The sequence below is a fragment of the Pituophis catenifer genome, unplaced genomic scaffold (genome assembly GCF_029215685.1).
Source record: "Pituophis catenifer annectens isolate HBS135680 unplaced genomic scaffold, rPitCat1.0.hap2 SCAF_5, whole genome shotgun sequence".
NCBI classification, from domain to species: Eukaryota; Metazoa; Chordata; class Lepidosauria; order Squamata; family Colubridae; genus Pituophis; species Pituophis catenifer.
In genome coordinates this window covers 82766786-83920218 of record NW_027256885.1, presented here as the reverse complement: position 1 = coordinate 83920218, position 1153433 = coordinate 82766786, and the positions used below count along the sequence as shown (strand labels likewise).

The 1153433-nt window shown below is 43.9% G+C and overlaps 1 protein-coding gene across 1 annotated transcript; it reads left to right on the top strand.

The window, feature by feature from the left end:
• The first annotated feature begins 295775 nt into the window (after positions 1-295775).
• Positions 295776-817686, top strand: STT3B (STT3 oligosaccharyltransferase complex catalytic subunit B). The gene is made up of 15 exons (XM_070944376.1): positions 295776-295879; positions 540799-541086; positions 542085-542150; positions 543728-543827; positions 759957-760055; positions 763512-763658; positions 768129-768177; positions 768986-769140; positions 778234-778445; positions 778823-779010; positions 779399-779570; positions 807960-808133; positions 808838-808951; positions 809877-810089; positions 817142-817686. Exons 2-15 carry the CDS (start codon positions 540814-540816, stop codon positions 817220-817222), a joined length of 2043 nt encoding a protein of 680 aa, XP_070800477.1. The 5' UTR covers positions 295776-295879; positions 540799-540813; the 3' UTR covers positions 817223-817686.
• Positions 817687-1153433: the final 335747 nt, after the last annotated feature.

The following is a 1153433-nucleotide window of genomic DNA, read 5'->3' as shown; positions in this document are numbered from 1 at the left end:
AGTTTTAACACTTCCTCATACGTATTAGGTGTTGTTGATTCTCCATCCATATGCATTATATAATCTTTGTATTTATTTGGCATTTGGTTTCTGGTGTTTCTAATTGTTTTTTCAGGTTTACTATTATTATCATGCAAATATCTTGCTTCCTTTTTTGTTAGTGTATCTGTCTTTATTTTGTGTTGACTATTTGTCCATGTTTTGGTTTTGTTTCTATGTTTGTTGTCATTTTGCTTTTCTATAGTTCCTTTCTCTTGGGGTTTTGTATCTTTGTTGTTACTTGGGAATATTTCATTAAGATGTATTTTAGACCAGTTGGCCTGTTCATGGAACACAGCTGTTCTGGAAACTATAAATTTGTTATTATTATCAATGAATCTGTATCCTTTCGTGCCTGTCTCATATCCCATAAATCTGAGTCTTCTAGACACATTTTCTCCCTTTCTTCTTAATTGTTTAGGTATGTGTACGTCTGCAGTGACTCCAAATATGTGCATGTGTGCTAATTTTGGTTTCCTATTATACATCACTTCATATGGTGTCTTATTTACAATGCTGGACCAGGTTCTATTCTGTGTGTAATTGGAATAATGTAGGGCTTCTGACCAGAATTGTTTGCTTAAGCCAGCATCTTCCAATGTGCATCTAATCATGGTTTGTAATGTTGAGTTCTTCCTCTCTACAATTCCGTTCTGGAACGCAGAAAATGGGCTAGATGTGTAATGTAACATTCCTTTGTCCTTCAGCCATTGGGAGAATTCCTTAGACATGAATTCACATCCCCTATCTGTCATGATTTGTTTTATTTTGATATTGTGTTGTGTTTCTACGCGTTTATAAAATTCTTTAAATTTCTGAAAAGTTTCATCTTTGTGTTTTAATGTATATACAAATCCATAGCGACTATAATCGTCCACTATGGTTAAGAAGTAACGTTTTCTATAAGTGATTGATGGAGTTAGTGGACCAACCAGGTCCATGTGTACTAAATCAAAAATTTTGTTGGTTGACCTTGTTGATTTTCTAGGCCTGGGACTAGTTTTTAGTTTTGTAGATTTACATACTGAGCATTCCAAATAGTTTTCACAATTTTTTATTTTAACACCTTCTGCGTGTTCAGTCATTTTTTGTACTACAGGAAAACTGGCATGTCCTAACTTCCTATGCAAAATATGAGCACACTCATCATGAATTGGCTTTCCTATTTTTGGTTTTTTTTCATTATGTGCATCCTTGTGATCATGAGCTACTTTACATTCATCATTGTCACTGTTGCTAATGTTTCCATCATCTAGCTCAATACAATCTTCCATATTTGAATCAATGTTGTGTAACCATTTCTCCTTTGTTATTAAATAAGGTAGGCCTCCTTTAATCATTACTGTACCTATATCTATTTTATTTTTCTCCAAGGTCGCTTTTCCTTTTGAAAAAACAATATTAATATCAGAATCTCTGCTTAGTTTTATGGCACTTAGTATGTTATGAGGTATTTCAGGTATTAGTAATACCCCCTCTATTTTTCCTAGGCCAGGTAAGGTTACATTCCCTCTACCTAATACTTGAACCTTTTCTTGGTTAGCTACCTTTATTACAAATTTATCTTCTACAAATGAAGATAATATACTTTTGTTATTAGTGGTGTGATTAGTTGCTCCAGAATCAATAAGCCAATTATTGTTCTCAGTTTGCTGTATGTTAGTGTTGTCTTGTTTGTTTAGTCCATTCAGTGAACCAGATTTTCTATCCTTTGAATTATCTCTGCCCCCTCTATGCTCTTTGTAATTTGGTGGGCTTCTATATCTATGTCTATCAATGGAAGACTGTCTATAGTTGTATTTATTTCTGTGTTCTGACCTATGTCTTTCTTTTGAAATTTTGGGGCAATCTCTCCTATTGTGTTCCCTGGATCCACAGTTGTGGCATCTAAATGTTTCATTATATCTTTCTTGAAAAGCTACTTTTCTATATGGTTTGTGTTCTATGTGGTTGTTAGAGCGACTCCTCCTTGAATTGTCTTCAGCTATTAACTTATTGGATAGACTTTCTATGGATAAGTATCCTAGATTGATTGTGTCTAAATGTGACATATAATTATCCCATGATGGGTCAAGTGAGTTGATGATAACACTTTTCATCGTTTGATCTGAAATCACCTCCCCCCTTAAATGCAGTTCAGCTCTTATTTTGTTTAAAGATATTAAATGTTCACTTATGGAAACCCCTGGTTTTATCCTAGAGGAAAAGAAATCTTTAGACATTCTTGTGGTAGTAGCTACACTGTCACTGTGAAATAAATTGAACATGCATTGAATAATTTCTGAAACAGTCAGATTTTGCTTAATGCTGTGATACATAGCAGGAGATACACTAGAAATTAATAAGAAAAATGCTCTATGGTGTAAGCAGTCTAATTTTAGAGTCCAAGGTCTTTTTGGGGGATTAGTGATAAAAAACAGTAAGTTTTCTTTCATAAAGACAACCTGGAGCTGCTGATACCATTCTTGTAAATTAATGCCATCTATCCTCAGCTTTGGGAAGTCACTGGGCAAGTTTCCGACATTATTGGGTCCATTACTTACAACCGGAGGTAGTCCGTGGTCTCGTAAATGCTGGAAATTACAAAATGGCGTGGGGATGCTCGCAACGAGCCTGCACGATCCTTTCAGCAACTCATGTCTTCCTGGGCCGTCTGCGTGGTCTTGCGCATGCGCGTTGTTTATTTCGTCCCTGGAGTCGTCGTGAGAGGTTCTCGTCGTTGCGGCTCGCTCGTTCTGCTCCTCCTCAGATGAATTGGTCTCTGGCTCGATCTTGGGAGTCCTGACGATGGCGGTTGTTCTTTTTCTTCTCTTGAGAGCGTTGGTGCTTGCATCGGTCTGCGGCGTGGGGCGGTATCTGCAGGGCTCTCTGGGTTCAGGCGTCGGTGCTCTCGTCGTCAGGATGGGAGCGGGTAGATTTTGAGGCGTTGGCTTGCTCGCTTGCTTTCTAGTTGGCTTTTTGGTAATTTTTAGTTTCGGTCCAAATGCAGCAAAAAGCGTTTTCATTGCTGATTTTATCTGAGTATCTGTTGAATCACCTTCACTTTCCGATTCTGATTCTTCTGATGTGTTTGACTTTTCTTTTTCGTTTTCATTATCTAGTAATGTCTTTCGCGCCAGAAATTTTGAATCGAGTTTTCTGATTGGCTCTGCTTCGCTCATTCTGGAGGTCTGTTGAAACCAAGATGGCTGCCATTCAAAATTTTGCGCGGGATCACCGTTTTTCTTCTTCATAGTGTTTTTTTCTGTAATCGTATCACTCACTATTTTTGAATCTTTTGGCTTTTCAGTAGCGACGTGCTTCTCTCTCGCTGCTCCGCTGTTTTTCAGCATATCTTGGAGGTTCGCGATGAGGCTTTCATCGTTCTTCTGGCTTTTTAATAGTTTTAATATCTCTGACCTGAGTTCGTTGTTTTCTATTTTGATTTCCTCTCGGTCATCGTTTTCATTTATTATTTCTTCGTCTTCAGTGGTGTATTCTTCGGATTCTCTCGAAATCGCGTTTGTGGATTCATCGATTATTTCTTGATCCGTTTCCATTTCTTTGCTGTATGCCCTGGTGTTGGGCCTATCTCTCTTAGACATATTTAATTTTTTTTATTGAGTCAATCAACCATCCTCTGCTACCAACTTGTTGCAATATTTTCAGGATCAGACTCAATAAAACTAGTAAGAGTTGAAAGTTCAAATATATCTCTCTTTATTTACACTAGGCATTCTATATTCACTGAATATTCACAGATAGAAGCCAGGAATGGGTGTTTGCAGCTCCTTATATATACAATGGGTGGAGCTAGGTATGGGAGTGGTAAAGTATGAATACATTAAGAAGTGAAGAATAAATTAACCCCTGATATCCCGTTCATATACTATTTACATATTAGAGAATAAGGCATTTACATGTGACAATAGATGTCGAAGAGGAAGGAAAGTTGAGGGAAGAAAAAGGGGATGAACAACAGGAGGAGAAGAAAGAACAGCCAAGAGAGACAATGAAAGAACAAGAAGAGACAGCGTTAAGAGAAGGATCGTATTACCATATGTGGTGGACATGTGTGGAAGCAAGGAGATTTTGGACTAAAATACATACGTGGTTAGAAAAAATGACAAAGAGACATATTGACTTTAAACCAGAAATATTTTTATTAGGAATTTTACCAGAGACATTTAATAAAGAATTACAATACTTAATTGTGAACATTTTAACAGCGGCCAGAATTGTATTTGCCAAAAACTGGAAAGGAGAGAAGATAATTACTGATGAAGAAATTATTATGAAAATGTTGGATTGTGCTGAAATGAGTAGATTGACATTTGAAATAAGAGAACAGGAAGATAAACAATATTATTTGATATGGGAGATATTTTATCAATGGTTTGACAAAAAAGTATGGAGATGAGATAGCATATATGAAATGCTTAAATATTTATCTTCAGTTTAAGTAAAGAATAATTATATGATGAGATCTGGAAAATTGAAAGCATGAAATGATTTTAACCGATTGAGATGCTGTCTATAATTGTTTGTAAGGATGATATTTTTATGTTGTTGTTTATTTTATTTTATTTTTTTTATTTTAATCTAAAATAAAACTTTTTTCAAAAAAAAAAAGAGAAGGAGTGAAGGCGAAAGAAGTTCAGGAACTAAGGGAGATAAGAATGACTAGATCAACAAAACAAATAAATAAATAAGAAATGAACATTATATGGAAGTACCAATGTGGCTTTCAACAATAGAAGCATTGACACACCCAAATATGATTAACATGGATAAGATTGTAAGATATAAAGACATTTTAACAGAGAAGGGAGAATTAAAACAGAAACAAGACTTAGAAAAACAAGGGATTGAGATTGACTGGTATACATGGCTGCAGATACAATCACGATATGATAAAGATTTGAAACAATGGACTTCCTGTTGGCACTGCAGGCTCCGTGGATGGTCATTTATGACCGCCAGCCCTGTGTCTCCATAAAAGCCGTTTTGACAGTGCAAATCAGCTGTCAAACAGCTGAAAAAACTCTCCTTCGGGAAAAGAAGGAGAGGAGAGCCGGTGGGCGAGAGTAGAGCCCCCCGAAAGTCCTCTGGATCATTTCCAGAGGCATGGAGGGTGAGAGCTCCTCAGGCAGCCCACCAAGAAGCTCCGGAGCCAGGACGACCCTGCAAAAGCAGGGCGAGAAGCCGCGATCCGATCCTGCTTTTAAAACGTGAGTTTGATTGATCCCAAGCGCAGGCAGAGTGGAAAAAAAGAGAACAAGCCTTAAAAATACAGAGCTTAACTCCAAAGTTACTTTGTTTCAATTTGAATCGTGAGTGAGAGGTGGAAGATGGCGTCTTTGTTAGAGCTTTGAAAGTGAAAGCCTGAAATGAAAGTGCTTGAGAACTCTGCGCTGGGAGTGGATTAGCTGCCTATTAACTGCTGGGAACTGAGAGTGCGGAGGGAAGAGAACAAAGGAAAAAAACCTACTTTGTCTGGCAATTTAGAGACTATAATTTAACATCTTTAAAGACTTTGTTGCTTTTAAAGAAAATAGGGGGGGGGGAGGAAAAAAAATGGCTTCTAGACAAGTGAAACCAGGAGTTGCTAAAGGAGGGGGAGGCTCCCCAGTTGTGTCAGTGGTGACACAGAAAGCACAACTTCCGGCTGATTCACAGAGCCAGACCCAGAATCAAGACGCAGCACTTAATGATTTTAAGGAAGCTATGAAAGAAGCCATGAATAATCAAGCAGTAGCAATGAGAGAAGCAATGAACAATTTAACATTACTTGTTGAAGGGAAATTTAAGAAAATAGAGGAAGACATAGGTTCGATCAAGGGAGCAGTTGCAAAGGAGCATGATAAAATAAGAGATGATATTGTTTTTGCTGTATCAGGACTCTCAAATCTTGTTATCCAGCTTGATGGGAAAGTTGAAGAAATTAATGAAGCCAATTTAAATCTGGAGAGCAAAATGGGTGATGTCATGACCAGAACAGAGAAAGTGGATGATGAATTGGTAATGTTACAATACAGATCTATGGAGTTTGCTCTGAGACTGTCAACGCTGCGTTGCGTCTCCGTGTGAACAAGGAGAAAGGAGCACACGTAGTCTTAGCTTGCTGCAACTTTTTCTTTTATTAGAACAATCCTTCACACGATGCACGGCAAAGCTGACGGTAATGCGGATACTCAAAGTCGGCGTTGGGAGCGGCTGCCTCCCAACGCCTTTTAAACAGCGCGCCGGTGAGGTATTAAGACCACCGCCCTTCCGGGTTTACTGCGCATGCGCCGCCGAGAGGCTGTGCCGTTGCAGCAAAAAGGCACACAGTAATCCCTCTCCCCGGCCGCCACCATGCCCGAACGCCTAACAAAACAATACAACCCCCACCACCGTGTAACAGCGTAGACAGTCTCCGATGCTTCCATCGCCAACTCCCCCGGGTCGTTATCACGGTAGTGGCTGGGTGTCGAGTGGATCACGACAGGCGGCTCCCCCTACCAGGGGCCCTCCTGGAAGACACGAAAAAAAACATGTTAAGCCCCTACGTTAAGGGTGTATGTCCGCACTCTGGGGCCCTGGTTTGTGGGGATACTGTCTATGAAATTGCTTGACCAAGCGCTTAGCCTCCATGTCAGTGGCGGCTACCCATGACGCTTCTTCGAACGGGTATCCTTTCCATTTAAGCAAATATTTGAGTTTTCCCCTACTAAGCTTTGAGTCTAGGATCTGTTCTATTTCATACCGATCATCCTTCACCGGGCCAGGCCTGCTTACAGGTTCCCGGACTACCTCCACGGGTTTCAATAAACTACTATGGAACACAGGGTGTACCTTGCCGAGTAACGGCGGCAATTTGAGTTCCACTGTGACTGGATTAATGACCTTTATAACAGGGAAGGGACCCAAATATTTAGGACTTAGTTTCCGGCTCGGTGTCCGTAATTTCAGGTATTTGGTGGAAAGATATACCCTATCTCCAACTACGAACGGTTTATGGTCTGCTCTCCGTCTGTCAGCTTGGTGTTTTTGCATTAAGGCTGCTTTCTCTAAAGCCTTTTTTATATGAGGCCAACTCCTCCCAATGTGGCTGGCCCATGTACCAGGAGCCAGCTGGTCTTGGGATTGCACATCGAGTTCAGGGATGGCAGGAAAGTCTTTACCAGACACTGCATGGAACGGAGTAACCCCTGTACTCCCATGGATTGTATTATTGTAAGCAACTTCTGCGAAAGGGAGTAACTCCGACCAGTCTGTCTGTTGGTATGAAACATAACACCGTAAATACCTCTCTATCATAGCATTCGTCCGTTCCGCTGCACCATTGGTGCTCGGGTGAAACCCAGAACTTAACCCCTGTGACGAGCCGATCATGGCTACGAAGGTACGCCAAAACTTTGAGGTGAATTGGACACCTCTGTCTGAAATAATACGGCGAGGTGCACCATGTAATCGGTAAATATGGACGAGAAACATTTTGGATAATTTACGGGCAGAAGGTAACCCACGGCATGGTATAAAGTGGGCCTGTTTCGAGAAGAGGTCTATTACAGTCCATATAACGTTATAGCCATTACTGTTTGGGAGATCCACTATGAAGTCCATAGCGATCTCCTCCCATGGGCAGTTGGGGTCTGCTACGGACTGGAGCAGGCCGAGAGGTTTTCCAGGCCGGGGCTTTGCACTTGCACACATCTTACAACTCTTTACATAGTCCTCGACCTCTTTTCTCATACGGGGCCACCAGAATTGACGTCGTACCAGGTGTAGTGTTTTGAGGAAGCCGAAATGGCCAGCAGTTTTCACATCATGACACCTGTGTAGTATGTTCAATCGCAGAGCTAGGGGAACGTACAGTTTGGCCCCCATCCAGGCAAATCCATTCCTGTGTGTTAGATCGTGCCTATGTTCCGCCAGCCAGGTATCTGTTGCTAGAGCATCCTTTAGTTCCTTCTCCCAATGTAGTGGCGTAGTATGAGACGTTCGGCCTACTTGTTGAACCCCCGGCATCAATGCTTGTACGACTTGTTCCCTCTTACTCTTATATTGAGGGAGACGCGATAAAGCATCCGCCAAGAAGTTCCTACCCCCCGGAACGTATTTAAGTTCAAAATCGAAGCGTTGGAAATATTGTGCCCACCGCACTTGCTTGGGTGATAGGCGTCTTGGGGTTTGTAATGCTTCAAGGTTTTTATGGTCAGTCCACACCTCAAACCTTTTCCCACTACCCTCCAATAGATGCCGCCAGGTGAGTAAGGCCCACCTAACAGCAAATGCCTCTTTCTCCCAAATAGCCCAACGCCTTTCTGTGGGGGTCAGCTTACGAGATGTGTACGCACAAGGAACTAACCCGGCTGTTGTGGTTCTTTGCATAAGGACTGCCCCCACAGCCACATCGCTCGCATCAGCCTGCACCACAAAGGGCAAAGTGGGATCTGGATGTTTAAGGATGGGAGCTTGCGAGAAGAGGGTTTTTAATCCATCGAACGCTTGCTGACATTCGGAAGACCAGGCTATCACTTGGCTTGGCCGTACCTTCTGGCCTGTATCCTTCGTACGGAGCAGGTTCGTTAAAGGGAGAGCTATTTGGGCAAACGCTGGTATAAACTGGTGATAAAAGTTCGCAAAGCCGAGAAAACTTTGTAATTGTTTTCGTGTTTTCGGTGCTTGCCAGTCCAGCACCGCTTGCACCTTTTTGGGGTCCATCTCAACTCCAGTGCCAGAAATCCTGTACCCTAAATAATCTAGCTTTGTGCGGTGGAATTCGCACTTTGACAGTTTGACGAACAGTTTTGCTCGTAACAACTTCGTAAGCACCTGTCGTACCAAGACGATATGTTCCTCCATCGTTTTGGTATAAATCAGAATGTCGTCCAAATAGACGAGAACACCTCGATACAAAAATTCATGCAGAACCTCGTTTATTACCTGCATGAAGACGGCTGGTGCCCCCTGTAATCCAAATGGCATAACTCTAAACTTATAACTGCCCAGGGGACAATTGAAGGTGGTCTTCCATTCATCACCAGGTCTAATTCGGACCCGATAGTATGCCTCACGCAGGTCTAGCTTCGTAAATACTTTACCGGTCGATAGCGTAGCTAAAAGGTCCTTCATGAGAGGCAGGGTATATAGATGCTCAACGCATACAGCGTTTAGGCCCGGGAAATCTACACACAAACGTAACCCGCCATCCTTTTTTTCCCGGAACAAGATGGGCGCCGCCATGTGGGATCTGCTGGGCTGAATGAAGCCCCTGGCTAGGTTCTTATCGATGTATTGCCTTAATTCCTCTAACTCGGGTTTTGTCATGGCGTACATGCGAGGTTTTGGCAAACGAACCCCTGGTTTCAATTCGATAGCACAGTCTGTCGGCCTGTGGGGGGGTAGCATCTCACATTCCTGCTCGTCGAAGACCGCCGACAGATCACTATACTCCACAGGGTATTTACTCGGCGGCTGTTCTGGTATTACGTCCCCCTCCTCCTCTGCTCTCCCGCTCAAGTCCTCCGGGACTGGATCAGGGCCAAGTCCCAAACGTAATCTCCGGTAACCACCCTCCCACCAGATAGTTGGCCTCCACTTGTCTAGCCAGGCCAATCCGAGAATGAGGGGCTCTACCATAGTATCAACAACCACAAAACGGATCTTTTCCCAATGGTCCCCCACCTCCAGACGGACCGGCTCAGTTACTTGGGTTGCTGGTCTGCCCCCCAATAACGACCCATCCATCTGTTCAAACCGTATGGGGACCCGTAAGGGCACCAGTTGTAAACCTAGTTCCACGGCTACAGATTTCTGCAGAAGACATCGGGTGCACCCAGAATCAATAAGGGCGTCCCGCTCCACCCTTCCTGCTGTGTGTAAGTGCTTTAGGACCACAGGTATCACAAAAGGTCATATCGGGCCACTTACCATGGGGTCTCCAGCTGCATTGTCTTCACTGCTGTCCGAGGCCACAGGGGTACTCCCTTGGAGCGGAAGGGATCTTGCTTCTGATGCCGGCCCACGGGTAGACACCGATGTCATTGTAGGTGTGGCCCCTCTGGACCAATCCGATGACGAGCGGACTCGTTCTCGACCTTTCCCTGCGGATGATGGTGTCTTGGAGGCAGCCGACACAGGAGGTACAGGACAATCAGCGGCACGATGACCCAGCTGGTTACACCGAAAACATCAGATTGCACCCCTCCCAACAGGGAGGATAGAACGAGGAGGAGGAGACCCTACTCCCCGGGTACCCACGGGCCTATCACTGCTGCGTCGTGTGGCGGTGGAGAACCCAGCCACCCCTCGGGGTCGAAACTCCCGTAATCCTACATCAAGGTCTACGGCAGCCTTAAACCATTCCGTGAGTTTGGGTGGTAGACCCCTGTACACACACGCCTGTCTCAGCTCCCTATCTAGACCTAGGCGGAATTGATGAATGAGTAACCGTTCAGGCCATGCCCGTAAGCGACCTGCCACGGTCCGAAACTCCTTGACATATTGTCTGGCAGGCCGGCCCCCTTGTTTCAACGACACCAACTCGCCTTCTAACAATTGGGTACGTGACTGATCTTCAAAGCGGCAACGTAACGCCTCTAGAAAGAGGCCCACATCAGCTAATTCCTTGGTGTAGTCGCTATGTAAGTCAGCGACCCAGTCTGCGGCTTCGCCGGACAGGACAGTGGTTATAGCCACCACCATAGACCATTGCAACGGGAAGAGATGACCATACAAGTCCATATAACTAAGGATCTGACTCAAAAACAACGAAACTCTGTCCGGACTACCGTCGAAGGTGGCTTGGAGGGGAGGAGGACCCCACAGCTGCTGCTGGGCGTGCCACGGGCCAGGACCCCATCCGGGCCCCGGAGCCATTGGTCTCGCATCCGGAGCGCCCCTAACACCACTCCCACGGTGGAGGTCTCTCTGCTGACGATTGTGTCCTTGCGACCCCTGCTGGTTGAATCGTGGTCCCCTTGCCCTGTCTCCATCCCCGTCTTGACCCCGAAGGCCCGTATGGGACACGGTCTGGGCAGAACCAGGCGCTCCTTGGTCGCGATACTCGAGCCGTGGCGTCCCCTCCCCGATGCGTAACTTCGGGCTCGCCAAACGGAAATGAGCCTCCGAGGCGCTGTGAGGTGCCCTTTGTCCCTGCCAGGGTCGTGCCTCCGGTATCCATGGTTGCCAGGAGGGGGCGTCCCGGAAGCTTGCCTCGCCAAACTTCTCCCGTAAAATATCCAGCGTGGACGCCCCCAGTCCGGTAGAACAACTCATATCATATTCATCTTCTTCTGTCCACCTCCGTTCCCTCCACCCCTGGAACGACGCGCCGGCCAGGTCAGGGGGGGATGACGCCCATTGCTCTAGCGAATCCCTCTCACCTCGGGAAGGCCACTCATCCGTACGGGGGTTGCCACCGGCCGCCTGGGGCGTGGCCACCTTCGGGCGTACGACAGTCACGTCCAGCTCTTCAGACGCTGGGGTCTCTGACAAGCCTTCTATGTCCGCATCCAACTCCTCCTCGGTCGCCGGGGACTCAGCTGCTGCGCCCTCCGCCATGCCGCTGGACCGCCGCTGAAAGCGAGGAGGATGCCGACTTTCTGTCAACGCTGCGTTGCGTCTCCGTGTGAACAAGGAGAAAGGAGCACACGTAGTCTTAGCTTGCTGCAACTTTTTCTTTTATTAGAACAATCCTTCACACGATGCACGGCAAAGCTGACGGTAATGCGGATACTCAAAGTCGGCGTTGGGAGCGGCTGCCTCCCAACGCCTTTTAAACAGCGCGCCGGCGAGGTATTAAGACCACCGCCCTTCCGGGTTTACTGCGCATGCGCCACCGAGACGCTGTCCCGTTGCAGCGAAAAGGCACACAGTAATCCCTCTCCCCGGCCGCCACCGTGCCCGAATGCCTAACAAAACAATACAACCCCCACCACCGTGTAACAGCGTAGACAGTCTCCGACGCTTCCATCGCCAACTCCCCCGGGTCGTTATCACGGTAGTGGCTGGGTGTCGAGTGGATCGCGACAGAGACTGAGAGGCCTGAAGGAAAATAGCAAAGAAAATTTAAAAGACATTTGTGCTGATGCTATGGCTGAGATAATTAAAGAAAGACCAGAAAATGTGGCAATCCAAATTGATAAAATTTACGGGGTTAATTCCTGGTTGGCAAAACAAAGACAGCTGCCACGAGATGTGGTGATTTACTTCACAACTAGGAGGATCAGAAATGAAATTTTACAAGCTTCTTACAAGAATAAAGTTCAGGTGGCTGGGCAGGAGGTGGTGGTTTTGAAAGAGATTCCTCCAAAGATGCTGAGAAGCAGGAAAGACTTTGGCTTTCTGGTAAATGAGTTGAGAAACCAACAGGTTGGCGTACAAAATGAAACGAACCAAACAATATTACTTTGAAAATGCAAACAATCCGGGCAGGTGGCTGTCCTATAGGTTAAAAAAAGAAAAAGAGAAAGGCATAATTCATCAATTGGAAGACCCGGAAGGCCACCTCAACAATAAACAGGAAGATAAATTGGAGATTGCCCGAGAGTATTATGCGGCTCTGTATGCGGAAGAACAAATTCCTAATGAAAAGGTGGTCCAATACTTGTCAAAAGAAAGTCTTCCAAAAATCGGGGAAGAGGATAAAGAAATACTTAATAAAGAAATAACGATGACAGAATTAAGAATGGTAATATCAAAACTTAAAAAGAACAAATCCCCAGGCCCAGATGGACTTCCAGGGGAATTTTATAAAAATTCGGATTTGGGAGAAATTTTGTTACCAAAGTTGTTAGAAATTTATAATGAGGCCCTAACAGAATCCAAAATTCCAGAATCATGGAGAGAGGCGTATATTACTCTCCTCCAAAAAGAAGGAGAAGACCCAAAATTAATTAAAAATTACAGACCGATATCCCTCCTGAATACGGACTACAAAATCTATATGGGTATTTTAGCAGGAAGGCTAAAAATAATTTTGAATAAATTAATACACAGTGACCAAAATGGATTCCTCCCTGGGAGGCAAATCAGGAATAATACAAGGATGATAATAGACATATTGGAATACTATGAGGAACACCCGAACAAAGAAATGGCATTGGTCTTTGTCGACGCCCAAAAGGCATTTGACAATCTTAATTGGCAATTTATGAAACAACAAATTATCCAAATGGAATTCGGATCAAATTTTGTCAATACGATATCCACAATCTATCAAAAACAAAAGGCTAATATATTACTGAATGGAGAACTAACTAAGGCTTTTCAAATTAGAAAAGGGGTCCGACAAGGGTGCCCTCTATCCCCACTTCTATTTATCTTAGCACTAGAAGTATTCTTGAGAAAGATTAGGAACAATAATGAAATAAAGGGTCTGACAATCAGAAAAGAGATATATAAGACACAGGCATTTGCAGATGATGTGGTATTAATCATGGAAGAACCATTAGAATCAGGCACTAAAATTCTGGAAGAATTGGGCAATTACGGGGAGGTAGCAGGCCTTAAATTAAATAAATCCAAAACTAAATTATTAACAAAAAATATGACGGAGGCAAGGAAAAAAGTACTGGAAGAATCAATGGAGATCCAAATCGCCAAGAAGGTAAAATACCTGGGGGTCTGGATTTCATCAAGGTGCTCGGCCCTCAGAGAGGATAATTATTTACCATTGATTAGAAATATTAAACAGGATCTGGAAAAGTGGGGAAGACTACAGATATCATTATTAGGCAGAATCGCGGCAATAAAAATGAGCATATTACCCAAGTTATTGTATCTATTCCGAACGGTCCCTGTTAAATTAGATAAAAAATTCTTTCTGGAGCTCAATAGCATCATCAGGAAATTTATTTGGGAGGGAAAGAAACCAAGGATAGCATTTAGGAATTTACAGGACAAGAAGGAAAGAGGGGGTTTCGGATTACCTAAATGGGAGTTATATCAAAAAGCTGCAAACCTAGTATGGCTGAAAGAATGGGCAACCCTAAGAAATAAAAGACTGTTAACTCTAGAAGGGTATGATCTCCAGAAGGGTTGGCATGCATATCTCTGGGATACTGGGAAGAAGATAAAAACTTACTTCCATAGACATAAAATAAGGGAGATCTTGATACAAATATGGGGAGAGATGAGACAGAAGCACTATAGGAAAATTCCGAGATGGCTTTCCACCATGGAGGCTATAATATATCCAAATGTATTAGAAATGGGTAAAACGTTCAGATACAATGAATTATTAGATGGGGGAGGGAACCTTAAAACAAGGGAAGAATTGATGGAACAAGGTATTTCTATAGACTGGTGGCCATATAACCAAATTAAATCCAGATATAAAAAAGATAAGGAGGAATTTGGCATTGAAATGAGCATAAATGGATTTGATAAGATATGGATGGGTACGGACGACAAAATTTTAGCTAAATTATATAATTACTTATTGGAGTACGATATGGCAGAGGAAGTAGTTAAAGAACCGATGTTAGCATGGGCCAAAAATATAGGACAGAATATAAATTTGAACGAATGGGATTCAATATGGAATAATAACCTTAAAATGACAAAGGCGACGGCTTATAAGGAAAACCAATACAAGCTGTTTTATAGATGGCATATGGCCCCAGCCAGGATAGCGAAGATCTACCCCAATTCGAGCCCTAAATGTTGGAAATGTGACCATCAGCAGGGTACTTTTTATCATTGCTGGTGGACATGTAATCAGGCACAAAAATATTGGAGGATGATATGGGTGTGGATTAGAGAAATAATAAAAGAAAATTTTGATTTTGACCCAAAAGCTTTTCTCCTGGGAATTTTGAAAACTGAATATGCAAAAAAGAAAAAGTATTTAATTATACATATTCTGACAGCCGCTAGAATTTCCTTTGCCCAGTATTGGAAAGAAAAACAAATACCACCTCAAGAACATGTTATTGGAAAAATATTGGAGTGCGCCGAAATGAACAAATTGACTTCAGAAATTAATGACAGAGAAGATTCAGAATTTTATAGCGTGTGGGACATGTGGTACGAATGGATGGGGGAAAGAAATAAAGAAGGTAATAGAGATTAAATTTTAACTAATTAACAAAATCTATATGAATAGTATTAGATTTAGTCTTAGGGAGTTGAGCACTATTATTTTTAAGTGTTTGAAATTAAATCTAGCTTCAAGAAACAATATCAACAAAAGACAAGCAATAATGTATGTAGATGTATATATGTATATAACTGCACCAATGAACCGAAAATGTACCGATTGTATCACTATATGTTATAATAAAATCAAATTAAAAAAAAAAAAAAAAGAGAAACCAACAGGTGGCATATAGATGGGACGTTCCATGTTCCCCAACACCTGATATGGTCCCCTGCTCCCACCATATCTGCCCCTCCCATCTACCGTGCCGATGATACAGCCCTCATAGATATCGCCCCCATCCCTTTCCCAATCCCTCGTCCAGTGCCCCCCAAATCGTTACCCTGTGCTGGGCACGGCTCTGACCCTGGTGGATTCCCCCCCCCATCCGCCATAGTCGTCTTCCCAGTATCTCTAAAAGAATAATTACAACCCCCCCCCCCAGAATCCCTTAAAATCTTAAAAAATTTCCCTAAAAAACCCCATAAGTTCTTCTTTGCTCCATGCCATCTCTCCGGACTCCAAAGTCCATCATCGAGATAGGCCCTCGATAATGTGGGGGGCCAAACCTGCGAGAGGGGAGAATCTCGCAGGGCGAGGAGTTCCGACACCAAATACATATAACCATCAGGGGAAACAAAGTCCAAGGGTGGGGGACCACTGATTTTATAGACATAGGGAAAATTCCAGTCCATGGTTGGGCCGCCAAGCTCCACTGTCCTCTCACGACAGTGGCTAAGGAGGTACATATCATTCGACCCCGAAAGTTTCCAGGGCGGCCATCTCTCACCAAGGCCAACCCATGGAGACTTTGATAGAAAACTCACGGGTGAGGATAGCCATATTCCGCCTCCTCCGGCCTTATGTCCATAGAACCAGTATCCCTCCTGGGATTAGCAGCATCAGGGAATCCAATATCCAGCTCAAAGGATATGGATGGCATGCTTATTTGTTGTATGAAAAAAAGTGGATAAAGTGTTTAAGGGTCATATACTCAGAAATGCATTGTTGAGGGTTTGGAAAAAGTACCAATATAAACTGAACTATAAGATACCTATATGGGCAAATCCCAGACATGCAATAGAAAATATAAGTACAGAGCAAAAAATAGAGGTGATTACTTATAAAGAGCTTCTTCTTTTGGAAAGGGGCAAGTTGCAATTGAAATCTCTAGATGAATTAAAAGAAGAAGGGATAATTTATACTTGGTTTCAGTATGGTCAGCTCCAAGCTAGATGGAGGGAGGATCAAAAAATTGGGGTTATGCAAAATGAGGAAAATCTGGTGAAACAGATTAGAGATCAAAGTCAGATGCATATTAAAAGGTTGTATAATGCATTACTGGAAATAGATTCAGAAACTGAATTGGTTAAGGATTGTATGATAAAATGGGCACAAAACTTTCAAGAACCAGTGATGATGGAAACGTGGGAAAAGATTTGGGTCAGAAATGTTAAATTTACGCAAGCACAAAATTTGAGAGAGAATTTTTATAAAATGTTTTATAGATGGCACTTAGATCCTAAGAAATTATCATGTATGTATTCGAATTTGCAAGCTAAATGTTGGAGATGTGAATGTAATGATGCAACCTATTATCATATATGGTGGACTTGTAAGAAAATCAAGGCATTTTGGATAAAAATTTGGTGGGTGATGCAGAATATTTTGAAAAGAAGGTTGAAATTTACTCCTCAATTGTTTCTATTGGGTATAACTACGGACTGTACAGTTTTAGAGACTAAATTGATTTTGAACTTAATATCAGCAGCTAGGCTGCTGGTAGCTCAACATTGGAAGAAGGACTCTTTGCCTACTATTGAAGAGTGGATATTGAAAGTAACAAACCTAGCAGAAATGGCAAAAATCTCGGCGTATTTGAAGGACTACACGCAAGAAAGATACGTATCGGAATGGAGAAGATGGATTGATTATATTCAAAATAAGTATCAGACAAGAAAATATCAAATAGCTTATGAATGAATGTTAGTATTAGAAGTATTTGGTTATCTGTAGAGGAGTTAAGGTTTCAGTGGGGGAGGCAGTACTTTGAGGATAAGTAGATTAATCTAGTTTATGTTTGATTAAATGAAATACCTTGTATACAATAGTTTTAAATTGGGGTATTTAAATTTATTGGGGTTTTAAATTTGAACCACTTTATTTAATTATTTTAAATTTTATATTGTTGTTTTGTCTGTGTTTTTAAATAGGCTGTACACCGCCCTGAGTCCTTTGGGAGAAGGGCGGTATAGAAATAAAATTATTATTATTATTATTATTATTATTATTATTATTATTATTAGTGCCCCCACAGAGAAGGCCCTCCCCCTGGGGGTCACCAACCTGCATTGCTTGGCTGATGGCACCCCGAGGAGGCCCTCTCTGTGGGAACGGACTGGTCGGTGGGAGGCTATTGGTGGCAGAAGACGGTCTCGGAGGTACCCGGGTCCTATGCCATGAAATGTTAATAAATGATGCAAGTAAGAATAAAGCAATATACATAAGAAGTAAAATAGAAGAAAGATATCGTTAAAAGTAAAACAGATTAAGGGTTGGAAGGCTATACTAGCAAAGGATTTAGGTTTAGGTTTTAGGTTTTATTTGATTTATATACCGCCCTACTCCCGAAGGACTCAGGGCAGTGAACAGCCACAAGATAAAACACATAAATACAAAATTTAAAAGCAAAATAAAACCGAATTAAACAATTTGGCCCAGGACAGATTTTTTTTTTTATTTAATTTGTATACCGCCCTACTCCCGAAGGACTCAGGGCGGTGAACAGCCAAAAGATAAAATACATATAATACAAATGTTAAAAAACCATTAAAATACAATTAAATAAATTGGCCCAGAGAACAAAATTTAAAACACCCCACATTTACAAGACAAATTTAAAATTTAAAAAATTTAAAAACAGTTTAAAAGAGAGGTTAGGCCAGGCCGGCCTGCTGGAATAGGAATGTTTTGAGGGCACAGCGGAAAGCGCGCAGATCTGGGATCCTCCGTATCTCCGGGGGGAGCTCATTCCAGATAGTAGGTGCCCCCACAGAGAAGGCTCTCCCCCTGGGGGCCGCCAGTCAACATTGTTTGGCCGACGGCACCCGGAGGAGCCCCTCTCTATGAAAGCATACTGGCTGGTGGGAGGCTACTGGTGGCAGCAGGCGGTCCTGTAGATAACCAGGTCCTAAGCCATGGAGCGCTCTAAAGGTGGTAACCAAAACCTTGAAGCGCACCCGGAAGACCACCAGGAGCCAGTGCAGCTCGCGCAGGAGAGGTGTTACATGGGAACGCCATGTCGCTCCCATAACCACCCGCGCGGCCGCACTCTGTGCCAGTTGGAGCCTCCGGCTGCTCCTCAAGGGGAGCCCCATGTAGAGAGTGTTACAGTAGTCCAGGCGGGAAGTGACGAGGGCATGAGTGACCGTGTGTAACGAGTCCCGATCTAGAAAGGGACGCAACTGGAGAATCAGGCGAACCTGATGAAAAATCCTCCCGGTCATCTTTTATTTAAGATAAAAATGGAATAAGTTGAAATACATTGTTAATAATTAAAAAGATAAGGGGAATTTTGAGAAATATATTTAATAAATGAAAGAAAAGTTGGGGTTGCCTGGACACCATAGTGGAAAATAGAAAACTGAAAATGAATAAATCAATAGAGAGAGACGAAAGAGGAGTAGAGGAATGGAAGGGAGGGAGGAGAGAGGAATGGGAAGAAAGGAAAGAGGGGAGGGAGGGAGGGGAAATAAGAGTAGGAGAGAGGGTTAGATAGGGAGAAAGAGAGGAGGAGAGGGAGAAAGGAAGGGGAAGTAGAGAAGGAGTAGGAGAGGAGGGAAGAAGAAAGTAGGAAGGAAAGAAGGGAGGGAGATGGAAGAGATTGAGAAGAAAGATTGCTATACAATAAAAAAGATGAAATGGAAGAAAGGCAACCCCGAACATATGTAAATGCACTAGGATAAAGAATGAATTATTAAAAAATAAAAGAGAATAAATATGAGTAAAAACAGAGAAATTAGAATTTGAGGGCGAATAAAGATGTTGTCTATACAAATAAGCATAGAAATTTTAAGATATGATCAAAAAATGGAAAAAGAAGATTTTGGCAAAAATTGTAACTGAGTAGAATGTATTTGAATAAGATAAATTGTATAAGTTATGATATGGCCAATACTCATAAAATATGCAGGTGAATGTGGGGGGGAGGAATCAATAAAACTTGATAAAACTTGATTTTAAAAAAGAAGAGAGAAATGGCAATAACTATGGGAAAGGAATTATAAATTGACAATGGCAACTGCATATAAAGAAAATCTATATAAAATGTTTTATAGGTGGCATATGCCACCAGAAAGATTAGCAAAGATGTTTAAGGATAATTCAGCCAAATGTTGGAAATGTTTGCATTTGCCGGGATCATACTATCATAGGTGGTGGTCAGGTTTAGAAGCAAAAAATTATTGGTCTAGAATACAGAAATGGTTGTAAGAAATATTACATAAATCTATAGAATTAAAACCAGAGTTTTTTACTTGGGTATTCTCCCAGAGAGATATAGTAAAGAAGATGTGTATTTTTTTTAGTTTTTAATGGTTAATTGTTTAGTTTTAATCTGTTAATGGGTTTTAATTCGCATTGTTTTAATTCGGGCCAAAGTATATAATTCTTTTAATTAATTTTAAATTTTGTATTGTTATGTATTTTAGTTTTGGCTGTGCACCGCCCTGAGTCCACTAGGAGAAGGGCGGTATATAAATTGAATAAATAATAAATAATAATAATAATAACTATACATATAATAACAGCAGAAAAGAATTGTATTTGCACAAAATTGGAAGACAGAAAAAATTCCGTCAGAAGGTGAAGTAATAAAAAAGATTTTAGACTGTGTTGAAATGAATAGATTAACTCTAAGAATTTTTATTTTATTTTTATTTTACTTCAGATTTATATACCGCCCTTCTCCCTAGGGACTCAGGGCGGTGTATAGCCAAGTAAAAACACATAAATACATAATACATAATACATAGATTAAGAACAGATTAAAAGGAAATATCTCAATTTGGCCCACAATTTAAAAAGACAAACGAATTTAAAATCATTTAAAAGGATTTGTTAGGCCAGCCCGGCTTGTTGAAAAAGGAAAGTTTTAACGGAACGGCGGAAGGCACGAAGGTCTTGGATTCTCCTTATCTCTGGGGGCAGTTGATTCCAGAGGGTGGGAGCCCCCACAGAGAAGGCCCTCCCCCTGGGGGTCACCAGCCTGCATTGCTTGGCTGATGGCACCCTGAGGAGGCCCTCTCTGTGGGAGCGTACGCGTCGATGGGAGGTCGTCGGTGGCAGAAGGCGGTCTCAAAGATAACTAGGTCCTATGCCATGGAGCGCTTTAAAGGTGGTAACCAACACCTTGAAGCGCACCCAGAAGACCACTGGGAGCCAGTGCAGCTCACGCAGGAGCGGTGTTATGCGGGAGCGCCATGCAGCTCCCGTAATTACCCATGCGGATGCATTCTGGACCAGTTGGAGCCTCCGGGTGCTCCTCAAGGGGAGCCCCATGTAGAGAGCGTTGCAGTAGTCCAGGCGAGAGGTGACGAGGGCATGAGTGACTGTGCACACGGAATCCCGATCAAGAAAGGGGCGCAACTGGCGAATCAGGCGAACCTGACAAAAAGTCCCCCTGGCAACAGCCATCAGATGTTCCTCCAAGGACAGCTGTGTATCCAGGAGGACACCCAGATTGCGCGCCCTCTCCACGGGGGCCAAAGACTCACCCCCAATAGTCAGCGATGGAGTCAGCTGACTATATCGGGATGCCGGGAACCACAGCCACTCGGTCTTGGAAGGGTTGAGCTTGAGCCTGTTCCTCCCCATCCAGATCCGTACAGCTTCCAGGCACTGGGCCATCACTTCAAGGGCATCGCTGGGGTGGTCTGGGGTGGAAATGTACAGCTGGGTGTCATCAGCGTACTGGTGGTATCTCACCCCAAAGCCATGGATGATCTCGCCCAGCGGCTTCACATAAATGTTGAACAGAAGGGGCGAGAGGACCGACCCTTGCGGCACTCCACAGATGAGAGGCCTCGAGGTCGACCTCTGCCCCTCTGTCAACACAAACTGCGACCGGTCGGAGAGAAAGGAGGAGAACCACTGTAACACGGTGCCCCCCATCCCCAACTCTTCCAGCCGGTGCAGCATGATACCATGGTCGATGGTATCAAAAGCTGCTGAGAGATCTAATAGGACCAGAACAGAGGAGCAACCCCTGTCCCGAGCCCTCCAGAGATCATCAACCAATGCGACCAATGCCATTTCCGTGCTGTGCCCAGGCCTGAAACCCAACTGGAACGGATCTAGATAGGACGTTTCCTCCAGGAATTGTGGAAACTGTCGTGCAACCACACTCTCAACAACCTTCGCCACGAAGCGAAGGTTGGAGACAGGACGGTAGTTAGCCAATACTGCCGGGTCCAGGGAGGGCTTCTTGAGGAGAGGCCTCACCACCGCCTCTTTGAAGGCAGCAGGGAAGTGACCCTCACTGAACGAAGCATTGATAATTCCCTGGAGCCAGCCTCGTGTGACCTCCCGGGAAGCCAGTACTAACCAGGAGGGACATGGGTCCAGTAAACATGTGGTCGCATTAAGTCTCCCCAAAATCCTGTCCACGTCATCCGGAGTCACAGAGTCAAACTCTTCCCAGATAACATTCTCAAGACTATTCCTCGCCATCCTGCCCAGATCTACCCAGTCAGAGTCCAAATCCCGCCGGATCTGAGCGATTTTGTCATACAGATATCGTCCGAAATCCTCAGCCCTGCCCTCCAAGGAGTCCTCCCACACTCCCGGTTGAAGCAGGGAGCGGGTCACTCTGAACAGGGCCGCCAGACGATTCTCCGATGACGCAATAAGAGTGGAAAAGTAATTAGACTTCGCCACTTTTATCGCCACTAGGTAGGTCTTAATATGCAACCTTACCAGTGTTCTATCAGATTCGGTGAGACTGGCCCTCCAACCGCTCTCCAGGCATCTTTTCCGGCGCTTCATCTCCCTCAGTTCCTCAGTGAACCAAGGAGCCATGAGGGATCGACACCAGGTCAGAGGCCGCAAAGGCACGACTCGATCTAAGGCTCTGCTAGTGGCCCGATCCCAGGCCGCCACCAGGTCCCCGACCGAGTCATGTGCTAGAACCTCAGGAAATGGCCCAAGCTCCGTCTGGAATCTATCAGAATCCATCAGGCGCCTGGGGCGGACCCATCTTGCAGGCTCCGCCTCCCTGTGGCGGGGTGTAGCGGTTCGAAGATCTAGGCAAAGGAGCGAGTGGTCAGACCATGACAAGGGTTCCATGTCTATATCCCCTATAACAAGGCCACTCAACCACTGGCCAGAGACAAAAATCAAGTCCAGAGTGTGACCCCCCCTGTGGGTGGGGTCATGAACTAACTGGGTCAGGTCCATGGCCGTCATGGAAGCCATGAACTCCTGGGCCATCTCAGACATCTCACCAATTAACTAGGGCGGGGAAGGCTTGCAGGTAATTGGCAACAGTAGATGGCTTGATTAAAACCATACTGTTTGTGAGTAGGCAGATAGCCACAGCAATCCTGGAAACACTCGTGACAATCCCCTTCTCTGCGGCTATTTGACTGGTTAACAAACATACATTCTACATTGGGTACATATATACATCAATGGTAAGTACGTTCACATAGCCATCAACATTTTACCCAGAAGATAGAGGTGTTGGTCACGGGGCAGCGGTTTGGTAAACACGTCCGCTACCTGTTCCTTGGTTTCACAATACACAGTCTTAATGAAACCTGTTTTCACCAATTGCCTCACATGTTTGATTTTAATATCAATATGGCGCGATCTCTGGCCTACAGCATCGGCTTCCGATATGTTAATGGCAGCCATGTTATCCTCATAAACTTTTATAGGTTGCATGGGCTGTCTCCATAAGCTTACCAGAAGATCGTCAAACCAAACTAGGTTATTGGAAGCTTTGGACAAACTGACATACTCAGCTTCCGCTGTGGAAGTTGCAATTAACTTCTGCTTCCCAGAGTACCAATACACGGGGCTACTATTTAGGTATACAATGTACCCCGAGGTACTTTTTCTAGATCTAACATCCCCTGCCCAATCGGCATCCGAAAAACAACTCAATCTCAATTCTCTAGTTGCTTCTGGTTCCAATAACAATGAATAGTTCACAGTACCCTTTAAGTATCTCAGGAGTCGTTTAATTCCGCTCCAATGGTACTGTGTGGGATGTTCAGAATGTCTAGATAACACATTTACACTTAGACTGATGTCCGGTCTAGTCCAATTTGCAATGTACAACAACGACCCAATCACGGACTTGTAAAGGGTCTTATCTTCAAACTCCGTGCTCTCAGTGTACATATTCTTAAGGAAGTCTGTTGCCATAGGGGTATTGCATGGCTTCGCCTCTACCATGCTACACTTTTTAAGCAATTCCTGAATCTTATCTTCCTGAGAGAGCCGAAACCCCTTCTCGGTTTTTACGAATTGCACCCCTAAAAATTTGCTAATGTGACCTAATGGTTTTAAGGCGAAACTCTTACTTAGGTCCTCAGAGAACTTCTTATGCCTGTTCTCTGATCTGCAAATATATAGTATGTCATCGACGTACAACAGTACTGTTTCCCTAATGCCCTGATCTTCCTTGACAAAAACACACTCGTCAGCCGACGATGGTAAAAAGCCCATCTCTCTCAGGCTTTTAGTGAGACACTCGTACCATCGCTTACCAGATTGTTTTAAGCCGTATAGGCTCTTGTTCAACAACCACACATCGTCTTCCCGATGGCTTACTCCCTGAGGAATCCTCACGTACAGCTTTTTGTCTAACTGGGCGTGCAGGTACGCGGTCTGAATATCGAACTGGTATACATGTTCGCCTCGCATGGTAGCGATGGTGAGAGCTGTTCTCACGCTCTCAGGGCGCACCGTGGGCGAGAAGGTGTCCTCATAATCATCAGGGAATCTCTGCGAGAATCCCTGCGCCACTAGTCTCACTTTATAGACGAAACCCCCACCTTCAATGGGCTTTTGCTTGAAAAGCCACCTGGTGCCGATCACCCTCTTGTCCTTGGGCAATCTTGTTGGCATGAATACATCCAGCCTTTTCAGGCTGTCTAATTCCGTATCCATGGCGGCCAGCCATTTCTGTCGTTCATGGTCAGGTAAGGCCAACACATCCTCATATCTCTGAGGGGTGGCCAAAACCTGGTCGACTGAGGTAACAAAATCATCGTACCTCTTAGGCTTATTGCCCCTGGTAGCCCTAACTGGTCTGCCTTTAGGAGAGTCATTCACATCAGAGTCGTCCGATGAGTCATCTACCTCGTGACTATCACTATGCGTCTCAGAAGCTGGGTGCCTATCCTTCCTGGCTACCCCGATCTTACGCTTCAATACCCCTTTCAAGGGTGCCTGGGATGCACGCTTCCCAGAACCAGATGTATCCCTATCCTTGGATAGGTTCTCCGATACATCCTCCGCTCGTCTATAACAACTACGGGAAGGGTTCCGAGTAAGAATCTCATTGGCATGGATCTTACTCCAGTTGGCCCCTTCGTGAAAGGTGGCAGACCTTGATATCATCAGTTTTCCGTTAGGGTAGGCAAACCTAAATGCCTTGGAGCCCTGCTCATAACCAACGAATCTCAGTTTAACAGAGATTGGGTCTCCCTTTCTCCTGAGCTCCTTCGGGACATGAACATCGGCCATCGCTCCGAAAACGTGGAGGTGTGCCAAGCTAGGCTTATGGCCGTATAGCACCTCGTATGGGGTCTTCTGCACCACGCTAGACCACACTCGGTTCAAGGTGTAATTCGCGTATCTAACTGCTTCTACCCAATACGCGAAGTTTAATCTGGAATCCTCTAGGGCAGGGGTCCCCAACCTTGGCAACTTTAAGACTTGTGGACTTCAACTCCCAGGGTTCCTCAGCCAGCTTTGCTTTGCTTTGCTGGCTGAGGAACCCTGGGAGTTGAAGTCCACAAGTCTTAAAGTTGCCAAGGTTGGAGACCCCTGCTCTAGGGCGCACCGCATCATAGTTTGTAACACGCCATTGCATCGTTCTACGATGCCATTTCGAAACGCAGAGTAAGGCGCGGTGCGTAAGTGGACTATACCCTTACTCCTTAACCAGCTGGAGAACTGCCTGGAATTAAATTCAGTCCCCCTGTCAGTTAAGATCTTCTTAACTCTGACCTGGTGCTGGTTCTGGACTAAGTTACAAAATTCCTTAAACTTAGTCAACGTTTCACTCTTGGACATTAGGGGAAAAACGAATCCAAATCTGCTATGGTCGTCTACTATGGTAAGAAAGTACCGTCTCTTACCAACGGAAGGTGCGAATGGACCCACCAAATCCATGTGGACGAGCTGAAACGGGTGTTCAGAGTACCTCTGAGACCTCTTAGGCGCAGATTTCATCTTCAATTTTGCGCTCCTACAAATTGAAAAGTCTAGAAATGTGTTACAATCATTGATCTTGGTTCCCCTTGAGTGTTCGGTTACCTTCTTCACTATAGGAAAACTCACATGACCTAATCTGCGATGCATCAAGTGAGCACATTCATTATGCAGCGGCTCACCTGTAGCAATTGCATTAGCATTTTCAGGTTTCCTACTATCTGACTCTAAATTAAAACTTAAAAACTTTTTATTAACTTTACATTTGTCTTTACAAGGCTTCCTCTGGTGAAAGTCTTGATCCTCATCACCTAGTTCTAACTGTGATTCATTGTTACTACCAAATGAGATAGCATAATTGCTATCACTGCAGGTCTCAGCATTCGTATTGGGGGAATAATAAGGCAAGCCATCTATCTTCAAAACCTCCCCAATCACACATTTGTTGTTTTTGATCACAGCTGTTCCTCCTGAGAACAGAATCTCCACTCTAGGGTTCTCACATATCCTCATCAGGCTTAGCAGATTATGATCTATCTCTGGTACATACAATGCTCCGTGAATCTCCCCTATCCCAGGGATATAAACATCTCCAATGCCAACAACATTCACCTTTTTACCGTTTGCAACTTTGACCATGGATTGATGCCTTCTCATATTAACAAACAACCTTCGGTCACTGACAACATGGTTGCTGGCTCCACTGTCCATTAACCATAGTTGCTCTCGCTGTTCCCTTGTAAGCTCTGACTCAGTAGTTTCCACTATACCTACAGAGCTATCATTAAACCTGGGATTATTCCCTTTGTTGCCTCTATTTGGCTTTTTACCCCTTCTGTGGTTAGGAACATCTATACTTGGCTTTCTACCAGGAGGCAATGGCCTCCTTTTACATTTATTATCAGAAGGTGCCTTTGAACATGCCCTAGCATTTACATTTTGTGGGCAATCCCTTCTATAATGTTCTTTCGAACCACAATTGAAGCATTCTCCGATAGTATATGCTCTATCTGAACTATCGGGCCTTCTTAAAGGTTTTTCCTTTTTGTGAAAAGCCGCCCTGCATTTTCGCAAGTTATCTTCAGCAATCAGTCTGCCAGATAACACTTCTAAAGATAAGTTATTACAACTAACATTATCCAGTTGCGATATAAAATTATCCCAGCTGGGATCAAGGGAATTGAGTATAACAGTAATGAGGGTTTGTTCAGACACTGTTTCCCCCCTCAACATCAATTCCTGCCTTAACCTGTTTAACTCACATAAGTGTTCATTAATATCTACTCCCACCTTCAACCTTGTGGAATAGAACTCCCTATAAACTCTGTTTGTAACATGGGAGCTTTTTGAACAAAATAGCTTATGCAGTTTCACCCAAACTTCTGTTACGGTCAGGTTACTAGGTAAACTGGGATATAGTGCAGGGTCAATGGACATCAATAAAATACAAAAGGCCTTATGATGTAAAAGATCAACTTCTAAGGACCATGGTCTAGGTGGGGGTTTTAACAGCAACGATAAAACACTCTCTTTCATTAAAATTACTTGAATACTTTTAACCCATTCCTTAAAATTTCCTCCACCCACACTTAAACTTTTAAAATTAGGAGGAAGGACCTGTACATTATTAAACATGGAAACAGACATTAACTGATGTTCAAAATGTGGTCCATCCTGGAACGGGCAATAAGGCATTGGAATGGAAGCACACAGCACAGTGTCTTCCATCAGGCATTCTGGCAATCGTTCCTCCCCAATGGGAGGGATTAAAACTTCACGTTGTGCGGATGCAAAGCTCATCCTGGCTTGATCACAAAAACTCGAGGGTCCTCTCTGGTGCACATCTCTAGGAATTTTTGGACGTGCTCCCAAATTCCTATCTTCAGTTGAGGTAGCCTCCGGAACCGTCCTGGATGTCGATGTCGTCACGGATGGATATATCCCACTCGTGGCGTGCGCTGAATTAGTCGCAGACATCAGGGGTACTTTGGTATGTGCAGCTACTATTTGTTGAGCCGATGGTGCCTGCAAACCATCGCCTAAAATGGTTGCCAAAGTTTCTATCACACTTGCAACCTTACGCTCAACATGAGAGTCTCTTAAATTTTTAGCAGAAGTCACTGATGTCATCAAGGGAGCTAAAGTCTTTATAGCCTGATCTATGATGGCTTCAACAGCAGGTGGCGCAATATCAACTTGGCCATGCTGGTTTAACAAAGAAGCAGGAACATTCGAATCAGGCAGTCTGTTATCCCCCATTCTCCACTAATGATCTGAGGTGGGGGTTTTAGGAAAAGATTGAAAGTCTCTTACCGATCCGGTGTTTTCTAGTACTTCGATCTTCTTTCCTTTCACGGCTGGATTCTTTAATAATCCGCTAGAATCAGCAGTCAGGTTCTGACTTACTGTGGGCAAACCTAAAAACTGAAGGATTGCCTTCCTAAACTCATCATCTACCTCTGTATTTGTTTTCAAGACCTGAAGTGGCGTTCTTCCAGTCTCTACTTCTTTAGGTGATGATGGTTTATTCACTATCTTAGGCCCTTCAGAAGTTGAGGCCTCTGCTCCAAAACTTATGGCTCCACTATTCTCTAAATCAATTAGAGTTTGGGGTTTTTCAGCCAAAACATTTTTGGCCTGAGCCCCAGACAGTCCAGTTTGTGACTTCATACTTTTTGCTGCTGCTGCTGCCCTAGTCAACATCTGTTCAACTGCAGACATTCCAGTCTAGCGTGTTACCACATGAGCGTAAGTTCGTTAAACCATCCTCTGCTACCAACTGTGACGAAATGGGGTTGAGGGGTACCCCGGACCGTGAACCAGCTCATGAGTAAACACACTGAGACTGAAATAATTCTGACAGAGGCGTCTTGTGTAAAAATATAATTTACTTTAAAACATTTTAAAAGCACTATGTCTTTAAGAAAACACATTAAAAACAAAGTCTTATCTGGGTATGTGAAGCAAGGCTATCTCCCTAGATCCCTCTCCACAATACCGAAACAGTTCACAAAAGAATAAAGCTAGCATGAAGGTAAGCAGCTTCGGCGTCGATACATCATCAAGGCCATCATAATGGGAGCAGCACGAGCTTCACAGCTGAAAGTCACCTGAAGTAAAAACAGTTCAAACAGCAAACATTGCTTGAAGCTTGTGGGAGGAAGAAGGTCCAGCAACAGCAGTCCCGATGATAGCTTGCGTGCTACAAAACAGCAAAAGGCAAGCATCCGTGGGAGTCTCTCTGTAGCAACGTCTGGAGTCCTTATCTGCATTCTTCTCCCATCTGCGGCATTGCACCAAGCTTCCTGCAGGAGCTGTGCATTTAGGCCTAGAAGACTAGGCCCAAGTAGCAAGCAAAAGGTCCTTGCTTATATAGGGAGTTAACCTGCAATTAACTAGGGCGGGGAAGGCTTGCAGGTAATTGCCAACAGTAGATGGCTTGATTAAAACCATACTGTTTGTGAGTAGGCAGATAGCCACAGCAATCCTGGAAACACTCGTGACAGAGACAACGTAAGAATAGTTATGAATGGTCAGTATTCCTAGTAGATATGTTTCCGGTCTGAGGGGCACTTTTTGGGTGGTGATTTCTTCCAGCTGATTCTGAATTGTTTTCCAAAATTTTTTGGCCTTTGGGCATGACCACCACATATGGTAGTAGGTCCCCTTCTGTGTTTTACACTTCCAACAATTCTGATTCGCGTTAGGGAACATCCTTGCCAAACGTGCGGGGGGGAGATGCCACCTATAAAACATCTTGTATGTATTTTCTTTATAGGGCACGGACATTGTCAGCTTAGTATTTACCTTCCACATTTTCTCCCAATTTTCTAAGTTGATATTATATCCAAAATTTTTAGCCCAAATAATCATATTTTCCTTCACAACTTCTTCTTCCAATTTGTATTTTAATAGATAATTGTATATTTTAGTTATTAATTTATTATCTGATTGCATTATGATTCTATCTAATTCATTCCTTTCTTTTTGGATTCCAAATTTTTTTATGTCGATTTTGTATCTTGATTTTATCTGTAAATACGGCCACCAATCAATGTCCGTGCCCTGTTGTCTCAGTTCGTCTCTTGTTTTCATTTCTCCCTCGGTATTCAACAATTCGTCATAGGTTTTCATCTTGTCTATATCCATTGTGTTCGGATAAATTTGGGCCTCCATAGTTGATAACCATCTTGGGATTTTATCGTAGTGTTTTCTCCTTATTTCGGTCCAAATTTTTGCCAATGCTCCTCTGATATAGTGTCTCCTGAAGTGTTCATGTTGCCTTGGTTTTTCCTCCCATAAGAATGCGTGCCAGCCTTTCGACAGGTCAAATCCTTCTAATGCTAATGTTCGTTTATCTTCAAGTGTTATCCAATCTTTGATCCAAGTTAAAGCTGTTGCAGTGTAGTAGGTTTGCCAATCTGGGAGTCCCAGGCCACCCTTTTCTCTAGTGTCCTGTAGGTGCTTCAGTTTAATCCTGGCTCTTTTTCCTTGCCATATATATTTTAGAGTCATTTTATCAAGGTCTTTGAAATATGATTTCCCTGGATTTATCGGTATTGTTCTAAATAGGTATAATAATTTCGGTAAGATTGTCATTTTGATTGAAGCAATTTTGCCTAATAGCGATAATCTCAATTTACTCCATGTCTCTAAGTCCTTTTGGATTTGTTTGGCCAATTTATTATAATTGTCTTCTTTAAGGGATGATACCTTATTGGTAAGCCAAATTCCTAGGTATTTTATTTTTGTTGTTGTTTGTATTCCTAGCGTCTCTTCCAATTCTTTCTCCTGGGTTTTTGTCAAATTTTTGGTTAGTAGTTTTGTTTTTTGTCTATTAATTTTCAATCCAGCGACTTCACCATATTGTTCTATCTTCCTTAGTAAATTCAATCCTGATTGTTTTGGTCTTTCTAAAATAAATACTACATCGTCCGCGAATGCTTGTAGTTTATACTCCTGGTTTTTTGTTCTTAATCCTTTTATTTCATTGTCATTCCTAATTTCATTTAACAGTGGTTCCAATGCTAATATATATAGTATAGGAGAGAGGGGACATCCTTGTCTCACCCCCTTGGATATTTTAAATTGGTCTGTTGTCTCTCCATTTATCCATATCTTTGCGGTTTGGTCGGAGTATATTGTTTTGATCATATTTAGGAATTTATCGCTGGTTCCCATCTTTTCTAATTGTAATATTAAGAATCCCCAATTTAGATTATCAAACGCCTTCTGTGCATCGAGAAAAAGTAAGGCCATTTTTCCATCCGATTTTTGCTCATAGTATTCCAGGATATTGATTATTGTTCTTGTGTTCTTATTGATTTGCCTATTTGGAATAAATCCATTTTGATCTGGATGGATATAGTCCACGATAATTTTCTTCATTCTCTGGGCCATAATTGATGAAAATAATTTATAGTCTGCGTTTAGAAGCGATATGGGTCTGTAGTTTTTGGTTTGGGTGAGATCTGAGTCTTCTTTGGGTATCAATGTAATAATTGTCTCTGTCCATGATTTGGGAGTTTTGGCTTCTAGAATTGCTTCATTCAGGACTTGTAGTAAAACATCATCTATTGGCTGGTGCTCAATTTTGTAAAATTCCGCTGGGATGCCATCTGGACCTGGTGTTTTATTGTTGTTCTGTCTCTTCTTTGCTTCAATTAATTCTGACATCGATATTGGTCTGTTCAAGAGTTCTCTTTGAGTTTCCTTTATTTCCTGAATGTTGGATTTATTTATATACTCTTTAACTTTTTCCAATTGGACTTCTTCTTGTGTATATAATTCCTGATAGAAGTTCCTTACGATTCGCTTTTTTTCCTCATCCATATGCTGCAATTGCCCTTGTTCATCTTGTAGTTGATGTATTAATCTTTTGTCCTTTTCTTTCTTTAATTTATAGGCCAACCAACGTCCTGTTTTATTTGCGAATTCAAATTGGTTTTGTTTTGCCATCTTGATTTTCCTTGCTATTTCTGTTGTTGTTATTAAGTTTATTTCATGTTTAATAAAGTTTATTTTTTCCTTGATCTCTTTCCCGTCGGGTCTATTCTGTAATTCTGCTTCATGTTTTGCAAGGTCAATCAATAAATTGTTTCTTCTTTGCTGTTTCTCTCTATTTTTCTTCGCCTTAAATGAAATTGTTAGTCCTCTTATATATGCTTTTGTGGTATCCCATAGAACTTGCAATGATGTTTGTTCCCTATTGTTGATTTGGAAGAATATCTCCATCTCTTTCTTTATCATCTCAATGTATTCTTTATCTTTGATGATCTCTCTGTCCATCATCCATCTTCCTCTTTTTTGCTGGCCTTTACAGATTATTGTTATAGGACTATGGTCTGCCCATACATTCGGTGTAATTTCGATTTCTTTTATGTTTTCTCTTAATTCTGCAGTCATCCAGGCCATGTCTAGCCTGGACCAGGACTGATGGGGATTTGAGTAATATGTATATTGTTTTTTAGTTTTATTCAATTCTCTCCATGCATCTTTCAGTTGTAACTCTTGAATCATCTCCTTAAAGGTGTCAGGTAGTGTCTTTTTCCTAGATTTATTTTTTTTATTACTTTGGTAATCATAATCCGTATCCACGATTGCATTATAGTCCCCTATTATACATATATGTTCATAATCTAATTCTTTAATTTTATTATGTATTTTTTTGAAGTATTCTTTTTGGTTCCCATTTGGAGCATATATTGATATCAGTAGCATATTTCGGGCCTCCATCTTAATGTCTATCATTAGTATCCTGCCATCTCCATCTGTGTAGATTTGTTTAGCCTGAATATGGCTTTTAATGTATATTGCAATGCCTCTTTTTTTTTGATCTGATAGTGAGGTGAATAATGTTCCAAGTCTTCTATTTTCTAGTAACTGTTGATGTTGTTTTTTGATATGTACTTCTTGTAAATTGATAATATCTATATCTAATTTTTGTAGTTTTTTGAAAGTGTGTGTTCTTTTAGTTGGTAGGTTAAGGCCGTTTATATTGATTGAAATTAATTTCACTTCTCGTCCCATTTCCCTTAATTTTTCTTTGTTAGTCTAAGTCTACTTGTGTTTCTTGTTACCATTTGTGTTTTCCCCCTAGCCCCTTCTCTCTCCATCTTCTCCCTTTCCCTAGACTCCTTCCCTTCCTTTTCTTTTTTTGTTTCCCCCATGCAGTGTTCCTGATTTGTGTTTTCTGAGTCACGTCTAGTTTCATGTTCTTCTTCTATTATAAAGTGAGTGTCAAGAAATTCTTGTGCCTTCTCTATCGTGTCGATTTTATATTTTTTGTCGTCTCAAGATATTAGAATTCCCTCTGGCACCAGCCAGCGGAACATTATTTTATGTTGATTCAGTAGGGTTGTCAAGAAATTATAATTTTTTCTGTATTCTCTTATTCTTCTTGGAACTTGTTTTAGGGTTATTATTTCTTTTCCTTTATAACAGGGTTTTCCCTCTCTCATTAATGTATAGATCTCTTCTTTTACAGTTTTGCGTGCGAATCTAACATGTATTTCTTTTGGTAGTTTGTTCCTACGAGCGTAGTTTGTATGAACTCTATAGATTTCGTCAATCTCCCTACTAATATTGTTTTTTTCCTTCTGGGTAGCCTCTACTAATATATCTGTCATCAGGTCCCTTAGATCTTCTCCTTTTGTTTCTGCAATATTTTGAAACCGTAAAAAAAAATGACGCCTTTTCTAATTCTAGATGGGTAATTGACTCTTCGAGTTCTCTATTTAACTCCATTTGATTTTGTTCAATGTTATCCATCTTTTTCTCAGTTAAGACCATTTTTGCTTCCATGTTTTGAATTCGTTCTTCGTTTTTAACTATGTTTTGCTGTATTCTCTCAATCTTGTCGTCCATTTTTTTTATATTATCATTTATTTGTCCTACTTCTGATTTCAGTTCCTCATGGTTCTTTTTTGTTTCTTCATGATTATTCGCTATTGTTTCTTGGGTCTTGTTCATCCCCTCCTGGATCATAGCTAATATAGACTGTATATTCTGTATGTTGTGTGCAGTGGCAGCTTTTTCCTTGACTATAAAAAAGAGACACAATACTTGATAATACATATCCTAACCGCAGCCAGAATCACTTTCGCACAAATGTGGAAGCTAGAGGACACGCCATCAGAGGAAAAAATAATACAAAAAACAATGGAATGTGCGGAAATGGACAAACTTACCAAAGAAATACAGGGAAAAGAAGATTCAGAGTATTATTTAATTTGGCAGAAATGGTACAACTGGTTAGATAAAAAGAACACGAAATAAGGGAATACCACCCAATGACACAAAAATAAGGAAATAAAATGAAATATCGTTGTATAAATATTGGTACATGATGAAAGATAAATATATATAGATACATAGATATATAACTACCGAAGTAGCTCTACTTTTAAAGTTCAAGCTGTAATAATAATAATAATAATAATAATTTTATTTCTATACCGCCCTTCTCCCGAAGGACTCAGGGTGGTGTACAGCCAATTTAAAAACACAAGACACAACAATAATTAAAAATTAAAATAATTAAATAGATTTGGCCGATTTAAAACCCCAAAAATTTAAAATACCCCAATTTAAAATTATTAAGTTGATAGCCCGGCCTGGCGGAACAACAGGGTCTTCAATGCGCAACGAAACACCCGGAGGTCGGAGATCTTGCGTATTTCCGGGGGCAGTTCATTCCACAGGGCTGGGGCTCCCACAGAGAAGGCCCTCCCCCTGGGTGTCGCCAGCCGACATAACTTGGCTGATGGCACCCTGAGGAGACCCTCTCTGTGGGAGCGGACTGGTCGGTGGGAGGCTATTGGTGGCAGAAGACGGTCTCGAAGGTACCCGGGTCCTATGCCATGGAGCGCTTTAAAGGTGGTAACCAACACCTTGAATCGCACCCGGAAGACCACTGGGAGCCAGTGCAGCTCGCGCAGGAGGGGTGTCACGCGGGCACAACGGGTTGCGCCCATAACCACCCGCACGGCCGCATTCTGGACCAGTTGGAGCCTCCGAGTGCTCTTCAAGGGGAGCCCCATGTAGAGAGCATTACAATAGTCCAGCCGGGAGGTGACAAGGGCATGAGTGACTGTGCGCAAGGCGTCCCGGTCCAGAAAGGGCTGCAACTGGCGGATCAGGCGAACCTGATAAAAGGCCCCCCTGGCCACGGCCGTCATATGCTCTTCTAAAGACAGCCGTGCATCCAGGAGGACACCCAGATTGCGAGCCCTCTCTGTGGGGGGCAAAGATTCACCCCCAATAGTCAGCGATGGCACCTGCTGACTATATCGGGACGCCGGCAGCCACAGCCACTCGGTCTTGGACGGGTTGAGTCGGAGCCTGTTCCTCCCCATCCAGACCCGCACGGCCTCCAGGCAGCGAGAAAAGTCAAGACTTGACTTTTCTGTATAGTTAGTTTATGTATAGTTTGTTTTAATGTCTATGTTTGTATATGTATGTTTGTTTATAAAAAATAAATAAATAAATAAATAAAAAGAATAGTTATGAATGTTTTGGAATACTACGAAACCCATATTGATAAATAACTGGCCCTGGTATTCATGGATGCACATAAGGCCTTTGATCGTGTGAACTGGAGCTTTTTAATAGGTTTACTGCAACATATGCAATTTGGAGAAAGATTTATTCGGGCAATCCGTGCAATTTACTCGAAGCAGACTGCTAAAATTTCAATTAATGGTGATGTATCCGGTCAAATTGATATTGAGAAAGGAACTAGACAAGGGTGTCCGCTTTCCCCGTTGTTATTTATTCTGTCATTAGAACCCTTACTGAGGGAAATTAGATGTAATACGGGGATAAAAGGTCTTTATATCCAAAATCAACAATATAAGGTGCAGGCTTACGCTGATGACTTAGTATTTATATTAGAAGATCCGTTGATATCGGGACCATGTCTGACCCAGGAAATAGAAAAATATGGTAAGGTGGCGGGATTAAAAGTCAATAGGGAAAAAACTAAAATTATTGCCAAAAATCTGACAGTAAAGCAAGGGAAAGAATTAGAAGCGAATTTGGGGTTCCAAATTGTAAATAAACTAAAATATCTAGGTATTATTATATTTATTTATTTATTTATTTATTAATCAAATTTCTATACCGCCCTACTCCCGAAGGACTCAGGGCGGTGAACAGCCAAGATAAAATACAGATAATACAAATATTAAAAAAATCCCTTAAAATTATTAAATATTTCGGCCAAAACACAGATTAAAACACCCAATTTATAAAATCACAAATTTAAAAATTTAAAAAATTTAAAAGATGGGAGTTAGGCCAGGCCAGCTTGCTGAAATAGAAAAGTTTTGAGAGCACGGCGAAACGTGCGCAGGTCCGGGATCTTCCGTATCTCTGGGGGGAGCTCGTTCCAGATGGTAGGTGCCCCCACAGAGAAGGCTCTCCCCCTGGGGGCCGCCAGTCGACACTGTTTGGCCGACGGCACCCTGAGGAGCCCTTCTCTATGGGAGCGTACTGGTCGGTGAGAGGCTATTGGTAGCAGAAGGCGGTCTCGTAGATACCCCGGTCTGATGCCATGGAGCGCTCTAAAGGTGGTAACCAAAACCTTGAAGCGCACCCGGAAGACCACCGGGAGCCAGTGCAGCTCGCGCAGGAGGGGGGTCACATGGGAGTGCCACGTCGCTCCCATAACCACCCGCGCGGCCGCATTCTGGACCAGCTGGAGCCTCCGGGTGCTCCTCAAGGGGAGCCCCATGTAGAGAGCATTGCAGTAGTCCAAGCGGGAAGTAACGAGAGCATGAGTGACCGTATTTAACGAGTCCCGATCCAGAAAGGGACGCAACTGGCGGATCAGGCGGACCTGATAAAAAGTCCCCCTGGCCACAGCCGTCATGTGCTCTTCTAAAGATAGCCGTGAGTCCAGGAGGACACCCAAGTTGCGAACCCTCTCCGTGGGGGCCAGTGACTCACCCCCAATAGTCAATGATGGCACCAACTGACTATATCGGGATGTCGGAAACCACAGCCACTCGGTCTTGGATGGGTTGAGCCTGAGTCTGTTTCTCCCCATCCAGATCCGCACGGCCTCCAGGCACCGGGACATCACTTCAAGGGCATCATTGGGGTGGTCCGGGGTGGAGATGTACAGCTGAGTATCATCAGCGTACTGGTGGTACTTCACCCCGAAACCACGGATGATCTCACCCAGCGGCTTCACATAAATGTTGAACAGAAGGGGCGAGAGGACCGACCCTTGTGGCACCCCACATACAAGGGGCCTCGGGGTCGACCTCTGCCCCCCTGTCAACACAGACTGCGACCGGTCAGAGAGAAAGGAGGAGAACCACCGTAAGACGGTGCCCCCCACCCCTAACTCCTCTAGCCGGTGCAGCATGATACCATGGTCGATGGTATCAAAAGCCGCTGAGAGGTCTAATAGGACCAGGACAGAGGAACAGCCCCTGTTCCGAGCCCTCCAGAGATCATCAACCAACGCGACCAATGCCGTTTCCATGCTGTACCCAGGCCTGAAGCCCGACTGGAACGGATCCAGATACGACGATTCATCCAGGTACTGGGGGAGCTGTCGCGCTACCACACTCTCAACAACCTTCACAACGAAGCGAAGGTTGGAGACTGGACGATAATTTGCCAACACTGCCGGGTCCAGGGAAGGTTTCTTGAGGAGAGGCCTCACCACCGCCTCTTTCAAGGTGGCAGGGAAGACACCCTCACTCAAGGAAGCATTTATAATCCCCTGGAGCCAGCCTCGTGTAACCTCCCGAGAGGCCAACATCAACCAGGAGGGACACGGATCCAGTAAACATGTGGCTGCGCTCAGTCTGCCCAGTATCCTGTCCACGTCTTCGGGCGTCACAGAATCAAACTCTTCCCAGATAATACTCACAAGACCTGCCTCTGTCCTCCCCGCTGAATCTACCCAGTCAGAGTCCAGATGTTCCCGAATCTGAGCGATATCAGCCAAATGCTCCACGATCAAAGAAGACAACTATCTGAACCTTCTCAAGAGAACAGGTCAGGATCTAGAGAAGTGGAAGAACATGCAGATATCCCTACTAGGTAGAATAGCAATTATAAAAACTTACATACTCCCGAAATGGATATACCTATTCTATACAGCACCAGCTAGATTGGATAATATTTTTTTAAAAAAAACTAAATTACTATGTCCTTAAATTCATTTGGCAAAATAAAAAACCCAGAATCAAACTTAAAATGCTTCAAGAGCTTAAAGAAAGAGGAGGATTTGGTGTTCCAAAATGGGAATACTACTATCAGGCTGCAAATTTAGTCTGGATCAGGGATTGGATATTGTTGAGAAGAAGGAGGTTGTTGATCTTGGAAGGGGAGGGGCTACATCAAGGTTGGCATTATTTTCTTTGGCAAAACAAAATCCCAAAGCACAGGTGCCTTGCAGGACATTATGTGAGGAATATTCTAATTGAGTCCTGGAGGAAAATTAAGGGTAAATTTTACTCTTCAATCCCCTCTTGGCTGGTCCCACTCGAAGCTATAATGTATAGGCCTCTATATAACAAAGAAAATCACCTCTCTTACCGGGAACTTTTGGACCCCCATGGTAGTCTGAAATCAAGAAATGAGTTGGAGTTGCAGGGAAGACAACTGGATTGGTGGGTTTATGCCCAAATTTGCTCGAAATTTAAAAAAGATAGGGAACAAGATGGTATTAATTTGAATCAGCATGATCTGGACAATATCATTCTAGGAAAAGAGGACAAAATGTTATCAAGGATATATAAACTTTTAATAGACTATTGGATAGGGGATGAAATAGTTAAAGACTCTATGATTGCCTGGGGGAGAAATATTGGCTATCCAATTGATTTGACAAAATGGGAAGAAATCTGGCTTAAACATATGAAATTCCTGTGGGCAACATCATACAAAGAAAATGTGTACAAGATGTTGTATAGATGGCACCTTCCACCTGCTCGTCTTTCTAAAATGTATTCAAATCTCTCACCAAACTGTTGGAAGTGTGGGGAGATTGGCACCTATTTCCACATGTGGTGGACCTGCTCCAGGACGACTGAATTCTGGAAAATTATACAGGCATGGATCATGGAAATCACAGGTTATAACCTAATTCTGAAACCAGAGTACTATCTACTGAACATCAGGCCAGACAACATAGGCACAAATATATGGTGTCTGTGTGTATTTATCACCACGTCAGCAAGAATATGTTTCGCCCAACATTGGAAGGGGAAAGACCTGCCGGCTGAAGATTTGATTTTGGAGAAAATTTTGGATTATGCGGAAGCCGACAGACTGACTAAAGCATTGAGAGATCAAAAGGACTCCGTATATTTCCAATGTTGGGACAAATGGTACGTTTGGTTGAACAACAGACGCCCAAAAAGTCAAGTATAACCAGGATTATGTTTAATATATGTTAAATCTGACTGAAGCCTACATACCGTAGAAAGTGTAAATATCATGTAAAGTTCCTGTTGCGATCATTTGTTTGACTATTTCTTTTTTTTGATGGATTGTTTTAAATAAATAAAAATAAATAAATAAAAAAAAATTACGAACAAACATAGATACAACAATACAACATGCAAAGCAAACAAACATAAATCAAGTCTTACAACTTCCTTTTTAAAGCTATCACATCGGTAGACTGTTTTTCTATTCTTATCTATATATCTATGTATTTACATATTTACATATGAGACAATATAATAAGTTCCATATTTAAATTGTTATATTTCTTATTTGGTACTCAAATTTTTGTCTTTACATTGACCTCTATCTTTTGTGTCCCTATGTATCTATTTCCATCTTTTTCTCCAACCAGTTATACCATTTTTGCCATACTAAGTAATAATCTGTGTCATCTTTTTCTTGTAGTTCTTTTGTAAGTTTATCCATTTCTGCACATTCTGTAATTTTGGTGATTATTTTGTTTTCCGTTGGTATGTCTTCATGCTTTCAGTTTTGGGCAAAGAGTATGCGTGCTGCAGTTAATATATGAATAATTAAATATTTTATTTCTTTCTCGTATTGGGTTGTGATTATTCTGAGTAGAAAGATTTCCGGCTTCATTTCCAATTTTTGATTTGTGATTTCTTCTATCTTTATTCTTATTTCCTGCCAATATTGTTTTGCCTTTCGGCATGACCACCACAAATGGTAATAGGTTCCTTTTTGTGACTTACACTTCCAACACGTTGGGGAGGTATTTGGAAACATTTTTGCTAGGCGCGCCGGTGGGAGGTGCCATCGGTAGAACATTTTATACAAATTTTCCTTGTAGGGTATAGACATTGTTAGTTTATAATTTATACTCCATAAATTTTCCCATTTGTCTAATTCGATACTATACCCAAAGTTTTTCGCCCAAATTATCATATTTTCTTTAACCACTTCTTCCTCTAATTTATATTTTAATAAATAATTGTATATTTTGGTTATCATTTTCTCGTCCATTCCTTGTAAAATTTTATCCAATTCATTTGGTTCTTTTTGGAATCCGAATTTTGCCCGACCTGTTTTGTACCTTGATTCTATTTGTAAATATGGCCACCAACCAATGTCTATACCCTGTTCTTTCAATTCTTGTCTCGATTGTAATTCTCCTCTGTTGTTCAATAGTTCTTTGTAATTTCTCATTTTCTCTGTATCCATTGCGTTAGGATAAATCAGCGCCTCCATGGTCAATAGCCATCCTGGGATTTTATTGTAATGTATTTTTCTAATCTCTTACCATGTTCCGTGTAGTGCTCCTCTAATAATGTGTTGTTGAAAGTATCCATGATGTTTGTCTCTTCCCTCCAACAGAAATGCATGCCAACCTCTTTGCAGATCAAAGCCCTCTAAAGTTAATGTTCTTTTATTTTTAAGGTCCATCCAGTCTCTTATCCAGTTTAATGATGCCGCCTTGTAGTACAATTCCCAATCCAGTAATCCTAATCCTCCTTTCTCCCGGGTATCCTGCAGACATTTTATTTTAATTCTAGCCTTCTTCCCCTGCCAAATATAATTTGCTATCATTTTATTAAAGTCTTTGAAAAAATCTTTTCCTGGCCGAATCGGGATTACTTGGAAGAGGTATAGTAGTCTAGGTAGTACGTTCATTTTAATAGATGCAATTCTCCCTAGAAATGACAGTTGTAGTTTGCTCCATGTTTCCAAATCTTTTTTTATCTGTTTTGTCAGCTTAGTATAATTGTCTTCTCTGATTGATGTTACTTTGTTGGTGAGCCAGATTCCTAAGTACTTTACTTTCTTTACCGTTTGTATTCCTAATTTATCCTCTAATTCTTTCTCCTGTGAATTTGTCAAGTTCTTCGTTAATGCTTTTGTTTTCTGTTTGTTGATTTTAAGACCGGCCACTCTTCCATATTCCTCTATTTTTACTAACAGTCTGGTTCCTGTTATTTCTGGTTGTTCCAAGATAAACACCACATCGTCAGCGAAGGCTTGTAATTTGTACTCCTCTTTTTTTATTCTCAGTCCTTTTATTTCTTTATCTTCCCTGATTTCCTTTAATAAAATTTCTAGGGATATTATAAACAATAGTGGGGATAGGGGGCATCCTTGCCTCACTCCTTTTGATATCTCGAATTGTTCTGTCATATCCCCATTTATCATAATTTTTGCCGTTTGAGAGGAGTATGTTTTCCTAATCATGTTTAAAAATTTATTGCTGAATTCCATAGTTTCCAATTGTAATATAAGAAATTTCCAATTTAGGTTGTCGAAAGCCTTCTGCGCATCCAGGAAGATTAAAGCCAATTGTTTGTCCATATTTTTCTCATAGTATTCAAGAACATTGATGATTGTTCTCATATTATTTTTAATCTGTCTTCTTGGAACAAAACCATTTTGATCTGGATGAATGTATTCATGGATAATTGTTTTCAGTCTCTGCGTAATAACCAGCATAAACAACTTGTAATCCACATTTAACAGCGATATTGGCCTGTAAATTTTGATTTGTGTGAGGTCTGTTTCTTCTTTTGGGATGAGTGTAATGATGGTTTCAGTCCAGGATTTGGGGATTTTTGCTTCTAAGAGTGCATCGTTAAAAACCTGGAGTAAGAACTCATCCATTGGGTGCTGACATTTTTTATAGAATACTGTTGGTATGCCATCTGGTCCTGGAGTTTTATTGTTTTTCTGTTTTTTCCTTGCTTCTATCAATTCAGTCATGGTCATTGGTCTGTTTAATAACTCTCTGTGTGTCTCTTCCAGCTTTTGGATATTTGTTTTACATAAGTATTCCTTAATATCTTCTTCCCGGATTTCTTCTTGTTTGTAAAGGTTCTGAAAAAAAAATTTTGCTATACGTTTTTTGTCTTGATTTATGTGGTGTATTTCTCCTACCTCGTCTTGCAGCTGGTATATAGTTCTCTTCTCTTTTTCCTTTTTCAATTTGTACGCTAACCAGCGACCTGTTTTATTTGCGTGTTCAAAGTAATTTTGTTTTGCCAATTTAATTTTCTGTGCAATTTCTGTTTGTGTAGTTAAGTTAATTTTGTGTTTGACAAGATTTAACTTTCCTTTGATTGTTTTATTGTGGGGTTTTTTCTGCAGCTCTAATTCATGTGTTCTGAGTTCTGTTAATAGGTTATTTCTTATCTGTTGTTTATCTTTATTTTTCTTTGCCGTATACGCGATAGTAAGGCCTCTTATGTAGGCTTTGGCTGTATCCCATAGGTTTTGGAGTGAAGTCTGTTCTTTGGTGTTTATCTGAAAAAACGTAATCATTTCTTTTTCGATCATCCGCGAGTATTCCTTATCCTTCATCATTTCAGTATTCATCATCCACCTTTTTTGTTTCCGATATCCTTTCCATACTACTGTTATTGGACTGTGATCTGCCCAGGTATTTGGTGATATTTCAATGTCTTTTATCTCTTTCCTGAGTTCTGAGGTCATCCAGGCCATATCTATTCTAGACCACGATTGATGTGGGCTAGAATAGATTGTATATTGTTTTGCTTGTTTATTTGCCTCTCTCCATACATCATATAATTGAAGTTCATCTGCCATGTCTTTAAATGTGTCTGGTAGTGTTGTTCTGTCCCCGTACCACGCACACACCCAACCAGCCAGCCGAGGGTTAAATAAACTCTTCAAACACTCAACGTCAGTGATAAGGAACTTGGCAGCAACTCCGTGGCTGCCTGCCAAGAACTTTTACTCCGATAACACAGACAAAAATACCCACAGTTTGAATAGTCCAGTTTGTAATTAAATCCACAGCAAATAGGTGTTGTGTCCGAAGGTGCAAAGTGCCTCACCAGAGATTAGCTTTGTCCGTCACAGAGTCCGAATGGCCACCACACTCCCTTTTATAGCCTGTGGGGTGTGGTCCAGTGACTCAGTTAATCTCTGGCACGCCTTCCCCTCTGCTGCGCACGCTTCTCCCTGCGCCTCTGGCGAGGGTCCAGCCAGCACTTATTTTCCTCGTCGCTGTCCACCTGTGGCTGCGGGGACGTGCTTGGCTCTGAGCCTATCGTTTGGCCTTTGGTGTCCTCCGGAGGCATTGCCAGAGAGGAGGGTCCTGGAGAGGGAGGCCTTGCCAACTCCTCCCCCTCACTCTCAGAGTCTGCATCTGTCGATAGCCCAGGCTCAGGCAACGGAGCCACAACAAGTGTATATTTCCTAGTTTTGTTCTTTTTATTGCTCTGGTAGTCTTTTTCGGTATCTATAATTGCGTTGAAATCTCCTATAATACAGATATTTTCATATTCCAGATCTTTGACTATGTTATGTATCTTTCTGAAAAATTCACTTTGATCTCCATTAGGTGCATATATCGATATTAATAATATTGTTTTTGATTCTGTTTGTATTTCTATCATCAAAATCCGTCCATCTGTGTCTGTGTATACTTGCTTTGTTTTTAGGTGTTTCTTGATATATACTGCAACTCCTCTTTTTTTCTGATCCGCTAATGAGGTGTATAGTGTTCCTAATCTTTGGTTTTCTAATAGCTTTTGATGTTGTTTCTTAATATGGACTTCTTGTAGGATTATGATGTCCATCTCCAGTTTCTGTAGTTTTGTGAATGTGTGTGTTCTTTTGGTTGGTGCATTTAGTCCATTTATGCTAATTGAGGTCATTCTTAGTTCTCGTTCCGTTTTTGTTGTCTATCTGTTTGTTGTTCTTAGTCTTCTTGTGTTTCTTGTAATTACTTGTGTTTTTTCCCTCGCTCCCTCTCTTTCAATTCTTTCTCTCTCCAATCTTCTTTTTTCCTCTTGGTCACTTTCTTCTTTTTCTGTCCGGTGTTCCTCTTGGCTCTTAGTTTCTACTTCTTCTCTGCTCTCCTGTTCCTCTTCTAACACAAAATGCCGATCAAAAAAGTCTTGCACTTTTTCTAAACTATCAATCTTGTATTTCTTTTCTTGCCAGGAAATCAATAGCACTTCCGGTATTAGCCAGAGGAACATTATTTTATATTTGTTCAGCTGTGACGTTAAAAAGTTATAATTTTTTCTTTTATCTCTTATCCTTCTTGGGATTTGCTTGAGAGTCATTATTTCCTTTCCCTTATATACGATTGTCCCTTTTCTCATCTTCCTATAGACATCTTCTTTTATGGATTTTTTTATAAATCTGATATGTATCTCCTTAGGCAACTTATGCCTGTGTGCATAGTTTGTGTGAACTCTGTAAATTTCATCTATGTCTCTTCAGACGTCTTCTTTATCCCTCTGGGTCTCTTCTGCTAATATCCCTGTCATTAATTTTCCTAAATCTTCATCCTTATGTTCCTCTACATTCTGAAACCTGAGGTAAAAAGATGCTTTTTCCATCTCCAAGTATGTTAATGACTTTTCCAATTCTTTATTAATTGACACTTGATTTTGCTCCATCTTTTCCATTCTCTTGTCCGTTTGTTCTATTTTTTCCTCCACTTTTTGGATCCTTTGCTCATTTTCTGCAATATTCTGCTGTATTTTTTCAATCTTTTCATCCATTTTCTTAATGTTGTCTTTTATTTCTCCCACGTCTGTCCTCAGTTCTTCATGATTCTTTCTTGTTTCTTCATGATTATTTGCTATGGACTCTTGAGTTTTATTCATTCCTTCTTGTATCATCGCTAGTACCGAATGGATATTTTGCATGTTAAAGGTGGAGGTTGTCTTTTCTTTTTCCACCCCTAACATAGTGTCAACTAACCTTTGTTGCACTGGAGATGCTGAGAGCGTCATCTGGTTTGAGGGTATTTTCTTGTTTGTCTTAGTGATCGTTGATGAACCTGTAGTTGCCATTTGTACTCTTTGTATTATTTTTTCCCAAAATTTCATATACTGGTTCACTGTTGTAATCTTTATGTTTCTATGTCTATATTAATGTTTGATTTATAAAATCTAAAGCTCCTAGCGTAATGACCAGTAAGGATAGTATTACTATTACTATATTGCTGTTTCTCTATCACACAGTCAAATTTCTATATAGGTTTCCGTTTACTTATTCACAATTTTAAATACTAGGTTTTAACTTTTCAATATTCTTAAATAAGGGAGAGGAAGAAAAAGGGGTGGGGGAGGTGAGGGAAAAACTTAAAGTTTCAACAATTCATTAATTTGTTCTTACTATAATTAATTGCTATACTGTTAATTACTATACACAATGTATTTAATACAATATATATAATATATGTGATAAATCTAAGTTAACTAGAATATAAATCTAGACGTGTAAGATAAGGAAAGACTGGATACTTAAGTAAATCACTGAATAAATACTAGATTAAGCTACAGTTAATATATATAACAATTTAAACAATATATAAATAACTTTTTACTTAATGGTTAATACTCAAACTTAAGCAATTAAATTGTACTTCGCTGGTTATTGTTTGTTCTTCTATTTTGGTATCTTCTTTCAGTCTTGCATCATTCCAACTTCTTCTCTCTCTGTCAGTTGTTTTTTTTTTAAATAAATTTTTATTTGAGTATAAATATTAAAAAAAACATAACATAACATATACACAACAAACATTTATACAACATATACACAAAAAGATTTTGTTTTCTTCTTAAGCATTTTTTCAAAGTGACATTCTACAATTCTACTTATAATATATTTCTTCACCTCTCCTTAATCTAATAACATTTTTTTTAATTGGTAATATTTCCCCCTATATTTTTGTTTATTTCTCATTTTTAACCAATTATACCAATTATTCCATATTTTGTAATAATCTGATTCTTCTCTTTCTTGTATTTCTTTGGTTAACCTATCCATTTCAGCACATTCTAAGATTTTTTCTATTACTTCTGTTTCATTTGGTGTTCTTTCTTGCTTCCAATTTTTTGCGTTAAGTTATTCTTGCAGCTGTTAGTATGTGAATTGTGAGATATTTGATATCTTTAGGATATGATTTCTTAAAAATTCCTAATAAAAATGTTTCTGGTTCTTTTTCTATCTGTGTTTCTGTTATTTGTTCCAACCATTTTTTAATGTTAGACCAAAATTTCTTTGCTGCCGGGCATGTCCACCATAAATGATAGAAGGTCCCTTGTGTCTTTTTATACTTCCAGCAAATGGGGCTATTTTTAGGCTGTATTTTTGCCAGTCTGGTTGGAGACATGTGCCACCTATAAAACATTTTCAGTTGGTTTTCCTTGTATGCCGCTGCTTTCGTTAATTTTATGTTTACCTGCCAGAACTTTTCCCATTTTTCCAAAGGTATTGTATGTTTGATGTTTTGAGCCCATTTAATCATCGTTTCTTTGACTGTCTCTTCTTCCATTTTATAGCGTAGAAGAAATTTATAGATTCTACTAATTAATTTGTTTTCTGAGTCTAATATAATTTTATCTATTTCTTGCTTTTGGTTATGAATTTCATATGTTTTTATATGTTCTCTGTATTTAGATTGTGTTTGAGTGTAAGTCCACCAGTCTATTTCTCTGTGTAAGTCTGCCTCCAATTGTTGTTTTGTCTTTAATTTGCCTTGATAGTCAATTATATCTTTATATCTAATTATTTTTGTCTTATCTGTTAGGTTTGGGTGTCTAATTGATTCTACCGGCGATAACCAATTTGGTATCTTCATATAATGCTGTTTTTTAATTTTAAGCCAGATTTGTAGTAATGAATTTCTTATTGTGTGTCTTTTAAAATATGAATGTGTTTTGTATTTTTCATCCCACATAAAAGAGTGCCAGCCAATTTGGAGTTCGTGTCCCTCAATTGTTAAGGTTCTAGAGCCCTTTAGTTCTATCCAGTCTTTGACCCACGATAATACTGCTGCTTGATAGTATAGCTCCCAGTCAGGGAGTGCAGCTCCTCCTCTATCTTTTGTATCCTGAAGCAGCTTAAATTTTATTCGTGGCCTTTTCCCTTGCCATATAAATTTAGATGTTATTTTATTCAACTTTTCAAAAAACAATTTATCTATTTTTATTGGGGTAACCTGAAACAAATATAAAAATTTAGGTAGAATAGTCATTTTGATGGCCGAAATTCTTCCTAGGAGTGAGATATGTAAATTTTCCCATTTTTCTAAGTCTTTCTTTGTTTGTTCTAGTAGTTTATCATAATTATTTTCTTTAATTGCTGATGTTCTTGTGGATAACCAAATTCCTAGATATTTTATTTTTTTCGTTGTTTGGATTTGTATATTATCTGTCAATTCTTTTGTTTGAGTTTCCGTAAGGTTTTTTACAATTAGTTTCGATTTACTTTTATTAATTTTTAGTCCGGCCACTTCTCCAAATTCTTCTATTTTTTGGAACAGATTAGGTATAGATTCCATAGGATTTTCTATCAAAAACACTAAGTCATCAGCAAAGGCCTGGGCTTTGTATTCTTCTCTATTGATCTTTAAACCTTCAATTGCTTGATCTTCTCTGATTTTTTTCAGCAGCATTTCCAGTGATAGAATGTACAGTAAGGGAGAGAGTGGGCAGCCTTGTCTGACTCCTTTTGTTATATTAAATTTATCTGTTATGTCATCATTCATAATTATCCTTGCTGATTGGTTGGTATAGATTTCTGCTATGATTTTTCCAAATTTTTCCCCAATTTGCATATTTTGTAATTGTTCAATCATAAATTTCCAATTTTGGTTATTGAAAGCTTTTTGGGCGTCGAGAAAAACCAACGCAGCCTGCTTCTCTGGATGTGATTCATAGTATTCTAGAGTATTAAGTACTATTCTCATATTGTTCTTTATTTGGCGTCCCGGCAGAAATCCATTTTGGTCTGGGTGTATATATGTATTTAGAACTGATTTAATTCTTTCGGCCAGAATTGCTGCAAATATTTTGTAGTCGACGTTCAGTAATGAAATAGGTCTGTAGTTTTGAATTAACTGGAGGTCTGTATCTTCTTTTGGAATGATTGTTATTATCGCTTCTGTCCATGATTTTGGTATTTTGGCTTTCTCCATGGCTTCATTGTATAATTGCAACATATTTTCTCCCAGTACTTCTTGCTTGTTTTATATATTTCTACCGGTAGCCCATCGGGTCCCGGTGTTTTATTATTTTTTTGCTTTTTCAGTACTTCATCTAATTCTAATTTAGTTATTGGCCTATTGAGGATTTCTCTTTGTTCTTCTGTGATTTTTGGCATTCCAGATTTTCCTATGTACTGTTCTATCTTGTCTTCCTCTATTTCTTCTTGATTATATAAATTCGCATAAAATTTCTTAATAATTTCTTTTTTGGCCTCTTTGCTATGTTGGATTTCCCCTTTATCGTCTCTCAGTTGGTATATCGTTCTTTTGTTCTGTTCTTTCTTCAGTTTATAGGCTAACCATCTGCCCATTTTATTTGCGTATTCGAAATAGTTTTGTTTCGCCATTTTTATTTTTTGAGCTAGTTCTGTTTGGTTTATCAAATTCAATTTATGCTTAGTCATTTTCCATTCTTCCTTTATTATTTTGTCCTGGGGCTTTTCCTGGAGTTTTTGTTCTATTTGTTTTAGGTCTTTCTCTAATTTATTTAATTGTTTTTTCTTCTCTTTATTTTTTTTCCTCGTATATGCTATTACTAGGCCCCTTATATATGCTTTTAGGGTATCCCATGTATTTTGTAAAGAGGTTTCCTCTATTTTATTTATCTGAAAGAATATTTTTATTTCCTTTTCTAACATCAAATTAAATTCTTTGTTGTGGCCCCGCCCTCCGAGCCTATCTCATCGGAGGAAGAAGGCTCCAAACATGAAGAAGAGGAGTCGGCCAGGCCTCCCTCTCCAGGCCCCTCCCCTCTGGCACTGCCTCAAGTGCCGGCCGAGGAAGAGGAGATTAGTCAGGAGCCAGGTGTCTCCGATGAGAGCGAGGGAGGTGATCTGTCGTTCCTGGATCCACGTCAACGAAGGCGTGATAAACGGTTGCAGCAGTTAAGGAGGCGTGCCAGGGATTATAACTGAGTCACTGGACCACACCCCAGAGACTATATAAGAGAGTGTGGTGGCCATTTAAGACTCTGTGACAGACAAAAACTAACTCTGGCTAGTCACTTGAACAACGCTTAAAGCTGCCGAAAGGTTTCTTGTTTGGAACTGGACTATTTATAAAATGTGTGTATTTCTGTTTATCTGGTGAAGGGATATTCCGTTTATTGAAGTAAAAGCACTTGGCAGTCGGTGCTTGTATTGCTGCCAAGTTTCTGATAACAACCTGTGTGCATGCCAAGTGCTTTCTTAACCCTCGGCTAGCTGTGTTTGTGTGTGTGTGTGGAGATGGGGACAGAACATTCTTTTTCTTTACATATTCTTTGGTTCATCATCCATCTCTTACGTCTTCTTTCCCCTTTCCAGTTTATGAATAGTGGATTATGATCTGCCCATTGGTTTGTGCCTATCTTAATTTTTTCTACCTCTACTTTGATATTTGGGGTCATCCATGCCATGTCTTGACCAGGAATTAGGCGGATGAGAGTAAAAAGTATATTGGGCCTCCTCTTCATGTGTTTCCCTCCATACATCTGCCAAGTTTAGTTCTTCAGCCATAATAAAGAATTCTTTTGGAAGTATTTCCTTTTTCCTTTGTTTCTTTTTTTTTTGTCAGTTTTGTAGTCCTTATTTGCATTTACTATTGCATTATAATCCCCTATTACACAAATATCTTCATACTTCCTGTGGTGACGTCATCATGAACGGGCTAGGAAACGGAGGCTCCATCTCTGATACCCAAATTTCCTCATTAATTGCTCTTTAAGAGCATTCCCGAACTCGGAGGGATTGGGAAACAAAAGAGGAACTCGCGAAGCCCCATGGTGTTGCACTGTCATCAGGGAGGTTGAGCGATTAACCTCTTAAATTGGTGGAGAAGAAGTCGGCTTTTTCGGCGTACAGGAGTGATGGCGCCCGCCCAGATTGAAGCAAAAAGTGGAAGCAATTTGAGTGACGGTCAGATAGATCACCTACAATAGAGGCGGTAAACAGGAGACGCGCGATCGAAACAGAGGAAGACAAGTGAAGTTACAACAGCGGCGGTACAAGAGGAAAAGAAAAAAAGGAAATAACCACAGCGTGGAAGAGAAAGAACCCATAGAATGACTAAGCAAATATAAGAGAAGGAGAAATAGTGCTTGAAAAAGACGAAGGAAGTGGTGTGAGAGCGGATTTTTACACGTGAGCAGAGGGAGCAGTTTGTGGATTCTGTGAAGATAGACAATCCGTTTGAACTTGGGATTTACAATTGATTTAAACCCAAAAAGATTGGAAAACTGAGCGCAGAGGCAGAAATACCGGAAGCGGAGTGAAAGGACTAAGGACTAAGTGGCGGAGTTCGCGGACACAGAAGACTTGTTTGAACTTTGGATTTATAATAAATCTGGATAATAATAACTTAAGTTTAAAAAGACCTGAAAACTGAATGCAGAGAGTCGAATATCGGGACAAGTAAAAAGGACTGAGACAGACACAGATCGCGTTTTAATGACTGTAAAAGAACTGAAGGAGAGAGGTAAAAGAAGAAGACAAACAAAAGACCAAAGAAATAAAAATTAAGTTAAGAGGGAAGTGAATTATTAATTTTGAACTGTTTATACATTTAACATCTAAAAGAAATATATAAGTAATAATATTTTTATAGCTATAAATTGTATTGTGAAATTACAAACGGTAAAAAAAAAAAGATAAGAAATTATTGTTAAAGTGAATGATTGGAACTTTAATACAAAAATCTCGATCCGGTCATAGATGGTTACCACGCTTACATTCCTTTCACAAGCTCAATTCACAATTTCCATTACATCTTTTATAAGTAAACAAAAAAGAAAAGAAAAGAAGATAAAAAAGAAATTCAAAACTTATAAAAACCAATTTTAACTCAAATTTAACATTTTCATCTATATAAATCCATTATATCTATCCAAAATTAGTGTCGAGTCCTGCCGGAGCTCGCCATCGATGGGGGGTGTGGGAGACGAAGGAGTGGAGATAAGCAGCCGCAGCGAACACACAAACAGTTCCTGGATAGCAGCATTCAGGGCGATGATTGATGACGTTGCTGGGCCTCTCCGGGCCACCACTGGATGCCGATATGAGGCATTGATTGATTCAGGGTGTACTCGTTGTTTAATTCGTAGGGCGATAGTTGACGAACTTGGGCTGCGGGTTGTGCGGTTGAGAACCCCTATTACCTTTGAACGAATGGATGGTTCATTGCTGGGAGGGGCACCAGTGACTCATATAACAGAAAAGGTGCACCTCGATATTGGGGAGCACACCGAAACTATTCGGTTTATTATAGTGGAGAAAATGGTAGAACCAGTGATTTTAGGATTAGCATGGTTGGACAAGTGGGCTCCTACGATATGGTGGGAAGGGGGTTTTCGCAAACTTCGATTACCGTTGGGACCTCCCCCTACCAAGGAGGAAAAGGAGCCAGCAGGGGGAATAGAAGCAGAGAGCCCACCAGTAGACACGACGTATCCTGATGTGTATAGGGATCTCGCCAGAGTCTTTAGTGAGGAGGAATGTGAGACCCTGCCCCCTCACTGGCCTACGGATTGCAGTATTGAGTTAATACCCGGGGCGAAGCTACCCAAGCCCCGGATGTATTCAATGACACAACCCGAACTAAAAGAATTACGAAAATATATAGACAAGAACTTGGCCCGGGGTTTTATCACACCTAGTCGATCAAAGATGGCTGCCCCTGTCCTGTTTCGTGGGAAGAAAGACGGGGGTTTACGCTTATGCGTTGACTTCAGAGGTCTCAATGCAGTGTGTGTGGAGCCCCTCTATCCACTTCCCTTAATGAAGGACCTGTTAGCTGCCCTAGCCACCGGTCGTATCTTTACGAAACTCGACCTACGCGAAGCGTATTATAGGATACGAATCAAACCAGGGGATGAGTGGAAAACAACATTCAATTGTCCCTTGGGAAGCTATCAGTTCCAGGTCATGCCGTTCGGACTACAGGGCGCCCCTGCGGTGTTCATGCAGTTCATCAATGAAGTGCTGCATGAACATCTGTACAGGGGTGTCCTTGTATATTTGGATGACATCTTAATTTACACGCAAACTGAAGAGGAACATATATCTCTGGTCCGACAGGTCTTAGACAAATTATTAGCTGCTAAGCTGTACGTGAAACTATCCAAATGTGAGTTTCACAAAAAGAGGATAGATTATCTAGGCTATAGAATATCAGAGAGCGGGGTAGAGATGGATCCCAGAAAAGTCCAGGCAGTGCTTGAATGGCAGGCCCCTAGAACCAGAAAGCAATTACAGAGCTTTCTAGGCTTTGCAAACTTCTATCGGCAGTTCATTCCCAGATTTGCTGAAATAGCCCTACCACTAACGGATCTGTTACGGACCAAACCGGCCACAGCTAAACCAAAGCCGGGACAAGCGTTGACGTGGTCGTCAGCGTGTCAAATGGCTTTCGAGCAGTTAAAAACACTTTTTGCTCAAGAACCAGTACTCAAGCATCCAGACCCAACGCAGGCATTCGTAGTCCAAGCAGATGCTAGCGACGTGGCTGTAGGAGCAGTACTCCTACAAAGAACACAGCAGGGAGGGTTACAACCTTGTGCCTATACGTCTAAAAAGTTAACCACGACAGAGCGGGCATGGGCGATCTGGGAAAAAGAGGCATTCGCGGTCCGTTGGGCGTTGATGACATGGCGACATCTCTTGGAGGGGGCGTCTCATCCTTTTGAGGTATGGACGGACCATAAAAACTTAGAAGCCTTACAAACGCCCAGGCGACTATCTCCCAAACAGATAAGGTGGGCACAATATTTTCAGCGTTTCTCTTTCCGGTTGCGGTATGTTCCTGCTGGGAAAAACTTCCTGGCTGATGCGCTGTCCCGGATGCCACAGTATAATAGCAAGCGAGAGGAAGTGATAGAACCTCTAATTGCACCTTCCCAAACCCTATTAAGACTTACAGAAGTAGATGGTCACTTACGTACCGAGTTTAAAACAGCTTTACAACAGGATCAATGGGTAATCCAAAACCCCTCTATGGTTAACTATAATGATGGAATAGCATGGAGGGAGAATAGAATATATGTTCCAGAACGTTTACGGAACGTAGTGTTATGCAGGTGCCATGATGCCAAATCAGCAGGCCATTTTGGGTATTTAAAAACTCTACACCTTGTGAGGAGGCAATTCTGGTGGCCACGAATGCGTAAGGACATAGAAACATACGTAAAAGGTTGCACAACCTGTGCAACCGCCAAACCCTGGTCTGGACGACCGTTAGGACTATTACAGACAGTCGCGAATCCTAGCAGGCCTTGGGAAGAGATCGCTATGGATTTCATAGTCGATCTCCCCCCTAGCCATGGCCACACTGTAATTTGGACGGTGGTAGATCTGTTTTCGAAACAGGCCCACTTTGTGCCATGTAAAAGCATACCATCCGCGCGACAATTAACCGAACTCTTTTTGCAACATATCTATCGTCTCCATGGAGCACCTAAGAGGATTATATCCGACCGCGGTGTTCAATTCACCTCTAAGTTTTGGAGACGATTTGTCCGTTTAATTGGGTCCTCTCAAGGGTTAAGTTCAGCATTCCACCCGAGCACTAACGGGGCGGCTGAACGGGCCAATGCCATGGTCGAAAGATATATCAGATGCTACGTTTCATACCAGCAGACGAATTGGTCAGGACTCCTGCCTTTCGCCGAAGTGGCATATAACAACATACCCCACCGCAGTACTGGGTTCTCCCCTTTCCAAGTAATATATGGCCGAGAGTTTTCAGCCATTCCAGAGTTAGATCCCCCTATGACAGACGGTGACACGCCACGCAGTTGGGCCGATAAAATTAGTAATGTATGGCCAAGTGTAAAAACAGCATTACAAAAGGCAGCAGACGAGTACAAAAAATATGCAGACAAGAAAAGAGCTGATCCAAAACCATTCCGGATAGGAGACAAAGTATACTTATCTACGAAATACCTTAAACTCCGACTGCCCAGTAAAAAATTAGGACCTAAATATATAGGACCATTTCCCATAACACAAGTCATCAATCCTGTAACCGTAGCTCTTAAACTTCCCCCTCTGTTCAGTAGGATACATCCCGTATTCCATAGCAGTTTGGTGAAACCGGTGACGATAGAAAGGCCAGGTACCTCAACTACTCCACCGGGTCCCGTGCATACCAACCAATATGAGATAGACCGAATATTGGACTCCAGGGTTCGTAGGGGGATGTTACAATATCTTGTGCGGTGGAAAGGATACCCTGTAACACAGGCCTCGTGGGTGGCAGCACCCGATGTTCACGCTGCCCGATTGATACAACGGTTCCATCGGAAATACCCAGACAAACCTAATGCAGGATCGTAACAGTGACTAACATCTGTATGCTTTCTATTTATAGGTGAGCTCCTGGTAGGGGGGGCCGCCTGTCGAGTCCTGCCGGAGCTCGCCATCGATGGGGGGTGTGGGAGACGAAGGAGTGGAGATAAGCAGCCGCAGCGAACACACAAACAGTTCCTGGATAGCAGCATTCAGGGCGATGATTGATGACGTTGCTGGGCCTCTCCGATTCTGCTGTCCTCGCTGCTCGCAGCTGTTACTGTTAAGGGAGTGGGGGGTGCTTGATTTTTTTTTTTTATTGCAAAAGTTTTACAATTACATTTTCACCCCTTTTTCCCCCCCCACCTCCCCCCCAATCTTCCCAACCTCCCTAACCCTCCCTAACCCTCCCCTCCCCCCAAACTTCCCAACCTCCCTAACCCTCCCTAACCCTCCCCTCCCCCCTGACTTCCCTATAATATACTCATAATCATGAAGAACCCTAATATAATAACATAATATAATATAACACTTATATATAAACTTGAGCCCCTCCCTCCCCTGTATAGATTTTCTCTTTATCTCATTACTTTAAAAAATTTCTAGTACATTATTTTCAAGTAAAAGCTATTTGATACTTTCTAGTTTGATATTTGTTCTGAACATATTCTATCCACCTTTTCCATTCCCACTCATAAGTCTCTTGTGAACAATCTTTTAAATATGCTGAAATCTTCGCCATCTCTGCAAAACTGGCCATCTTCAAAGTCCATTCCTCAATAGTGGGCAAAGCTTCATTCTTCCAGTATTTACCTATCAACAATCTTGCTGCTGTTATCATATACAATATCAATTTTGTTTCACCCAATGTAAAACCCCTAACTATACCCAGTAAAAACAATTGTGGAGAAAATTGAATTTTTTTCTTCAAAACATTCTGCATGACCCACCAAATTTTTATCCAAAAAGCCTTAACTTTCCTACAGGTCCACCAAACATGATAATACGTAGCATCCAAACATTCACATCTCCAACATTTTGGCTGAACATTAGGGTACATACATGACAACTTTTTGGGATCTAAATGCCATCTATAAAACATTTTGTAGAAATTTTCCCTCAGGCTCTGCGACTGTGTAAATTTAACATTCTGAACCCAAATTTTTTCCCATGTTTCCAGCATCACTGGTTCTTCAAAATTCTGTGCCCACTTAATCATACAGTCTTTAACTAGTTCAGTTTCTGAATCTCTTTCTAGCAAAACATTATAAAGCCTTTTGATATGCATTGGACCTTTCTCTCTTATATGTCTAACCAATTCTTCCTCATGCAACATAATACCAGTTTTTTGGTCCTCTTTCCATCTCAGTTGTAATTGATTATATTGTAACCAAGTTAAATTAATCCCTTCATCCAACAGTGTCTGCAATGTCTTCAGCTGCCATCTGCCCGCATCTGTAAAAAGAACCTCTTTATATAAAAACCCCCCGAGTGACATTATATTTGTATTCCACAAAGTATGACCAAGATCCAGCCATAGCGGTATTTTATAATCCCATTTGAGTCGGTGCTTCTTCCAAACTCTCATCAAAGAATCTCTAAGTATATGACTTTTAAATACTTTATCTACTTTGTCGTCGTAAAATAAGTAAGCATGCCATCCAAATTCAAGATCAAAACTTTCTGCATTCAATATTCCAGTCTTTTTCCTTCCAAACCAATCACTTGTTAAAGTTAAAGCTGCCGCATCATAATATAGCTGTAGGTTTGGAAGTTTAAGACCTCCTCTTTCTGGAACATCTTGCATAATTTTCAATTTCACTCTCGGCTTCTTCTCGTTCCAGACAAACTTATTCACTCCAGATTGCCAAACTTTCAATTGATTATCACTTTTAAGCACCGGAATCATTTGAAACAAAAAAAGAAATCTTGGCAAAATGTTCATCTTAACTGCTGCTATTCTTCCAAGTAAAGACAGCTGCAGTTTTTTCCAAGTCTCCATGTCTTTCTGCACCTCTCGCCACAACACCTCATAGTTATTTTGAAACAATTTCATGTTTGATTCTGCAACCTGAACTCCTAGATATTTTACCTTAGGTACAGTCTCAAAACCTGCCCTCCTTTCAAGTTCATGTTTACGATCTTGTGTCATGTTTTTAACTATCATTTTAGTCTTTTTTGGATTCAGTCTAAAACCTGAGACTTTACCATAGTCTTGTATAATGTCCTTCATCAGGATTATTGATTCCATTGGTTGTGATAGGGTAACAACCAGATCATCTGCAAATGCCTTTATTCTGTAATCCTCTTGCCTAATCCTTATTCCTTTCAAGGTATTAGAGTCCCGTATTGTATTTAACAAGACTTCTAGTGTTAGAATAAATAAAAGTGGGGACAACGGACATCCCTGTCTTGTTCCTTTTTCAATTTTAAACTCTGTTGTCAAACTTCCATTAATGATGATCTGTGCCTTTTGCTCTTGATAAATTGCTGAAATCGCCTGTATAAATTGATCCCCAAAATCCATCTTTTTTAAAGTCTTTAGTAGAAAATTCCAATCAACTCTATCAAAGGCCTTCTCTGCGTCCAAAAAGACCAGCACTGCAGGAATCTGTTTATTCTTCTCAAGATATTCCAATAAATCTATTACTTGCCTTACATTGTCCTTCATGTGTCTGCCCTCGATAAATCCCGCTTGGTCCTCATGAATCACCTTTTGGATTACTGGCATCAACCTGTTGGCTAATACTTTCGTATAGATTTTATAATCTGTATTCAAAAGAGATATTGGTCTATAATTCTCTGGTTTTTTAGGACCGACTTGTTCTTTTGGTATCAAAGATATGTAAGCTGTTGTCCATGATGGGGGTATTTTACCCCCTTGTTGAATATTGCAAAATAAATCTCTAAGTTGTTCCACCATTTCAGCTTGCAAGGTTTTGTAATACACTGCAGTCAAACCATCCGTACCAGGAGCTTTGGCTGTTTTTAACTGTTTAATTGCTACTATTATCTCCTCCTCTGTTATAGGATAATTCATTCTTTCCTTTTGTTGATCAGTAATTTTTGTAACTCTTTTATCGTTTAAGTATTTTTCTATAAGTCCATTCTGCACCTCCTCCTTGGCATATAATTTGGTATAATAGTCCACAAAAGCTTCTTTAATTAATTTTTGTTGAAAAATTTCTTTCCCTCCAATATCAATACTATCTATAGTCCGTATACTTTGTTTTTTCCTCAATGTGTAAGCCAACCATCTGCCCGGTTTATTAGCGTTGCAAAATGTATTATGCTTCGCATATTGTAGGTTTGTTGCAACTTGTTCCGCCATAAGCATTTGAAATTGGTCTCTCAAAAGTTTTATAGCACTGCTTATTCTTTCATCTGTTGGATTTTTAATAAGTAACTGTTCTTTATTCTTTATTTCTATTTCCAATTCAGATCTTTTCTTTTGTCGAAACAGTCTATGTTTAGAGTTCATGTAGATAAGTACCCCTCTCATATAAGCTTTACTTGCGTCCCAGACAATTTCAATTGGGGTACCTTTATTCAGATTTATTTCAAAAAATTCTTTCAGATGCTTTTTAAGTTCTGTTGTATTTTTTTCATATCTAAACAAGTTCTCATTTAATCTCCAGGAACGTCTCTCAACCTTATCCATCTCAATTTCTATCCATACTGGGCTGTGGTCAGTCAAAGTTCTTGGAAAAATCTTTGTTCTTTTTGTCTTGACAAGTAAATCATCTGACAACAAGATAAAGTCAATCCTAGAGAAGGATCTGTGCCTATCAGAAAAGAAAGTGTAGTCCAGTTCTTTTGGATTATGTATTCTCCAAACATCTTTTAGTTCCATATCTTCTTTCATGTCAAAAAAAGTCTGTGGTAGTCTGATTCTAGACTTTGCCAAACTCTTTTTATCTAATTTAGAATCAATTACTCCATTCCAATCTCCCATAATTAAAATAGATCTGTAATCCCATTGCAGTATTTTAGTATGTAGCATCTTGTAGAAATAGTCCTGTTGTTGATTGGGAGCATAAATTCCAATCAAAAGAATTTGGCCCTTTGCCGTAAGCAATTCAATTGCTACAAACCTACCATCTTCATCTATTTCTATAACTTTAGCTGTTAATTTTTTATTTACATAGATAACCACACCATTCTTTTTTTGCGAAGTTGAAGATATAAAATGTGTTCCTAGTTTGGAGTTTATCAGATATTTTTGATCTTGAGTTGTAATATGCGTTTCTTGTAAACAGATTATATCATTATTAAATTGTTTCAAATATGTAAATAATTTCTTCCTTTTCTGTGCTGAATTCAACCCATTAACATTCCAAGATAAACACTTAAAGGTCATGAGCCTCTTTTCGGAGCACAGAGCAAAATACTTGAAGATCATCCGAAAGCTTCGATTTCGCTCCTCCCATAGCTCCAATCTCTTGTGCAGCACTCTTAACTGCCTCCTTGTCTTGTCTTTCCTGTTGTTGTTGTTGCTTTTGTTTAAGTAACTTAGATTGAGCTCTAGTTATACGTTGATCCTTAGATTCAATCATCCGAACCGAGTCCAAAATTGGAGAAGATTCCAGCAAGGGCTCATCCAAAAAACCTCCTTCTGCACCTTGCACTCCTTCTAATTCCTGCTTGGACTGTTCTTGCAATTCTCGTTGAGGTTGCTTCTCTTCACTCTCTTTAATCTCCAAAACTGTAGATGTACGTGGAGATGGTGTTCTTTCCTTAAGAATAGTAGTATAAAAGTGTTGTGCCTTCTCCACGGTATTCAAACGGCATCTTTCTCCTTTGTATCTGAAAATTATCCCAGCTGGTGCGTCCCACCGGAAGGGTATCTGTAAATTTTGCAATTCCTTAACAAGAAAGCCAAATTCTTTTCTAGCTTTCAACATTTTAGGAGGCAATTCTTTATAAATTCCAATTCGTGAGCCCCCAACTTGTACAGAAGTGTAAAAGGATTTTTGCAGGATATCATTTCTTATTTCTCTTTCTGTAAAATATATGACCACATCTCTAGGTAATTGTCTTTGTCTGGCCACCCAAGAGTTCACTCTGTAAATTTTGTCTATTTTATGAAAAACCACATCAGGATTAACTTGTAGAATCTTAGCCAAGGCCTCAGAACAGACTTGTCTCAAATCCTGTCTTTCCTCCTCTCGAATTCCCCGAAGCCGTATAGCGAACTCCATTGCCCTGAATTGTATCATAACAATCTCGTCTTCAACTCTCTGCATTTTATTGTCAACATCAGCAATTTTATAATCATTGTCTTTCATCTTTACATTAACTTCTGATTTAAGTTCTTCAACTTTAAAATCAACTTTCCCAATAAATTCTGCCAGGCCAGATGCCACTTCTGATATTTTTTTGGTCACCTTGTTTTGATTCTGTTTCACCATATCTTTAACTTCATTAATTTCCTGCATAAATTCCTGGTGTGATTTTTGAAGTTTATCATCTATCCCCTGATGTGATTTTTGAAGTTTGTCATCTATCTCCTGTTGAGATTTTTGAAATTTATCATCCAGAGTTTTAGAAATAAATTCTTTTAAATCTCCCACATCAAATTCTCTTTTTTGAGTCTGTAACTGTTGAGCAGGGGGAAGCTGCGTTTCATGTTTGTGTGTGGGGGATCCCCCCCCTGTTGCCTTCCCTACCTGCTTCTTTGAAGCCATCGTGCCACGTAAGCTAGTTTTTCTGAAGAGGGAAATTCCTTTTCCTTTCCCTCTTCCACAGAAACTTCTAAAAAAGTCCCCCAGATTTAATCAAGTGAAACTGAAGTAAAACAAAGTCAAATTTTAGAAAAAAAATTTTTTTCTTTAGATAGAGCAACTTTGTAGCAGCTTTATAACTTTGTAACAAAGCAGGAAGGCTTCACAAATCCACTTTCATTAGCTCGTTAACTCAAATGCTGGGCGCCATTTTTTTTCAAATCACTTTCACTCACTCACTTTCTCTTTTAAATTAGAAAGTCAACAAAGCACTGATACTTGCAGTTTTCAAGTTTCTGGATTCAAGTTGATATTTCCGCTGTTTGTTAAAATTAGTTCCTTTCGCTTTAAGAGTTTGCTGCTGCCGGCTTGTTCTGCTAATTAGCAGAAACGTCCCACGCCGCCCGGAGTTTCAGCAGGTTGGAAGGGAGCCACGCCTGTTTCCTCCCCAGAAACCGTTCCCTGGGGGGTTACAGGGGCTCAACCTGTACCCTGCTGTCTCTTCTCCTTCAATCTTCAAGATTTTGGAGTTTTCGAGCCGCTCCTCGATCGCGGGGCGGCTCTACAGGCGGCGGGGCTGGTGGTCTTTAAAGAAACACCGCCGTCGCCGAGGCTCGCAAACCGGAAGTCCTGGGGGTGCTTGATTGATAATCACCGGATGTATGTTTAAGGGGCTGAGTTTTTGTTAAATAGCGCTGTGGTGTGATTACACCCAGCGCTGACTTTGAACCAAAACACCGACTTGTACTTTACTTTTGACTGCAAGCTTATCATTGCCAAAGTAAACCCTGATTCTCTGTGTGTTACTGGTGATTATTTCCTATCGCAGTTCTGAACGAACGACAAGCCGAGAATTAGTTTCAAATTCACTTTCACTCATTTTTACATCTGCATAACAATTCTAAACATATCTTTATTCTTCTTTACCTTATATCTTATACAAGTCATATCAAAATAATTTTTACAATATTCCAACCTCTTGTTAAGTGTTTACCTTACAATTTTATCACCATTTATTCTTAATTTCAATTCAATACCACTCCATTTTTATTATATTTTATAAAACAACATTTTGTCTAATTTTAATCCTTTGACCCTTATCCTCAAATCAGTTTACCTTAGTTTTTTTATCTCCCAGTTTACATATTACACATATTTCTCACAAAGACATATTTTATTTACTCCAATTTCTAATATATTTTCCACTATATCTCCCTCTAATATTTAACTATCTTCCAGCTTATTCTATTTGATTAATTCTCAGCTTGATCCCCTCCAAAACACCAACTATTTAGTTAATTTCAGAATAGTTCCTCAATCTCCTCCAACTCTCCTCCTATTTGTTTGGCTGTTTCCAGCATTTTGTGGGCTGATTTCCAGCATAGTCTCCTCCTTAACTCCCTCCATTGTTTGGTTGATTTCCAGCATAGTCTCCTCCAACTCTCCTCCTATTTGTTTGGCTGTTTCCAGCATTTTATGGGCTGATTTCCAGCATAGTCTCCTCCTTAACTCCCTCCATTGTTTGGCTGATTTCCAACATAGTCTCCTCCAACTCTCCTCCTATTTGTTTGGCTGTTTCCAGCACTTTATGGACTGATCTCCAGCATAATCTCCTCCTTAACTCCCTCCATTGTTTGGCTGATTTCCAGCATAATCTCCTCTAATCTCCCTCCATTGTTTGGCTGGTGCCCAGCATAATTCCCTCCAGCACTCTTCCTATTTGTTTAGCTAATTTCCAGCACTTCTAATTAATTTCCAACGTATTTCCACTGAGTCTCAAACTCTTATCTAGTTGGTATCCATCCCACACATTTTAACTGTAATATAATTATCTGTTTTATATCATTTTTCCATCCTACTCTTTCAATTTAAATCTCAGTATATTTCATAATAGTCATCATTTCCAACATGTATTACCTTAATTCAAGACTAATTACTAGCATCTGTGTATCTTGTATTTTGTTCAATCAATCCTTATTCATCAGTTTAACATTTGTTTGCAAATTAAAATTAAAACATATTACATCAAACAGTACATTTTCTTAAAATTTTCCTGCCTCAAAATATATTCTTCTTTATTATTTTTATCCCCTTGATATCATCCACTATTTTAATAGCCACCTCTTATTTTCTATTTTTATTATTTCACAACCCTTCCTGTTTTTATCCAAAAATCATATATACCTAGTGTCAGACTTCGATGCTATCTCAAAATAAATGAATTTCCAAACTGCCAATCTTTAAGGAAATCTTCTCTTTATTCGAGCACAGCAACCGGATCATGACTCGATGCGTACAAGACTGACCTTTTGCCCCCCAAACCCTCCCTTTCCGATCCCCAATTATCTGCTTCTCATTGGCTATCTTCCAAGTCACTCTCCTGACTTCTTGTCTCATCATTTCACAGGAATGTTCCCCCCTCTTCATTTCCACGGAGACCAGGTTTCAAAGGGATTTAGCAGGCAAAAGTTCAGGGCTTATCTCCCTTTCTATGTCAGCGCTGAGGTGCTGACATCCGGCCCCTCTCCCTTCACTCTCCCAGTGAGGCCTGCGCAAGATAAACAACAAGTTTAGTACCTTACCCCGTCCGATGGTGTACCCCACCCCCTCCCGGCTTGTCCAGGTGATCTGCATGGAATTTAGCTAAGAGGCGGTCAGCTTGGATGTTTGTGCTCTTCACCCAGGAAGCTTCTGACAAGGGGTAACCCTTCCACTTAATTAAGTACTGGAGGCGCCCTCTGTGCCACCTCGAATCGAGAACTCACTGTACTTCATAGTGGGTCTGGCCTCCAACAATCAAGGGCCCTGGGGGATCACGTGGCACCGGCCTTAAAGTTGACCCTACCACAGGCTTCAGGAGGCTACTGTGAAAAATGGGGTGTATCCTCCCTAGTAACCGGGGCAACTGCAATTGTACTGTGACCGGGTTGATTATTTTTACTATTGGAAATGGTCCTATGAATTTCGGCCCCAGTTTTCTGGTCGGGAGTCTGAGTCTTAAATACTTGGTGGAGAGGTAGACCTTCTCCCCTACTTGGAATGGCCTCTGGGGGGCTCGGTGCTTATCTGCTTGTTTCTTATAAGACCGTGCTGCCTTGTCTAATGCCCTCTTGACGTTAAACACACACACTCATGCTCAGAAGAGGAATCTATCCAGTTTAATCATAGCTTACACGATGGTCAAACAGTAAGCGCTGAAGTTCTTTGGTGAGAAGCAAAGTCGGAGACGGCTGTTTCTCCCCTGCCTCCGGCTTTATAGAATGCCCTTCAAGCGCCCCTCCTTTGCTCTATTACAAATTTAAAGTAACCGTGCTGCTTATCCCATTCTGGCTACCTACAGGTCTCCCTTACTTCCGGGTTTTTACTATCTTCTCCTGTCACTCGGACCTGTTTGATGTTGATGGATTTATTCCCCCCCCTTTTCCCTTATACTGTCCATCACCTAATATCACCGTGCCATCCTACGCGCTATAACACCCCCTCCACCGTGTGTGTTCTTCCAGGTCTGTTCCATCTCATTCTGGATCTGCACAGATGCTCATGTTCAGGTGTTTCATATTCCCCAGGATATTGTGTTGAGGGGTTGTTTGACACTCGACATAAGTGTCCAAATATCCAAGCAATCAAAGTATCCAAATCCAAGTATCCAAAAGAAAAAAGCACCTTAGTAAAGTTAATTTAGCTCCACCACTCGTTAATCTCCAAAAGGAAGGGTTCTATAAGTCACTCTGTTGTTAATTCTCCACTTCCGATGTCCGTTGCAAGTCAATCGCCTCATCACAATCTCAACTGATAAGAAAGTCTGTCGGTCTCCTCATCCTCTCTCCTTTGAATATCGTCCCTTTCCACAAAGTAGTTAATTTAAAGCTTAAATTTCCTCCGAGTTCACTTTCTACTTGCAAATATTATGGATTCATATGTCCGCCATTTGTTTGACTTTCCACTGTCAAAATCGCCTGTCACCCCTCGTTGCTTCTTCTAATCTTCACCTTCAATGTTCTCCGTCTCCACACTCACAGTTCTCGTTCCGAACACTTCCCTCTCCGAAATCAATTTATTTTATAATCCACAACTCTTTAATAGTAGTTCTTTTGGAGTCTCTCCGGTTTCACTGCCCTGTCATTTTCTGCGCTGTCACTGTCAGATCGACTTTTCCGTTCCACTCACTGTTTCATCGCCGCTTGTCAGGCTGCTATCTCGCCGCTTGCTTGGAGTCTCACTCTCACCCGTTTCTATTTGCACTTTGTAGCTGTACCACTTTCGATTTCTCGTTCTCCTTTCTGTTCTCCTACCGATGGCTTCTTTTGTTTGATTTTTGCTTCCCACTAGCCGGTTGTCAGCGTTTCAGGCCAGCCAAAATGGCTGGGTTTTTTCCGACTGGAATTAAGAGGTTTCCCCTGAACCTTCGGATGGCTTGCTGTCCTCTCCGAGGTCCTCGAGGTTTCCTCTTTTTTCTATTGACCCCTCCGAGGTCAATAGCGCCTGGATCGGCTTCCTAATCAGAAATACTGGAACTTCGAGAACGGAGCTCCGTTCTCTTCGTTCCTGGCACGATGACGTCACCGCCGGAAGTCCCTATGCTTCCCCCTCTTTCATGCCTTTGGTGATAGCTGAGATCAATTCACAATCGGAGGGGTATTGGTTCCCATACTGATCGATGTAGGCCCAGAGTCAGCTCGGGAAGTATGCCAGCTTCCCCGGGGTCCCATCAAAGGTCGCCGGAAATGGGGGGGGCACCACGGCATGCGCGGGCTGCTGTGCCGGGACTTGCTGTGGGTTCACTGGCACCTGCTGTGGGATCGCAGCTTGGGGTTGCGGCTGGACCGCTTGCTGCGGAAACTGCATATGCGGCGGCATCGAGGCGGCGTCCATTGACACTATACCCACCCCTGGCCTGGGTAGTAAGCCCACCTGGGAGGGATTTGGCTCACAGGTGGGAACCCCATCCCGGGTGGTAGCTGTGGGGCTGGCAGGCTCCAAGCCCCTTGTGGCTGGATGGGAACTCCATGGCCGGCCTGGCTGGCTGGGAGGGGGTGTGGTCCCAAGTGGCGGGGATCCATGGCTGGGTTTACCCGAAGTGACAGGCGGGTGGTTGAGCGGCTTGGGGCCAAATGAAAGGTCATTGCCGCTTTGGCCCACTGTGCTGCCGGCCCCTGGCTTGGGAAGGTGAACATCGGTTGTGCCAAGGTCCATTCTGGCAGCCCGGTGCCGGCATGCTGGGGCATCCCACTTACTCTGAGTCAGCTTAACTGCTCCGGCAGGCCAACTAGGGATTGGCTGTGTGACGGCGGCGGGAGTCCCCATTCCTTGGAGTGTCGGTGGCGCGGCGGCTGCGATAACTCCATCGCGGTTTCCACATCGCTCCTCGAAGCAGGGCAGCTCCACTGGCTTCGCCTTGCGCTGCCAGGTCCTGCTGCAAGCTTCACTTCAGCAGTTGCTCCTTAGGCCAGGCACCCAGTTGGTGGGCAGCCTCCACGGCCTTTATTACTTAGACTTTTGTACCGCTACACCTCACCACAGGGAGGCGGAACCGACAAGGTGGTTCCGCCCCAGGCACCTGATGGATCCGGATAGGTTCCTGACGGAGCTTGGGCCATTCCCTGAGGCTCTGGCTCATGACTCGACTGAAGAACTGGTGGCCTCCTGGGATAGGGCGGCCACTGGAACTTTGGACCGCATCGTGCCTTTGCGGCCTCTGACCCGGTGCCGATCCCAGGTGGCTCCCTGGTTCTCCGAGGAGCTGAGGGAGATGAAGCACCAGAAAAGACACCTGAAGAGCTACTGGAGGGCCAGCCGCTCCGAATCTGACCAAACACTGGTGAGGTCTCATATTAAGATCTACCTAGTGGCGATAAGGGTGGCAAAATCAAATTATTTTTCCGCTCTTATTGCATCTGCAGGGAACCGCCCAACAGCCCTGTTTAGGGTGACCCGCTCCCCTTCTCCATTTGGGAGCGAGGGAAGACCCCTTGCAGGGTAAGGATGAGGATTTTGTACAATTCCTGCATGACAAAGTCACTCAGATTTGGGAAGGCCTGGACTCCGATTGGGTAGATTCAGATGGGGTGATGGAGGTAGGTCTTGAGAGTGTTATCTGGGAGGGGTTTGACCTTGTGACTCCCGAGGACGTGGACAGGATTCTGGGTAGGCTTAGCGCTGCCACATGTTTATTGGACCCGTGTCCCTCCTGGTTGCTGCTGGCCTCCCGGGCAGTTACATGAGGCTGGGTCCAAGGGATTATTAACGCTTCTGTCAGCTTCCAAGCTGCCATAAGGACGGAGAGGAGAGGCTTGAACTTTCACCTACTTAATTCCCCTGAAGAACAGTCTCCACGGAGATGGGATGGGTGGGGGGGGCATTCCTGTGAACTGACGGAGATGGGATGAGAAGAGTGCCTTGGAAGATGGCCAATGAGACGCAGAGAATTGGGAACCAGAAAGAGAGGTTTTGGGGGGGGGGGCAAAGTTCAGTGCTAACTGCGCATTGAGTCAGGGTCAGTTCGTTATGCTCAATAAAGAGAAAAATTTCCTCAAAGATCGGGCGTTTAGAAATTCATTTATTTGGAGATAACAACGAAGCTTGACAGACAGTTAGCACTCAACTTTCAAAGCCAAACTGGCAAAACTCCAGACCTCCAGCTCCCTGCCAGGTGTTTGGACGGAGTGGCGCCAAGGTTCCGAAGCCATGGCAGAAAGCCAACTCTGTACTGAAAGCTTACTTCAAGCAGCTGGGAACCACCCCCTCCTTCCTCCAGCACTGCCGCTGTCAGGTTTCAATGTCATCTCAAATAAATTGCACTCCCAAACAATTAATCTTTGCTGAAATATTCCATTTATTGAGTACGACAGATCTGGCCCCGACTTCGTCGTAGCCGATACTAACCCTCTGACCCCCAAACCCTTCCCTTTCTGTTCCCCAATTCTCATCTTCTCATTGGCCATCTTCCAAGTCAGTCTCCCCAGCTTCTGACCTCACCCCACAGGAATGTTCTGTTCTAACTTCTCTCCGCTTCTGATACATCAAAGTAAAAAGCTCAATAATTACAGAGTCAATCAAGTCCAAAGATAATCCAGCAACGTCTGTAGCAAAAGTCCGGCAATACAGAATGGCGTGGAAGCTTTCAGCTTTGTTCGTCACAAGGTTTGACTGGCCACCACGCTCCCTTTTATACCCTGTGGGGTGTGGTCCAGTGACTCAGCCTAATCTCGGGCACGCCTTTTCTTTTGTTGCGTGCGCTTATCTCTGCAACGCTGGCGTGGATCCAGCCAAGACTCATTACTCTCATCACTGTCCACCTGTGGCTGCGTGGACGTGCTTGGCCCCGGGCCTATCTCTTGACCTTCAGCGGACACCGAAGGCATTGCCAGAGAGGAGGGTCCTGGAGAGGGAGGTCTTGCCAACTCCTCTCCTTCACTCTCGGAGTCCTCTCCTGCTGATGACACAGGCTCAGGTAACAGAGCCACAACACTATCCCCCCCCGCGGCTGACGGACGGGATGCGGTCAGGACGGGAACTGGTTGTGGAAGGCCCGTACCAGGTCAGGGGCATGGATGGAGGAAGCGTCCTCCCAAGTGAAATCCACAGGCCCGTACCCCTTCCAGGCAATCAGGTACTGGAAACACCCCTTCAGCCAATGGGAGTCCCGGATGCTGTCCACCTCGTATGTCGAGGAGTCGTCCTCGTCGACTGGGGCTGGGGGGAGGCAGGAGTCGTCAGACGCCGGAGGTGGCACACTGGGGCTTCAGGGACCAGAAGGGACCGATGGAAAACAGGGTGGAGTCACATGGAGCATGGCAGAGTCAACCGGTAGGCTACCGGGTTGATGACCACCTCGACCGGGAAGGGACCAATAAAACGGTGGTCGAGTTTCTTTACGGGCTGGTCCGTGGGGAGGTGTTTCGTGGACAGCCATACCCGGTCTCCCACTTCCAGCGGTGGCGTCACCCGTCGAGAGCAGTCAGCGACCCGCTTGTAGTCCTCCTTTGCCCGGATCAGCTGCCGCCGCACCAGCTGCTGCACTGCTTGCAGTTCCGAGAGGAAGTCCTGGGTCTCGGGAACAGGGGAATCCGAGATGGACAGAGGGAAAAGCCGTGGGTGGTATCCCGCGTTGGCATGGAACGGGGTCATCTGGGTGGAGGTGTGTTGGGAGTTGTTAAAGGCGAACTCCGCCAGGGGAAGGTACTCGGCCCAGTTGTCCTGCTGCTGGTTGACGAAACAGCAGAGGTACTGTTCGAGGATGCCGATGACCTTCTCCGTTCCCCCGTCAGTCTCCGGATGGTGCGACGACGACAGGCACACCTGCACCTCCAACACGGCCATCAGGCCTTTCCAGAAGCGGGCCCTGAATTGGGCCCCGTGGTCCGAAACCACCCGGTCCGGCAGGCCGTGGAGGTGGAAGATGTGTTGCAGGAACAGGCGGGCTGTGGTGCAGGCCGATGGCAGTCCACGGCATGGGATAAAATGTGCCATCTTCGTGAGCGTATCCACCACCACGAGGACGGTCGTGAACGTAGCGGATGGTGGTAGGTCCGTCAGGAAGTCCATGGAGATGTCTCCCCATGGTCTCTCCAGTGTCGGCAGCAGCTGGAAGAGTCCAGGAGGTGGGCCAGACATGGCTTTGGCCTGTCAGCACGTCACACAGGACGTCACGTACGCGTGCACGTCGTGCCGTACCCGAGGCCACCAAAAAGTCCGTGTCACCAGATTCAGCGTCTTAAAGAACCCGAAATGTCCCGCCGCGGGGTTGTCATGGCACTGGTTCATGACGAGGGCTCGGAGCGGACTCGTGGGCACGTACAACCGGCCCCGGTGCTTCAACAAGCCCTCCTCCAAAATCCATGGGGATGCGGGGCCGACTTCCGCTTTCCGCTTCTGCGACCAGTCATCCCGGCGCTGCACTTCCAGCACCTGAGCCCGCAAGTCCGCCGGTTCCTGGACAGCGGCCAAGGATTCCGCTGGCAGCACCGTCCGTGGGGGAAGGGAGTCCTTAGGGCAAAAGTACTCCGGTTTGTGGGATAGAGCATCTGCTCTCTGGTTGTGGCTACTCGGGATGTAGGTGACGTGGAAGTTGAACCGGGCGAAAAACAACGACCACCGGATCTGCCGCTGGTTCAACTTCCTGGCCGTGGTGAGGTGCTCCAGGTTCCGATGGTCCGTCCGCACCTCCACCTGGTGTCGGGCCCCCTCGAGGTGATGCTGACAAGCCTCGAATACGGCCTTGATAGCCAGCAACTCCTTTTCCCAGATGGTGTAGTTGCGCTCGGAAGGATTGAGTTTCCGTGAGTGGTACGCGCAGGGGAAAAGAGTGCCGCCATCCACCGGGGCCTGTAGCAGCACCGCCCCAATCGCCACATTGGACGCATCCGTCTCGACCACGAACGGACGATGTGGATTAGGGTGCTTCAGGACAGGTTCCATGACGAAGGCTCGCTTGAGGATCTCGAATGCCTGCTGCTGCGAGGGCCCCCACTGGAACGGGACCTTCTTGCAAAGGAGTTGGGTCAACGGCAAGGTCAGGGTGGCGAAGCCCGGGATGAAGGTCCAGTAGTAGTTGGTGAACCCCAGCAGATGCTGGATGTCCTTCACCCGACGAGGGGGTTCCCAACTACACAAAGCCTCTACCTTGCGTGGGTCCATAGCGATGCCTTCGGGGGAGATGATGTGCCGAAGGAACTCTATGGAAGTCTGGAAGAAGAAACATTTCTCCAACTTCGCATAGAGTTGGTGCTCCCACAGGCGCTGTAGGACCTGGCGGACATGCTGGAGGTGGCTTTCCTGGGTCCGGGAATAGATCAAAATGTCATCCAGGTAAATCACCACAAACCGGTCCAACATGTCCCGGAAAATGTCGTTCATTAGGTGCTGGAAAACTGCAGGGGCGTTGGTTAACCCGAACGGCATGACGGTGTACTTGAAGTGGCCGTATCGGGTGCCAAACGCCGTCTTCCACTCGTCCCCCTCTCGCACGTGCACCAGATTGTAGGCCCCTCGGAGATCGAGCTTGGTGAAGTTCGAGGCCTGCCGCAACCTCTCCATCAGCTCCGGGATGAGCGGCAGGGGGTAGCGATTCCGCACCGTGATGGCATTCAAGCGCAGGTAATCGCAGCACAGGCGTAAGTCCCCCATCTTCTTCTTCACAAAGAAGAGAGGGGAGGACGAAGGCCGGATGAACCCTCGGGCCAGGTTCTTGTCCAGAAAGTCCCATAGGGCGGCCAACTCGGGCTCCGACATGGAATACAGGCGTCCCGCGGGCAGTGGCGCGTTGGGGAGCAGGTCCACCGGGCAGTCGTAGGGTCGGTGCAGGGGTAGTCGGTCTGCCTCCTTTTCGCTGAACACGTCGGCGAAGGGCGTCAGCTCAGGAGGCAAGGAGACGGCCGGGGTGGAGACGTCCTGGCCGGCACAGGTGTGGCGGAGGTGGTCGACGCACTGCAGGCTCGGAAACGAGATGGCGTTTCTCGACCATGCCACCTGCGGATCGTGGGCCCAAAGCCAGGCCATCCCCAGGACCAATGGGAAATGGAGGTCTGCCGTCACATAGAATTGTATCGCCTCCTCGTGTGTCCCAATGGCAAGGCGCAAGGGCTGGGTAGCGAATTTGATGGGCCCCGCCACGAGTTCCCGCCCATCGATAGTCTCGACCCTCAACGGAGGGTCCACCAGAACCAAGGAAACCTTAAAATGGGCCACAAAGGCCTGGTCCATGAAGTTCGTCGTGGCCCCCGAGTCCACCAGCGCATGCGCTTGAAGCCCCTCCGACCTGTTGGCCAACAAAACCCGGGTGTCCAGAATCAGGTGTTGAGGGGGCTCACAGTCCACATCCGCTAAGTCCGGTGGGGCGTTGACACGTGCCCGGCCTAGGGTTTCCCCTAGACCGGGCCTGCCCCGTTTCCCGGCTGGTCATGCCGAGATTCCGGAACAGGCTTGAGCACCCCACTTCGCTTCCTGGAACACGAAGCGGCAAAATGTCCAGCCTCTCCGCAATAGAGGCACAATCTCCCTTGGCGTCTCCGCATACGCTCCTGGGCCGTCAGGTGCGGTCTGGCTGCTCCAAGCTCCATGGGCTCCTCAGCCGTCGCCACAAAACACGGGGTGGCCCGGGGCGCTGTCGGTGTGGGTCGCAGGGGTGCAGAAGCTGCCGGTGGTTCCTGGAGGGGCCAACGAGGCCGTTGCCATTGGAGGCGGGCGTCAATATGCAGGCATTGGGTCACCAGTGCATCGAGGGTCTGAGGCACCTCCACCCGAACCAGTTCGTCCTGCAGCTCGTCTGAGAGGCCATCCTGGAAGGCATCCATCAGCGCCGCTTCATTCCAAGCCGAGTCCTGGCCTAGAAGTCGGAATTCAGCGATATAGTCCTGCAGGGGGGTGCTTCCCTTGACGGAGGTCCTTAAGGCGCCTAGCTGCCATCTGAATCCGAAGGGGGTCCTCGTACATCACGCGCAGGTGTTGCAAAAAGCCCTGATAGTCCAAGAGCAATGGGCTATTTTGTAGCAACAGGGGCATGGCCCATCGGGCAGCAGAGCCAGAAAGGAAGCTAATCACAAATGCCACCCGAGCCCGGTCGTCCGGAAAATCCTCCGGCCTCATCGTCATAAACAGTTGGCATTGTCCCATGAAGGCTGGGAACATCTCCTGCTGCCCAGAAAACCTATCTGGCACATTCACTGGGCATCTCCGATGGGGAGGAGGAGGAGGAGGAGGGAGAGCTGCAGGAGCATTTTCCAAACCAAGTTGGGCAGTTAGTTGAGCTACCTGCTGCTGCAAAAGCAGGTTGCCAGCTTGCAGCTACTGTAGCTGTTGGTCCATCTTGGTGAAAAGAGGGTTTAACATTCTGGTGACGAATAAGATGTTCTGTCCCCGTCTCACACGCACACACACCAACAGACGTCCAAGAGTTAAAGACCAAACCAGCTGACAAAATCCTTTTCCTTATGATAACGGAACTTGGCAGCAACCTAGTGGCTGCCTGCCAAGCGTTTATTACTACAAAGGAAAGAGATAACTTCTCTCCGCTTCTGATACATCAAAGTAAAAAGCTCAATAATTACAGAGTCAATCAAGTCCAAAGATAATCCAGCAAAGTCTATAGCAAAAGTCCGGCAATGCAGAATGGTGTAGAAGCTTTCAGCTTTGTTCGTCACAAGGTTTGACTGGCCACCACGCTCCCTTTTATACCCTGTGGGGTGTGGTCTAGTGACTCAGCCTAATCTCGGGCACGCCTTTTCTTTTGTTGCGTGCGCTTATCTCTGCGACGCTGCCGAGGATCCAGCCAAGACTCATCTCCCTCATGACTGTCCACCTGTGGCTGTGTGGACGTGCTTGGCCCCGGCCCTATCTCTTGACCTTCAGCGGACACCGAAGGCATTGCCAGAGAGGAGGGTCCTGGAGAGGGAGGTCTTGCCAACTCCTCTCCTTCACTCTCGGAGTCCTCTCCTGCCGATGACACAGGCTCAGGTAATGGAGCCACAACATGTTCCCCCCCCATCCCATATCCTAGGGGATATTATCGACAGAGAAAATAAGTAGGTGAAAAGTCAAGCCTCATCTTTTTATGGCAGCATCAGAATGCTGACATCCGCAACATTACGAAGGTCAGACAATCGTGCTCCAAGCCAAGAAAAAAAAAATGAACCTTGGTGGACTTTGCCAAAAGCTGCAGAAGCTGAGTTCCCTTTTCTGGACGTGAAAGGTAAGGGAAAGCCATTGAGTGAATTGGGGAGGGCAGATTGGCTTTGGGTTCCCCCTCTCCCCAGCAAGCACACCAGCCTGGGCAGGACATCGCCCCCCCGCCCCCAAATGAGAGATGAGGAAGAAGCCCAATGGTGCCCTAGGCAGGCTCAGAAAGCCCCGCAATGGGAGGAGGGGGCACCAAGGACGGAGCCACCCCGGTTCAGAGGGAAGTTCGATGGGGATCCAGACCAGGTAGCGCAATTCCTCGACGCAGCTGAGATCTACATTGAGAGCTATGGACACCTCTACCCATTCCCCAGAGCCCTAGTCAGTGCCATTGCAGAAGGGCTGGAGGGAGAAACAAGGAGCTGGTCAGCAGCCCTCTACAAGAATAGGGCCCCCCAACTGCAAGATGCAGATGGTTTCTTGCAACTACTACGAGCCAGGTTTGATGAGGCAGGGGAGGACCCCTATGTGGAAGACGAGCTCAGAAACCTAATGCAGAAAGGGAAGCCCATCAGGGAGCACATTCATGAATTCAGAAGAGTCGTTGGCACCTTACCTCCCTTACCAGAGCGACTACTGGTGTATTTCTTCAGAACAAGCCTAGACAAGCAAATCGCCCAAGTGACCGCTTATCGGGACATCCCGAACCGACTCTCCGAATGGTTCCGGGTAGCGACGCAAATTGAGAGGGGGCTGCGCGCCAACGACATGCTAGAGCAACCATATGTCAAGGAGAGGTACCAATCGGACGCAAGACCACATAGCAGACGCGGAAACACGGCACTACGGCCCACCCAAAGGCCTTGCATTCCGCGGAGCCCACTGAGGTGCTACAGATGTGGGGGAACGGGCCATCTGGCAGCAGCGTGTGGAACCCCGGGGCCGAGGCCAAACCCACCGCCGAAGGCACGACTAGAGCGAAGGCCCAAGCGCGCCACCGATGCGCCACGAAAACTCCCCCCAGGTACAGAGGTCTTCACCCACCTGACTGAAGTAAGGAGAGTCCCAGATGATGGAGATCAATTCCCCGACTCGTATGACAGTGAGGATGATGGTGAAGACGACCCAATGGTGAGTGGACCCATCCACCCTTTTCTCTTCCCCATATGCCTAACAGCCCCTAAAACAGGAACCCAAGGGACTTTCCAAGCTCTAATTGATTCGGGCTGCACGAGGTGCCTGATTAACCTATCTACAGTCCTGAAATTGGGGATCCGAGCTAAGAAGCTCAACCACCCAATTCGATTTGAGCAAGTGGACGGGACCCTCGTAGGCGGGGCTTACGCTACACACCTGACCGAGCTAGTGAAGCTGGAGCTAGGAGATCACTGGGAGACGATTCAGTTCATAATAGCCCCCAAAATGATCGATCCAGTCATACTGGGACTCTCTTGGCTAGACAAGTGGGGCCCAATCATCTGGTGGCAAGAGGGAACCCGCAGATTGAGGATAGCAAAGGGGCCCCAACCCTTACCGCTCCAACCAGAAGAGACACCCCACCCACAAGAGCCCCAACCTTCCCCGCCTGAACAAAATAAGATGGTGCCGACACGAGACCCTGTCCCGAAGGGTATGGCAAAGCAGTTAGGGGCCACATCCAAAAGCCCCCACGAGACAGAACAGATCCCAAGAGAGTACCAAGACCTTGCGGAGGTATTTAGCGAGGCCAAGTGTGACATTTTACCACCCCACCGTGAAGCCAATTGCGCCATCAAAATCATCCCTGGGGCGAAACTACCAAAACCTAAATTGTATGCCATGACGCCCCGTGAAATGCAAGAAATGTGAAACTACATAGACAAAAACCTACAAAGGGGTTTCATTGAGCCAGCCAAACTGCGGGTCGCGGCACCAGTCCTCTTCAGAGAGAAGGACGGCTCTATGCGCCTAGTGGTCGATTTTTACAAAATCAACGCTGTCTGCGTACGCAACTTATATCCCCTTCCCCTCATGAAAGACATGCTAGCCCACCTGGCCAAGGGGAAGGTTTTCACCAAACTAGACCTCCACGAAGCCTACTACCGAATACGCATCAGGGAAGGAGACGAGTGGAAGACACCATTCAACTGCCCCCTGGGGAGTTTCCAATTCAAGGTGATGCCATTTGGGCTACAGGGAGCCCCAGCGGTGTTCATGCAATTGATAAATGAAGTTCTACATGACCACCTCTATAAGGGGGTCCTCGTCTACCTAGATGACATTCTTATTTGCACAGAGACCATAGACAAACACATACCCCTTGTCCGCAAAGTGCTGGAAAAACTACTGAAAGCGAACCTCTATGTCAAACTGTCAAAATGCGAATTCCACCAATCGCGGCTAGACTACTTAGGTTTCTGAGTGTCAAACGAGGGGATAGAGATAGACCCGGCCAAAGTACAATCAGTCCTAGACTGGCGACCCCCTTGCACCCGCAGACAACTGCAAAGCTTCCTGGGGTTCGCGAACTTCTACAGGCAATTCATCCCCTCCTTTGCAAGAATTGCCAAACTTCTGATGGACCTCCTAAAGACAGGGAGTCCGACAACAAAACCCTGCCCGGGACAACCTCTACAGTGGGACCCGGCCTGCCAACAGGCATTCGAAGCACTAAAACAAATGTTTGCAAAAGAACCGGTCTTGAAGCATCCTGACCCCGAACAACCCTTCGTCATCCAAGCAGATGCCAGTGATGTGGCAGTAGGGGCAGTCCTACTCCAAAAGAACATCCAGGGGGACCTACAACCTTGTGCCTACACATCCCACAAACTCACCGACACAGAGAGACGATGGGCGGTGTGGGAAAAGGAAGTGTTCGCAGTGAGGTGGGTGCTGTTAACCTGGCAACATCTACTAGAAGGAGGCCAAACACCGTTCGAGGTTTGGACTGACCATAAAAACCTGGAGGCCCTCAAGACCCCACGGAAGTTATCGCCCAGGCAAGTCCAGTGGGCCCAATACTTCAATCGTTTCAACTTCAAGCTGAAGCACATCCCAGGGGGGAAGAACTTTCTGGCCGATGCCCTCTCCCGAATGCCCCAATACAACAGTGAACGGGAGCAGGTGGTGAATCCCATCATCCCCTCTGCCCAAGGAGTGGGTCAGGTAACCACCAGACGGCAGCATCGCAACCAGCAGGGGCAACTAGCAAGTGACCTGACGACAAGGCTCAAGGCAGAAACGTTGGCGGACCCCTGGTTCCGAGACAATCAACATCTCCTGACAAAGAAAAATGGCCTAGCATGGAGAGGGACAAAACTTTATGTCCCAGAAACTCTACGCACCCTGGTCCTCAAGAGGAGTCACGACGTTAAACCAGCGGAGCATTTTGGGTTCCTAAAGACTCTGCATTTAGCACGGAGACAGTTTTGGTGGCCCCACATGAGAAAAGACATAGACAGCTATGTAAAAAGTTGTACCATCTGTGCCACGATGAAAATCCGACCAGGAAGACCTCCCGGGCTGCTGCAGCCATTAGCTGAACCATCAAGGCCATGGGAGGAGATTGCTATGGACTTCATAGTCGAACTGCCGAGGAGCGGCGGAAACACAGTGATCTGGACTGTAATAGAATTATTCTCCAAACAGGCACATTTCATACCCTGCAGCGGACTACCCTCAGCCCGCCAATTGGCCAAACTGTTTGTGAAACACATGTACCGCCTGCATGGAGTACCCAGAAGAATAATCTCCGATCGAGGTGTCCAGTTTACAGCGAAATTCTGGAGGGAATTCCTTCGATCCATAGGATCATCCCAAGGCCTCAGCTCAGCGTTTCACCCGAGCACCAATGGGGGGGCAGAGAGATTGAATGCCATGATAGAGCAGTACCTGAGGTGCTATGTTGACTACCAACAATCGAACTGGGCGGACCTCTTATCGTTTGCAGAGGTCGCATATAACAATGCTGTCCACAGTAGCACAGGACTAACCCCATTTAAGATAGTGAGCGGCATGGATTTCATCCCCATGCCGGAGTACCCAAGGGAACCTCCTTCCTAAGTTAGCTTGACCGACTGGATGGCAATGCTGAGAGAAACCTGGGAGAATGTCAAGAAGGCATTAGACAAGGCGTCATGGTCTTATAAGAAACAAGCAGATAAGCACCGAGCCCCCCAAAGGCCGTTCCGAGTAGGGGAGAAGGTCTACCTCTCCACCAAGTATTTAAGACTCAGACTCCCAACCAGGAAACTGGGGCCGAAATTTATAGGACCATTTCCAATAGTAAAAATAATCAACCCGGTTACAGTACAATTGCAGTTGCCCTGGTTACTAGGGAGGATACACCTCGTTTTTCACAGTAGCCTCCTGAAGCCTGTGGTAGGGTCAACTTTAAGGCCGGTGCCACGTGATCTCCCAGGGCCCTTGATTATTGGAGGCCACACTCACTATGAAGTACAGCGGATTCTTGATTCAAGGTGGCACAGGGGGCACCTCCAATACTTAATTAAGTGGAAGGGTTACCCTTTGTCAGAAGCTTCCTGGGTGAAGAGCACAAACATCCAAGCTGACCGCCTTATAACTAAATTCCATGCAGATCACCCAGACAAGCCGGGAGGGGATGGGACACACCCTCGGACGGGGTAAAGGTACTAAACTTGTTGTGTGTCTTGCGCAGGCCTCACTGAGAGAATGAAGGGAGAGGGGCCGGATGTCAGCTTCCAAGCTGCCATAAGGATGGAGAGGAGAGGCTTGAACTTTCACCTACTTAATTCCCCTGAAGAACTGTCTCCATGGAGATGGGATGGGGGGGGACATTCCTGTGAACTGACGGAGATGGGATGAGAAGAGTGACTTGGAAGATGGCCAATGAGACGCAGAGAATTGGGAACCGGAAAGAGAGGTTTTTTTTGGGGGGGGCAAAGTTCGGTGCTAACTGTGCATTGAGTCAGGGTCAGTTCGTTATGCTCAATAAAGAGAAAAATTTCCTCAAAGATCGGGCATTTGGAAATTCATTTATTTGGAGATAACAATGAAGCTTGACAGCTTCTTTGAGTGAAGGTTTCTTCCCTCCCTCCCTGAAAGAGGCGGTGGTGAGGCCCCTCCTCAAGAAGCCTTCCTTGGACCCAGCTGTACTAGCAAACTATCGTCCAGTCTCCAGAGTGTGGTGGCGCGACAACTTCCCCAGTACCTGGATGAAGCTGTCTATCTAGATCCGTACCAGTCGGGCTTCAGGCCGGGGTACAGCATGGAAATGGAATTGGTCGCATTGGTTGATGATCTCTGGAGGGCTCGGGACAGGGGCTGTTCCTCTGTCCTGGTCCTATTAGACGTCTCAGCGGTTTTTGATACCATCGACCATGGTATCATGCTGCGCCGATTGGAGGGGTTGGGAGTGGGGGGCACCGTGTTGAAGTGGTTCTCCTCCTTCCTCTCTGACCCTACGCAGTTTGTGTTGGCAGGTGGTCAGAGGTCGACCTCGAGGCACCTTGTTTGTTGGGTGCCGCAAGGGTCGGTCCTCTCGCCCCTTCTGTTCAACATTTATGTGAAGCCGCTGGGTGAGATCATCCATGGTTCTGGGGTGAAGTGCCATCAGTACGCTGATGATACTCAGCTGTACATCTCCACCCCGGACCACCCCAATGATGCCCTTGACATGATGTCCTGGTGCCTGGAGGCCGTGCAGATCTGGATGGGGAGAAACAAGCTCAGACTCAACCCTTCCAAGACCGAGTGGCTGTGGTTTCTGGCGTCCTGATATAGCCAGCTAGCTCCATCGCTGACTATTGGGGGTGAGATCTTGACCCCCTCAGAGAGGGCTTGCAACTTGGGTGTTCTCCTGAATGCACGGCTGTCTTTAGACGACCATATGATGGCTGTGGCCAGGGGAGCTTTCTATCAGGTTCGCCTGATTCACCAGTTGCGTCCCTTTCTGGATCGGGACGCCTTGCGCACGGTCACTCACGCCCTCGTCACCTCCCATCTGGACTATTGTAATGCTCTCTACATGGAGCTCCCCTTGAAGAGCACTCGGAGCCTCCAACTGGTCCAGAATGCGGCCGCGCGGGTGATTATGGGTGCGACATGGCGCACCCATGTAACACCTCTCCTGTGCGAGCTGCACTGGCTTCCAGTGGTCTTCCCGGTGCGATTCAAGGTGCTGGTCGCCACCTTTAAAGCACTCCATGGCTTAGGACCTGGGTATATACGAGATCACCTTCTGCCACCGATAGCCTCCCACCGGCCAATACGCTCCCACAGAGAGGGACTCCTCAGGGTGCCATCAGCCAAACAATTTTGACTGGCGGCCCCCAGGGGGAGAGCCTTCTCTGTGGGGGCACCTGCCCTCTGGAATGAACTGCCCCTGGAGGTTCACATGATCCCTGACCTACGTACCTTTCGCCGTGCCCTTAAGACTCTTTTGTTCCAACAGGCCAGGCTGGCTTAGAAAATGAATTTTAAATTGGGTGTTTGTAGCTTTCAACATAAGGGCCAAATTTATATATTTATTTTAAAATGTTTTTAAATTTTGTGAGTATATGTTTGTTTTAATATGGCTGTACACCGCCCTGAGTCCTTCGGGAGAAGGGCAGTATAGAAGTTTAATAAATACAAATACAAATACAAATACAAATACTTCCACCATCCCAGGGGATGGAGAGTAGAGGGTCTCAGGAACCGTTGCTAAGCCCGTGCCTGCTGCTCCCTCCATAGGCTTCTTTTCCTCCTCCATCTTCCCTGAGTCTTCGCGTCGCCCTGAGTTGGGTCGGCGCTTGGGGCTCAGGACCCCAAACAGCTCCCCAGGGTTGAGGAAGCTGCTCTAATTTTAAGGGAGAATGTCAGGGTTCCAAGTAACACCCCCAACAAAATCAAACTCCGAGGCTTGAAGTTCCTCAAAGCTAACTTTTATTAGGGATGTCATATTGGCACATCTGGGAAAAAGACAAAAAGGACAAGTATAAAAAGTGGAAAGAGGGGCAAATAACTAAGGCAGAATATCAGCAAATAGCCCGAGCCTGTAAAGATGAAGTGAGGAAAGCTAAGGCGCACAATGAAGAAAGGCTTGCGACTAAAGTAAAAAATATCAAAAAAAGCTTCTTCCAACATATTAAAAACAAGAAAAAAGTCAAGGAAAAAATTGCCCCATTGTTGGGAGAAAGTGGCAAGAAGGTGACAAGCAACAAGGAGAAAGCAGAACTACTTAACTCATTTTTTGCATCTGTCTTTACACAAAAGGAAAAAACAGTCCAACCTATCAAAAACAGCACCACAAAAAACCGATTAGGAATATAAGTTAAAATAGGGAAGAAAATGGTAAGTGAACACCTGTCTACCCTAGACGAGTTCAAATCACCAGGACCAGATGGATTACACCCCAAGGTTCTGAAGGAACTGACAGACGGGATCTCAGAACCACTGAATTATATCTTTCAAAGATCCTGGAGCACAGGGGAACTGCCAGAGGATTGGAAAAGAGCTGATGTAGTTCCCATCTTCAAAAAAGGAAAAAAAAATAGATCCAGGAAACTACAGACCTATCAGCCTGACCTCAATACCAGGGAAGATTCTGGAAAAGATAATCAAGCAACAAATCACCAAACACCTAGAAGCAAACCAAGTAATAACCAAAAACCAACATGGGTTTGTCAAAAACAGATCATGCCAGACTAATCTTATTGCATTCTTCGACAAAGTGACAAAATTAGTGGACCAGAGGAATGCTGTCGATATAATTTACTTGGACTTCAGTAAAGCATTTGATAAAGTAGACCATAACCTACTACTAGATAAAATAGAAAAATGTGGGTTAGACAGCATCACCACCAGATGGATTCGTAACTGGCTGACCAACTGCACTCAACATGTAGTCCTCAATGGAACTGCATCTACATGGAGGGAAGTATGCAGTGGAGTACCCCAGGGCTCTGTTTTAGGCCCAGTGCTCTTCAACATCTTCATCAATGACTTGGACGAGGGGATAGATGGGGAACTCATCAAATTTGCAGATGACACCAAGCTGGCAGGAATAGCCAACACTCCAGAAGATAGGCTCAAGATACAGAAGGCTCTTGACAGACTTGAACTTTGGGCGCTATCTAACAAAATGCAATTCAACAGTGAAAAAAGTAAGGTTCTACATTTAGGCAAGAAAAACAAAATGCACAGGTACCATATATATGGTACCTTGCTCAATAGTAGTAACTGTGAGAGGGATCTTGGAGTCCTAGTGGACAACCATTTAGATATGAGCGAGCGGTGTGCAGCCACTGTCCGCCCCAGTCCTGTTCATGAAAAAGAAGACCGGAGACTTGCGGCTTTGTTGTGACTACCACAAGCTAAACGCCATCACGGTGCACAACCGGTATCCTCTGCCCCGTATTCCCGAACTGTTGGAATGGCTCCGGGAGGCTACCATGTTCACCAAATTGGACCTGCGCAGGGCTTATAATCTTGTTCGGATCCGTCCCAGGGATGAATGGAAGACGGCATTCAGCACCAGGTAGGGACATTTCGAGTATACGGTCATGTCATTTGGGCTGACCAATGCTCCCGCCATCTTCCAACATTTTATGAACGACATTTTCTGGGACCTCTTGGACCAGTTTGTCGTGATTTACTTGGACAACATTCTGATCTACTCTCTCTCCCGGGAGAGCCACCAACAGCACCTCCGCCTGGTCCTGCAACATCTTCGGGTGCATCACCTGTATGCTAAATTGGAGAAATGCCAGTTTTTCCATGTAGTGGGTTACAGATGTCTCGCGCCACTGCCTGCATGTTTATCCAACACGTCTTCCGGCTGCATGGCCTACCTGATAGGGTCGTTTCGGACAGAGGGGCTCAATTTACAGCCCAGTTTTGGAAAGGGGTGATGACGGCCTTAGATGTGAAAATCTGCCTGTTGTCGGCGCATCATCCGGAAACCGACGGCGGGATTGAGAAAGTTATCAGGATCCTGGAGCAATAACTGCGCTACTTTGTGAACCAGCAACAAGACAATTGGTTGAATTATTTGGCAGTAGCAAGGTTCACGTTCAACAACTCACAGCACACCTCCATGCAAATGACCCCTTTCTTGGTCAATGTGGGATATCATCCTCAATTCTTTCCCCTCACGCAACTCAACTCCCCGGTTCCGGCAGCTAATGACTATCTGTCCGAGTTGCAGGCCTTCCATCAGTTGGTGCGATGGTATTTGGAGAAAGCCAAGGAGGACTATAAAAGAATTGCGGACCAATCTCAGTGGGCAATGCCACCGTTGGCTGTGGGGGATCGGGTATGGTTGTCCACCAGGCACCTTCTATCAGACCGGCCAGTCAGGAAGCTAGACCCCCGGTACCTTGGCCCGTTCCCTGTTGAGGTGGTTATTAACCTGGTCGCCTACCACCTGACATTGCCACACTCGATGCGTGTCCACCCAGTCTTCCATAGATCCCTCCTTGTTCCAGAATGGCCAGCCTGTCTGCTCCGCCAACCTGACCAACCTGACTGTCCCCAGCTAGTGCCACATGAAGGAGATGGACCACCCGAGTACAAGGTCGCCAGCATTTGGGACTCCCAGTGGCTGAAAGGACGGTTCCAGTATCTCATTGAGTGGAAGGGATATGGGCCGGAGGATTTCACCTGGGAGGATGCAATCTCCGTGCATCCACCTGCTTTGGTGAAAGCATTCCATGACCGATTCCCATGATGGCTGCATCCGGATCACCAGACCTGGTGGAAGGGCCCTGAGGTGAGGGATAGTGTTGTGGTCCGCCAGCAGTAATTTGGACAGTTATTGATCTGTTTTCAAAGCAAGCCCATTTCACTGCTTGCTCCGGACTACCGTCCGCAAAGAAACTTGCAAAACTTTTCATCAAACACATCTACCGCCTGCATGGAATACCCTGCTGCATCATCTCGGAATGAGGAGTCCAGTTCACCGCAAAATTCTGGAGAGAGTTCTTGAGGTCCATTGGATCCACACAAGGGCTTAGCTTGGCTTTTCATCCAAGCACGAATGGAGCGGCGGTACGTATGAACACAATGGTGGAGGAATACATAAGATGCTATGTGGATTACCAACAAGAGAACTGGGCAGATCTATTACCGTTTGCAGAAGTGGCTTACAACAATGCAGTGCACAGTAGCACTGGACTGACCACTTTCCAGGTCACCAGTGGCATGGAGTTTGTCCCCATGCCTGAGCTGCCCAGAGAGCCCCCTTCATCCACGTCTTTAACAGAATGGATGGAATCATTAAAGAAGGGGTGGGAAAATACTAAGAAAGTGTTGTCAGAAGCAACAGAGGAATATAAAAAATATTCAGACAAGCACCATTCGCTCCAACCCCCCTTCCGGGTGGGGGATATGGTTTTCCTATCCACCAAATACATACAGTTAAGGATCGAGTGACAGTTCAGCTGAGCCTCCTTCGCATTCTAGGGAAAATACACCCTGTCTTTCACTGTAGCTTGCTGAAACCCTCAGTTGGGTCCAACCTAAGACCTCAAGCCCAACCACCTTCTCCTCCTATAGTGGTACAAGGAGAAACCCATTATGAGGTCAAGAAAATATTAGATTCTTGGCTATACAGGGGTCAATTACAATACTTAGTACACTGGAAAGGCTACCCTTTGTCTGAAGCTACCTGGGTCATCAAACAATTCCACGACAAGTACCCGGACAAGCCAAAGGGTCCCCCTGGGGTGGGGGGATGGTTAGGAATGTGATAGTGAAAGTAGTTAACCCAGTGACAGTACAGCTTAACCTCCCACACATTCTAGGGAAAATACATCCAGTTTTCCACTGTAGCTTGATGAAGCCAGTCATAAGTTCTAGGTTAAGACCACAAGCTCAGGCACACACACACACCAAAGCCTATTGTAGTACAGGGGGAAACCCATTATGAAGTAAAAAAGTTCTTAGACTCTAGATTGTATAGAGGCAGATTACAATACTTAGTACATTGGAAAGGGTACCCTTTGTCTGAAGCTACCTGGGTCAAGAGTTGGAATGGGAAAGCAGATAGGCTAATCAAACAATTCCACGACAAGTACCCAGACAAGCCAAAGGGTCCCCCTGGGGGTGGGGGTGGTTAGGAATGTGATTAACTCCCCTGTATTATTATATTTCCAGGACAGACATCTTTTCTGAGGGGGGGCAACTTGTCAGACCTGGAAGCCATCTTTCTACCTTTGTGCCTTCAGGCTTCAGGCCTGCCGCAAATTCTACTGTGGGAAATTGGGAGGGGGGATTGTATAGAATGAAGAAGATATGTAGTCAAAATAAAATTCTTTATAGAAAGTCAAGGTCATTGTGCCCTGCAGCTGTGTTGAGAAGAATGAGGAGATATCTTCTGTTCCGGATGGTACCTGATTGGATGTGTGGTGGACATGTGGGTGAGGGGCGAGGTCTTGAACTTTCTTTTGGGTGAGGAAAACCCGGAAGCTCTCAGATTCGGGTTTTCCCAGATGTGCCAATATGACATCTCTAATAAAAGTTAGTTTTGAGGAACTTCAAGCCTCCGAGTTTGATTTCGTTGGGGGTGTTACGTGGAACCCTGACACCTGGGTTTTGCGAACTTCTATAGGCAATTCATCCCAGCAATCAAAGAAGTCGCCTTGCCCTTAACGGAGCTACTAAAAATGGCCCCATCCTACAAAACCACGACTGACGCAGCTGCTCACCTGGTCAATGGACTGCCAGAGGGCCTTTGAAAAATTAAAGTGGCTCTTTGCCGAAGAGCCTATCCTTCAACACCCTGACCCTGAGAAACAATTCATCATCCAGGCTGACGCCAGCAACGTGGCAGTGGCGGCTGTGCTCCTACAAAAGGACCCACAGGGTCAGCTTTTGCCCTGCGCGTATGTATCCAAAAAACTCACCGACACCGAGATACGGTGGGCAATTTGGGAGAAGGAAGCCTACGCAGTCCACTGGGCCCTCCTCTCTGTCAGAATATTCATGAACTGGAACAGGGCATAGCAACAAGGTCAGCCAATGGGATCTCAGACAGGAAGGAGCCTGGGCATGGCTCTGTAGCTCTGTGCTCAGCTCTAAAACTGAAACTAGACTGCTGAATTGAAACTGAAACTGTTCTCTCCTCTGCCTGTGTTTGCTTGTACTCTCTACCACGTTGGAAGAACTACTCTTGGTATTGTATATATGTCTCATGTGTTATTATGTATATAAAGAGAAGTTAATGAATCCTGCTGCATCAGTTACCTGTGTGTGCTTTCTGGATTTGATTGCTGCAACAAACTCTGACAGGTTATGGACCCAGAGCACACAGAAAGACTGAACTGTAATTAATTTGATGTTTCAGATATGCTTTTATTAACAAAGTAAAACTAACAAACAACGCTTATAAAGCGTCTTCAAAGGCAACACCCAGGAACCGGAAACACCTCATAGAGGCACATAGAGATAAAGATTAAAAGCAACACAACCCCATAACATCTCCCCTTTTCTAATAACAGCAACACTTTCTACAAATTGAGTCTATCGGGGGGGGGGGGGCGTGAGCATCTACCACTCCGAGTAACGACCGGCTCTCTCACACCTGACTCTCTCACGCAGGCCGGATCTCTTCACTCGCCATTTTCTGAAGCCTCGGATGTTTGGCTATCACCAGATGCACCAACTTGCTCAGGACTGTCATCAATGTCAGACGAGCATTTTTTATTATCCTTAAGTAGGTTTGGCTTGGCAACTGGCTCTGACCCACCCACTGGATATGAGGAGTCTGGTTGCTCAGCCACACGCAAGTCTGGTTGCTCAGCCACACGCAGGTCCACACGGTTCCGCCGATATCGGGTTCCTCCAACCTCCACCAAATAGGAGCGAGGTGCCACTTGTTGTAAACAGGTACCCCTTTCCCAACGGCCAGTCCGATCTCCAGGCAGTGGTCTCATCCGAATTCGTTCTCCCACCTTTAACTCTGGCAAGTCTCTTGCAGATCTATCATATTTGGCCTTCGCCACTTGCCTCCTCTGCCGTAGCCTTTCCGGGACCCCTTGTATCACCATGGGCTCAAGCAACTTATTTGCCACGGGTAAGGACGTCTTTAATCTCCGTGACATTAATCTTTGTGCTGGGCCACTGTCCATACCTTTGGTTGGAGTATTCCTCCAATGTAAAAATAGCCTTCCACGGATCACTACATTCGTCATGTGCTTTCCTACATAAGTTCATAGCAATCTTTACAGCTGATTCGGCTTTTCCATTCACTTGCGGATAACGTGGCGATGAAGTAATATGATCAAACTCCCACTCAGCAGCAAATTTCTTGAATTGCAGACTTACAAATTGAGGACCATTATCTGTAATCACTACATTTGGTTGCCCGTAACGTGCAAACTGAGACTTACATCTCTTGATGGTGGTCTCAGCTGAAAGGTCTGGAAGGAGGTAAATTTCCCAAAAATCAGAATAATGGTGCACTATTATCAAGTGCTCTTTCCCTGCATAATTAAACAAGTCCATACTAATGATCTGCCAGGGTCGGGATGGTATCTCGTGTGACATCATAGTTTCTTTCTGTTGCCGATATGCATATTCATTACAGATGGTACAATTACTGACAAAATCCTCAATTTCACCTCGCATATTCAGCCAGTACAATGTGTCACAGGCTTGTCTATAGCATGCCTCCCCACCAATATGGCTTGAATGGATGCGCAATAACATCTCCTATCTCAATAACTTTGGCACTATAACTCTTGGACCCTTATACAGAATGCCATCTTGTACAGCGATCTCATCTCTGAAGGACCAGTATTCCCTTACAATCATGGGAACTGCCTCTTTCACATCCGGCCACCCACTCAGCACGATATTCTTTAGTGTCTGTAGGGCCACGTCAGCGTCCGTATGTTGCCTCAACTGCTGTAACCGCTGATTCGTAACATTAAGATAATCTGCTTGGTTAATTTCAGCAAAACATATTTGTTCCTGTCGCAGCCAACAAACCGTCTGATATTTATGTTCTCCTCCCATAGCTGTCTGATCTACTGTGGCTCTACTCAGGGTATCGCTGATATACATTTCACGTCCTGGCTTAAAAACGACATCAAGATTATAATGCTGTAAACTGAGCATCATGCTTTGCAAACGCTTCGGGGTGTTGTAGACAAAATAACGGACTAGAGCAAGCTCTTCAATGCAGGAAAGAGTTTATTTGCGCAAGGTTCAAACAGTCCAAAGACAAGAAAAGGGTCTGAACGCCGATGGCTTCTTCTGGCCATGTATTTATACAGTTTAAAGGCAAAATTATTACAGAGAGTGATGCATTTCACACGTAGAAGCTACCCTTTAATCTATCTCTAGGAAAGACATAACAGCCCTGTTCCCACAGGCTCAGGTTCTCAGCTCCGGAGCTCAAGACATAACAAAAGGAGATAAGAGGCTAGGAGACGCCTCAAGGGCAATAAGGAAGCAGCACCCCTTATCCAGGGATATGCATGACATTTGGGATGCAATAAACATTAAACAACAGAATGTATCTGTTTAGGGTCAGTTTGCCCTTTTACAATCCTGTACCTACGTCAAATACCGTTTGTCATCTCAGCACCTTGGCACGGGAGAGGCACTTCTGTCTTGACCAAAGATTTGGATTTCTAATATTTGAGTTTTATCCCAATATCGAATCTTAGCCTGGCTCATACCCCCCTTTGTGACTCATCTGTTTATCCAGACGAGTCACACCATAGGTCCTCTTCCTGCTGGAGCCGTTTGTAATCCCACATAGCCATCACCTGAGCAGTTGTCCTACGTTCCACCAGCAAGGATAGACTTTTAGAGATAGTTTTAACAAACAGAGGTAAAATACATGGGAGAAAAATACACTCCGCAGCTATTAATCCCACCAGGCCAAAAATGGCCTGCAGGCCAGGTAACCTTGGCCACCATCCTGAAAACATATCCTGTAAATTAAGACCTTTCCAAGTCTGGACTGGCATATGAGCTATTTTAACCATTTTGTCTGTTATTTCCTTAATAACCTTTCCTCTTTCATCAACCTTTATACAGCAGTTAGTCAAATTAAACTTTCCACATACCCCCCCTTCCTTGGCTAACAAATAGTCTAAGGCTAACCTATTCTGCATAAGATATGTCCTTGATTTGACACTCTCCCTAGCTAATTGAGTAAGACCTTTTACAGTTTCGTTGGTGATGATTTCAACCACCGCTTGCAGACGAATTAAACGGTTCAGAATGTATATAGGGGTCCGATAGCCATACATGCCGTCTTCCGCCCACGTAGCTGGTCCATAAACCTCAATAATTCGCTCTGCAGGCCATTCTTCACTTCCCCAACTACGTTGGTTACCTCCAACCCTAACTTTTCCTATTGCAGATGTATCTACATGTCTTCTTTGTCTTAAGTTTCCCACCTCATCATATACCGGGACACCTAAAACCTGTCGAGTTTTAAGGGGAAGCAAAAAGAATCCTGGTCCAATTATTCCCAGGACACAAGCTCCACACCAAGATTTTGGTAGAACCCCATATGCCATCTTACCACATATCCAGTATAGTCCATCAGGAGCCAGCCATTCAAGGGTCTGATTATCTGGATCCTTTAAAAAGGATAACCCGTTTACCTTAAACAGGGCCCTTTTATCAGTTCCCTCTGTGGCATTAGCTCCTGACCACCATACCTTACTTTCCCATTTCCCTGTACATATGAGGTTTCCCACCTGATGACAGCCTGGCACAATTTTTCTCTGAAAACAAACATTCCCTACCAGACTAGTAGTCAAGGTCCAGTCTCCATCCTTACCCTTATTATATGACAGGTTACCTTTCTGATCCATTTCTAATATTTTGGAATAATTTAATTCCTTGAGCTTCCCATGGCCATTTTTCTCCCATGTTAGTTCCTCCACAAACAAAACAATTCGATACATTCAGAATGTGGGCTATGTCTTCTGCCAATTTGACAAAGGTATTTGTTACATGACTAGGAATTTCGGGTATATTCAGCTTTTCCATTTCAGATAATATTACAAGGGGACTTCTTCAGTATTTATTACCAAATAATGTACTAGCACCTCCTCTATAATTTTCACGTCCCACTCTACCTTACAGCTTATACATAAAACACAATCAATACAGTGAGTGCAACAACAACACTCACACGCACAATTACAAAACCAACACATTTAAAGAAAATTCTCTTTTCTGTTCTTTTGCATCAAAAGGCAGCTTCCAGGGTGTCCTAAGCAGGGACTTCTTTCATCTGTAAGAGGTTCACACTCCACAGCCGGTTGGGGAAATATTAGGAATCGGAATGACTGAGAAATCAAATGGGCCCTGGTTGTCCACAAAACCATTGCTTATATCTGTAAAACACAATAATCAATAAAGCTACTGCCCCAATTACTCAAAGTGCCCACACCCAATTTTCCTCCCACATGGGTCCGCAATGATCTTCAATCTCTTGTCAGGATCCAAGTTCCAGACTAATTCAAGAGAGCAGGTGCTCCATCCTCTTTTTAGCTTACAGCGGGTTACATCAGCAGATATACATCAAGGTAACCTATATATAGAATACAAAAGCTTTCTTTAAGCACATTCAAATGTCAGTTTTGTTGGATGTTGTTTGTCCACGGACACTTTCCAGCCGGTGTCAGCTGCTGCCTTGACTCATGTCCGATGGATCCATGATTTTGATTCTGCAATCTTAATAGCAAGTGGAGAAGTCATAATACCAATAAAAGATCCCTTCCATCTTCCACTTGGTCCCCAGATTCAAATGAGTGACATTAAGTTACTAATCTAGGGGGTACTTATTCCATCACATATTGTTGGAATCTCTCAATTTGCTTATTAAGTCCTTGTACCATCTCCATATTCCAAACCCCCCCCCCCCCTTTACGACCTAAATCAGGCCACCTAACATACATATTTACCTTATTTTACCTTTTTTTTTTACATGGTCGGGTGGAATAAACCTCCAATACCTGTAAACAATCATGCTCAGAAACAGACTCCGTAGGCAACAAAGTTGCTAGATTTAATCGGTTAGACACCACCAGACACACCTGTGGATTCTCACTCCTAATTGCCTGATATTTTGTCAGCCTTTGCCCACTAATCCACAAATGTCCCTTAGTATCCAACACAGACTGCTCCTCATGAGGGGAGTGCATGAGTATAGGACAAGAAAAAGTAAGTTTATCACAATTCTGAATCAATTCTGCACTTGCAGCCAGCACCTTCAAACAGTGGGGCCAGCTTTTTGGGCCCCCCCTCCAATTATTTTGACAAATAGGCTCCAGATTGTTGCCAACTTCCCAAAGGCTGGGTAACTACCCAGAAATATTTCTATCGGTGTTTACGTACAAATTCAAAGGCAAATTCGATAAAGCCAGAGCTTTTCCTGTTCCCCCTCCCCATCCAATTACAGCAAAAGCTAGCTAGTCCTAAAAAGCTTCTCAGTTGTCTTTTTGTTTGGGGTTCTGCCAGCATTAGGACCGCCCTTTTCTGCTCTGGTCCTAAAGCTCGATGACCCTTATATTGTATCCCAAATATCTAACTTTCCTTTTCACCAATTGAGCTTTCTTTCTTGATACCCAATAACCACACTCTAGTAACAAATCTAACATCATCGTGCATTCATCTTAGTATTCTCCCATCATAAATCCTCTGTCAGTCCTGTTGATCCAAACATCATCAACATATTACAGTATTGTGTCTCCTGGTTGTTGAGGCACATAATACTGTGAGTCTCTAGCTACCGCTATTCCAAACAATGCGGGGGAGGTCTTAAATCCCCGAGACAGCCGAGTCCCAGTATATTGCATTTTCATTCCTGTGTAAGGATTCTCCCACTCAAAATGCAAACAGTGGCTGGCTTACGGGGTGAATGGGAATTGTAAAGAATGCATCCCTTAAATCAATAACAGAAAACCACTCAGCCCGGGGTGGAATTAAACTTAACAGGGTATATGGATTCAACACGGCCGGGTGTAAAGTTACCGTGCCCCGGGCTGTAAGACCCATCTAACTGTTTAATTGGGATAATTGGAGTATTCCAGGAGGACTAAATAGGCACCAAAAACCCCGCCTCCAAATCTCTGAATGCTTTCATAAATAGCACAAATAGCTTCCCAAGAAACAGGACGCTGCCTTATACTCACAGACTCCACTCCAGGTTTTAGTTCCACCCCCACTGGAGGGTGGCGAGCTGCAAAACCCGGCAGGTTATCCTCAGCGCACATCAAACAGCCTCCAAATCTCCTCCGGAGAATGCCTTATGGTCATTCTCTAACTATCTTCATCAAAAAAAATTGTTGCCCCTAATTTGCTCAGCATATCCCTGCCTAGCAATGGAATAGGGCACTCAGGAATGTACAAAAATTCATGCTGGATTTCAGCTTCCTTAAAATCACACATCTCTGATTTCAAGACCTGCCGCCCCATGGCTTGCCCTGATACCCCCTGGACCTGAATTTTATGGGATCCGGGGGGCTACAATCTGCTTATTTACAACTAATCTTCCTGCTCCCATATTTACCAAAAACGTTCTGTACTGACCCCCTATTTTCATTGTAACTAATGGCTCAGGCGGGGGTTCTTCCAAGCCTGGTCCCCCTCAATCTGACCAAGTCATGTCTGCCAATCCAATACTTTCCGCTTTCTGCTGCCCTGCGCCCTCTCCAAATCCTCTACCAAAACCCCAACCTGAATTTATACTCAAACCTCTCCTCTATCCTCGTTCTCCCCTTCTCCCTGCAAACTGCCCACGCATCCCTGACCCAAAATCCGCTCTTCTCATCCCTCTACTTCTCACCATCTGTCTTGGGCATTCCTTTTCCCAAGTAATTCCTTTTCCCAAATAATTTTATTTCTATACCACCCTTCTCCCGAAGGACTCAGGGCGGTGTACAGCCTATTTTGTTTAAAAAACAAAGCAAACACCAGAAAGGAGAAAAAAAGTTTTAAAAGCATCTCTTTTCCTCTTTCTCCCCTCCAAAGGAAGGGGGGGGAGAAAAACCCCCTTGCATCCCACTTCGCAGTGCTCCTGCCAACAAATCAGCCTATTTATTCATCCGTGCCTCCTGCTCTTTCTTCTCCACCTACAGCCCCCACAGCCTCCAAATCCTCCTCCTCATCATCATCATCATCCCCCTCTCCCTCACTCTGACTGCTACCTCTAGGCGAATGACTCCCCTTGACTTTTGACTTCACGCCAGGATCACTCATACGCCTCTGATTTCCTCCTCCGCTCCCTCCAGCAGCCCCCTTACTTTTCCTGCCTGCTCAGATACACATAACCCGACTGTTTCAGCCCTACATTGCAATAAATCCTCGGCTTTTTTCAACAGGGCTCTCACCCATTGATCAATATATTGAAATTGATCAGGATATTTATCCTGATTCACTACAATCACTCCCCACAACTTATCCACTGTTTCTTCCCTTAACCATCCCTGAGGGGGAGGGGGTCAGCCCATCTCCCTTTGTGGCCACACATGTTTACATAAGAATTTTAATTGATCCTTTGATCCTTTCGGATAGGAAGGGTTGCTAAAATATTTGTCAAAACCTTTTAACATGCATGCCAACGGAGTATTTGGCACGCTCTGAACCCCATCCCTTCTACCACACTGCCGTCGACTCATAGCCCCGGAAACTCACAGCCACTAATGAGAAATGCGACGGCTTAACCACCCACACAACCTGACATGGACTTCATTAGGGTAGCCTACCCCGAGTCCGAGGGAGTGATCAATTCCCTCCTTCTGCTTTCAAATGAAGCAGGTACAAGTCTTTTACAATATACTTACTTAAAACGCTCCCACTCCGTAGTTTCCTGGCCAGGAATTTGTTCAGACCACCTTTCCTGCACCGCAGGGTTCTTGGACTCGATCAGAGCACCGTCGGGGCCATGGGGTTATCGCGGCTGTCTCCCGGAGACGTATCTCTGTGGCGCCTGGAGAATGTTCAGGAGCGACCTCCCGATGGTCCCGAGGGGTCAAAACGGTCCTCAGCGAAATATCGCCTTGCCCCTAGTCCCGGCGGCGTCGCCCGCTGTTGTAGACAAAATAACGGACTAGAGCAAGCTCTTCAATGCAGGAAAGAGTTTATTTGCGCAAGGTTCAAACAGTCCAAAGACAAGAAAAGGGTCTGAATGCCGATGGCTTCTTCTGGCCATGTATTTATACAGTTTAAAGGCAAAATTATTACAGAGAGTGATGCATTTCACACGTAGAAGCTACCCTTTAATCTATCTCTAGGAAAGACATAACAGCCCTGTTCCCACAGGCTCAGGTTCTCAGCTCCGGAGCTCAAGACATAACAAAAGGAGATAAGAGGCTAGGAGACGCCTCAAGGGCAATAAGGAAGCAGCACCCCTTATCCAGGGATATGCATGACATTTGGGATGCAATTTATTTATTTATTTATTTATTTATTTATTTATTTATTTATTCAATTTATATACCGCCCTTCTCCTAGTGGACTCAAGGCAGTGCACAGCCAAAACTAAAATACATAACAATACAAAATTTAAAATTAATTAAAAGAATTATATACTTTGGCCCGAATTAAAACAGTGCGAATTAAAACCCATTAACAAATTAAAACTAAACAATTAATAACCATTAAAAACTAAAAAAGGGGGGGTGGGGTTCACGTCAGCCCTGCTTGCTGGAAAAGAAGAGTTTTCAGGGCTCGGCGAAAGACCCGAAGATCCGATATCCTTCTTATCTCCGGGGGCAGATCGTTCCAGAGGGCGGGGGCTGCCACAGAGAAGGCCCTCCCCCTGGGGGTCGCCAGCCGACATTGCCTGGCCGACGGCACCCTGAGGAGTCCCTCTCTGTGGGAGCGTACTGGACGGTGGGAGGCTATCGGCGGCAGAAGGCGGTCCCGCAAGTACCCAGGTCCTATGCCATGGAGCGCTTTAAAGGTGGTAACCAACACCTTGAAGCGCACCCGGAAGACCACTGGAAGCCAATGCAGCTCACGCAGGAGAGGTGTCACATGGGAGCGACCCCTCGCTCCCATAATCCCCCGCGCGGCCGCATTCTGCACCAGTTGGAGCCTCCGGGTACTCCTCAAGGGGAGCCCCATGTAGAGAGCATTACAGTAGTCCAGGCGGGAAGTGACGAGTGCCTGAGTGACTGTGCGTAAGGAATCCCGATCCAGAAAGGGACGCAACTGGCGAATCAGGCGGACCTGATAAAAAGCCCCCCTGGCCACGGCCGTCATATGCTCTTCTAAAGACAGCCGTGCATCCAGGAGGACGCCCAAGTTGCGAGCCCTATCCGTGGGGGCCAATAACTCGCCCCCAATAGCCAGCGATGGTACCAGCTGGCTATATCGGGACGCCGGAAGCCACAGCCACTCGGTCTTGGAAGGGTTGAGTCGGAGCCTGTTACTCCCCATCCAGATCCGCACGGCCTCCAGGCACTGGGACATCACTTCAAGGGCATCGTTGGGATGGCCCGGGGTGGAGATGTACAGCTGAGTATCATCAGCGTACTGATGGAACTCCACCCCAAAGCCACGGATGATCTCACCCAGCGGCTTCACATAAATGTTGAACAGAAGGGGCGCCTCGGGGTCGACCTCTGCCCCCCTGCCAACACCGACTGCGACCGGTCAGAGAGATAGGAGGAGAACCACTGCAAAACAGTGCCCCCCACTCCCAACCCCTCCAACCGGCGCAGCAGGATACCATGGTCGATGGTATCAAAAGCCGCTGAGAGATCTAACAGGACCAGGACAGAGGAACAACCCCATCCCGAGCCCTCCAGAGATCATCCACCAACGCGACCAATGCCGTTTCCGTGCTGTGCCCAGGCCTGAAGCCGGACTGGAGCGGATCCAGATAGACAGCTTCATCCAGGTACCCAGGAAGCTGTTGCACCACCACACTCTCAACAACCTTCGCCAAGAAGGGAAGGTTGGAGACCGGACGATAGTTAGCCAAAACAGCCGGATCCAGAGCAGGCTTCTTGAGGAGGGGCCTCACCACCGCCTCTTTCAAGGCGGACGGCAAGACACCCTCGCTCAAGGAAGCGTTGATAATACCCTGGAGCCAGCCTCGCGTAACCTCCCGGGAGGCCAGCACCAACCAGGAGGGACACGGGTCCAATAAACATGTGGTCGCGTTCAGCCGCCCCAGTATCCTGTCCATGTCCTCGGGAGCAACAGGGTCGAACTCCTCCCAGATGGCAGTCTCAAGACCGACACCCATCATCCCGTCTGTACCTACCCAGTCAGAGACCAAGCCTTCCCGAATCTGAGTGATTTTATCGTGCAGATACTGGACAAAATCCTCGGCACGACCCTGCAAGGGATCCTCCCGCGCTCCCAGATGAAGGAGGGAACGGGTCACCCTAAACAGGGCGGCCGGGCGATTATCTGCCGATGCGATAAGAGTGGAAAAATAGTTACATTTTGCCGCTTTTATCGCCACTAGGTAAGTTTTAATATGAGATCTTACCAGTGTTCGGTCGGATTCGGAGCGACTAGATCTCCAACTGCTCTCTAGGCGTCTTTTCTGGCGCTTCATCCCCCTCAGCTCCTCGGAGAACCAAGGAGCCAGGTAGACTCGGCGACAGGTCAGAGGCCGCACAGGCACGACTCGGTCCAAAGCATCAGCGGCCGCCCTATCCCAGGCGGCCACCAGATCCTCAGCCGAGCCATGAGTCAGAGTCTCAGGAAATGGCCCAAGCTCCGTCTGGAACCTATCAGGATCCATCAGGCGCCTGGGGCGGAACCATCTGGTCTGTTCCGCCTCCCTGCGGTGGGGTGTGGCGGTTAGAAAGTCAAGCCTAAGAAGGGAATGATCCGACCATGACAAGGGCTTAATCACTATCTCCCCTATCTCGAGATCATTCTTCCACTGCCCAGAGACAAAAATCAGATCCAGAGTGTGTCCTCCTATGTGCGTGGGTCCACAAATTAATTGGGTCAGGTCCATGGCCGTCATGGAAGCCATGAACTCCCGAGCCGCCTCAGACGCTTCACCGACAGACGGCAGATTAAAGTCCCCCATGACCATAAGCCTGGGGGTCTCCACCGCCACCTCGGCAATCACGTTGAGGAGCTCGGGCAGGGCCGCCGACACGTGGCAGGGAGCCAGGTACGTAATCAGCAAGCCCATCTGCCTCCCTTGTCCCCACTTCACAAAGAATAAACATTAAACAACAGAATGTATCTATTTAGGGTCAGTTTGCCCTTTTACAATTCTGTACCTACGTCAAATACCGTTTGTCATCTCAGCACCTTGGCACGGGAGAGGCACTTCTGTCTTGACCAAAGATTTGGATTTCTAATATTTGAGTTTTATCCCAATATCGAATCTTAGCCTGGCTCAGGGGCACACAGAAGAGGCTTTTTGAATATAGTTATTAACGGTTTGTGATCAGTTTCAACTGTAATTATATCTCTACCATAAAGGTAATAATGGAAACGCTGGCAAGCAAATACGATACTTAAACATTCTTTCTCGATCTGAGCATAGTTTAACTCTGCTGGTGAAAGCGCTCTGGATGCGTATGCAACTGGCTGACCTTCTTGTAACAGACAGCATCCCAGACCGTTCTTACTTGAGTCGCTTTGAATAGTAACCATCTTTGTGACATCATAGTATTTTAATACTGGAGCAGTAGTAACCAAGCATTTTATCTCTTGCACTGCCTGGTCATGTTTAGGGAGCCAGTGCCAAACTGCGTCTTTATCCAACAGACGTCTCAATGGCTGGCACACCTCAGATAAGTGTGGCAAGAATTTTGCTAGATATTTATTTTATTTATTTATTTTATTTTTTATTAAATTTCTATACTGCCCTTCTCCCGAAGGACTCAGGGTGGTGAACAGCCAGAGGATAAAACACAGAGATAAAAAATTTAAAATAGATTAAAACAAATTAAATAATTTAGGCTGAATTTTAAAATACCCCATAATTAAACAGATTAAAATTTGGGTTTAAAATTTAAATTTAAAAAAGGAGAAGATTTAGGCCAGGCCAGCTTGATGAAATAAAAACGTTTTAAGCGCGCGACGGAAGGTGCGAAGATCCGGGATCCTCCGTATCTCCGGGGGGAGCTCGTTCCAGATCGTAGGTGCCCCCCACAGAGAAGGCTCTCCCCCTAGGGGCCGCCAGTCGACATTGTTTGGCTGATGGCACCCGGAGGAGCCCCTCTCTATGGGAGCGTACTGGCCGGTGGGAGGCTATTGGTGGTAGCAGGCGGTCCCGTAGATAACCAGGTCCTAAGCCATGGAGCGCTTTAAAGGTGGTAACCAAAACCTTGAAGCGCACTTGGAAGACCACCGGGAGCCAGTACAGCTCGCACAGGAGAGGTGTTACATGGGAGCTCCACGTTGCTCCCATCACCACCCGCGCGGCTGCACTCTGCGCCAGTTGGAGCCTCCGAGTGCACCTCAAGGGGAGCCCCATGTAGAGAGCATTACAATAGTCCAGACGAGAGGTGACGAGGGCATGAGTGACTGTGTGTAGGGAGTCCCGATCTAGAAAGGGATGCAACTGGCGGATCAGGCGAACCTGATGAAAAATCCTCCCGGTCACGGCCGTCAAGTGCTCTTCTAAAGACAGCCGTGAATCCAGGAGGACGCCCAAGTTGCGAGCCCTCTCCATGGGGGCCAGCGATTCGCCCCCAATAGTCAGCGATGGCGTCAACTGACTATATCGGGACGTCGGAAACCACAGCCACTCAGTCTTGGATGGGTTGAGCCTGAGCCTGTTCCTCCCCATCCAGATCCACACGGCCTCCAGGCACCGGGACATCACTTCAAGAGCATCGTTGGGGTGGTCCGGGGTGGAGATGTACAGCTGGGTGTCGTCAGCGTACTGATGGTACTGTCAGGTTTCGGTTCTGTCTTAAATGAGTTCCTCATTTAAGACAGAACCGAAACCTGACAGGTACTTCACCCCGAAACCACGGATGATCTCGCCCAGCGGCTTTACATAAATGTTGAACAAAAGGGGTGAGAGGACCGATCCCTGCGGCACCCCACATATGAGGGGCCTTGGGGTCAACCTCTGTCCCCCTGTCAACACAGACTGCGACCGGTCGGAGAGAAAGGAGGAGAACCACCGTAGTACGGTGCCTCCCACCCCCAACTCTACCAACCGGTGCAGCATGATACCATGGTCGATGGTATCAAAAGCCGCTGAGAGATCTAACAGGACCAAGGCAGAGGAGCAACCCCTGTCCCAAGCCCTCCAGAGATCATCAACCAACGCGACCAATGCCGTTTCTGTGCTGTACCCAGGCCTGAAGCCCGACTGGAATGGATCTAGATACGACATTTCATCCAGGTACTGGGGAAGCTGTCGTGCAACCACACTCTCAACAACCTTCGCAACGAAGCAAAGGTTGGAGACTGGACGATAATTAGCCAATACTGCCGGGTCCAGGGAAGGCTTCTTGAGGAGAGGCCTCACCACCGCCTCCTTCAAGGCGGCAGGGAAGGTACCCTCACCCAATGAAGCATTTATAATCCCCTGGAGCCAGCCTCGCGTCACCTCCCAGGAAGCCAGTACTAACCAGGAGGGACACGGGTCCAACAAACATGTGGTCGCGTTCAGTCTACCCAGAATCCTGTCCACGTCATCTGGGGTCACAGGATCAAACTCGTCCCAGATAACATTCTCAAGACCTGCCTCCATCACCCTCGCTGGACCTACCCAGTCGGAGTCCAGACCTTCCCGAATCTGAGTGATTTTGTCATGCAGATATTGAACAAAGTCCTCGGCTCTTCCCTCCAAGGGGTCCTCCCGCGCTCCCTGGTGGAGCAGGGAGCGGGTCACCCTAAACAGGGTGACCAGGCGGTTATCTGATGACGCAATAAGAGCAGCAAAATGAGTACATTTTGCTGCTTTTATCGCCACTAGGTAATTCTTAATATGACATCTTACCAGTGTCCGGTCTGATTCAGAAAGACTAGCCCTCCAACTACTCTCTAGGCGTCTTTTCCAGCGCTTCATCTCCCTCAGCTCCTTGGTAAACCAAGGAGCCAGGTGAGAACGGCGCCGGGTCAGAGGCCGCAAAGGCATGACTCGATCCAGAGCTCCAGCGGCCGCTCTATCCCAGGCGGCCACTAGGTCTTCAGTCGAGGCGTGTGCAAGATCCTTGGGGATTGGCCCAAGCTCCATCTGGAACCTATCAGGTTCCATCAGGCGTCTGGGGCGGTTCCATCTTACAGTGGTCTCCCTCGGCCTAAGGCCTTCTCTAATAATAACTGCTACTCCCCCGCCCCTCCCCTGAGGCCTCGGCTGATGGAATGCGTGGAAACCTGGTGGGCACATTTCTACCAGAGGGACCCCTCCCTCCGGGCCCAACCAGGTCTCCATAATACCCGCCAGGTCCGCTCCCCCCTCCTGAATAAGATCACAAATGAGGGGGGCTTTATTTACTACAGACCTGGCATTGCAGAACATCAGACGAAGGCCCAGGCCCTGAGGAACTGTGCAACCTGGAAAACGAGTAGAGCTTTGGGGGCCGGAGCGCCCTACCGCTTGAAGACAGCGGGTGCGTGCTCCCTTAACATGATATGGCTCCCAGCTCCCACCATATCTACCCCTCCCACTCACAGTACCGATGATGGAAACACAGTCTGGACAAGCTTGACCCCCCCCATTACCCCCGGCTCCCCCCCCGCCCCCCGCCGCACATCCCGGCCCGGCCCGACCCTCCCCTAAGTGGGTTATCCCCCAAACCCACGACCCTAGTTCCTGTCCAACCCCCCTCCCCCCTCCCCAAACCCCTTAAAAGTTTAGACAAAGACAGTTTTAAAAAAACCCGCAACCCCCTCTTTGTGGCATGCCACCTCTCGGGGTTCCAAAGCCCGTCATCGAGGTAGGCCCTCGATAGAGTGGAGGGCCAAGCCTGCAAGAGGGGGGAGTCTCGCAGACCAAGAAGCTCCGCCGCTGAGTACATCTTGGCCAAACGGGTAGCACAACCATATCCTAAGGGTCTATAAAGGACCAGGGGAGAAGACAAGGAAATGGGGGATCTCAGAAACATATTTACAGGACCAAGTCCACTGTCCCCTCACAACAGGGGACGAAGTCCAGAACCAAAACGACCACAATCCAAGGGGGGCAATAGATCCTACCACCCTCTCATGGTGGTTAGGTCAGCTGGTCAGCCCCCTCTTGTGGTGAGATGGCAGCAATGAACCAATGAAACAGGCAGCGTCCGGGGGTCAGGTCCAAAAACCGCCCTCTCACGGCGGTTGGTCCGATGGTCCAATCCCCTCCGCTGACAAAGTACATATATGTAGAATCATCCCGGTTCAGCCCCCAGGGGCCCCGACATCCAGGCCACCCTCTCACGGTGGTCAACTGATGTCCAGCCCCCTCAGCCAACGGGATGCAGCAATGTACCGTCCTTCCATTTCAGATGGAATAGCCCTCTCCATAGTCAGGGGGGTTTAGATGGTATGAGCATAGCCAGGTGAGTCCCACGGGCTAACAGCTGGTGCAATTGGGCCCGGTCTTAAAGGGAACGCTGGAGGAGAGAGAAATGGGGCCAAAAAGTGGGGCAGTAGTCTCAAGCCCCCAGCCCTCGCACAACCACAGTTTGAGGCCTCCTAGGCCTGGGAAAAGATCTCACACCAGGTCCTAGCCCCAACCCTGTTTACAAGTCTCCCACTCTGTTGTTTTGTTTTGTTGCGTTGCCCCCCCCCGACTCCAATTCCAGTTCCAAGGGGGGGAGGGTCGCCAGCGTCCTCCTGTTGTTCCATTGCCACCCCCGTCTCCAACTCCAGGGGGGAGGGTTGCCAGCGCCCTTGATGTATCATTCCCCCCCGCTCCAACTCCAAGGGGGGGTTGCCAGCGCCCTTGATGTTTCATTCCCCCCCTTCCAACTCCGGGGGGGAGGGTTGCCAGAGCCCTTGATGTTTTGTTTCGTTTCGTTTTCTCCCCCCCCCGCTCCAACTCCAAGGGGGGGGTTTCCAGCACCCTCCGCGTCATCGTCGCCGGCACCAAACAAGCCTGGCGGTGTCCCAAAGATCTTCGGGGGTGCCCAACAAAGCCAATGAATCTCTGCACTGCACTGCTTTAGCATCAGTAGGCGGTGGCATGTTCACAATAGCTCTGATCTTGTCTGGGTCCGCTTTTAACCCCTGTGATGTTAAAATATGTCCATGAAAAAATATGTCCATGAAAGCGGACTTCTCGCACCTTAAACTGCAGCTTCTTTATACTGAGCCTCAGCTTCACCTGCTTACACCACTCCAATAGTGCCATAAATTTCCCATCATGATCATGCTCCGCTTCATCATCAGTGTCGCCGCACCCAACTATAAGGATATCATCAGCTATAGGCTCAATTCCGCTGAGGTCACTCAATAATTCCTGCTGCTTCCTTTGATACGTCTCTGGTGCTACGGAGACACCAAAGGGCAGTTTAAGCCACCTCTTTCTGCCCCAAGGAGTCCAAAACGTAGTCATATAACTGCTCTCTTCGTCCAGTTTACACTGTAGGAAGGCATCCCTGGCATCAACAAGTGTAAAAACCCGTGCCTTAGGCAGCTTGTGCAAAACATCCTCTAACGTTGGCATTGGGTAATGCGATCATTTCAAAGCCATATTCAAAAACTTGGGATCGATGCAAATTCGGATCTTTTCCAACTTCCTAATCACCACCATATTACTTATCCAGTCGGTTGGCTCGGCTACTGAAACAATATGTCCCTCTGCTTCATATTTATCCAACTGTGCTTTAACCTGTGCCTTAATGGCTATAGGGACATTGCGTGGGGCACTTTGTACTGGAGGGACAGCGGGATCAAGTTGAAAGTGAACCTCTCCTGGAACGGATGCAATAGGACCCTCAAACACCTCCCTATAAACTTGGAGGACTTGAGACTTCCGGCGGTGACGTCAACGTGTTAGGGACGAAAGGAATGGTGCTCCATTTCCAAAGCCCCTAATATCCTCGCTGCGGGCGCTGATTTCGGCGCTACCGACCCCGTAGAGGTCGGTAGAAAAAGGGGAAATTTCTGAGGACCTCGGAGAGGACGGCAATCCCCCCGAAGGTTCAGGATAACTCCTCTAACTCGGAACGAGGAAGAACCAGCCACCCGGCTGGCCAGAAACGCTGACAGCTGTTAAGAGGGAAGCAAAGATTGAAAAAGAAAAGCATCGGTGAAAACAGAAGTGAGGATTAAAGATTGAAAAGGTATATCTGCATTTTCTAACGGTTGGGAGAAAGCGGGTGGAAGGAACCCTTGAGTAAAAGAGGAGAGAGAGAAGTGGCAACCGATGAGTGGAGTGAAGGGGAGGAATCCATATTGAAAGTGACAGTGCGTAATCTGGTAGTCAGTGAAATCCGAAAGAATCCAGAGGGAATACGGTTGAACGAAGTGTGTGATCGATAACCAGAGCTTTATAACAAGAAGCTGCGAGAGCGAAGGTCTAAGAAAATTTAAAAGACTTAACGGGAGGATTTTTAGAGCCCCGGATATCCATAGAAGAAAGGACGGAGAAGCCATATTGAGTAACAGCAGGGAGAACGCAGTCAACTTAGAACTTATAACATTGTTGCCGATACTTACTGGACAATTCAGATAAAGGCTTCCTTAACAGGATCGAGTTAACCGATCGAGTTAATTGGATAATAAAGCAACGGGACTATTGGATTGAGCTACTTGGGGAAGCAGACGCTTGATACTTTTGGCGCACGATCGGTGTGTATTGGACAAAAAGTAAAGGGAGGAAAAAAAAAAGTACGATCGGACGTGAAATATACTGGATTTATAATTTTTGTTTCTGCCACGGCTTATCCCGGTGAGGACTTGAACCGAGGATTACGGAATAAGTGGATAATACATGGATATATTATATTGAAACTATTGACAGTTGAAAGGAAGTGGACTTGAACTATAATTGGATATTTGATATAAGGATTGCCAGAATACAAGATACTACCAAGACCAACTACTAATTACCAACAGTGACTAAGAAGTAATATTTGGTGTATATATACTTACTGCTTTGGAAAGCTATACTTATATGACTGCATAACATTACCTTATACTTATCTTGTACTCATTAAGTGAATTATTGCCTTATTAACTTGTTTTTATATATTTATATATTTAGAATCAAAGATATAGACTCTATTATAGCTAAATATAATTTCTATTAATTTGTCTTTATATAGTTAGAATCTCAATGATTTGTTAATTTGTCTTAATACAATTAGAATCAAAGATCCGGATTATATTATACTTATCATAGCTATATTATAATTACAAAAGTATATCCATATACGTATGTTATATAAATTAAAATAAATTGGATAAATTAGATAAGTAAGATATATATTTAGACAATTGCTTAAGGAATCTACGTTTGACATATGATTGCATAGTATGACCTTATTTATAAGAAGTGTATATTAATAGATTAAGTGATATATTAACTTGATCTATATATAGTTAGTGTTAAAGATTTAGTCCATAGTATATTAGATATATTTATATTAACCACAGCCCTTTACCTTCTGAGAGAAATCATATAGCACTTATTCCCTACTTACTAATATAACAGTTACTCAAATACTTAATACCAGGGAGAATTAGCTGATGGATTGCTAGAAAGCTACATTTTTCCCTCAACCCTCCCACTTAGCTTCCCATGCTGATTGATTCATAAGTATAAAGGAGCCTGGAAAAAAGCGAAAAATAAATTTGGGTGAAATTTTAAAACAGACCTAGAAATATTGACCAGTATATGAAAATCTGGGAAAGAATAAAAAAAGAGATAATAATGGCGACCACAAGTATAACGACAACAGCTAAAATAAGTAAGAAAACACCATCGAGCCAAATGATACTTATGACCTCACCAGCTCAACAGAAAGTAATTGAAACCACAGAAAAGGAGAAGATGAGCCCTGCCCTACAGAACATCCACTCCGCATTAGCAATGATCCAGGAAGGCATGAATAGAATGCAGGAAACCATGGCACATAATCATGAAGAGACCAAGAAAAATCATGAAGAATTGAGGTCAGATGTGAGTGAAATTAAAGATAACATCAAAAATATGGATGAGAAGATAGAACAAATTCAACAAAACATAACGGAAAACAAGCAGAGGATCCAAAAGGTGGAAGAAAGAGTAGAATATGCGACCAATAGAATGGAAAGAATGGAACAAGATCAAGGGGCATTTAATAAGGAAACTGAGGACGCGTTAACCTATCTGGAAATGGAAAAGGCATCATTCTACTTATGGTTTCAAAATGTAGAAGAGCAGAAGGATGAGGATTTAAGTGAAATAATGATTGAGATACTGGCAAAGGCAACCCAGGTGGATAAGGATGAACTGCGAAATGGAATGGATGAAATATATAGGGTGTACACGAACTACACAAGAAGAAACAAATTACCCAAAGAAATCCACATAAGATTTACGAAAAAATCTATTAAGGAAGAGATCTACAGGAAGATGAGGGAAGAGACAATCATGCACAAGGGAAGAGAAATCATAACTCTCAAACAAATACCAAGAAGAACAAGAGATCAAAGAAGAAATTATAATTTCCTGACCACCCAGCTAAATAAATTTAAAATAAAATTCCGCTGGCTATTACCGGAAGGCCTACTCATCTCCTGGGATGAAAGAAAGTACAAGATTGATAATTTGGAAAAGGCTCAAGAATTCTTTGACCAGCACTTTACAATGGAAGAGGAACAGGAGACAAGGAGAGAAACGGAATCCGGGACATGGCGGATGGAGAAGGAAGAAAAAGATCAGGAAGAAGCAAAAAGATTGGAGAGAGAAAGAATGGAGAGAGAGGGAGCGAGGGAAAAGACTCAAAGAGTTACCAGAAACACAACAAAGTTGAAAATCACAAATAGATAAACTTGATAGAGATGGAAGGAGAAATAAAAATTATATCAATTAATATAAACGGACTCAACTCCCCAAGGAAAAGGAAATATGTATTTACGAAATTGCAAAAATTGGACTTAGATGTGATAACTTTACAAGAAGTACACATTAAAAGACAGCAACAAATATTGTTGGAGAATCAAAAATTAGGAAAATTATTCACATCCCTAGGAGATAATAAGAAGAGAGGAGTGGCAACTTATGTCAAAAACCATTTAAAAGCTAAACAGATATATACAGATTCGGAAGGACTTATTTTAATAACTGAAATACAAACAGAAACAAAGAAAATATTGCTAGCTTCTATCTATGCACCTAATGGAAACCAGAGGGAATTTTACAAGAAACTACATGATACAATTAAAGATTTGGAGTATGAAAATATCTGTGTTGTCGGAGACTTCAATGCAATTGTGAATATACAAGACGACTATCGAAGTAATAAACAAAGTAAGACTCGAAAGAGAATTTTACCGGATACATTCAAGGATATGACTGAAGAATTGCAATTACATGATGGATGGAGAGAGGCCAACAAACAAACCAAACAATATACCTTCTACTCAAATCCACACCAGTCATGGTCTCGGATTGACATGGCCTGGATGACGCCAGACCTCAGGAAGGATCTACAAGACATCGAAATTATACCGAACATATGGGCCGACCACAATCCTATAAAAATAACATGGAGAGGACAGCGAAAGCAGAAGAGGTGGCTGATGGACACCGGAATAATAAAAGATAGAGATTATGTGCAGATGATGGAGAACGAACTTAGAATATTTTATCAAATAAACACAAAGGAGCAGACTTCAGTACAGAATCTGTGGGACACTACTAAGGCCTATATAAGAGGCCTCACAATAGCATACACAGCAAAAAAAAATAAAGATAAACAACAAAAGAGGAAAAAATTAAAGGAAGAACTCAACATATATGAGTCACAATTACAGAAACAGCCTGACGACAAAACAACAAGGGAAAAATTGAATCGTACTAAACATGAGTTGAACTTAATTACACAAGCAGAAATCACACAGAAAATGAAAATGGCCAAGCAGAAATACTTTGAATATGCAAACAAAACAGGTCGCTGGCTGGCATACAGACTGAAGAAAGAGAGGGAAAAAAGAATAATATACCAATTGCAGGATGAAACAGGACAACTATATAGTATTAATTTAGATAAAAAACGTATAGTAAGGGAATTTTATCAAAACCTCTACACACAAGAAGAGACTCAAGACCAAGATATTATGGAATACCTACAAAAAGCAAATATCCAGAAATAAGAGGAATCCCACAGAGAAATACTGAATAAACCAATAACAATGATGGAGTTGATGGAAGCCCGAAAGAAACAGAAGAACAACAAAGTCCCAGGTCCGGACGGAATTCCAACGGAATTTTATAAAAACTGCCAGTCTGCAATAGACGAACTACTACTACAAGTTCTCAATGAGGCACTGCTGGAAGCAGAAACACCTAAATCTTGGGCCGAAACAATCATCTCACTCATCCCCAAAGAAGATACGGATCCGACTAAAGTCCAAAATTATAGACCCATCTCGCTGTTAAATGTAGATAATAAACTATTCACGACAATTATAGCACAGAGGCTGAAAACAATTATACATAATTATATACACCCCGACCAAAATGGTTTTGTCCCAAGGAGACAAATAAAAAACAACATGAGGACAATAATAAACGTTCTGGAATACTACGAGCAAAACATCAATAATCAGGTAGCGCTAATCTTTCTCAACGCGCAAAAGGCGTTCAACAATTTGTATTGGAAATTCCTTATAGCACAACTGCAGATTATGAATTTCGGCGACAAATTCCTGAAAATGATTAAGAAAATATATTTTTCCCAGACAGCGAGAATTATAATTAATGGAGATATGACTGAAAAAATAAACATCCAAAAGGGGGTAAGACAAGGATGCCCGATATCGCCTCTACTGTTTATAATCTCATTGGAAGTCCTTCTAAAGGAAGTAAGAAAGGAAGAAGAAATAAAAGGACTGAAGATAAGGAATGAGGAGTATAAATTACAGGCTTTCGCGGATGATGTGGTCTTCATAGTGGAACAGCCGGAAGTAGCGGGAGTCAAATTACTAGAGAAGATAGAGGAGTATGGCAAAGTGGCGGGGCTTAAGATCAATAAACAAAAAACCAAAGTCTTAACCAAAAATATGACAACGACACAAGAGGAAAAATTAGAAGAAGAATTAGGAATGCAAATTGCGAAGAAAGTAAAATATTTGGGAATCTGGCTTACTACAAAAGCAACAACTATTAGAGAAGACAATTACACTAAATTGATGAAGCAAATTAGAAAAGACTTGGAAAGATGGAATAAGGTACAACTATCATTTCTTGGCAGAATAGCGTCTGTAAAGATGAACATATTACCAAGACTCCTATATCTCTTCCAAGTGATACCAATTGGTCCGGGAAAAGATTTCTTTAAGGATCTCAACAAGACAATAATGAAATACATCTGGCAAGGAAAGAAAGCTAGAATTAAAATAAGATGCTTACAGGACACAAAGGAGAAGGGAGGCCTAGATCTACCAGACTGGGAGCTATACTACAAGGCGGCAGCGTTGAATTGGATCAGAGAATGGATAGATCTATCAAATAGGAGAACGCTATACTTAGAGGGATTTGATTTGAGTCGAGGTTGGCATGCCTTTCTGTGGGAAGGCACAGACAAGCAACATCCGTACTTCCAGAGACATGTAATAAGAGGTGCACTATATAAAACGTGGCAAGGTATCAGAAGGCAACACTATAGTAAAATCCCGCGGTGGTTGTCGCCTATGGAGGTGCTAATTTATCCAAATACTATAGAAATAGGAAAGATGCAGAAATATCAAGAATTGTTGAGTAGTGAGGGAGACCTACTTACGAGACAAGAACTGGAAAGACGAGGCATTATGATTGATTGGTGGCCATACCTTCAAATTGAGTCAAAATATACAGCAGAATGGAGACATTATGATTTTCAAAGCCAACCAAGTGAACTGGATAAAATTTTAAAAGGCACAGATGAGAAAATAATATCTAAAATTTATGGATATTTAATAAGGTATAAATTAGAGGAGGAAACAGTGAAAGAAAACATGGTAAGCTGGGCAAGAAATATAGGTCACAATATAGAGTTGGATAGATGGGATAAGCTATGGGCAGAAAATTATAAGATGACACTGTCGATTCCATATAAAGAAAATTTATACAAGATATTTTATAGATGGCACCTTCCTCCGGCACGTTTGGCTAAAATGTTTCCAAACACATCACCAATGTGTTGGAAGTGCAAGACACAAAAGGGGACATATTACCATCTCTGGTGGTCTTGCAGGAAGGCACAACACTGCTGGCAAGAGATTAAGAGAATAATTGAAGAAACAACGAGGCAAAGAGTAGAAATGAAACCAGAATTCTTTCTATTTGGAATGACTACACCACAGTGTACCAAGGAGATAAAATATCTTACCATCCACATATTGACAGCGGCACGCATAGTGTACGCTCAGAATTGGAAATCCGAGATAATACCAACAGAACAAAAAATAATAACAAAAATAAACGAATGCGCAGAGATGGATAGGCTCACAAAAGAGCTCCAAGATAAAGAGAACACTGACTTTTATTTAGTTTGGCAAAAATGGTACACATGGTTAGAAGGAAGGATAGGGCCAACAACATAGGACACTAGGAGAACATAACTCAAGAATCGCAGAAATAGATACATGAGATGAGCCGTAGGATTGTATAAATAAATGGTTAATATGATTGTAGAAAGATACTGCTGAACTTCTATGAATGCATTAAGGTATAAGCAAGTAAATTTGTAAATAGTATGATTAAGGAAAATTGGTTAAATGGACATTAATCACCGATGCGAAGGTTTTCTAGAAGTTAGTCGATGGACTTTTTGTTAATGTATAAGTGTTTACATGTATTTGTGTTTTACGTTTGTTTATGTTAATAAAATTAAAAAAAAAAAAAAACTTGGAGGAGTTGATGCTTTATCAATGGTCTCCCCAAGGCTTTGGAGGAATAGGTTTCAACATTATGCAACTCCCTCGGAATGGTAAATCGCATCAGTCCCAAACATTAACACGTTGAGCCCGACAGTAATGGCTTTTGATCTACATCCACAATTTCAAATTCCAATTTGTGAGTAACCCCACGTATGTTACACTCTGTATAAAATAAGCCTAGTGACTCCATCAGTTCCCCCGAATATAACTTTAATGTGGCACTACTAGGCTAAAGGGGTGTCTCAGGTGCCAATTTCCTTTTATCCTTTAGGCTCATCACATCGCATGTTGCCCCCGAGTCCAACTCACAAGATTGAGTTATATCATTAAATTGAAGATTAACAATCCACTTTTTGCCTTTTGAATGTACTGCACCAATGCATTCTTTCGTATAGGTCGCATCTGTGGTAAACAGCAATACATCGTCTAAGTCATATGCAACTTCCTTGCTGCCAGACACACCCCAGCAAAATGGTTCAGCCTCCCACACACCCTACAGATTTTACCATATGCTGGACACCGATCTTTCCCACGTGCATGCACATTGTCACAGTATTTACATGGTGTGTGGTTGTCTGCTGACAAATTGCGAGGCTTCTGTTTAAACTGCTGCTGTTGCTGACGATTCCTCACATTTGGCTGGTGCCTGGAAGCTACATTAACACAATTGGTCTGTTTATCTCACTCCAACGCCATCAGCCGTTTATCTGTAAGTTCAGTAGTCCGACATATTTCTATGTCTAATTGCAAAGTTAAACCATGTTCCCTTAATAAACGGTGGCGTGTACTTTCCTTGGCAACACCCAAAACTATTTTGTCTCGGATGAGTTCGTCTCTCAGGGAACCGTAATCACAACTTGCCGCTCTTTCCTTTAAGCGTGTTACAAAGGCGTCTATCGTCTCCCCTTCTTCCTGCGTGCAGCTGCCAAAAAGATATCTTTCATATATAACATTCTTATGCAGTCTGAAGAAAGCTTCCAAAGCATCCAAAATAGCCTTAGTATCAGTCCTTTGCTCTTCTGTAAGAATTAAACTATGCTTATAAACATGAAGACATTCTGCACCCATCAATCTTCTTAATGTGGCAGCTTGTACTGCTGCCGGCTTATCATTTAAGCCTGTCGCTAAAGAGTAATCTTCAAACTCTGCCCTAAAGTTTTCCCAATTAGTGCTAGAGTCCTCACTTACTCGCATGGGTTGCGGCAGTGGTATATTATCTGCCATGGTGCTATATTTCTTACTTCAAATGCTCCACTTTCAGGGCCGAACCACTTCTGACACCATGTTTCGGATATGCTTTTATTAACAAAGTAAAACTAACAAACAACGCTTATAAAGCGTCTTCAAAGGCAACACCCAGGAACCGGAAACACCTCATAGAGGCACATAGAGATAAAGATTAAAAGCAACACAACCCCATAACAACTGCCTGTATTAAATAAGAGAACAAGGCAGAGAGAAATCTTGCAGGATGGCTGTTGAATTTAAGTAGAGTTCTCTGCTTCACTTGGGACAGAAGAACTATATAATTTGGGCTGCAAAGATGGAATGTTTCCTGAAGGCTAAGGAGCTCTGGGATATTGTTGTTAATCCACCCCAGACACCATTAGCAGCTGCAGATCAGAGGCAGCATGATAAAGCAATGGCCTACATCATCTTACGTTTAGAAGATGAACAATTTATCAATGTAGCTGATTTAAAGACTGCAAAGAAGGTCTAGATAAAGTTGAGAAGTGTGCATGTGAGTGTGTCAGCATGCAATATTGTGCAATTATCAAGAAAATTATAGAGTCCGGCTTGAACCACATGAGTCTGTGGAGCAGCATTTTGTACAAATGTAAACTTTATTTGTTGAGTTAGAACAGCGTTGAATGAAGTTTCCTGAATCTCAAAAGGTGCTGTTGGTGTTAAACAGTCTTGATGAAACATGGGACATTGTTTCAGCAGTGTTTGAGTGCAAACCAGAGCAGGAGTTACGCTTGGAGGCCTTAAAGGCTTGTTTGATTGCTGAGGAGAACAAGCACCGTTTTAGAAGAAGCCACGGGGAGAAATTCCTGAGGTGGGGGCCCAAGGAGTAGAGCAACAGACAAGATGTCTGCAAAGAGAAAAGTAGTAGAAGAGGCCAGTATACAGCCCAGCAAAGACCTTCTAAGCAGAAAGAACATTAACAACGGAGGTGTTTCCTTTGTGGTGAAAAAACACATTTAAAGAGAGACTGTTTGAAAAGGAAAAACTATTTGCAAGGAAGAAAATCAGCAGATGAACAAGTTGCTGTGGCAAAAGTTAGCTATTGTAATAGCAGAGACAAATGGTTAATAGACAGTGGGGCAAGACAAACAATTGTTAACAATTTTAAATTGCTTTACAGGATGGATCCAGCTGCTGGAGATGCAGTAGCCTTGGCAAATGGCCGGAAGGCTAAGGTCATTGGAAGAGGCAGTGTGCAAATTCCATATCTGGAAATGAGGTTTAATGATATATTATGTGTGCCTGAAATGGAGCATAATTTATTGAGTGTCTCTAGTTTAGACAAACAAGGATTTGAGACCACATTTGCAAATGGGAGGTGTCTCATAAAGCAAAATGGAAGTATATGTGCACAGGGCATAAAAGAGGATAATCTTTATGTGTTGCAGGGACAAAAGGTTCAATGTGCCCAAACATTTGGAAATGTGGCACAACACAATTCATGTTTTCATCTCTTGCATAGAAGGCTTGGTCATGCCAGCTTCAGAGTTTTGCAAAAGATGGAACAGTTTGGAGAAGGATTAAATTTAAAGGGATGTAAGGCATACTTGGACTGTGCAGTATGTAAGTCATCAAACTCCAAGGCATTCCCAGTGAGCGAAAGTAGCACAAGGCAGACAACAGGAGCTCTAGAGCTGGTACATGCAGTTTTGGAGGGGCCAATGCAAGCCAGTTTGGGAGGAGCCAAGTATGTGCTGGTCATTGTTGATGACTACAGCAGGTTTGGGTTCTGTTATTTACTAAAGAGTAAAATAGAGGTGCTACAGAAATTTAAGCAATGGGTAAGCTTCATAGACAGGAGATATAAACAACAGGTATGTCAGCTGCAAACTGACAGAGGTTTAGAATTCATGTCAACAAGTTTTCAACAGTGGTTGGGACAGTTAGGTATAAAACACAGACGCACAAATCCGTACACAGCAGCTGAGAATGGTGTAGTTGAGAGGTGGAATGGAGTCTTACAAACCATGAAGGACTCACTGCTGCAGGATTCTGGTCTCAGCAGGTCATATTGGGGTGAAGCCATGTTGACTGCTAATTATTTGATTAATAGGCTGTGGAGTTCCTCTATTAATGATACTCCATATGCAGTGCTATATGGGAGAAAACTATCTCTGGCACATTTAAGGGTTTTTGGAAGCAAGGCGTGGGTGCATATTCCAAAAGCAATTAGAAGAAAGGGACAACCAAAGGCTAGAAAGCTCAGGTTTATGGGCTATGAGCCAGGCTCAAAGAGCTATCGCTTTAGCGATGGGAGCAAAAGAATAGTCATTTCCAGGTCTGCTAGCTTTGCAGAGCAAAATTGGAATAGAATTGGTGCAAATTTTTGGAATGATCCACTTAGTGACGGTAACTCACTTAGTGACGGTAACTCACTTAGTGACGGTGTCAGCGTTCAGGGAGGAGAAGCTGAAAAAGATATGAAGCAAGAGAGGGTTGAAGCACAGGAGCAGTCAATGCCACGCAGGTCAGAGCGATGGAACAAGGGGATTCCACCTGACAGGTATTCTGCTAGTAAAGTAAAGGTGTGTAATGTGTGGTATGAGCCGAGGAACTATAAGGAAGTATTGGCATTACCTAAAATTGAACAAATAAAATGGAAAGAAGCCATGGACAAAGAAATTAAATCCATGGGTGAACATAACGTGTTCACATCTATGACTTTGCCACAGGGTAGCAAAGCCGTAGGATGTAAATGGATATACAAAAAGAAAGTACTACCCACCCAATAATGAGATACAATATAAAGCAAGGTTAGTGGCACAAGGTTTTTCACAGATGAAAAAGGTGCATTATGATGAGGTATTCACGCCTACAGTAAAAAGTGAAAGCATAAGGCTGGCACTAGCATTGGCAGTGGCATGTGGCCATAAAATTTGGCATTTTGACATAACCACTGCATTCCTCAATGCAGAATTAGAGGAAGAAATTTACATGGTTCAAGCACCAGGGTATGAAAGTAAAAAGCCTAACATGGTGTATAAATTGAACAAGGCCATTTATGGGCTGAAGCAGTCAGCCAGGAATTGGAATATCTGTTTAGATAAGGCATTGAAGGGTCTTGGGTTCAAGAGTTGCAAGGCTGATGGTTGCATATACACTGGAAAGTTACAAGGTGGGGATTGTCAACTATTAGCATTTGTGGATGATCTTTGTTTCATTGCAAAGGAAGTATCACAGGTAAATGAATTTGCTAATGAGTTAGAGAAGAAATTTGAATTAAAGAATTTGGGAGAAATACAGAATTATTTTGGTGTGGAAATACAAAAAACTGAGAAAGGTGGTTATGTTCTCATTCATTTCATTCATTTTCATTTTATTAAATTTGTATACCGCCCTACTCCCGAAGGACTCAGGGTGGTGAACAGGCACAAAATAAAACACATAAATACAAAAGTTAAAACATGATTAAAACCCAATTAAATAATTTTTGCCCGAGACAATTTAAAACTCCCAATAATTTAAAATGAATTAAAATTTCAATTTAAAAATTTAAAAGAAGGGGAGAAAATTAGGCCAGGCCGGCCTGCTGGAATAGGAGTGTCTTCAAAGCACGGCGGAAAGTGCACAGATCCGGGATCCTCCGTATCTCCGGGGGGAGCTCGTTCCAGATAGTAGGTGCCCTCACAGAGAAGGCCCTCCCCCTAGGGGCCGCCAGTCGACATTATTTGGCTGACGGCACCTGGAGGAGCCCCTCTCTATGGGAGCGTACCGGCCGGTGGGAGGCTGTTTGTGGTAGTAGGCGGTCCTGTAAGTAGCCAGGTCCTAAGCCATGGAGCGCTCTAAAGGTGGTAACCAAAACCTTGAAGCGCACCCGGAAGACCACCGGGAGCCAGTGCAGCTCGCGCAGGAGAGGTGTCACACGGGAGCGCCATGTTGCTCCCATCACCACCCGCGCGGCCACACTCTGCACCAGTTGGAGCCTCCGGGTGCTCCTCAAGGGGAGCCCCATGTAGAGAGCGTTACAATAGTCCAGGCGGGAGGTGACGAGGGCATGAGTGACTGTGTGTACGGAGTCCCGATCCAGAAAGGGACGCAACTGGCGAATCAGGCGAACCTGATGAAAGATCCTCCCGGTCACGGCCGTCAAGTGATCTTCTAAAGACAGCCGTGAGTCCAGGAGGACGCCCAAGTTGCGAACCCTCTCCATGGGGGCCAGCGATTCGCCCCCAATAGTCAGCGATGGCGTCAACTGACTATATCGGGACGTCGGAAACCACAGCCACTCAGTCTTGGATGGGTTGAGCCTGAGCCTGTTCCTCCCCATCCAGATCTGCACGGCCTCCAGACACCGAGACATCACTTCAAGAGCATCGTTGGGGTGGTCCGGACTGGAGATGTACAGCTGCGTGTCATCAGCGTACTGGTGGTACTTCACCCCGAAACCACGGATGATCTCGCCCAGCGGCTTTACATAAATGTTGAACAGAAGGGGCGAGAGGACTGACCCTTGTGGCACCCCACATATGAGGGGCCTCGGGGTCAACCTCTGCCCCCCCTGCCAACACAGACTGCAACCGGCCGGAGAGAAAGGAGGAGAACCACCGTAGTACAGTGCCTCCCACCCCTAACTCTTCCAACCGGTGCAGCATGATACCATGGTCGATGGTATCAAAAGCCGCTGAGAGGTCTAACAGGACCAGGACAGAGGAGCACCCCCTGTCCCGAGCCCTCCAGAGATCATCTACCAACGCGACCAATGCCGTTTCCGTGCTGTACCCGGGCCTGAAACCCGACTGGAACGGATCCAGATACGTTGTCTCATCCAGGTGCTGGGGAAGCTGTTGCGCAACCACACTCTCGACAACCTTCGCCACAAAACGAAGGTTGGAGACCGGACGATAATTTACCAACATTGCCGGGTCCAGGGAAGGCTTCTTGAGGAGAGGCCTCACCACCGCCTCTTTCAAGGCGGCGGGGAAGTCACCCTCACCCAATGAAGCATTTATAATCCCCTGGAGGCAGCCTCGCATCACCTCCCGGGAAGCCAGCACTAACCAGGAGGGACACGGGTCCAATAAACAAGTGGTCGCGTTCAGTCTGCCCAGAATCCTGTCCACGTCCTCAGGGGTCACAGGATCAAACTCATCCCAGATAACATTCTCAAGACCTGCCCCAGTCCCTCCCCCTGAGACTACCCAGTCGGAGTCCAGATCTTCCCGGATCTGAGTGATTTTGTCATACAGATACTGAACAAAATCCTCGGCTCTACCCTCCAAGGGGTCCTCCCGCGCTCCCTGGTGGAGCAGGGAGCGGGTCACCCTAAACAGGGTGGCCAGGCGGTTATCTGATGACGCAATAAGAGCAGCAAAATAACTACATTTCGCTGCTTTTATTGCCACTAGGTAATTCCTAATATGGGATCTTACCAGTGTCCGGTCCGATTCAGAAAGACTGGCCCTCCAACTACTCTCTAGGCGTCTTTTCCAGCGCTTCAACTCCCTCAGCTCCTCGGTGAACCAAGGAGCCAAATGAGATCGGCGCCGGGTCAGAGGCCGCAAAGGCACAACCCGATCCAGAGCTCTAGCGGCCGCCCTATCCCAGGCGGCCACTAGGTCTCCAGTCGAGGCGTGTGCCAGAGCCTTGGGAAATGGCCCAAGCTCCATCTGGAACCTATCAGGTTCCATCAGGCGCCTGGGGCGGAACCATCTTACTGGCTCCACCTCCCTGTGGCAGGGTGCAGCAGTTTGAAGGTCGAGACGAAGGAGAGAGTGATCTGACCATGACAAGGGCTCGGTAACTATATCCCCTATCTCAAGATCACTCAGCCACTGTCCAGAGACAAAAACCAGATCCAGCGTGTTTCCCCGCATGTGGGTAGGGCCATGAATTAACTGGGTCAGGTCCATGGCTGTCATGGAAGCCATGAACTCCTGAGCCACCTCAGATGCCTCACCCACGGATGGCAGGTTGAAATCCCCCATGACCATAAGCCTGGGGGTATCAACCGCCACCGCGGTGATGACATTGAGTAGCTCGGGCAGGGCTGTTGCCACGTGGCAGGGAGCCAGGTACGTGATCAGCAAACCCATCTGAACCCCATGACCCCACTTCACGAGGAGGGACTCACAGCCGTCCGTCTGAGGAACAGTGGCCTCCCTCGGTCTCAGACCTTCTTTAATAATAACCGCTACTCCCCCGCCCCTGCCCTGTAACCTCGGCCGATGGAATGCGAGGAAACCTGGTGGGCACATCTCAACGAGGGGGACCCCCCCTCCTGGCCCAACCAGGTCTCCGTAATACCCGCCAGGTCCGCTCCCCCCTCACAAATAAGATCACAAATGAGGGGGGCTTTATTTACTACGGACCTGGCATTGCACAGCATCAGCCGAAGGGTCGGGTCCTGAGGGTCTGTGCAACCTGGGGAACGGGTGGAGCCTTGGGGGCCGGAGCATGTCACCGCTTGTAAACAGCAGGTACATGCTCCCTTGACTCGATATGGCCCCCTGCTCCCGCCATACCTACCCCTCCCACTCACGGTAATGATATTCAGAGCACTATCTGGACAAACTATGACTCCCCCCTCGACCCCGAGATCACCACCTCCCACGCCGTGCTTCCTTGCCAGGCCCGCCCCTCCCCTTTGTGGGCTATCCCCCATACCCACGACCCGCATTCCAATCAAACCCTTCCCCTCCCTAGAGCCCCTTAAAAAATTTACAAAAATTTTTGATATAAAACCCCTCAACCCTCTAGTTTTCGCATGCCACCTCTTGGGGTTCCAAAGCCCATCATCGAGGTGGTCCCTCGATAAAGTGGAGGGCCAAACTTGCGAGAGGGGGGAGTCTCGCAATGCTAGCAGGTCGGCTTTCTTGTACGTCATTGTACGTCCGAGTCCAAGGTGGAAAAGAGGCCAGTTCTCAGTCAAAAAAGAAAAATTGAACAGCTGTTGCAGAGATATAACATGAAAGATTGTAATACTGCTCCAACACCTATGAGCACAGATTTTCATAACAGGTTGGGTGAGGACAAAAGTGAAGCCTGTGATCAAGAGATATATCAGTCAGCAATAGGGAGCCTGTTATATCTGTCACAGTGGTTCAGTCCAGACATAGCTTGTGCAGTAAGCATTTTGAGTTGCTTTACTGCTGCACCAATGCAATTGCATTGGATGGGTGTAAAAAGGATTCTCAGGTATTTGAAGGGAACTGTGAATTTGGGTCTTCAAATACAGGTCTCTGAAGAATTAAAATTGAAATGCTATGTTGATAGTGATTATGCAAATGATGTAAAAACCAGAAAGTCCAATTCTGGAATTGTGGTATTGTTTGGAGGGGCTTTAATTGGTTGGAAGTCCAGGAAGCAAACAACTGTAGCCATTTCTACTGCGGAGGCAGAATTTATTGCTTTGTCTGAACTTTTTTCAGAGGTAACTTGGTACGTACAGCTGTTACAGGATTTAAATGTAAAAGTAAATAAAGCTGTAACAGTGTATGAGGATAATGCTGCCTGCATTAAAATGGCAACAGGTGACAGAGTAAAAAATAGAAGCAAGCATGTGGACATTAAATATTGTAATGTAAGAGAAGCCATCAAATATAAATTGATTAGCTTGCTTCACTGTTCTTAAGAGGACAATTTGGCAGACAGAATGACCAAGCCATTGGGTGGAGTGCACCATGGGAAGAATATTAAGTTATCTGGATTTATGTCTATTCCAGTCATGAAGGGAGGAGTGTCAGAATATTCATGAACTGGAATAGGGCATAGCAACAAGGTCAGCCAATGGGAGCTGAGACAGGAAGGAACCTGGGCGTGGCTCTGTAGCTCTGTGCTCAGCTCTAAATCTGAAACTAGACTGCTGAATTGAAACTGAAACTGTTCTCTCCTCTGCCTGTGTTTGCTTGTACTCTCTACCACGTTGGAAGAACTACTCTTGGTATTGTATATATGTCTCATGTGTTATTATGTATATAAAGAGAAGTTAATGAATCCTGCTGCATCAGTTACCTGTGTGTGCTTTCTGGATTTGATTGCTGCAGCAAACTCTGATGCTCTCCTGGAGACATTTTCTTGAGGGGAGTAAAGTACCTTTCGAGGTTTGGACTGATCACAAAAACCTCGAAGCCCTAAAAACCCCCAGAATACTCTCTCCCAAACAAGTCCACTGGGCACAATACTTCAGGTGGTTTAACTTCGAGTTAAAATACATCCCAGGGGGGAAGAATTTGCTGGCCAACGTGTTATTGAGACAACTGCAGTTCGATAGTCAGAGGGAAGAAGCCGTCCATGCCATCATCCCCCCTCACAACAAGCAGCGCAAATCACCACTAGGGGCCAAGTCTGACGCCAATCCGATCCCATACGGGACAAACTGACAGCCGCACTGAAAGCAGCGCTCCCAGCCAACCAATGGCTCACAGATAACAAAGATGTCTTGACCACAAGAGATGGGTTAGCTTGGAAGGGGTCCAAACTGTATGTCCCTACCAGCTTGAGGCTGGAAGTCTTACAACACAGCCATGACTCACGACTGGCAGGCCATTTCGGTTCTTTGAAAACTCTACACCTGGCCAGAAGGCAGTTTTGGTGGCCAAAAATGAAGGCCGACTACGTAAAGAGTTGTGCCACTTGCGCAACCATGAAGATGAGACCAGGGAAACCTCCTGGGCTCCTCCAACAAGTGGCTAGCCACAGCCGGCCCTGGGAGGAGATCGCAATGGACTTTATAGTCGAGCTCCCAGAGAGTGGAGGAAATACAGTCATTTGGACGGTAATAGATTTGTTTTCCAAGCAAGCCCACTTTATTGCTTGCTCAGGATTACCCTCAGCCAAGAAGCTGGCTAAGATGTTTATCAAGCAGATTTACCTGCTGCACGGAGTGCCCTGCTGGGTAATCTCAGACCCGAGGCATCCAATTCACCACTAAATTCTGGAGGGAGTTCCTGAAATCAGTTGGGTCTACTCAGGGGCTTAGCTCGGCTTTCCATCTGAGTATGAATGGAGCCGCGGAATGAGCAAACGCAATGGTGGAACAATATATAAGGTGTTATGTGAATTACCAGCAAGAGAACTGGGCGGACCTGCTGCCGTTCGCAGAAGTGGCTTACAACAATGCTGTACACAGCAGCACCAGATTGACCCCCTTTCAGGTCACCAGCAGCATAGACGTTGTTCCCATGCCCGAGCTGCCCAGAGAGCCACCCTCCTCCATGACTCTTACCAAATGGTTGGAGTCATTAAAGAAGGGCTGGGAAGACACCAAGAAAGCACTGGCGGAAGCCGCTGGGGCATACAAAAAACAAGTAGACAAACACCGATCTCTCCAGACCCCCTTCCATGTGGGAGATCAGGTTTACCTATCAACCAAATATATTAGATTGAAATTGCCCAGTAAAAATCTGGGACCTAAATTCCTAGGACATTTTCCAATAGTGAAAGTAATTAACCCAGTGACAGTTCAGCTTAACCTCCCACGCATACTAGGGAAAGTGCATCCTGTCTTTCACTGCAGTTTGCTAAAGCTGGCAGTCGGTTCAAGGTTGAGACCACCCACCCGTCCAGCACCCAAACCAATAGTGGTGCAAGGGGAGACCCATTATGAGGTTAAGAAAATCCTAGACTCTAGATTGTACAGAGGTAGATTACAATATCTAGTTCATTGGAAAGGGTACCCTTTGTCTGAGGCTACCTGGGTTAAGAGCTGGGATGTAAAGGCAGAGAGATTAGTAAAGCAGTTCCATGACAAATTCCCCGATAAACCAAAGGGCCCCCCCTAGTTAGGGAATACTGAATTAACCCCCTATGTTCCTCTCGTTGCAGGACACGATCATCGGTTGAGGGGGGGCAGCCTGTCAGCCCTGGAAGAGATCTTTTTCTTTGGATCTTCAGGGCTGCCACACTTAGTACTGTGGGAAACTGGGCGGGGGGATTGCATGGAGTTGTAGAGATAACATAACAACATTCTTTTCCCTGGGAGTCAAGGACATTCTGCCTGCACCTGGAGAGGAGTGACTGGGAGGCATCTCCAGTTGGGACGGTGCATTGATTGGACCATGTGATGGACATGTGGGTGCAGGGGAAGGAACTTTCTTTTGGGTGGGGAAACCCTGGAAGCTTTCAGATTCGGGTTTTCCCAGATGTGCCAATATGACATCTCTAATAAAGTGGAACTTTAGGGATCGTCTAGCCTTGGAGTTTTCTTTCATTGGGGGTTACTTGGAACCCTGACATCTTGGGTGGGGAGTAGGGATGTTAGAGCCAAATGACTAATGAATAAATTCCATAGGGAACATCCCCAAAAACCAGGAAGGCATACGGGAGGAAGGCCATGATTACTTGCTAACTTAACCCTCGTGCCTGTGCTTGCTGTCTTCACCCTGGTAGAGGGGAGCCGCCTGTCAACCTCCAAAACGGCAACAACTGAAAGCACCGTCTTGGGGTTGCCAAACCTGGGGGGGACCCCTAACACGAACTGAGAGTGATGGGATGCACAGGCGAGACTCAAAGGAAGCTGAAGCAGTGAGCGTCGAGCAAAAAGCAACTGGAGAAACGCTGATGAACAGCTGACAGCATTCTGCTAACAAACAGCTGACCGTGTTGACCTGGCAAACATCTGACAGTGTATTGCCGCTGTTCCGGACCAGCTGGGGATGGTGAGGCTCCAGCCCTCATAAGCAGCTGGGAGGCAGAGGCTTCCAGTGCTAACCTTGCTTTGCATTGCTCACTGTGTGTTGAGGTTCTGGCTAAGTAAAAACATTGGGAAGGAAAAGCGAGTGGCATCCTGACATCCTGGCATCCAACAGTATCTGTAGGCAGGACAAAAAACAATGGATGGAAATCCCAAAGGTGCTTTTTCAGGAGACAACTGGACTTTCTTATTTTTTTCTTTGAAGACATTTCTCTTCTCATCCAAGAAGCTTCTTCAGCTCTGACAGGATAGTGGGGAATGGAAGGATTTATATTCCTTGTAGACAGCTGGTCATTTGCATCCTTTTTGAGCAGGAGTGTCACGGCAGCATCATGTGACTTTTTTCCCCTTCGCTAAACCAGGTGGGGCGGGGCCAGCATGTGACGCATCTGGCCCACGGGCCGCGAGTTTGACAATCCTGTTTTAGAGGGTTCTTGAAGCAAAAAAAGATGCAAATGACCAGCTGTCTGCAAGGAATATAAATCCTTCCATTCCCCACCATCCAGTCAGAGCTGAAGAAGCTTCTTGATTGAGAAGTGAAACATCTTCAAAGAAAAAAAAAGAAAGTCCAGTTGCCTCCTGAAAAAGCACCTTTGGGACAACCATGACCTGGATGACTGAGAATCTCTACAGACAATGGATGGGAACTAATCAAGGAGAGAAGCAACCTGGAACTAAGGAGAAACTTCCTAACAGTGAGCACAATTAACCAGTGGAACAGCTTACCATCAGAAGTTGTAGGTGCTCCATCATTGGAGGTTTTTAAGAAGAGACTGGACAGTCACTTGTCTGAAATGGTATAATGTCTCCTCCTTGAGCAGGGGGTTGGATTAGAAGACCTCCAAGGTCCCTTCCAGCTGTATTCTGATTGATTGAAACCTCAATAAAACTTAAAATTTCAAAGAATGCAATGCTGCTTCCCTACCACCAAATGCTTTCAAGAACCTCTGAACCCAATGTCACTTGAAAGTCATTTGTGTAGTGTCTTGTTTGAAATCTGCAATGCTGTCATGCTTGTAAATTTGTTTTCTAATTCATCAAGTTTGCTATGAGTATGCTTTAAATTCCTCCCTCAAAAACTAGCGTCCATGGGAAAGAATAGGAATGACTGTGCTGCTTATACAAAGGGACATCTGTCTTATTTGCAATCATATTTGTACACACACACCCCAGCTAAATTGGAGGCTATAGCTTTCTACTTGTCCCTTCCAAAAATACTATCCACCCAGTCATAATAGCTGCTTTGCTTTTGTAAAGTACACCAATTGGCAAAATTCAAGGAAAGACTTGAGCAAGCCATCTTATGCTGGGAGGAAAGTTCATGCTGTCTAGTATTGTGTCTGCAACTGACTCCATAATATTGTAGGAAGAAAAATCCATCTGGTTCAGTTCCAAGCCAGGAGACAGATGCTGGAAATAAAATGGAGGCTGATTGGAAAGAATGATTCTTTTTATGGATGAGCAGAACCACAGTATGCAGTTCTGGGACAGCTGACAAATTATCTTGATGAATGCAAGGATTTTTATACAGTTTACAGTATTTTGTAAAAAATTTTTGAAATCACATTTTCTTTTTATTTTAAAACAAAAATAAAACATAAAAACATCATCATTCCAAACAGTTACAGACAGTATATCGATCGGTTTGCATCCTTTTGTGCTCCCTCCTCTCTTCAAAATATCACTATACACCCCAAAGTTATTTTCATATATAAAAATTTTTTTCACTTAAATTATCTCAGCATCCACATATTTCATATTTATCTCCATTTTTTATTGTCCATCCATTGATAAAATAAATCCCATATCAAATAATATTGTTTATCTTCCTGCTCTCTTATTTCAAATGTCAATTTACTCATTTCAGCACAGTCCATCATTTTCTTAATAATTTCTTCATCAGTAGGTATCCTTTCTCCTTTCCAATTTTTTGCAAATACAATTCTAGCTGCTGTTAAAAGGTTCACAATTAAATATTGCAATTCTTTATTGTATATCTCTGGTAAGATCCCTAATAAAAATATCTCTGTTTTAAAATCAATATGTCTCTTAGTCATTTTTTCCAACCACGTGTGTATCTTGGTCCAATATCTCTTTGCATCTCCGCATGTCCACCACATGTGGTAATAGGATCCTGGAGTCTGATGACACTTCCAACACTTCTCCGATTTATTCTGGAACATTCTGGCTATCCTCGTTGGGGGTAAATGCCACCTGTAAAACATCTTATACAAATTCTCCTTATATGCTGTAGACATTGTCATTTTATAATTATGTGACCACAATTTTTGCCATTTTTCTAAATCAATACCATAACCAAAATTTTTCCCCCATGCTATCATTGATTCTTTAACTTGTTCTTCTTCCAATTTTACTTCTAACAAATATCCATACAACTTTTTAATTATATGATCATCAGAGCCCATTAAAATCTTATCTAAATTAGTCAGAACGTTATAAAAACCTTCTTGTTTGAGATCTTCTCGATATCTAGAAAATATTTGCATATATGAAAACCAGTCCATCTTATATCCCTGATCTTCTAATTCCTGCTTTAATTTAAGTTCACCCTTTTCATCCAACAATTCACTATACCTAATAATTTGTTCCCTTTTAAATATTACTGGATATGAAAAAGCTTCAATTGTAGATACCCAGATTGGAATCTTCAAATAATGATATTTTTTGACCTTCTCCCAATTCATCCATAAAGCTTCACGTATCTGATGTCTTCTAAAATACCCTTGTATTTTTGTGCCTTTGTACCATAAAAAGGCGTGCCAACCCATCAACAAATCATGTCCCTCCAAATTCAATAATCTGGTATTTCTCAAAGTTATCCATTCTTTAATCCACATTAAACTTGCTGCTTGATAATACAATTCAAAATTAGGCAAACCAAAACCACCCCTAGCTTTAGCATCTTGTAACAGTTTTAGTTTTATTCTCGCCTTTTTTCCTTGCCAAATATATTTCAGTATCATTTTATTTAAATCTACAAAAAAATTCCTTATCCAACTTGATTGGAATTGTCTGAAATAGGTACAAAATTCTAGGCAGAATATTCATCTTGATAGTTGAGATCCTACCAATCAAAGATAACTGCAAATTACCCCATTTCACCAAATCTTGCCCTATCTGTTGTTTAAGCTTATTATAGTTATTTTCTTTAAGTGCACTACACCTTGGTGTTAAATATATCCCCAAATATTTTACTTTGTTTGTAACCTGCATTTTTGAAACCTCCATCAGTTCTTCTTTTTGCTTTTTCAATATATTTCTAGTCATTATCTTCGTTTTATCATTATTAATTTTCAAGCCAGCTACTTTCCCAAATTCTCCAACAGTTTCTATCAATTTATTTATTGTTATTAATAGTTCTTCAATGATAAAAACCAAATCATCTGCAAAGGCTTGAAGTTTATATTCTTCTTTTCGGATTTTCATGCCTTTTATCTCTTTTTCTTCTCTGATGCGTCTATTTAAAACTTCTAAAGTCAATATAAACAACAATGGGGACAGCGGGCATCCTTGTCTAGTGCCTTTTTCTATTTCAATAGGATCAGTCAATTCTCCATTTATCATTACTTTTGCCGTCTGTTTAAAGTAGATAGCTTCAATTGCCTGTATAAATTTCCTACCAAAGCCCATCTTTTCCATTTGAAGTATCATAAATCGCCAATTAACGTTATCAAAAGCTTTTTGTGCATCTAAAAATACCAAAGCCATCTGTTTTTCAGGATGTGCTTCATAATACTCTAAAGTATCCAAAATTATGCTTATGTTATCTCTAATTTGTCTTTTTGGTAGGAATTCATTTTGATCCGCATGTATAAAGTTGTTCAAATATCTCTTAAGTCTCTCCGCCAATATTGAAGCAAAAATTTTGTAGTCTGAGTTTAGCAAGAATATGGGCCTATAGTTTTTGATTTGTTGTGGGTCTGTGTCTTCTTTGTGAATCAATGTAATATACGCCTCAGTCCATGATTTAGGTATTTCCTTCTTTGTCATCACTTCATTCATCACCTCCAATAGTGGAAGGGTCAGATATTCTTGTAGCGTCCTGTAGTATTCAACTGGTAGACCGTCTGGCCCTGGCGCCTTCCCATTCTTTTGCTTCTTGATTGCTTCTGTTAACTCCATCATCGTTATGTTTCTTTTCAACATCTCCTCCACATCTTTACAAATCCGAGGTAGTTTTGCTTCTTGTAGATACTTTAGCACTTTCTCCTCCTCTATTGTCTCTCTTTTATATAGTTGTCTATAAAACTCTTGTATTATCTTCCCCATTTAATTTTGTGGTTTGTTTTGTGTGCTTATATTATGGGTCTTAATTATAAGCTTCCTTGGTCCTAATCCTGTCAGGCATGTGTAATTGATTTTATCCTGTTATTTATTGCCTCTAGCCTGCCTTTCTTAATGGACTGGTATTATTTCCACTTTTCTCAATGAATGGGGTTAAGGTCATGTCCTGTCCTTAATCCCATCATCTGGAGGTGAAGGTGTTTTGTTTGTGAATAGACTGGCCCAATCTTTCTTAATGCGCACAAAATCTCCATCTCTAAAGATTTCTGCTAAATGCGGTTTTACTATGCAGTAAATTGGGGCTGCTTTCTGCCTCTAAGACAGGACTGTCAAACTCCCGGACTGCGGGTCGGATGCGTCACACGCTGGCCATGCCCATGCCCAGTTTAGCAAAGGGGAAAAATGTTGAAGCGTAAATCAGCTTCGATAATCCCCCCTGGGGTAATTGCACTTGATTAGAGACAGATGGATCTTGTTTTTCCATGCTGTATACTTTAAAGAAAGAAAACTCGAAATATAGTCTAAGAAACATTTTATTATAAAGAAATAAAACAAACTTACTATCTCCATCATTACCGGCAGTTCTATCACACAGACGGACAAAGGAAAAAAATCAGGAAGTTTCTTCCTTAAACTTGGACATGTGCAGTAGCTCAGAAATCACAAGACAGTCTTATCTCTGTTACTACAGAGACGTGATAAAGTTATCTGGCAGGCTACCGTAAGTCTTAGGATGGAAGCTCGGCTGACAAATACATAATGCAGTGACAGCCCCTTCTTTGTCAGTTGAGTGAACATCAGGTATAGCCATCAGGTAAGGCACATCTTCTTATGCAGATACTCGTGCTGAGCTGCTGGAAGTGGTTTGTTGAGCATATCAGCAATCTGATCATGTGTAGGCACATACTGCAATTTAACAAAACCTTGTTTCACTAATTGTTTGATATTTTTATAACGGATGTCAATGTGTCTGGACCTAGAACCCGCGAAACATGATTCAGAAATATAAACCACAGATTCATTGTTTTCCATCACGGTGATCGGTCAGATCGGGTGTGTCCAGATATCTGTGACCAAAGCATCAAACCACGTTAGAAAATTACATGCATCTGAAACACAAGCATATTCAGCCTCAGTAGATGAACAAGAAACAAAATTCTGTTTTCGCACATGCCAGTAAACAGGACATCCATTTAAGAACATCATATAACCTGAAGTACTTTTACATGATTTCTTATCACTCGCCCAATCAGAATCTGCATAACAACATAATTCTGCATGATCAGTATGTGTCGGTTCTAACAATAATCTCATATTTTTAGTGTGTTTTAGGTATTTCAATAATTTCTTAACACATGTCCAATGAAACTGTTTTGCCTTACCTACGTGTCAGGACAAGAGATTAACACTAAGTGCAATGTCGGGTCTAGTCCAACTACTAATATACAACAGTGACCCAATAACTGAACGATAAAGTGTTTGATCCTTGAACTCAGGACTTGGTTCATGTGTCAAGTTGTGAAAATCTGTTTGCATGGGTATGCGTCCTGTATTAGCATCTTTCATGTTGCAATGATGCAAAATTTGTTCAATTTTATCCTCTTGTGAAAGACTAAACCCCTTCTGTGTTTTGTCAATCTGAACACCTAAATAAGTGTTAACATGACCTAAAGATTTCAATGTGAAATATCTCTGCAAAGCTTTAGCAAAATTCTCTCTCATCTGCTTATTTGGACCAATATAAACAATATCATCAACATAAACAAGAACTATCTCATATATATTATCAGATCTTTTTGTAAACACACATTCATCAGTTTCGGACTTAATAAAGCCCATTGAATTTAGTTTGTCAGTAAGACATAAGTACCACATTAAACCAGACTGTTTCAGACCATAAAGACTTTTGTGTAGAAACCAGGTATCCCCTTCTTGCTGTCGGAACCCTGGAGGACCTCTCACATAGATCTCCTCATCCAGGTCAGCATGTAGATAAGCCGTGTCAACATCGAACTAGAAAGCTTCTAAACCAAGAATAGTGGCAGTGGCTAAAGCAATTTTTACACTCTCGGTCCGGACTGTTGGTGAATAGGTATTTGTGTAGTCCTCAGGATAACGTTGAGCGAAACCCTGAGCTACAAGTCTGGCCTTGTACAATGACTCACCATTTGGCTTCTTTTTGATTCTGTAGACCCATCAAGTGCCAATGACTTTTTTATTTGCTGGAGGTTTTGCAGGCGTAAAAACCTTAAGTTTCTTTAGACTGTCCATTTCAGCCTGCATTGCCTCATACCACTTCTCTTGCTCTGAGTCAGGAAGATGCTTGATTTGTGTGAACTTATCAGGAGGAAGTGTAACAGTACAAATCAAAGGCAAGGGTGCTTTTGTCAGTTGCCACGAATATCGCTGTGGAGGGATCCCCTTTGTGGCCCTCTTAGAACGCCTTGGAACAGCCGTCCATTCTTCTTCCGTTTCGTCCTCATCTTCACCATTGTCGCTAGTGTCAGCATCGGCAGCTTGCGAAGACAGAACATCAGGTTGAGAAGAACTAGTGGATGGAACATTCGCCTGTGATTCTTGGTCATCAGGCTGCGAGGCATCAGCAACATCATCTCTAGGAAAATAAACTCCAGGATCATTGAAATGGATCCTGGACCAGACAGCATCTTCCTCAAAATTGGCGGATTGGGAAATCACAATTACATGTGTGGAGTCAATAAATTTGCTCCACTTTGAATTATCATCAATACCCATAAATCTCATCCTTTTTGCTGCTGGACCTCCTTTCTTTCTTTGAGCTAAGGGAATGTTCACCATAGCGTATGAACCAAAAATATGGAGATTTTTTTTTTAATTGAAAAATTTTAAAGAATTTTACAAATATTTTCCCATCCCACCTCCCACCTCCCTCCCCCCCGACTTCCCAGAGCAAAATACAGGGTATAGCATTCAACAAACATATACTAACATAAGCTAACCATCTATAGACTCCTATCTTCCTTTTCTGCTTTAACTCCCCTTTTACTTGACTAAGTATAAGTACTTTTCTAAAATCTCTATTTTCATTCATAAACTTTTGAAACTTTTTAATCTGATATTTGTTTTGAATATAGTCAATCCATCTTCTCCATTCCAAAATATATCTTTCATTTGAATAGTCCTTCAAATATGCTGAAATTTTAGCCATCTCTGCTAAATTTGCTACTTTTAGTGTCCATTCTTCAATCGTAGGCAAATCTTCCTTCTTCCAATACTGCGCCACCAAAAGTCTTGCTGCAGTTATTAAATTTAAAATCAAATTAGTCTCTATAACCGTACAATCTGTAATTATACCCAGCAAAAACAGCTGTGGGGTAAACTTTATCTTCTTTTTAAGAATGTTTTGCATAATCCACCATATTTTTATCCAAAATGCTTTGATTTTTTTACATGTCCACTATATATGATAATACGTGGCATCATCACACTCACATCTCCAACACTTAGATTGTAAACTTGGGTACATACGAGCTAACTTTTTAGGATCTAGATGCCATCTATAAAACATTTTATAAAAATTTTCTCTCAGATTTTGAGCTTGCGTAAATTCTGCAAAAATCTCTCTCAAATTCTCTTGATTGTTTTCTCTCAAACCTCTTACTCTCAGGGCAAACTCCATCACTCTATATTGTATCATTGTAACTTCTGCATCTGCGTTTTCCATCTTAGTTTGAACCTCGCCCATTTTATTCTCCAAATTCAAATTGAACTGATTAATTTCTTCCACCCTTTCCTCCAATGATTCGATATGTCCTGCCAGACCCTGAAGCGCCAAAACAATGTCTTCTCTTATTTCTTTATTTCGAATTTGAATTACTTCCTTAATTTCAGCCATCTCCTCAGACACATCTTTGATTTTTTCCTCAAAAACAGAGGTAATTTTTTCTTCCGAAACCAAGGCTTGCCTCTTTAAAGCCTCCTGAAGGGCTTCAAGTGTCAGTATTTGAGGATCCACTGGGGCTGACAAAGTCTGCAATTTAGATGGTTGAGCCGGTGATCCCCCAGCACTTTTAGAAAGACCAGTTTTTATTTGTTTTGAAGCCATTTTCTAGTTTTAAAATTGCACATTTTTCAACAGCCAAATCGATAAGTCCAATAAATCCAATTAATTCCACTCCTCCGTAAATATTATGTTCTTTAGTCTTGAAATCTTAGTTCTTTTAAGGTAAAATCCATTAATTTTAAACGGGGCTGTCAACATTGACAAACACTTTCCTCTTAACTTTCACTTTCCACACCCCTTTAGAGTTCCGGCGCCATTTGTTTTCCTCTTTGTTTTACAAAATAGCCTCAGAAGGAAGAAGTATAGATACAGAGTTAAAGTTCAGTACTTGCAATTCCTGTAACTCCTGTCTTTGCTCTGCCTGCTTTTGAATTCACTGTTAATTGTTGATTGCAGGGGTGGTCGCGGCGTCTTGTTCTGCTTAAAACTTCCGGCGGTGACATCATCGTGTTAGGGACGAAAGGAACGGTTCTCCGTTCTCCAAGTCCCTAATATCGCCGATTTAGGAGCCGACTTAGGCACTATTGACCCTGGATAGGTCAATAGAAAAAAGGGGAAGCTCCGAGGACCTCGGGGAGGACAGCAATCCCCCCGAAGGTTCAGGAAACCCCCCTTAATCCTGATCGGGGAAAAACCAGCCACCCGGCTGGCCAGAAACGTTGACAGCTGACTAAGAGGGAAGCGAAAATCAAATAAAGAAGACTTCGGTGGAAAGATCGGGAAAGAAAAAGAAAAAAGCTCAAAAGGTATATTAACAACCCATAACGCGAAAATCGAAGGCGGAAGAAGTTAAAACTCCAACTAAGAAGCTAGATAGCGGCGACTGAGAAATAAGCGGAGACAGCTTCCATTTTGACAGTGACAGCGCACAATTTAGCAGCCGGCGAAAGCGGAGGAAACCCAGGAGGAGAAAGCGAGCCCAGACAAGCTTGGATTTTGAATATACAGCCACAGAGGAGAGACGGAATTTAAGGAGAGAAAGGGGGTTAACTTGACAAACTTTGTGGAGGCGATAACGAGACATTTAACAAACATTTGATACCGGAAGAGAGAGCGCCAGGAAAACTTCATTTAAAGTGGAGACCAGTGACTTTTGGAGCTAAATTAAATTAATTTAAGCGGAATATTTTTCTTGGGACTCCTGGACTTTTGGACTTTGGAGATTTGGAGGTCTCGACCTAAATTTCGGGATTTGGATTATTCTACCCCCTACTCCTTTTCTCTCTCTGTTGAAAGGTGGACACTTGGGAGTTTTGAAGCTTTGGTGGACATTGGACACTCAACCTAAAAATATTTGGACATTGGACAAATACTTGGACATTGGACATTGGACTTAGAACTTTGGACTTTGAACAATAAATAAGAAAGATACAAATTTGGGAAGAAGAGAAGGAAAAGAAAAAAAAGAGAGAGAGAAGAGAGTGATCCAGAAGAAGAAGAAGAAGAAAAATCAACTGTAAAGTATAATTAATTGTATTAAAAGCTGATAACAAATTAGTGATTAAGAATCATAGAAGGACTTCCGGGTTGGCTCCGCAGCACCATTGACGGTCTTTTTAGACCGCCGCCCCCGTGATTCCGTTGAGCCGTTCTGACAGCGTTAATCAGCTGTCAAACGGCTTGAAAATCTCCCCTTCGGGAAAAGAAGGGGAGGAGAGCAGGTGGGTGAGGGTAGAGCTCCCTGAAAACCCCTGGATTAATTCCAGGGGTTAGGAGGGTGAGAGCTCCCCGTTCAGCCCACTGAAGCTCCGGATCCGGGGGGACTCTGTTTTTTTTTTACAGAGCTAGGTGTTGCGTCCAATTTCTGCTGTCAAACAGAAGATTAAATGATTTCAAAAAAGCAGGCGGAACAGAAGCAGGAGGACAAGCTTTTTGCAAGTATAACACTTAACTCCGGGGATACAATGTTTCTAATTGGATTTTCTGAGCTGGAAGTTAAGATGGCGTTTCTTTGTTGCGATTTTAAAAGGGAAAGTTAGAAAAAATTTTTGCTAATAGACTCGTGCTCAGAGACTGGCTTTAAGTTGCTGGAATAGATTTTGAAGAGCTGTTTGGGAAAAGATTGTTTATAAAGAAATTGCTGAATGTTGCTCAAAAGGATGGCTCTGACTTTATGATTTTATGGTTGTGGGAAGAAAGAAAATTTCTTTAAAATAAAATGGCTTCTAAGAAAGGAGATCTTGAAAGTGCTGGATGCTATTTGGAGGTGTCAGAAACGAAACAGTTGTCTGATTTACAGAGTTGTAAGGATTTTGATGCAGAACTTACAGAATTTATAAAAGAAGCCATGAATAATCATACTGCAGTTATAAGTAACCAAATAGCAATTCTTAAAGGGATAACAACAGAAATGACTGAGGAAATCAAAACAACTACGGAGCATGATGACAACTCAGGAGATATTGCAGCAGAGAGGGTGGAAGAATTTTCTCAAGAATTTTCGAGCTTACTCTCTGCTCTTTTCGGAAAAATTGATAGAATCCTTCAAAATTATGACTTGGTTTGGAAAAAAGTAGTAAATGACCAGACTTTCGAAGTTTCAGAAGATGAAGGAGACTTGTCAGTGACATCTATACATTTAATAGAAAAGAAACAATTGAACTTTTCTTCACAAACTCTTGATAAACTTTGGTTTTACAGACGAAGGAATGAACTGATTTATATAAGCATGAAGAGGCGATTTGGGGGCTCTAAATCAGAGGAAACTTTTTTAAAAAGGGGACAATTTTTGCAGTTATATCAACCTCAAATTAAAATGAAAAACCTCCTCAAAATAGAAGTAGGAGGGATGCAGAAAGATTGGAAAAAATATAAAAAGAAAGCAAGAATGGAAGATTAACCTTTTCTTTTGGCTTTGTAGTTGTTCTACTTATGGTTAAAAATGATTATGTTTTAGGTATTATAACTACTGAGGGGGAAAAAAGTATAAAGTTAAATATTGATTTTTAAATATGATGTACTAATGGTTGATTAATCCTTTTTGGTTTTTCAGTTTATGTATTAATGGCTAATTATGTTGTTGATTATCTTTTAAATTAAAAATTGGAGGGAGGAATAATGAAGGGGGGAAATTTAGAAACTTAAAAAATGTAGATTTTTTTTTTTTTTTTTGGCTTTGCAGTTGTTCTATTCATGGTTTAAATTGATTATGTTTTAGGTGTTATAACTACTGAGGGGGAAAAAGTATAAAGTTGAATATTGATTTTTAAATATGATGTATTAATGGTTGATTAATCTTTTTTGGTTTTCTAGTTAATGTACTAATGGTTAATTATAAAAATGTAGAAATTTAATTAGTGAATATCTAAGGTTTATTTTTTGTTATGAGATTTCAAAATATCTGAACTTTGAGAAAAGTAGGAGGGGGAAAAATGTTTTTAGGTTTGAAAGTTTAAGATTTGTTAATGGTTTTAAAATTCTTAGAGTTATTGGATTACATGTTACTTTGTGTTTATATAAAGGGAGGTTGATGAAATTGTAAAAGGGGAGTTAAGGGGTCTTGGGAGTTATTAAATCTTGCAGTTAGCTAGTTTATTTTAGCGAATGTTTGGTGAAATCTATGCCCTGTTTTTGTTCTGGGAAGTCGGGGGTGGGGGGTGGTGAGGAGGGGTTGAAGATTGAGTTTACCAAATTGATTTTTTTTTCTTTTTTTTCTGATGATAGTATGAATGATTGTTTATATTGTATACTTGTTTGATCAGAAAATAAAAACTTTTTTATTAAAAAAAGAATCATAGAAGGCATTAATATTAAATGTATTGTTTGTGAAATCTATATAATCCTATATACTATATACTATATATACCATATATATAACTGTTAATTTAATTTCATATTTACTCTTAATATATAACTATATTTATCTTAGTGCTATATTTTATCTTGGTAGTTAAATATTATATCTTTTTGCATGTCTAGCTTTGAAAACTATATTAGACAGATTAACTGATTTTAGGATTGAAATTAAGGTAATTGATTTGATAAATACTAATTAATAGTATTTAACAATTAATTTAAATAAGATAGTAAATAACCAAATATAAGGATAGTTAACTGATGAATTGCTGAAGTATTAGACTTTTCCCTCGCTTCCCCCCCCTTATATTCTACCCCTATGTTTAGAGAGTAATACAGACCAGACAGTTATTATGAATTGAGGATCTCTGTAAAATATCGAAAAAGGGAAAATAGAACTTATAGATAAATTTACATATAGATAGTGATAGTGTGACAAGAGAACCTATCCTAGTTGCTTATTTTCTTGGGATTACCGGGACTATTGAAAGCCACTAACCATACAAAAATCCCAAAAGAAATAGAATAACCTAAATAGAAATCAGTATATGAGATTCTGGGAGAAGATATTAAAAGAAATACAAATGGCAACTACAAGCTCAACAACAATCTCTAAGTTAAGTAAGAAAATACCATCAAGCCAGATGATACTCACGGCCTCCCCAGTACAACAAAAAACAACCGAAACCACGGAAAAGGATAAAGCAGTTCCCACTCTTAGTATGCAAAACATTCATTCCATATTAACGACGATCCAGGAAGGAATGAATAAAATGCAAGAGACTATGGCCTATAACCATGAGGAGACAAGGAAAAACCACGAGGAACTAAGGATGGATGTGGGAGAGATAAAGGATAATATTAGGAACATGGACGAGAAGATAGGAAAGATACAACATAAAATGGAGGAAAATGAACAGAGGATTTGTAAGGTGGAGGAGAGAATAGAATATACAAATAAGAAAATGGAGAGGATGGAATATGACCAAGCAGCTACAAATAAGGATCTAGAGGACACGGTATCATATCTTGAGATGGAGAAGGCATCCTTCTACTTAAGGTTCCAGAATGTAGAAGAGCAAAAGGAGGAGGACTTAGGAGAAATCATGACTGAGATACTCTCTGAAGTGACCCAGAGGAATAAGGAAGAGATTCGAAGTGGAATAGACGAAATCTATAGAGTTCACACGAACTACGCCCGGAGAAATAAACTGCCAAAGGAAATACATATCAGATTTACAAAAAAATCCTTAAAAGAAGAGATCTATAGGAAGATGAGAGAGGATACAGCTATGTATAAGGGAAGAGAAATTTTAACCCTTAAACAGATACCAAAAAGGACGAGGGACCAAAGAAGGAACTACAACTTCCTAACGGCACAATTAAATAAATTTAAAATAAAGTTCCGCTGGCTAATACCGGAGGGTCTACTAATTTCATGGGAGGACAAAAAACACAGAATTGATAACGTAGGAAAAGCACAGGACTTCTTTGATCAACACTTCGTGTTGGAGGAGGAGCAAGAGAGTAGAAAAGAAGAGGGTCCTAAGAGGCAAGAGGAACGGCGGACAGAGAAAGAAGGAAGAGACCAAGAAGAGGGGAGAAGATTGGAAAGAGAAAAAATGGAGAGAGAGGGAGCGAGGGAAAAGACGCAAATGATACTCAGAAACAACAAAAGACTGCAATCAACGGATAAATAAATAAAGAGAGATGGAAAAAGAGCTAAAACTTATTTCAATCAACATAAACGGACTTAATTCACCAGCAAAAAGAAAACACACATTTACAAAACTTCAAAAACTAGAAATGGATATTATAACACTCCAAGAGGTACATATTAAAAGACAGCATCAAAAACTATTGGATAATCAAAGATTAGGAAGACTATATGCAGCGCTTGGAGACCAAAAAAAGAGAGGAGTCGTAATATATGTGAAGAAATACCTAAAAACAAAACAAATATATGCAGATACAGAAGGACGTTTCTTAATAATAGAAATACAAACAGAATCTAAAACAATACTATTAATATCTATATATGCACCCAACGCAAATCAAAATGATTTTTTCAAAAAGCTCCACAATATAATTAAAGACCTGGAGTACGAAGCTATCTGTATGGTAGGAGACTTTAACGCAATCACGGACATAGAAAAAGACTACCGGAGTACCAAACAAAGTAAAACCAGAAAGAAAACTCTACCGGAACCCTTCAAGGATATGATCAATGAACTACATCTACATGATGTATGGAGAGAGGCAAACATGCAAACGAAACAATATACATATTATTCAAATCCACATCAGTCATGGTCAAGGATTGACATGGCCTGGATGACTTCAGACCTCAGAGAGGAGGTAAAAGATATCGAAATAGCAGTGAACACCTGGGCAGATCATAACCCCATTAGAATAATATGGAAGGGACATCGAAAGCAAAGGAGGTGGATGATGGATACGGGAATAATAAAGGATAAGGAATATATACAGATGATCGAGAAAGAGGTTAAAATGTTCCTACAAATAAACACTAAAGAACAGACATCACTTCAAAATCTTTGGGACACAATTAAAGCATATATAAGAGGTCTTACAATTGCGTATATGGCAAGAAAAAATAAAGAGAAACAACAGTCAAGGAATAAGTTGTTAGAAGAGCTCAGAACATATGAATTAGAATTGCAGAAGGACCCCCAAAACAAAACAATAAAAGCAAAATTAAATCTTACTAAACACAGAATCAATCTGACTACTCAGACAGAAATCGCACAGAAAATTAAATTAGCAAAGCAGAAACACTTTGAGCATGCAAACAAAACGGGGCGCTGGTTAGCGTATAAATTGAAAAAAGAAAAAGAAAGGAGAACAATATTTCAATTGCAAGACGAAACAGGACAAATATACCATACCAACCTAGACAAAAAACGTATAGTTAAAGATTTCTTTCAAAGTCTCTACAAGGGAGAAGAGATTCGGGAGGAAGACATTAAGGAATACCTATGTAAAACAAACATTACAAAATTAGAGAAGTCCCACAGAGAAGCATTAAATAGACCAATTACGATGTCTGAGCTGGTGGAAGCAAGGAAAAAGCAAAAAAACAATAAAGTTCCAGGCCCGGATGGTATACCAACGGAGTTTTATAAGAACTGTCAAAATGCAATGGATGAACTGTTACTCCTGGTTCTTAACGATGCATTATTAGAGGCAGAAATTCCTAAATCCTGGACTGAAACCATCATTACACTTATCCCTAAAGAAGACACAGACCCCACACAAATTAAAAATTATAGGCCGATTTCACTGCTTAATGTAGATTATAAACTCTTCATGCTGGTCATAACGCAAAGACTGAAAACAATTATTCATAAATACATACATACGGATCAGAACGGTTTTGTTCCAAGAAGACAGATCAAAAATAACATAAGAACAATTATTAATGTCCTGGAATATTACGAGAAAAGAAACGATAAACAAGCAGCTTTACTCTTCTTAGACGCACAAAAGGCCTTTGATAATTTAAACTGGAACTTCCTCATATCGCAATTAGAAATTATGGACTTTGGTGCTAAATTTTTACAAATGATTAGAAGAGTATATTCCCTCCAAACGGCCAAAATTATGATTAATGGAGATATGACTGGAAACTTAGATATACAAAAAGGAGTGAGACAAGGCTGCCCCTTATCCCCACTATTGTTTATAATCTCTTTGGAAATATTATTAAATGAAGTCAGGAAAGACCCCGAAATAAAAGGTTTGAGAGCACGGAAAGAGGAGTACAAATTGCAAGCCTTTGCTGATGACGTGGTGTTTATAATGGAGCAACCGGAAACAACAGGAGCCAAACTTCTAGCGAGGATAGAGGAATATGGAAGAGTCGCAGGGCTTAAAATTAACAAACAAAAAACTAAAGTGTTAACAAAGAACTTGACAAAGGTACAAGAGATACAACTAGAAGACAAATTAGGAATACAAATTGTAAAGAGAATAAAGTATTTAGGAATCTGGCTTACTGCTAAAGCAATAACAATCAGAGAAGATAATTACAATAAATTAATGAAACAAATTAGAAAAGACCTGGAAACGTGGAATAAATTACAACTGTCATTCTTAGGGAAAATTGCATCCATAAAAATGAATATACTCCCTAGATTACTCTACCTTTTTCAAGTAGCCCCAATCTGGCCAGGAAAGAATTTCTTTAAGGACCTTACTAAAATAACAACAAAATTTATTTGGAATGGGAAAAGGGCCAGAATTAAAATAAAATGTATGCAAGATACCTGGGAAAAAGGAGGCCTAGGCCTACCGGACTGGGAGCTATATTATAAAGCAGCGTCGCTAAACTGGATAAGGGACTGGATAGATCTTAAGAATAAAAGAATGTTAACACTAGAAGGCTTTGATTTACAACGCGGATGGCATGCCTTTCTCTGGGAGGGAAAGGATAAGCACCATGGGTATTTTCAGCAACATATCATTAGACAAGCATTGTACAAATCATGGCAAGAGGTTAGGAAACATTACACCAAGATCCCACGATGGTTATCGACAATGGAAGCACAAATATACCCCAATGCCATGGACATAGCGAAAATGAGGACTTATAAAGAACTACTGAACAGGGAAGGAGAATTACAAACAAGACAAGAATTACAAAATCAGGGTATAGACATTGATTGGTGGCCATACATGCAAATAGAATCAAGATACAAAACTGATCGGGCACAATTCGGATTCCAAAATGAACCAAATGAATTGGATAAAATATTACAAAGTGCAGATGAGAAAATGATTACCAAAATTTATAAGTACCTATTACAATACAAATTGGAAGAGGAGGTCGTCAAAGAAAGCATGATAACATGGGCCAAAAACATAGGATATACTATAGAATTGGATAAGTGGGAGAATTTGTGGAAGATAAATTACAAGATGACATTGTCCATACCCTACAAAGAAAACCTTTATAAAATGTTCTACCGATGGCACCTCCCACCGGCGCGTCTAGCCAAGATGTTCCCAAATACATCTCCCATGTGCTGGAAATGTAAATCACAGAAAGGGACATATTACCATCTCTGGTGGCTATGCCGAAGGGCAAAACAATACTGGCAACAAATCAAAACAATGATTGAAGAAATTACGAAACAAAAACTTGAAATGAGACCGGAAATCTTTTTATTGGGAATCATCACAGCAAATTATACCAAAGAAATAAAATATCTAATCATTCATATCCTCACAGCAACACGTATACTCTTTGCCCAACATTGGAAATCCGAACAGTTACCTACAGAAGACAAAATAATAGCTAAAATTACAGAATGCGCAGAATTAGATAAGCTTACAAAAGAAATACAAGAGAAAGATGATACTGATTACTATTTAGTATGGCAAAGATGGTACGGCTGGCTGGAGGCAAAAATAGGAACACAAAGATAACTTATGACTAATCAATAGAAATGTATAGTTGTAAATAAGGAATCAATTATATATATATATATATATAACCATGTAAACAGATGATTATAGACATTGATACAAATAGAAAAATGGAAAATACCCCACCGTTATAGTAACTTCTAAGAGTCAGTCATTGGACTGAATCGATGTTTGTTAGTTTTGTATGTCATTTTATGTATTTATGTTGGTTTTTGTTTTTTCTTTTTATTATTAATAAAAATTTAATAAAAAAAAAAAAAAGAAGAGTCCTGGATCCGGAGCTCTGTCAGTCTTCTAGGGAGCTCTCACCCTCCAAGCTCCAGAATTATTCCTGGGGCTTTTGGGGAGCTCTACCTTCGCCCGGCTGCTCACCTCCCCCTCTTCTCCCAAAGGGAAAGTTTCCAAACCGCTAGACAGCAGATTTACGCTGTCTTGGCAGTTTTACGAGATCATGGGGCTGACGATCCCAAAGGAACGTCTTCCAACGCCTGCGCTGCCACCGGAAGTCCCCAAAAATATGGAGGTTTTTGAGGTTGGGCTTGTACCCATACAACATGAAGAAAGGAGTCTGATTTATTACACTACTCCAAGTACGGTTGACAATATAATTTGCATATTTAATAGCTTCACCCCAGTATGGGTTACTGAGGTTGGTGTCTTCTAGGAGACAACGCATCATGGTTTGCAGGACCCCTTGTCGCCTTTCTACCACCCCATTCTGAGCCGGTGTATAAGGTGCTGAGGTCTGATGAAGAATTCCATTCTTACGCATCCAGTCCTGGAAACGCTGAGACATGAATTCAGCACCACGATCACTTTGAATTCTGGCAATGCTTACTTCGTGTTGGCTATAAACTAGAGCGGCAAAGTCTTTAAAGATCTGAAAGGTCTCAGATTTTTCTTTCATAGGATATACATATACATATCTAGAGTAATTATCAACAATTGTTAGAAAATATTTTTTACCACCAAGTGTTGGCTTGGAAGGATCTACTATGTCAGTGTGTACCAAATAAAAAATGTGTGTTGACAGGTGTGTAGCGTGTTTTGGAATGGCTGCTGCTTTGGATTTGGATTAGGACTTATGGATACACCTGTAATGCAAAGGTTTACCAGTTAGTGAATTTTCAACATTAACAGTCTTATGAGGAACCTCAGGCTTGCTCTGAGCAACCTGTTTCCTAATTTTCTTTTTGTTGGCTTTAGGAGCCTTTGGAGTAGCAACAGGATCTCTCACTGGAACATCTCTCTCTGGGCCTGTGCTCTCCTCTTTTGGAGTTTGTATACTTGCCTGTGCTTGCGGTTTAGACTTTGGCTTTATGTAATAAACACCACCAATTAACATGGTTTCAGCAACAATATCTCAATTTTTAACTATATAACTTGCTTTTTCGAGGTGGTGGACCTGGAACTTTGATACTCTGGACAAGTGGCTCTGACTAAGTAAACTACTATTTGCTGTTGGTATATAATAAACATCAGGAATAAATGCATCGAGCTCTTCAACAGAAACAGTTCCTTTTCCTATGACCTGACAAGGATGATTGGAAAAAGAATAAAGTTCACGTAGTTCAGGTTCAGGCTCGTGCATCTCTGTAAAAAGTTCTTTTCTGTAAGTGACATACAATGCTGCGCCACTATCCAAAGTCCGCAGAAGTTGTCTGTCGTATTCTGGATGAGGTTGTGGATCGTTGGTTAAAGCCAATGTGGCGAGTGGAGCTTGCGGATCACTCCTCGGACCACGACGACCTTGTCTTCCGCCTCTGCCTCCTCTGGAGTCTGTTCCTCTGGGCTGGTACGTGACGGGAGCTGGAAATCATTGGGGACAATCCCGGGTGGCATGTCCCACACGATTACAGATGTAGCATCTTGGCATCCTTGGAACGTAGGCTCTTTCTTGGAAGGGGCGCCTCACTGGAGCTCTTGAAGCAAGTGGTCCTCTCAAATGTGGCGTGGCTAGCATAAATGCCTCTTCTTCGGTTAAAATTCTTCATACATGATCCACTGTGCATTGAGCAATGGGCACTTGATTAATCTTTGTAATGGCATCTTTCCATTCATAATTCAATGAGTTAATAATAATGCTGATCATTTGAAAATCATCAATAAGATAGCCTCTTTCGCCCAAATCCTTCTTCATTCCTTTCATTTTAGTTAAATGTTCTCCAATATATTCACCAGGTTTTAATCTCAAACCATGGAACTCAGACAAGAGCAGACATGTAGATTCAATTGAAACAGGCCGGTAGCACATTTCTAATTGGGCCCAAATTTGTTGGGCAGTTGCATCACGTGGAAAAGTAACCTGCAGTTCAGTATCCATGGACATGAATAATGTTGTGCATGCTTTAGTATCTAAGTCTCTTATTTCAGGAGCCCATGGCTGGTCAGGAGGATTAAACACCATGCAATGGGTACCTTCTCTACGGAGCAAAAGTCCAACCTCACTGACCCATGCCTTGTAATTTTGTCCTGAGCGCTTTAATTTCAAATCACCAGCCAGTGGAACAATAGAAGAAGACTGTTGAGGAACATGCATTTGAAATGCTGGTTGTGCAGGTAAATAAACTTGTGGTTGAACCTGAGGCTGCTGTACTTGAACCTGCGGCTGCTGTCCTACAGCTGCCACTGGTCCTTGAGCTGCAATATTAACATGGCCTGCTGGAGCCACTGGCACCTATATTTGCTGCATTAAGTGTTGCTGTAAGTCTTGTAACTGCTCTTGCAACATGCAAAGCAATTCAGTTTTATCTTGTAAATTACTTTCGCCAGTAGATGGTGCTGCAACACTAGTTTCAGGCATCGTAGAAGACTTTGCTGCTGTAGCAGCGTCATGTGTAATCTGAGAAGGTTTAACATCACAAGGCAATTGTGACATAGACACAGCTTTCTGTTCTGATTCGCCTGACGTGACACCCTCTTGTGGGAGTGGCTTTGGCTTCAAAGAAGAAGGCAAAATGGAGGACTTAGGAATTTGAAAAACACTAGAGTCCCTCTTATCTGGCTTAAGTATAGAAACAAATGCTTTCGCCTTGTACAGCTCATGTTCTAGAACCTCTATTTGATCACAATAACTTTTCACAGCCTTCTCATGCAGGGTTTGTTCAGGGCTCAGAGCAGAATAATGGATTTCACCTCTCTCTGTGGGTAAGAAATGCCCAGCCGCTTGTGGAATTTTAGGTTTTGCACCAAGCCTTTCAAATTCCTGGGTGTCGAGTGTCAAGCCAACTCGACATAGAGTGGGGAGGGGAGTCACGGCAGATACAGTGATGACGGAGGGAATCCTACCGAACAACAACGTTCCCGCTGGCTGCACCGTGGTGATGGGGGGTGTCTACACTGGCTGCAGCTTCACACGTTGGTGGTGGTGGTGTGTTAGGCCCGGAGTCGTAGGTGGTCGGTCACCCCGCAGCCGGGACAGGGCAAAGTGACTGGAGGGGGAGGCGTTCCTAGCCACTGCAAAGGGAGGGGCTGGGCCAGGAAGTAACGCCAATTGGCTATGGCCGCTCCCGGCTTAATTTGAACATGGTTAAAAGGGCGCTGGGAGGTGGCCGCTCCCAACGCCGACTTTGTGTTATTCCTAACATTCGTATGTGACTACACCGAGAAATGAGAATTAAACCTGTCTACTACCTCGTGATTTGCTTGCAAGTCGTGTTTTCAGCAGGACGAGCCAGCTTGGTGAGCAGCATACGACAGAAAGTCGGCGTTTCCCTTTCCCTTTTCTTTTCCTTGAGGCTTTCGGGTGTCGGCGGACAGGATGGCAGAGGGCATGGATGCTGGATGCCCGGCGCTGGCCAACGTGGAAGAGGTACCAGTCACGGAGGTGGCTCCAGACACGGCGACCGGCACTGACCCGCCTGTAGTGCGGCCGAAGGAACGAACGGCCCAACAGGGGGTAGGGGTGCTCGACGGGTCGGTGGGGCCAACTGGCTCTGATGGGAAGAAGACGTCGTCGGGCGAGTGGTGGCATAGCCCTTCTCTGATAGGCACCGAAGCAACTAAGTCCTCGAGACCCTGCCCAGGCGATTCCGCCTTTCAGGGATGGTGAGAACGACGCTGGGTGGAAGAGGACAACGGGGAGTGGAGTTACTCCATGGGACTGGGGTCCACCACACTTGACATCCTGTGGGAGAGATTCGGAGAAGCGAGTTTCTGGGACGCTCCTTCCTGGCAACCCTGGCCGACTGGATTAGAAGTTCCAGCATCCTGGCAGGGAGGGGGATTGTCCAGGAGCACAGACACTCATTTCCATTTAGCCAGCCCGAACTAGCGAAATAGCGAAGAGTCGGACTCGGCTGTCGGAACCGCTTGCAACGACGCCTACCACCACGTCGCTGGGAGATGCTCTAAGGGGGGTAGACCAGGAGGCCCCTAGTCAGCAAGGGCTGGTTGCTACTGGCTATGATGGCGCCAGGTGGCAGGAGGCCCCACGGAGAGGGGATTGGAGGGATATGCAGGAAACCCGGCCACCATCTGGACCATCCCCCATATGGGTACCAGGGAATTGGCCGCAGCGACAGGCGTGTGGGCCGCCTCCTGTACAGACCACATTTGATGGTAGTGCTGATTGAGTATCCATCTTTTTGAGCCAGGTGCTTAGTTATCTAGACCTCTATGGACACCTGTATCCCTCCCAATGGTCCATGGTAGTTGCTATAACTAATGTGTTAACGGGGGAGGCTGCAGACTGGGTCGCAGACCTCCACAGCGACCATGCAAGGGAGCTGATTGATGTGGGGTTATTTTTGGAAGCATTAAGAAACTGGTTTGAGGATGACACTCGCACCCAAGTGGTGGAGGGGGAGTTGGTTTCACTAAAACAGAAAGGCCAATCTGTTAGGGACTATATCAAGGAGTTTCGGGCCCTTGCAGTACGGCTTCGAACTTGGCCGGAACGGCTGTTAGTGCACCATTTCCAGCTAGGGTTGGACAAGGACATTAGACAAGCCTGTGTTTATAGGGGCTTGCCGCCCCGGCTAACAGAGTGGTTTAGAGCAGCCATAGACCTGGATGTGGGTTTGCGGGAGTTCCGGCCCCGGGGGGGGGACGTTGTACAACAACAACAACAGGTGGAGAGGCCCACCCCCGTTAAGGGTCCTGGGTGGACCGGCTCTTTTCCCCTTCGCTCCTCAGAACCAGCAGGCAGAGGCGTGTTCCGCTGCTTTCGGTGCGACCAACCAGGCCATCGGGCTCTTGATTGTCCTTTACCCCCTGTCCAGGCCAAGGCACAACCGACGGGGATGGGTCGTACACCGAGGGGCCGAGCTCGTTCAGGTGCAGACCAATCCCGCTTGGCCACTCAAACCCCACGTGGCAGCCCACATTCTACTCCAAAGGAGGCGGCGAGTCCTAGTGTACCAGAAGGAGGGCCTGTAGCCATGAATGATGATGAGGAAAGCGACCCGAATGACCCCATGGTAAGTGCACCAATACGCCCCTTTATCATATCGGTAGTTGTACGGAATCCATGTACATCCCAAGCGAGTCACCAGGGAGCATTAATAGATTCTGGTTGTACCAGGTGTTTGATGAGTAAGGCAATAGTCGACGACCTAGGCTTACGCACGGTGCAATTAAGGACTCCAATAAGGTTCGAACAAATGGACAGCTCTGTGTTGGAGGGGGGTGTCCAAACTCATCACCGAACTAGTGGAATTACAAATAGGGGAGCATAGAGAAACCCTACACTTCGTTATAGTGGAACGGATGGTTGAGCCCCTCATTTTGGGATTGGTGTGGCTGGACAAATGGAAACCCCATATATGGTGGGAAGGGGGGTATCGGAAACTACGGCTTGTCGTAGGCCCAGAGCCAGAACCAGAGGAACAGGCGGAGCAAGCCAGAGGACAGGGGGAAGGGCCCTGCGGATTCCCGAGTGTGTATAGTGACCTAAGGAAGGTGTTCAATGAAGAGGAGAGTGAGGTACTACTTCCCCATAGAACAACAGATTGCGCAATTGAGTTGGTCCCAGGGGCCAAACTACCGAAACCCCGAATGTACGCCATGACACAACCCGAGATGGAGGAACTTCGCCGTTATATCGATAAAAATCTCGCAAGAGGTTTTATCGAACCCAGCAGGTCGCGGATGGCTGCGCCTGTGCTGTTCAGGAAGAAGAAAGATGGGGGCTACGTCTTTGTGTAGACTTTCGGGGCTTGAATGCGGTGTATGTAGAATACCTATACCCTCTACCCTTAATTAAAGACCTCCTCGCTGTATTGTCCACCGGATGGGTTTTTACCAAACTCGACCTGCGTGAGGCCTACTACTGTGTGCGCATCAAACAAGGCGATGAATGGAAAACCACCTTTAATTGCCCGTTGGGTAGTTATAGGTTTAGAGTAATGCCGTTTGGCCTACAGGGCGCCCCAGCCGTGTTCATGCAGGTCATCAATGAAGTGTTGCATGAGCATCTCTATAGAGGCGTGCTAGTATATCTCGATGACATCTTGATATACACGAAAACGATGGAAGAACACGTCCAGTTGGTACGGCAGGTGCTGAGAAAATTGTTGCCTGCACACCTCTTTGTTAAATTGTCAAAATGTGAGTTTCATCGTACACAGCTGGACTATTTGGGGTATCGTATTTCAGGAACCGGGGTGGAAATGGATCCAAATAAAGTGAAAACAGTCCTGGAATGGCAAGCGCCCACAACAAGGAAACAACTACAGAGCTTCCTTGGCGTTGCCAACTTTTATAGACAATTTATTCCAGCGTTTGCACAGGTAGCTTTGCCCTTGACAGACCCCTTGCGCACCAAACATACCGGGGGAAAGGCGAGACCCGGCCAGACGTTACAATGGATGATTGAGTGTCAGCGAGTGTTCGAACAATTGAAGGCGCTGTTCTCTCAGGAGCCGATTTTGAAACACCCTGACCTGAACCTCATGTTCATCATTCAAGCAGATGCTAGCGACGTAGCTGTGGGTGCTGTGTTGCTGCAAAAGGCAAAGGATGGAGCGTTGCACCCTTGTGCCTATACTTCCCAAAAGTTAACCCCAACTGAGAGAGGCTGGGCGATTTGGGAAAAAGAGGCTTTCGCAGTCCGGTGGGCCTTATTTACTTGGCGACACCTCTTGGAAGGGATTGGTACCAAATTTGAAGTATGGACCGATCATAAAAACCTACAGGCCCTCCAAACGCCGAGAAAATTGTCCCCAAAACAGGTACGTTGGGCACAATATTTCCAGCGCTTCAAGTTCAACCTGAAATATGTGCCTGGAGGAAAGAACTTTCTGGCAGATGCTTTGTCACGAATGCCTCAATTTCATAGCAAAAAAGAAGAAGTTGTCCAGGCGATGATACCGAAAGGCCTAAGCGAAGACTGCTTAAATACTAAGGAACACTTATGGCAAACGGACCTACATCACGAGACAGGCAGAGACCCTTGGTTTCATACCCATAAATCAATATTAACACACCGGAATGGGATTGCGTGGATGGGATCTCGCATCTATGAACCGGTGACTTTACACTGAGCAGTGTTACAGCGGTGTCACGACTCAAAGCTGGCCGGTCATTTTGGTTTCCTCAAGACTTTACATTTGACCAGGCGCCAGTTCTGGTGGCCACAAATGCGGAAGGATATCAAACAATATGTGAAGGAATGCTCAATGTGCGCAACGATGAAACCACAGTCTGGGCGTCTTTGGGTCTTTTACAATCAGTGGCTAGCCCCGTGATGGCGAACCTATGGCACATGTGCCACAGGTGGCACACGGAGCCATATCAGTGGGCATGCGAGCTCAGCTCCAGCGTGCATACACGCACCGGCCAGCTGATTTTTGGGCCTTTTGGGCCCACCGGAAGTCAGGACAAAGGCTGTTTCCGGCCACCTGAGGGCCTCTGGGGGAATGGGGAAGGCCATTTTTGTCCTCCCCAGCCTCCTAGAAAGGCTCTGGAGCCTGGGGAGAGCAAAAAACAGGCCTACCTTGCCATTGCATGCCAAAAGTGGGGGAAGCGTGGGGGAGTTGCACATGCATGCATGGGGGGCAGGGCACATAGAATGGGTGTGGGCACTCACATGAGCGACCCCCCCACACACTCCCCCCACTTTTGGCACGTGATGGCAAAAAGGTTAGCCATCACTGGGCTAGCCCTAAGGAACCTTGGGAGGAGATCGCCATGGACTTTGTGGTGGACCTTCCCAATAGTAATGGAAATACTGTAATCTGGACCATAATCGACCTCTTTTCTAAGCAGGCTCATTTTGTTCCATGTAGCGGGTTGCCATCGGCTAGGAAACTCTCAAAGATGTTCATCCAACATGTCTACCGCCTACATGGTGTTCCATGATGAATCATCTCGGATAGGGGCGTTCAGTTCACAGCACGCTTTTGGCCCAACTTCCTAGCAGTAATCGTATCCTCCCAAAGTCTAAGTACCGCCTACCATCCTAGTAGTAATGGGGCAGCGGAACGTGCTAACACCATGGTAGAACGCTATTTATGTTGCTATGTGTCCTATCAACAGAACGATTGGGTAGACCTGTTGCCTTTTGCTGAAATAGCATATAATAATACAATCCATCGAAGTACAGGTACCACACCTTTCAAAATTGTCTCTGGCAAGGAATTTAGGGCCATTCCCGAATTAGATGACCAGAGCAAAGAACAAGTGTCCCCGGATGAATGGAGTAACCGTATAAGTAAAGTGTGGCCACAGGTGAAAGCCGCACTAGCCAAGGCAATGGACGAATATAAGGCCTATGCCGATAAGAAACGAGCTACCCATAAACCGTTTCAAGTAGGGGATCAGGTGTACCTCTCCACCAAATACATACAATTAAAAACCCCATGCAAGAAACTAGGCCCTCAGTACCTAGGTCCATTCCGGGTTCGTAAAGTGATCAACCCAGTTACTGTGGTCCTGCAGTTGCCACCATATCTGGGGAAGGTCCACCCCGTCTTCCATTGCAGTTTATTAAAGCCAGTGGACAGTCCAGTAGATACCCAACCTCCAGGCCCTGTAAGGGACGACCATTACGAAATAGACGGGATTCTCGATTCCCGGGTCCGTCATGGCGGACTACAATACCTGGTGAAATGGAAGGGGTATCCCTTAGCTGAAGCGTACTGGGTGACGGCGACAGACCTAAACGTCACAAAGCTCTTAAAACAGTATCATAAAAACAACCCACAGAAACCCGGTCCCGTAATCTAACCTCTCTCTTTCATGACTTGCAGGTGGACTCTTGGTAGAGGGGGCCACCTGTCAAGTGTCAAGCCAACTCGACATAGAGTGGGGAGGGGAGTCATGGCAGATCCAGCGATGACGGAGGGAATCCTACCAAACAACGACGTTCCCGCTGGCTGCACTGTGGTGATGGGGGGTGTCTACACTGGCTGCAGCTTCGCACGTTGGTGGTGGTGGGGTGTTAAGCCCGGAGTCGTAGGCGGTCAGTAACCCTGTGGCCAGGACAGGGCAAAGTGACTGGAGGGGGAGGCGTTCCTAACCACTGCAAAGGGAGGGGCTGGGCCAGGAAGTAACGCCGATTGGCTATGGCTGCTCCCGGCTTAATTTGAACATGGTTAAAAGGGCGCTGGGAGGTGGCCGCTCCCAACGCCGACTTTGTGTTATTCCTAATGTTCGTATGTGACTACACCGAGAAATGAGAATTAAACCTGTCTACAACCTCGTGAGTTGCTTGCGAGTCGTGTTTTCAGCAGGACGAGCCAGCTTGGTGAGCAGCATACGACACTGGGCTTCTGTAGTACATTCTTTTGTAATTAATTGAGGGCATGAAGAATCAGAAGAGGGGGTCACTGACCTCAGTAGCATGTCGTCTTCAATAACAGCACCCCCAACAGCACTTTCCCCGAGCCTGGTTGCTGAAGCAAGTGGAGTTTGAAAAGTTGAAATCCTCTGTAAAATTCTTTTTACTGCTTCATCAGAGAGATTTAAGTCTTCAGCAGACTGTGCCATGCGTCTGGTTTTCTTCTTTCTTGGCATATTTGCAGTAATTAATCAGCGTTCCTTGGTCGCTGGAGTATCTGTTTAATAGCCTATTCGCTTATCAGCGGAGCAACGGCAAAGAAAAACATCATAAATCAAACCATCTTCTGCTACCATATGTCGAAGCGTAAATCACCTTCGATAATCCCCCCTGGGGTAATTGCACTTGATTAGAGACGGATGGATCTTGTTTTTCCATGCTGTATACTTTAAAGAAAGAAAACCCGAAATATATTCTAAGAAACATTTTATTATAAATGTTAGGATATGGTGTATGCCTAACAGGTTGTCCAGGCAATATATGGACAATATATGTGTTCTATGACTTTAACATGAATATGTATTATATGACTTTAATAAGTACTGCTGAGTCATTGTAATGCTGAGTCATTGTATCCTGATTGGATAAGCTCTGTTGTAACTGTATTTAAGAAGGGAGCTGAAATGTAGTCATTGATGATATGCTATTATCGTGTGATGATATACTACCATCGTGTGTGGAGTTGCTATCATCGTGGGTGGATATGCTACCAACGTGATCTGTTTCCAGCGTGTATGTACTGCTATTTATTATCTACTGCTGTTTTGTATGGTAAGAAGACTTTTGTATCACTGGACTGATTTGACTGGCAAAGACTTGGATTGATTAAAGACTATGAGATTGTTTTTCACTACAAAGTAAAAACTTTGATAAACCAGTTTGTATGTATTTGCTTCATTGCTCTCAGCACCGTTTCCCTGTGCTCTACGCTCTGCTGGTTGGTTAACACAACAATATCCTTAACAATAAAGAAATAAAACAAACTTACTATCTCCATCGTTACCGGCAGTTCTATCACACAGATGGACAAAGGAAAAAAATCAGGAAGTTTCTTCCTTAAACTTGGACATGCGCAGTAGCTCAGAAATCACAAGACAGTCTTATCTCTGTTACTACAGAGACGTGATAAAGTTCTCTGGCAGGCTACCGTAAGGCTTAGGATGGAAGCTCGGCTGACAAATACATAACACAGTGACAAAAAAGTCCCAATATGTCACGTGACACTGCCGTGACAATGTGAGTTTGACACCCCTGCTCTAAGAGCATGTTTTATATTTTCCCTTTGGGGAAATGGGCGTTGGTCCTACCTGATATGCCCTTTCTCAGGATGCGGGGAAGATCATCCAGGAATGGGTGGTACTCTGCTCTTCTCTGCTTGGAGACCGAGTCAATCTTTCTTGGCCATGCCTCCCCTTGCCTGGGTGCTCCCCAGTTCGATGAAGGCGTAGCGATGATGAGACTTACAACCTGCAAAAACAGAAGTCCCTCCTGGAATATGGACAAGACGGTCACCAGGCTGGGGCTGGATGATTTTTCCCGCACTCTGAGAAAGGAAATATCAGGTAGGACCAACGCCCATTATCCATTGTGCCAGGGAAGATCATCCAGGAATGGGACTTACCAAAGCTGGTCAGTCGTATGGGAGGGAAGTAGTCTGGTCTGAAGTCCTCCACCTGGCTTGAGCGCAGCTATTGTCCTGACCACCGAAGGCCTTCACATCCGAAGTGCAAGCACCCCTTCCAGCGATGGCGGGAACCAGGAATGAGGGAGACCAAACTGCTCTACTGAACTCCCTGATAAAGAACTGTGCATCCCTTGCCACCATCCAGGCCACGCCTCAGCTGGAATCACTGAGATACATGATGCACCGGAAGGAATGAGGCCCTTCAGAGAGTGAAGGCCAACCTCCCCTAGTCAATGATCCTACCTAAGTGTCCGTGGAGGAGACCTGAAAACAAGTGAGAAAAACTCCGTCTCCCCCAAAAGGGAAGGACCCCCATTAAGCAATTGAGGCGAAATCCCCAGTCGGTCAAGGCCTGCCAGGCCCTCTGCAGAGTCTGAAGAAGCCATGGCAACAACCCGACGGAAAGAAACATGGTACTGTGGCCCCAGGGCCACACCCCGGAATGGAGGAGAGATCCAACTGGAACCCTTGTATGTTGGGCAAAAATGCCTAGCTCCACCCCTCGAAGAGGATTGCCAGCTACAAATGCCTTCTGGATGACTTGAAAGCCACCAGCCATACAATCCTTCACCAGGTACCGTCTGGGCAGATCGAGAACTCCTAAAAGCCTCTCACTCATACAGTCCCGACGTACCTGCGCCCAGCGTCTGCTGGGTCAGAACTCCAATCCTATTGGGCAATCCTGAAGACAAGTGGAGATTCCGTGGTGGTGAAACACCAGAACCCGAACAAACAGAAGCCGGATGCAGACCAATGCCCAAGCCACTTCCCCAGTGACGGTTGACCAGCAACCCGTCATGTCCTGCCTGTGGGATGGCATTCCAGTGGCCGTGATGACCTGAAACAACCTGGAGGGAATTATCCCAGTCCCGGACCCAAGGGTTCGGATGGACCAGGAACCCACCTACCAGAAAGGGGACGCTACACGGTGGACTGCATTCCCCCTGCCCCTGAAGCCTCTGACTTGTGGGAGAGGGGCTTCAAGGAGTGTCCCATTATCCAAGGCAACACTTTGGTAGACCAACTCCTCCTTGGTTCATGAAGGAGCTCAGGGAGATGAAGCGCCGTAGGAGAGGCCTAGAGAGCGGTTGGAGAGCCAGTCGTTCCAAATCTGACCGTTCCCAGTTGAGATCGTTCACATGATCTTATCTGGTGGCGATGGAGGCGGTGAAGCGGGCATACTTCTCCACCCTCATCGCGTCCGCAGATAATCACCCGGCCGCCCTGTTCAGGGTGTCCCGCTCCCTCCTGAATCAGAGGGCGGGGGAGGATCCTTTGCGGGGACGTGCCAAGGAGTTTAGTCAGCATCTGCTGGATTAAGATTGCTCAGATTCGGGACGGTCTGGACTCTGACTAGGCAGGGTCTGACGGTGAGGAGGCAGCCAGTTTTGGGATTTGGGAGCAATTCGATCCTGTCACCCCTGAGGAAGTGGACAGGATTATGGGAAGGCTGAGTGCCACCACATGTGTACTGGACCCATGTCCCTCCTGGCTTGCTTATGCAGCCCAAGAGGTGACACGGGATTGGATCCAGGCAGTAATAATGGCATCCTTGGATGAGGGGATCTTCCCTGCCACCTTGAAGGAGGCGGTGGTGAGACCCCTCCTCAAGAAACCTGCCTTGGATCCAACCATACTGGATAACTTTCGTCCGGTCTCCAACCTTCACTTTGTCGCGAAGGTTGTTGAGAGCGTGGTGGTACGGCAGCTCCCATTGGCCCTGGAGGATACAGACTACCTGGATCCGTACCAATCGGGTTTCAGGCCGGGGTACAGCACGGAGATGACATTGGTCGCGCTGGTGGATGATCTTTGGAGGGCTCAGGACAGGGGATACTCCTCTGTTCTGGTCCTCTTGGATCCTTCGGCGGCTTTTGATACCATCGACCATGGTATCTTGCTGCGACGGCTTGAGGGATTGGGAGTGGGAGGCACTGTTCTATGGTGGTTCTCCTCCTATCTCTCGGGCCGTACGCAAGCGGTGTTGGCAGGGGGGCAGAGGTCGGCTATGAGGCACCTCACCTGTGGGGTGCCCCAGGGGTCGGTCCTCTCACCTCTCCTGTTCAACATCTATATGAAGCCGCTTGGGAAGATCATCTGTGGTTTTGGGGTGCGGTATCATCAGTACGCTGATGATACCCAGCTTTTTATATCCACCCCAAACCAGCCCAGTGATGCCCTCGACGTGATGTCCCGCTGCCTGGAAGCAGTACGGACCTGGATGGGGAGGAACAGGCTCCGACTCAACCCCGCCAAGACCGAGTGGCTGTGGGTACCGGCATCTTGGTCCGATCGAAATATTCCATCGTTGACCATCAGGGGTGAGGTGTTACCCCGTGGATAGGGCTCGCAACTTGGGTGTCCTCCTGGATTCACGGTTGTCTCTGGAAGATCATGTAACGACCATGACCAGGGGGGCATTTGCCCAGGTCCGCCTTGTGCGCCAGTTGCGCCCTTACTTGGACCAAGATGCCCTACGCACCATTACTCATGCGCTGGTCACCTCCCGTCTTGACTACTGCAATGCTCTCTACCTAGGGCTGCCCTTGAAAACCACTCGAAGGCTTCAGCTGGTGCAGAATGCAGCCGCGCGGGTTGTGATGGGAGCGTCCCGACACTCCCATGTTACACCCCTCCTGCGTGACTTGCATTGGTTACCGGTTGCCCTTCGGGTGAGGTTCAAGGTGCTGGTTATTACCTACAAAGCCCTTCATGGCCTAGGCCCGGGATATTTGTCAGACAACCTGCAGCCAGCGACAATTCTCAATCGCCCGGTGCGTTCCCACAGACAGGGCCTCCTCAGGGTGCCGTCGGCCAGACAGTGTCGGCTGGCGACCCCCAGGGGGAGAGCTTTCTCTGTGGGTGCACCCACCCTCTGGAACCAACTTCCTTTGGAGCTCCGGATGGCCCCTGACCTTCGCTTGTTCCGCCGCGATTTGAAGACCTGGTTGTTCCGCAGCCTGGACTGATGGGGGGTTTCTTAATGAATTTTAAATTGTTTTAAATTGGAATTTTAATTTTATATTGTCTTTTAATGAGGAACTGTGTATCTTTACCGTTGTGAGCCACCCTGAGTCCTTGGAGATAGGGCGTCATATAAATTACATTATTATCATTATCATTATCATTATCATTATTGTAATCGGTCAATTCATGCAAGTAATAAAAGAAATCAGTAGATTGGACGTCCTCTTGACTGAACAAAAATAAGTTGATTAAAAACTACATCATCTCATATACACTCAAGTTCCAGTTACCACTAAAATGCACAGCGCCAAAATTCTTTGCTATCTGTATTCCCCTGGCCTTTAAATGCCGTAAGCATCCTCAGATCTTCCGGCCCGGAAAGGACAGCGGAGGTCGGTGAAACAAACGCCGCCACCATCTGTCCCAAAGGGAAAACCGTGTATAGAAAGGAAAACTAGTGGAGGTCCATTTCAAGCTATTTATCTCTTATCAACTAGCCATACCCCACTGGGATGCGAACCCAGGCTACTTGCACATTAGGTAGATGATTAAACCTGCAAGCCACGTACTCTTGTTGACCGTGAGGAACCCCTTACATGCACTGTGCACCATCACCCCCCTCGGAGTCAGGGCAGAAGACGGGTCAGCACTGCATATCTGATCAATCTGTCAGCCACTGTGCCACATAGAAGGGCCTCACTGAAATCCAGTGGCGGTCCAAAAGGCCCCAACGCCTGGCATGAACCTACGTCATCAATGAATTCTCCCCCCCAACACTGTCATAGCCCTGGCCAAGAGGGCAAGTAAGGAAGCGGGAAGGGGGAGGGGGAGGAGCCTGCCACTGAGGAATCCACAGCCCAGGTGGATCCAACAGAGTGCCCGCTCAAAGCACCTCTGCAGTCCTATACCCAAAGCAAGAATTCCATTGCCACTGTGGGGACATGGGGGGCCGAGACTAACGTCGCCCCCATGGTTACAACCTCTGGTGCGCATATTAAAGCAGCGTGGTCCCTGGCTATGGATCATAGCCACAGCCAACGCCCGTGAGTGGGTGATTCCACCTTAGGGTAGGCCCGGTTCTGGAGCCCAGCCCAAAACAGGTTGGACAACAGAGAAACCACAAGCTGCGCCTCCGGTTCCGAAACCGATGAACAGCCAGGCCAATAGCCCCCCTGAGAGGAGCCTGGTAGACAGATCCCAATCACAGGCTGGTCTGGTCCGGACCCTGCCGATCACGGCCCCATTAGATCAGAACGAAGGACCTGGTAGAGGGCGAGGGTCCAGAGGCCATGTCGTCATCCTTATAAAATCTGAGAGTTTAAATCCCACCATGATATGAGTCCCACTCTGACATGCGGACATGGGAAGGGAGCCATGAATGCCCCCCCCCCATGTGCTATGTATTGTTGTTAGCCAGTATGAGCCATGTCCCTCTAAGAAATAAAGATAAAGATAGGTCTTTTCCAAACTATTCCACTCTCCCCAGCTGTTCATACCCTTCTGGAACTCGACCTGGACTGCTTGCTTGTTAGGTAGATGTATTAACCACTAAACCACCGGAACTCAACAGTGCCTAGATGTCACGAGTGTTTCCAGGATTGCTGTGGCTATCTGCCTACTCACAAACAGTATGGTTTTAATCAAGCCATCTACTGTTGCCAATTACCTGCAAGCCTTCCCCGCCCTAGTTAATTGCAGGTTAACTCCCTATATAAGCAAGGACCTTTTGCTTGCTACTTGGGCCTAGTCTTCTAGGCCTAAATGCACAGCTCCTGCAGGAAGCTTGGTGCAATGCCACAGATGGGAGAAGAATGCAGATAAGGACTCCAGACGTCGTTACAGAGAGACTCCCACGGATGCTTGCCTTTTGCTGTTTTGTAGCACGCAAGCTATCATCGGGACTGCTGTTGCTGGACCTTCTTCCTCCCACAAGCTTCAAGCAATGTTTGCTGTTTGAACTGTTTTTACTTCAGGTGACTTTCAGCTGTGAAGCTCGTGCTGCTCCCATTATGATGGCCTTGATGATGTATCGACGCCGAAGCTGCTTACCTTCATGCTAGCTTTATTCTTTTGTGAACTGTTTCGGTATTGTGGAGAGGGATCTAGGGAGATAGCCTTGCTTCACATACCCAGATAAGACTTTGTTTTTAATGTGTTTTCTTAAAGACATAGTGCTTTTTAAATGTTTTAAAGTAAATTATATTTTTACACAAGACGCCTCTGTCAGAATTATTTCAGTCTCAGTGTGTTTACTCATGAGCTGGTTCACGGTCCGGGGTACCCCTCAACCCCATTTCGTCACACTAGATCTTAAAGGGTGGGGTATGCTGCAGTCCCGTGGAAAACTCACAGGTGGAAGCCTGAGCATTATAATTGATGAGAGCTGCTATTCCAGGCCCTGCCTCCCCCATGGGGCGGACCCCACTACGGAGGAATAATTATTTTAGGAGTAGAAAAAGCTTAGCATAAGAAAATCATGTCTTGAATAGGAAAGGGGTAGCCTGGACCGGGGTCCCCAACCTTTTGGACCTCAGGGACCACCAAGTTCATAATTTTAAATTTCGCGGACCACTAATACAAATCCAGCGTGCTGCTTGAAGCACCTGGACTCCCAGTGACGGGATGGGGTCCTTCAGGCATTCTCCTTCCTCTCTCTCTCTCTCTCTCTCTCCCACTCTTTCTCTCTCATTCTCTCTTTCTCTCTCCCCTCTTTCTCTCTCTAGCTCTCATTCTAATCCTCTCATTCTGATTCTGTCTTTCATTTTGTCTCTCTCTCTCTCTAATTCTCTCTCTGATTCTCTCTCTTTCATTGTCTGTCTCTTTCTCTGTCTCTTTCTCTGTCTCTCATTTTCTCTCTCACTCTCTGATTCTCTCTGTCTCTTTCTTTCTTTCTCTCATTCTCCCTCTTTCATTCTCTGTCTCTTTCTCTCTTTGTCTCTGTTAGGTTCAGCTTGCAGCTTACTCCTAACTTGTTGGTCAGGCAATATATCTGTTTCTTTAAGAAACAACTGAGCCACATAATCAGGGTTTACTGAACCCTGTAATTAGGCTACAGTGCATAAATAAGCAGCACAGAGAAGCGTTCCTTCTTCCTGCTTCTTCCGGATTGATACCTGATTGTATCCTGTTGCTTACTGCGTCTGTTATATGGTACTGTATACCAAGAGTTACTAAAGTCTGTTTGCTTTGGTAAGGGAAGATACTTACTGGACTGATATTACTGTTTATGACCTTGGACTGTTTTACTTACACCGAGACTGCTTGTTATCTATAAAGTATTTTTCTCACACGAGCCGCACGTTTATCTCCTTCCCTGTGTGTTTCTGCTCTGCTCGTTGCACAAGCAACAAATACTTTTTACACACACCCTAACATTGGTTATGGGCCCAGAACGTTCCAGGGCTCTTTAATTTGTTTTTGTGGAAGTGAGAAGTGCAGGCAGTGGGTGTAGTAGTCAAGATGATGGCTTTTGAGCAAGGTACAAGTTATTCTACTATAACCCGGTTGGATGGAACAAACTATGTTACCTGGTCCACAAAATGCTGTCTACTTTTGCGAAAAGAAGGACTGTGGGACATGGTTAATAATCCACCGGACATAACTGCACTGAATGCTGATGACGAAGAAGATGCCAAAAAGATAGCGAAGTTTCACAGGGACAACGAGCGTGCTTTATGCATCATTGGCCTGACACTGGGAGACCAGCAACTTGTCCATTTCCGGGGCGAAGAGTCTGCTGCGAGGTGTTGGACAAAGCTAAAGAAGCTCTACGTTCGTGACTCTGTGGGTGTCCATATCTACCTGACACGGAAACTATTTCGCTTACATCTTCAGAAAGGAGGAGACATGATGGCTCACCTGGACTCCATGACAGGGCTTTTCCAGGAGCTACATGAGAAAGACCTTGTGTTTACTGAACTGCAGCAAGTGTATATTATTCTTTCATCGTTGGATGACAGTTATGACTCTTTTGTTTCATCATTAGAAGTATTGTCTAGAGATGAACTAACATTGGCCAGTATAACTGGTAGGTTACTGGATGAGGCCAAACGTAGGCAAGAACGAGACCAGTTAAGGATGCAACAGCAACCAAAAGTGGAAGCTGTATATGAGAATGTCAATATTGTTAAACGCTGTTATGCATGTGGGGCTAAGGGGCACATTGCAAAATATTGTAATAATAAGAAAGTCTCTGCTAGAAACTCTGCTAAACCCAGGAAAGGGTGTAATTTATCAACCAGTTCATCTAATAATATAAAAGATGATTGGTGGGTGATTGATAGCGGTGCCTCTCAATCCATAACAAAAAACAGAAAACTGTTTCTAAACATGAAGAAAAGTACTAAAAAGGTCAAATTAGCTAATGGTTGGAATGTGACTGTAGCTGGGGAGGGACTTGTTCAATGTTCTATTAGTAAGCACCCTTTACCCATGCTTTATATCCCTAGTTTGAAATATAACCTTTTATCTGTAAAGTCATTACTACATTCTGGGTTTACAGTAACTTTTAAAAACAACAAATGTTTGCTGGAATGTGAAGGCACTGTAGTTACTGCAGAATTAGAAAACGACTTATTTGTCATTAGGGATAAGTCATTACTGTTAGTTCAGTCAAAAGCTAAATTTGGAAATGTAAAGCCTCATGATGAATGCGTACATTTATTACATAGAAGGCTTGGTCATCTGAATTTCAGGTTGTTGCATTCGACTGTTAAGCAGTCTAAAGGCATTAAGTTAAGGGCTTGCAGCAAATACCTGAACTGTAATACTTGTAACCAGCATAAAAGTAAAGTTACACCTGCAAACCGCTGCAATGGGTTTAAAACAACTAAACCTTTGGAGGTAGTCTTTTTAGACTTAATAGGGCCAAAGAAACCCAGTTTAGGGGGAGCATGCTATATTTTAAGTATAGTTGATCACTTTACTAGATATGGTTTTTGCTACCTTATGAAGTCCAAAAGTGATACGTTTCAATGTATCACAAATTGGCTTCGTTTTGTAGAAAGGAAGCAGAGGTTTAAGGTGAAATGCATTGTTACTGACAATGGAACTGAGTTTACTAACCATCAGTTGGCTAAGTTTTTGAAGGATGCTGGGATACAGCATAAACGTTCTGCCCCTTTTCGGCCAGAACATAATGCATATATTGAACGAAGAGGCCAGACCCTACAAGCTATGACTAGGACTGTTAAGTGGGGTGAATGAGGACGCAGCAAGCCAGAGTAGTTAATGACAACAGCTCTTTATTATATGGTGAGAATCCAGCAACCGACCAGGGGAGCCAGCTCCCTTTATATACCTTGCAGCTGTGGTGGTCAGCCAATCAGCTGAGGGTCAGTTAATTCGAACTTCCCGCCAAACAACCCTATTTACATAACACTCCTCCCCTCCCAGAAGTCACTTGGGGTGTTATTTGCATACATAGTCTCTCAGGTGACTAGGGCGTGTACGAGTCCTAGTTGACCTGCGCAGTTCAGTCGGAGGGGCGGCGTCGAGCAGGTCGGAGGGACTTTCTGTTTCTCCCTGCTCCGCCAATGAGGCCTCCGGAAACTCCTCGTGGGCGGCAACTTCTTCGGCTGCTGGGACTACCTCGATGGGGCGGCACTGGATACCAGAATCCTCAGCTAAGTCCTCCGCTCTACTCGGGCTAGTGGTTTGTGCCTCTGGTTGGTAGTCGTGGTCGGAGATGGGGTCGTCTAATGTATCGTCGGTGTTTGTGGTTACTCGTTTTCTTAATTGGTCAATGTGTCTGCGCCAAACTCTCCCGTCCCCCATGTCTACCCGGTATGACTTGGGGCCTGTGATTTCTGTGATTGTTCCGGCCTCCCAGAGTGGGCCCTGTCCATAGTTTCTAGCGTGTACCGGTGTTCCTATGGTGAACTCTCTAAGTTTCCTCTCCCCCCCCTTGAATACCTCTGGGGAGTAATTGGGGTTGAGTCTATCTAGTATTCCCCGGAGTTTCCGCCCCATTAATAGTTCAGCCGGACTTCGGCCCGTGGCTGTACAGGGTGTGGAGTGCTGGGCTATTAGGAACTTGTCTACCCTTTCCTGCCAGTCCCCGGGGCTTAAGCGTGAAAGGGCCTCCTTTGCTGATCTAACAAATCTCTCAGCCTGTCCGTTACTAGCCGGATGAAACGGGGCGGAAAGGACATGTCTGATCCCAAGTCCCGCTAAGTAACCCTCGAACTGTGTTGCGGTGAACTGTGGCCCGTTATCTGACACTAGAATGTCCGGTAACCCATGTGTGGCGAATAATTGTCTTAGCTCTTTGATGGTTGCGTCGGTGGTAGTGGCCTTCATTAGCTTGATCTCCAACCATTTGGAGAATGCGTCTACGACGACCATGAAGGTCTGTCCATGGAATGGGCCTGCAAAGTCAATATGTATCCTGGACCAGGGGCCCTGGGGCCTTTCCCACTCTCTCACGGGTGCCGTTGGCGGGTCTGATCTGGACTCTTGGCAGGGCTGGCATTTCCCCACCCACTCGGTAATGTCTGCATCCATGCTGGGCCACCAGACGTAGCTCCTGGCTAGCCCCTTCATTCTTACAATCCCGGGGTGCCCCTCATGCAACAACGATAAAACTTTTTCCCTTAAACGTGAGGGAATAACAACCCGATCGCCCCATAGTAAACAACCCCCCTGCATTGTCAACTCGTCCCGTTTTCCCGCGAATGGTTTAAATTCCCCGCTCCCAATCCTTTCCGGCCACCCCCTCATAACCCAACTTGCGACTGTCCGGATCACGTGGTCTTTGGTTGAGGCTCTCGCAACCTCGGCTGATGTGATGGGCCCAGAGTCCAAAACGTCTATCAGCAGGATGGGGATGCCGGGTGTGGGGTCTTCTAAACTGTCGGGTAGTGGGCATCGGCTGAGTGCGTCCGCGTTGCCCATGTCCGCCCCTGGTCGGTGTACCAGGCGATAGGAGTATGCTGCGAGGAAGATGGCCCAGCGTGTCATCCTGGGCGAAAGTGCTGCCAGGGTTGGTCGATCTCCCGCGAGGAGACCCAGGAGCGGGCGATGGTCTGTGATTAACTCAAAGTCCCTCCCGAACAAGTACTCGTGGAATTTCTTCACTCCCGAAACGGCGGCTAGGGCCTCTTTGTCGAGCTGGCTATAATTTCGCTCGGCACTTGATAGAGTTCGGGAGTAATATGCGATGGGCGCCTCTAGGCCATTCGGGAGTCTGTGGCTCAGGACGGCTCCCACCCCGAACGGGGACGCATCACACGCTAGAACAAGGGGAAGCGTTGCGTTGTACTGGATTAGAAAACTCTCGGCTGACAGCAGTTTTTTTATGCCGGCGAATGCCCTGTCTTCCGCCTTCCCCCATTTCCAAGTGGCTTTTTTGGTTAACAGTCTATGTAGGGGTTCTGCCACTGTTGCCTTGTCTTTAAGGAAAATGGCGTAAAAGTTTAATAGTCCCAGGAAGGCCTGTAATTCTGCCTTGTCTTTGGGGGTGGGTGCTTCTCGGATTGCCCTGATCTTGCTTTCTGTGGGGTGAATGCCAGTGCCATCTACCCTGTACCCTAGGAATTCGACTGAGGGGACTGCGATCATGCATTTGTTGCGTTTCACTCTGAGTCCTGCGTCCCTGAATTTCCTTAATACCTCCCTCAGTCTTTCTCTTAGCTGGTGCTCATTGTCGGCTGTAATGAGCACGTCATCGAAATAGGGCACCACCCCGGGGATCCCCTGTAGTAGCCGCTCCATGGTACTTTGGAACAGTCCGGGGGCCACGCTTACTCCGAATTGCAGGCGGGTGCACTTGAAGGCCCCTCTGTGGGTTACGATAGTCTGTGCTTCTGCGGTAGCGCCATCTACCGGCAGCTGCTGGTACGCCTGCGCAAGATCGAGTTTTGCAAAAATCTTGCCGGGGCCCAGGGAATGCAATAGGTGGTGAACGACGGGCACTGGATAGGCGCACTGCTGCAGGGCCTTATTAATTGTGCATTTATAATCAGCGCATATGCGCACTGACCCGTCCGGCTTGACCGGTGTAACAATTGGGGTCTCCCATTTGGCGTGGTCGACTGGAACGAGCACCCCTTGCTTGATTAATTTGTCCAGTTCAATGTCTATTTTGGGTTTCAGGGCAAATGGTACCCGCCTAGGCTTTAAACGGATGGGTGCAATATTGGGGTCTAGATTAAACGAAATCGGGGTCCCCACATACTTGCCAAGCCTTTCGTCGAACACGTCCTGGAACTCCTGCATCAGGTCTTCCTTCACGGTGCTTCGAACGTTCCTTACTCCGGTGAATCCCATGCCTAGGGCCCTGAACCAGTCCATGCCCAGGAGGCTGGGGAGGTTGTCGCTGACGATGGTGAGGGGCAGTTTCTCGGTAAACTCCCCGTACTGGACTTGGAACTCGCCTCTGCCTTCGACGGGTATGCGGTTCCCTTGGTAATCCTTCAGTCTGCGTTGCTGCGGCTGTAGCTGTCGCTTGTGTACGCTGGGGATGACTTTCTTCAGGTTCTCCCAAGACATGATGGATATTGGTGATCCCGTGTCTATCTCCATCTGGCACTCCCGTCCCTCGATCTCGACCGTGGTGTAGGTCTTTTCTCTGGGCGAGGTGCAGGTCTGTGCGATGCGTATGGTGTAGGCCCCAGCGTCTTCAAATTTCGTGCCCTTCCGGTTTCCGCCATCCCTGTTGGGCCTTCGGTGTGGCGCCGTCTCGGATTGGGCAGTTTGGCCATGTGGTCTGTAGCGCTGGTGTGACTTCGATCTGCAGACTCTAGCGATGTGGCCCCTCTTCTCACAGGAACGGCAAACGGCGTCCCTGAACTTACAGTTTTGTCGTGAGTGGAACCCTCCGCAGCTGGCACATCCGTCTCTGGGCTCCCTCCGGGCTGTGCGGGACTGCTCGGTGCGGTAGACCTCCTCTTCAGACTACCCCTCGCTCGCGGTGCTTACGACCTCTCGATGCACTGGCGCCGGCTTCTGCGTTGTTTTAGTTAGGTGGGAGCTCTTTAGTCTCTCGGCGGCCTTTACTGACGACTCTTGCGCCCTGGCCTCGTCTAGCGCGATGAGTAGGGTTAGGTTTGACCTCGCAAGCAGCCTTCTCTGGAGCCGGCTATCTCTCACTCCGCAAATTAGTTGCTCTAGGAGTATCTCATCCAGGTCTCGGTACTCACATTGGGTTGCGGCCTTACGCAGGGCGGCGATGTACTCGCTGATTGATTCGCCCTCCTGCTGTAGCCGTTGCCGGAAATCATACCGTTGAACGTACTTCGATGGCGTTGGTGCATAGTGGTCTTTCAGCAGGGTCTGTAGCGTCGACCAGGAAATGTTGTGGACCGAATTCGGCTCCGACAATGCTTCGACTGTGTCGAAGACCCTTGGCCCGCAGTGGCTCAGGAACAGGGCTTTCTTCCGAACGTCCAGTAGCCCTTGCATGTCGTTTGCCACCATGAAGCACTCGAACCGAGACATGTAGGATCCCCACTTCTCTTCCTTGGGGTCGAAAGGCGCTGGCGGGGTGTAGGCAGACATCGTTTCGGGGATTCTCCTGTGCTCCGCTCGCTCGCCTGGCTGGATTCGGTTGCGGTCTCCGGTCCCTTCTCTGAACGTGGCTTCAGCTCTTTCTCTCAAGTGTGGCTTCAGCTCTCCTCTGCTTCTGGCCTCAAGATCCCACCTTCGTCGCCAATGTTAAGTGGGGTGAATGAGGACGCAGCAAGCCAGAGTAGTTAGTGACAACAGCTCTTTATTATATGGTGAGAATCCAGCAACTGACCAGGGGAGCCAGCTCCCTTTATATACCTTGCAGCTGTGGTGGTCAGCCAATCAGCTGAGGGTCAGTTAATTCGAACTTCCCGCCAAACAACCCTATTTACATAACAAGGACTATGCTGGCTGATGCTTGTTTACCTGATAAATTGTGGGGAGAAGCAATACTATGTGCCAATCATATTTTAAATAATGTGGTGCACTCCTCTACAGGAAAAATACCTTTTACTTTATGGCACGGCAGGAAGCCGGATTTAAGTTATATTCATACTTTTGGTGCACCAGCCTGGGTGCATATACCGGTTAGTCAGAGAAGGAAGGACCAACAGAGAGCAAAGAAAATGATTTTTGTTGGCTATGAGGCTAACCATAGGTCCTATAGGTTCTGGGAAAAAGGAACAACAAAAGTTTTGTGTAGCGCAAGTGCTAAATTCCTAGAACATGAAGGTTGGGACAGGTTAGAAAAAGCAGACTATGGTTTTACAGATGTGGATGTTAAGGTAGACCATATTCCTGATGATAATTCATCTGAGATGGATGATAAACCATCTATTAAGGTTGAAGAACAGGAACAGGAATTAGGGTTAGGGGAGGATGAACCCAATATTCCTGATGTTAGTCCTGTTATGCCTAGACGATCTTCCAGGGACCGGCATCCACCAGATCGCTATAAAGCCACAGTGGTTTGCCAAGTAGATATCGAACCATCCAGTTATCATGATATAAAATTATATCCAGAAAAGGAGCAAAAAGCCTGGCAAGAGGCAATGGATAGAGAAATTGATTCTTTGAAGAGGCTTGGTGTCTATGAAGTTGTAAGAATACCACCAAATGAGAAACTTATAGGCTGTAGGTGGGTCTATAAGGTAAAGAAAAGTGTAGATGGGGTAGTAACCCATAAAGCTCGGCTTGTTGCACAAGGGTTCTCACAGACAGATAGAGACTATGATGAGGTTTTTGCTCCAAGTCTACGAGCGAGCACTTTGAGAACGATGCTGGTTTGGGCAGCTAGAAATAAATGCTCTATTACTCATATAGATGTCGAGACAGCTTACTTGAACGCTCCGTTGAGGCATACAATATATATGAAGAAACCTCCTGGTTATGATACACAGGATAGCACTGAGTGTTGGAGGCTACAAAAAAGCCTATATGGTTTAAGGCAATCAGGTTACGAGTGGATCCAATGTATAGTGCAGGAATTACATAACATTGGGTTCTATGAGGGCGTAGCAGATAAATGTCTGTTTAAAAAAGAACAGGATGGATGTGTTTCATTCTTGTTACTCTTTACAGACGACATTGCCATAATTACCAGAACTGACGCTGAGGCCAGAGAGATTATCGGTCAGTTGCAAACAAAATTTAAACTTAGAAATCTAGGACATATACGGCATTATCTAGGGCTGGATATCCTGAAAACATCTAGAGGATTTAAAATATCACAATCCAATAAGATCTGCAAATTGTTGAAAAAATATGGGATGGAATTATGTAAACCTGCCAAGACTCCTATGGCACAGGAATTCCAGCAGGATAGTTTGCAGAGTCCACAGTTCAGTAAAGAACTGTATCAATCATTAATAGGCAGTTTGTCGTATTTGAGCAACTGGACACAGCCTGATATAGCTTTTAGTGTTAATCAACTAGCACAATATAGTTCAGAGCCTACTGATAGGCATTGGCAGGCTGCTAAACGTGTTCTTAGGTATCTTAAAAGAACATTGCATTTTGCTATGTATTTAGAACCAAATGCCAATATGATATTAAAGGCATATGCTGATGCCAGTTTTGCCAGAAAATCTACGTCTGGAATAGCAATCATGTTGGATAATTGCCTGATTGGATGGAAATCAATTCGCCAGAAACACATCAGTTTGTCTACCATGGAAGCGGAGTTTTCTTGTCTATCACTTACATGTACTGAACTGATTTATTATAAACAGTTGATGGAAGATATTGGATTCAAAATGGATTATCCTATTACGGTTTATGAGGATAACCAGGCAGCCATTAAAATGGCAACGAATCTTGCTGTAAAGACAAGGACTAAATACACTGATATACGTTATCTGAATGTTCGGCAATGTGTTAAGGATAACATGATTACATTGGAATATTGCGCATCAGAGGACAATATTGCCGACAACTTTACTAAAGCGCAAGGTGCCATTAAACACACCAATTGTTGTGAAAGATTTGGATTAAGAATCTGAAATGTAACTGATACCACTGTACAATGTATGATTTGTATGTGTATTTTTGTTTCTGTATCTATTGTGTATATTGTCCTGCCCAATGGGGAGAATGTTAGGTTCAGCTTGCAGCTTACTCCTAACTTGTTGGTCAGGCAATATATCTGTTTCTTTAAGAAACAACTGAGCCACATAATCAGGGTTTACTGAACCCTGTAATTAGGCTACAGTGCATAAATAAGCAGCACAGAGAAGCGTTCCTTCTTCCTGCTTCTTCCGGATTGATACCTGATTGTATCCTGTTGCTTACTGCGTCTGTTATATGGTACTGTATACCAAGAGTTACTAAAGTCTGTTTGCTTTGGTAAGGGAAGATACTTACTGGACTGATATTACTGTTTATGACCTTGGACTGTTTTACTTACACCGAGACTGCTTGTTATCTATAAAGTATTTTTCTCACACGAGCCGCACGTTTATCTCCTTCCCTGTGTGTTTCTGCTCTGCTCGTTGCACAAGCAACAAATACTTTTTACACACACCCTAACAGTCTCATTCTGATTCTCTCTCTCTCATTCTCTCTCTGTCTCTTTCTCTCTCTCTCTCTTTCATTCTCTCTCTTTTTTTTTTAATTTTATTAACATAAACAAACGTAAAACACAAATACATGTAAACACTTATACATTAACAAAAAGTCCATCGACTAACTTCTAGAAAACCTTCGCATCGGTGATTAATGTCCATTTAACCAATTTTCCTTAATTATACTATTTACAAATTTACTTGCTTATACCTTAATGCATTCATAGAAGTTCAGCAGTATCTTTCTACAATCATATTAACCATTTATTTATACAATCCTACGGCTCATCTCATGTATCTATTTCTGCGATTCTTGAGTTATGTTCTCCTAGTGTCCTATGTTGTTGGCCCTATCCTTCCTTCTAACCATGTGTACCATTTTTGCCAAACTAAATAAAAGTCAGTGTTCTCTTTATCTTGGAGCTCTTTTGTGAGCCTATCCATCTCTGCGCATTCGTTTATTTTTGTTATTATTTTTTGTTCTGTTGGTATTATCTCGGATTTCCAATTCTGAGCGTACACTATGCGTGCCGCTGTCAATATGTGGATGGTAAGATATTTTATCTACTTGGTGCACTGTGGTGTAGTCATTCCAAATAGAAAGAATTCTGGTTTCATTTCTACTCTTTGCCTTGTTGTTTCTTCAATTATTCTCTTAATCTCTTGCCAGTAGTGTTGTGCCTTCCTGCAAGACCACCAGAGATGGTAATATGTCCCCTTTTGTGTCTTGCACTTCCAACACATTGGTGATGTGTTTGGAAACATTTTAGCCAATCTCTCTCTCTCTTATCTCATGGGCCAGCCAGTGTCTTGGGGCTGAGAGGAAGTCAAGCATCTCCCTGAGAGACCGAGGTACATGGAGCACCAACAAGGGCTGGAAGAAGTGCGGGAGCAAAGCACTACTTGAACTTGTGCGGCATGAGCATTCACCTCGGTATATTTGCACCAGCCGGTGGCGCAGAGATTTCCAGCCCCGCCACAGCCAGTCCCATATTCCAGAGCTGTAGTAGTCTCACTCACAGGACTGGCCTGTTGGTCATCCTGGAGCAGCTCCTCCACCCAGGTGCACTGGCCTGCCGGGAGCAGGCAGCTCCCCGGCAGGCCGGTGCACCCAGGTGGAGGAGCTGCTTCGGGATGACCAACAGGCCAGTCCTGTGACTAGTACAGTCCCACCCAGAGGCTTTGCAGAAGGAGAGATGTAGGCCCAAAAGGTGGCTGAACCTCCCCCCCCCCCCAGGCAGCCATTCGGCTGAGCATGGCAAGCTCTTGGTCTTACCTTCCAGTTCCAATTCGTGTGGCTCGCATCGCTCTACTTGAGGTGAGGTTTGCACTCGGCCTTAAGAGTGGGGCCTGGCATGTGGGCGGGATGATGTGGGCGGTGCAGCTGTGTGTTCCCACACGCGGGCCAGATTAATTGCTCTCAGGGGCCATATCTGGCCCTGTTCTGCCCCAGCTACAGACCCCAAAGAACAAGCCTTAGTTTACTAATTAAGGACTACTAATGAGCTTTCTTAGTAGTTGTTCAAATACAAGTACAGTTTAAATCAGTCTTTTCTGAACAAGAGCTGTTAATTTAACTTCATTAACAGCCGACAAGAATCCAAAGAATAATAACTCAATTCTGAGGCACTGTCTTTCAGATAACCGTAATCTTACTGTGGTTGGCAGAATGCCCAGAAGCAATTTGCAGGAAAACTGACAAGAGAGAAGCAAGAGCTGATCAAATGTTTCTGGAATCAAGATGCGAAGGAATATGAATGAAGTTGTTTCCTGTAAATTGCATCAGTCGTCGTCCTTCCTTAAATAAGCTAGGGGAGTGGCCAATTAGCCCCAAGCCTTACTCTCGAGGAGACCTCCTCCTGAGGAGCCACTCCTGTCTTTTAACAGCTCTGCGCACTCGTGCATCAAGAAGAGGCTCCTCCTCTTCTTCCTCTTCACTTATGGGAGCTTCTGGAGGTTCTGAAGGCCCTGGCTGAATCTCCGCCTCTGGCACCACATCTTCTCCAGCCTCCTCATTGTCTGACTCGAGTGCCAGCTGCACAGGCTGCTGGTGCATCACCACACCAGCCTCCTCGCTGTTGGAATTAGCTACTAGCTGCACAGGCCGCTGACGGGCCACAACAGGCCCAGGCTTGAGGATGAGTGCAATATAAAAAATGCAAAAATAGGAAAATTTCTCCACGGACCACTAAAATTTTCTCACAGACCACCAGTGGTCCACGGACCACCGGTTGGTGACCACTGGCCTGGACTGAACCCGAGACCTCTTGGTCTGCAGTCAAACGCTCTACCACTGAGCTGACACCCCACTCAGAAGGATGTGGCCATCCTGATTAAATCCCTCCAGAGGGTTTACTTCCTCCATGAACAACAGTAATCTGCCAACTAAAACCGACCAGATCTGTTAAAAGTAATGGTCGTATCTGAAAGGCTTGCTGCTTAACGCCACCTGGAGACCAGGTGCGATGGCAGACAGGTGACCGCAGATTAGCATAAAACTCCAGCCTGTCAGCAGAAAGGACCGTGTCTCCCTTGACAAGAAGCCGGGTCCCCAATATTTCAGTCAGTGAGCCATATTGCTCAAAGATGTCTTAGCGCTACTGCTCTAAGATGCTCCCTATAATGAAATGGACTGATGGCTGGCCGAGGGTTACGCCAACAGATGTCATGACCAGAGTCAGACTGTTAATACTGGCAGAGCCTGTACCAATGAGTGAATATCGCTCTATCTGCCTCTGCAAAGCGCTCAAGGTATCAATCACCCTTTTCAAGCTGCCAGTCCAACAGGCTCGGAAGGAGAACTGCCGTCTGTATTCCAATGGAGTTAATGTTGCCCTTGCATAGTTACATAGCAGGTAGTGAACCCAGCGCAGCCACCGCGTGGCCTAAAGGCACCTATATTCCTGCCTTAGATTGCATCCGGTAGGCAGGGCCACCCTGAGCACTCCCGCCGTGGTTCATAGTGCAATGTGTTACACAAGCCGTGTCAGACAGACTGCCAAAAGGACCTTCCCTGCCGCAACTGCCAAAACGGTGGGCGCGGCCACGGTTTCACTTGTAACAAAGCACAATGCCCGAAGAATGTTTCTCCGCAGCGGCTGTAATGGCGCAGGGCGGTTACTCTGTGTTACCCAATGTCAGAGAGCAGCCTGGCCGGAAGGAGCTCTCCTGCCGCTATCGCGATGCCACTGGGCACATCCACCCGTTACCTTTATAGATGGGGCAGATCAGCACGGCCAAACTCTCCTGCTTTGTAATGGCGCTGCTCGCTGCTGATGTTGCAACTGTGGCAGTTGAAGCAGACTGGCTCGAGCAGAGTGCTCCTGCTGCGCCTGTTGAATTGTCCTCCTTGACAGCATAGAGCCGAGCGGTTTTGCCACGTCTTCCTGCGGCACTAGACAGCCTGGCTCGCAAAGAGCTCTCTTGCTACAGCCCTGATGGCGTGTAACTCGTCAGCCGCTCTCCACATGCAATCAAATTCACCATTTAAATCAGGCAGACTGCTCGCCATAAGTGCTTCTGCTGCGGCTCTGATGGTGACGTCAGCCGCTTTAACCACATAAAATTGGGCAGACTGGCTCACCACGAGAGCTCCTGCCACGGCTCTGATGATGACTAATGCGTCAGCTGCCTCTATTTGTAATTCAGGCAGACTGGCTCGCCATGAGCACTCATGCTGTGGCTATATTGGTGCCTAATGCGTCAGCCGCCAATTTTACAATTCTGGCAGCCTGGCTCAGCATGAGCTCTCCTGCCGTGGCTATAATGGTGCCTAAAGCACCAGCTGCTTTTTCCCCCCAACAATTTGGGCAGCCTGGCTCGCCATAAGCACTCCTGCCGTGGCTATAATGACACCTAACGCGTCAGCCACTTTTTTTACAATTCGGGCAGCCTGGCTTGCCATGAGCTCTCCTGCCGCAGCTCTAGAGGCGCCTGGAGCACTGGCTGCAATCAGTGTGCCTAGACAATGCAAGGCAGTGACTGAGTCCCTCTCTGCAGGTGCAGACTATTGCCAGGGACTGCCCGTTAGGAGGCAATGTCCCTCTCCGCTAAGTGCGGGATCGGCAGGGACTTTGGCTGAAATTTAAGCCAGTAGGAAGGGTTACCAGCAGACCGGTAACCAGGGGTGAAATGCTCCTGGTTCAGACCGGATCACCCGATCCAGTAGCGATGGAGGCGGGTGGTTCGGAGAACTGGTAGCAAAAATCCCTGCCCCCCCCCCCCATACCCAGCTGAGCCGCACAATCATCCGAGGCTTTTTTTTTAACTTTTAAAAGCATTTTTTCTACAACCTCTTTGGCCGAAAAAATGCTTTTAAAAGTAAAAAAAAAAAGCCTCTGATGACCGCGCGGCTCAGCTGGGATCCTCAAAGGCTTTTAAAAGCCTCTGAGGATCCCAGCTGAGTTGCCTGATTGGCAGAGGCTTTTTTTCTTTTAAATGCCTCTGACGATCCAAGCTGAGTTGCCTGATCGGCAGAGGCATTTGAAAGAAAAAAAGCCTCTGCCAATCAGGCAACTCAGCTGGGATTGTCAGAGCCTTTTGAAAGCATTTTTTACAACCTCTTCGCCGAAGAGGTTGTAGAAAAAATGGTTTTAAAAGTTAAAAAAAAATGGCCATGCCCACAGAACCGGTAGTAACAAATTTTAGATTTCACCACTGCCGGTAACCCCCCAGATCGCTTGCCAGCGATCGCCAAGCCTTGCTCGGTAAATTAATCCAAATTTGCATTCCTCTTACGTTATGAAGAAAACCAGGAATGGGACTTCCGGTTGGTGAGCTGCAGCGATATGGTGCTGAGTGAGTGACCGCTACTCCTCAACACCGTCTGTCACCGCGTTTTGGGGACCCCTTCGGGGGCGCGGGACCTGGAGAGCCCTGTGGACAATAGAGAGAGCCAGGTGAGCGAGAAAGCAAATTGCAAACGCTTCTCGCAAGACTGGGCGGCTCTGTCAACCTAACGTGTGTGAGTCAGCCTTAAATGGCTGACCCGAAGCTGTAGCAGCCAGCAACGAGACGGGAGCTAGGAGATTCGGAGGCTGCAGTGGTGAAATCGGAGCCTACCTTTCCTGCTTAAAGTAAAGAGGGTATCGGAGAAGGGGCCGGCGGAGTCGGGCGATAAGGGCTCAGTGAGGGAAAGAGTGGCGATTGAGATCAAAGAAGGAGATCTAAAGAAGACGGAGCCTGACAAGCCGGCGCGGTGAACGGAGAGACTGGCGTGAGACTGGCGTGAGATCCTCTGTGTGAAGAGAGAGGTTTGGCGGGTTTAGCAAGCAAGAAGGAAAAGGAACCCAGAAAAATCTTCTTTTTTTTGATTGCCTACAGCACTGATCCAGCGGAAAACAAGGTAGTGGAGATTTGTCTATACCCGACTGCGGAGAAGAACAGGAAATGCTGCCATCTCAGTGACTGGACAGAGTAACATTCAGAAGGACTGGCTTGAGACAATCTAGCACTGAGATCTACCATAGAGTGCAGACTCAGACCTCCGAATTTGGAAAGAAGAAAGACCGGGAGAAATTGGGAGGCTGAGCAGTAAAGAAACATATCCTGCTCCAACCCAGATACGCTTTATGCAGTAATCTGTACTTTTATATATTACTATTAACTTCAACAAATACTGTAAATTTTTATATCCATCAAACTTTGAGCTTTCTTTACTTTTAATAGTTATAAGTTAGAAGTCATAAGCATAATATTTACAATAATAGATATCTTTCTATCTTTCTATATTCTATCACATATTTGCCTAATTATATTTAATCTGTTAAGCATCTAACTGTACCTATTTATATTGGTAGAATTTATTTGCAATAATTTATTTTTTATAGTAATTTATTACACTTATAGTTATATACTATTTTGTACTTGAAATCAATTTTAAAAAAAATTAAGTAAGATATAGGAACTTAGGAGATAGAGGATATTTGTATATTCTAGGAAGTAGAGTGATTTAAGTCATCAGAAAACGATAGATATTGTTTATATTTAAGGGACCTGAACAAATCCCCCACAAAGAGAATCAATTTTTAACAATTAATTAACCATTTACTAGCTGTTAAATTAATCAAGTATAAATAAGTAATTAGTATTTAATCAACTACAATTAATCAATTGATATTATTAATATTGTGATTTAAGCGCTATCTAGCCAAGAGTCCGACTGAAAGTGATATTGTTGGTCAATCTGAATTTGAAGGAATACTAGATCCTCCTCATAGCTGAGAATTAGTTGAGAATTAGGAAAAATATTAGTACCCTAAAACAACGAAATTATTGAAAAAAAATAAAAAAGGTGGCAACCTGTGAATGAAAATTTGGAGAAATATTGAGAGGATAATCAGAGATCAAAAAATAATTCTGAGAGAAATGACGAGTATGTCCTCTACGATCTTGAAACTGGAAAGAAAACACCCTCAAATCCCACTATAACTATGACCTCCTCCCCAGCTTTGCAGAAATCAACGGAAGGCCTACCAAAAATGGAAAAACCCGCAATAACACCATCACTGCAAACCGTCCAATCATCATTGACGTTAATACAAGAAACGATGATGGCCATGCAAGAGAAAATGTCAAATAACCACTCTGAACTAAAAACAGACATACACGAACTGGACAAGAAGATGAATGAAATTCAAGTTTCAATATTCAAGCAAAGGATCCAGAAGGCGGAGCAAAGAATTGAGCAAAATGAGAAAAAACTAGATACGGTAGACCAGACATTGACGATGCAGAATAAGCAATTAGAAGACTCATTAATCCAACTGGAAATGGACAGGGCATCGTTCTACCTACGGTTCCAAAATGTCATAGAAGACAAAGAGGAAGACCTGGGAGAAAAAATGGCTGAATTGATAGCGGAAGTGCTCCAACAGAATAAGCAAGAAATTATTAGAGAATTGGATGACGTCTATAGGGTTCAAACAAATTATGCAAGGAGAAATAGGCTCCCAAGGGAAGTACATGTGAGGTTTGCAAGGAAGAAAGTAAAAGATATCTTGTATAACATAGTGAGAGAGGGGCAAATTACGTACAGAGGAAAAGAGGTGATTATATTAAAGCAGGTGCCAAGAAGAGTGAGGGAGGTAAGAAAGGACTACAGATTCCTAGCCATGCAATTGAACAAAAGGAATATATTATTTAGATGGCTCTTGCCAGAAGGGATGCTAATCACCTGGCAGGAGAGGAGAATAAAAATAGACAGTTTGAGTTAGGCTCAGGATTTCCTCGACCAGCTAAGAGGGACAGAAGAAGAACAGAGTAGTAAAGAGGAAATTGAGGCAATTAATTTAGAAGAAGATACCTCACAAAAATGAAACAGTAAAGAAGAAATCGCGGAGGAAAAGAAGACAGAAGAAGAAGAAGTCAAAGGGAAAAAAGCAAGACCAGTAAGAGCCGTAAGAACAAACAGGAACTAGGAACTAGACAAGGAAATCAGGAATGAATAACTTAAAATTAATATCAATAAATGTTAACGGATTGAATGACTATAAAAAGAGGAAGCTAACACTTACAAAGCTGGTGAAACAAAATACAGATATAATCTTCTTACAGGAGGTCCATATAAAAAAGGATGAGGCCGCTTGCCTAGAATATACTAAATTCGGTAAAATATTCACCTCATTAGCAGAGAAAAAAAAGAGGGGAGTTGTAATTTATGTAAAAAAGGGAATAGAAGCTGAATTAAAGTATAATGATACAAAGGGCAGAGTTCTCATGATTGAGGTCACTAGAGGTAATTCCAAAATGCTAATGGCGAATATTTATGCTCCAAATAAAAAACAAGGAGAATTCTTCCAAAAACTCCATGAACAATTAGGAAAATTGGCACATAGCGAGATTTGTATTATAGGCGACTTCAATGCCATTGTAGATCCGGCCAAAGACTATAAAAGTAATAAACTAAATAAAAACAAAAGAACAAATTTACCAAGAGCATTCTTTGATTTAGCGGATGAATTAAATTTAATTGACATTTGGCAAACCCTGCATCCAGATGTAAGACAGTATACATTCTATTTCCACCCGCAAAAGTCATGGTCTAGAATAGACATGGCATGGGTTACCAGGAAGGTGGGATTAGATATCAGGTCAGCAGATATTAGCCCAAATATTTGGGCAAACCACAACCCCCTTGAAATAATTTGGAAGAGTGCAAAGAGAAAGAAACATCAGAGATGGAGGTTTAATGTGAAATTACTGAACGACAAAGAATGCATAGAAAAATTGAAAGAAGAAGTAAAGTTCTTTGAAGAAAATGAGAACCAGGGAACACCTCGAGAAGTAGTCTGGGATGCTATGAAGGCCTATTTAAGAGGGGTAGTGATATCCTACAACGCATTTAAAAAAAAAGGAAAAAGGAAATACTTGGAAGACATTCTCAATCACCTAGGAGAAGCAGAAAGGAAGCTTCAGATTAACCCTGGAGATGAAGTAACAAAACAAAATTGGATGATGTGGAGACACAAAATGAACATTTTTGACCAAGAGGAACTAGCCCTAAACATAAAAAGAACAAAACAATATTATTTTGAAAACGCCAATAAGTCGGGAAGGTGGTTGGCCTACAAACTGAAAAAAGAAAATGAAAAAGGGCAAATTCATGTGTTAGAAGATGCTAAGGGTAATCTTCTAAACAAAGAAGAGAAATTAGAAAGAGTAAGGGAATATTATGAAGCCTTATATAAAGAAGAGGAGGCCCCAGAGGGAAAATTAGAGCAATATTTGGAAATTGCTGAGCTCCTACAAATAATGGAGGAAGAGAGGAAAATGCTTAACGGAAAAATAACACTGGAAGAACTTAAAACAGCCTTCTCCAAAATAAAAAACAACAAAACACCAGGACCGGATGGATTCCCAGGGGAAATATATAAAAAATTGGAAGAAAAAATACAACCAAAATTAGTGGAAATTTTTAATGAGGCCCTGATGAATGCAAAAATCCCAGACTCATGGAGGGAAACGCATGTTACACTTCTACCAAAAGAAGGTGCTGACCTAAAACAAATTCAAAACTACAGGCCAATATCCCTACTTAATACCGACTATAAATTATTTATGAATATAATGGCCGAGAGACTCAAAAAAATACTAAACGTTTGGATACATAAAGATCAAAACGGATTCCTTCCGGGGAGGCAAATTAAAGATAATTTGGGAGTTGTATTAAACACCTTGGAGTATTATGAAGAGCATCCCGGAAAGCAGATGGCCATAATTTTTTTGGACACCCAAAAGGCGTTCGATAATCTGAATTGGAAGTTTATGATTAACCAAATTAGATTAATGGGATTCGGAGCAAATTTTGTAAAAATGATAGAAACTATCTATGATAACCAAAGGGCAAGCATTCTTGTGAATGGTGACAGGACAAGAGGGTTCCAGATTAGGAAGGGGGTAAAGCAAGGCTGCCCCCTTTCACCGTTATTATTTATCTTGGCCCTAGAAGTCTTATTACGGAAAATTAGAGAAAATGAAGAAATTAAAGGTCTTAAGATCAAGAAAGAAATCTACAAAACGCAAGCATTCGCGGATGATGTGGCCCTAATATTAGAAGATCCTTTAGAATCTGGACCAAAAGCATTAGAGGAATTGGGTAAGTATGGCGAGGTGGCAGGACTTAAATTGAACAAAATTAAAACTAAAATACTAACTAAGAATTTAACTGAAGTCCAGGAAAAAGGGCTAGAAGAATCGTTGGGATTACAGGTAGTCAAAAAAATAAAATACCTCGGAATTTGGATTACTAAAAGGTGCTCATCCCTAAAGGAAGATAACTATGTTCCCCTAATTAAAAGCCCCCCTCATTTGTGATCTTGTTCAGGAGGGGGGAGCGGACCTGGCAGGTATTACGGAAACCTGGTTGGGCCAAGAGGGGGGGGGTCCCTCTTGTTGAAATGTGCCCACCAGGTTTCCGCGCATTCCATCAGCCGAGGTTGCAGGGTAGGGGCGGGGGGGGTAGCGGTTATTATTAACGAAGGTCTGAGACCGAGGGAGGCCACTGTTCCTCAGACGGCCGGCTGTGAATCCCTCCTTGTGAAATGGGGCCACGGGGTTCAGATGGGTTTGCTGATCACATACCTGGCTCCCTGCCATGTGGCAGCAGCCCTGCCCGAGCTACTCAGTGTCATCGCCACGGTGGCGGTTGAGACCCCTAGGCTTATGGTCATGGGGGATTTCAACTTGCCGTCCGTTGGTGAGGCATCTGAGGTGGCTCGGGAGTTCATGGCTTCCATGACAGCCATGGACCTGACCCAGTTAATTCATGGCCCTACCCACACGGGGGGGAACACGCTGGATCTGGTTTTTGTCTCTGGACAGTGGTTGAGTGATCTCGAGATAGGGGATATAGTCACCGAGCCCTTGTCATGGTCTGATCACTCTCTCCTTCGTCTCGACCTTCGAACCGCTACACCCCGCCGCAGGGAGGCGGAGCCGGTAAGATGGTTCCGCCCCAGGCGCCTGATGGAACCGGATAGGTTCCAGATGGAGCTTGGGCCATTCCCTGAGGCTCTGGCACACGCCTCGACTGGAGACCTAGTGGCCGCCTGGGATAGGGCGGCCGCTGGAGCTCTGGATCGGGTCGTGCCTTTGCGGCCTCTGACCCGGCGCCGATCTCATTTAGCTCCTTGGTTCACTGAGGAGCTGAGGGAGTTGAAGCGCCGGAAAAGACGCCTAGAGAGTAGTTGGAGGGCCAGTCTTTCTGAATCTGACCGGACACTGGTAAGAGCTCATATTAGGAATTACCTAGTGGCGATAAAAGCAGCGAAATGTAGCTATTTTGCTGCTCTTATTGCATCATCAGATAATCGCCCGGCCACCCTGTTTAGGGTGACCCGCTCCCTGCTCCACCAGGAAGCGCGGGAGGACCCCTTGGAGGGTAGAGCCGAGGATTTTGTCCAATATCTGTATGACAAAATCGCTCAGATTCGGGAAGATCTGGACTCCGACTGGATAGTCTCAGGGGGAGGGACTGGGGCAGCTCTTGAGAATGTTATCTGGGATGAGTTTGATCCTGTGACCCCTGAGGACGTGGACAGGATTCTGGGTAGACTGAACGCGACCACTTGTTTATTGGACCCGTGTCCCTCCTGGTTAGTGCTGGCTTCTCGGGAGGTGACACGAGGCTGGTTCCAGGGGATTATAAATGCTTCGCTGGGTGAGGGTGTCTTTCCTGCCGCCTTGAAAGAGGCGGTGGTGAGGCCTCTCCTCAAGAAGCCTTCCCTGGACCCGGCAATGTTGGTAAATTATCGTCCGGTCTCCAACCTTCGTTTTGTGGCGAAGGTTGTTGAGAGTGTGGTTGCGCAACAGCTTCCCCAGCACCTGGATGAAACGACGTATCTGGATCCGTTCCAGTCGGGCTTCAGGCCCGGGTACAGCACGGAAACGGCATTGGTCGCGTTGGTTGATGATCTCTGGAGGGCTCGGGACAGGGGGTGCTCCTCTGTCCTGGTCCTGTTAGATCTCTCAGCGGCTTTTGATACCATCGACCATGGTATCATGCTGCACCGGTTGGAAGAGTTAGGGGTGGGAGGCACTGTGTTGCGGTGGTTCTCCTCCTTTCTCTCTGACCGGTCGCAGTCTGTGTTGACAGGGGGACAGAGGTCGACCCCGAGGCCCCTCATATGTGGGGTGCCGCAAGGGTCGGTCCTCTCACCTCTCCTGTTCAACATTTATGTGAAGCCGCTGGGCAAGATCATCCGTGGTTTCGGGGTGGAGTACCATCAGTACGCTGATGACACCCAGCTGTACATCTCCACCCCGGATCACCCCAACGATGCCCTTGAAGTGATGTCCCGGTGCCTGGAGGCCGTACGGATCTGGATGGGGAGGAACAGGCTCAGGCTCAACCCATCCAAGACCGAGTGGCTGTGGTTTCCGACGTCCCGATATAGCCAGTTGACGCCATCACTGACTATTGGGGGCGAATCATTGGCCCCCACGGAGAGGGCTCGCAACTTGGGCGTCCTCCTGGATTCACGGCTGTCTTTAGAAGAGCACTTGACGGCCGTGACCGGGAGGATTTTTTATCAGGTCCGCCTGATTCGCCAGTTGCGTCCCTTTCTGGATCGGGACTCGTTACGCACGGTCACTCATGCCCTCGTCACCTCCCGCCTGGACTATTGTAATGCTCTCTACATGGGGCTCCCCTTGAGGAGCACCCGGAGGCTCCAACTGGCGCAGAGTGCGGCCGCGCGGGTGGTAATGGGAGCGACATGGCGCTCCCATGTGACATCTCTCCTGCGCGAGCTGCACTGGCTCCCGGTGGTCTTCCGGGTGCGCTTCAAGGTTTTGGTTACCACCTTTAAAGCGCTCCATGGCTTAGGGCCTGGTTATTTACGGGACCGCCTACTACCACCAATAGCCTCCCACCGGCCAGTACCCTCTCATAGAGAGGGACTCCTCTGGGTGCCGTCAGCCAAACAGTGTCGACTGGCGGCCCCTAGGGGGAGAGCCTTCTCTGTGGGGGCACCTACCATCTGGAATGAGCTCCCCCCGGAGATACGGAGGATCCCAGATCTGCGCTCCTTCCGCCGTGCTGTGAAGACCTTTTTATTCCATCAAGCGGGCTTGGCCTGATCTCTTCCCTTTTTAAATATGTAATTTTAATCTGTTTTTAAATTATTGGGGTATTTTAATTTGTCTGGGCCAAAAAGTTTAATTTGATTTTATCGGGTTTTTAAATTTTGTGTATTTATGTATTTTATTGTTGGCTGTTCACCGCCCTGAGTCCTTCGGGAGTAGGGCGGTATACAAATCAAATAAATAAAAAATAAATAAAAATAAATTAGAAAAGTGAAACAAGATTTGGACAGATGGAAGAAAATTATCATTTGTAGGTAAGATAGCTGCGATCAAGATGAACATTGTCCTCAAAATTCTATTCCTATACCAAAATATACCTGTGACTCTAGATAAAAAATTCTTTTTAGAATTAAATAAAAATATTAGGGAATTTTTATGGGACGGGAAGAAATCGAGGATTTCACTTAAAATCCTACAGGGAAAAAGGAATATGGGAGGTTTTGGACTCCCAGACTGGGAATCATATTATAAGGCAGCCAAGCTAGTATGGATAAGGGAGTGGGCCACTCCCTTAGGAGAATAGGAGAATTCTAACTCTAGAAGGCCACGACCTCCAGAAGGGGTGGCATGCATATTTGTGGGATACAGACAAAAAAAAAGAAAACCTATTTCCATAGGCATAAAATCAGGGAATCCCTAATCCAAACATGGACCGGAATCAGACAGCGTTACTACACAAAAGTCCCCAAATGGCTCTCCACGATGGAAGCTTTGATTTATCCAAGCAGGTGGGGAATGGAGAAAATGTGCAGATATAAAGATATATTAGATGGGGGAGGAAACCTTAAATCAATTGACACTTTGAGAGACCAAGGTATAAATTTAGATTGGTGGACTTACCTACAAGTAAAATCAAGATATCAGAAAGACAAGGAAGATTATGGCTTGGAATTAGGATATAATGGACTAGACAAAATTTTGATGGGACCGGAGAAAAATGTTTTGGCCAAATTATATAACTATTCGTTAGAGGAGGATAGATTTGAAGAGACAGCTAAAAACCAATTAAGAGTATGGGAGAAAAACATAGGACATAGTCTAAATTTCAATGAATGGGAAGAGGCATGGAACAAAAATTATAAATTAACTAGAGCCGCGACCTATAAGGCGAATCAATACAAAATGCTTCACAGGTGGTACCTAGCACCTGCCAGATTAGCTAAAATGTTCCCCAATATGCACCCCAACTGTTGGAAATGCGGACATGGTCAGGGCACCTTCTTTCATATGTGGTGGACATGCCCCGAAGTGAAAAGATACTGGAATAAAATTTGGAGTTGGATACAAGAAATAATTGGAGAAGACATAGAATTGACGCCGGAAATATTTCTCCTGGGAATAGTAAAAAAGGGGTATGGAAAGAAAAAGATCCATCTGATAATACACATAACCACAGCTGCTAGACTGGCATACGCACAACTCTGGAAAGAGAAAACCCTGCCTCCAGAAGAACTTATAATTAGAAAAATCCTGGAGTGCGCAGAGATGAGTAAAATAACGTATGAAATAAATAACGATGAGAATTCAGATTATTATACTGTGTGGGAAAGGTGGTACGAATGGTTGAACAACAGAATTAAAGAGGGAATATAAGGTATGATAAAAAAGTAGTAATAGATTGATAAAGTGATACCAGAGACATTTTATGTATATATGTATAAACACTGCAGATCCGATGTAAATAGAAATGAAATCTTTGTCTTGTATATATATAAAACTGAATAAAGTATATATATATATATATAAAAAAAGAAAACCAGGAATGGGTGAGTCTCTTTTCTCAGTCTCAACTCGTGGAAGACAGAGTTGAACTGGGGAGCGCCCAGGCAAGGGGAGGTGTGGCCAAGAAAGTTTGACTCGGTTTCTAAGCAGAGAAGAGCAGAGTACTACCCATTCCTGAATGATCTTCCCCAGCACAATGGAGAATATAATATTCTGCCTCTTTTAATATTCCCAAAATATTTCATTCTTTGGGGGGGGGGGGGCTTCCCACAATATAATAATGACTTGAGTTGCTTCCAAAATAAGATCTTATTTTCAAAAATAAGATTGATAAATAATTATCAAATTAAGAGGGACAGTTTAGTCTAGTGGTCAAGGCACCAGGCTAGAAAGTGGGAGACTGTGAATCCCTCTGTAGCCCTGAAAGCCAGCTGGGTGACTTTGAGATACAGATAAATTAAATAAAAATGAAAATGAAATAAAGATCTTGAAGATCTTCTATTGGGCATGTGATATCTACTTCACAGGACACAAGTGAGTTTCAGGGGAAAAAATTCCTGCATCATTTCATAGAATTTTGTAAGATAAAAATGTGGGTTACAATGGAAAAAGTTGTGGACAGTACATTAATTTGGAGAAGTTAGGTGAAAAGGTTAGGCCAATATAAAACATACAGTATTTCATCAACAAACCACTTGGATTTACCTTGATTCATCATCATCTTTTAACGACCCCATAATCCCCTGCAGGGTGGAGTCTGGGCAACTGAATGGAGCTAGCAGAGAGTTTAATGGCTGGAAGCCCTTCCTGTCACCAATGCGGAGTTTTGTTCAGCAGATATATTCTCATTGTGCCTAGAGAGAGAAATATCTGCCTCTACCTAGGATCGAACTCACATTGTGAGGCAAGAGCTCCACCTCAAAGACACCGGACCACTCACTTGGATTTACCTTGATTGTGCACAAGAAATTAAGAATGCAATCTGAATCCTATAACATTAAACGTTCAGGAGGTCTTTATGTTGGTCATTAGATTTAAGATAACAGCCTTGTAAGAAGATGGGTCCCAAGTATATAGGACCTTTCCAAATTATCCAGATTGTAAATCTGGTTAATGTAGAATTGCAGCTGCCAAAAAGCCTTAGGCAAGTCCACCCAGTATTTTACTGCAGCCTGCTGAAAACTTTCCACAGTTCGGGATTAAGATCTGCTGCGGAAGTGCCTCCTCCTCCTCCTATTCTGGTCAAAGGAGAGGAACACTATGAAATTAAGGAAATTCTTAACTCCTGGTACCATAGAGGGAAACTGCAGTATTTAGTATTATGGAGAGGCTACCCTCTAGCTGATGCAGATTGGGTGGCAGTGACAGATGTGAAGGCAGCTAGGTTAGTATGCAGATTTCACGTTGAGCATCCAGGCCGGCCCAAGTGAGGGTGGTCTTGGAAGTGGAGAGTAATGTCTAATGTTGTGTGCATGGTTCTGTTTTATTTTCCAGGGCTATCATTCTTCTGGAGGGTCATCAAACTTGACTCCATAGTTGCCTGCATCTGCTTTTGCTTGTAGTTTGCCCAACAGTGACAGGAGGAGGGTGGTGAATTCCTAATGTGGGGGGAGGCTATGGAATGCACAAGGGCCTTCTGTTGCTGGCAAGACGTTATCCACCAAGGTCAAGTTATGAAGAATGCTTGAGCAGTGCAGTTTTTACCAAAACAACAGAACTGAACTCAATTGGTGAACTATGAACTGTGGGTGTCCCAGAGGGGAAAAAGGGGTTTTACCTATGTGGGTTTTCACGTGAAAATCCCAGAACTGACTTTGCTTCTGCTGTGCCTAGATGGATCTTTCAATAAAGCTACACTCTTGGTCATTTTAAAGAGCCGGGAGCAGGGGTGAAATGCTCCCGGTTCGCACCGGATCGCCCGATCCGGTAGCGATGACGGCGGGTGGTTCGGAGAACCGGTAGCAAAAATCCCTGCCCACCCCCCCCACCATGCCCAGCTGAGCCGCACGATCATCAGAGGCTTTTTTTTTTACTTTTAAAAGCATTTTTTCTACAACCTCTTCCGATGAAAAAATGCTTTTAAAAGAAAAAAAAAAGCCTCTGATGATCGCATGGCTCAGCTGGGATCATCAGAGGCTTTTCAAAGCATTTTTTTCTGCAACCTCTTGGCCAAAGAGGTGGTAAAAAAAATGCTTTGAAAAGTCTCTGACGATCCCAGCCAAGTTCTCTGATTGGCAGAGAGGAATTTTTTAAAGAGCCTCTCTGACGATCCCAGGTGAGTTCCCTGATCGGCAGAGAGGCTTTTCAAAGCATTAGAAAAAATGCTTTGAAAAGTTAAAAAAAAAAAAAGTTGGCCACTCCCACCCAGTCACATTACGCCCCCACCAAGCCACGCCCACAGAACCGGTAGTAACAGATTTTACATTTCACCCCTGGCTGGGAGTTTCTTTTGTTGAATGTGCCAAATGGGATGGTTGACAGATACATTGAAAAGGATCCTATAGCTCAGTCTAAATATTAATTATAACATGAACCCAGGTACCTGCTGTTGTGTCCAGTCTCATTTTGTCTTTATCCCATGTATTACTGCTTCAGTGTGGCTATTTAAAACAGTGTTTCCCATTGTAACCTCCCCACTTTGTGGGTGACCCTCCCAGACAAAGCATTGTTGTTTTGACGTGAGGAATGGAGAACAGAGGATAAGAAATGGAGAGATGGAGTGGGGTGGATAGCTTGCAGGCAGGGTTTGAAAAGGCATTAAGGTTAACACTGCAGATGTTAAATAGACAGATAAAACCCACTTGAACGCAGACAGTAAACTTTGGACTGTTCTTAAAGGTACAGAGGGGGAGAGAGAGAGAAAGGAAAAAGGACACAGTTCTCTTCACCCTGTTTTTCTGGCCAGGCAAACTAGGGTAAAGGTATTTTTCTTTTCATTGCTTTAACATATTTTTTTTCTAACAATTTAAAATTCTTGTCTTTTTGGATTAGGGACATTTAACAGTTACATTTGCCTAACACACAAAGACTTTGACACACATACACCATATTTTTCGGAGTATAAGACGCACCTTTTTTCCCCCTAAAAGGGGGTGAAAATTTAGGTGCGTCTTATACACCGAATGTAGCCCCGCCCACCCACTGGCCCCCACCCTTTGGCCTCTGCCTCCCAGCAGTTACCTCCTTGCAGCAAACAGCAAGAAGAAACAGCTCCTTTCAGCTTCAGCACAGCCTAATTAGCACAAGTTGATTGGATTGGCCTCCCAACTCTCAGCTGTTTTACTCGGGCCTCTGCTGCTTGCTGCAAGGAGGTAAATTGCTGCAGCAGATTTTTTTTTCCTTGTGCTAACCAAGCTATGCTGAAAACGAAAATGAAAGTAAAGCAGGCTGTTTGCGGTTTGCTGCAACGAGGCAAAATTGCTGGGAGGCAGAGGCAGATTTCTTTTTCTTGTTTTTCTCACCAAAAAAGGTAGGTGCGTCTTATAGTCCGGTGCATCTTATACTCCGAAAAATATGGTACATACAAAGGAAAAGAGAAAAGGAGAGGAAAACAGAACATTCAGGTTTTCGCACCCTGGTCATTCCCACCATAAATCTCAGTTAACTCAAATTAGGGAAGGCACAAATCTTAGCACATTACGTGGTTGCATGGAAGACAGAGAGGAAGGGAAAAAAATCAATGTGTATGTGTGTGTGTGTGTATTTCCTTTTTCTCTTTTATGTACCTTTATTTAGCCAAATTGGTTTTGCAGCTTTGTTCCTGAGCAAAGCCCATTCTTTGCATGTCTCTGTTGCTCGATTTCTCTTCATACTGGCTAGGACGGGCACCAGCCTCTCGTCCCACACCTCAAGCAAGTTTCCTAGAGGGGATCTGGGCCTGACCCTCGAGCTACAGCTTCCCATGTTCCCCTTCCGATGTGGGGTTCAATTGGCCTAGCTGGGTCTTCCCCTGTGCCCAAACCTGCCGCACCGCATATCAGTTTTCGGAGAAAAAGAAAAGTACTCACTGACTACGGGCACCTCCTTTCTAGGGAACATTGCCTGTCAGTTTTTGGACCAAAAAAGGGTCCGGGAGGACCTGCTGTTCCCCTACGCAGTGAGTACAGACACCTCCTACCACCGGTCAGTTTTCAGACCCAGGAGAGTCTGGGAAGACTTGCTGCTTCTCCTGATCTGGGCTTTGCTCAGTGACTTCCAAGCTGGTGGCCCAGGAATGAACCTCTCACTTTCCTTTTATTCAATCACACACTCTCTTCCTTTCTTAACAGAAGGTCCTGTGCTCTAGCTTAATCCCCTTGCATTCCAGAATTCACTGGTCATGGTCTGGTGAGACTAGCAGTGAATCTGTTTGTGGCTAGGAAAAGCGCAGAGGGAGCAGGATCCAGCTGTGGCAGAGAAGGGATTTTTTCTCAAACATATTCACACACACACACACACACACACACACACACACACACACACACACAGAGTCTCTTTCACCTCCTGGGCCTTTAAAATTAAAATTTAGAGGTACTCACCTTCTTTCCAAGCAGCCTTTGACTTCAAAACTCAAAATTCCCTTTCCAACCTTGCTCCAAATGGCCAAGGTCCGAGGGAACCCACCCACAGACACAATGGGTTTGCTGCTGGCAAGATGGAGGCTTACCCGGGCCAGGTCTGTTGGTCAGGTTAGCTTGGAGTCCCATCTTGGGGTGCCAAATTGTTGGAAGAAATATCCAGTTCCAGTTCCAATCAGCCTCCATTTCATTCCCAGCTTGGACCTGGACCTGGTGTCAACTCGCGAAGCTTTCCTGACCTGCTCCCGAGTTGCCATAGGCAAGGGGATGGGAATTGCGCCTCCCAGCTGCACCAACAAATTCACACCTCAGTCAAAACAAGACACAACCTAGCCGGCCGAAGTCAAGGCCATCTCCAAGCTGGTGGAAGGGACTTCTATGACCCACGAAATTGTTTCGTTGGGGAATTTGACTGATGACACGCTCTGGAGGGAAGGGGAAACAGGGTCAGAGGCAAGGCGCGAATTGGGTGAATAGAATAGAATAACAGAGTTGGAAGGAACCTTGGACGTCCTCTAGTCCAACCCCCTGCTTAGGCAGGAAACCCTACACCACTTCAGACAAATGGTTATCCAACCTCTTCTTTAAAACTTCCAGTGTTGGAGCATTTACAACTTCTGGAGGCAAGTTGTTCCACTGATTAATTGTTCTAACTGTCAGGAAATTTCTCCTTAGTTCTAAGTTGCTTGTCTCCTTGATTAGTTTCCACCCATTGCTTCTTGTCCTACCCTCAGGTGCTTTGGAGAATAGCTTGTCTCCCTCTTCTTTGTGACAGCCAGAGATATTGGAACACTGCTATCATCTTTTTTACATCGTGGCGACCAAAACTGAATGCAGTATTCCAAGTGTGGCCTTACCAAGGCATTATAAAGTGGTATTAACACTTCATGTGATCTTGATTCTATCCCTCTGTTTATGCAGCTTAGAACTGTGTTGGCTTTTTTGGCAGCTGCTGCACACTGCTGGCTCATATTTAAATGGTTGTCCACTAGGACTCCACGATCCCTCTCACAGTTACTGCTATTGAGCAAGGTACCACATATACTGTACCTGTGCATTTTGTTTTTCTTGCCTAAATGTAGAACCTTACTTTTTTCACCACTGAATTTCATTTTGTTAGATAGTGCCCAATGTTCAAGTCTGTCAAGATCCTTCTGTATCTTAAGCCTATCTTCTGGAGTGTTGGCTATTCCTGCCAGCTTGGTGTCATCTGCAAATTTGATGAGTTCCCCATCTATCCCCTCGTCCAAGTCATTGATGAAGATGTTGAAGAGTACTGGGCCTAAAACAGAGCCTTGGGGTACTCCACTGCATACTTCCCTCCATGTAGACGCAGTTCCATTGAGGACTACACGGTGAGTGCGGTTGGTCAGCCAGTTACGAATCCATCTGATGGTGATGCTGTCTAACCCACATTTTTCTATTTTATCTAGTAGTAGGTTATGGTCTACTTTATCAAATGCTTTACTGAAGTTCAAGTAAATTATATCAACAGTATTCCTCTGGTCCACTAATGTTGTCACTTTGTCAAAGAATGCAATAAGATTAGTCTGGCATGATCTGTTTTTGACAAACCCACGTTGGCTTTTGGTTATTACTTGGTTTGCTTCTAGGTGTTCGTTGATTCGTTGTTTGATTATCTTATTTGTCCCTCTTTCCACTTTTTATACTTGTCCTTTTTGTCTTTCAATTTGTTAGAGAGTTCTTTATGCAGCCATGCTGGTTTCTTTTGAGAGCTGTTATTTTTTTTCTTCATTGGTATTGTGCTAGACTGGGCTTTTATAATCTCACTTTTCAAAATTTCCCAAGCTTCTCGAGTTGTTTTCCCCTTGAGGATTCTCATCCATGGAATCCTTCCCAAGCTCTAAGTTTATTAAAATTAGCTCTCTTAAAGTCCAAGACTCTTACTTTGACTTTGTTCTACTACTTGTGCTTGCATAATGTTGAATTCCAATATTGCATGATCACTCCCCCCCCCCCCAAGGTTCCTGTAGCTTCAACACCTTGTCATTTCATCTCTGTTAGTGAGAATTAAGTCCAGCATGGCTGATCCCCTTGTTCCCTTCTCTACTTTTTGGGAAACAAAGTTGTCTGCTAGGTTTGTTAGGAACCTGTTGGATCTTCCACTTGGTGCAGAGTTTGTCTCCCAGTTGATGTCAGGGTAGTTAAAATCCCCCATTACTATTGTGATGTGCTTCCTACATATGGGAGGAGTTTGACCCTGTGACTCCCAGAGACGTAGACAGGATTCTGGGTAGACTTAGCGCGGCCACATGTTTATTGGACCCGTGTCCCTCCTGGTTGGTGCTGGCTTCTAGGGAGGTTACACGAGGCTGGCTCCAGGGGATTATTAATGCTTCGTTGAGTGAGGGTGACTTTCCCGCTGCCTTGAAAGAGGCAGTGGTGAGGCCTCTCCTTAAGAAGCCTTCCCTAGACCTGGCAGTGTTAGTAAATTATCGTCCAGTCTCCAACCTTCGCTTTGTGGCGAAGGTTGTTGCAAGTGTGGTTGCGCGACAGCTTCCCCAGTACCTGGATGAAACGGGTTATCTAGATCCGTTCCAGTCGGGCTTCAGACCTGGGTACAGCACGGAAACGGCATTGGTCGCGTTGGTTGATGATCTCTGGAGGGCTCGGGACAGGGGGTGCTCCTCTGTCCTGGTCCTGTTAGATCTCTCAGCGGCTTTTGATACCATCGACCATGGTATCATGCTGCACCGGTTGGAAGAGTTAGGGGTGGGAGGCACTGTGTTGCGGTGGTTCTCCTCCTTTCTCTCTGACCGGTCGCAGTCTGTGTTGACAGGGGGACAGAGGTCGACCCCGAGGCGCCTTGTGTGCGGGGTGCCACAAGGGTCGGTCCTCTTGCCCCTTCTGTTCAACATTTATGTGAAGCCGCTGGGCGAGATCATCCGTGGTTTCAGGGTGAAGTACCACCAGTACGCTGATAACACTCAGCTGTACATCTCCACCCCGGGCCACCCCAATGATGCCCTTGAAGTGATGTCCCGGTGCCTGGAGGCTGTGCGGATCTGGATGGGGAGAAACAGACTCAGGCTCAACCCATCCAAGACCGAGTGGCTGTGGTTTCTGGCGTCCCGATATAGCCAGTTGGTGCCATCACTGACTATTGGGGGTGAGTCATTGGCCCCCACGGAGAGGGCTCGCAACTTGGGTGTCCTCCTGGATACACGGCTGTCTTTAGAAGAACATCTGATGGCTGTGGCCAGGAGGACTTTCTATCAGGTTCGCCTGATTCGCCAGTTGCGTCCCTTTCTGGATCGGGACTCCTTACGCACGGTCACTCATGCCCTCGTCACTTCCCGCCTGGACTACTGTAATGCTCTCTACATGGCTTAGGACCTGGTTACTTACGGGACCGCCTGCTACCACCAATAGCCTCCCACCGACCAGTACGCTCCCATAGAGAGGGGCTCCTCCGGGTGCCGTCAGCCAAACAATGTCGACTGGCGGCCCCCAGGGGGAGAGCCTTCTCTGTGAGGGCACCTACTATCTGGAACGAGCTCCCCCCGGAGATACGGAGGATCCCGGATCTGCGTACCTTCCGTCGCACGCTCAAGACCTTCCTATTCCATCAAGCCAGCCTGACCTAAGTCTTTCCCCTTTTTAAATGGAAATTTTAAATCTGGTTTTAAATTATTGGGGTTTTAAATTTGTTCAGCCAAATTATTTAATTCTTTTTAATCTATTTTAAATTTTGTATTTATATGTTTTATTCCATGGCTGTTCACCGCCCTGAGTCCTTCGGGAGTAGGGCGGTATACAAATTCAATAAAATAAATAAATAAATAAAATAAATGGGGCTCCCCTTGAGGAGCACCCGGAGGCTCCAACTGGTCCAGAATGCGGCCGCGCGGGTGGTTATGGGAGTGTTGTGACTCCGACCCCCGAGCCCGTCTTATCGGAGGGAGAAGACTCCGAAAGTGAAGGAGAGGAGTTGGCAAGGCCTCTCTCTCCAGGACCCTCCTCTCTGGCAATGCCTCAGGTGTCTTCCGAAGGAGAAGAGATAGGCCAGGAGCCAGGCACTTCCGAGCAGCCGCAGTTAGACAGCGACGGAGATAAGTCTTGGCTGGATCCCTGACAGCATTGGAAAGACAAGCGCGCGCAGCAGAGAAGGAGGCGTGCCAGAGATTAAGCTGAGTCACTGGACCACACCCCACAGGGGATAAAAGGGGGTGTGGTGGCCATTCAGGCTTTGTGATGGACAAAACTGAACAGCTAGCAAGTCATACTGTGTTCCTGGAACTTCGTTATATGCCTTCCTTGGATTTATTATGGACTGGACTTGACAATTCTTTGGCTTTGTGAACTTATTTTGGTTTATCTGACGGAGGAGGAAAACCTCCCTTTGTGAGTAAAGTTTTTGGCAAGCAGCTACTGGGTTGCTGCCAATGCTGTTATCTCAAAAAAATTCCTGACTGCTGGTTTTAACTCCTGGCTGTTTGTGTGCGTGTGTGAGACGGGGACAGAACAGGGAGCGACATGGCGCTCCCATGTAACACCTCTCCTGCGCAAGCTGCACTGGCTCCCAGTGGTCTTCCAGGTGCGCTTCAAGGTATTGGTTACCACCTTTAGAGCGCTCCATGGCTTAGGACCTGGGTACCTACGAGACTGCCTTCTGCCACCGGTAGCCTCTCACTGGCCAGTACGCTCCCACAGAGAGGGGCTCCTCAGGGTGCCGTTGGTCAAACAGTGTCGACTGGTGGCCCCCAGGGGGAGAGCCTTCTCTGTGGGGGCACCTGCCCTTTGGAACGAGCTCCCCCCGAAGATACGGAGGATCCCAGATTTATGCACTTTCCGCTGTGCCCTCAAGATTTTTTTATTCCAACAAGCTGGGCTGGCCTAACTCTTTTTAATTTTAATTTTAATTTTAATTTGCTTTTAAAAAAGTATAGACCTATGGCAATATCATTTTTTCCCCTTTAATATTGACCCAAATGCATTCAAGATGATTTTCATCATTGTTGTGCTCTATTTCTGTAGAGATGTAGTTATTTCTTATATATAGTGCAACTCCACCTCCTCTTTTATTTGGTCTATTTCTTTCAAATAATTTAAATCCCTCTAGCTGTATGTTCCATTTGTGGGTTTCATCCCACCAAGTTTTCGTAATGGCAACAATATCATATCTGCCCTCATTTACTTGAATTTCTAATTCTCCCTGTTTATTCTTCATACTCTGTGCATTGGTGTATAGATATTTGAGTCCATTTTGATTGACCCTGTGTTTACTGTCTACATAACCTGTATTGTGCCTGGCAGCCCCTACTTTCTTGCCACCTGTTTGATTAGTATGGCACTATTAAATGCTTGGTTTTGCTTGATGGAAGGTTGATAATCTTATCCACACAAATATCTATGTTACATGCACTGATAAACCCTATTAATTTTAGATTGCTGGGGACAGAAATGTTTTGTATCAATTAATTCTCTGTCCCCGCTGTTCAGTTTAAATGTTTCTCCAGAAAATCTGTGAATTTAATGCCAAGTAACTCAGTCCCTTTCTTTGATGGATGCTGTGCTGGTTAGAGTAAGTAGTTAGTTTAGGAATTAAGAGCCATCCCCTTAAGGGATTGCTTTTAGGAAATGTAGTTTTATGTCATGTGGTCACATCTGTGTTTCTGATTGGCCACTGGGTCAGACTTCTGATTGGCTGCAGGGCTAACTTGCTACGTGTAGATTAGCGGGGGTTTTAAATTTCAGCCCTACCACGGGGACAAACTACCTTGTTTCACCTACGTGAATTGGGAACAGACTATGTGTACCTCAGAAGAATCTCTTCAGTGACTGTGAGTTATTGTTTAGAGAATGCCTGATGAATAATAGTTGGAGGGCCAGTCGCTCCGAATCTGACCGTACACTAGTGAGGTCTTATATCACCCCAACGATGCCCTTGAAGTGATGTCCCGGTGCCTGGAGGCCATACGGGTCTGGATGGGGAGGAACAGGCTCCGACTCAATCCCTCCAAGACTGAGTGGCTGTGGCTGCCCGCGTCCCAATATAGTCAGCTGGTGCCATCGCTGACTATTGAGGGCGAGACATAGGCCCCCACAGAGAGGGCGTGTAACTTGGGTGTCCTCCTGGACGCACGGCTGTCTTTAGAAGAGCATATGGCGGCCGTGGCCAGGGGGGCTTTCTATCAGGTTCACCTGATACACCAGTTGCGCCCCTTTCTGGATCGGGACTCCCTATGCACGGTCACTCATGCCCTCGTCACTTCCCGCCTCGACTACTGCAATGCTCTCTACGTGGGGCTCCCCTTGAGGAGCACTCGGAGGCTCCAACTGGTGCAGAATGCGGCTGCGCGGGTACTTATGGGGGCGACATGGTGCTCCCACGTGACACCTCTCCTGCGCGAGCTGCATTGGCTTCCAGTGGTCTTCCGAGTGCGCTTCAAGGTGTTGGTTCTCATCTTCAAAGCGCTCCATGGCTTAGGACCCGGTTACTTATGAGACCACCTTCTGCCTCCGATAACCTCCCACCGGCCAACACGCTCCCACAGAGAGGGCCTCCTCAGGGTGCCATCTGTCAGGCAATGTCGGCTGGCGACCCCCCGGGGAACAGCCTTCTCTGTGGGGGCACCCGCCCTCTGGAATGAGCTACCCCCAGGGATACGACTAATCCCGGACCTCTGGACCTTCCGCCGGGCCCTGAAGACTTTTTTATTTCAGCAAGCTGGGCTGGGTTAACAATTTTTTAATTGGGGAATTTTATGGGTAAGGGGTTTTAAATTGGAGAAGCCAAAGATAATTTAATTTCGTTTTAATGTATTTTAATATTTGTATTGTGTGTTTTTAATTCTGGCTGTTCACCGCCCCGAGTCCTTCGGGAGAGGGGGCAGTATAAAAATTTAATAAATAAATAAATAAAAGTAATCTGCATGATACCCTTTCCGTGGAGTTTATCTGTCTGTGCCAAGCAGTCTGCCGCTTGAAACAGAACAGTGAAACGAGGGACGTTTGTATCCTTCTCTTTGCACAAACTAAGAAAGACTACATTTGAGTTTGAGAGAATTGCCTTGATATTGAATGAAGAGAGGTCCCCAGCATTTGCATGATAAACCCAGCTTCTGCAGCTAAGCTGGCTCACTCTACATTTGAAAGCCAAGTTCCTACAGGACGCGTTTGCATTGGAATGTTCACAAAGTAAGACCAGAAATCCTAGCCAGCAGTGCAACTAAAGTTACTATTCAGCTGTTTCCTTGACTCTTGCTTGAAAAACTGGCAAAGCAAACCCCCCTCAGAGTTTGCAAGGCACTCACAGTCCAAGTTGGGACCCCAGAACTGGACAGTTAGCCCTGAAATCCTCATCAAAGGGAAACGCCAATGCCCAGTTTACTCCAAGCGTTAGTCTAGGGTGCACTGCCCTCTGGTGACTAATCTGCAAACGACAGGCCCGTATTCGAGTTATCCGCATGCAGTGCACCCTAGCAGTTAAAGAGTGAATTGCACTGAAGTCTCCTAAAGTATTCAGGAAATTCCCTTTGCCAATCCTAGGTATAGAGTCTTCTCCAGTCATGGCAGATGTCTCTAATGTGCCAGAAGAGCTGGCCCCTCCACCTAGCCTCAACACGAATGTAGAATTTGATGTCCAAAACTCAGAAGTGGCAGAGACATCTCAGAAACCCTATGACTTGAGGCAGCAAAGAAAGCTTACTGAAGCCATGTGGCCGCGCCTGTCGGAGGATTGGGACAAGCACTATCAATGCCATGAAAAATCCTGGGAGAGGTTGCTGCAGCTCTGCAACACACCCAAAGATGAGTTTTCCCCCGAGCATATTCGCTCTTTGGAAGATGATATGGAGGGGCTCTTCATACAATGGACAGGTTGTGAACGCCGCCTCATCTACATCCAGTCGCAGCTAGGAGACCCAAGACTCAAAGAGAACATACAACACCTCGAGATGATAAACAAAGAGTGTGAGCAGCTCTTTCAAAGCAGTAAAGACTCTCTCCAAGCCAATCTTCAGGTGGAGGACACACCGAGTGAGAAGGCCGAGTCCAAAGTGACCTATCGTTCATATGCACCATCCCAGCGGTCACATGTGGCTTCCTCTCACCCTTCTAGGAAAGCCTCCTCCTTTCATCTCAAGCCATCCCAGTCTCAGGCGTATACCAGCATTTCACAGCAACCTTCTGCCGCAGGCTCCTCCCAACCTTCCAAAGCATCTTCTCATCATAGTCAGTCGTCCCAGGGCTCAAGGGCAGAGAGTCTTGCCACGGAAACTGCACAAGCACGAATTGAAGCTGTGGTGGCCACTGCAGTTCTATGTGTGGCAAAAGCAGAGCAACTGCAAAAGGAAGAGCTGACAGCTGTGGCAGCTGCTGCAGCTCTACGTGTGGCAAAGGCAGAGCAAGTCCAAAGGGACGAAATGGCCAAAGCTCAGGCCAGCCTTGAGTTTCTTCAGCGCAAACAGGAGGTAGTAGAAAGGGCAGCATGGGCTGCAACTTTACAGGCAGAGACTGAAGGCGTCACCCCCAGCTATGATCCTGGAAAGCCAGAAAGAGAAAGCTCATACAGCCATGTCAAGGCCTATGTGGATGACCAGAATGTGCTACGGCACGAGCAGGAAGAAGTGGCGCAGTCAACGAAGCTATGCAATGACCCTCAAATCCTCAGCATCAGAGAAAAATGATTCCCAGCTGCCAAAAGGCCCAGCCAGAATTCTGGCTTGACCAAGAGTCCATTGCAAACTGCAAAGGGAAAAACCTTTGTGTCTGTGCATAAAACAGAGGTCGCTACTTTGCCCACGAAGAATTCAGATGAGCAACCGTCGAAGAAAACTCAACATAAACCTCTGAAAACGATGAAAGATCTGATCTGTCCATTCCACAAGTCCTCACATGCTCTGAACAAGTGCAGAAAATTCGGAAAGAAGTCCCTGGACGAAAGAAAAGCTTCGATCAGGGAGTACAAAGTCTGCTACAAGTGCTGTGAGTCTACGGAACACATGGCCAATGCTTGCACAGCTAAGGTGCAATGCCACCTATGCAAAAGTGACAAGCACCAGGGTGCCCTGCATCCAGACTCTGACAGGCAACTTCTACCCTCCTCTGACCAAGGAGCCTCATCGTGGCACCAAAGCGTACCCAGAGGCGGCCGCGAGTGTCAACTGCATGTCGGTATCTGGCGGCTCACCATTCCCTTGCTCATGCCACCAGATCTGCTCAGCAAAAGTCTACCCCACTGGATGCCCAGAAGAAGCCATGAAGATGTATGTAATAGTGGATACACAAAGCAATCACCCATTAGCCAGGTCAGCATTCTTCAACCTCTTTGATGTCCAAAGTGAGGAAACACACTTCATGATATCAACGTGCACTGAGCCCCAGTTCATGGCGGGGAGGAAAGTCACTGGACTCTGCATAGAATCATTAGATGGGAGTTCACGGTTCCCACTGCCGCCATTGCTAGAATGGGACCCCTTACCAGATACTCGTAGTCAGATTTCAACACCAGAGGTAGCAAACACCATACTGTTGTGGCCCCGCCCTCTGAGCCTGTCCCATCAGAGGAAGAAAGCTCTGAGCATGAGGAAGAGGAGTCAGCCAGGCCTCCCTCTCCAGGCCCCTCCCCTCTGGCATTGTCTCAGGTGCCGGCCGAGGGAGAGGAGATTAGCAGGGAGACAGGTGGCTCGGATCAGAGTGACGGAGAAACATCATTCCTGGACGCACGCCTCCGAAGGCGTGATAAACGATTGCAGCAGCTTAGGAGGCGTGCTAGGGATTAGAACTGAGTCACTGGACCACACCCCAGAGACTATATAATAGAGGGTAGTGGTCAGTGATCCTTATGACGAACAAAAGTAAACCTTGGATAGTCACTAAAGCCTCGTCCGGAACTGCTGAGAGAAATATTATTCTGCTTGGACTTTTTGTACGCTAAGTATCTTATCTTTCTGTTTTGTGAAAATAAAGGCACTTGGCAGACGGTGTGTAAATCGCTGCCAAGTTGGAGATAAGACCTGGGTGCGTTCCAAAGTGTTTCCTTAACCCTCGGCTGGCTGTGTTTGTGTGTGTGTGTGGATGGGGACAGATCATCTTGTTCGTCACCACATACTCCATCGTTAACCCACGATGGACCAACAGCTGCAGCAGCAGATACAGCAGATGCTGGAAGCCAATCAGCTTCTGCAACAGCAAGTAGCACAGCTAACTGCCCAACTTGCTTTGGGAAATGCTCCTGCAGCTCCACCTCCTCCCCCTCCCCGTCCGAGATGCCCAGTGAACATGCCAGATAGGTTTTCTGGGCAGCAGGAGATGTTCCCGGCCTTCTTGGGGCAATGCCAACTGTTCATGGCGATGAGGCCGGAGGATTTTCCGGATGACCGGGCTCGGGTGGCATTTGTTATCAGCTCCCTCTCTGGCACTGCCGCCCGATGGGCCACGCCCCTGTTGTTGCAAGATAGCCCCTTGCTCCTGGACTTTCAGGGCTTTTTACAACACCTGCGCACCATGTTTGAGGACCCCCTCCGGGTGCAGACGGCAGCGAGGCGCATCAAGCACCTCCGCCAAGGCAAGCGCCCCCTGCAGGACTATATTGCAGAGTTCCGACTGCTAGGCCAGGATTCGGCTTGGAATGAGGTGGCGCTGATGGACGCCTTCCAGGACGGCCTTTCCGACGAGATGCAGGACGAGCTGGTTTGTGTGGAGGCGCCACCGACCCTCGATGCACTGGTGACCCAATGCCTGCGCATCGACGCCCGCCTGCAATGGCGACGGCCCCGTCGGGCTCTTCCGGAACCACCGACAGCGTCGGCACCCCCACATTTCGCACCGACAGCGCTCCGGACCGCACCGCGTTTTGTGGCGACGGCTGAGGAGCCCATGGAGCTCGGAGCAGCCAGACCTCAACTGACGGCCCAGGAGCAGATGCGGAGATGTCAAGGGGGGTTGTGCCTCTATTGTGGTGAGGCTGGACATTTTGCCGCCTCGTGTCCCCGGAAGCGGAGTGGACCGCGCAAGCCTGTTCCGGAGTCTCGGCGTGACCAGCCGGGAAACGGGCCAGGCCTGGCCTAGGGGAAACTCTGGGTCAGGCACGTGACCATGCCCCGCCGGAGTTGGCGGCTGTGGACTGTGAGCCCCCTCGGCACCTGATTTTGAACACCCGGGTGTTGTTGGCTAACCGGTCGGAGGGGCTCCAGGCGCACGCGCTGGTGGACTCGGGGGCCACCACGAACTTTATGGACCAGGCCTTTGTGGCCCATTACAAAGTCCCCTTGGTTCCAGTGGACCCTCCGTTGAGGGTCGAGACTATCGATGGGCGGGAACTCGTGGCGGGGCCCATCAAATTCGCTACCCAGCCCTTGCGCCTCGCCATTGGGAACCACGAGGAGGCGATCCAGTTTTACGTAACGGCGGATCTGCACTTTCCCTTGGTCCTGGGGATGGCCTGGCTTCGGGCGCACGACCCTCAGGTGGCGTGCTTGAGAAACGCCATCTCGTTCCCGAGCCTGCAGTGTGTCGACCACCTTCGCCACACCTGTGCCGGCCAGGACGTCTCTGCCCCGAACGTCTCCTTGCCTCCGGAGCTGACGCCCTTTGCCGACGTGTTCAGCGAGAAGGAGGCGGACCGCTTGCCCCCGCACCGACCCTACGACTGCGCGGTGGACCTGATGTCCAACGCGCCCCTGCCCTCGGGATGCCTGTACTCCATGTTGGAGCCCGAGCTGGCCGCCTTACGGGACTTACTGGAAAAGAACCTGGCCCGTGGGTTCATCCGGCCTTCGACCTCCCCGCTCTCGGCCCCGGTCCTCTTCGTGAAAAAGAAGACGGGGGACTTACGCCTGTGTTGCGACTACCGGCGCTTGAATGCCATCACAGTGCGAAATCGCTACCCCCTGCCGCTGATCCCGGAGCTGATGGAGAGGTTGCGGGAGGCCTCGATCTTCACTAAGCTCGATCTCCGAGGGGCCTACAACCTGGTGCGCGTGCGAGAGGGGGACGAGTGGAAGACGGCGTTTGGCACTCGGTACGGACACTTCGAGTATACCGTCATGCCGTTCGGATTGACCAACGCCGCCGCAGTCTTCCAGCACTTGATGAACGACGTGTTCCGGGACATGCTGGATCGGTTTGTGGTGATCTACTTGGATGACATTTTGATCTATTCCCGGACCCCGGAAAGTCACCTCCAGCATGTCCGCCAGGTCCTGCAGCGCCTGCGGGAGCACCAGCTCTATGCGAAGTTGGAGAAATGCTACTTCTTCCAGACTTCCATAGAGTTCCTCGGGCACATCATCACCCCCGAGGGCATCGCGATGGACCCGCGCAAGGTGGAGGCCTTGCGCAGTTGGGAACCCCCGCGTCGGGTGAAGGACGTCCAGCGTCTGTTGGGATTCGCCAACTACTATCGGACCTTCATCCCGGGCTTCGCCACCCTGACCTTGCCGTTGACCCAGCTCCTTCGGAAGAAGGTCCCGTTCCAGTGGGGGCCCCCGCAGCAGCAGGCCTTCGAGGTCCTCAAGCAGGCCTTCCTCACGGAGCCAGTCCTGAGGCACCCCAATCCACACCGTCCGTTCATGGTGGAGACGGATGCGTCCAACGTGGCGATTGGGGTGGTGCTGCTACAGGCTCCGGTGGATGGCGGCACTCTTTTTCCCTGCGCATACTACTCCCGGAAACTCAACCCTTCCGAGCGCAACTACACCATCTGGGAAAAGGAGTTGCTGGCCATCAAGGCCGCGTTCGAGGCTTGGCGACATCACCTCGAGGGGGCCCGACACCAGGTGGAGGTGCGGACGGACCATCAGAACCTGGAGCACCTCACCACGGCCAGGAAGTTGAACCAGCGGCAGATCCGGTGGTCGTTGTTTTTTGCCCGGTTCAACTTCCACGTCACATACATTCCGAGCAACCTCAACCAGAGGGCGGACGCACTATGCCGTAAGCCGGAATACTTTTGCCCCAAGGACTCCCTTCCCCCCCGGACGGTGCTGCCAGCAGACTCCTTGGCCGCAGTCCAGGAACCGGTGGACCTGCGGGCTCAGGTGCTGGAAGCGCAGCGACGGGACGACTGGTCGCAGCAGCGGAGAGCGGACGTCGGCCCCGCGTCCCCATGGACCGTGGAGGAGGGCTTGCTCAGACACCGGGGTCGGCTGTACGTGCCCACGAGTCCGCTCCGAGCCCTCGTCATGAACCAGTGCCATGACAACCCCGCGGCGGGGCACTTCGGCTTCTTTAAGACTTTGAACTTGGTGACGCGGACTTTTTGGTGGCCTCAGGTACGGCACGACGTGCACGCCTACGTGACGTCCTGTGTGACGTGCCAACAGGCCAAAGCCGCGTCCGGCCCCCCTCCTGGACTCCCCCAGCCGCTGCCGACACCGGAGAGACCGTGGGGAGCCATCTCCATGGACTTCCTGACAGACCTGCCCCTGTCCACTACGTACACGACCGTCCTCGTGGTGGTGGATGCGCTCATGAAGATGGCACATTTCATCCCGTGCCGTGGCCTGCCCTCGGCCTGCACCACGGCTCGCCTGTTCCTGCAACATATCTTCCGCCTCCACGGCCTGCCGGACCGGGTGGTTTCGGACCGCGGGGCCCAGTTCACGGCCCGCTTCTGGAAAAGCCTGATGGCCGCGCTGGAGGTGCAGGTGTGCCTGTCGTTGTCGCACCATCCGGAGACTGACGGGGGCACGGAGAAGGTCATCGTCATACTGGAGCAGTACCTCCGCTGTTTTGTCAACCAGCAGCAGGACAACTGGGCCGAGTACCTTCCCCTGGCGGAGTTCGCTTTTAATAACTCCCAACACACCTCCACCCAGATGACCCCGTTCCATGCCAACGTCGGATACCATCCACGGCTTTTCCCGTTGACCATCATGGACTCCCCTGTTCCCAAGACCCGGGACTTCCTCTCGGAGCTGCAGGCGGTGCAGCAACTGGTGCGGCGGCAGCTGATCCGGGCGAAAGAGGATTATAAACGGTTCGCCGATCGCGCCCGCCGGGCGACGCCACCGCTGGAAGTAGGAGATCGGGTGTGGTTGTCCACGAAACACCTCCCCACGGACCGGCCGGTGAGGAAACTGGCCCACCGCTTTATCGGTCCCTTCCCTATCGAGGCGGTCATCAATCCGGTGGCCTACCGGTTGACTCTACCCCGCTCCATGCGGCTCCACCCTGTTTTTCATCGGTCCCTCCTGGTCCCTGAGGCCCCCGCGAGCCATCTCCGCCGCCCGCCGACGCCTGCCCCCCCAGCCGCAGCCGACGAGGATGACGCCTCGACGTACGAGGTGGACAGTATCCGGGACTCCCGTTGGCTGAAGGGGCACTTCCAATACCTCATCGCCTGGAAGGGGTACGGGCCTGAGGATTTCACCTGGGTGGACGCGTCTGCCGTTCAGGCCCCTGACCTGGTGCGGGCTTTCCACGAACAGTTCCCGTCCCGACCCCATCCCGACCGTCAGACCCGGGGGAAGGGCCCTGCGGTGGGGGATAGTGTTGTGGCCCCGCCCTCTGAGCCTGTCCCATCGGAGGAAGAAAGCTCCGAGCATGAGGAAGAGGAGTCAGCCAGGCCTCCCTCTCCAAGCCCCTCCCCTCTGGCATTGTCTCAGGTGCCGGCCGAGGGAGAGGAGATTAGCAGGGAGACAGGTGGCTCGGATCAGAGTGACGGAGAAACATCATTCCTGGACGCACGCCTCCGAAGGCGTGATAAACGATTGCAGCAGCTTAGGAGGCGTGCTAGGGATTAGAACTGAGTCACTGGACCACACCCCAGAGACTATATAATAGAGGGTAGTGGTCAGTGATCCTTGTGACGAACAAAAGTAAACCTTGGATAGTCACTAAAGCCTCGTCCGGAACTGCTGAGAGAAATATTATTCTGCTTGGACTTTTTGTACGCTAAGTATCTTATCTTTCTGTTTTGTGAAAATAAAGGCACTTGGCAGACGGTGTGTAAATCACTGCCAAATTGGAGATAAGACCTGGGTGCGTTCCAAAGTGTTTCCTTAACCCTCGGCTGGCTGTGTTTGTGTGTGTGTGTGGACGGGGACAGATCACATACCTCACTTGAGGCACATGGCTAATCACTTTCCTGCCCTAGATCCTGAAGCCGAAATCCTGCTCTTGTTGGGAGTGGTAGCTCCACTACCCTTTCGCATACCCAGGCAGCGCCTGCCAAATAACCATGAGCAAGCTCTCTCTCGCCTCATCAGTTTGAGGCGAATCCTGAACAGGAAGTCTAAAATGAAAGCTCACCTGGTGGAGTTTATGGACAAGATGATCCAGATTGGACATGCCAAGCTTGCTCCACCTCTGGGGAAAGATGAAGAATGCTGGTAACTGCCATTCTTTGGAGTGTACCATCCACAAGAGCCAGGTCATATATGAGTAGTCTTCAATGCCAGCGCACAGTTCCACGGCCTCTCTCTGAACAAAGTCCTTCTCACAGGGCCTGATCTCACTGAGAGTCTGCTCGGCATGCTCATCCACTTCAGAAAGGAAGCCACAGCCGTCATGGCCAACATCCAGCAGTTGTTTTACTCATTCCTTGTCAGGGAAGATCATCGCAATTACCTACGTTTCCTGTGGTTCAGTGGCGAACAGCACAACCAACAGATAACAGAATACAGGATGTGAGTGCACGTCTTTGGGAATGGTTCTTCCCCTGCAATCGCCAACTATGGCTTACAACACACCGCTCGTGTGGGTGAAGTCAAATACAGTGCAGATGCCAGACGATTCATGGAATGGGATTTCTATGTTGATGGCAGCCTAAAAACTGTATCCACTCCAGCAGAAGCCATAGACTTATTAAAAAGAACATGCAAGATGTTAGCGGTAGCCAACCTCAGGCTGCACAAAATCGCAACCAACAGTGAAGAAGCGCTAGAAGCCTTCAATCCTGAAGACCATGCTAAGGGATTACAGGACCTCGATTTTGGCATTGATACCCCTCTTATCCAACGCAGTCTTGGTCTGTGTTGGGACTTGAAGAGGGACGTCTTCACCTTTAGAACCCCAGCCCAGAAGACTGTCTTCACAAGGAGAGGAGTTCTGTCAACATTGAACAGCCTGTTCGACCCTCTAGGGTTTGCTGTGCCTGTAACGATCCAAGGGAGCCTCCTTCTGTGCACGCTCTCCCAAAGCACCAAAGATTGGGACGAGCCGCTTCCGCCAGAACAGAAGCAAGACTGGGAGAGGTGGCACACCTCCTTGAGTTGTCTCCAAAGTGTCCGTGTGCAGTGCACGTATGTTCCCATCTCACTCGCCACCACACCGAAGAAAGAATTGCATATTGTTGTGGCCCGTCAGCAGCCTGTGCAGCTAGTAGCTGATTCCGACAGCAAGGAGGCTCGTGTGGTGCTGCACCAGCAGCCTGTGCAGCTGGCACTCGAGTCAGACAATGTGGAGGCTGGAGAAGATATGGTGCCAGAGACGGAGATTCAGCCAGGGCCTTCAGAACCTCCAGAAGCTCCCATAAGTGAAGAGGAAGAAGAGGAGGAGCCTCTTCTCGATGCACGAGCACGCAGAGCTGCCAAAAGGCAGGAGTGGCTCCTCAGGAGGAGGTCTCCTCGAGAGTAAGGCTTGGGGCTAATTGGCCACTCCCCTAGCCTATTTAAGGAAGGATGACGACTGATGCAATTTGCAGGAAACAACTTCGTTCACATTCCTTTGCGTCTTGACCTTGTTTCTCTTATCAGTTTCCTGCAAATTGCTTCTGGGCATTCTGCCAACCACAGTAAGATTACGGTTATTATTCTTTGGATTCTTGTCGGCTGTTAATGAAGTTAATTTAACAGCCTTTGTTCGGAAAAAAACTGATTTAAATTAGTAAACTAAGGTTTGTACAGACTTTGTGTGTGCTGCGTTCTTTGGGGTCCGTAGCTGGGGCAGAACACATATCTTCTAAGATGCGTCAACAAAGGCAATAGCAGCTGTGGGATATATCAGGGTCTACAGCGGGGAGAGCGACATTCACATCGGCTTCATCATGGGAAAGGCAAAATTAGCACCACAACAAGGTCACACCGTACCAAGGTTGGAACTCTGCTGTGCCGTTCTGGCTGTAGAACTCGCAGACCTGATAATGAAAACGATAGACCTTGAGCTACAACCCACCACCTTCTATACGGACAGCAAGGTGGTGCTGGGCTACATTCACAACCAAAGTAGACGCTTCTTTTTTTTTTATTTTTTTTTTATTTTTTTTATTTGATTTATATGCCACCCTTCTCCGGAGACTCAGGGCGGCTTACAATGTGCTCAGCAATAGCCTTCATCCTTTTGTATATTTATACAAAGTCAACTTATTGCCCCCACAACTGGGTCCTCAATTTACCTACCTTAGAAAGGATGGAAGGCTGAGTCAACCTTGAGCCTTGGCGAGATTCGAACCTGCAGTAATTGCAGGCAGCTGGTCTTAATAACCAGCTTAATAACAGGGTGCCTTAGACCACTGTACTACCAAGGCTCTTCATCTATGTAAGCAATAAAGTGGAAAGGATCAGAAGATCTTCAAGTCCTGAGCAGTGGCGTTATGTGCCAACAGACCAGAACCCAGCGGATCATGCTACACAGTCTATCCCTACATTCCAGTTGGCAGAATCGACCTGGCTAAAAGGTCCTGAGTTCTTGGCTCGCCCAGACACCTTGATGTCACAGAGACCAGAACACCATGAGCTTCTAGACCCAGATCAAGATGCCGACGTTCGACCTCAAGTGCCCAGCAAATTGCTTACTGTTCTACCCCAGCTACGGATCCTAAAGAACACAGCACACACAAACGCTGAACAAAACTTAGTTTACTCAAATAACACAGTTTTAGCAAATGCCGGCTGTTAATAAGCATTCTTAACAGCCTGCCAGAATTCCACAGATAAGATAGTCAGAGTCTTACTGGAGTTGGCAGAAAGCCCAGAAGCAAGGTTGCAGAGAAATCCCAATGCAATGATTAGCGAACTTAAGTTGTTTCCTGCAGCTTGTTGCAAGCTGTGTTCTTTCTTAAATAGGCTAAGGGAGTGGCCAATTAGCCCCAAGCCTTACTCTCGAGAAGACCTCCTCCTGAGGAGCCACTCCTGCCTTTTGGCAACTCTGTGCGCCCGTGCATTGAGAAGAGGCTCCTCCTCTTCGTCCTTTTCACTTAAAGGAGCTTCTGGAGGTTCTGAAGGCCCTGGCTGAATCCCTGTCTCTGGCACCACATCTTCTTCAGCCTCCTCGCTGTCCGACTCGAGCGCCGGCTGCACAGGCTGCTGGTGCAGCACCACACCAGCCTCCTCGTCGTCGGGATCAGCAACAATCAGCGCAGGCCGCTGGAGGGCCACAACACTCAGACAGGACAAGAAGACAACCGCCCAGGCCACCTGCTTGTCGACAATGGTCAAGGAGACAGAAAAACTGTCCCTTAACCATCGCCTAGAACAGTGGTTCTCAACCTTCCTAATGCCGCGACCCATTAATACAGTTCCTCATGTTGTGGTGACCCCCAACCAGGGGTGGGTTCTAATTTTTTTTACTACTGGTTCTGTGGGCGTGGCTTATTTTGTAGGCATGGCTTGGAGGTCATGTGACTGGATGGGCATGGCTAGCTGGTCATGTGACCGGGGTGGCCATGGCTATGTGTATAGGGACTACTCAGAGGGCTGAAAAAAGTCATTTCTGACAGATCCTCGCACTTATGACTGGTCATCATGCCCATTGTAGCATTCTTAACTGTTGAGGGTAAAACTGCCCTCTGCAAAGTAGTGCAACGGACCAGACAGTGAATAGATACGATGCTTAGCAAAACACACAGTCAGTCACAGACTCTGAACGTTTAAAGAAAAATAAACAGTCTTTACTTGTAGTATAAAAACAAACTTGGCTTCTCAAAACAACTTCTTCAAATAATCACGGTTTAACACAAAACATAGTTTGCTTACAATTCCAGTTCTCTTCAAACACAGACACAGTTCCTTCAAGCAGTTCAACCTTCTAATAACAGGAGCAGGAGCAAGAGCAGAAGCAGGAGTGAGAGCAGGAGTGAACGAACTTCCTGCCTTCCTTTTATGTCTGCTTAGCACAGCCAATTAGTCATCTTTGTAGCAGTTAGTTACAGAACATAGTTTTCTATATATTATCTACCCAACCGTAGGATAAGCATCCAACATTAACAACTGTGTCACTCATTTCACAACTGCTTCTCTTCACCATGGTGACAAGATAGGGCAAAAACGTAAAATGTGAGGACAGTTGTAAGTTCGAGGACTGCTCAAAAGTGCGAGGACCAGTCAAAAATAACTTTTTCAGCCCTCTGAGTAGTCCATATGCATAAAAGGATACAGCAATAGAGAGGGATGAAGGAAGGGAAGGGAAATTAGAGTAGGAGTGAGGGTAAGAGAGGGAGGAAGAGAGGAGGAGAAGGAGAAAGGAAGAGGAAGTAGGAAGGAGAAGAAGAGGGGGGAAGAGAAAGTAAGAAGGAAAGAAAAGAGAGAGGTGGTAGGTTTGAGGAGAACGATTGCTGTACAATAAAAAAGATGAAAGGGAAGAAAGCCAACCCCAAACAAATATAAAGATATTAAGATAAAGAATGAATTGTTAAACTTTAAAGAATAAAAGAGAACAAATACGAATAAATAGCAATAATCAGAAACACACATACAAACATACAATGTATTTTCTTTGAACAGAGTATTTGGCCGGTTCACAAATTTAAACAGTGTTTAGTCATTTCAATTAAATTTACAATTTCTATATTTCCTTTTTGCCATATTTATTCCTCATCTATTTTTTTAAAAAACCAATATTACTCTTCATCCTCATCTCTAATCTTAATCAAATTCAATTTTTCCCTTCTATTCTATATTATACCCCTTCCCATTGTCATCTATTTTTATATCCATCCTCACATTGGTTAATTATGTAATTATGTAATACAGTTGTTTAATACAAATTCCTGCGTGAGCTGCACTGGCTCCTGGTGGTCTTCCGGGTGCGCTTCAAGGTTTTGGTTACCACCTTTAGAGCGCTCCATGGCATCGGACCGGGGTATTTACGAGACCGCCTTCTGCTACCAATAGCCTCTCACCGACCAGTACGCTCCCATAGAGAGGGGCTCCTCAGGGTGCCGTCGGCCAAACAGTGTCGACTGGCGGCCCCCAGGGGGAGAGCCTTCTCTGTGGGGGCACCTACCATCTGGAACGAGCTCCCCCCAGAGATAAGGAGGATCCCGGACCTGCGCACGTTTCGCTGTGCTCTCAAAACTTTTCTATTTCAGCAGGCTGGCCTGGCCTAACTCTCCTCTTTTAAATTTTTTAATTTGTGATTTTATAAATTGGGTGTTTTAATCTGTGTTTCGGCCAAAATATTTAATAATTTTAAGTGATTTTTAATATTTGTATTATCTGTATTTTATCTTGGCTGTTCACCGCCCTGAGTCCTTCGGGAGTAGGGCGGTATAGAAATTTGATTAAATAAATAAATAAATAAATAAATAAATAAATAAATAAATTAGTTATATAACTATCTTTTTTTATATCAATCAGTATGAACATGAATATTCCACTTATTTCCATGCAATCCAATTTCTTACAAATCAATTAATTATATTTACCAATAATAATAAACCAAATAATTTCCCCCATATATTCCTCCAAACCACAATTTAACCATTTCTGCTTTCAACACAATATACAATTAATAGTATCTCAATTATTACAATTCCCTAGTTAAATAGAGCTTTTTTTCTTTTGTGTTTTAAAATCTTGAACCTGCTCTTTTGCCCTAAATTTCCCATTGTTTGCAGTTTTGCACCTACCTTTTTTGGTGAGGAGGACTTCCGGTTTCCGTGTCTGCGGCGGCGGCGGTGCCTTTTGAAGCTCCGCCAGCCCCGCCGCTTGTAGAGCCGCTTCGCGACGAAGAAGCGGCTCGAAAACTTCAAAAATCTTTAGGATTTTTGAAGAGAGATCGCAGGGTTCAGGTTGAGCCCCTGCAACCCCCCCAGGGAATAGTTTCTGGGGAGGGAACAGGAGCGGCTCCCATTCAACCTGCTGGAACTCCGGGCGGCGTGGGACAAGTCTGCTTCTGCAGAACAAGCCGGCTACAGGAAACTTTTAATTGAAAGAAAAGGAACCAGCCTTAATAAGCAGCATACTGTTACTTGAACCCTGAAACTCGGAATTAGAGTTTTCTTGGCTTTCTAATCTGAGTGAAAAAATGCGGATGAGTGAAAGTGAACTGTAAAAACATGGCGCTTAGCCTCAGACTTAACGAGCGGGCGAGTGTGGATTGCTGAACTCATCTTGCTTTGTTACAAAGTTTCTAAACTGATACGAAGTTGCTTCGCCTGCAACAAGAGAAATAAGAGAGAAATTTCTCCTTTTTCAATACTGGACTTTGCTTTACTTTGGTTCTTATTTGATTAAATCTGGGGGACTTTTTTAGAAGTCTTTGTGGAGGTGGGAGAGGAAGAAGAACTTCCCTTTTTAGTAAAACTAGCCTACGTGACAGGATGGCCTCAAAGAAGCAGGAAGTGAAGGCAACAGGAGGTGGATCTCCCACACATAAAACGCAACCTCCCCCTGCACAACAGACACAGACTCAGAAAAAAGATTTTGATATGGGAGATTTAAAAGAATTTATTTCTAAAACTTTGGATGATAAATTTCAAAAATCTCAACAGGAGATAGATGATAAACTTCAAAAATCACATCAGGAATTTATGCAGGAAATTAATGAAGTTAAAGACATGGTGAAACAGAATCAAAATAAGGTGACCAAAAAAATATCAGAAGTGGCGTCTGGCCTGGCAGAATTTATTGGGAAAGTTGATTTTAAAGTTGAAGAACTTAAATCAGAAGTTAATGTTAAGATGAAAGACAATGATTATAAAACTGATGAAGTTGATAATAAAATGCAGAGAATTGAAGATGAGATTGTTATGATACAATTCCGGGCGATGGAATTTGCCATACGGCTTCGGGGAATTCGAGAGGAGGAGAGACAGGATTTGAGACAAGTTTGCTCTGAAGCCTTGGCTAAGATTTTACAAGCTAATCCTGATTTGGTATTTCATAAAATAGATAAAATTTACAGAGTGAACTCTTGGGTGGCCAGACAAAGACAACTGCCCAGAGATGTGGTCATATACTTTACTGACAGAGAAATTAGAAATGATATCCTGCAAAAATCTTTTCATACTTCTGTACAAGTGGGGGGTTCACGACTTGAAATTTTTAAAGAATTACCTCCTAAAATGTTGAAAGTTAGAAAAGAATTTGGTTTTCTTGTTAAGGAATTGAAAAACTTACAGATACCCTTCCGGTGGGACGCACCAGCTGGGATAATTTTTAGATATAAGGGAGAAGGATATCGGTTGAATACCGTGGAGAAGGCACAACACTTTTATAGTACTATTCTTAAGGAAAGAACACCATCTCCACGTACATCTACAGTTTTGGAGATTAAGGAGAGTGAAGAGAGGCAATTGAAAGAACAGTCTAAGCAGGAATTAGAAATAGTGCAAGGTGCAGAAGGAGGTTTTCTGAGTGAGCCCTTGTTGGATTCTTCTCCAATTTTGGATTTGATTCAGTTGACTGAAGTTAAAGATCAACGTATAACTAGAGCTCAATCCAAGCTACTTAAACAAAAGCAACAACAACAACAGGAAAGACAAGACAAGAAGGCAGTTAAGAGTACCGTACAAGAGAGTGGCGCTATGGGAGGAGCGAGATCGAAGCTCTCGGATGAACTTCAAATATTTTGCTCTGCGCTACAGAAAGAGGCTGATGACCTTTAAATGTCTATCTTGGAATGTTAATGGGTTGAATTCAGCACAGAAAAGGAAGAAATTATTTACATATTTGAAACAATTTAATAATGATATAATATGTTTACAAGAAACGCATATCACAACTCAAGATCAAAAATATTTGATAAATCCAAAACTAGGAGCACATTATATATCTTCAACTTCGCAGAAAAAGAATGGTGTGGTTATTTATGTAAATAAAAAATTAACAGCGAAAGTTATAGAAGCAGATCAAGATGGTAGGTTTGTAGCAATTGAATTGCTTACAGCAAATGGACAAATTCTTTTGATTGGAATTTATGCTCCCAACCAACAACAGGACTATTTTTATAAGATGTTACATACTAAAATATTGCAATGGGACTATAGATCTATTTTAATTATGGGAGACTGGAATGGAGTAATTGATTCTAAACTAGATAAAAAGAGCTTGGCAAAGTCTAGAATTAGACTACCACAGACTTTTTTTGATATGAAAGAAGATATGGAATTAAAAGATGTTTGGAGAATACATAATCCAAATGAATTGGATTACACTTTCTTTTCTGATAGACATAGATCCTTTTCTAGGATTGATTTTATTCTATTGTCAAATGATCTACTTGTTAAGACAAAAAGAACAAAGATTTTTCCAAGAACTTTGACTGACCATAGCCCTGTATGGATAGAAATTGAGATGGATAAGGTTGAGAGACGTTCTTGGAGATTAAATGAGAACTTGTTTAGATATGAAAAAAATACAATAGAACTTAAAAAGCATTTGAAAGAATTTTTTGAAATAAATTTGAATAAAGGTACCCCAATTGAAATTGTTTGGGACGCAAGTAAAGCTTATATGAGAGGGGTACTTATCTATATGAATTCTAAACATAGACTGCTCCGACAAAAGAAAAGATCTGAGTTGGAAATGGAAATAAAGAATAAAGAACAGTTACTTATTAAAAACCCATCAGATGAAAGAATACGAAGTGCTATAAAACTTTTGAAAGATCAATTTCAAATGCTTATGGCGGAACAAGTTGCAACAAGCCTACAATACGCGAAGCATAACACATTTTGCAACGCTAATAAACCGGGCAGATGGTTGGCTTACACATTGAGGAAAAAACAAAGTGCACGGATTATCGATTGTATTGATATTGGAGGGAAAGAAATCTTTCAACAAAAATTAATTAAAGAAGCTTTTGTGGACTATTATACTAAATTATATGCCAAAGAAGAGGTGCAGAATGGACTTATAGAAAAATATTTAAATGATAAGAGAGTTACAAAAATTACCGATCAACAAAAGGAAAGAATGAATTATCCTATAACAGAGGAGGAGATAACAGCAGCAATTAAACAGCTAAAAACAGCCAAAGCTCCTGGCACGGATGGTTTGACTGCAGTGTATTATAAAACTTTACAAGCTGAAATGGTGGGACAATTTAGAGATTTATTTTGCAATATTCAACAAGGGGGTAAAATACCCCCATCTTGGACAACTGCTTATATATCTTTGATACCAAAAGAACAAGTTGGTCCTAAAAAACCAGAGAATTATAGACCAATATCTCTTTTGAATACAGACTATAAAATTTATGCGAAGGTATTAGCCAACAGGTTGATGCCAGTAATCCAAAAGGTGATTCATGAGGACCAAGCGGGATTTATTGAGGGTAGATATATGAAGGACAATGTAAGGCAAGTAATAGACTTATTGGAATATCTTGATAAGAATAAACAGATTCCTGCAGTGCTGGTTTTTTTGGATGCAGAGAAGGCCTTTGATAGAGTGGATTGGAATTTTCTACTAAAGACTTTAAAAAAGATGGGCTTTGGGGACCAATTTATACAGGCGATCTCAGCAATTTATCAAGAGCAAAAAGCACAGATTATTATTAATGGAAGTTTGACGACAGAGTTTAAAATTGAAAAAGGAACAAGACAGGGATGTCCGTTGTCCCCACTTTTATTTATTTTAACATTGGAAGTCTTGCTAAATACAATACGGGACTCTAAAATTTTGAAAGGTATAATGATAAGGCAAGAGGATTATAGAATAAAGGCATTTGCAGATGATCTGGTTGTTACCCTATCACAACCAATGGAATCAACAATCCTGATGAACGATATTATACAAGACTATGGTAGAGTTTCAGGTTTTAGACTGAATTCAAAAAAGACTAAAATGATAGTTAAAAATATGACACAAGATCGTAAACATGAGCTTGAAAGGAGGGCAGGTTTTGAAATTGTACCTAAGGTAAAATATCTTGGAGTTCAGGTTGCAGAATCAAACATGAAATTGTTTCAAAATAATTATGAGGTGTTGTGGCGAGAGGTTCAGAAGGATATGGAGACTTGGAAAAAGCTGCAACTGTCTCTACTTGGAAGAATAGCAGCAGTTAAGATGAACATTTTGCCAAGATTTCTGTTTTTGTTTCAAATGATTCCGGTGCTTAAAAGTGATAAACAACTGAAAGTTTGGCAGTCTGGTGTGAATAAGTTTGTCTGGAACGAGAAGAAGCCGAGAGTGAAATTGAAAATTATGCAAGATGTTCCAGAAAGAGGAGGTCTTAAACTCCCAAACCTACAGTTATATTATGATGCAGTAGCTTTAACTTTAACAAGTGATTGGTTTGGAAGTAAAAAGACTGGAATATTGAAAGCAGAAAGTTTTGACCTTGAACTTGGATGGCATGCCTACTTATTCTACGATGACAAAGTTGATAAAGTATTTAAAAGTCATATACTTAGAGACTCTTTGATGAGAGTTTGGAAGAAGCACCGACTCAAATGGGATTACAAAATACCGCTATGGCTGGATCTTGGTCATACTTTGTGGAATACAAATATAATGTCACTCGGGGGGTTTTTATACAAAGAGGTTCTTTTTACAGATGCGGGCAGATGGCAGCTGAAGACATTACAGACACTGTTGGATGAAGGGCTTAATCTAACTTGGTTACAATATAATCAATTACAATTGAGATGGAAAGAGGACCAAAAAACTGGTATTATGTTGCATGAGGAAGAATTGGTTAGACATATAAGAGAGAAAGGTCCAATGCATATCAAAAGGCTTTATAATGTTTTGCTAGAAAGAGATTCAGAAACTGAATTAGTTAAAGATTGTATGATTAAGTGGGCACAGAATTTTGAAGAACCAGTGATGCTGGAAACATGGGAAAAAATTTGGGTTCAGAATGTTAAATTTACACAGTCGCAAAACCTGAGAGAAAATTTTTATAAAATGTTTTATAGATGGCATTTAGATCCCAAAAAGTTGTCATGTATGTACCCTAATGTTCAGCCAAAATGTTGGAGATGTGAATGTTTAGATGCCACGTATTATCATGTTTGGTGGACCTGTAGGAAAGTTAAGGCTTTTTGGATAAAAATTTGGTGGGTCATGCAGAATGTCTTGAGGAAAAAAATTCAATTTTCTCCACAGTTGTTTTTATTGGGTATAGTTAAGGGTTTTACACGGGGTGAGATAAAACTGATATTGTATATGATAACAGCAGCAAGAGTGTTGATAGGTAAATATTGGAAGAATGAAGCTTTACCCACTATCGAGGAATGGACTTTGAAGATGGCTAGTTTTGCTGAGATGGCGAAGATTTCAGCATATTTAAAAGACTGTTCACAAGAGACTTATGAATGGGAATGGAAAAGGTGGATAGAATATGTTCAGAACAAATACCAAACTAGAAAGTATCAAATAGCTTTTATTTGAAAATAATGTATTAGAAATATTTTAATGTATTAGAAATATTTTAATGTAAAGAGATAAAGAGGAAAAATTATACAGGGGGAGGGATGGGTTTAAGCTTGTTTACTAGTGTTATTAGTTATGAGTATATAATAGGGAAGTCTGGGGGGGGGAGGGTTAGGGAGGGTTAGGGAGGGTTTGGGGAGGGAGGTGGGGGGGGTGAAAAAAGGGGTGAAAATCTAATTGTAAAACTTTTGCAATAAAAAAAAAAAAATTCAATTTTTCCCTTCTATTCTATATTATACCCCTTCCCATTGTCATCTATTTTTATATCCATCCTCACATTGGTTAATTATGTAATTATGTAATACAGTTGTTTAATACAAATTCCTGCGTGAGCTGCACTGGCTCCCGGTGGTCTTCCGGGTGCGCTTCAAGGTTTTGGTTACCACCTTTAGAGCGCTCCATGGCATCGGACCGGGGTATTTACGAGACCGCCTTCTGCTACCAATAGCCTCTCACCGACCAGTACGCTCCCATAGAGAGGGGCTCCTCAGGGTGCCGTCGGCCAAACAGTGTCGACTGGCGGCCCCCAGGGGGAGAGCCTTCTCTGTGGGGGCACCTACCATCTGGAACGAGCTCCCCCCAGAGATAAGGAGGATCCCGGACCTGCGCACGTTTCGCTGTGCTCTCAAAACTTTTCTATTTCAGCAGGCTGGCCTGGCCTAACTCTCCTCTTTTAAATTTTTTAATTTGTGATTTTATAAATTGGGTGTTTTAATCTGTGTTTCGGCCAAAATATTTAATAATTTTAAGTGATTTTTAATATTTGTATTATCTGTATTTTATCTTGGCTGTTCACCGCCCTGAGTCCTTCGGGAGTAGGGTGGTATAGAAATTTGATTAAATAAATAAATAAATAAATAAATAAATAAATAAATAAATTAGTTATATAACTATCTTTTTTTATATCAATCAGTATGAACATGAATATTCCACTTATTTCCATGCAATCCAATTTCTTACAAATCAATTAATTATATTTACCAATAATAATAAACCAAATAATTTCCCCCATATATTCCTCCAAACCACAATTTAACCATTTCTGCTTTCAACACAATATACAATTAATAGTATCTCAATTATTACAATTCCCTAGTTAAATAGAGCTTTTTTTCTTTTGTGTTTTAAAATCTTGAACCTGCTCTTTTGCCCTAAATTTCCCATTGTTTGCAGTTTTGCACCTACCTTTTTTGGTGAGGAAAAAGAAAAAGAAATCTCTCTCTGCCTCATTTTGTCACGTTGCAGCAAAGACCCTGTTTTACTTTCAGTTTCGTTTTTCAGCATAGTTAGGGGGAAAAAAAATCTGCTCCTCTCTTTGCAGCTAGCAACAGAGCCCTCCGCAAAACAGCTGAGAGAAAATCAGCTGAGAGTCCGGAGGCTGATCAAATTAACTTATGGTAATTAACCTATGCTGAAGCTGAAAGGGGCTGTTTTTTCTATTTTTGCAGGCACCGGTCTTCTCATTTGTTTTCTTTTAACACTGATCAGCTGTAGGGCAGCCCTTTGAAGCCCCGCAGCAAGAATTTAAATGGTTTGTTTCCCTCTAGCCATCAGCTGGGACTCAGGAGGCAGCAATAGATTGGGAGTGGGTGGGGTAAGCGAACGGCGATCCAACAGAGGCAGAGGTGAGGGTGAGTGAAGGCGTGGGGGGGCGAGAGAGGGCTTTGGCGACCCCTGTGAAATGGCCATTCGACCCCCAAAGGGGTTGCGACCCCCAGGTTGAGAACCGCTGCCCTAGAACCAGCTCGCTTCAAACGCTTCTCCAGATGGAGACCTCTCGTATTGGGCGTAGCAGTGATCGTCCGTTTTCTGCACTGCGAGACAAGCTTCTCAGACAGCTATGGCTAAGCAGAGAGAGGAATTCTAAAAAGTATGCAACAAGATGCATACCCGGTAGTATTTGAGTGCCTAAAAGCTAAGAAGCCTATCCCGAAGTCTAGTCCACTTCTGAGGCTGAGCCCGTTCCTTGACAGCCACAACTTACTTCGAGTAGGGGGGTGTCTAGAAAAGGCTAAAATAGCCCCAAATATCAAGCACCCTGTCATTCTTCCCGCTCGTCAACATGTGACGAACCTGCTGGTCCAACATCACCATGAAACCGTCCACCATAAAGGCCGGCACTTCACAGAAGGTGCCATCAGAGCTGCTGGACTCTGGATCGTGAGAGCCAAGAGGCACATCACTACTGTCTTGCACAGGTGCCTGCATTGTTGCAAACATCAGGGTGCGACACAACACCAGCTGATGGCTGACCTGTAACCTGAGCGTCTTAGTCCCGGACCGCCATTCACCAATGTAGGTCTAGACATCTTTGGCCCTTGGTCTGTGACTGCCCGTCAGACCAGAGGTGGTCAAGCTAACAGCAAACGTTGGGCCGTTCTCTTCACATGCCTTAGCATTTGAGCTGTTCATATTGAAGTCATCGAATCCATGGACAGCTCCAGCTTTATCAACGCTCTAAGAAGGTTCCAAGCCTATAGAGGCCCAGTCAAGGTATTTAGATCTGACTGCGGAACAAACTTTATAGAAGCCTGCAAGGAATTACAGATCGATGAAGGCACTCATCTCGATTCAGCAATGGACAGCTACCTAAAGGCCCATAACTGTGTATGGACATTTAATCCTCCCCATGCATCCCATATGGGAGGAGCATGGGAACGTATGATCGGCATAGCCCGCAAAATCCTGGATTCCATGTTGACAAAGACACCCACGCTGATGCATGAGATCCTCACCACCCTCATGGCAGAAGTGGCAGCTATCATCAACGCTCGACCTTTGGTTTCAGTTTCCTCGGATCCTGAAAATCCAACTATCCTCACCCCAGCCACCTTGCTAACCCAGAAGACAGGTGACCGGACAGCACCATTAGGGAACTTCGTTCCCAAAGACATGTATAAACAACAATGGAGACAAGTTCAACTGCTTGCCAACACCTTCTGGAAGCACTGGAAGCAAGAATACTTGTCTATCCTACAGGATCGGCACAAATGGAAGATCAAAGAGCCTAACCTTGAAGAAGGAGACCTTGTCTTGTTAAGAGACAAGGACACGCATCGACTTTCGCCAAGAAACTCTACACCAGACCAATCACCGACTTGTTGGTGCTGCTAAAGAAGACTGAACTTGAAGATTGAACCTCAAACTATGCATGTCTTGTGTTTACCTCATTGTCGCACTGTTTGATGCTATGCCTTTGTTTATTTTAGTTAGTAGTTAGTTAATAGTGGAAATTTTATAATTCCAGGCGATTTGTGTGCTGGTTAGAGTAAGTAGTTAGTTTAGGAATTAAGAACCATCCCCTTAAGGGATTGCTTTTAGGAAATGTAGTTTTATGTCATGTGGTCACATCTGTGTTTCTGATTGGCCACTGGGTCAGACTTCTGATTGGCTGCAGGGCTAACTTGCTACGTGTAGATTAGCGGGGGTTTTAAATTTCAGCCCTACCACGGGGACAAACTACCTCGTTTCACCTACGTGAATTGGGAACAGACTATGTGTACCTCAGAAGAATCTCTTCAGTGACTGTGAGTTATTGTTTAGAGAATGCCTGATGAATAAAAGTAATCTGCATGATACCCTTTCCGTGGAGTTTATCTGTCTGTGCCAAGCAGTCTGCTTATCTGAAAAGATAAGCCTACAACCTATACCGACATGGCGCTCCTAATAAACAACTGGGTTTTTCTTGCTAAATGGCTTGAGACTCTTAATTTTATCAGGACATTGGTTGGAATCCTGACATCAAGCCAGCTCTCCCCAAACTAACCAAAAACGACCGGGACTCCACTTGCTCTACGATACCTGGGGTGTGTGGAGAGAAACTCAGGCCACTATGGCAGAGGGCGGAATGCCTGAACCCATAAAATGCAATCGAGTGCCCCCCTGTGCATGCGCCCTGCCCCCGCTGATGCATCCCCCATGCGTACGCCCTTTTTAGGGCAGACAGAATCAGTTTATTTATTTATTGCAATAAAGGATCAAACCTTGATATCGCTATCAAGAGGAGGTTTGACCGAAGTATGATTTTCAACTCAGAACATTTATACAGTTTCAAACAAAGGATTCTGTGAAGTCAGCAATTCATATGGTCCTATACATTTGTCTTTTTTAATTGACATTTCCTAATTACTGAGTTTGCAAAACAGTTATAATAATTCTTCTAAAAAGTTACTGAAGCATATTTTTCAAATTATCTCTTGTTGAAACAACAATATGGACATCTCTGTTACTCTGACCTTCAAAGTGTAAATCACCTAGACTGTTCTTATCTGTGACAACTGAGAGGCCTTGAAGTAGGAGTCCTACTAGAAAGGAATGTGCCTGCCTTCATGCTGGATATAATTGCAAGCATTTTCTCTCTTACAATATTAAGAACAAAGAGGGCCCTTCAGTGATCATCTAGTTGGACCTGCTTTTACTTTATTTATTACTTTATTTGTTACATTTCCACCTTACTCCCACCTTACTGTAACAAACATATTCTGTTATTAGGCCTCTGTAATGTATCTGGTATTTGTCAAACGTATGTCCTTGCCATTTGACCTGAGCTCATATCAATCTTCTTTCTGTGCTATCTAAGAGCATGGTACATATCAACAAAGGGATAATTAACACCTTAGCCCTAATTTATGTTTGATTTGGATAAACTCCTGTCTTCCAGACCAGGGGGCTAAGTGGCCAATTGAGTAAACAAAGAAATGCTTAAGATAAAACTAATTGGGAAGTTTCTATTCCCCCTTGCAGGGCAACAAGGAATACACAAACCTAAATTAGGAGGCCAGAATTGGGTACTAAGCTGACGTCTCTGAGGGTATAAAAGGATGCTATACCTTCCCCAAGGTGTGGCTATTTCCTCGCATGCATTGTATCTGTATGTTCTGGATATAGTTCCACCTAATGTAGATAAAAGAAATAATGTGAATAAAATAGGAATCATACAGAGTCAGATATATGGGCTCTGGAGGACCCTCTCTATTCACATTATTATAAGAGAGGAAAGTGCTTGTTGGAGATCACATTAACAAACAGTTAAACTTCATTAAGTGGTAATATATCTTCTGAGACCTAGATGTCACGAAAGGACCGCCATATGGAAAACATCTGAGTGACCTCACTATGAATGACACAAAGACATATATGCTACAAAGAGTTACTTAATCCAATACATTTACCCAAGGACAGTAGTAAATCTCCCATTAGCAACTCCGAGCACTTAGGAAAAGTTGTGTGGCTAAGATAATTTTATAAACTAAGATTAATGGTTTAAGTAATTAGATGAACATATTATCCAATGTATGTAACCATATAGGGAAAATCGGATGTATGATCTCATGTTAACCATATATGAAAAATGTATGATCTCACTGAATCCTTTGTCTTAGAAATGTATAAAAAACCTTTGTATCAGAGTTCTCCCTTTGTTCAAAGCTTCAAGTACAAAACTGGCTCTGAACCTTGCGCAATAAAACTGTCTCTGGCTGACCCAGGAATGTTGCTTGGTCCTTTCATTCCACAACACACCCAGTATTTTGTTTTTGGCCATAAATAAAATCTGCTTTTTTGCAAGCCTCGTCTTGAGTCTCTCTCTTTGGCATTCTGGTGACTCAAGTATATTTTGGGACCTTACAGTATAAAAGCCACCCACTCTCAACTCCATGTGTTCAGCTGCACCAGAGAACCATGTGCTTGGTGGGTCTGTTTCATTATTAAACCATCTTTCCAATCAGCCTCCATGTTTCCAGTGTCTTTCTCCCAGCTTGGAACTGAACCAGATGGATATTTCATCCAACAGTAGTGTCACAATAACCTTCTGTACTGTACGTCATTTTCCTTAATAGCTCCAGAAAACAAACGTGCAGATTTTGACGGTTGTGACCTCCAGGGTTACCATGACAACAGGGGTGAGCAGAACGCTTGATAGATGAAAAGCAACAATTTCTAAAAACAATATACCTCGCGCTTCCTCTCTACGGATGCAAAAGCAATAGATGAGTGCTACAATTTCCTGTTTTAACATAACCTACAGTACTGCAGTGATTGGAGTTAATTTGTCTCACGTGACAGAGACAAAGCAATTTTTACTCCCATCACCGGTTGCCGTCTCAGCCAATCAAACGATTAAACTTAGCATTTTCTCATTGGTAAAAAGTGATAACGTAACCGCCTCTCTGTAGCCTCGCCCTATGGTTCTCGATCCTGATTGGCTATCGCTTTGTCCTTTTGAAGTCCTTGTCGCTCCTAACAGGTTAATAGTTCTTGATGTAAATGGAAGAAGTCTCGTTGGCTTCGCCCACTTCAGTCTCAGTGGTCGCTCGCGTTGCGTGCCTAGATTAGCCATTTTAGCTCTGTCCCGTCTCCTTTTCTCACGCGCTGCTCAACGGCTGTCTACGGTTCCGCGCTTTATTTCTCCTACCACTTCATTTTCCTCAACCTACTTCGAACGCCATCCCGAACCAATTTATTTTCACACGGAAGCTACTTTCACTATCTTCGGTTCGAAGGTCCGCTCCTTCTCGAACTGTCGTCCCATTTATTCTCATATCCACTACTTCCTCTCCGCCCCCCCCCCCATCTCTCTCTTGCGCGCGCTTCTCCAATCTCGCGCTCGTTCTCTAGCGCCGCATTGGGATGTTGGCGGCAGCTCCCGCAAGGGGCGATAGTTCCTGGGTCGCTCGAGGAGAGGTGGCAGGGAAGGGCTTCCTTCGCCAGTGAAAGGGGCGCAGAAAAAACAGCTACTTTAGCCGTTTCCCCTTTTGCGAAGCGCGTTGAGGGAACAGGACAGATTCTGTTCCGCCGCCGCACGTTAGGCGGAGAAACCGCGAAGAGCCCAGGGAACAACATGGCGGAACATTCAGCCACTGACCAGAAGCACAAATCCAGCGCCGCCGTCTCGTCATCTTCAAATTCCCAAGCTCTGGCCAACAGCCGAGGCTCATTGGCGGCTACTGGCCCCGGGACCGCAGCGGGAGGAGGTGGCCTGTCGCAGCCGGCGGGCTGGCAATCGCTGCTCTCCTTCACCATCCTTTTCCTGGCCTGCCTGGCTGGTTTCAGTTCCAGGCTCTTCGCCGTCATCCGCTTTGAGAGCATCATACACGAGTTCGACCCATGGTAAGAGTTTGGGACGCCTGAAACGGACCCCGGTGCTGCTCCATGCGGCGAAGGAAGATCAAGCGGCCGCAGTTAAACCGAGGAGTGGGTGGGCGGGTTAATAAGAGAGCTGCCTGTATGAACCTTGAGAAGATGGGAGACCGCGACCAAATAAGTGTTGTACAATGCAAAAGAGTTTGGGGAGATACGGATGTGCTGTGCGATGGCGCAAATGTAAAGGGGAATGGAGGGGAGAGGTGGCATGTGGAAGAGATGACCTGGAGTTGCTTTTGAGTCTAAAAGGTGGGAAGGTCAACAAACGCTACGATGGTGATAGGTATTTTACTCTTCAAATCGTCTTGTAATTCTGTGCCAAAACACCCGAGACAGTCTTGTCTAAGTTTTACGACTTGAATGCGATCTGCTGGTGGACCAAGAGGCCTAAAATCGTTTTCATTTATTCATTCGGTAAAAATTGTCCAGAGCAGTTGAAATCCTCACTGCGGTGTACTCGGCCAAATTTCTTAAGCAATTGGGTAAGGAAATCACTATATTTTCGATGGAGGCTGCCTCTGGGCTTTAACTTTATGCTCCACCAGCGAGCGTATTGTGAACTGTATCAGCAACATGAGATTGGGGACATGAAAGGTAGTTGGCAAATTGAAATTGCAGCTTGCTAGTAATATTGTAGTGAGTAGGACTTTGATTTTATGTAGATACCCGATTTTTTATTAGGACACTATTATTTTTGTGATCACATGTTCTTTTCTTTGGTTTCTACATACTGGTAACTGAATTTAAAGGCACAATTTTTATTTTATGGCGTATGATTTTACATGCTTCTGACAGTTACAGAAAATATATACATTGATGCACAAAGATTGAGCATTACCCACAATGGAGGAACGTATGGAACTTGCTGAGATGGTTAGATTGACTTTGATCAAAGACAATAACTACATTTATTGCTTGCTGAAAACCTCTTACAGCCTTCTTGCATGAAACACAAAAATGAACTTATAATTTATGGTTTTGATAGATTTCAGAAAGGTATGCTGTAACCATATAGTAAGAGGTAAATTTATAAATATATAAATTTATAACTAAAGAAAATTGGAACCTACTTTATATTTTTTCTAATTTTTTTGCACTTTTAGCTCTCTGATTTCTTTTTCATTGTATTTATTACTTTTTTTCCAATAAAGCTAAATAGATATAAAATATATAATTGTGTATCAGATCTTGGATAGATTAGCTCAGTGGTCCCCAACCCCCGGTCCGCGGACCGGTGCCGGGCCGTGGAGTACCTGGCACCGGGCCGCGCAGCGGCCGGGGGACATGAACGCTGCAGCGCAAAGGCTCCTGGGCCATGCGCAAAAGCTCCTGGGCCGTGCGCAAAAGCTCCTGGGCCGTGCGCAAAGGCTCCAGGGAAGAGAGCCCCGCGCAGGTACGCACGTGTGGCCCAAAGCCCCCACCCCTGCGCGCGCTCAGCGGGCCACGGTAAAATTATCAAAGGCTGATTGGTCCGCGGCGATAAAAAGGTTGGGGACCACTGGATTAGCTTACAGCAGTGGTTCTCAACCTTCCTAATGCCGCGACCCTTTAATACAGTTCCTCATTTTGTGGTGACCCCCAACCAGGGGTGGGTTCTATTTTTTTTACTACCGGTTCTGTGGGCGTGGCTTGGAGGTCATGTGACTGGGTGGGTGTGGCTAGTTGGTCATGTGACTGGGTGGCCATGGCTATGTGTATAGGGACTACTCAGAGGGTTGAAAAAAGTCATTTCTGACAGGTCCTCGGACTTTTGACTGGTCCTCACACTTATGACCATCCTCACATTTATGCCTGTGCAGCATTCTTAACAACCATGTCACTCATTTCACAACTGCTTCTCTTCAACATGGTGATAAGATAGGGCAAAAAACGTAAAATGTGAGGATAGTCGTAAATTCAAGGACTGGTCAAAAGTGCGAGGACCAGTCAAAAATAACTTTTTCAGCCCTCTGAGTAGTCCATATGCATAAAAGGATACAGCAATAGAGAGGGATGAAGGAAGGGAAGGGAAATTAGAGTAGGAGTGAGGGTAAGAGAGGGAGGAAGAGAGGAGGAGAAGGAGAAAGGAAGAGGAAGTAGGGAGAAGAAGAAGAGGGGGGGAAGAGAAAGTAAGAAGGAAAGAAAAGACAGAGGTGGTAGGTTTGAGGAGAAAGATTACTGTACAATAAAAAAGATGAAAGGGAAGAAAGCCAACCCCAAACAAATATAAAGATATTAAGATAAAGAATGAATTGTTAAACTTTAAAGAATAAAAGAGAGCAAATAGGAATAAATAGCAATAATTAGAAACACACATACAAACATACAATTTATTTTCTTTGAACAGAGTATTTGGCTGGTTCACAAATTTAAACAGTTGTAGGAGGTTAGCACCCACCCCTTTCCTAGAAGGATGAAATATTAAAAAGGCAGAATATTATATTTCCCTGGATGAGAAATGGAGAAGCATATTTTACAGACAAAGCAGCTCCCACCTTCCTGCCCCCCACCCTTTGTTAATGGGCCAGAGGCAGAAAGTCAATCCTTTGTCAAAGGACATTGCAACACAATAGCAACAGAAACTAACACAATGGGCCCCATCTATCAACCAAACTCACCACAGGTGACCTGGGAAGCATGTGACCTGGGAAGCACATGTGACCATCAGCCAGCAAGGCTAGCTAAGACCCCCACCCCCTGGGAGTCTGACAACCAATCAGGATACTCTTTCGGGGCCCCAAGAAATGCAAAGCCAGAGAGAGCATAAAAACCCGAGGATTTACTGTATCTGCCCCTTTTCTGTTCAGGAACTCAAGCCATGTGATCCTGTCCACCATTAAACCATCTTTCCAAGCAGTCTCCATGTTTCCAGTGTCTTTTTCCCCACTTGGAGCAGAACCCAGAAGGATATTTCTTCCAACACAGTGTTTAGTCATTTCAATTAAATTTACAATTTCTATATTTCCTTTTTACCATATTTATTCCTCATCTATTTTTTAAAAAAACCAATATTACCCTTCATCCTCATCTCTCATCTTAATCAAATTCAATTTTTCCCTTCTATATTATACCCCTTCCCATTGTCATCTATTTTTATATCCATCCTCACATTGGTTAATTATGTAATACAGTTGTTTTATATTAAAATGTTGAATTTGTATTAATCAATTAGTTATATAACTATCTTTTTTGTATATTAATATGAACATGAATATTCCAATTATTTCCATGCAATCCAATTTCTTACAAATCAATTAATTATATTTACCAATAAAAATAAACCAAATAATTTCCCCCATATATTCCTCCAAACCACAACTTAACCATTTCTGCTTTCAACACAATATACAATGACTAGTATCTCAATTATTGCAATTCCCTAGTTAAATAGAGCTTTTTTTCTTTTGTGTTTTAAAATCTTGAACCTCCTCTTTTGCCCTAAATTTCCCATTGTTTGCAGTTTTGCACCTACCTTTTTTGGTGAGGAAAAAGAAATCTCTTTGCCTCATTTTGTCACGTTGCAGCAAAGACCCTGCTTACTTTCAGTTTCGTTTTTCAGCATAGCTAGGGGAAAAAAAATCTGCTTCAGGAATTTACCTCTTTGCAGCTAGCTAGCAACAGAGCCCTCCACAAAACAGCTGAGAGTAGGGCGGCTCTTTGAAGCCCCGCGGTAAGAATTTAAAGTTTTTTTTCCCTCTAGCCATCAGCTGGGACTCCGGAGGCAGCAATAGATTGGGAGTGGGCGGGGTAAGTGAACGGCAACCGGCGATCCAACAGAGGCAGAGGGTGAGGGTGAGTGAAGGTGTGGGGGGGGACGAGAGAGGGCTTTGGCGACCCCTGTGAAATGGCCGTTTGACCCCCAAAGGGGTCACGACCCCCAGGTTGAGAACCTCTGGCTTACAGCAACTTGATTGCTGTATGATTTTTGCCCTAGACTGACATTTTCTTTGATGCAGAATAGAATCTAATTTTTTTTTAATTGAAAAGTTTTACAAAAAAGAAATACAGAAAATTTCCCCCCCCATGTTCCCCCCACCCTTCCCCCCCCCGACTTCCCAGAGCAAAATACAAGGTATTTCATTTAATCAAACATAAACTAGATTAATCTACTTATCCTCAAAGTACTGCCTCCCCCACTGAAACCTTAACTCCACTACAAATATCTTTCTTGCGTGTGGTCCTTCAAATACGCCGAGATTTTCGCCATTTCTGCTAGGTTTGTTACTTTCAATATCCACTCTTCAATAGTAGGCAAAGAGTCCTTCTTCCAATATTGAGCTACCAGCAGCCTAGCTGCTGATATTAAGTTCAAAATCAATTTAGTCTCTGAAACTGTACAGTCCATAATTATACCCAATAGAAACAATTGAGTAAATTTCAACCTTTTCAAAATGTTCTGCATCACCCACCAAATTTTTATCCAAAATGCCTTGATTTTCTTACAAGTCCACCATATATGATAATAGGTTGCATCATTACATTCACATCTCCAACATTTAGCTTGCAAGTTCGAGTACATACATGATAATTTTTTAGGATCTAAGTGCCATCTATAAAACATTTTATAAAAATTCTCTCTCAAATTTTGTGCTTGCGTAAATTTAACATTTCTGACCCAAATCTTTTCCCACGTTTCCATCATCACTGGTTCCTGAAAGTTTTGTGCCCATTTTATCATACAATCCTTAACCAATTCTGTTTCTGAGTCTATTTCCAGCAATGCATTATACAACCTTTTAATATGCATCTGACTTTGATCTCTAATCTGTTTCACCAAATTTTCCTCATTTTGCATAACCCCAATTTTTTGATCCTCCCTCCATCTAGCTTGAAGCTGACCATACTGAAACCAAGTATAAATTATCCCTTCTTCTTTTAATTCATCTAGAGATTTCAGTTGCACCTTACCCCTTTCCAAAAGAAGAAGCTCTTTATAGGTAATCACCTCTATTTTTTGCTCTATACTTATATTTTCTATTGCATGTCTGGGATTTGCCCATATAGGTATCTTATAGTTCAGTTTATATTGGTACTTTTTCCAAACCCTCAACAATGCATTTCTGAGTATATGACCCTTAAAACACTTTATCCACTTTTTTGTCATATAACAAATAAGCATGCCATCCATATAACAAATCATAACCTTCTATGTTTAACATTCTTTCTTCAGTTAAGTTAAACCAATCACTAATTTGTGATAAAGCTGCTGCTTCATAATACAATCTTAAATTAGGCATTTTAAGACCTCCTCTCTCACGTATATCCTGTATAATTTTCAGTTTCACTCTTGGTTTCTTCCCAGCCCAAATAAAAGTATTAACCCCTTTCTGCCATTCCATCAGATTTCCATCTATTTTAAGCACTGGTATCATTTGGAACAAAAATAAAAACCTAGGTAGTACATTCATTTTTATTGCTGCTATCCTTCCCAGTAGTAATAGTTGTAACTTTTTCCATTTTTCCATTTCTTTCTGTACTTTTTGCCAAAGAATTTCATAATTATTTTATACAGTTTCGTATTTGAGGCTGCAATATATACTCCTAATACTTAACCTTTTTAACTACTTCAAACCCCGTTATCCTCCCTAACTCTTCTCTTTGAGTTACAGATAAATTTTTAGTTATCATCTTTGTCTTGTGTAGATTTACTTTAAATCCAGATACTTTACCATATTGAGCTACTATATCCAACATATAGGGAGCCGCTTCTGTAGGTTGAGATAAAGTAAGAACCAGGTCGTCTGCAAACGCTCTTAGTCTATAATCCTGCTGTCTAATTACAATTCCTTTTATTTTGTCAGAATCATGTAGCTTATTCAACAAAACTTCTAAAGTTAAAATAAACAACAATGGCGACAAAGGACAGCCCTGCCTCGTACCTTTCTCAATTTTAAACACATCTGTTAAACCTCCATTAACTATTATTTGTGCTGTTTGCTCCTGATATATTGCTCTAATTGAATGTATGAAATACTCCCCAAAGTGCATTTTTTCTATTATTTTAAACAGAAATTGCCAGTTCAATCGATCAAATGCTTTATCTGCATCCACGAATATAAACGCTGCAGGGACCTGATTATTTTTCTCCAAATATTCCAATAAGTTTATAATTTGCCTAACATTATATTTCATCTGTCTCCCTTTTATAAAACCTGATTGGTCATTGTGAATAACTTGTTGCATAATTGGCATTAATCTATTCGCCAGTATCTTAGCAAAAATTTTATAATCCGTGTTCAAAAGTGAAATTGGCCTAAAATTTTCAGGTTTGATACAATTTTGATCTTCCTTCGGAATCAATGAAACAAAAGCTGTTCTCCAAGAGGGTGGAACTCCTCCCTCTGATTGAATTTTACAAAATAGAGTTCTAAGCTGCTCTACCATTTCAAGCTGTAAATTCTTATAATAAACAGCTGTTAGTCCATCTGTTCCTGGAGCTTTCCCTATTTTTAACTGCTTAATTGCCGCAACGATCTCCTCAGAAGTTATTGGTTGATTCAGTCCTTCCTTCTGTTCCAACGTTAATTCCAAAATATTCCCTTCCTTTAAATATCTATATCTATACCTTGTATTGAGTCACTAGCATATAACTTTGTATAAAATTCCAAAAAAGCCTTTTTAATCATATTCTGTTGATAAACTTCCTTACCTCTATATTCTATCTTACTAATGACTCGTGCTTTGTTTTTTCCTCAACATGTAGGCCAACCACCTACCTGGTTTATTGGAATTACAAAATGTATTATGTTTAGCATATTGTAAACTAGTTGCCACCTGATCAGCCATTAACATATTAAATTGCCCTCGTAGTATATGATCTGTCCCCGTCCACACACACACACAAACACAGCCAGCCGAGGGTTAAGGAAGCACTTGGCACACACCCAGGTCTTTATCTCCAACTTGGCAGCGATATACACACCGTCTGCCAAGTGCTTTTATTGCCACAGAAACAGAAAGATAATATACTCAGCGTACAAGAGTCCAACAGAAACAATATTCCTCTCGGCAGCTTCGGACGAGGCTCTAGTGACTATCCAGGGTTTGTTTTTGTTCGTCACAGGGATCACTGGCCACCACCCTCTATTATATAGTCTCTGGGGTTTGGTCCAGTGACTCAGTTCTAATCCCTAGCACGCCTTCTGAGCTGCTGCAATCGTTTATCACGCCTTCGTTGGCGTGCGTCCAGGAATGACATCTCTCCTTCACTCTCATCCGAGACACCTGTCTCCCGGCTAATCTCCTCTCCCTCGGCTGGCTCCTGAGACAGTGCCAGAGGGGAGGGGCCTGGAGAGGGAGGCCTGGCTGACTCCTCTTCCTCATGCTCGGAGCTTTCTTCCTCCGATGGGATAGGCTCAGAGGGCGGGGCCACAACAGTATATTTATTGTTTCTTTTACTTTTTTATCTCCTGGATTAGGTATAAGTAATTGTTCTTTCTTTTTTATTTCTTCCTCTATCTCTTTACGCTTCTTTTGTTGTTTTAGTCTATATTTATTATTCATATGTATTAAGATACCCCTCATATAGGCCTTACTAGCATCCCAGACCATTTCCATAGGAGTACCCTTGTTCATGTTAATAACAAAAAATTCATTTTTTTTTTTTGTTATTAACATGAACAAGGGTACTCCTATGGAAATGGTCTGGGATGCTAGTAAGGCCTATATGAGGGGTATCTCTCATTAGCCGCCGGCGCCGCCAGACGGTCCTTCGTGACCGCCGCCCCGTTGCCTGTAAAAGAGCCGCCTTTACATCTGAAAGGCGGCTCGAAAAACTCCATTTTCTGATGGAAATGTGAGTCTGAGCGGGCGGGGGTGGGTAGAGCCCTCTGCGAAGTCCCCAGAGTCTTTTTTTAACTCTTGGGGACGAGCAGGTTGGAGCTCCCTATTGTCCCTTGCCGCTGCTCCGGGCATCGAGTGCACTCTGCTTTTCTGCAGAGCTAGGCGCTGGAACCGGATTAACTAACGAAACTAACAGATGGACTTATTAAAAAAGATGAGACTTGGATTTTGGACCCTAAATCGCAAGTATCCTTAATGAATTTACAAGCATTTTAAAGTGAAAGAGAAAAAAAAAAAAGCAGCTTTAAAATGGCCGCTGAGGCTTGGGAAGTAGAAGAAAGCTGAAAGTAAGAGTCCTTCCATAACAGATACAAAGTAGCGGAATATATCAGCACAGACTGAGCAGGCTACTCAGGAGGAGAGTGCCCCGCCCATCTTCACCAGGCACACCTGGGGAATGAGACTTAAGGAGATGCTGTGGGAAGGGGCATTTGTCGGGAACAAACGCTCAGTTCCTGAAGTGTTGCATGCCGACGTTTGAACTTGCCAAGAGTCCTTGCATTCCTTTTGGTGTTCTGGACTAATTACCTGGATCTTTTGCTCTCTGAACTCCTTGATTTGCCAAATATATTTGGATTTATTGCCATGCAGCCTTGGTGCAGACAGCACTGGGTTGGACTAATTGTAGCCAGAGGCTGCTTGAGGTTTGTGTGGGGGTTTGCTATCACTCTGCTCTGGGACTTGCCAAAAACGTGGGAGCTTTGGAACAATAAAGGGGCGGTTTGAACTGCCAGCTGTTTGTGTTATCTCTGTGCCATGCCCTGGGTCATCACATTTTAGTGAAATCCTGTTCTTGGTTTATTTATTTTATTTATTTATTTATTAGATTTTATTAATTGGACAACTGAATTGAAGGGCAGTTATATCACATCTTATGAAGCTGTTAGTCTGAGTTTATTAAAATGATATGTAACTTTTAATTATGTTTCAGAAAATACATTCTACAAATCTATAATCACCTATTATGAAGTAGCATGCCAAATAGCCTCTTGAATACTTGAGGATTGCAGGCAGGAAAGGTAGTCCTGGCTGGATTAATACAAATCATGCCACTAATTTATTGCCAAATACTTTGATGTCTTTTTTTCTCCCAGCCTACTTGTTGGGGGCTATTTCTAAACATGGTGAAATACTTAACTATAGATATGAAAATTCTGGATTGCATTGGGAAAGACTGATATAAATTTAAAATATTTGATCTTTGACAAAACAGGTATTTTCCAGTAAGATTTTACTATGTAATTTGATATTTGGACAATATTTTAATAGGAACTGTTGGAAACACAAGATAATACAGAGCATAAGTACAGAGATAAGATGAACAAATTACATCAGAGCAAGAACAGTTACAAAGGAGCTGCCTACTTTTTGCCTCAAAAATCTTCACATATGAGACAAATAACTAGCTGAGTTCACCATCACCACCACAGAAAATAAAAAGGTCTTTCAGAAGCTATTTCTGATATGACATATGTTATTGGGGGCATGCCTACAAGAGAGTTGGTATGACATGCCCACAAGAGAGTTTGGTGTGATGTAATGTGAGGATGTTGAACTAGGATGGCCCAGGTTCAAGTCCACCCTTAGGTTCACTGGTCATCTTTGGACCAGCCACATGGTCAGTTCCATTTATCTCAACTTTCTTCTTTGGAGAAGGGAGTGCTGTATATAATGCCTTGAGCTGTACATTACATTAAGTATTTTAGAAATATCTTTTAACTGGGTAAATGTATAGAACATAAAATAGGGTTGCTCAGTAAATTAAAGATCCTTAACAGTAAAAATGTTTGTGAATTACCATATTTTTCAGTGTATAAGACACACTTCCCCCCCACCCAAAAGTGGGTGGAAATGTCTGTGCATCTTATACAGCGAATGTTGCCGAAGCCTCACCCACCAGCCCCCACCCTTCGGCCTCTGCCTCCCAGCAATTTGCCTCCTTGCAGCAAACAACAAACAGCCTGGTCAGCTTCAGCACAGCCTGATTTAGCACGAGCAGCTGATTGGCGGTTGGATCTGCCTCCCGGAATACTGCCTATCAGCTGTTCCAGGCTGCAGGGATCACCACTGCCCATCGCCGCCATTGCCCATTGCCGCTGCCACCTATCGTCGCCTCCGCGCACCCCATTTTTGCCCCCCCTGCGCCCCATTTTCAGCCCGTTCCAGGCTGCAAATTCAACCTTCCTTCAGCTGCAGGCATCTTCTCTTCCCACGGGAAGGAATGCCACCTAGACATAACATTCCCCCTTTATCTCTATAACCCACCTTTCAACAGTTAGAAAGTGGCGAGCCTGAAGTAATACTAAATTCCTTTACTAGCAAACCTAAAAGCTAAGAAAAGAATAGACAAAGGCTACAATTAAAAAAAGGCTACACATATGTCATCTTCAGGGTCAACACTCAGTTGTGGTCATAAGTTGAGGACTACCTGTAATTCCCTGTTTAATTATTTTGAGTGATAATAGGTGAGTTGGTCTTTGTAATTTAGGCTGCAGAGATCAGTCTATAAATATATGATCTTATTTCAATAACACAGGGCTCTGTTGTTCAGGGAGAGTATTAGGTAGCTTCTATTTATTTTCCAAGTGGAAATGTTGAAAAGTTAACTATATTTTTACAAACTATATTTTTACAATCAAGGATTGTTTCCCTTATAGTGGAAAGAGTAATAAACTTGCACCATAAACCTTTTGACTTTCCCCCCACAGCTGGATCTCTAGCAGCACTTATTTTGAATTTTGATCTTAGTTTCTCTTTATATTTGCTATGTATGTTTGTGCCTCTGGTGGTGGTTGTGAATAATTTAGGTCTTTTGTTTATCACTTAAGTAGGTACTTGCATGTAAGTGTAGTGGAGACTTACTGATTCTTTTGTATTTTTTTTTACCATTGCATTATGGTTGTGTTTGGATGTATGTGACAATCATGATTTTATTTATTTATTTATTCAATTTCTGTAGCCGCCCAACTCAGCCAAATGATTCTGGGTAGCTTACAATTATGATCACATAACAGTCACAAGAAGGAATTCATTTCTGCTTCTGCTTTGATTAATCATAGTTTATAAAGTTATACAAACAGCAACTAAACTAAGCTGGTTTGATAATTGAAAATAACTTCAAATCATGATTTATGAAGCTTTCTTGTTTTAATTATGTTAACTACTTAAGTTTCAGAGATAAGGTAACCTGTGATTAATTGAAATAGGAATTTTCCAAATGCTTCATAGGTATACTTAAGGTGGTTGAGCAATGTCAGCCTGAACCAGAGAATATTCCTATGAAGATGTCTTAAATGTCTAAAGGTAGCAGTCCATTCTGATTTCAAAACAGCTGGTTTTGGAGAAACTTATTCAGATAAATGGTTAGAAGTAAGATATTTCCATTCCTTTCCTTTTTATGAAAAAAATATTCTCTATGAGGATACATCTTAGCAGTAACGGAAACTTTATTGATCTTTGCATTGCCATTTGTCAATCTTTGTGAGCAGCTACTTAGAATTGATCCATTGAATAGGCCAGTTTCTAGTTAGCTATTGTCTAAATTGGGGGTCTCCAATCCCTGGGCTGTAGCCCATTTGGAACTGGGCCACACCAGTGGCAGATGATTGTGCGCGTGCAGCCCCACTTGCACAGGCGGTGGGCGCCGACAGGCTCATGTGAGCGGTGGGTGCACACACCTGTCCCCAACACATAAAGCTGTGCGCGTGCGTGCCTGCCACTCTCACAAAATCATCCCCTCTCCACTCCCCCCGCGCCAGGCTGCCAACCTGGAAAGGTTGGGGAACGCTGGTCTAAATCATAAAATTGATATATGAACATCATCTAACATTCAATTTTTCTATTATTCAAGATCCATCTTCATTTCATAATTATTTTGTAAATATAGAGTACAAACATCTCATAGTGCTATATCTAATATAGCTGGACTGGATTCATTCAGAAATTATTATGAGTACTGTTCTTTAAGAGTGATGTAGGAGGAGTGGCAGAATCGGGGGGTGGAGTCAAAACAGGAATCGGCCTAGAGCAGGGGTGTCAAACTCAAGGCCCATGGGCCAGATTTGGCCTGAGATGTGGTTAGATCTGGCCTGTGGGGCCGCCCTGGAAACGGCAAAGGACCGGCCAACAGTGGCCCAGGCTGACCAGGTGCTGATCTACAACCTGATGGTGGCCATCTGGGCCGGAATGTGATCAGCCTTAGATCTGCGGGGCCGTTGGACATCTTTTCGTGCATCTTCAACATAGTGTCTTGGATTAATGTCAGGGTCGATTGCATGGCTTGCATAGTCAGTATCACTATCGATTTTTCTGTTTTTGACAACCCTTCTGTCGATCTCTGTGTTGCTGGTGAAGTCATGGTTATCGTAGGGTTGGAGGTAGTCGTCTTTCCTGTTTTCAATACCGTTGATGAAAGACTTGTCATTTCTCTCAGGACCTTTTTTTGGTCTCTTACTATTCTTTCAATATTCCTCCAAATTTTCATTCACTGACTACCTCTTCTCTTTATCCAGTGTTGTCTTATTTCTTATAATGCTAAGAGTGCTTGGTTTTTTTTGTATAAATATATATATAACTTTCAGATATTAAGTTAGTATACTTATCAATCAATCAATCAATCAATCAATATATCTAAAAATGCTTAAATTACTATAAGAATAATTAATTTATAATTAATTGGATTATATTCAAAGACAAATACAATGATTATCAAATTAATAAATTAACGTTCTATCACAGTTATGATATATAACTTATCTTGAATAGACAATTTGTTTGCTAATACTAAGGAAATTAGTAAAAGTGTCACAAATTTAAATTGAAATTAAGTGTTATATGAATTTATAAATATATATAAATATATCTAAGTTATATAGAGAGATAGGGATATATAGATGTATATAAAGATATGTAAGAAAATAGATATAAGTATATAAAGATGTCAGTGTATTAAGATATGGAGACGTCAAGATATAATTAAATTGCTATATGGATCTAAAGGTCTTCTCCTATTGTTAATTCATGAAAGTCGTTACCATCCAGTCACCAATGTCATCAGAGTTCTCCTATTACCAATTACGTATTACCAACCACGAAGAGTTAAAGACAGATATCCAAGCCTTAGATCATAAAATGAATGGGAATACAGAAGCAATACATAACAATGAACAAAGGATAAAAAAGGTGGAAACCAGGATGGAACAAAATGAGAAGAACTTGGATTCAGTAGACCAGAAATTGATGGCACAAAATAGAGAGTTAGAAGACTCGATAATCCAGTTAGAGATGGATTGGGCATCTTTTTACTTACGTTTTCAAAACATAGTAGAAGATAAAGAGGAAGACCTGGGACAAGTGATGGCTGAATTGATCGCAGAAATAGTACAACAAGATAAGCAGGATATAATTAAAGAATTAGACGAAGTTTACAGAGTGCAGACCAACTACGCTAGAAGGAATAGACTACCCAGGGAAGTGCATGTCAGATTCGTGAGGAAAAAAGTGAAAGTTATATTATACAACATGGCGAGAGAAGAACCAGTGACTTATAAAGGGAAGGAGGTGATAATTTTGAAACAGGTTCCCAGGAGAGTGAGGGAAATGAGAAGGGACTATCGATTTTTAGCTATACAATTAAATAAAAGGAGCATCTTGTTTAGGTGGATACTGCCGGAGGGCATGTTAATTACCTGGCAGGGGAAGAAAATCAAAATTGATAGTTTAATAGCTGCAAAAGATTTTCTCGACCAATTGAGAGGAACGGAGGAGGAACAAAGCAGCAAGGAAGAAATAGAAGCAATAGCACCAGAAGAGGAAACCCTCTACCAACAAAACTCTAAAGAAGGAACCCTGGAGAAGAAGGAGATAAAAGAAAAGGAAAGCGAAGAGACAAAAGGGAGGAAACTAAGATCTCAAAGAACCATACGAGCAAACAGAAACTAAAGTCGAGTAAGAAAATCAGAAATGGAAGATTGGAAAATGACATCAATTAATGTTAATGGTTTAAATGATAGAAGGAAGAGAAAACAAATACTCACAAAATTAGTTAAGCAGAATGTCGATATAATATGCCTCCAGGAAGTTCATATAAGAAAAAAAAAAGGGAAAATGTTTAGAATATAAGAAATTTGGAAAAACCTTTACCTCGCTAGCGGGGGAAAAAAAGAGGGGAGTAGTAATATATGTTAAAAAAGGGATTGTAGCAGAGTTAAAATATAATGATATTAAGGGGAGAACACTAATGATTGAGGTAAAGAGAGGAAACTCTCAAATATTATTGGTAGCCATATATGCCCCAAACAAAAAGCAGGGGGAATATTTTAGAAAACTCCATGAGTGAATAAGCAAAATGGAATATAGCAACATCTGTATAATAGGAGATTTCAATGGGATAGTAGATCCCGATAAGGACTATAAGAGCGGCAAAAAAAAAAAAAAAACCCGACAAATTACCAAGAACATTTTTTGATTTAATGGAGGAATTGAACTTAGTAGATATTTGGCAGACTCTACACCCGAATAATAAACAATATACCTTTTACTCGAATCCCCAAAAATCGTGGTCGAGAATTGATATGTTTTGGGTTAGTAGGAATCTTGGAATGGAAATAGAATCTGCAGAAATAACACCAAATATATGGGCGGACCATAATCCTTTAGAAATAAAGTGGAAAAATCCACAGAGGAAGAAATGGAAGAGATGGAGGCTAAATACATAACTTTTGAGGGACAAAGATTTTACAGAAAAAGTCAAGGGAGAATTAAAATTATTTTTTAAGGAAAATGAAAATCAAGAAACACCTCGAGTAATTATATGGGACATGATGAAGGCATATTTAAGAGGGTTGGCAATATCATATAGTGCACATAAAAATAAAGAAAAAAGGAAGGTACAGAAGGAACATCTAGAGAAACTGGGGGAGGCAGAAAGGAAATTGCAGCAAAACCCGGGAGACAAGGCGGCCAAAGAAAGTTGGATGATGTTAAGACACAAATTGAATATTTTAGAGCAGGAAGAATTGGCATACAAAATAAAACGATCAAAACAATACTACTTCGAAAATGCTAACAAACCGGGCAGATGGCTGTCGTATAAACTAAAGAGAACGAAAAAGGGATTATTTATCAATTAGAAGACACGAAGGGAAATGTATTAAATAAAGAAGAGGATAAGCTTGAAATTGCTCGGGAATGTTATGCAGCATTATATAAAGAGGAAGAAGTCCCAAGAGAGAAAATTGAACAATACCTGGCAAATGAAGAACTCCCATTGATAGGAGAGGAAGACAGGGAAATGTTGAACAGAGAGGTTACAATAGAGGAATTAAAGATAGCAATTTCAAAACTTAAAAATAATAAATCACCAGGTCCGGATGGTTTCCCAGGAGAACTGTATAAAAATTTGGAGGAAATACTGTTACTGAAATTATTGGAAATTTGTAATGAGGCGCTGATGGGCTCTAAAATTCCAGATTCGTGGAGGGAAGCATATATCTCGCTACTGCATAAAGAAGGTACCGATCCAAAACAAATACAAAATTATAGGCCAATTTCCCTTTTAAATTCAGATTACAAAATCTTTATGAGCATAATGGCAGAAAGAACAAAGAAAATATTAAATACCTTGATACATACGGATCAAAATGGATTTCTTCCCGGAAGGCAAATAAGAAATAATATAAGAATAGCGATTGACGCCTTAGAATATTACGAAGCGCGCTCGGATAAACAGATGGCTTTAGTCTTCTTAGATGCCCAGAAAGTGTTTGATAATCTAAATTGGGAATTCATGGTCAAACAAATTAAGAAAATGGAATTCGGAGAAAATTTTGAGAAAATGATAAAAACAATTTATAACAAACAAAGGGCAAATATATTAGTAAATGGGGACATGACCAAAACATTTTCCAGAACGCTGCTACTACACTCCAGCATTGGGAAAATCCTCTTATCTGACAGCAACTGAGAGAACTTTTTTTAATCTTAACTTCCTACTCTGTGCTCTCTCCACGCCCCCTTTTGCACCCGAATCCCCAGTCTTTCTCTCAGTTGCTGACAGACTGAGAGGGTTTTCTCTGTGCTCTGAGTATTGCGTTAGGCCTTTTGGTTATTTTTGATTAGCCCCCTTTTTTATTTCTGGTTTATTTCGGTTAGGATTAGGCTTTACTTTGATCCTGTGAGTCAATCAGCTGCTCGTCAGTTTCGTGCCCAAGGATCTGGGTCGTACCGGCTTTCGCGCCTCTGCGCCTGCTGCTGCCGGCTTCTGTCCCTGCGGGGCGGATCCGGTCAGATTCCTATTGCCGGAGAGATCGGGGCTGAGCGGATTGCTCCCCGACTCCCGTGTTGACCAGCGAGCCAGAACGGAGGTGTTTTCCAGGAGCGGCTACCGGCACCCTTTACTCCGCGGCGTGACTCATCCAGCGGCCGTCCCGTCAGGCTTCTGCGGGCGGCGCTGAGGCTTTCGGCTAATTCCACTTTAATTCGACTACTGTGAGTGATTGCAGGGGGGGGTGCGGCGTGGCTGTCGGTTGCTCGCCACCCTCCCGCCGTGTTGCAGCCGGCCCGGCCACCATCCCTGTTTGGCGACAGAGCGAGAGCGGCGCCAGGGGAAAGCGCTCCGTCATCCTTTAGAGCGCGGGCGGGCCACCATTTTGCTCCTACGCCACCAACTCGCGGCCGCCATTTTTGAGCATTAGGGCGGCCATTTTTGGATCGCCTCGTGGCAGCCCGGACCCTAATCAAAGGGCCGCAGCCTCTTCTCTGAGGGCTTGCTGGCTGAGTTTCTGTCCCAGTCTGGGCATTGACGCAGTAGGAGAAGGGGGGGGCGTTTGCAGTCTATCGCTCACCCCTTTGCAGCCTTTTGTGTAGGGCCTACCCACACACCTGAGCAGAGAGAGGGATGCTCTCTTATTTGGCGTGGCAGGAGTGCCAGCACTGCTTGTTGGGTACAGTTCATTGCCCAGAGCTATATTCAGACTATCAATCAATCAATCAATTAATCAAGTAATCAATCAACCAGTCAATCAATCAATTGATTAATCAAGCAAGCATTCATTCAATCAATCATTCAATTAATCAAGCAAGCCATCAATCAATCAGCCAATCTATTGATATTTATTTCTTATAATTGTTATTATTATTATAAATCAATCAATCAATCAATAATTACTAATCAGCCTATTTGGTCCCGCTTGGGGCGTTCTCACCATGGCAGACTGTTCGTTCTCCTCAGATAGTGATCAGGAGGTCAGCCCTGTCAGATCTTCTAAGTCCCGCAAGAAACAGTCGGGCAAACGCTCTGCATCTGGCGGTCACAAGTCCCGCCACTCTAAAACCGCCACTGCGGCTGATAAGGATGCTCTCAGGCGTCATAAGGCGTTGGAGAAACAATGTGAGAAAGCCAAGCAAGCGTCAGCTTCATTATACAGTTGTGATGCGGGGTCCGCCCAGCAGTCTGTTCCTGTTCCTGTCACTTCGGAGCGGAGAGAGGCCCGATCCGTGTCTTTGGCTTGGCAGAAGGGTGTGTCCCAGTCGATGCCTGATGTTTCCTTGGCGGGTTTGGAAGCCTTTCCACCTCGGCGCCAACCTTCGGCCACCTTCACGCCCACAGCAGCGGGCCTCCGAGCAGTGGACACTCCTCCGCCTCCTTCACAGTTCGACTTCCAGACGATGCTGTCTACAGCGTTAGCTTCTATTTTGGCAGCTGGGGCACAGTCAGCGGCCCAGATGCCGGCGGCGGGGACTTCTTCAGGCACGTTGGCCACTTTGGGGTCCCGCAGGGCTCGCTCCCCCTCACCTCGTGAGTCCATTTCATCTGAAGGTTCGGGCCATGACGAGGAGGGCCCTGAAGACCTCGAATTCTCCGAGGATGAAGGACTGGTACCTGACTCTCCGGCCTTCACGGTCTTGTTTCGTCCCGCACTATTTAAGTCCCTCCTTCACAAGGCTTGTTTGACTACTAACTTGGGTTCTGTTGGGGCACAACCCCGTCTGAAACCGGTCCTCACGATGCCTTATTTAAACAAGTCAAGCAGGAGAAGGACTTTATTCCGTGCCCTCAACTGTTCACGGATGTTCTGCAGGCACCTTGGGCCCAACCGGGGTCGTCCACTGCGCCAAGCAATCTAGATAAGAAACTGTTCTGTGCGGCGCCCGAACTTGAGGCCATGTTGGACTTGCCTACAGTGGATGCACCGGTGGCAACGCTCACTTCTCATTCGATGGTTTCATCTGATCCGCTGGAGGGTCTCAAATCTGAGGACAGACGCACTGAATTGGCGTTTTGTAGATCACATCAGGCCGTGGCCTGGACTGTTAGAACTGCCGCGGCTACTTCGTTCTTCAATAGGGCCTCTTTGATCTGGTTGCGTCAACTTCAGGAACGGCTCCCTCCAGAGGATACCCGGTTGCGTCACGATATTAATAAGATTATTGCAGCCACAGAATACTCGGCGGATGCTTCGCTGAACTCTGTCAAGTTTGCATCGCGGGCGTTGGCGACATCTGTCACATCGCGACGCCTTTTCTGGCTACGGCCGTGGAAGGCCGATGTTAAAACCAAATGGAAGTTGGCGGCGGCCCCGTATAAAGCCCCAAACCTGTTTGGTACTGCTTTGGAGCCGGTCCTTGTTGAGGACAAAGACAAACGCAAAATTATGCCCTCGTCCTTTCGCAGAGAAGACAGGCGTTATACTCCATACATGCAACGTCAGCCCTTTCGTTCTTACTCGGGGCAGGGAGGCCCCTCTTCTTACCGACAGTCGTTCCAAACTCCAGACCGCTTTTCAGACAGACAGCGTTTCAGAGAGCGTGGCAGATCTCAGACCTCCTCCAAGCGCCCCTATCGTGGGTCCACTTCCAGGCCCTTCAGAAGGGGCAAATGACTCACCGACTCCGGGACCAGTGGGGGGACGTCTCCGGGCCTTTCGTCATCAGTGGACCCGGTCCACTCCGGACGAGTGGGTGCGTCGCACAATTTCGGAGGGCCTCGCGATCGAGTTCACAGATCGGCCTCCACGAAGGTTCATCCGGTGTCCAGTTCCCCTGTCAACAGATTTGCTCAGACTGATGGTGGACGAGATAGCACACCTGCTGGAGATCAACGCGATAGAACCGGTTCCGTTGGACCAACTGGGGACCGGTTTCTATTCGATCCTGTTTTTGGTCCCCAAAAGTTCGGGCGGGGTCAGAGGTATTCTCAACCTCAAGGAGTTGAACCGAGCGGTACGTTACCGTCGTTTCAAGATGCATTCTCTTCGGTCCATTCTGGCATCTATTCGCCAAAGGAACCTGATGCAGTCGGTGGATTTGCGAGAGGCCTACCTGCATGTTCCAGTGCTTCCTTCGCATCGGCAGTTTCTGCGATTCGAGTATGCGGGCAGGCATTACCAGTACTGTGCGATGCCGTTCGGTCTTTCCTCGGCTCCCAGGACTTTCACCAAGCTGGTGGCAGTAGTGGCCGCGTCTCTCAGTGCCGTTCCGGTGAGAGTGTTATGTTACCTGGATAACATTCTAATTCTTTCCTCGTCCAGGGTACAAGCGGCGCGAGACAGGGACAGGGTGCTTTCGGCGTTCCGAGAGCACGGATTCTCCATCAACTTGGACAAGAGCCAGCTCGTCCCCACGACTTCAATTCTACACCTCGGGACCCTGATAGACTCCGAGAAAGGTCAGGTTTTCCTGTCTTCAGAGAGGGTGAAGAACATCAAGTCGCTTTTAGACCAAGTTCTGGCCCGGAGGAAGGCTCCTCTATTGACACTATCACGATTGTTGGGGAAGATGGTCTCGTGCTTCCGCATTGTCCCGTGGGCACGCAGACATTCCCGCCCGCTGCAATGGCTACTTCTCCCGTTCCAGAGGACCGGCAGTTCCAACTCATCAAGGACAGTGTTTGTGCCTCCTCAAGTCAGGCTGTCACTACGTTGGTGGAGGTCGCCGGCCATCCTGCGAGGATGCAGTTTCCTGGAACTGGACCGGGTCGTGATCACCACCGATGCCAGACTCCATGGCTGGGGAGCCCACCTGGGTGCCCAGGTGGGCCAGGGACAATGGTCCCCAGAGGAACGTACACAGAGCATCAACCTTTTAGAACTTCGAGCCATTCGTCTCGCCCTTCTGCATTTCCGGGCACTGGTTTGGGGTCGTCATGTCCTGATACTCACGGACAATACATCTGCCAAAGCGCACATAAACCGGGAAGGGGGGACGAAGTCACAGACGTTGATGCTCGAGTCGATACGTCTGTTCAATTGGGCGGAGAGACATCTGGAGTCAATTCTCGCAGACCACATTTCACACACGAGCGGATTGGCTCAGCAGGGAAGTGATAGACCAGGCCGAATGGCAACTGCTTCCCAGTCTGTTTCAGGAGATCTCGCTTCGCTTCGGACGACCGCTGGTGGACCTGTTCGCCAGTCCGACCAACGCCCAACTTCCCCGGTTCATCACTCGGTATCCGGCTCCATCGGCGGAAGACACAAACGCTCTGCGGTGCCGTTGGCCAGCAGGTCTACTATATGCCTTCCCTCCCGTCACGCTAATTCAGCAGGTGGTCCGGAAGATGATAGCGGAGAGGGCGGAGATGTTACTGGTGGCTCCACATTGGCCGCGCAGGCCGTGGTTCGCGGATCTTGTGGAGTTTTCTGTGACAGACCCGTGGGTGATCCCTCCACATCGGATCGTGCTGTGTCAAGGGGCCATTCGTCATCCCGAGCCCCAGTGGCTGCAGTTGGCCGTTTGGCATTTGAGCGCGTCATCTTGAAGAAAGGCCGTTTGCCAGATACGGTGATTGGTACGATTCAGTCGGCCCGTCGACCATCCACGACGAGGATCTACGAAGCTTCATGGAAAGCCTTTTGCCGTTGGTGTGCGACTGCTCATGTGGATCCTACGTCTGCGACGATACAGGATGTCCTCATCTTTCTACAAGCGGGATTGGAACGGGGTTTGTCTCCTGCCACTCTCAGGCGTCAGGTGGCGGCCCTGGCCACTGTGTTATCCTTTCCGCCGTACACCTCTTTGTCTCATCATCCGTGGGTGAAGGGGTTCCTTCATGGAGCTACGAACCTGAGACCGCCTACTGTTCATCGCTATCCTTCTTGGGATTTATCTCTGGTTTTGCAGGCCCTCACGTTGTCTCCGTTTGAACCACTGGGTTCCATCTCCCTTAAGTTCCTGTCGTTCAAAGTTGCTTTTCTGCTAGCGATCACATCGGCTAGACGCATTTCTGAGCTCGCTGCATTATCAGTCAGGAAAGACTTGTGCATTTTTCATGCTAATACTGTGGTCCTGAGGATGGACCCTGCCTTTATGCCCAAAGTTAATTCATGGTTTCACCGGGCGCAGGAATTAGTTCTTCCAGATTTCTGTCCGTCGCCAAGACATCACCGTGAGGTTCTTTGGCATACTCTGGATGTGCGCAGGGCTTTGAGACATTACATGCGTAGGACGGCGTCGTTTCGGAAGACGGAAGCCCTTTTTGTTTCGTTCCATCCTGCATCCATGGGTCAGAAAGTGTCGTCGACCACGATCGGTCGTTGGATTAAGGCCTGTATTGCTTCTGCTTATGAGAGTCAGCGTCGTCCTGTGCCTGGGAACATTTTACCTCATTCAACTCGGAGTGCGGCTACTTCGGCCGCCTGGGCTACCCAGGCTTCTGTGTTGGACATCTGTAGGGCGGCTACTTGGACTTCTTTGTCACCATTCATAAGACATTATCGGATTGACGCTGAGGCGTCTTTTGGGCGACGAGTTTTGCAAGCAGTGGTGTCTGGGTCTGCTGAAGGGACTAGTGTTTTGCCCGACCCTGGAAGTTAGGCTTGGGTATGTCCCAATGCTGGAGTGTAGTAGCAGCGTTCTGGAAAATGGACATTGACTTACCTGAATGTCCTTTTTCGGAACGCTGCGTATACACTCCATTTCCCTCCCTTTCATTATGTTTGTTGTGGTTGTTTGTTTTAATAAATTTTGTTGTGGTTCACCTCTGGTGTCTTCGTTCAAGACTCGGGATTCGGGTGCAAAAGGGGGCGTGGAGAGAGCACAGAGTAGGAAGTTAAGATTAAAAAAAGTTCTCTCAGTTGCTGTCAGATAAGAGGATTTTCCCAATGCTGGAGTGTATACGCAGTGTTCCGAAAAAGGACATTCAGGTAAGTCAATGTCCATTTCAGATTAGGAAGGGGGTAAAACAAGGATGCCCTTTGTCGCCATTACTGTTTATTCTGGCCTTAGAAATTTTGTTAAGAAGAATTAGGAATAATGATGAAATAAAGGGATTGCAGATTAGGAGAGAGGTATATAAAACCCAGGCATTTGCGGATGATGTTTTGATTATGGAGGAACCACTAGAAACAGGACAAAAAATCCTGGAAGAACTAGGTAGATATGGAGAAGTGTCTGGATTTAAATTAAACAAAACCAAAACCAAAGTGTTGGCCAAAAATGTGACAGAAGTGCAAAAGAAAGAAATAGAAAAAACGTTGGGTAACAATTCTGTTTAACATCGGATATGCAGCGTTTATACATGAATACATGGTATGTACCTGGTGTCACTTATGCTGTTTATTGCTATTTAGTTACCACACCTTTTACTCCTCCTTTGATTTTATCATTCATCCATTCATACCACCTTCCCCACACAGTATAATAATCTGAGTTCTCATCATTATTTATTTCATGGGTTAGTTTACTCATCTCTGCGCACTCCAGTATTTTCCTAATTATAAGTTCTTCTGGTGGCAGGGCTTTCTCTTTCCAGTATTGTGCGTATGCCAGTCTAGCAGCTGTGGTTATATGTATTAATAGGTGAATCTTTTTCTTTCCATACCCCTTCTTTACTATTCCCAGGAGAAATATTTCCGGTGTCAATTCAATATCTTCTCCAATTATTTCTTGTAACCATCTCCGAATCCTACTCCAATATCTTTTCGCTTCGGGGCATGTCCACCACATGTAAAAGAAGGTGCCCTGACCATAGCCACATTTCCAGCAGTTTGGGTGCATGTTGGGGAACATCTTTGCTAATCTGGTAGGTGCTAGATACCACCTGTGGAGCATTTTGTATTGATTTTCCTTATACGTCGCAGCTCTGGTCAATTTGTGGTTTTTATTCCATGCCTCTTCCCATTCATTAAAGTTTAAGCTATGTCCAATATTTCTCTCCCATACTCTCAATTGATTTTTAGCTGTATCCTCAGCTCTATCCTCATCTAATAAGTAATTATATAATTTAGCCAAAACTTTTTTTCCCGTTCCCATCAGAATTTTATCTAGTCCGTTATATCCTAGTTCTAGACCATATTCATCCTTATCTTTCTGGTATCTTGATTTTATTTGTAGATACGTCCACCAGTCTAGGTTTATACCTTGATCTCTCAGGGCGTCGTTTGATTTGAGGTTTCCTCCTCCATCTAAAATGTCTTTGTATCTACACATTTTCTCCATTCCCCACCTATTAGGGTAAATCAGAATTGTTACTATATTTTACGTATGTATATAAAGTCAATAAAATATCTATATAAAAAAAAAAAACATTGGGTTTGCAAATTGTTAAAAAAATAAAGTACCTAGGGGTCTGGATAACACCAAGATGCTCGGCTTTAAAAGAGGATAATTATGTGCCTTTGATTAAAAAAATTAAACAAGATTTGGAAAGATGGGGGAAACTGCAATTGTCACTTTTAGGCAGGATAGCTTCAATAAAGATGAATATCCTGCCCAAGCTGTTAGATCTGTTTCAAACTACACCGGTTAATTTGGATAAAAAAATTATCTCAGAATTGAATAAATCTATTAGGAAATTTGTTGGGGGGGGGGAAACCTAGAATTTCATTTAGAATATTACAGGATAAAAGAAGTAGGGGGGTTTCGGACTCCCAGCCTGGGAAATATATTATAAGGCAGTTAATTTAGTATGGATAAGGGAATGGGTCACCCTAGAAAACAAAAGGATTTTAACCTTGGAAGGCCATGACCTGCAGAGAGGGTGGCATGCATACTTATGGGATGAGGACAGGAAAAAAAAAACGTATTTCCACAGACACAGAATAAGGGACACATTAATACAAACTTGGACGGAGATTAGGCAAAAGCAATATATGAAAATCCCGAAGTGGCTTTCCACAATGGAAGCCATAATATACCCCAACATGCTAGGAAACGAAAAAATGTTTAGATATAAGGATATTTTAGACAGCGGCGGAAATCTTAAATCCAATGATACACTGAGAGAACAAGGCATTAATATTGACTGGTGGCCATATCTACAAATCAAGTCTCGATATCAAAAAGATAAGGAGGAATTTGGTATAGAGATAGGATCAAACGGATTTGACAAGGTATTGATTGGAACGGAGAAAAAAATCTTGGCCAAATTATACAACTACTTATTAGAATACGATAGGGCAGAGGAGTTGGTTAAAGATCAAATGATTGCGTGGGCTAAAAACTTCGGGCATAGTATAAATCTGAATGACTGGGAAATAATTTGGAACAAGAACTACAAATTGACGAGAGCAGTAGCGTACAAAGAAAATCAATACAAAATGCTATATAGGTGGCATTTAGCCCATACAAGGTTAGCAAAAATCTACCCAACTACAAGTCCAAATTGTTGGAAATGCAGCCATCATCAGGGTACCTTCTTCCACATGTGGTGGACATGCCCCGAAGCGATGAAATATTGGAAAAAAATTCGAAAATGGATACAAGAAATAATTGAGGAAAACATCGATCTGGCGCCTGAAACATTTCTCCTGGGAATATTAAAAAGGAAATATGAAAAAAAAGAGGTACCTAATTATACATATTATTACGGCTGCCAGATTAATACATGCACAATATTGGAAAGAAAAGGGACTACCACCGGAAGAGCATATAATCAGAAAAGTATTTGAATGCGCTGAGATGAGTAAATTAACTTATGAGTTAAATGATGAAAATTCAGAATACTATATGGTGTGGGAAGGGTGGTATAAGTGGATGGAAGATAAAACAAAAGAAGGAATAAGGGACGGTGCAACTACTAAAAGGAATAAGTAACTTTAGAGACACCATGTATGTATTCTATATAAATGTATGAACACTGCTTAACCGACAGTTGAATTGTAATATGTAACTCAATAAAAACATTTTTTAAAAAAAGATCTGTGGGGCCACCCTGGAGCCAGCGAGGGGCCGCCCCCGCCCTGCGGGTGCACACACAGGCAGTGAGAGCATGGGGCCTGGCATCCCTGGGGACCGTCTTGCCCCACAGGCTGACTGCATTCTGAATGCTTCCCTTTCACCCAGGACGCCAGCACTCGCCACGTCCTCTGTGCAAGCCCAGGGGCCAGGGCCGAGGTGGCCAGGCTGCCTCTCGCTGGCTCCAGGGCGGCCACACAGGTCAGATCTAAGGCTGACCACGTTGTAGTCCGGATGGCTGCCACAAGTTGTAGTTCAGCGCCGCACCCGCACCAATGCCTCCATGCCCCGCTCGCCAGCCTGGCCTTGCAGCACGCGAGGTTTCCCTTTCACCAGGACTACCCCCACCCCTATGTAGGAAAGCCACAGCCGGCAGTGACACGGCCACCGGCTGTGCTGCCAATCTCTCCCCCTCCCCTTGTCCCTTCCTGAGCACGGAGGAAGGAGATGGAAATGAGAATCGGGGAAGGAAGGAGGGGAGGGAGGAAGGAAGGAAGATGAGAATGGGAAGGAAGGAAGATGGGAATGATTTTTTTTTTATTAAAGAGTTTTACAAAAAATTTTTTTACAAATATTTCCCCATCCCCCCTCCCTTCCTTACCCCCCCAACCCCCCCCCCCCAAACTTCCCAGAACAAAATACAGGGTATAACAATTAACAAGAGAGCTCCCCGAAAGCCCCTGAAATAGTTTTGGGGGCTTGGAGGGTGAGAGCTCCCCAGGAAGTCCGGTGAAACTCCGAGATCCAGGGCGCTTCTGCTTTAAGCAGAAAAAAACGTCGCGACCACTTCTGCAATCTTTACTGAGATCTAAGTTGATCATCAGTAAATCAACACAGACCGGTCACAGTCTGTGTTGACAGGGGGGCAGAGGTCGACCCCGAGGCCCCTTATATGTGGGGTGCCACAAGGATCGGTCCTCTCGCCCCTTCTGTTCAACATTTATGTGAAGCCGCTGGGCGAGATCATCCGTGGTTTCGGGGTGGAGTACCATCAGTACGCTGATGACACCCAGCTGTACATCTCCACCCCAGACCACCCCAACGATGCCCTTGAAGTGATGTCCCGGTGCCTGGAGGCCGTACGGATCTGGATGGGGAGAAACAGGCTCAGGCTCAACCCATCCAAGACCGAGTGGCTGTGGTTTCCGACGTCCCGATATAGTCAGCTGGTGCCATCGCTGACTATTGGGGGCGAAGCATTGGCCCCCACAGAGAGGGTTCACAACTTGGGTGTCCTCCTGGATTCACGGCTGTCTTTAGAAGAGCACTTGACGGCCGTGACCGGGAGGATTTTTCATCAGGTCCGCCTGATTCGCCAGTTGCGTCCCTTTCTGGATCGGGACTCGTTACGCACGGTCACTCATGCCCTTGTCACCTCCCGTCTGGACTATTGTAACGCTCTCTACATGGGGCTCCCCTTGAGGAGCACTCGGAGGCTCCAACTGGCGCAGAGTGCGGCCGCGCGGGTGGTGATGGGAGCAACGTGGCGCTCCCATGTAACGCCTCTCCTGCGCGAGCTGCACTGGCTCCCGGTGGTCTTCCGAGTGCGCTTCAAGGTTTTGGTTATCACCTTCAAAGCACTCCATGGCTTAGGACCTGGCTATTTACGGGACCGCCTGCTGCCACCAATAGCCTCCCACCGACCAGTACGCTCCCATAGAGAGGGGCTCCTCCGGGTGCCGTCGGCCAAACAATGTCGACTGGCGGCCCCCAGGGGGAGAGCCTTCTCTGTGGGGGCACCTACGATCTGGAACGAGCTCCCCCCGGAGATACGGAGGATTCCGGATCTGCGTACCTTCCGTCGCGCGCTTAAGACGTTTTTATTCCATCAAGCTGGCCTGACCTAAACTTTTTCCTCTTTTTAAATGGAATTTTAAATTTGGTTTTAATTTATTGGGGTTTTAAAATGTCTCAGCCAAATTTATTTAATTAGTTTTATCTCTATTTTAAATTTTGTATCTACATGTTTTATTTTATGGCTGTTCACCGCCCTGAGTCCTTCGGGAGTAGGGCGGTATACAAATTTAATAAAATGAAATGAAAATGAAATCATCTATGCAGATGTAGTGAAGACAGGAGAGCAGACAATTGCAAGTAACAAACTCCTAATTCCACGCTTAAATTGCTACTTTTTGAAGCTGCTTAAAGGAGTGAAGAAAATGGCGCTTGTGCTTATTAGGGTGTGAAAGTGAAAGTTAACTCTCGATAAAGCTGTTAACACCCAGCATTGTTCAAGGTGGATGGACCAAAAAACAAAAAAATGGCTGGCTTTTTTGAAAGTGATGAAGGTTCACTATTACAAACATCAGTAAAAACACAAATACTGATTGCGGATCTTTTAAAAGAAATTTTAGAATCATTTACCTCCGTGTTGTTGGAAAGAATGGAAGGGTTTTTCAACAAGGATTTTATTCAAGTTCGAAACCAGAGCTGTGGAGTCGGGAGATAAATGTTCCGACTCCGACTCCGACTCCTCAGTTTTTTGTACTTCCGACTCCGACTCCGACTCCGACTCCCCGACTCCGACTCCTCTGTATTAATATGCGAATGTATTTTATACATTCCTTGAAGGAAAGAAAGGCAACATACATGTCATTACCACAGGACTACTGGCTGGGAAGCCAACAGTCTACTGTATTGAACAGTTTAAGCAAAAGACAAACACAATGAAAACAACAAAGTTTTATTAATTTTTTTTTATTAATTTAATTAATCAAGTTGCTGGATAGTAGCAGCAGGCATAAACATCAGGAACAGGAACTTTACCAGTTCAAAAATACAAACCACATTATTTGGTTGTTTTAGAACAAAAACAAAGCTTATCTATATGAACCAAAAACAAAATCTGTAAAACCTAGAAATGGTTTATATTAATCTTGAAATGTAGTTATAGGCTTAGCAAATGCAAATCAATTCAATGTAGAGTTCTAAGGAAGAGAATTGCCTCTGCCAGATCCTCTTTCATAGAGGCTCTTAAGTCAGACTTTATTATTTTTAGGGCTGAAAATAATCTTTCGACACTGACTTGGGTGGGTGGCATTGCAGTAACTATTCTGGCCACATCACTAACGATCTCTGGATAAACAAGGATGGCTTCTTCAACAGTAAGTTTTGATGAGCGATCATACTTTTCAACTTCTTTTAGTGCTTTATAAAACTCCTGTTGGAATTTTTTTATTTGGACATTTACTGGTTCTGTAACGCTTATGCGACGTCGCTTTCCTTTAGCAACTTCCATTTTGTCTAAGAAGGAATCAAAGTCTAATTCTTCGTTTGAAGAAGATGATTCTGAGTTACCACTATTGCTTAAAAGAACTCCATCCTCCTGTGGAGGTATTTCAGGTCGTAATCCCTTCATGCGAACTGCTACATCATAGAGGGCCTTTTTCCCAGTAGCAATCTGTTTACTGTTCAATAAAAGTCGGCTCATTGGGTCGACATAAATAGCCGCTAACAAGATTTCATTTTCCAGCAAAAGACTCTCTCTTTTCATCATTGAAGATGCAATGCCCTCAGCTATTAACCCTCCATTTTTGTTCAGGCGATATAACAGGCTCTTCCATTCCAAGAGGAATTTACCCGGGGTTAGATCATCACATTGCAACCTCTTGGTGACAGTGAAGGGGTGAGAAAGAAGGTTCTCCAGCTCTTTTGTTTGTGTCCACTGGCTTGCAGTTAATGCAAGATTTTCATTGTCCATTTCTTCTATGAAGTCTTTAAGTTCAAGCAAACGCTTCACCATTAAATAAGTGCTTCCCCAGCGAGTTGTTTGATCCAAAATGGCTCCTTTTCCTGCACGTCTTTTCAAAATTGCATCTGTTTTTGGGGCCCTGGCTGCAACAGTTACTTGCCGTAATTTGCCAATTAATGTAGCTGCATGGCGATCTTTTAATCCATCTCTTATGGCAAGTTGCAGTGTATGAACAGCACATCGCATATGATGAATAGTAGCAAGCTTCAATGCTTCTTCAACAAAGTTGTCTAAAAAAATGTCAGCATTCTCTTCAGTTTCTAAACTTTCTCTAATACTTGCAGAGCTGTCTTCCTCTAAGTCTAATATCTGTTTGATACCTTCTTCATCTGCCTTCATCTTCTCAATTGTGCTCAACATGTTAGAAGCGTTATCTGTCACAACACATAAAATCTGTTCCTTTTTAATTTCAAAATCTTCTAGAACACCCTCCACTAACTTCTGAAGGTAATCACTGGTGTGATGTGCCTGAGTGTCCTTTACTCCGAGGGTCCGTGTTATTGTTTTGTTATTTTCATCCACAAATCTAACATTAATAGCGAAATAATTGACTCTGTGACGTGTGCATGCATCCATTTTAAGGAAGACAAAACGTCCTTTCATAACTTTCTGTAGTTCTTCCTTTTTACATTTGGCCTCCTCAATTATAAGTTTCCTTATACTTTCTCTTTCCAGAGAAACACCAAGTTTTTTTGCCATTTCTCCATTTAGGCCTAAAAAGGCTGTCTGTGAAAAGAAGGATAGTGGTACACTATTCTTTACTACCATTTCAATAATGTGGTGTTTGAATTTTTCTGGTGTCATCCTTATGGTAACTTTGTCAGATATAAAGAATTTTCTTATTTGTGATTGTTCTCCAGTAGATTTCTGAACGTTTTTTGTCACAGAAGTAGATGCAATGTTTTCATTGCTATCTTTCTCATTCACGGCTTCTAACACTTTGGGATGAAAACGCTGTAAGTGTCTTTTCAAATTTGATGCTCTTGTAGGTGCATTTTTATCAGGCCCACTGAAACTGCTAATTTTTGCATCACATTGTTTTTCACCATCATCATCTTTTCTAATACATTGGCACACGTAATGTTTTCCATCACTTGATAATGCAAAGTGCTCATAAACAGTAGACTTTGTTGTGTTTGTTGTTAGCAGTCTTTTTGCCATTGTTTAGGATGCCTCTTTCCCTAAAATATAAAATATGTTATACTAACTGGCATATAATTAGATTTTTAATATCAACATACACAGTCTTGTAAGTTGTACGTACATGGCTTTATACAAACAAATAAGCTATATATCCCAGCACTAAACCTAGACATGATTTGTCCTATACAATATAAACACTTACAGTTGAATCCAAGAAGCTGTTCCACCAAGTTCTTCTAAGCCAGTGGTTCTCAACCTTCCTAATGCCGCGACCCTTTAATACAGTTCCTCATGTTGTGGTGACCCCCAACCAGGGGTGGGTTCTAAATTTTTTTACTACCGGTTCTGTGGGCGTGGCTTATTTTGTGGGCATGGCTTGGAGGTTATGTGACTGGGTGGGTGTGGCTAGCTGGTCATGTGACCGGGTGGCCATGGCTATGTGTATAGAGGGCTGAAAAAAGTCATTTCTGACAGGTCCTCGCACTTTTGACTGGTCCTCACACTTATGACCATCCTCACATTTATGCCCGTGCAGCATTTTTAACAACCATGTCACTCATTTCACAACTGCTTCTCTTCACCATGGTGACAAGATAGGGCAAAAACGTAAAATGTGAGGACAGTCGTAAGTTCGAGGACTGGTCAAAAGGGAGAGGACCAGTCAGAAATAACTTTTTCAGCCCTCTGAGTAGTCCATATACATAAAAGGATACAGCAATAGAGAGGGATGAAGGAAGGGAAGGGAAATTAGAGTAGGAGTGAGGGTAAGAGAGGGAGGAAGAGAGGAGGAGAAGGAGAAAGGAAGAGGAAGTAGGGAGGAGAAGAAGAGGGTGAGGAAGAGAAAGTAAGAAGGAAAGAAAAGAGAGAGGTGGTAGGTTTGAGGAGAAAGATTGCTGTACAATAAAAAAGATGAAAGGGAAGAAAGCCAACCCCAAACAAATATAAAGATATTAAGATAAAGAATGAATTGTTAAACTTTAAAGAATAAAAGAGAACAAATATGAATAAATAACAATAATTAGAAACACACATACAAACATACAATGTATTTTCTTTGAACAGAGTATTTGGCCGGTTCATAAATTTAAACAGTGTTTAGTCATGTTTAAAGTTTAAGCTAACAATCAGAGTTACAAGTTTTTATAGCCTTAGCTGAATGACAGCAGTTTTTCCAATGGTTTACAGCTTCAGTCTTGAACTATTGACCCTCCATTCCCTTCACTTATGCAAGTGTCTCTAGTCCTGCAAAAAACATATTTACTTAATCCCTTATCAGTGAGAGGCTAGGTTACCCATGGGCGCTGCGTTCCCTGTAACAGCAGAACACAACACTATGGAAAGTATAAGTATTGCCACTCCTAATTGTGTGTTGCGTGCCTTATAGTGAAGCACATGAAAAGCATGCTTCTTCACGGTCACTTAACGTGTTCATTTTGCGGTTACGTGAGGCACTGCATGCATTGGTCTTTATTCTTACAGTAGAGAAGTCATTAATTATAACTTTTTGTGAATTGGGACATTTAAACTTGCTTTTTTTAAAATTCCAATCTAAATTTAGTAGGAGTCGGAGTCGGAGTCGGTACATTGTTTGCCGACTCCGACTCCAGGTACCCAAAATTTCCTCCGACTCCGACTCCTCGACTCCGACTCCGACTCCGACTCCACAGCACTGTTCGAAACAAAGTTGCAAGTGAAGATACTGTAGCGGTATTTCAGTTGCCAAATAATAGTGAGTTGCTGAATGAAGAGGTGGAAGAAATAATCCAGTTTAATGTGCCTTTGGAAAATGGAATTGATGTTTTTCAAATTAAGAAGGAAAGGCTGAGAGGTTTGAAGGAGTGTAACCAGGAAATATTGAGAGAGATTTCTACAGAGGCTTTGATACAGTCAACTGGAAAATTGTCAGGAGGCGTTGGGATTTCTAATATAAGAAGGTGGATTCGAAGTGGAACTTTACAACTTTTTTACAAAAATGGACTCTCAATCGCAGTTAAAGAGGTGTGTTTACTGAAAGGAATTACTTTGCGAAGAGAACAAGATTGTAAGGTACAGCAACTTCAGTTGAAAATTCAAGAACTTATAAAAATAAAAGAAGGCGGAGAAATAAGACTGAAGAAGAAGGCTCGCAAAAAAGTTAGGAAAAAATGGAGATGGAAAAATTACAATCTTTTTGTCTTGGGAGGATAGTAGTAGTGAAAATGAATGAGTATACCTGTATCTAGGGATATGATTTGTTTTGAAAAGTTATGTTATAGTGAAAATGAATGATTTACTTACATCTAGGGACATGATTTGTCTTGAAAAGTTATATTAAGTAATGTTATGTTTGAATTGTTATGGGCTACTGACCAAATTTTCATTTTTGTTTTGAAGTATATTAACACTAAAGTGTAGAGAATAAGATGAATAAGTTTATGCAAAGTTATTAAGTAAGGAATGTTTTCAGGAAGAATCAATATAAGTTTATGGGGTAAAAAGTAAAAGTAAGGTTTTTATAATATAATTTATTTGAGATTGGTTAAAATATTTTGTTAATGTGTTAATATATGTAAGGGTTGGAGATGTGATGGTTAATTGTAATTGGGCGCTGATTGTGTAATGCCGGAAGAAAGAAGACTTGCTTATTATTGAAGAACGGACAAGAAGGAAGTTGGATTGATTATTTTCAAGCAATAATTGGTTTAAATAGTTATATTCAGATATGAACAAGGGGAGTTAAAGTGCAAAAGGGAGATAAACCTATAGATAGTTAGCTTATGTTTTTTTTTTAATATGTTTGTTAAATGCTATATCCTGTATTTGCTCTGGGAAGTCTGGGGGGGAGGGTTGGGGCAGGAGGGGGGAGGAGGGAAGGGAAAATATGTGTAAAATTTTTAAAAACTTTTTAATAAAAAAAAAACAACAATCATGTACTAAATTAAGCTAACTATCTATGGATTCCTATCCCCCCTTCACACTTTAACTCCCCTTTTACTTAACTAAATATACTCTTAATTTTTCTATTCATTCATAAACTATTTGATACTTTTTAGTCTGATATTTGTTTTGAATATAATCAATCCATCTTCTCCATTCCGATATATATCTTTCTTGTGAATGATCTTTCAAATAAGCTGTAATTTTCGCCATTTCTGCTAAATTCGCTACTTTTAATGTCCATTCTTCAATAGTAGGCAGATCTTCCTTCTTCCAATATTGCGCCACCAAAAGTCTAGCTGCAGTTATTAAATTTAAGATCAATTTAGTCTCTATAACCGTACAATCTGTGATTATACCCAACAAAAACAACTGTGGAGTAAACTTTATCTTCTTTTTAAGAATATTTTGGATAATCCACCATATTTTAATCCAAAATGCTTTAACTTTTTTACAAGTCCACCATATATTGATAAGTGGCATCATCACAATCACATCTGCAACATTTAGATTGTAAATTCGGATACATACAAGCTAATTTTTTAGGATCTAAATGCCATCTATAAAACATAAAAGTTTTCTCTTAAATTTTGTGCTTGCGTAAATTTCACATTTCTAACCCATATTTTTTCCCAAGTTTCCATCATTATTGGTTCCTGAATATTTTGTGCCCATTTTATCATACAATCCTTAACTAATTCCGTTTCTGAGTCTATTTCTATCAATATATTATATAATATTTTTATATGCATTTGGCCTTGATCTCTAATTTGTTTTACCAAATCTTCCTCGTTCTGCATGATACCAATTCTCTGATCTTCTTTCCATCTAGCTTGCAGCTGTTCATACTGAAACCCAGTTTGAATTATCCTTTCTTCTTTTAATGCATTTAAAGACTTTAACTGCAATATATCCCCTTCCATTTTAAGAAGCTCTTTATAGGTAATCACCTCTTGCTTTTGTTCTACACTTATATTCTCTATCGCATGTCTGGGTATTGCCCATATAGGTATCTTATAATTTAACTTATATTGATACTTTTTCCAAACTCGTAACAAGGCATTCCTTAATATATGGCTTTTAAAGGTCTTATCCACCTTATCATATAATAAATAAGCATGCCAACCATATAACAAATCATATCCTTCAATATTCAATATTCTTTCTTCTGTTGAATTAATCCAGTCACTAATTATTGATAGGACAGCTGCTTCATAGTATAATCTTAAATTAGGCATTTTAAGACCACCTTTTTCACATATATCTTGCATTATTTTTAACTTTATTCTCGTCTTCTCCCTACCCAAACAAAATTATTAATACCCTTCTGCCATTCCCTCAAATTTTCATCTTTCTTGAGTATTGGTATCATTTGGAACAAAAATAAAAACCTGGGTAAAACATTCATTTTTATTGCTGCTATTCTTCCCAACAAAGGTAATTGTAATTTTCCCCAATTCTCCATCTCTTTCTGTATTTTTTGCCATAATAATTCATAATTACTTTTATATAATTTTACATTTGAAGCTGTAATATATACCCCTAAATATTTAACCTTTTTTACTATTTCAAATCCTGTTAATCTTTCTAGTTCTTCTTTTTGCTTTACCATCATATTTTTAGTTATTATCTTTGTTTTTTGTTTGTTTATTTTAAATCCAGACATTTGTCCATATTGACTAATTATATCCATTAAACCTGTAACTGATTGTACTGGTTGAGTTAAAGTAACAACCAAGTCATCTGCGAATGCTCTTAATCTATAATCATAATGTCTAATTTTAATTCCCTTTATTTTATTTGACCCTCGTATTTTATTCAATAAAAGTTCCAAAGTTAAAATAAACAATAATGGTGATAAAGGGCATCCCTGTCTTGTTCCTTTTTCAATTTTAAAAGTTTCTGTTAAACCACAATTATTATTTGTACTGTTTGTCTCTGGTATATTGCCCTAATAGATTGTATAAAGTACTCTCCAAACTGCATTTTTTCTATTATTTTCAATAAAAATTGCCAATTCAATCGATCAAATGCCTTCTCCACATCCAAAAAAATAAGCGCTGCAGGGACTTGGTTGTTTCTTTCCAAATATTCCAATAAATTTACAATTTGTCTTATATTACATTTCATTTGTCTCCCACTTATAAATCCAGATTGATTATTATGAATCATTTGTTGCATAACTATCATTAACCAATTTGCTAATATTTTAGCAAAAATCTTATCAGTATTTAAAAGCGATATTGGCCTATAATTTTTGGGTTGACTACAGTGTTGGTCCTCCTTTGGGATCAATGAAATAAAAGCTGTTCTCCAGGATGGGGGTACATCTCCTCCAGCTTGAATCTTGCTAAATAATTCCTTAAGCGGTTCCACCATTTCTAACTGCAAATTTTTATAATAAACAGCTGTCAGTCCATCTGTGCCTGGAGCTTTACCCCCTTTTAACTGTTTAATTGCTAAAATAATTTCCTCCGAAGTTATTGGTTGGTTCAATCCTTCCCTTTGCTCTGGTGTAACTACAGGAATATTCTCCTCCTGTAAATATCTATCTATGTCTTTACCTTGAATTGTATCACTAGCATATAACTTTGTATAAAATTCTAAAAAAGCTTTTTTAATCATATTTTGTTGATATACCCCTTTACCTTTGTATTCTATTTTTTCTATGGTACGTAGCTTTTGTTTTTTCCTTAACAAATAAGCTAACCATCTACCTGGTTTATTCGCTTGTGGTTGTTTACTTTTCTTCTGTCCCTGTATTGCCAGCTCTTCTTTTCTTCTCATTTCCGGAGATGATGGGCATCCAGCCTTTAATACATTAGTATAAAATTTTTTTGCCTTCCAAATTGTGTTAAGGTGATGCCTTTCTCCCAAGTAATTCACCACTAGTCCAGCTGGAACATCCCATCTAAACTGGATCTGTCGATTTCTAAGTTCATCCACCAAAAAAGCAAACTCCTTTCTGCTTCTCAACATTTTTGGGGGGCTCCTCCTTGTTGTAAAATAAATCACAATATCTCTTGGCAATTGGTTCTGTCTGGCAAACCAGGAATTAACACGATATATTTTGTCAATTTGCAATGAAAGATCTGCTTGTTGCTCTCCAGTTATCTTTGCAAAGGCCTCTGCAAAGATCTCTCTCAAATTCTCTCGATTGTGTTCTCTCAGACCTTACTCTCAGGGCAAACTCCATCGCTCTATATTGTAACATCACCACTTCATCGTCTGCCCTATCCATCTTGGTCTGAACTTCATCCATTTTATTTCCCAAATTCACATTAGACTGATTAATTTCTTCTACTCTTTCATCCAACAATTCAATGTGTTTTGCCAGACCCTGAAATGCCATTACTATATCTTCTCTTATTTCCTTATTCCGTGTTTGGATAACCTCCTTAATTTCAGCCATCTCATCAGAGACTCCCTTAATTTTCCCCTCTAAAACAGAGGTTTGCTGCTTAAAAGCCTCCTGTAAAGACTCTTGTAGAGCTTCCAAAGTCAATATTTGTGGGTTTGAAGTAGACAAGATGTCAGCGTTCCAAATTATGATCTCTTCCAGCGCTGACATGAATGAGAGAGGGAGAAGCTTTGCTTTAATGCTGAGATGAACTTTTACCTAGTTTCCTGCTCTTTAGTAGATAGCGTTGCCTGGGTGATGGAGGGAGGGGGGAATTCCTGTGAAAAGAAAGTGCTTGGGACGAAGAGATGGATCTGCACGATGGCCAATGAGACATTGGGGTTGAAGAACGGAAAGGGAGGGGTTTGGAAGGAGGTGCCAGTTTTGGCTGCACAAAGAGTTCAGGGATGTCGTTCTTTCTATTCTTAAATAAAAAAAAAGATTCATTAGAGACCTTGCATTTGAGAATGAAGTTTATTTAAGATAGCAGCGAAACCTGACACAAAGATTGTAGTTTTGATGGTTGTGCTGGCGATCCTCCAGCACTTTTAAAGCCAGGTTTTATTTGCTTAGAAGCCATTTTTAACTTTCAATTTATACTTCTTACAGCAACCAAATCAATAAGTCCAATTGTTTTTAAATCTTTTGTAAGTATTGTAGTTTATTTAAAGTCCAGACTGTAATCTTTCCACTTTAAATCTTTCTTTCTTTAATATAGAATCCAATAATCTTGAACAGCCTTAAAAGCGCTAACGATGTTAACAATCACTTTCACTATAACTTTCACTTTTTCCATGCCCTGTTACAATTCAGGCGCCATTTTTCCTTTCCTTTTTGATGATCTTAGAAGGAAGAAATATAGATACAGAGTTAAAGTTCAGTACTTGCAGTTTCTAGGACTCCTGTTTTTGTTCTGCCTGCTTTGAGATTAATTTAAAGCTGAATGTTGATTGCAGGGGTGGTCGCGGTTTCTTGTTCTGCTTAAAGCAGAAAAGTCCTGGATTCGGAGCTCTGTCGGGCTACCACGGAGCTCTCACCCTTCAAGCCCCAGAATTGTTCCTAGGGCTTTTGGGGAGCTCTACCTTCGTCCGGCTGCTTGCCTTCCTCTCTTGTCCCGAGGGGAAGGTTTCCAAACCGCTAGACAGCTGATTTGCGCTTTCTTAGTGGTTTTAACAAGATCGCGGGGCTGACGATCCAAAAGGAATGTCTGCCAGCGCCTGCGGTGCCACCGGAAGTCCCGGGAATGAATTCTTTTTGTATTGGGATCAGAGTGCATGAAGCTTCACAACCCCTCAATAGATTGGGGGGAGGAAACTGTCTTACTGCCCCAGCGTGCCATTACCATGCCTAGAAAGCAAACCCCTGGCTCTAGTCAGCAGTGATACCCGGGGAAGTAAATTCCAAACTATTGAGCATATATGCAGATTTTGCAGATGTATTTGGGGTGGAAAAAGCAGCAGTCGTTCCCCCACATAGAGACTGTGACTGCGCTATAGACGTGATCCCAGGGGCTAAAATACTTGCCAAGAGACAGTATCCTATGTCAGTTAAGGAGCTATCAATTTTAAAGAAGTATCTGGACTCTTAACTTGCAGAAAGGGTTTAGTAGACCCTTGAAGTCTCCAGGTTGAGCGCCTACCTTTTTCATCCCCAAGAAGCAAGACCCAGGCTCTGCAAACCCAAATGGTGAAGTTCCATTGAGGACTGTTCACAACTACAAATCCCTTAATTCTGTGAACATCAGGGACCATTATCCACTGCCCCGATACCAGTTTTGTTAGATAAATTGCAAAGCTCACATATTTTTACGAAGTTGGATCTTCACAACGCGTACAATCTCATTAGAGTCAAGGAGGGCCATGACCCATTCAAGAAATTTATTATCCAAACTGATGCCTTCACTGGCAGTCAGGGCCATTCTCTTACAAGAGGCACCAGGAGGAGGGAACCAATTTTTGCCTTAACATTGACTGCTCCAGAACGAAACTGACATTTCTCCTGTTTGCTGTCACGGCAGTCAGTAGTGGGTGATAGACAGGGAGCTGGCCTATAGGACTGAGTCAACTGGAAGTCTAAGCTCCGCCCTTTCCTGCTTGGTTCCAGTTTTTCGACTCGGTCTGCCAGGACAGCCTTGTCTGTAGTTTGTTCTTGCTATCTAATAGTCTCTACTTGGTATTTGAAATTTGGAACAGATTGGACTCTTCTACGGCTTTTTCCCTTTAATTGGCTTTATTTCCACTCGATAGCTGCCAAACGGCAGCGCTTTTAAGCGCGCGCACGAGTTCACTCTGCCGCGCTTCCCGGCTTTCCTGCCTTTCATCCGTTGGCGGAGGTACTTTTTCACAGAACCCCAGTACCATCTGAGCAATTTGGGGTTCTGTCACTGGGCTAACCGCCTCCTGGCATTCGGCGGTCCACGCTGCGCATCAGAGCCCTCAGGCTCAGCAGCGGCCTCATTTCCTCAGCGCGAGGCCAAACCGCTTTTTTCGTCGCGCGTTAAGCCGACAGGCTAGCGACATCGCTTTGCCCTCCCAGGATGAGGATCTGCATTCCGGCGAACGCAAGTATCTGGGGACCCTGAAAAACCGCCCTGACCACCATTAATTGCCTTCCCGGGGGATTTCAAAATGGCGGATGCAGCGAAATCACGCTCTTCCCGCCAAGGCCACTCTAAAGGGAAGCGATCCAGGGAGGAGGATCCCACGGAGGGGACATCTTCTGGCCGGACTTCCAAGTCCAGAGCCATTGGATCTACCGTGCCTTCGCACTCTTCGGGCTCTAAACCCTCGAGGGAGGAAGAACGGCGCCACAAGGCCATGGAAAAGGCCTTTTCCAGGGCCCAAACTACTTTGGGCCTACTGCCCTCGGATGGTCGCCCCGAACCTCCTCCAGAGACCTCAGGTTCATCTAAGGCCCCTCCTGCCGCTATACATTCACAAGGGCCTAACCCAGCCTTATCTCCAGACAGATCAGTAGTGGAGGAAAATGTTTTTGATTCTGAGGCAGCTTCGGTTTTCCCTGCTGTTCAGGAGCCTCCACTTGCTCCTGCTCCTACTCAATCTTCATTGCAGGCCCCTGCGGCCCAACCTCCCAACCAGAGTTACCAGGCCTTCCAAGACATTCCTCCAGCCTTAGCATCCCTCATATCTGAGGCTATACGCCAGGGCATTTCCCAGGGCCTACAGCGAAGGCCTCATTCAGAGCCTGCTGTTCATTCCTGCTCTCAGCAACAATCCAGAGAGCCATCCTACCAGGATGAAATGGAAGAATCCCGGGAGGTCTGTGAGGCTGCTGATTCTGCTAGTCAGGATTCCCTTTCAGATGGGGAGATTGTTCCAGATCAGGATCTCTCAGACGATGAGGGCCTGGAACCTGATCAGCCGGCATTCATTGGCCTTTTTCGTCCCCATATGTTTCGTTCCTTGCTCCATAAGGCTCAACTTGTCACCCACCTGGGTGGCCCTTCTTCTGTGGTTCCAACCTCATCTGCGGCCTCAGATCCTGCCACGTCCTTATTTCAGGAACCGGCTGTTCAAAAAGAGGTGGTCCCGGCCCCCAAATTATTTTCGGATGTGGTCCTCCGACAGTGGTCCCTTCCCAGTTCTGGACCTGTGCCTAACAATTTGGACAAAAGATTCTACAACATGGCCCCTGATTTCTCCTCTCTCCTCCAAGTGCCTTCTGTAGACTCACCAGTATTGGCTCTATCCTCTTCTTCTCCACTCACAGGTCCCCCTGAGGAGTGCTTGCGTCCTGAAGAAAAGAAAGCGGAAAAGACCTTGGTGAAGGGCCATCAAGCATCGGCCTGGTCAGTGCAAGCCTCTTCAGCAGCATCATTTTTCAACAGGGCCACGATCCTTTGGCGACGACAACTTCAAGCCCGTTTACCTGCGTCCGATCAGCGCACTCACCAGGACCTGAATAAGATCTTGGCGGTGGAGTTTTCCGCTGACGCTACCCTCAACGCAGCCTGTTTTTCGGCCAAGGCCATAGGAACCTCCATCACCTCACGCAGGCTGCTATGGCTTCGTAATTGGCAAGCCGACATCAGAAACAAGTGGCGTCTGGCCTCCTCCCCTTTTTCCGGGGACAAACTCTTCGGTTCCCAGCTAGTTCCTCTCTTAATTGAAACAAAGGATCATCGCAAGATATTACCACCTCTACATCGTCGCCAGGATACGCGGCCTCAACACTTCTTTCGTCCTTCCTCTTCCTTTCGTGGGTCAGATGTGTCCTTCTCCAATCAGCGATCTCCACGAACCTTCTCGTCTAGGTCCTCGACTACCCAGGATTCCCAGGTTAGACAAGGCTCTCAGTTTGGCTTCAAACGGCCTTTTCGAGGGAGCAGGGGCCGACCCTTCCGTCGGTCCCGCTGAGTCCCCTTCCAACCTATCCTTGGGGGGCCGCTTATCCCAGTTTGCTGACACTTGGTATATTACTGTTTCAGACGCCTGGGTCAGGTCTACCATTCGTTTTGGCCTTTTTCTAGAGTTTCGTTCCACTCCCCCCAAATTTTTCCTAAGATGCCCTACTTCTAGGGACCCTGCCAAAACTGCTAGGGTTAATTTGGCCATCCAACATCTCCTGGATATCAACGCTATCCAACCCGTCCCTCCTTCCCAGTGGGGGGAAGGATTTTATTCCCGTCTCTTCCTGGTTCCCAAATCTTCAGGAGGCTGGAGGGCGATCCTTGATCTTAAATCTCTAAACCGGCACATTGTATATCGCCGGTTTAAGATGCAGTCCCTCCAGACCATCCTTCTAGGTATACGACAAGGGGATTTCATGGCTTCAATTGACCTAACAGAGGCCTACCTTCATATTCCAATTCGGCCTAGCCACCGCAAATTTCTGCGTTTTTGCCACAAAGGGCGTCATTTTCAGTATACCACTCTCCCATTTGGTCTTTCATCGGCCCCCAGGGTTTTCACTAAGATAATGGCATCCTTGGTTGCTCACATTAGCTCCATCCCCATCAGGACTATGTTTTACCTGGATGATATTCTCATCCTGTCCTGCTCTCTGACCCAGGCGGATCTGGACCTCAAACGGACCATCCAAATTCTGCAGGCTCACGGTTTTTCCATCAATTGGGCTAAAAGCTGTTTAATCCCTTCTACCCGCATTCAACATTTGGGGGCTGTCATTGACTCTGTCGCAGTTGAGGTATCCTTATCCCAGGAACGCCAACTCAGCCTTTCATCCTTAGCGGGGCGGTCCATTCGTCTCCGAACTGCTTCCCTCTCAGACCTTTCCACCTTGTTGGGGAAAATGGTGTCATCTTACGGGATCGTTCCTTGGTCCCGTCTCCACAGCCGACGTCTTCAATGGCTCCTGCTCCCCTTTCAGCGACGGACTCTGCATCCTACCTCGGAAACAATCCAGATTCCTCCGGCGGTGATCGACTCCCTCCGCTGGTGGATGTCGCCGGCTCTGTCCAAAGGCTGCAAATTCTTGGAACCCCAGCGGCTGGTAATCACTACCGATGCGAGTCTTCTCGGCTGGGGAGCTCTCCTCGGTCCTCACACTGCACAGGGTCTTTGGTCTCCTCAGGAAACAAAGCTCAGCATCAATGTCCTCGAACTGTGAGCTGTTTATCTGGCCCTGCGGGAATTCGAACCTCACATCCGAGATCGAGATGTGCTAGTCCTAACGGACAATGTATCAGCAAAGGCCCATATCAACAGACTGGGAGGGACTTGCTCACGGGCTCTCTTGCGGGAGTCCATTCGTCTGGGTCTCTGGGCCGAGGCTCACTTGATCTCCCTTCGGGCGGATTACATAGCAGGGAAGGACAACACCCAAGCCGATTTTCTGAGTCGCTCTCAAATCGATCACACGGAATGGAGCATCCCACGCCGCCTCTTCAATCAACTGAAGGTGCGGTTCGGTCCTCCGCAGGTGGACCTTTTTGCCTCCCACAGGAACCATCTCTTACCACGGTTTTTCTCCCGCATCCCGACACCTGGGGCGGAAGTGGTGGACGCCCTCCACAGTCCTTGGCCACAAGACCTGCTTCTTTACGCGTTCCCGCCGCTTCCCTTGATCGCCAAAGTGATCCTCAAACTGTTGCAGGAGAAGGCGGAGCTCATTCTACTCGCCCCCTATTGGCCCCGACGACCGTGGTTCGCGGACCTCATATCCCTCTCAGTGGCTCCTCCGTGGCGGATTCCCGACGATCAGGTCGAGTTGCGCCAGGGCAACCTAGTCAACCCCGATCCGCAGGTTTACCATATGACCGCCTGGAGGTTGAGCGGCTCCGTTTGATCTCTTCCAACGTATCTCCAGCCGCTATCCCCATCATGTTAGTGGCTTGCCGGCCTTCGACCGTCCGCATTTACGACTCTACCTGGAAATCATTCCTTCGTTGGTGCTCCAGACGTTCCTTGGACTCCTCTGTGTCGGTCATTCAACTTCTGGACTTCCTGCAGGAGGGGTTTGCCTCCGGCCTCTCACCTAACACGCTACGCCGTCAGGTGGCTGCTCTGTCCTCTGTTTGGAACTCGGGCCCAGGTACACCTCTCTCCAAGGATCCTCTCATTCGGACCTTTCTACGAGGAGCCACCAATCTGAGACCACCTACCGTTCACAGATTTCCCACCTGGGATCTCAATAAGGTACTTACAGCCCTCACCAAATCCCCCTTCGAACCCCTTAGGGAGGTCAATCTAAAATTCCTGACCTTTAAAGTATCCTTCTTGGTGGCAATCACCTCCGCGTGACGCATTTCGGAGCTCGCTTCACTTTCCACTCGTTCCGATCTCTGTGTCTTTCACAAGGACAGAGTAGTTCTTCGCTTAGATCCGGCATTTATCCCAAAGATTAACTCCACCTTTCACAGAGCTCAAGAGCTCATACTTCCGGATTTTTGTCCTTCACCGAAGCATCACCTGGAAAAAGTCTGGCACACCCTGGACGTCCGCAGAGCCTTAAAGGTATACATTTCACGTACTTCTTCCTTCCGGAGGTCCGAGGCCCTTTTCCTTTCAACCTGCGTCAATGGGGGCGCGTGCCCCGTCTACTACGATTGGCCGTTGGCTGAGAGCGATCATCTCCTTGGCCTACGAGGTACAATCCTTACCTGTGCCCCGCTGCATCACGGCACATTCTACCAGAAGCGCTGCAACATCAGCTGCATGGGCTACCCAGGCTCTACTGGAAGAGGTCTGTCGGGCGGCGACTTGGACTTCCGTGACTCCCTTCATCCGCCACTACCGGCTGGATACTTACGCTTCTGCTGATGCTGCTTTCGGCCGGAGAGCACTTCAGAGAGTCCGACCGGATCCCTCCCTATAGGACATGGCTTTGGTATGTCCCACTACTGACTGCCGTGACAGCAAACAGGAGAATGGGCATTGGACTTACCTGATACGCCCCTTCTCTGTTCATCTGTCACGGCAGTCAGGCCCACCCTGGTCGGTACTGGAGGGCATGGCTCCTACGGGGGGGTGTTCCTTTTCACGTTTACCATTTTATCTCTACAGACACGCCAGTCTACTGGAACCTTCGCCTCAAAACTGGAACCAAGCAGGAAAGGGCGGAGCTTAGACTTCCAGTTGACTCGGTCCTATAGGCCAGCTCCCTGTCTATCACCCACTACTAACTGCCGTGACAGATGAACAGAGAAGGGGCATATCAGGTAAGTCCAACGCCCATTTTAACAAAGAATTATTAGCAGTCAAGTCTGCCTTTCAACAATTGAGACTCTTTTTGGAAGGTGTGCGTTGGCCCATAGAAGTCAATACAGATGATAAAAATCTTGAAATGCTGCAACAAACCAAGTTGGTCTCACCCAGGCAAGTGAGATTACCTAGCCAAAAATGGTGAGGTGAAGAAGACTAACCAAATATTCAAACAATGCTTAAGATGTTAAGAGAGGGAGCAGAAGGGCTCGGTGTTGAACAAGGAGGAAGAAAGTTACGAAGAATTAAGGAGAAGCAATTCCCTGGACATTGAATGTAACGTTAGCAAGGGACTATTTACTAATTCAAGTTACCTAAGAAGACCTAAAAGAAATATTTATACATACTTAGCACAAATATATTACTGGTTAATTAAGCAACCTATGAACTAACAATTATAAAAATTATATATTTATATATATATTTATATTTATATTTATATTTATATTTATATATATATAATTTTTATATATATATAAATATATATATATATATTATAGCTTTAATTTATATGCCGCCCAGAAACTCAGGGCAGCTTACAATGCGTTTAAATGTAAACATTTAAACTGTTTACATTTAAACTATGCTATACCTGTAATTATATATTTATATTTACCTATTTGTTTACATCACTATGCATACCTATATTTATCTGTATTTATATTTATAGTTTACTTATATGCCGATTAACTGACATTCTAATACTTATTTATGCATCTAAATTTATATATTGATTTAACTTGTACATTTTTATTGGCACATATATTGATTAACCTATATAGATTATATTTATATTTATAACTATATTATATTTATATTTGTAGTTAAGTTTATATATATGTTGAATAACTGGAATAGATTGATTAAGAGAAGAGATAAATATTAATAGTAGTATAAGATACTGTGTATTATAAAGGGAGGGAAAATTTTTTTTTAGTAAACAGTTGATGGTAATCTGGAAAAGTATTTATAGAATCCTTGGAGAACAAAGAATATTGAAAGAAATGACTAGTCTTACAACGACAACTTTGAGGACAGGGAAAAAAACCTGCATCAAACCCAACAATGACGATGGCCTCCCCATCAAATCAACGGTCGATTGAAGGAATGTTAACAACAGAAAAGCCAAATACAATGCCAAATATGCAAACAATGCAAGCCACCTTGTTAATAATTCAGGAAACAATGGTGAAGTTACAAGAAACAATGTCAAATAATCATGGAGAAATTAAAAGTGATATTCAGAAATTGGACGAGAAAATGGGTTTAATCCAGGAAGCAATTCAGAAAAATGAACAAAAAATAAAAACAGTGGAAACTAAAATGGAAAAAAAATTGGTATTGGTTGATCAAAAAATGATGGCATTGAATAAGGACCTTGAGGATTCATTAATCCACCTAAAAATGGACCGAGCAACTTTCTACCTAAGATTTCAAAATGTGACCGAGGCTAAAGAAGACCTAGGACAGATAATGGCAGAACTAATTGCAGAAACACTTCAAAGAGATAAACGACATTTTGAATGAGTTGGACGAAGTGTATAGAATGCAAACCAACTACGCTAGACGCCATAGACTGCCCAGAGAGGTACACGTACGATTTGCTCGAAAGAAGGTCAGGGATATCATTTACAAAATTACCCGTGAGAAGCCAATGGTGTATAAAGATAGGGAAATCTTTACCCTGAAACAAATTCCCAGAAGAGTACGAGAGCAACGAAGAGACTATCATTTTTTGGCCATACAACTGAATAAGCGGAATATACTATTTAGGTGGATTTTCCCGGAAAGAATGTTTGTCTCCTGGCAGGGCAAAAAGATTAAAATTGACAATTTAGATAAAGCACAGGAACTACATGATCAATTGATGGGAACTGAAGAGGATTATAGTAGCAGGAAGGAGCTGGAGACCGCAAGCCAAGAAGAACAACAACAGGAAGCCAAAGGAGAAGACGGGGAAGAAAGATGTAAAGAAAAAAAAAAGAACGCCAAGAAGAAGGAGGCATTAGAACAAGAACACAAAGAGCTACAAGGACCAATAGGAATTAGAAACCGGCAGACAAATAGGAGAATGGAAAAATTGAAATTACTATCAATGTTAATGGACTAAATGCATTGGTGAAAAGGAAACAAATATTTACAAAATTAATTAAACAGAAAGCAGATATTGTGTGCCTCCAAGAGATACATATTAAAAAGCAAGATGAAAAATATTTAGAATGTAATAAATTAGGGAAACTCCACACAGCACTGGCGGGAAAAAAGAAAAGAGGGGTGGTGGTATATATTAAAGAAGGGATAAAGGCAAAACAAATTTATGCAGATCTAAAAGGAAGAACGTTAATGATGGAAGTAACAATAGGGCAAACAATAATGTTGGTAGTCATCTATGCACCTAATAAAAACCAGGGGTAGTACTACAAGATAGTTTATGAAAAGAATATTGAGATAGGTCAAGGGAATGTATGTATTGTGGGTGATTATAATGGGGTAGTGGACATCAAAAAAGATTACACCAGTGATAAAAATAAGAAAAAAAGAAATACATGACCAAAAACCTTTTTTAAAATGACAGATGAATTGAATTTGACATATGTGGAGAAGCTTGCACCCAAAAAAATAAATAAATACATGTTTTATTCCAACCCCCATAAATCTTGGTTGAGGATCGACATGGTATGGACAAATAAGGAAGTAGGCAAAGGGATAGAGAAGATAGAGATTTCCCCTAATACGTGGGCAGATCATAACCCCATTGATATAACATGAAAAGGCCAAAGAAAAAAGATGAGAAGATGGACATTAAACTCCCAGATTTTAAAAGAGAAGGAATATATTGAGAGGATTGCAAAAGAATTGACACTATTTTTTAAAGAAAATAAAAAACAACATACTTCACTATCAAACTTATGGGATACCATGAAAGCATACATAAGAGGGATAACGATAGCATACATGGGAAAGAAAAATAAGGAGAAATGGAGGCAGCATAACACATTAAAGAAAGAAATTGGGAAATTAGAAAATCAACTTCAAAAAAATTCAGGGAATGAGCAAATTAAAGAAACATTGACTTTAGCTAAACATAAATATATTAGAACAAGATGACATTGCAAGAATTTTAAGATTTACTAAACGAAACTTCTTTGAACATGCCAACAAGCCGGGGAGATGGCTAGCTTATAAATTGAAAAAAGAAAAGGAAGGAAGGATAATACAGCAGCTATATGATGAAATGGGGAATTTACAAAACAGAGGAAGAGAAAAAGATGATCACGCAAAAATACATTGAAAATCTCTATAAACAGGAAGAAACAGCGAAGGATAAAATAAATATTTGAACGGGGAAGGGATGGCACCTTTAGAGGAAGAAAAAAGAGTAATGTTAAATAGAGAAATAACATCAGTAGAGCTGAAAGAGGCAATTCAGAAACAAAAGAACAATAAGACCCCGGGGCCAGATGGCCTTCCAGGGGAAATTTACAAAAATATGGGTGAGTTCACCCTTTTCATTCAGTAATTCACAATATCTAACAATTTGTTCCTTTGTTAATTTTATTGAATGTGAGAATGCTTCAATAGTTGATAAGCAGACCGGAATTTTTGAATAATGTTTTTTTACCTTCTCCCAGTTTAATAGCAAAGCCTCTTGTATGAAATGTCTTCTAAAATACCCCTGTGTTTTTGTTTCCTTGTACCATTAAAAGGCATGCCAACCCAATAACAAATCATGCCCTTCTAGAGTCAATAATCTGGCATTTCTTAGCGTTATCCATTCCTTAACCCACATCAAACTTGTTGCTTGATAATATAGTTCCCAATTAGGCAAGCCAAAACCACCTCTTATTCTGGCATCTTGCAACAGCTTTAGTTTTATCCTTGCTTTTTTACCCTGCCAAATATATTTCAGCACTATTTTATTCAAATCTTCAAAATAATCTTTCCCCAATCTGATTGGGATTGTCTGGAACAGGTATAGGATTCTAGGCAATATATTCATCTTAATCGTTGATATTCTCCCTATCAATGATAGTTGTAAATTTTTCCACTTTGCCAAGTCTGTCTCTGTTGCTTAAGTTTATTATAGTTATTCTCTTTGAGTGCACTGCATCTTGCTGTCAGCTGTATCCCCAAATATTTAACTTTATTTGTGACCTGCATCTTCGATATTTCCGCCACTTCTTTTTGTTTTATTAACATATTTTTTGTCAAGATCTTCGTTTTGTCTTTATTTATTTTCAAACCAGCAACTTTTCCATATTCTCCTATTTTGTCTATCAATTTAGTTGTTGATTCTAATGGATCTTCAAGAATAAAAACCAGGTCATCAGCAAATGCTTGCAATTTGTATTCCTTTTGAATCTTCATTCCCTTTATATCTTTATCTTCTCTAATATTTCTATTTAGCACTTCTTTTTTTTTTTGCAAAAAGTTTTTTTTTTTTCCAAACATACAAATTACATCCTTTCAGAACAGAGCTTTGATCTGGTCATCACTTTGTTCAATTTTTAACAAAATCTTTAACAAAATTTTATCTATTCTATTTTGCCATAGCACTTATTTCTAAATCTTAGATCACATATTCAACTAATACCATCTTAAAAAAAATAACACATATTTACTTAATCAAAACAATTAACCTTCTATTAACCCACTTTAATTCTTAATTCAATTAATAACTCATAATACAATTCTTACCCTAAATCCTCACTATTAACAATACAATTCAAACATATTTATATTTCATTATGCTCATTAAATCTTTATTCCATTATTACTTTATCAAATTTAAATCTTATCTTTTTAATTTTAGAAATATAGCAATTCAACATTTAAACATAGTTCTTAGTTCAAATAATGCTCTTTAACACAATTTTCCAATTATCCTAAATTCTATCAAGCCATACCATTTATATAACACCAATTAAGTAATTTTTGTTTATAAATCATAATCATATATTGTTTCAGTTTTCTTTTCTTTTTCACTTAGGTAATAAATGTTCAAATTATCACAATTGTTATACATATTTAAACAGTATCCCAATTATTATAGCTATCAATTTTCTAATTTAACCTTGTCTTTTATCCTTCCACTGTTAATCCACTGTTACGGAAAGGGCGCGTAACTTGGGTGTCCTCCTGGATGCACGGCTGTCTTTAGAAGAGCATATGATGGCCGTGGCCAGGGGGGCTTTCTATCAGGTTCGCCTGATACACCAGTTGCGCCCCTTTCTGGATCGGGACTCCTTATGCACGGTCACTCATGCCCTCGTAACTTCCCGCCTGGACTACTGCAATGCTCTCTACATGGGGCTCCCCTTGAGGAGCACTCAGAGGCTCCAACTGGTGCAGAATGCGGCCGCGCGGGTACTTATGGGGGCGACATGGCGCTCCCATGTGACACCTCTCCTGCACGAGCTGCATTGGCTTCCAGTGGTCTTCCGGGTGCGCTTCAAGGTATTGGTTCTCATCTTCAAAGCGCTCCATGGCTTAGGGCCCGGTTATTTACGAGACCACCTTCTGCCTCCGATAACCTCCCACCGGCCAATACGCTCCCACAGAGAGGGCCTCCTCAGGGTGCCGTCGGTCAGGCAATGTCGGCTGGCGACCCCCCGGGGAAGAGCCTTCTCTGTGGGGGCACCCGCCCTCTGGAATGAGCTACCCCCAGGGATACGACTGATCCCGGACCTCCGTCCCCTTCCGCCGGGCCCTGAAGACTTTTTTATTTCAGCAAGCCAGGCTGGGTTAAAAATCTTTTAATTGGGGAATTTTATGGGTAAGGGGTTTTAAATTGGGGAAGCCAAAGATAAATTTAATTTTGTTTTAAGTATTTTAATGTTTGTATTGTGTGTTTTTAATTTTGGCTGTTCACTGCCCCGAGTCCTTCGGGAGAGGGGGCGGTATAAAAATTTAATAAATAAATAAATAAATAAATAAATAATAAATAAATAAATAAATAAATAAATAAATAAATAAATAAATAAATAAATAAATAAATAAATAAATAATAATCCCAATGTACAAAATACATCTTTATTCCACTGTTAATCCCAGCGTAATCATTATTTTTCTCACTGCTAATCTCAGTGTAATCATCTTTATTTTTCTCACTGTTAATCCCAGTGTAATTATCTTTATTGCACTGTTAATCCCAGTGTAATCATCTTTATATTTCTCACTGTTAATCCCAGTGTAATCATTCTAGTTACTGTTAATCCCAGTATAATTATCTTTATTTTTCTCACTGTTACTCCCAACGTAATCATCTTTTACTTTTGTAGTTATATTGTTAAAAATATTCAAATTATAACAATTGTTATAGGTATTTAAACAATATCCCAGTTATTATAACCATCAATTTCCTCAAGTAGTATCTTTTAACATTTTAATAAAAAATTGGTTCATTATATCCATTGCTATGTTTCTTTTAATGTAATCTATTTTCCACATATTTTAGCTTCAATCCCTATTTCATTTCTAAATATCTGTAATATAATTCTTCTCATATTTGTTTATCTCAATATAGTCATTTTATAAATCCAGGTCCTGAACTTCTTTAAATTTCTTAATATTTTCCAACCTTTTATTCCTTTATCATTCAGTATTAATCTCCATATAATCCTCATTATATCATTATTAATCTCAGTATAATCATCATTGTGTTATTGTTAATCTCAATATAATCTCTAGAGACCTTTTTATTATTAGTATTCACATGTTAATTATTTGTTCATATTTAATCACAATATCTTTATCTTCTTTATTTTCCACTTCTATGTCTTATTTCTCCATCTTCATTTTCTTGTCCACACATGTATACTCCATTTCCATTTTTATATCCTCAAATTTTGTCCTCTGTGCAACATTATAGTTATTTCTTTTATTTCCATTCTCCAAATCAAATAATTGCTCCAATTATAAAAGTTCCATTGTATTCCCTTCTATTTCTTTTTTTATTCCTTCAAAAGTCAAGCCTCTTGTAGACAAGAAAATCCTCCACAAGTTCTAACGGTTATTATCTGTGAAGTTCACAATTTTCCAAAACAAAGAACCAAGTTGCAATGTTCCTTTTTACTCCAGATGATGTCTCTCTGCAATCCACAATTTCCAATTGCTTAATAGGTATCCATTTTGTATCCATTACATCACGATCTTACGTGACTTCTCTTTTTTCTTTTTCAATTTAAAAATATCAAATCATATTTAAAGTCCAGTCCAAATTTAAATAGCCCTTCTCACTTCTTTTTTTCTTTTTCCCCTTTTATTTATACATCCCTTTTTTTTCTTCTTAAAGCTTATTATCCATTTTTTTTATTTTTCTTTCCATTTAAAAAAGAAAGGGAAAAAAAAAGGATCTCTTTATTTCTTTCCAATCCTTTGACCGTATCTAATTGTTTAAAGTTTCCAATTAGTTTGTTCAGAAATCAATTTTCAATTGGGTTTTTGTCTCTTCCAAATTACATTTCAAAATCCTCTTTGCCCGCATGCTCCTTAGCCGCTATTACACATTAGGGGTCTTATAGTTGTAAGATGTTTCTCTTGTTGTTATTCAAGCCTGAGTTGGCTGTCACTCAGCTGGCTTCAAAAAGACTCTGTTCCGTTTCTTTCTTCTCTCCAGCTCTATACTTAGCCCGGTTGTCCCAGCTTCGTGGCAGCTGCCATGGCTGCCGCCCCCTGCCACTGACTCACAGAGAGTTCCCTCTGACCTCCAAGGAACTTGCCTGTTCCTCTTGGTTGTCCGAGGTGCCTCTCTTTCTTCCCCATCCCTGCAGGATGGTTCCGGTCCGAAGACCCATCGGCAGCGGTTCGGCAGGTGGGGTTTTCGCAGCGCTCATCAGAGCCCGCTATTTCCCCAGCTGTCTCGCTGCGACACCAAACCGGAAGTCTCTATTTAGCACTTCTAATGTTAATACGAACAATAAAGGTGACAGTGGACAACCTTGTCTTGTACCTTTTTTTATTTCAATAGACTCTATGAATTCTCCATATATTATTATTTTTGCTGTTTGCTTGTAGTATATGGCTTCTATCGCTTGAATAAATTTTCTACCAAAGCCCATCTGTTCCAGCTGTAATAACATAAATCGCCAGTTCACATTATCAAAGGCTTTCTGAGCATCTAAAAATATCAAAGCCATTTGCTTTTCAGGATGTGCCTCATAATATTCCAGTGTATCCAGAATTATTCTCATGTTGTCTTTAATCTGTCTTTTTGGCAGAAATCCATTTTGATCGGAGTGTATAAAATTATTTAAATATCTTTTAAGTCTTTCTGCCAATATTGAAGCGAAGATTTTATAGTCTGAATTTAGCAGGGAAGTAGGCCTATAATTCTTAATTTGTTGTGGGTCAGTATCCTCCTTTGGAACAAGTGTAATGTATGCTTCTGATCATGATTTGGGTAATTTCTTCTTAGACATGACTTCATTCATAACTTCTAACAATGGGAGATTCAGTGATTCCTGTAGTGTCTTGTAATATTCTGCTGGTAACCCATCCGGGCCTGGCGCCTTCCCATTCTTTTGTTTTTTAAGTGCTTCAGTCAATTCCATCATCGTTATATTTCCTTCTAACATCGCTTCAGTGTCTTTAGAAATCTGGGGTAGTTGCGCCTTTTGCAAGTATTGTTTAACACTTTCCTCCTCTATTTTCTCTTGCTCATACAGTTTCCTATAATAGTCTTGTATACTTTTTTTCTTCTCTTTATTTCCATATCTAATTTGTCCTTGGTCATCCATTAGTTGTATTATTTTTCTTGATTCTCTTTTTTCAGTTTATATGCTAACCATCTACCTGGTTTATTTGCATCTTTAAAATAGTTCTGTTTGACACTTCTAATTTTTTGTGCTAAGTCCTCTTTTTCTATTAATCCCATTTTATGTTTAGTTGTATCCATTTTTATTTTAATATCCTTTTTTTGTGGAGATTTCTGGAATTCTTTTTCAAATTTCTTATATTCATCCTCTAATGTTTTATAAGCTTGTCTTTTCTTAATATTTCTTTTCCTTTTATATTCTATAATCAGGCCTCTAGCATAGGCTTTCATTGTATCCCAAAGGTTTTGCATTGATGTGTCTTCTTTTCTATTTTTTTAAAGAAGAAGGCCAATTCTTTCTCCATTTTCTGTGCAAAATCCTTTTCTTTTAATATTGTATTATTTAAAGTCCATCTGGATCTTCTCCTTTGTCCTTTCCATTTCATTGTCATTGGATTATGGTCTGTCCAGGTATTTGCTTCTATGTCAATTTCTTCTATATTAAAAGTCAATTCCCTTGTCATCCATATCATATCTATTCTGGACCATGATGAATGTCTGTTTGAATAAAAAGTATATTGTCTATTTTTTACTTTTCTTTCTGTCCATACATCCTTTAAGTTTATTTCCTCTATCATTTAAAAAAAAGATTTCAGAAGTGTCTTTCTACTTTGCTTTGTTGTCTTCTGTTTGTTGTAATCTAATTTCTCATCTACTATACAATTGAAGTCTCCCATCAAGCAAATGTTATCATAGTCCAATTATTTTCATGTGTAATTTTCTATAGAAATCTTCTTGCTTATCATTAGGTGCATATATTGCTATTAAAAGTATTTTCATATTGTTTGTTATTTCCACCATCAAAATTCTTCCATCTTCATCTGTATAAATTTGCTCTGCTGGGATTGTAGTCTCTAATATATAAAACAACTCCTCTTTTCTTACATTGTGGCAATGAGGTGAATATTGTCCCTAATTTTGGCTGAACCAATATTTGATCATGTTGCTTTTTAATATGCACTTCTTGTAAACAAATTATATCAAACTTTAATTTCTCTAATTTATGAAATATCTTCTTTTAGTAGCTAAATTGAGTCCATTTATGTTTATTGTAATCAGTTTTTTCTCTTCCATGTTTATATTTTATAAGAAGGGTTTATTGCTCTAGTAGATCTCGGTTCACATTGCTCTTTGTATTCCACGTTGCCACCCACTGCACCTTTTTCTTTTTCAATCATTGCTAGGCATTCCTCTTGTAATTCAGTCAGTGATTTTTCTCTTCTTATCTCCCCTTCTTTTTCTCTAAAGTATTCTACATAAAAGGCTTTTGCTTTATCAATTGAATCTATTCTGTATTTTTGTTGTTGCCAAGTAAACACCAGGCCTTCTGGTATCAACCATCTGTAGTTCACACCTTTCTGAAGTAATACTTTGGTCAAAAAATGATATTCTCTTCTCATCTCCCTCACTCTTCTCGGAATTTGCTTCAGAACCCCAATCTCCTTATCCTTATATTTCAATGTTTTCTCTCTAGTAATCTGCAGTATTTGCGTTTTAATCGATTTCTTAGTAAATCTTATATGGACTTCTCTTGGTAGCTTATTCCTCATTGCATATCTTGTATAGACTCGAAATATCTTGTCTATACCATCCATCATCTTTTCTTTGGGAATTTCTAATGCTTCTACTAAGATTCCTATCATTATTTCTGCCAAGTTTTCACCCCTTTCTTCTTCTATATATTGAAATCTGAGATAATATTCTGATTTGTCCATCTCCCATCCTATTCCACTCTTATCTCGTTCAACCTCGTCCAATCTAGTGTCAATATCTCTGATTTTTTTATCCCTTTGTTCTTTTCTTCAATTTTTTGAATTACTGAATGAAAAGGGTGAACGTAAATCTTTGCAAGAATTAGAAGTACAAGGTATAAAGATGAATTGGTTTTCTTATTTGCAAATACAGTCTAGACATGATAAAGACTATAAGACAGAAGGTTTTTATAACAATTTGAGTAGTTTAGATAAAATCTTAACAGGTACTGATGAAAACATAATTAAAAAATTGTATGGATATCTATTAGAGGTTAAATTGGAGGATGAACAAGTTAAAGAAACAATGATTGCTTGGGGGGAAAATTTTGGACAGGGAATTGACTTAGAGAGATGGCAAAAATTGTGGTCGCAAAATTAGGCCGGCCTGGCCTAAATTTCCCCCTCTTTTATAAAAGATTTTTAAAATTTTAAATATCTTTTAGTATTTATATATTCAATTTTAAATTGGTTTTAAAAGTTTGGGGTTTTAAATTTGTCGGGGCCAAAATTATTTAATTTGATTTTATTCTATTTTTAAATTTTGTATTGTATGTGTTTTTATTGTTTGGCTGTGCACCGCCCTGAGTCCTTCGGGAGTAGGGCGGTATAGAAATCTAATAAAATGAAATGAAATGAAATGAAAATTATAAAATGACAATGTCAACTGCATATAAAGAAAATTTGTATAAGATGTTTTACACGTGGCACTTACCCCCGATGAGAATTGCTAGAATGTTCAAGAATAAATCAGAAAAATGTTGGAAATGTCATCAGATACCGGGCTCATATTACCATTACCGCTGTCTTCGAGCGGTGGCGCGCTCTGGCCCCCAATGTTCTACTCGTTCCCCGGGTGGCACAGATCCTCAGGGCCTGGGCCTTCGGCTGATGTTATGCAACGCCAGGTCTGTAGTAAATAAAGCCCCCCTCATTTGTGATCTTGTTCAGGAGGGGGGAGCGGACCTGGCGGGTATTACGGAGACCTGGTTGGGCCAGGAGGGGGGGTCCCCCTCATTGAAATGTGCCCACCCGGTTTTCGCGCATTCATCAGCCGAGGTCACGGGAGGGGCGGGGGGGGTGGCGGTTGTCATTAAAGAAGGTCTTGGGCCGAGGGAGGCCACTGTTCCTCAGACGGCCGGATGTGAGTCCCTCCTTGTGAAGTGGGGTCACGGGGTCCAGATGGGCTTGCTGATCACGTACCTGGCTCCCTGCCACGTGGCGACCGCCCTGCCCGAGCTGCTCAACCTTATAGCTGCGGTGGCGGTTGATACCCCCAGGCTTATGGTCATGGGGGATTTCAACTTGCCATCCGTCGGTGAGGCGTCTGAGACGGCTCGGGAGTTCATGGCTTCCATGACGGCTATGGACCTGACCCAGTTAGTTCATGGACCTACTCACACAGGGGGTAACACACTGGACCTGGTTTTTGTCTCTGGTCAGTGGTTGAGTGATCTTGAGATAGGGGATATAGCAATTGAGCCCTAGTCATGGTCGGACCACTCCCCTCTTCGCTTTGACCTTCGAACCGTCACACCCCGCCGCAGGGAGGTGGAACTGACGAGGTGGTTCCGCCCCAGGCGCCTGATGGAGCCTGATAGGTTCCAGACGGAGCTTGGGCCATTCCCTGAGGCTCTGGCTCACACCTCGACTGAGGACCTAGTGGCCGCCTGGGATAGGGCGGCCACTGGAGCCTTGGATCGGGTCGTGCCTTTGCGGCCTCTGACCCGGCGCAGGTCTCACCTGGCTCCTTGGTTTACCGAGGAGCTGAGGGAGATGAAGTGCCAGAAAAGACACCTGGAGAGCAGTTGGAGGGCCAGCCTTTATGAATCTGACCGAACACTGGTAAAGTCTCATATTAAGACTTACCTAGTGGCGATAAAAGCGGCAAAATGTAACTATTTTGCCGCTCTTATTGCATCATCAGATAATCGCCCAGCCGCCCTGTTTAGGGTGACCCGCTCCCTGCTCCACCAGGGAGCGCGGGAGGACCCCTTGGAGGGTAGGGCCGAGGACTTTGTGCAATATCTGTATGACAAAATCGCTCAGATTTGGGAAGACTTCGACTCTGGGTAGATTCAGGAGGGATGACGGAGGCAGGTCTTGAGAATGTTATCTGGGAAGAGTTTGACCCTGTGACTCCCGAAGACGTGGACAGGATTCTGGGTAGACTGAACGCAGCCACATGTTTATTGGACCCGTGTCCCTCCTGGTTGGTGCTGGCTTCTAGGGAGGTTACACGAGGCTGGCTCCAGGGGATTATAAATGCTTCATTGAGCGAGGGTGACTTTCCCGCCACCTTGAAAGAGGCGGTGGTGAGGCCTCTCCTCAAGAAGCCTTCCCTGGACCCAGCAGTGTTAGCAAACTATCGTCCAGTCTCCAACCTTCGCTTTGTGGCGAAGGTTGTTGAGAGTGGTTGCGCGACAGCTCCCCCAGTACCTGGATGAAACGGTTTATCTGGATCTGTTCCAGTCGGGCTTCAGGCCTGGGTACAGTACAGAAAAGGCATTGGTCGCGTTGGTTGATGATCTCTGGAGGGCTCGGGACGGGTTGCTCCTCTGTCCTGGTCCTATTAGATCTCTCAGCGGCTTTTGATACCATCAACCATGGTATGCTGCACCAGTTGGAAGAGTTGGGGGTGGGGGGCACTGTGTTACGGTGGTTCTCCTTTCTCTCCGACTGGTTGCAGTCTGTGTTGGCAGGGGGGCAGAGGACCCCGAGGCGCCTTATATGTGGGGTGCTGCAGGGGTCGGTCCTCTCGCCCCTTCTGTTCGTTATTTATGTGAAGCCGCTGGGTGAGATCATCCGTGGTTTTGGGGTGAAGTGCCATCAGTATGCTGATGACACTCAGCTGTACATCTCCACCCTGGACCACCCCAACGATGCCCTTGAAGTGATGTCCTGGTGCCTGGAGGCTGTGCGGATCTGAATGGGGAGAAACAGACTCAGGCTCAACCCATTCAAGACAGAGTGGCTGTGGTTTCCGGCGTCCCGATATAGTCAGTTGGTGCCATCACTGACTATTGGGGGCGAGTTGTTGGCCCACACGGAGAGGGCTCGCAACTTGGGTGTCCTCCTGGATTCACGGCTGTCTTTAGAAGAGCATTTGATGGCTGTGGCCGGGAGGACTTTTTATCAGGTTCGCCTGATTCACCAGTTGCGTCCCTTTCTGGATCGGGACTCCTTACGCACGGTCACTCATGCCCTTGTTACTTCCTGCCTGGACTACTGTAATGCTCTCTACATGGGGCTTCCCTTGAGGAGCACCCGGAGGCTCCAACTGGTGCAGAGTGCGGCCGCGCGGGTGGTTATGGGAGCGACGTGGCGTTCCCATGTAACACCTCTCCTGCGCGAGCTGCACTGGCTCCCGGTGGTCTTCCGGGTGCGCTTCAAGGTTTTGGTTACCACCTTTAGAGTGCTCCATGGCTTAGGACCCGGGTACTTACGGGACCGCCTGCTGCCACCAGTAGCCTCTCACCGGCCAGTACGCTCTCATAGAGAGGGGCTCCTCAGGGTGCCGTCGGCCAAACAGTGTCGACTGGCGGCCCCCAGGGGAAGAGCCTTCTCTGTGGGGGCACCTGCTATCTGGAATGAGCTCCCCCCGGAGATACGGAGGATCATGGATTTACGCACCTTCCGCCGCGCCCTCAAGACCTTTTTATTCCAACAGGCTGGCCTGGCCTAAACTCCCTTTTTAATTTTTAATTGTAAATTTTAAATTTGTCTAAAATTTTAGAGGTGTTTTAATCTGTTCTGGGCCAAATTTATTTAATTAGGTTTTTATACTGTTTTTAAATTTTGTAATTCTGTGTGTTTTATCTCTTGGCTGTTCACCGCCCTGAGTCCCTTGGGAGTAGGGCGGTATATAAATCTAATAATAAATAAATAAATTAATAAATAAACCATATGTGGTTGACGTGTACAGAAGCTAAAAGATACTGGACTAAAATCCACACATGGATGGAAAAAATGACACAAAAACACATAGACTTTAAACCAGAGATTTTTTTATTTGGGATTGTACCTGAAATGTACAATAGAGAATTGAGATATTTGTGAATGTATTAACAGCAGCTAGAATTGTGTTCGCTAAAAATTGGAAAAATGAGAAAATGCCAACGCAAGACGAAGTTATTAAGAAAATAATGGAATGTGCAGAAATGAGTAAATTGACATTTGAAATTAGAGAACAAGAAGATACACAATATTATAAGATATGGGATTTATTTTACCAATGGTTAGATAAAAAGACATGGAAATGAAATATGGTAGAGATTTCTCCTGTGCGCTGCTTGGAGAGTCCAAGCATGGGTTAATTCAGTCTGATCTGACATCACTGAGTTGGAAATTCTTTGGCCACGCCTTCCTTTTCTGGCTGAGCCTCAGTTTTTTCAACTCAGTCTGACAGAAAGACTTGTTTGAGTTGGCTCTTCAAATTAAAACTGAATAAAATTAGGAAAATTGGCTATTTCAAACTAAACATTACAAAAATATTAGAGCCTCTTGTATTTGGCTTGGAGTGGCTGGAAACGGAGCGCGGAGAGTGATCAGCGCTGCGAGCTCTGCAAACAGCGATACGATTGCTGCGGTGGCGGCCATTGCCGCGTGGCACCCGATTGTGGCGGAGATCGCGCCAGACAATCAGGCAGCCATCGTTGGCGGTGGGGAGGACCGAGGCTTCGGTTCTCCTCCATTTCTTGCTGCTGGGGGAGCTGCAGATCAGAGGAAAAGCGCGATGACCGCTTGGCCTTTAGCTGCCATTTTGCTGGCGGCGGCCATTTTCTCACAGCACAACAACGCAGCAAATTTCTTCCATTTGAGCAGCTGGGCAGTTATTGGAGCAAATGATCTACTCCGGAGACCTGATTATCAGTGACCACGCAAATAAAAACCGTTTTGCCGGTTTATAAAGCATTGTTTGGGGCGTTTGGTAGCCACATTGCTGGTCTCAAGCCCTTCTACCACCTGAGGTGCCCTGGTCATTGCTGCTGCTGCCTATAATCATATGCAAACAAACCATTTTGCCGGTTTGGCTTGATTTGAGCTCTGAACTGCGCAGTGAGTAAATCTTTCAGTGTTTACAATTGGGGGTTCTGGACCTTGTATTCTGTGCTAGATATGGCAAATAGTAGTGATTCTGAAAGGTCTTCACCTTCCCAACATCAGGCTGAATGTCCTGTACTTAAAAAGCCCAGATTGAGATCTAGCAAGCCTTCTACTAGCACCCAAGCCAAATATTCTAAATCTTCATCTGCAGCTGCTGAGAAAGATGCCCTGAGAAGACAAAAAGCCTTAGAAAAGCATTTTGCAAAGGCTCAGCAACAGGCTGCAGCTCCTAAATCCCCTGAGGGTTCTAGGGATCAGTGTGAGCCTACTAATACTTTACCTTCAGACTTACAGCCACAGGAAGTGCAGGAAGATCAACCTAACTGGTCTCCCACTGTGCCTCAGGACTCACATGGGTTTCATGCAGTTCCTTTTCAAGAAGGATTTGTCCCAGACCCACCTCAGCACCTTTCTGATTCCTCTCAGGTGCCTGGCAGGCAGCGTTCAGCACCATCAGCCACTTTTACGCCTACAGCAGCGGGGCTGCGCCCTCTAGAAGCAACACAACAAAGTTTATCCTCAGAGTTAAGTTATGCCATTGTGCAAACTATTACTCAAGGTATTGATGAGGCGCTGGCACAAAGGGAATTGTTGGCTCCCTTACATCCAGGGCCTTCAAAGTCAGATCCTATGCATCAACATTCACATAGGCACAGAGACTATAGGGAGGAATCACGCCATGCATCTCCATCACTTCACAGCAAGGCTTTGCTGGAAGGAGAAGAATTAGGGGAATTTGAAATGTCTGGTGATGAAGGACTTGCTCAGGATAAACCTGCATATACTGGCTTATTCTGTCCCCATCTTTTAAAATTATTGCTCAAAGCTAAAATGAGTTGCTAATATGGGTCAGATGGAGAGATCTACTGCAGACCCTAAGGACTCTCAGGATCTTTGTGCCAGTCTCTTTACGGAGCAGGTTACCACTCATGACGTTATTCCTTCCCCAAAATTCTTTGTAGATGCAATTCAGAGACAATGGGAAAAACCTGTTTCAATTCCAGCACCTAGTGGCATGGACAAAAAGATGTACACTGTGGAGAAGGAGCTTGAGGAGCTCCTCCAGATTCCCACAGTAGATTCTCCCTTAACTAATTTGGCTTCAGCAGCCATTCTTCCTTCTGATAATGCAGAGGGATTGAAGACTGAGGATAGGAAGGCGGATTTGGCTGCACACAAAACTCACCAGTCAGCGGCCTGGGCAATTAGGTCTGCTACAGCAGCTTCATTCATTTCTCGCACATCACTCTTATGGTTAAAACAGATGCAGGCCAGGATCTCCCCAGAGGATGTCTGCCTCTAACAAGATATCAGCAAGCTAATAGCTGCAACAGAGTATACAGCTGATGCTACCTTTAATGTGGCAAAATTTGCCTCCAGAGCTCTGGCGTCTAATGTAGCTTCCAGGCGTTTGTTACGACAATGCCAGTGGCAGGCAGACACAAGGTCCAAGTGGTGCTTGGCTGCGGGCCCCATTAAGGGTCGTCAGCTGCTTGGAGAAGCTCTAGACCCCATCCTAGTGGAAGGGAAGGATAAGAGGAAGGTTCTTCCACAGCTGACTAGAAGGCCTGAGAGACGGTCTACACCTTATTATCGTAGGCAGCCCTTTCGGAACACCGAGGCAGGGTTTTCCGCCTCCCCCTATCATAGACAGTACCCCTATGGAGGGGACAGAGCACAGGATAGGTCAGGGTTTTGAGACAGATCTCGACAACCATGTCACTGTTATGTTTGTCAGCTGAGCGTCCATTCTGAGCGTTACGGTAGCCTGCCAGAGAACTTCATCACATATCTATAGCAACAGAGATAAGACTAGTCTTGTGAAACGTTGAGCTACTGCGCATGTCTACAAACTTCCTGATTTATACTTCCTTTGTTCGTCTGTGTAATAAGCTGCCGGTAAAGATGTAGTTAGCTAGTTTTTCTATTTTTATAATAAAATCTTTATTAGAATATATATATTTCAGTTTTTCTTTCTTTAAAGTATACAGCATGGAAAACAAGATCCATCCGTCTCTAATTAAGTGCAGTTACCCCAGGGGGAAAGCGAGGCTGATTTACGCTTCGACAAACCACACTCCAGGCGGCCTTACAGGTGTTCAGGGGGATGCTCCTACCGCCGTTCCAAATGACTCGGGGTCTCAAATCCCGATTGGCAGCACGTTAAAGAGGTTTGCTGACCAATGGAGGGATATCACCACGGACGCGTGGGTATTACAAACAATTACTTTACTTTACTTTACTTTACTTTATTCAAATTTCTATACCGCCCTTCTCCTTTCGGACTCAGGGCGGTGAACAGCCAAGATAAAAACATCTATACAAAACATCACAGTTAAAAAATAAAGTTAAAATAATTTATAAATTTGGCCCATAATTTAAAACTTGTCAATTAAAATCAATATTAAAATTTTAAAACTAACCCTAAAATCAAGACAGACCGGCTAACTGGAAAAAATGAGTTTTTAGGGCCCGGCGAAAAATCCGAAGGTCGGAGATCACTCGTATCTCTGGGGGTAGATTGTTCCATAGGGTAGGTGCCACCACAGAGAAGGCTCTCCTCCTGGGGGTCGTCAGCCGGCATTGTCTGGCCGACGGCACCCTGAGGAGGCCCTCTCTGTGGGAGCGAACCGGCCGGTGGGAGGCTATTGGTGGCAGAAGGCGGTCCCGTAAGTACCCTGGCCCTAAGCCATGGAGCGCTTTAAAGGTGATCACCAACACCTTGAAGCGCACCCGGAAGTCCACCGGAAGCCAATGCAGCTCGCGCAGGAGAGGAGTCACATGGGAGCGCCCCGTCGCTCCCATAATCCCCCGCGCAGCCGCATTCTGCACCAGTTGGAGCCTCCGGGTATGCCCCAAGGGGAGCCCCATGTAGAGAGCGTTACAATAGTCCAGACGAGAAGTGACGAGTGCTTGAGTGACCGTGCGTAGGGAGTCCCGGTCCAGAAAGGGGCGCAACTGGCGTATCAGGCGAACCTGACAAAAAGCCCCCCTGGCCACGGCTGTCATATGCCCTTCTAAAGACAGCCGCGCATCCAGGAGGACACCCAAGTTGCGGGCCCTCTCCGTGGGGGCCAATGATTCGCCCCCAATAACCAGCGATGGCGTCAGCTGGCTATACCGGGACGCCGGCAGCCACAGCCACTCGGTCTTGGAGGGGTTGAGTCGAAGCCTGTTTCTCCCCATCCAGACCCGCACAGCCTCCAGGCACTGGGACATCACTTCCAAGGCATCATTGGGATGGTCTGGGGTGGAAATGTACAGCTAAGTATCATCAGCGTACTGATGGAACTCCACCCCAAAACCACGGTTGATCTCACCCAGCGGCTTCACATAAATGTTGAACAGAAGGGGCGAGAGGACCGACCCTTGCGGCACCCCACAAACAAGGCGCCTTGGGGTCGACCGCTGCCCCCCTGTCAACACGGATTGCGACCGGTTGGAGAGATAGGAGGAGAACCACCGCAAAACGGTGCCCCCCACTCCCAGTCCCTCCAGCCGGCGCAACATGATACCATGGTCGATGGTATCAAAAGCCGCTGAGAGGTCTAATAGGACCAGGATAGAGGAAGAACCCCCATCCCGGGCCCTCCAGAGATCATCCACCAACGCGACCAATGCCGTTTCCGTGCTGTACCCAGGTCTGAAGCCGGACTGGAGCGGATCCAGATAGACAGCTTCATCCAGGTACCGGGGAAGCTGTCGCGCCACCACACTCTCAACAACCTTCGCAATAAAGCGAAGGTTGGAGACTGGACGATAGTTAGCCAAAACAGCCGGATCCAGGGATGGCTTCTTGAGGAGAGGCCTCACCACCGCCTCTTTCAAGGCGGCCGGCAGGACACCCTCGCTCAAAGAAGCGTTAATAATCCCCTGGAGCCAGCCTCGTGTAACCTCCCGGGAAGCCAGCACCAACCAGGAGGGACACGGGTCCAATAAACATGTGGTTGCGTTCAGCCGCCCCAAGATCCTGTCCACGTCCTCGGGAGCCACAGGATCGAACTCCTCCCAGATAACACTCTCAAGGCCTGCCTCAGTCATCTCGTCTGAACTAACCCAGTCGGCGGCCAAGTCTTCCCGAATCTGAGTTATTTTATCATCCAGATACTGTACAAAATCCTCAGCTCGGCCCTGCAAATTACTGGACGTGGCAGCAGCATGTCTGAGGGCACATCCCATCCACCTACAGTGCTATCTAGACGATGTTCTGATCCAGTCATCGTCTCTCAGGCAGGCAGAGCTGGATCTACAACTCACGATCCAGTCTCTTCAGGATCACGGCTTCTCAGTAAACTGGGAGAAAAGCCATGTGACATCATCACCAGACTTACCCATCTGGGGGCGGTGATTGACACTCAGTTATCTCAGGTGTTCCTGTCTCAAGAACGACGGGACAGTATAAGGGACTTGGTGAAACAGGTTCAGGCATCAGTTTCAGTGCCCCTCTTGCTTCTTTCCCAACTGTTAGGGAAAATGATTTCCTGCGTAGCAATAGTTCCCTGGGCTCATTTACATACCAGGCCCTTGCACTGGCTCCTTCTTCCCAGTCAGAGGTCAGGGCGCAGCAACTCACTGGGCAGGATCATTTTTCCTCAACAGGTGCTTCAGTCCTTGAATTGGTGGAAGTTGAAGGCCATAGAAGAGGGCTGCCTGTTTTGAGAGCCTCCCAGACTGGTTCTAACCTCGGACGCCAGTCTCTTCGGCTCGGGGGCGCACCTGCGGGCTCAGGTGACTCAAGGGCGGTGGTCTCAGCGAGATCTACGCAACAACATCAATTGGCTGGAGCTGAGAGTGGTCCATCTGGCGCTCCGACATTTTCAGACAGAGTTGTCGAACCAGCACGTGCTTCTGCTAACAGACAATGTCACGGCCAAGGCACATATCAACCGCCAAGGGGGCACTCGCTCCAAACTCCTTATGTGCGAGGCGAAGAAATTGTGTCTCTGGGCAGAACGGCATCTGTCCTTGCGGGCAGAACACATCGCAGGGACATCCAACTCTACAGCGGATTGGTTGAGCCGAACGACAATAGACCAGTCCGAATGGCGGGACTTCCGGTGGCTCCGCAGATCGTCGAGGACGGTCTTTATAGACCGCCAGCCACCCGATCTGTTAAAACCGCCCTGACAGCGCTAAACAGTTGTCCGGCGGTTTGAAAAAACTCTCCTTCGGGCAAAGAAGGAAAGGAGAGCCGGAGGGGGTGGGTAGAGCTCCCCGAAAGTCACTGGATTAATTCCAGGGACTCGGAGGGTGAGAGCTCCCCAGTTCACCCCTCCCATCGCTCCGGATCGCTGGTGCCTCTGTCTTCAGAGCAAGACGTCTGCGTCCAATTCTGCCGGCAAACAGTGAGTTTTAATGATTTCCAACAAGGCAGACAGAGCGGAAGCAAGAGTGCAAGCTTTTTAAGAGAAACAGAACTTAACTCTGTGAATACATTGTTGCAAACGGAGCTCTCTGGAGTTGGAGGCTGGGAGGAAGCCTTTGTTATGGGCGGAAGGGAAAGTGAAAGTTAAAAGGAAACTGCTTGTTAATAGCCCTCTGCCTGAAGAGAAAACTACTGGGTTTTGAGTATAGTTTGAAGAGAGGATTGTTTATTTTGGAAAAACTTTGGAATATACTTTCTAAGACTGTTCACAAGATTTTTTGGCTGTAAAAGGAAAACTTTTCTTTAAATAAAATGGCTGCTAAACAACTAAAGCCACCAACTTCTAAAGGGGGAGGAGGTTCCCCTGTAGTGACTCAAAAACAACAACTTCCGGCTGATACACAGTCACAAGACCTTAAAGAATTCATAATGGGTGCCCTGAATAATCAGACAGAAATGATGAAAGGATTCTCAGAGGAGTTAAAGAAACTTACAAGTGTGGTGGAGGAAAAACATGATGAAATAAGAGATGATATTGTTTATGCAGTTTCAGGATTGGCTACTCACATGTTAAAAATTGAGGAGAGAGTGCGGGAAATTGATGATGCTAATTTGGAGATTGCAACTAAACTGGGAGAGGTTATGATACAGACAGAGAAAGTGGATGACGAGATGGTTATGTTACAGTACAGGTCAATGGAATTTGCCCTGAGGCTGAGAGGTTTGAAAGAAAAGAGTGGTGAAAATTTAAAAGATGTTTGCTCCAATGCTTTAGCAGAGCTGATTCCAGAGAGGCCAGAAGATGTGGCAATTCAAATGGACAAAATTTACAGGGTCAATTTCTGGCTGGCAAAACAAAAGCAGCTACCAAGAGATGTGGTGATCTACTTTACAACAAGGAGAGTTAGAAATGACATTTTGCAAGCGTCTTATAGAAATAAGATTAAAGTGGAAGGACAAGAGCTGGTGGTCCTGAAAGAGCTTCCTCCTAAAATGTTAAGAGATAGAAAGCAGTTTGGCTTTTTGGTGAATGAACTAAGAAACCAGCAAATTCAGTACAGATGGGATGTCCCATTTGGGATAATAGTGCCATACGCTGGGCAAAGACATCGTTTAAACACAGTTGGAAAAGCAAAAGATTTTTATGCCAATGTTTTAAAGGCTGGAAGGCCACCCTCACCAGGGGGTGCTAGAAAGCAATTGGAAATTACTCAACAAGAGAAAGATGGAGGGCAACCACAAACCTATGCTCAAGTGTTAGCTGGAGGAGCTATTCTGGAAGAAGATCCATTACTGACTGGGGGTCCACCACCAACCTTGGAGTCATTAACGATGATTCAGCTGCCAAAAGATCAACGATTGACAAGGGCTACTTATAAACAACATATGGCACAACAGCCTCAAGATTCAACTCAACAAGCCCAAAAAACGCAAGCAGTGGGAGGAGCTAGGCCGAAGTCTAAAATGGCGGAGGAGGTTCAGCTGATGCTCTCGAAGCTTGGAACGCCCAGAGATGGCAAATAAATTTCTATCTTGGAATGTTAACGGTTTAAATTCTCCACAAAAAAGAAAGAAAATATTTCATTATTTGAAGCAATTTCAGAACGATGTTATTTGTTTGCAAGAAACGCATATTAAATCTTCAGATCAAAAGTACTTGATAAATTCGAAATTAGGTACACACTTTGTGGCATCAGCACCAGAAAAGAAAAACGGCCTAGTAATATATGTTAAAAGAGGCTTAGTGGCCAATTTAATTGAGGCTGATACTCAAGGTAGATATATTGCAGTTGAATTAACAACACAGAGTGGGAAGCTGCTTGTAATTGGGGTATATGCACCTAATCAACAACAAGATAAATTTTACAAACTTTTACATACTAAAATACTACAATGGGATTATAGATCCTTATTTTTAATGGGTGATTGGAATGGGGTATTAGATACCCAGAAAGATAAGAAAAGTCTTTCCAAGATCTCAATGCGTGCTAAGTTGCCTAAATCTTTTTTTGATATTTTGGAGGATATGGAGCTTAGAGACATTTGGAGAGAAAGGAACGTATTGGAGAGCGATTTTACTTTTTTCTCAGATAGGCACCAATCTTTTTCAAGGATTGATTTTATATTAACTACAAACGATCTTTTTTCTAGGGTGAAGAGTACGAAGATATGTCCAAGAACTTTAACTGATCATAGCCCGGTTTGGGTGGAACTAGAGCAGGAGAGAGGGGAAAGGAGGTCTTGGAGGCTAAATGAGAATTTATTTAGATATGAAGACAATTTGTGTGAGCTTAAAAAACAAATGAAAGAATTTTTTATTAATAATATGAACAAAGGAACTTCGATGGAGATGGTATGGGATGCGTGTAAGGCTTATATGAGAGGAACATTAATTTTTTTGAATAATAAATATAGATTAAAACAACAAAATAGACGGAAAGAGATAGAGGAGGAAATTAAAAAGAAGGAACAATTGCTTATAATTAATCCGGGAGATAAAAAGGCAAAAGATATGATTAATATTTTAAGAGAGCAATTTAATATGTTAATGGCGGGGCAAGTCGCAACTAGCATACAATATGCCAGACATAATACGTTTTGTAATGCTAATAAACCTGGGAGATGGTTGGCTTACACGATGAGGAAAAAACAGAAATCACGTATTATAGACAAAATAGAATTTAGAGGTAAAGAGATTTATCAACAGAATTTAATAAAAAAGGCTTTTTTGGAGTTTTATACAAAATTATATGCTAAAGAAGCAATTCAAGATGTTGATATTGATAGATATCTAAAGATGGAGATTCCTGAATTAACGTTGGAACAGAGAGATAGATTGAATCAACCTATAACTTCTGAGGAAATTGTTGGAGCAATTAAACAATTAAAAATAGGTAAGGCTCCGGGAACAGATGGACTAACAGCTGTTTATTATAAACATTTACAATCCGAAATGTTAGAACCATTAAAAATTTTATTTAATAAAATACAATTAGGAGGAGGAGTACCACCTTCTTGGAAAACAGCCTTTGTTTCACTAATTCCAAAGGAGGACCGAAATTCCATTAAGCCGGAGAATTATAGGCCAATTTCACTTCTGAATACTGACTATAAGATTTTTGCTAAAATATTAGCTAATAGACTAATGCCAGTTATGCAACAAATAATTCACAATGATCAATCTGGGTTTATAAAAGGTAGACAAATGAGATATAATGTTAGACAAATTGTAAACTTATTGGAATATTTGGAAAAACATAATCAAGTCCCTGCAGCGTTTATATTCTTGGATGCAGAGAAGGCATTTGATCGTTTGAACTGGCAATTTTTGTTTAAAATAATAGAGAAAATGCACTTTGGGGAATATTTTATACAATCAATTAGAGCGATATACCAACAGCAATCAGCACAAATCATAGTTAATGGAGGTTTAACAGAGGCTTTTAAAATTGAGAAAGGAACAAGACAGGGGTGTCCTCTGTCCCCACTATTATTTATTTTGACTTTGGAGGTATTACTGAATAAGATACGTGATTCACAAAAATTGAAGGGTATTGTAATTAGACAACAAGATTACAGATTAAGAGCCTTTGCAGATGATTTGGTTATTACCTTATCTCAACCTATAGAGTCGGCTCCATATATATTGGATATAATTAATCAATATGGGAAAGTATCAGGATTTAAAGTTAATTCACATAAGACAAAGATGATAGTTAAAAATATGACTACATTTGAAAGAGACAAATTAGCAAGATTAACAGATTTTGAAATAGTTAAAAAGGTTAAATATCTAGGGGTATACATAGCAGCTTCAAATACAAAATTATACAAAAACAATTATGAGGTACTTTGGCAGAAGGTACAGAAGGATATGGAAAATTGGAAAAAATTACAGTTGTCTTTATTGGGAAGAATTGCAGCAATTAAAATGAATGTTTTACCTAGATTTTTATTTCTGTTCCAAATGATACCTGTGCTTAAGAAAGATGAAAATCTGAGAGAATGGCAGAAAGGTGTTAATACTTTTATTTGGGCTGGGAAAAAACCCAGAATAAAAATGAAAATTATACAAGATACACGTGAAAGAGGGGGTCTTAAAATGCCTAATTTAAGATTATATTATGAAGCAGCGGTTTTATCACAAATCAGTGATTGGTTTAATTTAACTGAGGGGAGAATTTTGAATTTAGAAGGTTATGATTTGTTATATGGATGGCATGCCTATTTGTTATATGACAAAAAAGTGGATAAAGTATTTAAGGTTCATATATTAAGAAATGCTTTGTTAAGGGTTTGGAAAAAATATCAATATAAGTTAAATTATAAGATACCTTTATGGGCAAATCCTAGACATGCAATAGAAAATATAAATATAGAACAAAAACAGGAGGTGATTACCTATAAAGAGCTTCTTATTATGGAAAGGGGGGTAATGTACTTGAAATCTTTAGATATACTGAGAGAAGAAGGTATAACTTATACATGGTTTCAGTATGGTCAACTTCAAGCTAGATGGAAGGAAGATCAAAAAATTGGCTTTGTGCAAAATGAGGAGAATCTGGTAAAACAAATTAGAGATCAAAAACAAATGCATATTAAAAGGTTGTATAATGCTTTATTGGAAATAGATTCTGAGACGGAATTGGTTAAAGACTGTATGATTAAATGGGCACAAAATTTTCAAGAGCCAGTAATGATGGAAACTTGGGAAAAGATTTGGATTAGAAATGTGAAATTTACACAAGCACAAAATTTAAGAGAAAATTTTTATAAAATGTTTTATAGATGGCATTTAGATCCTAAAAAATTATCATGTATGTATTCTAATGTGCAAGCTAAATGTTGGAGATGTGACTGTGATGATGCAACTTATTATCATATATGGTGGACTTGTAGAAAAATCAAAGCATTTTGGATAAAGATTTGGTGGGTGATGCAGAATATTCTCAAAAAGAGACTGAAATTTACTCCACAGTTGTTTTTACTGGGTATAACTACGGACTGTACAGTTGCAGAGACTAAATTGATTTTGAACTTGATAACAGCAGCAAGATTGTTGGTAGCACAATACTGGAAGAAGGACTTTTTGCCTACTATTGATGACTGGATATTGAAAGTAACTAATTTAGCTGAAATGGCTAAAATTTCAGCATATCTGAAGGATCACACACAAGAAAGGTACATACAGGACTGGAGAAGATGGATAGATTATATACAAAATAAGTATCAGACCAAAAAATATCAAATAGCTTATGAATGATTTTTTTTATTTGTATAAGCGTTATATAAGTGACATTAGAAGTATTATGTTTAAGAAATAGGATTTTATATATGGGGGGTTAAGAATTTTTTTTATAGGGATGTTAGTTTAATGATTGGTTATGCAATTTAGATTATTGTTAAAGATCAATAGAAATACCTTGTGTTCTGCTCTGGGAAGTCGGGGAGGGGGAGGGGGGTTGGGGGGGGTTGTGGGGAAAATATGTTTGTTTTTAAAACTTTTTCAATAAAAAAAAAAAAAAAATAGACCAGTCCGAATGGCGACTTCATCCGGATCTATTCCACCTCATCACAGTTCACTTCAGGACTCCAACCTTGGACCTGTTTGGCACACCTCAAAACACTCACCTGCCTCGGTTCTTCACCCGGTTCTGGACTCCAGAGGCTGAGGGTGTCAATGCCTTTCGTTGTCCGTGGCCGGCCGAACTACTGTACGCCTTTCCTCCCGTCCCATTTATCCAGAGGGTGATAATGAAGATTCTGGAAGAGGAGGCGGAGGTGTTGGTAGTCGTACCGCATTGGCCGAGACGTCCATGGTTCGCAGACCTGATGTCACTGTCGATAACACGTCCCTGGATAGTACCACCACACAAGTTCTCCCTCAGCCAAGGGGCTCTCCAACATCCGGACCCTCAGTGGCTCAAGTTGGCAGTTTGGCACTTGAGCAGGAGAACCTCAAGAAGGGACGTTATTCCCCTAAAGTGATTTCTACCATCCTTGTGTCTAGGAAAGCGTCGACGATCAGGATTTATGATGCCACCTGGGCGTCGTTCTGTTGCTGGTGCTCCAAGGTGGATCTGGTACTGACTGCAGCAACCGTTCTGCAAGTCCTGGATTTCTTGCAACGAGGCCTGGAGAAGAAGAAGTCAACTAATACGCTTTGGTGACAAGTTGCAGCATTGGCTACCAGGCGAAGGACCTATTCCACTATCTCAACATCGAAAGGTCCGTAGTTTTTTAAAGGGAGCTGCCAACTTATTACCGCCGACAGTGCATAGATACCCAACCTGGGATCTATCTTTGGTTTTAAAAGCACTCACTTTACCTCCTTTCGAGCCCTTGCGGACTACCACACTTAGACTGTTTACATTTAAAGTTGTATTCTTAGTTGCGATTACATCTGCACGCCAGATATCGGAGCTAGCTGCACTTTCAGTGTGCCAGGATTTATGCATATTTCACCCAGACAGAGTCATTCTTCGATTGGACCCTACTTTTGTGCCAAAAATAAATTCCTGGTTCCACAGGGCACAGGAGGTTATTTTGCCGGACTTTTGCCCCAATCCAAGACATCCAAGGGAAAAGTGCTGGCATACCTTGGATGTACGCAGAGCTTTGAAAAGATACGTTAAACGTACGGCCTCCTTTAGGAGGACGGAGGTCTTATTCGTGTCATTCCAGCCCACTTCGATGGGGAAGAAGGTGTCACCATCTACCATTGGACGTTGGCTCAAGGCATGTTTTGCTTTAGCTTATGAACAACAAGCTCGTCCCGTGCCACGTTGCATCACGGCGCACTCGACTTGTATTGCTGTCACCACGGCGGCCTGGGCTACACATGCATCAATTTTGGAAATCTGCAGGGCCGCCACTTGGGCTTCTCCTTCACCGTTCATGAGGAACTACAGGTTGGATCAGTACACATCTGCTGAAGCAGCGTTTGGGAGGCGTGTCTTACAAAGAGTCCTGCCGGCTGAGGGGACCCTGGACCAATCTGCTTCCCACCCAACAACGATTTAGCTTGGGTATATCCCATGCTTGGACTCTCCAGGCAGTGCACAGGAGAATGAATGTTGGACTTAACCTTGAACGTTCTTTCTATGTGTGCTGCAGGAGAGTCCAATTCTACCCTGGCTTGTACTGGTCCGGGGTCCAGGAGTGGTTGGTTCTTCGAACGGACTGTGTCTTCTCTGGTTCTGTATGAAATGAGGGAAGAAACAGACATAGTTAAACATATGATTAATGAGGATAATAATATATGGATTTATATGAATAGAGTGAAGATGCACAAAAGACTTGTAACCAACTGACACACTGTTTGTATTTACATTGAAGATGGTTTTTTGTTTTTTATATATTTGTTTAAAAAATAAAAATTTTGTCAAAAAAAAAACATGGGTGAGTTAATAGAACCGCTACTACTAGAAATATGTAACGAAGCATTGAGGGAAGCAAAATTACCAGAATCGTGGAGGGAGGCATATATCACCTTGATACCGAAAGAGGGTTGCAGACAAGAACCAAATTAGAAATTATAGGCCAATCTCTCTCCTAAATGCTGACTACAAAATATATATGAACATTATAGCAGAAAGGTTGAAAAAATTATTAAACAAAATATGCACCCTGACCAGAATGGATTTTTACCGACAAGGCAAATAAGAGATAATACAAGAACTGTAGTAAATATATTGGAATATTACGAAGCCCATCCAGAAAAACAAGTGGTGCTTGTTTTTCTGGATGCTCAAAAGGCATTCGATAATTTAAACTGGCAATTTATGATTCGACAAATTAGAAATGAACTTTGGAGATAAATTTGAAAATATGATAGAAGCAATTTATACCACTCAGAAGGCTAGTGTAATATTAAATGGGGACACGACAAAAGCATTTCAAATAACGAAGGGAGTATGTCAGGGATGTCCATTGTCACCTTTACTCTTTATTCTGACATTAGAAATATTAATTAGAATTAGTGTCGAGTGTCAAAAGCCCCTCGACAACACATCACCTTGATGGATGGTATTGAAGACCATGAAGGGGATCTGGAGAATACTGAAGCCAGTGAATTAGAGCGAACCAAGATATCAAAGGAACGAGAAAAGAGTATAAAGTACAGGCCTTTGCTGATGATTTGGTATTTTTTATTGAGGAGCCATTGGAAACGGGCCCTATCTTACTACAAGAAATAGAAAAATATGGAGAAGTATCGGGCCTCAAAATTAACAAAGAAAAGACTAAAATGTTAGTTAAAAATGAACCAGAAAAGAGACCTAGAGAGGGAAATGGGATTACAAATCACTAAAAAGATTAAATACTTAGGAATCTGGTTAATGGCAAGTTGCTCTTCAATAAAAGATGATAATTACATAGAATTATTTCAAAAAATAAAGGATTTGGAAAGGGGGGGACGTTACAGTTATCTTTATTAGGAAGAATAATGACCATCAAAATGAATATTTTACCTAAATTATTTATTCCAAACAATCCCTATAAAATTGGATATGTTTTTTACAGACCTAAACAAAATACAAAATTTGGTCAGGTAGGAAGGCACGGATAAAATTAGTCTCACTTCAGGATAGTAGGAGTAGAGGTGGCTTTGGACTCCCGGCATGGGAACTCTATTATAAGGCAGTGATATTAGTATGGATTAGAGATTGGATAAATTTAAAAAATAGAATTTTAACATTGGAAGGGCACAATTTACAAAAGGAGTGGCACGCCTTTCTGTGGGACATGGGAAATAAAAGACACATATTTTCACAGACATAAGGGATGCGTTGTTACAAATGTGGGAAGACATAAAGAAAAACCACTACATGAAGATCCCTGGGTGGCTATCCACCATGGAGGCAATGATCTATCCCAATACACTAGAAGTAGGCAAAATGCTCAGATACAATGAAATTTTAGACAATCAAGGGAATCTCAAAAACAATCAGGAATTAAAAGAACGGGGAATATTTATAGATTGGTGGCCATACTTACAATCTAGATATAAAAAGGATGCAGAATAGAATAGAATAGAATAGAATAGAATAGAATAGAATAGAATAGAATAGAATAGAATAGAATAGAATAGAATTTTTATTGGCCAAGTGTGATTGGACACACAAGGAATTTGTCTTGGTGCATATGGTCTCAGTGTACATAAAAGAAAGATACATTAATCAAGAATCATAAGGTACAACACTTAATGATAGTCATAGGGTACAAATAAGCAATCAGGAAACAATATCAATATAAATCGTAAGGATCCAAGGAACAAAGTTACAGTCATACAGTCATAAGTGGCTCCTTCCACTTGGGTGTGGGTGGTGGGAACGATGAGAAGATTAATAGTAGTGCAGACTTAGTAATTAGTTTGATAGTGTTGAGGGAATTATTTGTTTAGCAGAGTGATGGCGTTCGGGGAAAAAACTGTTCTTGTGTCTAGTTGTTCTGGTGTGCAGTGCTCTATAGCATCGTTTTGAGGGTAGGAGTTGAAACAGTTTATGTCCAGGAGGCGAGGGGTCTGTAAATATTTTCACACCCCTCTTTTTGACTCGTGCAGTATACAGGGCCTCAATGGAAGGCAGGTTGGTAGCAATTGTTTTTTCTGCAGTTCTAATTATCCTCTGAAGTCTGTGTCTGTCTTGTTGGGTTGAAGAATATGGATTTGATATAGAACCACAACAATTAGATAAACTGTTGGTAAGTCCAGAGGGAAAACTAATAACCAAAATATATAATTATTTACTAAATTTTGATAGGGCGGAGGAAGTGGTGAAAGAACCCATGATCGCCTGGGCTAAAAACGTAGGACACAATATAGAATTAGAAGACTGGGAAAAAATTTGGAATAAAAATTATACAATAACTAAATCCGTGGCCTATAAGGAAAACCAATATAAGATGTTTTATTGTTGGCATTTATCTAACTAAGTGTCAAATAGAACTTAAACCGGAATTGTTTCTTCTGGGGATAATTAGGGTGAAATGTAATAAAAAGATAAAATATTTGATGTTACATATATTAACGGCAGCAAGGATTGCTTTTGCGCAGTATTGGAAAAAAGATAGTATACTGCCAGAGGGATTAGTTATTCAAAAAATATTTGATTGCACAGAAATGGATAAACTCACATTAGAGTTAAAGGGAAAGGATGACTCGGAATATTATGCGGTATGGGAGTAATGGTATGAATGGATAGATAATAGAAATAAGGAATGGAAATGTACATAAAGGTATAGAATGTTTAGAAATAGAATGTATGTAATGTACTGATATTGGTTCTAGTTGTATGAATAATGTCATAGATCTGTTAAATATGTAATAGAGATATGTAAAGAGAAAAAAATGTAATTAAAAATATTAAAAAAAAAAGGAATGGCAAGGTAGAGAAAAGTAATCGGGTGCTCCAGCAATATTTAAGATGCTATTGCAGCTACAGCCAATCACTATTGCCCCGGCAGAATTTTCATATACAATAACTCCATACAACAATTGCTATGACCTACTTTCAAGCCTGGCTCTCTACCAAGATTTTAGTCTCTAGATTTCCAGTACTCCCAGTTGCAGTTGTTAGGTCAGGATCTTTCTAATATTTGTCCATGTGCAGCACCCCCTGCCTGTGGCCTCTGCCAACCTGGACACGGCCTCCAGTGGGCTTTCCAAGGCCCCTAACAATCTGCCTGCACAGCACACCCCTCATTTCACCCCCCAGTTTCATCATATCCTCTTTCAATAAAGCATTCAGTTCTACGCACACGATCTGTTTTATTGAAGGATAGGTGGGTTTAGCTGCATGTCGAGCTGCACTCAGACTAACGTGTAGTGAGGACAACATAGACGGACGCTAATGTTGCTCTGCTTCCAAACGAAGGTCAAGATGCTACATTGATAAAGAACTATAGACCAATTTCCTTATTAAATAATGATTATAAACTCTTTATGACAATACTGGGGGAGAGATTGAAGATGATTTGGCAGAATATTACATATGAGGACCAATCTGTTTTCTTACCAAAAAAGCAACTGAGGGATAATGTCAGAATGGTGCTAAATGTTATTGAATATTTGCAATATCATAAAAACCCAGGCAGCCTTAATATTCTTTTGACAATCTAAATTGGGATTTCCTCTTTAGTCTTTTGGAGGAAATGGACTTTGGAGAGCAATTTATTCAAGGTATTAGCTCAATTTACACATCACAATATGCACATATTATTGTTAATGGTGAATTGATTAAAACGTGAGATTCAAAAGGGTAAAAAAGAAGGTTGTCCCACTGCTTTTTATTAGTCCTAGAGGTTTTGAATAGATATCGGATGAGATGACTGAATAACTGGTGTAAAAATTAAGAAAGAGACAAGTTAAGAGCCTTTGCAGATGAGTTAGTGGTATTTGTGCAAGATCCCCAAAACAGTTTGGAACATTTGATGACAAACTTTATTTATTTAGAAGATTTATATGGCCACCCACTCACCCTCAGCGACTTTAGGTGGCTTACAAACAATAAAAACCCAATATAAAAACAAAAAAACAATACCCCCCCCCCCCCGCAACAAGACACAAACAAGCCACTTGATGGCTTCATCTCACTCGGTTCCCCAGGCCCATTGGCAGAACCAGGTCTTCAGGGCCTTTTGAAAGAGTGTCAAAGTGAGGGCCAATCTAATCTTACCTGCATGTCACCTCCAAGGAAGCTTTCACAAGCTACGAGGTACATTTGAGGTGCTTTCTAGAGTTGAGACTCTAGAAAGAGTGCAGAGGAGAGCAACAAAGATGATTAGGGGACTGGAGGCTAAAACATGAACGGTTGCAGGAACTGGGTATGTCTAGTTTAATGAAAAGAAGGACTAGGGGAGACATGATAGCAGTGTTCCAATATCTCAGGGGTTGCCACAAAGAAGAGGGAGTCAAACTATTCTCCAAAGCACCTGAGGGTAGAACAAGAAGCAATGGGTGGAAACTAATCAAGGAGAGAAGCAACTTAGAACTAAGTAGAAATTTCCTGACAGAACAATTAGTGGAACAACTTGCCTCCAGAAGTTGTGAATGCTCCAATACTGGAAATTTTTAAGAAGATGTTGGATAACCATTTGTCTGAAGTGGTGTAGGGTTTCCTGCCTGGGCAGGGGGTTGGACTAGAAGACCTCCAAGGTCCCTTCCAACTCTGTTATTCTATTCTATTCTACATGGATCTAAAACACAGGTCCTTGTGTGCGTACTCCCTAGGATCCTGTCCACTTCAGGAGCAGCAGGGTCAAACCATTCCCAGATAACTGGGCAAGGACCTGCTCCTGGTACCTCCACCAGACCAGCAACCATGCCGGCATCTAACTGGGAACAAAACTGAGTGACTTTGTCTTACAGAAAATCAGCAAATACTTTAGCACGCCCCTTTTGGTGTGTGACCACTATTCCTAGTCGGGTCCTGGATGACCTGGGACAGGCCCATGGAAGTCATGGTTTCCATAAAATCCCTACCTCTGACCCCACCCCCTAGGGATGGCAGGTTGAAGTACCCCCCAGAACTATAAGCCTGGGGAACTCCACTACCAGCCCTGCGGTGAGATCCAAGAGCCCGGGTAGGGAAGCTGCCATGTAGCAGGGAGGCTGGTACAGCAGCAGCAGCAATCCCACCTGATCCCTTGAACCCAACCTAAGAAAAAGGGTCTCATAGCCAGGCACTTGTGGAGCTGCCAGAGATTCTTTGATGACAACAGCCACACCCCCTCCCTGGCCCTGAAGTCTAGGTTGGTGCCATACTCTGTAACCCACTGGGCACATTTCTGAGAGAAACACCTCCCACTGGGCCCAGCCAGGTCTCAGTGGTACAAACCAAATCAGCCTTCTCTGCAAGTTGAATGACTCTGGAGCTTTGGCTGGTTTTAAACAAACAGAAAACAAAGATGTGAGTCAAGAATATGGCTGCATATAAGCATGAGATTTTAACAAAATCAGGCTTTACAGTGGAAAAGGTTAAATATCTTGGAGTGACATTGCCAAATATTTTTTGTTGCTTGGACAGTTCCTCTTTGCTTCCTCCTTCCCATGCTGTAATCTTATCTTGCTGGTAGTATAAAAACAGTTCTCAGCTCTCAGCCAGTTGTTTGAGAATTGGTCAAATACAGTTATGCACAGGGTCCAATAATTAAAAGGGATTAGTCTAGTAATGTAAGGTACAACTGATAATTTACCAGAGCACTGTGATCGCTAGGTGATTTCACAGCACCTTCTTGGGGGAGGAGACTCTTTTAATATTAGAAATTCTAAGCATTTAGTTCCTCAAACAACATTATATGGATTTGAACTTTTACCTGGACTGACATTTAATTAATAGTTTTTTTTACATTTGATCTATTTTTTTACAGGTTTAACTACAGATCAACACATCATCTTGCGTCCCATGGATTTTATGAATTTTTAAATTGGTTTGATGAAAGAGCATGGTATCCACTAGGAAGAATAGTTGGTGGAACTGTAAGTATCTGAAAAAACTATTCAAGTTCTCAAAAATCTCTTCCAAATTGATCTCTATTTAAACTGTTTTCATATTATTATTTTAATTTGTATTTTGCAGTTAAGAAATATGTATGATACTCAGTTTTGATTTTTTAAAATTAAATCAGATATGTATGCAAATTTCATCCTTTAACAATTATTGATTTAAAATGAATCAGTCTTTAAGTGAAGTGATTACTAAGTGAAACTGACTGTACTAATGTTCTTACTTCAGCCTTCCTTTACGGACCTGTGAAACTCATAAATGCAAGAATTGGTCATAAAGTTACTTTTTTATCACCGTAGTAACTGCGAACAGTCACTAAAAAAGAACTACCTGTTACTATTAATAGTAAGCACTAGTTCACTACCACACTTCCCAAGGTTAAAATATTTTTTAACCAGATCTTTTTAAAAACTCCCATGATATAATCTATGTTCAAATTTCTTTATTTTCTTATATCAGGGAATTGTTTATTTTATTAAATTTCTATACCGCCCTTCTCCCGAAGGACTCAGGGTGGTGTACAGCCAGAAATAAAACCATGACAGTATAAAAATTGAAAACAATTTAAAACAATTAAATCAATTGGCCGAAAATTCTAATAAAACAACCCATTAAAATAGTAAAAATATTATTATTATTTAGGCCAGTCCTGCTTGTTGGAATAGTAATGTTTTTAGGGCGCGACGAAAGGTACGCAGGTCGGGAATCCTACAAATCTCCGGGGGCAGCTCATTCCAGAGGGTGGGGGCCCCCACAGAGAATGCTCTCCCCCTGGGGGTCGTCAGCCGACATTGTCTAGCTGACGGCACCCGGAGGAGCCCCTCTCTTTGGGAGCGTACCGGTCGATGGGAGGCTATCGGTGGCAGAAGGCGGACTCGTAGATACCCAGGGCCCATGCCATGGAGCGCTTTAAAGGTGGCAACCAACACCTTGAATCACACCTGGAAGACCACCAGGAGCCAGTGTAGCTTGTGCAGGAGCAGTGTTACATGGGAGCGTTGAGTCGCTCCCATAATTACCCGCTCGGCCGCATTCTGGACCAGTTGGAGCCTCCAGGTGCTCTTCAAGGGGAGCCCCATGTAGAGAGCGTTACAATAGTCCAGATGGGAAGTGACGAGGGCGTGAGTGACTGTGCGTAAGGAGTCCCGATCCAGAAAGGGACGCAACTGGGAAATCAGGCGAACCTGATAAAAAGCCCCCCTGGCCACAGCCATCAGATGGTCTTCTAAGGACAGCTGCGAGTCCAGGAGGACGCCCAAGTTGCGAGCCCTCTCTGAAGGGGTCAAGATCTCACCCCCAATAGTCAGTGATGGAGTCAACTGACTATGACGGGACGCCGGAAACCACAGCCACTCGGTCTTGGAAGGGTTAAGTCTGAGCTTGTTCCTCCCCATCCAGATCCGTAGGGCTTCCAGGCACCGGGACATCACTTCAAGGGCATCATTGGGGTGGCCCGCGGTGGAAATGTACAGCTGAGTATCATCAGCGTACTGATGGAAATCCACCCCGAAGCCACGGATGATCTCACCCAGCGGCTTCACATAAATGTTGAACAGGAGGGGTGAGAGGACCGACCTCTGTGGCACCCCACAAACTAGGCACCTTGGGGTCCACCTCTGCCCCCCTGCCAACACAGACTGCGTACAGCCGGAGAGGAAGGAGGCGAATCACCATATAACGGTGCCCCCCACTCCTAACCCCTCCAGCTGGCGCAGCATGATACCATGGTCGATGGTATCAAAAGCCGCTGAGAGATCTAACAGGAGCAGGACAGAGGAACAACCCCTATCCCGAGCGCTCCAGAGATCATCAACCAATGTGACCAATGCCGTTTCCGTGCTATACCCAGGCCTGAAACCCGACTGGAATGGATCCAGATAATCCACTTCATCCAGGTGCTGAGGAAGCTGTCACGCCAGCACACTCTCAACAACCTTCGCCACAAAATGAAGGTTGGAGACAGGACGATAATTTGATAAAACAGCCGGGTCCAGGGAAGGCTTCTTGAGGAGGGGCCTCACCACCGCCTCTTTCAAAGCGGCAGGAAAGAAACCCTCACTCAAAGAAGCGTTAATAATCCCCTGGAGCCAGCCTCGTGTAACCTCCCGGGAAGCCAGCACCAACCAGGAGGGTCACGGGTCCAGCAAACATGTGGCCGCATTCAGCCTATCCAAGACCCTGTCCACGTCCTCCAGAGTCACAAGGTCAAACTCCTCCCAGCTAACATTCTCAAGACCCACCTCCGTCATCCCATCTGAACCCATCCAGTCGGAGTCCAAGCCCTCCCGATTCTGAGCGATTTTGTCATGCAGATATTGCACAAAATCCTCAGCCCTACCCTGCAAGGGGTCTTCCCGCGCTCCCATATGGAGAAGGGAGCGGGTCATCCTAAACAGGGTGGCTGGGCGGTTATCCGCAGACCCAGAGTGGAAAAATAATTAAATTTTGCCGCTTTGATCGCCACTAGGTAGGTCTTAATATGAGACCTCACCAGTGTTCGGTCAGATTCGGAACAGCTGGCCCTCCAACCGCTCTCCAGGCGTCTTTTCCAGCGCTTCAGCTCTCTCAGCTCCTCGGAGAACCAAGGAGCCAATTGAGATCGGCGCCGAGTCAGAGGCCACAAAGGCACGATGCGGTCCAAAGCCCCAGTGGCCGCCCTATGCCAGGCAGCCACTAGTTCTTCAGTCGAGTCATGGGCCAGAGCCTCAGGAAGTGGCCCAAGCTCCGTCCGGAACCTCTCCGGGTCCATCAGGTGTCTGGGATGGAACCATCTAACCGGTTCCGTCTCCCTGCAGCGGGGGGTAGCGGTTCGAAGATCCAGTCGAAGGAGTGAATGATCAGACCATGACAAGGGCTGCATAACTAAATCCCCTATTTCTAGATCATTCTGCCACTGACCAGAGACAAAAATCAGATCCAGAGTGTGTCCCCCCATGTGAGTAGGGCCTCGAACTAACTGGGTCAGGTCCAAGGCCGTCATGGAAGCCATGAACTCCCGGGCTGCCATTGATGTGTCACCGACCGATGGCAGGTTGAAATCCCCCACGACCATCAGCCTGGGGGTACCAACTACCACCCCGGCTATCACATCAGGCAGCTCGGGCAGGGCCGCTGCCACGTAGCAGGGAGCCAGGTACACGATCAGCAGGCCCACCTGCACCCCACGGCCCAACTTCACGAGGCGGGACTCACATCCAGCTATCTGAGGAACAGTGGTCTCCCTCGGACATAGATCTTCGTTAATAACAACCGCCACCCCCTGCCCCTCCCCATGGCCCTCGGCTGATGGAATGCCCGGAAACCTGGTGGGCACATTTCTACAAGGGGCACCCCCACTTCTGGGCCCAACCAGGTCTCCGTGATACCCACCAGGTCCGCTCCCCCCTCCTGAATATGATTGTAAATGAGGGGGGCTTTATTTACCACAGACCTGGTGTTACATAACATCAGCCGGAGGTCCAGGGCCTGAGGATCTGAGCCACCTTTATGGAAAGAATTCAGATAAATGATTATAGTCTGACAAATAGGTAGATCATGTAGGCCAGCAGTCCCCAACCTATTTGGCACCAATCTTCTTTTGTACTTTAGTGGAAGACAAGTTTTCCACGGACTGGGGAAGGGGGATGGTTTTGGCTTTGCTCATTTGCCTGCCGCTCACCTCCAGCTGTGCGGCCCGGTTCCTGGGTGTAGGCAGTTTCCTTCTGAAGGTGCATTGGAAGGCTTAAGTTCTGGACCCTTTAATAACATATGAGTATACAGTGTAGTGTTGTCAACTGAGCTCCCTGTATTTCTAATAAAAAGACAGTATCTATGCAGCCATCAAGTTGAATTATTCTGTTCCATCTCTGCAGTGAGAGCAGCAAAAGTAAACCTTCCTTTTGTAACTTGCCATTTTAATGTAGTTCCATGTATGGATTCTGCTCCTGCACTGTGGAAAAGCTTTTAAAATTAGGTTGTAGTCTTGAGACAAATCACATTTCAACATTAATGCCATCATCTTGAAGAAGATTAAGTTGATGTTTCTAGCCTCCTAATCCATTTTCAGTGTTATTATTAGAACCCATGAAGTATACACCCCCAAATATCAAAAGACTAATTTAGGAGTTTATTTATATTATACTTGGGTACAGCACCATCTGCCTCTGTCATTGCTATGGTCTTGATCATGGTTTGACCACATGCACGTAACAACAGTTTTGATTTGGGCTTAACTTGACTGTTTAGCATTGACAAAGGAATACACGTCTCTTTCAAGTTTACAAATTGCCAGTTTTTGCAGATATGGACTAAGATAGATATCAAGGTACCAAGCTCTTGCTTCCATAGAGGGAATAACTCTTGGTTTCCAGAACTTGTGTACCATAGGGCCTTTTGATGACAGGAACTTTGGTACAAAGTAACTGTCAACATCCAGCTTGAGTATCCAAATAAAAGTCCGGGATCATTTCATTTCTGAAAAGCTTACTGTTTATTGTTTATTTTTTAAAAATATATTTTTATTGTTTACATATAAATCTATATTGAATACAGTGTGATTGTCCTGGCATTTCACTTGCCATAAAAACCAAAATGAAAACACATATATACTATTTAAACAGTACTAGTGTTGTACAGTTATTTTTGACCATCATATTCATTCTAATACAACAATGCATATATAGTATCCCTTTCCAAGTCCACCTAACCTAATTTTTTCGTATTCAAACTTCCACCTCATGCTTCTAGCCATTGATAAAATCTGTTCCATGTGTCATAATATTCTGTCTCTTCTTTGTCTTTTATTTTTAACGTTAGTCTATCCATTTCTGCACAGACTAGTATCCTCCTTATTATCTCCTCCTCTGAAGGGGTGTTTTCACTCTTCCACTGCTGTGCATACACCATTCTTGCTGCGGTCAGGATGTGTAATATTAGGTATATTGTCCCTTTATCATAGCCATCTGATATAATGCCTAATAGAACAATTCTGGCTTGAACTCTATACATTGTCTAACCATTTTTTCTAACCACAAAGGAATTTGTATACAAAATTTCCTTGCTTTTTTACAGGTCCACCAATTGTGGTAGTATGTGCCTGGTATTTGTTTACATTTCCAACAGTTTGGGGACATATTGCTAAACATTTTAGCCAATCTTGCGGGGGGGGGGGGGAGATGCCACCTATAAAACATTTTATAAAGATTTTCTTTATATGATGTGGCCAATGTCAATTTCCGATTTCTCTCCCAAAGCTTTTGCCAATTGTCCAAATCAATATTATATCCAAAATTTTTAGCCCATATAACCATCGTCTCTTTAACTTCTTGTTCTTCCATTTTATAGTCTAATAAATAATTGTATAGTGTCCTTATCAATTTGTCATCAGTCCCTACTAATAATTTGTCCAATGTTGTTAATTCTCTATAAAAACCGCATATTTTCACATCTTTCACGTAACACGATTGTATCTGCAGGTATGACCACCACTCCAGTTCCACCCCTTGATCTTTTAATTCTAATCTGGTTTTCAGTTCACCCTTCTCATTTAGTATAGCCTTATAAGAAACAATTTTTTCCATATTTATAAGATTTGGGTGTATCAGTGCTTCTAAGGTGGAGAGCCAGACTGGTATTTTTCTATAATTTTGTTGTTTAATTTTATCCCACACTGATAAAAATGTGTTTCTTATGTAATGCCTTTGGAAATATCGATGTGCCATATTTCTCCCGTACCAGAGAAACGCATGCCACCCTAGTTGCAGATTGTGACTCTCCAATAATAATAATCTCCTATTCCTTAATGTTATCCACTCTTTTACCCACGTAAGTACAGCAGCTTGGTAATACAGTTCCCAGTCAGGCAGACCAAACCCTCCTTTCCCTTTTGACTCTTGCAGTAGTTTCAGTTTAATTCTCGGTTTTTTCCCTTGCCAGATGAATTTCGACACTATTCAAGTCCTCAAAGTATCTTTTCTTCCTAGAGCTGGATCGAGAGAATCCAGGTGTTAGGTTCAGCTTGTAGCTTACTCCTAACTGCCAAAAAGATAGCGAAGTTTCACAGGGACAACGAGCGTGCTTTATGCATCATTGGCCTGACACTGGGAGACCAGCAACTTGTCCATTTCCGGGGCGAAGAGTCTGCTGCGAGGTGCTGGACAAAGCTAAAGAAGCTCTACGTTCGTGACTCTGTGGGTGTCCATATCTACCTGACACGGAAATTATTTCGCTTACATCTTCAGAAAGGAGGAGACATGATGGCTCACCTGGACTCCATGAAAGGGCTTTTCCAGGAGCTACATGAGAAAGACCTTGTGTTTACTGAACTGCAGCAAGTTTATATCATTCTTTCATCATTGGATGACAGTTATGACTCTTTTGTTTCATCATTAGAAGTATTGTCTAGAGATGAACTAACATTGGCCAGTATAACTGGTAGGTTACTGGATGAGGCCAAACGTAGGCAAGAACGAGACCAGTTAAGGATGCAACAGCAACCAAAAGTGGAAGCTGTATATGAGAATGTCAATATTGTTAAACACTGTTATGCATGTGGGGCTAAGGGGCACATTGCAAAATATTGTAATAATAAGAAAGTCTCTGCTAGAAACTCTGCTAAACCCAGGAAAGGGTGTAATTTATCAACCAGTTCATCTATTAATATAAGAGATGATTGGTGGGTGATTGATAGCGGTGCCTCTCAATCCATAACAAAAAACAGAAAACTGTTTCTAAACATGAAGAAAAGTACTAAAAAGGTCAAATTAGCTAATGGCTGGAATGTGACTGTAGCTGGGGAGGGACTTGTTCAATGTTCTATTAGTAAGCACCCTTTACCCATGCTTTATATCCCTAGTTTGAAATATAACCTTTTATCTGTAAAGTCATTACTACATTCTGGGTTTACAGTAACTTTTAAAAACAACAAATGTTTGCTGGAATGTGAAGGCACTGTAGTTACTGCAGAATTAGAAAACGACTTATTTGTCATTAGGGATAAGTCATTACTGTTAGTTCAGTCAAAAGCTAACTTTGGAAATGTAAAGCCGCATGATGAATGCGTACATTTACTACATAGAAGGCTTGGTCATCTGAATTTCAGGTTGTTGCATTCGACTGTTAAGCAGTCTAAAGGCATTAAGTTAAGGGCTTGCAGCAAATACCTGAACTGTAATACTTGTAACCAGCATAAAAGTAAAGTTACACCTGCAAACCGCTGCAATGGGTTTAAAACAACTAAACCTTTGGAGGTAGTCTTTTTAGACTTAATAGGGCCAAAGAAACCCAGTTTAGGGGGAGCATGCTATATTTTGAGTATAGTTGATCACTTTACCAGATATGGTTTTTGCTACCTTATGAAGTCCAAAAGTGATACGTTCCAATGTATCACAAACTGGCTTCATTTTGTAGAAAGGAAGCAGAGGTTTAAGGTGAAATGCATTGTTACTGACAATGGAACTGAGTTTACTAACCATCAGTTGGCTAAGTTTTTGAAGGATGCTGGGATACAGCATAAACGTTCTGCCCTTTTTCGGCCGGAACATAATGCATATATAGAAAGAAGAGGCCAGACCCTACAAGCTATGACTAGGACTATGCTGGCTGATGCTTGTTTACCTGATAAATTGTGGGGAGAAGCAATACTATGTGCCAATCATATTTTAAATAATGTGGTGCACTCCTCTACAGGAAAAATTCCTTTTACTTTATGGCATGGGAGGAAGCCTGATTTAAGTTATATACATACTTTTGGTGCACCAGCCTGGGTGCATATACCAGTTAGTCAGAGAAGGAAGGACCAACAGAGAGCAAAGAAAATGATTTTTGTTGGCTATGAGGCTAACCATAGGTCCTATAGGTTCTGGGAAAAAGGAACAACAAAAGTTTTGTGTAGCGCTAGTGCTAAATTCCTAGAACATGAAGGCTGGGACAGGTTAGAAAAAGCAGACTATGGTTTTACAGATGTAGATGTTAAGATAGACCATATTCCTGATGATAGTTCATCTGAGATGGATGATAAACCATCTATTAAGGTTGAAGAACAGGAACAGGAATCAGGGTTAGGGGAGGATGAACCCAATATACCTGATGTTAGTCCTGTTATGCCTAGACGATCTTCCAGGGACCGGCATCCACCAGATCGCTATAAAGCCACAGTGGTTTGCCAAGTAGATATCGAACCATCCAGTTATCATGATATAAAATTATATCCAGAAAAGGAGCAAAAAGTCTGGCAAGAGGCAATGGATAGAGAAATTGATTCATTGAAGAGGCTTGGTGTCTATGAAGTTGTAAGAATACCACCAAATGAGAAACTTATAGGCTGTAGGTGGGTCTACAAGGTAAAGAAAAGTGTAGATGGGGTAGTAACCCATAAAGCTCGGCTTGTTGCACAAGGGTTCTCACAGACAGATAGAGACTATGATGAGGTTTTTGCTCCAAGTTTACGAGCGAGCACTTTGAGAACGATGCTGGTTTGGGCAGCTAGAAATAAATGCTCTATTACTCATATAGATGTCGAGACAGCTTACTTGAATGCTCCGTTGAGGCATACAATATATATGAAGAAACCTCCTGGTTATGATACACAGGATAGCACTGAGTGTTGGAGGCTACAAAAAGCCTATATGGTTTAAGGCAATCAGGTTACGAGCGGAACCAATGTATAGTGCATGAATTACATAACATTGGGTTCTATGAGGGCGTAGCAGATAAATGTCTGTTTAAAAAAGAACAGGATGGATGTGTTTCATTCTTGTTACTCTTTACAGACGACATTGCCATAATTACCAGAACTGATGCTGAGGCCAGAGAGATTATCGGTCAGTTGCAAACAAAATTTAAACTTAGAAATCTAGGACATATACGGCATTATCTAGGGCTGGATATCCTGAAAACATCTAGAGGATTTAAAATTTCACAATCTAATAAAATCTGCAAATTGTTGAAAAAATATGGGATGGAATTATGTAAACCTGCCAAGACTCCTATGACACAAGAATTCCAGCAGGATAGTTTGCAGAGTCCACAGTTCAGTAAAGAACTGTATCAATCATTAATAGGCAGTTTGTCGTATTTGAGCAACTGGACACGGCCTGATATAGCTTTTAGTGTTAATCAACTAGCACAATATAGTTCAGAGCCTACTGATAGGCATTGGCAAGCTGCAAAACGTATTCTTAGATATCTTAAAAGAACGTTACATTTTGCTATGTATTTAGAACCAAACGCCAATATGGTGTTGAAGGCATATGCTGAAGCCAGTTTTGCCAGAAAATCTACGTCTGGAATAGCAATCATGTTGGATAACTGCCTGATTGGATGGAGATCAATTCGCCAGAAACACATCAGTTTGTCTACCATGGAAGCGGAGTTTTCTTGTCTATCACTTACATGTACTGAACTGATTTATTATAAACAGTTGATGGAAGATATTGGATTCAAAATGGACTATCCTATTACGGTTTATGAAGATAACCAGGCAGCCATTACAATGGCAACGAATCTTGCTGTAAAGACAAGGACTAAATACACTGATATACGTTATCTGAATGTTCAGCAATGTGTTAAGGATAACATGATTACATTGGAATATTGCGCATCAGAGGACAATATTGCCGATAATTTTACCAAAGCGCAAGGTGCCATTAAACACACCAATTTTTGTGAAAGATTTGGATTAAGAATCTGAAATGTAACTGATACCACTGTACAATGTATGATTTGGATGTGTATTTTTGTTTCTATATCTATTGTGTATATTGTCCTGCCCAATGGGGAGAATGTTAGGTTCAGCTTGTAGCTTACTCCTAACTTGTTGGTCAGGCAATATATCTGTTTCTTTAAGAAACAACTGAGCCACGTAATCAGGGTTTGCTGAACCCTGCAATTAGGCTACAGTGCATAAATAAGCAGCGTAGAGAAGCATTCCTTGTTCCTGATTGATCCTGTTACTCCTGCTTCCTGCGTCTTCTGCTGATTGGTGTTAGACTGGATTGGTATTTGGTACTATATACCGAGAGTTACTAAAGTCTGTTTGCTTTGGTAAGGGAAGATACTTACTGGACTGATATTACTGTTTATGACCTTGGACTGTTTTACTTACACCGAGACTGCTTATTATCTTGTATATAAAGTATTTTTCTCACACGAGCTGCACGTTTATCTCCTTCCCTGTGTGTTTCTGCTCTGCTCGTTGCACAAGCAACAAATACTTTTTACACGCACCCTAACACCAGGAATGGGTGTTGCTCTGTTCTTCTTCTGCCTGGAGACTGAGCATGTGATCTTTATTTTCATATATGGTCAGTCCTCCCTTGTCTGGTGATTCCCCAGTTTGGCTCAGTCTTCAGCGCAGAAGAGACGTGCGAAACGAGCGAGCTCGCCTTCAATTCCGGATTCCTCAAATCGTGAGCACAAAGGGGAAATTTATTCTTTAATTGTGTGGATCGCTCTCAGCGATCAGGTAGCTAGCTGGTCCTCTGGTTAGCTGCCTTGTTACCCGTTTCCAGCAAGCCAAGGTCCCTGCCAGCCGCGATCGGCGGAGAGAGGCCTTTAAAGTGGGCTCCATTCCGAGCCAATGCCTAGGCATTCTCGCAGGAAGGCAGAGGGGGACTCAGTCACTGCCCAGTTTCATCTGGGCACACTGTGGAGCGGCAGAACGTGTGGGAGCACAGATTTAAGTCGCAGCAGCAGCAGCCCACTGCGGGCTGGTCTGCCCTTTGTCGTGGTGGAAAATGGAGTCTCGGGCACCTTCCACCAGCCAACAGCCGCAGGCAGGGGACAATAGGGCTTGCCCTATAGCTTCCCCGTCCCAGAGGCAGGGAGCCTCAAGACAGAGAGCAGCGGCCAGGGGAGCAATGAGTAGGAGCCAGGCGGCAGCCACTGTGAGTGGCAGAGGCTCCAAAACAGCTGAAAAGGATGCTAAAAGGCGCCAAAAGGCCATTGAAAAAGAACTGGCCAAGATCCACAAGGCTAAGAAAAGCCAAGATCGGGGAGGTTCCCCTAAGGGAGGAGCGGAATTTTCCCGCCCTCAGGAAGACCGGCCATTGGGTCCTATTACTGATCCAGGCCCTTTGCAGCCAGCTTCTTATCGCGCCTGGTTACCAGATGGCGCCAGAGAGTCATGTTATCCGACTATTGGAGAAGTAATGGATAGGTCTGAAGCCTTTTCTCCTGCAAATCCAAACTTGCCTGGATCAGGAACAGAGGAGCCACTCCCTCCTCCTAGAGTTATGCCTGAGGCTACCTATACTCCTACTACAGTGGGGATCCGCCCAGAGGAGGATACTGGCTCTGGCTTATCTGAGAATTTGAAATTAATTATCTCCCAAGCTATTACCTAGAGAACAGCTGCAGGCTTGCAGCAAAGGAATCAACCCTCCCAGGGAGTTTCCTTTTACCAGACCCAACAACTGCAACCCATGCCTCAAGAAGTCTGCCTAAATCTTCAGAGTCTTCACTCTCTGGCTCCTTCCATCAGGAGCGGTTACTCCTTGGCTGAGGAAGAGGAATTCATGGCCTTTTTGGAGGATGAAGGGATGAACCCAGATCCATCACCTTTCACAGGCCTGTTCAAGCCGGACAATTTAATTTAATAATTTAATTTAATTTAATTTAATTTAATTTAATTTAATTTAATTATTTAATTTAATTTAATTTAATTTAATTTAATTTAATTTAATTTAATTATTTAATTTAATTTAATTTAATTTAATTTAATTTTTTAATTATTTAATTTAATTTAATTTAATTTAATTTAATTTAATTTAATTTTTTAATTATTTAATTTAATTTAATTTAATTTAATTTCCAATTTATATACCACCCTTCTCCCTGAGGACTCAGGGTGGTGTACAGCCAAGATAAAAACATAGAATACAAATATTAAAAAAACAGTTAAAAATATATATAAATTTTGGCCCGAAAGTTAAGAAATCACAGACTGATTAAAAGAATTTTAAAATTTTTTAAGCTAACCCGGCTTGCTGGAAAAGATGGGTTTTAAGGGAATGACGGAAGGCATTGAGGTCATGGATTCTCCTTATCTCAGGGGGCAACTGATTCCAGAGGGTAGGAGCACCCACAGAGAAGGCCCTCCCCCTGGGGGTCACCAGCCTACATTGTTTGGCTGATGGCACCCTGAGGAGGCCCTCTCTGTGGGAGCGCACGGGTCGATGGGAGGTCCTTGCTTTCATAAGGCCAAGGCCATAACAAATTTGGAGTCTGATCCTGTTCCAGAGTCAGCTCCAAGTCCTGGGGACTCTGGTCATTTGCTCTTCTCAGAGCCGACTGTTGAGGCTGAGGTTATTCCATCACCCAAGCTATTTCTGGATGTGGTCCAGAGGCAGTGGAGCAATCCAGGAGCAGGTCTTCCTCCGTCAAGGTCAGAAAGGAAGCTCTATAATGTTGCTGCAGACCTTTCTGAAGCCTTACAAATTCCTACAGTGGATAAACGGGTGGCAGCGTTAACATCTGTTGCACTCCTCCCCACGAATGCAATGGATTGTTTAAAAGCAGATGACAAGAAAGCGGAGTTGTCATTACGCAAGGCCCACCAGGCGGCTGCCTGGGCTGTTAAAGCTGCCACATCAGCTTCATTCTTTAATAGAGCTTCTTTGCTCTGGCTTCGCCAGATACAGGAACAGATTCCCCCGGATGACGTCAGGGTACAGCAAGACATTAACAAGTTAGTAGCTGCAGCTGAATTTTCAGCTGATGCAACCTTAAATGCGACCACGTTCGCATCAAAGTCTATAGTCTCCTCGGTCACAGCCTGTCACCTGCTATGGCTTAAGCATTGGCAGGCTGACAACAAGAATAAATGGAAATTGGCATCAGCCCCCTTCACGGGCAACAAGCTGTTCGGGGATGCCCTGGAACCCATTCTTGTTGAGACCAAGGGCAAGGGCAAAACTATGCCTTCCCTTTACAGGCGGGGTGATCGACGTCCCTCACCATATTATAGGAGACAGACATGTTGAGCCCCAGACACGGGACTCGAATACCACCAGTTCCAGAGACCATACTCTGGCAGGCAGGACAGACAACCGGATAGGTCGGAGTTTCAGAGTTGCCAACCGTTTCAGGCCAAGCGGCCCTTTCATGGAGCAGGAAGTCGTCCCTATCGTCGCTCAAAATGACTGCAGTGCTGTCTTGCCAATCGGCGGCCAGCTCAGCCTCCATGTTCATCAGTGGGAGGCTACAACATCGAACAAGTGGGTCCTCAGCATGGTGAGTTCAGGTTTGGCTCTGGAGTTTCTCACCACCACCTCCGAGTTGTTTTTATCAGATGCCCCGTTTCCAGGGATGCATCCAAAAGAGGCCTGATGGAAACAGCGATCCAGCATCTGCTGGACATCCAGGCTATTCAACCAGCCCCTCTGGAACAACAGGGACAGGGATTTTATTCAATATTATTCTTAATCCAAAAGATCTCTGGGGGGTGGAGGGCAATTTTAGATCTGATACGTCTGAACCAGTGTCTTGAATTCAAGCGTTTCAAGATGCTGTCACTCAAGTCGATACTGGAGAGTATGCGAGAGGGCGATTTCTTCACCTCCATAGATTTAACAGAGGCATATCTTCATATACCAATCAAGGCTGCACACAGGCAGTTCCTTCGTTTTACTTATGCAGACCAACACTACCAATACAAGGCCATGCCATTCGGCCTTTCATTGGCACCAAGGGCCTTCACGAAGCTGTTGACAGCTCTGGCAGCCCACCTGAGATCACTCCCAATCAGAGTCCAGTGTTACCTGGATGACATTTTGATCCAGTCCTCATTTGCAGCCCAAGCAGAGGCAGACCTACAGACCATGATCCAGGTACTACAAGATCATGGCTTTTCAATCAACGACAAGAAAAGTCATTTTTCTCCGACCACCAGATTGCTCCATCTGGGAGCAACATCCGTATGCGTGGTCTCTCTCCCACTGGAGAGACAAGACAGCTTGCAACAATTAGCAAGACACATCACGGCCACAGGCACAGTACCTCTCGCATTCCAGTCTCAGCTCCTGGGAAAAATGATGTCGTGCATTTCCATCGTTCCATGGGCACGACTGCATGCCAGGGTGCTGCAGTGGTTCCTCCTGCCCTACCAAAGATCCAGCAGGAGCAACTCACAGGACAGGGTAAGGGTCCCTCTACAGGTACTGCAGACCTTTCGGTGGTGGACATTCCAGGCTCTCACCAAGGGATGCCTGTTCAAGGAGCCCAACCGTCTGACCATCATGACAGACGCCAGCCTTTACAGTTGGGGGGCCCATTGCCAGTCACTGATGGCCCAGGGCCGGTGGAACCAGGCAGACCTGTCCCATAAGATCAATTGGTAGGAGCTCAGGGCAGTGCATCTGGCCCTAAGCAGCTTCAAGGACGCCATAGTCGGGCAACATGTTCTGGTCTTAACAGACAATGTGACAGCCAAAGCCCACATCAATCTCCAAGGGGGGGACTCATTCCAGGTCCCTCATGACAGAGGCAGAACATCTAGGACGCTGGGCGGAGAGGCACCTTCAGTCCTTGAGGGCAGAGCACATCTCTGGGACACAATGTGCAGGCACACTGCCTCAGCAGAGTGACAGTGGACCATTCAGAATGGTGCCTGCACCCCTCACTATTTTAGGAGCTGTCAGGTCGCTACGGAGTCCCAGTCCTGGATCTGTTTGCCTCCCCAGAAAAGACTCACCTGCCAAGGTTTTTCAGCAGGTTCAAGTCACGGGGGGTGGAGGGGATTGATGCCCTCCGCAGTCCATGGCCTCGGGGTCTTCTGTACGCCTTTCCTCCCCTTCCTCTGCTACCAGCAGTCATCAGGAAGGTGCTTGCGGAAAAGGTGGAGGTGGTACTGATAGCTCCCCATTGGCCCAGGAGACCATCGTTTGCTGACCTGGTCAACCTGTCTGTGGCACGGTCCTGGCGAATACCTCAGGACAGAATCTCCCTCAGCCAGGGGGCCTTGGTCCATCCGGAGCCCCAGTGGCTCCAACTGACTGCCTGGCACTTGAGTGGAGGGCCCTGAGGTGGGAAAATTTCTCCTCCAGGGTCATCCAAACTATACAAGCATCTAGAAGACAATCCACAGACAGGATATACAATGCGACCTAGAAGGCCTTTTGCACCTGATGCTCCAGGTTACAGACTGAACCATCAGCGGTTTCGGTGGTCCAGGTCCTGGAATTGCTCCAGGAGGGATTGGGCAAAGGGTTAACGCCCAATACTATCCGGAGACAGGTGGCAGCGCTGTCTTCAGTTGTATCATGTGGGAGCCTAGAGTCCCTCGCCAAGCATCCCACAGTGCACAGATTCCTCAGGGGCGCCACTAACTTGCGTCCACCTGTGGTCCACAGGTATCCCACTTGGGACCTGACAAGAGTTTTAGGCCCTCACGTAGAGTCCCTTTGAGCCATTAAGATCGGCCAGTCTACGATTCCTCACATTTAAGGTGGCCTTCCTTGTAGCTAGTACATCGGCCAGGAGGATTTCTGAACTGGCGGCTCTTTCCGTGAGGCAAGACTTGTGCATCTTCCACCCAGACAGGGTGGTCCTGAGGTTGGACCCTTCTTTCATTCCCAAAGTAAATTCCTGGTTTCACAGGGCCCAGGAACTGATTTTGCCCAACTTCTGCCCTGGCCCAAGGCATGCCCTAGAGCAGAGGTGGCATACTTTGGATGTTAGAAGGGCCCTCTGTCTTTACATCAAGCGAATGTCTTCCTTTAGGAAGATGGAATCCTTGTTTGTTTCATTTCAGCCATCTACATTAGGCAAAAGTGTCACTCCTTTAACGGTGGGACGGTGGATTAGGGCTTGCATTGCCAAGGCGAACGAGGTTCAGGACCTACCAATGCCTAGGCATGTAATGGCACATTCCACCAGAAGCGCGGCCACGATGGTGGCATGGGCAACACAGGCTTCTATAGAGGAGGTGTGTCGAGCAACTACATGGTCCTCCCCATCTCCATTTATCAGGCATTATAAGTTGGACACCTTCGCTTTGGCTGAAACGGCCTTTGGGAGGCAAGTCCTCTAGAGGTTTCACAATGCTGGGGGGACTAAGGACCAGACTGCTACCAACCCGTTGGGGACAGGCCGGCTTTGGTATGTCCCATTTCTGGATTCACTCGATCCAGCTCTAGGGAGAATGGGCGTTGGTCCTACCTGAATGCCATTTCTAGTAGAGCTGGTAGAGAGAATCCAGCCCCACCCTTACTAACGTCTGGTCCACAGTCCGGGAGGGGCTACTATTTTGCAGGTCACGTGTCTATTCATTGCTATGCCTTCGCCGAACTGGGGAACCACCAGATGAGGGAGGAGTGGCCATATATGGAAATAAAGATCATGTGCTCAGTCTCCAGGCAGAAGAAGAACAGAGCAACACCCATTCCTGGATTCTCTCTACCAGCTCTACTAGAAATGGCGTTCAGGTAGGACCAACACCCATTCTCTAATTTTATTGGTATGGTTTGGAATAAAAAGAGTATCTTCGGCAGAATGTTCATCTTTATTGTGGCTATTCTACCCATCAAAGAAAGTTGCAGAAATGGGCAAAATAGACAATATACTTTTTATTCTGACAGACACTCATCTTGGTCTAGACTGGATATGATATGGACAACAATGGACTTGACCCTAAACATTGAACAAGTGAAGATAGAATCAAATTTGTGGGCAGATCACAACCCTGTGACTGCCATTTGGAAAGGGCAGAAAGGAAGAGCTAGATGGACATTAAACAATGCAATATTAAAAGAGAAAGACTTTGTACAGAAAATGGAGAGAGAGTTGGATTTCTTTTTTAAAGAAAATAAGAAAGAAGAAACATCGATACAAAATCGTTGGGACACAATGAAGGCCTATGCCAGAGGATTAATTATAGATTATACTAGGAAAAGAAATGGGAAGAAAAGACAAGCTCTCAAAGGACTGACCGACGATTACAAAAGATGTGAAAAGGAACTCCAGAGAGACCCACACAAGAAAGATGTTAAAATTAAAATGGACATAATAAAACATAAAATAGACTTGCTGGAAAAGGAAGATCTAGCTCAAAAAATAAGAATCACCAAACAGAATTATTTTGAAAATGCGAATAAGGCTGGAAGATGGCTAGCTTATAAACTGAAAAAGGAGAGAGAATCAAGGAAAATAACGCAATTACTTGATGACCAAGGAGAATGTAAATTTGGCAATAAGGAGATGGGGAAAATTATACAAGAATATTATAGACAGCTTTATAAAAAAGAGATAATAGAGGAGGAAAAAGTGATAAGGTATATACAAAAAGCAAATCTACCACAGATTCCCAAGGATATTGAGGAGATGATGGAAAGAAACATTACGATGATGGAATTAACAGAGGCAATTAAGAAGCAGAAGAATGGAAAAGCACCAGGACCAGATGGCCTGCCGGTTGAGTACTATAGGGCGCTACAAGAATCCTTAAGTCTTCCATTACTGGAAGTTATGAACAAAGTAATGACAAACAAGGAAATACCCAAATCATGGACAGAGGCTTATATCACATTGATCCATAAAGAAGATACAGACCCACAACTAATTAAAAACTATAGGCCTATATCCCTGCTAAACTCAGACTATAAAATTGCTTCAATATTGGCAGAAAGACTTAAGAGATATTTGAATAATTTTATACATTCAGATCAAAATGGATTCCTACCCAAAAGACAAATTAGAGATAATATAAGAATAATACTGAATACTTTAGAATATTATTATATATTATATAATAATATAATATATATTATTAATAATATATATTATTTAGTATAATATTATATATTATACTAAGAGCCTTGGTAGTACAGTGGTTTAAAGCACCCTGTTATTAACACAGCTGCCTGCAATTACTGCAGGTTCGAATCTTACCAGGCTCAAGGTTGACTCAGCCTTCCATCCTTTCTAAGGTAGGTTAAATGAGGACCCAGTTTGTGGGGGCAATAAGCTGACTTTGTATAAATATACAAAAGTATGAAGGCTATTGCTTAACGCATTGTAAGCCGCCCTGAGTCTCCGGAGAAGGGCGGCATATAAATCAAATTAAAAAAAAAAAAATTATGAAGCACACCCTGAAAAGCAGATGGCGCTGATATTTTTAGACGCTCAAAAAGCATTTGACAATGTGAACTGGCGATTTATGACGTTACAAATGGAAGAGATGGGCTTTGGTAGGAAATTTATTCAGGCAATTGAAGCTATATATTCTAAACAGACAGCGAAGGTTATGATTAATGGAGAGTTGACTGATTTTATTGAGATAGAAAAAGGTACCCGTCAAGGATGCCCATTGTCCCCATTGTTGTTTATTTTGACACTGGAAATTTTAAATAGAAATATTAGAGAAGAAAAAGAGATAAAAGGTATGAAAATTCAAAAAGAAGAATATAAATTACAAGCTTTTGCTGATGACCTGGTCTTTATTATTGAAGAACCACTAGCATCAATTAAAAAACTGACAGAAACTATTGGAGAGTTTGGGGAAGTTGCTGGTTTGAAAATTAACAAAGACAAGACAAAAATAATGACTAAAAATATGTTAAAAAAACAAAAAGAAGAGTTGATGGAGATTTCCAACATGCAGGTCACAAACAAGGTAAAATATTTGGGGATACATTTGACACCGAGATGTAGTTCACTTAAAGAAAATAATTATAATAAGCTCAAGCAACAGATAGGGTTAGAATTGGTGAAATGGGGAAATTTGCAGTTATCCATGGTTGGTAGGATTGCAACTATTAAGATGAATACCTTACCTAGAATTCTGTACCTCTTTCAGACTATTCCAATAAAATTGGGTAAGGAATTTTTTGTAGACTTGAATACAATGGTGTTGAAATATATTTGGCAGGGAAAAAAAGCAAAAATAAAACTTAAGCTGTTGCAGGATGCTAAAATGAGGGATGGTTTTGGACTACCAAATTTTGAACTATATTATCAAGCAGCTAATTTAATGTGGATCAAAGAATGGATAATATTGAAAAATACTAGACTTTTGAATCTGGAGGGACATGATTTGTTGATGGGTTGGCTGCAATGAAAGGAAACCCCTTAAACTTGGCATGAAAGCGTCTGCTATTGCGAGATGGCAGACCCAAGGCCATGACTAGTCACAGACGGTGCGGAAGCAAGGATATATTTAACAGACTGTGTCATTGAAGTGAGTAAAAATATCCCAAAACTGTAATAGAAGAGAAGAGCCTAAAGAAAGAGTAAGTCTGTGATTTTTGGTGAAAGAAGGAAGCTCAATTTGTGAGGGAATCCTCAAAGCAAGTGGCGACCCAGCGGGAAGAGCTGTGAGTCAGTAAATTAAAATAACTAAAGATTGAGAGAAGGGAGACAAAGAACTTTGTGGCAAGAGCTTTAGGAGGAGAGAAGTAGCAAGAAAGTGGCTGGGAGAGGATTAGAAGGTGTAATTTGAAACCCAGAACGAAGAAAGAGTGAAAATGGATGAAAGAGAAAAGGGAGGTGGTACAGCGAAGACGAGAGATGGTGGAGTGAGCAAGAGACGACGGGTGGCAGACAGCTAGAAGTCGGAGAAAAATTGGTGGTCCAGGAGAGCAGCGAGAGAAGTGAAAAAATCGAAGGAAAGCAAATTGAGACGGAGAAGGAGCAATACGTAGCAGAAGGTTGGAGAAAGTGGAGAAGGTGGAGAGAGACCGGGACACAGCGACGAGAGAGACAGGTGTCAGTGAAAAGATAGAAGGAAGAAGCGATATATTGGAGGAACAGAGAGAATACAAACGGCGACGTGGAAGGAGTGGTAGGCAACAAAAGGTCGGAGAAAGTAAAAGAGATAGAGAGAGGATGGGACGTGGTGGCAAGAGTGACAGGAGTGGATTGGCGGCAGACAGAGGAAGATTGGAGAAGGAAACTGCCTCCTTAGAGAGACTGTGAGCCGAGTAGGAGGAAAAGAAGAAAGTGAACTGTGTTGGAGAAGGAGAAGAGAGGTTCAGGAGTGGAAGAGAAAGGAGGGACAGTGGATATAGAAGAGAAAGAAAGACGAAGAAACGGAGGTTCGGAGAGAAAGTGAAATTAATAGGCTGCTAGCTAAATAAGGAAATATTAAAGGGATTAAATGTATAGGCTATATATAGATACTTAATATACAGATAAGAGTTATATTAATAATTGATTTAGAGTTATAAGTATATTTTATTTACAAACAACTGATAGTTTTATATACACTATATATAAATTAATTTGAGTATTGTGAAAATAATACTTATAGATATTTATATAAATATATAGTGGTAACGAATAATTAGAGGCTAAGAGGATTAAGTTATGGTATTAAGCGGGTATTAAGGTATAAAGAAGAGTTAAGAGAACAAACAGCATTGTATTCAAGGTACTGCCAAGATTGGTTATAAAGGGAATTGAGTTGATTTGAATTAGGTTGAGAATTAATTTAAAAAGTACTGTAAACTTGAGTAATATGACAAGCACTACAACAACAACTTTGAGAACAGGAAAGAAAACGACATCAAACCCATCACTGACACCCTCATCCCCATCAGGTCAGAGAACAATAGAAGGAATCCTAGGGACAGAAAAACAGAGCGTAATATCAAACATGCAAACTATGCAGACAACATTATTGGCCATTCAGGAAACGATGATGAAGATGCAGGAAACAATGTCTAAAAATCATATAGAATTGAAAGGAGATATGAATAAATTGGACAATAGGATAGAGACGATACAACAAACAATTGAGAAAAATGAAGAAAGAATAAAGACAGTGGAAGTGAGGTTGGAACAAATGGAAAAAAAAGTGGACGTAGTAGACAAAAAATGATGGCAATGGAAAAGCCTTGGAAGAGCCTTGGTAGCACAGTGGACTAATGCACTGTTATTAACATCTGCTGCTTGCAATTACTGCAAGTTCAAATCCCACCAGGCTCAAGGTTGACTCAGCCTTCCATCCTTTCAAAGGTAGGTAAAATGAGGACCCAGATTGTGGGGGCAATAAAATGACTTTGTATAAATATACAAAAGTATGAAGGCTATTGCTTAACGCATTGTAAGCCGCCCTGAGTCTTCAGAGAAGGGTGGCATATAAATTAAAGCAAAAAAAAAAAAAAAGAGACTTCCGGTGCAGCTGTCAGGGCGGAAAGACCGGTGCGGTGTTGGCTCCTCTGCACCAAGTGTTTTTCTCGAGCCTCCGCGGCTTTATTTGGCCGTTCTCAGTGTCAGAGCATTGATTAATCCCATGTTTGGCTCTGGGACAAATCACCCTGATTAATTAGAGGATGGATCGTGGCTTCTCCAAGTTGCAATATTCTGAAATAAAACCCGAAGAAAAGTTCTCTAATAAAACTCATTTATTTGTTATAAAGAAAATAAAACACCTCACTAACTAAGAAAGATAATTGTTACATTTTGAAAATAATTCGGGCCGGCTGCTTTTCAGCAACCGGCAGCCGTGGCAAGAGAACAAAGGAAAGAGTGTGTGGGAATGTGGGTGGATGGACATGCGTAGTAGCTTTTGATAACAATTCTTGGCAAGGTACGGAAAGTCTGATAGTCCAGAAATAATTAGCTCAGCTGGTAAATAAAAGAACGCAGTGACACTCAGCCCCGGAGAGGTTGGGGAAGCGGAGGGGCTTTCTTCGGAGGTGAGGAGGGGGGTGTGACCCCTCACCACAACGAAGCCCAAGCTCCGAGGATCTGGAGGACAAGAAGCCGATGACGCTGCGTTTTTGACCGGCACGGGGAGACGAGACGGAACTGAACAGAAAAAGAAGAAGAGTGGGAATTGAATTTGGCACTGAAGGGACTGTGTAGCGAATAAACAGAGTAGCGGCTGCCAAGATTGTAAGTGAAGGAAGCCTTTATTTATTTGTCCTTTAGCTTTCTCACTGCTGTGGAATCTTGGGAAATGGAAGAACGACGCCCTGTTTAATTGGATTGTCGGTGCGGAACTTATGTAGCGGTGGCAACAAGTGAGAAGAACTTTATAAAAAAAAGAGTAACGACTCTCTGAAACAGTAACTGTGAAAGTAAAGGCGATGAGAAGGGGGTGACTCTCTTCCTGACCCCACTTCCTCCCCAGGATTATTGACAGTGAGCCTTCTCCCGATTAGCCTTTTTACTGTGATAAATTGGAATAGCGATTGAACTTAATAGTCTTCTGAATCCCTATTTTTTTTTGCCCTACTGTAAAGTATATTGTGTAACAAGTTAATTAATTGTAACTGAAGATAATTTATATCTCCCAATCTTTATTAATTACGAACAATAATTGATGACTAATTGATTGATTATTTAACTATCCATTTTGATCTGTTATTTATTATAAATTTGTGTCAGCACTTCAACCTGCATTTACTCTAGTGCTGACATAAGAAGGAGAAGAGGGGGCAGCTGGCAAGAGGACGCTTGACTTCTCACCTACTTATTTTCCCTGAAGATAATATCCCCTAGGAGATGAGATGGGAGGGGGGACATTCCTGGGAGCTAAAGTAGTAGATATGGGGAGAGTGATTTGGGAAGAGGGCCAATGAGACGCAGAGAATTGGGGAATGGAAAGGGAAGGTTTGGGGTCAGGAAGTCAGTATTGGCTACGCCACAATTGGGGACAGGTTGTCGTGCTTAATAAAATGAAAGATTTCTTCAAGACTATTTGTTTGGAAATGCAATTTATTTTATTTGAGACGACATCGAAACCTGACAATTTGCTTATTATATAGTTTGTATACATTATAAGATTAAGACTATATTAAGAACTAAGTAGTGTTTGGTAAATAATATATTGTAATTAATTGTTGATAGATAGGATAATTTTGAACTGATTTTTGATTTTAGATTTATAGGAAAGTGTTAAATAATTGAGGTTGAACAGTAACGGAGATTTAAATAAGAGGGAAAGCTGATTTGATTGTGTAATCTTAAACAGACCCCTTAATACTAGTGTATGATAATTTGGAAAAATCTCCTTTGCTTGGCTAACATGTCTACTACAGTGACATCAACAAAAGTGATGAAGAAACATGTAGCTTCAATAGCAGCATCTTCTCCTATTACAACTCCTCCAGGACTAAGAAAGTCATCTGAAAGCCTATCAACAGTAGAGAAACCTGTCACGATGCAAGGAATTCAGGCGATGTTTCAGAATATTCAGGAAATAATGGAGAAAAATCAAGAATCGACATCTAAAAACTTTGATGATTTGAAGACCGAAATGAGTGAATTAAGAAGAGAGATTAAACAAGTTAAAGAAACCCTGGGATAGATGAGATCAACCTTAACCAAACACGAAGACTGCTTAACAGAGGTTGAAAAAACTACTGAACAACTGGAGGCCCAGATGGAGAGGTGTGAATGGAGATGTGTACAAGCGGTTGGGAAACTGGAAGATGAAGTGGTATTTTTGGAGATGGAGAAATCTGCCTTTTTCTTACGTCTCCAGAATGTGGTGGAAGATAAAGAGGAATGGCTTGATGAGATTGTGGGAGAAGTGATAGCGGAAGTAGTTGGAAAAAGAAAAGAAGAAGTCTATTGTGATATAGATGAAGCTTATCGCGTCTATACTAACTACGCGAGACACCACAATTTACCTAGGGAAGTCCACGTGAGGCTTGCTAAAAAGGCACTTAGGGATGAAACTCTTCACAAGGCTAGGGACCAGAATGTTGCCTATAAAGGTTGCCAGATTACAATTTTAAAACAGATACCTAGAAGGGTGCGGGAACAGAGACAGAATTATCAATTCATAACCTCGCAGTTGAGGAAATATAATGCGCCATATAGATGGCTGCTACCTGAAGGACTTCTAGTGACATGGCAGGACCGGAAGGTTAAAATTGAGAATTTACAAGATGCACAGGACTTCTGTGAAAACTTTTTTGGACCTAGCGAACATGAAAGAGATAAAGAAATAGTAAAGGAAGACCAGAGGGATCAGAAGGATGATTGGAGAACTGAGGAAGGAGCATGAGTATATCATGGAAAAGGAAAACGAGATGGGAGGAAGGGGGAAGGAGGAGTAGAAGAGTACGGAATAGAGACTCGCCTGACAACAAAAACTAAAGGGATTAATAGATAAAAATGGACCGAGGAGTGAGACTATTGATGGTGAATGTCAATGGCCTCAATGCTCTGACAAAGAGAAGATGTGTCTTATCGAAAATTGTTGAAGCTAAAGTTGATATAGCATGTTTGCAAGAAACTCATATTAAACTATCTCAATCGAACCTATTGAAATGTCCAAAAGCAGGGAAATTATTTGTAGCGGCTACGGAGGAGACAAAGAGAGGAGTAGCAATTTATGTAAAAGAATATCTCTCACCGAAACAATTATTTTCAGATGAGGAAGGAAGAATGTTAATATTGGAAGTTGAATTACTACAGAATAAGGTATTATTAACAGGAATTTACACTCCTAATACTAGACAGGGATCTTTCTTTCGGAGAGTGCGATGGAAAATTCGAGATCTGGAATATGAGCAAGTATGTCTCTTAGGCGATTTCAATGCAGTTATCAATAGGACACGGGATTACAAGAAGGGGAAAAATTCACAAGGGGAAAATAGAGGACAAGAATAGAGGATTTTACCAGCCATCTGTAATGAAATGAGGGACGAATTGGGACTGAAAGATATTTGGCGTGAGCATAATTCGACAGTTGAACAATTTACTTATTACTCTCCCAGACATAAATTGTGGTCCAGGCTGGACATGATTTGGTTATCGCAAGAGGCACTCAAGTGATGGAGGTTAAGATTATGCCGAATGATTGGGCGGACCACAACCCAGTATTAGCTGTCTTAAAGAAGGAAGGGAAGAATAGGAAGAAATGGATGATGAGACCGGAGATTTTGAAAGAATTTGAATTTATGCAAAAATTCAAGACAGAAGTGACCTTCTTTTTTCAAGAAAATAGGACACCAGGAATGCCCCTTCAAATAGTGTGGGATGCTGCCAAAGCCTTCATAAGGGGTCTTATCATTAAACACATGGCTATTAAACATAAAAGAGAAGTACAAGATAGGGGTGAGATATTAAGTAAATTAACAAAGGCTGAGGAACAAACTGCAACATAACCCAATGGCCACTGAAGCAAAAGAACAGATAATATTGTTGAAACACCAACTTAATCTTTTGGATCTGGATGTAATGGTGTCTTTTGCGCATGCTCCAAGATGGCGGCGTCCGTGTGAAACGCGTCCAATGATGGGACGGTTTCTGGCCGTTCGGGTTCTTGGGGAGCCGATTTGATCATCTTCGGCTCCAGCCCTGGCTAGGGGAGTCTCTGCCCAGCCTCCGGAACACCATGGCTGGGTCGGAGCCGATGTTTGTAGGTGCCGCAGGAGGATGGCGGCGGCGGCCTGGTTGCGGCAGCTTTTTTCCAGCGGTGGAGGCCGGAGCAATAGCGGCGGTGGCCATGCGGTGGCGGCGGTATTGGAGTGGGTCCCCCCCAGGCCCTGGACACCTTTGGGGTGGCTTCTGGAGGTCCTGGGATATGTTGGGGAGCCTGGTTGCTGACGGCGTCAACGACAGCAGCTGTGATGGCAATGGTGGCCGCAGCTCGATGGCGAGGGTTAATGGCGGCGGCAGCTGGTGCCTAGCACCATGGTGGAGGGGGAGATATGGCTGGCTTTATCCTCTGGCTTTACCATCTGGAACTGCAGGGACTCGGATACCCCCACTGTGATCTGGGGGCTGGAGGCTGGAGGCGTGACTGGTGGGATTTGTGAAGTTCTGGGGGTTTGGAGAGGCTGGAGGACGGCCAAGGACTCGTCATCTGGTCGCCTCGGGTGGCCTTCCCCCCCCCCCCATTTATGGCCTGGTTTTGGCCTGCACATCCATCTGCCTCCAGATTGTGTCTAGCTGCATGTTATCCCCTTTCTTTGGACCATTATCATTCTGCCTCTATGGACCGGCTTGTCTTTTCATCTGAACCCCCAGCCGGATGGAGACTGGGCAATTTTTACGCGGGAGCTGAAGGAGCTGCTGCCACTCACCATCGGAGGAGACAGACCATCTGATTTCCATCGCCATTTCCAGCTGGGCCAGCCACCGTGCGAGGGTGGCTTGGATACTTACCCTCCGATTGTGCTGAAATGGCACGGGACTCCTCCTACTGCCGTGAGAGGGCAGTGGAGTCCAGCCTACCGGCACTGAGATCTATTTTGCTCCAGTACTTTTAGACTACTTGTCGAACCCCTGGCCAGATTTTACCTCCCATCCATGCTTATTGGATGTATACGGCAGCCGACCTTCTTGCATTGCGAGACTCCCCCCTCTCGCAGGCCTGGCTCTCCACACTATCGAGGGCCTACCTTGATGACGGGTTTTGGAATCCCAAGAGGTGGCATGTTGCGAAGAGAGGGTTGAGGGGCTTTTTAACCATGTTTTTAGCTAAAATTTTAAGGGGTTCTGGGGTGGGTGGGTTGTTTTAAGACTGGACCTGGGGGGGGGGTCCCTACAGATCAAGGGACTAGCCTGTTGGATGGTGGCAGCGGGGGGCGCAGGGAGGGGGGCCGGTTGGGGTACGGTGGGGTGAGGGTCATTCTATCTCCATGGTGGTTGGGAGGAGTGGTAGTGGAGGGAGCAGAGGGCGTAGGGATACCGGTGGGGCACGCCCCCACTGCTTGTAGCGGGTTCAGCGCTCCGGACCTCGTACCTCCACCTGCGCTCCGGGGGGATGGGAGTGCGAAACCCAGGACTCCAGCTGGTGTATGTTAATGCCAGGTCCGTTGTGCATAAGGCCCCCCTTGTCCGTGATTTGATTGACGAGGGGGGTGCAGACTTGGCTTGCATCACGGAGACCTGGTTGGGCGCGGAGGGAGGGGTTCCTCTCTCCGATCTATGCCCACCGGGTTTCCGAGTATTACACCAGCCGCGACTCCACGGGAGGGGTGGTGGGGTGGCGGTTGTCATCAGGGAAGGTCTTAGACCTAGGGAGGTCACTGTCCCTCAGATTGGCGGGTGTGAGTTCCTTCTGTTGAAATGGGACCCTGGAGTGCAGTCGGCTCTGTTGATTACGTACCTGTCTCCCAGCTGCATGTCTACTCGAAGTCTTAGCTGAACTGACGGTTGAGCTCCCCAACCTTGTTGTGGCTCCGTTACCTGAGCCTGTGTCATCGGCAGAAGAGGCCTCCCTCTCCAGGACCCTCCTCTCTGGCAATGCCTTCGGTGTCCACAGAAGGGCAAGAGATAGGGCCGGGGCCAAGCACGTCCACGCAGCCACAGGTGGACAGTGATGAGGGTAATGAGTCTTGGCTGGATCCTCGGCAGCGTCGCAGAGATAAGCACGTGCAACAGAAGAAAAGGCGTGCCAGAGATTAGACTGAGTCACTGGACCACACCCCACAGGATATAAAAGGGGGTGAGGTGGCCATTCAGACTCTGTGACGGACAAAACTAACTACTATCGAGTCACATTGCATCTTTGGAAACAACATTATCGGCCTTGGATTTATTTTACGAACTGGACAATTCTTGACTGTGGGTATTTTGTTTATTGAGTAAAAGTTCTTGGTAAGCAGCTACTGGGTTGCTGCCAAGCGTTTTATCGGAAGAATTGGTTGTCTACCAGTTTATTTAACCCCCGGCTGTCTGTTTGTGTGTGTGTGTGAAACGGGGACAGAACAAACCTGATGGTTGTGGGAGATTTTAATCTCCCGTCAGCCGGCGAGACATCAGAGTTGGTGCGGGAGTTCATGGCCTCCATGACGGCTATGGACCTGACTCAAGTTGTACAGGGCCCAACTCACAGCGGTGGACACACACTCGACCTGATTTTCATCTCTGGGCAGTGGATAAATGCTCGGGGTAGGGGTGACCTCTCTGTGCTACCCCTGTCATGGACCGACCATTCCCTCCTTCAGCTAGACTTTCCTTCCGCCAACCCCCACCACTGGGAGGCGGAACCGACTCGTTGGTTCCGCCCCAGGCGCCTGATGGACCCTGATAGGTTCCTGATGGAGCTTGGGACATTTCCCACTGACCTATCCCGCAATTCGCCAGAGGCCCTGGTGGATGCCTGGGAACGGGTGGCCACCGGGGTGCTGGATCGAATCGCTCCCTTGCGGCCTCTCCTCCGACAGGGATCCCGGGCAGCTCCATGGTTTTCTGTGGAGCTCAGGGAAATGAAGCATCGGAAGACATCCCTAGAGGGCCGTTGGAGGTCTTCCCGCTCCGAGTCTGACCGAACACAGTTAAGAACCCATATTAGGTCTTATCTTGTGCCGATGGAAGCGGTGAAACGTGACTATTCCGCTGCTCTCATTGCGTCTGCAGAAAATCGCCCAGCAGCCTTGTTCCGAGTGACCCGCTCCCTTCTCCATCAGGGAGCAAGGGAGGACCCCTTGCAAGGCAGTGCTGAGGATTTTGCGCAATTTCTGCAAGACAAAATCGCTTAGATTCGGACGGGGTTAGACTCTTGACTGGGCAGGATCCGACGAGGGGATGGGAGCAGATCTTGGAGGTAACAGCTGGGTTGACTTTGATCCTGTTTCTATGGAGGAAGTGGACAGGATTTGGGGTATACTGGGGGCCTCCACATGTTTACTGGACCCTTGTCCCTCCTGGCTTGCTGCGGCAACCAGGGAGGTGACTGGAGACTAGATCCGGGCGATTATCAACGCTTCATTGAGAGATGGGGTCTTCCCCGCCTTACTCAAGGAGGCGGTGGTTCATCCCCTCCTCAAGAATCCTGCCTTGGATCCGGCCTCCCTGAACAATTTTCATCCTGTCTCCAACCTTCGCTTTATAGCGAAGGTTGTTGAGTCTGTGGTGGCGTACCAGCTTCCGCAATTCCTGGAGGAGACTGATTATCTAGACCCATACCAATCAGACTTCAGGTGCAGACACAGCATGGAAATGGCATTGGTCGCCCTGGTGAATGATCTCTGGCGGGCCCAGGATGGGGGTTATTCCTCCATCCTGGTGCTACTTGACCTCTCAGCGGCTTTTGATACCATCGACCATGGTATCTTACTGCGACGTCTCGGGGGGTTGGGGGTGGGGGGCACTGTTTTACAGTGGTTCTCCTCCTACCTGTCAGGCCGTATGGAGTTTGTTTGGGCAGGGGGTCAGAGATCCTCCCTGAGGCCCCTCACTTGTGGGGTGCCGCAGGGGTCGGTTCTCTCCCCCCTGCTCCTTAACATCTACATGAAGCCGCTGGGTGAGATCATTCGTGGTTTCAGGGTGCGGTATCATCAGTACGCTGATGATACCCAACTTTACATCTCCATCCCGGACCAACCCAGGGATGCCCTTTCCGTGATGTCTAAGTGCCTGGAGGCGGTATGGGTCTGGATTGGTAGGAACAGGCTTAGGCTCAACCCCTCCAAGACAGAGTGGCTGTGGATACCGGCGTCCCATGATCTAGCTCCCCCATCACTGTTGATGGGAGGGGAGTGTCTTGATCCCTCGGAAAGGGTTCGTAATCTTGGCGTCGTCCTTGATTCACGGCTGTCTTTAGTGGACCATCTAACGGCCATGACAAGGGGGGCATTTGCACAGGTTCGCCTGGTGCGCCAGTTACGCCCTTTTCTAGACAGGGACGCCCTCTGTACGGTCACTCATGCTCTCGCGAGTAGTTACGGGTGCGTCCCGCTACTCCCATATAACACCACTATTGCGCGAGCTGCACTGGTTGCCGGTGGTCCTCCGGATCTGCTTCAAGGTGCTGGTACTCACCTATAAAGCCCTTCATGGCATGGGCCCGGGGTATTTGCAGGATCACCACCTACCGGCATCCCACCACCCAGTGCGCTCACATAGGGCTGCCCTCCTCCGGGTCCCCTCGGCCAGTGTCGGCTGGCGGTCCCCAGGATGAGGGCGTTCTCTGTGGTCGCACCGACCCTTTGGAATGGGTTGCCCACCGGGCTCCGGATGGCCCCCGACCTCCGCACCTTCCATGCTGACCTAAAGACATGGCTCTTTCAGCAACTTCCCTGATCTGCTGTGGATTTTAACTTGGGGATTTGGGGATTTTAAATGGGTTTTTAATATTATTTAATTTTTATCTATTGTCGGGTTGTTTTACTGTTGTGAGCCGCCCCGAGTCCTACGGGAGAAGGGCGGCATATAAATCTGACAAGTAAATAAATAAATAAATAAATAAATAAATAAATAAATAAATGTGATGAAGGATAAGATAAAGGCGGCAAAACAGAAACACTTCGAGTCAGCTAATAAATTAGGAAGATGGCTCACATTTAGACTAAAAAAGGAGAAACAAAGTAGAAGAATATCTTATCAAATATAGATATTCTTATCTATAGAATATCTATAGATATAGATATTCTTCTACAAAGTAGAAGAATATCTAGAAGATAAGGATGGGAATCTAATAAGAGATAAGGGAGGGAAAGAAAGAATTGCGGTGGATTTCTATAAGGAATTATATAGAAGGGAGGAGATTTTGGCAGGAGACGAAAAAGTATATAGAGAATTCGGACCTACCCAGGTTATCTAATTTGACGAAACAAATTTTGGAAGAAGAAATTACTCTGACAGAGATTGAAAAAGCAGTAAAGAAACAGGAGAATTCAAAAACACTGGGCACAGATGGACTCCCGGCTGAGTTATATAAAGCATTGTTTGAAGTAATGGGGGAACATATGAAGGATTTATTTAATGAGGTGCTTGGAAAAGCAGAAATTCCCCATTCATGGAGGGAGGGCAATATTAGCTTAAAGAAGATCCCCCTCCGAAAGATATAAAAAATTATAGACCAATATCCCTCCTGAACTCAGATTATAAAATATTTACAGCAATTTTAGCAAATAGGTTAAAAGGTTTTCTAAATGAATTTATACATATCGATCAAAATGGGTTTTTGCCGTCGAAACAATTACGAAATAATCTGAGAGTTATGCTAAATGTACTTGAATACTATGAAAACCATCCAGGTAAACAGGTCGCCTTAGTTTTTATAGACGCCCAGAAAGCATTTGACAGGGTCAGTTGGGAATTCATACTATTACAATTAGAACACATGGCCTTTGGACAAAAAATTTTAAACACAATTAAAGCTATTTACTCTAAACAAACTGCCAGATTAGTGATAAATGGTGATTTGACAGAAGAATTCTCTATTGGTAAAGGTACAAGACAGGGTTGCCCTCTCTCCCCCTTACTCTTTATATTATCGTTAGAGACTTTAATGCGTAAAATAAAAGGAATAAAAGGCCTTAAAATTAGAAATCAGACATACAAAACTCAGGCCTTCACAGACTATATGGCCTTTATTTTGGAAGATCCTATAAAATCTTTTTTATCTTTGCTGGAGAAAATTGAGGAATTTGGGGCTGTAGCAGGTTTGTTAATTAATAAAAAGAAGACAAATATTTTAACCAATAATATTTCAGAGAAAGGTAAGCAGGACTTAGAGGAAGTAACAGGACTTAGAGTAGTCAGTAAAATTAAATACCTGGGAATTTGGTTATCATGTAGATGCTCGAGCATCCAGGAAGATAATTATATTAAATTATTAACCCAAGTAAGAAAAGATCTTGATAAGTGGGGCAAAATTCAATTATCACTCCTGGGAAGGGTAGCAACAATAAAATCCTATGTCCTACCAAAATTCAATTTTCTTTTTCAAACAGCCCCAGCGAATCTACCTAAAAATTTTTTCATAGATTTAAACCAGGCAGTAACTAAATTCATATGGCAGGGGAAAAAACCCTGGATTAAAAAGAAAACGATGCAGGAGATAAAAGAAAGGGGGGGGGGGGTTGGGTTTACCCTGTTGGGAGAATTACTATTCAGTCGCCTTATTAGTTTGGTTCAAATAATGGATCACTCTAAGTAATAATCGTCTTCTTAAGATAGAAGGCCACGATTTACAGCAAGGTTGGCATATGGCACTCTGGCGGGATAGCATCCCTCAAAGTAAATGGTTCACTCGGCATTATATAAGGAACATCCTAATTCGGAATTGGGAGAAGATTAGTAAAAAATATTATATTAAAATACCGTGTTGGATATCACCTCTAGAAGCTTTGACATATCCCAAATTATTTAATATTGTGAAAAAATCAACATATAAGGATTTGCTGAACGTATGAGGAGAGCTAAAGTCAAGACAAGAGTTGAATTCCCAGGGATTTCAATTGGATTGGTGGACTTACCTGCAGGTCCAATCAAAATACAAAAGTGACAGAGATAGAAATGGCATAAATGTTGACCTGCAGGAGTTAGATAAAATTTTGATGGGCCAGGAAAAGGGTATGATTTCTAAATGTTATAAATTGTTGATGAGGATAGAGATTGGCGAAGAAGTAGTAAAGGACACGATGATTGCCTGGGGGAAAATTTTTGGTTACCCAATCCATCTTGAAAAATGGCAAGAGATTTGGTGGGGAAATATGAAATTAGTAGTTTCCACTACATACAAGGAAAATATCTATAAGATGCTATATAGATGGCATCTCCCGCCAGATAGATTGGCAAAAATGTTCACTGGTCAGTCCGCTGAATGTTGGAAATGTGGTTTTGAACATGGTACTTATTATCATCAATGGTGGACGTGTCCAGAATCAGTTAAATTTTGGGAGAAAATTAAAGAATGTCTAAAAGAAATTTTAAATCAGGAGTTTGAATTGCGTCCAGAGATGCTTGCTTGACTCCAAAACAGGAAAACATCAAAAAAGACTTGTGGTACCTCATATTACATATTATTACTGCAGCGAGAATAACATTTGCTCAGTTCTGGAAAGACAAAAATACCCCATCAGATGAAGCAATAATAAAGAAGATTTTGGACTGTGCGGAAGGAGATAGACTGACAAAAAAACTGAAAGATAAGAGACCAAACGCAAACATGTTTATCTTGGGAAAAATGGTATACTTGGCTATCGAAAAGAAAACCAAAATCAAAATCAGAATAACATAAATAGATGTTGTATTTATTGAAAATATTTTACTATACATATAAAGTGAGGTTGGATAGACCTGATTGATTTATAAATTTAAAATAGGCTGTTCTGTCTCCCCCGGAATGTAGTATGAATTTATTGTATAGGTTTGTACTAAATATTAGGTTATTAAGGCATTATTTTCATGTACTTATGTTTTATGTTTTGTTGTCTTGTTTTGTTATTTTTGTGATGTGCTGTCTTTTTTTAACTATAAATGTAGATAAAGATTATTAAAAAAAATTGATGGCAATGAACAAGGGACTCGAAGAATCAATTATCCACCTGAAAATGGAGAGAGCTGCATTCTATCTAAGATTCCAGAATGTAATGGAAGAAAAGGAAGAAGACTTGGGCACTATTATGGCAGGGCTGATAGCGGTAGTGTTACAAAGGGATAGGCAAGAAATATTATTGGAGATCGATGACGTGTACCGAATTCACACAAACTACGCTAGGTGCAATAGACTGCCACGAGAAGTTCATATAAGATTTGCAAGAAAGAAAGTCAGAGACATACAGTAATTTATAAGATTACGAGAGATGACCCAATGATTTATAAGGATAAAGAAATACAAACACTAAAACAAGTCCCGAAGAAAGTAAGAGAGCAGAGAAGAGACTATAGGTTTCTCGCTGCGCAGCTGATTAAAAGAAATATACTATTTAGATGGTTAATCCCAGAAGGGATGTTGGTATCATGGCAGGCGAGAAAGATCAAGACAGACAATCTAGACAAGGCACAAGAACTCTATGATCAGCTGGAGGGGGTGGAAGAAGAGACCAGCAGCAAAGAAAAATTAGAATCTAGATGTCAGGAAGACCAGCAACAGGAGCTAAAAGAAATAGAACTGGAGATAGAAGGCAAGGAAGAAAAGGGACAAAGGGAAGGAGAAGGAGCGGGTTTGAGAACACGACCACAAAGAGATGTTAGAATCAATAGAAGACAGAAACCAATATACTGTATAAGTAAAACAATGGAAGAAGAAATTAGGCTAATATCGATTAATGTTAACAAATTAAATGCCCCTGCTAAAAGAAAACAAATACTAACAAAATTAGCAAAACAAGGTATAGATATAGTGTGTCTACAAGAGGTACATATAAAAGAGCAGCATAGAAAATGTTTGGAATTCCCGAAATTAGGAACACTATACACAGCATTAGCGGAACAAAAACAGAGGGGAATAGCGGTATATATCAGGGAGGGAATAAAGGCTAAATTAAAATATCAAGATATAGATGGAAGAGTTTTAATGATATAACTACAAATTGGGCAGAAATCATGGTTGGTGACAATTTACGCCCCAAATGAGAATCAAAAAGAATTTTACAGCAAATTACACGAAAAACTTATAGAAATGGAACAGGGAAATATTTGCATGGTAGGAGACTACAATGCGGTGGTGAACGAAAAAAAGGACTATGTTAGCAGTATGAAAAATAAAAAAAAAACGAAAAATACTACCAGGGTCATTCTTTGATATGGTACATGAACTCAATTTATTCGATCAGTGGAGGGAACTGAATAATAAAAAAAGGGAATACACTTTTTTCTAGAACCCACATAAATCCTGGTCCCGATTAGATATGGCATGGATGAATGGAGATGTAGGAAAGGATATAGAAACAATAGAAATAATGCCAAATACGTGGGCTGACCACAACCTCTTAAAAATAATTTGGAAAGGACAGAAAAAAGTTAGGAGAAGGTGGACACTGAATCCCCAAATTTTAAAGGAAAAAGAATTTATTTTAAAGATTAAAAAAGAAATGGAATTATTTTTTACAGAAAATACAAAACAACATCATTACAAATTATATGGGATACGACTAAAGTGTACCTAAAGGGTATAGTGATAGCTTATATAGCCCCAAAAAAAAAAGAAAAAAGAAAAGAAAAAGCAAATGCAAAATACACTGCAGGAGGAGATTAAAAAATTAGAATCTAAATTACAAAGGGAGCCCCAGGATGAAAAAATTAAAGGGAAAATGGTTCTTCTACTCAAAACTACTCAAAATTTCCGTTACTGGTTCTCCAGAACTGGTCAGAACCTGCTGAAACCGACCTCTGCCTTATTCTAAAAGAAGGTACAGACCCCAAACAAAAAAAAAATTACAGGCCATAAATTTAGACAATAAAAGGGTTTTAACGATTGAAGGACATGACCTACAGGCAGGTTGGCATGCCTTCCTATGGGATAAATGTAATAAGGCACACTCATATTTTTACCGACATCAAATAAGAGAAGCATTGATATGGACATGGGGAAAGGTTAAAAGGAAACATTATATGAAATTGCCAAACTGGGTTTCACCAATGGAGGCAACGATTTATCCGAACACATTAGATAAAAAAAAGATGATAAGTTATAAAGAACTATTAGCTAGCTAGGGGAAGCTTAAATCATATGAAGAATTAAAAGAACAGGGTATAATTATAGACTGGTGGCCATATCTACAGACACAGTCAAAATATAGAAAAGATATGGAAGAATATGGAATTCAAGGGGTACCACAACAATTGGATAGAATATTGACAGGCAAGGAAGAAAAAATTATAACAAAAGTATATAAATATCTATTAGAGGTAGAAATGGAAGAAGAAATAGTGAAAGTTCCAATGATAGCATGGGCACAAAATGTAGGCCATAATATAAATTTAGAGGAATGGGAAAAATTATGGAACAAAAACTGTAAATTAACATTGTCGACCACATATAAAGAAAATCAGTACAAAATGTTTTACAGGTGGCATTTAACACTGGCGAGATTGGCTAAAATGTACACAAATATGAAACCGGGCTGCTGGAAGTGTAAATATAAGGACGGAACATTTTATCACATGTGGTGGCAATGCCCCAAAGCAAAGAAATATTGAGAACAGATAAGGAGATGGTTACAGGAGATAACAGGAGAACAAATTGAATTTAAACCTGAATTATTTTATTAGGAATAATTAATCAAAGGATAAAGAAGCAACTCCAACATATCATTTTACATATAGTAACAGCAGCACGAATTGTGTATGCCCAATGTTGGAAACTTGAAAATATACCAGCCAATGAGAGGATTATTCATAAGATATTAGAATGTGCCGAGATGTATAAGCTCACGTTAGAAATAAAAGTCAAGGAAGAAACAGAATTTTATGAGGTTTGGGATAAGTGGTATAAGTGGTTAGAAAAGAGAAACAAAAATGTATAGAAATAAATGTAGATAACTGTAAGAGACACATGACACAGTACTGTTAAAAAATGCTTATTGTTATGTAAATTGGAAAAATGGAAAATTTAAAAAATTTAAAAAAAGAAAGGCTGAGCGCCAAAGAATTGAGGCCTTTGAACTATGGTGCTGGAGAAGACTTCTGCGAGTCCGTTGGACTGCAAGGCGATCAAACCGGTCAATCCTAGAGGAGATCAACCCTGACTGCTCTTTTGAAAGCCAGGTCCTGAAGATGAAACTCAAATACTTTGGCCACCTAATGAGAAGGAAGGACTCACTGGAGAAGAGCCTAATGCTGGGAAAGATTGAGGGCAAAAGAAGACGGGGATGACAGAGAATGAGGTGGCTGGATGGAGTCACTGAAGCAGTAGGTGTGAGCTTAAATGGACTCCAGAGGATGGTAGAGGACAGGAAAGCCTGGAGGAACGTTGTCCATGGGGTCACGATGGGTCGGACATGACTTTGCAACTAACAAAAAAGATGGTGGTATCTTTGCTTTGACTAAGACTGCATTATATACCTCTAATAATGGTTGACCCAAGGTGTCTTGTAGTTCTTTATATATTTCTGCCGGCAACCCGTCTGGGCCAGGTGCTTTGTTATGTTTTTGTTTTTTAATAGCCTCTGCTAGTTCTGTCATTGTTATCTTCTCATTCAACATAGATTTCGTTGCTTCTGGAACCTTAGGCAAGTTAGATTTTTCCAGCTTTTGTAATATTTTTTCTTCTGAGTGTTGTTTATCGTCACCATATAGTTTCCTATAAAAGTCCTTAATGATATTCTTTTTTCCCTCAATTTGGTAACATAAGATTCCATCTTTGTCTTGCAATTTACTTATCCATTTTTTTCCTTTTTTTCTTTTCTTTTTTTAAAATGTATTTTTATTCAACATTTAGATCTTTAAAATCTTAGTTACACTTTTACAGCTTTCCAATACTGGCATCTTTAGTAATATCCATTTTATCCTTAGGCCAATTGTATACATATGCATTTTGTTTGTTACATACTTATTCATATAATCGCTACATTATATACATACCTACTACACATTAAATATTGCATTTTCCACTATAACATCTTCTCTTAACAGTCACTATACATTGATTTTAGATTTCTTTTCCATCCAATTATACCACCTGTTCCATGTTTCGTAATAAATCATTTCCTCTCTGTCTTTGAGTTCCATCATTAACTTATCTGATTCTGCACACTCTAGCACCTTTTTTATAATCGTGTATGATGGAGCATGTTGTTGTTTCCAATTTTGGGCAAATGAAATTCTGGCGGTGGTGATTATGTGGAGCATGAGGTAGTGAATATCTTTACTCATTTTTTTCTTTTATAATCCCCAAAAGAAATAGTTCTGGTTTCATGTCAATTTTTTGCTCAGTCATTTCCTCCAACCACTTTTTAATTTTTAACCAGTAGTCTCTGGCTTTGGGACATGTCCCCCACATGTGGTAGTATGTCCCTTGTTGATGGTTACATTTCCAACAGTGTGGTGGGTTGTTTGGAAACATCTTAGCCAATCTCACCGGGGGTAAATGCCACCTATAAAACATTTTATAGATGTTCTCTTTATAGGCGGCTGACAACATCATTTTATAATTTGTTCCCCATACTTTTTCCCAATGCTATAATTCTATATGATATCCAAAACTTTTCGCCCAAATTATCATTGTTTCTTTCACCATTTCCTCCTCCATTTTAAATTTGAGAAGACAATTATACGTTTTGGTAATTATTTTCTCATCAGTCCCTGTTAATATTTTATCCATTTCTTGTTCATTTTGGAATCCATATAGTTCTAAAATCTTTTTTGTATCTTGTTTGTATCTGTAGATAAGGCCACCAATCTATTTTAATTCCTTGTTCTAATAATTTTTGTTTAGATTTCAAATTCCCTTGTCCATCTAACAACTCTTTATAGGTTACTATTTTGTTTAAGTCAATTAAACTGGGGTAAACCAAGGCTTCCATCTTTGATACCCATCTGGGAACTTTTGTATAAAAATTCCTTTTAATTTGAAACTAGATTTCTAACAGGGCTTCTCTCACCTGATGTCTCTGGAAGTACTTGTGGGCTTTGTTCTTTCCCTCCCAGATAAAGGCGTGCCAACCCCTCTGTAAATCATGTCCCTCAATCATTAGTATTCTTCCATTTTTTAAATTTATCCACTCTTTGAGCCATGATATTACTGCCGCCTGATAGTAGAGTTCCCAATCCGGGAGGCCAAAGCCACCTTTAATTCTAGAATCTTGTAGAAGTTTTAGTTTAATTCTGGGCTTTTTCCCCAACCATATAAATGTAAGAATTATTTTATTCAGTTTTCCAAAAAAAGTTTTTCCCTAATTTTATGGGTACCGTTTGAAATAAATATAGGGTTTTTGGTAGGATGTTCATCTTTATAGTAGCAATTCTTCCAATCAATTATATTTGTAATTTCACCCAACTCTCTAAGTCTTTTTGAATTTGTTGCAATAATTTTAAGTCATTATCTGGAGGGGAGGCGTGGCCAACAACCTGGCGATACAGTGGACTTCAGGGCTCCGAAGACGCGCCGATATCCCAGCTGATCTAGGGGGTCCCAAGGGATCATAGTCTTGTAGGGACTGTGAAGAACGGAGGCACGGGCTGGCGTGAACAGGGAAGTCACAAGTTCCCTGAAGCACCAGAAAATAGCCTCCGACCCGGCAACTGGGAAGACAGCCATTAGGAGCTGTCACAAACTGGGGTGGCCACACAAGAGAAAGAGAAGAAGAAAGCAAAGTGAATCATCTGGATGAGAACCGTGGTCTTGGAAACAAGATTCCTTTTTTTAACTCACTCCCTGACTTTAAAAAACTTTATAACGAAAACGGCAAAAGAGGAGAGGGGAGGGAGTGGAATAAGGCTAACTCCCCACTTCTAGTAACAGCGGTGAAAAAGCGGATGCCAATAATGAAAACAAAATTGGCAAAGCTGGGAAATTGTTTTAAAAACTAGAAAGCAGATTGGGCAAAGTGGCTTCTTTGTAAAATGAATGACTTTTTGAGGATTTGAGATTTGTTTTTTATTCTGGAAGAAGATAACAGGATTGAATATAATTTAAAGATTATTGGGAGTAAACTGCAGTGCCATCTAGTGATAAGAGTGGAAAGACCTTGGACAATGTTTTGAAAGCTGGCAAGAGAACTTTGATAAGAAAGAGGCTTTTGATTTTGGTAGCAGGGGGAAGAAAGAAAGCAAAACAGTTTTTGTAAACTGCTAAAGATTGAATTGTCTATTTTTTGCCAGGTGGATATATAAATTTTGGAACAGTAGACTTTTGGATATTTTTCCCTTGTTCTTTCTTTTTTTTCTTTTTATCTAGCTTCTCTCTTGTTGGATTGAAACTTTTGGTGATTTGTATTTTTAGTTTATTGGAAAATTAGCTATTCTTGCCTCTTCTCTCTGGTCTGATTTTTTCATTTTCTTTTTGGGTGACTATTTTTATTTTTTTATTTTTATTTTTCATTGCTTTTTTTTGGATCCCTTTTTCTTGGTATATTTGTGCTTTTAAATTAAATTTTTTGATTTTTTAAATTTTCATTATTAAATATTGGCTTTGGTTTTTCTTTTCAACTGAGATTTTGCACTTCTTTTTTATTTTCTTCTGATATTGTGTAAACTTATGTGGATTAGGGTAACAAGAACCTGAAGAGTTTGATTTTGATTTTGGATTCTAAAACTCGATTATTTGGTTTACAAATTGGGGGGTTTGAACAGAAGAAACAAGATGAAGAAAACCACAACATCTATAATCACCATCAATATCAACAGCATCTGGCTCTACGGGGCAAAAGACAGCAGAAACTACAACACAGCAAGAGAAGACCAATGCAGAATTAAAAAATATGTTACAGACTATATATGAAGATCTTAAGGCAAGAATAGACAAGGTAGATGGGAGAATAGAAAAAATGGATGGAGAATTAAAAGAAATTAAAGAGATGATAGGGAAAAATGAACAACGATTGCAGCAAGTGGAAGAAAAAGCAGAAGCGACGGAGAAAAAAGTGGAAGAGATGAATTATAGATTTACAATTACTGATAAGAATCAAGAAAGGACAATTATATCATTGGAAATGGACAAAGCTGATTTTTATCTAAGATTTTCAAATGTTGAAGAAGAAAAAGGAGAGAATTTAGCAGAAAAAATCATGGAGATATTAGTGGAAGCAATGGAAGAGAGTAAAGAAAAGATATTAAGTGGGATTGATGAGATATACAGAGTGCACACAAGATATGCGATGAGAAACAACCTACCTAGAGAAATTCATGTGAGATTTACTAAGAAAACATTGAGAGCAGAGATACTGTAGTTGATGAGAAATACGACCATAAGGCACAAAGGTAGATAGATGGTGGCTTTGAAACAAATTCCAAGAAGAGTCAGAGACCTGAGAAGAGAATAGCAATTTCTTACGAAATGTTTGATCAAAAGAAGAGTGAATTTTAGATGGTTGGTACCAGAAGGAATATTGGTGAATTGGCAGGAACAAAGACACAGATTAGACACAATAGAGAAAGCAGAAAGATTTTATCAACAGTACATAGGATTTCAAGAGGAAGAGAGAATGAGTGAAGAAAGAGGGGATGGATGACAGGAGGAAAAAAAAGAACAATAAAAATAGACAGCCAAAGAACAAGAAGAATGAGCGATAAGAGAAGGAGCAAGAGCAAAAGAAGTTAAAGAGCAAAGGGAGATAAGAACGACTAGATCTACAAAGCAAGTAAATAAATAAGAAATGGAAGAAGAAATTAAAATAATATCAATGAATATAAATGGACTAAATTTGGCAATAAAAAGAAGAATATTTAATAAATTAGAGAAGTTAAAACTAGAAATTATATGCTTACAAGAAGTTCATATTAGAAAACAACATAAAAAACTTTTGGAGCAAACAAAATTGGGAACATTATATACAACATTGGCTTGTCAAAGCAAAAGAGTAGCATTTTATATTAAAAAAATAATTCAGTCTAAAAAATATTTGAAGATGAAGGAAGAATATTAATGGTAGAAATAGTAATGAACCACAAAAAAATATTATTAGTGGGGATATATGCTCCAAATGAAAACCAAGAGGAATTTTATGCAAAATTACACAGGAAAATACTAGAATATGAATATGAAGATATTTGTATAACAGGAGATTTCAATGCGATTGTTAATAATGAGTTAGACTATAAATCGACAAAAGTGAACAAAAAATTAAGAAAGACGCTCACTAAAGCATTCCATATAATGACAGAGGAATTAAGTTTACAAGATGCATGGAGAAAAAGAAATTTAAAGGAGAAGCAGTATTCATTCTACTCAAATAAGCACATGTCGTGGTCAAGAATAGATATGATGTGGATGTCAACAGACTTAATATCTAAGATAGACAAGATTGATATAGAAGCAAATACATGGGCAGACCACAATCCAATAACGATGACATGGAAAGGGCAGAGAAAAAGAATGAGATGGACACTAAATCAAAATTTATTAAATGAAGAGGATTTTTTACAATATATGGAAAAAGAACTGACCCTTTTCTTTAAAGAAAACAGAAGAGGATTGGCAATGACATACATAGGAAAAAGGAACAAACATAATAGACAAACTCAAAAGAAGTTGGAGGAGGAGTATAAGAAATTAGAGAAAGATCTACAAAACAATCCACAGGACAAAAAAAATAAAAATTTGATGGACTTGCAAAAACATAAATTGAATTTAATAGAAAATGAAGAACTGGCAAATAAAATAAAACCAACAAAGCAAAATTTCTTTGAAAATACGAATAAGCCAGGAAGATGGTTGGCATATAAAATGAAGAAGGAAAAAGAAAATGGTTTGTTTCTCAGCCCCTCTGGAGCTGCCAGTGCTTCATCGGGCGCAAACGAACATGCACACACGAAAAGGAGGATTCGTTCCAAAACCCGGTTTAATGGAGGCAACACAGCAGCGTACAGTAGAGATTGAGCTGCTAAGCAAAACAAAGTCAGAGACGCCCTAGCTCTCCGCCCGTACTGTTTTATAGGGCGTGGATACAGTTAACTATCATTAAGCAGGCAATGATTTCTCACAGGTGTCACAATCAAAGCTGCCGTTTGTTCCGTTCATGCTCGTCACAGACATAGGACGTCATTCCCCTCCACACTATTATCTCTTCAGCAGCTGATTTACGTTCCCATTCCACTCCCCCTCTTCATTATCTCTTCAGCAGCTGATTTACATTCCCATTCCAACCTCCCTCTTCTTGCCTTCCGTCCATCACCCACTATTAGTGTACATGGTGTCCTAACGCAACACCCCCCTCCACCGTGTTTTGTTGCTGGAATCCTTCAGTATTCTCCGGATCCTCTTCATGGTCTTCAATACCATCCATCAAGGTGATGTGTTGTCGAGGGGCTTTTGACACTCGACATTGTTTGCATTTTCAAAAAAGTTCTGTTTAGATGCTCTTAGTTTATTTGCTAATGATTCCTGTTCATTTAAATTTATTTCATGTTTTTTCAGTTCCATCAACTTCTTGATTTTTTTATTTTGAATATCTTTTTGGAATTCTTTCTCTAAATTCTTATAATCCTCTTCCAATCTTATCAGTTTTTGCCTTTTCTTTTTATTCTTTTTCCCCAAATACGTTATTGCCAGACCTTTAATATAAGCTTTCATCGTATCCCATACATTCTGGAGTGATGTGTCCTCTTTTTTATTTATTTTAAAGAAAAATTCCAGTTCTTTTTCCATAAACTGCTGAAAGACCTTTTCATTTAATATTGTTACGTTCAAAGTCCATCGTGTCTTTTTCTTTTGTCCTTTCCATATTATTGTCATTGGGTTATGGTCCGCCCAAACATTTGAACCAATATTTACTTCTTGTATATTATCTGTAAGTTCTGTTGACATCCATATCATATCTATCCTTGACCACGATAAATGTCTATTTGAATAGAAGGTATATTGGTTCTCTTTCAAATGTTTTTGTCTCCAAATATCTTCGTAAAAAAAGATTTCGGCAGTGTTCTTCTGGATTTTTTTATTTGTCTTCACTGTTTTATAATCCAAGTCTACATCTATTACAGCATTGAAATCACCCATTATAGATACATATTCATAGTCCAGTTCTAAAATTTTCCTGTGTAATCTCCGATAAAATTCTTCTTGCTTTTCATTTGGGGCATATACTGCTATCAAAAGTATTTGTTTAAAGTTCATTTTTATTTCCACCATCAGAATCCTGCCTTCTTCATCTTCAAAAAGTAATTTAGGTTCTAATTTTTCTTTAATATACAACACCACTCCTCTTTTACTTTGTTTGTATCAGTGATGTAAATAAAACTCCTAACTTTGGTTATTGTAGTAATTTTAAATGTTGTTTTCTAATATGTACTTCTTGTAGAAATATAATGTCCATCTTCAAACTATTTAATTTGGTTAAAGTTCTATTTCTTTTTATCGCCACATTCAGTCCATTTACATTTAGTGATATTGCTTTAATTTCTTCTTCCATGTTTTACTTGCTACTAGTTTTTAACTTCATTGCCCTTGTCTCTCTTTATTCCATTGGATCCTTGGAACTTGCCCCTTCTCTTAATGCTCTTTCTTCTTTTGCTTTTTCATCTTCGTCTTTCTCTTCATCTTTCTGCTTTGTCTCTCCTAGTGCTCCTAAATCATCATCTCCTGTGCGCTGCTTGGTGAGTCCAAGCATTGGGTTCAACTCCTTCTGATTGGCTTGATACTGAGTTGCAAAATCTTTGGCCACGCCTCCTCCTTCCAGCCGAGCCTCAGTTTTTTCAACTCAGTTGGCCTAGATAGACATATTCCGAGTTGCTCCCAATAAATTAATAATTAGAATTAATTGGAATATTTTTTAAAAAAAGGTTTTGTCTCTTTAAGAGAGTGGTGTGACTGAGCGAGCAGCTATTGTATACAGCTTAGATTGGAGCTGTGATAACGCAGCGGGTGCCATTGCTGTGAGGTCGACTTCTGGCTTACCAGACGACCCAGAGGCAGCGCGGCAGCTGGAAACAGCTGGAATCCTCATAAATCGCTCGGAGAGCGTGGCTGCTTGCTGATTTCGGCAGAGAGAGGTTTGGAAGCCGCGCAGAGATCGGAGCCGATAGCTGCCATTTTGTGGGAGGCGGCTCTTATTGCTTTGCTGCTTGCTGCTGGGAGAGAGAGAGAGAGAGAGCTCCGGGAGAAGTGCTGCAGCAATTGTGATTCTTCCAATGACTGAGGTTTCGGTTAAGAGCTTGGAAGGCACCTGGAAAGCGCTTGTGGACTGTGTTGCTGGTCTTCAAACTAATTGGGCAGGCGTTTGTAGCCGTTTTGCTGGTTTTCGCACCCTTTCTGCCCCTGCCGCCATTTTAATCGCTGGCCTTGCGCTTACAAGCCGTTTTGGCGCTTCCATATTAAAACCTGAACTGCGCAGTGAGTATATAAGCGGTTATTGCATGATAGCATTCACTTTGGAAATTGATTTATTCTGGGATTTACCAAGCCTTCATTAAGGATTCCCAGCTATGCCTAACAATTGGGATTCAGATAATAGTGATTATGCTGATTCATCCCCTGGGTGTTCTGACCCTAAGAGGGCTAGATCTGGAGATAAAGACAAAGGTCCTGCCACCAGATCTAAGCCTAGGCAGTCTAAATCCTCTTCTTCTGCTTCTGATAAAGATGCTGAGAGAAGGCAAAAGGCATTGGAAAAGCATTTTGCTAGGGCTCAAAAGGCAGAAGCTGCCAGTGCCCCAAGGAGTTCTGGTAGTGCTAATATATCTAGCCTCACACTAGCTCCTTCTCTGCCAATGCCAGTGCAGGAAGATCAGATGAATTGGTCTCCCACTTTGATTACTGAATCACAGCAGTCTCAGGATATTCTCCCACAGGGAGGAAGTGATCAGGATCTTTTACCTTCTACTTCAGGAGTAGTGCCAAGGTCTGGCCCCAGGTCTCCCCCCCTCATCTGCGATGTTTACGCCCACTGCAGCTGGAATCCGTCCTCAGGGCAGTTCTGAGCAAATTCTGTCTGCTGAATTGTGCAGTGCCATTGCACAGACTATTGCTCAAGGCATTGATGATGCACTCAACCGGAGGGGGTTGTTGGGGCCCTCACAGTCAGCTCCTGCTAGGACAGGGGTCCAGCCTCAGCGTTATGATAGAAGTTATTATTAGGATCAACACTCTCCATTCCCATCTGTTCACAGCGAGGCTTCTCTGGAAAGAGGAAGAATTGGGGGATTTTGAGCTTTCTGAGGAGGAAGGAGTTTCTCCAGATAGACCAGGCCATTCAGGTCTCTTCCGTCCCACCCTGTTTAAGACCTTATTGCTTAAGGCCAAGACTACTGCCAATATGGGCAGAGTGGGGAGTTCTTCAGGCGATCCCACTGATTCCCAAGATCCCTGTGCCAGTCTCTTTAAAGAGCAGGTTACAGCACAAGAGGTCATTCCATCTCCTAAGTTCTTTGTAGATGTGGTGCAGAGGCAATGGGATCAACCTGCTGCTATTCCAGCCCCTAGTGGCATGGATAAGTGTATGTAAACTGCGGAACAGGAGTTTGAGGAGCTACTTCAGGTGCCAGCTGTAGATGCTCCCCTTGCCACCCTAGCTTCCGCTGCCATTCTCCCTTCAGATACTGCTGAGGGATTGAAGGCTGAGGATAGAAAGGTGAAGTTATCGGCCCGCAAGACTCATCAGGCAGCTGCTTGGGCCATAAGATCTGCCACAGCCGCTTCCTTTTTCTCCAGGACTTCCCTCTTGTGGTTAAAACAGATGCAGGCCAGGGCCTCTCCTGAGGACACCCGGCTGCAGCAAGATATTAGCAAATTGATCGCTGCAACTGAGTACTCAGCTGATGCGACCTTAAATGCAGCCAAATTCGCATCTAGAGCCTTGACTTCCAGTGTTGCCTTCAGGAGATTGTTATGGCTAAGACAGTGGCAAGGTGACACAAAGTCAAAATGGCGTTTAGCTGCTCCTCCCTTTAAGGGTCACCAGTTGTTTGGGGATGTGTTAGATCCAATCCTAGTAGAAGGGAAGGATAATCGTAAGGTCCTCCCTCACACTTACAAGCGAACAGACAGAAGATTCTCCCCTTTCTATTGGAGGCAACCCTTTCGTGGCTCTGAGGCGGGATTCACCGCCTCACAGTACCACAGGCAATATTCACAAGGTGGTGACAGGGCTCAGGATAGACCAGCCTTTAGAGACAGGTCTCGCCAACCGCAGTCCAGAAGACCCTTTAGAGGAGCCAGTAACCAGCCTTACAGCTGCTCAAAATGACTCTCAGTCACAGATCCCCATTGGTGGCAGGTTAAGATTGTTTGCCAGCCAGTGGAGAGTCCACAACCGATGCCTGGGCGATTCAAATGATCAGGCTCGGACTGACCCTAGAATTTTGTTCCAAACCACCTTGGAGATTTGTACAATGTCCCGTTCCCAGAGACCCTGCCACGAAGGCTATGAGGGCAGAACATCTACTAGACATCGAGGCAATAGAGCCGGTCCCCTTGGGGTTCCCAAGAGTTCGGGCAGCCAGAGAGCCATATTGAACCTGAAAGACCTAAATGTACACATAAAGTACCACAGGTTCAAAATACAATCTCTTCTCACTATCCTGGGTTGCATTTGGCAGGGGGATTTTTTGACATCAATCGATCTGAAGGAGGCATACCTCCATGTCCCCATCAGGCTGTCCCACTGCAGATTCCTCAGATTTGCTTATGCCGGCCAGCATTGGCAATACAAAGCTCTGCCCTTTGGCCTTTCCTCGACCCCACGGACCTTTACCAAGCTGCTGGATGTAATAGTAGCACGTCTGCGGGCAAGGCCCATTCGTCTGCAGTGTTATCTCGATGACATATTAATACAGTCGTCGTCCCTAGAGCAGGCAGAACAGGACCTTCACTTCACGATCCAAACTCTCCAGGCTCATGGTTTTTCTGTGAATTGGGAAAAGAGCCAATTGACACCATCTACCAGATTAACTCACCTACGAGCAGTGATAGACACTCGATTATCTCAGGTCTTCCTGTCCCAGGAGAGAAGAGACAGCATAAGGGACATGGTAGGACAGGTCAGGTCCCTAGACTTAGTTCCCTTGCTACTACTCTCCCACCTATTAGGGAAGATGATATCCTGCCTAGCTATAGTCCCTTGGGCTCGGTTACATTCACGGGCTCTACAATGGCTCCTTCTACCCAGCCAGAGGGCAGGTCAGAGCAATTCAACAGCCAAAATCAGAGTACCCAGGCAGGTTCTTCACTCTCTATCCTGGTGGATGTTGGCGGCCATGAAGGAGGGGTGTCTGTTTCAAGATCCTCCCAGACAGGTGCTGACATCGGACGCCAGCTTATTCGGCTGGGGAGCGCACCTGAATTCCAAATTGGCCCAAGGCCGATGGTCTCAGCAAGATTTACGCAATGACATCAACTGGCTGGAACTGAGAGCGGCTCATCTGGCGCTTCGTCACTTTCAATTGGACTTATACAAACAGCACGTTCTTCTCTTGACAGACAATGTGACAGCCAAAGCGCATGTCAACAGGCAAGGAGGATCTCGCTCCAGGATCCTGATGCACAAGGCCAAGGAGTTATGCCATTGGGCGGAGAAACATCTGTTGTCATTGAAGGTGGAGCACATCTCTGGCATCTCCAACACCCAAGTGGACTGGTTGAGCCGAACAACTATCGACCAGTCCGAATGGATGCTCCACCCAGACCTGTTTTGCCAGATTACAGACCGGGATACCAATTCTGGACTTGTTTGCCAGCCCTCACAACACTCAACTTCCGAGATTTTTTTTACGATTCCAGACACCAACAGCTGAGGGGGTAAACACTCTTCGTTGCCCATGGCCAGCCAGGCTATTGTATGCGTTTCCTCCGATACCCCTAATACCACGGGTCATCAGGAGGATTTTGGAGGAAGGAGCAGTATTACTGGTGGCACCTCACTGGCCACGAAGGGTGTGGTTTGCGGATCTGATGTCGCTGTCTAGGGGTCGTCCCTGGCGACTGCCACCAAGCGAGGTATCCCTCAGCCAAGGGGCCCTTCAGCACCCGGACCCTCAATGGCTGCAGTTGGCCGTTTGGCTCTTGAACGGGAAATCCTCAGGAGAGACCAATTTTCAAGCAAGGTGATTTCTATGATGCTGGCCTCCCGCAAAGCCTCTACAAACAGAATATATGAGGCCACTTGGACTTCCTTTTGTCACTGGTGTGCCAAGGCGAAGATAGTTCCCACATCAGCGGCAGTTCCACAGGTATTGGACTTTTTGCAGCTTGGTCTGGATAAGGGATTGTCGACCAATACTCTTCGCAGTCAGGTTGCGGCCTTGGCCACCATTCTGCCAGGTGATGGTACAGTACCTCTTTCACAACACCCGAGGATACATACTTTTCTGAGAGGTGTATCCAACCTTTTACCCCCAACTGTCCACAGATATCTGACCTGGGACTTGTCGCTTGTGTTGCAGGCACTGTCGTTACCTCCATTCGAGCCCTTGAGATCTGCCAGCTTCAGACTTTTCACATTTAAAGTTGTCTTACTCGTTGCGATTACATTAGCACGCAGGATTTCAGAGCTGGCAGCTCTTTTGGTGCGTCCAGACTTGTGTATTTTCCATATGGATAGAGTCATCCTCCGTTTGGACCCGACTTTTGTCCCAAAAGTCAATACATGGTTTCACCGAGTGCAGGAAGTTATTCTGCTGGACTTCTGCCCGAATCCCAGGCATCCACGGGAGAAGCGCTGGCGTACTTTAGATGTTTGCAGGGCTCTGTGGAAATACATTAAATGGACTGCTTCCTTCAGACGCTCAGAAGCCTTGTTTGTCTCATTCCAGCCCAGGTCACTGGGTAAGAAAGTATCACCTTCCACCATTGGACATTGGCTTAAAACTTGTATTGCATTGGCCTATGAACATCAAGCTTGGCCCACTGCACGCCGCATCACCGCACACTCCACAGAAATGCGGCCACTACGGCAGCTTGGGCCACTCAAGCTTTGATCCTGGAAATTTGCAGGGCAGCCACGTGGTCTTCGCCTTCTCACTTTGTGAGAAATTACAAGTTGGACGTTTTTGCTTCTGCAGAGGCAGCATTCGGGAGACGAGTGTTACAGCGCGTCCTGCCAGCCGAGGGGACCCAGGACCGTTCTACCGCCCAACATCGATTTAGCTTGGGTATATCCCAATGCTTGGACTCACCAAGCAGCGTACAGGAGAAGAGATGTTGTACTTACTGAACGTTCCTTCTTGGTGCGCTGCAGGTGAGTTCAATCCCACCCTGGTTTGACTTGGTCCGGGGTCCAGGAGTGGTTGTTCTTCACTTGGACTACGTCTTCTCCAGATCCGAGGTTCATTGAAAAAACTGAGGCTCAGCCGGAAGGAGGAGGCGTGGCCAAAGATTTTGCAACTCAGTATCAGGCCAATCAGAAAGAGTTGAACCCAATGCTTGGACTCACCTGCAGCACATCGAGAAGGAACGTTCAGTAAGTACAACGTCTCTTCTAATGGTCCACAAAATTGTTGGTAGAATAATTTTGCTTTTTCAATAGAATCAAGTTTATGTCTTTGTTCTTGCCATGTCAACAAGATTCCTTCAGGTATTAGCCATCTGAAACTCACTCCTTTGGATATTAAAAATTTTGTTAAGAACTGATATTCTCTCCTCAGATCCCTAACTCTTCTAGGTATTTGTCTTAATACCACAAGTTCTTTATCTCTTTATGTTTCAGTGCTGTAATTCTTGCTGCTTGTAATATCTCTGTTTTCACTGCCTTCTTTGTAAATCTTACATGTACTTCTCTTGGTAATTTATTCCTCATTGCATATCTTGTATAAACCCTAAAAGCTTCATCAATCTCATTTTGAATTGGCAATTTATGACCACACAACTAACAAAGATGGACTTTGGGGATAGGTTTATTAATATGATTAAAACTATATATAAAGATCAATCGACAAAGGTAATGGTAAATGGTGAAATGACAGAAAAAGTGGACATTAGAAAAGGAACCAGACAAGGATGTCCGCTATCTCCATTATTTATTTTGATTCTAGAAATCTTAAATAGAAAAATAAGACAAGATAAAGAAATAAAAGGAATGAAAATCAAAAAAGAAGAATATAAACTACAAGCATTTGCGGATGATCTAGTATTCATTATGGAAGAACCAACAGAAACGGGTCCAAAGTTAATTGAGCAAATAGAGGAATATAGAGAAGTAGTGGGACTGAAAATTAATGAAGATAAGACAAAAATTATAGTTAAAAATAGGAGAGAAAAACAAAAGCAACTAATGGAGAAGTTAGATATTCAAGTAGTGAAGAAAGTGAAATATTTGGGCATCCAATTAACTTCAAGGTGTATTACGGTGAAGGAAGACAATTACTATTGAGAAATCAAATAGAGATAGATTTGGAAAAATGGAAAAATTTGTAATTATCACTAATGGGAAGAATAGCGGTAATTAAGATGAATATACAGTATTACCAAGAATTTTGTTTCTCTTTCAAATGATTCCGATAAAGTTGGAGAAAAAATATTTTGAAAATTTGAATAAAATGATGTGGAAATATATATGGCAAGGAAAAAAAGCAAGAATTAATCTTAAACTGCTCCAAGATTCTAGAATCAGAGGAGGATTTGGCCTACCAAACTGGGAACTCTATCACCAAGTGGCGATGTTAACTTGGGTTAAAGAATGTATTTTATTGAGAAATACAAGATTATTGACTTTGGAAGGACATGATTTGCAATTAGGTTGGCACACTTTTCTATGGTACGGGAAAAATAGGATACATGGATACTTCCAGAGACATTGTGTAAGGAATGGCTTGTTAACAGTATGTGAGAGAGTGAAAGAAAAACATTATATGAAAATACCAATATGGCTTTCAACAATAGAAGCGTTGATACATCCAAATATGATTAAAATGGAAAATATTGTGAGATATAAGGACATTTTAACAGAGAAGGGAGAATTAAAACAGAAACAAGAACTAGAAAAACAAGGGATTGAGATAGACTGGTATACGCGATTACAAATACAATCAAGGTACGAAACGGCTCTTAGACAATATGGTTTTAATTTGGGAAAATCAGAACTGGATGAGATAATGATGGGAACAGATGAAAAAAATGATTAAGAAATTGTATAATTACTTATTGCAAATTAGATTAGAAGATGAAGTAAAAGAGACCATAACATGGGCAAAAAATTTTGGTTACACAATAGAATTAGATGGCAACAATTATGGGAAAGGAATTATAAATTAACAATGGCAACTGCATATAACGAAAACTTATATAGATGGCATATGTCACCAGAAAGGTTAGCAAAAATGTTTAAGGATAAATCAGCTAAATGTTGGAAATGTTTGTACTTGCCGGGATCATATTATCATATGTGGTGGTCATGTGTAGAAGCAAAAAATTATTGGATTAGAATACAGACATGGTTAGAGGAAATGTTACACCAGCGTATAGAATTAAAACCAGAGAGTTTTCTATTGGGTATTTTACCAGAGAGATATAGTAAAGAAGATACGTATTTAATTATACACATAATAAAAGCAGCAAGAATTGTATTTGCACAAAATTGGAAGGTAGAAAAAAATCCTGTCAGAAGGTGAAGTAATGAAGAAGGTTTTAGATTGCGCAGAAATGAACAGATTAACATTAAGAATAAAAGATAAAACTTCCGGTCGGCACTGCAGGCTCCGTGGACGGTCTTTTAAGACCGCCAGCCCTGTGTCTTCGTAAAAGCCACTTTGACAGCGCAAACCGGCTGTCTGGTGGCTGAAAAACCTCCCCTTCTGGAAAAGAAGGAGAGGAGAACCGGTGGGCGAGAGTAGAGCTCCCCAAAAGCCCTCTGGAATATTTCCAGAGGCTTGTGGGGGTGAGAGCTCCCCAGCTAGCCCGCCAAGAAGCTCCGAAACCAGGACGACTCTGCAAAAGCAGAGCGAGAAGCCGCGATCCGATCCTGCTTTCAAAAGTGAGTTTGACTGATTACAAGCGCAGGCAGAGCGGAAACAGGAGAACAAGCTTTAAAAGTACAGAGCTTAACTCCGAAGTTACTTTGTTTCAAACTGAATTTTATTGAGTTGGAGGCTGAAGATGGCGTCTTTGTTATGGTTTTGAAAGTGAAAGCCAGAAACAAAAGTGCTTATTGAGAACTTTGCGCTGGGAGAGTGGATTAGCTGCTTATTAACTGCTGGGAAGTGAGAGCTTGTGGAGAAAAAAAAAAACTATCCTGCCTGATAAATTAGAGACTATAAATTACAAACATTTTAAAGTTGTTTAAGGGACTTTGTGGCTTTGGGAATAACTTAACATTACTTGTGGAAGGGAAATTAAAGAAAGTTGAGGAGGATATCAGTTCAATTAAGGAAGTGGTTGCAGAGAAACACGATGAAATAAGAGAAGATATTGTTTATGCTGTATCAGGATTGTCAAAACTTGTTATTCAGCTTGATGGGGAAGTTGAAGAAATTAATCAAGCCAATTTAAATTTGGAAAGCAAAATGGGAGATGTTATGACCAGAACAGAGAAAGTGGATGATGAATTGGTAATGTTACAATACAGGTCCATGGAGTTTGCTTTGAGATTGAGAGGCCTGAAAGAAAATAGTAAAGAAAATTTAAAAGATATTTGAGCTGATGCTATTGCAGAGATAATTAAAGAAAGACCAGAAGATGTGGCAAGCCAAATTGATAAAATTTACAGGGTTAATTCCTGGCTGGCAAAACAAAGACAGCTGCCAAGAGATGTGGTGATCTATTTTACAACCAGGAGGATCAGAAACGATATTTTACAAGCTTCCTACAAGAATAAAGTTCAGGTGGCTGGGCAAGAGGTGGTGGTTTTGAAAGAGATTCCTCCAAAGATGCTGAGAAGTAGAAAAGACTTTGGCTTTTTGGTAAATGAGCTGAGAAATCAACAAGTGGCATACAGATGGGACGTTCCAATTGGTCTAATAGTGACTTATAATGGAGAAAGATACCAGTTAAACACAGTCTAGAAGGCAAAAGACTTCTATGTAAATATTTTAAAGGCTGGATACCCACCCTCACCGGGGGGGGGGGGGGTAGGAAGAAAATGGAGATGTTACAACAAGAAAAAGATGGCAAACAGATACAAACCTATGCTGAAGTTGCAGCTGGAGGAATTATCATGGAAGAAGATTTGGATCTTGGGGGCTTACCTCCAATTTTGGAACCACCTAAGAAGGGAGAGCCGAAAGTACGACGACTGACCCGATCAACTTATAAACTTCAAGAACAACAATCAAAAAGGCAACAATCTCAAGATTTATCTCAAGAAGTTCAAAAAACAGAAGCAGTGGGGGGGGGGGGGGCTAGGCCGAAGAGTAAGGTGGAGGAGGAGCTTCAGCTGATGCTCATACGGCTTCGAAAGGCTAAAGATGGCAACTAAATTCCTATCTTGGAATGTCAATGGCCTAAATTCACCACAAAAAAGAAAGAAAGTATTTCACTACTTGAAACAATTAACAATGATGTTATTTGCTTGCGAGAAACACTTATTAGATTATTAGATCAAAAATATTTGATAAATTCAAGATTAGGTACACATTTTGTGGCATCAGCACCAGAGAAGAAAAATGGGCTAGTCATATATGTAAGGAAAGGACTATCAGCTAATCTAATTGAGGCAGATGATCAAGGAAGATATATTGCAATTGAATTATCAACACAGACTGGAAAAATGCTTTTTATTGGAATATATGCCCCTAATCAGCAACAAGACAAGTTTTATAAATTTCTACATACTAAAATAATACAATGGGATTATACATCTTTTATATTAATGGGTGACTGGAATGGAGTAATAGACACGCAGAAAGATAAAAAAAGTTTATCAAAGATCTCAACCCGTGCAAAATTACCTAAATCTTTTTTTTGATATGATGGAAGATATAGAACTGAGAGATATTTGGAGAGAACGTAATGTGGAGGAAAGAGATTTTACTTTTTTTTCTGATAGACATCAATCCTTCTCCAGGATTGATTTTATACTAACCACAAATGATTTTATTTCCAGGGTGAAGAAGACGAAGATATGTCCGAGAACTTTAACTGATCACAGTCCGGTTTGGGTGGAATTTGAACAGGAGAGGGGAGAAAGGAGGTCTTGGAGGTTAAATGAAAATTTATTTAGATATGAAGAAAATGTGAAAGAGCTTAAAAAACAAATGAAAGAATTTTTTGCAATTAATATGAATAAGGGTACTTCCATGGAAGTTTTAGAAGTTTTGTTGAATAATTTACGTGACTGATAAAATAAAAGGAATTGTAATTAGACAGCAGGATTATAGATTAAGAGCGTTTGCAGATGACCTGGTTGTTACTTTATCTCAACCTATAGAAGCGGCTCCCTATATGCTGGACATAGTAGCTCAATATGGCGAAGTATCTGGATTTAAAGTAAATCTACATAAGACAAAGATGATAACTAAAAACATGTCCATAACTCAAAGAGAAGACTTAGGGAGAATAACGGGGTTTGAAATAGTTAAAAAGGTTAAGTATCTAGGAGTATATATTGCAGCCTCAAACACGAAATTGTTTAAAAATAATTATGAAATTCTTTGGCAAAAAGTACAGAAAGAAATGGAAAATTGGAAAAAGTTACAACTATCATTACTGGGAAGGATAGCAGCAATAAAAATGAATGTACTACCTAGGTTTTTATTTTTGTTTCAAATGATACCAGTGCTTAAGAAAGATGGAAATTTGATGGAATGGCAGAAAGGGGTTAATACTTTCATTTGGGCTGGGAAGAAACCAAGAGTGAAACTGAAAATTATACAGGATATACGTGAGAGGGGAGGTCTTAAAATGCCTAATTTAAGATTGTATTATGAAGCAGCTGCTTTATCACAAATTAGTGATTGGTTTAACTTAACTGAAGAAAGAATGTTAAACATAGAAGGTTATGATTTGTTATATGGATGGCATGCTTATTTGTTATATGAAAAAAAAGTGGATAAAGTGTTTAAGGGTCATATACTTAGAAATGCGTTGTTGAGGGTTTGGAAAAAGTACCAATATAAGCTAAATTATAAGATACCCATATGGGCAAATCCCAGACATGCAATAGAAAATATAAGTATAGACCAAAAAACAGAGGTGATTACTTATAAAGAGCTTCTTTTTTTGGAAAGGGGTAAGTTGCAACTGAAATCTTTAGATGAATTAAAAGAAGAAGGGATAATTTATACTTGGTTTCAGTATGGTCAGCTTCAAGCTAGATGGAGGGAAGATCAAAAATTTGGTGTTATGCAAAATGAGGAAAATCTGGTGAAACAGATTAGAGATCAAAGTCAGATCTCTGGCTAGTTGGCTGGTTGTATAATGCATTATTGGAAATAGATTCAGAAACGGAATTGGTTAAGGATTGTATGATAAAATGGGCACAAAACTTTCAGGAACCAGTGATGATGGAAACATGGGAAAAGATTTGGGTCAGAAATGTTAAATTTACGCAAGCACAAAATTTGAGAGAGAATTTTTATAAAATGTTTTATAGATGGCACTTAGATCCTAAAAAATTATCATGTATGTACTCGAACTTGCAAGCTAAATGTTGGAGATGTGAATGTAATGATGCAACCTATTATCATATATGGTGGACCTGTAAGAAAATCAAGGCATTTTGGATAAAAATTTGGTGGGTGATGCAGAATATTCTAAAAAGAAGGTTGAAATTTACTCCTCAATTGTTCCTATTGGGTATAACTACGGACTGTACAGTATCAGAGACTAAATTGATTTTGAATTTAATATCAGCAGCTAGGCTGTTGGTAGCACAATATTGGAAGAAGGACTCTTTGCCTACTATTGAAGAGTGGATATTGAAAGTAACGAACCTAGCAGAAATGGCGAAAATCTCAGCGTACTTGAAGGACTATACACAAGAAAGATACGTATCGGAATGGAGAAGATGGATTGATTATATTCAAAATAAGTATCAGACAAGAAAATATCAAATAGCTTATGAATGAACATTAAGTATTAGAAGTATTATGTTATCTATAGTGGAGTTAAGGTTTCAGGGGGGGAGTTAGTAGTCTGAGGATAAGTAGGTTAATCTAGTTTATGATTGTTAAATGAAATACCTTGTATTTTGCTCTGGGAAGTCTGGGGGGGAGGATGGGATGAGGGGAGGGAAAGGGTGGGGGGAACATGGGGGGGAAGAAAATTCTTGTTTTTTTGTAAAACTTTTAAATAAAAAAAAGAATAAAAGATAAAGAGGAATCGGCGTATTTCAAGACATGGGGACGATTTTAAAAGATGACAGATGAATAAAAAGATGACAGATGAATAAATTAGACAATGTAAAGGTAAATGAGAGAGAAGACAAAAAGAAATAGAAACCCAGATGACACTTGTGTAAATGGAAAAGGGGGAGAGGGGGAAAGGAAAAAATGTTACTATATAAATCTACAATCATGATGATATATGTGTAATTTGACGACTGTGGTCGGGAGGACTTTCTATCAGGTTCGCCTGATCCGCCAGTTGCATCCCTTTCTGGATCGGGACTCCTTACGCACGGTCACTCATGCCCTCGTCACCTCCCGCCTGGACTACTGTAATGCTCTCTACATGGGGCTCCCCTTGAGGAGCACCCGGAGGCTCCAACTGGTCCAGAATGCGGCCGCGCGGGTGGTGATGGGAGCGACGTGGTGTTCCCATGTAACACCTCTCCTGCGCGAGCTGCACTGGCTCCCGGTGGTCTTCCGGGTGCGCTTCAAGGTATTGGTTACCACCTTTAGAGCGCTCCATGGCTTAGGACCTGGGTACTTACGAGACCGCCTTCTGCCACCAGTAGCCTCTCACCAGCCAGTACGCTCCCATAGAGAGGGGCTCCTCAGGGTGCCGTCGGTCAAACAGTGTCGACTGGCGGCCCCCAGAGGGAGAGCCTTCTCTGTGAGGGCACCTGCCATTTGGAACGAGCTCCCCCCGGAGATACGGAGGATCCCGGATTTACGCATTTTCCGCTGTGCCCTCAAGACCTTTTTATTTCAACAGGCTGGCCTGGCCTAACTTCCTTTTAATTGTTAATTTTAAATTTGTTTTAAAACAATAGGGGTGTTTTAATTTGTTTGGGCCAAATTATTTAATGTGTTTTTACATCATTTTTTAAATTTTGTATTATGTGTGTTTTATCTTTTGGCTGTTCACCGCCCTGAGTCCTTCGGGAGTAGGGCGGTATATAAATCCAAAATAAAGTAAAGTAAAAAGTAAAAGTAATTGGTAAAATAGAAAAGAAATTGAAAAGAAAGCATATATTAATAGAAAATCAGGGCTGCTCAGATACCAATAGGGGAAATATTGGACAACAAAGGAGAGAGAATGGAGAGAGGAGTAGAGGGTAAGATAGGGAAGGAGAGAGAGGAACAAGAAAGGGAAAAGGAGAGGAAAAAAGGGAGGGGAAAAAGAGTAGGAGAGAAGGTTAGAAAGGGGGAAGAAGGGAGAAGGGGGAAAGGAAGGGGAAGTAGAGAAGAGGAAGGAGAGGAGGAAAGAAGAAAGTATAAAAGGATAGAAGAAGGCAGGGAAGGGAAAGAGAGAAGAAGGAGAAGAAGGATTGTTGTAAAATAAGGGAGAAGAAAGGGTAGAAGAGCAACCCCGAATATAATTAAAAAAATCTTTTTTTTTCTTTAGAAAATATATGTGTGAGTAATTATGAATAAGAGAATGTACATTTACAATATGTTTATAAGAAAATAAAAAACTTTTTTCAAAAAAAAATTATCTTCCTTTATTGAAGACATTCTTGCTGTTAGCCAAATGCCCAGGTACTTTGCTTTTTTCACTACTTGAATTCCTAATTTCTCCTCTAATTTCTTATTTTGACCTTGCGTAAGATTTTTGGTAATTATCTTCATTTTGTTGCCAGCAACTATACCAAATTTCTCTATTTCCTGCAATAGCAATTCTCCTGTTTCCAGAGGATCCTCTATTATAAAGGCCATATCGTCTGCGAAAGCCTGTGTTTTATACTCCTCTTTTTTAATTTTGGCCTTGCATAAGATTTTTGTTAATTATCTTCATTTTGTTTTTATTTATTTTTCAGCCAGCAACTATACCAAATTTCTCTATTTCCTGCAATATCAGTTCTCCCGTTTCCAGCGGATCCTCTATTATAAAGGCCATATTGTCTGAGAAGGCCTGTGTTTTATACTCCTCTTTTTTAATTTTTAACCCTTTTATTTCCTTATTCTCCCTTACCTGAGTCAGTAAGACTTCTAATGAAAGAATAAATAGGAGGGGAGATAATGGACATCCTTGCCTGACCCCTTTATTTATATTGACTTTTTATGTTAGGTCTCCATTTACCATAATTTTTGCTGTTTGATTTGAATAAATTGCCTTAATCATTTCTATAAATTTTCCGCCAAATTTCATCAGTTAGTTGAGTAATTAGGAACTGCCAATTTAGGTTGTTGAACGCCTTCTGTGCATCCACCAGTATTAGTGCTAGTTGTTTTTCAGGGTGGGCCTCATAATCTATATAAATAAAAATGTAAATGTTCGTTTGTTCAAAATCTTAAATCTCCGAAAGTTCTTCACCGATTGCTTTGAAATTTTGACACAACGTTGCATTTGAATACGTGCGTGTTTTTATATACCTATATTATATAGATGTCACACCTGTGACAGGTAAAAACATGCTTTTTTGAAAAACAGCTCCATCTGTTGGACGTAAAAGCAACACACGCTATACGCAGAGCCCACCAGTCTTTTCACTCGGTCGATTGGATTCAGACCTCAGTTGCCTTTCTCTATGTTTCTTTTTGGACTTAACATCGCAGCATCACAATGGCAGGCGTGAGCCAGGTCGTTTCCCCTCAGCGCCGCTGCCGCCACCAAAGCCACAAACAAAATGGCGGGAAATGTCAACCGCCGCGAAGCCCGGCCAGAGCCCTCTGCCACTCCCACGATGCGCAGCTCTCCCAATAGAAGCACCAAATAGGTAAAAGTCCAAGAAAGCAATTGATTAAGCGACGTTAAAGTCCAAAAAGAAACGTAGAGAAAGGCAACTCAGGTCTGAATCCAATCGACCGAGTGAAAAGACTGGTGGGACGGAGGCAAAGTAGGCATGACCTGAGCTACAGAGGGAAATTATTGGCACTCGGTCAAAAAATATTGTATACCCACAAGACTGAGCCACGGCAACGCGTGGCCGGGTACAGCTAGTATTCTAATATATTCATTATAATTCTTGTATTGTTTTTTATTTGTTGTTTGGGTAAAAACCCATTTTGGTCCGAATGAATAATTTTGTTTAAAAATTTTTTGAGTCTTTCTGCCATTATTGTCGCCAGGATTTTATAATCGGCATTTAGCAGCGAGATTGGCCTATAGTTTTGGATAAATTGATTATCTGTATTTTCTTTTGGGATTAATGTTATATATGCCTATGTCCATGAGTTTGGCATTTTGGCTCTCTCTAATACCTCATTGTAAATTTCTAACATAATTTCCTCTAAAGGTTCCTGAAACTTTTTATATACTTCCACCGGAATTCCATCTGGCCCTGGTGTTTTATTATTTTTTTTGTTTTTTAATTGCCTCTTTCAGCTCTGTTAAGGTAATTTTGTCATTCAACATTTCCCTATCTTCCTCTAGTATATTTGGCAGTTTTCTCTCTTGTAAATATTTTGTGATATTTTCTTCTGCAATATTTTCTTGACAGTATAGTGTTTGAAAGTAATTTTGAATAATATTTTTTTCCCCATCGATCTTGTAATGCAACTTCCCTTGTTCATCTTGTAAGTGTTTTATCAACTTTTTAGCTTTTTCTTTTTTCAATTTGTGGGCTAGCCATCTTCCGGGTTTATTTGCTGTTTTAAAGTAATTTTGTTTTGCCAGCTTTATATTCTGTATCATTGCCTCTTGTTGTAATATATTGATTTTATGTTTCATTAAGTCTCTTTCCTCTATAATTTTCTCATTCTGGGGTTCTTTCTGTAGAGCTGTTTCTAATTTTTTGAGTTTCTCCAATATTAACGCTTGTTGTTCCCTTTTCTCTTTATTTCTCCTCACCACATACGCTATCGTTATTCCCCTCATATATGCTTTGATGGTGTCCCATAAATTCTGTGGTGTTGTATATTCTTTCCTATTCTCCTTAAAAAAGATATTTAATTCCCTTTCCATTGTTTGTATATAAGATTTTTCTTTTATCATTCTTTGGTTTAGAGTCCATCTCATTTTTTTCTCTCTATGATCCACCCAGGTGTTTGGCATTATCTCCATCTCTTCTAAGTTATTGATCAATTCTGGGTTCATCCAAGCCATATCTATGCGTGACCACGAATTGTGTGAGTGGGAGAAGAAGGTGTATTGTTTTTTCTCTGGGTTCAATTGTCTCCACGCATCTCTTAAATTTAGCTCTTGCACCATCTCGAAAAACATACTTGGTAATTTTCGTCTTTTATATTTATTTTTCCTTGTAGTCCTATAATCAACTTTATTATCTGCGTTAGAATCCCCTATTATGCAAATATTTTCCCCGTCTAATTCCATTATTTTCCTATGTAGTTTGTTGTAGAATTTTTCTTGTTTTGTGTTTGGTGCATAGATTATCACTAGAAGGATTTTCTTATAGTTTGTAGTTATTTCCGTTATTAAGATTCTACCATCTTTATCACTGAATATTTTACTAGAATTTAACCAATTCTTTATATATACAGCAATCCCTCTTTTTTTATTCTGTGCCAGCGCCGAATGTAATTTCCCTAATTTAGGACATTTTGAAAGATCACTGTGCTTTTCTCTAATATGTACCTCCTGCAGGCAGATGATATCCATCTTTTCTTTTTGAAGTCTTGTTAGTATCTGTTTACGTTTGATAGGTGAATTGATGCCATTAATGTTTAGTGATAGCATCTTTATTTCATCTTCCATCCTATTATTTGTCTGTTGGTCTTAGTCCTCTCCTTGCTCTGTTCTCGGTTTGTGCTCTAGTTCTGGCTCCTTCTCTCACCTGACATTCTATTTCCTTTTGATCTCTTGTATCTTGTTCCGTGATTTTTTCCTCAGATATCTGATCTTCCTGGCTTTTACTTTCTCCTTCCTCTCTACTATCTTGTTCATCCTCCCCACTTATATAATGGTCATAGAATTCCTGTGCTTTTCCCAAGGTGTCAATCCGGAATTTCTTCTCCTGCCATGTTATTAACATCCCCTCCGGGATGAGCCATTGAAACATAACTCTATATTTTAACAGCTGTGTGGAGAGGAAGTGATAATTTCATCTTTGCTCTCTTATTCTTCTCGGGATCTGCTTCAACACTATAATCTCTTTTCCTTTATATGTCAGGGGGTCTTCTCTTGTTTTACTGTATACTTCATCTCTGGTTTTCTTTCTCACAAATTTAGCATGAACTTCCCTTGGGAGTTTATGCCTCCGTGCGTAGTTTGTATGGATCCTGTATGCTTCATCAATTTCGTTTTCCATCTCCAGATTTACTATAGCTTCTTCTAATTCCCTGTGTTCTGCCACCATTCTATTTGTTGCTATATCTAATTTTTTCCCCATACGCTACATTTTAACGTCTACCATCTTTATCTTTTGTTCATTTTTAGTTATCATCTCCTGCATTGTGCCAATTTTATCGTCTAGCTTACGTATCTCCCCCTTAACTTCTCCCATATTGTTCTTAATGTCTTCGTGATTATTTGTCATAACCTCCTGAATTTTAAGCATTGTTTCCTGTATTGCCAATAGAGTTGACTGCATACTCTGTAGATTAAAAGTAGAGCCAGATTTTTCGCCTCCCAACATAGCTTCCACAGATCTTGATCCTGAGGGGGAAGCTGTTATTGAAGTTATTCCCCCCCCCCATTTTAGTGACTGTGGTAGTTGTGCTTGTCATTTTAATATTTTTAAAGAAATTTTTCCACAGTACCATATAATCAACCGTATTCTTCTATTCCTCTCTTTCAATCTCTATCCTTCCTTAATTCCTCTAAGTTCTTTCCATACAATTGTTATAATACCTCCCGTTAATCTCTTGATATAGACCTTGGTTGATTTATTGCCAATTTCTAATTAATTGATAAATAATTAATAATTAATTCTTAAATGCACTCCTGTCTTAAAGTTCAATTACAACTATCAGCCTTAAGTATATTTCTATATATATACTACAGTGTTATATAGGTATTATAAAAAGGGAACTTACAGTTATGTTCAATAGTTATACTTCTGACTAGACTTTCGGTTTGCTTCCCGTCGCCGACAGACGGTCCTTTCTCGGACCGCCAGCCCCGTTGCCTGTTAGAGCTGCCTCGAACAAGGAGAAGCGGCTCGGAAAATTCAGAATCCATTAGGAATTGTGAATAGAGCCGGCGAGAGTCAGGTAGAGCCCCTGTGAGCCCCCAGATAGCACCCCTTTGCTTCTGGGGAGGAAACAGGCACGGCTCCCTATCCAGCTCGCCGAGGCTCCGGACAGCGTGGACAATTCTACATATTGTAGAACAAGGCGGCGGGATCAACCTTTTTATCGAAAACAAAGCGATTCTCCAAACAAACAGGGTGGAATTGGAACTTGAACCACGAAACTGCAAGTATTTATACTAGCCCTGTGACTAATTTTAAAACTAAGACTGAAAGTCTCTTGAAAATGGCGCCCGGCTTCAGCGTTAACGAGAGCTGAAAGCGAGAGTGGATTTGCATAGCTATTTCAACTAGTTACAAAGTAGCATTGCCTGTAACAAGTGAAAGAATAGGGAATCTCTTTTTAAGACAAGCCTGATTCTGATCCAATTTCATCTTTAACTTGACTAAACCTGGGGGAATTTTTCAGAGGACTCTGTGGAGGAGGAAAGGGAAAAAAGGCTTCTTTTCTTGAAAAAGTTAGACTACGTGGCAGCATGGCTTCTAAGCAGACTAAACAGGATGTGAAGGCGGCGGGGGGGATCCCCCACACATAAGCCTCAACAACAGCCTCCCAGCCAGCAGAGCCAGAAAAAAGAGATTGATCTTGAAAGCCTAAAGGATTTTATTGTGCAGGCTTTGATGAGGCAAGATGAATGTTTGGATGAGAAGTTTAAAAAGTCACAACAGGAAATTAAGCAGGAGATGAAAGAAATTAAAGAGGTGGTACAAGAAAAATATGACAAGGTGACCAAAAAATTAATGACTGTGATGACTGGATTGTCAGAAGCAGTTATTAAAACTGATGAAAAAGTGGAGGAACTTAGATTAGAAGTGGATGTCAAAATGAAGGAGGCTGATCAAAAAATGTCTAATGTTGACAATAAAGTGCAAAGACTGGAAAATGAGATAACAATGATGCAATTCAGGTCTATGGAATTTGCTATAAGGCTTAGAGGCTTAAAAGAGAATGATAGGGAAGATTTGAGAAAGATCTGTGCTGATGCATTAGCTGTGATGTTAAAGATTAGTTCTGAAGAGATTTTTTGTAAAATGGACAAGGTGTACAGAGTGAATTCTTGGGTGGCCAGACAAAGACAACTGCCTAGAGACGTGGTGATATATTTTACAGATAGAAAAATAAGAAATGATATCCTGCAAAAGTCCTTTGTCTCTGCTGTGCAAGTGGATGGAAAGGAAATTGGAGTTTATAAAGAATTGCCACCTAAGATGTTAAAAGACAGGAAGGACTTTGGATTTTTAGTGAATGAATTAAAAAAACAACAAATCCCATTTAGGTGGGATGCTCCAACTGGCATAATTTTGAGGTTTAAAGGAGAAAGATACCGATTAAATACTGTTGAAAAGGCGGAAGAATTTTATTCTAACTTTTTCAAAGTGAGTTCACCATCCCCACGTACATCTTCTGTGTTGGAGACAAAGGAGAGTGACAAGGAGAAGCAATTTCAGCAAGAGATCGATGAGCAGTCTAAGCAGTTGGAATTGGAGGCAATGGAAATGCAGGGAGCTACAGGAGGATTTCTGGATGCGCCCTTGATAGATCTTCCCTCAGAAATTGTAATTGAACCACCTAAGACTACAAGAGAAGTCTAGCCCGGATGTGTGAAGCCAAAGATCAGCATATAACTCGAGCAGTTGCTAAGCAAATTAAAGAAAAGCAACAACAGGAAAGGACCAAGCCACAGCAAGGCAAGAAAGGAGTTAAGGGCAATATACAAGAATGTGAAGCCATGGGAGGAGCAAAGCCGAAGACTACCAACTTGGAGAGCCTTCAGCATATGTTCTTATCGCTTCGAGAAGATTCAAATGACAACTAAGTTTTTATCTTGGAATGTGAACGGATTAAATTCACCACAGAAAAGGAAGAAATTATTTAATTACTTGAGACAATTTAACAATGATATTATTTGTTTACATGAAACTCATATTCGAATACAAGATCAAAAATACCTGATAAACTCAAGATTAGGAACACAATTTATAGCCTCGAATTTGGAAAAAAAGAATGGTGTAGTGATTTATATAAATAAAAGACTGTCAGCTAAAATTATAGAAGCAGATGACTGTGGCAGGTTTATAGCAATTGAACTCTACACAGCAAATGGCCCAATTCTGGTGACTGGAATTTATGCTCCTAATCAACAGCAAGAAAATTTTTACAAAACTTTGCATTCCAAAATATTGCAATGGGATTATAGATCTATTATAATTATGGGAGACTGGAATGGAGTAATTGACTCTAAAATAGACAAAAAGAGTTTGGCAAAGTCAAGGATTAGATTACCACAGACTTTTTTTGATATGAAAGAAGATTTGGAATTAAAAGATATTTGGAGAATACATAACCCAAAAGACTTGGACTTTCTTTTCAGATAGACTCAGATCCTTCTCTAGGATTGACTTTATTTTACTATCATCTGATTTACTTGTTAAAACAAAAAGAACAAAGATTTTTCCAAGGACTTTAACTGACCATAGCCCGGTATGGATAGAAATTGAGATGGGAAAGAGTGAGAGAAGATCATGGAGAGTAAATGAAAATTTGTTTAGATATGAAAAGAATATAACAGAACTTAAAAAGCAGATGAAGGAATTTTTTTAAATGAATTTGAACAAGGGTACCCCTATTGAAATTGTGTGGGATGCGAGTAAGGCATATATGAGAGGGGTACTCATCCATATGAACTCTAAACACAAATTAAATCAACAAAAGAAAAGATCTGAAATGGAAGCAGAAATAAAGAATAAAGAACAGTTACTTATAAAAAACCCAACAGATGAAAGAATACGAGGAGCTATAAAACTTCTGAAAGATCAATTTCAAATGCTTATGGTGGAACAAACAGCAACAAATTTACAATTTGCGAAACACAATACATTTTGTAATGCTAACAAACCGGGCAGATGGTTGGCTTATACATTAAGGAAGAGGCAGAGCACACGGGTCATTGACAGTATTGATAGTGGAGGGAAGGAAATTTTTCAACAAAAATTAATCAAAGAAGTTTTTTTAGACTATTATACCAAATTATATGCTAAAGATGATATACAGAATGGACTTATAGAGAAATATTTAGAAAAAAGAAGATTTACAAAAATTTATAGTCAACAAAAGGAGAGAATGAACTATCCTATAACTGCTGAGGAGATTATTGCCGCAATTAACAATTGAAAACAGCTAAAGCACCAGGGACGGATGGTTTAACTGCGGTGTATTACAAAACTTTACAAGCAGAAATGATTGAACATCTTAAAGATCTATTTTGTAGTATACAACAAGGGGGTAAAATACCCCCATCATGGAAAACAGCTTATATTTCATTGATACCGAAAGAGCAAGTAGGTCCTAAAAAACCTGAGAATTTTAGACCAATATCTCTTCTGAATAATGATTATAAAATATTTGCAAAAGTATTAGCCAACAGGTTGATGCCAGTTATTCAAGAGGTGATTCATTATGATCAACTGGGATTTATAGAAGGCAGATATATGAAGGATAATGTAAGGCAAATTATAGATTTATTGGAATATCTTGAGAAGAATAAACAGATCCCTGCAGTGCTGGTTTTCTTGGATGCGGAGAAGGCCTTTGATAGAGTGGATTGGAACTTTCTATTAAAGACTTTAAGAAAGATGGACTTTGGGGATCAATTTATACAGGCGGTTTCAGCAATTTATCAAGAACAAATGGCACAAATTATTATTAATGGAAGCTTGACAACAAATTTTAGTATTGAAAAAGGAACAAGACAAGGTTGTCCGTTATCCCCATTGTTATTTATTTTAACATTGGAAGTCTTGTTGAACACAATACGGGACTCGAGTACCTTGAAGGGAATAGTGATAAGGCAAGAGGATTACAGAATAAGGGCATTTGCAGATGATCTGGTTGTTACCCTAACACAGCTGATGGAATCAATAATCCAGATGAAAGACATTATAGAACAATATGGTATGGTATCAGGATTTAGATTGAACCAGAAAAAAACTAAGATGATAGTTAAAAATATGACACAAGATCGAAAACACAAACTTGAAAGGAGGGCAGGTTTTGAGATAGTACCAAAGGTTAAATATCTAGGAGTCCAGGTTGCAGAATCAAACATAAAACTGTTTCAAAATAATTATGAGGTGTTGTGGCGAGAGGTACAAAAAGACATGGAGACTTGGAAAAAACTGCAGCTGTCTTTACTGGGAAGAATAGCAGCAGTTAAGATGAACATTTTGCCTAGATTTCTTTTTTTGTTTCAAATGATTCCGGTGCTTAAAAGTGATAAACAACTGAGAGAATGGCAAAGTGGAGTGAACAAGTTTGTATGGAATGAGAAAAAAACGAGAGTTAAGCTGAAAATTATGCAAGATGTCCCAGAAAGGGGAGGCCTTAAACTTCCAAACCTACAATTATACTATGAAGCAGCAGCTTTGACACAAGCAAGTGATTGGTTTGGAAGGAAAAAGACTGGAATATTGAATATAGAAAGCTATGATCTCGAACTTGGTTGGCATGCTTACTTATTTTATGAGAATAAAGTGGATAAAGTATTTAAAAGCCACATACTTAGAAACTCCTTGATGAGAGTTTGGAAGAAGCACCGACTCAAATGGGATTATAAAATACCGCTATGGCTGGATCTTGGTCATATCTTGTGGAATACAAATATAATGTCACTCGGGGGGGGGTTATATAAAGAAGTTCTTTTTACAGATGCGGGCAGATGGCAACTGAAGACATTAGAAACGCTGTTGGAAGAAGGGATTAATTTAACTTGGCTACAGTATAATCAACTTCAATTGAGATGGAAAGAGGACCAAAAAACTGGAATAATGATGTATGAAGAAGAATTGGTTAGACATATAAAAGAGAAAGGTCCAATGCATATTAAAAGGGTTTATAATGTTTTGCTAGAAAGGGATTCAGAAACTGAACTGGTTAAAGATTGTATGATAAAGTGGGCACAAAATTTTGCAGAACCAGTGATGTTGGAAACATGGGAAAAAAATATGGGTTCAGAATGTTAAATTTACACAGTCGCAGAATTTGAGGGAAAACTTTTATAAGATGTTTTATAGGTGGCACTTAGATCCTAAGAAATTGTCATGCATGTATCCTAATGTTCAACCGAAATGTTGGAGATGTGATTGCTTAGATGCTACATATTATCATATATGGTGGACATGTAACAAAGCAAAGGCTTTTTGGATAAAAATTTGGTGGGTTATGCAAAATGTTTTAAAGAAAAAAATACAATTTTCTCCTCAATTGTTTTTACTGGGTATAGTTAAGGGTTTTTCAGTGGGTGAAACAAAATTGATATTGTATATGGTAACAGCAGCGAGATTGTTGATAGGTCAATATTGGAAAAATGAAGCTATGCCCACTATTGAAGAATGGACTTTGAAGATGGCTAATTTTGCAGAGATGGCGAAGATTTCAGCATATTTAAAAGATCGAACTCAAGAGACTTATGTATGGGAGTGGAAAAAGTGGATAGACTATGTGCAGAATAAATATCAAACTAGGAAATATCAGATAGCTTTTAACTGAATGTATTATACAGGGATAGAATAATTGAATTTTGTGAAGATTTGAATAATATACAGGGGGTGGAGTGGTTCAAGTTTTATAAAATGTGATTTTGATTTGGATTATATCTTGCGGAAGTCCCGGGGGGAGGGGAGGGTTAGGGAGGGTTGGGGGGGGAAATTGGGGTGAAAATGTATTTGTAAAACTTTTTCAATAAAAAAAAATAGTTATACTTCTGACTTAATGTCCCGATAATCTCCAATACTATCTGTATGTCTTACGATTGAATAAAAATATATAAATATGCAGATCTAAATATATATAGCTGTATCTGAGTATAAAGGTAGGCAAAAGTTACTATAGGTTATAAATGTTTCAGTAAATATATAGGTATAGATCTATAAATATTCCAATAAATATATATAAATATACGATTATAAATATTTCAGTAAGTATATAAGTATAGTTATATTAATATATAAATATATATATATATATATATATATATATGTGTGTGTGTGTGTGTGTGTGTGTGTGTGTGTGTGTGTGTGTGTGTGTGTGTGTTGGAAGAAACATCCTTCTAGGTTCTGCTCCAAGTGGGGGAACAGACACTGGAAACATGGAGACTGCTTGGAAAGATGGTTTAATGGTGGACAGGATCACATGGCTTGAGTTCCTGAACAGAAAAAGGGGCAGATACAGTAAATCCTCGGGTTTTTATGCTCTCTCTGGCTCTGCATTTCTTGGGGCCCCGAAAGAGTATCCTGATTGGTTGTCAGACTCCCAGGGGGTGGGGGTCTTAGCTAGCCTTGTTGGCTGATGGTTACATGTGCTTCCCAGGTCACATGTGGTGAGTTTCTGCTGCTATTGTGTAGAGGGCTAATCCTATCTTTGTTGGATCTTTGGCAATTCCTACTATGGCTCTGCCTGAAGGAGGCAGATCTTTGTTATGTAGAATAGACTGGCCCAGGCCTTAATGGCCCATTGACAAAGGGTGGGGGGCAGGAAGGTGGGAGCTGCTTTGTCTGTAAAATATGCTTCTCCATTTCTCATCCAGGAAATATAATATTCTGCCTTTTTCATATTTCCTAAAATATTTCACTCTTCCAGGAAAGGGGTGGGTGCTAACTTCCTACATATATACATATATATGTACATGTACATGTACATGTACATATACATATACATATACATATACATATACATATACATATACATATATATGTCTGGTTATTCGGGTTTTCTCCCGCGTAAAATTGGAGGTGTCTTGGCAACGTTTCGACGAAGTCTCATTCATCATCTTCAGGCTGGTGTTCTCGGCTTTGTGCTTCTAGGAGCAATGTGTGTGATCGCAGCTGTTTCTTCCTTTTAACTGCCAGTGGGGGTGTGAAATGGATTCCAAAGAAATAAGATCACAAACCTAATCCAAAAAGAAACCCCCACTAAAATCCAAGACAGAGAACAAGAAAACGGCAAAGCCCTCCTCCCATACATAAAAGGCACCACAGACAGAATCAGCAAGATCCTCCACAAACACAACATCAAGACAGCATTCTGCACAAACCGAAAAATATCCACCATTGTAAGAAACCCCAAAGACAAAATTGAGTTAGAAAATCAAGGAGTATATGAAATCCCTTGCACCGCCTGCCCCACCACATACATCGGACAAACCAACAGAAGAATAAGTGCACGCATTGAAGAACACAAGAACTCAGTTAGAAAAGAGGAACCAACTTCTTCCCTGGTCCAACACCTCAAAGCCACAGGACATGATATTGACTTTAAAAAGACCAGAACTATCACCAAAACTGAACATTTTAACAACAGAATAATCAGAGAAGCCATCGAGATAGAAAAACGTCCACACAGCATAAATAAACGAGATGATACCTCCCGCCTGCCAGCCATTTGGAAACCCGCCCTTATTGACAAACGAGTCCCTAACACAAAGAATGACACCAGACCCACACTCAAGAGAGCCACACAGGATGTAACCACCACACATCCATGCAGAAAGCAGACTCAAACCCACACTGATGATCAAGCACGACCACGGACCAGAAGCCAGACCACAGCTGCATCATTAGCCACTTTAAACCCCTCCAATCCATACATGAAACAGACTGACACCCAACATGAAGAGTTGGCACGGCCACGAACACGAAGCCAAACAACAGCAACACAGCTCACCAGCTCAAATCCCCCTGCTACTCAGACTAACCCGAGCACAACCAAGCCCCCACCTAAACAGAACACACACTCAGCCAATCAGAGCACAGCCAACCCCCCATCCAATCAGAGCACAGCCAAACCCCCAACCAATCAGAACACACCTTCACCCAATCAGAACACAGCCAAGCTCCCACCCAATCAGTTCACACCCCCACTGGCAGTTAAAAGGAAGAAACAGCTGCGATCACACACATTGCTCCTAGAAGCACGAAGCCGAGAACACCAGCCTGAAGATGACGAATGAGACTTCGTCGAAACGTTGCCAAGACACCTCCAATTTTACGCGGGAGAAAACCCGAATAACCAAAGACCTACATACAAACACCCGCGAAAACCTCAGAAAATATATATATACACACACATACACACTTTATGGCATAGGACCTGGGTATTTGCGGGACCGCCTTCTTCCGCCGATAGCCTCCCACCGACCAGTACGCTTCCACAGAGAGGGACTCCTCAGGGTGCCGTCGGCCAGGCAATGTCGGCTGGCGACCCCCAGGGGGAGGGCCTTCTCTGTGGCAGCTCCCGCCCTCTGGAACGATTTGCCCCCGGAGATAAGGATATCGGATCTCCGGGTCTTCCGCCGTGCCCTGAAAACTCTTCTTTTCCAGCAAGCAAGCCTGGCGTGAACCCCGCCCCCTTTTTTAGTTTTTAATTGTTTTTAATTGTTTAGTTTTAATTTGTTAATGGGTTTTAATTCGCATTGTTTTAATTCGAGCCAAAGTATATAATTCTTTTAATTAATTTTAAATTTTGTATTGTTATGTATTTTAGTTCTGGCTGTGCACCGCCCTGAGTCCACTAGGAGAAGGGCGGTATATAAATTGAATAAATAAATAAATAAATAAATTATTATTATTTTGTTTTTTCTTAATTGTTACTCATTTATCTTTTCCTCAATTAATTGTTTACTAAAACCAATGTTTCCTAAAAGTTCTTGTAGACAGATATTATATGTCCATGTCTGAGTTCGTAATATCCTCTGTTTTACTTCTTCTTTCTCTCTAAGTCCTGTGTCTAGGTTTTTTTTTTCCCCACCCCTTCCTCCAAGATGTCTTCTCTATTCAAAACTGCACAGTCACCTCTGCTTTCTGTAGCACAGATTCTGTTTTGTCACCTCCAACACATCCAGCACAACCAACACTTTCTCTCTTCTTTTTTCAAACAACAATCTCAAAAGTCAGAAGCTTCTTTCTGGTAACTGTAACAAAGGAATAAAAGCACAATCCACTCGTTTGCTCCTGCCCACACAGTAACTTTCTTTCCCTTTTTGACAGCTCACGATCTCTGCTCCCACCGCCGACTCGCCGCTCACTTCACCTCTTGGAGACTCATTTCGCTGCTTCTGTCTCGGGTTGTTCTCTAATCCCTGAGAGTTTTTCCTTTCTGTCACTCTTATTTCTCCTCTCACTGGCTCTTCAAGCTGCTTTTCACTGTTCTCTCCCTGCTCAAATCATCGGGCCGTCACGCCTCTGGATTTGCCATTTTCAGACGGATGTCTTCCGTGTATATCTAGAGGACTCCACTTGCTGAACGGGCGCTCACACTACTCCCTGATCCAACTCCGAGGAAACCCCTCTACCTTGCCGATCTCTCCAAGATCCAACCTGCCCGTAGAAGCCTCAAAACACGAAAAATTGGGTATGAACAAGCAGAGCCCCAATTGTTCGTCCCACTACAACGTGACGTTACCGCCGGAAGTCTCCAATTTTTTTCTTTCTCCTTCAGTTTGTAGGCTAGCCATCTCTCTGGTTTGTTTGCATTTTCAAAAAGATTTTGTTTCATTTTCTCTATATGTTGCGCCAGATCTTCTTTTTCGAGGATGTTCAATTTATGTTTAGTTAATTCCATTTGGTGTTTTAAATTTATTTTTTGTGGTTCCTTTTGTAACTCTACCTCAAGTCTTCTATGTTCTTCTTCTAAAGTTTTTTGTTGCTGCTTCTTCCTTTTATTTTTCTTCGCTGTATATGATATAGCCACTCCTCTCATATATGCTTTTGCTGTGTCCCACAGGTTTTGTAGTGACACATCTTCTTTTCTATTTTCTTTAAAAAAGAATCCCATTTGTTTTTCCAACGTCTGTCTGAATTCTCTATCATTTAATATTGATCAGTTTAGAGTCTATCTTGTACTTTTCTTTTGTCCTTTTCAGCTAATTCTCATTGGAATGTGATCTGCCCATAAATTTGTGTCTATTTCTACTTCGTATACATTAGTATTTAATTCCATTGACGTCCATACCATTTCAATTCTGGACCAGGATTGGTGTCTGTTAGAGTAAAATGTGTATTGGTTTTTCCCCTGGTTCCTCTCTCTCCATACATCTTGTATATTTAACTCTTCTGCCATTTTAAAGAAGGTTCTAGGTCAGTGATGGCTAACCTTTTTGCTGTCATGTGCCAAAAGTGGGGGGAGTGTGTGGGGGGGGTCATGCCGCTTGTGCCCATACCCATAATTCAATGCGCCCTGCCCCCCCACGCATGCACATGTGACCCCCCGTGTTCCCCCTGTTTTTGGCACGTGATGGCACGGTGGGCCCGGTAGGCCCGTTTTTTTGCCCTCCCCAGTCTGCAGAGGCTTTCTAGGAGCCTGGGGAGGGTGAAAACGGCCTTCCCCACCCCCCGCGAGGCCCTCCGGAAGCCGGAAACAGCCCATTTCCCGACCTCTGGTTGGCCCAGAAGGCCCGAAAATCAGCTGGCCAGCACGCACATGTGTGCTGGAGCTGAGCTAGGGTAATGCGTGCCCACAGATATGGCTCCGTGTGCCACCTGTGGCACGCGTGCCATAGGTTCGCCATCACGGTTCTAGGTAGTATCCTTCTTATTCCTTTCCTTATTCTATTACTTTTATAGTCCAGTTTTTAATATATTATTGCTTTGAAGTCTCCTAGAAGACAAAGATTGTCACACTCCATATTACGTATATTAATATGTAATTTTTTATAAAATTGTTCTTTTCCACTATTTGGTGCATAGATTGCAACTAGGAGTACCCGCTTTTGATTTAGTATTGCTTCCACAATCAGAATCCTTCCCTCTTCATCATTATATATTTGGTTAGCCTGGATTGTTTCTTTAACATATAACACCACTCCCCTCTTCTTTTGCTGTGATAATGACACAAATAGTTTTCCCAATTTAGAATCTTCCAATAGTTGTTTGTGTTGTTCTTTTATATGGACTTCTTGTAGTGATATTATATCTAGATTCAATCTTTGTAGTTTATTGAAGGTTTTCTTCCTTTTCATGGGCGAGTTTAGTCCATTAATGTTTAGTGATAGTATCTTAAGATCTTGCATTGTTTTATCTATATCTAGCTCTTGTACTCCTTGTTGTTCTTATTTCTCTCAGTTCTTTGGGTCTTGTTCCGTTGCTCTCTGTTCTATCCCTATTCTCTTTTTCACTTTCCTTTTGCTGTAGTTCCATTTCTTCTGTAGCAGGCATTCCTTGATCTCCATCTTCTATTGCTTCCCTCTCCTCCAATTCCTCTTCGGTACCAGAATGCTGATTGTAAAACTCCAATGCTTTATCCAATGAGTCCACTCTATATCTCTTTTCACACCATGTGACCAGTATTCCTTCCGGGGGTCAACCATCTGAAATTGACGTGAAATTGCCCTGTTTAGGGTGACCCGCTCCCTGCTCCACCAGGGAGCGCGGGAGGACCCCTTGGAGGGAAGAGCCGAGGATTTTGTTCAGTATCTGCATGACAAAATCACTCAGATTCGGGAAGATCTGGACTCCGACGGGGTAGATCCAGGGGGGATGACGGAGGCAGGTCTTGAGAATGTTATCTGGGATGAGTTTGATCCTGTGACCCCAGATGACATGGACAGGATTCTGGGCAGACTGAACGCGACCACATGTTTCTTGGACCCGTGTCCCTCCTGGTGAGTGCTGGCTTCCCGGGAGGTGACGCAAGGCTGGCTCCAGGGGATTATAAATGCTTCATTGGGCGAGGGTGTCTTCTCCGACGCCCTGAAAGAGGCGGTGGTGAGGCCTCTCCTCAAGAAGCCTTCCCTGGATCCGGCTGTATTGGCTAATTATCGTCCGGTCTCCAACCTTTGCTTTATGGCGAAGGTTGTTGAGAGTGTGGTGGCGCGACAGCTCCCCCAGCACCTGGATGAAACAACGTATCTGGATCAGTTCCAGTCGGGCTTCAGGCCCGGGTACAGCACGGAAATGGCATTGGTCGCGTTGGTTGATGATCTCTGGAGGGCTCAGGACAGGGGTTGCTCCTCTGTCCTGGTCCTATTAGATCTCTCAGCGGCTTTTGATACCATCGACCATGGTATCATGCTGCACCGGTTGGAAGAGTTGGGGGTGAGAGGCACCGTACTACGGTGGTTCTCCTCCTTTCTCTCTGACCGGTCGCAGTCTGTGTTGGCAGGGGGGCAGAGGTCGACCCCGAGGCCCCTCATATGTGGGGTGCCACAAGGGTCGGTCCTCTCGCCCCTTTTCAACATTTATGTAAAGCCGTTGGGCGAGATCATCCGTGGTTTCGGGGTGAAGTACCACCAGTACGCTGACGACACTCAGCTGTACATCTCCACCCCGGACCACCCCAACGATGGCCTTGAAGTGATGTCCCAGTGCCTGGAGGCTGTGTGGATCTGGATGGGGAGAAACAGGCTCAGGCTCAACCCATCCAAGTCCGAGTGGCTGTGGTTTCCGACGTCCCGATATAGTCAGTTGGCGCCATCACTGACTATTGGGGGCGAATCACTGGCCCCCACGGAGAGGGCTTGCAACTTGGGCGTCCTCCTGGATTCACGGCTGTCTTTAGAAGAGCATTTGACGGCCGTGACCAGGAGGATTTTTCATCAGGACCGCCTGATTCGCCAGTTGCGTCCTTTTCTAGATCGGGACTCCTTACGCACAGTCACTCATGCCCTCGTCACCTCCCGCCTGGACTATTGCAATGCTCTCTACATGGGGCTCCCCTTGAGGAGCACTCGGAGGCTCCAACTGGCGCAGAGTGCGGCTGCATGGGTGGTTATGGGAGCGACGTGGCGCTCCCACGTAACACCTCTCCTGCGCAAGCTGCACTGGCTCCCGGTGGTCTTCCAGGTGCGCTTCAAGGTTTTGGTTATCACCTTTAGAGCGCTCCATGGCTTAGGAATTGGTTATTTACGAGACCGCCTGCTACCACCAATAGCCTCCCACCGGCCGGTACACTCTCATAGAGAGGGGCTCCTCCGGGTGCTGTCGGCCAAACAATGTCGACTGGCGGCCCCCAGGGGGAGAGCCTTCTCTGTGGGGACACCTGCTATCTGGAATGAGCTCTCCCCGGAGATACGGAGGATCCCAGATCTGCGCACCTTCCGTTGCGCTCTCAAGACTTTTTTATTCCATCAAGCCAGCCTGGCCTAAATCCTAAAGCCCTTTAAAATGTAAATTTTAATTTGTTTTTAAAATTATTAGGTGTTTTTAATTTGTCTCAGCCAAATTGTTTAATTCGGTTTTATTCTGTTTTTAAATTTTGTATTTATGTGTTTTATTCTGTGGCTGTTCACCACCCTGAGTCCTTCGGGAGTAGGGCGGTATACAAATCCAATAAAAGATAAAGATAAAGAAAGATAAAGATATTTAATCAACAACGTGTTTAGAAATTGGTATGGCCTCCGCAACTCTCTGACTCTTCTTGGGACCTGTTTTAGGACTACCAATTGTTTCCCCTTATGCTGTATTGGTTCATCTCTTGTCCTGTTAAACACTTCATCTCTCATCGATTTCTTCATGAATCTTATGTGCACCTCCTTTGGTAGATTGTGTCTCCTTGCATAATTAATATGAATTCTGTATGTTCTCCTGTGCACTGCTTGGAGAGTCCAAGCATGGGTTAATTTCAGTCTGTTCTGATGTCACTGAGTTGGAATCTCTTTGGCCACGCCCTCCTCCTCCAGCCGAGCCTCAGTTTTTTCAACTCAGTCTGCCAGAAAGACTTATTTATTTATTTATAATTAGACTTCTATACCGCCCTTCTCACGAAGGACTCAGGGCGGTGTACAGCCATATTAAAACACATAAATTTACAAAATTTAAAACCAATTAAAATCAAATATATAAAATTTGGCTCAAAAATTAAAACATACATACACCTCTTATAAAATTCGTATTAGGCCAATCCGGCTTGCTGGAACAGAAGGGTCTTCAGGGCGCGGCGAAAGGTACGCAGGTCGGGGCTAAGACGAAGCTCTGGGGGAGCTCATTCCAGAGGGCTGGTGCCCCCACAGAGAAGGCTCTCCACCTGGGTGTCACCAGTCGACGTTCTTTAGCCGACGGCACCCTGAGGAGCCCCTCTCTGTGGGAGCATATTGGGTGGTGGGAGGCTGTTGGTGGCAGAAGGCGGTCTCGTATATATCCCGGTCCTAAGCCATGGAGCGCTTTAAAGGTGGTCACCAACACCTTGAATCGCACTTGGAAGACCACCGGGAGCCAGTGCAGCTTGCGCAGGAGGGGTGTTACATGGGAACGCCGGGTCGCCCCCATAACCACCTGCGCGGCCGCATTCTGGACCAGCTGGAGCCTCTGAGTGCTCTTCAAGGGGAGCCCCATGTAGAGAACGTTGCAGTAGTCCAGACGGGACGTGACGAGGGCATGAGTGACTGTGCGCAGGGCATCCCGGTCCAGAAAGGGACGCAACTGGTGTATCAGGCGGACCTGATCAAAAGCTCCCCTGGCCACGGCCGTCATATGCTCTTCCAAGGACAGCCGTGCGTCCAGGAGAACACCCAAGTTGCGAGCCCTCTCTGAGGGGGCCAAGATCTCGCCCCCAATAGTCAACGATGGACCCAGTTGACTATACTGGGACGCCGGAAACCACAGCCACTCGGTCTTGGAGAGGTTGAGTTTGAGCTTGTTCCTCCCCATCCAGATCTGCACGGCCTCCAGGCACTGGGGCATCACGTCAAAGGCATCATTGGGGTGGTTCGGAGTGGAGATGTACAGCTGAGTGTCGTCAGCGTACTGATGGAATCTCACTCCGAAACCACGGATGATCTCACCCAGCGGCTTCACATAAATGTTGAACAGAAGGGGCGAGAGGACTGACCGTTGCGGCACCCCACAAAAAAGGCGCCTCGAGGTCGACCTCTGCCCCCCTGCCAACAGAAACTGTGTACGGCCGGAGAGGAAGGAGGAGAACCACCGCAACACGGTGCCCCCCACTCCCAACCCCTTCAATCATCGCAGCATGATACTATGGTCGTGTTGTGGCTCCGTTACCTGAGCCTGTGTCATCGGCAGGAGAGGACTCCGAGAGTGAAGGAGAGGAGTTGGCAAGGCCTCCCTCTCCAGGACCCTCCTCTTTGGCAATGCCTTCGGTGTCCGCCGAAGGGGAAGAGATAGGGCCGGGGCCAAGCACGTCCACGCAGCCACAGGTGGACAGTGATGAGAGTAATGAGTCTTGGCTGGATCCACGCCAGCGTTGCAGAGATAAGCGCGCGCAACAGAAGAAAAGGAGTGCCCGAGATTAGGCTGAGTCACTGGACCACACCCCACAGGGTATCAAAGGGAGCGTGGTGGCCAGTCAAGCCTTGTGACGAACAAAGCTGAAAGCTTCCACGCCATTCTGCATTGCCGGACTGCTATAGACTTTGCTGGATTATATTTGGACTTGATTTACTCTGTAATTATTGAGCATTTTACTTTGATGTACCAGAAGCGGAGAGAAGTTATCTCTTCCCTTCGTAAGTAATAAACTCTTAGCAGGCAGCCACTAGGTTGCTGCCAAGTTCCGTTATCATAAGGAAAAGGATTTTGTCGGCTGGTTTGGTTTTTAACTTTTGGACGTCTGTTGGTGTGTGTGCGTGTGGGACGGGGACAGAACAGGTCGATGGTATCAAAAGCCGCTAAGAGATCTAATAGGACCAGGACAGAGGAACAACCCCTGTCCCGAGCCCTCCAGAGATCATCAACCAATGCTTGGCATGATCCCTTGTTTGAGTTGGTTCCTTTAAACTTCTCAAAATTCGGAAAATTGGCTAATTTAATTTCCTTTCAAAAATAATACAATTCAGAGCCTCAGTTTGGTTTGCAGTGGCGAAAATGGAGCGCAGAGAGTGACCAGCGCTGCAGACTCTGCATACAGCGATCGTATCACTGTAGCGGCCGCCATTACTGCGTGGCAACCGCTTACGCCAGAATTCATCCCAAGGCATCAGAGAGGCATTGTGGGTGCTGAGGAGGACCCAGGCTTCGTTTCCCTGCCATTTCTAGCTGCTGGAGAGCAGCAAGCAGGTGGAAAAGCGCGCTGATCGCTCGGCCAGTAGCCGCCATTTTGTGGGTGGTGGCCATTTTGTCGCAGCACACTACGCAGCAGAAATTGATCGTTTTGAGTAGCTGGGCAATATTTGGAGCAAGGGATCTTCTCCGGAGTCCTAATTGGAGCAGAGAATCGTGGCCGTGCAAGTAAAAACCGTTTCACCATTTATAAAGCGTTTTGAAGTGTTTGGCTGCCACGTTGCTGGGATCAAGCCCTAATTACACCCAAGGTGTCTGGGCATTGCTGCTGCTGCTTGTAATTACTGGCTAACAAACCACTTTGCTGGTTTGGGCGTGATTTGAACTCTGATCTGCGTAGTGAGTAAATCTTTCAACTTCTATTATCTAAAACCTGTTTTCTGGGTTAGTCATGGCACATAGTAGTGATTCTGAAGACTCTCAATATCAGGCTGATTGTCCTGTAGTAAAAAAGCCCAGATTGAGATCTAGCAAGGCTTCTGTTAGCACCCAAGCCAAATCTTCCAAGTCTTCATCTGTAGCTGCTGAAAAAGATGCGCTGAGGAGACAGAAAGCCTTAGAAAAGCATTTTGCAAAGGCACAGCAACAGGCTGCAGCTTCTAAGTCCCCTGAGGGTTCCAGGGATCTGAGAGAACCTTCTAATCCTAATCTAATCTTCAGAATTGCAATTGCAGGAAGTGCAGGGGATCAGCCTAACTGGTCTCCCACTGTACCTTTGGAATCACAGGGGTTCCATGCAGTTCCCTTTCAGGAAGGATTTGTCCCTGACCCTCCTCAGCCTCCTTCTGATTCTTCTCAAGGGCCTAGCAGGCAGCGTTCTGCACCTTCAGCAACGTTTACGCCCACAGCAGCGGGGTTGCGGCCCCCAGAGGTGACACAGCAATCCTTATCCTCAGACTTACGTTATGCCATTGTACAAACCATTACTCAAGGTATTGATCAGGCCCTGGCACAAAGGGGATTGTTGGCTCCCTTAAATCCAGAACCTCCCAGATCAGATCCTATGCATCAACATTCACATATGCACAGAGATTACAGGGAGGGATCACGCCATGCTTCACCATCACTTCACAGCGAGGCTTCACTGGAAGGAGAGGAGGAATTAGGTGAATTTGAAATGTCTGGGGATGAGGGGCTTGCTCAGGACAAACCTACTTACACAGGTTTATTCCGCCCCCATCTATTTAAGACATTATTATTCAAAGCAAAAATGACTGCTAATATGGGCCATACGGAAGGGCCCGCTACAGATGCCAAAGGTTCCCAGGATCTTTGTGCCAGTCTCTTTAATGAGCAGGTTACCACTCAGGAAGTTATTCCTTCCCCAAAATTCTTTGTAGTGTAATTCAGAGGCAATGGGAACAACCTCTGTCTATACCAGCGCCTAGTGGCATGGACAAAAAGATGTATACTGTGGAGAAGGAGCTTGAGGAACTTCTTCAGATCCCCACAGTGGATACTCCCTTGACTAATTTGGCTTCTTCTGCCATTCTTCCTTCTGATACTGCAGAAGGATTAAAGACTGAGGATAGGAAGGCGGATTTGGCTGCATGCAAAACACACCAGTAAGTGGCCTGGGCAGTTCGGTCCGCTACAGCAGCTTCATTCATGTCTAGAACATCCCTTTTATGGTTAAAACAGATGCAAGCCAGGATCTCCCCAGAAGATGTACGTCTCCAACAAGACATTAGCAAGCTGATAGCTGCAATTGAATACACAGTTGATGCTACTATTAATGCTGCCAAATTTGCCTCTAGAGCACTAGTGTCTAATGTGGCATCCAGGCGTTTGTTATGGCTGCGACAGTGGCAAGCAGACACAAGATCCAAGTGGCGCTTAGCCTCGGCACCCTTTAAGGGTCGTCAGCTGCTTGGAGAAGCTCTAGACCCCATCCTAGTGGAAGGGAAGGATAACAGGAAGGTTCTTTCACAGCTGAGTAGAAGGCCTGACAGACGGTCTACACATTATCATAGGCAGCCCTTTCGGAACACCGAGGCAGGGTTTTCCGCCTCCCCCTATCATAGACAGTACCCCTATGGAGGGGACAGAGCACAGGATAGGTCAGGGTTTCGAGACAGATCTCGACAACCACACTCCAGGTGGCCTTACAGGGGTTCAGGGGGACGCCCCTACCGCCGTTCCAAATGACTCGGGGTCTCAAATCCCGATTGGCAGCAGGTTAAAGAGGTTTGCCGACCAATGGAGGGATACCACCACGGACGCGAGGGTATTACAAATAATAACTCTCGGACTGACCTTAGATTTTTGTTCCAGACCCCCTCATCGATTCCTTCAGTGCCCGGTACCCAGGGAGCCCAGCAAAAAGGCCATGATGGAGGCCGAGATCCAGCATTTGCTGGACATCAAGGCCATCGAACCGGTACCAATTGGACAAAGGGGTTTGGGGTTTTACTCCGTACTCTTTCTGGTTCCCAAGAGCTCAGGCGGCCAAAGGGCGATATTGAATCTAAAGGACCTCAATGTTCACATAAGATACAAGAGGTTCAAGATGCAATCTCTTCATTCAATTCTGGGTTGCCTCAGACTAGGAGATTATTTAACATTGATAGATCTCGAGGCTTACCTCCATGTCCCCATACGGGTATCTCACAGGAGGTTTCTCAGATTTGCATTTGCAGGCCACCACTGGCAATATCGGGCTCTCCCCTTTGGCCTCTCCTCAGCCCCACGTACCTTCACCAAATTACTGGACGTGGTAGCAGCACGTCTGAGGGCACATCCCATCCGCCTACAGTGCTATCTAGACGATGTGCTGATCCAGTCACCATCTCTCAGGCAGGCAGGGTTAGATCTTCAACTCACGATCCAGTCTCTGCAGGACCAAGGCTTTTCTGTCAACTGGGAGAAAAGCCATCTAACACCGTCCACCAGACTTACTCATCTGGGGGCGGTGATAGACACCCAGTTATCTCAGGTGTTCCTGTCTCAAGAACGACGGGACAGTATAAAGGACTTAGTGAAGCAGGTTCAGACATCAGTTTCGGTGCCCCTATTAGTGCTTTCCCAGCTGTTAGGGAAAATGATTTCCTGTCTAGCAATAGTTCTCTGGGCTTGCTTACACGCCAGGCCCTTGCAGTGGCTCCTTCTTCCCAGTCAGAGGTCAGGGCGCAGCAACTCACTGGGCAGGATCAGGGTTCCTCAACAGGTTCTGCAATCCCTGGATTGGTGGAAATCGAAGTCCATGGAAGAAGGCTGCTTGTTTCGAGATCCTCCCAGACTGGTTCTGACATTGGATGCGAGTCTATTCGGCTGGGGAGCGCACCTGGGGACCCAGGTGTCTCAAGGACGGTGGTCACAGTGGGAACTACACAACGACATCAATTGGCTGGAGCTGAGGGTGGCCCATCTGGTGCTCCGTCATTTTCGGTCCGAGTTGGCGAATCAACACATTCTCCTGTTAATGGACAACATCACAGCCAAGGCGCATGTCAACCGCCAAGGGGGCACCCGCTCCATCCTTCTTATGGGCGAAGTGAAGAAGATGTGTGTTCTGTCCCCCTTCCCCACACAGGCAAACACACAACCAGGCACGCCTGCCAAGATTTTATTAAGCAATCAGACTAGAAATCCTTGCAGATAAGAGTTTTGGCAGTAAACTGCGAAATGCCTGCCAAGTCAGTTTTCACTCACAGTAAGCAAGAGAGAGTTTATCCTCAGTCCGGTTCAGTAGCAAAAAGTAATCCACGAAGCAAGAGTTAGCCAAGGTCCAATCCAAATATGCACAAGCCAGATTTTAGGTAACACGATGTGACTCTCAGTTTTTTTACTTTGACCGTCACAAAGCCTGAAGAGCAATCACACCCACTTTTATTTCTTGTGGGGTGTGGCTCAGTGACTCAGCTCAATCTCTGGCCCTCCCACGCCTCTTTCGTTGCTGCGCACGCTTCTCCCTCTGACGCTGCCTGGGATCAAGCCAGGACTCCTCATCCTCGCTCCCTATCTGTTGTTCCGATATGCTTTCCTCCTGGCATATCTCAGGCTGTTCCTCTTGGCCTTCGGATGGAACCTGAGGCATTGCCATAGAGGAGGGTCCTGGAGAGGGAGGCCTTATCAGTTCCTCCCCATCACCTTCTGAGTCCTCTTCCTCTGTTAGGACAGGCTCGGGAGTCGGGGTCACAACAATGTGTCTCTGGGCAGAATGGCATCTACTGTCCTTGCGGGCGGAACACATTGCCAGGACATCCAACTCGACAGCAGATTGGTTGAGCTGGAGGACAATAGATCAATCCGAATGGCGACTTCATCCGGAATTATTCCACCTCATCACAGCCCAATTCGGGACTCCAACCATGGACTTGTTTGCCACACCTCAGAACACTCACCTGCCTCGGTTCTTCACCCGGTACTGGTCTCCAGCAGCCGAGGGCACCAATGCTCTTCATTGTCCGTGGCCACCCAAACTCCTCTACGCCTTTCCTCCCATTCCTCTGCTCCAGAGGGTGATCCGGAAAATTCTGGAGGAGGAGGCAGAAGTGCTGTTAGTCGCACCGCATTGGCCGAGATGTCCATGGTTCGCAGACCTGGTGTCGCTGTTGATAGCGCCTCCCTGGATATTACCACCGCACAAGGTATCCCTCAGCCAAGGGGCCCTTCAACATCCGGACCCCCAGTGGCTCAAGGTGGCCGCTTGGCGCTTGAGCGGGAGACCCTCAGGAAGGGACGCTATTCACCTGAGGTGATTTCTACTATCCTTGCATCTCGGAAAGCATCCACGACTAGGATTTACGATGCCACATGGGCGTTGTTCAGTCGTTGGTGTGCCAAGGAGCATCCACAGGTCCTGGAGTTCCTGCAGCGAGGCCTGAAGAAGAAGTTGTTAACTAATACGCTTCGGCAACAAGTTGCAGCATTGGCTACCATCTTGCCAGGCGAAGGACCTATTTCTCTCAGCATCCCAAGATCCGTAGCTTTTTAAAGGGAGCTGCCAACCTGTTACCACCGACTGTACATAGATACCCGACCTGGGATCTATCCTTGGTTTTACAAGCGCTCACCTTGCCTCCTTTCGAACCATTGCGGACTACCACGCTTAGACTGTTTACGTTTAAAGTTGTGTTCCTGGTTGCGATTACATCTGCACGCAGGATATCGGAGTTGGCGGCACTCTCAGTGCACCAGGATTTATGTATCTTTCACCCGGACAGAGTCATTCTTAGATTGGACCCTGGTAAATTCCTGGTTCCACAGGGCACAGGAGGTTATTTTGCCGGACTTTTGCCCCAATCCACAACATCCAAGAGAAAATTGATGGCATACATTTTATATATGCAGGGCCTTGAAATGATACATTAAACGTATTGCCTCCTTTAGGAGAACGGAGGCCTTGTTCGTGTCATTCCAGCCCACTTCGATGGGGAAGAAGGTGTCTCCATCCACCATTGGGTGTTGGCTCAATGCTTGTATTGCTCTAGCTTATGAACAACAAGCTCGTCCTGTGCCATGTCGTATCACGGCACACTCTACTCATAGTGCAGCTACCTTGGCGGCCTGGGCTACACAAGCATTGATTCTGGAAATCTGCAGAGCTGCCACTTGGACTTCCCCTTCACCATTCGTGAGGAACTACAAGTTGGATCAGTACGCATTGGCTGAAGCAGCGTTTGGGAGACGGGTTTTACAGGGAGTCCTGCCGGCTGAGGGGACCCTGGACCAAACTGCTTCCCGCCCAACATCACTTTAGCTTGGGTATATCCCATGCTTGGACTCTCCAAGCAGTGCACAGGAGAATGAATGTTGGGCTTACCTTGAACGTTCGTTCTATGTGCACTGCAGGAGAGTCCAATCCCACCCTGGCTGGTACTGGTTCGGGGTCCAGGAGTGGTCGGTTCTTCGAACGAGCTGCGTCTTTCCTGATTCCGGTTTCATTGAAAAAACTGAGGCTCAGCTGGAGGAGGAGGACGTGGGCAAAGAAATTCCAACTCAGTGATGTCAGAACAGACTGAAATTAACCCATGCTTGGACTCTCCTGCACTGCACATAGAACAAACGTTCAAGGTAAGCCCAACTTTCATTTCATCTATTTCTATCAGCATCTCTTCCTTCTCTGTCCCTAATGCCTTTGCTAGTAACTCTGCCATAACATCCGGTAGGTCTTCCCCCTTCTCCTCTATCATATTCTGGAATCTCAGATAGTGTGCTGCTTTTTCTGACTCCAAAAATATTACTGTGGTTTCTAACTCTTTATTTGCCTGGTTTAATCTATCATTTATTTCATCTACTCTTTTTTTTCCTTTCTCCATCGTCTCTTCTATTTCCTGTATTTCCTTTTCATTTTTTGTAATCAATTGCTGGAAGCTTTCAAACTTTTCATCCATCTTTTGTATCTTTTCTTTTAATTCTCCCGTGTCATTTCTTACTTCTATCTTTCTCTTCATTTCATCGTGGTTTTTTGCCATGGATTCCTGCATCGATTGTAACATAACCTGCAGGTCCTTGTGTCAGGTTTCGAGGTCGTCTCAAATAAATTGCATTTCAAACAAAGTCTTTGAAGGAAAACTCCTATTTATTAAGCACGACATTTACTCTAGTGCTGACACCTTGAATGAGTTTGACCTTTCCTTTTGCAGCATGTCTTTTATTGATGTCTGGTTAAATGGGCTTGGGGCCGCCGATGATGGTTGGGAGGTGGGTTTCCTCCCTGTCCCTATCTTTCTTAGGTTTGTCATACTTGTCATGGTTAACAATTTTACCACAATTTTTTTTGTATCCAACACTTCCACTACCTTTTTACACGTATATAACCCTCCAGTACCCTATCTCACTTAAGTTATAGATATAAAAAGAGACGTGCACATCTTCCAGATCCAATCTCACTTCAGTCTTCCCTTTAAACCAGTGGGTGGTCCGTGAGAAAATTTTGATGGTCTGTGACACACCCGGGTGGAGGAGCTGCTCTGGGATGAGCAATGGCCAGTCCTGTGACTAGAGCTCTGGAATATGGGACTGGCCAGGCAGCTCATGGTGGGGCTGTAAATCTCCGCCATAGAGGGAGGTTCATGCAACTTGCAACTTCGCAGCGCAGCCCTCACCGGCCGGAATGAGGTAATGGTGGAAGGGGTGGTGGTGGTGCAGGCTGGCCGAAGCAATGGGTGGTGGCTACCCCGGGCTGTTTCTTCCCCCTGCTGTAGCTTCCTGTTGGCTGAACCCACCAGTGGCTGTCCCCGCCCCTCGCCCTCCCTTCCCAGTCACTCCTCGCCTGGCCTGAGAAGGGAAGGGTGGGGGATGGAGGTTCGCTCCATATTCCAGAGCGAGAGCAAAGCTTTGTCTCTTGCTGGATCTCGTGGGCGTTTCTTCCAGCCCTTGTTGGTGCTCTGCACACCTCGGTCTCTCGGGGAGATGCTTGACTTCCTCTCAGCCCCAAGACACTGGCTGGCTCATGAGATGAGAAAGAGAGAATCAGAGAGAGAATGAAAGAGAGAATGAAAGAAAAACAGAGAATGAGAGAGAATGAAAGAGAGAATGAGAAAGTGGGAGAGAGATGAGATGGGGAGAGAGAGAAAGAGAGAGAGAGAAAGTTGTGAGAAAGAGAGAAAGGGGGAGAGAGGTGAGAGAGAGGGTGAGAGAGAGAGAATGAGAGAATCAGAATTAGAGAATGAGAGAGAATCAGAATGAGACAGAGAAAGAGACAGAGACAGAATGAAAGAGAGAAAGAGAGAAAGAGACAGAATGAGAGAGAAAGAGAGAGAAAGAGACAGAATGAAAGAGAATGAAAGAGAGAATCAGAGAGAATGAGAGAAAGAAAGAGAGAAAGAGACAGAGAGAATCAGAATGAGAGAGAGAGAAAGAGAGAGAGAGAAAATGAGAGAATAGAAAGAGAATGAGAGAAAATCAGAATCAGAGAGCGAATCAGAATGAGAGAATCAGAAAGAGAGAGAGAGAGTGGGTGAGAGAAAGAGAGAGGGTGAGAGAGAGAGAGAGATGAGAGAGAGAATGAGTGGGAGAGGGAGAGAGATAGGAGGGAGAGTGCCTGAAGGACCCCATCCTGTCACTGGGAGTCCAGGCGCTTCAGCAAGCGGTGCGCTGGATTTGTATTAGTGGTCCGCAGGATTTAAAATTATGAACTTGGTGGTCCCTGAGATCCAAAAGGTTGGGGACCCCTGCTTTAAACCACTCTTTTTGTAATCTACAATGTCTTACATACAGTTAAAGGGGGAAATGATAACAATAGTAATAATAGCAATAATAGCAATAATAGTAATAGTAATAATAATAATGGTGGTAGTAATAATGGTAGTAATAGCAATGGGCCCAGGATAGGAAACGTAAATTTGTAGCTCAAGAGGGACCACTCTATTTACCTTCAATTTTCTGCTTTATCTGTCCAATAGTCTTATGAGTTCATCAGGCATATTTGTAATCCACAGAGTCTGATAGATCATTTCAGGAACCAGGCAGCACTTAGTCTTAATCCATGTTATTTATAATCCACTACTAATCAACCAAGTTATAAGATATGAAACGAAGAAAGAAAACCAAAGCAGAGCTAATGTCACAAAGAAGAGTTAATCTTCCCTTCCACAATCCTTCACTTATATATCCTCTTTGCCCAGTAGGTGTCCCCCTTGTGCCTTGCTTCGCTTTTCAAAGTGCTCTGTGGGGCCAGAGGGAAGAGGGAAGAGCCATTTTCCCTCTATATATCTTTATAACCACTTTCCAGGGAAGCAACAGAGTATTTCTGCCCAAGGCTAACTCTGTCCAAATCTTCTTTTGTGGACTTCAGTAAACTCCAGTCAGGATCAACCTCTCCATTTTTTTTAAAAAAACACAACAGCTCTCCCTTTGCTCCTTCCTTATTTTTATGGATCCATAGCTGCTCCGCATTTCTCCTCGCTGCTTCATCGGGGGGGGGGGGGGGGGGGTGTGAGAAGAAAATCCCTCCCCTCCTCACTGGAGACCCTTTTTTTTCTTAGATCAACATAGGTGATTCACTCACTTTTGTGGGAGTTGGAAAGAAACTTCATCCAGGTCCAATCCACTGCTCTCTTCTGCTTTCTCTCTGCTTCCTCTGACTGACTGCTTCAGTTTGGCCATTAATGGCCGTCTTCTTCTCTGCCTACTTTCAGGAAGGATTAGTCCTGATTGGCAAAACGGACCTCTGCCTGTTTGCAATCAAAAGGACACCCTTCCTCTCCCGTTGCCCCTATAAGGCAACTTCGGCTTCTAGAAGCCCCCCAGACAGACAGAAATTGACTGTGCTCCGCGGAGTGCCCACTCACACACCCGTTCGTGCTGACAGCTGACACCGCCTCAATAAGGCTACCTTTGTATGGCTGTTTATTATTTATTGAACACATTGCATGGTAATGGCAAGGTAAAACTAACTCTGAAATTCTCAGGCACCAGTTCATGGTATTAAACAATGAATTTCCCAGCCCAACCCCCAGGCTTCCAAATATACCATGTAAACAAGTTATCTTTGTTATGGGAACCATCTGCTGCCTTCTTCACACCTGTTAAGATGTCCTTGAAAAGTTTCCAGACTCTCACAAGCTTCAGTGGAACTGTAGAGGTTTCATTTCTCCAACTAACCCATCCATAATCAACACCTCCCCCCTTTAATGACAAGTTGAAACAAAGAGGCATGTAAATGCCAATGTTTAACTCTTGACAGTAACCGTCTCTGTACTAGGATTAGTGATTACACCAGGGGTGTCAAACTCAATTTCATTGAGGGTCGCATCAGAATTATGGTTGCTCTCAAAGGGCCAGTAGTGGGGTCGCTGCGACTGATTGGGTGTGGCCAGCTATATGCCGCTCACTGGGCATGGCTGATTTGGTATGGCTGGGTCAAGATGGAACAAGTTGCACCGGCTAACTCGATGTGCAGATAATTTGGTGGTCCACAAGCTCCTCGCCTCCCCAAACTGCTTGCAGCCAAGCGCATGCCCCCCCCCACGTGCGCGCGCACACACACACACTGCATTCCAAGTTTGGGGACTTTTATCCACAGAGAAAGGAGAGGGCCTTCTCCCCAAGTACAGGCATGATTGGCATTGTGTAAACTCAGATGTGGATAAAAGTCTCCAAACTTGGAATGGTGTGTGTGTATGCGTGCGTGCATGTACACAGCAAGCCAAAGGAGATGTTCTTATCCCAATCCCAGACATCATTGGTGTTTCCCTGTCCGGTGCCCCTTCCCAGAAAAGTAGGAGGCGCGGATGATGATGCTGCTGTGTGTGGAAGCGTGGAGGAGAAAGTTTGCTGGAAGCAGTTTCCTCCAAGTCCAAGTTCTGCCTTGACAGATCTCTGGAGAGCAAGAGGAGGAGGCAGGGGAGCAGCGCTCCCTGGTCCTGCACAAGGGAGGCTGGCCCTTCTCGAAAGGGAATCCCCATTTCCAATCGTGAGTGGTAAGGATGATGGCTTATTGGGGCAGCCTTCCCTCACACAGCTCCCCTGCCACCCCCTCCTCCTCCTCTCCAGAGATCTGCAGGGGAGACACATCTGGAGGGCACGGCGCAGCCTCAATATTGGCCACTTCTACCTCTCCAAGGCCCCCCCCCCCAATTAAACATATCAAAAATAAAACATAGTTAAACCACTAATTACATATTTTCTGGAAAAACCACCTTTATTGATGTTAGGAAGGAAGAGTAAACCTTATTAAGGAACTCTTAACAGGACTGACTAGTTTGCAGCCAGATGTTCGGTACAGATTTTAATACCCCAGGAAGGGATAAGAAAACCCTAGGAAAACTTGGCAATCAATAAACTGTGGTGGACTACGCTTGTTTTGCCCTGTGTTGATTCTCCTCCCCCACTGGGGAGCCGAGAGGGGAGGCCGAGGAGGGAGGAGGGGGGAGAGCCGAGGAGGAGAGAGTCTTCAGCCAAATCAACATAGCTAACCGATGAGTCAGGTACATTCCAACGGCTGGCCGGCCAGAGGAGTAGGAGAGAAGTCGCCAAGCAGCCAGCTCTCATCTTGGTTGGACAATGTGACAGATTGTTTTGGAAAATTGAGAAACTATTATATATACTGGGGTGGAAAGCATGGAAACTTTCAGTACTGGCTTTCCACCGGTTCTTGCCAAGATGATGTATCTAAATAAATTGGTTCTATGAGGAAACCAAATGTCTCGGAGTTCGATTTGTGATGGGTGCATTAATTGGAACCTGACATTAAGCCAGCACTCCAAAAATACTTTGCTCCAACTGGAGCTACATTCTGGGGTCTTGAGCCCCGGCTGCTCCCTGGTCAGCACAGGGAGTAGGAAGACTCGAGGAAGACAGAGGAAGGAGGAGAGAACTGGACGTTGGTGATGGGGGCTGCCTGAGGAAACGACAGGCCTCCACGAATGCCCGGCAGCCGGCTGAGGCAGCAGCGGACACCCTGCTGATATGTGCGCAGTCTATGCCCAGCGTCCGGGGCCCAGCCGGGGAAATCCCAGACCGAAAGAAGGGAGATGCCCAGCTCCACGGTTCGTTCTGGGGATCGGCAGGAAACCTACCGTATGCGTCATCGAAGGGACCGATGGCCGTTGCCGCCTGAGGAAGTGAGTGGGGCCTGTCAGCTCTGGTTGAGTTGAGGCCACAGGATCCCCTGACACCAGACCATGATTGGGACCTGGGGATCCTCCCGAGGGATTTCAGCGGGGCTAGCCGCGGTTGCCCAAGTCTGAGGAGAAGACCACTGTCCTGACCGCCCTCAGCCCCAGCAGGTGGGGCCGATGCAGCCCGGCGGAAACTATGGTGTAGGTTGCAGCTGGCCCGACTCACCATGGGTCTTCGCCCCTCACCCGCCACAGCTGCCGGGACCAACCCAGCCTTTGCACTGGCAAATCACCCCACTGGCGGTTTCCTCTGCAGACGGGAGAAGCTTCTGTCCCGCCCGTGGAAAGTTTTGACAGAGGCCGCCAAAGCCCTGGTCTGCCAAACGTGGGTGAGACAGGCCCCGAGGAACCACCAAACGAGGGAGGGGGCTCCTCCCTCTCACCGACCACTCCTCCCAGCTGACCGGCCACCTCACTGCGGATCAAGCGCCAGCCTCCGAAGCGCCGGCTCAGTAGGTGGTCCTTCCCCTGACCGAGTTAAGTGGGGAGAGCGCTGGAGCAACCCGATGAGGGAGGAGACTCGTCACCCCCTCCCCCAGGAGCTCCCCCCTAGCGATGGCTGGATCCATGCGGGATGTGTTCCCACCTCAACCGGGCCTCTGCCTCCCACGCCGATCCCTCCCTGCTCACCAGTTGGCAGCCCAGGCGGAGGCGAGGGCCAGCCAAAAAGGCACCTGCTTGGCCAACGGCCCATCACTGGAACCACCACGGACGGGCTGAGGGGGCTGAGAGGAGCACTCCCACAGCCAGCTGAGGAACCTGTGGAGTGACGGGAAAACCCCACCTGTGATCCCACACCAGAGGTGAAAACTCCTGACCCGACCAAGCAGAGGAGGAAGCCGCACAAGAGGAGGGAAAGAGGAAAATTTGCCCACCAGGCTGCAGAGTTCTCCACTCCCCCAGCTGACGGAGAGAGAGTGCCAATGACCTATGACAGCGATGATGAGGGCAAGGACGACCCAATGGTGAGTGAACCCATCCACTCCTTCACCATAAAATCAAAGATAATAGCGCAAAAGACCAGGGCTCAGGAGGAGCTAGAGGCGATGATTGACACAGGCTGTACCCGCTGTTTGATCAACCTGCCCACTGTCCTAAAGCTGGGGATCCGGATGAAAAGAATGACCCAACCCATACAGTTTGAACAGGTCGATGGGACACTAATCAGTGGGCCCCCCGCCACACTCCTTATTGAACCCATAAGACTGGAAATGGGCCGGCACAGAGAGCGCCTCCGATTCATTGTGGCGCCAAAAATGAGAGAGGCAGTGATCCTGGGATTGGTGTGGCTGGACAAGTGGGAACCCACCATCACGTGGAAAGATGGCTACCAAGAGCTGAGGATAGGAATAGGACCTCACCCTTGACGTCCAGCCGCTGGAGGGGAGATTGCCCGACCACAGGACGATGTCAAACGGGATGAGAAGGCTGCGGCCGCCTCGCAACCACTCTGTTGTGGTCCGCCTGCAGCCTGCGGAGCTGGCAACGAAGTTGGACAGTGAGGAGGCTGAGGAAGAACATGGGCCAGTCCTGGAGGCTGGGGAAGGCCTGGATGAGGGCTCTGCGTCAGAGGCAGAGATGGGGCCAGGGCCATCAGGGAGTGATATGCGAACTCCAGAGCCTCCAGAGGCTGACAGCAGAGAGGCAGAGGAACAGGAGGAGCCTGTTCCTAGTGCACGCATGAGAAGAGCTGCCAGAAGGCAAGAGCAGCTAAAGCAAAGAGAACGACTTGGGAGTAAGGCCAAGAGATATTTGGCCCCTCCCATAAGGCTTAAAAGACCAGCAACAGCTCTTGGGCTCTTTGTTGGAAAACAACGTTGATAGATTTCTTTGTCTTGCTGCATTTATTTCTTGTTGGCGTCTTCTGCTTCTGAACTTTTGCCAAGAAAAGCCTTTGGCAGGTTGCCTAATTAGACCAAGGTTGGTGATAAGGCTGAAGAATTGTGTTATGAAGAATTTGTTTTGAATTAGTTTGGACTACGCTGAGAATGAGTTAATTCTCAGCTGTTCTAATAAAGTCTGTTTGTTTCAAACTGTTTGCGTCTGATAATACCTACTTGGGCCTGGGTCACAACACGCTCTCAGGCACCCCCCCTCAAATCCCCAGAGAATACCAGGACCTAACAGAAGCATTCAGCGAGGAGGATGCCAACGTGCTGCCCCCTCACTGTTCCACCAACTGCACAATCGAGTTCGTGCCGAGGGCTAAACTACCCAAGCTAAACTACCCAACCAGGCAGTCCTGGTCCTCTTTAAGGAAAAGAAGGACGGGTTGATGAGGCTGTGCATAGATTTTAGGGGAATTAACACTGTATGTGTGGAGAACACCTACCCACTCCTGCTTATGAAGGACATGTTGGCCCACCTGGCAAAGGGGGAGGTGTTCACCAAACTGGACTTATGAGAGGCGTACTACTGGGTGTGAATCAAAGAAGGAGACGAGTGGAAAACTGCCTTCAACTGCCCCCTTGGTAGCTTTCAGTTCAGAGTGATGCCATTTGGGTTGCAGGGAGCACCCGCCGTCTTCATGCAGATGATAAACGAGGTGCTGCATGACCACCTGTACAAAAGGGTCCTCGTGTACCTGATTGACATTCTCATCTTTACCGAAACCCTAGGAACACGTGAAGCCAGTGTGCCAAGTGTTAGAGAAACGTCTGGCAACCAAACTATATGCAAAGCTGTCAAAATGCGAGTTCCACAAGACCCGCCTAGACTACCTGGGTTTCTGAGTGTCAAGCAAGGGAGTAGAGATGGATCCAGGGAAAGTGAAAGCAGTACTAGATTGGCAACCCCCATGCACACGCAAGCAACTGCAAAGCTTCCTGGAGTTTGCAAACATCTACCGGCAATTCATCCCCACCTTCGCCAAAATTGCCCGGCTTATCACCGAACTGTTGAAGACAGGGAAGGGCCTGCAACAGCCATGGCCGAGTCAGCCCCTAAAATGGACCCTAGAGTGCCAACGCCTTTGAGCAGCTGAAAGAATTGTTCGCCAAAGAGCCAACCCTCAAGCACCCTGACCCAGACCAGCCTTTTGTGATCCAAGCCGACGCCAGTGATGTGGCCGTCGCAGCAGTCCTCCTCCAGAAAAACGCAGAGTGCAACTTACAGCCCTGCACGTATACCTCCAAGAAACTGACGGAGACTGAACGGAGGTGGGCACTGTGGAAAAAAGCTTATGTGGTCCGATGGGCCCTACTGACTTGGAGACACTTCCTCGAGGGTGGTTCCATGCCTTTCGAAGTATGGACTGATCACAAAAACCTAGAGGCACTAAAGACACCCCACAAACTCTCCCCAAAGCAGGTCCGGTGAGCGCAATACTTCAAACGATTCAATTTTGAACTGAAGTACATCCCGGGGGGGGGGGGGGAAGAACCTCTTGGCCGATGCTCTGTCGTGTAAGCCACAATACCACAGTAAGCGGGAAGATGTGGTTCATGCAATGATACCCCCTCCTCAACTGGCATCGCAAATGTTAACCTGGGGCCAGGTGTTGTGACTCCGACCCCCAAGCCCGTCTTATCGGAGGGAGAAGATTCCAAAGGTGAAGGAGAGGAGTTGGCCAGGCCTCCCTCTCCAGGACCCTCCTCTCTGGCAATGCCTCAGGTGTCTCCCGAGGGAGAAGAGATTGGCCAGGAGCCAGGTATTTCCGAGCAGTTGCAGTCGGACAGTGACAGAGATAAGTCTTGGCTGGATCCACGCCAGCGTTGGAGAGACAAGCGCACGCAGCTGAAAAGGAGGCGTGCCAGAGATTAAGCTGAGTCACTGGACCACACCCCACAGGGGATAAAAGGGGGTGTGGTGGCCATTCAGGCTCTGTGACGGACAAAACTAAACAACTAGCGAGTCGCATTGTATCTCTGAAACTACGTTATCTGCCTGCCTTGGATTTAATATGGACTGGACTTGACAATTCTTTGGCTTTGTGTATTTGTTTTGGTATTATCTGACGGAGGAGGAACACCTCCCTCTGTGAGTAAAGTTCTTGGCAAGCAGCTACTGGGTTGCTGCCAATCCTGTTACCGAAGGAATTTATTGTCTGCAAGTTTTATTTAACTCCTGGCTGACTGTTTGTGTGCGTGTGTGAGACGGGGACAGAACACCAAGCTACCCGAAGGAGAGCCACAGACGGGGAGGATGATCCAAAAGATGAAAGATGAGCTGCTGGATGACCCATGGCACAAGGACAACCCAGGAATACTAACCCTCAAGGATGGACTAGGCTGGAAGGGATTTAAATTATATTTGCCCAACAGCTTGCGGCTTGTTACTTTCTTTTACTTGTTACTCTTTTACTCAAGTCCTTAAACAGAGTCACAACTCCAAACAAGCAGCGCTTTTCGGCTACTTGAAGACCCTGCACATGGCCAGGAGACAATTCTGGTGGCTGACGATGAAGAGAGACATTTAGGACTATGTAAAGAGCTGTGCCACTTGCGTGGTGATGAAGACGAGGCCGGGGAGCCCCCCTGGGCTACTCCAGCAAGTGGCAGATCCGTCTCAACCATGGGAAGAGATAGCTATGGATTTCATTGTTGAGCTCCCTGAGAGTGAGGGAAGTACGGTCATTTGGACCGTCGTAGACTTGTTCTCCAAACAGGCCCATTTCGTAGCTTGCCCAGGGCTCCTGTCAGCGCGGAAGCTGGTTAACTTATTTATCAAGCATATTTATAGGTTGCATGGAGTTCCCCGCAGAATCATCTCCGATCGGGGGGTTCAATTCACCGCTAAGTTCTGGAGAGAGTTCATGAGAGCCATTGGGTCCTCGCAATGGCTTAGTTTAGCATTTCATCTGAGCACTAACGGCCACAGAATAGGCCAACGCCATGGTGGAGCAATACTTAAGGTGTTACGTCAACTATCAGCAATTGGACTGGGCAGAGTTGCTGCCGTTTACTGAAGTGGCGTACAACAAAGCGGTGCACAGTAGCACTGGCCTAACCCCTTTCCAAGTGACCAGTGGCATAGAGTTTGGCCCCATGCCAGAGCTCCCTAGGGAGCCACCTTCCTCCATGTTGTTAGCTGAGTGGATGGGGTCGCTGAAGAAAGCATGGGAAAATACGAAGCAGACCCTAAGCGAGGCAGTGAAGGCATATCAAAAACAACTTCAACTTCCCTGGTTGCTGGGGAAGGTACATCTGGTGTTCTACTGTAGTCTGTTGAAACCAGCAGTGAGTTCACAAGTCTGACCACTGGATCGGGCACCCTGTAAGCCCATGGTAATCAAGGGTCAGACCCACTATGAGATAAAGAGAATCTTAGACTCGAGAGTGCAAAGGGGCAAGTTGGAATATTTAGTATACTTTTAAGGGGTACTCACTTTCTGAGGCCACCTGGGTGAAGAGCTGGAAAGTAAGCGCAGATAGATTGGTAAAGCAGTTCCATGACAAGTACACCTAGAAACCCAAGGGGCTTCCCGGGGGAGGGAGAGGGGGCTAGTGGCATTGACTAACCCCACTGTGCTTCCTCTCTTGCAGAGATGTTCCTTCAATTGAAGGGGGGGCAGCCTGTCAAGCCTGAATTTGATTGGGGTGTGGGATTGTTTATATCCTTGGGTACTCTGACATGAATTCAGTTTGACACAGTTTGGAGTTGAAGGGGGAAGAGCCGAGGAGGATAAGAGTCTTCAGCCAAAACAACATAGCTAACCGATGAGTCAAGTAAATTCCAATGGCTGGCTGGCCAGAGGAGAAGGAGAGAAGTTGCCAAGCAACCAGATCTCATCTTGGTTGGACAATGTGACAAATTGCTTCGGAAAATTGAGAAACTGGAGGGGTGTGTGGCCAGCACCATGGCTGGTATGGCAAATTCTGGGGCTCCCGGAAAACACCGATATCTCAGCTGCTTCAGGGGATCCCCAGGGATCATAGCTCTCTTGTAGGGACAGTGAAGAACGGAGGAACAGGCTGGAACGAACAGGCAAGTCACAAGTTCCCTGAAGTGCCGGCATTAGCCTCCGACCCAGTGGCAAGGGAAGACAGCCATTAGGAGCTGTCAAAAGCCGGGCGGCCACATGCAAGAAGAGAAGGAAAAAAAAACCCGAGGTGATCATCTAGGTGAGAAACTGTTGTTTTAGAAACAAGATTCCTTTATATACTTAACTCCTGAACTTTTAAAACTATTTTACTTGAGAGAATTGGCAAAGAGGAGAGGGGAGGGAGCGGAATAAGGCTACCTCCCCACTTCCAGAATAGCGGCGGAGGAGTGGAAGCCATTAATATAGACTGATTAATGAAAGCTGAAAAATTAAATTAAATGAATTGAAAGCGGATTGGACAAAGAGGTGAATGAACTGAAATTTGAGTTTTGTGACTGGGAGCCCAAAATGGAAAGAAGGAAAGTAAAGGGATATTTTAAAGATTTTTAAGACTATTTTAAGTGGACGGCAGTGCCATCTAGTGGTGACAGAAAAAACTAAATAGATGTACTGAATAAAGGAGCCGATGAGAGGGAAATGACCTTGGAAAATGTTTTGGAAACTGGCAAGAAGTTTTTGATAAGAAGTGGTCTTGTGATTTTGTAACAGAAGAGGGAAAAGCTGGGCTGTCTGTTTTCTTTTTTCTATCTTTTTTTCCCCCTCTTGTCTGCCGGATTTAAATTTTGGAAGATTTTGCAGTAGTGTTATTTGGAACATTTGGAATATTATTTTGTCTTCTCTGACTTGCCCTTTTTTTTTCTTTTGTTGTGTACCGCTTTTTTTTTTTTTTTTTTTTTGTAGAGGTCTTTGCTTCCTGGATTTAAATTTTTTTTTCTGATTGGGAGGGTTTTTGCTTTTTCCATTTTCTTTTCAACTTTTTTTTTTGCGAGACTATATCTTATACTTTTTCTATTTTTTTATTGTTTGGTTGGACATTTTTGAGCGAATATCTTGGTTTTGGAATTTTTTATTGGTGGATTTTTTATTTTTGTTCTGACTTGGCTTCTCTCTCTCTCTCTCTCTCTCTCTCTTTTTTTGGCTTTTTGGATGGCTTTTTATAGTCTTTCTACCTTTTCTTTTTATATGGATTAAGCCTATGTGGATTAGGGTATCAAGAACCTGAAGAATCTGGTTGATTTTGGAGCAGATCTGGATTTTTGAATTTGGGATTTAAATAAAGGAACAGCTGGAACCTAAGAATTGGACTATTTGGATTACAAATTGGGTGGTGTGATTTGAAGAGACAAGATGAAGAAAACAACACAACATTTATCATCACCATCAATATCAACAGCGCCGGGCACCACAGGGCAAAAGACAACAGAAACTTCATCACAGCAAGAGAAAATTAACACGGAATTAAAAAATATGCTACAGACTATATATGAAGATCTCAAGACAAGATTAGACAAGGTAGATGGGAGCATGGAAAAGATGGAAGGAAACATGGAAAAAATGGAAGGAGAATTGAAAGAAGTTAAAGAGATGATAGGGAAAAATGAACAACGATTGCAGCAAATGGAAGAAAAAGCAGAAGCAACGGAGAAAAAAGTTGAAGAGATGGACTATAGATTTACAATTACTGATAAAAATCAGGAAAAAATAATTATAATTCTGGAAATGTATAAAGCTGATTATTACTTAAGATTCCAAAATATTGAAGAAGAAAAGGGAGAAAATTTAGCAGAGAAAATTGCAGAGATATTAGCAGAAGTAATGGAAGAAAGTAAGGAAAGGATATTAAATGGGATTGACGAGATATATAGAGTGCACACAAGATATGCGATGAAAAATAAATTGCCTAGAAAAATTCACGTCAGATTTACTAAGAAAACATTGAGAACAGAGATATTGCAAATGATGAGAAACGCGACGATAAAGCACAAAGAGAGAGAAGTAGTGGCACTGAAACAAATTCCAAGAAGAGTGAGCAACCTGAGAAAAGAATATCAATTTCTTACGAAATATTTGATAAAGAGAGGAATAAATTTTAGATGGTTGATTCCAGAAGGAATATTGGTGAACTGGCAAGAACAAAGTTACAGATTAGACTCAATAGAGAAAGCAGAGTTATTTTATAAACAACACATAGATGTTCAAGAGTAAGAAAGATTGAGATGAAAAAGGGGATGGAGAACAGGAGGAGAAGAAAAAACAGCCAAGAGAGACAACAAGAGAACAAGATGAGAGAGCGTTAAGAGAAGGAGCAAGGACGAAAGAAGTTAAAGACCAAAGAGAGATAAGAACGATTAGATCGACAAAACAAGCAAATAAATAAGAAATGGAAGAAGAAATTAAAATAATATCTTTGAATATAAATGGACTAAACTTGGCAATAAAAAGAAGAAAAATATTCAACAAATTAGAAATTATATGCTTACAAGAAGTACGTATTAGAAAGCAACATAAAAAGCTTTTGGAGCGAACAAAATTAGGGACATTGTAGACTTCCGGTTTGGCATCGCGGTGAGACAGGGAAATAGCGGGCTCTGATGAGCGCCGCGAAAACCCCAGCTGCCGAACCGCCGCCAATGGGTCTTCGGACCGGAACTGTCCTGCAGGGACAGGGAAAAAGGAGGGGTGCCTCGGACAACCAAGAGGAACAGGCAAGTTCTTTGGAGGTCAGAGGAAATCCTCTGTGAGTCGGCGGCAGGGGGTGGCAGCCATGACGGCTTACACGAAGCTGGGACAACCGGGCTAAGAGATGTGCAGGAGGAAAGTGGATTGAAACAGAGCATTTTGAAGCCGGGTGAGTGACAACCAACCCAGGCTTGCAACAACACTTAGAGCAATATTATTATCTATAAGACCCCTAGCTTTAAAACAGCGGCTGAACAAAGGGGCTATGGAAAGTTTAAAATGAAACTTTAAAGAAACAAAGACCCAATAAACAATTAACTCTAGAACAGAACTAATGGAATTAAATATCGAGACATGGTGAAAAGACTGGATATTTTAAAATTGGAACTGGATCTTTAAAAAAAAAGAAGATTTGATATTTTTAAAACCAAAGGAAGTAATTAAATTGGAATGTTATATAATTGTAACAAAATGGATACTTGCATGACTAATGGAAAATGTGGATTGTAGAGGGACACCTTCTGGTCTAAAAAGGAACATTGTAATTCGTCTTTGTTATGGAAAATTTTGAACTTCACAGTTAACAGTCGTGGGATTCTCTGGAGGAGTTTTTTTTTCTTGTCTGCAGGCAGTTTGACTTTGGTGAAAAAGAAAAGGAAACTATAATGGAACTCCTATAATTGGAATAATAACAATTTAAGAAACTGGCGCAGGAATAAAAGAAGGATCTAGCGCAGGCTCAAGAGAAGGGAACTTGATGCATTTTATCCGGATTAAAAATAAGAAAAAGACTTAATATGACATATGGAGGACAAAATTTGAAGATTTTGAAAATGGAAGGAAATATATGCTAGCAGGCGAGAAAGCAAAGAAATGAGGTAGACACGGCTGGAAAAAGAGAAAAGAAGATTAAAACAATGTGATTAAAAATGAAATAATGTATAGGTGGTAGTAATAATAAAAAAGGAGGTTTTTATAAGATAATTATGGATGTATAAGAATATGAGAAGAATATGATATAGATATATAAAATTGAAATATTGATGGAAATTAGAATATAAGAAAAATCTAGCATGTTAAAAGAGATTTTTAAATATATACAAAGTTATGTTTCAAGCAAGAACCATGTCTCAATGTTAAATTGTCATTAAAAAGGATAATGATAAATATGATTAACTGAAATAAGCAATGTATAGATGGATGGAAACAACAAAATGAGGAGGATGCTGAGATTAATAGCAAAGCTAACTATGATTATGCTGTGTTTAACAGCCAAAAAACAAAAATGATTATGCTGTATTTAACAGCCAAAAACCAAAAATGATTATGCTGTGTTTAACAGCCAAAAAACAAAAATGATTATGTTGGGCAGGACAATAAAATAAAGAGGATTTTGCTGGGAGTAACAGCAAAAATGAAATGATTATCTTGGGTTTAACAACAAAGACAGAGATAAAGGTGTTAGGTTTAATAATAAAAATAAAATGACTATGCTGGGATTAACAGCCAAAAATAAAAATTATTATGCTGGGTAGGACAGCTAAAATAAGGAGGAGTATGTTGAGGTTAACATTAAAAATGAAATGTATAAGTTGGGTTTAACAACAAATAAAGATGATAATGCTGAGTTCAACAGTAAAATAAAATGATTATGTTGGAATTAACAGCCAAAAAAATAAAAATGATTATGTTGGGAACAGTAAAAATGAAATGATTGTGTTGGGATTAATAGTAAAGTAATGAAGATGATTATATTGGGAGTAATAGTTAAAATATTTTTTAAATGTTTATAATAACTGTAATGATTTATATTGTTAAAATATATCCATCTAAGCAAAAAGGAAGAGAAAAATGGAATGATATTTGGTTAGGATTTAAGATTTAAGTAACGGGTTTTTGGGATAATGGCATTGTTAAATTGATAGAATTTAGGGAAATAACTGAGTAAAATATTAAGTTGTGTTAATTGGAAGTTAAGATTTGTTAGTGATTTGTATTAATTTGTGACCGGATCAATGCTTCATTTTGGAAAAGATGTGTTTTATGTTTGTGTTTTTAAAAAAAAATAAAAAAAACTTTTTTTAAAAAATAGGGACATTGTACACAACATTGGCTTCTCAAAGCAAAAGAGGAGTAGTATTTTACACTAAATAGACAATCCAATCCAAACAAATATTTGAGGATGAGGAAGGAAGAGTATTAATGGTAGAAATTGTAATGAACTACAAAAAAATATTACTTGTGGGTATATATGCTCCGAATGAAAATCAAGAAGAATTTTATGTGAAACTACACAGGAAAATACTAGAACATGAATATGAGGATATTTGCATAATAGGAGATTTTAATGCGATTGTTGATAATGAGTTAGACTATAAATCTACAAAAGTGAATAAAAAACCAAGGAAGACACTTCCAAAAGCATTCTATACAATGGTAGATGAACTAAGCCTGCAAGATGCTTGGAGAAAAAGAAACCTAAAGGAAAAACAGTACACATCTTATTCAAATAGACATTGTCATTGTCAAGAATAGATATGATGTGGATGTCCACAGATTTAATATCCAAAATAGACAAGATTGATATAGAAGCAAATATATGGGCAGATCACAATCCAATAATGATGATATGGAAAGGACAAAAAAAAAAAGAATGAATAGAACAGAATAGAATAACAGAGTTGGAAGGGACCTTGGAGGTCTTCTAGTCCAACCTGTTGCTCAGGCAGGAAACCCTACACCACTTCAGACAAATGATTATCCAACACCTTAAAAATTTCCAGTGTTGGAGCATTCACAACTTCTGGAGGCAAGTTGTTCCACTTATTAATTGTTCTAACTGATGGGAAATTTCTCCTTAGTTCTAAGTTGCTTCTCTCCTTGATTAGTTTCCACCCATTGCTTCTTGTTCTACCCTCAGGTGCTTTAGAGAATAGTTTGACTCCCTCTTCTTTGTGGCAACCCCTGAGATATTGGAACACTGCTATCATGTCTCCCCCAGTCCTTCTTTTCATTAAACTAGACATACCCAGTTCTTGCAACCATTCTTCATATGTTTTAGCCTCCAGTCCCCTAATCATCTTTGTTGCTCTTCTCTGCACTCTTTCTAGAGTCTCAACATCTTTTTTACATCGTGGTGACCAAAACTGAATGCAATATTCCAAGTGTGGCCTTACCAAGGCATTATAAAGTGGTATTAACACTTCACGTGATCTTGATTCTATCCCTCTGTTTATGCAGCCCAGAACTGTGTTGGCTTTCTTGGCAGCTGCTGCATACTGCTGGCTCATATCTAAATGGTTGTCCACTAGGACTTCAAGATCCCTCTCACAGTTACTACTATTGAGCAAGGTACCACATATACGGTACCTGTGCTTTTGTTTTTCTTCCCTAAATGTAGAACCTTACTTTTTTCACTGTTGAATTTCATTTTGTTAGATAGCGCCCAATGTTCAAGTCTGTCAAGATCCTTCTGTATCTTGAGCCTATCTTCTGGAGTGTTGGCTATTCCTGCCAGCTTGGTGTCATCTGCAAATTTGATGAGTTCCCCATCTATCCCCTCATCCAAGTCATTGATGAAGATGTTGAAGAGTACTGGGCCTAATACAGAGCCTTAGGGTACTCCATTGCATACTTCCCTCCATGTAGATGCAGTTCCATTGAGGACTACACGTTGAGTGCGGTTGGTCAGCCAGTTACAAATCCATCTGGTTGTGATGCTGTCTAACCCACATTTTTCTACTTTATCTAGTAGTAGGTTATGGTCTAATTTATCAAATGCTTTACTGAAATCCAAGTAAATTATATCGACAGCATTCCTCTGGTCCACTAATTTTGTCACTTTGTCAAAGAATGCAATAAGATTAGTCTGGCATGATCTTTTTTTGACAAACCCATGTTGGCTTTTGGTTATTACTCTCGGCTCCGCTAGGCTGTCAGTGCAGAATCGCAGGGAATACACACAGCCTGGGCTCAGTGAATCAATCCTGGTTTATTTTCTTGCTACACGACAGCTCCTACTTGATGCCGGATCGCTAGTGCATCTAAAGTCGGCGCTGAGAGCATCCGCTACTCAGTGCCTTTTTATCAGTCCACTCTGTCTTAATGGTTGGGTGTGTCTCCGTAATCATGTCCAGCTGGAGGGTGTTTTAGTTTGTATCTACCGCCGCCGAGTCAGCCTGGTCGCAGGATTGTGACGTCACTGTTTCTCATCAACTCCGCGATGTTCGCTGTTCTCGATCCCCACACAAACTCTCTATTGCCAGAACCAGTGATGGAAAACCCTATTCGTGGAACCTAACCCCATTACTGTCACCCGTGCCTGTGTTCACCCTTCCCCCTCCCCTCAGCTGTGTAGTCTGTCATTGATGTCCTTCCGCCAAGACAGTGTGGTGTCGAGGGTTGCTTGATGCTCGACAGGCGGCCCCCCCACCAGGCTTCTGCCTAGGATTGAGAAAAGGAAGAGGTTACCATTTGCTTAATGGATCGCCCAGTTTCTGGGGATATGCCTTGTGAAACCTCCGTAACAATTTTGGAGCACTGACATCCTCCACCCGTACCCAGGAGGCATCTGTGTCTGGATATCCCTTACACCTGACTAGGTACCTAGTCTCAGATTTTTCTTTCATAGGATATACATATACATATCTAGAGTAATTATCAACAATTGTTAGAAAATATTTTTTACCACCAAGTGTTGGCTTAAAAGGACCAACTATGTCAGTGTGAACTAAATCAAAAATGCGTGTTGACAGGCGTGTAGCGCGTTTGGGAATGGCTGCTGCTTTGGATTTGGCTTTCTTGCAGACAGCACAATCCAAAAACACCTTACACCCCTTTAGATCCAAACCTTTTGTGAACTCTGGCATCTTCCTAAGAACACGGCAACTGGCACTCCCCAATCTTCTATGCCACTTATGGATACACCTGGAATGCAAAGGTTTACCAGTTAGTGAATTTTCAACATTAACAGTTTTGTCAGGAAACCTCAGGCTTGCTCTGAGCAGCCTGTTTCCTAATTTTCCTTTTGTTGGCTTTAGGATCCTTTGGAGTAGCAACAGGATCTCTCACTGAAACATCTCTCTCTGGGCCTGTGCTCTCCCCTTTTGGAGTTTGTATACTTGCCTGTGCTTGTGATTTAGACTTTGGCTTTAAGTAATAAACACCACCAATTAACATGGTTTCAGCAACAATATCTCCATTTTTAACTATGTAACTTGCTTTTTCGTGGTGGTGAACCTGGATCTTTAACACTCTAGGCAAGTGACTCTGACTAAGCAAATTACTATTTGCTGTTGGTATATAATAAACATCAGGAATGAATGCATCGAGCTCTTCAACATAAACAGTTCCTTTTCCTTTGACCTGACAAGGATGATTGGAAAAAGAATAAAGTTCACGTAGTTCAGGTTCAGGCTCGTGCATCTCTGTGAAAAGTTCCTTTCTGTAGGTAACATGCAACGCTGCACCACTGTCCAAAGTCCACATAAGTCGTCTGTCGTATTCTGGATGAGGTTGTGGATCGTTGGTTAAAGCCAATGTGGCGAGTGGAGCTTGCGGATCATGCCTGGGACCACAATGACCTTGTCTTCTACCTCTGCCTCTGCCTCCTCTGGAATCTGTTCCTCTGGGCTGGTACGAGACGGGAGCTGGAAATCGTTGGGGACAATCCCGGGTGACATGTCCCACACGATTACAGATGTAGCATCTTGGCATCCTTGGAACGTAGGCTCTTCCTCGGAAGGGACGCCTCACTGGAGCTCTTTTTTTTTCTTTTTTCTTTTTTTATTAAAATGTTTTAACAAGTATTACAGCAATTTTTCCCATCCCTCCTCCCACCCCTTCCCTCCAACCCCCCTCCCCCCACCCCCCCCTGGACTTCCCAGAGCAAAAACAGGGTATAGCATAACAAACATAAGCTAAAATAAGCTAACTTTCTGTAGTCCCCAAACTCCCTCTTGCTCTTTAACTCCCCTTTCAACTAACAAAACATAATTCAAAAAGAAAATATTGGTTTCATTCATAAGCTATTTGGAACTTTTTAGTCCGATATTTGTTTTGAATATAGTCAATCCATCTTCTCCATTCCGATATATATCTTTCGTTTGAATGGTCCTTCAAAAAAGGCTGAGATTTTAGCCATCTCTGCTAAATTCACTACTTTTAGTGTCCATTCTTCAATAGTAGGCAAGTCTTCCTTCTTCCAATACTGCGCCACCAAGAGTCTGGCTGCTGTTATTAAATTTAAAATCAACTTAGTCTCTATAACAGTACAATCTGTAATTATACCTAACAAAAAGAACTGTGGAGTAAATTTTATCTTCTTTTTGAGAATATTTTGGATAATCCACCATATTTTTATCCAAAATGCCTTAATTTTTTTACATGTCCACCATATATGATAATATGTGGCATCATCACATTCACATCTCCAACACTTAGGTTGCAAACTTGGATACATACAGGCTAGCTTTTTGGGATCTAGATGCCATCTATAAAACATTTTATAAAAATTTTCTCTTAGGTTTTGGGCTTGCGTAAACTTTACATTTCTAACCCATATTTTTTCCCACGTTTCCGTCATTATTGGTTCTTCAATATTTTGTGCCCACTTTATCATACAGTCCTTAACTAACTCCGTTTCTGAATCTATTTCTACCAATGCATTATACAACCTTTTTATATGCATTTGACTTTGGTCTCTAATTTGTTTTACCAAATTCTCCTCATTCTGCAAAATACCAATTTTCTGATCTTCTCTCCATCTAGCTTGCAACTGTACATATTGAAACCATGTTTGAATTATCCTTTCTTCTCTTAGTTGATTCAAAGATTTTAATTGTAGTATACCTCCTTCCTTATTAAGAAGCTCTTTATAAGTAATCACATCTTGTTTTTGCTCTACACTTATATTCTCTGTCGCGTGTCTGGGTATTGCCCACATTGGTAACTTATAGTTTAATTTATACTGATACTTTTTCCAGACATGCAATAAAGCATTCCTTAATATGTGACTTTTAAAAGCCTTATCCACTTTCTTATCATATAATAAATAAGCATGCCAACCGTAAACCAAATCATATCCTTCAATATTCTTTCTTCTGTTAAGTTCATCCAGTCACTAATTGCTGACAGAGCAGCTGCCTCATAATATAGTCTTAGGTTGGGCATTTTGAGACCTCCTCTTTCAAGTATATCCTGCATTATTTTTTGTTTTATTCTCGGTTAAGGTTAGGACAAAATCTGCCCAGACAAAATTATTAATACCCTTCTGCCATATCTTCAAATTCTCATCTTTTTTAAGTATTGGTATCATTTGAAAAAGAAACAAAAACCTAGGCAAAACATTCATTTTTACTGCTGCTATTCTTCCTAACAAGGATAATTGTATTTTTTTCCAGTTTTCCATCTCTCTCTGTATTTTTTGCCACAACGGATCATAATTATGCTTAAATAATTTCGCATTTGATGTCATAATATAGAACCCTAAATACTTAACTTTTTTTACAATTTCAAATCCTGTTAGTCTTTCTAATTCATCTTTTTGATTTATAGTCATATTTTTAGTTATTATCTTCGTTTTCCCTGCATTTATTTTAAATCCAGATACTTGTCCATATTGATTAATTATGTCCATTAAACCTACAACCGACTGTAATGGTTGGGTTAAAGTAACAACCAAGTCGTCTGCGAATGCTTGTAATCTGTAGTCATACTGCCTAATTTTAATTCCATTTATTTTGTCCAACCCATGTATCTTACTTAACAGAAATTCCAAGGTCAAGATAAACAATAATGGAGACAAAGGACATCCTTGTCTCGTTCCTTTTTCTATGTTAAAAGTATCTGTTAAACTACCATTAATTATTATTTGCGCTGTTTGTTTCTGATATATTGCATTAATAGATTGTGTAAAATATTCTCCAAACTGCATCTTTTCTATTATTTTCAATAAGAATTGCCAATTCAATTGATCAAATGCTTTCTCCACATCAAGAAATATCAGCACCGCAGAGATTTGGTTGTTCTTCCCCAAATACTCCAATAGGTTAACAACTTGCCTTACATTACTCTCCATTTATAAAACCAGTTTGATCATTATGAATCATTTGTTGCATGACTATCATTAACCTATTTGCTAGTATTTTAGCAAAAATCTTGTAATCTATATTTAAAAGTGATATAGGCCTATAATTTTTTGGCTGAGTGTGGTCTTGCTCCTCCTTTGGAATCAGAGAAATATAAGCTGTCCTCCAGGATGGGGATACAACTCCTCCCGATTGTATGTTGGTAAATAATTCTTTGAGTGGTCCCACCATTTCTGACTGCAAGTGTTTATAATAAGCAGCTGTCAAACCATCCGTCCCAGGAGCTTTGCCCACTTTCAACTGCTTAATTGCAAACATAATCTCCTCGGAAGTTATTGGTTGATTTAGACCCTCCCTTTGCTCTTTTGTAATTGTAGGAATATTCTCTTTCTGTAAGTATCTATCTATATCTATACTTTGAATTTTATCACTAGCATACAACCTCGCATAAAATTCTAAAAATGCTTTTTTAATCATATTTTGCTGATAAACCTCTTTACCTTTATATTCTATTTTCTCTATGGTCCGTGACTTTTGTTTTTTCCTTAACAAATATGCTAACCACCTCCCTGGTTTATTAGCATTGCAAAAAGTATTATGTTTAGCATATTGCAAATTAGTTGCGACCTGATCTGCCATTAACATATTAAATTGCCCTCGCAATAAGTTAATTGCCTCTTTTATTTTCTTGTCTACTGGATTTAATATCAAAGCTTATTCTTTTTTTTTAAATTTCCTCTTCTAAGTCCTTCTTTTTTTTCCCTATTTACGTCTATGTTTATTATTCAAATATATCAAAATACCTCTCATATATGCTTTACTTGCATCCCAAACCATTTCCATAGATGTACCCTTATGCATATTTATAATGAAAAATTCTTTCATAAATTTTTTACATTCTTTTACATTTTCCTCATATCTAAACAAATTTTCATTTAACCTCCAAGACCTCTTAGATCCCATTCCATACTCTAATTCCATCCAAACTGGACTATGATCCGTTAAAACTCTTGGGCAGATCTTCGTCTTCTTCACCCTAGAAAAAAGATCATCAGTAATTAATATAAAATCAATCCTAGAGAAAGATTGATGTCTATCAGAAAAAAAGGTAAAGTCTTTTTCTTTTTTTAGTGTCCAAAACTCCATTCCAATCGCCCAGTAAAATACATGATTTATAATCCCATTGTAATAACTTGGAATGTAAAAGCTTATAAAATTTTTCCTGTTGTTGGTTCGGTGCATAGACTCCAATTAAAAGTATTTTCTCTCCTTTTATTAAAAGTTCAATTGCTATAAATCTTCCTTGATCATCTGCTTCAATTAATTTGGCAATTAAATCTTTTTTTAGGTATATAACTATACCATTCTTCTTCTCAGGAGCAGTTGCAACGAAATGTATACCTAACCTTGCATTTATTAAATATTTTTGATCTTTACGTCTAATATGAGTCTCTTGTAAACAAATTACATCATTTTTAAACTGTTTCAAATAATGAAATATGTTTCTCCTCTTTTGTGGTGAATTTAGGCCATTAACATTCCAAGTCAAAAATCTAGTTGCCATTCTTGGTCCCCTGAAGCTTTTGGAGCATCTGCTGGAAATCTCCATGCATTTTACTTTTTGGCCTTGCTCCTCCCACTGCTTCTGTTTTTGTAGTGTCTTGAATCATCTGAAGTTGCTGCACTCTTAATTCTTCTTGACGCTTGGCTGCCGCTCGGGTCTGTCTTTGATCCTTAGGTTCTTCTATCTCCAAGACTTGAACAGTAGTCGAAAGTTGTATTAATTCTTCTTGAGTAATCAAAGCTCCCTTTTGGGCCTGTGCCAACATTTCTTCCTTCTCCCCCTTTCCTGCCCCCTCTGCTTCCGTCTTCCTTCTGGCTTCTGGGGGCTGTGGGCATCCAGCCTTTAGTACATTGGTGTAAAAATCTCTTGCCTTCCACACTGAGTTAAGACGATATTTTTCTCCTGAATAGTTCACCACTAGTCCAGCTGGAACTTCCCATCTGTACTGTATCTGATGGTTTCTCAGTTCTTCCACCAGAAAGGCATAATCCCTTCTGGCTCTCAACATTTTGGGGGGGATCTCTTTCAGTATTAAAACCTCCTGCCCCTGCACTTGATGTTTATTTTTAAAAGTGACTTGTAGGATTTCGTTGCATATTCTCCTTGTTGTAAAATAGACTACAATGTCTCTTGGTAAATGTTTCTGTCTGGCAACCCATGAATTGACACGATAAATTTTGTCAATTTGCCATTCAAGATTTGCTTTTTGATCTCCCATTATCTGTGCAAATGCTTCTGAAAAGATCTCTCTCAAATTCTCTTGCTTATTTTCTTTGAGGCCTCTTATTCTCAAAGCAAATTCCATATCTCTATATTGTATCATTATCACCTCAGTGTCAGCGTTCCAAATTAGGCTTTCTTCCAGCGCTGACATAACAAGTTGAAGCAGAAAGAGCGGAAGCTTGATTTATTGCTGAGATGAACTTTTACCTAGTTTTGTATGTACAGATAGTGTTTCCTGGGAGACGAGGATGGGGGCTGCATTCCTGTGAAAAGAACGTGCCGGGGTGTAGAGATGGATCTGTATGATGGCCAATGGGATATTGGGGTTGGAGAGCGGAAGAGGAGGGGGTTGGAAGGAGGGGCCAGTTTGGCTGCAATTTGAATCAGAAATGTCGGATTCTGCTATTCTTAAAAATAAAATGATTCATTAGACAGCTTGCGCTTGAGAATGAAGTTTATTCAAGATAGCACCGAAACCTGACAGACAGCCAAACTCTCCTCCAAATCCAGGCTGGCTGAGTTTAAATCATCCCATTCCCTCCCAGACATCTGGTCGGACGGACTATGGCTGAAGCCAAGCTATTGGAGGAAAGCCTGCTTCAAGGAACGGGAGGAGCAGAAGCGGTCGTGATTCCAGCCAACTTGGAAAATACAAAGGTTCAACTTTCTTCACCTTCCCTCCCCGCAGAACTTCAAGCAAAGAAACGTGAAGCAGATAAGTACCCGGGGACTGTGCCAAAAGCCTTAGAGGCGAAATCCCCTTTTGCAAAGGCAAAAGATAAAGAAAAACCCCTAAGTGAATTGGGAAGGGCGAGCTGGGGATGGGAATGGCAGCGAAGCCCAGACAAGGCAGCACCTCCCCACCCCAGGATGAGAGACGAGGCAGAGGACTATCAACACCAGGGCTGGCCCTCCAGAGCTCAGCACAGAGAGGAGAGAGCAGAGAGGGAGGAGCCACCCCAGTTCAGAGGGAAGTTCGATGGTGACCCAGACAACCTCGCCCAGTTCCTCGATTCAGCTGAGATATACATAGAGCGGTTCGGACACCTCTACCCTTTCCCCAGAGCCCTAGTGAATGCTATCTCGGAAGGGCTGGAGGGAGAAGCAAAGAGGTGGTCAGCATCACTCTACAAATACAGGGCTCCCCAGCTACAAAATGCGGATGGGTTCTTGCAACTATTGAGAGCCCATTATGAGGAGGAGGAGGAGGACCCCTATGTGGAAGACGAGCTCAGAAACCTAATGCAGAGGGGGAAGCCTATCAGAGAGCATATCCGTGAATTCAGGAGAGTCATTGGGACACTGCCTCCCCTACCAGAGCGATTGCTGGTGTATTTTTTTAGAACAAGCCTAGATAAAAGAATTTCCCAAGTGACTGCCTATCGTGACATCCCAAACCGACTCGCTGAATGGTTCCGGGTAGCGATAAAAGTCGACAGAGGGCTGCGGGCGAGTGACACGTCAAAACCACCAGAGGGAAAGGAGAGAGGCCGACCAGACCAGGGGCCACTCAACAGACGAGAAACCCCAACATCACAGCCCTCCTACAGACCAACTGCCCCACGGAGCCCACTGAAATGCTACAGATGTGGGGGAAGCGGCCACATAGCAGCAAGATGTGGAACGCCTAGACCGGGACCAGCTCCACCGCCCAAAGCACGACCAGAACGAGGGCCCAAGCGCGTCACCCATGTACCGCAGGAAGCTCCCCAAATCCCTGAGTTTTTCGCTCATCTGACCGAAACCAGAGGAATCCCAGATGAGGGAGATCAGTTCCCTGAACCCTATGACACGGAAGACGAAGGCGAGGATGACCCGATGGTGAGTGGACCCGTCCATCCTTTTCTTTTCCCCATACGCCTAACAGCCCCCAAAACAGGGGCCCAAGAGTCTTTCCAAGCCCTAATAGACTCGGGTAGCACACGGTGCCTAATCAACCTACCCACAGTTCTAAAATTGGGAATCCGAGCTAAACAGCTCAAACAACCAATTCGCTTCGAGCAAGTTGATGGGTCCCTAGTGGGAGGAACGTACGCCACACACTTGACTGAACCCGTGAGACTAGAACTCGCAGATCACTGGGAGACAATCCGCTTCATAATAGCCCCCAAGATGACAGAACCAGTCATATTGGGACTCTCATGGCTGGACAAATGGGGCCCAATCATTTGGTGGCAAGAGGGAACCCGCAGGCTGAGAATAGCAAAGGGGCCCCAACCCCTGCCGCCCCAACCAGAAGAATTCCCTCCCATGCTGAAACCCCAAAGCAGCCCTCCACTACAGAAGAAAACACCACCAACGCAAGGGTCCCTCCCAGAAGGTGCAGCAAAGCAATTGGCAGCCGCACCCACCACCGCTTGTAACGCAAACCAGATCCCAAGGGAGTACCAAGACCTTGCAGGGGTATTCAGCGAGGCCGAGTGTGACATTCTGCCCCCCCACCGCGAGACCGATTGTGCCATCGAGATTATCCCAGGAGCGAAACTACCCAAACCAAAAATGTATGCCATGACGCCCCGAGAAATGCAGGAAATGCGGGACTACATAGACAAAAACTTACAAAGGGGATTTATTGAGCCAGTGAAACCAAGGGTAGCGGCGCCGGTCATGTTTAAAGAGAAAAAGGACGGCTCCATGAGACTGGTGGTCGACTTTCGAAGTATCAACGCTGTATGCGTACAAAACTTGTACCCCCTTCCCCTCATGAAAGACATGTTAGCCCACCTAGCTAAAGGGAAGGTTTTCACCAAACTAGACCTTCGAGAAGCTTATTACCGAGTACGCATAAGGGCAGGAGATGAATGGAAAACAGCATTCAACTGCCCCCTGGGTAGTTTCCAGTTTAAAGTAATGCCTTTTGGATTGCAAGGAGCCCCGGCAGTGTTCATGCAGTTAATAAACGAAGTCTTACATGAACACCTTTACAAAGGGGTCCTCGTCTACCTGGACGATATTCTTATCTACACGGAGACCATAGACGAACATATACCCCTCGTCCGCCAAGTACTGAAAAAACTGCTACGGGCAAACCTATATGTCAAACTGTCAAAATGCGATTTCCACCAATCACGGCTAGACTACCTGGGCTACCGAGTATCAAATGAGGGGATAGAGATGGACCCAGCCAAGGTCCAATCAGTTCTACAATGGCAGCCCCCTCGCACCCGCAGACAACTGCAAAGTTTTCTAGGCTTTGCGAATTTCTACAGACAATTCATCCCCTCGTTCGCGAAGATTGCCAAACCTTTGACAGATCTCCTAAAGACAGGAAGCCCAGCGATGAAACCTCGCCCGGGACAACCCCTACAGTGGGACCTGACCTGCCAACAGGCATTTGAGACGCTAAAAGGACTGTTCGCGAAAGAACCTGTCTTAAAACACCCGGATCCAGAACAGCCTTTTGTCATTCAAGCAGATGCAAGTGATGTGGCAGTAGGAGCCGTGTTACTCCAAAAGAACAACCAAGGTGATCTACAACCCTGCGCCTACACCTCCCGCAAACTCACCGATACGGAGAGGCGATGGGCGGCGTGGGAGAAGGAAGCGTTTGCAGTAAGGTGGGCCTTGTTGACCTGGCGGCACCTTCTAGAGGGAGGCCAGAAACCATTTGAAGTCTGGACTGATCATAAAAACCTAGAGGCCCTAAAAACCCCACGAAAACTGTCGCCCAGGCAAGTGCGGTGGGCACAATACTTCAATCGTTTCAATTTCGAGCTTAAGCACATCCCAGGTGGGAGAAATTTCCTGGCTGATGCCCTCTCCCGGATGCCCCAATACAACAGTGAGCGGGAGCAGGTAGTGAATGCCATCATCCCCTCCACCCAAGCTGCGGCCCAAGTGGTAACCAGACGGCAACGACGTGACCAGCAAGGCCAACTTGCAAGTGACTTAACTGCGAAATTAAAAAATGAAATGCTGACAGACCCCTGGTATCGGGACAATCAACATCTCTTGACAAAAAGAGATGAACTAGCATGGAGGGGGACAAAGCTCTATGTCCCACAGAGTTTACGCATCCTGATTCTCAAGAGGAGCCACGATGTTAAACCAGCAGGACACTTCGGGTTCCTAAAGACTCTGCACCTAGTACGAAGGCAGTTCTGGTGGCCACATATGAGAAAGGACGTAGACAGTTATGTAAAAAGCTGCACCATTTGTGCCACGATGAAGACAAGGCCAGGGTGCCCGCCTGGATTGTTGCAACCAGTAGCTGAGCCAACAAGACCATGGGAGGAGATTGCAATGGACTTTATAGTAGACCTACCGAGGAGCAGTGGAAATACAGTGATCTGGACTGTAATAGACTTATTCTCCAAATAGGCACACTTCATTCCTTGTAGTGGACTGCCTTCAGCCCGTCAGTTATCCAAACTGTTCCTGAAACACATTTACCGCCTACATGGAGTCCCCAGGAGAATCATTTCCGACAGAGGGGTCCAGTTCACAGCAAAGTTCTGGAGGGAGTTTCTACGGTCCATAGGTTCATCCCAAGGGCTCAGCTCAGCATTTCACCCGAGCACCAATGGGGGGGCAGAAAGACTGAACGCTATGATAGAACAGTATTTAAGATGCTACGTCGACTACCAGCAGTCCAATTGGGCAGACCTCCTATCTTTTGCGGAGGTTGCATATAATAATGCTGTCCACAGCAGCACGGGGCTAACCCCGTTCAAAATAGTGAGTGGCATGGATTTTGTTCCCATGCCAGAATACCCGAGGGAGCCCCCTTCCTCAGTCAGTTTGACCGACTGGATGGCAATGTTGAGACAAACTTGGGAAAATGTTAAGAGGGCGCTGGCAAAGGCGGCTCAATCTTATAAGGACCAAGCAGACAAGCACCGAACTCCCCAAAGACCATTTCAGCTGGGAGAGAAAGTTTACCTCTCCACCAAGTACTTGAGACTTAGACTCCCGAGCAGGAAATTGGGCCCAAAATTTATAGGACCATTTCCTATAATAAAAATAATCAACCCCGTTACAGTGCAATTGCAGTTGCCACGGCTTTTGGGGAAAATTCACCCCGTTTTTCACAGTAGCCTTCTAAAACCTGTAGTGGGGTCTACCTTAAGGCCAACGCCACGTGAACCCCCTGGGCCCCTGGTTGTTGGGGGCCAAACGCACTACAAAGTGCAGCGGATTCTTGATTCAAGATGGCACAGGGGGCGCCTTCAGTACTTAATTAAATGGAAGGGTTACCCATTGTCAGAGGCTTCCTGGGTGAAGAGCGCAAACATCCAAGCTGATCGCCTTATAGCAAAATTCCATGCAGACCACCCGGGAAAGCCGGGAGGGGGGGGGTGCACAGCCAGGGAGGGGCTGATGAGACTAATCTTGTTGTGTTTTCCCTATGGGATAGGTGATGTCGCAGAAGTGAAGGGAGAGGGGCCGGATGTCAGCGTTCCAAATTAGGCTTTCTTCCAGCGCTGACATAACAAGTTGAAGCAGAAAGAGCGGAAGCTTGATTTATTGCTGAGATGAACTTTTACCTAGTTTTGTATGTACAGATAGTGTTTCCTGGGAGACGAGGATGGGGGCTGCATTCCTGTGAAAAGAACGTGCCGGGGTGTAGAGATGGATCTGTATGATGGCCAATGGGATATTGGGGTTGGAGAGCGGAAGAGGAGGGGGTTGGAAGGAGGGGCCAGTTTGGCTGCAATTTGAATCAGAAATGTCGGATTCTGCTATTCTTAAAAATAAAATGATTCATTAGACAGCTTGCGCTTGAGAATGAAGTTTATTCAAGATAGCACCGAAACCTGACACTCAGCCTCTGCTCTTTCCATCTTATCCTGGACCTCCACCATTTTATTTTCCAAGTTCTCATTAGACTGCTTAATTTCTTCCACTTTTTCATCTACTGCTTCAATATGGCCTGCCAGACCTTGAACTGCCATGATAATATCTTCTCTAATTTCTTGATTTCGCTTTTGAATAATCTCTTTAATTTGAACTATCTCCTCAGCAATATCTCGAATTTTATCCTCAAACACCGAAGTAATTTTTTTTCCTGTAACAGAGGCTTGTGTTTTAAGGGCTTCCTGCAACATTTCAAGTGTTAATATTGGTGATTCCGTTGGAACAGAGAGAGATTGCAATTTAGATGTTTGAGCTGGCGAGGTCCCAGCACTTTTGGGGACAATAGTCTTTACTTGTTTTGAGGCCATTTTTAGTTTCCAATTTGAATTTATTTAGCAGCCAGAACAACAAATCCACCAAATCCAAAAATTCCCAGTCTTTAAATAATATCAATCCTTTTTTTGAAAATTCACTGCTGTAGTCTTTTTAGCCTTTAATCTTTTTTTTTTTTTTGAAGCAAAAATCTCTAATTTTGAACAGGGGCTACCAGTGCTAAACGAAACTTTTCTCTTTAACTTTCGCTTTCACGCCCCATTAAAGCTCAATCGCCATCTTGGTTTCACTTTCTCCCCTTAATGAGTCAGAAGGAAGTAATACACATTTGGAGTTGAAGTTCAGTACTTGCAGATCTAATCTCTCCTGAGTTTGCTCAGCCTGCTTCCGAATGATGTTTATTCCAAGCGTTGTTTGCAGGGGTGGTCGCGGCGTCTTCTGCTTAAAGCAGAAACATCCGGGATCTGGAGCTCTGTTGGGCTTCCAGGGAGCTCTCACCCTTCAAGCCCCAGAATTGTTCCTGGGGCTCCTTGGTGAGCTCTACCTATGCCCGTCTGCTCTCTTCCTCCCCTTTTCCCAGGGAGAAAGTTTCCAAGCCGCTAGACAGCTGATTTGCGCTGTTCTAGCAGCTTTACGAGATTGCGGGGCTGGCGCTCACAAAAGGAGCATCTCCGGTGCCTGTGGTGCCACCGGAAGTCCTCACTGGAGCTCTTGATGCGGGTGGTCCACTCAAATGTGGAATAGCTAACATGAGTGCTTCTTCTTCAATTAAAAGTCTGCATATATGATCCACTGTGCGTTGAGCAATAGGCACTTGATTAATCTTTGTAATGGCATCTTTCCATTCATAATTCAATGAGTTCATAATAATGCTGATCATTTGAATATAATCAATAAGATAGCCTCTTTCTCTCAATTCTTTTCTGATTCCTTTCAGTTTGGTTAAATGTTCTCCAATATGTTCACCAGGTTTCAATCTTGAACCATGGAACTCAGACATGAGCAAACATGAAGATTCAATTGAAACAGGCCTGTAGCAATTTTCCAGTTGGACCCAAATTTGTTGGGCTGTTGCATCAGGCAGAAAAGTAACCTGCAGTTCAGTATCCATGGACATCAATAATGTTGTGCAAGCTTTAGTCTCTTATTGCAGGAGTCCATGGCTGAGCAGGAGGATTAAAGACCATACAGTGGGTACCTTCTCTACGAAGTAACAATCCAATCTCACTGACCCAGACCTTATAATTTTGTCCTGATCGCTTTAATTTTGACTCACCAGCCAGTGGAGCAACAGGAGATGCTAGTTGAGAAATGTGCATTTGGTATGCTGGCTGTGCTTGCTGCATTGGAATCTGCTGCTGTATTTGAATTTGAGGGTGTTGTGCATGCACCTGTGGTTGTTGTGCTCCAGCTGCCACTTGTGCTTGAGTTGCAATATTAATGTGACCCGCTGGAGATGCAGTCATTTGCCTTTGCTGCATTAAGCGTTGTTGTGCTCCATCTAAAAAGACACCAGCACCACCAGGGGGTGCTGAAGATTGGGCCTGCGGAGACACATGTGGCATTGCAGTCTGAATATCTGAGTGAATTAGGGACATGTGTGATAAAGTCTGATGTAATACTTGTAATTGTTCTTGCAAACTGCGATGCATTTCAGCTTTTTCTAGTAAATCGCTTTCGCCAGCAGATGGTGCTGCACCCTTAGTTTTAGCCTGCTCAGTTAACTTTTCTGCCTTCGTGGCATGATGTGTAATTTGAGAAGAGAGAACATCATGTGACAATTGTGACGTGTACACAGCTCTCTGTTCTGATTTGCCTGACACAATATCCTCTAGGGGGTGTGTCTTAGGCTTCGGAGAAGAAGGCAAGATGGAGGTTTTAGTGGTTTGAAAAACACTAGACTCTTATATGGCTCGAGCATAGATAAAACCGTTTTTGCCTGGTATAGCTCACGTTCAAAAAATTGTATTTGATCATGATAGCTTTTCATAGCTTGCTCATGCTGGGTGAGCTTAGAGCTTCGAGGAGAATAATAAATTACTTCTCTCTCTGTGTGGGAGGAAAAATGCTCAGCCGTTTGTGAAATCTTTGGCCTTGCACCAAGCGTTTCAAAACTTTGGGCTTCTGCAGGAATTGTTTGAGAGCATGCATAATCAGAAGGGGACGTCACTGACCTCAGTTGCAGCATGTCACCTTCAAGAGCAGCTTTTCTGTTTTCATCTTCCTGAAGCCTCTGTAAGAGCATTTCATCCGTTTCTTCTACTCCTCCCACAGCTTCTTCTTCTAGCTGGGTGGCTGAAGCAAGGGGCTGGAAATTTGAAAGCCTCCTTTCTGCCACTTCTTCATCGGAGAGAAGCAAATCACTTGTAGAGAATGCTCTCAGTTTCATTCTCCCTTTTTTCTTCTTTTTTGGCATTGTTGCAGTAATTAAATTAGCGTTCCGCAATCGCTAAAATAATCGTCTGTCTAATTAGCCTAGACGCTTATCAGTTAAAGTAACTAGCAAAGAAAAAGCCATAATTCCAAACCATCCTCTGCTACCACGTGTCAGGGTGTATAAATCCCGTTCCCCCCTGGGGGGTAATTGCACTTAATTAGAGACAGACTGTAGCTTTCCTTTGCAGCATACTTTAAGAGAAAATAAGCCAGGATATATTCTAAGAAACACATTTTATTATAAAGAAATAAAAAAACAATCTTACTAGCTATTAATTACATCCTGGCAGCGTTTCTGCCTTACCTCTTGGCAGGCGAACAAAAAAAAGTTAGAAGAAAGAAAGAAAGTGAAGAAAGAATGTGGACATGCGCAGTAGCTTAGAGATAAGGTGCCCAGCATCTACCGTAAGTCTTAGAGTTCAAGCACAGCTGGCAAATACAAAAAAACGCAGTGACAAGTTTCCCTTTGTAATACCTAGAATCAATGACCTCCTTGATTTCATAATGTTCACCTGATATAGGTCCGAGATAAGTATTGGGGTCTCGTGGGTTCGTTACTGGTTTTAGTAGGCTATAATGAAAAACTGGATGTATCTTGCCCAATAAAGGAGGTAATTTTAATGCCACTGTTACTGGATTTATTATTTTCTTTATGGTAAATGGTCTTATATATTTGGGACCCAGTTTTCTACTAGGCATGTGTAACTGGAGGTACTTTGTAGATAAATACACTTGATCCCCTATCTAGAATGGTGGACAGTCCTCCCTCCTCTTGTTTGCTTGATGTTTGTACTCCTCTGATGCCTTCTCTAATGCTTTTTTGACCTTCTGTATACTCTCTGTCCAGTCGGATGGTGAGTTGGATTCCGGTCCCTGAATATCCAGTTCTGGAATGGCTGGGAATTCCTTCCCCGTTACTATCTTTAAATGGAATATATCCTGTACTACGGTGAATTGAATTATTGTACGCTGTTTCCGCAAACGGTAAGAGGTCATACCAGTCATCCCGTTGATACGATACATAGGATCGTAGATACCGTTCCACCATAGCATTGGCACGTTCAGCGGCCCCGTTCATGCTAGGATGGAAGGCAGAACTTAATCCCTGCTTTGACCCGATATAATGTAGAAATTCCCTCCAAAACCTGGTGGTGAATTGCACCCCCCATCCGATATAACACGTTTAGGCACTCCATGTAACCGGTATATATGGTGAACGAATAGTTTCTCTAAGTGTTGCGCTGATGATAACCCCTTACATGGAATGAAATGTGCCTGCTTAGAAAATAAATCGAGCACAGTCCATATTACTGTGTGCCCCTTGCTGTTTGGTAGTTCCACTATGAAATCCATGGCGATTTCATCCCATGGCCTACTGGGGTCAGCTACCGGCTATATTAATCCGAGAGGTTTCCCTGGTCTGAGTTTGGATGTTGCACAGAAAGGGCACCCACGAACATATTTCTCGATTTCTGTACGCATTTTAGGCCAACAGAACTGCTGTCTGGTCAGGTGTAGTGTTTTCAAAAACCCAAAATGTCCCGCTGTTTTAACATCATGGCATTGCTTTAATATTTTGGTTCTTAAAGTCTGTCCCCCAACCATGCCAGCCCCTCCCGGTGGGTAACCGATGATCGATTGGTTATCAACTATGTATCAGACTCTAATTCCTTCTTTAAGGCTGTTACCCATTCCTGTTTCAATTGTTTATCCACTACTCGTGTTCCTGTTTGTGCGGGTGGCATTAGGGCTTGCAGCACCCCGTCCCATTTACTATTGTATTGGGGCATATGGGATAAGGGGTCAGTCAGGAAATTTTCCCCTGCTGGTACATATTTGATAACGAAATTGAACCGTTGGGAGTATTGTGCCCACCTCACCTGTTTTTGGGACAATTTACGGGGCGTTTGGAGTGCTTCCAGGTTCTTATGGTCCGTCCAGACCTCAAAGGGCTTCTCACCGCCTTCCAATAGGTGTCTCCAGGTTTGTAGTGCCCATTTTACAGCAAATGCCTCTTTTTCCCATATGGCCCAGTTTCTTTCGGTTGACGTAAATTTACGTGATGTATAAGCACACGGCTGAAATTTGTTTTTTGTATTTCGTTGCAAGAGTATTGCTCCAATTGCTACATCGCTAGCATCAGCCTGGATGACAAAAGGTTTCAACATATCAGGGTGTTTGAGGACAGGCTCCCTGGCAAATAACTGCTTTAGGTGTTCGAAAGCCTTTTGGCATACAGGAGACCAGTTTAGCATCTGTCCTGGCTTGGGCTTGGTGGTGGACAGAGTCTTGGTGCGTAAGAGATCCATCAATGGCAAAGCAACTTGAGCAAATGATGGAATGAATTGCCTGTAGAAATTAGCGAACCCAAGAAAGCTCTGCAATTGTTTTCTGGTCCTCGGTGCTTGCCACTGTAAAACTGCCTCAACCTTCTTTGGATCCATCTTTATCCCCTCTCCGGTTATCCGAAACCCTAGGTAATCTATTTCCGTGCGATGAAATTCGCATTTTGAGAGTTTCACATATAGCAGGGCTTCTAACAGTTTTGTCAGCACCCGTCTGACCAGCTGGGTGTGTTCTTCCAGAGTGTTTGTATAAATCAAAATGTCGTCTAGGTATACCAGGACCCCTCGATACAAATATTCATGCAAGACCTCATTAATGAGTTGCATGAATACGGCCAGGGCACCAAGTAGCCCAAACGGCATTACCTGGAATTGGTAACTCCCCAGGGGACAATTAAATGTGGTCTTCCATTCATCCCCTGGTCGAATACGCACCCGATAGTATGCTTCATGTAAATCAAGCTTTGTGAAGATTTTACCAGTCGCCAAGGTAGTTAACAGATCTGTCATAAGCGGTAGTGGGTATAACGGTTGTATACATACAGCGTTAAGGCCCCAGTAATTGACACACAGATGCAAGCCGCTATCTTTTTTTTCTCAGAAAAGTACTGGAGCCGCCATATGTGATCTACTAGGCCGAATGAACCCCCTAGCTAGATTTTTATCAATGTACTTCCTTAACTCTGTAAGTTCCCTTGGGGCCATCGAATACATACGGGGTTTCGGTAATTTGGCTCCAGGTATCAGTTCAATGGCGCAATCAGTATCACAATGAGGTGGTAAAGCCTCGCATTCATCTTCGCTAAAGACTTGCACCAGATCCTTGTACACATCGGGGTAGCTACGTTCGGGTGCTGGTAATGTCGTTTCCCCTCCTGACCCGCTATGTTGGAGCCTTATATACGGTTCTGGGCCCACCAGCAGCCTCAATCTACAGAATCCTCCCTCCCACCAGATGGTTGGTTCCCACTTGTCGAGCCAAGCAAGACCCATGATAACTGGTTCAATCATCTGGGTTATTACCACAAATCTAATATGCTCCCAATGTTCTCCTATTTTCAGATGAACCAGTTCAGTCACATGTGTAGCTGGTTGGCCCCCCAAAGTTGACCCATCCATTTGTTCAAATGTGATGGGCTTTTGCAATTTTACTATGCGTAACCCCAACTCCTCCACTATTGAGTGACGGATGAGACACCGGGTGCATCCGGAGTCTATTAACGCCCCTTGGTCACTTTCTTTTCCCGTACCTGGGTGTCTGAGGGTTATCAGGATTATGAAAGGACATATAGGTTCGCTTACCATTGGGTCTTGGACATCCTCTTCTTCGTCACTCATCCCAGAATTCTCAGGAACATGAGCCATCCCGAAAGTGCTTCCAATGTCTGCATGTATAGTTGTATCTATCATGGATGTTTGGGTCGCGACTCTGGAACATTCTGGGGTTCTCGGGGATCGGTCCTTTGGCATACCCCCAGAACCTGGTGCCCTTGGAGTAGATATTCGAGGAGGCGGCAGGGGACACTCAGCCGCCCTGTGGCCCTCTTGATTACAACTATAGCAGCGGAATGGCCTCTTAGTTTGGTCGATGTTTCCAGATCCAGGGGGTAGGAAGGGCCTCACTCTGTTCCAGTTGGCAAATTGTTGTACCCCCCCCTCGCCGTGGTTGACCCAGACCCATGGTCCGTGTCCTAAATTCCCGTAAACCGACATCCAATTCCACCGCTGCTTTATACCAATCAGCTAAATGAGGTGCCAGTCCCCGGTATACACAGGCCTGTCTAATCTCCCTATCTAGGCCCATCTGAAATTGGTGTATTAAGAGTCTTTCAGGCCACGACCTCACCCTCCTGGCCAATTTCCTGAATTCCTTTACATACTTCTTAGCTGGCCTTCCCCATTGCTTTAGGGCTACTAATTCCCCTTCGGTTATTTGAGTTCGGGTTTCATCTTCGAATCGAATCGACTACGTAAAGCTTCCAGGAATAAGCCAAGATTCGTTAACTCATGGGCGTGGTCACTATGTAGGTCAGCCACCCAATCTGCTGCCTCGCCCGTGAGAACCGCCATGACCGCAGCGACCATTGACCACTGAGATGGATATAGGCGGCTATAAAGGTCCATATGGCTAATTACCTGGCTCAAAAACAGAGCCACCTTCTCTGGAGCTCCATCGAATTTAGCCTGCACAGGAGGGAGCCCCCATGGGGTCTGCGGGTTCCACATTCCTGGGGCCCACATGGGCAAGGGATCCATAGTCCGGCCCATGGCTGGCCCATCACGGGCCCCACGTTGTTCGTGATGCCGTCTATTACCAGGACCCATGTCCCTCTCTCTTGTTGGCCTTGAAAGAGGTCGACCCAAATCACGTATTGCCTCCCCCAGGGAGAATGTAGAAGCCGCAGGGACCTGGTGCTTGTCCCCCCTTGACCGGCTCTGTATCGAGTCTTGTCTAAATTTGGGACTAGCTAGACGAAGTCTGCTCTCAGACCCATCCCCTGGAGCAGCCCCACCCTGCCAGGTGACTGAAGGATCCAGGCCAGGTGCCCACGGTTGCCATGAGGGCACGTCCTGAAAGCTTGCCTCCCTGAACCTCTCTCACAATATGTCCATGGTGGTTGCTCCAGGCCCTGTGGAGTAACTCCACTCTCCATCCTTGTCCTCGGCCCATTGCCGTTCCCTCCATCCTTGGAACTGGGCTCCTGAGGGAGGCGGTGTCTGCACCCTAGGGCCTGCCTTCCCTGTCAATGCCGAACTCTGCCACCAATGTCCAGAGGTAGACTGGGATATCCCTGCCCCTTGGGTGTCCTGGTCTTCCACCCCCTCCTCTTTACGCTTTTCCCATTGTTTTGGACAGACTACAGGCTGTTCACCTTCGGCTGGCGTTTCTGCCGCCTTGTCCTCCTCTTCTGTCACCGTTGGCTCCACCAGTTGCGCCCCATTTGAGGTTCCCTCCACCATGGTTCGCTGTGCTGCTGCGCCGCCACTCACTATACAGTAGAAAAGGAGGAGCGCCGACTTTCTCTCGGCTCCGCTAGGCTGCCGGTGCAGAATCGCAGGGAATATACACAGCCTGGTCTCAGTGAATCAATCCTGGTTTATTTTCTTGCTACACGACAGCTCCTACTCGACGCTGGATTGCTAGGGCATCTAAAGTCGGCTCTGAGAGCGTCTGCTACTCAGCGCCTTTTTATCGGTCCGCTCTGTCTTAATGGTTGGGTGTGTCTCCGTAATCATGTCCAGCTGGAGGGCGTTTTAGTTTGTATCTGCCACCGCTGAGTCAGCCTGGTCGCAGGATTGTGATGTCACTGTTTCTCATCGACTCCGCGATGTTCGCTGTTCTCGATCCCCACACGAACCCTCTATGCCCAGAACCAGTGATGGACAACCCTATTCGTGGAACCTAACCCCGTTACCATCATCCGTGCCTGTGTTCACCCTTCCCCCCTCCCCTCAGCTGTGTAGTCTGTCATTGATGTCCTTCCGCCAAGACAGCATGGTGTCAAGGGTTGCTTGATGCTCGACAATTACTTTGTTGGCTTCTAGGTGTTCAGTGATTCGTTGCTTTATTATCTTTTCCAGAATCTTCCCTGGTATTGAGGTCAGGCTGATAGGTCTGTAGTTTCCTGGATCTGTTTTATTTCCTTTTTTGAAGATGGGAACTACATCAGCTCTTTTCCAGTCCTCTTGTTGCAGGAAAAGAAACCGGACCAGGCCAAGCTCTTCAATGCAGGAAAGAGTTTATTGTGCACGGTTCAAACAGTCCAAAGACAAACAAAAAGTCTGAACACTGATGGCTTCTTTTGGCCATGTATTTATACAATTTAACGGCAGAGTCATTACAGAGAGTGATACATTTCACACGTAGAAGCTGCCCTTTCATCTATCTCTAGGAAAGGAAATAACAATCCTGTTCTCACATACTCAGGTTCTCTGCTCAGGAGCTCAAGACATAATAAAAAGGAGATAAGAGGCTTGGAGACGCCTCAAGGGCAGTAAAGGAAGCAGCACTTCTTATCTAGGGATATGCATGACATTTGGGATGCAATAAACAGTAAACAACAGGATGTATCTGTTTAGGGTCAGTTTGCCCTTTTACAATTCTGTGCCTACGTCAAATACCTTTTGCCAGCTTAGCACCTAGGCACGGAAGAGGCACTTCTGTCTTGACCAAAGATTTAGAATTATAATATTTGAATTTTGTCCCAATATCGGATCTTAGCCTAGCTCACTCTGGCAGTTCCCCTGTGCTCCAGGATCTTTGAAAGATATAGTTCAGTGGTTTTGAGATCTCGTCTGCCAGTTCCTTTAGAAACTTGGGGTATAATCCATCTGGTTCTGGTGATTTGAACTCGTCGAGAGTAGACAGGTGTTCACTTACCATTTTCTTCCCTATTTTAACTTGTGTTCCTAATCTGTTTTTTGTGGTACTGTTTTTGATAGGTTGGACTGTTTTTTTCTTTTGTGTAAAGACAGATGCAAAAAATGAGTTAAGTAGTTCTGCTTTCTCCCTGTTGCTTGTCACCTTCTTGCCACTTTCTCCCAGCAACAGGCCAATTATTTCCTTGACTTTTTTCTTGTTTTTAACATGTTGGAAGAAGCTTTTTTTGTTATTTTTTACTTTTTTCACAAGCCTTTGTTCATTGTGAGCCTTAGCTTTCCTCACTTCATCTTTACAGGTTCGGGCTATTTGCTGATATTCTGCCTTAGTTATTTGCCCCTCTTTCCACTTTTTATACTCTTCCTTTTTGTCTTTCAACTTGTCAGAGAGTTCTTTATGCAGCCATGCTGGTTTCTTATGAGATCTATTATTTTTCTTCTTCACTGATATTGTTCTAGACTGGGCTTTTATAATTTCACTTTTCAAAATTTCCCAAGCTTCTTGAGTTGTTTTTCCCTTGAGGATTCTCATCCATGGAATCCTTCTCAAGCTCTCTCTAAGTTTATTGAAATTAGCTCTCTTAAAGTCCAAGACGCTAGTTTGACTTTGTTCTACTACTTGTGCTTGCATAATGTTGAATTCCAATATTGCGTGATCACTTGCCCCCAAGGTTCCTGTAGCTTCAACACCTTCTATCATTTCATCTCTGTTAGTGAGAATTCAGTATGGCTGATCCCCTTGTTCCCTTCTCTACTTTTTGGGAAACAAAGTTGTCTGCTAGGTTTGTTAGGAACCTGTTGGTGCAGGTTCTTGGTGCAGAGTTTGTCTCCCAGTTGATGTCAGGGTACTTAAAATCCCCCATTACTATTGTGATGTGCTTCCTACATACCTTAGTTAGCTGACTAGCAAAAAGTTCATCTACTTCCTCTGTTTGGTTGGGTGGCCTATAGTATACACCTATGGCAATGTCATTTTTTCCCCTTTAATATTGACCCAAATGCATTCAAGATAATTTTCATCATTGTTGTGCTCTATTTCTGTAGAGATGTAGTTATTTCTTATATATAGTGCAACTCCACCTCCTCTTTTAGTTGGTCTATTTCTTTTAAATAATTTATAACCCTCTAGCTGTATGTTCCATTTGTGGGTTTTATGCCACCAAGTTTCCGTAATGGCAATAATATCATATCTGCCCTCACTTACTTGAATTTCTAATTCACCCTGTTTATTCCTTATACTCTGTGCATTGGTGTATAGACATTTGAGTCCATTTTGATTGACCCTGTGTTTACTGTCTACATAACCTGTGTTGTGCCTGACTGCCCCTACTTTCTTGCCACCTGTTTGATTAGTGCACATGGTATGGCACTCACTATTAAATGCTTGGTTTTGGTTGACAGCACGGTTGATAATCTTACTTGCACAGACATCTATGTTACATGCACTGATAAACCTATTAATTTTGGATTGCTGGGGACAGAAATGTTCTGTATCAATTAATTCTCTGTCCCCGCTGTTCAGTTTCAATGTTTCTCCAGAAAATCTGTGAATTTAATGCCAAGTAACTCAGTCCCTTTCTTTGATGGATGCAATCCATCTCTTTTGTACAGTTTTTCATTGGACCAGTTGCAGACATCATGACTAATAAAACCAAAGCCTTCCCTTCTACACCACTCCTTTAGCCACACATTAAATTCTGCTACACGCTGGCCTTTCTCTTTTTGTTCCTTATATACCGGTAAAACCTCTGAAAAGATAAGCCTACAACCTATACTACTAAGTTCATACCCCAAGCTCTGGAAATCGTTCTGCACAGAAAGTACATCCTTTTGGGACAGATCATTTGTGCCAAGATGTATAATAGCATCAACATCACAGACCTTACTGGCATTCTTGACTATCTTAAAAATACACCTCTTGTCTCTGCTGGCAGTAGCATCTGGCAGACACCTGAACTCTTTCAAAACCTCCATATCTTTTCCTAACTTTACATCCCTTACAATTGAATCACCAACCAGAAGGTCACTTCTCTTTTTGGATACCGTGCTCTTCTTGTGTGACCAATGTGTAATACCTGGTTCACACTTTCCCCTTTCCAAAGTAAGTTCTTCATCTCGGATCACGATCCCCTGCTTATTTGAGTTATCAGTATCACAACTATTTATTTATTTATTTATTTATTTATTTATTTATTTATTTATTTATTTATTTATTTATTTATTGGTTCGATTTTTTATGCCGCCCTTCTCCAGAGACTCAGGGCGGCTTACAATGCGTTAAGCAATAGCCTTCATACTTTTGTATATACCTGCTTAGTAGGGCTTTCGGGCCCCCCCAAGCAGTGTTCTTTTTTATACAAAGTCAGCTTATTGCCCCCACAAACCGGGTCCTCATTTTACCTACCTCGAAAGGATGGAAGGCTGAGTCAACCTTGAGCCTGGTGAGATTTGAACTTGCAGTAATTGAACTACCTTGACATGTCACTTTAGTATTCCTATTAAGGTCAGCAAGGGCACTATATCTGTTATGCTGGGACACAGCAAAAGCTTTGTGTTTATGGTTCACAGCTCTCACCGTGCCAGATCCCACGGTTGTCCATACTGCCCTTCTCCTGCAGGATCTTTGTGGTAGAGGGGACTGATGGTGTGGCAGCTCAATAGAGTGGAATGGCTGAATTGGGCACGTAATTTCTGCTTGGAGAGCACAGATTAGTGATTCTAGATTGGTAATCTGTCCACGTAGACTAGTAATTTGTTTGCAAAGAGGACAGTACCCAAATTTGAAAAGAGTACTGCGAAAGACAGCTGCAAAACAAGTATTACACTGAACTAAGCCGGTCATTTTGAAATAGAATAAAATCACAATCTCAAGTGCACTAACCCTGAATATATTATTGCTATTTTTGGTTTATATGATTCGCGCCTAATGGCGCACGGGCCACTACCTTTCTCCTCTGTACTCACTCTCAGACTTCCTCCTCACAACCAGCAGCTCCTCCCTCTAGCTTCTGTGAAGTGAAAATGTAATGAAGGCAAGTTTCACTCCGCTTTTTCTCTGTACTCACTCTCAAACTCCCCCCTCACAGCCAGCAGCTCCTCCCCCTAGCTTCTGTGAAGTGAAAATGAGATGGACATTAAATCAAAGCTTATTAAATGAGAAAGACTTTATACAATATATGGAAAAAGAATTGACTTTTTTCTTTAAAGAAAACAGAAAAGAAGATACATCATTACAAAACGTATGGGATACTAGTAAAGCATATATAAGGGGCTTGATAATCTTTTATCTTTATCTTTTATTAGATTTATATACCGCCCTTCTCCTTTCGGACTCAGGGCGGTGAACAGCCAAAATAAAAACATTTGTACACAAAAGTTAAAATAATTTTAAAAATAATTAAATGAAATTTGGCCCATAAGTCATAATAATGACTTATACTGGAAAAAAATAAACAGAATAGACAAACTCAAAATAAATTGGAAGAGGAGTACAAGAAATTAGAGAAAAAAATGCAAAAAAACGCACAAGACAAAAAAATTAAAAATTTAACAGACTTGGAAAAACATAAATTGAACTTAATTGAGAATGAAGACTTGGCAAGGAAAATAAAATCAACAAAGCAAAATTTTGTTGAAAATGCAAATAAAACAGGAAGATGGCTGGCATATAAATTGAAAAAGGAAAAAGAAAGGAAACTGATAACTCAATTACTAGATCAAGATTGGAAGTTATGTTATCGAAATGAGGAAAAAAAATTGAGGAATATTATAAGAAATTATATCAACAAGAACAGATATCAGAAGAGAAAATAGAACAATATTTGGAAAAAACAATGACTCCCAAAATACCAGAAAAATTCAAAAAAGCACTAGAAGAAAGAATATCAATGATGGAATTGGTGGAGGCAATTAAAAGGCAGAAAAATGGAAAAACCCCGGGACCAGATGGATTACCAGCAGAGCTATATAAAAAATTGCAAGGTGTACTAAGTGATACAATGTTACAAGTATTTAATAGACTTATTAATAGCTTATTAATAACTTATTAATAGAAGCCAAGGTGCTGAACTCATGGATGGGGGCATACATACTGTAGATTCATTAATATGGTTAAGACTATATACAAAGACCAATCGGCAAAGGTAATAATAAATGGTGAAATGACAGAGAAAGTAGCTATCAGAAAAGGAACTAGACAAGGATGTCCGTTATCTCCATTGTTATTTATCTTGATGCTAGAAATTTTAAACAGAAAAATAAGGTAAGATAAAGAAATAAAAGGAATGAAAATTAAAAGAGAAGAATACAAGCTACAAGCATTTGCTTTAGTATTTGCTTTAGTATTTATTATGGAGGAACCTATAGAAACGGGCCCAAAACTAATGAAGCAAATAGAGGAGTATGGAGAAGTAGCTGGATTGAAAATAAATAAATAAAGATAAAACAAAAATTATAGTTAAAAATATGAGAGAAAAACAAAAAAAAAAGCAATTAATGGAGAAACTAGATATTCAAATACTAAAGAAAGTGAAATACTTGGGCATCCAATTAAACTCAAGATGTATCACAGTGAAGGAAGATAACTACTATAAACTGAGAAATCTAATTGAAATAGACATGGAAAAATCTACAACTATCGTTAATGGGAAGAATAGCACTAATCAAAATGAATGTACTACCAAGAATTTTGTTCTTTTTTCAAACAATTCCGATAAAGCTGGATAAAAAATATTTTGAAAGTTTGAATAAAATGATGTGGAAATATATATGGCAAGGAAAGAAAGCAAGAATTAATATTAAACTGCTTCAAGATGCTAGGACTAGAGGAGGTTTTGGTCTACCAAATTGGGAAATTTATCATCAAGCGGCGATGTTAACTTGGGTTAAAGAATGGATTCTATTGAGAAATACAAGGCTATTGACTTTGGAAGGACATGATTTGCCACTAGGTTGGCATGTTTTCTTATGGTACGGAAAAAATAGGATACATGGATACTTCCAGAAACACTGTGTAAGAAACGGCTTGTTAACAGTATGGGAGAGAGTGAAAGAGAAATATTATATGAAAATACCAATGTGGCTTTCAACAATAGAAGCGTTGACACATCCAAATATGATAAACATGGACAATATTGTTAGATATAAGGACATTTTGACAGAGAAGGGAGAACTAAAACAGAAACAAGATTTAGAAAAACAAGGGATTGAGATTGATTGGTATGCACGAGTGCAGATACAATCAAGATATGATAAAGATCTGAAACAATATAGTTTTAATTTGGGGGAATCAGAGTTGGATCAGATAATGACTGGAAAGGATGAAGAATGATTAAAAGGTTGTATACTTATCTACTGCAGATTAGATTAGAAGATGAAGTAAAAGAGACAATGATAACATGGGTGAAAAACTTTGGTTATGCAATAGAATTAGAGAAATGGCAACAACTATGGAAAAGGAATTATAAATTGACTATGGCAACTGCATACAAAGAAAATTTATATAAAATGTTTTATAGATGGCATATGCCACCAGAAAGACTAGCAAAACTGTTTAAAGAGAAATCAGCTAAACGCTGGAAATGTTTGCATTTGCCGGGATCATATTATCATATGTGGTGGACATGTACGGAAGCAAAAAACTATTGGTCTAGAATACAGATATGCTTAGAGGAAATGTTACATAAACCTATAGAATTAAAACCAGAGATTTTTCTATTGGTGTTGTGGCCCGCCAGCGGCCTGCGTGGATTGTTGCTGACCCAATGACGAGGAGGTTGGTGTGGTGCTGCGCCTGCAGCCTGTGCAGCTGGCGCTCAAGTCGGACAGCGAGGAGGCTGAAGAAGATGTGGTGCCAGAGGCAGGGATTCAGTCAGGGCCTTCAGAACCTCCAGAGGCTCCTTTAAGTGAAGAGGATGAAGAGGAGGAGCCTCTTCTCAATGCACGGGCACGCAGAGCTGCCAAAAGGCAGGAGTGGTTACTCAGGAGGAGGTCTCCTCGAGAGTAAGGCTTGGGGCTAATTGGCCACTCCCTTAGCCTATTTAAGAAAGAACGCAGCTTGCAACAAGCTGCAGGAAACAACTTTAGTTCGCTAATCACAGCATTGGGATTTCTCTGCAACCTTGCTTCTGGGCTTTCTGCCAACTCCAGTAAGACTCTGACTATCTTATCTGTGGAATTCTGGCAGGCTGTTAAGAACGCTTATTAACAGCCGGCATTTGCTAAAACTGCGTTATTTGAGTAAACTAAGTTTTGTTCAGAGTTTGTGTGTGCTGTGTTCTTTGGGATCCGTAGCTGGGGCAGAACAATTGGGTATTTTGCCAGAAAGATATAGCAAAGAAGTATACTTAATTATACATATAATAACAGCAGCAAGAACTGTATTTGCACAAAATTGGAAGACTGAGAAAATTCCGTCAGAAGGTGAAGTAATAAAAAGGATTTTAGACTGTGCGGAAATGAACAGATTGATGCTAAGAATAAAAGATAAAGAGGAATCAGTGTATTTCAAGACATGGGAAAGATTCTACGTATGGATAGAAAAGAAATATGAATAAAAGTTGATAGATAAATGATATAGATAATAGAAAGTTAAATGAGGGATAAAATAAAAAAGAAATAGAAACTCAGATGACACCAGAGTAAATGGAATAGGGGGATGGGGGGGAGAAAGAAGACTATAAATATAAAGGTACAATTATGAAATGATAGATTGGGTACAATGGGAAAGAAATTGAAAAGAAAGTATATATTATTAGAAAATTGGAGTTGCTCGGATACCAAATAAGGGAAATATTGCACAACAAAGGAGAAAGAAAGGAAAGAGGAGGAGAGGGATAGAGGAGGAGAGGGAGAGAGAGGAATGGAAGAAAGGGGAAGGAGAGGAAGAAAGGATAGGGGACAAGAGCAGGAGAGAAGGTGAGAAAGGGGGAAAAGGGGAGGAGAGGGGGAGAGGAAGGGGAAGTAGCGGAGGAGAGGAGGAGGAAGAAGGGAGGAGGGAGGGAGGGGAAAGGAAGAAGGAGAAGGTTGTGAAAAGAGGGAAAAGAGGGTAGAAGAGCAACCCCAAATGTAATTAAAATGTCTTATTTTTATGCTTTCATTAGGAAAAAATATGTATATATATGATCAATTATGGATAAGAGAATGTACATTTACAGTATGTGTATAAGAAAGAAAAATAAAAAACTTTTTAGAAAAAAAAAGGAAAATTGAGAAACTATTACCATATTTTTCAGAGTATAAGACGCACCGGAATATAAGACGCACCTTAGTTTTTGGGGAGGAAAATAAGAAAAAAGCTGATTGGCAGGTGGATCGGCCTCCCGGAATACCCCCAATCAGCTGTTCGAAGAGATGAATTTTAGCAACAGGTTCCTTGGTTGTGAGCTCTGTGCCTTGCTTTTTTTGCTTTTTTTTCTGCCTCTGAAACTTATGAAAGTCCGTTTCATAAAAAACTTTTTCTTGCCTCTGAAAGCCTTCGAAACAGAGCTTCAGAAAAAAAGCCTCTGAAGCTTCCAGGGGAATGTATCTGGAAGACAGTAAGCACATGCACAGGTTAGTGGATCTACGGTCAGGCCTGGGTTACGAGGGTTCCCTCCTTGGGCTTCAGGGGATTCTCTTTATGGAACCTGTTGACCAGCTTTTCTGCACCCGGGAATCTAATATCTGCTGTATTTCATAGTGGGTGTTCCCTTCCACCATTATGGGCCCGGGCGGGTGTGGGATCAAGGGCCTACTGCTGGATGTCACCATCGGCTTCAGTAGGCTGCTATGGAAGACCAGATGGATCTTCGCCAGACCTGGAGGTTTCCCTAGCTGCTTTTTCATGGTGGCACAGGTCGGGGAGCTTTTGACATAGGCCTCAATGTCCTTCTTCATCTGTGGCCACCAGAACTGCCTATTAGCCAAGTGGAGTCTTCAGGAAGCCGAAGCGACCGGCTTGCTTGATGTCATGGCAGCTTCGCAGCATCTGTGTTCTCAGCGCACTAGGAACATACAGTTCAGTCCCCTTCCATGCCAACCTCTCGCTTTGGGTTAACCATTGTTGGTTCCCTAGGGTCAGTCAACAACTCCGTTTTCAGGGTTTGGGTCAGGTCATTCGTCTCACCCGGCTAGGCTGGCGGGATGATTGCATGTATTACTTCCTCCCAACCACTCTTTTATTGTGGCAGCCGGGACGGCATCCGCCAAAAAGTTCTTCCCTCCAGGTATATACTTGACTGTAAACTGAAAACGACAGTAGTACTGTGCCCACCTCACCTGTTTCGATGAAAGCTTCCGTGGGGTTTGTAAAGCCTCCAGATTTTTGTGGTCTGTCCACACCTCAAATGGCACTTTACTCCCTTCCAAGAAATGCCCCAACGCACCGCGAACACCTCCTTTTCCCAAATCGCCCACCTACGTTCTGTGTCGGTGAGTTTCCGGGAGTTGTATGCACAAGGCTGCAACTCTCTCGTTGCGCTGCAACAGGACAGCTCTTACGGATATGTTGCTGGCGTCGGCCTGGATGATGAAGGGGCGTTCGGGATCTGGGTGCCTGAGAATCAGCTCACGGGCGAACAAACCCTTCAGGGTTTCAAAGGCCTGCTGGCACTCCATGGTCCACTGGAGGGTTAGGACGGGGCTTGGTTGCGGTGATCTTGGTCATTATTTTTTTTAAAATTAAAAAAAAAATTAGTATAATAGTTACATCTTCCATTAAACATTGTGTCATCTGGGTACATGTATCTTTGTGCAATTTACAACAGTATTCATTACATTAATATTCTCTAATTTTACAATACTAGTATTGAACATTATAAACATATTCACTTCTCCCTCTTGACATATCTTCTAATAGGAATATAATAATGTTAAACATAATAATCCTAATAGCCATAAAAATAATAATAATCATAGTGTTTACTTCTCTCTTAACATATTTTCTATATTTCGCTGATCTTCTTTTGTTTCCCTATTTTTAACTTCCATTTTTATTCTCTAACCATCAATAAAATAGTTCCCATGTCATATAATATTCAGTTTGTTCTTTCTCCTTAATTGCAAGTGTTAATCTATTCATTTCTGCACATTCTAACATTTTCCTGATCACGTTCTCATCAGTAGGGTTTATTTATTTATTTATTTATTTGTCATATTTCTATGCTGCCCACTCTCCGAGGACTCTGGGCGGCTTGCACCAAAGACAGTATACTAAATAGCATATTGCCCCCTAACAATCTGGGTCCTCATTTTACCCACCTCGGAAGGATGGAAGGCTGAGTCAACCTTGAGCCGGTGAGATTTGATCCGCTGATCTGCTGAACTAGCAGTCAGCTGAAGTAGCTGCAGTACTGCACTCTAACCACTGTGCCACCTTTTTTGTATTGTATTTTTGTGCAAATACAATTCTAGCTGCAGTTAATACATGAATAATTAGATATGCATTCCCTTTACTATAGGTTTCAGGTAGAATCCCCAACAAAAATATTTCTGGTTTTAAATCAATGACAATTTAAAAATTTTCTTTATCAATCTTTCTTCTGTTCCTGTAAGTATTTTATCTAATTCTGTTAGTTCTTCATAGAAACCATGTAATTTAGCATCTTTCTCATATCTAGAATGTATCTGCACTTGTGAATACCATATTATATCGATCCCTTGCTCATTCATTTCTTGTTTAGTTTTGAGTTCCCCCTTTTCATTCAAAATATCTTTATATCTAACAATATTTCCCATATTTATAACGTTTGGGTGAATCAATGCTTCCATTGTTGAAAGCCAAACTGGTATCCTCAAATAATGTTGTTCTTTAATTTTCTCCCATATTAATATTAATGCATTCCTTATGTAATGTCTTTGAAAGTATCCATGTATCTTATTTTCCCATACCACAAGAAAGCATGCCAACCCAATTGTAAATCATGCCCTTCCAACGTCAATAATCTTGTATTCCTCAATACAATCCATTCTTTCATCCACGTTAATACAGCAGCCTGGTAATACAATTCCCAATTTGGTAACCCAAAACCTCCTCTACTTCTTGTATTTTGCAACATTTTAAAACTAATTCTTGCTTTTTTCCCTTGCCAAATATACTTATGTATTATTTTATTAAGTTCCTCAAAATATTTTTTCTCCAATTTTATCAGGATTGTTTGAAATAGGTACAGTAATTTTGACAATATATTCATTTTAATTGTAGCTATTCTTCCTACCAACGATAATTGCAGATTTTTCCATTTTTCCAGATCCATTTGAATTTGTTTCAACAATTTATGATAGTTATCTTCCTTAATCGTTATACATCTTGCTGTCAACTGAATCCCTAGATATTTTACTTTCAAAACACCATCTGCACCATCTTTAGCATCGTCATCAGCTACATCTAGTCCATCAGGCCAGAGGTCATTGGATGCCATGCTACAGCAAGAGAAAACAAATGCAATGCAGACATTTGCAATGAAGGCCGTTTTTGCCCCCCCCCCCTTTATGCAACTCCAGTAGTATGCCTCCTGTAGGTATAACTTAGTAAAGATTTTGCTCCTGCTCCAGGTGAGCCAATATGTTCTGCATTAGGGGTAGCGGGTACATGTTTTCTACACACACACCATTGATGTCCCTAAAGTCCACATACAAATGCATCAACCCATCTTTTTTCTCTTTAAACTATACAGGGGCGGCGATCCTGGAGCCCCCTGGCCAGGTTCTTATCAATGTAACACCGCAGCTTCTCCATTTCCTGGAGTGTTATTGAGTACATCTTGGGTTTGGGCAATTTAGCCCCAGGAACGATCTCTATGGCACAATCCGTCGGTTGGTGGGGCAGCAGGATGTCGCACTCCTTTTCGCTGAATACATCCGCTAGGTCAGCGTATGACGAGGGATAGGGAAGGCTCCTGGCTCTTGGACATCCCGCCCTTCCGGCATAGTTCCTCTCCCCACGGACTTGCTCATGCGGTGGAGGGAGGGGACCTTGGGGTATCGTCAGCCTCCTGTACCCTCCTTCCCACAAAATAGTTGGGCCCTCTTTGTCCAGCCATGCCAAGCCCAGGATCACCACTTCGGTCATTCTGGGTATGACTACAAAGCGGATCATCTCCCAGTGCATGGCCATTTCCAGCCTCACTGGCTCTGTGACATGGGTGGCCAGGACACCACCCAGCAGGGATCCGTCCACCTGCTCGAATCACAAAGGCTTGGCCAACTTCCTTGTCTTAACCCCCTGGGTGCTCATGGCCTTGCAATTATCACAAGGAACTAATAAGGTCTATTACTGCAGTTAACTCCTTGAAGGACTATTGCCTGGGGTTTTCGGTGGGTGAATGCAATTAATTCACAATAGGTAAACAAAGAGCATTTTTTTGTGACCAGGAGTCTGTTTTTTGCTTCTGCTAAGGCTGGGTCAGAACAGTTTGTCTCCTACCTCAACAACCCTCTACTAAAATGGAGCAGCTTCATGCAGAGAATGCTCAGCTCACCCAACAGGTGGCCTTGCTGGCAGCACAGGTTGCACAGCTTCAAGCTCATGCTGCTCCACCCCCCAGAGGAAATGCCCGGTGACGGTGCCTGATAAATTCGATGGCAACCAAGCTATGTTTACAGCATTTTTGAAACAATGCCAGCTCTTTATCAGCCTGAGAGCTGAAGACTCCCACTGACCGGGATAAAGTGGGGTTTATGATTAGCCTTCTCTCCAGCGCTGTGGCCCTCTGGGCCACGCCCCTGCTGGTCTAGGCTAGCCCTTTGCTGGATGATTTCCGGTGGTTTTGTGACCACCTCAGGCTAATGTACGAGGACCCAATTAAGACTCAAACCGCTACCCAATGCCTGAAAACCCTGAAGCAGAGCCGGCACCCTCTACAGGAGTATATAAGCGAGTTTAGGCTTCTTAGCCAAGATTAGGCCTGGAATGAGGCTGCCCTCATGGATGCTTTCCAAGATGGGTTGTCGGAGGAGTTGCAGGATGAGCTGGTCCATGTTGATGTTCCTCCGAACCTCAACACGTTGGTTCATCTTTGTCTCCAGATTGACACTTGGTTGCAGCGACGGGGGAGTCGTCATGCCTCCCAGGAGACCCGAGTGGTCCTGGTCGTACGCAAGACCCCGGCTTCGTGGGAGGAACCCATGGAATTAGGCGCAGCCAGGGCCCACCTGTCGGTGACCTACAACAGACAGCATTTAGGGGGGTTGTGTTTCTATTGCGGGGAACCTGGGCACATGGCCACCTCTTGCCCCAAGAAGCGACAAGCGGCATCTGCTACTGGGCCTGCCCCACAGCCACAGAACATCCTGTCGGGAAATGCCCCGAGCCTGACTTAATGGAGGTACTAGGTCGGGCGCGCCCCCCCCCCCCGGCACTTGATCCTGGCGGTACGAGTGTTCCTATCCAGTAGTCCACAGGGGATTCCGGTACACGCCCTGGTTGACTCCGGGGCCACCACAAACTTTATGGATGTGGTGTTTGTGGCCAAATGTGCTGTTCCTCACTGCCCGGTGGACCCACCTCTGATCATGGAGACCAACGATGGCCGGATGCTTCTGTCTGGACCAATTAAGGCTGCCATGCAACCCTTGCACCTGGCCATCGGCTGTCATGAGGAAGCCATCCAGTTTTACATCACCTGTGGTCTGCATTACCCTGTGGTCTTGGACTTGGCTTAGCTGCTCGCTGCCGGGCCTGAGGTGGGCTGTGCAGCCGTGGGTGCATCCACTGGGGTCTATTGTCTGCCAGTCTTGCAGTCTCTTCATGACTCTGTCCGGGTCGTCCATCGTGCTCTGCCATGGAGGACCCCGGTACCGTTCTCCTCACTGGTTGGGGTTCCTGGGGTCTTCCATAACCCCCATCCAGTCATATCTTAGGGATTGCCAAGCGGAAGCGAGTGGGTGGTTGGGTGGACTGCTGCCGGGCCTTCCAGGTGGCCTCCGCCTCCCCCCCCCAACTCCCAACGCTGCCAGGACCCAACATCTCAAAAACTGGCCTCGCCAAACTGCTCCCGCAGCTGCTCCATGGTTTGGCTGCCTGGTGCGGTGGAATAGCTCCACTCCCCATCATCGTCATCCTCTGACAAGCACTTGTCCTGCCACCTCATCAAATGGCTGCCGGACAAACCTGGAGTCGGTAGCGGGCCTCCAGAGCCAGTGCCAGCTGATGAACTCTGCCACCAGTCCCCCTGGGACCCAGTTCCTGCCCCACGTCTGAAGCTGACGGCTCCTGGGCTGGCTGTATGCTAGCGAGGGCCTCACGCTCCTTGCAGCGCACGTCCAGCTGGGCGGCTCTGTCAGCTTGCTCCAGAAGAACCCCCACCAGGGACTGTTGCTCCACCGCTGCCCCAGTGGTGGCCTCCGTTGCCCTTCCCTCAGCCATCCCCATGATGTTCGTCTGCCCTTAACCGGCCCACAGGGAGCACCATAGGCAATCAGCTGAAGATGAAGTAGAACAGGGCTGATTTACTGTCAACATTCTGAGCTTGTAGCACCAGAAAACAGCAAGTCGCACAGTTCGTGAAATGCGTTTAATGCAGGCTACAAACTCGGCACAAAATGAGCTGTGCTTTATGTCAGCGCTACTTGCTGCTGCCTCACAGCTGATTTAACAGGTCAGGATACCCCGCCCCCTCCCGCTGCTTCTGGACGCCGGAATGTCAGCCACAGTGTCTCCGCTGCTCTGCCTCTGCAGCTGATGATCGTGTTTCTCTGTAGCATGGCGTCCAGCTGATATGCACGTTCACACCCTCCTTTGAGTTCAATTCTTGTGCAAGCAAGCCCTCCCGACCAGCAGGGCTCTCCCTTCCATTCCCCACTGGGGTCCCCTCCATGCATGGCAACCCCGTTACACTTCCGTGACCACCTCTACATTCCTTGTGGACCCCTCCATGGCATTGTCCTGCATTAATGCTATGACAGCCCAGGCCACTTCAGAGTTTTTAAGACATTGCACTTATTGTCACACACATTCTGGTAGCTGCGACTCCTCCTGATATGTTGGGATATGTGGCATTGTGTGTGCAATGCCGGCAGGCCAAATATGCCACCAGTATACGCCACCAGCATACCCCCCGGACTGTTGCAGCCTGTGCCTACACCAGAAAGGCTGTGGGGGGCAGTCTCTTTGGATTTTATCAGAGAGCTGCCCCCCATTGAAGGGTGCCACATGGTACTGGTGGTTGTGGACATGCTGACCAAGATGACCCATTTCATCACATGTGCGGGTCTCCCCACCATGTGGGTGATGGCCTGTCTGTTCATCGAGCATGTATTTCGGCTACATGGGCTCCCCGAGAGGGTAGTGTCTGACCGTGGTGTGCAGAAACACGGTGTGTTTCTGGCAGACGCTACTAGTGGAACTGCAGGTCCAGGCATGTCTGTCCTCCCATCACCCTGAAACCGACGGGGGCATGAAGAGAGTGAATGCCATCTTGGAGCAGTACCTCCGTTGCTTCAGCAATCAACAGCAAGACAATTGGGCAGAGGTCTTAGCATTGGCGGAATTTGCCTACAATAACTCTCCACACACATCCACCTGAATGTCCCCATTTTTTGCAAGCTACGGGTTCCACCCATGGCTCTTTCCATTGGCCCCATTGGATTCCCTTGTATGGGCAGTGGACAAGTTCCTCCAGGAGCTGTGGGCCGTACACCAGGTCGTGAGTAACCAGTTGGAGAGAGCGGAGGACTACAAGAGATTTGAAGACCAGCACCATCAAGAGGATCCATTGCTAGCCGTGGGTGATCAGGTTTGGCTTTCCATGCAGCACGTGCTGACAGCTCGCCCTTCTAAGAAACTTCACCACCACTACATGGGACCATTCCTGGTCGAAGCATTGATCAACCCGGTGGGCTTTCAGCTGACTGCCACGTACCATGCTGATCCACCCGGTGTTCCATTGGTCATTGGTTGGTACCTGTGGCGGCCAATAGTCTGCATCGTCCGGTGCCTCCGCCACCTAGGCCGATAGCCCCTCAAGGAGCAGCGGAGTATGAGGTGGATAGCATTAGGGACTCTCACCGGTTGAGGGGCCGGTTTCAGTACCTCATGGCATGGAAGGGTTATGGTCCAGAGAACTTTACTTGGCTGGACGCCTCCAATGTCAATGTCCCTCACCTGGTCCGGGACTTTCATACCCGGTTCCTGCAATGCCCTCCTCTGATTGGTCCCGGGGACGGGGCCTGTGGGGGGTGATAGACACGAGGCTGGCTCCAGGGGATTATAAGTGCTTCTCTGAGTGAGGGTGCCTTTCCCGCTGCCTTGAAAGAGGCGGTGGTGAGTCCCCTCCTCAAGAAGCCTTCCCTGGACCCGGCTGAATTAGCAAATTATTGTCCGGTCTCCAACCTTCGTTTTGTGGCGAAGGTTGTTGAGAGTGTGGTGGCACGACAACTGCCCAGGCACCTGGATGAAGCTATCTATCTGGACCCGTACCAGTCGGGCTTCAGGCAGGGGTACAGCAAAGAAACGGCATTGGTCGCATTGGTGGATGATCTCTGGAGGGCTCGGGACAGGGGTTGTTCCTCTGTCCTAGTCTGGTTAGATCTCTCAGCGGCTTTTGATACCATCGACCATGGTATCATGCTGCAGTGGTTGAGGGGGTTAGGAATAGGGGGCACCGTTTTGCGGTGGTTTTCCTCCTTCCTCTCTGACCGCTCGCAGTTCGTGTTGACAGGGGGCCAGAGGTCGACTTCGAGGCGCCTCGCATGGGGAGTGCCGCAAGGGTTGGTCCTCTCGCCCCTTCTGTTCAACATTTATGTGAAGCCGCTGGGTGAGAACATCCGTGGTTTTGGGGTGAGAGTCCACCTGTACGCTGATGATACTCAGCTGTACATCTCCACCCCAGACCACCCCAACGATGCCCTTGATGTGATGTCTCGCTGCCTGGAGGCCGTGCGGGTCTGGATGGGGAGAAATAGGCTCAGACTCAACCCCTCCAAGACTGAGTGGCTGTGGATCACGGTGTCGCGATATAGTCAGCTGGTGCCATCGCTGACTATTGGGGGTGAGTCTTTGCCCCCTACAGAGAGGGCTCGCAATCTGGGCATCCTCCTGGACGCACGGCTGTCTTTAGAAGAACATATGACGGCCGTGGCCAGGGGGGCTTTCTATCAGGTTCGCCTGATTCACCAGTTGCAGCCCTTTCTGGATTGCGACGCCTTGCGCACAGTCACTCATGCCCTTGTCACCTCCCAACTGGACTACTGTAATGCTCTCTACATGGGGCTCCCCTTGAAAAGCACCCGGAGGCTCCAACTGGTCCAGAATGCGGCCACGCGGGTGGTTATGGGGGCAACTTGTTGTGCCCATGTGACACCCCTCCTGCACAAGCTGCACTGGCTCCCAGTGGTCTTCCGGGTGCGATTCAAGGTGTTGGTTACCACGTTTAAAGCGCTCCATGGCATTGGACCTGGGTACCTTCGAGACCATCTTCTGCCACCAGTAGCCTCCCACCGGCCAGTCCGCTCCCACAGAGAGGGTCTCCTCAGGGTGCCATTGGCCAAATTATGTCGGCTGGCAACACCCAGGGGGAGGGCCTTCTCTGTGGGAGCCCCTGTCCTTTGGAATCAACTGCCCCCAGAAATCCATAAGATCTCCGACCTCCGTGTATTTTGCTGTGCCCTCAAAACCTTGTTGTTCCGCCAGGCCGGGCTATCAATGTAAAGATTTTAATTGGTTTTAAATGTGGGATTTTAAATTTGGGGGTTTTATAATTGAGCCAATTATTTAATAATTTTAATTATTTTTAAATTTTGTCTGTCTTTGTGCTTTTAATCAGGCTGTACACCGCCCTGAGTCCTTCGGGAGAAGGGCGGTATAGAAATAAAATCATTATTATTATTATTATTATTATTATTATTATTATTATTATTATTATTATTTATTGGTTAATCTTTAGTGAGATTCACAGCCTTTGAGGCTAGTTAATAGCTCAGCAGCTCGAGTCCTAACCAAGGACCTAGGAACTGTTAAGGTATCGTCGGAGGATGTAAGCTGTTCCGAGTAAGGTGGTTTTTTGTAGAGTCAAAATGTTCAAGTCCGGCAAATTTAGAATTTCTAAATAGCGGGGTAGCCCTTTGAGTATTGCTCCGAGGGCTCCAATTACAATCGGGACAACACACGATTTCTTTTTCCACAGTCGCTCAACTTCAATTTGTAAGTCCCGGTACTTTGTGATTTTTTCTTGCTGCTTATCTTCAATTCGTGCATCACCAGGTATTGCAATGTCAATGAACCATACTTTTTTCTTTTCAACTATTGTTATGTCAGGTGTGTTGTAGACCAAGTGCCTGTCAGTCTGAATCCTAAAGTCCCACAAGATCTTGAGTTTCTCATTCTCTAAAACTTTCTCAACCTGATGTTCCCAGTGGTTTTTGCTGTACTCAAATCCAAACTTCTGGCACAATTTCCAGTGAATGATTTTAGCAACATGGTCATGGCGTTGTAGGTAGTCAGTTTGTGAAATTTTGCTGCACCCACTGATCAGGTGGTCGACTGTCTCATCTTTCTCATTGCAGAGGCGGCATTTGCTGTTGGTGGTAACATGTTGAATTTTTGCCTTCATACAGTTTGTGGCTAGGGCTTGTTCTTGAGCTGCCAAAATAAAGCTTTCAGTTTCTTATTATTATTATTATTATTATTATTATTATTATTATTATTATTATTATTATTATTATTTCATGGCCCCGTTGGAGCCTGAGCTTCCGGTCTAATATGGCTTCCAAAGCTGACACCGAGGAGGAGGATGATACAGAGCTAGGGCCAATGGAGGAACGACTGGAGGAGCAGGATGAGGCAGTCCCAGGTCCCTTGGGCCTGGGAAGGGTCGCCAGCGAGGGGAAGGGGGTGCAGGAGGACCAGGTGAGGGTGTAGGACAGGCCAGGCAGTGGAGTAATTACTTCCCCCGATCCCCAAGCACGGAGAATGGAGAAGAGGCGGGATCAGCACAAGGCAACCTGACGACTTGGGAGGAGGGCATCCCACCCCTCTTCACAAGGCTCACCTGGGGAATGTGATTTAAAGAGATGATGTTGGGAGGGGTGTTTGTCGGGAACAAGCATTGCTTTTTCCAGCCTCACGTGCTGTTACCGACATCTGGATACTTTGCTGTGCTTGTCATGTTTGCCTTGCTGGGCTGGCTATGTGCAAGGTCACAGTGACAGAGTTATACTCTGGGTGGTGCTGCAGATCCCCTCCTCACGCACTGGTGGCTGCTGTCTTCTCTGCTCTCACTTTGGATCGGGTTACAGCTTGGGCGACTGCTGGTACCTCCCGAGGAAGGAGCAATCGAGGTTTCGCTGTGGCATCAGCTTTTCACTCTGTTCCGAACATTGTTAGGTGACAGTTCTCAGGGTTATCCGAGTAGGCTTAGTTGAGTTAAGAGAGCTGGTTTAATGTCAACTGTTCAATTAGTGAACCCAAAACAAGGAAACAGTCAATAGAATTGAATTCCCAAAAGTAAAACTTATTGGATACACCATGTTGGTACTAAAGAAACAAAATCAGTTCTGGTTTCCTGAACAAATGCTTGCCCAGTTAAACAATACTTTCTTCTCCCCACCCCTGGTTGATCACATTTTCCAATTATGAGGCGTTCTTTTGCTATGGGAACTGTTCATCTCTTTCTCAAGCACCTGCAGCGGTGACCTTGATGGCTTCCATGCTCTCACGATCTCTGCATACATTCTACACATTCCATTTCTTCCTTCCCTCCCCCAGTTCATTGGGAAGTTGAAAAGCATTAAGGTTTGAAAGAAGCAAAGCGGTTCAATCTTGACAGCTGTACTGTTCCTTCATCTTGAATTACAGTAAATTAGGTACCTGCCTTCGCCTTGGTAAATGATGATCTATAGGTATATGTGATGCACAACCCACAAATAGTTGCTTGCCAATAACACAGGTATTTTGAGTCATCTAATCTGAATGTATATGACCTTCTTTACCGATCCCCTTTTCTGTTATCTGTTTTTGGTGCTTTGGTTTTGTAGTGGTCAGATAGTCTCAAGGAACCGAGGAGAGCTTGTCCATGCATATAGGAGATGTGCTACGGCTTTGCATAGGCACATAAACCTTATATTGATACATAGGTGACCACTGAAAGAACAGTAGTTTCAACAAGTATGTAATCTGTTCCTTCTTTGTCTTATGGATAAAACTATGCCCAAATAAAAATGTCTACTTTGTTGAAAGTGTCATTGTACATTTGAGATATGTTTCCTGTCAACTTGCGAAGCATTCCTGACCTGCTCTCAAGTTGCCATAGGCAGGGGGATGGGGAACCGAGTCTCGCAGCTGCATCAAGGAACTTGTACATCAGTCAAAACAAAGCACATTCCAGCCCTAATCCATCACCCCAAGGTCGAGGCCGTAACCCTGTTACCCAGTGTGGCCGGTTGGAAAGAGACAAAAAGTGATTCCGTCTTCCGTAGGGAGGAGGTCCTTCTGATATAGATGCGGAGAGCCCTCCGCACGTCTAAAGTATGCCAAGTATGTTCCAAGCGGTGGACTGGCTCAGGGCAGAAATTGGGTAGCACCAGTTCCTGAGCCCTGTGGAACCACGTGTTTACCTTAGGAATGAAGGTCGGGTCGAGGCGTAAAACCACTCTGTCAGAGTGGAATACACAAAGGTCTTTCCTGACCGATAAAGCTGCCAACTCTGATATTCGCCTGGCAGAAGTAATGGTCACCAGGAACACCACCTTATACGAAAGATAGTGTAGACTGACTTCCCTCAAAGACTCGAAAGGGCTCCGGGTAAGGGAGTTTAAGACCTTGGTCAAGTTCCAAGTGGGGAACCTGTGTACTACATGTGGCTGAAGATTAGTAGCACCCCTGAGGAACTGCTGGATCACAGGGTGGTGAGAAAGAGATTCCTTGGCTCCACAGGTCAAGATGGAGGACAGGCTACCTGCCTCCAAAGCATATTCGGGGATAGCCCATTCTTGAAGAAAGTCCAAGATGTGGGCTATGGAAATGTCTGTGGGAACCAATCCCCCTTTTTTTTACACCACCCACAAAAGGTCTTCCATGTGGCATTATAGATACAGTTGGTGGAAGGCCTGTGCAAGGCCTGAATAGTTTTTTTTTTTTTATTAAAAAGTTTTACAAAAAAAATTCCCCCCCAATATTCCCCCCACCCTTTTTCCCTCCCCACCACCCCCTTCCCCACTTCCCACCTCCCCCTCCCCCCCCAGACTTCCCAGAGCAGAATACAGGGTATTTCAGTTAACAATCATAAGCTAAATTAACCTAACTATTCTTAAACTACCAAATCTCCCCCTGAAACCTTAACTCCACTATAGATAACATAATACTTCTAAAGTTTAACATTCATTCATAAGCTATTTGATATTTTCTTGTCTGATACTTATTTTGAATATAATCAATCCATCTTCTCCATTCCGATATATATCTTTCTTGTTTGTAATCCTTCAAATACGCTGAAATTTTTGCCATTTCCGCTAAATTTGCTACTTTCAATGTCCATTCTTCAATAGTAGGCAAAGAGTCTTTCTTCCAGTATTGCACAACCAACAGCCTAGCTGCTGATATTAAGTTTAAAATCAGTTTAGTCTCTAATACTGTACAATCCGTAGTTATACCCAATAAAAACAATTGAGGAGTGAATTTCAACCTTTTTTTCAGAATGTTCTGCATCACCCACCAAATTTTTATCCAAAATGCCTTGATTTTCTTACAAGTCCACCATATATGATAATAAGTTGCATCATCACATTCACATCTCCAACATTTAGCTTGCAAATTCGGGTACATACATGATAATTTTTTAGGATCTAAATGCCATCTATAAAACATTTTATAAAAATTTTCTCTCAATTTTTGTTTGCCACCCAAGAGTTAACCCTGTAAATTTTATCAATTCGGATTGCCACATCTTCTGGATTTTCTTTGATTAGCCCTGCCATAGCTTCTGCACAAATATCCTTTAAGTTTTCCCGGCTATTTTCTTTCAGGCCTCTCAATCTCAGGGCAAATTCCATAGATCTATATTGTAACATAACCAATTCATCATCCACCTTCTCTGTTTTAGTCATAATGTCTCCCACTTTATTTTCCAAATTCAGATTAGCTTCATTGATTTCTTCTACTCTCTCATCCAGCTGAACAAGGAGTTTTGCCAATCCTGAAACTGCAAGAACAATGTCATCTCTTATTTCATCATGCTTTTCTTCAACAACATCTTTAATTGACTTTATATCCTCTTCAAATTTTTTTAACTTTCCTTCCATAATTACTGTTTGGTTATTCATAGCTGCAGTTTGATTATTCATGGCTTCTTTTATAAATTCTTTAAGTTCATTAAAAGAAGCCTCCTGACTCTGTGAATCAGCCGGAAGTTGTGCTTTCTGTGTCACTACTGACACTACTGGGGAACCTCCTCCACTTTTAGAAACTCCAGGCTTAACTTGTTTAGAAGCCATCTTTATTTTAAAAGTCTTTTTTCCTTTCACAGCCGCAAAATCCCTTGAACAGCTTTCAGAAGTTTATAGTTTATAGTTTATCAGGCAAAATGGTATTTTCTCCACAAACTCTCAATTCCCAGCAGCTTTAATCCACTCTCAGAGCGCAAAGTTCTCAATAAGCATTTTCGTTTTTAACTTTCACTCTCACGCCCACAACAAAGGCACCATCTTCCAGCCTCCAGCTCAAAGAAATTCAATTAGAAACAATGTAACCCCGGAGTTAAGCACTGTAGCTTGTAAATGCTTGTTCTCCTATTTCCGCTCTGCCTGCGCTTGCTTTCAATCAAACTCACTTTTGGCTGCAGAGTTGGTTGCGACGTCTGGCTCTGTTTAAAACAGAGTCGTCCCGGATCCGGAGCTTCAGTGGGCTGAACGGGGAGCTCTCACCCTCCAAGCCTCTGGAGTTATTCCAGAAGGTTTACGGGGAGCTCTACCCTCACCCACCGGCTCTCCTCTCCTTCTTCTCCCGATGGAGAGGTTTTCAAGCCGCCAGACAGCTGCTTGACGCTGTCAAAGCGGCTTTAATGGAATCTCGGGGCTGGCGGTCCGGGGAGACCATCCACGACGCCGGCGGTGCCAACCGGAAGTTAAGGCCTGAATAGTTTTGATGACCCTGGAGGAAAAATTGTCCCCACTCAAAAGGCTCCGCTCAAGCGCCAGGCAGTCAGTTGGAACCACTGAGGGTCCAGGTGGACCAACGCCCCCTGGCTGAGGGAGATCCTGTTCTGAGGGATCCTCCAGGGTCGAGCAACCGATAGATTTATCAGGTCTGCAAACCAAGGCCCCCTTGACCAGTGAGGGCCAGAAGTAGAAGCTCTGCTTCCTCCTCTAGCAGCTTCCTGATGACTTTTGGAATCAGAGGAAGAGGTGGGAATGCGTATAGCAATCCTGGCGGCCATGGGCTGAGCAGTGCATCTGTCCCCTCTGCCCCTGGTGTGGCATACCTGGTGAAAAATTGTGGTAGTTGCCAATTGTCTTTGGTAGCAAAGAGGTCGACTGTCAGGAGGCCGAATCGTTCCGTCATCTCCTGAAACAGGAACAGGTGCAGGCGCCACTCCGCATGGTCGACTGAGGCTCGGCTGAGCCAGTCCACCTACATGTTTGCCACTCCCGATATATGCGCTGCCTGTATGGACAGCAAATGGGTCTCCGCCCAGAGGCCCAGCTGTTCGGCCTCTTGCATGAGAGGTGTTGAATGGGTCCCTCCCGGGTGGTTGACATGCACCTTGGCAGCTACATTGTCTGTCAGTACCAAAATGTCTCATCCTGAAATCACATCCTCGAATCTCCTAAGGGCCAGGTGAATCGCCCGGAGCTCTAGCCAATTTATGTTGTGGCTCAGCTCCTCCTGAGTCCACTGTCCCTGGGCTATGCGGGATTGTAGGTGGGTTCCCCAGCTGAAAAGGCTGGCATCTGTTGTCAATATTAGGCGTTCCAGTTCTCTGAACTGGCAGCCCTTGGAGATGGCCGGGGACATCCACCAGTCAACAGATAGGATTACCTCTGATGTACTCTGGTGGATGAACTGCTCCTGCCTGACCTCTGATAAGGGAGGAGAAACCACTGCAGTCGCCTGCTGTGAAGTCGAGCCCAAGGCATGATGGAAATGGCTGAGGTCATCTTTCCCAGGAGTTGGGAGAGGAGGAGCAGAGACGCTGTATGGGCTCTTCTGATGCGGCTCACCAATTCCTTCAGACTGGATTGGCGATCCTGAGAAAGATAAACCTTGGACTCCACCGTGTCGATAACCGCTCCCAAATGGAGGAGTCAAGTTGTAGGGACTAGATGGCTTTTGTCCATATTTATAGGAAATCCATGGTCCTGTAGGACCTGGATCGTGGTATCTAGGTCCCTTTTCACCTGGTGCTCCGAACCGGACTGAATGAGGATATCATCTAGATAAAATTGAATCCTGATGGTTAATTTCTGGATATGGCCCGCCAGGGCGGCCATCAACTTGGTGAATACCCTGGGTGCGGATGACAGGCTGAAGGGCAATGCCCTGTATTGATAGTGTTTCCTGGCATAATGGAAGCAGAGAAACTGTCTGTGGGTGGGAAGTATGGGGACATGAAGGTACGCTTCCGTCAGATCCATTGACGTGAGGAAGTCACCCTTTCTGACGCTCTCTAAGATGGTCTGGAGCGACTGCATCTTGAACCGTCAGTAAACAATGTGACGGTTCAGAATGTTGAGGTCAAGAATTGCCCTCCATCCCCCTCGAGGCCTTTGGGATTACAAACAGCCAGGAATAAAATCCCTGTCAGGGTTCCAAGTAACACCCCCAACGAAATCAAACTCCGAGGCTTGAAGTTCCTCAAAGCTAACTTTTATTAGGGATGTCATATTGGCACATCTGGGAAAACCCGAATCTGAAAGCTTCCGGGTTTTCCTCATCCACAAGAAAGTTCAAGACCTTGCCCACATCTCCCACATGTCCACACAGCTCCAATCAGTTCTTTCCCGAACAGAAGACATTCTCCAATTTCTTCTTTGCACAGCTGCCGGACACCATGGCCTTGAACTTCTCTTAGAGAAGTTTGTTATAGCTATCTCTACTTCACTCATGCAATCCCCCCTCCCAACTTCCCACCGTATGATTGTGGCAGGCCTGGATCCTCAAGGCACATAGGTAATATGGCTTCCAGGCATGACAGGCGCTCCCCCCCCTCAGAAGAGACACATGTCCTGTAAAGAAAATAACATTTGGGGGAGTTATCCACATTTAACCACCCCTCCCTCCAGGGGGACCCTTTGGCTTGTCCGGGTATTTATCATGGAATTGTTTAATCAGTCTATCTGCTTTGACGTTCCAGCTTTTTACCCAGGTGGTGTCAGACAAACGGTACCCTTTCCATTGTATTAGGTATTGAAACTGACCTCTATACATTCTGGAGTCTAATATCCTCTTTATCTCGTAATGGGTCTCTCCTCCCACCACAATGGGGGGAGGAGGCGGTTGGGTCTGGGATCTTACGTTAGATCCAACGGATCATTTCAGCAAACTACAATGAAATACGGGGTGTATTGGACTTCCGGTGGTATCGTCTCAGCGGGGCGGGGAAAGGTGAACGGTCTCTGTTCCCAGACCCCGAATACTTCATGTTTTGGGGATCTTTCAGGGCGCAAAGAGCCTGGTGGGCTTTGCAGACTAGAGGGGAAGTCCAGAGTGCAGTGAAGTGAAAGGCGATCACTTGTTGGAAAGAAGGACACCCCTGTCAAACCAACGTAAAACCAAGGCTACAATGATCCAGAGAGCACAGGGAAGAGAAGATTTTTATAGCAGACTGTGACATTTGAAGCGGCTGATTATCCTGAAAACCGCAAGACTGACGATCGCTTGGAAAAGTGAGTCCTGTTTGCCTGGTTAAAAGGAATCTCCAGCTGGGGACTGGGCAGCGACTCGGCAGGAGGAGCAGTGATTCAGCATAATATATCTAACCGCTAAAGTGGTGAAGAGGAGGAAGGACAAAAGTGTTCAAGACAGTGGTTTTGCGATGAGACGGGTGGACATTCTGGTGAGAAACTGAAGGAAAGGAGAAAGAGAAGAAGGAGAGAAATCTGGCATGCTAGTGCAACAGGAAAAGAAAGGAGAGGAAGAGAAGCGATGAGAGCAGATGACGGCATGCCATGACTTCAAGAGAGGCTTGAGCGGACGAGCACCCGAGCCAGAAAGTGGAGAAAGAACTCGCTGCTTCAATAGAACTTTTAAACTTTTAAGAGTGACTAGATCTACTAAACAAATAAACAAGTAAAAATGGAAGAAGTAAAAGTAATATCAGTGAATATAAATGAACTAAATTCAGTAATAAAAAGAAGAATATTCAACAAATTAGAAAAATTAAAATTAGAGATTATATGTCTACAAGAAGTTCATATCAAGAAACAGCATGAATATCTATTGGAGCAAAAGAAATTGGGAATACTATATACAACACTTGCCAGTCAAAGTAAAAGAGGGGTAGCATTATATATTAAAAAAACCTAAAAAACTAAAAACTAAAAAATTAAAAAATTCAATCCAAACAGATTTTTGAAGATGAGGAAGGAAGGATATTAATGGTTGAAATAACTATGAATTTAAAAAAAAAAATTGTTAGTGGCAATATATGCTCCAAATGATAATCAAGAAGAATATTATGGGAAATTACATAAAAAAAAATAGAATATGAATACGAAGAGATATGTATATTAGGGGATTTCACTGCAATAATAGACAATGAGTTGGACTATAAACCTACAAAATTAAATAAGAAGATAAGAAAAAACATTGCCAAAACCTTTTTCCACAATGATAGATGAATTAAGTCTACAAGATGCTTGGAGGCGAAGCCATTCAAAAGAAAAGCAGTACACATTTTACTCAAATAGACATCTGTCGTGGTCAAGAATAGACATGATGTGGATGTCAACAGAATTAATAGCTAAAATACAAGAAATTGATATTGGAATAAATGTATGGGCAGACCACAATCCAATAATAATGACATGGAAAGGAAAAAAAAAGAAAAATGAGATGGACATTAAATCAAAAATTACTAAATGTAAAAAAATTCCAACAATATATGGAGAAAGAATTGACTTTCTTTCTTAAAGAGAATAAGAAAGAAGATACATCTTTACAAAATGTGTGGGATACCAGTAAAGCATACATTAGAGGATTGGCAATGACATATTTAGGAAAACGAAATAAACAAAACAGACAAATGCAAAAGAACTTAGAGGAAGAATATAAAAGATTAGAGATGGAACTACAAGAAAACCCGCATGACAAAAAGATTAAAAACTTGTTGGATTTGAAAAAAAATAAGATGAATTTAATGGAAAATGAAGAATTGGCGAATAAAATAAAAGCTACAAAGCAAAACTTTTTTGAAAATGCAAATAAACCAGGACGATGGTTAGCATATAAAATGAAAAAAGAGAAAGAAAAGAAATTAATAAGTCAATTAATAGATCAAGATGGAAAGATATGTTATAGAAGTGAGGAAAAGAAGAGGATAATTGAGAAATACTACAATGGATTGTATCAACAAGAAATAATAGAAGATGAGATAGAACAATATTTGAAGAAAATGGAACTGCCTAGAATCCCGGAAAAGTTCAACAAATTATTAGAAGAAAGAATATCTATGATGGAATTAATGGAGGGAATTAAAAGACCGAAAAATGGGAAGACACCAGGCCCGGATGGATTACCAGCAGAGGTATATAAAACCCTACAAGATGTACTAAGCAATGTGATGCTGCAAGTATTCAATGAACTATTACTTAAAGCTAAAATTCCAGACTCATGGATGGAGGCATATATAACGTTAATACCAAAAGAAGAGGCAGATTTGCAACAGATAAAGAATTATAGACTGATATCTTTATTAAATGCGGATTATAAGATTTTTGCATCAATCATGGCTGGAAGATTAAAAAAAATATTAAATGAGTTTATACATTTTGACCAAAATGGCTTCTTACCAAAAAGACAAATTAGAGATAATATGCAAACTATATTAAACACATTAGAATATTATGAATTACACTCAGAGAAACAAATAGCATTGTTATTTTTAGATGCACAAAAGGCGTTTGACAACGTGAATTGGCAATTTATGATAAAACAGTTGAAAATTATGGATTTTGGAGACAGATTTATAAATATGATCCTAACTATATATAGAGACCAAGCGGCAAAAGTGATGGTAAATGGTGAAATGACAAAGAAAATAGATATTAGAAAAGGAACAAGACAAGGATGCCCTTTATCTCCATTATTATTTATATTAACATTAGACATTTTAAATTTATTTATTTATTTATTTATTTATTTATTTATTTATTTATTTATTTATTTGTTTCCATTTCTATACCGCCCTTCTCCAAATAGGACTCAGGGCGGTGAACAGCCAAAGTAAAAAACAGAGCATACAAAATTTAAAAACAGTATTAAAATAATTAAATATTTTGGCCGTAAATTAAAACAACCCAATTTAAAATCAATTTAAAATTTAACTCAAGTCAGCCCAGCTAGTTGAAATAAATAGGTTTTCAGGGCCCGACGAAAAATCCGGAGGTCTGTTATTGTACGTAACTCTGGGAGAAGGTTGTTCCAGAGGGTGGGCGCCGTCACAGAGAAGGCTCTCCCCCTGGGGGTCGCCAGCCGACATTGTCTGGCAGATGGCACCCTGAGGAGGCCCACTCTGTGCGAGCGTACTGGCCGGTGGGAGGCTATTGGTGGCAGAAGGCGGTCTCGTAAGTACCCCCGGTCCTAAGCCATGGAGCGCTTTAAAGGTGGTCATCAACACCTTGAAGCGCACCCGGAAGACCACCGGGAGCCAGTGCAGCTCGCGCAGGAGAGGTGTCACATAGGAGCGCCTCATCGCCCCCATAATCCCCCGCGCGGCCGCGTTCTGGACCAGCTGGAACCTCCGGGTGCACCCCAGGGGGAGCCCCATGTAGAGAGCGTTGCAGTAGTCCAGGCGGGAAGTGACTAGCGCCTGAGTGACTGTGCGTAGAGAGTCCCGATCTAGAAAGGGGCGCAACTGGCGTATCAGGCGAACCTGATAAAAAGCCCCCCTGGCCACGGCCGTCAAATGATCTTCTAAAGACAGCCGTGCGTCCTGGAGGATGCCCAAGTTATGAGCCCTCTCCGTGGGGGCGAGTGATTCGCCCCCAATAGCCAGCGATGGCGTCAGCTGGCTATATCGGGACGCTGGAAGCCACAGCCACTCGGTCTTGGAGGGGTTGAGTCAGAGCCTGTTTCTCCCCATCCAGGCTCGCACGGCCTCCAGGCACTGGGACATCACTTCAAGGGCATCGTTGGGGTGGCCTGGGGTGGAGATGTACAGCTGGGTGTCATCAGCGTACTGATGGAACTCCACCCCAAAGCCACGGATGATCTCACCCAGCGGCTTTACATAAATGTTGAACAGAAGGGGCGAGAGGACTGACCCTTGTGGTACCCCACAAGCAAGGTGCCTCAGGGTCGACCGCTGCCCCCCTGTCAACACAGATTGCGACCGGTCAGAGAGGTAGGAGGAGAACCACCACAGAACGGTGCCCCCCACCCCCAACCCCGCCAACCGGTGCAACATGATACCATGGTCGATGGTATCAAAAGCCGCTGAGAGGTCTAACAGGACCAGGATAGAGGAGCAACCCTTATCCCGAGCCCTCTAGAGATCATCCACCAACGCGACCAATGCCGTTTCTGTGCTGTGCCCAGGCCGGAAGCCGGACTGGAGCGGGTCTAGATAGACAGCTTCATCCAGGTACCGGGGAAGCTGTTGCGCTACCACACTCTCAACAACCTTCGCAATGAAGCGAAGGTTGGAGACTGGACGATAGTTAGCCAAAACAGCCGGATCCAGAGAGGGCTTCTTGAGGAGGGGCCTCACAACCGCTTCTTTCAAAGCAGCCGGCAGGACCCCCTCACTCAAAGAAGCGTTAACAATCTTCTGGAGCCAGCCTCGTGTCACCTCCCGGGAAGCCAGTACCAACCAGGAGGGACACGGGTCCAATAAACATGTGGTCGCGTTCAGCCGTCCCAGGACCCTGTCCATGTCCTCGGGAGCCACAGGATCGAACTCCCCCCAGATAACACTCTCAAGACCTGCCTCAGTCATCCCGTCCGGACATACCCAGTCAGAGGCCAGCCCTTCCCGAAATAGAAAAGTGAGACAGGAAAAGGAAATAAAAGGAATGAGAATCAAAAAAGAAGAATATAAACTACAAGCATTTGCAGATGATTTGGTGTTTATCATGGAAGGACCCAATAGAGACAGCGCCAAAACTATTAGAGCAAATAGAAGAATATGGGAAAGTAGCAGGTCTGAAAATCAATAAAGATAAGACAAAAATACTAGTTAAAAATATGAGAGAAAAGCAAAAGAAGGAGACATCCTTCTTTTGTCCAGAAGAAACTGGACATCCAAATTGTGAAGAAAGTGAAATATTTGGGCATCTATCTGACATCAAGATGTGCAACGCTCAAGGAAGACAATTATCATAAACTGAAAAAACAAATTGAAACAGACCTGGAGAAATGGAGAAACTTGCAATTATCACTAATGGGAAGAATAGCATTAATAAAAATGAATGTATTACCAAAAATATTATTTTTATTTCAAACTATACCAATAAAACTGGAGAAAAAATATTTTGAAGAGTTGAAGAAAATAACGTGGAAATATGTGTGGCAAGGAAAGAGAGCAAGGATCAACATAAAAATGCTACAAGATGCAAGAATTAGAGGTGGGTTTGGCCTTCCGAATTGGGAATTGTATTATCAAGCGGCAGCATTAATGTGGATTAAAGAATGGATTTTATTAAGGAATACAAGACTATTGACATTGGAGGGTCATGATTTACAACTGGGTTGGCATGCCTTTTTATGGTACGGGAAACAAAGGATACATGGATATTTCCAAAGACATTATGTAAGAAATGGCTTGTTATCAGTGTGGGAGAGAGTGAAAGAAAAACATTATTTGAATATTCCAATGTGGCTTTCTACAATAGAAGCGGTGACATACCCAAATATTGTGAACATGGGGAATATTGTTAGATATAAAGACATTTTGACAGATCGGGGAGAACTGAAACAAAAACAAGAACTAGAGAGTCAAGGGATTGAGATAGATTGGTATACAAGACTGCAAATACAATCAAGATATGAAGCAGATCGTAGACAATATGGCTTTAACTTGGGGAAATCAGAACTGGATGAAATATTGACAGGAACAGATGAGAAAATGATTAAGAAATTATATAATTATTTATTGCGTATTAGACTAGAGGATGAAGAAGTAAAAGAAACAATGATAGCATGGGGAAAGAATTTTGGATACACCATAGAAGTGGAGTAATGGCAACAACTTTGGGAAAGAAACTATAAATTAACAATGGCAACAGCCTATAAAGAAAACTTGTATAAGATGTTTTATAGATGGCATATGCCACCAGAAAGATTAGTTAAAATGTTTAAAGATAAATCAGTTAAGTGTTGGAAATGTCACCAGTTGCCGGGATCATACTATCATATGTGGTGGTTGTGTAAAGAAGCAAAACAATATTGGGTGAAAATACAAACATGGTTAGAAGGAATGTTGCAGCAACATATAGAGTTAAAACCAGAGATATTCTTATTGGGAATTTTACCAGAGAATTATAGTAAAGAAGATACATATTTGATTATTCATATAATAACAGTGGCTAGAATTGTATTTGCACAAAACTGGAAAGCAGATAAAATCCCGTTGGAAGGAGAAATTATAAAGAAAATTTTAGAATGTGCAGAAATGAATAGATTAACATTGAGAATAAAAGATAAAGAGGAGTCGATGTATTTCAAGACATGGGATAAATTTTATGTTTGATTAGAAAGGAAATATGAATAAGGATATATAGAGAAAATAGATAGAGAATAGATGGGAGAAAACAATTCAAAAAAATAGATACCCATATGATGTCAAGTAAAAGGAGAAAGGGGAGGGGTAAAAGGGAAAAAAGTGAGATATAAAAATTTATGCAAATGATGAAATAAAAATAAATAATAATTGAATAAGAAATTGAAATGAGAATAAAGATAATTAGAAAATCGGGGCTGCTCAAATACCACTTTACAACTGAAAAGGGAAAGAACAGGAGAGAGGGGAAGGAGTAGAGAGAGAGGAAGGGAGAAGAGAGGAGAGGAGAAAGAAGGGAAAAGGAGAGGAAGAAAAGGGAGGGGAAAGAGGAGCAGAGAAGAAGGTTAGAAGGAGGGAAGAAGAGAGGAGTGGGGGAAGAGAAAGGGAAGTAGGAAAGAGAAGGAGAGGAAGAACGAAGGAAGTAGGAGGAGAAAGAGGAAGGAAGAGAAGGGGAGAAGAAGAAGAAAGGTTGGAGTAAAGGTAAAAGGTAAAAGAGCAGTCCCGAAAAAGTAAAAATGAAAAATGAAAGTTAAAAAAAAAGATGAATGAAAAATGATGGAAATGACTGTACATGTAAATGTGTTTATGAGAAATAAAAATAAAAAACTTTTTTGAAAAAAAAATAGAACTTTTAAACAGAGGGACCAGAAGAACCCGAGGCTGAATGAAAGTGGAGAAAGACAATAATAACTTAATAGACTATAGAAAATATATAATAATATAATCGAGGCATTAAAGACTTAGGAGGAGTAAAGACAGCTATATCCGGAAGAAGATACAAGGATTCACACTCTTTTAGAATTAAATGCCTGAACTTTGCACTTAAGGCATATTTATTATTATTTATTACCCTCTACTGACTAATTCTAAGCCAACTAAGAAGACTCAAAGGATTAAATATACCTATATATTTTATACATAAATACTAGTGGTAAAGTAAGTACTTATGAATCAGTAACATTTATAAAATACGCATTTTATAGAGAGCTAAAATATAATATATTTATATCTGTATCTAGCCACTTATAAATTTGGATATATTTACGTGTTTATAACCTGGTATTTAAAATTAATTCTATAGACACATTGATAATTGTAACTACATTTTTTTTGTACAAATTGATAATTTGTAGAATTATTATTATTTTTTTATTAATATTTTTATTGTGGTTTTTTTTCTTTTTCAAAATTCCAATACATGATTGAACAGTGTTACTTTTTCCACAAGAAACAGGTTAAATTAATTATTCCTATAAATTCTACAATTCATAAATATATATATGCATCTTATACTTAATACTAATCTTTATCCATTTTTAAAACGATTATCAATCCACCTGTACCAATTATCCCACACCGTATAGTATTCTGAATCCTCTTTTTCATTTAATTCTAATGTTAATTTGTCCATTTCGGCACAGTCGAATATTTTTTGAATAATGAGTCCCTCTGGTGGTACATTATTTCCTTTCCAATATTGCGCATATGCAATTCTCGCTGCTGTGAGTATGTGTAAGATTAAATATCTTTTTTTTTTTTGGTCGTATTTGGTTCTTAGTACACCCAGGAGAAATGTTGCCGGAATTAATTCAATTTTGCTATTAATTAATTCTTGTAACAAATGTTGCATTTTGCTCCAATACCTCTTCGTTTCAGGACATAGCCACCACATGTGAAAGAAGGTACTTTGATGGTGATCACACTTCCAACACTTAGGACTTACATTCAGATAAATTTTTGCCAATCTTGCAGGCGCTAAGTGCCACCGGTATAACATTTTATATTGATTTTCTTTGTATGTTGCTGCTTTTGTTAATTTATAGTTTTTGTTCCAAATCATTTCCCATTCGTCTAAATTTATATTATGTCCTATATTTTTGGCCCAAACCATCATTGGTTCTTTTACCACCTCCTCCGCTCTGTCATATTCTAGTAGATAATTATATAGTCTAGATCAGTGATGGCTAAGCTTTTTGCCATCGCGTGCCAAGGGAGGGGGGGGCGGGGGGAGGGTCGCACACGCACGTGCCCACGCACATGCGCGTGCAACCCCCCCCCCCCGCTCCTGGCACATGATGGCCTGGTAGGCCCATTTTTCTTTCTTACCTGGCTCCAGATCCCCTCTATTTATCTGGGAAAGGCGAAAACAGCCTTTCTCACTCTCTCAGAGGCCCTCCAAAGGCCTGAAACGGTTCATTTCCCAACTCCCGGTGGGACAGGAAGTGACATTTTTTGCTGTCCCCAGCCTCCAGAGCGTCTCTAGGAGCCTCTCTAGGAGTCTCTGGAGGCTGGGGACAGCAAAAAACATCACTTCCTGTCCCACTGGGAGTTGGGAAATGGGCCCTTTCAGCCTCCGTAGGGCCTCCAAGGGAGTAGGAAAGGCTGTTTTCGCCCTTCCCAGATAAATAGAGAGGATCTGGAGCCAGGTAAGAAAGAAAAACGGGCCTTCCCCACCCCCCTAGGCCCTCCAGGCAGGAAACAGCCAGTTTCCCTACTTCTGGTGGGCCCAGAAGGTCCAAAAATCAGCTGGCTGGTGCGCGCATGCGCCCCAGAGCTGAGCTGACGTGCCCACTAATATGGCATGCGTGCCATAGGTTCGCCATCACGGGTCTAGATCATAGTTTTTTTTCCGGGCCCACCAACAGTTTGTCTAATTGATTTAGTTCCACCTCGATACCAAATTCTATGTCTTTCTTATATCTGGACTGTATTTGTAAATATGGCCACCAATCAATATGTATTCCCTGCTCATTTAAAACCTGATTGCTTTTAAGTTTTCCCTGCTTATCTAGAAGTTCTGTATATCTAATCATTTTGCTAATCTCTATTGTATTGGGATAAATCATAGCTTCCATAGTTGATAACCAATTCGATAATTTGTAGAATTAACTTTAGATATATACTAACTATTTCATTATTGATACTTACTCTTATACCTATATAGACCTGCTTATTGATTTATTTTAAAGCTTTTGTTGGTATATTTTGATTAATTTACATAGACTATTGATATTGATGCTTATGTTGAATAATCTGATTAAGAATAGAGATAGGAGAGAAGGGTGTGGCCAGGGCCAGTGGCGATACAGCAAATTCCGGGGGCTCCTGGAAAATGCTGATATCTCAGCTGCTTTAAGGGATCCTCAGGATCATAGCTGTTCTGGAGGAACAGTGAAGAACGAAGGCACAGGCAGGCATGAACAGAGAAGCCGCAAATTCTCTGTAGTGTCTGCATCAGCCCTCGACCTAGCAACGTGGGAAGGCAGCCATTAGGAGCTGCCAAAAGCCAGGCGGTCACATGCAAGAAGATAAAGGAAAAAGAAGAAGGCGATTATCTGGGTAAGACGGTGGTCTTGTAAATAAGATTCCTTTATATATTTAACTCCTGAACTTTTAAAACTATTTACTCAAGAAAATTGGCAAAGAGAGGGAAGGGAGTGGAAAAAGGCTACCTCCAGGGGTGGGTTCTAAATTTTTTTTACTACTGGTTTTGTGGGCGTGTCTTATTGTGTGGGCGTGGCTTGATGGTCATGTGACAATTCTTTAGGATTTAGCAGAGGTACTGGTCTACCAGGCTTTTAACTGGTAGACCAGTAGCCCCAGACCCCCTTGGGATCAACCTGCAGCCCTCCCCTGCCTCCTCAGGTGGTGGAGCGTGTGTGGGGGGGGGATGCTTTTCAAGAAGTCACAAGGAGGGCTGAGAGCTGGTTTCTGTCCCACAAGTAAGATTTGGTCCAGAACCAACCCCAACATGAAGGTCTTTTATTTGCTCCTTGTACTCCTTGTCTTTGCATTTTTAACAGGTAATAAATTAAATTTCTGATGACGTAAAAATAGCTCATAACTCACCTTTCTAGACAGCTATTATCATGTCTAAAAGCAAGATACTCTTCTCCATCTTTTGTCTGGAGTACCATTTAATGGCCTTGCTCTTACATTTAAGAGCCTTGGTGGTGCAGCAGACTAAAGTGCTGTTAAGTAGCACCAGCTGCCTGCAATTACTGCAAGTTCAAATCTCACCAGGCTCAAGATTGACTCAGCCTTCCATCCTTTCAAGGTAGGTAAAATGAGGACCTGGATTGTGGGGGCAATAAACTGACTTTGTATAAAAAAGAACACCTCTTGGGGGGGCCAAAAGCCCTACTAAGCAGGTATATACAAAAGTATGAAGGCTATTGCTTAATGCATTGTAAGCCGCCCTGAGTCTCCGGAGAAGGGCGGCATAGAAATCAAATCAAATCAGTCAATCAATCAATCAATCAATCAATCATCCAGAGCCTTTTAATTCCAGAAGTCCAAGTTTAAAGAATGGACTTCTGGAATTAAAGCTCCATTTTTTAGCTAAAACTTAATTCACACCTGTTAGTTTTGCTTGAGCAGTGTGAACAATTGACAGTGTGATCCTCCAAAGGTCTGAAAAATATATCATTGATTTTTCTTTGGCATTTAAACTAGATAACCAATGTGAAAAAGTGCATCAAGGAAGGACTGGAAAGCCAATTCATACTGAACTGTATTGGGTTTTCTGTTGTTATTTGAATAAAATGAAAAGAAATCAAATAGTGGTACCTAGTGTGGAAAAAGAGACGAAATAATGGGTCATTCTCAACACTTGAATTCTCTACACTTAAAATATCTAGAAATTATTATGGTTAAGTGAGTTTTGCCCCATTTTACGATTTTTCTTGCCATAGTTCAAATCAAAGTTCAAATCAAAGATTTGATAGTTCAAATCAGAGATTTGATAGTTCAAATCAAAGATTTCTGAGACCAATGTTGAATACTTAAATTTCAGTAGTCACCAATCCCAGTCTTAAAATGAGTTTAGAATCAGTGGGAGTTACTGATAACAATGAACTAACTAGCTACTGATAATGAGTCCAGTCCTGCCTTTCTTTTCCTTCTGTCCAAGTTTTGCAAGTACTTTTTCCAGGTATATGTTTTATTCCAAAGTATACAAACCATTATTTTTAGGGAAAAAATGGGTCTTCCAAGCAATTTTAAAAGACACTGTCAGAATGACTCTGCTCTCAGCCCCCCTTGTGGCTCCTTGAAAAGCATCCCCCCCACATATGTAAATGAAAAGAATAAGCTTAAAAATCCTAGCCTTTTAAAATTGAAAATATGGAGAATTGGGAGGATGAATATGAGACACTAAGGGAGATGTTTCAAAAAGTAAGGGAGGCATTTAAGGGAAATAAAGAAGCAGAGAATTGGTTAGCTTGCAAAAAAAAGAAAGAGAAAAGATGAATGAGAAGCAAGAGAAACAAGGAGATAATATTGAAAAGGAAATAATTGAAAAAAAGATAAAGATGATTACACTGGATTCAATAGAAAAAATGGAATAAGATGAAATATACTGCTAATAATTAAAAAGATGGGAAATTTTGAGAAATATACTTGATAAATGAAAGAAAGACCGGGGACTCCATAGTGGAAAATATAAAATTGAAAATGAATACAGCAATAGAGAGGGATGAAGGAAGGAGAAGAGAGAGGGAAGAAGGAAGGAGAGAGAGGGAAGGAAGAGAAGGGAGGAAGGAAGGGAAGGGAAATTAGAGTAGGATGAGGGTAAGAGAGGGAGGAAGAGAGGAGAATGAGAAAGGAAGAGGAAGTAGGGAGGAGAAGAAGCGGGGCGGGGGGGAGAGAAAGTAAGAAGGAAAGAAAAGAGAGAGGTGGTAGGTTTGAGGAGAAAGATTGCTGTACAATAAAAAAGATGAAATGGAAGAAAGGCAACCCCAAACAAATATAAAGATATTAAGAGAAAGAATGAATTGTTAAACTTGAAAGAATAAAAGAGAACAAATATGAATAAATAGCAATAATTAGAAACACACATACAAACATACAATGTATTTTCTTTGAACAGAGTATTTGGCCGGTTCACAAATTTAAACAGTGTTGAGTCATTTCAATTAAATTTACAATTTCTGTATTTCCTTTTTGTCATATTTATTCCTCATCTATTTTTTAAAAAAACCAATATTACCCTTCATCCTCATCTCTAATCTTAATCAAATTCAATTTTTCCCTTCTATTCTATATCATACCCCTTCCCATTGTCATCTATTTTTTAAAAAATTTTATTGATAAAAAATATACGAACAAACATAAATACATTAAGACAACATACAAAACAAACAAACATCAATTCAGTCCCATGACTGACTCTTAAATTTGCTACATCGGTGGGTTATTTTCCTATTTCTTTTATCATTCTCTATTCGTATCTATATCTATATTTACATATTTACATATTTGTATATAGAACATTATAATTCACTCTTTGTTTAATTTTATACATTCCTATTAAGTAGTCAATAATCATTTTTATTCCTATTTTTCCCTCCAGCCAGCTGTACCATCTTTGCCACACTAAATAGTAATCAGTATCGTCTCTCTCTTGTAGTTCTTTTATAAGCCTGTCCATTTCTGCACATTCTGTAATTTTAGCAATTATTTTATCTTCTGTCGGTAACTGCTCAGATTTCCAATTTTGGGCAAATAGTATGCGTGCTGCTGTGAGGATATGGATAATCAGATATTTTATTTCTTTGGTGTATTGTGCTGTAATTATTCCCAGTAGAAAAGTTTCTGGCCTCATTTCTAGCTTTTGTTTTATAATTTCTTCAATCATTGTCTTAATTTCTTGCCAATATTGTTTTGCCTTTCGGCATGACCACCAGAGATGATAGTATGTCCCTTTCTGAGATTTACATTTCCAACACATTGGAGATGTATTTGGGAACATCTTGGCCAGACGCGCCAGAGGGAGGTGCCATCGGTAGAACATTTTGTAAAGGTTTTCCTTATAGGGTATAGACATTGTCAGCTTATAATTTGTCTTCCATAGTTTTTCCCAATTATCCAATTGAATGTTATATCTTATGTTTTTGGCCCAAATTATTATGTTTTCTTTAACCACCTCCTCTTCTAATTTGTACGTCACCGTGTTAGGGACGAAGGGAACAGATCTTCGCTCTCCAAGTCCCTAATATCCCTGATTTGGGAGCCGATATAGGCACTATTGACCTCGGAGAGGTCAATAGAAAAAAGGGGACACTCCGAGGACCTCGGAGAGGACAGCAATCCCTCCAAAGGTTCAGGAAAACCCCCTTAATCCCGATCGGGGAAAAACCAGCCATTCTGGCTGGCCAGAAACATTGACAGCTGATTAAGAGGGAAGCGAAAATCAAATAAAAGAAGACATCGGTGGAAAGATCGGAAGAAAAAAGAACCCAAAAGGTACATTTATAATCTATAACGTGAGGATTAAAGGCGGGAGAAAGTAAACTCCAATCAAGAAGCGAAATATAGCTAAACAAGCAGCGACTGGAAACTAAGCGGAGACGGAAGTCATCTTGACAGTGACAGCACACAAATTAACAACTGGCGAAATCGGAGGAAATCCAGAGGAAACCCAGAAGGAAAAATTGAACCCGGAGAAAATTGAGATCTAGGATAATTTGCTGCAGAGGAGAGACGGGATTCAAGGAGAGAAAGAAAGAAATTTGATGGACTTTGCCCTCTGTGGAGACAGTGACGAGGCAATTAACAAGCAGCAGATTCCGGAAGAGAGAGCGACAGAAAAAACTCTGTTTAAGTGGAAGCTAGCAATTTCTGGAACTAAATCAAATTAAACGTAACTTTTTCCTTTGGACATTTGGAGATTTGGAGATTTGGATGAGATTTGGGCAATTTTCAGATATTTGGACCAGGATCTTTTGAGAGGTGGACGTTTTTGAAACTTGGTGGATATTCAATTTAAAAGACATTGGACGCTAGACATTGAAAGTAAATAGCAGAGAAAATAAATCAGAAGGATACAAATTTGAAAAAGAAGAGAGTGACCTAGAGGAAGAAGAACCAACGGTGAAGTTAAATTAATTTCAATTAAACTTGATATTGAATTAGTGATTAAAAAGTAATAAATATATTGTTTTTGAAATCTCATATATAATTGTTAACTCAGTCTTATATTTACTTAGAGAATTACTTTGGCATTTAATTATCATCTTGTTTTTGTATGTTTAAGTTTGAAGATTTATATTAGACAGATTAAGTAAATTAAGTATTGTAATTAAGGGTAATTGATATTTATAAATAGTAATTAATAGTAACTTAAATAGGATACTAAATAATTAATTATAAAGACAATTAATTGATGAATTGCTGAAGCATTAGACTTTTCCCTCACTCCCTCCCCCCTATACCCCCCCCCTTATTTTTAAAGATTAATTTGGACAAATAGTCATTAATATTTGAAGAATTTTGAAAAATATTGAATGGTGAAAGATAGAATTTATATATAAACTTATACATAGATAGTGATTGTGTGATAAGGAAATATATCTCAATTGTTTATTATCTTGGGACTACTGAAAGCTATAAATTGAATATAAATATCAATAGAAATATAACAGCCCAAATAGTAATCAGTATATGAAACTCTGGGAGAAGATACAAGAAATACTAATGGCAACTACGGGTTCAGCAACAATTACTAAGTCAAGCAAGAAAATACCTCCAAACCAGATGATACTTACGGCCTCCCCAGCACAGCAAAAATCAGTTGAAACCATGCAAAAGGATAAGGCAACCACCACTCTCAGTATGCAAAACATCCACTCCGTACTAACGATGATCCAGGAAGGAATGAATAGAATGCAAGAGACCATGGTCCACAGTCATGAAGAGACAAGGAAAAACCATGAGGAACTAAGGACGGATGTGGGAGAGATAAAAGATAATATCAGGAACATGGATGAGAAGATAGGAAAGATACAACAGAACATAGAGGAAAATGAGCAGAGGATCCATAAGGTGGAGGAGAGAATAGAACATACGGATAAGAGAATGGAAAGGATGGAATATAACCAAGTGACAACAAATAAGGAACTGGAGGACTCGTTATCATATCTCGAGATGGAGAAGGCATCCTTCTATTTAAGGTTTCAAAATGTAGAAGAGCAAAAGGATGAAGACTTAGGAGAAATCATGACTGAGATACTTTCAGAAGTGACCCAGAGGGACAAGGAAGAGATACGAAGTGGAATAGATGAAATCTATAGAGTTCACACGAATTACGCACAGAGAAACAAGTTACCCAAAGAAATACACATCAGAATCACAAAAAAATCTATAAAAGAAGAGATCTATAGGAAGATGAGAGAAGAGACAACTATGTATAGGGGGAAATAAATGTTAACCCTCAAACAGATACCAAAAAGGACAAGGGACCAAAGAAGGAACTACAACTTTCTAACCGCACAGTTGAATAAATTTAAGATAAAATTTCGCTGGCTAATGCCGGAGGGCCTACTAATCTCCTGGGAAGACAGAAAATATAGAATTGATAATTGAAATGTAGTGGGTCCCAATGACCCAGGCAACTCCAAGTGACTTCAACTCTTCTTTTATTCCATATTAAAAGCAAGTAAAAAAAGACTAGAACAAGCTTTCTTAGCGAGGAACAGACCGAGAATATATATAGTTAGGGCTTCCGCTACAGGCTGGCCACTGGGTGGAGTAATAGACCAGCCTAGCTGATTGGACCTAAAACCCCGGCCAGCCCTTGGTCCTAAGCCCCGGCCGCCTATTGGTAGAATCAGAGAACCACCGGCTGGGGCCGTTGCAACCCGGAAGCGCAGCCAAGCCGATCCCGAGACACAACACTCCTCCCCTCTAAGTGCGAATTGCCCCACAGACATAGTCTTTGAGGTGTATGGGCAACCGCCGTTCTCGGCACGACCTGCGTGGCAAGATCTTTTCTGGGGAGGTGGCCCCCTCCCCAGTTGTAGCTGGAGTATTGGCCACTGGGGGTTCCACGATCACATCCGCCGACCCCGTCTCTGGCTGAGATCGACTGGCCTCCAAATTAGCGGGGGTCTCCAACCTTGCCGGTTCTCGCTCCAGCCCTACTGGGCTGGGTGGGGCAAGTTCTCGCTGTGGCTCTGGGAGGTACGGGTACTCCAACACTTCCGTCTCCTCCTCTAGAGGGATTACCCTCCGCCTCAACTGATCAATATGGCGTCCCCAGATGGCCCCCCACTCTGTGGAAACCTCATATGAGGTGGGCCCCTTGACCCGTACCACGTGGCCAGGCATCCAAGCCGGGCCAATGCCATGGTTCTCCACATATACTGGGTCCCCGGGGAAGAACCCCCTAGGTACTCCCCTTTTCTCCGTATTGGGCCTTAGGAGGGGTGCCCGGTCGGGATGGAGCCTATCTAATAAGGTGGTGAGCCTTCACCCCATAAGCAGCTCGGCAGGGCTATAACTCGTCGCTGTGCAGGGGGTGGTATGCTGTGCGATTAAAAATTGGGCTAAACAATGTTGTAAGCCCAATCGCTTGAGCCCCTCCTTGGCCATACGCACCATACGTTCGGCCTGACCATTCGTGGCGGGATGGAATGGCGCCGACCATATGTGTCGGATGCTGTACCTTCGAGTAAACTCTAAGAACTCCCTTGACGTGAAAGCTGTACCGTTGTCTGACACAAGCGTATCAGGCAGCCCAAAAGTGGCAAACAGCTTTCTCAAAGCTCTAACCGTAATGTCCGTGGACGTGGTGGAGACGGGGACAACTTCTAACCATTTCGAGTGGGAATCCACCACTATGAGAAACGTTTGTCCCCGTACTGGCCCAGCAAAATCTACGTGGAGGCGGGACCATGGTTTCCGGGTGTCCTCCCATGTCTGCCCTGGGGCCCGGGGAGGAGCTGGACGTGACTCCTGACAGGGCACACAACCCCGAACCCATGTCTCAATTTCTTTATCGATCTTGGGCCACCACACATAACTTCGGGCAAGAGCTTTCATTCGCACCACCCCGGGATGTGCTTCATGCAGCGCTTCCATGACCCATTTGCGTAGCGGGGGTGGAACCACCACCCTGCATCCCCACAACAGACACCCCTTATGCACTGATAGCTCCCCTTGCTTCTCAACATATTCCGTAAACTCTGGGCCCGGCTTGGCCTCCGACCACCCCCTCCCCACCCAGTCCAGGACCCAGGAAATGACTCGGTCCCTAGATGAATATTTTGTAATGTCCTTGGCATGGAGGGGCGAGTCAGGGAGGTCCTCCAGGTGCATTATGGCATGAGCCGGGGCGGGGTCAGGCCCACTCTCTGGTAATGGAAGGCGACTCAGCACATCCGCATGCCCCATGGCTTTGCCCTTCCGATATACCAGAGAGTACTGATAACCTGCCAGAAATATTGACCACCTAAGAACCCGGGGTGAAAGTACCTGTGGCGTCTGGCAATTAGGTGCAAAAAGCCCCAACAGCGGTTTATGATCAGTCAAGATGGTAAAGGGCCTGCCATAAAGGAAATCATGGAACTTTTTTACCACCTTTACAATAGCTAGGCCCTCCTTATCTATTTGGGCATAGTTCCGTTCAGCTGCCAAGAGGGTCTGTGAAAAATAAGCCACCGGAACCTCCCTCCCGTTAGGCAACACATGGCCCAAAACGGCCCCAACCCCGTAAGGGGACGCATCACACGCTAAAACCACCAGGAGCGACTCATCAAAATGGGCCAGCACGTCATTAGAAATCAATAAGTTCTTAGCCACCCGGAACGCTGCTTCCTGCCGCGGGCCCCAAGTCCACTTGGCCTGTTTGTCCAGGAGTCTATGAAGGGGTTCCGCGACCACTGCCTTGTGAGGTAGAAAAGCATGATAGAAATTTAGAAGGCCGAGGAATGCTTGCAATTCTGCCTTACTCGTGGGGGCAGGTGCGTCGCAGATTGCCCGTACCTTCTCCGGTGCCGGGTGGATGCCTCTGGCATCTACAGTGAACCCCAAAAAGTCCACTCGCTCTACCCCCAAAAGGCATTTCTCCCGTTTAACTTTAAGCCCTGCCGCCTGAAACCTTTGCAACACAGCTCGTAGTCGAACGATGAATTCTGACGATGTCGGGGCAGAGATTAGCATGTCGTCGAAAAAGGGCGTTACTCCCGGCAACCCTTTCAAAAGTGAGTCCATTAGGTTCTGAAAGATCCCGGGTGCAACGCTAACCCCGAATTGTAGTCTTTTCACCCTAAAAGCACCTCTGTGTGTGACAATTGTCTGTGCGTCGGCCGTCGCCTCGTCGACCTGCAACTGTTGATATGCCTGGGCCAAGTCAAGCTTGCCAAAGACTTTAGCCCCCGCTAACATGGCCAGGACGTGTTGTACGACCGGAACTGGATAGGCGTGGTCGGGCAATGCCTTATTGAGGGTGCATTTATAATCCCCACAGAGGCGGACCGCCCCATCCGGCCTCACTGGGGTCACGATTGGGGTTTCCCAAGACCCGTGAGGAACCGCTTCCAAGACCCCTTGGGCGACCAACCGATCCAGCTCTGCATCGATCTTAGTCTTTAAAGCGAAGGGGACTCGGCGTGCCTTAAGTTTGATGGGCCTAACGGCCGGGTCCAACTGAAGGGAGATTGGCGGGCCATTATATAACCTCAACGAGCCATCAAATACGGTCGGAAACTCCGTGCAGACCTTTACCAAGTCCGGGTCTGCGGTTCTAATCATATTCACCCCGGTTACCTCAATACCTAAAGGGCCCATCCAATTCCTGCCCAATAAGCTTGTATACGGCCCTTCCGTTATAAACAGATCGAGGTTCTGTCGGACCCCCTTGAATCCAACCTCGAATGTTCCAACCCCCTTCAACGCTATGGGTTTTTTTTGGAAGTCTCTTAGCTTGAATGGGGGGGCTTCAAGTAAGGATGACTTTCCGGGGCAGATACTCCGGAGTGTTTTAGCCAAAATAATGGACACGGGGAATCCCGTGTCCAGGAACATGGGACACGATGTGCCCTCAATGTTAACTACTACCCTGATGGAACTCGGGGCTTCTGAGCTAAGGCTGTATACTTGCAAGAGATCATACTGAGGCCGGGCCGCGTCCACTTCAACGTTCGCCGTCTGTCTCCCTCGCGGGCTCTTGCTCTCCTCTCGACCCCCCTTGGCCCGACATGCGCAGGCGATCTGTCCCGACTTCCCACATCGCCAACACTTAGCGTCCCGGAACTGGCAAGTCTTCCGTGGATGGTTCCCACCACAGCTGCCACATTGATGTCCAATGGCCTCCGACGCGTTGTTCCGAGCCGTCCCTCCACCGGGCCTAGGGGTACTCCTACACCTCATCAATCGCACGTCCTCCCTTCCCAAGTCGGAATCCTCTTCGGGGCTCTCATGATGAAACCCCACCCAGCTGGGTGTCGGTATGGTTCCACCCTTCCGGGCCTCTGGGGCCGTCTCCTCGGCCGCGATGGCAATGGCCAGGGTGTCTTCCATCTTAAGATCTTTCTTTGAACAAAATTTCCTCAACAACTTCTTGTCCGTCTGGCCACATATAAACTGGTTAAATAAAGCCTCATTCAAGTCGTTAAATTCACACCAGCGAGCCAGTTTACGCAACTCTGCCAAAAACGTTGCGGCTGGCTCAGCAACCAAACGCCTACGATTAAAAAACTCTACCCGCCGGGACACCAACGTTAGTTTAGGTGCTAAATGGGCCGTGATAACGCCCACCAGGTCAGAGTAAGAGAGCTGATCCACTTTCCTTGGGTGCACAAGGCTCACAGCCAGCCCACACAAGTCATTTCCACAGCAATTCAGGAACCAGTCTCGCCGTGCACCCTCATCGGTAATGCCATAGCACCGGAAAAAAGACTCAAGCCGCGCTTGGCATATTTCCCACGTGTCCGGGCGGCGTATGTCAAACTCCAGCAATGCCGCCACACCAGCCAACCCCAACTGGGGGGACGGGATGGCAGGGGTACCTGCATGCAAGATGGCAGACATACCGGTGTTGCTGGAAGTGCTCGTAGTCCCCCTCGAGGAGCTCATGGCATTCAGCCTGGAGCAACCGCCGGCTCTGAATCACTGGATGCGTATGGCGGTGCAGCGTGGTCTCGTGCCGAGCTGCAATGCCTTGCAACGCTGAAGAAGCCGCTTCCTTCAGCATCCCACCTTCGTTGCCAGTGAAATGTAGTGGGTCCCAATGACCCAGGCAACTCCAAGTGACTTCAACTCTTCTTTTATTCCATATTAAAAGCAAGTAAAAAAGGACTAGAACAAGCTTTCTTAGCGAGGAACAGACCGAGAATATATATAGTTAGGGCTTCCGCTACAGGCTGGCCACTGGGTGGAGTAATAGACCAGCCTAGCTGATTGGACCTAAAACCCCGGCCAGCCCTTGGTCCTAAGCCCCGGCCGCCTATTGGTAGAATCAGAGAACCACCGGCTGGGGCCGTTGCAACCGGGAAGCGCAGCCAAGCCGATCCCGAGACACAACAGGAAAAGCACAGGATTTTTTCGACCAGCACTTTGTATTGGAAGAGGAGCAGGAGAGCAGAGAAGAACAAGAACTCAAGAAGCAAGAGGAACGGCAGACAGAAAAAGAAGAAAGAGACCAAGAAGAAGAGAAAAGAGTGGAGAGAGAAAGAATGGAGAGAGAAGGAGCGAGGGAAAAGACTCAAAGAATCACTAGGAACACAAAAAGATTGAAAACAACAAATAGATAAACAAATAGAGATGGAAAGAGAGCTAAAAATTATCTCAATTAATATAAACGGAGTTAATTTGCCAGCCAAAAGAAAACAGACATTTACAAAACTTCAAAAGCTGGAAACTTTACTCTTCAAGAAGTACACATTAAAAGACAGCATCAAAACTATTGGAAAATCAAAGATTAGGAATATTATACGCATCTTTAGGAGACCTAAAAAAGAGAGGAGTCGCAATATATGTAAAGAAACACCTAAAACCAAAACAAATATATACAGATACAGAAGGACGCATTTTAATAATAGAAATACAAACAGAATCTAAAACAATATTATTAATATCTATATATGCACCCAATGGAAACCAAAGTGACTTTTTTAAGAAATTACATAATATAACTAAAGACCTGGAATACAAAACTATCTGCATGGTAGGAGATTTCAATGCAATTATGGACATAGAAAAAGATTATCGGAACAATAAAAAAAATAAAATCAGAAAGAAAACACTACCAGATTCCTTTAAAGACATGATCAACAAATTATGCTTGCACAATGTATGGAGAGAGGCAAACAAACAAATAAAACAGTATACATATTAGTCGAACCCACATCAGTCATGGTCTAGGATCGACATGGCCTGGATGACTTCAGACCTCAGAGAGGAGATAAAGGACATCGAAATAATATCAAATACTTGGGCAGACCATAACCCCATTAAAATAGTATCGAAAGGATATCGAAAGCAAAAGAGGTGGATGATGGATACGGGAACAATAAAAGATAAGGAATATATACAGATGATTGAGAAAGAAACTAAAATGTTTCTTCAAATAAATACTAAAGAACAGACATCGCTCCAGAATCTATGGGACACAATTAAAGCCTATATAAGAGGTCTCACTATTGCGTATATGGCCAAAAAAAACAAAGAGAAACAACAGACAAGGAATAATCTACTAGAAGAACTTAGAATATACGAATTAGAACTGCAGAAACAACCCCATAATAAAACAATAAAAGAAAAATTAAACCTCGCTAAACATAAAATTAACCAAATTATGCAAACAGAAATTGCACAGAAAATCAAACTAGCAAAACAGAAACATTTTGAGTATGCAAACAAAACGGGGCGCTGGCTAGCGTACAAACTGAAAAAAGAAAAAGAAAGGAGAACAATATTTCAGTTACAGGATGAAACAGGACAAATACACCATACGAATCTAGATAAAAAACGCGTAGTTAAAGATTTTTTTCAAAATCTCTACAAACAAGAAGAGATTCGGGACGAAGATATTATGGAATATTTACATAAAACAAACATTACAAAATTAGAGGAGATCCATAGAGAAGCATTAAATAGACCAATTACGATGACCGAGCTGTAGAAGCAAGGAAAAAGCAGAAGAATAACAAGGTTCCAGGTCCGGATGGAATACCAACGGAATTTTATAAAAAATGTCAGCACGCAATAGATGAGCTACTATTTCAAGTCCTCAATGATGCACTATTAGAAGCAGAAATCCCCAAATCTTGGACCGAAACCATTATCACACTCATCCCCAAAGAAGATACGGACCCCACACAAGTTAAAAATTATAGACCGATTTCATTGCTCAATGTGGACTACAAATTGTTCATGTTGGTCATAACACAAAGACTGAAAATAATTATTCATAAATACATACATGCAGATCAAAACGGCTTTGTCCCAAGAAGACAGATTAAAAATAACATGAGAACAATTATCAATGTCCTGGAATATTATGAGAAAAAAGTTGATAAACAGGTAGCCTTAATTTTTTTCAGACGCACAGAAGGCATTCGATAACTTAAATTGGAACTTCCTCATATTACAACTAGAGGCCATGGATTTCGGCAACTAATTTCTGCATATGATTAGAAAAGTATATTCTTTCCAAACGGCCAAAATTATGATTAATGGGGACATGACTGATAATTTGGACATACAAAAAGGTGTAAGGCAGGGTTGTCCTTTATCTCCACTACTGTTCATAATCTCATTGGAAATACTATTAAATGAAGTTAAGAAGGATGACAAAATAAAAGGTCTGAGAACACGAAAAGAAGAGTATAAATTACAAGCCTTCGCTGACGATGTGGTATTTATATTGGAGCAACCAGAAACAACAGGAATCAAACTCTTAGCGAAGATAGAGGAATATGGAAGAGTGGCGGGGCTCAAAATCAACAAACAAACTAAAGCACTGACAAAGAATTTGACAAAGGTACAGGAGACAAAATTAGAAGACAAACTAGGAATACAAATTGTAAAGAAAGTAAAGTATCTAGGAATTTGGCTCACCGCTAAAGCAATAACAATTAGAGAAGACAACTATAACAAATTAATGAAACAAATTAGAACAGACTTGGAAACATGGAACAAATTACAACTGTCATTTCTAGGGAAAATCGCATCCATAAAAATGAACATACTATCTAGATTACTCTACCTTTTTCAAGTAACTACAATTTGGCCAGGAAAGGATTTCTTTAAAGACCTTAATAAAATAATAACAAAATTCATTTGGAATGGGAAAAAGGCCAGAATTAAAGCAAGATACGCTTAGGCCTACTGGACTGGGAGTTATATTACAAAGCAGCATCTTTAAATTGGATAAGGGACTGGATAGACCTCAAAAATAAAAGAACGCTACTCCTAGAGGGATTTGAATTACAACGTGGCTGGCACGCCTTCCTGTGGGAGGGAAAGGACAAGCAACACCGATACTTTCAACAACATGTTATCAGGGGATCACTGTACAAAACATGGCAAGAGATTAGAAAGCATTACACTAAAATTCCACGATGGTTATCGACTATGGAAGCACTAATCTACCCCAATGCCATGGACATAGAGAAAATGAGAAGTTATAAAGAATTATTGGACAATGAAGGAGATTTACAAACAAGACAAGAATTAAAAAAATCAGGGTATAGACATTGATTGGTGGCCATATTTGCAAATAGAATCAAGATATAAAACAGATCGGACACAATTCGGATTTCAAAACGAACCAAATGAATTAGATAAAATATTACAAGGTATAAATGAGAAAATGATAACCAAAATTTATAAGTATCTAATAAATTACCCATTGTCATCTATTTTTATATCCATCCTCACATTGGTTAATTATGTAATATTACAGTTGTTTAATACAAATTCAACATTTTAATATAAATCAATTAGTTATATAACTATCTTTTTTGTATATTAATCAATATGAACATGAATATTCCAATTATTTCCATGCAATCCAATTTCTTACAAATCAATTAATTATATTTACCAATAATAATAAACCAAATAATTTCCCCCATATATTCCTCCAAACTACAACTTAACCATTTCTGCTTTCAACACAATATACAATTAATAGTATCTCAATTATTACAATTCCCTAGTTAAATAGAGCTTTTTTTCTTTTGTGTTTTAAAATCTTGAACCTCCTTTTTTGCCCTAAATTTCCCATTGTTTGCAGTTTTGCACCTACCTTTTTTTGGTGAGGAAAAAGAAAAAGAAATCTCTCTCTGCCTCATTTTGTCACGTTGCAGCAAACACCCTGCTTTACTTTCAGTTTTGTTTTTTCAGCATAGCTAGGGGGAAAAAAAATATGCTCGAGATTTTTTTGCAGCTAGCAACAGAGCCCTCCGCAAAACAGCTGAGAACAAATCAGCTGAGAGTCGAGGCTGATCTAATCAACTTGTGCTAATTAACCTATCTTGAAGCTGAAAGGGGCTGTTTTTTCTATTTTTGCAGGCACCAGTCTACTCATTTGTTTTCTTTTAACACTGATCAGCTGTAGGGCGGCTCTTTGAAGCCCCGTGGCAAGAATTTAAACAGGTTTTTTTCCCTCTAGCCATCAGCTGGGACTCAGGAGGCAGCAATAGATTGGGAATGGGCGGGGTAAGCGAACGGCCGGCGATCCAACAGAGGCAGAGAGTGAGGGTGAGTGAAGGCGTGGGGGGGGGGCCGAGAGAGGGCTTTGGCGACCCCTGTGAAATGGCCGTTCGACCCCCAAAGGGGTCGCGACCCCCAGGTTGAGAACCACTGCTCTAAATCTATATTATGCCCTATGTTTTTAGCCCATGCAATCATCGGTTCTTTCACCACCTCCTCTACTCTATCAAATTCTAATAGATAATTGTATATTTTTGATACTAATTTTCCTTCGGGGCCTATCAACAATTTGTCTAGTTGTTTTGGTTCCGTGTCAATTCCATATTCTTCCACGTCTTTCTTGTACCTAGATTGCAGTTGTAAATATGGCCACCAATCGATAGAAATTGCCTGTTCCTTTAGTATCTTATTGTTTTTAAGCTTTCCCTGTTTATCTAAAATTTCTGAATATCTGGGCATTTTGCTTATATCTAATGTGTTGGAGTGGAACATTGCTTCCATGGTGGATAACCAACCAGGGATTTTCATGTAATGTTTTTTCCTTATATCCTCCCAAATTCGTAACAATGCATCTCTTATTTTGTGTCTATAGAAATATGAGTGTGTCTCATTCCCTTTATCCCACATAAAGGCATGCCACCCCTTTTGCAGATCGTGTCCTTCCACTGTTAAGATTCTTCTGTTGTTTAAGTTCACCCAATCCCTTATCCAAACCAGAGTTGCTGCCTTGTGGTAAAATTCCCATGCCAGGAGTCCAAAGCCCCCCCTACTTCTGCCATCTTGGAGAGAGTAGTTTTATCCTTGCCTTCTTTCCTGACCAAACAAATTTTGTAGTAATTTTGTTAAGTTATCCGAAAAACTTCTTATCTAATGATATGGGAATTGTCTGAAATAAGTATAATAATTTGGGTAGGATATTCATCTTGATGGTCGCTATCCTACCTAAAAGCGATAGTTGTAGCGTCCCCCATTTTTCCAAATCCTTCTTTATTTGTTGGACTAATACCATGTAATTATCCTCCTTTAGGGACGTACATCTCGACGTTAACCATATCCCTAAGTATTTAATTTTTTTTTACAATTTGTAAATCCATTTCCTTTTCTAATTCTTTTTTCTGATTTGTTGTTAAGTTTTTAACTATCATTTTGGTTTTCCCTTTGTTAATTTTAAGTCCAGATATTTCCCCATATTTTTCTATTTGTCGTATTAGAATAGGACCGGATTCCAGAGGTTCCTCAATAATGAATACCATGTCGTCCGCGAAGGCCTGTGCTTTGTACTCTTCTCTTTTAATTTTCGTTCCCTTTATTTCTCGGTTTGCTCTGATTCTATTTAGTAAAATTTCTAACGTTAAAATAAAGAGAAGTGGTGACAGTGGGCATCCCTGACGTACACCCTTGGTTATCTGAAATGTGTTGGTGGTGTCCCCGTTTACTATTACCCTTGCCTTCTGCGTCATATGTATTGCCGCTATCATATTTTTGAACTTACTTCCCAGTTTCATGTGTCTAATTTGCCTAATCATGAATTGTCAGTTTAGATTATCAAAAGCCTTTTGGGCATCCAGAAAAAAAAAGAGCCACTTGTTTCTCTGGGTGAGATTCATAATATTCCAGTATGTCTACTATTATTCTTGTGTTATCTCTTATTTGTCTGTTTGGAAGGAAGCCATTTTGATCCAGGTGTATAGTCTCATTCAATACTCTTTTCAGCCTTTCTACTATTATATTCATGAATATTTTGTAATCTGCATTTAAGAGGGATATTGGTCTGTAATTTTTGATTTGATTTTTATCTGTACCTTCTTTTGAGATTAAGGTGATGTATGCCTCCCTCCACGATTCCGGTATTTTCGCTTCGTATAGTGCTTCATTACATATTTCCAACAATACTGGTTCTATAATCTCACTCATTTTTTTGTAGACTTCCCCTGGGAGGCCATCTGGTCCTGGTGTCTTATTGTTCTTAAATTTTAGGATTGCCCCTCTCAATTCTTCTGGCGTTATTTCTCTATTTAGCATTGTCCTTTTTTCCTCCTCTAGTGGTGTAATCCCTTCTTCCAACAAATAATTATCAATTTTATCCTTTGCTATTTCCTTTTGTTTATAAAGGTTCACATAATAATTTTGTACAATTTTCCTTTTCTCTTCTTCATTATTTTGTGGGGTCCCCATCTCATCATATAATTGTTGGATAATCCGTCCTTCTTTCTCCTTCTTCAGTTTGTAAGCCAGCCACCTTCCAGTCTTATTGGCATGTTCAAAAAAGAATTGTTTAGAAAATTTTAAATTTCTTGCAATCTCCGCTTGCTCTAATGTTTAATTTATGTCTAACAAGGGTCAATGTTTCTTTAACAAGTTCATCTCCTGGTTTTGTTTGGAGTTGATTCTCCAATTTTCCAATTTCTTCCATTAGGATGTTATGTTATGCTTCCATTTTTCCTTATTTTTCTTTGCCATATAAGCTATTGTTATCCCCCTTATATAAGCTTTCATAGTGTCCCATAGGTTTGTTAATGAGGTATGTTGTTTTTTATTTTCTTTAAAAAATAATGTCAATTCCTTCGTTATCCTTTCAATGTATTCCTTTTCCTTTAAGATTTGGGGGTTTAGCGTCCATCTTTTGATTTTTTTTTCCTTTGGTCTCTCCATATTATCTCAAGGGGGTTATGATCTGCCCACGTGTTTGGGGAGATCTCAATCTTTTCTATTTCTATACCTAATTCCTTATTTATCCACATCATATCAATTCTAGACCAGGACGCATGGGGGTTGGAATAAAATGTATATTTATTTTCTTTTGGATGTAGGGTCCTCCACATATCTATCAAATTTAGTTCATCTATCATTCTAAAAAATGTTTTTGGTAATATATTTATCTTTTTCTTGTTATTTTTATCACTAACATAATCTTTTTGGGTATCAACTATCCCATTATAATCACCCACAATACATATATTCTTGTGGCCTGTCACAATTATCTTTTCATGCAATTTCTTATAAAACTCCCCCTGGTTTTTATTAGGCACATAAATAACTACCAACAATATTAGTGTATGTCCTCTTTTTATTTCCATCATTAGGATTCTTCCTTTTGGTTCTGCATAAATTTGATTAGCCTTTATTCCTTCCTTAATATATACCACCACCCCTTTTTTCTTCTTCTCTGCCAATGCTATATAAAGTTTCCCTAACTTATTGTACTCTAAATATTTTTCATCCTGCTTTCGGATGTGTACCTCCTGGAGGCACACTATATTTTGTAATATATTTTGTATAGCTTTGTAAATATTTGTCTCCTTTTTGTCACTGCGTTTATAGTCCATTAACATTTATTTTTATTTTTTTTTATTGAAAAAGTTTTAAAACAAACACAATTTCCCCACAACCCTCCCTCCCAACCCCCCTCCCCCTCCCTGACTTCCCAGAGCAGAACACAAGGTATTTCTATTGACCTTTAACAATAAACTAAATTGCATAACCAATCATTAAACTAACACCCCCTAAAAAAAAATTCTTAACCCCCATATATAAAATCCTATTTCTTAAACATAATACTTCTAATATCACTTATATAGCGCTTATACAAATAAAAGAGATCATTCATAAGCTATTTGATATTTTTTGGTCTGATACTTATTTTGTATATAATCAATCCATCTTCTCCAGTCCTGTATATACCTTTCTTGTGTGTGATCCTTCAGATATGCTGAAATTTTAGCCATTTCAGCTAAATTAGTTACTTTCAATATCCAATCATCAATAGTAGGCAAAAAGTCCTTCTTCCAGTATTGTGCTACCAACAATCTTGCTGCTGTTATCAAGTTCAAAATCAATTTAGTCTCTGCAACTGTACAGTCCGTAGTTATACCCAGTAAGAACAACTGTGGAGTAAATTTCAGTCTCTTTTTAAGAATATTCTGCATCACCCACCAAATCTTTATCCAAAATGCTTTGATTTTTCTACAAGTCCACCATATATGCTAATAAGTTGCATCATCACAGTCACATCTCCAACATTTAGCTTGCACATTAGGATACATACATGATAATTTTTTGGGATCTAAGTGCCATCTATAAAACATTTTATAAAAATTTTCTCTTAAATTTTGTGCTTGTGTAAATTTCACATTTCTAATCCAAATCTTTTCCCAAGTCTCCATCATTACTGGCTCTTGAAAATTTTGTGCCCATTTAATCATACAGTCTTTAACCAATTCCGTCTCAGAATCTATTTCCAATAAAGCATTATACAACCTTTTAATATGCATTTGTTTTTGATCTCTAATTTGTTTTACCAAATTCTCCTCATTTTGCACAAAGCCATTTTTTTGATCTTCCTTCCATCTAGCTTGAAGTTGACCGTACTGGAACCATGTATAAATTATACCTTCTTCTCTCAGTGTATCTAAAGATTTCAAATACATTACCCCCCTTTCCATAATAAGAAGCTCTTTATAGGTAATCACCTCCTGTTTTTGTTCTATACTTATATTTTCTATTGCATGTCTAGGATTTGCCCATACAGGTATCTTATAATTTAACTTATATTGATATTTTTTCCAAACCCTCAACAAAGCATTTCTTAATATATGAGCCTTAAATACTTTATCCACTTTTTTGTCATATAACAGATAGGCATGCCATCCATATAACAAATCATAACCTTCTAAATTCAAAATTCTCCCCTCAGTTAAATTAAACCAATCACTAATTTGTGATAAAACCGCTGCTTCATAATATAATCTTAAATTAGGCATTTTGAGACCCCCTCTTTCACATGTATCTTGTATAATTTTCATTTTTATTCTGGGTTTTTTCCCAGCCCAAATGAAAGTATTAACACCTTTCTGCCATTCTCTCAGATTTTCATCTTTCTTAAGCACAGGTATCATTTGGAACAAAAATAAAAATCTAGGTAAGACATTCATTTTAATTGCTGCAATTCTTCCCAATAAAGACAACTGTAATTTTTTCCAATTTTCCATATCCTTCTGTACCTTCTGCCAAAGAACCTCATAATTGTTTTTGTATAATTTTGTATTTGAAGCTGCTATGTATACCCCTAGATATTTAACCTTTTTAACTATTTCAAAATCTGTTAAACTTGCTAGTTTATCTCTTTCAAGTATAGTCATATTTTTAACTATCATCTTTGTCTTATGTGAGTTAACTTTAAATCCTGATACTTTCCCGTATTGATCAATTATATCCAATATATATGGAGCCGACTCTATAGGTTGGGATAAGGTAATAACCAAGTCATCTGCAAATGCTCTTAATCTATAATCTTGTTGTCTAATTACAATACCCTTCAATTTTTCTGAGTCACGTATCTTGTTCAATAGTACCTCCAAAGTCAAAATAAATAGTAGTGGGGACAGAGGACACCCCTGCCTTGTTCCTTTCTCAATTTTAAAAGCCTCTGTTAAACCTCCATTAACTATAATTTGTGCTGTTTGCTGCTGATATATCGCTCTAATTGATTGTGTGAAATATTCCCCAAAGTGCATTTTCTCTATTATTTTAAACAAAAATTGCCAGTTCAAACGATCAAATGCCTTCTCTGCATCCAAAAATATAAACGCTGCAGGGACTTGATTATTTTTTTCCAAATATTCCAGTAAGTTTACAATTTGTCTAACATTATATCTCATTTGTCTCCCTTTTATAAACCCTGATTGATCATTATGAATTATTTGTTGCATAACTGGCATTAATCTATTAGCTAATATCTTAGCAAAAATCTTATAATCAGTATTCAGAAGTGAAATTGGCCTGAAATTCTCAGGTTTAATGGAATTTTGGTCCTCCTTTGGAATTAGTGAGACAAATGCTGTTTTCCAGGAAGGTGGTACTCCTCCTACTACTTGTATTTTATTAAATAAAATTTTGAGTGGTTCTAACATTTCAGATTGTAAATGTTTATAATAGACAGCTGTTAGTCCATCTGTTCCCGGAGCCTTACCTATTTTTAATTGTTTAATTGCCCCAACAATTTCCTCGGAAGTTATTGGCTGATTCAATCTCTCTCTCTGTTCCAGCGTTAATTCAGGAATCTCCATCTTTAAATATCTATCAATATCAACATCTTGAATTACATCTTTAGCATATAACTTTGTATAAAACTCCAAAAAAGCCTTTTTTATTAAATTCTGTTGATAAATCTCTTTACCTCTAAATTCTATCTTGTCTATAACACGTGATTTTTGTTTTTTCCTCATCATGTAAGCCAACCATCTCCCAGGTTTATTAGCATTACAAAATGTATTATGTCTGGCATATTGTATGCTGGTTGCTACTTGCCCAGCCATTAACATATTAAATTGCTCTCTTAAAATATTAATCATATCTTTTGCCTTTTTATCTCCCGGGTTAGTTATAAGCAATTGTTCTTTCTTTTTAATTTCCTCCTCTATCTCTTTCCGTCTGTTTTGTTGTTTTAGTCTATATTTATTGTTCAAGAAAATTAATGTTCCTCTCATATATGCCTTACTCGCATCCCATACCATCTCCATCGAGGTTCCTTTATTCATATTGTTAACAAAAAATTCTTTCATTTGTTTTTTAAGCTCACACAAGTTATCTTCATATCTAAATAAATTCTCATTTAACCTCCAAGACCTCCTTTCCCCTCTTTCCTGCTCTAGTTCCACCCAAACCGGGCTATGATCAGTTAAAGTTCTTGGACATATCTTCGTATTCTTCACCCTAGAAAAAGATCATTTGTAGTTAATATAAAATCAATCCTAGAAAAAGATTGATGCCTATCTGAAAAAAAAGTAAAATCACTTTCCAATACGTTCCTTTCTCTCCAAATATCTCTGAGCTCCATATCCTCCAAAATATCAAAAAAGGATTTAGGCAACTTAGCACGCATAGATATCTTGGAAAGACTTTTTTTATCTTTCTGAGTATTTATTACCCCATTCCAATCACCCATTAGAAGTAAAGATCTATAATCCCATTGTAATATTTTAGTATGTAAAAGTTTATAAAATTTATCTTGTTGTTGATTAGGTGCGTATACTCCAATTACAAGCAGCTTCCCATTCTGTGTTGTTAATTCAATTGCAATATATCTACCTTGAGTATCAGCCTCAATTAAATTGGCCACTAAGCCTCTTTTAACGTATATAACTAGGCCATTTTTCTTCTCTGGTGCTGATGCCACAAAATGTGTACCTAATTTCGAATTTATCAAATACTTTTGATCTGAAGATTTAATATGCGTTTCTTGCAAACAAATAACATCATTCTGAAATTGCTTCAAATAGTGAAATATTTTCTTTCTTTTTTGTGGAGAATTTAAACCGTTGACATTCCAAGATAAGAATTTATTTGCCATCTCTGGGCGCTCCAAGCTTTGAGAGCATCAGCTGAACCTCCTCCGCCATTTTAGACTTCGGCCTAGCTCCTCCCACTGCTTGTGTTTTTTGGACTTGTTGGGTTGAATCTTGAGGCTGTCGTGCCAGATGTTGTTTGTAAGTAGCTCTTGTCAATCGTTGATCTTTTGGCAGCTGTACCATCGTTAATGACTCAAGGGTTGGTGGTGGACCCCCACTCAACAGTAAATCTTCTTCCAAATTGGCTCCTCCAGCTAGTGCTTGAGCGTAAGTTTGTGGTTGCCCTCCATCTTTCTCTTGTTGTGTCATTTCCAATTGCTTTCTAGCACCCCCTGGTGAGGGTGGCCTTCCAGCCTTTAAAACATTGACATAAAAATCTTTTGCCTTTCCAACTGTGTTTAAGCGATGTCTTTGCCCAGCGTATGTCACTATTATCCCAAATGGGACATCCCATCTATACTGGAGCTGCTGGTTTCTTAGTTCATTCACCAAAAAACCAAACTGCTTTCTGTCTCTTAACATTTTAGGAGGAAGCTCTTTCAGGACCACCAGCTCTTGTCCATCCACTTTAATCTTGTTTCTATAAGAAGCTTGCAGAATGTCATTTCTAATTCTCCTTGTTGTGAAATAAATCACCACATCTCTTGGTAGCTGCTTTTGTTTTGCCAGCCAGGAATTAACCCTGTAAATTTTATCCATTTGAATTGCCACATCTTCTGGCCTTTCTGAAATCAGCTCTGCTAAAGCATTGGAACAAACATCTTTTAAATTTTCACCACTCTTTTCTTTCAAACCTCTCAGCCTCAGGGCAAATTCCATTCATCTGTATTGTAACATAACCATTTCATCATCCACTTTCTCTGTTTGTATCATAACCTCTCCTACTTTAGTTGCAAGCTCCAAGTTAGCATCATCAATTTCCCGTACTCTCTCCTCAATCTTTAACATATGAGTAGCCAGTCCTGAAACTGCATAAACAATGTCATCTCTTATTTCATCATGTTTTTCCTCCACCACACTTTTAATTTTCTTTAACTCCTCTGAAAATTCTTTCATCATTTCTGTCTGATTGTTCAGGGCACCCATTATAAATTCTTTAAGGTCTTGTGACTGTGTATCAGCTGGAAGTTGTTGTTTTTGAGTCACTACAGGGGAACCTCCTCCCCCTTTAGAAGTTGGTGGCTTTAGTTGTTTAGCAGCCATTTTATTTTAAAAAGAGTTTTTTCCTTTTGCAGCCACAAAGTCTTATAAACAGTCTTACAAAGTATGTTTCAAAGTTTTTTCAAAATAAACAATCCTCTCTTCAAGCTATACTCAATCCCCAACAGTTTACTCTTCAGGCAGATGGCTCTTAACAAGCAGTTTCCCTTTAACTTTCACTTTCCCTTCCGCCCATAACAAAGGCTTCCTCTCCAGCCTCCAGCTCAAGAGAGCTCCGTTTGCAACAATGTATTCACGGAGTTAAGTTCTGTTTCTTTTAAAAAGCTTGCACTCTTGCTTCCGCTCTGTCTGCCTTGTTAGAAATCATTAGAACTCACTGTTTGCCGGCAGAATTGGATGCAGACGTCTTGCTCTGATTAACAGAGGCACCAGCGATCCAGAGCAATGGGAGGGGTGAACTGGGGAGCTCTCACCCTCCGAGTCCCTGGAATTAATCCAGTGACTTTCGGGGAGCTCTACCCACCCCCTCCGACTCTCCTCTCCTTCTTTGCCCGAAGGAGAGTTTTTTCAAACCGCCGGACAGCAGTTTAGCGCTGTCAGGGCGGTTTTTACAGATCGGGTGGCTGGCGGTCTATGGAGACCGTCCTCGTCGTCCGCGGAGCCACCGGAAGTTCCAGTCCATTAACATTTATTGATGTTAATTTCAAATCTTCCATTCTATTGTCTGTCTACCAAATATTAGTATCTGTTGGCCCTTGTAACTCTTTGGGTTCTTGTTTTAATAACTCTTATTTCTTGGCTTTCTTTTCCTTCTTTGCTTCTCTCTTCCCAGACTCCTCCTTTGGCTTCCTGATGTTGTATTGGCTCCTCTTCTCGACTTACAGTCTCCATCTCCTCCTTACTACACTGATCCTCTTCATTTCCCATCAGTTGCTCAAAAAAGTCCTGTGCCGTCACTAAGCTATTGATTTTAACCTTCTTGCCTTGCCATGAAACAAGCATTAATTCCGGAAGTATCCACCTAAACAAGATGTTTCGTTTGTTCAATTGTAAGGCCAAGAAGCGATAGTCCTTACGTTGTTCTCGAACCCTTCTAGGGATTTGCTTCAATGTAATAATTTCCTTCTCCTTGTAGCTCATTGGTTCCTCTCGGGTGATATTATAAACTATATCCCAGTTTTTCTTTTGGGCAAATATAATATGGACCTCTCTGGGCAATTTGTGACGTCTAGCATAATTCGTTTGGATTCGATACACTTCATCTAATTTGTTCATAATTTCTTGCTTATCTCTTTGGAGAGATTCTGCTATAACGCCTGCCATTAACTGTCTTAAATCTTCATCCTTTGCCTCTATCACATTTTGAAATCTTAAGTAGAACGATGTTCGGTCCATTTCTAATTGGATTAAGGCATCTTCGAGGTCTTTATTTATTGCCATCATTTTCTGATCTACCAGGTCTAATTTTTTTTCGGTTTGTTCTGTTTTGGCTTCTACTATTTTTATTCTTTGTTCATTCTTCTGAATTGCTTCCTGGATTCAGTTCATTTTATTATCCAATTTCTGGATATCAAATTTGATTTCTCTGTGATTGCTAGACATTGTTTCTTGCATCTTTACCATTGTCTCCTGGATCAATGTTAGAGTTGCTTGCATTGTTTGCATGTTTGGGGTCGTGTTAGTTTTTTCCACCTTTGATAACCCCTCTGTCGACTGTTGATTTAATGGGGAAGCCATCGTTATTGTTGGATTTGATGCAGTTTTTTCCCTGCCTTTAAAGTCGTTGTTGTAAGACTGGTCATCTCTTTCAATACCCTACTTTGTTCTCCCAGTATTCTATAGATGTTTTTCCACACTGTCATCAACCATTTACTATCTGACTTTTATTTTTATCCCCCCCCCTTTTTACCCTCCTTATGATATTAAGTATTAGGTGTTAAGTAATCAATTCCACTAATGATAGCTATCTCTATTCTTTTTTTTTTTTTTGGAAAAGTTTTTCAGTTTTATTTCTTATACACATAATATAAAATGTACATTTTCTTATACACAATTAATCCTACATATACATGTTTTCCTTAAAGAAAGCATTAAAATAAGGCATTTTAATTACATTCGGAGTTGCTCTTCTACCCTTTCTTCCCTCATTTCACAACAACCCTTCTTCTTCTCCTCTTTCCCTTCCCTCCCTCCTCTCCTCTCCTACTTTCTCTTCCCTCCTCTCCTACCTCATCCTACTTCCCCTTCCTTTCCCCCACTCCTCTCTTCTTTTCCCCCTACTCACCTTCTCTCCTACATCTATCCCCTACCCTTCCTTCCTCTCCTTTTCCCTTTCTTCCATTCCTCTCCCTCCCTCTCCTCTTCCTACCCTCTACTTCTCTCTCCTTTCTATCTTCTTTGCTGTGGAATATTCTCGTTTGGTATCCGAACAACTCCTGTATTCTAATAGTATATACTTTCTTTCAATTTCTTTTCAGATTTATTCTATCAGTATTATCATCATAATTGTACACTTATTCTTATTATCTTCTTTCTTTTTCCCCCTCCCATCCCCCTTTTTCATTTACTCTGGTGTCATCTGGGTTTCTATTTCTTTTTTATCCTCTCCCTCGTTTAACTTTCTATTATCTAAATCATTTATCTATCCTCTTATCTTCATATTTCTTTTCTAACCATATATAAAATCTTCCCCATGTCTTGAAATACACTGATTCCTCTTTATCTCTTATTCTTAGAGTTAATCTATTCATTTCCGCACAGTCTAAAATCTTTTTTATTACTTCACCTTCTGACAGAATTTTTTCTGTCTTCCAATTTTGTGCAAACACAATTGTTGCTGCTGTTATTATATGTATAGTTAAATACACATCTTCTTTACTATATCTCTCTGGGAGAATATTCTAGACCAATAATTTTTTGCTTCTAAACATGACCACCATATATGATAGTATGATCCCGGCAAATGCAAACATTTCCAACATTTGGCTGATTTATCCTTAAACATCTTTGCTAATCTTTCTGGTGGCATATGCCACCTATAAAACATTTTATATAGATTTTCTTTATATGCAGTTGCCATTGTCAATTTATAATTCCTTTCCCATAATTGTTGCCATTTCTCTAATTCTATTGCATATCCAAAATTTTTCACCCATGTTATCATTGTCTCTTTTACCTCTTCATCTTCCAATCTAATTTGCAACAAATAATTATAGTCTTTTAATCATTTTTTCATCCTTTCCAATCATTATCTTATCCAACTCTGATTCTCCCAAATTAAAACCATATTGTTTCAAGTCTTTATCATATCTTGATTGTATCTGTGGCCATGTATACCAGTCAGTCTCAATCCCTTGTTTTTCTAAGTCTTGTTTCTGTTAATTCTCCCTTCTCTGTTAAAATGTCTTTATATCTTAGAATCTTGTCCATGTTAATCATATTTGGATGTGTCAACGCTTCTATTGTTGAAAGCCACATTGGTACTTCCATATAATGTTTTTCTTTCACTCTTTCCCATACTACCAACAAGCCATTCCTTACACAATATCTCTGGAAATATCCGTGAATCCTATTTTTTCCATACCATAAGAAAGCATGCCATCCTAGTCGTTGGTCATGTCCTTCCAAAGTCAATAGTCTTGTATTTCTCAATAAGATTTCTTCTCTTTATTGCTGAGTTTAATCAGTTTATATTCAACAATGTTATTTTAGTTTCTTCTTCCATTTCTTATTTATTTGCTTTCTTGATCTAGACATTCTTACAAAGTCACTAGACCACTTCTTATCAAAATCCTCTTGCCAGTTTCCAAAACATCCCAAGGTCACTCCCTTCTCATCTTTTCCCCAGCCTCAAAACTCCAAACTCTGATTTGCAAATTACAGTTCTTTAGCCAAAAATGCCTCTTTCCCCAATCTGCTTTCAGTTTATTAAATTGCTTTTTCAGCTGTTGTTAATTAGCTTTTATTAATGGCTTCCGCTTCTTCACCGCTGTTCCGGAAGTGGGGAGGTAGCCAGTGGTGGGTTCCTCCTGGTTCCGCCCAGTTCCACCGAGCCGGTAGCGGTGACGATATGATGTCACCAAACTGGTTCTGCCCCCCGCCCCCTGCTCCCCCCCCACATTATTCTTACCTTTTATTTGGCCCCACCCCCAATCTATTGCTGCGTCCTGAGTCCCAGCTGATCGGCTAGAGGGAAAACAACTGTTTAAACTCTTGCCGCGGGGCTTCAAAGGGCCGCCCTACAGCTGATCAGTATTAAAAGAAAATAAATGAGTAGACCAGTGGTTCCCAAAGTGGGCGGTACCACCCCCTGGGGGGTGGTGGTATGCCTTAGGGGGCGGTAAGAGGCAAGGGGGGCGGCAGGGGGGCGCTAAGTGGCAAGGAGGGTGGCCCCCACCCTTTGGCCTGTGCAGTTACCTCCTTGCAAGCAAATAGCAAGAGAAAACAACTCCTTTCAGCTTCATCATAGGCTAATTAGCCTGTTGATTAGATCGGCCTCCCGACTCTCAGCTTATTTGCTCTCAGCTGATTTGCGCAGGGCTCTGCTGCTTGCTGCAAAGAGTTAAATTGCTGGAGCAGATTTTTTTTTCTCCTTGTGCAAATCAAGGTGAAAACGAAACTGAAAGTAAAGCAGGCTGTTGGCTTTGCTGTTTGCTGCAACGTTGGAAAATTAGGCAGAGGCAGATTTCTTTTCTTTTTCCTCACCAAAAAAGGTAGGTGCAAACAATGGGAAATTTAGGGCAAAAGAGGAGAGTTCAAGATTTTAAAACACAAAAGAAAAAAAGCTCTATTTAACTAGGGAATTGTAATAATTGAGATACTATTAATTGTATATTTTTAAAATTGTTTTAATTTTAAATTGCTAAATTATGGGTTTTTTAATATGGGGTGTTTTAACTGTGGGGCAAATTAATTTAATTGGTTTTTAATATTGTTTTAATTTTTGTATTTTCTGTATTTTATCTGCTGGCTGTTCACCGCCCTGAGTCCTTCGGGAGAAGGGCGGTATACAAAATTAATAATAATAATAATAATAATAATAATAATAATAATAATAATATTGTGTTGAAAGCAGAAATGGTTAAGTTGTGGTTTGGAGGAATATATGGGGGAAATTATTTGGTTTATTATTATTGGTAAATATAATTAATTGATTTGTAAGAAATTGGATTGCATGGAAATAATTGGAATATTCATGTTCATATTGATTAATATACAAAAAAGATAGTTATATAACTAATTGATTTATATTAAAATGTTGAATTTGTATTAAACAACTGTAATATTACATAATTAACCAATGTGAGGATGGATATAAAAATAGATGACAATGGGTAATTTATTAGATACTTATAAATTTTGGTTATCATTTTCTCATTTATACCTTGTAATATTTTATCTAATTCATTTGGTTCGTTTTGAAATCCGAATTGTGTCCGATCTGTTTTATATCTTGATTCTATTTGCAAATATGGCCACCAATCAATGTCTATACCCTGATTTTTTTAATTCTTGTCTTGTTTGTAAATCTCCTTCATTGTCCAATAATTCTTTATAACTTCTCATTTTCTCTATGTCCATGGCATTGGGGTAGATTAGTGCTTCCATAGTCGATAACCATCGTGGAATTTTAGTGTAATGCTTTCTAATCTCTTGCCATGTTTTGTACAGTGATCCCCTGATAACATGTTGTTGAAAGTATCGGTGTTGCTTGTCCTTTCCCTCCCACAGGAAGGCGTGCCAGCCACGTTGTAATTCAAATCCCTCTAGGAGTAGCGTTCTTTTATCTTTGAGGTCTATCCAGTCCCTTATCCAATTTAAAGATGCTGCTTTGTAATATAACTCCCAGTCCAGTAGGCCTAAGCGTATCTTGCTTTAATTCTGGCCTTTTTCCCATTCCAAATGAATTTTGTTATTATTTTATTAAGGTCTTTAAAGAAATCCTTTCCTGGCCAAATTGTAGTTACTTGAAAAAGGTAGAGTAATCTAGATAGTATGTTCATTTTTATGGATGCGATTTTCCCTAGAAATGACAGTTGTAATTTGTTCCATGTTTCCAAGTCTGTTCTAATTTGTTTCATTAATTTGTTATAGTTGTCTTCTCTAATTGTTATTGCTTTAGCGGTGAGCCAAATTCCTAGATACTTTACTTTCTTTACAATTTGTATTCCTAGTTTGTCTTCTAATTTTGTCTCCTGTACCTTTGTCAAATTCTTTGTCAGTGCTTTAGTTTGTTTGTTGATTTTGAGCCCCGCCACTCTTCCATATTCCTCTATCTTCGCTAAGAGTTTGATTCCTGTTGTTTCTGGTTGCTCCAATATAAATACCACATCGTCAGCGAAGGCTTGTAATTTATACTCTTCTTTTCGTGTTCTCAGACCTTTTATTTTGTCATCCTTCTTAACTTCATTTAATAGTATTTCCAATGAGATTATGAACAGTAGTGGAGATAAAGGACAACCCTGCCTTACACCTTTTTGTATGTCCAAATTATCAGTCATGTCCCCATTAATCATAATTTTGGCCGTTTGGAAAGAATATACTTTTCTAATCATATGCAGAAATTAGTTGCCGAAATCCATGGCCTCTAGTTGTAATATGAGGAAGTTCCAATTTAAGTTATCGAATGCCTTCTGTGCGTCTGAAAAAAATTAAGGCTACCTGTTTATCAACTTTTTTCTCATAATATTCCAGGACATTGATAATTGTTCTCATGTTATTTTTAATCTGTCTTCTTGGGACAAAGCCGTTTTGATCTGCATGTATGTATTTATGAATAATTATTTTCAGTCTTTGTGTTATGACCAACATGAACAATTTGTAGTCCACATTGAGCAATGAAATCGGTCTATAATTTTTAACTTGTGTGGGGTCCGTATCTTCTTTGGGGATGAGTGTGATAATGGTTTCGGTCCAAGATTTGGGGATTTCTGCTTCTAATAGTGCATCATTGAGGACTTGAAATAGTAGCTCATCTATTGCGTGCTGACATTTTTTATAAAATTCCGTTGGTATTCCATCCGGACCTGGAACCTTGTTATTCTTCTGCTTTTTCCTTGCTTCTACAGCTCGGTCATCGTAATTGGTCTATTTAATGCTTCTCTATGGATCTCCTCTAATTTTGTAATGTTTGTTTTATGTAAATATTCCATAATATCTTCGTCCCGAATCTCTTCTTGTTTGTAGAGATTTTGAAAAAAATCTTTAACTACGCGTTTTTTATCTAGATTCGTATGGTGTATTTGTCCTGTTTCATCCTGTAACTGAAATATTGTTCTCCTTTCTTTTTCTTTTTTCAGTTTGTACGCTAGCCAGCGCCCCGTTTTGTTTGCATGCTCAAAATGTTTCTGTTTTGCTAATTTGATTTTCTGTGCAATTTCTGTCTGGGTAATCAGATTGATTTTATGTTTAGTAAGGTTTAATTTTTCTTTTATTGTTTTATTATGGGGTTGTTTCTGCAGTTCTAATTCGTATATTCTAAGTTCTTCTAGTAGATTATTCCTTGTCTGTTGTTTCTCTTTGTTTTTTTTGGCCATATACGCAATAGTGAGACCTCTTATATAGGCTTTAATTGTGTCCCATAGATTCTGGAGCGATGTCTGTTCTTTAGTATTTATTTGAAGAAACATTTTAGTTTCTTTCTCAATCATCTGTATATATTCCTTATCTTTTATTGTTCCCGTATCCATCATCCACCTCTTTTGCTTTCGATATCCTTTCGATACTATTTTAATGGGGTTATGGTCTGCCCAAGTATTTGATATTATTTCGATGTCCTTTATCTCCTCTCTGAGGTCTGAAGTCATCCAGGCCATGTCGATCCTAGACCATGACTGATGTGGGTTCGACTAATATGTATACTGTTTTATTTGTTTGTTTGCCTCTCTCCATACATTGTGCAAGCATAATTTGTTGATCATGTCTTTAAAGGAATCTGGTAGTGTTTTCTTTCTGATTTTATTTTTTTTATTGCTCCGATAATCTTTTTCTATGTCCATAATTGCATTGAAATCTCCTACCATGCAGATAGTTTTGTATTCCAGGTCTTTAGTTATATTATGTAATTTCTTAAAAAAGTCACTTTGGTTTCCATTGGGTGCATATATAGATATTAATAATATTGTTTTAGATTCTGTTTGTATTTCTATTATTAAAATGCGTCCTTCTGTATCTGTATATATTTGTTTTGGTTTTAGGTGTTTCTTTACATATATTGCGACTCCTCTCTTTTTTAGGTCTCCTAAAGATGCGTATAATATTCCTAATCTTTGATTTTCCAATAGTTTTGATGCTGTCTTTTAATGTGTACTTCTTGAAGAGTAAAGTTTCCAGCTTTTGAAGTTTTGTAAATGTCTGTTTTCTTTTGGCTGGCAAATTAACTCCGTTTATATTAATTGAGATAATTTTTAGCTCTCTTTCCATCTCTATTTGTTTATCTATTTGTTGTTTTCAATCTTTTTGTGTGATTTATATTAAAATGTTGAATTTGTATTAAACAACTGTAATATTACATAATTAACCAATGTGAGGATGGATATAAAAATAGATGACAATGGGAAGGGGTATAATATAGAATAGAAGGGAAAAATTGAAGTTGATTAAGATTAGAGATGAGGATGAAGGGTAATATTGGTTTTTTTAAAAAATAGATGAGGAATAAATATGGCAAAAAGGAAATATAGAAATTGTAAATTTAATTGAAATGACTAAACACTGTTTAAATTTGTGAACTGGCCAAATACTCTGTTCAAAGAAAATACATTGTATGTTTGTATGTGTGTTTCTAATTATTGCTATTTATTCATATTTGTTCTCTTTAAAGTTTAACAATTCATTCTTTATCTTACTATCTTCATATTTGTTTGGGGTTGGTTTTCTTCCCTTTCATCTTTTTTATTGTACAGCAATCTTTCTCCTCAAACCTACCACCTCTCTCTTTTCTTTCCTTCTTACTTTTTCTTCCCCCCCTTCTCCTCCCTACTTCCTCTTCCTTTCTCCTTCTCCTCCTCTCTTCCTCTCTCTCTTACCCTCCTACTCTAATTTCCCTTCCCTTCCTTCATCCCTCTCTATTGCTGTATCCTTTTATGCATATGGATTACTCAGAGGGCTGAAAATGTTATTTTTGACTGGTCCTCACACTTTTGACCAGTCCTCGAACTTACGACTGTCCTTACATTTTACGTTTTTGCCCTATCTTGTCACCATGGTGAAGAGAAGCAGTTGTGAAATGAGTGACACGGTTGTTAAGAATGCTACAATGGGCATAAATGATGACCAGTCATAAGTGCGAAGACCGGTCAAAAGTGCGAGGACCTGTCAGAAATCACTTTTTTCAGCCCTCTGGGTAGTCCCTATACACATAGCCATGGCCACCCAGTCACATGACCAGCTAGCCACGCCCACAAAATAAGCCACGCCCACAGAACCTGTAGTAAAAAAATTTAGAACCCACCCCTGGTTGGGGGTCACACAACATGAGGAACTGTATTAAAGGGTCGCGGCATTAGGAAGGTTGAGAACCACTGATTTAGAGGATTGGGAAAGAATTTGGAACAAAAATTACACTATAACAAAATCCGCTGCTTATAAGGAAAATCAATACAAAATGATTTACCGTTGGCTGGTTGGCAGCAAGGCTGGCTAAAATGTTTTTTTTTTAATAATTTTTTATTTATTTTTAAAACACACAAACAAACATACAATGTATCTTTTCTGAACAGAATATTGGCCCGGTCATTAATGTATACAAATTTTTGTTCATCTTTAACACAATTTATATATTCATTTTTTACCATAGTATTTATTCTTTCTAGTTTTAATAAACCAATATTACCCTTCATCCTAACCTCTAATCTTGGTATACTTCAATTTTTCTTTTTCCTCCCTAAGTTTGAACACGTAAATTTAAATTCTCACAACATAATAAAGTTCCCAGTTATTTCCTTAAATTCCCTTATTCTGATCACAAAACCAATTAAGCATAAGTCTTAACTCAGATGTTCCAACTATTACAATCTTATATATTAAGCTTATTTATATTTCTGAATCTTGTTTCAATTCTTAAACATTCATACATGTTACCATTACTTCATATTAGCTTAATTAATTCATTATTACCATTCAGTACTTTCCAAATATCACAATTTTTTTATCACAAATATCACAATTGCTTACCAATTCATTTTTAATTCACAATTTCATATATTTATTTATTTATTTATTTATTTATTTATTTATTTATTTATTTATTTTATTAAATTTCTATACCGCGCTTCTCCTGAAGGACTTAGGGCGGTGTACAGCCAGAAATAAAACCATGACAATATGAGAATTAAAAGCAATTTAAAACAATTAAATAAATTGGCCAAAAACTCTAATAAAACAACCCATTAAAATAGTAAAATATTATTATTATTTAGGCCAGCCCTGCTTGTTGGAATAATAATGTTTTTAGGGCGCAACGAAAGGTACGCAGGTCGGGAATCCTACGAATCTCCGGGGGCAGCTAATTCCAGAGGGTAGGGGCCCCCACAGAGAATGCTCTCCCCTTGGGGGTCATCAGCCGACATTGCCTAGCCAATGGCACCCGGAGGAGCCCCTCTCTGTGGGAGCGTACCGGTCAATGGGAGGCTATCGGTGGCAGAAGGCAGTCTTGTAGATACCCAGATCCCAAGCCATGGAGCGCTTTAAAGGTGGCAACCAGCACCTTGAATCACAGCCGGAAGACCACCGGGAGCCAGTGCAGCTCGCGCAGGAGCGGTGTTACATGGGAGCGTTGAGTCGCTCCCATAATTACCCGCACGGCCGCATTCTGGACCAGTTGGAGCCTCCGGGTGCTCTTCAAGGGGAGCCCCATGTAGAGAGCATTACAATAGTCCAGACGGGAAGTGACGAGGGCATGAGTGACTGTGCGTAAGGAGTCCCAGTCCAGAAAGGGACGCAACTGGGAAATCAAGCGAACCTGATAAAAAGCCCCCCTGGCCACAGCCGTCAGATGGTCTTCTAAGGACAGCTGCGAGTCCAGGAGGACGCCCAAGTTACAAGCCCTCTCTGAGGGGGTCAAGATCTCACCCCCAATAGTCAGTGATGGAGTCAACTGACTGACGGGACGCTGGAAACCACAGTCACTCGGTCTTGGAGGGGTTAAGTATGAGCTTGTTCCTCCCCATCCAGATCCGTATGGCTTCTAGGCACCAGGTCATCACTTCAAGGGCATCATTGGGGTGGCCCGGGGTGGAAATGTACAGCTGAGTATCATCAGCGTACTGATGGAAATCCACCCCGAAACCACGGATGATCTCGCCCAGTGGCTTCACATAAATGTTGAACAGGAGGGGCGAGAGGACCAACCCCTGTGGCACCCCACAAACTAGGTGCATTGGGGTTGACCTCTGCCCCCCTGCCAACACAGACTGCGTACGGCTGGAGAGGAAGGAGCCGAACCACCGTATAACGGTGCCCCCCACTCCTAACTCCTCCAGCCGGCGCAGCATGATACCATGGTCGATGGTATCAAAAGCCGCTAAGAGATCTAACAGGACCAGGACAGAGGAACAACCCCTGTCCCGAGCCCTCCAGAGATCATCAACCAATGCGACCAATGCCGTTTCTGTGCTATACCCAGGCCTGAAACCCAACTGGAACGGATCCAGATAATCTGCTTCATCCAGGTGCTGAGGAAGCTGTCGTGCCACCTTCGCCATGAAACAAAGGTTGGAGACAGGACGATAGTTTGATAAAACAGCCGGGTCCAGGGAAGGCTTCTTGAGGAGGAGCCTCACCACCGCCTCTTTCAAAGTGGTGGGAAAGAAACCCTCACTCAAAGAAGCATTAATAATCCCCTGGAGCCAGCCTCGTGTAACCTCCCGGGAAGCCAGCACCAACCAGGAGGGACACGGGTCCAGCAAACATGTGGTCGCATTCAGCCTACCCAAGACCCTGTCCACGTCCTCTGGAGTCACAAGGTCAAACTCCTCCCAGCTAACATTCTCAAGACCCACCTCCGTCATCCCATCTGAACCCATCCAGTCAGAGTCCAAGCCCTCCCTAATCTGAGCGATTTTGTCATGCAGATATTGCACAAAATCCTCAGCCCTACCCTGCAAGGGGTCTTCCTGCACTCACATATGGAGAAGGGAGCGGGTCACCCTAAACAGGGCGGCTGGGCGGTTATCCGCAGACCCAATCAGAGCGGAAAAATAATTAAATTTTGCCGCTTTGATCACCACTAGGTAGGTCTTAATATGAGACCTCACCAGTGTTCGGTCAGGTTCAGAACGGCTGGCCCTCCAACCGCTCTCCAGGCATCTTTTCCAGCGCTTCAACTCTCTCAGCTCCTCAGAGAACCAAGGAGCCAATTGAGATCGGCGCCGATTCAGAGGCCGCAAAGGCACGACGCGGTCCAAAGCCCCAGCGGCCGCCCTATGCCAGGCAGCCACTAGTTCTTCAGTCGAGTCGTGGGCCAGAGCCTCAGGGAGTGGCCCAAGCTCTGTCCGGAACCTCTCCGGGTCCATCAGGCGCCTGATATATATTCCATCTGTCACGACTTATTCTCATTTCTAAATCCTTATACCATCCGTAATTTCTCAATTGTTACCTTTTCTGACATTCATTTATTTCTATAACTTTTACATCAATTCATTTCTAAGTGCCTACACCATGTTTCTATCTTTCTTTCTCCCTTTCTTCCATTTTTTTCATTTTCTTCTTTTTCTTCTCCCATCTTTTTATTTGCATTTTATATTCCTGCACTCTTATCTTTTGCCCTGTATTTCCCATTATTCTCCATCCCTTTCTCTTTTTTATTCTTTTTTTTTTAAGATTTTTATTAATAATAAAAAGAAAAAACAAACCAACATAAATACATTGAAACAACATACAAAACGAACAAACATCAATTCAGTCCAATGACTGACTCTTAGAAGTTACTACAACGGTGGGTTATTTTCATATTTCTATTTGTATCAATATCTACAGTCACCTGTTTACATGGTTATTTATATATATATATAATTGACTCCTTATTTACTTCAATGCATTTCTGTTGAATAGTCGAAAATTATCTTTATATTCCTATTTTTGCCTCCAGCCAGCTGTACCATCTTTGCCATACTAAATAGTAATCAGTATCGTCTTTCTCTTGTATTTCTTTTGTGAGCTTATCCAATTCTGCACATTCTGTAATTTTAGCTATTATTTTGTCTTCTGTGGGTAACTGTTCAGATTTCCAATGTTGGGCAAAGAGTATACGTGCTGCTGTGAGGATATGGATGATCAGATATTTTATTTCTTTGGTATATTGTGCTGTGATTATTCCCAATAAAAAGGTTTCCGGCCTCATTTCCAGTTTTTGTTTCGTGATTTCTTCAATCATTGTTTTAATTTGTTGCCAGTATTGTTTTGCCCTTCGGCATAACCACCAGAGATGATAATATGTCCCTTTCTGTGATTTACATTTCCAGCACATCGGAGATGTATTTGGGAACATCTTGGCTAGGCGCGCCGGTGGGAGGTGCCATCGGTAGAACATTTTGTAAAGGTTTTCCTTATAGGGTATAGACAATGTCATCTTATAATTTATCTTCCACAAATTCTCCCACTTATCCAATTCAATAGTATATCCTATATTTTTGGCCCATATTATCATATTCTCTTTGACAACCTCCTCTTCTAATTTGTATTTTAGTAGGTACTTATAAATTTTGGTAATCATTTTCTCATCTGTACTTTGTAATATTTTATCCAATTCATTTGGTTCATTTTGGAATCCGAATTGTGCCCAATCAGTTTTGTATCTTGATTCTATTTGCATGTATGGCCACCAATCAATGTCTATCCCCTGATTTTGTAATTCTTGTCTTGTTTGTAATTCTCCTTCACTGTTCAGTAGTTCTTTATAAGTCCTCATTTTCTCTATATCCATGGCATTGGGATATATTAGTGCTTCCATTGTCGATAGCCATCGTGGAATCTTGGTATAATGTTTTCTAATCTCTTGCCATGATTTGTACAATGATTCTCTGATAATATGTTGCTGGAAATATCCATGGTGCTTATCCTTTCCCTCCCACAAAAAGGCGTGCCATCCGCGTTGTAATTCAAAGCCCTCTAGTGATAGCATTCTTTTATTCTTGAGGTCTATCCAATCCCTTATCCAGTTTAGCGATGCTGCTTTATAATATAACTCCCAGTCCGGTAGGCCTAAACCTCCTTTTTCCCGAATATCTTGCATACACTTTATTTTGATTCTGGCCCTTTTCCCATTCCAGATAAATTTTGTTATTATTTTATTAAGGTCCTTAAAAAAGTTCTTTCCTGGCCAGATTGGGGTTACTTGAAAAAGGTAGAGTAATCTAGGCAGTATATTCATTTTTATGGATGCAATTTTCCCTAGAAATGACAGTTGTAATTTGTTCCACGTTTCCAGATCTTTTCTAATTTGTTTCATTAATTTGTTATAATTGTCTTCTCTAATTGTTATTGCTTTAGCAGTAAGCCAGATTCCTAGATACTTTATTCTCTTTACAATTTGTATTCCTAATTTGTCTTCTAGTTTTGTCTCCTGTACCTTTGTCAAATTCTTTGTTAATGCTTTAGTTTTTTGTTTGTTAATTTTAAGTCCTGCGACTCTTCCATATTCCTCTATCTTCGCTAAAAGTTTGGTTCCTGTTATTTCCGGTTGCTCCATTATAAATACCACATCGTCAGCGAAGGCTTGCAATTTGTACTCTTCTTTCCGTGTTCTCAAACCTTTTATTTCCGCATCTTTCCTAACTTCATTTAGTAATATTTCCAATGAAATTATGAACAGTAGTGGGGATAAAGGGCAACCCTGTCTCACACCCTTTTGTATGTCCAGATTTTCAGTCATATCTCCATTAATCATAATTTTGGCCGTTTGGAAGGAGTATACTTTTCTAATCATATGTAAAAATTTAACACCAAAGTCCATAGTTTCTAGTTGCAATATGAGGAAATTCCAATTTAGATTGTCAAAAGCCTTTTGTGCGTCTAAAAAGATTAAGGCTACTTGTTTATCAACTCTTTTCTCGTAATATTCCAGGACGTTGATAATTGTTCTTATGTTGTTTTTGATCTGTCTTCTTGGGACAAAACCATTCTGATCTGTATGTATGTATTTATAAATAATTGTTTTCAGTCTTTGCGTTATAACCAACATGAAGAGTTTATAATCTACATTGAGCAATGAGATCGGCCTATAATTTTTAACTTGTGTGGGGTCCGTATCTTCTTTGGGGATGAGTGTAATAATGGTTTCAGTCCAGGATTTGGGAATTTCTGCTTCTAATAATGCATCATTGAGGACTTGGAGTAACAGTTCATCCATTGCATTTTGACAGTTTTTATAAAACTCCGTTGGTATTCCGTTCGGACCTGGAACCTTGTTGTTTTTTTGCTTTTTCCTTGCTTCCACCAGCTCAGACATCGTAATTGGTCTATTTAATGCTTCTCTATGGGACTCCTCTAATTTTGTGATGTTTGTTTTACATAAGTATTCCTTAATGTCTTCATCCCGAATCTCTTCTTTCTTGTAGAGACTTTGAAAAAAATCTTTGACTATACGTTTTTTGTCTAGATTGGTATGGTATATTTGTCCTGTTTCGTCCTGCAATTGAAATATTGTTCTCCTTTCTTTTTCTTTTTTCAGTTTATACGCTAACCAGCGCCCCGTTTTGTTTGCATGCTCAAAATGTTTCTGTTTTGCTAATTTGATTTTCTGTGCAATTTCTGTCTGGGTAATCAGATTGATTTTATGTTTAGTAAGGTTTAATTTTTCTTTTATTGTTTTGTTATGGGGCTCCTTCTGCAATTCTAATTCGTATATTCTAAATTGTTCTAACAACTTATTCCTTGACTGTTGTTTCTCTTTATTTTTTTTTGCCATATACGCAATTGTAAGACCTCTTATGTATGCTTTAATTGTGTCCCACCCGCCACTTCTGGCGGTGACATCAGCGTGTTAGGGACGAAAGGAACAGTCTCCGTTCCCCAAGTCCCTAATATCTCCAATTTAGGAGCCGATTTAGGCACTATTGACCTCGGAAAGGTCAGTAGAAAAAAGGGGAAACTCCGAGGACCTCGGGGAGGACAGCAATCCCCCCGAAGGTTCAGGAAATCCCCCTTAATCCTGATCGGGGAAAAACCAGCCACCCCGGCTGGCCAGAAACGTTGATAGCTGACTAAGAGGGAAGCGAAAATCAAATAAAGAAGACTTCGGTGGAAGGATCGGGAAGAAAAAGAGCTCAAAAGGTATATTTACAATCCATAACATGAGAATCGAAGCCGGAAGAAGATAAAACTCCAACTAAGAAGCGAACCTTCGCTAGAAAGCGGCGACTGAGAAATAAGCGGAGACGGATTCCATCTTGACAGTGACAGCGCACAAATTAACAACCGGCGAAATCGGAGGAAATCCAGGGGAAACCCAGGAGGAGAAAGTGATCCCAGAGAAACTTGGATTTTGGATATTTTGTTACAGAGGAGAGACGGAACTTAAGGAGAGAAAGGGATAAATTTGATAGACTTTGCCCTTTGTGGAGGTGACAACGAGGCAATTAACAAGCAGCCGATACCGGAAGAGAGAGCGGCAGAAAAACTTCGTTTAAAGTGGAAGCTAGTGACTTTTGGAGCTAAATCAAACCAACCTAAGTGGAATATTTTTCTTTGGACTTTGGAGATTTGGAGATTTGGACGAAATTTGGACAGCACTTAGACATTGGGACTTCGCTTATTTTTTTTTCTTTTTTTTTGTTGAAAGGTGGACACTCTGGAGCTTTGGAGTTTTGGTGGACACTGGACACTCAATTTAAAAGTATTGGGACATTAGACCTTGGAAGTAAATAGACAATAAATAAGAAGGATACAAATTTGAAAAAAAAAGGAGAGAGTGATCTAGAAGAAGAAGAATCAATTGTAAAGTATAATCAATTGTATTAAAAGCTGATAACAAATTAGTGATTAATAAGCATAAAAAGCATTAATATTAAACGTACTGTTTTTGAAATCTCATATATAACCTTATATACTACATATATAACTGTTAACTTAGTTTCATATTTACTTTGAATATATATTTATACTTATCTTAGTGCTATATTTTATTTTGGTAGTTAAATATCATATTGTTTTGTATGTTTAGTTTTGAAAAATTATATTAGACAGACTAATTGAATCTAGGATTGTAATTAAGGGTAATTGATTTTATAAATAGTAATTAATAATAAATCTAAATAAGATAGTAAGTAATTAATTATAAGGATAGTTAACTGATGAATTGCTGAAGTATTAGACTTTTCCCTCACTCCCTCCCTTTATATTTTACCCCCATGTTTAGAGAGTAATATAGGACAAATAGCCATCAAGAATTGAAGAACTCTGTAAAATATTGAAAAGTGAAAGATAGAACTTATAGATAAATTTATATATAGATAGTGATAGTGTGACAAGGAAACTCATCCTAGTTGTTTATCTCCCTGGGATTACCGGGATTACTGAAAGCCACCAATCAAATATAAATACCAAAAGAAATATAACAGCCCAAAATAGTAATCAGTATATGAAATTCTGGGAGAAGATAACAAAAGAAATACTAATGGCAACTACAAGTTCAACAACAATTACTAAGTTAAGTCAGAAAATACCATCAAACCAGATGATACTCATGGCCTCTCCAGCACAACAAAAAACAGTTGAAACTACGGAAAAAGATAAAGCAACCCCCACCCTTAGTATGCAAAACATTCATTCCGTATTAACGATGATCCAGGAAGGAATGAATAAAATGCAAGAGACCATGGCCCACAACCATGAGGAGACAAGGAAAAACCACGAGGAACTTAGGACGGATGTGGGAGAGATAAAGGATAATATTAGGAACATGGATGAGAAGATAGGAAAGATACAACACAAAATAGAGGAAAATGAACAGAGGATTTATAAGGTGGAGGAGAGAATAGAACATACGAATAAGAGAATGGAGAAGATGGAATATAACCAAGCAGCCACAAATAAGGACCTAAAGGACACGTTATCATATCTTGAGATGGAGAAGGCATCCTTCTATTTAAGGTTTCAGAACGTAGAAGAGCAAAAGGAGGAGGACCTAGGAGAAATCATGACTGAGATACTTTCAGAAGTGACCCAGAGGGACAAGGAAGAGATACGAAGTGGAATAGATGAAATCTATAGAGTTCACACGAACTACGCCCGGAGAAATAAGTTACCAAAAGAAATACACATTAGATTTACAAAAAAATCTTTAAAAGAAGAGATCTACAGGAAGATGAGAGAGGATACAGCTATGTATAAGGGAAAAGAAATTTTAACCCTCAAACAGATACCAAAAAGGACAAGGGACCAAAGAAGGAACTACAACTTTTTAACGGCACAGTTGAATAAATTTAAAATAAAGTTCCGTTGGCTAATACCGGAGGGTCTACTAATCTCCTGGGAAGACAAAAAATACAGAATTGATAACGTAGGAAAAGCACAGGACTTCTTCGACCAACACTTCGTACTGGAGGAGGAGCAGGAGAGCAGAGAAGAAGAGGAACTTAAGAGGCAAGAGGAACAGCGGACAGAGAAAGAAGAAAGAGACCAAGAAGAGGGGAGAAGGTTGGAAAGAGAAAGAATGGAGAGAGAGGGAGCGAGGGAAAAGACGCAAATGATTACTAGAAACACAAAAAGACTGCAAACAACGAATAGATAAATAAAGAGAGATGGAAAGAGAGCTAAAACTTATTTCAATCAATATAAACGGACTTAATTCACCAGCTAAAAGAAAACAGACATTTACAAAACTTCAAAAGTTAGAAACAGATATCATAACACTCCAAGAGGTACATATCAAAAGACAGCATCAAAAACTATTGGACAACCAAAGATTAGGAAGACTATATGCAGCTCTAGGAGACCAAAAAAAGAGAGGAGTCGTAATATATGTAAAGAAATACCTAAAAACAAAACAAATATATGCAGACACAGAAGGACGTATCTTAATAATAGAAATACAAACAGGATCCAAAACAATATTATTAATATCCATATATGCACCCAACAGAAACCAAAATGACTTTTTTAAAAAGCTACATAATATAATCAAAGACCTGGAATACGAAACTATCTGCATGGTAGGAGATTTCAATGCAATCATGGACATAGAAAAAGACTATCGGAGTAATAAACAAAGTAAAACCAGAAAGAAAATTCTACCGGAACCTTTCAAAGACATGATCAACGAACTACACCTACATGACGTATGGAGAGAGGCAAACACGCAAACAAAACAGTATACATATTATTCGAACCCACACCAGTCATGGTCTCGGATCGACATGGCCTGGATGACTTCAGACCTCAGAGAGGAGGTAAAAAATATCGAAATAGCAGTGAACACCTGGGCAGACCATAACCCCATTAAAATAGTATGGAAAGGACATCGAAAGCAAAGGAGGTGGATGATGGATACAGGAATAATAAAAGATAAGGAATACATACAGATGATTGAGAAAGAGGTTAAAATATTCCTACAAATAAACACTAAAGAACAGACATCGCTCTTTTTTATTCTTTCACTATTAATCCCAGTGTAATCATTCATATTTTTATTATTTCTATTCCACCCCTTTTTTCCTCCTTGTCTTTTTCCACCCTCTCCATTTTTTTTATTTTTTCCATTGTTAATCCCCATGTAATCTTTAAGTTTCACCTCTATTATCAAACTTCCCCCTTTACTCTTAATTTTTCTCTCTTTTTTATTATTATTACCAACATAATCAGTTAAGTTTTCAATGTCTTTGTCTTTATCTTCATCTTTATTCTTAATCTCTCTTTCTTGCTTCTCATTCATTATTTCTTTATCCACTTGAGTGTTGTCTAACACATTTTCATCAGATCTTCCCTGTAATGTTGTAATTATTTCTCTTATTTCTGTTTTCAGTGACATATACATCATTTTCATCATTTCCATTATTTCCTGCTCCATTTTGTTACATCTTGGTTGTTATTCCAATTTTAACTCCCGCTGTAATCCAGTTTCTTTAATCATCAAAGTTAAGTCACTTGCAGACAAAACAAAGCCTCCTTAGCAATTCTCACAGCTGGGTATCACCATCAAAGTTTATTACTTTTTTCAACAATAAGAGTCCAATGTTGTAATGATCCAATTTCACCTGGAGGTGTCTCTCCAGAGTCCACAATTCCAATCAACAGTCTGTAGAAGTATCCATTTTGTTCATAATCCACAACGCCAATCTTCACTAACTTTTTATCCTCTTCTTTTTTGTTTTTATTTCACCAAGTCAATTTATAGTCTAATTCAAAATTTCAAAGTCCGTTTTTTCCCCTTTTCTTTTCCTTGATATAGAACTTCTATTACAGGGCTTTTTAGATTCCCCTTTATTTTTCGTCAAATTAAAGATCTTTTCAATTTCTTTATGGGTTCTTAATTATTCTAATTTTTTAAAGTTCTCCAAGTATTTTAATCGAAAAGAAACAATTTTCTGGTCGGGTTTTGTCACTTTGTAGCTTCCGCTTTAATCTTCTTCCATCCTTTCCCCCACGCCCATTAGCCGCTGTTATTCCGCTGGGACATTTATAACTAATTTAAAAGTCCTCTTTTTTTTCTGCCTATGAGCTAGTTGTCACTCACCCAGCATCAATGTTCTGCTCAATTCGCCGCTCCTGCACAATGGTTATTCCGGTTGCCCCAGTTTACTGGCAGTCGCAATGGCCGCTGCCCCCCGCTGCCGAGTCAGGGAGAGTTTCCTCTGACCTCCAGGTAACTTGCCTGTTCCTCTTGGTCTTCCGAGGTGCCTTTCCTCCTTCCCTGTCCCTACAGGACAGGTCCAGTCCGAAGACCCCTTGGCAGCGGTTCGTCAGCCCGGGATTTCACACAGCTTATCAGAGCCCGCTAATCCCAGACTGTCTCGCCATAACGCTTCCGGTCGAATCCAAGGCTGGCTAAAATGTACTCAAATTTAAGGCCAAAATGTTGGAAATGTAACCAACGTCAAGGTACTTTCTTTCATGCTTGGTGGCTATGTCCTGAAGCAAAAAAGTACTGGACTAAGATACAAGGATGGCTACAAGAGATAATAAAATGTCAAATAGAACTAAACCCGGAAACATTTCTCCTGGGAATACTTAAAACAAAATTTGATAGAAAGATAAGATATTTGATTCTACACATATTAACAGCAGCAAGAATTGGGTTCGCACAATACTGGAAGGAACGTAATACACAACCAGAGGGATTGATCATTCATAAGATATATGAATGTGCCGAAATGGATAAACTTACCCTAGAACTAAAATAAAAAGATGATTCGGAATTTTATGTGGTTTGGGAAAAATGGTACACTTGGATAGATAATAGAAATAAAAATTGGAAATATACATAAGGCTATTGTGGATTAGATATTGAATGTATATAATGTATATATTGTATGGAATGTTGATCCAAAGTATACAAAAATGACACAGTCTGTTGATTATGTACAAGAGTTGTGTAAAGGAAAATTGTAATAAAAATTATTTTTTTAAAAAAATACAGGGTGTATTTTCCCTAATATGCAAGGGAGGCTTAATTGCACTGTCACAGGGTTGATTATTTTTACTATGGGAAAAGGGTCTAAGAACTTTGGTCCCAATTTCCTGCTGGGCAGTCTCAATTTTATGTATTTAGTGGAGAGAAAAACTTTGTCCCCCACCCAAAAGGGGGGTTGAAGCAAGCGGTGCTTATCTGCTTGTTTTTTATATTCAGCCGCTGCTTTGGAGAGTGCCTTTTTTGTATTCTCCCACCCCTTTCTCAATGAATCCATCCATTCTGGCAACGACATGGAGGAGGGGGGTTCTCTCGGCAATTCTGGCATGGGGACAAATTCCATGCCGCTGGTAACTTGGAAAGGAGTTAGTCCAGTGCTAGAATGCACAGCATTGTTGTACGCCACTTCTGCGAATGGCAACAAATCCGCCCAATTTTCTTGCTGGTAATCCACATAGCATCTGATGTATTGTTCCACCATGGCATTTGTACGTTCAGCGGCCCCGTTCGTGCTTGGATGAAAAGCCAAACTGAGCCCCTGTGTGGATCCGATGGACCTCAGGAACTCTCTCCAGAACTTGGCGGTGAATTGGACCCCTCTGTCCGAGATTATGCGGCATGGCGTTCCATTCAGTCAGTAGATGTGCTTGACGAATAGTTTCGCCAATTTCTTTACAGCGGGTAGTCCAGAGCAAGCAGTGAAATGGGCTTGCTTTGAAAATAGATCAATGATGGTCCAGATCACCGTGTTCCCCTCACTTTCTGGGAGCTCAACTATGAAGTCCATTGCGATCTCCTCCTGGGGTCTGCTAGGATCTGCCACCTGTTGAAGGAGACCTGGCGGTTTGCCAGGTGTTTTTCATCGCTGTGCATGTGGCACAACTTCTAACGTAGTCTTCCACCTCCGCTTTCATTTTCGGCCACCAAAACTGTCTCCTGGTGAGGTGTAGCGTTTTCAGGAATCCAAAATGGCTGGCCTGCTTGGAGTCGTGGCTACGTTGAAGCACCTCAAGTCTCAGGGTGGCTGGGACATACAATTTGGATCCCTTCCACGCCAGTCCCTCCCTCATGGTGAGGACGCCTTGGGCGTCCTGGAACCAAGGGTCTGCGGGTAGTGCTGCCTTTAATTTGGCAGTCCATCCATCCTGGCCGGGGTCCGGTGGCCACCTGGTTCAACTCCTGGTGATAACTTGGGTGGCCGACCCTGAATGGGGAGGGATTGGGGTGTGAACCACTTCCTCTCGATGGCTGTCAAATTGAGGCCTTCTTAAGAGCGCATCCGCCAATATGTTTTTCCCTGCCAGTATGTATCTCAGCTCGAATTTGAAACGTTTGAAGTATTGAGCCCAGCGGACTTGCTTGGGGGACAATTTCCTGGGTGTCTTTAGGGCCTCTAGGTTCTTGTGGTCTGTCCAGACCTCGAAAGGCTACTTGCTGCCTTCCAGGAAGTGTCTCCAAGTGAGTAACACCCATCAAATGGCATAAGCCTCTTTCTCCCAAATGGCCCATCGACTCTCTGTATTGTTAAGTTTCTTGGATACGTAGGTGCATGGTAGCAACTGCCCCTTGGGGTCCCTTTGTAGGAGCACTGCAGCCATTGACACTCTGGGTCTGGATGTTGCAGTATCGGTTCTTGGGCAAACAATCTTTTCAGTTTTTCAAAAGCCTTCTGGCATTCCATTGTCCACGCGAGTGGCTGCGATGACTTTGGTTTGTTGGTGGGGACCCCATCTTTAACAGTTTGGTTAGGGGCAGCGCCACCTCTGCAAAAGCCGGAATGAATTGCCTATAGAAGTTGGTGAACCCCAGGAAGCTTTGGAGCTGTTTTCGGAGCTTGGGGGTTGCCAGTCCAAAACAGCTTTAACTTTGCTTGTGTCCATCTCTATCCTGTCGCTAGAAATCCGGTATCCTAAGTAGTCTAGTGAAGTCTTATGAAACTCGCACTTTGACAGCTTGGCGTAGAGCTTGGCAGCGAGCAGTTTTTTCAGCACCTGCCGGATGAGTTTTACGTGCTCTTCCAGCGTTTCGCTGAATATGAGAATATCGTCCAAGTACACCAGAACCCCCTTGTATAGGTCCTCATGGAGAATCTCGTTAATAAACTGCATGAAGACTGTGTGGGACCCCTGGTGTCCAAACGGCATCACTTTGAATTGGAAGCTGCCAAGCGGGCAGTTGAATGCGGTTTTCCATTCATCCCCCTCCCTAATCCGTATACGGTGTAGGCTTCCCTCAAGTCCAGCTTGGTAAACACTTTGCCCTTTGACAGGTGATTGAGCATGTCCTTCATGAGGGGGAGGGGGTAGGTGTTCTCCACGCACACTCTGTTAATGCTGCAAAAATCCACGCAGACCCTCATCCCCCCCGTCCTTCTCTTTAAACAGCACAGGGGCCGCCACTTTGGATTTTGCAGGCTCTATGAATCCCCGCACTAGATTTGTGTCTATGTACTTCCTCAACTCCTTCATTTCAGTTGGAGTCATTGAGTACATCTTCGGCTTGGGAAGTTTTGCCCCCAGCACAAACTCTATTGCACAGTCAGTTGGGCGATGGGGGGGAAGGAAGTTGCAGTCCTCTTCGCTAAACACCATCCCCCCCCAAGTCTCAATACTCTCAGGGCACTTGCTGGCTGCCCGATGGGACGTCCCAGGCCGGGGCGACAATCTCCGGAAGGGTTGCTTTTTCCAGGTTCACAATCTCTGGGGTGGGGAGTTCTTGCCTCACTGGTGGCATTGGGCCCAGTCCAATGACAATCTTTCTGTGGCTGCCATCCCAGGAGATCGTGGGTCCCCACTTATTGAGCCATGAGAGCCCCAAGATTATGGGATCTGTCATCTTGGGGGCAACTACAAACCGGAGGAATTCTTTGTGGCACCTCAGTTCTAACTTAATGAGCTCTGTGAGTCTGGTGGCAGGGGCACCGCCAATTAGCAAGCCATCCACCTGGGTGAGTGGATGGCTCGCTAATGGGGGCGAGTGCGTATGCCTAGTTGCTTGATTATGTGGGGGCTAATTAGGCATCACGTGCAGCTGGTGTCTATGACTGCCTCCACTTCTCCCTGGGCTCCGGTCTGGGGGGCCATTAAGGTAACCTTCAGGGCAATGGGGCGGATGGCTCCACTCACCATGGGGTCGTCCTCACTGCTGTCTTCCTCTGCGGAGGGATGGGGGAATCCCCGGTCGGGCTCCCTTCTGATCCTGCAGGTTGGATGGGGCTCTCTGCCGCTTGCTTGGTGCTCCATCCCTTGTCTGGCGGTTTCCGCAGGGTTTTCTTAGGTCTTGCCCGAGCAGGGGACTTCGCCCAGGGCAGGGGTGCTGGAGCTAAGTATTCCGACGCTCTATGGCCCGGCTGACCACATCGGTAGCACTTGATGGTCCCAGGCCTCGCAGGTGGCCCTTTTGCGGTCTTCTTTGGCTGCGCTCATTGCCTGAGGGGCCATTTTGCCGGCTTTTCAACAATCGGCTTCTTCGGAGGGTGGAGGTCCAGATCCAGGGCCACCGCATTCTCATACCACACTTGTATTCAGGTTGGTGTTCCCCTTATGCTACAGGCCTGCCTCAGGTCGAGATCGAGGGCTTCCTTGAAGGTGTGGACCATCATTCACTCCGGCCAGTCCCGTAGCTTCCTGGCCAGCCTCCAGAATTCCCACACAAGCTCTTTGGCGGGCCTCCCAGCTTGCTTCAGTGTGGTGATCTGGTGCTCTGCTTCCACTTGTTGGGCGACGTTGCTGAAGTTCACCCTCATCAGCTGGATGAAATCATCCACGTCCTCTAGCTCCGGGGCCCCCTCATCATGAAGGTCAGCTATCCACTCCAATGCTTCCCCCTCTTTCATGCCTTCGGCGATGGCTGAGATCAATTCACGATTGGAGGGGTATTTGTTCCCATACTGATCAATGTAGGCCCAGACTCGGTTCGGGAAGTATGCCAGCTTCCCCGGGGTCCCATCGAAGGTCACCCGGAAATGGGGGGCGCCGTGGCATGTGCGGACTGCTGGGCCGGGACTTGCTGTGGGTTCACTGGGACCTGCTGTGGGATCACAGCTTGGGGTTGCAGCTGGATCGCTTGCTGCAGAAACTACATATGCCCAGGCATCGAGGCAGGCGTCCATTGAGTAAGCCCACCCAGGAGGGATTTGGCTCACAGGTGGGAACCCCATCCCGGGCGGCAGCTGTGGGGCTGGCAGGCTCCAAGCCCCTTGTGGCTGGACGGGAACTCCATGGCCATCGGGTGCGGTCCCGAGCGGCGGGGATTCATGGCTGGGCTTTCCCGAAGCAACAGGCCCGGGGTTGAGCGGCTTGGGGCCGAATGAAAAGTCGTTTCTGCTTTGACCCATTGTGCTGCTGGACCCTGGCTCAGGAAGGTGAATGTCAGTTGTGCCAAAGTCCACTCTGGCAGCCCGGTGCCGGCATGCTGGGGCATCCCACTTACTTTGAGTTGGCAACTGCTCCGGCAGGCCAGCTAGGGATTGGCTGTGCGACGGCGGCAGGAGTCCACATTCCTCAGAGTGCCAGCGGCACGGCGGCTGTGATAACTCCCATCGTGGTCCCCACATTGCTCCTCGAAGCGGGGTGGCTCCGCTGGCTTTGCCTTGCGCTGCCAGGTTCTGCTGCAAGCTTTGCTTCGGCAGTTGCTTTTTAGGCTGGGCACCCAGTTGGTGGGCAGCCTCCACTGCCTTTATTGCTTCCACCATCCCAGGGGAAGGAGACTAGAGGTTCTCAGGAACCTTTGCTGATCCCATGCCTGCTGCTCCCTCCATAGGCTTCTTTTCCTCCTCCATCTTCCCTGAGTGTTCGCGTCGCCCTGGGTTGGGTCGGCGCTTGGGACTCAGGCCCCTGAACAGCTCTCCAGAGTTGAGGAAGCTGCTCTATTTTTAAGGGAGATTCGGGTTAATGTCAGGGTTCCAAGTAACACCCCCAACGAAATCAAACTCCGAGGCTTGAAGTTCCTCAAAGCTAACTTTTATTAGGGATGTCATATTGGCACATCTGGGAAAACCCGAATCTGAAAGATTCCGGGTTTTCCTCACCCACAAGAAAGTTCAAGACCTTGCCCACATCCCCCACATGTCCACACAGCTCCAATCTGTTCTTTCCCGAACAGAAGACATCCTCCAATTTCTTCTTTGCACAGCTGCCGGACACCATGGCCTTGAACTTCTCTTAGAGAAGTTTGTTATGGCTATCTCTACTTCACTCATGCAATCCCCCCTCCCAACTTCCCATGGTATGATTGTGGCAGGCCTGGATCCTCAAGGCACACTGGTAATATGGCTTCCAGCCATGACAATCCCTGTCCCTGCTGCTCCCCTGGAACCGGCTCTATGGCCCGGATATCGAAGAGGAGCTGTTTTGTTCGAGCCTTTGACACAGGGCAAGAGATGAAATGCCTCAGGGGAATGGAGAGGAACTCCAGGGAGAGACCTGATCTTATCGTCTCCCTGACCCAGGTGTCCTCCCATTGTCTGGCAAAGAATGCCAGACTACCCCCGATGGGAGGGCCAGACGAGCAGTCACCTCACACGTCAAAAGGCGCAACCCCTCCCACCTCGAAAGGATCTTTTGAGTGGGTACATTTGTCCCTGTCTGGTCTGCCTGTCCTGTTGTTGCCCATCTGGTAGGAAAGGGTCTTTGTGTACGTGACAATCCATATCCACTGTCAGGCCCTTGAAATGGCGAAGGGCGAAAATACGGGGACTGTCTATAGTCCACTCTCTGGGACATGGCCGGCAGGATGTTGTGCTTGTCCCTGGACTCTAGTAAAATAGGGTCCAGAGAAGCTGCAAACAAGTGATTACCGGAATATGGGGCAGAGGCCAGTCTCCATTTATTCCTGGCATTGGCCTGCCACTGGCGGAGCCATAGGAGTCGGCGTGAAGCCACAGATGATCCGATGGACTTAGCCACGAATCTTCTCGTGTTTAATGTGGCATCAGCTGAGAATTCCAGTGCCGCCATTACTTTATTGAGGTTTTGGTGGGACCTCGTATCCTCGGTTGGGAGTCTCTCCTGTAGCTGCCTCAACCAGAGCAGTGAAGCTCTATTAAAGAAAGAGGCCGCTGTGGAGGCCTTGGTCGCCCAGGCAGCTGCCTAGTGGGCCTTCACCAATAACTGCTCCGCTCTTTTGTCCTCAGGCCAGAAAGTTTCCTCCGGGGAGCCTCCCACGAAGGTGGGTGAGGACAATGCCACTACAGGAACGTCAACTGTGGGAACCTGGAGAACCCTAGCAAGCTCTGGTGCCATATTATAGAAGTGTCTATCCAGACTGCTGGGATTGGGCCCTGTCCTGGGAGAGGCCCACTGCCTCTGCACATAATAATAATAATAATAATAATAATAATAATAATAATAATAATAATAATAATAACAACAACAACAACAACAACAACAACAACAACAACAACAACAAAACAAAACAACAGAAACAACAAAACTACTACTACTACTACTACTACTACTACTACTACTACTTTATTGTCAGTGTATGTGTATACACAGTATACCCATACAATGAAATTTACTTAACACCCAAAGACCAGGTCCAACACACATAACAATCCCCAAACACATTCCCACCCACCACAAATTCTGCACCCCTAAACCACCCAAACATCCACACAACAGACCAAGTAATGCTGTCCAACAGCTCACTGATGGTGGCCCTTTAGTTCATTGTTGAGTGTAATTATACCTCTGGGATAAAAACTATTCAGAAAACTTGTGGTCCGAGTTTTAATTTTTCTGTATCTTCTGCCAGAAGGCAACAGTCCAAAAAGATTGTAAGCAGGATGGGAAGAGTCTCTGAGAATGTTATGCAATTTCCTCAAACAGCGAGATTCAAAGATGTCGCCCAGGGCTGGTAGCTGGAGCCCAATGATATTCTGGGCAGTTTTAATGATTCTCTGTAGAGCCTGTTTGTCCGCTACAGAGCTGCTCCCATACCATGCAAGAATGCTGTATTTCAGGACACTCTCAATGGTGCTTCAATAGTAGGACAGAAGTAGATGCTGAGATAGATTTATCTTCCTGAGCATTCTCAGGAAGTACAGCCTGTGCATATCCAGGAATAACCTTGGTGCAGGTACTTCCTCTGCCTCTGTGGTCGGCTCTGCAAAGAGCGGGTCTGCGGGATCAGCCGATTCTGATGCAGTGTCCTGAGGCGCCTGGTCTGAACCAAGGTGGGCAGTATTCTTTGCTTTGAAAAGCAACGAACTGAATAGCTGAGGCCAGAAAAGGCCTACAAAGGCAGGCTGATCAGGCGATAAGCCTTCATCATTGGATAAATCAAACTCCCATTGCATCTCTTCTCCTGACAGGGATGCTTGACTGGAAGAAGCTGAGGATTATTCTTGCTCCTGAGGAGGAAAGACTTCCCCCCTGAAATGGTGTCCCTGCTGCTGCCCTTGGGGTCTGGGGTGGTCAATCTGGCTGCAATCCCTTGTTTGATGGCCTCGGAGAGCAATGCTCCCATGGAGGCCAGGATCTGTGGCTCTGACCGCTCATCTGAGCGAAGGCCTGCAGCGGTAGGAGTAAAGGTTGCCTCAGCCGAGGACAACCTGTGACCTGCTGGCATGTTCCAGGCAGGTGCAAGGGCTCTAGGAGCAGGCACGGAGCCAAAAATTGACTCACAGTTGCCAGGCAGTGCCAATGGATGTTCCATAGAAACATCCGGAGACCATGCAGGGGGCTGAAATTCTCCAGAAATAGCAGGTGGTTCCATCTGCTGTGAGGCAGGAGAATTGGTGCATATCGGCTGTGCAGCCAGAGGAACCTTTGCCCGCTTGGCCGATTCCTTCTGGGCCTTAAAAATCACCCTTTCAATGGCATTGTGCCTTTGTTTTGCCTCCTTTTCGGCGGTTCTGGAGGTCTTCTGCGTCATGCGTGGGCGAGGCTCAGTAGCTGCCTTCCTCTTCTTGGATCTAGTCCTAGAAGGCCCTGCAGTGCTATTGCTTCTTGTGGAAGATGGTGCCGGGCTTGCTGCCACAAGGGCAGTGTCGTTAGCCATGGCGTCCGCCATTTATAATCCACCGCTGCAAGCGGTTTCGCCTGAATGGGGCCCTGCCGCCACAAGCACCTTTGTTTTCCGGCGCTAACTAGAGTGCCCGGAATGCAAGCAGGGGCTAGACTGCCTCCCGTTGTCCTGGGAGGCTATGGCTCTGATTGTGAGGCGTAGCTGCGCAGGAGGGCTGGCAACTCACCCTGCTGTTGCACCTCCAAAATGGCACCGCAGCTTCCACTTGTGCACCGTTCGAATTGGTGTGATTTCTTCCTGCCCTAGCTAGCGCTGCGGAGCTAGACTTGTGTGCGCTGCCTTGATCCAGCTGCCTTCTTGCAGCTCCTGTCCGATCAGGCCGAATGGGCTATTTTCTACTAAGCCCGAGGGTCAGCGTTTCGGAGTCAGGCTTGTGAGAGCTGCCCTGTTAGATCTGCCATCCGGCAGTCTAATTGCCGCCACACGGCCTTCAGCGGTATCAGGCAAAGAGCCTTTCATGCTGGAATGAGAGAAAGGGCAGCTTGACCAGCTGAAGCTGGGAGATGCAGCAATTGATGATCTTTGGAAAAAAACAATGCAGAAAAAGTGTTAAGCATTCAAGAATGGCTTAGCTGTAGAAAACACGTCTTGTCCAAGCTAAGACTTAGTCTAAAAGCTGGGGAAGCAAGAGGAAGAGGCGTGGCATCACAACTTGCAGACACAGTCCTATCAGCTGACAGAGTTAACCCTTTCCTGGCTGCTGTCTCCACCACTATTGAGAATTATTGTATCACACAGTATACCATGTTTCCCTGAAAATAAGACCCGGTCTTATGTTCTTTTAGGCTCCAAAATAAATGCTAGGGCTTATTTTTGGGGATGTCTTATTTTTTCATCACAAGGTCCAGCCTGGCCAGGCGCCCCTCCCCCCCGCGCACACACAGGAGGTGGCAAGTGCGTGGATGCCAACAGTGTCCGGCCAGGGCACTCTGTGAGGAGACTCGGGTTTCACTCGGTGGGGGAGGAAGGCTTTGGAAACTGCCTTTTCATTTACATTCATCATCAATATTGTAATCCATTCCTTTATTTTTCAAAAAGAAGGTTTGTATTTACCATGATTAGCCTCCTTAAACACCAACGGGAAGGTGCAGTATGAATTCTGTGCATGAGCTGCAGAAATACACTCACACCCTCAAAGCTCAAAACGCTTCCTCGCTCAGGGCGTACCAGTGCTTTACGGGTGCATTCAACTTCGCAGCTCAGCTAAACTCTTCAGCTGCAGCGGGTTGCAGTTTCAGGAAGCCTGGACGATGGAAACCTTAGGCCAGGCTCCTTGCAGCTAAAACAATCCAGCTCGCCCAGGGTCAGGTTGGCCGTCACGGCAGGCTCCTCCCGCATGTGCGGCGGAGCTGGAGGACTGGGGCGGCTCAAGAGGTGGGTTGCTACCGGTTCGGACCAGTTCAGGAGAACCATTAGCAGAAATTTGGCGTGGTTCCCCGAACCGTTAGTGACCTTTGGCTGGCCACGCCCCCAAACTGGTCCCCGCTCGCTCGCCCGATGCTCGCCCGCCCTGCCCAGCCACTACTTGCACAATCTAGCCCCGTACTTCTGCTCACCACTGCAGGCAAAGGTAAGGCCGAAGGGCCCGGGTGGGCGGGGGAGGGAGAGCTGGTGGAGGGGTGATACCAGCAGTGGGTGGTGGACCGATGCGTGCAGGGAGGGAGTATAGCACATGGGAGATCATGGCACCAGAGCTCTTCCTGTGCATTTCCCCCAGCTGGTCTGGTCTGCGAGGGAAGCACGCGGGAGATCCTAGCTGCAGTTTACTCGTGAGCACCATTGGCCGGGAGAGGCAGAGAGAAAGGCCAGTGGTGCTCACGAGTAAACTGAGGCTCCTAAGTGGGGGTCGAGCCTCCCCGCCCACAACATCTTCACCTGAGGGCATCGCTGGCAGCCACTTCCTGCGCCTCCCATCCCGTGCTCTTCCCGCTGCTGCTCGGCCTCCTCGATGCACAGAGGCAGGAGGCGGTGGTTTCTTTCGCTGCCTGCAATCTGCTGCCTGCCTCTAATCTGCAATTTACTCATGAGCATGGTGCTTACGAGTAAACTGCAGATTACAGGAAGCCGGCAGATCGTTGGCTTACTCGCTCTGCTGCTCGCCTGGCAAAGCGCAGACTGGCAGCTCCAGGTTGTCTCTCAGCCGTTGTGTGCAGGGAAAAACCTTGCAAAGTAAAGAAAAACTTCTGAGTGCGAGAAGTTAGTTGCCTCGCACTCCCTGCACGCAATGGCTGAGAGACGACCCAGAGCTGCCACTCTCCGGTAAAATGTGCATCTTGCAGTGGGACACAATTTGGGGTGGCAGGTGGGGCAGGGGATGTGGGGGAGCTCGGCAAGCTTTGCAGCTGTGTGGCTACAAAGGTTGCTGTGCCGGCTCCCTTATCCCTGCCGGCCAGCGCCTCCCAAAGCCGCCGGCGTTGCATGCAGCTGCTGCGCTGGGACTGATAGGGGCAGCAGCAGCCCTCTCCTGTCTTTCTCCAGCTGGTTGGGAAAAAAAGGAGGGGGACTTCACAAACAAAAGAGAATTCTCTCTTTTGGCACCGGAGCCAAAACTAAAAGAAACTGGTGGGGAGAAAAAGAGGGAGGGTAGGAACAGGGGAAGGGCAATTTTTTCATTGTTTTAACTCTGTAGCAACATCTTTCCCAGCTACTGTTTTATTTATTTATTTATTTATTTATTTATTTATTTATTTATTTACTTATTTATTTATTTATTTATTTATTACATTTCTATACCGCCCTTCAGGGTGGTGTACAGCCATGATAAAAATAATACCAACACAAAAATTAAAAACAATTTAAAATAATTTAAAGCATTGGCCGTATTTAAAACCCCTAGCTAAAACCCCTTTAAAACCTTTAAAACCCACTTAAGTTAATTCATTCGGTCAGGCTGGCTTGCTGAAACAATAAAGTCTTCAGCACACAACGGAAGATGCGGAGGTCGGGGATCCTCCTTATGTCCGGGGGCAGCTCATTCCATAGGGCAGGAGCCCCCACAGAGAAGGCTCTCCCCCTGGGGGTCGCCAGCCAACATTGTTTGGCCGACGGCACCCTGAGGAGGCCCTCTCTGTGGGAGCAAATCAGGCGATGGGAGGCATGTGGTATCAGAAGGCGGTCCTGTAAGTATCCCGGTCCTAAGCCATGTATCGCTTTGAAGATGGTGACTAGCACCTTGAAACGCACCCGGAAGACCACTGGGAGCCAGTGCAGCTCGCACAAGAGAGGTGTTACATGGGAGCGACAGGTCGCCCCCATAACCACTCGCGCGGCCGCGTTCTGGACCAGTTGGAGCCTCCGGGTGCTCCTCAAGGGGAGCCCCATGTAGAGAGCGTTACAGTAGTCCAGACGGGAAGTGACAAGGTCGTGAGTGACCATGCGTAAGGCGTCCCGATCCAGAAAGGGACGCAACTGGGAAATCAGGCGAACCTGATAAAATGCCCCCCTGGCCACGGCCGTCATATGATCGTCTAAAGACAGCCGCGTATCCAGGAGGATGCCCAAGTTGCGAGCCCTCTCTGAGGGGGGTAAGATCTCATCCCCAATAGCCAGCGATGGTACCAGCTGGCTATATCGGGGCGCCGGAAACCACAGCCACTCAGTCTTGGAGGGGTTGAGTCTGAGCCTGTTCCTCCCAATCCAGATCCGCACGGCCTCCAGGCATCGGGACATCACGTCAAGGGCATCATTGGGGTGGTCCGGGGTAGAAATGTACAACTGTGTGTCATTGGCATACAGTTGACATTTCACCTCAAAACCACGAATGATCTCACCCAGCGGCTTCACATAAATGTTGAACAGGAGGGGCGAGAGGACAGACCCTTGCGGCACCCCACAAGTAAGGTACCTTGAGGTTGACCTCTGCCCCCCGGTCAACACATACTGCATATGGTTGGAGAGAAAGGAGGAGAACCACCGCAACACGGTGCCTCCCACTCCCAGTCCCCCCAACCGACGCAGTATGATACCATGATCAATGGTATCAAAAGCCGCTGAGAGATCTAGGAGGACCAGGACTGAGGAACATCCCCTGTCCCGAGCCCTCCAGAGATCATCAACCAATGCGATCAATGCCGTTTCTGTGCTGTAACCCATCCTGAAGCCCGACTGGCACGGATCTAGATAGACAGCTTCATCCAGGTATTGAGGAAGCTGTCGCGCCACCACACTCTCAACAACCTTCACCGCGAAGCGGAGGTTGGAGACCGGACGGTAATTAGTTAATATAGCTGGGTCCAGGGAGGGCTTCTTGAGGAGGGGCCTTACCACCGCTTCTTTCAAAGCGGCTGGGAAGACACCCTCACTCAAAGAAGCATTAATAATCCCCTGAAACCAGCCTCGTGTAACCTCCCGAGAGGCCAGCACCAACCAGGAGGGACATGGGTCCAATAAACATGTGGTAGCGTTGAGTCTCCCCAAAATCCTGTCCACGTCCTCAGGAGCCACAGGGTCAAACTCCTCCCAGATAACACTCTCAAGATCCGCCCCTATCATTCCATCTGAGGCCACCCAATCGGAGTCCAGGCCATCCCAAATCTGAGCGATTTTATCATGCAGATATTGCACAAAATCCTCAGCTCTACCCTGCAAGGGATCATCCCGCACTCCCATCTGAAGTAGGGAGCGGGTCACCCTAAACAGGGCGGCTGGGCGGTTCTCTGCAGATGCAATAAGAGCGGAAAAATAGATTTCGCCACTCTTATTGCCACTAGGTAGGACTTGATATAAGACCTCACCACTGTCCGGTCGGATTCGGTGCGGCTGGCCCTCCAATCACTCTCTAGGCGTCTTTTCCGGCGCTTCATCTCTCTCAGTTCCTCGGAAAACCAAGGAGCTGATTGAGATCTGCACCGGGTCAGAGGCCACAAAGGCACGACGCAGTCCAAAGCTCCAGCAGTCGCCCTATCCCAGGCGGCTACCAGTTCTTCAGCCGAGTCATGAGTCAGAGCCTCTGGGAATGGCCCAAGCTCCATCAGGAACCTGTCCGGGTCCATCAGGCGCCTGGGACGGAACCACCTGGTCGGTTCCGTCTCCCTGCGACGAAGGGGAGCGGCCTGAAAGTCTAACCGAAGGAGCGAATGATCTGTCCATGACAAGGGCTTGATGACTAACTCCCCTAATTCAAGATCATTCATCCACTGACCAGAGGCAAAAATCAAGTCCAGTGTGTGTCCCCTGATGTGGGTGGGGTCATGAACTAGCTGGGTCAGGTCCATGGCCGTCATGGAAGCCACAAACTCCTGAGCCGCTTCTGACGTTTCACCGACGGATGGCAGGTTGAAATCCCCCATGACCATAATCTGGGGGTATCCACCGCCATCCCGGCTATTACGTCGAGCAGCTCAGGCAGGGCTGCTGCCACGTGGCAGGGAGCCAGGTACGTGATCAGCAAGCCCACCTGCACCCCATGACCCCACTTCACAAGGAGGGACTCACAACCGGCTACCTGAGGAACAGTGGCCTCCCTCGGTTCCAGACTTTCCTTAATAATCACCGCTACCCCCCCCCGCCCCTTCCCTGAGCCCTCGGCTGATGAAATGTGTGGAAACCTGGTGGGCACATCTCCATGAGAGGAACCCCCCCTCCTGGCCCAACCAGGTTTCCGTAATCCCTGCCAGGTCCGCACCTCCCTCCTGAATTAGATTGTAAATGAGGGGGGCTTTATTTACTACAGACCTGACATTGCACAGCATCAGCCGGAGGCTCGGGCCCTGAGGCTCTGCACAACCTGGGTTACAGGAAGCGCCTTGGGGGCCGGAGCACGCCACCACTCGCAAATAGCGGGTGCGTACTCCCCGAACATGATACAGCCCCCTGCGCCTGCCATATCTGCCCCTCCCACCCACTGTAGTGATGGAATGGCCCTTCACCTCCTCCCCCGGCACCCCTTCTAAACCCTCTCCCCCTCCTCTCCCGCCATGACCCTCGGACTCATTCTGCCGTTCCGAAACTCCATGCACCCCCCCAGGTCCATTCTTATCCCTACCCACTCCCTCCCCTGAACCCCCTAAAAACTTTTTTAAAACTCCCTTTAAAAAAAACCCTCACCCTCCTCCTCGCCACATGCCACCTCTCGGGGTCCCAAAACCCGTCATTAAGGTAGGCCCTCAATAGGGTAGAAGGCCAGGCCTGCGAGTGGGGGGAGTCTCGCAGCGCAAAGAACTCAGCCGGGGAATACATCCTAAAATCCCCCTGGGGAAGATGGTATAAGGCCAGGGGTTCAATGGTGATAATTAGCAAAAAGGTCCGGGAGAGAAAGTCCGCCATTCCAGCGCGGGTCGAGCCGAGCTCCACTGTCCTCTCATGGCAGTGGAGAGGAGTCTCAGGCTGCTGCCCCAGAGAAGCAATGACCAAGCCACCCTCTCACGGCAACTGTTATCAGCAGATCTTATTCGGTGGCAGCAGCAAGAAGAAGTGACTCCCTCGGTGCCCACGTCCAGGCTTGAACCTCTCCTCACAGCAAGGCATTGCAGGTGTAGATGGTACAGATGATATAGCCAGAACCGGGGGTCAACTGTAGTCATATTAGGGGGCAGGTAAGTCCAAATGCAGGTAGGGTCCAGTCCGGATGGTAATAACCCAATCCATGCCCACAACCGGGCCACAGTGGGAAGGGGGAGGTGTAGACGGATCAGGGCGGCAGGCCAGTCCCACGCCATCGTCCAGCTCTTCCGAGACCTCCCAGTCTCCATAAGATCTTCTAATCCTGGGTTTTCGGAGGGGTCACCAACCAGGCAGTTCCAGTTCAATCAGCCTGCACTCTCCCCTCCACAGCTGACAGTAGACCGAAGTTGGAAAAAAGTCTAAAGTTCGAGAAATTCAGTCATGGCAATGCCGTTCCCCTTGGCGCCGCCCCAGTGGCCGCCATTTTACTCACCGCCGCCGCAGCCGCCGCGCCCAACATTGCTGCCGTCTTCCAGCAGAGCTTTCTTTTTTTTAAGGTTAGTCCCCTTCTTCCCGTGAGAGAGAAGAGTGGGGGCAGGGAGAGAAAAAGAAGGCGGCGCGGGATGGTGGAGGGTGGGAGCGGGGGGCATCTTAGTCCCGGCCGGTTGTTGCTTCCTTGGGTCCCCTCAACTTTTCAGTCCCAGAAAGTGGCTGAAAAATTCCCTCCTCCATGCACCATTTTCTGTCCTTGCCTCCTTCCCGTTTTTATTTGGTTTTCCCTCCCACCCTGAAAGGAGTTTCAAGCAAAAGGAAGCGGGGGGGGGGGGAGAGAAGGATCCGGGAGTGGGAAGGGATTGGGAAGAATGAGAACGAGGAGGGCTTCCTGGCTCAGGGAAGGCTTGGAGTCCGGAATCCAGAGCGCGCCTTTCCCCTTTTCTCTTGCTGTGCTTTTATTTCCAAAGCCCCTCCCCTCCAGTCCACTCTCTTTCCGTAAAAACGGAGCTCTTGGTCCAAAGCGGGTGGTGTCAGTGGTGAAATCCAATTTTTTTACTACCGGTTCTGTGGGCATGGCTTGGTGGGCGTGACTTGATGGGCATGGCAGGGGAAGGATACTGCAAAATCTCCATTCCTACCCCACTCCAGGGTAAGGATACTGCAAAATCTCCATTCCCACCCCACTCCAGGGGAAGGATACTGCAAAATCTCCATTCCCACCCCACTCTGGGGCCAGCCAGAGGTGGTATTTGCTGGTTCTCCGAACTACTCAAAATTTTGCACTGCCGGTTCTCCGAACTGCTCAAAATTTCTGCTACTGGTTCTCCAGAACCTGTCAGAACCTGCTGGATTTCACCCCTGCCCCACCAGCTTTCATGCCTAAAACAGGCCTAAAACTCACATGGGCCAAATAACAATTCTTTTAATGTTATTTAGTATTAATTATTATTACAGTATCATCTTCAGTTCTAGACAGCACCAGTACTAACCTGTAGTCAAAGAATATGTGTTTTCGCATAGACGCTTAATCTCATAAAAATATCTTGGGTCGAAGCCATTCATGTTTCAGTATCTGAAACAGTTAAACATCTATATAAAAAGAAAAGATAGATAGATATAGTATTTTATGAGAATAGATTTTCCAAGGGGTCTAGTCCCTGTTAGCTTGTTGCATTGATTGAAAAGATAGCAACCAATTACTCATGTTGAAAAAAACCCAACCAGATAAATAGCTAGACAGTGTTGATATTTTAGAAGGGCTGTGTTACATAATACACAATTACACACATTGTGATTCCTATGGTGTGTGATTTTTTATCAGAAGTACTTATCTTTCTGAGTATTGTGAGTTTTAAAGAGTAAGAAGCATGATTAATATACGCTATCTTTTCTGCAATATATTTATAGGCTGGATTTGCACAACACCTGTTGTGCATACTCAGCCAACAGAGTTCAGCCAACTAGGTTAATTCTTCAGTTAGTCACTGGTAAGCATGCCATGAGATTGTGACCTTAGTACCTACTCAAAGCTAGGACCAACCGTATTTCTGAATTTTTTTTTATTGGCAGATCTGGACTGTAAAAATCCCCATTTCCATTGGTTAGCAGCAAAAGCATGCAGAAAATTCCAACTAGTGATTATTCTGAAATTTGTAGCCCTAATCTAATTTATGACAGTTCTAGAAGGACTTTTGTCCTATTTATGTTAACATCACCTCCCAATAATCCCACACCTTCAGAACTGATGGACATCTGAGCAGATTTTCTTTTAGTTGCAGCCCAGTTCCAATGGCAAAATTTGCCATGCTGGAGCCCACATTTTGGGGTGGGCTGCAATCTCCCTGCCAATCCCCATCTTCTGGTGCCTTGATTCTCTCCCTCAGCCCCCAGCTACTAAGCCACCATAACACCCCAAAGTCCTTGTAACTAGCAACCTGCATATTACACTTTTCTATCATGAAATACCAAAGCAAGGATGGGGACAAGGGCATGGGGATAGCCGGAGGGCGCACTGGTCACCTTTGGTAGGCTTGTCCTGAGTTCCCACGATAGGTAAAGGTAAAGGTTCCCCTCGCACAAATGTGCTAGTCATTCCCGACTCTAGGGGGCGGTGCTCATCTCCGTTTCAAAGCTGAAGAGCCAGTGCTGTCTGAAGACGTCTCTGTGGTCATGTGGCCAGCATGACTAAACGCCAAAGGCGCACGGAACACTGTTACCTTCCCACCAAAGGTGGTCCCTATTCAGGGGTGGGTTCTAATTTTTTTTACTACCGGTTCTGTGGGCATGGCTTATTTTGTGGGTGTGGCTTGGAGGTCATGTGACTAGGTGGGCGTGGCTAGCTGGTCAGAGTCATTTCTGGAAGGTCCTCGCACTTACGACCAGTCCTCGCACTTACGACCCGACTCATTTGTTTGCTTTTAACACTGATCAGCTGTAGGACGGCCCTTTGAAGCCCCGCGGCAAGAGTTTAAACACTTTTTTCCCCTCTACATGATTCACTGTTTGATGGTGCTTTTCTATTACCTTATAAATTGTGTTTATTCCTTTCCCTGACCCTTTATTCACAGCCTGGGATTTCTCGCAAGATACAAAATAAATTTATAAACAAATCAATTAAATATTTCTTCACAATTTGTCAGCCCCCCTCTACAAAAGACACACAATATCGTCAAGAGTTATGGGCCATGTGGCAATGCAATGCAGCTCCTGCCTGACGAGGGGAGGAAAAGGAAAAAGTGGGTGGGAGAGGAAAGGCTATGAAAAAGCTCGGCTGATCACCGTCTTGCCATCTTGATTGCCACGCTAAGGGCCATCCCTGTTACCTACCTATGCCTCTGTTCAGGGGTGGGTTCTAAAAATTTTTTACTACCGGTTCTGTGGGCGTGGCTTATTTTGTGGGCATGGCTTGGAGGTCATGTGACTGGGTGGGTGTGGCTAGCTGGTCATGTGACCGGGTGGCCATGGCTATGTGTATAGGGACTATTCAGAGGGCTGAAAAACGTCATTTCTGACAGGTCCTCGCACTTTTGACTGGTCCTCACACTTATGACCATCCTCACATTTATGCCCGTGCAGCATTCTTAACAACCATGTCATTCATTTCACAACTGCTTCTCTTCACCATGGTGACAAGATAGGGCAAAAAACGTAAAATGTGAGGACAGTTGTAAGTTCAAGGACTGGTCAAAAGTGCGAGGACCAGTCAAAAATAACTTTTTCAGCCCTCTGAGTAATCCATATGCACAAAAGGATACAGCAATAGAGAGGGATGAAGGAAGGAGAAGAGAGATGGAAGAAGGAAGGAGAGAGAGGGAAGGAAGAGAAGGGAGGAAGGACGGGAAGGGAAATTAGAGTAGGAGTGAGGGGAAGAGAGGGACGAAGAGAGGAGGAGAAGGAGAAAGGAAGAGGAAGTAGGTGTTGTGGCTCCGTTACCTGAGCCTGTGTCATTGGCAGGAGAGGACACCGAGAGTGAAGGAGAGGAGTTGGCAAGGCCTCCCTCTCCAGGACCCTCCTCTCTGGCAATGCCTTTGGTGTCCGCCGAAGGGCAAGAGATAGGGCCGGGGCCAAGCATATCCACGCAGCCACAGGTGGACAGTGATGAGGGTAATGAGTCTTGGCTGGATCCTCGGCAGCGTCGCAGAGATAAGCACGTGCAACAGAAGAAAAGGCGTGCCAGAGATTAGACTGAGTCACTGGACCACACCCCACAGGATATAAAAGGGGGTGAGGTGGCCATTCAGACTCTGTGACGGACAAAACTAACTACTATCAAGTCACATTGCATCTTTGGAAACAACATTATCGACCTTGGATTTATTTTACGAACTGGACAATTCTTGACTATGGGTATTTTGTTTATTGAGTAAAAGTTCTTGGCAAGCAGCTACTGGGTTGCTGCCAAGCGTCTTATTGGAAGAATTGGTTGTCTGCCAGTTTATTTAACCCCCAGCTGTCTGTTTGTGTGTGTGTGAGAGATGGGGACAGAACAGTAGGGAGGAGAAGAAGAGGGGGGGAAGAGAAAGTAAGAAGGAAAGAAAAGAGAGAGGTGGTAGGTTTGAGGAGAAATATTGCTGTACAATAAAAAAGATGAAGGGGAAGAAAGGCAACCCCAAACAAATATAAAGGTATTAAGATAAATAATGAATTGTTAAACTTTAAAGAATAAAAGAGAACAAATATGAATAAATAGCAATAATTAGAAACACACGTACAAACATACAATGTATTTTATTTGAACAGAGTATTTGGCCGGTTCACAAATTTAAACAGTGTTTAGTCATTTCAATTAAATTTACAATTTCTATATTTCCTTTTTGTCATATTTATTCCTCATCTATTTTTTAAAAAACCCAATATTACCCTTCATCCTCATCTCTAATCTTAATCAAATTCAATTTTTCCCTTCTATTCTATATTATACCCCTTCCCATTGTCATCTATTTTTATATCCATCCTCACATTGGTTAATTACGTTTTTTTTTAATTTTTTTTTATTATTAAAATATAAACACAGATATAAAGACAATACAATACAATACAATACAAAGACAAACAAAAAACCCACCACCTACAAACCCACCTAACATTCTACATATACGTTTTTGTCATCAACAGAATATATGTCGTTGAGCTTATATATTTTAATAAAGAGTAATTATTAAATGTCTAATTCCAATGTTATAACTTTACACTACAAATTTACATTTCTTATGAGTTCATCTTCTTATGCAAGTCTTTACCCTAATTTCTGTCCTCTACATTTTTGCTGATTTTCCTTTCCAGTCATTGATACCATTGGTGCCATACAAGATAGTATTCGCTTTCTTCCTTTTCCTGGAGTTCCAGCGTCAATCTGTCCATTTCAGCACACTCTGTTATCTTTGCGATGATTTTGTCTTTGGATGGGAGTTGGTCTAATTTCCAGTTTTGAGCGAACAGTAGTCTTGCTGCTGTCAAGATATGTATGATAAGATATTTCATTTCCTTAAGATATTGTGCCGTTATCATGCCAAATAAAAAGAATTCTGGACTATTTTCTATTTGAATATTCGTTATTTCCTCAATAATATTTTTTATATCTTGCCAATAGTGTTGGGCTTTCCTACATTTCCACCAAGTGTGGTAATATGTCCCCTTTTTTGTTTTACATTTCCAACACAATGCCGGAGTGTTTGGGTGTATTTTGGCAAGTCGGGCTGGTGGTAGGTTCCATCTATAAAACATTTTAATGAGGTTCTCCTTGTAAAATGTGGCTCTTGTCATTTTAATGTTCTGCTTCCATAATTTCTCCCAATCTGCCAATTGAATATTATGTCCTATGTCCCTGGCCCACATTGTCATGTTATGTTTAACTGTTTCTTCTATTAATTTGTCTCTCAAAAGGTAGTTATATGTTTTAGTAATCATTTTCTGGTCTGCTCCTAATAAAATTCTGTCCAGTTCGTTCAGATCTTTTGCAATTCCATACTTGATTTTATCCGCATTGTATCTTGAATATATTTGAGTATAGTGCCACCAATCAATATTTATATCGCCATTTTGGAGTTGATGTCTTGGAGTAAGTTCTCCTTCATGATTCAGTAAATCTTGGTATCTCATCATCTTTCCTATTTCAAGAGTATTTGGAAATTTATTTATTTTTATTTATTAATTTAATTTGTATACCGCCCTTCTCCCAGAAGGGACTCAGGGCGGTGAACAGCCAAAATTAAAAAACATACAAATGCAAAAGTTAAGATAATTAAAAGAATTAAATCATTGGCTACCCAAATTTAAAACCCCAAATCCATAAAATTTAAAATCCCAATTAAAAAACCATGCCTCCATCGGGGACCACCATTTTGGTATTTTAGTATAATGAGTTTTCTTAATTCCCTGCCAAATCTTGAAGAGTGAGGCCCGAATTATGTGTCTTTGGAAGTACATGTGTTGTTTGTCTGGTCCATCCCATAGGAACGTGTGCCATCCTCGTATGAGATCAAAGCCTTCTAGATATAAAGTTCTTTTGTCATCTAATCTCATCCATTCTTTGATCCAGGTCAATCCGGCTGCTTTATAATATAGCTCCCAGTCTGGTACTGGTACTTAATTCTAGCCTTCTTTCCCTGCCATATTTAGGTCATTGTAATTTTGTTGAGATTTTTGAAGAAGTCCCTTCCTGGATGTAATGGTATTACCTGGTATAGATATAGTATTCTCGGTAATATATTCATTTTAATTGAACTGATTCTGCCCATCAATGACAATTGTAGCCTATTCCAGATTTCCAGGTCTTTTTTTATTTCTTTTAGTAATTTCGTGTAATTGTCTTCTTTGATCGTGGTTGCTTTCACCGTCAGCCAAATACCTAAGTATTTTATCTTCTTTACTAATTGGATTCCTAATTCTTCTTCTAATTCCAATCTCAGAGTCTGGGTCATATTTTTCGTCATTATTTTTGTTTTTTGTTTGTTTATTTTGAGGCCCGCGACTTCCCCGTATTCTTCTATCATCGACATCAGTCTGGGTCCAGATCATCTTGGGTTTTCCAAGTTGAAAATTACGTCGTCTGCAAAGGCGAGCAATTTGTACTCCTCTCCCCAGATCTTGAGTCCTTTGATTTCTTCCTCGTTCCTTATTTCATTTAATAATATCTCCAATGCTATTATAAATATTAGCGGTGACATGGGACATCCTTGTCGTACTCCTTTCTGAATATCAAAAATTTGTGTCATGTCACCGTTTATTGAGATTTTTGCTGTTTGTTGGGAATAAATTTTTTTAATCAGGTTATGAAATTTCTCTCCACAGTTCATTAGTTCAAGGTGTTTTATGAAAAAAGACCAATTTAAATTGTCGAAGGCCTTCTGGGCATCAAGGGAGATTATGGCCATTTCTCTATCTATCTTCTGATCATTCTGACAAGCAACACCGATACTTTCAACAACATATTATCAGGGGATCACTGTACAAAACATGGCAAGAGATTAGAAAGCATTACACTAAAATTCCACAATGGTTATCGACTATGGAAGCACTAATCTTTTTTTTAGTTTTTAATGGTTATTAATTGTTTAGTTTTAATTTGTTAATGGGTTTTAATTCGCACTGTTTTAATTCGGGCCAAAGTATATAATTCTTTTAATTAATTTTAAATTTTGTATTGTTATGTATTTTAGTTTTGGCTGTGCACCACCCTGAGTCCACTAGGAGAAGGGCGGTATATAAATTGAATAAATAATAATAATAATAATAATAATAATAATCTACCCCAATGCCATGGACATAGAGAAAATGAGAAGTTATAAAGAATTATTGGACAATGAAGGTGAAGTGGTTCGGGAATAACGAGAGGCACAAGCAGGCTAGTGACAACAGCTCTTTAATATACAGTGAGACTTCAGCAAAAACTCAGAGGCTGCAGCCCTCCTTATATACAATCCTGGAGGGACTGTCAGCCAATCAGAAACTCAGGCAGGTTTGAAACTTCCGCTGAAAAGTATCAATACATAACACCCCTCCCTTCCCAGAAGGTACTAACACTCAAATATTTACATAAGTACACACAAAATCTCGCAGGTGCCCTGGCCGAGTTCTCGTCCTAGTTGACCTGCGCAGTTCAGTGTTTGGTGGGGCGTCGAGCTGGTCAGAGGGACTTTCTGTCTCTCCCGGCTCCGCCAATGGAACCTCCTGGATTTTGTCTGGGGCATGGTTATCCCCAGTTGGGAGTGGTGACTCGCTGGGGCAGCGCTGGAACCAGGGCTTGTCAGCTAAGTATTCTCTCGAACCCGGGCTTGAGTTAGCTGTTTTGGGAAAGTTATTGTAGTTAGGTTTGGAGATGTCTAAGTTGATGTTTGCTTCACCGACTATTCTTTTTCTAAGTTGGTCTATGTGGCGTTTCCAGAGTCTGTCCACCCCTACGTCTACCGTGTATGATTTTGGGCCCGTTATGCCCACTATGGTTCCTGCAACCCATAGAGGTCCGCTAGCATAATTGCGAGCGAACACCGGGGACCCCACCTGGAACTGTCTTAGTCCGGTGGTCTCTCCCTTGAAATTCTCGTGTGTGTAATTGGGGTGAAGCCTGTCTAACACGCACCGAAGCTTCCTACCCATGAGGAGTTCGGCTGGGCTTCTCCCTGTGGCCGTGCATGGTGTGGCATGCTGGACGGCTAGAAATTGGTCTATCCTGGCCTGCCAGTCCCCTTTATCTAGCCTGGACAATGCTTCTTTGGCCGTTCTTACGAAACGTTCAGCCAAGCCATTAGAAGCCGGATGGAACGGGGCCGATAGGGCATGGCGGATGCCCAGCCCGGCCAGGTAGCCCTCAAACAGGGTCGCTGTGAATTGAGGGCCGTTGTCAGATACCAGAGTATCCGGTAGGCCATGTGTGGCAAATAGCTTGCGAAGGACTTTGATGACTGCCTCGGCTGTGGTAGAGGGCATTAGTATTATTTCGAGCCATTTCGAAAAGGCATCGACTACGATTAAAAATGTTTGCCCATGGAAGGGGCCGGCAAAATCAATATGGATCCTCCCCCATGGTCCTTTTGGTTTCTCCCACTCTCGGATGGGCGCTATCGGGGGATCGGGCCGAGACTCCTGACAGGGTCTGCACTTCCCCACCCACTCGGATATGACTTGGTCCATGTTGGGCCACCAGACATAACTGCGGGCTAAACTTTTCATTCAGACAATCCCTGGATGCCCCTCGTGCAGTAACTCCAGGACCCTCGTTCTCAGTTTCGTTGGTATTACCACCCTATCACCCCACAACAAACAACCCCCTTGCATAAATAATTCGTTACGTTTGTTAACATAGCCCTGGTACTCCCCACCGACCGCCTTGACTGGCCACCCCTTAAGGACCCAACCCATTACAGTACGAATTACAGGGTCCCTAGCAGAGGCTTTCGCCACCTCGCAAGAGGAGATAGGTCCCAAAGTCATGGTGTCGATCAGTAGAACGGGGGTCTCCGGCGTGGGGTTGACCAGTAAGTCGGGGAGGGGGCAGCGGCTGAGGGCATCCGCGTGGCCCAAGGTCCGTCTGGGTCGATGGACAAGCTGGTATGAATAGGCCGACAGGAAAATGGCCCACCTGGTCAACCGTGGGGACAGGGCGGCGGGGGTGGGCTTGTCACCGGCCAAGAGTCCAAGCAGGGGCCGGTGGTCAGTCACAAGTTCGAATTGGCGGCCATAGAGATATTCATGGAATTTTTTAACCCCCGCAATTGCAGCCAGAGCCTCTCTGTCCAACTGACTATAGTTCCGCTCTGCGCTTGACAGGGTGCGAGAGTAAAATGCAATAGGCGCCTCTAAGCCGTTTGGTAGTCTATGGCCTAGGACGGCACCAACTCCTACGGGGGAGGCGTCACAAACCAATACAAGTGGTAGCGCCGCGTTGTATTGTATTAAGAAGCTATCTTCGGATAGAAGTCTCTTTACAGCCTCGAAAGCGGCTGCTTGGGCTTTTCCCCAAACCCAAGGTACATTTTTACCTAAAAGTTTGTGTAAGGGATCTGCAACTGTGGCCTTGTCCTTCAAAAACATTGAATAAAAATTGAGCAGTCCAAGGAAGGCTTGGAGCTCCGCTTTGGTTTTGGGGGCTGGTGCGTTTTTGATTGCTCTCACTTTACTTTCGGTGGGGTGGATGCCTGTGCCATCCACCCTGTACCCCAAAAATTCGACGGAGGGGACAGCGATCATGCATTTATTTTTCTTTAATTTAAGTCCCGCTTCCCTAAATCTGGATAGGACATTCCTCACTCTGTCCCCTAGTTGACGTTCATCCTGAGCGCTGATTAAAACATCGTCAAAATAGGGCACCACCCCCGGGAGCCCTTGCAAGAGGCGCTCCATGGTGCTTTGAAAAAGGCCGGGTGCGACACTCACCCCAAACTGGAGCCTGGTGCATTTGAATGCACCCCTATGAGTTACAATTGTCTGTGCCTCTGCCGTGGCGTCGTCAACTGGTAATTGTTGGTAGGCCTGAGCTAGGTCTAATTTCGCAAAAATTTTGCCGGGCCCCAGGGAGTGTAGTAGATGATGCACGATCGGCACCGGATAGGCGCTCGGCTGCAAAGCCTTGTTGATCGTGCACTTGTAGTCGGCGCAAATTCTGATTGAGCCGTCAGATTTAACTGGGGTCACTATGGGGGTCTCCCATTTCGCGTGGTCAACGGGGACCAACACCCCTTGTTTAATTAATTTGTCCAGTTCCGCATCGATCTTTGGTTTTAATGCGAAAGGCACCCGTCTGGCTTTAAGTCTTATTTGGGCTACGTTGGGGTCTAGGTTTAGGGAGATAGGGGTCCCCACATACTTGCCCAACGTGTCCCTGAAGACGTCTTGGAACTCGTTCAGGAGGCTGTCCTTCAGTGATGGCTCGGACATTCGGTGGACGCCGGTGAAGCCCATGCCAAGGGCTCGGAACCACCCCATGCCTAGAAGACTGGGTAGCTGCTTTGACACGATGGTCAGCGGCAGGTCTTTTTTGTAGTCTCCGTAGGTGACTCGGAACATGCCCACGCCTTCGAGGGGGACCCGGTTCCCCTGGTAGTCTAGGATGCGTAGTCTTTGCTTGGATAGCTGGTCCTTCCGGAACGATGGCAGGAGGGTCTTCAGGGTTGCCCACGACATTATGGAGAGAGCTGATCCGGTGTCGATCTCCATCCAGCATGGCTTGCCGTTGATTTCTACCACCGTGCTGACTTTGTCCTCGATCGCTGTGCTGGCCTGGTCTATGTGTACGCTGCGGCCATCTCGCGGTTCAAATTCGCGCCGTTTCTTCACGCCGCCTTCTCTCATTGGATGCTTCTGACACGTTGATTCTGGTTGGCTACGGCGCTCACGTGGTTGGTGTTTTCTGGGCAGAATGGCTCTACAGACTCGCGCCAAGTGCCCTTTTTTCTCGCAACGCCTGCAAATAGCCTCTCTGTATTTGCAGGACAGTCTATCATGGTGCCCGCCACAGCTGGGGCAGTTTCGCTGAGGGCTGCCTGCGTCTTTTCTGTGGTGCTCTGTTCGGAAGACGTCCTCATCAGACTCGGACTCCGAGCTGGATCCGGCGTCTTCCCTGTGCACTGGTGTGGACTTGGGGCTGTCTTTGCTGGTCAGCGGACGCTGCAGCGTTTCTGCGGCTTTTGTTGAAGCTTCATGAGCCCTGGCCTCGTCTAGGGCTCCAGCAAGCGTTAAATCAGGCTTGGCGAGTAGACGCCTTTGTAGCCTTATGTCTCGAACCCCACAGATTAGTTGCTCAAGCAACGCATCGTCCAAGTCCCTATAGTCGCAGTGTGTTGCGGCTTTTCGCAGGCTCGCCATGTACGCGCTGACCGGTTCTCCCTCTCGTTGTACGGTCTGTCTGAGTTGGTATCGTTGCACGAACTTGGAGGGCACGGGAGCGTAGTGAGCCCGGAGAGTTGCCATCAGGGTGTCCCAGGAAACGGTCTGGACCGGCGTTGGCTCACAAAGTGACTCCGCCATCTCGAACACGTCCGGTCTGCAGTGGCTTAGGAAGAGGGCTCTCTTCCGATTAGCGGAGAGCCCTTGCATGTTGCTGGCTTCGAGTGAGCATTCAAACCTCGTTAGGTACGAGACCCATTTTTCACGGGTCGGATCAAAAGGCTTGGGCGGAACGTAGGCAGACATGTTCGGTATGCCTCCTGTAGTTCGCCTCGTCGCCTAGCTGAAGCTCGTGGTCTCACTGATTCACCTCTTGTGGCCTCAATCCCACCTTCGTCGCCAATGAAGTGGTTCAGGAATAACGAGAGGCACAAGCAGGCTAGTGACAACAGCTCTTTAATATACAGTGAGACTTCAGCAAAAACTCAGAGGCTGCAGCCCTCCTTATATACAATCCTGGAGGGACTGTCAGCCAATCAGAAACTCAGGCAGGTTTGAAACTCCTGCTGAAAAGTATCAATACATAACAGAAGGAGATTTACAAACAAGACAAGAATTAAAAAATCAGGGTATAGACATTGATTGGTGGCCATATTTGCAAATAGAATCAAGATATAAAACAGATCGGACACAATTCGGATTTCAAAACGAACCAAATGAATTAGATAAAATATTACAAGGTACAAATGAGAAAATGATAACCAAAATTTATAAGTATCTAATAAATTACCCATTGTCATCTATTTTTATATCCATCCTCACATTCGTTAATTATGTAATTATGTAATACAGTTGTTTAATACAAATTCAACTTTTTAATATAAATCAATTAGTTATATAACTATCTTTTTTGTATATTAATCAATATGAACATGAATATTCCAATTATTTCCATGCAATCCAATTTCTTACAAATCAATTAATTATATTTACCAATAATAATAAACCAAATAATTTCCCCCATATATTCCTCCAAACCACAACTTAACCATTTTTGCTTTCAACACAATATACAATTAATAGTATCTCAATTATTACACTTCCCTAGTTAAATAGAGCTTTTTTTCTTTTGTGTTTTAAAATCTTGAACTCTCCTCTTTTGCCCTAAATTTCCCATTGTTTGCACCTACCTTTTTTGGTGAGGAAAAAGAAAAGAAATCTGCCTCTGCCTAATTTTCCAACGTAACAGCCAACACCCTGCTTTACTTTCAATTTCGTTTTCAGCTTGATTTGCATAAGGAGAAAAAAAAATCTGCTCCAGCAATTTAGCTCTTTGCAGCAAGCAGCTGAGCCCTGCGCAAAACAGCTGAGAGCAAATCAGCTGAGAGTCGGGAGGCAGATCTAATCAACGGGCTAATTAGCCTATGCTGAAGTTGAAAGGAGTTGTTTTTTCTTGCTGTTTGCTTGCAAGGAGGTAACTGCTGTGAGGCACAGGCCAAAGGGTGGGGGCCGCTTAGTGCCCCCCTGTTGCCCCCTTTTCCCTCTAGCGCCCCCCTGCTGCCCCCTTGCCTCTTTCCGTCCCCCTAAGGCATGGTACCGCCCACTTTGGGAACCACTGGCTTAACTACTTAACTACTTAACAACCGGTTCTACCGAAGTAGAATCCCACCACCGGGTCTACCCATTTATTTTTGCAGACACCGGTCATTTGTTTTCTTTTAACACTGATCAACTGTAGGGCGGCCCTTTGAAGCCCCGCGGCAAGAGTTTAAACAATTTTTTCCCTCTAGCCATCAGCTGGGACTCAGGAGGCAGCAATAGATTGGGAGTGGGGCCAAATAAAAGGTAAGAATAATGCGGGGGTGGGAGGCGGGGGGGAGAACCGGTTCGGTGACATCATATCGTCACCGCTACCGGCTCGCGGGAACCAGGCCGAACTGGGAGGAACCCACCACTGCCTCTGTTGTTTTTAATAGTTCTAGCTGTTCTTAAACTGCCAAGGGACCTCAGCAGCCAGTGGTGTATTAAGTTAAGCAAATCAATCCACCAATGTCCTCTGCTTAGTTGTCCATCACAGTTAGAACCTCAGTCTGATGCACGAACCCCCAAGGTTACCCCGACATTGAGAGTCCCTTGGACTGCAAGGAGATCAAATCAGTCAATCCTAAAAGAAATCAACCCTGACTGTCAGATACTGAAGCTGAGGCTCAAATTCTTTGGTGAGAAGAAAGGATTCATTGGAAAAGACCCTGATGTTGGGAAAGATCGAAGGAAAAAGGAGAAGGGGATGGCAGAGGATGAGATGGATAGATGGTGTTATTGATGAGGTGGGCATGGGTTTCGATGAAGACAGTGGAGGACGGTGGGGGCTGACATGCTGTGGACCATGGGGTCACGAAGAGTAGGGCACGACTTAGCAACTGAACAACAACAAGTCCTCCTTCCTATTCCAACATTCAGCATTTGCTGGTATTGGAGGATTGCCAACTGACAAGGGCAACTGACCTGGGTAGGTTTTGCAGGTTAACCTGTTTGCCAAATAGTGAAATTTCCTAGAACATGGATGCCAACATTATCACCTGCCCGTAACAAAGATCAGATTACTGCAGTGGTGAAATCTAAAATTTGTTACTACCAGTTCTGTGAGCGTGGCTTGGTGGGGTAATGTGACTAGGTGGGTGTGGCCAATTTTTTTTTTTTTACTTTTAAAACCATTTTTTTTACAACCTCTTCGGCGAAGAGGTTGTAAAAAAATGCTTTCAAAAGGCTCTGACGATCCCAGCTGAGTTGCCTGATCGGCAGAGGCTTTTTTTCTTTTAAATGCCTCTGCTGATCAGGCAACTCAGCTTGGATCGTCAGAGGCATTTAAAAGAAAAAAAGCCTCTGCCGATCAGGCAACTCAGCTGGGATCATCAGAGGCTTTTAAAAGCATTTTTTCTATAACCTCTGAAGAGGTTGTAGAAAAAATGCTTTAAAAAGCTTTTGACGATCCCAAATGAGCTGAGCGATCATCAGAGGCTTTTTTTTTTTTACTTTTAAAAGCATTTTTTTGGCCAAAGAGGTTGTAGAAAAAATGCTTTTAAAAGTAAAAAAAAAAAAAAGCCTCTGATGATTGTGCAGCTCAGCTGGGCATGGGGGAGGCAGGGATTTTTGCTACCGGTTCTTTGAACCACCCGCCTCCATCGCTACCGGATCAGGCAATCCGGTCCAAACCGGGAGCATTTCACCCTGGGCGGTGTGTAACGAAAGCAAGATTTAAAGGAAACGAAGTTGAGCTAGTTTGTAAGGAAAACAAGTACTGTCAAGGTTCAGTGCAAGCCATACTAGTATTCCAAACTAATGAGTCTTAATGTCTGGTTAAAATGGGTAGTACTTCCATTTAAAGAAGAAAAGCATAGCTGAGACTATTGCTATGATTTTTTGCTCCTATATTCTGTTGTTTAGGTATAAATTTAGTTAATGTAGAAATTTTACTTACAGCCTATTAAACAACAGAGCTAGCTGTCTGCCTGCAATCATGTGTATCTAGTAGGAGTAAATCCCACTGAAAGAGAGTAGCCTTACTGCCAAGTAAACATGCATAGGCTTTATGTAGTTGAGAGATAGGGTATCGATTAGTATCAGGTGTATTATAGAGAGAAATGAGAACTTCTGTAACAACAGATACTTTGTGCCCAGACCAGGTGTTTTTTTGTGTGTGTGTGTGTGTGTGTGTGTGTGTGTGTGTGTGTGTGTGTGTGTGTGAGAGAGAGAGAGAGAGACAGACAGACAGACAGACAGACAGAGAGAGAGAGAGAGAGAGAGAGAGAGAGAGAGAGAGAGAGAGGAAGGAAGGAAGGGAGAAAGAAAGAGGAAGGAAGGGAGAGAGAGAGGAAAAAAAAAACTGTGCTATTATTTTTAATTGTTCCATTATTTATCATGTGTTAATATTTTACACTGTCCCTACACCTAGAGTGATTTTACTGCCTTTCTTTTGCCCAGGGCTACCACATATTTTTCAGGGATTTACATGCATTCAATGTCTATAGTCCAGAGCATAAATATGTGTGTGTTTATTTTGTACATCAGGTTGTATAAATCCATCTTAATATGCTATTCCTGGTATGTGATGTTTTGTATACATACAGAGAAAGAAGCACTCTTGTGATTTTTGACTTTTAGGCTTGCTGTCAAACATCAGCCATAATACTAATGACTGTTTTGAACAATATGCAGGTTGTATTACACGAATGGCTATTTTATATGTGAAATTATGACTGAAATACAGGTGAAACTCGAAAAATTAGAATATCGTGCAAAAGTTCATTTATTTCAGTAATGCAACTTAAAAGGTGAAACTAATATATGAGATAGACTCATTACATGCAAAGCGAGATAGTTCAAGCCTTGATTTGTCATACTTTTGATGATTATGGCTTACAGCTCATGAAAACCCCAAATTCACAATCTCAGAAAATTAGAATATTGTGAAAAGGTTCAATATTCTAGGCTCAAAGTGTCCCCCCCTAATCAGCTAAGTAAGCCATAACACCTGCAAAGGGTTCCTGAGCCTTTAAATGGTCTCTCAGTCTGGTTCAGTAGGAATCACAATCATGGGAAAGACTGCTGACCTGACAGTTGTGCAGAAAACCATCATTGGCACCCTCCATAACGAGGGAGAGCCTCAAAAGGTAATTGCAAAAGAAGTTGGATGTTCCCAAAGTGCTATATCAAAGCACATTAATAGAAAGTTATGTGGAAGGGAAAAGTGTGGAAGAAAAAGGTGCACAAGCAGCAGGGATGACCGCAGCCTGAAGAGGATTGTCAGGAAAAGGCCATTCAAAAGTGTTGGGGACTTTCACAAGGAGTGGACTGAGGCTGGAGTCAGTGCATCAAGAGCCACCACACACAGATGGATCCTGGACATGGGCTTCAAATGTTGTATTCCTCTTGTCAAGCCATTCCTGAACAACAATGTCAGAAGCGTCTTACCTGGGCTAAAGACAAAAAGAACTGGTCTGTTGCTCAGTGGTCCAAAGTCCTCTTTTCTGATGAGAGCAACTTTTGCATCTCATTTGGAAACCAAGGACCCAGAGTCTGGAGGAAGAATGGAGGGGCACACACTGCAAGATGCTTGAAGTCCAGTGTGAAGTTTCCACAGTCTGTGTTGATTTGGGGAGCCATGTCATCTGCTGGTGTTGGTCCACTGTGCTTCATTAAGTCCAGGGTCAACGCAGCCGTCTACCAGGAGATTTTGGAGCACTTCATGCTTCCTTCCACAGACGAGCTTTATGGGGATGCTGACTTCATTTTCCAGCAGGACTTGGCACCTGCCCACACTGCCAAATGTACCAAAACCTGGTTCAATGACCATGGGATTACTGTGCTTGATTGGCCAGCAAACTCGCCTGACCTGAACCCCATAGAGAATCTATGGGACATTGCCAAGAGAAAGATGAGAGACATGAGACAGAACAATGAAGAAGAGCTGAAGGCCGCTATTGAAGCATCCTGGTCTTCCATAACATCTCAGCAGTGCCACAGGCTGATAGCATCCATGCCATGCCGCATTGAGGCAGTAATTGATGCAAAAGGGGGCCAAACCAAGTACTGAGTACATATGCATACTTATACTTTTCAGAGGTCCGATATTGTTCTATGTACAATCCTTGTTTTATTGATTTCATGTAATATTCTAATTTTCTGAGATTGTGAATTTGGGGTTTTCATGAGCTGTAAGCCATAATCATCAAACTTATGACAAATCCAGGCTTGAACTATCTCGCTTTGCATGTAATGAGTCTATCTCATATATTAGTTTCACCTTTTAAGTTGCATTACTGAAATAAATGAACTTTTGCATGATATTCTAATTTTTCGAGTTTCACCTGTATTTCTGCACCTATATTGGTTTTCACTGTCAGGAAGTTTCTCCTTAAGTTTTAGGTTGCTTCTCTCTTTGTTCAGTTTCCATCCATTGCGTCTTGTTTTGCCTTCTGGTACTTTGGAAAATACATTGCCCCCCCCTTCTTTCTGGCAGCCCCTTAAAAGCCTGTTGCCTATCACACTCTTGGGCAAAGCATGTGAGCCATTTCCTCCTTTCAGTGGTCCATGAAAGTACAGCTATAGTATGGAGATAATAAAGTTGAAAAAAGGTGAACAACATTTTTACAGAACTATAGATACGTTGAGGCTGGGTGTGACAAGGAATGGCTGGGAAGGGAGGGGCCAGGCGAGGGACCCCTTGACGTGAGTGACATTGAGTTGGCCACGCCCACCCACCCAGTCACATGACCATCAAGCCACGCCCACTGTCACATGACCATCAAGCCACACCCACAAAATAAGCCACACCCACAGAACCGGTAGTAAAAATGTTAGAACCCACCCCTGGGCAGTGCCATTCTGCATGCTTGGCCCCTGCCTCCTACGACAGCCAACTCGATCCTGAGCGAGCTGGATTGCTTCATCTTTAGAAGGGGAAAGCCTGCATGGCCACGGCTGAAGAACCGGGGAGAGGCGTGGGTGGCAAGTCAGGAGCAACGCTTGGGCCAGGGGTCAGCCCCCCACCAGGCTGCAGCAGGAGGTAGAGGGAGGCAGGCTCCCAAACGGCATCAGCCTGCGGACATCAGATCAGCTGCAGCGCGCTGTGGAGAGCATGGCTGATGCGCACACAGACTCCGCTGCAGCAGTGGTGCTTTGGTGGCTGGCCGGCCGAGATGTCTCCACTTCTCACTCAGCTGCTTTCCCACTTCTCAACTGCTCCTCCTCGGTCCGCCACCTCCTTCCCTCGCTCCGCTTTCTGTCTCTCCATTGTGGTGCAGCACCCGGGATCCACTTCGACAGCGACGGGGTTTGAGGGATGGTCAATCCCCATTCATGGCGTGGCTGCCGACCACAGCGGTGGGGAAGGCGGAAGGTAATCTCGCCCACCAGACCAGCCTGGTGGGGGTGGGGTGGGGTGGGAAACAGAGCAGCACTGAAAACAGCTGAAAGTGTGTTCAAGTCCTGCAGATACTAAGAGCAGACAGAATTGCAGAATCATCAGGTAAAATGAAGGGAGAAGGCTTATGTATATATATCAACAACAGCTGGTCTCAGGATATAACTAATATATAAATTCTGTGATGAAAACTTAGTGTCTTTACTTATCAACTGTAAACCATTTTATTTTCCACGAGAGTTTTCCTCATTTCTCCTAATTGCTGTGCATGTTCCTCCACAAGCTTGTGTAAACAAGGCATTACGAACTCTAGCTGACCAGGTTATGGAGGCTGAAGCCAAATACCCAGATTCACTGGCCATTATTTTGGGAGACTTAAACAAAGCAAACTTAAGGAAAGAGCTTCCAAAATATTTTCAGCATGTCAATTGTCTCACTAGAGTCAAGAATACTTTAGACCATTGCTACACAACACTAAAAGATGCTTATCGGTCTTTACCACGAGCAGCTGTGGGACACTCTGATCATTGCATGATTGTACCTGCTTACAGACAAAGACTTAAAACCACGAAACCAACAATTAAATCAGTGAGGACCTGGACTGAGGAGGCAAAGCTAAAGCTACAGGCCTGCCTTGACTGCACTGATTGGAATGTTTTCGAAAATACCTCTGCAGACCTAGATGAATTTACAGATACTGTAACATCATATGTCAGCTTCTGTGAAGACCTATGTGTACCGACCAGGAACTTGCGAATACACAGTAACAATAAACCTTGGTTTACTGAACCAGGCTCAGTTTTCAGCTGTGCGACAGCCTGCAGACCTCTGCCAGTGAAAACAGATCTTGGAGGGCTGCATGCAGCCCGCCCGGGCTCTATTTTCAGTTGTGACGGCCTCCTGCAGCCCTCTGCCAGCAAAAGCAGAGCAGAGGGCTGCAGGAGGCTTTTGCAGCCAAAAACGGAGCCTCTGAGGGCCGTGCATGGCCCTCCTGAGCTCTGTTTTCTCTGGCAGAGGCACCGCAGGCCAGTCCTTCACTATTTCCAGTGTGGCCCCGTGGGTCAGATCTAAGGCCCACAGGCCTTGAGTTTGACACCACTGCTCTATCCCATAGAAGAGCTCCTCCTGGTCATCCCAGTCAGCGCTTGACTCTTGCAAGGCTGGTAGCTTCCTAAATGGGGTTTGTTGGGGTATTGAGTGTGAAAACAGTGTACCAATTGCGACACAAGAACATCTGTTGCTGCTTCCCATGATCTTTCAGACTGGGTAGCCTTTCCAGTCTATTTGACTCTCTTCCCTCTGTCTTGAGTCATCTGCAATTCTAGCCCCTTTCTTTTCTATGTGCATCTTCTTCCTCTTTTCTACACAGTTTTTGCCAGTTTGAGCTGTTCTTTTAAGGGGGTTTGGCTTGCTTGTTTGCTTGCCTCTCATGCAGAAAACCTATGACGTGAGGAATGGTGCTTTCTTGTCTGGTTGTTGATAAGACCCATGGGTAGAATCCATACTTTGCCTGGATTCTAGGCAATAGTGGAGTGTGCAGCATTGTTGTAAGCAAATTCTTCAAGAAGTATCAGATCAGTCCAGTTGTCTTGCTGTTAAGAAGTATAGCATCTTAAATATTGCTAAAGTATTTGGTTAGACTTCTCAGCTTTTCTGTTGGAAGCCAGATGATGGATAGATGACACATGGATTTTAATACTTAATAATTGCAAGAGGGCCTTTGAAAATTTGGAAGTAAATTGACTTCCTCTGTCTGTTATGACATGATTGACCAATCCTCTATATTTAAATATGTGGTCCTAAAAAGCTGAGTCGTTTCTTGGGGCATTGGTAGACCTTTGGAAGGAATGAAATGGACCAATTTGGTCTGGATGGGAGTCAACAGGCTCAGACTTAACCCAGACAAGACCAAATGGCTGTGGATATTGCCTCCTAAAGACTATGTCGATTGTCCATCCTTGGTCCTGGAGGGGGAGAAATTGTCCCCCTCAGAACGGGCTCGCAATCTGGGTGTCCTCCTAGACTCACAGCTAAGATTGGAACAACATCTGACAGGTGTGGCTAGGGGGACCTTTGCACAGGTTCGCCTCGTGCACCAATTGCGACCCTACTTGGATCAGGAGGCTCTCCTCACAGTCACTCATGCCCTTGTCACCTCACGGTTGGATTATTGCAACGCGCTCTACATGGGGCTACCCTTGAAAAGTGTTCGGAGACTACAGTTGGTCCAGAATGCAGCCGCGCGAGCTAATGTGGGTGCACCTAGATACACCCACATTACACCAATTCTCCGCAAGCTGCAGTGGCTCCCTATCGGTCTCCAGATGCAATTCAAGGTGTTGGTTATTACCTTTAAAGCCCTATATGGCTCATGGCCAGGCTATCTTCGAGACCGCCTTCTACCGCATAGCTCCCAGCAACCGGTAAGATCCCACAGAGCTGGTTTCCTCCGGGTCCCGTCAGCTAAACAATGTCGGTTGGCGGGCCCGCGGGGGAAGGCCTTCTCTGTGGCTGCCCCGGCTCTCTGGAACCAATTACCTCCTGAGGTCCGGACCGCCCCCACCCTATTGGCCTTCCGGAAAGCAGTGAAGATCTGGCTTTTCCGGCAGGCCTGGGGCCGTTGATCTCGCTACGGTGATCTTGCGAGACCCGGCCATAGAATGGAGTGTATGGGTTTTTAATGTTTTCTTTTAAAAAATTTTTACGGGATATTGTTCGCATTGTTTTTTTGCTGTAAGCCGCCCAGAGTCCCTAGGGAGTTGGGCAGCATAGAAATGCGACTAATAAATAAATAAAAATAAAAAAATAAATAATAAATAAACAAATCCATTACTACCAGTATGGTATTATATCCTCACACTGGAGGGTGATCAGTGATGAAATCTTGAACAACAGTGTCCCATGGATGGCGGGGTGGGGGTGGGGGGGCATGTTTAGCAGTTGCAAGAATCCAGCTGGCTTACCAGGAATTGGTTTGCTCTCCAACAAATATGACAAGAAGAAACATTAAACCCTAATTTATCTCTGGATGCAGGGCCACCAAAATACTCTGAGGGCTCTTTATTGAGTTCTGAATATCCCCCCATGCCCTGCTGTTTTCTTCTTGTGGTATAGCTGTAATACCTTTTCCCTTAGGGGAAGAGGCACATATAAATGTCCACTGTGTAATAGCTACCCTTCTGCCATTGTGAAAGGCAAAACAATTCCTTGTTGGAGTTTCTTGAGTTCATCCATCTCGGTGCTGCCTTACAATGGGACTCAAAGTTTCTTGACTGAAGTTTTGTTGCTGGGTGTGTGTGATTAGGGAATCTCATACTCCAGCTTGTGTGAGAGGGCATCTGGAAGCTTTTTCTGGGAACCTGGGACATAAGAGATGCAAAAGTCAAACCAATAAAAAATTACACCTACCTGATTTGCCAAGGTGTGAAATATTTGGTGGTTTGTAACACTTCTAAATTTTTATGGTCTATATGGACTTGTGTAGGGTGGGTTGCTCCTTCCAGCAGGTGTCTTCATTGTTGAAAGGCAGTTTTTACTTTCAGTAGCTTTTTATTAAAAATGTCATAATTTTGTTCTGGGTTGAGCGTTCTGTAGTAAAATACACATGGGAGTAAATCCCTCCACCCTCCTCTGCTTGGAGTAGAACTCCAGTTGCCACATCTGATGCATCTGTTTGCACAACAAAGGAGTGGGAGGAGTCACGCCAGGGCTGCCTCCAATCCCTAGGAAAGAAATGACTCCATAGATTCAGGGAAAAGGTACTTTTACTACGAAAGAACTGATTGCAGCAAAAGTCAGGTAAGGTCTGAAGCAAAACGCACTTGAAGAAACAAATTGAAACTAACCCCAGAGCCCACCCCCAGTAGCCAGGGAGGCAGAGTTCAATCATCAGCCAGGAAGATGTTTTGGGAATGTCTCTGGTCCAGATGCTTCGCTCCTCCTTTGTGCATGCCGATCTCAGGACAGTTGGCCTTGAAGATGTTAAACAACCCAAGCTGGCCTCTCTGAGTCCAGGTCTCCCCATCGCTTTTCAGAAATTCCAGTTTCACCTACTGCACGCTTCCCCTCCCAAATACCCATTGCTTCCCTCCTCCCGTTTCCATGGCAGCAAGCTTCAAAGAAAGCAAAGATGACCTGGCTGACACAAAGAGATTAGATGCCTATCCCTCCTGGTTAGTGACAGCCTCCAGGACAGTGACACAGCCAGGTGAGTTCAGGCAGTGATAAATTCCTCACTGTAGGAGGGGACATTTCCGGGACCTTTTAAGGATACCCTGGTTTACCCCTTCCTTGAAAAAACATCTCTTGATCCCACTTATCTGAACAATTTCCATCCAGTCTCCCACCTTCCCTTTTTAGGGTAGATGGTAGGGAAGGTGGTTGCTTGGCAGCTTCAGAGGGTCCTGGATGAAATGAACTATCTAGAGCAGTGGTTCTCAACCTTCCTAATGCCGCGACCCTTTAATACAGTTCCTCATGTTGTGGTGACCCCTAACCAGGGGTGGGTTCTAAAATTTTTTACTACCGGTTCTGTGGGCGTGGCTTATTTTGTGGGCATGGCTTGGGGGTCATGTGACCGGGTAGCCATGGCTATGTGTATAGGGACTACTCAGAGGGCTGAAAAAAGTCATTTCTGACAGGTCCTCGCACTTTTGACTGGTCCTCGCACTTATGACCATCCTCACATTTATGCCCGTGCAGCATTCTTAACAACCATGACACTCATTTCACAACTGCTTCTCTTCACCATGGTGATAAGATAGGGCAAAAAACGTAAAATGTGAGGACAGTTGTAAATTCGAGGACTGGTCAAAAGTGCGAGGACCAGTCAAAAATAACTTTTTCAGCCCTCTGAGTAGTCCATATGCATAAAAGGATATAGCAATAGAGAGGGATGAAGGAAGGGAAGGGAAATTAGAGTAGGAGTGAAGGTAAGAGAGGGAGGAAGAGAGGAGGAGAAGGAGAAAGGAAGAGGAAGTAGGGAGGAGAAGAAGAGGGGGGAAGAGAAAGTAAGAAGGAAAGAAGAGAGGTGGTAGGTTTGAGGAGAACGATTGCTGTACAATAAAAAAGATGAAAGGGAAGAAAACCAACCCCAAACAAATATAAAGATCTTAAGATAAAGAATGAATTGTTAAACTTGAAAGAATAAAAGAGAACAAATATGAATAAATAGCAATAATTAGAAACACACATACAAACATACAATGTATTTTCTTTGAACAGAGTATTTGGCCAGTTCACAAATTTAAACAGTGTTTAGTCATTTCAATTAAATTTACAATTTCTATATTTCCTTTTTGCCATATTTATTCCTCATCTATTTTTTAAAAAAACCAATATTACCCTTCATCCTCATCTCTAATCTTAATCAACTTCAATTTTTCCCTTCTATTCTATATTATACCCCTTCCCATTGTCATCTATTTTTATATCCATCCTCACATTGGTTAATTATGTAATTATGTAATACAGTTGTTTAATACAAATTCAACATTTTAATATAAATCAATTAGTTATATAACTATCTTTTTTGTATATTAATCAATATGAACATGAATATTCCAATTATTTCCATGCAATCCAATTTCTTACAAATCAATTAATTATATTTACCAATAATAATAAACCAAATAATTTCCCCCATATATTCCTCCAAACCACAACTTAACCATTTCTGCTTTCAACACAATATACAATTAATAGTATCTCAATTATTACAATTCCCTAGTTAAATAGAGCTTTTTTTCTTTTGTGTTTTAAAATCTTGAACCTCCTCTTTTGCCCTAAATTTCCCATTGTTTGCAGTTTTGCACCTACCTTTTTTGGTGAGGAAAAAGAAAAAGAAATCTCTCTGCCTCATTTTGTCACGTTGCAGCAAAGACCCTGCTTTACTTTCAATTTTGCTTTTTCAGCATAGCTAGGGGAAAAAATATCTGCTCCAGGAATTTACCTCGTTTGTTTTCTTTTAACACTGATCAGCTGTAGGGCGGTCCTTTGAAGCCCCGCGGCAAGAATTTAAACAGTTTTTTTCCCTCTAGCCATCAGCTGGGACTCCGGAGGCAGCAATAGATTGGGAGTGGGCGGGTAAGCGAACTGCGACCGGTGATCCAACAGAGGCAGAGGGTGAGGGTGAGTGAAGGCATGGGGGGGGGCGAGAGAGGGCTTTGGCGACCCCTGTGAAATGGCCATTCGACCCCCAAAGGGGTCGCAACCCCCAGGTTGAGAACCACTGATCTAGAGCCCTTCCAGTCAGGTTTCAGGCCCAGTTATGGGACAGAAACAGCATTGGTCACACTTATGGATGATCTCTGGCGAGAGCAGGCTAAAAGGTACTGCATCCATCCTTGCTGTCCTTGACCTCTCAGTGGCTTTCAGTATTATTGACCATGGCATCCTTTTGGGCCAGCTGCAGGATGGCACAGTCTTGTGCTGGGTTGTCTCCTTTCTCCAAGGCTGGTCCCAATCAGTGTTGATAGGGAGTGAGAGGTCCAGTCCATGGCCACTCCTTTGTGGCATGCCGCAGGGCTCTGTACTCTTGCCACTCCTTTTTAACATCTACATGAAGCCTCTGGGTGAGATCATTCATCACCATGGGATGAGGTACCATCAGTATGCTGATACTCAAGTTTACATCTCTATCCCGGGTGACCCAAATGATGCTGTCGCTGCCATTTTGCGGGGACTTGAGGCTGTGGGGGCCTTACCACATTGCGGGCGACATTTGGCCCACGGGCCTCGAGTTTGACATGTCTGCTCTAGGCTAATTCCTCTTTTGACTTTGCCCCCAGGTTCTGTCACTCCTCTTACAGAAAGACACTTTCATCAGAAAAAAAATAACAGTTCATTTAGTGACCGTTCAAAGTTACAACAACACTGGAAAAAGTTACTTTTCACCATTTTTCACACAACCATTGCATCATCCCCATGGTCATGTGATCAAGATGCAGATGCTTGGCAACTGACTCATATTTATGATGGTTGCAGTGTCCCTGGGCCATGTGATCACGTTTTGCAACCATCTGACAAGCAAAGTCAAATGAGGAAGCCAGATTCACTTAACAACCATGTTACTAACTTATCAAATGTGGCAAGAAAGGTCATAAAATGGGTTAAAACTCACTTAAGAATGTCTCACTTAGCAACAGAATTTTTGGGCTCAATTGTGCTTGTAAGTCAAGGGCTACCTTGTATTCTTCTGTCCCCTTTATCCCTTTAAAACTGTCTTGAATCGCAGTCTTGTTAAGCTTTTTGCTTTTAAATTAAAATCCTTTAAGATAGCATTTTTTTTCTTAATTCCAAAAAGACAACTCAGGGAGAATCTTTGTTCTTCTCTGCCGTTTGGAATATCTCTCTTTGGTTGTAAAATAATTATATCACAATGTATTTCAGGAAGTAAGGTTTTTGCCAGTCCATAAAGACTGCACAGTTTAGGGCACTTTGATATCCCTTCATCTCCCAAGCCACACAACTCATGAACAACCACAAGCAGCTCAATTCCTGTGGCTTCATTAGGAGCAGCTATACAGAATACAAATGGGTGGCCCCCTGATCTCTCCTTCCTCCAGATAGTTTTTCATCAGCCAGTTGAAATGTCTAACTTGCCATAGGGTCTTCACTTTCTCCTCTTCTCATTGTTGCTGCTTCCTTCAGTCAGCTATGTTTTACATTTTCTGTATACTTTTATCCAGTATCTTTGTACATTAGCTTATGCCCATTTGAACTTCTAAAGAAATTGTGGAAAAATATCTTCTCAATAGACAAGTTTCTTTAATCTAGATATAAAGTTAATATGCACTATGTTCTTGACATTGAGAATGATGCAGCTTTTGTAACATTAGTGTCTTGGTTTTTGATACGTAGATTAGTTTGCTAAACTGCTGAACAAGATGTTTGACTTTTATTTTACATGAGTTGCTGAAATAACTCTTCTGCTTGGATTACAACTTGGAGTTTCATGTTTTTATAACATCAATTCTTGTGTGTGTGTGTTCTCTCCTTACTATTTGAAGAATTTTCATGTTTAATGCCAATCGTGTGCTTGTGTATGTGTGGCTGTGGCTGTGTATTTATTACAATATAGTTAATTGTTTTTCTCTCCTTTCCTAGGTATACCCAGGACTGATGGTGACAGCTGGCCTTATACATTGGATCTTAAATATGCTCAATATCACTGTCCACATAAGAGATGTGTGTGTGTTCCTTGCACCAGTTTTTAGCGGCCTTACATCAATTTCTACTTTTCTTCTTACCAGAGAACTGTGGAACCAGGGAGCTGGGCTTCTAGCTGCCTGTTTTATTGCTGTTGTACCAGGTTACATATCACGATCAGTTGCAGGATCTTTTGACAATGAAGGAATAGCTATATTTGCACTACAGTTCACATATTACTTGTGGGTAAGTACTGCTGTATAAATTCTGCTTACTTTTTAAAAAATCTGAATGTGCACAATAATTTCCTATTTTTTTAATAGTCACTAGAAATAAATATAGCTAACAAAGTTTTTCTACTGCTGTTTGCTTTTCAAAACAAATGAGTACGTGGTCTTTAAGATAACAGCTCAAACATTTTTTCTTGAATATGCTTAAAGGATCAGATGACTTTATAAGGTCTTTTTCTGATCTAGAAAAATGGTAAATTCTGAAAAACATTCAAATAGAGTATAAGATAATGTTGTTAGGAAAATCCATCTGGTTCAGTTCCAAGCTGAGAGAAGGACGCTGCAAACAACATGGAGGCTGATTGGAAAGAAAGTTTATTGATGAACAGAACCACACACAAAGACAGTGTGCAGTTCTGGGTCAGCTGACCAACTAGCTGAGTGAGAGGAAGGGTTCTTATATGTGTTTTTGAAGTTTGGGATTTGTGCAATATGGGGTTTGTGTTTCTAAAGGGGATGTTGGGCAATTCCCATTGTGGCTGATGGCTTATGTCCTGTGCTGGATTTTGAATGAGGGGCTGCTTATTATAATCCTATTACTCGGCTTTTGTTAGCTGTCAAACTTTGCTGTAAGGGGTTTCTAAATATCCTGTCTTGAATGGACTTCTGCCGGCAGTATTCGCTTTGCTTATGAATGGAGCCATCTAGATAGTTGCCTTCCTCTTTCAATAAGCTCATTATCTCCTTAAGTGCTGGCATCAGCTGTGGGCTATTAAGAAAGACTGGGGGCTGCTTTCTGCCTCTAAGATCATGTTTCTCCATTTCTCCTTTGGGGAAATATAATATTCTGCCTCTTCTAATATTTTCCAAAATATTTCATTCTTCTCAGAGGGGAGGCTTCCCACAATAAGATAAGATAACCTTTATTGTCACTTTTTACTGTGAGCACAGTTTTTAAAAATGGTATAATTTTTGTCTTTTCTGCTATAATTAAAACTCAGACAACTTTCTTAGGTGAAGTCAGTGAAAACTGGATCTGTCTTCTGGATTATTTGCTGCTGTCTATCCTACTTCTACATGGTAAGTGGTAGAATGTGAATGTGTAAATGGTCAGATTTTTATTAGTACGCTGCTTTTATTTATATATTAAATATTAGCACAAGTATTTTAAACTTGTTGAAAATTCATATTTCATTTAATCTGTATTAAATGCTTCAAATTCTTCTTATGGTAAGTTAGAAAACCAATATTATTAGATAATACAGAGATGAATACTTTTTTTCTTTAAGACTTTTATTCTTTCAGCTGTAATGTGTTAGTTAGAAGCTGCATAATGGTTGTGGGCAGGCTAAAAATTAAATGTGAACAATACTACTTTTCTCTTTTCCTCTTAGCCACCTGGCTTTGTGGAGGGCAGAGGTATTTTTAAAGTTAACTGAAGGCAGCAGAGATGGCCACATCTGTTGTACTGAAATACAACTTCAGTGTAGAAAACGAGCATGCTTTTATAGTATACTATTATGGCTGTTTTTGTATTCCTGAGTTAGCATCCTCAGCAGACAATGTGAGTTGATAAGTTTTTAAAGCAAGTCTCTGCAAATTAATTAGTGACAATGTCAGCCTCCGCTTTCTTGCTCATTGCTTACTTGCTCGGCTGCCATGAAATGGGGGGAGGGGGGAGCTATTGGAATTCTTGGAAGGTGGGAAGCGAACTGGAGGAGAAACGAAAGTAAAACTTTGCTGCAGCGGTTTTCTTTGAAGCTGGCTGATAACGTCTCCAGGTCAACGGTCGTGGCATAGCAAGAGGATGACACTGCCAGACATTTGCTCCCACATGACCCCTGGAGAACCTGTGGATTGGATAATTTACGATGGACAGTTGGGGGGGATGCTTTCTATATGTGATTTTCGCACCTTTGCTTCAGACCTTGCTTTTCTTTGACTGCATTCAGTTCTTATCCAGTAAAAGTTACCTTTCTCTATGAAAATGGAGTCGGGGGTTTTCTTGCTTGGATAATGAAAGGAGACTGTCCTGACAGACAAGTCTCTATGGTAGGGTTGATCGAAAATGAGATGACCTTGCTCACATTAGCTGATTTTCTTCAGGAGTTTTAGAGAATTATTAAATGAGGGTCAACAATGAATTGATAAATAACTGAAGACATTCTTGGTATAACTAGCCACCTTCATGCCCTTTCATTTGTTAGTTACATTTTATTTGAATAATTCAAAGAAGTTAGGTTTCAGTTCTTTTCCCCTGTGTTGCTTCATAAAGCAATATGGAAATATTGCAACATACAGTATTAACATACAGTGTAAAAGCAAAAAATGTTTCTTCAGTGAGGATCAATTATAACCCTAGAAACTTTGTAACTATGTAAAGCAGCTTACCACAGCAATTGCTATTCATGCTGCTGTTAAAATATTTTACTGATTATACAACTGAAGTATTTGAAATAGGAAATTGTTATTTGTTATGTTAATTGTTACTTAATTTTCTGCCTGAAGTACCTCTGATTTACAAGTTTTTCTTGTGGCTCAAAGTGTCTTTTCACCATATATAACTTGAATACTCAGTTTTCAGTGACTCATGTTCATCAGGATAACATTATAAACATATACTAAATTTTAAAGCTTACTGTATTAATTTTTCACAGGTTTCTGCATGGGGTGGTTATGTTTTCATCATCAACCTTATTCCTCTGCATGTTTTTGTATTATTGTTAATGCAGAGATACAGCAGGAGGGTCTATATAGGTGAGTATTTTAATTTGATATTGGATGAAAAGTTATTTTTCAGTTTTAATTTAACTACTCTTTCAAATGACTATGATTTAAACATAGTTGAGTATATTAGTCATAGTAATTTTCATATTTGGTTTGCTTGTTTGTTATAGATATTCATATATATGTGTGTCTGTGCATGCGTGTGTGTGTGCGTGTGTGTACATATATATATACATACATATATATATATATATATATATATATATATATATATATATATATATATATATATATATAATGTTTATTAAATAAAAGATTAACATGAACAAAAATATCAAGAGAGATTAGAAAAAGGAGAAAGATAAAAAGAAAAACTGCAAGAAGCAATATAAACAAAAAAGAAAAAGATAAACAACTTCAGACCTTCTTTATAGCAGTTAGAAACTTATTGTCTCTCCTTCCTCTTTAAGGTTATATTACGTAATCCCCTTCTTCCCATATTCAATTCTTTTTAATCACAAATCCAAAAATCGCTAATTCACTTTTTTCCATTTTAATCAAAAGGTCCATAAAGGGTTTCCAATCTTTTATAAAAAGTACTTGTTTTATTCCTGATCAAAGAGGTCAATTTTGCCATTGCTGCAAATTCCGCCATCTTCACAATCTGCTTCTCCATTGTGGGCATTTCAGTATTTTTCCATCTTTTTGCATATAAGAACCTCGTTGCAGTTACCATATAACAAACTAATTTTCCATAAGACTTTTCTAATTGGTTCTCCATAAGTCCCAATAAAAGAAAGCTCTGGTTTCATCTGAATATTAATTTTTAAAATTCTTTGTATCATCATATGTATTTGTATCCATTTTTTTTTTTTTGCTTTTTCACAAGTTTACCATGCGTAGTAAAATGTCCCCTTGTGCTTTTCACATTTCCAACATTAATTAAAAGTACCTTTGTACCTCCTAGATAATATCAATGTTGACATATACCAGCAGTACATCATTTTATAGAAGTTCTTTCTTAAATTATAACACAATCTTAACTTTAGTCATTTTAACCATATATTTTCTGATTGGTCTATCTGTATATTATAACAAAAATTCTTAGCCCATTTTAACATGCATTCTTTAACTTGTTCTTTATGTATTTATAAAATTTATAGTCTGTCCATCTTACCTCAAGGTAATTCTTGGCAGCTTACAGTCATAAAAAATAAAAGCTATATAAACTAAAAACATAAATAAGTTAGTGCAAAATTCAAACACTATGGCTCAATTGAAAGATGGGGAGGGTGGGAGCAGGATGGGGGGAGGTGGGATATGTTGTTAATCTATCAACCACCTCCATTGTGATACACCCCCATTGGAGCCCCAAGCTAACTGGCAGAACCAGGTCTTTAGGCTTTTACAGAAGATCAGGAGGGTTGGGGCCAAACTCACACTGTGTGTGTGTGTGTGTGTGTGTGTGTGTGTGTGTGTGCAACGGCAGATCAGGCCTGTCAGACCTGTCCCAGTCCAATCTTGTAGGAAAGAAAGACCCTCAACTCCATTTGGATGAAGTGATAGGTTCTTTTATTAAAAGATGCTGGCTGCAGTTTCCGGCGCTAAAAGGATACAAAATGTTTCCCCTCATCCTAGCCCTCCTCCCATGACCAGTTCGTCTTCAGCCAAGGAAGATTTGCCTAGGTATTTTGAGAACACAGATGTTTGGGGTAATCCACATTCTTTCTTTAGGTGCATGGCTTTGAGTGCTGGCACAAACAGGTTCTGAGCTTCTCTGTTCATCAAGCTGTCACTTCCCCCTGCCCTATTTCCCATCACATTCCCATACAGGTTTATTGCCCATTTGTTCCCCCATGCTCATTTCCCCCCTAGCCTTTGATGGCAGGATGCCAGCGAAGTGTCAAGCTGAGGATGGAAGACTTGACATGCTGCCCTCTTTGACAGAGATGTTAATCCTGCAGAGGAAACAAGAAGGGAAGGAGAGACACATATAGAATACATAATTAGTTGGACGGTCATCTAGCCTTATCTGGATAGTGTTTGTGGAATTCTTAAAGCAGTTTGGATGCCTTAATGTGTTTGGAGTCAACCCATTCAGTTTCTGAGGGAGGGATGTCTTTCCAAGCCACCAAATACTGGGTTTTTCCTCTGTGTTTGTGAGAGTCCAGTATCTCCTTAACCTCAAAGTGTTGCTCCCCTTTGATCATGGTGGGCTCAGGAGGCAGTTGTGGTTTTGGGTGTAGGGATGAAGTGATTTCTGGTGTCAGGAGACTGCAGTGGAAGATAGGATAAATGTGTCTAAGGGTCTTTGGCAGTTCGAGCTCAACAGTCACTGGATTAATAAGCCTTTTGATGGGGAAAAGGGCCAACCTACTTTGGACTCAACTTTTTGGAAGGTTGTCTAGACTGTAAATACCTGGTAGATAAATAGACCCTATTCCCAACTTTAAAGTCTTTCGGTTTCATGTGCTTTTTGTCAACTTGCTTTTTATATGCCTCCCTCACTTCCTCCAGAGCTTTCCTTACTACTGGCCAGGTGTACTATAGTTGTGTGAGCCACTCTTTCAAGGAAATGGTTGCTGTGGTGGCCTGGAGAAGCCAGGGATAGATACAAAGTTCTGCCCCATGGCCACCCTAAAAGGGGTGAACCCAGTGCTACTATGTACCAAGTTGTTGTAAGCAACCTCAGTGAATGGAAGGAGGTCCATCCAGTTGTCTTGTTGGTAATTAATGTAGTATCTGAGGTATTGTTCCAGGACCCCGTTTGTACATGCACAGGCTCCATTTGTCTCTGGATGATGTGAGGAGCTAAGCCCATGAGTGGTCTCCAAAAGTTTTAAAAACTCTTTCCAAAACCGCAAAGTGAATTGAACTCCGCAGTCTGAGATTATCCTTTCTGGAGCTCCATGCAATCTATAAATAAACTGCATTCACAGTTTGGCCAAAGTGCATGCACAGCGGATTTTCTGTCAGGGCACAAAGTGCACTTGTTTGGAGAAGAAGTCAGTTATCCAAATTACGGTGTTTCCGGAATGCTCGGGCAGCTCTACTATGAAGTCCATTGAGATCTCCTTCCACGGAGATGCACAGATATGGCAGCTAGCTACATAGCTTTCTATGTCCTTTTTCAATGATGGCCACCAGAATTGTCGTTTAACCAGATGCAGGGTTTTTACAAAGCCAAAATGTCCTGCTGCTTAAGAATCGTGGCTTTTCTGCAGGACCATCAATTTTTGACTTTCAGGGACATATACTTTGGTCCTCACAACCCGTCCTGTATTGTACACTACCTTATGGGCTTGAAACCATTTGTCCTCCTCCAGTGCTGCCTAACATCCTCGGCTACTTGGGGCTTTAGCTTGGCTTGCGTTCTAGTGGTGACTGGAGCATCTAATTGGTGGGACGGGATGACTGGTCTGATCACATCTGGCTTTGAGCTGTTGAAATGGAATTGGTTAAAATACTGAGCCCAGTGGACCTGTTTGCGTGATAGCTTGCGAGGTGGGTTGGTGGGGTGGGTTAGAGCCTCTAAAGTTTTTACGGTCAGTCCACATCTCAAAAGGCATTTTGCTCCCTTCTAAGAAATGTCTCCAAGTTAGGAGTGCCCAGTGTACTGCATATGCCTCCTTTTCCTAGACCGCTCACCTGTGCTCAGTTTCGGTAAATTTTGGGGAATTATACGGACACGGCTGTAGAGTAGGGCGTGTCATTTAATGGGGTGAAAATTAATTTTTGCAATTTTTTTCAGTGAGGGGTTTTAAAAATATGTTTTTTTTCACCAAGAACTCAAACCTGCTGTTACGTTTGCAATTGCACAATGTTTAGTTTGGTATGTTAAATCCATGTCTGATCATGTACCCCACAAATACTGTTAACTTTATCTTCTCAAAATTACATCTTGTGCTACAAAAATTAAAGATTTTTTCTGCATGAATCTTACCTGACTAAGCCAAAAATAATCCATGCAATCATAAACTAACTGTCAAGGTTCTGAGTAATGAACCCAAACCAATCAGCACTCCGAGAGTTCCAACTTTCTCAAAGGACTGTTTTATTGAGCACATCATTTTGGCATGAATGGAAATTATATATATATATATATATATATATAAAGAATTGTCCTAAAGATGCGAGTTCCAGGTATAGTTATAGAAGAGGCGATAGACATCACGATCTCCGGAACGTTTAAAAGTTTAAAATTTTTTATTTTAAAACTTGTGCTAAGCTTTCGTCGGCCCCTACCGACTTCGTCAGAGTATAAAATCCCCATTGAGGAGCTGCTTGCTTTTATGTGATGCTGATCAATTTAGTCCTTGCGCGTGTAACAGGCCCACACCCTTGCCTTCCCCCTGTAATTATCTTTTTTCTGCCTTAGTCATGCTGACCGATGACGATGCACTTTCCCCTGCCTCCTTCCCCATTGTGTGTTGCCTCTTTCTCTCCCTGGGGGGTAACGCAGGGTTATCAGGCATTGCTTTGAAGGTATTTCTCCCGGCTCTCTCTCCCTCATTGTTATGCCTTTCCCTTTTAGGCACACACGTTGCCTCCTCAAAACCCATTTGTTTTACCCATGATCTTGTGATGGGTCTGCGTTGTTCTTCCTTACCCCCCCCCATCCTCATTCTGCTGTTTCCCTAACCTACTCTCTTGCCCTCTATCAGGGTTTATCACACCTTCATTGGGCCACTCTCCATGCCTAAAGGAGGCATATTGACATACCACCGGCATACCAGGCTTTACGGCACCAGGAAAGACTTAAGGAGGACCGATCACTAAGACTGAATGGAGATCGGGGACAAATCTCCTCCTTTAGGCATGGAGAGTGGCCCAATGAAAGTTTTTGTAAAGTTATTTTCAATAATACTTTCTCCTTCAGCATTGCTCCTCCCCCTGCTTTTATTTTCAAAAAATTTTGGATGTAGATTTGAGACTGATGCATCTTTGAAGATCGCTCTCTCCTAAAAGTTATCTCCTCCATTTCGACTCTTCCTGCTTATATAATCAGTCACTTCCTCTCTTAAAAGTTGATTCTGTCTGTAAAACCAAGAATTGTCGCGATAAAGTTTATCAGTCTGCAGGAAAGAGTCTATTTGCTGCTTTTCAATTAACTGCGTAGAAGCCTCTGCCAAAACTTCTGTTTTCAATGTGGTAACTTCCATTGTGTCCCTGACAGACTCTTTTCCCTGCTCCAAAGATAAGTTAATTTGATTTCCTTCCTTTTTCCAGCCAGCAAATCATTTTTGTTCTCCAGATTATAATTTTGAAAAGTCCTTTCAATTGATTCCAGTATAGCAGAAGTATAGAAATTTAAAAGTTCGTGTAAAACCTCTACAGTCACAACTTGTGAATTTGCTGGCTCATATAGTAATGATCCTCCATCCTTGATGTCATCCATATTTCAATTCCCAGTTTAAGTTTGTTCAGCTATCAGGTCAATAAATCCAATAATTTTCCACTCAATTTAGAGGCATAAAGTAGTTAAGGTCAATACCATAGTCTTTTTCATTTCACTAGCACTTTAAATCTTTTTCTTGCCGCGTAATCCGGTAGCTTTTACAATGTTGCAGCTTTAACGATCACTTTCACTTGTAAGTTTCGTTTTAAACGCCCTTAAGCGCCATCTTTTTTCCTTTTTCTTTTAAATGGAGTTAAAGTTTAATACTTGCATTTTTTGTTCTCCTGATTTGCTCTGCCAGCATCCAGGTCCTTAAAATTGCACTGCTGGTGTGGTCGCGACCCCTTGTTCTGCTTAAAGCAGAATCGTCCCAGATCCAGAGCACTGAAGGCCTTTCAGGAAGCTCTCACCCTGCAAACCCCAGGCTTAAAAAAAAAAGCCTGGGGGTCTAGGGGAGCTCTACCCAGACCCTTCTGCTCTTCTCTCCCCCTTTTTCCCTGGGGGAGAGTTTCGAGCCACTAGAACAGCTGATTTTCACTGTTCTAGCGGCAAACGGAATTGCGGGGCTGGAGCTCCTAAAGGAGCGTCCATTCGGGGAACGCGGAGCCACCAGAAGAGTGCTTGGCCATTTCTGAGATACTACAACGTGTTGTAGTTTCAAACTGGTTTGCATTTTGACAATCGAGACGCTGAGCACTCATCTGATAATAGCCTCGACCACTCTAGTCTAATCAGATCATTAAACTGGGCAGGCAGTGAGGAGAGTGAAAGAAAAGAAACCACACTGTCTCTCACCCCATCTCTCTCTCTTTCTCTCTGAAATCGTTTTCAGCTGCTGCCGCCAGCCTCCCTTAAACCTCCAGGTCAGAAGAAACTGCACCCACCATCCTACCAACTGCTGGTCCCCTTCCAACTCCTACTCTCAACGGGAGCTTGGTAGCAAGTCTGAGGTCTTGGGCAATTTATCTCCCAAATCAAAAATGGGGGAACTTCGGCTCATCTCTGGATTCTGCCTGCCCTGCCAAAGGGGCGCAACCCCTGAAGAAGGCAGTGCTCAGAACAAGCCAATGAGGTCTAGCAAGCGGAGGGCCACACTACCCACTCCATCACAAGAGGGGAACGGCGGCAGGAGGGCAGGCGCATCTTTGAAAACGAAGAGAAAAGAGCAAGCGGCAGCCCCATTGTGTTGCCCTCTGATGCCCTCCTTTCCAGCTCCAGCAGTGCCTAACACTGCCTTTCCAGGGCTTCCTCCCGCCCACTGTAGTTGCACACAACGCAATCGCGTCTCCCTCCAAGAAAGTTGGCACCGAACTGAGTAAAGGAGCCCCGAAGAATGGGCAGCAGGCACGACTTACTCGGAGGGCTCGAGGCTCTTCATTTTGATGGCCATTGTGACTCTCAGCTTGTCCGTGACATCTGCCCCTACAAAGGCTGCCAGCTCCCTTTTTGGGGACAGCAGCGAGCACAGCGGCACCTCCACCCTCAATGACATCCACAAGGTGGCCCGCCTGTAACACCGAGGGACAGGGCTGCACTGCCCGCATCACCCCTCTGCCAGCCAGCCAGATCTGCTCCCCCGCCCACCTGCTGGCCCGGGAGCACGTGGTTGCGCTGCCCGCATCAACCTTCCAACAGCCAGCCCTCCCCTGCCCACCCACGTTCTTCAGCCTTTGAGGACTTCTAACAACAGGATCAGCAGTGCAGTTGAAATGAGAAGTGCGACTGGATGCTGGAAGATAAGGCTGAGGGCTGGAGGACATGTGATATGCGTGGCGCAGCCTCGCGATCGGTGAGGCACCTCCTCCCCAGGCACCTGTCAGCCGGGAAAAGCCAGCCACACGAGGAATGGCTGGGAGGAGAGGGGTGAGGGGCTGGGCTGTATCCTACCACTCTGTGGGCCAGATACATTGCGTTGGTGATGGAGTTTCTATAGGCAATTCACTCCCTTGTTTGCCAGGATGGCCTTGCAGTTAACGGATCTGTTGAAAACCAAACACAAGGTGGCTAAACCCCGACCTCGCAAGCTGCTCCAGTGGACAATGGAATGCCAGTGGGCCTTTGAAACACTGAAGGCCTTATTTGCCAAGGAACCTGTCCTTAAACACCCGGACCCTGAGCTGGCCTTTGTGATCCAGGCCTATTTCCTCAACCAGATTTGGTCCCATATTGACCGTTATGGATACCAATATCAGACCGATCGAGACATAGTCTTGGTGATTGCAGGCAACATGAATGAAGGGGATGCAGCGGATTGGATAGCCCAGCTACACAATGAAGGAGCCCCAGAGCTAGAGGACGCTGACGAGTTCGTGCAGCTACTCCAGGTCTGGTTTGAAATCAGGGCCCACCGGTAGGAGGCCGAAGCTCAAATCAAAGCCCTGAAGCAAGCTTTTGTCTGGGAATTCCAGAGGCTGGCCAGAAAACTGAGAGACTGGCCTGAATGCTTTCTCATCTACCACTTCAAAGAAGCCCTGGACAAGACCTCAGGCAGGCTTGCAGCATTAGGGAAGTTCCGGACCTTATACAGGACTGGTACAATTTGGCCGTTGCAGTGGACTTAGAGATCCACCCACATCGCAAGCCTACCCCGGAGAAGCCAGCCAAGAGAACCCTGGGTCGCTGAGCCCCTGCAAAACCATCTTTAGTGCTGCAACCGGCACCACCAGGGACTATTAAGTGCTTCCAATGCAGCCAACATGGTCACTGAGCATCTGAGTGCCTGGCCCCAGCTCCAGTCCCTCAGCTTAGGACCCCATCGGCATGCCGGGGAAGGAGGACCCCAAGGAAGCTGCCAGACAAAGGGAGAATCTCCCGACAAGCCGTTGAGGTTCCTCTCATCCCAGCTGGGAGTGAGGAAACTCCAGCTTTGGAGGCCCCTCCGGGATCCGCCAGTGGGAGTAGTGGCGAAGTGGACCCGATGGTAAGTGAAGCCATCCGCCCCTTCACCATCAAGGCCTGGATAGTAGTGCCAGAAACAGGTCCAAGGGGACGTAGAGGTCATCATAGACACCGGCTGCACCAGGTGCCTGATCAGCCTCCCCATTGTCCAACAGTTAGGGATAAGCACGAAGCCCCTAGTGCATCCCATATGCTTTGAGCAGGTCAATGCGACAGTAATAGGCAGAGCCCCAGCCATGCTGGTCAAGGAACTCATTAGACTGGAAATGGGCCACCACCGGGAACTTATTCGATTCATAGTAGCCCACAAGATGACCGAATCGATCATACTAAGGCTCACTTGGCTGGACAAATGGGGCCTGACCATCACGTGGGAAGATGGTTACCAGAAACTGAGAATAGGCATTGGGCCACTGCCGCCAATCCTGCCAGACAAATGCCAGCAGGCAACAAGCCCTGGCTGCCCCAACCAGCTGGAGAGCGCAGCCGCCGCCACAGATGGGCTCCCCGGCTGTCCCCAGGTGCCCAAAGAATACTGGGATTTGGCAGATGCCTTTAGCGAGCAAGACTGCAACTTCCTCCCCCCTCACCACCCGACAGATTTCGCGATTGAGTTCGTACCGGGAGGCAAGCTGCCAAAGCCAAAAATGTACTCCATGACCCCTAAAGAAATGGCCAAATTGAGAAAATACATCGACGGCAACCTAGCTAGCTTGGGTTTCATCCAACCCACAAAATCCAAAGTGGCAGCCCCCATACTGTTTAAAGAGAAAAAAGACAGGGGGATGAGGCTTTGCCTTGATTTCCATGAAATTAACGCCATATGCGTGGAGAACACTTACCCTCTCCCTCTAATGAAGGACATGCTAAGCCACCTGGCAAAGGGTAAGGTGTTCACCAAGCTAGACCTAAGAGAAGCCTACTATTGGATATGGATTAGGGAAGGAGATGAATGGAAGACTGCATTCAACAGCTCGCTGGGCAGCTTCCAGATTAAAGTCATGCCGTTTGCGCTCCAGGGAGCCCCAGCAGTCTTCATGCAGCTGATTAAAAATGTGTTGCATGAGCACCTGTACAAGGGGGTCCTCGTTTACCTGGATGACATTCTCATATTCAGTGAAACGCTAGAAGAGCACATCAAGTTAGTCCGGCAGGTGCTGAAAAAACTCCTAGCCGCCAAGCTCTATGCAAAACTCTCTGTAAAGCCTCCAAGTAACATGTCCCAAAAAATAAAGTCCAAGGCCTCCATCTTCCTTTTCTAATCCATTTTTTAGTAACACATTAAATTGGCATGGACTTGGTGTAATTCCGACTCTGAACTGGATCTGGAATTACACCCAATGAAACCATAAATTAGAAACTTCCCCCTGAGTCACAACCTCCAATCAATTATCAGTTCAACAGCCCAGTGACTCCAAACTCCACCTTCAGCCAGCTGCAGGCGTCTTCTCTCTTCCCACAGGAAAGGAATGCCACCTAGACATAACATTCCCCCTTTATCTTTACACCACCCTTTCAACAGTTAGAAAGTGGCGAGCCTGAAATATTTATAAAATTCAGTTACTACAAACCTAAAAGCTAATAGAAAAAGAGTACAAAGGCTACAAGAAAATATGGCTACACATATGTCATCTTCAGGGTCGACAGGCTGCCCCCCTTCAAGCGAAAAGAACGTCCTGCAAAGAGACAACTATAAAAGATTAATTAACTCTAACTTCCCCTGCCACCTCCAGGAACCCCCTGTGGCTTATGAGGATTCTTCTCACGGAAACCTTTAATCAATCTATCAGCATTCACCTTCCAGCTCTTTACCCAGGTTGCCTCTGAAATAGGATATCCTTTCCAATGTATTAAATACTGTAATTGCCCCCTATAAATATGGGAATCTAAAATTTGTTTAACCTCGTAATGTTCATGATCTGCAATCAGTAAAGGTTTTGGTGGAGCCCGAACTACTGGCCTAAGGGAGGAACTGACAGCCAACTTTAACAAACTGCTATGGAAAACCGGATGCACTTTCCCTAGTAGGAGAGGGAGCCAGAGTTTCACCGTAACTGGGTTTATTACCTTTATGATTTCAAAAGGACCTAAAAACTTTGGTCCTAACTTTCTTTTTTTTTTTTATTGAAAAGTTTTACAAAAAAAAAATACAAAAATGTTCTTCCCCCTCGTGTTCCCCCCACCCTTTCCCCCCCTCATCCCGCCCTCCCCCCCAGACTTCCCAGAGCAAAATACAAGGTATTTCATTTAATCAATCATAAACTAGATTAATCTACTTATCCTCAAAGTACTAATTCCCCCCCTGAAACCTTAACTCCACTATAGATAACCTAATACTTCTAATACTAACATTCATTCATAAGCTATTTGATATTTTCTTGTCTGATACTTATTTTGAATATAATCAATCCATCTTCTCCATTCCGATACGTATCTTTCTTGCGTGTGGTCCTTCAAATACGCTGAGATTTTCGCCATTTCTGCTAGGTTTGTTACTTTCAATATCCACTCTTCAATAGTAGGCAAAGAGTCCTTCTTCCAATATTGAGCTACCAACAGCCTAGCTGCTGATATTAAGTTCAAAGTCAATTTAGTCTCTGATACTGTGCAGTCCGTAGTTATGCCCAATAGAAACAATTGAGGAGTAAATTTCAACCTTCTTTTCAAAATGTTCAGCATCACCCACCAAATTTTTATCCAAAATGCCTTGATTTTCTTACAGGTCCACCATATATGATAATAGGTTGCATCATTACATTCACATCTCCAACATTTAGCTTGCAAATTCAGGTACATACATGATAATTTTTTAGGATCTAAGTGCCATCTATAAAACATTTTATAGAAATTCTCTCTCAGATTTTGTGCTTGCGTAAATTTAACATTTCTGACCCAAATCTTTTCCCACGTTTCCATCATTACTGGTTCCTGAAAGTTTTGTGCCCATTTTATCATACAATCCTTAACCAATTCCGTTTCTGAATCTATTTCCAATAATGCATTATACAACCTTTTAATATGCATCTGACTTTGATCTCTAATCTGTTTCACCAAATTTTCCTCATTTTGCATAACACCAATTTTTTGATCTTCCCTCCATCTAGCTTGAAGTTGACCATACTGAAACCAAGTATAAATTATCCCTTCTTCTTTTAATACATCTAAAGATTTCAGTTGCAACTTACCCCTTTCCAAAAGAAGAAGCTCTTTATAAGTAATCACCTCTGTTTTTTGCTCTATACTTATATTTTCTATTGCATGTCTGGGATTTGCCCATATGGGTATTTTATAGTTTAACTTATATTGATACTTTTTCCAAACCCTCAACAATGCATTTCTGAGTATGTGACCCTTAAACACTTTATCCACTTTTTTTCATATAACAAATAAGCATGCCATCCATATAACAAATCATAACCTTCTATGTTTAACATTCTTTCTTCAGTTAAATTAAACCAATCACTAATTTGTGATAAAGCTGCTGCTTCATAATACAATCTTAAGTTAGGCATTTTAAGACCTCCTTTCTCACGTATATCCTGTATAATTTTCAGTTTCACTCTTGGTTTCTTCCCAGCCCAAATAAAAGTATTAACCCCTTTCTGCCATTCCATCAGATTTCCATCTTTTTTAAGCACTGGTATCATTTGGAACAAAAATAAAAACCTAGGTAGTACATTCATTTTTATTGCTGCTATCCTTCCCAGTAGTGATAATTGTAACTTTTTCCATTTTTCCATTTCTTTCTGTACTTTTTGCCAAAGAATTTCATAATTATTTTTAAACAATTTCGTGTTTGAGGCTGCAATATATACTCCTAAATACTTAACCTTTTTAACTACTTCAAACCCCGTTATTCTCCCTAAATCTTCTCTTTGAGTTATGGACATATTTTTAGTTATCATCTTTGTCTTGTGAAGATTTACTTTAAATCCAGATACTTTGCCATATTGAGCTACTATGTCCAGCATATAGGGAGCTGCTTCTGTAGGTTGAGATAAAGTAAGAACCAGGTCATCTGCAAACGCTCTTAGTCTATAATCCTGCTGTCTAATTACAATTCCCTTTATTTTATCAGAATCACGTAACTTATTCAACAAAACTTCTAAAGTTAAAATAAACAACAATGGCGACAAGGGACAACCCTGCCTCGTACCTTTCTCAATTTTAAACACATCTGTTAAACCTCCATTAATTATTATTTGTGCTGTTTGTTCCTGATATATTGCTCTAATTGAATGTATGAAATACTCCCCAAAGTGCATTTTTTCTATTATTTTAAACAGGAATTGCCAGTTCAATCGATCAAATGCTTTCTCTGCATCCAAGAATATGAACGCTGCAGGGACCTGGTTATTTTTTTCCAAATATTCCAATAAGTTTATAATTTGCCTAACATTATATTTCATCTGTCTCCCTTTTATAAAACCTGATTGGTCATTGTGAATAACTTGTTGCATAATTGGCATTAATCTATTCGCCAGTATCTTAGCAAAAATTTTATAATCCGTGTTCAAAAGTGAAATTGGCCTAAAATTTTCAGGTTTGATACAGTTTTGATCTTCCTTCGGAATCAATGAAACAAAAGCTGTTCTCCAAGAGGGTGGAACTCCTCCCCCTGATTGAATTTTACAAAATAGAGTTCTAAGCGGCTCTACCATTTCAAGCTGTAAATTCTTATAATAAACAGCTGTTAGTCCATCTGTTCCTGGAGCTTTCCCTATTTTTAACTGCTTAATTGCCGCAACGATCTCCTCAGAAGTTATTGGTTGATTCAATCCTTCCCTCTGTTCCAACGTTAATTCCAAAATATTCCCTTCCTTTAAATATCTATCTATATCTATACCTTGTATTGAGTCACTAGCATATAACTTTGTATAAAATTCCAAAAAAGCCTTTTTAATCATATTCTGTTGGTAAACTTCCTTACCTCTATATTCTATCTTACTAATGACTCGTGCTTTCTGTTTTTTCCTGAACATGTAGGCCAACCACCTACCTGGTTTATTGGAATTACAAAATGTATTATGTTTAGCATATTGTAAACTAGTTGCCACCTGATCAGCCATTAACATATTAAATTGCCCTCGTAGTATATTTATTGTTTCTTTTACTTTCTTATCTCCTGGATTAGATATAAGTAATTGTTCTTTCTTTTTTATTTCTTCCTCTATCTCTTTACGCTTCTTTTGTTGTTTTAGTCTATATTTATTGTTCATATGTATTAAGATACCCCTCATATAAGCCTTGCTAGCATCCCAGACCATTTCCATAGAAGTACCCTTATTCATATTAATAACAAAAAATTCTTTCATTTGTTTTTTAAGCTCTTTTACATTTTCTTCATATCTAAATAAGTTTTCATTTAACCTCCAAGACCTCCTTTCTCCTCTCTCCTGTTCAAATTCCACCCAAACCGGACTATGATCAGTTAAAGTTCTTGGACATATCTTCGTCTTCTTCACCCTGGAAATAAAATCATTTGTGGTTAATATAAAATCAATCCTAGAGAAGGATTGATGTCTATCAGAAAAAAAAGTAAAATCTTCTTCCTCCAGGTTACGTTCTCTCCAGATATCTCTCAGTTCTATATCTTCCTTCATATCAAAAAAAGATTTAGGTAGTTTTGCACGTGTTGAAATCTTTGATAACCACAGGCTCCGTGGACGGTCTTTTAAGACCGCCAGCCCTGCGTCTCCGTAAAAGCCACTTTGACAGCGCAAATCGGCTGTCTAGCGGCTGAAAAACTCTCCTTCGGGAAAAGAAGGAGAGGAGAGCCGGTGGGTGAGAGTAGAGCTCCCCGAAAGCCCTCTGGAACATTTCCAGAGGCTTGGAGGGTGAGAGCTCCTCAGCCAGCCCGCCAAGAAGCTCCGGAGCCAGGACGACTCTGCGAAAGCAGAGCGAGAAGCCACAATCTGATCCTGCTTTTAAAAGTGAGTTTGATTGACTACAAGCACAGGCAGAGCGGAAAACAGGAGAACAAGCCTTAAAAGTACTGAGCTTAACTCTGAAGTTACTTTGTTTCAATTTGAATCTTAAACTGGAGGCGGAAGATGGCGTCTTTGTTATGGTTTTGAAAGTGAAAGCCAGAAACGAAAGTGCTTGAGAACTTTGCGCTGGGAGAGTGGATTAGCTGCCTATTAACTGCTGGGAACTGAGAGTTTGTGGAGGAAAGAGGAAAAAAAAAAACTACTCTGCCTGGCAAATTAGAGACTATAAATTACAAACATCTTTAAAGACTTTGTGGCTTTTAAAGAAAAGAGGGGGGGAGAGGAAAAAATGGCTTCTAGACAAGTGAAACCAGGAGTTGTTAAAGGAGGGGGAGGTTCTCCAGTTGTGTCAGTGGTGACACAGAAAGCACAACTTCTGGCTGATTCACAGAGCCAGACTCAGAGTCAAGATGCAGCACTTAATGATTTTAAAGAAGTTATGAAAGAAGCCATGAATAATCAAGCAACAGCAATGAGAGAAGCTATGAATAACCAAGCCACAGCAATGAATAACTTAACACTACTTGTGGAAGGGAAATTTAAGAAAATTGAGGAGGATATAAGTTCGATCAAGGAAGCGGTTGCAGAGGAACACGATAAAATAAGAGATGATATTGTTTTTGCTGTATCAGGATTATCAAACCTTGTTATCCAGCTTGATGGGAAAGTTGAAGAAATTAATGAAGCCAACTTAAATTTGGAAAGCAAAATGGGTGATGTCATGACCAGAACAGAGAAAGTGGATGATGAATTGGTAATGTTACAATACAAATCCATGGAGTTTGCTCTGAGATTGAGAGGCCTGAAGGAAAATAGCAAAGAAAATTTAAAAGACATTTGTGCTGATGTTATGGCAGAGATAATTAAAGAAAGACCAGAAGATGTGGCAATCCAAATTGATAAAATTTACAGGGTTAATTCCTGGTTGGCAAAACAAAGAGAGCTGCCAAGAGATGTGGTGATTTATTTTACAACTAGGAGGATCAGAAATGAAATCCTACAAGCTTCTTACAAGAATAAAGTTCAGGTGGCTGGGCAAGAGGTGGTGGTTTTGAAAGAGATTCCTCCAAAGATGTTGAGAAGTAGAAAAGACTTTGGCTTCCTGGTAAATGAGTTGAGAAATCAACAAGTGGCATACAGATGGGATGTTCCAATCGGTCTAATAGTGACTTATAATGGAGAAAGATACCGGTTAAACACAGTTTGGAAGGCAAAATATTTTTATGTAAATGTTTTAAAGGCTGGATACCCACCTTCACCAGGGGGGGGAAGGAAGAAAATGGAGATGTTACAAGAAAAAGATGGAAAACAGATACAAACCTATGCTGAAGTTGCAGCTGGAGGAATTATCATGGAAGAAGATTTGGATCTTGGGGGCTTACCCCCAACTTTGGAACCACCTAAGAAGGGAGAGCCGAAAGTACAACGACTGACCCGATCAACTTATAAATTGCAACAACAACAATCAAAAAGGCAACAATCTCAAGATTTATCTCAAGAAGTCCAAAAAACAGAAGTAGTGGGGGGGGGGGGGCTAGGCCGAAGAGTAAGGTGGAGGAGGAGCTTCAGCTGATGCTCACAAGGCTTCGAAAGGCTAAAGATGGCAACTAAATTCCTATCTTGGAATGTCAATGGCCTAAACTCACCACAAAAAAGAAAGAAAGTATTTTACTACTTGAAACAATTTAACAATGATGTTATTTGCTTGCAAGAAACACATATTAGATTATCAGACCAAAAATATTTGATAAATTCAAGATTAGGTACAAATTTTGTGGCATCAGTGCCAGAGAAGAAAAATGGACTAGTCATATATGTAAAGAAAGGACTATCAGCTAATTTAATTGAGGCAGATGATCAAGGAAGATATATTGCAATTGAATTATTAACACAGACTGGAAAAATGCTTTTTATTGGAATATATGCCCCTAATCAGCAACAAGACAAGTTTTATAAATTTTTACATACTAAAATAATACAATGGGACTATAAATCTTTTATATTAATGGGTGATTGGAATGGAGTAATTGACACGCAGAAAGATAAAAAAAGCTTATCAAAGATTTCAACACGTGGTCCTAACTTTCTAGATGGCCACTGCAACTTCAAATATTTTGTAGACAGGTAACTACTTTAAATTGTGGCTTTAAATTGAGCGATGTTTGTCAGTTTGTGTTTTGTTGATTTTCGCAGCTTCCACTAAAGCTCACTTGGTATTTTCCCAGGATTCTTTCAACTAGTCCATCCATTCATTTACTGACATGGATGAGGGGGTTCTCATAGGGTTCTCAACTCTGGCATAGGGACCAGTGGTGAAATCTAATTTTTTTTTTTTTTGCCACCAGTTCTGTGGGCATGGCTTGGTGGGCATGGCTTGGTGGTGGTCATGTGACTGGGTGGGCATGGCCAACTTTTTTTTTACTTTTTAAAGCATTTTTAACTAGTAAAAAATGCTTTAAAAAGTAAAAAAAAAAAAAGGTTCCAATGATCAGCACCTGACCAGCCTGACCCCCCTCGCCAAGCCAGACCCAATGCCTCCTAGCCCCAAAGATTGCCTGCCTTTCTACCTCAGCCACCCAGTCCGGGAGATGGGGGGGAAGCGCTCGGCTGCTCCCCCTTTTCACTCACCCCGAGCTTCCTGCTGCGGATTTTCACGCCTTGCTTCACGCGCCCGGGATTGTCATCCTCGTCTTCTTCTTTTTCCTCCTCCTCTCCATCTTCCAAGTGGAAAAAGGCCAGGAGCACAGCACAGCGGTACTGGTGAGGTTTTTAGTGAGCAGTGCAGGAAGCCAGACTTGCCTTCACAGGTACGAAAGCTTCCTACAAATGGAGAAACGCCAGGAGCAAGCGCACACTTCTTTTTGTGCTTGCTCCTGGCGTTTTTCCATTTGGAAGATGGAGAGGAGGAGGAAGAAGAAAACGAGGGCAACAGTCCCGTGTGCGTGAAGCAAGGCGTGAAAATCCGCAGCAGGAAGCTCGTGGTGAGTGAAAATGGGGAACAGCCGAGCTCTTTGTTTCTCTGGAACCAGTAGTAAGAAAAATGCTTAAAAAGTTAAAAAAAAAAAGTTCCCACGATCCCGCGTCACTCAGCTGATCATCGGAACTTTTTTTTTTTTTCCTTTTTAAGCATTTTTTTACTACCGGTTCTCCGGAAGTAAAACCAGGAAGTAACGACAACCGGGCGGGTGGACGGAGTCTCGAACTGCCATCACTACCGGTTCTCTAAACCACCGGCCATCATTGCTACCTGATCAGCCGAACCAGTCTGAACCGGGAGCATTTCACCCCTGATAGGGACAAATTCCATCCCAGTGCTAATTTGAAATGGAGTTAACCCCGTGCTACTGTGCACTGCATTGTTGTAAGCCACTTCAGTGAATGGTAAGAGCTCTGCCCAATTTGATTGCTGGTAATTTACATAACATCTCAAATACTGCCCAATCGTTGCGTTCGCGCATTCTGCCACCCCATTCATGCTCAGATGGAATGTAGAACTTAACTCTTGGGATGACCCAAACACTTTTATAAACTCCCGCCAGAACTTAGCCATGAATTTGACACCCCTGTCTGATATAATCCTACAAGGAACCCCATGTAGCTGATAGATGTGTTTAACAAATAGTTTAGCTAATTTCCTTGCTGAGGGGAGACCATTGCAGGCTATAAAATGGCCTTGTATGGAGAATAAGTCAACCACGGTCCAAATGACCATGTTCCAGCCACTCTCCGGAAGCTCTACTATAAAGTCCATCCCTGGTCGGGATGGCTCTGCCACTGGCTGGAGAAGTCCTGGAGGCTTCCCGGGTCTCATCTTCATCGTCTCACAAGTGGCACAGCTCTTTACATTGTCCTCAGTGTCTTTTTCAACTGTCTTCTGGCTAAGTGTAATGTTTTTAAGTAGCCCAAATGTCCTCCTTGTTTAGAATCATGGCTCCTTTGCAGGACCTGGATTCTCAGAGTGTGGAGAACATATAGTTTTGACCCTTTCCAAGCTATTCCATCTTTTTGAGTTAAAATGTCCTTGTTGTTTTGTTACCATGGGTCCATTGAGAGCTCGTGTTTCAATCCTTTGAACATTGCATCTTTGTCTTTTGGGGTGTGCCTTTTTGCTTGCGCTCTGGTAGTGATTTGTGACACTAATTGAGAAGGAGGAATTATGGCGTGAATTACTTTCTCTCTCTTGCTGTTGAATTGTGGCTTTCTTGACAAAGCATCCGCCAGAAGGTTTGGAATGTATTTGAGTTCGAAGTTGAACCACTTGAAATATTGCACCCCCTGGACCTGTTTGGGGGATAGTCTCCTGGGTTTTTTTAGCGCCTCTAAATTTTTGTGATCGGTCCAAACCTCAAAATGTTGTTGACGGCCTTCCAAGAATTGTCTGCATGTGAGCAGTGCCCAGTGTACTGCGTACGCTTCCTTTTCCCAGACAGCCCATCGTCTCTCGGTCTCAGTGAGCTTTTTAGAAGTGTAACTGCAGGGCTGTAGGTTTCCATTGGCATTTCTCTGCAAGAGGACTGCTGCCACCGCTACGTCGCTGGCATCGGCTTGAACTGTAAAAGGTTGCTGTAGGTCTGGGTGCTTTAGTACTGGTTCATTCACAAAATGCCTTTTTAAGCATTCAAATGCTCATTGGCATTCTAATGTCTAATTTAGGGGTTGCCCTGGCCACTGTTTTGTAGGGCCACCCTCAGTTTTTAGCAGCTCAGTAATGGGAAGGGCAATTTTGTGTAAATGAGGGGATAAATTGGCGGTAAAAATTTGCAAACACCAAAAAGCTTTGCAATTGTTTTCTGGTGCATGGGGGTTGCCAGTCTAAGACTGCTTTCACTTTCCTCGGGTCCATTTCTCCATTCTAGGTGGAGATAGCATCCAGGAATGGGTTAACTTCGTCTCCTCGCTGATTGGACTGAGTCTGTTTTGAGCTGTGAGGACACACACCCTCTACTGACGGTCCCCAGCTTTTGACTCAGTCCATCAGCAAGGACGGATGCTTTGAAAGTTTTCCTCTACAGCTTTAATTGTTAGAATTAGTTCAATGGATTGGAGACAGAGAAGGATTGCTTGGCTGGCTCTCAATCGCTGGTAGAGCAGCCAGGCTCTTTTCGGTGACTGGAGGTTCAGCTCAGGTCGTGGCTGTTCAGCGGGCTCCCAGGTAACAAGGCGATCATGGGCTTAGCGCACACGTGGTGATTCCATGCAGCTACCCAAGGGCTCTAAGACCGTCGGAGCTTCGCGCTCCAGTCGAACCCAAGCAACCAGGACTTCCAGGAGCTCAGAAAGCAGAGCTGGTTAATCAGAAGGCTTCGGAGCTATCACGCTCCGGTTTGTGAGCCTCGGCAAGCCCAGTGTTGCCAGGAGCTTCGCGCTCCTATATTTTTTTTTTGCCGACTGGGATAAAGCGATTGCAGGGTTGCACAAGAGAGCTTTGGCTCTGCGCCAATAGACCCCTGGGCTTGCTGCAAGATTGGAGCTTCTGCTCTCCATTTAAATCAACCCGAAAGACTGGCGTGGTACTGCCTGGGGACAGGAAGCAGCCGAGGCTGCCCACGCCTTTGGAGTGAAGCATCCAGAGGCAATCAACAGCCACCTGGGAGACCCAAGCCTTGGGAAAAAGGCGCGAAACATCCAAACAGCTCCGGATTGCCTTTAAAACTGGCATAGGCTCCCTGGAGAGTGATTTATCACTGTGAGAGAAAGAGGAAAGCTGGTTAACCACCAGCTTGATATTGACAACAGCAGGAGAGGTCCCTGGGGAGTCAGGCTGCGTGCAAGCCACTTGCAAAATGGCAGGCAAGGCCCAGGTGGAGGCAGCTGAAATGGCGGGCAGTATGGTGCAGACCAGGTCTATAGCCACACTAAGGAAGGAGCAGGCCCACTCTACAAAAGCCTCAGGAAGGGCCAGAAGTGCCAAACCTGGGAAGAAATCTGCTACGTCTCACAAGGTGTCTAAAGCAGAACAGAAAGATGCGCAGAGGAGGCAGAAGGCCATAGAGAGGCAATTAGCCTTGGGCCAAAAGAAAGCAGACAGGCAGCGTCAAGAGGCTCAGCCCAGATGTGAATGCGAAATTGCCCTCCAAGATTTTCCTCCACAAGTGGAGCGCAGTGAGACTGTTGAGCTTGGATCTCAGCATGGTTCCTTTGTGCTTTTCACCAATGAAGAGTACTTAAGCTCCCTGGCGGATCTGCCTTGCACAGCTGGAGAAGGGGAGCAAGCTTCTAGCAGGAGGGGTCAGGTTGTTGAGACAACGTTTACACCAACTGCTGCAGGGTTTAGAGCTGAGATGGCACCTGAGTTTGATTTACCTCCCAATATGCAATGCCTGATTGCGGAAGCTATCAAGCAGGGAATCGCTGCACGCCTGCAGTAGAGCAAGAGGGCTGCTTTGGTAGCTTCAGGAATTTCCCTGCAGTTAAGTCAAGGACAGACGTCCTGACAGATAGGGGATTTGTCAGAATTCACAGGGCCTTATTCCCCTGTTTCTTCCAGACAGCCAGTCTATGCTCTCAGAGGGTGAAGAGCGTAGGGATTTGGAGCTCTCTGAAGATGAGTGCTTAGTGCCGGACAAACCGGCCTTCTCGGGGCTGTTCCATCCCTCGCTATTTAAATCCCTACTCTTCAAAGCCAAGACTTTGGTTTGCCTGGGGATGGATCTTGTAGTTCAAGATCCTGGACTGGATCCAATGGATCCTACGCCAATGTGGCTTATATGGCCAGCCACCTCCAGATTGTGTCCAGCTGCATGTTATCCCTCTCCCTTTTGAATGTCAGGTTTCGTTGCTATCTTAAATAAACTTCATTTTCAAATGCAAAGTCTCTAATAAATCTTTTTTCTTTATTTAAGAATAGAGAACGACATTCCTGAACTCTGTTGCAGCCAAGATTGGCACCTCCTTCCACACCCCTCCCTTTCCGTTCTTCAACCCCAATGTCTCATTGGCCACTATGCAGATCCATCTCTTCGTCCCATGCACTTTCTCTTCACAAGAATTCCCCCCTCCCTCTGTTGCCCAAGTAACGCTATCTGCTGAAGAGCCAGGAACTAGGTGAAAGTTCATTCCAGCATTAATCAAGTCTTCCTGTGTCTTTTATGTCAGCGCTGAAAGAGATCACAATTTGGAACGCTGACATTGAACATCTTTCCTCCCCCGGGTTTAATATCATCTTGCCTCTACGGACCGGTCTCCTTTTTCATCTGAGCCCCAGCCAGAGGGTGTCTGGACAATTGTTATGCGGGAGCTGAGGGAGCTGTTGCCTTTCACCAATGGAGGAACAGACCATCTGACTTTCCTGAGCCATTTCCATACGGGCTAGCCACCGTGAGAGGGTGGCTTGGATCCTTACCTCCGGTTTTGGCGAAATGACACGGGACTCCTCCCACTACCTTGAGAGGGCAGTGGAGTCCAGCTTACTGACATTCAGATCCATCTTGCTCCAGTACTTTTAAACTCTTCATCATACCCCTGGCCGGGCTTTTTACCTCCCATCTATGTTTATGTTTATTGGATGTACACGGCAGCTGTCCTTCTTACACTGCGAGACTCCCCCCTCTCGCAGGCCTGGCCCTCCACTCTATTGAGGGCCTACCTTGATGACAGGTTTTGGAATCCCGAGAGGTGGCATGTGGCAAAGAGGGGGCTGAGGGGCTTTTTAACTTCTTTTTTAACCAAAGTTTTAAGGGGTTCTGGGGGGGTAGGGTTGTGGGTTTGGGGAATAACCCACTGAGGGGGAGGCCGGGTCCGACAGTGGGCTACATAACGGGGGGTGCGGGGTTCGGAGTCAATGAGGGGGTTAGAGTCCGTACTGAGGAGGGCGATACCATCAGTACTGTAAGTAGGAGGGGCAGATATGGTGGGAGCAGGGGGCCATATCCAGTGATGGGGGTGCGTGCCCACTGTCTCCGAGCAGTGGCGCGCTCCGGCCCCCAATGCTCCTCTCGTTCCCCAGGTTGCGCAGATCCTCAGGGCCCGGGCCTTCGGCTGATGTTGTGCAACGCCAGGTCCGTTGTAAATAAAGCCCCCCTCATTTGTGATCTTGTTCAAGAGGGGGGAGCGGACCTGGCAGGTATTACGGAGACCTGGTTGGGCCAGGAGGGGGGGGTCCCCTTGTTGAAATGTGCCCACCAGGCTTCCAAGCATTCCATCAGCCAAGGGTTCAGGGGAGGGGCGGGGGCTAGTGGTTGTTATAAAGGAAGGTGTTGGTCTGAAGAAGGCCACTGTGCCTCAGATAACCGGATGTGAGTCCCTCTTTGTGAAGTGGGGTCATGGGGTGCAGGTGGGCCTGCTGATCACGTACCTGGCTCCCTGCCACGTGGCGGTGGCCCTGCCTGAACTGCTCAACATGATAGCCGGGATGGCGGTTGATACCCCCAGACTTATGGTTATGGGGGATTTCAACCTGCCGTCCGTCGGTGAAATGTCTGAGGCGGCTCAGGAGTTCATGGCTTCCATGACGGCCATGGACCTGACCCGGTTAGTTCATGGCCCTACACACATAGTGGGACATACTCTGGACTTGGTTTTCATCTCTGGCCAGTGGCTGAATGGTTTAGATATAGGGGATGTAGTGATTAAACCCTTGTCATGGTCTGACCATTCTCAACTTCAACTTGACCTTCAAACCGCTACACCCCGCTGCAGGGAGGCGAAACTGACTAGGTGGTTCCGCCCCAGGCACCTGATGGATCCTCATAGGTTCCAGACGGAGCTTGAGCCTTTCCCTGAGGCTCTGGCTCACGACCCGGCTGAAGACCTGGTGGCCGCCTGGGATAGGGCGGCCACTGGAGCCTTGGACCGTGTCGTGCCTTTACGGCCTCTGACCCGCCGCCGAGCTCACTTAGCTCCCTGGTTCTCCGAGGAGCTGAGGGAGATGAAGCGCCGGAAAAGACGCCTAGAGAGCTGTTGGAGGGCTAGCCTTTCCGAATCCGACCGAACACTGGTAAGGTCTCATATTAAGATCTACCTAGTGGCGACTTCCGGTTTCCTTCTCTTCGGCGACGGCGGTGCCTTTTGAAGCTCCGCCAGCCCCGCCGCCTGTAGAGCCGCTTCGAGACGAAGAAGCGGCTCGAAAACTTCTGAATCCACAGGATTGAAGAAGGAGAGATCGCAGGGCACAGGTCGAGCCCCTGTAACCCCCCCAGGGAAGTTTCTGGGGAGAGAACAGGCGTGGCTCCCTTCCAACCTGCTGAAACTCCGGGCGACGTGGGACGACTCTGCCTTTGCAGAACAAGCCGGCTGCAGGAAACTTAAAGCGAAAGAACCAGCTTTAATTAACAGCGAAACTACCTGAATCTTGAATCTTGGAAACGCAAGTATTAGCGCTTTGTTGACTTTTCAATTTGAGAAAACCTGAATGAGTGAAAGTGCTTTGAAAAAACATGGCGCTTAGCCTCAGAGATAACGAGCCAGCGAGTGTGGATTGGTGAAGTTATTTCGCTTTGTTACAAAGTTTCCAAGTTGCTACAAAGTTGCCTTGCTTGTTATAAGAGAAACAATTGGAAAATTTCTCCCTTTCAATATTTGACTTTGACTTTGCTTTACTTCAACCTTTATTTGATTAAATCTGGGGGACTTTTTTAGAAGTCTTTCTGCAGGAGGGAAAGGAAAAGGAACTTCCCTCTTTAGAAAAACTAGATCACGTGGCAGGATGGCTTCAAAGAAGCAGGAAGGGAAGGCAACAGGGGGGGGATCCCCCACACATAAACATGAAACACAACTTCCCCCTGCTCAACAGTTACAGACTCAGAAAAAAGAATTTGATGTGGGAGATTTAAAAGAATTTATTTCTAAAACTTTGGATGATAAATTTCAAAAATCTCAACAGGAGATAGATGATAAACTTCAAAAATCACATCAGGGGATAGATGATAAACTTCAAAAATCACACCAGGAATTTATGCAGGAAATTAATGAAGTCAAAGATATGGTGAAACAGAATCAAAATAAGGTGACCAAAAAAATATCAGAAGTGGCATCTGGCCTGGCAGAATTTATTGGGAAAGTTGATTTTAAAGTTGAAGAACTTAAATCAGAAGTTAATGTTAAGATGAAAGACAATGATTATAAAATTGCTGATGTTGATAATAAAATGCAGAGAGTTGAAGACGAGATTGTTATGATACAATTCAGGGCAATGGAGTTCGCTATACGGCTTCGGGGAATTCGAGAGGAGGAAAGACAGGATTTGAGACAAGTTTGTTCTGAGGCCTTGGCCAAGATTCTACAAGTTAATCCTGATGTGGTTTTTCATAAAATAGACAAAATTTACAGAGTGAACTCTTGGGTGGCCAGACAAAGACAATTACCTAGAGATGTGGTCATATATTTTACAGATAGAGAAATAAGAAATGATATCCTGCAAAAATCCTTCTATACTTCTGTACAAGTGGGGGGCTCACGAATTGGAATTTACAAAGAATTGCCTCCTAAAATGTTGAAAGCTAGAAAAGAATTTGGCTTTCTTGTCAAGGAATTGCAAAATTTACAGATACCTTTCCGGTGGGACGCACCAGCTGGGATAATTTTCAGATATAAGGGAGAAAGATGCCGCTTGAATACCGTGGAGAAGGCACAACATTTTTATACTACTATTCTTAAGGAAAGAACACCATCTCCACGTACATCTACAGTTTTGGAGATTAAAGAGAGTGAAGAGAAGCAATCTCAACGAGAATTGCAAGAACAGTCCAAGCAGGAATTAAAAGAAGTGCAAGGTGCAGAAGGAGGTTTTCTGGAAGAGCCCTTGCTGGAATCTTCTCCAATTTTGGACTCGGTTCGGATGATTGAAATTAAGGATCAACGTATAACTAGAGCTCAATCTAAGTTACTTAAACAAAAGCAACAACAACAACAGGAAAGACAAGACAAGGAGGCAGTTAAGAGTACTGCACAAGAGATTGGAGCTATGGGAGGAGCGAGATCGAAGCTTTCGGATGAACTTCAAGTATTTTGCTCTGTGCTCCAGAAAGAGGCTGATGACCTTTAAGTGTTTATCTTGGAATGTTAATGGGTTGAATTCAGCACAGAAAAGGAAGAAATTATTTACATATTTGAAACAATTTAATAATGATATAATTTGTTTACAAGAAACGCATATCACAACTCAAGATCAAAAATATTTGATAAACTCCAAACTAGGAACACATTTTATATCTTCAACTTCGCAAAAAAAGAACGGTGTGGTTATTTATGTAAATAAAAAGTTAACAGCTAAAGTTATAGAAGCAGATGAAGATGGTAGGTTTGTAGCAATTGAATTGCTTACAGCAAATGGCCAAATTCTTCTGATTGGAATTTATGCTCCCAATCAACAACAGGACCATTTCTATAAGATGTTACATACTAAAATACTGCAATGGGATTACAGATCTATTTTAATTATGGGAGACTGGAATGGAGTAATTGATTCTAAATTAGATAAAAAGAGTTTGGCAAAGTCTAGAATCAGACTACCACAGACTTTTTTTGATATGAAAGAAGATATGGAACTAAAAGATGTTTGGAGAATACATAATTCAAAAGAACTGGACTACACTTTCTTTTCTGATAGACACAGATCCTTCTCTAGGATTGACTTTATCTTGTTGTCAGATGATCTACTTGTCAAGACAAAAAGAACAAAGATTTTTCCAAGAACTTTGACTGACCATAGCCCAGTATGGATAGAAATTGAGATGGATAAGGTTGAGAGACGTTCTTGGAGATTAAATGAGAACTTGTTTAGATATGAAAAAAATACAACAGAACTTAAAAAGCACTTGAAAGAATTTTTTGAAATAAATTCGAATAAAGGTACCCCAATTGAAATTGTCTGGGACGCAAGTAAAGCTTATATGAGAGGGGTACTTATTTACATGAACTCTAAACATAGACTGTTTCGACAAAAGAAAAGATCTGAATTGGAAATAGAAATAAAGAATAAAGAACAGTTACTTATTAAAAATCCAACAGATGAAAGAATAAGCAGTGCTATAAAACTTTTGAAAGACCAATTTCAAATGCTTATGGCGGAACAAGTTGCAACAAACTTACAATATGCGAAGCATAATACATTTTGTAACGCTAATAAACCGGGCAGATGGTTGGCTTACACATTGAGGAAAAAACAAAGTATACGGACTATAGATAGTATTGATATTGGAGGGAAAGAAATTTTTCAACAAAAATTAATTAAAGAAGCTTTTGTGGACTATTATACTAAACTATATGCCAAAGAGGAGGTGCAGAATGGACTTATAGAAAAATACTTAAACGATAAAAGAGTTACAAAAATTACTGATCAACAAAAGGAAAGAATGAATTATCCTATAACAGAGGAGGAGATAATAGTAGCAATTAAACAGTTAAAAACAGCCAAAGCTCCTGGTACGGATGGTTTGACCGCAGTGTATTACAAAACTTTGCAAGCTGAAATGGTGGAACAACTTAGAGATTTATTTTGTAATATTCAACAAGGGGGTAAAATACCCCCATCATGGACAATAGCTTACATATCTTTGATACCAAAAGAACAAGTTGGTCCTAAAAAACCAGAGAATTATAGACCAATATCTCTTTTGAATACAGATTATAAAATCTATGCGAAAGTATTAGCCAACAGGTTGATGCCAGTAATCCAAAAGGTGATTCATGAGGATCAAGCGGGATTCATCGAGGGTAGACACATGAAGGACAATGTAAGGCAAGTAATAGATTTATTGGAATATCTTGAGAAGAATAAACAGATTCCTGCAGTGCTGGTCTTTTTGGATGCAGAGAAGGCCTTTGATAGAGTGGATTGGAATTTTCTACTAAAGACTTTAAAAAAGATGGACTTTGGGGATCAATTTATACAGGCGATTTCAGCAATTTATCAAGAGCAAAAGGCACAGATCATTATTAATGGAAGCCTGACAACAGAGTTTAAAATTGAAAAAGGAACAAGACAGGGATGTCCGTTGTCCCCACTTTTATTTATTTTAACACTAGAAGTCTTGTTAAATACAATAAGGGACTCTAATATCTTGAAAGGTATAAAGATTAGGCAAGAGGATTACAGAATAAAGGCATTTGCAGATGATCTGGTTGTTACCCTATCACAACCAATGGAATCAATAATCCTGATGAAGGACATTATACAAGACTATGGTAAAGTTTCAGGTTTTAGACTGAATCCAAAAAAGACTAAAATGATAGTTAAAAACATGACACAAGATCGTAAACATGAGCTTGAAAGGAGGGCAGGTTTTGAGACTGTACCTAAGGTAAAATATCTAGGAGTTCAGGTTGCAGAATCAAACATGAAATTGTTTCAAAATAACTATGAGGTGTTGTGGCGAGAGGTGCAGAAAGACATGGAGACCTGGAAAAAACTGCAGCTGTCTTTACTTGGAAGAATAGCAGCAGTTAAGATGAACATTTTGCCAAGATTTCTTTTTTTGTTTCAAATGATTCCGGTGCTTAAAAGTGATAAACAATTGAAAGTTTGGCAATCTGGAGTGAATAAGTTTGTCTGGAACGAGAAGAAGCCGAGAGTGAAATTGAAAATTATGCAAGATGTTCCAGAAAGAGGAGGTCTTAAACTTCCAAACCTACAGCTTTATTATGATGCAGCAGCTTTAACTTTAACAAGTGATTGGTTTGGAAGGAAAAAGACTGGAATATTGAATGCAGAAAGTTTTGATCTTGAATTTGGATGGCATGCTTACTTATTTTACGACGACAAAGTAGATAAAGTATTTAAAAGTCATATACTTAGAGATTCTTTGATGAGAGTTTGGAAGAAGCACCGACTCAAATGGGATTATAAAATACCGCTATGGCTGGATCTTGGTTATACTTTGTGGAATACAAATATAATGTCACTTGGGGGGTTTTTATATAAAGAGGTTCTTTTTACAGATGCGGGCAGATGGCAGCTGAAGACATTGCAGACACTGTTGGATGAAGGGATTAATTTAACTTGGTTACAATCAGAGCTGTGGAGTCGGGAGATAAATGTTCCGACTCCGACTCCGACTCCGACTCCTCAGTTTTTTGTACTTCCGACTCCGACTCCGACTCCCCGACTCCGACTCCTCTGTATTAATATGCGAATGTATTTTATACATTCCTTGAAGGAAAGAAAGGCAACATACATGTCATTACCACAGGACTACTGGCTGGGAAGCCAACAGTCTACTGTATTGAACAGTTTAAGCAAAAGACAAACACAATGAAAACAACAAAGTTTTATTAATTTTTTTTTATTAATTTAATTAATCAAGTTGCTGGATAGTAGCAGCAGGCATAAACATCAGGAACAGGAACTTTACCAGTTCAAAAATACAAACCACATTATTTGGTTGTTTTAGAACAAAAACAAAGCTTATCTATATGAACCAAAAACAAAATCTGTAAAACCTAGAAATGGTTTATATTAATCTTGAAATGTAGTTATAGGCTTAGCAAATGCAAATCAATTCAATGTAGAGTTCTAAGGAAGAGAATTGCCTCTGCCAGATCCTCTTTCATAGAGGCTCTTAAGTCAGACTTTATTATTTTTAGGGCTGAAAATAATCTTTCGACACTGACTTGGGTGGGTGGCATTGCAGTAACTATTCTGGCCACATCACTAACGATCTCTGGATAAACAAGGATGGCTTCTTCAACAGTAAGTTTTGATGAGCGATCATACTTTTCAACTTCTTTTAGTGCTTTATAAAACTCCTGTTGGAATTTTTTTATTTGGACATTTACTGGTTCTGTAACGCTTATGCGACGTCGCTTTCCTTTAGCAACTTCCATTTTGTCTAAGAAGGAATCAAAGTCTAATTCTTCGTTTGAAGAAGATGATTCTGAGTTACCACTATTGCTTAAAAGAACTCCATCCTCCTGTGGAGGTATTTCAGGTCGTAATCCCTTCATGCGAACTGCTACATCATAGAGGGCCTTTTTCCCAGTAGCAATCTGTTTACTGTTCAATAAAAGTCGGCTCATTGGGTCGACATAAATAGCCGCTAACAAGATTTCATTTTCCAGCAAAAGACTCTCTCTTTTCATCATTGAAGATGCAATGCCCTCAGCTATTAACCCTCCATTTTTGTTCAGGCGATATAACAGGCTCTTCCATTCCAAGAGGAATTTACCCGGGGTTAGATCATCACATTGCAACCTCTTGGTGACAGTGAAGGGGTGAGAAAGAAGGTTCTCCAGCTCTTTTGTTTGTGTCCACTGGCTTGCAGTTAATGCAAGATTTTCATTGTCCATTTCTTCTATGAAGTCTTTAAGTTCAAGCAAACGCTTCACCATTAAATAAGTGCTTCCCCAGCGAGTTGTTTGATCCAAAATGGCTCCTTTTCCTGCACGTCTTTTCAAAATTGCATCTGTTTTTGGGGCCCTGGCTGCAACAGTTACTTGCCGTAATTTGCCAATTAATGTAGCTGCATGGCGATCTTTTAATCCATCTCTTATGGCAAGTTGCAGTGTATGAACAGCACATCGCATATGATGAATAGTAGCAAGCTTCAATGCTTCTTCAACAAAGTTGTCTAAAAAAATGTCAGCATTCTCTTCAGTTTCTAAACTTTCTCTAATACTTGCAGAGCTGTCTTCCTCTAAGTCTAATATCTGTTTGATACCTTCTTCATCTGCCTTCATCTTCTCAATTGTGCTCAACATGTTAGAAGCGTTATCTGTCACAACACATAAAATCTGTTCCTTTTTAATTTCAAAATCTTCTAGAACACCCTCCACTAACTTCTGAAGGTAATCACTGGTGTGATGTGCCTGAGTGTCCTTTACTCCGAGGGTCCGTGTTATTGTTTTGTTATTTTCATCCACAAATCTAACATTAATAGCGAAATAATTGACTCTGTGACGTGTGCATGCATCCATTTTAAGGAAGACAAAACGTCCTTTCATAACTTTCTGTAGTTCTTCCTTTTTACATTTGGCCTCCTCAATTATAAGTTTCCTTATACTTTCTCTTTCCAGAGAAACACCAAGTTTTTTTGCCATTTCTCCATTTAGGCCTAAAAAGGCTGTCTGTGAAAAGAAGGATAGTGGTACACTATTCTTTACTACCATTTCAATAATGTGGTGTTTGAATTTTTCTGGTGTCATCCTTATGGTAACTTTGTCAGATATAAAGAATTTTCTTATTTGTGATTGTTCTCCAGTAGATTTCTGAACGTTTTTTGTCACAGAAGTAGATGCAATGTTTTCATTGCTATCTTTCTCATTCACGGCTTCTAACACTTTGGGATGAAAACGCTGTAAGTGTCTTTTCAAATTTGATGCTCTTGTAGGTGCATTTTTATCAGGCCCACTGAAACTGCTAATTTTTGCATCACATTGTTTTTCACCATCATCATCTTTTCTAATACATTGGCACACGTAATGTTTTCCATCACTTGATAATGCAAAGTGCTCATAAACAGTAGACTTTGTTGTGTTTGTTGTTAGCAGTCTTTTTGCCATTGTTTAGGATGCCTCTTTCCCTAAAATATAAAATATGTTATACTAACTGGCATATAATTAGATTTTTAATATCAACATACACAGTCTTGTAAGTTGTACGTACATGGCTTTATACAAACAAATAAGCTATATATCCCAGCACTAAACCTAGACATGATTTGTCCTATACAATATAAACACTTACAGTTGAATCCAAGAAGCTGTTCCACCAAGTTCTTCTAAGCCAGTGGTTCTCAACCTTCCTAATGCCGCGACCCTTTAATACAGTTCCTCATGTTGTGGTGACCCCCAACCAGGGGTGGGTTCTAAATTTTTTTACTACCGGTTCTGTGGGCGTGGCTTATTTTGTGGGCATGGCTTGGAGGTTATGTGACTGGGTGGCCATGGCTATGTGTATAGAGGGCTGAAAAAAGTCATTTCTGACAGGTCCTCGCACTTTTGACTGGTCCTCACACTTATGACCATCCTCACATTTATGCCCGTGCAGCATTTTTAACAACCATGTCACTCATTTCACAACTGCTTCTCTTCACCATGGTGACAAGATAGGGCAAAAACGTAAAATGTGAGGACAGTCGTAAGTTCGAGGACTGGTCAAAAGGGAGAGGACCAGTCAGAAATAACTTTTTCAGCCCTCTGAGTAGTCCATATACATAAAAGGATACAGCAATAGAGAGGGATGAAGGAAGGGAAGGGAAATTAGAGTAGGAGTGAGGGTAAGAGAGGGAGGAAGAGAGGAGGAGAAGGAGAAAGGAAGAGGAAGTAGGGAGGAGAAGAAGAGGGTGAGGAAGAGAAAGTAAGAAGGAAAGAAAAGAGAGAGGTGGTAGGTTTGAGGAGAAAGATTGCTGTACAATAAAAAAGATGAAAGGGAAGAAAGCCAACCCCAAACAAATATAAAGATATTAAGATAAAGAATGAATTGTTAAACTTTAAAGAATAAAAGAGAACAAATATGAATAAATAACAATAATTAGAAACACACATACAAACATACAATGTATTTTCTTTGAACAGAGTATTTGGCCGGTTCATAAATTTAAACAGTGTTTAGTCATGTTTAAAGTTTAAGCTAACAATCAGAGTTACAAGTTTTTATAGCCTTAGCTGAATGACAGCAGTTTTTCCAATGGTTTACAGCTTCAGTCTTGAACTATTGACCCTCCATTCCCTTCACTTATGCAAGTGTCTCTAGTCCTGCAAAAAACATATTTACTTAATCCCTTATCAGTGAGAGGCTAGGTTACCCATGGGCGCTGCGTTCCCTGTAACAGCAGAACACAACACTATGGAAAGTATAAGTATTGCCACTCCTAATTGTGTGTTGCGTGCCTTATAGTGAAGCACATGAAAAGCATGCTTCTTCACGGTCACTTAACGTGTTCATTTTGCGGTTACGTGAGGCACTGCATGCATTGGTCTTTATTCTTACAGTAGAGAAGTCATTAATTATAACTTTTTGTGAATTGGGACATTTAAACTTGCTTTTTTTAAAATTCCAATCTAAATTTAGTAGGAGTCGGAGTCGGAGTCGGTACATTGTTTGCCGACTCCGACTCCGACTCCAGGTACCCAAAATTTCCTCCGACTCCGACTCCTCGACTCCGACTCCGACTCCGACTCCACAGCACTGGTTACAATATAATCAATTACAACTGAGATGGAAAGAGGACCAAAAAACTGGTATTATGTTGCATGAGGAAGAATTGGTTAGACATATAAGAGAGAAAGGTCCAATGCATATCAAAAGGCTTTATAATGTTTTGCTAGAAAGAGATTCAGAAACTGAATTAGTTAAAGACTGTATGATTAAGTGGGCACAGAATTTTGAAGAACCAGTGATGCTGGAAACATGGGAAAAAATTTGGGTTCAGAATGTTAAATTTACACAGTCGCAGAACCTGAGGGAAAATTTCTACAAAATGTTTTATAGATGGCATTTAGATCCCAAAAAATTGTCATGTATGTACCCTAATGTTCAGCCAAAATGTTGGAGATGTGAATGTTTGGATGCTATGTATTATCATGTTTGGTGGACCTGTAGGAAAGTTAAGGCTTTTTGGATAAAAATTTGGTGGGTCATGCAGAATGTTTTGAAGAAAAAAATTCAATTTTCTCCACAACTGTTTTTATTGGGTATAGTTAAGGGTTTTACATCGGGTGAAACAAAATTGATATTGTATATGATAACAGCAGCAAGATTGTTGATAGGTAAATATTGGAAGAATGAAGCTTTGCCCACTATTGAGGAATGGACTTTGAAGATGGCCAGTTTTGCAGAGATGGCGAAGATTTCAGCATATTTAAAAGACTGTTCACAAGAGACTTATGAGTGGGAATGGAAAAGGTGGATAGAATATGTTCAGAACAAATATCAAACTAGAAAGTATCAAATAGCTTTTATTTGAAAATAATGTACTAGAAATTTTTTAATGTAATGAGATAAAGAGAAACATTATACAGGGGAGGGAGGGGTTCAAGTCTATATATAAGTGTTATATTAGGGTTCTTTATGAGTATGAGTATATTATAGGGAAGTCTGGGGGGAGGGGAGGGTTAGGGAGGGTTAGGGAGGTTGGGAAGTTTGGGGGGGAGGTGGGGGGGGAAAAAGGGGGGAAAATGTAATTGTAAAACTTTGCAATAAAAAAAAAAAAGATCTACCTAGTGGCGATAAAAACGACAAAGTTTAATTATTTTTCCGTTCTTATCGCGTCTGCAGGTAACCGCCCAGCCGCCCTGTTCAGGGTGACCCGCTCCCTGCTCCATCCGGAAGCGCGGGAGGACCCCTTGGAGGGCAGGGCTGAGGATTTTGTGCAGTATCTGCATGACAAAGTCGCTCAAATTCAGGAAGGCCTGGACTCTGACTGGGTAGATACAGGCGGGGTGACGGAGACAGGTCTTGAGAGCGTTATCTGGGAGGAGTTTGACCCAGTGACCCCTGAAGACGTGGACAGGATTCTGGGTAGACTTAGCACGACCACTTGTTTATTGGACCCGTGTCCCTCCTGGTTGGTGCTGGCTTCCCGGGAGGTTACACGAGGCTGGCTCCAGGGGGTTGTTAACGCTTCTTTGAGAGAGGGCTACTTTCCCACCGCCTTGAAAGAGGCGGTGGTGAGGCCCCTCCTCAAGAAGCCCTCCCTGGACCCGGCTGTTTTAGCAAATTATCGTCCAGTCTCCAACCTTCGCTTTCTGGCGAAGGTTGTTGAGAGTGTGGTGGCGCAACAGTTTCCCCAGTACCTGGATGAAGTGGTCTATCTCGATCCGTTCCAGTCGGGTTTCAGGCCTAGGCACAGCACGGAAACTGCATTGGTCGCATTGGTGGATGATCTCTGGAGGGCTCGGGACAGAGGCTGTTCCTCTGTCCTGGTCCTGTTAGATCTCTCAGCGGCTTTTGATACCATCGACCATGGTATCATGCTGCGCCGGTTGGAGGGGTTAGGGGTGGGGGGCACCATGTTGCGGTGGTTCTCCTCCTTCCTCTCTGACCGGTCGCAGTTTGTGTTGACAGGGAGTCAGAGGTCGACCCCGAGGCACCTTGTATGTGGGGTGCCGCAGGGGTCGGTCCTTTCGCCCCTTCTGTTCAACATTTATGTGAAGCCGCTGGGTGAGATCATCCGTGGTTTCGGGGTGAAGTACCATCAGTACGCTGATGACACTCAGCTGTACATCTCCATCCCGGACCACCCCAATGATGCCCTTGACGTGATGTCCCAGTGTCTGGAGGCCGTGCGGATCTGGATGGGGAGAAACAGGCTCAAGCTCAACCCATCCAAGACCGAGTGGCTGTGGCTTCTGGCGTCCCGATATAGTCAGTTGGTGCGATCTCTGACTATTGGGGGCAAGTCGTTGGCCCCCACAGAGAGGGCTCGCAACTTGGGTGTCCTCCTGGATGCACGGCTGTCTTTAGAAGAGCATGTGATGGCCGTGGCCAGGGGGGCTTTTTATCAGGTTCACCTGATTCGCCAGTTGCGTCCCTTTCTGGATCGGGACTCCTTACGCACGGTCACTCATGCCCTCGTCACTTCCCGCCTGGACTACTGCAATGCTCTCTACATGGGGCTCCCCTTGAAGAGCACCTAGAGGCTCCAACTGGTCCAGAATGCGGCCGCGTGGGTGATTATGGGAGCGTCATGGCACTCACATGTAACACCTCTCCTGCGTGAGCTGCACTGGCTCCCGGTGGTCCTCCGGGTGTGATTCAAGGTGTTGGTGACCACCTTTAGAGTGCTCCATGGCTTAGGGCCTGGATATTTACGGGGCCGCCTTCTGCCACCGAGAGCCTCCCACCGGCCAGTACGCTCCAACAGAGAGGGGCTCCTCCGGGTGCTGTCGGCCAAACAATGCCGACTGGCGGCCCCCAGGGGGAGAGCTTTCTCTGTGGGAGCACCTGCCCTCTGGAACGAGCTCCCCCCGGAGATACGGACGATTCCGGACTTACGTACTTTCCGTCGGGCCCTCAAAACCTTTTTATTTCATCAAGTTGGGCTGGCCTAATCTCTCCAATTGTGTATTTTAATTTGGATTTTTAATGGGGGATTTTAACTGTTGGGCCAAATTGTTTAATTCATTTTTAAATTGTTTTTAAATTTTTTATTTGATGTTTTTTTACTTCTGGCTGTTCACCACCCTGAGTCCTTCGGGAGAAGGGTGGTATATAAATTTAAATATTACATTAAAATATTAAAATTAAATTAAATGTGTGACACCCACCAGCACGCGATTTATTGATCTTTTCAACCCCTGGTAGGCCAACCATGGATAAATCCAAGAAAACAAAAGTTTCAGAAGACAACAGAATGTTTAATTCAACTACATATGCTAGTTTTGTGGCTGCTCATGAAATAGTCAGGCACGGGAAGGGTTTTGTGGCTCCTGGTGTCTTCCTTTCTGTGGTGAAATGGGTCCAAATGGCTCTTCGAGTGTTTAAGGTTGCAGACCCCTGGCCTAAACTGTTCCTGGATGTGGTGCAAAAGCAACGGGCCTCTCCTGGTACTGGTGCCAACCTGCCATCTTCCAAGATGAAGTTTTGTAGTGTGGGTCCAGAACTGGACAGAGTGCTTCAGACACCCAAGATGGATGAACCAGTGGCAGACCTATCCTCCCCCTTGGTCTGACCTGGTGATCTGGAGGAGACCCTGAAGGTGGAGGACAAAAGGGCAGAGCAGACCTTTCAGAGAGGCTACCAGGCAAATGCCTGGGCTATCAAAGCCTCAACAGCGGCTTCCTTCTTTACCAGGGCTTCACTGATCTGGCTTCGCCAGATGCAGGACCGCACTCTGGCTGGGGATGTTCTGACCCACCAAGATATTATAAGCTTATAGCGGCAGCAGAGTTTACAACGGACACTACTCTAAATGTGGCCAAGTACGCATCTAAGGCCATGGCGTCTTCGGTGGCTACTTGATGCCTGCTTTGGCTACACCAGTGGCAGGCAGATGCCAGGCATAAATGGAAGCTAGTCTCAGCCTTTCTGCTCCATCCCATCAGCTATCCATTAGGTCTTTTGTAATTCCTGCCCTTCCGCAGCTCTCCGATGCTTTGAAACATCATCACAAGCTGCCAATCCATGCTGGGAGCCGGGGACCTCTCTGCAGTCATTGGTGGCCTCCTGCTGCTTTGCTGATAGCCTCTCGATGCTGGTCATCCTCCCACCACCGTCCCAGCCTCTTTACAGATAGCTGTAGCCGCATCTCCCACTCTCCTCCCTGTTGTGGTCCGCCAGCAGCCTGTGGAGCTGGCAGCAGAGTTGGACAGTGATGAGGCTGAGGAAGAACATGGGCCAGTCCTGGAGACTGGGGAAGGCCCAGATGAGAGCTCTGTGTCGGAGGCAGAGATGGAGCAAAGGCCATTGGGGAGTGATGCACGGATTTTGGAGCCTCCAGAGGCTGACAGTAGAGAGGCAGAGGAACAGGAGGAGCCTTTTCCTAGTGCACGTATGAGAAGAGCTGCCAGAAGGCAGGAGCAGCTAAAGCAGAGAGTGTCAGCGTTCCAGAAAAACCCCAGCTCCAAGTAAAGACGCGGAAGCAAACATTTTTCCAAAGTTCTCTTTACTAGAATAGGCAAACTGGTACATCTGGGAAAACCCGAATCTGAAAAGCCTGGGTTTTCCTTCAGTAAGTCAAAGCTCCCAAAACCATCCCCTTTCCCCCCAGTCGATCACATGCTCCAATCAACGTCCGCTCCATCTCAATCCAGCCCCCTGACCACTCCTTCTCCAGATGCTGGATCGCCCTGACCTTGACCGACAGGAAGAATGCTATTATGTCTACTAACAACCCCTCTCCTTAATTCCCCCTATTAGTCCCCCCCATATTTGGCCAGAAGCATTGGAGCTTCCTGCCTAATATGGCTTCCAAAGCTGATAGGCGCCCCCCCCCCCGCAGAAAGAACCACATCCTGAAAAATAAAGCAGACAAAACACCAAAGAAGGGGTTAACACCATGCACCAGACCCCTTAACCCCCTCTCCCCCCCTAGGGAGACCTTTCGGTTTCTCAGGAAATTTATCATGAAATTGTTTCACGAGAGCATCAGCATTTACATCCCCACTCTTCACCCTAGTAGCTTCAGCTAAAGGGTAACCTTTCCAATGTACCAAATATTTTAAGTGACCCCTGTAGAGTCTAGAGTCCAGGATTTTCTTCACCTCATAATGAGTCTCATCTTGCCAAAGGAGGGGGTGGAGCAGCTGGCAAGGGTCTTAGGTTAGATTCTCTGGCTGGTCTCAATAAGCTACTGTGGAAAACGGGGTGTACTTTCCCTAATATGTGAGGGAGGCTAAGTTGAACAGTCACTGGGTTAATAATTTTCACTATAGGGAAAGGACCTATGAATTTGGGTCCAAACATCTTGCTGGGTAACCTCAATCTTAGGTACTTGGTTGACAAATACCTTATCGCCTATTCGGAAAGGTGGTCGGAGAGGCGTTTGTCGGCCTGGGCCTTATATCTTTCCGCTGACTCCGCTAAAGCTTTCTTAGTATTCTCCCAACCCTTTTTCAATGAGGTCATCCATTCCGTTAGTGACATAGAAGTGGGCGGGTCTCTAGGCAACTCAGGCATCGGCACAAAATCCATGCCCGTAGTTATCTGAAAAGGAGTCAACCCAGTACTGCTGTGTACTGCATTATTATAAGTCACCTCTGCGAACAGTAGCAAATCCGCCCAGTTTTCCTATTGATAATTTACATAACACCTAATGTATTGCTCCACCATTGAGTTCAATTTTTCAGCTGATCTGTTAGTCGATGGGTGAAAAGCTGAGCTAAGCCCCTGGGACAACCCAATGGATAGTAGAAACTCTCTCCAGAACTTAGTGGTAAACTGGACCCCGCGATTCGATATTATTCTCCTTGGGACTCCATGTAGCCTGTAGATGTGTTTCACAAACAGCTTTGCCAGCTTCTTGGCCGAGGGTAGTCTGTTGCAGACAGTGAAGTGTGCTTGCTTGGAGAATAAATCAATGACAGTCCAAATAACCCTGTTACCCCCCACTGTCAGGAAGCTCAACTATGAAGTCCATCGCAATCTCCTCCCAGGGCTTGGTGGGTTCGGCCACAGCCTGGAGAAGTCCAGGTGGCTTCCCTGGTCGGGATTTCATGGCGGCGCAGGTGGCGCAGCTCCTCACATAGTCTTCCACATCAGCTTTCATCTTTGGCCACCAGAATTGTCTCCTAGTCAAATGGAGGGTTTTTAAAAATCCAAAGTGGCCCCCTAGTCGAGAATCATGACTCCTCTTTAGCACCAGGAGTCGCATGCTGCGGGGCACGTAAAGTTTACTCCCCTTCCATGCCAACCCGCCTCTTAGGGTTAGGTCCACCTGGTTTTCCTCGAACCAGGAATCAGTTGAGTGCGCCGCTTTTAGCTCCGCTGTCAACTTGTCTTTGGGGAAATTGGAACCGTGGTGCGTTTGCGATCTGGTGCGGGCTTGGGTGGTTGGCCCAAGTCTCCGAGATTATGGCATGAACTATCTCTTCCCGTCAGCTGTCAAACTGGGGCTTATGGGAGAGAGCGTCAGCTAAAAGGTTTTTACCCCCCGGGATGCATTTCAGGTTAAAGTTAAAACGTTTGAAATATTGAGCCCAACGAACCTTCTTGGGAGAAAGTTTCCTCGGGGTCTTCAGCGCCTCAGGATTCTTGTGGTGAGTCCACACCTCAAATGGCTCATTAACCCCCTCTAGGAAGTGTCTCCAGGATAGGAGAGCCCATCGCACCGAAAAAGCCTCTTTTTCCCATACTGCCCATCTGCGCTCAGTGTCCGTTAACTTTCTCGATACGTAAGCACACGGCATTAGATTGTTTTGGGCGTTCCTTTGCAGTAGAACAGCAGCCACCGCCACATCACTTGGATCCACCTGAACCACAAAGGGCTTATTTGGTTCAGGATGCTGTAGGATTGGCTCCACTGCAAATAGGCGTTTCAACCATTCAAAGGATTTTTGACAGTCCATTGTCCAACCTAGGGGTTGGTTAGGTTTTGGCTTGGTGGGAGACGGTCCAGTTTTTAGCAATTCTGTCAAAGGGACTGCGACCTCAGCGAAGGAAGGGATGAATTGTCTGTAAAAGTTTGCAAACCCCAGGAAGCTTTGGAGTTGCTTACAGGTTTGTGGGGGCTGCCAGTCCAGCACTGCCCTCACCTTCCCTGGGTCCATTTCGATTCCCTGACTCGACACCCTGTATCCCAGGTAGTCCAAGGACTCCTTATGGAACTCGCATTTGGACAACTTTGCATAAAGCTTGGCCGCTAGGAGCTTTTTCAGCACTTGTCTGACCAATTTGATACGTTTTTCCATACTTTCGCTGAATATAAGAATGTCATCAAGATAAACAAGAACCTCCTGATATAGGTGTTCATGCAAAACTTCGTTGATCAGTTGCATGAAGACTGCGGGGGGCCCTTGGAGTCCAAAAGGCATGACCCGGAATTGGAAGCTGCCCAAGTGGCAGTTAAAAGCAGTCTTCCATTCGTCTCCCTCTTTTATGCAAACTCGGTAGTAGGCTTCTCTTAGATCTAGCTTGGTGAAAATCTTGCCTTTTGATAGGTGGTTCAGCAAGTCCTTCATCAGTGGGAGAGGGTAGGTATTTTGTATGCAAATGCCGTTCACGCCCCCTAAAATCAACGCACAATCTCAATGTACCATCTTTTTTTTTCTTTAAACAGTATTGGGGTGGCCATCCTGGATTTCACAGGCTCGATGAACCCTCTGGCTAGGTTGTTGTCAATGTACTTCCTCAACTCAGTCATTTCAGCAGGTGTCATGGAGTACATTCTGGGTTTTGGCAATTTGGCTCCCGGTTGTAATTCGATGGCACAGTCCATGGGCCAATGAGGGGGGAGGAGGTTACATTCTTCCTCACTGAAAGCTTCGGCTAAGTCTGCATACACCTTAGGAATCTGGTGTTCGCCTGGGGCCCGTCTGAACAAACCGCTGCTGTTTCTGTCCGCTGGCCGTTATGGGTAGGCTACTTTTTGGGGGGAGGGGCAGGGGGTAATGGGCCAACCCCTATTCTGATTTTTCGGTATCCATCTTCCCATTTGATGGTGGGGCCCCATTTGTCCAGCCAAGCCAGGCCCAGTATGATAGATTCTGACATTTTTGGGGTTACTATAAATCGTATAAGTTCATGATGTTTCCCCATCTCTAATTTAATCAGTTCAGTAATGTGGTTGGCAGGGACCCCCCCAATTAACGGTCCATCCACCTGGTGAAATTTAATTGGGTGCTTTAAGGCTGTTGTCCTGATCCCCAATTGTTCTACAACTTTAAGGCCGATTAGACATCTGGTGCAGTCGGTATCTATTATTGCTGCCAGTTCTGCTTGTTTCCCTGTCTCTGGCAGCACCAGTTTTACTTTAATTGAGATGGGGGGATGGGTGCACTCACCATCGGGTCTTAATCTCCGCTAGCCACGCCGGGAGGGGCTTCTTTAGCCGGAGGGTCCTCGCTCTCTTCAGTGGGGAGGGGAATTTCCACGGCTTGTCTGGCAAATCGGCTGGTGTCTGGGGTTTTCCTTGGAGCCCTCCTGCCTCGTGCAGCTGTGGCAGGATGTTGTTGTGGAACTGGGGCAGGGGCCAGGCACTCAGAAGCTCGATGTCCTATTTGTCCACACTGATAGCACTTAATGCCCCCCTGGTTGAGGAGGGGTGATATTACTAGCCTTTGAAATGGGCCTTCTAGATAACGCTCTCCAAGGTGGCTGCTCTGCTGGGGTTTTGCTGTGGGGGTGGACTTCTCTGTCTAGAGCTATGGACATGGTATACCAGTCGTGGAGACACTCAGGCACCCCCCAGATCCCACAGGCTTTTCTGACTTCTGGGTCAATAGCTTCTTTAAAGTAGTGTAGGAGTATGTGGTCAGGCCAATGCCTTAGATTCTCTGCAACTCGTATAAAGTCCCATACAAAGTCTTTTATAGGTCGATTACCTTGCTTCATGACCTTTAGTGTGGCTTCGCTTTCATTTATGCGGTCTGGGTCCTCAAATCGGGGACGGAGCAGCGTAATAAACCCATCGGCATCATTCAGTTCTACAGCGCCCTCATTGTGCAGCTGGGCTATCCATTCAGAAGCCTCTCCCTCATTCATCCCATCTGAGATTGCCGACACCAAGTCCTGTTCTGATTCGTATTGGTCCCCGTACTGATCCACGTGAGCCCAGATCCTGCTGAGGAAATAAGCTAGTTTGGCCGGCGTCCCGTCAAAGGTTGCTATGAAGCGGGGTGGCGTTTGCCTCGTGGGTGGAGGGGGTCTGGCCACGGCTGGCTAGGATAGAACTTGCTGCAGGGCTGGTCCTGGTTGCTGCACTCCAACCGGCTGCTGGGAGAGTTGCTGGGCTGGAGAGAGGGGGGGCAACGGCATCTGCTGCTGGGGGAGGGGGCCCGGCTGTTCAGCTGCTTGCTGTGCTAGAGGGAGGGGGGCATTCCAGCTGGCTGCTGTATTAGTCCCCCCTGTGGTGCCAGGGTCGTTGGGCCATAGGGGGGCCATGGGGATCCCTGTAAACTTGGAACAGACAGTGCGGGATACCACTGGCCCTGGACCATCCCTGGCTGGGACAAAACCCCCATCCGGGCGGTATATTCTCAGCAAGAGGTAGCTCGAAGGCAGGCTGGCGAGAGGCCCTGAAAGGGGGTTTTGCATTCCGTATGCCGACTGCACCTGGTGCCCCACTGCTGCAGGATGGCCATGCTGCGCTAATCCTCTCGTTTCTCCCCTGGCCAGAGAAGGGGGGGTCTGCGCCCTACTAATCTCCCCTCCATTTCCCGGATCAGGGAAGGTGAATGTAGGTTGCGCTACCCTCCATATCACCTCAAGTGGTTGGGAAGAGGGTGCGTAACTCCCCACTTCCATCCGCTCAAAACACTCAGGGAGCCCAGTTAAGGACTGGCTTCGCATTGGGTGCAGCCAGTCCCAGTCCCGGGACTCTCCGGATCCCACAGCAGTCCTCCTCCTCCAGCCTGGCTATCAGGGCGACTTCATTTCCCCTCCTGGAGCTGGTTCAGACTGGCAACTCTTCCAGGAATTTGACGCCTTGGGCCGAGCCCCCAGCTTAAGGGCTTCCTCTGCAGCCTCCATGGCTTGCCCCATTTCTTCAGAAGGAGAAAGCAAGGGGTCGGCAATTCCTTGAGCATCCGCCCCCCCCCCCCAGCAGGGCCCTCTCCAATTTCTCCTTTCTCCTCCATCTTCACTGAGTCTTCGCACCACCTGGGGTTTAGGTAGATGCTGGGGCTCAGCACCCCCGACAGCCCCCTTACGGGGTGCTGTTAGGCTTTAAGGGAGATTCGGGTTAATGTCAGCATTCCAGAAAAACCCCAACGCCAAGTAAAGACGTGGAAGCAAACATTTTTCCAAAGTTCTCTTTACTAGAATAGGCAAACTGGCACATCTGGGAAAACCCGAATCTGAAAAGCCCGGGTTTTCCTTCAGTAAGTCAAAGCTCCCAAAACCATCCCCTTTCCCCCCAGTCGATCACATGCTCCAATCAACATCCGCTCCATCTCAATCCAGCCCCCTGACCACTCCTTCTCCAGATGCTGGATCGCCCTGACCTTGTCCAACAGGAAGAATGCTATTATGTCTACTAACAACCCCCTCCTTAATCCCCCCTCCTACTTTCCCACACATGAGTAGGTGGCAGCATTGAAGCTTCCAGCCTAATATGGCTTCCAAAGCTGACAGAGAGGACGACTCGTGAGTAGGGCCAAGAGATGATTGGCCCCTTCCATAACGGCTCTTGGTCTCTTTGCTGGAAAACAACCGTTGAGAGATTTGCTTCGTGTTTTGGATGTATTTCTTTCTTGTCAGTGTCTTCTGTTCCTGAACTGTTGCCAAGAAAAGCCTTTGGCAGTTTGCCTAATTATCCCAAGGTCAGAGATAAACTGAAGGTGTTTGGAGAACTTTGCTTTCATTTAATTTGGAATAAGCTGAGAATGAGTTAATTCTCAGCTGTTTTAATAAAATCTGTTTGTTTTTTGGAACTGTTTTGCATTTAATATTAACTACATGGGCCTGGGTCACAACACTCCCCCCAAGTGTGTCGAGTCCCGGGCAGGGCTCGACAGGCGGCTCCCCTCTACCAGGGGTCCACCTGTAAGGGAGAACGCAGAAGGGTTAGTATTGCCGGTTATGTGATTTGGTCCCCCTGGCTTGTTTGGATATTTATGGTGAAAACGCCTCAGTAGCTGTGCAGCGTGGATGTCTGGCGCTGCCACCCAAGTAGCATCGGTGAATGGGTACCCCTTCCATTGCACTAGATATTGGACCTTGCCCCTATGCATTCTGGAATCCAGTATTCTGTCTATTTCACAGTAGTCTGTGTGTACTGGACCCAGCAGATTAAGGGGGTCCCTGCTTCGTTCTGCCGCTACGGGTTTCAACAGGCTACTGTGGAAGACAGGATGGATCTTCCCCAGTAGTGGTGGTAATTTTAGGGCAACTGTTACGGGATTGATCACCCGGGTTATCGTGAATGGTCCCAGGTATTTCAGTCCCAGTTTTCTACTTGGCATTCTGAACTTCAGGTATTTTGTGGAGAGGTAAACCTGATCCCCCACCTGGAAAGGTTTATGATCTGCCCTCTTCTTGTTTGCTTGCACTTTATATTCCTCCGCAGCCTTCCGTAAGGCTGCCTTCACCTGAGGCCAAACCCTGCAAGTCTTATCCCCCCATCCTGTTGGGGTTTCTGTGGTTTGAGGGTTTTGTTCTAGTTCAGGGATCACCAGGAGTTCCATACCATACACCACCTGGAAAGGGGACAGGCCTGTGCTGCAGTGCACCGTGTTGTTGTACACCACCTCCACGAACGGTAGGAGGTTTGACCAGTCCGTTTGCTGGTATGACACGTAACACCACAGGTAATGTTCCACCATAGCGTTGGCTCATTCAGCTGCCCTGTTGGTGCTTGGATGGAATGCCGAATTTAGCACTTGTGTTGACCCTATCAGATGCATAAACTCCCTCCAAAATCTAGCGATGAACTGCACACCCCTGTCAGATACAACGCGTCTTGGCACTCCGTGAAGGCGGTAGATGTGTTGGAGAAACATGCTCATTAGCCACCGTGTGGATGGTATCCCTTTGCATGGCACAAAATGAGCCTGTTTTGAGAACAAATCCACCACTGTCCATATTACTGTAAAACTGTTGCTATTTGGGAGGTCAACTATGAAATCCATAGCAATTTCATCCCATGGACACCGAGGATCAGCCACTGGTTGTAATAGACCGAGGGGCTGTCCCGTCCTCGGTTTGGCCACCGTGCATGTTGGACACCCCTTCACATATTCCTCAATCTCCACCCGCATCCGGAGCAACCAAAACTGTCTTCTTACTAGATACAATATCTTTAGAAAACCGAAATGGCCAGCTGGTTTGGCATCATGGCAGCGTTTCAATAGAGCAGTCCGTAGGCTGCTAGGGATATATAATTTGTCCCCCTTCCAAGCCAAATCCTCCTTGAAACTTATCAGATCTCGATTACTAGCTAGCTACGGATCAGTTATCAATGCTGTTCTTAATTCATCCTGGAACGGGTTGCCTGACGTGTTACCCGCTGATATGCTATTCACCGGCTGCCCAGGTGGTATGAGAGCTTCCACTACCTCCTCCTGTTTGCTGTTATATTGGGGCATCTGGGATAAGGCATCGGCTAGGAAGTTTTTCCCAGCCGGAACGTACTTTAGATGAAATGAGAATTGCTGGAAGTACTGCGCCCACCTCACCTGTTTTGGGGACAACCTTCTTGGTGTTTGGAGGGCTTCCAGATTCTTATGATCCGTCCACACCTCAAATGGGTGTGGAGCACCCTCAAGAAGATGTCGCCAGGTCAGGAGCGCCCACCATACGGCAAACGCTTCTTTCTCCCAGATTGCCCACCCTTGTTCCGTTGGTGTCAGTTTCCAGGAGGTATATGCACAGGGTTGCAATTGGCCTTGGGGTTTTTTCTGTAAGAGAACGGTCCCTACAGCCACGTCGCTGGCGTCTACCTGCACTACAAAGGCTTGTTTGGGATCGGGGTGTTCGAGGACTGGTTCACGGGCAAAAAGCCCCTTCAGTTCCTCAAAAGTCCGTTGACATTCAGTAGTCCACCATAATGGTTGCCCTGGTCTTGGTCTTGCTATCGCAGGTTTGGTCCACAGTAAGTCCATCAGGGGCAAAGCCACCTTAGCAAAGGAGGGAATGAACTGCCAATAGAAATTGGCAAACCCGAGGAAGCTCTGTAACTGTTTTTGAGTCATCGGGGCTTGCCATTCTAACACTGCCTGGACTTTCCTGGGATCCATTTCTACTCCTTCCCCCGATATTCTATATCCCAGATAATCCAATCTTGTTTGGTGAAACTCGTATTTTGATAGTTTCACGAATAATTTGGCTGCTAGTAACTTTTCCAATACTTGATGAACCAAATGGGTGTGCTCCTCCATCGTTCGGATATAGATCAAAATGTTGTCCAGGTACACAAGAACCCCCCAGTACAAATGTTCATGCAGAACCTCATTGATTAACTGCATGAACACCACGGGGGCCCCCTGCAACCCGAACGGCATTACCTGGAATTGGTAACTCCCCAGGGGAAAGTTGAACGTAGTTTTCCACTCGTCCCCTGGTTTGATCCGCACCCTGTAATAAGCTTCACGTAAGTCAAGTTTTGTGAAAATACGGCCTGTTGCCAAAGTAGCGAGCAGGTCCTTCATTAATGGCAGCGGGTACAAATGCTCCACACATACTTCGTTGAGGTCACGGAAGTCAATGTACAAGCGTAACCCCCCATCTTTCTTTTCTCTGAAGAGAACAGGTGCTGCCATCCTGGACCTGCTGGGTTTAATGAAACCCCTTCCTAGGTTTTTATCAATGTATCATCTCAATTCCTCCAGTTCTTTCGGTGCCATTGAGTACATATGGGTTTTTGGCAGCTTGGCCCCCGGGATCAACTTGATGGCACAGTCAGTCGACCTGTGGGGGGGGGGCATCTCACACTCCTCTTCACTGAACACAGCAGCCAAATCCCTGTATATACTAGGGAATTCTTGATCTGGTGGAGCTATCACTGGCTTTTCTCTCACCCCTGTTCCCCCTTTTATCTGGTTGTTCGCAGGCGGCTCTGGGCCAAGTGTCAAACGTAGTTTCCTGGAAACCCCCTTCCCACCATATCATGGGCTCCCATTTGTTGAGCCACGCTAACCCCAATATAATCGGCTCAATCATCCTTTCCACTATAATGAATCGGATGCTTTCCCGATGGTTCCCTATCTCTAACTGGACTTGTTCGGTTACATGGGTGGCCGGCACCCCTCCCCCCCCCCCGGTAATGTGCCATCCATCTGTTCGAATTTGATAGGGGTTTTCATCCTGACGGTTCTGACCCCCAGTTCAGTAACCACAGTACGGCGGATCAGCCAACGTGTGCACCCTGAAACCGTATTCGATCCCTTGAGAAGAGCGAAGGTTCCGGATGACAACAGGAATTACAAAGGGCCAAATGGGGTCGCTCACCATCAGATCTTCTAGGTCCTCATCATCACTATCCCCAGACACCACTGGGAACCGCCCTGGGCTTGGTGTAACCACAACCTCCCTGGTTATTTTCTCAGCATACGCCAGCAGGGTCTGCATCACTTGGGACCGCTCTGGTGTCACTCGAGGTCATCCTCTCGCCCTGTCCCCGCCAGAAGATGGTTTTCGAGCCAGCGTTCATGCCACTGGCATGGGGCACTCTGCCACCTGATGTCCCATCTGGTTGCACCTAAAACAACAGAATGATGGCCTCTGGGCCCTGTCAGTAGAATCAGGAACAATGCCTACAGTCTTTATCTCCCTTGGGGGCAGAGGCCCATTCTATCTGCCTTTTTTGTTGTCCTGTGCTCCCTTCTCCCCGTACTCTAAACTCTTGTAGCCCCACGTCTAGATCTATCTCCACTTGAAACCAGTCGAGGAGGCAAGCCTCGATATACACAGGCTTGCCAGAGGTCTCGGTCCAAGCCCATGCGAAAGTGGTGAACCAGAAGTTGCTCTGGCCATGCCCACAACCAGTTGGCAGTCTTCCTGAATTCTCGGAAGTAATCTTTTGTGGGTCAGCCTTTCTGCCTGAGTGCTATGAGCTCCCCCTCCACTACCTGTGTACATGTCTCATCCTCAAACCTGGAGTGAAGAGCCTCAAGGAACAGGCCCATGTCCACTAGTTCTCATGCATGGTCGCTGTGCAGGCCAGCCACCCAATCCACTGCCTCCTTCGTCAGTACTGCTGTAATAACCACCATCATTGCCTACTGGGATGGGTAATATGTATAAATCCATGTGGTTTATGACTTGACTGAGGAAGAGAGCCACCCAGTCAGAGCTACCATTGAATGTAGCCTGGATCGCCGGCGGACCCCAGAAACCCTGCTGAGGCCACATCCCCGGGCCCCACAATAGGGCTTGGTCTCGTGCTCTAGCCACACCAGGAGCCCTCCTATTCCTCCTCACCCGGCCCGGGTGGCCACCCTGAGGCTCCCGGTTGGGCCCCTGCTCCACCATCGGCTTCTGTGGGGCTTGCTCGGTACTCCTAACAACCTCTCCCATAGATGACCCCTGATCCCAGGGCACTGGGTGTTCAGGAGGCTGATTAGGTGTGTGGTCCATTCGGAATTTTGGACTAGCAAGATGGAATCGAGTTGCTGAGCTGGGTCCTAATGCTCCTTGCCATGACTCTGGAGGATCCAACCCTGTGGCCCAAGGTTGCCAAGACGGAGCATCACGGAAACTGGCTTCCCCAAACTGTTCCTGCAGAATGTCCATGGTGTTGGGGCCGGTGGAATAGCTCCACTCCCCCTCCTCGTCTTCCATCCAACGTCTCCCTCCAACCCTGGAAAGAAGGTCCTGCATGAGGGGTCCTTGGCATCCTAAACCCTGCAACGCCTGTGAGAGCAGAACTATGCCACCATTCTCCTGTGGCTGTCTGTCCAGGCTTAGCTCTTTGGCCTGGTTGGCTTTCCTCTGGGCACTCAGCACTCCTGGTTTGACGGACCTTGGGCCTCACCACCGGTTGGTCAGAGTCCTCCTGCGCCACCTCTTCCACTGGCCCTTCCTCTGCCACCTCCTCCACCACCGCAGTCTCTATCTCCATCTTTTCCGGGGACATCCCGTCTGCCATCCTCCAAACCTTGATGTAGATATATGAAGATAAAGAAAGCATGGACTTTCTCTCGGCCTTTCTGCTCTGGGTCTGTGCGATTCAGATAAAAGACCAGCAGATGGCGATAGTAGCTTTAATTGCCGAACACAGCCAACAGGCAGGACAAGGTGAGTAATCAGGTCAAAGTCAGCACTGAGACCAACTGCCTCTCAGCGCTATTTATTTACTTAGGTCTGGTTAGCGAGCATCCGGTGTTCAAAGCTACACACACCCCCATCAGCTGTCCATCGGGTCTTTTGTAATTCCCGCCCTTCCGCGGCTCTCCGGCGCTTTGAAACATCATCACAAGCTGCCAGTCCATGCCAGGAGCCGGGGACCTCTCCGCAGTTGTTGGTAGCCTCCTGCTGCTTTGCTGATAGCCTCTCGATGCCAGTCATTCTCTCGCCTCCTGGATTGGCCTCCCACCACTGTCCCAGCCTCTTTACAGGTAGCTGCAGCCGCGTCTCCCACTCTCCTCCCCCCAAGTGTGTCAAGTCCTGGCCCGGGCTCGACAGCTAGCCTCGGCCCCATTCAGAGGAGAGACGTTGTTTGGGGAGGTTTTGGACCCTATCTTAGTGGAGTCCAAGGACAAAAGGAAGGTTCTACCATCCCTTTCCAGGCGAGGCGAGGTTCTTTCCTCGCCTTAATTTTCGCCACCCTACTTTTCAATTGGCGGACTCCGCCTCAGGGCTCCAGAGAACCCAGAAACAGTATTTTCCAAGGCAACAACAACAGGATAGGTCGGCCAAGGGCAAGAAATTCCAGACCAAGCGGCCATTTCGTGGCAGCGGAAGTAGGTTCTTCCGACGCCCAAAGTGACTGCCTATCCAACCCTCCCATGGGGGGGGAGGGCGACTGGCCCTCTTTGCAAAGTGATGGGAGGAGATCACATCGGATTCATGGGTTCTAAGGACAGTAGGATCAGTCCCCTCTCTCGAGTTCTTCTCCACGCCCCTGAGGTTTTTCATTTGTTGCCTTGTCTCGAGAGATACCTCAAAGAGGGTCCTCATGGAGATAGCAATACAGCACTTGTTGGACATTCAGGCGATCCAACAAGTTCCGGAGGACCAAAAGGGGCAGGGGGTCTAACTCTATTCTTTTCATAATCCCCAAAACCTTGGGGGTGTACAAGGTGATTCTCGACTTGAAGAAGCTGAACCACTATTTAAGATACCGACAGTTCAAGATGCAGTCCCTCCAATCGATCCTAGAGGGTGTTCGGGAAGGTGACTTCCTCATGTCCATCAATCTGACAGAGGCATATCTTCACATTCTCATCTTGGAGGCCCATCATCAATATCTTTGATTCCACTATGCGGGGCAACACTTTCAGTACAAGGCCCTGCCCTTCGGCCTGTCATCGGCCCCAAGGATGTTTATGAAAGTGTTGGCAGCAGTGGTGGCACACCTTCAGGCTCTTCCTGTGTGGATAGTGTTACCTGGATGACATTCTGATCCAGTCCTCTGGTCACCAGGTGAGGGAGGATCTGCAGGTCACCATCCAGGTACTCCAACACCTCGGGTTTTCCATAAATTGGGACAAGAGCCATCTGGTCCCGACAAACCGTCTGCTCCTTCCATGGCCCATTCCACCAGGAGCAAAGCCACCACATCAGCGTGGGCAACACAGGCTTCGATTGAAGAAGTCTGTCAAGCAGCGATGTAGTCCTCCCCATCGCCATTCATCAGGCATTACAAAATAGACACCTTCGCTTCAGCTGAGGCAGCCTTCGGCAGACATGTGCTCCAGAGAGTGCATTTGGAACCGGGGGCTCAGGACCAGACTGCAACCCACCCATAAGGACAGCCAGCTTTGGTATGTCCCATTCCTGGATGCTATCTCCACCTAGAATGGAGAAGGGGCATTGGTCTTACCTGACACGCTCCTTCTCGTTGGGTGGAGATAGCATCCAGCCCCGCCCTGGAGACCATCTGGTCCTGGGTACAAGGGCTTGATCGATCAATTATGATGCATCGAGTCTGTTGCTTCACCTTCGCCAAAAGCTCGGGACCGTCTGTAGAAGGGGTGTGTCCTCCTAGCTCAAAACAGACTCAGTCCAATCAGCGAGGAGACGAAGTTAACCCATTCCTGGATGCTTTCTCCACCCAACGAGAAGGAGCATGTCGGGTAAGAGCAATGCCCCTTCTACCCTCTGATTAGATATGCAGTAGCCAAGGTAGTCTAAAGAGGTTTTATGAAATTCACATTTTGACAGTTTCGCATATAGCTTGGCTGCCAATAATTTCTTTAACACTTGCTGAACCAATTTCACATGTTCATCCAGGGTTTCAGTGTAGATGAGAATGTCATCTAAGTAAACGAGGACCCCCTTATACAGGTGCTCATGCAGGACCTTGTTAATCAATTGCATCACCCTGACTTGGAAACTTCCTAAGGGGCAGTTGTTCTGACCTAGGCTTCCCAAGAGCATGAAGTAGACTCCTCGTCCCGATAAAACCTCTTTTATTTAGGTTAAAGGGAAATTCCTCTCCAGCAAAGTCCCAGCAAACAGTCTTTCATGAGATTTCACAACTACAGACCTTTATCAGGCTTGGAGAGTTGCCAGGCCAATATCTTCCAAATGCCACGCTGAAGCAACAATTATTTGGCAAGAAGTCAGGAACAGATCTTCACCGTAATGAATTGTACTAATTGTCTGCTGTAAACTCCCCTCCCCTTCTCTCCTCTTTATTCCCTATGGGAGGGGCCATTCACCATCCACCTGTGCCTTTACTCCCGAGTCAGCCCTTGTTCCTTAGCTGTTCCCTTCTCCTGGCAGCTCTGTGCATGTGCACATTGGGAACAGGCTCCAGCTGTTCTTCTGCCCCACTGATATCCGACTCCGAAGGCAGCTGATATCTGTCAGACGGCCCTGGCCCCATCTCTGCCTCTGACGCAGAGCACTCATCAGAGCCTTCCCCAGACTCCAGGACTGGCCCATATTTCTCCCCAACCTCCTCACTGTCTGAGTCTGCCACCAGCTCCACTGGCCGCTGGTGGAACACAACAGCAGTTGAAAGCAGTTTTCCACTCATCTCCTTTTGTTCATACTCGGTAGTACGCCTCTCGGAGATCAAGCTTAGTGAATACTTTTCCTTTTGCCAGATGCACCAACATGTCTTTCATGAGGGGCAAGGGGTAGTTGTTGTGTATGCATACGGCATTTATTCCTTTAAAATCAATACATAGCCTCATCCTGCCAGCTTTGTTTTCTTTGAATAATATGGGGGCAGCCACCCTGGGTTTTGCTGGCTGTATGAAGCCCCTGGCCAGGTTGGTGTCAATGTATTCCCTCAGGTCCTTCGTTTCTCTGGAGGTCATGGAATACATTTTTGGCTTTGGTAATTTGGCCCCCTCCACGAATTCTATTGCGCAGTCTGTGGGTCGGTGTGTGTGTGTGTGTGTGTGTGTGTGTAATACATTGCATTCTTCTTTGCTAAAGACCTTTTCCAGGTCTCTGTATTCCCTGGGAATCTGTAGGGTCCCAGGGGGTCATTCTGCTAATGCTGCTGTCGCCTTGCTTCAATTACCAGGGTGTTGCTGCCCATTAGCCCATTTATCTAATGGGTTTGGAGGTGGTTCGGGGCTGAGCACCAATTTGAGTTTCCGATAACTGCCTTCCCAGGTAATGGTGGGACACCATTTGTCCAACCAGGCGAGGCCCAAGATAGTTGACTCAGTCATTTTTGGCACTACTATGAAGCTAATTAGCTCCCAATGTTTTCCCATCTCAAGTTTTAGCTCTTTGGTAACGAGCGTGGCGGGTTGGCCTCCTATTAGGGACCCATCTACTTGCTCAAATCGTATGGGATTTCTTAGGGGTTTTATATTTATCCCCAATTTCACTACTGTGGCCAGTCTGATGAGGCAGCGGGTGCAGCCTGTATCTATGATGGTTTTTATATCCCCATGGGTCCCTGTTCTGGGCACGGTTAACCTCATTTTTATTGAAAGGGGCAGATGGCTTCACTTACCATTGGGTCATCTTCATCGCTGTCTGCGCTTTGTATTATTGGCAGATCGGCAGCCGGAGTTCCTACCTTTCTTTTGGCGTCTGAGAGGGGGACCGCCATGGCTTGGCAGACAAACTTCCCTTTCTCAGCTGGTTTTCTGGGACCCGTTTTTGACTTGGCTGGAGTGGGTGTTCTCACATGTGGCACCCGGGCCAACGCCAAGCATTCCAAGGCTCGATGGCCCTGTTGCCCACATCAGAAGCACTTGGTGGGGTTGGTTGTAGTCCCCCTGGGTCGTTCTATTTGGCGAGGGGCAGTACGTCGTCCGAGTTGTATCCGGGGCTGCTTCTCCGGCACAGCTCTGTGATGTTGTCTTATTTCATTGTCCATGGCAATGGCCACCTGGTACCACTCATGGATACGTTCTCCTGGTGCTCAGCATAAGCATATTTTTAATAATTCCTCGTCAAGGCATTCTTTGAAGTAATGAATGAGGATTCGTTCAGGCCAGTTTCTTAACCTCCCAGCAAGATGCCGGAATTCTTGCACAATTTCTTTTGCTGGCCGGCCCCTTTGCTTCATCATTTTTATTCCTGCCTCCGCTTCTTGGGTTCAAGAGGAGTCCTCAAATTGGGCCCGAAGTTGTCTCAGGAAGTCATCCACATTGTCCAACTCCGGGGTGCCTTCATTGTGGTGTTGGGTAAACCACTCAGATGCTTTGTCATCCAAATTGTCACCCATGACAGAGACAATCTCGCAGTCATTGTGGAATTCGTCTCCATGTTGATCGATGTAAGACCAGGCTTGATTCAGGAAGTAAACAAGCTTGCTAGTGGTCCCATCAAAAACCGACTTAAAGGGACTTCCGGTTTGCTTTTCGTAGCCGCCAGACGGTCCCTTGGGACCGCCAGCCCCTTCGCCTGTAAAGAGCCGCCTTTACAACGGAAAGGCGGCTCGAAAAACTCAATTTCCAGGAGGAAAAGTGAGATAGAGCAGGTGAGTGTAGGTAGAGCTCTCCGCGTAGTCCCCAGAGTTTTTTTTTTACTCTTGGGGGCGAGCGGATGTGGCTCCCTATAGCACTCGCCGTTTGCTCCGGGCGTTGGGAGACCTCTGCTTTTTTGCAGAGCAAGGCTACGAAAACGAGCCTTTCAAGATAACTAACAGATTAACTAAAGAGGATGAGATCTGGATCTGGACCTGTGACCCTAAATTGCAAGTATTTATACTTCTTTTGCAAAGGAAAGTAAAAAAGAGCTTTTAAAATGGTGACTGCCGAAATTTGAGCAGGGAAGCTGAAAAGGGAAAGTCCTTCCGTTTCTTATTAAGCCACAAAGTAGCGGAATAAATGCTCTTGGCTACAATTGAAGAAAAAGCTCCACTTTTGTGTTTTCTCTTTTCTGGAGATTTGATTTGATATTGATCTCCTTGGAAAGAAGCTTTGCTTTTTAAAAAAGTTTGCCTGTGTGGAAATATGGCGTTTAGGCTTCCAAAGCTGGATAAACAAGCAGGGGGGGGATTCCCCCATCCACAAACTATATGAACAAGTTCTTAACCTACAGTCTCAGAAAACTGATTTTAATATAATTGAATTTCTTCTGGAGGAGATTGTAAGAAGGGATGAGATTATGAATCAGAACTTTGAGAAATTTAAGCAGGAAACTAAAGAAAAGATTATAAAAATGGCTAATGGTTTCTCAGAATTTTTGATCAGGTTGGACACAAATATTAATCTATTAGAGTCTAAAATGGAGGAAATTGAGGACAATTTGGAAAATAAAATAGAAAAAATTGAAAATGATTTGATAAACATCCAAGACAATAGTTTAGAAGAAAAACCTAAAATGGAAGCTGATTGTAATGTAGAAAATATACAATAACGTATTGAAAAGGAAGTTTTAATGATGCAATATAATTTTACTGAATATGCGATCAGACTGAGAGGATTACAGGAAAATAACAGAGATGACTTAAGGAAAATATCTTCTGAAGTTCTGGCTGGGATTTTAAAGGTTCATCCTGAGGAGGTATTTTGTAGGATCGACAGAGTTTATAGAATAAACTCCTGGATTGCAAAGCAGAGGCAATTGCCTAGAGATGTGGTGATTTATTTTACAGATAAAGAAATAAGAAATAATATTGTGCAGAAATCTTTTAAGTCTACTTTGCAATTGTTTGGAAGAAAGATTTGGATTTATAAAGAACTCCCGCCTAAGATGTTATTGGAAAGAAAGAAATTTGGTTTTCTGGTGGCTGAGCTTAAAAAAAGAAAGATTTTATTCAGATGGAATGCTCCAGTTGGTATAATATTCAGATATCAAGGAGAAAGATATCAATTAAATACTGTTGAAAAAGCGGAAGAATTTTATCAAAAAATTTTAAAAATGAACTTAACATCTTTATGCACAACACAAGACAAGCAGAAGGAGTTAGAAATAAAGGAAAAATATCGAGTTACAGAGGCCTTGGTAGATGAATTGCCTTTGGATTCTTCAGACACCTCAGCTGGATTATTTATAAATAAGAGAGAAGTGGTATCGGATTCTAACGTGACGACTCACCAAGCTACAGACAACCATGGAAATCAATTAATTGATACACAACTTACAGAAAAGAAATATGAGTCACAAAAGCAAAACCAACAAGATCAAATTATAAAGCAGAATGAAAACCGATCAGTTGACACAAAACTTGCAGAAAGTAAATTAGGATGGAGATCAAACCCACAAAAAGAAAGGAAAAAAAGAAATAGGTCTCACAAAAAAAATAAAAATTTCTAAATTAAGCAACAGCGAAGCCAGTTATTTTTTTAAAAAATATATATGACTGAATATATGAAAAGATGGTTGAGGCGAAGTATTGGTTAATATCATCCTGAGGAGAGTGACAGACCTCTGCAATGCCGTAATTTTGGGATGTGAAAAGGGCCTTAAATTGTTGGATTGGAATTATCTATTTTTGGGTTTTCTTTTTTTTTTCATTGGTCAACGTATTATACTTATGCTGAGCTATAAGGCAAGAGAGTTATGCTGGGGCATGCAGAAGATCTGGCTGTTACCCCATTATGAGAATGGGAATTAATAATCCTGAAGAAAGCCACTATTACAGATATTACATGGATTACAATTATAAAGTCACTCGGGTGGTTGTTTTCTTTTTTCTTATATATATACGAAGATATTCATTATTGATGGGGGCAGATGATAACTGAGGATTTTGAATATTCTGTTGCAACTGGGATGTTATGTTACCCTAATTCGGATGATGGAGTCAGCAATCCAGTGGAAAGATATTAAAGAAGATATTGTATGGATTATAAGTTTAAAGTCATTGATTTTGTTTATATAAGGGAATATTTTTTAGTAGGATGGGCAGAAGAACAAAGATATTAAGAATTGTTGTGTATGGTAATTTTGTAGGAAAGTGGGTGGAGATAGGTTAGTGATTTGATTATACAGATTAAGAAAAGGGATGCTTAAGAGATATATTTATGGGAGTGGAGGAAATGGATAGTGTAGAACAAATGTAAAACTAGAATATATGGGGAAGGCTGCTTTGAAATGTTATATTAATATACACAAAAGATTAAATGTTAAAGTAGGATTTATTATATAGTTTTAAAGTGGAAGGTCATTTTGAAATGTTATATTAATATACAGACATAAGTATGGGGGAGGAGAAAAAAAAGGGCAGATTATCGATAAATTGGGAGTTATAATAATATTACTGTGTTAAATCAGAAGTTATTATATAGTGTTATAATGGAATGTTATTTTGAAGTGTATGGCAAGAGGGGGAAGTAATAATATTAATAATATCACTAGGAGTAAGGGTCAGTACTTGGAGGAGGGAGTAAGGGGATGGTAAAATATTATATAATCTGTTATGTATTAGGTTTTTATTTTGCAGAAGTCATAGGGGGGAGGGGGGGAGGGGGGTGGTGAGGGGGGGTTAGGGAGGAGGGGGGTAAAAAGGGGGGGGAAATTTGTAACTGAAAACTTTTTCAATAAAAAAAAAAAAAAAACTTAAAGGGCGGAGGTATGTTCACCCTAGCAGGAGGCGGTGGTGGCGGGTGGCGCCAGTAACTGAGCTTCAACCTGTCGGTCCCAGTCTCGCACCCATCCTCGGTTGGGGTAAAACGCCCATCCCGGAGGAATTTGGTCGGTTGGAACCGCGGCTGTGGAGGAGGGCTGGTTCCTCGATGGTGCCTCTGCTGGCTTCATTGCCTTACACTAGACAGCCCTGGTGCAGGAGGGCTGGCTGCTCGAGCTTCGGCGGCGGTAGATCGGGCTCTCCTGGGGGGGACCTCTTTCCCCAATCAGTTGCGTCAAACCCAGGGTTGATTGGCTCGTAGCTTGGTCCCTTTGGGGAGGTATTTGCAGCACTGGTTGGTCTCGGGCTTCCAGTCCAATATTCAGCTGCTCAAATTGGTCAGGTAATCCCTCAAACATCTGACTGTGCATCGCGGTTTGATACTGCCACTCTTCTGTCTTGCTTTGGTCGATTGCTCCAGTGGACCTCCATTCTAGGATAGTAGCTCTGGATTCTCTGGACGCGGTGAGGGAGTGATCCATTAGCAGGTCTGGAAGTGTCAGTTGTCCCAGCAGGTCTCTCTCCATCAGCTGGAGCCCCCCTGTGGCTCCCCAGTCGGCTTGGGTCTTGAGATGGACGTCCACCTGGCGTGCAATGTCCTCTACCACTGCCACTACTTGCAGGGTCTCTGTGGGGATCGTCAGCCTCATGCAAGGTCCTCCACAAAGTTTGCATTCTCTGCCACATTCCTCAGGCTTCTGCTTTCTCTCCATCTTCCCTGAGTCTTTTCTGCTGCCTGACTAAATAGGCCAGGTAAGCAGCCAGGGCTCAGGACCCTGGATAGCGATCCTCAATGAGGAATCTGAGGAAAACTTTTTCTTTCTTTTTAAAAGTCAGAGTTGGAATAATGTCAAGCCTCCAAGTAATATATCCCAAAAAATAAAGTCCAAGGCATCCATCTTCTTCTAATCCATTTATTAGGAACACATTAAATTGGCACGGACTTGGTGTAATTCCGACTCAACCAGATCCAGAATTACACCCAATAAAAGCATAAATTAGAAACTTCCCCCCTGAGTCACAACCGCCAATCAATTATCAGTCCAACAGCCCAGTGACTCCAAACTGCACCTTCAGCCAGCTGCAGGCGACTTCTCTCTTCTCACAGGAAAGGAATGCCACCTAGACCCAGGGAAAGTGAAAGCTGTACTAGACTGGCAACCCCCATGCACACGCAAGCAACTCCAAAGGTTCCTGGGGTTTGCCAACTTCTACAGACAGTTTATTCCAGCATTCGCAGAAGTGGCCCTGCCCCTAACGGAGCTACTGAAAACAGGGGGCCCTCATGCAAAGCTGCACCCAACTCAACTGCTGGCCTGGACACTGGATTGTCAAAAAGCATTTGAGAAGTTGAAGCAACTCTTCACTGAAGAGCCAATCCTCCAGCACCCCGTCCCCGAGAGACAATTCATCATCCAAGTTGATGCCAGCGACATGGCAGTGGCAGCGGTGCTTCTCCAGAAGGACCCATAAGATTGATGATTGCTTTGCGCATATGTACCCAAAAAACTCACCAACACCAAGAAGAGGTGGGCGATATGGGAGAAGGAGGCCTACGCAGTCCTCTGGGCTCTCCTCTCCTGGAGGCACTTCTTAGAGGGGAGCAAGGTGCCCTTCGAGGTCCGGACTGATCACAAAAACCTCAAAGCCCTAAAAACAACCCTAACCCCGAAAACTCTCCTCTAAGCAAGTCCGCTGGGTGCAGTATTTCCGGCGATTTAACTTTGAGCTAAAGTACATCCGGGGGGGGGGGATCTGCTAGCTGATGCGCTGTCAAGAAAACCACAATACGACAGTGCATAGGCCTGCTGTGGGAAACTGGGAGGGGGGTTGTATGGAGTGGGTAGAGATAGATAGCCAAAATAACATTCTTTTCTCTGGAAGTCAAAGATGTTCAGCCTGCACCTGGAGAGGCGTGACTGATGCAGAGAATTGGCCGCAGCTGGGCTGGGCTTGTGTCTCGGGGTAGAAAGCAAGTCACATGTCTTCCCGAGCGACCAGGTGCGCACAGCACCAAAAAGGGCCGGAAGAAGCACCCGTGAGCTGAGGCAAGTACAGGGGTGCTTTGCTCCTGCTCTGGAATATGGAGCAAGTCTCCATCCCCCGCCGTCGCCCTTACCTTCTCAGGCCAGGCGAGGAGTGACTGGGAGGGGAGGGTGAGGGGCGGGGCCAGCCAGTGGTGGGTTCAGTGGACGGAGCCACAGCAGGGGGACAAAAGAGCCGCATGCAGCTTTGGAGCTGCGGGTTGTCGACACCCGGTCTAAGGCCTCTTCATAACTTCCATCACATTCATCATCATCATCGGTTATCTGTCCTTCATTTTCATCATAAGAAATAATTACTTCATTTGTCAGTATCGAAACGTTTGGAATACTTCTTAGCGAACCTTTGTCTCTCATCATATTGCCGCTTTTGCCTTTTGACTAGTCATTTCTGCTGGGGCACATCTGGCAAGCCAATCTGGTGTGATCCCAAAGAACCAATCTTTGTCTCTCTGACCTTTAACGAAAGCAAGTTCCTTCAATTGTATCTTTGTTTCCTTTGGGCAGGTACAGTTAATGTGAGCTTTTTTGCAGCCAGCAGGGCATCTGAATTCAGTACACAGAACAATTTGACACTTGGGGAGGGGCATGGCCAGTGTCGCAGCGAGAAGTGTTCTTCAGGTGCTCCTGAAGAACCGTTGACATCTCAGCTGTTCGGGGGTCTTCATTGACCTAAGACATCTCGTAGGGACGGCGAACAAGAGAAGCATGGACTGATTAACACAGGGAAACCACAAATTCCCTGGTTAGTCGGAAGCAGCTTCTTGAACGTCTGAGAAAGCGGCCATATGGAGCCACTAAGAAGCTGGGGTGGTCACAACGGAGTGGAGAAAAGCAAAGACAGAGTGCATCATCTGGGTGAGAACTTGGCTTTATTGATAAAAGTTTCTTTGCATACCCGCTTGGAATCAATATAGAGTGGAAAAGTGGCATAAAGCAAGGAGGGAGAGCGGGTGTGTATCGGCTCTCCACTTCCGGTATTGAAGCGGCGAGGAAAGCGAAAATCCAAAGGAAAAAAACCCTCGAATGAACTAAAAAGTGATTGGGAATTGATTTAAAAGAGCAGATCTGAAACCAAGAGGAGATAGAAAATTGATTGAGATGGAATGATTACAAATGAATTTGAAGTGAATAGAAATGGCTTAAAAGAATTGAAGTCTGAAACTCTTTAGTTTTGTTGAATGAAATATACTGCAGTGCCATCTAGTGGCATAAAAGAAAAGACTTTGAATTGGCCATAAGACTTAAAGTTGACCTTGACAACGCTGGCTGGACTGATAAGAAAACAGATGTTTAAGAGAGAAAAACATACTAGGAAGGAAAGAAGAGATTGGAGTGCTGACTTTGTTTTTATTTTTTGAACTTTTATTTTTATTTTTTGAACTTTTATTTTTATTTTTTGAACTTTTATTTTTATTTTTTTTATTTTTTATTTACGTTCTTGAATCTTTTGAAGTATTTTGTTTTGGAATTGATGTTTTTAATTCCCCCCCCCTCTTTTGCCTATTTGTTGGTGGGAACAAAGTGTGGATAAGATCTTTTCCTCCCACCCCCCCTTTCTCTGTTTGAGTGGGAAAAGAAGTATTTGTGGTTCTCTTAACATATAAGAGAATTTGGATTAAGGCAAGAAGAGCCTGAAGAAGGATAACTGTTCATTAATTTTTATTTTTTCATTGTGCATTAGTTTTTGCTTCTTCTTTTTCGTTTTCTTTCCTTTCCTTTCCTTTCCTTTCCTTTTTTTTTTTTTTTTTTTTGCCTTTTTCTTCAGGATGTCAGCGTTCCAGAAAACCCCCGACTCCCAGTAAAGACACTGAAGCAGGCATTTTCCAAAGTTCTCTTTACTAGCAATAGGTAAACTGGCACATCTGGGAAATCCCGAATCTGAAAAACCCTTTCCTTCAATAATATAAAGCTCCCAAGTCCAACCCCTTTCTCCCCTTTCGGTCACATGCTCCAATCATTGTCCGTTCCACCTCAAGCCAGCCCCTGACCACTCCTCCTCCAGATGCTAGCTCACCCTGACCTTGACCGATAGGAAGAACGCTATTATGTCTACTAACTCCCCTCTCCTAACTCCCCCCTCCTACTTTCCCACACATGAGGAGATGGCAGCATTGAAGCTTCCGGCCTAATATGGCTTCCAAGCAGTGGTGGGATTCTGGGGGTTCTAGGGGGTTCGGCTGAACCCTTTGTTAAATTGCTGGCTCGCCCGCCCCTCCTCCCACCTGTGCGGCGCCAGCCTACCCTAGCCAGGGGTAGGCAATTGTGGCTCTTTTACAACCTGTGGACTTCAACTTCCAGAATTCCTGAGACAGCTTGGCTGTCTCAGGAATTCTGGGAGTTGAAGGCCACAGGTTGTAAAAGAGCCACAATTGCCCACCCCTTCCCTAGCCTGAGTTCCGCTGCCTGGGATCCACGTGGGCTGCCACGTGGTTCCCCACCGGCTCCGGACGCAAGAGAGCAGGATGGAGAAAGCAGCTTCCACGCCTTCACTCACCCTTACTCTCTGCTCTGTTGGATCGCCGGCCGTTCGTTTACCCCGCCCACTCCCAATCTATTGCTGCCTCCGATGGCTAGAGGAAAAAAAAACTGCTTAAATTCTTGCTGCGGGGCTTCAAAGGGCCGCCCTATAGCCAGTGGTGCAGCCGAACCGTTTGTTAAATTGCTGGCTTGCCCCGCCCCTCCGCACCACTATTTATTGCCAATAAATAGTGGTGGGTGAGGGGCAGGGGAGCCAGCAATTTAACAAACGGTTCAGTGTTTTTTTGTAATTTTATTGGCCCCCGGAGCTTCAGCATAGGCTAATTAGCCCTTGATTAGATCGGCTCCCGACTCTCAGCTGATTTGTCTCAGCTGTTTTGCTCAGGGCTCTGCTGCTTCCTTGCAAAGAGTGCTGGAGCAATTTTTTTCCCCCTAGCTATGCTTAAAAACGAAATTGAAACTGCTTTGCTGTTGCTGCAAGGTTGGAAAATTAGGCAGGCAGAATTCTTTTCTTTTTCCTCACCAAAAAAGGTAGGTGCAAACAATGGGAAATTTAGGGGAAAAGAGGAGAGTTCAAGATTTTAAAACACAAAAGAAAAAAAGCTCTATTTAACTAGGGAATTGTAATAATTGAGATACTATTAATTGTATATTTCTGAAAGCAGAAATGGTTAAGTTGTGGTTTGGAGGAATATATGGGGGAAATTATTTGGTCTATTATTATTGGTAAATATAATTAATTGATTTGTAAGAAATTGGATTGCATGGAAATAATTGGAATATTCATGTTCATATTGATTAATATACAAAAAAGGTAGTTATATAACTAATTGATTTATTTTAAAATGTTGAATTTATATTAAACAACTAATATTACATAATTAACCAATGTGAGGATGGATATAAAAATAGATGACAATGGGAAGGGGTATAATATAGAATAGAAGGGAAAAATTGAATTTGATTAAGATTAGAGATGAGGATGAAGGGTAATATTGGTTTTTTACAAAAATAGATGAGGAATAAATATGGCAAAAAGGAAATATAGAAATTGTAAATTTAATTGAAATGACTAAACACTGTTTAAATTTGTGAACCGGCCAAATACTCTGTTCAAAGAAAATACATTGTATGTTTGTATGTGTGTTTCTAATTATTGTTATTTATTCATATTTGTTCTCTTTTATTCTTTAAAGTTTAACAATTCATTCTTTATCTTAATATCTTTATATTTGTTTGGGGTTGGCTTTCTTCCCTTTCATCTTTTTTATTGAACAGCTATCTTTCTCCTCAAACCTACCACCTCTCTCTTTTCTTTCCTTCTTACTTTCTCTTCCTCCCCCTCTTCTTCTCCTCCCTACTTCCTCTTCCTTTCTCCTTCTCCTCCTCTCTTCCTCCCTCTCTTACCCTCCCTCCTACTCTAATTTCCCTTCCCTTCCTTCATCCCTCTCTATTGCTGTATCCTTTTATGCATATGGACTACTCAGAAGGCTGAAAAAGTTATTTTTGACTGGTCCTCGCACTTTTGACCAGTCCTCGAACTTACGACTGTCCTCACATTTTACGTTTTTGCCCTATCTTGTCACCATGGTGAAGAGAAGCAGTTGTGAAATGAGTGACATGGTTGTTAAGAAAGCTGCATGGACATAAATGTGAGGATGGTCATAAGTGTGAGGACCGGTCAAAAGTGCGAGGCCCAGTCAGAAATGACTTTTTTCAGCCCTCTGAGTAGTCCCTATGCACATAGCCACGCCCACCCCGGTCACATGACGAGCTAGCCACGCCTACACAGTCACGTGACCAGCTAGCCGCGCCCACCCAGTCACATGATTGCCAAGCCATGCCCCCAACTAAGCCACGCCCACAGAACCTGTTGTTAAAAAAATTGAATCCCACCACTGCTTCCAAGGCTGACAGGCGTCCCGCCCCTCCAGAAAGAACCACATCCTGAAAAATAAAACAGACAAAACACAAAAGAAGGGGTTAACGCTTAGCACCAATCCCTTTAACCCCCCCTCCCCCCCCAGGAGGACCTTTTGGTTTGTCAGGAAATTTGTCATGAAACTGTTTCACGAGCGCATCAGCTTTCACATCCCAACTCTTAACCCAAGTAGCTTCATTCAAAGGGTAGCCTTTCCAGTGCACCAAATATTGTAATCGGCCCCTGTAAAGCCTAGAGTCCAAGATTCTCTTCACCTCATAATGAGTCTCCCCTTGTATTACCAAAGGAGGGGGCGGAGCAGCTGGCAAAGGTCTGAGGGTGGATTCTCTGACCGGTTTCAATAAGCTGCTGTGGAAAATGGGGTGTATTTTCCCTAATATGCGAGGGAGCCTAAGTTGGACAGTCACTGGGTTAATCACTTTCACTATAGGAAAGGGACCTATGAATTTGGGTCCAAACGTCTTGCTGGGAACTCTCAATCTTAGGTACTTGGTTGACAAATACACCTTATCACCTATTCGGAAAGGCGGCGGGAGACCCCGATGTTTGTCGGCTTGAGCCTTATATTTCTCCGCTGACTCCACTAAAGCTTTTTTTTGTATTCTCCCAACCCTTTTTCAATGAGGTCATCCAGTCCGTTAAGGACATGGAAGTGGGCGGCTGCCTAGGCAACTCAGGCATCGGCACAAAATCCATGCCCATAGTTATTTGAAAAGGGGTCAACCCAGTACTGCTGTGTACTGCATTATTATAAGCCACTTCTGCGAACAGTAGCAAGTCCGCCCAGTTTTCCTGTTGATAATTCACATAACACCTAATGTACTGTTCCACCATTGAGTTCAATTTTTCAGCCGATCCATTAGTTGACGGGTGAAAAGCCGAGCTAAGTCCCTGGGACAACCCAATGGCTCATAGAAATTCCCTCCAGAACTTAGCAGTAAACTGGACCCCGCGGTCCGATATTATTATTCTTGGGACTCCATGTAGCCTGTAGATGTGTTTCACATCTTTGGCAGTTTTTTAGCCGAGGGTAGTCCGCTGCAGGCAACGAAGTGGGCTTCCTTGGAGAATAAATCAATGACAGTCCAAATGACTCGGTTGCCCCCACTGTCAGGGAGCTCAACTATGAAGTCCATTGCAATCTCCTCCCAGGGCTTGGTGGGTTCGGCCACAGTCTGGAGAAGACCAGGGGGCTTCCCTGGTCAGTATTTCATGGTGGCACAGGTGGCACAGCTCCTCACATAGTCTTCCACTTCAGTTTTCATCTTCGGCCACCAGAATTGCCTCCTAGTCAAATGGAGGGTTTTTAAAAACCCAAAGTGGCCCCCTAGGCGAGAGTCATGACTTCTCTTCAGTACTGGGAGCCGCAGGCTGCGGGGCACGTAAAGTTTATTCCCCTTCCACGCCAACCCGTCTCTTAGGGTGAGGTCTGCCTGGTGTTCTTTAAACCAGGGATCATTAGAGAGCGCCGCTTTTAGCTCCGCTGTCAACTTGTCTTCGGGGAGGTTGGAACCCTGGCGCGTTTGTGCTCTGGTGCCGGCTTGGGCGGCTGGCTGAGACTCTGAAATCATGGCGTGAACTATCTCTTCCCGTCGGCTGTCAAATTGGGGTTTGCAGGAGAGCGTCAGCCAGAATGTTCTTACCCCCCGGGATATATTTCAGGTTAAAGTTAAAACATTTGAAATATTGAGCCCAACGAACCTGCCTTGGAGAAAGCTTCCTCGGGGTCTTCAGTGCCTCGAGATTCTTGTGGTCAGTCCAAACCTCAAAAGGCTCCTCCACCCCTTCCAGGAAATGTCTTCAGGACAGGAGAACCCATCACACCGCAAACGCCTCTTTTTCCCATACCGCCCATCTGCGCTCAGTGTCTGTTAACTTCCTGGATACGTAAGCACACGGCATTAGATTGTTCTGGGGGTCTCTTTGTAGTAGAACAGCTGCCACCGCCACATTACTTGCGTCAGCCTGAACCACAAAGGGCTTAGTTGGGTCAGGATGCTGTAGGATCGGCTCCACCGCAAATAGGTGTTTTAACTGTTCAAAAGATTTTTGGCAGTCCATTGTCCAAGCTAAAGGCTGGCTGGGTTTTGGCTTGGTGGGAGATGGGCCGGTCTTTAGCAGTTCTGTCAAAGGGAGTGTGACCTCAGCGAAGGAAGGGATGAATTGTCTGTAAAAATTTGCAAACCCTAGGAAGCTCTGGAGTTGCTTACGGGTGCATGGGGGCTGCCAGTCCAGTACTGCCCTCACCTTCTCTGGGTCCATTTCGATCCCCTTATTCGACACCCTGTATCCCAGGTAGTCCAAGGACTCTTTATGGAACTCACATTTGGACAATTTTGCATAACGTTTGGCTGCTGGAAGTTTTTTCAGCACTTGTCTGACCAATTTGACATGGTCTTCCATATTTTCGCTGAATATAAGAATGTCATTGAGGGACTTCCGGGTTGGCTCCGCAGCACCATTGACGGTCTTTTTAGACCGCCGCCCCCGTGATTCCGTTGAGCCGTTCTGACAGCGTTAATCAGCTGTCAAACGGCTTGAAAATCTCCCCTTTGGGAAAAGAAGGGGAGGAGAGCAGGTGGGTGAGGGTAGAGCTCCCTGAAAACCCCTGGATTAATTCCAGGGGTTAGGAGGGTGAGAGCTCCCCGTTCAGCCCACTGAAGCTCCGGATCCGGGGGGACTCTGTTTTTTTTTACAGAGCTAGGTGTTGCGTCCAATTTCTGCTGTCAAACAGAAGATTAAATGATTTCAAAAAAGCAGGCGGAACAGAAGTAGGAGGACAAGCTTTTTGCAAGTATAACACTTAACTCCGGGGATACAATGTTTCTAATTGGATTTTCTGAGCTGGAAGTTAAGATGGCGTTTCTTTGTTGCGATTTTAAAAGGGAAAGTTAGAAAAAGTTTTTGCTAATAGACTCGTGCTCAGAGACTGGCTTTAAGTTGCTGGAATAGATTTTGAAGAGCTGTTTGGGAAAAGATTGTTTATAAAGAAATTGCTGAATGCTGCTCAAAAGGATGGCTCTGACTTTATGATTTTATGGTTGTGGGAAGAAAGAAAATTTCTTTAAAATAAAATGGCTTCTAAGAAAGGAGATCTTGAAAGTGCTGGATGCTATTTGGAGGTGTCAGAAACGAAACAGTTGTCTGATTTACAGAGTTGTAAGGATTTTGATGCAGAACTTACAGAATTTATAAAAGAAGCCATGAATAATCATACTGCAGCTATAAGTAACCAAATAGCAATTCTTAAAGGGATAACAACAGAAATGACTGAGGAAATCAAAACAACTACGGAGCATGATGACAACTCAGGAGATATTGCAGCAGAGAGGGTGGAAGAATTTTCTCAAGAATTTTCGAGCTTACTCTCTGCTCTTTTCGGAAAAATTGATAGAATCCTTCAAAATTATGACTTGGTTTGGAAAAAAGTAGTAAATGACCAGACTTTCGAAGTTTCAGAAGATGAAGGAGACTTGTCAGTGGCATCTATACATTTAATAGAAAAGAAACAATTGAACTTTTCTTCACAAACTCTTGACAAACTTTGGTTTTACAGACGAAGGAATGAACTGATTTATATAAGCATGAAGAGGCGATTTGGGGGCTCTAAATCAGAGGAAACTTTTTTAAAAAGGGGACAATTTTTGCAGTTATATCAACCTCAAATTAAAATGAAAAACCTCCTCAAAATAGAAGTAGGAGGGATGCAGAAAGATTGGAAAAAATATAAAAAGAAAGCAAGAATGGAAGATTAATCTTTTCTTTTGGCTTTGTAGTTGTTCTACTCATGGTTAAAAATGATTATGTTGTAGGTATTATAACTACTGAGGGGGGAAAAAGTATAAAGTTAAATATTGATTTTTAAATATGATGTACTAATGGTTGATTAATCCTTTTTGGTTTTTTAGTTTATGTATTAATGGTTAATTATGTTGTTGATTATCTTTTAAATTTTAAAAATTGGAGGGAGGAATAATGAAGGGGGGAAATTTAGAAACTTAAAAAATGTAGAAATTTAATTAGTGAATATCTAAGGTTTATTTTTTGTTATGAGATTTTAAAATAAGAAACCAAGAATGGAAGATTAATTTTTTTTTTTTTTTTTTGGCTTTGCAGTTGTTCTATTCATGGTTTAAATTGATTATGTTTTAGGTGTTATAACTACTGAGGGGGAAAAAGTATAAAGTTGAATATTGATTTTTAAATATGATGTATTAATGGTTGATTAATCTTTTTTGGTTTTCTAGTTAATGTACTAATGGTTAATTATAAAAATGTAGAAATTTAATTAGTGAATATCTAAGGTTTATTTTTTGTTATGAGATTTCAAAAAATCTGAACTTTGAGAAAAGTAGGAGGGGGAAAAATGTTTTTAGGTTTGAATGTTTAAGATTTGTTAATGGTTTTAAAATTCTTAGAGTTATTGGATTACATGTTACTTTGTGTTTATATAAAGGGAGGTTGATGAAATTGTAAAAGGGGAGTTAAGGGGTCTTGGGAGTTATTAAATCTTGCAGTTAGCTAGTTTATTTTAGCGAATGTTTGGTGAAATCTATGCCCTGTTTTTGTTCTGGGAAGTCGGGGGTGGGGGGTGGTGAGGAGGGGTTGAAGATTGAGTTTACCAAATTGATTTTTTTTTCTTTTTTTCTGATGATAGTATGAATGATTGTTTATATTGTATACTTGTTTGATCAGAAAATAAAACTTTTTTATTAAAAAAAAAAAAAAAAGAATGTCATTGAGATAAACAAGAACCTCCTGATATAAATGCTTATGCAAAACTTCGTTGATCAGTTGCATGAAGACCCCTGGGGCCCCCCAGAGTCAGAAAGGCATGACCCGGAATTGGAAGCTGACATTATCCCGAATCTGAAAAACCCGGGCTTTCCTACAATAATACAAAGCTCCCAAGACCAACCCCTTTCTCCCCTTTTGGTCACATGCTCCAATCATCACCTCCCTTGATGTTTAGATGTACTCGGTGAATGACCTTCGTGCCCTGCGAGATTCCCCCCTCTCGCAGGTTTGGCCCTCTTCATTATCGAGGGCCTATCTTGATGACGGGCGTTGGAGCCCCGAGAGATGGCATGCGGCAAAGAAGAGTTTGAGGGGTTTTTTAAGTGGGTTTTTTAGTGGGTTTTTAACTAAGATTTTAAGGGGTTCGGGGGCATTAGGGTGGGTTCTGGGGGAAATCCACCGGGTTCAAGACGAGCCTCAGCGAAGGGCTACGACACCAGGGACGTAGAACCGGAGGTCGGGGAGGGGGTTGGAGTTCGATTTACAGAGGGCTGTTCCATCAGTATAGTGAGTGGGAGGGGCAGATATGGCGGAAGCTGGGGACCACATCATGTTCGGGGAATGCGCACTCGCTATCTTAGAGCGATTGCGCACTCCGGTCCCCAATGCTTTCCTCGTTCCCCAGGTTGTCCAGATTCTCAGGGCCAGAGCCTTCGGCTGATGTTATGCAATGCCAGGTCCGTTGTTAATAAAGCCCCCCTCGTTCACGATCTTATTCAGGAGGGGGAGGCGGACCTGGCGGGCATTACGGAGACCTGGTTGGGCCAGGAGGGGGGAGTCCCCCTCGTGGATATATGCCCACCAGGCTTCCGCGCATTTCATCAGCCGAGGGCTCAAGGCAGGGGCAGGGGGGGTGGCGGTTATTATAAAGGAAGGTCTGGATCCAAGGGAGACCACTGTTCCACAGATAGCCGGATGTGAGTCCCTCTTTGTGAAGTGGGGTCGTGGAGTACAGATGGGCTTGTTGGTCACGTACCTGGCTCCCTGCCACGTGGCAACGGCCCTGCCCGAGCTGCTTAACGTTATAGCCGAGGTGGCGGTGGACATCCCCAGACTTGTCATCATGGGGGATTTCAACCTGCCATCTATCGGTGAAACTTCTGAACTGGCTCGAGAGTTCATGGCTTCCATGACGGCCATGGCCCTTACTCAGTTAATTCATGACCCCACTCACACAGGGGGACACACTCTGGACTTAGTTTTTGTCTCTGGTCAGTGGTTGAATGGCCTTGATATAGGGGATATAGCCATCGAACCCTTGTCATGGTCTGACCACTTGCTCCTTCGACTGGACTTTCTAACTGCTGCACCCCGCCGCAGGGAGGCGGGACCGACCAGGTGGTTCCGCCCCAGGCGCCTGATGGATCCTGATAGGTTCCAGATGGAGCTTGGGCCATTTCCTGAGATTCTGGCTCATGACTCGGCTGAAGACCTGGTGGCCGCCTGGGATAGTACGGCTGCCGGGGCCTTGGACCGTGTCGTGCCTTTGCGGCCTCTGACCCGGCACCGAACTCACCTAGCTCCTTGGTTCTCCGAGGAGCTTAGGGAGATGAAGCGCCGGAAAAGATGTCTGGAGAGTAGTTGGAGGACCAGCCGCTCCGAATCTGACCGAACACTGGTGAGGTCTCATATTAAGACCTACCTAGTGGTGATAAAAGCGGCGAAAACTAGTTATTTTGCCGCTCTTATCGTGTCATCAGATAATCGCCCGGCCGCCCTGTTTAGGGTGACCCGCTCCCTCCTCCATCTGGAAGTGCGGGATGACTCCTTGCAGGGCCGAGCTGAGGACTTTGTGCAGTATCTGTATGACAAAATCGCTCAGATTCGGGAAGGGCTGGCCTCTGACTGGGTATGTCCGGACGGGATGACTGAGGCAGGTCTTGAGAGTGTTATCTGGGGGGAGTTCGATCCTGTGGCTCCCGAGGACATGGACAGGGTCCTGGGACGGCTGAACGCGACCACATGTTTATTGGACCCGTGTCCCTCCTGGTTGGTACTGGCTTCCTGGGAGGTGACACGCGGCTGGCTCCAGAAGATTGTTAACGCTTCTTTGAGTGAGGGGGTCCTGCCGGCCGCTTTGAAAGAAGCGGTTGTGAGGCCCCTCCTCAAGAAGCCCTCTCTGGATCCGGCTGTTTTGGCTAACTACCGTCCAGTCTCCAACCTTCGCTTCGTTGCGAAGGTTGTTGAGAGTGTGGTGGCGCAACAGCTTCCCCGGTACCTGGATGAAGCTGTCTATCTAGACCCGCTCCAGTCCGGCTTCCGGCCTGGGCACAGCACGGAAACGGCATTGGTCGCGTTGGTGGATGATCTCTGGAGGGCTCGGGATAGGGGTTGCTCCTCTATCCTGGTCCTGTTAGACCTCTCAGCGGCTTTTGATACCATCGACCATGGTATCATGTTGCACCGGCTGGTGGGGTTGGGAGTGGGGGGCACTGTTCTGCGGTGGTTCTCCTCCTACCTCTCTGACCGGTCGCAATCTGTGTTGACAGGGGGGCAGCGGTCGACCCCGAGGCACCTTGCTTGTGGGGTGCCACAAGGGTCGGTCCTCTCGCCCCTTCTGTTCAACATTTATGTAAAGCCGCTGGGTGAGATCATCCATGGCTTCGGGGTGGAGTTCCATCAGTATGCTGATGACACCCAGCTGTACATCTCCACCCCAGGCCACCCCAATGATGCCCTTGAAGTGATGTCCCAGTGCCTGGAGGCCGTGCGGGCCTGGATGGGGAGAAACAGGCTCCGACTCAACCCCTCCAAGACCGAGTGGCTGTGGCTTCCGGCGTCCCGATATAGCCAGCTGACGCCATCACTGGCTATTGGGGGTGAATCACTCGCCCCCACGGAGAGGGCTTGTAACTTGGGCGTCCTCCTGGACGCAGGGCTGTCTTGAGAAGATCATTTGACGGCCGTGGCCAGGGGGGTTTTTTATCAGGTTCGCCTGATACGCCAGTTGCGCCCCTTTCTAGATCGGGACTCCCTACGCACAGTCACTCAGGCACTCGTCACTTCCCGCCTGGACTACTGCAACGCTCTCTACATGGGGCTCCCCCTGGGGTGCACCCGGAGGCTCCAGCTGGTCCAGAACGCAGCCGCGCGGGGGATTATGGGGGCGACGAGGCGCTCCCATGTGACACCTCTCCTGCGTGAGCTGCACTGGCTCCCAGTGGTCTTCCGGGTGCGCTTCAAGGTGTTGGTGACCACCTTTAAAGCGCTCCATGGCTTAGGACCGGGATATTTATGAGACTGCCTTCTGCCACCAATAGCCTCCCACCGGCCAGTACGCTCGCACAGAGTGGGCCTCCTCAGGGTGCCGTCCGCCAGACAATGTCGGCTGGCGACCCCCAGGGGGAGAGCCTTCTCTGTGGCGGCGCCCACCCTCTGGAACAACCTCCCCCCAGAGATACGTACAATAACAGACCTCCGGATTTTTCGTCGGGCCCTGAAGACCTATTTATTTCAACTAGCTGGGCTGGCTTGAGTTAAATTTTAAATTGTTTTTAAATTGGATTGTTTTAATTTACGGCCAAAATATTTAATTATTTTAAACTGTTTTTAAATTTTGTCCTATTTGGAGAAGGGTGGTATAGAAATTGAAACAAATAAATAAATAAATAAATAAATCATCCATTCCACCTCAAGCCAGCCCCTGACCACTCCTCCTTCAGATGCTGGCTCACCCTGACCTTGACTGATAGGAAGAACGCTATTATGTCTACTAACTCCCCTCTCCTAAAACCCCCCTCCTACTTTCCCACACATGAGGAGATGGCAGCATTGAAGCTTCCGGCCTAATATGGCTTCCAAGGCTGACACAGGATTTTTTCTTTTTTTCTCTCTCTCTCTTTTTGATTGATAGTATTTTGGGCAGGGGTGAAATCTAAAAATTTTTGCTACCGGTTCTGTGGGCGTGGCTTAATTAGTGGGCGTGGCTTGGTGGTAAGGTGACTGGGAGGGCGTGGCTTGTTGGTCAGGTGGGTGTGGCCAAGTCAATGTCACTTCTTTGCCCTTTTTTAACCTACAAAACACAACTGGCTCACCCACTATATAAAAGCAGCTGTGCTAGACCCAAAATGGCCCCTGCAACAAGCAGGAACCTCACACAGCCACAAAAAGCCCAAAAAAACAACTTTCACTCTTTACACACACAAAATTCCACATACAGCTTTGTGAGATTTTGTGTGTTTGTGTAGTTAGAGTGAAACACTACAGAAACACACTAAATCTCAGAAAGCTGCACAAATATTATTTTATTTTATTTTTATTTTTATATAAAAGCAGCTAAATTTAAAACTTCCTAAACTTTAAATGGCTAGGTCTAAAAAAAAGAACAACTAAAAAAAACCCCAATTAACTATTTTTTTAAAGCTCCCAAAGGGGAAAAAAACTTACCCAATAGAACAGGGGTCTCCAACCTTGGCAACTTTAAGACTTGTAAACTTCAACTCCCAGAATTCCTCAGCCAGCTTTGCTTTGCTGGCTGAGGAATTCTGGGAGTTTAAGTCCACAACTCCCTGCCTGCTTGATTGCAGGCAGGGAGATTCAGTTGCTTGCTGATGCAATCGATTTGCAATGGGATTACAGCAAGGTGTTGCGATCTGCAGCTAAAGTAAGCAAGATGAGGGGGGGAGGGGGAGGGATTTTTGCTACGAGCCATTTAAAAGGAAAAAAGTTTTTTTTCTTTTACATGGCTCTGGCGATCCAAGCTGAGTTGCCTGATTAGCAGGCAACTCAGCTGGGATCGTCAGAGCTTGGCTGGTCAGAGCCATTTAAAAGGAAAAAAGGCTCTGATGATCGCGCGGCTCAGCTGGGCATGGGGGGCGGGGGCAGGGATTTTTGCTACCAGTTCTCCGAACTGCCCGCCGCCATCGCTACCTACTCGCCCGAGCTGGTCCGAACCGGGAGCATTTCACCCCTGATTTTGGGGCATTCCTTTTTTGGGGGGCTGAATGGATTTTTGTTTTTCTTTTTTTTAAATTGTTTTTTATTTTTTCTAGTTCATCCAATGGGGTGGATTAGATACTTCGATTATAAATAGAAACCATAAGTGGATTATAAATTGGGTGCATACAACTTTAAGAGATGAAGAAATTTACAGCACATCTGCATTCAGCAGCAAGTCCCTCCACAACAGAAACACAAAAATCATCAGAAATGATGGATTTAAAAAATCTCATACAGACGCTTCATGACGATTTGAAAGAGGATTTAAAAGAAGTAAAGGAGATAATTGGGAAAAATGAAGAAAGAATTCAAAAAGTAGAGGAAAAAGCGGATTTGACAGAAAAGAAAGTGGAAGAACTAGAGGAAAAATTGACATCAGTGGATAAAAATCAAGAGAGAATAATTATTTCCCTCGAGATCATTCTGATTATTATCTAAGTTTTCAAAATATAGATGAAGAGAAAGGGGAAAATTTGCCAGATGTGATGGCAGAGATGTTGGCAGAAGTGATGGAAGAACCCAAGGAGAAGATATTAAATGAGATTGATGAGGTATTTAGAATACACACAAGATACGCAATGAGAAATAAATTACTGAGAGAAGTTCATGTAAGATTCACAAAGAAAGCTATAAAAACAGAGACATTACACATAACAAGAAACACTGCAATGAAATATAAAGATAAAGAGACAGTAGTGTTGAGACAAATACCCAGAAGAGTTAGAGATTTGAGGAAAGAATACCATTTCCTAACAAAACTTTTAATTACAAAAGGAGTGAGTTTTAGGTGGCTAATACCAGAAGGAATATTGGTGACATGTCAAGAACAAAGACATAGATTAGATTCTATTGAAAAAGCAAAATTATTTTATGAGCAATTTTGGGGACCATTAGATAATGGAAAATTGGGAGAAGCAAAAGAAACCGGATACCAAGAGGAAACTGTAAAAGAGAAAGAAGAAAGGATAAAAGAACAGGAAGAAAGAGCAATAAGAGAAGGAGCAAGATCAAAAGATGCAAAAGAACAAAGAGCGACAAAAGCGACAAGATCGAAAATTAGTAATAAGTAAAATATGGAAGAAGAAATAAAAGCAATATCAATAAATGTAAATGGACTGAATTTGGCGACAAAAAGGAACAGAATCTTAAACAAATTAAATAGATTAAAGATGGACATGTGTTTACAAGAAGTTCATATCAGAAAACAACACACAAAATTATTAGAATATTCAAAATTAGGAGTTTTATTTACCTCATTGATACAACAAAGCAAAAGAGGAGTAGTATATATTAAAGAAAAATTAGAACCTAAGCCAATATTTGTGGATGAAGAAGGGAGGATTCTGATGGTGGAAGTAAGGATGAACTTTAAACAAATACTCTTAGTAACATTATATGCACCAAATGATAAACAAGAGGAATTCTATGGGAAAACACAGAAAAATATTTGAACTGGAATATGAAAATATATGTATAATGGGCAATTTCAATGCTGTAATAGATGCTGATTTGGATTATAAAATGACAAAAGTAAATAAGAAACCCAGAAAAACACTTCTGAAGACTTTCTTCACAATGATAGAGGAATTAAGTATACAAGATGTATGGAGAAATAGACACTTGAAGGAAAAATAATATACCTTTTATTCAAATAGGCACATGTCATGGTCTAGGATAGACATGATATGGATGTCAACAGACTTAATAGAAAATGTACAAGAAGTAAGCATTGAAACAAATATTTGGGCGGATCATAATCCAATTATAATAACATGGAAAGGACAAAAGAAAAAGTCTAGATGGACTTTGAACCAAACAATTTTAAATGAAAAAGAATTTCAACAATTTATGGAAAAAGAGCTGGAGTTTTTCTTTAAAATAAATAAAAAGGAGGATACATCACTTCAGAATGTTTGGGATACAATGAAAGCATATATTAGAGGCCTGGCAATAACATATTTGGGAAAAAAGAATAAAAAGAAAAGACAAACACAGAAGAAATTGGAAGAGGAGTATAAGAGGTTAGAGAAGGAATTACAAAAGAATACACAAAATAACGAAATTAAAAAACAAATAGAACTGAAAAAACATGAAATAAATTTAATTGAACAAGAATTTTTGGCATGCAAACTAAGGTTAGCTAAACAAAACTTTTTTGAAAATGCAAATAAGCCAGATAGATGGTTGGCATATAAAATGAAAAAAGAGAAGGAGAAAAAACTAATCAACCAACTAACTGATGAAAAAGCAATTATATGTTATAGAAATGAAGAAAAGAAAAAAATAATTCAAAACTACTATGAGAGACTATATAATCAAGAGATGATACCTGATGGAAAGATAAAACAATTTTTAGAAAAATCTGACCTGCCTAAAATACCTGAACAATATAAGTAAGCACTAGAAGAAAGAATAACGATGATGGAATTAACAGACGCAATCAAAAAACAAAAAAATGGGAAAACACCAGGCCCGGATGGATTACCAGAAGAACTATATAAATCACTACAAGATGTGTTAAGCAATGTAATGCTGGAATTATTTAATGAGCTTTTAGTGAAAGCAAAGATTCCAGACTCATGGATGGAGGCGTATGTTACACTTATACCTAAGGAAGATACAGACTTGCAGCAAGTTAAAAACTATAGACCGATCTCATTGTTGAATGTAGACTATAAGATCTTTGCTTCAATAATGGCGAATAGACTAAAAAGGTTGTTAAATGAATTTATTCATATGGACCAAAATGGTTTCTTACCTAAAAGACAAATTAGAGATAATATGAGGACAATTTTGAATACCTTGGAATACTATGAATTACATTCAGAAAAACAAATGGCGGTGATATTCCTAGATGCACAGAAAGCGTTCAGTAATGTGAATTGGCAATTCATGATAAAGCAATTACAGATGATGGACTTTGGGGAGAGATTTATAAATATGATAAAAACAATTTGCAACAAACAATCGGGAAAGATAATGATAAATGGAGAGATGACAGAAAAAGTTAACATAATGAAAGGAACAAGGCAAGGATGTCCCTTATTGTTCTGCCCCAGTTACGGACCCCAAAGAACGCAGCACACACAAAGTCCGTACAAGCCTTAATTTACTAATTAAGGACTACTAATGAGCTTTCTTAGTAGTTGTTCGAACACAAGTACAGTTTAAATCAGTCTTTTCTGAACAAGGGCTGTTAATTTAACTTCATTAACAGCCGACAAGAATCCAAAGAATAATAACTCAGTTCTGAGGCACAGTATTTCAGATAACCGTAATCTTACTGTGGTTGGCAGAATGCCCAGAAGCAATTTGCAGGAAGCTGATAAGATAAGCAAGACAAGACATGAAGGTATGTGAACAAAGTTGTTCCCTGCAAATTGCTTCAGTCGGCGTTCCTCCTTAAATAGGCTAAGGGAGTGGCCAATTAGCCCCAAGCCTTACTCTTGAGGAGACCTCCTCCTGAGGAGCCACTCCTGCCTTTTGGCAGCTCTGTGCGCCCGTGCATTGAGAAGAGGCTCCTCCTCTTCTTCTTCTTCACTTAAGGGAGCTCCTGGAGGTTCTGAAGGCCCTGGCTGAATCTCCGCCTCTGGCACCACATCTTCTCCAGCCTCCTCATTGTCTGACTCAAGTGCCAGCTGCACAGGCTGCTGACGGGCCACAACAGTTATCTCCATTGTTATTTGTGTTAACACTAGAAGTATTAAATAGAAATATAAGATGAAATGAAGAAATAAAAGGAATGAAGATTAAAAAAGAAGAATATAAGTTACAAGCCTTTGCAGATGATTTAGTTTTTATTTTGGAGGAACCCCAAATAACGGCTCCCAAACTATTAGAACGAATAGAAGAGTATGGAGAGGTGGCAGGACTAAAAATAAATAAAGAAAAGACAAAAATATTGGTGAAAAATATCACAGAAAAACAGAAAAGAGAATTAACGGAGAAGCTAAATATTCAAATTGTGAAGAAAGTAAAATACTTAGGAATACATTTAACTTCAAGATGTGTAACGATAAAAGAAGATAATTATTACAAATTAAAAAGACAAATTGAGGAAGATTTGGAGAAATGGAAAAAACTACAGTTATCATTAATGGGAAAGATTGTGATAATTAAGATGAATATATTACCAAGACTATTGTTTCTATTTGAGACAATACCTATAAAAGTGGAAAAAACATATTTTGAACATCTTAACAAAATAGTAAGGAAATTTATATGGCAAGGGAAGAAAGCGAGAATCAACATAAAATGTTACAAGATGCGAGATTACATGGAGGATTTGGACTGCTGAATTGGGAACTATACTACCAGGCAGCAGCGTTGACTTGGATGAGAGAATGGATTGGACTAAGAAATATAAGACTATTAACTTTGGAAGGACATGATTTACAATTGGGATGGCACGCCTTTTTATGGTATGGCAGAAGCAAGATGCATACTTACTTTCAAAGACACTATGTAAGAAATGCATTATTACTAGTGTGGGAGAAGATTAGAGATAAATATTATTTGAAAATACCAACATGGTTATCAACAATGGAAACATTAATACACCCAAATATTATTAATATTAAAAATATTCTTAGATACAAGGATATATTAACAGATAAGGGGAAATTGAAAGGGAAACTAGAAATAGAAGAACAAGGGATTGAAATGGATTGGTATACTCATATGCAAATACAAACAAGATATTAAAAAGATGCTAACCTATATGGTTTTTATTTAGAAATGACAGAACTGGATAAGATACTCACAGGAACAGATGAAAAAATAATTTTAAAAATATATAATCACCTACTTAGTGTTAAACTAGAAGAAGAACAGGTAAAAGAAACAATGATAGGTTGGGCAAAAAATTTTGGATATTCAATTGAGTTAGATAAATGGCAGCAGCTATGGGAAATGAATTATAAATTAACAATGTCCACAGCATATAAGGAGAATCAATACAAAATGTTTTACAGATGGCACATGCCACCTGAAAAATTGGCAAAAATGTTTAAAGATAAATCAGCTAAATGTTGGAAATGCCATCAGACACCAGGATCGTATTATCATATGTGGTGGACGTGTCCAGAATCGAGAAATTATTGGATTAAAATTAAAACATGGTTAGAAGAAATGATACAACAACATATGGATTTAAAACCTGAACTGTTCCTATTGGGTATCTTACCAGAGAAATTTAGTAAAGAAAATACATAGTTTCTACATCAGTAAAGAACATACATGTTATAACTGCAGCGAGGATAGTATTTGCGCAAAGATGGAAAGCAGAGAAAATCCCTACAGAGGGAGAAGTAATTAAGAAAATATTGGATTGTGCAGAAATGAATAGATTGACCTTGACAATTAAAGAAAGAGAGGAATCGGAATACTTTAAGGTATGGGGCAATTTTATCATTGGTTAGAGAAGATATATATATATAGGGTAATGTTGTAATGAAATGAGTGAAGAAGAAACAAGAGAAAGAAGATAGATAATGTATTAATAAATGTATTAATAGAAAAGCAAGAAATGTGGGAGAAATGTTATAATATAAAGATAACATTAAGATATGATAAATAGTGGAGGAGTAGGAAGAAGACAAAAGATGTACTCAGATGATACACTGAATGATTGATTATGTATTGTATGTTTGTCTATAAAATAAAAAACTTTTATAAAAAACCAATTTGACACTTGCAGTTGAGGATGTCAAACAGTTTGTGAAGTTTCACAGTGAAAGTCTCTTTGACATCTAGCTTTCCTCTACCAAGAGATATGTTTTTGGCTTGATCCCAGCTCTCTTGGATCTTGTTCAAGATTGTCACTCGTGAATTTACAACAGGGGTCACAAAAGAACTATTCGCTCATTCCCACCTTTTAAGCACTTTTGGATATATGACTCTTGCAAGAGTGGCTGCTGGGTAGTTTCTGGCATCATCACTACTTTGTTCTCTTAACAGTAGGCCATATCTGAGAATTTCTCGCAGTGTTGAGAGTTCAGACGGTAACAAGTCTCTGCCAGTCCCAATTAGGTTGCTCATATGAGTGAATGTTCCCAGTCTTGTTCTTTTTTTAGAAGCCATTACAGATTAGTTATCACACTCACAGGGAACGAGGCCAGCAGTATTAACACTCAGAAAATAATGTTTAATAAAAAGAGAAAGAGAGCTGAACCTGTGAAATGAAACAAAATGTTAAAAAGTTATGATATTTATGTAGTTATTTACCAAGCACATCTAAATTGTATTAAAGTAACCAAAATATCTTTACAATCTCCAAGGCATGTCACATGTTTTGAGCACCCCTAATGTTTGGAAATTGAAATTTGAAAAATTTGACATGCCCTAATGGACCATATTCTTGCATGTAGGTCCAGACCTGTGCCAGGAACAACCCCAGTTGCTTGGGGTCTCTGTTGAATTTCACACCAAGGGCTGGCATCTTGTGACTTCTCCTCCTTGCAGGTGCTTCTCCTGCTTGTGGCACAGGTTGGGCCGCAGGACTGGCTGCTGGTTGCGGGGCCGGGGTAGTGACTGATGGTGCCGGGTCAGATGCCACGGCCACGGCGGTGGTGGATATAATCACCCCATTGCTTTCTTTTTTTTTTAAAGTATTTTTTATTTTTTCAAACATAAACATAAAATGTATCTTTCAAGAATGAAGTCTCGATCCGGTCATAGATAGGTACAGACGCTTACATTTCTTTAACAAGCTTCATTCACAATTTCCCATTACATCTTTTAAAAGTAAAAATCAAAACATAAAAAAAGTTTTTAACATGAATTCTAGCATCTTAGTCTAAACAATTCTATTATATCACCCCAAATTTAGTTTCCAGATAAACTTAACTTTAATTTAATTTAATTTAATTTAATTAATTCAATTTATATGCCACCCCTCTCCGAAGACTCAGGGCGGCTCACAATACATTTTAAAAAATCATTATAAAAAAACATTTAAAAGTTAAAAACATTAAAAACATTAAAAACTCATTCACAAAAATGGTCGGATCTCGCCAGATCACAAGAGCGAGATCAACGGCCCCAGGCCTGCCGGAAAAGCCAGGTCTTCATCGCTTTTCGGAAGGCCAATAGGCCAATAGGCCAACTCATTTTTATATCCATGTATCAATCCAAATTATATCTGGTACTCCAAATTGCCTTCATTACATCTTTTAGCATCAATATCAAAATATAAATTTTAACAATATTCTAACCTCTTAATCTAATTATTTACCTTACAATTTTATCACCACAAATCTTAATTTTAAATTCAATACAACTCTATTTTTATTTCAGTTTATAGGACAGAATTCTATCCATATTTCTTAATCTCTAGGCCCATTTCATCAAATCTTAAAGTCTTGAACTTTATCGATTTACCTTTAATTTTCTCACACTTATCATCTATTACACATTTCATTTTACCCAGATTTATCTCAAGATCCATATCCTCCTCCATATCACCTATTATTATTTGGCTGGTTTCCAGCATACTTTATTTAGGCTAATTTTCAGCATATTCTCCTCCATACCTCCATCTACTGTTTGGCTGATTTCTAGCATATTATATTTGGCTGATTTCCAGCATAATCTCCTCCAGACCTCCCACTATTGTTTGGCTGATTTCCAGCATTTTTCATTTTGGCTGATTTCCAGCATATTTTCCTCCAAATCTTCAACTCTTTTTTGGCTGATTTCCAGCATTTTCCATTTTGGCTGATTTCCAGCATATTCTCTTCCAAATCTCCAACTCTTATTTAGTTGATGCCCATCATCTCTTATTTTAACTTTTCCCTTGCAATACATTTATCTAGCTGTTTCCCAGAATACTCTTCCAAATTAATTCTCAACATGTTTCATAATATTAATCATTTCCAGCATACATTAAATTGAATCACAATTCGTTACTTAAATCTGTGTGTCTTATGTTTTCATCCAATAATACACTAATCAATCATATTTACCATTCTCAAGTTTGTTTACAAATTAAAATTAAAACATATTACATCAAACAATAAATTTTCTTAAGTTTGTCTCATATTAGTATATACTCTTATTTTTATTATTTTTATTTTTAACCACCTATACATCAATCCTCTATTTTAGTTGCCATCTTTTATTTTCCATCTTTATTACTCCAAGAGCCCTCCTGTTTTTATCTAAAAATCATTTATACATTTAAACTTTTAAACATTACATTTTAATTTTATCTGCTTTGTTTCTTCCTTTCCCTATCTGTCCATGAATGTTCCACTTCAAAATCCGTATTTCCAAGTTGAAAACTCTGTATGTCACTTTAATTCTTTTGTAACATCTGTTCCATGTAAAATACATCAACTTCCTTTCTTTTGTTCCTGCGCCACGCCTTTTGTTGCTGAGCCAGTTAGTTTCGATTTTAATAAATCCAGTGTATTTCTTCTTTCTTTGTAAAATCACCCAAAGACAAAATAGGAATCTCCAAAATCCAAAAGTCTATAGTTAATTTCAAAGTAATCCAAGGTAAAAAGCCATTCAAAATATTTCTTTTCCAAACCGAAGGGGGATCTCTACAATCCACATTCCCGCTTAGTCACAGCAATCTCCATTTTATTGCTATTATATAACCATCCGTTTGTCTCTCTTCATTAACTTTCCAAAGGTGTTAAATCCCAAAGTAACGTTTCTCAAATCCATTCCAATTAAAAGAGAAACCCTATTTTCTAATTTATTAAAAGCCAATTCTTCCAAGTTAGTTTTTACTAAAGCATGATCTGTAATAGTGTTGAGGGTAAAACTGCCCTCTGCAAAGTGGTGCAACGGACCAGACAGCGAATAGATATGTTGCTTAGCAAAACACACAGATACTCACAGACTCTGAACGTTGATAAAAAAATAAACAGTCCTTACTTGTAGTAAAAATAAAAAACTTGGCTTCTCAAAACAAAGATAACATTTCTTCAAATAATCACGGTTCAACACAAAAACATAGTTTGCTTACAATTCCAGTTCTCTTCAGTAACACAGACACAGTTCCTTTCAGCAGTTCAACCTTCTAATAGCAGGAGCAGAAGTGAATGAACTTCCTGCCTTCTTTTATGTCTGCTTAGCACAGCCAATTAGTCATCTTGTAGCAGTTAAAGTTACAGAACATAGTTTTCTATATATTACCTACCCAACCATAGAATAAGCATCCAACATTCTCCCCTTTGGGTAGACTAATATATCTACAATCTTAAAACATACTGTTCACGTGTATCTATATGTTTCCTACTTCCCTGTGCTTTTGTGAAATGATCAGCCACATTGTCTTCTGATGCACAATATACAAGTTCTATCATCTTGTTCATTATACATTCTCTTACATTGAGATACCGAAGATCTGTATGTTTTGTTCTAGTCTTTACAGCTATATTTGTCGCCATTTTTATCGCTGCCTGATTATCTTCATATACTATTATAGGATCTTGTATATCTATTCCTAAATCTAGCATCAGCTGCTTAATACTGATCAAATCCGTACATAACAAAGATAAACAAGAAAACTCTGCTTCCATTGTAGACATACTTAAATGCTTCTGTCTTATTGAACGCCACCATATCAAAGATTTTCCCAGAAATACAGCGATTCCTGAGGTTGATTTTCTTGTATTCACATCTGTTGCGAAACTAGCATCTGCATAAGCGGTTACATGCAATTCTTTTGATGGTTGTATATATAATGCATGATGCATGGTATATTTCAGATATCTAAGAATACGTTTTGCTCCTTGCCAGTGTCTTTCTGTAGGTTCCGTGTTGAATCTAGCTAATTGGTTCACGTTATAAGAAATATCGGGTCTAGATCAATTGCTAATGTATGATAAACTGCCAATCAACGATTGGTATATCCCTTTATCAAACAACGGACTTTTCACATCAGTGTTGCAATAATCTTGAACCATAGGTGTCTTTGATGGTTTACACAATTCCATTCTGAACTGTTTTAATAGATTATTAATTTTATCAGTTTGGGATAATTTAAATCCTCCCCTAGTTTTTTCGATCCTTACACCTAGGTATTATTGTATCTCCCCTAGATTTTTAATCCTGACATGAGCTTTTAATTCATCAACAATCCTGTTGGCCTCTTGCTCATTCTTTGTAATCAGACCTATATCGTCCGTAAAAAGAAGTAATAATGATACTATACCATCCCTTTCCATTTTAAATAAACATGGATCTGCTAATCCTGCTTTAAATCCAATATTCTTCAATGTTTTTACAATGCACTGGTTCCATTCATAACCTGACTGTTTTAACCCATACAGACTTTTCTTTAATAACCAACAGTCAGCCTTCCCATTTTCCTCAAATCCTGAGGGTTTCTTTAAATAAATTTCATGCTGTAATGGTGCATGCAGATATGCGGTCTCTACATCTAAATGGTTAACTATATATTTATTTCTAGCTGCCCATACCAACGCTGCTCTTAATGTAATGGCTTTTAAGCTTGGAGCGAATACTTCATCGTAATCATTAGGAGACTGATTAAATCCTTGAGCTACCAGCCTAGCTTTATATATTGGTATCCCATCTATCCCAGTCTTTAATTTATATATCCACTTACTACCGAGTATAGTTTTCCCTTTTGGAATTGTTACAGACTCATACACTTTCAAATTCTGCAAAGATTGTAGTTCTTTAGTCATTGCACCTCTCCACACTTTCTGGTCTTCAGGTGGAAACGTGGTCAACTCATTAAATGTAGTAGGGACTTTATTTACTTGATAGACTGTAGTTGCCTGATACCTATCAGGTGGTCTTGTTACTCTACTCGACCTTCTTGGGAGTTCAGGATTTACAGATTGCCTCTCCACCTTTATCTCTTCCTGTACTACGTCTTTCTCTACCTCTTCGCTCTGGATCTCTGGCACTTCATTGGTAGCTTCAGTCTGAGTTTCAATGATAACCTCTTTTTCAGTACCTAATTTATTCCATCCTACATGCTCCATAAACCTAGCATTTGCACTGTTAACTACCGTTGCTGTTCCTTTTACCCAAAATCTGTAGGACCTGTGGTTTGAATTATAACCAACAAATATTAATTGTTGTGCCCTACTCTGGCCCTTACGCCTTAACTGCACTGGAATATGTACCCATGCAGGTGATCCAAATGTGTGAATGCAGCTCAAATCAGGCTTCCTTCCATGCCATACAGTATATGGAATTTTTTTTTTCCTGTGGGGGGTGAGGATTTTTTATTGAAAAAGTTTTTCAAATACAAATTTTCCCCCCTTTTTTCCCCTCCTCCCTAACCCCCCTCCCCCCTCCCCTCCCCCTGTGACTTCTTCATAATAAAACCCAAGTTCATAACAGATTATATAATACTTTACCATCCCCTTACTCCATCCCCATATGCTGACCCTTTCTTTCTAATAATATTATCATATCCCCCTTATACTATACATTTCAAAATGACATTCTATTATAACATCATATAATAACTCCTAATTAAGCATAATATTATTATATCTCCCAGTTTAGCGATTTCTGCTCATAATCTACCCTTTTTCTAAGCCCCCATACATTTATCTCTTAAATCGAATCTTTTATATATATTAATATAACATTTCAAAGCCTTCCGCTATAAAACTATATAATAAATTCTAATTTAACATTTATTCAATTCATAGTCTACCCATTTCCTTCACCCCCATCGTTATATCTCTTAACTCAAATCTTTTACATATATTCATATCTAAACATAATATCCCTTTTCTTAAACTAAACAATCAATAAATCAATAAACTAACCTGTCTCCACCCACTTTCCTACAAGACTACCATACTTAATAATTCTTAGTATCTTTATTCTTCTGCCCACACCAGTAAAAAATATTCCCTTATGTAAATAAAATCCTCTTAAAAAGACTTTAGGCTTATAATCCATATAATATCTTCTGTAATGTCTTTCAGCTGGATAGTAAACTCCATCACCCATGTTAGGGTAACATCACATCCTAATTCCAACAGTATGTTCGGTATCTTCCATTACCATCTGCCCCCATCAGTAGCAAATATCTAAAAAAAAAAAAAAAAAAAAACCACCCGAGTGACTTTATATTTGTATTCCATATAGTGTCTGTAGAGGTGTCTTTTATCCAAATTATTAATTCCAACCACCATAATAGGGTAACAGCCAGATCATCTGCGTGCCCCAATCCCATAACACTCTTGCCTTGTGGCTCAAGATAAACGTAGTATATTTATCAAAGAATCCAAAAAAAGATAGTTCCAATCCATTCAGTTTAAGGCCCTTTTCACATCCCAAAAGTACAGCACTGCAGAGGTCTGTCATTCTCCTCAGGATAATATAAACCAATACTTTGCCGATTATCTTTTCATATATTCAATCATCTCTTAAATAACTGGCATTACACTGTTGTTTAGTTTAAAAGTTTTTGTTTTTATGAGACCTGCTTCTTCTTTTCTTGACTTTTTGTGGGTTGGATCTCAAAAATTGTATATCAACTATTTGGTTTTCATGCTGATCTATAACTTGATCTTGTTGGTTTTGCTTTTGTGGCATAAATCTCCATTCTGGTTCTATAAATTGTATATCAACTGATTGATTTCCATGCTGGTTTGTAACTTGATAAGTCATTACATTAGAATCCAAAGCCGCCTCTCTTGTATTAAAAGAGGTCCAGCTGAGACCTCTGAAGGAGAATCCAGAAACAGCTCACCTATAGAGACCTCTGTAACTTGTTGTTTCTTCATTACTTCCACCTCCTTCTGCTTATCTTGAATTTCTATCTCTTGTTGATTTTGCTTTTTGAGAACCTTGTAGTAAAATTCTTCCGCTTTTTCAACAGTATCTAGCTGATATCTTTCTCCTTGATATCTCAGTATTATACCAACTGGAACGTCCCACCTGAATGAGATATTTTGTTTTTTTAGCTCAGTCACCAAAAGTCCAAATTTCTTTCTATCTTTTAACATCTTAGGCGGCAATTCTTTATATATCCAGATCTTTCTTCCATACAGTTGTGGAGTAGAATTAAAGGATTTTTGCACAATATCATTTCTTATTTCTTTATCTGTGAAGTAAATCACCACATCTCTAGACAGTTGCCTTTGCTTTGCAATCCAAGAATTTACTCTATAGGCCTTGTCAATTTTACAAGATACCTCCTCAGGATGAACCTTTAAAATCCCAGCCAGAACTTCAGCAGATATTTTTCTTAGATCATCTCTATTATTTTCCTGTAACCCTCTCATTCTGACCGCAAATTCTGTGAGCCTGTATTGCATCATTACAACTTCTCTTTCAATCCCTTGCTTTATATCTTCTGCATTGTAGGTCTCATGACCAGCTTCCTTTTTAGACTTTACTTCTAAACTATTGTCTTGAATATTTATCAAATCATTTTCAATTCTTTGTATTTTATTGTCCAAATTATAAATCTTATCATCAACTTCCTCCATTTTAGACTCTAATAATTTGATATTTGTATCCATCTTTATAACAACTTCTGAAAAAGCATTAGTCACTGTTACAATCTTTCGTTGTAGATTATCATATTTCAGTTGTATCATTTCTTTAATTTCCTGCCTTAATTTTTCAAATTTCTGATTCACAGTCTCATGATATTTTGCCATTTCCTCCTGAAGAAATTCTTTTAAATTAAAACCATTCTGCTTCTGTAAGCTCAGAGCTTGTTCACATAATTGCAAATGGGGGAGCACCCCTCCCACTGCTTGTTTGTCAGGCGCTAGTTTTAACGCCATCCTGCCACACAAAAGAGCTCTTTTTTTTTTAAAGAAAACTTTTCCCCAAACAAGATCAAGTGCAAATCTCCAAGAAAAAAGAAACTTAATATGAATATTTTCCTTCTAGATTCTAGCCGGCACTGAGTATTTTGCTACTTTGTAGCTTATTACGGAAGGACTTTCACTTTCGGCTTTCTTCTCAAGACTCAGCAGTCGCCATTTTAAACTTTTTTTCCCCCTCAGTTAGAAACGCTTATAAAGTCATTAAAAATACTTGCGATTTAGGGTCCCAGGTTCAAATCTCGCTCTGTGTAACTAAACCATCTGTTTTATTAGTTGGTCCGGTCCCGGCGCCTGGCTCTGCAAAAAGGCAGAGTTCTCCCGAAGCCCGGAGCAGCGGCGAGGGAAAATAGGGAGCCACAATCTGCTCGTCCCCAAGAGTAAAAAAAAAACTCTGGGGACTTCGCAGAGGGCTCTACCTGCCCTCGCCTGCTCTGGCTCACATTTCCATCAGGAAATGGAGTTTTTCGAGCCGCCTTTCAGATGTAAAGGCGGCTCTTTACAGGCAACGGGACTGGCGGTCACGGAGGACCGTCTGGTGGCAACGGAAGCCAGACCGGAAGTCCACGGTATATGGAATTTTGTTAGTGGTTGTATTTATGGTGTTGTTTAAGAGTGTATTTGCACACATAATTGCTTCTCCCCATAAATTAGCTGGTAAACCTGCATCAGCTAACATTGATCTCATCATTGCTTGTAGGGTTTGTCCTCTCCTTTCAACATATGAGTTACGTTGTGGTCTATATGGAGCTGAACATTTGTGCTTTATACCAGCATTATCTAACATTGATTTAAACCTTGTGTTTACAAACTCAGTACCATTGTCAGTTACAATGGTAACTATTTTTTGATTTGTTTTTCTCTCCACAAACTTAATCCATTGAACAAAATACTGAAAAGTATCTACCTTAGTCTTCAATAGGTAGCAAAAACCATACTTGGAATAATGGTCAACTATACTGAGAACATAGCAAGCACCCCCTAAACTAGCCTTCATTGGCCCTATTAAATCAGCAAATACCACTTCCAGTGGTCTCTTCATTTTAAACCCGTCAAACCTATTAGCAGGGATTGTTCTACTTTTCTGCTGATTACAAATATTGCAATTTAAATACTGGTTACATGGTTTCAGCTTCAACCCATCAACTAATTTTACAGTTTTCTGTAACATCTTAAAACTGATATGCCCCATACGTCTGTGAAGCAAGTGAACACATTCATCATGTGGTTTGACATTTGAGTATACAACATTTGTAACATGGTTACTAGATAATACATATAAACCATCTTTCAGTTTTCCAATAATCTTGGTTTCACCTTTTTCAATTAAACAATCATTGGTTCTAAACGTTACTGTATATCCTAGCTTAACCAATACTCTAACCAAAATCAAATTAAAGTTTAGATTTGGAACATATAACATATGCATTTTTTCTTTTAGATATGGACATATTGCCGTTCCCTCACCACATGCCTTTAGCTTCCACCCATTTGCTAAAGAAACCTTATTATTACTAGGCAACATTTTCACAAAATAGTTTTGTGTTCTGACAATGCATAGCGACGCCCCGCTATCAATAACCCACGAATCGTGGTTAACCGGTTTCTTATCAGACATAGCTACATTACATTGTTTTTTATCTTTAACTATGGTTTTGTCGAGTCCTACCGGAGCTCGCCATCGATGGGGGGTGTGGGAGACGAAGGAGTGGAGATAAGCAGCCGCAGCGAACACACAAACAGTTCCTGGATAGCAGCATTCAGGGCGATGATTGATGACGTTGCCGGGCCTCTCCGATTCTGCTGTCCTCGCTGCTCTGGTGCTCGCAGCTGTTACTGTTAAGGGAGTGGGGGGTGCTTGATTGATAATCACCGGATGTATGTTTAAGGGGCTGAGTTTTTGTTAAATAGCGCTGTGGTGTGGTTACACCCAGCGCTGACTTTGAACCAAAACACCGACTTGTACTTTACTTTTGACTGCAAGCTTATCATTGCCAAAGTAAATCCTGATTCTCTGTGCGTTACTGGTGATTATTTCCTATCGCAGTTCTGAACGAACGACAAGCCGAGAGGTTTTTTGTTTCAGCCTTCTGCAAAACCTGGCTATATGACCCTTCTTGCCACAATTAAAACAATATTTTACAGCATATACATGGTTTTTGCCTTTACATTTACATTAATCGACTCGGGTTCTTCCCTTAGTTGTTTTCTTTCTTCTCTCCTTCTGGCCTCTTCTAGTAGTCGTGAGGTTACATTGGCCAAAGTTAGTTCCTGCTGTGTGAGAACTTCAAATGATGTTACTACGTCGTCGTAGCTCTCATCTAGCGATGATAACAGTATATAAACCTGTTGCTGCTCAGAAAAAAACACCTCCTTTTGATGTAGCTCTCTAAAAATGCTTTTTATGCAATTCAGGTGTGTTAACATGTCACCACCCTTAAGGAGTCGTGTGCGAAACAACCTTCGTGTAATGTTAATTTGCGCCCCCACAGTGTCACGAACATAAAGACGTTTCAAATTGCCCTAGCATCTTGCAGCAGACTGTTCACCCTCGATGTAGACTAGCTGGGTATCGTCTAGAGACAAACCAATAATACACAATGCACTCTCATTCTTCCTCTGGAACTCGGCTATCTTCCTGGCATCCTCAGCATCGTCAGCATTCCAGGAGGTCACATCTGGTGGATTCTGCACTACATCCCATAGCCCTTCTTTGCACAACAGGAGACTGCACTTGGTGGACCAGGATTTGTAGTTGGTGCCATCCAGCCGGGTAACCAGCGATAAGTTGGGAGCTTGACCTTGTGCCATCCTCACCAGGATATTAAATACGTATCAGAACGTCTGGAGCAATAATGTGTGTCGCAACTCTCTTATTGCTGTAACTGGTACACACACTCTGGTACTGGGCCCATAACCAGAGTCCTCTCTCTCCCCCCCCCCACTTTCTTCCCCTTTTCCCTTCTTCCCCCTCCTTTCTTCTCCCCCCCCCCCTTTTTCATCGGGACTTACTCGGATGTGATCTTGAGTATAAGACTATGCCAAGGATTTTCCATCTTTGCCGCTGAAGTGACTCACTGACTGACTGATAGACTGATAAACTCTTCCTCTGACCATGGGTCAGCTAATTGATGCAACTGTTGAGGGGTCCTCTATTACATCATGAGTCTCGTCTGTCGGAGAAGTTTTTTTGATCTACGGCCCCCTGGGGGCCCTGCCGTGAGAGGGCGGGCCGGAGGCCGTTCCCATTGGATGAGATAATCAGGACCCTCCTACTGTCGTGGGAGGACAGTAGAGATACCAATAGTACATCAATGAACAAATGGCTGTGTTACATCTTTTGTGAAGTCCCCTGTTTGAGCTCCGTGCCTCCATCGCTGCATCTTGGAGATGTACACGACAGCGGATCTTCTTGCGCTGCGAGATTCCCCCCTCTCGCAGATGTGGCCCTCCTCACTATCGAGGGCCCACCTCAAGGACGGGTTTTGGGACCCAGAGAGGTGGCATGTGCAAACTAGGGGATTGAGGGGTTTTCTATTGAAATTTTTAGTCAAATTTTTAAGGGGTCCCAGGGAGGGGGAGGGTCAGATTGGAATTTGGGCTGTGGGTATGGGGGATAACCCACAAGGGGGAGAGTCGGGTCTGGCAGTGAAGCGCGGCGTGGGGGGTGGGGGACCCGGGGTCGAGGGGGGGGGGGGTTAGAGCTTCTCCGGATAGTTTTCTGAACATCAGTACTGTAGGTGGGAGGGGTAGATATGGCGGGAGCAGGGGGCCATATCATGTTAGGGGAGTGCGCACTTGCTGTTTACGAGCGGTGGTGTGCTCCGTCCCCCAAGGCTCTACTCACTCCTCAGGTTGCATAGATCCTCAGGACCCAGGCCTCTGGCTGATGCTGTGCAATGCCAGGTCGGTAGTAAACAAAGTCCCCCTCATTTGTGATCTTGTTCAGGAGGGGGGTGCGGACCTGGCAGGTGTTACGGAGACCTGGTTTGGCCAGGAGGGGGGGTTCCCCTCGTTGAAATGTGCCCGCCAGGTTTCCAAGCATTCCATCAGCCGAGGTCACAGGGGAGGGGCGGGGGGGGTAGCGGTTATTATTAAAGAAGGTCTAAGACCGAGGGAGGCCACTGTTCCTCAGACGGCCGGCTGTGAATCCCTTTTTGTGAAATGGGGTCATGGGGTTCAGATGGGTTTGCTGATCACGTACCTGGCTCCCTGCCACGTGGCAACAGCCCTGCCCGAGCTACTCAACGTCATCGCCACGGTGGCAGTTGATACCCCTAGGCTTATGGTCATGGGGGATTTCAACCTGCCGTCCGTGGGTGAGGCATCTGAGGTGGCTCGGGAGTTCATGGCTTCCATGACAGCTATGGACCTGACCCAGTTAATTCATGGCCCTACCCACACGGGGGGAAACACGCTGGATCTGGTTTTTGTCTCTGGACAGTGGTTGAGGGATCTTGAGATAGGGGATATAGTTACCGAACCCTTGTCATGGTCAGATCACTCTCTCCTTCCTCTCGAACTTCGAACCGCTGCACCCCACCGCAGGGAGGCGGAGCTGGTAAGATGGTTCCGCCCCAGGCGCCTGATGGAACCTGGCAGATTCCAGATGGAGCTTGGGCCATTTCCTTTTTTTTTTTTTTTTTATTGAAAAAGTTTTTCAAATACAAGTTTTTCCCCCTTTTCCTCCCTTCTTCCCTAACCCCCCCTCACCACCCATCCCCCCCCTGTGACTTCTTCTTCACAACAATAAGCTAATTCATAATTAATTACATAATATTTTACCATGCCCTTACTCACTCCTCAAAGTACTGACCCTTAGCATAGTATTCTTATAACTCCACTTTTCTCCGCTTTTCACAATCTACCCTTTTTCTCCTCCCCCAAACTTATAAAATATTATTATTATTACAACAACATAACCTTTACTTTTATATATATTAATTTAACATTTCAAAGCAGCCTTCTCCAAATTTAACATTTATTCAGTTCTATCCAATTCTTCCACTCCCCAAAATATATGACTTAAAAATCCTTTTTCTTAAACTAATCAATCACTAAACTAGCCTATTTCAACCCAGCTTCCTGCAAGATTACCATGCACTACAATTCTAAATATAATCCACTGCCCACTCTGCTAAAATATACATATGTCTATATATACATTCCATTTTATAAAAAGAGAAAAGACAATAACTTTAAATTTATAATTCATTTAGTATCTTCTTTGATGTCTTTCCACTAGATTGTTAAATCCGTCATCCATAATAGGGTAACATAGCATCCTGGTGCAACAGTTTATTCAAAATCTTCAGTCATCTTCTGCCCCCATCAATAATGAATATCCTCATGTATATATAAAAGTAAAAACAACCACCCGAGTGACATTATAATTATATTCCATATAGTTGTAATTGTGGTTTTCATCAGGATTATAAATCCCCATCATCTTAGTGGGTAACAGCCAGATCTTCTGCATGCCCCAGCATGACTCTCTTGCCTTGTAACTCAAAATAGATATAATATATTTATCGGTAAAAGAAATCCAAAATAGATAGTTCAAATCCAACAATGTAAGGCTCTTTCCACATCCCAAAATCACGGCATTGCAGAGATCTGCCACTTTCCTCAAGATAGTATTAAACGATAATTCGCCTCCAATATCTTTTCACATATTCATTTATTTTTTTAAAATCCCTGGCTTCACTGTTGCTTGGTTTAGAAACTACTATTTCTACAAGATCTGTTTCTTTTCTTTTTCTTTTGCGGGTTGCATTTCCATCCAGATTTCCTTCCTACAAGTTGTGTATCAGCTGATCGGTTGTCATTCTGCTTTGTAAATTGATCTTGTTGGTTTTGTTTTATTATCTCATATGTCTTTTCCATCACTTGTATATCAACTGGTTGATTTACGCACTTGTCTGTAAGTTGATAGTTCATCACATTAGAATCAGATGACACTGCTCTCAAATTTATAGACAGTCCAGCTGGGGTATCCAAGGAGTCCAAAGACAGTTTATCTACCACAGCCTCTGTAATTTGATGTTTTCCCTTTATTTCCAACTCCTTTTGCTTGTCCTGTGTTATGCCTAAAGATGTTAAATTTATTTTTAAATTTTTTTGATAAAATTCTTCTGCTTTTTCGACAGTATTCAGTTGGTATCTTACTCCTTGGTGTCTCAATATTAAACCAACTGGGACGTCCCACCTAAATAGAATATTCCTTTTTTTTAACTCATTCACTAGAAAACCAAATTTCTTCCTCTCCATTAACATCTTGGGCGGGAGTTCCTTAAAAATCCAAATCTTTCTTCCACGAAATTGCAAAGCAGAATCATAAGAATTCTGGACAATATTATTTCTAATTTCTTTGTCTGTAAAATAAATCACCACATCTCTAGGCAATTGCCTTTGTTTTGCCAACCAGGAGTTTATTCTATAAATTCTGTCAATCCTGCAAAACACTTCATCAGGTTGAACCTTTAAAATCCCAGCCAGAATTTCAGAAGATATCTTCCTTAAATCATCTCTGTCATCTTCCTGCAAACCTCTCAGTCTAATTGCATATTCTGTAAAATTGTATTGGATCATTAAAACTTCTCTTTCAATCCTCTGTTGTACATTTTCTTCATTAACAGTCTTTGGATCAGCCTCCATTTTAAGTTTGTCTTCTGAACTATTATCCTGAATGTTTGCCAAATCCTTTTTAATTTTTTGGATCTTGTCATCCAAATTCTCCTCAGTTTCTTTCATTTTAGAGTTAGTATTTGCTTCCAACTGAGTCATAAAGTCTGCTAAGCCATTAGCTACTTTTAAAATCTTTCGATCCAAAAAGCCAAACTTAGATTTCACCAATTCACCAATTTCTTTGATTTCCAACTTAAATTTTTCAAGTTGCTGATTCACAATCTCATCCCTTCTTACAATCTCCTCAAGAAGAAATTCTATTATATTAAAGTCAGGTTTCTGAGACTGGAGAGTTAAAACTTGTTGATGTAATTTATTAATGGGGGAATCCCCCCCCACTGCCTGTTTGTCTAGTTTTATAAGTCTCAGTGCCATTTTTCCACGCAGACAAAATTTACTGGGAAAGAGAGAAAAAAAAAACTTTTTTCCAACCAAGATCAATATCAGATCCTCAAAGAGAAAAAAAAAAAAAGAAAAAAAAAACAGAAGTGAGAGTGAGATTTTGCCTTCAGTTACAGCCAAAAGTATTCATTCCGCTACTTTGTAATTGAAAACGGAAGGAGTTTCCCTTTCAGCGTCTCTTCAAGCCGCAGCAGCAATCGCCATTTTAAAAAAAACTTTTTTCCCTTCACTTCACTTCTTAGGCAAAATAGAATAAAAAGAATACTTGCGCTTCAAGATCAGAGGTCCAGCTCATATCTTCTTTAATTAATTTATTTGACAGATTTACAGGCTTGCTTTTGCCCCCTAGCTCTGCGTGTAGCAGAGATTTCCCAGAGCCCGGAGCATCGGCTGGGGATACGGGGAGTCTCTTCCGCTCCCTCCCAAAAGTAAATAAAAAACTTTTGGGATTAGGCAGAGGACTCTACCCACCCCAGCCGGCTCTATCTCCGTTTCCTAATGGAAACGGAGTTTTTTCGAGCCGCCATTCCGCTGAAAAAGGCGGCTCTTACAGGCAGTGGGTTCGACGATCCCAGAGGAGCGTCCAGCGGGGACAAGCATTCCTTCTTGTGCTTGGGCCATTTCCTGAGGCTCTGGCACACGCCTCGACTGGAGACCTAGTGGCCGCCTGGGATAGAGCGGCCGCTGAAGCTCTGGATCGGGTCGTGCCTTTGCGGCCTCTGACCCGGCGCCGATCTCAATTGGCTCCTTGGTTTACCGAGGAGCTGAGGGAGTTGAAGCGCCGGAAAAGACACCTAGAGAGTATTTGGAGGGCCAGTCTTTCTGAATCTGACCGGACACTAGTAAGATCCCATATTAGGAATTACTTAGTGGCGATAAAAGCAGCGAAATGTAGCTATTTTGCTGCTCTTATTGTGTCATCAGATAACCGCCCGGCCGCCCTCTTTAGGGTGACCCGCTCCCTGCTCCACCAGGAAGCGCGGGAGGACCCCTTGGAGGGTAGAGCCGAGGATTTTGTTCAGTATCTGTATGACAAAATCACTCAGATTCGGGAAGATTTGGACTCCGACTGGGTAGTCTCAGGGGGAGAGACTGGGGCAGGTCTTGAGAATGTTATCTGGGATGAGTTTGATCCTGTGACCCTTGAGGACGTGGACAGGATTCTGGGCAGACTGAACTCGACCACTTGTTTATTGGACCCGTGTCCTTCCTGGTTAGTGCTGGCTTCCCGGGAAGTGACACGAGGCTGGCTCCAGGGGATTATAAATGCTTCGTTGGGTGAGGGTGACTTTCCCGCCGCCTTGAAAGAGGCGGTGGTGAGGCCTCTCCTCAAGAAGCCTTCCCTGGACCCGGCAATGTTGGTAAACTATTGTCCGGTCTCCAACCTTCGCTTTGTGGCGAAGGTTGTTGAGAGTGTGGTTGCGCATCAGTTCCCCCAGCACCTGGATGAAACGTCGTATCTGGATCCGTTCCAGTCGGGCTTCAGGCCCAGGTACAGCACGGAAACAGCATTGGTCACGTTGGTAGATGATCTCTGGAGGGCTCGGGACAGGGGTTGCTCCTCTGTCCTGGTCCTGTTAGATCTCTCAGCGGCTTTTGATACCATCGACCATGGTATCATGCTGCACCGGTTGGAAGAGTTAGGGGTGGGAGGCACTGTGTTGCAGTGGTTCTCCTCCTTTCTCTCTGACCGGTCGTATTCTGTGTTGACAGGGGGGCAGAGGTCGACCCCGAGGCCCCTCATATGTGGGTTCCCGCAAGGGTCGGTCCTCTCACCCCTCCTGTTCAACATTTATGCGAAGCCGCTGGGCGAGATCATCCGTGGTTTCGGGGTGAAGTACCACCAGTATGCTGATGACACCCAGCTGTACATCTCCACCCCAGACCACCCCAATGATGCCCTTGAAGTGATGTCCTGGTGCCTGGAGGCCATGTGGATCTGGATGGGGAGAAACAGGCTCAGTCTCAACCCATCCAAGACCGAGTGGCTGTGGTTTCCGACATCCCGATATAGTCAGTTGACGCCATCGCTGACTATTGGGGGCGAATCGCTGGCCCCCACGGAGAGGGCTCGCAACTTGGGTGTCCTCCTGGATTCACGGCTGTCTTTAGAAGACAGAGCACTTGACGGCTGTGACCGGGAGGAATTTTCATCAGGTTCGCCTGATCCGCCAGTTGCGTCCCTTTCTGGATCGGGACTCGTTACGCACAGTCACTCATGCCCTCGTCACCTCCTGCCTGGACTATTGTAACACTCTCTACATGGGGCTCCCCTTGAGGAGCACCCGAAGGCTCCAACTGGTGCAGAGTGCGGCCGCGCGGGTGGTAATGGGAGCGACATGGCGTTCCCATGTAACACCCCTCCTGCGTGAGCTGCACTGGCTCCCGGTGGTCTTCTGGGTGCGCTTCAAGGTTTTGGTTACCACCTTTAAAGCGCTCCATGGCTCAGGACCTGGGTACTTGCGGGACTGCCTACTACCACCAATAGCCTCCCACCGGCCGGTACGGTCCCACAGAGAGGGGCTCCTCCGGGTGCCGTCAGCCAAACAATGCCGACTGGCAGCCCCCAGGGGGAGAGCCTTCTCTGTGGGGGCACCTACTATCTGGAACAAGCTCCCCCCGGAGATACGGAGGATCCCGGATCTGCGCACCTTCCACCGCGCCTTAAAGACCTTTTTATTTCACCAGGCGGGCCTGGCCTAATTTTCTCCCTCTTTTATAAAAGATTTTTAATTTTTAATATTTTTTAGTATTTTATATATTCAAATTTTAAAATTGGTTTTAAATTGATTGGGGTTTTAATTTGTTTGGGCCAAAACTATTTAATTTGATTTTAATTCCACTTTTAAATTTTGTATGTATGTATTTTATTGTTTGGCTGTGCACCACCCTGAGTCCTTCGGGAGTAGGGCGGTATAGAAATCAAATCAAATAAATAAATAAATAAATAAAACCAGTGTTGAGGGTAAAACTGCCCTCTGCAAAGTGGTGCAACGGACCAGACAGCGAATAGATATGTTGCTTAGCAAAACACACAGATACTCACAGACTCTGAACGTTGATAGAAAAATAAACAGTCTTTACTTGTAGTAAAAATAACAAACTTGGCTTCTCAAAACAAAGATAACACTTCTTCAAATAATCACGGTTCAACACAAAACCATAGTTTGCTTACAATTCCAGTTCTCTTCAGTAACACAGACACAGTTCCTCTCAGCAGTTCAACCTTCTAATAGCAGGAGCAGAAGTGAATGAACTTCCTGCCTTCTTTTATGTCTGCTTAGCACAGCCAATTAGTCATCTTGTAGCAGTTAAAGTTACAGAACATAGTTTTCTATATATTACCTACCCAACCGTAGGATAAGCATCCAACAAATAGGTCTTTATTTCCAATTATTATTTTACCAAATCTTCAAGCCCCAAAAATCTGCAGCCGCTATTTAAAATTTGGGGTCTTATTTATAAAAATCCTTGCTGTTACGTTATTTCTTGCCTGGGTTGTTGTCACTCACCTGGCTTCGAAAAACTCGTCCTTTCTTCTTCCCTCCTGCACAATCTTTTCCCGATTTGCCGCGACTTCGTGGCAGGCGCCATGGCTGCCTACCCCCACCGCTGACTCAAAGGATTCCCTCTGGCCTCCGAGGAACTTGCCTGTTCCTCTCGACCTTCCGAGGTGCTCCTCTCCTTCCTCCCATCCCTGCAGGATGGGTTCGGTCCGAAGACCCATCGATCGGTGGTTTGTCAGTCGGGGTTTTCCCGGGCTCTTTAGATCCCGCTATTTCCCTGACTGTAGCGCCACGGCGCCAAACCGGAATATAATCACCCCATTGCTTTCTGTGGTTGGAGTCGGGTCCCAAGAACTGCCCGTGCCACTGCACTCTGCAGCAGCTGTAGCTTCTGAATGCTCTTCAATGGTAGCCCCATGTAGAGCACATTGCAGTAGTCCAGCCATGAGATGACTAGCGCCTGAATGACTGAGCACAAGGACTCCTGATCCAGGAAAGGCCACAACTGGCGCACAACCTGAATTTGCACAAAGGTTTTCCTAGCCATGACTGCCACCTGCTCTTCGAGCAGTATTTGCAAGTCTAGGAGAACCCCCAAGTTGTGGACCGGATCCATTCGAAGTAGTGCAACCCTGTCCAGATTGAAGGATGACAAAGTCCCAGGTCTTGCGGCCCCATGCACACAAAGCCATTCGATCTTGCCAGGATTTAATCAAAGCCTGTTGTCCCCCATTCAAGTCGCCACAGCCTCCAGACACTGTGAAAGGGCAGTAACAGCATCACTTGGGTCACCAGGGATGGAGATATAGAGTTGGGTATTGTCAGAGTACTGCAGATACCTTAACCCAGAGGTCGGCAACCAGCGGCTCCGGAGCCACAAGTGGCTCTTTGGGCCCTCTGCCGCGGCTCCCTGTCCCATCACTGGTTGGCCCCGCCCCTTACCCTTCTTATTTCTTTTTTGGACTCCAGCCCAAAACGGCAGGAAGCGAAGGCTGCCTTATGCGCAAATGTGACGCGAAGGCAGGTTCAGGGCCGCTTTGCTCCTGCACTCTTCTCCCCCCTCCTCCTCTCGTGACCCCTGGCCAGCTCTGGCTGAGCCGGGAGCGTGCACACACACAGGGAGACCCTCCTTAAGCAAGCTGCTGCCTGCCCCGCATGCGCCTTTCCTGAGCTTTGGCACTCGCTTGAGAAGGGTCTCCCCATGCGTGCACACTCTCCTGGGTCAGCCACAGCTGTCCCGGGCGTCCTGAGAGGAGGAGTGGGAAGAAGGTTGCCAGAGAGTGCAGGAGTGAAGCAGTCCTGTACCTGCCTTCGCACCACATTTGCATGTAAGGCAGCCTTCACTTCCTGCCGCTTCGGGCTGGAGTTCGTACCCTCCGCGCTCGGCCAAAGAGCTGCCGGGGGTGGGGGATGACACGGCAAGGCGATGGCCAGAGCATTAGTGCAGGACAGAAGCCGCATCCTGTTAAGACCCTCCTAAGAAGCAGCCGCCCACCCCGTCCGCGCCTTTGCTGCACTTCGGCGCTCGCTTGTGGAGGGTCTCCCCGCACATGCACACGCTCCTGACTCAGCCACAGCCGGCCAGGGGGTTACGAGAGGAGAGGTGAGGAGGAGGACGGTCACCCGAAGAGAGGGGGGAAACACACACACATATACATAGAGAGGGGGTGAGAGAGCGGAAGGGAGGGAGAGAGAGACACACAGAGGGGGTAAAGAGGGGGAGATAGGGAGAGAGACATAGAGAATGGTTTTGTGGCTGGGTAGGCATGGCTAGGGGTCATGTGACTGGGTGGGAGTGAGTAACATTGAGTTGGCCACACCCACCTAGGATTTTTTTCTGTAGGAAACCAGTCCAAGTGGCTCTTTGAGTGTTTAAGGTTGCCGACCCCAGCCTTAACCCATGGTGATGGATAATCTCATCCAGCAGCTTCATGTAGATGTTTAAAAGGAGTGGCGAGAGTACACACCACAAGATAGTGACCAAGGGCTGGACCTCTCACTCCCTATTAACACTGATTGGGACCAGCCTTGGAGAAAGGAGCTGAACCAGCGCAAGATTGCGCTGCCCAGCCCCAGCACTTGTAGCTGGCCCAAAAGAATACCATGGTTGATGGTATTGAAGGTCACTGAGGGGTCAAGGAGAACAAGTATGGTTGTAGTACCCCCGTCCCTCTCTTACCAAAGATTGTCAACAAGCGTGACCAATTCCATTTCCTTCCCATAACCGACCAGAATCCTGACTGGAAGGGGTCCAGATATTTCACCCAGGATCCTCTGAAGTTGCTAGGCCATCACCTTTTCCACAACCTTCCCTAAACGGGAGGTTGGAAACTGGACAAAAGTTGTCCAGGCAAGTGGGATCCAGTGATGGACTTTTAAGGAGGGGGCAAACCAGGGCTTCTTTGAAAGCCCCCAGAAATGTCCCCTCCACCAATCACGTTAATCACTGCCTGGACCCACCTGCTAGTCACTGTCCTGGAGGCTTTCACCATCCAGGAGGAACAAGGATCTAACTAACGGATGGTGGCACCGACCGCATCGAGGACTCTGTTCATTTCCTTAGGTCCAGAAGTGTCAAACCATTGCCAGATAATCAGGCAAGACCACTCCCCAGGAATCTCACATGAACTAGCTCCATGCATGGGATCCAACTGGGAACGAATCTGAGTGACTTTGTCCATAAGGTGCTGAACAAACTCCTCTGCCCGGTCCTGACGATCCCAGGAGGGATCAGGTGTTATGGAACAGGGCCACCAGGCAACAATCTGAGGATGCAAGGGTCTCTAAGCAAAGGACACAACTCCTTGCAGTCCCTGTTGGGATTGTTAGAGCTTGGATCGTCAGAGCTTGGCTCGTCAGAGGCATTTAAAAGAAAAAAGAAAAAAAGCCTCTGATGATCGCCTGGCTCAGCTGGGTATGGGGGGCGGGGGCAGGGATTTTTGCTACTGGTTCTCCGAACTGCCCGCCGCCATCGCTACCTACTCGCCCGAGCCGGTCCGAACCGGGAGCATTTCACCCCTGATTTAACTCTGATACAATGTATAATCTTATTGAAACCAAGACTGTTAGCCGGTCTATCTATTTCCCCCCTCCCTTCCCCCTCTCAGGGTTTGTGGCAACTATGAGGCAGCAAAAGATGGCTTCAGCCAGGTTCACTTCAGAGTTGACAGTCAGACCTCCCCCCTTAACTTGAGAGAAGTTCCTGGAAAATTCAAACAGGAAATAAATTAGTTTTCCATCAGCCACCTCTCCCTCCCCACAGAGGTGTTTTTAGCTTTTGAGGGTATTTATCGTGGAATTTCATAGTCAGTCTGCTTTTACATCCCAGCTTTTTACCCAGGTGGCCTCAGACAATGGGTATCCCTTCCATTGCACTAGGTATTGTTGGAGCAGTCCTGGGGGTTTCCCTGGTCACTTCTTCATTGCGGCACATGTTGCACAACTTTTGACATAGTTCTCAATGTCCCTTTTCATCTTTGGCCACCAAAATTGTCTCTTCACCAGGTGCAAGGTTTTCAGGAAGCAGAAGTGTCCTGCCTGTTTTGTGTCATGGCCTATTTGAAGTACTTGGAGGCGAAGGCTGTTGGGGACATACATTTTAGAGTCCTTCCAGGCTAGTCCATCTCTATGGGTCAGTAGCCTTTTGTTGTCCCTGTACCATGGATCGGTTGGCAGTTTGGTTTTTAGCTTTTGAGTCAAACCCCCTCCCTCTTCGGCTCTTCGCCTTTGCATCTGTTGCCTGGTGGTGGTTTGCATCGCTTTCTGGGAAGGAGGCATCATGGTGTGGATCACTTCCTCACACTTTAGTAGCTCGGTAATTGGGAGGGCGATTTCAGCAAAGGAGGGAATGAAGTGTCTGTAGAAATTAGCAAACCCCAGGAAGCTTGGGAGTTGCTTGCAGGTTTGAGGGGGTTGCCAGTCTAGGACAGCTTTGACTTTTCCTGGGTCCATTTCCACCCCCTCACTGGACACCCAATATCCTAGGTAATCTAGACTGGCCTTGTGGAATTCGCACTTGGATAGTTTGGCATACAGGTTTGCCGCTAGGAGTTTCTTGAGCACCTGGCGCACCAATTTGATGTGCTCCTCCATGGTTTCAGTGAAGATGAGAATGTCATCTAAATATACAAGGAACCCGGACTTCCGGTGGCTCTGCGTTCCCCGAACGGATGCTCCTTCAGGAGCTCCAGCCCCGTGATTCTGTTTGCCTCTAGAACAGCGAAAATCAGCTGTTCTAGCGGCTTGAAACTCTCCCCCAGGGAAAAAGGGGGAGAGAAGAGCAGAAGGGTCTGGGTAGAGCTCCCCTAGACCCCCAGGCTTTTTTTTTAAGCTTGGGGCTTGCAGGGTGAGAGCTCCCTGAAAGCCCTTCAGTGCTCTGGATCCGGGACAATTCTACTTTATGCAGAACAAGGGGTCACGACCACACCAGCAGTGCAATTTTAAGGATTATGAGAAAATTTGAACCTGAATGCTGGCAGAGCAAAATCAGGAGAACAGAAAATGCAAGTATTAAACTTTAACTCTGTTTAAAACAAAGAAAAAAAGATGGCGCTTAAGGGCGGCAAAACGAAACTTATAAGTGAAAGTGATCGTTAAAGCTGCAACATTGTAAAAGCTACTGGATTACCCGGCAAGAAAAAGGATTTAAAGTGCTAGTGAAATGAAAAAGACTATGGTATTGATTCCAACTACTTTATACTTCTAAATTGTGTGAAAATTATTGGATTTATTGACCTGATAGCTGAATAAATTTAAAGTGGAAATTGAATTATGGCTGACATCAAGGATGGAGGATCATTACTATATGAGCCAGCAAATTCATAAGTTGTGACTGTAAAGGTTTTACAAGAACTCTTAAATTTCTATACTTCTGCTATATTGGAATCAATTGAAAGGACTATTCAAAATTATAATCTGGAGAACAACAATGTTTTGCTGGCTGGAAAAGAGGAAGAAAATCAACAATTTCCAAAGATGCATCAGCCTCAAATCTATATTCAAAAATTTTCAAAAATAAAAGCAGGGGGAGGAGCAATGTTGAAGAAAGTACTATTGCAGAAGAAGGACTGGAAAAAATATAGAAAGAAAGGAAGAATTGAAGATTAGTTTCTTTTGGGGAGGATTTTAATACTAAATTTGAAAAGTCTACTGAAATTAGTATTTTTTAAGTTTAAGTAAAAATGTTTAACTAAAAATGGATAGCTTTTTAAAAAATTATCAAGGTATTAAAATGGTTAACTTTAAACTTAATTGATAACTTTCTGAAAGTTTTGAAACAGATATTTTGAAGGATGAACTCAAGAGTTAGAAATAATTTAACTCAATGGATTAATAGTATTTTTAAGGTTATATTCTATTGAAGTGGTTTTTTTTAAAAAAAACTTACTGAAGTATTAAAATGGTTAATTTAAAATTGAATGGATATAAAATAATATTTTTTTTCTTCTTAAAAGATGCTTTAAAGAAAGTTTTATAATGTTTAAATTAGAATTCTAAAAGGGGAGGCTGATGAACAATTTTTAAAAGAGGAGTTAAAGAGTGTGAGGGGGTTTTGAATCTTGTAGTAAGTTAGTATATTTTAGCTTATGTTTGTTTAATGCTATACCCTGTTTTTGCTCTGGGAAGTCGGGGGTGGGGGTGGGGAAGGGGGGGTTGAAGGTTGTGTGGGGATAAAATGGTTGTCTAATTCTTAATAAAATTAAAAGATAGTTTAATAAATAAATGTATTATTAATAAATGTATTAATAGAGAAGTAAGAAAAGTGGGGGAAATGTTATAATAAAGGAAATGATAATATTAAGATATGATAAATATTGGAAGAGCAGAAAGAAGACACAAAAGATGTATTCAGAAGATATATTGACTGATTGATTATGTATTGTTTGTTTGTTTATAAAATAAAAAAACTTTTTGAATAAAATATATATGTATACAAGGAACCCCTTGTACAGGTGCTCATGCAGCACCTCATTGATCAGTTGCATGAATACAGCAGGACCCCCCTGAAGGCCAAAATGCATCACTTTAAATTGGAAACTCCACGGTGCGCAATTGAATGCTGTTTTCCACTTGTCCCCCTCCTTAATTCTCACCCAGTAATATGCCTCTCGCAGGTCTAGTTTGGTGAAGATTTTCCCCTTTGCTAAGTGGGCCAGCATGTCTTTCATCAGGGGGAGTGGGTACATATTTTCCACGCAGACATACTTAATGTCTCTAAAATCCACGCATAACCTCATCGTTCCTTCTTTTTTCTCTTTGAACAGCACTGGTGCGGCCACCCTTGATTTCACTGGCTGTATGAACCCTCTGGACAGGTTCTTATTGATGTATTCCCTTAGTTCCTTCATTTCCCTTGGGGTCATGGAGTACAGCTTCGGTTTGGGTAGTTTCGCTCCAGCACAATCTCTATTGCGCAATCGGTGGGGCGATGGGGGGGCAGTGTATTGCAGTCTGCCTCGCTGAAAACTTCTGCTAGGTCCCAGTATTCCTTGGGAATCTGGGGGGTCCCTGGGAGTTTTTCTGATGTGGCCCTTGGATTTCTTGCTTCACTTAGTGTCCTTCAGCTGCTGGACAGCTCCTCTTTTGGGAATGCTAGGAGGGGGGAGAGGGCCTATTCCTAGCCTTAACTTTCTCTCTCCCCCTTCCCACCAGATGGTGGGGGCCCATTTGTCTAGCCAGGACAGTCCCAGGATCACCGCCTTGGTCATTTTTTGCGCCACTACAAAGTGGATGATCTCCCAGTGCCTGTCCATCTCTATGTTGTGGCCCGCCAGCGGCCTGCGTGGATTGTTGCTGATCTCGACGAGGAGGCTGGTGTGGTATGCGCCAGCAGCCTGTGCAGCCGGCGCTCGAGTCAGACAGTGAGGAGGCTGAAGAAGATGTGGTGCCAGAGGCAGGGATTCAGTTATGGCCTTCAGAACCTCCAGAGGCTCCTTTAAGTGAAGAGGATGAAGAGGAGGAGCCTCTTCTCAATGCACAGGTACGCAGAGCTGCCAAAAGGCAGGAGTGGTTACTCAGGAGGAGGTCTCGAGAGTAAGGCTTGGGGCTAATTGGCCACTCCCTTAGCCTATTTAAGAAAGAACGCAGCTTGCAACAAGCTGCAGGAAACAACTTTAGTTCGCTAATCATCGCGTTGGGATTTCTCTGCAACCTTGCTTCTGGGCTTTCTGCCAACTCCAGTAAGACTATGACTATCTTATCTGTGGAATTCTGGCAGGCTGTTAAGAACGCTTATTAACAGCCAGCATTTGCTAAGACTACGTTATTTGAGTAAACTAATTTTTGTTCACAGTTTGTGTGTGCTGTGTTCTTTGGGATCCATAGCTGGGGCAGAACACTCTAGCCTTACTGGTTCTGTGAGGAGCATGGCAGGGGCTCCCCCTGTCAGCGTTGGAAGCCATATTAGGCTGGAAGCTTCCATGCTGCCACCTTCTCATGTGTGGGAAAGTAGGAGGGGGAATTTAGTAGAGGGGTTGTTTGTAGACATAATAACATTCTTCCTGTCGGTCAAGGTCAGGGCGATCCAGCATCTGGAGGAGGAGTGGTCAGAGTGCTGAGTCGAGATGGGACGGACATTGATTGGAGCATGTGATTGACTGAGGAGTGAGAGGATGGTTTTGGGGGTTTTGATTTACTGAGGGAGAACCCGGACCTCTCAGATTCGGGTTTTCCCAGATGTGCCAGTTTACCTATTCTAGTAAAGAGAACTTTGGAAAATGCTTGCTTCCACGTCTTTACCTGGAGTGGGGGTTTTCTGGAACACTGACACCCCCTATCAACAATCCATCGACCTGCTCAAATCTTACAGGTCGGGTCAGGGTTTTAGCCCTGACCCCTAGCTTCAGGACAGTTTGCAAGCTGATTAGGCAGCGGGTGCATCCTGAACCTATTAGGGCTTCCACATCCCACTGGACTCCAGACTTTGGAGCCACAATTTTCGTGGGGATCTTGAAGGGGCGGATGGCTTCACTTAACATTGGGTCGTCCTCAATCTCATTGTCGCTGTCATAGGGTGCAGGCTGCTAGGTGTCCCGAGCCAGAGTCCTCTCTCCCTCACTTAGGGGAGGCTTCGTTGGGGCTTCTTCACCTTGGGCTCTGGCGGCTTCCCCCTCAGCTGGAGAGCTAGGGCTAGACATTCAGCCGCCCAATGGCCTTGCTGGCCACAACAGAAGCACTTGATAGGCAGTCCCGAGGCTCCACTAGAGGGGTCTGCGACTTGGCCAGGGTTCAGTCATCTCCCAAGCTGGTGCTTCTCCGGTTGGGCCTTTGGCCTTTGCTCTGTGGCTCCGTGCTTCTTGTACCACTTGAGTTCGAGGTCCATTGCCACTGCCATCTGATACTACTTGTGGATCCAGTCGGGGACCCCTCAGTAAATGCACGTGTGCAGCAGCTCATGGTCCAGGCCCTCCTTAAAGAAGTAGACCAGTAGCCTATCCGGCCACTGTCACAGCTTCCCAACCACTCTCCAGAACTCTCAGATGTACTCCTTGGTGGGCCAGCCCCTCTGCTTAAGCTCACGGATTTCTCCTTTGCCTTGCCTGGGAGTCTTCGAATCTAGCTCTTAGCTCTTGAAGGAAGGTGTTGATGTTCCCCAGCACTGGCGTGTCCTCGTCATGGAGTTGGGTCACCGATTCCGCTGCCTCTCCCTCCAGATTTGTGGTCACTGCACAGACCATTGCTTAGTCACTTGGGTAGTCTGCCACATGGTCATCTATATGAACCCACACCTGATTCAGGAAGAATGCAAGTTTGTCCGGGTCCCCATCGAATGTGGCCTTCATCAGAGGAGGGCGGCTGGCCAAGGAGGAGGAGGTTGCAGTGGTGCCCAAGCCAGAGGCCAATGCCCAGGGACCCAGCCAGCTCCGGGGTAGTATGCCCATGGTGGGGGTCCCTGCCACCCTGGAGGGTTGTGCAGTTGGCCAGGCAGGCTTGCCACCCGACGGTGATGTGGAGGGCTTCGCTGCGGCCCCGAGCTTGACTGTGCTGACAGCACCAGGGGAAGACTAGCTGACCGAGCTGCTGCGGTTGGTCCTGGGCCATGGCGGAGTGGAAACGACAAGGCAGGTCGGCTCAGGATTATTCCAGGCGGTTCGAACCTACAGGCCTGTCACATCCCCTTGATGTTCATCTGGTCAAACCTCTCCTGCGGGTTCTCCACCGTCTGACTGGGGAGGGTGGTCAGGTATCACCATTTCCCAGATTCATCTAGCTCAAGGGGTCCCCTCGCCCTCCAGTGTGGGACAAAGGTGACTGAGTCTCATGTGGATGTCAATGGGAACTCTATTCCAAACCCCTGGCCAGAGCCCTGGCACCTGAGGTGTTCTTCAGCCCGGTACATGTTCCCAACATCCGGTGCCTCCTTCTGGACCTTCAGCCAGGTAAGCACCAGGACGGCGTCCTCCACCAGCATTGCTGCTGTTTGCAGGCTTTCAGTAGGGACCTCACAGGCACCAGTGACTCCTCCTTCCTCTTTCTCCATTTCCATGGACTTCCCTGAGTCTTCTCTACTCCCTTGAAAGATCAGGTGAGCAGCTGGGGCTCAGGACCCCATAGAGTGGCTCTGGTTGGAATGGAAAGTTAGAGTTGGTTTAATGTCAGTGTTCCGAGTAACGCATCTGCCAAAAGCAGAACTCCGAGGCAGGTAGATTCCTCAAAGAACATGTTTATTGGATACTGTCAGGGTTCCAAGTAACACCCCCAACGAAAGAAGACTCCGAGGCTAGAAGTTCCTTAAAGTTCCATTTTATTAGAAATGTCATATTGGCACATCTGGGAAAACCCGAATCTGAAAGCTTCCAGGTTTTCCCCACCCAAAAGAAAGTCCCTTCCCCTGCACCCACATGTCCATCACATGGTCCAATCAATGCACCATCCCAACTGGAGATGTGTCCCAGTCACGCCACTCTAGGTGCAGGCAGAATGTCCTTGACTCCCAGAGTAAAGAATGTTATTATGGCTAGATATCTCTACAACTCCATGCAACCCCCCTCCCTGTTTCCCATAGCACTAAGTGTGGCAGCCCTGAAGATCCAAAGAAAAAGATGGCCTCCAGGGCTGACAGGCTGCCCCCCCTCAACCAATGATTGTGTCCTGCAACGAGAGGAACATAAGGGGTTAATTCAGTATTCCCTAACTACCTCTCCCCCCACAGGGGGACCCTTTGGCTTATCAGGGAATTTGTCATGGAATTGCTTCACTAATCTCTATGCCTTTACATCCCAGCTTTTAACCCAAGTAGCTTCAGACAAAGGGTACCCTTTCCAATGAACTAGATACTGTAATTGACCTCTATACAATTAGAGTCTAGGAATTTCTTCACCTCATAATGGGTTTCCTCTTGCACCACTATAGAGGTGAAACTCAAAAAATTAGAATATCGTGCAAAAGTTCATTTATTTCAGTAATGCAACTTAAAAGGTGAAACTAATATATGAGATAGACTCATTACATGCAAAGCGAGATAGTTCAAGCCTTGATTTGTCATACTTTTGATGATTATGGCTTACAGCTCATGAAAACCCCAAATTCACAATCTCAGAAAATTAGAATATTGTGAAAAAGTTCAGTATTCTAGGCTCAAAGTGTCCCACTCTAATCAGCTAATTAAGCCATAACACCTGCAAAGGGTCCCTGAGCCTTTAAATGGTCTCTCAGTCTGGTTCAGTAGGAATCACAATCATGGGAAAGACTGCTGACCTGACAGTTGTGCAGAAAACCATCATTGACACCCTCCATAAGGAGGGAAAACCTCAAAAGGTAATTGCAAAAGAAGTTGGATGTTCCCAAAGTGCTGTATCAAAGCACATTAATAGAAAGTTATGTGGAAGGGAAAAGTGTGGAAGAAAAAGGTGCACAAGCAGCAGGGATGACCGCAGCCTGGAGAGGATTGTCAGGAAAAGGCCATTCAAAAGTGTTGGGGACTTTCACAAGGAGTGGACAGAGGCTGGAGTCAGTGCATCAAGAGCCACCACACACAGACGGATCCTGGACATGGGCTTCAAATGTCGTATTCCTCTTGTCAAGCCGCTCCTGAACAACAAACAACGTCAGAAGCGTCCTACCTGGGCTAAAGAAAAAAAGAACTGGTCTGTTGCTCAGTGGTCCAAAGTCCTCTTTTCTGATGAGAGCAATTTTTGCATCTCATTTGGAAACCAAGGACCCAGAGTCTGGAGGAAGAATGGAGAGGCACACACTGCAAGATGCTTGAAGTCCAGTGTGAAGTTTCCACAGTCTGTGTTGATTTGGGGAGCCATGTCATCTGCTGGTGTTGGTCCACTGTGCTTCATTAAGTCCAGGGTGAACGCAGCCGTCTACCAGGAGATTTTGGAGCACTTCATGCTTCCTTCCACAGACGAGCTTTATGGGGATGCTGACTTCATTTTCCAGCAGGACTTGGCACCTGCCCACACTGCCAAAAGTACCAAAACCTGGTTCAATGACCATGGGATTACTGTGCTTGATTGGCCAGCAAACTCGCCTGACCTGAACCCCATAGAGAATCTATGGGACATTGCCAAGAGAAAGATGAGAGACATGAGACTGAACAATGCAGAAGAGCTGAAGGCCGCTATTGAAGCATCATGGTCTTCCATAACACCTCAGCAGTGCCACAGGCTGATAGCATCTGTTAGGTTCAGCTTGCAGCTTACTCCTAACTTGTTGGTCAGGCAATATCTGTTTCTTTAAGAAACAACTGAGCCACGTAATCAGGGTTTGCTGAACCCTGTAATTAGGCTACAGTGCATAAATAAGCAGCACAGAGAAGCGTTCCTTTCTTCCTGCTTCTTCCGGATTGATACCTGATTGTATCCTGTTGCTTACTATGTCTGTTGTATGGTACTGTATACCAATAGTTACTAAAGTCTGTTTGCTTTGGTAAGGGAAGATACTTACTGGACTGATATTACTGTTTATGACCTTGGACTGTTTTACTTACACCGAGACTGCTTGTTATCTATAAAGTATTATTCTCACATGAGCTGGACGTTTATCTCCTTCCCTGTGTGTTTCTGCTCTGCTCGTTGCACAAGCAACAAATACTTTTTACACACACCCTAACATTGGTTATGGGCCCAGAACGTTCCAGGGCTCTTTAATTTGTTTTTGTGGAAGTGAGAAGTGCAGGCAGTGGGTGTAGTAGTCAAGATGATGGCTTTTGAGCAAGGTACAAGTTATTCTACCATAACCCGGTTGGATGGTACAAACTATGTTACCTGGTCCACAAAATGCTGTCTACTTTTGCGAAAAGAAGGACTGTGGGACATGGTTAATAATCCACCGGACATAACTGCACTGAATGCTGATGACGAAGAAGATGCCAAAAAGATAGCGAAGTTTCACAGGGACAACGAGCATGCTTTATGCATCATTGGCCTGACACTGGGAGACCAGCAACTTGTCCATTTCCGGGGCGAAGAGTCTGCTGCGAGGTGTTGGACAAAGCTAAAGAAGCTCTACGTTCGTGACTCTGTGGGTATCCATATTTACTTGACACGGAAATTATTTCGCTTACATCTTCAGAAAGGAGGAGACATGATGGCTCACCTGGACTCCATGACAGGGCTTTTCCAGGAGCTACATGAGAAAGACCTTGTGTTTACTGAACTGCAGCAAGTTTATATTATTCTTTCATCGTTGGATGACAGTTATGACTCTTTTGTTTCATCATTAGAAGTATTGTCTAGAGATGAACTAACATTGGCCAGTATAACTGGTAGGTTACTGGATGAGGCCAAACGTAGGCAAGAACGAGACCAGTTAAGGATGCAACAGCAACCAAAAGTGGAAGCTGTATATGAGAATGTTAATATTGTGAAACGCTGTTATGCATGTGGGGCTAAGGGGCACATTGCAAAATATTGTAATAATAAGAAAGTATCTGCTAGAAACTCTGCTAAACCCAGGAAAGGGTGTAATTTAGCAACCAGTTCATCTATTAATATAAGAGATGATTGGTGGGTGATTGACAGCGGTGCCTCTCAATCAATAACAAAAAACAGAAAACTGTTTCTAAATATGAAGAAAAGTACTAAAAAGGTCAAATTAGCTAATGGCTGGAATGTGACTGTAGCTGGGGAGGGACTTGTTCAATGTTCTATTAGTAAGCACCCTTTACCCATGCTTTATATCCCTAGTTTGAAATATAACCTTTTATCTGTAAAGTCATTACTACATTCTGGGTTTACAGTAACTTTTAAAAACAACAAATGTTTGCTGGAATGTGAAGGCACTGTAGTTACTGCAGAATTAGAAAATGACTTATTTGTCATTAGGGATAAGTCATTACTGTTAGTTCAGTCAAAAGCTAAATTTGGAAATATAAAGCCGCATGATGAATGCTTACATTTATTACATAGAAGGCTTGGTCATCTGAATTTCAGGTTGTTGAATTTGACTGTTAAGCAGTCTAATGGCATTAAGTTAAGGGCTTGCAGCAAATACCTGAATTGTAATACTTGTAACCAGCATAAAAGTAAAGTTACACCTGCAAACCGCTGCAATGGGTTTAAAACAACTAAACCTTTGGAGGTAGTCTTTTTAGACTTAATAGGGCCAAAGAAACCCAGTTTAGGGGGAGCATGCTATATTTTGAGTATAGTTGATCACTTTACTAGATATGGTTTTTGCTACCTTATGAAGTCCAAAAGTGATACGTTCCAATGTATCACAAATTGGCTTCGTTTTGTTGAAAGGAAGCAGAGGTTTAAGGTGAAATGCATTGTTACTGACAATGGAACTGAGTTTACTAACCATCAGTTGGCTAAGTTTTTGAAGGATGCTGGGATACAGCATAAACGTTCTGCTCCTTTTCGGCCGGAACATAATGCATATATTGAACGAAGAGGCCAGACCCTACAAGCTATGACTAGGACTATGCTGGCTGATGCTTGTTTACCTGATAAATTATGGGGAGAAGCAATACTATGTGCCAATCATATTTTAAATAATGTGGTGCATTCCTCTACAGGAAAAATACCTTTTACTTTATGGCACGGGAGGAAGCCTGATTTAAGTTATATACATACTTTTGGTGCACCAGCCTGGGTGCATATACCAGTTAGTCAGAGAAGGAAGGACCAACAGAGAGCAAAGAAAATGATTTTTGTTGGCTATGAGGCTAACCATAGGTCCTATAGGTTCTGGGAAAAAGGAACAACAAAAGTTTTGTGTAGCGCTAGTGCTAAATTCCTAGAACATGAAGGCTGGGACAGGTTAGAAAAAGCAGACTATGGTTTTACAGATGTAGATGTTAAGATGGACCATATTCCTGATGATGATAGTTCATCTGTGATTGATGATAAACCATCTATTAAGGTTGAGGAACAGGAAGTAGGGTTAGGGGAGGATGAACCCAATATACCTGATGTTAGTCCTGTTATGCCTAGACGATCTTCCAGGGACCGGCATCCACCAGATCGCTATAAAGCCACAGTGGTTTGCCAAGTAGATATTGAACCATCCAGTTATCATGATATAAAATTATATCCAGAAAAGGAGCAAAAAGCCTGGCAAGAGGCAATGGATAGAGAAATTGATTCTTTGAAGAGGCTTGGTGTCTATGAAGTTGTAAGAATACCACCAAATGAGAAACTTATAGGCTGTAGGTGGGTCTATAAGGTAAAGAAAAGTGTAGATGGGGTAGTAACCCATAAAGCTCGGCTTGTTGCACAAGGGTTCTCACAGACAGATAAAGACTATGATGAGGTTTTTGCTCCAAGTTTACGAGCGAGCACTTTGAGAACGATGCTTGTTTGGGCAGCTAGAAATAAATGCTCTATTACTCATTTAGATGTCGAGACAGCTTACTTGAACGCTCCGTTGAAGCATACAATATATATGAAGAAACCTCCTGGTTATGATACACAGGATAGAACTGAGTGTTGGAGGCTACAAAAAAGCCTATATGGTTTAAGGCAATCAGGTTACGAGTGGAACCAATGTATAGTGCAGGAATTACATAACATTGGGTTCTATGAGGGCGTAGCAGATAAATGTCTGTTTAAAAAAGAACAGGATGGATGTGTTTCATTCTTGTTACTCTTTACAGACGACATTGCCATAATTACCAGAACTGACGCTGAGGCCAGAGAGATTATCAGTCAGTTGCAAACAAAATTTAAACTTAGAAATCTAGGACATATACGGCATTATCTAGGGCTGGATATCCTAAAAACATCTAGAGGATTTAAAATATCACAATCTAATAAGATCTGCAAATTGTTGAAAAAATATGGGATGGAATTATGTAAACCTGCCAAGACTCCTATGGCACAGGAATTCCAGCAGGATAGTTTGCAGAGTCCACAGTTCAGTAAAGAACTGTATCAATCATTAATAGGTAGTTTGTCGTATTTGAGCAACTGGACACGGCCTGATATAGCTTTTAGTGTTAATCAACTAGCACAATATAGTTCAGAGCCTACTGATAGGCATTGGCAGGCTGCTAAACGTGTTCTTAGGTATCTTAAAAGAACATTGCATTTTGCTATGTATTTAGAACCAAATGCCAATATGATGTTAAAGGCATATGCTGATGCCAGTTTTGCCAGAAAATCTACGTCTGGAATAGCAATCATGTTGGATAACTGCCTGATTGGATGGAAATCAATTCGCCAGAAACACATCAGTTTGTCTACCATGGAAGCGGAGTTTTCTTGTCTATCACTTACATGTACTGAACTGATTTATTATAAACAGTTGATGGAAGATATTGGATTCAAAATGGAGTATCCTATTACGGTTTATGAAGATAACCAGGCAGCCATTAAAATGGCAACGAATCTTGCTGTAAAGACAAGGACTAAATACACTGATATACGTTATCTGAATGTTCAGCAATGTGTTAAGGATAACATGATTACATTGGAATATTGCGCATCAGAGGACAATATTGCCGATAATTTTACCAAAGCGCAAGATGCCATTAAACACACCAATTGTTGTGAAAGATTTGGATTAAGAATCTGAAATGTAACTGATATCACTGTACAATGTATGATTTGGATGTGTATTTTTGTTTCTGTATCTATTGTGTATATTGTCCTGCCCAATGGGGAGAATGTTAGGTTCAGCTTGCAGCTTACTCCTAACTTGTTGGTCAGGCAATATCTGTTTCTTTAAGAAACAACTGAGCCACGTAATCAGGGTTTGCTGAACCCTGTAATTAGGCTACAGTGCATAAATAAGCAGCACAGAGAAGCGTTCCTTTCTTCCTGCTTCTTCCGGATTGATACCTGATTGTATCCTGTTGCTTACTATGTCTGTTGTATGGTACTGTATACCAATAGTTACTAAAGTCTGTTTGCTTTGGTAAGGGAAGATACTTACTGGACTGATATTACTGTTTATGACCTTGGACTGTTTTACTTACACCGAGACTGCTTGTTATCTATAAAGTATTATTCTCACATGAGCTGGACGTTTATCTCCTTCCCTGTGTGTTTCTGCTCTGCTCGTTGCACAAGCAACAAATACTTTTTGCCACGCATGGATGCAAAAGGGGCCCAAACCAAGTACTGAGTACATATGCATGCTTATACTTTTCAGAGGTCCGATATTGTTCTATGTACAATCCTTGTTGTATTGATTTCATGTAATATTCTAATTTTCTGAGATTGTGAATTTGGGATTTTTTTTTTTTTGCTTTAATTTATATGCCGCCCTTCTCCGGAGACTCAGGGCGGCTTACAATGCGTTAAGCAATAGCCTTCATACTTTTGTATATTTATACAAAGTCAGCTTATTGCCCCCACAAACTGGGTCCTCATTTTACCTACCTTTGAAAGGATGGAAGGCTGAGTCAACCTTGAGCCTGGTGGGATTTGAACTTGCAGTAATTGCAAGCAGCAGATGATAATAATAATAATAATAATAATAATAATAATAATAATAATAATAATAATAATAATAATAATAATAATATTTATATACCGCCCATTCTCCCGAAGGACTCAGGGCGGTGTACAGCCAGAATTAAAATACAATATACAAATATACAATATCTAGTTAGAATTAATTAAAATCATTAAATAGTTTGGCCGAATTTTAAAACCCAAAATTAAAACCCAATTTAAAATCATTCAATTTGACAGCCCCGCCTGTCGGAACAGTAGGGTCTTGAGGGCACAGCGAAAAATCCGGAGGTCAGAGATGTTACGAATATCCGGGGGCAATTCATTCCAGAGGGCAGGAGCTCCCACAGAGAAGGCTCTCCTCCTGGGTGTCGCCAGCCGACATAACTTGGCACCCTGAGGAGTCCCTCTCTGTGGGAGCGAACTGGTCGGTGGGAGGCTGTTTGTGGCAGAAGGCGGTCCCGTAGATATCCTGGTCCTATGTCATGGTGCGCTTTAAAGGTGGTGACCAACACCTTGAATTGCACTCGGAAGACCACTGGGAGCCAGTGCAGCTCGCGCAGGAGAGGTGTTACATGGGTGTAACGAGGTGCGCCCATAACCACCCGCGCGGCTGCATTCTGGACCAGTTGGAGCCTCCGAGTGCTCTTCAAGGGGAGCCCCATGTAGAGAGCATTACAATAGTCCAGACGGGAGGTGACGAGGGCGTGAGTGACCGTGCGCAAGGCGTCCCGGTCCAGAAAGGGACGCAACTGGCGGATCGGGAGAACCTGATAAAAAGCCCCCCTGGCTACGGCCGTCATATGCTCTTCTAAAGACAGCCGTGAGTCCAGGAGGACACCCAGATTGCGAGCCCTCTCTGTGGGGGGCAGAGATTCACCCCCAATAGTCAGCGATGGCACCAGCTGACTATACCGGGACGCCGGGAGCCACAGCCACTCAGTCTTGGAAGGGTTGAGCTTGAGCCTATTTTTCCCCATCCAGACCTGCACGGCCTCCAGGCAGCGGGACATCACATCAAGGGCATCATTGGGGTGGTTTAATAACAGTGCATTAGTCCACTGTGCTACCAAGGCTCTTTATTTTCATGAGCTGTAAGCCATAATCATCAAAATTATGACAAATCAAGGCTTGAACTATCTCGCTTTGCATGTAATGAGTCTATCTCATATATTAGTTTCACCTTTTAAGTTGCATTACTGAAATAAATGAACTTATGCATGATATTCTAATTTTTCGAGTTTCACCTTTAGGCTTGGGTGCCGGCTGTGTCTGTGGTCTCAACCTTGACCTGACTGCCGGCTTTAGCAAACTGCAGTGAAAGACAGGATGCACTTTCCTTAGTATGCGTGGGAGGTTAAGCTGAACTGTCACTGAGTTAATTACTTTCACTATTGGGAAAGGTCCTAAAAACGTAGGTCCCAGCTTCTTACTGGGCAACTTTAATTTAATGTATTTGGTTGATAGGTAAACCCGATCTCCCACACGGAAGGAGGGCTGGAGAGATCAGTGTTTGTCTGCTTGTTTATTGTACACCTCAGCGGCTTCTGCCAGCACTTTTTTGGTGTCTTCCCATCCCTTAGCAATTCCATCCACTCGGTTAGAGTCATGGAGGAAGGTGATTCTCTGGGCAGCTCGGGCATGGGGACAAAGTCCTTGCTGCTGGTGACCTGAAAGGGGGTCAAGCCGGTGCTGCTATGTATGGCGTCCACCCAGTTCTCTTTCTGATAATCCACATAACATCATATATATTGTTCCACCATTGTGTTCGCTCGTTCTGCAGCTCCATTTGTACTCAGATGGAAAGCTGAGCTAAGTCCCTGAGTATACCCAACCGATTTCAGGAACTCCCTCCAGAACTTAGCAGTGAATTGGACGCCTCAGTCTGAGATTACCCAGCGGGGCACTCTGTGCATCTGGTAAATCTGCTTGATAAACATTTTTGCCAGTTTCTTGGCTGAGGGTAATTCCGAGCAAGCAGTAAAATGGCTTGCTTGGGAAACAAGTTGATCACTGTCCAAATGACTGTATTTCCTCCACTCTCTGGGAGCTCGACTGTAAAGTCCATTGCGATTTCCTCCCAGGGCCGGCTGGGGTTAGCCACTTGTTGGAGGAGCCCAGGAGGTTTCCCTGGTCTTATCTTCATGGTTGCACCAGTGCCACAGCTCTTTACGTAATCCTCTACGTTGGCCTTCATCTTTGGCTACCAAAACTGTCTTCTGGCCAGATGCAGATTTCAAAGAACTGAAATAGCCTGCCAGTTGTGAGTCATGGCTGCCCTGTAAGACCTCCGGCCTCAAGCTGGTAGGAACATATCCTACCATTCCTATCGGTCTCCAGTCACAATTCAAGGTATTGGTTATTACCTTTAAAGCCCTATATGGCTTAGGGCCAGGCTATCTTCAAGACCGTCTTCTACCGCATAGCTCCCAGTGACCGGTAAGATCCCACACAGTTGGCCTCCTCCGGGTCCCGTCAGCTAAACAATGTCGGCTGGCGGGTCCGCGGGGGAGGGCCTTCTCTGTGGCTGCCCCGGCTCTCTGGAATCAGCTACCTCCTGAGGCCCGGACCGCTCCCACCCTACTTGTCGAAGCGTGAATCAGCTTCGTTCCCCCCCCTGGAGAAACTGTAATTAATTAGAGGTGACTGGACCTTGTTTTCCATGGTGCATACTCTCAAAGAAAGAAAACCCGAAGTATATATTCTAAGAAACATTTTATTATAAAAGTACAAAACTAGCTAACTACATCTTACTGGACAAAGGAAAAATCAGGAAGTTAGAAAAGAAAGAATGTAGACATGCTCAGTAGCTCAGTGTCTCACAAGACCAGCCTTATCTCAGCTACAGATAAGTTCCCTGACAAACTACCGTACTGCTTAGAATGGGAGCTCAGCTGGCAAACACTTAACGCAGTGACAACCCCTTCTTTGTCAGTTGAGCGGACATCAGGTACTGCCATCAAATAAGGCACATCTTCTTATGCAGATACTCATGCTGAGCTGCTGGAAGTGGTTTGTTGAGCATGTCAGCAATCTGATCATGTGTAGACACATATTGCAATTTTACAAAACCTTGTTTCAGTAATTGTTTTATATTTTTGTAACGGATGTCAATGTGTCTGGACCTAGACCCGTGAAACGTGATTCAGAAATATAAACCACAGATTCATTGTCTTCCATCATGGTGATTGGTCAGCTCAGGTGTGTCCAGATATCTGTGACCAAAGCATCAAACCACGTTAGAGAATTACATGCATCTGAAACACAAGCATATTCAGCTTCAGTAGATGAACAAGAAACAAAATTCTGTTTTCGCACATGCCAGTAAACAGGACATCCATTCAAGAACATCATATAACCTGAAGTACTTTTACGTGATTTCTTATCACTTGCCCAATCAGAATCTGCATAACAACATAATTCTGCATGATCAGTAAGTGTTGGTTCTAACAATAACCTCATATATTTAGTGTGTTTTAGGTATTTCAATAATTTCTTAACACATGTCCAATGAAACTATTTTGCCTTACCTACGTGTTGAGATAAGAGATTAACACTAAATGCAATGTCGGGTCTAGTCCAACTACTAATATACAACAGTGACCCAATAACTGAACGATAAAGTGTTTGATCCTTGAACTCAGGACTTGGTTCATGTGTCAAGTTGTGAAAATCTGTTTGCATGGGTAGGCGTCCTGTATTAGCATCTTTCATGTTGCAATGATGCAAAATTTGTTCAATTTTATCCTCTTGTGAAAGACTAAACCCCTTCTGTGTTTTGTCAATCTGAACACCTAAATAAGTGCTAACATGACCTAAAGATTTCAATGTGACATATCTCTGCAAAGCTTTAGCAAAATTCTCACTCATCTGCTTATTTGGACCAATATAAACAATATCATCAACATAAACAAAAACTATCTCATACATATTACCAGATCTTTTTTGTAAACACGCATTCATCAGTTTCGGACTTAATAAAGCCCATTGAATTTAGTTTGTCAGTAGGACATAAGTACCACATTAAACCAGACTGTTTCAGACCATAAAGACTTTTGTGTAGAAACCAGGTATCCCCTTCTTGCTGTCGGAACCCTGGAGGACCTCTCACGTAGATCTCCTCATCCAGGTCAGCATGTAGATAAGCCGTGTCAACATCGAACTGGAAAGCTTCTAAACCAAGGATAGTTGTGGTGGCTAAAGCAATTTTTACACTCTCAGTCCGGACTGTTGGTGAGTAAGTATTTGTGTAGTCCTCAGGATAACGTTGAGCGAAACCCTGAGCTACAAGTCTGGCCTTGTACAATGACTCACCATTTGGCTTCTTCTTGATTCTGTAGACCCATCGAGTGCCAATGACTTTTTTGTTTGCTGGAGGTTTTGCAGGCGTAAATACCTTAAGTTTCTTTAGACTGTCCATTTCAGCCTGCATTGCCTCATACCACTTCTCTTGCTCTGAGTCAGGAAGATGCTTATTTGTGTGAACTTATCAGGAGGAAGTGTAACAGTACAAATCAAAGGCAAGGGTGCTTTTGTCAGTTGCCACGAATATCGCTGTGGAGGGATCCCCTTTGTGGCTCTCTTGGAACACCTCGGGACAACCATCCATTCTTCTTCCGTTTCATCCTCGTCTTCACCATCGTCGCTAGCGTCAGCATCCGCGGCTTGCGAAGACGGAACATCAGGTTGAGAAGAACTAGTGGATGGAACATTTGCTTGTGAATCTTGATCATCAGACTGCGAGGCATCAGCAACATCATCTCTAAGAAAATAAACTCCAGGATCATTGGAATGAATCCTGGACCAGTCAGCATCTTCCTCAAAATTGGCGGATTGGGAAATCACTATTACATGTTTGGAGTCAATAAATTTGCTCCATTTTGAATTATCATCAATACCCATAAATCTCATCCTCTTTGCTGCTGGACCTCCTTTCCTTCTTTGAGCTAAGGGAATGTTCACCATAGCGTATGAACCAAAAATATGGATGTTTTTGAGATCGGGCTTGTACCCATACAACATGAAGAAAGGAGTCTGATTTATTACACTACTCCAAGTACGGTTGACAATGTAATTTGCATATTTAATAGCTTCACCCCAGTATGGGTTACTGAGGTTGGCGTCTTCTAGGAGACAATGCATCATGGTTTGCAGGACCTCTTGTCATCTTTCTACCACCCCGTTATGAGCCGGTGTGTAAGGGGCTGAGGTCTGATGAAGAATTCCATTCTTACGCATCCAGTCCTGGAACCGCAGAGACATGAATTCAGCACCACGATCACTTTGAATTCTGGCGATGCTAACTCCGTGTTGGGTATAAACAAGAGCGGCAAAGTCTTTAAAGATCTGAAAGGTCTCAGATTTTTCTTTCATAGGATATACATATCCATATCTAGAGTAATTATCAACAATTGTTAGAAAATATTTTTTACCACCAAGTGTTGGCGTAAAGGGACCTACTATGTCAGTGTGTACCAAATCAAAAATGTGTGTTGACAGGCGTGTAGCACGTTTTGGAATGGCTGCTGCTTTGGAGTTGGCCTTTTTGCAGACAGCACAATCCAAAAACACCTTACACCCCTTTAGATCCAAACCTTTCACAAACTCCGGCATCTTCCTAAGAACACGGAAACTGGCATGCCCCAGTCTTCTATGCCACTTATGGATACACCTGTAATGCAAAGGTTTACCAGTTAGTGAATTTTCAACATTAACAGTTTTGTCAGGAACCTCAGGCTTGCTCTGAGCAACCTGTTTCCTAATTTTCTTTTTGTTGGCTTTAGGAGCCTTTGGAGTAGCAACAGGATCTCTCACTGGAACATCTCTCTCTGGGCCTGTGCTCTCCCCTTTTGGAGTTTGTATACTTGCCTGTGCTTGCGGTTTAGACTTTGGCTTTATGTAATAAACACCACCAATTAACATGGTTTCAGCAACAATATCTCCATTTTAACTATATAACTTGCTTTTTTGAGGTGGTGAACCTGGAACTTTAATACTCTAGACAAGTGACTCTGACTAAGCAAACTACTATTTGCTGTTGGTATATAATAACATCAGGAATGAATGCATCGAGCTCTTCAACATAAACAGTTCCTTTTCCTACGACCTGACAAGGATGATTGGAAAAAGAATAAAGTTCACATAGTTCAGGTTCAGGCTCGTGCATCTCTGTGAAAAGTTCCTTTCTGTAGGTAACATGCAATGCTGCACCACTATCCAAAGTCCACAGAAGTCGTCTGTCGTATTCTGGACGAGGTTGTGGATCATTGGTTAAAGCCAATGTGGCGAGTGGAGCTTGTGGATCATGCCTGGGACCACAACGACCTTGTCTTCTACCTCTGCCTCTGCCTCCTCTGGAGTCTGTTCCTCTGGGCTGGTACATGACGGGAGCTGGAAATCGTTGGGGACAATCCCGGGTGGCATGTCCCACACGATTACAGATGTAGCATCTTGGCATCCTTGGAACGTAGGCTTTTCCTCGGAAGGGGCGCCTCGCTGGAGCTCTTGATGCGGGTGGTCCACTCAAATGTGGTGTGGCAAGCATAAATGCCTCTTCTTCAGTTAAAATTCTGCACACATGATCTACTGTGCATTGAGGAATGGGCACTTGATTAATCTTTGTAATGGCATCTTTCCATTCATAATTCAATGAGTTAATAATAATGCTGATCATTTGAAAATTATCAATATTATAGCCTCTTTTGTCCAATTCCTTTCTCATTCCTTTCATTTTTGTTAAATGTTCTCCAATATATTCACCAGGTTTTAATCTCGAACCATGGAACTCAAACAAGAGCAAACATGTATATTCAATTGAAACAGGCCGGTAGCATGTTTCTAATTGGGCCCAAATTTGTTGGGCAGTTGCATCAGGTGGAAAAGTAACCTGCAGTTCAGTATCCATGGACATCAATAATGTTGTGCAAGCTTTAGTATCTAAGTCTCTTATTGCAGGAGTCCATGGCTGGTCAGGAGGATTAAACACCATGCAATGGGTACCTTCTCTACGGAACAAAAGTCCAACCTCACTGACCCAAGACTTATAATTTTGTCCTGAACGCTTTAATCTTGAATCACCAGCCAGTGGAACAATAGAAGTTGCCTGTTGAGGAAACACCTGTGGTACCATTGGAACAGGCACTGGTCCTGGCTGAGTGGGCTGTGCAGCTAAAGGCACTTGTAGTTGAACCTGAGGCTGATGTATTTGGACTTGTGGTTGTTGTGCTCCAGCTACCGCTGGTGCTTGAGCTGCAATATTAATATGGCCTGCTGGAGGCGCTGGCACTTGTCTTTGCTGCATTAAGCATTGCTGTGCCCCATCTAAATTAGAAATTTGGACAAAAAACGTCATTAGTACCACCGGGGGGGGGGGGGTGCTGATGATTGAGCCTGTGGAGGCTCGGTTGCAGCCTGAAGAACTGATTGATTTAGGGACATCGTTGAAATAGTTTGATGTAATTTTCTTAACTGCTGTTGCATCTCGGAGTGCATTTCAGCTTTATTTTGTAAATTACTTTCGCCAGCAGGTGGTGCTGCAACATTAGTTTCAGGCATTGCAAAGTCATGTGTAATCAGAGATGGTCCAGCATCACGAGTTAAATGTGACGTGGACACTGCTTTCTGTTCTGATTTGCCTGACACAAAACTCTCCTGGGGGAGTGGCTTTGGCTTCGAAGGAGAAAACAAGATGGAGGACTTAGGAATTTGAAAAAGACGAGAGTTCCTCTTATCTGGCTTGAGTATAGAAACAAACGCTTTTGCCTTGTGCAGCTCATGTTCTAGAAACTCTATTTGATCACAATAACTTTTCACAGCCTTCTCATGATGAGTTTGTTCGGGGGTAGAAGGAGAATAATGAATTTCACCTCTCTCTGTGGGTAAAGAAAACCCAGCCGCTTGTGTAATTTTAGGTTTGGCACCAAGCCTTTCAAATTCCTGGGCTTCGATACGAACTAATTGGGGGCATATGGAATCAGAAGGGGGCGTCACTGACCTCAACAGCACGTCGTCTTCATGATAATCTTCCCCAACAGCTTCTCCAACAGCACCTTCCTCGAGCTTGGTTGCTGAAGCAAGTGGTGTTTGGAAAATTGAAAACCTATTTATGGTTCTTTCCACTGCTTCATCAGAGAGATCAGAGAGATTTATGTCTTCAGCTCTGTATCTGGCTTTTGTTTTCTTTCTTGGCATATTTGCAGTAAATAATCAGCGTTCCGCAGTCGCCGACTAAATCTATCTGCTTAATTGCCTATTCGCTTATCAGTTGAGTAACAGCCAAGGAAAACAAAATAAATCAAACCAGCCCCTGCTACGATTGTCGAAGCGTGAATCAGCTTTGTTCCCCACCCTGGGGAAACTGTAATTAATTAGAGGTGACTGGACCTTGTTTTCCATGGTGCATACTCTCAAAGAAAGAAAACCTGAAGTATATATTCTAAGAAACATTTTATTATAAAAGTATAAAACTAGCTAACTACATCTTACCGGACAAAGGAAAAATCAGGAAGTTAGAAAAGAAAGAATGTAGACATGCGCAGTAGCTCAGTGTCTCACAAGACCAGCCTTATCTCAGCTACAGATAAGTTCCCTGACAAACTACCGTACTGCTTAGAATGGGAGCTCAGCTGGCAAACACTTAATGCAGTGACACTACTGACCTTCCGGAAAAAGGTGAAAACCTGGCTTTTCCGGCAGGCTTGGGGCCGTTGACCTCGCCGCTGCGATCTTGCAAGATCCGGCCATGAGAGGTGTGTATGGTTTTTTTTTAACGTCTCTTATTGTATATTGTTCATATTGTCTTTGTTGTAAGCCGCCCAGAGTCCTCGGAGAGTTGGGCGGCATAGAAATACGAAAAATAAATAAATAAATAAATAAATAAATAAATAAATAAATAAATATAGTTTGGACCCCTTCCAAGCTAGCCCATTTCTCATGGTGAAAAGAACTTTGTTGTCTGTGAGCCATTGGTCAGCTGGGAGCGCTGCTTTCAGTGCGGCTGTCAGTTTGTCCCATATGGGATCGGGTTGGCATCTGGCTTGGCCCCTAGTGGTGACTTGTGCTGCTTGTTGTGAGGGGGGGGATGATGGCGTGGACGACTTCTTCCCTCTGACTATTGAACTGTGGCTTTCTTGATAATGCGTTGGCCAGCAGATTCTCCCCCCCCCCCCCGGAATTTATTTTAACTCAAAGTTAAACCACCTGAAGTATTGTGCCCAGCGGACTTCCTTGGGAGAGAGTTTTCTGGGGTTTTTTTATGGCTTTGAGGTTTTTGTGATCAGTCCAAACCTCGAAAGACACTTTGCTCTCTTCAAGAAAATGTCTCCAGGAGAGGAGGGCCCAGCAGACTGCGTAGGCTTCCTTCTCCCAAATTGCCCACCATCTCTTGGTGTCGGTCAGTTTCTTGGACATGTACACGCAAGGCAAAAGGTGACCCTGTGGGTCCTTCTGTAGGAGCACACCTGCCACTGCCACATCACTGGCGTCGGCCTAGACAATGAATTGTCTTTCAGGGTCAGGGAGTTGAAGGATTGGCTCCTCGGCAAAGAGCCGCTTTAATTTTTCAAAGGCCCTTTGGCAGTCCATTGACCCGGTGAGCGGTTGTGTCGTTTGTGGTTTCAGGGGGGGGGGCTGTTTTTAGTAGCTCCATTAAGGGCAAAGCGACCTCTGTGAATGCTGGGATGAATTGCCTATAGAAATTTGCAAAACCCAGGAAGCTTTGGAGTTGTTTGTGGGTGCGTGAGGGCTGCCAATCTAGCACTGCTTTCACTTTCCCTGGGTCCATCTCCACTCCTTTGCTTGACACTCGGTAGCCCAGGTAGTCTAGGGAGGTTTTATGGAATTCACATTTTGTCAGTTTTGCGTAGAGCTTTGCAGCTAGGAGTTTTTTCAGTACTTGCCATACTAGCTTTACGTGCACCTCTAGAGTCTCACTGAATATGAGAATGCCATCTAGGTCAAGTATTCCTAATTTAATGAGAATTGGTGCAGGAAGAAAGCAGACAGCCCAAAACACAGCAGTTGAATTAAGTCCAGCTGGACAAAGGTCCATAGAAGAGATGATGCAACGGGAAAGAGCTAATTCATTCAAAGACTTGCAATTAATTTTTATTTATTTATTATTTTATTTATTATTTAAATGTATATACCGCCCTACTCCCGAAGGACTCAGGGCAGTGAACAGCCATAAATAAAACAAATATAATATAAAATTTAAAAACAAGTTAAAAGACATATTAAATAGATTTGGCCCACTAATTAAAACACCCCTATTTTTAAGAACAAATCCGAATTAAAAATTAAACAATTAAAAAGGGTTAGGCCAGCCCTGCTTGATGGAATAAAAAAGTCTTGAGGGCACGGCGGAAAGTGTGCAGATCCAGGATCCTCCGTATCTCTGGGGGAGCTTGTTCCAAAGGGCAGGTGCCCCCACAGAGAAGGCTCTCCCCCTGGGGGCCGCCAGTCGACACTGTTTGGCCGACGGCACCCTGAGAAGCCCCTCTCTGTGGGAGCGTACTGGTTGGTGAGAGGCTACCGGTGGCAGAAGGAGGTCTCGTAGATAACCAGGTCCTGAGCCATGGAGCGCTCTAAAGGTGGTAACCAGTACCTTGAAGCGCACCCGGAAGACCACCGGGAGCCAGTGCAGCTCACGCAGGAGAGGTGTTATGTGGGAGCGCCATGTCGCTCCGATAACCACCCGCACGGCCGCATTCTGGACCAGTTGGAGCCTCTGGGTACTCCTCAAGGGGAGCCCCATGTAGAGAGCATTACAGTAGTCCAGGCGGGAAGTGACGAGGCGTGAGTGACCGTGCATAAGGAGTCCAGATCCAGAAAGGGACGCAACTGGCGAATCAGGCGAACCTGATAGAAAGTCCCCCTGGCCACAGCTGTCAGATGTTCTTCTAAGGACAGCCGTGTATCCAGGAGGACACCCAAGTTGTGAGCCCACTCCATGGGGGGGTAATGACTCGCCCCCAATAGTCAGTGATGGTACCAACTGACTATTGGGACTGAGTCTGTTTCTCCCCATCCAGATCCGCACGGCCTCCAGGCACTGGGACATCACTTCAAGGGCATCATTGGGGTGGCCCGGGGTGGAGATGTACAGCTGAGTATCATCAGCGTACTGATGGTACTTCATCCCGAAACCACGGATAATCTCACCCAGTGGCTTCATATAAATTTTGAACAGAAGGGGCGAGAGGACCGACCCTTGTGGCACCCCACACACAAGGCGCCTCGGGGTCGACCTCTGCCCCCCTGCCAACACAGACTGCGTCCGGTCAGAGAGAAAGGAGGAGAACCACCGCAAAACGGTGCCCCCCACCCCCAGCTCTTCCAACCGGCACAGCATGATACCATGGTCGATGGTATCGAAAGCCGCTGAGAGGTCTAATAGGACCAGGACAGAGGAACAACCCCTGTCCCGAGCCCTCCAGAGATCATCAACCAACGCGACCAATGCCGTTTCCGTGCTGTACCCAGGCCTGAAACCTGACTGGAAAGGATCTAGATAAACCGTTTCATCCAGGTACCGGGGAAGCTGTCGTGCCACCACACTCTCAACAACCTTCGCCACAAAGCGAAGGTTGGAGACTGGACAATAATTTGCTAACACTGCTGGGTCCAGGGAAGGCTTCTTGAGGAAAGGCCTCACCACCGCCTCTTTCAAGGCGGCGGGAAAGTCACCCACACTCAGCGAAGCATTAATAATCCCCTGGAGCCAGCCTTGTGTAACCTCCCGGGAAGCCAGCACCAACCAGGAGGGACATGGGTCCAATACTTTACTTACTTTACTTTTATTTGATTTATATGCCGCCCTACTCCTGAAGGACTTAGGGCGGTGAACAGCCAACAATGAAATACATGCATACAAAATTTAAAAAGCAGAAATAAAATCGAATTAAATAGTTTGGCCCAGACAGATTAAAAAACCCCAATCAATTTAAAACAAATTAAACTTTGAATATTAAAAATATTAAAAAATTATTTAAAAAGAGGGAGAAAGTTAGGCCAGGCCCGCCTGGTGGAATAAAAAGGTCTTAAGAGCGCGGCGGAAGGTGTGCAGATCCGGGATCCTCCGTATCTCCGGGGGGAGCTCGTTCCAGATAGTAGGTGCCCCCACAGAGAAGGCTCTCCCCCTGGGGGCCACCAGTCGACATTGTTTGGCCGACGGCACCCGGAGGAGCCCCTCTCTATGAGAGCGTACTGGCTGGTGGGAGGCTATTGGTGGTAGTAGGCGGTCCCGCAAGTACCCAGGTCCTAAGCCATGGACCAAAACCTTGAAGTGCACCCGGAAGACCACCGGGAGCCAGTGCAGCTCGCGCAGGAGGGGTGTCACATGGGAACGCCATGTCGCTCCCATTACCACCCGTGTGGCCGCACTCTGTGCCAGTTGGAGCCTCCGGGAGCTCCTCAAGGAGAGCCCCATGTAGAGAGCGTTACAATAGTCCAGGCGGGAGGTGACGAGGGCATGAGTGACCGTGCGTAAGGAGTCCCGATCCAGAAAGGGACGCAACTGGCGAATCAGGCGGACCTGATAAAAAGTCCCCCTGGCCACGGCCGTCATGTGCTCTTCTAAAGACAGCCGTGAGTCCAGGAGGACACCCAAGTTGCGAACCCTCTCCGTGGGGGCCAGTGACTCGCCCCCAATAGTCAGTGATGGCACCAACTGACTATATCGGGATGTCGGAAACCACAGCCACTCGGTCTTGGATGGGTTGAGCCTGAGTCTGAATCCTGTCCACGTCTTCGGGAGTCACAGGGTCAAACTCTTCCCAGATAATATTCTCAAGACCTGCCTCCATCACCCCACCCGAATCTACCCAGTCAGAGTCCAAGTCTTCCCGAATTTGAGCGATTTTGTCATACAGATACTGTACAAAGTCCTCGGCCCGACCCTCCAAGGGGTCCTCCCGCACTCCCAGATGGAGAAGGTAGCGGGTCACCCTAAACAGGGTGGCTGGGCGATTATCTGATGACGCAATAAGAGCGGAATTTTTTTTTTTTAATTTGATTTATATGCTGCCCTTCTCCGGAGACTCAGGGCGTCTTACAATGCGTTAAGCAATAGCCTTCATACTTTTGTATATTTATACAAAGTCAGCTTATTGCCCCCACAAACTGGGTCCTCATTTTACCTACCTTAGAAAGGATGGAAGGCTGAGTCAACCTTGAGCCTGGTGAGATTCGAACTTACAGTAATTTTTTTTTTTAATTTGATTTATATGCCGCCCTTCTCCGAAGACTCAGGGCGGCTTACAATGTGCTCAGCAATAGCCTTCATCCTTTTGTATATTTATACAAAGTCAGCTTATTGCCCCCACAAACTGGGTCCTCATTTCACCTACCTTAGAAAGGATGGAAGGCTGAGTCAACCTTGAGCCTTGGCGAGATTCGAACCCTGCAGTAATTGCAGGCAGCTGGTCTTAATAACCAGCTTAATAACAGGGTGCCTTAAACCCCTGTACTACCAAGGCTCATTGCAGACACCTGTACTACCAAGGCTCATTGCAGACAGCTGGTGTTAATCACAATGCTTTTAGTCTGCTGAGCCACCAGGCCGCTTTTATCGCCACTAGGTAGGTCTTAATATGAGACCTAACCAGTGTTCGGTCGGATTCGGAAAGGCTGGCCCTCCAACCGCTCTCCAGGCGTCTTTTCCGGCGCTTCATCTCCCTCAGCTCCTCGGTGAACCAAGGAGCCAAGCGAGATCGGCGCCAAGTCAGAGGCCACAAAGGCACGACCCGGTCCAAAGCTCCAGTGGCCGCCCTATCCCAGGCAGCCACCAGGTCTTTGGTCGAGCCATGAGCCAGAGCCTCAGGAAATGGCCCAAGCTCCGTCTGGAACCGATCCAGATCCATCAGGCGCCTGGGGTGGAACCACCTCATTGGTTCTGCCTCCCTGCAGTGGGGTGTAGCGGTTCGAAGGTCAAAGCGAAGGAGGGAATGATCCAACCATGACAAGGGTTTAGCCACTATATCCCCTATATCAAGATCATTCAGCGACTGACCAGAGACAAAAACCAAGTCCAGAGTGTTTCCCCCCCATGTGAGTAGGGCCATGCACTAACTGGGTCAGGTCCATAGCCGTCATGGAAGCCATGAACTCCTGCGCTGTCTCAGACGCTTCACCGATGGATGGCAGGTTAAAATCCCCCATGACCATAAGCCTAGGGGTATCAACCGCCACTCCAGCTATAACGTTGAGCAGTTCGGGCAGGGCCGCTGCCATGTGGCAGGGAGCCAGGTACGTAATCAGCAAGCCCATCTGTACCCCATGCCCCCACTTCACCAGGAGAGACTCACATCCAGCAATCTGAGGAACAATGGCCTCCCTCGGACCAAGACCTTTTATAACAACCGCCACCCCCCCCCCGCCCCTACCCTGTAACCTCGGCTGATGAAATGCGCGGAAACCAGGTGGGCACACTTCAATGAGGGGGACCCCCCTCTTTGCCCAACCAGGTCCCAGTAATACCTGCCAGATCCGCTCCCCCCTCCTGAAGAAGATCACAAATGAGGGGGGCTTTATTTGCCAAGGATCTGGCATTGCACAACATCAGCCGGAGGTCCAGGCCCTGAGAATCTGAGCTACCCGGGGAACGAGAAGAGCATTGGGGGCCGGAGGGCACCATCGCTCGAAGACAGCGGGCGTGCACTCCCGCAACCAGGTTTGGTCCCCTGCTCCCACCATGTCTGCTCCTCCCACCCACAGTACTGATGTACTGGCCCTCATCGGTACAAACTCTAACCCCATCCTTGACCCTGAGCCCTGCACCTCCCATCCCATCCAGCCCTTCCAAGTCTCCTTCAGGTCTTCCAGCAGTCCTACAGTTCACATAGTTGCTCCCAGGTTCCCAGATCTCTACAGGGTTCCCATCCGGAGCAGTTCCATGATGATAAACCACCAACGAACATCTCTCACTCCCAGCAGCAGATGATTCAGCAACAGATGATTCAGCCAGGCCGGCTCCTCTCGACGCTGTCCCAACGGCCGCCATCACAGTTGCCACCGCGCTGCTGCCGCCGCCGCCACCATCAGCAGCCATATCATCCCCCGGGTCCTCCATGAGCCCCCGGGGGTCCAACAAAGGCCGCTGCATCGCTGCCACCGCCGCCACCGCTGTCGCCGCTGCTCTTAATGCTACAATCAATGCAGGATGTGATGTTGAAAAATCATGAAGCCTTGAAAAAAGAGATAGGGGAAGTAAGGAATGATACTGGAGAACTCAAAGAATGGATGGGAATGGTCAATGGATGGGAAATTTGAATGTTTCGAACAAGAAATTATGAAAAATGAACAAAAACTACAAGAAATGGAAGAGAGAATGGGAAAGGAGGGGGAAAAAAGTAGATGAAATGAACGAAAGATTAATACAAGCAAATAAAGAATTAGAGATAACAGTCATCTTCCTAGAAACAGAGAAAGCAGCCCACTATCTATGTTTCCAAAATGTAAGAAAAGAAAAAGGTGAAGACCTACCGGAGATGATGGCGGACCTACTAGCAGGAGCCTTGGGAATTGGAAAAGAAGAGATGACAAATGAGATGGACGAGATTTATAGGATCCACACGAATTACACGAGAAGGCATAATTTACCTAAAGAAGTTCACATCAGATTTGTTAAGAAATCAATTCAGGATGAAATATTGCACAGAACCGGAGATGACCCATTAGAATATAGAGGAAAACAATTAGTAGTACTTAAACAAGTGCCTAGAAGGGTGAGAGATTTAAGAAGGCCTTATCAACATTTAACTTCCAAACTGACAAGACAAAATATTAATTTCAGGTGGTTGACGCCGGAAGGAATTATGGTATCATGGCATGAAAAAAGATTTAGACTAGATATGATAGACAAAGCAGAAGAGTTTTACAGGCAGAATTTTGGTAGTGATGAAGAGTTAGAAGAAAGATAAGAGAAGAAGGTGATATAAGAGCACAGGCCACGGAAGCTAAGGAGCCACAAACTAGAGAAAAGAAAAGTGGGAGAGGAGAAAAATTGGACAATGGAAAATATGATGAGGGTAGACTTAAAGAATTTAAAGAGGCTAGACCAACAAGAGTGACAAGATCTAGATATACGTAGAAATATGCAGGAAGAAGTAGCGATTCTATCCTTGAATGTTAATGGTCTAAACTCCCCTTCAAAGAGGAAAAAATTCCTTAATAAACTTAGCAAGATGAATTTGGGCATAATAATACTACAAGAAATGCATATAAAAAGACAACATCAACATTTATTAACTTACCCCAAATTGGGGAATATGTTTGCATCATTATCGCAACAGAAGAAAGGAGGAATTGTGGCATATATTAAGGAGGAAATTTCGGCAAAACAAATTTATAAAGATGAGGAAGGCAGGATATTAATAATAGAGGTAACTTTGAATCAAAGAAAAGTGGTCCTGGTGGGAATCTATGCCCCGAATGAGGGGCAAAAACAATTTTATAAGAAGTTACATAAGATTATTGGAGAAATAGAAAATGACAATATTTGTATATTGGAAGATTTCAACGCAATAGCGGATAGACATTTAGACTATAGAAGTGACAAAATAAGGAAAGGAATTAGAAGAACATTACCCAGTACCTTCTTTAAAATGGCAGAGGAATTGAATATACAGGATAGCTGGAGAGAGAGAAATTTGGGGAAGAAGCAGTATACATATTACTTGGGTCGACACTCATTGTGGTCTAGAATCGATATGGTCTGGATGTCAACAGAACTAAATTTGGAAGTGGAAGAAGTTATGATTGACACAAATCTTTGGGCAGATCACAATCCAGTTAAAATCAGATGGAAAGGACAGAAGAAAACAAAAAGGTGGACCCTAAAAAGAGCAATTCTGAATCACAAGGAATTCAAATTAAAGATGGAAGAACAAATGTGCCTGTTCTTACAGACAAATAAGAAAGAAGATACAAATAGCCAAAATTTATGGGATACAGCAAAAGCCTACATGAGAGGTATCGCAATTGCCCATATGGCAAAGGAAAATTTTTTTAAAAAGGCAGCAGCAGAATAGTCTAGAAGAACTTAGTAAACTCGAGATAGAATTACAAAAGGAACCACAAAGACGGGAACTGAAAGAACAAATAGACCTAATTAGACATAAACTGAATATTATTGAAAAGGGTCTAGCACAGCAAATAAAACGCACTAAACAATTTTTTTTCGAAAACACGAACAAGCCAGGGTGATGACTGGCTTATAGACTGAAGAAACAGAAAGATAGAAGATGGATTAGTAAATTATGCAATGAAGAGGGAATGATATGGCGGGAGTAGGGGGCCACATCAGGTGGTGGGGGCACGCACCCGCTATCTCCAAGTGGTGGCATGCCTCGGCCCCCATGACTCTTCTCGTCTCCCCGGCTGTCCAGAGTCTCAGAGCCCAGGCCTTAGACTGATGCTGTGCAACGCCAGGTCCGTGGTTAATAAGGCCCCCCTCATTTGTGAGCTAATACAGGAGGGGGGTGCAGACCTGGCAGGTATTACAGAGACCTGGCTGGGCCAAGGGGGGGGTCCCCCTCGTAGAGATGTGCCCACCAGGTTTCCGCGCATTCCATCAGCCAAGGGCCCAGGGCAGGGGTGGGGGGTGGCGGTCATTATAAAGGAAGGTCTTGATCCGAGGGAGGCCACTGTACCTCAGATAGCCGGATGTGAGTCTCTCCTGGTGAAGTGGGGCCATGGGATGCAGGTGGGCCTGCTGATCGCGTACCTGGCTCCCTGCCACGTGACAGCGGCCCTGCCCGAGCTTCTCAACGTTATTGCCGGGGTGGCGGTTGATACCCCCAGACTTTTGGTCATGGGGAATTTCAACCTGCCGTCTACCGGTGAGGCGTCTGGGATGGCTCGGGAGTTTATGGCTTCCATGACAGCCATGGACCTGACACAATTAATTCATGGCCCCACTCATGTGGGAGGACACACTCTGGACTTGGTTTTTATCTCTGGTCAGTGGCTGAGTGGTCTGGATATAGAGGATATGAAGCTATCTATCTAGACCCGTACCAGTCGGGCTTCAGGCAGGGGCACAGCACAGAAACGGCATTGGTCGCGTTGGTGGATGATCTCTGGAGGGCCCAGGACAGGGGTTGCTCCTCTGTCCTAGTCCTATTAGATCTCTCAGCGGCTTTTGATACCATCGACCATGGTATCATGCTGCAGCAGTTGAAGGGGTTAGGAGTAGGGGGCACTGTTTTGCGGTGGTTCTCTTCCTTCCTCTCTGGCCGCTCGCAGTTCGTGTTGGCAGGGGGGCAGAGGTCGACCTCGAGGCATCTCGCATGGGGAGTGCCACAAGGGTCGGTCCTCTCACCTCTTCTGTTCAACATTTATGTGAAGCCGCTGGGTGAGATCATCCGTGGTTTTGGGGTGAAGTGTCACCTGTACGCTGATGATACTCAGCTGTACATCTCCACCCCAGACCACCCCAACGATGCCCTTGATGTGATGTCTCGCTGCCTGGAGGCTGTGCGGGTCTGGATGGGGAGGAACAGGCTCAGACTCAACCCTTCCAAGACCGAGTGGCTGTGGCTACCGGCGTCCCGATATAGTCAGCAGGTGCCATCGCTGACTATTGGGGGTGAATCTTTGCCCCCCACAGAGAGGGCTCGCAATCTGGGTGTCCTCCTGGACGCACGGCTGTCTTTAGAAGAGCATATGACGGCCGTGGCCATGGGGGCCTTTTATCAGGTTCTCCTGATCCGCCAGTTGCAGCCCTTTCTGGACCGGGACGCCTTGCGCACGGTCACTCATGCCCTTGTCACCTCCCGGCTGGACTATTGTAATGCTCTCTACATGGGGCTCCCCTTGAAGAGCACTCGGAGGCTCCAGCTGGTCCAGAATGCGGCCGCACGGGTGGTTATGGGCGCACCTCGTTGTGCCCGCGTGACACCCCTCCTGCGCGAGCTGCACTGGCTCCCAGTGGTCTTCCGGGTGCGATTCAAGGTATTGGTTACCACCTTTAAAGCGCTCCATGGCACAGGACCCGGGTACCTTCGAGACCGTCTTCTGCCACCAATAGCCTCCCACCGACCAGTCCGTTCCCACAGAGAGGGTCTCCTCAGGGTGCCATCAGCCAAGTTATGTCGGCTGGCGACACCCAGGGGGAGGGCCTTCTCTGTGGGAGCCCCAACCCTGTGGAATGAACTGCCCCCGGAAATACGTAAGATCTCCGACCTCCGGGTGTTCCGCTGCGCACTGAAGACCCTGTTTTTCCGCCAGGCAGGGCTGTCAATATAATAATTTTAAATTGGGGTATTTTAATTTTTGGGGTTTTAAATCGGCCAAATCTATTTAATTATTTTAATTTTTAATTATTGTTGTGTCTTGTGTTTTTAAATTGGCTGTACACCGCCCTGAGTCCTTCGGGAGAAGGGCGGTATAGAAATAAAATTATTATTATTATTATTATTATTATTATTATTATTATTATTATTATTATTATTATTATTATTATTATTATTATTATTATTGAACCCCTGTCATGGTCGGACCATTCTCTCCTGAGACTGGACCTTTTGACCGCTGCACCCCACTGCAGGGAGGCGGAACCGACCAGGTGGTTCCGCCCCAGGCACCTGATGGATCCTGATCTGGCTCACGACTCGGCTGAAGATCTGGTGGCTGCCTGGGATAGGACGGCCGCCAGTGCTCTGGACCGAGTCGTGCCTTTGCGGCCTCTGACCCGACGCCGAACCTGCCCGGCCCCTTGGTTTTCCGAGGAGCTGAGGGAGATGAAGCGCCGGAAAAGATGCCTAGAGAGTGGTTGGAGGGCTAGTCGCTCCGAATCCAACCGAACACTAGTTAGGTCTCATATTAAGACCTATCTAGTGGCGATAAAAGTGGCAAAGCGTAACCACTTTTCCGTTCTTATTGCATCGGCAGATAACCGCCCAGCCGCCTTGTTTAGGGTGACTCGCTCCCTCCTACATCAGGGAGCGCGGGAAGACCCCTTGCAAGGGCAGGCTGAGGATTTTGCACAGTATCTGCACGATAAAATCGCTCAGATTCGGGAAGGCTTGGACTCTGACTGGGTAGATCCAAGCGGGGTGACTGAGGCTGGTCTTGAGAATGTTACCTGGGATGAGTTCGACCCTGTGACTCCTGAGGACGTGGACAGGATCCTGGGGAGGTTAAACGCAACCACATGTTTATTGGACCCGCTTTGTTGCGAAGGTTGTGGAGAGTGTGGTTGTGCGACAGCTCCCACAGTTCCTGGATGAAACCGTCTATCTAGATCCGTGCCAGTCCGGCTTCAGGCCTGGGTACAGCACGGAGACGGCATTGGTCGCATTGGTGGATGATCTCTGGAGGGCTCGGGACAGGGGTTGTCCCTCTGTTCTGGTCCTGTTAGACCTCTCAGCGGATTTTGATACCATCGGCCATGGTATCATGCTGCGCCGGCTGGAGGGATTGGGGGTGGGAGGCACCGTGCTGCGGTGGTTCTCCTCCTATCTCTCTGACCGGTCGCAGTCTGTGTTGGCAGGGGGGCAGAGGTCGACCTTGAGGCACCTTGCTTGTGGGGTGCCGCAAGGGTCGGTCCTCTCGCCGCTCCTGTTCAACATTTATGTGAAGCCGCTGGGTGAGATCATCCGTGGTTTTGGGGTGCGATGCCATCTGTACGCTGATGACACTCAGCTGTACATTTCCACCCCAGACCACCCCAATGATGCCCTCGAAGTGATGTCCCAGTGTCTGGAGGCCGTGTGGGTCTGGATGGGGAGGAACAGGCTTCGGCTCAACCCTTCCAAGACCGAGTGGCTGTGGATGCCGGCGTCCCAGTATAGCCAGCTGGTGCCATCGCTGGCTATTGGGGGCGAGTCACTGACCCCCACAGAGGGGGCTCGCAACTTGGGCGTCCTCCTGGACACACGGCTGTCTTTAGAAGAGCATATGACGGCCGTGGCCAGGGGGGCTTTTTATCAGGTTCGCCTGATACGCCAGTTGCACCCCTTTCTGGATCGGGACTCCTTGTGCACAGTCACTCATGCCTTGGTTACGTCATGCCTGGACTACTGCAACGGTCTCTACATGGGGCTCACCCTGAGGAGCACCCGGAGGCTCCAGCTGGTGCAGAATGCAGCTGCGCGGGTGATTATGGGAGCAACGTGGCGCTCCCACGTAACACCTCTGCTGCACGAGCTGCATTGGCTCCCGGTGGTCTTCCGGGTGCGCTTTAAGGTGTTGGTTCTCATCTTTAAAGCGCTCCATGGCTTAGGGCCAGGGTATTTGCGAGACCGCCTGCTGCTACCGATAACCTCCCACCGGCCAATACGCTCTCACAGAGAGGGCCTCCTCGGGGTGCCGTCGGTCAGGCAATGTTGGCTGGAGGCCCCCAGGGGGCGAGCCTTCTCTGTGGGGGCACCCGCCCTGTGGAATGAGCTGCCTCCTGGAATACGATTGATCCTGGACCTCCGGACCTTCCGTAAAGCCCTGAAGATGTTTTTATTTCATCAAGCCGGCCTAGCCTAAATGGTTTTTAATTGGGATTTTAAATTTTATGGATTTGGGGTTTTAAATTGGGTAGCCAGTGATTTAATTCTTTTTAATTATCTTAACTTTTGCATTTGTATGTTTTTAATTTTGGCTGTTCACCGCCCTGAGTCCCTTCTGGGAGAAGGGCGGTATACAAATTAAATTAATAAATAAATAAATAATAAATAATGATAACATACCAGAATGAAGGGAAAAGAAATGTGACATATGAATTCTATAAGTAACTATATAAAGAAGAGGAACATAATAGTGAAGACAAAATATTAAATGTCTCAGAAAGCCGGATTACCAAAAATTCCAGAAGATATTAAAAACATGTTGAACAAAGATATAACACTCTTAGAACTAACAGAGGCAATCAAAAAACAAAAAAATAACAAAGCACCAGGCCCCGATGGACTACCATCAGAAATATATAAGAACTTAAAGAATCTTTAGGCCCAACTTTACTAGAGGTATTCAATGAAGTTTTAAAAGATGCAAAGATACCAGCCTCATGGGAAGAAGCAATTATTACACTGATCCCCAAGGAAAATTCTGATTTGACACTTATTAAAAACTACAGGCCCATATCATTATTAAACTTGGACTATAAAATCTTCATGGCAATAATGGCTGATAGGTTAAAAAGGGTTTGGGATGAATTCATTCACACTGACCAAAATGGATTTTTGCCTAAAAGGCAAATAAGAAATAATGTTAGGATTATACTGGATGTTTTGGAATACTATGAGGTGCACAATGAAAACCAAATGGTATTAATATTTGTTGACACACAAAAAGCGTTTGTCAATGTTAAATGGGACTTCATGCTGAATCAGCTTAAGCATATGGAATTCGGTGAGAACTTTATAAATATGTTTAAGGCAATTTATTCCAAACAAGAAGCCAGAGTTGTAATTAATGGAGAAAAAACAAACAGTTTTCAAATTCAAAAAGGTACAAGACAAGGATGCCCGTTATCATCATTATTGTTTGTATTAACCTTAGAAGTTTTGACTAGAATAATTCAGAAAGATGAACAAATTAAAGGTTTAGAAATTAAGAAATAAATTTTTAAAGTGCAGGCTTTTGCAGATGACCTGGTCTTTATCATTGAAGAGCCCTTACAGTCTGGTGCAAGGCTAATGGAAGTACTGGGAGAATATGGCGAAGTAGCAGGTCTGAGGATAAATAAGGAGTAAACTAAAATGTTAGTTAAGAATATGACCAAATTGCAAGAAAATGAATTGGTTGGAAAAATAAACATTCAGACAACAAAGAAAGTGAGATATCTTGGAATCCAAATAACAGCAAGATGCATCACACTCAAAGGGGATAATTATGATAAATTAATTGATCAAATCAAAGTGGACCTGGATAGGTGGAAAAATTTGCAACTCTCCTTTATGGGAAGAATTGCTACAATAAAGATGAATGTACTACCCAAAATACTCTTTTTATTTCAATGTATACCGATAAGATTAGAAAAGGAATTATATTTTAATTCCTTTATATAAGGAATTAAATATATTATATATATTAAAGGAATATAATTCCTTTCCTTTATATTCATTTAGATATAGTTTTATATAAAAACTATATCTAAATTCATTTGGCAAGGCAAAAAAATGAGAATTGGATTAAAACTACTACAGGACTCTTGTTGAGGGAAAGAGGTTTTGGGGTTCGAATAGACCGTGGCCCGATATGCACACAAACGCACTAGCATGGAAGTTGACTGAGAAGTCTAGAGAAACTACTTTAATAAAAACATATAAAAAACAAAACCTACAAGAAGGCATCAACAGCCCAAAAGATTCTCCTCTCAGCAAAGTCCATTTAGCTCTTATCTTCTTCCCAAGCATGGGAGGCGTTCAGCATTCTTTGTCAGCCTTCTCAGGAGCAAGGCAGTGACTCAGCTCTTTGTAGTGACTTCAGCTCTGGAGGCAGCTCTGCTCGGCATCTCTGCGAGGGTCTGGGAGGATCAGAGGCTCTCTAGTGGCTGTAATTCTGCTGCTACTTATATACTGACCAACTGACCATTGGAAAGTGTGGGAAACTCAGAGCCAGGAAGCTGTGCTCTGATTGGCTCATTCAAAATGTTCAAACCAATCAATCAATTAATTGCAGCAAACATGCTGAGAGGTTTTTCCTCTCACAATCCTCTTCTCTGCAATAATTGATTACAGAAATACATGTACATACAAGTCATGAGCATATACATTACAGTAGTAAGAAGTACAATCTTACATGGTCATAGATATCTTATCCAAGAGGTATTGGTGTTGGTCCCTAGGTAATGGCTTCGTGAGCAAATCTGCTATTTGTTCCTTTGTCTCACAGAAAACTGTCCTAACGAAACCTATCCTGGTCATTTGTCTGACATGTTTGTACTTGATGTCAATGTGACGTGACCTTTGTCCCACTGCATCAGCTTGCGAGATATTAATAGCAGCCGTGTTGTCCTCGTAAATGTCAATAGGATACACTAGTTCTTCCCACAAGTTTATTAGGAGATCATCAAACCACACCAGATCATTAGATACTTTTGATAAACACACATATTCTGCTTCAGCAGTAGAAGTTGTAATTAGCTTTTGTTTACCTGAGTACCAATGAATGGGCCTTCCATTCAGAAGTATAACATAACCTGAGGTACTCCTCCTGGACTTCATGTCCCCTGCCCAATCAGCATCTGCATAACAGCATAAACTTGGTTTATCTGATATATCTGGCTCCAATAAAAGTGAATGTTTAGATGTTGAGATGTGCCCACCCGGTTTCCATGCATTCCATCAGCCGAGGACGCAGGGAAGGGGCGGGGGGGTGGCGGTTGTCATTAGAGAAGGTCTTGGTCCGAGGTAGGTCACTGTTCCTCAGACGGCTGGTTGTGAGTCCCTCCTTGTGAAGTGGGGTCATGGGGTGCAGATGGGTGTGCTGGTTACGTACCTGGCTCCCTGCCACGTAACGGCAGCCCTGCCCGAGCTGCTCAACGTTATAGCCGCGGTGGCGGTTGACACCCCCAGGCTTATGGTCATGGGGGATTTTAACCTGCCATCCGTCGGTGAGGCGTCTGAGGCGGCTCGGGAGTTCATGGCTTCCATGACGGCTATGGACCTGACCCAGTTAGTTCATGGCCCTACTCACACGGGGGGAAACACGCTAGACCTGGGATAGGGCGGCCGCTGGAGCTTTGGATCGGGTCGTGCCTTTGCGGCCTCTGACCCGGCGTCGATCTCGCCTGGCTCCTTGGTTCACCGAGGAGCTGAGGGAGATGAAGCGCCGGAAAAGACGCCTGGAGAGTGGTTGGAGGGCCAGCCATTCTGAATCTGACCGAACACTGGTAAGGTCTCATATTAAGACCTACCTGGTGGCGATAAAAGTGGCGAAGTATAACTATTTTGCCACTCTTATTGCATCATCAGATAATCGCCCGGCCGCCCTGTTTAGGGTGACCCGCTCCCTGCTCCACCAGGAAGCGCGGGAGGACCCCTTGGAGGGTAGAGCCGAGGATTTTGTACAGTATCTGTATGACAAAATCGCTCAGATTCGGGAACATCTGGACTCTGACTGGGTAGATTCAGCGGGGAGGACAGAGGCAGGTCTTGTGAGTATTATCTGGGAAGAGTTTGATTCTGTGACGCCCGAAGACGTGGACAGGATACTGGGCAGACTGAGCGCAGCCACATGTTTACTGGACCCGTGTCCCTCCTGGTTGGTGCTGGCCTCTCGGGAGGTTACACGAGGCTGGCTCCAGGGGATTATAAATGCTTCCTTGAGTGAGGGTGTCTTCCTTGCCGCCTTGAAAGAGGCGGTGGTGAGGCCTCTCCTCAAGAAACCTTCCCTGGACCCGGCAGTGTTGGCAAATTATCGTCCAGTCTCCAACCTTCGCTTCGTTGCGAAGGTTGTTGAGAGTGTGGTAGCGCGACAGCTCCCCCAGTACCTGGATGAATCATCGTATCTGGATCCGTTCCAGTCGGGCTTCAGGCCTGGGTACAGCACGGAAACGGCATTGGTCGCGTTGGTTGATGATCTCTGGAGGGCTCGGGACAGGGGTTGTTCCTCTGTCCTGGTCCTATTAGACCTCTCAGCGGCTTTTGATACCATCGACCATGGTATCATGCTGCACCGGCTAGAGGAGTTAGGGGTGGGGGGCACCGTCCTACAGTGGTTCTCCTCCTTTCTCTCTGACCGGTCGCAGTCTGTGTTGACGGGGGCAGAGGTCAACCCCGAGGCCCCTTGTATGTGGGGTGCCACAAGGGTCGGTCCTCTCGCCCCTTCTGTTCAACATTTATGTGAAGCCGCTGGGTGAGATCATCCGTGGTTTCGGGGTGAAGTACCACCAGTACGCTGATGATACTCAGCTGTACATCTCCACCCCGGACCACCCCAATGATGCCCTTGAAGTGATGTCCCGGTGCCTGGAGGCCGTGCGGATCTGGATGGGGAGAAACAGACTCAGGCTCAACCCATCCAAGACCGAGTGGCTGTGGTTTCCGACATCCCGATATAGTCAGTTGGTGCCATCACTGACTATTGGGGGCGAGTCACTGGCCCCCACGGAGAGGGTTCGCAACTTGGGTGTCCTCCTGGACTCACGGCTGTCTTTAGAAGAGCACATGACGGCCGTGGCCAGGGGGACTTTTTATCAGGTCCGCCTGATTCGCCAGTTGCGTCCCTTTCTGGATCGGGACTCGTTAAATACGGTCACTCATGCTCTCGTTACTTCCCGCTTGGACTACTGCAATGCTCTCTACATGGGGCTCCCCTTGAGGAGCACCCGGAGGCTCCAGCTGGTCCAGAATGCGGCCGCGCGGGTGGTTATGGGAGCAACGTGGCGCTCCCATGTGACCCCCTCCTGCGCGAGCTGCACTGGCTCCCGGTGGTCTTCCGGGTACGCTTCAAGGTTTTGGTTACCACCTTTAGAGCGCTCCATGGCATCGGACCGGGGTATCTACGAGACCGCCTTCTGCTACCAATAGCCTCTCACCGACCAGTACGCTCCCATAGAGAGGGGCTCCTCAGGGTGCCGTCGGCCAAACAGTGTTGACTGGCGGCCCCCAGGGGGAGAGCCTTCTCTGTGGGGGCACCTACCATCTGGAACGAGCTCCCCCCAGAGATACGGAAGATCCCGGACCTGCGCACGTTTCGCCGTGCTCTCAAAACTTTTCTATTTCAGCAAGCTGGCCTGGCCTAACTCCCATCTTTTAAATTTTTAAATTTTTTAATTCGTGATTTTACAAATTGGGTGTTTTAATCTGTGTTTCGGCCGAAATATTTAATAATTTTAAGGGATTTTTTAATATTTGTATTATCTGTATTTTATCTTGGCTGTTCACCGCCCTGAGTCCTTCGGGAGTAGGGCGGTATAGAAATTTGATTAATAAATAAATAAATAAATAAACCGTGTTCTTTAAATATCTTAAAACTCTTTTAATTCCATTCCAATGGTATTGAGTGGGATTCTCAGAGTGCCTGGACAGAACATTTACGGTCAGACTGATATCTGGCCTAGTCCAGCTTGCAATATATAGCAATGATCCTATTACTGACTTACAAAGTGTCTTCTGCTCAAAAGGTTCACTTTCAGCATACATATTCTTAAGGAAATCTGTCTGCATGGGTGTGTCACAAGGTTTGGCCTCTGTCATGTTGCACCTTTCTACCAATTCTATAATCTTGTCCTGTTGGGAGAGTTTATACTCCTTCTCCGTTTTTACGAATTGGACTCCTAGAAATTTATCAATTCGACCCAGAGGCTTTAGGGCAAAATTCTTGCTTAACTCCTTGGAGAACAACTTACATCTGTCCTCAGACTTGCAGACATACAAAATATCATCCAGGTAAACCAGGACTGTCTCTTTAATACCCTGGTGATTTTTAATGAACACACATTCGTTGGCTGACAAGGTTGTAAAACCCATTTGTTTTAAACTACTGGTAAGGCATTCGTACCACCTTCTGCCAGATTGTTTAAGACCATATAGGCTTTTGTTTAAAAGCCAAATATTATTTCCCTGGTGATCTATACCTTGAGGAGCCTTAACATATATTTTCTTATCTAGCTTGGCATGTAAGTATGCTGTTTGTATGTCAAATTGATATACATTCTCCCCTTGTATGGCAGCTATAGTAAGTGCAGTCTTCACACTTTCAGGCCGCACTGTAGGCGAGAAGGTGTCAACATAGTCATCAGGGAATCTCTGTGAGAAGCCCTGTGCAACCAACCTCGCCTTGTAAATAAATTTTCCATCCTCAGTGGGCTTTTTCTTAAAGACCCATCTTGTGCCAATTACCTTTTTGTTCACTGGTAACTCCGTTGGTGTGAATACCTCTAGTTTTTTCAAACTCTGCAATTCGGTATCCATCGCAGCACGCCAATTTTGTTGTTCTTTATCAGATAGCGTTAACACATCTTCATACCTTTGGGGTGTGACCGAAACCTGGTCAACAGAAGTAGCAAAATCTTCATACCTTTTTGGCTTCTTCCCCCTAGTGGATCGAACTGGCCTTTTGACTGGTTCCTCATCCACTCCAGTACTATCTGATAAGTTGTCCTCCTCACTATCACCATCCTTTACCTTTAAAGTGGAATGCCCTTCTTTCCATGCTGTCTGCGTTTTCCACTTTAAGATTCCCTTCAAGGGTTTGGGAGGTGTATTGTCCTCTTCATCTCCAAAACCAGAGGTGTCGCTATCAGTAGATAGGCCTTCAGACACTTTTTCTGCATTTTTATTTCTACTACAAGGGGGATCTTGAGCCAGGATCTCATTTGCATGGATCCTGCTCCAATTAGTGCCTTCATAAAATGTGGCTGACCTGGATATTACAATTCTGCCTTTTGAGTCCACGAACCTAAAGGCCTTAGAACCTGTCTCATAACCCATAAACCTCAGTTTGGTTGAGACTTTATCCCCCTTCTTTCTAAGTTCTTTCGGGACGTGGACATCAGCCATTACTCCAAAAACATAAAGATGTGCCAATTTTGGCTTATGGCCATACACCATCTCATATGGGGTCTTTTGTACCACACTGAACTATACCCAGTTGAGTGTATAATTTGCATACGAAACAGCTTCCGTCCAATATGAAAAACTTAAATTAGCATCCTCAAGTGAACATCTTACCATTGTCTGCAGCACGCCATTCTGTCTTTCTGAAATTCCGTTCTGGAATGGTGAATAAGGCGAAGTTCGTAAATGTACTATGCCTTTCCATTTTAACCAGTCAGAGAACTGTGCTGAGTTAAATTCAGTTCCTCTGTCAGTCAAAATCTTTTGAATATTGACCTTATGCTGGTTCTCCATTAGGCGGCAGAATTCCTTAAACTTAGACAATGTCTGATCCTTGGATTTAATAGGGTAAACAAAACAAAACCTACTATGGTCATCCACAATTGTCAGAAAGTAACGATTCCCACTAAAAGAAGCTTTCAGGGGACCCACCAGATCCATATGTACCAACTGAAATATGTGTTCAGAATCTCAGGGATTTCTTGGGTGCAGGGCTCGTTTTTGACTTCGCAATCCTGCAAATAGAACAGTCCAGAAAAATGTTACAATCTTTAACCCTAGTTCCATTTGAATATTCAGATACCTTTTGTACTACTGGAAAGCTTACATGACCCAATCTACGATGCATAAAATGAGCACATTCATCATGTAATGGCTTGCCAATGGAGATTGTGTTGGCGTTCTCAGGCTCACTCCTTTCCTGTTTTAGGTTAAAACTTACAGACTTCTTATTACTTAAAACATTTTTACAATTACCTTTAAAATTCCCCTTCTCTTGTGTACCTTCAACATCATCATCTGAATCAAATTGGGATTCATCATCATCACTATCAAAAGTGGTAATCTGGTTTGTAACATTAGATTTCTCAGCCTTTGAAATGGGAGAGTAGTAAGGTAAACCGCTGATTTTCAAAACTTCCCCAACCACATGCTTATTGTTGGTAACCACAGCAGTTCCCTCTGTGAATAATACCTCTATCTTAGAATTTTCACTTATCTTCACAGTGCTGAGCAAATTATGATCAATGTCAGGTACATATAAAACATCATCAACTTCCCCAAGCCCAGGAATAAAAACCTTACCAATGCCAATAACTCTTACTCTTTTACCATTTGCAACCTTAACCATGGATTTATATCCCCTCAATTCAGTAAACAAACTTCGGTTATTCACAATATGTTTGCTGGCGCCACTATCCAGCAGCCATAGTCTGGCACGTTGTCTCCTTGAGAGATCTGATTCAGATGTCTCAACTACAGTAACAAGGTTACTAGCAAAACCAAATTTGTCCTTCTTATCATCCTTATTTGGCCATCTACCCCTTCTCTGACTAGAAGGGTTACCTTGTGGCTTCCCATGTGGGGTAGGTGATCTTTTCCTATACCGACCACCAGAGGGCGCCCGTTGGCATGCTCTAACATTATGCGGACAATCCCTTTTATAATGACCCTTAGACCCACAGTTAAAACATTCTCCAACAGTAAAAATCTTATTGGGGCTATTTGACCTTCTCATTTGCCTATCCTTCCCATGGAAGGTTGACCTATCTTTTCTCAAGTTGTCTTCAGCAATTAACTTACCAGACAGAACTTCCAGGGACATATTTTCAGGACTAATATTGTCCAATTGGGACACAAAATTATCCCAACTAGGATCTAGGGAGTTAGTTATGATAATAATCAAACTTTGTTCATCTACATGCTGTCCCCTGTGCATTCATATCAATACCTGGTTTCAGTTTTGCAGAATGAAATTCCCTGGAAATTCTGCTTGTTGCATTTGAATTCTTGCAACAGAACAGTTTAAACAATTTTTGCCAAACTTCACATATAGTTAAACCATGTGGAATACTGGGATACAAAGCAGGGTCAATAGCTGATAGCAAAACACAAAATGCTTTGTGATGCAAAAGATCAATTTCCATGGTCCAGGGCAATAACAATAACACATCCTCCCTCATTAGAATAACCTGTACATTCTTAGACCACTCCTCTAAATTCTTTCCACTAATATGTAAGGTTTTAAAACCGGATGGCAAAATATTTGCATTTGAAGGCGTAGGATTAGAAAAATGCTGCCTCCCATGATGTCGCAAATTTTTAAACTGGCAATAGGGCATAGGAATCACGTCAGTTGGCCTAAAGACTGCCGATTGGTCACTCGATGGTGGCCCCCCTTCAATGGAGGGGGTCAAATTCTCAAGCTGTATGTACTCAGGAATCATCCGTGCCTGTGGTGCAGAATGCAAAGACCTCCTCGGCTACCCCCCCGCAGAAAATCTTGAGCATTCTCCTGGAACATCAACTTCAGTTGGCATAGTCCCAGAAGTGGCTCCAAAAACTGGGGGGACCCCGGAAATGCCCACCCCATTTGCAACAGATGAAGAATGGGTCATAGATGTCGAGGGAGTATTAACACGAGTTGTAGTTTCACATTGAGCATGGAGCAACTTAAAATCAGTTCCAAAATGTGCAGTTAATGTCTCAATGGCACTTGTAACTTCAGATTCAGGAGGTGAATTCCTTACATTCAAGGCTGTGCCCACCATCACCGTATTAGTCATCTGGGTAGTAACCCGCTCAGGCAGCATTGGCGGCATTTGAGATGCAACCGGAGGTAACAATGCTGCAGTTGGGGGGGGGGGTAAAACTTTCAGCTGGCTGATCTAAAACAATTTGGGCAGTAGATGGCGCCATTACATCTGGCGGGAAATTTAAAGCAGGCAATCCTTTGTTGTTGCCTTAGGTCTACAGCCAGCAAGGGAGGTTACAGGAGAAGTTTGGAAATCTCTTACCGGCCTGGTGTTTTCAGTCCTTTCTTGAGCTGCTGCTTGTGTAGTTGTAGCTTGCAGTAAAAAGCTGAGATCAGCAGCTGGATTCTAAGACGTCGTAAGAAGACTGAAGGTTTGAAGTATTATGGACCTCAGTTCATCTTCTCCCATCGATCTTGCGCTCGTTGTCTTAGGGGATGCCTGTCCACCTACTGCTCCTCCAAGCAGGGGAAAATCACCTTCTGCAACGTGCATCTCGAGAGCTGGGGCGTTTGTTTCAAAACTCACAGCCTCTTCGCTCTCCTGCCCGGCCGTTGCTTGAAGTCCTCCAGCTGAAGTCATCCTGGCTTGTTCTTCCATCAATCGGCCTTGGAGTTGCTTACTCTTGGTAAAGGCCCGGGTCTCAACTTTTTCCTGTTGCGTTGGTTTAATAGTAGGCATGTGTTGTGGCTCCGTCCTCCGAGCCTATCTTATCGGAGGAAGAAGGCTCCGAACATGAAGGAGAGGAGACGGCCAGGCCTCCCTCTCCAGGACCCTCCTCTCTGGCAATGCCTCAGGTGTCTCCCCAAGGGGAAGAGATTGGCCAAGAGCCAGGTGTTTCCGAGCCGTCGGATAGTGACGAAGAAACAATGTGGTTGGACCCACGCCAGCGTCGGAGAGACAAGCGTGAGCAGCAGAAAGGGAGGCGTGCAAGAGATTAAGCTGAGTCACTGGACCACACCCCACAGGCTATAAAAGGGAGTGTGGTGGCCATTCAGACTCTGTGACGGACAAAGCTAATCTCTGGCGAGGCACTTGCACCTTCGGACACAACATCTATTTGCCGTGGATTTAATTACAAACTGGACTATTCAAACTGTGTGTATTTTTGTTTGTGTTATCGGAGTAAAAGCTCTTGGCAGGCAGCCACAGAGTTGCTGCCAAGTTCCTTATCACTGACGTTGTGTGTTTGAAGAGTTTATTTAACCCTCGGCTGGCTGGTTGGGTGTGTGCGTGATACGGGGACAGAACAGCATGCTAATGCATTGTGCTACGGATCAGGTCCATCAAAACCATCCCCTCTGCTACCAATTGTAGACATGCTGAGAGGTTTTTCCTCTCACAACTCTAAACTTTAGAGGGGGACTCGGCCTCCTGGACTGGGAAAAATATTATCAAGCAGCAACACTGACATGGGTAAGAGATTGGATACAGTTAAAAGATAGGAGGTTATTAACACTGGAAGGACACGACATGCAAATAGGGTGGCACACCATTCTTTTCTTCTTCTTTTTATAAGTTTTTTATTTTTATTTTTAAAAAACTTTTAAATTAATTTTACAAGAACACAACACAACATACAAAACACAAACACAATATGTGTTTCTTTTTACGTATCAGTTTTGTTCCTCTTACTTTCTACTCTCTACATTTCCCATTTTTCTCATCCTTTATTATCTTTATCTTTATCATCCCTTTATTTCCAGTTTTATTCATTTACAGTATTTTACACATTTGTCACATCATTTATTCACTTTTACTTTCCCTAATCTCGAGACAATCGTACCACTTAGTCCATACTTGATAATATTCTGTATCTTCCTTTTCTTTTATTTCTTTCGTTAATTTATCCATCTCTGCACAGTCCAGGATTTTCTTAATTGTTTCTTCCTCTTGTTGGTACCTTTTCGTTTTTCCAGGACTGTGCGTAGACTATCCTTGCCACTGTAATTATATGCAAAATCAAATAATTTTTTAAATTTCTTTACTGTAGGTTCTGTTGAATATCCCCAGTAAAAACGTCTCTGGTTTCAAGTCCACATTGTAACCAATTATCTCTTCTATCCAACTTCTAATTTTAGCCCAATATTTTTTCGCCTTAGGACATGTCCACCAGAGATGGTAATATATTCCGGTGACTTTTTTACATTTCCAACTATTTGGAGAGTTGTTAGGAGACACTTTAGCAAGCTGTACTGGTGTAAAATGCCGTCTGTAGAACATTTTTAACTGGTTTTCCTTGAATGTCATTGATAGAGTCAATTTAATGTTTATTTCCCATAATTTTTCCCATTTCTCCAATTCTATATTGTAGCCAAAATTTTTCGCCCATCTAATCATGGTATCCTTAACTATCTCTTCTTCCATTTTATACCTCAGTAGATATTTATATATATTACTAATTAATTTTATTTCTGTTCCATGAATAATTTTGTCCAATTCTTGCAGTTCCTTTCATATCTCATGCATCTTTTTATCTCTTACAAATTTAGATTGAACTTGTGCGAATGTCCACCAATCCATCACCCTACCAATATCTTGTTCCAGTTCCTGTTTTGTTTTCAAATCTCCCTGATCGTTTACCAATTCCTTATATCTAATTATCTTATTTTTCTCCAGTAAATTTGGGTATATCAATGCTTCTGTTGGTAATAACCACATTGGAATTTTAGTATAGTGTTTTTGTTTTGTTCTTTTCCAAATCTGTAGCAATGCATTCCTGATCAAGTGTGTTTGAAAATATTTGTGCGATTCATATTTCTCATCCCACAGGAATGCATGCCACCCTGCTTGCAAGTCATGGCCTTCTATTGTTAACACTCTGTTATTTTTCAGCTCCATCCAATCTTTTAACCATGCTAGACTCTCCGCTTGGTGATAAATTTCCCATTCTGGTAACGCCAATCCCCCTCTATCCTTTCTGTCTTGCAAAACTTTTAATTTAATCCAGGGCTTTTTCCCTTGCCATATAAATTTAGAAATTAATTTATTTAATTCTTGAAAGAATGTTTTCCCTAGTTTTAATGGTATCACTTGGAACAGAAATAAAATTCTCAGCAATATATTCATTTTCACTGTTGCGGTCCTCCCTAAAAATGAAATTTCTAATTTTTCCCAATTTCCTAAGTCTTTTTTTATTTGATGTATAGATTTATCGTAGTTGTCCTCCTTAATTGAGGAACATTTCGCTGTAAGCCAAATTCCAAGATATTTTATTTTCAACTCCAAGTAAAGATGCAGAAGCAAACATTTTCCAAAATTCTATTTACTAGAATAGGTAAACTGGCACATCTGGGAAAACCCGAATCTGAAAAGCCCGGGTTTTCCTTCAGTAAGTCAAAGCTCCCAAAACCATCCCCTTTTCCCCCCAGTCAGTCACATGCTCCAATCAACGTCCACTCCATCTCGATCCAGCCCCCTGACCACTCCTTCTCCAGATGCTGGATCACCCTGACCTTGACCGACAGGAAGAATGCTATTATGTCTACTAACAACCCCTCTCCTTAATCCCCCCTATTAGTCCCCCCCATATTAGGCCAGAAGCATTGGAGCTTCCTGCCTAATATGGCTTCCAAGGCTGACAGGCGTCCCCCCCCCCCCACAAAAAGAACCACCTCCTGAAAAACAAAGCAAACAAAACACAAAAGAAGGGGTTAACACCATGCACCAGACCCCTTAACCCCCTCTCCCCCCCTAGGGAGACCTTTCGGTTTCTCAGGAAATTTATCATGAAATTGTTTCATGAGAGCATCAGCATTTACATCCCAACTCTTCACCCTAGTAGCTTCAGCTAAAGGGTAACCTTTCCAATGTACCAAATATTGTAAACTTATCATGAAATTGTTTCACTAGAGCATCAGCATTTACATCCCAACTGTTCACCCAAGTAGCTTCAGCCAAAGGGTAACCTTTCCAATGTACCAAATATTGTAAGCGACCCCTGTAGAGTCTAGAGTCCAGGATTTTCTTCACCTCATAATGAGTCTCCCTTTGCACAACCAAAGGAAGGGGTGGAGCAGCTGGCAAGGGTCTTAGGTTAGATTCTCTGGCCGGTCTCAATAAACTACTGTGGAAAACGGAGTGTACTTTCCCTAATATGCGAGGGAGGCTAAGTTGGACAGTCACTGGGTTAATAACTTTCACTATAGGGAAGGGACCTATGAATTTGGGTCCAAACTTCTTGCTGGGTAACCTCAATCTTAGGTACTTGGTTGACAAATACACCTTATCACCTATTTGGAAAGGTGGTCGGAGAGACCAGCGTTTGTCAGCCTGGGCCTTATATCTTTCCGCTGACTCCACTAAAGCTTTCTTAGTATTCTCCCAACCCTTTTTCAACGAGGTCATCTGTTCTGTTAGGGACATAGAAGCTGGCGTCTCTCTAGGCAACTCAGGCATCAGCACAAAATCCATGCCCATAGTTATCTGAAAAGGAGTCAACCCAGTACTGCTGTGCACTGCATTATTATAAGCCACTTCTGCGAACAGTAGCAAGTCCGCCCAGTTTTCCTGTTGATAATTTACATAACACCTAATGTATTGCTCCACCATTGAGTTCAATTTTTCAGCTGATCCGTTAGTCGATGGGTGAAAAGCTGAGCTAAGCCCCTGGGACAACCCAATGGATAGTAGAAACTCTCTCCAGAACTTAGCGGTAAACTGGACCCTGCGGTCCGATATTATACTCCTTGGGACTCCATGTAGACTGTAGATGTGTTTCACAAACAGTTTTGCCAGCTTCTTGGCAGAGGGTAGTCCATTGCAGGCAGTGAAGTGTGCTTGTTTTGAGAATAAATCAATGACAGTCCAAATAACCCTGTTACCCCCACTGTCAGGGAGCTCAACTATGAAGTCCATCACAATCTCCTCCCAGGGCTTGGTGGGTTCGGCCACAGCCTGGACTAGTCCAGGGGACTTCCCTGGTCGGGATTTCATGGTGGCGCAGGTGGCGCAGCTCCTCACATAGTCTTCCACATCAGCTTTCATCTTAGGCCGCCAAAATTGTCTCCTAGTCAAATGGAGGGTTTTTAAAAATCCAAAGTGGCCCCCTAGTCGAGAATTATGACTTCTCTTTAGCACCAGGAGTAGCAGTCTGCGGGGCACGTAAAGTTTACTCCCCTTCCATCCAAACTCGTCTCTTAGGGTTAGGTCCGCCTGGTTCTCCTTGAACCAGGAATCAGTAGAGAGCGCCACTTTTAGCTCCGCTGTCAACTTCTCTTTGGGGAAATTGGAACCCTGGCACGTTTGCGCTCTGGTGCAGGCTTGGGCAGCTGGTTGATTCTCCGAGATCATGGCATGAATTATCTCTTCCCGTCGGCTGTCAAACTGGGGTTTACAGGAGAGAGCATCAGCTAAAAGTTTTTTACCCCCCGGGATGTATTTCAGGTTAAAGTTAAAGCGTTTGAAATATTGAGCCCAATGAACCTGGTTGGGAGAAAGTTTCCTCGGGGTCTTCAGCGCCTCAAGATTCTTGTGGTCAGTCCACACCACAAAAGGCTCATTAACCCCCCCCCAAAGGGCTTATTTGGTTCAGGATGCTGTAGGATTGGCTCCACTGCAAATAGGCGTTTCAACCGTTCAAAGGATTTTTGACAGTCCATTGTCCAAGCTAGGGGTTGGCTAGGTTTTGGCTTGGTGGGAGACGGTCCAGTTTTTAGCGATTCTGTCAAAGGGACTGCGACCTCAGCGAAGGAAGGGATGAATTGTCTGTAAAAGTTTGCAAACCCCAGGAAGCTTTGGAGTTGCTTACGGGTTCGTGGGGGCTGCCAGTCCAGCACTGCCCTCATTTTCCCTGGGTCCATTTCGATTCCCTGACTCGACACCCTGTATCCCAGGTAGTCCAAGGACTCCTTATGGAACTCACATTTGGACAACTTTGCATAAAGTTTGGCTGCTAGGAGCTTTTTCAGCACTTGTCTGACCAATTTGACATGTTCTTCCATATTTTCGCTGAATATAAGAATGTCATCAAGATAAACAAGAACCCCCTGATATAGGTGCTGATGCAAAATTTTGTTGATCAGTTGCATGAAGACTGCAGGGGGCCCTTGGAGTCCAAAAGGCATGACCCGGAATTGGAAGCTGCCCAAGGGGCAGTTAAAAGCAGTCTTCCATTCGTCTACCTCTTTTATGCAAACTCAGTAGTAGGCTTCTCTTAGATCTAGCTTGGTGAAAATCTTGCCTTTTGATAGGTGGTTCAGCAAGTCCTTCATCAGTGGGAGAGGGTAGGTATTTTGTATGCAAATGCCGTTCACGCCCCCTAAAATCAACGCACAATCTCAATGTACCATCTTTTTTTTTCTTTAAACAGTATTGGGGTGGCCATCCTGGATTTTGCAGGCTTGATGAACCCTCTGGCTAGGTTGTTGTCAATGTACTTCCTCAACTCGGTCATTTCAGCAGGAGTACATTCTAGGTTTTGGCAATTTGGCTCCCAGTTGTAATTCGATGGCACAGTCCGTGGGCCGATGAGCGGGGAGGAGGTTACATTCTTCCTCACTGAAAGCTTCGGCTAAGTCTGCATACACCTTAGGAATCTGGTGTTCGCCTGGAGGCCCGTCTGAACAAACCGCTGCTGTTTCTGTCCGCTGGCCATTATGGGTAGGTTGCTCTTTGGGGGGAAGGGCAGGGGGTGATGGGCCAACCCTTATTCTGATTTTTCAGTATTCATCTTCCCATTTGATGGTGGGGGTCCATTTGTCCAGCCAAGCCAGGCCCAGTATGATAGATTCTGACATTTTTGGGGTTACTATAAATCGTATAAATTCATGATGTTTCCCCATATCTAATTTAATCAGTTCAGTAATATGGGTGGCAGGGACTCCCCCAATTAACGTTCCATCCACCTGGTGAAATTTAATTGGGTGCTTTAAGGGTGTTGTCCTGATCCCCAATTGTTCTACAACTTTAAGCCCGATTAGACATCTGGTGCAGTCAGTATCTATTATTGCTGGCAGTTCTGCTTGTTTCCCTGTCTCTGGCAGCACCAGTTTTACTTTAATTGAGAAGAGGGGGATGGGTGCACTCACCATCGGGTCTTCATCTCCGCTAGCCACACCGGGAGGGGCTTCTTTAGCCGGAGGGTCCTTGCTCTCTTCAGTGGGGAGGGGAATTTCCACGGCTTGTCTGGCGAATCGGCTGGTGTCTGGGGTTTTCCTTGGAGCCCTCTTGCCTAGTGCAGCTGTGGTAGGACATTGTGGAATTGGGGCAGGGGCCAGGCACTCAGAAGCTTGATGTCCTGTTTGTCCACACCGATAGCACTTAATCACCCCCCCCGGTTGAGGGGGGGCGACATTTGTAGCCTTTGGAATGGGCCTTCTGGATAATGCTGTCTGAGGTGGCTGCTCCGCTGGGGTTTTGCTGTGGGGGTGGACTTCTCTGTCTAGAGCTATGGACATGGTATACCAGTCGTGGAAATGCTCAGGCACCCCCCAGATCCCACAGGCTTTTCTGACTTCTGGGTCAATAGCTTCTTTAAAGTAGTGTAGGAGTATGCAGTCAGGCCAATGCCCTAGATTCCCTGCAACTCGTCAAAAGTCCCATACAAAGTCTTTTATAGGTCGATTACCTTGCTTCATGACCTTTAGTGTGGCTTCGCTTTCATTTAAGCGGTCTGGGTCCTCAAATCGGGAACAGAGAAGTGTAATAAACCTATCGGCATCATTCAGTTCTGCAGCGCCCTCATTGTGCAGCTGGGCTATCCATTCAGAAGCCTCTTCCTCATTCATTCCATCTGAGATTGCCGACACCAAGTCCCGTTCTGATTTGTATTCGTCCCTGTACTGATCTACGTGAGCCCAGACCCTGCTGAGGAAATAAGCTAATTTGGCCAGCGTCCCATCAAAGGTTGCTCTGAAGCGGGGTGGCGTTGGTCTCGCGGGTGGAGGGGCCCTGGCCGTGGCTGGCTGGGATGGAACTTGCTGCAGGGCTGGTCCTGGTTGCTGCATTCCAGCCGGCTGCTGTGGGACTTGCTGGGCTGGAGAAGGGGAGCAACGTCGTCGGCTGCTGGGGGAGGGGGCCCGGCTGTTCAGCTGCTTGCTGTGCTGGAGGGAGTGGGGGCATTCCAGCCGGCTGCTGGATTAGTCCCCCTGTGGTGCCAGGATTGTTGGGCCATAGGAGGGAGGCTATGGGGATCCCTGGAAGCTTGGAACAGACGGCGCGGGATACCACTGGCACTGGACCCATCGCTGGCTGGGATGAAACCCCCATCCGGGCGGTATACTCTCAGCAGGAGGTAGCACGAAGGCAGGCTGGTGAGGAGCCCCGAAAGGGGGGTTTTGCATTCCGTATGTCGGCTGCGCCTGGTGCCCCACTGCTGCAGGATGGCCATGCTGCGCTAATTTTTTTTTTAATTTGATTTATATGCCGCCCTTCTCCAGAGACTCAGGGCGGCTTACAATGCGTTAAGCAATAGCCTTCATACTTTTGTATATTTATACAAAGTCAGCTTATTGCCCCCACAAACTGGGTCCTCATTTCACCTACCTTAGAAAGGATGGAAGGCTGAGTCAACCTTGAGCCTTGGAGAGATTCGAACCAGCAGTAAATTGCAGGCAGCTGTGTTAATAACAGGGTGCGTAGACCACTGTACTATCAAGGCTCTTTCCTTGATCCTGTTGTTTCGCCCCTGGCCAGGTAAGGGGGTGTCTGCGCCCTACTAATCCCCCCTCCATGTCCCAGATCAGGGAAGGTGAATGTAGGTTGCGCTATCCTCCATCTCACCTCAAAGGGTTGGGAAGAGGGGGCGTAACTCCCCACTACCATCCACTCAAAACACTCAGGGAGCCCAGTTAAGGACTGGCTTCGAATTGGCTGCAGCCGGTCCCAGTCCTGGGAGTCTCCGGATCCCACAGCAGCCCCCATCCTCCAGTCTGGCTCACGGGGTGACTTCATTTCCCCTCCTGGAGCTGGGTCGGACTGGCAACTCTTCCAGGAATCTGATGCCTTGGGCCGAGCCCCCAGCTGAAGGGCTTCCTCTGCAGCCTCCATGGCTTGCCCCATTTCTTCAGAAGGAGAAAGCAAGGGGTCGGCAATTCCTTGAGCATCCGCCCCCCCGGCGGGCCCCTCTCCAATTTCTCCTTTCTCCTCCATCTTCACTGAGTCTTCGCACCACCTGGGGGTTAGGTAGATGCTGGGGCTCAGTACCCCCAACAGCCCCCTTATGGGGTGCTTTTAGGTTTTCCTGAGATTCGGGTTAATGTCAGCATTCCAGAAAAACCCCAACTCCAAGTAAAGACACAGAAGTAAACATTTTCCAAAGTTCTCTTTACTAGAATAGGCAAACTGGCACATCTGGGAAAACCCGAATCTGAAAAGCCCGGGTTTTCCTTCAGTAAGTCAAAGCTCCCAAAACCATCCCCTTTTCCCCCCAGTCGGTCACATGCTCCAATCAATGTCCGCTCCATCTCAATCCAGCCCCCTGACCACTCCTTCTCCAAATGCTGGATCGCCCTGACCTTGACCGACAGGAAGAATGCTATTATGTCTACTAACAACCCCTCTCCTTAATCCCCCCTCCATACTTTCCCACACACGAGAAGGTGGCAGCATTGGAGCTTCCTGCCTAATATGGCTTCCAAGGCTGACAGGAATACTCCGATTTGTCAGACTTCGATGCTATCTCAAAATAAATGAATTTCCAAACTGCCAATCTTTAAGGAAATCTTTTCTTTAATTGAGCACAGCCACCGGATCATGACTCGATGAGGACAAGACTGACCTTTTGCCCCCCAATCCCTCCCTTTCCGATCCCCAAATCTCTGCTTCTCATTGGCTATCTTCCAAGTCATTCTTCAGACTTCTTGTCTCGTCATTTCCCAGGAATGTCTCCCCCCCTTCATTTCCACGACAACCCGACCTCAAAGGGATTTAGCAGGCAAAAGTTCAGAGCTTATATCTCTCTCTCCTCTGCTCTCTATGCCAGTGTCGAAGCGCTGACATCCGGCCCCTCTCCCTTCACTCTCCCAGCGGGGCCTGCGTGAGATAAACAACAAGTTTAGTACCTCACCCCCTCCGAGGGGGTACCCCACCCCCTCCCGGCTTGTCCGGGTGATCTGCATGGACTTTAGCTATGAGACAGTCAGCTTGGATGCTTGTGCTCTTCACCCAGGAAGCTTCTGACAAAGGGTAGCCCTTCCACTTAATTAAGTACTGGAGGCTCCCTCTGTGCCACCTCGAATCGAGAACTCGCTGTACTTCATAGTGGGTCTGGCCTCCAACAATCAAGGGCCCTGGGGGATCATGTGGCACCGGCCTTAAAGTTGACCCTACTACAGGCTTCAGGAGGCTACTGTGAAAAACGGGGTGTATCCTCCCTAGTAACTGGGGCAACTGCAATTGTACTGTAACCGGGTTGATTACTTTTACTATTGGAAATGGCCCTATGAATTTCGCCCCCAGTTTTCTGGTCGGGAGTCTGAGTCTCAAGTACTTGGTGGAGAGGTAGACCTTTTCCCCCACTTGGAACGGTCTCTGGGGGGCTCGGTGCTTATCTGCTTGTGTCTTATAAGACCGTGCTGCCTTGTCTAACGCCCTCTTGACATTCTCCCAGGTTTCTCTTAGCATTGCCATCCATTCAGTCAAGGTAACTGAGGAAGGAGGCTCCCTCGGGTACTCTGGCATGGGGACGAAATCGATGCCGCTCACTATCTTAAATGGGGTTAGTCCTGTACTACTGTGGACAGCATTGTTATATGCAACCTCAGCAAATGATAAGAGGTCCGCCCAGTTCGATTGTTGGTAGTCCACGTAGCACCTCAGGTACTGCTCTATCATGGCATTCAATCTCTCCACCCCCCCATTGGTGCTCGGGTGAAACACTGAGCTGAGGCCTTGGGATGATCCTATGGATCGAAGGAATTCTCTCCAGAACTTCGCTGTAAACTGGACACCTCGATCAGAGATGATTCTTCTGGGTACTCCGTGCAGGCGGTAGATGTGTTTTACAAACAGTTTGGCCAATTGGCGGGCTGAGGCTAGTCCTCTGCAGGGTATGAAATGTGCCTGTTTGGAGAACAAGTCTATTACAGTCCAGATCACTGTGCTTCCGCTGCTCCTTGGCAGTTCGACTATGAAGTCCATAGCAATCTCCTCCCATGGCCTTGACGGTTCAGCTACTGGCTGCAGCAGCCCCGGGGGCCTTCCTGGTCGGGTTTTCATCGTGGCACAGATGGTACAACTTTTTACATAGCTGTCCATGTCTTTTCTCATGTGGGGCCACCAAAACTGTCTCCGAGCTAAGTGCAGAGTCTTTAGGAAGCCAGAATGTCCCGCTGGTTTGACATCGTGACTTCTCTTGAGGATTAAGGTGTACAAGGTGTCTGGGACATAAAGTTTCGTCCCTCTCCATGCTAGGCCATCTCTCTTTGTCAAGAGATGTTGATTGTCTCGGAACCAGGGGTCCGCCAACGTTTCTGCCTTGAGCCTCGTTGTTAGGTCACTCGCGGGTTGGCCCTGCTGGTCTCGATGCTGCCGTCTGGTGGTTACTTGGCCCACTCCTTGGGCAGAAGGGATGATGGGATTCACTATCTGCTCACGTTCACTGTTGTATTGAGGCATTCGGGAGAGGGCATCAGCCAGAAAGTTCTTCCCCCCTGGGATGTGCTTCAGCTCGAAGTTGAAACGATTGAAGTATTGGGCCCACCGGACTTGCCTGGGCGATAACTTCCGTGGGGTCTTTTTTTTTTTTTTTTTAATTTGATTTATATGCCGCCCTTCTCCGGAGACTCAGGGCGGCTTACAATGTGCTCAGCAATAGCCTTCATCCTTTTGTATATTTATACAAAGTCAGCTTATTGCCCCCACAACTGGGTCCTCATTTAACCTACCTTAGAAAGGATGGAAGGCTGAGTCAACCTTGAGCCTGGTAAGAATCGAACCTGCAGAAATTGCAGGCAGCTGTGTTAATAACAGGGTGCATTAAACCTCTGTAGTACCAAGGGTCTTGAGGGCCTCTAGGTTTTTGTGGTCAGTGCAGACCTCAAACGGTGTCTGGCCTCCTTCTAGCAGGTGTCGCCAGGTTAACAGCGCCCATCTCACCGTGAACGCTTCCTTTTCCCATGCCGCCCATCGTCTTTCTGTGTCAGTGAGTTTGCGGGATGTGTAGGCACAAGGTTGCAGGTCCCCCTGGCTGTTCTTTTGGAGTAGGACTGCCCCTACTGCTACATCGCTGGCATCTGCTTGGATGACGAAAGGTTGTTCGGGGTCAGGATGCTTCAAGACCGGTTCTTTTGCAAACATTTGTTTTAGTGTCTCGAATGCCTGTTGGCAGGCTGAGTCCCATTGTAGAGGCTGTCCCGGGCGGGGTTTCGTTGTCGGACTTCCTGTCTTTAGGAGGTCCGTCAGAGGTTTGGCAATTCTTGCAAAGGAGGGGATGAATTGCCTGTAGAAATTCTCGAACCCCAGGAAGCTTTGCAGTTGCTTGCGGGTGCGCGGGGGTCGCCAGTCTAGGACTGATTGTACTTTAGCTGGGTCCATCTCTATCCCCTCGTTTGACACTCGGTAACCTAAATAGTCCAGACACGATCGGTGGAACTCGCATTTTGACAGTTTGACATAGAGGTTCGCTTTCAGCAGTTTTTCCAGCACTTTGCGTACGAGGGGTATGTGTTCGTCTATGGTCTCCGTGTAAATGAGAATGTCATCTAGGTAGACGAGGACCCCTTTGTACAGGTGGTCATGCAGAACTTCGTTTATCAATTGCATGAACATGGCTGGGGCTCCCTGTAGCCCAAATGGCATCACCTTGAATTGGTAACTTCCCAGGGGGCAGTTGAACGCTGTCTTCCACTCGTCTCCTTCCCTGATGCGCACTCGGTAGTAGGCTTCGCGGAGGTCTAGTTTGGTGAAAATCTTCCCCTTGGCCAGGTGGGTTAGCATGTCCTTCATGAGGGGGAGGGGGTATAAGTTGTGTACGCAGACTGCATTGATGTCCCGAAAGTCAACTACCAGACGCATAGAGCCGTCTTTCTTTCCTTTGAAGAGGACCGGTGCCGCGACCCGCGGTTTGACTGGCTCGATGAAGCCCCTTCGTAGGTTTTTGTCTATGTAGTTCCGCATTTCTTGTATTTCACGGGGCGTCATGGCATACAATTTAGGTTTAGGTAGTTTCGCCCCAGGGATGATTTCGATGGCACAGTCGGAATCGCGGTGGGGAGGTAGGATGTCGCACTCGGTATCGCTAAATACCTGTGCTAGGTCTTGGTAGTCTTTTGGGATCTGCTCTGTTTTATGGGTGCTGTTGGATGTGGGCCCCAGCTGCTTCGCGGTGCCCTTCGGGAGGGTCCCTTGCGTCGGTGCCATTTTCTTTTGTTCAGCCGGGAGACATTGGGGCTCAAGTGTGGGGGGTGTTTGTTCTGGTTGGAACGGCAGAGGTTGGGGCCCTTTGGCTATCCTCAATCTGCGGGTCCCCTCTTGCCACCAGATAATTGGACCCCATTTGTCTAGCCAGGAAAGTCCCAGTATGACTGGATCGGCCATCTTGGGGGCTATTATGAACCGTATCGTCTCCCAGTGATCCCCTAGTTCTAGCTTCACTGGTTCGGTCAGGTGTGTGGCGCAAGTTCCCCCTACTAGGGTCCCATCAACTTTCTCAAATCGAATTGGGTGGTTGAGCTTCTTAGCTCAGATCCCCAATTTTAGGACTGTGGGTAGCTTAATCAGGCACCTAGTGCAGCCCGAGTCTATCAGGGCTTGGAAAGTCTCTTGGGTACCTGTCTTTGGGGCTGTTAGGTGTATGGGGAAGAGGAAAGGGTGGATGGGTCCACTCACCATTGGGTCGTCTTCACCCTTGTCCTCGCTGTCATATGAGTCGGGGAATTGGTCTCCATCATCCGGGACTCCCTTTGTCTCAGTCAGGTGGGCGAAGACCTCTGTGCCGGGGAGGAGACTTCGTGGCGCATCAGTGGCTTGCTTGGGACCCCGTTCTCGTCGTGCCTTTGGCTGAGGGTTTGGCCTCGGGCCCGGGGTTCCACAGGCTGCTGCTAGATGGCCCATTCCTCCACATCTGTAGCATCTCATTGGGCTCCACAGAACGAAAGGCCTTTGGGTAGGCCGTGGTGCCATGGTTCCTCGTCTGGTTTGTGGCCTCGGGTCCGATTGGCATCTCTCCCTGGCCTCTGGTTGCTTTAGCATGTCGTTGGCACACAGTCCCCTTTCAACTTGCATCGCCACGCGGAACCATTCAGAGAGTCGGTTCGGGATGTCCAGATAAGCGGTCACTTGAGCGATCCGCTTATCTAGGCTCGTTCTGAAAAAATACACTAGTAGTCACTCACGTAGGGGAGGCAAGGTGCCCACGACTCTTCAGAATTCACGAATGTGTTCCTTGATGGGCTTCCCTCTCTGGATTAGGCTTCTGAGTTCGTCTTCCACATATGGGTCCTCCCCTACTTCCTCGTACCTCGCCCGCAGTAGTTGCAAGAAATCATCTGCGTCTTGCAGTTGGGGGGCTCTATTCTTGTAGAGCGCTGATGACCAAGTCTTTGCTTCTCCCTCCAGCCCTTCTGAAATGGCATTGACCAGGGCTCTGGGGAATGGGTAAAGGTGCCCATAGCTTTTGATATAGACCTCAGCTGCGTCGAGGAACTGCGCCACCTGGTCTGGATCCCCATCAAATTTCCCTCTGAACCGGGGTGGCTCTGCCCTCGGTGGCCCGTCCTCCCATGGCCGGGCTCTGTGTGCCTGTCTGGGGTATCGTTGGGCTTCTTCCTCATCTCTCATTCCGGGGGGGGGGGTGATGCCTTGCATAGGCTGGTATGTTTGCTGGGCAGAGGAGGAACCCATGGATGCAAACTGGGACTTTCCTTCCTTCTGGTGTGGGAGGGGGAAGGGCTGGGCCCCCTTCTATGGTGACTTAGTTCAACAGGGTCAGCTGGCCTCCTTCTATCTTTGGGCCTGCAGGATGGACCGTCTTCCAGGCTGACGGCACGTTCAAAATTTTGCTTTAACTCCTCCATGGGGCTTTCGAGTGGCAGGGTTGAAATTTCTTTCTGTCTGGCCTTCTGCCAATCCCATAACCAATCCGCCCTTCCCAATTCACTCAGGGGCTTCCCCTTACCTTTAGCGTCTGGAAAGGGGAATTCAGCTTCTGCAGATTTTGGCAAAGTCCACCAAGGTTCATCATTTTTTCTTCTCTTGGGCTGGAGCACGATCGTCTGTCCTTGGTAATTCTGTGGCAGTGGGGGGGGGGAAGGGGGGGTTGCAGCTTTGCTGGGGGAGGGTGTGGCCCCGTTGCATCCAAGCTGGCTGGAGTAGGGAGGGGTGGCTGGTTCACAGCCGTTTGGAGTAGACTTTCAGTAGAGAGCTGGCTTGCTGCCATGGCTTCAGAACCTTGCCTCCAATTCGTCCAAACATCTGGTAGGGAGCTGGAGGGCTGGAGGTTTGCCAGTTTGGCTTGGAAAGGTGAGTCTTGTCCGTCTGTCAGACTTCAATGCTATCTCAAAATAAATGAATTTCCAAACTGCCAATCTTTAAGGAAATCTTTTCTTTAATTGAGCACAGCCACCGGATCATGACTCGATGCGGACAAGACTGACCTTTTGTCCCCCAATCCCTCCCTTTCCGATCCCCAAATCTCTGCTTCTCATTGGCTATCTTCCAAGTCATTCTTCAGACTTCTTGTCACGTCATTTCCCAGGAATGTCTCCCCCCCTTCATTTCCACGACAACCCGACCTCAAAGGGATTTAGCAGGCAAAAGTTCAGAGCTTATCTCTCTCTCTCCTCTGCTCTCTATGCCAGCGTCGAAGCGCTGACACGATTCTTCCTTCCCTCTTATTGCTAATGTTAATCTACTCATTTCTGCACATTCTAATATTTTCTTAATTAGCTCTCCCTTTGTAGGATTTTTTCTGCTTTCCAATTTTGTGCAAATACCATTCTAGCTGCTGTTATTGCATGTATAATCGAATATGTATTTTCTTTACTAAATTTCTCCGGTAAGATACTGTTAAATGCAGGAAACCAGCATTACCTTTTAAGGAATAAAACAGAGAGAATGAACAAGCCAAAAACAGTTTATTATGAGCTTTTGCAAAAGGGTTCCCTCCTGGAGGAGAGAGAACAATTCAGTGCTGTGCGTACATGGTTTAAATACAATTTTCAGGATACAGAAGTCCAATACAACAGGATACAAACGGTTCCCCAGAGCATTAGTTTCAGGTCTTATATAACATATTTGGCACATGTTCTGCCCTGGAAATTCCCATTATTCCCATTAGAAATACCCTACAAAAATACCCCTGATGCACTTGGTATCATTATTTGTGGACTTCCCCTCCTGGAATGGGCAGGCTCCAAACAGGCCCATTTCAGAATTTACCAGAACATCCATTTCCTCAAAAATATGCATCATATATCCTGCAAAACAAGCATCACAGAAGCAAAACAATTCCTCTTCTCATGTTCTTATTTCTCAGTTATATAATCAGGTTATACGAGGTAAAATAAGGTACTTAAAATGGCGTATCTTAGGGTATACTCTTTACAGGAATAATCCATATTTCTCTCAATCCCCCCTTTTTCTATTTATCAGTTTTATTCCTGTAAATTATGTATGTCTTGCAACATTATAGAAACTTCTCTTCGTTCTAAGTTACCACGTGATTCTCCAGTTAGTTTCTTCTGTCTCTTCACACTACAACAAACCTTCCACCAAAGTTTCCAACAACTACAACATACAGGTACACATTTAATACAAATACAAGAAATAAGACCTATAATTACAATGAGTATAACACCCACAAACAATTCCTTCAACCAGGCAAAGCTGGGTAGCCACGAGGTTAATGAGTCCCAAACTCCTTTAAAAGCTGTATTTTCAGTTACATGAGTTAAATGTGTTGTAATATTATGTAATGTTCTCAACTTGGATTCTATAAATTGGGAATTATCGGATATATTAAAACAACAGAGGCCCTGGAATTCCTCACACCCATGACACATTCTTAATAACATATAATCTATAGCTATATGATTCTGCAGTACTTTCTTATTTCGCCCATCTCATCAGCCAATGCAGCAATAGCAGACGATGTCTCATTTATACTTTTAGCTAAAGCACAAGCTAAGTGTCCAAGTTGCAATTGGTTATACTGTGTAGATATCCATGGAAACATTCCCAAAAGTCCAGCTTGAACTTTTTTCAATACCACTACATCGTCATTACAATTAGTATCGAATGCCCAATGTAATGTATCCCTTCTACCTCTATAGATCCCTCTTTATGCTCCATCACCAATATGGTCATATGATTCTATTGGTGTTATATGCCATTTAATAGGGTCCGCAGGAGCATATATAGTTAAATGTGGTTCCTTTCCAGGCTTAGGGATATGTTCATGTTCACGTTCATGTGCATGTGATTCAGTTTCTATCACACCTTCATGGGTAGTCACCTTCGTAGCCACCTTCTTAGGAACACAATTAGTATGGTAGAGGCTTGTATTCATCATTTCATAACAAAATTCTGTCCTATGATTTATGTCTTTTAAATGTGCAATGGCCATAACAGTAGTTAAATGGCCAATGGTACAAGGACCACCTATGGCATGTGCAGGTATATAAGCATAAGCATACAATCCACAAAAGAGAAACCAGCCTTTAGGCAAGTATAAAACTTGGCCTGTAGCTTCCACTTCCTCTATTTCGGAACAGTGAAATACTCTCTCAGTAGGCACAGGAACATATATCACCTTCTCCTGCCGTTTCTCAGGGTGTTTATAAACTACACAATCATAAGCTGGTAATATCGTTTTTACTTCAATTACCAGTTTTTTCTGGTTAGTCCATTTAGTAGGCTTTTGTGGACTACCAAATATAGTTATTACATGTGACAAATTAAAATTATTTGGTTCTATTGTAATTCGTGCTTCTTCAAATAAAAACTTTCCTGGAACAGGCACCCCCACAAAACATGTTGCCATTATATCAGAGACAGTTGTCTCGCCTCTGATACAAAAGGAAGAACTGTTTAAGGCCACCTTCATTAAATCCAAAAATACATTGCCTTCTTTCTTTCTCGACTCCGCAATGCTTCTGGTATATCGTAAAGGTGCTTTAAGGTAACCAACAGTGCATCGTCCCTTCCATACAAAAGGTAATTTGGGCAATGCCATATTACCACATAAGAACATCAACTTGGAGGGAGCTTTTAATTCTAGATATGGAAAATGTAATCCCTCTTCTATAATCCAAAACATTTTATATGAAGGGGTATAATTACCATATCGCTCAGTGCATTGATTGTATAAGAACTCCATTCTATTTGAAAGATCAGTGTATTGAGGAGCTATCTCATAAGTACGGTTGCACCTGGAATATCTTCCCAACGGCACACCATCCCCAAAAGATGATTTAATACATATCTCAGCCTCCTCAGTGGTGTCTATCAGGGTTAGTGGTGTTTGTATAAGGGAATAACGGTGCTCGAGTTCAGTATAGAAACATAACTGCTGCTATGTTATAGGATAACTAGGCAACACAGACAACGTCCCCATTCCTATCTGCACCTGCAGTATAATAAACAGTACCACACTAAACCCCATCTTCCTAGTGGACTAGGTTCCCCCCCAGTTTATTTTCCAGAAAGATAAAAAGTTTATTATCTTACCACCAAAGTGTCAATCAATCGTGAGGAACTTACATCCACTGGATACCAAAGCATTGATTTACACCATTCAATTATATCTTTTCTTAATACAATCAAAAACACAATAAAAATTATTATCACTCCTAACCAAATGCAAATTTCTTCTTCCATCCGTTGGTCATCAATCGTCTTTGGTTTGTTGTCGAAAAGTCAATTTAAGAGGATTTGTAGGTGCTGTAGCAACTGTCCAACCGTAAGGTGAAGCCACCGGCCCCTTTACTCTGGAATGATGTACCCAGCCTCATTCCTTGGTTCTCACTGCTGATTCAGTAGTTAACAACACCTGGAATGGTCCTTCCCACACCGGCTGCAATTTCCTCTCCTTAATAGCTTTTATCAGGACCCAGTCTCCGCTTTTGTACTCATGTACTTGGAAATCAAGAGGTGGAGTCTGTGCCAATAGTCCTTTGGACCTTAGAAAAGAAAAACACTGGGACAGTCCTTGTATATATTTTCGCAGAAAAACATCTTTCAGTTCTATTCTAGGCATTCCAACCTTTCCCGTATATGGCAATCCAAACATCATTTCATATGGAGATATTCCCACATCCTTCCTAGGGCTAGTTCTCATTCTTAACAGAGCTAAAGGCAAACATTTCGTCCAGGGTATTTGAAGTTCTAACATTAATTTCTTTAATGTAGATTTTATTGTTTGGTTAGCTCTTTCAGCTTTGCCCGAAGATTGTGGATTATGGGATAGATGAAATTGCCAATCAATTCCCAATTGATTCATTACCTGTTGTATTACCTGGGCTGTAAAATGTGTGCCTCTATCACTATCAATAGATTCAATTAAACCATATTGTGGTATCAATTGTTCTAATATGATTTTAACAGTCATTTGGGCATTTGCCCTTGCACAAGGAAAAGCTTCAACCCATCCAGTCAAATGATCCACTATAACTAATAAATATTTAAGGGTCCCAACTGCTGGCATCTCCGTATAATCCACTTGGATACGTTGGAAAGGCCAAACAGCTAGGTCCCGACCTCCCATTGGTTGTTTCCGCATAACTTTCTTATTAATTCTCACACAATGTATGCACTTCAGTAATATTTGCATAGCTATTGTATACATACCCCTACATACATATGTACGTTTAATAAAATCAATAAGTGCTTGAGTTCCCCAATGAGTTCCCTCATGCACATGTTCAATCACATTCCGCATCATTGCTTTGTTAGTGATGCGGAACTTGCACTCCTTCTTTAGTCATCCATTTTCCATTCACCTGACGCACCCCCTCATTCACCATTTGTTGTTCCTCATCAGCTGTAAATACCAGAGTTACATCAAAGGTTAATGCAGGAACTAAAATCATTAGTGCCTCTCCTCCTAAAGCTGCCTCTTTAGCCGCTCTATCTGCCATGCTATTTCCCACAATTAATTTCGAAGTCCCCTTCTTATGTGCTTCAACATGTATAATAGCAAGCTTGGCAGGGCCTTCAGCTGCCTTTAAAACAGCTGTTATAAGGTCAACTTGTTTTAATTCCTTCCCTTTACTAGAGATCAATCCCCGTTCAATCCAGATTTTACCAAAAGTATGTAAAATACCATAAGCATACTTTGAGTCAGTATAAATGTTTACTACTTCATTGGTTAGTATTTGCAAGGCCTGTAATAAAGCAAAAACTTCACATGTCTGTGCTGACCATTCAGACGGTAACTTTCCAGCTTCTAATATCTCAGTAGTGTCCCCGTTCACAACTGCATAACCATTCATTCTCTTTCCATTTTCAACCCGAGAAGAGCCATCAATAAATAGGTTAATACCGCCCTCTAATGGACTATCTTCTAAATCTTCTCGGACCTTCGTTTGCAAATCAATAGCTTCTACACAATCATGCTCTATATTATCCCATTCCTTCCTCTCCCCTGACAAGAATTCTGCGGATTTAAATTCCAATCAGTAGAAAGAATCAGATTCTCCTGGGACAGTAAAATTACTTCATATTTCAAAAGTCTTGCATTTGTAAGACATCGTTGGGCTTTTTACATCAAGATTGTCCTAACCTGATGTGGGCTACTCACAACCAATGCACCACCAAATGTCAACTTTCGGCTTTCCTCTACCAATAATGCAATTGCTGCTACAGCTTGCACACACAAGGGCCAACCTCTCACTACCAGATCCATCAATTTAGATAGAAATCCTATAGGTTTTTTTCTTACCAGCCCAAGCCTGAGCTAAAACCCCCTTAGCAATACCATCCTCCACTGCTACAAACAAGTGAAAAGGTTTTTTCAAATCTGGCAAGCTCAATACTGGAGCCTGAATCAACGCTTTCTTTAAATCTTCTAATTTAGCCTCATCACCATCCTTCCATACAACCATCCATGGTTCCTCTTCTACTAACTTATCATATAAAAACTGAACCTTATCTGTGTAATCATCTATCCACAATCTACAATACCCCATCAAACCAAGCAATTTTCTAACTTCCTTCTTTGTTTTTGGCAATGGTTGGGTTAGTATTCCTTCTATCCGCTCAGGATTTATTCTTTTACTTCCTTGGCTTATCAAACGTCCTAAATACTTAACTTCCAATTCTACATACTGGAATTTCCTCTTAGACACCCGCAAGCCATTTCTACCTAAAAAATTCAGCAAAGCGTTCGTTCCTTCCTCAACCTCACCTTTCTTTTCTCCAGATAACAACAAATCATCCACATACTGCAACACCTGAATACCATTAGGAGCACAAAACCTCGCTAATACTTGTTCCAACATCTGCCCAAACAAGTTTGGACTCTCCAGAAATCCCTGTGGCAAAACACACCATCTATATTGCTGGTTTCTGTGGGTATCAGGATCAGCCCATTCAAAAGCAAAAATATCCCTAGACTCCTCCGCTAAAGGACATGTCCAGAAAGCATCCTTCAAATCTATTACACTAAAATATTTATGACAATGTGGTATCCGACTGAGCAAAGTATAGGGGTTAGTCACAACTGAATGTCGGCTGGCAACTAACAAGTTAACTCATCTCAAGTCATGAACTACGCGAATTTCGTACAGGTAAGATGGGTGTGTTATACTGGGACATAGTAGGTTCAATCAACCCATCCTCCAACAATTTCTCTATTACTGGTTTCAAATCTCTCCTCAATTCTGTTGGTATATTATATTGCTTAATTTTTACTGGAACTGCCCCCTCCTTTAAAGTTACTTTCAACGGAGGGATATCCAGGACTCCCCTATTCCCTTCCATTTCCCAAACTATCGGGTCAATGTTCCTTTCCTGTTCCTCAGTCAATACATTCATGGTGGAATCAACATTAGAAAACTTAAGCTCACATCCCAGAAGAGACAGTGCATCTCTCCCAAGCAGATTAATGCCTGCTTCTGGTACAAGTATCACATCTAAATGTATAATATGTTTTCCATACCTCAGTTTCATGTTTTTTTATCAACGGCACATCAAAAGGTATGCCTTTGACCCCCCCTTATCTTTATTGTTGCCCCAGTTGGATGCACCCCGCTAGGCAATTGGCAAATAGAAGTTCTGGTGGCACCCGTATCTATTAAGAACACATGATCCTCCTCCTCTGGTCCCACAAATAAATTTATCAAGGGCTCTTGGTGGGACCCTGCTATCAAAAGCCCCTGACCCCACTAATCATCCTCTTCTCCCATAAGGGTATAGAGGCGCTGTTCCAACCTCTGGGATCTTCTCTTTTCAGGACATTTTCTTGCAAAATGTCTCTCCTTGCCACATGCAAAGCATTTTCTACTTCCCGGTCCACCAACACCAACACCAGGCTTTCCCCACTGGAGGAAACCTCTCCCTAGTCCAGGACGCTGTTGTTGCTGTTGCTGTTTTACAGTGGATGGCGGTTTCATAAAACCCTTTCCTCTGCCACCCCCCTCTTTCCTGTCTGCTGGCTTATTTGCAGCCTTTAACACAGACACCATCATCTGACTCTTCTGCCTAGTCTTTGCTTCATCTCTATTCACATAAACCTTTTGAGCTTCTTTCAACAAAACGGTAATATCAGAATTAGCCCAGTCATCAATTTTCTGTATCTTCTTTTTGATGTCTGGCCATGCTTTTGTCACAAACTGCATTTTCATTAAGGACTCATAAGCTGGTGTTTCAGGAGAAAGACCAGAGTACTTATTTAAATTGTCCTTAATTCGTTCCAGAAACACAGATGGTGTTTCATCTCTCAGCTGTTCCACCTCAAAGGCTTTAGTAAATTTTTTCCCTTGAGGTACAGCTGTCATGACTCCCTGAAGTATTATCTGTTTCAGGTCATCCATTTGCTCCCGGTCAGCTAAATCATTATTATTCCAACCAGGATCAACTAATGGAAACTTAATTTCAGCAGCAACTGGCTGAGCAGCCCCTACTTGAGTTTTATCCCAATAAGTCATAGCTGCTTTCCTAATTTGTGACGTCTCCTCAGGGGAGAACAAATAACCCAAAATGTGCTGCAATTCTGCAAACGTATACAGATTGGGTCCCAGGAACAGATCCAATGATTCAGATAACTTAATAGGATCTGCCTGCAAAGACGGCATACTTGTTTTATAATTCCGTAAATCAGAGGATGTTAAAGGCACATTCACAAATGTTGTAACAGGCACCCCTGCTCCGGTAGTGCCATTAGGCATTTCTCTTAAAGGAAGCATTCTCTTTGTCTGTGACCGTGTAACAGGGGGGGGCAGTGGGTTGCTTCTGTCTAACAGTTACAGATAATTCATCCGCTTCCCTTTTCAACTGCTGTTATTGCCGCGTTGCCAAACTTTCTCCCTCACTGCTCCCAGCTGCTTCATCAATTCCCCCCACAGCTCCAGCTCCGTTTTGGTTATATGGAGGAGGAGGTGGACATGTGGCATATGCTAAAGGATCCCAGCCTTTCTCCTCCTCATCTTTCCCATACAATATTCTAGAAGTTCTTGGGGGAAAGGGGTCAAACCACTGAACATGAAACCACAGCTCAACATATAACAACTGAGATTTCAACTTCTTTTTCCCCAAAACCTTCTTCAAAGCATTAATCCAATATGGGTCTGATTCCCCAAATTTACTCCACCTATAATTAGGCTGTATCAACACAAAAGTTGGCCAAATTCTAGTATAGTAATTAATCATAGACACCTTATCTAATGTCTTTGTATAAGCTTTCAGCCAATCCTCTGTCCACTGTGTTAACAATTCCCCTAAGGGAGATAAAGGAGGGATGGAGGGTATTTCAATGTTAGTATCATCAGCACATTTGCCCAGTAAAAGCCCCATAATGTCCCTGCTGTAAAAATAACTCAGCCTGTACCCACTAATTACACGCAAACCACACAGGCCACACAAACACACACATACACATACACAAACAACCCCAAACATACACAAATCCAAACCACCAAAAAGAAACCCCCCAAAAACATATACTCACTCCTGATCAGCGTACTGCAGTCCCAGGAACGTTCCACTGCTTTGGTGTTCACGTCTCTGCCTCAACAGGGTTAAAGAAGAGCAATTCCGCCTGGAAAGGAAACATCTGCCTGGACACCAAAATCAGTGTGAGTGTGCTTTCAGGACATAATATTTCCTTACCAGACGAAAAGTCCTCAAGTCCATATTTCTCTCAGATACCCAACAGGAACAGCCCCGGTTTAAGATCAATATGTTGCTGTATCATTTTCTCTAATCAAATTCAAATTTTTGCCCAATAATTTCTCGCTTCTGGACATGTCCACCACATGTGATAGTACGATCCCGATGTCTGGTGGCATTTCCAACATTTAGTTGATTTACCTTTGAACATTTTTCCAATCTTTCCAGTGACATGTGCCATCTATAAAACATTTTATACAAATTCTCTTTATATGCTGTAGCCATTGTTAATTTGTAATTTCTTTCCCATAATTGCTGCCATTTATCTAATTCTATTGTATATCCAGAATTTTTTGCCCATGCTATCATTGTTTCTTTTACTTGTTCGTCTTCTAATTTAACTCCAAGTAAATAACTATAGAATTTTTAATCATTTTCTCATCTGTTCCTGTGAGTATCTCATCCAATTCTGTCATCTCCAAGTAAAAACCATATAACTTTGCATGTTTTTTATATCTCGATTGTATTTGCAGTTGTATATACCACTCCATAACAATCCCTTGTTCTACTAGTTCTTGTTTAGTTTTCAGTTGCCCCTTTTCTGATAAAATATCTTTATATCTGATAATATTCCCCATATTAATAATTGGATGTACTAATGCTTCCATTGTTGAAAGCCATGTTGGTATTTTCAAATAATGTTTTCCTCTAACCTTCTCCCATACTAATAATAAAACATTCCTTACATAATGTCTTTGAAAATAGCTATGCATCTTATTTTTCCCATACCATAAAAAAACATGCCTAATTGTAAATCGTGCCCCTCCAAAGTCAATAACCTTGTATTTCTTAATACAAGCCATTCCTTCATCCATGATAATGCTGCTGCTTGATAGTATAATTTCCAGTTTGGTAGTCCAAATCCTCCCCTTTGTCTTGCATCTTGTAACATTTTCATATTGATTCTCGCTTTTTTCTCCTGCCATATAAATTTCATTATCATTCTATTCAGGTCTTCAAAATATTTTTTTCCAGTTTTATCAGTATTGTTTGAAATAAAACAACAATCTAGTAATATATTCATCTTAATTACTGCTATTCTTCCCATTAATGATAATTGCAAATTTTTCCATCTCTCTAAATCCATCTCGATTTGTCCTTTCAATTTATAGTAATTATCTTCTTTCATCGTTACACACCTTGCTGCTAGTTGTATTCCTAAATACCTTACCTTTTTAGTAATCTGAATGTCTAGTTTCTCCATTAAATCCCTTTTCTGTTTCTCTGTGATATTTTTCACCAATATTTTTGTTTTATCTTTATTAATTTTCAACCCTGCTACCTCTCCATATTCTTCTATCAGTCTGGGCCCTACTTCTTGAGGCTCCTCTAAAAAAAACACTAGATCATCTGCAAATGCTTGTAGTTTGTATTATTCTTTTTTAATTTTCATCCCTTTTATCTCTTCATTTTGTCTTATATTTCTATTTAGCACCTCTAATGTCAACACAAATAGCAATGGGATAGAGGACATCCCTGCGTTGTTAGGGTGGCACACCATTCTCTGGGAAGGAAAGCATAAAGCTCACCAGTATTTCCAGAAGCACTACATTAGACGGGCACTATTAGATGTTTGGGTTAAAATTAAACAATGTAACTATATGGAAATTCCTAATTGGCTATCGACATTGGGGATGTTTATGCATCCAATTTTATTACATTAGGAAGAATAATTATATATAAAGATATACTAAATGAAAGAGGAGATTTGAAACATAGGAAAGATCTTGTTGTGGCCCGCCAGAGGCCTGCGCAGATTGTTGCTGATCCCGACGAGGAGGAGGCTGTTGTGGTGTTGCGCCAGCAGCCTGTGCAGCCGGCGCTCGAGTCGGACAGCAAGGAGGCTGAAGAAGATGTGGTGCCAGAGGCAGGGATTCAGCCAGGGCCTTCAGAACCTCCAGAGGCTCCTTTAAGTGCAGAGGATGAAGTGGAGGAGCCTCTTCTCAATGCACGGGCATGCAGAGCTGCCAAAAGGCAGGAGTGGTTACTCAGGAGGAGGTCTCCTCGAGAGTAAGACTTGGGGCTAATTGGCCACTCCCTTAGCCTATTTAAGTTTGCACACAGCTTCTAAAAAGCTGCAGGAAACAACGCATGTTCGCTCGATGATCATTGAATCTGGATTTTCTTTGCAAACCTTGCTTCTGGGCTTTTTGCCAACTCTCGTAAGACTTTATCTTTCTGTGGAATTTCTGGCAGGTTGTTAAGGATGTTTTAATTAACAGCCTGCATTTGTAAAAAACTATGTTTGGAAGTAAATTGAGTTTGGTTTATAGTTTGTGTGTGCTGCATTCTCTGGGATCCGTAGCTGGGGCAGAACAGACCTATACGAGGAAGGAATAGAACTCGAATGGTGGGCATACCTTCAAGTCCAATCACGATACATGAAAGACAAAAAAGAATTGGGCATAAAGACAGAGTCTACGGAATTAGATAAAATTTTATTAGGAACAGAGGAGAAGGTGATAAGAAAAATATACCAATACTTACTGGAACATGCTATGTTTGAAGAACAGATGAAAGAAACTATGTTAATTTGGAGTAAAAACTTCGGTTACACTATTGAGTTAGACAATTGGCAGGAATTATGGGAGAGGAACAGAAAACTTACTTTAGCCACCACGTATAAGGAAAATCTATACAAGATGTTTTATAGATGGCACCTCCCACCCACAAGATTAGCTAAAATGAGCAAAAACCTCTCACCGATGTGTTGGAAATGTAAGGAAATGGGCTTCTGGTTGGCACCGCCGGCATCGCAGATGGTCTTCTTGGACCGCCAGCCCCGCGATTCTGTTGGAGCCGTTCTGACAGCGCTAATCAGCTGTCAGACGGCTTAAAAACCTCTCCTTCGGGAGAAGAAGGAGAGGAGAGCCGGTGGGCGAGGGTAGAGCTCCCCGGGAGCCCCTGGATTAATTCCAGGGGCTTGGAGGGTGAGAGCTCCCTGTTCGGCCCACTGAAGCTCCGGATCCATGGCGACTCCGTTTAAACGGAGCCAGACGCCGGCAACCAACTCTGCTTTCAAGAAGAAGATTAACTGATTTCAAAAAGCAGGCAGAACGGAAGCAGGAGAACAAGGTTTTGCAAGTATATGCTTAACTCCTGGGATACATTGTTTCTATTTGATTTTGCTGAGCTGGAGCTGGAAATGGCGTCTTTGTTGTGGGTGTGAAAGTGAAAGCAGGAAATGAAAGTGCTTGTTAATAGACTTGTGCTCAGAGACTGGATTTAAACTGCTGGATTTGAGAGCTGGGTCTAGAAAAAACTATCTTGCTTGATAAACTACAAATAAATCTGAGAAAGCTGCTTGAGAGACTTTATGGCTGTGAAAAGAAAAATTCTTTTAAAATAATGGAGTTTCTGAAAGTGGAGGCTCTTTAATGGCGTTAGAAATGACACAGAGAACTGAAACACAGAGCCAGGAGGTTTTTTTTAGAGACCTTGCAGAATTTATACAATGCCCTTGAAGTGATGTCCCGGTGCCTGGAGGCCGTGCGGGTCTGGATGGGGAGGAACAGGCTTCGACTCAACCCTTCCAAGACCGAGTGGCTGTGGATGCCAGCGTCCCGATATAGCCAGCTGGTGCCAACTCTGGCTATTGGGGGCGGGTCAGTGGCCCCCACGGAGAGGGCTCGCAACTTGGGCGTCCTCCTGAATGCACGGCTGTCTTTAGAAGAACATATGACGTGGCCAGGGGAGCTTTTTATCAGGTTCGCCTGATACGCCAGTTGCACCCCTTTCTGGATCGGGACTCCCTATGCACGGTCACTCATGCCCTCGTCACCTCTTGCCTGGATTACTGCAATGCTCTCTACATGGGGCTCCCCTTGAGGAGCACTCGGAAGCTCCAGCTGGTCCAGAATGCGGCCGCGTGGGTAATTATGGGAGCGACTTGGTGCTCCCATGTGACACCTTTCCTGCGCGAGCTGCACTGGCTCCCGCTTCAAGGTATTGGTTCTCACCTTTAAAGCACTCCATGGCTTAGGGCCCGGCTACTTGCGAGACCACCTTCTGCCACCGATAACCTCCCACCGGCCAATTCGGTCCCACAGAGAGGGCCTCCTTAGGGTGCCGTCGGTCAAGCAATGCCGACTGACGACCCCCAGGGGGAGAGCCTTCTCTGTGGGGGCACCCGCCCTCTGGAACGAGCTACCCCCAGGAATACGACTAATCTCGGACCTCCGTACCTTCCGTCGAGCTTTGAAGACCTTCCTATTCCAGCAAGCTGGGCTGGCTTAAAATTTTAAAAGGGTTATTTTAAGGGTAATGGGTTTTAAATATTTCGGGAAGCCAATTGGATTTAATTCTGTTTTAAATTATTTTAAATTTTGTATTGTATGTATTTTAATTTGGCTGTGCACCGCCCTGAGTCCTTCGGGAGAAGGGCGGTATACAAATTTAAATAATAAATAAATAAATAAATAAATAAATAAATAAATAAATAAATAAATAAATAAATATAAAGGAAGCCATGAACAACCAAATTGAAATTATTAATAACTTTACAGCAATCATGGAACAAAAATTCAACAGCCTGTTTGGTGATCTTCCCTTTATCCGGTGGTTTCCTCGGGGTCCTTCTTCCCCAGGATGCTGAGGGGGTCCAGATCTGAGGAATTGGGGCAGGGGCCAGGCATTCAGACACCCTGTGCCCGTGTTGGCCGCATCGGTAGCATTTGATCGTCCTGGACAGCGTAGGTTGGGGGGCTTCAGTTGGCTTGGTCAGGGCTCGGTGGCCCAGAATCCTCTTTGCTGGTTTCTCTGAGGTCAGTTTCCGATGGGGGTGGATTTCTAGATCCATGGCCACGGCTATGTTGTACCAGGCTTGTATACGTTCTGGAACTCCTCTGATGTCGCAGGCTTGCCTAAGGTCCAGGTCCAGGGCCTCTTTGAAGTGGTGGATGAGGAGACGTTCAGGCCAGTCTCTTAGTTTTCCAGCCAGCCTCTGGAATTCCCACACTAAGTCTTTCGGGGGCCAGCCTGCTTGCTTCAATGCTTTGATCTGGGCTTCAGCTTCTTGCCAGTGTTGTGGGCCATCAGCAGCCTGTGCAGCTAGTAGCTGATTCAGACAGCGAGGCGGCTGGTGTGGTGCTGCGCCAGCAGCCTGTGCAGCTGGCACTCGAGTCAGACAATGAGGAGGCTGGAGAAGTTGTGGTGCCAGAGGCGGGGATTCAGCCAGGGCCTTCAGAACCTCCAGAAGCTCCCTTAAGTGAAGAGGACGAAGAGGAGGAGCCTCTTCTCAATGCACGGGCGCACAGAGCTGCCAAAAGGCAGGAGTGGCTCCTCAGGAGAAGGTCTCGAGAGTAAGGCTTGGGGCTAATTGGCCACTCCCTTAGCGTATTTAAGGAGGAACGCCGACTGAAGCAATTTTCAGGGAACAACTTCATTCACATACCTTCGTGTCTTGTTTTGCTTATCTTATCAGCTTCCTGCAAATTGCTTCTGGGCATTCTGCCAACCATAGTAAGCTTTCAGTTATTATTCTTTGAATTCTTGGCAGCTGTTAATGCAGTTAATTAACAGCCGTTGTTGTAAAATACTGGTTTATTTAGTAAACTAAGGTTTGAACGGACTTTGTGTGTGCTGCGTTCTTGGGGGTCCATAGCTGGGGCAGAACAGCTGGTGGGCCATGTCCTCGAACAGGGCTCGGAGCAGCTGGATGAACTCGTCAGCATCCTCTAGCTCGGGGGCTCCTTGATCGTGTAGTTCAGCTATCCAGTCTGCATCATGCCATCTGCAATTGCTGAAACAATATCTCGACTGGTCTGATATTGGTCCCCATAGCGATCAATGTGGGACCAAATTCGATTGAGGAAGTAGGCCAGCTTCCCTGGGGTCCCATCAAACGTCGCTCTAAACCGTGTAGGAGAACCGGCCAGCAAGGCAGGCAGTGGGGCCGGAGCTGGCTGTTGTGGTCTGCCGGCGGAGCTGGCAGCAGAGTCGGACAGTGAGGAGGTTGGGGAGGAACATGGGCCAGTCTTGGAGTTTGGGGAAGGCTCAGATGAGGGCTTTGCATCGGAGGCAGAGAAAGGGCCATCTGGGAATTATGTGCTGCCTCTGGAGCCTCCAGAGTCAGACCTCAGTGAGGCAGACGAACAGGGGAAGCCTGTTCCCAGTGCACGCATGCACAGAGCTGCCAGAAGGCAAGAACAGTTAAAACAAAAGGGACAACTCAGGAGTAGGGCTGGGAGATGATTGGCCCCTCCCATAAGACTTAAAAGAGGAGCAAAGGCATGTGGGCCTTTGCAAGAAGCAACATTTGTTCATTCGGTTCAGCTTAAAGCCTGAAGCTCTGTTTGATTTTGGACTCCATGTGGCTTTGCCAATTAGGACTTTGGCAGCGTGTCAAGGGAGATAAAGGTGGGTGATTATACCGAAAAAATTCTCCCGAAGGACTCTTTATAACTAATTGGGATTCATCTGTGAATGAACAGAATTCACAGCTGTTGCAATAAAAGAGGTTTTTGGGATTACTCGTGTGTTTTACTGACTCAGGAAGCCTAGGTCAGAACACTGGCATCCATTGGTATTGAACCCACCCCTGGCCGGGGTAAAAGGCCTAGCCAGGGGGGATCTGGTCGGCAGGAGGCAATCTGAGGACTGGTGGGTGAGGGGGAGTGTTGGGTCTTGGCAGTCCCAAAAGTTATCCTTGTAGCGCCGGACTGGACTGGACTAATGGGCTTTGTTACAGCACCGTTTTGACTCCAGCAGGAGCTGTCATCCCGGTAGACCGGGCCCGATGGAGAAGGCTAAAGTGCGATCTGCTTTGTGCCAAGTGAAATGAGGCCGATGCTCCACTTGGTGCTGTAGGCAGTCCCCTGGCCCGGGAAGGTGAATGTGGGCTGAGCCAGAAACCAGCTGGGTGGGCAGGTAAGGGGAGGCTGTGCGATGCTGCCCATGCTGAGCTGGTCAAACCACTCCGGTAGACCTGCCAGTGAGTGGCTTCGCGTCAGCAGAGGAAAGCCATACTCCCGGGAGTCACTGAGATCTGCTGGTCTTGGTGCTCTCCATTTGAGGGCCTGGGTCTGCTCTGTTCTGCTCATCCCCATCTGCGGCTCTCGCAGCATCGCCCCGGTCAACAACTCCTGGGGCAGGCAGCTCCCGCAGCCTCACCCCATAGAGAGGGATCCAGTTGACTGGGTTGCCAGGGTACCAGCTCTTTGGGCCAGGCACCCTGTTGGTGTTCCACTTCGGCGGCCTCTACTGCCTACACCACAGATTCGGAAGGGGAGTAGAGGGTCTCAACGTGGACCATTGAGCCAGTCCTGGTGGTTCCCTCTGTAGTCACTGTTCTCTCCTCCATCTTCCCTTTCACATGATCCAATCAATGCACCGTCCCAACTGGAGATGCCTCCCAGTCACGCCACTCTAGGTGCAGGCAGAATGTCCTTGACTCCCAGAAAAAAGAATGTTATTATGGCTAGATATCTCTACAACTCCATGCAATCCCCCTCCCTGTTTCCCATAGCACTAAGTGTGGCAGCTCTGAAGATCCAAAGAAAAAGATGGCCCCCAGGGCTGATATATCGGCACAGCGGTGCCACTATTTCACAGCTAGTAAAAACCAACTCTAAACATTCCAAGATAATAATCCCACATTAATTAGCTTAATTAAAAGAGCAAATATTCCCCCCCCCCAATGTCACTGGTCACATTGTCCAATGAAGGTAGCTGGCAGGCTGCTTGGTCACTCCTCTCCTCCTTCAATTGCCACCTGTTGGGATGAACTTGGTTCCCACAAGAAATTTTTTTGTTTTGACTCTTAGCCAGTCTATTTACTCTCCCCCTCCCTTCCCCCTCTCAGGGTTCGTGGCAACTATGAGGCAGCAAAAGATGGCTTCAACCAGGTTTGCTTCAAAGTTGACACCACAGGAGACATCACACTAATGGAATATGATTGGCGATTGGAACATACACCTGCAAAGCATACCAAAAAAATGAACCCAAAGGTTCTGTACACTGCGCAGCTTCCACACCTTGCCAGTCTAAGGTGGCCAACTCAGATGAAAATGATCCTGGAATTTTCCCACCCATGCACTCCATAGATGTGTGTATATATCACATTGTGCATGTTTGTGTGTCTGTTCTAAGAAATACACTAAAAAAAAAGGTCAGGACCAAGTAAACATTAAGATTTTAAAAAATTAACTACTGATTAAAATGAATTGCCTATAAAAGAGCCTTGGTAGTACAGTGGTTTAAAGCACCCTGTTATTAACACAGCTGCCTGCAATTACTGCAGGTTCGAATCTTACCAGGCTCAAGGTTGACTCAGCCTTCCATCCTTTCTAAGGTAGGTTAAATGAGGACCCAGTTTGTGGGGGCAATAAACTGACTTTGTATAAATATACAAAAGTATGAAGGCTATTGCTTAACGCATTGTAAGCCGCCCTGAGTCTCCGGATAAGGGCGGCATATAAATCAAATTAAAAAAAAAAAAACCAAAAAAAAAAAAAAACCATACTCCATTTATAAATTAATCCCTCAACTACATATATGAGTATGCTTGCTCTACACACACAAATACAAAGACTTGTAAACATGCCTTTCTCCATACAGAAAAAACAGTCAAAAAGAAAGCAGGTTCGGGGGTGAAGGGATGAGATCAGAGGTGGGTTTCAGTAGGTTCTGACCAGTTCTGGAGAACCGGTAGCGGAAATTTTGAGTAGTTCAGAGAACCGGTAGTAAACATTCTGACTGGCCCTGCCCCCATCTATTCTCTGCCTCCCAATTCCCAGCTGATTGGGAGGAAATGGGGACTTTGCAGTAACCTTCCCCTGGAGTGGGGTGGGAATGGAGATTTTACAGTAGCCTTCCCCTGGAGTGGGGTGGGAATGGAGATTTTACAGTAGCCTTCCCCTGCCACACCCACCAAGCCATGCCACATCCACCAAACCACACCCACAGAACCGGTAGTAAAAAATTTTGAAACCCGACTTCCGGTCTGGAACCGCGGCGACACAGTCGGGGGAATGGCGGGCTCTAATGAGCCCGCGAAAACCCCGACTGACGATCCAGTCCTCGATCGGTCTTTGACCGATCCCATCCTGTAGGGATGGGGGGAGAAGAGGAGCACCTTGTTGGGCCAAGAGGAACAGGCAAGTTCCTCGGAGGCCAGAGGAAATCCTCTAAGTCGGAGATGGGGGTAGGCAGCCATGGCGGCTGTCGCAAAGCCGTGGCGGACTGGGAAAAAGATCGTGCTGGAGAGAAGAGGAGAGAGCAATACCTTGAAGCCAGGTGAGTGACACCGACCCAGGCAAAGTAATTAAAGAATTAAATGGATTGTAAAAAAAAAAAGACCCCAAGCCTTAAACAGCAGCTGCAAATTTACGGGGCTTGAAGATTAAGGAAAGAAAAAAAAACTTTTGGAGACAAAGACCTTTTGGAGGACAAAGACAAAGACAAAGACTTTGAAATTCGATTTGGAATAATTGGCATTTAACAATTTCAAAAGTGGATTTTTTCTTCTTTTACTTATGTGGAGTTGAATGGAGAAATGTTTTTCTTGGAATTTACACCTTTTGAAAGTTAATGAGGCTAATGAAGAGTGACAGACGGGTGGCTACATAATTGCCATGGAGTCTGCGGTGACTAAGCAGGAGAGTGGATTAAAGAGATTTCCCTTTCGTTTGGAAAAGAAACATTGTAAATGACTTTATACCTTGGACTATTTTGAAATTAACACTAAATTTATGGATTTTGGAGATTCTTATTCTGTCCCTGAGTGATTCTATGAAGAAAGAAAACATATTTTGGGCTTTTTACAATGGAATTTAACAAGCCTAGCAAAAAAAGTTGGGTGCGGTGTAGGAACAAAGACAGGAAGTTGATGCATCACATGTGAACCAGACATTCCAAAAGCATTAAAGTGACACACATAACTTTTTTAAATTGAGCAGATAGACTTTTGAAGTGGAACAGCTGGACAGAAAGGAGAAGGAAGGAAAAAGAAAAGAAAATTAAATGTAATTAAATTGAAATGTAATGTTTAAAAGTTTAAAGGTATAAATGATTTTTAGATAAAAATTGGAGGGGTTTTGGAGTAATAAAAATAGAAAATAAGAGATGGTAATTAAAATAGAGGATTGAGATAAAGGTGGCTAAAAATATTAAAGAAGAGTATGTATAAATATGAGATAACTTTAAGAAAAATAAATGTTTGATGTAATATGTTTTGACTTTAACTTGTAAGCAATGTTAGATTGGTAAATATGTTTAATTATGGTTTTATTGAATGAAACAAGAAGATACACAGATCTTAGTAACAAAGTGTGATTTAATTTAAAATATGCTGCAAATGATTATCATGAAACATATTGAGAATCAATTTGAAAAAGTATGTTGGGAAACTGGCATGAAACAGATAATTATACTGCAAGGGAATTAGAAGAGGTGATGGGCACCAATTAGTTAAGAGTTTGAGACTCAGGAAATATGTGGAAACTAGTTAAAATGCTGGAAGTCAGCCAAACAATGGTGGGAGTTTTGGAGGAGACTAGGCTGGAAATCAGCCAAATATAATATGCTGGAAATCAGCCAATAAAATGCTGGAAATCAGCCAAGCAATAGTAGGAGAGTTGGAGGAGATATGCTGGAAATCAGCCAACATAAAATGCTGGAAATCAGCCAATAATGGTGGGAGGATCAGAGGAGAATATGCTGGAAATCAGCCAAGGCTGGAAATCAGCCAAACATAACATGCTGGAAATTAGCCAAACAATAGAAGGAGGTATGGAGGAGAACATGCTAGTAATTAGTTTAAATAAAATCTTTGGGATGAATCTGTGTAATTTGAAATGTGTAAAAGCAATGATAAAATTTAAGATATCAAGATTTGATGGAATGGGTCAAGAGTCCAAGAAATGTAGTTAGAATTTTGTTGTATAAATAGTAAGAAAAATGGAAATGTATTGAGTTTGAAATTAAGATTTGAGGTGATAAAATCGTGGTCAATAATTAGAATAAGAGATTAGAATATTATTAAAAAGTATTTTGCAACTGATGGTAAAAGAGATGATAAAGACAATGTGGAGAAGAACCAGATACAAGCAGGATTGATACTTAGATATAAATGAGCTAAAGTAAATATGAAATTAAAATTGTATTGATACAATAGATATATATAGATAAGGATGTTAGAATCTATGTTAAAATTTATCCTTCTTATGTTTTGAATATTCACCTTTTAAAGATGTAATGGGAAATTGTGAATGGAGTTTGTTAAAGGAATGAAAGCGTGGTAACCATCTATGACCGGATCGAGTTTTTGCTCTTGAAAGTTATATTTTATGTTTATGTTTGAAAAATAATAAAAAATATTTACAAAAAAAAAAAATTGAAACCCACCACTGGATGAGATAGCTGCACTGTGAAGAAAGAGGAAGATGAGTAAAACTTGAGTAGAGATAGGGCTGGGGAAGAGATGATAAGACAGGAGGCCATAATTACAATGAAATTGTTGTAGACAAAATAACGGACTAGAGCAAGCTCTTCAATGCAGGAAAGAGTTTATTTGCGCAAGGTTCAAACAGTCCAAAGACAAGAAAAGGGTCTGAACGCCAATGGCTTCTTCTGGCCATGTATTTATACAGTTTAAAGGCAAAATTATTACAGAGAGTGATGCATTTCACACGTAGAAGCTACCCTTTAATCTATCTCTAGGAAAGACATAACAGCCCTGTTCCCACAGGCTCAGGTTCTCAGCTCCGGAGCTCAAGACATAACAAAAGGAGATAAGAGGCTAGGAGACGCCTCAAGGGCAATAAGGAAGCAGCACCCCTTATCCAGGGATATGCATGACATTTGGGATGCAATAAACATTAAACAACAGAATGTATCTGTTTAGGGTCAGTTTGCCCTTTTACAATCCTGTACCTACGTCAAATACCGTTTGTCATCTCAGCACCTTGGCACGGGAGAGGCACTTCTGTCTTGACCAAAGATTTGGATTTCTAATATTTGAGTTTTATCCCAATATCGAATCTTAGCCTGGCTCATACCCCCCTTTGTGACTCATCTGTTTATCCAGACGAGTCACACCATAGGTCCTCTTCCTGCTGGAGCCGTTTGTAATCCCACATAGCCATCACCTGAGCAGTTGTCCTACGTTCCACCAGCAAGGATAGACTTTTAGAGATAGTTTTAACAAACAGAGGTAAAATACATGGGAGAAAAATACACTCCGCAGCTATTAATCCCACCAGGCCAAAAATGGCCTGCAGGCCAGGTAACCTTGGCCACCATCCTGAAAACATATCCTGTAAATTAAGACCTTTCCAAGTCTGGACTGGCACATGAGCTATTTTAACCATTTTGTCTGTTATTTCCTTAATAACCTTTCCTCTTTCATCAACCTTTATACAGCAGTTAGTCAAATTAAACTTTCCACATACCCTCCCTTCCTTGGCTAACAAATAGTCTAAGGCTAACCTATTCTGCATAAGATATGTCCTTGATTTGACACTCTCCCTAGCTAATTGAGTAAGACCTTTTACAGTTTCGTTGGTGATGATTTCAACCACCGCTTGCAGACGAATTAAACGGTTCAGAATGTATATAGGGGTCCGATAGCCATACATGCCGTCTTCCGCCCACGTAGCTGGTCCATAAACCTCAATAATTCGCTCTGCAGGCCATTCTTCACTTCCCCAACTACGTTGGTTACCTCCAACCCTAACTTTTCCTATTGCAGATGTATCTACATGTCTTCTTTGTCTTAAGTTTCCCACCTCATCATATACCGGGACACCTAAAACCTGTCGAGTTTTAAGGGGAAGCAAAAAGAATCCTGGTCCAATTATTCCCAGGACACAAGCTCCACACCAAGATTTCGGTAGAACCCCATATGCCATCTTACCACATATCCAGTATAGTCCATCAGGAGCCAGCCATTCAAGGGTCTGATTATCTGGATTCTTTAAAAAGGATAACCCGTTTACCTTAAACAGGGCCCTTTTATCAGTTCCCTCTGTGGCATTAGCTCCTGACCACCATACCTTACTTTCCCATTTCCCTGTACATATGAGGTTTCCCACCTGATGACAGCCTGGCACAATTTTTCTCTGAAAACAAACATTCCCTACCAGACTAGTAGTCAAGGTCCAGTCTCCATCCTTACCCTTATTATATGACAGGTTACCTTTCTGATCCATTTCTAATATTTTGGAATAATTTAATTCCTTGAGCTTCCCATGGCCATTTTTCTCCCATGTTAGTTCCTCCACAAACAAAACAATTCGATACATTCAGAATGTGGGCTATGTCTTCTGCCAATTTGACAAAGGTATTTGTTACATGACTAGGAGTTTCGGGTATATTCAGCTTTTCCATTTCAGATAATATTACAAGGGGACTTCTTCAGTATTTATTACCAAATAATGTACTAGCACCTCCTCTATAATTTTCACGTCCCACTCTACCTTACAGCTTATACATAAAACACAATCAATACAGTGAGTGCAACAACAACACTCACACGCACAATTACAAAACCAACACATTTAAAGAAAATTCTCTTAGTATTGCCAATCAAATAGATACTATTAAATACAATACATGTTGTGATGGAATTACAATTTTCACTTACTTTCTTTGTGGTTTAATTTTAAAAAATATTTTGAAAGTTGTATTTAAGGAAATAAAACTCATATGTCTTGAATTTATCAACGTGTGGCTCAGGAGAACACTCCATTTTTTTTAATTTTTAGCTTGTCTTTATAGATTCCCATCACCCTTAATATTTTTGTTATCAAGATGGTAATAATCTTGGTACACTCAATCCTCATTATCTGCGCAGGTTACATTGTTGAAACCACCAACACACACACACACACACCCTGAAACAGGGAAATCTTCGTTATTGAAGCATGAGAGCACTGTTCTCAGAGCTACTTGTTAACTGAAGACTTGTTAATACAATAAACACTGCAAGAACAAGAACACATTTTCCCTTGTAGCTCTCAGACTTTTTTCCTACTGCACATGATCATGTACAGCCACATTGAGACTATATTTGATGAAAAATGTATAAGTGTATAAGTGAATCTGCAGAGACAGAATGTGCAGGTAACAAGAATCAAATCAGTGGTGGGTTCCTCCCGGTTCGGCCTGGTTCCGCCGAGCTGGTAGTGGTGACGATATGACATCACCAAACCGGTTCTGCCCCCCCACCCACCCCCGCATTATTCTTACCTTTTATTTGGCACCACCCCCAATCTATTGCTGCCTCCTGAGTCCCAGCTGATCGGCTAGAAGGAAAAAACCTGTTTAAACTCCTGCCGCGGGACTACAAAGGGCCGCCCTACAGCTGATCAGTGTTAAAAGGCAGTGTGGTGGTAGACCGGTGCCTTCAAAAACAAATGAGTAGACCGGTGCCTGCAAAAATAAATGGATAGACCGGTGCCTCCAAAAACAAATGAGTAGACCGGTGCCTGCAAAAATAAATGGGTAGACTGGTGCCTCCAAAAACAAATGAGTAGACCAGTACAGCTCTGCAAGCAGTTAAAAGCCTGGTAGACTAGTACCTCTGCTAAATCCTAAAGAATTGTCACATGACCATCAAGCCATGCCCACAAAATAAGCCACGCCCACAGAACTGGTAGTAAAAATTTTAGAACCCACCCCTGAATCAAATGTACTGTTATTTCCAGAGCAGATAGAGCAGGGCCTCCACAAATGCTTAAGAGAGATCATGGTGTATCATTTTCTCTAGAAATACAGAGTTCATTACAGAAAATGTTAGGCCAGGATTGTTCTAAACAAACTGTAAAATCTTTGACATATAGCTATAAACCCACCACTATAAACATATGTCAAAACATGTTTCTCTTCTAGCCCCTTGTTAGGGCAAACAGTTTTGCATGTTTTTCCCACTTGCTGGGGAATCCACTACTTCTTTCACTTTAACTAGCAGTCTCCCAGGAAAGTACAGGTAGTCCTCCACTTACGACCACAATTGAGCCCAAAATTTCTGTTAAGCGAGACATTTGTTAAGTGACTTCTGCCCCATTTTACGACCTTTCTTACCACAGTTGTTAAGTGAATCACCACAGTTGATAAGTTTAGTAACATGGTTGTTAAGTGAATCTGGCTTCCCCATTAATTTTGTTTGTAAAAAGCTTGCAAAAGGTGATCACATGACCTTGGGACACCACAATGGTCATAAGTATGAGTCAGTTGCCAAGCATCTGAATTTTGATCACGTGATCATGGGGATGCTACAAAGGTCATAAGTGTGAAAAATGGTCATAAGTCACTTTTTTCAGTGCCATTATAACTTTGAACAGTCACTAAATGAACTGTTGCAAGTCAAGGTCTACCTGTAGTAAGAGAATAATGTTCACTGCTCTCAATACTGAGAGAGACTAGTTATGTAGACATAATACACTTACTGTAAACTAAAATGTTCTTTGCCTCCTTGTGGAGTGTAGAAAATCATAGAGAAATGGCGACATTGTCTGTTATAATGGAGTATAATTATTTTTATTTCTCTATGATTATTGAATACTGTCGGTGACCCAAGGTTTGGAACCATAGTGCTAATTATGCAAAGATTTCTGCTGTGGAATTCTCATTTTTAACTAAAACTCGTAACTCAGAAAACGCCTTTTGCACTATTAAAATTGTATAAAGTTTAAATTATTAAGACTGAGAGAAACCCACTGCCCATTTTGCAATTCAGTCAAATATCCTTGTGATTAATTGTTCATTCTAAGCATAAGTATTTTTAATGCATCAAAACATAATGTAAAGGGTTTTAATGTGTTTTTTTCTGAAATGAGTTACCAAAATGGGAATTTATCTAGTTAAATGCCTAAGAAGAAAGATTTGTTGTATTTGCTCGTTTTTTAATTTTTCTGATATTGTTTGGGATCAGTTTGTGACATTTTACAGCAAAACTCAGCATGAGTTATCCTTTCAGATAAACTTATAAGCATCCTAACTTTTCTATTATGTGAATTTTAACAAATTTCCTCTTGTGTGTTTTTGTTTTCATTAACATACATAACCTATCAATTTTCCATTAGTTTTTATTTGGAAAACTATATCATAAATTTTGAAAAATTACAACTGTTGAAATAACATTTCATTTCTATCATGTATACTTCTAAGAAATACACATTTGAAAATGTCATATTAAAACATGAACCAAATAAATTTCTCCTCCTCCTCTTCCTCCTCCTCCTCATCATTTTAGCCATATCCACTGCAGGATGAAGGCCTCTTCTGCATGTTTCCAACCAATACAGTCCTAAGCTTTCTTTTGCCAATTGTGCCCAAAATATGTCATTGCTCCATCTTGTTTTAGGTCTCTTTCGTGGACGCTTTTTATCAAGTGGGATCCATTCTATGACTGCCTTGGTTAAATCACCTTGGGCCCCTTTCTTTTCTTTTTTTTTTATTGCAAAAGTTTTACAATTACATTTTCACCCCATTTCCCCCCCCCCCAACCCACCCCAAGCTCCCCAGCCTAACCCTCCCAAACCCCCCCTAACCCTCCCCTCCCCCCCGGACTTCCACAGAATATACTCCCATCAAAATCCCCTTTATATAAAACTTGAACCCCTCCATCCCCCATATAAGTTTTCATCTTCACAAAATTCAAATATTTCTATCTTAATATAATACTGTCAGTGAAAAGCTATTTGATACTTCCTAGTTTGATATTTGTTCTGCACATAATCTATCCACTTTTTCCATTCCCATTCATAAGTCTCTTGTGAGCGGTCTTTTAGATATGCTGAAATCTTCGCCATTTCTGCAAAACTGGCCATCTTCAAAGTCCATTCCTCGATAGTGGGCAAAGCTTCATTTTTCCAGTATTTACCTATCAATAATCTCGCTGCTGTTATCATATACAATATCAGCTTTGTTTCATCCAATGTAAAACCCTTAACTATACCCAGTAAAAACAATTGTGGAGAAAATTGAATTTTTTTCTTCAAAACATTCTGCATGACCCACCAGATTTTTATCCAAAAAGCCTTCACTTTCTTACAAGTCCACCAAACATGATAATATGTAGCATCTAAACAATCACATCTCCAACATTTTGGCTGAACATTAGGGTACATACACGACAATTTCTTAGGATCTAAATGCCATCTATAAAACATTTTATAAAAATTTTCCCTCAAATTCTGCGACTGTGTAAATTTAACATTCTAGACCCAAATTTTTTCCCATGTTTCCAACATCACTGGTTCTGCAAAATTTTGTGCCCACTTAATCATACAATCTTTAACCAATTCAGTTTCTGAATCCCTTTCTAACAAAACATTGTAAAGCCTTTTAATATACATTGGACCTTTCTCTTTTATATGTCTAACCAATTCTTCCTCATGCAACATAATACCAATTTTTTGGTCCTCTTTCCATCTCAATTGAAGTTGATTATACTGTAACCAAGTTAAATTAATCCCTTCTTCCAACAGTGTCTCTAATGTCTTCAGTTGCCATCTGCCCGCATCTGTAAAAAGAACCTCTTTATATAACCCCCCCCCCCCCGAGTGACATTATATTTGTATTCCACATAATATGACCAAGATCAAGCCATAGCCATAGCGGTATTTTGTAATCCCATTTGAGTCGGTGCTTCTTCCAAACTCTCATCAAAGAGTCTCTAAGTATATAGCTTTTAAATACTTTATCCACTTTGTTTTCATAAAATAAGTAAGCATGCCATCCAAATTCAAGATCAAAACTTTCTATATTCAATATTCCAGTCTTTTTCCTTCCAAACCAATCGCTTGCTTGAGTCAGAGCTGCTGCTTCATAATATAACTGTAGGTTTGGAAGTTTAAGACCTCCCCTTTCTGGAACATCTTGCATAATTTTCAGTTTCACTCTCGGTTTTTTCTCGTTCCAGACAAACTTATTCACTCCACTTTGCCATTCTTTCAGTTGTTTATCACTTTTAAGCACCGGAATCATTTGAAACAAAAAAAGAAATCTTGGCAAAATGTTCATCTTAACTGCTGCTATTCTTCCAAGTAAGGACAGCTGCAGTTTTTTCCAAGTCTCCATATCTTTCTGTACATCTCGCCACAACGCCTCATAATTATTTTGAAACAGTTTCATATTTGATTCTGCAACCTGAACTCCTAGATATTTAACCTTTGGTACAATCTCAAAACCTGCCCTCCTTTCAAGTTCGTGTTTTCGATCTTGTGTCATATTTTTAACTATCATCTTAGTTTTTTTCTGGTTCAGTCTAAATCCTGATACCGTGCCATAGTCTTTTATAATGTCTTTCATCTGGATTATTGATTCCATCGGCTGTGTTAGGGTAACAACCAGATCATCTGCAAATGCCCTTATTCTGTAATCCTCTTGCCTTATCACTATACCTTTCAAGATATTCGAGTCCCGTATTGTATTCAACAAGACTTCTAATGTTAAAATAAATAACAATGGGGATAACGGACAACCTTGTCTTGTTCCTTTTTCAATATTAAAGTCTGTTGTCAAACTTCCATTAATAATAATCTGTGCCTTTTGCTCTTGGTAAATTGCTGAGACCGCCTGTATAAATTGATCCCCAAAGTCCATCTTTCTTAAAGTCTTTAGTAGAAAGTTCCAATCCACTCTATCAAAGGCTTTCTCCACATCCAAAAAAACCAGCACTGCAGGGATCTGTTTATTCTTCTCAAGATATTCCAGTAAATCTATAACTTGCCTTACATTGTCCTTCATATATCTGCCCTCTATAAATCCCGCTTGATCATCGTGAATCACCTCTTGAATTACTGGCATCAACCTGTTGGTTAGTACTTTTGCATAAATTTTATAGTCATTATTCTCTACATGGGGCTCCCCTTGAAGAGCACTCGGAGGCTCCAACTGGTCCAGAATGCGGCCGCGCGGGTGGTTATGGGCGCAACTCGTTGTGCCCGCGTGACACCCCTCCTGCGCGAGCTGCACTGGCTCCCAGTGGTCTTCCGGGTGCGATTCAAGGTGTTGGTTACCACCTTTAAAGCGCTCCATGGCATAGGACCCGGGTACCTTCGAGACCGTCTTCTGCCACCAATAGCCTCCCACCGACCAGTCCGCTCCCACAGAGAGGGTCTCCTCAGGGTGCCATCAGCCAAGTTATGTCGGCTGGCGACGCCCAGGGGGAGGGCCTTTTCTGTGGGAGCCCCAGCCCTGTGGAATGAACTGCCCCCGGAAATACGCAAGATCTCCGACCTCCGAGTGTTTCGTTGCGCACTGAAGACCCTGTTATTCCGCCAGGCAGGGCTATCAACGTAATAATTTTAATTGGGGTATTTTAAATGTTTGGGGTTTTAAATCGGCCAAATCTATGTAATTATTTTAATTTTTAATTATTGTTGTGTGTTGTGTTTTTAAATTGGCTGTACACCGCCCTGAGTCCTTCGGGAGAAGGGCGGTATAGAAATAAAATTATTTATTTATTTATTTATTTATTTATTCAGAAGAGATATTGGTCTATAGTTCTCCGGTTTTTTAGGACCTACTTGTTCTTTTGGTAACAAAGAAATGTAAGCTGTTTTCCATGATGGGGGTATTTTACCCCCTTGTTGTATATTACAAAATAAGTCTCTGAGTTGTTCCACCATTTCTGCTTGCAAAGTTTTATAATACACTGCAGTCAAGCCATCAGTTCCAGGAGCTTTAGCTGTTTTCAATTGTTTAATTGCTGCAATTATCTCCTCTACTGTTATAGGATGATTCATTCTTTCCTTTTGTTGTTTGGTAATTTTTGTAACTCTTTTATTTTCTAAATATTTTTCTATAAGTCCATTCTGTATATCATCTTTAGCGTATAATTTGGTATAATAATCTACAAAGACTTCTTTAATTAATTTTTGTTGAGAAATTTCTTTCCCTCCAATATCAATACTGTCAATAGTCCGCTTATTCTGCTTCTTCCTTAATGTATAGGCCAACCATCTGCCCAGTTTATTGGCATTACAAAATGTATTATGCTTTGCATATTGTAAATTTGTTGCAGCTTGTTCCTCCATAAGCATTTGGAATTGATCTTTCAAAAGTTTTATAGCACCACGTATTCTTTCATCTGTTGGATTTTTAATAAGTAACTGTTCTTTATTCTTTATTTCTACTTCCAGTTCAGATCTTTTCTTTTGTCGATTCAGTTTATGTTTAGAATTCATATAAATGAGTACCCCTCTCATATACGCTTTACTCGCATCCCACACAATTTCAATTGGGGTACCCTTATTCAAGTTTATTTCAAAAAATCCTTTCATCTGCTTTTTAAGTTCTATTATATTTTTTTCATGTCTAAACAAGTTTTCATTTAATCTCCATAATCTTCTCTCAGTCTTTTCAGTCTCAATTTCTATCCATACTGGGCTATGGTCGGTTAGAGTTCTTGGAAAAATCTTTGTTCTTTTTGTCTTAACAAGTAAATCATCTGATAATAAAATAAAATCAATCCTAGAGAAAGATCTATGTCTATCAGAGAAAAAAGTATAGTCCAATTCTTTTGGATTATGTATTCTCCAGATATCTTTTAATTCCAAATCTTCTTTCATGTCGAAAAAAGTCTGTGGTAGTCTAATCCTTGACTTCGCCAGGCTCTTTTTATCTAATTTTGAATCAATTACTCCATTCCAATCTCCCATAATTAAAATAGATCTATAATCCCATTGCAATATTTTAGTGTGCAAAGTTTTATAAAAATGATCCTGTTGTTGGTTAGGAGCATAGATTCCAATCAGAAGAATTTGGCCGTTTATCGTATGCAGTTCAATTGCTATAAACCTGCCGCCTTCATCTGCTTCTATAATTTTAGCTGACAGTCTTTTATTTACATAAATAACCACACCATTCTTTTTTTCCGAGGTTGAAGCTATAAAATGTGTTCCTAATTTTGAATTTATCAAGTATTTTTGATCTTGTGTTCTGACATGAGTTTCTTGTAAACAAATTATATCATTATTAAATTGTCTCAAGTATGTAAATAACTTCTTCCTTTTCTGTGGTGAGTTCAGTCCATTCACATTCCAAGATAAAAACTTAATTGTCATCTACACCTTTTTGAAGCGACAAGCAGAATTGCCGAATATCTTCCGAAATCTTCGGTTTTGCTCCCCCCATGGCTTCACTTCCTTGTGTAGTACTCTTAGCTCCCTTTTTATATTGTCTTTCCTGTTGTTGCTTTTCTTTAAATTGCTTAGAAATTGCACGAGTTATATGCTGGTCTTTGGCTTCAGCCATCTGAGCCAGGTCCAAAGCCTCATCTCTTGTGGACAAAATTGGAGAAGGTTCTAACAGGGGCTCCTCCAGAAAACCTCCTGTAGCACCCTGCATTTCCACTGGCTCCACCTGCTTAAGCTGCTCTTCCATCTCTTGCTGAGGTTGCTTCTCCTTGTCACTTTCCTTTATCTCCAACACTGTAGATGTACGTGGGGATGGTGATCTCTCTTTAAAAACAGTAAAATAGAAGTGTTCCGCCTTCTCAACAGTATTCAATCGATATCTTTCTCCATTGTACTTCAGAATTATGCCAGTTGGGGCATCCCACCGAAATGGTATTTGTTGTTTTTTCAATTCATTCACTAAAAAACCAAAGTCTTTTCTATCTTTTAACATCTTAGGTGGTAGTTCTTTATAGATTCCAATTTGAGCTCCCTCCACTTGCACAGAGGAGAGAAAAGATTTTTGCAAAATATCATTTCTTATTCTTCTATCTGTAAAATATATCACCACATCTCTAGGCAATTGTCTTTGTCTGGCCACCCACAAGTTCACTCTGTAAATTTTGTCTATTTTGTAAAAAATCTCTTCAGGATTAATTTTTAACAGCACAGCCAGAGCATCAGCACAAATCTGTCTCAAGTCTTGTCTATCATTCTCTTTAATACCTCTAAGCCTTATGGCGAATTCCATGGACCTGAATTGCATCATCGTAATTTCGTTTTCAACTCTCTGCATTTTATTATCAACATCAGAAATTTTATAGTCAGTATCCTTTATTTTAACATTGACTTCTGATTTAAATTCTTCCAGTTTGGAATCCACTTTAATAATAATTTCTGACAGGCCAGACACCACATTCGATATTTTATTAGTCACCTTGCCATAATTCTCTTTCACCACATTTTTAATTTCATTAATTTCTTGCTTAATTTCCTGTTGAGATTTTTGAAAATTATCATCCAGAGCCTGAGTAATAAATTCTTTTAAACTTTCAATATCAAAATCTTTTTTCTGACTCTGCTGACCAGGAGGAAGCTGCTGTTCAGGTTTATGTGTGGGGGATCCCCCCCCCGCTGCCTTTCCTTCCTGTTTCTTAGAAGCCATTCTGCCACGTAGATTAGCTTTTCTGAAAAAGGAAATCCTTTTTCCTTTTCCACCACCACAAAGTCCTCTAAAAAAATCCCCCAGGTTTAATCAAATTGGGGATAGAATTAGACTGAAGCAAGCTCAAGCTTATTTTAAAAAGAATTTTTCCTCTTCTCCTGTTCCTCCTTATTACAGGCAGCACAACTTTGTAGCTGGTTAAAATAACTTTACAAATCCACTCTCACTCTCAGCTTGTTAACGCTGGAGCCGGGCGCCATTTTTTCAAGCCGCTTTCACTCGCTCGGACTTTTACTTAAAACAGAAAGTCACAAAAACAGTAATACTTGCAATTTCCAGATTTGAGGGTTCAAGTTGTTGTTTGCGCTAATTATTAAAGTTAATTTCATTTAGTTTGGATGGTTGCTGCAGCCGACTTGCTCTGCGGAAAGTAGAGTCGTCCCACGCCGTCCGGAGTCTCAGCAAGTTGAAAGGGAGCCGCGCCTGTTTCCTCCCCAGTAGCGATTTTCTGGGGGCTCACAGGGGCTCAACCTGCACCTTGCTTGCTCTCCTCCTCCAATCCTTCAGATTTCGGAGTTTTCAAGCCACTTCTTGGGATCGAAGCGGCTCTACAGGCGGCGGGGCTGGCGGTCCTTAAAAAGGGACCGTCTTTCATCGGAGGCAGACAAACCGGAAGTCCCTCCTTGGGCCCCTTTCTTGAGTATAAGAATCACTTTAGCATTTTTCCCTGCATTGGCTATTTTTTCTTCTCTGAGGCATCTTTTTTATTGAAAAAGTTTTTAAAAACAAACATATTTTCCCCACAACCCCCCACAACCCCCCCAACCCCCCCTCCCCCTCCCCGACTTCCCAGAGCAGAACACAAGGTATTTCTATTGATCTTTAACAATAATCTAAATTGCATAACCAATCATTAAACTAACATCCCTATAAAAAAAAATTCTTAACCCCCCATATATAAAATCCTATTTCTTAAACATAATACTTCTAATGTCACTTATATAACGCTTATACAAATAAAAGAAATCATTCATAAGCTATTTGATATTTGTTGGTCTGATACTTATTTTGTATATAATCAATCCATCTTCTCCAGTCCTGTATGTACCTTTCTTGTGTGTGATCCTTCAGATATGCTGAAATTTTAGCCATTTCAGCTAAATTAGTTACTTTCAATATCCAGTCATCAATAGTAGGCAAAAAGTCCTTCTTCCAGTATTGTGCTACCAACAATCTTGCTGCTGTTATCAAGTTCAAAATCAATTTAGTCTCTGCAACTGTACAGTCCGTAGTTATACCCAGTAAGAACAACTGTGGAGTAAATTTCAGTCTCTTTTTAAGAATATTCTGCATCACCCACCAAATCTTTATCCAAAATGCTTTGATTTTTCTACAAGTCCACCATATATGATAATAAGTTGCATCATCACAGTCACATCTCCAACATTTAGCTTGCACATTAGAATACATACATGATAATTTTTTAGGATCTAAATGCCATCTATAAAACATTTTATAAAAATTTTCTCTTAAATTTTGTGCTTGTGTAAATTTCACATTTCTAATCCAAATCTTTTCCCAAGTTTCCATCATTACTGGCTCTTGAAAATTTTGTGCCCATTTAATCATACAGTCTTTAACCAATTCCGTCTCAGAATCTATTTCCAATAAAGCATTATACAACCTTTTAATATGCATTTGTTTTTGATCTCTAATTTGTTTTACCAAATTCTCCTCATTTTGCACAAAGCCAATTTTTTGATCTTCCTTCCATCTAGCTTGAAGTTGACCGTACTGAAACCATGTATAAATTATACCTTCTTCTCTCAGTATATCTAAAGATTTCAAATACATTACCCCCCTTTCCATAATAAGAAGCTCTTTATAGGTAATCACCTCCTGTTTTTGTTCTATACTTATATTTTCTATTGCATGTCTAGGATTTGCCCATAAAGGTATCTTATAATTTAACTTATATTGATATTTTTTCCAAACCCTTAACAAAGCATTTCTTAATATATGAACCTTAAATACTTTATCCACTTTTTTGTCATATAACAAATAGGCATGCCATCCATATAACAAATCATAACCTTCTAAATTCAAAATTCTCCCCTCAGTTAGATTAAACCAATCACTGATTTGTGATAAAACCGCTGCTTCATAATATAATCTTAAATTAGGCATTTTAAGACCCCCTCTTTCACGTGTATCTTGTATAATTTTCATTTTTATTCTGGGTTTTTTCCCAGCCCAAATAAAAGTATTAACACCTTTCTGCCATTCTCTCAGATTTTCATCTTTCTTAAGCACAGGTATCATTTGGAACAGAAATAAAAATCTAGGTAAAACATTCATTTTAATTGCTGCAATTCTTCCCAATAAAGACAACTGTAATTTTTTCCAGTTTTCCATATCCTTCTGTACCTTCTGCCAAAGTACCTCATAATTGTTTTTGTATAATTTTGTATTTGAAGCTGCTATGTATACCCCTAGATATTTAACCTTTTTAACTATTTCAAAATCTGTTAATCTTGCTAATTTGTCTCTTTCAAATGTAGTCATATTTTTAACTATCATCTTTGTCTTATGTGAATTAACTTTAAATCCTGATACTTTCCCATATTGATTAATTATATCCAATATGTATGGAGCCGACTCTATAGGTTGAGATAAGGTAATAACCAAATCATCTGCAAAGGCTCTTAATCTGTAATCTTGTTGTCTAATTACAATACCCTTCAATTTTTGTGAATCACGTATCTTATTCAGTAATACCTCCAAAGTCAAAATAAATAATAGTGGGGACAGAGGACACCCCTGTCTTGTTCCTTTCTCAATTTTAAAAGCCTCTGTTAAACCTCCATTAACTATGATTTGTGCTGATTGCTGCTGGTATATCGCTCTAATTGATTGTGTAAAATATTCCCCAAAGTGCATTTTCTCTATTATTTTAAACAAAAATTGCCAGTTCAAACGATCAAATGCCTTCTCTGCATCCAAGAATATAAACGCTGCAGGGACTTGATTATTTTTTTCCAAATATTCCAATAAGTTTACAATTTGTCTAACATTATATCTCATTTGTCTACCTTTTATAAACCCTGATTGATCATTGTGAATTATTTGTTGCATAACTGGCATTAGTCTATTAGCTAATATTTTAGCAAAAATCTTATAATCAGTATTCAGAAGTGAAATTGGCCTGAAATTCTCCGGTTTAATGGAATTTCGGTCCTCCTTTGGAATTAGTGAAACAAAGGCTGTTTTCCAAGAAGGTGGTACTCCTCCTCCTAATTGTATTTTATTAAATAAAATTTTTAGTGGTTCTAACATTTCGGATTGTAAATGTTTATAATAAACAGCTGTTAGTCCATCTGTTCCCGGAGCCTTACCTATTTTTAATTGTTTAATTGCTCCAACAATTTCCTCAGAAGTTATTGGCTGATTCAATCTATCTCTCTGTTCCAACGTTAATTCAGGAATCTCCATCTTTAGATATCTATCAATATCAACATCTTGAATTGCATCTTTAGCATATAATTTTGTATAAAACTCCAAAAAAGCCTTTTTTATTAAATTCTGTTGATAAATCTCTTTACCTCTAAATTCTATTTTATCTATAATACGTGATTTCTGTTTTTTCCTCATCGTGTAAGCCAACCATCTCCCAGGTTTATTAGCATTACAAAATGTATTATGTCTGGCATATTGTATGCTAGTTGCTACTTGCCCCGCCATTAACATATTAAATTGCTCTCTTAAAATATTAATCATATCTTTTGCCTTTTTATCTCCCGGATTAATTATAAGCAATTGTTCTTTCTTTTTAATTTCCTCCTCTATCTCTTTCCGTCTATTTTGTTGTTTTAATCTATGTTTATTATTCAAAAAGATTAATGTTCCTCTCATATAAGCCTTACACGCATCCCATACCATCTCCATCGAAGTTCCTTTGTTCATATTATTAATAAAAAATTCTTTCATTTGTTTTTTAAGCTCACACAGATTGTCTTCATATCTGAATAAATTCTCATTTAGCCTCCAAGACCTCCTTTCCCCTCTCTCCTGCTCTAATTCCACCCAAACCGGGCTATGATCAGTTAAAGTTCTTGGACATATCTTCGTACTCTTCACCCTAGAAAAAAGATCGTTTGTAGTTAATATAAAATCAATCCTCGAAAAAGATTGGTGCCTATCTGAGAAAAAAGTAAAATCACTCTCCAATACGTTCCTTTCTCTCCAAATGTCTCTAAGCTCCATATCCTCCAAAATATCAAAAAAAGATTTAGGCAACTTAGCACGCATGGAGATCTTGGAAAGACTTTTTTTATCTTTCTGGGTAACTAATACCCCATTCCAATCACCCATTAAAAATAAGGATCTATAGTCCCATTGTAGTATTTTGGTATGTAAAAGTTTGTAAAATTTATCTTGTTGTTGATTAGGTGCATATACTCCGATTACAAGCAGCTTCCCACTCTGTGTTGTTAATTCAATTGCGATATATCTACCTTGAGTATCAGCCTCAATTAAATTGGCCACTAAGCCTCTTTTAACATATATTACTAGGCCGTTTTTCTTTTCTGGTGCTGATGCCACAAAATGTGTACCTAATTTCGAATTTATCAAGTACTTTTGATCTGAAGATTTAATATGCGTTTCTTGCAAACAAATAACATCGTTCTGAAATTGCTTCAAATAATGAAATATTTTCTTTCTTTTTTGTGGAGAATTTAAACCGTTAACATTCCAAGATAGAAATTTATTTGCCATCTCTGGGCGTTCCAAGCTTCGAGAGCATCAGCTGAACCTCCTCCGCCATTTTAGACTTCGGCCTAGCTCCTCCCACTGCTTGCGTTTTTTGGGCTTGTTGAGTTGGATCTTGAGGCTGTTGTGCCATATGTTGTTTATAGGTAGCCCTTGTCAGTCGTTGATCTTTTGGCAGCTGAATCATCGTTAATGACTCCAAGGTTGGTGGTGGACCCCCAGTCAGTAATGGATCTTCTTCCAGAATAGCTCCTCCAGCTAATACTTGAGCATAGGTTTGTGGTTGCCCTCCATCTTTCTCTTGTTGAGTAATTTCCAATTGCTTTCTAGCACCCCCTGGTGAGGGTGGCCTTCCAGCCTTTAAAACATTGGCATAAAAATCTTTTGCTTTTCCAACTGTGTTTAAACGATGTCTTTGCCCAGCGTATGGCACTATTATCCCAAATGGGACATCCCATCTGTACTGAATTTGCTGGTTTCTTAGTTCATTCACCAAAAAGCCAAACTGCTTTCTATCTCTTAACATTTTAGGAGGAAGCTCTTTCAGGACCACCAGCTCTTGTCCTTCCACTTTAATCTTATTTCTATAAGACGCTTGCAAAATGTCATTTCTAACTCTCCTTGTTGTAAAATAGATCACCACATCTCTTGGTAGCTGCTTTTGTTTTGCCAGCCAGGAATTGACCCTGTAAATTTTGTCCATTTGAATTGCCACATCTTCTGGCCTTTCTGGAATCAGCTCTGCTAAAGCATTGGAGCAAACATCTTTTAAATTTTCACCACTCTTTTCTTTCAAACCTCTCAGCCTCAGGGCAAATTCCATTGACCTGTACTGTAACATAACCATCTCGTCATCCACTTTCTCTGTCTGTATCATAACCTCTCCCAGTTTAGTTGCAATCTCCAAATTAGCATCATCAATTTCCCGCACTCTCTCCTCAATCTTTAACATGTGAGTAGCCAATCCTGAAACTGCATAAACAATGTCATCTCTTATTTCATCATGTTTTTCCTCCACCACACTTGTAAGTTTCTTTAACTCCTCTGAAAATCCTTTCATCATTTCTGTCTGATTATTCAGGGCACCCATTATAAATTCTTTAAGGTCTTGTGACTGTGTATCAGCCGGAAGTTGTTGTTTTTGAGTCACTACAGGGGAACCTCCTCCCCCTTTAGAAGTTGGTGGCTTTAGTTGTTTAGCAGCCATTTTATTTAAAGAAAAGTTTTCCTTTTACAGCCAGAAAATCTTGTAAACAGTCTTAGAAAGTAGATTCCAAAGTTTTTCCAAAATAAACAATCCTCTCTTCAAACTATACTCAAAACCCAGTAGTTTTCTCTTCAGGCAGAGGGCTATTAACAAGCAGTTTCCTTTTAACTTTCACTTTCCCTTCCGCCCATAACAAAGGCTTCCTCCCAGCCTCCAGCTCCCGAGAGCTCCGTTTGCAACAATGTATTCACAGAGTTAAGTTCTGTTTCTCTTAAAAAGCTTGCACTCTTGCTTCCGCTCTGTCTGCCTTGTTGAAAATCATTAAAACTCACTGTTTGCCGGCAGAATTGGACGCAGATGTCTTGCTCTGAAGACAGAGGCACCAGCGATCCGGAGCGATGGGAGGGGTGAACTGAGGAGCTCTCACCCTCCGAGTCCCTGGAATTAATCCAGTGACTTTCGGGGAGCTCTACCCACCCCCTCCGGCTCTCCTCTCCTTCTTTGCCCGAAGGAGAGTTTTTTCAAACCGCCGGACAGCTGTTTAGCGCTGTCAGGGCGGTTTTAACAGATCGGGTGGCTGGCGGTCTATGGAGACCGTCCTCGACGTCTGCGGAGCCACCGGAAGTCCTCTGAGGCATCTTGAGTATAGTTTTGCTAGTATCTTGTGTAAACTGTGGTCACCAGCTTTCAGCATTTCAACCGTAACACAGTCATTTCCTGAAGCTTTGCCATTTTTCATTGATTTTATGGCACTTGATAACTTCCTGCACTAGGATATCTGGCATTTTCTCTTATGTGGGTGTTGTTACTTTTGAGTGATCTTGATCTTTTTGTATAGCTCTGAATAGAATTTTCCAGTTATTTCTAACATTTTCTGTCTTGTTCTACACACACAACCATCTTCATGTTTTAATGTAAAAAGCTTTCTTGTCTTTATAAGATTGCATTTTGCCTTTGTTTTCTTCTATTGCCTTTTTCACAAGCTTCACGTTAAACTGATGTGTTTCTTCTTGGATACGTTTTTCTTACCGAAGAGGCGATCGCGCACGAAGCGCGTGCACAAAGAGAACCGGTAGTAAAGCCGGTTAGAACCCACCACTGGCCACGCCCACCCAGTCACATGACCATCAAGCCAGACCCACCAAACAAGCCATGCCCACAGAACTGGTAGTAAAAAAATTTGGAACCCACCCCTGGATAGGATGTAATAAGTTACAACTTCCTTTAGAGAAGTAAGATATTATTAGTATTTTAATATGAACCAACAGTAATAAATTTGACTAAAATTCAACGCTTAATGTTGGAAATGTGATCAAATGATTTGGTCTTTTGAAATTACTAAAATTTTCAATAGGAAAACCCAAATAGCTGTAGAAACCTGTTACTGTTAACTACCACAAGATGGCAGTGTTGCAATTATTTTTTTACATTTTGAATTGCAAACTATGTCAACCTTTACATTAAGATGTAAATAATTCTCATTATTTAAACTGGAAATTACCGTATTTTCCAGCGTATAAAACGACTGGGCATATAAGATGACCCCCGAATTCTCCTGTTAAAATATAGGGTTTGGGCTATACTCGCCGTATAAGACTACCCCTCTTCCAACGCACACCAAATAAAAATTAAAAAACATCAACTGGCTCACCCACAATGTAAAAGCAGCTGTGCTAGACCCAAAATGGCCCCTGCAACAAGCAGGAACCTCACACAGCCACAAAAAGCCCAAAAAAACAATTTTCACACTTTACACACACACACACAACACAACACAACACAACACAACACAACACAACACAACACAACTGGCTCACCCACAATGTAAAAGCAGCTGTGCTAGACCCAAAATGGCCCCTGAAACAAGCAGGAACCTCACACAGCCACAAAAAGCCCAAAAAAACAATTTTCACACTTTACACACACACACACAACACAACACAACACAACACAACACAACACAACACAACTGGCTCACCCACAATGTAAAAGCAGCTGTGCTAGACCCAAAATGGCCCCTGAAACAAGCAGGAACCTCACACAGCCACAAAAAGCCCAAAAAAACAATTTTCACACTTTACACACACACAACACAACACAACTGGCTCACCCACAATGTAAAAGCAGCTGTGCTAGACCCAAAATGGCCCCTGCAACAAGCAGGAACCTCACACAGCCACAAAAAGCCCAAAAACCCAACTTTCACACTTTACACACACAAAATTCCACATACAGGTTTGTGAGATTTTGTGTGTTTGTGTAGTTAGAGTGAAACACTACAAAAACACACTAAATCTCAGAAAGCTGCACAAATATTATTTTATTTTATTTTTATTTTTATATGAAAACTAAATTTAAAACTTCCTAAACTTTAAATGGCTAGGTCTAAAAAAGAACAACTAAAAAAAACCCAATTAACTATTTTTTTTAAAGATCCCAAAGGGGGAAAAAACTTACTCAATAGAACAGGGGTCTCCAACCTTGGCAACTTTAAGACTTGTAGACTTCAACTCCCAGAATTCCTCAGCCAGCTTTGTTTTGCTGGCTGAGGAATTCTGGGAGTTGAAGTCCACAACTCCCTGCCTGCTTGATTGCAGGCAGGGAGTCGCTTGCTGATGGAATGGATTCAGGCAAGCGAAACAAGGCAAGCGTTGCGACTAGCAGCTAAGGTAAGCAAGCTGGAGGGGGAAAACTTTTTTCCTTCTCCATGGCTCTGGCGATCCCAGCTGAGTTGCCTGATTAGCAGATCGTCAGAGCTTGGATCACCAGAGCCATGTGAAAGGAGAAAAGTTTTTTCCTTCTCCATGGCTCTGGCGATCCCAGCTGAGTTGCCTGATTAGCAGATCATCAGAGCTTAGATCGCCAGAGCCATTTAAGGCTCGTCAGAGCCTTTCGGGCTGGTCTGCCTGGTTGCAGGAGAACGACACCCGGCGTATAAGACGACCCCCGACTTTTGAGAAGATTTTCATGTGTTAAAAAGTCGTCTTATACGCCGGAAAATACGGTAGATAAAAGTAGGTGTTGTTGTTTATTTATTTATTTATTTATTGGTTCGATTTATATGCCGCCCTTCTCCGGAGACTCAGGGCGGCTTACAATGCGTTAAGCAATAGCCTTCATACTTTTGTATATACCTGCTTAGTAGGGCTTTCGGGGCCCCCCTAAGCGGTGTTCTTTTTTTATACAAAGTCATCTTATTGCCTCCACAATCCAGGTCCTCATTTTACCTACCTCGAAAGGATGGAAGGCTGAGTCAACCTTGAGCCTGGTGAGATTTGAACTTGCAGTAATTGCAGGCAGCTGGTGCTACTTAACAGCACTTTAGTCTGCTGCGCCACTAAGGCTCAGCAGACTAAATTGTTGCTATATATTAGTGGCTAGGATGTTTTGGAACATAATAATGCTGCCCATTATCCTCTTGCTATGGAAATCTTTGTTATCCCTCAGCCAGGGAATGATGCTGCTAGGTCTACCGAAACATTTTTCTCCCATTACTTAATTGAGAATGACCAGATCAGTCTGATTTGCCTTACTCAGTCATGAATGTAGGGTGATGAATGGAGGAGGAGAAGATGAATGGAGGAGAAGGAAGATACAGCATTTGTGATTGGAATCCTAACACCCTCACTTTTATTAAGGCTTTTATGTTCTGTTAGAGTTTGATGGTCTCACCTGGTATTCAGAGAGTCAAAACAAGAAGGTTGTTGATGTATTACCCACACTACTGGCCAGAAGCCCTGTTAGTCAGGCTACCAGAGGTGGTCTCAGAAAACCCAAATAATGCTCTTTGGAAAACATTCACCTGTTGGTTATACTGTCAGTACTGGTTCAGGGTTGGTGCCAAAAGGCCTGTGAAAAGATGATATCCCGTAGGGTGGGTACAGCAATAGAAAAGGCTCTTATCCTGGGTCCTGCCATATGGCACTTCCTCACAAATAGGATTTATCTAACAGGAAGGGTGGATGGCATTAGAGAGAGACGGTACCATAAATGACCCAGCCCCAAGCCATGAAGGGCTTTAAAGGTAACCACCAGCAGCATAAAGTGTGACATCACATGACCACATCACCTAGTGATGCCAATCTCAACATTCCCTGTTGCCATTGTTAACCAAATTCTACTGGTTATTATCTGAGGACCTACCCCAAGCCATGCCATTTCGGGCTTGGTCCCTCCCAGCCCCATGCCTTAGTTCCTCCAAGGTATGGGACTGCCCTCCTTCAACTTCCCCAACTGCCTATTCTTCCATCTCTGCCCTTTTTGGCCACCCCACACCCTGGCTTGTAGGGTGGCAAGCAGCCCTAGAACCACACAGCTCTTGGGCTGTTTGATATGCTGTGGCTCAGGGGCTTCTTCGCCACGTCATAGTTCTGGGGCTGCAAGAAGCTCTTGAGCTACAGCACAGCCACTTTTGGCCCAGCACAGCATGGTGTGAAGCTGCAGCCACCCCAGGAAGTCCCAATCACCCCAGGAATCTGTAGCTAGTGCCAGCTGTATTTGCTCTTGCCACCTTGCACTCTTAAGCCCTGCTACCCTGTGCTCTACCATCTCAGCTGACCTTCACTGTGTCTTTCAACTGTTAGCAAGGTGTGCCCACCCTGGCCCTTTGTGAGGCAGCTGCTGGCCATGTGAAGCCATCTTCACATGGCCAGCAGCCGTGGTGGTGCAGTGGTTAGAAAGCAGTATTGCAGGTTGACTCTGCTTACTGCCAGGAGTTCGATTCTGACCGGCTCAAGGTTGACTCAGCCTTCCATCCTTCCGACGTTGGTGAAATGAGGACCCAGATTGTTGGGGGCAATATGCTTACTCTGTAAACTGTGTAGAGAGTGCTGTAAAGCACTATGAAGCAGTATATAACTCTAAGTGCTATTGCATGGGTTTGTTAAAAACAGATCATGCCAAACCAATCTTATTTCATTCTTCAACATAGTGACTAAATTAGTAGACCAGCGAAATACTGTGGACCTAATATACTTAGACTTCAGCAAGGCATTCGACAAAGTAGACCACAACCTACTTCTTGGTAAGCTAGAAAAAAGTGGGATAGATTGTTCTGACCTAGGCTTCCTTAAAAAGCATGAAGCAGAGTCTTGGTCCAGGCAAAACCCCTTTTATTTACACGACTGTGAATTCCTTTCATTCACAGTCAGCAAGGCTTGGCAAACAGTCTTTCAGAGGAATATTTATCAACACAAACCTTATCTCGCTTGGAAAGCTGCCAGATAACTAACTTCCAAACACAGTGTAAGGCAAAACTTGGCACAGAGTCTCTTAGAGACACAAACAGAACTTTCCACTCTTGAAACGACCGAACGAACAAATTGTTGCCTGCAAAAGCCCACTCCCCGTTCGCTCCTCTTTTGTTTCCTATGGGAGGGGCCAATCATCTCCAAGGTGTGGCTTTACTCCCAAGTCAACCCTGCTTTCTTAGTTGTTCTTGTCTTCTGGCAGCTCTGTGCATGCGCACACTGGAAACAGGCTCCAGCTGTTCCTCCGCCTCACTGCTGTCTAGCTCCCTCTCTGCCTCCAACGCAGAGTCCAAACTTTCCCCAGGCCCCAGGACTGGCCCATGTTCCTCCCCAACCTCCTCACTGTCTGACTCTGCTGACAGCTCCGCTGGCCACTGGCGGGCCACAACACAAAGATGGTAAAGTCCCTGATCCACAAGGCCCTAAAACCCAAAGCCACACAGTCTTGCCAGGGTTCAGTTGAAACCTTTTGTTCCCCTACACCATCCAGATGTAGGATAGGGGACCCACAGCATCACTTGATATTTTGTGAACCAGGTATTACACATCAGTCACACAAGAAGAGCAAGCTATCCAAAAAGAGAAGCCACCTTCTGGTTGGTGATTCAATTGTAAGGGATGTAAATTTAGGAAAGGATATGGAGGTTTTGAAAGATGTCAAGTGTCTGTCAGGTGCTACTGCCAGCAGAGACAAGACACGTATTCTTAAGATAGTCAAGAATTCCAGTAAGGACTGTGATGTTGATGCTATTATACATCTTGGCACAAATGATCTGTCCCAAAAAGATGTACTTTCTGTGCAGAACGATTTCCAGAGCTTGGGGTATGAACTTAGTAGTATAGGTTGTAGGCTTATCTTTTCAGAGTTTTTACCAGGGGTGAAATCCAGCAGGTTCTGACAGGTTCTGGAGAACTGGTAGCGGAAATTTTGAGTAGTTCGGAGAACCGGCAAATACCACCTCTGGCTGGCCCCAGAGTGGAGTGGAAATGGAGATTTTACAATATCCTTCCCCCAGGAGTGGGGTGGGAATGGAGTTTTTGCAGTATCCTTCCTCCAGGAGTGGGGAGGGAATGGGGATTTTGCTGTATCCTTCCCCTGGAGTGGGCTGGGAATGGAGATTTTGCAGTATCCTTCCCCTGCCACGCCCACCAAGCAACACAGCGCCCACCAAGCCACACCCAAAGAACCGGTAGTAAAAAAATTTGGATTTCACCACTGGGTTTTACCAGTATATAAGGAACAAAAAGGGAAAGGCCAGCATGTAGCAGAGTTTAATGTGTGGCTAAAGGAGTGGTGTAAAAGGGAAGGCTTTGGTTTTATTAGTCATGATGTCTGCAGCTGGTCCAATGAAAAACTGTACAAAAGAGATGGTTTGCATCCATCAAAGAAAGGGACTGGGTTACTTGGCATTACATTCACAGATTTTCTGGAGAAACATTTAAACTAAACAGCGGGGACAGATAATTAATTGATACAGAACATTTCTGTCCCCAGCAATCTAAAATTAATAGGGTTATCAGTGCATGTAACATAGATGTTTGTGTGGGTAAGATTATCAACCTTGCTGTCAAGCAAAACCAAGCATTTAATAGTGAGTGCCATACCATGTGCACTAATCAAACAGGTGGTAAGGAAGTAGGGGAAGTCAGGCACAACACAGGTTATGTAGGCAGTAAACACAGGGTCAGTCAAAATGGACTCAAATGTCTATACACCAATGCACAGAGTATAAGGAATAAACAGGGTGAATTAGAAATTCAAGTAAATGAGGGCAGATATGATATTGTTGCCATTACGGAAACTTGGTGGGATGAATCCCACAAATGGAACATACAGCTAGAGGGATTTAAATTATTTAAAAGAAATAGACCAAATAAAAGAGGAGGTGGAGTTGTATTATATATAGGAAGGTTCTTGACAAACCTAGCAGACAACTTTGTCTCCCAAAAAGTAGAGAACGGAACTAGGGGGTCAGCCATATTGGACTTAATTCTCACTAACAGAGATGAAATGATAGAAGGTGTTGAAGCTATAGGAACCTTGGGGGGGGCGGGTGATCATATAATATTGGAATTCAACATTATGCAAGTGCAAGCAATAGAACAAAGTCAAACTAGAGTCTTGGACTTTAAGAGAGCTAATTTCAATAAACTTAGAGAGAGCTTGGGAAGGATTCCATGGATGAGAATCCTCAAGGGGAAAACAACTCGAGAAGCTTGGGAAATTTTAAGAAGTGAGATTATAAAAGCCCAGTCTAGCACAATTCCAATAAAGAAGAAAAATAACAGCTCTCAAAAGAAACCAGCATCGCTGCACAAAGAACTCTCTAATAAATTGAAAGACAAAAAGGACAAGTATAAAAAGTGGAAAGAGGGGCACATAACTAAGGCAGAATATCAGCAAATAGCCCGAGCCTGTAAAAATGAAGTGAGGAAAGCTAAGGCTCACAACGAACAAAGGCTTGTGACAAAAGTAAAAAAATAACAAAAAAAGCTTCTTCCAACATATTAAAAACAAGAAAAAAGTCAAGGTAACAATTGCTCCATTGGTGGGAGAAAGTGGCAAGAAGGTGACAAGCAACAGGGAGAAAGCAGAGCTGCTTAACTCGTTTTTTGCATCTGTCTTTACACCAAGGGAAAAAACAGTCCAACCTATCGAAAACAGCACCACAAAAAACAGATTAGGAACACAACTCAAAATAGGGAAGAAAATGGTAAATGAGCACCTGTCCACCCTCGTTCAGTTCAAATCGCCAGGACCAGATGGATTACACCCCAAGGTTCTAAAGGAACTGGCAGACATGATCTCAGAACCACTGAACTATATCTTTCAAAGAACATGGAGCACTGGGGAACTGCCAGAGGACTGGAAAAGAGCTGATGTAGTTCCCATCTTCAAAAAAGGAAAAAAAATAGATCCAGGAAACTACAGACCTATCAATATGACTGTCAGGCGTGTCTCCGTTCAAAACCCAAGAAAGGAAACCCCCAACTCCATGTTTGTAGAGAAGAGGTACTTTTACTGAGTTTGAAATGATAGCAACGAAAGAAAAGCAAGATCTGAAACAAAAGGCACAAAAGTTGCATATTGAAAGTATTCCCAAATCCCTCCCCCAAGGACCCAGGGGAAATGTCCAATCCCCAACTCAATAGGTGTCATGTGGGGCGCATCTTCAGGTGTTTTTGCCCATCTGGTATTCCGGGACGGTTGACCTTGACTGGGTATAAAGAACTCCATTCAACTGCGCAGTAGATCATGGGAGCAATCCTCACTTTTCGTTCACACAGGGCATCTCTCTCCAGCTCATATCCCCCACCTAAATGCATTTAGAATCAAGATCACGTGAAGTGTTAATACCACTTTATAATGCCTTGGTAATGCCACACTTGGAATACTGCATGCAGTTTTGGTCACCATGATGTAAAAAAGATGCTGAGACACTAGAAAGAGTGCAGAGAAGAGCAACAAAGATGATTAGGGGACTGGAGGCTAAACATATGAAGAACCATATGTCTAGTTTGATGAAAAGAAGGACTAGGGGTGACATTATAGCAGTGTTCCAATATCTCAAGGGCTGCCACAAAGAAGAGGGAGTCAAGCTATTCTCCAAAGCACATGAGGGCAGGACAAGAAGCAATGGATGGAAACTAATCAAGGAGAGAAGCAACTTAGAACTAAGGAGAAATTTCCTGACAGTTGGAAAAATTAATCAGTGGAACAACTTGCCTCCAGAGGTTGTAAGTGCTCCAACACTGGATGTTTTAAAGAAGAGATTGGATAACCATTTGTCTGAAATGGTACAGGGCAGTGATGGCTAACCTTTTTGCCATCGCGTGCCAGGAGGGGGGGGCGGGGGAGGTTCACGCGTGCACGTGCCCACACCCATAATTCTATGTGCCCCGCCCTGCACATGCGTGCGCAACACCACCACCCCCGCGTGTTGTGGCCCCGCCCTCTGAGCCTGTCCCATCGGAGGAAGAAAGCTCCGAGCATGAGGAAGAGGAGTCAGCCAGGCCTCCCTCTCCAGGCCCCTCCCCTCTGGCATTGTCTCAAGTGCCGGCCGAGGGAGAGGAGACAGCTGATTCGAGTCAAAGTGATAATGACACATCATTCCTGGACGCACGCCTCCGAAGGCGTGATAAACGTTTGCAGCAGCTTGGGAGGCGTGCTAGGGATTAGAACTGAGTCACTGGACCACACCCCAGAGACCACACCCCAGAGACTATATAATAGAGAGTGGTGGTCAAGGATCTTTTGTGACGAACAAAGCAAAACCTTGGACAGTCACTAAAGCCTCGTCCGGAACTGCTGGGAGGAATATTATTTCTGTTTGGACTTTCTTGAACGTTCGTATCTTATCTGTCTGTTTGTGAAAATAAAGTAACTTGGCAGACGGTGTGTCTATCGCTGCCAAGTCGGAGATAAGAACTGGGTGCGTTCCAAAGTGTTTCCTTAACCCTCGACTGGCTGTTTGTGTGTGTGTGGGGACGGGGACAGATCATCTTGTTCGTCACCCCATACTCCATCGTTAACCCACGATGGACCAACAGCTGCAGCAGCAGTTACAGCAGATACTGCAGGCCAATCAGCTTCTGCAACAGCAAGTAGCACAGCTAACTGCCCAACTTGCTTTGGGAAATGCTCCTGCAGCTCCACCTCCTCCCCCTCCCCGTCCGAGATGCCCAGTGAACGTGCCAGATAGGTTTTCTGGGCAGCAGGAGATGTTTCCGGCCTTCTTGGGACAATGCCAACTGTTTATGGCAATGAGGCCGGAGGATTTTCCGGATGACCGGGCTCGGGTGGCATTTGTTATCAGCTCCCTCTCGGGCACTGCCGCCCGATGGGCCACGCCCCTGTTGTTGCAAGATAGCCCCTTGCTCCTGGACTTTCAGGGCTTTTTACAACACCTGCGCACCATGTTTGAGGACCCCCTCCGGGTGCAGACGGCAGCGAGGCGCATCAAGGACCTCCGCCAAGGCAAGCGCCCCCTGCAGGACTATATTGCAGAGTTCTGACTGCTAGGCCAGGATTCGGCTTGGAATGAGGTGGCGCTGATGGACGCCTTCCAGGACGGCCTTTCCGACGAGATGCAGGACGAGCTGGTTCGTGTGGAGGCGCCACCGACCCTCGACGCGCTGGTGACCCAATGCCTGCGTATCGACGCCCGCTTGCAACGGCGACGGCCCCGTCGGGCTCTTCCGGAACCATCGACAGCATCGGCACCCCCGCGTTTCGCACCGACAGCGCTCCGGACCGCACAGCGTTTTGTGGCGACGGCTGAGGAGCCTATGGAGCTCGGAGCAGCCAGACCTCAACTGACGGCCCAGGAGCGGATGCGGAGACGTCAAGGGGGGTTGTGCCTCTATTGCGGCGAGGCGGGACATTTTGCCGCCTCGTGTCCCCGGAAGCGCAGTGGACCGCTAAAGCCTGTTCCGGAGTCTCGGCGTGACCTGCCGGGAAACGGGCCAGGCCTGGCCTAGGGGAAACTCTGGGTCAGGCACGTGACCATGCCCCGCCGGAGTCGGCGGCTGTGGAGTGTGAGCCCCCTCGGCACCTGATTTTGAACACCCGGGTGTTGTTGGCTAACCGGTCGGAGGGGCTCCAAGCGCACGCGCTGGTGGACTCGGGGGCCACCACGAACTTTATGGACCAGGCCTTTGTGGCCCATTACAAAGTCCCCTTGGTTCCAGTGGACCCTCCGTTGAGGGTTGAAACTATAGATGGGCGGGAACTCGTGGCGGGGCCCATCAAAACCGCTACCCAGCCCTTGCGCCTCGCCATTGGAAACCACGAGGAGGCGATCCAGTTTTACGTAACGGCGGATCTGCACTTTCCCTTGGTCCTGGGGATGGCCTGGCTTCGGGCGCACGACCCTCAGGTGGCGTGGTCGAGAAACGCCATCTCGTTCCCGAGCCTGCAGTGTGTCGACCACCTTCGCCACACCTGCGCCGGCCAGGACGTCTCTGCCCCAAACGTCTCCTTGCCTCCGGAGCTGACGCCCTTCGCCGACGTGTTCAGCGAGAAGGAGGCGGACCGCTTGCCCCCGCACCGACCCTACGACTGTGCGGTGGACCTAATGCCCAACGCGCCCCTGCCATCGGGACGCCTGTACTCCATGTCGGAGCCCGAGCTGGCCGCCTTACGGGACTTTCTGGAAAAGAACCTGGCCCGTGGGTTCATCCGGCCTTCGACCTCCCCGCTCTCAGCCCCGGTCCTCTTCGTTAAAAAGAAGACGGGGGACTTGCGCCTGTGTTGCGACTACCGGCGCTTGAATGCCATCACAGTGCGAAATCGCTACCCCCTGCCGCTGATCCCAGAGCTGATGGAGAGGTTGCGGGAGGCCTCGATCTTCACTAAGCTCGATCTCCGAGGGGCTTACAACCTGGTGCGCGTGAGAGAGGGGGACGAGTGGAAGACGGCGTTCGGCACGCGGTACGGACACTTCGAGTATACCGTCATGCCGTTCGGGTTGACCAACGCCCCCGCGGTCTTCCAGCACTTGATGAACGATGTGTTCCGGGACATGCTGGATCGGTTCGTGGTGATCTACTTGGATGACATTTTGATCTATTCCCGGACCCCGGAAAGTCACCTCCAGCATGTCCGCCAGGTCCCGCAGCGCCTGCGGGAGCACCAGCTCTATGCGAAGTTGGAGAAATGCTACTTCTTCCAGACTTCCATAGAGTTCCTCGGGCACATCATCACCCCCGAGGGCATCGCGATGGACCCGCACAAGGTGGAGGCCTTGCGCAGTTGGGAACCCCCGCGTCGGGTGAAGGACGTCCAGCGTCTGTTGGGATTCGCCAACTACTATCGGACCTTCATCCCGGGCTTCGCCACCCTGACCTTGCCGTTGACCCAGCTCCTTCGGAAGAAGGTCCCGTTCCAGTGGGGGCCCCCGCAGCAGCAGGCCTTCGAGGTCCTCAAGCAGGCCTTCCTCACGGAGCCAGTCCTGAGGCACCCCAATCCACACCGTCCGTTCGTGGTGGAGACAGACGCGTCCAACGTGGCGATTGGGGCGGTGTTGCTACAGGCTCCGGTGGATGGCGGCACTCTTTTTCCCTGCGCATACTACTCCCGGAAACTCAACCCTTCCGAGCGCAACTACACCATCTGGGAAAAGGAGTTGCTGGCTATCAAGGCCGCGTTCGAGGCTTGGCGACATCACCTCGAGGGGGCCCGACACCAGGTGGAGGTGCGGACGGACCATCGGAACCTGGAGCACCTCACCACGGCACGGAAGTTGAACCAGCGGCAGATCCGGTGGTCGTTGTTTTTCGCCCGGTTCAACTTCCACGTCACCTACATTCCGAGCAACCTCAACCAGAGGGCGGACGCGCTATCCCGTAAGCCGGAATACTTTTGCCCCAAGGACTCCCTTCCCCCCCGGACGGTGCTGCCAGCGGACTCCTTGGCCGCGGTCCAGGAACCGGTGGACCTGCGGGCTCAGGTGCTGGAAGCGCAGCGACGGGACAACTGGTCGCAGCAGCGGAGAGCGGACGTCGGCCCCGCGTCCCCATGGACCGTGGAGGAGGGCTTGCTCAGACATCGGGGTCGGCTGTACGTGCCCACGAGTCCGCTCCGAGCCCTCGTCATGAACCAGTGTCATGACAACCCCGCGGCGGGGCACTTCGGCTTCTTTAAGACTTTGAACCTGGTGACGCGGACTTTTTGGTGGCCTCGGGTACGGCACGACGTGCACGCCTACGTGACGTCCTGTGTGACGTGCCGACAGGCCAAAGCCGCGTCCGGCCCCCCTCCCGGACTCCTCCAGCCGCTACCGACACCGGAGAGACCGTGGGGAGCCATCTCCATGGACTTCCTGACAGACCTGCCCCTGTCCGCTACGTACACGACCGTCCTCGTGGTGGTGGATGCGCTCACGAAGATGGCACATTTCATCCCGTGCCGCGGCCTGCCCTCGGCCCGCACCACGGCTCGCCTGTTCCTGCAACATATCTTCCGCCTCCACGGCCTGCCGGACCGGGTGGTTTCGGACCGCGGGGCCCAGTTCACGGCCCGCTTCTGGAAAAGCCTGATGGCCGCGCTGGAGGTGCAGGTGTGCCTGTCGTCGTCGCACCATCCGGAGACTGACGGGGGCACGGAGAAGGTCATCGGCATACTGGAGCAGTACCTCCGCTGTTTTGTCAACCAGCAGCAGGACAACTGGGCCGAGTACCTTCCCCTGGCGGAGTTCGCCTTTAATAACTCCCAACACACCTCCACCCAGATGACCCCGTTCCATGCCAACGTCGGATACCATCCACGGCTTTTCCCGTTGACCATCATGGACTCCCCTGTTCCCGAGACCCGGGACTTCCTCTCAGAGCTGCAGGCGGTGCAGCAACTGGTGCGGCGGCAGCTGATCCGGGCGAAAGAGGATTATAAACGGTTCGCCGATCGCGCCCGCCGGGCGACGCCACCGCTGGAAGTAGGAGATCGGGTGTGGTTGTCCACAAAACACCTCCCCACGGACCGGCCGGTACGGAAACTGGCCCAACGCTTTATCGGTCCCTTCCCTATCGAGGCGGTCATCAATCCGGTGGCCTACCGGTTGACTCTACCCCGCTCCATGCGGCTCCACCCTGTTTTTCATCGGTCCCTCCTGGTCCCTGAGGCCCCCGCGAGCCATCTCCGCCGCCCGCTGACGCCTGCCCCCCCAGCCGCAGCCGACGAGGACGACGCCTCGACGTACGAGGTGGACAGTATCCGGGACTCCCGTTGGCTGAAGGGGCGCTTCCAATACCTCATCGCCTGGAAGGGGTACGGGCCCGAGGATTTCACCTGGGTGGACGCGTCTGCCGTTCAGGCCCCTGACCTGGTGCGGGCTTTCCACGAACAGTTCCCGTCCCGACCCCATCCCGACCGTCAGACCCGGGGGAAGGGCCCTGCGGTGGGGGATAGTGTTGTGGCCCCGCCCTCTGAGCCTGTCCCATCGGAGGAAGAAAGCTCCGAGCATGAGGAAGAGGAGTCAGCCAGGCCTCCCTCTCCAGGCCCCTCCCCTCTGGCATTGTCTCAAGTGCCGGCCGAGGGAGAGGAGACAGCTGATTCGAGTCAAAGTGATAATGACACATCATTCCTGGACGCACGCCTCCGAAGGCGTGATAAACGTTTGCAGCAGCTTGGGAGGCGTGCTAGGGATTAGAACTGAGTCACTGGACCACACCCCAGAGACCACACCCCAGAGACTATATAATAGAGAGTGGTGGTCAAGGATCTTTTGTGACGAACAAAGCAAAACCTTGGACAGTCACTAAAGCCTCGTCCGGAACTGCTGGGAGGAATATTATTTCTGTTTGGACTTTCTTGAACGTTCGTATCTTATCTGTCTGTTTGTGAAAATAAAGTAACTTGGCAGACGGTGTGTCTATCGCTGCCAAGTCGGAGATAAGAACTGGGTGCGTTCCAAAGTGTTTCCTTAACCCTCGACTGGCTGTGTGTGTGTGTGTGTGGGGACGGGGACAGATCACCGCGCTCCTGGCACGCCATGGTCCAGTAGGCCCGTTTTTCTTTCTCACCTGGCTCCAGATCCTCTCTATGCATCTGGGGAGGGTGAAAACAGCCTTCCCCACTCCCTCGGAGGCCCTCCGGAGGCCTGAAACGGCCCATTTCCCAACTCCCAGTGGGACAGGAAGTGATGTTTTTTGCTGTCCCCAGCCTCCAGAGCCTCTCTAGGAGTCTCTGGATTTAGAAGGCCATGAATTAAGATTTGGTTGGCATGGCTACCTATGGTATGATAAAGTTAAAGTAAATGTTAATTTCAACAACCATTTTGTCAGACGTGCTATTTTGAGAGTCTGGAATAAATATAAAATAAGGTTTTCCACAAAGGTGCCTCTTTGGGTTTCCCCACAGGAAGCTTTTTTTTTAGAAAAGAAATGGTGAAGAGGCCGAACTGATGGACCTATGGTAAAATAATATATTTTAACTTGGGTGACCCTACCCTCAAATCTAAGGCGGAGCTAGAATCAGAAGGTCATGTCTGTCATTGGTTTACATATTTACAATTGAAAGGAAGATTTAAATTAGATAAAAAGAATCATGGGTTTAACTTTGTTAAAAATGAATTGGAAATTTTACTATGTGGTAGTGATGAATGTATTATTGCTAAAGTCTATAAAGTTGAAATTAAATCTGGAACATGAACAAGTAAAGCATTGTATGATTCAGTGGGCAAGGAACTTTGGATATAACGTAATGCTTGAACAGTGGGAGAATATGTGAAAGAAAGGTTTAAAATTTACATTAAATTATAATTTAAAAGAAAATTTCTATAAGATGATGTATCATTGGTATTTAACTCCAGATAAGTTGTCAAGAATGTATGAAGGTATTTCAAATGAATGTTGTAAATGTAAATGTAAAGAAGGGACTTTTTATCATTTATGGTGGATGTGTGATAAAGCAAAGAAATATTGGAGTAGGGTTCATACAGTATCTTAATACAGAAAATTCTTAAAGTGAATATAGAAAGAAGACCAGAGACTTTTCTTTTGGGTTTAATGGAAAAAGACTTGGGGAAAAAATTTGGAACTCTGATGTTATATATGTTGACGGCAGCAAGACTACTTTATGCACAGAAATGGAAGGTCACCTCGATCCCCACAATGGATGAATGGCTGCAAAAACTGATGGAGTTAGCAGAGATGGCTAAATTGACTGCTTTGATTAAAGAAAAAAAGACAAATACCTTTATTTCTACTTGGAAACAGCTTCTGGACTTTGTGCTTGAGGTAGAAAAAAATGAAACTTTGGGTTTTACCAATTAGATAGATTTGTTGTTATAAAAATGGCTACTTTATATTATTATGTAAAAGTAAAAAGTTGAGGTTAGATGTTAATGCCTTATTCTACTACACCAAAGGAGTTGGAAGTCAATGCCTTTTTTTTCTTTTTCCCCTTGCTTTCCCCCACTGTCTACTTCCCTTTTCCCTTCCCTAATTTCCCTACTATTTACTTTTGTATTCTCTTTGTATGCCATATTATAAACTAATAAAAAATTGAATGTAAAACAGAATGATCCCATGGTCAGTAGTTTTGAAAGCTGCTGAGAGATCAACTAGAGACAGGATGGATGCACTACCCCCATTCCACTCCTGCCAGAGATCATTCAGAAGCACAACCAATGCCATTTCCATCCCATGTCCAGGCCTGAATCCTGACTGAAAGGGGTCCAGATAATCCTCTTCATCCAGGGTCCTCTGAACCTGCTGCACAACCACCTTCTTCACAACTTTCCTTTAAAAATGGAGGTTAGGCACTGGATGAAAATTGTCCAGTATGGTGGGATCCAGCGATGACTTCTTGAGGAGGGGGCAAACCAATGTCTCTTTTAAGTGATGAAGGAACCACCCCCTCTCTCAAGGATGAATTAACCACCACCAGAACCCAGTCACATGTCCCTCCCAGGAAGCCTTAGCCAACCAGGAGTGGCATGGATCTAAGGAGCAAGTAGCCAAGCTCACAGTCATAAGGACCCTGTCCACTTAATCCTGCCCAACTGGTTCAAACTGTTTCCAGTTAACAGGGCAAGACTGTGCCCTAAGAATCTCCACTGGACCTGTACCAAGGCCATCTAACTGGGAACATGTTCCAGTGATTTTTTCTAACAGATATTCCAAATATTCTTTTGCCCAGCCAGAAGGGCTCAGGTCACCCAAAACAAGGTTGCCAGACAGCAACCTGTCGACACGAAGGAGGAGAAGTGTTATTTTGCCACCCTTACCTCCACAAGGTAGGCCTTAATAGCAGCTCTTAGCAATGTTTCATTAATTTGGTCCTTCGCTGATCTGCAGCAGCACTCTAGATGTCTTTTCTCCCATTTGATTTGTCGGCTGCAACAGGATCCACGGGAAGGGAGAAGTCTCATGAGCACAATCCAATCCAAGGCCACAGCCACCCTCTCAATCCAAGCAACAACTAAGGTCTCTGTCAGATCTTGTAGCAGACCCTCAGGAACAACTCCCAGCTCTCTCTGAACCCTTGCAGGTCTATCAATTGCCAGAATGGATCAGTCTAATAGGTCCTGCCTCCTTGTGGCAGGGAGCTGTGGCAGAGAAGTACAGACTTTAAAGTCTGAGTGGCGCAGCAGACTAATGCTACTGTTAAAGGTAGTATTTAGCTTCCAGCTGCCTGCAATTACTGCGAGTTCAATTCTCACCAGGCTCAAGGTTGACTCAGCCTTCCATCCTTTCTAAGGTAGGTAAAATGAGGACCCGGTTTGTGGGGGCAATAAGCTGACTTTGTATAAAATACACAAAAGTATGAAGGCTATTGCTTAACGCCTTGTAAGCTGCCCTGAGTCTCCGGAGAAGGGCGGCATATAAATAATAAAAAAAAAAAAGTAAAACTGTCTTTCCAATCAACATTGCATCCTACAAATTGTTTTTGTGTAGTTAAGAATTATTTACATCCACTGCACAAATGGGGCATTAAATAACTGTTATTATACAGTACATTGTAGGCATTTCAGGAATATAATGTAATTCATATATATGTCACTGCTAATGTATGAAATTAGGCATTTTATAGAATGCCTAGGAAATCTATAGAATGCTTAATATTTCACACATTTCCTAGGCTTTCTATGCAATGCCAAAAGGCAAACCAGCAAAGTATAAAACACTATTGCTAAAATGCTGTTCTAGTCTTTTTGTTGCAACAAGTAGGTCAATACTGGTCTTTTTCTCTCTTTTTTTAAAGTAAGAAAATCCTCTACTTTATTTTGCATGTCTTCTTTCATTTTCATATACGTCTTTTCATGACTCTCTTTTCATACTTTGCCTAAATAGTTCTTGTCATTCTGCGTAATGCGTAGGTATTATATATAATGCCTAGGGAAAGTATATAGCATATTAAAATAACACAGACGTTTCATACTTTGCCTAAAAATGTCACACATTCTATAGATGCCAGCTTTTCACACATTGCCACATTTACATCAGTGGTGGGTTGCTACCGGTTCACCTCGGTTCGGGCGAACCGGTAGCAGCGGTGGCGGGAGGCTCTGCCCACCCGCCCGGACATCATCAAATACGCTCTGCACATGCGCAAGCAAACTGGTAGCAAAGGTAAATGAAACCCACCATTGATTTACATACATACATACAGTATATACACACACATACACACAGTATGTATATAAGTGTGTGTGTATATTTATCTGTCTGAACACCATGGTTGATAACAGGCTGGTTATGGTATACAATTGTGGGAATCTGTTTCATCTTTTGAGGCTTAAATTCTTTCTGATATAGGTATCATCTCTGTATGAATGGGTCATACAAGTAAACATTATTTGGGAAGCTGTACCTGTAATAATTGTTTTACATTCTATATCTGTTACTTTGTTAGCTTCCAACATGTCAGACAATATATGTTTTAAAATCTAAATTTATATTACAGAAACAGCCTTCAACTTTTCCTACAAATCCTGAAGCTATGAGTATACCATTTTAAAAATGGTTAACATTTTTAAATTGTAATTTGACACTTGGTTTTTTTTTCATTCACAGCATATAGCACTTTCTATGTTGTTGGGTTAATATTATCCATGCAGATACCTTTTGTTGGATTTCAGCCAATTAGGACAAGTGAGCACATGGCAGCTGCAGGTAAGAAAAAACAATTTATTGAAAATATGCACTATGAAGTTATAATTTCCTTTTTTAAAATATAACTTTATTAAGATTTTAATAAAAAAAGACAAAAGCTAACAGAGACTAATATTTAGACTAAAGAAAAGGAACTTAAGAAAAAAACAAAAGTGAAGAAAAGAAAGAAAATCTGAAGAAGTAGGTTCTTGATTTTGTTTATAGCAGTAAAAAGTGTAATTTCATCTCTTACTCTATCTCTGTTTGTGTTGGTATATATGCTGCCTTGAAGTTCTGAAAGAAAGGTGGGATGTAAATCAAGTAAACAAAAATAAAATAAACCTTGTCACATGAAAGTTCTTAGTTAGCATAACTGAACAATTTTGCCTAGCCACTATAGATATTTACAGGTAGTCCTGGAGTTATGGCTGTAATTGGGACTGGGATTGCCTTAAGCAATGTGGTCATAAAGCACAGTCAGGTGACTGCATCGCTTAGCTACTGCAGTGCAGGTAGTCCCAGTTGTTGCCGGAACCCAAGTTACAGAGGTTGTTAAGTGGAAAGTAGAGGGAGTCCCAGGTAATCAGCATGAGGGTGCCACGCTGAGATGGGGGAAGCCACACATGAGTTGGGAGACGAGGGTGCTGTGGTGCAGCGCAAGACCAGGAAGGCTGGGGAAGGAGGTCACGAGGTGCATGCATGTGTGAAATCACAGGGAGGTCATGGAAAGAGGATGTGAAGTTCATGTGTGCAATTGCAGGGAGGATGTGGAAGATGTGGGGTGGGTGCGATCACAAGAAAGCCAGGCAAAGAGGGCACAGGGTGTGTGTGAGAGAAGAAGGGAAGGACAGCACAGTGTATGCAAGTGAAGAAAGGCGGGGGGGATTCACCCAAATGACTTGCAATCCTCATTGCCGCCTTCCCATTGGCTTTATTGGGGGAAGCAGGCAGAGGGAATGTTGCAAATGGTGATCACATAACCACAGGAGATTGCAATTGGACATAACTGCAAGCTGGTTGAAAACTCCCCAGATTTTGTTCATGTGACCATGGGAGCATTGCAAGGGCAGGAAGTTCAAGTGTTGGTTGTAAGTCCCTTTGTTCAGTACTGTTGTAGCTTTAAACAGTTGAATGGTTGTAACTTGAGGCCTACCTGTAGTCAGATATATTTTACTTTTATTCCTCTTAAATGTGTCACACATTTTCCCAGTAATGGGACCTCCTGTGCTGATTGTATGTGGTCATTGACTAACCTTGTTGACGACAAATATATATATATAAGGTTATCAATAGTTATTCTGAAAGTCAAAATACACAAAAGCACTCTTCAAAGGTTGCTAAACAAACTTAGCAGGATAAAAGAATACAGTGCATTCAGAAAATATTCAGACTCCCTTCATTTTTGTCAATTTTGTTATGCTCCAGCCTGATTCTATAGTTGTTGGAATTCATTTTTTTCCTCATTAATCTACTCTCAGTATCCCATAATGACAAAGTGAAAACAGAATTTTAGAAATGTCTGTAAATTTGTTAAAAAGAAAAAACTGAAATATCACATTAGTATAAGTATTCAGACCCTTCACTCAGTACTTTGTTGAAGCACCTTTGGCAGCAATCACAGCCTCGAGTCTTTTTGGGTATGACACGACAAGCTTTGCACACCTGGATTGGGGGATTTTCTGCCATTCTTCCTTGCAAATCCTCTCAAGGTCAGTCAGGTTGGATGACGACTGTCAGCAGACAGCCATTTTCAGGTCCCTCCAGAGATGTTTAATAGGGTTCAAGTCAGGGCTCTGGCTGGGCCACTCTACGACATTCACAGAGTTTAGGACACTCTAGGACAGGGCTGTCAAACTCGCGGCCCGCAGGCCAGATGCATCATGCGCTGGCCACGCCTGTTTAGCGAAGGGAGGAAAAGTCCCGATACGTCACGTGACGCCATCGTGATGATGTGAGTTTGACACCCCTGCTCTAGGACATTCACAGAACTTTACCGCACATGGTTTTTGTAGAGGTAAAATGAACAGAGGTTCCTGTGTAAACTGCCTTGAGCTCCCAGAGAGAAAGTCAACTATAAATCTAAATGAATAATAACTATGTAATTTACTGCCATTGATATAGTGATGGCTACTAGTTTAGAAGAAGGGAGGTGGGGCATATGCATGGAGGATCAGGCCACCAATGGCTACAAAACATAAGGACGATATAAAAAATCAGATAATATGCCTAAAATACCAGATGCCACAGAGCAACACTGAAAGAAGACCTTACCCTTCTGTCAGTCTTTCTGAGTTTCCCAGATGCATTTGGTTGGCTAATGAGTGATGTAGAATGTTAGGCTAGATGGACTATAGGTAGGCCACAACTTACAATTTTTCAGTGACCATTTCAAATTACAACAACACTGAATGAAGGGACTTACAACACCTTCCCAATGTTCCAACCATTGCAGTGCCCCCGTGATCACAGGATCAAAATTTGGGTGCTTGGCAGCGTGCCCACCCTTACAATTGCAGGAGCACTGCAACTCCCCCCCCCCCCAAACCTGGCATTCTCCGTGCCTCAGCTAGCTAGGCCTAGCAACACCCAGGCCTCCTACCTCCCTCAACACTCATGAGAGGCCTGGCCTTCTCCTTGCCCCACCACACTGGAATCCACTTACCTTTCCCTTTCCCTGCATCTTCTGGCAGGCTCACCCAGCCCATGCAAGTCTCCACTAGAATGCTAGCAAAGGCAGTCTTCCTCAAGGGTGACCAGGAACAGGAACTTCACTGGCAACCTTGAGAAAGAATAACTTTCTTGACAACCGCAACAGGATGAGCTGGGATTGTGGTTGTTGAACAAGGCAGTCATGTGGGTGTCTCACTTAACAACCACAGCAATTTAGGACCAAAATTCCTGACTCAATTGCTTAATTTGTGTGTCATTCTTTAATTCAAGGGAAAACTTTCCAAAATACATAAATTATCCATATAAACAAGTTTATGAGCATAAACGTTGTTAATATTTCTTGTTAATATTGTAGAAATGATTCAGAATTTGATGTTTTTATTATTATAATTCAGGGCTGTAATTTGGCCCAAAGACATTTTAATTAGGCTTTTTCAGATTCAGTTCAACATACTGCATGGAAATAAGTAGCTGAAAAAGTAAAATTAAGAATAAAAATAAAAATGAATCAACACATGAATTGAGTAATAAAAAAAAGAAAAATGAACATCCAATAGGGAAAAAATAAAAGCTACAGAAAGATTAAAAGGATATCATAGAGTACGAACATATGTACATCAGGCAAATAAATTTTAAATAAAATGATCATACATATGACAGCATACATAGAAATCCATGTATCTGTAAATACATAGAATAAGTAAACGAAATATGTATGAAGTGAACAAAATTACTTAAAATTAGTATTTGTTTACAGCAAGGACTGTTTCTTAAACAAAGGAGAACTGTTTCTATTCATTTTAACAGGTGTGTTTGCTCTTTTGCAAGCCTATGCTTTCCTGCAGTACTTGAGAGAAAGACTAACAAAGCAAGAATTTCAGGCGTTATTCTTCTTAGGTATATCATTGGCTGCTGCAGTTGTATTCCTGAGTGTTATCTATTTAACATATACAGGTAAGTAATATCCAGGAAATATTTCCTGTTTTTAGAGAAAACTTTCTGACAGCTCAAAATATTTCTTAGCTAGAGATGTAGAGATTCTTACAGAAATACAGCAGAACAATGATGAAAACTGCCTTGAATGCATTTGGATCAATATAAAAAGGGGGGGGGGGGTGACATTGCCATAGGTGTATACTATAGGCTACCCAACCAAATAGAGGAAATAGATGAACTTTTTGCTAGTCAGTTAACTAAGGTATGTAGGAAGCACATCACAATAGTAATGGGGGACTTTAACTATCCCAAAATCAACTGGGAGACAAACTCTGCACCAAGTGGAAGATCAAACAGGTTCTTGACAAACCTAGCAGACAACTTTGTCTCCCAAAAAGTAGAGAACGGAACTAGGGGGTCAGCCATATTGGACTTAATTCTCACTAACAGAGATGAAATGATAGAAGGTGTTGAAGCTACAGGAGCCTTGGGAGGGAGTGATCATGCAATATTGGAATTCAACATTATGCAACCACAAGGAATAGAACAAAGTCAAACTAGAGTCTTGGACTTTAAGAGAGCTGATTTCAATAAACTTAGAGAGAGCTTGGGAAGGATTCCATGGATGAGAATCCTCAAGGGAAAAACAACCCAAGAAGCTTGGGAAATTTTGAAAAGTGAGCCCAAAAATGCTTTTTCAAGAGGCAACTGGACTCTCTGGTTTTTCTTTGAAGACGTTTCACTTCTCATCCAAGAAGCTTCTTCAGCTCTGACTGGATGGTGGGGAATCGAAGGATTTGTACTCCTTGCAGACAGCTGGTCATTTGCATTCTTTTAGAGAGTCATTGAGGCCACCTGGAGGTTTATCTGTGTCATCAGGGTCACCTGAGTCGTGCAAATGGGTGTGGAGCCTTCTTGGAACTGTTGAAAGGACTGTGCTGTAGACTGGAGATGGGTGATGTTGTATCCCTCCCCCTCTGTTGAGAGAGGGCTGTTCAATTTTGACATAGATGGCCTCTTTGGCCCCTCTTTCAAACCAGCGGTTGTCTCTGTCCAAAATGTAGACTTTACTGTCTTTGAAAGAGTGGCATTTGTCTTTTAAATGCAGGTGGACTGCTGAATCTTATCCTGATGGGTTTGTTCTCCTGTGTTGTGCCATGCGGTTATGAAGTGGTTGTTTTGCATGCCCAATAAACAGATCTGCACATGGCTCACTGCATTGTACTGCATATACCATGTTGATCAGTTTGTGTCTGGGTGTTTTATGCTTGGGGTGGACAAGCTTCTGCTTTAGTGTATTCTTGGGTTTGAAGTGTACACGTATGTTGTGTTGGTTGAAGATCCTCCTGAGCTTTTCCGATATTCCTGCAATGTTGTCATTCCATCTCTCAACAGAGGGGGAGGGATATGACATCATTTATCTCCAGTCTACAACACAGTCCTTTCAACAGTTCCAAGAAGGCTCCACACAATGTCAGCACTTCAACCAGCATTTACTCTAGTGCTTATTTGAGACGACATCGAAACCTGACACACCCATTTACACTACTCAGGTGACCCTGATGACATAGATAAACCTCCAGGTGGCCTCAGTGACTCTCTAAAAGAATGGAAATGACCAGCTGTCTTCAAGGAGTATAAATCCTTCCATTCTCCACCATCCAGTCAGAGCTTAAGAAGCTTCTTGGATGAGAAGGTGACAAGCAGCAAGGAGAATAGCAGAACTGCTTAACTTGTTTTTTGCATCTGTCTTTACACAAAAGGGGAAAAAAACAGTCCAAAACTGTTTCAAAAACAGTAGTATAAAAAACAGAACTCAGAAATATGAGTTAAAGTAGGCAAGAGACCACCTGTCCACCCTAGATGAGTTCAAATCGCCAGGACCAGATGGATTACACCCCAAGGTTCTGAAGGAACTGGCAGATGTGATCTCAGAACCACCAAACCATATCTTTCAAAGATCCTGGAGCACTGGGGAACTGCCAGAGAACTGGAAAAGAGCTGATGCAGTTCCCATCTTCAAAAAAGGAAAATAATGGATCCAGTAAACTACAGACCAATCAGCCTTACTTCAATACCTGGGAAGATTCTGGAAAAGATAATCAAACAATGAATCTGTGAACACCTAGAGGCAAACAAAGTCATAACCAAAAGCCAACATGGGTTTGTCAAACACAGATCATGCCAGACAAATCTTACTGCATTCTTTGACAAAGTGACAAAATTAGTGGACCAGAGGAATGCTGTCAATATAATTTACTTGGACTTCAGTAAGACATTTGATAAAGTAGACCACAACAGACAGATAGAATCAAGATCACATCAAGTGTTACTATCAGTTTATAATGCCTTGGTAAGACCACACTTGGAATACTGCATTCAGTTTTGGTCGTCACAATGTGAAAAAGATGTTGAGACTCTAGAAAAAGTGCAGAGAAAAGCAACAAAGATGATTAGGGGAACGGTTGCTGTAATTGTGTATGTCTTGTTTAATGAAAAGAAGGACTAGGGGAGACATGATAGCAGTGTTCCAATATCTCAGGGGCTGCCACAAAGAAGAGGGAGTCAAGCTATTCTGTAAACCATCTGAAGGCAGGACAAGAAGCAATGGATGGAAACTAATCAAGGAGAGAATCAACCTAGAACTAAGGAGAAATTTCCTGACAGTTAGAACAATTAATCAGTGGAACAACTTGCCTCCAAACGTTGTGAATGCTCCAACACTGGATGTTTTTAAGAAGAGATTGGATAACCATTTGTCTAAAATGGTATAGGGCTTCCTGCTTGATCCAGGGGGTTGGACTAGAAGACCTCCAAGCTCCCTTCGAACTCTGTTATTCTGTTATGTGCAAAATGTTCCACGCACAAACTATTCCATGCATAGAGCAGCAGTTTGGGGGGTCTGTGCCTCTTTCAAGATGCTTTTGTCTGTGCATGGAGTAATATGGAGCTTTTGTTGTTGTTGTTTGGTGGTTGTGAGGAGCAGGAGAAAAGGGAAGGACATCAACAGCTGCAGGGAACAGGAGGAAGATGTTGGGAAACTGGAAGGCTGGAAGGAGGTGTCAAGTGAGAGCCTATCTTAGACTCCTTGCGCAGCCACAAGAGGCATAAGCTTAACCTCCCCCAAGATCCATGAAGCCATATCTGGTTGTTCCCAGGGAAAGGCAAGCAGTCTGGGGAGATTCTTGTAACTCAGGTAGAAAACAATAAAGTTGCTTACTTTAGCTATTTACAAGTGGCTCTCACTGCTTGAGCCTGAGAGAAGATGATGGCAAATGGCTGTTTGTACAGGCAGTGGCCTATGCCGTGCTTGAATCAGCAGCTATGGCGAGCGAAGGAAGGGGCTGGGAAGATTGGGGGTGGGGGGGGGGGTAAACAAGCCAATGATATACAGTATGTTGTACTGGGACAGAGTTGGTGACTGAGGGGTGTAAGGAAGAATGCTGGGAATGTGGGAAACAGTTGGACCAGTATACTGTACTGGGAGCTGAAGAGGGGACAGGCAGAATGATGTGCATGAGCCTTGTCCAATTCATTTCTGCGAAACTATGGCTGGCCTGAAACAGTTTAGCAAAAAAACAGTATGATGGAATATGCTCCTGGGTTCAAAACAAAACTATTTTATGCCAACCGCTTCATACAATAATCATTTTGGGTAGTGCAGTGTTTTTGGCACTATTAGTAGATGCTGCATAAGAAACACAAGATTTTATTGAAGAGAAATAGAATGTTAAAATGCTTTAAAGAACTGGAAGGCAAAAGTTCATGTACTGTAGGAGATGACCAGACTGAACCCAAGGGAGGGGTCAAAAGTATCATAAGTCAAAAGTCCCTTTGCGCCTGCGAGAGATCTAAGTCCAGCCCACCTTGAATTCCTTTCCATTCTTAACTCCCATGCATTTCCTTTAATGGTCACTTGCCCAGATTCTTGTAGAGAACTTAAGCTTGCAATAAATCTTTATGCTCATTTGAACTGCCTGAATCTGACTTCCTGGGCGCTTGACATTCAACCTTGGTCTCATCAGTCCATAACACATTTTAAACTTTTTATATCCTCTGTATACTCCCAGAGCCCTGTCTGCCACCTTTTTTGCTATTTGTATTTTTTAATTTGTTCTCATTTCTGCTCTTTCCTGCTGCAGAGCCTGTAATGTCCTCCTTCGATTCCAATCTCAAAACTTTTTTCTAATCCCTGATTATGACTATTAAAGCATATGTCACCAACAGAAGCTCTAGCTTTCATTGTCAGAGAATTCTGTGATCAGTTGTGCAGCCAAGATGGTTCAGACAGTCAGTAAAAATAAATATTGGTACATGAAGAAGGAACAATTTACTTTAGAGGTGGACTGAGGGAATTATTTTAAAAGTAGCATTGGAGATAAGTCTTTTTTTAAAGCAGATTGAGAGAACAGTTTATTTTGAAGGTTTGAGAGTAATAGGTATATATGGTTGGTGGCTATGTTAAATAGCTATCATGTGTATTTTCAGGTTACATTGCACCATGGAGTGGCAGATTCTATTCATTGTGGGATACTGGGTAAGCATGAATATAAAATAAAATTACACACCCTTAGACCTGTCAGTGGAAAACAGCTAGACCACCTTCTACGGCTCCATCACTCTCCCAGCAAGAACAAAATCTTTTGAGCATAAACAAGAGCTTTTTACTGTCCACACTGAAACAAACTTTAAAACCTCCATTAGTGTCAGTTTTTTTTTCTTATTGCAGTAAAAGAGCCTTTACTTTTTTTTTTTTAAAGAGGCTGTTTAGTTTGATTTCTTATATTCCATCTTTGGATTCATCTTCTATAATTTATTCATAATTAATATTGAATTTATATTTAATATTGTGTAATATGCCCTTTTTATAATTCATTGTATTAATATATACATGTTAAAGGGGAAGGTAACGTTACTTCACTGAATAGAATATGAATTTAATGTGTTAAACAACTTGTATAACAATAAATAGTATAGTTTATGAGATGAATATGCAAAAGAACACTTTGATATTTATGTCATGCCATTTTTTCTCATTCTTTGAATAAATGGATGCATTTGATAACATCATTCACTTTTTGACAAGGAGGCCAACGGTATTTTTGTAATGAGAACCACTTTTTCCCAGTTTCTAAAATTTAACTGAAGCAATGTAAGGGACACACTCAGATGCAAACCCCGCCCCCCAAGCTTAAACTAGCCTTGAAAACAGAAGGATATGACTGGTGTTTAAAGACATGATGTATATAAACCAAAAAAAAATTAGTAATTCTCAACTGTACTGTTTTTTATTATTAGAGTTTCATCACACTAAAATAATTTGAACTGAATTTCTTTTACACAAGGTATGCAAAAGTTCACATCCCGATAATTGCCTCAGTGTCTGAGCATCAGCCTACAACTTGGGTTTCCTTCTTTTTTGATCTACATATTCTCGTCTGTACTTTCCCAGCAGGCCTGTGGTTCTGCATCAAAAATATCAATGATGAAAGAGTCTTTGGTAAGAAGAACTAACTTTTCAAAATTCAACTAAACTGAATTGCTAGCATTCTTTTTTTTTTACAATATATTTTTATTAGTTTATCAAAATAAAAAATGCAAAGAGAAATTTTAAAAAGTAATAGAAAACTGGGGGGGAGGGAGCCATTTCTAGCCATTTCTATAGCAACAAACCTATCTAATCAGCAAAAACAAAATCAAAGTTTCATTTTTTTTCTATTGCAAGCACAAAATTTGGAAGCAATTTCCAAATAGAAACCAAATTAAATATATTCTCTTCTTTGGATAAACGAGTCAATTTAACCATCTCTGTGTCAACTTGCGAAGCATTCCTGACCTGCTGTCGAGTTGCCATAGGCAGGGGGATGAGGAATCGAACATTGCAGCTCCATTGAGGAACTTGCACTTCAGTCAAAACAAAGCACATTCCAGCTGGCCACGTCAAGGTCATATCCATGCAGACCCACAGTGGCTGGAGGGAGTGACTTCTACAACCCGCAAAATTGCTTCGTTGGAGAATGTGACTGATGACACACCTTGGGGGGAGGGGGAAACAGGGTCAGAGCTGGGGTGCTAATTAAGTGAGGTCAGAGTTGGCTTCACTTGGTCCGTGCCGACATGAAGAGCCTAATAAATAACTTTTTTTCTTTTGAAGCTTGGCTTGAGGCTCATGGTTTAATTAGGGCATCGGTTGGAACCCTGACACACACATGTAAATGTACATATAGGTTACATTGTAACATACTGAACATTATATTCCATTATGTTCAGCAAAGCTTAATTCTAAGAAACAGAATCTGAGATAGGAAGGTGCCAAGATTACAGTGGGATTTTTATAGGATTCAATTCAAACTTAAATATAATATAACTGGATTTCTTTTGAAGCTTGGCTTGAGGCTCATGATTTAATTAGGGCATTGGTCGGAACCCTGACACTCTGCTTCTCCTTGGTGTGGGGAATAGTATATATTTCTATTTACTCATTAATCTTTATAAACTGTCATAATTTATATTAAAAGAATTCCCTGTCATGGTTCCAAACCAAGCCAGCAAAAGAAGAGGCTACACTGTGAGCAGAACAGGTCTCTTTACTGGAGTCTCAGCTTGGCATGTGATGAACAATACAAGTAAAAGGGTTTCTAGCCAGCATTACTGGCTTCTGCTAGCCAGCTGGCTATACAGACTCAGCACGCCCCACCCTCCTGTTCCTGGTTGCCCCCTGGCTGGCTCCAGCAAGTACTCTTCAGGCCTGGATGGCTTCTGAACCGACGGCAGCTGGCTTGCCTTCCTGGCTCCTCTCCCAGTGTACGTCCCATCACCCGACACCCATCTATGCCCCCCATGTTCCCCCTCCCCCTGCACGTGTGTGGCAACTCTGAAATGGCGCATTGTGGCAACTTTGAACACCGCGCTGTCTTGGACATTGACATTCCCTATAATATTTCAGATTTTTTAACCTTAAAGGGAGAAAAACTTTTTCTAGTTTTTGATATTTTACAAACTTTAAAAATTACTCAAATATTATATACAAAGGGAGGGGGAAAAAACCTTTATTTTAAGCACAAACAGAGGTGGGCTGCTACCGGTTCGCACCGGTTCTCCCAAACCTGATGTTAATTTTCTGAGCAGTTCGGAGAACCGGTTGTTGGAAGAAATCTTTTCCCACTTTACAGGGCTAATCCTGCAAGGGAGTCAGGAAGGAAACATTCTGGTATGCCTGTATTTCTAGCCTAATCTTTATCTTAATTGCCCTGCTGCTTTTAAGTGTTTTCAGAAACTGCCTCTGGATTAAGCTTGTTACATTGTAAACCTTATGCCCAGACTTTCTGTCTGTAGACTGAGCTTCTCCGGAGTCTGTGCCACCCCACCCCACCCTGAGTTTTTTGTGGTACTTTTATTCCTGGGGCTTGACTTTCTTAAAGATTGTTAAAGGGTTGTTTAAAGATTTTTGGAGTATACTTCCAACATGGCTGGAACAGCTATTTACAGAAGGGTTGGCATAGCCATAGAAGAAATGGCTGAGAGGCAGGATGCAGGCTTGGCATTCTGTCTGATTTTTTTATTGCCTTTCTGGGGGCATGTGATCTTTCCTTAAATCTGGATGATTACCTAAGAATATCTTGTGAGGTGAGTGAGACCAGTTGGTATCTTTAAGTGGTGCAAATGGATCTAATGATTGCTTCTCCTGGGTGGGAAACTGTGCTTTGTCAGTTCACTGAGCACAGGAGTCTCTTGTCTATGGGGATTCTTCAGTCATCCAGGTCATGGTTGTCCCAAAGGTGCTTTTTTCAAGAGGCAACTGGACTTTCATGGTTTCCAGAAAGTCCAGTTGCCTCTTGAAAAAGCACCTTTGGGACAGGAGTCTCTTGCATTGCTTCAGAGTGGGCAAGGCACATGATTGCTCACTGATAATAAGTGGATCCTCCTTCCAATTTGTTTTAGTTTTCTCTCATGATAATATGGCATAGTAACATGGCACCAATTGTAGAAAGTTAGCACCCACCCCTCTCCTAGAAGAATGAAAAATTTTGAGAAATATTAAAAAGGAAGAATATATTTCCCTGAATGAGAAATGGAGAAACATGTTTTCTTGGAGGGAGAAAGCAGCCCCCACCTTCCTTAATAGCCCACAGAAGATGTCAGCACTTAAGAGATAAAGAGATAGCTATATTCATAGGCGAAAATTCCCTGCAGCAAGGTTTGAACAAAGGCAGAATGGGATTAGCCCTCACTCAAAATGTTAATTTGTTAATTTGTCTAGTTAGCTCCGTATTTTGTAGCCCAAATATGCCCACCCACTTTCTGGAGAGCTTAAATTACCTTTCTGCTAAAGGGTTTCACTTTATGAGCAAGACTAACTTGGCTGCTGATAATTATCCTTGTATTTTAACTATTTTAATTCCTCAATGTGCTCTGACAACCTGCCTGATTTGTAACTCCGGGTTGCAGGTATTGCTGAGGAAAAGGAAGGTATTCGGACAGAATGGTTTAGGTTTTCATGACGGCTGTGACTCATTGATCTTCAGTGTGTATTTCCCCATTTCTAATCTAATGACTGGTATTTAGGGCAGCTTTTTGCAAGCAAAGAAGTTTTTTGTATTTTTGTACAGGTAATCCTTGATTTACAACAGTTCATTTAGTGATGACCATTCAGTCATTTAGTGACCATTCGAAGTTACAAGGGCACTGAAAAAAGTGACGTATGACTGTTTTCCACACTTATGACAGTTGCAGCATCCCCACGGTCATGAGAGGGCCGGCGAGGTGAAGCACCCCTTGACGTAAGTGACATCGACTTGGCCACGCCCACCCAGCCAGTCATTAGGGCAGAGAACTGGTTGTTAAAAAATTTGCAGCCCACCACTGAACAGAAAACTACATTAAAGCTTTCATTCAATTATATATATATCAAACCAATAAAAATCCAATTAACTCCAATTAGGTCATTGGATTTAAATCTCTCCCTCAAGCTTGTCCTCATGGAGTAAAATCTTTTTCTTCTCTTATTTTCAAATTTGATGAATAATATTTTACAAATTTTGGGGATTATTCAGTGTTACATAGAAGGACAGAAAACATACATTTACAAACTCATTATATAAATATAAAACTACCTTAGAGCTTTCTTTCAATACATATATCAAACTTATAAAAATCCATCCTAACTAATTAAGTCATTAAATTTAAGTCACTCCCTCCAGCTTATCTTAATAAAGTCTTCTCAGGAATGTCTATCAAGTCTCTTCAAGAAATTCTCAGCCTTGTTAATATCCATGAAAAAAAGTCCCAAAGTTGTTCTGTTAAAAGTTATAGATTAACTTGGAACACTTCCTCGTAGAATAAAATCTTCTTGTCTGCGTTGTCTATCATATCTTTTTTTTCTCACAGGATTTTCAACCTTGTTAGTATCCATGATGAAAAAATCCCAAACTTGACGTCTTAAAAATTGTGAATTTACTTGGCACTCTTGTTTCAACTACACTGGGAGGGTTATATTCAAACCTTCATCATAATAAAAGCTGATTTATAAAAATCAGATTTATATTTCAAGGTTACAGTTAAGTTATTTGCATTGTCCTGTATTTGTGGAGTTGTCACAATGGGTTGATAATTTTCTACACCTAATTGTGTCTCTTGTACTTTTTTAATATCATCTGTATGATTTGTATCTTTAATCCTTAGCCAATTTATGGTATAAATGATTTTCTGTATGGAACTTTCAAAGATTTCCCTGATGATCCACTCAAGCTCAGGATTAAGCATCTTTGTAGCTCCCTCTAGTGGTCAAAAATGTTTATTTTTTTATTTTTTTCCTTTTTCTGGCCAGAGTTCATGAAAATCAGAAAATTTCAACCACCCACAACAAAGCAGTCCAGGTCTACAGATTATTTTTAAAATAGTAAGATAAAACCACAACTTTTATCCTTATGTTTGTCCATCAAATTTAAAAAGAAAAAATATTCCACACTTCCTTATTTTAGCTGCCTCCAGCAATCCTCTTCCTCACTGGTGTCAAACTTGCCACATCATGTTGCCGTCACGTGACATATCACAACTTTTTTCCCTTTGTGGAGCTGGGGTGGCTGTGGCCTGCATATGAAACATCTGGCCCACGGGCTGCCAGTTTGACACCCCTGCTCTTCCTGGTCATTTAACAATAAAGAAATCTCAAAAATGATGCAGAGCTTCAAAAAGGAGTAACAGGCCGTGACTAAAGACAGCCTCTTTTAGCTAATAAAGATACTAGTCTCATAAATTGGTTAAGAAATGAAAGGCATGACCTATTGTCCGTTTGAAACATAAATTCCAAAGCAGCTGGTTTATCCAACAATTAAGTGATTGCAACCCCGCCCCCCATCTTTGGCTCACCAGCTGCTTCAAAGCACAGCTTCTGAAACTACTTGCAGACCATTGCTGTTTTCGGGGGATCTTGAGGGATGATTGTAGGACTCTCCCTAACCCAGGAGAGTAAGATTAAACAAAAGGAAAGCATCTGTTGTTGACTTGGAAAAGCGACAGTCCAGACAGAAGAGATTCTCTGGGTGTGTCAGGTGTCGGCCATATCACCGTAAGCAGAATTGCTAGCATTTTGTTTATTTGAACATATTTCTCAGGAATTAAAAATGATGCTTAATATAAATTCTTTTTATTTAGGTTCATTAACTTCATTTAAGATAAATTTCATTTTATACTATTATTTTGATGCTAGACAACCCACGTCCTGTTGGGTCATTTGTCGTTCCATGTATAATATAGGCTTGTGCTGATTCCCCTCTCACAACCCTCAGGAGAGCCCCAGTGAAGCTGCCACCACCACCACCTCCATTACTGACCCACACAACTGCTTGTCACTTTGCTTGGAGCAGGGGGAACCAAGGGAGCTGCGGACCATAAGGAAAACTACACCACCATCTCCAAGTTCCCCCTCTGTCCAGGGAGGTAGAGGGCTCACCCTTCCACTACTGGTGCCCCACAGCCAGTCCAACCTTGCTAGTAGGTATCCAAGTCACTCTTCCTTCCTTCCTCCCTCTTTCCACATATAATGTAGACTTGCACCATTTTCCCTCTCCTCATGACCCTTAGGAGAACCCCAGTAAAGCCGCCTCCTCTTCTACCCACTGGACTGACCTGCAGAATTGCCTGCCACTTTGTTGTGGGGAGAGGGAATAAAGGGAGCCATGGACCATGAGGAAAACTGCACCCCTGCTCCTCATTCCAGCATGACCCCCAAGGGCCCCCTCGCTCCAGGGAAGAAGAGGGCTCACCTGTCACCCATCAATGACCTCCCCCAGCCATCCCTACCTTGTCAACAGACATCCGGGTTGCTCCCTTGTTCTTCCCTCACCAGACATCACAGTTAAGAGATTTCAAATTTTGGCCTCTGTTCCAAAGCAGCCAATTGCCACTCACCCAAAAGGCCTTGCTGCCAGACAATTGGGTGCAGTGGCCAAAGGGAGGTGGGAAAGAGGGTGGGGATATGCCCTCTCATCTTCCCTTGTGCCACACAATTTACGAGTTTCTAGGAAGAGTAGTTAGAAGGCATGGTGGCACTGAAGTGGCCACAATTTTGCTAAATTTCAATCCCACAGGAGTGATGGGTCCTGGATTTTGGACACATTCTGTAAGCCCATTGGAGGAATGTTGATTCAAAAATGGGTCTACAATGCACCATTTTGCCTAGTTGAAGGTTACAAAGTATCAGACAGACACAAGAGTTTTAGTAGTATATAGATATTAATATGGTATTTATAAACATAAGTTACAACTGTTTCACCAAAGGCTGACATAATCTTTCTGTATGCATATTTGGTTACATATTGTCAGCCCTGCCTCAGCTTGCACTTTTAAGTAAAAATGATCCTTGGCTCCATTTGTTGCAAAAGGTACAGTTTTATTAGACGTCAAGTGAACTGCAGTAAAGGTAACTCTGGTAACTGCCTGGTCTAGTCCCTGGAGTTTTCTTTGAAAGATATTCAGAATTGGTTTGTGCTTGCCTTCTTCCAAGGGCTGAGAGATAGAGTGGCTGGCTCAAGGTCACTCAGCTGGCTTAGTGCCTAAGGCAGAACTAGAACTCACAGACTCCTGTTTTCAAGCCTAGTGATTAAACACAACACTAAACTGGCTTGCAGACTCTTATTGGGGATGCTTTAATTTAAATTCCTGGACTATTCCTCTTCTAGTTTTATGATTCTATAAAATAATAAGCACTTATTTTAGGCCACCAGTGCAGGTTAGTGATCCTTTTTGAACTGATGTTTCCAGAGGTGAAATTTGATTTTAAATGACTTTTCCATCAAAGTTATTATAGATATAAACAAATTTAATAAATAGATAAATAAATGTAGATAATTATGTGCTCTAGCCATTGCTTTAGTTAGTGGTTAGTTAAATAATATCATCATAGGCCTGCATTATTTTCCCTTAGAATATTTTTACATATGGTGATTAAACCAATGCAAACTAACATCCTGGATCCAGACTCAGTCATTAATTGAGACCAACTAAATATAATGTTATCTTACTGTTCTAAGGTTTAATGTGGAAGGTTGATTTCCAACAGTAAATACCTGTTAGAATAGTGTTTCTGAGAATTTGTTTTTTGTACCTATAGGGTAGACCAGATTTCATAACTACACAAAACCTCATTAAATTAAAACTTGGTCAGTTGAAGTGGTAAGATGACATGTCTTTCAGTAAAATAAGTTTAATATAAGTTTGATTAACTGAATGCATATGTTTAGATGGAATTAGATTGAGAAAGACCTCTCTATCCTTTAGTTCTGTGCAGTAGACTTTTAAGCTCTCCCAGTTTACCACAGTCTAGCATGCTAAATGGAGTTACTGTTGATGGGAAAGGAAACTCCCACGAGTAGAGCTTTGCTCACAAGAGATGCCCAGTTGGGGGGATGCTGCCTTGTCTCCCACATTATAATGTTTACCAGGATACCCAAAATACCAAAATGGTATTTTGAATGGCTAAAAAGGCTACCCAGTAAGACAACTGCAGGAAAGTTTCATTCTGTGCCATAGATGCATATGCCAAAATCAGGGGTGAAATGTAAAATTTGTTACTACTGGTTCTGTGGGCGTGGCTTGGTGGGGGGGTAATGTGACTGGGTGGGCGTGGCCAACTTTTTTTAAAAAAACTTTTCAAAGCATTTTTTCTGCAAATGCAAAAAAATGCTTTGAAAAGGCTCTGCCGATCAGGCAACACAACTGGGATCGCCAGAGCCTTTTCAAAGCATTTTTTTAACCACCTCTTCCCCGGAAGAGGTTGCAGAAAAAAATGCTTTGAAAAGCCTCTGATGATCCCAGCTGAGCCGCACGATCATCAGAGGCTTTTTTTTTTACTTTTAAAAGCATTTTTTCGGTGGAAGAAGTTTTAGAAAAAATGCTTTTAAAAGTAAAAAAAAACAACCCTCTGATGATTGTACGGCTCAGCTGGGCATGGTGGGGGGGAGGGGCAGGGATTTTTGCTACTGGTTCTCCGAACCACCCGTCGCCATCGCTACCGGATCAGGCGATCTGGTCCGAACCGGGAGCATTTCACCCCTGGCCAAAATGTATTCCTTAATAAAATTAGATTCTGTTTCTCTGGCTTGTACATGACTTGTTTTATAGAGCTCCATTTCACATGCTTTAAAGCTGCTTCATATTTTTCTTCATGTGTTTACTGAAAAATAAAGACTTCTCTTCCTATTTACTGTGCTACTTTTTCAGCTGCTTCAGCAGCATCTAAAGAAATTTCTGAAGTGTTTATTAGAGATCAAAATAAGATTTCCCTGATTTTCATGTTTATGCTCTTTCTTTATGTTCTGCATTTTTGTATTTCATTGCATTTGCCTAGGAGCTTATGATGCTCAAAATAATATTCTGCAAATACTAAAATTATTATAGCAGGTATCTTCTACTGGCAGGCACTCCCTGTATTGTTTTTGCTGGGCAAGAAGCAATTTTTGCAAATTGCTAAATGTACTTGGTATGTTAAACTGGATATCTAGGCCAAAGTAACCCAGATGCAGGCCTCAATTATGTTTTTTATTTATTCATATTTTATTTATTTACATTTATGTAGTGTTGGATTTAACAAAAATGATCCCTACTGATTTGCAACATAGAAACATAAGAATAGACTAAAAATATCAAAGCTGATACAATGACAAAAGCTGACCACTTGTGTGAAATCTCCAGCTAGACTGGAGGGAGGGGTCAAGAGGCACTGCAGTAAGCAGCACAGGCTGGACCTCCCCCAGAATCATTAAAACATCATCTTGCTGTTCCCAAGGGAATGCAGTCAGTCTGGTGGGATTTTTGTAACACAGTTGACTAGCAATAAACTACTGTTGAGACTTCACAAATGGTTCTAGTTGCTTTCACCTAACACAGAACAATAGCTATTTACTAGTAATATGGCTTACTAAAAAAAAAAAGCCCTTTCACTGAATTTTAAGGTTATGGTATAATTCAAATGATGATACAGTTTTATTCATATGAACTTTTGGGAAACAAACATACAAGCTTTAATTCAAGCTTATAAAGCATTTGGAAAATTGCATCTGTGATGAACCTAATATTAAAAATGGTTTCTTTGCAGTGGCTTTGTATGCAATCAGTGCTGTTTATTTTGCTGGAGTGATGGTTCGCCTCATGTTAACTTTGACTCCAGTGGTCTGTATGCTGTCAGCTATTGCTTTCTCCAATGTTTTTGAACACTATTTGGGTGATGATATGAAGAGAGAAAATCCTCTAATAGAAGACAGCAGTGATGAAGATGATAAAAGAAATCCAGGAAATCTTTATGATAAGGTGAGCCTTGAAGGGTTTGATTATAACTGTTTAAATTAAATACTGTATAACCATTTAATATATGTAAAAATCATAGTGGAAATAGTAATGCTGTTTGTGATCTCTACATACTTAGCAAACTGTTCATTTTTTTCTTCTTTCATTATGATTATACCATTTTAGTGTCCAAAAACATGGTTGGATATATTAAATGAGGGCAGATTTAGATTACTATCCATTCATACATTCCAGTTTGAAAAACCATTTTCACCTGCAACATTTCCTTAATGTCCTTTTTAAAATAAGAAATGGTGGAACATTTATGAGTGAAAACAGGATTTTTAAACTCTAAAGTTTGACATTAAACGGGAAAGATTTCATTTGTTTTCTTTGCTCAGGCAGGTAAAGTGAGGAAACATATATCTGAGCAGGGAAAAACTGAAGATGGTCTTGGGCCCAATATAAAGAGTATTGTCACAATGTTGATGCTAATGCTGTTGATGATGTTCGCTGTTCACTGTACATGGGTAACCAGCAATGCCTATTCTAGTCCAAGTGTTGTCCTGGCCTCTTACAATCATGATGGGTAAGAATCACTATTTTTATGTATCCTTTGCTTATGATCAGGGGTGAAATGCTCCCGGTTCGGACCGGATCAGGCTATCCGGTAGCGATTGTGGCAGGTGGTTTGGAGAACCGGTAGCGATGGCAGCGCGAGGCTCCACCCACCCGCCCGGATGTCGTTACTTCCTGGTTTTAACCAGGAAGTAATGTTTTTTACCCTCTGTGCATGCACAGAGGGTCTGTGCGTGCATGTGACACGCGTGCATGCGAGCAAAGCAAGCACTTCCAGACCAGTAAGGAAGGTAAGTAGATTTCACCCCTGCTTATGATACATTGTAATTACTCAAAGCACTGCTAATATGTTAGAGATGAATACTTTTACATGGTTTTAACTCTTATTTCTCTGACAGTACTCGGAACATTTTGGATGACTTTAGAGAAGCATACTATTGGCTAAGACAAAATACAGATGAACATGCCAGAGTAATGTCTTGGTGGGATTATGGCTATCAAATAGCTGGAATGGCAAATCGAACGACTCTAGTTGACAATAACACTTGGAATAACAGCCACATTGCTCTGGTAAGTAGTGATAATTATCTTTATTGATCATAGTGTCAACTCGCAAAGCATTCCTGACCTGCTCTCGAGTTGCCATAGGCAGGGGGATGGGGAACCGAGCCTCACAGCTGCATCAAGAAACTTGTACGTAAGTCAAAACAAAGTACATTCCAGCCGACGATTGTCAAGGCCGTCGCCAAGGATACCCACAGTGGCCGAAGGGAGTGACTTCTACAGCCCGCGAAATTGCTTTGTTGGGGAATGTGACTGATGACACACCTTGGGGGGAGGGGGGGAAACAGGGTCAGAGCCACGGCGCGAACTAAGTGAGGTCAGAGTTGGCTTCACTTGGTTTGTGCCGACATGGCGCTCCTAATAAATAACTTTTTTTCTTTTGAAGCTTGGCTTGAGGCTCATGATTTAATTAGGGCATCGGTCGGAACCCTGACACACACATGTAAATGTACATATAGGTTACATTGTAACATACTGAACATTATATTCCATTATGTTCATCAAAGCTTAATTCTAAGAAACAGAATCTGAGATAGGAAGGTGTCAAGATTACAGTGGGATTTTTATAGGATTCAATTCGAACTTAAATATAATTTTCAAACTTTATGAAGAAATGGAAGGGTACATAATAAAAATAGAATGTCAGAGCATGTTGGCCGCTTATCATCTTTTGTTGTGTTCAGTATTTCTTCTTTTCCAAAGCTGACTTTATATTTCAGTAATTTGTGGAAACACTTATACAGTATATAGAGACTGATTACAGTATCTATACCTTATTTATCAAAGATTGGGATTTTTAAAAATGTTAGTGCTATTTTAAACTGCATGTTTTCATGCATGTGAACATCACAATGCACTCCAAATGAGGCTGGCATATAAGAACTGGTTCATTTATCATAACAGCGATGTATTTTACCATTCCTTTTTCCTCACAAATGTGAGTTTATTTTTATCCCAATCAAATAATAAGTTGCAATATAAAAATTTAATTGTAGAGTAGGAGATGAGGAAAATTCATGATTGTGAGGCTTACTTAATGACATCGATCCCTGCAGTCTCAGTTGCCACCAACTGAATCCCATGGTTGTTAGGCAAGGCAACTTCTTGCTGGCTTCCTGCAACCAAAGTCAGAGGGGAAGCTGGCAGGAAGTTGCAAGTCCCAGGCCAGCAGGCAGGTTAGTAGCTGCTGCCAGGTAGGGGAGAGAACAAAGGGGTGCAGGGGAGGTACAGCAAGGGTGTATGTGAGAGGTGCAGTGATGGACAGGGAGGGTACAAGGGGGTTCCCGAGAGCCATGGGTTAGGGAGGGTGTGTAAGAGGTGAGGGTTGAGAAGGGTGGAAGGAGGAAGGTGTGTGGGGGTGTGGTGTGGGTCAGGAAGGTTGTAGAAGAGTCCAGCATGAGTTGGGGAGGGTGCACAGGGGTGTGGTGCAGGTTGGGGAAGATATGCAGGGGTGTAAGTGAACAATAGAAATAATTCCATATTCTAAAGTATTCTGATTCTTCCCTATCTTTAATCAACAAAGTTAATTGGTTCATTTCTGCACAATCTAAAATCTTTTTTATTACTTCATCTTCCAAAGGTATTTTCTCTAATTTCCAATTTTGAGCATAAACAATTCTTGCAGCTGTTATTACATGTATAATCAAATAAATATATTACTTTTTGATTTTGTCAGGTAGGATACCCAATAGGAACACCTCTGGTTTGAATTCAATATGTAATTGTGTCATTTCTTCCAGCCAGGTTTTAATTTTATTCCAATAGTTTTTTGCTTCAGGGCATGTCCACCACATATGATAATAGGATCCTGGTAGTTGGTGACATTTCCAACATTTCGCTGATTTATCTTTAAACATTTTTGCTAACTTCTCCGGTGGCATATGCCATCTATAAAACATTTTATATTGGTTTTCCTTATATGCGGTGGTCTTGAGAATGTTATCTGGGATGAGTTCGATCCTATGACTCCTGAGGACATGGACAGGATTCTGGGGAGGTTAAACACAACCACATGTTTACTGGACCCGTGTCCCTCCTGGCTGGTACTGGCTACCCAGGAGGTTACGCGAGGCTGGCTCCAGAGGATTATAAATGCTTCTTTGAGGGAGGGTTTCCTGCCACCTGCTTTGAAAGAGGCGGTGGTGAGGCCCCTCCTTAAGAAGCCTTCTCTGGATCCGGCTGTTATGGCTAACTACCGTCCTGTCTCCAACCTTCGCTTTATTGTGAAGGTTGTTGAGAGTGTGGTTGCGCAACAGCTCCCGCAGTACCTGGATGAAACCGTCTATCTAGACCCGTGCCAGTCCAGCTTCAGGCCTGGGTACAGCACGGAAACGGCATTGGTCGCGTTGGTTGATGATCTCTGGAGGGCTCAGGACAGGGGTTGTTCCTCTGTTCTGGTCCTATTAGATCTCTCAGCGGCTTTTGATACCATCAACCATGGTATCATGCTGCACCGGCTGGAGGGATTGGGTGTGGGAGGCACCGTGTTGCGGTGGTTCTCCTCCTATCTCTCCGACCGGTCGCAGTCTGTGTTGGCAGGGGGGCAGAGGTCGACCTCGAGGCACCTTGTTTGTGGGGTGCCACAAGGGTCGGTCCTCTGGCCACTCCTGTTCAACATTTATGTGAAGCCTCTGGGTGAGATCATCTGTGGATTTGGGGTGCGATGCCATCTGTACGCTGATGACACTCAGCTGTACATCTCCACCCCTTAACCACCCCAACGATGCCCTTGAAGTGATGTCCCAGTGTCTGGAGGCCGTGCGGGTCTGGATGGGGAGGAACAGGCTTCGACTCAACCCTTCCAAGACCGAGTGGCTGTGGATGCCGGCATCCCGATATAGCCAGCTGGAGCCATCGCTGGCTATTGGGGGCGAGTCATTGACCCCCACAGAGGGGGCTCACAACTTGGGCGTCCTCCTGGACACACGGCTATCTTTAGAAGAGCATATGACGGCTGTGGCCAGGGGTTTTTTTTATCAGGTTCGCCTGATACGCCAGTTGCGTCCCTTTCTGAGTCGGGATTCCTTATGCACAGTCACTCATGCTCTCGTCACTTCTCGCCTGGACTACGCTAACGCTCTCTACATGGGGCTCCCCTTGAGGAGCACCCGGAGGCTCCAACTGGTCCAGAATGCAGCCATGCGGGTGATCACGGGAGCGATATGGCGCTCCCATATAACACCTCTCCTGCGCGAGCTGCACTGGCTCCTGGTGGTCTTCCGGGTGCGCTTCAAGGTGTTGGTTCTCACCTTTAAAGCGCTCCATGGCTTAGGGCCAGGGTATTTACGAGAACGCTTTCTGCTACCGATAACCTCCCACCGGCCAATACGCTCTCACAGAGAGGGCCTCCTCAGGGTGCCATTGGTCAAGCAATGTTGGCTGGCGGCCCCCAGGGGGAGAGCCTTCTCTGTGGGAGCACCCGCCCTCTGGAACGAGCTACCTCCTGGAATACGGCTGATTCCGGATCTCCGCACTTTCCGTAAGGCCCTGAAGACGTTTTTATTTCAGCAAGCCGGCTTGGCCTGAATAGGTTTTATGGGTTAGTTTTTAATTGTATTGCTAGGGGTTTTAAATTGGGGCGGCCGTTTAATTTAATTTACTTTTAATTATTTTAACTTTTATATTGTATGTCATTTTAATTCTCGGCTGTTCACCTCCCTGAGTCCCTTCGGGGAGAAGGGCGGTGTCAGGTTTCGTTGTGCAGCCAAAACTGGCACCTCCTTCCAAACCCCTCCCTTTCCGTTCTTCAACCCCAATGTCTCATTGGCCATCGTGCAGATCCATCTCTTCGTCCCAAGCACTTTCTATTCACAGGAATTCCCCCCTCCCTCCATCACCCAGGCAACGCTATCTACTAAAGAGCAGGAAACTAGGTAAAAGTTCATCTCAGCATTAAAGCAAAGCTTCTCCCTCTCTCATTCATGTCAGCGCTGGAAAAGATCATAATTTGGAACGCTGACATCCGGCCCCTCTCCCTTCACTTCTCCGACGTAACCTGCCCCATAGGAAAAAAAACACAACAAGATAAGTATCATTATCCCCTCCTTGGCTGCGAACCCCCCCCTCCCGGCTTGCCCGGGTAGTCTGCATGAAATTTTGCTATAAGGCGGTCAGCTTGGATGTTTGAGCTCTTCACCCAGGAAGCCTCTGACAACGGGTAGCCCTTCCATTTAATTAAGTACTGGAGGCGCCCCCTGTGCCATCTTGAGTCAAGAATTCGCTGCACTTCGTAGTGAGTTTGGCCCCCAACAACCAGGGGCCCAGGGGGTTCACGTGGCATCGGCCTTAAAGTAGACCCCACTACAGGTTTCAGAAGGCTACTGTGAAAAATGGGGTGAATCTTCCCCAAGAGCCGTGGCAACTGCAGTTGTACTATAACGGGGTTGATTATTTTTACTATAGGAAACGGTCCTATAAATTTCGGGCCTAATTTCTTGCTCGGGAGTCTAAGTCTCAAGTACTTGGTGGAGAGGTAGACTTTCTCTCCCAACTGAAATGGACTTTGGGGAGTTCGGTGCTTGTCTGCCTGTTTCTTATAAGATTGAGCCGCCTCGGCCAGCGCCCTCTTAACATTCTCCCAAGTTTCTCTCAACATTGCCATCCAGTCGGTCAAGCTGACTGAGGAAGGGGGCTCCCTCGGGTACTCTGGCATGGGAACAAAATCCATGCCACTCACTACTTTGAACGGGGTTAGCCCCGTGCTGCTGTGGACAGCATTATTATATGTGACCTCTGCAAAAGATAGGAGGACAAGCCGAGAGCCCAATTGGACTGCTGGTAGTCGACGTAGCATCTTAAATACTGTTCTATCATAGCGTTCAGTCTTTCTGCCCCCCCCCCCCATTGGTGCTCGGGTGAAATGCTGAGCTGAGCCCTTAGGATGACCCTATGGATCGTAGGAACTCCCTCCAGAACTTTGCTGTGAACTGGACCCCTCGGTCGGAGATGATTCTCCTGGGGACTCCATGCAGGCGGTAGATGTGTTTCAGGAACAGTTTGGATAACTGGCGGGCTGAGGGCAGTCCGCTGCAAGGAATGAAGTGTGCCTGTTTGGAGAATAAGTCTATTACAGTCCAGATCACTGTATTCCCACTACTCCTCGGTAGGTCTACTATGAAGTCCATCGCAATCTCCTCCCATGATCTTGTCGGTTCAGCTACTGGTTGCAACAGTCCAGGCGGGCACCCTGGTCTTGTCTTCATCGTGGCGCAAATGGTGCAGCTTTTTACATAACTGTCTACGTCCTTTCTCATGTGGGGCCACCAGAACTGCCTTCGTACTAGGTGCAGAGTCTTTAGGAACCCGAAGTGTCCCGCTGGTTTAACGTTGTGGCTCCTCTTGAGAATCAGGGTGCGTAAAGTCTGTGGGACATAGAGCTTTGTCCCCTTCCATGCTAGGTCATCTCTTTTTGTCAAGAGATGTTGATTGTCTCGCAACCAGGGGTCTGTCAGTGTTTCATTTTTTAATTTTGCAGTTAAGTCACTTCCAAGTTGGCCCTGCTGGTCACGTTGTTGCCATCTGGTGATCACTTGAGCCGCTGCTTGGGTGGAGGGGATGATGGCATTCACTACCTGCTCCCGTTCACTGTTGTATTGGGGCATCCGGGAGAGGGCGTCAGCCAGGAAATTCCTCCCTCCTGGGATGTGCTTAAGCTCGAAATTGAAACGATTGAAGTATTGAGCCCACCGGACTTGCCTGGGCGACAGTTTCCGTGGGGTTTTTAGGGCCTCCAGGTTTTTATGATCAGTCCAGACTTCAAACGGTTTCTGGCCTCCCTCTAGTAGGTGCCGCCAGGTCAACAATGCCCATCTTACTGCAAACGCTTCCTTCTCCCACGCCGCCCATCGCCTCTCCGTATCGGTGAGTTTGCGGGAGGTGTAGGCGCAGGGTTGTAGATCACCTTGACTGTTCTTTTGGAGTAACACAGCTCCTACTGCCACATCACTTGCGTCTGCTTGGATGACGAAAGGCTGTTCAGGATCAGGGTGTTTTAAGACAGGTTCTTTCGCAAACATTCCTTTTAGCATCTCAAATGCCTGTTGGCAGGTCAGATCCCACTGTAGGGGTTGTCCCGGGCGGGGTTTCGTCATTGGGCTTCCTGTCTTTAGGAGGTCCGTCAAAGGTTTGGCAATTTTCGCGAATGAGGGGATGACTTGTCTGTAAAAGTTTGCGAAGCCTAGGAAGCTTTGCAGTTGTCTGCGGGTGCGAGGGGGCTGCCATTGTAGAACTGATTGGACCTTGGCTGGGTCCATTTCTATCCCCTCGTTTGATACTCGGTAGCCTAGGTAGTCTAGCCGTGATTGGTGGAAATTGCATTTTGACAGTTTGACATACAGGTTTGCCCTCAGCAGTTTTTTCAGTACTTCGCAGACGAGGGGTATATGTTCGTCTATGGTCTCCATGTAGATGAGAATATTGTCCAGGTAGACGAGGACCCCTTTGTAAAGGTGCTCATGTAGGACTTCATTTATCAACTGCATGAACACTGCCGGGGCTCCTTGCAATCCAAAGGGCATTACCTTGAACTGGAAGCTACCCAGGGGGCAGTTGAATGCTGTTTTCCATTCATCTCCTGCCTTGATGCGTACTCGGTAATAAGCTTCTCAAAGGTCTAGTTTGGTGAAAACTTTTCCTTTAGCTAGGTGGGCTAGCATGTCCTTCATGAGGGGGAGGGGGTATAAGTTGTGTACGCAAACGGCGTTGATACTTTGAAAATCGACCACCAGTCTCATAGAGCCGTCCTTTTTCTCTTTAAACAGGACCGGCGCCGCTACCCTTGGTTTTACTGGCTCAATAAATCCCCTTCGTAAGTTCTTGTCTATGTAGTCCCACATTTCCTGCATTTCACGGGGCGTCATGGCATACATCTTAGGTTTGGGTAGTTTCGCTCCCGGGATAATCTCGATGGCACAATCGGTCTCACGGTGGGGGGGTAGAATGTCACACTCGGCCTCGCTGAATACCTCTGCAAGGTCTTGGTACTCCCCTGGGATCTGATCTGTATTAGAAGCGCTGGCGGGTGCAGCTGCCAATCGCTTCACTGTACCTTCTGGGAGGGACCCTTGTGTTGGCGGTGTTTTCTTCTGCAGTGGCGGGCGGCTTTGGGGTCCTTGCCTGGGAGGGAATTCTTCTGGTCGGGGCAGCAGGGGTTGGGGGCCCTTTGCTATCCTCAGACTGCGGGTCCCCTCTTGCCACCAAATGATTGGGCCCCATTTGTCCAGCCACAAGAGTCCCAATATGACCGGGTCTGTCATCTTGGGGGCTATTATGAAGCGGATTGTTTCCCAGTGATCTGCTAGTTCCATTCTCACGGGTTCAGTCAAGTGTGTGGCGTACGCTCCCCCCACTAGGGACCCATCAACTTGCTCAAAGCGAATTGGTTGTTTGAGCTTTTTAGCTCGGATCCCCAATTTTAGAACTGTGGGTAGGTTAATTAGGCACCTTGTGCTACCAGAGTCTATTAGGGCTTGGAAAGTCCCTTGGGTCCCTGTTTTGGGGGCTGTTAGGCGTATGGGGAAAAGAAAAGGATGGACGGGTCCACTCACCATCGGGTCGTCCTCTCCTTCGTCCTCCGTGTCATAGGGTTCGGGGGACTGATCTCCCTCATCTGGGATTCCTCTAGTTTCGGTCAGGTGAGCGAAAAACTCCGGGCTTTGGGGAGCTTTCTGTGGTACGTGGGTGGCACGTTTGGGCCCTCGTTCTGGTCGTGCTTTGGGCGGTGGAGCTGGTCCCGGTCTAGGGGTTCCACATCTTGCTGCTATGTGGCCACTCCCCCCACATCTGTAGCATTTCAGTGGGTTCCGTGGGGCGGCTGGCCTCTGGGTGGGCTGTGATGTTGGGGTTTCTCGTCTGTTGGGTGGTCCCTGGTCCGGTCAGCCTCTCTCCTTTCCATCTGGTGGTTTCGACATGTCGTTTGCCCGCAGCCCTCTGTCGACTTTTATCGCTACCCGGAACCATTCGGAGAGTCGGTTTGGGATGTCCCGATAGGCAGTCACTTGGGAAATTCTGTTATCTAGGCTTGTTCTAAAAAAATACACCAGCAATCGCTCTGGTAGGGGAGGCAGTGTCCCAATGACTCTCCTGAATTCACGGATATGCTCTCTGATAGGCTTCCCCTTCTGAATTAGGTTTCTGAGCTCATCTTCCACATAGGGGTCCTCCTCCTCCTCCTCCTCATAACGGGCTCTCAATAGTTGCAAGAACCCGTCTGCATCTTGCAGCTGGGGGGCCCTGTTTTTGTAGAGGGATGCTGACCACCTCTTTGCTTCTCCCTCCAACCCTTCTGAGATAGCATTCACTAGGGCTCTGGGGAAAGGGTAGAGGTGTCCAAAACGCTCTATGTATATCTCAGCTGAATCGAGGAATTGGGCGAGATTGTCTGGGTCACCATCGAACTTCCCTCAAAACTGGGGTGGTTCCTCCCTCTCTGCCCTCTCCTCTCTGTGCTGAGCTCTGTAGGGCCGGCCTTGGTGTTGATAGTCCTCTGCCTCGTCTCTCATCCTGGGGTAGGGAGGTACTGCCTCATCTAGGCTTCGCTGCTTGCTGGGAGGGGGGGGAACCCATGGATGCGTCGTTGGGCTCCTCCTCCTTCTGCTGTGGAGGGGGGAAGGGCTGCACTTTGGCCTACGGCCTCCTGGATCAACAGCCCAGACTGGTTCTCTCTTTTCTTTGGGTCTGCAAGATGGGCCCTCCCCCTGAAGGGTGGCACGGTCAAATTTCTCTTTCAACTCATCTATGGGGCTTTCGAGTGGCTTCTTTAGAATTTCTTGGTGCTTAGTTTGTTTTCTGGCTTGCTCCCATTCCCATAGCCAGTTTGCCCTTCCCAATTCACTTGGGGGTTTCCCTTTATCTTTCACGTTTGGAAAGGGAAATTCAGCCTCGGAGGCTTTTGGCACAGTCCCCGGGTACTTATCTGGCTCCCGTTTCTTGGCTTGAAGTTCTGCCGAGGGGGAAGGCGGGGAGAGTTGAAACTTCGTACTTTCCAAACTGGCTGGGATCACAGCCGGTTCTCCTCCTCCCGTTGCTTGAAGCAGGCTTTCCTCCGAGAGCTTGGCTTCAGTCATAGTGTCCGGAGATAACCTCCAGTCCGACCACACGTCTGGGAGGGAGCGGGATGATTTAAAATCAGCCAGCCTGGCTTTGGAAGAGTTTTGGCTGTCTGTCAGGTTTCGCTGCTATCTTAAATAAACCTCATTCTCAAACACAAGGTCTCTAATGAATCTTTTTTTTTTATTTAAGAATAGAAAGAACGACATCCCTGAACTCTTTGTGCAGCCAAAACTGGCACCTCCTTCCAAACCCCTCCCTTTCCGTTCTTCAACCCCAATGTCTCATTGGCCATCATGCAGATCCATCTCTTCGTCCCAAGCACTTTCTTTTCACAGGAATTCCCCCCTCCCTCCATCACCCAGGCAACGCTATCTACTAAAGAGCAGGAAACTAGGTAAAAGTTCATCTCAGCATTAAAGCAAAGCTTCTCCCTCTCTCATTCATGTCAGCGCTGGAAGAGATCATAATTTGGAACGCTGACAGGCGGGATATAAATTTAATAAATAATAATAATAATAATCATTAACTTATAGTTCCTTTCCCATAGTTGTTGCCATTTTTCAAGTTCAATTGAATGTCCAAAATTTCTTCCCCAAGCTATCATTGTTTCTTTTACCTGTTCCTCCTCCAATTCAATATATAGCAAAAAATATTTAAAAAAATTATTAAATTTTCTTCCGTTCCTGTGAGTATCCTATCCAACTCAGTCTTTTCCAAATAAAAACCATGTAACTTAGCGTCTTTTTTATATCTTGTTCTTATCTGCATATACATATACCAATCTGTCTCAATCCCGTTCTTCCAGTTCTCGTTTCTCTTTCAATTCCCCCTTATCGGTTAACAAATCCTTATATCTAACAATATTTCCAAAATTAAAAACATTTGGGTGTAATAAAGCTTCCATCGTTGATAACCATATTGGTATTTTCACATAGTATTTATCTCTAACCTTCTCCCAAACCAATAGCAATGCATTTCTTATATAATGTCTATGAAAGTATTATGTATCTTATTTCTACCATACCACAAAAAAGCATGCCAACCCAGTTGCAAATCACGCCCTGTTAACAGCCTTATATTTCTTAGTTCAATCCATTCTTTCAGCCATGTCAATGTTGCTGCTTGGTAATATAATTCCCAATTTAGTAAACCAAATCCCCCTCGCAACCTCGTGTCTTGTAGCATTTTCAAACTTATTCTTGCTTTTTTCCCTTGCCGTATAAATTTCCTCATTATTTTATTCAGATGATGAAAGTATGTCTTTTCAATTTTTATTGGCACCATCTGGAATATCCATAAATAACAATCTTGGTAGTATGTTCATCTTTATCAATGCAATCCGTCCCATAAGTGATAGTTGGAGATTCTTCCATTTTTCCAAATCTTTTTCAATTTGTTGTTTTAATTTATAATAGTTTTCTTCCTTTATTGTTGCACATTTTGAAGTTAAATGTACTCCCAAATATTTAACTTTCTTCACAACTTGTATATCTAACTTTTCTTTTATCTCTCTGTTTTGTTTTTCTGTTGTATTTTTCACCAAGATTTTTGTTTTGTCTTTGTTTATTTTCAAACCAGAGACTTTTCCATATCTTTCTATCTGTTCTAATAGTTTAGGGCCTGTTATCTGCAGTTCTTCTATAATGAATACCAAATCATCTGCAAACGCTTGTAATTTAATTTTCATCCCTTTTATCTCATCATTTCGTCTAATATTTCTGCTTAGGACTTATAGAGTCAGAATAAACAATAGTGGTAATAGTGGACAACCTTGTCTAGTCCCTTTCATTATATTGATTTTTTTCCGTCATTTCTCCATTCATCATTATCTTAGCAAATTGTCTATCATAGATTGTTTTTATGCTATTTATAAATCTCTCCCCAAAGTCCATTTTCTGTAATTGTATCATCATAAACTGCCAATTCACATTATCAAAAGCTTTCTGTGCATCTAAAAACATCAACGCCATTTGTTTTTCTGGGTGAGTCTCATAATATTCTAAAGTATTCAAAATCATCCTCATGTTATCTCTGATTTGTCTTTTTGGTAAGAAGCCATTTTGATCAGTATGAATATATTCATTTAGCGGTTTCTTCAACCTATTTGCCATTATCGAGGCAAAAATCTTATAATCTACATTTAATAACGAAATCGGTCTATAGTTTTTAATCAATTGTAAATCTGTATCTTCTTTAGGTATAAGTGTCACATATGCCTCTTCCATGAGTCTGGCATCTTAGCCTTCAATAATAAGTCATTAAATAAGTCCAACATTACATTACTAATCGTTTCTTGTAATGTTTTATACAATTCAGCTAGTAGACCATCTGGTCCTGGTGCTTTTCCACTTTTTTGTCTTTTTATGGCTTCTGTTAGTTCCATCATTGTTATTCTTTCTTCTAGCATTTCTTTATATTGTTCCGATATTTAATTAAGTCAGATTTCTCCAGGTAGCTTTGTACCACTTCCTCTGAAATCTTCTCTTGAGAATAGAGTTTTTGATAATATTCTCGGATTACTTTCTTTTTTTCCTCAGTTCTATATTGTAATTTCCCTTCTCCATCTTGAAGGTATTTTATAGTTTTCTTCTCTTTCTCTTTTCTTAATTTGTATGCTAACCATCTTCCTGGTTTATTTGTGTTTTCAAAAAAAATCTGTCTCGATGTTCTCAGTTGATTTGCTAATGATTCTTGTTCATTTAAAATTATCTCATGTTTCTTCAGTTCCATCAATTTCTTGATTTTTTTATTGCTTTGGCCATTTTTCTGGAACTCTTTTTCCAGACTTTTATACTCTTCTTCCAATCTTACTTGTTTCTGGCATTTCTTTTTATTCTTTTTTCCCAAATATGTTATTGCCAGGCCTCTAATATATGCTTTCATTGTATCCCAAACATTCTGGAGTGATGTGTCCTCCTTTTTATTTATTTTAAAGAAAATTTCCAATTCCTTTTCCACAAATTTCCACAAATTTCTGAAATTCCTTTTCATTTAATATTGTTGCATTCAGGGTCCATCTTATCTTTTTCTTTTGCCCTTTCCATGTTATTGTTATTGGGCTGTGGTCTGCCCATATGTTTGAGCCAATATTTACTTCTTGCACCGCTTCTATAAGTCCAATTGACATCCATATCATATCTATCCTTGACCACGATAAATGTCTATTTGAGTAAAAAGTATATTGACTCTCATTCAAGTGTTTCTGTCTCCAAATATCTTGAATACATAGTTCTTCTGTCATTGTAAAGAAGGCCTTTGGCAGTGTTTTCCTAGGTTTTTTATTTGTCTTTACCGTTTATTTATTTATTCTGGATTCTCTCCTCATTCTTCTCCATTATTTCTTTCATTTCTTTTAATTCCTGTTTTATATCAGCCAGGAGTGACTGCATCAAATTTCGCAATTCTGTTATCTCTGAGGTTTTGTGCGTTTCTGCTGCTGAGGGACTTGGTGCTGGTTGTGTAAATTTGTTCATTTTCACTTCTCCAGAAACTTAAAATCCACTTGTAATTTGGTTGTAATTCAAATACCTAATTCAACCAATGATTGAATTGGTAATAATAAAATAAAGCAGGATATAGTAAAATAGGAAGAGTCTCAGAACCTCCCTCCCCTTCCAAAATTTAGTAATGTAAAAAAAAAAAATTCAAACTAGGAGGGGGGAGGGAAAGGAAAAGAAAAGAAAAGAAAAGAGAAAAAGAGGGAAATTTTTTTTATGACCCAACTGTCTCAAAAAAAAAAAAAAGAGGGAAAAAAAGGGAAGGTTAAAAAATAAAGTTTTAAGTTCAAAATCAAAAATCAGAATCCATAAAAAAAGTCAGTTTAACACCAGAAGAAAGAGATAAAAACATCCCAGAGTAAAAAAAGAAAAATAAAAAAAATTAAATTCTTCTGACTCTTCAAGTCTTAATCCATAGAAAAAATAATATTTCAGAAAAAAGAAAGTTCTTGCAAAGTTTCAAACCAGAAAATAGGAAAAATAAAAGGACAACCTGAAGTCTTTTTTTTTTGTTCTCAAAACAAAGCTAATCTGCCAAAAATGGCCTGGGGCCGTTGATCTCGCTACAGCGATCTTGCGAGACCCGGCCATGAAATGGAGTGTATGGGTTTTTAATGTTCTCTTTTAAATATTTTTTACGGGATATTGTTCACATTGTTTTTTTTGCTGTAAGCCGCCCAGAGTCCCTAGGGAGTTGGGAAGAAATGCGACTAATAAATAAATAAATAAATAAATAAATAAAAGTAAAGGAAAAAAATAAAAATAAAAAATAAAAATCACAGTCCACAAATCCAGAGAAAAAAAAAAGGGAACAGGTTTCTCAAACACTTTTGAAATCTAGTCTCCACTCCCTTCTCCACAGCTGGCCTATTTATCTTCTAGCCAAAATGTCAAGGTCAGCTATCTACTAGGTCAGTGATGGCTAACCTTTTCCAGACCGAGTGCCCAAAATGCACATGCATGTGCGTGAATGCGCGTGTTCACGCCTAAAACCCCAAATGCAATGCACGCCCCTCCCATGCATGCTCCCCACCCCCATGCATGAGCCCCCTGCAAATGTGCCTTGCATCCCGTGCATGTGTGCCCAGCCCTCCTGTACCTGCCCCGCCTCCCTGCATGTGCACGCATCCCCCCACACGTGCTCCACCTCCCACGCATGTGCAGCAGAGACCAGACCATCAGTTGAACTGGGGCGACAGCTCGCTGTCAGGTTTCGGTTCTGTCTTAAATGAGTTCCATTATCAAGCACAGAGTCTCTAATAAATCACTTTTTATTAAGAACAGAAATAGCCGACATTCCTAACTCTAATTGCTGCCAAACTGGCTCCTCCTCCCAACCCCCTCCTCTTCCGCTCTCCAGCCCGATGTCCCATTGGCCATCATGCAGATCCATCTCTACGTCCCGGCACGTACTTCTCACAGGAATGTGGCCCCACCCTCGTTCCCCAGGAAACCCTATCTGTTGCATGCAGAAAACTAGGTAAAAGTTCATCTCAGCAATAAATCAGCGCTTCTGGTCTTTGCTTCATGTCTTCATGTCAGAACTGGAAGAGAGCCTAATTTGGAATGCCCCTCTCCCTTCACTTCTGCGACATCACCTATCCCATAGGGAAAACACAAGAAGATTAGTCCCATCAGCCCGTCCCTGGCTGTGCACCCCCCCTCCCGGCTTTCCCGGGTGGTCTGCATGGAATTTTGCTATAAGGCGATCAGCTTGGATGTTTGCACTCTTCACCCAGGAAGCCTCTGACAATGGGTAACCCTTCCATTTAACTAAGTACTGAAGGCGCCCCCTGTGCCATCTTGAATCAAGAATCCGCTGCACTTCGTAGTGCGTTTGGCCCCCAACAACCAGGGGTCCAGGGGGTTCACGTGGCGTTGGCCTTAAAGTAGACCCCACTACAGGCTTTAGAAGGCTACTGTGAAAAACGGGGTGAATTTTCCCCAAAAGCCGTGGCAACTGCAATTGCACTGTAACGGGGTTAATTATTTTTATTATAGGAAATGGTCCTATAAATTTTGGGCCCAATTTCCTGCTCGGGAGTCTAAGTCTCAAGTACTTGGTGGAGAGGTAAACTTTCTCTCCCAGCTGAAATGGTCTTTGGGGAGTTCGGTGCTTGTCTGCTTGGTCCTTATAGGATTGAGCCGCTTTTGCCAGCGCCCTCTTAACATTTTCCCAAGTTTGTCTCAACATTGCCATCCAGTCGGTCAAACTGACTGAGGAAGGGGGCTCCCTCGGGTATTCTGGCATGGGAACAAAATCCATGCCACTCACTATTTTGAACGGGGTTAGCCCCGTGCTGCTGTGGACAGCATTATTATATGCAACCTCCGCAAAAGATAGGAGGTCTGCCCAATTGGACTGCTGGTAGTCGACGTAGCATCTTAAATACTGTTCTATCATAGCGTTCAGTCTTTCTGCCCCCCCATTGGTGCTCGGGTGAAAAGCTGAGCTGAGCCCTTGGGATGAACCTATGGATCGTAGAAACTCCCTCCAGAACTTTGCTGTGAACTGGACCCCTCTGTCGGAAATGATTCTCCTGGGGACTCCATGTAGGCGGTAAATGTGCTTCAGGAACAGTTTGGATAACTGACGGGCTGAAGGCAGTCCACTACAAGGAATGAAATGTGCCTGTTTGGAGAATAAGTCTATTACAGTCCAGATCACTGTATTTCCACTGCTCCTCGGTAGGTCTACTATAAAGTCCATTGCAATCTCCTCCCATGGTCTTGTTGGCTCAGCTACTGGTTGCAACAATCCAGGCGGGCACCCTGGCCTTGTCTTCATCGTGGCACAAATGGTGCAGCTTTTTACATAACTGTCTATGTCCTTTCTCATATGTGGCCACCAGAACTGCCTTCGTACTAAGTGCAAAGTCTTTAGGAACCCGAAGTGTCCTGCTGGTTTAACATCATGGCTCCTCTTGAGAATCAGGATGCATAAACTTTGTGGGACATAGAGCTTTGTCCCCCTCCAAGCTAGTTCATCTCTTTTTGTTAAGAGATGTTGATTGTCCCGATACCAGGGGTCTGTCAGCATTTCATTTTTTAATTTTGCAGTTAAGTCGCTAGCAAGTTGGCCTTGCTGGTCACGTCGTTGCCGTCTGGTGATCACTTGGGCTGCAGCTTGGGTGGAGGGGATGATGGCATTCACTACCTGCTCCCGCTCACTGTTGTATTGGGGCATCCGGGAGAGGGCGTCAGCCAGGAAATTTCTCCCTCCTGGGATGTGCTTAAGCTCGAAATTGAAACGATTGAAGTATTGTGCCCACCGCACTTGCCTGGGCGACAGTTTCCGTGGGGTTTTTAGGGCCTCTAGGTTTTTATGATCAGTCCAGACTTCAAATGGTTTCTGGCCTCCCTCTAGTAGGTGCCGCCAGGTCAACAAGGCCCATCTTACTGCAAACGCTTCCTTCTCCCACGCAGCCCATCGCCTCTCCGTATCGGTGAGTTTGCGGGAGGTGTAGGCGCAGGGTTGTAGATCACCTTGGTTGTTCTTTTGGAGTAACACGGCTCCTACTGCCACATCACTTGCGTCTGCTTGGATGACAAAAGGCTGTTCCGGATCCGGGTGTTTTAAGACAGGTTCTTTCGCGAACAGTCCTTTTAGTGTCTCGAACGCCTGTTGGCAGGTCAGCTCCCACTGTAAGGGTTGTCCCGGGCGAGGTTTCATCGCTGAACTTCCTGTCTTTAGGAGGTCCGTCAAAGGTTTGGCAATCTTCGCGAATGAGGGGATGAATTGTCTGTAGAAATTTGCAAAGCCTAGAAAACTTTGCAGTTGTCTGCGGGTGCGAGGGGGTTGCCATTGTAGAACTGATTGGACCTTGGCTGGGTCCATCTCTATCCCCTCATTTGATACTCGGTAGCCCAGGTAGTCTAGCCGTGATTGGTGGAAATCGCATTTTGACAGTTTGACATATAGGTTTGCCTGTAGCAGTTTTTTCAGTACTTGGCGGACGAGGGGTATATGTTCGTCTATGGTCTCCGTGTAGATAAGAATATCGTCCAGGTAGACGAGGACCCCTTTGTAAAGGTGTTCATGTAAGACTTCATTTATTAACTGCATGAATACTGCTGGGGCTCCTTGCAAACCAAAGGGCATTACTTTAAACTGGAAACTACCCAGGGGGCAGTTGAACGCTGTTTTCCATTCATCCCCTGCCTTTATGCGTACCCGGTAATAAGCTTCTCGAAGGTCTAGTTTGGTGAAAATCTTCCCTTTGGCTAGGTGGGCTAGCATGTCTTTCATGAGGGGGAGGGGGTACAAGTTTTGTACGCATACAGCGTTGATACTTCGAAAGTCGACCACCAATCTCATGGAGCCCTCCTTTTTCTCTTTAAACATGACCGGCGCCGCTACCCTTGGTTTTACTGGCTCAATAAATCCCCTTTGTAAGTTTTTGTCTATGTAGTGCCGCATTTCCTGCATTTCTCGGGGCGTCATGGCATACATTTTTGGTTTGGGTAGTTTCGCTCCCGGGATAATCTCGATGGCACAATCGGTCTCGCGGTGGGGGGGCAGAATGTCACAGTCGGCCTCGCTGAATACTTCGGCAAGGTCTTGGTACTCCCCTGGGATCTGATCTGCATTACAAGCGGTGGTGGGTGCGGCTGCTAATTGCTTTACTGTACCTTCTGGGAGGGACCCTTGTGTTGGTGGTGTTTTGTTTTGTGGTGGGGGGCTGCTTTGGGGTCTCAGCGTGGGAGGGAATTCTTCTGGTCGGGGCGGCAGGGGTTGGGGCCCCTTTGCTATTCTCAATCTGCGGGTCCCCTCTTGCCACCAAATGATTGGACCCCATTTGTCCAACCACGAGAGTCCCAATATGACTGGTTCTGTCATCTTGGGGGCTATTATGAAGCGGATCGTCTCCCAGTGATCTGCTAGTTCTAGTCTCACGGGTTCGGTCAAGTGTGTGGCGTACGCTCCCCCCACTAGGGACCCATCAACTTGCTCAAAACGAATTGGTTGTTTGAGCTGTTTAGCTCGGATTCCCAATTTCAGAACTGTGGGTAGGTTGATTAGGCACCGTGTGCTACCAGAGTCTATTAGGGCTTGGAAAGTCTCTTGGGCCCCTGTTTTGGGGGCTGTTAGGCGTATGGGGAAAAGAAAAGGATGGACAGGTCCACTCACCATCGGGTCGTCTTCGCCTTCGTCCTCTGTGTCGTAGAGTTCGGGGAACTGATCTCCCTCATCTGGGGTTCCTCTGGTTTCGGTCAGGTGAGCGAAAAACTCCGGGCTTTGGGGGTTTTCCCGCGATACGTGGGTGGCGCGCTTGGGCCCTCGTTCCGGTCGTGCTTTGGGCGGTGGAGCTGGTCCCGGTCTAGGCGTTCCACATCTTGCTGCTATGTGGCCGCTCCCCCCACATCGGTAGCATTTCAGTGAGCTCCGTGGGGCAGTTGGTCTGTGGGAGGGCTGTGATGTTGGGGGTTCCCATCTGTTGAGTGGCCCTTGGTCTGATCGACCTCTCTCCTTTCCCTCGGGTGGTTTCGGCGTGTCGCTCGCCCGCAACCCTCTGTCGACTTTTATCGCTACCCGGAACCATTCAGAGAGTCGGTTTGGGATGTCACGATAAGCAGTCACTTGGGAAATTCTCTTATCTAGGCTTGTCCTAAAAAAGTACACCAGCAATCGCTCGGGTAGGGGAGGTAGTGTCCCAACGACTCTCCTGAATTCACGGATATGCTCTCTGATAGGCTTCCCCTTCTGAATTAGGTTTCTGAGCTCATCTTCCACATAGGGGTCGTCCTCCTCCTCCTCATAACGGTTTCTCAATAGTTGCAAGAACCCATCCGCATCTTGCAGCTGGGGGGCCCTGTTTTTATAGAGGGATGCTGACCACCTCTTTGCTTCTCCCTCCAGCCCTTCCGAAATGGCATTCACTAGGGCTCTAGGGAAAGGGAAAAGGTGTCCATAACGCTCTATGTATATCTCAGCTGAATCGAGAAATTGGGCGAGGTTGTCTGGGTCACCGTCGAACTTCCCTCTGAACTGGGGTGGCTCCTCCCTGTCTACCCTCTCCTCTCTGTGCTGAGCTGTGTAGGGCCCCCCTCGGTGTTGAAAGACTTCTGCCTTGCCTCTCATCCTGGGGTAGGGAGGTGCTGCCTCATCTAGGCTTTGCTGCTTTCTGGGGGGGGGGGAACCCATGGATGCATCGTTGGGCTCCTTCTCCTCCTGCTGTGAAGGGGGGAAGGGCTGCGCCTTGGCCTACGTCCTCTCGGGTCCACAGCCCAGACTGGTTCTCTCTTTTCTTTGGGTCTGCAGGATGGTTCCTCCCCCTGAAGGGTGGCACGGTCAAATTTTTCTTTAAACTCATCTATGGGGCTTTCGAGTGGCTTCCTTAGAATTTCTTGGCGCTTACTTTGTTTTCTGGCTTGTTCCCACTCCCATAGCCAGGAAGCTCTGCCCAATTCACTTAGAGGTTTTCCCTTATCTCTCACGTTGGGAAAGGGGAATTCTGCCTCTGAAGCTTTTGGCACAGTCCCCGGGTACTTATCTGATTCAGGCTTCTTTGTTTGAGGTTTTTCCGAGAAGGAAGGCGGGGAGAGTTGAGCCTTCGTAGTTTCCAAACTGGCTGGAGTCACGACTGCTTCTCCTCCACTCGTTGCTTGAAGCAGGCTTTCCTCCGAGAGCTTCGCTTCAGCCATAGTGTCGGGGGATAACCTCCAATCCGACCATACGTCTGGGAGGGAACGGGATGATTTAAACTCAGCCAGCCTGGCTTTGAGAGAGTTTGGCAGTCTGTCAGGTTTCGGTTCTGTCTTAAATGAGTTCCATTATCAAGCGCAGAGTCTCTAATAAATCACTTTTTATTAAGAACAGAAATAGCCGACATTCCTAACTCTAATTGCTGCCAAACTGGCTCCTCCTCCCAACCCCCTCCTCTTCCGCTCTCCAGCCCGATGTCCCATTGGCCATCATGCAGATCCATCTCTACGTCCCGGCACGTACTTCTCACAGGAATGTGGCCCCCACCCTCGTTCCCCAGGAAACCCTATCTGTTGCATGCAGAAAACTAGGTAAAAGTTCATCTCAGCAATAAATCAGCGCTTCTGGTCTTTGCTTCATGTCTTCATGTCAGAACTGGAAGAGAGCCTAATTTGGAATGCTGACACTCGCATGCCCACAGAGAGGGTGTTGTGTGCCACCTGTGGCACCTGTGCCATAGGTTCGCCATCACAGTACTAGGTTTTCTTCAAAGTAAAAAATGTTTTTCTTTTGCTGTTTCTTCTGCCGCTAGGTGGCACTGCAGGCTAACTTTCAGTCTCAGCTCATTACTTTTGGTGCTTTTGGTACTTTCACTCCAAACTAAAGTATCAGTAAGCAATCAGCATTGCAACAAACTATTTAAAAAATGTATATTCTGTTCAGTCATTCAAAGCACTGATATCCAATTATTCTTACAGTCTTACAATCCCCAAATCTTCTTTTCTTCTTCAATTAAAAATTTTGGTAAAAGTTTAAAAAGGCTCCCAGACATGCATTCCTTGCCGCTCAAATTTCCAGATGTGAATGCGAGCACACACCCGCACCCACTCCTCACTTTCAGCCACTCTTCTCCACCCTATCAGTCATCCAGGTAGATGAAAGAGAAACTTTCTGATCAATAAAATTAAGTTGATCTCACCTTGCTGTCACAGGCTGGTCTTTCAGTTTCTCTTTTGTTTCAGCAACTTCTAGGTTGCTTTCCCACAATGTCCGATTTGAGGAGCTTCTTCTGGTCTTTCCAGGGGGATTGCAATCTCCCTGGGTTGACCGGTACGTGCTCCTCTTGTTGGTTGTCCCTACAGGACGACTTAGGTCACAGAGGACCCTCGGACAGCGGGGATATTGACAACTCTTTGGGAGCCCCCAAAGAGTCCGTCTTGCCGCTGCGACGTTGGCCACGCCTCAATCCACATAACATCTGATGTATTGTTCTACCATGGCATTAGCGCATTCCGCAGCTCCGTTCGTACTCGGACGGAAAGCCAAGCTAAACCCCCGAGATGACCCAATGGACCTCAGGAACTCCCTCCAGAACTTAGCGGTGAACTGAACTACTCGATCAGAGATCACCCGTTGCAGAACTCCATGCAGCCGGTAGATTTGTTTGACAAACATCTTGGTTAATTTCTTAGCCAAGGGAAGTCCAGAACAAGGAACAAAGTGGGCCTGTTTGGAGAACAGGTCTATCACAGGCCATATTACAGTATTTCTGCCACTTTCCGGGAGCTCTACTATAAAGTCCATAGCTATTTCTTCCCACGGGCGGCTGGGCTCAGCTACCTGTTGAAGCAAACCGGGAGGCTTCCCCGGTCTTGTCTTATTGCTGGCACATGTGGCACAATGTTTTACATAGTCATCCATATCAGCTTTCATCTTTGGCCACCAAAACTGCCGTCTAATCAGATGAAGGGTCTTTAGTAATCCAAAGTGACCAGCCAATCGAGAATCATGGCTACGCTGGAGCACCAGGAGTCTCATGCTGTTGGGGACGTAAATTTTTGAACCTTTCTAAGCTAGTCCATCATGGGTCGTCAAAGTGTCTCGATTGTCGGCTAGCCACGGATCGGTAGATAGTGCTGCCCTCTAGTCGGCAGTTAGCTTCCCATCGATGGGATCAGTCCACCTGCTGGCCTGACTCCAGGTAGTGACTTGCGCCACACTCTGCATGTCCGGGATGATGGTGTGGACGACCTCCTCCCTCTGGATGTCATATTGGGGTTTCCTTGACAGGGCATCTGCAAGCAGGTTCTTCTCCCCTGGGATGTATTTCAGCTTGAAATCAAACCGCTTGAAGTACTGTGCCCAGAGGACCTGTTTGGGGGAGAGCCTTCATGGGGTCTTTAAGGCTTCGAGGTTTCTATGGTCTGACCATACCTCAAAGGGGATCTTGGCTCCCTCTAGGAAGTGCCGCCACGATAGAAGAGCCCAACGAACAGCAAAGGCTTCCTTCTCCCATACTGTCCATCTCTGCTCAGTGTCTGTGAGTTTTCTGGACACATATGTGCAAGGCAGCAGCCATCCTTGGGGGTCTTCCTGGAGGAGCACTGCTGCCACTGCCACGTCACTGGCGTCTGCCTGGACGATGAACTGCCTATCTGGGTCCGGGTGCTGAAGGATGGGTTCCTCTGCAAATAGCCATTTCAAGCTTTCAAACGCTTTTTGACAGCTTAGCGTCCAGGCTAGAGGCTGTGTCGGCTGCAGCTTTGTGGGGGAGGGTCCTGTCTTTAGCATTTCCAGTACGCTCCCATAGAGAGGGGTTTCTCAGGGTGCCGTTGGCCAAACAGTGTCGGCTGGCGGCCCCCAGGGGGAGAGCCTTCTCTGTGGGGGCACCTACCATCTGGAACGAGCTCCCCCCGGAGATACGGAGGATCCCGGACCTGCACACGTTTCGTCGTGCTCTCAAAACTTTTTTATTTCAGCAGGCAGGCCTGGCCTAACTCTCCTCTTCTAAATTTTTAATTCATTTGATCTTATAAATTGGGTGTTTTAATCTGTGTTTCGGCCAAAATATTTAATAATTTTAAGGGACTTTTAATATTTGTATTATCTGTATTTTATCTTGGCTGTTCACCGCCCTGAGTCCTTTGGGAGTAGGGTGGTATAGAAATTTGATTAATAAATAAAATAAATAAATAAAATTTCCATAAGTGGCAGAGCCACTTCCAGAAAGGCTGAGATGAATTGCCGGTAGAAGTTAGCGAACCCCAGGAAACTTTGCAGCTGTTTCCTGGTGCGAGGGGGCTGCCAGTCAAGTACAGCTCGCACTTTCCCAGGATCCATTTCTATGCCTTTGTTCGACACTCAGTAGCCCAGGTAGTCCTGAGAAGTTTTGTGAAACTCACATTTGGACAGCTTCGCATAAAGTTTTGCGGCTAACAGTTTCTTTAGTACTTGTCGGACTAGTTTCACATGTTCTTCTAACATCTCACTGAATATGAGAATGTCGTTCAGGTAGACTAGAACTCCCTTGTATAAATGTTCATGCAGCACCTCGTTAAACAATTGCATGAATACAGCAGGGGCTCCTTGGCAGGGGTGGGTTCTAAAATTTTTTACTACTGGTTCTGTGGGCGTGGCTTATTTTGTGGGCGTGGCTTGATGGTCATGTGGCAATTCTTTAGGATTTAGCAGAGGTACTGGTCTACCAGGCTTTTAACTGCTTGCAGAGCTGTACCGGTCTACTCATTTGTTTTGGAGGCACTGGTCTACCCATTTATTTTTGCAGGCACCGGTCGACTCATATGTTTTTGGAGGCACTGGTCTACCCATTTATTTTTGCAGGCACCAGTCTACTCATTTGTTTTTGGAGGCACCGGTCTACCAGCACACTGCCTTTTAACACTGATCAGCTGTAGGGCGGCCTTTTGAAGCCCTGTGGCAAGAGTTTAAACAGGTTTTTTCCTTCTAGCCAATCAGCTGGGACTCAGGAGGCAGCAATAGATTGGGGGTGGGGCCAAATAAAAGGTAAGAATAGCGCGGCGGGGGGCAGGGGGAAGGGGGGCAGAACCGATTCGGTGACGTCATATCGTCACCGCTACCAGCACGGCAGAACCGGGCAGAACCGGGAGGAACCCACCACTGCTCCTTGGAGACCAAAGGGCATGACTTTGAATTGGAAGCTACCTAATGGGCAGTTGAAAGCAGTCTTCCATTCATCCCCTTCCTTTATGCGCACCCTGTAGTAGGTGTCAGGTTTCGAGGTCTAGTGCTCTACTACAGGTGTGGGGGGGATTGGTCACCTGGCAGCAGCGTGTGGAACCCCGAGGCCGAGATCAGACCTACCGCCCAAGGCACGACCGGAACGAGGGCCCAAGCGCGCCACCAACGTGCCACGGAAAATCCCCCAGGGTCCAGAGGTCTTCGCCCACCTAACCGAAACAAGGGGGATCCCAGATGATGGAAATCAATCACCCGAATCGAAGCGAGGACGAGGGTGAAGACGACCCAATGGTGAGTGGACCCATCCACCCTTTTCTCTTCCCTATATGCCTAACGGCCCCAAAAACAGGGACCCAAGGGACTTTCCAAGCCCTAATAGATTCGGGCTGCACAAGGTGCCTAATTAACCTACCCACAGTCCTAAAATTGGGGATCCGAGTCAAAAAGCTCAACCACCCAATCCGATTTGAACAAGTTGATGGATCCCTAGTGGGGGGAACTTACGCCACACACCTGACCGAACCAGTGAAGCTGGAGCTAGAAGATCACTGGGAAACGATTCGGTTCATAATAGCCCCCAAAATGACAGATCCAGTCATACTGGGACTCTCTTGGCTGGACAAATGGGGCCCCATCAGTACTCTAGTGCTGACAGTAGGCTTCTCACAAGTCAAGTTTAGTAAACACTTTGCCTTTTGAAAGGTAGTTCAGTAGGTCTTTCATGAGGGGGAGGGGGCAGGTGTTTTCCACACATACTGCATTTATTCCATGAACGTCCACGCAGAGCCTTATCCCCCCCATCTGTCTTTTCCTTAAACAGCACCGGGGCGGCTACTCTGGATTTTGCAGGTTGGATGAACTCTCGAGCTAGGTTTGTATTGATGTACTGAGCCATCTCTTTTTGGGTCATTGAGTACATCTTTGGTTTAGGGAATTTAGCCCTGGGCTCAATCTTGATCGCACAGTCAGTGTGGCGATGGGGGGGAAGGATGTTGCATTCCTCATCACTGAATGCTTCAGCCAGGTCCCTGTATTCCTTGGGGACCTGGGGAGTCCCAGGTAGGACTTCAGTGGCCATCGTGGCTGCCTCTCATTGGTGGGGGCCCTGTGGGCTCATCTCAGTGGGTCCTGCTTCAGGTGGGATGGGCGGCAAGGGGCCCACCCCTATCATGACTTTTCGGTAACCGTCCTTCCATTTGATTGTAGGGGCCCATTTGTCTAGCCAGGCGAGTCCCAGGATTATTGACTCTGCCATTTTTGGGGCTACTACAAATCAAATGAGTTCTGTGTAGATCCCCAGTTGCAATCTGACAAGCTCAGTGACCCGTGTAGCAGGGGTGCCACCTATTAAGGTCCCGTCTACTTGCTGAAAGCGTATGGGGCAGCTTAAGAGGTGTGTCTTTATGCCTAGCTGCTCAACAACGGGGAAGCTAATTAAACACTGAATGCAGACGGTGTCTATTATTGCCGCTACCTCTCCATGCACCCCTGTCTCTGGCACTGTCAGCTTGACTTTGACTGCAAAGGGGTGGATGGTCCAGTGGTGAAATCCAATTTTTTTTTCCTACCGGTTCTGTGGGCGTGGCTTGGTGGACGTGGTGTGGCTTGGTGGGCGTGGCTTGGTGGGCGTGGCTGGGGAAGGATACTGCAAAATCTCCATTCCCACCCCACAGGAAGGATACTGCAAAATCCCCATTCCCTCCCCACTCTGGGACCAGCCAGAGGTGGTATTTGCCGGTTCTCTGAACTACTCAAAATTTCTGCTACCGGTTCTCCGAAGTGCTCAAAATGTCCGCTACCGGTTCTCCAGAACCTGTCAGAACCTGCTGGATTTCACCCCTGGGATGGTCCCATTTACCATCGGGTCATTTTTGCCGCTGCTACCGCTGGCTGGCCTGGACGGCAGGTCTTTGGTCGAGGTCTCTTCGCTCTCTCCAGGGGGAGGGGAAGTCTCGACTGCCTGCTGGGCAACTCTGCTGGCATCCCGGGGCTTTCGTGGAACCCTTCTTTCTCGGGCCACCGTGGCGAGGTGTGGTTGTGGAACTGGGGCAGGTGCCAGACACTCAGAAGCTCAATGACTGACTTGTCTGCAACGGTAGCATTTGATCACCCCTGTAGATTGAGCATGAGGGGTCTCAGTAGGGTTTGTTGGAGGACGTCTAGCCAAAGTTTTCCTTGGGGCCCTCTCAGCTGAGGGGCTGTGGTGTGGGTAAACTTCTCTATCCAGAGCTATTGGCATGGTATACCAGTCTTGTAGTCACTCTGGCACCCCCCCCGGATTCCACAGGCGGTTCTGACTTCTTGATCAATGGTTTCTTTAAAATAATGCAGAAGTATTCTGTCCGGCCAATGCCCAAGGTTCCCTGCGACCCGTCTGAAGACCCATACGAAGTCTTTTATGGGTCAATTTCCTTGCTTCAACACTTTTATCGTGGCTTCATTCACGTTGATTCGGTCTCGATCTTCGAATCTGGCCTGGAGCAGCTCAACAAAACCTTCAGCATCATTTAATTCAGCAGTCCCCTCATTATACAGCTGGGCTATCCAGTCAGCAGCATCTCCCTCATTCATCCCCTCTGAGATTGCAGATACTAAGTCGCAATCTGTTTCGTATTGCTCTCCATGCTGATCTACATGAGCCCATACTCGGCTGAGGAAATAGGCCAGTTTGGTAGGCTTACTGTCAAACGTCGCTCTAAACTGTGGTGGCAGGGCCCTTGCTGGTGGAATCGCCACGGTGACTGGAGGCATGTCAGGGACCTGTTGGGGTGCTGCGGCAGGCAGTGGGGTGAATGCCGGTGGCTTAACTGGAACCTGCGGTGGTGCCGCTGCTGGCTGCTAGATCAGACCCCACGGCTGTGCCGGGATCGTTGGGGCAAATTGGGTCCATGGTGATCCCGTAAGGGGTGGAGCAGACGGTGTTGGCGTCCACTGGCACTGGATCCACCCCTGGCCGGGATAGAATGCCCAGCCTGGGGGGATACTGTTAAGGATATTCTTGTCTCACAACCAATGTTGTGGGTTATTGAGCAGAGTACCCTTTGAGTTTATGCACGAAAGCGACTGAGAATGATTGTGGATAATAACAGTTAACATACAAACAAACTGGGTTTTGATAGTATTTTACTTTTAGAGAAAAAGCAAAATCATAGTCCAAAAACAATCCAAGTCATACACATATAAAGTGAGATAAAGATCAGTCCAGGGATATTTTCCAAATATAAAGTCTTCTTACCACTTGTAGAAAAATACAATAAAACATATCTTCTTTAGTTTCAATCAGGAACAAAGTTCAATATAAAAACAGTCAATAAATATTAGAAAAGCAATAAATAGCCATGATCAAGCAATGATCATGCAGAGAGATCAAATATAGAGTTACAGCATATCAGCAGGTAAAATGGTGTAGTGTCCACACAAACCATAATTCAGCTTTCCTTAAGTACATTGGCTACAGAGCTCAGCCAATCAGGATGCATGATGATACAACACAGTTTTTAAAGCTACATAATACATTTAGCTACAAACACACAATGTTGGTTTATATATTTCCTGACCAACCAGTTGGGTAATAACAATTTCCTAACAGATACGCTCCAGGAGTCCAGACAACAATTGGCTCCAAGACGGAGGCAACAGGTTCCGGTCAGCACCCCGTTCAGCCCCCTTTCTGATTAGTTATTTTGGAGATTCGGGTTAATGTCAGGGTTCCAAGGAACACCCCCAATGAAATAAAACTCCGAGGCCTGAGGTTCCTCAAAATTCCAATTTATTAGAGATGTCATGTTGGCACATCTGGGAAAACCCGAATCTGAAAGCTTCCAGGTTTCCTCCCACCCAGCTAACAGTTCAAAGCCCTGCCCCACACCCACAAGTTCATCACATCGTCCAATCAACTCTTCACATTCAACTGGATACAATCTCCAGGCAGTCTCCAGCAGATGCAGGCAAAAGTGTCCTTGAATATGGAATGTTGTTATGACTAACTTTCTACCGCTCCAACAAAACCCCCCTCCCAATTCCCCAGGCTAAAATATGTGGCAGTTAGGAAGCAAAAAAGAAAACTGTCTTCCAAAACTGACACTGTCTTTGTCTTGTTCATGTCATTGTCACATACATACAGTTTACAGGTAATCCTCAAGTTACAACCATTTGTTCAGTGATTGTTCACATTTAAGGAGGCACTCTAAAAATGGTACATACTCCTAGTCCTCAAAGTTACAGCCATTGCAGCACCCCTGGGGTCACATGATCAACATTTGGGTGCTTGGCAACCCACCTTACGACCACAGGGGCACATCAAGTCCCCCAACCCACTTATCTCCTCCCCATCTCTTCCCTTTTGGTCATCCTGCACATCAACACTTCTTGGCAGCACTGGGGCTGAAGTAGAGACCCAGGACCTTCAGCAGTGTCAGCTGGCTGCCACCGCCCCCAGGCCTCTACTTTAGCCTGAGTGCCACCACCACCACCAAGGAGTGCTGCCTCATCCCCACACTGTGGCCAGCCAGCCCAGTGCCACAAAGTCCCAGCTGTTATCACTGCCCTGAACACTATAGGACCTGCCACACACAGCTGATCTTCTCTGTCTTCTCTCTGCTGACAAGGCATGCCTGACCTGACACTATGCAAGGCAGCTGCTGGCTATGCCAAGCCTTTTTCCTGATGCCTCTTGCACCATTCTAAAATAGCATGCACCCTGCACCCTCCTTCCCTGGTCTCCTGCATTCATACTGCAGCACCCCTCTCCCCAACTCATGTGTGGCCTACTGTGGGCTTTCCCCATCCCCCTTGCAGCACCCCTGCACTCCTTACCTGGGACTCCCACTGCTTCCCGCTTAACAACCCGCACACCTTGGGTTACAATGAGAACCAAGACTCCCTGGATTGCCTTTCCTAAGCAATGCGGTCATGTGATGTTCCACTATACAACCATACCACTTAGTAATGGCAATCCTGGTCCCAATTGCTGTTGTAACTTGAGAACTACCTCTATATGTAGTTTTTTGGTGTTCATATTTGTATACAACTTTGGAACTAAAACCTGAATTGCTAAATTTCAAATTCACAGCTGGAAAATTAACCATCTATTAATCTTGAAAATGCTAATTAAATTGTTTATTTAAGAAATATACACGTAGCCAAATTCAAAATAACCTACATTTTAAGAAGAATATGTTGACTTTAAAAATATTTTTATTACAGGTAGGCAAAGCTATGTCCTCAAATGAGACAGCAGCATATGAGATCATAAAAAGCCTGGATGTGGATTATGTATTAATAATTTTTGGAGGTGTAATTGGCTATTCTGGTGATGATATTAACAAATTTTTATGGATGGTAAGGATAGCAGAAGGAGAACATCCTAAAGATATTAGGGTAAGTTAAAGTGGTTTTAAAAATGTGTACATAGCAACATGCAATTTTCCTGCCTTAGCTTGTTTATGTAATCTGGCAAGACTTTGTGTATAATACTTTAATCTTTCTGTAAAAGATATTATCCCAAATTTGTCTGATATTTCTGTGGACACTTGTATACCCTAAGCTACAATATAATTACATACTGTAGTGTCCTAATTAACTGTTAAGTATTACAGAGAGCCAGTTTGGTCTAGTGGTTAAGGTACCAGACTAGAAAGCAGGAGACTGGGTTCTAGTCCCACTTTAGCCATGAAAGCCAGCTGGGTGACTTTGGGCCAGTCACTCTCAGCCCAACTCACCTCACAAGAGTTGTTTTGGGGAAGATAAAAGGAGGAATGTTGGATAAGTTCAGTGCCTTGAGTTACTTGTAAACAAAAATAATATAGGTGGGATATAAATAAAATAAATGTTAGTTACTGTGTATTTGTCACACCTGATGTCTTGATACAATATATCTAATAAAGCCAAAAGTGAAGATGAAATAAAAATGTATTGTAACTTAGTCTTATAGCATGAAAAAAATTAGAACTACCCTCAGTCACTGGGTTTTTTTACCTATTAGTTGTTTACAGAAATTGCTGATTATTGGATTTTTATTCTGTTTCATCTTGTTTCCCTGAACTGACTTGTATAATAATTTCATTTCCTACTTTTTGTTAAAGGAAAGTGACTACTTTACTCCACAAGGAGAGTTTAGAGTTGATAAAGTAGGGTCTCCAATCTTGCTGAACTGTCTTATGTATAAAATGTCATACTACAGATTTGGAGAAATGCAGGTTAGTCTCATGTATTCAGGTGCAGTCTTAATAGTAATGTTTCTTTACATTTCTGTGTATCCCTGACAATACGTTCCACAACTATTATGAGTGCTTAAAATTATTATTATTATTAGGCCTTTCTATAATTGATAAAAGTGAAGGGCTATCTTAAGTAATCCTAAAAAGGGAAAGAAAGAGAACTCCTCTTCCTTCTAATGAAGGATAAGCATGCAAGGCCACAGAATATTTTCTGTATCAATCCTTTACCAACTGTACTAGTTACCATTTTTGTTGCTGAGCTCAATTAACGGTTTGGTTTTTACCTCTAAAAAGTTGGGGCTGAGTTGGTTTCAGAATTCCATTGCGCCTATGTTTCCTTGTCAGATAAAATGTAGCAAATGGATACTTCTAGTTAGGAAGTTGTCTTAATGGCAATTAGCTCTCTTGCTGGTACAGTAAAATCTTTTAAAGGGACACAATTTACATTAATTTTATTCCAAACAGCATTCTCCTGGTCTCATGCTTATTATCAGTGGCAGTGATACCATCTGTGTTTATAAGTTTTATATTTTATGATTAGTAGTTTAATAAAAGTTTATTGGCCATAATTCAAAATTGAAAAATATTAATTTCTAGTTGGGGGAGGGGATTCTGTCAAAATCCTTGATATTTTGTTCCCTTTTTTATACTGGAAGTGCTTATTAATTTTATATTTAATTTATATAATTTAGTACTAGACTTCGACACTGTATGGAGTAAACGTAAGGTCTCTTTAATCATGATTTGTTCAAAATTATATAAAAAAAATTATATAAAAAACTATGTATATAAATAACATTTTAAAATCTATTGTCTATGTTTTCATTGTGATATATATACATTTATAGTTCCATTTCTAGAACTGAATATACCTGCAAACTAATGAATAGCATTAATTTTGTAGCTGGATTTTCGGACTCCCCCAGGATTTGATCGAACCCGCAATGCTGAAATTGGCAACAAAGACATTAAGTTTAAACATTTGGAAGAAGCCTTCACTTCAGAGCACTGGCTTGTTAGAATATATAAAGTGAAAAGACTAGACAACAGAGAAACACTAGATCATAAGCCTAGACTAACCAACATTTTACCAAAACAGAAGTATTTGTCAAAAAAGGTGGGTTCCTAGTGAAATATTTCAAAGGAAATTTTTAATGCTATGCTAGTTTTACCAGCTATACAATTAGGTCTTTCTACTAGCTACATAAACACATACTTTGTCTCAAATAACAGACCCAATGGATGATAATAATGGTTAGCATTTTGATTAATGCAGCATGTGGGGATTCTGTTTATCATTTGTGCTCATAGGCAGGCTATGTCCCCAAAATCCCAGCTAAGTGTAAAAAATTTACTATCTAGAACACATTAATAGTCTTCCAGTAATTATGTTGATTCCCTCAATAAATGTGAGAATGTCTTTCTGAAAAATGATGCTTAGACCAGGGGTCCCCAACCCCTGGGCCGTGGCCCACTACTGGGCCATGGTCTATTCAAAATTGGACCACGTGATTGGCTGGCTGGAGTGCATGTGAGTATAGTTCAATTTGCGTGGGCCGGCAGGCACTCTTGTGCATGCACATGCGTGGTCTGGCCAGCCACTCGCGCAAGGGCTGTGTGCGCACTTTCGCGCCAGTCCACCACTCGCACGGCCCAGTTCCCCTCGCCTCCCTCCCGGCCCCCAGCCAGGCTGCCAAGCCACAAAGGTTGGAGACCGCTGATGTAGACATTTCAGAATGACTTATTTTGTAAAATAATTGAACCTTGGAATTCTTGTTGACAGCTCAACTGTCTGGCTTCTTACTCTTTTAAAATCATCTCATTCAAATACAACATTTTCTTTACCATTATTGTGTGCTGTTCCAGTCCATTCAACAGTCAAGTGTTCAGGAATGGAAATAAAATCCTCTTTAAACAGAAATGTTTTACCTGATTTCTTATAGAAAAATAATCTACTGTAAACAATTCTAGGGACTATTCAGAGTTTTGCATGTTTTAAACGTATTGTACTGTTCAACTAAGAAACTAGAGTTGCACATATGGCACTGTGCAAAAGTGTTAAGCAGTTGTGCAAAAATGCTGTAAATTAATAATGCTTTCAGAAATAGAAGTGTTAATAGTTCATTTTTATCAATTAACAAAATGGAAAGTAAATGAACAGGAGAAATCCAAATCAAATCTATCTATCTATCTATCTATCTATCTATCTATCTATCTATCTATCTATCTATCTATCTATCTATCTATCTATCTATCTATACACACATACACACATACCGGTATACACACACAAACACACACACACACACAGATAAATATCAGCTTTAATATTTTTTTATGTGGGAAATAATTGCAGTGGAAAAAATGAACATAACACATTTTATTTTGGAAATATTTGGAGCACAATAGAACTCTTTTTGTCCATAGTAATTAAAATGTAAACCTCAGAGCATTATTTTTAAATAATAACCATGATAACTCTTTTAGAGAAATTAGAGGGTTCTGTCTGCAGTTTTTGAAATAGTACTTTATGTATTGAATGCTAAAAGTTACTGTGGCATTAGCAGAAAGCAAACAGGCATCAAGAAAAATTTTCCTTGCTGCTGGATAATATACTAAATAACTGTCATTGAAATTAAATGGCAGTGTTTGCTATAAATAAGTGCAGCCTGAAACCTAAAAGCTTAGTTTTCAGGCTACATTTATTTACAGCAAACACTGCCATATAATGAGGCTTAGGTTTCATTGAAAAGAGCAATAATGACTAAAGGAAAACTTGCATAGGATTACACTCTTAAATTTGTGGTGAAGGATTTGGGGAACATGGTACATGCCAGAACTGGAAAGATTACATTCCAAGGTACCTGCATATGGTAATTCCTACCTTTCTAACCATGACTTAAACATAATAATTAAGGTTTCTAGAGCAATGCAAAAACATGAGCATTTTAAGTGAGATCCTTGATTTTTTTCCCTCCCAAACAAATTCCCTAACGGTCTTATTTAATTCTGAAAAAAAAAATTTCTTTAAAATTATTGGTAAATTTTGATATAAAAATAAGATCTTGGGGAGGATACTCATCTTAATTGCCGCAATTTTGCCAATAAGTGATAATTTGATCTTTTTCCATCTATCCAGATCTTGTTTTAATTTATTAATTAATGGAGTATAATTGTCTTCTTTTAGAGATGAGCACCTTTTGGTTAGCCAAATTCCTAAGTATTTTATTTTTGGGACAACTTGTAAGCCCAAGGTTTCTTCTATCTCTTTCTTCTGCATCTCAGTTACATTCTTAGTAAGTATTTTGGTTTTAGATTTGTTCAATTTAAAGCCTGCCACCTCCCCGTATTTGCCCAATTCCTCTAATACTTTTTGTCCAGATATTAATGGGTCTTCTAATATTAACGCCACGTCATCCGCAAAGGCTTGCGTTTTATACATCTCTTTTCTAATTTTTAGGCCTTTGATTTCCTCGTTGTTTCTAATGTTTCGTAGCAAAACTTCCAGAGCCAAAATGAATAATAGCGGTGACAAAGGGCAGCCTTGCCTTACACCTTTCTTAATTTGAAAAATTCTTGTCCTGTCACCATTTACTAAAATGCTCGCCTTCTGATTATCATAGATAGTTTTTATCATTTTTTCGAAGTTTTGCCCGAATCCCATTATTTTAATTTGCTTAGTCATAAAATTCCAGTTTAGATTATCGAATGCCTTTTGGGCATCCAAAAAAACTAAGGCCAGCTGCTTTTCTGGATGTTCTTCGTAGTATTCTAGAGTATCTAATACAATTCTCAAATTGTCCCTAATTTGTCGTCCCGGGAGAAATCCATTTTGGTCTTTATGAATCCAATTATTTAATATTTTTTTGGTTCTTTCTGCCATTATACACATAAATAGTTTGTAATCAGTGTTTAGAAGTGAGATCGGTCTATAATTTTGAATTTTTTTTGGGTCAGCACCTTCTTTCGGCAGTAGTGTAACATGAGCTTCCCTCCACGAGTCAGGAATTTTTGAGCCCGTCAAAACCTCATTGAAAATTTCCATTAATTTGGGTTGTAGAATTTCTTCCAATTTTTTATATATTTCTCCTGGGAATCCGTCTGGGCCAGGTGATTTGTTGTTTTTGAGTTTGGAAAGGGCTTTTTTAAACTCTTCAGTTGTTATCTTAGCGTTTAGCATCTCCTTCTCTTCCTCCGTTATTTGCGGGAGCTCCGCCTTTGCCAGGTATTGATCTATTTTTTCCTCCGAGGTCTCCTCTTCTTTGTATAGGGATTCATAGTACTCTCTCGCTCTTTCTAGTTTATCTTCTTCTTTATTTAAGAGATTTCCCTCAGCGTCTTCTAATATCTGGATTGTCCCTTTTTCATTTTCCTTTTTTAATTTATAGGCCAGCCACCTGCCCGATTTATTTGCGTTCTCAAAATAGTGCTGTTTTGTTCTTTTTATTTTTTGGGCTAGCTCTTCTTGATCTAGAATATTTAATTTATGTCTCCACACCATCCAATTTTCTTTTACTCCAGTATCTCCAGGCGTTTTCTGGAGTTTCTTTTCTGCTTCATCTAGCTGTTTGATGAGATCTTCCCTGGATTTTCTTTTTAGTTTGTTTTTATATGCGGTGTAGGATATTATTACCCCCCTCAGGTAGGCCTTCATTGTGTCCCATACTATTTCACGGGGTGTCCCTTGGTTCTCGTTTTCTCCAAAAAAAGTCTTTATTTCTCCTTTCAGTTTTTCTACGCACTCTTTGTCACATAATAGTTTTGTATTGAACCTCCATCTCTGTTGTTTCTTTCTCTTTACATTTCTCCATTTTATTTCCAGGGGATTGTGGTCTGCCCAGATGTTTGGGCTAATTTCTGCCATCTCTATTTCTAACCCCAGCGTCCTGGTAACCCAAGCCATATCTAATCTCGACCATGACTGTTGCGAGTTGGAATAGAATGTAAATTGTCTTTCGCTTGGATGCAAAGTTCGCCATATGTCGATTAAATTCATTTCCTCCACCAAATCGAAAAAGGTTTTTGGTAAAGTCACTCTTTTGTTTTTATTCATTTTATTGCTTTTATGGTCGTTATCTGGGTCTACAATTCCATTGAAATCACCTATCATGCAGATTTCATTATGTTCCATATTCCCTAATTGTTCACGTAACTTTTGAAAAAATTCTCCTTGTTTTTTGTTTGGAGCATAAATGCCCACTAGTAACATTTTAGAGTTTTCTATCGTAACTTCAACCATAAGTATTCTGCCCTTTGTATCATTATATTTCAATTCTGCTTCAATTCCTTTTTTAACATAAATTGCTACCCCTCTCTTTCTTTTTTCTGCTAATGAGGTAAATAGTTTACCATATTTTTTATACTCCAGACATTTGCCCTCATCCTTTTTTATATGGACCTCCTGTAGGCAAATTATATCCATATTTTGTTTTGCTAGCTTTGTAAGTGTTAATTTCCTTTTTTTACTATCGTTTAAACCATTGACATTTACTGAGATTAATTTCAAATCCTTCATTCCTGTTTTCCTTGCTCGGCTTTAGTTCTTATTTAGTCTTACGGCTCTTACTGGTCTTGTTTTTTTCTCCTTAGCTTCTTCTTCGGTCTTCTTCTCCTCCGCGGTTTCTTCCTCTTCTAGATTTATCGCCTCTATTTCCTCCTTACTACTTTGTTCTTCTTCTGCACCTCTTAACTGGTCGAGAAAGTCTTGTGCTGTGCTCAAGCTGTCTATTTTTATTTTTCTCCCCTGCCAGGTGATTAGCATCCCCTCTGGCAGGAGCCATCTGAATAATATATTTCTTTTATTCAATTGCACAGCCAAAAATCTGTATCCTTTTCTCACCTCCCTCACTCTTCTCGGGATCTGTTTTAGTATTATCACTTCTTTTCCTCTGTATGTTATTTGTCCATCCCTCGCCATACTGTATAAGATGTCTTTTACTTTTTTTCTTGCGAATCTTATGTGGACTTCTCTGGGGAGCCTATTCCTCCTCGCATAGTTTGTTTGGACTCTATAGACGTCGTCCAGTTCTCTAATAATCTCGCGTTTGTCTTGTTGGAGTACTTCTGCAATTAGTTCCGCCATCTTCTCTCCCAAATCCTCGTCTTTTTCTTCTTCCACATTTTGAAAGCGCAAGTAGAACGACGCCCTGTCCATCTCTAATTGTGTTAATGAATCTTCTAATTCCTTATTTTGCATCGTCAACGTCTGATCTACCATGTCCAGTTTCTTCTCATTTTGTTCTATTTTTTGCTCCGCCTTCTGGATCCTTTGTTCGTTGTTCGAGATTGAGACTTGAATCTCATTCATCTTCTGGTCCAGTTGGTGGATATCTGTTTTTAGTTCAGTATGGTTATTGGACATTTTTTCCTGCATGGCCATCATCGTTTCTTGGATTAATGTCAATGTTGACTGAACTGTTAGTAATGTTGGTGTTGCTATGGCCTTGTCCGTTTTTTGTAATCCTTCCGTTGATTTTTGGGTAGCCGGGGAGGTCATGGATATGGTGGGATTTGAGGGGGTCTTCTTCCCTGTTTTCAGGATCGTTGATGACATGCTCGTCATTTCTTTCAAAATTATTTTTTGTTCTCTAATTATTTTCTCGATATTTCTCCAAACTTTCATACACTAGCTGTCACCTTTTTTTTTTTTTTTATACTTCTTCAAAGTATAGGGGGGAGATTTTTTTTTTTCGATCGATGTCTATTTATCACTTATGTCACATGTATCACTTCCAATCACTATCTTAAATAAACTTAACCATCAATATCTATTCCTCAATCTACATTACTTCCAATCAATGTGGGAGGATTTGGACTTCCAAATTGGGAAATGTATTACAGAGCAGCAAAGCTGATATGGATAAAGGATTGGATCACCTTGGAGAATAAGAGAATCTTAGTGTTAGAATGACATGACCTACAGAAAGGGTGGCATGCTTATCTATGGGACAAAGACAATAAAAAGAAAACCTATTTCCACAGGCATAAAATTAGAGACTCCCTAATACAAACGTGGGTGGGAATCAGGCAGAGATACTATTCAAAAGTCCCAACTGGCTTTCCACGGTAGAGGCAATGATTTACCCCAACAGGTTTGGAATGGAGAAATTGTGCAGATACAAAGACATTGTCGATGGAGGGGGAAATATTAAATCTAATGAAGCCCTGAGAGACCAAGGTATAACTTTAGATTGGTGGACTTATCTGCAAATAAAATCAAGATACCAGAAAGATAAAGAAGAGTATGGCCTAGAATTAGGATATAATGGATTAGACAAAATTTTGATGGGACCAGGGAAAAAAGCGTTGGCCAAGCTGTATAACTATTTATTAGAGGAAGACAGAGATGAGGATACAATTAGAAATCAATTGAGAGCATGGGAGAGAAATATTGGACACAGTTTGAATTTTAATGAATGGGAAGAAGCCTGGAATAAAAATTATAAATTAACTAGAGCAGCCACATATAAGGAAAATCACTACAAAATGCTTCATAGGTGGCATTTGGCACCTGCAAGACTAGCAAAGATGTTCCCCAATGCGCAACCAAATTGTTGGAAATGTGGCCATGGCCATGGCACCTTCTTTCATACGTGGTGGACATGCCCCGAAGCAAAAAGGTTCTGGAGCAAAATTTGGAGATGGTTGAAAGACATACTTAAAGAAGACATTGATCTGAACCCAGAAATATTTCTCCTGGGAATGGTAAAGAAAGGATACGTAAAGGAAAAGGTCCACCTCCTAATACACATAACTACAGCTGCCAGACTAGCATACGCTCAATACTGGAAAAAGAAAGACCTACCACCAGATGACCTTATAATTAATAAAATATTAGAGTGTGCAGAGATAAGTAAATTAACTCACGAGATAAATGACGATGAAAATTCTGATTATGATACTGTGTGGGGAAGATGGTACGAATGGATAAATGATAGAATTAAGGAAGAAACAAAAGGTGCAGAAATTAATTAGAAATGTATAGCACAAATGACACCAGACACTTATTCATGTATATATGTATAAACACTGCGAATCCGATGTTAAACAGAATTGTTATTATATTTTATTTGTGTATAAAAAAAATCAATAAAATTGTATTAAAAAAAAAATGAGCATTGTTACTAGAGCATTATAAATACTAATATACTATTCTGTTTTTCTTTTTAGACTGCCAAAAGGAAGCGTGGCTACATTAAGAATAAACTAATTTTAAAGAAAGGCAAGAGACCCAACAGGAAGACAGTTTAAAAACACTGTACTGATTGCTAATATTGAAGCAGTTGTCCTTGAGATAACCAGTCTTTGCCTTTAGCTCAAGTCATGTTTCACAGCAACATGAGGGTACAGAACGATCATTGGTCCAGATTATTGTGCAAAACTTTCAGGCAATGTCTGACTTAAATTTTGGCTTACTGAGAACAGCTGTTTTAGATTTGTATTGTGAAGCAAGATAGGGCTGCTGTCCAGGTCTTGGAGGTGTAAAATTAGAGATATAAAATTGGTACATATTTTCTTTCCACTTCAATGAATTTGAACCGATTGCACCAAACAGCCCTTTAATTCAGTCCTTGACACATGCATACAATACTTGTCAGTTTTTTAAATCTTCCATTGAACAGCAATATCTCAACTGGAATGGTAAAATGTGAATTGGCTATTTCCATTGTGACCCTTCCAACAGTGTGGATATTTTGACATTTCAGCTAGTAGAACAACTCCTTTTGAGGTATTTATTTTATAAGACACCACTCACATTGTTGCAGTATGTTGTGTTCAGGACTGTATATCAAACTGCAATTTCACTACTCACAGCACAGATTATATGCTTGGATGAGGCCATTTGTTTTGAAAAGAAGTGGTCTTGCTATCCTTCAAATGTGTGTGGCAGATCTAGAGGTATAGAAGAGGTAAAATATAAGAAAATACATTTGAACCGTATATCTGACATGACAGTAATGAATGCTACTGAGCACCATAGCACCTGGTGTTCTCAAAATCTCCTTGTTTAGCTTCAAGTTTATATTATACAATATTTTAGCCTGTTAAGAGAAACATAGACAAGTATCCAAACTCATTTCCTGCATCTATTATAGGCAGAAGGGTTTATGTGTCTGCCTGTTTACCTGCCTTTTTCATGGGGTTGGGTTTCTGGAAATAACATTTTTCTCCATATTTTTATTTAGTGCTTCAGTTGATGGAACTTCTGCTTTGAATATGCACTTGTATAGTTTATGAAAAAGATGCTTTATCAAGTACCCTAAATTATAAACAGAGACTGAACAAGTTCACTTTCCAACTATACAAACTTTTGAGCATTGTTACTTTAATAAAATTAAAATGTGTATGGGGTAGGTTTCATTGACAGTTACAGGATATAATTTTGATATAAAAACAGCTTATACCAGCTTTATTGGTGCAAAGCAGAATAGTATTACCTTCCCCCCAAATTATATTTTGGTCAGTGAGAAAGTTACTGCTGACATTACAGATGTATAATTTTTATTTGATTTTTTTTTTCCTTTTGGAGTAAAGAGGTTATAAATCAATAATGCAGTAGCAACATTTTTGCAAAATCTGGATTTCTGACCCTTTGTCATTGAGATTATATTACTTGGTTGCTTTACAACTCAATACAAACCAGTTGTTGACTCTAAGGATAAATAAAGTTAAATCAAGTTTTTGTGTTAAGTGATTGGCTGCTATTTTCTTTATTCATTACCTTGTGGCTTCCAAAAGTTGCTGTGTTAAGAACCTGAAGCACCATTCATTCAAAACTATATCTGACAGGTATTGTTCTTTCTACATTGTGCATTGTCAGTTCTGGTTATGAGCTTGCTTACACATTTTCTCTTGCTGTAATTAATTCCATGTACATAAGATAATTTAGTGTGCTACTGCTCCATTATAATTAGATACAAATTGAATAATTTGGGACTGAAATTGGAAAACATATTTACACTCTGCTTTTTATACTAATGAAATGTATCCTGTAAAGCAGGGGTGTCAAACTCACAGCATCACGGCGTCATCACATGATGTATCACAACTTTTTTCCCCTTCTGCATCCGGGCCGCGGGCCGCGACTTTGACACCCCTGCTGTAAAGGATACACTGCCATACATTAGGCTTCCTCCTCTTTTATTTTGTATTATATTTAAAGACTCCAGTGGAAAATTTCAGTTACCTATTCAGTATAATCAGCTTCAAGTTCTCATATGGTATTTTGTAGACATTTCATCTAAGCTCAGAATTTGTTAGGCAATATTCAGACTGAATTACTGATTTTAACTGACATACAGTTAAAATCAGTAATTCAGTCTGAATATTGCCTAACAAATTCTGTTGAAAATATGAATTGTATGCACATATCTGTTGAAAAAATGTATACTTTAAAAGTGGAGGAAACAAGTTGATAATTCCAATTTTTCAACAGCTGTTGTAATTCTACAGCATTTCTACATTCTACAATCTTTCACACTTGTTTTTCCCTTTTTTTCTGGTATAATCTGTTAGGTCTTTATTGGGAGGGTGAGCAAGTCAAAGATGAAACATTATGGAACCACCATTTTTCCAGCTGTTCTTGTTCAGCTGCATTCTACTAACCTCTCTTGGTTAGTCTACAAATCTTGCTTGGGCCAGTTTTCTCTGATAAGAAAGGCATATGTTTTTTGTATTGCCAGAGATGTGCCAGCAGCACTATACATAAATATGTCCTGGAATGTGCACTATAGTCTCAGTTCTGTCAAAAAGTATTCACTCACAGATCTTATGAATCTTATCTTCACCACTGAATGATACATAGGCGGAGTTTGGACACATAACCTCCAGGTTTGTTGCTTGTTTCATTGATTGGATGAACAAAATCATCTAGCATGAGAGGTGGTACTCAGCCAGTTTGCACTGGTTCGGGCGAACCAGTAGTGAAAATTTTGAGCAGTTTGGAGAACCGGCAAATCCCACCACTGGCTGGCACTGCCCCCGCTCGCCTGCCCACTTGCTGCTCACCCCTGCCCACTCGCCTTGCCTGCCTGCTTGCCCCACCCACCTGCCCTGCCCCACCCAGTCACTTCTCATCTCGCCTCCCCAGCATGGCTGTTGCTTCTGTTTGGCTCCTCATGTGCGTTGACCACATGGTCTCTGCGGGCCAGCCAGCTTGTCTGCCTTCCAACGTGATGCCCACGGCCCAACTGAGCAGCCCTGATCAGCCTGGGTAAGCCTGCCAACTCGCCTAGCTAGCTGCCTCCCACCATCCCACGTGGCACCGCCAGCTTGCCTGCCTTTGTCGTGGCTTACCCCGCCAGCCATGCAGCCCAGCTGATATCCATGCCTCGCCCGTTCTGCTCACCACAATTTGCCTGTGAAGGTAAGGCGCTTGGCTGAAGGGCCGCGTCAGGGAGGACACGGCGAGGCTCGGCCGCCTTTTGGGCCTGGCTCTCGCCAATCGCCATCCTTCTGCCCGCATGTCGCCTGCTTTCCCTTCGCCTCGGGTCAGGGGATGTGCCATTCCCCAGCGCTGGCCTTGCCCTGGGCCTCCACCCGCATGCCACCACCCCCCGGCCTCAAACTACGGCCCCCTGAGCCAAAGCAATTTATTCAGCCGGGGGGGGCACAGGAGGCCCGAAGCGGTTTGGGAATTGACTGGACAGTTCTTACTTGTAAGAAGTCCCATCCAGAGAGCGCTGCAGAGGAGATCTTGCAGCTGCTTCTTCTGTCCCTTGCCAAGCCTCGGTCGCTCGCGGAGACGCTCCATGTCCTCTCCGGGTCTGCAGCTGCTTCTCTCCGCTACTGCTCATGCTGGGAGAGCGTCTTGTGCAATTTAGCAGCTGTGAGCTGCCGCTTTCTTCTAAGTCCCATCCGGAAAGCACTGTGGCACAGAGAAGCAGCAGCCATGTTGAATGCTGTTTCTCTCAGCCACAGCGCTTTCCGGATGCGGAGAGAAGCAGCCACTGCCCCAGAGAGCAGAGATGGAGGGGAGCAGGCCCCAAAAGGCTGCTCGGTCGAGCCTCACCGCATGGCGGAAGCTGTGCGCGCACACACATTTTCGGCAAACCGGTGGTGAAATTATTTGAAACCCACCACTGTCTGGCATGTGATATGCCAACGTGAGAAAGTATTGACCCTTTTAGATTAATTAAGTGGTTGCATCAGCATTAGCTATAGTAACTGCAACCAAATAAATAAATACAATAGATCACCAGTCTGTCATGTAGCTGTCAGCGTTCCAAATTAGGCTCTCTTCCAGCGCTGACATAACAAGATGAACTTTTACCTAGTTTTGTATGTACAGATAGTGTTTCCTGGGAGACGAGGATGGGGGCTACATTCCTGTGAAAAGAACGTGCCGGGAGGTAGAGATGGATCTGCATGATGGCCAATGGGACATTGGGGTTGGAGAGCAGAAGAGGAGGGGGTTGGAAGGAGGGGCCAGTTTGGCTGCAAAATGAAATCAGGAATGTCGGACTCGGCTATTCTTAAAATAAAAGTGATTCATTAGAGTTTGCGTTTGAGAATGAAGTTTATTCAAGATAGCACCGAAACCTGACAGACAGCCAAACTCTCCTCCAAATCCAGGCTGGCTGAGTTTAAATCATCCCGTTCCCTCCCAGACATCTGGTCGGACGGACTATGGCTGAAGCCAAGCTATCGGAGGAAAGCCTGCTTCAAGAAACGGGAGGAGCAGAAGCGGTCGTGATTCCAGCCAACTTGGAAAATACAAAGGTTCAACTTTCTCCACCTTCCCTCCCCACAGAACTTCAAGCAAAGAAACGTGAAGCAGATAAGTACCCGGGGACTGTGCCAAAAGCCTTAGAGGCGGAATCCCCTTTTGCAAAGGTAAAAGATAAAGAAAAACCCCTAAGTGAATTGGGAAGGGCGAGCTGGGGATGGGAATGGCAGCGAAGCCCAGACAAGGCAGCACCTCCCCACCCCAGGATGAGAGACGAGGCAGAGGACTATCAACACCAGGGCTGGCCCTCCAGAGCTCAGCACAGAGAGGAGAGGGCAGAGAGGGAGGAGCCACCCCAGTTCAGAGGGAAGTTCGATGGTGACCCAGACAACCTCGCCCAATTCCTCGATTCAGCTGAGATATACATAGAGCGGTTTGGACACCTCTACCCTTTCCCCAGAGCCCTAGTGAATGCTATCTCGGAAGGGCTGGAGGGAGAAGCAAAGAGGTGGTCAGCATCACTCTACAAATACAGGGCCCCCCAGCTACAAAATGCGGATGGGTTCTTGCAACTATTGAGAGCCCGTTATGAGGAGGAGGAGGAGGACCCCTATGTGGAAGACGAGCTCAGAAACCTAATGCAGAGGGGGAAGCCTATCAGAGAGCATATCCATGAATTCAGGAGAGTCATTGGGACACTGCCTCCCCTACCAGAGCGATTGCTGGTGTATTTTTTTAGAACAAGCCTAGATAAAAGAATTTCCCAAGTGACTGCCTATCGTGACATCCCAAACCGACTCGCTGAATGGTTCCGGGTAGCGATAAAAGTCGACAGAGGGCTGCGGGCGAGTGACACGTCAAAACCACCAGAGGGAAAGGAGAGAGGCCAACCAGACCAGGGGCCACTCAACAGACGAGAAACCCCAACATCACAGCCCTCCTACAGACCAACTGCCCCACGGAGCCCACTGAAATGCTACAGATGTGGGGGAAGCGGCCACATAGCAGCAAGATGTGGAATGCCTAGACCGGGACCAGCTCCACCGCCCAAAGCACGACCGGAACGAGGGCCCAAGCGCGTCACCCACATACCGCAGGAAGCTCCCCAAATCCCTGAGTTTTTCGCTCATCTGACTGAAACCAGAGGAATCCCAGATGAGGGAGATCAGTTCCCCGAACCCTATGACACGGAAGACGAAGGCGAGGATGACCCGATGGTGAGTGGACCCATCCATCCTTTTCTTTTCCCCATACGCCTAACAGCCCCCAAAACAGGGGCCCAAGAGACTTTCCAAGCCCTAATAGACTCGGGTAGCACACGGTGCCTAATCAACCTACCCACAGTTCTAAAATTGGGAATCCGAGCTAAAAAGCTCAAACAACCAATTCGCTTCGAGCAAGTTGATGGGTCCCTAGTGGGAGGAACGTACGCCACACACTTGACTGAACCCGTGAGACTAGAACTCGCAGATCACTGGGAGACAATCCGCTTCATAATAGCCCCCAAGATGACAGAACCAGTCATATTGGGACTCTCATGGCTCGACAAATGGGGCCCAATCATTTGGTGGCAAGAGGGAACCCGCAGGCTGAGGATAGCAAAGGGGCCCCAACCCCTGCCGCCCCGACCAGAAGAATTCCCTCCCACGCTGAAACCCCAAAGCAGCCCTCCACTACAGAAGAAAACACCACCAACACAAGGGTCCCTCCCAGAAGGTGCAGCAAAGCAATTGGCAGCCGCACCCACCACCGCTTGTAACGCAAACCAGATCCCAAGGGAGTACCAAGACCTTGCAGGGGTATTCAGCGAGGCCGAGTGTGACATTCTGCCCCCCCACCGTGAGACCGATTGTGCCATCGAGATTATCCCAGGAGTGAAACTACCCAAACCTAAAATGTATGCCATGACGCCCCGAGAAATGCAGGAAATGCGGGACTACATAGACAAAAACTTACAAAGGGGATTTATTGAGCCAGTGAAACCAAGGGTAGCGGCGCCGGTCATGTTTAAAGAGAAAAAGGACGGCTCCATGAGACTGGTGGTCGACTTTCGAAGTATCAACGCTGTTTGCGTGCACAACTTGTACCCCCTCCCCCTCATGAAAGACATGTTAGCCCACCTAGCTAAAGGGAAGGTTTTCACCAAACTAGACCTTCGAGAAGCTTATTACCGAGTACGCATAAGGGCAGGAGATGAATGGAAAACAGCATTCAACTGCCCCCTGGGTAGTTTCCAGTTTAAAGTAATGCCTTTTGGATTGCAAGGAGCCCCGGCAGTGTTCATGCAGTTAATAAACGAAGTCTTACATGAACACCTTTACAAAGGGGTCCTCGTCTACCTGGACGATATTCTTATCTACACGGAGACCATAGACGAACATATACCCTTCGTCCGCCAAGTACTGAAAAAACTGCTACGGGCAAACCTATATGTCAAACTGCCAAAATGCGATTTCCACCAATCACGGCTAGACTACCTGGGCTACCGAGTATCAAATGAGGGGATAGAGATGGACCCAGCCAAGGTCCAATCAGTTCTACAATGGCAGCCCCCTCGCACCCGCAGACAACTGCAAAGTTTTCTAGGCTTTGCGAATTTCTACAGACAATTCATCCCCTCGTTCGCGAAGATTGCCAAACCTTTGACAGACCTCCTAAAGACAGGAAGCCCAGCGATGAAACCTCGCCCGGGACAACCCCTACAGTGGGACCTGACCTGCCAACAGGCATTTGAGACGCTAAAAGGACTGTTCGCGAAAGAACCTGTCTTAAAACACCCGGATCCAGAACAGCCTTTTGTCATCCAAGCAGACGCAAGTGATGTGGCAGTAGGAGCCGTGTTACTCCAAAAGAACAACCAAGGTGATCTACAACCCTGCGCCTACACCTCCCGCAAACTCACCGATACGGAGAGGCGATGGGCGGCGTGGGAGAAGGAAGCGTTTGCAGTAAGGTGGGCCTTGTTGACCTGGCGGCACCTTCTAGAGGGAAGCCAGAAACCATTTGAAGTCTGGACTGATCATAAAAACCTAGAGGCCCTAAAAACCCCACGAAAACTGTCGCCCAGGCAAGTGCGGTGGGCACAATACTTCAATCGTTTCATTTTCGAGCTTAAGCACATCCCAGGTGGGAGAAATTTCCTGGCTGATGCCCTCTCCCAGATGCCCCAATACAACAGTGAGCGAGAGCAGGTAGTGAATGCCATCATCCCCTCCACCCAAGCTGCGGCCCAAGTGGTCACCAGACGGCAACGACGTGACCAGCAAGGCCAACTTGCAAGTGACTTAACTGCGAAATTAAAAAATGAAACGCTGACAGACCCCTGGTATCGGGACAATCAACATCTCTTGACAAAAAGAGATGAACTAGCATGGAGGGGGACAAAGCTCTATGTCCCACAGAGTTTACGCATCCTGATTCTCAAGAGGAGCCACGATGTTAAACCAGCAGGACACTTCGGGTTCCTAAAGACTCTGCACCTAGTACGAAGGCAGTTCTGGTGGCCACATATGAGAAAGGATGTAGACAGTTATGTAAAAAGCTGCACCATTTGTGCCACGATGAAGACAAGGCCAGGGTGCCCGCCTGGATTGTTGCAACCAGTAGCTGAGCCAACAAGACCATGGGAGGAGATTGCAATGGACTTTATAGTAGACCTACCGAGGAGCAGTGGAAATACAGTGATCTGGACTGTAATAGACTTATTCTCCAAACAGGCACACTTCATTCCTTGTAGTGGACTGCCTTCAGCCCGTCAGTTATCCAAACTGTTCCTGAAACACATTTACCGCCTACATGGAGTCCCCAGGAGAATCATTTCCGACAGAGGGGTCCAGTTCACAGCAAAGTTCTGGAGGGAGTTTCTACGATCCATAGGTTCATCCCAAGGGCTCAGCTCAGCATTTCACCCGAGCACCAATGGGGAGGTAGAAAGACTGAACGCTATGATAGAACAGTATTTAAGATGCTACGTCGACTACCAGCAGTCCAATTGGGCAGACCTCCTATCTTTTGCGGAGGTTGCATATAATAATGCTGTCCACAGCAGCACGGGGCTAACCCCGTTCAAAATAGTGAGTGGCATGGATTTTGTTCCCATGCCAGAATACCCGAGGGAGCCCCCTTCCTCAGTCAGTTTGACCGACTGAATGGCAATGTTGAGACAAACTTGGGAAAATGTTAAGAGGGCGCTGGCAAAGGCGGCTCAATCTTATAAGGACCAAGCAGACAAGCACCGAACTCCCCAAAGACCATTTCAGCTGGGAGAGAAAGTTTACCTCTCCACCAAGTACTTGAGACTTAGACTCCCGAGCAGGAAATTGGGCCCAAAATTTATAGGACCATTTCCTATAATAAAAATAATCAACCCCGTTACAGTGCAATTGCAGTTGCCACAGCTTTTGGGGAAAATTCACCCCGTTTTTCACAGTAGCCTTCTAAAACCTGTAGTAGGGTCTACTTTAAGGCCAATGCCACGTGAACCCCCTGGGCCCCTGGTTGTTGGGGGCCAAACGCACTACGAAGTGCAGCGGATTCTTGATTCAAGATGGCACAGGGGGCGCCTTCAGTACTTAATTAAATGGAAGGGTTACCCATTGTCAGAGGCTTCCTGGGTGAAGAGCGCAAACATCCAAGCTGATCGCCTTATAGCAAAATTCCATGCAGACCACCCGGGAAAGCCGGGAGGGGGGGGGGTGCACAGCCAGGGAGGGGCTGATGAGACTAATCTTGTTGTGTTTTCCCTATGGGATAGGTGATGTCGCAGAAGTGAAGGGAGAGGGGCCGGATGTCAGCGTTCCAAATTAGGCTCTCTTCCAGCGCTGACATAACAAGATGAACTTTTACCTAGTTTTGTATGTACAGATAGTGTTTCCTGGGAGACGAGGATGGGGGCTACATTCCTGTGAAAAGAACGTGCCGGGAGGTAGAGATGGATCTGCATGATGGCCAATGGGACATTGGGGTTGGAGAGCGGAAGAGGAGGGGGTTGGAAGGAGGGGCCAGTTTGGCTGCAAAATGAAATCAGGAATGTCGGACTCGGCTATTCTTAAAATAAAAGTGATTCATTAGAGTTTGCGTTTGAGAATGAAGTTTATTCAAGATAGCACCAAAACCTGACAGTAGCTTCTGTAGGAATTCTGCCCCATTTGTCCATAGTGAACCGCTTCAACTCAGTAATATTTGAGTGTTTTCTAGTATGAACTTGTTTCAGGGCATGCCACTACATTTCTATGGGATGAGATTATGGCCACTCCAAAATACTGATTTCATTCTCCATCCTTTTTCTTACAGACATGTTTGATCTTCAGCGGATTTTAGGGAATGTCAGTGTTGGTGTTCTGCTTATAAGGGCTTTGTGTGGTCAGTAGGTCTTGTGATGGGAGGGTTACGTCAGGTTAGGTTCTTGTGATGGGTCAGGTGTGGGTCACAACAGGTGAAGTGTCTTGTGAGGGGTCAGGGTCTAACCTTTCATGTACAATCCAGGTGAAAGATGGATCCAAACCATTGAACAAAGGAGCTCATGCCACAAAACACATCCCCAGAGTTCGCAAATATGAGATGTTGGTCCAGTCACATCTTCAGACCTGTACAGAGTCATGACTTGAGCAAATATAAAATCTGGGCAAATATAATCTCAAGGCATCATTTTGTTGCTTCATTTCCTATTGGCAAATTGGGGGTGGGGGTGGGGGGAGGAAAGAGAGAGACCATAATAAAATTCAGTGTTTAGGCCAACTCCAAATTCCCAAGTTTGAATAGGCACTCAGCAGAACTGCCTGCCACATTACCTGGAAACTTCTGGAACACTGTCAGAAACCATCCAAAAGGTGCTTGGGGTGAACCATCAAAATTGGTTCCCCCACCCTGCGGATGTCACAGGGAACAAGAAACTTCAGCTGGACCAAGAAGTAGTCCAACCATGGCAAAGGTCCAAAACCATAGCAAACCCTCCATCTTCAGATCACTAACCAACTGCTCTGAGGTAAAAAAAAGATGAACTGGATGACCACCTGTATGAGTTGAGCCAATGTTTACTTAAGACAAGCCCATGATTTCCATGACCTCCTGAGCTCTCCTAGGCCACCCACCAATTCATGGAGATTGAAAGAGACCCAGTACCAGTAACCAAGGTGATTTCAGCACCTACCTGGTGAGGAGCTTCAGTTGATCAGGAAGGAAATGTGTCAGACAGCAAGATAAACAGGGCACAAGCAGAATTTGCTACAGCTCATCTTAAAATGCAGCCACTCACATTCTATCACCTGCAGAGTAGGGCCCCTAATCAGAGCTAAATTAACATTGTTTGTATCCCCAGCCTCCTGAGTTGAAACTGATCCTAGAAAGCCATACAAAGTAGAACACAGGGCAAATCATTTAGACCTGAATCCTTTGTTGCATCCAGTCAAATTACTGATCACAATAATGTTCAGTAGCATGATGTGAGAATGGGATATATTTTAGTTAATGGTGTCTTGACATATCACATTATCTTTGGGGGGAGTGTGGAAACAATATTTTCTTTTTTCCCTTTGCCTAGCCTCTACCCAAAGTACAGGGAAGAAAAATAAACCAGGAATTTGCCAAACAAATCATAATTACTTTGCATATTTGCAAGATGGTTTCTTGTAAAAGGTAAGGCAAGATGCCTTTTATGTTGAATTTGCCATAATCACCTGATTTGCACATAATGCTAAACTATAAGCAAACAGCTCATACATGAAACTAAGCCAAAAGTATGCAAACTGTAACAATGTATTTAGTATGATATACCACTGCAGCTGTCCAGTGTGGAAGACTAGGTCCACACATGAAGGTTCAATTAAACTTATTGTCAGGTTTCGAGGTCGTCTCAAATAAATTGCATTTCAAACAAAGTCTTTGAAGGAAAACTCCTATTTATTAAGCACGACATTCTAAAATCCGACTCCATCGAAGCCAACACTGACTTCCAGACCCAAAACCCTCCCTTTCCATTCCCCACTCCCCTGCACTCATTGGCCATCTTCCAAGTCATTCTACCCCTAATCTACCGCTCCAGCTCAAAGGAATTTCCCCCCTCCCATCCCATCTCCTAGGGGATATTATCTCCAGGGAAAATAAGTAGGTGAAAAGTCAAACGTCCCTTTCCAGACGCCTCCGCTTCTCCTTCTTATGTCAGCACTAGAGTAAATGCAGCTTGAAGTGCTGACACTTATTTATTGCTAAAAGCCTATACACAGGAATCTTCTGAACTAAGGTCGGCACCTGCCTAGAGTCAAATAAGGGTCAACAGCCCTCAGCGGGGGGGGGGGGGGGTTGGACTTAGTTCTCTTGTGGCCATGTAGGGATTTTAGATTGATCCCCCTTTTGACTGCCCCCAGGTTCTGCCATCCCTTCTCCTATATCAGCAATGCTTTAGCACTTAAATCAATACTGACTCTTCTATATATATAAATATAATTTATATGCATTTACTTTTAAATAGTAGTAATGGAGAAATCAGATTATACTACAAATACATTAATCTATTTCTGGGGGGGAAATTCTAGAAACCCTGAAGCCTGAACAGAAAAAAGGTACAAGCAGGGGATAGGATATGGGAGGCTTCTATGAGGCAAGCCTGAGGGAGAGAAGGGGGATAGGATAGGATAGGCTTCTGTGGGGCAAGCCTGACGGAGAGAAGGGGATAGGATAGGGGAGGTTTCTGTGGGGCAAGGCTGTCAGAGTTTAGGCAGCGTGACTAGTATTATGAGATAAACCCAGGAGCAAAACACAGCACACAGCACACAGAGCCTTTAGATAACTAACAGTGGTTTATATACAGCTAAATATTTACAGACTTATACGTGGTTAAATACCTTATCATACAGCTACTGACACACGGAGAGCAATGAGATACATGACGAGAGAGAATGTGAGGAGAAGGGAGACGCCCTCTAATGGCTTCCCTTATATAGACAGCTTCTGACTCAGCTTCTTAAAGTGGCAGTAACCCTGCTGCCTCATTCCCATTGCATCAGCTTTCAGTTGCCTCTGCTTACACCCTTACATCAGCTTACAGCTATTAAATCTGCATGACCTGACAAAGGCTGAGGGAGAGAAGGGGATAGGATAGGGGAGGCTTCTGTGGGTCAAGGCTGAGGGAGAGAAGGGGAGAGGAGAGGCCGATCGTAACTACTCATTAATTTTCAAGCTGTGTCAATTTATCAAGCCCGATCACATAGTTTCGTAGCGGAGCACGGGTATTCAGCTAGTTTATTATAAGTGTTGATGCAACTTCAACTAAAAAAAACCATGCAGTTTATAATAAACTATATATGTTCCATTAATAAATCAACATACTAAAAATCTCAATAACAACAGTACCGTGAGCAGCTTCACACATATTCTAGGTACATGAGTCATCTACATTGCAGTCCTCAAATGCCTGCTTAAATAGCCTGGCTTTCAGTAATTTTCTAAACATTAACCATATACAGGCAGATGTCTTCTATAGCGGCTGAAGTTTCTGGGTGGTTTTCAGGGACAGTTCCATGTAAAATGCATTACAGTAGTTCATTTGGGAGCCAATGTCTAAAGTGACTATTATCAGTGCTTCCCTTTTCAGGAATGGCCATAACAGATGCAACAGCTGATGATGGGCAAAGGCTCTTCTGTCACCATATTCTACCTTCAGTTCTAGCAGGAGCTGTAAGTCCAGAAGAGTCAGATGTTTCTGGCGGAGCACAAACCCATCAAGAGCCAACATTGGAACTATCCTGGAATTAGGATACAATTAGTCCTTGCTTAAGAACCCTAATTGGGACCAGAATTTCCATCACTAAGATAAGCAGTCATTAGGTGAAACATCACATGACCACACCACTTAGCAACAGCAGCTCCTGTAATTCTAGTTGTAGTTGCTAGGTAAGGACTGCACTGTAGTCAGGCAAGGACATCACACTTCTGCCCTGCCACGCTCATCTCCACTACAACTCCCCCCACCAGCCTATGTGCCCCCACATCTGCCCTGCACTCCACTGCCGCCTACCCCTGCTGCCTTCTCTCCAACCCAGCCAACCTTTGCAGTCTTCCTCCTCCCATTGCTAACAAGGCACACCCAAGCAAGGCAACTGCTGGCCCTTTGTATGTGGGGGGAGTTGAGGCACACAGTGCGGTTGTAAATGCAGTTGGGCTGCCAAACACCCTAATTTTGATTACATGACTGCAAGGGTGCTGCAACAACCATAATGTCAAGGACCAGACATAACTACCATTCATTCAGCACAATAACTTTGAATAGTCACTAAACAAATGGTTCTTAAGGAGTGTCTTACACATGACATGTATGTTCACCACTGCCTGAGAATCTGTGCCACACTCAGGAATTGTTTCTTGATTGCATACAATTATCCCTCTCAGAACCAGGATTTTATTTACCTCATTCGAGGATACATGTAAAATTCATACACTGTGTGCACAATTATTAGGCAAGCTGTTTTTTGGAGGATTAGTTTTATTATTGAACAACTACAGTGCTCTCAGTCAATCCAAAATGTTAATAAACATCAAACCTGAATATTTAAGAAAGTAAAAGTGAGGTTATGGGTTTCTTAAGAGAGTATCTATGTGTACACAATTATTGGGCAAGTATTGGTGTGCAAAATTATTATGCAACTAAATGAAAAATGAAAATGTTCCCATCTCATTTATTTTCATCTGTTAAAGTGAGAATAACAAACAAACAACTTAAAATTTACAAATAAACATTTCTGACATTTCCAAAAACAAACAAACCAGTGACCAATATAGCCACCCTTCGTTTCAATAACAACCATAAGCCTTCCATTCATGGAGTCTCTCAGTTTCTTGATCTGTTGACACAACTTTTTGTGCAGCAGCAACCACAGCCTCCCAGACACTGTTCAGAGAGGTGTACTGTTTTTCTTCACTGTAAATCCCCTGTTTAAGAAGGGCCCACAAGTTCTCAATAGGGTTTAGGTCAGGTGAGGAAGGGGCCATATCATTATTCTTTCATCTTTAAGACCTTTACTGGCTAGCCATGCAGTGGAGTACTTTGTGTTTTTTTTTTAATTGTTATTATAAACTAAAAACAAAAGACAAAAAGAGGACAATAACAAAACAAAATTACATACATACATTTGAGGTTGATTCAACCCCCATATATATACAGTTCCTAAGTAACATTACATATCATCATACTGTAGCTTCAATTAAATTTATCATATTTCATCTTGCACTTATTAGTCTTCTTGTATCTAATATCACCTTATATATATTTAGCTTACTATTTTCAAATCTGTGCTATATGCTTTCCTAACATCTACCTCATATCATTTTTACTTCTATCCATTTATACCATTTATCCCAGCTTTGATTAAATATTGATTCATGTCTATCTTTAAGAATATATGTTAGTCTATCACATTCTGCACACCACAAAATTTTGTTAATAATCACCTGGTCCGATGGTACTTCTTTCTCTTTCCAAAATTGCGCATATGCAATTCTAGCTGCAGTGGTAATATGAATAAAAAGGTACCAGTCTATTTTCCTTACGCCCCCCGGGTTTATTCCTAATAGGTAGACCTCTGGTCTCGGTTGAAAGCTAACTCCTGTAATCTCCATGAGCCAGTCCTTTATCTTACTCCAGTAGCTTTGAGCTTGTACACATGTCCACCATTGGTGGTAAAATGTACCCCTGGCTGACCCACATTTCCAACATTCTGCTGGAGTTCCTGGAAACATCTTTGCGATTCTTGCTGGTGATATATGCCATCTATATAACATTTTAAATATATTTTCTTTGAAAGACACTGCCATTGTCATTTTTGCATTTCTATTCCATATTTGTTGCCATTTTTCCAGATCTAATGAGTATCCAAAATTCCTCCCCCAGGCTATCATTGAGTCTTTAACTATTTCGTCGGCTACCGACTGAGACAGGAGGAGATTGTATACCTTAGTGATACATTTCTTATCACCTTCCAGGAGGTCCCTATCCAACACTTGTGGTGAAGTAAAAATCCCCCCATTAGCTTTATCTTTTTGGTACCTTGCTTGAATTTGTACGTATGCCCACCAGTCTAAATTGATTCCCCGTAGTTGTAGGTCCGCTTTGGTTCTAAAATTACCCCCACCATCCAACAATTCCTTGTACATCTGAGGTTTATTCAAATTATATAGAGGTGGGTGTGTAGTCGCCTCGAGGGTCACGAACCAATATGGAACCTTACTATACATCATTCCCTTGATCTTATCCCATACCTTAATCAAACATCCCCTTACATAATGGTTCGTGAAATATTTATGCTGTCCTGTTTTGATTGGCCAGAGGAAAAAATGCCACCCCTGCTGTAAGTTATACCTTTCAATTTTTAATATACGCTTCCTCTTCAGTGTTATACAATCTTTTACCCAAACCAGGCAAGAAGCTTGATAGTACCACTCCCAATTGGGGAGCCCCAAACCTCCCCTTGCTTTATGCTCCTGCATCATTTTTCTTTTGATACATGGCTTTTTCCCTTGCCATATGAATTTTCCAGTTATCTGATCCATTTTACTAAAAAACCTTTTCTCTAATCTTGCTGGAGCCATTTGAAAAAGATATATCCATTTTGGCAACACGTGTGCCTTTATCACTGCTACTCTTCCTAGCAGGGATAGCTGTACTTTCCTCCACCGATCTAGATCCTGTTCCATTTGCAAAATTAGTTTTTCATAGTTATTCTTTTTTATCAAGGAACATTTTGGGGTCAACCATATCCCAAGTACTTTACCTTTTTAACTATTTGTATTCCCATCACATTCTCTATCTCCAATTTCCGTGTTCCCTTGAGATTTTTAACACGTAATTTGGTTTTGTCTCTGTTAATTTGTAAACCCGCTACTGCGCCGAATTCCTTAATACTTGTTAACAAATTTGGCCCCAAAGTCATTGGCTCCTCCAATATAAAGACGAGGTTGTCTGCAAACGCTTGTATTTTAAACTCTTCATTCCTAACATTAGTTCCTTTTATCTCTTTGTTGTGTCTGATTTGATTTAATAATGGTTCCAGAGTCAAAATAAATAACAATGGGGATAGCGGGCAACCTTGCCTAGTTCCCCTACTTATTTGTATCTCCTCTGTTGTTTCACCTTCAATTAACACTCTTGCATATTGCGCCGTATAAAGTGCCCGAATAGCTTGCGTAAAACTAAATCCAAAATCCATCTCTTCAATTTGTGATAAAATAAAATCCCAATTAACCCTATCAAACGCCTTTTGTGCGTCGAGAAACATTAGAACCATTTCTTTATCTGTATGTGTTTCATAATATTCCAATATATCCATAATGGTTCTAACGTTATCTCGTAGATGTCTATATGGAAAAAAGCCGTTTTGATCTTGGTGGATGTATTCGTTTAAAAAAGCCTTCAATCTTTCTGCTAATATAGATGCAAATATTTTATAATCCGAATTTAGCAGGGAGATGGGTCTATAGTTTTTAATCTGTGTTCGATCAGAATCAGGTTTGGGTAGCAACGTGATGTAAGCTTGCATCCATGACCTGGGAACTATACCTTTAGTTAGTACTTCATTAAATAGGTCTTCCATGTTTGGCAATAGTATATCGTATATCTCTTTATATAATTCAACTGGCAATCCATCTGGTCCCGGTGATTTGCCACATTTCTGCTTCTTAATAACAGTTTCAATTTCTCCTTCCCTAATCTCTGAATTAAGAATATCCTTCATATTTTGTGGGGCTTTAGCTAATTTCAGATTTTCAAGATATGCCCTTACTTGCGTCTCTTGTGTTCCTTCTTTTTGATATAATTTCTCAAAGAATTTTGTAATCACCCTCTTTTTCCCTTCCACATTTCCCACGAGATTTCCCTCACCATCTTGTAAAGCATCAATTCTCTTTGCTTCTGTTTCTTTTCTTAACCTATACAAGAGCCATTTACCTGCTTTATTAGCATGTTAAAAAAAAATGTTGCTTCCCCCGCTTAAGTTTGTTTGCCAATTCCTCTTGATCCAGTAATGATAATTTATGTTTAAGAAGCTCTTTTCTCTCTTTTATGTTCTCATTTCTTGGGTCTACTTGTAATGCCCTGTCTTCCTTTTCCAATTCTTCTAAAATTTTGCCCCTCTTCTCTCTTTCTAATTTCCATTTATGCGCCGAAATTTTTATCGAATATCCTCTTATAACCACTTTCATAGTATCCCAGGTATTTTGTAACGAGGTATCCTCTCGTCTATTTTCCTCGTAAAAAAGCTTTAGTTCTTTTTTCAATCCCGTGACAAAGTCCTCTTCCCTTACCAGATCTGTCCTCATTGTCCATCTTCCCCTACACTTTCTTTCGTTCCAACTTACTGTCACCGGATTGTGGTCCGCTCATTCGTTTGGTCCAATTTCTATTTCTACAGCCAATCTTAATATTTCTGGAGTAGCCCAAATCATATCTATCCTGGACCATGTCTTATGTCTAGGGGAGAAATACGTGAATTGGACCTCTCTTGGATGTGCAACTCTCCAAACATCTTCCAGTCCTAATTCATCCCAAATTTGGTCACATATCAACGGCAATGTCTTCCTTACCCCTTTCCTATTTCCCATATCCACCCCCCTGGCATAATCTTTAATGGCATCCATAACCGCATTGAAGTCACTCGTTAAGCAAACGGACTTCCGGTTGGCGAATCGTGGTGGCAGGGTGCTGTGAGAGTGGTCTCCGCTCCGCAGCACTGCTTTTTTGCCGTGTCCTGGGGACCCCAAGGGGCGAGAAAGCCTGGAGAGCTTCTCGGACAGTAGAGGAAATCTGAAGAGCAGAAAAGCGAGGAGAAAATGCCTTCCGCTCGAATGGATACCTCTGTCTAACCGGCACGGGAGCGTCTGCCGTTCAATGGCGGACCCGAAGTCACGATAGCCAGCAATGACGGGGAAGCGAGAAAATCGGGGTGGCCGACGTGGAAAGAAGACCTAAGCCACAACCCCAGGTGACCGTGGGGATCGGTCTCAAGGAATATATCAGGTGATGCTGGGTGGAAGAACTCGCAGTGAGTGGAAAGGCGGAGAGTGAAAGTGACGGAGCAGATCGGAAACGAGTGGGTTGCTGGCAAAACTGCAAGGAGGAAGCAGAGATTGCTCAGGCGGAGGGACGGCGCAGCTAGAAGTCTGTTGGGCACTTTTAGACAGTAAAAAAAGAGAATTGTGATAGCGATTGCAGATATAATTGGACTAGATTGGATTACGAGTACGTGAGTTCGTGGAAATAACAATCTGGACGCTTGGATACTTTTGGAGGAAGGAGAAACCGGAAGCACAGCCATGATTTGAGCTTGATAACTGATAGTGGGAATGTATCAGCGGGAATAGCGGAAGGCGATATTTTGAACTGTACTTCTGACCAAAAAAAAAAAAAAAAAAACTTGGCTGTAAGAAGACTCTAGAGCTGTTTGAGATCTGTTTGCAATTAACCAAAGTACATCAACATATAGGAGAAAACTCTTGATTGTCGTAACAACCTATTTAATATAACAGACTTCTACAGTCAGGTCCAGAAATATTGGGACATCGACACAATTCTAACATCTTTGGCTCTATACGCCACCACAATGGAGTTGGAATGAAACAAACACAATGTGCGTTAACTGCAGACTGTCAGCTTTAATTTGAGGGTATGTACATCCAACTCAGGTGAACGGTGTAGGACTTACAGCAGTTTGCATATGTGCCTCCCACTTGTTAAGGGACCAAAAGTAATGGGACAGAATAATAATCATAAATCAAACTTTCCCTTCTTAATACTTGGTTGCAAATCCTTTGCAGTCAATCACAGCCTGAAGTCTGGAACGCATAGACATCACCAGACGCTGGGTTTCATCCCTGGTGATGCTCTGCCAGGCCTCTACTGCAACTGTCTTCAGTTCCTGCTTGTTCTTGGGGCATTTTCCCTTCAGTTTTGTCTTCAGCAAGTGAAATGCATGCTCAATGGGATTCAGGTCAGGTGATTGACTTGGCCATTGCATAACATTCCACTTCTGTCCCTTCAAAACCTCTTTGGTTGCTTTTGCAGTATGCTTTGGGTCATTGTCCATCTGCACTGTGAAGCGCCGTCCAATGAGTTCTGCAGCATTTGGCTGAATGTGAGTAGATAATATTGCCCGAAACACTTCAGAATTCATCCTGCTGCTTTTGTCAACAGTCACATCATCAATAAATACAAGAGAACCAGTTCCATTGGCAGCCATACATGCCCACGCCATGACACTACCACCACCATGCTTCACTGATGAGGTGGTATGCTTAGGATCATGAGCAATTCCTTTCCTTCTCCATACTCTTCTCTTCCCATCACTCTGGTACAAGTTGATCTTGGTCTCATCTGTCCATAGGATCTTGTTCCAGAACTGTGAAGGCTTTGTTAGATGTTGCTTTGCAAACTCTAATCTGGCCTTCCTGTTTTTGAGGCTCACTAATGGTTTACATCTTGTGGTGAACCCTCTGTATTCACTCTGGTGAAGTCTTCTCTTGATTGTTGACTTCGACACACATACACCTACCTCCTGGAGAGTGTTCTTGATCTGGCCAACTGTTGTGAAGGGTGTTTTCTTCACCAGGGAAAGAATTCTTCGGTCATCCACCACACTTGTTTTCCGTGGTCTCCCAGGTCTTTTGGTGTTGCTGAGCTCACCGGTGCATTCCTTCTTTTTGAGAATGTTTCAAACAGTTGTTTTGGCCACGCCTAATGTTCTTGCTATCTCTCTGATGGGTTTGTTTTGTTTCTTCAGCCTAATGATGGCTTGCTTCACGGATAGTGACAGCTCTTTGGATCTCATCTTGAGAGTTGACAGCAACAGATTCCAAATGCAAATAGCACACTTGAAATGAACTCTGGGCCTTTTATCTGCACATTGTAATTGGGGTAATGAGGGAATATCACACACCTGGCCATGGAACAGCTGAGAAGCCAATTGTCCCATTACTTTTGGTCCCTTAACAAGTGGGAGGCACATATACAAACTGCTGTAAGTCCTACACCATTCACCTGAGTTGGATGTACATACCCTCAAATTAAAGCTGACAGTCTGCAGTTAACACACATTGTGTTTGTTTCATTCCAACTCCATTGTGGTGGTGTATAGAGCCAAAGATGTTAGAATTGTGTCGATGTCCCAATATTTCTGGACCTGACTGTAAGTCATTACTCTAAATCATTACTCACTAACTATTTTATAAGTACACCCTTATCTTTTCCCACCTTTTTTTGTGTAGACCTGTATACCTCTTCTATATAGTTTAATAGACTTCGTATTTATTTATTTATTTATTTATTTATTTATTTATTTATTTATTTATTTATTTATATTAAAGTAGTGTATATACTGTAATTAATAATTTAATAAGTACTCTGTGTTATAAATTTGGTGAATATTAAGAACAATTAAGGATTGAATACTAACAAATCAATAGTAGCCTATTAGCTTGGATAAGTGTAGTTATCTTATACTCTTACATAGTGTTGATTGATAATAATTGAATGAATTGTAATTGTTAATACAACCTAAAGTTGATTGTTCTATTATCTACTTGAAATTTCCAACCCCAAATTAGGTGGGATTGAGATTGAGATGAATTGATAAATTGGGTGACTTTACCATTAGATGAATTAGACATTTTTTGTGGTTAGATAAAGAATAGATAGGAAGAAGAGGAGGAAAGGGAAAAAAAAATCCTCCCCCTTTCCTTAGTGGACGATAATTTGGAGAAACATCAAGGTGATTTTGAGGGCTCAGAAGAGAGTCCTGAAAGAAATGACAAGTATCTCATCGGCTGTATTTAAGGCAGGAAAGAAAACGACCTCCAATCCCACAATAACAATGTCTTCTCCAGCACCGCAAAAATCTGTTGAAGGACTAACAAAAACAGAAAAATCAACAATGTTACCACCTATGCAAGCAATGCAAGTGACCCTATCAACAATACAAGAGACCATGCTTTTACTACAAGAAAAGATGACAAACAATCATGCAGAATTGAAGACAGATATCCATTCCATTGATCAAAAATGAGTGAGATTCAAGAGTCTATATATAATAATGAACAAAAGATAAAGAAGGTTGAGACCAGGGTGGAGCAGAATGAAAGGAATCTTGACTCTATCGATCAGAAGCTAATGGCACAAAATAGGGAGCTAGAGGACTCCATAATTCAGCTCGAAATGGACAGGGCAGCCTTCTATTTATGTTTCCAAAATGTAGTAGAAGACAAAGATGAAGATCTGGGCCAAGTAATGGTAGATTTAATAGCTGGAATATTACAACAGGACAAGGACGATATTATAAAAGAGTTGGATGAGGTCTATAGGGTGCAAACTAACTATGCTAGGAGGAATAAGCTGCCTAGAGAAGTCCATGTTAGATTTGCATGGAAGAAGGTGAAAGATATTCTATATAATATAGTAAGAGAAGATCCTGTAACTTATAAAAGAAAAGAGGTGATAATACTGAAACAGGTCCCGAAGAGAGTTCAGGAATTGAGAAGGGATTACAGGTTTCTGGCAATACAGCTAAACAAGAGGAATATCCTCTTTAGATGGACCTTACCAGAGGGGATGCTGATCACCTGGCAAGGGAAAAGAATTAAAATAGACAGCCTTATCTCCGCACAAGAATTTCTGGACCAGCTGAGGGGTGCAGAGGAGGACCTTAGCAGTAAGGACGAACTGGAAGCAACCTCTCAGGAGGAAGTAAGTGTACAGCAAGGGAAATCTAAAGAAGGAACATCAGAGGAAAAGGAGATAGAAGAGAAGGAAATAAAAGAAACCAAGGGAAAGAAACAAAGACCGCAAAGAGCCGTATGAGTAAACAAGAACTAGGCAGGCCCAATAGAGAGATGGAGGGCTGGAGATTACTATCTGTTAATGTTAATGGTTTAAACAATGGTAGGAAGAGAAAACATATATTTTCAAAATTAATAAAACATAATGCTGAAATAATATGCCTCCAAGAAGTGCACATAAAAAGAGAAGAGGGGAAATACTTAGAATCTGCGAAATTTGGGAAGACTTTCACCTCCCTAGCAGGGAAAAAAAGGGGGGGAGTAGCACTATATGTTAAAAAAGGGATCACCGCTGAACTCAAATATTCCGATGTCAAAGGGAGAATATTGGCAATTGAGATTATGAGGGGAAATATCCCAATATTAGTAGTAGCTATCTATGCGCCAAATAGGAATTTGGGAGAATTCTACAAGAAATTGGGTAGTAAAATAAGCAAATTGGAATATAGAAATATTTGCATAGTCGGAGATTTCAATGGGGTAGTAAATCCGGATAAAGATTATAGGAGTGGAAAAGAGAAAAAGAATAAGAGGGAAAGGCTCCCAAAAGCCTTCTTTGACTTAGTCGATGAGTATAACTTAGTGGATCTATGGCGAGTACTACACCCGAACGAAAAGCAATTTACCTGCTACTTGAACCCCCAGAAATCCTGGTCAAGGATTGACATGATCTGGGTCAGTAGAAGCTTGGGGCTGGAAATTCATTCAGTGGAAATAACCCCAAATATATGGGCTGATCATAATCCACTAGAGATAAGGTGGAAGAGCCTACATAGGGTCAAACAGAAGAGATAGAGGTTAAACACCCAAATCCTTAGAGATAAAGAGTACACTAAAAAACTCAAGGGAGAACTAAAATTGTTTTTTCTGGAAAATGAAAGCCAAGAGATCTCTCAAACGTGTGTTTGGGATACAATGAAGGCTTACTTAAGAGGGCTAGTAATATCGCATAATATTTATAGGAACAAAGAAAAAAGGAAGACACAGAAAGATTTGATAGTGCAGCTAGGAGAAGCAGAAAAGAGATTACAACGAGACCCGAGTGACAATGTAAAAAAAGAAAATTGGATGACAATAAGACACAAAATAAATCTATTGGAACAGGAAGAATTGGCATGCAAAATCAAACAATCCAAACAATATTATTTTGAAAACGCAAACAAACCAGGGAGATGGCTGTCGTATAAATTAAAAAAGGAGAAGGAAAAGGGGATTATACATCACCTGGAGGATCTGGAAGGAAAGCTATTAGATAAAGAGGAGGAAAAACTCGAATTTGCTAGACAATATTATGAAACTTTGTACAGGGAGGAGGAAGCCCCAATTGACAATATTAATCAATACTTGGCAAAGGAGAAGCTCCCACAGATAAAAGAGGAAGAAAGGGAAATGCTCAACAGAGAGATTACAATGGAGGAATTAAAGGGGGTAATATCTAAATTAAAGAACAATAAATCACCAGGCCCAGACGGTCTCCCAGGAGAATTATATAAAAATCAAGAATTGGAAGAAATACTCTTATCCAAACTGTTGGTAATATGCAATGAGGCCTTGCAAGGTTCCAAGATTCCAGACTTGTGGAGGGAGGCATACATCACATTGGTATTAAAAGAAGGTACCGACTCAAAACAAATAAAAAATTATAGGCCGATCTCCCTACTTAATACAGATTACAAAATTTTTATGGGAATAATCGCGGGAAGGTTGAAGATAATATTGAATAATTGGATCCACCCTGATCAAAATGTATTCCTTCCGGGAAGGCAGATTAGAAGTAATTTGAGGGTAGTGATAGACATTTTAGAATATTACGAAACACATTCCGAGAAACAAATGGCATTAGTCTTCCTGGACGCCCAGAAGGCGTTCGACAATCTAAATTGGGGATTTATGATTCAGCAAATTAAAAGGATGAATTTTGGGGAAAATTTCAAGAACGCGATTACAACAATATGTGATAAACAGAGAGCAAATATTATATTAAATGGAGACATGACCAAAGCCTTCCTGATTAGCAAGGGAGTAAGACAAGGCTGCCCGCTCTCACCACTTTTATTTATACTGGCCCTGGAGGTTCTGCTAAGAAAAATCAGACAGAATAACGAGATAAGAGGATTGGAAATCAAGAAGGAAGCATTTAAAATTCAAGCATTCGCCGATGACGTGGCATTGATCATGGAGGAACCATTAACAACAGGAATAAAAGTATTGGAAGAGTTAGATGAGTACGGGAAGCTATCTGGATTTAAATTGAATAAGACCAAAACTAAAATGTTAACCAAAAATATACCAGTAGGACAACAGAAAATATTAGAAGAAAATTTGGGTATTCAAATAGTTAAAAAGATAAAATACTTAGGTACTGTTCAAGCATGCGCAAGATGGCGGTCGCACGGTGAAACGCTGCGCTCAGATGGAGGGTATTTTGGGACTCTAGGGGATACCGCAGGGGCGCTCGTTCATCAGCGACCCCTTATTTGGTCGGATGGGCTCGGGGCGAGGGTTTTGAGACCTTCCCCGCCCCTCGGTGCTTCCGGAGCCAGAAACGGCATGGAGAAACGGCAATGGAGAGCTGAGGCCGGGCCGCTTCTGACGCTGCCGAGAGCGGAGGTATGATGGCTTATCGGCGGCGGCGGCGGCGGCGAGCTCCGTTGGTGGAGCTCTGGGCGAGTTTTTGGGACTCCCCTTGCCCCTGGACATGCCTAGAGCAGGGGGCATTTGGCGGAGTGCTGTGGTTGTGCTGCCCCGACGTTTTTTGACGCTGCCGAAAATGAGGGTATGGTGGTTAGTTCGGCAGCGGCTCGTCGGATGATGAAGGAGAAGGAGAAGGAGGAGGTGTGGCAGTGAGGGGGCGAGTGGCAGGCAGTCCGCTGAACTTCCATCTGCCCCACTCAGAGACTCCCCGGCGGCCCCTTGAAACCGGGAATGGCGGTTTGGACACCAGCGGGGGTGGTGAGGCCGGCCCTGATATTAAACTGGGCCGTGGCACACCCCACTGAAGTACTGGACGCTGTTTTTTCATCTCCATTGCTGGCGGAAGGGGCTTGCTGGGGGGTGAGAACTGAGAATGGAGAGGGCATAAGCGGTCTGCTGAGTCCGGAGATGAGAGACTCCTTCCTGGAAGATACTGTGGTGGCTGCAGAGGACCTGGAGGCCCCCTATGGCATCTAATGGGGGCTGGAGCTCGGAAGCAGCTTGTTATCCCGGAAGAATCTGAGGAAGATAGGGTTGGTGGGCAACGGAGGGGTTTTTCCCCTTTGTACGCATACCAACCTCCTTCCTCCTACCCCCTCCTGGGACTTTGTTTGCCAAATAAAGGGCCTGTTATCCGCCCTGACTGAAGGAGTCCACCCCCTTCTCCACCCCATTTTCCCTCCTTCCCCTTCCCTTCTTTTTTCTCTTTCATCGGGACTGACTAGGATACGATCTGGAGCATAAAACTTTACCAAGGATTTCTGTCTTTGCCCCTGGCGTGACTCACGGATTGACTGACTGATAAACTATCTCCCTCTGACCATGGGTCAGTTAATTGATGCAACTGCTGAGGGGTTCTTTATCACATCAGGACTTTCGCCACTGGGAGAAGTACTTTTCGATCTATGACCCTTCGAGGGTCCCGCCGTGAGAGGGCGGACTGGATGCTGTTCCCATTGGCTGAAATTGTCAGAACCCTCCTACTGTCGTGGGAGGACAGTAGAGATACCAATGGTACATCATTGAACAATATGGCCCCATGATACATCTTGAGACCCCTGATTAAGCTCCCTTCCTCCATCGCTGCACTGGGAGATGTACACGACTGCGGATTTGCTTGCGCTGCGAGACTCCCCCCTCTTGCAGATGTGGCCCTCATCGTTATCGAGGGCCCACCTCAATGACGGGCTTTGGGACCCAGAGAGGTGGCATGTGAAAACTAGGGGGTTGAGGGCTTTTTTATCAAATTTTTTAGTTAAATTTTTAAGGGGTCTCAGGGAGGGGGAGGGTCAAATTAGAACTCAGGTTGTGGGTTTGGGGGAAAACCCACAAGGGGGAGGGTTGGGGTCGGGTCTGGCTGCGAAGCACGGTGGGGGGGTGGGCCCGGGATCGAGGGGGGGTTAGAGCTCATCCGGATAGTGTTTTGAATATCAATACTGTGGGTGGGAGGGGTAGATATGGCGGGAGCAGGGGGCCATATCGTGTTAGGGGAGCGCGCACTCGCTGTTTACGAGCGATGGCGTGCTCCGGCCCCCAAAGCTCCACCCGTTTTCCAGGTTGCACAGACCCTCAGGGCCCGGGCCTTCGGCTGATGCTGTGCAATGCCAGGTCCGTAGTAAATAAAGCCCCCCTCATTTGTGATCTTATTCAGGAGGGGGGTGCGGACCTGACAGGTGTTACGGAGACCTGGTTGGGCCATGAGGGGGGGGGTTCCCCTCATTGAAATGTGCCCTCCAGGTTTCCGTGCCTTTCATCAGCCGAGGTCACAGGGGAGGGGCGGGGGGGGTAGCGGTTATCATTAAGGAAGGTCTGAAACCGAGGGAGGCCACTGTCCCTCAGACGACCGGCTGTGAATCCCTCCTCGTGAAGTGGGGCCACGGGGTTCAGATGGGTTTGCTGATCACGTACCTGGCTCCCTGCCACGTGGCAGCAGCCCTGCCCGAGCTACTCAACGTCATCGCCGCAGTGGCGGTTGATACCCCCAGGCTTTTGGTCATGGGGGATTTCAACCTACCGTCCATGGGCGAGGCATCTGAGGTGGCTCGGGAGTTCATGGCTTCCATGACGGCTATGGACCTGACCCAGTTAATTCATGGCCCTACTCACACGGGGGGAAACACGCTGGATCTGGTTTTTGTCTCTGGACAGTGGTTGAGTGATCTCGAGATAGGGGATATAGTCACCGAGCCCTTGTCATGGTCTGATCACTCTCTCCTTCGTCTCGACCTTCGAACCGCTACACCCCGCCGCAGGGAGGCGGAGCCGGTAAGATGGTTCCGCCCCAGGCGCCTGATGGAACCTGATAGGTTCCAGATGGAGCTTGGGCCATTCCCTGAGGCTCTGGCACATGCCCCGACTGGAGACCTACTGGCCGCCTGGGATAGGGCGGCCGCTGGAGCTCTGGACCGGGTCGTGCCTTTGCGGCCTCTGACCCGGCGCCGATCTCATTTAGCTCCTTGGTTTACTGAGGAGCTGAGGGAGTTGAAGCGCCGGAAAAGACGCCTAGAGAGTAGTTGGAGGGCCAGCCGTTCTGAATCTGACCGGACACTGGTAAGATCTCATATTAGGAATTACCTAGTGGCGATAAAAGCAGCGAAATGTAGCTATTTTGCTGCTCTTATTGCGTCATCAGATAATCGCCCGGCCGCCCTGTTTAGGGTGACCCGCTCCCTGCTCCACCAGGAAGCGCGGGAGGACCCCTTGGAGGGTAGAGCCGAGGATTTTGTTCAATATCTGTATGACAAAATCACTCAGATTCGGGAAGATCTGGACTCCGACTGGGTAGTCTCAGGAGGAGGGACAGGGGCAGGTCTTGAGAATGTTATCTGGGATGAGTTTGATCCTGTGACTCCTGAGGATGTGGACAGGATTCTGGGTAGACTGAACGCGACCACTTGTTTATTGGACCCGTGTCCCTCCTGGTTAGTGCTGGCTTCTCGGGAGGTGACACGAGGCTGGTTCCAGGGGATTATAAATGCTTCGTTGGGTGAGGGTGTCTTTCCTGCCGCCTTGAAAGAGGCGGTGGTGAGGCCTCTCCTCAAGAAGCCATCCCTGGACCCGGCAATGTTGGTAAATTATCGTCCGGTCTCCAACCTTCGTTTTGTGGCGAAGATTGTTGAGAGTGTGGTCGCGAAACAGCTCCCCCAGCACCTGGATGAAACAACGTATCTGTATCCATTCCAGTCGGGCTTCAGGCCTGGGTACAGCACGGAAATGGCATTGGTCGCGTTGGTTGATGATCTCTGGAGGGCTCGGGACAGGGGGTGCTCCTCTGTCCTGGTCCTGTTAGATCTCTCAGCGGCTTTTGATACCATCGACCATGGTATCATGCTGCACCGGTTGGAAGAGTTAGGGGTGGGAGGCACTAACGGTGTTGCGGTGGTTCTCCTCCTTTCTCTCTGACCGGTCGCAGTCTGTGTTGACAGGGGGACAGAGGTCGACCCCGAGGCCCCTCATATGTGGGGTGCCGCAAGGGTCGGTCCTCTCGCCTCTCCTGTTCAACATTTATGTGAAGCCGCTGGGCGAGGTCATCCGTGGTTTCGGGGTGGAGTACCATCAGTACGCTGACGACACCCAGCTGTACATCTCCACCCCGGATCACCCCAACGATGCCCTTGAAGTGATGTCCCGGTGCCTGGAGGCCGTACGGATCTGGATGGGGAGGAACAGGCTCAGGCTCAACCCATCCAAGACCGAGTGGCTGTGGTTTCCGACGTCCCGATATAGTCAGTTGACGCCATCTCTGACTATTGGGGGCGAATCACTGGCCCCCACGGAGAGGGCTCGCAACTTGGGCGTCCTCCTGGATTCACGGCTGTCTTTAGAAGAGCACTTGACGGCCGTGACCGGGAGGATTTTCTATCAGGTTCGCCTGATTCGCCAGTTGCGTCCCTTTCTGGATCGGGACTCGTTACGCACAGTCACTCATGCCCTCGTCACCTCCCGCCTGGACTATTGTAATGCTCTCTACATGGGGCTCCCCTTGAGGAGCACCCGGAGGCTCCAACTGGCGCAGAGTGCGGCCGCGCGGGTGGTAATGGGAGCGTCATGGCGCTCCCATGTGACACCTCTCCTGCGCGAGCTGCACTGGCTCCCGGTGGTCTTCCGGGTGCGCTTCAAGGTTTTGGTTACCACCTTTAAAGCGCTCCATGGCTTAGGACCTGGTTATTTACGGGACCGCCTACTACCACCAATAGCCTCCCACCGGCCAGTACGCTCTCATAGAGAGGGACTCCTCCGGGTGCCGTCAGCCAAACAATGTCGGCTGGCGACCCCTAGGGGGAGAGCCTTCTCTGTGGGGGCACCTACCGTCTGGAATGAGCTCCCCCCAGAGATACGGAGGATCCCGGATCTGCGCACCTTCCGCCGCGCTGTGAAGACTCTTTTATTCCATCAAGCAGGCTTGGCCTAATCTCCTCCCTCTTTTAATATATAAATTTTAAATCTGTTCTTAAATTATTGGGGTGTTTTAATTTGTCTGGGCCAAAATGATTTAATTTGATTTTAACTGGTTTTTTAAATTTTTGTATTTATGTATTTTATTGCTTGGCTGTTCACCGCCCTGAGTCCTTCGGGAGTAGGGCGGTATACAAATCAAATAAAACATAAACATAAACAAACAAACATAGGTATTTGGATAACGGCTAGATGTTCAGCTTTAAAGGAGGACAATTATATACCACTACTAGCTAAAATTAAGCAAGACTTGGAACGGTGGGGGAAGTTACAAATATCATTGCTAGGTAGGATAGCTACCATAAAGATTACTATTTTGCCCAAACTGATATATTTATTCCAAACTACGCCAGTTAATATAGATAAAAAATACTTTTCAGATTTGAATAAGACTGTAAGGAAATTTATTTGGGGTGGGAAAAAGCCGAGGATCGCATTTCGAACATTACAGGAAAAAAGGAATAGAGGTGGATTTGGGTTCCCAGTGTGGGAGATATATCACAGAGCCGCTAACCTAGTGTGGTTAAGAGACTGGGCTACATTAGGAAATAAAAGGATTTTGCAATTGGAAGGATACAATTTGCAGAAAGGCTGGCATGCCTATTTATGGGACAAAGGAAAAGGGGCAGGGATGTATTTCCACCGACACAAAATTAGAGATGTATCAATGAGGACTTGGAAGGAAATTAGACACATGCATTACATAAAAATCCCAAAATGGACCTCCACAATGGAGGCAATGATTTATCCAAATATGCTAAGCATGGAGAAAATGTTCACTTACCAAGATATTCTAGATGATAGCGGCAACCTTAAAACAAATGAGACCTTAAAGGAGCAAGGGATTCACATTGACTGGTGGCCCTACCTACAAATTAAATCGCGATACAGGAAGGATAAGCAGGAAGGTGGTATAGAAATGGGGACCAATAGCTTTGATAAGATATGGATGGGAGGTGAGAACAAATTACTAGCTAAACTATATTCGTACTTGCTGGAATATGATAGGGAAGGAGAAATACTTAAAGATCAGATGATTGCTTGGGGGAAAAATATTGGATCGAAGATAAATTTAGACGATTGGGAAGAAGTGTGGAACAATAATCTCAAATTGACAAGAGCAGTAACATATAAGGAGAACCAGTATAAAATGCTGTATAGGTGGCATTTAGCACCATCTAGGATAGCAAAAATATATCCGAACACAAGCCCAAAGTGATGGAAGTGCGGCCATTGTCAAGGTACCTTCTACCATATGTGGTGGACGTGTCCTGAAGCGAGGAAATTCTGGAAAATAATACAAAAATGGATTCAAGAAGTAATAGAGGAGGATATCAATCGGTTGCCAGAAATCTATCTCCTGGGAGTACTAAAACGGGCATATGGGAAGAAGAAGAAATACTTAATTATACATATCATCACAGCTGCTAGACTGTCTTATGCAAAACATTGGAAAGAGAAAGGATGTCCAACCGAGGAACAGATAGTTGGTAAAATATTGGAATGCACAGAAATGTGCAGGTTAACATATGTGCTAAATGAGAACGAGGATTCGGAATTTTACATGGTATGGGATTTGTGGTACAGGTGGTTGGAAAATAAATGCAAAAGTTAACTATTAAGGGGGACAACGCTTAGCTGCTTATTTAATCTATATATTATGGTAAAATTATAATTCATAATGTAATAATCTACAACTATCCTATGCTTTAATTGTAAAATACCTATGTAATCTATTAGATACCACTTATATAAGCATATAGCATGATTACACATTGCCAAACCAAAAATGTTGAATTGTAATACATTGTTTACTTAATAAAGATTAAAAAAAACTGAAGTCGCCCATTAAGCAAACATGTTCATACTCCAATTCGTTTAGTTTGTTATAAATCATGTTATAAAAGTTTTTCTGGTTACATTTAGGGGCATATATATTTCCTAGTAAAACCTTCCTTTGGCATATTTTGATTTCCACCAGCAAGAATCTTCCCTCTTCATCAGCAAAGATTTTTTTGGGTTCCAAATGTTTCTGTATATATATCGCAACGCCTCTTTTTTTTTTGGTCAGCCAAGGATACAAATAAATCACCTAATTTGGGACATAAGAGTAAATTCTGGTAACCTTTTTTGATATGTACTTTCTGCAAGCTTATTATTTGATATCTCCCCCTCTGTAACTTCATTTGTATTTTCTTCCTTTTTTTCGGCAGGTTTTTGGAGTATGTTGATGCATGCAATGGAGCATTGTCCTGCATAAAAATCATGGTCTTCTTGAAATATACATACTTTTTCCTGTACCACTGCTTGAAAAAAGTGTCTTCTAAAAACTGGCAGTAGGTTTGGGAGTCGGTTTTGAGTCTATCTTCAACCCGAAAAGGTCCAACTAGCTCATCTTTCATAATACTAGCCCATACCAGTACCCCACCTCCACCTTACTGGCGTCTGAGTCTAATTGGAACTCTGTGCCTGTTACTGATCCAGCCATGGTTCCATCCATCTGGTCCATCAACAGTCACTCTCATCAGTCCATAAAACCTTTGAAAAATCTGTCTTCAGATATTTCTTGGCCCAGTCTTGCCATTTCAACTTACAGTATGTGCCTTGTTCAGTGGTGGCCGGGTTTCAGTCTTCCTTACCTTGGCCATGTCTCTGAGCACTTAACACCTTGTACTTCTGGGCACTCTAGGTAGGTTGCAGTTCTGGAATATGACAGCACTGGAGGATAATGGGTTCCTGGTAGCTTCACATTTGATTCTTCTCAAATCTTTGGCAGTTAAGGTACGTCTTTTTTTCTCAACATGTTTCTTGCGACCCTGTTGACTATGAATAGAATAGAATAGAATAGAATAGAATAGAATAGAATAGAATAGAATAGAATAGAATAGAATAGAATAGAATAGAATAGAACAGAGGGGTGGAGCTAGCCAGAATGGACGACGGACACTGAATTTCTGCCTCCTCTGGGCCATCTCAGAGAATGGATTTAAAAAATATAACACCCATCTAAAGATTATGAAATTTAAGAGATTATGAAACGTGAGTTATTTCCCTTGCTTTTCTCCTGAAGATTGGACTGTATTTGACTTGGAATTGGACACTTTTCAGAGGAGCTTTGAGCTTGGATGTTTGGTTAAGAGACTTGAGAGGCCTTTGAAGGCGGACGGGAGAGGGAAGGGCTGTATGATTGAAGAATGAGAAAGAATTTGGAAAGAGTTTAAAGGAGTACAGCTGAGAAAATAATAGCTGATTTATGAGTGTATAGTGTGAAGGCCCATTACTCTGTTCTTTCAAAGTGTCGAGGTCTGGAGAAGGTGGAAGAACTAGATATTTTTAAGACAGAGCCTTGATAAGGTGCGTGTAATAAAGTTAATTGTTGCCATTGGATCTATTTAGTTTTATTAAGTTGCATTTACAGAGATAAGTTGATAAGGACAAGACAAAGGTGGAAGTGACGTTTATGGACTATAGACTGTAAAATTCTTAAAAGGTCAAGAGCTCCTTTTGGATGGTTGAATGTCAAAACGCAGCAAAAGTGTGGATAGTGTTTGGCAAAGACCCAAAGTAGGCATTAGACCAGAGGTGGGTTGCTACCGGTTCGGACCGGTTCGGGAGAACCATTAACAGAAATTTGATGTGGTTCCCCAAACCGTTAGTGACCTTTGGCTGGCCACGCCCCCGAACCGGTCCCCGCTTGCTGGATGCTTGCCCGCCTCGCCCAGCCACTAGTTGCAGAATCTAGCCCCATACTTCTGCTCACCACTGCTGGTAAAGGTAAGGCCAAAGGGCCTGGGTGGGCGTGGGAGGAAGAGCTGGTGGAGGGGTGTTCAGGTCTGATAAACTCAGTATTTCCAGATATTGAGGAAGTCCTTCAAATATCACTCCAAGGGCTCCGATCATGATTGGTATAACAATGGATTTATTTTTTCCATAAATGTTCAATTTTGATCTGCAAGTCCCATTATTTTGTAATTTTTTTTCAGCTGTTTGTCCTCAATCCTAGCATTGCCCAGAATAGCAACATCAATGAACCAGACTTTCTTCTTTTCAATAGCTGTTATATCAGGCATGTTTTGAACAAAATGCCTGTCTGTTTGGATCTTAAAGTCCCATAAAATCTTAACCTGCTCATTTTCCAAACCCTTCTCAATTTGATGGTCCCAGTAGTTTTTACTACAGTCAAATCCAAATTATTATTATATATAACATATAGTTAGGAGGGAGGAGGAAAGAGTAAAAGGAGGTAGGAGAATACAGGTAGTCCTCGATTTACGACCACAATTGAGCCCAAAATTTATGTTGTTAAGTGAGAATTTGTTAAGTGAGTTTTGTCCCATTTTACAACCTTTTGTTGTGGCCTGTTGGCCGCTGGCCCCTCCAGCAGCTGAATCAGAGGAGGAGGAGGCGTGGGAGTCAGGGTCAGCATCAAGGCAACCTGAGAGCTCCAAGGGGGAAGAGGGAATGGAGCTGGCAGAGAGAGAGACAGAGGCGGAGCCTGGGCCGTCCGTCAGCCCTCAGATGGAAAGTCAACAGCCCCCAGGTCTGGAGGTGGCTGATGAGGAAGAGGAGGAATAGCTGGGTCCAGTGCCTGACGCGTGGATGTGCAGAAGGCAGAGGAGAGGAGAGCAGTGGAAATCCGTGGGTCAATCCTAGCTCTGGGGATAAAAGGCAGGGGGCGGAGCCTGGTGGCTCAGCAGACTGATAGCATTGTGATTAACACCAGCTGTCTGCAATTACTGTAAGTTCGAATCTTGCCAGGCTCAAGGTTGACTCAGCCTTCCATCCTTTCTAAGGTAGGTAAATTGAGGACCCAGTTTGTGGGGGCAATAAGCTGACTTTGTATAAATATACAAAAGTATGAAGGCTATTGCTTAACGCATTGTAAGCCACCCTGAGTCTCCAGAGAAGGGCGGCATATAAATCAAATTTAAAAAAAAAAATAGATGTGGCACACAACTATTTATCTCCCGGCCAGATGGACTTGTTAGCCTGCGTTGAGAGAGAAAACTTTTGCTGGGACTGCTGGTGCTCCTAATAAAGGAATCTTTGAGTTAACTTCAGAGGGTTTGTTGTGTTTGGGGAGCTGGGTCAGAACACCTTTCTTGCCAAAGTTGTTAAGTGAATCACTGCAGTTGATAAGTGAGTAACCTGGTTGTTAAGTGAATCTGGCTTCCCCATTGACTTTCCTAGTCAGAAGGTTGCAAAAGGAGATCACATGACCCCGGAACACTGCATCGTTCATAAGTATGAACCAGTTGCCAAGCATCTGAATTTTGATCACATGATCATGGGGATGCTGCAAAGGTTGTAACTGTGAAAAACAGTCATAAGTCACTTTTTTCAGTGCCGTTGTACCTTTGAATGGTCACTAAATAAACTGTTGTAATTCAAGGACTACCTGTAAAATGGTGTGTAAAACGGCATGGCTTGATTATTTTTTATTGGTATTCCGTTTATTTCAGTACTACCTTCTTTCCCCAAAAATAAGACCTACCCCGAAAATAAGCCCTAGCCTGATTTTTAAGCATGTGCCTAATATAAGCCCTACCCCAAAAATAAGCCCTATTGAAGGGGGTGGGCGTGCACAGGAGGCAGCCCAACTACGTCTCCCCTCACAAACACAAGCAGTGATCCCTGAGGCGGTGCTTAGAACAGCGGCTCCTTCTCTTCCCCGGTCACCAAATGGAGGCTCGGCAGAGGTGGGTTGCTACCGGTTCGGACCGGTTCGGGAGAACCATTAGCGGAAATTTGATGTGGTTCCCCGAACCGTTAGTGACCTTTGGCTGGCCATGCCCCTGAACCGGTCCCCGCTCACTCACCCCACTTGCCCGATGCTCACCCGCCCCGCCCAGCCACTACTTGCAGAATCTAGCCCCTTACTTCTGCTCACCACTGCTAGCAAAGGTAAGGCCGAAGGACACAGGTGGGCGGGGGAGGGAGAGCTGGTGGAGGGGTGATACCAGCAGTGGGGGGTGGACCGATGTGCGCGGGGAGGGAGGGGAGAGCACAGGAGATCGCGGCACTGGAGCTCTTCCCGTGCCTTTCCCCCAGCTGGCCTGGCCTGCGAGGGAAGCATGCAGGAGATCCTAGCTGCAGTTTACTCGTGAGCACCATTGGCCAGGAGAGGCAGGGAGAAAGGCCAATGGTGTTCACGAGTAAACTGAGGCTCCTAAGGGGGGGGTCAAGCCTCCCTGACCACAACATCTTCACCTGAGGGCATCGCTGGCAGCCACTTGCTGCGTCTCCCGTCCCGTGCTCTTCCCGCTGCTGCTCGGCCTCCTCGATGCACAGAGGCAGGAGGTGGTGGCTTCTTTCGCTGCCTGCGATCTGCTGCCTGCCTTTAATCTGCAGTTTACTCGTGAGCATGGTGCTCACAAGTAAACTGCAGATTACAGGAAGCCGGTAGATCGTTGGCTTACTCGCTCTGCTGCTCGCCTGGCAGAGTGCAGACTGGCAGCTCCAGGTCGTCTCTCAGCCGTTGTGTGCAGGGTTTACCTTGCAAAGTATTTATTTATTTATTTATTTATTTATTTATTTATTTATTTATTTATTTATTTATTTATTTATTTATCATATTTGTATACCGCCCTACTCCCGAAGGACTCAGGGCGGTGAACAGCCAAGATAAAATACAAAGACATACAAAAGTTAAAAAACTATTAAAAACAGATTAAATAATTTAGGCTCAGAAAACAAATTAAAACATACAATTATCTAAAAAAGCATTTAAAACCCAATTTAAAACCCAATTTAAAAGGGAGAGTTAGGCCAGACCAGCCTGTTGGAATAAAAACGTTTTTAGGGCGCGGCGGAAGATGCGTAAGTCTTGGATCCTCCGTATCTCCGGGGGGAGCTCATTCCAGATGGCAGGTGCCCCCACAGAGAAGGCTCTCCCCCTGGGGGCTGCCAGTCGACATTGTTTGGCCGACGGCACCCTGAGGAGCCCCTCTCTATGGGAGCGAACTGGTCGGTGAGAGGCTACTGGTGGCAGAAGGCGGTCTCGTAAGTACCCTGGTCCTGAGCCATGGAACGCTCTAAAGGTGGTAACCAAAACCTTGAAGCGCACCTGGAAGACCACCGGGAGCCAGTGCAGCTCGCGCAGGAGGGGTGTCACATGGGAGCGCTACATCGCTCCCGTCACCACCCGCGCGGCCGCATTCTGGACCAATTGGAGCCTCCGGGTGCTCCTCAAGGGGAGCCCCATGTAGAGAGCATTGCAATAATCCAGGCGTGAGGTGACAAGGGCGTGAGTGACCGTGCGTAACAAGTCCCGATCCAGAAAGGGACGCAATTGGCGAATCAGGTGAACCTGATAAAAAGTCCTCCTGGCCACGGCCGCCATATGCTCTTCTAAAGACAGCCGCGAGTCCAGGAGGATGCCCAAGTTGTGAACCCCATCTGTGGGGGCCAACGACTCGGCCCCAATAGTCAGAGATGGCGCCAACTGACTATATCGGGACGTCGGAAACCACAGCCACTCAGTCTTGGATGGGTTGAGCCTGAGTCTGTTCCTCCCCATCCAGATCCGTACGGCCTCCAGGCACTGGGACATCACCTCGAGGGCATCATTGGGGTGGTCTGGGGTGGAGATGTACAGCTGGGTGTCATCAGCGTACTGATGGTACTTCACCCCAAAACCACGGATGATCTCACCCAGCGGCTTCACATAAATGTTGAACAGAAGGGGCGAGAGGACCGATCCTTGCGGCACCCCACATACAAGGAGCCTCGGGGTCGACCTCTGCCCCCCTGTCAACACAGACTGCGACCGGTCGGAGAGAAAGGAGGAGAACCACTGTAAAACAGTGCCCCCCACCCCCAACCCTTCCAACCGGTGCAGCATGATACCATGGTCGATGGTATCAAAAGCCGCTGAGAGGTCTAATAGGACCAGGACAGAGGAGCAACCCCTGTCCCGAGCCCTCCAGAGATCATCAACCAATGCGACCAATGCCGTCTCTGTGCTGTACCCGGGCCTGAAGCCCGACTGGAACGGATCTAGATAAGTCGATTCATCCAGGTACTGAGGCAGCTGTTGTGCAACCACACTCTCAACAACCTTCACAACAAAGCGAAGGTTGGAGACAGGACGATAATTTGCTAACACAGCCGGGTCCAGGGAGGGCTTCTTGAGGAGGGACATCACCACCGCCTCTTTCAAGGCGGCGGGAAAGACACCCTCACTTAAAGAAGCATTTATAATCCCCTGGAGCCAGCCTCGCGTCACCTCCCGGGAGGCCAGTACCAACCAGGAGGGACACGGGTCCAATAAACATGTGGCCGCACTCAGTCTGCTCAGTATCCTGTCCACGCTTTCGGGAGTCACAGAATCAAACTCTTCCCATATAATATTCTCAGGACCTGCCCCTGTCATCTCCCCTGGATCTACCCAGTCAGAGTCCAGCTGTTCCCGAATCTGAGCAATTTTGTCATACAGATATTGTACAAAATCCTCAGCTCTACCCTCCAAGGGGTCCTCCCGCTCCCCCTGGTGGAGCAGGGAGCGGGTCACCCTAAACAGGGCGGCTGGGCGATTATCTGATGACGCAATAAGAGCAGAAAAGTAGTTACTCTTCTCTACTTTTATCACCACTAGGTAATTCTTAATATGAGATCTTACCAGTGTCCAGTCGGATTCAGAACGACTAGCCCTCCAATTGCTCTCTAGGCATCTTTTCCGGCGCTTCATCTCCCTCAGCTCCTCAGTATACGAAGGAGCCAGGTGAGACCGGCGCCGGGTCAGAGGCTGCAAAGGCACGACTCGGTCCAAAGCCCCAGCAGCCGCCCTATCCCAGGCGGCTACTAAGTCCTCAGCCAGGTCGTGTGCCAGAACCTCAGGAAATGGCCCAAGCTCCATCTGGAACCTATCAGGATCCATCAGGCGCCTGGGGCGGAACCACCTGGTCGGTTCCGCCTCCCTGCGGCAGGGTGTGGCGGTTCGAAGGTCCAGGCGAAGGAGGGAGTGATCTGACCATGACAAGGGTTCAATCGCTATATCCCCTATCTCCAGATCACTCAACCACTGTCCAGAGACAAAAACCAGGTCCAGTGTGTGTCCCCCCATGTGAGTAGGGCCATAAATTAACTGGGTCAGGTCCATAGCCGTCATGGAAGCCATGAACTCCCAAGCAATCTCAGACGTCTCGCCAACTGATGGCAGGTTAAAATCCCCCATGACCATAAGCCTGGGGGTGTCAACCGCCACCGCGGCTATAACGTCGAGCAGCTCGGGCAGGGCTGCTGCCACGTGGCAGGGAGCCAGGTACGTGACTAGCAAGCCCAACTGCACCCTATGACCCCACTTCACAAGGAGGGACTCACATCCAGCCGTCTGAGGAGCAGTGGCCTCCCTCGGTCCAAGACCCTTGTTAATGACAACCGCCACCCCTCCGCCCCTCCCCTGTGACCTTGGCTGATGGAATGCACGGAAACCGAGTGGGCACATATCAACAAGGGGGGCTCCCCCCTCCTGGCCCAACCAGGTCTCCGTAATACCCGCCAGGTCCGCACCCCCCTCCTGAATAAGATCACAAATGAGGGGGGCTTTATTTACCATGGACCTGGCGTTGCACAGCATCAGCCGAAGGCCTGGGGCCCGAGGTTCCATACAACCTGGGGAACGAGAAGAGCTTTGGGGGCCGGAGCGTGCCACCGCTTGCAACCAGCGAGGACGCACTCCCGCAAGATGATGTGGCCCCCTGCTCCCGCCATATCTGCCCCTCCCACCTACAGTATCGATGTCATGGCCATCTGTATCATAAGCTCTAACCCCCTCCTTGACCCCTGAGTCCGCACCTCCCATGCCACGCCCCTCGGCTGGCCCAGATACCCTCCCCCGCAGGTGTTTCCCCAAACCCACGTAACCTACCCCCCTCCCAGAATCCCTTAAAATCCTGTTAAAAAATTTCCCTAAAAAACCCCATAACCCTCTTTTTGCTGTATGCCATCTCTCCGGACTCCAAAGTCCGTCATCGAGATAGGCCCTCGATAAAGCAGAGGGCCAGACCTGCGACAGAGGGGAATCTCGCAGTTTGAGGAGTTCTCCCAACGAGTACATTTTGTAGCTAGATAGTCCATAGCTGGTAGGCATGTCCTAGCTATCCAGGGTCCCATGGAGAGAGTATCAATCAGAGGTACAAGTCATTTTAGTCCCATTGACCTCTCACATCAGCGGTAGAAAACTTAAGCCATTTGAACTCAGATGTAAACATCGGTCACCCTCTCACGGCAACCAGATATAAGGGAGAAAAACAGCAGCTTTAGTCCGGTTCTTTCAATGTTGTACCTAGGCACAGATGGAATAGCCAATCCTTGAGTTCAGAGACACGGATAGTCTGTGGGAAATATGTAGTAGGCGAATCCAGGGAGACTCAGATAACATAAAAGTAGGGAAACTCTCATCCTGACATACAGGAAACAACAAACCTGGATAGCAAATGATCACAAAAGGCCAAATATCCGGCCACAAAAGGGGCACGGGAGATGAGAGTACAGGAGGGGGGGGGGAGATGGAGTAAGGCAGTCACTTTGCAGAAGCAAAGCCCCCATGGTAAAGCGAGCTGCACTGGCTCCCGGTGGTCTTCCGGGTGCGCTTCAAGGTGTTGGTGACCACCTTTAAAGCGCTCCATGGCTTAGGGCCGGGGTACTTACGAGACCGCCTTCTGCCACCAATAGCCTCCCACCGGCCAGTACGCTCCCACAGAGTGGGCCTCCTCAGGGTGCCGTCCGCCAGACAATGTCGGCTGGCGACCCCCAGGGGGAGAGCCTTCTCTGTGGCGGCGCCCGCCCTCTGGAACAACCTCCCCCCAGAGCTACGTACAATAACAGACCTCCGGATTTTTCGTCGGGCCCTGAAAACCCATTTATTTCAACTAGCTGGGCTGGCTTGAGCCAAATTTTAAACGGATTTTAAATTGGAATGTTTTAATTACGGCCAAAATTATTTAATTATTTTAAACAGTTTTAGATTTTGTATGCTTTGTATGTATGTCTTGTTTTTACTTTGGCTGTTCACCGCCCTGAGTCCTACATTGGAGAAGGGCGGTATAGAAATTTAAACAAATAAATAAATAAATAATAAATAAATGGTAGACACTACAATCCCCTTCCCATCTCCTTAGCCACCTTCAGGTCTTCCATGTATAAAGGTTTAACCCCCCCATAGAAAAAAGAGGGGGGGAGGCCTCTGGGAGGCGGTCCAGGGCTGGCCCAACAATGAATGGGTCAGCATCCCTCCGTCGCCCAGGAGTTTCCGCTGAAAATAGTCAGGCAGGTCCCTGCTCTCCCGCTTGTGGCCTCTTTGGTCTCCGCCGCTCCCACTACCGCCGCCAGTAACCGCCATTTCGGGCGCCGTCATCACTGCTGCCATCACCATCGGCCTTCTCCGTGCCGACTCCGCCCACCACTGGCCTCCGCAGGCAGCTCCTGCCATCGCCAGGGTCCAACGGAGTCTCGCCCAGGGTGCCAGATGGCCACCGCAGCCGCGCACCGCCATCCCTCCGGCAGCCTCCGACGGATGCAGGGTCGGCTGTCACGGAGCTCCAGGCCTATCTCGCCATCTTACACCCCGCCAGCACCGCCCATCTCACTTCAAGCTGTTCCGGAGAGCCAAGCCATAAACTGCTCTCCCAAAAGGTCTTCTGGAGCCGAAAATGCTCCCAACGGATCGGCGAATCAGCCCTCTCACCACGCCATGGGCCATAGGTGGACAAATTGGCCCTAAGGACCCCCTAATCGCCAGGACATCACCCCCGCAAAACCGGAGCTCCATCGGGAGTCGCCATCTTGGGCATGCACAAAAAATGTAAAGAAAAACTTCTGAGTGTGAGAAGTTAGTTGCCTCGCACTCCCTGCATGCAACGGCTGAGAGACGACCTGGAACTGCCACTCTCCGGTAAAATGTGCGTCTCGCAGTGGGGCGCAATTTGGGGTGGCAGGTGGGGCAGGGGATGGGGGGGAGCTCGGCAAGCTTTGCAGCTGTGTGGCTACAAAGGTTGCTGTGCCAGCTCCCTTCTCCCTGCCGGCCAGTGCCTCCCAAAGCCACTGGCGTTGCATGCAGCCACTGCACTGGGACTGATAGGGGCAGCAGCAGCCCTCTCCTGTCTTTCTCCAGCTGGGCGGGAAAAAAAGGAGGGGGACTTCACAAACAAAAGAGAATTCTCTCTTTTGGCACCGGAGCCAAAGCTAAAAGAAACTGGTGGGGAGAAAAAGAGGGAGGGTAGGAACAGGGGAAGGGCAATTTTTTGTTGTTTTAACTCTGTAGCAACATCTTTCCCAGCTACTGCTTTCTCTGCTCAGCAGCAGAGCTTTTTTTTTTTTTGAAAAAAAGTTTTTTATTTTTATTTTTCATCATGTTTAAATTTACAGTCTTTTATCCATCCTTATCCATTGTTCGTTCATCTTCTTTAACTTCCATTAATTAATTAATTAATTATTTGTTCGGGTCTGCTCTTTTACCATTTCCTTCTTTTATTTTACTACAACCTTTCCTTTTTCCCTACCTTTCTTTCTCCTCCTTTCTTTCTTCTTTCCTCATTCCTCCTCTGCTTTCCTTTCCTACTTCCTTTCCTCTTTCCCCTCTCCTCTCTTCTTCCTCCCCTTCTTACCCTCTCTTCTGGTCTTCTTTCCCCTTCCTTCTTCCTCTCCTTTTCCCATTCTTCTTTTCTCTTCTTGTCACCTCTCAACTCCCCTACTTTCCCCTCTCTACTCCTCCCCTCTTTTCCATTCCTTTGTTGTTTCCTTTTTTAATTCAAACTGAGATGGTATTCGAGCAGACCCGATTTCTATCTACATACATCTTCATTTCCAATTTCCTTTTTTACTTTACTATTATTCCCCTAGTATTCCTGTACATTTTTAAATCAATCCATGTATCATCTGGGTATAACATTTGTGCTATCATCTTCAAAGTTTACCATTATTTCTTAAAATAGATATTTATCTTTCCTTCTTTCATTTAATTTTAATATACTACAACATATTCATCTCAAAGTTCTTGTCTTTATCCTGTTTACTATCTATACTCACTTTCTATCCATTGATAAAATTTCCCCCAAATGTTGTAATACTCCGATTCTGTTTTCCCTTTAATTGCCAATGTCAACCTATTCATTTCTGCACATTCCAATATTTTCTTAATTACCTCTCCTTTTGTAGGGATTTTTTCTATTTTCCACTTTTGTGCGAATATCATTCTTGCCACCGTTATGATATGTATTATTAAATATATATGTTCTTTACTATACTTTTCTGAAAAAATACCCAACAGAAACAATTCTGGTTTTAAATCAATATGTTGCTGTGTCATCTTCTCTAGCCATTGTCAGGTTTCGATGCTATCTCAAAATAAATGAATTTTAGTCAGTGCGTCCCAGCACTGACAGCCATATTCTAAGTCTTGCCCAATATTTTCTTGTTTCTGGACATGTCCACCACATATGATAATATGATCCTGGTATCTGATGACATTTCCAACATTTAGCTGATTTATCTTTGAACATTTTTGCCAATCTCTCTGGTGACATGTGCCATCTATAAAACATTTTATACAGATTCTCTTTGTATGCTGTGGCCATTGTTAATTTATTTAATTTAATTTAATTTAATTTAATTTCCAATTTATATACCGCCCTTCTCCCTGAGGACTCAGGGCGGTGTACAGCCAAGATAAAAAACATAGAATACAAATATTAAAACATTTAAAAATATATATAAATTTTGGCCCGAAAGTTAAGAATCACAGACTAATTAAAAGAATTTAAAAATTTTAAAAATTTCTTCTTAAGCCAGCCCGGCTTGCTGGAAAAAGTGGGTTTTAAGGGCACGGCGGAAGGCACCAATGTCTTGGATTCGCCTTATCTCTGGGGGCAACTGATTCCAGAGGGTAGGTGCCCCCACAAAGAAGGCCCTCCCCCTGGGGGCCACCAGCCTACATTGTTTGGCTGATGGCACCCTGAGGAGGCCCTCTCTGTGGGAGCGCACGGGTCGATGGGAGGTCATCGGTAGCAGCAGGCGGTCTCGGAGATAGCTAGGCCCTATGCCATGGAGCGCTTTAAAGGTGATAACCAACACTGATAAAAGGTCCCCCTGGTTACAGCCGTCAGATGTTCCTCCAAAGACAGCTGCCTATCCAGGAGGACTCCCAGATTGCGAGCCCTTTCAGTGGGGGCCAAAGACTCGCCCCCAATAGTCAGTGATGGAGTCAACTGACTATATCGGGATGCCGGGAGCCACAGCCACTCAGTCTTGGAAGGGTTGAGTCTGAGCCTGTTCCTCCCCATCCAGATCCGCACAGCCTCCAGGCACTGGGACATCACTTCAAGGGCATCGTTGGGGTGGCCTGGGGTGGAGATGTACAGCTGGGTGTCATCAGCGTACTGGTGGTATCTCACCCCAAAGCCACGGATGATCTCGCCCAGCGGCTTCACATAAATGTTGAACAGAAGGGGCGAGAGGACCGATCCCTGCGGCACTCCACAAATGAGAGGCCTCGAGGTCGACCTCTGCCCCCCTGCCAACACAAACTGCGACCGGTCGGAGAGAAAGGAGGAGAACCACCGCAACACAGTGCCTCCCACCCCCAACTCTTCCAGCTTGTGCAGCATGATACCATGGTCGATGGTATCAAAAGCCGCTGAGAGATCTAATAGGACCAGAACAGAGGAATAACCCCTGTCCCGAGCCCTCCAGAGATCATCCACCAACGTGACCAATGCCGTTTCCGTGCTGTGCCCAGACCTGAAACCCGACTGGAACGGATCTAGATAGGATGTTTCCTCCAGGAATTGTGGAAACTGTTGCGCGACCACACTCTCAACAACCTTCGCAATGAAGCGAAAGTTGGAGACAGGACGATAGTTAGCCAATATTGCTGGATCCAGGGACGGAAATTTATAAAGAAATTTATAATTTCTTTCCCATAGTTGTTGCCATTTATCTAGCTCAATCGTATAGCCAAATTTTTTTTGCCCATGCTATCATTGTTCCTTTCACTTGTTCTTCTAACTTCACTTCCAATAAGTAACTATACAGTCTTCTGATCATTTTTTCCTCAGTTCCTGTGAGTATCTCATCCAATGTTGTCATTTCCAAATAAAAACCATATAATTTTGCATTTTTCCCATATCTCGCTTGTATTTGCAACTGAGTATACCACTCCATTTCAATCCCTAGTTCTTCTAATTCTTGTCTTCTTTTCAGTTCCCCTGTTGCTGATAAGATATCTTTATATCTTATAATATTTCTCATATTCATAAGGTTTGGGTATACAAATGCTTCCATTGTTGAAAGCCATATTGGTATTTTCAAATAATGTTTCTCTCTAATTCTTTCCCACACTAATAATAATGCATTCCTCACATAATGTCTTTGGAAATAACTATGCATTTTGTTCTTCCCATACCATAAAAAAGCATGCCAACCCAGTTGTAAATCATGTCCCTCTAAAGTTAATAATCTTATATTTCTCAACACAATCCATTCCTTTATCCAAGTTAATGCTGTTGCTTGATAATATAATTCCCAATTTGGTAATCCAAAACCCCCTCTTAATCTTGCATCCTGTAACATTTTCATGCTAATCCTCGCTTTTTCCCCCGCCATATAAATTTCAATATCATTTTATTCAAATTTTCAAAGTATTTCTTTTCCACTTTCATTGGTATTGTCTGAAATAAGAACAGCAGCCTAGGTAATATATTCATCTTAATTACTGCTATTCTTCCCATTAGTGATAATTGCAGTTTTCCCCATTTTCCCAAGTCTGTTTCTATCTGATTTTTCAGCTTATAATAATTATCTTCTTTAATCATTGCACACTTTGCTGTTAATTGTATTCCCAAATACCTTACTTTTTTAGTAATCTGGATATCTAGTTTCTCCATTAATTCTCTTTTCTGTTTCTCTGTAATATTTTCCACCAATATCTTTGTTTTATCTTTATTAATTTTCAATCCTGCCACTTCTCCATATCTCTCTATTTGTTCTATTAATTTAGGACCTATGTCAGCTGTTGTAGGGCGGGAATAACGAGAGGCACAAGCAGGCTAGTAACAACAGCTCTTTAATTCAGGGTGAGACTTCAGCAAAAACTCACAGGCAACAGCCCTCTTTATATACTTTCCAGAGGTAACCAAGAACCAATCAGGATTCACTATGCATTTGAATTTCCCGCACAAAGTAGATACATACACAACACCCCTCCCTTCCCAGAAGGCACTTATTCTATCTATTTACATATTTACAGACAAAATCACGCAGGTGACCAGGGCGTGTCTTAATCCTGGTTGACCTGCGCAGTAGGCGAGGCGTCGAGCCGGTCGGAGGGACCTCCCGTCTCTCCCGGCTCCGCCAATGGAACCTCCTGGATTTCTCCGGAGGTGTGGCAATCTCCGGCTGGGAGTGTCGGCTCGCTGGGGCGGCGCTGGAACTCAGGGTTGCCAGGTAAGTATTCCGGCTTACTTGGGCTTGAGGTAGCTGTGTCGGAGAGACTTGGGTAGTTAGGACATGGTGTTTCGTTAGGTAAACGTTTTCGTAATTGATCTATATGTCTCCTCCAGATTTTACCATGCCCAATATCTACTGTGTATGACTTTGGACCAGTAATTCCTACGATGGTTCCTTCTACCCATAGTGGTTCATTAGTGTAGCTTCTGGCAAAGACTAGTGAACCTACTTCGAAGTGTCTTAGTCCTCCCCCTTCCCCGGTGAAACTATCAGAGGAGTAGTTAGGATGCAGTCTGTCTAGAACGCATCGAAGCTTTCGGCCCATTAAAAGTTCGGCCGGGCTGCAGCCCGAAGTGGGGCACGGGGTGGCATGTTGTACTGCTAGGAACTCGTCTATTCTAGCCTGCCAGTCCCCAGCATCGAGTCGGGAGAGGGCTTCTTTGGCCGTTCTTACAAAACGTTCAACAAGGCCATTAGAAGCCTGATGAAAAGGAGCGGATAGTGCATGTCTAATGCCTAGTTCGGCTAGGTAGCCTTCGAATTGAGTTGCCGTGAATTGGGGCCCATTGTCGGACACCAGTGTGTCCGGCAACCCGTGTGTTGCGAAAAGTTTTCTGAGTACTTTGATTACGGCCTCAGAAGTGGTCGATGGCATTAGGGCAATTTTGAGCCACTTAGAATATGCATCAACGATTATTAGAAAGTTTTGGCCATGGAACGGGCCAGCGAAATCTATGTGAATCCTCCCCCATGGTCCTTTTGGTTTCTCCTACTCCCGCACGGGCGCAATGGGGGGATCTGGGCGGGACTCCTGGCAGGGCCTACACTTCCCTACCCACTCAGTGACATCTTGGTCAAGATGCGGCCACCAAACATAGCTACGAGCCAGGCCTTTCATGCGAACAACCCCAGGGTGACCCTCGTGCAACATTTCTAGGACCCTGTGCCTTAATCGCGAAGGAATGACCACCCTGTCACCCCACAACAAGCAACCCCCCAACATTGACAGTTCATTTTTCTTGTTGAAATACAATTGGAAGTCCACCTTGGTAGGCCAACCCCTCGTTACCCAGCCCATTACTGTGCGCAAAACAGAGTCTCTGGCAGAAGCCCTCGCCACCTTGCTTGAAGAAATGGGGCCCAGGGAAACAATGTCTAGCAGTAAAACCGGGGCTTCCGGGGTCGGGTTGTCCAATAGTTCCAGTAGAGGACATCGGCTGAGGGCGTCAGCATGTCCTAAGGTTTTGCCTGGTCGGTGGAGCAGTTTGTACGAGTATGCGGCTAAAAATATGGACCATCTGGTCATCCGGGGGGAGAGGGCCGCCGGGGTCGGTTTATCTCCAGCCAAAAGTCCCAAAAGAGGCTGGTGGTCTGTAATGAGCTCAAAAGTGCGGCCAAACAAGTACTCGTGAAATTTTTTGACCCCCGCTACAGCCGCTAGTGCCTCCCTATCTAGCTGGCTATAGTTCCGTTCAGCACTAGACAGAGTGCGAGAGTAATAGGCGATGGGCGCCTCTAACCCATTCGGCAGTCTATGGCCTAAAACTGCGCCAACGCCAAAGGGGGAAGCATCACAAACTAACACCAGAGGTAGTTCAGCATTGTACTGAATGAGGAAACTGTCCTCGGATAAAAGTCTCTTTACTGCATTGAAAGCGGTCGCTTCTCGCTTGCCCCAAACCCACGGAACGTTTTTCCCAAGGAGCCTGTGCAGAGGCTCTGCAACGGTGGCTTTTTGTTTCAAAAACATCGTATAGAAATTGAGTAGGCCCAAGAAGGCCTGCAGCTCAGCTTTCGACTTGGGGGTGGGTGCGCCTTGGATGGCCCTCACTTTGCTCTCTGTGGGGTGAATGCCTGAGCCGTCGATTCTGTAGCCTAAGAATTCCACTGATGGCACTGCTATCCTGCATTTATTCCGTTTGAGTTTAAGTCCCGCTTCTCTGAATCTGGTTAGGACTTGTCTAACCCTTTGGCCCAACTGCACTTTGTCCTGGCCACTAATCAAAACGTCATCGAAATACGGAACGACGCCTGGGAGGCCTTGTAGAAGGCGCTCCATGGTACTTTGAAAAAGTCCTGGGGCGATGCTGACCCCAAACAGAAGGCTGGTGCATTTGAAGGCACCTCTGTGGGTTACTATAGTCTGTGATTCTGCCGTAGCATCATCTACTGGCAGTTGCTGGTACGCCTGCGCAAGGTCTAGCTTCGCGAATAGCTTGCCAGGGCCCAGGGAGTGTAGTAGATGGTGGACTATACGAACCGGATAGGCGCTCTGCTGCAACGCCTTGTTAATCAAACACTTATAGTCGGCGCAAATTCTAATTGAGCCATCTGCTTTAACTGGAGTAACTATTGGGGTTTCCCACTTAGCGTGATCTACAGGAACTAGCACCCCTTGTTTAATGAGCTTGTCAAGCTCCGCATCGATTTTGGGTTTTAAGGCAAAGGGGACTCGCCTCGCCTTCAGTCTAATTGGCGCTACGTTGGGGTCTAAATTGAAAGAAATGGGGGTCCCCAGGTACTTGCCTAGAGTCTCTTCGAAAACGTCCCGAAACTCGTGAAGCAGTGTTTCTTTCAGTGATGATCCGTTGATGTTGTGGATGCCCGTGAAGCCCATGCCAAGGGCTCGGAATCATTTCATGCCCAGTAGACTCGGAAGGGGCTTGCTGACGACGGTCAGAGGCAGCTCTTTCTGAAACTCGCCGTAGGTGACCTGGAATGTGCCCACTCCTTCAACAGGAACTCAGTTTCCCTGGTAGTCGAGTAGGCGGATTTTCTGTCGGGATAGCTGGCTTTTCTGAAGCTTGGGCAGGAGTGCCTTGAGTGTTGACCAGGACATGATCGATAACGTAGATCCGGTGTCGATCTCCATTTCGCACAATTTGCCATCGATTTCTACTTTCGTGTAGACTTTCTCGTCGTCAGGTGTGCTGGCTTGGCCGATTGTCGTGCTGTAGGTTTTCCGCTTTTGAGGTTCGCGCCGTTTTCTCGCACCATCATAGTTGATTGGCTGTTTTGAACGAGCCGATTCTGGTTGGTCGCAGTAGTCACGTGGTTTTCGACTACGCGGAAGTTGAGCTCTGCAAACTCGTGCTAGATGGTCTTTTCTATCGCAACGCCTGCAGATGGCTTCTCTGTATTTACACGACTGTCTCTCGTGATCCCCGCCACAGCTGGGGCAATTCTCGTGGCGGCGGCTTTGTTCACTCGATCTCTTTTCTGTATGGAAGACGTCCTCGTCCGACTCTTCCTCTGTGCTGGTTCGCACCTCTTCTCTGTGGACGGGGGCTGTTTTCGGCCCATCCTTGCTTGAATTGGGATGCTGCAGCGCTTCCGATGCCTTCGTTGATGCCTCGTGTGCTCGGGCTTCGTCTAGCGCGCCGGCTAGCGTTAGGTCTGGCTTGGCTAGAAGACGCCTTTGTAACTGGGTATCACGAACCCCAAATCAGTTGTTCAAGCAATGCATCGTCTAAGTCTCTGTAGTCACAATGCGTAGCGGCTTTTCGAAGCGCGGCCACATAAGCACTGACTGGCTCCCCTTCTTTTTGAACTCTTTGCCGGAGTTCGTATCGCTGAACAAATTTGGACGGAACTGGAGCGTAGTGAGCCTTCAGGTTGGCTTGAAGGACGTCCCAGGGGACCGTCTGGATTGGGGTTGGCTCGCAGAGGGATTCTGCCATCTCAAATACGTCTGGCCCGCAGTGGCTTAAGAACAGAGGCCGTTTTCTGTTTGCGGAGAGCCCTTGCATTTCGCTTGCTTCCAAGGAGCACTCGAACCTTGTCAGATACGATCCCCACTTCTCTCGGGTCGGGTCGAAGGGTTTTGGCGGAACGTAGGCAGACATGCCGTGTCTCCGTGTTCGCCAGTCACCCTGGCTGAAACTCCAAGCTCTTTTCGATTTGCCTCTTGTGGCCTCAATCCAACCTTCGTCGCCAATGTTGTAGCGCGGGAATAACGAGAGGCACAAGCAGGCTAGTAACAACAGCTCTTTAATTCAGGGTGAGACTTCAGCAAAAACTCACAGGCAACAGCCCTCTTTATATACTTTCCAGAGGTAACCAAGAACCAATCAGGATTCACTATGCATTTGAATTTCCCGCACAAAGTAGATACATACACAACATCAGCGTTCCAATTTATGATCTCCTCCAGCACTGACATGAATGAGAGAGGGAGAAGCTTTGCTTTAATGCTGAGATGAACTTTTACCTAGTTTCCTGCTCTTTAGTAGATAGCGTTACCTGGGTGATAGAGGGAGGGGGGAATTCCTGTGAATAGAAAGTGCTTGGGACAGAGAGATGGATCTGCACGATGGCCAATGAGACATTGGGGTTGAAGAACGGAAAGGGAGGGTATTGGAAGGAGGTGCCAGTTTTGGCTGCACAAAGAGTTCAGGGATGTCGTTCTTTCTATTCTTAAATAAAGAAAAGATTCATCAGAGACCTTGCGTTTGAGAATGAAGTTTATTTAAGATAGCAGCGAAACCTGACAACCTACTTCTAATGGTTTCTCTAATATAAACACTAAATTGTCCGCAAAAGCTTGTAATTTATACTCTTCCTTTTTAATTTGTGTCCCCCTTATCTCTCTATTTTGTCTTATATTTCTAGTTAACACCTCTAGTGTCAACACAAATAACAATGGGGATAGAGGTCATCCTTGTCTTGTTCCTTTCATAATATTAACTTTCTCTGTCATATCTCCATTTATTATTACCTTTGCAAATTGTTTACTATAAATTGTCTCAATAATCTTTATGAATCTTCCCCCAAACTCCATAATCTGTAGTTTCATCATAAATTTCCAATTCACATTATCAAAAGCTTTTTGCGCATCTAAAAACATCAATGCCATTTGTTTTTCTGGATGTGCCTCATAATATTCTAAAACATTCAAGATCATTCTCATATTATCTCTAATTTGCCTCTTTGGTAAAAAACCATTTTGGTCTGCATGTACAAATTCATTTAACAACCTCTTCAATCTATTCACCATTATTGACGCACATATTTTGTAATCCATGTTTAACAAAGATATCGGTCTATAGTTTTTAATTTGTTGTAAGTCTGTATCATCCTTCAGTATAAGCGTAATATATGCCTCCCTCCATGAGTCCGGTATTTTTGCATTCACTAGAAGGTCATTAAATACTTCCAGCAATATATTACTGAGTACATCTTGAAATGTTTCATACAGTTCTGCTGGTAATCCATCTGGACCTGGTGTTTTACCATTTTCTTGTTTTTTGATTCCTTCTATCACCTCCATCATCGTTATCCTTCCCTCTAAAGCTTTGTGAGAGTAAGTTCCTCTCAAGGTTTGCTGTGATCTATTGATTGGATCCTGGCTTGAACATTTGAATGAGCCAGTCAGACCGCAGCTTTTGGCTCTGAGTTTTCCCGGACCTTTTCTAACTGACCATGACTCAGCATTTAAGCAGCTGCTCGTTAACAGCACTCATCAGCCATTCAGAGCAGAGCAGGCCTCTGACCTACTCACTTTACTGAGATGCAAGCTGAGCTGAGCACACACACACACACACGTTTGAGCTGAAGTCACTCTGGACTACTTCTGAGGAAGGAAGGAAGAGCTGGGCTCAAACCACATGGAGAGACTCCAAGAGAGTTGAATGGACCTTTGCTAAGAAGAGAGATGACTATTGGTATTTTTATAGGCTTTGTTTTATTTGTTTGTTCGTTTCTTTTCTTTTTTTTTATATTCAAACAACCAAACACTACAAAATCAATTCTTATACATCATTTTATCCCCACCCAACCCCCCTCCCCCATTCCCCCCGACTTCCCAGAGCAAAAACAGGATATAGCATTTAACAAACATAAGCTAAGCTATGCTAACTATTACAGAATTCAAAACTCTCTCACACTTGTTAACTCCCCTTTTAAAAATTATACTTCAACCTTCCTTTTATAAATTCTCTTATCACATTTCACATTTATAAAAAAAAGGAAAAAAAAACCCATAATCTTATTTTAAACATTTTAAAATATCTTAATACATTAGCAGAACATTCTCCAAAATATAAGTTTCAAAACTTTCAAAAAGTTATCCATTAAATTTTAAGTTATCCACCTTTAAACTTCAATACTTTAAAACTACAATAAAATTCAAAAAGTTATCCAACTTTAATTAAATCTTTTAACATCATAAGACAATCTCCAAGATATGACCAGTCTTTCTTTCTTTCTATATTTTTTCCAGTCCTTCTTCAATAATACTTTCTTCTTCGGCATTGCTCCTCCCCCTGCTTTTATTTTCAAAAATTTTTGGGTTTGTTCGTTCCTTAAATATTGATTCTGTCTGTAGAGCCAAAACTTGTCGAAATATTTATCAACCTGCAGTAAAGAGTCTTCTTGCTGTTTCTCAATTAATTGAATGGAAGCCTCTTCCAGAACCTCCATTTTCGGTATAATAACCTCCGTTTTAGCCCCAACAGTGTCTCTTTTATCCTCCAAAGTCACATTATCCTGATTAATTTCTTCCTCTTTTCCAGCCAGCAAGTCATTATTATTCCCCAATTTAAAATCTTGAATAGTTCTTTTAATTATCTGTCTTATCTCAACAGTAAAAGATTTTAAAAAATCTTTTAAGTCCTTCGCAGTCACCACTTGTAAGTTTGCTGACTCATATAATCCGTCTTTAATTTCAGCCATTTTTCAATTGTCTCTTTATGTTTGTATTAATTCGGCTATCAGGTCATTAAATCCAATTATTTTCCACGCAAATTAAGGATATGAGTTAGTTAAAATCAATACCACAGTCTTTTCCATTCAACTTCCACTTTAAATAACCCGATAGCTTTAACAATGTTACTGATGTTAACAAGGACTTTCACTTATAAGTTTCATTTTCACGCCCTAAGGCGCTGTCTTTCCCTTTTTAAACAGAGTTAACATACAATACTTGCATTTTTAGTCTCCTGGGTTAACTCTGCCACCATCCAAAATCCAAAATCCAAATTCTTTATAATCTTTCTAGTTGCTTTGCTGGTGTGGTCGCGACGCTTCGGTCTGCTTATTTTTAAGCAGACTCGTCCCGGCTCCGGAGCTCTAAAGGGCTTTCAGGGAGCTCTCACCCTGCAAACCCCAGACTTAAAAAAAAAAAGCCTGGGGGTCTAGGGGAGCTCTACCCAGACCCTTCTGCTCTTCTCTCCCCCTTTTTCCCTAGGGGAGAATTTTTAAGCCGCTAGACAGCTGATTTTCGCTGTTCTAACGGCTATACGGAGTCACGGGGCTGGAGCTCCTAAAAGGAGCTCCGTCGGCGTTTCACAGAGCCACTGGAAGTCCGTTTGTTCGTTTCTATTAAACTAGTTTTAGTTTTCTAAAACTCCTCTCTGGCTTGTTTTTTTGTTTGATGTGTTTGCTAGTGAGTAAGGGTCACAATCCAGAAGGAACCTCCTAAATTTCTTAACAATTGGTAGCAGAGGATGGTTCTAGACCCTATTCACATTGCAATACATTAAACTAGCATGTCTATGATTAAGCCAACCCAAAAAGGGAAGATTGTAACTCAAGCCTCCACCAGAAGCAAGGCACAACAAAGCAGACTGATGGAAGCTGAAACCAGGAAGATATTGACTGAAGTGCTCCACGCACCAACTCAGCAGGAGAGCAAAGGGGCGACGGCTTTGGAAGCAAGCACCCCAGCTCTTGAATTGTTTGCTGTTAAATGCCTTCCTTCCCCAGAAGACGAGACCAGAGGGACACCCCTTCTGGCCTCAAATGTGAATTTGGGAGGAAAGGAAGAAATGAGAACAGTGATACTTCAGTTCTTCGGCTTGCCAGAAACAAGTGAGGACCCAATTGCTGATATTAGTGCCTTATTGCATTTTGTGGCCACAGAAACAGCGGCAAGGGACAGGAGAGAAACCCAGGATGATGCTAGACCAGTAAGAGATACCCAATCCTGTCCTGCAACCCCTTTTGCTGACTCTAAGCTGAGGGTGGGAAACAATAGACTGTCCATTTTAAATTTCCCACCAAACGGCGTAGTGCCTGGTCAAACCCCAATTCAGGGTGACCAAGTTAATATGGCGCCACCTATTGCCCAACCAGCTATTGATGGCTTAAGAAGTTCGCCCCCTGAACTGGAAATCGCAAATGTGATAGAAGTTTTAACAGCGGCTTTTGGGGCTAATTTCCAGCCACCTTTTACCCAGCGCGTGACAATGGCTCGTCCTGACACCCCCTTGATGACTGCGACTCGCTCCTTGCCTGTTTCAGGTGCAGCGGGTCATCCTGCGGCGTCTCCAGCTTTTGCAGCCATTTCTGGGGCTGCACCAACCGAGGTTGAAGTCCCAGAGGCCAGCCAGAGGCTTTCTGCTGAGGAACGACCAAGGAGATCTTCTCATCTTGGTGTCCAGACAAGAATGAGTTGTGAGCATGCCCAGTTTGGTGCTCCGACCCCTCCCACTAGGGAGGAGCAATTTTTGAGCAGCCGGCAAGTAGCTTTCAAGCCATCTGCTTCAATACCCATGCCGTATTGTCCCTTTTGAAATTTGCAACATCATGAGCAGCAGCAGTTTTCTGTCTCCATGCCAACCAGTGCCAGCATTTTGCCGCCTGGTTTTAAAACTCTGAATATTAATGGTAAAAACTTAAAGGAATGGGTAAAAGGCATACAAGTCATTTTAATGAAGGAAAATGTGTTATCATTGTTGTTAGAGCCTCCCTCCAAAACTTGGACTCTGGAAATTGACTTGTTACATCATAAGGCTTTTTGTATCTTGTTATTGTCAATTGATCCAGCATTGTATCCAAGTATCCCTCATGGTTTAAGCATATGTGAGGTTTGGGAGAAATTGTTTAATCTTTTTTGCTGTAAAAACTCTAATGCAACTAGCAGGATTTCTAGAGAGTTCCATTCTGCTAAATTGAGAGAAGGGGTGGACATGAATGAACATCTTTGTGAGCTTAACATGATGAGAGAAGAATTGATCTTAAGGGGGGAACCTGTATCTGAACAGAGTTTAATTAGCATCATAATCAATTCTCTAGATTCTAGCTGGGATAACTTTGTTTCCCAATTGGATAATACCAGCTATGAGGATATGTCCCTGGAAGTCCTGTCTGGTAAACTCATTGCAGAGGATAATCTAAGGAAGGTCAGGGCGGCCTTCCATAGGAAAGAGAGACCATCAAGAAGGTCTAATGGCCCTGATAAGGTATATACTATTGGGGAATGCTTTAACTGCGGATCCAGGGATCATTACAAAAGAGACTGCCCACGTAATGCTAACGCTAGGGCACGCCAGAGGGCACCTTCAGGTGACAGGTATAGAAGGAGATCACCTACCCCACATAGAAAGCCACAAGGTAACCCTTCCAGCAAGAGAAGGGGTAAATGGCCAGAGGAAGGTGACAAAAGGGATAAGTTTAAGTTTACTACTAATTTTGCTGCTGTAGTTGAAACTGTTGAATCAAAACTCTCTAGAAAGCAACGTGAGCAATTGTGGCTGTTGGATAGTGGGGCAAGTAGACATATTGTAAGTGATCAGAAACTGTTTACTGAGTTGGAAGAACATAAATCTATGGTCAAAGTTGCCAACGGTAAAAAGGCAAGAGTTACTGGTATTGGGAAGGTTTTTATCCCCAGGCTTGGGGAGGTTGGTGGTGTTTTATATGTACCTGAGATTGATCATAATTTGCTCAGCACTATGAAGATAAGTGAGGATACCAAAATAGAAGTGTTGTTTACAGGGGGAACTGCTGTTGTTACCAACGATAAACGTGTAGTTGGGGAAGTGTTGAAGATTAATGGTTTACCCTATTATTCCCCCATTATAAGGGCTGAGGAATTTGATGTTAGTAACCATGTCACCACTTTTGACAGCAATGATGAATCTGAGTTGGAATCAGATGGTGATTTTAAAGGTACTCAAGAAAAGAGGAGCTTTAACGATAATTGTAGAAATGTTTTAAAGTGTAAAAAATATGTACGTTTTAATTTTGAACAAAATGGTGAGGAGCCTGACAACGCCAATTCAATTTCTATTGGCAAACCATTACATGATGAGTGTGCTCACCTTATGCATCGTAGAATGGGTCATATGAGTTTTCCTATTGTGCAAAAGATGTCTGAATGTTCAAATGGAGTTAGGATTAAGGATTGTAACACCTTTCTAGATAGTTCTATTTGCAGGAGCGCAAAATCCAAAATTAAGCCCACACCCAGGAAGTCTCAGAGATATTCTGAACACATATTCCAGTTGGTACATATGGACTTGGTAGGTCCTTTGAAACCCTCCATTGGTAAGAATCGTTACTTCCTGACAATTGTTGATGACCATAGCAGGTTTGGATTTGTTTACCTTCTTAAATCCAAGGATCAGGCATTATCTAAGTTTAAGGAATTCTGCAGTCTAATTGAGAATCAGCACAAGGTCAATATCCAGAAGAACTTGACCGACAGAGGAACTGAGTTTAATTCAGCTCGGTTCTCTGACTGGCTGAAGGAAAAGGGTATAGTCCATTTACGGACTGCGCCCTACTCCACATTTCAGAACGGAGTGGTTGAAAGGAGGAGCGGTGTACTGCAGTCAATGATGAGGTGCACTCTTGAGGATGCTGACCTAGACTATTCATATTGGGCGGAAGCAGCTCTGTATGCAAATTACACTCTCAATCGGGTATGGTCTAGTGTGGTGCAAAAGACTCCATATGAGATAGTGTATGGCCATAAGTCAAGATTGACGCATCTTCATGTATTTGGAGTGATGGCCGATGTCCACATCCCAAAAGAACTTAGAAAGAAGGGGGATAGAGTCTCAGTCCAACTGAGGTTCGTTGGCTATGAGACAGGTTCTAAGGCCTTTAGGTTTGTGGACTCAAATAGGAGAATAGTAATATCCAGGTCAGCTACCTTTTATGAAAGCACGAATTGGAGCAGGATCCACGCTAATGAGATCCTGACTTAAACCCCTCCTCGTGATCTGGACCAGCAGGTGGAAGATGTGCCAGGAAATCTATCTAGTGATAGTGACACATCTGATTTTGAGGATGATGAGGAAAGTGTATCCCCCACACCTTTAAAGGGTATATTAAAACAGAGAGCAGGAGTAGCCTGGAAAGAAGGGCACTCCACTTTAAAGGTTCAAAACGATAGCAATGAGGAGGACAACTCATCAGATAGTTCTGATGTAGATGAAGAACCAGTAAGTAGGCCAGTTCGGTCCACTAGGGGCAAGAATCCAAAGAAGTATGAAGGTTTTGTCACTTCTGTTGACCAGGTTTCAGTCATACCCCAGAGGTATAAGATGTGTTAACGCTACCTGACAGAGAACAACAAAATTGGTGTGCTGCAATGGATACTGAATTGGTAAGTTTGAAAAAGCTAGAGGTATTCACACCAACGGAATTACCAAAGGACAAGAAGGTAATTGGCACTAGATGGGTCTTTCAGAAGAATCCTATTGATAATGGGAAGTTCATTTATAAGGCAAGATTGGTTGCACAGGGCTTTTCACAAAGGTTCCCTGATGATTATGTTGACACCTTCTCGCCCACAGTGTGCCCAGAGAGTGTGAAGACAGCATTCACCATAGCCGCCATTCAAGAAGAGAACGTGTATCAATTTGATATACAGACTGCTTACCTGCACGCTAAGTTGGATAAGAAACTATATGTCAGGGTTCCTCAAGGTGTAAATCATCAGGAAGGTGATGTCTGGCTTTTGAACAAAAGTCTCTATGGTCTTAAACAATCTGGCAGGAGGTGGTATGAATGTCTTACCAAAAGTTTAAAACAAATGGGTTTTACGGCCACATCAGCTGATGAATGTGTGTTCATTCACCAGGGTACTAAGGAAACAGTCTTGGTTTATGTGGATGATATCTTGTATATCTGCAAGTCTGAGAACAGATGCAAGGTGTTCTCTAATGAGTTAAGTAAGAATTTTGCCCTAAAGCCTCTGGGTCAAATTGATAAGTTCATAGGAGTCCAATTTGTAAAAAATGAGAAGGGGTTTGAACTTTCTCAGCAGGATAAGATCATGGAATTGATCAAAAGATGTAACATGATAGAAGCCAAACCTAGTGACACCCCTATGCAAACAGATTTTCTCAAGAATATGTATGTTGAAAGCGCAGCCTTTGAGCAAAAGACACTTTATAAATCAGTGATAGGGTCATTGTTGTATATCGCAGGCTGGACAAGGCCAGATATTAGCCTGACTGTAAATGTTTTGTCCAGACATTCTGAGAATCCCACTCAATATCACTGGAACGGGATTAAGAGGGTTCTGAGGTATTTAAAGAACACTGTAAACCATTCCCGATGCCCTTGAAGTGATGTCCCAGTGCCTGGAGGCTGTGCGGGTCTGGATGGGGAGGAACAGGCTCAAGCTCAACCCTTCCAAAACTGAGTGGCTGTGGTTCCCGGCATCCCGATATAGTCAGTTGACTCCATCACTGACTATTGGGGGCGAGTCTTTGGCCCCCGCGGAGAGGGCTCACAATCTGGGAGTCCTCCTGGATACGCAGCTGTCCTTGGAGGAACATCTGTCACGCTCGTCACTTCCCGCCTGGACTACTGCAATGCTCTCTACATGGGGCTCCCCTTGAGGAGCACCCGGAGGCTCCAACTAGTGCAGAATGAGGCCGCGCGGGGGATTACGGGAGCTGCATGGCGCTCCCACATAACACCTCTCCTGCATGAGCTGCACTGGCTCCCAGTGGTCTTCCGGGTGCGCTTCAAGGTTTTGGTTATCACCTTTAAAGCGCTCCATGGCATAGGACCTAGTTATCTTCGAGACCGCCTGCTGCTACTGATGACCTCCCATCGACCTGTGCACTCCCAAAGAGAGGGCCTCCTTGGGGTGCCGACAGCCAAACAATGTAGGCTGGTGACCCCCAGGGGGAGGGCCTTCTCTGTGGGGGCACCTACCCTCTGGAATCAGCTGCCCCCAGAGATAAGGAGAATCCAAGACCTCGGTGCCTTCCGCCGTGCCCTTAAAACTTTCCTTTTCCAGCAAGCCGGGCTGGCTTAAAAATTTTTTAAATGTTTTTAATTGATTTGTCACTTTTTAAATTATGGGGCCAAATAGATATATATTCTTTTAATTGTTTTTAATGTTTGTATTTTATGTTTCTTATTTGTGGCTGTACACCGCCCTGAGTCCTCCGGGAGAAGGGCGGTATATAAATTCGAAATAAATAAATAAATAAATAAATAAATAAATAAATAAATAAATTCCCTTAGGTTAGAACCAGACATATCAGACAAACCGAGTTTATACTGCTATTCGGATGCAGACTGGGCAGGAGATGTTGAGTCCAGAAAGAGTACCTCAGGTTATGTCATATTTTTGAATGGAAGTCCCATTCATTGGTACTCAGGTAAACAGAAGTTTATTGCTACTTCCACTGCCAAGGCAGAATATGTATGTTTAGCTAAAGCATCTAATAATCTGATATGGTTTGATGATCTCTTAACGAATTTGTGGAAAGAACCAATATATCCCATAGATATACATGAGGACAACATGGCTGCTATCAACATATCGCAGGCTGACGCTGTGGGACAGAGGTCACATCATATTGACATTAAGTATAAACATGTCAGGCAATTGTCAAGGACAGGTTTTATTAGGACAGTTTTCTGCGAGACCAAGGAACAGGTAGCAGACATACTTACTAAACCACTACCCCAGGATCAACATCAATATCTCCTAGATAAGATATCTATGGTTATATGAAAGTGTGCCACTTACCATTGTGATGTGTGTATCCAATGATTTGTATGTATATGTATTTATAATCAATAGCCACAGAGAAGGGGATTGTGAGAGTAAGTTCCTCTCAAGGTTTGCTGTGATCTATTGATTGGATCCTGGCTTGAACATTTGAATGAGCCAGTCAGACCGCAGCTTTTGGCTCTGAGTTTTCCTGGACCTTTTCTAACTGACCATGACTCAGCATTTAAGCAGCTGCTCGTTAACAGCACTCATCAGCCATTCAGAGCAGAGCAGGCCTCTGACCTACTCACTTTACTGAGATGCAAGCTGAGCTGAGCACACACACACACGTTTGAGCTGAAGTCACTCTGGACTACTTCTGAGGAAGGAAGGAAGGAAGGAAGGAAGGAAGGAAGGAAGGAAGGAAGGAAGGAAGGAAGGGAGGAAGAGCTGGGCTCAAACTGCATGGAGAGACTCCAAGAGAGTTGAATGGACCTTTGCTAAGAAGAGAGATGACTATTGGTATTTTTATAGGCTTTGTTTTATTTGTTTGTTCGTTTCTATTAAACTAGTTTTAGTTTTCTAAAACTCCTCTCTGGCTTGTTTGTTTGTTTGATGTGTTTGCAAGTGAGTAAGGGTCACGATCCAGAAGGAACCTCCTAAATTTCTTAACAAGCTTCCTTATACTCTTCTGGTATTTTTGGTAGGTCAGATTTTTCTAAATATTGCTTAATCTTCTCTTCTGATGTTATCTCTTGTTCATAAAGTTTCTTGTAGTATTTCTGTACCACTTTTTTCTTTTCCTCATTTCGATAACATAGCTGTCCTTCTTCATCTATTAGTTGATTGATCAATTTCTTCTCCTTCTCCTTTTTCATTTTATATGCCAACCATCTACCTGGCTTATTAGCATTTTCAAAAAAGTTTTGTTTAGACATCTTTATTTTATAAGCCAAATCTTTTTCAATTAAATTCATTTCATGTTTCTTCAAATCCATTTGGTTTTTGATCCTCTTATTTTGCGTATTTTTTTGTAGTTCCATCTCCAATTTCTTATATTCTTCTTCCAATTTTTTCTGTGTATACCTTTTCTTTTTGTTTCTTTTTCTCACATAAATCATTGCCAATCCTCGGATGTATGCTTTTGCTGTGTCTCATACATTTTGTAATGAAGTATCTTCCTTTCTATTTTCCTTAAAAAAGAAACCCAATTCTTTCTCTACAGATTGTTTAAACTCTTTTTCATTTAAAATTGTCTGATTCAATGTCCATCTTAATGTCTTTCTTTGTCCCTTCCATATAGTTATAATCAGGTTATGGTCCGCCCATATACTTGCTTCAATATTTATGTCTTGTACATTAACTAATAAATCATTTGTCATCCACATCATGTCTATTCTGGACCATGACATATGTCTATTTGAGTAGAAAGTATATTGTTTTTCTTTCAAATGTCTTTCTCTCCAAACATCTTTAATACTTATTTCCTCTGCCATTGTGAAAAAAGCCTTTGGGAGCATTTTTCTGGGTTTCTTATTGATTTTTGTTGTCTTATAGTCCCAATCTATTTCTCTTATTGTGTTGTAATCTCCCATTATACAAATGTTTTCATGCTCATATTCTATTATTTTCCTGTGCAATTTTCCATAAAATTCTTCTTGTTTATCATTTGGTGCATATATCGCCACCAACAATATTTGTTTATGATTCATTGTTACTTCCACCATTAAAATCCTCCCTTCTTCATTTGCGTATATTTGTTTAGAATCGAATTTATTTTTAATGTATAGTAATACACCTCTTTTGCTTTGATATGTTAATGCAGTAAACAAAGCGACCAGTTTTGGATACTCCAATAATTTTCTATGATGTTTTCTAATATGAACTTCTTGTAGGCATACTATGTCCATTTTTAATTTCTCCAGTTTATTAAGAGTTCTTTTCCTTTTTATCACCGAATTTAAGCCATTGATGTTTATTGATATTGCTTTTATTTCTTCTTCCATTTTTTACTTGTTACTAGTTTTTGTTGATCTTGTCGTTCTTATCTCTCTTTGATCCTTAGGCTCTTTTGCCCTTGCCCCTTCTCTCATTGCCTTTTCTTCTTGCTTTTTTGTCATCTCCGCCAAAGCGGGCAGTGTGTAACAAAAGCAAGATTTAAAGGAAACAAAGTTGAGCTAGTTTGTAAGGAAAACAAGTACTGTCAAGGTTCAGTGCAAGCCATACTAGTATTCCAAACTAATGAGTCTTAATGTCTGGTTAAAATGGGTAGTATTTCCATTTAAAGAACAAAAGCATAGCTGAGACTATTGCTATGATTTTTTGCTCCTATATTCTGTTGTTTAGGTATAAATTTTGTTAATGTAGAAATTTTACTTACAGCCTATTAAACAACGGAGCTAGCTGTCTGCCTGCAATCATGTGTATCTATTAGGAGTAAATCCCACTGAAAGAGAGTAGCCTTACTGCCAAGTAAACATGCATAGGCTTTACGTAGTTGAGAGATAGGGTATTGATTAGTATCAGGTGTATTATAGAGAGAAATGAGAACTTCTGTAACAACAGATACTTTGTGCCCGGACCAGGTGTGTGTGTGTGTGTGTGTGTGTGTGTGAGAGAGAGAGAGAGAGAGAGAGAGAGAGAGAGAGACAGACAGACAGACAGACAGACAGACAGACAGACAGACAGACAGAAAGAGGGAAGGAGAGAAAGATAGAAGAGAAAGAAAGAGGAAGGAAAGGAGAGAGAGAAAAAAACTTCTGTGCTATTATTTTTAATTGTTCCATTATTTATCATGTGTTAATATTTTACATTGTCCCTACACCTAGAGTGATTTTACTGCCTTTCTTTTGTTCAGGGCTACCACATATTTTTCAGGGATTTACATGCATTCACTGTCTATAGTCCAGAGCATAAATATGTGTGTGTTTATTTTGTACATCAGGTTGTATAAATCCATCTTAATATGCTATTCCTGGTATGTGATGTTTTGTATACATACAGAGAAAGAAGCACTCTTGTGATCTTTGACTTTTAGGCTTGCTGTCAAACATCAGCCATAATACTAATGACTGTTTTGAACAATATGCAGGTTGTATTACACGAATGGCTATTTTATATGTGAAATTATGACTGAAATATTTCTGCACCTATATTGGTTCTCCCTGTCAGGAAGTTTCTCCTTAGTTTTTGGTTGCTTCTCTCTTTGTTCAGTTTCCATCCATTGCTTCTTGTTTTGCCTTCTGGTACTTTGGAAAATACATTGCCCCCCCTTCTTTCTGGCAGCCCCTTAAAAGCCTGTTGCCTATCACACTCTTGGGCAAAGCATGTGAGCCATTTTGTCCTTTCAGTGGTCCATGAAAGTACAGCTATAGTATGTACAGTCAGGTCCAGAAATATTGGGACATCGACACAATTCTAACATCTTTGGCTCTATACACCACCACAATGGAGTTGGAATGAAACAAACACAATGTGCGTTAACTGCAGACTGTCAGCTTTAATTTGAGGGTATGTACATCCAACTCAGGTGAACGGTGTAGGACTTACAGCAGTTTGTATATGTGCCTCCCACTTGTTAAGAGACCAAAAGTAATGGGACAATTGGCTTCTCAGCTGTTCCATGGCCAGGTGTGTGATATTCCCTCATTACCCCAATTACAATGTGCAGATAAAAGGCCCAGAGTTCATTTCAAGTGTGCTATTTGCATTTGGAATCTGTTGCTGTCAACTCTCAAGATGAGATCCAAAGAGCTGTCACTATCAGTGAAGCAAGCCATCATTAGGCTGAAGAAACAAAACAAACCCATCAGAGAGATAGCAAGAACATTAGGCATGGCCAAAACAACTGTTTGAAACATTCTCAAAAAGAAGGAATGCACCGGTGAGCTCAGCAACACCAAAAGACCTGGGAGACCATGGAAAACAAGTGTGGTGGATGACCGAAGAATTCTTTCCCTGGTGAAGAAAACACCCTTGGCCAGATCAAGAACACTCTACGGGAGGTAGGTGTATGTGTGTCAAAGTCAACAATCAAGAGAAGACTTCACCAGAATGAATACAGAGGGTTCACCACAAGATGTAAACCATTGGTGAGCTTCAAAAACAGGAAGGCCAGATTATAGTTTGCCAAGTTCTGGAACAAGATCCTATGGACAGATGAGACCAAGATCAACTTGTACCAGAGTGATGGGAAGAGAAGAGTATGGAGAAGGAAAGGAATTGCTCATGATCCTAAGCATACCACCTCATCAGTGAAGCATGGTGGTGGTAGTGTCATGGCGTGGGCATGTATGGCTGCCAATGGAACTGGTTCTCTTGTATTTATTGATGATGTGACTGCTGACAAAAGCAGCAGGATGAATTCTGAAGTGTTTTGGGCAATATTATCTGCTCACATTCAGCCAAATGCTGCAGAACTCATTGGACGGCACTTCACAGTGCAGATGGACAATGACCCAAAGCATACTGCAAAAGCAACCAAAGAGTTTTTGAAGGGACAAAAGTGGAATGTTATGCAATGGCCAAGTCAATCACCTGACCTGAATCCCATTGAGCATGCATTTCACTTGCTGAAGACAAAACTGAAGGGAAAATGCCCCAAGAACAAGCAGGAACTGAAGACAGTTGCAGTAGAGGCCTGGCAGAGCATCACCAGGGATGAAACCCACTGTCTGGTGATGTCTATGCGTTCCAGACTTCAGGCTGTGATTGACTGCAAAGGATTTGCAACCAAGTATTAAGAAGGGAAAGTTTGATTTATGATTATTATTCTGTCCCATTACTTTTGGTCCCTTAACAAGTGGGAGGCACATATGCAAACTGCTGTAAGTCCTACACCGTTCACCTGAGTTGGATGTACATACCCTCAAATTAAAGCTGACAGTCTGCAGTTAACGCACATTGTATTTGTTTCATTCCAACTCCATTGTGGTGGTGTATAGAGCCAAAGATGTTAGAATTGTGTCGATGTCCCAATATTTCTGGACCTGACTGTAGATAATAAAGTTGAAAAAAGGTGAACAACATTTTTACAGAACTATAGATACGTTGAGGCTGGGTGTGACAAGGAATGGCTGGGAAGGGAGGGGCCAGGTGAGGCACCCCTTGACATGAGTGACATTGAGTTGGCCACGCCCACCCAGTCACATGACCCTCAAGCCACGCCCACTGTCACATGACCCTCAAGCCACGCCCACAAAATAAGTCACGCCCACAGACCCGGTAGTAAAAAATTTTAGAACCCACCCCTGCATTAGACATTCAGAGTTACGCCTGATTCAAGTGGGAAAAGTCTTAGAAATGGAAGCAAGGAAAAAATTGCCTGAGAAATCACTGACTCAATCAGATAAATTTGATGTTCTCTTACAAGAGTTAAGAGAAATGAAGATAAATATACTGTAAAGGAGAATTTGAAGAAAATACATGAAAAAATGGATAGTATGGATGTAAGAATAACAGATTTGGTGAAACAAAGTCAGGATATGACACAAAATATTACAGAAGTGAGGACTCAGATGGGAGAACATGATAGGGTGTTAAAAAGCCATATAACTATGATGCATCAGGTGAAAAAGGATTTGATCGAGATACAGGACCATCAGCACTGCTCAAATTTACAGATACATGGATATACGGAGAAAAGTGAAGAAAATTAAGCAAGGTTGATCCAAGAAGTATCGGACAGGGCTACCTCGATCCTCCCAGACGTCCCCTTTACAAGATATGATATTGACTTCCGGTGGCTCCGCGTTCCCCGAATGGACGCTCCCTTAGGAGCTCCAGCCCCGTGATTCCGTTTGCCGCTAGAACAGCGAAAATCAGCTGTTCTAGCGGCTCGAAACTCTCCCCCAGGGAAAAAGGGGGAGAGAAGAGCAGAAGGGTCTGGGTAGAGCTCCCCTAGACCCCCAGGCTTTTTTTTTTTAAGCCTGAGGTTTGTAGGGTGAGAGCTCCCTGAAAGCCCTTCAGTGCTCCGGATCTGGGACGATTCTGCTTTATGCAGAACAAGGGTTCGCGACCACACCAGCAGAGCAATTTTAAGGACTATGAGAAAATTTGAACCTGGACGCTAGCAGAGCAAAATCAGAAGAACAGAAAATGCAAGTATTAAACTTTAACTCCGTTGTAAAGGAAAGGAAAAAAGATGGTGCTTAAGGGCGTTTTCACTTATTAGTGAAAGTGATCGTTAAAGCTGCAACATTGTAAAAGCTACTGGATTACGAGGCAAGAAAAAGATTTAAAGTGCTAGTGGATTGAAAAAGACTATGGTGCTGACTCTAATTACTTTATACTTCTAAATTGTGTGGAAAATTATTGGACTTATTGATCTGATAGCTGAATAAATTTAAACTGGAAATTGAAATATGGCTGACATCACGGATGGAGGATCATTATTATATGAGCCAGCAAATTCACAAGTTGTGACTGTAAAGGTTTTACAAGAACTCTTAAATTTTTATACTTCTGTTATATTAGAATCAATTGAAAGAACTATTCAAAATTATAATCTGGAGAACAACAATGTTTTGCTGGCTGGAAAAGAGGAAGGAAATCAATTTATTTCGACTTTGGAGCAGGGAAAAGAAGCTGTCAGGATCACGATGGAAGTTAGCACACTGACAGAGGTTTTGGCAGAAGCTTCTATGCAGTTAACTGAAAAGCAGCAAATAGACTATTTCCTGCAGACTGTTCCAAGGAACGAAGTGACTGATTATATAAGCAGGAAGAGTCGAAATGGAGGTTTTGGATTGAAGGAGATAACGTTTAGAAGAGAACAATTTCCAAAGATGCATCAGCCTCAAATCTATATTCAAAAATTTTTGAAAATAAAAGCAGGGGGAGGAGCAATGTTGAAGAAAGTACTATTGCAGAAGAAGGACTGGAAAAAATATAGAAAGAAAGGAAGAATTGAAGATTAGTTTTTTTTGGGGGAGGATTTTAATACTAAATTTGAAAAGTTTACTGAAATTAGTATTTTTTAAGTTTAAGTAAAAATGTTTAACTGAAAATGGATAGCTTTTTAAAAAAATTATCAAGGTATTAAAATGGTTAACTTTAAACTTAATTGATAACTTTCTGAAAGTTTTGAAACAGATATTTTGAAGAATGAACTCAAGAGTTAGAAATAATTTAACTCAATGGATTAATTGTATTTTTAAGGTTATATTTTGAAGAATATTTTATTGAAGTGGTTTTTTTAAAAAAAAAACTTACTGAAGTATTGAAATGGTTAATTTGAAATGGAATGGATATAAAATAATATTTTTTTTTCCTTTTTCCTAAAAGATATGCTTTAAAGAAAGTTTTATAATGTTTAAATTAGAATTCTAAAAGGGCAGGCTGATGAATAATTTTTAAAAGAGGAGTTAAAGAATCTGAGGGGGTTTTGAATCTTGTAGTAAGTTAGTATATTTTAGCTTATGTTTGTTTAATGCTATACCCTGTTTTTGCTCTGGGAAGTTGGGGGTGGGGGTGGGAAAGGGGGGGTTGAAGGTTGTGTGGGGATAAAATGGTTGTTTGATTCTTAATAAAATTAAAAGATAGTTTAATAAATAAATGTATTATTAATAAATGTATTAATAGAGAAGTAAGAAAAGTGGGGGAAATGTTATAATAAAGGAAATGATAATTTTAGGATATGATAAATATTGGAAGAGCAAAAAGAAGACACAAAAGATGTATTTAGAAGATATACTGACTGATTGATTATGTATTGTTTGTTTGTTTATAAAATAAAAAAAACTTTTTGAATAAAAAAACAACAAGATATGATATTGATGTAATAGAGTCGGCCCAAAAATTTCCAAGAGACATTGTGATACGATTGTGGTCTTATGCGAAAAAAGAACAATTGATGCGTAAATTGCGCAATATGGCATTGATAGTGTTTGGGGGTCATCAGATACAAGTTTTTCCAGATTTAAGTAGTGAGACTTTACAATGAAGGAAAGAGATGCATCAAGTTTGTCAATTATTGAAGAAAAATAATATTAATTATAGCTGGGGTTATCCAGTTTTTTTGAGATTTCTTATAGAGTTGAAACAAAGGAGGAGGCGATGGAGAAATTAAGGGAGCTCGGAATCATCAATAAAGAAGAGTTCATGGAGCAAATCCAGAAAGTGAATGAGATGTCAAAATTTTCAAGAAGGGAGATGGAGAAGAAGAAAGAAGATCTACAGGAAAAAGGGAGGTTGGATGAAGCAACAGGAGTTACAAGTTCGCTGTAGAGACAGTATATACATATTTGTAATAGTTATATTAAGGGATATGTGTTATAACATATGTTTGGGTGTAGAAATAGGGTAAAGATGGTTAAGGGAGGTGGAGTGGGCGACTGAAGTCCGTTTATGGATGGCTCCTCTTCTCTCCCCTGGAGGCCTTATGCGGCGGAGAGGAGGAAGATCTCCTGAAGAAGGGAAGGGGGACATTATATATTTTTATGGGTGGGTAAGAGGTTATTTACGTTTTGGGATAATATGTATTCTGTGTAGTTTTAGTTTTGTAAGATTTATGTTAGAGCACATATGGAGACCAAAGGGAATATGTAATATGAGGAATAGATGGGGAAATCACTGAAGGTAGCTACATGGAATGTACATGCCTTGGGGGGAAAATATAAACGAGCAAGAATTGAAAAATCAATTAACAAAGAGAAAATAGGTATTGTATTTTTACAAGAAACACATCAAAAGAAAGAAGGGGTGAATGAACTTAAGTTATACTGGGCTGATGTATATGAAAAGGCATTTGGTACATCAAAAGCAAGAGGGGTAGCAATCATTGTAGCTAAAAGATGTGAATTTAGGATAAAAGCCATAAAAAGGGATGATATGAGAAGATTTCTTATAATTCAAGGCTTGATTTATGGACAGGTAACTTTAGCAAACTTGTATGCACCTAATATAAATCAAAGAGAGTTTTATAATAGGGTATATAAAGAAATAGAAGAAGTCAAAAAAGGTTATGTGATAATGGCAGGTGATTATAATATGGTTATGGATAGTGGAATTGACAAAACCAATCCATCAAAAGTGGAAATAAAGTACAATAATAGAGATTTAAGAAAATTTATTAATAGAAATAGATTGAAAGATGTTTGGGGAGAATTACATGGTAATCAAAAGAGGTATACATATTTTTAGAAGGGGGTGTGGCCAGCGTCGCTGTGACACGACACGAACTTCAGGGCTCCGGAGAAGCATTGATATTCCAGCCGTTTTGGGGGTTCATAGAGGATCATAGCCGTCTCATAGGGATGGTGAAGAACGGAGGCACGGGCTGGTGCGAACAGGGAAGCCGCAAATTCCCTGAAGCTCCGGTGATCTTAGCTGTCCATTTTAGATCTTGCGATATGGTAGAACCTAGAAATTTGAAGGTCTCTACTGTTGATACTGTGTTGTCTAGTATTGTGAGAGGTGGAAGTATGGAAGGGTTTCTCCTAAAGTCTACCACCATTTCTACGGTTTTGAGTGTGTTCAGTTCCAGATTGTTCCGGTCACACCACATGCATAACTGAGACCTGGCTGGGCCAGGAGGGGGATGTGCCCCTCTCAGAGATGTGCCCAGACGGGTTCCAAATATTGCATCAGCCGCGACTCCAGGAAAGGGGTGGAAGAGTGGCAGCCATTGTCCAGAAGAGTCTTTGCCCTCGCAGGATCCCTGCCCCTGAGATTGTTGGGTGTGAGTCTCTCCTTTTGAGGTTGGACTCAGGGGTTCAGTTGGGCTTGTTGCTGACATATCTGCCTCCCAGCTGCGTTACAACAGCCCTGCCTGTGCTGCTAGAGGTGGTAGCTGGGCTGGCAGTGGAGTTCCCCAGGCTTATGGTACTGGGGGACTTCAATTTGCCATCACTTGGCAAATCCTCAGATGTGGCTCAGGAGTTCATGGCTTCCATGACAACCATGGACCTGACCCAAGTAGTTCAGGGTCCAACTCATGGGGGGGACACACACTTGACCTGGTGTTTCTCTCGGGGCAGTGGAGATATGATCTGGAATTAAGGGGTATAGATGCTTCTCCCTTGTCGTGGTCAGATCATTTCCTGCTGAGGTTAGAATTCACGACGCTACTCCTCCATCGCAGGGAGGCGGAACCGATTAAGTGGTTCCGCCCCAGGCGCCTAATGGACCCTGAAGGGTTCCAGAAGGAGCTTGGGGAGAGGGAGTTGAAGCGCCGGAAAAGACGCCTAGAGAGTAGTTGGAGGGCCAGTCTTTCTGAATCTGACCGGACACTAGTAAGATCCCACATTAGGAATTACCTAGTGGCGATAAAAGCAGCAAAATGTAGCTATTTTGCTGCTCTTATTGCGTCATCAGATAACCGCCCGGCCGCCCTCTTTAGGGTGACCTGCTCCCTGCTCCATCAGGAAGCGTGGGAGGACCCCTTGGAGGGTAGAGCCGAGGATTTTGTTCAGTATCTGTATGACAAAATCACTCAGATTCGGGAAGATTTGGACTCCGACTGGGTAGTCTCAGGGGGAGGGACAGGGGCAGGTCTTGAGAATGTTATCTGGGATGAGTTTGATCCTGTGACCCCTGAGGACGTGGACAGGATTCTGGGTAGACTGAATGCGACCACTTGTTTATTGGAACTGTGTCCTTCCTGGTTAGTACTGGCTTCCCGGGAAGTGACACGAGGCTGGCTCCAGGGGATTATAAATGCTTCGCTGGGTGAGGGTGACTTTCCCGCCGCCTTGAAAGAGGCGGTGGTGAGGCCTCTCCTCAAGAAGCCTTCCCTGGACCCGGCAATGTTGGTAAATTATCGTCCGGTCTCCAACCTTCGCTTCGTGGTGAAGGTTGTTGAGAGTGTGGTCGCGCAACAGCTCCCCCAGCACCTGGATGAAACGACGTATCTAGATCCGTTACAGTCGGGCTTCAGGCCTGGGTACAGCACGGAAACGGCATTGGTTGCATTGGTAGATGATCTCTGGAGGGCTCGGGACAGGGGCTCCTCCTCTGTCCTGGTCCTGTTAGATCTCTCAGCAGCTTTTGATACCATCGACCATGGTATCATGCTGCACCGGCTGGAAGAGTTACGGGTGGGAGGCACTGTGTTGCGGTGGTTCTCCTCCTTTCTCTCTGACCGGTCGCAGTCTGTGTTGGCAGGGGGGCAGAGGTCAACCCTGAGGCCCCTCATATGTGGGGTGCCACAAGGGTCGGTCCTCTCGCCCCTCCTGTTCAACATTTATGTGAAGCCGCTGGGCGAGATCATCCGTGGTTTTGGGGTGAAGTACCACCAGTACGCTGACGACACCCAGCTGTACATCTCCACCCCAGACCACCCCAACGATGCCCTTGAAGTGATGTCCCGGTGCCTGGAGGCCGTGCGGATCTGGATGGGGAGGAATAGGCTCAGGCTCAACCCATCCAAGACCGAGTGGCTGTGGTTTCCGATGTCCCGATATAGTCAGTTGGTGCCATCACTGACTATTGGGGGCGAATCATTGGCCCCCACGGAGAGGGCGCGCAACTTGGGCATCCTCCTGGATTCACGGCTGTCTTTAGAAGAGCACTTGACGGCCGTGACCAGGAGGATTTTTCATCAGGTTCGCCTGATTCGCCAGTTGCGTCCCTTTCTGGATTGGGACTCATTATGCATGGTCACTCATGCCCTTGTCACCTCCCGCCTGGACTATTGCAACACTCTCTACATGGGGCTCCCCTTGAGGAGCACCTGGAGGCTCCAACTGGCGCAGAGTGCGGCCGCGCGGGTGGTAATGGGAGCGACATGGCGTTCCCATGTAACACCTCTCCTGCGCGAGCTGCACTGGCTCCCGGTGGTCTTCCGGGTGTGCTTCAAGGTTTTGGTTACCACCTTTAAAGCGCTCCATGGCTTAGGACCTGGGTACTTGTGGGACCGCCTACTACCACCAATAGCCTCCCACCGGCCGGTACGCTCCCATAGAGAGGGGCTCCTCCGGGTGCCGTCGGCCAAACAATGCCGACTGGCGGCCCCCAGGGGGAGAGCCTTCTCTGTGGGGGCACCTACTATCTGGAACGAGCTCCCCCCAGAGATACGGAGGATCCCGGATCTGCGCACCTTCCGCCGCGCTTTAAAGACCTTATTATTTCACCAGGCAGGCCTGGCCTAATTTTCTCCCTCTTTCATAAAAGATTTTTAGTTTTTAAATATCTTTTAGTATTTTATACATTCAATTTTAAAATTGGTTTTAAATAGTTCGGGGTTTTAAATTTGTCGGAGCCAAAATTATTTAATTTGATTTTATTCTACTTTTAAATTTTGTATGTATGTATTTTATTGTTTGGCTGTGCACCGCCCTGAGTCCTTCGGGAGTAGGGCAGTATAGAAATAGAATAAAATAAAATAAAATAAATAAATAAATTGAATTAATAAAATAATAAAATAAATAAAAAGGCTAGTTGTTCAACCTCCCGTCTGTATGCGGATTCATCATTGTCTCAAATGAGACCGATCACCGTTGTGTCATCTGCAAACTTCAGTAGTTTAACAGATGGATCATTAGAGATGCAGTCATTGGTATACAGAGAGAAGAGAAGTGGGGAGAGCACACAGCCTTGGGGGGGGGCTGTGCTAATTGTACAGGTATCTGATGCGATTCTGCTTAGCTTCCCCTGCTGCTTCCTGTTTGTTAGGAAGCTTATGATCCACTTGCAAGTGTGTTCAGGTACCTGAAGCTGGTTTAGCTTAGTTAGAAGAGTGTCTGGAATGATGGTATTGAATGCTGAACTAAAGTCTACAAAGAGGAACCTTGCGTAGGTCTTTGGAGATTCAAGATGTTGTAGGATGTAGTGCAGAGCCATATTAACAGCATCATCTGTCGATCTATTTGCTCGGTATGCAAATTGCAAGGGGTCTAACAGCGGATCCATGATGGTTTTAAAGTGGGACAGCACTAGCCTTTCAAAGGTTTTCATGACTACAGATGTTAGAGCAACTGGTCTGTAGTCATTCAGTTCCTTGATGGTGGGCTTCTTCGGCACTGGGATGATAGTAGAGCGTTTGAAGCAAGAAGGAACATAGCATATCTCTAGTGATTTATTGAAGATACGGGTGAAGATGGGGGCCAATTGGTCAGCACAAACTTTTAAGCAAGAAGGAGTTATCTTGTCTGGGCCTGGAGCTTTTCCTGGCTTTTGTCTGTGAAATAGGTCTTGCACTTCCTTTTCTGTGATCACTAGGGGTTGTGAACCCAATGGGATGGAATTGAGATTGAACAAGAGATTGAAATTGAACCAAATTTATGGGCAGACCACAACCCAATAAGAATTAGCTGGAAGGGACAAAGGAAGAGAACAAGGTGGACTTTAAACCAATCGATAATAAAAGAGAAGGAATTCATTCAGGTGATGGAAAGAGAATTGGGGTTCTTTTTTAAAGAAAACAGAAAGGAAGAGACTATGTTACAGAATGTGTGGGATACTGCCAAAGCAGTTATAAGAGGATTAGCTATAAACTATATGGCACAGAAAAATAAGAAAAAGAAACAAATTCAAAAGGCCCTGGAAGAAGAATATAAAGAACTTGAATTAAAATCACAAAAAGAGCCACAAAGAATAGACTTAAGAAATAGAATGGAGTTGATTAAACACAAATTAAATTTTATAGGAAAGGAGGAATTGGCACAACAAATAAAAAGAACAAAGCAAAATTTCTTTGAAAATGCCAATAAACCAGGAAGGTGGTTAGCTTATAGACTGAAGAAAGAAAAAAAAGAAGAATTGGATAATAAAACTACAGGACGAGGAAGGCATATTACATAGCCAACTTGAAAAGAAAAGAGATATAGTTAATGATTTTTATGAGAAATTATACGAAGCTGATAAAATAGAAGAGGAGAGATTAATACAATATCTGGAGAAAGCCAATTTACCTAAAATCTCAGAAACAGTTAAGAATAGGCTGGAGGAAAGAATAACAATGGCAGAGTTAATGAATGCAATAAAAAAAGCAAATAAATAAATAAATAAATAAAACCCCAGGAGCAGATGGTCTACCAGTAGAAATATATAAAGAATTAGAAGACACCTTGAGTCTGTCAATGCTAGAAGTATACAATGAAGTGTTAACGGAAGCTAAAATTCCAAATACATGGAAGGAGGCCTATATTACCCTGATCCCCAAAGAAGATTCAGATATAACTCAAATTAAAAACTATAGACTGATTTCATTACTAAAGGCAGTGTCAACTTGCAAAGCTTTCAAGTTGCCATGAGCAGGAGGGAGGGAGAACTGATAGAGCTGATTGATTTCCCTAACTGAAGTTACATTCCATACATGCTTCTTACCACAATCAGAAGAAGGGTGTTGGATTTCACAGTCAGCCAAAGTGGTTAATTGGAGAATGTGATTTATGACATGGCCAGGGAGGAGGGGAGAGACAGGGTCATAGGGGAATGTAAATCTACGTGGGATTAGTTCTAACTGCATCCGAATATTTATTTTTATTTTTTATTTATTTTATTAGGCTTATATTACCGAAATGGTGCTCCTAATAAATGACTGTATTTCTGTTGAAGTTTGGCTCATGGCTCATGAATTAATTAGGACATCTTTCGGAAACTTCACACACAGACTATAAAATCTTCACATTAATAATTGCGGAAAGATTAAAAAGCTTAAAATGAATTAATTCATCCAGTTCAAAACAGGTTTTTACCTAAAAGACAGATCAAAAATAATAGAATAATCATGGCTGTACAAGAATATTACAAAATACATTATGAAAAACTACTAGCATTAATATTCCTGGATGCGCAGAAAGCGTTCAACAATATAAATTGGCAATTTATGTTGCAACGATTACATTTTATGGAATTTGGTGGAAAATTTAGGAATACGATTAAAGCAGTTTACACTCAACAGAACGTAAAAGTATTGGTTAATGGAGATGTAACAGAAAGTTTTAGTATACAAAAAGGAACAAGATAAGGTTGTCCCCTCTCCCCATTATTATTCATTTTAACATTAGAGTTTTTTTTTTTATTAAAAAGTTTTACAAAGAAAATTTCCCCCCCCATTCCCCCCACCCCTTTTCCCTCCCCACCACTCCCACCCCCCTTCCCATCCCACCCTCCCCCCCAGACTTCCCAGAGCAAAATACAGGGTATTTCATTTAACAATCATAAACTAAATTAATCTAACTATTCTTAAACTACAAAATCCCCCCTGAAACCTTAACTCCACTATAGCTAGAATTTAACATTCATTCATAAGCTATTTGATATTTTCTTGTCTGATACTTATTTTGAATATAATCAATTCATCTTCTCCATTCCGATATGTATCTTTCTTGTGTATAGTCCTTCAAATACGCTGAAATTTTCACCATTTCTGCTAAATTTGCTACTTTCAATATCCATTCTTCAATAGTAGGCAAAGAGTCCTTCTTCCAGTATTGCGCCACCAACAGCCTGGCTGCTGATATTAAATTCAAAATCAGTTTAGTCTCTAATGCTGTACAATCCGTCGTTATACCCAATAAGAACAATTGAGGAGTAAATTTCAACCTTTTAACATTAGAGGTATTGACGAAGAACATAAGACAAGATACTGAGGTAAAAGGAATGGAAATTAGAAATGAAAAGTACAAACTCCAAGCTTTCGCTGATGACTTAGTGCTTGTATTAGAAGAACCCATAGAAACTGGCCCTAAATTGATAAAGAAAATTGAGGAATATGGAGAGGTGGCAGGGATGAAAATAAATAAAGATAAAACCAAGATATTAGTCAAAAATCTCACCAACAAACAGAAAAAGGAATTGACAGAGAAAACAGGGGAGGTCACACTCTGGACCTGATTTTTGTCTCTGGCCAGTGGTTGAGTGGTCTTGTTATTGGGGATATAGATATGGAACCCTTGTCATGGACTGACCACTCACTCCTTCGCCTGGATCTTCGAACCGCTGCCCCCCGCCGCAGGGAGGCGGATCCAATTAGATGGATCCGCCCCAGGCGCCTGATGGATCCTGAGAGGTTCCATGTTGCAATATTTTCAGGATCAGACTCAATAAATTTAGCAAGAGTTAAAGATTTAAATATATCTCCTTTTATTTACATTAGGCATTCTATATTCACTGAATATTCACAGATAGAAGCAAGGAAGTGTGTGCATACAGCTCCTTATATATACAATGGGTGGAGCTAGATATGGGAGTGGTGAATTATGAATACATTAAGAAGTGAAGAATAAGTTAACCCCTGATACCCCGTTCATATACTATTTACACATTAGAGAATAAGGCATTTACATCTGACAAATCCCCCTCTAAATGCCGATTCGTTATGCAACACCAATTACATTCAGATTCAGGACAGTACAAAACATACAACTTAGAAGTTAAATATTTATGCTGTTTAGAAGGTAAAGGTTTTGTCAATATGTCAGCTAATTGTTCTGAAGTTTCACAATGTACTGCTTTAATAAATCCATCCTGAGATAATTGTCTCACATGTTTAAATTTTATATCTATGTGTCTGGACCTTTGTCCAATGGCGTCAGATCTAGATATTTCAATAGCTGCCTTATTGTCTTCATGCATAACAAAAGGCAAAACAGGTTTTTTCCAAACATCTGAAATCAAATCATTAAACCATACAAGGTTATTTGCAGCTTTAGATAAACAAACATATTCTGCTTCTGTCATTGAAGTGGCCACTAATTCTTGTTTACCAGTGTACCAGTAAACTGGACAGTCATTTAAGAGGAATATATAACCAGATGTGCTTTTTCTACATGAGGTGTCTCCAGCCCAGTCCGCATCTGCGTAACATGTAAGCTTTGGTTCTTTATTATCGTTAGGTTCCAACATTAAACAAAAGTCTAGTGTATTTTTCAGATATCTTAATATTCTTTTAACAGCTTCCCAGTGGTACATTGTTGGCTTGCTGACATGTCTGGATAATAAATTGAGGGGTAAAGCGATATCTGGTCTTGTCCAATTAGATATATAAAGAAGTGAACCTATGATTGATCTATAAAATGTGTTATCTTTGAATTCAGGAGATGATTCATCAGCATTTCTTAGGAAATCAGTCTGCATAGGAGTATCACAAGGTTTGGCATCACTTAGATTGCATTTGTTTAAGAGCTCTATGATCTTATCTCTCTGAGTAAGTTTGAATCCTCTTTTAGTCTTATTAATTTGAACACCAAGATATTTGTTTACTTTGCCTAAAGATTTCAATGAGAAATGTTCACTTAGCTTAGTCACAAAAGTTTCTCTTCTCTCTTTATGTTTTCCTATGTATAAAATGTCATCCACATAAATCAATACAAATTCTATGTAATCATCACCCTTTTTGACAAAGAAACAGTTATCAGCAGTGGTGGCATTGAAGTCCATGGTTTTAAGTACTTTTACTAAACAATCATACCATCGTTTACCAGATTGTTTTAACCCGTATAAACTCTTGTTTAACAACCAAGTCTCATTCTTGTTTGTGTATTGACTGTGAGGTGCTCTTACATATATTTCCTTATCTAGTTTTGCGTGTAGATACGCAGTCTGTATGTCATATTGGAATACATCGAGATTGAGTGCTGATGCTACCACTAGAGCTGTTTTGACACTCTCAGTTCTTACTGTAGGTGAATACGTGTCAGTATAGTCCTCCGGATATTTCTGTGCATAACCTTGTGCAACTAGTCTAGCTTTGTATAGGGTATTGCCTCCCTCTAAGTTCTTAATTTTATATATCCACCTGGTACCAATAATTGTTTTATCTTTTGGTGCAACTGCAGGTGTAAACACATTTAATCCTTGTAAGCTTTCCATCTCTTTTTTCATTGCTAATTCCCATTTTTCCTTTTCTTTACGAGGGAGCTTTAACACTTCCTCATATGTATTAGGTGTTGTTGGCTCACCATCCATATGCATTATATAATCCTTGTATTTATTAGGCATCTGATTTCTGGTGTTTCTAATTGTTCTTTCAGGTTTACTATTGTTATCATGCAAATATCTTGCTTCCTTTTTTGTTAGTGTGTCTGTCTTTATTTTGTGTTGGCTATTTATCCATGTTTTGGTTTTGTTTTTATATTTGTTGATATTTTGTTTTTCTATAGTCCCTTTCTCTTGAGATTTTGTATCTTTGTTGTTACTTGGAAATATTTCATTAAGATGTATTTTAGACCAGTTGGCCTGTTCATGGAACACAGCTGTTCTGGAGACTATAAATTTGTTATTATTATCAATGAATCGGTACCCTTTAGTGCCTGTCTCATATCCCATAAATCTGAGTCTTCTGGACACGTTTTCTCCCTTTCTTCTTAATTGTTTAGGTATGTGTACGTCTGCAGTGACTCCGAATATGTGCATGTGTGCCAATTTTGGTTTCCTATTATACATCACTTCATATGGTGTCTTATTTACAATGCTGGACCAGGTTCTATTCTGTGTGTAATTGGAATAATGTAGCGCTTCTGACCAGAATTGTTTGCTTAAGCCAGCATCTTCCAATGTGCATCTAATCATGGTTTGTAATGTTGAGTTCTTCCTCTCTGCAATCCCGTTCTGGAACGCAGAAAATGGACTAGATGTGTAATGTAACATTCCTTTGTCCTTTAACCATTGGGAGAATTCTTTAGACATGAATTCACATCCCCTATCTGTCATGATTTGTTTTATTTTGATATTGTGTTGTGTTTCTATGCGTTTATAAAATTCTTTAAATTTTTGAAAGGTTTCATCTTTGTGTTTTAATGTATAAACAAATCCATAGCGGCTATAATCGTCTACTATGGTCAAGAAGTAACGTTTTCTATAAGTGATTGATGGAGTTAGTGGACCAACTAAGTCCATGTGTACTAAATCAAAAATTTTGTTGGTTGATCTAGTAGATTTTCTTGGCCTGGGGCTAGTTTTTAATTTTGTGGATTTACATACTGAGCATTCCAAATAGTTTTCACAATTTTTTATTTTAACACCTTCTGCGTGTTCAGTCATTTTTTGTACTACAGGAAAACTGGCATGTCCTAACTTCCTATGTAAGATGTGAGCACACTCATCATGAATTGGCTTACCTATTTTTGGTTTTTTTTCATTGTGTGCATCTTTATGATCATGAGATATTTTACATTCATCATTGTCACTGTTGCTAATGTTTCCATCATCTACTTCAATACAATCTTCCATATTTGAATCAATGTTATGCAACCATTTTTCCTTTGTTATCAGATAAGGTAGGCCTCCTTTAATCATCACAGTGCCTATATCTATTTTATTCTTCTCTAAAGTCACTTTTCCTTTAGAAAAAACAATGTTAATATCAGAATCTCTACTCAGTTTTATGGCACTTAGTATGTTATGAGGTATTTCAGGTATTAGCAATACCCCCTCTATTTTTCCTAGACCAGGCAAGGTTACATTCCCTCTACCTAATACTTGAACCTTTTCTTGGTTAGCCACCTTTATTACAAATTTATCTTCTACAAATGAAGACAATATATTTTTGTTATTAGTGGTGTGATTAGTTGCTCCAGAATCAATAAGCCAATTATTGTTCTCATTCTGCTGTATGTTAGTGTTGTCTTGTTTATTTAATCCATTCAGTGAACCAGATTTTCTATCCTTTGAATTATCTCTGCCCCCTCTATTCTCTTTGTAATTTGGTGGGCTTCTATATCTATGCCTATCCATGGAAGACTGTCTATAATTGTATTTGTTTCTATATTCAGACCTATGTCTTTCTTTTGAAGTTTTGGGGCAATCTCTTCTATTGTGTTCCCTGGATCCACAGTTATGACATTTAAATGTTTCATTATATTTTTCTTGGAAAGTTACTTTCCTATATGGTTTGTGTTCTATGTGATTGTTAGAACGATCCCTTCTTGAATTGTCTTCTGCTATTAATTTATTGGATAGACTTTCTATGGATAAGTATCCTAGATTGATTGTGTCTAAATGTGACATATAATTGTCCCATGATGGATCAAGTGAGTTGATAATAACACTTTTCATTGTTTGGTCTGAAATCACCTCCCCCCTTAAATGCAGTTCAGCTCTTATTTTGTTTAAAGATATTAAGTGCTCACTTATGGAAACCCCTGGTTTTATCCTAGATGAAAAGAAATCTTTAGACATCCTTGTGGTGGTAGCTACACTGTCACTGTGAAACAAATTGAACATGCACTGAATAATTTCTGAAACAGTCAGATTTTGCTTAATGCTGTGATACATTGCAGGAGACACACTAGATATTAATAAGAAAAATGCTCTATGGTGTAAACAGTCTATTTTTAGAGTCCAAGGTCTTTTTGGGGGACTAGTGATAAAAAACAGTAAGTTTTCCTTCATAAAGACAACCTGGAGCTGCTGATACCATTCTTGTAAATTAATGCCATCTATCCTTAGCTTTGGGAAGTCACTGGGTAAATTTCCGACATTATTAAGTCCATTACTTACAACCTGAGGTAGTCCGTGGTCTCGTAAATGCAGAAAGTTACAAAACGGCGTGGGGATGCTCGCAACGAGCCTGCATGGTCTTCTCGTCAATTCATGTCTTCCCGGACCGTCTGCGTAGTCTTGCGCATGCGCGTTGTCCATTTCTTCCCTGGAGTCGTCGTGAGAGGTTCTCCTCGTTGCGGCTCGCTCGTTCTGCTCTTCTTCAGACGAATCGGTCTCTGGCTCGATCTTAGGAGTCCTGACGATGGCGGCTGCTCTTCCTCTTCTTTTGAGGGCGTTGGTGCTTGCTTCGGTCTGTGGCGTGGGGCGGTATCGGCAGGGCTCTCTGGGTTCGGGCGTCGGCGCTCTCATAGTCAGGATGGGAGCAGGCAGGTCTTGAGGCATTGGCTTGCTCGTTCGCTTCTTCGTTAGCTTTTTATTAATTCTTAGTTCTGGCCCAAATGCAGCAAAAAGCGTTTTCATTGCTGATTTTATTTGATTGTTTGTTGAATCACCTTCACTTTCTGATTCTGATTCTTCTGAGGTGTTTGAATCTTCTTTTTCGTTTTCGTTGTCTGATAATGTTTTTCGCGCCAGAAATTTTGAATTGAGTTTTCTGATTGGCTCTGCTTCGCTCACCCTGGAGGTCTGTTGAAACCAAGATGGCTGCCATTCAAAATTTCGCGCGGGATCACCGTTTTTCTTCTTCACAATAATTTTTTCTGCAGTCATATCACTCACTATTTTTGGGTCTTTTGATTTTTCATTATTGATGTGCTTCTCTCTCGCTGCTCCGCTGTTCTTCAGCATATCTTGGAGTTTCGCGATGAGGCTTTCATCATTCTTCTGGCTCTTCAATAGTTTTAATATCTCTGACCTGAGTTCGTTATTCTCTATTTCGATTTCCTCTTGATCATCATTTTCATCTATTATTTCTTCGTCTTCAGTGGTGTATTCTTCGGATTCTCTCGAAATCGCGTTTGTGGATTCGTTGATTATTTCTTGTTCTGTTTCCATTTCTTTGCTGTAGGCCCTGGTGTTGGGCCTATCTTTCTTAGACATTTTTAATTATTTATTGAGTCAATCAACCATCCTCTGCTACCAGCTTGTTGCAATATTTTCAGGATCAGACTCAATAAATTTAGCAAGAGTTAAAGATTTAAATATATCTCCTTTTATTTACATTAGGCATTCTATATTCACTGAATATTCACAGATAGAAGCAAGGAAGTGTGTGCATACAGCTCCTTATATATACAATGGGTGGAGCTAGATATGGGAGTGGTGAATTATGAATACATTAAGAAGTGAAGAATAAGTTAACCCCTGATACCCCGTTCATATACTATTTACACATTAGAGAATAAGGCATTTACATCTGACATTCCAGATGGAGCTTGGGCCATTTCCTGAGGTTCTAGCACATGACTCAGCCGAGGACCTGGTAGCCGCCTGGGATCGGGCGGCTGGTGGGGCCTTGGACCGAGTCGTGCCTTTGCGGCCTCTGACCCGGTGCCGATCCCGTGCAGCTCCTTGGTTCACTGAGGAGCTGAGGGAAATGAAGCCCCGGAAAAGACGCCTGGAGAGCGGTTGGAGGGCCAGTCTCGCTGAGTCTGATCGAACACTGGTAAGGTCGCATATTAAGACCTACCTAGTGGTGATAAAGACGGCAAAGTTTAATTACTTTTCCGCTTCTATTGCGTCATCAGGGAATCGTCCGGCCGCCCTGTTTAGGGTGACCCGCTCCCTGCTCCATCCGGGAGTGCGGGAGGATCCCTTGGAAGGCAGGGCGGAGGATTTTGGACAATACCTGTATGACAAAATCGCTCAGATCCGGCGGGATTTGGACTTTGACTGGGTAGATCAGGGCAGAGTGACGAGGAATAGTCTTGAGAATGTTATCTGGGAGGAGTTTGACGCTGTGACTCCCGATGATGTGGACAGGATTTTGGGGAGACTTAGTGCGGCCACATGTTTACTGGACCCGTGTCCCTCCTGGTTGGTACTGGCTTCCCGGGAGGTTACACGAGGCTGGCTCCAGGGTGTTATCAACGCTTCGCTGAGTGAGGGCCACTTTCCCGCTGCCTTGAAAGAGGCGGTGGTGAGGCCTCTCCTCAAGAAGCCGTCCCTGGATCCGGCAATATTGGCCAACTATCGTCCTGTCTCCAACCTTCGCTTTATGGCGAAGGTTGTTGAGAGTGTGGTCGCGCGACAGTTCCCACAATTCCTGGAGGAAACATCTTATCTAGATCCATTCCAGTCGGGTTTCAGGTCTGGGCACAGCACGGAAACGGCATTGGTCGCGTTGGTTGATGATCTCTGGAGGGCTCGGGACAGGGGTTGCTCCTCTGTTCTGGTCCTGTTAGATCTCTCAGCGGCTTTTGATACCATCGACCATGGTATCATGTTGCACCGGCTGGAAGAGTTGGGGGTGGGAGGCACCGTGTTGCGGTGGTTCTCCTCCTTTCTCTCCGACCAGTCGCAGTTTGTGTTGGCAGGGGGGCAGAGGTCGACCTCGAGGCCTCTTATCTGTGGAGTGCCGCAGGGATCGGTCCTCTCGCCCCTTCTGTTCAACATTTATGTAAAGCCGCTGGGGGAGATCATCCGTGGCTTTGGGGTGAGATACCACCAGTACACTGATGACACCCAGCTGTACATCTCCACCCCAGGCCACCCCAATGATGCCCTTGAAGTGATGTCCCAGTGCCTGGAGGCTGTGCGGATCTGGATGGGGAGGAACAGGCTCAAGCTCAACCCTTCCAAGACTGAGTGGCTGTGGCTCCCAGCATCCCGATATAGTCAGTTGACTCCATCACTGACTATTGGGGGAGAGTCTTTGGCCCCCACAGAAGGGGCTCGCAATCTGGGAGTCCTCCTGAATAGGCAGCTGTCCTTGGAGGAACATCTGACAGCTGTAACCAGAGGGACCTTTTGTCAGGTTCGCCTGATTCGCCAGTTGTGGCCCTTTCTTGATCGGGATTCCCTGTGCACAGTCACTCATGCCCTCGTCACTTCTCGCCTTGACTACTGCAACGCTCTCTACATGGGGCTCCCCTTGAAGAGCACCCGGAGGCTCCAACTGGTCCAGAATGCAGCAGCGCGGGTAGTGATGGGAGCAGCTTGGCGCTCCCATGTAACACCGCTCCTGCGCGAGCTGCACTGGCTCCCAGTGGTCTTCCGGGTGCGCTTCAAGGTGCTGGTTATCACCTTTAAAGCGCTCCATGGCATCGGGCCTAGCTATGTTCGAGACCGCCTGCTGCTACCAACGACCTCCCATCGTCCCGTGCGCTCCCACAGAGAGGGCCTCCTCAGGGTGCCATCAGCCAATCAATGCAGGCTGGTGACCCCCAGGGGGAGGGCCTTCTCTGTGGGGGCACCTACCCTCTGGAATCAGTTGCCCCCAGAGATAAGGCGAATCCAAGACCTTAGCGCCTTCCGCCGTGCCCTTAAAACCCACTTTTTCCAGCAAGCCGGGCTGGCTTAAGAAGAAATTTTAAATGTTTTAATTGGTTTGTATTTTTAATTTTGGGCCAAATTTATATATATATTAATTGTTTTTAATATTTGTATTTTATGTTTTTTAATTCTGGCTGTACACCACCCTGAGTCCTCAGGGAGAAGGGCGGTATATAAATTTAAAATAAAATAAAATAAAAAAAATAAAATAAAAAATTGACCTACAGATAGAAAAAAAGGTTAAATACCTTGGTATTTTCTTAACAGCTAGGTGTGGGACAATCAAAGAGGACAACTATAGAAAGCTGATACCACAAATTAAAATAGATTTGGAAAGGTGGAAGAATGTACAGTTATCGATGATAGGGAGAATTGCAGTGGTGAAAATGAACGTACTACCAAAACGACTCTTTCTATTTCAAACCATACCAGTAAAATTAGAAAAGAATTTTTTTGATGAACTAAATAAAATGTGAGGGATCTCACGAAGAACAATGGTTCATTGAGGGCGCTTCCAAGAAAAGGTCAGCACGCAAGGATGCAATCAAATTAAGTCTTTATTTAGAAGTAAAAGTAGAGTAAAATAAGTTCCCAGGCATGGAGGCATCCATGCCTGGATTGAGTCCATGGGTCAGTCCCATAGGAGAGTAGAACAAGAGCAGGGAAAGCAGGGAAAAGCAGGGAGCAGCCCCTGTGCAGGGGTTCTTATAGGGGCCCCTGGCCCCTCCCTTACCCATGTGTGTGAGGGGGCTGGAGGGCCATTAACTCTCCCCAATGGAGCTGCAGGGGCTGGAGCCCCTTGACCCACCAGTGGGATCAAAGGTGCCTCTTTGCCCCCATCTGGTGACCTTTGAAGAGACTGCCATGGCTGGCACAAAACACCTAACATAAAATGTCTCTGCAATATATTTGGCAAGGAAAAAAATAGGGAATAAAATTGAAAGTTTTACAGGATTCTAGGAATAATGGTGGTTTTGGGCTCCCAGACTGGGAATTATATTACCAGGCTGCAGCTCTCACCTGGCTAAAAGATTGGGTAAACTTGAATAAGAGAAGACTATTATTACTAGAAGGGCATGACTTACAATTAGGCTGGCATGCCTTTCTCTGGTATGGCAGAAATATGGCGCACAAATATTTCCAGAGGCATTATGTGAGGAACGTGTTACTTAACATTTGGGAAAAAATTAAACTACAACACTATAGGGAAGTACCAGTCTGGCTCTCTCCAATGGAGGCAATAATATATCCAAATCCTATAAATTGGGGGAAAATTGTACGTTACAAGGATATTTTAGATGAAAGGGGTGATATTAAATCCAGACAACAATTGCAGAAGCAGGGATTGGATTTATCTTGGTGGCCGTATTTGCAGATCCAAGCAAGGCGCGAAAAAGATGGTAAATTATGGGGTGTAAACAAAGAACAAACAGCATTGGACAAAATTTTAATGGGGACGGATGAAAAATTTATTAAATATATATATATATAATTATTTACTGAAGTATAAAATGGAGGAAGAGCTAGTTAACAAAACAATGATTGCCTGGGCAAAGAATTTCGGATACAACATAGAATTAGAAAAATGGTTAAAAATTTGGGAGAGAAACTACAAACTGACGATGGCCGTGGCTTATAAAGAAAACCTTTACAAAATGTTTTACAGGTGGCACTTGCTGCCAGCAAGATTGGGCAAAACTCCTCCGCCAATTGTTGGAAATGCAACCAGACTCCAGGATCATACTACCACATGTGGTGGACATGTAAGAAAACAAGGAGTTATTGGGAGAAAATTCATCAATGACTAGAAATGATAACTGAGCAACATATTGAGTTCAAACCAGAAACATGCCTCTTAGGTATATTGTTGGAAAGTTATGACAAAGCAACCATTTATTTAGTGTTACATATATTGATGGCAGCTAGAATTACATATGCTAAATATTGGAAAAATGTGAACACCCCACCGGATGATGACATAATTAGGAAAATTTGGGATTGTGCAGAAATGGACAGATTAACTTTAAAAATTAAAGATAAAGAAGACTCGAAATATTACAGGACATGGAATAAATTGTATGAATGGATAGAGACAAGAGGTAGAAATTAGAGGGAAGTTTATGAATGTCAGTACAACAAAGATGTATAAAACTATGGATATAATATGGAAAAATTTGTAAATAAGCTAATGTAAGTAGAAATTTAGTTGAAGTTTTCTTTTATTTCCTTTTCTTTCTTTCTTTTTTTGGTTGTATTGTTGCAATTACTGTTAACATAGTACAGTTACAGTCATTAGCATGTATGTTAAGAGTTACCATTGATCTCTCTCTGGCTTTGCTTTATTTGCATTATTATCCTGATATGGCACTGTCTTTTCAATAAAATAAAATAAAATTAAAAAAAAATATGTTAAGATATATGAAAGAACAAAAAGAAGCTTTAGAACTAAAGGGCGAAAGTAAAAGATATGTGTAAATAATATGAATGAAAATGAAATGTAATAACTAGGAGTAATAATATTATGTTTATTTGTATTGAAATGTATGATACCCAGGTATCACACCATTCACACATTGATATGTATAAACAATATAAAATAAAAAAACTTGAATAAAAAAAAGTCCTTTCAGAGAGTGGTAAGGACAGCCGAGAAGATTATAAGAAGCTTTTAAAAGTAAAAAAAAAAAAAAGCCTCTGATGATTGTGCGGCTCAGCTGGGCATGGGGGGATGCAGGGATTTTTGCTACCAGTTCTCCGAACCACCCACCGCCATTGCTACTGGATCGGCTGATCCGGTATTCCCAGTAAGCAAAAGTAGCACAAGGCAGACAACAAAAGCTCTAGAGCTGGTACATGCAGATTTGGTTGGGCCAATGTAAGCCAGTTTGGGAGGAGCAAAGTATGCGCTGGTCATTGTAGATGACTACAGCAGATTTGGTTTCTGCTATTTACTAAAGAGTAAAATAGAGGTGCTACAGAAATTTAAGCAATGGGTAAGCTTCGTAGAAAGGAGATATAAACAACAGGTATGTCAGCTGCAAACTGACAGAGGTTCAGAATTCATGTCAGCAAGTTTTCAACAGTGGTTAGGACAGCTAGGTATAAAACACAGATGGCACAAACCCGTATACAGCAGCTGAGAATGGCGTGGTTAAGAGACGGAATGGTGTGTTACAAACCATGAAGGACTCACTGCTGGAGGATTCTGGTTTGAGCAGGTCATATTGGGGTGAAGCCATGTTGATTGCTAATTATTTAATCAGTAGTCTATGGAGTTCCTCAATGATACACCATATACAGTGCTATATGGGAGAAAGCCATCTCTGACACATTTAAGGGTTTTTGGAAGCAATGCATGGGTGCATATTCCAAAAGCAATCAGGAGAAAAGGTCAACCAAAGGCTAGAAAGCTTAGGTTTACAGGCTATGAGCCTGGCTCAAAGAGCTATTGTTTTAGCGATGGGAGCAAAAGAATAGTCATTTCCAGGTCTGCTAGTTTTGCAGAGCAAAATTGGAACAGAATTGATGCAAATTTTTGGAGTGATCCACTTAGTGACGGTAACTCACTTAGTGACTGTGTCAGCATTCAGGGAGGGGAAACTGAAAAAGAGCAAGAAAAGGAGTCAGGAGAAGATGATGACTCAGATATGAAACAGGAGAGGGTTAAAACACAAGAGCAATCAATGCCATGCAGGTCAGAGCGATGGAACAAGGAGATTCCACCTGGCAGGTATTCTACTAATGAAATTTGGGTGAGGACAAAAGTGAAGCCTGTGATCAAGAGATATATCAGTCAGCAATAGGGAGCTTGTTATATCTGTCAGAGTGGTCCAGACCAGACATAGCTTGTGCAGTAAGTATCTTGAGTCGCTTTACTGCTGCACCAACGCAATTGCGTATAAAAAGGATTCTCAGGTATTTGAAGGGAACTGTGAACTTGGGTCTTCAAATATAGGTCTCTGAAGAATTGAAATTAAAATATTATGTTGACAGTGATTATGCCAATGATGTAAAAACAAGAAAGTCTAATTCTGGGATTGTGGTATTGTTTGGAGGGACTTTAATTGGTTGGAAGTCCAGAAAACAAACAACTGTAGCCATTTCTATGGCAGAGGCAGAATTTATTGCTCTGTCTGAGCTTTGCTCAGAGGTAACGTGGTACGTACAGCTGTTAAAGGATTTTTTTTTTTTAAATTTGATTTATATGCCGTCCTTCTCCGAAGACTCAGGGCGGCTTACAATGCGTTAAGCAATAGCCTTCATACTTTTGTATATTTATTTATACAAAGTCAGCTTATTGCCCCCACAAACTGGGTCCTCATTTTACCTACCTTAGAAAGGATGGAAGGCTGAGTCAACCTTGAGCCTGGTGAGATTCGAATTTACAGTAATTGCAGACAGCTGGTGTTAATCACAATGCTTTTAGTCTGCTGAGCCACCAGGCCCTTCTTTAAACGTAAAAGTAACTGAAGCTGTAACGGTGTTTGAGGATAATGCTGCTTGCATTAAAATGGCTACAGGTGACAGAGTAAAGAATAGAAGCAAGCATGTGGATATTAAATACTGTAATGTAAGAGAAGCCATCAAATGTAAATTAATTGGCTTGCTTCACTGTTCTTCAGAGGACAATCTGGCAGATATAATGACAAGCCATTGGGTGGAATGCACCATGGGAAGAATATTAAGTTATTTGGTTTTATGTCTGTTCCAGTCATGAAGGGAGGAGTGTCAGTATATAAAGGTTCATGAATTGGAATAGACATGGTAACAGGTCAGCCAATGGGGACTGTTTGGTGACCCAGATGGCTCAGAACCTGGGCGTGGCTTAAGTTCACTGATCTGTATATATATGAGTGCTTCTGTGATTCTATAGCTTCTGTGATTATTGATTCTGTACTTCTGGATTCTGAGTTCTGGTTCTGGCTTCTGCTGTATGGTATTGTATATAAAGAAGTTTCTTATATAAATGAATCCTGCTGAATTGTTTACTTGTGTGCTGGTTGGATTGCTGCAAACTCTAACACAGATCTATAAGAAACAGGCAGACAAACACCGAGCCCTGCAATGGCTGTTCCAGCTGGGGGAAAAGGTCTACCTCTCCACAAAGTACTTGAGGTTAAAACTTCTCAGCAGGAAGCTGGGACCCAAGTTCATGGCGCCATTCCCCATAGTGAATATTATCAACCCGGTCATGGTGCAATTAAAATTGCCCCGACTGCTAGGGAAGGTACACCCAGTATTTCATAGCAGCCTCTTGAAACCTGTGGCCGGGTCAACCCTGAGATCACTACCCCGTGAGCCCCCAGACCCAGTGGTCATAGGGGCCCAAACCCATTATGAAGTGCAATGCATCGTCGACTCAAGTGACACAGGAGACAACTCCAATACCTAATCAAGTGGAAGGGCTACCCCCTATCAGAGGCATCTTGGGTAAAGAGCAGAAACATTCAAGCTGACCGCCTCATAGCTAAATTCCATGAAGACAACCCAACAAAACCTGGGGGAGGGTCACACCCCTGAAATCGATACCTGTACTCATAACTATTTTTGCTTTGCACAGGTTGCCTTCAGGAAGTGAGGGAAGCCGAATGTCAACTCACGAAGCTCTTGAGTTGCCATAGGCAAGGGGGATGGGGAACCGAGCCTCACAGCTGCAGTGAGGGAATTGCACTTCAGTCAAAATAAAAGCACATTCCAGCCATCTCTATGTCAAGGCCATCTCCACGGAGACCCACGGAGGCTGGAGGGAGGGACTTCTACAACCCACGAAATTGCTTCATTGGGGAATGTGACTGATGACACACCTTGGGGGGAGGGGGGAACAGGGTCAGAGCCAGGGCATGAATTAAATGAGGTCAGAGTTGACTTCACTTGGAACATGCTGACATGAAGCTCCTAATAAATTACTGGATTTCTTTTGAAGCTTGGCTCGAGGCTTAGGGCATCGGTCGGAACCCTGACAGCTTGCTCTATTTCTCTCCTTTTTCTCTCCTTTTTAACTTCTATATCATATTGTCCAATCCAGAACATTTTAGGGATTCCAGGAGTCAAAATTTCATATTCTAAAAGGTTTTTTAGTTCAGTTAATATTGTTAAAACAACCAGTCCAGTTTTCCTAACTTTAAATTTATTTCTCTCAGAAAATTCTCCTCTCCCTTTTCTGGAACTGTAAACAGCTCACAGGTTTAATCGGCGCTATTCTTGAGGGGTGGAAAGCAAAAACTCCACCTCCTCTTCTTTGAGTCCCACTTTCAGCAAGGCATGTTAATAAGGGGGCAAATTTCTCAACAGAAATTGGAAAAATCTCACTGTCAACTCGCAAAGCATTTCTGGTCTGCTCTCAAGTTGCCATGGGCAGGAAGGAGGGGGAGAACTGACGGAGCAGTTTGGCAGCCACATTCAAAAGCACATTCCACACATACCTTCCTCAAGGTTGGATCTCAGATTACCAGAGCTGGCCTGTGAGGTGTGTTTTCTACAGCCCGTGAAAGTGCCTCGTTGGAGAATGTGATTTATGACACAGCCTGAGAGGAGGGGGGAAACAGGGTCAGAGTTGAGCCGTAAATTAAATGCGGCAGAGTTGACTTCACTCGGGTAGTTGCTGACATGTTGCTCCTAATAAATAACTGGATTTCTTTTGAAACCTGGCTCGAGGCTCATGAGTTAATTAGGGCATCCTTTGGAACCCCAACACTCACCCAGATCAACCACACTGTTCTCCAATTCTTCTTTGTTGCTTCTTCAGTCAGGCTGTCACAGCGTCGGTCAGGCACGCAATGTTGGTTTGAAGGCTTACTCCGGATCAAGCAAGAAGTTTGCAATTTCCTTGTGATCGACGGGGTGTCCTCTCTATCTTCGTCAACCTCTCCAGGGTGACTTTGATCCCAAAGGACCTCCTGGTGGGCAGAATTTGGCGTTTTTCATGGAGCCCCGTGAAACCGCACCGTATCGCCGTGACATCAGCTCCACCTCCCCTCATCTGATACCTAATATTTATTGCATTCTTTTTTTCTCCCTCTTTTTTCCCAGTTCATTATTAGTCAAGGCTTGTCATTTTACCAATGACATTTTTATAGATTCAGTTGCTGAATATTATTAAAATGGCATTATTTCTGCTTATTATTAAGGTTATTATAATGCTCTTTCAGTTGGTTCGTGTCTGTTTTCTCCATTTATTTATTTACTTAAACACTTTATATGGCCTCCCACCATGCAACAGTAACTCTGGGCAGTAAACAGTAAGTAAACAAAATAGCAATAATCTAGACAATTAAAATAATAACTAACAATATTCAGTGCACCAGAGGCCTAAATACAACCTTTTATTTTTACAATCAGATTAATAACAACAGGGCTCATTTAACCACCTGGCTCCAGTACGTGAGACTAAAGTCAGATCTTTAAAGCCTTGCAGAATGCCAACAGGATTGCAGCCTTGCAAATCTCAATGGGGATATTGTTCTACAGGGCAGCTGTCATAACAAAGAAGGCATGTCTCATGGACCGTGCAAGATGACACAGTTTAATATAGAAGAGATCCAGAGCACACCCATCTTGCCAAATCTGGTGGGATGAATAGAAAATATTGGAGACAAGTGGTTCCCGCAGGTAACCTGGCCCTGTACCATGTAGGGCTTCATAGGTGATAACCAGAACCTCTCAGTGTTCCAGGAACCATCTGTCCGAAGCTGGGTAAAGCACAACACACACACGGAATTGGCTAATACAACCCAGGGTTTAATCTCGGTTAACACAACGGTTTTACACAAAACGCTGGCGCTGTGACTTCAGCTCAAAGACGGAGTTAGCTGGCTGCTCAGTTGCTGCGGTTTTATAGGCGTTGTAAATGAGTTTACAGCTGTAGCATCTTTGAATATACCGCCAGCTCCCGCCCCTCCCATTCGAAGGCTGAGAATGCCAGTGAATGATGTCATCAGCTGTCGTCGCCGCTTTTGCTTCAGATTGCCTGGGTCCCCCCCCCCCCCCCGGTTTCCTCTTTCCTATACCATCCATCACCTATCATCATCAATGTGTTTCCTATACGCGCACCCCCCTCCACCGTGCTTTGTTGCTGAATCCAGATGTATTCTTGAACACCCCTTCCCTGCATGGGTAAGGTTCTTGCCATCAGGTTCATCACGTGTGTGTCGAGGAGATTTGCTACTCGACAGCACCTTGAATTGCACCTGGTGCAGCTCATGGAGCAATGAAGTTAGATGAGCATATCTTGACATGACCCAAACTGCCTGTGGATGATTGATGTCAACCCTTGGAGGTAGGCCAGGTTGGAAATACTCCACAGGTTTTATTGGAACTCTTCTGTATTGATATAAACTAGAGAAACCAAATTTTGAAAACCAGACAGCATTTTCTTTTCCCTCCCTTTTATACCAAAATGAGTTAAGGCAAGTATTTAGCTTCTTTCTCACACTTTCTTGTTTTCCTGGGCTAAATTCATATTTTATTTTATTAATGGTTACTGCATACCAACTCCAAGGTAATCTCTGTGGTTCTCTACAGAAACACATATCCCTTCACATGGATGTTCTGTCCTCGACACTCTTGCATGTTTGTCTTCTCCATCATGCCTTTCTTTATCTAGCTACCTAATATTGTTAAGGACTATTTGAAATAAGATCTTGCTCTGTGTCTCTCATCATTTTAAGATGAGGCAGTAGAAAAGCTGAATAAGAGTTTGAGTGTTATAATTGATTGTGGTCCTCTTTCTTCCTGGGATCAAGATTTGCTTCTTTTAAAAACTACCTCTGCTGCTTTCAGTTTCCTGGGAGAATGCCTGCATTTGCTGCAACAAAACATAAACCAAGTGAGCCCACACAGAAACAGGACATTACCTTCAGGTGTGTAAAGCTGGCTGGGTTTTTTTCATTTTTTCCCCTCACTGGCCATGTGGTAGTTGTACTTGCAATACAACTAGACTAGAGTTTTTCAGTTATACAGTAGATGAAAGCTTCATGTGGCTTTTAGTCAAAATATATAAAAATGGGATCATGGAGCCTCAGTAAATAGCAAACTATGCCAATGTTAGCTGCCCAGAGTATCTATATCAGTGAGAGGCTATGGGCGGCATAGTAATTTAATATAAATATGAATATGGAATGCTACTATACAAAGTAAACCCTGTATTCCCTACTTGGTTGATCATCATGGTATGGTTTGGCTCAGCATATGAAATTTTGGATCTATAAGGATAAATATATATAATAAATATATAATTATATATAAATAACCAGATGTCAAGCCTATCTGGCTGAGCACCTATAGTAGAGTTGGATCATATTCTTAGGTTTAGCACATTTTAAGTCAAAACTTTGTTTTCAAGTTTTGTTGAAATCTCTTTCCTGGCTATGTATTCTTTGACTATATTGACTTGGAAGCTTTTTGGCACTGTTGACCTGGAACTCTAGAGCCAAGTTCATTGACTCGGTAGGTCACTTTTAATAAAGGAACAAAAATCTAGAGATGATATTTGCTTTGGTATCCAGCCACTGGAATATACAGGTAGTCCTCGATTTATGACCACAATTGAGCCCAAAATTTCTGGTCTTAAGTGAGACATTTGTTAAGTGAGTTTTCCCCAATTTATGACCTTTCTTGCCACAGTTGATAAGTGAATCACTGCAGTTGATAAGTTAGTAACTCGGTTGTTAAGTGAATCTGGCTTCCCCATTGACTTTGCTAGTCAAAACATTGCAAAAGGTGATCACATGACCTTGGGATACAGCAATGGTCATAAGTAAGAACCAGTTACCAAGCTTCTGAATTTTGATCACATGATCATGGGGATGCTACTGTGGGAAGGGAACTTCACTGAGGTGGTATGGTCACTAAACAAAGCAAGACCAGAAACCTCTAAAAACAATGTCACCACCAGAGCCAGACCAGAAGCCTCTAGGAAAACAAGAAATTGCACCCAAAAGCAAAAATACCCCCAAGCTTAAGAAATTGGAGCTTAAACACATTAGAATAGAAAAATATTAAAACAAATATCCCAAAGAAAAGAAGCAAGCCAAAGTAATTAAAGATGCCTTGCATACTAGAAAAGAAAGCATTTAAAAGTACCAGAACCATTACAACATACAAACAATATGCAGGACATGCAGGAAGAAAGTAATTAAATTATGAAAGGGGAACAAACAAAGGGTCTGGGATATGGCAAAAGACAAACACAAAAAAAGATTAGTTCTAAAAGCAAACTTGAAAAAAGCTGACACGAAGATTGGATTATAAAAAACAATACTTAAGGCACATCCGCTGACTCAAACACGCTAACATTCACCTTCCCCCCTCCCCACTGAGATTGCCCTCAGGACGGAGGAACACAAACACAAACCAAGATTAAAAACTATTGATTCAATCACGAACACAAAAGAACCACACAAAAGCCATAGAAACCAACCCCAAAGGAAAAGGGTATAAAAACGTAAAACTTACAGTTTAGGAGTTGCTAGCCCAGGAATGTTGATCCTTTCTGCCGCTTGCCTTCCTGAACAATAAAACAAAGTTCTGGCTTTCACGCAGCTGCTTCCGTCTGAATCCTTCTGCTGTGTCTCCCAGCCGGGAAATTCGAACCTTGGAAAGGAAAAGGCTTTACCTTTCAACAATTGGCGACCACAAAGGGACTCCCAGCCAACCCAGCCACCGGACGGGGCCCGGAGATCAGACCCAGCCAACGCAGACCTTCTTTGTCCAGGGAAAACATCCACGGACCCTGCCCCGGAGGCATTGGGTAATAATGGGAGTCCTTGAGCTTTGCACTCAACAGCTGCTTGAAAGCAGGTAAGTACCACTTTAAATTTAAGTCCCTAGAATTGTGGGGAGTGAAAGTGAGAGTGGAAAAGTTTGTGTGTGTGTGTGTGTGTGTGTGTGTGTGTGTGTGTGTGTGTGTGCTTTATCTGCGAAAAACAGCTGGATCTCACCTCCTCCGTTGATCACTAGCTGCACCCCAACCTGCTGCTAGCTCATCTGAGCCATGACCGGCAGGAGTGGGAAAGCAAGGGGGGGGGGGTGTCACGGAGTGTGAGACCTTCTGAGAAATGTAAGGAAAAGCTGAGCAGGCTGCGAAGTGAAAGTGGTTTACAGGGGGAAAAAAGAGAGAGGAGGAAAAACAAAGGGAAGTCCAGTGTATCCCAAAAGCAAACCCCAAGATTTTAGGAAATTATGAAACTAAGTAGTTAGGTAGTTAGGAAATTGTGAAGTTATAAAGTGGTAGGAGGTATGCATACTCGTCTGCTTACAAAACCAATTGGAAAGGGTTTTGAAAACAAGCAGCAGGTTCTCCCAGGCCCTGAAGGTCTGAAAACTGATGGCAGTGTGTGGTAGGAGGTACATGTACTCGTATGCATAAGGGGAAGCAGGTCCTCCCAGATCCCTTTTTGATCCAAAAACCAGTTTCTGAGTTCCCTAAGAGAGGTGTACATACTCCATAAGGGAACCGGAGTCCTCTCCAGACTTTTTTTCTGAAAACTGGTAGCAGTAGGTAGTAGCCTGGCTTAACCAAAGTGAACCCCTACATTGGAAAAGGGAACATGGAAAGTTTTAGCTCGAGGGCAGTAGTAAATACCCCTTTAGGAAATTTGCTCGAGGCATGGGACGAAAAGCAGATGCCAGTCCTGGCCAGTATGAATAAGGGAAAAGCAAAAAGGATATGTAAAAAATGGGCTTTACTAAGAGATGACACTGGAAGACAAATTTGGCCTGACAGTGGTACTTTTGACTTTAAAACTCTAAAAGCACTTAGATCCCGAATTAAGCCCAGCCACATACCTTATTGGTACTGCTGGGCCGAGTTAGCCAGAACCAGAGAATTAATTATAGAGAAAGACCAAGAAAAAATAGAAACCCATTCCCTAGAAGGTAAAACTGAGGCAAGAATTATTGCTCCCCTATTGAGCAAACCTGTACAGGGGAGAAATAGGGGCCAACTGGAGTATGTCCTAACCCATATGCCCTTCTCTGCCTCAGACCTCGTTATTTGGAAAAAAAGACACTCCAACATTCAGGGCAGACCCTCAAACGGTCATCCGAACCCTGAAATCAATAATAAAGAGCCACAACCCATCATGGGAAGACATGAATCAGTCGCTGCAGGTTTTCCTGACTCGGGATGAACTATTAAAACTGTTTGAAAAAACAGACCAAATAGCCAAGCAACCAGTTATCCCAGGGCAAGTTGCCCCAGCACAATTCGCCTGGCCAGTACATCACCCTGATTGAGATTACAGTGATACCAATCATTGGAACCGGTATAAAAGGGCAAAAAGTAATTTAATAGAAGCCCTAGAAGAAATAGGAAAGAAACCTTTAACCTGGTCAGAATTTCAAAAGACGACCCAATGGGACAAGGAAAATCCCGATGCCTTTTGGGTTTGACTCTCAGAGACAGCCATAACATATGCACACCTAGACCTGAACTGCCAGAAAAACCAGAGAATTTTAGCCTCAGCCTTTGTCGACCAGTCCACTAGTGATATTAGGGAACACTTTCATCGCATCGTGTCTAACTGGTCTACCTTGGAAATAGAGGAGCTGTGCAGGATTGCAAACTTCGTCTATGACCAAAGGGATAAAATAAAAGAGGAAGAAAGAGAGGAAAAAAGGAGGATAGAGAGACATGAGGAGCTAAAAATTTTTACGGCTGTATGCAATAATGCGGGACAAATGTCATGCCTGACTGCTGGTAACTGGTGGGAATGCTGGCAACATGAAAGGGCAGGACGGCCCCATGATAGGTGCCCACACTGCTATCACTGTGAGGAAACTGGGCATTTTAGCCGGAACTGTAGGAAAAACTTAGCTCACAGCCGGTATCCAGGGCCACCTAGGAGCTCTATGCCAGGCAATAACAATGTTAGGGTTCCAAAGAACACCTCCAACGAAATAAATCTCTGAGGCCTGAGGTTCCTCAAAGTTCCAATTTATTAGAGATGTCATGTTGGCACATCTGGGAAACTGAAAGCTTCCAGGGTTTCCACACCCAGATGACAGTTCACAGCCCTGCCCCACACCCACAAGTTCATCACATTGTCCAATCAACTCTTCACACTCAACTGGATACAATCTTCAGGCAGTCTCCATCAGATGCAGGCAAAAGTCCTTGAATACGGAATGTTGTTATGACTAACTTTCTAACGCTCCAACAACCCCCTCCCAACTTCCCTAGCTAAAATATGTGGCAGTTAAGAAGCAAAAAAGAAAATTGTCTTCCAAAACTGACAAACACCTTCAACCATAACGAGCAGAGGAATAATTATCACCATGAGCCGCCTCGAGCTCCTTTCCCAAAAAACAACCCATTCCACCACAATGAGCACAGGGATATTGATAGACCCCAATGGGGGCAAGGAAGGGAAAGGGATGCTCACTTTTCCTGACTAGAAACTGAAAGTGACAATACTGAATAAACAGCCACCTTCAACAGGCTCGCAATTCTCCTAAGGAAGCCCTGAAGGGTAACCCACTGTTTCCCTGATCATAGGGGGAAAGAAATATGAATGTTTAGTTGACACCGGAGCCACTTCATCATTAATTACAGAGCCCCCATATAAAGATTCAGTGGTTCCAGGGGCTCAGGACAACATAATGGGAGTGGGAGGACAAATCATTCCTGTAGAATCCACTCATGAAATAAAGGTAGAATTAGGACCATTCTCCTTAAACCATTCTTTTACTGTCTGTCCCCAGTCCCCACTCTCCCTCTTGGGAAGGGATCTCCTATGCAAAATAGGAACCACTATAACATGTGGGAAAAGGGGTCTTACACTGAACATCCCAGGGAAAGGTACCCATATGCTGGTCGCAAACAGCACAGGGCTTCACGCGGATCTAAAAATCCTACCATCTTCCTTGTGGGGCTGGGATGCAACAGAGGTGGGACTATTAAAAGGAGCAACCCCGGTTACAATTCAAGTGAAAAACGCACCACCTCCTTGTGTTCCCCAATATAAAATTCCAGCCGAGGCAATTCAATTTATAAGAAAACTAATAAAAGCTTATCTAGAACAGGGAGTCCTCAGAAAATGTACATCTCCCTGTAACACCCCCATTTTCCCGGTAAAGAAAGCCAAGGTAGACAACAACGTAAACCCCATTTTCAGATTTGTCCACAATTTGAGACTTGTGAACAACCATGTGATCCCTCGCGCCCCAGTAGTGCCAAATACTGCAACTGTCAGCGTTCCAGAAAAACCCCAACTCCAAGTAAAGACGCGGAAACAAGCATTTCCCAAAGTTCTCTTTACTAGAATAGGCAAACTGGCACATCTGGGAAAACCCGAATCTGAAAAGCCCAGGTTTTCCTTTCAGTAAGTCAAAGCTCCCAAAACCATCCCTTTTTCCCCCCAGTCGGTCACATGCTCCAATCAACGTCCGCTCCATCTCGAGCCAGCCCCCTGACCACTCCTTCTCCAGATGCTGGATCGCCCTGACCTTGACCGACAGGAAGAATGCTATTATGTCTACTAACAACCCCTCTCCTTAATCCCCCCTCCTACTTTCCCACACAGAAGGTGGCAGCATTGGAGCTTCCGGCCTAATATGGCTTCCAAAGCTGACAGCAACTATAATAACTGAAGTTCTGGCTTCAGCTATGTATTTTATAGTCATAGACCTGTGTTCCGCTTTCTTCAGCATACTGGTAGATCAGGCATCCCAATACCTTTTTGCTTTTACTTGGGAAGACCAACAGTATACATGGACTCGCTTGCCACAAGGCTATACTGAGTCCCCCACTTTATTCTCTCAAATCTTAAAAGCAGATCTCTCTTCTATTTCCCTACCACACCAGTCAGCTCTAATCCAATATGTTGATGATTTATTGCTGGCATCTGACACTGAGCTAGCATGTAAATTAGATACCTTACATCTATTAAAAGCCTTAGCAGAAAGGGGGCATAAAGCCTCTCCATCAAAACTACAATATCTAAGACAGGAAGTAACCTATCTAGGCTACATCATTGCACCAGGAATTAGGAAATTGGCACCCAGCTGGGTATAGACTAATTTAGGCATGAAGCCACCAAAAACAAAACGACAAGTGAGAGCCTTATTGGGAGTATTAGGTTTCTGCCGCCCATGGATCCCCTCATTTGGAGAACTAGCCAGAACACTAATACAATTAACAGGAAAAGACATGCCCGACCCCATTGAATGGTCAAAAACGCTAGATCAAACCATTCAAACAATAAAACAAACCTTAGCATCTGCCCTGGCACTTGGTCTTCCCGACTACAGAAAGCCTTTCACCCTGTTTATTCACAAAAAATCAGGCGTTGCTTCAGGCGTCTCAACACAACCATTCAGACACACACATCGACCAGTAGCATATTATTCGGTAGCATTAGATCCAGTGGCTAAGGGGGCAGTCCCATGCTTAAGAGCCGTAGCAGCCATGGTAGAAATAGTTAAAAGATCTAAGGATTTGGTACTTGGACAACCTCTAACTTTAAAAGTCCCTCACGAGGTTTTCGCAATCCTTTTAAAATCTCAGACCCAAGCCTTCACTCAGCAACGCCTGTCTCGATACGAGGCTGAATTGTTTACATCAGAAAATATCACATTTGAGAGATGCACCACCTTAAATCCAGCCACATTACTTCCATCAGAACAGACCGGGGAAACAGGGGTGGGTTCTAAAATTAAGTGGGAATTAAGATATAAAATTGAAATGCTAGTAAATGATGTATGTAAGAAGTAAAAAAGAAGAAATATATTGTTTATTGTAAAATGTATTAGCTGATGTAATATGAAATCAAGATTGGTTTAAATGTGAAAATAACTGAAATTAAGATATAAAATTGAAAGGCTAGTAAATGAGGAAAATAATTAAGTGATGTTGGAATAAGAAACTAAGGAAAATAAGAAGTGGAAGGTTAATTAAGTTAAAAGGTTTTAATGTAAAAATGGAATGAGCTGAAATACATTATTAATTAAAAATGTGATGGAGACTTTGAAAAATATAGTTAATAAGTGGAGAAAAATCGGGGTTGCCTGGACACCATTGTGGAAAATATTGAATTGAAAATGAATACAACAATGGAAAGAGAATGGAAGGAGGAGTAGAGGGAAGGAGAAGAGAGGAAGGAGACAGAGGAATAGAAGAAAGGGAAAAGGAGAGGAAGAAAGGGAGGAGAAATAAGAGTAGGAGAGAAGGATAGAAAGGGAGGAAGGAATGGAGGAAGGGGAAAGGAAGGGGAAGTAGAGAAGGAGTAGGAGAGGAGGAAAGAAGAAAGTAGAAAAGGATAGAAGAAGGGAGGGAAGAGAAAGAGAGGAGAGGGGAAGAAGAATTGTTGTAAAACAAGGGAGAGGAAATGGTAGAAAGGCAACCCCGAGCATGTTAAAATTTATTAGGATGAAGAATGAATTAATATGAAAGTTAAAAGGGAATATATATGAGTAACAATGGATAAGATAAGATAACTAATTGAAATAATGTTAAGAAACTAGGATTTGAGGGCGGATGGTGATGATGTTTATGGAATAAGCATAGAAGTATTAAGATAAGATAAAAAAGTATGGAAAAAGAATATTTTGACAAAAATGGTAACTATGTAAAATGAAATTGGATATGATAAGTTGTATAAGATATGATATGCTCAATACTCTGTTCATAAAATATGTGTGTGTGTGAAAGGAAAAAATCAATAAAACTTGATTTAAAAAAAAAGCAGTGCTCACTGGGAGTTGTTGACTTGGTACGGACAGGTGGGCATGGCTGGGTAGGTGTGGCCAGGTAGTTCTGGCTGGCTCAGCTCCACTGACTCAGGACAGCTTGGTTGGCACAGAACAAGTTGCACTGGCTAACTTGATGTGAGGACAGCTCGGTGCCCCACAAGCTCACCTCCCCAAACTGCCGGCAGCTAAGCACGTGCACGTTTGCACATGCACACACATCACATTCCAAGTTTGGAGACTTTTATCCACAGAGGAAGGAGAGGTCCTTCTCCTGAAGCCCAGGCATGATTGGCAGCTTGCCAGCTCAAATGTGGATAAAAGTGTCCAAGCTTGGAATGGTGTGTGCGCGTGCGCGTGCGCGCGCATGCGCAGAGCACACCAAAGGAGATGTTCTTCTCCCAATCCCAGACATCTGAGCATTGGCATTTCCCTGTCCGGTGCCCCCTCCTGGCAAAGCAGGAGGCAGAGGGTGATGCTGCTGCATGTGGAAGTGTGGAGAATGTTTGCAGGAAACAGTTTCCTCCAATTCCAACATCTGCAGAAGGCCGTGTGGCGCATTGGAATTGGCTCTCTCCTGTGCCTCTGCCTGGATGCTAGGCCTGCTGCACCTGCTGCTGCTGGCCTCGCAGGGGCTCTTTGCCCTCCTGGCCATGCTGCTCTTGACCGCCCTACTGGGCTGCTCCTGCCTGGTGCGGGTTAACTCGGCCCAGATCTACAACCTCCAGAGTGCCTGCCCTGCCACTGTCCTTCCAGGGCCCCTTTGCCAGTGGTCGCTGGAAGCCTTGCAATCCTGTGCAGGGAAGGTGGAGGTTTGCTCTGGAGCTGCAGCAGAGCGTTGCACTGGGAGGCCTCCACAGGTAACATTGAATTGCGCATCTTGCTCCAGCGAGAGGGCTACAGGCTGGGGACTCGGCCAGGGAAGATGGGGTTTTGGGGTGCAAAGGAGGAAGGGGCGATTTCCCCCTCCCTCCTCCGTCCCGTTTCAGGGCTGCCAAATAGCTTGCGCAGGGCAGGGGAGGGGCGCATCCCAAAGGCGACAACAGGCAAGACAGAGTGGCTCCACCAGTGACTGCTGGCGAAGGGGCCCTGGCAGGCCAGCAGTGGGAGATACGCTCTGGAGGTGGTAGATCTGGGCCAAGTTGCCCTGAGCTAGGCAGGAGTAGCCCAGCAGGGTGTCTGAGTCCAGTGCGAAAAGCCCCCGTGAGGCCAGCAGCAGCAGGTCCAGCAGGCCCAGCAGCTGGGCAGAAGCACGATGCTCCACATTGCCTTCCGCCTCATTGTATGGTAGCAGCAGCCTGAGCAAGACCCAAGCTCCAGGCCTGGCAGTAAAGTAGGTAAAATGAGTTCCCTGGCATGGAGGCATCCATGCCTGGATTGAGCCCATGGGTCAGTCCCATAGGAAGCTAGAACAAGAGCCCAAAGAGCAGCCCCTGTGCAGGGGTTCTTATAGGGGCCCTTGGCCCCTCCCTTACCAAGGTGTGTGAGGGTGCCGGAGGGCCATTAACTCTCCCCAATGGGGCTGCAGGGGTCAGAGCCCCTTGACCCACCAGTGGGATCAAAGGTGCCTCTTTGCTCCCATCTGGTGGCCTTTTAAGAAACTGCCATGGCTGGCACAAAACACCTAACAAGATTTAACTTTTTTTAGTTTTGATATTTTACTAATTTTAAAAAGTACTCAAGTGTTATATACTGTATAAAGAAGAAAGAAAACCCTTCATTTTAAACCCAGAACCCAAAACACAATGCTACATTAGAGCTTTCATTATCTAGAAGAGCACTTGACGGCCGTGACCGGGAGGATTTTTCATCAGATTCGCCTGATCCGCCAGTTGCGTCCCTTTCTGGATCAGGACTCCTTACGCACGGTCACTCATGCCCTCGTCACCTCCCTCCTGGACTATTGTAATGCTCTCTACATGGGGCTCCCCTTGAGGAGCACCCAGAGGCTCCAACTGGCGCAGAGTGCGGCCGCGCGGGTGGTAATGGGAGCGACATGGCGTTCCCATGTTACACCCCTCCTGCGCGAGCTGCACTGGCTCCCGGTGGTCTTCTGGGTGCGCTTCAAGGTTTTGGTTACCACCTTTAAAGCGCTCCATGGCTCAGGACCTGGGTACTTGCGGGACCGCCTACTACCACCAATAGCCTCCCACTGGCCGGTACGCTCCCATAGAGAGGGGCTCCTCTGGGTGCCGTCGGCCAAACAATGCCGACTGGCGGCCCCCAGGGGGAGAGCCTTCTCTGTGGGGGCACCTACTATTTGGAATGAGCTCCCCCCAGAGATACGGAGGATCCCGGATCTGCGCACCTTCCGCCGCGCTCTAAAGACCTTTTTATTTCACCAGGCGGGCCTGGCCTAATTTTCTCCCTCTTTTATAAAAGATTTTTAATTTTTAATATTTTTTAGTATTTTATATATTCAAATTTTAAAATTGGTTTTAAATTGATTGGGGTTTTAATTTGTCTGGGCCAAAACTATTTAATTTGATTTTAATTCCACTTTTTAAATTTTGTATGTATGTATTTTATTGTTTGGCTGTGCACCGCCCTGAGTCCTTCGGGAGTAGGGCGGTATAGAAATAAAATCAAATAAATAAATAAATCTATATCACACCAATATAAGTCCAATTAACTCCATTTAGCTCATTAAATTTGAATCTCTCCCTCAAGTTTAACCTTATGGAATGGATCTTTTTCTTCTCTTATTTTCAAACCCAGTCAATAGTATTTTAAAAACTTTGGAAATTATACAGCATTACATTAAAAAAAACACAGGACATGCATTTACAGCACATTTTATACATACAAAACTAACTTAAAGCTTTCTTTCAATGCAATACAAAGGTAGAGTGAGCCTGCCTCCATTGCATTCGAACTTCCCAGAGGCTGCTGGGAGGAGCTGCTGGCTGCAAGTGGGGGAGACTGAGAGGGACTACAGAGGACAAAGGTAGTGAATCATATAACTCTAAACCAAAAATAGCAATAATACATTTGGGTTAAGTGCACCTGAGATTGCGTTTTTATTTTATTTCAGAATAACCGGCTTAGTTCAGTGCAATACTTGTTTTGCAGCTGTCTTTCGCAGTAGTCTTTTCAAATTTGGATACTGTCATCTTTGTAAACAAATTACTAGTCTACATGGACAGATTACCTATCTAGAATCTCTAATCTGTGCTCTCTAAGCAGAAATTAGGTGTCCAATTCAGCCACTCCACACTATTGATCTGCTGCGCTATCAGCCCCCTCTACCACAAAGATCCAGCAGGAGAAGGGCAGTATGGACAACCATGGGATCTGGCAGGGTGAGAGCTGTGAACCATAAACACAAAGCTTTTGCTGTGTCCCAGCATAACAGATACAGTGCCCTTGCTGACTTTAATAGGGACACTAAAGTGACAGGTCAAGGTAGTTGTGATAATGATAACTCAAATGAGCAGGAGATCATGGTCCAAGACAAAGAACTTGTTTTGGATGGGGGAAAGTGTGAATCAGGTATTACACATTAGTCACGCAAGAAGAGCAAGGTATCCAAAAAGAGAAGCCACCTTCTGGTTGGTGATTCAAGAGGTCAGGTGTCTGCCAGGTTGTACTGATGTGAATAAAGTAGGAATTATAGCAAATAAGAAATAATGTGAATAAAATAGGAATCATACAGAGTCAGATATATGGGCTCTGGGGGACCCTCTCTATTCACATTATTATAAGGGGAAGACGTGCTTGGATACATGAACTCTGAGAGAACCTCTCTATTCACATTATTATAAGAGAGGAAAGTGCTTGTTGGAAATTATATTAACAAACAGTTAAACCCCATTAAGTGGTAATATATCTTCTGAGACCTAGATGTCACGAAAGGACTGCCATATGGAAAACATCTGAGTGACCTCACTATGAATGACACAAAGACCTATACGTTACAAAGAGTTACTTAATCCAATAAACTTACCCAAGGACAGTAGTAACTCTCCCATTAGCAACTCCGAGCACTTAAGGAAAAGTTGTGTGGCTAAGATAATTTTGTAAACTAAAATTAATGCTTTAAGTAATTAGATGAACTTATTATCCAATGTATGTAACCATATAGGGAAAATCAGATGTAAGATCTCATGATTAACCATATATGGAAAATGTATGCTCTCACTGAATCCTTTGTCTTAGAAATGTATAAAACCAGTTGTATTAGAGTTCTCTCCTTGTTCAAAGCTTCATGTACAAAACTGGCTCTGAACCTTGCGCAATAAAACTGTCTCTGGCTGACCTAGGAATGTTGCTTGGTCCTTCAATTCCACAACAGTACTGCCAGCAGAGACAAGAGGCATATTTTTTTTTAAAAAAAGTTTTTTATTTTTAAACAAAACATAAAAACATCCATCATCCATTCCAATTACAAGTAGTGTGTCGGTCAGTTACAAAGCTTTTGGGCTTCATCTCATATTCATCTTTACAAATTCTCTAATTTCTCGCATTATCAATCTAACATATATCTTTATATCATTATTCTTATTTGTCATTCATTTAACAGTAGCATTTTCATCCCATTAAAATCATTTCCATAAATTGTATTATAACATCTATTTCGTATTTCATATTTCATTTCCATGTTTTATTATCTAGCCATTGATAAAATGGCTAGATAATGGGAGGAACAGGCTCAAGCTCAACCCTTCCAAGACTGAGTGGCTGTGGTTCCCGGCATCCCGATATAGTCAGTTGACTCCATCACTGACTATCGGGGGCGAGTCTTTGGCCCCCACGGAGAGGGCGTGCAATCTGGGAGTCCTCCTGGATACGCAGCTGTCCTTGGAGGAACATCTGACGGCTGTAGCCAGGGGGACCTTCTGTCAGGTTCGCCTGATTCGCCAGTTGCGGCCCTTTCTTGATCGGGATTCCCTGTGCACAGTCACTCATGCCCTTGTCACCTCTCGCCTGGACTACTGCAACGCTCTCTACATGGGGCTCCCCTTGAAGAGCACCCGGAGGCTCCAACTGGTCCAGAATGCGGCCGCACGGGTAGTCACGGGAGCCGCATGGCGCTCCCATACAACACCTCTCCTGTGTGAGCTGCACTGGCTCCCAGTGGTCTTCCGGGTGCGCTTCAAGGTGTTGGTTATCACCTTTAAAGCGCTCCATGGCATAGGACCTAGTTATCTTTGAGACCGCCTGCTGCTACCGACGGCCTCCCATCGACCTGTGCGCTCCCACAGAGAGGGCCTCCTCGGGGTGTCATCAGCCAAACAATGTAGGCTGGTGACCCCCAGGGGGAGGGCCTTCTCTGTGGGGGCACCTACCCTCTGGAATCAGCTGCCCCCAGAGATAAGGAGAATCCAAGACCTTGGTGCCTTCCGCCGTGCCCTTAAAACCTTCTTTTTCCAGCAAGCCGGGCTGGCCTAACACTTTTTAAAATGTTTTTAATTGTCTGTTATTGTTTTTAATCATGGGGCCAAATTTATATATATCTTTTTAATTGTATTTTTAATGTTTGTAGTTTATGTTTTTACTTGGCTGTTCGCCGCCCTGAGTCCTCAGGGAGAAGGGCGGTATACAAATTTAAAAATAAATAAATAAATAAATAAATAAATAAATAAATAAATAAATAAATAAATAAAATCCCATATCTTATAGTATTGTTTATCTTCCTGTTCTCTAATTTCAAATGTCAATTTGCTCATTTCAGCACATTCCATAATTTTCCTAATAACTTCATCTTGTTTATGTATTTCCTCATTTTTCCAATTTTTAGCAAACACAATTCTAGCCGCTGTCAATACATTCACAATCAGGTAACTCAATTCTCTATTATATGTTTCTGGTAAGATCCCTAATATAAAAATCTCTGGTTTGAAGTCGATGTGCTTTTTAATCATTTTTTCCAACCATGTGTGGATTTTAGTCCAGTATCTTTTGGCTTCTACACATGTCCACCACATATGGTATATGAGCCCGGTGTCTGATGACATTTCCAGCACTTTTCCGATTTGTTCTTGAACATTCTGGCTATTCTCATCAGGGGTAGATGCCACCTGTAAAACATCTTATACAAATTTTCCTTATATGCTGTTGACATTGTCATTTTATAATTTTGCAACCACAGTTTTGCCATTTCTCTAAATCAATTCCATGACCATGATTGCATTTCCCCCATGCAATCATTGTTTCTTTAACTTGTTCTTCTTCCAATTTAACCTCAAATAAATAACCATATAATTTCTTAATTACATAGTCATCAGAACCTGTTAAAATTTTATCCAAATTAGTCAAATTATAAAAACCTACTGTTTTACAATCTTTATCATATCTAGAACATGTTTGTATATAAGAAAACCAATTAATCTTAAAACCTTGTTCTTCCAGTTCTTGCTTCGATTTAAGTTCACCCTTTTCATTCAGTAAATCACTATATCTAACGATTTGTTCCCTTTTGGATATTATTGAATGTGAAAATGCTTCAATCGTTGACACCCAGACTGGAATTTTCAAATAGTGATATTTTTTTATCGTCTCCCAGTTTAACAACAAAGCCTCTCGTATGTAATGTCTTCTAAAATACCCCTGTGTTTTTGTTCCCTTATACCATAAAAAAGCATGCCACCCTGTGAGGGATCTCACGAAGAACGATGGTTTGTTGAGGGTGCTTCCAAGAAAAGGTCAGCACGCAAGGATGCAATCAAATTAAGTCTTTATTCAGAAGTAAAAGTAGAGTAAAATAAGTTCCCAGGCATGGAGGCATCCATGCCTGGATTGAGCCCATGGGTCAGTCCCATAGGAGAGTAGAACAAGAGCAGGGAAAGCAGGGAAGACCAACCCCTGTGCAGGGGTTCTTATAGGGGCCCTTGGCCCCTCCCTTACCAAGGTGTGTGAGGGGGCCGGAGGGCCATTAACTTTCTCCAATGGGGCTGCAGGGGCCGGAGCCCCTTGACCCACCAGTGGGATCAAAAGACCCTCTTTGCTCCCATCTGGTGGCCTTTTAAGAAACTGCCATGGCTGGCACAAAACACCTAACAATTCCCCTTCTTGCCAGCCAATGACAGGTACCAGAGAATATGTGTGAGAGGGCGAGCAGGTGTCATAGACATGTACAGGTTTACAGGACCAAACACAAACGATTACACAGAAGGTTGTGTCGGTCAATGGGCACAGGTTTTGTAAACAGGTCAGCTAACTGGTCGGTAGTGTTACAATGTTTGATGTGTACAAACCCCATTCTGGCAAGCTGCCTGACATTCTTGTAGCGGATGTCTATGTGTCGGGACCTAGAGCCCACCGCATATGCCCCTGAGATCCCAATTGCAGCCGTATTATCTTCCTGAATTTGGATGGGCAGAGTAGGAGGTGCCCAGATGCTTGTTACCAGAGCATTGAACCAAATTAAGTCATTTGCTGTGTACGATAGGCTGGCATATTCTGCCTCGGCCGTGGAGCAAGAAACAAATTTTTGCTGCCTAACATGCCAATGGATAGGACAGCCATTTAGCAGTATGAGGAAACCAGAGGTACTCTGTCTACTCTTGGTGTCACCAGCCCAGTCTGCATCTGAGTAAGCGGAAAGCTGGGCTGGCTTCCCCTTCTCTGGCTCCAGCATAAGGAGGGCATCGACCGTGCCCCTGAGGTACCTGAGTACTCTCTTGACAGCATTCCAGTGGAATTCCTTTGTGTGACGAAATGGGGTTGAGGGGTACCCCAGACTGTGAACCAGCTCATGAGTAAACACACTGAGACTGAAATAATTCTGACAGAGGCGTCTTGTGTAAAAATATAATTTACTTTAAAACATTTAAAAGGCACTATGTCTTTAAGAAAACACATTAAAAACAAAGTCTTATCTGGGTATGTGAAGCAAGGCTATCTCCCTAGATCCCTCGCCACAATACCGAAACAGTTCACAAAAGAATAAAGCTAGCATGAAGGTAAGCAGCTTCGGCGTCGATACATCATCAAGGCAATCATAATGGGAGCAGCACGAGCTTCACAGCTGAAAGTCACCTGAAGTAAAAACAGTTCAAACAGCAAACATTGCTTGAAGCTTGTGGGAGGAAGAAGGTCCAGCAACAGCAGTCCCGATGATAGCTTGCGTGCTACAAAACAGCAAAAGGCAAGCATCCGTGGGAGTCTCTCTGTAACGACGTCTGGAGTCCTTATCTGCATTCTTCTCCCATCTGCGGCGTTGCACCAAGCTTCCTGCAGGAGCTGTGCATTTAGGCCTAGAAGACTAGGCCCAAGTAGCAAGCAAAAGGTCCTTGCTTATATAGGGAGTTAACCTGCAATTAACCTGGGCGGGGAAGGCTTGCAGGTAATTGGCAACAGTAGATGGCTTGATTAAAACCATACTGTTTGTGAGTAGGCAGATAGCCACAGCAATCCTGAAAACACTCGTGACAATCCCCTTCTCTGCGGCTATTTGACTGGTTAACAAACATACATTCTACATTGGGTACATATATACATCAATGGTAAGTACATTCACATAGCCATCGACATTTTACCCAGAAGATAGAGGTGTTGGTCACGGGGCAGCGGTTTGGTAAGCACGTCCGCTACCTGTTCCTTGGTTTCACAATACACAGTCTTAATGAAACCTGTTTTCACCAATTGCCTCACATGTTTGTTTTGTATATCAATATGGCGTGATCTCTGGCCTACAGCATCAGCTTCCGATATGTTAATGGCAGCCATGTTATCCTCATAGACTTTTATAGGTTGCATGGGCTGCCTCCATAAGCTTACCAGAAGATCGTCAAACCAAACTAGGTTATTGGAAGCTTTGGACAAACTGACATACTCAGCTTCCGCTGTGGAAGTTGCAATTAACTTCTGCTTCCCAGAGTACCAATACACGGGGCTACTATTTAGGTATACAATGTACCCCGAGGTACTTTTTCTAGATCTAACATCCCCTGCCCAATCGGCATCCGAAAAACAACTCAATCTTAATTCTCTAGTTGCTTCTGGTTCCAATAACAATGAATAGTTCACAGTACCCTTTAAGTATCTCAGGAGTCGTTTAATTCCGCTCCAATGGTACTGTGTGGGATGTTCAGAATGTCTAGATAACACATTTACACTTAGACTGATGTCCGGTCTAGTCCAATTTGCAATGTACAACAACGACCCAATCACGGACTTGTAAAGGGTCTTATCCTCAAACTCCATGCTCTCAGTGTACATATTCTTAAGGAAGTCTGTTGCCATAGGGGTATCGCATGGCTTCGCCTCTACCATGCTACACTTTTTAAGCAATTCCTGAATCTTATCTTCCTGAGAGAGCCGAAACCCCTTCTCGGTTTTTACGAATTGCACCCCTAAAAATTTGCTAATGTGACCTAATGGTTTTAAGGCGAAACTCTTACTTAGGTCCTCAGAGAACTTCTTATGCCTGTTCTCTGATCTGCAAATATATAGTATGTCATCGACGTACAACAGTACTGTTTCCCTAATGCCCTGATCTTCCTTGACAAAAACACACTCGTCAGCCGACGATGGTAAAAAGCCCATCTCAATCAGGCTTTTTGTGAGACACTCGTACCATCGTTTACCAGATTGTTTTAAGCCGTATAGGCTCTTGTTCAACAACCACACATCGTCTTCCCGATGGCTTACTCCCTGAGGAATCCTCACGTACAGCTCTTTGTCTAACTGGGCATGCAGGTACGCGGTCTGAATATCGAACTGATATACATGTTCGCCTCGCATGGTAGCGATGGTGAGAGCTGTTCTCACGCTCTCAGGGCGCACCGTGGGCGAGAAGGTGTCCTCGTAATCATCAGGGAATCTCTGCGAGAATCCCTGTGCTACTAGTCTTGCTTTATAGACAAAGCCCCCACCTTCAATGGGCCTTTGCTTGAAAAACCACCTTGTGCCAATCACCCTCTTGTCTTTGGGCAATCTCGTTGGCGTGAATACATCCAGCCTTTTCAGGCTGTCTAATTCTGTATCCATGGCGGCCAGCCACTTCTGTCGTTCATGGTCAGGTAAGGCCAACACATCCTCATATCTCTGAGGGGTGGCCAAAACCTGGTCGACTGAGGTAACAAAGTCGTTGTACCTCTTAGGCTTATTGCCCCTGGTAACTCTAACTGGTCTGCCTTTAGGAGAGTCACTCACATCAGAGTCGTCCGATGAGTCATCTACCTCGTGACTATCACTATGCGTCTCAGAAGCTGGGTGCCTATCCTTCCTGGCTATCCCCATCTTACGCTTCAATACCCCTTTCAAGGGTGCCTGGGATGCACGCTTCCCAGAACCAGATGTATCCCTATCCTCGGGTAGGTTTTCCGATACATCCTCCGATTACCTATGACAACTACGGGAAGGGTTCCGAGTAAGAATCTCATTGGCATGGATCTTACTCCAGTTGGCCCCTTCGTGAAAGGTGGCGGACCTTGATATCATTAGTTTCCCGTTAGGGTAGGCAAACCTAAATGCCTTGGAGCCCTGCTCGTAACCAACAAATCTCAGTTTAACAGAGATCGGGTCTCCCTTTCTCCTGAGCTCCTTCGGGACATGAACATCGGCCATCGCTCCGAAAACGTGGAGGTGTGCCAAGCTAGGCTTATGGCCGTATAGCACCTCGTATGGGATCTTCTGCACCACGCTAGACCACACTCGGTTCAAGGTATAGTTCGCGTATCTAATTGCTTCTACCCAATACGCGAAGTTTAATCCGGAATCTTCTAGGGCGCACCGCATCATTGTTTGTAATACGTCGCTGTGCTGTTCTGCAATGCCATTTTGAAACTTAGAGTAAGGCGCGGTGCGTAAGTGGACTATGCCCTTACTCCTCAACCAGCTGGAGAACTGCCTGGAATTAAATTCAGTCCCCCTGTCAGTTAAGATCTTCTTAACTCTGACCTGGTGCTGGTTCTGGACTAAGTTACAAAATTCCTTAAACTTAGTCAATGTTTCACTCTTGGACATTAGGGGAAAAACGAATCCGAATCTGCTATGGTCGTCTACTATGGTAAGAAAGTACCGTCTCTTACCCACGGAAGGTGCGAATGGACCCACCAAATCCATGTGGACGAGCTGAAATGGGTGTTCAGAGTACCTCTGAGACCTCTTAGGCGCAGATTTCACCTTCAATTTTGCGCTCCTACAAATTGAACAGTCTAGAAATGTGTTACAATCATTGATCTTGGTTCCCCTTGAGTGTTCGGTTACCTTTTTCACTATAGGAAAACTCACATGACCTAATCTACGATGCATCAAGTGAGCGCTTTCATTATGCAGCAGCTCACCTGTAGCAATTGCATTAACATTTTCAGGTTTCCTACTATCTGACTCTAAGTTAAAATTTAAAAACTTTTTATTAACTTTAAAAACTTTTTATTAACTTTACATTTGTCTTTACAAGGCTTCCTCTGGTGAAAGTCTTGATCCTCATCACCTAGTTCTAACTGTGATTCATTGTTACTACCAAATGAGATAGCATAATTGCTATCACTGCAGGACTCAGCATTCGTATTGGGGGAATAATAAGGCAAAAACTCCCCAATCACACATTTGTTGTTTTTGATCACAGCTGTTCCTCCTGAGAACAGAATCTCCACTCTAGGGTTCTCACATATCCTCATCAGGCTTAGCAGATTATGATCTATCTCTGGTACATACAATGCTCCGTGAATCTCCCCTATCCCAGGGATATAAACATCTCCAATGCCAACAACATTCACCTTTTTACCGTTTGCAACTTTGACCATGGATTGATGCCTTCTCATATTAACAAACAACCTTCGGTCACTGACAACATGGTTGCTGGCTCCACTGTCCATTAACCATAGTTGCTCTCGCTGTTCCCTTGTAAGCTCTGACTCAGTAGTTTCCACTATACCTACAGAGCTATCATTAAACCTGGGATTGTTCCTTTTGTTGCCTCTATTTGGCTTTTTACCCCTTCTGTGGTTAGGAACATCTATACTTGGCTTTCTACCAGGAGGCAATGGCCTCCTTTTACATTTATTATCAGAAGGTGCCTTTAAACATGCCCTAGCATTCACATTTTGTGGGCAATCCCTTCTATAATGTTCTCTTGAACCACAATTGAAGCATTCTCCGATAGTATATGCTCTATCTGAACTATCGGGCCTTCTTAAAGGTTTTTCCTTTTTGTGAAAAGCCGCCCTGCATTTTCGCAAGTTATCTTCAGCAATCAGTCTGCCAGATAACACTTCTAAAGATAAGTTATTACAACTAACATTATCCAGTTGCGATATAAAATTATCCCAGCTAGGATCAAGGGAATTGAGTATAACAGTAATGAGGGTTTGTTCAGACACTGTTTCCCCCCTCAACATCAATTCCTGCCTTAACCTGTTTAACTCACATAAGTGTTCATTAATATCTACTCCCGCCTTCAACCTTGCGGAATAGAACTCCCTATAAACTCTGTTTGTAACATGGGAGCTTTTTGAACAAAATAGCTTATGCAGTTTCACCCAAACTTCTGTTATGGTCAGGTTACAAGGTATACTGGGATATAATGCAGGGTCAATAGACATCAATAAAATACAAAAGGCCTTATGATGTAAAAGATCAACTTCTAAGGACCATGGTCTAGGTGGGGGTTTTAACAACAACGATAAAACATTTTCTTTCATTAAAATTACTTGAATACTTTTAACCCATTCCTTAAAATTTCCTCCACCCACACTTAAACTTTTAAAATTAGGAGGAAGGACCTGTACATTATTAAACATGGAAACAGACATTAATTGATGTTCAAAATGTGGTCCATCCTGGAACGGGCAATAAGGCATTGGAATGGAAGCACACAACACAGTGTCTTCCATCTGGCATTCTGACGGTCGTTCCTCCCCAATGGGAGGGATTAAAACTTCACATTGTGCGGATGCAAAGCTCATCCTGGCTTGATCACAAAAACTCGAGGGTCCTCTCTGGTGCACATCTCTAGGAATTTTTGGACGCGCTCCCAAATTCCTATCTTCAGTTGAGGCAGCCTCCGGAACCGTCCTGGATGTCGATGTCATCACGGATGGATATATCCCACTCGTGGCGTGCGCTGAATTAGTCGCAGACATCAGGGGTGCTTTGGTATGTGCAGCTACTATTTGTTGAGCCGATGGTGCCTGCAAACCATCGCCTAAAATGGTTGCCAAAGTTTCTATCACACTTGCAACCTTACGCTCAACATGAGAATCTCTTAAATTTTTAGCAGAAGTCACTGATGTCATCAAGGGAGCTAAAGACTTTATGGTCTGATCTATGATGGCTTCAACAGCAGGTGGCGCAATATCAACTTGGCCATGCTGGTTTAACAAAGAAGCAGGAACATTCGAATCAGGCAGTCTGTTATCCCCCATTCTCCACTAATGATCTGAGGTGGGGGTTTTAGGAAAAGATTGAAAGTCTCTTACCAATCCGGTGTTTTTTAGGACTTCGATCTTCTTTCCTTTCACGGCTGGATTCTTTAATAATTCGCTAGAATCAGCAGTCGGGTTCTGACTTACTGTGGGCAAACCTAAAAACTGAAGGATTGCCTTCCTAAACTCATCATCCACCTCTGTATTTGTTTTCAAGACCTGAAGTGGCGTTCTTCCAGTCTCTACTTCTTTAGGTGATGATGGTTTATTCACTATCTTAGGCCCTTCAGAAGTTGAGGCCTCTGCTCCAAAACTTACAGCTCCACTATTCTCTAAATCAATTAGAGTTTGGGGTTTTTCAGCCAAAACATTTTTGGCCTGAGCCCCAGACAGTCCAGTTTGTGACTTCATACTTTTTGCTGCTGCTGCTGCCCTAGTCAACATCTATGCAACTGCAGACATTCCAGTCTAGCGTGTTACCACATGAGCGTAGGTTCGTTAAACCATCCTCTGCTACCAACTATGACGAAATGGGGTTGAGGGGTACCCCGGACCGTGAACCAGCTCATGAGTAAACACACTGAGACTGAAATAATTCTGACAGAGGCGTCTTGTGTAAAAATATAATTTACTTTAAAACATTTAAAAGGCACTATGTCTTTAAGAAAACACATTAAAAACAAAGTCTTATCTGGGTATGTGAAGCAAGGCTATCTCCCTAGATCCCTCTCCACAATACCGAAACAGTTCACAAAAGAATAAAGCTAGCATGAAGGTAAGCAGCTTTGGCGTCAATACATCATCAAGGCAATCATAATGGGAGCAGCACGAGCTTCACAGCTGAAAGTCACCTGAAGTAAAAACAGTTCAAACAGCAAACATTGCTTGAAGCTTGTGGGAGGAAGAAGGTCCAGCAACAGCAGTCCCGATGATAGCTTGCGTGCTACAAAACAGCAAAAGGCAAGCATCCGTGGGAGTCTCTCTGTAACGACATCTGGAGTCCTTATCTGCATTCTTCTCCCATCTGCAGCGTTGCACCAAGCTTCCTGCAGGAGCTGTGCATTTAGGCCTAGAAGACTAGGCCCAAGTAGCAAGCAAAAGGTCCTTGCTTATATAGGGAGTTAACCTGCAATTAACTAGGGCGGGGAAGGCTTGCAGGTAATTGGCAACAGTAGATGGCTTGATTAAAACCATACTGTTTGTGAGTAGGCAGATAGCCACAGCAATCCTGAAAACACTCGTGACACTTTGGGTCTTCCACGTGCCTGGACAATAGATTTACAGCTAAAGCTATGTCAGGCCTGCTCCAATTGCTAATGTATAGCAAGGAACCAATCACAGATCTATATAATTTGTTGTCTGTGAAGTCAGGGCTGTCTTTGTGATTGTGGCCGTAGTAATCACTTTGTATGGGCCTACGAGTTGGGTTAGACTCCGCCATTTTGCACTTGGCCAACAACTCTTCAATTTTTTCTTTCTGTGATAATGCAAATCCCTTTTTAGTGGCCAAGATATGCACACCCAGATACCTGTCAACCCACCCCAAGGACTTCAGGGTAAACTTTTCCCCCAGGGCCTTGGCAAATTCATCACACCTATCTTTGCCAGGCCCTACGTATAGGAGGTCATCCACGTAAACTAAAACATGTTCTGTATCACCTTTGGTGTCACGTGTAAAAACGCACTCATCTGCATGAGATGCCCTGAAGCCAATTCGCTCTAAACCCTTTTTGAGGCAGTCGTACCAGAGTTTCCCTGACTGCTTGAGGCCATATAATCCCTTTTGGAGTAGCCATGTGTTTCCCCCCTGCTGATAACCAGGAGGGGCCCACACGTAAATCTGCCGGTCCAAGTTGGCGTGGAGGTAGGCCGTCTGGATGTCGAATTGGTAGACTTCCTTCCCCAGAGCAGCTGCAGTTACGAGGGCGGCCTTGACGCTTTCTGCCCGGACAGTTGGAGAGTAGGTCTCTATGTAGTCCTCCATGTAGCGTTGGGCGAACCCCTGTGCTACCCAGCGGGCCTTGTACAGGTAGCGGCCATTGGCAAGTGGTTTGGCCTTGAAAACCCACCTTGTGCCAATGACCTTCTTCTCCTTGGGTGGTTGCCCGAGGGTGAAGACCTTGAGTTTTCTGAGGCTCTCCATCTCCTGTTCCATCGTGAGCTGCCACTTCTCCTGTTCTTTGATGGACAGCTCCTGGATGTCAGAGAAAGTCTTTGGGGTGACCATGACGCTGTTGACGGATGCGACGTGCCCAATGTCAATTCTCTTTGGTGGGACCCCCTTGTTGGACCGCTTTGACCTTCTGACCTCCTGCCACTCACCACCCTTTTCCTCTGCAGATTCCTCGCCGACTGGCTGTTTGCGACCGGGATGTGGAGGCCCTCCATCCCAGGCGTTGGGCATCATGGGCCTCTGGAGCATCGCTGGAGGCGAAGAGTCAGGTGAAGATGGTGTGTCTTCCCCCTCAGGACTGGACGGCTCATCCTCCTCATCTGGACCAGGTAGGCTGGCCTCTTCGTCCTGTTCCTCGCTCTCATCAGTGGCAGGGTCTGTGGTTGTCTCAGGCGGTGTCTTGGTTGGTGTGGCTTTGCTGGGCCGGTTGATGTATGGGCCCAGATCATTTGAGTGGATCTGGGTCCAATTGGAGTCCTCTTCGAAGGAGGCAGATTGGGAAGTCACAGTCCTGCCCCCTTCTCCCAGGAATCAGTAGGCCTTGGAGCCAAGGGCATAGCCCAAGAACCTCAGTCTCTGGGAGACAGCTCTCCCCTTCTTCCGCAGCTGCTTGGGGATGTGCACCCAAGCGTAGGAGCCAAACACATGCAAGTGTCCCAAACTTGGCTTCTTACCGTGGACCAGAAAATATGGGGTCTGGTTCACAACACTGCTCCAGGTGCGGTTCAGGGTGTAGTTCGTGTAGTGTACCACCTCCACCCAGTACGATTCTGCAACCCCAGCATCCACAATCAGGCTGCGCACCATAGTCTGTAGAATGCCATTTCATTTTTCTACAATGCCGTTCTGCGCAGGAGTAAAAGGTGCTGTATGAAAATGGTGTATGCCCTTGTGCCTTATCCAGTCCTGGAATTTTCGGGACATGAACTCAGCCCCACGGTCGCTCTGCAGCTGCATGATCCTGGTCTTGCGCTGGGTTTCGACGTAGTTATACAGTGATTTTATGCCGTCAAAAGCCTCAGACTTTTCCGTGAGGGTATACACATGGCCGTACCTCGAGAAGTCATCGACGGCAGTGAGGAAATACTGCCTTTTTCCTAGGGACGGTGTAAATGGCCCAACCAAATCAACATGTATTAATTGATATGGGTATTGGGTTTTATGCTGTGACACCTTAGGTGTTGGGGCGGCCTTCCTCTTTGCCCTCTTACAGATGGCACAGTCCAGAAACACCTCACAATCCTGGAGGTGAATCCCCTCAGCGAATTCCCCCATCTTTTTAACCACTGGGAAGCTCGCATGGCCTAACCTCCGATGTAAGAGGTGGGCACATTTAGTATGGAGCGGCTTTCCCACTGACACCCCCTTGGCTCTGGTTGCCTTGGGCGGTGCTGGCACCTTAGGCCCTTTTTTGGGCTTATCTGCCTTAGGTGCCTGCTGAGGCTCGGGTTTCTTGCCTTGGAAGGTCGTGGTGCCGGTTGAGGCAGCGTGGGTGCAACTGCTTCAGTCTTGTGCATCTTTGACAGCCTGGGAGCTGGCTGTGGAGCCTTTCTCTCTCTCTGCGCGCAGGCCCCTTCTGGGGTGGCACCCTGTGAGCTGTCTCCTGTGGCTGTGTACTTGGGGGAGAGATATGGCAAACCATTTATAATGGTAACATTCCCAATGACCCTTTTGTCTTGAGTGACATGACCTCCCCCTTTGCGAAACAATACCTCCACCCTGCCATCATCACATAGCTTGGTTATGCTTAACAGGTTATTGGCTATAGAGGGAGCATGTAATACACCTTCGACATTGCCCAGCCCTGGTACAGAGACAGTGCCCTCCCCAACAACCAAAGCATCGTTACCATTTGCAACCTTAATGGAGGAGTTAATTCTCCTTAACCTCTTAAAGCCTTGCCTCAAGTTAGCAATGTGAGATGAAGCCCCAGAGTACAGTAACCAGAAGCCAGTAGGGCCATTAGCCTTTGTGGCAGGGGTGAGGTAACTAGTATACACAAAATTGCCCTTAGCGCCACCTTTTCCCCCGCCAGGCCCCCTTCTCTGCCCCCTGCCCCTTCCTTGATTGGAACCACGCTTAGGTCCTTGCTGGTAATGGGGGCAGTCTTTCTTCAGATGCTCCTCAGAGCCACAGATGAAACACTTGGGCGCCATGTTGGGGAGCCTCCTGGGTGCTGGGGAAGGGCTTACCTGGTGTCCAGAGGCCCCCTGCGCTGGTGTCCCACGTGGCTTGGGTCCTGGCATCCCTTGGGCTGCTAGGAGCATTCAGAGCAGCTCTCTGCATTCCTCGCCAGTGAGCTGGTCCACGCTGGGGTTGGCCTGGTCCCTGGCTGCATCCCCAGTGTCCTGGCAGTCCTGGGTGGACTGCTGGTCTTCCATGCCTTCCTCTGTGGCTTGCAGCTGCAAGGAAGCATGTGAAGGGGTCCCTTGCGTTCCGCTGGGTCCTCTGGGGGCATAGAGATCATCTGTACCCTCCTCTGGATCGAAGCTCGCTTCAGGGACTGGATGCAGGGCTGCCAACCTTGCTTGGAGACTCCTGGTCATAACCGGGGAAGTCCTACCATCCATCTCCGAGGGGTTCTTGCTGGAACCTCCTGGCATCTTGCTTCTGCTGGCTTGAAAGTGCTGCCTCAAACCATCCTCTGCTACCACCTTGTGAGGGATCTCACGAAGAACGATGGTTCATTGAGGGCGCTTCCAACAAAAGGTCAGCACACAAGGATGCAATCAAATTAAATCTTTATTTAGAAGTAAAAGTAGAGTAAAATAAGTTCCCAGGCATGGAGGCATCCATGCCTGGATTGAGCCCATGGGTCGGTCCCATAGGAGAGTAGAACAAGAGCAGGGAAAGCAGGGAAGAGCAACCCCTGTGCAGGGATTCTTATAGGGGCCCTTGGCCCCTCCCTTACCAAGGTGTGTGAGGGGGTCGGAGGGCCATTAACTTTCTCCAATGGGGCTGCAGGGGCCGGACCCCCTTGACCCACCAGTGGGATCAAAAGTCCCTCTTTGCTCCCATCTGGTGGCCTTTTAAGAAACTGCCATGTCTGGCACAAAACACCTAACACACCCTAACAACAAATCATGTCCTTCTAAAGTCAATAATCTAGTATTCCTTAGCATTATCCATTCTTTAATCCACATCAAACTTGTTGCTTGATAGTATAGTTCCCAATTAGGTAAACCAAAACCTCCTGTTGTGATCCCGGCCCCGGAGGCTGATTTATCTTCGCATGCTGAGTCGGAGGATGATATGGAGGAGGAGGAAGCTGTCACGAGCTATGTGCCGGAGGGGCCATCTTCACTGATGAGTCAGCATAAACTGACAGTTGCTGATGTGCCTCTGGACCCCAGCCAAATTGAGGAGGAAACAGAGGCCGGTAATGACGTGGGAGAGCCCCTATTGGATGCAAGAGAGAGTCGTAGGAGACATCGTAGAGAACAGCTATTGCCACATCCCAAGAGGTGTGGTCAGGAGACGTAGGGCCACAACCTACAAAATATAAAAGGGGTGTGACTGGTCTGGAAAGGCATGGTGAACAATTTGTTGGCGTTTTGGATGCAGTGGATTTACAACTGTTAGTTTGGAGATTTTTTTGACAAGAGTCTGCATTCCTGCATTAGCCTGCTGGCCGTCTGCCAAGACCTTTGGAACATTGCCCGGTAACTATTGGACTGATATATGCTTTGGAAGAGAACTATTTATTAAAGGGCCAGCTTCAGTCTCTCTAGCCTGCATTTGTTACTGCCGGGCTATTTGAGCCTCTGCAAGGCCACTCGTGGGAGGGGACAGAACACCTCCTCTTATTCTAGCATCTTGTAACAATTTTAATTTTATCCTCGCCTTTTTTCCCTGCCATATATATTTTAACACTATTTTATTCAATTCTTCAAAGTAATCTTTCCCCAATCTAATTGGGATTGTCTGGAACAAATATAAAATTCTAGGCAATATGTTCATCTTAATAGTTGATATCCTCCCTATCAATGATAATTGTAAATTCTCCCATTTCGCCAAATCTGTACCAATCTGTTGTTTGAGTTTATTATAGTTATTTTCTTTAAGTGTGCTATATCTTGCTGTCAAATATATCCCCAAATATTTCACCTTGTTTGTGACCTGCATCTTTGATATCTCCACCAATTCTTTTTGTTTTATTAACATATTTTTTGTCAAAATCTTCATTTTATCTTTGTTAATTTTCAAACCTGCTACTTTTTCATATTCTCCTATTTTATCTATCAAAGTAGTTATTGATACCCATGGATCTTCAAGAATAAAAACCAAGTCATCTGCAAACGCTTGTAGTTTATATTCTTCCTTTCGAATTTTCATTCCTTTTATTTCTTTTTCTTCTTGAACCTTTCTATTTAGCACTTCTAGTGTTAATACAAACAACAGAGGGGACAGTGGACAACCTTGTCTCGTACCTTTTTTTATCTCAATAGTCTCTGTCAATTCTCCATTGATCATTACTTTTGCTGTTTGTTTATAGTATATAGCTTCTATTGCTTGAATAAATTTTCTACCGAAGCCCATCTGTTCCAGCTGCAATGATATAAATCGCCAATTCACATTATTGAAGGCTTTTTGTGCATCTAGAAATATCAAGGCCATTTGCTTTTCAGGGTGGGCCTCGTAATATTCCAAAGTGTCCAGAACTGTTCTCATATTGTCTCTAATCTGTCTCTTTGGCAGAAATCCATTTTGATCCGAGTATATAAAGTTGTTTAAATATCTTTTGAGTCTTTCTGCCAATATTGAAGCAAAAATTTTATAGTCTGAATTTAGCAGGGTTATAGGTCTATAAGTTTTGATTTGTTGTAAGTCAGTATCCTCCTTTGGAACAAGTGTAATATATGCTTCTGACCATGACTTGGGTATTTTCTTCTTTAACATAACTTCATTCATAACTTCTAACAACGGGAGACTCAACAATTCCTGTAGTGTCTTATAATATTCCTCTGGCAATCCATCCGGGCCTGGTGCCTTCCCATTCTTTTGTTTTTTAATTGCTTCTGTTAATTCCATCATTGTTATGTTTCTTTCTAGCATTTCTTGAGTATCTTTTGGAATCTGGGGTAAATTCGTCTTTTGCAAGTATTGTTTAATATTTTCCTCTTCTATATTTTCTTGGTCATACAGTTTTCTATAATAATCTTGTATAATTTCTTTCTTCTCTTTATTCCCAAATCTAATTTGTCCTTGGTCATCCATTAGCTGTGTTATTTTTCTTGATTGTCTTTCTTTTTTCAATTTATATGCTAACCATCTACCTGGTTTATTAGCATCTTCAAAATAATTCTGTTTAGCACTTGTAATTTTTTGTGCTAGATCTTTCTCCATTAATCCCATTTTATGTTTTATTGTATCCATTTTTATTTTAATGTCTTTCTTTTGTGGGGATTTCTGAAGTTCCTTTTCAAATCTCTTATAATCACCTTCTAATATTTTATGGGCTTGTCTTTTCTTATTATTTCTTTTTCTTGTATAATCGATTATCAGACCTCTAGCATAGGCTTTCATTGTATCCCAAGTATTTTGCATCAATGTGTCTTCTTTTCTATTCTCTTTAAAGAAAAAAGCCAATTCTTTCTCCATTTTCTGTACAAAGTCTTTTTCTTTTAAAACAGTATTATTTAAAGTCCATCTGGATCTTCTTCTTTGTCCTTTCCATTTCATTGTCACAAGATTATGGTCTGCCCAGGTATTTGCTTCTATTTCAATTTCTTCTATATTTGAAGTCAATTCCATTGTTGTCCAAATCATATCTAATCTAGACCAAGATGAATGTCTGTCAGAATAAAAAATATATTGTCTATTTTTTGCATTTCTTTCTCTCCATGTATCTTTTAAATTTATTTTCTCTGTTGTGGTATTCAGGAAACCAGCATTTACCTTTTTAGGAATGAAAACAGAGACTATGAACATACAAGACAGGATTTTATTATAACTTTGCAAAGTGACTTTCTCTCACAGGAAGAGAAAGCAATTAAGCCTTCTTCTTACAGATCTTATATACACTTTCCGGATACGCAGGTCTGATACAACAGGATGTAAGTACGTCCCTAGAGCCCAGTTTCAGATCTTATATAATATATTTAGCACATGGTTTTGCCCCCTGGAAAATCCCCACCTTTCCAGTAAAAAATACCCCACACAAAAATATTGCTTATGCTTGTGATATCATTATATGCGTACTTCCCCTTATTAATGAGGGCACGTTGACCCAGAAGAAGATTTCCTGCAAAACAAGCAGATTTTAAGAACATACATCAGCATTTAAGAACATACACAGGAATTACACAGTTCCTTCTCTCATGTTCCTAAGTCTTATTATGTTCTTTTAGCTAAATTATATAATCAGGTTATACAAGGTAAAATAAGGCACTTAAAATGGCGTAGCTCAGGTTATACTTTTTACAGGAATAATCCTTATTTCTCTCATCTGTCATCTTAAAAAATGATTTCAGCAGTATCTTTCTACTGTGTTTTATTGCCTTGTGCGTTTTATAATCTAATTTCTCATCCACTATACCACTGAAGTCTCCCGTCATGCAAATATTTTCAAAGTCCAGTTCAATTATTTTCTTTTTTAAATTTTTTTTTAAAAAATAGATCTTGATTAATTATGTACAGATAAAAAAACATATAGTGTAATTTTCAAACAAATATAAGTTATATATGGGTATACAACACAACACATAAAGACAACCACAAAGAAAGACTAACCAGGGGTCATATCGAACCCCCAAATACTTATTCATAGTTACATCCCGGTAAATCCTTTTGTTCAATTAGCGTTGACTATTTTAAATACCAAACGTTATCTCATTATAATTAAGTATATATTTAATACTATGTTATTTATTCTATATTTGTCCTCTTCTTTAGCCATATATACCAGCGTTCCCAGTTGCTGTAGTATATGGATTCTTTTTTGTCTCTTAGGATATATGTTAATTTGTCCAATTCGGCACAATTCAATATCTTATTTATTATAAGTTGATCTGATGGTGTATTTGCATTTTTCCAATGCTGGGCAAGTGTCATTCTCGCTGCTGTTGTAATATGGATGAATAAGTGCCAGTCTTGTTTGCCCACATCTTTTAGTTTGATTCCAAGTAAGTAAGAATCTGGAGTTAGGGGAAAACTTGCACCTGTTATCTCATTCAACCATTTTTGAATCTTTTCCCAAAATTTCCTGATCTGAGGGCAGGTCCACCACTGGTGAAAGACAGTACCCCTGGCCAAATTACACTTCCAACATTTATCCGAGGATCCAGGGAACATTTTAGCTATCCTATCTGGTGGGAGGTACCACCTATAGATCATTTTATAAAAGTTCTCCTTAAATGCCACTGAAAATGTCAATTTCATTGATCTATTCCATATTCCCTGCCATTCTTCAAGTTGCATCGGTCTTCCTAAATTTCTCCCCCAGGCAATCATCGTATCTTTTACTATCTCCTCAGCTGTATAGCTTGATAACAAAAGATTATAGGTCTTAGATATAAATTTTGTTTCAACACCCAGAAGGAGTCTATCTAGCGGTTGTGTCGTTTGGTAAATACCATACTCTTGTTTGTCTTTTCTGAATCTAGCTTGAATTTGGGCATATGACCACCAATCTATATCTATTCCTTTTACTTGAAGTTCCTTTCTTGATATTAAGTTCCCTCCTTCATCCATCAGGATGTTGTAGGTCCAATTTCTGTTTATATTATAAACCGTCGGGTAGGTTGCCATCTCCAATGGGACCACCCATTTAGGAACTTGGGTATAAGCTTGTTTCTTCACCTTTTCCCATATTTTTATTAAAATTCTTCTAATATAGTGGTTAGTAAAATATTTAGATTGTTTTCTTTGTGCCCACAAAGCTGAGTGCCAACCTTGGTGAAGATCAAATCCCTCAACCATTAATATGCATTTTCTCGAAAGGGATACCCAGTCTCTTATCCAAAGAAGGGACGAGGCTTGGTAATATAATTCCCAATTTGGGAGCCCCAAGCCCCCCCTCGTTTTTTGTTCCTGTAGCATTTTTCTCTTAATTCGTGGTTTTTTCCCTTGCCAGATAAATTTGCTTATTGTCTGATCCAATTTCCTAAAGAAATTTTTATCCAAATTTACAGGAGCCGTTTGAAATAGAAAAATCCACCGTGGGAGGATATGGGCTTTGATTGCAGCAACCCTGCCCAAAAGTGAAAGCTGTATATTCTTCCATCTATCTAGTGTCAGGGATAAATGCCTTGCCTCAGACCCAGGGCTGGAGGCACGGGGGCTGGACAGGCCAACCCCCAAGATCCACCCTAACCCAATGACCCCTCCTTACCTTAGCCACGCCCTGGGGGTACTTAAGGTCCAGCCATGCGGTCCTGGCTCAGTTCCAGATCTGTATCTGCAATGATAAGATGCCTTGTAAATAAAGATTACTGATTTAAAGGACATTTGCGTGATGGAGTTATTGGGCACGATCCTTGGACATTCTTAACAATATGGTAGCAGAGGATGGTTAAATAGTCCAACCCTAATACTCCAGGACATGCCAGGGGACTCCATGCAAAGGACCACGACGGACAGGGTGAATACCAGGGCATTCACCAAGAAGATGGCAGAACGGCCTGCCCAACCCGAAGCCACACAAGGAGAGGCACCCGAGATGAGCGGTCTACTCCACCATCCATGCACCCCGACCAGATGCGACGAGGGGTGGAAGGAAACCGAGAGCCCAACGAGCGAGAAGCACGACCTAAAAGAAAGACTCCTGAAGCTAATAGACTCGGCACAAAGCAACACCGACCTCATCGCGGAACTCCGAAGCCTGATCAAAGGCTGCGAAGCAGCGAGTGAGGAAGATGAAGACGAGTCGGACTACAGCGACGAAGACGCGGTAAGAAAAAACTGCCCCCACCAGAAGGCCAACGAAAAGGCCGAAAAAGAATTCGCGCCCTTTTTGCGGCGGCCATCTTGGGAGGTGACATCACCAAAGATGGCCGACCAACCACCAATAGATTCCCGAGATTTAAATCTCATGGCGGGAATCGGGGCCTACTCGAGAGTAACCACCCAAGACTACCGCGGCGAGCAGGAAAACCCCAAGCCAAAACCTACGAGCTCGCCTACCGAGCCCGAGGTCAACAAAGCAATAGAGTTGATCACCGCGGCCCTAGGGGACAAAATGAGGCTGCCGGACACACACCCCGGTGCCAGGCCAAAGCGCAGAGGGGACACCGACACGAGGGGAACCAGCGCTGATACCCACCCAGGGGAGCAGACTGCTACCGCGCAGACCCAACACTACCCACGACTCCCAGGAAGCCCACCCATGGGGACAGAACACCGAGGGCGATGTAGCTACTCACCCGACCGGCAACCGGGACCAGACCCAGGATCCATGGGACCGTCTGCAGGCAGGGGACGACCATCGGTGGGCAGGGGACTCGGCCCGACACCCAGAGGCAGCATCCACACGAGGCCGGGCCATCCGGGACCATTCACGGCCCCAGCGGGACTTCCGACCTTCACCGGCGATCCTCACCGCTTTCCGAAGCTCCAGGTGGCGATCCGAAGCAACTTCGACCAGGTGAGGCCGGCCAAAGAGGAACCAAAGGCCCATCCGGAAGATTGGGGCCTTCACCCGGGAGCTGCAGAGACGAGCTCCTCACTCCACGGCGGCTGGGCTGGAATGAACTTCGGGCATGCGCAATGCCTCCCTGCAAGAGTAACGGAGCGGAACATAGAGCTAGACCGACGCAAGCACATAGAAGCAAGTCAGTTCAGACTTGCCACAGTCATCCCTCTGCCTTATTGCGAGTATCCTTATGTGACAAACCATGGACAGCGACACAATGTAAGTAATTTAACTTACAATTCAGGGACTTTACCAAGTGACTTTCCCAAACTGAGACTAGATGGGGAGAATTTTGTGGACTGGAACCAACAGCTCCAAGTCACCCTGCTGAAGGAAGACCTACTATCCCTAGTCACTGATCCCCCAGAAAAACCTTGGACTTTTGAATTAGATTGCACCCATCATAAGGCTGCATTTACCCTAGCATTTGCCACCACTTAACTGCTCTAGAGGTAATACAGAGGATGCACAAACTATTTTACTGTCAAAGTGTAGCAAGCACCACCAGACTCTCCAGGGAGTTCTATGCCACCAAACTCAAAACAGGGACCCCAATGAGCAAGCATTTGCTGTCATTAAATGCCACCAGGGCCCAATTGACACAAAGGGGCGAGGTCATAAGTGAGAGAACCATGATCAGCATCATCGTGAACTCTCTGGACCCCAGCTGGGACACATTTATCACGCAGATAGATAACCTCGGCTCAGGGAAACTTACACTAGAATTACTAACCAGCAAACTCATAGCTGAAGATAGTATTAGAAAAGATCGCTCACTAGGCCGTAGAGAGCAGAGACCCAGCAGGAAGATCGAACCACAGGGCAGGAGTCACAGCAACACAGAGTGCTACATATGTGGATCAAAGAACCACTACAAAAGGGACTGCCCTAGGAACGTCAGGGACAGGGACAGGCCACACCGGAGGGACAGGCCAGAACAAAGGGCGAGATACAGCGACAGACACTCACCAGATGACAGGCACAGGCGCAGAGACTCCCCCAGCCCTAGAGACAGGAGAAATTACAGGGACAGCTCCAGAGAGAGCCAGACTGGGTCACTGTATGGACTGGGGGATCAAGAACAACACACCGATCAGGACAGGAAAGTAGGCACATGGCTACTGGACTCAGGAGCCACCAACCACACCACATATGACCAGAACTCACTGACCTCATTCACAAAAGAAAACTTTATAATTAAGGTGGCTAACCAAAACAATGTGCAAGTGACAGGGAAAGGCAACACATACGTGCCAGGGATAGGAACAATACAGGGAGTGCTATTAGTGCCAAACATACCCTATAACATCCTTGCCACACTAAAACTGAGCAAGGACAACAACATTGAGGTGACATTCAAGGAAGGGAAGGCACACGTAACTAGAGGGGGCAAGAGCATAGGGAAAACAGTGATCAGTGGGGATTTGCCATTCTTCCACCCAGTCAGAGAAACACAACCCAAGGTAAATAACCACTGGGAGATGAAACCCGACAACTCAAGTAACACAAATGAGGAGAACAACAATGAGGAAATAGAGGCGGTCAGCCATGCACACACCACCAGTGACCCAAGAGAGCAGGGGCCTCCCAGAGAAAGGAAGCCAGAGATAGGGAAGCTAATGCATGACAACTGTGCACACCTGCTACATAGGAGACTAGGGCATATCAGTTTTCCCGTGGTACAGAAAATGATGGAATGCTCCGAAGGTGTAAAAATAAAAAATTGTGAGAACTATCTCGAGTGTTCTATTTGCAAAAGCTCCAAATTAAAAACCAAACCCAGGCCCAAAAAGTCAGTACGTACAACCAACTCAATTTTCCAACTCATACACATGGACCTAGTGGGACCACTAAGGCCCTCCATTAAATACAGGAAGAGGTTCTTCTTGACCATAGTGGACGATTTCAGCCGCTATGGCTTCGTATACACCCTGAAGCACAAAAATGAGGTATTCCAAAAATTTAAAGAATTCTATGCAAGGGTGGAAACACAACATAACACTAAGATCAGACAAATAATGACAGACCGGGGGTCTAAATTTTTGTCAAGTGATTTCTCGCGATGGCTGAAGGCACGCGGGGTAGTCCATTACACATCTTCTCTGTTCTCCGCCTTCCAAAATGGCATTGTAGAACGAAAAAATGGAACCCTACAGACCATGATGAGGTGCGCACTAGAGGATGCCGGTTTAGGGCAGCATTTCTGGTCAGAGGCACTCATCTATTCAAACTATACATTAAACAGGCTGTGGTCCAGTGTACTGAATAAAACTCCATATGAGTTGATGTACCAGAAGAAACCACAGGTGTCTCACTTACACATATTCGGGGTCACAGCCGACGTGCACATCCCCAGGCAATTGAGACATAAGGGAGACAAAGTATCCAGAAGGTTGAGGTTCATGGGTTACGAACCAGGGACGAAGGGATACAGATTCATAGACAGCAATAACAGATTTGTAGTATGACGAACAGCTGTCTTCCACAAGAATGCCAACTGGTCCAAGATACACCTCAACGAGGTGTCCCTTAGCAAGGACGGACCAGGAGGTGACCAAAAAGTGACAGGGCATAACATAGGAGAGGCCACAGAACAGGAGAAGGGCAGACCCAAGAGGCAGGAAGTACAAGTGAAGGAATGGAAGGAGAACCACCCCTGCATTAAAGTGGACTCACTCACTGAGAAAGAAGCTAAGTATCTACATGACACCGAGACACCCCCAGCCAGGCCAGTAAGGGCAAACAGGGGTAAGGTGCCAAAAAGATTAGAGGACTACGTGTTATCCCTACACACTAACCAACTAACCCCCAACACATATGAGGATGTGCTGAAGTTACCAGAGGGAGAAAGGACAAAGTGGGAACAAGCTATGGAGAGGGAAATGAGCAGCCTAAGGGAACTAAATGTATACACCCCCTCCGAAGTCCCAGCAGATAAAACACCCATAGGCACCAGATGGGTCTACAAGATTAAAACATTAGAAGGAAATAAAGTCCTCTACAAAGCTAGACTAGTGGCACAAGGGTTCGCCCAAAAATACCCCGATGACTACACAGAGACATATTCCCCCACAGTCAGGGCTGAAAGCGTGAAATGTGCACTGGTAATAGCATCACTACTTGGCCTAGAAGTACATCAGTTCGATGTACAAACCGCTTACCTGCACGCTGAGCTCAACAAGGAGATATATGTAAGAGCGCCACCCAGCCAAAGCACCAGGAAGGGGGAAACCTGGGTCCTGAACAGGAGCCTGTATGGACTCAAACAATCAGGGAAACGCTGGTACGAGTGCCTGTCCAAGACTCTGAAATCCATGGGGTTCTCAGCCACCTCTGCTGACAACTGCTTCTTCACTAAGAAGGTAGGCAACTCTGTCGAATATGTCTTAATATACGTGGACGACATACTGTACATCAGCGATCAGGCTAGCAAATGCAATGACTTCGCCAACGAGCTAGGGAGACACTTCTCGCTGAAGATATTGGGTAAAGTGGATAAGTACCTAGGGGTACAAATCACAAAGACTGACAAAGGCTTCCAACTATCGCAAAAGGACAAAATATTAGAATTATTACATAAATGCAACATGACAAACGCCAAAACGTGTGAGACACCAATGCAGCCAGATTTCATAAAGGACATGTACAATGAGGCTGAGGCATTCAAGGACAATACGTTATACAGATCCACCATAGGTTCTCTATTATACATTGCCAACTGGACAAGGCCCGACATTGCCCTGCCAGTTAACTTGCTATCTCGGCATGTAGGTAACCCCACTGTATACCACTGGGAAGCCATCAAAAGGGTATTGAGATACCTAAAGCATAGCGCTGACGCCTGCCTATCACTAGAACCCGAGAACGCCACAAGACCCACACTCACATGCTACGCTGATGCTGACTGGGCTGGGGACGTGAAAAGTAGGAAGAGCACCTCAGGTTACATATTCTTCCTCAACAACAGCCAAGTACATTGGTACACAGGCAAACAGGACCTGGTAGCCACATCCACAACAGAGGCCGAATACATATGTTTGTCCAAAGCCGCCAACAACCTGGTCTGGTTTGATGACCTACTCACAAACATATGGGCGGAACCCAACTACCCAATAACCATACACGAGGACAATAAGGCCGCTGTGGAAATATCAAAGGCCGAAGCAGTTGGTCAGAGGTCGAGGCATATCGACATAAAATATAAGCACGTTAGACAGTTCTCAAGCATAGGATTCATAAGGGTCATACACTGCGACACAGAAGAACAGACAGCAGACATTTTAACGAAACCATTGCAAAACAAACAGCATACGTATCTGACATCCAAATTGGGTGTCCTCTCAAAAACAACATCTCAGGTACACACAAACCAAGTGCACCTCGGCCAGGCATTTAGAGGGGGTTTTGTCAGGGATAAATGCCTTGCCTCAGACCCAGGGCTGGAGGCACGGGGGCTGGACAGGCCAACCCCCAAGATCCACCCTAACCCAATGACCCCTCCTTACCTTAGCCACGCCCCGGGGGTACTTAAGGTCCAGCCATGCGGTCCTGGCTCAGTTCCAGATCTGTACCTGCAATGATAAGGTGCCTTGTAAATAAAGATTACTGATTTAAAGGACATTTGCGTGATGGAGTTATTGGGCACGATCCTTGGACATTCTTAACATCTAGGTCCTCTACTGTATCAGCCAATAGTTTGAAGTAATTGGTCTCTTTAATATTAGAGCATTTGTTTGTCAGCCAAATCCCTAGATTTTCACCTTCTTAGTAAATTTAAGTCCCATGGCTTCCTGCAGTTTATTTTTTTGAACCTCTGTTAAGTTTTTGGATATCATTTTAGTTTTATCTTTGTTAATTTTTAATCCCGCTACTTCTCCATATTCTTCAATTCTCCTTAGCAGTATCGGACCTGAAGTTAGAGGGTCTTCCAAGATGAATACAAGATCATCAGAGAACACTTGGAGCTTGTATTCTTCTCCCCTAATCCTTAGGCCTCTAATATCCTTGTCTTGCCTGATTATATTGAGAAGTGGTTCCAAAGTTAAAACGAATAATAACGGTGAGAGAGGGCAACCCTGTCTAGTACCTTTGGAGATTTTAATCTCATCGGAGATTGTTCCATTAAATAGCAACCTGGCCAACTGTTTAGTATATATAGCCTGAATTGCATTTATAAATTTAGGGCCAAATTCCATAATTTTTAATTGTTGTGTAATAAAATTCCAGTTGACCCTATCAAAGGCCTTTTGGGTGTCTACGAATACCATTGCCATATCTTTGTCTGAATATCTTTCATAATACTCCATTACATTTAAAATTACTCTTACATTGTCTCGAAGTTGTCTATAAGGTAGAAAGCCATTTTGGTCCTGATGGATGAAGTGGGAAAGAAATATTTTGAGTCTTTCTGCTAGTACTGTCGTAAAGATCTTATAATCAACATTTAAGAGCGAGATTGGTCTGTAGTTCTGAATTAGTGATCGGTCTGAGTTGGGCTTTGAAATCAACGAAATATAAGCTTCCCTCCAGGATTGAGGTATCTTGGCATCTGTTAAGGCCTCGTTAAATACAACCTTTAGTTGAGGACTCAGCAAGTCAATAATACCTTTGTATAATTCACTTGGGAGACCATCAGGCCCAGGGGTCTTTCCCCCCGCTTGCTTCTTAACAGCTCTTTCAATTTCGCCAATAGTAATCTCTTTATTTAAAGTGTGTTTAAAAGAATCGGGGATTGGTTCCAATTGAAGTCCCTGGAGATATTCCCCAAGTTTATTTTCTTGACATCTTTCTTCTCCATATAAGGAGTCGTAAAATTCCTGAGCTATTTTTACTTTTTGATCCCTATTAACTGCCAAATTTCCATTTTTATCCTGTAGGTATTCTATTTTTCTTGCTTCTGCCTCTTTCTTTAATCTATAACTTAACCGTTTGACTTCCGGTTTCTCTGCCTTCGGCGACGGCGGTGCCTTTCGGAGCTCCGCCAGCCCCGCCGCCCGTAGAGCCGCTTCGCTACTTAGAAGCGGCTTGAAAGCTTCAAAATCCTAAGGATTGAAGAAGTAGAGATCGCAGGGTACAGGTTGAGCCCCCGTTGTCCCCCAGGGAATTGTTTCTGGGGAGAGAACGGGTGTGGCTCCCTCCCAACCTGCGGAAACTCCGGGCGACGTGGGACGATTTTGCTTCCGCAAAACAAGCCGGCTGCAGGAAACGTAATTTGAAAAGAATCAGCTTTAACAAACAGCGAACCTATCTGAACCCTGAAATTTGGAAACGCAAGTATCAGCGCTTTGTTGATTTTTCAAACTGAGACAAATTTGAGTGAGTGAAAGTGCTTTGAAAAAAAACATGGCGCTTAGCCTTAAAGTTAACGAGCCAATGAGTGTGGATTGGTGAAGTTATTTTGTGTTACAAGTTTCCAAGTTGTTGCAAAGTTGCCTTGTTTGCTATAAGAGAAGCAAGTGGAAAACTTCTCCCTTTCTAATATTGGACTTTGTTCTACTTTAGCTTTTAATTGATTAAATCTGGGGGACTTTTTTAGAAGTCTTTGTGCAGGAGGGAAAGGAAAAGGAACTTCCCTTTTTAGAAAATCCAGATTACGTGGCAGGATGGCTTCAAAGAAGCAGGAAGGGAAGGCAGCAGGGGGGGGATCCCCCACACATAAACAAGAAACGCAGCTTCCCTCTGCACAGCAGTTACAGACCCAGAAAAAAGAATTTGATGTGGGAGATTTAAAACAATTTATTTCTAAAACTCTGGATGATAAATTTTTAAAATCTCAACAGGAGATAGATGACAAACTTCAAAAATCACATCAGGAATTTATGCAGGAAATTAATGAAGTTAAAGATATGGTGAAACAGAATCAAAATAAGGTGACCAAAAAAATATCAGAAGTGGCGTCTGGCCTGGCAGAATTTATTGGGAAAGTTGATTTTAAAGTTGAAGAATTTAAATCAGAAGTTAATGTCAAGATGAAAGACAATGATTATAAAATTGATGAAGTTGACAATAAAATGCAGAGAATTGAAGATGAGATTGTTATGATACAATTCCGGGCGATGGAATTCGCCATACGGCTTCGGGGAATTCGAGAGGGGGAGAGACAGGATTTGAGACAAGTTTGTTCTGAAGCCTTGGCCAAGATTCTACAAGTTAATCCTGATGTGGTATTTCACAAAATAGATAAAATCTACAGAGTGAACTCTTGGGTGGCCAGACAAAGACAACTGCCTAGAGATGTGGTCATATACTTTACAGAGAGAGAAATTAGAAATGATATCCTGCAAAAATCTTTTCATACTTCTGTACAAGTGGGGGGTTCACGACTTGAAATTTTTAAAGAATTACCTCCTAAAATGTTGAAAGCCAGAAAAGAATTTGGTTTTCTTGTTAAGGAATTGAAAAATCTACAGATACCCTTCCGGTGGGACGCACCAGCTGGGATAATTTTCAGATATAAGGGAGAAGGATATCGGTTGAATACCGTGGAGAAGGCACAACACTTTTACACTACTATTCTTAAGGAAAGAACACCATCTCCACGTACATCTACAGTTTTGGAGATTAAAGAGAGTGAAGAGAGGCAATTGCAAGAACAGTCCAAGCAGGAATCAGAAGTAGTGCAAGGCGCAGAAGGAGGTTTTCTGAGTGAGCCCTTGTTTGATTCTTCTCCAATTTTGGACTTGATTCAGTTGACTGAAGTTAAAGATCAACGTATAACCAGAGCTCAATCTAAGCTACTTAAACAAAAGCAACAACAACAACAGGAAAGACAAGACAAGAAGGCAGTTAAGAGTACTGTACAAGAGAGTGGAGCTATGGGAGGAGCGAGATCGAAGCTTTCGGATGATCTTCAAGTATTTTGCTCTGTGCTCCAGAAAGAGGCTGATGACCTTTAAGTGTTTATCTTGGAATGTCAATGGGTTGAATTCAGCACAGAAAAGGAAGAAAATATTTACATATTTGAAACAATTTAATAATGATATAATATGTTTACAAGAAACGCATATCACAACTCAAGATCAAAAATATTTGATAAACTCAAAACTAGGAGCACATTTTATATCTTCAACTTCGCAGAAAAAGAATGGTGTGGTTATTTATGTAAATAAAAAGTTAACAGCCAAAGTTATAGAAGTAGATCAAGATGGTAGGTTTGTAGCAATTGAACTGTTTACAGTAAAAGGCCAAATTCTTTTGATTGGAATTTATGCTCCCAATCAACAACAGGACTATTTTTACAAGATGTTATATACTAAAATATTGCAATGGGACTATAGATCTATTTTAATTATGGGAGACTGGAACGGAGTAATTGATTCTAAACTAGATAAAAAGAGTTTGGCAAAGTCTAGAATTAGACTACCACAGACTTTTTTTGATATGAAAGAAGATATGGAACTAAAAGATGTTTGGAGAATACATAACCCAAAAGAATTGGATTACACTTTCTTTTCTGATAGACATAGATCTTTTTCTAGGATTGATTTTATCCTGTTGTCAAATGATCTACTTGTTAAGACAAAAAGAACAAAGATTTTTCCAAGAACTTTGACTGACCATAGCCCTGTATGGATAGAAATTGAGATGGATAAGGTTGAGAGACGTTCTTGGAGATTAAATGAGAACTTGTTTAGATATGAAAAAAATACAATAGAACTTAAAAAGCATTTGAAAGAATTTTTTGAAATAAATTTGAATAAAGGTACCCCAATTGAAATTGTTTGGGACGCAAGTAAAGCTTATATGAGAGGGGTACTTATCTACATGAACTCTAAACATAGACTGTTCCGACAAAAGAAAAGATCTGAATTGGAAACGGAAATAAAGAATAAAGAACAGTTATTTATTAAAAATCCAACAGATGAAAGAATACGAAATGCTATAAAACTTCTGAAAAACCAATTTCAAATGCTTATGGCGGAACAAGTTGCAACAAATTTACAATATGCGAAGCATAATACATTTTGCAACGCTAACAAACCGGGCAGATGGTTGGCTTACACATTGAGGAAAAAACAAAGTATACGGACTATTGATAGTATTGATATTGGAGGGAAAGAAATTTTTCAACAAAAATTAATTAAAGAAGCTTTTGTGGACTATTATACCAAACTATATGCCAAAGAGGAGGTGCAGAATGGACTTATAGAAAAATATTTAAATGATAAGAGAGTTATAAAAATTACTGATCAACAAAAGGAAAGAATGAATTATCCTATAACAGAGGAGGAGATAATAGCAGCAATTAAACAGTTAAAAACAGCCAAAGCTCCTGGCACGGATGGTTTGACCGCAGTGTATTACAAAACTTTACAAGCTGAAATGGTGGGACAACTTAGAGATTTATTTTGCAATATTCAACAAGGGGGTAAAATACCCCCATCATGGACAACTGCTTATATATCTTTGATACCAAAAGAACAAGTTGGTCCTAAAAAACCAGAGAATTATAGACCAATATCTCTTTTGAATACAGACTATAAAATCTATGCGAAAGTATTAGCCAACAGGTTGATGCCAGTAATCCAAAAGGTGATTCATGAGGATCAAGCGGGATTTATTGAGGGCAGATATATGAAGGACAATGTAAGGCAAGTAATAGATTTATTGGAATATCTTGATAAGAATAAACAGATTCCTGCAGTGCTGGTTTTTTTGGATGCAGAGAAGGCCTTTGATAGAGTGGATTGGAATTTTCTACTAAAGACTTTAAAAAAGATGGACTTTGGGGACCAATTTATACAGGCGATTTCAGCAATTTATCAAGAGCAAAAGGCACAGATTATTATTAATGGAAGTCTGACGACAGAGTTTAAAATTGAAAAAGGAACAAGACAGGGATGTCCGTTGTCCCCACTTTTATTTATTTTAACATTGGAAGTCTTGCTAAACACAATACGGGACTCTAAAATTTTGAAAGGCATAATGATAAGGCAAGAGGATTATAGAATAAAGGCATTTGCAGATGATCTGGTTGTTACCCTATCACAACCAATGGAATCAACAATCCTGATGAAGGACATTATACAAGACTATGGTAGAGTTTCAGGTTTTAGACTGAATTCAAAAAAGACTAAAATGATAGTTAAAAATATGACACAAGATCGTAAACATGAGCTTGAAAGGAGGGCAGGTTTTGAAATTGTACCTAAGGTAAAATATCTTGGAGTTCAGGTTGCAGAATCAAACATGAAATTGTTTCAAAATAATTATGAGGTGTTGTGGCGAGAGGTTCAGAAAGACATGGAGACTTGGAAAAAGCTGCAACTGTCTTTACTTGGAAGAATAGCAGCAGTTAAGATGAACATTTTGCCAAGATTTCTGTTTTTGTTTCAAATGATTCCGGTGCTTAAAAGTGATAAACAACTGAAAGTTTGGCAGTCTGGTGTGAATAAGTTTGTCTGGAACGAGAAGAAGCCGAGAGTGAAATTGAAAATTATGCAAGATGTTCCAGAAAGAGGAGGTCTTAAACTCCCAAACCTACAGTTATATTATGATGCAGCAGCTTTAACTTTAACAAGTGATTGGTTTGGAAGTAAAAAGACTGGAATATTGAATGCAGAAAGTTTTGATCTTGAATTTGGATGGCATGCTTATTTATTTTATGACGACAAAGTAGATAAAGTATTTAAAAGTCATATACTTAGAGACTCTTTGATGAGAGTTTGGAAGAAGCACCGATTCAAATGGGATTATAAAATACCGCTATGGCTGGATCTTGGTCATACTTTGTGGAATACAAATATAATGTCACTCGGGGGGTTTTTATATAAAGAGGTTCTTTTCACAGATGCGGGCAGATGGCAGCTGAAGACATTACAGACACTGTTGGATGAAGGGTTTAATTTAACTTGGTTACAATATAATCAATTACAACTGAGATGGAAAGAGGACCAAAAAACTGGTATTATGTTGCATGAGGAAGAATTGGTTAGACATATAAGAGAGAAAGGTCCAATGCATATTAAAAGGCTTTATAATGTATTGTTAGAAAGAGATTCAGAAATGGAATTAGTTAAAGATTGTATGATTAAGTGGGCACAGAATTTTGAAGAACCAGTGATGCTGGAAACTTGGGAAAAAATTTGGGTTCAGAATGTTAAATTTACACAGTCGCAAAACCTGAGAGAAAATTTTTATAAAATGTTTTATAGATGGCATTTAGATCCTAAAAAGTTGTCATGTATGTACCCTAATGTTCAGCCAAAATGTTGGAGATGTGAATGTTTAGATGCTACGTATTATCATGTTTGGTGGACCTGCAGGAAAGTTAAGGCTTTTTGGATAAAAATTTGGTGGGTCATGCAGAATGTTTTGAGGAAAAAAATTCAATTTTCTCCACAGTTGTTTTTATTGGGTATAGTTAAGGGTTTTACACGGGGTGAGATAAAACTGATATTGTATATGATAACAGCAGCAAGATTGTTGATAGGTAAATATTGGAAGAATGAAGCTTTACCCACTATCGAGGAATGGACTTTGAAGATGGCTAGTTTTGCAGAGATGGCGAAGATTTCAGCATATTTAAAAGACTGTTCACAAGAGACTCATGAATGGGAATGGAAAAGGTGGATAGAATATGTTCAGAACAAATACCAAACTAGAAAGTATCAAATAGCTTTTATTTGAAAATAATGTATTAGAAATATTTTAATGTAAAGAGACAAAGAGGAAAAATTATACAGGGGGAGGGATGGGTTCAAGCTTATATATTAGTGTTACTAGTTATGAGTACATAATAGGGAAGTCTGGGGGGAGGGGAGGGTTAGGGAGGGTTAGGGAGGGTTTGGGGAGGGAGGTGGGGGGGTGAAAAAAGGGGTGAAAATGTAATTGTAAAACTTTTGCAATAATATATAACTTAACCGTTTCCCTGCTTTGTTCGCATGTTCAAATTGTCTTTGTCTGCTTTTCCTAATTTTGTCTGCCAACTCCTTTTGGTCTATTAGTGAAATCTCGTGTCTAATTAACTCTATTTTCTCTTTGGATTTAAGATTTCGTGGGTCTAATCGCAACACCTCTTCCACTTTTTCTAACTTTGATATTAGCTCTACCCTTTTTGACCTTTCTTCTTTCCACTTGCGGGCTAAATATTTTATTGCCAATCCTCGCACTACGGCCTTAGCAGTGTCCCAAGTATTTTGTAAAGAAGTGTCCTCTCTTTTGTTCTCCATAAAAAAAATGTAGCTCCATTTTTATCATATTAACAAAATCCTCGTCCTTCATTAATTCAGCTCTCATGGACCATCTCACTCTTTTTTTTTTTTAACCCCTGCCCATTTGATTATTATAGGGTGGTGGTCTGCCCATACATTCGTACCTATCTCCAATTCTTTAATCGCCTCTTTAATCTCTGATGTTGACCAAAACATGTCAATCCGTGACCACGACCGATGCCTGGGGGAGAAGTAGGTGTATTGTTTTTCTTTAGGGTGTAAATCTCGCCATACATCTGACAGTCCTATTTCAGTTGCCAATTTGTCCCAAGTTTTTGGTAGTGTTTTTCTCTGTCCTTTTGCATATTTTTGGGATCCCCTCCCTGGTTCATAATCCTTACCTACGTCTGAGATTGCATTAAAATCTCCCAAAATACATACATTTTCATAATCGAGATCAGCTATCTTCTTTAAAAAAAAAACTTTTATTTCATAGTCAGCATACATCATAAACAAAAAATCAATCATATATATATATATATATATATATATATATATATATATATATATATATATATATATTTTCCCCCCTCCCTTCCCCCCTCCTATCCCAACCCCCCCCTCCCCGGACTTCCCAGAACAAATGCAGGGTAAAAACATTTAACAAACCTTAATAAAAGACCCCACAAACTAACTATCTATAGATTTATCTATCACTTGTACTTTAACTCTCCTTGTTTAAAACAAAATATAACTTTTCTTGCTTAAAGGTAGTTAATCCCAATTAATTCAACAATAAACAAACAATTTAAAGCCCTTGAAAATATATTGAAAAATCTATAACCTTAAATTTAACATCCAAAAGAAAGTTTCTCTTTTAATCCATTACTTAAAGTAATTTTTAAATATAATCCATCCAATCATAACCATACAGATCATATCCTTAATCACGTTTATATAACAGTTGAAACATCCAGTCATAAATAAAAAAAAATTCAAAACCAAACAAATCATATCCTTAATAAAAATTAATCATGTCTTGAATACCAATACAATCACCTCCACAGAATAACATTAATGTATATAACCTTAAGTTTAACATCCAAAAGAAAATTTCTTTTTTAACCTAAGATCAACTTTAAATCATAAAAATCCGTTTTTATAATCCATCTAATCATAGGTAAAAATTCACATTTATATAACAGTTGAAACATCCAGTCATAAGTAAAAAAAAAAAAAAATCAAAACCAAACAAATCATATCCTTAATAAAAATCTTGAATACCAATACAATCATTCACCATGTTATCCTGCCTAACAAAGAGGAATAAAATTCTTCCACTTCCATTTCCCCCTGGTTTTTTTCTGAGCCTTCTTCTTCCACTTTATTCCACCATCTTTTATTTTTACAAGCTTTTGTGTATTCAACTGTAATTTTATCTTTCAATCCTATGCAGCTCGCAAAGTAGTTCCTTTTAAGAAACACACCTCTTTAATTAGGATTGAAGGTCCATTTTTATAAAGAAATTGTAATGTTCCATTTCTAATCCTTCTTGCTATCTTGAAAATCCAAGCTTCTCCCAGCACTTTTCCTCTCATCTGCATCAAAACCTCTGGATAGATCTCTCTCCATATCTCCGGATTAACCTCCTTCAAGCCTCCTTTATTCATAGTTTGGAAAACATCCTTTCCATGTTCCTCAGGCGCTTTTACTTGAATTACTTGTTCTTCCTCCTCTTTCAACATTGCATCTTTGTTATCAATTTGAGTAATAAACTTCTCAAAGATCTCATCCAGTCTTTCCATAAATGATTTTTGCCATGCTTCCAAAAAATCCACTGTCAGTATTTGTACACTTGCTGAATTATGTGCTGAGAAACCTCCATTCTCTTCAAAAATCTTTGCCTCTGCCATCTTTTCTTATGCTGCAAACTTCATTCAGCAAAGCTTCAAAGTACTGACAGCTATAACGACCTTAACAAGCGCAAACAAGCTTTAACAATCACTTTCTTCTTAAACTTCCATTCTCTATCAGCGCCATTTTGGATCTCTTTAAAACTTTCACTCGAATATGAAAGGACTCATTATTCATCAGAGTTAAAGGAAAGAAAAATACTTGCGAGAAGCTCTCCTGTTTTGTTCTGCCTGCGTAAAAATCAATCCTTGAAATCACTTGTTTTGCAGGGATGGTCGCGGCGCCTTGTTCCGTCAGAGACGGAATCCCGAGTCTGGAGCTGCTTTGCAGGCGTTTGGGGAGCCCTCACCCTCTGCACCTCCAGAATTAATCCTGGAGGTTTTGGGGGGCTCTACCCTATACACCTGAGCACTCACCTCCCCCTCTTTGCCCGAGGGGGAAGTTCCAGCCGCCAAAACGGCTGATTTACGCTGTTTTGGTGGTTTTACAGATCCCGGGAGTAGGAGCTCACAAAGGAGCTGCAGTGGCGCCGGCGGTGCCAGCGGAAGTCCAGATCAGCTATCTTCTTATACAGTTTTTTAAAAAAGTTTTTTTGATCAATATTGGGAGCATAGATAATTACTAGTAAAGCCAATTTTAAACCTATTTTAATCTCCAAACATAATGTTCTTCCGTCTTCATCTGCATGTAATTGTTGAGTCACTAATCCTTTACGGTCATACACCGCAATACCTCGTTTTTTCTGGTTGGCCAGGGATACATACAATTTCCCAAGTTTGGGACAAACTAACACCCTTTGCTGGTCTTTACGTATGTGGGTTTCTTGTAGACATATTAAATCATAATTTTGTTTTTGTAGGTTAAGCCAAACTTTCTTTTTTTTATTTGGGGCGTTTAGACCATTAATATTCACCAAAAAAAGGTGTAGCCCCTCTTCCATATCCTCACTTACCTGTGGCCTTCTGTTTTTGTGATCTAGTTTCCACTTGCAATCCAAGTCCATCCCCGACCTTTTCTTTTCTGTTCATCTTCTCCTGTTCACCATGACTTTCCATCCTTGTCTCCTGTATAATATTCTCCAAGCTCCTGCTCTCTGGTTCCCCTTCACTTTCTCGATCAAAGCGAGTAAATTGAGATTCATAAAATTCCTGTGCGTCTTGTGGGGTTTTAAGTCTAATCCTCTGACTCTGCCATGTGAATGATAACCCCTCTTGCATTAACCAGCGATACCGAATTCTGTATTTTCTTAAGTTAGTTGTAAGAAAGTTGAATTGTCTTCTAGAGTCCCGCACACATCTTGGTAATTGTGGTAATACTGTAATACGCTTCCCTTTGTAAGTGAATGTTTGATCCCTAGTTTTCTGAAGTACCTCCTCCCGAACTGCCTTCTTAGAGAAACAAATGTGGATTTCTCTTGAGAGATTAAGTCGCCTAGCATAACTAGTGTAAATGCGGTAAATTTCATCAACCTCCCTCATTGCATCGAGTTGGTCCCATCCTAGAATTCCCGCAATTATTTCTCCCATCACTTTTTTGAGACATTCTTCTTTTTCCTCCACCACATTCTGGAAATGTAAAAAATACCCAGACCTGTCCATCTCAAGCAGCACTATCTCGTTTTCCATCTTTTTATTGATCATAGCATACTGAGAGTCCATTTTTTCTAGTCTGTTATCCGTTTTGACTGTTTTCGTCTCTATAGTTTGTAGTCGCTTTTCATGGTTGATTAAGGTATTCTGGATCTCTTCAAATCTTGTATGCAAGGAAGGAGGATTAAAATAAACAGCTTGGTGGAGGCACAAGAATTCCTTGACTATCTGAGAGGGTCAGAAGACGAACAAAGTAGTAAAGAAGAACTGGAAGCTGGCACTACAGAAGAAGAACTCACCCAGAAAAGCTCCCAAGAAGAGGCTTTGACGGGGAAAGAGAGTTTAGGCGAGAAAGAAAAGGAAGAGAAAGAAAGAAGAGAAGCAGGAAAGAAACAAAGGCCCCAAAGAGCAGTTCGAGCTAATACTAACATCAAATTTAAGTAAATCAACAGAAAGTAAAAAGAATGGACGACTGGAAAACTATATCAATTAATGTAAACGGACTTAACGATCATAAAAAAAGAAAAATTTTCTTTAACAAATTAGTTATACAAAATGCTGATATTGTATGCCTCCAGGAGGTACATATTAAACAAGAACACATAAAATATTTGGATAATAAAAAACTGGGAAATCTGTATACCTCTTTAGCTACGAAGAAAAAGGGAGGGGTGGTACTATATATTAGAAAGGAGATGAAGACGAAATTGAAGTATGCAGACCCCAAAGGGAGATTACTAATTGTCGAAATCGAGAGAGGCAATACAACAATTTTAATAGTAGCGATCTATGCCCCAAATAAAAATTTGAAAGAGTTTTATAGTAAAACAAGAGATATAATAAGAGGATTGGACAATAATAATGTTTGCATCATTGGAGATTTTAATGGAGTGGTCGATGCGCATAAAGATCACAAAAGACCCAGAGGTCAAAAGAAAATGAGGAAAAATCTACCAAAAACCTTTTTCGACTTAGTCGATGAATTAAATCTTGTGGATATTTGGCGAACACTACACCCCAACAAGAGACAGTATACCTTCTACTCTAATCCCAACAAATCATGGTCCAGAATAGACATGATGTGGGCAAGCAGGAACTTGGGTATGGACATTGAGTCAGTGGAAATTCTACCTAACACCTGGGCAGATCATAATCCACTGGAAATTAGATGGAAGAGTACATATAAGAGAAAAAACACAAGGTGGAGAATGAACACACAATTTTTACGAGACAAAAAAAATATCGACAAAGTCAAGAGGGAATTAGAAATCTTTTTTGAAGAAAATGAAAAAGAACCAACGAACCCGGGGATAATCTGGGATACGATGAAGGCCTATTTAAGAGGCCTAATGATATCTTATGGAGCGTTCAGAAATAAAGAGAGGAGAGAATCTCTAAGAATATTACTAGAAGAACTGGCAAAGGCAGAGAAAGAGGCCCAAATAAACCCTGACAATGAAGTAATAAAAGCAAATTGGATGAATATTCGTCATAAATTAAATATAATGGATCAAGAAAAACTTGCATTTAACATTAAGAGAACAAAACAATATTACTTCGAGAATGCCAACAAGCCAGGAAGGTGGTTATCTTACAGAATTAAAAAGGAGAAAGAGAAAGGAATCATTTTTCAACTTGAAGACACCGAAGGTCATACCACAACTAAGGAAGAAAAAAAATTGGAGATAGCATACAATTTTTATGCGTCTTTATATAAGGAAGAGGATATATCCAAAGAGAAAGTAAAACAATATTTATTGGAGGAGGGAATGCCACAAATTGGAGAGGAGGAAAAAGAAATATTAAATAAAGAGATTACACTAACAGAGGTAAAGACTGCAATTGCCAAACTGAAAAAGAACAAATCCCCGGGCCCGGATGGATTCCCAGGGGAACTATACAAAAATTTAGAATTAGAAGATATCCTACTCCCAAGAATGCTACAAATTTTTAATGAGGCCCTAATGAAAAACAAAATACCAGAATCCTGGAGAGAGGCCTATATTATACTTTTACCAAAAGAGGGATCGAACACCAAATTGATACAGAATTACCGGCCAATTTCACTTCTTAACACGGATTATAAAATATATATGAACATATTAGCGGAAAGACTAAAAAAAATTCTAAATAAGATAATACATAGTGATCAGAATGGATTCCTCCCAGGGAGGCATATAAGGAATAACACTAGGACGATCCTGGATGTGCTAGAATATTATGAGGAACATCCGGAAAAAGAGGTAGCACTAGTCTTTTTAGATGCACAGAAGGCCTTCGACAATTTGAATTGGGAGTTTATAAAGCAACAATTGAACATAATGGGATTTGGACAAAATTTTACAAATACAATAAAGACGATCTATGAGAAACAAAGGGCCAACATTCTAGTAAATGGGGAACTCACCAAAACATTTCAGATCAGTAAAGGAGTAAGACAGGGATGCCCAATGTCACCACTTTTGTACATACTGGCACTAGAAGTGCTATTGAAAAAGATTAGAGAGAGCGGTCAGATTAAAGGGCTCAAAATAAGGAAGGAAATATATAAAGTTCAAGCGTTTGCGGATGACGTCGTCCTAATCATGGAAGAACCGGTTGAAACAGGTACACATATATTGGAAACACTTGATAAATATGGAGAAGTAGCAGGACTTAAATTAAACAAATCTAAAACTAAAATGCTCACTAAAAATATGACGAAAAATCAAAAAGAAGTCCTGGAGGAATCTATGGGAATCCAAATTGCGAAAAAAGTAAAATATTTGGGAGTATGGATCTCAACAAAGTATTCGGCCCTTAAAGAAGACAATTATATACCCCTGGTAAAAAGTATAAAACAAGATTTGGAGAAGTGGGGGAAGTTGCAAATTTCCTTCCTCGGGAGGATAGCGACCATTAAAATGAATATCCTACCCAAATTGCTGTTCTTGTTTCAAACAGCGCCAATCAAATTGGATAAAAAATTTTTCAATGAACTTAATGCCATTATCAGGAAGTTTATATGGGGAGGGAAAAAACCAAGAATAGCAATCAGGAGTTTACAAGATAAAAAAAATAGGGGAGGGCTAGGATTACCTATTTGGGAAACTTATCACAAGGCAGCAATCCTTGTATGGTTAAAAGAATGGGCGACGTTAGCGAACAAAAGAATTCTAACATTAGAAGGGCATGAGCTTCAGATGGGATGGCATGCCTATCTATGGGAAACCGGGAAAAAAACCAAAACATATTTCAATAAACATAAACTGAGGGACATACTAAAATCTACGTGGGACGAAATAAGACGGAAACATTACACTAAAATTCCCAGCTGGCTCTCAACCATGGAGGCGATAATCTACCCAAACGTTCTGGACTATGGTAAAACTGTAAAATACAAAGAAATTCTAGATGAGGCAGGGAACCTCAAAACATTAGAACAATTAAAAGAACAAGGCATTTGTATTGAATGGTGGACATATGCGCAGATAAAATCAAGACACAAAAAAGATAAAGTACAATATGGCATAGAAATGGGGAGCAAAGATTTTGACAAAATCTGGATGGGTACAGACAATAAATTATTAGCTAAAATATATAACTATTTAGTAGAATATGATCTGATGGAAGAAGTAGTTAAAGGCCCAATGTTAGCATGGGCAAAAAATATTGGGAAAAATATAAATTTGGAAGAATGGGATCAATTATGGAATATTAACATAAAACTCACCAAGGCAACCACTTATAAGGAAAACCAGTACAAGATGATTTATAGGTGGCATCTAGCACCGGCTAGAATTGCTAAGATCTTCCCTAACTCTAACCCAAGGTGTTGGAAGTGTGCACACCAGCAAGGTTCCTTTTACCATTGCTGGTGGACGTGCTCCCAAGCAAAAAAGTACTGGAAGACGATTTGTAATTGGCTCTCAGAAATAATAGGTGAAACTTTCGAATTAGATCCTAAAATACTTCTCCTGGGAATTCTTCAGAAGGAAATGACAAAAAAGAAGAAATATTTGGCATTGCATATAATAACAGCAGCAAGAATTGCCTTCGCCCAACAATGGAAAGAGAAAAAAATCCCGAATGAGGAACAAGTAATCGGCAAAATAATGGAGTGTGCCGAGATGAACAAATTAACATTAGAAATCAATGACAGAGATGATTCGGATTATTACAGCGTATGGGACAAGTGGTACGGGTGGCTAGAGAAGAGGAAATTGAAATAAAAAGGGAAGAGACCAGAACAAGAAATAGTAAAATGAAATAGTAAGAGAAGATGTAGAGAGGATGGTAGGAAAGATAAGATGGCAAGGAGAGGATACTCGGATAAGTAGGAGACAAAAATCTATGTATTCATTAATGTATAGTAGAAGATTATTATAGATACATAATATACGACCTAAATGATATGAGAACACAATTCTCCACTTTTTCTTTATTTACTGCTATGCACTACTATGTATCTGGGCTGGAAAAATCACTCACTTATGTTCAATATGTAATTTGCATTTATTTCTTTTTCCATACTATGTAACCGGATGGAGAAAAAATTGTATTATTATAACTTCTTACAATAAAACACTTAAAAAAAAAAAAAAAAAAAAAAGGAATTGCCTTGTCTCGTTTGTTAATGTTGTCACATCCAATTTTAATTCCTCACGTACTTTAGAAGTACTTTCCTGATTATTAACTAGCGTATCTTGATTCTTGAGTACCGTATCTTGTATGGATTTAAGAATGTCTTGCAGTTCTCGGGATATGGACGGGGATTTACCCAAGGGTGAGACATCTTCTGCTGATTTCCTTAGCATCTGTGGAATTGTTATCAGAGATGGGGAGGAGGAAGATGTAAACGTCTTCTTCTTAAGTGTTGTCGTGGTCGTAGCCATTTTGGATAGGCCTAAAAGATCTCTCCAATCAATCATGCACTGCCACGTATCTTTGTCAATAGCGTTCAGTTTCGTGGTAGTAAGACTACTTTATCTCAATATTTGAATTGAAATCAATAACTCTAAAGGTCTATCTATGTCTAATATAATAATGTGAAGAGCGATTAAGACAAATAAACTGTAGTTTTACAATTAATTAGTAAATAATCAATTAATAACTCTAAAAGTGTATCTGTCTTTGATATAATAAGTATGAAAAGCAATTAATTAAGTAAGGCAAATAAGCTGTAGTTTTACAATTAAGAGGTGAATAAGGGGTAAGGGGTTTTAAATTGGGGAAGCCAAATTTATTTAATTATGTTTTAAATTATTTTAATCTTCATATTGTATGTATTTTAATCTTGGCTGTTCACCGCCAATAATAATAATAATAATAATAATAATAATAATAATAATAATAATAATAATAATAATAATAATAAATTAATAATTAACAATTCTCATTTAATAGCTATCAAATACTCAATAATAATAATAACCCTTAGATAATAATAATTACCAAACCAATCACAATGAATAATTTCTCAAAAAGAAAAGAGGGTTAAGTTAATTGTAGAGTAAATCCCAGGATTGACCACTAGATGGCAATCGAAGGGCACCGTATGTTCACTTTCGCATTCAGAAGGCTGTTCCAAATTGACAGCTCATGCAAATGGCGTCTTACTTGTAGCCTCCAGGGTAAATTTCAAAAATAGCTTGAATGAATCAGTATTCCCTTTCACCAGATCTTCAGAGAGTCCAGATTTACAAACAGCAGAGAGATTGTTTTATTAAGAATAACAAAGTCCAATCTTCCTCTTTTACGATCTTATCCAAGACAATGTCACTCTCTCTCTTTCAGTCCGCTTCCAAAACCCTTTTGCCACCCTTCTTAATTTTAGCTTAAATACGCTGAGCAAAATCAAAGTTCATGGTAGAAATGCCTTTCAAAGTTCCCTTGGTTTTCTTCCGATTTAAAACCGAATCAAGTTAAATGAGGGTGTCTTCCCTGCCGCCTTGAAAGAGGCGGTGGTGAGGCCTCTCCTCAAGAAACCTTCCCTGGACCCGGCAGTGTTGGCAAATTATCGTCCAGTCTCCAACCTTCGCTTCATTGCGAAGGTTGTTGAGAGTGTGGTAGCGCGACAGCTCCCCCAGTACCTGGATGAATCGTCGTATCTGGATCCGTTCCAGTCGGGCTTCAGGCCTGGGTACAGCACGGAAACGGCATTGGTCGCGTTGGTTGATGATCTCTGGAGGGCTCGGGACAGGGGTTGTTCCTCTGTCCTGGTCCTATTAGACCTCTCAGCGGCTTTTGATACCATCGACCATGGTATCATGCTGCACCGGCTAGAGGAGTTAGGGGTGGGGGGCACCGTCCTACGGTGGTTCTCCTCCTTTCTCTCTGACCGGTCGCAGTCTGTGTTGACAGGGGGGCAGAGGTCGACCCCGAGGCCCCTTGTATGTGGGGTGCCACAAGGGTCGGTCCTCTCGCCCCTTCTGTTCAACATTTATGTGAAGCCGCTGGGTGAGATCATCCGTGGTTTCGGGGTGAAGTACCACCAGTACGCTGACGATACTCAGCTGTACATCTCCACCCCGGACCACCCCAATGATGCCCTTGAAGTGATGTCCCGGTGCCTGGAGGCCGTGCGGATCTGGATGGGGAGGAACAGGCTCAGGCTCAACCCATCCAAGACCGAGTGGCTGTGGTTTCCGACATCCCGATATAGTCAGTTGGCGCCATCACTGACTATTGGGGGCGAGTCATTGCCCCCCACGGAGAGGGCTCGCAACTTGGGTGTCCTCCTGGACTCACGGCTGTCTTTAGAAGAGCATATGACGGCCGTGGCCAGGGGGACTTTTTATCAGGTCCGCCTGATTCGCCAGTTGCGTCCCTTTCTGGATCGGGACTCGTTAAATACGGTCACTCATGCTCTTGTTACTTCCCGCTTGGACTACTGCAATGCTCTCTACATGGGGCTCCCCTTGAGGAGCACCCGGAGGCTCCAGCTGGTCCAGAATGCGGCCGCGCGGGTGGTTATGGGAGCGACGTGGCGCTCCCATGTGACCCCCCTCCTGCGCGAGCTGCACTGGCTCCCGGTGGTCTTCCGGGTGCGCTTCAAGGTTTTGGTTACCACCTTTAGAGCGCTCCATGGCATCGGACCGGGGTATCTACGAGACCGCCTTCTGCTACCAATAGCCTCTCACCGACCAGTACGCTCCCATAGAGAGGGGCTCCTCAGGGTGCCGTCGGCCAAACAGTGTCGACTGGCGGCCCCCAGGGGGAGAGCCTTCTCTGTGGGGGCACCTACCATCTGGAACGAGCTCCCCCCAGAGATACGGAAGATCCCGGACCTGCGCACGTTTCGCCGTGCTCTCAAAACTTTTCTATTTCAGCAAGCTGGCCTGGCCTAACTCCCCTCTTTTAAATTCTTAAATTTTAAATTTTTGAATTCGTGATTTTATAAATTGGGTGTTTTAATCTGTGTTTCGGCCGAAATATTTAATAATTTTAAGGGATTTTTAATATTTGTATTGTCTGTATTTTATCTTGGCTGTTCACCGCCCTGAGTCCTTCGGGAGTAGGGCGGTATAGAAATTTGATTAATAAATAAATAAATAAATAAATAAAATAAATGCGATTACCGGGATATCTTGACTTCCTGCTTAGATGTAGTCACGGCTTTGGGACGCCATTCCAGGCATCCTCTTGATGCGTTGGCCCTGGGGAGTTCCTCAGCTTCTTCCAGTAGCTTGCACCTCTACTTTGGAGCTGGAATGCTCCCCTCACTTTCCCCGAGCTTTTCCCGCTCGAGAATGGCTTTAATCAGCCGCCAGATGCAGCAAACGGAGCTGTCAGCTTTGGGAGAGAATCCCTTGCTTGCTCCAGCTGCTGTGACGTCACCAGAAGCCTTCAATTATTTTCTTGTGTGGCTTTTTAATGAAGCTGTCTTGGTTGTTATTTGGAGCATATATTGCTATTAAGAGTATTTTCATATTATTATCTATTATTTCCACCATCAAAATTCTTCCCTCATCATCAGTGTATATTTGCTCTGCTGGAATTGTGTTTCTAATGTATAAGACAACTCCCCTTTTCTTACATTGTGGCAATGAAGTAAAATTTTTCCCTAGTTTTGGCTGCACCAGTAATTGTTCATGTTGCTTTTTAATGTGTACTTCTTGCAAACAAATTATATCAAACTTTAATTTCTCTAATTTATGAAATACTTTTCTTCTTTTAATAGCTAAATTAAGTCCATTTATATTTATTGAAATCAATTTTTTCTCTTCCATGTTCATATTTTATAAGTAGGATTTGCTGCTCTAGTAGATCTCGGCTCGCGTTGTTCCTTATATTCCACCATACCCCCTACTGCTCCTTCTGCCTTTTCAATCATTACTAGGTCTTCTTCTTGGAGTTCTACTATTTGATCTGCCTTCTTGGATTCCATTTCTTTCTCTTTGAGAAATTCTGCATAGAAAGCTTTAGCTTTATCCATTGTATCAAGTCTGTATCTTTGCTGTTGCCACGTTAAGACTAATCCTTCTGGTATCAGCCATCTATAATTCACACCTTTTTGAAGTAATATTTTAGTCAAAAATTTATATTCTCTCCTCATCTCTCTCACTCTTTTCGGTATTTGCTTCAAAACCACAACTTCTTTCTCCTTATATTTCAATGTTTTTTCTCTAGCCACCTGCAGTATTTGTGTTTTGATCGATTTCTTAGTAAACCTTATATGAACTTCACGTGGGAGTTCATTACACATTGCATATCTTGTATAAACTCGAAATATCTCGTCAATGCCATCCATCATCTTTTCTTTAATGACTTCTAATGCATCTGCTAAAATTTCTATCATCACTTTTGCCAGATTTTCTCCCTTCTCTTCTTCTATATTTTTAAATCTAAGATAGAATTCTGATCTATCCATCTCCCATCCGATTAAGCCACTCTTATCTCTTTCAACTTCATCCAATCTAGTATCGATGTCTCTGATTTTTTTTCTCTCTTTGCTCTTCCTTTTCCTCAATTTTTTGGAGTCTATCTTCATATTTCAACATCATTTGTTGTATGTTCTCCACTTTCTCATCTGTCTTCTCTGTTCTTTGTTCAATCTTCTGAACTACTTGTAGTATCTTCTGTAATGTCGTCTCTTTTTCCTTCTCCTTCTCCTGCTGTTGCAACATCATCTGTATGGATCGTTGTTCTCCTAATGGTGATGAAGAGAGCGTAGTTGTGGAAGAGCCAACAGTCGTTACTTTTCTACTCATCCTGTGGATTGATCACGAAGGCTTTGAACTAATAGTAGAAAAAAAAAGATGAAAGGGGGAAAAAAAGAGAAAAAAAAATTCTTCAAGTTCTTCTGTACCTTAATCCAATTGTGGATGAAGCAAATATTACTTCAAATATCTTCAAATATCAATAAAAAACACAAAGTCAAAAAAGAAGAAAAACAAAAAACCATTAAACAGCAGAGTAGCAATCTTCAGGCACTTGTATACCTTAATCCAATTCAATTAAAAAAAAACAGTAAAAAGAAAAAAGTTAAAAGTCCTCCATCAACTCTTAGTCAAAATAAGAATACTTACACAGGGGATGAGTACAGAGAGCCATCACTTATGAAATGAAAAAAGAAAAAAAGAAAAAAAGAAAAGAGAAAATGTCCAAATGGGAATCACTTCTATATAAAGTCCAAGGAAAAAAAAAATTTTTTACTGTTCTCTTCCAAAGTCACTAAAATCCTTCTCATTCAACAGGCTCCTGCCTATGATAGTTTCCCGAAGAACACCTGAATAAACAATTCTACTGGTAGTTTTAAATGTTCTTTTGATGTTCTTCCCACTATCTCATCTATGAAAGGGCACAGAGTCCTTGAATTGCAACAATATAACACATCCCACCCTTTGGAATCAACTTCCCTTGGGGCTCCGGTTGGCCCCTGACCTTCGTACCTTCCGCCGTGAACTGAAAACCTGGTTATTTATGTCCCCCGGTCTGGACTGATGGGGTAGTATATTTTAATTTTTTTAAAACACTTTTTTGATATTTTTTATGTATATTGTTTTTTTTTTAACAGCCGCTTGGTCAATTGTCGTTGTGAGCTGCCCTGAGTCCTTGGAGATAGGGCGGCATACAAATTTTATAAAATAAATAAATAAATAAATAAATTTGTTACTTCTTTTATTAACAAAAAGATACACAGTTCCAATCCGCTAGATGGCAGTGTTACATACTCTCCTCTTCTTCCCCTTCTATATTCAATGAACTTTTAAAAAGTCACGATAACCAGAAAGGAAAAAATATAATATAAAATAGAAAAATAAAAGCATACTGGTCGGTGGGAGGCTATTGATGGTAGTAGGCGGTCCGGTAAGTAACCAGGTCCTAAGCCATGGAGCGCTTTAAAGGTGGTAACCAGAACCTTGAAGCACACCCGGAAGACCACCGGGAGCCAGTGCAGCTCGCGCAGGAGAGGTGTTACATGGGAGCTCCACGCTGCTCCCATAACCACCCGCGCGGCCGCACTCTGCACCAGTTGGAGCCTCCGGGTGCACCTCAAGGGGAGCCCCATGTAGAGAGCGTTACAATAGTCCAGACGAGAGGTGACGAGGGCATGAGTGACTGTGCGTAACAAGTCCCGATCTAGAAAGGGATGCAACTGGTGAATCAGGCGAACCTGATGAAAAATCCTCCCGGTCACGGCCGTCAAGTGCTCTTCTAAAGACAGCCGTGAATCCAGGAGGATGCCCAAGTTGCGCGCCCTTTCCGTGGGGGCCAATGATTCGCCCCCAATAGCCAGCGATGGTGCCAGCTGACTATATCGGGACGTCGGAAACCACAGCCACTCGGTCTTGGATGGGTTGAGACTGAGCCCGTTTCTCCCCAACCAGATCCGTACGGCCTCCAGGCACTGGGACATCACTTCAAGGGCATCGTTGGGGTGGTCCGGGGTGGAGATGTACAGCTGGGTGTCATCAGCGTACAGATGGTACTTCACCCCGAAACCACGGATGATCTCACCCAGCGGCTTTACATAAATGTTGAACAAAAGGGGCGAGAGAACCGATCCCTGCGGCACCCCACATATAAGGGGCCTCGGGGTCGATCTCTGCCCCCCTGTCAACACAGACTGCGACCGGTCAGAGAGAAAGGAGGAGAACCACCGTAAAACGGTGCCTCCCACCCCCAACCCTTCCAGCCGGTGCAGCATCATCAACCAACACGACCAATGCCGTTTCCGTGCTGTACCCAGGCCTGAAGCCCGACTGGAACGGATCTAGATACGACGCTTCATCCAGGTACTGGGGAAGCTGTCGCGCAACCACACTCTCAACAACCTTCGCAACGAAGCAAAGGTTGGAGACTGGACGATAATTAGCCAATACTGCCGGGTCCAGGGAAGGCTTCTTGAGGAGGGGCCTTATCACCGCCTCTTTCAGGGTGGCGGGGAAGACACCCTCACCCAACGAAGCATTTATAATCCCCTGGAGCCAGCTTCGCGTCACCTCCCGGGAAGCCAGCACTAACCAGGAGGGGCACGGGTCCAACAAACATGTGGTCGCGTTCAATCTACCCAGAATCCTGTCTACGTCATCTGGGGTCACAGGATCAAACTCATCCCAGATAACAGTCTCAAGACCTGCCTCCGTCGAAGGGCCATTTCACAGGGGTCACCAAAGCCCTCTCTCACCCCCCCCACACCTTCACTCACCCTCACCCTCTGCCTCTGTTGGATCACCGGTCGCCGTTCGCTTACCCCGCCCACTCCCAATCTATTGCTGCTTCCTGAGTCCCAGCTGATGGCTAGAGGGAAACAAACCATTTAAATTCTTGCCGCGGGGCTTCAAAGGGCCGCCCTACAGCTGATCAGTGTTAAAAGAAAACAAATGAGAAGACCAGTGCCTGCAAAAATAGAAAAAAACAGCCCCTTTCAGCTTCAGCATAGGTTAATTACCATAAGTTGATTTGATCAGCCTCCGGACTCTCAGCTGATTTGCTCTCAGCTGTTTTGCGGAGGGCTCTGTTGCTAGCTGCAAAGAGAGGAGCAGATTTTTTCCCCCCTAGCTATGCTGAAAAAACGAAACTGAAAGTAAAGCAGGGTCTTTGCTGCAACGTGACAAACTGAGGCAGAGAGAGATTTATTTTTCTTTTTCTTTTTCCTCACCAAAAAAGGTAGGTGCAAAACTGCAAACAATGGGAAATTTAGGGCAAAAGAGGAGGTTCAAGATTTTAAAACACAAAAGAAAAAAAGCTCTATTTAACTAGGGAATTGTAATAATTGAGATACTATTAATTGTATATTGTGTTAAAAGCAGAAATGGTTAAGTTGTGATTTGGAGGAATATATGGGGGAAATTATTTGGTTTATTATTATTGGTAAATATAATTAATTGATTCGTAAGAAATTGGATTGCATGGAAATAATTGGCATATTCATGTTCATATTGATTGATATACAAAAAAGATAGTTATATAACTAATTGATTTATATTAAAATGTTGAATTTGTATTAAACAACTGTATTACATAATTACATAATTAACCAATGTGAGGATGGATATAAAAATAGATGACAATGGGAAGGGGTATAATATAGAATAGAAGGGAAAAATTGAATTTGAATAAGATTAGAGATGAGGATGAAGGGTAATATTGGTTTTTTTTAAAAAATAGATGAGTGTTGAGTGTCAGCCATTCCCTCGACACATGATCCCGGGGACTGTGACAAGCCAGAAGAACAGAGACACGGTGAAGGGGGGTGTTATAGCGTTTAGCAGGACACGGTGATATCAGGTGGTGGACGGTATAGGGAATCTGGGGACAGGGTCAATAAAACGATGTCAAAGGAAACAAACGCCCTTCAATACGAGGGACAGCAAGATCCGGAAGTAACTGGCAATCTACAACGACCCTGAAGGAGTAAATAGTGCGGTCACTTTAAATGCACAATTGAGCAAGGGTGGGGCGCTTGGGGGCATTCTATAAAGCCAGATAAGCGGAGGAATCGGGCATCTCCGACTTTGTTTTTCATCAGAAAACTTCAGCGCTTACTGTATGACCACCGTGTAAGCTACGATTAAACCGGATAGCTTCACCTTTGAGTGTGTGCGTGTGGTGTTTGTTCAGCGGAGCACAGGTGGTTCCAGAGGAGGCTGACAATGAGGAATAAATACGGCAAAAAGAAAATATAGAAATTGTAAATTTAATTGAAATGACTAAACACTGGTTAAATTTGTGAACCGGCCAAATACTCTGTTCAAAGAAAATACATTGTATGTTTGTATGTGTGTTTCTAATTATTGCTATTTATTCATATTTGTTCTCTTTTATTCTTTAAAGTTTAACAATTCATTCTTTATCTTAATATCTTTATATTTGTTTGGGGTTGGTTTTCTTCCCTTTCATCTTTTTTATTGTACAGCAATCGTTCTCCTCAAACCTACCACCTCTCTCTTTTCTTTCCTTCTTACTTTCTCTTCCCCCCCTCTTCTTCTCCTTCCTACTTCCTGTTCCTTTCTCCTTCTCCTCCTCTTCCTCCCTCTCTTACCCTCACTCCTACTCTAATTTCCCTTCCCTTCCTTCATTCCTCTCTATTGCTATATCCTTTTATGCATATGGACTACTCAGAGGGCTGAAAAAGTTATTTTTGACTGGTCCTCGCACTTTTGACCAGTTCTCGAACTTACGACTGTCCTCACATTTTACGTTTTTGCCCTATCTTGTCACCATGGTGAAGAGAAGCAGTTGTGAAATGAGTGACACGGTTGTTAAGAATGCTACAATGGGCATGATGACCAGTCATAAGTGCGAAGACCGGTCAAAAGTGCGAGGACCTGTCAGAAATCACTTTTTTCAGCCCTCTGGGTAGTCCTTTTGTGCATATGGACTACTCAGAGGGCTGAAAAAGTTATTTTTGACTGGTCCCCGCACTTTTGACCAGTCCTCGAATTTACGACTGTCCTCACATTTTACGTTTTTTGCCCTATCTTATCACCATGGTGAAGAGAAGCAGTTGTGAAATGAGTGACATGGTTGTGAAGAATGCTGCACGGGCATAAATGTGAGGATGGTCATAAGTGTGAGGACCAGTCAAAAGTGCGAGGATCTGTCAGAAATGACTTTTTTCAGCCCTCTGAGTAGTCCCTATACACATAGCCATGGCCACCCGGTCACATGACCAGCTAGCCATGCCCACCCAGTCACATGACCTCCAAGCCATGCCCACAAAATAAGCCACGCCCACAGAACCGATAGTAAAAAAATTTAGAACCCACCCCTGGTTGGGGGTCACCACAACATGAGGAACTGTATTAATGGGTCGCGGCATTAGGAAGGTTAAGAACCACTGCTTTAGACCTTAAACGAGAAAAACACTGGGACAGTCCCTGTATATTTTTTCTATGAAAAACATATTTAAGCTTTATTCTAGGCAGTCCCATACTCCCAGTATAGGATAAACCAAATATCATATCATATGGTAAAACATCTTTTCTTTAGATGGAAAAGAAATAAAGGCAAACATTTTGTCCAAAGAACCTGGAGCTCCAACATTAACCTTTTCACTGAATGTTTCTATTGCCAATATTTTTATTGCCAATCAATCCCCAATTGCTCCATTACCCTTATTACCTGGACAGTGAAATGTGTACCCCTGTCACTATCAATAATATCAACCAATCCATATTTGGGTATTATTTGCTCCAATATGATTTTAACAGTCATCTGAGCATTTGCCTTTGCACAAGGAAAGGCTTCAAGCCATCCAGTAAGATAATCCACTATTACCAGCAAATATTTCAATTTTCACACTGCCAGCATCTCAATGTAATCTACTTGGATTCATTGAAAAGGCCAAACAGCTAAATCTCTACCTCCCACTATCTGCTTACGCATTACCTTCTTATTAATCCTTGCACGATGTATACACTTTCGTAACACTTGCATAGCTATTGTATACATACCCCTACAAACATATTTTCATTTAACAAAAACAATAAGAGCTTGGGTTCCACAATGAGTTCCCTCATGCACACTCTCAATCACATTCTGCAGAACTGCTTTATTAAGCACTTGCACCCCCTCCTTAGTCATCCATTTACCATCCACTTTACGCACCCCATCATCCATAATTTTTTTTCCTCATCATCCGTAAATACAGGCTTCACATCAAAATCCAATGCAGGGATTAAATCATTAATGCCTCCCCTACTAACGCTACCTCTTTTGCTGCTTTGTCCGCCATCCTATTTCCCACAATTAATTTAGAGGTTCCCTTTCTATGTGCTTCAACATGTATAATAACGAGCCTTGCAAACATCAACTTGTTTTAATTCCTTCCCTCTACTTGATATTAATTCCCATTCAATCCATATTTTACCAAAAGCATACTTTGAATCAGTGTAAATATTACCTACTTCATTGGTTAACAATTGTAATGCTTGTAATAAAGCAAAGACTTCACATGTTTATGCTAACCATTCAAATGGTAACCTTCCAGTTTCCAATACTTCGGCAGTGTCCCCATTCACTACTGCATATCCATTCATTCTCTTCCCATTCTCCACCCGGGAAGACCCATCAATAAATAACCACACAATTATGTTCCACATTGTCCCATTCCTTTCTTTCTCCCCTGACAGGAATTCAGCTGGATTTAAATTCTTATCGGTCAAGAGACCCAAATTCTCTTGAGACAATAAAATAATCCCATATTTTCAAAAGCCTAGCATTGGTGAGCCACCTTTTGTTACATATAAATGCCTAACATTGCTTCCCCATGGCAGAGTAAGGGTTAACCCCATTCACCCACCTGGCCCTTCCCCTGATCCCTCCTTACCTTAGCTCCGCCTCCCAGGTATATAAGGTGTGGTCCAGGGATCCAGATTCACTTCCAGACGTTTACCTGTAATAGAAATAACTGATTAATAAAGGACTCTGATTCAAGAACATTTCATGTTGGAGTTATTGGGTAAGATCCTTGGAAACATGCCACAGATTGGTAGCAGAGGCTGGTTAACCCACAACTCACAGAAATGGCAGAATCAGGAATCCAATCCGAAGCAGAAAGCAGGATGTGCACCAGAGCCTATATCAAGCAGATGGAGGAGCTGCAGGCTCTCGAAGGCGCCACAGCGAGAATCGCCATGACCAAGTGTGAGCAGGACCACGACCCGAGCCCACTACTCTGGGATGAGGAACCGAGAGAGGAAACCTGCAGCAGCGAAAGGAGAGAGCCACTGAGCAGAGAGGACTTCCGATCAACAATACTGAAGATGCTGGAAGTGCCCGCCAGCAAAGAGGAGCTGTCGAGTCCTGCCGGAGCTCGCCATCGATGGGGGGTGTGGGAGACGAAGGAGTGGAGATAAGCAGCCACAGCGAACACACAAACAGTTCCTGGATAGCAGCATTCAGGGCAATGATTGATGACGTTGCTGGGCCTCTCCGATTCTGCTGTCCTCGCTGCTCGCAGCTCGTACTGTTAAGGGAGTGGGGGGTGCTTGATTGATAATCACCGGATGTATGTTTAAGGGGCTGAGTTTTTGTTAAATAGCGCTGTGGTGTGATTACACCCAGCGCTGACTTTGAACCAAAACACCGACTTGTACTTTACTTTTGACTGCAAGCTTATCATTGCCAAAGTAAACCCTGATTCTCTGTGTGTTACTGGTGATTATTTCCTATCGCAGTTCTGAACGAACGACAAGCCGAGAGAAGCTCATCGCGAAACTCCAAGGCCTCCTAGAAAGCCATGGAGCAGCGATGAGCACCCAGGAACAAGACAATGAAGTCGCCAGTCCGGAAAGGGAAAGGCATTCCCAAGCTGAAGCTCCGGACATGGACGATTTCATTTCTGTGCCATGCTCCCGGTGGCCATCTTGGAATGGCCGACAACCAATGGGGAGCCGAGATTTAAACAAAACGGCGCGAAACAACGAGGACCCCAATACAAGTGGGGAAGAACCTGAAAACTGCACAGAAACAATGACACAAGCCTGCAAGAGCCCACCTACTGGGCCCGAAGTGGAAAAAGCGATCGAGACTCTTGCAGCAACACTTGGCTCCGCATTCAAGCCTCCCGCGCTTGCAAAAACCACCCCAAGGCACCCGAAAGCCAAAGGGACTACAGGGTGGCCACCAGAAACCATGCACCGGCCCAGCCAACCCTCCGAGAAACAACGCACCCAGAAAGCGAGCACCGGAACCCGATCACCTGCAGGATCGACCAACCGCAGGATTCACACTCGCCACCTGCTGCACCAGCAAGACCCGGGAATAGAAAGGCAAAACAGCTACTCACCGACCGTACGACCTCTGCCAGGCTTACATCGATCCTCGACTTACATCCATCACCGCTGCTGCGCCGCCGAGCTTCGGAGGTCCTCAACCTACGACCGCTTCACCTCCTCACCTCCTCCCGTTCTTCACAGGGGATCCAGGGGTCCAGCCATGGCATCCGTCGTCCAGGGAGGGCTACAGACCCGCCAGGGGTGAGTCCAGCCTCCCACCGGCAGGCCTAGGCCTAGGCCTGAGAGCAGCAGCAGAGAGTTCCTCACCCGACGACCTCCAGCACGAAATGAGCTTCGCGCATGCTCAGTCGCCGCCTGTAAGAAGAGAGAGGAACATAGAGATAAATCCATACAGACTAGCAACAAGCATTCCCCCAGCATATTGTGAGTTCCCTCACCTACAAAACCATGGACAGCTCCAGACTGTGAGTAATTTACCATACAGCTCAATGACTTTACCAGCTGATTTCCACAAGCTAAAACTAGATGGGACTAATTTCTTAGAGTGGAATCATCAGCTCCAAATTATCTTTCTAAGGGATAATATGTTGTTTTTACTTAATGACCCACCTAGAAAACCGTGGACCTTTGATGTAGATTGCCTGCACCACAGGGCTTATTATTTGTTAATGGCAAGCTTATCACCCAGCAAATATCCCAGCCTTGGCCACTACTTGACTGTGGCAGAAATATTACAAAAAATATTCAACTTATTCTATAGCAAGAGTGCAGCCACAACCACCAAGATCTCTAGAGAGTTCTACTCAGCCAGGCACAAGGCTGGAACTCCCATGGGTGAGCATATCCTAAATCTGAATGCTACCAGGGCAGAACTTATACAAAGGGGGGAGACCATCTCTGAAGATAGCATGAAAAGTATAATTATAAATTCTCTGGATTCTAGTTGGGAAAACTTTATAATGCAACTGGATAGCCTCAACATAGAGCACCTCTCCCTAGAAACACTCACCAACAGGCTGATAGCTGAGGATAGCCTAAGAAGGGACCGCTCCATGAGCCGCAGAGAGGGTAGGCCAGTAAAAAGGGTAGAGTTTCAAACTAGGAATCACAATACTCCCAAATGCTTTATCTGCGGCTCCAGGAATCATTATAAGAGAGACTGCCCCAGAAACTCAAGGGACAGAGACTACACTCACCGCAGGGAAAGGCAAGGCCGGAGGTCAGGGTTCCCAGACAGGCACTCACCAGATAACAGATTCAGACACAGAGACTCCCCCAATCCCAGAGACAGGAGGGGGCAGAGAGACAGCTCTAGGGAAAGCCAACCAGGGCCACTGTATGGCCTTGGAGACCATCAACCCACACACATGCAACCAGGGAAAGGGAACACGTGGCTCATCAATTCAGGAGCCACCAACCACACTACCAACAACAGGAACATACTTACATCATTCACAGCAAAGAAGTACCACATTAAGGTAGCAAATCAGGACAAGGTCCTGGTAACAGGAGAAGGGAACACATACATAAATGGGATAGGAAGAATAGAGGGGGTACTGCTCATACCTGAGATACCTCACAATATACTAGCCACACTCAGCAAAGACTTGGGTATCGAGACGACCTTTAAAGGAGGAAAGGCATACATGACCAAGGGTAATAAGGACGTAGGCAAGATCATCATCGAAGGAGGGCTCACATACCTACAACCCCAAGAAGATTACTATCCAAGCACAGACATACAACTAGAAAGTAGGAAAGGCAAGACAGGTACTCCTGGGGAGACAAAAGGGGTTAAGGTTGAACACACCACTGAAGACAAACACACTTCTGACACAGCACACAAGGGGAAGCCCTCTATTGGCAAACCCATCCATGATGACTGCGTCCACCTGCTTCATAGGAAGTTGGGCCACGCCAGTTTCCCAATTGTACAAAAAATGACTGAATGTTCAAACGGTTTTCAAGTAAAGAACTGTAACAATTACCTAGAGTGTTCTGTGTGCAAATGTTCTAAACTCAAAACAAAACCTAAACCAAAAAAGGCCTCTCGCACCACCAATTCGACCTTCCAGTTAGTACACATGGATTTGGTAGGCCCCATGAAACCCTCTATAAAATATAAAAAGAGGTTCTTTCTAACTATAGTTGATGACTTCAGTTGTTACGGGTTCGTATACACACTCAATCACAAAAATGAGGTGTTTCAAAAGTTCAAAGAATTTTACAGGAGGGTAGAAACACAACACCACACCAAAATAAAACAAATAATGATGGACAGAGGGTCAGAGTTCCTATCAAGGGACTTCTCCAATTGGATAAAGAAACATGGAATATTACATTTTACTTCTTCGCCGTTCTCCGCATTCCAGAACGGAGTGTTAGAAAGAAGGAACGGTGTATTACAAACCATGGTAAGATGCGTATTAGAAGACGCAGGGCTGGGGCAACACTTCTGGGCAGAGGCACTCACATACTCAAATTACACCCTGAACAGACTATGGTCCAGCGTGGTAGGCAAAACTCCTTATGAGGTTATGTACAACAGGAAACCCCAAATAGCTCACCTACACATATTCGGGGTCATAGCAGATGTGCATATACCAAAACAATTAAGGCGCAAGGGGGACAAGGTATCAAGGAGACTAAGATTTATGGGATACGAGTCCGGGACAAAAGGGTACAGGTTTATCGACAAGGACAATAAATTTATCATATCCAGAACAGCAGTATTCCATGAAAACACAAATTGGTCAAAAATACACCTCAACGAAGTGTTCCCCAGGCAGGAAGTCACAGACAGTACAAGGGTCACGAGTAGACTAGACACATCTGAAACGGAGGCACACGAGAAACACAAACCTAGACACCAAGGGGTAACCACTAAGGGATGGAAAGAGGACCACCCCATCATAAAGGTAGATGCACTTACAGAAAGGGAAGCCAGGTACATGCATGACACAGCAACACGACCCAACAGGCCCGTTAGACATAACAGGAACAAAATGCCAAAAAGGTTTGAAGATTACGCACTATCAATACACACAAACACCATGACACCCAACTCTTATGAAGACATACTTAGGTTGCCACGGGAAGAAAGGATTAGGTGGGAAGAGGCCATGGAGAAAGAGATGGCCAGCCTGAGAGAGATAAATGTGTATACTCCATCCAAGGTACCAGACAACAAAGTACCCATTGGGACAAAGTGGGTTTTTAAAATCAAGGAGCTTGAGGACAATAAGACGCTGTACAAGGCTAGGTTAGTAGCAAAGGGGTTTGCGCAGAAATACCCGGAGGACTACACCGATACATATTCACCCACGGTCAGGGCCGAAAGTGTCAAGAGCGCCCTGGTGATAGCAACAATTCTAGGCCTAGAAGTTTACCAATTTGACGTGCAGACAGATTATCTCCATGCGGAACTAGACAAAGAGATCTTTGTCAGAGTACCCCCCGGAAGAAACACACAAAAGGGAGATACCTGGTTGTTAAACAAGAGTTTGTATGGGCTGAAGCAATCCGGTAAGAGGTGGTATGAGTGCCTAGCGAAAATTCTCAGGGACATGGGGTTCACAGCCACCTCTGCTGACCTATGCTTCTTCATCAAAAAGGAGGGCACATCTATTGAACACGTGCTTGTTTATGTGGACGATATTTTATACTGTGGCCAGCACAAACAGAAATGTGATGATTTTGCTGACAAGTTGGGGAAGCATTTCACACTAAAAACTTTGGGAAAGGTAAACAAGTACCTGGGTGTCCAGATCGACAGAACACAGGAAGGATTCAGAATCTCCCAAAAGGAGAAGATATTGGAACTGCTACACAAGTGCAACATGAAGGATGCCAAGCCATGCAAAACACCCATGCAAGCTGACTTTCTAAAACACATGAACGAAGAAGGTGAAACATTTAAGGACAATACCCTCTATAGGTCTGTCGTTGGGTCCCTACTATATATAGCCAACTGGACTAGGCCAGATATCATCCTAGCAGTCAACCTCTTGTCTAGGCACGTCAGCGAACCAAAAACGTACCACTGGGAAGGTGTAAAACGTGTGCTCAGATACCTAAAATACAGCATAGATGCCTACCTATGTCTAGAGCCGGTGAACTCCAAAGAGCCCATATTAACCTGTTATGCTGATGCTGACTGGGCAGGCGACATAAAGAGCAGGAAAAGCACGTCTGGCTATGTATTCCTCATCAACGGTTGCCCAGTGCACTGGTACACCGGGAAACAAAACCTAGTGGCCACATCTACAGCAGAAGCAGAATACATCTGCCTCTCGAAGGCAGCCAACAACCTGACATGGTTCGATGACCTGCTCTCCAACATCTGGACTGAGCCAGCCTACCTGATAATAATACATGAGGACAACAAGGCAGCCATAGACATATCCATGGCAGACGCTGTGGGCCAGAGATCAAGGCACATAGACATCAAACATAAGCACGTCAGACAGTTAACAAACATTGGTTTTATCAAAGCCATACACTGCGAGACTGTTGAACAAATCGCTGACATCCTGACCAAACCTTTGCAGAACAAACAGCACGCCTACCTAATTTCAAGATTAGGTGTACACATACAACACATACACACAGCTCCAACTGTTAGGCATTTAGAGGGAGATTTGTTACATATAAATGCCTAACATTGCTTCCCCATGGCAGAGTAAGGGTTAACCCCATTCACCCACCTGGCCCTTCCCCTGATCCCTCCTTACCTTAGCTCCGCCTCCCAGGTATATAAGGTGTGGTCCAGGGATCCAGATTCACTTCCAGACGTTTACCTGTAATAGAAATAACTGATTAATAAAGGACTCTGATTCAAGAACATTTCGTGTTGGAGTTATTGGGTAAGATCCTTGGAAACACGCCACACCTTTGGGCTTTCTGCATCAGGTTTGTCCATTCCTGATGTGAACTAGTCACCACCAATGCCCCACCAAAGGTTAATTTTCTACTCTTATCCACTGAAAGTGCAGTGGCAGCTTCAGCCTGTAGGCACAAGGGCCAACCTTGCACCACAAGATCCATCAATTTTGGACTTCCGGTTGGCACCGCAGGCTTCGTGGATGGTCTCCTTAGACCACCAGCCCCGTGACTTCGTAAAAGCCGCTTTGACAGCGCTAATCGGCTGTCTGGCGGCTGAAAAACCTCTCCATCGGGAGAAGAAGGAGAGGAGAGCCGGTGGGTGTGAGTAGAGCTCCCCAAAAGTCCTCTGGAATAACTCCAGAGGCTTGGAGGGTGAGAGCTCCCCAGTCAGCCCACCAAGAAGCTCCGAATCCGGGACAACTCTGTTTAAACAGAGCTAGAAGCCGCGACCAATCCTGCTGTCAAAAGTGAGTTTGATTGATTACAAGCGCAGGCAGAGCGGAAACAGGAGAACAAGCTTTAAAGTAACAGTGCTTAACTCCGGACTTACTTTGTTTCAAATTGAATTTCTTTGAGCTGGAGGCTGAAGATGGCGCCTTTGTTATGGGTGTGAAAGTGAAAGTTAGAAACAAAAGTGCTTATTGAGAACTTTCTGTGAGAGTGGATTAAAGCTGCTGGGAATTGAGAGCTTGTGGAGAAAAGACTATTTTGCTTGATAAATTAGAGACTATAAAATACAAGCTTTTGAAAATTGTTCAAGGGACTCTGTGGCTTTGAAAAGAAAAAAGATCCTTTTTTAAAAAAAAGATGGCTTCTAAACAAGTTAAGCCAGGAGTCGCTAAAGGAGGAGGAGGTTCTCCAGTTGTGTCAGTGGTGACACAGAAAGCACAACTTCCAGCTGATTCACAGAGTCAGGAGGCTGCTCTTAATGATCTCAAAGAATTTATGAAAGAAGCCATGAATAATCAAGCAACAGCAATGAAAGAAGCTATGAATAACTTAACATTACTTGTGGAAGGGAAATTAAAGAAAGTTGAGGAGGATATAAAGTCAATTAAAGAAGTTGTTGCAATAAATAATTTTGACAAAAATATTACAGGTCTCTTCTTCCCAGCCCATATGTGAACCAACACTCCTTTGGCTATGCCATCTTCCACTGCTACAGACAAGTGGAAGGGTTTCCTTAAATGAGGCAAGCTCAACACTGGAGCCTGTATCATTGCTTTTTTCAACTCTTCAAACCTATCTTCATCACCTTCCTTCCAAACAACTTCCCATGGCTTTTCTTCCAGTGATTTCTCATACAGGTATCATCAATAAATACTTAACATTCCCCACTTGAGAGGAATCACATCTCTATCACAAGTCAGCTAAACTATTTCCACAAGCTTCAGAGAAATACAAAGCTTGACTTAATTCACAAGTCTGTACAGACTAACTTACAGGTAACTTCCTAGCTAGCCAGACCAAAAGTCCATCTTTACCTTCTACTAGTAAGTAATTCTTCCCTCAAGGGAACATCCATTAAGGTAGGATCTAGCATTTTAGAGAAATATACCTACTAGTCTTTCCTTCCCACCTCTGGGTTAAAATCCTCAAAATCCATTCCCTTATCTAGGCAACACTAACCTAAAATAATATAGTTAACTATTCACCAGGCTATTCAATGTCCAGGTGATCCTAGAACTCTCCTTAACTCCTTAGCATTCAAAATGCACAGACATAAAGACATAAAACAGGGTGATAAAAAGAACACCTTCAAAAAGTAAAAAAAAAAAATCACCTAATAGAGGTACTCCGGGTCTCTACTCCAAAAAATATTTGTTTCAAATTTTAATGTCACTTCTCTATTATATAAGTTTATTTAAACACCTCAAACATTTCACAAAAAAAATAAAATCAAAATTGCAATTCAGAGCAGGACAGGAAATATAACTGCGTAGCTGCCATATGCTCTACATGGGGCTACCCTTGAAAAGTGTTCGGAAACTACAGTTGGTCCAAAACGCAGCCGCGCGAGCTGTCGTGGGTGCACCTAGGTACACCTACATTACACCAATTCTCCGCGAGCTGCACTGGCTCCCTATTGGTCTCCGGTCACAATTCAAGGTGTTGGTTATTACCTTTAAAGCCCTACATGGCTCAGGTCCAGGGTATCTTCGAGACCGCCTTCTACCGCATAACTCCCAATGACCAGTAAGATCCCACAGAGTTGGTCTCCTCTGGGTCCCGTCAGCTAAACAATGCTGGCTGGCGGGCCCGTGGGGGAGGGCCTTCTCTGTGGCTGCCCTGGCTCTCTGGAAGCAGTTACCTCCTGAGGTCCGGACCATCCCCACCCTATTGGCCTTCCGAAAAGTGGTGAAGACCTGGCTTTTCTGGCAGGCCTGGGGCCGTTGATCTCGCTCTTGCGATCTGGCGAGATCCGGCCATGAATGGTGTGAATGAGTTTTAATGTTTTTAATGTTTTTAATTCTTAAATGTTTTTTATAATGATTTTAAATGCATTGTGAGCTGCCCTGAGTCTTCGGAGAGGGGCGGCATACAAATTGAATTAATAAAATAAAATAAAAATATGCAGTCAAAAGCAATGCTGCAGGATCAAGTCACCCATTCACCCCGCCTCTCTCTCTTTCAGACAGACTCAGAAAAAGGAAAAAAAAATGTATAAAAGGGAAAACAAACCGCACCTTCCCCCACCTTCCCTACTTCTCTCTTCCAAGACAAAAAGAAAGGGGAAATACAGGGAGGAAAAATAGTTCTCCTTTCTCCATTCAACATTGCAAATACCTCTTTCTAATTCTCCCACTTCTCCGTGGGATCTGTCTCATCCCTCTCTTTCTCATCTCTCTTTATCATTCGAACACTTGCTATTACCTTCACAACAACAACAACAACAAACCCTTGCCACTTCTTTATACAAAAGGAGACCTCTCCGGGGGGGGGGGGGGGTTCAGCGCACAGGCATTCACAAGTGTCAGGATCACCTTATCACTCCTGTGTGAGGGCTTCCCACACACACTCACATTTGTACTGCAATCAGACCTTTTAGTGTACACTAATATACACACATGCTTTCTCCCTGCCAACTAGTCAGTATAATTATTTCAGGGAGCTTTATTATTATTTTTTTTTACAAGCCAATAAGCTCTATTGCCTAAACAACTTTTTATTACACACAGACGCCTTCACACGTACATACCATTTAACAACATTTGCAGACCTGGAATAAAACCTGGGAAGGTTTCATCCCTTCAGATTCCCATTTTGTTTCCATCCTTTTCATCTTGTAGCTTATTCTTCAAGCAGTGGAAAACCTTAGGACGTGGTTTCTAATCAAAAACATGATTTCGGGCCCTAACCACCACCTGTTTTCCACAGCTCCAAGCTCAAGCCAAGAAGTTTACTTAATTTGCCGGCACACACATATCACTATCACTTCAAGTATAAATATGCACCCAAGAATGGTTAAGAGAAATCACATCACATTAATCAAAGACAAATTATTCCCATTTAACCTCAGGTAGGAAGAACAATAAACCTTTTCTGCCTCTTTCAAGAATGATAAAGATCTGTATACCACTGCAGTATTTCTACTCCTTCCACCCATAACAGCATGAAGCAAAATCATCCTTTTTGTCAGCCCCAACATCTGAATCTTCCCACTGGATATTTCTTCCCTAATTGTTTTAGTGAGCTTCTCACTCCTACTTAAAGTTACCCCTATTATTCCATCCCCCTAAGCACCAGACTACCTGTTTCTGCCCTGGGGATGTTCTATCTCTTCAAACAATAATTAATTACATTATTATCCTGCGCAGTGTATGAACTCAACCAAACTTCCCTCCATCAACATAGTAAAAGGGATAGGAGGGACATAGAAGGAGTTTCCTTATGTTTCCTTCAGTAAATTTCTCAGGATCCTTAACAAATATTCCATGTCGGGGCCCCATAGTTATTTATCTATTTATAGTTAAAGCCGATACTTCCCTCCATGAACTCCTTTTCCCTTAAAAAAAATCCACTCAACACGCTTAGCCTCTGGCCACTCCAGTCACCCAGAAAATGGAACCACAGAGGAAAACTCAGGTTAGCATGTTCAACATGAGTACTAATCACGTCTAATGCATCTCAACATACACACAGCACCAGACATTCAAGGAGTCAGACCACCCCAGCAAGACACCCTATAAGTACCCCGTACTTATACTCACTCTGGGTCAGTGCACTGTATTCCTGGTCCCGCACGGCTCAGACTTCCCTGCTCAGTAGTTGTTCAGGTCCCCGTCACATCAGGTTAAAGAAGAGCAGTCCCTCTGGAAAAGAATTACCCATCCCGGATCACTAAAATCAGCGATGGTACCGCCAGTCCATGGTAATCCTTCTCCAGATGGAAGTCTTCAAGTCCCGATCAGGTGCCAATTGTGAGATTTAAAAAAAACAGCAAACCTCATAAAAAGTGAAACAGAGACCATGAACAAGTAAAAAGCAGATTTATTATATATATATATATATGAAGCTATATATATATTTCAAGCTTTTGCAAAAGGGTTCTCCCATGAAAGAGAGAGAACGTCTTATCACTCTGGTTACATGGTTTAAATACAGTTTCAGAAGATCAGCAAAACAATTAGAACGCCCCCACCAGATATTGTTTTTGGTTGTTATATAACATTTTTGGCTTTCATTTTATGTTCCGCCCTGGAGTTCCCCTCCAAAAATACCCTTTAAATATGTATTCATAATTGTTTGTTATTGTTCTTATTAATTCGCATATTAAGGCCTACCTAGTGGCGATAAAGACGGCAAAGTTTAATTACTTTTCCGCCTCTATTGCGTCATCAGGGAGTCGTCCGGCCGCCCTGTTTAGGGTGACCCGCTCCCTGCTCCATCTGGGAGTGCGGGAGGATCCCTTGGAAGGCAGGGCGGAGGATTTTGGACAATACCTGTATGACAAAATTGCTCAGATCCGGGGGGACTTGGACTCTGACTGGGTAGATCAGGGCAGGGTGACGAGGAATAGTCTTGAGAATGTTATCTGGGAGGAGTTTGACGCTGTGACTCCCGATGATGTGGACAGGATTTTGGGGAGACTTAGTGCGGCCACATGTTTACTGGACCCGTGTCCCTCCTGGTTGGTACTGGCTTCCCGGGAGGTTACACGAGGCTGGCTCCAGGGTGTTATCAACGCTTCGCTGAGTGAGGGCCACTTCCCCGCTGCCTTGAAGGAGGCGGTGGTGAGGCCTCTCCTCAAGAAGCTGTCCCTGGATCCGGCAATATTGGCCAACTACTGTCCTGTCTCCAACCTTCGCTTCATGGCGAAGGTTGTTGAGAGTGTGGTCGCGCGACAGTTTCCACAATTCCTGGAGGAAACATCTTATCTAGATCCGTTCCAGTTGGGTTTCAGGTCTGGGCACAGCACGGAAACGGCATTGGTCGCATTGGTTGATGATCTCTGGAGGGCTCGGGACAGGGGTTGCTCCTCTGTTCTGGTCCTGTTAGATCTCTCAGCGGCTTTTGATACCATCGACCATGGTATCATGCTGCACCGGCTGGAAGAGTTGGGGGTGGGAGGCACCGTGTTGCGGTGGTTCTCCTCCTTTCTCTCTGACCGGTCGCAGTTTGTGTTGGCAGGGGGGCAGAGGTCGACCTCGAGGCCTCTCATCTGTGGAGTGCCACAGGGATCGGTCCTCTCGCCCCTTCTGTTCAACATTTATGTGAAGCCGCTGGGCGAGATCATCTGTGGCTTCAGGATGAGATACCACCAGTATGCTGATGACACCCAGCTGTACATCTCCACCCCAGGCCACCCCAATGATGCCCTTGAAGTGATGTCCCAGTGCCTGGAGGCTGTGCGGATCTGGATGGGGAGGAACAGGCTCAAGCTCAACCCTTCCAAGACTGAGTGGCTGTGGCTCCCAGCATCCCGATATAGTCAGTTGACTCCATCACTGACTATTGGGGGCGAGTCTTTGGCCCCCACAGAAAGGGCTCGCAATCTGGGAGTCCTCCAGGATATGCAGCTGTCTTTGGAGGAACATCTGACAGCTGTAACCAGGGGGACCTTTTGTCAGGTTCACCTGATTCACCAGTTGTGGCCCTTTCTTGATCGGGATTCCCTGTGCACAGTCATTCATGCCCTCGTCACCTCTCGCCTTGACTACTGCAACGCTCTCTACATGGGGCTCCCCTTGAAGAGCACCCGGAGGCTCCAACTGGTCCAGAATGCAGCAGTGCGGGTAGTGACAGGAGCAACATGGCGCTCCCATGTAACACTGCTCCTGCACGAGCTGCACTGGCTCCCAGTGGTCTTCCGGGTGCACTTCAAGGGGTTGGTTATCACCTTTAAAGCGCTCCATGGCATCAGGCCTAGTTATCTTCGAGACCGCCTGCTGCTACCGACGACCTCCCATCGTCCCGTGCGCTCCCACAGAGAGGGCCTCCTCAGGGTGCCATCAGCCAATCAATGTAGGCTGGTGACCCCCCAGGGGGAGGGCCTTCTCTGTGGGGGCACCTACCCTCTGGAATCAGTTGCCCCAGAGATAAGGAGAATCCAAGACCTTAGTGCCCTTAAAACTCACTTTTTCCAGCAAGCCGGGCTGGCTTAAGAAGAAATTTTAAATGTTTTAATTGGTTTGTATTTTTAATCTTGGGCCAAATTTATATATATTTTAATTGTTTTTTAATATTTGTATTCCATGTTTTTTAATTCTGGCTGTACACCGCCCTGAGTCCTCAGGGAGAAGGGTGGTATATAAATTTAAATAAAATAAAATAAATAAATAAATTGGTCATTTAGTCTCTTCCTCTTTTTCAATAGAGCTTAGGTCAGCCTGACCCAACGTAGAATGTACCAAATCATCTATTTCCTCAAAACAGGTGTCACAGTTCCCTTATCCTTCCCAGAATAAAATGCTTACTCATGTCCTATTCAGATTAATGTTAGAGAACCGAACACAAGTTATATAAATCAGGTTATATAAAGGTTAAATATGGAGTTACTTAGGTTATGATTTTTACAGGAATAATTCATTTTTCTCTCACTAAAGGAGTGGTGTAAAAGGGAAAGCTTTGGTTTTATTAGTCATGATGTCTGCATCTGGTCCAATGAAAAACTGTACAAAAGAGATGGTTTGCATCCATCAAAGAAAGGGACTGGGTTACTTGGCATTAAATTCACAGATTTTCTGGAGAAACATTTAAACTAAACAGCGGGGACAGAGAATTAATTGATACAGAACATTTCTGTCCCCAGCAATCCAAAATTAATAGGGTTATTAGTGCATGTAACATAGATGTTTGTGCGGGTAAGATTATCAACCTTGCTGTCAAGCAAAACCAAGCATTTAAAAGTGAGTGCCATACCATGTACACTAATCAAACAGGTGGCAAGAAAGTAGGGGCAGTCAAGCACAACACAGGTTATGTAGACAGTAAACACACGGTCAATCAAAATGGACTGAAATGTCTATACACCAATGCACAGAGTATGAGGAATAAACAGGGAGAATTAAAATTCAAGTAAATGAGGGCAGATATGGTATTGTTGCCATTATGGAAACCTGGTGGGATGAAACCCACAAATGGAACATACAGCTAGAGGGATTTAAATTATTTAAAAGAAATAGACCAAATAAAAGAGGAGGTGGAGTTGCACTATATATAAGAAATAACTACATCTCTACAGAAATAGAGCACAACAATGACGAAAATTATCTTGAATGCATTTGGGTCAATATTAAAGGGGGAAAAATGACATTGTCATAGGTTTATACTATAGGCCACCCAACCAAATAGAGAAAATAGATGAACTTTTTGCTAGGCAGCTAACTAAGGTATGTAGGAAGCACACCACAATAGTAATGGGAGATTTTAACTACCCTGACATCAACTGGGAGACAAACTCTGCACCAAGTGGAAGATCCAACAGGTTCCTAACAAACCTAGCAGACAACTGCTAAAAAATAAAAAAAAACTTTATTAAAAAAAAAACTTTGTTTCCCAAAAAGTAGAGAAGGGAACAAGGGGATCAGCCATGCTGGACTTAATTCTCACTAAAAGAGATGAAATGATAGAAGGTGTTGAAGCTACAGGAACCTTATCTCAGCATTTCTAGACAAACCTTGACAGCCCCAAACACTCCACGCTGAAACCGGAGATTTTTTGGTTGGAAAATGATTTATTTCTGCAAGTTAGCTCCAAGGCAATGCTAAGCCACAGTAGTTTAAAGTCGGCGCTGAGAGCAACCGCCTCTCAGCGCCTTCTATAGGTCTGCGCCGCCCCGCCCACCCCACATATGGCTAACAGCTGAGCGAGTCTCAGGTGAGCGGCGCATTCAAACGGGCTGCCTGGATTCTCTGCCTCGGCCCGTTACGTCATCTGCCGTCATAGCCATTTGCCACCGATCCTCTCCCCAGTGCTTCTCTCAGCCTCTGTGTGCCTGGCCGCCTAACACCCGGTGCCACCATCAGGATGATTGCAGTCAGCAGTCAGTCAGCAGTCATTAGTCATTACAATGACTCAGCAGTACAATTACTCAGCATTACATCTTAAAGTTACACAATACATTTAAAGTTATAGCACACATATATTGTCTGGACAACCTGTTAGGCTTACACCATATCCTAACATTCTCCCCTTTGGACAGGCTAATATATACCTGTTCAAATTCTCAAGCCATAGCTTTCGCAACACATTTTATGTTTAATTGCACCCTGTGCTTTGGTGAAATTATCAGCAACATTGTTTTCAGACATACAATATTCTAACTGAACCATATTACTTTGAATACTCTGACGAACATTCAAATAATGAATATCAGTATATTTTGACCTTGTCTTAACTGCTAAATTTGTTGCCATTTTTATAGCAGCTTGGTTATCCTCATAAATTACGATAGGATAATCTACCTTTAATCCTACATCAATCATTAATTTTTTATAATAAATTAAATCAGTACATACTAGTGACAAGCATGAAAATTCTGCTTCCATAGTGGATAAACTAATATGTTTCTGCCTTATTTTTTTTTTTATTTGATTTATATGCCGCCCTTCTCCGGAGACTCAGGGCGGCTTACAATGTGCTCAGCAATAGCCTTCATACTTTTGTATATTTATACAAAGTCAGCTTATTGCCCCCACAAACTGGGTCCTCATTTAACCTACCTTAGAAAGGATGGAAGGCTGAGTCAACCTTGAGCCTTGGAGAGATTCGAACCAGCAGTAAATTGCAGGCAGCTGTGTTAATAACAGGGTGCTTTAAACCACTGTAGTACCACTGTAGTACTTATTGACTTCCATCCTATTAAACAATTACCTAACATTATCGCAATACCTGATGTAGACTTTCTGGTGGTCAAATCAGTAGTGAAACTAGCATCAGCATATGCACTCAGTGTAAGATCATGGTTAGGTTCTGAATATAATGCATAATGCATTGTCATCTTTAAATATCTCAATATCCGATTTGCGGCCTGCCAATGCCTATCTGTTGGCTCTGCATTATACCTTGCTAATTGGTTTACACTATATGAAATATCAGGTCTCGACCAATTGCTAATATACGATAGACTCCCTATCAGCGATTGATAGATCTCCTTACTAAATCCAGGACTTTGGATTTCTTCATGTTGAAAATCCTGTGCCATAGGCGTTTTAGCTGGCTTACATAGCTCCATACTATAGCGTTTCAACATCTGACTTATTTTGCTAGCCTGTGACAGTTTATACCCTCTAGCTGTTTGAACAATATCAAGACCTAAATAATGTCTAATATGTCCTAAATTTCTAATTTTGAATTTATCTTGTAACTGTCTAACAATAGCCATTGCTTCCTTGTCAGTTTTAGTTACAATTGCTATATCGTCCGTGAACAATAGCAAAAATGATACTACACCATTATTCTCTCTTTTAAAGAGACATTTGTCTGCTACACCTTCCTTAAAACCAATATTATTCAGCTCTTCAACAATACATTGGTTCCATTCAAACCCTGATTGTTTTAAACCATAAAGGCTTTTATTTAATTTCCAACAATCAGTCTGTTCGTTCGTTTTCACTCCTAACGGCTTCCTCATATAAATAGTATGACTTAATGGAGCATGCAAGTACGCCGTCTCCACATCTATATGATTAATAATATACTTATTCTTTGCCGCCCACACTAGCATAGTTCTTAATGTGCTAGCTCTTAAACTTGGAGCAAACACCTCATCAAAATCCTTCTCCGTTTGAGCAAAACCTTGAGCTACAAGGCAAGCTTTATGGGTTACTGTCCCATCTATACTTTTCTTTACTTTATACACCCATCGACAACCAATCAATTTCTCTCCAGGTGGTAATTTCACATCCTCATAAACACCCAATTTAGTTAATGAGTTGATTTCTCTACTCATTGCCTCCTTCCATGCATTTTGCTCTTTTTCAGGATACATCCTAATATCCTCATAACTTGAAGGTTCTATATTAACCTGACAAACTACAGTTGCTTTATACCTATCAGGTGGATGTCTTTCCCTACTGGATCTCCTAGGCAATACAGGACTCATTGCAGATGATTCAATTTCATCCTCCCCTAAAACTACCTCCTCTTCTTCAACCTTAATAGAAGACTCTACATTATCTATATCCTCATCAGGTGTATTGTTCCTCATTTGATGCTCAATGGTAGCACTATTGTCATCCTGTCTATAATCTGCATGCTCAAGTTTCTCCCATCCTTCGTGCTCTAGAAATTTTGCATTTGCACTACAGTAAACACTAGTAGTTCCCTGTGCCCAAAATCTAAAAGACCTATGGCTTGAATCATAGCCTACGAAAAACATTTTTCTGGCTCTTTGTTGTTCCTTCCTTCTCACATTAGATGGAATATGCACCCAAGCAGGGGCACCAAATGTGTGTAGGTAACTAAGGTTTGGTTTCCTCCCATGCCATAATGTAATGAATAGATGAATGTACCACGTTGTTTAATACATGGTTAGCACACATAACAGCCTCACCCCATAGTGTTTCAGGCAAACCAGAATCTGCCAACATTGTTCTAGTCATGGCTTGTAATGTTTGACCCCTTCCCTCAACATAAATGTTGTGTTGTGGTCTATACGGTGCAGACCATTTATGCTGTATACCTGCCTCTCGCAAAAACTTCTCTAACCTTTGGTTAGTGAATTCCGTACCGTTATCTGTTACTAAGCACATTACTTTATACTTCTGTTTCCTTTCAACAAATCTCAGCCAGTTATTTATATGCTGGAATGTTTCACATTTCGTTTTCATAAGATAACAGAATCCGTACCTAGAGTAATGGTCTACTATGCTTAGAATATAGCAGGCACCTCCAATACTGGGTTTCTTGGGTCCAATCAAATCTACAAACACGACTTCTAATGGCTTTTTGGTTTTAAAACCATTATAACGATTTGCTGGTGTTACCTTACTCTTTTGCTGATTACAGGCGTTGCAGTTCAAATACTTACTACATGAATGTAGTTTTATTCCTTCAGATAGCTGAACTGTTTTCTTTAACATCCTAAAATTTATATGCCCTAGTCTTCGATGCAACAGATGAATACATTCATCATGTGGTTTATCATTCCTGTACACTGAGTTAGAATTTGCTACTAATGCTGGGTTCTCTCTTAAAATAAATAAATCATTTTCTAATTGTCAGACTTCGATGCTATCTCAAAATAAATGAATTTCCAAACTGCCAATCTTTAAGGAAATCTTCTCTTTATTCGAGCACAGCAACCGGATCATGACTCGATGCGGACAAGACTGACCTTTTGCCCCCCAATCCCTCCCTTTCCAATCCCCAATTATCTGTTTCTCATTGGCTATCTTCCAAGTCATTCTCCTGACTTCTTGTCTCGTCATTTCACAGGAATGTCCCCGTCCCCCACTTCATTTCCACGGAGACCGAGCTTCAAAGGGATTTAGCAGGCAAAAGTCCAGGGCTTATCTTCCTTTCTATGTCAGCGGTGAGATGCTGACACTAATATTGCAGTAACAACCTTTCCATCTTTTTCAATTATACATTTATCATTTTTAAACGTTACTGTAAACCCAACTTGCAATAATGATTTAACAGATAGCAAATTATACTTTAACCCAGGAATATATAACATAGGCAATGGTTCATTACTAAATGACCAACGTGTAACACCCTCTCCAGCTACCTTAACTTTCCAACCATTTGCTAATCTAACATGTTGGTTACTCTTATTCATTTTTACAAAGTTGTTTCTATTCTTAGTAATAGATTGAGACGCACCACTATCAACAATCCACCAATCCTGGTTAACATTAGTTGTTGAACTGGATATAGCTAAATTACAACCCTTCTTGGGTCTATTATTATCCCTAACAGACATTTTATTATTCTTACAATACTTAGCTATATGCCCTTTAGCCCCACAAGCAAAACATCATTTTACAACATAGGCAGTTGAATACATTTTGTCTTCTTTTGGTTGGTTTACTCTCAACTGATCCCTTTCTTGTCTTCTTCTGGATTCTTCCAATAACCTACGGGTTACACCAGCCAATGTGAGGTCATCTCTGGTCAAAACCTCCAGTAAAGAAACATAGTCATCATAACTATCGTCCAGAGAAGAAACAATTATATAAACTTGCTGTAGTTCCGAGAAAACAAGTTCCTTTTCATGCAGCTCCTGGAAAATTCTGGTCATGGATTCCAAATGAGCCATCATATCTCCTCCTTTAGGAAGATGTTGCTTAAACAATTTCCGTGTGAGATTTATATGAGCACCCACAGTGTCACGAACATATAGTGTCTTCAACTTGGTCCAACACCTAGCAGCAGACTCTTCGCCACGAATATGGACAAGCTGCTGGTCACTCAGTGTCAGTCCAATTATGCAAAGAGCTCGTTCATTGTCTCTGGCAAACTTGGCTATTTTCTTCGCATCTTCTTCATCATCAGGATTCCATGTTGTTACATCTGGTGGATTAATTACTACGTCCCAAAGTCCTTCTCTATGCAGAAGTAGATTACATTTTGTAGACCAGGATACATAGTTTGTTCCATCCAGCCGGGTTATCATGGAAATATTCGATAACTCTTCTTGTGCCATCTTCACTTGGATTATATTTCACAAACACAGTTTTCTGTATTATTCACATTAAGTCTCAGTTTAGCTCTGAACAATCCTAGTTAGTTCTGGTTGGCTCTGGGCACATAACCAATGTTAAGGATATTGTTGTGTTAACCAACCAGCAAAGTTAGTGCACAGAGAAACGGTACTGAGAGCAATGAATACAATACATACAAACTGGTTTAACAAAGCTTTTACTTTGTAGTGAAAAACAATTGCATAGTCTTTTAGTCAATCCAAGTCTTTAGCCATTCAAATCAGTCCGAAGTTACAGATATCTTCTTACCATACAAACAGCAGTAGGTAATAAACAGCAATTCAATGCTGGTAACAAATCACGATGGTAGCATATCCATCCACGATGAAAACTCCTTCATACACGATGAGAGCAGGTCCAACAACGATGAGAGCAGGTCCAACAATGACTATAGCTCAGCTCCCTCCTTATATACAGTTTACACTAGTAATTATCCACTTATCTTAAGTGGATAATTACTAGTGTAAACTGTATAGAAGGAGAGAGACGAGCTATAGTCATTGTTGGTCAGAATTGCTTGACTTGCTGGTTGGAACTGTTAGTGTCGTGTGTAAAGAAGTGGATGGATCTGCTATCATCGTGATTTGTTACCAGCGTTGAATTGCTGTGTATTACCTACTGCTGTTTGTATGGTAAGAAGATATCTGTAACTCCGGACTGATTTGAATGGCTAAAGACTTGGATTGACTAAAAGACTATGCAATTGTTTTTCACTACAAAGTAAAGGCTTTGTTAAACCAGTTTGTATGTATTGTATTCATTGCTCTCAGTACCATTTCTCTGTGCACTTGCTCTGCTGGTTGGTTAACACACCAATATCCTTAACAATCACCACACCCCGTGAAGCGCCTCTCCCATTCTGCATACAGGTAGCTTGAGCTTGAGGCCCCGCGAGCTCCTCTTCGCCTCCCCTATGCATTGTCGAGCAGGGGAACGGGCTTGACAGGCGTCTTTCCTTTACCAGGAGTCCCCCTGCAAGAGATAAAGCGGAGATGTTAACATCAGCCCTCGGCTTTTGCAGATTTTTTCTATGGAACCGTCGTATCAACCGATCAACATTGATCTCCTCCGCTGTCACCCAGGATACCTCCTCGTATGGGTACCCCTTCCACCTTACTAGGTATTTGACTTTTCCCCTGTATAATTTGGAGTCTAATATTTCGTCTATTTCATAATGGTCTTCCTTTATGGGGCCAGGGTGTTCTGAGGGGTCTCTGATGGCTTCCACCAGTTTTAGGAGACTGCTATGAAACACCGGGTGGATCTTGCCCAGTAGCGATATAAGTTTCAGAGCGACTGTCACTGAGTTAATGACTTTGTTCACTGTAAACAGGCCTAAATACTTAGGGCCCAATTTTCTATTTGGTAACCTTAATTTAATATATTTAGTGGATAGGTATACTTGATCCCCCACCTGGAAACGTTTGTGCTCTGCCCTCTTCCTATCTGCTTGATGTTTATATTCCTTAGCTGCTTTATCTAACACTATTTTGACTCGCGGCCATAGTGTCCGTATCTGGTCAGCCCACTCATTTGGTAATGCTCCTTTGTCGGATGACATTTCCAGTTCTGGGATGGCAGGGAATTCCATCCCCGTAAAAACCTGGAAAGGGGTGAGCCCCGTACTGCGGTGTACCACGTCGTTATAGGCTACTTTGACGAACGGTAAGATGTGAGACCAGTCTGATTGTTGATACGAGACATAACATCTCGGGTAGCGTTCCACCATAGCATTGGCACTTTCAACTGAACCATTGGTGCTAGGGTGGAAGGCTGAACTTAGACCTTGTGTCGCTCCTATTGATTGTATGAAATTGTGCCAAAACCTGGCTGTAAACTGTACCCCCCTGTCCGAGATGATCCAGCGAGATACCCCATGTAAATAAATGTGTTGAATGAACATTTTTGCTAACCGTCTAGCTGAGGGCAGCCCGCTACATGGTATAAAATGTGCCTGTTTAGAAAACAGATCTATTACAGTCCATATTAGCATGTTGCCATTGCTTTCCGGGTGGTCCACAATGAAATCCATGGTGATTTCATCCCATGGTCTACTAGGATCAGCCACAGATTGCAACAACCCAAGCGGTTTTCCTGGTCTTGGTTTGGCCATGCCACAGACTGGACAGCCTTTTACATAGTTCTCTATGTCAAGGCTCATTTGCGGCCACCAGAATTGGTGCTTTATGAGATGCAGAGTTTTGAGAAAACGAAAATGACCAGCAGATTTGACATCATGGCACCGTTGTAATACAGAAGTACACAGTTCCTTTGGGATATATAACCTATCCCCCTTCCATGCCAACCCGTCCCTATGGATTAACAGGGTTTTATTCTCCACCAGCCAGGTGTTGTTCACCAAAGTATTCCATATTTCCTCCTCCCAGGATCAAGTTTTGTCATTAATGGCCACTTGTCTAGATGGCTGCCCGTTGAGGATCATGGCCTGTACCACCTCATCCCATTTACTATTATACTGGGGCATCCGTGATAATGCATCAGCTACAAAATTCTTTCTGGCAGGCACGTATTTCAGAATGAAATTGAAACTTTGCAAATATTGTGCCCAGCGCACCTGCTTTGGCGACAGTTTTCTAGAGGTTTGCAATGCCACTAAATTTTTGTGGTCAGTCCAGACTTCAAATTGGCTTCCTGCACCCTCGAGTAAATGTCTGTCAGCCTCCGCTCTTTCATTGCTTACTTGCTCGGCTGCCATGAAACGGAGGGAGGGGGGAGCTCTTGGGATTCTTGGGGGGGGAAGCGAGCTGGAGGAAAAGGAAAGTGAATCTTTGCTGCAGCATTTTCTTTGAAGCTGATAACGTCTCAAGGTCAATGGTCGTGGCATAGCAAGAGGATGACACTGCCAGACGTTTGCTCCCACATGACCCCTGGAGAACCTGTGGATTGGATGATTTACGCTGGACAGTTGGGGGGGATGCTTTCTATATGTGATTTTCACGCCTTTGCTTCAGACCTTGCTTTTCTTTGACTGCATTCAGTTTTTATCCAGTAAAAGTTACCTTTCTCTATGAAAATGGAGTCGGGGGTTTTCTTTCTTGGATAATGAAAGGAGGCCGTCCTGACATTAAGCTAGGTCTGCATTTTAACAGCCATCCCGGAAAAATACCGAGGTGGCTGAGCAAACAATGTCTGATCAAGACAGCGACCAGGACCAGATGGGAGCTGCCGGTTCAACAGCTTCGTCATTCCAACTGGGGGGGAAGCCTCGGATTGGATGGCAAATTTACAGCTGGAAGAAGAATCAGAGCAAGCCAGATGGTCGGTGGGAGTAGGGAGGCTACCAGAACTGGAAAAGACCCCCCCTGGAGTAACAAGCACAAGACCCCGAAAGAGAGAATCTGCTTGGATGCAGGAGCAGAAAGAAAGCCTCCTGGTCACACAGGCCCTGCAACTTCTGAAAGAAGCTGAGGAGAGCCATAGAAGCTGGGAACTGTATGTTTACCCTACTGAGAAAGGGGGGGACGCCCCAGGGATGATCCAGAGGCTGCTGCCTGTGGGGGAGAGAGAGAGCAAGCTGGGGAAGGAACAGCTCAAGCTTCTGGAACTCAGGTGGGAGATACAGCAGTCCAGGGCCCCCCAGCAAGACAGGCACCACCCCAGAGGCAAAGAAAGCCAAAAATTCCCCCCATATCAGAAAAGTTCGGAGGAGATCTGAAGAAATTGGGATTTTTCCTGACCCAAGTGTGGAACCATATGCAGGATTGGGGTGAGGACTTCCTCTCAGATGCCGCACGTGTGAGGTGCGTTACCAAAGCCCTAGAGGGAGTAGCAGCTGAATGGATGGTGGGACTCCACAATAATAACTCCCCCTTGCTGAGAAATTATGATCATTTTATGAGAGCCCTCGGAGCGCGTTTTGAGGACCACTTAGCCGAGCGAAAAGCGAGAATCAGAATGAAGGGCATTCACCAGGGCTGGAGATCGGTGGCGGAATACACCCAAGAGTTCCGCGAGTTGGCACCCTACATGAGAGGGTGGTCAGAAGTGGCCCTACTAGAGAATTATAAAGATGGGCTGAATGAGAACATCTACAAAGATTGCCATTCACGGGGGGTCCCTGAAGATCTGCAGAGCTGGTACGTGGCAGCCGCAGATGTGGAGATCGACCTGGCCCGAAGCTGGCTCCGTGGTGGGCGCTCTTGGGATCAGCCACCCTCCTTCTCCACAAGGGAGCGCCAAAGGCAGCAGTGGGGAAGACAGGGCCCAAGCCAAAATCCTCCGCGTGTTTCAAATGTGGGAAGGAGGGGCACCGAGCCGCTGAGTGTTTCTCCAAATCAGCGCCCAAGGCGACCTTTGCCAGAGAAAAGAAGGCTGATAAAGCACCAGTGAAAGCCCGTGAGACCGCCCTGAAAGGAGAAGTCATTGAGTTCACTCCCCTGAAACCGGGTGAGTTGGGAACTCCGACCATCACTGACGACAGCGAAACCGACACCGATTCCGACGATGAAGAACTGGTGAGTCACAATGGGGGCCCCATGATCATCCCAGTAGACCTATGGGTACCATCCACCGGGGCCCATGGCCAGTTGCCAGCCCTCCTAGACTCCGGATGCACCAGGTGCGTATGTCAGCGTTCCAAATTAGGCTTTCTTCCAGCGCTGACATAACAAGATGAACTTTTACCTAGTTTTGTATGTTACAGATAGTGTTTCCTGGGAGACGAAGATGGGGGCTACATTCCTGTGAAAAGAACGTGCCGGGATGTAGAGATGGATCTGTATGATGGCCAATGGGACATTGGGGTTGGAGAGCGGAAGAGGAGGGGGTTGGAAGGAGGGGCCAGTTTGGCTGCAATTTGAATCAGAAATGTCGGATATTGCTATTCTTAAAATAAAAATGATTCATTAGACAGCTTGCGCTTGAGAATGAAGTTTATTCAAGATAGCACCGAAACCTGACAGACAGCCAAACTCTCCTCCAAACCCAGGCTGGCTGAGTTTAAATCATCCCGTTCCCTCCCAGACATCTGGTCGGACGGACTATGGCTGAAGCCAAGCTCTCGGAGGAAAGCCTGCTTCAAGAAACGGGAGGAGCAGAAGCGGTCGTGATTCCAGCCAACTTGGAAAATACAAAGGTTCAACTTTCTCCGCCTTCCCTCCCCGCAGAACTTCAAGCAAAGAAACGTGAGGCAGATAAGTACCCGGGGACTGTGCCAAAAGCCTTAGAGGTGGAATTTCCTTTTGCAAATTTAAAAGATAAAGAAAAACCCCTAAGTGAATTGGGAAGGGCGAGCTGGGGATGGGAATGGCAGCGAAGCCCAGACAAGGCAGCACCTCCCCACCCCAGGATGAGAGACGAGGCAGAGGACTATCAACACCAAGGCTGGCCCTCCAGAGCTCAGCACAGAGAGGAGAGGGCAGAGAGAGAGGAGCCACCCCAGTTCAGAGGGAAGTTCGATGGTGACCCAGACAACCTCGCCCAATTCCTCGATTCAGCTGAGATATACATAGAGCGGTTCGGACACCTCTACCCTTTCCCCAGAGCCCTAGTGAATGCTATCTCGGAAGGGCTGGAGGGAGAAGCAAAGAGGTGGTCAGCATCACTCTACAAATACAGGGCCCCCCAGCTACAAGATGCGGATGGGTTCTTGCAACTATTGAGAGCCCGTTATGAGGAGGAGGAGGAGGACCCCTATGTGGAAGACGAGCTCAGAAACCTAATGCAGAGGGGGAAGCCTATCAGAGAGCATATCCGTGAATTCAGGAGAGTCATTGGGACACTGCCTCCCCTACCAGAGCGATTGCTGGTGTATTTTTTTAGAACAAGCCTAGATAAAAGAATTTCCCAAGTGACTGCCTATCGTGACATCCCAAACCGACTCGCTGAATGGTTCCGGGTAGCGATAAAAGTCGACAGAGGGCTGCGGGCGAGTGACACGTCAAAACCACCAGAGGAAAAGGAGAGAGGCCGACCAGACCAGGGGCCACTCAACAGACGAGAAACCCCAACATCACAGCCCTCCTACAGACCAACTGCCCCACGGAGCCCACTTAAATGCTACAGATGTGGAGGAAGCGGCCACATAGCAGCAAGATGTGGAACGCCTAGACCGGGACCAGCTCCACCGCCCAAAGCACGACCGGAACGAGGGCCCAAGCGCGTCACCCACGTACCGCGGGAAGCTCCCCAAATCCCTGAGTTTTTCGCTCATCTGACCGAAACCAGAGGAATCCCAGAGGAGGGAGATCAGTCCCCCGAACCCTATGACACGGAAGACGAAGGCGAGGATGACCCGATGGTGAGTGGACCCGTCCATCCTTTTCTTTTCCCCATACGCCTAACAGCCCCCAAAACAGGGGCCCAAGAGACTTTCCAAGCCCTAATAGACTCGGGTAGCACACGGTGCCTAATCAACCTACCCACAGTTCTAAAATTGGGAATCTGAGCTAAACAGCTCAAACAACCAATTCGCTTCGAGCAAGTTGATGGGTCCCTAGTGGGAGGAACGTACGCCACACACTTGACTGAACCCGTGAGACTAGAACTCGCAGATCACTGGGAGACAATCCGCTTCATAATAGCCCCCAAGATGACAGAACCAGTCATATAAGGACTCTCATGGCTCGACAAATGGGGCCCAATCATTTGGTGGCAAGAGGGAACCCGCAGGCTGAGAATAGCAAAGGGGCCCCAACCCCTGCCGCCCCGACCAGAAGAATTCCCTCCCACGCTGAAACCCCAAAGCAGCCCTCCACTACAGAAGAAAACATCACCAACACAAGGGTCCCTCCCAGAAGGTGCAGCAAAGCAATTGGCAGCCGCACCCACCACCGCTTGTAACGCAAACCAGATCCCAAGGGAGTACCAAGACCTTGCGGGGGTATTCAGCGAGGCCGAGTGTGACATTCTGCCCCCCCACCGCGAGACCGATTGTGCCATCGAGATTATCCCAGGAGCAAAACTACCCAAACCTAAAATTTATGCCATGACGCCCCGAGAAATGCAGGAAATGCGGGACTACATAGACAAAAACTTACAAAGGGGATTTATTGAGCCAGTGAAACCAAGGGTAGCAGCGCCGGTCATGTTTAAAGAGAAAAAGGACGGCTCCATGAGACTGGTGGTCGACTTTCGAAGTATCAACACTGTTTGCGTGCACAACTTGTACCCCCTCCCCCTCATGAAAGACATGTTAGCCCACCTAGCTAAAGGGAAGGTTTTCACCAAACTAGACCTTCGAGAAGCTTATTACCGAGTACGCATAAAGGCAGGAGATGAATGGAAAACAGCATTCAACTGCCCCCTGGGTAGTTTCCAGTTTAAAGTAATGCCTTTTGGATTGCAAGGAGCCCCGGCAGTATTCATGCAGTTAATAAACGAAGTCTTACATGAACACCTTTACAAAGGGGTCCTCGTCTACCTGGATGATATTCTTATCTACACGGAGACCATAGACGAACACATACCCCTCGTCCGCCAAGTACTGAAAAAACTGCTACGGGCAAACCTATATGTCAAACTGCCAAAATGTGATTTCCACCAATCACGGCTAGACTACCTGGGCTACCGAGTATCAAATGAGGGGATAGAGATGGACCCAGCCAAGGTCCAATCAGTTCTACAATGGCAACCCCCTCGCACCCGCAGACAACTGCAAAGTTTTCTAGGCTTTGCGAATTTCTACAGACAATTCATCCCCTCGTTCGCGAAGATTGCCAAACCTTTGACGGACCTCCTAAAGACAGGAATCCCAGCGATGAAACCTCGCCCGGGACAACCCCTACAGTGGGACCTGACCTGCCAACAGGCATTTGAGATGCTGAAAGGACTGTTCGCGAAAGAACCTGTCTTAAAACACCCGGATCCGGAACAGCCTTTTGTCATCCAAGCAGACGCAAGTGATGTGGCAGTAGGAGCCGTGTTACTCCAAAAGAACAACCAAGGTGATCTACAACCCTGCGCCTACACCTCCCGCAAACTCACCGATACGGAGAGGCGATGGGCGGCGTGGGAGAAGGAAGCGTTTGCAGTAAGGTGGGCCTTGTTGACCTGGCGGCACCTTCTAGAGGGAGGCCAGAAACCATTTGAAGTCTGGACTGATCATAAAAACCTAGAGGCTCTAAAAACCCCACAAAAACTGTCGCCCAGGCAAGTGCGGTGGGCACAATACTTCAATCGTTTCAATTTCGAGCTTAAGCACATCCCAGGAGGGAGAAATTTCCTGGCTGATGCCCTCTCCCGGATGCCCCAATACAACAGTGAGCGGGAGCAGGTAGTGAATGCCATCATCCCCTCCACCCAAGCTGCGGCCCAAGTGATCACCAGACGGCAACGACGTGACCAGCAAGGCCAACTTGCAAGTGACTTAACTGCAAAATTAAAAAATGAAACGCTGACCGACCCCTGGTATCGGGACAATCAACATCTCTTGACAAAAAGAGATGAACTAGCATGGAGGGGGACAAAGCTCTATGTCCCACAGAGTTTACGCATCCTGATTCTCAAGAGGAGCCACGACGTTAAACCAGCAGGACACTTCGGGTTCCTAAAGACTCTGCACCTAGTACGAAGGCAGTTCTGGTGGCCACACATGAGAAAGGACGTAGACAGTTATGTAAAAAGCTGCACCATTTGTGCCATGATGAAGACAAGGCCAGGGTGCCCGCCTGGATTGTTGCAACCAGTAGCTGAGCCAACAAGACCATGGGAGGAGATTGCAATGGACTTTATAGTAGACCTACCGAGGAGCAGTGGAAATACAGTGATCTGGACTGTAATAGACTTATTCTCCAAATAGGCACACTTCATTCCTTGTAGTGGACTGCCTTCAGCCCGTCAGTTATCCAAACTGTTCCTGAAACACATTTACCGCCTACATGGAGTCCCCAGGAGAATCATTTCCGACAGAGGGGTCCAGTTCACAGCAAAGTTCTGGAGGGAGTTCCTACGATCCATAGGTTCATCCCAAGGGCTCAGCTCAGCATTTCACCCGAGCACCAATGGGGGGGCAGAAAGACTGAACGCTATGATAGAACAGTATTTAAGATGCTACATCGACTACCAGCAGTCCAATTGGGCAGACCTCCTATCTTTTGCGGAGGTTGCATATAATAATGCTGTCCACAGCAGCACGGGGCTAACCCCGTTCAAAATAGTGAGTGGCATGGATTTTGTTCCCATGCCAGAATACCCGAGGGAGCCCCCTTCCTCAGTCAGTTTGACCGACTGGATGGCAATGTTGAGACAAACTTGGGAAAATGTTAAGAGGGCGCTGGCAAAGGCAGCTCAATCTTATAAGGAACAAGCAGACAAGCACCGAACTCCCCAAAGACCATTTCAGCTGGGAGAGAAAGTTTACCTCTCCACCAAGTACTTGAGACTTAGACTCCCGAGCAGGAAATTGGGCCCAAAATTTATAGGACCATTTCCTATAATAAAAATAATCAACCCCGTTACAGTGCAATTGCAGTTGCCACAGCTTTTGGGGAAAATTCACCCCGTTTTTCACAGTAGCCTTCTAAAACCTGTAGTAGGGTCTACTTTAAGGCCAACGCCACGTGAACCCCCTGGACCCCTGGTTGTTGGGGGCCAAACGCACTACGAAGTGCAGCGGATTCTTGATTCAAGATGGCACAGGGGGCGCCTTCAGTACTTAATTAAATGGAAGGGTTACCCATTGTCAGAGGCTTCCTGGGTGAAGAGCGTAAACATTCAAGCTGATCGCCTTATAGCAAAATTCCATGCAGACCACCCGGGAAAGCCGGGAGGGGGGGGGGTGCACAGCCAGGGAGGGGCTGATGAGACTAATCTTGTTGTGTTTTCCCTATGGGATAAGTGATGTCGCAGAAGTGAAGGGAGAGGGGCCGGATGTCAGCGTTCCAAATTAGGCTTTCTTCCAGCGCTGACATAACAAGATGAACTTTTACCTAGTTTTGTATGTTACATATAGTGTTTCCTGGGAGACGAGGATGGGGGCTACATTCCTGTGAAAAGAACGTGCCGGGATGTAGAGATGGATCTGTATGATGGCCAATGGGACATTGGGGTTGGAGAGCGGAAGAGGAGGGGGTTGGAAGGAGGGGCCAGTTTGGCTGCAATTTGAATCAGAAATGTCGGATATTGCTATTCTTAAAATAAAAATGATTCATTAGACAGCTTGCGCTTGAGAATGAAGTTTATTCAAGATAGCACCGAAACCTGACAGAGTAATCAGCCCAGACGTGGTTGAAAAGACTAAAAGCGATGAAAAGGCCCATCACATTCTGTCAGCTAGACGGATCGGTGGCAGGAGGGGGCCCAGCCAATTTTGTGACCGAGCCAATCGAGATGCAAATGGGGGATCACCTAGAGACTCTTAGTTTTATAGTGGCCACAGGCATGGAGCAGCCCCTCATACTTGGACTGCCCTGGCTCTGTAAATGGAACCCGCACATAAACTGGAGAACGGGAGTTTTGCGCATTCACTCTGAAAAGACAGGGAAGGAAGGGGAGGAACCCCATTCGGCGGACGGAGTGGAAAATGAGGGGGCAGCAACGGCAACAGACCACATTGCGGGGGAGGAAAAGATTCCAAAGGAGTATTGGGACCTCCGGGAAGTGTTCAGCGAGAAGGCCACAGAGGTGCTGCCCCCCCACCAGCCCACGGACTGTACCATTGAAATACTCCCTGGCGTAAAACTCCCTAAGCCAAAAATCTACCCCATGACCCCCTGGGAAGTGGGGGAACTATGAGACTTTACTGACAAAAACTTAAAACAGGGTTTTATCCAACCGGCTAGGCCAAGGGTGGCAGCACCGGTATTTTTCCAGGAGAAGAAGGATGGGTCCTTTTGCTTACAAAAACCTGAACACCATTTGCATAGAAAATGTCTACCCCCTGCCACTCATGAAGGACATGCTAGCCCACCTAGGCAAGGGGAAAATTTTCACCAAACTGGACTTGCAGGAGGCCTATTATAGAGTTCAGATTAAGGAAGGGGATGAATGGAAAATGGCTTTTAACTGCCCGCTGGGATGTTTCCAGTTTCGGGTGCTCCCTTTTGGACTGCAAGGAGCCCCTGCTGTGTTCATGCAATTAATCAACAAAGTACTGCATGAACACCTGTATAAGGGGGTGCTGGTCTACTTGGATGACATTTTTATCTACACCAAGAACATGGACAACCATGTAAAGTTGGTGAGAACCGTCCTGAAAAAAATTAGAGCTGCCGAACTATATGCCAAACTTTCCAAGTGCGAATTCCACCAAAACAAAATTGACTATCTGGGGTACCGCATCTCGCATGAGGGAATAGAGATGGATCCAGAAAAGGTCAAGGCAATTTTGGAATGGGCCCCACCCCGCACCCGCAAACAACTACAGACCTTCCTGGGATTTGCTAACTTCTATAGACAGTTCATCCCCTTGTTCGCCAAAATCGCCTTGCCAATTACAAATCTTTTGAAGATGAAAGGAGAAATGAAACCAAAGCCCTCCCGGCCCCTCGAATGGACTATGGACTGTCAGGCGGCATTTGAGAAACTAAAATGGCTGTTTGCTGCTGAACCAGTCCTTAAACTTCCTGACATGGACACCCCTTTTGTTGTACAGGCTGACGCCAGCAATGTAACAGTAGGGGCAGTGTTACTGCAAGCCAATGCAGAAGGAAAGCTGCAACCCTGTGCTTATACCTCTCGTAAGCTAACGGAGACCGAGGAGGTGGGCCATATGGGAGAAGGAGGCTTTTGTGGTTCGTTGGGCACTGTTAATGTGGAGACAATTCCTTGAAGGAGCTAAGCACCCGTTTGAGGTGTGGACTGACCACAAAAACCTAGAAGCTTTGAAAACACCACGTAAACTGTCCCCAAAACAAACCCGCTGGGCTCAACACTTCAACCGATTTAATTTTTCCCTGCACTACCTTCCGAGAGGGAAGAACTTCATGGCAGACGCCCTTTCTAGACTGCCGCAATACAATAGTGTTAGAGAGGAGGTGATTCGGCCAATTATCCCCTCAATACAACTGGCTGCACCAGTAGTTACTAGAGCCCAGGCGAAAGCAGATCCAACTTTGTCGGACGACTTGGCTAAGCAACTACAAGAAGCCCTAAAGACCGATGAGTGGTTTCTGGCCCATTCAAATGAGTGTACACTTCAGGAAGGACTTGCTTGGGTGGGAGCCAAGCTGTATGTTCCCACCAGTCTGAGAGCAACAGTTTTACAGCACGCTCATGATGCCAAAGTTGCTGGGCATTTTGGGTTTGTGAAAACGTTACATCTAGTTAAGCAGCAATTCTGGTGGCCCGCACTCAAGAAGGACATAGTGACATATGTGGCCAGTTGTCCTGTGTGTGCTTCGGCCAAGAGGCCTCCGGGAAAGCCACCTGGACTGCTTCAAAGTGTTGCCAGACCAGGTGCCCCATGGAAGGAAATTTCCATGGATTTTATTGTAGAATTGCCCGAAAGTGGGGGGGAACACAGTTATTTGGGTGGTTACTGATTTGTTTTCCAAACAAGTGCATTTCATCCCATGTCCCAAGATCCCTTCTGCAAAAACACTTGCAAAAATGTTTGTCCAACATGTATACAGGTTACATGGAGCTCCAGAACGTATAATTTCATATAGAGGAGTTCAATTTACCTCCCATTTTTGGAAGGAGTTCCTAGGGTTGATAGGCTCCGCCCAAGGGTTAAGCTCCGCCCACCCCCCCAAACTAATGGGGCTTGTGAGAGAACCAATTCCATTTTAGAACAATATCTGAGATGTTACATAAATTATCAGCAAGATAACTGGGCTGATTTACTGCCGTTTGCAGAGGTGTCCTATAATAACTCCATACATAGCAGCACAGGGTTTACCCCTTTCAAAGTGGCTTCTGGCCAAGATTTTGTGCCCATTCCAGAGTTGCCTCAGGAAAATCCACAAAATCCCTCCTTGGTTGATTGGATCGAACAATTACGTGCCACTTGGTCAGTAACTCGCAGGGCACTGGGTGAAGCACATCGGGCTCATAAGGCCCAAGCCGATAAGAGGGTTCAAGCACAGACTTACAAAGTTGGTGATATGGTTTACCTCTCCACCAAATACTTGCAAACTACCCAAAAGTCTAAAAAGCTTGGACCCAAGTATGTGGGTCCTTTTCCGGTAGTTCGGATCATTAACCCAGTCACAGTACAATTGGAGTTACCAAAAAATTTGAGGCGAATTCATCGGGTATTTCATGTAAATTTGCTAAAACCGGAGCATTCGTCCCCTTTACGTCCAGACCAAAACCTTCCTCCTGTCCCCATACTAATCGAAGGGGAACAGCATTTTGAGGTCAAAGAGATCTTAGACTCTAGAAAGCATCGGGGTAAGGTGCAGTATTTGGTGGCCTGGAAACATTTCCCATTATCTAAGGCTGAATGGGTGAACAAATGGGATGTTCGAGCTCCTAAGAAAGTACAATTGTTTCACTCCAAATATCCTGATAAACCATAATATGGTTTTATGTCATGCTCTATTTTTGTGATCACCTGTTTTATGTCATTTTGCTTTCTTGTAGGAATAATGTCTCTTCTGCAGGAGGGCCGAATGTCAGCCTCCGCTCTTTCATTGCTTACTTGCTCGGCTGCCATGAAACGGAGGGAGGGGGGAGCTCTTGGGATTCTTGGGGTGGGAAGCGAGCTGGAGGAAAAGGAAAGTGAATCTTTGCTGCAGCATTTTCTTTGAAGCTGATAACATCTCAAGGTCAATGGTTGTGGCATAGCAAGAGGATGACACTGCCAGACATTTGCTCCCACATGACCCCTGGAGAACCTGTGGATTGGATGATTTATGCTGGACAGTTGGGGGGGATGCTTTCTATATGTGATTTTCGTGCCTTTGCTTCAGACCTAGCTTTTCTTTGACTGCATTCAGTTCTTATCCAGTAAAAGTTACCTTTCTCTATGAAAATGGAGTCGGAGTTTTTCTTTATTGGATAATGAAAGGAGGCCGTCCTGACAATGTTGCCAAGTAAGGAGTGCCCAGCATACGGCAAAGGCTTCCTTCTCCCAGATTGCCCATCCCCTCTCTGTGGGAGTGAGTTTCCTGGATGTGTATGCACAGGGCTGTAATTGACTGTGGTTGTTTTTCTGTAATAAGACCGCCCCCACAGCCACATCACTTGCATCAGCCTGTACTACAAAGTACTTATTCTGGTCAGGGTGTTGCAGTATGGGTTGTGGGCGAACAGGGCTTTCAATCCCTCGAAGGCTTTCTGACATTCTGGGGTCCACACTATCAGCTGCCCTAGCCGTGGTTTTATGTCCATGCCCCAGGTGCGTAGCAGGTCAGTTAGGGGTAGCGCTATCTGGGCAAATGATGGGATGAACTGCCTATAAAAATTGGCAAAGCCGAGGAAACTCTGCAACTGCTTCCTCATTTCTGGAGCTTGCCATTCTAGCACCGCTTTGACTTTCTTGGGGTCCATCCCCAACCCCTCTTGAGAGATTCTATATCCCAAATAGTCCAATTCAGTCCAGTGGAATTCACATTTAGAAACCTTAATAAACAGTTTGGCCGCCAGTAGTTTCTCTAGTACACGGCAGACCAACTGGGTGTGTTCCTCCATCATATTGGTATAAATGAGGATCTCATCCAGGTATACCAGTACTCCCTGGTACAAATATTCATGCAGGACCTCATTTATCAATTGCATGAATACGCCCTGCAAACCGAATGGCATAACTTGGAACTTATAACTACCCAGGGGACAATTAAAGGTGGTTTTCCATTCATCCCCTGGTTTAATACAGACCCGATAATAAGCCTCTCGTAAGTCTAGTTTCGTAAAGATTTTACCTGTTGCTAATGTAGCTAGCAAGTCCTTTATCAGTGGTAATGATACAAAGGCTCTATGCTTACTTCATTGAGACTACGGAAATCTACACATAGATGTAAGCCACCATCCTTTTTCTCTCTGAAGGGAACTGGTGCAGCCATGCGAGCCCTGCTGGGTCAAATGAACCCCCTAGCTAGGTTTTTATCTATATAACTGCGTAGTTCCTCCAGTTCTTTCAGGGTCATCGAATACATATGGGGTTTTGTCAGTTTGGCTCCTGGTATTAACTCGATAGCACAATCTGTAGGCCGATGTGGTGGTAATGCCTCACACTGCTTTTCACTAAAAACTTCTGCCAAATCCGCGTATATATCCAGAACTCCCTTAACTTGTGGTGGTTGTCTCTATTGCCACCCTTCCTCCGCCCGTTCTGTAGGCTCACATCCTGTTGGTTCTGGACCTGGTTGCCCACCCTCCTGCAACGCATGGGCGTGAGCCGTGTGTGTGCCACGGTGAGGCCCACGTATCACCTCCTCCAGTGATGAGGCCTGGGCTCCAGTGGCCTGGTGCTCTGTCATCCTGGGCCGGCCAAGGGCTTGCTCAAGTTGTAATTTGGGGCTGGCCAGACAAAACTGAGTGTCTGTCCCAGATGCCCCAGATGGGCCCTGCCAGGTGGTAGATGGCTCTAACCCCTTCACCCACGGCTGCCGGGAGGGTGCGTCATGAAAGCTGGCTTCCCCAAACCTTTCCCTCAAAACATCCATAGTAGTGGGTCCGGGTCCTGTTGAGTAACTCCACTCTCCACCCTCCTCATCCTCGGCCCATCTCCTCTCTCTCCACCCCTGAAAAGGGTCTCCTGAAGGGGAGGGGTGTTGTTGCCTTGACCAACCCCCACAGGCCCTGTCAAAGGAGAACTATGCCAGCAGTTGCCAGAGGAAGGTTGCACCAGGCCAGTTCCTGTCCTGTCCTCTGGACTTTCAGCTGTATCACCTCCCTGCTGTGCTTTCCAGTCCTTTGGTCTCACCACAATTTGTTCACTCTCCCTCTGGACCACAGGCGCCGCAAGCTCCTGCTCCTCCTCCGTCATGTCCGGAACCAGAGCTCCTGGGTCTGTTCCCTCCGCCATTCTGTCTCTAACACCAACCGGTTAGTAAAGTAAAGAGGAAGAGTGCTGAGTTTCTCTCAGCATTCCTAGACAAACCTTGACAGCCCCAAACACTCCACGCTGAAACCGGAGATTTTCAGGTTGGAAAATGGTTTATTTCTGCTGCAAGTTAGCTCTGAGGCAATGCTAAGCCACAGTAGTTTAAAGTTGGCGCTGAGAGCAACTGCCTCTCAGCACCTTTTATAGGTCCATGCTGCCCCGCCCGCCCCACATACGGCTAACAGCTGAGCGAGTCTCAGGTGAGCGGCACATTCAAACAGGCTGCCTGGATTCTCTGCCTCAGCCAGTGTTGTGGCCTGTCAGCGGCCTGTGCAGTTAGTAGCTGATTCCGACAGTGAGGAGGCTGGTGTGGTGCTGCGCCAGCAGCCTGTACAGCTGGCGCTCAAGTCAGACAATGAGGAGTCTAGAGAAGATGTGGTGCCAGAGGCGGGGATTCAGCCCCAGGGCCTTCAGAACCTCCAGAAGCTCCCATAAGTGAAGAGGAAGAAGAGGAGGAGCCTCTTCTCGATGCACGAGCGCGCAGAGCTGTGAAAAGGCAGGAGTGGCTCCTCAGGAGGAGGTCTCCTTGAGAGTAAGGCTTGGGGCTAATTGGCCACTCCCCTAGCCTAGTTAAGGAAGGACGACGACTGATGCAATTTGCAGGAAACAACTTCGTTCATAATCCTTCGCGTCTTGATTCCAGAAACATTTGATTCGGCTCTTGTTTCTCTCTTGTCAGTTTTCCTGCAAATTGCTTCTGGGCATTCTGCCAACCACAGTAAGATTACGGTTATCTAAAATACTGTGCCTCAGAATTGAGTTATTATTCTTTGGATTCTTGTCGGCTGTTACTGAAGTTAAAATTAACAGCCCTTGTTCAGAAAAGACTGATTTAAACTGTACTTGTATTCGAACAACTACTAAGAAAGCTCATTAGTAGTTCTTAATTAGTAAATTAAGGTTTGTATGGACTTTGTGTGTGCTGCGTTCTTTGGGGTCCATAGTTGGGGCAGAACAGCCAGTTACGTCATCTGCTGTCATCGCCATTCACCACCGATCCTATCCCTGGTGCATCTCTCAGCCTCTGTGTGCCCGGCCACCTAACACCCGGTGCCACCATTACCACACCCCGTGAAGCGCCTCCCCCATTATGCATTCAGGTAGCTTGAGCTTGAGTCCCTGTGACCTCCTCTCTGCCTCCCCTATGCGTTGTCGAGCAGGGGAATGGGCTCGACACCTTGGGGGCGAGTGATCATGCAATATTGGAATTCAACATTATGCAAGCACAAGCAATAGAACAAAGTCAAACTAGAGTCTTGGACTTTAAGAGAGCTAATTTCAATAAACTTAGAGCTTGGGAAGGATTCCATGGATGAGAATCCTCAAGGGGAAAACAACTCAAGAAGCTTGGGAAATTTTGAGAAGTGAGATTATAAAAGCCCAGTCTAGCACAATACCAACGAAGAAGAAAAATAACAGCTCTCAAAAGAAACCAGCATGGCTGCATAAAGAACTCTCTGACAAATCAAAAGACAAAAAGGACCAGTACTGTATAAAAAGTGGAAAGAGGGGCAAATAACTAAGGCAGAATATCAGCAAATAGCCCGAGCCTGCAAAGATGAAGTGAGGAAAGCTAAGGCTCACAATGAACAAAGGCTTGCGATGAACAAAGGCTTGAGATTTTAAATCAAAAGATCGAATGGCGACCAGAGACATGCCTGCTCGGTTCCAAGCTGGAAAATATTAAAAGAGATTCATGGTATCTTGAATTACACATTATCACAGCGGCGAGATTGGCGTATGCTCAACTTTGGAAAAATCAAAATACCCCATCAGAGGAGGCAATTATAAAAAAGATTTTAGAATGTGCGGAAGCAGATAAATTGACTAAAAAATTAAAAGACAGAGACCAAACGCAAACATGTTTATCTTGGGAAAAATTTTATATGTGGTTAGAGAAGAGGAAATTATAACCCAAACTAGATGAGGAATTGTATCCATTGAGAAACTTATACTATACAAGTAAAGTGAGGTCGGATAGACCTAATTGATGTGTAAAGGTATACAAGTTGTTCTGTCTTCTCCGGAATATAATATAGATATATAGTACCGAATATTAGGTTATTAAGGTACTATATATAGGTATGCTTGCTTTTTTTTTTGTTGTGTTGTCTTGTTTGTTATTTATATGATGTGTTGTCTTTTGTTTTTAATGGAAAATGTAAATAAAGATTATTTTTTTAAAAAATGAACAAAGGCTTGCGACAAAAGTAAAAAATAACCAAAAAAAGAGAGCTTCTTCCAACATGTTAAAAACAAGAAAAAAGTCAAGGAAACAATTGGTCCATTGCTGGGAGAAAGTGGCAAGAAGGTGACAAGCAACAGGGAGAAAGCAGAACTACTTAACTCGTTTTTTGCAACTGTCTTTACACAAAGGGAAAAAATAGTCCAATCTATCAAAAACAGCACCACGAAAAACAGATTAGGAACACAAGTTAAAATAGGGAAGAAAATGGTAAGTGAACAGCTGTCTACCCTAGACGAGTTCAAATCACCAGGACCGGATGGATTATTTTTATTTTATTTATTTATTTATTTATTTATTGATTTCTATACCGCCCTACTCCCGAAGGACTCAGGGCGGTGCACAGCCAAACAATAAAATACATACATACAAAATTTAAAAGTGGAATTAAAATCAAATTAAATAGTTTTGGCCCAAACAAATTAAAACCCCAATCAATTTAAAACCAATTTTAAAATTTGAATATATAAAATACTAAAAAATATTAAAAATTTAAAAATCTTTTATAAAAGAGGGAGAAAATTAGGCCAGGCCCGCCTGGTGAAATAAAAAGGTCTTTAAGGCGCGGCGGAAGGTTCGCAGATCCGGGATCCTCCGTATCTCCGGGGGGAGCTCGTTCCAGATAGTAGGTGCCCCCACAGAGAAGGCTCTCCCCCGGGGGCCACCAGTCGGCATTGTTTGGCCGACGGCACCCGGAGGAGCCCCTCTCTGTGGGAGCATACCGGCCGGTGGGAGGCTATTGGTGGTAGTAGGCGGTCCCGCAAGTACCCAGGTCCTGAGCCATGGAGCGCTTTAAAGGTGGTAACCAAAACCTTGAAGCGCACCCGGAAGACCACCGGGAGCCAGTGCAGCTCGTGCAGGAGGGGTGTTACATGGGAACGCCATGTCGCTCCCATTACCACCCGCGCGGCCGCACTCTGCGCCAGTTGGAGCCTCCGGGTGCTCCTCAAGGGGAGCCCCATGTAGAGAGCATTACAATAGTCCAGGCGGGAGGTGATGAGGGCATGAGTGACTGGGTGTAACGAGTCCCGATCCAGAAAGGGACGCAACTGGCGGATCAGGCGAACCTGATGAAAAATCCTCCTGGTCACGGCCGTCAAGTGCTCTTCTAAAGACAGCTGTGAATCCAGGAGGACGCCCAAGTTGCGAGCCCTCTCCGTGGGGGCCAGCGATTCGCCCCCAATAGTCAGCGATGGCGTCAACTGACTATATCGGGACGTCGGAAACCACAGCCACTCGGTCTTGGATGGGTTGAGCCTGAGCCTGTTTCTCCCCATCCAGATCCGTACAGCCTCCAGGCACCGGGACATCACTTCAAGGGCATCGTTGGGGTGGTCTGGGGTGGAGATGTACAGCTGGGTGTCATCAGTGTACTGGTGGTACTTCACCCCAAAACCACGGATGATCTCGTCCAGCGGCTTCACATAAATGTTGAACAGGAGGGGCGAGAGGACCAACCCTTGCGGCACCCCGCATATGAGGGGCCTCGGGGTCGACCTCTGCCCCCCTGTCAACACAGACTGTGACCGGTCAGAGAGAAAGGAGGAGAACCACTGCAACACAGTGCCTCCCACCCCCTAACTCTTCCAACCGGTGCAGCATGATACCATGGTCGATGGTATCGAAAGCCGCTGAGAAATCTAACAGGACCAGGACAGAGGAGCAACCCCTGTCCCGAGCCCTCCAGAGATCATCTACCAACGTGACCAATGCCGTTTCCGTGCTGTACCCGGGCCTGAAGCCCGACTGGAACGGATCCAAATACGACATTTCATCCAGGTGCTGGGGGAACTGATGCGCAATCACACTCTCAACAACCTTCGCCACAAAGCAAAGGTTGGAGACCGGACGATAGTTTACCAACATTGCCGGGTCCAGGGAAGGCTTCTTGAGGAGAGGCCTCACCACCGTCTCTTTCAAGGCGGCAGGAAAGTCACCCTCACCCAACGAAGCATTTATAATCCCCTGGAGCCAACCTCGTGTCACTTCCCGGGAAGCCAGCACTAACCAGGAAGGACACGGGTCCAATAAACAAGTGGTCACGTTCAGTTTGCCCAGAATCCTGTCCACGTCCTCAGGGGTCACAGGATCAAACTCATCCCAGATAACATTCTCAAGACCTGCCCCAGTCTCTCCCCCTGAGACTACCCAGTCGGAGTCCAAATCTTCTCGAATCTGAGTGATTTTGTCATACAGATACTGAACAAAATCCTCAGCTCTACCCTCCAAGGGGTCCTCCCGCGCTTCCTGGTGGAGCAGGGAGCGGGTCACCCTAAAGAGGGCGGCCGGGCGGTTATCTGATGATGCAATAAGAGCAGCAAAATAGCTACATTTTGCTGCTTTTATAGCCACTAAGTAATTCCTAATATGGGATCTTACTAGTGTCCGGTCAGATTCAGAAAGACTGGCCCTCCAACTACTCTCTAGGCATCTTTTCTGGCGCTTCAACTCCCTCAGCTCCTCGGTAAACCAGGGAGCCAATTGAGATCGGCACCAGGTCAGAGGCCGCAAAGGCATGACTTGATCCAGAGCTCCAGCGGCCGCCCTATCCCAGGCGGCCACTAGGTCTCCAGTCGAGGCGTGTGCCAGAGCCTCAGGAAATGGCCCAAGCTCCATCAAGGTTCTGAAGGAACTGACAGATGAGATCTCAGAACCAGTGAACTATATCTTTCAAAGATCCTGGAGCACCAGGGAACTGCCAGAGAACTTGAAAAGAGCTGATGTGGTTCCCATCTTCAAAAAAGGGAAAAAAATAGATCCAGACCTATCAGCCTGACCTCAATACCAGGGAAGATTCTGGAAAAGATAATCAAGCAACGAATCAGTGAACACCTAGAAGCAAACAAAGTAATAACCAAAAGCCAAGATGGGTTTGTCAAAAACAGATCATGCTAGACTAATCTTATTGCATTCTTTGACAAAGTGACAAAATTAGTGGACCAGAGGAATGCTGTGGATATACGGTAATTTATCGTATTTACGTATGGTAATGGACTTCAGTAAGGCATTTGATAAAGTAGACCATAACCTACTACTAGATAAAATAGAAAAATGTGGGTTAGACAGCATCACCACCAGATGGATTCGTAACTGGCTGACCAACCGTACTCAACGTGTAGTCCTCAATGGAACTGCATCTACATGGAGGGAAGTATGCAGTGGAGTACCCCAAGGCTCTGTTTTAGGCCCAGTACTCTTCAACATCTTCATCAATAATTTGGACGAGGGGATAGATGGGGAACTCATCAAATTTGCAGACGACACCAAGCTGGCAGGAATAGCCAACACTCCAGAAGACAGGCTCAAGATACAGAAGGATCTTGACAGACTTCAACATTGGGCGCTATCTAACAAAATGAAATTCAATGGTGAAAAAAGCAAGGTTCTACATTTAGGCAAGCAAAACAAAATGCACAGGTACAATATATGTGGTAACTTGCTCAATAGTAGTAACTGTGAGAGGGATCTTGGAGTCCTAGTGGACAACTATTTAAATACCGTGTTTCTCTGAAAATAAGACCAAGTCTTATTTTCTTTTAGACTTGAAAATAAGCATTTAGGCTTATTTTCGAGGCGGTTTTACTTTTTTTGTGGTGCAGCAGGCCAGACTCGGTGAGCTGGACGTGCTGTGGATGCACCATTGCCTCCATTCTGAACATTCAGCATTCGGAATGGACGCTTTCCCCTCCATTGCCTCCCCATTTTCCTCCTGTTCGCCAAAAAGCCTCCCACATGTCACGTTCCTGTGTCCCACGTAAGGAACGCCAGCAACACAAGTTGATGTTAGTGTCAGCCTTGGAAGCCATATTAGGCCGGAAGCTTCAATGCTGCCACCTCCTCATGTGTGGGAAAGTAGGAGGGGGGATTTAGGAGAGGGGAGTTAGTAGACATAATAGCATTTTTCCTATCGGTCAAGGTCAGGGTGGTCTAGCATCTGGAGGAGGAGTGGTCAGGGGCTGGGCCGAGGTGAAACCGACGGTGATTGGAGCATGTGACCGAAAGGGGAGAAAGGGGTTGGTTTTGGGAGCTTTCTATTATTGAAGGAAAGCCTGGGTTTTTCAGATTTGGGATTTCCCAGATGTGCCAGTTTACCTATTGCTAGTAAAGAGAACTTTGGAAAATGCCTGCTTCTGCATCTTTACTGGGAGTCGGGGGTTTTCTGGAATGCTGACATTATCCCAAATGTCCTTAAAACCTAACGGCACCCCGTAAGGCGGCTGTCGGGGGTGCTGAGCCCCAGTATCTACCTAAACCCTGGGTGGTGCGAAGACTCAGTGAAGATGGAAGAGAAGGAAGGAGCTGTCGGGGGCCTGGGGGCTAAAGGAAGTACCGACCCCTTGCTTTCTTCCCCTGAAGAAATGGAACAGGCCATGAAGGCTGCAGAGGAAGCTTTCCGGCTCGGGGCTTTGTCCAAGGCATCAGAGTCCTGGAAGAGTTGCCAATCCGACCCAGCTTCAGGAGGGGATTTGAAGTCGCCAGGTGAGAGTGACTGGAGGATGGGGGCAATGCGGAGCCAGTCCTTGACTGGACTTCCTGAATGCTTTGAACGGATGGAAGTGGGGAATTATGCACCCTCTTCAAAACCCCTTGAGGTGAGATGGCGGCTAGCGCAACCTACTTTCACTTTCCCTGGCCCGGGACAAGGATGGGGGGTTAGTGGAGCGCAGCCCCCCCCACCCGGCCAGGAGTGAATTGGAAGGATCGATGCACCATGGCCACCCTGCAGCAGGGGGATTCCAAAACCCCCCTTTATGGGCCCCTCGCCAGCCTGCATTAGCATTACCTCCTGCGGAGAACATACCGCCCGGTTGGGCTTTTTACCCAGGCCAGGGATGGATCCAGTGCCAGTGGTATCCCGCGCTGTCTGTCCCAAGCTGCCAGGGATCCCCCTGGCCCCACTCCTTTGCCTCAATGATCCTGGCCCCACAGGGGTTGCTAATCCAGCAGCCGGCTGGAATGCCTTTCCCTCCAGCATAGCAAGCAGCTCAGCAGCCAGGCCCCCTCTCCCAACAACCAATGCCGTTGCCTGCCCCCCCTCCAACCCAGCTACCTTCACACCAACCTGTTGGAATGCAACAACCAGGGGCACCACAGGGGGGACTAATCCAACAGCCGGCTGCAATGCCCCCCCTCCAGTGCAGCAAGCAGCTCAGCAACCAGCCCCCCTCCCCCAACCACCCACAATCAACGCCCCCCCCGGAAGGCCAACACCACCCCGCTTCAGAGCAACTTTTGATGGAATGCCAGCCAAGCTAACTTACTTCCTCAGCAGGGTCTGGGCTCACGTTGATCAGTATGGTGACCAATACGAAGCAGAACGGGACTTGGTGTCAGCAATCTCAGATGGGATGAATGAGGGGGAGGCCTCTGAATGGATAGCCCAGCTACACGATGAGGGCGCTGTTGAACTTTATGATATCGAATGCTTTATCACACTGCTACGGTCCCGCTTTGATGACCCAGACCGCATAAATGAAAACGAAGCCACGCTAAAACTCATGAAGCAAGGTAATCGACCAATGAAAGACTTTGTATGGGACTTTAGGAGAGTTGCAGGCACTCTGAGCCATTGGCCTGATCGCATACTCCTGCACTACTTCAAGGAAGCCATCGACCCAGAAGTCAGAAAAGCCTGTGGGATCCGGGAAGTACCTGAGCGTCTCCATGACTATTATACCATGTCCATTGCTCTGGACAGAGAAGTACACCCCCCCAGCCAAACACCAGCTCAGCGGCCACCTCATAGGCTGTTAGCAAAAAAGCCCATTTCAAAACCTGCATACTGCACCCCCCCTCCACAAGGGGGGGTAATTAAATGCTATTGCTGTGGACAAACAGGACATTGAGCTTCTGAGTGCCTGACGCCTGCCCCAGTTCCACAACAACAACCCGCCACAGCTGCACGAGGGAGGAGGGCTCCAAAGAAAACCCCAGACACCAGCCAATTCGCCAAACAAGCTGTGGAGATTCCCCTCCGCACTGAAGAGAGGGGGGACCCTCCAGCTACAGGAGCACCTTCCGATGAGCCCAGCGGGGATGAAGACCCCATGGTGAGTGCCCCCATCACCCCTTTCTCAATTAAAGTAAGACTAGTCCTGCCAGAAACAGGGGAAAAAACAGAACTCCCAGCAGTAATAGACACGGGCTGCACCAGATGTCTAATTGGCCAAAAAATTGTAGAACAGCTGGGCATCAAAACAACACCCTTAAAACAACCAATTAAATTTTACCAGGTTGATGGCACGCTAATTGGGGGAGTCCCTTCCACTCATGTTACTGAACTGATTAGATTAGAAATGGGGAAACATCATGAACTCATACGATTTATAGTAACCCCAAAAATGTCAGAATCTATCATACTAGGCCTGGCTTGGCTAGATAAATGGGGCCCCACCATCACATGGGAAGATGGATACAGAAAAATCAGGATAGGAGTTGGCCCAACACCCCCTGCCCCTCCCCCCCAACACCAACCTACCCAAAATGACCAGCAGCCAGAAACAGCAGTGGCTTGTTCAAACGGGCCTCCAGGCGAACACCAAATCCCTAAGGTATATGCGGACTTAGCTGAAGCTTTCAGCGAGGAGGAATGTAACCTCCTCCCCCCACCGGCCCACAGACTGCGCCATCGAATTACAACCGGGGGGCTAAACTGCCAAAGCCTAGAATGTACTCCATGACACCTGCTGAGATGACTGAATTGAGGAAGTACATTTTTTTTTATTGAAAAATTTTAGAATGTTTTACAAACAAATTTCCCCCCTCCTCCCCCCACCCATTCCCTTCTCCCTCCCCCCCCCCGACTTCCACAGGGTATTGCATTTAACAAACATAATCTAACATAAACAAACTAACTATAAACTCTTAACTCCCCCTTACTCTTTAACTCCTCCATAAGTACCAAAATGTCAGAATAAAAAGAAAAATCATCTAAATATTTCATTCATAAGCTATTTGCAACTTTTTAGTCCCATATTTGTTTTGTATATAATCAATCCATCTTCTCCATTCCAGTACATATCTTTCATTTGAATGGTCCTTCAAATATGGAGAGATTTTAGCCATCTCCGCCAAATTAGCTACTTTTAATGTCCATTCTTCAATAGTAGGTAGTTCTTCCTTCTTCCAATATTGCACCACCAAAAGTCTGGCTGCAGTTATTAAATTCAAAATCAGATTAGTCTCTATAACTGTACAATCTACAGTTATGCCCAGTAAAAACAACTGTGGAGTAAATTTTATCTTCCTTTTAAGAATATTTTGTATAATCCACCATATCTTAATCCAAAATGCCTTAATTTTCTTACATGTCCACCATATATGAAAATACGTTGCATCATCACATTTACATCTCCAACACGTAGATTGTAAGTTCGGGTACATACAAGCTAACTTTTGAGGATCTAAATGCCATCTATAAAACATTTTGTAAAAATTTTCTCTCAGGTTTTGGGCTTGAGTAAATTTTACATTTCTAACCCATATTTTCTCCCATACATCCATAGTTATTGATTCCCCAAAGTTTTGTGCCCATTTTATCATACAATCCTTCACTAACTCAGTTTCTGAATCTATTTCTATCAATGCATTATACAGCCTTTTAATATGCATTGGACTTTGATCCCTGATTTGTTTTATTAAATTTTCTTCATTTTGCAAAATACCAATTTTCTGATCTTCTTTTCATCTAGTATACAACTGTCCATACTGAAACCAAGTTTGAATTTTCCTTTCTTCCTTTAATACCTCTAAAGACTTTAATTGCAATGTGCCTCTTTCCAAGATAAGAAGCTCTTTATAAGTAATCACATCTTGTTTCTGTTCCACACTTATATTCTCTATCATATGTCTAGGTATTGTCCATATAGGTAATTTATTATTTAATTTATATTGATACTTTTTCCATACACGTAATAATGCATTTCTTAATATATGACTTTTAAAATTCTTATCCACCTTTTTATCATATAGTAAATATGCATGCCATCCATATAACAAATCATACCCTTCAATATTCAGTATTCTCTCTTCTGCTAAATTAATCCAATCACTAATTACTGAGAGCACAGCTGCCTCGTAATACAATCTTAAATTAGGCATTTTGAGACCTCCTCTTTCACGTATATCTTGCATTATTTTTTGTTTTATTCTTGGTCTCTTTCCTACCCACACAAAATTAGAAATACCCTTCTGCCATTTGTTCAAATTTCCATCTTTTTTCAGTATTGGTATCATTTGGAAAAGAAATAAAAACTTTGGTAAAATATTCATCTTCACTGCAGCTATCCTTCCCAGCAGTGATACTGTAATTGCAATTTTTTCCAGTTTTCCATGTCTTTCTGTATTTTTTGCCACAACAGTTCATAGTTATACTTATATAATTTTGCATTTGATGTCGTAATATACACCCCTAAATACTTAACCTTCTTTACTGATTCAAATCCTGTTATTCTTTCTATTTCTTCTTTTTGACTTATAACCATATTTTTAATTATTATCTTCGTTTTCCCTGCATTAATTTTAAATCCAGATACTTGTTCATATTGGTTAATTATATCCATTAAACCTGTAACCGATTTTATTGGTTGGGTCAAGGTCACAACCAGGTCATCCGCAAATGCTCGTACCCTATAGTCCTCATGCCTAATTTTGATTCCCCTTATTTTATCTGAGCCACGTATTTTATTCAACAAAACTTCCAGAGTCAGAATAAACAATAATGGAGATAAAGGACATCCTTGTCTTGTTCCCTTTTCTATATTGAAAGTTTCCGTTAAACTACCATTAATTATTACTTGTGCCGTTTGTTGCTGATATATTGCCTTAATAGATTGCATAAAATACTCTCCAAATTGCATCTTTTCAATTATTTTCAATAAAAAATTCCAATTCAATCGATCAAACGCTTTCTCCGCATCTAAGAATATAAGCACCGCAGGGACCTGGTTGTTTTTACCCAAATATTCCAGTATATTAACTATTTGTCTTACATTACTCTTCATATATCGCCTATTAATGAAACCGGTTTGGTCATTGTGAATCATTTGTTGCATAACTGGCATCAACCTATTTGCCAATATTTTAGTAAAAATCTTATAATCTGTATTTAACAGTGATATAGGCCTATAATTTTTTGGTTGAGTGTGATCTTGATCTTCCTTTGGGATCAGGGAAATAAATGCTGTTCTCTAAGAAGGAGGCACTTGTCCTCCGGTTTGTATTTTATTAAATAATTCTTTAAGTGGTTCCACCATTTCTGCCTGCAAATTTTTATAATAAACCGCTGTCAGTCCGTCCGTCCCAGGGGCTTTCCCCACCTTCAGTTGCTTAATTGCTAAAACAATTTCTTCAACAGTTATCAATTGATTCAAACCTTCCCTTTGCTCTTCTGAAATTATAGAAATATTCTCCCTCTGTAAATATTTATCTATATCTGTACCTTGAATCTTATCACTAGTATACAACTTTGTATAGAATTCTGAAAATGCTTTTTTAATCATATTTTGCTGATACACCTCTTTACCCTTATATTCTATTTTCTCTATAGTACGTAGCTTTTGTTTTTTCCTAAGCAAATATGCCAACCATCTGCCTGGTTTGTTCGCATTACAAAAAGAGTTATGTTTGGCATATCGCAAATTAATTGCCACCTGATCTGCCATCAACATATTAAATTGCCCTCGCAATAAATTAATTGCTTCTTTTGTTTTCTTATCAGTTGGGTTTAAAATTAATAGTTGCTCTTTATTTTTTATTTCTTCTTCTAGCTCTTTCCGTTTCCTTTCCTGTTTACGTCTATATTTATTATTCATGTATATTAGAATACCTCTCATATATGCTTTACTTGCATCCCAAACTGTCTTCATAGGTGTACCTATTCATTCTTCTGCGCATGTCCAAGATGGAGAATCCAGCCTGAGACGCTCCCGGTAGATGGGGTGATTCCTGGCAATTTCGGGAGGTTCCTGGGGCGATTGTCCACCATGGCTCCCAGTCCTAGAGAGAGGAATCTTCCCCCGACCCATTGAGGGGCTTTTTGTCCTCCGGAACATCGGGGCGAGGGAAAAAACGGCTGCTGAAGGCTCCGCCGGGTGACGTTGGTAGCGATTTGACTGGCGGCGCTTTTCTCGGCCTCCGGCATGGACCGACGGCAGCGGCAGCTCTGCGGTGCAGCGGCGGCAATGCGGTGGCTCCCCTGGATTCCTGGCCTCTCCGGGGCTTTCTGAGGCTCCTGGGGACCCTGGAGTATGGTGGGAGCCATGGTGGAAGCGGCGCCGGTGCTGGCAGTGGGCGCGGGGCGGTCGGCGGCCGCTGGACGATGGCGGAGGCGAGGGGGCGGCAGCTGGCTGCTACCGAAGAGGACGCTATGGTGAGAGGCTGCTGGCTTCTATTTTGAAACCCCGGACCTGCTAGGGGGCGGCCTATTTCTGCTGTCCCACTTTGCTGCAGGAATCCGGAGGCCCCATTGGAGACTGGGGCTGTAGACTGGGGGTAAAAAATGCTGGAAGACCTGGAAGATCTGGGGAGTGGGAGAGGTTGGAAGACGGCCGAGGGTTGGCCTTGGGCTGCCTCAGGCCATTCCCCCCCTCCCCCCCTTTTTTTTTGTTGGCCTGTATTGGCCTTATCATGGTCACCACCCCAGCTACTTTCTGCCTTGCAAGCCATCTCCCTTCATTGCTTTCCATGTGTCATCTGTTCCCTGGGTTTACTATTCTGCCTTCTAGACTGGCTCTATTCCACCTATGCCCTTGATGGTGTGGAGAAGGGACAATTCTGATATGGATTCTGAGGGAGTCCGGTTCAACTGCTGTTTCCCTACCAGAGTGGATAGACTATCGAATCTCTCCATAGCCAACTCCATCGGCTAGCCATCGTGAGAGGATGGCCTGGAGAGAGCACCTTCTGAGTTTTGTTGAAAAGGCACGAGACTTCTTCCACTGTCGTGAGAGGACAGTGGAGCCCGGTTTTTCCCATGTCTTGAGTTGCTGCCTCTCCATGCCCTAGGACGATTAGACTATTCTATGGAACCTCAGCCAGAGGATGCTTCACCCTTCCCGGTTCTTGATGCACTCGGCCACCGAACTCCTTGCACTGCGAGACTCCCCCCTCTCGCAGGCCTGGCCCTCCATGCTATCGAGGGCCTATCTTGATGACGGATTTTGGAATCCTGAGAGATGGCATGCTACGAAGAGCAGGTTGAGGGGTTTTTTATTTAAATTTTTAAAGAAAATTTTAAGGGGACCCGGGAGGAAGGGAGGGGGTTGTGAAAGTGGACCTGGGGGGGGGTCCAGATAGCTACTGAGCGGGGTGACAGGCTGATTGGCTGCAGCAGAGGGGTCAGGAAAGAAAATTTATCCGGGGAGCAGGGGATAACAAGAAGGGCAATATAATTGAAATAATGAGTGGGAGGGGCAGGTATGACGGGCGCAGGGGACCATATCATGTGCCGGGGGTGCACATACGCTGTTTACGAGCAATTGCGCACTCCGGTCCCCAATGCGCGCCTCGTGGCCTGGGTTGTGCAGAGTCTCAGGCCCAGGGTCCACGGCTGATGTTATGTAATGCCAGGTTGGTTGTCAATAAAGCCCCCCTCATCTGTGATCTTATATTGGAGGGGGGTGCGGACCTGGCAGGTATTACGGAGACCTGGTTGGGCCAAGAGGGGGGGTCCCCCTCGTTGAAATGTGCCCACCAGGTTTTCGTGCATTTCATCAGCCAAGGGCCCAGGGGAGGGGTGGGGGAGTGGCGGTGATTATTAGGGAGAATCTTTGTCCGAGGGAGACCACTGTTCCTCAGATAGCCGGATGTGAGTCCCTCTTTGTGAAGTGGGGCCGTGGGGTGCAGATGGGTTTGCTGACTGCGTACCTGGCTCCCTGCCACGTGGCAGCGACCCTACCCGAGCTACTCAACGTCATCGCCGGGGTGGCGGTGGATACCCCCAGACTTGTTGTCATGTGGGATTTCAACCTTCCATCCGCAGGTGAGACGTCAGAGGTGGCTCGGGAGTTCATGGCTTCCATGACGGCCATGGACCTGACCCAGTTAGTTCAAGGCCCCACTCACATAGGAGGACACACTCTGGACTTGATTTTCATCTCTGGTCAGTGGTTGAATGATCTTGGTAGAGGGGACTTAGACATTAAACCCTTGTCATGGACAGATCATTCGCTCCTTCACTTGGACTTTCCTACCGCTTCCCCCTGCCGCAGGGAGACGGAACCGACTAAATGGTTCCGTCCCAGGCGCCTGATGGATCCAGAAAGGTTCCTGACGGAGCTTGGGCCATTTCCTGAGACTCTGACACACGACTCAACTGAAGAGCTGGTGGCCGCCTGGGAGAGTGCGGCCGCCGGAGCTTTGGATCGTGTCGTGCCTTTGCGGCCTCTGACCCGATGCCGATCTCAATTGGCTCCTTGGTTCTCTGAGGAGCTGAGAGAGATGAAGCGTCGGAAAAGATGCCTAGAGAGCATTTGGAGGACTAGTCATTCTGATTCCGACCGGACACAGGTGAGGTCTTATATCAAGACCTACCTAGTGGCGATAAAAGCGGCAAAATCTAACCATTTTTCCGCTCTTATCGCATCTGCAGAGAACCGCCCAGCCGCCCTGTTTAGGGTGACCCACTCCCTTCTTTGGGGGGGAGTGCAGGAGGATCCCTTGCAGGGTCGAGCTGAGGATTTTGTGCAATTCCTGCACGATAAAGTCGCTCGGATTCGGGAAGGCTTGGACTCCGAGTCCGGGGGAGGAGACGAGGGTAGGTCTTGAGAATATTATCTGGGAGGAGTTTGATCCTGTGGCTCCCGAGGATGTGGACAGGGTTCTGGGTAGGATTAGTGCCGCCACATGTTTATTGGACCCGTGTCCCTCCTGGTTGGTACTGGCCTCCCGGGAAGTTACACGAGGCTGGCTCCAGGGGATTATAACTGCTTCTCTGAGTGAGGGTGCCTTTCCCGCCGCCTTGAAAGAGGCGGTGATGAGGCCCCTCCTCAAGAAGCCTTCCCTGGACCCGGCTGAATTAGTTAACTATCGTCCGGTCTCCAACCTTCGTTTTGTGGCGAAGGTTGTTGAGAGTGTGGTGGCACGACAACTGCCCAGGCACCTGGATGAAGCTATCTATCTAGACCCGTACCAGTCGGGCTTCAGGCAGGGGCTCAGCACAGAAACGGCATTGGTCGCGTTGGTGGATGATCTCTGGAGGGCCCGGAACAGGGGTTGCTCCTCTGTCCTAGTCCTATTAGATCTCTCAGCGGCTTTTGATACCATCGACCATGGTATCATGCTGCAGCGGTTGAAGGGGTTAGGAGTAGGGGGCACCGTTTTGAGGTGGTTCTCTTCCTTCCTCTCCGGCCGCTCGCAGTTCGTGTTGGCAGGGGGGCAGAGGTCGACCTCGAGGCATCTCGCATGGGGAGTGCCACAAGGGTCGGTCCTCTCGCCTCTTCTGTTCAACATTTATGTGAAGCCGCTGGGTGAGATCATCCGTGGTTTTGGGGTGAAGTGTCACCTGTACGCTGATGATACTCAGCTGTACATCTCCACCCCAGACCACCCCAACGATGCCCTTGATGTGATGTCTCGCTGCCTGGAGGCCGTGCGGGTCTGGATGGGGAGGAACAGGCTCAGACTCAACCCTTCCAAGACCGAGTGGCTGTGGCTACCGGCGTCCCGATATAGTCAGCAGGTGCCATCGCTGACTATTGGGGGTGAATCTTTGCCCCCCACAGAGAGGGCTCGCAATCTGGGTGTCCTCCTGGACACACGGCTGTCTTTAGAAGAGCATATGACGGCCGTGGCCGGGGGGGCTTTTATCAGGTTCGCCTGATCCGCCAGTTGCAGCCCTTTCTGGACCGGGACGCCTTGCGCACGGTCACTCTTGCCCTTGTCACCTCCCGGCTGGACTATTGTAATGCTCTCTACATGGGGCTCCCCTTGAAGAGCACTCGGAGGCTCCAGCTGGTCCAGAATGCGGCCGCGCGGGTGGTTATGGGCGCACCTCGTTGTGCCCGTGTGACACCCCTCCTACGCGAGCTGCACTGGCTCCCAGTGGTCTTCCGGGTGCGATTCAAGGTATTGGTTACCACCTTTAAAGCGCTCCATGGCACAGGACCCGGGTACCTTCAAGACCATCTTCTGCCACCAATAGCCTCCCACCGACCAGTCCGTTCCCACAGAGAGGGTCTCCTCAGGGTGCCATCAGCCAAGTCATGTCGGCTGGTGACACCCAGGGGGAGGGCCTTCTCTGTGGGAGCCCCAACCCTGTGGAATGAACTGCCCCCGGAAATACGTAAGATCTCCGACCTCCGGGTGTTCCGCTGCGCACTGAAGACCCTGTTGTTCCGCCAGGCAGGGCTGTCAATATAATAATTTTAAATTGGGGTATTTTAATTTTTGGGGTTTTAAATCGGCCAAATCTATTTAATTATTTTAATTTTTAATTATTGTTGTGTCTTGTGTTTTTAAATTGGCTGTACACCGCCCTGAGTCCTTCGGGAGAAGGGCGGTATAGAAATAAAATTATTATTATTATTATTATTATTATTATTACCTTTATGCATATTCATAACAAAAAATTCTTTCATAAATTGTTTGCATTCTTTCACATTTCCCTCATATCTAAACAAATTTTCATTCAGCCTCCAGGACTTCCTGGGTCCCTTTTCATATTCTAATTCCATCCAGACCGGACTATGATCTGTTAATGTTCTTGGACATATTTTCGTTTTCTTCACCCTAGAAAGCAAATCATTAGAAATTAATATAAAGTCAATCCTAGAAAATGACTGATGTCTATCAGAAAAAAAGGTAAAATCTTTATCTTCTCCATTCCTCTCACGCCAAATATCTCTCAGCTCCATATCCTCCATCATATCAAAAAAGGATTTAGGCAATCTGGCACGTGTTTGGATATTTTGCAGAGATCTTTTTTTATCCTTTTTAATGTCCATAACTCCATTCCAATCTCCCATCATTATATGTGTTTTGTAGTCCCATTGTGTTAATTTAGCATGTAAAGTCTTATAGAAACTTCCTTGTTGCTGATTTGGTGCATATATTCCAATTAATAATGTTTTTTTCCCTTCTATTAAGATTTCAATTGCTATATATCTTCCTTGCACATCTGCTTCAATTAATTTAGCTATTAAACCTTTTTTTACGTATATAACTATACCATTTTTCTTTTCCGGTGCAGATGCTACAAAATGTGTCCCCAATCTTGCATTTATTAAATATTTTTGATCTTGCATTCTAATATGTGTCTCTTGTAGGCATATAATGTCATTTTTCAAATAATGAAATATTTTCCTCCTTTTTTGCGGTGAATTTAATCCATTGACATTCCAATTTAAAAATTTACTTGCCAGCTTTGGCAATTTGAAGCTTTTCAAGCATTAGCTGAAGGTCATCTTTCACTTTGATCTTCTGCCTTGCCCCTCCCACTGCTTCTGATTTTGTAGTTTCTTGTGCTTTCATCTGGGCTTGCTGCACCTTTAATTCCTCTTGGCGTTTCGTTGCTGCTCGAGTCTGTCTTTGATCCGTTGGTTCCTCTATTTTGCAAGATATGTTCATGTCTTGGGCAGAACTCATAAGTTGCAATAAATCTTCTTCAACAATCAAGGCCCCTCCTTGAGCCTGTGTCTGAGCCTGCGTAGTTTCTTTTGCTCCCTTTCTTGCTCCCTCTGTTTCCTTTCTTCTTCTGATTTCTGGAGAAAGTGAACCTCCAGCCTTTAATACATTAAAGTGAAAATCTCTTGCCTTCCATACTGTATTAAGACGAAATCTCTGTCCTGAATAATCCACCACCAATCCAGTTGGAATCTCCCATCTGTACTGTATCTGGTGCTTTCTAAGTTCATCCACCACAAAAGCATAGTCCTTCCTTGCTCTCAACATTTTGGGAGGAATTTCTTTCAATGTTAAAACCTCCTGCCCTGCCACTTGAAGTTTGTTTTTGTAAGAAGCCTGCAATATCATATTTCTTAGCCTCCTTGTTGTAAAGTAAATTACAATGTCTCTTGGTAAATTTCTCTGCCTGGCCACCCATGAATTAACATGATAAATTTTATCCATTTGCCAATCCAAATCCTCCTTTCTTTCTTCAGTTATCTGTACAAAGGCTTCTGCAAAGATCTCTCTCAAATCCTCTTGGGTATTTTCTTTCAGACCTCTTACTCTTATGGCAAATTCCATCGATCTATATTGTATCATCATCATCTCTGAGTCTGCTTTTTCTATCTGTGTCTGAACCTCTCCCATTTTATTCTCCAAATTCACGTTTGATTGATTAATTTCCTCTAATCTTTCATCTAACCCTTCAATGTGGTTTGCCAAACCTTTAAATGCAAAAATAATATCTTCTCTAATTTCCTTATTTCGAACTTGAATTACATCTTTGATTTCTGTCATTTCTCCAGTTACTTCATCCATTTTATCAGTCACCACTTTCATTTTTTCATCAAGAGCAGAAGTATTTTTTTCTTCTAAAGAGAAGGCTTGTAGCTTTAAGGCTTGCTGCAAGGCTTCCAGAGTTAAAACTTGTGGTTCTACTGGAACTGTCAAGGATTGCAGTTTGGGTGGTGGAACAGGGGAACTCACAGTAATTTTGGCCCCAGCAGTTTTTATTTGCTTGAAAGCCATTTTCCAATTTTCAGTTCCAAATTAAAACTTTTACAAAAGCCAGTCCCAGAAATTAACTCAATTTCCAATTAGTTTCCAGTCCTCAGTAAATTTGAATTTATCACAATCCAATTTAATTCTTCTTTCTTTTAAAACAAATTCCGTTTATTATCAGCAGAGACTGTCAGCGCAGATGAGTACTTTAGAGTTAACTTTCATTACCATGCCCAATTAAGACTCGGCGCCATTTCCTTTCACTTTCTTCCCACAGCAATCAAGAAGGAAGTGTTCAATACACAGGAGTTAAAGTTTAATACTTGCAATTGGAGTCCCTCCTGACTTCACTCTGCCTGCTTTTGTATCCAAAATATTGTTAAAATGTTGCAGGGATGGTCGCGGCATCTTGTTCTGCTAAAAGCAGAAGCGTCCTGGGTCCGGAGCTTGTGTCAGGCTTCCAGGGAGCTCTCACCCTTCGCGCCCCAGGAATTATTCCTGGGGCTCTTGGGGAGCTCTACCCAAGCCTGGCTGCTCTCTTTCCCCTGTTTTCCTGAGGGGAAAAATTTCAAGCCACTTGACAGCTGATTTTTGCTGTTCTAGCGGCTTTGACGAGATCGCGGGGCTAGCACTCCAAAGGGAGCTGCCATCGATGACGCGTTGCCACCAGAAGTCCCTGATTGAGGAAATACATTGACACCAACCTAGCCAGAGGGTTCATTGAGCCTGTGAAATCCAGCATGGCCGTCCCAGTACTGTTTAAAGAAGAAAAGGATGGTACCTTAAGATTATGTATTGACTTTCGAGCTATCAACTGCATTTGCATACAAAATACCTACCCCCTCCCACTGATGAAAGACTTACTAAACCACCTATCAAAAGGAAAAATCTTCACCAAGCTAGATCTAAGAGAAGCCTACTACCGCGTTCACATAAAGGAGGGAGACAAATGGAAGACTGCTTTTTACTGCCCCTTGGGCAGCTTCCAATTCCGGGTCATGCCTTTTGGACTCCAGGGGACCCCAGGGGTCTTCATGCAACTGATCAACAAAGTTTTGCATGAGCATTTATATCAGGGGATTCTTGTTTATCTCGATGACATTCTCATATTCAGCGAAAACATGGAAGACCACGTCAAATTGGTCAGACAAGTACTGAAAAAACTCCTAGCAGCCAAACTTTATGCAAAATTGTCCAAATGCGAGTTCCATAAGGAAGCTCTTGACTACTTGGGATACAGAGTGTCGAATAAGGGGATCGAAATGGACCCAGAGAAGGTGAGGGCAGTACTGGACTGGCAGCTCCCACGCACCCGTAAGCAACTCCAGAGCTTCCTAGGGTTTGCAAACTTTTACAGACAATTCATCCCTTCCTTCGCTGAGGTCACACTCCCTTTGACAGAGCTACTAAAAACTGGCCCGTCTCCCACCAGGCCAAAACCCAGCCAGCCTTTAGCTTGGACAATGGACTGCCAAAAATCTTTTGAATGGTTAAAACGCCTATTTGCAGTGGAGCCAATCCTACAGCATCCTGACCCGAATAAGCTCTTCATGGTTCTGGCTGATGCAAGTGATGTGGCAGTGGCAGCTGTTCTACTACAAAGGGACCCCTGTAACAATCTAATGCCGTGTGCTTATGTATCAAGGAAGTTAACTGACACTGAGCGCAGATGGGCGGTATGGGAAAAAGAGGCATTTGCGGTGCGATGGGCTCTCTTGTCCTGGAGACATTTCCTGGAAGGGGTGGAGGAGCCTTTTGAGGTTTGGACTGACCACAAGAACCTTGAGGCGCTGAAGACCCCGAGGAAGCTTTCTCCAAAGCAGGTTCGTTGGGCTCAATATTTCAAACGCTTTAACTTTAACCTGCAATACATCCCGGGGGGTAAAAACCTTCTGGCTGATGCTCTCTCCTACAAACCCCAATTTGACAGCCGACGGGAAGAGATAGTTCACGCCATGATTTCAGAGTCTAAGCCAGCTGCCCAAGCCCGCACCAGAGCGCAAACGCGCCAGGGTTCCAACCTCCCCAAAGAAAAGTTGACAGCGGAGCTAAAAGCGGCGCTCTCTAAAGATTCCTGGTTCAAAGAGCTCCAGGTGGACCTCACCCTAAGGGACGGGTTGGCGTGGAAGGGGAATAAACTTTACATACCCCACAGCCTACGGCTCCTGGTACTGAAGAGAAGTCATGATTCTCACCTGGGGGCCCACTTTGGGTATTTAAAAACCCTCCATTTGACTAGGAGGCAATTCTGGTGGCCAAAAATGAAAATTGAAGTGGAAGACTATGCGAGGAACTGTGCCACCTGCGCCACCATGAAATACCGACCAGGGAAGCCTCCTGGCCTTCTCCAGACTGTGGCCGAACCCACCAAGACCTGGGAGGAGATTGTGATGGACTTCATAGTTGAGCTCCCTGACAGTGGGGGCAACCGAGTCATTTGGATGGTCATTGATTTATTCTCCAAGCAAGCCCACTTCATTGCCTGCAGCGGACTACCCTCGACTAAAAAACTGGCAAAGCTGTTTGTCAAACACATCTACAGGCTACATGGAGTCCCAAGAAGAATAATATCAGACCGCGGGGTCCAGTTTACCGCTAAGTTCTGGAGGGAATTTCTACGATCCATTGGGTTGTCCCAGGGGCTTAGCTCGGCTTTTCACCCGTCGACTAATGGATTGGCTGAAAAATTGAACTCGGTGGAGCAGTACATTAGGTGTTATGTGAATTATCAACAGGAGAACTGGGCGGACTTGCTACCATTCGCAGAAGTTGCTTATAATAATGCAGTACACAGCAGTACTGGGTTGACCCCTTTTCAAATAACTACGGGCATGGATTTTGTGCCCATGCCTGAATTGCCTAGAGAGCCGCCTACTTCCATGTCCTTAACAGACTGGATGACCTCATTGAAAAAGGGTTGGGAGAATACAAAAAAAGCTTTAGCGGAGTCAGCGGAAAAATATAAGGCTCAAGCCGACAAACATCGGGGTCTCCAACCACCTTTCCGAATAGGGGATAAGGTGTATTTGTCAACCAAGTACCTAAGATTGAGAGTGCCCAGTAAGAAGTTTGGACCCAAATTCATAGGCCCCTTCCCTATAGTGAAAGTCATTAACCCAGTGACTGTCCAACTTAGGCTCCCTCGCATATTAGGGAAAATGCAGCCCGTTTTTCACAGCAGCTTATTGAAACGAGTCAGAGAATCCACCCTCAGACCTTTGCCAGCTGCTCCGCCCCCTCCTTTAGTAATACAAGGGGAGACTCATTATGAGGTGAAGAAAATCTTGGACTCTAGACTTTACAGGGGCTGATTACAATATTTGGTGCACTGGAAAGGCTACCCTTTGACTGAAGCTACTTGGGTTAAGAGTTGGGACATGAAGGCTGATGTGCTTGTGAAACAGTTTCATGACAAATTTCCTGACAAACCGAAAGGTCCTCCTGGGGGGTGGAGGGGGGGGTTAAAGGGATTGGTGCTAAGTGTTAACCCCTTCTTTTGTGTTTTGTCTGTTTTATTTTTCATGACGTGGTCCTTTCTGCAGGGGGGGACGCCTGTCAGCCTTGGAAGCCATATTAGGCCAGAAGCTTCAATGCTGCCACCTCCTCATGTGTGGGAAAGTAGGAGGGGGGATTTAGGAGAGGGGAGTTAGTAGACATAATAGCATTTTTCCTATTGGTCAAGGTCAGGGTGGTCTAGCATCTGGAGGAGGAGTGGTCAGGGGCTGGGCCGAGGCAAAACCGACGGTGATTGGAGCATGTGACTGAAAGGGGAGAAATGGGTTGGTTTTGGGAGCTTTGTATTATTTATTTATTTATTTATTTATTTATTTATTTATTTATTTATTTATTTGTCACATTTCTGTGCCGCCCAACTCCCTGGGGACTCTGGGCGGCTTACAACAAAAAATAATGTGAACAATATACCATAAAAGTTGTTTTAAAAAAAAACATTAAAAACCCATACACTCCATTCATGGCCGGGTCTCGCAAGATTGCAGCAGCGAGATCAACGGCCCCAGGCCTGCCGGAAAAGCCAGGTCTTCACCGCTTTCCGGAAGGCCAATAGGGTGGGGGCGGTCCAGACCTCAGGACGTAATTGGTTCCAGAGAGCCAGGGCAGCCACAGAGAAGGCCCTCCCCCGCGGGCCTGCCAGCCGACATTGTTTAGCTGACGGGACCTGGAGGAGACCAACTCTGTGGGATCTTACCGGTCATTGGGAGCTATGTGGTAGAAGGCAGTCTCAAAGATAGCCTGGCCCTAAGCCAGGAAGGAAAGCCCGGGTTTTTCAGATTTGGGATTTCCCAGATGTGCCAGTTTACCTATTGCTAGTAAAGAGAACTTTGGAAAATGCCTGCTTCTGCGTCTTTACTGGGAGTCGGGGGTTTTCTGGAACGCTGACAGTTAGACTGTTTATCTGGAAACGCGGACCCGGCATGAAGCGACCATCCAAAAGCAATCAAAGTTTGTGCTACCATGGTTAGTTCACCCGCCCCTTATATTGTGCTCTACACAAACACACCTGTGTGTACACCCCACCCCTCCCACCGACTGCCTGCCACTAATACAGCCGCCGCAGTCCGGCCACACCCCTAGCCTATCCTGCTCGGCTTTCTGCTTCCTCCCTCGCTCTGTTGATCAGCTGTCTCCATGATCTGATGAGCAGCTGTTTCGCAATTAGCCGGTTGCAGTCAGGGCCCCGCTAATCAGGCTGCAGCCCCGCGGATGCCGGAGCGATCAGCCAGGTAAAGTCCGTGGCCCTCTAGCCAGGTGGCAGCCCCATGGACACAGGAGTGATGCGGTGCGGGCCGTAGGCATGTGTCTCAGGTGGTGGATCCTCCCCGTCAGGATGCCATTGCAATGTGGCCGTTGATGCCCGTGCACGTGCGTGCACTCCTCCCCTACCTGAATGACGGTCCCGGGCTGTCTGGCGGTATTTGTGCTGCCCCAAGGGGCCAACAGGCTGCAGCTGCAGCTGGACAGTTGCCTGCGCCCACACCGCCACTCGTGCTGGCCACACCCATCCCCCGGGCTTATTTTTGGGGTAGGGGTAATATTAGGGCCATCCCCCAAGAATTAGGGTTGGGCTTATTATTGGGATGGGTCGTGTTTTTGGAGAAACATGGTATGAGCCAGCAGTGTGCAGCAGCTGCCAAAAAAGCCAGTACAGTTCTATGCTGCATAAACAGAGGGATAGAATTAGGATCACGTGAAGTGTTAATACCACTTTATAATGCCTTGGAAAGGCCACACTTGGAATACTGCATCCAGTTTTGGTCACCATGATGTAAAAAAGATGTGGAGACTCTAGAAAGAGTGCAGAAAAGAGCAACGAAGATGATTAGGGGACTGGAGGGTAAAACATATGAAGAACGGCTGCAGGAACTGGGTATGTCTACTTTAATGGAAAGAAGGACTAGGGGTGACATGATAGCAGTGTTCTAATATCTCAGGGGCTGCCACAAAGAAGAGGGAGTCAAGCTATTCTCCAAAGCACCTAAGGGCAGGACAAGAAGCAATGGGTGGAAACCAGTGGTGGGATTCAGCCATTTCAGGCCTGTTCAGGTGAAGAGGTAGTTAAATTGCTGGCTGGCTCCGTCCCTTCCCATCCCGCCCCTTCCAGGAGTCCCCATGTGCCCATTTTGGCTCCCAGGAGGCTTCAGGGAGCCCTCCTAGGCCCAAAATGGGGCCTGGGGGGGTGGCGCGTCTCCCCCCCCCCGTGGCCCGTTTTTGCTCCCAGAGGGGTGCAGCAGGCCGAGTGCTGCCTGTCACATCCCCTGGCAACACCCACCATGGCCACACCCACCCAGCCGGTCATTAGGGCAGAGAACCAGTTATTAAATTATTTGAATCCCACCACTGGTGGAAAATAATCAAGGAGAGAAGCAACCTAGAACTAAGGAGAAATTTCCTGACAGTTAGAACAATTCATCAGTGGAACAACTTGCCTCCAGAAGTTGTGAATGCTCCAACACTGGATGTTTTTAAGAAGATATTGGATAACCATTTGTCTGAAATGGTGTAGGGTTTCCTGCCTAAGCAGGGGGTTGGACTAGAAGACCTCCAAGGTCCCTTCCAACTCTGTTATTCTGTTTTCTGTACATATATAAAACTTTAAAAAAATCCATCATAACTAATTAAGTCATTAAATTTAAGTCACTCCCTCCAGCTTGTCTTCATAAAGTCTTTTTCTTCTCAGGCGAGTCTATCAAGTCTCTTTTCTTCAAGAAGTTCTCAGCATTATTTATATCCATGAAAAAAATGTCCCAAAGTTGTTCTGTTAGATGTAAATTAGCATGAAGCAAATCTTCACAGATTAAAGTTTCCTTCGCTAAAATGGCTATCATATCTTTTTTTCTCAAATTCAAACTCAAACCTAAACCTTTATTGTCAGAGTACAGCATGTGTACTATGAGATTGGGTGAGCCTCCCTTCATGCATGGAATGGGACTTTTAGTCTCTGACTTTTCATTCTCCTCGGGCGATTCTCCCCTGACTTATGTCCTCAGCTGGCACGCCTCTAGTCATTTGCCCTGGGGAATGGGCCACTGGCCTCTTCGTCCCAGACACTTTGACACGGCCCATTTGCAGAAAGCAGGTTCATCCTGGGTGTTCCGCCCTCTGTGACAGTTAGCCCCTAACCAATTGGCTAGAGGGGGTGTAATAGAAATGCAGCCAAAGGAGAGACGTGTAAAAGAATTTGCCAAAATGCCTTCCTTCCTTCCTTCCTCTCTCTTCCCCCCCCCCCCCAATACAGGGAGGAACAGTTGGTTTACTCGGAAGTAAGTCTCACTAAATTCAATGCTAGGATTTAAATCCAGCGAAAGGAGTTAGGAGTTAGGAAACCAGTTAGTTAACCAAGTCTGGAAGGGTCCAATAGAATTTTTCCTTCCTTCCTTCCTTCCTTCCTTCCTTCCTTCCTTCCTTCCTTCCTTCCTTCCTTCCTTCCTTCCTTCCTCCACCCACCCACCCACCCACCCACCCACCATAACAGCATAACATGGCGACTAGCCATGTTTGAGGCTCCTCTAGAGGGGTGGAGCTTAGCGAAGGTTATGTGTGTGTGTGTGTGTGTGTGTCTGTGAAAAAGGAAAGGAAGGCAGGTGCAGAGAAAAAAAGCCATTTCACTCGATCACACTCCAGAGTAAAGTAGGACGTAAAGTGAAATTTGGATATAAGAGTGAAATAATATGGGGTCAGCCTGGATGATCTCTGAAGGGCCCCTTTGACTTGAGACAGTTACAGAGTTCTAGAAGTCAAACCGCAGGCAAAGAGACAGTTGCTGGGTTCAAAAAGTCAAACCACAAGAAATAGCTAACTTCCTGGTACCATGTTAAAATGCAGAACTAAACCACATGGATCAGCATGAAGGGAAGGGGGTGAGCCTAGGACGTAGGAGGTTTATTTCACAAATTTCCTGTTTTGCTACTATTGAAGGGTATAAAGATGCGTGTCTTAATCAGAACTTTGTTCAGATGTTAGAATTTATATTAATCTGTCTGAACCTATTTTGGCCAAAATAAAGTTTCTCTTGATTTCGAAATTCATCTCCTTTATTTTTCTGCAACATTTTTGGCGAGCCAGCCAGGAGATGGAGTGATCTTTCTCTACGGACGGAACGGACCAGCCGGTGGCCAGATGGAACCGTCTTGCCCACCCTTCAGCTGCCACTGAGAGTTTTTCTCTGGAAGGAAGCAGACGGCCCCTCTGGACACCCGGTGGCTTCCACCAGTCCAAGAACTAAACGAGATCAAGACAAGCTACCAGATAAATGCCGGCTGAGAAAAGAAAAAAAGAAGACGCCTGCAGGCAAGTATTGTGGGAATTGTAGGCCCACTCCTTGAGAGTGGAAGAGGGAGCCTGATCACCTCCCTGGGTCCAGGAAACGTCCCTTCCTAATGGAACCGACGTGTCCTAATGAGACTCTAGAACTGTGTGGGTGGTTAAGCCATTGCAGTTCCTGTTGTTGGCCGTTGGAACGTCCGGCACCGCAGGTCAGTGGCAGTGTCTTAGAAAATGGGTGGCAAATAGTAGTGAAACAGAACCCTGACTGACTTTACAAATGCCGAGTAGAAGTCATGCGAGTCTGTGTGGCTCGAGTGAGAGGAAATCCCAAATGTCAGGTCAGAAAGAGTCACCGTGAAAAGAAACCTATCTTAAAGACTGCAACCTATGAAGAGGAGAGGCCACCCTGATATGACAGCTTGTGTAGCATTGCAAATACTAAGGGGACTGAGCCCCAGATATTCTAAAGCAGAAGCACTTCAGTGCATAGCTTACATCAATCGCCTCCACTCACTATGTGCCCATGCAAGTGGGAAAAAAATGTTTGTTGTTCCTTTTTTTCCTGTGAAAATCCCAAAAGCAAACCCCAGGATTTTTAGGAAATTGCAAAGCTGTGAAGTGTTGGAGGCAGCAGGTCCTCCCAGATTTCCGTTTTAAGAGGGGTCTGAAAATCAGTGGCAGAACTGATGTGGTGTAGCCCGGCTGAACCAAAGTGTAAAACCCCACACCGGAAGGGGAAACATGGGAAGTTGCAGCTCGAGGGTGGTAGATACCCCTTTAAGAAACTTGTTTGAGGCATAGGACGAGAGGCAGATGCCTGTCCTGGCCAGCCTGAAGAAGAGAGAGGAAAACAGATGTAGGAAATGGGCTTTGCTGAGGGATGACACAGAAAAACCAAAATGGCTAAATAAAGGTCCTTCAAAGAAAAGTGGAGTTCAAACTTGCTCATGAGAGCCCTGGCCAAGTACAAATGATGTGTGAAAAAAAGTCTCTATACATTTTGGATCTTTAAAAATAGGCCAGCACCTGCTGGGAGATCTAAAATAGATGGAGAAGAATTTGGACTTTAAAAATAGGCCAGTGTCGGCTGGGAGATCCAAACCAGAAAGAGCTAGACAGAACATCCCCAGGGCAGAGACAATCCAGTGCTTGAGGAGATAGAACAATGGATGTAACTTTGAGTAAAAGGTGATAAGTTCACTAAAACAATTAGAAAGAATCCCAAACTGCAAATAGACCCGACTAGTCCTTAAAGGAAAAATATTTAGAAGTTGAGAAGCCCCACCATACAGTAAGATGATTCAGACATTGGGGCTGACCAAAGAAGATATGGTTAGTTTATGCTGTTATGTGTGGTAGGAGGACTCCAGAGTAGGAGAAAAGAAATACTGCAGTGTTATAAAGATTCTGATAATTTACCATTCTTAAAAGAGCCAGAGAACTCTGAAAGAACTAAGAATAGAGAATAAATTGTTTATTGTTCTTCCCACCCGGGGTTTAGCAGGTAAAAAAAAAAGGTAAAAGCCTGTCTAAATGGGAAGACTTGGATAATTTGAATTGATTAATTTGGTATGATTTCTGTTAAAAATTATTTTGTTAAGATCTGTGCCTTCCCTAATTCAACTGAAATTTAAGGCGGGAATGACTAGTGTGTATGTCTAAGTCTTTTGTGTACCTTCAAAGTAACTGCAACTGTTAAATGCCTGATCTCTAGAGATATGAATTTTAAATTGTTAGAAAAGAATTGAAGGTGTTGAGAGGAAGGAAAATGACTCACCCAGTTTGGTCTGGCCATCTAGACGGGGTAAAGAACAGAGTTCAACTTTTCCTTCTTCTCTGTACTTTTAAGATAAGCTCAAGTTTATGAGGAAACGTTTTAAGTTCACTTAACTACACTACTGATGTGGTGTTGTCTTTCAAACTTTGCCTACAAGCTATCTACCCCTCTTTTTTTCTTTTTTTTCTAATCCTGCAATGCCTTTCCTCACCCAGAAAGGGGGGAGGGGACCTCGTTCTCATGTCTTTTAGCCCTGCTGTCAGCCTCCGCTTTTACTGCTTTGGCTGCCATAAGAAATGGGAGGGGGAGAGCTAGGGGGCCTGGGGGGGGAGCGTGCTGGAGGATTTTGGAAGAAACGAAACTGAATCTTCGAAGTTGCTATCGGGTCAACCGTCGTGGCATTCCTGATTGATGACGCTGCCAGACGTGCTTCCACCTGACCCTGGGAGACCTTTGGATTGGATGATTTACAATGGACAGTGGGAGGGGATGCTTTCTATATGCACTTTTCGCGCTTATTGCCTTTAATTTCAGCTTTCCTTGGTTGTGTTCACTTCATTTTCTAGTAAAAGTACCTTTCTCTATAAAACATGGAGTTTGGGTCATTCTTTCCTGGACTTTGAAGGAAGCACACCTGACATTAAGCTGAAATTCATCTCCAGCCATCCCGGATAAACACCGAGGGGGCTGACACCAAATTATGTCGGACCAGGAGGGTGAAGTAGACCAGATGGGAGCATCTGGTTCTACGATAACTTCATTTCAAGCAGAGAATGAGGCTGCAGAATGGATGGAAAAACTTCAGCTGAGAGAGGAGCCTGAATTAAGCTAGATGGTCGAGAGGAGTAGGAAGGCTACCAGACCTGGGGAGGACCCCCCAGGGAGTAACCAGCTCCAGACCCCATAGGAGAGAGGCAGTGTGGCTGCAGGAGAAAAAGGAAAGCCTCATGATGGCGCAAGCGTTGCAACTCCTCCGTGATATCAAAGAAAGCCGGAAAATCCGTGAGTCTTATGGGTTCCCTGTGGAGAAGGGAGGAGACTGCCCCAGGCGGGATCCAGAAGAGACAGCCCATGGGGGAGAAGAAGAGGAAGCTGGGGAAGAAACATCTCAGGCTTCTGGAGCTCAAGTGGGGGATGCAGCAGCCCAGAGACCCCCAGCCTTGCAGGCCCCACCCCGCAGGTGTAAAAAACCAAAAATTCCCCCCCCAACCGGAAAATATGATGGGAATCCGAAGACCTTGGGGCTTTTCTTGACCCAAGTGTGGAACCACATGCAGGACTGGGGGGAGGACTACTTATTAGATGCGGCTCGAGTAAGATGCGTCACGAACGTCCTAGAGGGAGTAGCCGCTGAATGGATGGTGGTCCTCCACAATAATAACTCCCCCTTGCTGAGAAACTACCACCAGTTCATGGGGGCTCTTAGGAGACAGTTTGAAGACCACGTAGCTGAACGGAAGGCGAGACTCAGAATGAAGGGTATCCAGCAGGGCCGGAGATCAGTGGCAGAATACACCCAAGAATTTCGCGAGCTGGCACCCTACATGACAGGGTGGTCAGAAGCGGCTCTACTAGAGAGTTTCAAGGATGGGCTGAATGAAGAAATATACAAGGTGTCAAGTTTCCAAAAGATTCCCTAATTAATTCATGAGCCATGATCCAAATTTCAAAGGAAATATATTCATTTATTGGGAGCACCATTCCGGCAATACTCGGATGCAGTCAGGACTGATCCTACGTAGATTTACGTTCCCCTACGACGCTGTCTCTCCCCTCCTCTCTGGCCATGTCATAAATCACATTCTCCAATTAACCATTTTGGCTGGCTGTGAAACCTAACTCCCTCCTTCTGATTGCGGTGAGAAAGAATGTATGGAATTCACTTCAGTTCTCCCTCCCTCCTGCTCATGGCAACTTGAAAGCTTTGCAAGTTGACATTCAGCTCCCCTCACTTCCTGAGGGCGACCTGCACAAAGCAAAACAATTTGAGTACAGATGCAGAGTTTAGGGATGTGACCCCCCACCAGGCTTCTTTGGATTTTCTGCATGAAATTTGGCTATAAGGCGATCAGCCTGGATGTTTCGACTCTTTACCCAAGATGCCTCTGATAAGGGGTAACCCTTCCACTTGATTAAATATTGGAGTTGCCTCCTGTGCTACCTCGAATTGAGGATTTGCTGCACCTCATAATGGGTCTGGCCCCCTATGACCACGAGGCCTGGGGGCTCACGAGGTAGTGGCCTCAGGGTCAATCCGACCACGGGTTTTAAGAGGCTACTATGGAATACCGGGTGTATCTTCCCTAGCAATCGGGGCAACTTCAATTGCACTGTGACTGGGTTGATTATCTTTACTATGGGGAATGGTCCTATAAATTTTGGTCCCAATTTCTTGCTAGGAAGTTTTAACCTCAAATATTTTGTGGAGAGGTAAACTTTCTCCCCCAATTGAAATGGCCTTTGGGGATCTCGGTGTTTGTCTGCCTGTTTCTTATAGGTTTGTGCTGCTTTAGCTAGCACTTTCTTTTTTTTTATATATAAATTTTTTTATTTATTTAAAACAATACATAAAAAAAAAGAAATAGTCAAACAAATGATCGCAACAGGAACTTTACATGATATTTACACTTTCTACGGTATGTAGGCTTCAGTCAGATTTAACATGTATTAAACATAATCCTGGTTATACTTGACTTTTTGGGCGTCTGTTGTTCAACCAAACGTACCATTTGTCCCAACATTGGAAATATACGGAGTCCTTTTGATCTCTCAATGCTTTAGTCAGTCTGTCGGCTTCCGCATAATCCAAAATTTTCTCCAAAATCAAATCTTCAGCCGGCAGGTCTTTCCCCTTCCAATGTTGGGCGAAACATATTCTTGCTGACGTGGTGATAAATACACACAGACACCATATATTTGTGCCTATGTTGTCTGGCCTGATGTTCAGTAGATAGTACTCTGGTTTCAGAATTAGGTTATAACCTGTGATTTCCATGATCCATGCCTGTATAATTTTCCAGAATTCAGTCGTCCTGGAGCAGGTCCACCACATGTGGAAATAGGTGCCAATCTCCCCACACTTCCAACAGTTTGGTGAGAGATTTGAATACATTTTAGAAAGACGAGCAGGTGGAAGGTGCCATCTATACAGCATCTTGTACACATTTTCTTTGTATGATGTTGCCCACAGGAATTTCATATGTTTAAGCCAGATTTCTTCCCATTTTGTCAAATCAATTGGATAGCCAATATTTCTCCCCCAGGCAATCATAGAGTCTTTAACTATTTCATCCCCTATCCAATAGTCTATTAAAAGTTTATATATCCTTGATAACATTTTGTCCTCTTTTCCTAGAATGATATTGTCCAGATCATGCTGATTCAAATTAATACCATCTTGTTCCCTATCTTTTTTAAATTTCGAGCAAATTTGGGCATAAGCCCACCAATCCAGTTGTCTTCCCTGCAACTCCAACTCATTTCTTGATTTCAGACTACCATGGGGGTCCAAAAGTTCCCGGTAAGAGAGGTGATTTTCTTTGTTATATAGAGGCCTATACATTATAGCTTCAAGTGGGACCAGCCAAGAGGGGATTGAAGAGTAAAATTTACCCTTAATTTTCCTCCAGGACTCAATTAGAATATTCCTCACATAATGTCCTGCAAGGCACCTGTGCTTTGGGATTCTGTTTTGCCAAAGAAAATAATGCCAACCTTGATGTAGCCCCTCCCCTTCCAAGATCAACAACCTCCTTCTTCTCAACAATATCCAATCCCTGATCCAGACTAAATTTGCGGCCTGATAGTAGTATTCCCATTTTGGAACACCAAATCCTCCTCTTTCTTTAAGCTCTTGAAGCATTTTAAGTTTGATTCTGGGTTTTTTATTTTGCCAAATGAATTTAAGGACATAGTAATTTAGTTTTTTTAAAAAATTATTATCCAATCTAGCTGGTGCTGTATAGAATAGGTATATCCATTTCGGGAGTATGTAAGTTTTTATAATTGCTATTCTACCTAGTAGGGATATCTGCATGTTCTTCCACTTCTCTAGATCCTGACCTGTTCTCTTGAGAAGGTTCAGATAGTTGTCTTCTTTGATCGTGGAGCATTTGGCTGATATAATAATACCTAGATATTTTAGTTTATTTACAATTTGGAACCCCAAATTCTCTTCTAATTCTTTCCCTTGCTTTACTGTCAGATTTTTGGCAATAATTTTAGTTTTTTCCCTATTGATTTTTAATCCCACCACCTTACCATATTTTTCTATTTCCTGGGTCAGACACGGTCCCGATATCAACGGATCTTCTAATATAAATACTAAGTCATCAGCGTAAGCCTGCACCTTATATTGTTGATTTTGGATATAAAGACCTTTTATCCCCGTATTACATCTAATTTCCCTCAGTAGGGGTTCTAATGACAAAATAAATAACAACGGGGAAAGCGGACACCCTTGTCTAGTTCCTTTCTCAATATCAATTTGACCGGATACATCACCATTAATTGAAATTTTAGCAGTCTGCTTCGAGTAAATTGCACGGATTGCCCGAATAAATCTTTCTCCAAATTGCATATGTTGCAGTAAACCTATTAAAAAGCTCCAGTTCACACGATCAAAGGCCTTATGTGCATCCATGAATACCAGGGCCAATTGTTTATCAATATGGGTTTCGTAGTATTCCAAAACATTCATAACTATTCTTACATTGTCTCTAATCTGTCTGCCTGGTAAGAAGCCATTTTGGTCTTCATGTATAAATTGGTTAAGAAACCCTTTGAGTCTCTCTGCTAAAACTGCTGCGAATAATTTATAATCTGCGTTAAGGAGCGAGATGGGCCTATAGTTCTGAATCTGAGATACAGTCAGGTCCAGAAATATTGGGACATCGACACAATTCTAACATCTTTGGCTCTATACACCACCACAATGGAGTTGGAATGAAACAAACACAATGTGCTTTAACTGCAGACTGTCAGCTTTAATTTAAGGGTATGTACATCCAACTCAGGTGAACGGTGTAGGACTTACAGCAGTTTGCATATGTGCCTCCCACTTGTTAAGGGACCAAAAGTAATGGGACAGAATAATAATCATAAATCAAACTTTCCCTTCTTAATACTTGGTTGCAAATCCTTTGCAGTCAATCACAGCCTGAAGTCTGGAACGCATAGACATCACCAGACACTGGGTTTCATCCCTGGTGATGCTCTGCCAGGCCTCTACTGCAACTGTCTTCAGTTCCTGCTTGTTCTTGGGGCATTTTCCCTTCAGTTTTGTCTTCAGCAAGTGAAATGCATGCTCAATGGGATTCAGGTCAGGTGATTGACTTGGCCATTGCATAACATTCCACTTCTGTCCGTTCAAAAACTCTTTGGTTGCTTTTGCAGTATGCTTTGGGTCATTGTCCATCTGCACTGTGAAGCGCTGTCCAATGAGTTCTGCAGCATTTGGCTGAATGTGAGCAAATAATATTGCCCGAAACACTTCAGAATTCATCCTGCTGCTTTTGTCAGCAGTCACATCATCAATAAATACAAGAGAACCAGTTCCATTGGCAGCCATACATGCCCACGCCATGACACTACCACCATCATGCTTCACTGATGAGGTGGTATGCTTAGGATCATGAGCAGTTCCTTTCCTTCTCCATACTCTTCTCTTCCCATCACTCTGGTACAAGTTGATCTTGGTCTCATCTGTCCATAGGATCTTGTTCCAGAACTGTGAAGGCTTTGTTAGATGTTGTTTGGCAAACTCTAATCTGGCCTTCCTGTTTTTGAGGCTCACCAATGGTTTACATCTTGTGGTGAACCCTCTGTATTCACTCTGGTGAAGTCTTCCCTTGATTGTTGACTTTGACACACATACACCTACCTCCTGGAGAGTGTTCTTGATCTGGCCAACTGTTGTGAAGGGTGTTTTCTTCACCAGGGAAAGAATTCTTTGGTCATCCACCACACTTGTTTTCCATGGTCTCCCGGGTCTTTTGGTGTTGCTGAGCTCACCAGTGCATTCCTTCTTTTTGAGAATGTTTCAAACAGTTGTTTTGGCCACGCCTAATGTTCTTGCTATCTCTCTGATGGGTTTGTTTTGTTTCTTCAGCCTAATGATGGCTTGCTTCACTGATAGTGACAGCTCTTTGGATCTCATCTTGAGAGTTGACAGCAACAGATTCCAAATGCAAATAGCACACTTGAAATGAACTCTGGGCCTTTTATCTGCATATTGTAATTGGGGTAATGAGGAAATATCACACACCTGGCCATGGAACAGCTGAGAAGCCAATTGTCCCATTACTTTTGGTCCCTTAAAAAGTGGGAGGCACATATACAAACTGCTGTAAGTCCTACACCGTTCACCTGAGTTGGATGTACATACCCTCAAATTAAAGCTGACAGTCGGCAGTTAAAGCACATTGTGTTTGTTTCATTCCAACTCCATTGTGGTGGTGTATAGAGCCAAAGATGTTAGAATTGTGTCGATGTCCCAATATTTCTGGACCTGACTGTAGGTCACTATCGTCCTTTGGCAAAAGAGTTATTAGTGCTTCTGTCCATGATTTCGGGGTCTGTCCCTCCCGAATCACCCCATTAAATAACTCAGTCATATGCGTACCTAGTATTTCCCAAAGTGCTTTGTAATATTCAATCGGTAGGCCATCTGTACCGGGAGTTTTCCCTGTCTTTTGTTTTCCCATGACCCTTTCGATTTCCCCCTCCGTAATTTCTTCATCCAATACTTCCCTAGATAAACCTGGTATTTGGGGTATGTCTGATTCCTCTAAGTATTTCTTTATTTCCTGCTCAGACTTATCATCCTTACAATATAGGTTAGTATAAAATTCCTGTGCAATTATTTTCTTCCCTTCTTCCCCTGTAATCCAATTGCCTTTCCCATCTCTCAAGTTATGGATTCTATTCTTTTCCTTTTCTTTATTTAGACGGTAAGTGAGCCACCTCCCTTGTTTGTTTGCCCTTTCGAAGTATCTTTGCTTCATCCACCTTATTTTTTTCTCCAAATCCTGTTGATCTAATAAATTAATTTGGTGTCGTGCTAATTTCAAGTTCATTTTAAGTCCTATATTGCTTGGATCCTGCTGTAACATAGCCTCACTTCTTACCAGGTCATCCAATAATTTATTGCGCTCAGCCCTTTCCTTCTTTCGTTTTCCTGCCATATAATTAATCACCAAACCACGAAACACAGCCTTCGCTGTGTCCCATACGTTGAAAAGGCTTGCATCCTCCCTGTTGTTTTCCTGAAAGAAGAACCCCATCTCTTTCTTTAAGTGTTTTAAGAATAACTCATCTTTAAAAACTCTTATATCCAATCTCCACTTAGGCCTTATTTTCCGGCTTCCCCATGTTATCCAAAGAGGGTTGTGGTCTGCCCACTCATTGACGCCTATTTCTGCTTTCTGTATCCCCTGACTCAATTCCCCTGACAACCACGCCACATCTATCTGCGACCAAGATGAGTGCCTGGCGGAGAAGTATGTATATTGTTTATCATTTGGGTGCTTTTCCTTCCAAATATCTCTGAGTCCAAATTCTTCTTGTATTTGATGCCAGATAGGAGGCAACCTTTTCTTTACCATATTCTTTTCCCCTTCCTGCTTCCTCTTTCCAGATGTATAATCTTTGCTTTTATCCTCTATAGCATTAAAGTCTCCCACTACACAGATATGTGGGTAATCATATTCAACCAGTTTAGAGTGCAAGGTCTGAAAAAAAACTTTCTGATTTCCATTGGGTGCATATATACAGACCAATAGACATTTTTTATCACATATTTCTACCTCAACCATCAGCAGTCTCCCGTCTTCGTCTGCAAAAATCAGCCTCGACTTTATATGTTTTTGTACATAAATAGCTACTCCTCTTTTTTTTGCTTCTGCTAGGGATGTATATAATTGACCCAGTTTATTATAATTCAATAAATAGAGGTGATCTTTTTTTATATGTACCTCTTGGAGGCATACTATATTCAAACGTGCTTTCATTAATTTAGTGAAAACCTTTTTCCTTTTATTTGGACTATTCAACCCATTGATATTAACAGACATTAAACGCATCTCTTCCCCCATCCCGTCTTCCTTATTACCCTTACTTGCCTTCTGCTTGAGGTTTCTTTTTTGATTGTCTTGTTTCAACACCCCTCTCTACCTGAGTCTGAGATTGTCCTTTCTCTTTCTTCCTTTCACCTACTTGTTCTATTTCCCTTCTCTCTTCCTCCTCTAGTACTTCTTCCCCGCTCTTGCTCTCTAGCTCTTCTCCCACGTCTGATTCTGAGGGATTCAAATGTCTAATAAAGAAATCTCTAGCGTCTCTAAGGTTGTCGATTCTCACCCTTTTTTCTGCCCAAGTAAATAATAACCCTTCCGGGAGTAGCCACCTATATAATATTTTATGCTTTCTCAGTTGGGCCGTTAAAAAGTGATAATTGCGCCGTATTTCCCGAACCCGCCTAGGGAGTTGCCTTAAGAATATCAATTGTTTGTCCTTATAAGTTACTGTTTTATCTCTGGCCTTCGCAATCACATCTTCCCTAAGGGCTTTCTTAGATAGTCTGATATGAACCTCAGTCGGAAGTTTCTGTCTCCTGGCATAACTCATGTGAACCCGAAACACATCGTCTATATCCCTCAAAACCTCTTCCTTTGTGATCTCCAAAGTCCCAGCCAATATTTCTGCTACTATATCTCTTAACGGCTCCCCCCTTTCTTCCACCACGTTTTGAATCCTCAGAAAGATGATCGTTCCATTTCCAGAAAAATAATTTCCTCTTCGAGGACCCTGTTCACCGCTATTTGTTCCCTTTCCTCTCCATCTTGTCTTTCCTCACATCGTCCCATCCTCCTTTCAATGTCTTGTATTTTACTCTCCTGTTGCGTCAACACCCCCTGAACACCTTCCAAGCTCTCATTCAACATTTTGATATCATTTCTAACGGCTCCCAGCTCCCCTTTAATATCTGATGTTAAGTCCTCTAAATTTTTAGAAATAACTTCTTGATTTTTGGTCATCACTTCGTACATTGCCTGCAGCATGTTCTGTAAGCTTGATAATGATGGTGGTTTCCCTGCAGCAACCATATCATCCAGTGACCTGGCAGATGAAGGCGATGAGGTGGGTGTAGCCGTGGTGGCCATAGCAGCGACCATAGGGAATGTCAAGACTTTTTTCCCAGTTTTTGTGGTTACCACTGATGTTGCCGTTGACATTTTGATTGAAAAGATTTTATACGATCAATTCCAAAAAAAGGGGGTAATCAAGGGTAGACAAGATTTGAATTAATCAGGTGAGCAGTCTAATTGGTAATAGGGGTAGTATTCAATACATAGTTCAGAGAGGAAAGAAAAGTAAGGAGAAAGAAAAAAAAATCCAAAAAATATTACTCGGCAGAATTCTTCTCTTCCTGGAGTTGCTATACACAGGTTATAATAAAGATCTCCACTAGATGGGGGTATAGCGCTATTCTGCACACACACTCTTTAATAAACACGTTGAGAGGAAAAGGGGGTGGGGAAAGGGTAATAGATTTCTAGCAAAAAGTATAGCTGTTTGTTCAGTCACAGGTCCTCCCAAATCCTCTATAGAAAATATAAGAAAGGAGCAGGAGATCAACCCAAAATCAATCACACCCTCCACCAGATACAGCTCACAACTCGATCCTTTTCAAATGTTCCATTCAGCCAGCACAGTTCAAAATCAGCTCCACAAGTAAGGAGTGGGACACACGTAGCCGCTATCCCGTCTTTGCTCCAACCACACACAGGGCACTTTTCATAGATCTCACCACCTCAGCATATCCAGTGGGGCTCTCAGAAGAGTCAAAACACCGTCTCCATTAGCTCTTATTTAATTGAAGGTGTAGGGCACCTTGTCCATCGCGATCAGGTTTCCCTTCCAATATGGGCAGTCATCGCTACGGAGCCGCCATTACTGGCACTGCCTTCTCAGCCTGGGACAGGAGAGATTCACTTTTGCGTGCCGGATTGCCACTCCTAACACGCTCCTAGCTCCTCTCCGCTTGCGGCCGCCTCTCCGGGGCCGCCGCCGGCAAAACAAAGCCGCCCAGGCTAGGAAGTTGGCAAGATCGTGACAGGAGCTAACTCCAAATCCATCTTGCTAGCACGATGACCAGAACCGGAAACCAGCTAGCGCTTTCTTGACATTCTCCCAGGTTGCTTTCAGTGTCGCCATCCAATTGGTCAAGCTGACTGAGGAGGGAGGCTCCCTTGGGTACTCAGGCATTGGGACAAAGTCCATGCCGCTCACTACCTTAAGCGGGGTTAGCCCCGTGCTACTGTGAACAGCATTATTATACGCAACCTCAGCGAAAGACAGGAGGTCCACCCAATTGGACTGCTGATAGTTCACGTAGCACCTCAGGTACTGCTCTACCATGGCATTCAGTCTCTCTGCCCCCCCATTGGTGCTCGGGTGAAACGCTGAGCTGAGGCCTTGGGATGACCCTATGGACCGTAGGAATTCCCTCCAGAATTTTGCTGTGAACTGGACACCTCAATCGGAGATGATTCTTCTGGGTACTCCATGCAGGCGGTAGATGTGTTTCAGGAACAGTTTGGACAACTGGCGGGCTGAGGGTAGCCCGCTGCAGGGTATGAAATGTGCCTGTTTGGAGAATAAGTCTATTACAGTCCAGATCACTGTGTTTCCACCACTCCTCGGTAATTCTACTATAAAGTCCATTGCAATCTCCTCCCATGGCCTTGTCGGTTCAGCTACTGGCTGCAACAGCCCGGGAGGTCTTCCTGGTCATTTTTTCATCGTGGCACAGATGGTACAACTTTTCACATAACTGTCTACATCTTTTCTCATGTGGGGCCACCAAAACTGTCTTCGTACTAAGTGCAGAGTCTTTAGGAAGCCAAAATGTCCCACTGGTTTAACGTTGTGGCTTCTCTTGAGGATCAGGGTGCGTAAAGTCTCTGGGACATAGAGTTTTGTTCCCTTCCATGCTAGGTCATCCCTTTTTGTTAAGAGATGTTGGTTGTCTCGGAACCAGGGGTCCGCCGATGTTTCAGTTTTGAGTCTTCTTTTTTATTTATTTTTTTTTCTTTCTTAGTCTTTTTTATTGAAAAAGTTTTTCAAATACAAATTTTTCCCCCTTTCCCCCCCTCCTCCCTAACCCCCCTCACCCCCCCCTTCCCCTTTGACTTCTTCATAATAAAACCCAAATTCATAACAGATTATATCATACTTTGCTATCCACTTACTCCATCTCCATATACTGACCCTTTCTTTCTAGTAAAATTATCATACCCCCCTTATACTATGCTATAATATGCATTTCAAAGTGACATTCTATTATAACAATATCTAGTAACTCCTAATTTAACATAATGATATTATTATATCTCCCAATTTAACAATTTCCGCTCGTAATCTACCCTTTTACTACCCCCCATACGATATAACATTTCAAAGCATACTTCCACTCTAATACTATTCAATAAATCCCAATTTAACACTTATTCAGTTCAACTACCCATTTCCTTCCCCCCCTTCATTACATACATTCACATCTAAACATAATATCCCTTTTCTTTAAACTAAACAATCCATAACCTATCCTATCTCCACCCACTTTCCTACAAAATTACCATAATTATTCTTAATATCTTTATTCTTCTGCCCACTCCCCTAGAAGAATATTCCCTTATGTAAATAAAATCCTAAAAGGAAAAAAAAAATTTTTTGCTTGTAATCCATATAACATCTTCTGTAATATCCTTCAACTGGATGATAAATTCCATCACCCATGTTAGGGTAACATCGCATCCTTATTCCAACAGTATTTTCAGAATCTTCAATTACCATCTGCCCCCATCAGTAACGAATATCTTCATATTGGAAGAAAGAAACAAAAAGAGCCCCCAACAACCACCCGAGTGACTTTATAATTATACTCCGTATAATGTTTATGGAGGTGTCTTTTATCCAGATTATTAATTCCAACCATCGTAATAGGGTAACAACCAGATCTTCTGCGTGCCCCAATCCAGTAAATCTCTTGCCATATAACTCGACATACACTTAATATATTTATCCAGAAATCCGAAAATCAAACAAGATGTTTCCAACCATTCAGTTTAGGGCCTTTTTCACATCCCAAAATAATTCAGCACTGCAGAGATCTGCCCTATCCTCAGGATAAAATAAACCAATACTTTGCCAATTATCTTTTCATATATTCAGTCCTCTCATAAGTAACTGGCATTACTGTTGTTTAGTTTAAAAGTTTTTATGTTTGTGAGACCTACTTCTTCTTTTCTTGATTTTTTGTGGGTTGGATCTCCATCCTAAATTCCTTTCTGTGGATTGTATATCAACTATTTGGTTTTGCTGGTGTATAACTTGATCCTGTTGAGTTTGCTTTTGTGGCTGAGATCTTTCTGGTTCTGTAAATTGTATACCAACTAATTGGCTTCCATGCTGGTTTGTGGTTTGACAAATCATTGCAATAGGATCCGGAACCGCCTCTCTTATATTAAATAATCCAGCTGAGACCTCTGAAGAAGAATCCAAAAGCTGCTCATCTGTGGAGACCTCTTTAACTTGTTGTTTCTTCATTGTCTCCATCTCCTTCTGCTTTTCTTGAATTTCTGTCTCTTGTTGATTTTGCTTTTTAAGTACCTTATGATAAAATTCTTCCGCTTTTTCAACAGTATTTATCTGATATCTTATTCCTTGATATCTCAGTATTATACCCACTGGGACATCCCACCTGAATAGAATATTTTGTCTTCTTAACTCAGTCACCAATAGACCAAATTTCTTTCTATCTCTTACCATCTTAGGCGGTAATTCCTTAAATATCCAGATTTTTCTCCCATTCAGTTGTAAAGTAGAATTAAAAGATTTTTGCACAATATCATTCCTTATCTCTTTGTCTGTAAAGTAAATCACCACATCTCTAGGCAGTTGCCTTTGATTTGCAATCCAGGAATTAACTCTATAAGCCTTATTAATTTTACTGAATACCTCCTCAGGATGAACCTTTAAGATCCCAGCCAAAACTTGAGCAGATGTTTTTCTTAAATCATCACTATTATTCTCCTGTAAGACTCTAATTCTGATCGCAAATTCTGTAATTCTGTATTGCAGCATTACAACCTCTCTTTCAATTCCTTGCTTTATATCTTCTGCATTATAAGTCTCGTGACCATCTTCCTTTTTAGACTTTAGTTCTGAGCTATTATCTCGAATATTTATTAAGTCCTTTTCAATTCTTAATATTTTATTGTCCAAATCATCAATTTTCTCCATTTTAGACTCTAACAATTTAATATTTGTATCCAGCTTTATAACAATTTCTGAAAAACCATTAGTCAGTCTTACAATCTTTTGTTGCAAATTGTCATACTTTTGTTGTATCATTTCTTTAATTTCCTGCCTTAAATTTTCAAATTTCTGGTTCACAGTCTCATAACATTTTGCCATTTCCTCCTGAATAAGTTCTTTTAAATTAAAACCATTCTGCAAAATCTGTAGGCTCAGCGCTTGCTCAAACAGTTGTGGGTGGGGGAGCGCCCCCCCCTTCTTGTCTATCAGATTTCATTAGTAACGCCATCCTTCCAGCAGGCTGTTCTTTTTTACCCCCCAAACAAGATCAAGTACAAATCTCCGAGAAGAGAGGAACTTAAAATAACTCTTTTTCTTTCAAATTGTAGCCAACAGTATATATTCCGCTACTTTGTATCTGTTATGGAAGGACTCTTAGTTTCAACTTTCTTCTACTTCTCAAGCCTCAGCGGCCATTTTAAAGCTTTTTTTTTTCCCTCTTTCACTTTAAAATGCTTGTAAATTCATTAAGGATACTTGCGATTTAGGGTCCAAAATCCAAGTCTCATCTTTTTTAATAAGTCCATCTGTTAGTTTCGTTAGTTAATCCGGTTCCAGCGCCTGGCTCTGCAAAAAAAGCAGATTGCACTCGATGCCCGGAGCGGCGGCAAGGGACAATAGGGAGCTCCAACCTGCCCGTCCCCAAGAGTTAAAAAAGACTCTGGGGACTTCGCAGAGGGCTCTACCCACCCCCGCCCGCTCAGACTCACATTTCCATCAGGAAATGGAGTTTTTCGAGCCGCCTTTCAGATGTAAAGGCGGCTCTTTTACAGGCAACGGGGCGGCGGTCACAGAGGACCATCTGGCGGCACCGGAAGCCAGACAGGAAGTCCCGTTTCAGTTTTGAGTCTTGTCGTTAAGTCACTTGCAGGTTGGCCTTGCTGGTCATGACATTGCCGTCTGGTGATTACTTGACCTACTCCTTGGGCTGAGTGGATGATGGCATTCACTACCTGCTCCCGCTCACTGTTGTATTGAGGCATTCGGGAGAGGGCATCGGCCAGAAAGTTTTTCCCCCCTGGGATGTGTTTCAGATCGAAGTTGAAACGATTGAAGTATTGGGCCCACCGTACTTGCCTGGGCAACAACTTCCATGGGGTCCTGAGGTCCTCCAGATTCTTATGGTCAGTCCAAACTTCGAACGGTTTCTGACCTCCTTCTAGCAGGTGTCGCCAGGTCAACAGTGCCCATCTCACTGCGAACGCTTCCTTTTCCCACGCCGCCCATCGTCTTTCTGTGTCGGTGAGCTTGCGGGAGGTGTAGGCACAAGGTTGTAGATTCCCTTGGCTATTCTTTTGGAGTAGCACGGCCCCCACTGCCACATCGCTGGCATCTGCTTGGATGACGAAGGGTTGTTCGGGGTCAGGATGCTTTAAGACTGGTTCTTTTGCAAACATTTCTTTTAGTGTTTCGAATGCTTGTTGGCAGGTCAGGTCCCATTGTAGAGGTTGTCCTGGGTGGGGTTTTGTTGCTGGACTCCCTGTTTTTAGGAGGTCTGTCAGAGGTTTAGCAATTCTTGCAAAAGAGGGAATGAATTGTCTGTAGAAGTTCGCGAACCCCAGGAAGCTTTGCAGTTGTCTGCGGGTGCGAGGGGGTTGCCAGTTTAGGACTAATTGTACTTTGGCTGGGTCCATTTCTATCCCCTCGTTTGACACTCGGTAGCCTAAGTAGTCTAGCCGTGACTGGTGGAACTCGCATTTTGATAGCTTGACATATAAGTTTGTCCCCAGCAGTTTTTCCAGCACTTGGCGGACGAGGGGTATGTGTTCATCTATGGTTTCTGTGTAAATGAGAATGTCATCTAGGTAGACGAGGACCCCCTTATAGAGGTGCTCATGCAGAACCTCATTTATCAATTGCATGAACACCGCCGGGGCTTCCTGCAGTCCAAATGGCATCACTTTAAATTGGAAACTCCCTAGGGGGCAGTTGAATGCTGTTTTCCACTCATCTCCTTCCCTGATGCTTATCCGGTAGTAGGCTTCGCGGAGGTCTAGTTTGGTGAAAACTTTCCCTTTGGCCAGGTGGGCTAGCATGTCTTTCATGAGGGGAAGGGGATCTAAGTTGTGTATGCAGACAGTGTTGATAACTCTAAAATCAACCACCAGGCGCATAGAGCCGTCTTTCTTCTCTTTGAAGAGGACCGGTGCCGCGACCCGTGGTTTGGCTGGCTCAATGAAACCCCTTTGTAGGTTCTTGTCTATGTAGTTCCGCATTTCTTGCATTTCACGGGGCATCATGGCATACAATTTGGGTTTAGGTAGTTTTGCCCCAGGGATGATTTCGATGGCGCAATCTGCCTCGTGGTGGGGAGGCAGGACGTCGCACTCGGCCTCGCTGAATACTTCTCCAAGGTCCTGATATTCCTTTGGGATCTGTTCGGTCTCTGGGGTTTTGTCGGATGTGACTGTCAGTTGTTCTGGTGTGCTCTTTTTTTTTATTATTATTATTTTTTTTTAATTTTGATTTATATGCTGCCCTTCTCCGGAGACTCAGGGCGGCTTACAATGCGTTAAGCAATAGCCTTCATACTTTTGTATATTTATACAAAGTCAGCTTATTGCCCCCACAAATTGGGTCCTCATTTCACCTACCTTAGAAAGGATGGAAGGCTGAGTCAACCTTGAGCCTTGGAGAGATTCGAACCAGCAAGTAATTGCAGGCAGCTGTGTTAATAACAGGGTGCTTAGACCACTGTACTATCAAGGCTCCCTTGGAGGGTTCCCCGCATGGGCGGTATTTCTGCTCGCTGGTGCGGGAGGGGTTGGGGCCCCTTTGCTATTCTCAGTCTGCGGGTACCCCTTTGCCACCAGATGGTCAGTCCCCACTTGTCTAGCCACAAGAGTCCCAGTATGACTGGATCTGTCATTTTGAGGGCTATTACAAAACTAATTACTTCCCAGTGATCCTCTAGCTCTAGCCTCACTGGTTCAGTCAGGTGAGTGGCATAGGCTCCCCCCCATTAGGGACCCATCAACCTGTTCGAACCGGATTGGGTGGGTCAGTCTTTTTGCTCTGATCCCCAGTTTCAGGACTGTGGTTAGGTTGATCAAGCATCTAGTGCAGCCTGAGTCTATCAGGGCTTGAAAGGTCCCCTGGGTCCCTGTTTTTGGGGCTGTGAGGCGTATTGGGAAAACGAAAGGGTGGACTGGTTCCCTCACCATTGGGTCGTTTTCACCCTCGTCCTTGCTATCATAGGATTCTGGCAACTGGTCATTGTTGCCTGGTGTCCCCCCACCTTCGGCTGGATGGGAAGGGACCTCTTCAGCCTGGAGGGCCCTCCGGGACCTGTTGGTGGCTCGTTTGGGGTCTCGTTCCAGCTGTACCCTGGGTGGTGGCTCTGGCCTAGGCCTTGGGGCTGGGGTCGTGCACACAGATACCATGTGGCCCTTCCCCCCACATCTGTAGCACTTCAGCAGGCTTCGAGGGAGGGCTGGTTTCAGGTCGGGTTGCTCCCTCTCTTTCGTGTCTGGTTGCTCTCTCATGTTGTTGGCGTGCAATCCACTGTCGACTTTTATTGCTACTCGGAACCACTCAGAGAGCTGGTTTGGGATGTCCAAGTAAGCGGTTACCTGGGCAATTTGATTGTCCAGGCTTGTTCTGAAAAAGTGCACTAGCAACCGCTCTGGCAAAGGGGGTAGCCTCCCAACAACTCTCCTAAATTCGTGGATGTACTCTTTAATGGGATGGCCCCTCTGGTTTAGATAGCTGAGCTCATCCTCTGCATACAGGTCTTCCTCTGCCTCCTTGAATCTGGCCTCTAGCAGTCGTAGGAAGTCATCTACATCTTGCAGTTGTGGGGCTCTCCTCTTGTGGAGGGCTGCTAGCCATTCCCTTGCTTCCCCTCTAGCCCCTCTGCGATGGTATTCACCATAGCTCTGGGGGATGGGTAGAGGTGTCCATAACATTCTAGGTGGATCTCAGCTGAGTCAAGGAATAGAGCTAGCTGGTTTGAGTCCCCATCAAACTTTCCTCTGAACTGGGGCAGTTCACTCAGCACTGCTCCTCTCTCCCCCTGTTGGCCTCTGTATGGTTGCATTTGATGTAACTGGCCCTCTTCCTCAGTTCTAGTTTGGAGGGAGAGAGGGGTTTGTCTGCCCTGGACAGCCTGCCTGCTGCATGGGAAAGACACTGGTTGCGGCTTCTTTCTGATGGGTGGAGAAGGGGGGCTGTGCTCCTGTCTGCTTCTCCTCACTTCAAAGGGATCCACTGCTCCTCCCCTCTCCTTTGGCCTGCATGACGGCCCCTCATCGGGAAGGGTGGCTTGGTCAAATTCCTTCCTTGGCTGCTCTCTGGAACTCCCCAGGGGCTTTGGAAGCCTGGCTTGTTTCCAGTCCAACCTCCATTCCACTCTTTCCAGCTTGCTCAGGGGCTTCCCCTTTTTCAGGGCATTGGGGTGGGGAAACTCGACTTCAGCTGCCTTAGAGATTAACTCCCCCCAATACTCATCTTTTCTTGCTTCCGTCGCTGAAGCAGGCATCTCAGCTTTGATGTCCGAGGGAGGCTGCATTCCGGCTGCAATTAGGCTCTCTCCAGATAGCTCGTCTCCGGCCATGGTTGCCTGATTTTCCCTCTCAGCACCCAAGACATTGGGGAGCTGTTGGAGAGTCCAGGATTCAGGAAACCTGGTAATCTTTACAGATTTTTAAAAGGAGTCCTGACTGTCTGTCAAGTTTCCGAAAGATGCCCTAATTAATTCATGAGCCATGATCCAAACCTCAAAGGAAATATATTCATTTATTGGGAGCACCATTCCGGCAATACTCGGATGCAGTCAGGACTGATCCTACGTAGATTTACGTTCCCCTATGACCCTGTCTCTTCCCTCCTCTCTGGCCATGTCATAAATCACATTCTCCAATTAACCACTTTGGCTGGCTGTGAAACCTACAGTCAGGTCCAGAAATATTGGGACATCGACACAATTCTAACATCTTTGGCTCTATACACCACCACAATGGAGTTGGAATGAAACAAACACAATATGCTTTAACTGCAGACTGTCAGCTTTAATTTAAGGGTATGTACATCCAACTCAGCTGAACGGTGTAGGACTTACAGCAGTTTGCATATGTGCCTCCCACTTGTTAAGGGACCAAAAGTAATGGGACAGAATAATAATCATAAATCAAACTTTCCCTTCTTAATACTTGGTTGCAAATCCTTTGCAGTCAATCACAGCCTGAAGTCTGGAATGCATAGACATCACCAGACGCTGGGTTTCATCCCTGGTGATGCTCTGCCAGGCCTCTACTGCAACTGTCTTCAGTTCCTGCTTGTTCTTGGGGCATTTTCCCTTCAGTTTTGTCTTCAGCAAGTGAAATGCATGCTCAATGGGATTCAGGTCAGGTGATTGACTTGGCCATTGCATAACATTCCACTTCTGTCCCTTCAAAAACTCTTTGGTTGCTTTTGCAGTATGCTTTGGGTCATTGTCCATCTGCACTGTGAAGCGCCGTCCAATGAGTTCTGCAGCATTTGGCTGAATGTGAGCAGATAATATTGCCCAAAACACTTCAGAATTCATCCTGCTGCTTTTGTCAGCAGTCACATCATCAATAAATACAAGAGAACCAGTTCCATTGGCAGCCATACATGCCCACGCCATGACACTACCACCACCATGCTTCACTGATGAGGTGGTATGCTTAGGATCATGAGCAATTCCTTTCCTTCTCCATACTCTTCTCTTCCCATCACTCTGGTACAAGTTGATCTTGGTCTCATCTGTCCATAGGATCTTGTTCCAGAACTGTGAAGGCTTTGTTAGATGTTGTTTGGCAAACTATAATCTGGCCTTCCTGTTTTTGAAGCTCACCAATGGCTTACATCTTGTGGTGAACCCTCTGTATTCATTCTGGTGAAGTCTTCTCTTGATTGTTGACTTTGACACACATACACCTACCTCCCGTAGAGTGTTCTTGATCTGGCCAAGGGTGTTTTCTTCACCAGGGAAAGAATTCTTCGGTCATCCACCACACTTGTTTTCCATGGTCTCCCAGGTCTTTTGGTGTTGCTGAGCTCACCGGTGCATTCCTTCTTTTTGAGAATGTTTCAAACAGTTGTTTTGGCCATGCCTAATGTTCTTGCTATCTCTCTGATGGGTTTGTTTTGTTTCTTCAGCCTAATGATGGCTTGCTTCACTGATAGTGACAGCTCTTTGGATCTCATCTTGAGAGTTGACAGCAACAGATTCCAAATGCAAATAGCACACTTGAAATGAACTCTGGGCCTTTTATCTGCACATTGTAATTGGGGTAATGAGGGAATATCACACACCTGGCCATGGAACAGCTGAGAAGCCAATTGTCCCATTACTTTTGGTCCCTTAACAAGTGGGAGGCACATATACAAACTGCTGTAAGTCCTACACCGTTCACCTGAGTTGGATGTACATACCCTCAAATTAAAGCTGACAGTCTGCAGTTAACGCACATTGTGTTTGTTTCATTCCAACTCCATTGTGGTGGTGTATAGAGCCAAAGATGTTAGAATTGTGTCGATGTCCCAATATTTCTGGACCTGACTGTATGTATTACTTGTCTTTTCCTTTGCATTACTATATATCTTATCCTGAATTGATTATGTTATGCCAAATGTTATATGCTTGCATTGCTGATTTAAGCTCTGTAATAGGTAAGACTCAATTGTAACTAAGTAAAATAGAGTCTTAAAGGGGGGAATAAAGTAGGACGTAAAGTGAAATTTGGATATAAGAGTGAAATAATACGGGGTCAGCCTGGATGATCTCTGAAGGGCCCCTTTGACTTGAGACAGTTGCAGAGTTCAAGAAGTCAAACCGCAGGCAAAGAGACAGTTGCTGGGTTCAAAAAGTCAAACCACAAGAATTAGCTAACTTCCTGGTACCATGTTAAAATGCAGGACTAAACCACATGGATCAGCGTGAAGGGAAGGGGGTGAGCCTAGCACGTAGGTTTATTTCACAAATTTCCTGTTTTGCTACAATTGAAGGTGTTAGGTGTTTTGTACCAGCCATGGCAGTCTCTTCAAAGGCCACCAGATGGGAGCAAAGAGGCACCTTTGATTCCACTGATGGGTCAAGGGGCTCCAGCCCCTGCAGCTCCATTGGGGAGAATTAATGGCCCACCAGCCCCCTCACACACATGGGTAAGGGAGGGGCCAGGGGCCCCTATAAGAACCCCTGCACAGGGGCTGCTCCCTGCTCTTTCCCTGCTCTTGTTCTACCTTCCTACGGGAATGATCCATGGGCTCAATCCAGGCATGGATGCCTCCATGCCAGGGAACTCATTTTACTCTACTTTTACTTCTAAATAAAGACTTAATTTGATTGCATCCTTGCGTGCTGACCTTTTCTTGGAAGCGCCCTCAACGAACCATCGTTCTTCGTGAGATCCCTCACAATTTCAAATGGAACAGTTGGTTTACTCGGAAATGAGAATTCTTTAGAGGACAATTAATAGAAATGCAGCCAAAGGAGAGACGTATAAAAGAATTTGCCAAAATGCCTGCCTTCCTTCCTCTCTCTCCCTGCCCCCCCCCCCCCCAAATACAGGGAGGAACAGTTGGTTTACTTGGAAGTAAGTCTCACTAAATTCAATGCTAGTATTGCAGCGTGAAATATTTGCCTAGTATTTCAAATGGAATAGTTGGTTTACTCGGAAATGAGAATTCTTTAGAGGACAATTAATAGAAATCCAGCAAAAGAAGAGAGGTGTAAAAGAATTTGCCAAAATGTCTTCCTTCCTTCCTCTCTCCCCCCCTCCCCCCTCCCCCGTTACTGAGTGGGCTAAAGTAATGGCTCCGCTGGATGGGCAACTGGGTGGAGCACTTTCATTCCTCCCAACCCAGCGTGTGAAACGCTGTGCAGCCTCTCCCTTTTGTCTCCAGAGAGGTGGGTGGGGGAGGGATGGAGATGGAGATGGAGAAGAGGGGATGGGATTTTTTTGGGGGGGGGGAACCCGGGTTAAGCAAAGTGGAGAAAATATGTCTTTCAGCGGGGGCAATTGAGATTGCTAGGATATCACTTCTGGGTGGGGTGAGGGTGGGGGTGGGTGATGGAAGAGAGGAGAGACATTCCCTGAGTGGTTTACAACACCAGCATATTGCTCCCACTCCAACAATCCTCGTTTTATGTAGAATTCAGTTCCCCAAAACAACGTCCATCTTCCTTTATTTTATTTTACGACACACACACAGACACCCAATAGCCTGGTCTCCAGTTCAGAAGAGGAACCAACTGCTCTCTTGTTGCAGAAAAATAAAGGAGATGAATTTCGAAATCAAGAGAAACTTTATTTTGGCCAAAATAGGTTCAGACAGATTAATATAAATTCTAACATCTGAACAAAATTCTGATTAAGACACGCATCTTTATACCCTTCTGTGAGGGATCTCACGAAGATCGATGGTTTGTTGAGGGCGCTTCCAAGAAAAGGTCAGCACGCAAGGATGCAATCAAATTAAGTCTTTATTTAGAAGTAAAAGTAGAGTAAAGTAAGTTCCCAAGCATGGAGGCATCCATGCCTGGATTGAGCCCATGGGTCAGTCCCATAGGAGACTAGAACAAGAGCAGGGAAAAGGGGAAAAGCAAAAAAGGGGGGAGCAGCCCCTGTGCAGGGGTTCTTATTGGGGCCCCTGGCCCCTCCCTTACAAGGTGTGTGAGGGGGCCGGAGGGCCATTAACTCTCCTGAATGGGGCTGCAGGGGCTGGAGCCCCTTGACCCACCAGTGGGATCAAAGGTGCCTCTTTGCCCCCATCTGGTGGCCTTTGAAGAGACTGCCATGGCTGGCACAAAACACCTAACAGAAATACTAGGCAAATATTTCACGCTGCAATCCTAGAATTGAATTTAGTGAGACTTACTTCCAAGTAAACCAACTGTTCCTCCCTGTATTGGGGGGGGGGGAGAGAGGAAGGAAGGAAGGCAGGCATTTTGGCAAATTCTTTTACACGTCTCTCCTTTGGCTGGATTTCTATTACACCCCCTCTAGCCAATTGGTTGGGGGCTAACGGTCACAGAGGGCGGAACGCCCAGGACGAACCCTCTTTCTACGAATGGGCCGTGTCGAAAGGTCTGGGACGAAGAGGCCAGTGGCCCATTCCCCAGGGCAAATGACTGGAGGCGTGCCAGCTGAGGAGATAATTCAGGGGAGAATCGCCCGAGGAGAAATGCCCGAGGAGAATGAAAAGTCAGAGACTAAAAGTCCTAGACCCCTTCGTGCACCCCCCCAACACAATACAACTCACAGTGAAAGACCAAAAAACTCCCTATCCCAGTGAATCCTGCTAACAATCACCCAATCCTATTGCACCATGTGAACTTATTGCACGTTGCGCTGGCCCCACAAGTCAATCCTACTATGTTGTTGTAGTTATTTTTCATTCAGGAGTCTGACAGCCCACAGATAAAAACTGTTCTTCAGCCTGTTTGTGTGGCTGCCTATGCTTCTATATCTCCTTCCCGATGGAAGGAGAATAAAGTGCTGAACAGGGTATGAGTCATCCCTGAGGATTTTCCTCACTCTTCTAAGGCAGAATTCTTTGCTCAAAGAATTCTCAACCTTGTTAGTATTCATGAAGAAAAAGTCCCAAACATGACCTCTTGAGAATTGTGAATTTACTTGATACTCTTGTTTCAGTTGCACAGGGAGGGTTATACTCAAACCATCATCATAAAAAAATCTGATGTCAGATTTATATTCCAAAGGTAATTAGATTATTTGCATTGTCCAGCATTTGTAAAGTTGACACAGTGGGTTGGTAATTTTCTACACCTAATTGTGTCTCTTGTTCTTTTTTAATATCCTCTGTATAATTAATATCTTTTAACTGTTTTACAAAAAGAGCAATTTTCTGTATTGACTGTATTGTTTGATGGCAGACTCCAGCTCAGAGTTAAGCATCTTTGTAGCTCCCTTTGGTGGTCAAAGACTCTTTCTTTCTTTCTTTCTTTCTTTCTTTCTTTCTTTCTTTCTTTCTTTCTTTCTTTCTTTCTTTCTTTCTTTCTTTCTTTCTTTCTCCAATCAGAGTTCACGAAAATTGGCAAATTTCAACCACCCAGAACAAAATAATACAGGGCTACAAATTATTTTAAAAGTAGTAGATTAAAACCACAACCTTCATCCTTATATCTCAAGAGAAAAAATACTCCACACTTCCTTATTTTGGCTGCCTCTAGCAACCCTCTTCCTTGTCGTTTAACAATAAAGAAGTCTAAAAAATGGTGTTCAGAGCTTCAAAAAGGAGTGATAGTAAGGCAGGATGTAAAGTGAAATTTGGTTATAAGAGTGAAATAATACGGGGTCAGCCTAGAGGATCTCTGAAGGACCCCTGTGACTTGAGAAAGTTGCAGAGTTCAAAAAGTTAAACCACAGAATTAACACACTTTCTACAGTTGGAGAGTTCAAGAAGTCAAACCGCAGAGGTACTATGTTAAAATGCAGAACTAACCCACATGGAGCTTCCTGCCTAAAGCAATAGGGGAGGGGGGCTAGCTAAAGAGGCAGATCTAAGATACTTCCTGTTTTTTGTTCTATAAAGATACGTGTCTTAAAGAAGGACTTTCGTTCAGGATGTAAATAGAATGCATGTCTGAACTTTTTGGTCAAAATAAAAAAGCTATTTCTGATCTCGAAATTCATCTCTGTTGTTTTTCTGCAACATTTATGGCGACTCCTCCAGGACTGAAGTGAGATTTTGTTGCGGGCAGAAAAGACCAGCCAGTGCCCGGGTGAGGCCATCCTGCCCAACCTTCAAGGCGCCTCTGAGAGTTTTTCTCTGGAAGGAAGCAGATGGCCCCTCTGGGTACTCGATGGCTCTGACCGACCCAAGAACTAAAACGAGGTCAAAAATAAGCTAATAGATAAACACTGGCTGAGAAAGAAAAAAGAAGATGCCTACAGGCAAGTATTGTGGGAATTATAAGACCTACTCCTTGAGAGTAGAAGAGGGAGCTTGATCACCTCCCTGGGTCTGGGAAAACGTCCCTTCCTAATGGAATTGGTGTATCCTAATGAGACTCTAGAACTGTGTGGGTGGTTAAGCCATTGCAGTTCCTGTTGGTGGCTGTTGGAACTTCAACTTCAACTTCAACTGTTGAAAATGGGTGGCAAATAGTAGTGAAACTGAACCGTGACTGACTTCACAAATGCCAAGTAGAAGTCATGCAAGTCTGTGTGGCTCGAGTGAGAGGAAATCCCAAATGTCAGGTCAGAAAGAGTCACCCTGAAAAGAAACCTATCTTAAAGACTGCAACCTATGAAGAAGAGAGACCACCCTGAAATGCCAGCTTGTGCAGCATTGCAAATGCCAAGGGGACTGAGCCCCAGATACTCTAAAGCAGAAGCACTTCAGTGCATAGCTTACATCAATCGCCTCCACTCACTATGTACCCATGCAAGTGAAAAAAGAAAAGAAAATTTGTTGTTCCTTTTTCCTGTGAAAATCCCAAAAGCAAACCCCAGAATTTTTAGGAAATTGTGAAGCTGTAAAGTGTAGAAGGTGTCCGTAGTCTGTTGAGGGCAGCAGGTCCTTCCAGATTTCTGTTTATAAGAGGGGTCTGAGAATGTCACATATAAATGCCTGACCTCATGTCCAGGCCTGGAGGCAGGGGGGCTGGCCAGGTCGACTCCCAGGGTCCACCCTAACCCATTGACCCCTCCTTACCTTAGCTCCGCCCCAGGGGTACTTAAGGTCCAACCATGCGGTCCAGAGCCAGTTCCAGAACAGCACCTGTAAAGATGAGACACGTTATGAATAAAGATTGCTGATTGAATGAATACCTGTGTAATGGAGTTATTGGGCTCGATCCTTGAACACCTTTAACAAAATGGTAGCAGAGGATGGTTAAATAGCCCAAAATCACTCCAGGATATGCCAAGGAACTCCAAGCAGACAACAACAACGAACAGGGTGAATACCAGAGCATTCCCCAAGAAAATGGCAGAACGGCTGCCATCAACAGGAACCATGCAAGGGGAGGCGCCAGAGATGAGCGACCGGCTTTCCAACCCATGCACCCCAACCAGATGTGGCAAGGAAGGAGAAAAACCCGAAAGCCCAGCACGCGAGGAGAACGACCTAAAAAGAAAAGTCCTCAAACTCATAGACTCAGCCCCGAACAACACAGACCTCATCGCGGAACTTCGGAGCCTAGTTGAGGACTGCGAAGCAGCGAGTGAGGAAGATGAGGGCAAGCCAGACTACGACACTGAAGATGCAGTAAGGAACGATTGCCCCTGCCAGAGACCCACCGAAAAGGCCGAAAAAGAATTCACACCCTTTTCGCGGCAGCCATCTTGGACGGTGATGTCACCAAAGATGGCCGGCCAATCACCAATGGATTCCTGAGATTTAAATCTCATGGCGGGAATCGGGGCCTACACTGAGGCGACCACCCAGAACTATGACAACAATTGGGACGACCCAAAACCAAAACCCACGAGCTCGCCTACCGAGCTCGAGATCGATGGGGCAATAAAACTACTCACCGCGGCCTTCGGGGACAAGATAAAGCTACCAGACGCATACTCTGGCACCCCATGAAGACCCAGAGGGACCACCGACCCGAGGGGAATCAGCATCGACGCCCACCCAGAGGGACCAACCACCGCGATGTGGGCCCAATGCCAGCTGCGACCCGCAGGAGGCCCACCCATAGAAGCACTGGGACCAGGGATGGAGTACTGAAGGCGAAGGGACTACTCACCCGACCGGCGACCAGGACCAAGGCCTACGGGACCATCGGCGGGCAGGGGACTCGGCCCGACCCCAGGACACAGCCTCCGTGCCAGGCCGGGCCATCCAGGGCAACACGCGGCTCCAGCAGGACCTCCGACCTTCCCAGCCGACCCGCACAGCTTTCCGGGGATCCAGGCGGCGATCCGAAGGCCCTTCGAGCACGCGAGGCCAGCCAAAGAAGAACCGAAGGCCCATCTGGACAAATGGGGCCTTCACCCGGGAGCTACAGGTACGAGCTCCTCACTCCACGGCTGCTGGACTAGAATGGAGCCCGGGCATGCGCAGAATCCACCTACGAGAGAAAGAGAATGGAACATAGAGACAAGTCAATACAAGAACATAGAAGCAAGTCAGTACAGACTCGCAACAGTCATCCCCCTGCCTTATTGCGAGTTTCCATATGCACAAAACCATGGACAGCGACACAATGTAAGTAATTTAACTTACAATTCAGGGACTTTGCCAAGTGACTTTCCCAAACTGAAGCTAGATGGGGATAATTTCTTGGAGTGGAACCAACAACTCCAAGTCACCCTCCTAAAAGAAAATTTGTTGTTTCTAGTTACTGATCCCCCAGAAAAACCATGGACTTTTGATTTAGATTGTATGCATCACAAGGCATACTACATAGTAATTACCAGTATTACCCCCAGCATTTACCTTAGCATTAGCCATCACTTAACAGCCTCAGAGGTAATACACAAAATGCACAGCTTGTTCTATAGTCAGAGCGTAGCAACTACCACCAGGCTCTCTAGGGAGTTTTACTCAGCCAAGCTCAAGGCAGGAGTCTCTATGAGTGAACACTTATTATCATTAAATGCCACCAGGGCTGAACTAACACAAAGGGGGGAAATCATAAGTGAGAGAAGCATGATTAGCATCATTGTCAATTCCCTGGACCCCAGCTGGGACACCTTCATCACACAAATAGACAATCTCAGCCTAGAAAAACTCACACTAGAGACACTAACCAACAAACTCATTGCTGAGGATAGTCTAAGGAAGGACCGCTCACTAAGCCACAGGGAACAGAGGCCAACAAGGAGAGTGGAATCCCAGAGTAGGAGCCACAATACGACAGAATGCTTCACATGCGGTTCAAAAAATCACTATAAGAGGGACTGTCCTAGAAACGCAAGGGACAGGGATAGATCACATCGAAGGGATAGGCCAGAGCAAAGGGCAAGATTCCCTGACAGGCATTCCCCCAACAACAGACACAGACGTAGAGATTCCCCCAGCCCCAGGGATAGAAGAGACTACAGGGATAGCTCCAGGGAGAGCCAAACCGGGTCACTATATGGACTGGGGGACCAAGAACAATCCACTGATCAGGGCAAGAAAGAGGGCACATGGTTGCTAGACTCAGGGGCCACCAATCATACCACATATGACCAAAAATCACTGACCTCATTTACCAAGGAAAGCTTCATAATAAAGGTGGCCAACCAAAATAATGTTCAAGTGACAGGGAAAGGGAACACGTACGTGCCAGGGATAGGAGTGATAGAGGGGGTGCTACTCGTACCAAATATACCCTACAACATTCTTGCCACCCTGAAGCTGAGCAGGGACAACAACGTTGAGGTAACATTCATGAAAGGAGAAGTGCACATAACCAGAGGAGGCAAAAGTGTGGGGAGGACAGTAGTTAGAGGAGGCCTACCATACTTTCACCCAGACAGAGACACACACCCAAGGGTGAACACCAACCTAAGGGTCAAGTCAGACACCACAGATAGCGGAGACAGAGAAAGCCACAGTAAGGAAGCAGAGGGGGTTAGCCACGAACACACACCCAACGACCCAAGTGATCACGAGTCACCTGACAAGAAGAAACCATCAGTTGGGAAGTTAGTACATGACAACTGTGCACACCTACTACATAGGAGATTAGGACATATTAGCTTTCCAGTTATACAAAAAATGATGGAATGCTCCGAAGGCATAAAAATAAAAAACTGTGAGAACTATCTCGAATGTTCTGTTTGCAAATGCTCTAAACTAAAAACGAAACCCAGGCCAAAGAAATCGGTATGCACCACTGATTCTATCTTTCAACTCATACACATGGACCTAGTGGGACCACTAAGACCATCCATTAAGTACAAAAAAAGGTTTTTCCTAACCATAGTTGACGACTTCAGTCGTTATGGCTTTGTATACACCCTAAAACATAAAAATGAAGTGTTCCAAAAATTCAAAGAATTCTATGCAAGGGTAGAAACACAACATAACACTAAGATCAAACAGATAATGACAGACCGCGGGACTGAATTTCTGTCAAGCGACTTCTCACACTGGTTGAAAATACGTGGGGTATTACACTACACTTCTTCTCCATTCTCCGCCTTCCAGAATGGAGTCGTAGAACGAAAAAATGGAACACTACAAACCATGATGAGGTGCACACTAGAGGATGCGGGGTTAGGGCAACACTTCTGGTCAGAAGCGCTCATATACTCAAATTATACATTAAACAGACTGTGGTCCAGCGTGCTAAACAAAACTCCATATGAGTTAATGTACCAGAGAAAGCCACAGGTAGCACACCTACATGTATTTGGGGTTACAGCTGATGTACACATCCCCAGGCAATTACGACGCAAGGGCGACAAAGTATCCAGGAGATTGAGGTTTATGGGATATGAACCGGGGACAAAGGGATTCAGGTTCATAGATAGTAAGAACAAATTCGTAATATCCCGAACGGCTGTTTTCCATGAGAACGCCAACTGGTCCAAAATACACCTCAATGAGGTGTTCTCCACTAAGGATAAACCCCAAAACAGCCTAGAGGAGACAGAACACACCACAGAAGGGAACGTAGAGCAGGGAAAGGCCAAACCAAAGAGACAGGAGATACAGGTCAGAGAGTGGAAGGAGAACCACCCCAACATTAAGCTGGACTCACTCACAGAGAAGGAGGCCAGATACCTGCATGACACTGAGACACCACCAGCCAGACCAATTAGGGCAAACAAGGGTAAAGCACCAAAAAAACTACAGGACTATGTCCTATCTATGCACACTAACCAACTAACCCCCAACACATACGATGACGTGTTAAGGTTACCAGAGGAGGAAAGGGCTAAATGGGAACAGGCCATGGAACGGGAGATGAATAGTCTAAGGGAGCTAAAAGCATACACCCCTTCCAAAGTCCCAAAGGATAAGACACCCATAGGCACCAGGTGGGTCTACAAAATTAAGACATTGGAGGATAACAAAGCCTTATACAAGGCCAGACTAGTAGCACAGGGGTTCGCTCAAAAGTACCCAGAGGACTACACAGAGACATATTCCCCCACCGTCAGGGCCGAGAGTGTGAAATGCGCCCTGGTGATAGCATCTTTACTAGGCCTAGAAGTCCATCAATTTGATGTACAGACCGCCTACCTACACGCTGAGCTCGATAAGGAGATTTATGTAAGCCCCCCCCCCCCCCAGCAAAAGCACAACAAAGGGAGAAACCTGGATTTTAAACAGAAGTCTGTACGGACTGAAACAGTCAGGGAAGCGTTGGTACGAGTGCTTGTCCAAAATCTTGAGATCTATGGGATTCTCAGCCACCTCAGCGGACAATTGCTTCTTCATTAAGAAGGTAAATAATTCCATTGAATACGTTCTGGTATATGTGGACGATATATTATACATCAGTGACCAGGCCAGCAAATGCAATAATTTCGCTGATGAGTTGGGGAAACACTTCTCACTAAAAATATTGGGTAAGGTCGACAAATACTTGGGGGTACAGATCACAAAAACTGACAAAGGCTTCCAGCTCTCACAAAAGGACAAAATATTGGAACTCCTACAGAAATGCAACGTGGTTAATGCCAAAACTTGCGAGACACCAATGCAACCGGACTTTTTAAAGGATATGTATAATGAAGCGGAAGCATTCAAGGACAATACACTTTATAGATCCACCATAGGGTCACTACTGTACATTGCGAACTGGACAAGGCCCGACATCGCCTTGCCAGTTAACCTATTATCCCGACACGTAGGTAACCCCACCGTGTACCATTGGGAGGCTATCAAGAGGGTACTGAGGTATCTGAAGCACAGTGCCGATGCCTACCTATCTCTGGAGCCTGAAGTGTCCACAAAACCCACACTAACCTGCTACGCTGATGCTGATTGGGCTGGGGACGTGAAAAGTAGGAAGAGCACATCAGGCTACGTGTTCTTCCTCAACAACAGCCCAGTACATTGGTACACAGGTAAACAGAACCTGGTAGCCACCTCTACGACAGAAGCCGAGTACATATGCCTATCCAAAGCCGCCAACAACCTGGTCTGGTTTGACGACCTACTCACCAATGTTTGGGTCGAACCCACCTACCCAATCACTATTCACGAGAACAATAAAGCTGCCATTGAAATATCGAAAGCTGATGCAGTGGGCCAGAGGTCGAGACACATCGACATAAAACACAAACATGTCAGGCAATTTTCCAACATTGGGTTCATAGAAGTCATACACTGTGATACTGTGAACAGACAGCTGACATAGTAACAAAACCTTTACAAAATAAACAGCATACATATCTAACATCCAAACTGGGCGTTCTCTCAAAAATAATCCCTCGTGTGCACACGATCCATAGTCACCCAGGTCAGGCATTTAGAGGGGGTTTTGTCACGTATAAATGCCTGACCTCATGTCCAGGCCTGGAGGCAGGGGGGCTGGCCAGGTCGACTCCCAGGGTCCACCCTAACCCATTGACCCCTCCTTACCTTAGCGCCACCCCAGGGGTACTTAAGGTCCAACCATGCGGTCCAGAGCCAGTTCCAGAACAGCACCTGTAAGGATGAGACACATTATGAATAAAGATTGCTGATTGATACCTGTGTAATACCTGTGTAATGGAGTTATTGGGCTCGATCCTTGAACACCTTTAACAGAGAATCAGTGGCAGAACTGATGTTGTGTAGCCCGGCTGAACCAAAGTGTAAAAACCCCACATAGAAAGGGGAAACATAGGAAGTTGCAGCTCATGGGTGGTAGATACCCCTTCAGGAAATTTGTTTGAGCCAGGGACAAGAGACAGATGCCTGTCCTGGCCAGCCTAAAGAAGAGAGAGGAAACAGATGTAGGAAAGGGGCCTTGCTGAGGGATGACACAGGAAAACCAATTTGGCAAAATAAAGGTCCTTAAAAGAAAAGTGGGGTTCAAACTTGCTCATGAGAGCCCTGGCTAAGTGCAATGATGTGTGAACAAAGGTCTCTATACATTTTGGAACTTTAAAATTAAGCCAATGCCTGCTGGGAGATCCAAGCTAGAAAGAGCTAGATAGAACATCCCAGGGCAGAGAAAAAGTGAGAAGTTCACTAAAACAATTAGAAAGAATCCCCACTGCAAATAGACCTGACTAGTTCTTAAAGGAGAAATACTGCAGTATTATAAAGATTCTGATGATTTACCATTCTTAAAAGAACCAGAGAACTCTGAAATAACTAAGAATAGAGAAGAAAATTATTATTGTTCTTCCCACCCGGGGTTTAGCAGGTAATAAAAAGAAAAGCCTGTCTAAATGGGAAGACTCAGATAATTGAATTGATTAAATTTGATATGATTCTGTTAAAAATAATTGTTAAGATCTGTGCATTCCCTAATTCAACTAAAATTTAAGGCGGGAATGACTAGTGTGTATGTCTAAAGTTTTGTGTACCTTCAAGGTAACTGCAACTGCCTGATCTCTAGAGATATGAATTTTAAATTGTTAGAAAAGAATTGGAGGTATTGAGAGGAAAGAAAATATCTCATCCAGTTTGGTCTGGCCGCCCAGACAGGGTGAAGAACAGAAATTAACTTTTCTTCCTTCTCTATGCTTCAAGATAAACTCGAGTTTATAAGTAAAAGTTTATAAGTAAAAGTTTATAAGTAAAAGTTTGAAGTTCACTAGCTACAATACTGATGTGTAGTTGCTGTCCTTCAAACTCCCTTTTTTCTACTTCTGCAATGCTTTCCTCACCCACAAAGGGGGGAGGGGACCTCGTTCTCATGTCTTTAGCCCTGCACGGAAGACTCTGATCTGTAAAAGCAGAACTAGAGAGATTGAGAAATCAACTTTTATTCAGTTATGAAGAATTATCAAAAGTGAAAAATGATTTACAAAAAGGACACAAAATAAATATTGAAAATCTTAAAGATAACATGACTATGCAAGCTAAACAGCAATTAGATGATTTGCAAATGAAATGAACAAGAAAAATTAGAAGCTATGCAATTTGAAAATGACAGCTTAATTAATAATAATAATAATAATAATAATAATAATAATAATAATAATATCAGAATCAACCTACATTAGAAATAGCAAGACTAAAAGATTTACCTACAGTAATTATTATCTCTGAATAAATGATGCTTCTGGTAAATAACCTCAAGGAAGAGATAGAAGTTCTTAGACAAATTAATAGCTGAAAATGAAACACTTGTACAACAAGACATCAAACAAAAAGAAGAGAAAACAAAAACTCCTTTTCACTTGCTGAAATAAAATTTTAATCATAATTACCAAGAACTCCAAGAAAATTATACTTCTCTTTTAAAAGTAAAAATTGGATTAGAAGAAAGCAAGGGCAAGAATAAAACTAAACTCCAGACTAGCCTCGGAACGGTGTGCTTTGGTATTTGTTTCTTGCCTGCCTTCCTATAAACAATAAACTAATTTTGCTTTCAAGCAAGGAAAAAAGGAAGCTCTGCCTTCCAACAATCCTTAAAGGGAAAGGCTTCTTTTTTCCTTCCAACAAGTCATTATAAAGACCCACAATCCTACCTGGCAGAACTTGGAACAATTGATGACCACTCTCCTTAATGATGAAGAGAGAGAGAGAGAGATTAAGTAGTGCCATTGGTAAGATTTTACAAACCCACTGACAAAGGAAACCTCCAGGCTATAATAGACCAACAGTTTCCAAGAAGGAACCCTCTCTTTCGTTCTCTTGGAGCATTGCTGGACATTCTGTTTGAGTGAAAATGCATCTCTTCTCTGCGCACAACTTATAAAAAAAGACTTTGTTTGCATCTAATTGAGACCTTTGCTTAGCCACAAAAGTGACAAAGCTTGCTTTCCTTCTCTTTGCATCCCAAATTCCATTGGATTTAATTGAGTGAAAGTATTCTGCTCAGCAGTAGAGGGACAGAAAGAGGAAAGACAGTTATTGTGTTGGCGAAGAAGATTGCCCTGTAATAAAAGGTCCCAGGGCAGCATGTTTGAATCTTCTTTGCAAGGTTTGTGCGTATGTTGTTTTAGACAAGTTGCTTCTCAGCCTAGTGAGCTCAATCTGCATTTGAAGAAAAGTTGCAAAAGCATTCTGTGAAGAAAGGAAGCCATAGGCCTGGCTACAATAGATGAGAGGCCTGAAGACTGAAGGGGACCAGGGTTCAGTCAAGCCCCCCCTGAATCCTTGGTCCAAATGAAAAGAGGGGGAATAATGTAACCTTCTTAGTAGATACAGGGGCATCTAAACAAAGCTGCTAGCTCCCTTTTCTAAAATATCCAAGGGATTAATGGCTTCATAAATCGTCGCTCCATGCTGAAAACCCTGAAATGTTCCTTAGATGGAAAAAATATAGATATGCCTGCATATCCAGTTTCCTCCTGGGTCATGACAACCTATATAAGATGGGAGCTATTCTGTCCTTTGATGAAGACAAGATGTCATTAACAATGAGGCACCCCCCAGATGAAATATGGCGAGAAATATGGCTCAAGAGGGTCAAATCCCCAATACCTGGCAGGAGTTTGAAGTACAGGTAGAAAAGCTGCCCCCACTGCATTCCAATAAGCCAAAGGCAGAGAGAGATGGAAGGAAGCTGTCTGTTGAATTGCGGAACTAACTAGTGGGAAATTAACCCTTAGGCAGCCAACTACCATTTACACCAGCCATGCGATTCAAGGAGTTTTAGAGAAAAGGGGCCATTTATGGATGACAAACCCCAGAAATTACAAGCATCAAGCTCTCCTCACTCAGAAACCACGAGTGATCCTGGAACAAACAAATGCTTTAACCCAGCTAATCTTTTGCAAGCATCAGGTCCTGAAATTGAAACAACGTATGCAGGTCAACACAGCAACCAGAGTGGAGCAGACCTTCCCAAGCCTGAATGACCAGTCTGACCAGGACTATAAGAGAAAAGGTGAAAAAGGTGTGCCTTGAAAATCACCTTAAGCGAGTAAATGCATTACCACTAGTATTTTGATCTGTGTGATGTTCTCCAAGTAAAGGAATTAGATTATTTCCTTTTGAAATACTTGAAAATCATAAGGAGACCTAAGCCAGATAGAAACTAAGTGGGTGAATCAGATGGTGGGAGAATTAAATAAGCAAATACAAGAAATCCAACAATATTGTGTGTCCCTTAGCCCACCATTTTTGACCACCTCTAGTTGTAATATTCAAATAGTAGTAAGAAATAAATGGGAAAACTGTTGTGTCCTTATAAGGACATCTGCCGGATTGGCTGCCAGCCATCGGGCGGGAAAGTTTGAATCACTGTCAGGGGCAGTGCGACTGCTGGAGCGAATATAAGGAGAGCTCCGGCAGCGCCCGGCCAGTCTTGCTACTGTTTCTTATTCTAAATAAAGCTACAATTGTAACGAGCTGGTCGCGTCTTCCATTCCTGCGCCGATCTAACACTGGCGACGAAGGACTAGAGAAAGAACGAACCTCGTGGCACCAAGCCAACAAGACCAAGACTCCTGCATCTGAAACCACAGTAGGCATTTCCGAAGGCATGGCATCCGCTGAAGTCACTTTGCCAGCCCTTGCTCCATTCCGCCCAGGGAAGGACAAGTGGAAATCCTACGTGGTCAAATTTCGGCAATACCTGAGAGGCAACAACATCAGGGATGCCGATGATGACCGGAAAAAGGGCATCTTCTTGGCCAACTGCGGCTCCGAAGTCCTGGATATGGCAATCGATCTCGTAGCACCACGAGACATCGAAGAAGTGCCATGGGCAGACCTGCTGCAAATCCTGGAAGACCACTATGCCCCAACCGGAACACCAGTGGCGAACCGTTTCACCTTCCATCAAAGAGATCAAAAGGAAGGTGAGACCATCAAAGAATTTGTGGCCGCCCTGCGCCAGATCGCAGCCAGCTATGAGTTCGACCACGTGGACAACGCCATCGCTGACCGTGTGGTTTTCGGCATGAGGGACAGAGGCCTGCAAAAGAAATTCCTGAGCAGGAAGAAACTCGTGCTCAAGGATGTGGTGGAGGAAGCCACCGCATCCGAAATCTCAGAGAAAGCGGCGGCCGCAGTAAGCAGAGCTAAGGGAATCCACAAGATTCGCGCCACAACGCAATCATCAAGCGAGGATTCCACAGCTGGATCCGAGTCGGAGGAGGAGTCCACCGTACACAAGGTATCCAGACCCCCAAGGCGGGAAACCGCTCAACGAAGCTACAAGGGGGAGCGCTGTGCCAGCTGCAGAGGGGACCATGCCAGGGCGACCTGCAAGTGGAGAGATGCGACCTGCCGACGCTGCAACAGAAGGGGTCACATCGCCGAAGCTTGCAGAGCCGAGGAACCAGCCCCAGAGCCATCCAGCCACCGTCCTCACGAGAATCGGAAGGATTACCAGAGATCATCCAAACGGTCCTCTGGCCCATCCAGACGCAGAGACGATGAGTTTCCCCGGAGCGGAGCGGTCCACCAGACGACCATCGCACACACGAACTCAGACAATGCCACCAAGTTCCACGTGACCATCCACGTGGAGGGAGCACCCTGCGAAATGGAGGTAGACTCGGGCTCGGTCTACTCCATCATGGACTGGCAACAATTGAAGCGCCTGCAACCCAGCATCACCAAGCGAGAACTGAAGCCATTACACTCCAAGCTCGTCGACTTTGGGGGGAACCCCATCGGAGTGTTAGGAAGAGCCAACATCCGAGTCGCCTACAACGAGTTCAAAGGCAGGCTTCCCATCACCGTCGTGAAGGACAGCCGACTGAACCTGCTAGGAGTGGAGTGGTTTAAGCCGCTGGGGCTTTCAATCGAAGGCATCAACCAAATCCGCAGGGACGAACTCGACAACCTCATCGAAGAGTTCAAGGAAGTCTTCGATGGTAAACTGGGGAAATTTGTGGGGAGGCCAATTTCGTTTAATCTGGACAAGGGAATCACCCCAATTCGGCTGAAGCCCCGCCGGGTTCCATTTGCCCTGCGGCCTAAAGTAGACGAGCAGCTGGATAAGCTGATCGCCCAGGGCATCCTGGAACCGATCGATCATGCCTCATGGGAGACCCCCATTGTGACCCCACTGAAGCATGATGGGTCTGTGCGCATCTGCGCCGACTATCGTTGTACCATCAACAAGGCGTTGGCACAGAGCGCATACCCAGTCCCAGTAGTGCAGCATCTGTTGCATTCCCTGGGAACTGGCACAATTTTTGCAAAACTGGACCTGGCCCAGGCTTACCAGCAACTGCCAGTGGACGAAAAGACGGCGGAGGCCCAAACCATAGTCACACACAGGGGGGCATTCAAATGCAACCGTCTCCAGTTTGGAGTCAGCGCTGCCCCCGGCATCTTCCAATCAATGATGGAACGCCTTCTCCAAGGCGTTCCAGGGGTGGTGCCATACTTTGATGATGTGCTGATCTCCGGAGATTCACAAGCACAACTCCTTGATAGACTCAGGCTTGTCCTGCAGCGTTTCAAGGCCAAGGGCTTGAGAGTCAGGAGAGATAAGTGCATCCTAGGAGTACAGGAAGTCGAGTTCCTGGGCTACCTCATTGATAGCACTGGCATCCACCCCACCAAATCGAAAGTGAAGGCAATCCATGAAGCTCCGAGCCCCAAAAACAAAACGGAACTTCAGGCATTCCTTGGGTTGCTCAACTTCTATGCAATGTTTCTTAAACAGAAAGCCACAGTTGCTGAGCCACTCCACCGCCTGCTGGGGAAAGCGGCTTCCTGGAAGTGGGGCCAAGAAGAGGAAGCAGCATTCCGAGCCGTAAAAGGACTTTTGACTTCAAAAAGCGTCCTCATCCAATACAATGAGACGCTCCCCATCAAGCTAACCTGCGATGCATCGCCCTACGGGGTGGGGGCAGTCCTCAGCCACGAACTGCCCAACGGCTCAGAAGCCCCCATAGCATACTTCTCGAAGACCATGTCCGGCGCTGAACGCAACTACAGCCAGCTGGACAAAGAGGCACTGGCCATCGTGGCAGGAGTGAGACGCTTCCACGAATACCTCTATGGGAGACGTTTCACCATAGTAACCGGCCACAAGCCACTCCTGGGGCTCCTCGCAGGCGACCAACCCACCCCCACCTTCATGTCCCCACGGATGATGAGATGGGCCATCTTCTTAGCCGGCTACTCCTACAGGCTCGTGCACCAGCCAGGCACAGCCATAGGAAACGCCGACGCGCTGAGCAGATGCCCATTGAAGGATCCCGTAGAAGACCCAGCCCCCACGCTCCACCTATTCCACATAGATGATGACGCCAGCTGTCCGGTATCGTCTGCAGATGTGGCCGTCCACACCCAGAAGGACCCCACACTCCGCCAAGTGAAGTCCTGGATCCTCAGGGGGTGGCCAGCGCAGAAGACGGAGGAGAAGTTCAGCCCGTTCGCCAGGAAACAGAAGGAGCTGTCCACCATGAAGGGCTGTTTACTATGGGGAGACAGGGTGCTGATCCCAAGCGCTCTGCAACGGCGGACCCTAGAGACATTACATAAAGGGCACCCAGGCATCGTCCACATGAAGGCCCTGGCACGGAGTTACGTCTGGTGGCCCGCACTGGACAGAGACATTGAGGAATGGGTCTCCAGATGTGACCCGTGCCAAGAAGTTCGCCCAGCGCCGCCACAAGCCGAGACAGCGAAGTGGGAGACCCCCAGCAACCCCTGGTCGCGGATCCACATCGACTTCGCGGGTCCGATGCAAGGGCGACACCTCCTCATCGTGGTAGATGCCTTCTCCAAGTGGCTCGAGGTGGTACCCATGGCATCTACCACAACGGAAGCGACGATCCGAGCCCTGCGCCGCCTTTTCGCCACCCACGGACTTCCGGATGTGCTGGTCTCTGACAACGGGCCCCAACTCACATCCCTGGCAATGGAGGCGTTCCTGGCAGGACTGGGCATCCGCCATGCCCTGTCCGCCCCGTACAGGCCGGCTGGGAACGGACAAGCGGAACGGATGGTGAGGCTCACCAAGGAGGCACTCACCAAGATGGGCACGGGCGACTGGCAGGAAAGAATAGACAACTTCCTCCTCACCCAGCACATCACGCCGCATGCCACCACCCACAAGAGCCCGGCCGAACTGTTGATGGGCAGAAGGTTGAGGTCACCATTGGACCGGCTGCACCCACAATACAGCCCAGAAGTGACCGCAACGGCCAGCCGCCCGCTTCGCGCCTTCAGCAAAGGAGATTCGATTTTCGCGCTGAATTTCCACGGCTCTCCTAAGTGGCTGAAGGGAAAAATAGACAGCACAACCGGCCCGAGGTCCTACACCGTGGAGCTGGAAGATGGACAGGTCTGTAGACGTCACATCGACCAGCTCCGGAAAAGGTGGGGGGGGAGCACAAGAAAACCAGCCTGACGGGGGAGGCCTACAACACCCCGGCGAGGTAGGCCTGCAACACCCCAACGAGGTAGGCCTGCAACACCCCGACGAGGTAGGCCTGCAACACCCCGACGAGGTAGGCCTACAACACCCCTGCGAGGTAGGCCTACCACACCCCGGCGAGGCAGACCACCGCCACCCCGACGAGGCCGGCCAAGCACACTACCAGGCGCTGACACATCGACAGTCCAGAGCAGTAGACCGGGGCCAGCCGAATGGGGGATGGCAACACCAACCCAGCGAGGTGGGCACCCGGCTCGGCAGGGCAAGAGAACACCAACAAGGCACACAAGTAGACCGGGACCTGCCAAGAGGGGAAGCACCCCCCCCCCACCAACGAAGGCAACCCACGTCAGCCCTGCAAGGGAGACCTCCACTCCAGGCGAGTAGACCGGGGACCATCAGAGATGGGCACACCGCAGCCCAGGGGCGAGGGTGGCACACGACTCCCCGGCGAGAGGGACCCCCGCCCAACATGGAAAACAACCCGGCAACAACAACCCAGCCCAGACGACCCCAGCCATCAAACTGCGGTAGACCAGGGAGTAGGGCGAAGGGAAAGCCGACAACAACCCGGCCAGGGGGGCCTGCGCCACCCCGGCAGGGGAGACCTCCACCAACCCGGGGAGGCAGCCCCGCAACGACGGGCCGACCAGGTCGACCACCACTGACCCGACGGGGGAGGCCAACACCAGCCCGGCCAAGGAGACCTGCGCCACCCCTGCGAGGTCAGACACCACAACCCGAGCCAACACCATCCACAGCTGGCAGACCGGACCCGAGGGCACCGATCCGAACCACCCACCAGACAACAACGAGCCGAACCGGGGCCGAATCGCAGCGCCCGGGAGACCGGGGAAGAGCAAGTGACAGCTGGTGACTTACCAAGACTCAGACGCTCTTCCCGGGTCGGAACCGAGCAGCACCGACGAGGCGAGAGATCCCCAGGCCAGGAAGAAGACCAACAGAACCAGCAATCCAAGGCCTGCGGTCCGGCCGGAGGCGCTGAGGGTGACCCCGCACACTCGCCAGCTGAACCGAGCCCGGTTCTGGGGAGGGAACCAGGAGGCACAGGAGCCCCGTCCGTCCAGGTCGGGGACGAGGAAGAAGTGAGACTGCGCAGGTCAGCTAGGGTGCCGAGGCGTCCTACCTACCTGCGGGACTACGTAACATTTATAAATGAACGTTAAATTTTTTTCGGACCAAGGGGGGAGGAGTGTTGTGTCCTTATAAGGACATCCGCCCGGATTGGCTGCCAGCCATCGGGCGGGAAAGTTTGAATCACTGTCAGGGGCGGTGCGACTGCCGGAGCGAATATAAGGAGCGCTCCGGCAGCGCCCGGCCAGTCTTGCTACTGTTTCTTATTCTAAATAAAGCTACAATTGTAACGAGCTGGTCGCGTCTTCCATTCCTGCGCCGATCTAACAAAAACATTATTGTAAAAATGAAATGAATAATAATTGGAGTATTTGTCCTTGTATTTTGAAATCTAGACAATGATAAGTTTTCCTTTTTAATCTTTTTCTAGAAATATGAATAAGTATACACTGTGACAATTGAAATACTTTAATGGTATATGGTGGTGAAGGTAAAAAAGGATTAAGTTGTAGCTTGGATAACAGCTAGAACATTTCTAAATTTAATTAGGGAAATTGTAACGATAGAAATATTTTTAAAGTTTATATTGTGATGAAAGTAAAAAGATGATTAAATTGTGATTTGGAGGATTGTATGGGTAAAACACTGGAAAGGAAAAAGTTTAATGCCTAGGTGGAAGGGCCCGTATACTGTGGTCATGTGTTCCCACTTGCAGTAAAAAGTGTGTTGAAATCCAAGTCTTGGATTCACTGGACTCTGCAGTTTAGGAATATTGGGAGGCAGACCGGGCCCAGGCCCGACCCCTAGTAGTACGCTTGAAGAAGCGCCCCCTATAACTGTCCTACCGGCAACGGGCAGGCAACATACGGGGCAGAAGAGGCCTTACTGGTGTCACACCAGAAGCTGACCCTCTACGTACGGCTGAAGATTTGGAATGAGAAGTCAACATATATAGCCATAAGTATACTATCTCTTATTTAATAAGCGTGTTTGCTGTTATTGTGATTAATTGTGATTTGCTGTATATAGTATGCTGGAATCACCTCTTCCTTAAAAAGACAGGTGCTGAATCTAAAATCATTGACTGTGACAGAGAGCAGTATGAAACTCCTGTAGATATTTAAGCCAGGGAGTGAGCTCTCTGTGGAGCTGTTCTAACTCTAAGAATGTGGATATTGTATTAACAAATAAGAGGTGGTTCTGTGAGATACATAAGACTAATATTGCCTTTTCCAAGTCACATATAACCCTAACCTTCTTCCTGATGTGGTGATTTTGTAGATTAAGGGAATTGTGATTGGATAGGTTCTGTGTAGAGGACAATTATGAGTTTTCTGTGGCTTTGGCTATTATTGGCAAAGGGCCTAATGAGTAATAACACCCTGAATAGTACTTCCCAATGTTGTGAGAATGCCCGAGTGACCCCCCCCCCTTGCTCTTATCTGGGGAAGTTGAAAAAACTCCAAAGTACAAGGCAAGAACAGGTCACAAGGTGCTAACTCTTTGGAACAGGTCCACTCCCGCCAACGACATATCATCAATAGGTGGGGTCGGTACCCTGAACCTAAGCCAACCCCAAGACCTAAAGACAAGCGTCTGACAATCCCAGAACAGAGTGGGGTAGAACAAAGGGAGAATGGGCCCCTGTAACAATTGAGAAAAGGGAACTACATGTTAAGAATACTGGAATTGAGTTAAAGCCTAGTTAATCAGTCTGACCTTGCCCTAGGTCAAAAATGCTGATTCTGTTGTCTGCTGGTCCTTCATCTTACAATGCTGTTCCAGTTGAGCCAGATCTTTGGGTCAGGACCAGGGCCACAATAGTCCTTGAGAAAAAGTAGCAGTAGCCAAATTGCAAGGAGACTTTTATAATGCATTCAAAAGGCTGGGGATGAACCGCTCCCCATTGTTAGCCCTATAGCTGTTAGTGTGGAAATCCTAGGGTCACCCTTCTTGTATGTAAAGCGACATCAGGAACCAGGTATTCCTGTAGGATCCCTGATGGGAGATCAATGTCCATCAGAAATACACTTTGACCCTAGAATGACACTTAAGGATGTAAAAACTAACTAGTGGCATTTCTCCTTATACCCACTATTTATTTCAACAGAAGGTCACTTCTCAATACCACCACATGTCTCCATTAGGTCCAACACAGGCTTATGTGTCCTATTTCCCCCTGGAAATGCAAGCTCCCATTATCCTTTTGAAGGCACAATTCTCAGAGAAAAGCAAAAGGACCCTACACTAGAAGTCCCATTGCAGCCTCTGACAGGCATATTGGTGGCAGGGACTTTAGGGGTCTGGACTAATGAGAAAAACCAATGAGCCCATGCCTTTTCCATGAACATAGGTGTGTGTGTGTAAGGAAAAATGGAGTTTTCTTCTTATGTGGGAAAAATGTGTATTTGTGTTTACCTACAAACTGGACTGGAACATGTACATCTTTCCCCAAAAATAGGTGTTGTCAGTGAAAAGCACACTATCCCTGTTCCCCTCATGGGGCATGTTCAAAAAAAGGGTGCCACTCTTGGTCCCACTATTAGCAATTCTGGGGACTGCTGTTGGAACAGGTGTAGGTGGAATGGCACACTCCATAACACAGTTCAAGCAATTGTCAGAGGAGTTCCAAGAAAGCATGAACCAAATTGCAGGGACCTTGATCAAGGCCAAAGAAGGTGGTTTGTGTGTATTCTTGGGAGAAGACTGTTGTTTTTACATGAATAAGTCAGGAGTGGATAGAGAGATTGCCAAAGATTTGCAGGACCGGGCATTCAAAATGGGCCAGAAATTACAAACAACAGAAATGTGTTTCTCTTAGTTGTCTGGGCCTGGCTGGATTAGACAGATGTTATTCCTGTTGTGACAGGCCTGGCCTTTATTCCTTGTTCAGACAACTAGCTATGAGAGCAGTGAAAGAAATAAGAGTTGAAAAAATGAGTTGATTTGATGGAAAGCCTTATAGACTGTAAAATGGACCCTGATCTCTTTAATGAAAATGAAGGTTCTGATGCAGGAACATATGTACAACTCTCAACTGGGTAATTAGAGAAAGTGCTTCAGAGAATAAGATTTGAAAGTCATATGTATTACTTGTCCTTTCCTTTGCATTACTATGTATCTTATCCTGAATTGATTATGTTATGTGAAATGTTATATGCTTACATTGTTGAATTAAGCTCTGTAATAGGTAAGACTCAATTGTAAACAAGTAAAATAGAGTCTTAAAGGGGGGATAAGGCAGGACGTAAAGTGAAATTTGGTTATAAGAGTGAAATAATATGGGGTCAGCCTAGAGGATCTCTGAAGGACCCCTGTGACTTGAGAAAGTTGCAGAGTTCAAAAAGTTAAACCGCAGAATTAACACACTTTCTACAGTTGGAGAGTTCAAGAAGTAAAACCGCAGCTCTCTGGAGGCCTGGGTCCTGGCTGGGGGGCTCCGGACTGGACGCCCCCCCTCGCTGGCCCCCTGGGGGTGTTGAGGGAGGCTGGCTGCCCCCGAGGTTGAGGCCACGGTCATCGTGGCCTCCAGGGCTGCGACCAGGACTTGGATTGCAGCCCTGATGCCTGCTGCAGCAGGAGCGGCTGGGCAGACTTCGAGGCTTGCCTGGGGGGGGGGGGGCGAGCAGTTTGCATGCTGCTTTGGCTGGCTGCCATCCGTTGCTGGGCCTCGTGGCCTAGCTGAGGCCTACCAAGCCTCGCTGGAGTAGGTGGCCTGGGGGCCACCATGTTGGGGAGCCTCCTGGGTGCTGGGGAAGGACTTACCCGGTGTCCAGAGGCCCCCTGCACTGGTGTCCCACATGGCTTGGCTCCTGGTGTCCCTTGGGTTGCTAGGAGCATTCTTAGCAGCTCTCTGCATTCCTCACCAGTGAGCTGGTCCACACTGGGGGTGGCCTGGTCCCTGGCCGCATCCCCAGTGTCCTGGAAGTCCTGGGTGGACTGCTGGCCTTCCACGCCTTCCTCTGTGGCTTGCAGCTTGCAGGTCTGGGACGAAGAGGCCAGTGGCCCATTCCCCAGGGCAAATGACTGGAGGCGTGCCAGCTGAGGAGATAATTCAGGGGAGAATCGCCCGAGGAGAAATGCCCGAGGAGAATGAAAAGTCAGAGACTAAAAGTCCTAGACCCCTTCGTGCACCCCCCCAACACAATACAACTCACAGTGAAAGACCAAAAAACTCCCTATCCCAGTGAATCCTGCTAACAATCACCCAATCCTATTGCACCATGTGAACTTATTGCACGTTGCGCTGGCCCCACAAGTCAATCCTACTATGTTGTTGTAGTTATTTTTCATTCAGGAGTCTGACAGCCCACAGATAAAAACTGTTCTTCAGCCTGTTTGTGTGGCTGCCTATGCTTCTATATCTCCTTCCCGATGGAAGGAGAATAAAGTGCTGAACAGGGTATGAGTCATCCCTGAGGATTTTCCTCACTCTTCTAAGGCAGAATTCTTTGCTCAAAGAATTCTCAACCTTGTTAGTATTCATGAAGAAAAAGTCCCAAACATGACCTCTTGAGAATTGTGAATTTACTTGATACTCTTGTTTCAGTTGCACAGGGAGGGTTATACTCAAACCATCATCATAAAAAAATCTGATGTCAGATTTATATTCCAAAGGTAATTAGATTATTTGCATTGTCCAGCATTTGTAAAGTTGACACAGTGGGTTGGTAATTTTCTACACCTAATTGTGTCTCTTGTTCTTTTTTAATATCCTCTGTATAATTAATATCTTTTAACTGTTTTACAAAAAGAGCAATTTTCTGTATTGACTGTATTGTTTGATGGCAGACTCCAGCTCAGAGTTAAGCATCTTTGTAGCTCCCTTTGGTGGTCAAAGACTCTTTCTTTCTTTCTTTCTTTCTTTCTTTCTTTCTTTCTTTCTTTCTTTCTTTCTTTCTTTCTTTCTTTCTTTCTTTCTTTCGCCAATCAGAGTTCACGAAAATTGGCAAATTTCAACCACCCAGAACAAAATAATACAGGGCTACAAATTATTTTAAAAGTAGTAGATTAAAACCACAACCTTCATCCTTATATCTCAAGAGAAAAAATACTCCACACTTCCTTATTTTGGCTGCCTCTAGCAACCCTCTTCCTTGTCGTTTAACAATAAAGAAGTCTAAAAAATGGTGTTCAGAGCTTCAAAAAGGAGTGATAGTAAGGCAGGATGTAAAGTGAAATTTGGTTATAAGAGTGAAATAATACGGGGTCAGCCTAGAGGATCTCTGAAGGACCCCTGTGACTTGAGAAAGTTGCAGAGTTCAAAAAGTTAAACCACAGAATTAACACACTTTCTACAGTTGGAGAGTTCAAGAAGTCAAACCGCAGAGGTACTATGTTAAAATGCAGAACTAACCCACATGGAGCTTCCTGCCTAAAGCAATAGGGGAGGGGGGCTAGCTAAAGAGGCAGATCTAAGATACTTCCTGTTTTTTGTTCTATAAAGATACGTGTCTTAAAGAAGGACTTTTGTTCAGGATGTAAATAGAATGCATGTCTGAACCTTTTGGTCAAAATAAAAAAGCTATTTCTGATCTCGAAATTCATCTCCGTTGTTTTTCTGCAACAATAGGCTGTAACTAAAGAGAGCCTCTTTTAACAAATAAAGATAATAGTCTCATAAATTGATTAAGAAATGAAGGGCACAGCTTATTGTCCGTTTGAAAAATAAATTCCAAAATGGCTGTTTTATCCAACAACGACCCCGCCCCCCAACTTCAGCTCACCAGCTATTTTGGAAGCCTGGCTTCTAAAACTGCTTGCAGACTCTTGCTGTTAGCAGAGGATCTTGAGCAGGGGTCTCAAACTCAAAGCACCTGGTCCGCATCCAGCTTGTGAGGTGCTTAAATCTGGCCCACAGGGATGGCTGCACTCAGCCCCCTGTACCCCATTTTCAGCCTGGACGACCTCCTGCAGCACTTTGCTGGCCAAAACGTGGTGCGGGGTCCTCATGTGGCCCTCCCACACCCGGTTTTGGCCAGCAGGGTGCTGCAGGAGACGTCCATCCTGTCTCCCCCCCCTGCTGGCCCGCAGAGGAGATTACAGTGCTGATCCGGCCATCGAAGAAATCCAGTTTGATACCCCTGATATAGGGTCTCCTGCTTGAGCAGTGAATTGGATTAGAAGACCTCTGAGGTCCCTTCTAACTCTATTATTCTATGTTCTCTATGTTCTAAATTGGGTGCTTCACAGCAGAAGCAATACAGCTGGCAGGACCACACATGCATCAAATTCAGGGCCTGTATGATCAAGCTGCATCATTGTCCTAAAGTAGGACGTAAAGTGAAATTTGGATATAAGAGTGAAATGATACAGGGTTGGCTTAGATGATCTCTGAAGGGTCCCTTGACTTGTTATTGTAAGAGACAGTTGCTGAGTTCAAACAGTCAAACCACAGAGTTAGCTAATTTTCTCTTGCCATGTCAAAATGCAGAACTGAACCACATGGATCAGCATGAATCAGCTTTCCTGCCTAAGCAATAAGGGGGCCTAGCTAAAGAGGCAGATTTCACATATTTCCTGTTTTGCTACTTTTGGAGAGAATAAGAACGCATGTCTTAAATAAAACTTTGTTCAGATGTTAGATTATTATATTTCTGTCTGAACCTTTGGCCAAAATAAAGTTTCTCTTGATTTTGAAATTCAACTCCTGTATTTTTCTGCAACATTTCTGGCGAGCCAGCCAGGAGTTGGAGCGATATTTCACTAAGGACAGAACGGACCAGCTGGTGCCCGGACGGGACCGTCTTGCCCAACCTTCAGGCGCTGTTGGATGCTTATCCTACAGTTGGGTAAGATAATATATAGAAAACTATGTTCTGTAACTTTAACTGCTACAAAGATGACTAATTGGCTGTGCTAAGCAGACATATAAGGAAGTGTTAGAAGGGAGGAGAGGTTTCCCCCCCCCCCCCGAGGATTCGAATTTCCCAGCTGGGAGAGCGTTCCGGCGCCGCGCAAAATCGCGAGAGAAGCAAGCTGCGTGAAAGCAAGTTTTCTTTATTTTTCAGGAAGTCAGATCGAGCGATGTCGCAGACCAGCGTTCCTGGGTGAGCTGACATCTTTACCAGGTAAGCATACATTCTTATACCCTTTTGATCAAAGGGAATCCTTTGTTTTCTATTGTTACTTTTGTCTATGTTTCCTTTGTGTGTGTGCTCTGTTTTTCTTATTCTGATCGTTTCCTACTTCAGACTAGATGGTGTTTGTGTTATCTGATTTGGTATTCTTTTGTTTTCTCCTGATTCATTATTTGCTTCCTCCCTTAAGATGATCATGTTATTATTTGGTAAGCCCTTACCCCCGGTTTGACTCTTATCATATTGCTTTGGGTTATTGATTAAATCTTTTCCTTGGTTAATCCCCTGCCATACCTTTTGTTTTATTCTGCTGTTAATAGTTTCTTTCCTGATCTTGTCTAGAGTCTTTGTGTATCGTTTCCTGGGATTTCCTTTTTAATTCTATCTGACTCTGATATCTATGTGTTCTATTTTGGGAAGGTCATTTCCTTATGTCTGGGTTTTCCCCTTCATGAGTTGATGAGGTTTTGACACTGTCTTGGTGGTGTTCCCTTCCTACAATCCCCACTTCTTTTTCTCTCTTTTCTGTGTGTGTGCATGTGTTAAATGGGTGTCTCTTTGTCTTCTGTTCCTTGGGTTACTTCTGAATCGGAGTAGATCTGGTACTCCTGATCAATCTGGACCATCATGAGGGCTGTTTGATTATGTCCTGCTTTTCTCTGGGGAAGATCTGGCTTACATGCCCTTATGCAGCTAAGGCAGGGAGGGATGCAATGACAGAGACAACACAACAGGCCTCCCAGTACACAGATAGTGACAGCACCTGTTAGGGCGATTTTGAGCCAAGAGAAGTCTGGTAACCAAGAAAAAAGCCAAGAAAGATCTAGGGATGGCTGGCTATGGCCAATGTTTTGTGCCAGTTCCTCTAGGTGGTTGACTTCTGTGTCTACAAGTTTTGAGTTTTGTTCCAAGTCAAAACAGCACAACCCTTTAAATTCTTCGCAGCCATGATGGTGTTTTAGTAATAAATAATCAATCGCTGCACGATTCTCAAGGGTGGCCTCCCTGACTTGTCTCAATTCTCTGTTTAGGGCATCCAATGCGTGGGAAGTCGAATTTAAACTTTTTGCTAGGGTACATGCCAAGCTATTTAGGTTTCTGGAATTCCGGACTGCTAGTCCTGGCACTCCCACTAGCGAAACAGCCAATGAAACATATTCTGCTTTAGTGAGTAAACTTACTTGAGAGTCACAGTCTGCCTCTAGGGAATAAAAAGCTCTCCTGTGTCGTCTCTGTAGGGATGGCATTAGCATGGTCAGTTTCCCTAAGGTGCATGGCCCTCCTGTTGAGTTGGCTGGCAGATATGAATAGGCTTGTAGTCCACACAGTATGAACCAGCCATGAGGGAGCCTCAAGTAGCTATAAGAGAAAGGGATCTGCTCTGTATTATTGCATCTCAATTCAGTATTATTTAAATTGAGGCAATTTCCATTTCCCAATTCGTTGCACCCATAGATTTCAAAACACGAGGATGAGGCAGAGACAGCAGCCACATGGAGGGTGTACATGTCAAGATCTTTTGTTATAGAAATATTTCCCCACTCATAAATGGTTGAGTATGGTTGTGTGATAGGGAAATGTCTAAGCCATGTGTGATTGAGTATAGCCTGTGGCCCTATTGCTACTCCTATTAAACATGTTTTTAAAATGTCTTTTACTGATTTCCCCCCGGCTAAACAAAATTCTGTGGTGTTCAGTATCTCTTTTGCCAGATATTCCCAGATGTTCCCTTTTTCTGGGATAAGGTTTGGTTCTAGGAACCCTGTTACTTGAGTTACAATTAACAATATACCATAAAGGTTACATAGCATGCTTGCAATAGATTTTTGTTTTCCCATTGTACAATTCGATCCCCCCCCTTAAACAAATACTAATAATAAAAAAAAGAGAAAAAAAAAAGGTAAATATGTGTATCCAGATAGCCAAAATGGTGTTAAAGGTGATATTACTGGTCAAGTTCGTTGTGTTCAAAAAATGCTTGCAAGGTCCATTCTTCTGTGCCTGGGTTTTTCTTCAGCCTGATTGGAGGGATCTCTGGGCTGTTGTCCACCACTGCAGGTTTGGCGTGTGTCCAGTGTATCCAGCTGTCCTTCTCTGCTACTCGGATAGCTGTCTGGGTTGTTAGCAGAACTTGGTAGGGTCCTGTCCACTTCGGTTGCAGTGGTGAGGTCCTTGTGAAGGATTGGATCCACACGCTATCACCTGGCTCGAACGGGTGCAGGTTTTCCTCCAGGGGCAGGGCACTCTGTGTCCACAGCTCCTGTAGTCTCCTATGTAAGGCTGAAAGATATGAAGAAAGGACCATATCCCCCCTGTCCAGGCTGAGAGACTGTGGGTCAAGGCCTTGTAGCGTGTCAGGTGGACGGCCAAACAGAATCTCGAAAGGGGAGATTCCCATGTCCCTTCTCGGTCTCGTCCTTATATAGAATAAGGCAATGGGCAAGACTTGTGGCCAGGAGAGGTGTGTCTCCTGGCAAAGCTTGCTTAATAGTGTTTTCACCTCGCGGTTCGCACGTTCTGTCCCTGCCGACGAACGTGGAGAACGCGGGCAGTGGAGATTTTGTGTTATGCCTAGCGCTTGGTATATGTATGTTAGGACTTGTGCTATGAAATGTGTCCCTCTGTCTGTATCTAAGATTCGTGGCACACCGAATCTTGGCACTACATCTTTAATGAGGTGTCTGGCAGTTTCCAGGGCCGTGGCATGGCGGCATGGGAAAGCCTCCACCCAGTGTGTCAGCTGGTCCCTACACACGAGGGCATACTGGTATCCATTGGCTCTGGGCAATTGGATATAGTCCATTTGTATTGCCTCAAATGGTCTTTGTGCCCATGGCCTCCCTCCCTCATAGATGGCTTTTCAGGATGTGCTATTGTTGGCTTGGCATGTCTGGCAACTGCTGGTTACTCTGGTTGCCTCTGTGTATATACCTGGTGCATGCCATACTCTCCTAGCAGCATCCACTATAGCCTGGGTCCCACAGTGACCTTTTGCATGTAGCCTCTGGCAGATTAAGCGTATGAGGCGGCGTGGGGCAATAGGTCTACCATCTGGGACTCTCCAAAACCCATCTGAAAATGTTGCCCCTAATTTATCCTCCCACATCTGTGCTTCTCCCTGCTCTAGGAAGTCCCTGTACTGAATTTCAGGATCAACTCTCATTGTTGGGGCAGCGATGTTGTAGGGAAGGGGTTCTGTAGCTACCCACTTGGCTGTTGTATCAGCATAGTGATTTCCTTTAGTGACCATGGAATCATCTGTTTGATGGGCTCTACAATGGATGATTGCAAGGGCTTTCGGTAGCTGGATGGCTTGTAATAGTTGGGAGACTTGGGTGGCATGTGCAATTTGTTTTCCTGCTGATGTTAGGAACCCTCTCTGTTTCCACAAGGCTCCAGTAGCATGGCAGACTCCAAATGCATATTTGGAGTCTGTATAGATGTTAGCAGATAGATGCCTAGCTGCTTCACAGGCTTTCGTTAGAGCAATGAGTTCAGCAGCTTGGGCGCTAAAAGAGGCGGAGAGTGGTTCTGCCCAAATGATCTCGTAAAGAGATACTACCGCAGCTCCAGCAACCCTGTTTCCCTCATGAATGAAGGAAGAGCCATCCGTAAAAACTTCTAAGTCTGGGTTTTGCAAGGGGGTGTCGGTTAAATCTGGGCGAGGCAATTCTGCATCCTGTATTAGGTGGAGGCAGTCATGTAAGTGATCATCTGTTTGATCCGTGGGAAGCAAGGTAGCAGGATTTAAGGTGCTACATCTTTCAAATGTTATGTGGTCTGAAGTAAACAATTCAGCCTCGTATTGTGCTAAGCGTTGTTGCGTGAAGGCTTGGGTCTGTGATTTTAGAAGAATGGCAAAAACCTCATGAGGCACTTTTAATGTCAGAGGTTGCCCTAGAACGAGATCTTTGGTTCTTTTTACTATTTCAACGGTTGCCGCTACTGCTCTTAAGCATGGGAGTGTCCCTTGGGCTACCGGGTCTAGTCTAACAGAATAGTATGCGACTGGTCTCTGCCCTGGACCGAAGCGCTGGGTCAGGACTCCAGACGCAATGCCTAGTTTTTCGTGAATGAATAGGGTGAAAGGCTTGTTGTAGTCTGGGAGACCTAGCGTGGGAGCCGAAGCCAGGGTCTTTTTAATTCTTGAGAGGTTTTGCTCTAGAGATTTAGTCCATGTTATGGGGTCTGGCATGTCCTGTTTTGTTAATTGTATTAAAGGTTTCGCCATTTCCCCAAAAGACGGGATCCAGGGGCGGCAGAATCCCAGAACCCCCAGGAGTGCTCTGACTTGTCGTTTAGTGTGGGGGCGTTTCATTGATAATATGGTTTCTACTCGGCTTGGAGCCAATTTCCTCACCCCCGGGCCAATGATATAACCTAAGTATGTTACTTCCTTTTTTAGGTATTGTAGTTTTGAGGGGGAGGCTTTGTGTCCCCTCTCAGCCAGGGATTTCAGCAAGTGAAAGGTGTCAATTTTACATGCCTGTTCACTGTTAGAGGCTAGCAGGAGATCATCTACGTATTGGACTAAGGTTGATCCTTCTGGCAGGGTGATGGAAGAGAGGTCTGCCTTCAGGATCTGGGAAAATAGGGTGGGGGATTCTGTGTAGCCCTGAGGGAGGCGGGTCCATGTGTACTGCTGTTCTTCCCAGGTAAAAGCAAAAAGGTACTGGGAAGCGTGGTCCACGGGAATACTAAAGAAAGCAGAGCATAAATCTACAACAGTAAAATGGGTAGCTGAAGCCGGCACCTCCGTAATTATCGTGGCCGGGTTCGGTACGATCGGCGCTCGGGGAATTACATGCAAATTAATTAGCCTTAGATCGTGAACAAATCTGAATATTGGGTTTCCCTCTTTGTCCACTGTGGATTTCTTCACAGGAAAAATTGGGGTATTGCATGGGGAGGTGCATTTGCGCAAAACTCCCTGCTCCAAATAGGCGTTTATCAGCTTGCGTATGGGCTGGATGGCTTCAGCCTGAATTTTATACTGTGGTATGCAGGGGGGTGGTCCTGGTTTTACTCTGATCGTAACTGGTGTGGCTCCTTTAAGGAGTCCTACCTCTGTCGCATCCCATCCCCATAAAGAGGAAGGTAGGGTTGCCAAATCTGCATGTAATAGTGTGCTTTGAGTGGCTAGTAGAAAGGTTTTCCTTCCTGGTATGTCTAAGGCAAGGCCCCCTTTCCCACACCTGATGGTTGCTCCTAATTTACATAGGAGGTCCCTTCCAAGAAGAGAGACTGGAGATTGGGGGCATATGGTGAAAGAATGTTTCAATGAAAAGGGACCTACTTCAACTGTTACATCGTTTGTGTATTCTACCGGGATAGCTGTTCCTCCCACTCCCATTATTTTATCATGAGCTCCAGGTTTTACTGAGTTTCTGTGTGGTGGTTTGACAATTAAAGAGGCAGTGGCCCCGGTGTCTACCAAACAGTCATATTCTTTTCTCCCTATGAGGAGGGAAATCATGGGCTCTCCCTCCGGACCATTCCTTAGGGGAATCGCAAGCCCTTGGAGGGTAGCTGAGAATTCACCCTCGTCTGTTCCTAGTCATGAAGCTTGAGGGTTGTTTTCCCTTTCTATCTCCCAATGATTATTGTTTGGATTAGTTCGTTCGTTGTGATAAAATGAGGTGTTTGGAGGTAGGGGTGCCTTTGGTGGTTCCCTGCGGTAATGGTTTCTCTGGCTGTCTTGATTAAATGGGTTGTCCCTATGTCTAAAGTCTCGGAGGGGTCCTGTTTGTCGGCGGGGAGGGGGCTGGTTACAGTCCCGGCTTGAATGTCCTAATTCCCCGCATCGGAAACAGTGGCGGCATTTATACGCTGGGCATCCTGTCTTCTCGCACCTAATACATCGTTGCCAATTACTGGGAAACCGCCCTTGGGTTTGCCTGTTGTTACTGTGTATGGCAGCGAATATCTGCATTTCTTCCTGTCTTTCTGTCCTTTTCCTTCTTTCTTTCTCTAATTCTTTCCTTTCCCTTTCTTCCTCCTTGAGTCTGTCTCTCTGGTCATAAACGAAATTCGCAATTCTGCGCAATTCCGAGATATCTAAGGTGGACCAGTTAGAGACTATTCTGTGAAAGTGTTCTTTAATATCTCGGGCAGATTGGTCAACGAAGGCCGAGGCTAAAATCCTCTGGTCCTTCTGGCAGTTCACATCCAGGTGGGCATAAGTTGTGGCTGCCTCTATAAACCTGACCCAGAAGGCATCGGGGTTCTCTTGGTCCCTCTGGGTAACTCGCTGGAATTCTGACCAATTCAGGGGTTTTTTCCCGATCTCTTCCAGGGCTTCCAGTAGGTTTTGTTTTGCCCTGGTATAAGTGCCCCAGTGGGTGTCATCGTTATAGTCCCATTCTGGGTTCTCAAGGGGCCAGGCGACCCTGGGGCGGGTAGCCTGACCTGGGACCCTTATGACCGGTTGTTTAGCAATCTGATCCGTTTTTTCAAAAAGTTTTAACAACTCATCTTTTGTCAAAAAAACATGCAGTAGTTGGTTCATGTCCCCCCATGATGGATTGTGGCTATCTATAATGGTTTTTAGGATCCTGATCACTGTTTGGGGGTCTGCTCTGAAGGTTGGGGCATCTTTCTTCCAGATTACTAAATCTGAGGCCGAAAAGGGTGTGTGTGTTAGAATGTAGTCAGTTTCGCCCCTCTGTCTCCCTGGTACGGGTCTGCTTATTAAGGGGGCCATTATCTTCGCTTCTCTATCTGTTTCTATCTTAGGTGTGTTATTTTCTATGAAGGATTCCTTATTCCTAGCTAGTTCGGCCCAGCAATACCAATAGGGTATGTGGCTGGGCTTTAGTCTGGGTCTAAGTGCTTTTAGGATTTTTATATCGAAGGTACCGCTATCAGGCCAAATTTGTTTCCCGTTTTCGTCTCTAAGCAAAGCCCACTTTTGACACAATTTTTCCGCTCGTTTTCGATCCATGCCATTTAAAATGGGCATCCGCCTGGCGTCCCAGGCCTCGAGCAACTCTCCAATCGGGGTTCCTGCCACCCGCGAACTACCGCTACCCATGACCCTGTCTTTTCACCTGAAGGATCACTTCGACTTAGCCGGGTGGCCCGCCTCAAGTTTGCAGAGAAAAAGCTCTGGGAAGGACTTCGATTCCCTTACGAAGTACGGGCCCCTTCCGTAGGGAACTCGCCACAGTTTTCAGATCCAAAAAGGGGATCTGGGAGGACCTGCTGACCCCAGCAGTGAGTACTGGCCCCTCCTCACACTATCTCCGTGTCTGGGCTTTGCACCTTCTGAGACGTACACTGGGATTCCCTCTCGCAATTTATTTCCCCCTTCCACGCGCTTCTATTCGCTCGGCTTTCGTTCCCTGTTAGGCAGAAAGTCCTACGTTTGGCGATCCCCCCTTGCTTTCTCTGTTCTACCGGTCACGGCTCGGTGGAGCTAGCAGTAGGCAGAGGTGCGGCTAGGGATCGTTCAAAGGGGTAGGATCAGGCTGCTGTCCAGGTGAAATCCCACATGCACACACTCACTCACACACTTTCATACGCCCCGTATTCTAGGGATTTTATTGTAATTTAAAGCGGTACTTACCTGCTTTCAAGCAGCTGTTGAGGCAAAGGCTCAAAACTCCCTTTACTACCCGACACCTCCGGGCAGGGTCCGTGGATTTTTCCCCGGACAAAGTGGTCCGTGCCGGCTGGGATGAATCTCCAGGCCCCGTCCGGTGGCTGGGTTGGCTGGGAATTCTTCGTGGTCGCCAATTGTTAGAAGGGAGGAGAGGTTCCCCCCCCCCGAGGATTCGAATTTCCCGGCTGGGAGAGCGTTCCGGCGCCGCGCAAAATCGCGAGAGAAGCAAGCTGCGTGAAAGCAAGTTTTCTTTATTTTTCAGGAAGTCAGATCGAGCGATGTCGCAGACCAGCGTTCCTGGGTGAGCTGACATCTTTACCAGGTAAGCATACATTCTTATACCCTTTTGATCAAAGGGAATCCTTTGTTTTTTATTGTTACTTTTGTCTATGTTTCCTTTGTGTGTGTGCTCTGTTTTTCTTATTCTGATCGTTTCCTACTTCAGACTAGATGGTGTTTGTGTTATCTGATTTGGTATTCTTTTGTTTTCTCCTGATTCATTATTTGCTTCCTCCCTTAAGATGATCATGTTATTATTTGGTAAGCCCTTACCCCCGGTTTGACTCTTATCATATTGCTTTGGGTTATTGATTAAATCTTTTCCTTGGTTAATCGCCTGCCATACCTTTTGTTTTATTCTGCTGTTAATAGTTTCTTTCCTGATCTTGTCTAGAGTCTTTGTGTATCGTTTCCTGGGATTTCCTTTTTAATTCTATCTGACTCTGATATCTATGTGTTCTATTTTGGGAAGGTCATTTCCTTATGTCTGGGTTTTCCCCTTCATGAGTTGATGAGGTTTTGACACTGTCTTGGTGGTGTTCCCTTCCTACAGAAGGCAGGAAGTTCGTTCACTTCTGCTCTCACTCCTACTCCTGCTACTGCTATTAGAAGGTTGAACTGCTTGAAGGAACTGTGTCTGTGTTTGAAGAGAACTGAATTGTAAGCAAACTTTGTTTTGTGTTAAACCGTGATTGTTTGAAGAAGTTGTTTTGAGAAGCCAAGTTTATTTTATACTACAAGTAAAGACTGTTTATTTTTCTTTAAACGTTCAGAGTCTGTGACTATCTGTGTGTTTTGCTAAGCATCGTATCTATTCGCTGTCTGGTCCATTGCACTACTTTGCAGAGGGCAGTTTTACCCTCAACAGGCGCCACTGAGAGTTTTTCTCTGGAAGGAAGCAGACGGCCCTTCTGGACACTCGATGGCTCCAACCGATCCAAGAACTAGACGAAATCAAGACAAGCTAATAAATAACACCGGCTGAGAAAAGAAGACACCTGCAGGCAAGTATTGTGGGAATTGTAGGCCCACTCCTTGAGAGTGGAAGAGGGAGCCTGATCACCTCGCTGGGTCTGGGAAACATCCCTTCCTAACAGAACCAGCGTGTCCTAATGAGACTCTAGAATTGTGTGGGTGGTTAAGCCATTGCAGTTCCTATTGGTGACCATTGGAACGTCCAGCACCGTAGGTCAGTGGCAGTGTCTTAGAAAATGGGTGGAAAAGGGAGTGTTCCCTGAACACCTCTTCAATGTATGTTGAAGAATTTTAAGAAAGGCTTCAGTGGGGATTATGGAGACCCCAAGGCCAATCCAGGTGACTTAAAGAAATTCTGTGAAAATGAGTGGCAAATAGTAGTGAAACAGAACCCTGACATAACAGCTTGTGTAGCATTGCAAACGCCAAGGGGACTGAGACCCAGATATTCTAAAGCAGAGGAACTCCAGGCAACTGTAGATTTGAAGGGACATAACCTGGGAGAGTGGTATGTACTCCCAGATGGAAGAATTTTTGTGCCCGCCAATTTAGCCTGGCTAGTAGTAAAAGCCTCTCATTCAACAACACATGTGTTCAAGTTAATTCAAGGCAAGGACCTAGACTTCCACCTGGAAGTCAGCCCAAGGGATATTATCCTATAGATTCACTAGTTGTTGATTTCACAGACATGCCCAAGTGTGGACTCTATAAGGCAATGCTAGTCATGGTGTGCAATTATACTGGATGGCCTGGTTTTCCCACCCAAGACAAAACAGGCACGTGAAGTGGCTAGAATCCTACTCAAGGAAATTTTGTTGGTTTTTTTGTCCTGTGAAAATCCCAAAAGCAAACCCCAGGATTTTTAGGAAGTTCTGAAGTGTAGGAGGTGTCCGTAGTCTGCGTTGGGAGCAGCAGGTCCTCCCAGATTCCTGTTTTTAAAGAGGGGTCTAAAAACCAGTGGCAGAACTGATGTTGTGTAGCCCGGCTGAAACAAAGTGTGAAACCCCACATCGGAAGGGGAAACATGGGAAGTTGCAGCTCGAGGGTGGTAGATACCCCTTTAGGAAACTTGTTTGAGGCATGGGACGAGAGGCAGATGCCTGTCCTGCCCAGCATGAGGAAGAGAGAGGAAAACATATGTAGGAAATGGGCTTTGCTGAGGGATGACACAGGAAAACCAACTTAACTAAATAAAGGTCCTTAAAAGAAAAGGGAAAAAGTTGGGGGTTTTGTTTGTTTGTTTGTCTCTTTCTCTGTCTTCTATGCAACCACGTGGTATGTTTGTTAAGATCTGTGCCTTCCCTAATTCAACTGAAATTTAAGGCGGGAATGACTAGTGTGTATGTCTAAATCTTTGTGTACCTTCAAGGTAACTGCAACTGTAAAATGCCTGATCTCTAGAGATATGAATTTTAAATTGTTAGAAAAGAGTTGAAGGCGCTGAGAGGAAGGAAAATGACTCACCCAATTTGGTCTGGCCATCTAGACGGGGTGATGAACAGAGTTCAACTTTTCCTTCTTCTCTGTACTTTTAAGAAAAGCCCAAGTTTATGAGGAAACGTTTTAAGTTCACTTAACTACAATACTGATGTGTTTTTGTTCTTTCAAACTCTGCCTGCAAGCTATCTATCCCCCCCTTTTTTTTCTAATCCTGCAATGCCTTTCCTCACCCGGAAAGGGGGGAGGGGACCTCATTCTCATGTCTTTTAGCCCTGCACGGATGACTCAGATCTGTGGAAGCAGAGCACATGGTTCCAGATGCTTCCTCCAGTGGAGATAAGGACAGAGGGCTCTTAACAGCCTCAGGAAAAGAAATTAAACATCCCTTTCTAATCAAGAGACTCATAGCCACTGTCAAAATGCTAAAGAAAGTAGCAGTGATGCATTGCAAGGGACATCAGAAGGGGCAAGGTGAAATAGCCAGAGGGAGACACCTAAGTTGGAAAGGGCTTCTTGTAAATTCCCTCCTCTGTCGCCCCAGTGGACTTCTCCCATTGCTGCCCGAACCAGAAGCCAGTTTTTGGCCCCACTCCGTCAAATAGATCAAAGAATCATAGATGGTCAGGGCCAGGCAGAAATTCAGCCTCTTTTCCAGTATGTGCCGTTTACTACAACAGACCTATTAAATTGGAAACAACATTATCTACCACTGTCAGCTAAACCTCCAGTAAACATGCCCAAGCCTTCCTTGGTAATACAAAAGACTGAGGAGGACTTCCAGTGCAGCTGTCAAGGCGGAAGATCGGCGCGGCGCGAGGTCCGTTGTGCCGATCAAATTTCTTGAAGCTCCGTGGCTTTTTTTAGCCGCTCTCAGCCCCGGAGAGGCAGGGGGAGCAGAGGGGCTTTATTTGGAGGCGAGGAGAGGGTGTGCGACCCCCTCGCTGCAACGAAACGTGAGCCCCGAGGATTTGGAGACCAAGAAGAAGGCCGCGTATAAGCAGCCCCGAAGCCAATGACGCTGCGGTTTTGACTGGTACGGGGAGACAGGACAGAACGTGAAGGGAGAAGAAGAAGGAGATTGGATTGAGAATTGTAGGGACTGTGCAGCGACTGGAGAGAATAGCGGCAGCCCAGATTAGAAGGGAAGGAAGTTTTTATTCACGAAGCTTTTGGTGATCTTGCTGCTGAGGAACTGGAGTGAAACGGAAGGGCGAGTGAATTGGATTAAGTGCTGGTGACTATTGGAGTGAGTGAAAGCTCTTAGCTGGGATAAGAACTGAACCCCAGCGGATAAAGGAGCAATATATAACGATTAACTTTATAAAGCCAAGGATGATTTGGGGGTGAATTTTTTCTCCGAACCCCCCTTCCTCCCTAGGAGTTTAGCGTGACAGTGAGCCTTTTCCTGCCTATTTCAACTAGCTGGACAAACGGAAATAAGAGTGGGGATTAAGGAAGCTTTCTTTTTTCTTTGAAGATATAATCAATTTTTAGTATTAATTGTACATAATAATTATGGTCTAATCGATTGAGCATATAATTACCTATTTAGATTTACTACTTAATATAATTTGATATAATAATTTGTATATATAGTCATATAGATTTTAGCTAATTATAGATATATAAGATAAGGTTGAATTGATATATGGTTATAAATATTGAAATTTGAGAGTGTATATCAATAGGAGTGAAATAAGGGAGAAAGTGGATTGAGTGTGCAAATTCAAATAGACTACATAATATTTAATAATAATAATAATAATAATAATAATAATAATAATAATAATAATAATAATAATAATACATAATAATACTAGTGTATGATAATCTGGAAAAGTTTTCTTTGTTTAGCCAATATGTCTACCACAGTAACCTCCACCAAAGTGACGAAAAAACATATAGCCTCTACAGTGGCATCTTCACCGATTACAACGCCTCCAGGGCTAAGAAAATCAGCTGAAAATTTACCAACAGCAGAGAAACCAATCACAATGCAAGGAATGCAGACGATGTTCCAAAATATCCAAGAATTAATTGAAAAGAATCAAGAAGTTAAAACTAAAAATTTTGAGGACCTGAAAACCGAGATGAGTGAATTAAGAGGAGAGATGAAGCAAATTAAAGAGACATTGGGAGAGATGAGAACAACCCTGACTAAACATGAGGAGAGATTGACTGAGGTTGAAAAAACTACTGAAAGAGTTGAAACTCAAATAGATAATTGTGAAAGGAGATGTGCTCAAGCGGTCGGGAAACTCAAAGAGGAAGTAGTATTCTTAGAGATGGAGAAGTCTGCGTTCTTCCTACATTTGCAAAATGTGGTGGAGGACAGAGAGGAACGGTTGGAGGAAATTGTGGGAGAAGTGATTGCGGAAGTAGTGGGGAGGAAGAAGGAAGAAGTCTATGGCGAGATAGATGAGGCCTATCGTGTTTATACCAACTATGCGAGACAGCATAATTTGCCCAGGGAAATCCACATAAGACTTACTAAAAAGGCGCTCAGAGATGAAACTCTTCATAAGGCCAGGGATCAGAATATTACATATAAAGGACGGCAGATTACATTTCTAAAGCAGATCCCTAGAAGGGTGCGAGAACAGAGACAGAGTTACCAGTTTATAACCTCGCAATTAAGGAAACACAATGCGCCTTATCGATGGTTATTGCCTGAAGGACTTTTGGTGACTTGGCAAGACCGAAAGATTAAAATCGAAAATATACAGGATGCACAGGAATTCTGCGAAAGCTTCTTTGGACCCACTGAAAGTGAAAGAGATAAAGAAACAGTTAAAAAGAACCAGAAAGATCAGAAAGAGGAGTGGAGAAATGAGAGAGGAACACAAGTGTACCAAGGAAAGGGGAAACGAGATGGGAGGAAGGGGGAGGAAGGAGAACTAGAAGAATATGGGGTTGAAACTCGCTTAGCAGCTAAAATTAAAGGGACCAACAGATAGAGATGGACCAAGGAGTGAGACTTTTGACAGTAAATGTCAATGGCCTCAATGCTCCGGCAAAGAGGAGATGTATACTAACTAAAATTGTGAAAACTAATGTGGATATAGTTTGCATGCAAGAAACGCACATTAAATTGTCACATGTTAATTTACTGAAATGTCCTAAAGCAGGGAAATTGTTTGTAGTGGCCTCAGAGGAGAGAAAGAGAGGCATTGCAATGTATGTAAAGGAATATCTCTCCCCGAAACAACTTTTTGCAGATGAAGAGGGAAGAATATTAATATTAGAGGTGGAAATATTTCAGAGTAAAGTCTTACTGATAGGAATTTATGCCCCAAATACTAAACACAAATTGTTCTTCCGGAAAATACAAAGAGAAATCCGAGACTTGGACTATGAGCAGGTATGTCTTCTGGGCGACTTTAACGCAGTTGTTAATAGGACACAGGATTACAAAACAGGGGAAAGTCAAAAAAGAAATGGAGGACAAGATAGGAAAATCTTACCAGCCATTTGTAACAAAATGAGAGAGGAATTAGGACTGAAAGACACATGGCGTGAGCACAATCCGACCAAAGAACAATTTACTTATTATTCACCTAGACACAAATCGTGGTCCAGGTTGGACATGATTTGGTTGACACAAGAACTTAACTCTTTAGTAGCAGAGACTAGAATTATGCCGAATGACTGGGCAGATCATAACCCAGTACTAGTTATACTAAAGAAAAAGGGGAAAAATAGAAGGAGGTGGATGATGAGATCAGAGATTTTAAAAGAGACTGAATTTATACAGAAGCTTAAGATAGAAATACCCCTTTTCTTCCAAGAGAATAAAACACCGGGAATGCCACTTCAAATAATCTGGGACACCGCCAAAGCTTTTATAAGAGGTCTTAGCATTAAATATATGGCCAATAAACATAAAAAAGAAGAACAAGAAAGAGGTGAGCTAATAAGCAAATTAATAAAAGCCGAGGAACAATTACAAGATAACCCACTCTCTGCAGGGGCAAAAGAACAGATAATACTACTAAGACATCAGCTTAATCTCCTGGAACTGGACAAATTGAAAGATAAGATAAAGATAGCAAAACAAAAACACTTTGAATCAGCTAACAAACTAGGAAGATGGCTTACATTCAGATTAAAAAAAGAAAAACAGACTAGACGAATTGACCAATTAGAAGACAAGGAAGGGAATTTATTAAAAGATAAAAAAGGGAAAGAAAAAATTGCAGTGGACTTTTACAAAGAACTATAAAAAAGCGAGGAGATTTCAATAGGTGCAATAAAAAATTATATAGAGAATTCGGACTTACCCAAGATACCTAATTTAACGAAAGAGATACTAGATGAAGAAATCACCTTAATGGAGATTGAAAAAAGGGGGTTTAGGACTCCCAATATTAAATTATATTATGTCGCTAACAGGCTTAGACATGTTATAGAGGCAATTTTAGGAATAGGGGAATTGGAATGGTTGGAAGATAAATCTAAAATTAAAACCAAATTAGAATGGAAGTTGGAAAATATATTTTTTATGGAAGGTGGAAAGAAATGGGCTGAGAGCATAAGCAATCCTCTCCTGAAGTTTCATTGGGAAATTTGGAGTAAATATAAAGGGAGGTTGCTTCCGAAGAACTCTCCATTATCACCAGTAGTAATTTTGGAAAAGTTCCCAGGGAATTTGAAGAATAAAGTGAATGAAATTTTAAAAGAGAAAAATAAAATGAAATTAAGGGAATGGTTAGGAGGAATAATAATAATAATAATAATAATAATAATAATAATAATAATAATAATAATAATAATAATAATAATAATAATAATAATAATTTTATTTCTATACCGCCCTTCTCCCGAAGGACTCAGGGCGGTGTACAGCCAATTTAAAAACACACGACAAAACAATGATTAAAAATTAAAATAATTAAATAGATTTGGCCCGGTTTAAAACCCCGAAAATTTAAAATACCCCAATTTAAAATTATTATGTTGATAGCCTGGCCTGGCGGAACAACAGGGTCTTCAGTGCGCAGCGAAACACCCGGAGGTCGGAGATCTTACGTATTTCCGGGGGCAGTTCATTCCACAGGGCTGGGGCTCCCACAGAGAAGGCCCTCCCCCTGGGTGTCACCAGCCGACATAACTTGGCTGATGGCACCCCGAGGAGACCCTCTCTGTGGGAGCGAACTGGCTGGTGGGAGGCTATTGGTGGCAGAAGTCGGTCTCAAAGGTACCGAATGAGGACACATGGGGAATTGGAAGAGGTTCTAGGAGGAAAACGGTTGTCTTGGTTAAATTATAGCCAAGTGGAACAATGGACTTAAAATTGGATAAGAGAAAATGGAGAGTGTAGAGAGTTAACGAGGTTTGAGGAATTAATTGAAAAAAATCAAACTGTAAAGGAAGAAAATAAAGGGATAAAAGGCTTAATGAGCAGAATCTATAAAATATTGTTGGAGGAAGAGGAGAGGGGAAATTTAGGAAAGATGGTATGGGAAACTGATTTGAAGATACAAATAGGGCAACAGAGTTGGGACAGAATTTGGCAACAAAGAGTGTTGAGAAATATGTCAGTAAGAATAAAAGAGAATTACTACAAAATGGTATGGAGGTGGTACTTAACTCCGGTTAGATTAAGCAATATGAATCAGCACTATTCAGATAACTGTTGGAGAGGTTGTGGGGGAAAAGGAACGTATTTACATATGTGGTGGGATTGTAAATTTGTGCAAAAATTGTGGAAGATGGTGTTTAAGGAGATAGAAGAAATTGTAGGAATAAAGGTAGAAGAGGCACCAAAGGTAGCATTACTCTCACTATTGGAAGATATAAAATGTAAAAAAGAGACTAAAGAATTGATAATAAATTTGTTGACCGCAGCAAGGCTAATGATTTCTAGGAACTGGAAGATACAAGGTGTTTATAATTTGGAAGAATGGTATAAGGAAGTTTGGGATATTGCCATAAATGATAAATTGACTTGCAATATTAAAGTAAGGAGGGGCATAATGAAGGTAAACGATTTCAATGGAATCTGGAAACAGTTCCTAATATATGTGTTTTCTGGAGGAAGAGGGATACCACCACCAGAAGAAGCTTTAAGATTCTGGAAGCAGGAATGATCCCGAGGGGTGGGGGAGCACTTGTTGATTGTTTGTATTCTGTATATTGTTATATATTATATATTATGATTCATGTATGTTATGTATGTTAATTTCTTTTTTTATATATGTTAATAATAAAAAAAATGGAAAAAAAGTAAAAAAAAGTAAAGAAAAATAAAAGATGAAAGCTTGGATACAAGTGTTTGCAAGACAAATGTGAGAAACTAAAAAAAAAAAAGAGATTGAAAAAGCAGTAAAGAAACAGGGGAATCTGAAAACGCCTGGCACAGATGGACTTCCAGCGGAACTATACAAAAGAGCCTTGGTACTACAGTGGTTTAAAGCACCCTGTTATTAACACAGCTGCCTGCAATTTACTGCTGGTTCGAATCTCTCCAAGGCTCAAGGTTGACTCAGCCTTCCATCCTTTCTAAGGTAGGTTAAATGAGGACCCAGTTTGTGGGGGCAATAAGCTGACTTTGTATAAATATACAAAAGTATGAAGGCTATTGCTTAACGCACTGTAAGCCGCCCTGAGTCTCCGGAGAAGGGCGGCATATAAATCAAATTAAAAAAAAAAAAAAACAATGTTTGAGGTTATGGGAGAGCATATGAAGGATCTATTTAATGAAGTAGTGGGAAAAGCGGAAATTCCCCATTCATGGAGAGAGGCAAATATTAGTTTGATTCCTAAGGAAGATCCCCCCTCATCAGATATAAAAAACTATAGACCAATTTCCCTTCTGAACTCAGATTACAAAATTTTTACCACAATTTTAGCAAACAGATTAAAAGGGTTTCTGAATAAATTCATACATATTGACCAAAATGGATTCCTACCATCACGACAATTACGAGATAATATGAGATTTATGCTAAATATATTGGAATACTACGAAGAACACCCAGGCAAACAGGTCGCATTAGTCTTTATAGATGCCATGAAGGCATTTGATAGAGTTAATTGGGACTTTATATTATTACAACTAGAATATATGGGCTTTGGGCAGAGGTTTATAAATGCAATTAAAGCCATCTATTCTAAACAAATGGCCAGATTATTGATAAATGGGGACTTGACAGAAGAGCTCAGTGCAACGTTACAGAAGGGAGGAGAACACAGATAAGGACTCCAGATGCTGTTGCAGAGATACTCCTACGGATGCTTGCCTTTTGCTGTTTTGAAGCACACAAGCCATCATCAGAACTGCTGCTGCTGGACATTCTTCCTCCCACAAGCTTCAAGCTACGTTTGCTGATTGAAATTGTTTTTTCTTCAGGTGACTTTTTTAGCTGTGAAGTTTATGCTGCCGCCCTTCTACTACCTCGATGATGTATCGACACTGAAGCTGCTTATTGTCATGCTAACCTTTTTCTCTTGTGAACTGTTTCGGTATTGTGGAGAGGAATCTAGGGAGATAGCCTGGCTTCACATAACCAAGATAAGACTTTGTTACTAATGTGCTTTTTTAAAGACATAGTGCTTTTTAAATGTTTTAAAGTAAATTATATTTTTACACAAGACGCCTCTGTCAGATTTATTTCAGTCCTAGTGTGTTTGCTCATGAGCTGGTTCACGGTCCGGGGTACCCCTCAACCCCACTTCATAACTTCATGGGCAGAAGATAACCCACCAGGACATGCTGCACACCATGCTCCAATAATTATACAAATGAAGCCTCTAGCAGTGCCTGTTCATCTCAGGCAGAAAAGCTATCCTCACCCCATTACAATAAGCAAATACAAGAAATCCAACAATACTGTGTGTCCCTTAGCCCACCGTTTTTGACCACCTCTAGTCATAATATTCAAATAGTAGTCAGAAATAAATGGGAAACCATGATTGTAAAAACGAATAATAATTGGAATATTTGTCTTTGTATTTTTGAAATCTAGACAATGATAAGTTTTTCTTTTAATTTTTCTTAGAAATATGAATAAGTATAAACTGTAACAATTGAAATACCTTTAATGGTATATGGTGGTGAAAGTAAAAAAGGATTAAGTTGTAGCTTGGATAACAGCTAGAACATTTCTAAATTTAATTAGGGAAATTGTAAATATATATTGTGATGAAAGTAGAAATGATTAAGTTGTGATTTGGAGGATTGTATGGGTAAAACACTGGAAAGGAGAAAAATTTAAAGCCTAGGTGGAAGGGCCCGTATACTGTGGTCATGTGTTCTCCACTTGCAGTAAAAGTGTTGGAATCCAAGTCTTGGATTCACTGGACTCGAGTTAAGTCCGCAGCTGATGAGTATTGGGAGGCAGACCAGGATCAGGCCCGACCTCTAGTGGTACATTTGAGGAAGCGCCCCCTATAACTGTCTTACCAGCAACGGACAGGCTACATACGGGGCAGAAGAGGCCTTACTGGCGTCACACCAGAAGCTGACCCTCCACGTACGGCCGAAGGTATGGAGGAAGAAGACAACATTCCATTGCTAGAAGTAAAATATATAAGAAGAACTTGACCATTTGTCAGGGAATGGGAAGTCGAACATATATAGCCATAGCTACACTAACTCTTGCTTTAGTAAGTGTACTTGCCCTTATTGTGATTTGCTGTATTGGATATTCATTTTGCTGGAATCACCTTCTCCCCAGAAAGACAGGTGCTGAGCCTAAAATCATTGACTGTGACAGAGAGCAGTACGAAACTCATGTAGATACTTATGTTTGAAAAAGCCTGGGAGTGGGCTCTCTGTGGTGCTGCTCTAGCTCTAGGACTGTGGATATTGTGTGACGAAATGGGGTTGAGGGGTACCCCAGACCGTGAACCAGCTCATGAGTAAACACACTGAGACTGAAATAATTCTGACAGAGGCGTCTTGTGTAAAAATATAATTTACTTTAAAACATTTAAAAAGCACTATGTCTTTAAGAAAACACATTAAAAACAAAGTCTTATCTGGGTATGTGAAGCAAGGCTATCTCCCTAGATCCCGCTCCACAATACCGAAACAGTTCACATAAGAATAAAGCTAGCATGAAGGTAAGCAGCTTCGGCGTCGATACATCATCAAGGCCATCATAATGGGAGCAGCACAAGCTTCACAGCTGAAAGTCACCTGAAGTAAAAACAGTTCAAACAGCAAACATTGCTTGAAGCTTGTGGGAGGAAGAAGGTCCAGCAACAGCAGTCCCGATGATAGCTTGCGTGCTACAAAACAGCAAAAGGCAAGCATCCATAGGAGTCTCTCTGTAGCGGTGTCTGGAGTCCTTATCTGCATTCTTCTCCCATCTGCGGCGTTGCACCAAGCTTCCTGCAGGAGCTGTGCATTTAGGCCTAGAAGACTAGGCCCAAGTAGCAAGCAAAAGGTCCTTGCTTATATAGGGAGTTAACCTGCAATTAACTAGGGCGGGGAAGGCTTGCAGGTAATTGGCAACAGTAGATGGCTTGATTAAAACCATACTGTTTGTGAGTAGGCAGATAGCCACAGCAATCCTGGAAACACTCGTGACATATTGTAATTAACAAATAAGGGGTAGTTCTGTGGGATACCTAAGACTGATATTGCCTTTTCCCAAGTCACATATAACCCTAATCTTCTTCCTGACGTGGTGATTTTGTAGATTAAGGGAATTGTGATTGGATAGGTTCTGTGTAGGAGACAATTATGAATTTATTGTGACTTTGGCTATTAATGGCAAAGGGCCTAATGAGAGATAACATCCTGAACAGTAGTTCCCAATGTTGTGAGAATGCCTGAGCGACCCCCCTTGCCCTTGAGGAAGGATCCGGGAAAGTTGAGAACCCCAAAGAACAGGGCAGGAACAGGTCACAAGGTGTGGACACTTTGGAACAGGTCCACTCCCGCCAACGACGTATCATCAATAGGTGGGGTCGGTACCCTGGACCTAAGCCAACCCCAAGACCTAAAGACAAGCATCTGACAGTCCCGGTACAGAGTGGGGTAGAACAAAGGGAGAATGGGCCCCTGTAACAATTGAGAAAAGGGAACTACATGTTAAGAATACTGGAATTGAGTCAAAGCCTAGTTAATCAGTCTGACCTTGCCCTAGGTCAAAAATGTTGGTTTTGTTTGTCTGCTGGTCCTTCATCTTACAATGCTGTTCCAGTTGAGCCAGATCTTTGGGTCAGGACCAGGGCCACAATAGTCCTTGAGAAAGATATTAGATGGAGAACCAAAGCGGCAGTGGCCAAATTGCAAGGAGACTTTTATAACACATTCAAAAGGCTGGGGATGAGCCGCCTCCCCATTGTTGGCCCTATAGCCATTGGTGTGGAAATCCTAGGGTCACCCTCCTTGTGTGTAAAGCAACATCAGGAACCAGGTATTCCTGTAGGATCCCTGACGGTAGAACAGTGTCCATCAGAAATACACCTTGACCCTAGAGTGACGCTTATGGATGTAAAACTAACTAGTGGTATTTCTCCTTCTGCCCACCACTTATTTCAACAGAAGGTCACTTTCACATTACCACCACATGTCTCCAGTAAAAAATGGAGAGGATGGAATATGTCCCAGGAAAAGTACCCGAGGCCATTTCAGCCACCCCGATTTCCAGTCTGGCTCTCCCTTAGGTCCAGCACAGGCTTATGTGTCCTATTTCCCCCTGGAAATGCAAGCTCCCATTATCTTTTTGAAGGCCCAATTCTCAGAGATAAGCAAAAGGACCCTACACTAGAAGTCCCATTGCAGCCGCTGACTGGCATGCTAGTGGCAGGGACTTTGGGGGTCTGGACTAATGAGAAAAACCAACGAGCCCATGCCTTTTCCATGAACATAGGTGTATGTGTAGGGGAAAATGGAGTTTTCTTCTTATGTGGAAAAATGCGTATTTGTGTTTACCTACAAACTGGACTGGAACATGCACTCTGGTGCATCTGTTCCCCAAAACAGGTGTGGTCAGAGAAATTGTCAAGGATTTGCAGGACCGGGCATCTAAAATGGGTCAGAAGTTTCAAGCAACAGAGATGTGGTTCTCTTGGTTGCCTGGGTCCGGCTGGATTAAACAGATGTTATTCCTGTTATGTGCCATGGCAGGCCTGGCCTTCATTCCTTGTGCAATACCTCTGTTCAGACAGCTAGCTATGAGAGCAGTAAAGGAAATAAGGGTTGAGAAAGAGTTGATTTTGATGGAAAGCCTTATAGACTGTAAAATTGACTCCGATCTCTTTGATGAAAATGAAGCAGGAACATATGTACAACTCTCAACCGGGTGACTAGAGAAAGTGTCTTCAGATAATAAGATTTGAAAGTCATTCCATATGTATTACTTGTCTTTTTCTTTCTCACTACTATATATCTTTATCCTGAATTGATTATGTTATGCCAAATGTTATATGCTTGCATTGCTGATTTAAACTCTGTAATAGGTAAGACTCAATTGTAACTAAATAAAATAGAGTCTTAAAGGGGGGAATAAAGTAGGACGTAAAGTGAAATTTGGATATAAGAGTGAAATGATACGGGGTTGGCTTGGATGATCTCTGAAGGGTCCCTTGACTTGTTATTGTAAGAGACAGTTGCTGAGTTCAAACAGTCAAACCACAGAGTTAGCTAATTTTCTCTTGCCATGTCAAAATGCAGAACTGAACCACATGGATCAGCATGAATCAGCTTTCCTGCTTAAGCAATAAGGGGGCCTAGCTAAAGAGGCAGATTTCACATATTTCCTGTTTTGCTACTTTTGGAGAGAATAAGAACGCATGTCTTAAATAAAACTTTGTTCAGATGTTAGATTATTATATTTCTGTCTGAACCTTTGGCCAAAATAAAGTTTCTCTTGATTTCGAAATTCAACTGCTGTATTTTTCTGCAACAGTCCCATCCTGTATCTTTTTCCCCCAGGAAGAAACAAGAAGTAGCCAACACTGCAGCAGCTATAAAAGGTCTTGGGGAACTCCAAGGAGTATCAGTTGATCACAGAAGTGTTACTTAATACCCTTTATAATGAAAATATTTGTAAATTTGTCCTTCCTGAAGGGAAGAGGTTAATCCCATCCCTAGATGGGTCATTGATGGGTTTCCTGGGTGTTTCCCTGCCCTAATCCTGTCAGTTTCTATTGTTTATTCAAGGTGTATACCAGCTGCATTCCTGCGGTTTTGTTATCGCAACTACGTATTCGCCTGTTAAGTGATTCTTGGCTGTCTGCCTGGAGCTATTAACTGAAGGGAGAGAGAAGAAAAAAAAACCTCTCTTGCACTTTATTTTCCCGCCTGAGTTTTTTAAATGGGTTAGAATTTTTCTGCTGAGGAAATGGCTATGGACTGGTAATTCTTTTTCTTTTCCCTTCCTTTGGTTACTTACTTCCATCAATGCTAAATACTTACCAGCATTCCAAAGAGTTAGCTACTGGAATCGTTAGGCAGGCAGGCAGGCAGGCAGCCTTGACTATTCAGCCGGTTCGCCAAACTCCACAATAAAAGCACATAAAAGAGGCATGGATGACTTTCCTACCTTTTATTTATTTATTATTATTATTTATTAGATTTATATTTCTGTAGTTGACTAGGTTGCGCCAGTTTGATGAAAGGTGGATGTCTCAGCTCTCTTGTCCCTGAGGTCCTCTACTTTTTGCACCCTGGTGCCTCCACCTTTCTGTCTTAATGTAGCTGCTTAGTGATTTCTGCTGCCATTGCCTGTCAGTCACATGGATGTGTTTACCTGATGTTTTTTCACATAACCCTGGCATGTGAGACAGGTAAGAATTTCACAGGCTATGCCATCATTGAAGAATAAACCAAAAAGTAGAGAAAAATAAAGTGGATAAAAATGAAAGAAATGCAGTAGTGTAAGGTAGTCAGCACCCCTTCTTCTTTAGAAGGACATCATTCTCACAAATGATTTATTTATCCTATAAATTACTTTATAAGGAACTCAAGGTGGAGAACTTATCTAATATTCCTTCCTCCTCTTAGTTTCCCCACAACCACAATCTAAGAAGTGGTTTGGGCTGGGAGAGAGTGACTGGTCACTCAGCCATTTTTTCAAGCCTAAAATGGGACTAGAACTCAGAGTCTCTTGGTTTCTAGGCCAGCACCTTAACCACTACTTTGTTTAAAAAGGAGGAAGGAATGTCAAATTAACTTGTAAGAATTGCATGCGAAAACAGGGTTGTAGGAAACAAACTTGTAAAGGTGCAAACATCACAGATAACATTTCAGAATGATCTCCCATAGAATGATGCAAAAGACAAGAGAGGTTGTAGCAAATTACAATCTGAGATGGACCTGTTAGTAGGAAAGACTAGAATGAGCAGTAATACTTTGCAAGATGCATCAAACTTGAAGTCAAGATGTTTGTTATTTATTTGCACAAGATGAGCATTCTTTTTATTTGAAAACTACTCCCTCAGGCGAGGTGAGCAGCCGGGCATGACAAGGAGTGGCTGGGAGGGGAGGGGTGAGGTGTGGCCAGGCGTGGCGAGGAGAGGCCGGGCGAAGCGAGGAGAGGCCGGGTGAGGCGAGGCACTGCTTGACGTGAGTGATGTCAAGTTGGTCACACCCACCCAGTCACATGACCACCCAGCCACGCCTACCCAGCTGGTCATTAGGGCAGAGAACCGGTTGTTAAATTATTTGAATCTCACCACTGGTCTTGAGGGGTAGTTCTTAGACTCTCCCTGATCAGGGTGGGTCATAAAAACTGAAGGAATGCCAGTCCCCTTCAGTTAATAGCTGAAGAGCTACAGCCCAGGGAAAAACCCTTCAGGGATCCCTCCCTGAGCGTGTATTCAGTCGGCCATCTTCATGGAAGTCCCTGTCTTTTCTTTTGAAGTAGAAGGCACATGTGTTTGGTCTAAGGCCTCTTCATAACTTCCATCACATTCCTCTTCATCATCAGTCGTCTGTCCTTCATTTTCTTCATAAGAGATAACTACTTCATTTGTCCGTATCGAAATGTCTAGAATACTTCTCTGCTTATATTTAGTGAGCCTTTGTCTCTCATCATCTTCCCGCTTTTGCCTTTTGATCAGGGGTGAAATCCTACCAGTTCAGACTGGTTTGGCTGAACCGGTAGCTATGATTGCTATCAGTTTGCTGAACCGGTAGCACTCATCCCTGGCCCCGCCCATGTCCACCCAATCGCCCGCTCGCCCACTTGCCCACCCGCTTTTCCCGCCACTCGGCTCGGCACTTCTGGCCCACCCACCCCACCCCCAGCCCATATAAATTCCCCTTTGCCATGCAGCCCAGCTACTCGCTTCACCGATGCCTGCTCGCTCAGACGCCTTGTCTCGCTTGGATGCATCGCCTCACTTGGGCGCCTCGCCGATGGCCACTCACTCAAAAAGGTAAGCATTGCCAGTTGCGGCCTAGCATCCCCCCCCCCCCAATCCCTGGCCTCACGTACTTCACGCAGCCGCTGGGGATCGGTTGTGCATTGCGGCCTAGCATGCTGCCTCCCCAATCCCCAGGCTCGCGTAGTTCGCGCAGCCACCGGGAATCGGTTGCAGGCCTCGTGCCACCCCCCTGGGTCCCTGGGTCCCCAGGTCCCTGGGCTCGCCTGCCTGGCCTGGCTAAGCCACCTAGCTAACCACCCACCTTCCCCCCAGCCTCCAGCTTGCTTACCTTCGCTCTTCGGACTGAATCCTGAGCCGCTGGTCGCAATGCCTGCCTTGCTTTGCCTGCTGCAATCCCACGGCAGCCTGCAATCAATCTCATCAGTGAGCAACTGAAACTGCCTGCCTGCCTGCCTTGTGCCTTCAATTGGGCATACCAGATGGATGGCATAGGTAACAAAGCTGTTACAGAATCTGCAGTTTTTAAATCAGCTACATTCAAGAATTGTTCAACTTCTAAACTTAAGATGATATAGGCCAGTGCCTTATCATGCTGCCTTTGATCTGCAGCTGCTAATGGTGCCTGGGGTGGATTAACAACAACAATTAAGTCCTTAGCCTTCAGGAAGCATTCCAATTTTGCAACCCAAATGATATAATTCTTCTGTCCCAATCGAGGCAGAGAGCTCTCCTTGAATTCAACAGCCATCCTGCAAGCCTTCTCTGTCTTGCTCTTTTTACTTTTTTAACACAGGCAATCATTCAGCTTAATTACAGTTCAGTCTTACTGTGTCTGGTGTGCTCTGGGCCCATAACCTTTTAAAGTTTGCAGCAATCCAACCAGCACACAAGTAAACAATTCAGCAGGATTCATTTATATAAGAAACTTCTTTATATACAATACCATACAGCAGAAGCCAGAACCAGAACTCAGAATCCAGAAGTACAGAATCAATAATCACAGAAGCTATAGAATCACAGAAGCACTCATATATATACAGATCAGTGATCATTTGTGGCACTCCCTGCAGGTGGTAGATGTGTTTCAGGAACAGTTTGGCTAGCTGGTGGATTGAGGGTAGTCCGCTGCAGGGTATGAAGTGTGCCTGCTTGGAGAACAAGTCTATCAGAGTCCAGATCACCGTGTTCCCCACACTCTTTGGCAACTCCACTATAAAGTCCATTGCGATTTCCTCCCATGGCCTTGTTGGCTCTGCCACCGGTTGCAGCAATCTGGGGGGGGGGGGGGTGTTTCCTGGTCGCTTTTTTTTTTTTTGGAATATACATCAATATCAATACATGAACAGCGAGACATCTGGGTATCATTCATTTGAATACAAGTAGTAATGATAATATTAATATTATTTGTTATTTACGTATGTAATTGTAATAATATTCTTATGCATATTTGTATTAAAATATAAGCCTTCGTTATTTAATCGTTCAACATTTTAGTCCCCCATTCTAATAACAGTAACAGTATCATTAGAACGTACATAGTGTCACCATCTTTCAACAGTTAATCTTTATATCTACTTTTAATATATTATATAAAAATATGCATAATAATATTCCCCGTATTTCTTGTGTCTGCCTCTATTCTAGCTCCTAGCAAAGCCAATCTTGTGTTACAAAACATTTCCTCTATCCGTCATCTCTTGCCCATTTTAATATTTCAATACTTATTCGTTTTTTTGACTTGCCTCCCAAATTCCTCCCTTGGGTCTTCTTCTCTATCTACATCTTTCCTGTTTAATTTAACTATTTCTTCCATCTCTACTATCTTTTGTTGCCAAACCTCCAGAGGATCTGCCCAACTCTCCATTTTCTTTTCAAAGATATCTTTCTGTTTATCTAGTATCATTTTTTCGTCTTTTAGCATGCATTTTCCCTGAATTGCTTCATAAGTTTTTATTACCAGCAGATGGCACCAGGTTAGCAGTGCCCATCTTACCACAAAAGCCTCTTTTTCCCATGTGGCTCAACGCTTCTCTGTGTCCATGAGTTTGCGGGAGGTGTAGGCACAGGGTTGTAGTTTTCCTTCGCTATTTCTTTGGAGTAGCACTGCTCCCACTGCCACGTCACTGGCGTCTGCTTGGATAACAAAAGGTTGTTCGGGGTCAGGATGTTTCAGCACCAGTTCCTTTGAGAAAAGTTATTTTAGTGTGTTCTGCCCCAGCTACGGACCCCAAAGAATGCAGCACACACAAAGTCTGTACAAACCTTAGTTTTACTAAATTAAATAAGTTTTTTTTCCAAACAAAGGCTGTTAATTAACTTTCTTAACAGCCTACAAGAATCCAAAGAATAAATAATCTTAATCTTACTATGGTTGGCAGAAAGCCCAGAAACAATGTGCAAAGAACTAAGATCGAGGCACGAAGGAGAGCGAACGAAGTTGTTTCCTGCAAATTGCTTCAGTTGGCGTTCCTCCTTAAATAGGCTAAGGGAGTGGCCAATTAGCCCCAAGCCTTACTCTCGAGGAGACCTCCTCCTGAGGAGGTACTCCTGCCTTTTGGCAGCTCTGCGCACCTGTGCATTGAGAAGAGGCTCTGCCTCTTCGTCCTCTTCACTTAAGGGAGCTTCTGGAGGTTCTGAAGGCCCTGGATGAATCCCTGCCTCTGGCACCACATCTTCTCCAGCCTCATTGTCTGACTCGAGTGCCAGCTGCACAGGCTGCTGGCACAGCACCACACCAGCCTCCTCGCTGTCCTAATCAGCCACCAGCCGCACAGGCTGCGTACGGGCCACAACACTATCCCTCACCGCAGGGCCCTTCCCCCGAGTCTGTTGATCCGGATGCGGTCGGGATGGGAACTGCTTGTGAAAGGCACGTACAAGTTCTGGAGCATGAACAGAGGATGTATCCTCCCATGTGAAGTCCTCTGGCCCATACCCCTTCCACTCAATGAGGTATTGGAACCGACCCTTCAGCCACTGGGAGTCTTGAATGCTAGCGACCTCGTACTCAAGCTATTCATCTCCGTCACAGGGCGCTGGTTGAGGACGGTCAAGTTGGCGGAGCGGACAGGTAGGCCATTCGGGAACCAGAAGGGATCGATGAAACACAGGGTGTATCCTCAAAGACCGAGGCAGGGTCAGGCGGTAGGCCACTGAATTGATGACTGGCTCCACAGGAAAAGTTCCAATGTAACGATGGTCTAATTTTCTGACTGGCCGGTCTGAGGGGAGATGCTCCCCAACAACCAACGGTGGTGTTGCCCGCCGAGAGCGGTCCGCAACCCTTTTATAATCTTCCTTGGCCTTGTCGAGATATCATTTCACCAGTTGATGAACGGCCTGTAACTCAGACAAGAATTCATCCACTGCTGGAACCGGGGAGTCAAGGGGTGTGAGCGGGAAGAAACGCGGGTGATAGCCCAGATTGGCTAAGAAAGGGGTGGTTTCAGTGGAAGTGTGCTGGGAATTATTAAAAGCAAACTCCGTGACTGCTAAGTATTCTGTCTAATTGTCCTGTTGCTGATTGGCAAAGCAGCGCAGGTATTGCTCCAATATTCCAATGACTTTTTCAGTCCCGCCGTCAGTTTCGGGATGATGAGCCGACGATAAGCAAATCTTGACATCTAAGGCCATCATCAGCCCTTTCCAAAACTGGGTGGTGAACAGGGTCCCTCTGTCCGACACGACCTTATCCGGTAGGCCGTGTAGCCGAAAGACATGTTGGATGAACATGCGGGCGGTGGCACAAGCTGTCGGCAATCCATGACACGGTATGAAATGTGCCATCTTCGTCAACATGACCACTACTACGAACACAGTCATGAAACCCGAAGACGGGGGCAAGTCCATTAGAAAGTCCATTGAGATTACACCCCAAGGTCTCTCTGGTGTTGGCAAGGGCTGAAGTAGTCCTGGGGGAGCACCCGTGGCCGACTTGGCCTGTCGACAACAACGCAGGATGTCACATACGTCTGGACATCGTGACAGAGACGAGGCCACCAGAAGGTCTGCGACACTAGGTTAAGGGTTTTAAACAGACCGAAATATCCCGCCGCAGGGTTGTCGTGGCACTGGGACAATATAAGACCCCTAAGTGGCCCCAATGGTACATAAAGTCTCTCCCGGTACCTCAAGAGATTGTCGGTAAACGTCCAGGGAGAGTCAGGCCCTACTTCATGCTTCCCAAGATTGACATAGGCATCCTGCCGCTGTGCCTCCTGGATCTGAACCCATAGGTCGACAGGTTCCTGGATGGCAGCAAATGACTTGACTGGAAGAATTGTCCGAGGCGGAAGCAGGTCCTTGACTTGGGCATATTCGGGTTTCCTCGAGAGCGCATCTGCTCGTTGATTGCGCCCACTCGGAATGTACGTCACCTTGAAGTTGAAGCGGGTAAAAAAGGACCACCGAATCTGTCGTTGATTGAGTTTCCGCACGGTCTGCAGAAATTCCAGATTCTTGTGGTCCGTCCGGACTTCCACTTGATGTCGGGCCCCCTCGAGGTGATGTCTCCAGGTCTCGAACGTGGTCTTAATGGCCAGTAGCTCTTTTTCCCAGATGATATAATAGCGCTCGGAAGGATTCAATTTCCAGGAATAGTATGCGCAAGGAAAAAGAGTACCGCCAGCCACGTGAGCCTGGAGTAACACCACTCCGACCGCGATATCCGACGTGTCCGTTTCCACCACAAACAGACGGTGAGGGTCAGGATGTTTCAGAATCAGCTCTTTCATGAAGGCCTGCTTTAAGGCCAGGAATGCCTGCTGCTCGGGGGTGCCCCACCGGAACGGGACTTTTTTCTGCAGGAGTCGAGTGGGGGGTGCGGTCAAAGTGGTGAAGCCAGGGATGAATTTCCGATAATAATTGGCAAACCCAAGGAGTCGCTGAACATCTTTCACCCGATGTGGAGGTTGCCAACTTCTCAATGCCTCAACCTTGCTCCGATCCATCGCTATGCCCTCGGGAGAAATGCGATGGCCCAAGAAGTCGATGGTCGTCTGGTAGAATTGGCATTTCTCCAGCTTTGCATATAACTGGTGTTCCCGAAGCTGTTGCAAGACCAGACAGAGATGTTGGAGATGACTTTTCCTAGATGTTGAGAAAATCAAGATGTCATCGAGATAAACCACAACAAACTGGTCCAAAAGATCCCAGAAAATATCATTCATAAAATGCTGGAAGACAGCGGGAGCATTGGTTAATCCAAACAGCATGACCGTATATTCAAAATGGCCATACCTGGTGTCGAACGCTGTCTTCCACTCATCCCCTTCTCGTACCCGAACCAGATTGTAAGCGCCATGCAGGTCCAACATGGTAAACACGGTAGCCCCCCGAAGTCTCTCTAAGAGTTCAGGAATCAAGGGTAAAGGATACCAGTTACGCACCATAATGGCATTCAGCTTACAGTAATCGCAGCACAGACGCAAGTCTCCGGTTTTCTTCTTGACAAAGAGGACCGAAGCAGACAAGGGTGATGATGAGGGCTGGAAAAAACCCCAGGCCAGGTTTTTGTCCACAAATTCCCTTAATGCAACCAATTCAGGGTCTGACATAGAATACAACCTCCCTGCAGGGAGCGGTGTGTCCGGGATTAAGTCAATGGGACAATCGTATGACCAGTGTGGGGGCAATTGGTCTGCCTCTTTCTCGCTAAAAACATCCAAGAAGTCCAAGAGGTCGGCCGGCAAAGATACCGCAGGTGGACCCTGCACCTGGCCTGCGCAGACTTGGCGAGTATGATCCACACATTGCAGGCTTGGGAACGACATGAAATTCTGGGACCAAAGGATGTGTGGATCATGAGTCCGAAGCCAAGCCAGCCCCAAAACCAAAGGAAAATGTAATCCGGACGTGACATAAAATTGGATGGCCTCCTCATGCTTACCGATGGTCAGACGCACGGGGTTGAGTGGCGGCCTTAATTGGCCCGGACAGAAGCACCTGACCATCAATGGTCTCCATGACCATGGGAGGATCCACTGGACACAGGGGAATGGCAAAGTGATTAGCAAACGCCTCGTCCATGAAATTGGTCATCGCGCCGGAGTCCACCAAAGCATGAGCCAGGATTCCTTGGGGGTTATTGGCAATGAAGACTTTGGTGTTCAAAATCAAATGACAAGGGGGTCCAGAATCCACCTCTGCAGGGCGTGAGCCGGTGTTGGTACGTGCCCAACCCAGGGTCTCCCCTAGATCGGGCTCTGGCCGTTTCCCGACAGGGTAGACTGTGACTGTGGTGCAGGGCCAGGAGCCGACGCCCTGCGTCGCTTCTTGGGGCAAGAGGCGGCAAAGTGTCCAGGCTCCCCACAATATAAGCACAACCCCCCTGCCCGTCATCTGTCTTTCTCAGCTATAGATAGGCGGGGTCGGGCTGCACCGATTTCCATGGGATCCTCCATTGGAGCCGAAGCCTCACGTACAACTGGGTTCACACGGGGTTCCTGGTGGGCACGATGAGAGGGCTGCCACTCTAACCTTCTGAGGCACAGATGAACCAGCTTGTTAAGAGTTGGAGGAATGTCCACTCTAGCCAACTCATCCTGTAACGCCTCTGATAAACCCTCCTGGAATACATCCAAAAGTGCTGCCTCGTTCCAGGCCGAGTCCTGGCTTAGCAAACGGAATTCGCTAATGTATTCCTGTAGGGGTAGCCAGCCTTGCTTCAAGGACTTCAACCGTCTGGTGGATGTTTGTGCTTTGATAGGGTCCTCGTACATTTGCTACAAGTGCTCACAAAACCCCTGAAAGTCATTAAGCAACGGACTGTTCTGGACCAACAGGGGCATGGCCCGGTTTGTGGGGGCAATAAGCTGACTTTGTATAAATATACAAAAGTATGAAGGCTATTGCTTAACGCATTGTAAGCCGCCCTGAGTCTCCGGAGAAGGGCGGCATATAAAAATAAATAAAAATAAAAAATAAAATAAATAAATGGCCCAACGAGCTGCAGAGCCGGAGAGCAGGCTGATAATGAATCCGACTTTATCTCGGTCATTGGGAAAATCTTCAGCTCACAAACTCATAAATAAATTGCATTGTCCAAGGAAAGCCGGGAACATTTCCAAATTACTAGCAAACTTATCTGGCACAGCTACCGGGCAGTTTCTCTGAGGAGGAGGAGGAGGAAATGAAGCCATTTGGGCTTGAAGCTGAGCCAGCTGGCCAACCATCACAGTTAACTGCTGCCAAAGCTGCACATTCTCTTCCCTCAGCTGCTCCATCTTAATCAAGGTTTGTGTGTGTGTTTTCAGGCAGGGAACAAACTGTTCGGCCCCAGCTACAGACCCCAAAGAACACAGCACACACAAAGTCTGTACAAACCTTAGTTTTACTAAATTAAATAAGTTTTTTTTCCAAACAAAGGCTGTTAATTAACTTTCTTAACAGCCTACAAGAATCCAAAAATAAATAATCTTAATCTTACTATGGTTGGCAGAAAGCCCAGAAACAATTTGCAAAGAACTAAGATCAAGGCACGAAGGAGAGCGAACGAAGTTGTTCCCTGCAAATTGCTTCAGTCGGCGTTCCTCCTTAAATAGGCTAAGGGAGTGGCCAATTAGCCCCAAGCCTTACTCTCGAGGAGACCTCCTCCTGAGGAGCCACTCCTGCCTTTTGGCAGCTCTGCGCGCCCGTGCATCGAGAAGAGGCTCCGCCTCTTCATCCTCTTCACTTAAGGGAGCTTCTGGAGGTTCTGAAGGCCCTGGATGAATCCCTGCCTCTGGCACCACATCTTCTCCAGCCTCATTGTCCGACTCGAGTGCCAGCTGCACAGGCTGCTGACGCAGCACCACACCAGCCTCCTCGCTGTCTGAATCAGCCACCAGTCGCACAGGCCGCGTACAGGCCACAATATAGTGTTTCGAACACCTTTTGGCAGGTTAGGTCCCACTGTAGGGGTTGCCCTGGGTGGGGCTTCGTCCTTAGGAGGTCCATCATGGGTTTGATACTCTTCGTGAAGGAGGGAATGAATTTCCTGTAGAAATTTGCAAATCCTAGGAAGCTTTGTAGCTGTCTGCGGGTGTGAGGGGGCTGCCAGCCTAGGATGGCTTGTACTTTGGCTGGGCCCATCTCTATGCCCTTATTTGACACTCGGTACCCCAGATAGTCTAGCCGTGCATGGTGAAATTCGCATTTTGACAGCTTGATGTACAGGTTTGCCACCAGACGTTTTTCCAGTACCTGGCAGACTAGGGGTATGTGGTCCTTCATTGTCTCAGTGTAGATGAGGATATCGTTCAGGTAGACAAGGACCCCCTTATAGAGGTGCTCGTGTAGCACCTCGTTTATTAACTGCATGAAATACCACCAGGGCCCCCTGCAGTCCAAAAGGCATTACTTTGAATTGGAAGCTCCCTAGGGGACAGTTGAATGCTGTTTTCCATTCATCAGAATGGAAAAACATTTCCCTGACTCCAGGACTGGCCCATTGTCCTCCCCAGCCTCCTCACTGTCTGACTCGGTTGCAAGGTCCGCAGGCTGCTGGTGGACCACAACAGGATGTGATGCATATTTTGAAGATGAAAGGGTGGATCGGTTCACTCACCATTGGGTCATTTTTGCTTTCGTCCTTGCTGTCATAGGGATCCGGCGATTGGTCATCGTTGGCTGTAGTGTCAGGGTTCCAAGTAACACCCCCAATGCAATAAAACTCCAAGGCCTGAGGTTCCTCAAAGTTCCAATTTATTAGAGATGTCTTGTTGGCACATCTGGGAAAACCCAAATCTGAAAGCTTCCAGGTTTTCCACACCCAGCTAACAGTTCACAGCCCTGCCCCACACCCACAAGTTCATCACATAGTCCAATCAACTCTTCACATTTAACTGGATACAATCTCCAGGCAGTCTCCAGCAGATGCAGGCAAAAGTGTCCTTGAATACGGAATGTTGTTATGACTAATTTTCTACTGCTCCCCCCCAAAAAACCCTCCCAATTTCCCAGACTAAAATATGTGGCAGTTAGGAAGCAAAAAGGAAAACTGTTTTCCAAAACTGACATGGAGTCCCTCCCCTTTGGCTGGGTGGAGAGGGACCTCTACAGCCTGGAGGGCTTTTTGGGATGTGTTGCCGGCACGCCTGGGGCCTCATTCCAGTCGTGCCCTGGGTGGTGGCTCTGGCTTGGGTTTCGGAGCTGGGGTCACGCATGCCGATGCAATGTGACCTATCCCTCCACATCTGTAGCATTTCAGCTTGCTTCATGGGAAAGTTGGTTTTGGGGCTGGCTGTGGTGCTGTGACCTCCCATCGGACAGATGGTCTCTGGTCTGGTTGACCTCTCTCTTTGGTGTCAGGTTGCTTTTTCATGTCGTTGGTGTGCAATCTGCTGTCAACTTTTATGGCTACTTGGAACCACTCAGAGAGTTGGTTCGGGATGTCCCGATAGGCGATTACTTGGGCAATTTGCTTATCCAGGCTTGTTCTGAAAAAATGAACTAATAGCCACTCCGGCAAAGGGGGTAGCTTCCCCATGACTTCTAGCTCTTGTAGGAAGTCGTCAACACCTTGCAGCTGGGGGACTCTCCTCTTGTGGAGGGCTGCTAGCCATTCCTTTGCTTCTCCCTCTAGCCCCTCGGCAATGGTATTCACCATGGCTCTGTGGGATGGGTAGAGGTGTCCATAGCACTCTAGATGGACCCCAGCCGAGTCAAGGAATAGAGCCAGCTGATCTGAGTCCCCATTGAATTTCCCCCTGAATCGGGGCGGCTCATTCAGCACTGCTCCTCCCTCCTCATCTTGGCCCCTGTATGCCTGTGCTTGGTGTGTTTGGCAGTCTCCCTTGGCTCTAATTTGTAGAGAGGGGAGGGGCCACCTGCCCTGGGTGGCTTGCCTGTTGTGTGGGGGAGGCACTGGCTGCTGCCTTGGGCTCATTCTCCTTCTTGTGGGTGGAGAAGGGGGGCTGCATTCCTGTCTGCGTCTTCTCACTTCAAATGGCTCAGCTGCAAACCCTCTCTCTTTGGGGCAGCACGATAGCCCTTCATCACGAAAGGCGGCTTGGTCAAATTCCTCCCTCAGCTGCTCTATGGATCTCCCCAAGGGTTCCATCAGAGTTTTTGGGAGCCTGGCCTGTTCTCAGTCCCACATCCATTCCACTCTTCCTAGCTCACTCAGAGGTTTTCCCCAGCCTTGGGCACTAGAGACAAAAGTGGAAGAGATGAACCATAGGCTGACACAGGCAGATAAGGATCTAGAGGGAACAGTAATTATTCTGGAGATGGAGAAAGCTGAATATTTCCTGAGATTTCAGAACATTGAGGAAGAAAAAGGGGAAGATCTTGCTGATATAATGGCAGAATTGTTGGCAGACACCTTGGAGGTGAGCAAGTAGGAGATGCTAGCTGGGATGGATGAAATATTCAGAATACATACAAGCTATGCGAGAAGGAATAAACTTCCTAGAGAAGTACATGTGAGATTTTTTAAGGCAATAAGAGCAGAAATACTTCAAAAAGCAAGAGAGGAACCATTGAAATACAAGGGGAGAGAAATAGCAGTCCTGAAACAGGTACCTAGAAGAGTGAGAGATATAAGGAAACAATACCAATTCTTGACAAGACAATTGATTAAACATGAAGTAAACTTCAGATGGCTGATACCTGAGGGAATATTGGTGACCTGGAATGAAAAAAAGACACAGACTGGATTCAATAGACAAAGCAGCGTAATTTTATGATCATCATTTTGGTTCATATGAGGAAAAAGGGAAAAGAGAGGAAATAGATAATAAAAGACAAGAGGAATCAACAGGAGGGGAAATACACAACAAGAAGGAAGTGAAAAGGAGCAAAAGGAAAGAGCAGAACAAGAAGGAGCAAGGATAAAAGAACAAAGAGAAATAAGAGTAACTAGAACGACAAGACCTATTTATAAGTAAAGAGATGGAAGAAGAAATAAAAATATTGTCATTTAATATAAATGGATTGAATTCTCCTGTGAAAAGGAAAAGGACTTTCAATAAATTAGGAAAACTAAAGTTAGATTTAATTTGCCTTCAAGAGGTCCACATCAAAAAACAACATAATAAATTATTGGAATATCCTAAAATTGGGAAACTATACTTTTCACTAGCACAACAAAAGAAAAGGGGCGTGGCCTTATATATTAAAGAAACAATAAATGCTAGACAAATTTTTGCAGATGAAGATGGGCGTGTCAAGCCTCCAAGTAACATGTCCCAAAACACAAAGTCCAAGGCATCCATCTTTCCTTTAAAGTCTCTTTATTGGGAACACATTAAATTGGCAAGGATTTGGTGTAATTCCAACTCTGACCCGGATCCGGAATTACACCCAATAAAAACAATAGTATGAAACTTCCCCCCGAGTCACAATCTCCAATCAATTCTCAGTCCAACAGCCCGGTGACTCAAAACTCCACCTTCATCCAGCTGCAGGCATCTTCTCTGTTCCCACGGGAAAGGAATGCCACCTAGACACAACATTCCCCCCTTATCTTTACGACTCCCCTTTCCACAGTTAGAAAGTGGCAAGCCTGAAGTATTATTAAATTCATTTACTCACAACCCTAAAAGCTAATAGAAAAAGAATACAAAGGCTACAATAAAATATGGCTACACATGCATCATCTTCAGGGTCGACAGGGAGAATATTGATGGTGGAGGTAACAATAAATTATAAACAGATACTGTTGATAGCAATATATACACCAAATAATAAACAAGAAGATTTTTATGAAAAACTCCACAAGAAAATTATAGAACTGGAATATGAAAATATCTGTGTGGTAGGAGATTTCAACACAATTGTAGATGCAAAACTTGATTATAGAAGTAGTAAAGTAGGCAAAAAAGTTAGAAACACACTCTCAAAGACTTTTTTTAAATGGCGGAAGAAGTAGGCATTCAAGATGTATGGAGAGAAATAAATCCTAAGAAAAATCAATATTCATTTTACTCAAACAGACACAAATCTTGGTCAAGAATAGATATGATATGGATGAAATCAAGTTGATATTGTACATGATAACTGCAGCGTGATTATTGATAGGTAAATATTGGAAAAATGAAGCTTTACCCACTATTGAAGAATGGACTTTGAAGATGGCCAGTTTTGCGGAGATGGCGAAGATCTCAGCATATTTAAAAGATCGCTCACAAGAGACTTATGAATGGGAATGGAAAAAATGGATAGATTATGTGCAGAACAAATATCAAGTTAGAAAGTACCAAGTAGTTTTTCATTGAAAGTATTATATAAAAATAGAAATGTATGAAAACTGTGAAGATAAAAATTTTTTAAGGGGGTCTGAGGGGTTCAAGTTTTATAAAAAGGGGATTTTGATGGGATTATATTTTGTGGAAGTCAGGGGGGGAGGGTTAGGGGGGGTTTGGGGGGGTTAGGGTGGGGTGTGGGGGTGGGATGGGGGGGGGGGAAATGGGGTGAAAATGTAATTGTAAAATTTACAAGACACTTTAGGTCAGTGGTGAAATCTAAAATTTGTTACTACCGGTTCTGTGGGCGTGGCTTGGGGGGGGTAATGTGACTGGGTGACCGTGGCCAATTTTTTTTTCTTTTAAAACCATTTTTTCTACAACCTCTTCGGTGAAGAGGTTGTAAAAAATGCTTTCAAAAGGCTCTGACGATCCCAGCTGAGTTCAGCTGAGTTGCCTGATTGTCAGAGGCTTTTTAAAAGCCTCTGCCAATCAGGCAACTCAGCTTGGATCGTCACAGGCATTTAAAAGAAAAAAAGGTTCTGCCGATCAGGCAACTCAGCTTGGATCGTCAGAGGCTTTTAAAAGCATTTTTTCTACAACCTCTGAAGAGGTTGTAGAAAAAATGTTTTTAAAAGACTCTGACGATCCCAGCTGAGCCGCACAATCATCAGAGGCTTTTTTTTTTTTACTTTTAAAAGCATTTTTTCGGCCGAAGAGGTTGTAGAAAAAATGCTTTTAAAAATAATTTTAAAAAAGCCTCTGATGTTTGCGTGGCTCAGCTGGGCATGGGGGGGGGGGCGCAGGGATTTTTGCTACTGGTTCTCCGAACCACCCGCATCCATCGCTACCGGATCGGGTGATCCGGTCCGAACCGGGAGCATTTCACCCTTGCTTTAGGTCCATCAATGTTTGAAGTTTATAATGAAGTACTGTCAGAAGTGAAGATACCAAATACATGAATGGAAGCAAACAATACTCTTATACTGAAAGAAGAGTCAGATTTAATGCAGATAAAAAAAACTACAGGACAATATTTCTTTTTTTTTTTTTTTTAAATAGTTTTTATTGAATATAAATATTAAAAAAGACATACGTAACATATACACAACAAACATTTATACAACATATACACAAAAAGAGTATGATTTCTTCTTAAGCATTTTTTCAGAGTGACGTTCTACAATTCTACTTATAATATATTCCTTCACCTTTCTTTAATCTAATAATATTTTTATTAGATATATATGTATCAGTCGGTAATATATCCCCTATATTTTTTGTATATTTCTAATTTTTAACCAATTATACCAACTATTCCATATTTTATAATAGTCTGATTCTTCTTTTTCTTGTAATTCTTTGGTTAACCTATCCATTTCAGCGCATTCTAAAATTTTCCCTATTACTTCTGTTTCACTTGGTATTTTTTCTTGCTTCCAATTTCTTGCGTAGGTTATTCTTGCAGCAGTTAATATGTGAATTATAAGATATTTGATATCCTTAGGGTATGATTTGTTAAATATTCCTAATAAAAATGTTTCTGGTTCTTTTTCAATCTGTGTTTTTGTTATTTGTTCCAACCATTTTTTGATGTTAGACCAAAATTTCTTTGCTGCCGGGCACGTCCACCATAAATGATAAAAAGTCCCTTGTGCCTTTTTGCACTTCCAACAAATTGGGCTATTTTTAGGTTGTATTTTTGCCAATCTGGTTGGAGACATATGCCACCGATAGAACATTTTCAGTTGGTTTTCCTTGTACGCCGTTGCTTTCGTTAACTTTAGGTTTACCTGCCAGAACTTTTCCCATTTTTCCAAAGGTATTGTGTGTTTGATATTTTGAGCCCACTTGATCATCGTTTCTTTGACTGTCTCTTCTTCCAATTTATAGCGTAGGAGAAATTTATAAATTCTACTAATTAATTTATTTTCTGAGTCTAATATAATTTTATCTATTTCTTGTTTTTGATTATAAATTTCATATGTTTTTATATGCTCTCTATATTTGGATTGTATTTGAGTGTAAGTCCACCAGTCTATTCCTCTGTGTAAATCTGTCTCCAATTGTTGTTTTGTCTTTAGTTTGCCTTGATAGTCAATTATATCTTTATATCTAATTATTTTTGTCTTATCTGTTAAATTTGGGTGCCTAATTGATTCAGCCGGTGCTAACCAATTTGGTATCTTCATATAATGTTGTTTTTTAATTTTAAGCCAAATTTGTAATAGTGAGTTCCTTATTGTATATGTTTTAAAATATGAATGTGTTTTGTATTTCTCATCCCACATAAAGGAGTGCCAGCCAGTTTGAAGTTCGTGTCCCTCAATTGTTAAAATTCTAGAGTCCTTTAATTCTATCCAGTCTTTAACCCATGATAGTACTGCTGCTTGGTAGTATATCTCCCAGTCAGGGAGTGCAGTTCCTCCTCTATCTTTTGTATCCTGAAGCAGTTTAAATTTTATTCGTGGCCTTTTCCCTTGCCAGATAAATTTAGATGTTATTTTGTTCAGCTTTTCAAAAAACGGTTTATCTAATTTAATTGGGGTGACCTGAAACAAATATAAAAATTTAGGTAATATAATCATTTTGATGGCCGAAATTCTTCCTAGGAATGAAATATGTAAGTTTTCCCATTTTTCTAAGTCTTTCTTTGTTTGTTCTAGTAATTTATCATAATTGTTTTCTTTAATTGCTGATGTTCTTGTAGATAAGCAAATTCCTAGATATTTTATTTTTTTTGTTGTTTGAATTTGTATATTATCTATCAAATCTTTTGTTTGGATTTCCGTAAGATTTTTAACAATTAGCTTCGATTTACTTTTATTAATTTTTAGTCCAGCCACTTCTCCAAATTCTTCTATTTTTTGGAACAAATTAGGTATAGATTCCATAGGATTTTCTGTTAAAAACGCTAAGTCATCAGCAAAGGCTTGAACTTTGTATTCTTCTCTATTAATCCTTAAACCTTGAATTCCTTGGTCTTCTCTAATTTTTTTCAACAGGATTTCCAATGATAGAATATATAGTAAGGGGGAAAGTGGACAGCCTTGTCTGACTCCTTTTGTTATATTAAATTTGTCTGTTATGTCATCATTCATAATTATCCTTGCTGATTGCTTGGTATAGATTTCTGCTATAATTTTCCCAAATTTTTCCCCAATTTGCATATTTTGTAGTTGTTCAATCATAAATTTCCAATTTTGGTTATCGAAGGCCTTTTGGGCGTCAAGAAAAACCAACACTGCCTGCTTCTCCGGGTGTGATTCATAGTATTCTAAAGCATTAAGTATTATTCTCATGTTGTTCTTTATTTGGCGTCCCGGCAGAAATCCATTTTGGTCTGGGTGTATATATGTATTTAATACTAATTTAATCCTTTCTGCCAAGATTGCTGCAAATATTTTGTAATCGGCATTCAATAATGAAATAAGTCTATAGTTTTGTATTAACTGGAGATCTGTGTCTTCTTTTGGAATGATTGTTATTATGGCTTCTGTCCATGAATTTGGTATTTTGGCTTTCTCCATAGCTTCATTATATAGTTGCAGCATATTCTCTCCCAATACTTCTTGCATTGTTTTATATATTTCTACCGGTAGCCCGTCGGGACCCGGTGTTTTATTGTTTTTTTGCTTTTTCAGTACTTCATCTAGTTCTAATTTGGTTATTGGCCTATTGAGAGTAATTCTTTGTTCTTCTGTGATTTTTGGCATTCCTGATTCCCCTATGTACTGTTTTATTTTATCTTCCTCTATTTTCCCCTGATTATATAGATTCGCATAAAATTTCTTAATAATATCTTTTTTGGCCTCTTTACTATGTTGAATTTCTCCTTTATCATCTTTCAATTGGTATATCATTCTTTTTTTCTGTTCTTTTTTCAGTTTATAGGCTAGCCATCTGCCCGTTTTATTTGCGTGCTCGAAATAGTTTTGTTTCGCCATTTTTATTTTTTGGGCTAGTTCTACTTGGTTTATCAAATTCAATTTATGCTTAATCATTTCCCATTCTTCTCTTATTGTTTTGTTCTGGGGCTTTTCCTGGAGTTTTTGTTCTATTTGTTTTAGGTCTTTCTCTAATTTCTCTAATTGTTTTTTCTTCTCTTTATTCTTTCTCCTCGTATATGCTATTACTAGGCCTCTTATATATGCTTTTAAAGTATCCCATGTGTTTTGTAAAGAGGTTTCCTCTATTTTATTTATCTGAAAGAATATTTTTACTTCCTTTTCTAACATCAAATTAAATTCTTTTTCTTTACATAATCTTTGGTTCATTGTCCATCTCTTACGTCTTCTTTCCCCTTTCCAGTTTATGAATAATGGATTGTGGTCTGCCCATTGGTTTGTGCCTATCTCAATTTTTTCTACTTCTATTTTGATACTTGGGGTCATCCATGCCATGTCCAGTCTTGACCAGGAATTATGCGGATGGGAGTAAAAGGTGTATTGGGCCTCTTCTTCATGTGTTTCCCTCCATACGTCTGCCAAGTTTAGTTCTTCAGCCATGGTAAAGAATTCTTTTGGAAGTATTTATTTTTTCTTTTGTTTTTTTTTCTCAGTCTTATAGTCTTTCTTTGCATTTACTATTGCATTATAATCCCCTATTACACAAATATCATCATATTCTAATTCTGCTAATTTTTTATGTAGGTCTTTAAAAAAAACCTGTAGTTTTTGGTTAGGTGCATAAATCCCTACAATTAACATTTTCCTCTTTCCTATTTCTAATTCAACCATCACCACTCTACCTTGCTCATCGGTATAGACTAGTTTAGATTGTATTTTTTCTTTTACGTAAATCACTACTCCTTTTTTCTTTTTTGGGGCCAGAGATAAATATAATTTTCCTAATTTGGGGTTTTCTAGGATTTTTTGATAATCTTTTTGAATGTGTACTTCTTGCAGACATATCACATCTGCTTCTAATTTTCGTAATTTTGTGAAAATTTGATTCCTTTTCTTTGGGGCATTTAAGCCATTAATGTTTACCGAAAAGAGTTTGATCTGTTCGTCCATTGCCTATTGTATCTGTTTTTTTGTGTTTCTTGTTTCCATCCGTTCCCTAGGTTTTGCACCTTCTCTCTGTTCTCTCTCTTTTTCTTGCCTCTGTCTTATTTCTTTTTCTTCATTTGTTTCTATTGGTTCTTCTTCTTGACTTTTACTATCTGTTTCCTCCTTGCTTTCCTGTTCTACTTCTAGTCTAAAATGTGTGTTATGAAATTCTCTTGCCTTTTCTAGAGTGTCTATTTTATATTTTTTGTCTTCCCATGTAATTAAGATCCCCTCTATTGGCAGCCATCTATACATTATCTTGTATTTGATCAATAGTTGTGTTAAAAACTGATATTGTTGTCGTAGATTTCTTACCCTTCGGGGTATCTGTTTTAAAATTATAATTTCTTTTCCATTATAGATCACCGTTTCTTCTCTAGATTTCTTATAGGCTTCATCTCGGATTGATTTTTTTAAAAATTTAACATGGACTTCTCTCGCCAATCTGTGTCTTCTTATATAATTTGTTTGTACACGATAAGTTTCTTCCAATTGTCCTTTTATTTCTTCTGGCTCTTTTTGTATCATTCCTGCAATAATCTCCACCATCTTTCCTTCTAAATCCTCATTTTTTTCTTCTGGAACATTTTGAAAACGCAAGAAGTATGAGGCCTTTTCCATTTCGAGCATGGCCAAGGAATCTGACATTTCTTTGTTTAGTTGTAGGGTTTTTTGTTCCATTGCTTCTACTTTTAATTCCACGTGATCTATTTTTGTTTCCGTTTTCCTAATTCTCTGTTCATTTTCTGCTATAGAATTTTGAATGCCCCCAATTTTATCCTTCATGGTCTTAATATCTTCCTTAACTTCTCCTAATTCATTTCTGATCTCTGCATGGAACGTTCTCATTTCTTCCTGATTTTCAGCTATTTTTTCTTGTGTTTGAAACAGTGTTTCCTGGATCTTTTGAAACATATCTTGTATTACATTAGGTGCCATTTCCAGTTTTTCTTTTTCTTTTTCTTTCCCCATCATGCTATCTATTGTTTTTTGTTGTGAGGGGGAAGGAGTCATTACTAACGTACTCGTTGTAGGTTTTTTCCCTGTCTTTGTTATGGTGGATGTTGTAGACATTTTTAATATTCGTGTAAAGCTTTCCAACCTTAACATCAATTATTAAGTTATTCCTTAATATCTCTTTTCCCCTCCAAATACTACTTATACACCACACAACTTATATATAGTTATATTATATTATATTGCCAGTTATCCCAATTGAGCAATTAATTCTTATTCCCAGTATAAATCTATTTACTTATCAATCAAGATTTTAATTTGATTTTCTTAATTTTCTAATTAGCAATCTTTTCAATTACCCCCTTTTTCAATCAGTCTATCTCAGAGAAACAGTCAACTCATCTGTTATTTTGTATAAAAATCAGTCTTTCACTTTAACAATAATTCCTTGTCTATGTACAATTTCACAATACAATTTATAGCTATAAAATATTGTCAACTTATATATTTCTTTCAAATATTAAACTTATTAACTAATTAAACAGTTCAAAATTAATAATTCACTTAATTTTTATTTTCTTTAGTCCTTATTGTCTTCTTGCTTTACCTCTCTCAGTCTGTTCTTTCACAATCATAAAAAACGCAATCTGTGTCGTCTCAGTCTTTTTTTTTTTTTAATTTCTTCTCCCAATAATCGGATCTCTGCATTCAATTTTCAAATCTTTTTTTTTTTAACTTAACTTGAGTTCTTATTATCCAAAGTTATTTGTAAATCCAGAGTTCAAAATCCAGACAGGTCTTCTGTATCCGTGAAATTCACCACTTAGTCCAGTATTTCAGTCTCTGCACTCGGTTTCCGATGTTTGGGGTTTGAATCAGTTATAATTCCCAAGATCAAACAGCTTGTCTCTATATCCACAAAGTCCACAGGCTGCTCCCTTTGATCAACTGTAAAAGTCCGCAGTCAGACCGCTTCAAGCGCTATTTCTCCTTTTCTTATATTTGCTTAGTCATTCTATGGGTTTCTCTTTTCCGCGCTGTAGTTATTCCCCCTTTTTTCCTTCTCCTCTTGTATCGCCGCTGTTATAACTCACTTGTCTTCCTCTGATTGGATCGCGCATCCCATTTGCCGTCTCTATTGTAGGTGATCTATCTGACAGTCACTCAGATTTGCTTCCACTTTTTGCTTCGTTCTAGGCGGGCGCCATCACTCCTGTCCGCCGATAAGGCCGACTTTTTCTCCACCAATTTAAGAGGTTGATCGCTCGACCTCCCTGATGACAGCGCAACACCAGGGGGCTTCGCGAATTCCTCTTTCGTTTCCCGATCCCTCCAAGTTCAGGAATGCCCCTAAAGAGCACTTAATGAGGAAATTTGGGTTTCAGAGACGGAGCCTCCGTTTCCTCACCCGTTCGTGATGATGTCACCGCCGGAAGTCAGGACAATATTTCTATTGAACGCTGACTATAAAATATATGCTTTAATAATAGCAGAGAGACTAAAAAGGTTTTTGAATGAACTTATACATGCAGACCAGAATGGATTTCTGCCTAAGAGACAAATTAAAAACAATATGAGAATGATCTTAAACACACTGGAGTATTATGAAGCACATCCTGGAAAATGTTGTTGATTTTTCTAGATGCACAGAAAGCATTTGATAATGTAAATTGGCAATTTATGTTATTACATCTAAAATATAGAGACTTTGGTGAGAGATTTATTAATATGATTAAGGCAATATATCATAAACAAATGGCAAAGGTGATTGTAAATGGGGACATGACAGAGAACTTTAATATAGAAGAAGGCACAAGACAAGGATGTCAATTGTCCCCTCTACTATTCATACTGACATTGGAAGTATTAAATAGAAAGACACAGAAATAAAAGGTATGGAAATAAAAAAAGAAAAATACAAGCTACAGGTGTTCGCAGATTATTTGGGTTTCATCCTGGAAGACCCACAAGAAACTGGACCCAAATTAATTTAAAAAATAGAAGATTATGGTGAAGTTGCAGGATTGAAAATAAATAAAGAAAAAACTAAGGTACTAGTTAAAAACCTTACAGATAAACAGAAAAAAGATTTAATGAAGAAGACAGATATCCAGATAGTCAAGAAAGTAAAATACTTAGGAATTCAGCTAACAGCAAGATGTGCAACCATCAAAGAAGACAACTATTGTAAGCTGATGCAACAAATCAAATCAGACTTGGAGAAGTGGAAAAATTTGCAATTGTCTTTAACAGGAAGAAGAGCCACTATAAAAATGAATATTTTGCCAAGACTGTTATATCTATTTCAAACAAGTCTGATAAAGCTGGAAAAAATATTTTGACGAACTAAATAAAACAATGTCACTGTCAGACTTCGATGCTATCTCAAAATAAATGAATTTCCAAACTGCCAATCTTTAAGAAAATCTTTTCTTTAATTGAGCACAGCCACCGGATCATGACTCGATGCGGACAAGACTGACCTTTTGTCCCCCAATCCCTCCCTTTCCGATCCCCAAATCTCTGCTTCTCATTGGCTATCTTCCAAGTCATTCTTCAGACTTCTTGTCTCGTCATTTCCCAGGAATCTCTCCCTCCCTTCATTTCCACGACAACCCGACCTCAAAGGGATTTAGCAGGCAAAAGTTCAGAGCTTATATCTCTCTCTCCTCTGCTCTCTATGCCAGCGTCGAAGCACTGACATCCGGCCCCTCTCCCTTCACTCTCTCAGCGGGGCCTGCATGAGATAAACAACAAGTTTAGTACCTCACCCCCTCCGAGGGGGTACCCCACCCCTCCCGGCTTGTCCGGGTGATCTGCATGGAATTTAGCTATGAGGCGGTCAGCTTGGATATTTGTGCTCTTCACCCAGGAAGCTTCTGACAAAGGGTAGCCCTTCCACTTAATTAAGTACTGGAGGCGCCCCCTGTGCCACCTCAAATCGAGAACTCGCTGTACTTCATAGTGGGTCTGGCCTCCAACAATTAAGGGCCCTGGGGGATCACGTGGCACCGGCCTTAAAGTTGACCCTACTACAGGCTTCAGGAGGCTACTGTGAAAAACGGGGTGTATCCTCCCTAGTAACCGGGGCAACTGCAATTGTACTGTAACCGGGTTGATTACTTTTACTATTGGAAATGGCCCTATGAATTTCGGCCCCAGTTTTCTGGTCGGGAGTCTGAGTCTCAAGTACTTGGTGGAGAGGTAGACCTTTTTCCCCACTTGGAACGGTCTCTGGGGGGCTCGGTGCTTATCTGCTTGTGTCTTATAAGACCGTGCTGCCTTGTCTAACGCCCTCTTGACGTTCTCCCAGGTTTCTCTTAGCATTGCCATCCATTCAGTCAAGGTAACTGAGGAAGGAGGCTCCCTCGGGTACTCTGGCATGGGGACGAAATTGATGCCGCTCACTATCTTAAATGGGGTTAGTCCTGTACTACTGTGGACAGCATTGTTATATGCGACCTCAGCAAATGATAAGAGGTCCGCCCAGTTCGATTGTTGGTAGTCCACGTAGCACCTCAGGTACTGCTCTATCATGGCATTCAATCTCTCCGCCCCCCCCCATTGGTGCTTGGGTGAAACACTGAGCTGAGGCCTTGGGATGATCCTATGGATCGAAGGAATTCTCTCCAGAACTTCGCTGTAAACTGGACACCTCGATCAGAGATGATTCTTCTGGGTACTCCGTGCAGGCGGTAGATGTGTTTTACGAACAGTTTGGCCAATTGGCGGGCTGAGGGTAGTCCGCTGCAGGGTATGAAATGTGCCTGTTTGGAGAACAATTCTATTACAGTCCAGATCACTGTGCTTCCGCTGCTCCTCGGCAGTTCGACTATGAAGTCCATAGCAATCTCCTCCCATGGCCTTGACGGTTCAGCTACTGGCTGCAGCAGCCCCGGGGGCCTTCCTGGTCAGGTTTTCATCGTGGCACAGATGGTACAACTTTTTACATAGCTGTCCACGTCTTTTCTCATGTGAGGCCACCAAAACTGTCTCCGAGCTAAGTGCAGAGTCTTTAGGAAGCCAAAATGTCCCGCTGGTTTGACATCGTGACTTCTCTTGAGGATTAAGGTGTGCAAGGTGTCTGGGACATAAAGTTTCGTCCCTCTCTGTCACTGCATTATTTTATTTACCAGCTGAGCTCATTATTTCTGGACTATCAGACTTTCCGTACCTTGCCAAGAATTGTTATCAGAAGCTACTACGCATGTCCATCTACCCACATTCCTTCACACTTTTCCTTTTGTTCTCTTGCCAGAGGTCCGGCTGGACCGGCAGGAGATCTCACTTGCCAAAATGTAGCAATTAACTTTTCTTAGTTAGTGAGGTGTTTTATTTTCTTTATAACAAATAAATGAGTTTTATTAGAAACTTTCCTTCGCGTTTCTTTTTCAGAATATTGCAACAAGGAATAAGCCTCGATTCATTTCCTCTAATTAAACCAGGGTAATTAGTCCCAGAGCCAAACATGGGATTAATAAATGCCCTGACACTCTCCATGCTAGGCCATCTCTCTTTGTCAAGAGATGTTGATTGTCTCGGAACCAGGGGTCCGCCAACGTTTCTGCCTTGAGCCTCGTCATTAGGTCACTCGCGGGTTGGCCCTGCTGGTCTCGATGCTGCCATCTGGTGGTTACTTGGCCCACTCCTTGGGCAGAAGGGATAATGGGATTCACTATCTGCTCACGTTCACTGTTAACAGAGTTAAAAAAGACTCTGGGGACTTCGCAGAGGGCTCTACCCACCCCCGCCCGCTCAGACTCACATTTCCATCAGGAAATGGAGTTTTTCGAGCCGCCTTTCAGATGTAAAGGCGGCTCTTTTACAGGCAACGGGGCGGCGGTCACGGAGGACCGTCTGGCGGCACCGGAAGCCAGACAGGAAGTCCCGTTTCAGTTTTGAGTCTTGTCGTTAAGTCACTTGCAGGTTGGCCTTGCTGGTCGTGACATTGCCGTCTGGTGATTACTTGACCTACTCCTTGGGCTGAGTGGATGATGGCATTCACTACCTGCTCCCGCTCACTGTTGTATTGAGGCATTCGGGAGAGGGCATCGGCCAGAAAGTTCTTCCCCCCTGGGATGTGCTTCAGCTCGAAGTTGAAACGATTGAAGTATTGGGCCCACCGGACTTGTCTGGGCAATAACCTCCGTGGGGTCTTGAGGGCCTCTAGGTTTTTGTGGTCAGTGCAGACCTCAAACGGTGTCTGACCTCCTTCTAGCAGGTGTCGCCAGGTTAACAGCGCCCACCTCACCGCAAACGCTTCCTTTTCCCATGCCGCCCATCGTCTTTTTGTGTCGGTGAGTTTGCGGGATGTGTAGGCACAAGGTTGCAGGTCCCCCTGGCTGTTCTTTTCGAGTAGGACTGCCCCTACTGCTACATCGCTGGCATCTGCTTGGATGACGAAGGGTTGTTCGGGGTCAGGATGCTTCAAGACCGGTTTTTTTTGCAAACATTTGTTTTAGTTTCTCGAATGCCTGTTGGCAGGCCGAGTCCCATTGTAGAGGCTGTCCCGGGCAGGGTATCATTGTTGGACTTCCTGTCTTTAGGAGGTCCGTCAGAGGTTTGGCAATTCTTGCAAAGGAGGGAATGAATTGCCTGTAGAAATTCGCGAACCCCAGGAAGCTTTGTAGTTGCCTGCGGGTGCGCAGGGGTCGCCAGTCTAGGACTGATTGTACTTTAGCCGGGTCCATTTCTATCCCCTCGTTTGACACTTGGTAACCTAAATAGTCCAGACGCGATTTGTGGAACTCGCATTTTGACAGTTTGACATAGAGGTTCACTTTCAGCAGTTTTTCCAGCACTTTGCGTACGAGGGGTATGTGTTCGTCTATGGTCTCCGTGTAAATGAGAATGTCATCTAGGTAGACGAGGACCCCTTTGTACAGGTGGTCATGCAGAACTTCGTTTATCAATTGCATGAACACGGCTGGGGCTCCCTGTAGCCCAAATGGCATCACCTTGAATTGGTAACTTCCCAGGGGGCAGTTGAACGCTGTCTTCCACTCATCTCCTTCCCTGATGCGCACTCGGTAGTAGGCTTCACGGAGGTCTAGTTTGGTGAAAATCTTCCCCTTGGCCAGGTGGGTTAGCATGTCCTTCATGAGGGGGAGGGGGTATAAGTTGTGTACGCAGACTGCATTGATGTCCCGAAAGTCAACTACCAGATGCATAGAGCCGTCTTTCTTCCCTTTGAAGAGGACCGGTGCCGCGACCCGCGGTTTGACTGGCTCGATGAAGCCCCTTCGTAGGTTTTTGTCTATGTAGTTCCGCATTTCTTGTATTTCACGGGGCGTCATGGCATACAATTTAGGTTTAGGTAGTTTCGCCCCAGGGATGATTTAGATGGCACAGTCGGAATCGCGGTGGGGAGGTAGGACGTCGCACTCGGTATCGCTAAATACCTGTGCTAGGTCTTGGTAGTCTTTTGGGATCTGCTCTGTTTTATGGGTGCTGTTGGATGTGGGCCCCAGCTGCTTCGCGGTGCCCTTCGGGAGGGTCCCTTGCGTCGGTGCCATTTTCTTTTGTTCAGCCGGGAGACATTGGGGCCCAAGTGTGGGGGGTGTTTGTTCTGGTTGGAACGGCAGAGGTTGGGGCCCTTTGGCTATCCTCAATCTGCGGGTCCCCTCTTGCCACCAGATAATTGGACCCCATTTGTCTAGCCAGGAAAGTCCCAGTATGACTGGATCGGCCATCTTGGGGGCTATTATGAACCGTATCATCTCCCAGTGATCCCCTAGTTCTAGCTTCACTGGTTCGGTCAGGTGTCTGGCGCAAGTTCCGCCTACTAGGGTCCCATCAACTTTCTCAAATCGAATTGGGTGGTTGAGCTTCTTAGCTCGGATCCCCAATTTTAGGACTGTGGGTAGATTAATCAGGCACCTAGTGCAGCCCGAGTCTATCAGGGCTTGGAAAGTCTCTTGGGTACCTGTCTTTGGGGCTGTTAGGCGTATGGGGAAGAGGAAAGGGTGGATGGGTCCACTCACCATTGGGTCATCTTCACCCTTGTCCTCACTGTCATACGAGTCGGGGAATTGGTCTCCATCATCCGGGACTCCCTTTGTCTCAGTCAGGTGGGCGAAGACCTCTGTGCCGGGGAGGAGAATTCGTGGCGCATCAGTGGCTTGCTTGGGGCCCCGTTCTCGTCGTGCCTTTGGCTGAGGGTTTGGCCTCGGGCCCGGGGTTCCACAGGCTGCTGCTAGATGGCCCATTCCTCCACATCTGTAGCATCTCATTGGGCTACGCAGAACGAAAGGCCTTTGGGTAGGCCATGGTGCCATGGTTCCTCGTCTGGTTTGTGGCCTCGGGTCCGATTGGCATCTCTCCCTGGCCTCTGGTTGCTTTAGCATGTCGTTGGCGCACAGTCCCCTTTCAACTTGCATCGCCACGCGGAACCATTCAGAGAGTCGGTTCGGGATGTCCCGATAAGCGGTCACTTGAGCGATCCGCTTATCTAGGCTCGTTCTGAAAAAATACACTAGTAGTCGCTCAGGTAGGGGAGGCAAGTTGCCCACGACTCTTCAGAATTCACGAATGTGTTCCTTGATGGGCTTCCCTCTCTGGATTAGGCTTCTGAGTTCGTCTTCCACATATGGGTCCTCCCCTACTTCCTCGTACCTCGCCCGCAGTAGTTGCAAGAAATCATCTGCGTCTTGCAGTTGGGGGGCTCTATTCTTGTAGAGGGCTGATGACCAAGTCTTTGCTTCTCCCTCCAGCCCTTCTGAAATGGCATTGACCAGGGCTCTGGGGAATGGGTAAAGGTGCCCATAGCTTTTGATATAGACCTCAGCTGCGTCGAGGAACTGCGCCACCTGGTCTGGATCCCCATCAAATTTCCCTCTGAACCGGGGTGGCTCTGCCCTCGGTGGCCCGTCCTCCCATGGCCGGGCTCTGTGTGCCTGTCTGGGGTATCGTTGGGCTTCTTCCTCATCTCTCATTCGGGGGGGGGGGGTGATGCCTTGCATAGGCTGGTATGTTTGCTGGGCAGAGGAGGAACCCATGGATGCACACTGGGACTTTCCTTCCTTCTGGTGTGGGAGGGGGAAGGGCTGGGCCCCCTTCTATGGTGACTTAGTTCAACAGGGTCAGCTGGCCTCCTTCTATCTTTGGGCCTGCAGGATGGACCGTCTTCCAGGCTGACGGCACGTTCAAAATTTTGCTTTAACTCCTCCATGGGGCTTTCGAGTGGCAGGGTTGAAATTTCTTTCTGTCTGGCCTTCTGCCAATCCCATAACCAATCCGCCCTTCCCAATTCACTCAGGGGCTTCCCCTTACCTTTAGCGTCTGGAAAGGGGAATTCAGCTTCTGCAGATTTTGGCAAAGTCCACCAAGGTTCATCATTTTTTCTTCTCTTGGGCTGGAGCACGATCATCTGTCCTTGGTAATTCTGTGGCAGTGGGGGGGGGGGGAAGGGGGGGGTTGCAGCTTTGCTGGGGGAGGGTGTGGCCCCGTTGCATCCAAGCTGGCTGGAGTAGGGAGGGGTGGCTGGTTCACAGCTGTTTGGAGTAGACTTTCAGTAGAGAGCTGGCTTGCTGCCATGTCTTCAGAACCTTGCCTCCAATTCGTCCAAACATCTGGTAGGGAGCTGGAGGGCTGGAGGTTTGCCAGTTTGGCTTGGAAAGTTGAGTCTTGTCCGTCTGTCAGACTTCGATGCTATCTCAAAATAAATGAATTTCCAAACTGCCAATCTTTAAGGAAATCTTTTCTTTAATTGAGCACAGCCACCAGATCATGACTCGATGCGGACAAGACTGACCTTTTGTCCCCCAATCCCTCCCTTTCCGATCCCCAAATCTCTGCTTCTCATTGGCTATCTTCCAAGTCATTCTTCAGACTTCTTGTCTCGTCATTTCCCAGGAATCTCTCCCTCCCTTCATTTCCACGACAACCCGACTTTAAAGGGATTTAGCAGGCAAAAGTTCAGAGCTTATCTCTCTCTCCCCTCTGGACTCTATGCCAGCGTCGAAGCGCTGACAGTCACGATATATCTGGCAAGGGAAAAAAGCAAGAATAAGTCTGAAAATGCTGCAAAATTCTAAAAATAAAGGGGGCTTTGGGTTGCCAGATTGGGAGTTGTACTATCAGGCTTTGGTACTTACATGGGTGAAAAAATAGATTAGTTTGAGGCATAAAAGATTATTAACTTTGGAGGGACATGATCTCCAACTGGGGTGGCATGCCTTTTTATAGCTATTTCCAAAGACACTATATTAGAAATGCACTATTGTCAGTATGGGCAAAAACTAAAGAACAACACTATTTGAAAATGCCAGTCTGGCTTTCTATAATGGAGGCACTGATACATCCAAATGTTATCAATATGAAAAAAATTACAAGATATAAAGATATTTTGAATGAAGAGGGGGAGCTTAAAACTAAGCAAGAATTGAGCAGTCAAGGGATTGATATAGCATGATGGCCACAAGTGCAGATACAATCTCGATATGAGAAAGATGCTAAAACGTATGGTTTTTACAAAGAACCAACAGAGCTGGATCAGATACTAACAGGGACTGATGAAAAACTAATTAAAAATATATAGTTATCTATTGAGCATTAAAATGGAAGGAGAGCAAGTAAAAGAGACAATGATAGTATGGGCCAAAAATTTTGGTTACACAATAGAGTTAGATAAATGGCAGAAATTGTGGGACAGGAATTATTAACTAACAATGTCAACTGCATATAAAGAAAATCTTTATAAAATGTTTTATAGATGGCATTTTTCACCCACAAGATTAGCAAAGATGTTTAAGGACATGTCCGCTAAATGTTGGAAATGTAATCAGACACCAGGTTCCTTTTATCATATGTGGTGGACATGCCCAAAGGCAAAAAAATATTGGACAAAAATGCATACAGTACATGGTTGGAAAAAATGATAAAGCAACACATAGACTTAAAACCAGAAATATTCTTGTTGGGCATTTTACCGGAAAAATATAATAAAGGGAATACATACTTGATTTTACATGTGCTAATTGCAGCTAGAATTGTATTTGCACAACAATGGAAAAGTGAAGAGATCCCTACAGAGGAAAACATAATTAAAAAAATATTAGAATGTGCAGAAATGGATAGTTTAACACTCAAAATCAAGGAAAAGGAAGAAATGAATAGTTTTTAACATGGAACTCATTTTATTATTTATTTATTTATTTGTTTGTTTAAATTTCTATACCGCCCTTCTCCAATATAGGACTCAGGGCAGTGAACAGCCAAAGTAAAAACAAGACATACATACAAAACATACAAAATCTAAAAACTGATTAAAATGATTAAATATTTTGGCCGTAATTAAAACAATTCCAATTTAAAATCAGTTTAAAATTTGACTCAAGCCAGCCCAGCTAGTTGAAATAAATAGGTTTTCAGGGCCCGACGAAAAATCCGGAGGTCTGTTATTGTACGTAACTCTGGGGGGAGGTTGTTCCAGAGGGTGGGCGCCACCACAGAGAAGGCTCTCCCCCTGGGGGTCGCCAGCCGACATTGTCTGGCGGACGGCACCCTGAGGAGGCCCACTCTGTGTGAGCGTACTCACCGGTGGGAGGCTATTGGTGGCAGAAGGCGGTCTCGTAAGTACCCCGGCCCTAAGCCATGGAGCGCTTTAAAGGTGGTCACCAACACCTTGAAGCGCACCCGGAAGACCACCGGGAGCCAGTGCAGCTCACGCAGGAGAGGTGTCACGTGGGAGCGGCTCGTCGCCCCCATAATCCCCCACGCGGCCGCGTTCTGGACCAGCTGGAGCCTCCGGGTGCACCCCAGGGGGAGCCCCATGTAGAGAGCATTACAGTAGTCCAGGCGGGAAGTGACGAGTGCCTGAGTGACTGTGCGTAGGGAGTCCCGATCTAGAAAGGGGCGCAACTGGCGTATCAGGCGAACCTGATAGAAAGCCCCCCTGGCCACGGCCGTCAAATGATCTTCTAAAGACAGCCGTGTGTCCAGGAGGACGCCCAAGTTACGAGCCCTCTCCGTGGGGGCGAGTGATTCACCCCCAATAGCCAGCGATGGCATCAGCTGGCTATATCAGGACGCCGGAAGCCACAGCCACTCGGTCTTGGAGGGGTTGAGTCGGAGCCTGTTTCTCCCCATCCAGGCCCGCACGGCCTCCAGGCACTGGGACATCACTTCAAGGGCATCATTGGGGTGGCCTGGGGTGGAGATGTACAGCTGGGTGTCATCAGCGTACTGATGGAACTCCACCCCGAAGCCACAGATGATCTCACCCAGCGGCTTTACATAAATGTTGAACAGAAGGGGCGAGAGGACCGACCCTTGTGGCACCCCACAAGCAAGGTGCCTCGGGGTCGACCGCTGCCCCCCTGTCAACACAGATTGCGACCGGTCAGAGAGATAGGAGGAGAACCACCACAGAACGGTGCCTCCCACCCCCAACCCCGCCAACCGGTGCAACATGATACCATGGTCGATGGTATCAAAAGCCGCTGAGAGGTCTAACAGGACCAGGATAGAGGAGCAACCCCTATTCCGGGCCCTCCAGAGATCATCCACCAATGCGACCAATGCCGTTTCCGTGCTGTGCCCAGGCCGGAAGCCGGACTGGAGCGGGTCTAGATAGACAGCTTCATCCAGGTACCGGGGAAGCTGTTGCGCCACCACACTCTCAACAACCTTCGCAACGAAGCGAAGGTTGGAGACTGGACGATAGTTAGCCAAAACAGCCGGATCCAGAGAGGGCTTCTTGAGGAGGGGCCTCACAACCGCTTCTTTCAAAGCGGCCGGCAGGACCCCCTCACTCAAAGAAGCGTTAACAATCTTCTGGAGCCAGCCTCGTGTCACCTCCCGGGAAGCCAGTACCAACCAGGAGGGACACGGGTCCAATAAACAAGTGGTCACGTTCAGCTGTCCCAGGACCCTGTCCATGTCCTCGGGAGCCACAGGATCGAACTCCCCCCAGATAACACTCTCAAGACCTGCCTCAGTCATCCCGTCCGGACATACCCAGTCAGAGGCCAGCCCTTCCCGAATCTGAGCGATTTTGTCATACAGATACTGCACAAAATCCTCAGCTCGACCCTGCAAGGGGTCATCCCGCACTTCCAGATGGAGGAGGGAGCGGGTCACCCTAAACAGGGCGGCCGGGCGATTATCTGATGACGCGATAAGAGCGGCAAAATAGCTAGTTTTCGCCGCTTTTATCGCCACTAGGTAGGTCTTAATATGAGACCTCACCAGTGTTCGGTCAGATTCGGAGTGGCTGGTCCTCCAACTACTCTCCAGGCGTCTTTTCCGGCGCTTCATCTCCCTGAGCTCCTCGGAGAACCAAGGAGCTAGGTGAGTTCGGTGCCGGGTCAGAGGCCGCAAAGGCACGACTCGGTCCAAGGCCCCGGCAGCCACACTATCCCAGGCGGCCACCAGGTCCTCAGCCGAGTCATGAGCCAGAATCTCAGGAAATGGCCCAAGCTCCATCTGGAACCTATCAGGGTCCATCAGGTGCCTGGGGTGGAACCACCTAGTCGGTCCCGCCTCCCTGCGGCGGGGTGTAGCGGTTAGAAAGTCCAGTCGAAGGAGCGAGTGGTCAGTCCATGACAAGGGTTCGATGGCTATATCCCCTATATCAAGGCCACTCAACCACTGACCAGAGACAAAAACTAAGTCCAGAGTGTGTCCCCCTGTGTGAGTGGGGTCATGAATTAACTGAGTAAGGTCCATGGCCGTCATGGAAGCCATGAACCCTCGAGCCACCTCAGACGTTTCACCGATAGATGGCAGGTTGAAATCCCCCATGATGACAAGTCTGGGGGTGTCCACTGCCACCTCGGCTATAACGTTAAGCAGCTCGGGCAGGGCCGTTGCCACGTGGCAGGGAGCCAGGTACGTGACCAACAAGCCCATCTGTACTCCACGACCCCACTTCACAAAGAGGGACTCACATCCGGCTATCTGTGGAACAGTGGTCTCCCTTGGATCCAGACCTTCCTTTATAATAACCGCCACCCCCCCCCGCCCCTGCCCTGAGCCCTCGACTGATGAAATGCATGGAAGCCTGGTGGGCATATTTCCACGAGGGGGACTCCCCCCTCCTGGCCCAACCAGGTCTCCGTAATGCCCGCCAGGTCTGCCTCCCCCTCCTGAATAAGATCGTGAATGAGGGGGGCTTTATTAACAACGGACCTGGCGTTGCATAACATCAGCCGGAGGCTCTGGCCCTGAGAATCTGGACAACCTGGGGAACAAGAAAAGCATTGGGGACCGGAGTGTGCAATCGCTCTAAGATAGCGAGTGCGCATTCCCCAAACATGATATGGTCCCCAGCTTCCGCCATATCTGCCCCTCCCACTCACTGTGTTGATGGAACAGCCCTCTTCAAATCGAACTCCAACCCCCTCCCCGACCTCCGGTTCTACGTCCCTAATGTCGCAGCCCTTCGCTGAGGCTGGTCTTGAACCCGGTGGATTTCCCCCAGAACCCACCCTAATCCCCCCCGAACCCCTTAAAATTTTTGTTAAAAACCCACTAAAAAACCCACTTAAAAAAACCCTCAAACTGACTTCCGGTTTGCTGCTTGTCCCCGCTGGACGCTCCTTCGGGATCGTCGAACCCACTGCCTGTTAGAGCCGCCTTTTTCAGCGGAATGGTGGCTCGAAAAAACTCCGTTTCCATTAGGAAACGGAGATAGAGCCGGCTGGGGTGGGTAGAGTCCTCTGCCTAATCCCAAAAGTTTTTTATTTACTTTTGGGAGGGAGCGGAAGAGACTCCCCGTATCCCCAGCCGATGCTCCGGGCTCTGGGAAATCTCTGCTACACACAGAGCTAGGAGGCAAAAGCAAGCCTGTAAATCTGTCAAATAAATTAATTAAAGAAGATATGAGCTGGACCTCTGATCCTGAAGCGCAAGTATTCTTTTTATTTTATTTTGCCTAAGAAGTGAAGTGAAAGGAAAAAAGTTTTTTAAAATGGCGATTGCTGCTGCGGCTTGAAGAGAGGCTGAAAGGGAAACTCCTTCCGTTTTCAATTACAAAGTAGCGGAATGAATACTTTTGGCAGTAACTGAAGGCAAACCTCACTCTCACTTCTGTTTTTTTTTCCTTTTTTTTTCCTTGGGGATCTGATATTGATCTTGGTTGGAAAAAAGTTTTTTTTTCTCTTTTCCAGTAAATTTTGTCTGCGTGGAAAAATGGCACTGAGACTTATAAAGCTAGACAAACAGGCAGTGGGGGGGGGATTCCCCCATTAATAAATTACATCAACAAGTTTTAACTCTCCAGTCTCAGAAACCTGACTTTAATATAATAGAATTTCTTCTTGAGGAGATTGTAAGAAGGGATGAGATTGTGAATCAGCAACTTGAAAAATTTAAGTTGGAAATCAAAGAAATTGGTGAATTGGTGAAATCTAAGTTTGGCTTTTTGGATCGAAAGATTTTAAAAACAGCTAATGGCTTAGCAGACTTTGTGATTCAGTTGGATGCAAATACTAAATTATTAGAGTCTAAAATGAAAGAAACTGAGGAGAATTTGGATGACAAGATCCAAAAAATTAAAAAGGACTTGGCAAACACTCAGGATAATAGTTCAGAAGACAAACTTAAAATGGAGGCTGATCAAAAGACTGGTAGTGAAGAAAATGTACAACAGAGGATTGAAAGAGAAGTTTTAATGATTCAACACAATTTTACAGAATATGCAATTAGACTGAGAGGTCTGCAGGAAAATGACAGAGATGATTTAAGGAAGATATCTTCTGAAATTCTGGCTGGGATTTTAAAGGTTCAACCTGATGAAGTGTTTTGCAGGATTGACAGAATTTATAGAATAAACTCCTGGTTGGCAAAACAAAGGCAACTGCCTAGAGATGTGGTGATTTACTTTACAGACAAAGAAATTAGAAATAATATTGTGCAGAATTCTTATAATTCTACTTTGCAATTTCGTGGAAGAAAGATTTGGATTTTTAAGGAACTCCCGCCCAAGATGTTAATGGAGAGGAAGAAATTTGGTTTTCTAGTGAATGAGTTAAAAAAAAGGAATATTTTATTTAGGTGGGACGTCCCAGTTGGTTTAATATTGAGACACCAAGGAGTAAGATACCAACTGAATACTGTTGAAAAAGCGGAAGAATTTTATCAAAAAAATTTAAAAATAAATTTAACATCTTTAGGCATAACACAGGATAAGCAAAAGGAGCTGGAAATAAAGGGAAAACATCAAATTACAGAGGCTGTGGTAGATAAACTGTCTTCGGACTCCTTGGATACCCCAGCTGGACTGTCTATAAATTTGAGAGCAGTGTCATCTGATTCTAATGTGATGAATTATCAAGTTACAGACAAGTGCGTAAATCAACCAGTTGATATACAAGTGATGGAAAAGACATATGAGATAATAAAACAAAACCAACAAGATCAATTTACAAAGCAGAATGACAACCGATCAGCTGATACACAACTTGTAGGAAGGAAACCTGGATGGAAATGCAACCCGCAAAAGAAAAAGAAAAGAAACAGATCTCGTAGAAATAGTAGTTTCTAAACCAAGCAACAGTGAAGCTAGGGATTTTAAAAAATAAATGAATATGTGAAAAGATATTGGAGGCGAATTATCGTTTAATACTATCTTGAGGAAAGTGGCAGATCTCTGCAATGCCGTGATATTGGGATGTGGAAAGAGCCTTACATTGTTGGATTTGAACTATCTATTTTGGATTTCTTTTACCGATAAATATATTATAACTATTTTGAGTTACAAGGCAAGAGAGTCATGCTGGGGCATGCAGAAGATCTGGCTGTTACCCACTAAGATGATGGGAATTTATAATCCTGATGAAAACCACAATTACAACTATATGGAATATAATTATAATGTCACTCGGGTGGTTGTTTTTACTTTTATATATACATGAGGATATTCATTATTGATGGGGGCAGAAGATGACTGAAGATTTTGAATAAACTGTTGCACCAGGATGCTATGTTACCCTATTATGGATGATGGATTTAACAATCTAGTGGAAAGACATCAAAGAAGATACTAAATGAATTATAAATTTAAAGTTATTGTCTTTTCTCTTTTTATAAAATGGAATGTATATATAGACATATGTATATTTTAGCAGAGTGGGCAGTGGATTATATTTAGAATTGTAGTGTATGGTAATCTTGCAGGAAACTGGGTTGAAATAGGCTAGTTTAGTGATTGATTAGTTTAAGAAAAAGGATTTTTAAGTCATATATTTTGGGGAGTGGAAGAATTGGATAGAACTGAATAAATGTTAAATTTGGATGTAGGGAGAAGGCTGCTTTGAAATGTTATATTAATATATATAAAAGATTAAAGGTTATGTTGTTGTAATAATAATAATATTTTATAAGTTTGGGGGAGGAGAAAAAGGGTAGATTATTGCGAAAAGCGGAGAAAAGCGGAGTTATAAGAATATTATGCTAAGGGTCAGTACTTTGAGGAGTGAGTAAGGGCATGGTAAAATATTATGTAATTAATTATGAATTAGCTTATTGTTGTGAAGAAGAAGTCACAGGGGGGGATGGGTGGTGAGGGGGGGTTAGGGAAGAGGGGGGGGGAAAGGGGGAAAAACTTGTATTTGAAAACTTTTTCAATAAAAAAAAAAAAAAACCCTCAAACTCTTCTTTGCCGCATGCCATCTCTCGGGGATCCAACGCCCGTCATCAAGATAGGCCCTCGATAACGAAGAGGGCCAGACCTGCGAGAGGGGGGAATCTCGCAGGGCACGAAGGTCATTCACCGAGTACATCGAACATCAAAGGGAGGTGATAGTCCATGGCCAATAGCCAGGGGCCAATTTGATGTTATCACAGTCAGAAGGAGTGAAATGCCAGACTTCCATAGAGTTCCAATGGAGCATGTGGGACCTCAGTGCCCTCTCACGGCAATGGCGGGAGTAAAATGCTGTTTCAATCCGGCAAAGGGTGACCCAACCCCCCTCTCACGGCGGCTGGTCAACCACGATCGTCCAAAAAGCCGGAATTGAGACAGCAGCTATAGACCCACTCCACCAAGACTTGAATCCCCGGATGTAACCTCCATTCAACGGAGGGAAAGAATGGGATCAGGTCAGTCCACATAGTCCAGACAGGCTCAAACAGCAGAGATCATAACCGTCATTACCTCCGGGGAGGTCAAGATGGCACCTAGACCCGGAGATGATTGTTCAGCAGGCATACGCAGCATGGCATCACCACATTCAGGGGGATGGAGGTGAAAAAGGAGAGCAGAGGCAACAAACACCACAGGGGGGGAACCCCTCAGTCATAGTCCAGCTCTCCCCAACCCCTCCCAGATCTTCCTTGCAACCATGCTGCTTGCCTCGCCCAGCCTCGCCCAGCCTCCATAAATCCTCATGGAGGTCTCTGGGTAATTACGACCAAGGGGCCAAACAACGCCCCACGGTCACCCAGGAGATCCAACACAGCAAGCGAGCAACTGCCAACCTCTCCGACGCTCCCACGCACCAAACTGTGGCGGCTTCTTCCTTGTCCCGGCGGCCGCCATTTCCACGCCGCCAGCATCGCCGCCGCCGCCGCTGCCAGCCTCCCCGCCCTCACCTCGCCCCCCCCCTCTGCCCCTAGCACATGTCCAGGGTGGATTGGGCTGGCGAGGATCCCAGCAAGGGTGCTGCATCGCTGCCACCGCCGCGGCGCTGACACCATCGTCCTGGCTCTGCTGCCTTCGCATGGAGAGTCTGCCGCCGCCCCTCCTCCTTCGGGCCGCTCTCGCCGTCCTTTATCAATGGCTAACAAATAAAAACAGAAGTTAGAAATATGGAAATATAAGAGAAGGACTAATTTTATAAGGAAGGTTTATTAAAACGGATAAGACCAATACCAATGTGATGAATACTATTGTAAATATTATGATTATTATTTCTCAAAATCATTTGTACGCAGACAACACCCTGTTTATTTAGTGTGGGAATAGTTGTATAGAAATATACCTACATATAAGAATTACCTGTAGGCCTTGCCACAGCACGTACAGGGAAATAGGATGTCGAAATACATTACGTCATCTGAAAAGTCCCAACTGCTCAGGCCAGGAAATACCTACATGATTACTCTCGTACCAGCCTGTGAAAGGCTTATGTAATTATTATCACATGAGTGTATGCAACCCGATCATGTAACCAACCCCCGCCCGCCTTGCTATGATGCTGTATAATGAGCTTGATGAATTTCTAATAAAAGGGGGTCACGGAGTCAGCTCTGGGCTCTCATCCCGAGATACCTGTTTGCGTGTCTCATTTCTCTCATGGGAGACCACCACAACTGGTGACCCCGACGTGATCTCGTGAAACGGATACGTCTCGATGTGATTCCGCAAGGGAATACGTCCCTGCTGACCTTCTACTTATCGCCTGGAATAGGCACGGTGCACCCGACGACATCGCTGGCGACTGACTCTTCTTTCTCGTAAGTATGGGGGGTGGAATGTCTGCAGCTCAGAAAGCTCATGTAGAAGAGTTGAGACAATTGGGCAGGAAAAAATACCTCTCTCCTCAAGAACAAAATTTTACCAAATCTCTTTCTAAAAGTGAGGCTGTTAAATTACTTGCTTATGTGTGGGCTCAATGTCCGTCCTATCCAGAGGGCGGATCTCTAAAAACGGAGACATGGAAGAAGATTGGCAAAGTCTTCCACCAACCTCCTCGGGCGCCGCCTGACATTTTGTGCCTTTGGAAAAAAGCCTATATCTTGATTCAAAACCACGCTGATTCGCCTTACCAGCTTTTATTAGATCCACTGCCATACCGGACTCCTTCGGTCATGGTGACTACCCCACTGCCCTCGGCTGTGAGCCCCCTTTCACCCACGGCCCCCGAAGCCCCGGTTCCCCTTGCCGCTGCCCCCGCTCCTGTTTCTCAACCTGGTCTTATTCGCGGGGCATACCAAAAAGCCTTAAAATCCAGCACTTTAGATGCTGCCGATCTAGCCGACACCGAGTTGTTACCGGTCATTTTTCAACAAGCACCCACCGGCGGCATTCTTGTTGACTGGGAACCCTTGCCTCTGCAGATGATTAAAGAATTAAAAAAGGTAACTACGGATTATGGCATAGCCAGCCCCTATACCAGGGGTTTGTTGAATGCCATTGCTGGTAACTATCAAATGTTGCCTCAAGATTGGAAAGACTTGCTTAGAATGCTATTGACCGGCACACAATATGTTGTTTTTGAATCAGAATTCAAAAGGGAAATCCAAACCAGAGTTCTTCGCCCAGGTTTTCAATGGACCGTTGACCAACTCTTTGGGGAAGGTGCTTTTGCTAACATTAACGCTCAGGCTCACAATCTAACCCCCCCCCCGCATTTCCTGTCATTAGCTCTGCTGTTTTTTCCTGCCTTAACTCGTGTCAATGATCGAGGCACCCCAACCCAATCCTTTTCTGCTATTCGCCAGGGGGCGACAGAGTCATACGCCGACTTCATTAACCGCTTACAACTCGCGGTAACCCGCCAAATTTCCAATCAAGAAGCGGCAAAAGAAATTTTGATGAAACTTGCTTTTGAACATGTGAATGCGGATTGTCAATCTGTTCTCAAGCCATTAGTCTCTAACCCGGCCTCCACTCTGGCGGATTTTCTTAAAGCTTGCCGTGTTATCGGCACCCAAACCTACCAGATGGATGCATTGGCCGCAGCCCTAAAAAAGGGGAACCAACCTCAAGGCACTTGTTTCAATTGCAGAAAACCTGGCCATTTCAAAAAACAGTGCCAAGCCCCGGGTGGCGGCGCTGCCCGCCCCCTACCTAACTCCAGTGCCAAACCGAAGACGGTATGCCCTAAATGTAAAAAGGGCTACCATTGGGCCAATCAATGTCAAGCTTTCCCTCAGAATCAGGGAAACTAATAACGGGGCTTGCAGCTAGCCCCCCTCCAAAGGCTGCACCCTCTCTTTCCTGTGGTGACATTTCCTTCTCTCCTGTCGCTTCCTCTCTGCCTTCCGCCCCGCCCTGCTGCCAAGGCATGGATCTGAAACTTCTTGCTGACACTTCTGTTGATTTTCTTAATCTCCTTGTTGTCGCAGATGCCCAGTTGCCCGGCCCACTCCCACCGGATGTTACTGCAACTGTTCTCCCGGTGGCGGCGGCGGCCCACCAACGAGGCATCTTTGTCCTTCCTTCCGTGATTGATCCTCCACCCCAAAATTGTGTTCAGATTCAATTTTATACCAATGTCCCCGTATTGGCAAAAAAAGGGGATATTGTTGCTCAATTGGTACTGTTACCTAAGGATGTGTCGGCTTCTTCTGTGGAACCCCTGCCCACCGAGCTCTTAGCTCTTACCAAGCCAATCACTCCCCAGAAACCGATTATGCCGTTTTTAATTAACGGCATTCTCTTTTCTGGCCTTCTAGATTCTGGCGCTGATGTTTCAGTCATAAGAACAGTGGAATGGCCCTCTCAATGGCCCCTTGAACCATCTCCAGCAGTGCGGGGAGTGGGCGGCACACAACAGGCAAGTTCCAGTAAAAATTGGCTCACAGTACAACGTGTTACAAAAGGAATTACGGCACAAATCAAGCCAGTTGTCCTGCCCCTTCACATTAATTTATGGGGCAGAGATCTTATTTCACAATTTGATGCAAAACTTATTTTAGAGGACTAGCAATGTCTCCAACTCCCCTGAAACTTACTCTGCTCTCCCTTACGCCTGTCTGGATAGACCAATGGCCACTTACCAGTGAAAAATTAGTCGCATTACAACAGCTAGTGGATGACCAACTGCGCTCCGAACATTTGGAGCCAACCACTAGCCCATACAATACTCCAGTATTTGTGGTCAAAAAGAAATCAGGGAAATGGAGATTAATTCAGGATCTTCGCACTGTCAATGCCATCGTTAAGCCAATGGGCCCACTTCAATGCGGGATGCCCAACCCAAATTTGATTCCTAAAGATTATGATTTAGTGGTCATTGATCTCAAGGACGCCTTTTTTACTATCCCGTTGCATAATAATGATAAGGAACTTTTTGCTTTTTCGATCCCTCAAACTAATATGTCTCGCCCTACCCCGCGCTATCAATGGACTGTCTTGCCTCAAGGCATGCTTAACAGTCCCACAATGTGTCAATTTTATGTCGATGCAGTTCTTTCGCCTTTTCGTACTTCTCACCCTCATTTGCTGCTTTATCACTACATGGGTGATATCCTTATGGCCGCCCCGGGTCCTCCCGGCAAGGTCTGACCTTTTCTCCCTGAACTGATTCAGCACCTGTCCTCTCATGGGTTTCAGGTGGCTCCAGAAAAAATTCAGACCCACCCACCTTTTTCATATCTGGGTCATAAGGTCTTAACCTCCTCCTCTTCACCCACCCTGCCTCATATTGTTCTTCCGAATCCTCTTACTCTTGTGGCCCTCCAGCAGATATTGGGCGCGATAAATTTTGTCCGCCCGTTTCTTGCGCTCACCACGGCCCAACTTTCCCCCCTTTTCCTGGCCCTCAAAGGCCCTTCATCTCCCTCATCAGTCATTGTTTTGACTGATCCTCAAAAGCATGTGCTAACTCTCATCGACTCCGCGATGGCCACTCGTTGGGTGGATTGAGCCATCCCTAATGAACCTGTGTCCCTTGTACTTTTTAACACCCCCTCCATCCCAACCGCTGCCCTCATTCAATATAAAAAGGGCACTGTTGCTGTCCTGGAATGGATTCATCTTCCTAATACTCCGCGCAAATCTATTAACCCCTTGCATTATATGTTCGCTTTGCTCATTACCAAAGGCCGGTTTCGAGCAAAGTGTCTCATTGGCTTTGACGTTACTTCCTTGTTTGTCCCTATGTCTCTCACCACTTGGGAACCCTTGTATGCTACCTCTGATCCCCTGCAACTTTCTTTGGCAGAATGGGCGGGCAGTGTCTCCTGTCATGTTCCGTCTGACCCTCGCTTTCAACTCCTTCACAATGTTCCGATGTTTTTCCATTCCACTCTTTCCTCATCCCCAATCTCTAATGCTGTCACTGTGTATGTAGACGGCAGCAAATCTTATGGAGCGTGTGTGTGGAAAGAGGGGGCCCAGTGGCAGACCAAAATTACCCCTCCTCAAACTTCTGCTCAGCGGGCTGAATTAGCTGCTACCATCTTGGCTTTTCAGACTTTCCCCACCTCTCCCTTCAATCTTATCCTTGACAGCCTTTATGTTTACAAGGTTCTCACATCCTTGTCGGACTCCTATATCTCCCCATCTCTTGATGATAATCTTTTAGTTTATTTATAACCCTACAATCCCTTCTTCATGCTAGGACTGAACCCTTTTTCCCAGCCCATATCAGAAGTCACCAACCATTTCCTGGTATTATTCAAGAGGGAAACTCTCGGGCTGAAGCTGCAGCAGCCGCTGCCCTTACTGCCCCTTCTGATCTCTCTATTCTCTCTTTGTCCCCTATTACCCCATGGGCTAGCCACTCTTACTTTCACCAAAATCGTAAGGCCTTAATGAAACAATTCTCTCTCTCTGCAACGGAGGCCTCTGCTATTATTCAACAATGCCCCACTTGCAGCTTACAAGCGCACTCTGTCCCCCTGGGGGTCAACCCCCGGGGCATGGAGAGATGTCAATTATGGCAAATGGATGTCACGTCATATCCATCATTTGCCCCCTGGAAGTGTGTTCATGTTTCTATTGATACATACTCAGGGTTTATTATGGCCTCCGCGCAGAGGGGTGAAGCCACCAAACATGTTATTAATCATTGTATTCGGACTTTTAGTATTCTGGGCAACCCCAAACAAATAAAAACGGACAATGGCTCTGCATATACTAGTGCTGCCTTTGCACAGTTTTGCCACCGCTGGTCCATCTTACACAAGTTTGGAATCCCATACAACTCCACTGGCCAGGCCATCGTGGAACAGGCTAATCAGACCCTAAAAAAGGCCCTTGATGTTCATATAAAACAGAAAGGGGAACATACCCCCAGCTTGCCTGGAATACAAAATACCTTGAACCTTGCCTTGTTTACCCTCAACTTCCTCAATGTTTCCAGCACCCCCGGGTCAACCGCCGCAAGTCGGCACTTTCCTGCTTCTCCTACAGACTCTCCACGACCGCAAGTTTATTATCGCCGTCTTCCAGATCCTACGTGGAAAGGCCCGGCCTCTCTTGTCACCTGGGGTCGGGGCTACGCTGCAGTCGACGACAATGGCGAAATTATATGGACTCCTGCTCGCTGTGTTCATCCATATATGGTCACTTAACCTTGTCATTGTGACTGGTGATCCAGGGACATGGGCCAGCAACGCATTCGTGAGAGATTTGAATAAAGCTGCTTTACTTCTCAATAAAACTAACTGTTGGATTTGCATGCACATCCCCTCTGATGGAAAAACAGGCTTGGCGCTTCATAGTGTGCCTTTCAATGAGACCGGATGGATGTTCTTGTGGCCCTACACAACAGCCCTGCTTAACCACACGTATGCTGTCCCTACCCGGATTTTAGAGCCAGCCCGTTTTTGTTTCAGCAGCGCCGGCCTGTCTACTAATGCCACGTACATGGGGACTTATACCAATTGTTATCAGACCATTACATGGAACTCGGCGGCCAGATGTTCGCATATAAAAAACAATCTGACAAAAGTTACTAACACCAAAAACAACCCTACAGAATACATTTCCAATCAATGGACCAATGTCAGCACATACTGGGCTTGTTCCAGTATGGAAACCATTGTGACATTCGCCAATATTTCCTTGGGGGGGGTTATACGAACTGAGTCGGTTTTGGCTTCTTTGCGGCCGACAAACATACCGACAAGTGCCAAAAGACTGGAAAGGAATATGTACAAATGGCCTTCTTGTCCCGGCAACATTTCCTGAGGTGACATTGCCGGAGGGCCGCCTCCGCAATAAGAGGATCACCACGGATGATCAACCACTGACACTGGGTGGCTCATTAAAAACTCAGATATCCAGAGGCATCTTGCCCAATCTCGGGGTGGCAATGAACTATCGGGATTTTCATTTATTAAATAACTGGACAGTACATATGTTCAACGAGACTATCAAGGTGCTGAAGCTGATGAACAAAGAACTGGCTGAAATCAGGGAGGTGGTCTTACAAAACCGATATGCCTTAGATATTATGCTAGCCGCTAAAGGAGGCGTTTGTGCCCTCATACACTCACATTGTTGTGCCTATGTATCTGATTATCAGTATAACATCACTCATACCATAGAACATATGGAAAACATGATCAAAAACAATCCCTTATCATCTGATGGATCTGGCACCATTGACATCTGGGCTGCCCTTTGGTCATGGCTCCCGGATGGTTCTTGGTTAAAATCAATTATGCCAACTATTATATCTATAATCGTATTGCTTGTTTTGCTTTGTTGCTGTGTCCAATGTCTCCCCTCCCTTCTGCAAATGTGCAAAGGTTTTATTCCCTCCAATAGGAAGGACGTCCTGATAAGTGAAACCAAAGCCCTTCTGGAACTGGAGGAAGCCCATCTCAACAAAACAGAAAAGGAGGAGATGTGGGAATAGTTGTATAGAAATATACCTACATATAAGAATTACCCGTAGGCCTTGCCACAGCACGTACAGGGAAATAGGATGTCGAAATACATTATGGCATCTGAAAAGTCCCAACTGCTCAGGCCAGGAAATACCTACATGATTACTCTCGTACCAGCCTGTGAAAGGCTTATGTAATTATTATCACATGAGTGTATGCAACCCGATCATGTAACCACCCCCCGCCCGCCTTGCTATGATGCTGTATAATGAGCTTGATGAATTTCTAATAAAAGGGGGTCACGGAGTCAGCTCTGGGCTCTCATCCTGAGATACCTGTTTGCGTGTCTCATTTCTCTCATGGGAGACCACCACAATTTAGAAATGGAATTTTTTATATGTAATAAAACTTTTGAAAACATGACAAAAAATTAGCTATAAGATCTAGTATAATACTTTTTAAAAATGTTCCAACAGGTCCTCTTTAAAATGAGAACTAACATACTGTTACATTAGAACAGATTTCTAGTAGCCAATATCCAATAGGAAAGGAAAATAAACAGCGTAAACAGGGCATTTAGTCAATATAGACTATTGGACCTGCAGACCTCATCTGGCATTTAAATATACACTATAGAAGAATAGTTAAACCCAGTATTGTTAAACATAATATACACTGCCCAAATCCCTAAGTTCCTCTTTCTCATCTCAGAATTCTTTCCCTAATAAAGCAATGTATGTTTGAATGTAGTTCTTCATTTGTATTCATTAGCAATACTCCATCAATGCAGCAACAGCCAACTCTAAGGCTGTGGTTCTCAAATGTTGCTTGGCAGCTTGCAGCTGATGTTGCCTAACAAGCACATTTCTTTTTTGTTGTTGTTGTTTTATCACACACACACACACACACACACATATATAAAGAAAAAAGACAAAAAAGCAGTCAACAGGTTGAGCTAAACATTACACTAATCTTCAAATCCCTCTATTAAGCACCTGTTATTATTTTTAGCACATAGAAAGTCCACAAATGGTTTCCAGTCTCTTATATAGCTGCCTAGTCCATTATCTCTAATCAAAGCAGTTAATTTTGCCATCTCTGCTAATTCAGCCAATTTCAAAATCCATTCTTCAACAGTCGGCCTCTCTTTTTCTTTCCAATGTTTGACAAGTACAATCCTCGCAGCCGTCACCATGTGAAGGAATAGCACCCCCAATTTGTTTTTCAAATGGCTTGTCCATCATACCTAAAAGAAAAGCTTCAGGTTTTATTAATACTTATATCTTAAATATGTTCTGCATTGTCATTGTTATGTTTATCCAGTATGTTTTCACATATTTGCAATACCACCACATATGATAAAATGAACCTGGATTTTTACTACATTTCAAGCACTTATCCCTTTATACATTTTTGTTGTGATCTAGGCTTCCTGAGTCATTAAAACACACGAGTAGTCCCAAAAACCTCTTTTATTGCAACAGCTGTGAATTATGTTCATTCACAGCTGAGTCCCAATTAGTTGCAAAAAGTCCTTCGGGAGAAGTCCTTCGGGATAATCACCAACCTTTATCTCCCTTGACAGGCTGCCAAAGACCTACTTGGCAAAGCCACACAAAGTCCAGAATCAAACAGAGATGCTGACTGGGAACAGAATTAACAATGTTGCTTTCCTGCAAAGGGCCCACGTGCCTTTGCTCCTCTTTTAAGCCTTATGGGAGGGGCCAATCATCTCCAGGCCTTACTCCCTTTGTTGTCCCTTTTGTTTTA

What these genes read in the sequence shown, in the direction of transcription:
- STT3B (XM_070944376.1), top strand. Translation starts at nt 540,814, where the DNA reads ATGGTGACAGCTGGCCTTATACATTGGATCTTAAATATGCTCAATATC. An exon ending in CAGCAGGAGGGTCTATATAG is followed by an intron (nt 543,828 to 759,956) that starts GTGAGTATTTTA and finishes TTTCATTCACAG; the next exon opens with CATATAGCACTTTCTATGTT. An exon ending in ACAGATTTGGAGAAATGCAG is followed by an intron (nt 808,952 to 809,876) that starts GTTAGTCTCATG and finishes TTAATTTTGTAG; the next exon opens with CTGGATTTTCGGACTCCCCC.